This window comes from Lissotriton vulgaris, chromosome 10 (genome assembly GCF_964263255.1).
Source record: "Lissotriton vulgaris chromosome 10, aLisVul1.2, whole genome shotgun sequence".
In the NCBI taxonomy this organism is placed as follows: Eukaryota; Metazoa; Chordata; class Amphibia; order Caudata; family Salamandridae; genus Lissotriton; species Lissotriton vulgaris.
Window position 1 is genome coordinate 268,732,504 of NC_141698.1, and position 943,157 is coordinate 269,675,660.

General features: G+C 46.8%; 2 protein-coding genes, 1 long non-coding RNA gene and 2 other non-coding genes across 9 annotated transcripts; 1 reads left to right on the forward strand and 4 right to left on the reverse strand.

Annotated features, from left to right (window-relative positions):
- Nucleotides 1-255,484: 255,484 nt before the first annotated feature.
- LOC147685101 (small nucleolar RNA SNORA50) lies at nt 255,485-255,620 on the reverse strand. Its single transcript, XR_015300816.1, has one exon. It is a non-coding gene; the product is annotated as a small nucleolar RNA SNORA50 (small nucleolar RNA).
- Nucleotides 255,621-255,699: 79 nt separating this feature from the next.
- LOC147685102 (uncharacterized) lies at nt 255,700-274,308 on the reverse strand. 4 transcript variants are annotated; one of them, XR_015300681.1, is made up of 9 exons: nt 274,256-274,302; nt 272,489-272,548; nt 271,985-272,040; nt 271,631-271,690; nt 270,983-271,039; nt 263,341-263,449; nt 262,855-262,912; nt 260,415-260,474; nt 255,700-255,792 (listed from the first exon to the last, which is right to left on the reverse strand). It is a non-coding gene; the product is annotated as an uncharacterized LOC147685102 (long non-coding RNA). The 4 variants fall into 4 exon arrangements; XR_015300680.1 differs by having other exon boundaries at nt 271,970-272,040; XR_015300678.1 differs by lacking the exon at nt 271,985-272,040 and having other exon boundaries at nt 274,256-274,308.
- Nucleotides 263,158-263,291, reverse strand: LOC147685103 (small nucleolar RNA SNORA9). Its single transcript, XR_015300817.1, has one exon. It is a non-coding gene; the product is annotated as a small nucleolar RNA SNORA9 (small nucleolar RNA).
- A 124,302-nt stretch (nt 274,309-398,610) lies between the features above and the next one.
- ANAPC15 (anaphase promoting complex subunit 15) lies at nt 398,611-499,454 on the reverse strand. Its single transcript, XM_086942417.1, has 5 exons — nt 499,329-499,454; nt 452,978-453,100; nt 430,367-430,426; nt 416,910-417,047; nt 398,611-399,071 (listed from the first exon to the last, which is right to left on the reverse strand). Exons 2-5 carry the CDS (start codon nt 453,095-453,097, stop codon nt 399,024-399,026), a joined length of 366 nt encoding a protein of 121 aa, XP_086798543.1. The 5' UTR covers nt 453,098-453,100; nt 499,329-499,454; the 3' UTR covers nt 398,611-399,023.
- Nucleotides 499,455-500,165: 711 nt separating this feature from the next.
- CCM2 (CCM2 scaffold protein) lies at nt 500,166-899,901 on the forward strand. Of its 2 annotated transcripts, XM_086940990.1 has the most exons (11): nt 500,166-500,233; nt 561,092-561,249; nt 759,900-760,076; nt 783,073-783,156; nt 815,814-815,997; nt 858,167-858,303; nt 870,858-870,993; nt 872,395-872,452; nt 884,371-884,509; nt 885,483-885,621; nt 898,568-899,901. In XM_086940990.1, the coding sequence occupies exons 2-11, from the start codon at nt 561,220-561,222 to the stop codon at nt 898,846-898,848; spliced, it is 1,365 nt and encodes a 454-aa protein (XP_086797116.1). In that variant the 5' UTR covers nt 500,166-500,233; nt 561,092-561,219; the 3' UTR covers nt 898,849-899,901. The 2 variants fall into 2 exon arrangements, with proteins under 2 accessions (XP_086797116.1, XP_086797115.1); XM_086940989.1 differs by lacking the exons at nt 500,166-500,233; nt 561,092-561,249 and adding an exon at nt 721,512-721,634.
- The last annotated feature ends 43,256 nt before the right edge of the window (nt 899,902-943,157 follow it).

Here is a 943,157-nt window from a genome sequence, read left to right on the forward strand (position 1 = left end):
TGTTAAAAGGAAATAAAACTTATGTAATTTGATTTATCCAGATATAGCTTATTTACTAAAAGGAGGGTAAGAAAAGGAACATATGCTATATAGAAAAAATTTAGATTTGACTAAAGGTGGGTAGAAAAGTGGAACATGCTAATAGACAAATAACGCATGAAAATCTCCTTCATAAAGGGACAGGGGAGAAAAGGGAACACATGCATTTATGCTTTGCAATACTCGAGAACTAGAAATGCAAATATAGATAAGCAATCACCCACACCCACCCATTTCAAATGCTCTCAAAAAAAGCACAAACAAACATTGGCATACCATCAATGCAGGCGTTCTGAATCTTGAACGCCCCTTATTCGCCTTCAAAAAGTCCAAAAATATTAAAGAGCATCTAGTAAGAGCAGTATTACCAGCAGCAAATAACAGAAAAACTCTTGATGACTTATGGGGGCTCCCACGAGTAGTTGGGCACGTAAAATGTGGTTCGTGCAGTGTTTGTGCTAGCACAATTGAAGGAAAAGATTTCATGTTTGAACAGATCATTTTTCACAGGCAACATCTTACAAATTGCAACAGTTCTAATGTAATTTATGCAATTTTCTGTCCGTGTGAATTAATATACATAGGACAAACTACTCAAAAAGCCAGACTACGAATTGGACAACACAAGAGCAGAATTCGGTGCAGGACTCCTAACGCACCCCTTGTGGACCACTTTGTTGAAAAAAACCACAGTGAATCTGAACTAAAATGGACAATTATCGATGCGATTAAAAGTCCTCCAAGAGGGGGCGATTTGGGCAATCTGCTCAACAAAGAGGAACTTAAATGGATCCTGAGAACTAAGAGTATCCATACTGGTTTGAATCGTTTGGAGGACTGGACCTCTTTGATATAAAGACAATTGGTTGCCTCCACAAGATGGCTCAACTGGATTTACATTCTGGAATTAATTTGTTCTCGATGGAGTCTTGAATTTCCGAAATTATCATGAATTTTCAACTGTGGCTGTATGTAACGATTGCTCTGGCTGGTATTTGTGCATGTTTTTCCCCCCTTTTTTTGCCTGGACCGAGTTTTGAATTGCTAGAACTTGCATAAACCTGTGAATGGGCTAACACATACACTTTTGTGTCCATAATGACATATAAGTTTATCAAATGTATATTAATCGGTTTCAGCCTTGTATTTCCTATGACTCCAATTCTGGAATATTTGTGTATTTGCACTATGCACTTTCAGTATTTGTGCTCTAAAATTCTTGCTAATTGCCAACCTCCTAATCTGTATTTATGCAATACTTATTCGATACTGCTTATTCTTACATGCTCTTCACCTCCTCCCCTTGATTCTGGTAATCACCACTAACCACTCCAAAATGGCCGCCGTTTTTTATAAAAATTAGTTGGGACAGTTGTTATTTTTTAAGCAACTTTGCTCGGAGCACCTCATTGTTTGTTTTCTGTTTTCAAAGGGTCACGAGAATCTGGTAACCACTTGACCCCCTTTTTAATCTATAAACCCCCTTTTTTGCTATTAGAATTGTTTCTTACAAGATGGCTGCTTTCTTTTCCAACAGTGATCACGTGCCTACCGGTCACATGACCGCGGCACTCTCTATCTGGATGTTTTTTTTAAAAAAGCTAGCTTCACCGCCAGCGTTCACGGAACGAGTATTGAATCGTCCGACTTTACAGACCCCCATTGAGGTGGATTCCTGTTAACTTGCCGGTAAGCTCCATGCATGCTTAGTTGGTTGTCGACCTCCCAGTCTGACAATATTTTGGTTTTTAAACCGGACGACTTAGTACTTTTTTCCATCATTTCTCCAGTTACCATCAGTTACCCCGACCGGCTACAGACCGGATTTTGGGTAAGCGGTTGACTTCATAGATCCTTTTTTAGTATACCCCGTCTTTTGAAACCAGATTGCTTATTGATAGTTCCTTTTTGAATTTTAGGACCTGTTCCTCATCCCCGGAACGTTTAAGTGGTAAGCCTCACTATGCGTAATTGCTACGCTTTAACCACTTATAAGATCTGAATTAATTAACACCCCCTTTTCCACATTAGGTCCTCTTACAAAACAGTCTCCGGGCCATGTTATTCTAGACAACCCTGTCCCTTTGCATTACATCGAGGTTTGTTCCTCGCGTTTTTGACCCAGTATACTTGTTTTTCTAGGGCGATTAGGGCCGCTGCACTATAGAACTTCTTTCACGGGTGTTCTGTGTTTATACTCTTGGTGAATCGTCGGTTATTTCTTCTTAGCACTATGAACACTTTATTTTAGCACCACTTGGATGTATACGGTGTAATTGCTGCACTATTTGCGAGCCTTCAGCCTCTATACTATAAGGTTTCACGGTATTTTCGCTGTCACTTCCTTGAATCACTTGGGTTTTGTAGCTGCTCTAAATTTCTTTTTGGAGCTAAGTCAGACATCTTCAATGTACAACGTTATTATTATTTCTAATATGTATGTTATTATTTCCCATTTTTCCTCCCCCTTTTTTATCCTTGAATGTCATGTTTATGTAATGTATTTTGTATTTTGGTTCTGTTTATATATGTTGGGCAACTACCATTTTAGGCATGCATTTATAAGTCCTGATGATGATCCCATACTAAATAGGGATCGAAACGTCGTCGACAATATACACTTGATGATTCATATATTGTATTGAAAAGATCACGAAAAGTATATTTTTTATCATCGTCTGTTATAATTTTGAAGTATTTACAGACTGCCCTTTCTTTTGCCCTATATGTATGTCATATGTTTTCACATATGTGATAGCTGGACACAGGTTGTGTCCCGCTTGGTAATTGTTTTACAACTAGGATATATATAACTATTTATGCTACTAAAAATCTGTCCGGCTGGACAGCAAAATATAGATTTCAATTTTGGTCTATATTCATTTGGATCGTCCTATCTTTGCTAATGTTTGACACGTGACTAGGTCACAAGCCAGACTGACATCCACTGAACAGGCCCTGGATCCTTGAACAATGGACCAGGTGCCTTCCAAGAGTAGGAGCGAGAGGGGTAAGGTTGTGGTGTGTCTTCCGCCAAGATTCTGAGTGAGGATCCGTCTCTTGAGGGAAATGATCTTAGTCCCTGTGATGGAACTGCCCCAGATGAACTTGAGGTTGAGTTCTTGGGGGCAGGGGGCCCTTCCAGGCCAAACCTGAGTTTGGAGCAGCAAACCGCTCTTCAAGGAAAAGACTCAACTCTCCTTAATGACTTAACAACTGCATTTTTAAAAAGGTTTTTCAACTCCCTAAAACCTCCTCGCCAGGGCAAATGCGCCTGGAATTTGGCCTAATTAATTAAACACTGGACCGACTCTACTCATCAATAAAAGTTTGGTATTGCATAGAACAAAGCAAGGATAACTCTAGCCTTAACGAGGAATTGTGATTAGAACTCGAGAAAGGGAAGAAATCACCATACACTGACTTTTTGCACAACGCACTTAAATCCACTTGCAATTTGGACCTTTGAAACAAAAAACCTGCCCTTTTTAACATTTAAGTTAGCACTAAAAATGCCGCAAAACTCCAGTCTCTATTATTGGACAAAAGTATTTTTAGCCAAAGATCTCATTCCTGGAAAGTACTCAACAACTATAAAGTCCTCAAACTGGCAGCCTACCTAGATCTAACTTTTTCAGTAAACTTAAAAAAACAGTTGATGCCACTGTGCTTTGGAAAATATCCCTCACTTTCAGACTCTCCAAGGTGGAAAAACGCTGGCTCAAAAACGTGTCGCCTGTGTGAAGATTTTATCCACCTGATATGTATCTGTCAGAAACTCAATCCAGCCAGTGTAACTTTATTAAAGGAAGCCTTCCGGAATAGAGGTATACAATCCTGCAGGACTGCCACTATTAAAGGGCTTGATCCATCTGACCCACAGATGAACTGCAAACTGGTTAAGTTCCTTCACATAAACGATCAGGCTGTGAAGTCTAAGCCGCTACGCGAGGGTCTACTTACTGAAGGAAACACGCCTGCCGTAACGGATCTGCTTGATTGCCAACTTGAGCACAGAACTATGCACAGCGTATTGCTTCACACACCAGACAGGAAATAAACACAACCCGCACAAGGTCTATGACTGAGTAAATCCAGTAATATAAGAGACTTAGGATGCCAATATTTAAATCACAATCTATTCCTACTGGAAACGAAGCTAATAAGTTTGCCACCAGTTATCTGATGGTTTTACACATGTCTGTCCCAAACAAAGCAATGGTCTTACATATTTTAGACATCATATTACAGGATTTTAGAGAGTATTGACAATTGAAGACTTTTTATAACTGTGTGATATTACACTGTGATATATTGGGTTGATGAATACATTTTAAATGTCTGTTTTAAATCAAAGTTGACATATGCAGCAAAGTTGTAATGATTTTAATTATCTAAACAATAAAAGATTACTGTTCAATACCTTTCCATAATTGTAAGGCTTTCAGGAACATTCCTTTTCCCTTGTCTTTCGTGGCGGATGTTGGACTCGGCCGGGGTCCTGTCCATATCCAGATCATCAGAAGGGGAGGTTGGGGAAGTTGTTGGAGTACCCTTTCTTTTTTTGGTGGGAGATTGGGCATTCAATGGTTTGTCAAGAGCTACATACTTCTCAGCAGGAAGCTCAACCTCCTGTTCTGCTCCTACTTCAGTAAGAATTGTTGCTGGCGGCGGCTCCAGTTGTCCACTTTGCTCAGTTTCCTGGGATGATAGGGTACTTTGCGGCTGAGACAAATCCAATTCAGACTCACTGCTTGTTGCCATGATTGCAGTGAGAGACATGGCCTTGTGCTTAGGTTGGGGTGGTGGCGTTGATGCAGGAGTGCTGCTCCCAGCTTGCTACCCAGAGGATGGAGCCGCAAACACACCAAAGTTCCTGAAAAATGTGGAGGTTGGAATGCCAGTGCTTCCTCTTCTCCTCCTTACTGGCCACTTTCGTGGCAGGAACACCTATCTTTGGGGCCATCTTCAAGCTCTCTTAGTTGGCACTTAGCGTACAAGTGGAAGCATGCAGGGAAGGACTGAGGTGGTGTGGTGTGGTGTCACTGCTGGCCTTCTGTTTGGCAGTACTGTGGGTGATGCCTCTTGTGCACCTAAAGGCAAACAAACAAGTAAAACAACCAGTCCTAAAAAGATCCTCACCTCAGTGTGGGTAGTAGGCTCTTCCCATTCCGTCACAGAGTGAATCTTGGCGTCCAACTGGTGACTCTTCCCATTTTCCACCTCATGCCCAAAGTAGACTGTAGAGGACTGCTCTCAGGTGGTCTTGCTGTGAATTGCTGAACAACTCAATGTCATCCACGTAAGCCACACAGAACTGTTCCAGCCCTGCAAGAACATGGTTCACCAGGTGCTGAAAAGTGGCAGGAGCATTCTTCAACCCCAAAGGCAACTCCTTAAGCTGGTACAGCCACTCTGCCATTAAAATGCAGTCTGATCTATGTAATTTGGTGCGAAAGCAATCTGCCAATATCCACTGGTCAGAACAGGGTGCTCAAGTACCTTGCACTACCTAATCGATCAACAGGTTTATCCACTTTGGGAATTGGATGGCATTCGTTTTGGTTCTCTCATTGAGGACTTGGTAGTCCACACAGAACTGCAAGTCAGTAGACCTTTGCTTTGGTACTGGAACCACAGAACTAGAACAAGTTCTATGAGATCTCACAGTGAGCCCCAGGTCCAACATTTTTGCAACTTCCACCTTAATGCAGCCCTGAAACCCGGTAATATGCTCTGTACATTCTTCCCTTCACTGGCAGACTGTCACCTGTGTCTATGTCATACACACAGGCAAATGTCAACTCTGGATTTAGCAAGAATAGGTTAACCATCCCAACACCTATCTACATTTACTCCAAGCATCAAGCCAGTGGTAATCAAATCATTGTCTGTGAGTCATTCAGAACCTTGCCTTTCCCTTACCCTGACATCAGTCATGGCTGCCTTGTCATAGCTCAATCTGAACCCTGGCAAGGGATACTCGGAGACCCCTCCACTGGCTTACAACCTGAATCCTTGGTTCTAGGGAGTATCTCCCCAGGCTTAAGGTATGTCCTCTCAACTATAGTGTAGAAGGCTCCAGTATCCCTCACAGGGCACTTCCTCCCATTGAGGTCATGAGACTAGGAGCAAGTAATGAAGTCTGGTCCCCGTAATGGTGGGCAGCTAATCTCAGCAAATGCCTACCCCCAGTTAACAAAGTGAAAATTCTGGGCATGACATTGGACAATAGATTAGCGTTTGACGCCCAGACTAACAAACTTATATCCACCATGTGGTATATCCTGAAAATGATTAGAAAGCTCCTGCCATACATCCCCATTGACTCCCGCAAAACTGTGGTTACGACACTGGCTCTGTCGAGGTTAGACTATGGGAATGCCCTGTACGCCAGGATGCAAGCCCAGCACTTAGCTAAACTACAACGCCTGCAAAACTCAGCAGCAAGGCTGGTACTGGACATTCCCAGGTCTGACCCCATTGCTCATCACCTAGACGCCCTACATTGGCTCCCCATGGTAAAAAGAATCAAATTCAAATCTGTCTGTCTAGCATACAAAGCCCTTCATGGCTCTGGCTCTCTGTTCTTGAGAACGCACCTCAAATCTTATGAGCCACCTAGGAAATTGCTCTCCAGCCAGGCAACTTTGATCCAGATCCCCCGTTTTCAAACAGGTTAGATGGGGAGGAAAATGCTCCCTGCTACACACAGCTAAGGACTGGAACCAGCTCCCTCTTGCAATCAAAAACAGCACCTCCCTGCTTTCTTTCAGGAAATTGGTAAAAACATGGTTGTTCACAGCCGGTTAGCCGGTTTCTCACTGCTGCACCAGTCTTTCTGTACCTCAACGCTAAGACGCCCACGGGCCTATGTGCGCTTTACAAAACCATAAATCAAATCAAATCATTGATACTAACTTCTTGCACTAACCCTATCATGTTAGTATGAATGTGCTTCAGAGCACCTGGGTCCCTCTCCCAAATGTCTATAGGTACTAGGTTGAATGCGACCGGGTTCCCTCGGGTCCCTTTACCCATGTGTAACATATTTGCTACCATCGGTGCCGCTGGGTCAGGATCTTTTGTCAGACAATCTCACTTAAAGTATCCCAGCTGGTGGCACTTTAAGCAAGTCAACACCTTGGACTTTGAAGAACTAACCTATCCTCTCTCTCATGATCCTCCTTCCTGGATACACCATTGCTACTCTTGTGATTCCTGGGCCCTCCTTGAGTCCCATGAGAATTACCCTGGCCTTTACCCTCCGGTTTAGAATCAATTTGTGAAGAGTTCTTCTCCCCCCTTGTCATAGAACCATACTACTCTAGCACTCTGGGAACCCTGTAAGCTAAACACTTGTCAGCCAACTATGCAAGTTTCTCTGAATCCCTCTCTGTCATGTCAGACAGGTATTGCCCGAGAAGTAAGTGGGATAGAGCACTCCTCCTTGAGTCGCTCTGTCAACATCAACTGGTTAAGCGACTGAGAATCTTTGACCTCCATCCCTATTACCCACTCATTTCGATCACACAATATACCACGATTACAAGTTACAAACATAATACCATCCGCTCTCTTGCCAACCCAAAATCTCTTAGGTTAGTGAGCACTTCTGTGGTGATGCGTAGCCGGAAGTCGGGAAGTCAGAGTTGGAGCTGCTCACCGAGCTATAGAGGGGCGAGGTTCACTTACTGAAGATGCCCAGGGACACCCGGTAGCCTTCCCCAAGGTTTTCAAACCTGCCCTCACCCTACCTGCCTAAGCGTTTTGGGGGTGCAAAGGTGAGTCAAAGACTAGAGTGGACGAGAGTCGAGGATGGAGGCAGGGGTGAGTGAAGCGTGGAGTGAGTGTAACTGAGCATGGCAGTAGTAGTAGTCTGCCACAGAGAGTGAGCCCAGGACACTGCAGAAGCAGCCCAGCTAGGTCCGGTTGTGGCTCCCACTCGGCCTACTGCTCCTCACCGCCTCCCCACCTCCACCCTCACTGCCTCTGCCCTCTGGAAATCAGCTGTAACTAACAACCCTATTGTCCAATTTTAAACTTAATTGCTCCTGTTAGTTTTAAACTTGTTGAAGTCTCTGGGAAAGTGTTGCTATTTTATTCTTTTTTATCAAACAACCGCTTACCTGCACTTCGACGCACGCATACACCGGAGGTGGGGAGGGACACTTCCTGCTTGGCCACCATTCTGGGAAGGGCGCGCTCCAGCAGCTGGGGGAAGGCTCTACAAAACATGCGCATTGAGCGGATGCGCCGCTGGCGCGCCAAAGGCAAGCCCGTCTGCGCCCGTCCGCGCCCCGAGAGTGACCAGCACCAGTCATGCTTTTCGTCTTCCTTCTGATGTCCACTCTGTTCGTAGGTCTTGGAGCAGTGAGAAATTGGGATTAATCAGTGAGTCCCTAAGCAGGTGCACTCATGTTTGGAATGTGCTTGAAAATATAGAGAGCATCTGTCCAAGTTGTAATTTTAAATTTCTTCATTTGGGGGGGATCCGCCCCCAACCATTTGCCCACTATCCCTTTGGCTGGGCAAAGCATCAAAGCCACCCTGATTAATGAGCGATATACGCAAAAACATGTGTTGGATATTTTTGAGCTATTGGTCGATAATCAGTTTGACCTTTTGTTTATAACAGAGACTTGGCTGAATGATTGCTCTGCCCCTGTCATTGCCTTGGCTATTCCAACAGGTTTTTAAATTGCCAGGGTTGACCGTAAAACTGGGAGAGGGGGAGGGGTTGCAGTAGTTTTTACGGAACATTGTACCTTTACACAGGGGCTTTCCAATGACTTTATGGAGGGCGAAGCGATGGATTTATCCCTTACTATTTCCCTCATTTTCTTCTGGGAGCCACGCTTTTATATCGCCCCCCCTGGACCCTCTAATTCTTTCCTTAAAGTGTTGGATGAAATAATTGTGCCCAGGGCTTTAGATTATACCAATTATCTATTGCTCGGCGACTTTAACATCCACTTGGACTGTGGGGAAATTTCTGACACACGCACCCTTAACGAGTCATTGGAGCTTGCCCAATTGACACAGTGGATTAGCATGCCCACCCATAGGGGAGGATTTTACCACAAGGAACCCCTTTTCTGATTCCACCAGGCTGCACTGCCACTTATAGTTTGAGTCCAATGTATCAATTTCTTGAAAATTACTCTTATTTTAATCCATCTTTCGTCATGCTTTTTAATCCATTTACTCTTCATTCATTATCATTTTACTCAATCTTGTGAGGGAAGTTATTTCAATAAAGCACATGTAGGGTTCCACTTGCCATGATTTTAATAAAACAACCCAATACATTTCGGGAAATCACTTCCCTTCATCAGGGGCATCTATAAATATAAAAATACGTCATTACAACACCAGATTCAGAACAGTGAACTTAATTGACAGTGTAACAACAGTGTTTTGCGAAACCAACTAACACAATGCTGCACATTTCAAGACCGTTTACATACTCTATTCGTTACATAAATAGTGTTTAAACTCGAAGGTTTCTCAATCCTTGATTGTATTGGTTGATATGGCAACTTTTTAAAAAAGAACATGAATTCAGACGTACACAGTTGTGCGCTTACCATAATATGCAAGTCCCGCGTTTGTTAAAATAACACCTTCCTTCCTTCATTCTCTGTGTGCCAGAGCACCGATGACGCGTAACAAAACCCTTTTTGAACTGAACAAACTTTCACTTTTATGTTCCCCCCGTGCTCCAGCCTCTCATTCACAACATGTGTGCACCTAAGAAATTCTACCACTAACATTAACGAAGGACTATTTAAAAAATTCAGTAGTTCCCGCACATATGTTCCTATTATTCCCACAATGCTTTGTAATCGTGCCCGTTATCAGTCTTTGACTCCGTAACCACCATATCTATTACACTGAATTTTCATTATTATTATTAATGAGTCCACTTCTGCCTGTATTAAAAGAACCGTCCCTTGATTAGGTACATCTCACTCCCTCGTACTCCAACATGGAAGTGATCCCAAGGTCTGTGCTTGTCACCTTGTTACATTTTAAACCTTCCCTGGTAATCCTTGTGTCTTCATTTTTAGGTCTCGCCTGTCGATGCGCATGCGCATCGAGCAAGCGAGACTATGGGGGCTTATCCACTCTTTATCCACTGCAAGGAATCGTGGCGATTCCTTGCAGTGCCCGTGACTTTTAAGCTCAATGCGCATGCGCATTGAGCTTAAAAGCGCGTGCACGTCCGTCTTGTTTTACCCGCTCCGCCCCCTCCCCTTCCCGCCGTGTCGCATTTCTCCTCCCCCTCCCCTCTCTTCCCTCCGTCTTCTTTGTTTATTTTACCCGCTCCGCCCCCTCCCCTTCCTGCCGTGTCGCATTTCTCCTCCCCCCTCCCCTCTCTTCCCTCCGTCTTGTTTGATAGCGCTGCAATTTTTGGACAGTTGCTGGTAGTAGGTGATGGTTATTCTTACGCAACCCTGCCCATTAGCTTCACCACATATCACCCCCATTGACCTAGCGTCCCGTGGGCAATTCTGGACCTGAATAAACATTACACTCGACACACCTACTCCAGGGATTCTACCCGCTCCGCCCCCTCCCCTTCCCGCCGTGTCGCATTTCTCCTCCCCCCTCCCCTCTCTTCCCTCCGTCTTCTTTGTTTATTTTACCCGCTCCGCCCCCTCCCCTTCCCGCCGTGTCGCATTTCTCCTCCCCCCTCCCCTCTCTTCCCTCCGTCTTGTTTGATAGCGCTGCAATTTTTGGACAGTTGCTGGTAGTAGGTGATGGTTATTCTTACGCAACCCTGCCCATTAGCTTCACCACATATCACCCCCATTGACCTAGCGTCCCGTGGGCAATTCTGGACCTGAATAAACATTACACTCGACACACCTACTCCAGGGATTCTGATCACCAGATTGCCAAAGAATGTAGTGGGGGCGGGAACGCCGACATGCCATCCATCAGTAGCAGTGAATTCATACTTACCCTTCAGGCTGTACTGGGCCACAGTAAAACGGGGGATAAAATAGGACAGTGCTCTTAACGATACGCACACTAACATTATCAATATTGTGGTGTTTACCACATGTAAATAAACACGGCGCACTCAGTAAGATCTTCAGGTGCAGTTTATTCACCTCATCCGTCCAATGGCAACTGACCCACATGGAATGTCCATGACATCCTTCTAGTCCTAACAACCCTCTCCTATGAAGGTTCCTTATCAGAATAGAACTGCGTCAAATCACAGATATCCTGTGCGTACTCCTGCCCATTGGAAGTTCGCCATGGACGCCCTCGCGCTGTCTCCTTCCTCGGCGTTCATCTAAACGTCCCGCTCGAGCCGATGAGCGCGAGCTGCGAGCACGTAAACAGCTGCTGCGAAGAGAAATCTTCATGTAACAGAATCTGCTGCCAATTTCATCGCTGCCATGTGTGCTGTGTAATACTTGTCATCTCAAGTGAGTCATTAAAAGGTTTCCCCCCAGTGTGGCTTTGAAGTGCCGTGGCAGCTTGAGAGCATCTATAAATTGCCACAAACGGCCCTCGTACGGGGTTAGCTAATTGCTCGCGCTCTGACTTATTAGGAGCGCTGGAGTTAAACAGTTTGTCACGTGCGGCTTGTCATAAATAATATGACTAGCTGGCTTCCATCTTTTCCTCTGATAATATCGCGGCCCCTTTTGGACGAAGCGTCCACGCAGTTGATGGATAATTCAGTGGATTTCTTTTTGGGCCTAAATATTTTTTCCTGAGAATCGTAGGTAGAAACTGCTGTCCGATTTCAGAATACTCTGTCCGATGATCGACTGTGTCAAGTGAGCGCGGGAAAACTCGATGTGCCTTTTGTTAATTTACCCAAGCAGTCTATAGTTACGTTTGTTGTTATGACATGAGCTACATTTTTTAACAGCTTTAAAGTAGGCTACATTTTAGAAAGAAAGAGCTTAACTTCCGTATTGTAATAAGCCTGATTACAGATGATTTTACACACACCACTCCATAATCTAAGCTTTTGCTTGACAATTGTTAGGGTGGAATTCTGTACGAATGTAATGTGGAATAATCGTTTCCATTGTTACAGCACTGCAAAAAAACACAAGCGCTTTTTACTTATATACTGGCTTGTTAGCCAACGCCGTGGTTCTTGTTTGTCTACTTCAAAAGGATGGAATGCTAGGCAGGCCCTGTATGGATTTATACCTTTCACCTACAAATATTTGGAGAGAGCGTTTAAACAATTAAACTATCTCGCATGCTATTACCATATGTTTTGGTAAACACACCACTGCAGCAAATTCTTTCAGTTCACTGCTGTGCTTGAAAAAAACCTTATCATCACCGGAATGCACATAATAAAAGAGGGGCACCTTTTATTATAAGTGTGCACATTGACTTTTTTGTGCTAAGTGCAAATTGCAACTTTTCAATAAATATTTTACTCTGAGTGATAGAAGGGGCTCTGTTAGTAAAAAGCTGTTACGTACTTTAGGATGCAATTTAATCACTTGTTGAGTAACATTTTAAACCCCTCACCCTCCCTCACCCTCACCCACACTCACCCTCACTCACCTTCAACACCTCACCCTCACTCACCCTCACCCACACTCACCCTCACTCACCCTCAACGCCTCACCCTCACTCACCCTCAACACCTCACACTCACTCACCCTCACCCTCTCTCACCCTCTACCCTCACTCACCCTCAATACCTCACCCTCACTCACCCTCACTCTCACTCACCCTCACCCTCACTCACCCTCACTCACCCTCACTCACCCTCACTCACCCTCACCCTCACTCACCCTCACCCTCACTCACCCTCAACCCCTCACCCTCACTCACCCTCAACCCCTCACTCACCCTCACCCACCCTCACCCTCACTCACCCTCAACCCCTCACCCTCACACAGTGCAATAGGTCTCGGAGCATTTGAGTTAGAGCTTTTAGAAATGTTTATGGCTTTTTTTTTAAATTCTTTAGCATTGGCTACAGGAAACAAAAATGCTAAAGATTTACAAAAAAACCCATAAACAATTCTAAAAGCACTAACTCTAACCCTCTCTCACCCTCTACCCTCACTCACCCTCAATACCTCACCCTCACTCACCCTCACTCTCACTCACCCTCACTCACCCTCACTCACCCTCACTCACCCTCACTCACCCTCACTCACCCTCACCCTCACTCACCCTCACCCTCACTCACCCTCACTCACCCTCACTCTCACTCACCCTCAACCCCTCACCCTCACTCACCCTCAACCCCTCACTCACCCTCACCCACCCTCACCCTCACTCACCCTCACTCACCCTCAACCCCTCACCCTCACACAGTGCAATAGGTCTCGGAGCATTTGAGTTAGAGCTTTTAGAAATGTTTATGGCTTTTTTTTTTAATTCTTTAGCATTGGCTACAGGAAACAAAAATGCTAAAGATTTACAAAAAAAACCATAAACAATTCTAAAAGCACTAACTCTAATGCTGCGAGACCTATTGCATTTCCAATGCTTGTTTACTCCTGGGTGCAATCTCATGGCGAGACGAAACAATCAAACTGATCAGTTCATGAGAAAAGAGATGCTCACCTTGTCACCCAACTTAATCAATATTCTTTGTGCGGGATCTACTTAATTTTTTTAATAGTCCTTAGTTAATGTTAGTGGTAGAATTTAGGTGCACACATGTTGTGATTTAGAGGCTGGAGCACGGGCTTTAATTTTCCGCTAACTGTTTGGGATCCCCTTCCGGTCACCTGGGCGGACCACTTTTTAATGCAATTATCTTGGTCCATTAATCTTTCTGGCTCTTTTATGTATAAGACAGTGGCCAGACCCTACCCACACATTGAGCCAGTGGCGTTTGGTAGGGTTTTGGCTAATACACGTCCTGATATTGCAGGAAATCTATTGGATGCAGTGGGTAGTCTCAAGAATTGGCTGACCAACACGGTGGAGAGCTTTTCTGTTCCACCAGGCCACAAAAGAGTGCGAATGTCCCCTTCCCAACCCTGTTTCTCTAAGGAGCTAAAGGAACAAAAATAATCATGTAAGAAGCTTGAGCGGCAATGAAGACAAGATTAGTGTCCTCTTGCCAAAACAGCTCTTAGGAAGGCTCAGAATATCTATTAATCCATGGTGAAGGTGGCCAAAGGACACTTTTTTGCATAACGTATTGCGAAAAATAATTCGAAAGAAAATTTTCCATTGTCCAAAGTTTCTTGGATCCCTGTGCTGTACAGAGGACTCTGCCGGGCTCTAAGGTGTGGTGCGAACAGCTATCAGATTTTTTATTGATAAAATCAAAGACATTCAGAATAGCTTTGGGTCTATCAATCAGCCTCAGGAGATTTATTTCCACCATACAGCTGGCGCACCGGATTTAGTGCACCCCTCTTTGGCGACATTCCTCCCCACCTCGCTTACTGATACCCTGACTATTCTCAAAACGTTAAAATCAGGTTCTCCTACTGACCCCTGCCGTGCAAGGCTACTGGTGGCAGTTGCGGATGTAGTCAGCTTGGAAGTTAATACAATTGTTAATATGTCCCTCTTGACTGCTACGATACCACTGGAGTGAAAACAGGTTAAACTTCTCCCCTTGTTGAAAAAGCCTTCACTCAATCCTACCACCCTCACTAGCTACCGCCCAATTTCACTCCTCCTGGCTGTGGCGAAGGTGTGTGAGAAGGTTGTCTTTAAGCAACTCTCTGAGTTTGTTGAGACATCTGGCATCCTCCACCCCGCCCAGTTGAACTTTAGTGCCTCCCACGGCACGAGACGGCATTGGTTGAGATGGCGGAGGCTATTAGAGAGTGTCTGGATGCCGGCGGCAGAGCAGTGCTAGTGCTTTTTGATCTCTCTGCTGCGTTTGACACTGTGCCTCATCAACAACTTATGACACAGTTGTCTCATATCGGCATCTCGGGGCAGGTATGGAAGTGGATTGAATCCTTTTAGCCAATAGATCTCAGCAAGTATGGCTGCCTCTTTACTCTTCTAGGCCTAGAAGTCTAAATACGGGAGTCCCTCAGGGCTCTACACTGATCCCTCTTTTGTTTAACATTTATATGACACCTCTAATCTACCTGGCAGAAGAGCTGGGTGCTAAAATCATAGCGTATGCAGATGATACCCAGCTCCTCTTCACGTTGAACAAAAGTGACTCCTCTCCGTCAATTGCTAAAAACTGCCTTGCTGAAGTTTTTAAGTGGCTAACAAAGGCCCAATTGAAATGCAATGAGGAGAAGTCGGAGGTGCTCATTTATGGCTCCTACCCCCCACATTTCAGGGAGGACATCTGGCCTGAGGGCTATCCTATGCCCAGCTCCTCAGGATGTACGGCGAACAACCTGGGGGTTAGGTTTGGTGAGGATTTGAAATTTTCCCCCCAGATCAACAAATTGGCAGGTGTGTGCTTTGGCACACTGAAACGTTTAAAGAAGTTCCTGCCTCTTCTGCCTCAAATGGCCAAGGAGATGGTGACTCGTGCTCTTATTTTGTCAAGGCTAGATTGTGCCAATGCCTTGTACATTGGTCTCCCGGCGTACCAGCTAAACAAGCTGCAGATTGTGCAGAACGTGACGGCGAGAGCGTTGCTGGGTTTGCCTGGCAGATCTAGCGCTAGCCAGAACCTTCGTGAGCTACATTGACTCCCGGTTGAGCAGCGGGTGCTGTTTAAGGCTCTTACACTTGTTCATGGTGCCCTTTATAAGACAGGGCCTCACTATCTTAGGAGACGTTTTTCATTCTACGTACCGCCCGACAGCTGCGATCTACAGGCCAATGCCTCGCTGTGGTTCCTAGGTACCGCCGGATCAGATTAGGTGGCAGCTCCCTATCGGTTAAAGCGGCCATGGCTTGGAATGCCTTGTCTTTTGGACTTTGTAACACTGAGAGCCATAGGCTGTTTAAAAATTAGTTAAAAACTCTGCTATTTAAGTAATCATTCATTAGGTCATCCTTCCTCTCCTTCTTCACCATTTGGCATCCTCGCTGGGACACTTCTGAGTAGCTGTGCGCGTTATAAATGTAACCTAATGTAACCTAACATAACATAACATAACCCAGGGCAGCAGGAGAGGCTGTGGGGGCAGAGAGCGGCAGAGGGCGTGCACAATACACTCCTGACAGAACACTAGTAAATTGAGCGACTCATGACAAATTGTGCATTTCTTAACTAGAAGAGGTGGAAAAGCAAAAAGTGTGTGAGTTATTCGGCGTTTGACTGATTCAAGTCCCGGTTCACAGTACAGTGTGTTCCTGTTATTGTCGGCCATCGCACCCGGAATCAGATGGAGATAGAGAGTGCGGCTTGCGGCACGGAGCTTGGTGCCTGGAACCAGGAGAGGGACTTGTAGCAGCAGCGGTAGGTGGCAGGGTGGTAGTGAGGCAGCAAGTTGGCAGAGAGTAGGCAGAGCCACCCCCTCCCTTGTTTCATTTCACTACTACCCTGTACTGCCCCATGCTCCAGAAGCCTGAAAGGTTTCCGCAGCAGGGCGGCGCATCAGACCCTCTTACAAGTGGACCACCAAGCGCCAAGCCATCAAAGGGCCACAGGTTACCAGAGCAACAGCATTCCAGGTGCCCTTTGCAACCAGCTACCAGCCAAAGACCTGTTGAGGCCTAGCCATCATCTGGAAAGACCTGGACTGCAACCAGGCAGCATGTGAGGTGTGGTCCCGAGCGTTGCAGCAGTAGCTGCTGCATGCTGAGTCTGAGCCCCGTCCCCCACGGAGGCGGCCCACCTAGAACTGGGTATGGCTTGAGGGTGGCCTGATGTGCTCCCACTTGAGCCCAGCCATCACCTCTAGGCCCTAGGCCCTAGCCGTCAGTCATCTGTACAGTGGGTCTAGTGGTTGGCCCTAGCTGGATGTCTGTTGTGGCATTAGGTGCATTTGGGCAGCCACCCAAGTCGAGCTACTACATTATATTATATTATACGGCAGTTAACATATCTCCATAGCAGTTAAAGGGCCACATATATAGCTGCTTTGAAGTCTGCCCCTGCTTACCGTAGGATACCTATAGGATACTTTAGATCATAGGAGTACACCGTGCCACTCTCCAGCAACTACCCACTAATTACATGCTATCCCGGCTAACCGGGATGGGGGAGACATTTGCACCAAGTTGAGGACAAAGTGTTCAGAGGAAGTGCCCCAAATTGTTCCTGGAGTGAACTGTGAACAGTGTCAATTGTGAGGCAAAGTAATCTATGAGTGCAACAGGCAGGGGAAGGGAGTCGAAGGGAGGCGAATCTGCCAAAAAGGGGAAGCAGAGCAAAAGCATTTAGAGCATCTAGCCTGGACTGCTATCACAACAAGGCGGTTGCCAGTACATGCTACACAATCCAATTAGTATAGATGAGATCTGACAAAATACGAGGCAAGGCACTAGCTACCACCAAAAGGAAGCGGGAGGGAGAGACCACATCAGGAGACCTAACTGCAGAAAGGAGGCCAAAAAACTAAAGCAAGTGAGGCAGTTATGGGCCACCCTTCTGCTTTGGTGAATAGCAGTACCATATATGATTCTGACCAAGAGCTAGATGCCAGGCCCAAGGCATCAGCCAGTTTCAGGACATGCCATCCCACAGAGAAGGACAAAGAATCAGTGGACCATTCCAAAACTTTAAAAAAACAATTTTTTTCAGTTAATAGATAAACTTGATGGCACGCCACAATCAACTGTAAATGGTAAGTTCCCACCGAAGAGGGGCTGGACAGTTACAGCCCACAGTGGGGAAGCTACTCCCGTATCCCCCAATCTCCTAACATAATAATTGTACAAAATGTACTATCACATAGCCGGTCACTTGGTCTCGACGAGGTGGAGCCCATCGGTTTGGCATCAATGGCATCGGAGGGATCAGCAGTACGGGAAAGGGCGCTCAAGCTTTACTCATTCCCTGAATTTAAGCCAAACAACGATGAGCATCCCACACCATTGGCCCAGCAGGAGGGGGCAAACAGGGGTATCCAGGGAGCCGCTGTAGAGGGAAAGTTAAAACAGAGAGCACAAACGGATGAATGTAGGAGCCTACTGCAACTCTGTGACCATTCCTCTAATTTGTGGTCTGCCATACTAAACTCAATGCAAGCAACAGTTTTGGCCCTAACACATCATTCTAACAATGTGGGCATTCAGGTGGATTCACTCAACACCATGGCAATCTTAATGTCGGAAATTGATGAGAAACGAGGGCCCAATCAAGCCACCTTAATGATTATACAATTCGTTCTTGAAAGGAGGTAGTAGACAAACTGAGGCAACTTCCGACAATCATGGAAGGCATCGTGGGAGAAGTTAAAAACAGCCTCATGCCTGAGACCCGGCCCGGGACATCTTCTGCCACGATACCGAAAGAGGAAATAAAACGTATGGAGATGGCAACCCTAAGGTGGAAGCTCTCCCCAAAGGGTTGGCAGCACAAGAATGTATGGAAGCAGAGAAGCAAAATTCAGAAACCCCACTTAGGCCTCATAATGAGCCCTCTGAAGATGGAAACGTGAAGGATAAATCCCTTGTGTCATCCCAACTCACTAAATGGGAAAGGGAACAAGCAAGAAAGGGAAGGAATAACATTTGCTCTCGGCAACTTGGGATTCCAGTGACGATTTCTTCTTAAGGAAACTTGGGATTCCAGTGACGATTTCTTCTTAGATGGGTACCGCAGCTTCTTGATTAAAGCTATTCCTGGGGAGGGTGGCAGACATAAGGGCGGTCTGTATATACTTTTCTCCATAAAATTGAGGGGTACCACACGGAAAATTGCTCACACATCTGAAAACATACTAGGTATAGAGTGGGCAAGGCCAAATTCCCCTTTAATTTTGATAATCAACTTCTATAATGCACCCGATAGAGACAGAAACTGTTCACACTTGAGTTCCCTATCTTCCTTTTTAATAACATACAAGTCACAGCAACCTGCTTTATTCGAAACCGTGTTATTGGGAGATTTTAACGTTCACCCATGCAGTTGGGGATGTCAGAACAAAGAGCAATTGTGTCCTCCAGGAGCTGTCAGCACTCACTTTGAGCACACCCTACAGGGGGCGGAACTGGAAAATCTACTAGCAAACCAAAATTTGTACGAGGCACACAGGTCATGGGGTGATGTGAGAACACCGACCTTTGTTGGCAGGGATGCTAGCACGGTCATTGATTACATTTTTATTTCACCAGGGATAATCGATATAGTGGTATCCTTTGAAGTGATTTCCTCCCCACTTAGTGATCATAACCCGGTGGCCTTGCTCCTGAACATGGGCCACAATAGCGTCACCCAGGTTGAGCGTCTGGGGGGACGTGGCGATACCCTTGTCCCTAAGGATCAGGGCCGCAGACTGAATTGGGCAAAGGTTGTGCCGGATACTTTTATGGAGAATCTTGTATTGAAGTCCCAAGACGATATGACAATCTGTATGGATAGTACATCCGAAGGTATTGCCATTATCAGTTCTTTTACTACTATTTGTTCTAACATCAACAGGGACTTAACATGCACTAAGTAACAAGTAGATCCTTCCATCCCAAGATGGTTTGATAAAGAATGCTCAAAGATACACAATGACTTACTTCAAGCCCTGAAACAGCAGCCAAGAAACAGGGACCTGGTGGCGGGGCTTAGGAAAAAATATAGACAGGCCACCGAGAAGCGTAAAAAGTCAATAAAAAGTGAGGCTTGGGACAGCCTAATATCGGCCAATGTCTTGAAGGACAGCTCCAAATTTTGGATGGTTATTAACCATCCTTATTTTTCTACATCAACCAACACTGTCATGGACTGTGTAATTCCCGAAGACCAATGGGTTGATCATTTTAGTAAAATCTACAACAGTGATATGCTTCCAGCACCCAGTAGATCCCACCAGTCTATGACAGAAGCCCCTCTTGTTGTTTTTTACTGAATTGGAGGTCAACAAGGCTATAGATGAGATGACCAAACAGAAGGCGCCGGGACCCGACGGTGTCCCGGCAGACCTATACAGCTCAAGACCACTCCTGTGGGCTAAAATACTCACTAATGTTTTTAATGCAACGGTTACAGCGGGGTTCCCTAAATCTGGGACCACCTCAACTATTGTCCCAATATATAAGAAGGGGTCAAGAAACGATCCAGCCTGCTATAGGCCGATATCGCTAATTGACTCCGCTGTCAAGATTCTTGGTAGAGTTATTTTAACCAGATTGGGCAATATTACTAAAGAGAAGGGGGTGCTCTCTGAACTCCAGTACGGCTTTCGTGAGAAACGGGGCACAATTGATCAGTGTCTGAATCTACATATGCTGGTTAGCAAGTATACTATGGCGAAGGAGGGTCACATATACCTGGCATCTATGGACCTCTCTTCGGCCTTTGACTTGGTCAACAGGGCCAAGTTATGGGCCATACTGGCTGGTATCGGGTTTGATCCTCCTCTTATAGATTTCCTGGCCGCACTCCATGAAGACCTATCAGCATCCATCAGAATAACCCATGATGGCAACACCACCAGACCTTTTAAATCCAGAAGAGGTGTGAGGCAGGGCTGTATTTTAGCCCCACTCTTGTTCACTTTATACATTAACTCTCTGGATAAAGCCCTGGAGGGGTCTACACCTGACATCCCGTACGTGGGGGGTTCCGCAGTGCCTGTTCTGCTATATGCGGACGATGCAGTCCTCCTAGCCCGCACGGGAGTGGGGCTACAAAGACTTCTGGACGCGTTTGGTGATTTTATGGCAAAGCTTGACCTCCTGATCAATAATAAAAAATCACATGTCATGGTGGCTGGGAGGCGGCAAAGGCCGAAAAAGCTAAAAACTTTTACTTGTTGTGGAGAGGGGGTCTCAAGGGTACAAGTCTTTACCTATCTGGGTGTGATTTTTCTGGAGAAGGGCTCATGGAAACCACAGGTGTGCGCAAAGTCACTGGCTGTAACTCGTTCAACCTCAGCTTTGCTAAGTTTTGCAAAGCGACTAGGCTCACGACCAATGGAGGCATTATTGAAAGTCTATAAAACGAAATGCCTATCCATAGCCACCTACGGCGCATCGCTGTGGGGTTACTACTCAACTGGTGACTTGCAGATCGTGGAAAACCAGTTTCTCAGAACCCTATTAAGTGTTCCACAATCCACTCCAGTTTTTTCCTTACACTCAGAGTTAGGTTTAGGTTTTATCACTGACCAGCTCCTCTTGGCACCACTGGTGTGTTGGGCCAAAATCTGGCTGAATAACGATATTAGACTTAACCACACCATTCTTAGGGACTGCATGGCGCTGGATAATGTCTCAAAGATCCCGTGGTTGGCTTACGTAAAGGGCGCTCTGGGAAGTCTTGGCAGGCCCAACCTTTTCAGCCACCCAAACACAATCTGCAAGGGGGACGTGAAATGGATTAAGGATAACTTCCTGAGGCGGGCATCGCTAAAGCGGGAGAGCGAGGAGTTGACCAAACCTAGAGCTAGAGCCAATTTCCTCCTCCTGACTACGCCCTCGATTGAACCTTATCTAATAATTGTAAGCCACCCATACCATCGACATCTTCTTATTTGATTTAGGTTCAACATTATACAGTACTCTTTAGGAGTCTTCCCTGTATGGGGGGTCCCAGATGAGTCAATTCCATGTAGCTGCGATAACTTCTCAGAGCAGTCCCTTATACACTTTGTAATGTTTTGTGAACATTTTAAGAAGAGCAGAAAACTGTACTTGGTCCCTATTCTAAGGGAAGCAAGTTTTATGCAAGTACGCCCAGCACTACTTTATTTACAGTTACTAGGTAGCACCAGGATAATCTTCGGGGTTGCTAGCTTTCTGGTCGCAGCTATGCGTACGAAAACCAGGAAGCTATCCCCGAAGGACTTGGAAGGGTGACCTTACTATATTGCAGACTCTGTTAACATTTTTAAATCAATCATTCTTCTTATTATCACATTGCGAATGTATTGTTTTTGTACCAACTTCTAAATTATTGATTGGACTTATATATCTTTGGGACAGATTTTTTAATTGCTTTTAACCATATGAATTACATGATATGTAAAAAAAAAAAAATTTTAAATTGTATAAACTGTATTGTCTTGTTGCTTTTATGATTTTAAGTAATCGAATAAAGCTGGCTTTTGACTTTGACTTTTGGCTCTTGGCACATAGAAAATATTTACTCCACGCCAATAGTACACCAGGAAGATCGTGAATCATCTTGGGAAGGCCCTTATGGAACTGAATGCACCAAGTGCCGTCTTGGCTCCTGCCCACGGCAATGCACACAATAAATCAAAGTGAGGGCAACCCTTACTACATCTAGCACTTCCCCAGAGACAGGTAGTTTGCTGGACAGGGGATATTTAGAGCACAAGGAACTTCTAGACATAACCATATATTGTGGCCTGAGAAATTGCAAGTTAAAGAACTTAAGGAGGAGAAACTCAAACCCAGGCTATAAGGGACCAGGAACCCCGAGAATCTCATGTACTGACAGTAAACAGGTCTATTAACGTTCAAAACCAACTGATATCTGAGGGCTTTCGGGCCATGTACTCCACGGAGTCAACACTGCTTCTACAGAAACCATACGCAGGCACGTAGACGAAGGGCAGACGGTGGCATTGGTCCTGTTGCACCTCAGTGCCGCATTCTACACCGTCGTCTATCCAATACTCCAACAGCGCCTCAAGGAAGGAGGGCTGGATAATCTGGCCTTGAAGTGGCTAAGATCTTTTCTACAGGTCAGAAGTTTCCAAGTGTTCCAACAACCGCACTACTCTAAGAGCATTAGGCTGGCTCCACGGGTTCCCCAGGGCTCCATACTCAGCCCTATTCTATTTAATCTTTATGTGGCCCCTCTGGCAGACATCATCAGGAAATACGGTATTAGTGTTGTGTCATATGCGGATGGCACATAACTAGTAGTGTCTCTATCTCAACCCCACATAGAGGCAGCCACTACTTTCGCCTACTGTTTACAGGAGCTGAGAGCCTGGATGTCAAATAACTGTCTAAAATTGAACGGCAGTAAGACCGAAGTCCTGATTGTAGGGAAGGCTCCCTCAATATGGTCATCGAGGTGGAGGCCGCAGACTCTAGGCACTACTCCCACCCCCAGAAACAAGGTTAAGAACCTGGGGATGTGGCTGGATTCTAAGTTTTCATTTGATCACCACACTAGGACGGTGGGCAGAAAATGTTTCGGAATTATGAAAGGACTTCAGAAGATCCTGGATGTGCTCCATGTAGCCGCCAGGAAAACTCTAGTCCATGCGTTGGTAACTTCCCGCCTGGACTATGGGAACGCTCTATACCTAGGAGCCAGTGGCAAGAGTGTGCAGAGATTACAATGCATCCAGAACGCGGTGGCCAACCTGGTTCTGATGCTCCCCAGGAGAGCCTCTTCCAGGAATGACCTGGCTGCCCTGCACAAGGCTCCCGGTGAGGGAAAGAATCCTCTTTAAGGCCCTGTGTGTCAGTCAGCATATCCTGCAGGGAAAGGGACCTAGCTACTTACATAGTCTAATGTCACCTTACACTCCTACTAGGGCCCTGCGGTCCCTGAGGATGGGGCAAGTTAAAATCCCAGTAATCAAAAGAGCAAGAATGGGTGGTAGGTCCTTTCGCTATCTAGTCACTAAGCACTGGAACACCCTCCCCCAAGCTCTCGGACAGAACCATCAGAAAACTCCTTCCGGAAAAAACTGAAAACATGGCTCTTTCAGATATAGATCATGCACCACACTGAGATTTGCTGCTACAGAGTGGTCCGAGTAGCCTGCAGCACGGGGACACACTAGCTAGTGTAACTAGGCGCTTTACAAGCTCCTTTATTATTATTTATATCAAGAGACCATTTTAGCTCTGGCGATCAACCCAGATGTCAGATCAACCTCGGGCAGAGGCTGCTATTGATCCCAGAATTTAAATTGAGAGGGCCCCAAGACGTTTTAAACCATTTAAGTGTCCTAAAGCTGATCAAAGCCCTTCCGGCCTGGAGCATGCTAAATCAGAGGATATTTCATCAATCAATTTTCTGCCAGCAAGAGGGCGACAGCATACGGACCGCACGCTGGTTACCCTCCCCTCCAGGTGTTCTCAGCCCTGGTCCTGGACAAGTGGAAGCATCTAAAAGCATGGGGTATTGAAGTAATTGCCCACCAGGGGGATGGATACACCCATGTTCTCCTAGTAGGGCCACCAATAGATGAGCAAGTGATGTCCATCGCGTCAGTACTGAGAGGACCAAGTGGTGGGCCCTCCTTCTAAGGCCATCATAAAATTGCCCAGACCTCACAAAGTGATAGTTAAAGTAACCAAAGAAGAGGATTCAGGCCAGCAGCGAAAATTGGTAACAAACTACAAGCATCAAAATACCTGGGGTTGGTTACCCATAGCCCTGTCTCGAGCTGGAAGTAGTCAGGATTGAGTGGAGGGGCCGCCTCCCGCAATCGTTCAGGGTTGCCTGTCAATCTGCTCCTGGAATTTTAGCGGCCTGCAGACTAAATCCATGGCTACAGTGATCGCACGATATCTGGGAACATTTTATATATTAATGTTTCAGGAAACCTGGGCGCAAGATAGCATTCCCCTTATCGGCTATAAAGAATATATAAAGAATGCTGAGAAAAGTAGCACTTTTGGGAGGGCGAAAGGCGGCCTGGCAATTTACATCAACACTAGCCTAGTGGCTGAAACCGCAGAACTGTACATGGATGACCCAAATATGTTGGCATTGAAAATGGATGATTGGGCTAACAATTCTGAAGAATCAATTATTCTTGTAAACCTATACATCAACCCAAAGAAAAGAGCATCATCATCTGGAAGAATGGCAGCCTACCTAGCCCAACTAAAAGATAGTCATCACAAGTCACACAGGCTAGTTACAGGAGACTTTAACCTCAACCTATTCCATCAGCCAACAGAGGAACATATTGATGCAGTTGGACCCCTCTCTGAGTAAGCATTGCCATTTAAAAACCGGAGCGATACGTTTGGAAGAAAAACAATAAAGGTCTGCGAGCTATTGGGCCTATTGGTCTTGAATGGCCGGAAGCCAGGTGACATCCCACCTACCTGGACAACAGTCTGGGGCAACACATTTTAGATTACACACGTGTCTCAATGTCCCTATACAATCAGGTATGCGATTACAGCATAGTCCATCGTGTGGATAGTGACCACAATCCCCAGGTGACTATGGTAAATACATTCATGTGCAAACATGAAGCAGTTTGTATGCTACAGTGGGAAATTGTCACAGAAAACGTGAAACGTCTGAAGTGGTGGTCCTCAAGCACATTTAACAGCACAGCAGAGGAGGCAGTCGCAAGCCTGCAGGATATAGCTCCAACTGGCCCTAATCCAATAGTGGCATGGGAAACACTCTGCGACAACATGACCAAAACCCACAAAGATAACAGTATGCATAAGGGCACCTGCTTGGTTCATTGTAAATTTATAACTATGCCACTCCACATTCGAAAAATAATAAATAAAACAGGCATACTCTTTCGATAATTATGTTAAAATCCAGGAGATCCGGGCTTATTAAAACAATTCCGCAACAAGAGACACTGCTTAAAAAAAGAGATCTGGGTGCCTAAACAGTCCAAACAAGAAACATTATGGGCTAAGCTGCTACATCAAAAAAAAGAGAGTTTCCCAGATAAACCAGAAAGGACTGGGTAATGTAAATAAAGAACAAAAGATTCCTTTCTGTGTTATTCAATTGGATACTGATCAATCACCCCACAGTAAAATAATGACCATCTAACAATTATCATGACACAACTGAATATTATTTCAAAAACACGTAGTTTTATATTTCTCTCAAGATTTTATTTATTTATTTTTTATTTTGTTTGATAAAAATGTAGTGAAACATAATACATTGATATGCCAAAACATCAACGTAATTTGACAATATTGCTTACAGTAAACAGAATTATTGTGTCTAACATTTCATTGAAATACAGTACTGTAAGTACCTTCTAGGCATACAACAAACAATAATCACATAATAAATTGGTACAAAAATTACAATAAAAAGTTTTTACAATAAAATTGGGTCCTTTTGTCAACGCGTTTCGGTGTCTTTTTTTGATTGCATAAACTCCTTCTTCAGGACAGAACTATTAAAAACATGGCATCTTGACTCTAAAAATGAATGCATACAGTTAGTATCATGGATACCTACGTGAACTAAAAGATAAAGTGAATATTTGTTAATGCTACTTCTTATTGCATATGTCACATGTTCATAAGAATTCTTACATGAATTGCCTGTATGTGGCTTCCTCTCATGGAGTGGTGGACCTTTCCAGTTACTTTATGGGCCCTCTTCGTGGGAGTTTATTTTCAATTTACCCCTCGACGTCTATGATATTAAAAGCATGGGCTAGATATTAAAATAATGGTCAACCCATATTGGTAGTGTTGGTCGCTGTTGTCTAACGGATTGCGCACTTACTTCGTATGCAGGGGTTCTTGGTCTTCCCCTCAGACTTATTAGTTCCCTCTTCTTGTGGACCTTTCCAGTTACTTTATGGGTCCTCTTCGTGGGAGTTTGTTTTCAATGTACCCCTCGACTCCTATGATATTAACAGCATGGGCTAGATATTCTATAATGGTTAACTCATCTTGGTAGTATTGGTCACTGTTATCTGGTGGATTGCGCAATTACTTCGGTTGCAGGGGTTCTTGGTCTTCCCCTCAGATTTATTAGATCGCTCTTCTTGTGGTTACGCTCGGATTGTTGTTCGTGGGGTATTTAGAATGTTCACCCTCTATCAATCTGAAGCCAGCCCTTTATATCCGTATATGGCTCATTTGGCACCTATGGAAATTTAAAGAATGTGTTGTGATATACCTATCCATGTACCCACTGCAATTTGTGATTGATCAGTATCCAATTGAGTAACACAGAAAGGAATCTTTTGTTCTTTACTAAGCTACTACATGCCACTAAAACAAATGATACAAGAAGATTTTGGTCGCTCATCAACAGGACTGAGAAAGGTCCTGCAGCAGCAAATACTGTAAATATTAGTGGAAAGGAATGGGTTCAATATCTGAATTCACATTTTAAGGGAAGTTCGTTGGATACAAATAGTCTCCACTGGCCCAATAAAGATGGCCTGGCACTACAGGTAATTACATCAGCAGAGGTAGAGAAAGTCATTCACAAATCACATTCATATTGCACCGCCAACCCAAATCGGCTTCCCCAGGCTCTGTTTAAGCATTTTACATCACAGTGGACAGTCTTTTAGGTGTCGGTATTTAATTAAATTCTGGCAAATGACGCCATCCTTGATAGCTGTAGGGGCTCAATAATCCATCTGATTTTAAAAAGAGGTCTGACAAGTTCACCTAGCAATTACCAGCTAACCGATCTCATGGATGTAGAGCTCAAATACTTTTCCACGTTAATATTACATGATTTGGAATCTTGGTCGTATGATAATGGGAGACACCCTTTAAATCCAACCAGCTTTTTGAGGGGTCAAGGCACTATAAATAATCTAATGACTCTGAGCCTACTTGCAAACAGAGCAAAGGCAACCGGCACATTACTCTATATGTGTTTTGTTAACCTCAAGGCAGCCTTTGACTGAGTTCCTTGGAACATGCTATGGGTTAAGCACAAGCAATGGGGAATTCCATCCAACATCCTACCAGCAATTAGGTTAGTATATTCAGAGACATGGATTCAGATAAAAATTGGAGATGGTACACACGTATCAAAGAAAGTGCAAACAACAACCGGCCTAAAACAAGGCTGTGTGTTACCCCCTTTCTTTTTAATTTGTATTTGGCGGATCTTTCAACAGAGTAAGATGGGCAGATAGCTCATGCACCGAGAGTGGTTAGTCAACAATTGTTCCACATTCTTAATGCTGATGATTTACTGTTTTTTTAGTAACACTCGGATAGGCCTCCAAAGACTACTCAATTGCCTTGGTACATATACAGAAAAGAATGCCCTGGAAGTAAATCACAAAAAAACAAATGCGAAGGCTTGTAATCGGGGCTCCAACAAAAATCGAAGATGGCATCTTATTGGAAACAAAATTGATGGGGCTGCAACCTATGTATATTTAAGAGTCAAAATTGATGCAAATAATACATTTGCATCCCAGTAAAAGGCGATCAAGGGGAAAGCATAGCTCATCAATTTCATCATTGGCTAGATCTATCCGAGGTCGCAACCTGAAACCCATGGGAGCAGTAATGAAAGCTAAATTGATGCCAACCCTTGCATATGGATCAGCGATAATGTTAGGCACTGAGGCTCTCTACTTGATAAATTATTGAGAAGATCCTACAAACCTTCCTGCTAACCAGGTCGTCCTCGCCAGCGCAACTCGGTTGGAATTTTCACTCACAAAACAGTCCTTCGCTAGGCCGGCAGCATTTGTAAAGCTTTGTCACAAATCGCGTGCAGCGCCGATAACACCTTAGCTAACTGATTTTGGTCCAAAATCAATCTACAATGGGGTAACGGCGCCTACAAGAAATATCTTGAGAACAGTATGGAGATGCTAGAACTTGGGCGACTTAAAAAACTCCAAAATCCCTGGGCAAACCTTCAAGAAATTGGTAAATAAGTCGATCAAACTGCAAAGCTGGTCTGCAGACAAGGAAAGGTTAACCAAACATTATGATGGGTGGCTGGTGTTGACATCATATTGAAATTAAATTAAAGGAAAAAAACATTTGTTAAGCGCAGTAGCTACCCTGAGGCATCCTAGCGCTACAGACAAATGCGTGTGAACGCACAATTGGATACTAGTCTGATTTGTTAAAAAGCAGGGTTTTAGGTGTTTGTGAAAAGAGTAGATTAGGCTCTGATCACAGATGGAGGGGAAGGGAGTTCCAGAGTTTAGCCGAGTTATAGGAGAACGAACGGCCCCACATCTGACTCTTTTAATCCTGGGTACTGTGGCGAGGAAGGAAGAAGCTGATCTGAGCTGTCTGTTCGGGTGGTAGGGGGTGATCAGTGATTGATTAATGACAGCGCACGTTTTCCAGAAGGCTCCGTGAACGATGCACAGGCCCTTGAATTCAATTCTTTCCTTGAATGGGAGCCAAGGAAGATTCTTCAGTCTCGTTTTGACAGGGAGTCGACAAAGGATCTGAAGGAGAGTTTGTGCTGCACAGTTTTTAACAACCTGGAGCTTGCGTAAGGTGGCCTGAGGGGCCCCTGGGTAAAGGGCATTTCCAAAATCCAAACGCAACAGAATGAGATCCTGGATCATAATCTGCCTCACTTGGAAGGGTAGTAAGGGAAAGATTTTTCGTATAAGCCTAAGTAGACCGAAGCAGGAGGCTGAAAGTTTGGCTGCTCAGCAGTTAAAGTTGAGGGACTTATACAGCCAGATGCCCAGGCTCTTAATTGTGTCCTTGGGTTATGTGCAGTCGGATGCCCCATTTGCTGGAAGGCCACTAGTCTGCGAATGAGTGAGGTATTGAATATGAAGAGGGAAGGGTTGATGAGAAAGGGAGGACGGGGTGGGGTTCAGACTGGGGAGGGGGACTGGACAGGGTGGTAAGGATGTTTTGGTGTAAATATTAGACTTTGTTGGGGCCTGAGCAGGGGATGGACCTTAGCATGTAAGTTGAAGGGAACTTTTCATTTCTGTATTCATATACTGTGATCCTGCCAAAGCACTTCCGCTGCCGATTTGATGTGTATCTCGATGGAGCTGTTAGGTTTCAATAAAAAGATTTTTTTTTAAAACCATTGTGTCCTTGGGTATGGGGGCGGGTCCAAAGCAAGTAGGCCACAGTGAGTCGATAGTAAGATTAGGGTAGTTACCTAAGAGCATCAGCTCAGTCTTGTCTCCGTTCAACTTGAGACAAGACAATGTCATCCATGAGGTCACTGCTTCTAAGCAGTCCCTCAGGTTATTGGGCGCTGTGTGTAGTTGGTTAAGAGCCACCACTAGCTGAGTGTTGTCCGCATAGGTGATAATTTTTTATCCTGAAGGGGGCGGACAATCTCAGCTAGGGGCTCATATATATATATATATTGAAAAGCGTAGGGCTCTGAGAAGAGCCCTGCGGCACACCGCAGCCAAGAGGCTTGCTAGGGGAGGTGGTTTCGCCCTCAAAGACCTGGTAGGAGCGATCTGACAGGAAGGACTCAAACCAAGCAATTGCTTTCCTTGAGACTCCTAGGCTGGTAAGTCGTTGCATTAGGATGTTATGGTTTACAGCAGGGGTCTCCAAACCGGTCCTGGAGGGCCGGATCCATGCCAGATTTTTGGGATATCCCCATTGAGATACATGTAGTAATTTTAAAAATCTGGCATGGATCCGGCCCTCCAGGACCGGTTTGGAGACCCCTGGTTTACAGTGTCGAAGGCAGCACTTATGTCCAGGAGGATGATAGCTGCAGAGCCTCCTTGATCCATGATCTTCCTTGCCACCTCTGTCACTGCGATGAAGGCGGTTTCGGTCCCGTGCATGGGATGGAATCCCGTCTGGGAGGGGTTGAGCAGGTGGTTGATCTCTAGGAACTCCACCAACACGTTGTTGACGTGTTTTTCAAGGATCTTGCTTAGCCAGGGTAGTAGGAAGATTGGTCTGTAATTACCGGGGTTGTCTGGATCCAGGTTGGATTTTTTAAGGAGAGCTTTAACCATGGCCCGCTTTCAGGGGATCGGGACAGTGCCAGTGGATAGAGAGGCATTAAGCAGATCAAGGATGGTGGGTAGAATGTGACCAGTGACTGGCAGCAGGGTACGCGGGGTGCTGGATTTCACCTGATGCATGATGGATTGTAGTATGCTGGAATCAAGATGGGGAAGGTTTTCGAGTGTTGCTGGTGGATGGAGCCCCAGCTCATGTGGTTTGGTGGGTGGCATGGGAGTCTGAGTGTGGGGAAAGGAGGTATAAATGGTTTGTATTTTTGGGAAAAAGAACTCTGCTAGGTTATTACAACGGGTTTGTGCATTGAGGGAGTTTTGATGTTTTTCTGGGAGCTTAAGGAAGGTTTTCACGATTTGATATAGCTCCTTAGGCCTGGAGGCAGCTGTGTTAATCTTATTTTTGAAAAAGGCTGCTTGCGCGATTCTAATTTCGTTTTTATAGGGTTTTATCGCAGTTCTAAATGCAGTTTTTCTGGAAGGAGAGTAGTTCAATCACCATTTCCTCCCCAGTTTTTTTGCAGTGGCGTTTCCTTTCCCGTAAACCAGGGGAATACCAGGGAGCGGTCCTGGTACTACGCTTGGATTTGATGCATTTTATGGGGAGTACAGAGGCTAGTGAGTTCGAAATCCATCTATTGTAGTTTTCATTGGCTAGAGTGGGGTCAGAGTTATTGGGTGGTCTAGAGGTTTCAAGACTCGCTGCCCATTCAGCCTGGAGAAGTTTTGACTAGTTGCATTCCCTCCGAGTAGCTGTAGTGGTAGAGGAGTGGGTGTGTGGGGTAACTCAGGAAAGGGGGATCAGGAAGTGGTCCTTCCATGGAAGGGGGAGGGTTTACCCACTAGGAGATCTCCACAATTACTAAAAATGGGATCAAGAAGATGACCTTTAGAGTTTGTGGGTTTTAGCACTAGTTGTTTAAATTGTAGTGCAGAGAGGCTAGTGGACATTTCTAGGGCAGTGTGGTCTGTAATATCATCAAAATGGATGTTGAAATCCCCTAAAAGTGTGAAATTAGATGGGCTACATGCTACGTTGGCTATAATGGATGGCAGGGAGTTAAGAAATTGTCCCAGAGTCCCAGGTGGGCGATATATAAGCATCCCCGAGAATGTGCTAATGGGGGAAAAGTCTATGGAGAAGGAGAGACTTTCGCAGTCTGGTATTGGATTTGGAGAGCTACGGCACCTATAGCAGTCTTTGTAGATAACTGCTAAGCCACCTCCTCTTCCCGTTAGGCGGTCTTCACGTAAGATTTGTTATCCTTGAGGTAGAGCCTGGATAAGATCAGGTTCTGACTCGGAATGGAGCCAGGTCTCTGTCAGAAATAAGAAATCTGGGTTTAGCTCATCTAAAAGCAAGGAGATTTCTGTTGTATGTTTAAGGAGTGACCTACAGTTGAGGAGGTACATGCTTCGCTGTGTGTTTTTAATTAGAGGGCCAGGATGAAGCTGAAATCCACAGTGTAAGCAGGTTGTGCATTGAACTACTAGGTTCCAGCGTGTGGCATAAAGCTTTTATGCAGCCGATTAGCAAAGTGGTCATCCAATGACGCTGCGCCCTCCTCCCCTCTAGCCCGGAAGTGATGGTGAGCGGCGCCTCCCTCCACATCAATCAGGAAGAATTCCCGTGGTGGACCGGAGAGAGTGCGGTGCCGAGTGTCAAAGGGTGCAGAAGAGCATGTAAGTTTTAAGTTTTAGGATATAACTTCTTTAACTTCTTTAAGATTGTTTAAAAAATTGTGGCGATTTTAAAATGAACAACACATTAGGTTTTCAAAGTGAAAGGTACCTTGTGAAAGAGCAGAGTAAGTGTTCTGCCACAGCGCGCATCCGCGAGAATAACCACTGCTTACAGCACCTTATCATTAGAAGTTGAAACTGTCATTCCTGGCCCTCAGACTCGGTGAAATACCCACATTAGACTTCCTGCCAAAATGGAGGAATGGAGGCCCAAATGAAGATCAGAAGTGCTGACTACGCCATCAGGGGGTGGAGACTCTGCTCCACATTATATGTATCTGCCCAGTTTTGGTCAACCAACGAAGAAGCCTATTAAGATGAGAGTTTACTTCCCGCGGAATTAGGTTTTGCAGGACTGCAGTGGTGGAGCCAATGGACCAAAGCAATACAATTGTTGAACATTAGATTAGTCCAGTTTCTGGCTATTTTTTAAAACCTGATTAGTGTATAGGTGGGTTCAGGTGATCCTGGTGGGGCTGTGACAAGACGGATAAGTTCCTAGTAGGCCCCAGGGTCTGTTGGTAAGGGTTGCCACAGAACTTGATATTAGGGTCTGCCAATCACATCAAGTTATGTAAACTTTCATGAGCGGGTAAAATGGATACGCAAGGACGGGTTGCTAGGGATAACAACGTAGCAGCTCCCTATCCCATCATACTAAGGCAAAAATTGATTAAACCAGCAGTTATTTCCTGCACATCAGCACTTTAATAGCACATAGTTTCGCACACTGGCACTTTATTGGTAGCACTACCACTGACCACTTAGTAAAGCACATATATTTTACCCGCTCTGTGGCCTAGCCCAAGGGTACTTTAACCGCGCATAGTCTTGAATAATGATATTCATGAGCAGAATCACAGCTGGCTGCATCGTAAAGAACACACACGCTAACCAATCAGGGAATAGGTTGGTTTGCGGCCAATTCGTAGGAAGGTGTTGGGTTAACTGGTTCACCTAACTGCCTTTTATCATCTGTTTTGGCATTTTAACTCATATATTCATAAAGGGCAGCAATTAATGAGAAGGTTCACCAATCAGATGTGCAGTGGTTCAGCCGCTATATAATAAATTTTAGACTTCTTTTTAATTGTTTTGTACTGTATGATTTGAGCCGTGTTTATGGATTTAATTGACTAATAAACTATTTATTGATTCATTCTTAGGTTAGTGAGCTGGCTTCGGCTCAAACCACCTAATCAGAGCTTCCTCCATTCGTTCTTAGACAATCTGGTCTGCGACAGGCATTCTCCCAATGACAGCAGTCCATTCCAAAGGCAGGCGCCCTATTAAGGCAGCTGTCTTAGACACCTGCGACTTACAAGCAATTTGAAAGCCACAAACCATTCTAAAATGTCAGGACATTTTACACATTCACGTGCACAAAATCTTTTAGAGCCTTGGCCACAATCAGGCCTGACTGGATGTAGAGTCACTTATTCTGGATGGAGGTGTTATTGCTGCAATCCTAAGTTTTTCTCTTTCCAGGGCTATCCTTTTCATCTCTCTTTCATATTTCTTCAGTTTCTCCTCTCACTCTCTTTGTTTTCCTCTCTTTCACTCTGTTTATCCCCTCTCTCATGCAATTTCTCTTCACAGGCCCATTCTTCCTGTCTCTCCCGCCTCCTCTCCTCTTGTTCCTGATGTGCTAGTCTTAGCTTCTTTCTCTCAAACTCTATGGCTTTTTCATCTTCCTCAGCCCTGGCTTTCTGAAGTGTCAACTGCAAGCTCATGGTCTCTGCTAGGCTCAAACCACCTGAGGGATTTACTTCTGGAATTGGTGGCAGTGGCTCCTAGAAATGAGATGTAGTGTATACACCTGGGGTATTCTAGAAACCTTAAGATGGTGAGTGTCTTGGTGAAACTCTGAAAACTGCATTAGGGGATACAATTGTGTTGTGGTTTTGGAATAGATCTGTCCTAAGGTGATCTTAGAACCCGAATCCACAGCTCCCTATCCCAGGGTTCCAACCATGGTTCCCTTCCCAGAGTCAATTACAGCTTCATCCCTTTCACCCAGTATCTCAAACTGGTTCCTGATAAAATAAGCTAGGCAATCTTTGCCCCTACTCCTGGGTATCCTCTACCCTATGTCCCTAAATAAATCCTTCATCTACTCTATGGACCTGGTGCTGAGGTCAATTCACAATCCTCATGCTTTCCATTGTCTATGTGTGTCGCCTTTGTACGTAAAAATAAGTGGACTTACTGTACTGCTGGCGCAAATTGGAAATGGCCAATGCCACACCTGTACCCAGGCTCCTAAACGTTAGGCATCCCACAGTTTGCCGTCAATTGTCGGCACCCCTTTCGGAAGACCTTGAAGCAAACAGGGGCTACTGGGCTCAATTGTGGGTGTTGAGCCCTTTTTACTCCTGATGTTCTGGGGCTTGACCTACTATGGTTTCTTAGTAATTGGGCCAAGTACCCCTTCTGCACTTGACTCTAACTAGCAGCAAGTTGTCCTGGGGCTGACTAGCCCGAAATCAGTTTTACCCGCACCTCGCAGGATCGGAGCACTCCTTACAGGAACACTGGAGCAGCAGAAGCTGATTCAGGTGAGTTCTTTGCATGAGGCTCTAGTGGCTTGTACTCAGCAGTTGTAGAGTCTTCACTCACAATCGTGCCTCCATAGTAACAGGAGGTTCTTCTTGGCTCCTCTTTACATGGTAGGAGTCTGGCTCCTGCAGTGACGGGGTTGGTTGTGGTGTGAAGATCCTGGTGTGAATCCTTCATCCTGGGCAAGTGCACAGGGTCCCACAGCTGCCTTAATCCTCTTGGCGACGACTGCAACCAGTTTGCATGACTTGCTAGTCCCAGTAAGCCCCTCTGCCATGCAGGATCACAGTATTCTCACTGTACACAGGTCCCGGCCTAATCAGCATAGTTAAGTTCCTGACTGCGACCCCTCCTGGCATGTGGGGGCACGGCCCACTACCGTACACGGGCTACGACCCTTACTGCATGGCAATCTTCTCACAGCGGCCCCACCTGGAATACGGGGTCAGCGCTCCCCACTATGCACAGGCTCTGGCCCGATTGCCGCAGCAATGCACACGACTCAATTCACTGCGTCCCTCCTCTAGCATACTAGTGTCGCCAACTTTGTTCTGCACACAGACAATAGTCTGATTGGTTGAGCAGCCATTTCCTCACACCTCGCAATGGGTGTCACTCGACAGGCCCCCCATAAACCTTGCTTCGTACAGTGCTGTCCTCTTTCTCACAGGGCACACTGGTCTGGCAAGCAGGCAGTCCCCAGCCCTACACTTTATGATTCCATTATCACCTTCCTTGTGACCTCTCACTGAATCAAGGAGCACCCTTTGTAGTGTACACAAAGGGATTTTAGGTCATAAACATATGTAAGTGACTAAAAGTGACTGAATTTTCACCTGTTAGATATTCACAAAATGTTGCCTAGCAGTTGTAAATCTATTTCCCTTGACTTCATGCATACAGTTATATGGAATTAACTCCCATCAAAGGGGACGGGTAGTGGGCATTACAAGCGATGGTTAGCCATGAGATTTTCTGAATACCCACATGCCATGCATGGCAACCATGCCTGATTGTGAATATTCATAAACTACTGAACCTAGTTCCCAAATTTTAAATGGCCTGACATTTAAACCAATGAAAGGCTGGACAAAATCCTTCTCAGGCGGGAAGGGAAATCGAACATGACAAAAGTTTTGGAGCGTGCTGATGAGTTTCGCACATGTAAAAAAAATGTGAGAGGCAGGCTATCTTTGTCCGTTATTATTATTACTATTTAAATGCATTTGGTACAATAATAAAACAAATTACTTGGTCAAATCAAGTGTCAATATAACAAGCATTTTACAGGTCAAAAACGTTGTACAACCTAGACTATCTAGTAACAAAATGGCGATTACGTGAATCCGTCCTGAAAATGCTGCTCTTGCTCCCAGTGGCTACAAGGATCAATTTACAAGTCCTGTCATTGGCCCACAAGTTCTTCTGGGGCAAATGTCAGAGTTGCTTAAAATATCTGTGCTCTGAGATGAAATCCACACGCCAGTCTTGCATACGAGACCCACCAACAATGTCTCGTCGATTAACGCATGGAGGCAGAGTCCAGGATCCCTAATAACTTTGATGCTAGCTATACGTGGACCTAATTATGCACTTTCAAAGGGTTATGTGTGATTCTGTTGAAAGAAATCCTTATGGAAACTTGTTCTAGAGGCGGTGTTCCTTAGAACCTGTTTCATCAGATGTTAATAAATGACTGGTAGTCTCAGGACATCCCATCTAGTTTGATGAAAGACACTGAAATTCAGAAAAAAACACTGCTCTTTTTTTCAGAATCATATTGTTCCGGTGTCTCTTTCCTGCTCTCTGTCTACCCTTTGGCATCTGTGAAGGCTGTGGCGGGATATGAAACAACACCCCTTCTCCCACCCCAAAACTTCTCTGTTTTTCTTTACCACGGCTCTCTACCCCTGCCTATACCATATTCGAGTTCCTCTACCATCACCTCTATACTAGTACGTTTACCCCCACCACTATCCTAGGTATTTCTACCAGCGTCAGTACACTACCCTGTAACTGCCTAAGCACTGCCACCCCACCTCCACCCTACTGTTAGAACCCCTGCGGTTTCCCTAGTATACTGCAGGTTCCTCTGCTACCTTTACCTCTGCATATACCCAAGTACATTTACTCACACCCATGCCTTAGGGACCTCTAGTACCAGTACCTCTGCTAACACCCTAGTATCTATAAGTACACTCAGCTACCTCTACTGGTATATTTCATATAGGTACCATAACATAATATAGGCCCTCGTAACTTCATTACCCTTCACCTATATTCTTCCTTACATTACGCTGTAACGGTTTACAGGGACTGACCTTTTACCTAGATATGACATTGCATTCAGAACACAGGGTTTCCCTAGTTCGAGATCTCATACATTATGCATGAGGATTCTTGGAAGCACAGCAGGACGACCATCTCCTATATAATACCTATGTATAAAGTTCATGCCTGACCCCATCCTTATGCCGACACAGTAATTCAGCAAGGTAGGACCCCTGTGGAGACCTATAGGTATATATACATCACATCTTGCTAAGATAGAGCAGAGGATACCGAGACTTCCCAGCCAACACACTGACATGAGACGCTGAGGTTCCTGTATGCAGACACTCCAGCCAGCAGTGGTCTAAAACATCCCTTTCAGGGTGTCCAACTCGAGACCAGGACAGGGTCTCACAGTCTATCACTTCAGGTAATGGGGTTGACTTTATCCTGGAGGGATTCTTGACTTAACACCTATAGACATACTAGGTACATTTAGGTACATATAATTAGGGAGGCAACATAGGAGTATGCATCTTTTTATCATGTGTTTTATATACTCGTATGTATTCATGATTATTTTAAGATGGTAGAGCTATACCATCCATTTATCTTTACAGTACTGCTAAACATTTATATACTGTCTAACGGTTGTTGCAGCTCATCTATTCTACATCAGAATAACAACTGTTCAATTGATACTTATTGAAAACACCCAGCCTGTTTAATCTGTGTATCTCTCTGAGACAGACTTAGTAAGCACAAGTGACTGAGAAAAAAGTAGTATATTGTTTCCACTGTCCTGAGGGATCAGGGTTGTCATGTTCGATGAATGCCAAGAACTATTCTGTCCTTGGTAAGAGGAGATTCTAGTTGCACTGTGAGCTAGTTGGTACAAAAGGCCAACATACCTGGTGGGGGTGTTCAGAGTAAGTCTGACACCAATCCTGCAGTGTATGCTGTCCAAACTCACAGATCCTGTATAGTTTTATAGGAGCTACATGACATGGCGCCCAATGTTGGTTGGGTACTTATTTAACAGTAGAATCTGAGTAGTTAATTTGGCCGTCACTCCGGGCTCCACATTAACTGGTCTAAATCTATCATTCTTCCTTTAACAGACACCACACGCCCTCATCCAGCAGAATTCCCACTTGAATGGCAGACCGATCCCGTCAAATATCTCGGGATCTGGTATCATTGGGATCCAGACATAGTAATTCGCACAAACTACAGGAGAGCAATAAGTGCACTCAAGGACAAAATAGAGCGTTGTATTCACCTTCCATTAACATTGGCGGACTGATTGGTCATTGTCAATTTGGTCATCTTACCTAATTTTTTATACCTCGTCAATAACAGCCCCATCACACCTCTGACCACCGTATTTAAAAGGCTGAACACTATGGTAACTCGACTAATATGGGCATTTAAACTAGCCTGCATTGAGCTAGGTGCCCTTCTCCAGAGGAGGTTTTAAGGTCCCAGATTTTCTCCTCTACCATTTGTGTACTCAAGCGCAATATACGCATTATTGGTATCACTGTGTCCCCTACCTACCACATGTGGCGATTGAAGAAGGAGAGGCACACCCTATCCCACTAAATGCTACCTTACCCCATCATCGACCCTCGATTCATTCCCACGACATTAACCCTCTTACCGCGGCGTAGAATCCGCCACAGTGTGGACGCTTCCGTGCGTGGGCGGGCCCGCGTCAGCCAACTGACGTGCGCAGCACTACGAAGGTGGTGCTCGCTACGGCCATTGGCTGACGCACGCACGCAACGGGTTAATACTATTGACACTAGTAATGCAGCATGGCGGAAGATGGGCAAATTGGCACACAAATTGCCGCTCTATGCACATGCGATGCCTCTGCAACATCATCCAGAACTATCAGTAACCCAAGAAAAAGTCGGAACAGGTCTGTTGAGACAGGTGGGTATCGATACAATGGGAGATTTGTATAATAATGGTACTTTCATAGAACCTAAAGAACTATCATACATCAGCAATCAGACATTACTTTTCAGGTTCATATATTATAGATTACAAGGAGCCATCAATAAACTTTACCCCTCTTATCCTAATGAACCGCCACAACTATCCACCCTACAATTGCTTCTCACGGAGCCTTGCAATACACATATGGTATCGAAATTATACATTAAACTGCAGGGAGACATTGATGACACCACGCAAAAAGCGTTGGAGAGATGGAATAACACGCTTGAGAACCACCTCATGGAGGACGAATGGGCGGTTTGCGGCACCTTAACCAGCATGCTCACATTGAATGCCAACCTGCGCCTTTTGCACTATAAGTACCTGCATCAAACATAACATACCCCCGCCCGACTTTATAAATATGGTCTCCGTTTGGACACACGGTGTCAACGCTGTGGTGCAGATAATGCCAATTTTATACATCTCACCTGGGACTGTGAGTTAATTAGTGTATACTGGGTAGAGGTTGTAAGGATGCTGGGTGAAATGGTGGGTGTTAATATTGAATGCAGGATTCGTACATGTTTGCTAGGACTCATCCATTGTGTGAGACCTTGTGGTGTTGGGATAATCCAGTAATGCTGTTCTCTCTAAATAAGGTGGAAGCTTTGCTCAAATTGCTGAACAGTTTCAGACCATACATGTAATTGAATTAGGAAATGCACATTAATGCAGTTTTCTGCAGTTTTTTTTAGATTTCTTCTTTTGCCCTCCTGATGTGGTTTACAAATGTTTAATTACAATTTGGTTCTGAAGTAGGTGGTAACATAATACTAAATACCATGGAAATGTGCTTCTGTTGTCAGTGTGTCCAGTCTGGTGCCACTACACCAGTAGGAGAGAACTATAGAGACTCCGCTGGTGTATTTAGGACGTTTGCTGTTTTCCAGATTGGTGTATGATGATTGCATGGTTTGTAGTGTGGATGGAATGTTAGTAGTGAGTGTGAAATAGGAGGTCAGGTGAAGTTGTGATATTTTGAGGGATAAATATTTTACATTTGTAAAATTAATTTGTACAATGCTGTAGTTGAAAAATTTGCAATTCAGTGTATGATATGCAAAACAATTAATTAATATATGTTTGCTTTGTAATAAATAAATAATGGATTTTTGTAAAGGATGATAACAAGAACAAAAAATAAATAAAATATGGCAAAGTAATATGCTATATATAAACAAATAAACACAATGTGGTTTGGACCTGTTAGATTGCTTCCTTTGTGAAAGAGATTGAGGCAGGTAGGACCCCTTTTCTTAATTCTTTGTGTTTTTCCCCTCTGGTCCTATGCCTTTTCTACATAAAAGTGTGGGGGCCCTGGTGTATATTATGGTTGCAGAAGTCTAGTCAGCCTACGTCCCAGTCACTCCCCCTCCCCATAACAGCGGGCCCGGCATATTTCTTGAGGTAATGGCCTTTCCTTTCCACAGTCTCTCTAAATTCTGTCAGCAATATGGCATGTCTATGTGAGTGGGCCCTAGTGGGCTGTTGGGCATGTGTCTTGTCTAATTACACAGGTTCTACTTCAATACGGCAGTGTTCTGCACAGATCTAGCAATACTCTGGCATGTTTGGAGATACATATGCCCCTAGTGTGTGCTTTAAAGGCCACCCACAAGGTGGTTTGGGATGTAACAAGCCATTGTTAAGTTCAAAATATTCGATAATGGCTGAGCGGAGTTCAGTACGAAAAAGTTTGTCCTGAAGTGCCATGCTGGGGAATCGCCATTGGTGCTCGGCTCTCCCTGCACTAGGAATACGCAGTGTCATCGCCACAGGTGAATGATCTGAAAGCCTGCAAGGAATATGTGTAATGGAGCTGAGCCTTTGTGCAAGTGTGGTTGAAAAGAGACTGTAAGTACCGAGTGCGTACGTGTCGCATATGTCTCACAGCTTGCACAATGAGCTGGGTGTTCCGACCAGGGTCTGTGCTGTGGTGTCCAGCAGAGTCCAGCAGAGGGTCTAGAAGCATATCAAAATCTAAATCTCCTCCCATAATAATGTAATCTGCATCTATGCAGTCTTTTAGTGCCTGGATTGTTGAAAATAATTTTGAGCTGTCAGTGTTTGGGGCATATACATTAACCAACAGTACTCGATATCCCAATAGGTGACCTGCAATTAAGATATATCTGCTCCCTTTGATTGAATGGGTAGCGTAGGGGTGAAAAGGCAGTCGCTTATGAATCAATGGGGAGACTCTTTATGGAATGGGTACTGTCGCTGGAAAAAAACCGATGTGGCCCCATGAGGTTATAAAGGTGGGTGGATGACTGGGCGATAAGTGAGTCTCCTGTAAAATGGCAATATACACGTTGTGTCGCAGCAGATATTGCAGTACTTGCTTGCCATTACATGGGTTACTCAGACCACGAATGTTTCAAGACATAAATGCGGTGTCCGTAAATGGACGGATGTTAGCATGTAAGCATATAAGCATGTAAAGACATCTATCAGAAACAAAAAAAACTGTGGTGTATCTGGTATGGTACATAGGTACGGTAACAAACTAATAAATTCAAACAAACCTAAACATTCTAATAACAACAACCCTCCTTCCCCCACCCACGCCTGGTGAAAACCTGCCAAGTGAACCCCATTAAAACCAAAAGATTGTAAAACATTTCCCCCCATTGTGTTGTGGTATAAAACCATTGGGGAGTAGTAACGTCTAGATGGGCGGCTCAATGTATGGAAATGTTCAGCACCATATTGGATGGGTCCAAGCAGTCAGCTGAGTTGGAGTATCACCGGTGTGCCCCACAGTAGGAGCAATAATAAAGGGCCAGGGCAGTGCCAGTAGACCGCATATCATGCAGCCAGAAAGCAGCTCGATGGAGATTCTCAACCGGGCTGGAAGAGTTCCATGGTGGCAGGGATCTGTGAATCAGGTGAGGGCGTTCGGGCACGGGGACTCGCGGTCGCTGGTTCATTGTTTACAGAATGCCATCACGTCTGCTGGGGCGTCAAAGTAACAGGTTTTTCCATTGACATCAACCTGAAGTCGGGCAGAGTATAGCATTCGTGATATGAGTCCCAGTTTGCACAACACAGCTTTGGCTTTGCTGAATCTGCGGTGGACCTCCTGGACCACCACGATGAAGTCCGGAAAAAGCACAATAGTGTCTCCCTGGTACTGGAGTGGGTCCAGTTCTCTCACCCTTCGAAGCGTGACATCGCAGACTCTGTAATTGAGGAGTCGGGTAAGTATTAGTCGTGGCGGGGCACCCCGCACCAGATGAGGGTCCAGACCTGTGCGCACATTCCACAACAACTGTAGGCATCAAGTTCTGCCTCCCATGTAGGCCAGAGAGTAGTCACTCAACGAATAGGTCCAATCGCCCCGTGTTCATTGTTTCTGCGCCTCCCAAAATGCAGATGTTATTTCAGCGCCTCCTGGCCGCCAGGTCTTTATTTTTAGTGACCATTGCTGTCAGGCATGTCTCCAGCTTTTCCAGGCTCTTCACAACTGCATCAGATGTGTCCTCTAGTCCGATTATCTGTTCCTCTGCCCCGACAATTCGCGTATCTTGTCTGCCCAGGCGTTGGCCCATGCGGTCTAGGCAGCTTCAGATAGTATCAAAGCGTGGCTCGAAAACTTGTCTTGAGTTTGGCCATGATGGTATCTAATTTAATTGGTTGTTCAACTGTAGGGCCCATGGTGCACCATCCTCCATGCCTGAAGCCTTCTCTGCTCTGTCAGTAGCTTTTAATTTCTCAAAAGGCAGCTTACATTGTTTTGGGTCGCCCTGTACCATTGCATTAGTGGGCACTGTTGCGTCGCACACCACCCCGCTGCCGGTGGTAGCCGCTGGTAGGCTCTAGGGTTGATGTTTATGGGTGGGCCCCCAGAATATCACCAAGTGGGAAGCATCTGCACAGATAGCAGTCGGTGAGCAGGTCCCCGAGTCCCCATACCAGGAGAGTAAGAAGTGCAAAGTAGGGATGGTACCGTGGCAAAAACAGCACAGGCGGTGAAGGAGCATCACAGCAATCATTGTGTCTCCCTGAGGGCCTATGACGGAGCAGGGTGCATGCTGTTGGGAGGTGCCAGTGGGGGTTTTCAGGGCAGTTCAGTCAACAAGCAGCCATTATCAGGGGCACAGTCCCATCAGGTGTATGGTGCAGTCAGTAGGGGCCAGAATATGACCCTCCGCCTCGGTAGCATAGTCCCATAAGATTTTACCCCCATTGGCCGACCGCAGCATTTGTGCTGTCAGGGTCACCGATACTGGGTGGTCCTGGGCTCAGCACATCGCGGCCTCCGGCACGAATCCCAGTAGTCATGGCCACAGTTGCAACGCCAGCAAGTCAGGGTGGGATTACCATTTTATGTTATGTTATAATGAATTTATATCACGCTCAAATACTCATGAGTGTCCTGGCGCGTAGTGTGACTATGGCAGAGTGGAGCAGAGAATTTTAAATCGGCTGATTAAAGAGGTGGGTTTTAAGATGTTTTTTAAAAAGTCAGAAGTCGTGAATATGCTGTAGATCTGCGGGAACGGCATTCCAAGGCATTGCTGCTTTAAAGGAAAGGGACTGACCACACAACCGCGTCCTGCGGAATCGAGGGATCATCATCCGACGTTGGGTGGCTGATCGCAAAGATCTGCTAGGAACATAGAAAGCAAAGTGTTTCATCATATATGATGGTCCAAGGCGATGCAAGGCTCTATGAGTCAAAGTGAGGGCTTTGAATTGCACACGATGGGCCACCGGAAGCCAGTGCAGATCTCGTACACACTGCCGGACACTAGATCTTCCAGAGATGTTAAACAGAAGTCTGACCGCGGCATTCTGTATAGTTTGGAGTTTCTTCAGCAGATAGCCAGGGATGCCAATGTACAAAGCAATGTACCGATTGAAGCAAAGGGTAGCCACATCAAAGATCAACGAAGCCCTCAGGTGTGAACTAAATGAAGACCAAACTTCTCTTTTAAGCAATATCTCTGCAAATCACTATCTATTTGTCAGGCTCTGCTTTCTGGCCTCTTCGGGGCTGTGTTGCTATACCTATTACCTCCCCTATAAACGACCTCAGAGTCTGAATTAAATAACACAGACTACAGAAAAAGTTCAACCGGGGAGGGAAAGGAAGGGGACGGCAGGGAAGGAGACCTGTAACAACAAAGAACAATTCGTTTAGAAGACCCTCCCTATATGATGAATCTAACCCACCCACTTCTCTGGCTAACCCCGTACTAACTAAAGGACTGTACAATACCACTTTGCGTACCTGTAAAGAAAAATATAAATGGTTGCTTCTCAAGAGGACACGACTTGAGGTGGTACCAGGCACACTACCCAACTGTGAAATAACCAGACAAAGAAACACTTCGTGAAAACCTTAATCTCTGAGGTTATACTATGTAAATGGTGGACTAACACACCTACCTAACACAAGTAATAAACATTCCTCAATGGGTGTGTTGAATCCCTCTGAATATGTACCCCTCTTGTGTCTCCTGAGTAAGAATAAAGAAAAAAACACAAATGTTGTGATATAACATCAAATGATATAGAAGCAGGTATGGTAAGGGTCCTCTGTTCTGGTTCACATTAAAAGGGTATCAGCGAAATGGGTGTGTTCAATATCACACCCTGCACTGAGAAGCACTATAGTAACACTGCACAAAGTTTCAACGAGGATCAGCCTCGATGTCTTGAACTTGAAACAAGAAGATGTGGCACACAAAGATTCTCTTCTCTTCTTTCCCCCTCATCCGAGAGAAAAACTCAATAATTAACAAGATGCCACTGTCCCAGCGTGGCTCTGAAGCTCGACTCAGAGTTTCACCAGTTGCGCAGCCGCGCCTTAGCTTTTCCCCTCAGCCGAGAGAAAATCGGGAAACAAAACAAGTCTCCACGTCACAAGCTTGAAACGCACTGTTACCACACAGTGCGCCGCAGGAAAACAGGAGTTCGCGGACTAAATCCGCTATCTTACCGCTACTGTTTGGAAACAAACCGTCCTCCAAACAGGGTCAGGAATTATCGGCAAAGCCGTAGTTGCCGGGGCTCCTTTTGATTACGTGTTGCGCACGCTCCGTGCGTCCATCACGTCACTGCCTCATTGCTTGCCGGGAAACGTAGTTTCTTGTTTTCCTGATGCGTGATGTCAAGCTGTTCGTGTTTCTCGGACAGACGAAACATGACAGTACATCCCCCCTCACAAGGGGCGGGCACCGGGCTTAGGACGGTCCGGGCACAAACGATGAAAACCAGCAACCAACCGGGGAGCATGCACCGCCCCCGCCGGTTCCCAAGAGTTCTCCTCAGGACCGTAGCCTTTCCAAGAAATCAGGTAGTGCAAGCGACCCCTCACCCATTTGGAATCCAGGATTTTCTGCACTTCATACTCCCTCTCTTGTTGTACCCAGATAGGCAGGGGAACACTGCGTACAGGACAGAGAGAGGGTTTCAAGAGCGACACATGAAAGACAGGGTGTATCCTAAAGTGCGCTGGCAGACGTAACTTCACAGCAACAGGGTTAATGTGTTTAACTACCCTGTACGGTCCTATGAACCGAGGATTGAAAACACTATGCCTCTTGAATTTGATGTGTTTGGTGGACAACCACACCCAATCCCCTTTCCTGTACACTGGGTTTGGCCTGCGGTGTTTGTCTGCCTGCACCTTGTATCGAGCCTTGGCTTTCACCAGATTGTTACGTGTGGCCAGGAGCACCTTGCGAACACGCAACAATCTCTCCCTGACTTCCGGTAGTTTGGTGCATGGATTGGGCAACAACATGGGATCACACCGGGGATGGTGACCATAGGCACTAAAGAAAGGTGTATGTAACGTAGATGAGTGTTGGGAACTATTGTAGGCGATTTCTGCTACCCATAACCAATCCACCCACGCATCAGAGTTATCTTGTACGTAACAACGGAGATACTGTTTCAAGGTTTGATTCAGTCTCTCCGTTTGTCCGTCAGTTTGGGGGTGGAAACTGGTTCACACAGAGGATTTAATCTTCAGCTCCGCACACTACGTTTTCCAAAAACGTGCTGTAAATTGCGTTCCCCTATCGGACACGATATCCCTCGGGAGACCATGCTGCCTCACTACGTGTACAAGGAGTAAGTGTGCTAACTGACCTGCCGTGGGTACTTGCCTACAGGCTACAAAATGCCCCATCTTAGTCAGGTAATCCACCACTACCACTATGGCTGTTTTCCCCTGATCTTTTGGAAGAGCTCCATGGTGGCAGGGATCTGTGAATCAGGTGAGGGCGTTCGGGCACTGGGACTCGCGGTCGCTGGTTCGTTGTTTACAGAATGCCATCACGTCTGCTGGGGCGTCAAAGTAACAGGTTTTTCCATTGACATCAACCTGAAGTCGGGCAGAGTATAGCATTCGTGATATGAGTCCCAGTTTGCACAACACAGCTTTGGCTTTGCTGAATCTGCGGTGGACCTCCTGGACCACCACGATGAAGTCCGGAAAAAGCAAAATAGTGTCTCCCTGGTACTGGAGTGGGTCCAGTTCTCTCACCCTTCGAAGCGTGACATCGCAGACTCTGTAATTGAGGAGTCGGGTAAGTATTAGTCGTGGCGGGGCACCCGGCACCAGATGAGGGTCCAGACCTGTGCGCACATTCCACAACAACTGTAGGCATCAAGTTCTGCCTCCCCTGTAGGCCAGAGAGTAGTCACTCAACGAATAGGTCCAATCACCCCGTGTTCATTGTTTCTGCGCCTCCCAAAATGCAGATGTTATTTCAGTGCCTCCTGGCCGCCAGGTCTTTATTTTTAATGACCATTGCTGTCAGGCATGTCTCCAGCTTTTCCAGGCTCTTCACAACTGCATCAGATGTGTCCTCTAGTCCGATTATCTGTTCCTCTGCCCCGACAATTCGCGTATCTTGTCTGCCCAGGCGTTGGCCCATGCGGTCTAGGCAGCTTCAGATAGTATCAAAGCGTGGCTCGAAAACTTGTCTTGAGTTTGGCCATGATGGTATCTAATTTAATTGGTTGTTCAATTGTAGGGACCATGGTGCACAATCCTACATGCCTGAAGCCTTCTCTGCTCTGTCAGTAGCTTTTAATTTCTCAAAAGGCAGCTTACGTTGTTTTGGGTCGCCCTGTACCATTGCATTAGTGGGCACTGTTGTGTGGCACACCACCCCGCCGACGGTGGTAGCCGCTGGTAGGCTCTAGGGTTGATGTTTATGGGTGGGCCCCCAGAATATCACCAAGTGGGAAGCATCTGCATAGATAGCAGTCGGTGAGCAGGTCCCCGAGTCCCCATACCAGGAGTGTAAGAAGTGCAAAGTAGGGATGGTACCGTGGCAAAAACAGCACAGGCGGTGAAGGAGCAGCACAGCAATCATTGTGTCTCCCTGAGGGCCTATGACGGAGCAGGGTGCATGCTGTTGGGAGGTGCCAGTGGGCGTTTCAGGGCAGTTCAGTCAACAAGCAGCCAGTATCAGGGGCACAGTCCCATCAGGTGTATGGTGCAGTCAGTAGGGGCTAGAATATGACCCTCCGCCTCGGTAGACCGGAAGACCCACTATAAAATCTACTGAAAACCTTTCCCACGGGAGAGCAGGTGTGGGCATGGGCTGGAGCAGCCCCTGTGGTTGTTGACGATCAGACTTCATTTGATTGCATTTCGTGCATTCTGTTACCCATCGACGAAGATCTAACCGAATCGAAGGCCACCAGAACTGTCTTAAGGTCTTCTCAAGGGTTTTTCTGTACCCCATGTGACCTGCGCAGGGAACGGTATGACACCAGGAGAACACAGTCTTGCGCAGTAACACTGTAGGAACAAGAACTTGGGTTCCTCTCATAGGTACGCCCTGTTTCATCCTCCATTCAGGGTGATGTCTCAACCAGGTTCTCCACACGCAGGTTTGTATCCCATTTTTCACCCCTTTCAAGAAATCATGAGATTGGGTTACCCCAATGACATTGGAGGGATTGATAATGGCTCTGTTAGGGGTAGTGGTGTGTAGTGTTGGGTTCTCCTGTCGTGTCAGGGCGTCCGCCTTTTTGTTGAGGGGACCGGGTCTGTAAGTAATGATGAATCTGTACTCCTCAAAGAACAACATCCAGCGTAGTTGTCGGGGGGTTACATGTTTGGCCGCCCGCATAAACTGTAGATTTCGGTGGTCAGTATATACGGTGACTTGATGTTTTGCTCCCATCAGCCAATGTCTCCATTCCAAGAATGCGTCACGGATGGCCAGTAGCTCCTTCTCCGCGATGGTGTAATTGTACTCCGCAGGACTAAGTTTTCTTGACATATGCAATGGGATGCGACTGGCCTGTGGCTTCTTCCCTCTGTGACAACACCGCTCCCAGAGCTGCCTCGGATGCGTCTGCCTCTACTATAAAAGGCAGATCTGGATTGGCATGGGTGAGCACCGGAGCGGTAGAAAAGGAGAATTTTAACTGATCGAAGGCTTCTTGAGCTACAGCATCCCACACAAAAGGCACGTTCTTTCTCGTAAGTCGGGTTAGAGGGGCCACCATGCCCGAGAAACCTTGGATGAAGCGCCTATAGAAATTAGCAAACCCTAGTAGGCTCTGTATGTCTTTAATGCTTTTTGGACAAGGCCATTCTTTTATGGCCAGGATCTTTCGTTCTGCCATCACTTATCCGGAGGGGGTGAGCATCACTCCCAGGAATTCCACCGTTGTTACATAGAATTCACATTTCATGATCTTGCAATATAAGTGATGGTCCTGTAGTGCTCGTAAAACCGACCTGACGTGAGAAATGTGTTCCTCAGTGAGTTCGAATAAATGAGTATATCGTCTATATACACGATGACATGATGATCCAGGTAGTCTCTCAGCACTTCGTTTAGAAAGAATTGAAACACGGCTGGGGCGTTACACAGCCCGAAGGGCATCACCAGGTATTCATAAAGCCCGTACCGCGTCTTGAAAGCCGTCTTCCACTCATCACCTTGTCGCATACGTACAAGGTGATAGGCTCCTCGAAGATCCAGTTTTGTGTATATGGTTGCTGACCGTACTTGTTCCAGCAAAACAGGGATTAACGGCAGGGGATATTGATTCTTGACGGTGATGGTATTCAAAGCCCTGTAATCGATGCAGAATCTTTTCTCGCCATTCGCTTTTGGGATAAAAAAGAGCGGCGATGCTGCGGGAGATCTTGAAGGACGGATATATCCTAGGGCAAGATATTTGTCTAGATATGCCCTCAAGGTTTCATTTTCAGGCACTGTGAGAGCGTATATCCGACCATTAGGTATTTCTGCCCCAGGCACCAACTCTATCTGGCAATCATAGGTTCGATGTGGAGGGAGAACCTCCGCTTCTTTGTTGCTGAAAACAGCCTCATAGGCTTGGTAACACTCCGAAAGGAACACCTCCTTCTCAGCGGCCGTGGCTATCCTTTGAAGAGCTGCCAATGCTTGTGATAGTCGAGATAACTCGTTGCTGCAATGCACTTGGCAATACGGAGACAGAAACTGTACTTTCTTAGTAGTCCATTGTATCGTAGGTTCGTGCTTCTGTAACCAAGGAAGCCCCAAGATTATTCCATATTAGGGCGCCTGGATAATATTGAATGTAATTCTTTCAAAATGTGTATCATCGCATGAGAGCTCGTATTCCGGTGTGTGGTGTGTAATGGGTCCGGCCTCTAATTCTTTCCCATCAACAGCATATACGACTTCCGGGTGTGTTTTGGGGATTAGACACACTCCCAGCCTCCGGGCTTCTACGGCGTCCATGAAACAACCTGTAGCTCCTGAGTCTATCATAGCCCTCACATCTCTTTCTTCTGAACCCATCACCAACACCATATTTAAAAACAAATGATTCTTCTCCTGATCAGTGTCAGGTGTTATGGAAGGGATGACATTCTTGCTTGATGGTTCCCCTTCATACACCTTCAAGGTTTGGAGTTTCCCTGCTCCATTCCTGCAGCACCGGCTGCGGTTTGTCCTGTTCGAAATGTACCAGTTTTTGGTTTCACTGGACATTCCCTCAGAAAATGGCCCTTCTTGCCACAATAAAGGCACAATCCTTGTTTACGCCGGTAGTCTCTTTCAATCACGGTTAATGAGGCCCTCACGGCACCTATATCCATGGCTTCTGGTGAAGCGGCTGCTTTCTCTCCATGGCTTTGGCTTTCATAAGGTGTGATCGGTTTATCCCTTTTATTGAGATCTCCCTTTCTTTCCTTCATCCTATGATCCAAGCGTAGTGTTAATTCTATCAGAGCAGCGCAGGTACGTGGTTGGGGATCAATTTGGGCCAAAACGTCTTTTAGTTCCCCACATAGACCTTGATAGAAAATGGCTGTTTGCTTTATTTCGGGCCAGTCGGTTTCCGCCACCAACCGACGAAAGTTGTCCAAGTAAGTTACCAAATCTGTATCTCCTTGTTTGAGCTTCAATAATTCCCGATCAGCAGTAAATGTTTCTGCCCTTCTGTCGAATGTCTTTTCGAATTCTGCACGGAATTCGTCCCATTCATAAAGAAGAGGATCGTCTCTCCTAACCACAGGGACTGCCCATTGTGCGGCCTCACCCCCCAGATACGAGATAAGAAAGGCCACTCTTGCTTGGTTGGTAGCGAACATTTTTGGTTTACACATAAAGTGTAACATTATCTTCGTCATAAACACCTGTACCTTCTTGTTGTCTCCATAAAACTGCTCAGGCGGGGCCAAAGGGATCAGAGAGGGCATTTCGACCACCACCGAGGTGGATGCGGAGGATCCCCCACACACCCCTGCTGGAGTTCCTGGCAACCTATCCAAACTGGCTCTCAATTGTGCGTTCTCCGCCCTAGAGGCGGCCACCTCTCTATTGGACGCTGTGAGTTCTACCTGAACCTGTGCTAACGCGGCCAGTACGTCATCTAAGGTAGTCATGGTTTTTTCAGGGGTCAACACAGCCAAGAAGCGGACAAAATTCTTGGGCCGATAATTCTGTCAGGCTCTGCTTTCTGGCCTCTTCGGGGCTGTGTTGCTATGCCTATTACCTCCCCTATAAACGACCTCAGAGTCTGAATTAAATAACACAGACTACAGAAGAAGTTCAACCGGGGAGGGAAAGGAAGGAGACGGCAGGGAAGGAGACCTGTAACGACAAAGAACAATTCGTTTAGAAGACCCTCCCAATATGATGAATCTAACCCACCCACTTCTCTCGCTAACCCCGTACTAACAAAAGGACTGTACAATACCACTTTGCGTACCTGTAAAGAAATATAAATGGTTGCTTCTCAAGAGGACACGACTTGAGGTGGTACCAGGCACACTACCCAACTGTGAAATAACCAGACAAAGAAACACTTCGTGAAAACCTTAATCTCTGGGGTTATACTATGTAAACTGTGGACTAACACACCTACCTAACACAAGTAATAAACATTCCTCAATGGGTGTGTTGAATCCCTTTGAATATGTACCCCTCTTGTGTCTCCTGAGTAAGAATAAAGAAAAAACACAAATGTTGTGATATAACATCAAATGATATAGAAGCAGGTATGGTAAGGGTTCTCTGTTCTGGTTCACATTAAAAGGGTATCAGCGAAATGGGGGTGTTCAATATCACACCCTGCACTGAGAAGCACTATAGTAACACTGCACAAAGTTTCAACGAGGATCAGCCTCGATGTCTTGAACTTGAAACAAGAAGATGTGGCACACAAAGATTCTCTTCTCTTCTTTCCCCCTCATCCGAGAGAAAAACTCAATAATTAACAAGATGCCACTGTCCCAGCATGGCTCTGAAGCTCGACTCAGAGTTTCACCAGTTGCGCAGCCGCACCTTAGCTTTTCCCCTCAGCCGAGAGAAAATCGGGAAACAAAACAAGTCTCCACGTCACAAGCTTGAAACGCACTGTTACTTTACAGTGCGCCGCAGGAAAACAGGAGTTCGTGGACTAAATCCTCTATCTTACCGCTACTGTTTGGAAACAAACCGTCCTCTGAACAGGGTCAGGAATTATCGGCAAAGCCGTAGTTGCCGGGGCTCCTTTTGATTAAGTGTTGCGCATGCTCCGTGCGTCCATCATGTCACTGCCTCATTGCTTGCCAGGAAACGTAGTTTCTTGTTTTCCCGATGCGTGATGTCAAGCTGTTCGTGTTTCTCGGACAGACGAAACATGACACTATTACATGCACAACTGAACTATGGAATAAAAACTTGCGATATCAATCTTTCAAACAAGCGGTAAACAAAGTTTCTAAAACCCATTCATCGCTTCTGGATAAAAACCTTTTTAGACAAAGATCGCATGCCTGGATGGTGATGGCGATGGTGATGAACCACTATAAGTCCCTTGCACCGGCAGTATACTTGAGCGAAACATTTTCAATCAACGTAAAAAAGCAACTTATGACATTACAATTTGGATCCTTACCATCCTTGACCGACCAACCCTCTTGGCTGTACACAGGCCCTATATCATGTCGGCTGTGCAAAAATCAAAAAGAAGATTTCATCCATGTAATCAGCACAAACTGAAGGCGGAACGAGTCAAGTCAAAACCACTTTATTCGATTTAGTTAAAAATCATAAAAGCATTCTACAATCACATCACAGGAAGGGCAGTACAAATTCATAAGCAAATACAAAAAGCATCAATCAGTGATAATTTCATAAAAATACATGATATGAGGAAACAACAATAATAATTAATTAATATACATTATAAAAGTGCATCATAAAAGAGAAAATACTCAATAAAATAGACATTTAAAATGAGAACAACATCCATTTCATTTATCTTCACAAAACACTAATATTTACATCTTTAAGTCTTTTCCTCCTGATCCTAACCGCAGCAACAAGATAATTGGCCACGCTAAACATGGCCAACGTAGAATCCATTAATTGGAGGTACAGGAGAGCAGGTTTTGCCTGAAGAAAAGCTTTTTCCTTCAATAATGGTACAAGGTATTTCTGTCTGGGCTCAATAAAGAAATTACAAAATAGCATAAAGTGCATATTATTTTGAGCAGAAAAACTATCACAATTACAAACAGGGGCATCCTCCTCCTTAAACCAACCGTGACTATCACACAAAACTGTATAAATCTGGTTAAACCGAAGTTTAACCAGGAGCCACCTATGAAAGGGGATAGTGACGATAGTAAGGTACGGTTGGATGGTAAGACGCGTAATGGTCAGGTAATGGGCTCTGACCGTGGGCTTGAGTAGTTGGCATTCTTCCCTCTCCACATTTTTCCTTGTTATAAAATTGGCCTTCACCCAAACTAAATCTGATTTCTTAAGACCCTGGGGGGTAAGAAAAATATCAGGACGACCCAGATCCAAAGAGCACTTTTGTATATGTGAAAGCCAAATAATGTTTTTATAATTGTCTAGTTTTAAACAGTCCGCCAGTATTTTATGATTAAGACCCAAGTTTTTATTGGTCCAAAGCCTTATCCATAACAAGATAGGAGCCATAAGAAGGGTGTCCGATATATAACCAAGCCCAACTTCCTGGTGGACTGAAAACGTGGCTGTAGATTGGGGAAGCCCTAAGGCGGAACGCAGGAATTTATTTTCTTCCCTTTGAATTGATTCACTATTTACATAGCCCCACAGACCCGAGCCGGACCTGGCTATTGCCACTGATTTTGCCCTGTACAAGTTAAGTAAGGCACCTGTTGGCTTCCCGCCCAGTCTCCTAGCAAAACTTAGGATAGCAGTGGCTGAGCTTCTAACCGCTTTGGTTTTAGCTACAATTTGCGGAGCCCAACTCCCCTTGGTGTCAAAAATTACACCCAGGTATGTAAAAATTTTAACATTAGTGATCACGTCACCATTACAATAAAACTGTCTGGAGTTGTTTTTACCAGCCCCAAAAGCCATGACGTGTGATTTGGAGTTGTTTATCACTAGGTCTAATGATAGCATAAAATCATTAAAAGCATTTAAAAGTTTTTGTAGACCTATGGGAGTCCGAGCTATTAAAGCGGCATCATCCGCGTACAGGAGAACCGGAATACGAGTTTCCCCTGCACGCGGAGTATCCAAGGTCGCAGATAAAAGAGTTTCCTCAAGTGAGTTTATATACAAGGTGAAGAGCATGGGCGCAAGAATGCAGCCCTGCCGCACTCCCCTGCTGGATTTGAACCAGGCGGTACGATTACCTTCTTGGTCCATTCTGATTGAAGCTTTCAGATCTTTGTGTAATTCTGCCAAAAAATATACAAGGGGGGGGTCCAGACCCAGCTTTAGCAACATGGTCCACAGCCGAGCTCTATTCACCAAATCGAAAGCTGTGGACAGGTCCATAAAAGCAACAAAAATTGACCCTTTTTTAACAGTTGTGTATTTCGAAATTAAAAAATGAAGATTTAGGCATTGGTCCTCAGTCCCCCTCCCAGCACGGAACCCATATTGGGCATCTACTAGAATATTATTATCTGTGGACCAGGTGTTAATTCTAGCAAGCAGGACTTTGCCCAAAATCTTCATTGAAGAATCCAATAACGAAATTGGTCGAAAACACTTTGGGTCGCTTCTTAGGCCCTTTTTAAAAATAGGTACTATAATGGCACATGACCATGTTTTTGGCAACCCCCCCTCATACACACAATTAAAAACGTTAGCTAAAATCTCAGCCCACAACTCCGAGTTAAGTTTGTATAGGTCCGGGGGGACCCCATCCGGGCCCGGGGCTTTGTTTGCAGCTGAGCCTAAAATTGCCAGCTCTACTTCTGATTTGGTAAAATCTAAATTAATGGGAGAAGCAGGGGAGTAAGGTATTTTAAACACCTCAGCAATTTCATTGGAACCATATATATTGGAGAAATGATTAATCCAGTCAGCTTCAGATATGTTAATTTCAAGATCCAAATTATTTGTGTGAGAGAACAAAGGATTATTAATTATAGCCCAAAATTTGGAGCTATGTTTAAGGGTTATGGGGTCCATCAAAGAGTCCCAGGCTTCATCTTTGATGGCTTTTTTTCGAAGTTTGACTGCCAAAGCGTATTGTCTTCTTAGATCTGCCACCAAAGTCCTGTCTCTAGGCGATTGTTTAAGACCTTTCAGCAGAGCTGAGTGTGCCTGTGAGCAAGAGTGGTCAAACCATCTACACACTGGGACAGAACCCCTCCCTGGTTTGACTCTAAGCTCTTTATCCACTCTAGCACAGATAGCTTCAAAGGCACTCACAACTTCCCCTCCCCTCATCTCTCTATTCATACATTTCCCAAATTCAACTCCCATATCCTGCACAATACGACCATGAAAATCCTCTGGGCAGACTTTACACCATTTGAGGCGTCTGCCTTGGTCTTTACTCCTCACATCCCTTATAGAGGTAGCCCTTACTACTCCTTTATACAAACCAGAGAGAGCATCCAAAACCAATAACACAGGGTTGTGGTCACTAAATCCACTAACAATTGCATTATAAAACAATACATAACGAAGGAGCCCTGGGGACATAAAAAAGTAGTCAATAATCGATTCACTGCCCCTTGCGTTGTACGTGACCACACGGTTTGTTGTATCTGAGAACCCTGGTTCATATAGGTCATTTGATGAGAGCAAGTTTTCCATCGCCACACCCTTAGAACTATGTTCAAAGTGTGGCGGTGAAGTGTAATCAGGACCGTTTTCATCAATAATCTGGCAATGGGACTCACACAAATGAACATTAAAATCACCCATCATGGACAAAAGTGGTTTGTTTTGACATGTATTTAGTTAAAAAGTCTGATAGACCCTCTAAAACAAAATTTGGGGGTCCCCCCTGCATGGAGTTGTAACAGTTTATTAATACAATCTTATTCTTATCTGCCAAACAAATTTCCACCAGCTGAAAATAGTGAGAAGAACTAGGGATTTCTCTAACATTACCTGCAATTTTAACTGAAACAAGGAATAGCAAACCCCCTCTGTCCCTACCCGATGTGGAGCTCAGGGCATCAACAAAGAAAGAAATGTATCCTTCTACCCAGAAACCTTTATCTTTCGTCCAAGTTTCTTGTAATGCGACAATATCATGGTTCTTCACTGATTGTAACCAAATAGGGTCGTCTTGTTTTGCCCGTAGGCCCGCGATGTTCCATGATACTAACCGTATGTGCCCTTCCCCTAACTGTAATGGGTCATTAATAACAGGTTCGACTCTAACAACAGGTAGGGCCACATCAGTATTGACTGGGAGTTGGCAAGTCAGGTTATCCTGTTCGGGTACAGGTGCTAGTCATTCAATGTCTACTCTATCAGCTAATGCTGAAAACATGTTTGACAATGGTAGATTGTTAGAGGGTGTATTCCTTACAACATTTACTACACCATTAGGTTTAGTTGGCTTAGTCATCCATACATTGAAAGGCATGGGTGAGATAAGATTGTCCTCTGCCCAAGTGTTATCAATAGACTGTAACTTGATGTTCTCATTTACAACTAACCTATGAGGACGGGGATAAAAGAAACCCAGAGGCATCGCCCGAACCCCTTTACTTACAGGATCCAGAGGGGAGTCATCCCAAAAAAGTCGACTCGCGACATTCTTAGATTTAAAATTTACAATGACGCAGTCTCCAGATACCTCTTTCTTGCTTCTACCCACCCAGTTTACCCGTCTACTTGTTACAATATTGTCTGCGATGTTACTTTCTCCCGTGCAGTTGGCATTACACCATTTTTTAACATGCCTAAGCAGAGACTCATGTTGTTCTATCGCTCCGTCTTCAAGTTTAGGCACGTTAACCAGAATTGCGACAAAGGGTGTTGCATCCGGAGGTAAATTTATTGGAGGTACCCTTTTTTCCGGAGCCCCCCACTGGCCTCTAGGCCTTGTGGAGCAACTTGCACTGTGGCCAACCTCTGTCGTGGGGATGTATATTCCATTGTCTACTTTCCCTTTTGGTGGCACAGGTTTGACAATAGGTAACAGAGGGATATTGACTGGTCTAGTTACGGGTGGGTCACCAACTTTAGGGGTAGTGACCTGTACAACTGAGGGACATGGAGCCAAAGGCATAGAGAATGCAGGGGCCCGAGTATTAAGAACATCATTTATACGATCACATTTTGTCATAAGGTTCTTAACACAGTCCTTCAGAGTTTCATTAATATCCGAGGCAATCTGGATTAGAGCAGTCTCAAGTCTATCTGTGAACAGTTTTTCCAATAAGGCCATAATGACTTCCTCCGTCAGAAGGGCTGGCTGGGTAGGACCAGCCATAGTTAAAGCCGACCTTCCAGCATCCCCGGGGTTCAAAGGGGAGTTAGGTATCACGATTTCAGGTATGGCCGGGCATGGAAGAACTGTAGCAGGAAGTGACAAAGTGGGTCTACAAGCCTCAATAATGACCCGAGGCTCCAGTGGTATACAATTTATGGTGGAGGAGTTAGAAATATCAACAGTCCCAGGACTAGGAGCAAGGCCCAGTTCACGCTCGGACTCAGCAATCTGAGATGATAGTTCCCCCACCTTAGTAGTTAGATATGTGAGTATACTTGTAGTATATTTAGGCACCTTCGCTTTAGCTTCATCAGCCGCTGGTGTTGCCAATTTGCGCTTACCCATTGTGGAAGATGATAAGGACGTGGCCCGTCCCGTCCCTGGTCGTCCTTGGACGGCCTTAGACGGCCCGCCCTCTGCCCGGGCTCCGCCCGGCGTCGCCCGCGCGCGTCCGCGACGCGGAGGGGTTGGCCTGCCTTTGTAGCGCCTCCGGGCGCGCTGTCTGCGGGGACCGGAAGTACACGCAAAGCCCGCTGGGAGCTGTAGTCTCCAGCCGCCGAGTTGGTGATGGCGGCGAGACCTACAGCGTTCCTGGACCCAGGGGCGTGAGGCTGCGTGTGGCGAGGTGTTCCTCCAGGTAGGGTTCTGCTGCTTATGCGAAAGCCTCCCGCTCCACCGAGGGGCTGGCCCGCCTTTGTAGCGCCTCCGGGCGCGCTGTCTGCGGGGACCGGAAGTACACGCAAAGCCCGCTGGGAGCTGTAGTCTCCAGCCGCCGAGTTGGTGATGGCGGCGAGACCTACAGCGTTCCTGGACCCAGGGGCGTGAGGCTGCGTGTGGCGAGGTGTTCCTCCAGGTAGGGTTCTGCTGCTGATGCGAAAGCCTCCCGCTCCACCGAGGGGCTGGCCCGCCTTTGTAGCGCCTCCGGGCGCGCTGTCTGCGGGGACCGGAAGTACACGCAAAGCCCGCTGGGAGCTGTAGTCTCCAGCCGCCGAGTTGGTGATGGCGGCGAGACCTACAGCGTTCCTGGACCCAGGGGCGTGAGGCTGCGTGTGGCGAGGTGTTCCTCCAGGTAGGGTTCTGCTGCTGATGCGAAAGCCTCCTCAGCACAAACTGAAGGCGGAACGAGTAATCCTTCTAAAAACATGCTTCAATGAAAGAGGTATTCGATCCTGTAGAGCTGCAATAATGGCGTGCCTAAACCCCTCAGATCCTTCATTGAATGGCAGGCTGATTACATTTCTTAAAGCATTCAGAAAGTTGTGCTAAAAGGGTCGAAAGCACAAAAAAACTGTGGACTAATTCAATGCACTGAACCTTTTCTAACACTGATCCTGTTTGTTTTTAGAATCCTCGGAAGATATAAAATGATAGTATGTTTAAGTCTTTCCTTTTAACCTTTTGTTACAATATTGTTCTGATCTGCTTTTGCTACCTGTTTTAAATTGTTATGGTTTTAACTAACTAAACAATAATTATTACTTATTACAAAGCAATGGCATAGTCGAAGCGAGACAGAATAAGGGCATGGGCAACCATTTCCTTGGCTGGCCTTGGTAGCAGGGGGAAGAACCTTCTTAAAGACTTTAGAGTGCCAAAGCAGACTCCTGTGAGTTTCTTAATTTGGTCTGAAAACCGAAGGTCTTCACCAAACCAGACCCCTAAGTTCTTCGCTGGATCTCCCTCTAAGTTTGGACGAGAAAAGTCGGGGCCACAGGGTTACTCTGAAGGCAGGAGGGAACTGGCCGTACAGGAGGACCTCCGACTTATCCTCGTGGCACTTGAGTTGGGCATGTGCAAGCCATTTAAATAAGGCTGAGAGACATTTCTGGGCAGTGTCAGTAGCCAGGTTGGAGTCCTTCCAAGTAAATAGGAGCTGGGTGTCATCCACATAAGCTATTATTTTTTCTCCCAACTTCTCAGCGAAGAAGATCAGGGGAGTCAGGTAGATTTTAAAGGGCAAAGGGCTCAGCGTAGACCCCTGGGGAACTCCAGTAGACAGTTTCCTAACCGACAAGGAAAAAGTTGGCATCCAGACCTGCTGGGTGCTTTCTTCCAAGAAAGATTTTATCCAATCCCAGGCAGGGCCTGCGATGCCGATAAATGACAGTCCGGCGAGAAGTTGCTGGTGGGGCACCATATCGAAGGCGGCAGAGAGGTCAAGCAAAATCAAGGCCGCCCTGCCGCCCATATCCAGGCACTCCCTAAACGCCTCTGCCATTTCAACAAGAGCGGTCTTGGTGCTGTAAGAAGCCCTAAACCCGGATTGTGCTGGATGAAGAGCACCGGAAGCTTCCACAAATAAAAATAATTCTTTATTCGGCTTTACACATTGGAAAACCATAAAAGCAACATTTGATAATACAATTTCATGTTAAACGAGAGATCATGTTACAAGATAAAATTCAGACAAAGACAAATTAGCATGTTTAAAACAGAACATCAAGTTATTTCGTTGCGTCATCTGAAACTAGATCCGGCATAAATTTTACAGATTTTTCCTATGCTTCATAACGCATTTTAGAAAATTAAGGACAAGATAGCAAACAAGTTCTGATTCTAGCAGTTGGAGGCGTAGCATTGCTGGGCGACACTGTCTAAGTCCCCAACGCCTTAATAGTGGTAGTAGCCAAATTTTCCTGTGTGGATGATGGAATTTACAAAACAATATTGTGTGTAAATTAGTCTGTATAGATTCCTCATCACAGGGACAAACAGGGAGAATTAGATCCCATCTGTTTCTCTCTCGAAAGGCTACTAATCTATGAAAAAAATCTAATCTGAATCTTGTCAGTAACATTCTATCATGCGTACTAGTCTGTAATGTTAAATACGGCTGGATAGAGTATGTGACCTGAATCAAGTTGGCATGAAGGACCGAGGGTTTTGTCGACTCAGAAGTCAACCTCAAGGACTCTAAGGGCCATATGTAGGTAAATCGCGAATACCGAATCCTTAATACCGAATTATACCGAATCGGTTTTAAGAATTAGGTAAACGTGATGTAGGTAAAAATTCGTTAAACATTACCGATTCGTTGCAAATCGGTATTAAATACCGATTGTGAACCGATCGGTAATAGAAATAAATACCGATAGGCTATTACCGAATCGGTGTTACCGAATCCATTACCGAATTCGGAAATACCGATTCAGTAATTTAAAAAATAGCGTTTTGGTGAATCAGCCAATCCTGATACACCCAATTACTTCCCAAACAGGAAGTTGCCACACCCAGCCAGGTGCATAGTTATTACCGATTTTGGTCTAATTCAGTATTACCGAGGTTTGCTACATAGCATTTTTGGGGTTTTTACCGAATCGTTTATACCGATTCGGTATTCATTGTTTCGGTAATTTCAAGTCGGTAACTTTTGTTTTTTACCGATTCGTTATTAACGAATCAATTCGGTATTACGTACATCTCACATGGCTAAATATTTGTCGGTAACACCGAAAATAACCCTTTTTCGGTGTTACCGATCGGTATTTGGCCACCTACATATGGCCCTAAGTGTCTCAGGGCCAGGTGTTTCAACGCTCTCTTTGGTAGATCAATGATACCTTCAGGTTGAAGATAATACTTCTCAAAGCCAAGATCCTTAAAGAAGTTTCTGATGTACCGAAGCCATGTTATTTTTGAGGATTGGTCAAGAGCCATTGAGTCTACTAGGATTGCCTGTGTCAGCGCATTTTTATCAGAAGTCCAGATGCGCCGCCAAAGCAATAATGGCTGGATCTTTAACAAATCCTCCAAATAAGGGATTCTAAGTTCCAAGTGGGATGCGTAGATTGAGGTCCGTCTCGGTGTTGCTAGAAGGAATCTGAGGAAGGTGTTTTCTGCCACCTGGAGGGCGCTAACGTCTATGTGTCCGCAGACCCCCGCCCCATACATTGCAATAGCCTGGCACTTGGCACTATAAATTTTTAGTAGCTCCACTGGTGCTCTCCTCCCCAATCTCTGAGAGAAGCTCATCAGGGCCACTATGGCTCTTTTAAAAAGATGGCACCTTGCCTCTACTGCTGGCCTCCAATTCAGCCTTTCGTCAATCATGATTCCCAAATACGGGTACTGGGCAGTTACCTCAAGTTTTTGGTTTTTGAGATAGATGTCCTTTGCTCGTTTTTTTCCACTGCCTGCTACCATGACAAACGTTTTTTGACGTTCACATGTAGGTCCAATCCACCCATGAAATCCGTATACCTATTCAGGGATTTCTGTAATTCACGCGGAGTACGCGCCAGAATGACAGCATCATCTGCATAAAGCAGAGCGGGGAATCAGGCGCTGTTTTACCCGTGGGAGATCCTGGCCTCCCCTCAGCATCTCTTCCTCCAAGCCGTTCGTGTACAATGAGAAGAGAAAGGGGGCCAGAACACACCCCTGCCTGACTCCACGCTCCACTCCAAAAGATGCTGTCAACTCCCCCTTCGCGCCAAAGCGCACCCTCGCAGATGCTTTGGAATAAAGCTCTCTCAAAAAATCTAGAAGAGGGGGATCCACTCCCATTTGTCTCAGAACCATCCAGAGTTTTGCGTGTGAGATGCAATCAAACGCGGCGGACAGGTCTACATACACCATATAGACTGTGTCCTTCTTTGCTTGGGTATATTTGCCCAGTATCAAGCTAAGATTGAGGGCCTGCTCTACCGTTCCAAACCCCTCCCGAAATCCGAACTGAAGATCGGAAATAATGCCTCCCTCCCCAGCCCACTGCTGGAGTCGCTCAAGGACTACCCTGCCAACGACCTTGCCCAGAGAGTCCAGCAGTGAGATGGGGCGGTAGCATTTAACATCCTGACAATCCCCTTTTTTTAAAATCGAGACCATGATGGAATGGGTCCAAGATTTTATCAGTCCCACTTTTGCGGCTGCAGTGCAGACTCTGGTAAGAATGGGGGTCCAGAGATCCAGATTGTGTTTAAAAAGATCCACTGGGACCCCATCTGGGCCTGGAGCTTTCCCATTTTTACTTGTTTCCAGTGCCACTAATAACTCGGAGATGTCGAAATGCAGGGGTATTGGGTATTCAACTGTTGGATGTGTGTTTTCTGTCCCACCTGATGTTACTGTATTTTTAAAGATTATGGAGAAGTGGGACACCCAGGTATCTTCCTCTATGGCCACTTCTATCTTGGGACTGTTATCGTCTGTTAAATAGGGGGATCTGACGGTTCGCCAAAAAGCCTCGCTATTTTTGGAGACGGCACTAGTATGTAGGTTGTCCCATAATTTCTGTTTTAGTTCTTGTATTCTTAGTTTGCGTGCCCTTCCATATTGCTGTCTAAGGAGTTGGATTTGTTCTGAGTCTCTGGGTGTTTTGTTCAGGGCCAGCTTTAGATTAGTTAGGGCCACAGTACAACTATGGTTAAACCACCCTTTAGTGGTTGGGTTCGAGCTCCTTGGTTTTATTGTGAGAAGTCCCTTAGTTTTCTCTAATATTTGGGTAAAATTATTTATGACTTCTTCATCTGTTTCTGATAAGTCCAGACATTTAATTATGTTTGGGTATGGCGCTTTTACCAATTTTTGGGTGATTTTGGCTGGATTTATTTTCGCCCATTTTAATGTATAACCATTTTGTTTACCTAACTCCAATTTGTTCTGGGCAAGGGTTTTCGCTATAACTGTAGTTAGGGGCTTGGAATCAGTCAAATAAAGATCCATCCTCAAAGCAGAATGATCACTTAATGCATTAGTCAGAACCTGGAAGGATCTAACTATACGTAACAATCCAGACGACAGGAGGATGTAATCGACTGTCGTTTGGTGTCCCCTACCCACATATGTTGGTTGCAAGAACTTTGAGCCTGGACTTGACCTATTGGCTATTGCAAGATCTAAGTCAGATAACACATTATTCATGGCGATCCCCACCTTAGTGTGGGCAAAATGCATGAGTGGAGTGTCATGTTCATCCACTATCCCGCAGCGATTTTTCTCAGCTTGTGGGCATGGGTGGAGATTAAAATCCCCTCCCCATAGAAGATGAATCGCCCCTTTTCCTGCCTTAGATTGGTAAAACGGAGTTAGTCTCTCCTGGATGTTAGAGAGAAGGATCAGGAATTGGTCATCCTCTAGGTTGTTATAGAGGTTAATCAAGAGGATGGGCTCCTTGTTCTTAAAGGAAAGAGACAGTAATTGAAAATTTGGGTCAGAGTCGACTATGGACACTTTTAAGTGGTTCACGGTGTTTGCAATGTACGTGGTTAACCCTCCCTTAGGTCTACCTACACTACTGCCCAGGGCTGGGATAGAGTATGTTTTATAGGCCAGGATTTGGAGCTCCGTCATGGACCGTGTCTCCTGGAGGCAGATAATTTTACCTGGCTCCAGGAAGTGCATGGCAGTCCCATCCTCAATTTTAGGGCGTAAACCCGCAACATTCCAGAAGAGGATAGGTAGGGGCTGTGGTTCTGGATTAACCGCCACAGCTTTATTTGCTGAACAAATTAATTTTATTTTAGGCGTTAACTGGGGTAGGTTAGGATTAATAGATTTGGTCTCCGTTAATGGTCAGTCGACCATTTCGAGGACGCTAAATCTATTCCTCGTCGGGATGCTGAACCAGGCATCCCAGCGAGGTGGCTCTCTATGAGCCGTCCTCTGCGTTTGCAGACCCCAGTCGTCCCATCCTCCTCCCTGATAGCGTGGCCCCACTGTGTGCCAGGAACTATCATAGTCATAGTGGCGAGGGCCTCCTATTTGCCTTGTGTTACCATATTCGAAGTGACGGGGGGCTGCTACAGCCCAGGGGGTGTCATGATCGTTAAAAGGACCGTTGCGATGTCTTGAAGGGTAAAAAAAGAAAAGTGGTTTGGTGCCTATACCTCCATTTACACTCGAGTAGTCCCAAGAGCAAATATAATGTACTACTCGGGGGTCTTCGAACGTAATCACAATACAGTCTCCCGGAATTGTTTTTCTGCCATTTCCCATCCATGGAGTCCTACGTACCGTCAAAATCCTACATTGCCAATTTGGTGGAATGGGGCGATTGATATTTAGCCAGTGTTGGGCCTTGTTTTTCAATGACCACATCGGTTCTGCGTTGTGATCCACTAGCTCGGGCACACCTGTCATTGCCACTACAAAGGGGCATGCTTCCGGTGGCATATCGACAGGAAATCTAACTTCGGGCGGTCCCCTCGGGCCACCTCTGTTGGATGCTGGGGCCGAGGTTTCCGGGGCCGGAATCTTAAAGGCTGGAGTTTTAGAAGGCGGAGTTTTGGAAGCCGGAGTTTTAGAAGCCTGAGTTTTAGGTACCAATTTCTTTGGCGCTGATGTCTTAGGCGCAGGTGTTATTATTGACAGGGCATTTCCCTGTGGTAAAGTTATGGCAACATTAGTGGAAGGATTCACTGTTCTGTTATTATTTAATGTTTCAGGGAGTGTTAGTTTAGGTGTTACATCTGAGGGTGTAGATACATTCTTTTGTGTAACTGCGGGCTTAGGGAAGGTCTGTTTATTCTGTTTGTTTCCCCCCGTTTTTTGGGCCCCCGGCACTTGCTTGGATTGTGTGAGGTTTGTGATCTTGGATAGCTGATTCTTTATCTTCACTAATCTTGCTTCTACTGGTTCAAGAAAAAATGTCAGTAAGTCTGCGATCTTGTTTAGCAGCTGTGAGTTATTTCTATCGGTAATTTCCTTGCTGCAGGATAAAAGAATAGGGGATTCCAAACTAATGGGGACAAGAGTATTGTGTGCGGACTGGTGAATAATCGCAGAAACTACTAGCTGTTCTGCTCTGGGGGGGGGTGCGTTCTCTATCATACTGGGCATGTCGCCGATCTCATTGGGGATGGAATTTTTCGGATCATTCTTTTGTTTTCTTATGGCGTCCTCCCTCTTGCTTGCCTTCTTTCCTCTGGTGTAATTTGGGGTAACAGCTCTGGTGTTCTTTCTAGGTCTGAGCTTGTCTGGAAGTCGGAAAGCTGGGAAGCCGACAGGTCCACATTGTTTGGTAGGCTACGCCTACCCTCACAAAGTGTCCTTTGGCCGGAGTTATTATCTAATACGGGGGTTCTAGCGTCCGCTAAGTTACCCATAGAGGATCTCTTAGCGAACGCTAAGTCCAAGGACACCCTATCTTCCATCAGAGAGATAGATACTATGGTCAATAAATGAGTTTGCCTTAGGGATGAAGTCGTCCATAGGGCCTAATAGCTTGCCCACACCCCCAGCTGCCTTAGTTTTGTTTCCTCTAGTTATCACCATTATTCCTGTTAGGCCAATTCAGGAAAATAAGATCTTACATAAACAAAAGGTCAGTGAAACAAAGTATTTCAAAGCTCGCAGGTGCAGAGTCAGTGATTTAACAGTACATATGTTTCGATGTAGAATACAAGAGGTGGGAGTTAGAGAGATGGCCCGGTCCGGTCTCTCACGTCCTCGAACGGCCTCAAACGGCCCGGCCTTTGCCCGGGCTTCTCCCGGGCGCTCCAGCGCAGCGGGAGTGGTAGGTTGCAAATATAGGAACTTAAGTTAGTGGGACAGGCCAAGCAGGGAGAGCGGCCCAGGTGCTGGTGATTTGGGCTGGCGGGCGCTCCTGGGAGTTGAAGTCCCGGACCCGCTGCTCGCAGCCCTGCCTGCCGCTGTCACGCCCACAGTTGATGTCCACCACGTACACTGACCTCACGGCCGGCAAAGGACTCCCACGAAGCGGGACCCGCGAAGCGGGTACCGCGAGGAGTAGCGCAAAGAGACTGGAAGCACAGGGTCCCGGCAAATAAACAAAGTTGCAGCAAAGCGTCCCAAAGAAATCCAGGGGCTGGGGTTTTTTAACTCGTTGGTGGGACGGGCCAAGCAGGGAGAGGGGCCCAGGTGCTGGTGATTTGGGCTGGCGGGCGCTCCTGGGAGTTGAAGTCCCGGACCCGCTGCTCGCAGCCCTGCCTGCCGCTGTCATGCCCACAGTTGATGTCCACCACGTACACTGACCTCACGGCCGGCAAAGGACTCCCACGAAGTGGGACCCGCGTAGCGGGTACCTAGAGGAGTAGCGCAAAGAGACTGGAAGCAAAGGGTCTCGGCAAATAAACAAAGCTGCAGCAAAGCGTCCCAAAGAAATCCAGGGGCAGGGGTTTTTAAACACGATGGTGGGACTGGCCAAGCAGGGAGAGCGGCCTCGTGCTGGTGATTTGGGCTGGCGGGCGCTCCTGGGAGTTGAAGTCCCGGACCCGCTGCTCGCAGCCCTGCCTGCCGCTGTCACGCCCACAGTTGATGTCCACCACGTACACTGACCTCACGGCCGGCAAAGGACTCCCACGAAGCGGGACCTGTGAAGCGGGTACCGCGAGGAGTAGCGCAAAGAGACTGGAAGCACAGGGTCTCGGCAAATTAAACAAAGTTGCAGCAAAGCGTCCCCAAAGGCCTCATGTTGTAGGAAAGCCACCTTTTCACAGACTTTAGCCAATGCCGGCAGGAGAGAAATGGGGAGATAGTGAGTTTAGAAGGGTCCGTGGAGGGCTTTTTGAGGAGGGGTAAGAGTTTGGCCTGTTTCCACTGCCGGGGTACTGTGGCAGTCTACTGAGATAGATTAATAATTGTTGCCACCTCTGGATGAACCACCTCAGCCACCCCCGCCAAAACTCTAGCTAGACAGGGGTCTGAAGGAGAACTGGACTTGAGTGAATTGAGGATGGCTAACATATCAGACCCAGCTACGGGCAGAAACTGCGTAAATAAAGGGGTTGGTGCAATGGAGGGTAAAAGAGGCAGCGGCGGGGAACTCCTCTGCTCCAGGGAATCCACCCCTAGGCTGTCTTGAATCCTCTGTATATTTTCTATAAAAAAGGAAGACAGCTCCTCACACCATTGTGATGGAAACTGGAAGGGCCGTTTGCTCGGCACAGGGTGACAGAAAGCTTTTAACAATAAAGAAAATGTCCCCACTATTGTTATTAGCCTACGCAATCCGCTCCGCATTAAAGCCGCTCTTTGCTTTCCTAATGGCTGCATAATAATCCCTCTGAGCTGTGCGAAGAGCAACCTTAGCCGAAGGACAGTACTCCTGACGCCAGCAACGTTCCAGTTATTTACATCCCAGTTTAAGCTCTTTTAGAGTGGCCGAGAACCATGGTTTAGAAGGAGGGAGTCTCAATTGTCTGTTGGAAATGGGTTTGGAGGAAGAGTCGACCCTCAAGCTTATCCAAGAGGCAAAGCTATCTACCGCCCCTTCAAGATCATGGGCAGTCATCGGGCGGGCAAGTAGCAAGGCCTCAGACAAGGCCGGGATATCAATCTTCAGCAAGGGACTGAGTCAGCTGTGCCAGATTAAACCGATCCGTGAGCGCACTGGAATCTGTTGCCTCCGGGCCATCTAAATGGACGTTAAAATCTCCCAGAAGTGAAAAATTGGAGAAGCGGTGAGCACGAGGGACAATTACATAATCCAGAGCTTTAAAAAAAGCTCCAGGTGAGCCATGAGGACAGTAGACCAAGGTGCCCCCCAGCATATAATGGGGCGACAGGACAAAGGTGAAGTTCAAGGCTTCCCCGTCCACTAGCTCTCCGGATACTTCGATGGAAAACGACCAAGTATCCCTAAACACCACTGCAATACCGCCCCCTCTCCAGGTTTTTCGGTCTGCTCTTACAATTTTATAGCCCATAGGAATGGCTAACTGCACCACCAGGGCGCAAGACTCATTTAGCCAGGTTTCGGTTATAAATAGGGAGTCTAGCTGTTCGTCCGAGAGAAGCTCATGGATGTCAAGGGCAAGTTTAACCATTGAGCGAGAGTTAATGAGTAAGGCCCGGATCCTGATCTCCTTCTCTACTCGAGGAGCAGGGGCTGTCTGCCTTGTTTGAAAGCAAAATTGACCAGAGGGGCATGTCCTGGAGAGACTGTGAAGAACTGCCCTCTGATTGCCGCCATCACATTTAGAGTTGGCAAGTGCCAGAAGTTCCTCACAACTAAAGGATCTCCTACCACCTTTATCTGCTGACGAGGGACAACCAGCATGGCTGGAGCTGGATGCTCCCGGGATGCGGACGGGCGCAGACGGGCTTCCCTTTGGAGAGCCGGCGACGCGCCCGCTGCGAGCGTCCGCTGTGTGTCTCTATCAGCATGTGCGTTATATAGCGTAATCCCTCCCCTAGCTAGCCCGCTGACTACAGTCCCACCGGGATGGCGCCCTGCCCGCCACTCAATCGGCGCTAAATGCTGCAGTAGACCGGGGCAGGGAAAGCATACCTCCCAGGACACAAATCCAGGTAAGTGTGTGCGTGATTAAAATAAATGCCAGTAAATTCCAGGTACAGTGATGAAGTTTAAAAACAGAACGCGTTTGAACGCAGGCCACACAGAAGCATTTAACATAGCAACAGTGCAAATTTAAAAGAAGGCTCACACACTGCCACAGTACTCAAACGGGTCGAGCAGGTACTGCCCCTCCCTGTTCTAGCCGCCATGGCATCCTGCTGCCTTCGATGTAGCAGGGATAGTCTGGTTCACGCTCAAAACACTGGCTGTCCCATGCCTCAGGCTCATCCATGAACCCTATCACTGCATGGTCTCCGAGGCGCGTTGCTGTTGCTGAGCACGGATTCCTCCACCAAACCACTGAGGCCACAGGGAGTAGCCGGGTCACAGCATCCACCAAGCACTACAGGACAAGCCCTAACGCCTCTGGGCTAGTTTCAGGTGCACAAAGGTGCCATCCAACAAAAAATTGGAGCCATGTCTGGCAGAGCTTCAGCGCCGTAAGGCCATCTTGGTCACCGGCATGGCCATGCCCCCAAACAGCCTGATTCCTTAAATGATAAGACACTGATGTTGTTAGATTGTTGCTCAATCTGTCTGCCCGCCTGCACTCCGACCCCAGAATGTTGTTATTATTATTGTTACAACAAGGATTTATAAAGTGCAACTGAGACCTAAAAGATATCCTGGCACTAGCCTCCTACAAGGGGAGAAACCTGAAGGAAATTCTGAGTATTTATACAAGGAAAAAAACAAGTTTTAAGTGCTTTCTTAAACTGAAGCAGGTCTTGGCAAGTTCTTAGAGAAGAAGGAATACTCTTCCAGAGTTGTCTTACCCTGTCTGAGAACCCCTGGCCACCCTGTCTACTCTACTGAAATGTAGGAATGCATAGAAGGTTTGAGGTTGAGGAGCGAAGATCTATCGGAGGTATATAACTTTTACATTTCCTTTGCAGCAAAACAGGGCAATTTAATGAATTGACCGAAAATACATAGGGCCAGATGCATCATGCAAAGAAATTGCGATTCCTTATTAGCGATTATTAAGGAATCGCAAATAAGGACTCGCTGTTAGCTATGCATGATGAGGATAGCTAAAAAATAAAGATTCGCTCAAAATCGCTAAATACAATAGCTATTCCATGTTAAAGAATCGCTATCGTGAAAAACCACCATTCTCGCATTTTGCGATCCCGCTAATTGCGATATCGCAAATAGCAATATCGCAAATAGCGATTTTGCAAATAGCGGGACCGTTAAAACTACAGAGTCGCATTGGGAGCAGGCTGATGACATCACAACCAGGAAGTCAATCAGCCCATGCTGCCACCTGTGCAGAGAGGAACAGAGAGGCAGAAGCTGAGTGCTGGGAGAGAGAGCAGGAAAAACAAACTGTAGTTTGCTTACAGGTGGAGACAGCCAAAATGTCCCAAACAGCTACAGAGGAGGGTGCAGTGGCCAGGAAGAGAAAAATCAAGTTCAGTGAGAGTGAACTTGAGCACCTCATTGAGGAGGTGGCAAACAACCATGAGAAGCTATTTGGGAAGCTCTCCCTCCAAGTACCAGAGGCTGAAAAAAGAAGGATATGGAACCGGATTAAAAACAAGGTCAATGCTGTGGGGGTCACACATCGCAGCATAGATGATTTAAAGAAACGCTGGTACGACCTGCGTAGCCATGCCAAGGAGCGGATAGCGGAAAGGCTGAAGGAGGCGAAGGGGACCGGAGGAGGAAGCCCAATAGTCCCAGACAACACAGCCCAGGAGGACATGGTTGAGGGCACAATCGAGCATGAAGCAGTGGTGGGAGTAATGCAGCTGGACACATCCGGGGCGGCCAGCAGCACACAATTTAATATGCATGTAAATCAACATATCAATGTATATACTGAATGTGTCCAAAATTAAATCAACCTGCAAACTCACAGTAGAAATAGTCCATTCCACATTTTACATAGGGACACCAATGCATCATGGGACCTGTGGTCTGTAGAACCCAAATGCCTGTCAGAATCCAACATAGTAAGCCCAAATGCTACCAAAATGCAGTACAGTCATTGATGAGAGACAGTGAAAGCATAAATGTATAGATTTTTAATGTTGCTCAACTAATGCAACAACATAAAATAATATTGCACTGTTTCACATTACAGATGCAGCCGAACTAAACACTGATGACAGTGATAGTGGAGACAGCACACAGGTCATCCAGGAGGCTGCTGTGTCAAAACCTGTGACACCACCACCCAAATCCAAGGCACCAGCAAAACGCAGGGCCTCAGTTACACCACTGCAGCCAATGGAGTCAGAACAGGAACCAGTTACTTTTCCTGGGACAAGCCGTCCAAGTGCACCGCAGGCACATGTCCGTCCAGGAACAAAACGCAAGCCAAGGACCCATACCTGAGCACAGGAGGCAGCTACTCCCAATGAGTGGGGTGGCGTGGAGTCACAGATGGTGCGGGTGCAGCGCCTGCAAGCGAGGCATATGGGAGCCATCAACCTGCAGATGACGAAAATTAACAAAAACATATCAGTAATGGCCGAGAGTGTGAGGGAGCTCACTACTGCACTAGTGGAAGGAAATAGACAATAAAACAACACACTGCAGGAGGTGGCACATGTGATGCAGGAGGGACACACCACACAGAGGAGGAGGCATCACCAGTTTGTGACCTGCATGGGTGGCTATACCAGGTCCAACAACAAGATTTGCGCCAGCATGGCACAGCTGTCACGTCGGTCGGTGGAAATGCAGATTGATATGGGCCTTTGTTGTGGGGATGTGTCCAAGGCACTCGGCCAAATTACCACTGCCGTTGAACTGATGCAGTCTAGCACTGGTGGTCAGGGCAATGTTACAGGGGAAGAGGGTAGTGAGGCATCCAGCCTAAGCAGCATAACTGCACCAGTCACCACTGTCAGGAGGAGCAGTAGCCGTAGACAAACACCTCCCGCTGCATCTGGGAATGCAGATGCAGGAGAAAGACATTTGGGTGTGAGAGGGAGGAGACGCTAACCATTTTCAGAAGGGTGTAATTTATCATGGTGACGTAACCATGTCCTAGACATTCTTTGTGACTGCATTTCAAGTCCTTTGTGTGTCTATTGTGACCTTCAGTGCATGCAGTTAATGTGCTAATGGCCACCAGCTCTGTTCAATTTTACACCCCTACCGCCTGACGTGGTAATAAATACTTTATCTTCAAATGCAATTGAGTGTTGTGTGTCATCATTACATACCTTAGAAATAATGCTGGGTGATGTCTGTACGTTTTCTTTGCCCCTCCGCTGAACTCCCAAGATGTTCCCGGCGTGGGTGTGCTGGGGGCTGATTGCCCTCTGTGTCGGATTCCTCAATGGGGATACCTCTCCTTGTTGCTATGTTGTGCAACATGGCACATGCCGCAATTATCCCGCAGCATGTTTCCGGTTGGTACAGAATTGCTCCTCCAGTTTTATGCAGGATCCGGAAGCGACTCTTGAGCAATCCAAATGTCCGTTCTATTACATTACGTGTCCTGATGTGGGCTGCATTGTACCTCTGTTGTTGTGGGCTGGCTGGGTTCAGGTATGGAGTCAAGATGTAATGCCTCACTGCGTATGCACTGTCACCTACAGAGTTACAAACAATATGTTAGTGTCAGGTATGCATTGCCATTATATTATTCAGTGATGAGTATTGTATTAAATTTAACTAGCAGGTTTCCATCGCCAAAATCACCCCTGAGCAGACGTGTGTGCAAGCCACTATGGCGGAAGATGTAGGAATCATGAGTGCTCCCTGGGTATTGTGCTACGAGGTCGGTGATGATGTTTTTAGCATTGCACACTGCTTGGACATTTAATGAGTGATATGCTTTCCGGTTGCGGAAGATATACTCATTTACGGCAGGGGGACATATGGCTACGTGGGTGCAATCTATACATCCGATCACGTGTGGAAACTGGGCAACTTGGTAGAAGTCCTGTTTTGTTTGGCTCAGTTCCTGTTGGCTTATGGGGAAGGTGATGTGGTTGTTGATCAAAGACATCATGGCGGCCAGGAAGGATTTGAAGATCCGCGAGAGGGAGCTCTGTGATACCCCTCATGCTTCTGCCACTATATCCTGGAAGCTACCTGACGCAAGCAGGTGCAGGCAACATAGCACCTGGACATGAGTTGGGATTGCCTGGGTCCTACGTGTTTGGCGCTGCAATAGTGGGTCCAATTAATCTATTAAGTATAGAATCATTGCTGCATTCATCCTGCACTTGTCATATATTTGCTCACGAGCCTGTCCCAACAAAGTGATGCGCAGGCGGAAGATTCTCTCCTGGATTCTCCTTCTGGCCTGGCCTGCTGCAAGTATCCACCTCCTCCTCGCAAAAATGGAGAGTCCTGCCATTGTGGGAGGCCACTATGGCCTCATGGGTCTGTTTAAATCGACCTCAGATGTATGACAGGTGAGTTAAAAAAAAAATGTCCCACCTGATTGTGATTCCCTTTAAACTGCTATCGCAAAATTGCGATTTTTGTTAATATGGCTATTTGCGATTTTCCATGAATCGGGTTTGCGATTTTGCAAAATTGAATTTGCGAAATCGCAAAATATTTCACAGTATCCTTGGATTCTCGCTAATTACAATTCGCTAAGGGGGTTCTACCTGGTTTCTGCGATTTATTTTGCGAATTCGCATTTTTGATTTTGCGAATTCGCATTTTTTGATTTTTTTCGCTTCATGAATGGATTTTCATTTTTTAGCAATCGCAATATCTAATTCGCACCTATTGCAATCGCTATTTTGGTTGATGCATCTGGCTGATAATGATTTGAGCACAACCTTGTCTTTCACTGGAAGCCAATGGAGCTCTGCCAGAACTCCAGAAGACAAACAGTGCCTGGGTACATTCAGAGGGAACTTAGTGGCCTTCGTTTTTTACTCGATAGAGCCTTTTGACTAGGTATTCTGAGGCGCCTAACCAAAGAGCATTACAATAGTCAAGTCTGCTCATGATCATACACAGTACTACAAATTCCTTTGCAGATGGTGGTATAACAGGTAAGCTTTTACTAAGAGTGCGGAGCGGGGTAAAAAGAGTCACAGCAGCCTTGTTAACATGAGGCTCCACGGATACATTTTTGTCAAAGTAGAACCCTAAATTATGGACCATGGATAACACTACCAGGCTGACACTGTTTGACCAAGGATGGAAATTAGAAAGACGTCTGGCTTATCAGTCGAGCAGCAGAGAATCTCAGTTTTGTCTACATTAAACATTAAGGAGCTGCTGCTCAGCCGATTTGCAAAATCTCTTAGGCAGTTGTGAAACAAGTCCAGTAGCTCTGACTGAGAGTTACCCAAAGAGAGGATCAGCTGTTTGTAATCTGTGTAATGGGCAAAGTTGATACACTAAAATCTAATAAGAGCTGCAAGCGGACGCAGATATTTATTGAAAGGAACTCTGCTTAGTGCTGAGACCGGGGCACTTCATGCTCTACTGGTTTAAACATGGAGCGAAATGGGGTGAGCAATGTAGCTTGTGTTCTTTGCGTTAGATAAGATTGGATCCAGTCAAGTACTCGCCCACCTTCCTGATCTCCCATGATCTGGAAATGAGGATCTTGGGGTTAACTGTGTCAAAGGCGGCTGTGAGATCAAGTAGCACCAATGCTGCCATTTGACCCTGATCCACTACTCATCCAAAGCCAGAACTAAAACGGATTTGGTGCCATGAACAGGCTTGAAGGCAGATTGTACTTCCTCTAAGAGGGCGAGGACTTCCAGATATGCAGATAAGTTCTTGCTGACATATCGTTCAAGAATTTTAACTGGGAAAGGCAGCTGAGATATAGGTCTGTAGTTGCTAAGATCAGACAGGTCTGCTGAGGGTTTTTTTTTATAGGAGTTATTAGTGCTCTTTTCAAGGCGCATGGAACTTGGCCCATTTCCAAAGGTGATCGCAAATGTTTAGGAGTGGCGGAAACACACGATCTGCTAACAGTTTCCAGGCTTTTGGCGCTAATGGGTCTAGTAAAGAGCCCAAAGGGATGGACATCGCTACTGCCCTAAATTTCCTCGGTCAACATTTCGAAGGATTACATTTAATTAGTACAGGTTGCAATGATTTTGTCCAAAGTGGCATCCTCCACCTGTGAAAAGGACAAAGAAGATCTGGGAGGATTTATATGTAAAATAATTTTCTTGATCTTGTTGTTGAGAAAATCGATAAAGTGTCGCATAAAGTCTGAGAACTCCTATTGGCCTGCTTAGTGCATTCTGGGTCAGATCACTCACGAGCAATATCAAATATCTTTTTCGTGCTGTTTGAAGCTCCTAGAATGGCTTTGGCATACTATTCCTCTTTCACATGAACCCTGTTGGTCCTTCGAGTATTGCAGTGTCTCATCCGCCCAAATATTACAATCACCCAGAGTAACAAGCATTGAAAATGCAATAGGTCTCGCCTTTGTTTAAGTTAAAGCCATTTGCTATGCTAATGGTATTGTACAGCAAAGCAAAAGGCTTTAGCTTAATAAAAGGCGAGACCTATTGCATTTTTAATGCTTGTTTGTGATCCGATCCCTCAGTAAGCAGGACTTCTATATTCTGATAAGGCTAATCTCATATCAGTGGGTCGTAAGAGTCCTGGTATGTGTAGTTGTGTGTTCTGGAATTTTGCTCCTTCTTTAAAGGGCAGAGTACTACCTGCCAGTTGCCACTCTGTCGCTTATTTTATTTTTTTGTTTCTTTTTATTGAAAAATTATAAACAAACAAGGCAGTAAAATACAATGTACGAAAACCTAGGGACAATCTGAGAACAACAAGCACAGGTCAGGAAACTGAATCACGCCCATCATACAACAACGTACTGCAACCTCCCACAAACCACAATCATCAGAAATTAAGCGGATCACCGGACACACATCAGGGAGCATTGCTTGTACACCATGTCCCACACACATGTGCAAACAGAACATAACAGAACAGGCAGCATTCACATACCACATCCACTCATCACCAGCAGACATACATCACGCATTGAACTGCAGCACAAGAGGTAGTTACTCACAATCAAGGAAAGTACCGATCAATGAGCTGACGCCTCTGGTCCACACCTTCTTTCTCCCCACTATCCTCATCACTGGACATGTGTGCGATGTGAGGCGGAGCAACCTGTTGGTCAGCAGGGTCCATGATCAGTTCAATATCTTTGCGCAAGGCCAGGTTGTGGAGCATGCAGCAGGCAACCATGATTTTGCATACTTTGTCGGGTGAGTATGGCAGGGCCCCTCCGGTTTTATCCAGGCAGCGAAACCTAGACTTCAGAAGTCCAAAAGTACGTTCCACCACCTTACGTGTCTTCCCATGGGCATCATTATAGTGCATTTCACCTGGGGTAGTAGGATTTCGTAGGGGGCTTAGCAGCCACGGGCGGTTTGGGTACACAGAGTCACCTAGGTGGGTGGATGACAGACACATACTTCATTACCAGGAATGGTGTGAACAGCCTGGCACACATACAACACAGTAGTCATCACAGCACATTCACCTACAAGCCACGCATGTTCTTGACGCAGATTGGCCATCAGTTGGGGGACACTGCTGCTCCGCAGGATGTGTGAGTCATGTGCGGACCCGGGAAATCTGGCACACACATGGGAGATGATGTTGTCAGCCAGGCACACCATTGCACATTGATAGAATGGTAGTGCTTCCAATTGCGATAGATGGGTTCACATGCCTGGGGTGGAACCAGACCAATATGTGTGCCATCGATGGAACCCACTACGTGTGGAATCTGGCCCAGGGCATAGAAGTCCCCTTTCACTGCAGCCAGCTCTGCCGGACGTGGGAAATGGATGTAATCATCCTTGTAACACATCATGGCTTCCAGCACATCCCGCAGTACCATGCTGAACATGGATTGGGACATCCCCCCGGCATGACCAACTGTGTACTGGAATGTGCCTGTCGCAAAGAAGTGAAGTGCCGCCATCACCTTTGCTGTGGGTGTAATTGCTCCAGGATATGGCCTGCGTGGCTGCAGATGAGGTGCCAATTGTGCCACAAGGTCCTGCAATGTCGGTCGGTCAAGCCGGAATTTGCGGATCACCTCCTCTTCAACCATGTCCTCCAGCAGAGTGTATGGTCGATGCACATTTGGAGCCCTCCTGTGTGGGAGTAGATGGTAGAAGGTGTCAATTTTACAACACCGCACAGCTGTGCCACACTATCACATCTTGACCAACACAATAAAAATCATACATGTTGCAGACACTGATTGGATGTGTGACGTGACAGAAATATAAGGCACTACAGATAACTACACACACACTGTTCACCCACAAACAACATCCTGTGTGCAAAAATGTACAATGCTACGTGCACACATGTTGAAAGAACAGCCAACATCAAATGACTGAGGGCCCATGTGTGGACAAGCATCCCCACAGACACACATGGATGTGCACTCACAACACGAACATGGAACACACCCTCCTTGTCTTCATGCACCAATGACCCCACCAACAATGCTGTGCATCCTCACATGACAGGCATGGACATACAACAGACGACACACAGACGCATACACAGAAAGCATGTATAACCCCATCATTACTACTTGCACGCACAAAACACACACTCACGACTGCTTCAAAATGTCAGTACAAAGCCTTAACCCCTTCCCTGCTGGCCCGTTTCTGCCGCTGTGCGGTAAACAAAAGAACAGGGGCGGGCCATGACGAACCCCAGCCGTCATCAGCACACGAGCACCGTAGTGCATGACGGCTGGGGTTCGTCATCAGCATGGAAGGGGTTAATGGACTGTGTAGCTGTGTACAATTACAAAGGTGTGACCTCAAAACCAATATGTCCCCACATTGCCATGCACATCTGACGCAACTTGGGCTCACATAACTGTGCTTTGTAAAGCACTAGCAAGGTCATTGTCATGATCACACATGCAACAAATGGACATTATTGTGACACGTGGACAGGGGCCATTTACATGACATAACAAGTATTGTCAATCAATCAATCAACCACAGACATTTATATAGCGCACTACTTACCCGGAGGGTCTCAAGGCGCTATTGTCGTTTCCCTGACATGGCCTGCCACACATGTACACCTACAATCATTACATGTGTGCAGAGACATGCAGTGTGTATACACACGCCATACGGGTACGCCTTCCACCATCACAGAACATGATCCTTGACACTGCAATTCTGCGTACCATTGGCTGCATGGTCAAGGTCCATCACGGTCAGACACCGCCAACCGCATGTGCTTGCTACCGCGATGGTGCATCATTTGAAATTCATCACTCACTGGCGTCGCAATGGCGGAGCACGCATTCCGTGGGGCCGGGCAGGCTAACTCATACATTTGAATGTGCAAGTGGAAATGGCAGTTGGTACCCCCCCCCTTACAGTCACATTGCAGCACCCACCGCAGACCGCCTGGTGTGGGCGGTCACCCACCGCCGGGTGCGGGCGGTCACCCACTGCCTGGTGCGGGCGGTCACCCACAGCCGGGTGCCTTGATTTTACCCTGGCATGGATGGCCATGGCCGGTCTCCACTGCCTGGTGAGGGTGGTCACCCACTGCCTGGTGCAGGCGGTCATCCACTGCCTGGTGTGGGTGGTCACCCACCGCCGGGTGCGGGCGGTGGGTGACCGTCCTGTGTCTTGATGTTACCCTGGCATGGATGGCCATGGCCGGTCACCCACCGCCTGGTGCGGGTGGTCACCCACCGCCGGGTGCAGGCGGTCACCCACCACCTGGTGCGGGCAGTCAACAACCGCCGGGTGCAGGCAGTGGGTGACCGCCCTGTGTCTTGATGTTACCCTGGAATGGATGGCCTTGGCTGGTCACCCACTGCCTGGTGCCGGTGGTCACCCACCACTGGGTGCGGGCGGTCACCCACTGCCTGGTGCCGGTGGTCACCCACTGCCGGGTGCGGGCTGTGGGTGACCACCCTGTGTCTTGATGTCTCCCACCGCCTGGTGAGGGCAGTCACCCACCGCCTGGTGTGGGTGGTCACCCACTGCCTGGTGTGGGCGGTCACCCACAGCTTCGTGCGGGAGGTCACCCACCACCTGCACCAGGCGGTGTGTGACCGCCCACACCAGGCAGTGGGTGACCACCCACACCAGGTGGTGGGTGACCGGCCATGGCCATCCATGCCAGGGTGACATCAAGACACAGGGCGGTCACCCACCGCCCACACCCGGCAGTGGGTGACCGCCCGCACCCGGCGGTGGGTGACCGCCCACACCAGGCGGTCTGCGGTGGGTGCTGCAATGTGACTGAAAGGGGGGGTACCAACTGCCATTTCCACTTGCACATTCAAATGTATGGGTTAGCCTGCCCCGCCCACGCGGAATGCGTGCTCCGCCATTGCGACGCCGGTGAGTGATGAATTTCAAATGATGCACCATTGCGGTAGCAAGCACATGCGGTTGGCGGTGTGTGACCGTGATGGACCTTGACCATGTAGCCAATGGAAACAGGTAACGCAGGACGCGTAAGCGATTTCAAAAATAGCGGAAGACGTGCGCCGCCACAGCAGGGCCAGTCATTGGTTCATTTTGAATGAGGCAGCCCGAGAACACCAATTGCTGCAAACGTGTGCCACTGATATCAGCTCAGGGCCCTATAAATGTGTGAATTTCAGCAGCACACATCCACTGCTTCCAGCAACTGCTGCCTGCACACATCACCTCTACCTGCTGCTGCTGAGCACTCCAACAACTGCTGCTGTTGTGCCGCAGTCCTGGACCTTGCCATGCCGAGAGTTTGAGATATCCGGTCTCGTCCCTTCACCGCAGCGGAGCTGGAGGTCCTTGTGGACGGTGTGCTCCGCAACTATGAACAGCTCTATGGTGCCAGTGGGGGACATGTTGGTGTGCATGAGGTGGTCACTGACTCCTGGCTTCTGCAATCTTGGCGGTGTGCTGTGGGACCTTCACATATGTTGTACTGTGCATGGCTGCTGAAAGATACGTGTTGCTCCTATCTGTGTGAATGGCCAACTGTCCACTGACTTGTCCCCTCTTGTCTCCCATCATGGTAGGTCAAGCTGCACCTTCGTAGGCCGTGTGGAGGACCATAGCATGTGATGTACGGGCAGTGGGGTTGTGCAATAGGCGACACACACACTGCCACAGCGGTGGGACGACATATCCAGGCTCAGCAAGAATGTGGCAGAGATGACACTGGGGATGATTCAAAGATCAGGCCGGCTTGCACGACGTACCATCACCCCTCTAATGCTCCGTATCATAGCTGTGACACATCCTGACCTGTCCGCCCGGTTGAGAGGGGAGCAGCAGCAAACTAGCGGTAAGCACACTGAATGGGTTTGTGACTTGTGAGTGCATGCATGTATTGCTGCCCGGACACAGTAGTGACATCCGTGGTGTATCTGCAGTGCTGCAATTGCATGTTGGTGCCATCAGCGGAGTGGGCCTTGGCATCCATGTCAGCCAGGTGGACATACCAGTTGCATTGCAGTGCAGGGTCCACGGACATGCCATTGAGGTCTGGAGTCCCATGGCATCACATGTGTGGTGGTCTGCATGCACTTGCCCTGTTTGTTTGATGTACATGTTTCACAGGCACCCCCGGTTCTTTGACATGAGGATGTCTGGTAGGGGTGCTTCGTGTGCAGGATGGGTGGTACATGTTGGTCAGCAGTCAAGGAAATTTTGATTTTGTAATTTGCAGTACGTGAGTGTGGCACTTAGGTATACCTCTTTTCTCTCCTTTTCAGCTTTGGATGAGGGCACTGACCCACAAACAACGGAGCTTAGTGGTGGCAATGCATCCGGAACAGAGATCACACTCACGCAGACTGAGACTGAATAGAGCATCTCCGGAGAGGGGGACAGAACTGTCCCTGAGGACTCACATGTGGAGAGCCCATCGTTCTCATCTTCGGACAGTGGTGGTGAGTCTGCACTGTTGTTGGAGACAGGGAGTGGACAATCAACACCTTCAGTAGGTACACAGCACACTGGGCCCACACTGCCACCAACTGCAACAAGTACTGCTCGTGCTGGCCAGAGTAGGGGGAGCAGAGTGGCCTTCGGTGCAGGCACCGCTGCTCCTGCCCCTGTGACACCTCCCAAGGACAGGGACACTCCCAGGGACAGGGACACTCCCAAGGACAGGGATACTCGCAAGGACAGGGATACTCGCAAGGACAGGGCACCTCCCAAGGACAGGGACACTCCCAAGGACAGGGCACCTCCCAAGGACAGGGACACTCCCAGGGACAGGGCACCTCCCAAGGACAGGGACACTCCCAAGGACAGGGATACTCGCAAGGACAGGGCACCTCCCAAGGACAGGGACACTCCCAAGGACAGGGACACTCGCAAGGACAGGGACACTCCCAGGGACAGGGCACCTCCCAAGGGCAAGGACACTCCCAAAGACAGAGACACTCCCTGGGACAGGGCACCTCCCAGGGACAGGGCACCTCCCAAGGACAGGGCACCTCCCAAGGACAGGGCACCCCCCAAGGACAAGGACACTCCCAAGGACAGGGACACTACAAAGGATAAGCCAACTCCCAGGGACAGAGCACAGCCCACAGATAAGGCACATTCCAAAGACAGGACAGCTCCTAAGGCCAAGGCGTCTCCCACGGCCAAGGCACCTCCCAGGGAGCAGGCACCTCCCAGGGCCAAGGGTTCTCTCATGGACACAACATCCACCAAGGACAGCCATACATCACCCCTACGTCCACTGAAGCTGGTGTTGGTGAAGGAACGCAAACCACAAGTGTCACCGGTGGAGTCCCCCCATACCTCAACTGCCATCGACACCACGGTGAAGCAGAGGAAGGAGTACACTGTTGTTGCATCCCCCATTACACATGATGCAGAGGGCAGAAGGCAGGGCCACAGCAAACGTCAAGCAGGGTCCAGCTCGTCCCCAGAGAGCAGACCCCCACCAGCACATGATCCACCTTTGATGGGTGATGTTTCTGATGAGCCCGCACCACTTACCAGTCCAGTCATGTCCGGGTGCCCTTACATATCCCAAAGAAACGGAAACACACACCGGTGACACCTGACCACCCCTATGTCGCTCCAGTACAGCTGTCCCCAGCTCCCAGAGCCAACCTGCCTCCTTGACCATACAGCCCTGTGGCTCATCATTTCAGTGGTCCTAGTGTGTCAGCTGCAGTTCACTCTCATGGGTCAGATAATGGGACTGTGTCAGTTGTGCCCTATCCTGTTTCAGGTACTGCCACTGTGTGTGTCCGCCAGTCTCATCTCTCAGATGCTGGCATGGTATTTGTTGGTCACTGTACAGGGAAATGTCCTGGCAGTGTGTCTGGGTCTATGGCTCATGTGTCAGTTGTGAGAAGTTGGCCTGGTATATCATGTTCACTATTCTAGTGAGCACCTTGCACCCGTCCAAACAACCCCTATGGTGATTGGTTGTAAGTCAACCTTATAGACCAGCTATCCTATTGGTAGCATGGACAAAAGCAGTCTTAGGCTAAACTCAATAGGGCATGTGAAGCCAGATGTTTTACCATATGCAATCCCTTTAATACCAAATGAAAGGACGCCACACAAGCTATATATTATAAAATATATGTATTTATTACTAGAATAATCCTCTGCACTCTTTATGAGGGCAGAAGCACAAGCGCTAAACAAAGAACTTCATATAACATTAAAAAAAGTTGCACAGATATGGATAGGCCCTGGTGGCCACTCAAACCATAAACTAAAATAGTGGTATAAGAACCACGTCACGAACAATGGAAAGGCCTAGGGCCTTGAGAATCACTCAGGCTACACTGGACGAACTGAAGTTAGGTCGGGGAGGCCCACAGGATGCAGGTGCAGTGTCTATAGGCACACGTGTTCACAAATAGAAGTCAATGGTGCGTAAAAGTTAGAAAGTTACCGATTTGGAAGTCTTCTGACTGGACTAGAACTTAACCACTTAAACCTAGGACACTAGGGATGTAAATCTCTACAGGAGTACCGGAGTACCCTTGTTACCTCACGCACAGGAAGCGGGTGCATAGGTGTCAAAGTGCGTCGGGTTTCGTTGTGGAGTTCTATGGAGCCTTGGTGAAAAGATGCTGCAGGCGACCAGGAGAGAAGAGTCCGGTTGGATCCAAGGGTGGATCGAAGATGTAGAGTACCTGAAAGCAGAGGGGACAGAGTAAGGATCACTAGCCATGACCAGGAAGGAACCAGGCGATGTCGGGTTGCGATCAGGTGATGTTGTGAAGTTTGTCTCCGCTGCCACGTGAACCAGAAAGGATCGACGACAACCAGGAGGTGGACACGGACTGTCCCACAAAGGCTCTCGCTGTTGGCGGTGTCGGTTCTCGAATCGGAGTCAACAGGCCTTGCCAAATGCAACCCTGGCAGGAATCGGAGATGGCTTCTGGATCAGAGCAGCAAGGTCTGATGGGCTGCTCCTTTTCAGGGGAGCAAGGGCCAGTCTGGAGCAACCAGACCAGCAGTGAAAATTTGTAGGTTCGTCGTCACAGACGCCACTAGCCAACGGGCAAGTGACCGGACAACGCGTCAAGCAGGAAAATGCAAAAGGGCCCCACGCAGCACTCGGTGAGTGTGGAGAGGTGATCTTCGGTGCAAAGGCTGCTCGGCGCTCGGGCTTCTCAATCCCCAATGCACAGCTTTGAGGGTGCCTCGGGAGCTGCACAGGAAGCACTTCGCTGGCTTTCCAAGATGGCCGGTCACACGTCTCACGTCGCCTCCACGGGTCTCAGCTTTGCTGGGACTGTGGATCGGGCTGTTGGATGTCTTGGAGTCTGGTTCTTGTCGGTCTCTGTCGTTCGATCTCCGGCGGGAGCAACAACAAAGAAAACCTTTGAGCGCTGATGATGCCTGCTTGTGCAGGGTGGTCACTCCTTGACCACAAGGGAGATTCTTTAGTCTTCTACGTTGAGTAGGATGTCGAAGGGTCCATAGTTTTGTATCAAAGTTTCAGTCAATCAAGGGGCGGGATCACCTGCTAGGTCCTCCTATGGGTGGGACCCAGGAAGGGGGTGGTTTACACCCCTTTCCCTTTGTCCAGTTTCGCGCCAGAGCTGGGGCTGGAGTGCCCCAGCACCGGTTTGAACTGGGCTATGCATGGGACACCTTGTGTGGCCCAGGCAGTGTCTAGTTTAATTCAGCCCTCCCTGCCCCAATCCACTATCTCCTGTCTGGGTGGTGCTAGCACCTCCTTGTGACAGGAAACCTTTTGTCCAGGCCTCCCCTGCCGGAGTTTCGGTCAGCAGCAGGAGGCCAGACTTCTGTCTGTGGCAGCAGCATCCATTTTGTGATGCTGAGGCTCTGGTTGATTTTAACCGCGTTTAAGGAAAGTAACATGTCTTCTCCCTCTAGAAGGGTGGAATGCTACCCCCGTCACCAGGACTGGTGAGGGGGTAGTATTCCAAAGCGTATGACACCTTACACGACATGTTTTGATAAAGCCAAACCATAGTTAGCATTTAACCGGGAGGTTCATAATGCACTTAAGAGTATATGGTATGGAAATATCCTAGAACAGCTATAAGGACATGGTTCCGAAAGCTGCAGACAGGCTCAGCTCATGCTAGAGCACCATATCACATAAAACCAAGCACTCTGCCTCCAGGATTGTTAAGGCCTGCCATAGGAGTGACTTATAGGTGTATATGTGTCCAGATATAGGTTTAGACATAGGTATACTATATCTAAGCAAGGGGTGTTTACACGACCTTGCCCCAGCTGAGTGATCAGCCAGTTGTGTCAGTTTGGATGGCCAGCCAGGGGTGGCAAAAGATATGCTGCAGCCCCTGGTAGGCCTTGGATGCACCTATGCCCTGGGTACCTATAGTACTTTCTACAGGGGCTCATAAGGTGACCCAATCCCAATTGGTGATGTACCTAAAGTACATGGTTGTGAATTTAGAGAGAGAACAGCAGGGCTGTGGGTCTGATTAGCAGTCCCACAGCCACATTAAGTCGAAAACCAGTGAAGCAAAAAGCAAAAAGTGGGGTGACCATAGGAAAGCAGACCCTATTCTCCTACATAATCCCCCCCCAAACGCAGGGACATTAAACTTAACCTTGACCAGATAAGTCTTCATGTTCTAGGTGGAAATACCTGGAGAGACCATCTGCATTGCCTTGGTCAGTCCCTGGTTTGTGCTCCACTGTAAAGTCTATCCCCTTGTGGTAAATAAAAACTAATTATTTACGCCGTTCGGAATTTCTATAATTTACCCAAGAAAATGGTAATGCATAAAATGAGGAGCAGAGTCCGTGGTCTTCGAGTTGAAAGGGTTTTATTCCAGAACTCGAGTTAAGGGAGAGCTCCTTCACCAAGCGGGTTCAGGAGTAGTCTGCTTTACTTGGAATATAACAGCGCTTATATACAGTACTAGTACAATCAAAAAGAAGGAGTTCCCTTAGACTTGATTTAATCATTCATGATGTAATCATACGGAAGACATAGCATGCTTGTTCTCGTTTAAAGAATAACCTGAATAGCATTTACACATAGACAATCATATTGCATCGGGGTGATTGTGGTGACAAGTTACAGAGTTGCTAGTATCTGAGGACAGAGAATCGAGGCATTGTTACAGGGTCATTTCTGTCGGAAAGGTAAAGAGGACGAGGCATTGTGCGTTCTTTACTTCTTACACAAGGGCGGTGATGTCTCACAATGGTATATGTGTGCAGCTGGGAAGAAGGAGAATGGGCTGTAGTAAACTATTCTTCTTCGTGGCTGTCTCGTGTGCTTGGTTAGGTTTTCCCTTAGTCGTTAACCCAACCCATGGCTGTCCTCGCAAACTGGGAGATCATTGACAGGAGAGAGCTGCTCGTTTTTGGTGACAGAGTTTAGGGAGGGTGGTTTTCGAGTCAACCATCTGACTGACTCCGTTCTGGTCTAAAGGAAAATATCGAACGGGACGGAAACCCGTAGGATACATGGTAGCTGATCATTATTCTCGCATGTGCTAGTATTATAGGAAAGAGAGCAGGCAAGAGGGGGGGTATAACAGTATTTGTGCTTGAAGTAGGAGAATCGGGTCGATGTTAGGATGGATAGGGTGCATGATGGGACACCAGGCGGAAAAGGGAGTTTTTTAGTCAAATTCCACATTCCCTCCTTGTCCCATAGAAACCCTATTACAGAAATTCTTAATTAATTTCTATATTCATCAGGTCGTATACTTGTTCCTGTAACATGATCATTTCATTTTTCTTTCCTCTGTTTCGTGGACGAGGAGTACAGGAAGTGGCACACAGTCCACAAAGGGCGGGCCACACTGGACACAAAGGCAGCAGGTGAAGATAGTGGCAAAAACGAGGCCCAGGACTGTTAGTGCCTTCCACCCCCAGGTGGACAGGAGATCCCACAACCAGCCGGTCAGGGACCATGTGCCGGTGTCCGTATCTAATTTGTCGGATAGAACATGGAGGCGGGAGATAGCAGAATAAACTGATGGGGCGTTGTCTGGAATAAATACACAACAACTGGACCCTATTACCTCACACACACCACCACGGTCGGCTAACAGAACATCTAAAACTATACGGTGCTGCAGTGTCATGAGCCTGTCTGCAGCTACCTCAGCTGTAATGTTGTTTAAGGCGCCAGTTGTTTCGTCTATGGCGGCCTGAACTACACGGGTTAGTTGCCGGATGTGGCGACTATTTGCCATAGGTCCCCAGAAAGGGAGGAAACCTTTAAAGAAGTCTCCAGCTTCTTGTCCTGCAGTATCTTCTGCATCTATGACCCCCCTTCGCTGTCTTCTAGCTTGAGTCAGAGGGTCAATTAGGTGGTAATTGGCAGGGGCTGTGTAAGTCGGTGGTAAAAGGAATGCGATGTAGCATTTTCCAGACCAACCTTGAGGCAACCAAGTGCGCGCATGGGGTCCACAAATGAAATAGGTGTTTGGGGCAGTTACTATGGTCGTAAAATCGGGAGCGGGCAGTGTGTATGTCCTATCACACTCGCTGTTCCCCATTACTTCCCCTTTTCCTTTCCCCCTTATGCAAAGCCGGCCGTTTTGCGGTACTACCCAACCTCCTTGATCTGTCCGTCTTTGATCGACGGAAAACATTTCCCTGAAGGAAGCAATGTCATGGAACTGAGAGTAACTGATATTTTCGTGATCTTCGGCCCTCCCCCAGGTCACAGTGAGATCCACCATTTTGGAAACAGCCTTTACTATTTTAGTCTTTACTTCGTTCCAATTACTCTCGTTTTTCAATTTGGTCGGGGGAATGTTTCTGATTGAGGCAGAGAATATCATGGCTGAGGCATAGGCGGACCCTGAATAACCAAACTGGAGGGAGAAAAAGGGCATTCCCCTATGTACGGAATGTGGCATCAAGCCACAAACCCAACAGTTTGTCTTGTTGACTATGAGTTGGTGATTATGGAGGGTGGAAATGAATGTATTATTTATAAATTCCTTTCTTCTGTCCTCGAGGTGTGAGGGAAGATCAACATGGGAATGCATAGTGGTATTCTTTACAAGTGTGGAAGAATGCGGAGGGAAAACTGTACATAAGATCCATCCCAGACAGGCTGCTACACAGCAAACAAGTAACATTGTAAATAGAAAGATCGAGAACCTGCTATGCAGTAATTTTATATAATTAGTCTTTTTCCATTGGCACATCGCGTCATTTCTCCTCATAATGTCTATGGATTTAATATCAAAATGTCTCTGGACACGAGATCAAAACGTCTCCCAGCAGCCGCTTCACCAAGAGCTTGTTCCTGGGCTTAATTAGCCACCGGTGCGTTACGATCAGGTGTAATGTCTTTAGTCTGTTTTTGGTGAGATCGCAGCCGCGATCGGTATTCCTGTTGAGGAGTGAGTTCTGGAAGTGGTGAAATTATATCCGGGGCGTTTATAGCCGTTGAACAGGGCACAGTGTCTGTAGGTGTAGGTCCAAAAAATTTCCGACAGTGGCTAGCGTGGAGCCATCCTTTGCGTCCTTCTACTTTGACGGCCGTCCTTGTGGTCAAGAGGACTAGTTTGGGAGCTGTCCACCTCTTCTCCAGGGGGCTGGTACGATCGAAGTTCCGCACTAGGATCCAGTCGCCGGGCCTGATGGTATGTTCTCCAGGCGTGGTGTGGTCTGGAAATGCTCTGTAACCTGTGAACGACAAGATTGTAGTGCAGACATCAAGGAAGCCAGGTAATCTGTCAACATATTAGAATCAATGTCAGTCAGTTTTCTAGGAGAAGGGACACCCCAGATGTTAGGAGGTCTCCCGAATGTTATTTCGAAAGGGGACAGTCCCGTCCGGGAATGTGCCACCATCCGCATGTAAAAGAGAGCGACCGGGAGGGCAGTGACCCAGTCTATCCCTTTTTCTGCACATACTTTGGCTAGTTTTGTTTTCAAAGTCTGGTTGTGCCGCTCGACTAGGCCGGCTGCTTGAGGGTGTCGGACACAATGAAATCTCCAGGAATATCCCAATAGTAGAGAAACAGCCTCCATTAGTTTGGAGGAGAAGGGCTGTCCATTGTCTGAATAGACGACCCTCGATAACCCATACCTGGGGAAGAATTCTCTCACTAATTGCTTAGCGGTCGTCTGGGCACCATAGTCTGGGACGGGGTATGCTTCAGTCCATCGTGTCAGTGTACACACTACCACTAGTACATATTTGTACCCTCTGCATCTGTCCATCTGGATATAATCCATTTGGAGGACTTCGAAAGGATGATCAGGAGGCTGGAATCCACCCTGTTCTACTGGTACTCCTTTACCAGGATTAAATTGGCAACATATCATGCAAGTTTTTACTTTTTGTTTGGCTGCAACTCTTAGATGTTTGTTAAACCAGATATTCCGTACACTATCCAGCATACCTTTCTCGCCTAGGTGAGCGGGGCTATGGACCGTGTCAATTATGACTTGCACCATGGAATCAGGGAGAAACCATACTGTTCGGTCTTTGGTCATCCAACCCTGATCAGTCTGGACCCCTCCTTGTTCAGTCCATTTCTTTATTTCATCTGTGGTGGCATGTGTCTGTATGTCTAGCACATCTTTCAATGGGTCCCTCACTATCATAGTGGCAGTCTGTGTGGGTAACTGAGAGTCTGATGTATTCACGGGATTCTGGGCTGTCTGTTTAGCAGTCTGGTCTGCTAAGTCATTTCCTTTAGATATGGTGTCTGTAGCTTTGGTATGTGCTTTGCACTTCAGAATAGCTATGGGTGTAGGTAGGTGTATGGCATCTAGTAGGGCTTGAATCAGGGGGCCATGCTGTATTTTGGCCCCATGTGAGGTAAGGAAACCTCTTTCTCGCCATAACACTCCAAAATTGTGAACTACACCGAATGCGTATTGGGAATCGGTATAGATGTTCACTTTCAATTGTTTTTCCCATATGCAGGCCTGCGTCAGAGCGATGAGCTCTGCTGCTTGGGCTGACAGGATGTCAATTCTTTGGGTCTCTATAGCTTTACAGTCCGTTGTTACTGCATAGGCTGCCACTAACTCTCCAGCACTTGTCCTCATGCACGACCCATCCACATAAAGTGTTACATCAGGATCTGGGAGTGCAACATCTGTTAGGTCCTGTCTTGGTTTTGTCACTACCTTGATCATCTCCACACAGTCATGTTGTGTCGTGTCATCTGAGCTTGAGGGCAAAAGGGTAGCGGGATTCAATACATTGCATCGTCTGATCTCTATGTGTGGCTGAAAGAGCATTTAGTTCGTATCCTGTCAGTCTTGCTACAGTCAGGTGTTGTGTCTGTGTTCTGTTCAGAAGGACTTCCACAGCATGTGGTACTTGTACTATCAGGGGATGTCCTAACACTATTGAGTCACTTTGTGGAGGAAGACCATAATGTCGTGTCACACCTGCAATACGGGTTTAGGAAAGGCATAGGGACATCCGAACAGTGCTTAAACCTGTCCCTCTTAACTTCCAAATATACCCAGGCTAGAGGTGGAGCACTTTTTATAACTTTTGTTGATTTAAGTTCTGCTTTTGATTGCGTGGACCACATGTTATTATGGTCCACGTTGGGCGATATGGGCATTGATGCCCGTATAATCACCTTTATTAAAGAGCTGTACAACAACTGTGGGGCAAGAGTGAGATATGGCAAACAGGGGGAATGTACTGGAAAATTTGCACTTTCAAGAGGGGTTAGACAAGGCTGTATCTTGGCCCCAAGGCTATTTACATATTATATAAACTCAGTGGGTCAATACCTTTCCCTTTTTCCGAATGATTACCCCATTGTGAAAGGTTCACCAGTACCAATCCTCTTGTACGCCGACGATGCGGCCATAATGTCCCAGACTCAAGTTGGCCTACAGAGGGCGGTTACTAAATTTGCGGGTTACATGCAGGAAAGAGGCCTTAAAGTGAATATCTCCAAAACATACACTATGCCATGCACCAGAAAGCTTAAGAGGGCTCCCTGTAATATATTTCTGGACAAACAAAAAATAGCTACCATTGATAAGTTTTGCTACCTAGGAGTTCTGTTCGACAGGCGGTGCCGCTGGAAGCCGGCGATAGCAGCAAGAAAACTGGCTTACATTCGCACCATAGGCGCTCTGCGCGCTTTCTCTAACAGAATCGGTGGCAAACCAATCAAAGAGCTGACCCAGATTTATCGGGCCAAATGCGTTTCCACAGCTACCTATGGTGCGGGATTATGGGGCATCGAGAAGGACCAAGGCCTGCAGGGCTGTGAAAATCAATGTATCTGCTACCTTTTGGCAGTACCTAAAACCACATCCTAATTTATGACGCACATCGAGACAGGAGTTAAATATCTTAGTGACATAATTAAGATGTCTCCGATTCTTTTGTGGCACAAGGTGTGGACAACACTTGAAGCCAGTTTCAACAGGGACCTTCTAGAAGATTGCTTAGCCCTAGATGGGGTTGCTAATTTTAGATGGTTATCATATGTAAGATCATTTCTTACGGAAATAGGTCATCCAGAATATTATGATAACCCGAGATCCATGGAGGGTGTTTCAAGATCAGCTCTCAAAAAAATATTAACCATCCACCAGGAAACTGCGAGATGGAATTCCGAAAAACACAAACATACCATCTTAAACTTCCAGGAAATTACCCCCAATGAAGGCTTGCAAACTTACCTAAATGTCGATCCTAGTCCGTACCACCGAATGCTTCTGTCCCGCCTACGTCTTGGGATTTTCTATCGTATGGTAACTTTACCTGACATGAACAACTGGTCAACCACTAAGCTGATCTGTACATGCGATAACATCGCAGTGCAATCTAATATGCATATAATGTTCTTTTGCACATTTTATTCTAACCCCAGAAAACTATATTTGAAACCTTTACTAAAACGATGGGGCTTAAGAAATTGCAGGCCAGCTTTTTCAAAACTGTTAAGATTTGAAGATGAGCACGTGATTTTCGCTGTTTCATGTTTTTTAAAAACTGTTATAAAGTATTGAAAATCCATGTGGTAAAATATTCCTCTTTTTGGTTTCACGATGCCCACGGTTGTTGATTGAAGATATTGCACTTTAAATTTATAACAACTGAAATTATTTTATCCGGTTGTCTTTTACACCTGTTTTTAATTGAATGTGCATAAGTAAGCATCTTTTGTATTAACTATGACTATGAATTGATGTATTTGTTGTGCTTTTATGATTTTATATGAAAATCGAAAAAAGCTTTACTTACTTAAAAAAAAAAAGAGTCACTTTGTCTTATGGCCAGGGCTGTAGCCGCAACAGATTTCAAGCATGCAGACAAAGCTTGTGCTACGGGGTCCAATGTGCTAGAGAAATAAGCACAGGGTCTATTTCTTCCTGCTTGGTCTTGAGTGAGGACGGATAGTGCTGTTCCGTCACGTTCTGTTACGAACAGGGTAAAATGCTTGCTGTAGTTCGGGTGGCCAAAACTGGTGCTTGGCACAGAGCTAGTTTCAGAGCTTCAAATGCTTGGGAGTGTTCTGATGTCCAAGGGAGAGTTGTATGAGTGGCTGCTTCCACTGTGGTTAACTGTATGAGTGGCTTGACTATGTGGGCATACTGAGGGATCCATTGTCTGCAATATGAAGTGAGACCAATGAATGCACGGACTTCTTTCTGTGACTTTGGCTGCGAAATTGTCGAAATCAGTTGGATTTGTTCTTGTGTCAGTTGCCTACCCTCTTTGGACAGCAAATGTCCTAAGTAAGACACTTGCTGTGCGCAGAACTGTAATTTTGAGGGAGACACCTTGTGACCTTTGTCTGTCAGGAAATGTAGAACTGTGAGAGATGCTTTTTCACAGTCTGGTTCTGTCCTTGCTGTGATGAGAATGTCGTCTACATACTGTATCAATGCTGTGTTGGTAGGCATATTGATACTGTCAAGTTGTCTTTTTAGTGCTTGGCTGTAGATACTTGGACTTTCTGTATAGCCTTGGGGAGCTCTAGTGAACCTGAAACATCGTCCCTTTAAACTGAATCCAAAAAGATATTGACTGTCGGGGTATATAGGGATGCTGAAAAACGCATTCTTCAAGTCAATGACTGTGAAAAATGCAGCTTCAGGATCTATGGCAGTCAATAGTGAGGAAATATCTGGGACCACTGGATATTGTGGGATCACACATTTGTTCAGTTCTCGGAGATCAACCACCAGTCGGTAGACCGGGGGTGCCTGAGGGTCAGTCCTTTTGAGGACTGGAAGAACTGGAGAATTGCAAACATTTGAATCTGTCTCTATCACCACTCCATGTTCTATGAGTTCTTGGATTATTCTTAGTAAGGCTTGTTCAGCCTCGGGTGGAATCTTATATTGCCGTATACGAGGTAGGACTACACCCTCCTTGAGCGTGACTTGATGTGGGGTGATGTCCATGTATCTGACGTCAGTCGAGCTTTTTGCCCACAAGTGTTGTGGGATGTCATTTAGTCTGGCGTCAAATTCTTTGACTGTGAAATGTCCTTTGAAATTTCGTAGGAACAATTTACTCCTTCCGGTGAACAGCATATTACTGCTCCTAGTTCTTTGAGTGTCTTGATTCCTAGTAAATTCTCTGGGCACGTTTCTGTAAGGACCAAATCAGTAGTACGTGTCAGAGGGCCTACTCCTAAAGAGACTTGTTCAGATACTTTGTTTATGATCGGTTTTCCTGAAAAGCCCAGAGATATATTATGTGAGCCAGAGAGAGGAACCTCTGGGACTTCCTTATGACTTATGGTAGTCCTACTCGCCCCCGTGTCTATGAGGAATTTTCTGTCTTGTCCCAGTAAGTGAGCTTGTTCATATGGACCTTTCTGATCCACTGGAACTGGGATAAGGGGCAAGTCACTTTCTCTCTCAAGGCTGTCTCATGCACATGGTTCAAACTTGGGGTAATCTGACTGTGCGTACTGGTACATCTGTGTGGCAGCAGTAGCAGGCGTCTGAACCTGTGGAGGCGTAATGGTTTGAGGCTGCTGAGTGTTACCTGGTCTAGGAGTGTGAGGGCGTTCTTTCGTCTTTCCTGTCTCTATGTTATGTTTCAGAACTGGACATTCCCTCACAAAATGGCCCTGCTGTTTGCAGTAGTTGCAAGTACCTTTATTGGCCCCCACATTACCTTTGGGGCCCGTATTTACTGGTGCCGTCTGTGCAACCAGTACCTTCATTTTTGTGTCTTTTACCCTTTTCTTTTCCTGTTCTTCTCTTATTCTGTTGTGGTGGTACTGTAACATCTGCAACATTTGTGAAGGACTATTTGCTTGCCAGGTACTCTCAATTTTCAACACTCTATTTCTGATGGGGGGTAAGGCGTTGTCCACCAATTTGGACACAAAAAGATGAGGATATGCCTCGCTACTATGTGCGAGTCCACTATTTATAGAGAAACATTTCTCTAATCTGGTGTAGTAATCACCCGTGTCCTCGTCTGGCTTTTGTTTACAGGCAGAAATGGCATCCCAATCTTCCTTTTTCATTATCAATAACAGAGGCAAGACCTGTATGAGGAGACTGGGCAGCTCATTTACGCATTCCCCTAGACCTTCACCTGGTTTTCTGTCTGTCTCTTCTTGTTCTAGGGCAGCCCACGTAATCTTTTTACCACCCACCTCCCAGTCCTTTTCCTTTAATTTGTCAAATATGCCGGTAGGTAGAATTACCTTGAGGAGTATTATTATATCTGGATATGTAAAACTACCCATTTGGAGGATATCCTTCAACTCCCTATGAAATCCTCCGGGATCTTTTTCGTGGAAGGGCACCATCTTTTTCATTTCCAATATCTCTAACTTGGTTAGGGGAGTATACACATGTATTCGTTGCAGTGTACCATCTGGCTGGGGTATGGGGTGGACTTCTCGTAAAGGATATTGGCCTATACTGTAAGGTTCATGATCTGATGAGGCTAAGGTAAGTTGGAGGAAACGGAGGCGCAGGTCCAGAATGGTGTTGATCAGTTCCGGTCCCCGAGACCTCCATCTATCTGCCACTACTTCCTGTAACAATTTGTATAGCTTGTCTGGTCGGTGGGAGTTATTCTCGTATAAGGTAGCCAGGTGTTGGACCATATAAATACCTGCTAGCCGTTGTTCTGCTCGGGGAAGAGCCAGAAACATTTGCGCTACTATGTCTGGGCCATATACCCGGTGCTGTGATATCCAATGGGTGGCAGACCAAGCTAATTCTTTTTCTTGTTGGGTAAGGGGAGGCTCATTGTCCATCCATTCATCTAGGGCTCTTTCCGTGGACTGAAAAAGATCTTCCAAAGAAGGATCTAACCTTTTAATTTTCTGGGACACTCGCGGGGTTCGCCACTTGGGGCCAGGACAATGTCCCGCTACACCCAGGAAGTTCATTCTATCTAGTGTCGGACCCTCATCTTCCTCTGAGTCGTCCTCCTGTGTGACTTTCTCAGAGTGAATAGTGACAATTTTCTTAACCAGTCTTTTAGTTATTTTGTCGATCTGATGTCCCAGATCATGTGCTCCTCTGTGTATCTGATCACTAAGGTCTATTAACTCAGAGTCTACGCTTCCATTACCCGGGTCTAGTTCCCGGATCAGGCAATTTATGATAAACCGCAGGAGCAGTCCTCTGATGGGAACTTTTCTGTTTTTCATGACCTGGACCAGAGTATCCGGACCTTCACCTGTCCGTATGAATTCGTAAACTCTATCCAAATGCTTCGTTATATCGGAGACCTTTTGGAGTTGACCCAGGGCTTGTCTTAATCTTTCTGATATCGTGGTCATTGGGCCACTACCGGGTTCGGGGTCGTAAGGACACTCAAGAGGCGGGACATCGTCTTTATTCTCAGCCCCGTTCCCGGATACTCCTAAATCAGAGGTAGAACCACCGGCTACTAGTTCAGGAGCACGTGTAGACGGGCGTGTTCTAGGCATGTTTACAGAAGCGGGGGGTGGTTCGGACAGATAGGCAGGGAGGAAATTGTCGGGAGCAGTGGGAATTACTTTCACTGGGGACTTGGCGTGTTCTTCTACAATTCCTTCTGACAAAACGGGATAAATGCCAGTAACAAGGGCACTTCTCTCTCTCTCTACCTGTTCAGCTAGGACTTTCTCACCTTCTTCCTGTAATTGCTTTTCTTTAGCCTGCTCTGACATTCTCTTACTTTTCTCGACTTTCCCTAGTTCTTTCTGGGCCCTCCTATGCGCTTCCTTACGCCATAACTCAATGGCTTCTGTCTGTGAGGGCCTCGCCTTTCTTTTCCATAGTTCTTCCTCCACTCTCATAATGCATTCTATATCCCATGTACCTGTGGCAGGCCACCTATACGCCATTTCTAATTTCTCGGTATAGTCTACCCAAAGGTCTAAAAATAATATGGCACTCAATCCATGTTTGTTGTACATGAAATATCCAGGCGTATCTCTAGGCGGGACTTTAACTGGTTTCTCTAACAGATTCCTTTTGGTGCCTATTGTACGTAATTTGGAAAACAGAGGCATTCTTAAACTCAACAAATTACGGTTTTAAAAAGACTTGGAATATACAAAAACAAATAAACACTTTATACGCTAGAGTATAGAGCGACCTTACCGGGTCTCACGAATGAGACTCGTCTTTACCGTTTTCCAAAAATGGAACCCGTCTTTATACTATCCCAGTGGTACTCACCAAGAAGCAAAACTTGAAGACCTGGTCAACGGACTCTTGACGCTTGCGCAGGAATTCGGGGCTCCAAAGACCTCGGACTCGGCGTTCTCACTGGTCGGGCTCTGGGTTGGGACGCTCCGCTATCTTCTTTACCGCCTTGTGTGGATGATCAGTCGCAGTCTGCCTCCTCCTCGTCTCGAGGGAGTTAGCGGGAACACCCCGCTGTCGTGCACTTGAAGTCCGTCGAAAGTATGGAAGGGACAAGGACCCGACTTCCATCGCCGGCGCGTAGGGAAGAGGGAGCGTCCCTGTTCAGGCGCCAATTAATGTGGTAAATAAAAACTAACTATTTACGCCGTTCTGAATTTCTATAATTTACCCAAGAAAATGGTAATGCATAAAATGAGGAGCAGAGTCCGTGGTCTTCGAGTTGAAAGGGTTTTATTCCAGAACTCGAGTTAAGGGAGAGCTCCTTCACCAAGCGGGTTCAGGAGTAGTCTGCTTTACTTGGAATATAACAGCGCTTATATACAGTACTAGTACAATCAAAAAGAAGGAGTTTCCTTAGACTTGATTCAATCATTCATGATGTAATCATACGGAAGACATAGCATGCTTGTTCTCGTTTAAAGAATAACCTGAATAGCATTTACACATAGACAATCATATTGCATCGGGGTGATTGTGGTGACAAGTTACAGAGTTGCTAGTATCTGAGGACAGAGAATCGAGGCATTGTTACAGGGTCATTTCTGTCGGAAAGGTAAAGAGGACGAGGCATTGTGCGTTCTTTACTTCTTACACAAGGGCGGTGATGTCTCACAATGGTATGTGTGTGCAGCTGGGAAGAAGGAGAATGGGCTGTAGTAAACTATTCTTCTTCGTGGCTGTCTCGTGTGCTTGGTTAGGTTTTCTCTTAGTCGTTAACCCAACCCATGGCTGTCCTCGCAAACTGAGAGATCATTGACGGGCGAGAGCTGCTCGTTTTTGGTTACAGAGTTTAGGGAGGGGGGTTTTTGAGTCAACCATCTGACTGACTCCGTTCTGGTCTAAAGGAAAATATCGAACAGGACGGAAACCCGTAGGATACATGGTAGCTGATCATTATTCTTGCATGTGCTAGTATTATAGGAAAGAGAGCAGGCAAGAGGGGGGTATAACAGGATTTGCGCTTGAAGTAGGAGAATCGGGTCGATGTTAGGATGGATAGGGTGCATGATGGGACACCAGGCGGAAAAGGGAGTTTTTTAGTCAAATTCCACACCCTGTAGGGAAATGGACCACCTGAGTAGTTTGGGATTTTCACCCTTCATCTGATTTAGCCACAAGAGGGGCTTATGGTCTGTCTGAATCTTGAAGTGAGTGCCAAACAAGTATGGCCTCAGCTTCTTCAGGGCCCAAACCACAGCAAAGGCATCCCTCTCAATAGCTGACCAACGTTTCTCTCTAGGGGTCAGCCTTCTGCTAATAAAAGCAATGGGCTGGTCTTGACCATCTACATTAAGTTGTGAAAGCACAGCTTCCATCCCCAACTCAGAAGCATCTGTTTGGACAATAAACTCTTTGGAGTAGTCAAGACTCTTTAAGATAGGTGCAGAGCACATGGTCTTCTTCAGGTCATCAAATGCCTTTTGACAGCTAACTGTCCACTGAACCTGTTTTGGCATCTTCTTGGATGTCAGATCATTGAGTGGTGTCACAATGGACCCATAATTCTTGAAAGATTTTCTGTAGTACCCAGACAGGCCCAAGAAAGCTCTGACCTGTGTCTGGGTGGTTGGAGGAGCCCAGCCCTGTATGGTCTGGATCTTACTCTCCAGTGGTTGAACCTGACCCCCACCTACAAGGTGGCCCAGGTACACAACCTTACTCTGCCCTATCTGGCACTTTGTGGCCTTGATAGTTAGGCCTGCCTTTTGCAGGGCCTCCAAAACCTTCTTCAGGTTGATCAGGTGATTATCCCAGGTGGAGCTGAAGACAGCAATATCATCAAGAGAAGCTGCACAAAAGTCATCCAACCCAGAAAGGACTTGGTTCACCAACCTTTGGAAAGTGGCAGGTGCATTCTTCAAACCAAAGGGCATCACCACAAATTGATAATGACCTCCAGGGGTTGAGAAAGCTGTTTTGCCCTTGGACTCCTCAGCTAACCTGATTTGCCAATAGCCAGCTGTCAAATCAAATGTGCTCAGAAACTTGGAAGAAGCCAATCTATCAATGAGCTCATCTGCTCTTGGAATGGGGTGAGCATCTGTCCTAGTGACAGCATTGAGACCTCTATAGTCCACACAGAACCTCATCTCTCTCTTACCATCTTGGCTGTGAGGTTTTGGTACAAGTACTACTGGGCTGGCCCAGGGGCTCTCTGATGACTCAATTACTCCAAGCTCAAGCATTTTCTGCACCTCAGTCTTTATACAGTCCCTGACATGGTCAGGTTGCCTGTAGATCTTACTCTTCACAGGCAGACTGTCACCAGTGTCCACCTCATGGGTGCACCAGTTAGTCTGACTAGGTGTCAATGAAAACATATGTCTAAAAGACTGTAGAACTTGTCTGCAGTCCTGTGCTGCTGGTCAGTGAGGCTGCCAGCTAAGGCCACACCATCAACTGAACCATCATCAGGGTTGTGGGATAACAGGTCTGGGATAGGGTCACTCTCTTCCTCCTGTTCCCCATCTGTAGCTATGAGCAAGCCCATGTCTGCCCTGTCCACATATGCCTTCAATCTGTTGACATGTAGCACCCTGTGGGGGCTCCTAGGGTTGCCAAGATCCACCAAGTAGGTGACCTCTCCCTTTTTCTCAAGTATGGTGTGGGGTCCAGACCATTTGTCTTGGAGGGCTGCTGGGGCCACTGGCTCCAGCACCCACACCTTCTGTCCTGGCTGGTACTCAGTCAGCACAGCCTTTTGGTCATGCCAAGCTTTCTGGAGTTCTTGGCAGGCCTCAAGGTTTTTGGAAGCCTTCTCCATGTATTCAGCCATCCTGGAGCAGAGACCAAGTACATAGTCCACTATGTCAAGTTTGGGCTTTTTGAGAGGTAACTCCCATCCTTCCCTCACAAGACACAGGGGTCCCCTTACATGATGCCCAAACAAAAGCTCAAAAGGGCTGTATCTAATCCCCTTTTGTGGGACCTCTCTGTAAGCAAACAGAAGGCAGGGTAAAAAAATGTCACATCTTCGCCTAAGCTTTTCAGGTAACCCTTTTATCATCCCTTTGAGGGTCTTGTTGAATCTTTCAACAAGCCCATTGCACTGTGGATGGTAGGGTGTAGTGAATTTATAATTGACACCCCACTCCTTCCACATAGCAGTCAAATATCCTGAAATGAAGTTTGCACCTCTGTCAGAACACAACCTCCTTTGGAAAGTCCACTCTGGAGAAAACTCCAAGTAGGGCCCTTGCCACAACAGGTGCTGTTGTGGTCCTCAGGGGAATAGCTTCTGGATACCTGGTGGCATGATCCACTACCATCAGTATAAATCTGTGCCCAGATGCTGTTTGGGGGTCCATTGGTCCGTCAATGTCTATCCCCACTCTCTCAAAGGGTACCCCCACCACAGGTAGTGGTATGAGGGGGGGCTTTGTGGTGCCACCTGATTTGCAACTGGCTTGCCAGGTAACACAGGAGCGACAAAACTCCTTGGTATCTTCTGACATGTGGGGCCAGTGAAAGTGAGGGACAAGCCTGTCCCAAGTCTTGTTCTGGCCTAGATGTCCTGCTAGGGGAATATCATGGGCCAAGGTTTTAAGGAAGCTCCTAAATTGCAGAGGTATGACCAACCTCCTGGAAGCACCAGGATTGGGGTCTCTAGCCTCTGAATAAAGGAGCCCATCATCCCAATATACTTTATGGGTACCTTGAGCATTCCCAGCAGCCTCAGCAGCAGCCTGCTGTCTGAGGGGTTTAAGAGAAGGACAAGTTAACTGAGCCTGCCCCAGATCTGCTCTTGAGGGTCCCCCTGTCCCCAGAAACTCAACCTGATCAGGTTCAAGCTCTTCCAGGACAGTCTCCTCTTGGATCACAGAACCATCCTCCTGAGAGGGCTGATTCTCAACCTGGGGCAAGGAGGAAGGCACTGCCTTAACCCTCTTGCACTTTCTCTTGGGTTGTGTCTGGTCTATAATTTCAAGATCCAGCACAGGTTCAGGTAAGCACTTTTTGGCCTGTGGCCTGGTCACAGCAAGGACATGTGCTGAAATACCTAGCATCTCTGCATGAGTCCAATTCTCCACTTCTGACCATATTGAGTTCTCAAGATCATTGTCCAAAAGACATCAACTGGGAGGTCTGCACTTACCACAACTCTTTTGAGGCTAGTTACCCCTCCCCAGGAGAAATTAACAACTACCACACTATGGGAAGTAGTGACATTGCTAGCATTGGTCACTAGGTAATTATCACCCAGTACAATCTGTCCAGGGTCCACAAAGTTAGGTGTCACCATAGTGACACTGGCACATGTGTCCCTGTAGGCCTGAGACACTTTATCATTAATCAAAGGCGTCTGTCTGTACTTGCCCAAAGTATTGGGACTCACAGTAGTGGACATAGCCATGCCCACATCACAGATCAAGACTGCCTAAGTTGGAATCCTGACTAAGTCAGAACCCATCTCAGTACCCATGGTTAACCCCACTATAGCTTTAGTTTGGGGGCTGCCACTCCTGACTGTACTAGGGGGTGAAGTTGCCTTAGGGGCTGCAGTGGCAGGGGCTGTACCTTTCTTGGTGCACTCACTAAACCAGTGAGAGACTGACTTACAGTAATTACACCAAGGTTTCTTTGGGCCATCATTCTTCTTTTTCTTTCCAGTCTGGGACCCCCCCCCCTCCTCATTAGTAGTATTTTGGGGCCTGAAGAAGACTTCTGGTCTTTTTGTTTTTGATCTCCACCCTTCTGGTCTGCCTTTTTCTGATCACCTGCATGGTTCTGGGGTTTCTGCTTAACCCTGGTTCTGACCCATTTGTCTGCATTCTTTCCCAATTCTTGGGGAGAAGTCAGATCTGAGTCAATCAGGTGTTGGTGCAACAACTGGTTCTGACAGTTATTAAGGATTTGCTCTCTCATTATCAAATTATTCAATCGTGTATAGTCCTTAACTTTACTACCAAGCAACCAACCTTCCAGAGCCTTAGTGGCACAATCAACAAAATCAGTCCAGTCCTGAGTCGGAGCTTTTTGGGTATCTCTGAACAACAACCTGTATTGCTCAGTGGTTAGGCCAAACCCATCAATAAGAGCACTCTTCAGGACAGTGTAGTTTTTTGCATCCTCAGGGCTAACAGTGAGGAGTTTGTCTCTTCCTTTCTCTGAGAAGGAGAGCCACAAGATTGCTGCCCACTGATCTTGGGGAACCTGCTGTACCATGCAGGCTCTCTCCAGAGCAGTCATCCATTTGTGGATGTCATCCCCATCTTTGTACGGGGGGCACAATCTTACTCAGGTTTCTATGATCATAGGACCTGTCTTTATCCTTAGGGATATTGCTGCCACTAGTGGAATCTAAACCACCTAATCTTTGTTCCCTTGCTAAAGCAAGTTTAGCTTGGGCCAGGGCTGTTTCCTCTTTCTCTATCTGAAGTTGGACAGCTCTCATCCTAGCCTCATGCTCTCTTCTCTGAGGGGAAGTCATTCCCCTTTGAGAACCCCTTGAGGCATTAGAGAGGATAGATTCCTTGGAAGGAGATCTGTCCCTTCTATTGCCAGGGAGAAGCCTACTATTAGGTCTGGAGGGGCGAAACCCTTCTCCATTCCCATGTAAGCTTAGGTTAGCCTTGCTAAGTCTCCTGACCTGAACCTGGCCATCCCCCTGATCATCTGAATCATCACCTACATCTTCAGTCTCAACTTCTGTGGTGATGGTATCATCATCTATGGGGGCTCCTTCTCCTGTATTACTTGAGGGGCCTCCTCCAGAAGCCTTCTCAAGATCAGCTGTCTCTAGGACATGTATCAAGATTGGGACTGTAGGGTTGTGACCCTTTTTCAGCCTCCTTGAGGTGCACAAGGCACTCAATTCTCTGAAGCTGAGTTTTTCATAGCTGGAGGGTGCCTTGGGAGGGTCACTTTCCACAAGTAGAGAACCGAGTGGTTCACATGTGCCAGCCATGACTAGTGAGGTGTGGGTGTGTGCAACTACCTACACTAAGTGTTTACCTACTTGAACCTCTCTAGGAGTTGTAGTCACGGTGTGCTAAGCCCTTTGGTCTACAACCACTAAGTTCAGTATTTAAAGCTTTGTTTATATGTACCTATGGTACTTGATGTGATCTTTCAAATGATATTGTCAAAGATTACAATTGGTAAAACAACAGCAAGCTCAAATCCTAACCGCTGCACACCAATGTGAGAAGTTGGCCTGGTATATGATGTTCACTATTTTAGTGAGCACCTTGCACCAGTCCTAACAATCCCTATGGTGATTGGTTGTAAGTCAACCTTATAGACCAGCTATCCTATTGGTAGCATGGACAAAAGCAGTCCTAGGCTCAACTCAAGAGGGCATGTGAAGCCAGCTGTTTTACCATATGCAATCCCTTTAATACCAAATGAAAGGACACCACACAAGTTATATATTATAAAATATATGTATTTATTACTATAATAATCCTCTGCACTCTTTATGAGGGCAGAAGCACAAGCGTTAAACAAAGAACTTCATATAACATACAAAAGTTGCATAGATATGGATAGGCCCTGGTGGCCACTCAAACCATATATTAAAATAGTGGTATAAGAACCAAGTCACGAACAATGGAAAGGCCTAGGGCCTTGAGAATCACTGGGGCTACACTGGACTAACCGAAGTTAGGTCAGGGGAGGCCCCAGGATGCGGGTGCAGTGTCTATAGGCACACGCGTGCACCAATAGAAGTCAATGGTGCGTGAAAGTTACCAATTTGGAAGTCTTCCGACTGGACTAGAACTTAACCACTTAAAACTTGGACACTAGGGATGTAAATCTCTACAGGAGCACCGGAGTACCCTTGTTACCTCACCCACAGGAAGCGGGTGCATAGGTGTCAAAGTGCGTCGGGTTTCGTCGTGGAGTTCTATGGAGCCTTGGTGAAAAGATGCTGCAGGCGACCAGGAGAGAAGAGTCCGGTTTGATCCAAGGGTGGATCGAAGGTGTAGAGTACCTGAAAGCAGAGGGGACAGAGTCTGGGTCTCTAGCCAGTGACCAGGAAGGAACCAGGCGATGTTGGGTTGCGATCAGGTGATGTTATGAAGTTTGTCTCCGCTGCCACGTGGACCAGGAAGGATCGGCGACAACTTGGAGGTGGACACGGACTGTCCCATGAACGCTCTCGCTGTCGGCGGTGTCGGTTCTGGAATCGGAGTCAACAGGCCTTGCCAAATGCAACCCACGCAGGAATCGGAGAGGACTCCTGGATCAGACCAGCAAGGTCTGATGGGCTGCTCCTTTGCAGGGGAGCAAGGGCCATTCTGGAGCAACCAGACCAGCAGTGAAAAGTTGTAGGTTCGTCGTCACAGAGGCCACTAGCCAATGGGCAAGTCACCGGACAACGCGTCGAGCAGGAAAATGCAAAAGAGCCCCACGCAGCACTCGGTGAGTGTGGAGAGGTGATCTTCGGTGCAAAGGCTGCTAGGGCTTCTCAATCCCCAATGCACAGCTTTGAGGGTGCCTCGGGAGCTGCACAGGAAGCACTTCGCTCGGTGCAAAGGCTGCTAGGGCTTCTCAATCCCCAATGCACAGCTTTGAGGGTGCCTCGGGAGCTGCACAGGAAGCACTTCGCTGGCTTTCCAAGATGGCCGGTCCCACGTCTCACGTCGCCTCCACGGGTCTCCGCTGGTCAAGATAGACACGGGTGTGCAACTTGATGCTGACACACGACACGAGATGTGATTGTACAACAAACACAGGGTTCTACAGATCTAAAGTCTAAGGCCACAGCTCCTACCTTTATTCCAAATCAAGGGGCTGGATCACCTGCTAGGTCCCTCCAATTGCTGGGACCCAGGAAGGGGGTGGTTACACCCCTTTCCCTTTGTCCAGTTTCGCGCCAGAGCTGGGGCTGGAGTTTGAACTGGGCTATGCATGGGACACCTTGTGTGCCCCAGGCAGTGTCTAGTTTCATTCAGCCCTCCCTGCCCCAATCCACTATCTCCTGTTTGGGTGGTGCTAGCACTTCCCTGTGACAGGAAACCTTTTGTCCAGGTCTCCCCTGCCGGAGTTTCGGTCAGCAGCAGGAGGCCAGACTTGTCTGTGGCAGCAGCATCCATTTTGTGATGCTGAGGCTCTGGTTGATTTTAACCGCGTTTAAGGAAAGTAACATGTCTTCTCCCTCTAGAAGGGTGGAATGCTACCCCCGTCACCAGGACTGGTGAGGGGGTCGTATTCCAAAACGTATGACACCTTACACGACATGTTTTGATAAAGCCAAACCATAGTTAGCATTTAACCGGGAGGTTCATAATGCACTTAAGAGTATATGGTATAGAAATATCATAGAACAGCTATAAGGACATGGTTCTGAAAGCTGCAGACAGGCTCAGCTCATGCTAGAGCACCATCTCACATAAAACCAAGCACTCTGCCTCCAGGATTGTTAAGGCCTGCCATAGGAGTGACTTATAGGTGTATATGTGTCCAGATATAGGTTTAGACATAGGTATACTATATCTAAGCAAGGGGTGTTTACACGACCTTGCCCCAGCTGAGTGATCAGCCAGTTGTGTCAGTTTGGATGGCCAGCCAGGGGTGGCAAAAGATATGCTGCAGCCCCTGGTAGGCCTTGGATGCACCTATGCCCTGGGTACCTATAGTACTCTGTACAGGGGCTCATAAGGTGACCCAATCCCAATTGGTGATGTACCTAAAGTACATGGTTGTGAATTTAGAGAGAGAACAGCAGGGCTGTGGGTCTGATTAGCAGGCCCACAGTAACATTAAGTCGAAAACCAGTGAAGCAAAAAGCAAAACAAAATGTGGGGTGACCATAGGAAAGCAGGCTGAGGGCCACCATGACCTGCGGTCACCAGCGGTCCTCTCGGTAGACATAGAGAAGGCGTTTGACAGCCTGGAATGGGCTTTCCTACACAAGGCACTGGACCAGTTCGGACTGGGTGACCGGTTTGGAGACTGGACGAGAGTATTGTATTCTTCGGCGACTGCCAGGGTGCGTCTTGGAGAGGTAATCTCCGCCGAGTATCCAGTCCTGAGAGGGACGAGGCAGGGGTGCTCGCTATCGCCACTGCTATTTGCACTGGCGATGGAGCCCCTTGCGGTCCAGGCACTATCAGGACTAGTTTTCAAGGGATTGCAGCTGTACGGCATGCCGCAATATATATCTCTATACGCAGATGACTTGCTCCTCTTCTTGGACAATACTGAAGAGGCATTACAAGGTGCAACAGCTCTGCTGTCGCGTTATGGGGAGCTGTCGGGACTTAAGGTTAATTGGGGCAAGACATGTCTCTTCCCGATCCGAACCTGTTTGAACCCACCGAGGTCAATTGGTGAGCTCACCTGGGAGCCGACCTGCCTCACTTATTTGGGGGTTCGGATCTATCATGACAACGTAGATTTACTGTAGGGGAATGTGGGGCGCTGTATTAGGGCCCTGAAGGGGTGCATGGCGTTCTGGTCGACACTCCCTTTATCGGTCTTAGGAAGAATAGCTTTACTCAAGATGGTGGCACTAGCCAGATTGCTTTACTATTTCCGAACTTTGCCGATTTGGGTTCCACCGCGAATATTTAAAGATCTACGATCCCTGACCGTAGGCTTCCTATGGGGCAGCGGGAGAAGGCGAGTAGCGCTGAAGACTTTGATGAGGCCTAAACCGGAGGGCGGAATGGCGGCGCCTGATTTTGAACTCTATTATTTGGCGGCACAGCTGCAGGTTCTAACACAAGGTATAGCGCTGGAATTCAGGGGCCCTGACCATAGGCGAGGACAAGGGAAACAATGACATGTCCTATCTTACATAGTCCTGAAGCAGAAACTTGATCTGAGGGACCTGACAATGGAAGAGCGGATCCTAAGGCTCTGTTGGAATATATGCCAGCTTAGAACAGGGGTAACCCACCCGTACGCACCGGAGATTCCACTGGGAATGCTGACGGCGCTTCCACATGGGGGGGACTGGACTCCCTATCGGACTGGGAACAACTAGGTATTCAAATGGTGGGGGATTTATACATGGATGGGGAACTGATGCCCTTTCAGGCGCTGCGAGATATATATGGCCTCCCCGAGGGTGGCTTCCTGATTCATGCTGCGGTTACGGCGGCGATCCGAAAACACTGGAGAGGTGGGCACACGGAACCTGTGACCTCATCGGCCTGCCAATATGTTGTAATGGCCGCTGGGACCTTTAAGGCAGTCACATGTCTGCAATCCAGGATGCTGCATGATGGACTGCGGCCTTTAGTGGATCTGAAAGCAAAGTGGGAGGCGAGTATAGGCCGTCTAATCCCGGATACAACATGGGACCACATTCTCTAGAGGGCTTGGAAAGGGAGCAGGAATGCACGGTTTCAACAGGTACAATTTTTTATACTGCATCGTGCTTACCTGACTCCGGGTAGGATTAGGAAATACTTCCAGGTCCAGGACGCGGCATACCCCAGATGTTTTGAGGAGGATGTCGAACTGGAACATATGCTGTGGCATTGTCCGATTATGGGGAGTTACTGGGCAGAAATAGGGGACCTCTTGAAAGCAATCACAGATAGACAACTAGACTACGACATGGCTACTTGCTTGCTGCATTGGTTCCCGCACACAGCGAAAACTAAAATAACTAGCAAATTTATTGATCTAGGACTATTGTTAGCTAAACAAGGAATAACTTGGCATTGGAAGTCAAGGGAGGGACCGTCGAGCAAGCGCTGGCGCACGGAGTTTTGTAGATGGGCGAACTGCGAGAGTGCCGTTAGGCTCCGACAAGCTAAACGAGTTGACAATGACAAAGCTTTGAAGATGGCAAGAGCGTGGGAGGCCCTGGTTCAGGTTTTGCGGGACTCTCAACTGGTGGAAGGGGATGGCTGAGTGATAATCGTGCATGTGATCATCGAGAAATGAATATTGATGTGCAAAGCTTTCTGTACAGCTGATACTGTAACGAGTTATGAGAATTTGAACATGCCCACACCACCGAGTATAAAGGGGGGAGGGATGTGCGGGGTGAGTTGGGTGTTAACAGGGGGACATATTTGACAGATAAAGATGATGTGCTAAATTTTTCGCAACTGTATGATGGCAAATAAAAATCAATAAAATATGTTTTTTAAAAAAAACATAGGAAAGCAGACCCTACTCTCCTACATCAGTCACTAGATCTGTGGCTGTGTCTCACACTCCTGTATCTGGTGCTGCCAGTGTGTCTGGGTCTATGGCTCATGTGTTCGCAAAAAGAGGACAAAGTTCCTATACCAGGGTACATAAGTCCCCCACGTATCAGGGTGCAAGCAGTCACCCATACTTTAAAAACAGGGAAGAATGGGGAAAAGTAATCCTAGGTAAAAAGTACCCTAATAAGAGAGGGGAAGACATTCTGCATCCTCTGCTGCCCTCACACACCCCGGAGGATGTCATGCTTCATCATCGGGCATTTTGCTCCTCCTAGGGCCGGCGCTGCAATTCCCTACAGGTCCCCCGAAGGGTCACTTTGTCGGAGATCTTTTAGAGGATTTAGTCCAGATGTTCCATGCGGGTGTGTGGGGAAGGGTAAGGGAGGGTAAATCAATTACGTGCAAACATGATAGTGTGGTAAAATCAAGGGTATGGAAGCAGCGACAAGATTGTCTAGGTAACCCTTGGCAGTTGAAAGTAATAAAAATGACTGACCCCACAAGGCCCACTATGCCTGGGTGTCACTAGTCGAGGTCAACATGTTTTGCGCCTCTATCGCCCGTAGGTCATTGGCGCTTCTTCAGGACCCAAAAACAAAAACAGTGAAGTGCACGTGAACAAAATATATAAAAGTTAAAATGAGAACCCTCTTATCTCAGCCAGGGCGAGACAGGGGACATGTGTCCCCGCTATGTGGTTATAGCTGCTACATAGAAGCTGCTCCTGGATGATACCAAATACTAATTAAAAGCTCTCCTCCAGTGGTCAAGGGAATGGACGCCCGCGAAAAGTCAGGTAAATAATGCGGGTGTAGCCTCTAGTACACCTACCCCTGTCCAAACGCTCGTCTGGGTCTATGGCTCATGTGTCAGTCACTAGATCTGTAGCTGTGTCTCACACTCCTGTATCTGGTGCTGCCTGTGTGTCTGGGTCTATGGCTCATGTGTCAGTCAGTAGATCTGTGACTGTGTCTCACACTCCTGTATCTGGTGCTGCCAGTGTGTCTGGGTCTATGGCTCATGTGTCAGCCACTAGTACTGGGCCTGTATCTCCCATTCCTGTATCAGATCCTGCGACTGTGTCCCAAACTAGGAGCTCACACAGTCCACCCGATTCTGTGCTGTGAGGTGCAGTTCACATCACTGAAATGTGATTGTAATTGATGTCAGGAATGTCCATTGTAACCACCCTTGCATTATTATTGTCCATGGGACGGTGCGCATTACACACGTCCTTGTGCTGCCTCAGTTGTACCTGTTCTGTACCGTGGCCTGTTGATGCACTTAGCCCTTCTCATGTGCTGCCTCAGATGTACCTGTTCTGTACCATGGCCTGTTGATGCTCATTGCCCCTCTCATGTGCTGCCTCAGATGTACATGTTCTGTACCATGGACTGTTGATGCACTTACCCCCTCTCATGTGCTGCCTCAGATGTATCTGTTCTGTACCATGGACTGTTGATGCAGATCCGCCTACTATATTTGAACACCCGTTCTTTAGTCAGGCACCAAACTGATATTTTCCATCTACTTACGACTGAAAGACCTGACGTTCTTCTACTTTCTGAGACCTGGCTTACGGACGACTCCCTCCCGGACATACTGGCAGCATTACCTCCTGACTACTGCCTGCTTAACACCAACCGCCATGGGGGTCGCCCTGGAGGAGGGGTCGCGGCGGTAATACGTAAGGATATTCAGGTTATCACCCCCACTTCCATGATTTTTCCCGATGTAGATAACCTTGTCTTCAGTCTTGGAACTGAGGTGGGCGCTGTTACCTTTATGGTACTTTACCGTCCCCCACAATCCATGCCCTCTTTCCCCGCACTGTTTATTGAGCAGCTTGCTAGCATTGCTACCTCTTCGCCTCGCATAGTTATTGCTGGGGACTTTAATTATTGGTTTCAGCACAGGGACGCTGGCCCCCACGCCCTCGAATTGTTTGAAGGTCTCTCGAGCCTGAACTTCAGCCAGTTAGTCACCTCCCCCACCCATAGTGGTGGCCATATACTTGATCATATCTGGGTCTATGGGGTGAAGCCCTCCCACCCGCTTATTACACCTTGCGTGTGGTCGGACCACCGCCTTATCGATACCACCATCTCGATGGCTGGTCAGGTCAGGATCCCTTCGCGGGAGGGTGGCATGGCTCGTAAGTGGAAGGCCGTCGACTCTTCCAAACTGCTAACTCATCTGTCTCACACACGTCCGCCTCCCCCCAATGACTCTGACATTAATGAGCTAGATGGGCAAGTCTCTAACTGGCTCATATCAGCCAGCGATATCTTTGCCCCACTAATCAAGTTCCCTCGCTCTCGTCATAACCATTCTCATAAATGGTTTACTCCACTCCTCAAAACTGTACAGTTAGAACTTCGTCAATTCGAACGCAGATGGAGAAGAGACTACTGCCCGTCAAGTAGAGATATCTATGTGGCAGCTCGTAATAGGTACAAATCTGCTATCTCTGCAGCCAAGAAAACCTATGTCTCCGAGCGTATCCTGTCAGCTCCCTGTAAGTCGAAGGAGATTTTTAGAGTTCTGGACGAGTTCACGTCTGACGCCAGAACGCTTTTGTCCCAGGCCCCTACCCAGGAATCTTGCAATGCACTTAGCACCTTTTTTTTACAGAAGATTGTTTTGATTAAGGGCACTATCCCGGTCACCTCATTGGATGCTGTTCCCATCACACCCCCTCATAATGCTTTCTCTATCACCCAGCTTCCCCCACTAGACGCTATATCTTTAGCCAACCTGGCGGCCCGGATCAAGTCTGGCTCCCCTGACGACCACTGTCCACCTTCCATACTTTGCGACATCTGCCATTCTCTACCCGACTGTATCCTTCCTCTGCTCAATTCTTCTCTTCTTTCCGGGACGGTACCCAGCTCCTTCAAGGAGGCCGTTCTAGTGCCTCTGTTGAAGAAGCCTGGAGCCGACCCTGCCGTCCCGGCAAACTATCGTCCTATCTCTCTCTTACCTTTTTTTCTCAAAAATCTTGGAGGCCCATGTCACTGCCTGTCTCTCGGGGTTCATCGAGAGTTCCATCTTTCTCGAGGCCAACCAGGCCGGCTTCCGCCCTGGTCATTCTACGGAGGCTGTGATCCTGGCTGTCCTAGATACCTTGAGAGACGGAGCTGACAAGGGTACCTCCCAGGCCCTGGTTTTACTAGATCTGTCGGCCGCTTTCGACACGGTGGACCATAACATCCTCCTCCACCGTGTCGAACAGGCCGGCATCCAGGGCCTGGCGCTGGCCTGGGTGAAATCTTTCCTTATGGGGAGATCCCAGTCCCTCAGCCTAGGTACGTTTAGGGCCCCTAGGGAACATCTGTCTTGTGGGGTCCCTCAGGGCTCCTCTCTATCCCCTCTTCTTTTCAATCTCTATCTTCGCCCTCTTCTTTCTTCTCTGAGGCAGTGGGACGTCCGCGTCTTCAATTACGCGGACGACCTACAACTCATTTTCTCTCTAAACTCTCCTTCTTCTATTCCTACTTTTCAGGCAGTCATGTCCCATATCTTTCAGTGGATGTGTCAGAACCAGCTGAAATTGAACCCCGGTAAGACGGAGCTCCTCCTGCCGGGTAGGAGCGCCGTCCACTGGGGTCCATATTTCTGGCCGACAGAGCTTGGCTCTCCTCCCACCCCGGTAACCTCGGTGAAAAGCCTCGGGGTCACTATTGACGCTGGGCTCTCTCTGGGGCCGCAGGTGGGGACAGTGGTTTCCTCCTGCATGTTCCAACTGCGCAGGATCAGGAAGGTGGCCTACCTTCTTACTCCCGATGCCTTGCTTCAAGTCATCATGGCCCTTGTTCTCTCCCGCCTGGATTTTTCAAATTCCATCTATTACGGCTTGCCCAAATGCTCCATCAATAGGTTGCAAGTCATCCAAAACCAGGCGGCGAGACTGGCCCTCGGGATTCCGAAGTGGCAGTCCGCCAAACCCCTCCTTATCAAGCTACACTGGCTCCCGGTTAGCCTAAGGGCTGCCTTCAAGGTTGGCTGTCTTATTTTCAAATCTCTCTCTGGTTCCTGTCCCGCCTTTCTGAAATCCCTGATCTGCCCCTACTGTCCCTCACGTAACCTTAGATCACTTCACTTACATCTTCTGGTGGTCCCTCCCTTCAAACTCTGTAGATCTGGGGGTCGAAGATTTGCCTTTCTCGGCCCCAAACTTTGGAACTCTCTCCCCCTCTCAGTTAGGACTTCCGGTACTCTGATTCAATTTCGCAAATCATTAAAAACCTGGCTTTTCCCACAATCCCGCTAAAATCCCTCTGTTTCCTCAGCACCCTTTTAGCGCCATGATACCTCCGGTGACAGTGCGCTATACAAAATTCCCTTAACATAACATAACATAACATAACATGCACTTAGCCCTTCTCATGTGCTGCCTCAGATGTACCTGTTCTGTGCCATGGACTGTAGATGCACTTTGCCCCTCTCATGTGCTGCCTCAGGTGTACCTGTTCTGTACCATGGACTGTTGATGCACTTAGCCCTTCTCATGTGCTGCCTCAGATGTACCTGTTCTGTACCATGGCCTGTTGATGCTCGTTGCCCCTCTCATGTGCTGTCTAAGATGTACCTGTTCTGTACCATGGCCTGTTGATGCTTGTTGCCCCTCTCATGTGCTGCCTCAGATGTACCTGTTCTATACCATGGACTGTTGATGCACTTAGCCCCTCTCATGTGCTGCCTCAGATGTACCTGTTCTGTACCATGGCCTGTTGATGCTCGTTGCCCCTCTCATGTGCTGCCTCAGATGTACCTGTTCTGTACCATGGACTGTTGATGCACTTAGCCCTTCTCATGTGCTGCCTCAGATGTACCTGTTCTGTGCCATGGACTGTTGATGCACTTAACCCCTCTCATGTGCTGCCTCGGATGTACCTGTTCTGTACCATGGCCTGTTGATGCTCGTTGCCCCTCTCATGTGCTGCCTCAGATGTACCTGTTCTGTACCATGGCCTGTTGATGCTCATTGCCCCTCTCATGTGCTGCCTCAGATGTACCTGTTCTGTACCATGGACTGTTGATGCACTTAGCCCTTCTCATGTGCTGCCTCGGATGTACCTGTTCTGTACCATGGCCTGTTGATGCTCGTTGCCCCTCTCATGTGCTGCCTCAGATGTACCTGTTCTGTACCATGGCCTGTTGATGCTCGTTGCCCCTCTCATGTGCTGCCTCAGATGTACCTGTTTCGTACCATGGCCTGTTGATGCTCGTTGCCCCTCTCATGTGCTGCCTCAGATGTACCTGTTCAGTACCATGGACTGTTGATGCACTTAGCCCTTCTCATGTGCTGCCTCGGATGTACCTGTTCTGTGCCATGGCCTGTTGATGCTCGTTGCCCTTCTCATGTGCTGCCTCAGATGTACCTGTTCTGTACCATGGACTGTTGATGCACTTAGCCCCTCTCATGTGCTGCCTCAGATGTACCTGTTCTGTGCCATGGACTGTTGATGCACTTAACCCTTCTCATGTGCTGCCTCAGATGTACCTGTTCTGTACCATGGCCTGTTGATGCTCGTTGCCCCTATCATGTGCTGCCTCAGAAGTACCTGTTCTGTACCATGGACTTTTGATGCACTTAACCCTTCTCATGTGCTGCCTCAGATGTACCTGTTCTGTACCATGGCCTGTTGATGCTCGTTGCCCCTCTCATGTGCTGCCTCAGATGTACCTGTTCTGTACCATGGCCTGTTGATGCTTGTTGCCCCTCTCATGTGCTGCCTCAGATGTACCTGTTCTGTACCATGGACTTTTGATGCACTTTATTATTATTATTATTATTATTAATATATTCTTAATATATTCTTATATAGCGCCAGAATCGACCCCCCAAAGGGGTATCTCCGCGCTTGCCTTGGGAACCCGTCCTGGTTTTTCCGTGTGAGATAGCCCCTACAGGGCATCCCCAAGGTGAAAGCCAGGCATCCCGCCGCGGGGGGGGGGCGTTGTGGAGATTAAGCAAGCTATTGCCCAGAGTTGCAGAGTGTGAACCCATGATTAGGTCAGGCACCGAAGCGAGAATTATCGAGTCCATGGACATTTGAGCTCAAGACCCTGCCGCGTCGGGAATTGAACCCTGGTCCCGGGTCTGACCTCTGCTTCAGGGTCTGCCTGCTCTAACCAGTGAGCCACACTTCTCCACAGGGGGCTACTCTTCCTGCAGGCGTGTGCTTTGCACTCCCGTCTACCTGTGCTGCTCCTCCTCAGCCCTCAAACCCCCACCTCTGCCTCAGATTTACCTGTTCTGTACCATGGCCTGTTGATGCTCGTTGCCCCTCTCATGTGCTGCCTCAGATGTACCCGTTCTGTGCCATGGGCTGTTGATGCTCGTTGCCCCTCTCATGTACCTGTTCAATTCTATCCAGTGGCCATGCTCCTGGCTACTCTAGGACTCATACTCTATTATGTGCTATAAAGCTAGTTACTCCTGTGTAGTGGTTTCTCTGTGTCATTCCTGGTTGTCTCCTTGCATTGTTGATATATTGGTGCTATCGTATATGCTGTGTCTGCTACTTTCACATTACCATTGCCCTGGACTGTTTCCTTTCGTTTGGCTGGGGGGATAGTCATTAGAATGTAGCTGTGGACTGTGTAAGGGTGGAGGAGACACTCAGAGGCTTATTTTGGGACAACAGTGCCTTCCCATGCAATGCAGGTTATGTGGATGTTTTTATTTGGTGCATGTGTCACACTCATGATTTGTGGGTACACAGTAGGTTGTTCAGTGTCGACTTTGTCAGTGTACATGTCAGGGCTCATCGTGTGTGTGTTGGTTGTTTATGTGTGTGCAGCAGTGTTGCTTTTGTGGTGTGTGGTGTATGGGCTCCTGTCTGTTAGTGGGGTAGGTGTGGGGTTGGCCTGAGGGTGGGCCAGCATGTCTCCTTATGTGTGGTATGCCCTGTGTGTTGGTGTGCGTATGTCGGCCTGTGAGCTGTGTGGCCTAGCCATTCCTGCCTGCCTGCCTAGTCGATAGTGGGCATGGTTTCTGTCGTGTGCTCTGCTCCGTTGCGTTGTCCGTGGTGTGGCTGTTTGTTGGCGGTGCGTGTGTGTTCTGTGTGGGTGGGGTCAGACTCGTTCGATTTATTTATATGGTGACTTACCTGCATACATCAGTTTACCATACATTGTTTTTTTTTTTTTTTTTTTTTTGAAAACCTTTATTCGAGAAAATGGATGCATACAAATACGGGCCTACAACCCGGAGGCCGGCCACGGAGCAAAACTGGAAAGCACCATCGTCAATTAAAGGCACAGAGTGGTTAACCGATATTACCCGGCGCTGCAAGTCAATATTATCAACTAACTAGAACCACGCAACACAGGATTAGAGGAGGTTAATTTTTTATATTTAAAGAATAAAGGATCGGTCGTATAGATAGCAACTTGGAGTACATGGCGGGAATAATCCAACTGTTTCGTTACAGTACAACAGAAGAGCAGTAGTCAGAAAGGTCCATAGCGTGCAAAACATAGGTCCGTTTGTAGTTCTTCAATGGTCGTGTCCACGCCCAACCACATGTACCCAGAGATTAACTGAACAGCAATTCCGCAGTAATAAAACCCATCAGGGAAACAAATAGGCTGCAATCACTATACATCCCAACCCCAGAAATAAGAAAACGAGAAAACCCAAGAAGAAAGAAGTAGGGGGACTCCACGTTATTGTACCCGCCCCTCAATGATAATGGCGAGCAATAATACAAATAGCGAACGTGCTTGGGGGCGGAGCGACAAATCAGGAGAAACAGTGCCAAGAGTATCATGCGTTGTAAAATACATATTCCTCCCCTCACTGTAACTCACCCCACGGGGTTACAAACAGTCGTGGAGACCCAAGGAAGGGATACAAAAGAGCCATAGAAACAAAGAAATACCTAATAGACCCCACTCCGCCCATCCCACCCTGCACCCCTGCAGAAGGCTACGGCCCACCCCCCCCCCCCCCCCCCCCCCCCCCCCCAGCAGCGTGCCTGTCGCCCTAATGGTGAACCCGAAATATAGAAAAGAGAATATAGAGAAACGGAAAAGAAGGGAGAAAGAAGAAAGAACCTGGGGAGAGGAACCAGAAGCAAATGGTACGGCCCCCGCCCCCGCCCACTTACGCTATGAGCAATACCCAAAACGAAACTGGCAAGTGTTCGGCCACACCCAAATACGAAGGAATCAAAAAAGTATCACAATGTAAGGCAGTCCGTAACTCCATATACCAATCAGTAGTCCTCCGAAATTAACTGGGTTCATCCTAGTCCCTTCTTGGCCATCGTAGCTAAGTACGTCGACCCAGTGGGCAAAGGACATGACAATGAAGAAAGGCCATGGAAAAATTGCCGGAGTATCAACGGAAACAGCCAATGGGACCCCCTCTCACGCTGGCAATGCAGATACTGTTCACAACAGCCGTACATACCAATGTCAATGGACTCCAGCGGTTCCACCCGTTCATGGGTAGGACCATCGCCACCCCAGCCAGGAAGCGGGGAACAATCAACGACTGCACCGGACCCATCCGCGTCCTCAAGCGCTGGCCCGGGAGGAATGGCGGCCATTACTTCTCCCCGCACGCAGGAATCCCGGACCAAGGTCGACCTCCAGGACCTCAAAGCTTGCAGGACGTCGCCCAGCGTGGGTTCGAGCTCACCAGTATAGGCCCAGGAGGAGTGCAAGGGCAAGAACTCGGCGTCCCGGGACCATACACAGAAGATGGCAGCAGCCGCCATTTTGCAGCAATTACGCCGTCTCTCCGGATTCGTCTCCAAGGGTGAACTCAACTGCAGAACCCCGGCGGAACCCCCTTCAGGCGCACAAACTGGACCCACAGCACTGAAATAATGATAACAGGGGAGGGGGACCCGCCGGTGACACCGCTCCACCAAAGTCCTTCTTCGCCACCTAGTGAAGGAACCCGGTACGGCCGGACGGCAACAACGGGGGGAGCCACCAGACACGGCGTCCCCACCCCACGACTTGCCGCACACCACCTCTGGAGCACCGGACGAGTGTCCCAGGCGCGTTCATGTGCCTCCGGGCTCTTCGCACATCGGCAGATTCCGGCCAGCCCCAGACCTCCACCCGAGGCCGCCGCCGACACCGTCTCGCCGGCAACTCGCTAAGGGCGAGGCCCCGGTCTCAGCCCCGGGAAGGCCGCACTATCCCGGAGGGCCCCGCTGTGGATCCACCGAACACCGGACCCACCGCTGCAAAGCTCTGCATACAAGTTGTTGTCCGTTTTGGGCAGGATAATCGACAGGATAATAGATTTCAGGCAGGTAGGGCGGCGGAGCCGAGCTAACGTGCGGCCATCTCATTGTCGAGCTTGGCTCCTCCCCCTACCATACATTGTTGACCCCCAACTTGCCTCTCACCCTCCCTACGTCACAGTCCCGGCAGGTACTCCCCTTCCGACAGGAGTTGGTGTTTTTGCCTACCTGCGTCGGCGTCGGCGACGGTCCATGACTTGCTGGTGGTGGAGCACTAAGAGTAGCGGAAATGCGTGTAGAGCTGGGTCCATGACGGCGGTCTGCCTGTGGTGGGTATCTCTGCTATGTTTTCCTCTCCGCTGTGGTGAATCCGCCGTGTTCAGGCTGCTGGTTTCTCCGCAGCGATTTGCCATGTCATTTTCGCCATCGTGATTTAGAGGAAGGTCGGAGACGTCATTCCGTACGGCGGTGTCTCTGGATTGGTTACGTCTGCCGCGGGGTCGGGTGTATTTACGCGGCAGTGCATGTACTTCCGCGGCGTACGGAAAATTAACAGTGATTCCCATCCTAATATGGCTGACGGAATAGCCGCGGCTGGCGGACTGAAAAAGGCAATTTCCGCATACTCCAGGCCGGCGGTCGTCCTTCCTTCCACCATCCTAATCGACCCCTTAATACAGACACCCTAGAGAATAGCAAATATGCTACCCTGTAAAAAAGGGAAAAATTACTGCCGGAAGCTAGAATCCATCTGACCAGATCCGAAATTGGAACCTGCAGTGAATGCTGTGTTACTTGTTGTAAGCCTTTAACAATTGGAAATCTACAACGCAGGAACGGTAGTGCTACCGAAATTTTGAGATATACTGCCCACAAGCAGCTCCTGGAGTTTGAAACTTTGTTAATGCACGATTCTTGAACATAGGAGATAATGGATGAACACATTGTTCGCTACATATCTATCCATGTTGCTGATATTAAAACCGTTTTGGGTATGGGCAATGTTTTCACCAGTTGTAAATTGACCCTCTTGTGCAGCCCACTGCTTTTTTCTCCCCAATAAAGTTGACCAAATACTTTGAACAAAATACATAAAACATTAACTACTCTAGCCCCTTCCCTGCTCATGACGGAACCATGCCATCATGAGCCATGGGCGGCGTGTGCTCATGACGGCGTGGTTCCATCATGCTGCGGCCGCTCCTCCCATGCGGCACTCATTCCTCACCTGTGCAGGCGAATTGATGAGCGGGAGTGGTCATAACGGAACCATGGCGTCACGAGCACATGCCACCCGTGACTCATGATGGCGTGGTCCCGTCATGAGCACGGAAGCGCTGCACTTAGCCGCTAACCTCCCCGCGCCGCTGCGGAATTTGCGGCACAGGTAAGGGGTTAAAATTAGGTCTATCCGCATGTTATGTTATGTTATGTTAAGATAGCTTGTAGAGGCCGCAGCTGCCCCAGGAAAGGGGCGTCCCGGCGCGTACTTGTCATTTAGGTTTAACCTGCACAGCATTTCACCGGGCTTGCGAAATCTCTTGTTAAGAAGAAAAAAACATAAAAGAAGCTTTGATCAGTCTATCACTTATCTTTACTTACCATTGGTTGGCTCCCACGTCACTCATTTCCTGGCTTCTTATTGGTCAGCACCACCTCCTCCTCACCTCTGGCTTCCCCCTGAGATTCGAGTCTTCGTCCCAGCCATGGAAAATTGGCCAAGATCAGCTACATGTGGCAAATGTCCTTAACTGGCCAGGTGGTACCCCCCCTCCTGCCCCCACGTTTGTTTTTCTAACATATTTTCTGCCATGCACTGTTAGTGTACGCATCTGTCATCACTCTCCTTCACCCTCCTCCTGCTGTCCGTGGTTTCAATCCTCCCCTCGCCCTCCTTCTGATCTTTCTATCCTGCCATGCAATCTTTTTCAAACCTCCCCCTGCCGTCGTTCTCTTTAATCCACTCCACTGCCATCCTCATGCTCCACTTTTTGTTTCCCACTCTCCTCCCTCTTGTTGTTTGCCACTCCCACCTCCCTGCGCTGTTTTAAGACAAACTGCACAGCAGCGCTGGCTGCTGTTCAACATTAAAGTAATTAAACACAAAACACTGCGCTGCAGTCAGTGCTGGCTGCGCATTCCACTTTGCTTTTTAAAAAATGTACCTTACGCCATGTTGCACAGCATCCTACGCTGCTGTGCAACATCTTTTAAAACAAGCATTTACAATGCAATGGTCTCGGCATTATTAAAGGTAGAGTTATTGGCATTGCTCATGACATTTTTTTTCATTTTCTTTTTCTTTAAAACCTAAATAAATGGTATTGTCATTTACAATGGCAATAGGAGAGCATTAGACAGTAGTAGAGAGTATTCCCGGACACAGAGTCACGCACACACACACAAACGGCTCTGTGTGTGTGTGTGTGTGTGTGCGCGGCTCTGTCTGTGTGCGCGGCTCTGTCTGTGTGGGTGTGTGCGCGGCTCTGTCTGTGTGAGTGCGCGGCTCTGTCTGTGTGTGTGTGTGCGCGGCTCTGTCTGTGTGTGTGTGTGCGCGGCTCTGTCCGCGAATACGCTCTACTACTCTCTAATACTCACCTATTGCCATTGTAAATGACAATACCATTTATTTATGTTTAAAAAAAAATGAAAAAATTTGTCATGAGCAATGGCAATAGCTCTACCTTTAATAATGCAGAGACCATTGTCTCGTTCAAGTCTTGTTCATTAATATTAAAGAGATGCTTCAACGAAAGAGGCATTCACAGGAGCAAAGAAGCTATAATTGCAAGTATTAGCCCAGTGGAGTCTCAGTTAATCTGTAAATGTCTGAGATTTTTGATTAGGGCTCCAACTGAGCTGTCCCAGTCAAAGTTCTCACCAATGTCATTGGAGCCACTGGATGGAGGGCTGGCTACAATACCCTGAATTTGCACAGAGTGACCGATGCTTAATCTAAATTGAATATTTGCACAAGCACAGCTCTACACTGTTAAGTAATTATTATGCTACGTCTTAGAGGCTATGGTATTGAAGGGGTTATAGCCCCATACTTAAAGGCACGATTGCACTTCCATGACTGGTGCCTTATATGACTTGCATGCCTGCACAGACTTATCGAAGTTGAATTGTACAGGCTGACTGATGCGTAATCTGATTTTTACACTTGCACAAGCACAGATCTGCACTGATATGTTATTATTAACCTTGTTCTTATAGGCTATGGTACTGAAGAAGGTATTGACCTATGCTTGGAAGGCACAATTGCACTGTTCTGTAACTGGAGCCTTGTGTTTCTTATATATTTGCTCAAAGTTCCGACCAGTTTTAAGGGCCATTTTTATTGAAGATGAGATTGTTCTATGATCAGTGTGTATTTTCTCGCCATTTTATCTTCTTAATTATGAAATATTACACCTGTAATTGTTTTATATTTCAATAAAAATATTATGCTTTTAATTAACTGAAACAAAGAATTATTACAAATTGCAAGTAGACAATGTGCAACTTACAAATACAGCTCTGGGGAAGTTTATTCTTTATACCAGGTGTAATCACCATTGGAGGAAGTTGTTGGTAAAAAAAAATCGAGTCTGGCTGTATTAGCCTGTACAGGTTGCTATGATCAAAAAAGGTAGGCCAAAAGAGGGGATTTCTGGATCATAGTTTGAAGGCTATGTGTAGATCAGGAGAAGGATGTAGATTTTGTACCGGAAGCAAAGAGGATATTGTATAAGATGAGCACGGTAAGGGACCTACTTTGCAAGATTTAGCCTGTGCTCAGTCTTTTTATGCATGGTATAGTGGGCTGCTTGCATGTTTTTTTTAAGCGCTAAACTGCCACTGCATTGTACATGAAACCACACAATTGACACATCACTTGAACTCATTTATCAGAGGTAGGCGTTAGTTTTAGTGTGGTTTCCTTTTCGGGCCGTAAGAACAGAGGTTCATTGGCAAGAAGTAAATAAGCCGAGACTATTGCGGGAGGGTGGCTTGGAGCGAATCAAGCCACGAACAAACACCTCTATTCAGAGCACCATTTTTCTAATGAGCTTTAAAGATTTTTACATCAAGGTGAAGCGAGCTTGGGGATTGCAGTCGATGAAACCCATTTTCGGTCCATTCCCTTTTTAACTTGGAGATTAGGGGATCGAGGGCTTCAGAGATTCGCGGATCCAACAAATACACATTATGAGCTCGGTGTTGGGGCAGCTCGAGCCGAGATGTGTGCGCCTGCACCCCGGAGAAATTGTGGCTTCCTTTTTCCCCGAGCTGGGAAAGGAAGGAAGTTAGAAAGTACGAGAATCCGTTCGCCCCGACAATGCTGGCAGAAAGTTAAATTACTTTACAACATTACCAGCATCACCCCTGCAGCTAGAGGAATTGGTAGCTGTAAAAAGTAATAAGCGCATGCTCACCGTTGACATTTTCCAGTCAATGCTTTTTCTCTTTCTCTGCGTGACCCCGGAATTATATTCCTGAAATACAAAGAGAGATGACAGAGCATTGGAACACAATGAGCCGGAGCGGCGCGTGCAGAACGCGGGGCTCATGCTCATTGGCGCTGACCTCCATTAACACAATGCTTTCTGCGAGTCCACCCACTGACGTGATAATGAGGTGGAAATAATGAGGACTTAATGCAATTCTCCTTTTTTTTTGCCTTCGACTTTCTGCAAATTTGCTTAGCATTTTTAAAAACTCAGCGAATTGGACTACTATATCCTGACACATCAGATCTGAGGAGGGACAGGCAACGAGAGGACGGAGAGACCCCCGACCTCATCTTAACGACGAGCAAAATGGCGGCCACAAAGCTCTAAACATTTTCGGATTTGGGGCGTGTTTAGGTGTTCTGAGTGACGGGTGACGTCACAGGGCGAAAGAATGCCAAAAACTTGCCCCCGAATCCGAAAGAGAGGGGGCTAAATTGGAGTGACGGCCCTCTCCTCCAATGGCTGGCCTCCGTTTAGGAAGCCAGCCAATGGAGTAGAGAGGCGGGTTAAACCACACTACTAAGAGACATAAGATCTCCTACCGGAAGCTGGCAAGCCAGCATTTCCGGTCCTCGACCTAACCACTGAAAACGCTACTAGGTCTTGGAAACCTATTGGCTTTGCCAGTGCTCGTGTCTGCCGGTTTTGAATATTTCCTTTAACGTGAAAAAAAAGCATATTCTCGTTTGTGACTTTACCGCTACAAAAGCATACGGCAAATTAAAGCAATACCCATGGGCTTTACATTGAAAATACATTTTACATTTCTTGCCCACTTTTTTGAATACTCTAAAATAATTTAATATACTGCTCCTTATTCTGAGCCTTCTTATCGGATGTCCTGTTTAGCAGTGATTAACTTATAAATGAATGTATGTGTATCCCCTAGCTCTAACCTTTACTGTCTGGTGGCAATTAACGTTGGTGGCAAATGTGTGCCGCATGCAGTTTACCTCCGTTTGGTGTTCTGCAGCGCTGTAATTTACCACTGACAGAATTGTTACAATTGGGTACTGTTGTCACTCTGTGCCTCAACCAGAGACCTGTGGCATGTGGGCTCCCACGCGGGTGATGGGGGGGCGATCGAGTCAATTCTGTTCCAGAGACGTTGTAAGTTCAAGTTCAAGTTCAAGAATTTATATAGCGCACTACTCACCCAGAGGGTCTCAAGGCGCTTGGGGAGGGGGTTAATTATTTATCGAATAGCCAGGTTTTAAGTTCTTTTCTGAAGGAGATGTGGTTCTGTGTAAGGCGGAGGTGAGTGGGGAGTGAGTTCCAGGTCTTGGCCGCCAAGTAGGAGAAGGATCTACCTCCCATGGTGGATCTTTGGATACGCGGAACTGCGGCGAGGCCTTGATTGGAGGATCTTAGTTGGCGGGTGGGTGTGTAGAAGGATAGTCGAGTGTTGAGGCATTCGGGCCCTAGTTTGTAGAGGGCCTTGTGTGCGTGGGTGAGGAGACGGAATGTTATTCTCTTGTTGACGGGAAGCCAGTGGCGGTCTTTCAGGTGGCCGGTAATGTGATCTTGGCGAGGGATGTCCAAAATGAGTCTCGCTGATGCGTTTTGGATGCGTTGGAGTTTTTTCTGTAATTTGGCTGTAATTCCGTCGTAGAGGGTGTTTCCGTAGTCTAGTCGAGTCGTAACCAGTGCGTGGGTGACAGTCTTTCTTGTCTCGGCGGGTATCCAATGGAAGATTTTTTTGAGCATACGAAGTACGTTGAAGCAGGAGGATGAGACGGCATTGACTTGTTTGGTCATCGAGAGTGAGGAGTCTAGGATGAAGCCAAGGTTACGAGCGTGGTCTGTGGGTATGGGTGCTGAGCCCAGATCCGAAGGCCACCATGAGTTGTCCCAGGCAGAGGGGGATGATCCTAGGATGAGCACTTCCGTTTTGTCTGAGTTAAGTTTAAGGCGGCTGTTTTTCATCCATACGGCTACTTCTTTCATGCCTTCGTGAAGATTGGTTTTAGCGGTGTTTGGGTCTTTGGTGAGGGAAAGGATCAGCTGGGTGTCGTCAGCGTAGGAGATGATGTTAAGGTTGTGTTGACGCGCGATGGAAGCGAGTGGACTCATGTAAACGTTGAAGAGGGTGGGACTGAGTGATGATCCTTGTGGTACACCGCAAATGACTTCGGTGGCCTCTGATTTGAATGGGGGAAGTCGGACTCTCTGAGTTCTCCCAGCTAGGAACGAGATGATCCAGTCCAAGGCTTTTCCTTTTATGCCGATGTTGCTGAGGCGTTGTATGAGTGTGCTGTGACAGACAGTGCCGAAGGCGGCGGAGAGGTCGAGTAGAATGAGGGCCACTGTTTCTCCATTGTCCAGTAGTGTTCGGATGTCGTCTGTTGCTGCGATGAGGGCGGTTTCGGTGCTGTGTTTGGCTCGAAAGCCGGACTGTGAGGGATCGAGGGAGTTGTTGGATTCGAGGAAGGCGGCAAGTTGGCTATTGACGGCTTTCTTAATGACTTTGGCCGGGAATGGGAGGAGGGATATGGGGCGGTAGTTTTTAAGTTCAGAGGGGTCTGCTGTGGGTTTCTTCAGGAGGGCGCTGACTTCGGCATGTTTCCAGCTTTCTGGGAAGGAAGCAGAGATGAAGGAGCAGTTGATGACATCACGGAGATGGGGTGCGATGATGGAGTCTGCTTTGTTGAAGATGTGGTGGGGACATGGGTCGGTTGGCGAGCCAGAGTGGATGGAATTTATTAGGCGGATGGTGTCTTCAGTGGTGATTGGGTTCCAGGCGGTGAGGTTGTTAGAGGGCGGTTTAGGTTCTGAGGGGGGTGGAGAGGATTGTTCGTTGGAACTGTTTTCGAAGCTGTTATGTATGTCAGCAATTTTGTTGTAGAAGAAGGAGGATAACGAATCGCAGAGGTCTTGGGAGGGAGTGATGTCGTTTGAGGCTGCGGTGGGGTTGGTGAATTCTTTGACGATGTTGAATAGTTCCTTGCTGTTATGGGCGTTGTTGTCGAGTCGATTCTTGAATGCTAATTTCTTGGTGGATCGAATCAGCTGGTGGTGTTTGCGGGTGTCTGCCTTGAAGGTGGACATGTTGTCGGTGGTTGGGTTTTTTCTCCATGTTTTCTCGAGAGTACGGCATAGCTTTTTTGATTTCTTAAGGTCATCGTTGAACCAGGGGGCCTTTTTGCTGTCTTGTTTGGTGTGATGGTTTTTCAAGGGTGCTAATTCGTCAGCGCTGTGAGTGATCCATTGTTTGAATTTGATGGCAGCTTGGTTTGGGTTCGATGAGAGGGCGGGTGGGTTTTGGTTGAGCGATGTGAGGAGTTGGTCGGTGGTGATTTTGTTCCATTTTCTTTGGGGGATAGGTTGTGGGGGGTTGTGGGTCGAGGTGGTTTTGTAGCTGAAGTGAACACAACTGTGGTCCATTCAGGGGAGAGCTGTGGTGCGATCGATCGAAGGAGATGTGTTTGCTGGAGGTGAAGATTGGGTCGAGCGTATGTCCGGCTACATGGGTGGGGGTGTCAACAAGTTGTTTGAGGCCGAGATTGGCCAGGTTGTCAAGGAGGGTGGTGGTGTTGCTGTCGTTTTTCTTTTCCAGGTGGAAGTTGAGGTCTCCTAATAGAATGTAGTTCTCAGAGGCGAGGGCATGTAGACTGATGAAGTCAGTGATGTCTTCGCTGAATTGTTTACGGGGTCCTGGAGGCCTGTAGATGAGGGTGCCTCTGAGTGGGGTCCTGGGGTCGGTGTGGATCTGGAAGTGGAGGTGTTCGGCTGTTGTAAGGTTATCGTCGGAGCTGGTCGGGATTTTGATGGTGTTCTTGTGGACGATGGCGATGCCTCCTCCTGTTTGGACGGTGCGGTCTTTTCGGATGATCTTGTAATTGTCCGGGATGGCTATGGCGATGTCGGGTGTTGATGATGCGTTCATCCATGTTTCAGTAAGGAAGGCGACGTCCGGTGATGTAGTGTTGAGTAGATCCCAGAGTTCTGTGGCGTGTCTGTGGACCGAGCGGGTGTTCAGCAGGATGCACTTCAGGTGGTTAGAGTCGGAGCTGTGTTTGGGGTTAGTGGATGTGGTATGGGTCTTGATGCTGGTAAATTTGCAGGAGTGGCAAGCGAAGGGACCGTGGGTACGTCCCGGGGCAGCTTCGTAGCATTGAGGTGTGCGTCCGGGGTTAAGGGCTAGGAGGGTGGCGGCGTCATACGTTATGCGGGTGGAGGGGGGTTTGCGGGGGCCAGGGGGTATGGCGCTGGGCGCGGTCCAGGCGCGGACGGGCGTAGACGGGCTTACCTTTGGCGCACCTTTGGCGCGCATGGGGAGCGACCGCTTCGCCGAGGCTCAGGACGGTCACAGCGCTATTGCGGTATGGGTAGGGCTTTACTCTCTGTGGGAGGGAGGAGCAGCTGGGAGGCGGGTGCGGGGTGGATAGCCGGGCTGTGGGTCAGAACAACAAGCAAACAGACAAAATGGCAGCGATCCAAAAAAGCGCTACAGGACGAGATGGGGCACGGCCTAGAAAAAGCGCTAGAAGACTGGTCAGCACAGTCAGATAGCAGTAAACAGAGCAGGCAAAGCGGGTGACACAGACAAAATAAAGGAGCACAAAATAACTGTGCACGGTCTCCAAAGTACAGCGCTACAATGGTTAATCAATTAGCAGTGCGAAGCAAGTCAGGTAATAGGCGCTACAGTCAGGTCATAGATCACTACAATGCCTAGCAGCTTCTACTAGAGCGTGATCGTAACGATACCAGCTGATGTGCGGGGAGCTGCGAGGGGAGCGACCGCTTCGCCGAGGCTCAGGACGGCCCGGACTGGCCATAGCGGGCACCGGGCAATCCCCCGGTGCGCCGCACGGGTGGGGGCTGGTTTTGGACCCCTGGGGGCCGTTTTTGCTACAGGGCCATTTTTGCTGAAAATCGGCTCTGTACCAAAATCGGTCGAAAACCGGCCCCTGCAAAGAGCTCAGCAGCACCTCCAACCCCCCCAGTGGGGAGGGGGGGCCGGCCGAGCACTTTGCCAGGGCCGGTTGAGGTTTGCAGTCTGGCCCTGGTTGTAAGGCATGTGGGCTCCGGCCCAGGGCCCCCGCCTTTCGGGCGAGAGGGGGATGCACAGTACTGATCGAGCCAACTCTGTTTTGCAGCGAATCCAGCCCTGACGACCTACAATAATTTTTAAACAGATTTTTTAAAACACTGTTTTCCTTTTATTTTATTTTTATTTGTAATGTAGGTGGTGTGTGTTTGTTTCATGCAACCTGCATAAAAAAGTTTCCTTTAGATAAAAACAGGATCTCACGTGAGAAATGAGAGGTTATTTGCAGTAATATTAGTGAGCTGCTGCTGTGGGCCAAAGAGTACATAAACGCCTTGATACTACTGGATCATAAATTCAAAACTGTTCCGAACAGGGGCCCAAGAATACATTTGACCCCAGGCCCCTCAGAATCCCCAAGATGTCCCTGCTTCAAACGTTTCCCCCGCAGTGTCTTTCATGGTAGGCTTGGGGCCGAGGTTTAAGGGCGGAAGTATTATGAATGGGGCAGTTACACTACCGATTGGAACCCACAGAGGCTGCTCGGCTGAACAGTGCCATTTAAATAAATCACAATGCCAGGAGCACCCCTTAGAGGGCACCTGCTGTCTGCCTCTGGTGACCTTCAAAACAAAGGGCATTGCCTCGCCCGCAACGGGTCCTCCACGTGTCTCTCAGCATTGTAGGGTTTGTTGTATTAATATCTCAGTGCGCACTCCGGTTATTCTTCCCACTATACAGATCCTCTAGGTAGGGTGACCAACTGGCATTGGTGCAAATTCAGGACGGTGAGTGTAAAAATTCAGGACAAAGGGTCAAAATTCAGGACACAAATTCAGGACAGGAGGTCAAAATTCAGGACAAAACTTCAGGACAATAGGTACGTTTTACAGACTCATCAGAGGTCGCGCAATAGTATATAAGTAAGCCCAGCCATTTCCAAACATATTCAACCGTTTGCAAACCTATCCATCATGTATCCTTCCATCTATCATTTCACTCATCCATCCCTTCATCCATCCCCTCATCCATCCTTTCACTCATCTCCATTATCCATCCATCCAACCATCCATCCACCATTTCACCCTATCCATCTGTACACTCATCCAACCACTCTTTATCCCATCCATCCATTCACTCATCCATTCAGCCATTTACCCTTTCACCAATCCAGCCATCCTTTCACTTACTAATCCTTCCACCCATCCACTATTTTAGTCATCCATCCATCCTCCCTTTCTCTCTCCATCGACCCTTTCACTTAGCCATCCTTCCTTCCATCCATCCATCCACCCACCCATCCATCCATCCATCTACTCATCCACTCATGAATCCATCCATTGATCCTATCACTCATCCATCTATAATTTCACTCCTTCACACATCTATTCATCCTTTTGTCCATCTACCCTCCCTTTCACTCACTCATCCATCCTTACATCCACCCTTTCACTCATACGTCCATTCATTCACCCTTGCACTTATCGATCCATCAATCCATCCATCATTTCACTCATCCACCTACCCACCCATCATACACCCAAACATCCACCCACCCACCCACCCACCATCCACCCACCCACTCATCCATCCACCCACTCATCCATCCTTTCACCCACCCACCATCCAATCCACTGATCCATCCTTTCACCCACCCACTATCCACTCATCCATCCATCCATCCATCCTTTCACCCACCCACTCATCATTCATCCATCCTTTCACCCACCCACTCATCATCCATCCATCCTTTCACCCACCGACTCTCCATCCATCCATCCTTTCATCCATCCGTCCTTCCCTCATCATCCTTCCTTCCCCTCATCATCCATCCATCCTTTTCCCTCATCATCCATCCATCCTTTTCCCTCATCATCCATCCATCCATCCTTGTACCCACCCACTCATCATCCATCCATCCTTCCCCTCATCATCCATCCATCCTTCCCCTCATCATCCATCCATCCATCCTTTTACCCACCCCCTCATCATCCATCCATCCTTTTACCCACCCCCTCATCATCCATCCATTCCCTAATCATCCATCCATCCATCTTTTCACGCACCCTCTCATCATCCATCCATCCACCCTTCCCCTCATCATCCATCTGTGAAGAAGTACATCTCAATTGAAGATTGGATAAACAAGTTTCTTTATTCTCATCAGAGGAAGAAAGGATCTCATCCACAGCAGAGATAAGCAGGCAGCAACTGACACAGTCTTGATCAGATTAGAACCATAACATGACTACATCATCAGATTCTATGAATATCATTCTACTAAGAGTAAGATACAGATGCAGACATAGAGAAGGATACCACACACCTTCCCCTGAAACACAAAAAAAAACAATAAAGAGAGAGGAAACAAAAATAAATTATTTCAAAATGTAATCATTCAGAGCAGTAGGGGCACGACATAAACGCATGCTTTTCCTGGTGGGAACATCAGACACTACACCAGATTCAAGATGCACACATTTTTTTGCCAAATCTTTGGTCGTAGCTTGCTTCTCAGTTGAACCTAAAAAGGGAGCAATACGATTCAAATTCCAAATTCTTCCATCATTTAACTTAACAGCATTACGAAACAATTTTGAAACAACAAAAGGAGAAGAAAACTTTGGCCCTGAAGATCTAAGTGGAAGACGAACTCTCACCTGATCCCCAACACATACCTTGGTAGAAGCGACAGCATGTCTGTTATCAAAATTTTCCTTTCTCAGTTCAGATTTCACCTTTTGCTTTAGGACTGGATCCTTGTTAAGAGTACTTGTTTCCACACCCAAATCTCTCATCCAAGTCTGAAATAAGGAAGTGTTTGGGGTGCGACCACGAAAAAGTACAAAAGGTACCTCACCTGTGGAGCAATGTGGTGTAATTCTATAAATCATGACTCTCTCCATAAGATTGTCCTTCCAATCTGAACCTTGGTCTTTAGAAATCTGAATGGATTCCTTAAGGACACGGTTGAACCTTTCCACCATACCGTTACATTCTGGATGGTAAAGTGAACAACGCTTGTGTCTAACACCTTTACTAGCCAAAAAATCTTCCATCTCTTTTGATACTAACTGTACCCCATTATCAGTGAGGATGGTTTCAGGAAACCCTTCCCTACAGAAAACATCACATAAAAATTTTACAACATCTTTAGTCTCAATATTTTGGGTAATTTTTACTTCTGGCCAACGCGAGAACATATCCATCATGACTAAGACATACCGTTGAGAATTCCCAGAAGAAATAGGACCTAGGATGTCTAAAGCAACATCCTGCCAACAACGCACAGGGGTATCCCTAATAACCATTGGTTGTGTCCTTGTCTTACAAACCTTGTCAGAGGAGTTACATTCAATACAATCACGAATCATCCGTTCCACAAGAAGGTCAATACCAGGCCACCAGAAATGTAGTCGTATCCTCTCTTTGGTTTTGGATATGCCTTGATGTCCTTGATGAGCCAAGAGAAGAATTTTTTCCCTAATCAAAGAAGGTGGAATAAGCCTAGTACCTCTCCACAACAAACCATCCTTTAAGGATAGCTCATCCTTGACGTTCCAATACCTCTTGGCACTATCGCTCAGATTCTTAAGACATGGCCAGCCATTACTCACCAAACTACAAACTTCCTGTAACTCAGAGTCCGTACCTATGGCATCCCTCCAATCATTCTCCTGAACAACTCCTTCAACGATCTCACACACCTTAAACTCATCAATCTCCCATGAATCTTCAGCTAATTCAACATTCTGGTCACTTTGTTCCACAACCAATCTATAAAGAGAATCAGCAACCTTATTGTTCACCCCCGGTAAGTACTTTACTTCAAATTCGAATTCTTGAAGAGCAATAACCCATTTACAGATACGTGAGGAAATGGCATCTAAACCTTTTTTATAAAAAACCTCCTTCAGTGGTTTATGATCAGTGTGAACCACAAAAGAATTACCCCACAAGAATTTCTTCAGCTTCCTAATGGCCCAATAAATGCAAATCGCCTCCTTTTCAATCACCGAGTACGACAATTCTGGACCAACTAAAGATCTTGACAAGAACAAGATGGTAATTTCTTTCCCATCCCTCACTTGCTTGAGCACAGCTCCTAACCCCCGGGAACTGGCATCTGTGACCAAAATTGAACTATTATCAACATCAAAACTCTGTAATGAGGGAGCTAGACTTAGATCCTGTTTAACGAGTTCATACTCTTTTTGACAAACCTGAGACCAAGAAAATGTTATCCCTTTTTTCAACAAAGCTCTCATGTTAGAAGTCTTATTGGCAAAGTGTGGCACAAATTTATTATAATATTCCGCCATGCCTAAAAAGGTGACCAACTCTTCTCTAGACTTTGGCGTAGGCAAACTATGTATGGTCTTCACTAACTTGTGTTTAGGTTTCACACCACCAGGAGTCAAACAGTGACCCAAATAGTCGATTTCAGTCAAATTAAATCTACACTTGTTTTCCCTCAAAGTCAAGCCTCTATCTTCAAAATGTTCCAGGACAGATCTAACTCTTAAATCATGCTCACTCTGTGATGACCCAAAAACAAGTACATCGTCCTGATAAATTTTGACTCCAGTAATACCTTTCAATACATCCTCCATTACTCGCTGAAAAACGGAGGCTGCAGATATTAAGCCAAAAGGTAGGCGAGTAAACTTAAATGTTCCTAAAGGTGTGATGAAGGTAGTGAAACCCATGGAAGTCTCATCAATCCTCACCTGATGGTATGCTGCTCTCAAATCAAGAGTGGAGAACATGCAGGCACCTCCCAACTGAGTCAACATGGTATTAATATTAGGAAGAGGACAGCCACGACCTCCCTATTGAGAGCCCTGAGATCAACACAAAAACGAATCTCGCCTGAGGGTTTACGAGCTAAAACGACAGGCGAAACCCATTCACTCGCTTCGGTTTTTACAATAATACCATCATTCAAAAGCTTTTCCAACTCTAACCGCATTGGTTCCTGCATCGCCAAAGGGACATTGCGCACTTTACATGCTACCGGGACAGCATTTGTCTTCAAGACAATGTTATGAACATAACCGGAAAGGCAACCAAGTTTGTCACTAAAGACCCCCTCAAATAGTTTTCGCCAATTAGGAAAAGACCCTTCACTCTCATGCATATCAGAGGCTTTTTGAACAGATACTTCATTACAGCTAGATGTACAAGGAGTCACATCCTTTATGAAAATCTGGGCTCAAAGATTTGTGTTCGCAGCCCAGGAGGTAATACATCAAGACCAGACGGGGTTTATAGTCGGTCGTTATATGGCAGCTAACACAGAATATTTAATACAGGCGTTAGATTTTTCTAATATTAACTCAATCTCTGCATGCATCTTAATGATTGATGCAGAAAAAGCATTTGATTTAGTTAACTGGTCAGTTTTATTTACTTCCCTGGGTTATTTTGGGTTCCCTGCTCTAATTATTAATATGCTACAGAATATTTATGAAGGGGCATCAGCCCAGGTTATAATTAACGCTAGGCAAGCAGGGAAGATAAAAATAAATCGAGGCACTAGACAGGGGTGCCCCCTATCTCCCTTGCTTTTTACCTTTTTTATCGAACCTCTAGTAATAAAATTAAGGAATAATGTAGCAATATTTCCCCCAATCGTTGGAATGTCAAAACTAAAATTGTTCGCGGACGATATTATCTTATATATGGCTCCCGATAAAGAAAATATTTTACATCTTATGAAAGATCTTAAGGAATATGAAAAGATTGGGGGTTATAAGATCAATGAGAAAAAAACAGAAGTTCTTGTTTTATGCTCAAATTTAGATTTTCTTCTGTTAGAACTTCAGCCCCAAGCAGAAAAACGGGATCCAATAAGATACCTGGGGATCTACGTGACCAGGGAGTATCAAGAACATTTTTGTTTAAATTATTTAAAAACGAAGAACAAAATCAAGAGCTTACTCGAACAATGGGACCTGTTGCCTTTGTCTTTGATTGGCAGAGTGGCTCTGATAAAGATGAACGTACTGCCTTTGCTTTTATTCTTGTTTAGCAATATCCCAATTAAAGTTAACATGGTCTTTTTTAATGAACTCGAATCCATGATGAGAAGATTTATTTGGAATAAAAAGGCCTCAAGAGCTAAGCTCTCGGTGGTACAACTTTCAGTAAACCTAGGTGGACTCGCTCTGCCCCATTTTAAAACATATATTATGAAGCAGCTTTTTTTGACATAGTGGCGGGATTATTAAGGAATAGACAGACAAGAGACAATTTTTTTGGGAAAAAATGCTTGAGGAATCAGGCTCTCAAATTTTTTTCTTTTTAAAAACTGCAAAGCTTCTTAAGAAAACAAGATATAAGACACTGATAAGATATGCATCAAGATTACGGCTTTTATTTAAAAAATATGGTTCAGATGGATCTATTTATTTGAAATTGATAGAATGTACTAAGATGGGTCTTCAGATATCTTTGAATCACCTGCTAGAATGGGAATCTGCTGGATTTGGGGAAATAAGGCACCTACTCATCCAAAATTCTGTAATTGGCTGGCAAACGGTAATAGATAGAGCACATCCTAGACGTATTAGGTTTTTCGAATATGTACAACTGGTCAATTTTATAAAAAAAGTGATAGGAGGGTTAGACACAACACCCAATGTTTTGTTAACAGCTCTATATGGGGAGAAACATACGGGTATTGGATTCTGGTATAAAAAGCTCTTCCCTTCTGGATCATCTCCTATAACTGCTAGTCACTTAGAAAAAATAAGTCTAATGACTCAGTGTGTTTTTACAGATAAAGACTGGGAAGTTATATGTCATTTAGGAAACAAAGCACTCCGAGCAGCTAATTACAAACGTATGTCCTTTTTTTCTCGTTGGCTGATATACTATACCCCTGAGGCTTTGCAGAGAATATTCCCTGAATGCGAGAATAAATGTTTCAGATGTAAAACTATGGGTCAGGGTGGTTGGTATCATATTTTTTTCTCCTGTCCAAAGTTAGAATCCTTCTGGAAGGAGATTTTTGCAGACTTGGAGATGGCAATTGGGAAAATTCTACTACCAGAGGCAGAGGTAGCCCTTTTCGGTGTCTGTAAAGAAAGGAATAGGTTTAACAAATCAGAAGAAGTGTTTATTTTTATCTCTACGGCGGTAGCACGGTCTTTGATCCTACAAAATTGGAAATCTATGATAGCCCCATGTCAATTAAAATGGATTAATAAAATGAGAAGAACATGTAACTTTGAGAGAGCTTATGCAGGTAGAGTGGGAGCGATTGCAAGATTTGAAAGGAACTGGAAATATTTTGAGATGCTTGAATCGATAAAAGGAAGTTGATTGTTTTATTTAAGTCAAATTTTTGGATGGTATTGCTTCTACATTTTAAAGAACTGCAACTATATATTTAATCTGCTATATTATATCAGCTGTCTGTGCACCTTATCGTATATATATTTATTTGTCAATGTTGCGCGATTCTGCATTTGTACTTTAAAGAAATATGATAATACTCCTCCTGGTATATATTTTCGGTCCACGCACTTTAATGCACTAGTCACTTTATATATGCCAATTTTACACGTTACTGCACTAGCACTTAAAAAATTACAATAATACTCTTGCTGTTTTAAATTAGCAGCTCTCATACCTCATAGCACTAGCACTTTATAAACCATATTGCAATCTTGATGCTTGTTCCATACCAATAGTTTTTATATTTCCCATCTGACTACGTCTTTGTTCTAGCACTTTATGAAAGGAAAAACGCTTAGTCGTACGCTATTGCAGTTTGTGTAGTTTTGTCTCTTGCATATTGTCTGGAAATCTTTGTCTAATTATGAAGTATTTAATGTACCAATGTTTTTCCTACGGCTTGTTTAATAAAAAAAAAAAGAAAAAAAAAAGAAAGGATGCTTGTCACCAGAGTGAGAACCTATATCCCTTAAAATGATGCAAGGGTTTTCACCAGGAAGTAAGGCGAGATGTAAGTCTGCCTGATGAAACCAACTTAAGATGCTGTCACCCCTGCATGAGATGTAAATTTTACCTGCAGTGAGTCGTCCTTTGTAGTCAATTTGACCAATGAAGTAACCCACAATTTTCATAGGTTTCCTCCCATAGGCCAATGGTCTTATGTCAGGTTTAAAAACTTTTACCTTCCCAAACAGTTTCTCATCAAAGAAAGTTTCAGGAATTAAAGTAATTTTTGCCCCAGAGTCAAATAGCATCTTGACTTCACAATTGTCAATGCGTACAACATCAACAGCACCCTTACATTTTTTCCCATCGAACACAGATATCTCAGCACAGTGCAGTTCATTTGAGTTAGGATCAAAGTCTTCATCAAATACAGAAATTTCACCACAATGCAAGTCATCTGAATCAGAGTCAGAGTCATCGTCAACTAATACCTCTTTCACTTGTTTCTTCTTTTTGATCAACTGAGATCTGCAAGCCTTTGAGTAATGTCCTACTTTCCCACAGTTATTGCATTTAGAGGACAAAGCAGGGCATGACTTATCATTGGCTAAATGATCTAAGGCATTGCAACGGAAACATTTTAATTTTGAATTAGAAGGGACTCTTTGAAAATTATGAGAAGAAGAAGGAGCATTGGATACTTTCTTAGAAATTCTAGTGGTTGATCTTTGGTCTGGTCTCTCTAGAGATTTATTCTTCTTAATCACCAAGACTTTTTCTTCAGAGATCTGTTTTTCTTTCTTAAAGACTTTAACACACGCATCAGAGTGTTCAAGTCTTTTGGCAATGTTAATAACTTCATCTAAGTTAGGATCATCTTTTTGCCACAATTCATCCTTAATTTTCTCTAAACAACATCCTAGCATGAATTGATCACGCAACCTTTCTTCTAAAGTACCTTCAAATTTACAAGTGGCAGCTAACTTTCGCAAAGCCGTGACATAAGTCTCAACAGACTCTTCCTCTTTCTGCATGCGCCTGCCAAAGTGGTACCTTTCTAAGATGGTACTCACTTTTGGCAAATAGTGTTTATCTAGCTTTTTAATGTTGACCTCAAATTCATTTAAATTATTAGCCTCTTCAGTAGTTAATTCAGGCAAATGTTCAAATACTTCTTGCCCTTCTGAGCCTAAGCAGTGCATTAGAAGCGCAGACTTCCTTTCTGCAGAAAGAGAAGTACCACATACTCTTGCATAGTTTAAAAACACCTTTTTCCATTTAGACCAGCGAATAGGTGGATCCCCTGGTTTCGAAAGGAAAAAGGGTGCAGCCGTAACGTTTTGCATAACTTCAACAATTATATAAAATAAATCAAATTAAATGGAAATCAGTATATTCTGCAAAACAAGATGACGTATCAAGTATCAATATCTAAGATAAGACATCAATGAAATATGTAAATAATAAGCAAAAGAACAATCTGAGACTTAAATATCAAATCTAAGTATAACCTGTAAATAAAAAGTTATTAGCACAGACTGTAGAATAAAAATCATTATGATTATGAAGAAACGTATTTTTAAAGTAAAGTTCAACTGCACACATGAAAGAAGCTGAGTGTGTCAGCGCAGATAAGATCTCCCAGGACTAAGATTCAGCAACACTTGTCCAGTAGAAGTCTCTGAGTATCAAAAGGTAGAAGTCAAAGTTGATTATAAAACGTTATTTCGGAATTAAAGTTATTACCTCTTTACCTTTCATTTTTTAAAAATAATATGAGGAAGCGCTGATATAATAAAACGTTTAGGAAGTGAAGTGCCGCTGAAAACAGGTACTCGAAAATCCGGTTATAAGCGTTGTCAGGCAGAGCAGAGCAGAAGTAGCAGAGCAGAAGTTGGTGACGGAGCGTGAGGACGTGCAGCGTCACAGCGTGCCACAGAAAGTAGAGAAGATGCCGGTGATGGAGCGTGAAGGCCCGCAGATGCCGGTATTTACTTTCAAACAGTAAGCATGTAGACGCGAAGGGTGAATGATCAAAGGTGCCAACTGATAGAGCAGAGTGTCTTGACTCGGCGGGCAGGCACTACACGCCGTATACACATCAATCCAGCATGATAGTTATCACCTCAATCCAGCATTTTATAGCGCTATAAACAGCAGATACCACGCACCAGCGTTATAAAGAGTTTAGCGCGTTGATAAGAAAGTCAGCGAGTTAGCGCTTCAGGTTATAAGCAAACAAGCATTTTGGATGCATAAAGTCAATTTTATGAATGGATAAAAAGTAATTTAAATTTCCGCATGAATTAAAGAAGTCTGTTGCCTTTAAATCACGTGAAGAGCAGATAGACAGTATCAAGCCTCAGTAAGATGCGTTAAATTAAAGTAATTAAAGTATAATAAATTCAAGTCTTCTTATGCTGCCAAGGCTTAGAGTCAATAAATTAACCAAAAAGTACCTTGAGTTGAGGCTTGGTGTTGAAATCCTTTTCCTGATATTTTTTGTTAAGAGAAAAATGTCCTTTTAGAAGGTAAAGTTGCTTGTAGTAGGGAATTTTCTTTCCAATCCCATCCTCGTCGCCAGTGTGAAGAAGTACATCTCAATTGAAGATTGGATAAACAAGTTTCTTTATTCTCATCAGAGGAAGAAAGGATCTCATCCACAGCAGAGATAAGCAGGCAGCAACTGACACAGTCTTGATCAGATTAGAACCATAACATGACTACATCATCAGATTCTATGAATAACATTCTACTAAGAGTAAGATACAGATGCAAACATAGAGAAGGATACCACACAATCCATCCACCCTTCCCCTCATCATCCATCCGTCTATCCATCCCGCATCATCCATCCTTCCCCTCATCATCCATCCTTCCTTCATCATCCATCCATCCTTTCACCCACCCATCCATTCATCCTTCCTGTGAGAAGTTGGCCTGATATATAATGTTCACTATTCTAGTGAGCACTTTGTATCAGTCCAAACAACCCTTATGGTGATTGGTTGTAAGTCAACCTTATAGACCAGCTATCCTAGTAGCATGGATACGAGCAGTCTTCGGGCTAAACTCTAGAGGGCGTGTTAAGCCAGCTGTTATACCATCACATATACCCCTTGAACACCAAGTGAAAGGACACCACACAAGTTTTATGAAAATAAACAGTGTATTTATTTAGATCACAACAGCCCTGTACTCTTTATGAGGACAGGGTACTAAGCACACAACAAAACTCTTATGAAAATACTTCAAGTTGCACAATTTACACAAATGCCTGAGGGGCACGAAAAACCATATACTCTAAAAGTGGAATGCGAAATTACTAGCAGGTAAGTACTGTACTAATAGGCTTTGGAATCGCTAGGTCTTGACTACTGAACCTTCAGATTACTAATAGGAGGCCTAGGGGACTCGGGTGCAGAGTGTGCACTCTCACGCGGGATGCGGGACAAAGTCTATGGGAGCTAGTAAAAGCAAAGTTAGTGTTCTCGGGCGAACCCGACCTGGTAGGAGGAAAACGAAAGTGGATCCTGACCCTTGGATAGTGAGGCTATGCTGGGGCACCGAAATGCCGAAGTTACCTAGCCCAGGGGCTGCAGCTGCATATGTCCCAAAAGACGAAGGGAATCCTCGTAGACGGACCAGGAGCCTGAAAGAAGAAGTTGCTGGCAGGCGACCAGTGAAGATAGTTCGAGTGATCCAAGCCTGGATCGAAGATGGATGACACCTGAAAGCAGAGGGGACCAAGTTCGTGACTACTAGTCAGTAGTCAGGTGGCACCAGGAGGGCACCGGATGGTAGTCACCTCAACTAGGTGAGTGGGCGACGCTGTGCTCTGCAGATCTCACGGACCAGGAGGCGTTGTTGGCGACCAGGATGGAGGTGCGAGCTGTCCCACGATGGATGATGCTGTCGACGTCGCTGGACCCAGGATTGGGCAACAAAGCCTTGGCAAATTCAAGCCCACGCGTGGACTCAAAATGGCGTCTGGAGTGGACCAGGAGGGTCCGGGGTGCTCCTCTCTTGGAAGGGAGCAAGGGCCAGTCTGGAGCAACCAGACCAGCAGCAGTGATGTCGTCGGGCGTCGTTAAGAAGGCCACAAGCCAGCGGGCTAGTAGCCAAACAATGCGGTGAGCAGCAAAAAGCAGAAGGGCCCCACGCAGATCGTGGAGATGCTGGGAGGCTGGACTTCGGTGCTGGAGCTGCTCAGGGTCGGGGCTTCTCGGACCCCAAAGCACTCACCAGAGGATCCCTCGGCGGTCGTGCTGGATAACAGTCGTGCAGTTCAGATGATGGCCGGTCCCTCGAGGTCTCGTCGCACCTACGGTTCTCAGCTTAGCTGTAGAGGTAGGTAGAGGTCAGAGGTGCCAGGGAAGCCGGGTCTCGTCGTGCTGGTCGGTCGGATTCCTGAGGAAGGACGTGCAGCAAACCGCAGAGTTCTTAGATGGTGCCTGCGGATGCAGGGTGACTACTCCTTAGCCACAAGGGAGAAATCTTGAGAAGAGTCTTGAGTTTCCTTTCGTAGAAAGTAGTTCTTGATTCAAAGATGATCTAATTTGGAAGGGTCCCCGCTCCTGCCTTTATCCTAAAGAAAGGGGTCGGTACGCGACTAGGTCCTGCCCTAGGGGTGGGACCAGGAAGGGGGGTGGTTACACCCCTCTCCCATGCCGGACTTTCCCCAGGCCAGGGGCGGGTGTGCCCCTGGAACTGGTTCTAGCCGGCAGATGCGTAGTGAGCACCGGGGTGCCACTCAGCAGTCACCTTCCTGTAAAGCCCTGCCTACCCAGGATACACAAAACCCTGTCTGGGATGGTGCTAGCACCGCCCCTGACAGGAAACCCTTTGTCCAAGCTCTCCTCGCTGGAAGGACTCCCAGCAGCAGGAGGTCAGACTCGTGTCTGTGGTGGCAGCATCCATTTTGTGGAGCTGAGGCTTCAGTTAACTTTAACCGGGGTTCACAGTTACATACATGTTGTGTCCCTCTAGAAGGGTGGAATGCTAACCCCGTTGCCAGAATTGGCGAGGGGTTAGTATTCCAATTCGTATGACACCTTACTCGACATGGTTTGATAAAGCAATACCAAAGATAGCATTTAACCGCGAGGATTATAATGCACTTAAGAGTATATGGTATGCGTTATCATGGAACAGCTATTAGGACTTGGTTCCGCAGGCTGCAAACGGGCTCAGCTCATGCCAGAGCACCATTTCACACGATTCCAAGCACTCTGCCTTCAGGATTTTCAAGGCCTGCCATAGGAGTGACTGATAGGAATCGGTGTGTCCATTTTTAGGGTTAGATATAGGTATACTATATCTAAAGCAAAGGGTGATTACACCACCTTGCCCCAGCTGTCGTGCAGCCAGTTGTGTCAGATTTAGATGGCCATCCAGGGGTGGCATAATACATGCTTCAGCCCCTGGTAGGCCCTGGGCACACCTATGCCCTGAGTTACAGGGTCTGATAAGGTGGCCCAGTTCCAATTGGGTAATGCACCTAAGGCACATATGTCAATTTAGTGAGAGAACAGCTAGGCTGTGGGTCTGATTGGCAGGCCCACAGCCAGAGAAAGTCGTAAACCAGTGAAACAAAAGCAAAAAATCTGGGTGATCATAGGATTGCAGACCCTACTCTCCTACACTTCCCCTCTATCCATCCCCTCATCCATCCATCCATCCCCTCATCCATCCATCCCCTCACCCATCCCCTCATTCATCCATCCATCCCCTCGCCCATCCATCCTTCCCCTCATCCATCCATCCCCTCATCCATCCATCCTTCCCCTCATCCCTCCATCCTTCCCCTCATCCATCCTTCCTTTCATCCATCATCCATCCTTCCCCTCACCCATCCATCCATCCCATCCATTTATCCTTCCCCTCATCCATCCATCCATCCATTTCCTGATCCATCCATCCTTCCCCTCCATCCATCCACTCCATCCATCCATCCTTCCCCTCATCCATCCATCCTTCCCCTCCATCCATCCATCCTTCCCCTCCATCCATCCATCCATCCTTCTCCTCATCCATCATCCTTCCCCTCATCCATCTTTCCCCTCATCCATCATCCAGCTACCCTTCCATCCATACATCCAGCTATTTACATTTTCTCTCCATCCTTCCCCTCACTCATCAATCCATCCATCCTCTCTCATTAGCCATTTATTCAATCTGTAATTCATCCATTCACCCTTTTACTAATTCATCCAGCCATTTACCCATCCCTTCACTTACTTACTCGCCGACCTTTCCATATTAATTTTGAGCTGAGCCCTTTTAAGAAGAGGCCCATCAAGAACTTCACCCTCGCTGCAGGGGCCGTTCCAGGACTGGGACAGAAGCAACCCAGGGAGGAGACAGGATCCACCACAGTGATGTCTGAGCAACCTAATCCCAAATCGTATCTAATATCTTGTGTTTAAGGCACAGATACAGTGCCTTCCTGTGTCCACAACTTGGTCCAGCTCCCTCCATGGAAAGAAAAATGTATTACTTCGACAGACAGAATCCCTTACGAGAAGTACATCCAGTAAGAAAAGAAGATGACACACTAGAACGTGTGTATGTGTATGTACGCCTGGACACGTGGATTTGTATATGCGGGAGCTACATCGTCTAAGTAGGATGAAAGGAAAATGTCCTTTGCGGTCTTGTGGTGTAATTTAGTCGGAAGCAATGGAGGTGGCAGATCTTTTGGTACTTCCGGGGTGGCCTTAGGTAAACCCTCGGCCATAAGAGGATACATACCATTCATAAGAGTGTTTCGTTGTCTGTCTACTTGTTCTGCTTTTACTCGTATACCTTCCTCAACTAATACGTTTTCTCGGGCTTTGTCAGACTCCTCTCTACTCTTCTCTTCTTTTCTGAGCACTTTCTCTGTGCGTCTATGCGATTCCTTACGCCATAATTCAATGGCATCCTTCTGTGACTGTCTGGCTTTCTTTTTCCATAATGCTTCTTCTACTCTCATGATGCAATCAGCATCCCATGTCCCAGCAGCGGGCCATCTCTGATTCTCTGTTAAATCTTTGGTGTAATCTACCCACAAATCGAGATATAATACGGCATCTAGGCCATGTTTATGGTACATAAAGTACCCTGGAGTGTCCCTAGGTGGAATAGGAACAGCTTCCTCGAGTACCCCTTTTCTGGTTTTTATCTGTCTTAGTTTGGAGAACAGCGGCATGTTTCAGCCGTGCTGCTTGATACTTGATACTTACTCGAACTTGAACACAGTTAATACAATAAACACAGTAATGAAGATCGAACAATCACTCATACCACGACATTTAAAACCACATTAAAACATTTTAATACGAACAACAATAATTAGAATAAAACTAGCTAACTGCATGATACTAGATGTACTGCTAAACAGTACAGATACACCGCTAAAACAGTGCAGACCGGATATACTGCTAAACAGTACAGATACACCGCTAAAAACAGTGCATACCGGGTCTGTGTACCCAAACCCGTCTTGACCGGCACAAATTAATGCGCACGTCTAGATGCGTCCCTAGCAACGGTACTCACCGGGAAGCACGGAACAGAAGGCCTCAGAAACTCGACACTGGACTGGACTGGACTCGACTCGTGACGTAGATACTTCGGAACTTCGGAACCTGGTGGGCCTCCGTATACCTCGGATCTTGCTCTCTCAGCTAGGCTCTGGTCGGGATCCTCCGCACTCCTCACCGCCTCGTCTGGGTGTTGATCGCAGCCTCAGTCACCTCCGTTGGCCTGAGGGAGATACAGGAAATCCTGCGGGTACGCGTAGTTGTCCGTCCGGCTGTGGCAGGGGACCGGGCCTGCAACGCACCACCGGCGCATAAGGTGGGGGAGGGGTCCCTGTTCGATCCCAATGCACCACCAGTTTATCGATTAGTTATTGATTTGCGCGAATTGAATAAATGTATTGTACCACAGTACCCCGTGGTCCCAGATATCTTTTCATTGTTGACAGCTATTGATCCAGAAGCAGCGTTCTTTACCGTAATTGATCTGAAGAACGCTTTCTTTAGTGTTCCAATTGACCCGGAAAGCCAATACTTGTTCGGATTCTGTTTAAATGGACGAAGCTTCAAATTTGCACGCGCACCTCAAGGATTCACAGAAAGCCCCAGCATCTATAGCCAAGCACTGAAAAGACAACTTGACAGTATTCACATGCCTGATAACACTGCTCTGCTTCAGTATGTCGATGATCTGCTGATCACCGCCCGAAGCGAACCTGAATGTGAAAAAGCATCACTGACGGTTTTACATTTTTTGGCCGACAAGGGGCACAAGGTGTCCCCTTCGAAGCTGCAATTCTGTGTTCAGCAAGTTGTTTACCTTGGGCACTTGCTGTCCAAAGGGGGGAGACAGCTCACACCTGATCGCATCCAGTTAATTGTAAATATGTCACGACCCAAGACACAAAAGGAGGTACGGGCCTTCATAGGCCTCACTTCTTACTGCAGACAATGGATTCCCCAATACGCATTTCTAGCAAAGCCACTCATTCAGTTGACAACCCAGGAGGCAGCGTCTTCGACTGTCCTCCCTTGGACTCAGGAACATACACAAGCTTTTGAAGACTTAAAGAAAGCCTTATGTCAAGCACCTGTTTTAGCAACACCATGTTACAGTAAGCCTTTTACACTTTTTGTCACAGAACGCAAAGGTACTGCTTTGTCAGTACTCACTCAGGAACAAGCAGGTTCACACAAACCTTGTGCTTACTTTTCTAGCACATTAGATCCAGTAGCCCAGGCTCTGCCTGCGTGCTTGAAATCAGTTGCAGCGACAGCTCTAGCAATCAGACAAAGTGATTCTATAGTGTTAGGACATCAGTTGACAGTACAAGTTCCACACTCCGTGGAAGTTCTTTTGAACCGAACACAGACCCAGCACTTGACTATAGCACGACTGACAGGTTATGAATTGACATTGTTTCAGCCACACATAGAGATCAGACGCTGTAGTACATTAAATCCCGCCACACTTTTGCCGTTAAGTGGAACAGACCCATTGGCACATGATTGTATTGAAGTCATTACTATTACGACGAAGCCTAGACAAGACTTGACAGACACTCCATTACCAGATCCAGACTTGACACTTTATGTGGATGGTTCATGTATGAGAACAAGTACAGGAGAGTTAGTGGCCGCCTACGCAGTCACGACAGACACTGAAGTCATAGAAACAAATTGTATTGACACCCTGTCAGCTCAAGCAGCAGAGCTCATCGCTCTGACACAAGCCTGTATTCAAGCCAAGAACAAGAGAGTTAACATATACACAGATTCCCGTTATGCATTCGGAGTTGTGCACGACTTCGGTGTATTATGGCGAGAGAGAGGTTACTTAACTTCTCACGGTGCCAACATTCAACACGGTCCCCTCATTCAAGCTCTGTTAGATGCAATACATCTGCCTACTGCTATATCCATCATGAAGTGCATGGCATACCAGAAAGTTGACACTCAAAAACTGTTGTTACGTTTCTTCATAAACTGCTTGATAAGAAACAGAGATAGGCCTGGTGTAGACCAGGAAGAAATGAAAGCACTTAACAAATGGGGTCAGAATATAGCAGACGGAAAACATGATAAACAGAGTTGTATAGAAAATATGTACCGAAGGATCCGAAAAGCAGTAGAACAGATACATGAAAGAGAACAGCCTGAAAGAGAAAATGATGCAGATAAGACTGAATCCTCGGAGGAGGACGAACAACAAGGAACGACAACAGGACAATTACAATTACCACCTAGAGAAATGATAGCTTATGTAGGTAAGGGAAGACCCTTGAATAATTCCATGCGTCCGGTACGTCCAGAAAGTAAGAGACTTTTTCAAGCGGCCATGTCAAATCCAAAGACGCCTGAACACTTATTTCAGGCTACTGATAAAATACTTCGAGAACGAATGGGGTACCATGTACTCGATTCTATGGATGAACAAGAATTAGCCAGGTCAGCAGTACAATGGGCTGACAGTCCTGATAAATATAGCGATGAAGACACTAGTGACTATTATTCAAGATTCGAGAAATGTTTTATTATTAACAGTGGTCTGAAACCAAGTAGCGAGTCATACCCACACCTTTTTGTAACCAAATTAGTCGAGAATTCCCTGCCCCAGGTTAAGAACCGTGTATATAAAGTCGAGAGTACATGGCAAGCAAATTCCCCATCCCAAATGTTACAAATGTTACAGTACCACCAGAATAGAATTAGAGAAGAACAGGAACACGAACAAAGACGTATGAAAGACACGAAAATGAAAATGCTAGTTGCTCAGTCAGTTCCAGCTGACGGTCAGAAAAAGGGTACGACACAGTCCAATAATTCAGCAGGTCCTGTTAAAGGGACATGTAACTATTGTAAGCAGCCAGGTCACTATATAACGATTGTGCAGTTTTGAAACATAATATCTCTACGGGTAAAACCAAAGAGAGACCACGTCCACCCAGACAAGACCAGGTCCAACAACAAGTACCACAGAATATGCAGCCTATGCAAGCCTCAAAACAGACAGTACAGACCGTAGCAGTGCCACAGTCACAGCCCATCACCGCAACACAAAACACGACACAACAGATGTACCAGTATGCGCAAAATGATTATCCTGACTATCAGCGATACACATGAAACAGCCTAGAGAGGGAGGTTGGCTTGCCTCTTATTGAGGTTCCTGTAGATCAAGAGGGTCCTTATGTACATAGTCAAGTATTAGGGAAAGACAGAAAGTTTTTAATTGATACAGGGGCAAGCAGGATAACTATCAGTCACGACGAGGTTCCAGGGGCACCCCTCTCAGGCTCACAGAATGTTTCCCTTGGATTTTCAGGAAAGCCTATTATTAACGAAGTATCGCAACCACTTCCCCTTGCAGTTGGTCCATTGACACGTACTACAGACTTACTACTTACAAAATCATGCCCAGAAAACTTGCTACTTGAATGAGACTACTTCTGCCCGTTGTCAGCCTGGGGATGGAAGATCCTATCCTTCCTAGGTATTGCCCTTCTCATAGTATTCAGTTGTTGCTTATGTCTACAATGTGGGCCAGCGATTTGCGGCTTGTGCGCCACATCATGTATTCCTCATTCAAGTTCTCATTCAAAACGACATAAGAAGGAAGAAGAGCAAATGATACTACGTGAACAGATTGATAGATTTATGAGTATCGATATATCATGAAGGGTCCGTAGGGAACAAGGAGGGAATGAGGAAATATAAATTTTTATGGTCAGAAATGTTCCCTAACGTGTACCCCACCGTCTCCATGTACGAGCTTAAAGTGCATGTAACTTCCCTTCTGTGCCAGCTATGAAGACGCAAATACATTTGCGTCCAATGTTAACATGTCCTCTTTCAGATCCACCATGAATGGGTCGGATATTCCGTTCCTAAGTGTGCCTTGCCAACGTCTTTTCATGGTGCACTTTTCACGTTTTCCCTGGCTCAGGCGAGTTAGGCCCTGATTTCTGTCATCGAGTCCTTTCCTGCTTTCTGCCTCTGAATGCTCCAGCCTGGATGAGCATCTGTACCCATGACCTTTGTCTTACTCCCTGCGCGGCTAGCGGTACCAGGCTCAGCCTGTTTCGCCTGCCAAAACGGTATTTTGCCTTCAAGTTATCTGCTCCGCTCCTCGAAAATACATTCCTGTCTAGTAGTTTAGGAAAACATCCTTCCAGCTGCAGAGCAAAGGGCCCGGCCTCACTGTCTCCATGCAAATACTTCATAGCTCCTGTTACCATGGTAGGCCCATGCCCCCCTCGCATCTCATGTAGACACGTAGACGCATATGCACGCACTAGCAGTCAGTATAGAATAGCCTCTGCCCGAGAGACCTTTCCTTCCAGATAATACAGTTCCTTAAACTCAAGATATTAGATACGATTTGGGATTAGGTTGTTCTGACATCGCATGACTTCTGTCTCCTCATGTAAGGCTAAATGTCAAGTCCCCTTCACCCTCCAGTTACACGTCAATTACACGTCATGCTGCTGCGCGCGCATCTCTGCCATGTATTTCTGCTGACACTGCAGGATTCTCTTATGGATCCACCCACCTGTAACATCTCATAATGACGTTTCTAGTACATGCCCTCATGCACGCCTATTGTAACGCCTCTTTCATTACGTATGTGTATTCTTATCTCTCCTCTCAGCTGTTACGCCTCCTGCATCTGCCTTTACTGTAATACATTGACTATATATATGATAACTTGTCAATAAAGTATTGTCTATCCCTTCCTGAGCCTTCGTGGCGACGGAATGCGATTTGCCTGGTTCGAACTGTAGGTGGGTTTCCTGATGCAGACTCCTGTCATGATATACAACATCGGGCCCACTCATCGTTTAGTTTTGACAAAAGTGCATTCACTGCTCCTTCCTGTTTCCGTTTTAAAACATTGGACAAAGCGACAATGCAGTATTTCAAAAGCAGATATAACTACAAAGAGCACATTTTGATAATACATTTTTATTTGTATTAGACAATAGCAATCTTAAGAGGCATTGCATAGCTTCATACACACTTTGACCCCAATTCCATCACAGTCTCTTTCTCTCTCTGTCAGTCAGTATCTCTCTTTCAGTCAGTCAGTCTATCTCTCTCTGTCATTCAGTCTCTCTTAGTCAGTCACTCTCAGTCAGTCTCTCTCTCTCTCTCTCTGTCTCTCTCTGTCAGTCTGTCACTCTCTGTCAGTCAGTCTCTCTCTCTGTCAGTCAATCTATCACTCTCTGTCATTCAGTCTCTCTCGGTCAGTCTCTCTCAGTCAGTCAGTCAGTCTCTCGCTCTCTATCTGTCTGTCAGTCAGTCTCTCTCTGTCAGTCTCTCTCTGTCAGTCTCTCTCAGTCAGTCTCTCTTAGTCAGTCTCTCTCTCTGTCAGTCAGTCTCTCTCTCTCTGTCAGTATCAGTCTCTCTCTCTGTCAGTCAGTCTCTCTCTCTCAGTCAGTCTCTCTCAATCAGTCTCTCTCAGTCTGTCAGTTTCTCTCTCTTAGTCAGTCTCTCTCTCTGTCAGTCAGTCTCTCTCTCTGTCAGTCAGTCTCTCTCTCTCTGTTAGTCAGTCTCTCTTTCTCTGTCAGTCTCTCAGTCTCTTTCTCTCTCTCTGTCAGTCTCCCTCTCTGTCAGTCAATCTCTCTCTCAGTCAGCCTCTCTCTCTCCCAGTCAGTCTCTCTCTCTCTCCTAGTCAGTCAGTCTCTCTCAGTCAGTCATTCTCTCTTTACCCCAGTCAGTCAGTCTCTCTCTCGCTCTGTCAGTCAGTCTCTGTCAGTCAGACTCTCTCACTCAGTCAGCCTCTCTCTCAGTCAGTCTCTCTCTCAGTCAGTCTCTCTCCAAGTCAGTCTCTCTCTGTCAGTCTCTCTGACAGTCAATCAGTCTATCTCTCTGTCAGTCAGTCTCTGCCTCTCTCTCTCAGTCTCTCTTTCTCAGTCAGTTTCTCTCTACCTTAGTCAGTCTCTCTCAGTCAGTCAGTCTCACTCTCAATCAGTCTCTCTCTCTCTGTCAGTCAGTCACTCTCTCTCTCAGTCAGTTTCTCAGTCAGTCAGTCTCTACTCTCTCTCCATTCTCTCTCTCAACTCTGTCCACTCTATCTCTACTGTCTCTCTCTCCACGGTCTCTCCTCTGTCTCTCTCTCCACTTTCTCTCTCCACTCTCTCACTATCTCTCTCTCCACTGTCTCCCTCCACTGTCTCCCTCCACTGTCTCCTTCCACTGTCTCCCTCTACTCCCTCTCTCTCCACCCTCTCCCCCTTCTCTCTCTCCACTCTCTCTCCACTCTCTCTCCACTCTCTCTCTCCACTCTCTCTCTCCACTCACTCTCTCCACTCACTCTCTCTCCACGGTAGCCATCCCGCTGTGCCTCTCCAATGCTGCGGGGCATCTGAGGAGCTTTGGTGCAGCATCGGAATGAAGAAAAGAGGTGGGTGCAAGCTGTGCCGGCTTAGGGTGGAGCAACCGGTGCCCTGTTAAAATGACGGACAAATGGCGTCCGTTAAAGATTCCTTCACGGACAACGGACAGACGGGCGAAATTACGGACTGTCCGTGAAATTTACGGACGGTTGGTCACCCTACCTCTAGGCGTCTGGCCTCCACCTACCTCCCTGGAGCCACGTAAGCAGTTCTTGGGTTTGGTATTCACCTGTTAAGAACTTCCTATTTTTAACGTGGCCCCATCCCAATAATTTGGAGAAGTGGCCAGATTCGTATGTGGAATCTGGAGTACGTTTTTGAGCAGAACCCGGGCTGAAAAGCCTCCCCATGCCTCCATTTCACAGGGATCTGTCTGCAGACCTTGCTCTGGTGCTGCATCTGCAGCCGAGCCCACGGCAATTATGACAGGCCGGACACTCCAATGTGAGGTCCGCGCTAACACCAGCAGCAGAATCCTGTGAATGGAACCCCCGTGACGCGCAAGGCCGCCAATGTGATGTCACGAGGTCCGCGCTAACACCAGCAGCAGAATCCTATGAATGGAACCCCCGTGACGCGCAAGGCCGCCAATGTGATGTCACGAGGTCCGCGCTAGCACCAGCAGCAGAATCCTATGAATGGAACCCCCGTGACGCGCAAGGCCGCCAATGTGATGTCACGAGGTCCACGCTAAGTGCAGAGGGGAGGCCTCCGCCGCAGCAGAGAGAAGCAGAGGTCACTGATGGGAAAGAATGTCGCTTGAATGGGATCGTCTTTGAGGTTCATCGCAGATTCGTTTTTGTGACTGAATAGGTTTTTTTCTTTTCTGGAAACTGAATTTAAACCGTGTCTCGCCTGCTCCCTCCCCCTTACACAATCGCCCATAAACCAGTGATGTATGATGACACCTTGACAAGTCTCTATTGTGACGTGTCCTTGTTATAAAAGGCTGGTAACCAGGCTGCCGCAGCATTGCACTCATGAGCACCGGACAGAGAGGACCACTGCTGGCGGCTGGAGCTGAGGCCAGGGAGAGGCGGAAGCAGCAGGGGCCCATCAGGCTCCAAAAAACAAATGGGTGGGGGTGGGTCTAAAGGGACACGGTGAGTATATAAACTGAACGAAAACTGAACTGAAAGCCGATCTTGAAACCAAACTGAAACCAAACTTGAAACTAAACTTGAAACTGACTTGAAACTGGCTTGAAACTCAATTTCCCTTCCCTTCTCTTCCTTCCCTTCCAACAAACTTCTGTTCCGTTCTCTTCACTTCCATCCCTCTACCCTTCCCTTCCCTCCCCATCTTCTCCTCTGCCCTTCGCACCTTTCCCTCCTCATCTCCCATCCCTGCTCTCATATCTCCCTTCACCCCACCCCTTCCTCCCTTCTCTTCCCCTCTTCCTTCTCCTCACCCTCCCTTACCCCCACCCTTCCCCTCCCCTCTCTACCCCCACCATGTAACCTCACCCTCCTCGTTCCCCTCTCCCTCCAAGTTCCCATCTCCCTCCAGCTTCCACTCTCCCTTCCCCTCCCTCATCCTCACCCTTTCCCTCTTACTCTCCCTCCCCTTCACCCTCAACCTCAACCCCTTCCTGCCCCTTCTCCTCTCCCTCCCTTTCCTTCACCCTCCCCTCTCCCTTCCATTATGCCTCTGCCTCACTCTCACCCTTACCTTCACCCTCTCCTATTCCCTCACCCCCCCTCACCATCTAACCCTCCTTCTCCCTTTTCCTCACCCTCTCCCTCTCCCTTCTCCCCCTCCCCACACCTCGCCTTTCCCCCTTTCACCTTCCCCCTCCAGTTCACCTCCCCCTCTCCCTTTCCCCTTCCCCTCTCCATCTACTTTCCCCTCACCCTTCACTCTCTTCTCCTTGCCTCTCTACCCTCACCCTCCATCTTCCCATCTCCCTCCACCCTCTACCTCTTCCTTCCCTACTCCCTCCCCTTCACCCTCTCCCTTCCCCTCTCCCTTCCCTCCCCCTCCATCTCCCCCTCTATTCACCCACACCCGCACCCTTCCCCTCACCCACACCCTCTCCCTTCCCCTTCCCCTCACCCTCTCCCCTACCCTCACCCTCTCTCGTCACCCTTACCCTTTTCTTTCCTTTTCCCCTCTCACTTTCCGCTCTCCCCTTCTCCTCTCCCTTTCTCCTCACACTTCTCCTCTACCTCTCCCTTCCCCTCAACCTCTCCCTCTCCCTTTCCCTTTACCCCACCCTTACTCTTGCTGTCCCCCCATTCCCTCACCCTCTGCCTTCCCTTCCCCCTATCCCCTCTCTCCCCCCTTCCCCTCTCCATCACCCTCCCCTCCCTTTCCCTCACCCTTCCCCTCTCCCTCCACCTTTCTTCCCCACTCCACTCCCCTCTCCTCTTACCCTTTCCCTCACCCTCACCCTTTTTTCACTTTTCCTCTCCCTCTCCATTACCCTCTACCTTGCCCTTCCCCCTCTCTCACCCTCTTCCTTTTCCTCCCCCTTACCCTCACCCTCACTCTCTCCCTCACCCTTCCCCTCACCATCCCTTCCCCTCACCCTCTCACCTCCCCCTCTCCACACACCCTTTTCTTTCCCTCTCCCATACCTCTCTCCCTTTCCCCTCACCCTTTCTCCTCACCCTTCCTCTCTACCCTTGCTTCCCCTCTCCATCTCCCTTCGCCTCACCCTTCCCCCTCCCTCCCTTTCCTTTGCCTCTCTACCCCCACCCTCTACCCTCACCCTCCATCTTCCCCTCTCCCCCACCTGGGAAACGGCCACTACAACGAGGCCGTTTCCACGAATACATTAACCACGCATGCCTTACAACGCATGCGTGGTTACCACGAACGCCTTTACCACGCATACCTCTTTACTACGAGGTATGTAGTAAAGGCATATGTGGTAAAGGTTAAAATTAAAAAAGGGGGGCTTGGGGGGGGTCTCCCCCCCCCCCAAACAAATACCTCACCTGAAATAATGTCAGAATGTGCGGGCAATCGGCGTCAGTTAAGAGGAAACGGAAAGAAACTTCCGCTTCCTCTTAACGACGTACGACGTCACCACGGCAGAATAGAGGAAAAGGTTAAGCGTTGAAATAACATTCCGTTGTAACGCATGCGTGGTAAAGGCATTCGTTGCAACGGAATGCGTGGTAAGAACATACAACCCTTTCCCTTTCCGATCCCCCTCTCCCCATACCCTCCCCATCTCCTTCCCCTCTCTCTTTGGCACCCTCACCCTCTTCCTCTCCTTCGCCCTCTCTCCCTTCCCCTCTCCCCCTCTATTTCCATCACCTTCTTTCCCTAACCCTTCCCCTCTCCGTCCCCACTTTCCCCTTCCCCTCTCCTGTCACCTCTTCCTCCCCACTCCCCCTCCCCTCCAATTCCCTTCACCCTCTCCCTTTCATCCTCTCTCTCCCTCCCTTTCCCCTCTCGCTCCAGCTCTCCCCTTACCTTTTTCCTTTCCCTCACCCTCTCACTTTTCCTCACCCTAACCCATGCCCCTCTCCCTCGACCTGCCCCTCTTTCTTTCCACTTTCCTTCCACTGCTACCTCGCCCTCCAACTCTCTCTCCCCCTCCCCTTTCCTTTCACCCACTCCCTTCCCCCTATTCCCCCTCTCCCCTCTCACTTTCCTCTCTCCCTTACCAGTTCCTCTCCCTTTCCCTCAACCTTCCCGTATCACTCCACCTCTCCCTCACCCTCTCTGTTTCCCTTCCCCCTCTCCCTTTCCCTTTCCCTCTCCCTTCCCATCTCCCTTCCCCTCTTCAATCTCCTCTCCCTCTCCCTTTGCTCCCTCTCTCCCCTCTCACCCTCACATTCTCCCTTTCCTTCACCCTTTCTCTCCCATCCCCCTTTCCCTCTCTCTCATCCCAACCCTCTTCCTCTCCCTTCCACTTTCCATTTCCCTCACCCTTTCTCTCCCTCACCCTTTCTCCTCTCCTTCCCCCTCTCCCTTCTGCTCTTCCTTCCCCTCTCACTTTCCCTTTCCCCCTCCCTCATTCTTTCACTTTCTCTCACCCTCACCCTTTCCCCACTCCCTCCACCTCTCCCTTTCCCTCCGCCACCTCTTTCCCTTTCCAATCCCCCTCTCCCCATACCCTCACTGCCTCCTTCTTCCCCTCTCCCTTTCGCACCCTCACCCTCTTCCTCTCCTTCGCCCTCTCTCCCTTCCCCTCTCTCCCTCCCTTTCCATCGCCCTCTTTCCCTCACCCTTCCCCTCTCCGTCTCCACTTTCCCCTTCCCCTCTCCTGTCACCTCCCCCTCCCCACTCCCTCCCCCTCCCCTCCAATTCCCCTCCCCCTCTCCCTTGCCCCCTCTCTCTCCCTCCCTTTCTCCTCTCGCTCCACCTCTCCCCTTACCTTTTCCCTTTCCCTCACCCTCTCACTTTTCCTCACGCTAACCCATGCCCCTCTCCCTCGACCTGCCCCTCTCCCTTTCCAGTCTCCTTCCACTGCTACCTCGCCCTCCAACTCTCTCTCCCCCACCCCTTTCCTTTCACTCACTCCCTTCCCCCTTTTCTCTCCATTCCCACTTCCTCACCCTTTCCCTCAACCTTCCTGTCTCACTCCACCTCTCCCTCACCCTCTCCGTTTCCCTTACCCCTCTCCCTTTCCCTCTCCCTTCCCATCTCCCTTCTCCTCTTCAATCCCCTCTCCCTCTCCCCTCTGCTCCCTTCCCCTCTTCCTCTACCTTCCCCTACCTTCCCCTCTCTCGCTTCCCCTTTCCCCCTCCCACTCCCTTTCCCCTTACTCTCTCCCTTCCCATTTCCCTCCCTATTTCATGTTCGCTTTCCCTCCCTTCCTGTTTCCCTTCCCTTTCCCTCTCCATTCCCTTCTCTTCACACTCATCCTTCCCCTCTCCCCCTTTCTTCACCTCAACCTCAACCTCACTGTTGGACCTGGGCCTCTTGGCAGGGTCATCCCTAAACTTTTTGCCTTCCTCCAATACTCTCTCTGACCTATTTTGTTTGGTTTAATGGCTCTGGGCACTTTACCACTGCTGACCAGTGCTAAAGTGCATATGCTCTCCCTACTGAAAAGTGTACATGTGATTGATGTCCATGATTTGTTCATTGGATTTACTGTTAGTCCCTAGTAAAGTGCACCAGGAGTGCCAGGGCTTGTAAATGCCAATACTGCTAGTGGGCCTGCAGCGCTGGTTGCGCCACCCACAGAAGCAGCCTTAAAATGTGTCTAGGGTCTGCCATTGCAGAACCTGCGTGCAGTCTGGTACTGTCATGCTGGCTGGGCAAGTGCACACACTTGCCCACCCCTAAACCTTCCCTTAACTTCATATTAGTCACCCCTATGGTAGGCCTGAGGGCAGGGTGCATTGTAAGTGTAAGGTAGGACATGCCCTGATGTGTGTGGCATGTTCTAATAGTGAATTACTGCCAAATTCGTTTTTCACTATTGTAAGGCTACCAGTTCCCTTCTAGGCCAGATGGGCTGCTGGAATTATTACACTCTATAATCCCAGCAGGCTCAGGGAACATGGTAGAAATTAATGTTTAGTATGCCTGAACTCAGAATAATAAAATACTTCTTTTAGTAAAGTTTATTTTAATATCCTGGGTTTGCAAATGCTACTTTTAGAAAGTTAGCATTTGCTTGTCTAACCATTTCAGCCCGCCTCTGCTCTTGTGTATATCTGACTGTCTGAGTGTGTGAGTGACAGGGCTGGGAGTTGACAGGTTGTGAATAGCAGGATGACACCTTATTGGGTGGTGGGAGTTTCCCCTGAATGATGCATCTGGCTGTGCTCTGCCTCCACAATGCTGGCTCCGCCCTCCTGGGGAGCGACTGATGACTCAGCCTGCACCTGGCCCAGGAAGGACCGAAGCTTGTCAACAAAGTGCTCAGGCTGCCCCTGTCTTCACAATGCCGGCTCCGCCCCCCTGGGGAGCGGCTGATGTGCCTGCCCTAACACTGAATGCAGAAGCAGAAGTACCCACCACAAGTGCTCAGGGACTGAGAGCAGTTATGCAAATGCCCCCCTGGCCTGTAAGAACAAAAGAAACTGGGTATAAAAGTAGGAGCCCTGCTCCTTGTAAATTAGATCCAGTTTGCGCAAAGAAGAAGCTCTGCCTGAAGAGAAGGACCCTGGAAGCTGCAAGGAGAAGTACTGACTCTGACCCCAAGAGACTGGCCTGTGGTGGGTGCCTCGCTGCTGAAGGAGAGCAGGAGAAGAAAGACTGAAAGACTTTGCTTTTATTCAACTTGTGCCAAACTTTTACCAAGATCTCCAAGGGCTTGCTGTGGAACTTGCCCCCTGAACTGCGCCCCAGGAACAGTGGGCGCTACCCCCCCCTGGAAAGAGAAGCTGCCGTGAGATCTGCATCTGCCTGGTAAACCCTCCTGAGGAAAAGCGGAGTGCGCTGTGAAGGAATCACTGCGCCCCCTGAGAGGCCCTTGGCACCCCCGTCCCGCCGAGCAACGCATCTGCTTCCTGGCAGGCCTCAGATAACATCGCCAGGACCAGCCTCGCTGGCCCCAGCACCGTGCCTGTCGCCTGCCTAACTGCGGACTGCACCGCAAGACCGGACTCTGCCTTTTGCCCACCTGCTCCTAAGGAGAAAGTGCCTTGAAGCCCCAGCCACCGCCGTTCGTGTGCAGCAGCGGCGTGGGGAGAGAAGGAGCACTCCCTGTGCTTTGCCAAGGCTTGTTTTGTGCCTCACTTTGCTGCCCGGGGCGCCGCCCCCTCTTTCCAGGACTCGAGGCGCTTTGTCTCTCTGGCCCGGCCCGCGCCGCAACGCCAACCTTCAAGCCCGAGCCGAGCCGCCGCTCTGACTGGCCCAGGAAGGAAGACACCGCGACGCGGGACACCGAGCTGACCCCTGACATTGCCGCCTCAACCTTCGCCTAATCTTTAAAGGTACTGTGTGTCCCCTCGCGGTGCGAGCATCCTGCCCTTTGCAGCTCGCACCGCCCTCTGTGACCTTCCGTGCCCTGGGAGCCCCGCAGCTGCAGTCTGCACCTCGGCACGAGCCTCCCCTCTCCAGAGAGGCTCGCACCGCTCCTGGCCCCCCGAGGCCCCCCCTCACACTCCCTGTGGCCGGCGCCCCCTCCGCAGCGAGTCCCACACAGCTGTGACTCATTCTGAGAGCCAGACCCGGGCGTGCCTTTCGCCGCTCACGCGAGAAGCGTGAGCTTTGGCAGGCCAGGCCCGATTTTCAAGCAGGAGCTGCACAGAGGCGCTGGGAAGCACACAGAAGCGCCAGAAAGCACTATACTTGGCAGGAACTGGGCAAAAGGCCCTAAAGAATACCTTTGAAAGACTAGAAGAAGCAGAATAAGAACTGTGGCATATTTACAAGTTGCTGGAACCATTTTTTTAAACTACGCAAAGACTGTATTTACAAGCCTGATCTAAAGATATATATAAAGAAGATATTTTTACAGAAATACAGTTTGGTGTCATTGTGTGGTGGGTTGGTGGTGATGGTGTAATATTGCAAATGTTTAACCCTATGTGCCCCAGAGATTAGCCTAGACTGCTTGTGCCACACTACCTAGAGGGTAAGCAGAGGTTGTTCTTGAAGGTAACCCTCAGCCCGGACGAGGAAGAGAGAGTCCCTGCTTGTCGCCAGTGCTGCACTGCGCCAACTAGAGACTCCCCCTTCCTACATTGGACGCAGCGGTGAGGATCGCGGATTTACATTTGCAGTGTCTTTGCCTTAACCTCTGACCATTGCACGGTGATGACAGTCCAGTAACCTAAGCCACAGACTTTTTTGGATTTATGTTTTGCTAGAAGAGATCTCCATGTGTTTTTGAAGTCATGCCTGTGTCAGTGAAAATGGAAAAGGCACCATCCATTTCTTCTATTGACTGTGATTGGGAGAAACTAGAAAACTATACCGGGAAACAGCTCAAGAGCTTCTGCAAAAATTTGAAAATTTCCATGACCGGACTCTCCAGAAGGGAGCAGTTCCAAAAGGCGCTGAGGGCCTGGGTCAAGGCAAGGAATGCCCCTGGAAAAGATATTGAATTTGAGGATGCAGAACAGCAGCTGGAGGGACCCCTGACTCCAGAGTGGAGGGGTGCAACCTCCCCATTGAGTAGCAGTGTTTCTGGCCGAGGTCTGTCGCCAGAGGAGCTGGCGGACAGACAGGCAACCCGAGATCATGAAATGAAGTTGGCGGAGCTGAAATTGAATTGCCAACTGGAGCTAGAATCTAGGAAGTTAGCCCTGGAAGAAATAAAAATGGAGCTTGCGCATGACTTAAGAATGAGGAAACTTGACTTGGAGCTCGAGGGGCTTGAGGCCAGGCAGGCTTCAGCCCAGCAACAAGAAATATGTGTAGCTCAGAGATTGAGCTTTGCTGAGTTGGAGGTTGAGTCCAGCTCAGATGGTGGCAGCAACATTAAGGTATCTAGTGCTGACAGCATAGTGCGCGCACCTAGAGATAAGGCACCTGACTTGGAGGGGGTTAACTTACATCAGGAGGTTCAAGGGCATGAGGTAGCTCCAGTAGTGCGCAGCGTCCCTGAAGGGAATAGGGTAGCTGGCGTAGGAGTTCATGGTCCTAGTGGTGGGAGGGATTCCCCCATGGTTGAGGTCCTGGTGGGTGAGTGTAAGGACCGCCCAGAAGAGTGTGGGTTGTGTGACAGAGACAGTCCGCTACTATCCAGCCAGTCTCAGAAGGATGGTGTGGAGTATGTGGGTGAGGCGCTGGATGGTGAGGTGAAGGATAGTTTGGTTAACCCTGCTAGGGGGCTGTGTATTCCAATTATGGGAGAGCATACTTTAAGTCCCAGTTTTCCAGAGCTATGCCAACACCTGTTTGAGAGTGAGTTCTCTGACCCCAGGGAGCTCACATTGGAGGCAGACCTTGTGGTGGATTCCAGAGGGTCTAGAGAGGCATTGGGGTGTGATCCTGTGGGGAGTGGCTCAGGTATCTTCCAGCCCAGAGTGGTGGGAGTGGCGCAGAGTAGCCCAGCTAGGTCCTGTAGTAGTGAGAGGGGTGTAGGGCCTCACGTCCTGTCCTTGAGGGGAAGGAGTGAGAATGGGTTTTGTCCCGGTAGTGCCCAACCTCAGTCTCAGAGCCTGGATGGTTCTTTAAGGGAACACCAGGTGGGGAGCCTAGACTGTCCGGATGAGTCACCCGCTGAGGGGGATCCCCCAGTGCCTAGAGAACGTGGAGGCTCTGTAAACAGAGCTCCAGTAGTTCTGGTGTCTGGCAGTACCACTCCAGTTGGGAGGGTGCAGAAGTCCAGAAGGAGGGGCGAGAGGGGGAAACAGTCCCCAGTGGAAGTACCAGTGGGTCAGGGGCCAGCCAGCAGGGCTGCGTCCCCAGTGAATGACCATGGGGACACCACTTCTGTCCTGGGGGATCTTCCCGCACTGTCAGATGGACAGGGGTTGGGAGATCTGCGCCAGGCAGACTGTCGCACGGCACATGAGCTATGTGCCACCCTCAGGGGGGGCTTGCATGCTCCCCGGGAAGTCCTGGTGCACCAGGCAAGTGTTCAACTGCAGGGTTGGGTCCCTGAGTTGGAGAGCCAGGTTCAGGTGTTGTCTGACCTGGCGGGCGGGGCCACTGTAATCAGTGTCCGGGCCCATTTCACTTCTAGGGGTACCACTCCAGTTGGGAGTGGGCAGTACTCTGGAAGGGGGTGCCGAGGGAGGAAGTCCTCGCCTCTGACCCCGGTTCAACTAGAGGGTCTAGACCCTAGGTTTAAGGGCCAGGTGCAGGGTGTCCCCCCTGACCTGGTGCCCCAGTTGCAGGATAGCACCCCTGAACTGGTGGGCGAATTGTGCAGATCACCTGCCACAGGTGCGCTGACAATTCTGGAAGGGGGTACCACTCCAGGTGGGAGGGTACAGAGCCCCAAGGAGGAGGACCGGGTGTGGGGGAGGCTACCCCAGTTTTTGGTCCAGCTGCCAGGTACAGGCCTGGAGCTGGTGGGTCAGTGCCAGGATGACATACCTGACCTGACAGGAGGGAGAGTGGACAAAGGGTGCCAAGCACCTGGGGCTACTGCCCCCCACGCTCTGAGGCCACAGAGGTTTGGGAGCCCTGAGAGGCATGAGGCCTGGGTCTCAGCCCTGACTACTGTCAGTGGCCACTGTGATTTGATGACTGTCTGTTGGGACACACCTGTGAGCAAGTTAAGGTTAGAGGCTGCACAGGTGGTGTCCACAGAGGAAGAGAAGGGTGCCCCATGGAGTAGCTGGGTGGACCCTGAGAGTATGTACAGAGGATTTAAAATAGGTTCTGATTGGCGTAGAACTGGAATGTGCCCCTGCTGTTGCGGGCCAGGTCCATGTTCTATCGCCCTAAGCAGGGAAGCCCATCACAGTGGTGATTGGTCTACCCTGCGTTTTGGCTGGAAGGGGGTTGTGTTGGACCTGGGCCTCTTGGCAGGGTCATCCCTAAACTTTTTGCCTTCCTCCAATACTCTCTCTGACCTATTTTGTTTGGTTTAATGGCTCTGGGCACTTTACCACTGCTGACCAGTGCTAAAGTGCATATGCTCTCCCTACTGAAAAGTGTACATGGGATTGATGTCCATGATTGGTTCATTGGATTTACTGTTAGTCCCTAGTAAAGTGCACCAGGAGTGCCAGGGCTTGTAAATGCCAATACTGCTAGTGGGCCTGCAGCGCTGGTTGCGCCACCCACAGAAGCAGCCTTAAAATATGTCTAAGGTCTGCCATTGCAGAACCTGCGTGCAGTCTGGTACTGTCATGCTGGCTGGGCAAGTGCACACACTTGCCCACCCCTAAACCTTCCCTTAACTTCATATTAGTCACCCCTATGGTAGGCCTGAGGGCAGGGTGCATTGTAAGTGTAAGGTAGGACATGCCCTGATGTGTGTGGCATGTTCTAATAGTGAATTACTGCCAAATTCGTTTTTCACTATTGTAAGGCTACCAGTTCCCTTCTAGGCCAGATGGGCTGCTGGAATTATTACACTCTATAATCCCAGCAGGCTCAGGGAACATGGTAGAAATTAATGTTTAGTATGCCTGAACTCAGAATAATAAAATACTTCTTTTAGTAAAGTTTATTTTAATATCCTGGGTTTGCAAATGCTACTTTTAGAAAGTTAGCATTTGCTTGTCTAACCATTTCAGCCCGCCTCTGCTCTTGTGTATATCTGACTGTCTGAGTGTGTGAGTGACAGGGCTGGGAGTTGACAGGTTGTGAATAGCAGGATGACACCTTAGTGGGTGGTGGGAGTTTCCCCTGAATGATGCATCTGGCTGTGCTCTGCCTCCACAATGCTGGCTCCGCCCTCCTGGGGAGCGACTGATGACTCAGCCTGCACCTGGCCCAGGAAGGACCGAAGCTTGTCAACAAAGTGCTCAGGCTGCCCCTGTCTTCACAATGCCGGCTCCGTCCCCCTGGGGAGCGGCTGATGTGCCTGCCCTAACACTGAATGCAGAAGCAGAAGTACCCACCACAAGTGCTCAGGGACTGAGAGCAGTTATGCAAATGCCCCCCTGGCCTGTAAGAACAAAAGAAACTGGGTATAAAAGTAGGAGCCCTGCTCCTTGTAAATTAGATCCTGTTTGCGCTACAGAAGAAACTCTGCCCGAAGAGAAGGACCTGGAAGGACTACAAGGAAGAGTGCTGTCTCTGGCCTGTGTCTGGTGCCTTGCTGCAGAAGGAGAGGAAAAGAAGAGACTACAAGAGACTTTTGCTTTTATTGAACTTTGTGCCAAACTCTGCTGAAAGATCTCCAAGGGCTTGCCTGTGAACTTGCCCCCTGACCAGCGCCCCAGGAACAGTGGGCGCTACCCCCTGACAGAGGAACCACTGTAAGACGCTGTTTTCATTCTGCAAGCCTCTCCAAGAAAAGCGGAGCGCGCTGTGACCATCGCGCTCTTCAGCAACGCTCTGGGAGCTGCCCTCCCTCTGAACAAAGTGACTGCCGCCTGCCTGGCCCAGAAGCATCGTGAAGACCAGCCCAGCTGATCCGAGCACCGTGACTGGCCCCGAGCCGCAGCTCGCAACGTGAAGAAAGTTGGTGTCCGGTGCCTGCTTGCACCCCTTCGTGTCTTGTGCCCCTGAACGCGCCGTCGCTGTCCGAGAAACAGCTGCTGCGTGGGGTGCCTGAACGTCGCCTGGATTGATAGAGGCCTGCGCCGAGGATCGCTGCCCTCTGCGTGCGCCCTCCTGTGTCAGGAAATCTCGAGGCGCTTTCCCAGCGCAACCCGGCCCGCGCCGCAACGCCAACCCCCGAGCCAGAGTTGAGCCGCTGCTCGCTCCAACATCGGAAGGAAGACAACGCGACGCGGACTACCGCGCTGACCCGCGCCCAGCTACTTCACCAGAAAGGTACTGTTTCCTACCCTCTGCCTCGCCCAGCCCTCGGAGCTGCATGTGGAGCGCTCCCAGGGCACCCGCTCTCTCCCCCTGTCAGCCGCGCACAGCCGTGCAGCTCGCACGGAGAGGCAGGCGCTGACTCCCCGGCCACCGCTCCCGCCAGAAGCGTGAGAGTGGGCAGACCGGGCCCGTTTTCCATCGCGGAGGAGCCGAGGGGCGCAGAGATAGGCCCGCGGACAGCCGGGGGAACCCTGGTTGATTAGCAGGACAAGGAAAAGTACAGTGAAGAGCCTGGAACCCCTTTTTGGGGAAAGCTGAATAAGAACTAGAACTGCTATTTGAAACGCTAAACAAAGATTGCTTATTGCTAAAAAGACCTGTGGCAACTTAAACCAAAGTAAACTGGAACCGCTATTTAAAGTTGAAAGACTGTATTTACAAGCCTGCTTTGAAAGTATATAAAGAATATATATTTTTACAAATACAGTTTGGTGTCATTGTGTGGAGGGTTGGTTGTGGTGGTACGGTATTGCAAATGTTTAACCCCATGTGCCCCAGAGATTAGCCTAGACTGCTTACGCCACACTACCTAGAGGGGAAGCAGAGGATGTCTTGAAGGTAACCCTTAGCCCTGACGTGGAAGAGAGGGTCCCTGCTTGTCGCCAGTGCTGCACTGCGCCAACCAGAGACTCCCCTTTCCAACAATCACACATTTCTTTCCATTTCCCTCTCCCTTCCCCTCTCCATGCACCTCTCCCTCACTTCACCCTTCCCCTCTCCCTTCCCCTCTTCCTCATCCTCTTCCTTCCCCTCTCCATTCCTCGCTCCCTACCCCCTTCTCTTCCCTTCCCCTCACCCTTTCCCTTCTCTCTTCCCCTTCCCCTCTTCCTTTCCCTCTCCCCCTCTCTTCACCCTTCCCCTCTCCCTCACCCCACCCTCTCACTTCCCCTCTCTACCTCACCCACCATGCCCCTCTTCCTTTCCCTCCCCAGTCCCACTCTCTCTTTCCTCTCGCCCCTTCTCTTCCTTTCTCCCTTCCCCCTCCCTCCTCCTTCCACTCTCCCTCTCCCCCTCCCCTCCCTCTCCCCCTCCCTCTGCCTCTCTCTCCCCCTCTCTCCCATCTCCTGTTCCCCACCCCCTCTCCTTTTTCCTCTCCCCCTCTCCCTTTCCCTCTCCCCCTCTCCCTTTCCCTCTCCCCCTTCCCCCCTTTTCCTCTCCCCTCACATCTCCCTTCTGTTCTCCCTTCCCCTCTCACTTTCCCTTTCCCCTACCCTCATTCTTTCACTTTCTCTCTCCCTCATCCTTTACCCACTACCTCCACCTCTCCCTTTCCCTCTGCCACCCCTTTCCCTTTCTGATCCCCCGCTCCCCATACCCTCACTGTCTCCTTCCTCTCTCCCTTCCACACTCTCACTCTCTTCCTCTCCTTTGCACTCTCTCCCTTCCCCTCCCTTTCCATCACCCTCTTTCCCTCACCATTCACCTCTCGGTCCCCACTTTCCCCTTCCCCTCTCTTGTCACCTCTTCCTCCCAACTCCACTCCCCCTCCCCTCCAATTCCCCTCACCCTCTCCTTTTCCCCCTCTCTTTCCTTCCCTTTCCCCTCTCGCTCCACATCTCCCCTTACCTTTTCCCTTTCCCTCACCCTCTCACTTTTCCTCACCCTAACCCATGCCCCTCACCCTGCCCCTTTCCCTTTCTACTCTCCTTTCACTGCTACCTCGCCCTCCAACTCTCTTTCCCCTTCCCTTTTCTTTCGTCCACTCTCTTCCCCCTCTCCCTCTCCCTCTCCCTCTCCTCCCTTTCCCCTTCCTCTCTCCCTTTCCACTTCCTCTCCCTTTCCCTCACTTCTTCCCGTCTCACTCCACCTCTCCCTCGCCCTCAGTTTCCCTTCCCCATCTTCCTTTCCCTCTCCCTTCCCATCTTCTTTACGCTCTTCAATCCCCTCTACCTCTCCATTCCTCTTCCCCTCACCCTCTCCCTTCCTCTCTTGCTTCCCCCTTCCCCCTTACCCTCTCCCTTCTTCCCCCTTCCTCTCTTCCTCTACCATCCCCCTCCCTTACCCTCTTCCCCTCCCACTCCCTTTCCCTTAGTGAGAGGTGGAGGCAGAGGTGTAGGCAGAGGGGAAAGGGTGAGGGAAAGGAAGAGGGTGAGGGAGAAGCAAAGGTTTGGAGAGCGGGGAAGGGGAGAGAGAGTGGAAGGGAGAGGAAAATATAGAGGGGAAGATGGAGAGGGTGAGAGAAAGGCAGAGGGTGAGGGAAAAGAGAGAGGAAAAGGGAGAGGGGAAGATGGAGAGGGGAAGAGGGAGAGGGTGAGGGAGAGGGGAAGAGGGAGAGGGTGAGGGAAAGGCAGAGGGTGCGGGAAAGGGAGAGGTAAAGGGAGAGAGTAAGGGTGAGGGGAAGGGAAAGAGTGAGGGTGAGGGGAAGGGGGAGGTAGAGGGAAAGGGTGAGGAGACAGGAAGAGGGAAAAGGGAGAAGAGCAAGGGAGAAGGGAAAGGGAGAGGGAAAGCGAAAGGGAAGGAAAAGGGGTGAGGGGAAAGGGAGAGTAGAAAGGAAGAGGGGAAAGGAGGAGGGAAATCCAGGGATTCTCTGATTGCCCTGAAGAAAGTCCTGGACCTTTATGGCCCTTGTGGACTGAAACATGTCGGCACTGGCATTAGGGTCTTAGGACCATTAAAATCCACAAAGACCCGTTTTTTAGAATTCTTTTAATAACCTGATCTGACCCAAGAATAAAGGGAAACCCAGGGTCAGATTTAGGTTTTTTATCTTTAAGTCCCCCTTCCTTCATCTATCCAAAGAGCTACCCAACACTGTGGTTGAGCCCACCTCGACTTTATAACGTGTTGAAAGATTTGAAAGTGTTTACATGTCATATTTAATACAAATGTAAAACAACTCATTTTATAAATTATACTTATTAAAATAATTTTAAGTATTAATATTAAGATTCATTTCAAGAAATGACCTACCTTTGACCCCAGCCAGGGTGCATACGAAACAATGGTAATGTTAACTTTTTTTTCATAACCTATCGCGGGAGACATTTTGTGATTGGGCAGAGATGAGTGACGTATCACTCCAACAAAGCCCAATCGCATTGAGCGTAAGGGGATGGTAGGCAGAAGACAGCGGAGAGAAGTGACGCGGCCGTCAAGTCGTGGTTCCAGCCGTCATGGTTCCGGCATTCGTTGTTAAGCAGTCTTCGTTGTTCTCTCCTCGTTGTTCAGGTGAGTCGTTGCTCAAGCATCGTGGTTAAGGATGTTTCCCCTGGAAACACTAGCCACTCTCCACTACAACTGCTCTCTCTCTGCTGTCTACATTCCAGTGCAGCATCAGAGAATACAGCTTGCTAGGGAGCAGCAAGTATTCCAATGCACCTTATGAAATATATATATATATTACATATTAATTAGTGAGAAGAATATAACACATTTCCCCTCCTAAGAAATTTTCCAACAAAACAAGTTTAACATTATGAACATATGAAATCCTTATATTCTTTTGGCATTACACGGATGCGTCCAGAACCAATTGTGACTCTAGAAGCAGACACATCACTTGAACAAGAAACAGGCATATGTGCATCAGCAGCTTGCTGGACATTTGATGACACAGCAACCTCAGGGTCAGAGCATGACCACACTTTTCTGGTGTTCCACCATTTACCATCTGATAGCTTCACACTGTTCCCCTTTACAAGAACTACCTCCTTGGGAAAGGACCATTTTGAACAACCTTTTCTAGCCTTATCACCCAAAAACACTCTCACAAACATGCCCTGCATGAACAAACGTTTGGGTTTCACAATTTTCTTATTATTCCTATGACAGTAAGCTTTTTGGTATTTGTCTACTCTGTATTGTACACTTTTTAAATCAACATCATATTTCCCAGCTCTGTTCATCCAAGCTGGTACAGCTACCGAACATGGTACTCTTCCCTTGAGTAGAGAAAGGTGTCTCCTTGGTCACCGAATGAGGAGTAGTGCGATACGACCATAACATATCCTTGACCTGTCGCTTTCAGCACTCACCACTCATACACACTAGTTGGACACACTCAACCAAAACTCTATTAAAGCATTCCACAAGGCTGTTGCCCCTGGGATGGTAAACAGGTGTTCTCGTATGTTTGATACCCCACCTGACTAGAAATCTTTCAAATTCCTCTGAAATAAATTGAGGACCATTATCTGTGACAATCTCAGCAGGGCAACCCTCCCTTCTGAATATGTCCTCGCAAAATGAAATAACACTACTTGACTTGACTTTTCTAACGAAGGCTACCTCCGGCCACTTAGAGAAGTAATCAACCATAACTATGACAAATCTCTCACTCCCATTCAAAGCATTAAAAGGTCCACCAATATCGATGGGCAGTTTATCCCAAGGCCCCTTAGGTATAGGCAATGAAACAATGGTGGTTTACTGGGAAGAATGGGTCTTGTCGCTACATGCACATGCTATGCAGTCATGAACATATCGCTCAATTTGTATGTCCATCCCGGGCCACCAAAAATCCTCCCTAATCCTCCTTTTCATGGAGGACATTCCACCATGTCCCTTGTGCATGATATTTAACAATCATTCTCTCAACATCTCAGGTACAACCAACCTACACCCTCTCCTAAGTAAATCATCTACAACATTTAACTCAGACCAAATTAATTTAAATTACTCCAATTCTTTGTGCAATCTCCATCCATGTTCGCAGCTTAAAACATTCTTGATCTTGGTCAACCATCATCCTTATCAACAGCTTTCCTCCAATCCTCTTCACTGATGGCGCTACATACGTCTTTTACTTCTGCCACCCTCCATTCATCATCCTCTTCATCTTGTACATTATCTAATGGTAATCTAGATACACAATCAGCATTTACATTTTTTGTACCTGGAATATATTTTATCTCAAAGATATACTCCTGAAGACGATATATCCACTTGGCGATCCTCGGTGTGGCTTTTCCCGCTGCTCCAGTGGAGAAAAGATCTACCAAGGGTTTGTTGTCAGTGTGTAACTGGATTTAATTCCCCACACAAATGTCCGTAAGTATTGTACACCCCTCCAGCATGCCAAAGCTTCCTTTTCAATGGTGGAATATGTATGTTCTGCACCCTTTAAGGTGCCGGGAAGCGAAGGCTACTACCCTTTTGTTTCCTTTGTGCATCTGAATAAGTACCGCACCTAGACTATGATTGCGGCATCAGTGGAAATAATGGTTTGATCCTCGGGATCAAATGGTTTTAAAGTGACAGCGTTGGCAATGTCTTTTTTAATTGCTTCAAAGTTTAGTTGACATATTTCAGACCATTCAAATTTGGCACCTTTTTTCATCAATTTTCTCAACTCATGGACTTTTTAGGAAAAATTATGTACACATTTAGAGTAATATTCTGTAAGCCAAGAAATGACCTGAGTTGGTCTTTATAACTTGGAGCAAGTGCTTTTTCTATGGCTTCAACTAAGCACCATTTGGGCTTTACTCCATCACATGTTAAAGTGTGGCCTAAATACTCAACTTCACTCACACCAAATTAACATTTTTCCAAGGCTATTGTGAGCCTAGCATCCAAAAGTTTCTTCAGTACCTCTTCCAACATTTTATCGTGTTTGATCTTATCACACCCCCACACAAAAACATCATCTTGAAACCCCAAAACATTCTTCAAACCTGCTAAAATAGATTGCATCACTCTTTGAAATACGGCCGAAGCTGACGCCAAACCAAAAGGCATGCGAACAAATTGAAAAGCACCCTCCGGAGTGATGAAAGATGTAACATGTCTCGAATCTTCATGGAAAAACACTTGGTGAAGTGTGTACCTCCCTTTACACTTGCTAACATTTTGCTGATACGGTGAAGAGGATGTCGGTCTATCCAGATGTTGTCATTCAAGTCTTTCAAGTCAATGCGCATTCTAATATTTCCATTAGGTTTTCAGGCCAAAACTAACGGACTTAACCATTCAGAAGCCTCAATGGGTTCAATCACTCCCTCATTACAAAGTCTTTGCAATTCGTCTTTGAGTTTGTCTCTTAATATAAACGGAACATTTCTTACTTTATGTACCTTGGAAACAGCATCTCATTTTAAAATAATCTGACGTTTAAACTTTTTTAAACATCCTAGTTTCTTACTAAACAATCCAGAAAACTTGGTAACCCAATCAGTAGTGTTTCCAGGTGATGTTAAAAGCACCTGTTGTGGATGATTTGGGTTTAGTACAATGCCAAGGGCCCTTTGTTCTTTCCAACCCAAAAGAGATCTACTTTTGTGCGCAATGTATAACTTGGCTGTAGTTTTTCTATTCAAGAAGCACATTTCTGTTTCTACGTACCCCAAAACAGGTAGTGTTTCACCACAATACCCTTCAGGAATCACGTCAGTGGGTTGTAAATCATCCTGCCTCCTAAATCTGCCCAAATGGATTTATCAATGATGGTGAATGGGGAACAAGAATCTGCCCAGACCTGTATGTCCTTGCCCTTGACTTTAATTACACATTTGGGAGGGCGATAACTATCATGCTTCCCCAATTCACATTTAAGTACCTGATTGGATTCTATGACCATCACTTCTACATTGTCATCATCACTGTCAAATGAAATATCTTCCTTGTTGGACTTGGCCCTTCTGGCAGGTTCACCCCTTAACTTTTTGCTTTTAGTATGTGATCTGTGTTAGTGATTTTTAGTCTCTGCGCACTTTTTCCCTGTGTCCCAGAGTAAAGTGCGTGCGTGTAGTGAGGCTGGCCTGCCCTCCCATAGGAATGCATGGGGAATGTGTGTGTCCATGTTAATTCCTGATGTGTGGGGAGTGCAGGCTCGAGTTTGGTATGTGCGAACTCGTGAGATTGAATGCTGGGCAATGATGTATGCGGCGTGTATGTGTCTAGTGTGGAAGTGCCACCTCTAGACATTGGTGTGTGTGTGTGCAGTAAGGGTGCTGGCGTGTGATTGGCTGGAGCTGGCTAGTGAGCCTGGCTCCAGGAGCCTGGATGGGTCTGCCCGGTGATGAGTGGAGAGATTAGCATGAGTGATGTGAGGGAGGGGTGCACCTGGGTCCTGAATAGGGCTGGGCTTTCCCCACACAATGCTGGCTCCGCCCCCTGTGGTGCGTCTAGTGACCCTAGCCCTGCCAGTGAATAGAGTGAGGGGCTGAGCACATCAAGAGTGCTCACAAACCATCTGCGACTGTTTTTTCCCCACCCTGCACCTACAGACAAAGGATTTACTTGTATAAAAAGGGGCTGTGTCCCCATGACGTTGTTCTCTTCCAGGATCCTATCTAAGGGGGGCTGCTGCTGGGCACCAGGAGGACTGCCACTTGGACTGCCTCCCTGCCTGGAGGCCCAGTGAGCTGGCTCTGGGGCCCAGCCTTGCCCTCCTGCCTACCTAAGAACTTTGAGAAGCTCTACTTTGCTAATAGCGCCTGGGTGCGCTGTATTTTGCTTATAGCGCCTGGGAGCGCTTTATTTTGTCCTTAGCGCTTGAGAGCGCTTCACTTGTTCTTCGCCGGTGTCCACCCGGCATTTGACCCATTTTTACCGATTTGGTACCCCTAGCAGGTGCCCACCCCGCCAGGGACCTGGTGCCATTTTGTGGGCCCGATCGAGTGCCCACCTCGATTTATTTATTTAAAAGGAGCCGGTGCCTACCCGGCATTTGCCCCGGATGGTGCCACCAGCTGCTGTCCTCCCCGCCAGGCCGCCGCGCTGTCTGAGACGACCCGGAAGCCGAGGTGCCACCCGGAAGTCTTGCCCCCGCAGCACGAGAAGAAGAGCAGGGCGGCGGAAGGCAGGCGGGGCTCCGGTGTTGCAGGAGAGCCCCGCACCCAAGAGAGTGACCGCAGCCGCCTGGAGAAGCCCAGCTGAGGAGAGCCGACGCCGCCTACCCAGGTAGCCGGTGAGTGCGGGCGTGCCCCGGGTCGCTCCTCTGCTGGGGGCACTGTATAGCCTATGCTTTGATGAGCTCTGCGGAGCAAGAGCAGTTCCCGTCTCCTAAATCCCCCGAGTCGAGAGGAGGCAGTCTTGTGTTGAGCGGAGATGCCCAGGTTGGCAGAGAGCCGCTCCCACGATAAAGATGGGGCCATTTGTTCTCCGAGCCCACGAGAGGCTCACGGCACCACAGTTGTTTGGGGAGCCCCGAGAGGCTCTAGGGGCATTTCTTCTTTGAGCCAGGGCCCGAGGCTCCAACGACGAGGGCATTATCTATCGCAGAGCCTGCGAGGCTCCACGGACACCGGGGGCATTATTCTTGTTTGGCCCACGAGGGCCCCCGGGGCATATCTTTGCTTTCTAGTCCCTCGAGATGGACTTCCCCCATCAAGGAGGCTATTCTTTATTTAGAGCCTGCAAGGCTCCGGGGGCATCATTGTTTACAGCCCTGAGAAGCTCTTGAGTGCCATCCTGTGCAGTTAGAGCCCAGCGAGGCTCCCAAGGGGACAGTTAGTTGGTCAGAGCCTGCGAGGCTCCCACATTGTGTTTGTCCCCATCGTTGTTCTTGAGCCCACGAGGCTCCAACGCGTGTGTTCACATTGCCTTTCAGCTGCCCAGCACTTAGTGGGCAGTTGCCACGTTTAGGCTTGTGCTTTTGGCTGCCTGCGCAGCCTGCCCTGACATTTTGGACTAAGGGCATTTCAGCCCTTGAGAGGCCAGTTGGCCTGAGGGACAGTTCTAGTGTTGTGCCTATGTGCACCTTGCGCAATTGGTGATTTACTTGCCAATGTGATTTCTGCGCTATTGTGTTGTTCTTACACCGCTGAATGTTTTTATGCATCATGTGTTTTGCTTCTTTCCCTTTGCTATGTGTTATATGCTTAGGTGATTGTTTTTCCTTCTATAGGTCCTGCTAGTAAGGCCCTGTTTCCCTGCATGATTTTCTTAAGGTGGTTAGGGTTACCCTTCACCAGTAATTACTGGTTGTGTGCTACATGTACTATTTTGGTGCTACAGTCATTATATGTTCTATGTGCTAGTGTTATACCTACAAGTATTATTATTCCTACAAAGTGCTAATGACAACAAGGCTATTTTTTATATAACCTTGTGTGGAGTTTCCTTTGTGGTGGGCCTTGGGAGTTGTTGCTGGGTGCACGTGCAAACGCTTTACACATCGCCTCCGAGATTAGCCTTGCTGCTCGCGTCACGTTACCAAGAGGGTGAGCAGGGGTTATCTTGGTGTGTAACTCACTTGCCCTGACTTGGGAATGGTGGTCTCTGACTGACTTTGGTGCAAGCCCTGGCCAAGGAAAACTAACGTGAAGGAGGGTCTAAGGGGAAAAGTTTAAAGACCTGCTTGCATCCTATCCCCCAATCTAACTAGTAAAAACACACTGGGGATGCTAAGGGTCTGGATAAAGCTCAAGAGATCTATACACTCCCAGGTAACGTATGGAGAGCTAAAGAATGTGTTCAGAAGGAAAACACAGAAAAGGAACAAAAATACCCATCAGCCCACCCATTGGCGGAATCTCGTCATCTGGGTTTTTATTGAAACTGGTATCCACTAGATCCTTCACTGAGTCGTATTGTGAGGAGTACTAGTATAGGATCCACCGTGAGAGAAACTCAACAGGATCAAATGGTGGTGCTGGTGGTGAAGAGGGAAAGTTGCAGTGCACAGAAAAGTAGTGAGAGATTCAAGATCAAAAAGTGATTACAATTGCCTGTTATGATGCCAAGAATAAGACTTTATTAGGAGGATCATCATAACGGCAAGATTAAAAGCAGAGTGATGATATGTTTCAGCCTAAAAAGGCTTTCTTCGGGACCTGTAGGACAGAGGGAGAGGTCCCCCTGAGCCGAGGGGGACCTCTCCCTCGGCTCAGTTAGTAGCCTGAGGCAACGACGGACAGAGCGGGGCCTCATAAACCTGAGCGAGTGCCAGGCGGGGTGAGACTTGTTCCACACAACTTTGTGGAAGAGAACTCTTTTAACCATGATCTTAGACTACCATATAGTACTCCAGTTACGGTAGGTCTTTATCTACATGGTTCACCTATATGATTTTTCACTGTTGCAGTAGTGTATTATTTACAGGTCCTGAAGAAAGCCTTTTTAGGCTGAAACATGTTGACCATATAATTTCCATCTAATGATAGTAGTATTTGCTGACATACTATGGTGGGTGGAGTTGGAGTGCGACCCATGACTTCCAGTTAAATGGCTCCCTTGAGCTAAGAGCTGACGAGCTCGGATCCCGCAGCCACGCGCCTTGAGAGGTATCAACCTGAGAACACTTGGCAGCCTGCACAGCAAACCCCTGACCGACCTACACTCTGCTGACGAGGAACAACAATTCCGAAACACCAGTGTCCAGAGTTGGTGCTGCAAACTTGCTTAAACACACGAACTTTCGAAATAGCGCACTCGCTATAAAACTGCATCTACCGTGATGCTCCTGGGGTTCACCCTCTGGTGGGTGGAGTTGGAGTGCGACCCATGACTTCCAGACAGTGATTGGGCACCAGCAGATAGTGAGGACCACATAGATAGGGAGTCCCTTACTGGGTCCAGTATCAGGTGCAGCACCCCATCCCTTGTCCTGTCCCCAGAGGAGTGGTTAGATAGGAGGGAAGAGAGGGAGCACCAGCTAGCGTTGGAACAGCTCAGGTTAGAGCATGCCAAGCTAGAGGCTGAAAGGGCCTTGCTCAGGGAGAAGATAACCCTAGAGGGTAGGTTATTCCCTGAACACAGTTATAATTTTCTGGATTCCCCAGGGAGGGTTGAGTCCAGTGGTGGCAGCTATTTAGATTTCAGTGTAGGAAGTCCCACTCCCAGTTCCCCAAGTATGGTACCTGTTTCCCGAGAAGAGGAGTTAAGGTTGAAATTCAGGGACAGTAGGAAACAGTCTCACCAGTCTTGGGAAGATTTTGAGGATGAATGTTGTGGGACACTGCTCAAGCGGGAATGGAGTATTTTAAGGAGAAAACACCAATTACCTGGCCACGACTAACGCTTAGAAGATACTTCATCCAGGGAACTTCGTGGAGTTCTCTGCCGAACTGAAGGACATTACAGACATCAGAGCCTTTAGATAAGACATGCATTCTAAATACAGGAGAGAGAACAAGAACTTATTACATTTCCAATTAAAAAGACACTTTAAGAAAAGCTCACCATGCTAATGGGTGGTGCTTTCTACAAGGTGATATCAAGAGGATATTATAACTGTCCAGTTTCAGTTTCGTATTTGTTACAGTATCACCTTCCTCTCCGTAATAGTAATTTTGTGACATGGCAACAACTACAGCTCAGGTGATCAACATATGAATTCTATCTTGCAATCTATTTAAAGTCAGAACTCAGATTCCCTCTACTTGCCAAAAGCAATATATTTGATGATGCAGGGTAAAAAGCCAGAACAATGTTTCAGGTGCTTTAAAGTATATTTGCTAAAATGTTCCCTTTAGTGATAGATTCATTCTATTAACTATATTGGGGACAATAGTGGGATTAGTCATTACTGCAGATCAACTTCATGATCAATGCATATCTGATAGATCTATTTGAATAAATTACCTTTAAATTCTATTAGCAATCAGGTTCATGGGAAATACCAATTTATTCACATAAATACACCACAGTAGGCATGAAACAGCAATTAATTCACATCATTGCACATACTTGCATTCAACTTAAATGGGAGTTACCCGCACTATTCAATGTCAATAGTACACCCTGATACAGTTCAATCAGTGTAACCATAAAAATTCTATCCCTTTGCAGTCCCATATTTCTTTAAAGCTAATTCCTTTAGCTCACAGTTTTCTTGAACGGAATCTCTTTGATAAATTGTGGATATGTTATGGCCTACATCCTTAAGCCGCCTCAGAATGTTATACAAGAATGTGAAGCATAAAAAACACGTAATCCCTTTACAAGGTCCTTGCATTGGGTGTGTCTCTCCCTCAAAGAACTTTGTGAAGAATATTAGGGTCAAGCGCATTTACAAACCATCAAAGGAAGTGCCAAACACCCACCCATAGCCAGACAATGCCTCAGTGCGGCTTCACAGTCTATATCAGAGCTACAATGTAGGGTTTGCAAAGTTAAGGATGTGCTAATTGCTTGAGTGACACCACCCAGCTACATCTTGGGAGCCTGGCTTTCTTCCTCTACCTCTGTGTGTACTACCCCTTTTGTGTCACACAGGGGACACAAAAGGGGAAGGGGTAGTGGTCAAACTATAAGAAGCAGTGTGTGACAAAAGGAAGTATCTAGGACCTGCCCAATGTAACAAGAGCCCAACAACGAAGGCCACTACTGTTAAAATTATAGGAATGTTCCACCAAAGGAAACAATGGCAAAACAGTGCTACACAACCTGTTTTGGTTCGCTTCACAAGGAACATTACAAGTTTAAGCCCTTAATATATTGTTGGGGACATGTCAATATGTCATAATATATTTAAAAACTAGATTTTCTTGAATTTGCTACCTTCTTAACGTCCATGTTGCCCTCCAAATGTAAAAGTACATGTCTTATATATGGTCATAAGAAGATATCCCATCATTCCCTAGAGCCGGATTACACTTTGTTCTACATGGCTGTTGTGTATTCAGGCAGAAATGCCTGGATTTTGTTCTGTTTCTCATATAAACTGCAAATAAAATTGGATTATAAAAAATAAAATTAAACTAGATTTTCATCTCATCCTTACAAACGCAATGGAGAACTCCACAGCGTCTGATTGAGAAAGATGTTATGTTATGTTATGTTAAGCGAAATTTATATAGCGCACTGACACCATAAGTTTCCTGGCGCTGAAGTGTACAGAGGTTGCGGCGAAGGAGGCTAACCGATTTTAGAAAAGAGCCAGGTTTTCAAGAACCTTCTGAAGTTCAGCAGAGAGCTGCTGGTCTTGACTGACAAAGGGAGGGGGTTCCACAGCTTAGGGGCTAGGTGGGCAAATCTACGGCCACCTAGTTTCTTGAGTTTTATGGTGGGGGCGACCAGCAGGTGGAGATGAGCCGACCAAAGGTTGCGGCCGGACAGTGCTGCACAATAAGGGCTTTCAGAAAGTCTGGGCTGTTGCAATAAAGGGCTTTGAAAATTAGACAGCCGGTTTTGAAGGCTGCCCTTTGTTCGATTGGTAGCCAATGCAATTTGCGCAGCAAAGGCCTTGCAGATTGCCATTTCGGGGTTTTGTGGATTCATCTTGCAGCCTGGTTTTGCACGATTTGGAGGCGGCGAAGCAGTGCCTGTGGTAGGCCAAGGTAGAGGGAGTTTGAGAAGTCGAGGCGGGATAGTACCAGGGAGATCACAACTTGTACCAGCACCGCGTGCGAGAGAAGGTGGGTGATCTTGCGGATTTTACGCAGCTGGAACATGCTGGATGAGATCACAGCACCCACCTGAGCTTTGGGGGAGAGGTCAGAGTCGATGACCACCCTGAGGCTCTTCACCGTGCTCGAAGGTGCGGAAGAAGGGCCCATCTCGTATGGCCAGAACTGAGGGCCCCAATGCGCCGCGCTGTTACCTAGTAGAATGAGCTCCCTTTTCCCTGGGTTCAGCTTTAATTGGTTGTGGTTCATCCACTGCTGTATGTGGAGCATCACTGCTTGAAAGCTGGTTGCCGCGTCGGGAGAATCAAGAGGGAAAATGATCTGCAGATCATCAGCGTAGTTAAAGACAGTGATATTCCACCTTTTTAGCGAGTGGATCAGTGGCCGGAGATACAGATTAAATAAGAGGGGTGAGAGGGAGGATCCCTGAGGGACTCCGCATGTCGTAGATGCCTTGGTTGCCATGAAGGGGCCCAGGCGGACCGTTTGCGCTCTGCCTACGAGGAAGGACTTGATCCACTCGAGGGCAGGGCCCTGGATGCCGGCTTGTCCGACACGGTGAAGGAGAATGTTATGGTCCACCGTGTCGAAGGCGGCCGACAGATCCAGGAGCACCAGCGCCTGCGATGCCCCCTTGTCTGCGTTCCCTTTCAGGGCGTCTAGTACTGCCAGGATAACGGCCTCGGTAGAATGAGCTGGCCTGAAGCCAGCTTGATTGGGTTCGAGGTAGCCCGAGCTCTCGATTAATTTTGAGAGACAGCCGGTTACGTGGGCCTCGAGGAGTTTGGACAAGTAAGGTAGGAGGGAGATAAGGCGATAATTAGAGAGATTGGCAGGGTCTGCTCCAGGTTTCTTCAGTAGGGGCACTAGAATGGCCTCCTTGAAGGAGCTGGGGACCATGCCAGTGCTGAGGGAGGCATTCAGCAAGGAGAGGATACTGTCTGGTAAAGCGAGGCAGACATCCCTGAGAACAGAGGGGGGACAGCAATCGTTGGGGGACCTTGATTTCATACAGGTGGAGAGCTCTGAAAGAGTAAAAGGGGTGAGAACAGGGAGATGAGTCAGGGACAGAGGGTTAGGGGACGAGGAGTCCTGTGACCTGACAGGAGTAAGGGAGGGAATGGAATTCTTGATATCCACAATTTTCTCAATAAAGAAGGTATTCAGCGCGTTACATGTCTCTTGTGTAGGTGTCTGAATGGGGAGGGTTCTGTCGTCAGTTGTGAGATCGTTCATGATTTTGAACATTTCTTTTGATTTGTTATGGGCTGAAAGGATTCTGTCTGAGACATGTGTGGATTTTGCCATGGAGATTGCGCTTTTGTATTCTTTACTGGCCGCGACGAAGAGCAATCTATGGTAGTCGCATCTCCAGTTCCATTCTAACTGACGTAACTTCAATTTCTGTGCTTTAAGGTCGCTTGAAAACAATCTGTGCGAGTTGCCATGCCTAGTGCGCGCAAATTTGGTGAAGGGGGCGAACCGGTCACTGGCTATCTGCAGCCAGTTGACAATATCTCCCTCCATCGATTCGACAGTAGAGTGGGAATGGATGGTGGGGCAAGTGTTGGCTTTGAAGTCTAGAAAGCCCTGTGAGTCATAAGAGCTCCATTTACGAGATAGTCCACCTGCCAGGATAGGGGCCTTGACCCTGCCTCTGACTGTGATGGTAACATCGATCAGGTGGTGATCCGACCAGATGCAGGGGGAGATGATTGGGCTGGATAGTGCAACATCGTGTGTCCAGATGTGATCGAGGGTATGAGCCTTGATGTGAGTGGGTGTAGTAATTTGTTGAGCCAGGTTGAGGCTGGTTAAAGCTTCGAATAATTCCGCATTGAACCAGTAATTGAAGTCACCAAACATAGCAATTCTGGTGTGATACATCATCAGGTTTGCCATCTGTTCGCTAAGGGAGATAGGGAACGAGGGCATAGACTGGGGGGGGGGGGCGATGTATGAGTGTGAGGGCACCTGTCTCTGTTTCTAGGTTGATGACTAGATTGTCCACCTCAGGTAAGGCCAGAGAGGCAGTAGCAATAAATTCGAATTGCTTCTGTATGATGGCTGCCACCCAGCCCTCAGAAGGGCCGGATGAGCGATTGGCATTAAGTATATAGTAGTCTGGGGGGAGGGCCGCCAAGATGTAAGGGTGGGAGTCTGAGGTGAGCCAGGTTTCAGTTATTAGTAAAACATCAGGTTTTTCGGAAGTCAAGAGGATAAATTGGTCTAACTGATGCTTTACCAGGGAGCGCGTATTGAGGTACATCACCCGGAGAGAAGTGTAGTTCCTTGTGGGAGTAGCCTCGCGCTCGCTGCTATCAGGGGGGCTTGGCGCCCTACGAAAAATGCCAGCGGATTTAATTCGCTTGGCTGCACCTGGGGGGAGCGGCAGGTGCGCGATTTGCAGCTCTCTGAGGGTCTTTACGAGGTAGGAGAGGGATCGCCCAGCGCTTCTGGCCCCTGGGCCCGGACTAGCGCGGACGGGCGCAGACGGGCTTGCCTTTGGCGTGCATTCGGCTCGCCTCCGTCGCACCCGCTGCGTCCGTCCGCTGCGCTCCCATGTGGAGGGCTGCATTTGGCCCTGGTGTCCCGCCTCCAAGCTCCGCCCCTTGAAGGCCGATTGGCTGAGGCCTGAGGGGAGAGAGCAAGGGGAGTAAGGAGTAGTTTCTTTTCTGTAACTCCAGTTCTGTAGTAGGGGATCTCTGTGTATAGTCATAATCTAGTGAATAGAATGGCAAGCCCATCCCCACACCAAAGCGGCGGTGGAGAAAAGAAAACCAACACCACTATTGTGCGAACAAATTCCGCAGCGAAGCCTGTCCAACCTGAGCATCTGCTCTGGCATCAGCGTCCAGACAGTAATGCCTAGCAAAGGTATGAACTGACTTCCAAGTGGCGGCCTTGCAAATTTCTGCAATCGGCACATTACGGAGCAAGGCTGTCGTGGCAGCTTTGCCCCTGGTGGAATGAGCCTTAGGCTTACCCCCTAAGGTCTTATTAGCTTTCTGGTAACATAGTTGTATGCAGGACACAATCCACCTAGAAATGGACTGCTTAGAGGTCGCAAGACCTGTCCTGACTGATCCGTAATTGATAAACAATTGATCTGACCTACGAATATCTTTAGTTTTATCCAGATAAAATTTCAACACCCTCCGCACATCCAGGGAATGTAAGGACCTTTCCGCTGGAGATGAAGGATTCTGAAAAAACGTAGGCAAAGTTATAGTTTGGTTGACATGAAAGTCAGAAATAACCTTGGGAAGAAATTTAGGGTGAGTACGCATAACAACCTTAGCAGCATGAAATACAGTATAAGGTTCATTACAACACAACGCCTGAATTTCACTCATCCTGCGGGCCGATGTAATGGCCACGAGGAACGCCCCCTTCCAGGACAAGTGCTGCAACGAAGCCTTATGAATGGGTTCAAAAGGCTCCTTCATCAAACTGGACAGCACCACATTCAATTCCCATGAAGGCGAAGGAGGCCTGACAGGAGGGAACACTTTCTTCAAGCCTTCCAAAAAGTCTTTGATCACAATGATCTGAAAGAAGGAAGTCTGTGAAGGGCTTTTCCTGTAGGCAGTCAATGCAGCGAGATGAACCCTAATAGAGTGAACATTAAGGCCAGATCGCGCCAAATGTAGAAGGTAGGGAAGGATGACATCTTCCTTGCACGTCGTAGGATCAAAGTTCCTGGACACACACCAGACACAAAACCTCTTCCACTTGTAAGCGTAGGACGTCCGAGTGGAGGGCCTCTTAGACTCCTTCAGAATGTCCATGTACTCTTCTGGCAGTTTCAAATGGCCATATTGCACTACCTCAGGAGCCATGCCGCCAAACTCTAAGATTAGAGGTTGGGGTGCATCATCTGCCCCCCGAACTTCGTGAGAAGGTCCGGCCTGCACGGCAACCGTAAGTGTGGAAGGAGGGACCGGTGTAGGAGAACCGTGAACCACCACTGTCTGGGCCATTCCGGGGCAATCAGGATCATTTGCGCCCTGGACAGCTTGATGAGCACCGCCGGAATCAGGGGGATGGGCGGGAAAGCGTAAACAAAGCTGTTCGACCAGTTGATCCAGAGTGCATTCCCCAGCGTCCCTTGCTGGTAGTACCTGGAGGCGAAGTCTCGGCATTTGCTGTTTTCGGCGGTGGCGAACAGATCTACGTCTGGAGTCCCCCACCTTGCGAAGACTTCTCCTAGTACGTCGTCGTTTATGACCCACTCGTGGTTTTCCTGAATCAGTCTGCTCAGTGCGTCCGCCTGAACATTCTGCACATTTGGCAGATGTGTAGCCGTTATCGTCAATCCTCTGGCCAGAAGCCAGTGCCAGATCGTCTGCGCCTCCCGAGACAGGGTGCGCGATCTCGACCCCCCCTGCTTGTTGAGGTAATACATCGTGGTCGTATTGTCCGTCTGTACAAGCAGAGAGTTGGTCCGGAAGGACGGATGAAAGGCCTTCAGCGCCAAGTGAACAGCTCTGAGTTCCAGGAAATTGATGTGATACGTGGACTCCGTCTGAGACCACGTGCCTTGGATCTGTAAGTCTCCCGAATGCGCTCCCCAGCCCTGGAGAGAAGCATCCGTCATGATCGTCTGAGTAGGAATGTCCTTGTGGAAGGGAACCCCTCTGAGGAGATTCTCCGCTGAACACCACCACTTCAGAGACTGAAGAGCATGCAGAGGCAATCGTATCTTGTCGTCCCAGGATCCTCTCCTCTGGTCCCATTGATCCTCCAAGCACTCCTGCAGAGGCCTCATGTGTAGTCGCGCATGAGGAGTGAGGAAGATACAAGAGGCCATCGACCCCAGTAGAGAAGACACCGTCCTCACTGTCGTAGATGGAGCGGTCATAAGAGCCTGAGCCTTCCGAAAGATCGATTTCCGTCGCTCCTCCGAAGGAGACACGCTTGCTGACAGCGTATTGATGGTGGCTCCCAAGTATTGAATACATTGGACCGGGATCGGGACAGACTTGGACATGTTGATGTGCAACCCCAGCTTGTTCAAGAGAACGCACGTCTTCCGGAAGTCTGCTTGAGCTTCTGAGAAGGAGGAGGCCTTGATCAACCAATCGTCCAGGTACGGGTAGACAAACACCCTGTCTTTCCTTAGGTGTGCCGCCACCACTGCCATGCACTTCGAGAATGTCCTGGGTGCAGATTTCAGTCCGAAAGGTAGCACCGTGTATTGGTAATGATTGGTGCCGACTTGAAAACGCAGAAACTTCCTGTGCTTGTGTGCTATGGGCACGTGGAAGTACGCATCCTGTAGGTCTATGGCACAAAGCCAATCCCCCTGTGCAACTGAGGATAAATCTGATGCAACGACAGCATGCAAAACTTTTCTCTGCGAATCCACTTGTTTGCCTGTCGCAAGTCCAGAATGGGCCTGAACTCGTTCTTGTCCTTCTTGCGAACCAGAAAGAACCGGGAGTACAGACCTTTCCTCTTTGAGACAGAGGTACGTCTTCTATCACCCTTTTCCTTAACAGGATATCGGCCTCCGCCTGGCGCTCGCGCAGTTGATACTGCGAGCTGACCGGAGGGATCGCTGGAGGAGGGCTGATGAACCGAAGACTGTATCCATCGCAAACAATATTCAGCACCCACTTGTCCTGAGTAATTTTTCTCCACTCTGCCAGAAAAATTGAACGCTTCCCCCCACCGGAGCTGGTAACGGATGACGGGGAAGTAACCGCTCAGGGTCGAGACCCGGCCGGGCCCTTGTTCGCGGTAGAGGGTTGCTGCCCACCTCTACCCCTCTGACGTTTTTGGAAAGGTCTCCGGAACTGCTGCTGTTGTTGCTGCTGCTGTTGTCCCGAAGACTGTCCTCTTCCTTTCCCTTGCGAGCCGAACCGCCGTTGGAACTGGCGGTAGGGTTTCTTGTCCTTGGACTTCTCCAAGCCCACCGCCGTCAGGGTTTCTGCCTCGGCCTTCATCCTGGCCATCTCGTCCTCTGCATGTTTACCGAAGAGCGTGTCCCCGGAAAACGGCAGGTTGGCCACTCGCTGTTGCGCCTCAGGCTTGAGAGACGTAAGCCTGAGCCATGCATGGCGGCGCTGGTTGATACCGTGGCAGTAGCCATGTGCAGCCAACAAGGAGATATACGCCGCGGCACTGATGGCCTGGTTCGAGACCAGCATCCCCTCCTTGACAATTTCCATGAAGTCCTCCCTCCTGTCACGCGGCACAAGGTCCGCGAACTGCTCCATGGAATCCCAAAGCGCACGGTCATATCGTCCCAGCAATGCCGAGTCGCTGGAAGCCTTCATTGTGGTGGAAGAAGTCCCACATGCCTTCCTTCCCGCCGAATCAATCCAGCGGCTCTCCTTGTCTGGAGGCACGGTGGAGGACGGGGGGGTAGAATGCTGTTTTCTGGCCGCTGTAACTATCACTGAGTCGGGGACTGGGTCCATCCTCAGGAAGGCAGGGTCTGAGTCCGGTGCCCTGTACTTTTTCAACAGTCTAGACGGGGCGGCCTTCACCACCGCAGGTGTAAGAAATAATTCCTGTGCCGGTTCAACCAGTCCCGGAACCAAGGGCAACAGAGGGCGAGACAGGTGCTTCTTGTGCAAAGTCTCGAATATCACGGACGTCGTAGGTGTAGGAGCCGTCACCGTGATACCCAACTTCGCGGCCCCCCTCAGGAGAACCTCCTGGAACGTACCGATGTCATCGATAGGAGACACCCTAGTCTCCGGGGAATCGGACAAAGTAGGGGAATAGGAGCGGGTCCTAGAAGACGTATCGTCCTGGATCTATGTCTCCTATGGTGCCGTCTGGAACGGGTGGAGGACCTGTGCCTGCTCCTCGAACGTTCCCCCCGTCTGGAGCGAGACTTCGATCTCCTGAGCCTCGGCCGGTCCACCGGCTTCTCCGGGGTGGCCGACTTGGGCTTACGTGGTTCCTTAGATTTAGGAGTCTTCTTGGGAGGGGTCGGGAGATCGGGCAACGGGACCGACCTCGGCGGAACCGGTGGAGGCTTGTCAGGCAGAGGAGGCAAAGGAGGAGGGGTAGGAGTCCTCGGATGCGGGCCTCTAGGTAACGGAGGAGGAGGTGGAACAGACTTCTTTGGAGTATACACCTCCGAGTACACCGATCCCGGTGACCCACCATCCTTCCTGGGCTGCGGGGAGCCCCCCACAGCCCTAGGCCGCGTAATACGATCCTTCGACGCCGCTGACCGGTGTTCAGGCGTCGACCGTCGGCCCCTCGACGTCGAGCGACCCCTCGGCGTCGACCGTCTCCTCCTCTTCGGCGTCGAACGGCTGCCATGTCTCGACGTCGACCCGGACCATCTTGACGACGACCCTCTGCGTCTTGACGGCGATCTCATGCACCTCGCCGGCGACCGCCTCGACGTTGCCTTGGAGTGTCTCGACGTCGACTTCGACCTCCTACGCCTCGACGGCGAATGCCTCCGTCTCGCCGGCGAGTGCTTTTGCGTCGACGGCGGGCTCGACGACGAGGATCCCCTCGACGACGATGAAGCCTTGTCTCTTGACGGCGATCGACGGTATCGCCTCGGCAGCGAGCGTCGACCCTGTCGACGCCGCGAGCTCGACGTCGACGCCGAAGACAGCGACGATGACAGTGTCTCTGTGTTCCACGGCGGCCTATGCAGGTCCCTTGACGTCGACGGGCGACGTTTTCTCGACCCAGAGCCCTGGGGAGATGGGGAGCCGGCCTTGGACTTCCCCCTCGACGTCTTGGTGGGAGCCACCGGCCCAAACGGAGAATGGGGACGTGTGCTGGGCTTCCTGCCCCCGGGGAGCCCCCCAGGGGCCTCAGCATGGGCAGATGAAGCCCCTCCAGACCCACCTTGCGTCTTCTGTCTTCTTTCTTCTAGTCCCTGAAGCCTGATCTTCAGTCTGTCCTTCAGGGTCCTGCCAGTGAAACCTTGGCAGATCTCACACTCCTCAGGGATGTGGGAAGAGGGAAGGCAGAGGATACAGACCTCATGGGGGTCTGTCTTGGCCTTCTTCCTGGAGCACTCCGGGCATTTGTTGAATAATGCAGGCATTATGGACGACCAAGGGGTGCAAGAAACCAAGAAGAAAGCTTTAAAGTACTGAAAAAGTACACAAAATCGAATTTAGTGCAAAAAACACCAACAAAACCCTTGAAAAGGGAGAGCTCAATGCTCCAGGGTCCTGCTTGAAGGAGCCGGAAAAAAGAACTGAAAGTAAGAGAGACCTGCAAGGCATTCTGGGATACTGTGAAGTTCTGGAAAGTTCTCTTAAAGGCACAGTACCCTATTCTGAGACACATAATGGCAGCCTATGGGGCTTGTCTGTCCAGGTCTTCCTCTCTATCTTCCAGAGGGGTTTGTACTGAAGACAATGGAAATCTGGACAGGCTTTGCTGTTTTGTGGATTTTTGGTGGAATTTCTAGCTGAAGTACTGGACTGTGTAGCCTTTTATGGGCTGCATTATATGTCTTTAAATTCTCTCTTAAGTGTCTGTGCAGTTCTGCATTTTTTCGACACTTTAGAGATTATTTTTGATTGCTCCGGGGTCCACGCACATGGGCGGGACTATTCACTAGATTATGACTATACACAGAGATCCCCTACTACAGAATAGCTGGATCAAAGGGGTCGCGATTCGCAATGGAAGTGAGTGAGGTGGCAGAAGTTTTTAAAAAACACACAATTAAGCAGTAAAAACAACAGATTTCTATTCAATTTGTCTGAAGCGCGCGTCATTTTAAATCAAGCGGCGCGATGTCAGCGAGCAGCGCGTGCAACATATACAATTGCCGGTTTGTTGCTGAGGGCTGGGTTTTATCTGGTGTCCCGCCTCCAAGCTCCATCCCTTGAAGGCCGATTGGCTGAGGCCTGAGTGGAGAGAGCAAGGGGAGTAATACCTGGATCCAAGGGGTCGCGATTCACAATGGAAGTGAGTGAGGTGGCGGAAGTTTTTAAAAAAACACACAATTAAGCAGTAAAAACAACAGATTTCTATTCAATTTGTCTGAAGCGTGCGTCTTTTTAAATCAAGCAGCGCGATGTCAGCGAGCAGCGCGTGCAACATATACAATTGCCGGTTTGTTGCTGAGGGCTGGGTTTTATCTGGTGTCCCGCCTCCAAGCTCCGCCCCTTGAAGGCCGATTGGCTGAGGCCTGAGGGGAGAGAGCAGGGGGAGTAATAGCTGGATCCATGGGGTCGCGATTCGCAATGGAAGTGAGTGCGGTGGCGGAAGTTCTTAAAAAACACACAATTAAGCAGTAAAAACAACAGATTTCTATTCAATTTGTCTGAAGCGCGCGCCTTTTTAAATCAAGCGGCGCGATGTCAGCGAGCAGCGCGTGCAACATATACAATAGATCAGACCTCAAACATCTTTATTTAGATTACAAGCACTACAATGTAGTAGGCTATGAAGGAGCCCCGCCAAGCTGCACTGACAACACACACGGTCCACAGAGGCTCATGGTTATATGGAAATGTGCATCACACATCATCAGTTTATATGTTTTGTGGCCACTTGTTGCTTTAAAAACCTTATCAGCCTGGTACTTCTTAATTTGAAAAGAGGTCTGCTGAAAAGAGCTTTCAGGGAAAATAATGCTATGGTTTCATAGATGTTAAGGAGAAATCTGAGTCTTGAATAGGTTAGTGTCTAAATTTACTATCCAAGCATACCAGGGTCAATAGACTGTCCTGCAAATTACTGGAATTAAAGACACCACAGATTTCGGGCAATTCGAACCGTGCAATTTACATGGTTGACCAGGCAATTAGACTGAGTGTTACACCCAGTATGCCTTACACCCCTGCTGAGTGCAACAAAAAGGTGCAAGATTCCTACTAATCTGCCTAGTGGTAGCGACCGCTTGAGCAGCATGAAAATCATCATCTGGGCAATTCTGCATTTAAGATGTAAGCGGGTTCTCACAAAACAACCTTTATCTCACACAAGCACGTCAGAGAAATCTATACAACCACGATGGACAGGAGTAGGCTTAAAACAACCTCCCTGGTAATCTTGCAAGCTCTACAGGAATGTACCAGAGGATAGAGAAATGTCGGATGATGACAGTTATCCAATCATTGCTTGGCTCGCTTCAGAAGCAAGTGGTCATAGAAGACATCAAAATGTAACTAGTGAGCCATTTAAACAACAAATGTGTGTGCCTAATGTTAGGGAAATGGAAAGAGGGCTTCATTAAGACATTAGAAATTACAATTTAATACTTTTAAAAGGTAGGCATCATGAATACTGCTATGCATTCTAAAAATGTTATAGGGTTTGATCCTCTGGAAGTGGGAAATAATTTGGGACATGCAACATGTGCGTCACTTTAGGACAGCAATACTACCTATTAAGAGTAAGCTGCTGAAACAGAGCTCTAGAGTATCTACCTTACAACTTCAACTGAAGGAGGCCTTAACACATTACAATGGGAATCTCACAACAGCAATGTGAAGAGTCCAGTTTGCAGTGAATGTACACAGGAATGTACAACTCTTAAATACAAATGGGTTTTACTCTTTTACTACCAATAAGGTGCACACTACATTATTCCTTTTAAGTGTCCTCAGCTGGGGGCGTGGCTAGCAGGCCATGATGGCGGTCGAAGTCTGTTAGAGCTCCGTTGCCGCTGGGAAGTCAATATCCTGAAACGGCCTCCACGGGCCGAATAACATCTCGGAGGGGGCGGCCCTGTGTGCGCTGGGCTCCCCGGCGACTTTGACCAAGTTTGGACGCTCTGGTGACCGAGGGAGCGGAGCCTGGTGCCGATGCGGCCTGGTCCCCCGGGAAAAGCCGGGACCTTGAGTTTGGGACAGGCCAGGCCTGCCCGCATTCCGTAACAGCCTCTAAGGGGCTGATTGGCATATCACAAGGGCCGGACCTGATTGCGCTTGCCCCCCGAACATTTTAAGAGCCCCTGGCGCTGCTGTAGGCTGAGGGGAACACTCGATGGAGCCTGACGTTGATGCGGCCTACTCCCCTGGAGGCGACCGGGACCTAGAGATTGGGGCACGCCCGACCCACGGAGCACCTGCAGCCAGAAACTCCGGCGTTGCCCAGGGACGGACCACTGAAGACCTGAGCACCTTGGCGGCGGCGCAGGGAGTGAGCGGTGACGGCGGGGCAGCCCCCCAGGGGACTTACTACTTTGAGCACCGCACTGCGCCCGACTGCTGCCCTGGACAGAACCGGACTGCAGGGTCCTGGGGAGAGTGCAAGAGCGGAGAACCCTACGACCCTGACCGACTGGCCGGTAGGAGGTAAGGGAGCGAGGGGGGCCACCACCTGAGGGCGACCCCTGGTATTGTGCCCGGACCTCTCCTCCCGCCACCCTTTCCTCCTTCCCCGCATCTCTTGGCCTTACTGGAGACGATCGTGGCCTGAGGTGGAGCTGCCATCGATCATAGACCGGCACTGAGAACCCACGTGGCCGGGCCTTGGGAGGGTGAACACTATCCGCAGAAACTTTGAACTCCTGTGCGCCCCCGAGGGAGAGAGTAAGAAGGCGCCACTGCACCTGATTTTTTCCCCTGGCTGGCCCCCTGAGGCGGAAGGCCGAACGACCAGGACACGAGACCCATAGTGGGGGGACCCGAAGGGGAGGCCCACCCCCCCTGTACCAAGCGGTGGGTCACGTTCATAGTGCCCAGAGATCCGGCAAGAGAGCAGCACCTGGTGAGGCTGAGGGACTGCCCGGAGTACCGACCACAGAGACACCCACGCCTGGTCGCTGAATACGCCTGGCCGGGGCAACCATGGTCCGGAAGGGGGCTCGGGCCTTGGATGGGAAAGACGGACCAGTGGCTGCGGGACAAGCCTCAGGGGCCATGCTGGACGGGTCCACACTAACACCACCTGACCAGGGTCCTGTTGGGGATCAGCAAGCTGATAAGTTGGACTTGATTCTGCAAGAGATCAGAGACTCCAGACTTGCTATGGAAACACAACTAGGCGCCCTCACTACTAATCTCTCTTTACTAAAGGCCGACCACTGCAAATTGACTGACAAAGTGAAAGACCAGGGTGTGACGTTGGTGGAGATAACCCCGACAGTGGCAGATCACACTAACTCTATCAAGCAACTGCAAGACCAGGTAACGACCCTAATGGAGCGCGTGGAGGATGCCGAAGGGCGTAATCGATGCAATAACATCCGCGTCATTGGGCTTCCGGAACGCAGTGAGGGAACCCGCGCAACAGAGTTCAAGGAGCAGTGGTTCCGTGATCATGTTGCTACAGAGGGCCTGTCACTGCTCTTCTGTGTGGAAAGGGCACACCGGATTCCTACGGGGAGGCCTAGGCCAGGACAGCCACCGCGACCGCTGATCGTCAAGATCCTTAACTATCGGGACAGAGACGTACTACTTCAGAAAGCCCGGGATAAATCGGTCATTGAATATGAAAACCAGCGAATCTCACTATACCCGGACTACACTAATCAGGTGCAAAGACAAAGGTCCTCCTACTTTGCAGTCAAGAAGAGGCTCCAGACAGCAAACCTCCGGTACGCCCTGTTATTCCCGGCTCACCTCAAGATAATCTATGACAACAAGACCCACTTCTTCGAGAGCCCTACTGACGTAGAGGAGTGGTTGGAGGTGATGGACATCGAGACAACTCGAGGGGCATCATCCAGCAGCTCCAAGAACGGTCTGGATCGTACGTGAAGAACCTCCCCCACACCGTCTGCGCAGTCGAGACGACGCAAGCACTCTACCGCACAGCAGAAGGAAGACCAGATGATAGCGGTCAAAATGGTGGGCTCCTTTCGAGATGAACACGAAATAATTAACACGGATACGGAAGACAGTACACTACACTCAGACTCAGAACACAGCGTGGTCCTGTTTCCGACTGTGACACCGAGAGCGGCGGACGAACTACTGGATAACGGACAGGAGTAACTGCCCAACACGGAGTAACCTGTGACTCTGTCTCCTACTGATATCCTTTGATAGTGACTTGCATGGGGCTGGGATGTGCGGGGTAGAGGGTGCGGGTCCTCTGTATGATTGAGAGGTGTTCATTCTGTGATACTTGGAGGTCGAACCCACGCTACGGCATTGAGTGTCCCTCCCATGATAGATGCACTTTGTGATCCTGCCATAATAGACCCTTAAATGCTGAGATTACCGATCGATAGTAGGATGGCCAGCACCCCCTCCCACCCCGGAGGTCGTCAAGAAATATAGCTCATGCAAAGACTTCACTGGCGGCGCCGTTGAGCCGGCAACGCAGAACTGTAAGACTATGTGGACTGGGTACATGCTAAGCTAACCCCCTGAAGGCGTATGCACCAATGTTTGGTTTGTTATGGTTTACATTTCATGGTTCGGCACAGCAATGTTTTCTAGCTGAGCCAAAAGAGTTCAAGTTTGGGGTGGGCAGAAGTACGTCTCCTGGTAATTGCAGATATTACTTGTGCTACAGATGAGGGCACTGTTTTTCAAGGCACTTATCACCGAGTATGGCTGACACTATAGGGAAATACAGGCTGGCTACCTGGAACGTGCGGGGACTTGGCGCCATACAAAACAGACACAGAGTACATGCATTCTTACTCCGACAGCAGGCTCATATTGTCTTCCTACAAGAATCCCACTCAACACAATCCGAGACACACACAATGCGGAAGAAGTGGAGGGGAACTGTATTTTCTACAACAGACTCTGCTTTCTCCAGAGGAGCTACCATCTGGGTGAGACACGGTACTCCCTTTGTAGAACTAGAGAGAAAGGTTGATGACCAGGGTAGGTATATCCTAGTGAAAGGTACACTGGACGGCAAACTAGTGGATCTGGGCAGCATATATGCCCCCAACTTTAAACAAGATACATTCCTTGCGAGGGTGGGCCGAGCGCTGGCTGACTGGGTGGACATCCCCTGGATTTTAGGGGGGGGGACTGGAATTTGGTTTTAGACGTAGATCTGGATAGGTCGCATCCCCCCCTACAGACGACGGGTATACACAGACTGGCGGACTCTTATAGGACCTGGCTCCAGGGCTGGGGACTGACAGATATATGGCAAACACTACACCCGACACACAGGGAATATTCCAACTATTCCCCGGTGCATGCCTTACATACTCGATTAGATAGGTTTTTGTGTACTAACTCATTGGTGTCTAAATGTACGTCCTCAGACTACCTGGCTAAAACCTTCTCCGACCACAGACCTCTGACACTTGACCTGCAATGGGGACGGGTGCCATCTCCAGTGCCACCCTGGCGACTTAATCCGCTACTGTTGGAGGACGGCCCCTTCCGCGCATCCTTGTCGGACACCTTGGACAATTACTTCCGTGAGAACTGGGACTCAGCGACTTCTAACTTGACGATTTGGGACGCTATGAAGGCCATGATAAGGGGAGCAGCCATAGGACAGACGGTGGGTGCTAGGCAGGAAATCCACAGAAAGCTGTGTGACGTAGAGGATTGCCTAAAGGCCCTAGAATCGGCAGTGGGTGAGGACCACAAACACAGGGAGGAATTACAATTGAGTAATATAGAGCATGCCGAACTTCTAGAAACACTAAGAGTTATTGATCACAAAGACTACTTACGGCGACAACAGGCCGAATCGGACAGATCGGGTGCTCTACTGGCTCGGTTGGTACGAGACAGTCCCGAGGCCCCAGTGATTACACAGATTAGGAACAGCACGGGGAGAATGGTATCTACACAGTCGGCCATAAATTACGCTTTTAAGGACCACCTAAGTATGTTATACGCCTCCCCCCCCCCATGGAGGACCGAGAGGAGATGATAGACTTTATGAGAGATCTACCTTTCCCAGTCCTGTTCCCAGCTGAGCAGGTGGAGATGGACGGACCCATCACGCAGCAGGAAATCAGAGTGGCCATCCGATCTCTTAATCGGGGTAAGACTCCTGGCCAAGACGGACTACTGGTAGAATTTTACCAGACTTATTCTACAACCCTGGTACCCGTCTTGGACAAAATCTATAAGGTATCCTATGAGTCTGGCCACCTGCCTGTCTCGACGATGCAAGCCTCAGTTATTTCAATCCCAAAACCCGGTAGGGACACCCTCGACCTCACTAATTATAGACCCCTCTCAATGCTCTCTACGGAGTATAAAATACTCAGTAAAGCCATAGCTCTGCGAATACAGGCCCATCTCCCGGCCCTAATACATCCGAATCAATGCGGATTTTTACCGGGGAGCAGCACGTTCCAAAACACGAGGAGACTCCACGCCCTTATGGCTGCTACGCCGCCGGCTCTCCCTCAGGCCGGTTGTCTCGCACTAGATCTCCGACAGGCTTTGATTCATTGTCCTGGACATTTATGTTTGAGGTCTTGAAATGTTTTGGCCTCCCAGACTCCCTGATACGATGGATCCGGCTATTGTACACCCGCCCAGCGGCTAGAGCACGCACGGGCCGGCACGTCTCCTCTAGTTATGGCATTCACCGAGGCACCCGACAGGGCTGCCCGCTGTCACCCCTGTTGTTTGTCCTAACCCTTGAGCCCCTGGCGATCGCCTTTCGGACTAAGACGGCTGAGATGGGCATCTCCATCAGAGGAACAGACAATCTGATATCAATCTACGCCGATGACATCCTATTATATTTCCGGGACCTAGAGGAGAACCACTCAGCCCTAGCGACCATTTTTGACCGGTTCGCAACTGTGTCGGGCCTGGCGATCAACCCAGCAAAATCGGTAGGGTTTTACTTCCAAGACGGACAACGGCCTGCCCACATATAATTTGGCACCTCCCAAATTCCGATAGCGCAGACCACATTCAAGTATTTGGGCATAAACGTTTACAGACGACCGGAAGACCAGATTGAAGGTAATATTCGGCGGGCCATTAACAGCCTTCGTAGTAGTGTGCAGTTCTGGACGTCTCTTCCGCTGTCAGTCATGGGTAGGATAGCCGTCTCTAAAATGGTCATGCTTCCCCGCATGCTTTATTATTTTGTAAATCTACCGGTTCTCCTCCTGCAACACATATTTAATACACTAAATACACTCTTGATCACCATCATCTGGGGCTCTGGACGGCGGAGAATAAGTCTCATAAAACTTCAATTGGGTACCAGACGGGGAGGCCTTGGTGTACCAGACCTCCGCGGTTATTATTACGCGAGTCAATTACAATGGCTGTCACGATGGGTGGTGGGTAGGAATTTGCATGAAATTGATTTCACCAGGGATCGGATGGCACGCAGAGAGCTGCACTCCCTCCTATTACCCAAGGCCAAGATACCCCGGGATTGTCACCCTCCTTTGCATACCGCCCTGACATGCTGGCGGAAAGCTCTGGCGTACACGTCGACGGCCCCGCCTTATGCCGATAATATTCCCCTGTTGGGAATCCCAACGCCACAGGGACGACTGACGCACCATAGATTACACCCCTGGACGGATGCGGGAGTGGATAGAGTAGGTGACCTGTTCGGAGATGCCGCACTGTTAGACCACGCTTCCTTTGTACAAGCCACAGGGGCCCCACCACAACTATACATTCTACATGCCACTGTGACACACTACGTACGCAATACATGGGCCCCACAGTGTAGTAAACCCGAGCAACGCGAACTAGTGCACCTCCTTCACTACATGGGGACAGGGGGACACCTAGTACGGTGGTTATACACTGGCATTAGGGAACACGCTGCTACGCTTCTTACTACACTCAAACACCTGGACGCTGGACACGGGGAAGGCTATGACGGATGGGGCCTTGAAGGCCGTTCTGGAACACCCTAGAAGGGTGTCCAGGAATGTGAAGTTTAAATTTATACAAGCCATGGTGCTACATAGGGCATACCTTACCCCCCAAAAGACTGCACAGGATGTACCCTGCCTCTTCCCATTGTTGTCCCCGGTATCAGACAGATGAGGCCGGCCTTCTCCACATGATGTGGTCTTGCCCACGCCTAAGCGGTTACTGGGGACAGGTCCGACACATACTCCACACTGTCACGGGCATGCAAATACCGGAGGGAGCATTGCCTTGCCTGCTCGGACACAGGAAAAGACCCAAAGGGCATAAGGCCCCACTGAAACTCCTGGACTTAGCATTGTTGTTGGCGATCAGGGCACTGACCATGAGGTGGAAATCTGCAAGACCCCCAGCTATAGGGACCTGGCGATCCGAATTATTGAAGTGGGGTAGGGCTGAGGGCGTAGTTCTCCGTAGGGAAGAGGAGAGGGGGCTACGGAAACACCTGATTGCACAAGATTGGGAACGGATGCTGCTAGAGCTAAAGGACATGGATTTGACGCCCTCCCAGGCGGGGTCCTCATAACAGAGACTGTCGGACGGGAGAGGGTGCGACCACGAGCAGGGCCTTGTCCATGAAGCGTACAGGTCTGCCAGAGGATGATGAACACAATTATCTGGATGTGTCTGTTTTTCGAGATTTCTAGGTCCATGGTTTCAGTACAGGATGTGCAGGGACGCCAGGAGACGTACGAAACGGGGAGGGATGGTGACTGGCTAAGACTTAACCTTTTGGGTCCAATGTTGCATAAACGCTGATGAGAAGTTTGATGTTCCCAGTAAGAACTCATTTGTAAGGAACTACTACTATTACATAGAGTTGTCTATGCTGTCATAGGCGAATTATATGAACACAGCTATGAGAGACAATGAGTCAGATGCCTAAAGTTTAATGGGAGAAAAAGAGAAAAGACTGTACGAAGAAGATGATAATTGTAGATACAATGTAATATCTGATTGCAGTCATGAATAAAGAGTTTTAAAAAAAATAAGTGTCCTCAGCTAAACAGAGCATTACTGTGGACTCTGGATCTGGTGACAATCCAGAGCCTTCACCCAGATAGCAATTTGGGAACATCCTCAGTGAAAACAACTTAAGAACAGTGAGCTAATAAAGCAAATGGAACCAAATACTTTTCACAAATACAGATTCTACAACTTCCTTGCAGCATGCACACGCTGCAGAAAGTGCTTACCACATTCAATTTTGTTGCACATTTGAAAATCGCAACTGCTTTGAGTGGTCATGGGGCTAAGAGGCGCTTTCTTAGAACTTAATTCAAGACCCTTCTCACACAAAACATCCACCTACTCTTAACTCACGACATCCTAACCTTTTGTCCTATATGACTTATTACATCTCTTACTGTCAACTTGCAATATCTCCCTCTTACCCCTCCTTCCATGTGTACACCAAGAAATCACTGCACCGTACCCAAGGAGATTCCTTCTCTTGAATGCAAGGTTTTTATCGTGAAACAGGTACAACTACACCGGATACTCCTTGCTCATGGTTTGACTGTAATGACATGCATGCATCAGATAGAGGTCGGCAAATTACATTTTTTGAACTTATGAAAAGGTCCTTAGCCCCTTATGAACCCTGCACAAAGTACTTTATGTTCCTCCTAACTTTGTATGCAAGGTATTTTAATATTTGTTAAAACATACACCTGAATAAGGTCATCTCTGCTGAGCAATTAATTATATCTGCGAAATGCCACCGTTATTTTCCGAGGGTGAAGATAGCAGAATACATCTGCCAGAACCGGGATGCGCCCGGGATGCCCCCGGGTAACTGAGCGCGGTATAAATTTTATATAATAATAATAATAATAATAATAAGAACCAAATGGGGATTCACTACAAACAGAGGGCCACACTTCACCATGTGATTCTTCACAGCACTCTAGTAGGCTCAAGTTAAGAAACCGGCAACAACTTAAGAATGCGAGCTGACAAAAAGGACAATAAATGCAGCAAAGCCACAGTGACTAAATGTCTACCTATTTGTAAAACCTTTAAATAGAAAGGGCTACATGATCACGCCTGACCCACCGTGCCATTTGTCTGTGCAATTCGGTCATTCTTTCTATGGCACAGTAAGCCTTTAAAATAGTAATTGACTTGTGGGAAAGCATTATACTGATCTATGAAGCAAGACAAAAGAGTCGGACAATTCGTATAGAGTTTTAATGCATGGTTTCCGGTTTTAACATGGTCTTTGAACTGGGTAAAGAAAACTACAGGAATCTACAACCTCGGGTGTCGATTTTAGAACATTTAGGAAGAGAAATCTAAAGCAGACCAAGTGGCCGATTGAAAAATTATGGTCACTCTTCGATCCATTTTTTTGGGGCTTTGTGCACCACGAACAAGCATGAGCAAAGCCAACATGTCTCGCCTTTAAGACGTATTGTCTCTGCCAATGCCATAAGTTTATGCTATACTGCATCAGGAAAAAACTTCGATATCTAAAGCATGAACAAAGGAGGAGAACAAAAAAACAAGCATTGGCACAGCCAATAGGTCTCGCTTTTGGGACCTTATACGTATTTAGTTAGGCAGCACAATATCCTTGGTGCAACAACATTAACTGTTGCATGGTTAAACACTTATAAGGCCCCAAAGGCGAGACCTATTGGCTGTGCCAATGCTTGTTTTTTTTTTTACAGGACAAGCAGTGCTATCAGGCTCCGTCTGCAACTTAGAGGTAGAGAGAGAGGTGTGTAGAGAGAGGTAGAGTGGTATAGTGTAGAGAGAAAGAGGTAGAGAGAGGGTGGAGGAAGCGGTAGAGAGAGTACAGAAGTGGGAGGGGTGGGGGAGTGAACACGCACACACACAGGATACAACTCTTGCAGCTGGGCGGGCTTGAGCCTTGAAGAAGTAAACAAGTGGGAGGCGTGGGGTGGGGGAGTGCACGCGCTAAGCAGCAGCTGTGTGCTCTTTTTCAAAGCACACACTTGTGCTTGCGGCGCACCGCTGCGCACTCCCGCAAGCTGTATACCGCCACAAGCACGAGTATGGGCTTGGAAAAAAATATGTACGACAGCTAAAGGTCTCCTATGCAGCGCATGCACTGCGTAGGCAGGACCTAAAAAGGGCTCCCCGTTGCTACCCACAAAGTATAGGCCCATAAGCCTCATAGACATAAGCCAAAAAGAGAGAGTGTGAGTGAGTGTGTGTGAGGGTGTGTGTGTGTGTGTCCAAATCTTGAGGCAGCTGCATGAAGGTAATTACACACAAATTATGTATGGCAAGGAAGAAAAACTCAGGGCCCCCATTCCTGTAAGAAGAGGTGTCCGCCAGGGTTGTGTCCTCGCCCGACCCTTTTTATAAACAGGTTACTTGATTATATTTTTTTTACTCCTAGAGAAACATTTGGACGCCACTAAGCTGGTAACACGCTAAATCCCAGCTATGTTTGCCGATGATACTTTATTGCCATCACAATCCTGCAGTGAAGAAGTGTGGCTCACCGATTAGAGCGGCAGACCCTGAGACAGAGATCTGGCCCGGGACCAGGGTTCAATTCCCGGCGCGGCAGGGTCTTGGGCTCAATGTCCACGGACTCGATAATTCTCGCCTAGGTGCCTACTCTAATCATGGGTCCCACTCTGAAACTCTGGGCAATAGCTTGCTTAATCTCCACAACGGCCCTGAAGGCGCTAGGAAGCCTGGCCTCACCTTGAAGGTGCCCAGTAAGGGGCATCTCACAGGGAAAGCCAGGAAGGGTTCCACAGCGGTATACAGCGCCAAGATACCTTTCAGGTGATAGTGCGCTTTACAAGTATACACACATTTACATTTACATGGGGATACAGAGGGTACTCAATGGATTTGATGCCTTTTCTAAAGAAAGAGGGCTTAAGATCAACCTCCAGAAAACAAAATTTATGGTGTTTAATGCAGCCAAAAGTTCCCTATCAAATCCATCTCTTAATGGTAAACCCCTAGAGAGTATCTGCTTTTGACTATCTCGGCATAACCATCACAGTAACAATGGATTGGGGGACCCAAATCAAAAAAATCAACCCTAAAATTAGCACAAACAGCAGGGGGCCTAGCAAAGGTTTTTTGTAAATACAGTCACAAACCTGTGAGTCCAGCAATTGAAATATACAAAGTCCTAGCGAGGGGAGCGGCATTGTACGGTGCAGAGATGTGGGGTCATTGTTGTCCTGACAGTCTTATGAAGATAGAAAACACCTCTCAGGCAACTGTTCCGTCTCCCTCGGAGCTCCCCACTTGTGCCGCTCTGCTTGGACCTAGGGGTAAGTGCCATTGCTGAAGAAGTTAACCATAGACTTATTTTATTTTGGCGCGTCTATGGGCTACCCCAGAACTTGTAGATTACAGGGACAAACTTAGAGAGGTGAATGAGCTTACCAGGGACAAGGAGATTACCCTGGCTCTTCCACGTTCAACATACTTTAATGAATATGGGACGGGGTAAGAACTAAAGGACTGTTACTGGGAGCACAAACTTGTTCAACTCCAGTCTAATCCCCTAGCAGGCAAGTTAACTGCAGTCTTTTTAGAAATTAAGGATCTGTACAGTTAGAGCCGGCATTGGATGACATCAAGCCGACAAGAGCAAGGAAGCTTTACCTCCAGTTTAGATATGGGGTGCTGCCACTCCGCTCCTTCAAAAGCAACTGGGCGGGCTCACAAACACTGGGGTGCCCGGCTTGTGATTGTACCATAGAAAAAGACTTATCATGTGTTTTTTTGTTGCCCCGGATATCTCAAAGCAAGAAAACGGTGGCTGGTCCAGATTTGCAGAAACTAAACTAGGCGTTGTTCTGTGGCCTACAGGATATTGAAAAATGACACTAGCCTCGCCATAGCCGATTCGGTAGCAGGCTTTATATTCTCTAGGTGGTGCACTCGTAGAGTATTCCTAAAAACAATTTAAAAACAATAGTAAAAAAGAAAAAAAATGAAATGACAATTAATCACTGCTCATCCCTTGTTTAACAATGATAATCCAAACAAATTAACTCTTCAATCTTGAATTATTGTTACGGTCCAATTTATTTATTTTCAATAGATATTTACTGTTATACCGGATTGATGATTTTTGAGACTCGAACTTTTATACCGGAGTAGTCAAAATTTTGTTTCGTTAAATCTCACCTGGAGAATTGTTTATATATTTGGCACCCTCACTTTACAATCATCATTACTCCCTTTTTTGATTGTTACAGTGACTCATATGCAGTGAACCTCCTACCATTTAGCTGCTACTATAGATTGTACTGTATTTTATGTTGTAATTGGCTATGCTTTTACCCAATTTCTATAATTGTATGTATTTGGCCTTTTTATATTTATGTTAAAGTAAATGTGTACTATTTTATTTGTGCTTTTATGGTCAAACTGGCAATATACACAGTACCACTCTATGCCACTATGTTCTACAAAACTTTACACCAATGCGCTCACCATAGTTCCACTTCACACCGTGCCACACACTTACACTACACAAATCTACTCCACACCACACAACTAACAATCCCAACACAACCTACATAATTCTACTCAAACAACATACGTCAACGCTACACTGCTAAGTGTCGTGCCAGAGCAGGGGGAAAACACAAAGCTACACCATATCCTTGCAAATATGGTGCAGCAATGACTTTCTGAAGTGGCAGAGTGAGGCGTTAAGCCATGACGGCTAACGCCTCATTCTGCCACTTCTTTGTAAATATCCCCTTGTTGTAAATGTTTCAGAATGAACACAACCTTTTCGGATGTTAGAGTAATAATTCATGAGAGTCTCAGCAACAACATAAAAAAAAAATCTGTCAGTTAAAATGGTCATGTCTCCCACTCATGCTTTACTGCTTTGATAAAAAAAAGTTAATTCATGAGTGTAGATGTCGGTGCACAGGGTTGGTGCTCTTTTACTAGCAACTCAAATGCAGCATGAAACGTGTTTGTGCCTATAGTGCAACAGTGTTTAAGGCGTGTCCCTTAAAGATGTCACCTCATATTTCCAACCATTGTGAAGGAGAGGTTAACTAGGTCCCTTACGGTGGCTTAAGTGTTTCTTAATTCCAAATTTGAGTGTTAGCAGTGTGGAACTTGGGAGGGTTGGAAAAAGAAACAGCAATGCGTGTGTGAGGCGGAAAAAAATAAAATCACTGAGTGATGACCTCGTATGCAGAATGGCTGATAAACAATCATGGGGCATTCTCCTTTGTTGCTGCATCTGTGTGCTGCAGCATGCAAAGATTTCTCCTTGCTATACTTCTCCCGGTAAGGCGTATCTTTGCAGCGCATTCCCATATCAACCAGTAATGGTAAATCAGGGAATACATAGAAATCCATATGTGAATGCATGAGCACAACCACACTCCACCCAAGGAATAGCTTCCTGGGGAAGAATAACAACTTTTTGAGCTGAACTAGCTCAGTTTTATAAAGCCAGGCAAGGTAGCCTTGTGTGGCTTGATAAATCCAACTTGCGGTGCGTTGCTCTTGCGCCCTGTTGCATGGCACCCCTGTGAGAAAGTGGCTCTGTATATACTGTTCCTAAATGGGTACAGTATGCACAGAGTCCCCAGACCCCAGAGGTTTGGCAGAGGCTAAAGTTAGATATAACCTTACTCTCTAAAGTGGTAGCTTGGTCGAGCAGTAAGGCAGTATCAGAGGACAGTGTAAAGCATTTGTTGTACACAGTCAGCAAATGGTCTCACACACTCAAGAACTGAACTCTAGGCCAATTGTTTTATATCAAACGATATAGTTGTTTTATTTTAGAAACAACAAGGTATCCAAATATACTTCCTCAGAATGAGTTACTTTAATTCGACACTTTGCAAATTGGCAATAGCCTTTTGGAATGTAATAGTTAGTTTGCTGCAGTAGGCAACATAATTTCAAACCCAATAACACACTGAGCTCAATGGAAACTTCTAAAAGAAGGCAATAGTCAGTCAGTCAAAATACACTTTATTCGGTTTATAAAAACCATAAAAGGCCATAAAATTACATACAAGATTAAAAACCGACAATTCATTAATATACAAAATCAGTGCAGAGCCCAAATAAACCATTATACAACATATTTACACAAGTTTAAAATCAGTAAAAACGATACCATGATTAATGTAAAGCATTCGATGAGACATGTTTGTTCTTAATTCTAAATGCTGCCGATAAGAAACTTGCAACACTAAAAATGATACGAGTATTGCCCAACATCTGGAGGTAAATAAGTGCGGGCCTGACTTGGATAAAGCTGGCCTCCCTCAAAACAGGTAATAAATATTTCTTCCTTGCGGTAGCATAAAACCCACAGAACATCGTAAAATGCATGGTATCTTGATTAAAAAAATTATCACATCCACAGGGAGGGGCCTCATCTGGTTTTGCCCATGTTTGATAACAACCTAATGAGTAATGAATCAGGTTGAACCTGAATTTAGTCAATAAAAATCTATGTAGGGGTTTAGTGACAATTTTTAGGTATGGTTCCAGAGAGGAGGTGGTGGTTAACGCGGCGTGTGTTCTTACTGAAGGTTTCACTAATTCCTTCTCCTCTCTGTCTAAACATACCCTCTCCAACAAATGACGCTTAATCCATTTAACATCCTCTCTCCTGATACTGGGCGGTAACAAGAAAAGTTCAGGTCTGCCCAAATATGCAAAGGTATTTTTTAGGTAGTTCAACCAAGGTATTTTCATTGCATGATCCATGGACACAACATCCAACAAGATTGCATGGTTCAGGGTTAATTCTGAATTGAGCCATGTTTTCGCCCAAAATACTAGGGGTGCCAGTTTCAGTCTGTCCGAGATGTATGACAAACCCATCTCCGCATGAATGGAAAAAGTAGGGGTGGATGTAGGGACAGAAAGAAAATGCCTTAAGAGCCCATTTTCTACCCTTTGAATATTATCTTGGGCAACATAACCCCATAAAGCAGACCCACAGGTCGCGATGGGGATACATTTGCTGTTATAAACTTTCAAAAGGGCCTCCATCGGCCTGGCCCCTAACCTTTTTGAAAAGCCCATCAGGGCGGACGTAGAATGGGCCAGGGATAAGCTCTTAGCCTTAGTCTGGGGAACCCACGACCCCCTCTCGTCGAACAAGACCCCCAGATAAGGAAAAACTTTAACCCTTGAGACCACCTCCCCTTTACAAGTGAAAGTTTTGGATTTGGGCTTGATTCTCTGTTGGCCAACTACCATAGAGTGGGATTTTTTTGCATTAACTCTTAGGTCAAGGTTGTCCATGAAAACCCCAAAGCGGTCCAGCAGGGTCTGAAGGCCATTACCAGTGCGCGCTATTAAGACTGCGTCACCCGCGTATAGGAGGGCCGGTACATTGGCTCCGCCTACACGCGGGACGTCTGCTCCCCCTACCTCTAGATGTTTTCCCAACCCGTTGATATAAATGGTAAAGAGGAGGGGTGGCCAAGATGCATCCCTGGCGCACCCCTTTCTCTGATCTAAATCTAGACGTGCACCTGCCTTCCTTAGTAACACGAACTGTGGCGAATAACTCCTGGTGCAAAGAGGCCATAAAATTGACTAGCGAAGCATCGATCCCCATCTCCAGTAAGATGGACCACAACTTTGACCTATTTACCAAATCGAAAGCCGAGGAGAGGTCCATAAAAGCCAGGGAAAGTGACCACTCCCCGGCGACCGTATATTTTGAAATTAAAAGGTGCAAGTTGGAAAATTGGTCCAAAGTGCCCGTTTCTCTCTGAACCCATATTGTATGTTCGAGAGACCCCACAGACCTCTAAATTTTCCCTTAATTTATACAATAAGACTCTGCCTAGGATCTTAATGGCAGAGTCAAGAAGGGAAATGGGTCTGTAGCATGCTGGGTCATCACGTTGCCCCTTCTTGAATATTGGCACTATAATTGAGGTAGCCCAAGTGGCGGGAAATGCATTATCATTGGCCGCACAAAAAACATTTGTTAACACCTGGGACCAAAGGGTCGGGGAATGTCTATATAGGTCTCCCGGTAGGCCGTCTGGCCCAGGTGCCTTGTTTTTCGAGGTTTCCAAAATTGCCTTCTTCACTTCATCATTGTTGAACTCTACCGGGGTGGAAACCAGGGCTGCCGTTGTGCCACAGGAGGCAGCACAATCCTTATCGCCATATACTTCCTTGAAATGGAGAAGCCACTTCTCGTCAGGGATGATGCAGTCTGTGGCTGCGTTGTCTACGCCTGCAAAGAACGGTTGATTTATGGTGTCCCAAAATTGTTTGCTATCTCGCAGATCGTCTATAGAGAGAAGCTTATTCCATGCATCACTTTTAATGGTGTTTTTCCTCCTGTTTGAGATTTTTTTATGTTCTCTCCTCAAGTTGGTGATGAGGGCCTTATCTCTCGGGACGGATGTGAGTGTATGCTTCAAGCGCCTATGGATTCTTGAGCAGTTGGCATCGAACCACTTAAAAGGCCTGGCCGTTCTCTGGGTTTGGTTTGATGTCAAGTCCCTCTATATTTGTTTGCATACGGATTCAAATGCTTCTATGATTTGTCGGTTGGGGGCCTTAGAGTCCAAACAGGTCGCTAAGTGACCCTCAATTTTGGGAAGTAAATTCGCAGTAAAACTTTCTGGGACCACCTTACCCCATTTGAGCCGTCTGCCCTGATCTGTAGGCACCACTACGGCCCATGTCTGGGAGGAGCCTGCCAGTTTCCCCTTCGAATCTACCCAAGACATCTCCAGCAACAAAGGGTTGTGGTCACTATAGGAGGATACGGTAACATTATACTTCCTAACCTAAGCGATCAACCCTGGGGATACATAAATGTAGTCTATGACAGACCCAAGTTCCGTGCCCTTGTATGTGCATACTCTCTCTCTCCCCCCGTATAAGATGGTTCGTATAAGTTAAAATTTGCTAATAGGGCTTCAAGGGCTTCACCTGACTTTGTGTGTTCGAAATGAGGGGTCGTTGCACCTGAGAAGCCCTCATACTCTCCTGTATAACAGGGAGATTTACATAAGTGAATGTTAAAATCGCCCATTAGAATGAGCTCAAAAGTAGTGTATTTGTTTAGACTGAAATTACCTAAAAATGTGTCCAGGGAGGCAATGTGGTCGTTATCCACCGCCCTGTCCCAGGAATTATAAACATTTATTAAAAGGAGAGTGCAGGACGGTGAAACAATCCATTCCACAATTAAAAGATTGGGAGAACCGGACTCTAATTGCTTAAAGGACCCAGTGAGCTGTAAGGAAAAGAAAAACAAAAGACCCCCCTTAGCTCTGCCTGCAGCACTGGGTGTTGGTGGGATAGAGAAGCAGGAAAAGCCGTCCAGCCAAGAGCTTGCTGAGGTGTCCCATGATTCTTGTATGGCTATCACATCATAACTGGAAACAAAGTTAACCCACACAGAATCTGCCCTTTTGGCTCTAAAGCCAGCAACGTTCCAACTAATGAATTTGCACAATGCTGTGCCCTCTTCCAGGGGGGGCCCATTTACGGGGGGCGACAATGGTGCTGGTAGTCAATCAATTTCCTCTATGTCAGCAAGTAGGGCGAATCTATTGGACAAGACTGGGTCGGGAGCTACGCCTGTGATAAGGGGTCTACCTTGTGTGGCCCTGTTTGTTACTACTCTCCAGCCATTCCAGACTGAGGCCGGCCGGCGTAGCCTAGGATGTGAATCTATGGGTGGTTGGTGTCTGCCAGGCGGCGGGTAAAAAAAAAAGCCCAAAGGAACCAATCTCATGTTCCCAGTGTCCTGACTTGCTGAACCGTCCCAAAACAGACTATCCGCCAGGTTTGGACTATCAAAATTAACTATAACGCAGTCACCCTTCACGGTTTTGGGGCAATGTCCAATCCATCCTACCCTTCTAGCCATTATAATCCTGTTAGAAATGACTGTTCCCCCACTGCTAATGTCTGCGCACCATTGGCTGGCCTTTTGTATTAGTGCCACTGTGGATTCTGACTCCCCGATTGCTAACGGGGGGACCCCTATAAACGCTGCAACAAGGGGTGCGGCCGCCGGGGGCAGATCTAAGTGTAATTGGCACCCCTTAGACCTTGTACTAGGTGCTTGGGAGTTATACTCAGGGGAAATAACAGTGGCGCCAGAGGTTGGCTGGATACTAGGATGACTACTTAAAGGATTACCAGGCGCCCTTTCCCTAGTGATATCTTCTATCCTTCCCTCACATGGCACTGGTGGGATCAAGGAAATTTCTAGGTTATGTGTGATAGTGTCTATATCACTCTTGTCCGGCCTGGTAGTAGCCTGAGCGAGATCTCGTTTTTTGGCTAAATTGTCAATAAGGGCGCATTTCTTTAACAAACCGGGAAGGCAAGTGTTCATAGTATCCACAATGTCCTTTGCTATGCCCACTAACAAGGGTTCAATTCGAGCAACAAATAATGCTTCTAGGTGCTCACCAAAAGTGTCCATATCTAATTGATCCGCATTGGTACCACACTCAGTCTTTTTCCTCTTTTTGGTGATCACTTTGTTCTGCGGTCCAGGCCCCTGGGGCCGGGTGGGGGACGAAGGTACAGGAGCACAGACTTGGACTGTACAGGACGTATTAGCAGCACAAGTATTGGGTTTAAGAACAACCACTTCAGGCTCTAAAGGTACACCAGGGGCTAAAATAGAGACCGAAGTACTGGGCTGAGTAATAGGAGGAGGGGATATCAAGTCCAGCTCTTGTTGCGCTGTTGCTATTTCTTTGGACAAAGCCCCAACCGCAGATGTAAGGTAGGATAAAATTGTCTCGGAATGTCTAGCGACTTTGGCCTTTTTCCCCGCATTCCTCTGTATTTGTAATGATCTTACGCTTACCCATGGTGAAATGTCAGTGGGGTGGCCCAGCCCTGCCTCCTCCTGCCCTGGACGGCCACAGACGGCCCGCCCTTGTCCCGGGCTTAGCCCGGCGCCGCCCGCGCGCCGCCCGCGGTGCGGGAGGCTGGGTCCGATTTTAATCACCTGTGGGGCGTGTCCTGGCGATGTCCTGGCGGTAGCACGCCTCTGAACCGGCCAGGAGGATTATGGGCGCTGTAGTTTGCCTCACCCTGTGGCTCCTTTGGCCCCCAGCTGCGAGCATTTCCCGCGAAGCGGGAAACGCGAGGTGTGGCGTAGGGGTCCGCACGGACTGCAGGGGAACGTGGATTCCTTCCGAAGTCTGCCCCCTCAAGCTGTCAGCAGGTTACGCAGTGCAGTTCTCTCAAGAGCCAATAGATTACTTCTAGGATTATTTTTCTAACTGCAGGACTGGATCCTAGATTCAGTCCTGAGACAGGTACTGTAAACACTTGAGCAAAATCGGTTAAGTCACAGTAGTGATTTTGAAGTAATATTTTGGTATTTTAAAAGTTGACAGAAGAAATTTCACAGAAAAACAGTCAATGATTTCCTATGGAAGAAATCCACTTAGCTGGTAAGTGGGGTTATGGTTACTCTTTCTAACTCAGGGATGGATCCTAGATCCAGCACTAGTACATCACCTGTAAACAGCTGAAAGATTGTGTTTTTGTTATACAGGCGATTTTTAACGAATATTTATAAGTTTGAAAAATCGACACTTCGAAACTTTTTCAACAAAAATCAGGCAATGTTATCCTATGGAAGGAAATTCAGATTGCAGGTAAAGTATGTTTGCGTTACTTTTGTTATCCAGTGCTGGGCTCCTAGGTCCAGCACTGGGACATCTATCTTAAACAGGTAAGGAATTACTTTTTTTGTAGTTGGTACGATTTTTAAGGAATATTTGTAATTTGCAAAAATCGACAAAAAGAAATTTCACAGAAAGTCAATGGTTTCCTATGGAAGGAAATTGAGTTAGCAGCAAGTACGGTTGTAATTACTTTTCAGGGTCAGTGCTGGGCACCAAGATCCAGCACTGGGGTCTCTCCTGATAGCAGGTGAGTAAATCGGATTTCGTTGTTCGGCTGATTTTAGACAAATATTTTAAAGTTTCAAAGCTCCACACTTGAAGTGAAACCAGTCCATGTTACCCTATGGAAGAAAAGTGAGTTATCTGCTTATGGGTAAGTACTCGACTGGCAGAGTTAAGATTCTGGGCAAAGACTCGGGGGTCTCCCAGGGTCAGATAAGTACAGTTGTTACACCCTCAGAGGCACAGGGTCAGCCGGATGCAGAGGGAGTTAGGTCCAAAGTTATCCTATGGAAGGCAGGAGGCCCTTGGTTGGTGGCTGCTGGCTAGCAGGCCACATGGCTGTGGGAGCTGAGCTCCTGGTCACTTACTCAGGGCCAGTGGGGAAGTGAGATAGGGTAGAGGTTGCACTCCCAGGGGCACTCGGGCGGCTGGGTGCAGGGGGCTTTTGAGCAGTCAGGCGCTCCACGTTATTCAATGAAGATCTTGGAAAGTGGACAAAGACTGCAGGCTCAGGGACGGAGATTCTTCAGGTGCGAACACCACTTCGAGAGGTAAGTTGGGAAGCTGGAGGAGGGGTGGACACCAAGGAGTTGGGCACAGGAGGCCGTGGAGCGCCGGGTGCAGGGGTGTCTTTATCAGGAAATCTTACCCTCAAGCTGGTCGCAGTAGGGGGAGGGGGGTACCTGGTTCTGAGGCGACAGGCGTCGTCTGGTTCATCGAGGGAGGTCTTTGGGCACTGGACTTCAGGTCCCAGTCGTTGGGGGGACGACCTCGTGGTCTTGACTCACTCTAGCACAGGCCAGGCTTGGCGGGTGCAGGGTTCGCGCTTCCAGGCTGAAGCCAGGGCTTCTTACTTGCTTTGAGCAGTACCACTGCTCGTGGGAGACCCAGGTAGTCAGAGTCAGAAGGCAGTCAGGTCCTCCGGGGTTTCTGAGGTTGCTGACCACTGAAGACGCCTGGGTTTAGCAGGAGCAGGTTAGAGGGTCGACAGGCCGGTAGGGCTGGGGCCAAATCAGTTGGTGTCTTCCTCTTTTTAGCAGCTGCATGGCAGGCCTTCTTGTTCTTTTTGGTTTCGGAATCTGGATCTAAGGAAGGAAGGTTCAGGGTGCCCCTAAATACTAAATTTTGGGGCGTTACAGGTAAGGCAAGGGCAGGGACCAATGGGTCCTTGTCTTGGGGTGGGTAAACCCCCTAGCCTGCTCCTCTCCTGTGGGAGGGGGGCAGGAACCTAGCTGTGATTGGGCAGGGCTCCCATCTTCAAGATGGCCGGAGCCCGGGGTCGTGCTTTATCTCGCCTCGCCCACCTGAGGGGTGGAGTTGGCGCAGGCTGGCACACCCCCCTTCCTGACGTAGGGTTTCCCGCCAGAGTGGGGGTCAGAACTGGTGGGGGCCAGTTACTGAGTACAGCAAGTGGTCTGGAGAAGCTCACAAAGGCAGAATGCCTTGGAAGCTTCCCCTGCCCATTCTGGGGGACAAGGCTTGGCACCTCTTCCCAGAATGTGCATTGTTGCAGGCCCAGGAGAGGGGGAAGGTCTCCACCCAGGGGTCCAGCAACATGTCTGCTGTGTGGCAGCCTCTCAGACAAGACGTGGATTGTAGGTTAGGTTTCAGGGGGCATCTCTAAGATGCCCTCTGCAGTGCATTTTACATTAAATCCCACATTGGCATCAGTGTGGGTTTAATGTGCTGAGAAGTTACATATCAAACTTGTCAGCCTTCAGTGTAGCCATTATGGTGCTGTGGAGTTCATAATGACAACATCCAAGCACCATATACTCTTAATGGCATCACTGCACTTACAGTGCCCAGGAATGGCCCTGGGTACTCTAGGGGCACAGGGCTCATGCACCTGTGCCCACACCCCTGGCATAGGGCACCCAGCTAGAGGGGTGGCTGATGTATGCCAGGGCAGTGGGTTTGTGGGCATGGCACACAGGGATGTGCCATGTCGACTTTGTTTAGTTCTGCACCAGGACACTTAGCCTGCAAAGGCTGTGTGTGTCAGGGTAAAGGGTCCCTAAGGGTGGCACAATAAGTGCTGCAGCCCTTAGGGGTCTTCTCTGGTCACAATGCCCTGGGTACCATTTACTAGGGACGACATGTGGCCAGAGATACAAATTAGGTTTAGGCTCTGATACAGTTTTTAGGGAAGGAACACAGGCCCTGGGTACCTGATTGGCAGGGACCCAGGGCACACCAAGGGAAAGTGTATCAGGTATCAGGCAATCAGTTGGGGGGGGGGAGGGGTACTGCAACTGAAACTCACTTTCTTACACAAGCCCCCCCCCCCCCTAGCCCAAAGGCCAGGAGAATCAGCCAATGCTGGGAGAGTCTCTCTAGTCTTTCAGGCAAGGAAGAGTCGGGGGAAGTAGTTTGAAAGTTGCAGGGCCTACTCTACCTTATATCTTTCTGTCCAGGTCAGTCCCTTTGGGGAGCTGGCCTACCTTATCATTTTCAGGACCTATTTCCCAAAGCTCCTCTCCTTGCTCTTTGGTGTCTTCATCCCATCTTTTTATTTTGGTTCCAGAGGTGCCTACCTCTGTAAAGTCTAACTTAGTCAGGGCAAGGCCCAGCTTACCCGCAGAGGTTACCCACAGTTTGAGCAACCCCACCATGACCAATAGGGTCAGGGGGCCTAGCTTACTATTTGGCAGGGGGTTAGGCCACCATGCCAAGAATAGGGCTGCCATGAAGGCTAACACCCAGTAGAGGCTGCTGACAGCTGTCAGTGCCCAGAACCACACCTTTAGCTTCTTACTGCCAAGTGAAGGGGCTATTTTACAGGTCTCTTTGGGTCCTGGCTGTCTGCATGTTGTGTTAGGGTGGGGAGATCACCACATTGTGAAGTGAACACCCTACCTCCACCCTTTGTTCTGCCAGCTGAGGAGCCACCAACTCAGGCTGGACAGTTGCCTGACTCGTCAGGGCTTTGTGTTGGCTAGGGGGGCTTTACCAAGGCCATTTTCGGAGTTTTCCCTCACTGGGATGGAATCTCCCAGGTCCTCTGGAACTGTGGCTAACAGTTGCTCACCTTCCCTATCCTGTTCCTTTTTTCTCTTTTGGGGCTCAGCTGCACTGACTGCAGGTTGAGCCCCCCTAGGTTTCTTGGGTGAGGCCTGGCATTGGGCCAGTACCTCCATTTGGCTCAGATCCACCTCTAAGTGGTCATTCCCCAGGAGACAATCAAGGGGGGAGGTCTTTACTGACTACCACCTTTCTCCATCGAAGGGACCCAGCTATGACTAGGGGCATTACAGCCACAAGCCTAACAGTGATTCCCCCTGGGACGGCCCTTACTCTTCTCCTGGGACATACTGGTGTGGGATAACCATCCTGTCATGTACCACAGTGTGACTGGCACAAGTATCTCTCAGGGCAGTGGCTGGGGTTACTTTCACCAGTAGGTGGTGGAAGTGTCTACTCCCCTCAGATCTCCAGCTTGCCCTCTTGACCTATTCTCCAGTTGAAGGCTAGGAGTACTTCTTCCTCGGAGGACCTATCCTCCCATGCTACACTGGCAACCCCTGGGACTACACTAGTCACCCCTGGTGCTGTACTAGGGATCTTGTTCTTAGGACAGCTAGGATCCATGGTGTGGTGTCCTGTCTTACGACAGTTGTGACACCATATTCTGTTGGGATACTAATTCTTACCTTGGTACCCTGGTTTAGCTAGTGAGGTGTCTTTGGGCCCACCCTCCTGGATAGGTTTTTGGGGGGCTACCTGGGACTCCTTACTTTTCTCCTCAAGGGGTTCACTATCTTTCTTCTGGGGAGGCTTTGTGACCCCTTTCTTTTGGTCACCCCCAATGGGCGTCCTAGTTACCCTTGTTTTGACCAAGTGGGCTGCCTTCTTTCCCAATTCTTGGGGAGAAAGTGGACTCAGGTCTACTAAATACTAATGCAACTTTTCATCAATGCAGTTACTTAAGATGTGTTCCTTCATAAACAGTTTGTAAATTCCATTTAAGTCATGCACATTGCTTCCAGTTAACCAGCCAGCCAGTGTCTTCACTGAGTAGTCTACAAAATCAATCCAGGATTGGTTCTGGGTTTTGTGAGCCCCCCTGAATCTAATTCTGTACTCCTCAGTGGTGAGTCCAAATCCCTCAATCAGAGTGCTCTTCATGAGATCATGGGACCCCACATCTGGCCAAGAGAAGGTCAGAAACCAGTCTCTGCAGTTACCAGAGAACAGTTCCCACGGAGTGCCCCCAGAGAGGTTTCTTAAATCTTCTTATTTCACAAGCCCTCTCAAAGGCTGTGAACCACTTGGTGATGTCATCACCTTCCTCAAATTTAGGGACAATACCTTTGGGGATTTTAGGATCAGAAATGTCTTTCCTATCCTGATTTTTAGGTCTAAGCCTAGAGCTGCGCACATGCGCAGTCGCGCTGGCAAGATTTAGAGAGAGAATCACTAGCGGGCTTTAGGCCCAGCCCCTCTTTCCTATTGGCCGGCGTCACCGTTTATGCTAAACGGTGGCCAGCCATTGGGAAAGAGCATCTTCCGACGTACAGATTTCTCTCTTTGAGCCGTCCCACTTGGATGGGCTCACTTGACTTACTCCCGTCACAAAAGGATACTTATCTTTATGGGGCCGTGTGTTTCGAAACACATCGCCCCATGAAGACAAGCTCCGGCGAGCCCATCCAAGTGGGCCGTCTCAAAAAGAGAAAAGTGTAGTCATGGAGAGCACTTTTTTTCCCCCTTTACTTTGGGTATAATCGCGGCACCCACGCTTTACTTTTAACATTAAAAGTAAAGCGTGGGTGCCGCAATTATACCAAAAGTAAAGACTGGAATGGTATAAACGGATTCTCCGACTCCTCTGTGATCTTGGCCGAATAGCCAGAACGGGCAGAAGTTGATGACCCTCTGGAGACGGGGTCAAGCAGTAAATAAAGGCATAAAGCTCATCTTTCATACAGTTCTCGTGGAGTTTCTTGTATCACTTTCAGTAGGATGTAGATAGGAATGCATCAGGTGCAGTGGCACCCGGACGCACATGTGTGAGGGGGGTACTTCCCTTTAATTGAGACTGCCGTTACATCTTAACCTTGCGTACATTAGAGCTAACTGCATCATTGCAATGTGGGCAGCCGATCACTGCGAACACCAGTGCAATGCATAAAGTCTTGCATTTGTAATATGACAAACTTCAAATTTTAGAATGCAAAGCGCTGCGAGGCGAGCTAAGGAGCAATGACACAACATCTCACGATAGTCTTGGAAAAGAGAAGTGGGTGGCTTTGACTAATGGGTCAGGACAGCGACCCTCTTCGGTGGAGAGGGAGCAAGAGTTGAAGCTATTTTGTTCATTTGTGGAACAGCTTACGTGAATTCAGAAACACTGCCCCAGGGATGCGACTGAGGCAACAAAAAAAATCCAGAATTTATTTGAACACTGGAGCAATAGCGCTCAGAAAGCAGGGTGATGCCAGATACTGTGAACTGCATTCTCACAGTGAATAGTCTTTTCGACATCTGTCCCAGCACCGAAGAAGCGGTTGGTAATTGGAAAATATTTATATTAAAAAAAATTCCAGGAGTAAACAGGACTCCCGTAAATTCAGGAGCAAATAACCACTATGTTGGAAATAATGCATATTGTAATCGTAGCGCTTACTGCCGTTTACGACGCATCAAATCGCTTTTTTCCCAGCAAGTAGCACGCTACTTCTGAGCCCAGATCGGTCAGTTAAATAGCAGTAGTTTTGTAACCGGGCCCGTGTGGAGGAAGGCATGGCAAAAGCGCCTCTGGGCACGGGTGTCACAGAGGCCAGGCAGAATGCCCAGGATCTACTGGCCTGGGGATATTTTTATTTTTTAAAGAGATAAGGGAAACCCAAAGGTAATACACTAGGGACCTTGGGCGCTTAATTGTTACTAAAGACAGGGGTCCCTTGAACATGAATATTGAGAGCTGAATCAACATAAGCTAAATAGCCAGTATGTTCTATGTGCAGCCGGACATAGTTTTATCTGGACAATAAAAGTGGTAACAAAAATGTAAAAATAATGTCAAGGGGGCACAGCCTGTGACCCACACATAGCAAGACAAAACAGCAATTTCACGCAAAAAAGGAGGAAGCGGTTTGTTTTCTAGTAATCAGTAGACAGACTTATTTCTGTGAAGGTACCATTGTGCAATACAATCTAAATATTTAGAGCCATTTGGTACATTGGTGTCGACGTTTCGATCCCTTGTCTTAGATATGTGGGATCCTGTTCAGGACAGTTATTTATGAAGCATGCCTGTCTTGAATACATAAACTTTCCTTTCATACACATGTTAACATGGAACATGGAACATGGAAAAATAACAGAAAGAAATAATATGGAGGAAAGTGGGGAAAAAAGGAGAAATAATAATGTTAAACAATTTGCTAGGCACGGACCCATCCAGCCAAATAAACAGTGACTTTCAGTGACTTTATCATGAGCAAGATCTAGCACTCGGGAGAATTCAACAACAAGAGCGATTAATGTGTGACTTCCAGTGACATTTGAGCATAATGGAATCAGACTTCTACCCATACATTTCCAGCATGATTTACGAAGAGCGTAGCAACAGTAACAGATACATAGGCAACAGAAGCTACAGTCTGAGGTGGACAGACTGAAGTGTGAAAAGTGAGTAAAGTGAAGGCGCCAAAGTTTAAGGAAGGAGCATAAAACTACATGGATCTGCATGTTCGATTATTCTGCAAGTGGGGTTGCGGGGAAGATATAGACCGATGTGGTGCATATACTCTAAGTGTGATTCAATAGTGTGATCTGAAGCGGTGTACGTCGCAGAGTAGTGATAAAAAAACTAAAGGGGACAGTAAGTTACCAGTGGGCTGCACAATCAGTTGCCGTGTGCAGAGTGGTTACGGATCAGACGAAATCAGTCGGTCCAAGGGGAGGTTATAATTAACCTAGACGGAAAGTCCAAAATTAAGGAGCTTGGCGGTATTTGTGACCCGAGTGATTGGGTAAGAGTACAAGGGTCATGCTTACCCATAGTAACAGGTTTGAGGCATTCAGGCAATGGAGGAATTTGATGCCGTCGCGGATGGTGAAATACAGCAAGGTCTGTAAAAGTAAAGTTACACTAAGTTCCTGGTTCCCATGGAGAGAGGGTCCGATATCGGGAAAGGGAGGCACGGACTTACCGAGTAAATACTCGAGGTATTCGCTGGTCGGTGTAATCCAGCGGTGATCGCTAAGTGAGCGATGTGAAGGGGAGGATATAAGGGGGAGTGGGCATGGTCACATGGGCGGTGTGCACTTGGACGATAGTAAAAATAGAAGATGTGCAGTGAATTAGGAAGGTGGCAGCCATCTTAAAAGGGAGAGTTATGAAGTATAGAGATGGATTTATATGCAGTGAAAAGCAATACAGAGTAAAATTGAGACATAATGCGACAAATCTTTAGGAAAAAAAAGCAGAGTAATAACTCGAAAGGCATTTTAAGGACAGAGTGACGGTTATGACAGAGGTACACCTGATGGGTCTCGAAAAGTTTCGGCAGAATAATTTTGGGGCGGCCATCTTGGAAAGGTTAGTAGAGACATAAGAAAGGGTATATATACACAATTAAAAAGGGGGGAAACATTTCATAACAAGCATTTACAATGCAATAGGTCTCGCAGCATTAAAGTTTGAGCTATTGGCATTGTGTATGACAATGCGTTGCATAAAATGTTTAGCAAACTTTAAATTGGTGAGCAGTGAGAGTGTGCAAGAGTATGCTGTTGCTCACAGCTGTTATTATTCACACAGCTCTGATGATGCACCTCAGGCTGGTGCTCACAGCTGTTATTATTCACACAACTCTGATAATGCACCTCAGGCACGGGGCTGACGCAGTTATTATTCACACAGCTCTGATGATGCACCTCAGGCACGGGGCTGACGCTGTTAATATTCACACAGCTCTGATGATGCACCTCAGGTACGGGCTCACAGCTGTTATTCACACAGCTCTGATGATGCACCTCAGCACGAGGCTGACGCATTTATTATTCACACAGCTCTGATGATGCACCTCAGCACGGGGCTGCCGGCAGTTATTATTAACACAGCTCTGATGATGCACCTCAGGCACAGGGCTCACAGCTGTTATTATTCACACAGCTCCTATGATGCACCTCATGCACAGGGCTAACGCAGTTATTATTCACAAAGCTCTGATGATGGACCTCAGCACGGGCTCACAGCTGTTATTATTCACACAGCTCTGATGATGCACCTCAGGCACGGGCTCACAGCTGTTATTATTCACACAGCTCTTTACGTTCTCCGAGTGTTACTAGAGACTCGGGTCCATTAAGCAAATTGAGAAGGAGAGGAAAAATAAACACCGCTTAATGCGGAGAGGCGGTTTATGACCCGGAGGAAGCGGGAACGGCCACTTCTGGCAGAGCTCCGGCTGTCACGGGGGTGACCGGGTCTCCCAGGCGAAGAGATAACTTTGCGCATCGGAGCTGGCGGCCAGACAAGGTGTTTAAGAGAATTCCTTCTCCCCACAACCGCACGGCTGTGCTTCAGCAAGAGAGTGGAATAATAATGACAGCATCAATGCGTTTCAGGGCCGTGCGTGACAAGAGACGATTTGTGCTTTCCTGGCAGACGCTGCTTGAGCAAGAGTCGGCCTTAATGCACGCGCTGGACTTGCCCCATATTATATCTCCTGCCACGCTGATACCATAAATACCTGCATGCCAGAGCCATCTCTGAACACTGTATTTATCTGATAATTATATACAGGGATTGCGAGTTATGTCTCTGTAATTAAACAAAGTCATCGTTTTTTTCTCTATCAGTGACATTAAATTGCACGTGTTTAGGCGGCAGATGAGGCGGTAGGTAGTAAGGTCACCGCTTTCAGAGGCCTGTTGATAATTGCTATCCTGCTTAGGAAGCCGGGTCTCACCTCTTAATTAGTGAAATCATCAGCTTTCCTACAATCAGCAGAGGAATGACCAAGGAATCTCCAGGCTGTGCTTTCTAAAAAAAACAAGACAAAAAAAACGAAGACGTGCGCGTGACGAACTTCCGTGGGGCGGGACTCCAGTTTCGTGCTGGAAGCTCGCGCCCACGGAGTGGCTAGCCAGGAGAGAAGCAGCGGTGACGCGGAGCTCCCATGCCCGAGGGAGAGCCCCGCGGTGGCGGCTGAAGTCCGGAGTGGCAGTAAGTGGGCCTTAGTTGGGGGGGCGGGGGTGGTCTTGGTGCACTTGTGTGTGTGTGCGCGCGACGGCGGGGGGGGCTCGGTGCACAAGCGTATGTGTGGGGGGGTGTCTCTGTATGTATGTGTGCGTGCATGGGCGCTCGTGTGTGTGTGTCTGTGTATGCGCATGCGTGTTGGAGCTTTCCAGGAGAGGAGACAGGAGCTGGCCACAGCGAGCGCGTTCGCGTGGCCCGCTCAATTCCAAGCGTGCGGCCAGCTCCTGTCCCCTCTCCTGGAAAGAAGACTCGCTGACAATAGGTCTCTGGCGAGGCCGCGCTTTCGCGCAGCTAACGCCTACGAGACCTAAAAACTACAGCAATAGGTAGTAAAGCCTGAGAGGGAGTAAATATATATTGTAACAGTTTTCATGTGGGTAAACGTGTGCTACACATGAATAGAGTACTAAAGAAGTGATGTCCAGTCCTCAAGGCGATTGAGGCCATTGCGGATACAGTTGGTGCGCAGTATACAGTTCAGTTCCTCTTTGTTCAATAATTGGGAAATGTCTGCTCCTCTCGGTGGGGGTTTGATGGCGGTAATAATGGTTACATGTGAAGTCCTTTTCATTGTGTCCCATAGCCTGGAAGTGTTCAACTAGGGGCGCATTTGGGGTACTGCATCAAATCCTGCTGCGATGTTGGCCGATGCGTAGCTTGAATTTTTGTGTTTGTCCCACATACATTTTCATACACGGACAAAAGATGGCATACATGACATTTTAGGAATTACAATTAGTAAAGTATCTTCTTTTATACTTAAGTGTCTCATACATGAATGTTTTTCCTTCAATTGTGGATTCACAAGCCACGCATTCGCCACATTTTACGTGACCTGTAAGGGTGGGAAGGCCCCATGCATGATTTATAGTAAGCCCGGCTGCAGGTTGCAGAAGTGCTGCCCTTACAAGGTGAAGATCACTTACAGGTCACGCAAAATGTGGCAAATGCGTGGCTTGTGAATCCACAATTGAAGGAAAAACATTCATGTATGAGACACTGTAATGGCAGAGTTTTTGGCTTTATTTAGCAGTGATATAGATCATTAATCTTGCTCGCATCTAGTATAGGTATTCTTAGCCTGTGTTGGCCCTTTTAAGCCCTTTTTCCAGACCTAGAAGAGGATAGCTGCTTAATATGCCTTTATTCTTGACTTTAACCTGTCTATTGCCTATTGGCTTTGACATATTAGACACATTGGTATGGTTTATGTAGGTATTCTGACAGAGCTAAGGAGCATTTCACCCCTTTCAGGCCTACAGGCCTAGAGCCAGAGGGACTCCATCTTGATGAAGCTGAGAGGCTTTTCAGGGCAAAGGCAAAGTTTATAGTTAAGGCTGTTGTTCGCCCTAAGCGGACCGGAGAGAACCGGCCAGAGCTGAATCTAATCAGGAATTGTTCCCGGGCTCAGGTCTCTAGACGAAACAAGCAGACTGGTCACTGTGGGAGCGTCTAGCGCAAGGAGCCTGGTGCATGGGATTGGTGGGAGGAAGCTGCTGGCTGGAACTTTCCATGAGGAAACAGCATTCTATATCAGTGAAGTGCAGAGGCGGAGTCAGTCAGTCAAGCAGAGGGAGTCAAGCAGAGAGTCAAGGAGAGAGAGGGAGTCGTGTTAAGGTGGAGGAGTGGAAAGCAGTGGAGTGGAGTTGGCAGAGAGAGAGAGAGGGTTCAAGCTGGAGAAGAGCTGAGTTGAATAGTGAGCTGGAACTGAAGGAAGCAGTCAGAAGCAGTTGTTTATCAGGAGGAGGTGTGAATAGCTGGAGTCTGAAGTAATGCCTTTTAGAAGAGACAGAGGAGAGATCGTGGACTAACCTATGGGAGCAGATGGAGTTAATTGGACATTGGCGCAGAGACAGAGTGAATAAGCTAGTGGAATGAACGGTGATCAGAGCGGCAGGAACCATTAAGACTGAATCTGGAAGGTGGAGACAGTTCGCGTGGGGGAGAGGAGTCCAGAGACAGAGCGATCAGCGCAGAGGTGTACCCAAGAGTGCAGGAGAGAGAGAGAGTCTGAGATGAGCCAAGGCACAGACGAGAGAGGAACCCAGATGACAGCTAGAACAAGACTACACACTAATAAGGTGAAGGCGTTCCTGTTATATTAATTTACTTTACACTTGCATCTTAATCTTATCTTTATTCCCTAGGCTTTTGCATTGCTAATCTTTTCCCTTTCAGCGGAGTGTTCTACCTATAGTCTTTGTCAGATCTGTGTAAATGTTTATATTGTTTTAATAAAATAACCCCCCAGTTTATAACAAACTGGTGTGTATCTCCTATTCTTGTTCACTGAAGGTAAATGTAGCTCCTAGGTAGTTACTAGGCACGTGAATGGATGAGTAATCCCAATCAGGTAAGTGGTGATCACATAAATAGGGAGTGAGTGGACCTTTGATGCCAAGAGCAGGGAGTACACTATATAATTTGGAACTATATTCAAAGTTATTATTGTAGTAGTAGATCCTTAGTGAAGAGACTTCCCAATATATATATATGTATAGGTGTTCATAGGAATGTGGTCGTCGTTGATATGCGGCGTTAATGAGAGCACTGAGTAGGAGATCAGTGTGGATACCCACAAGATTGTGGCTTGAATAAGTGAGGGCGCTAGGGGGTCGAACTAGCGTGTAGATCGACAGGATTGTTGGTCGTTTGGAAACGGGAGCATTGGGTTCTGCAGGCCCATGTGTAGTCGCACCGGATTGTGCGCAATATCTGCCCTAGGGTAGACCGGTCTGGGTCGGGGTGGCCGCGAGACCAACTGATGTGAATAAGTGTGGTGTAGGGTATGGATATCCCTAGTAATCAGTGAGTATTCTTAGTATCCCTATAGATTTAGTGGTGTTTTTAATAATATGAGCGTGTATATTGCGAGTTCCCCATCCTCAGGTAGGTACCAGGTGCCTGGATAGGTGGTCCTGAGGAGGGATGTGATTACGTTCTGGCTGGGTTGGAGGGGCCCCTAGGGGCTGATCCCACCTACTCAGAAAATCCAGCCATTACATTTTGGCGTAGTCGTCATCTTACGAATCCTGTGTGACCTTGCCATGTGCTTAGAGAGTTTCCCATGTGTTCTGAGGGAGTGCCCTGAACGCTGGTTCCATCTGGCGTAATGTTGCAGTTTATGTAGCATGTGTGGCCTATGGGCTTGAACAGTTGCAGCGTGAGGAGAGTGCATTACATCATGGCATTTGGTTTATTCAGGGTGGAAGGAATGGTTTTCATCTTGGTGTTTAAACTGTCAGAGTTGAAGGATGGCATTACATGAGGAAGCCAGTTACATCTTTGTGATGGTCCAATTGTATAAATGTGTGTAAAAAATGCTTTTAAATTGCCCATTAAATTGCTTGCTGCATCTGCTTATGCTGTGCAATGTAAAATGTGTTCATTTTAATATGATCTGTGGAGTTTTTTGAATATAGCTCCTTGTAAATATGGCTTGTGAATAGCGCCATTTTAATGTGGCTTGTGAGGTGCATGTTCTTATGTTAATCTGCTGTGTTCCTTGTGCATTGCGCCTTGGAAATGTTGTTTGTGAAAGGCTTGTCTTGTAAATATGGCTTGTGAATAGCGCCATGTGGTCATGGCTTGGACAGGGCATGTTCTCATTACGTTTGGCAGGAGAGCTGGATCTCTCTCGGGTGCTTGGGGATAACGTTTTTGAAAATATGTGTACGTGTTAGCTGTGAACGTGAAGAAATGATTGTGCTTGAGCTGCCAAAGGGTTAATATCTTGAGTTGAGATGGCAGTCTTTATTTTTTTTTTACATGCTGTCAACATGCATGGTTATCTGACCTGACTATAAAAGTCAGTAGATTATTTTAAGGATTATTTGATGGTTTGATTTTGACTTTTGTTCTGGTTCCTTGGTCTGCCTATGTGCTTTGTCAACCTCTTGACGGGAAGGTAACATCTTGTGCTTTGCAAAGGGTTTTGTTCATTTCACATTCTTTTTGAAATGCGTCTACGAATTTGTGTGGGTTTGCCTTGGAACTGATGTGGTTATAAATCAACCAGTCGGATTACGGAGAAAGCTGTGTTCTTTTAAAATGAGTGAAATGTTAAAAAGATGGCCCGTTAGAATGCATGCTACGGAGCTGTTTTCATTAATTATTTCTTTGGGGGTTTCCATCTAGACAGGAATGTGCTGGTTGCAATAATGATAGGTTGAGAATGATCAATCTTGCCCGACAGTGCGTGGTAACATGTGCTTTTAATTAGTGGAATGCAACCATGTGCCTTTGAAAAAAAAATGTTAAAATGTACCATTATTATTTTCCCAAATATAAATTAAAATGTATTCTTTTATAAATGTGTCAGCAAAACCTTTTTTATTATGTGATCCAACTCAGTTAGAAAATAATTAGTTGTTTCTTAGTGTATGAATGTGGCCCTTTTATTACGCTGGCTTGAATGGCCTGCATGTTAAATTACACTGTAATGTAAAATGATATAATGCCCCTGTCTAAATTACATACAATGTTGAAATGTATCTGCATTTTATGTTGTTTTACAAATTATTTCTCTTTCAAGCAGCTGACAATGGACCATGTTAATTCGTTTTTTTCCCAAATGCAGAATGTATAATTTTGTGTGCAAAAGGTAGTTGCCCCTTTCTAAATAAGTGCCCATATTTTGAAAGTCTTGCCTTTAGCTGAATTAGTTGGACAAAAGTCTTTTTTAAAAACTGAAGATTTTTTAATTGGCAGTACACTGTAACAGAATTGTTTTTTTTTTAAATGCTAGCTTTCGTTGGTTAGCACAAATAAGGCATGAGAACAGGCAAAAGGTATTTGTTTGTCGACCTTGGCAGACCAGCTGGTTTGTGCAGACGAGTTTTCTTTTCCCTTTGCTCTGCAAGTTTCGATCACGTCCCTGTTCGTTATGATTGGCTACAATCCAATTTTCTTCCGCGGATGGCTTGTTTATTTAAGGGAGGGGCTGGCTTAGAGAGGCTCATCATTTGGCGGTATTCCAAAGTAGCGTCATACTGTAGCCTGGCTCCTGCTCTGATGGGAGGGGGCTGGCTTGGTGAGGATTAGGGTATGTTAGGCCCTGCTAATCATTATTACAAGTTAAATTTTGAATGTTTTTAATTAATTAGGATATTTTCTTTTCAATAATGAAAGGCGCCCGGGGTGCTTTTTCAATGGAAAATTTTATTTTTGCAAGAATAATGATACTTGTTCTCTTGTTCCTAGGATTGCTGTGGTTGTGGTTCTGCGTGGGTCCGTCCCCCTTCCACTTCCTTTTCTTGTTTTAGCTTTTTACTTTCATGTTTTTATTTTAGTTTATTGTTTTTGGATGATGGAACCAGACCAGACCAGACCAGACCGGAAGGGTGATGGATGGCCGCATTGGAGGAAGTGTCCGGATACCGAGGATGCAGGGTGGTGGCCTACACTGAAAAATTTGGACTGAGTTACATAATTCCTTGGCCTGCATTTTTTTGTTGACATCACTACGAGCAGGCCCCACTTTAAAAAAAAAAGAATAACACAAATATGTTTTATTTGGGACAGAATTATACATGTATTTTGATGCATAATCCCTTGGACAAGCAGGCCCCACTTTTAAAGCAAAAAACATGTCACCTATTATAGTTTTTCTGTTTTCTTCAAAACAGTTTTTGCCAATGAAGGACTTTTTTTTTTTTTTTTTGAATGGTGCTGCACACATGTGTTCCACCGTGTGATTTAAAATGATTGTTTTGTTGTTCTAAGCTTGATGTTACACCAGCTATCTTGTAGAAATGGGGTTGTTTTTTACTGTTCTTACATTTTCACCTTGATTGATCAAAGGGTGGTTACCTTACATTTTGGATTGTTCTGGGAGGTGTGTCTTTTAGTATGATTATGTGTTAATGTTTATCCAGACCTTGCAACAGTTTGTCATGTCTACTTCTCAGATTTCACTTTAAATTGACGAATGTCAGTAGGTAGGCCTCATTTAGGAACATTGTTATTTTCATCCCACAAACAAGCCCCTACACCAATAGTTTCATGAGTCATCATTAGCTTAAGTTGCCTATAGTAGGTAGGGCTCATTTAGGCCCTTTCTTGTTTTCTCATTAGGAGTTGAAACACATTTAGTTCTTAAGTTGACAATAGTAGGTAGGCCTCATTTAGCCTTAAGTTGTCCGAAGTAGGCCCCATTTAGGCCCCTTGCTGTTTTCATTCAACACATAAGTCCCTACATCACTAGATTTCACCAGTTATCATTAGAAGTTGAGGCACATTTAGTTTGAGGATGCTTTGGTTAGTTTCTGTTGTTATCAGATCCAATCTCAGATATGTTTCAGCATTCAAGTCAAGGGTGCTTTGATTTGTTTTCAGTTGGTTGTTAGGTTTCTATTCCCTACAATTGAGTTTCAGGTGGAATTTCCTTAAGTTGTCATTGTTTTTAGGGAGTTTTTTAGGTTTTTGATTTGTTGATAGATTGTGTTGATGTTTGTTTATCTGGATGTTATTGTTTATAAGATGTTCGCAAGATAAGGATCTAAGGGTGGATGGCAGAGTTATTTAGCAGTGATATAGATCTTAATCTTGCTCACATCTAGGATAGGTATTTTTAGCCTATGTTGGATAGATTATGTTGATGTTTGTTTAGATGGTTGTTGTTGTTTATAAGATGCTCGCAAGATAAGGATCTAGGGGTGCAATGTAATGGCAGAGTTTTTGGCTTTATTTAGCAGTGATATAGATCATTAATCTTGCTCGCATCTAGTATAGGTATTCTTAGCCTGTGTTGGCCCTTTTAAGCCCTTTTTCCAGACCTAGAAGAGGATAGCTGCTTAATATGCCTTTATTCTTGACTTTAACCTGTCTATTGCCTATTGGCTTTGACATATTAGACACATTGGTATGGTTTATGTAGGTATTCTGACAGAGCTAAGGAGCATTTCACCCCTTTCAGGCCTACAGGCCTAGAGCTAGAGGGACTCCATCTTGATGAAGCTGAGAGGCTTTTCAGGGCAAAGGCAAAGTTTATAGTTAAGGCTGTTGTTCGCCCTAAGCGGACCGGAGAGAACCGGCCAGAGCTGAATCTAATCAGGAATTGTTCCCGGGCTCAGGTCTCTAGACGAAACAAGCAGACTGGTCACTGTGGGAGCGTCTAGCGCAAGGAGCCTGGTGCATGGGATTGGTGGGAGGAAGCTGCTGGCTGGAACTTTCCATGAGGAAACAGCATTCTATATCAGTGAAGTGCAGAGGCGGAGTCAGTCAGTCAAGCAGAGGGAGTCAAGCAGAGAGTCAAGGAGAGAGAGGGAGTCGTGTTAAGGTGGAGGAGTGGAAAGCAGTGGAGTGGAGTTGGCAGAGAGAGAGAGAGGGTTCAAGCTGGAGAAGAGCTGAGTTGAATAGTGAGCTGGAACTGAAGGAAGCAGTCAGAAGCAGTTGTTTATCAGGAGGAGGTGTGAATAGCTGGAGTCTGAAGTAATGCCTTTTAGAAGAGACAGAGGAGAGATCGTGGACTAACCTATGGGAGCAGATGGAGTTAATTGGACATTGGCGCAGAGACAGAGTGAATAAGCTAGTGGAATGAACGGTGATCAGAGCGGCAGGAACCATTAAGACTGAATCTGGAAGGTGGAGACAGTTCGCGTGGGGGAGAGGAGTCCAGAGACAGAGCGATCAGCGCAGAGGTGTACCCAAGAGTGCAGGAGAGAGAGAGAGTCTGAGATGAGCCAAGGCACAGACGAGAGAGGAACCCAGATGACAGCTAGAACAAGACTACACACTAATAAGGTGAAGGCGTTCCTGTTATATTAATTTACTTTACACTTGCATCTTAATCTTATCTTTATTCCCTAGGCTTTTGCATTGCTAATCTTTTCCCTTTCAGCGGAGTGTTCTACCTATAGTCTTTGTCAGATCTGTGTAAATGTTTATATTGTTTTAATAAAATAACCCCCCAGTTTATAACAAACTGGTGTGTATCTCCTATTCTTGTTCACTGAAGGTAAATGTAGCTCCTAGGTAGTTACTAGGCACGTGAATGGATGAGTAATCCCAATCAGGTAAGTGGTGATCACATAAATAGGGAGTGAGTGGACCTTTGATGCCAAGAGCAGGGAGTACACTATATAATTTGGAACTATATTCAAAGTTATTATTGTAGTAGTAGATCCTTAGTGAAGAGACTTCCCAATATATATATATGTATAGGTGTTCATAGGAATGTGGTCGTCGTTGATATGCGGCGTTAATGAGAGCACTGAGTAGGAGATCAGTGTGGATACCCACAAGATTGTGGCTTGAATAAGTGAGGGCGCTAGGGGGTCGAACTAGCGTGTAGATCGACAGGATTGTTGGTCGTTTGGAAACGGGAGCATTGGGTTCTGCAGGCCCATGTGTAGTCGCACCGGATTGTGCACAATATCTGCCCTAGGGTAGACCGGTCTGGGTCGGGGTGGCCGCGAGACCAACTGATGTGAATAAGTGTGGTGTAGGGTATGGATATCCCTAGTAATCAGTGAGTATTCTTAGTATCCCTATAGATTTAGTGGTGTTTTTAATAATATGAGCTTGTATATTGCGAGTTCCCCATCCTCAGGTAGGTACCAGGTGCCTGGATAGGTGGTCCTGAGGAGGGATGTGATTACGTTCTGGCTGGGTTGGAGGGGCCCCTAGGGGCTGATCCCACCTACTCAGAAAATCCAGCCATTACAGACACTTAAGTATGAAAGAAGATACTTTACTAATTGTAATTTCGTGTATGCCATCTTTTGTCCATGTATGAAAATCTATGTGGGACAAGCACACAAAAATAAAATCAAGCTACGCATCGGCCAACATCGCAGCAGGATTCGATGCTGTACCCCGAATGCACCAAGAGGAGCAGACATTTCCCAATTATTGAACAAAGAGGAACTGAACTGGATACTGTGCACCAACAGTATCAGCAATGGCCTCAATCGCCTTGAGGACTGGACATCACTTCTTTAATACTCCATTCATGTGTAGCACACGTTTACCCACATGAAAACTGTTACAATATATATTCCTTCCTCTCAGGCTTTACTACCTATTGCTGTAGTTTTTATGAAATTATTTCCCCCCCTTATTAGGGCTCGTCCTTTCCTATTCCGTAGGAATAGGAAACGAGCCCTAATGCAGTCAACCCATTTCTTAAGGCCAAGGGCTCTCCCCAGAGGATTTTGGGAAGTGCACGCCTCGTGCACAAGCTTGTATTTCCCCACAGGCTTCCCCCTGCCAGCAGCATTTGCCACATCATAGGCTTCAGCTGCCCCGCCCCCGCCGTCACTTATTCGGCAGGGAGCCTCCCTCCCACAGCCTCCCTCCCACAGGCTTCCCCAGCGTGCGCAGTGCCCGCTGGCCTCAATTCTCTTCCCCCTAATTGCTTTCACGGCCACATCAAAGGGATCCTTTCCCGGCCGCTTTGCCTCATGCATTTCTGCCAAGAGCTTGTGCTTCGTTTGGCTGCTCCCTCCCTCCCCGTCGGAAGGATGGTTAGCTGCTGCAGATAGCAGACACATCCCGCAGACTTCAAACCACTATGGTCTTAACAGAATTAAAGCTTACCAAGCGCCCAAGAATCCCTGTCTGTCATTGGGCCTTCAGACGGCTTCAGTTACACCTCCCTCGACAAGAGGCATCTACTTCAGTGGGCAAGCGCATCCTCATGCGTATCCCTCAGCCACAGGCCTCTCTCTCTCCCTCATGGATCGCCCTCTCCGTGCCTTACCAAAACACCACCCTCTGTACACTACCAACCCACCGAGCGCCCAACCCTTCACTCGGAAAATGTACTCACTAGCTACCACAAAAGTGACCCTGGTCTTCCCTACCTCGTTCAGAGAACAAACACCCCTCGCTTCTCCGGTTTGGGGCACCCTCGGGGATTACCGCCGGATTCCTTTACCAAAGCATTCCGTGCACTCACTCCCCAAATCCCATCCCTTCCATTCCCTGTGCACTATCAGGGTGTTGAGCCCACGCCGAGACTTGAACCTGGTTCCCAAACTCCATAAATGACAGCTCTGACCATTAAGCCATATCCTCTCTATCTCCCGTGCCTAAAAACACAAAAAAGTCAATGCGTCCTTGTGTAATGTGATCAGTGCTGCCAGGAAAGCCCGCCGATGTCTTCGGATCAAGTGTGCGCTAAATAAAACCACAAGAACAGCGGATACTGGGGGGCTGCCCCCATTAGTTTCACCACTCGCCAGCTCTGAATAACACCCCGCTCCTTCAGACCTGAAGGCTGCTTAATCCTGGTTGTTTTTGATTCTACATTATAATTACTCCCGATATCTACTTAATAAATTTAGGAATTCTGCCGTCTGACGTCCTGGGTCTTGCCTAACTCGGAGTCTCCGCCTTTGTCCACAGTTCGCTTCTCACAGTCAACCGGACACGTTTTACTCTCTGACAAATGGCGCCTCGCGAGCACCCCATGCGGTTTTGTACAGGAATAGCAGGTTTACATTTTGTATCACCTCGTCAGTCCCCCTGAGTGGCGCAGGCATTCCAGGGCATGAGAGCACGTCTTTGTTTAAAACACACACACACGAGTGTGTGAAAGAGAGTAGGTCTGGCTTCCAGCCATGTCCTGAAATCTTCGTGGACGAGGCATAATGAACCCCCCTTCCATGCACCAGACAAGCCAACTTTAGATGGAAGAAAACTAGTTTTGCATTGAGTAAATCCTGCACGATCCTATGGGGCTGGCCAGCTTCTTCCCCGCTTCAGGCAATTCACCTCCCAAATTTGCACAGCGCTTCATACTAACGTCAACGCACTAAGCGCTCTAGGTGCAAATAAGTAATCAAATGAAGTTTTCGCATTTAAAACAGTGCATTTTCTAGTGTACTAGTACATGAATGCAAAGAAAAACCCTAGACATCGACATACAAGGAGGGACAATTAGAAAATGTTTCAGCAGCGCAGCTGTATGAAATCACATGGCAGTGTCAGAAATGCCAGGGGCAGGAATCCTTCTTGGGGGCAGAAGAGAACGGCCTTTGTTCTTTCAGTCCCAGTGAACGCAAACGCGAGGGGTGCCTGTTGGGTCACACTATACTTCTCACCAGAGACCTCAAGTGCCCACGTCAGGCACAATACACTCACCCAGTAGCATTTTTTTCGTGGCATTGTTTTTGTCACTTTTCCCATGCCAACTGGTGAACTGGAACCATTTTTTGAAGGGCAGTTTCAGTTGTACGCAGATGTGCAGGATATTCTTCGTAAAACCATACTAGAATTAAGTGATTGGCTGGGTTCTGAAATTATGTACTTTGCAAAAAAGTCTAGTTTTCCTAGGAAAAAGTTCTCATATCCTAGTGCAATGCTCCCCCTAAATAAGGAAATAAATAAATTAGTGCAGGAGCAATTTCTATGTAGATCTAGTGAATTAGCAAATAAAATATCTCTGCTAAAAAGAAGGAGAAGTAGACTGAGAATGAAACTTAAAAAAGAAAAAGAAGACTCACTGTGGATAAGTCTAAGGGAGGCCGTTGTGCATGGTAAGGCTAGAGAATTTTGGTCTATAATTGGCAAGGGATGTGGAGTAAGAGCTAGCCCTCTTCCTATCCCCATTTCTGAAGAGGTATGGACCTCTTATCTCAAAGCTATATGCTGGGAATGGCACAATGGTAGAGGATAGTGGGTTTGTTCAAGAAGTTGAGCTTCCTATTGACTCCCCTTCGGAGAAAACTATCGCAATGGCTATTAAGAACATGCGCTCCTCGGGAGCAATGGACCTGAGTTACCCATATCGGTTTTGAAGCAAGATCCGATTCTATGGAGTAAGATACTTTTCCCATTGTTTAGATCTTGCTTCATCTCTAAAATGGTGCCTGCTTCTTGGAGGGGAAGCATACTGGTCCCATTATTTAAGAAGGGAGATAGGGACAAGCCTATGAATTACCGTTTGATAGCCCTCCTTGATTCAATCGGAAAAGTTTTTGCAAAGTGTCTTTTAATATTAATTAATGATTGGGTTGAAGTAAATAACATTTTACCATTGGAACAGACTGGTTTCCGCAAAGGGCACGGTACACTAGATAATCTCACCGCCCTTCAGGTGATTTCGGACAAATACATACATGTTCGAGGGGGGGGGGGGGGTTTGCGGCTTTTATTGATTTCTCCACAGCGTTCCACAAAGTAGATCGTCTTACGTTGTGGAGCAAATTAGCAGCACTGGGTATGCCATCTCATTTATTGGATCTTGTACGGTCTCTTCATAAGGATACCTGGTGTTGTGTGCTTCAAGGTGGAGAAAGGGGTCTTTCACAACTAATTCCATCCTTGAATGGACTTAAACAGGGTTGCCTTTTGGCCCCACTATTGTTCTCCCTGTACATTGCTGATCTCCCAGCTTCCCTGTCTGCTTGTGCGGGCATTGCCCCGGTTGTGGGGGGTTCTCCTATCTGCTGTATGCAGACGATATCCTCATCCTAGACCGAACACCTAAGGGCTTGGCTAATCGTCTGCAGGCTCTACATTTATTCGCTGAGTCCCATTTTATGAGGATAAATGCTTCCAAAAGCAAAATTATGTGCATTTCAGGAAAGAAGAAATCCAGGTCAGAAAATGTTGGATGGTCTATTGGTGGCCAGAAATTAGAGGTAGTTAGATCTTATAGTTTTTTAGGTAAAATAATTTCGGCCAATTTGAGTGAGAAGCCCCAGATTGATCATAACTCGCGTAAAGCCCTTGCACATGGCAAAGGTTTGTGTTCCCTTTACTTTGCTACAGGGAAAAGACATTTTGCTTGTTTACTGGAGGTGTTTAGGGCAAAAATTCCTGCAACGCTTCTATATGGAATAGAACTTGTAGAGCTGAAGCATTGGGGTTTCTGTCACACAGTTGAAGGAAAATTATTAAGATCTTTATCTACTCTTAACACAGTTTGTTCGCTGGCCGCATGTAGGCTTGAATTCGGCCTTAGGAGTAGCTGGGTTCAGGGATTGTGTGCTTTGGTTAGATGGGTGGCCAGTTTGGCCAGAGGAGAACCGGGATCATTGAGAGCTCTTCTTAAAGGAGAATTGTTGGGCAGCTTTAAAGAGTTTTCTCAAATAGTTAGGAATTTTAGAAAAGCTGTGACACTTTTAGAGTTGGATGAAAGTACTCTTTTTACAAATTCTCCGACTCAGCTAAAATCCCTGCTGAAACAGGCTTCGTGGGAACTCTGTTTCAAATTGGATAAGAATGCTCTACAAGAAAAGAGGGGATGTGATCTCCTTTTTAATACTTATTCAATAAAGCTTGCCCAACCGTATGTCACCTGGAATATTCCACATGGAGTTCGAAGACTATGGTTTCTCCTAAGACATGATTTATTACCTTTAAATCTCCTTTTATCAAAATGGTATGGATCTTCTTCGGTATGTAACCTATGCAATATGGCTGTACAGGATCGAACTCATGTGTTGTTTTTATGTCCTGCATTGTGCTCTTTGCGGTTGAAATGGTTAAAGCCGATTTGTCTTCAACTAGGCATTTTTAATGCGAACATCTTTTTACAGGCTTTGTATTTCCCCCCAAATAAAATGTTCTGCTTCTATATTTTTAATTTTTTTAAAGGTTTTTTAGCTATTTATTAATGAAATATGGAGGTGTTTGCTGCTGATTATCTTGTCTGATGTTAATTGTTGTAAACTGTCTTTTGGTTTTCTATGTATTCTATCCTATTTCCATTTGTATTATGTATTTTATGTGGCCCTCTTTTGAGAGCCAAAACATAATAAATAAAATTGAATTGAAATTTGTACGCAGATGGAAAACTAACAGCACGAATGCTGGAAACAGTACGTCAATGCCTAGAGTATGAAAATGCAAACTACAAATCCCAACATTCTTAGTGTGCTGCTGGCAAAAACAAGGATTGTGCCACCGACATAGGGTGGCCATCCCACTCCATGTAATCGTGCACACCGTGTTTTCAGTTCTGGGGTTTAACGTTACAAATTATTACCATCAGGAGTGTTAGCCAAATTAGTTAAAGTGATCTAAACAATGACAACATCCACAATACATTAGGTTGTTGCATGGAACATAATTAGACTGCACTCAATGCAACATACAGTCCAAACAATACCACTCAGTGCCACATAATTACACGCCACACAATTGCAATCCACGGAATACAACATACACTCCACACAGCACCACTCAGTGCCACATAATTATATGCTACATAATTACACTGCGCTCAGCGCAACATACACTCCAAATACCACTCAGTGCCACATAATTACACTGCACTCAATACAACATACACTCCAAATACCACTCAATGCCACATAATTACATGCCACATAATTACACTCTACTGAATGCAACACACTCCACACAATACCACTCAGTGCCACATAATTATATGCTACATAATTTCACTGCACTCAATGCAACATACACTCCAAATACCACTCAGTGCCACATAATTACACGCCACACAATTACACTCTACTGAATGCAACACACACTATCACTCAGTGCCACATAATTATATGCTACATAATTACACTGCACTCAATGCAACATACACTCCAAACAATACCACTCAGTGCCACATAATTACACGCCACACAATTACACTCTACTGAATACTACACTCCACACAATACCACTCAGTGCCACATAATTGTATGCTACATATTTACACTGCGCTCAACGCAACATACACTCCAAATACCACTCAGTGCCACATAATTACACTCCACATATTTACACTGCACTCAATGCAACATACACTCCAAATAGCACTCAGTGCCACATAATTACACTGCACTCAATGCAACATACACTCCAAATACCACTCAGCGCCACATAATTACACTGCAATCAATGCAACATACATTCCAAATACCACTGTGTCACACACTCCAAATACCACTCAGTGTCAGATAGTTATATGCAACATAATTACACTGCACTCAATGTAACATACACTCCAAATACCACTCAGTGCCACATAATTACACACCACATAATTACACTCTACTGAATGCAACACACACTCCACACAATACCACTCAGTTCCACATAATTATATGCTACATAATTACCCTGCACTCAATGCAACATACACTCCAAACAATACCACTCAGTGCCACATAATTACAGGCCACACAATTACACTCTACTGAATACAACATAACCATCCCATAATACCACTCAGTGCCACATAATTATATGCAACATAATTACACTGCACTCAATGCAATACACTCCAAATACCACTCAGTGCCACATAATTACACACTACATAATTACACTCTACTGAATGCAACACACATTCCACACAATACCACTCAGTGCAACATAATTATATGCTACATAATTACACTGCACTCAATGTAACATACATTCCAAACAATACTACTCAGTGCCATATAATTATATGCTTCATAATGACACTGTACTCAATGCAACAAACACTTCAAATTCCACTCAGTGCCACATATTTACACGCCACATACTTACACTCTACTCAATGCAACATAAATACACTTTATCTATCTGTCTATCTATCGCCCTCACTCTGCATATATCACACTCACTTTATCGCCATCACTCAATCTATCGATCGCCCTCACTCTATCGCCCTCACTCTTATCTATAGCCCTCTATCTATCTATCGCCCTCTATCTATCTATCGCCCTCACTCTATCTATCGCCCTCACTCTATCTATCGCCCTCTATCTATCTATCACCCACTATCTATCTATCGCCCTCACTCTATCTATCGCACTCATTCTATCTATCTATCGCATCACCACAGCATCACTCAGCACCACCACAGCATCACTCGGGGGCACCACAGCATCACTTAGCGCCACCACAACATCATTCTGTGCAACCATTCAACAACTACTGGTTCAAATTTGTTCTCTCAATGTTTCAAGCTTTATTACAAATGTCACAAAAAGATGTTAATATTTCACTTCTGTTCTTGGATGTTCATCACAATAAAATACAATGAACATAATCTTCACAAAAGGTATTTACAAAAGATATTGCCATTATAAATTACAATAACTTTTATTTAAGTATTAATTTAAAAAAAAAAAAAAGCCATTTTTATTTTTAATATTAATACATCTAAGTCACATAAATACAACACATATTGCATTACAAATGCTATAGGTGTCACATTTGCAAAAGTTAACACTATTGGCATTGTAAATGACAACGTTATTAATTTAGCTATTTTCAAAACAAAAACATAAATAAAAAATTTGTCATTTACAATACTAATACCTCTAACTTTACTAAGCCCTATTGCATTGCAAATGCTTGTTAATTGTGTGTGTATATTACCTACTGGCGGTCGCCAGTAGGTATATATAGTTAGGATTTTTTTGAATAGGGATTTCTGAAAATTCTATGTTGAATAACTTTGGCGTTGGACAGAATTGGTTGAAATTTTCAGGAAAATGGCACATTTTGTTTTGGAGCGTCCCCTGAAAGTTTGGGGGGGTTTCTTGAAGTGGGGGCTGAGAAAAAAGGGGGGGTCCCAAACCGTGTTTTTAATATTGAGTTTTCCATAGGGCGGTTGGACTCACTTTTAACTCGAACGGCAGAATGGATTTTGTAAGGACTGGTAGTCCAATGTGCCTTTGCTAGGTCTCAAGATATGTGCTCTAGTGGATTTTGAGTAATTTAGGTTCAAAAAAATATATATATCTGTAAGCGCGCCCCGGAGAGCGCTCCGGGCGCGCTAAGTGACTTGCGTGCGGAAAGCTGATTGGCTCTCGGGTGTCCGTAAACATTCTAAACAGTCCGGAGCGGCCGCCATCTTGTGTCTCGGTAGGATCGAGACACAAGAGGTAGATCCTTCCTGACCCCCTAGGTTTGATGTGGGGGCTTTAAAAGGGCCCCGCGGGGCAAAAAAAAAAAAAATCGTTTTTTTTCGGGGGGAGCGCCCGGTACGCGCACCTGGAAGCGGTCCGGGGAGCGTACTATGGGGAAAAAAGAATGATAGACTTTTCAAATATTGTATGTTTATTGATTGTTCTTTTTGTTGTTGTTTTTTTTTTTTTTTTATTTAAGTAGCAACATGTAGGTACCAATGCAGAGTCTAAAAATTAATATACACTGTTTCCTTTGTAGATATCTTGCATGTTGTTTCAGAAGTTATTGTGGTATATGGAATTCATACCATAGTCTGTCAGGAAAGCAGAAACAATATGGAGGCAGGAGATGATAAAGAGATGTTAAATACACATTGGCGATAATATAGTTGGAGAAAGGAAGTAACTATGAGCAAACTTACTATGTAACACAAAAAAGTTGCACAGTATATTTTAAGTCTCACTTTATATTATATCTTTTTGGGTACTATTTCATAATTTTCAAATAAAAAAATAATGTTTTAAACAATTTTAACTATTAAAATTTACATTTATTGTTCTGATTTTTCAAAATCTAAAAGAATTTGTAACATTAAATCATCTGGTATGTCCTCCTTTTCATTCCATGATTCACATTCTTCAACACATTTAATTAATTCTTGGTCTACAGTGTCATCCAAAAAGTCTATTTCTTCTTTTTCTTCCTTAGGATTGTTTTCAATCTTAATTTGAAATGAAATAATATTTTCTTTTTGTTGTGCTTCAATTTTCTTGTTTTAAATTGCATAAAAAATAAATATATCAGTAGAGATAGGGCACTGTTGGGTTTAAGTTCAGACAGGTACTTGTGAGTTTTTAACAGTGAAGTTATCTTTGGGCACTGTATGGTTTCAGGCAGGAAGTAGAACTATTAAAAAGTGCCTGTTATGAAGCCTAAGTAAATTCATAATTATACAACAGAAGCCTAACTCAATCAATAATTTAAATAATTAAGCCTTTCTCAATGACTAACTCTTATAGAGGGACAGTATATAACTATCTGAAAACGTTTTCCTAAATTAAGTTAAAGTGCATAACATAGTTCTCCTTTCAAATTTTTAAAATAACATCTTACCTTTCAAAAAGAAGTTTAAGTTGTCAGTGAAAATGCTCTTGAAATGTACTTCAGGAAGTAGTAGTCAAAATGGCTGTGTTTCTCTCTCTTTCTTTATATATATTCAGGTACATAACCAATCAAATGTCATGAAATAATAGTAGAAAATGAAAGTAACATTTTAATTGGTTGTCAATTCTAACACTTCATATGTGTTTTTGTCATGTAATTTACCTCAGGATATTTAGTCAGGCCTACAGCATAAATGTCTCAATGGAATTCCATAAAATTTGGGTAAATGGTAGGGACTGCTATGTAGTAGGGCTTATTCTATATTTGATGAAAGTGTCTCCAGTGGTTTTTCTGTAAATTACTTTCCCACCATTTTTTAGCGAGCGCTTACCGGTGCTCGCCCCGGTACACGTACCGGCAGCGTTACGAAAGTCCTCCATTTTGTGTTTCGGTAGAATTGAGACACAAGATGGAGGGCAAACAATGTTCGGAATGGGTAGAAGGGGGCACGGTAGACACTTCCTGACCCTCTAGGTTTTCTGAGGGGGGCTTAGGACGCTCATATAGGCAAAAAAAAATAAAAAAATGTGCGTGGGGAGCGCCCGGTACGCACACCGGTAAGCGTACCGGGGAGCGTACTTTGGTGAACAATAGTGAAAAAAGTTAGAAAAAGATAAACGTTTTGAATGATCAGAGGTAGGGTAGCTCTGAAAAGAGCTATTGGGTTCTGTGGCTGATTTAGGTACCTACAAGTAGGTTCCAATGCACAGTCTTAAATTCAGGAGGGATATTCTATTCCCTCATCTGAGAAGTGCACACCATCTCCTCTGTAGATGTCTTGCATGTTGTAACGCAAGTTATTGTTGTATATTGAACCCATTCTAATGTCTCTCATGTAAGCAGAAACAGATTTATTCACATGTTTCCGTGCTTTCTCAAATTGTGGACAAAATTGGTTGGAACAGTTCCATTTCTGTCTTTGGCATATATTGGAATATACACAACAAACAATGGGAGGAGGGTCTAAGGGCGAGTTTACCGACCAACCAGGTACATGCCCCAAAACACAATATTTTCACAACAAATAATACCTGGGGGTCAAAAATAGTTAGTCAAACAGAGTGGATCACAACACCAATACTACACAAAAGACACCAGTGAGGACATCATCCATGTTAGTGAATGCAGGCCAAGTAGAGGCTCAAGAGCATATGGAGAAATAGTTCCCATCAGAAGCCACACTGTACCGCCCTCTTTCTCATCATTTGGGTTCTCCTTACCCAGGAGACAGAACGGCCGGTCAGATGTTACCGTGACCGATAGATGTGGTAAGGGGTGGTGTATTATGTACAAAGATTGAAGTGGCTACTGAAAAAGCAGTGTTAAGGTGGTAGGGGTGAAAGAGTGAAGGAAATAGAATAAAATTAGGTGTATTGGGTGGACAAACAAAATTTATTAGTGTCTCCCAATCCCTAAAGTTTAAAAAGCAAGTGTAAGTGCGGGTTTTAGATAATCACCGTACTTAATAGTGGTCAACATGTTTCTGCATTATATCGAACATAGTTTCAAATGCATTCTTCAGGACCTTATATAAAAACACTGCTGCTTATAGTAATGAAAATTTAAGAACAATATCACCTGAGCTTCAGGTACGTACTCAACCGTATACTGTTGCATCGCACGGTATTAGATCCACACAGAGAGACAAACAAACAAATAAAGAACATGAAGATGTCATATTCCCATGGATTATATACTGTAATGAGTACACATTCACATGTATAAGGACAAACATTCCGATTTGCAGACTCACCCATATATGATGGTTGAGAGGCTTCACCCCACCTGGCTGCAGCGCAGGTATGAGGAGCACCGCTCTAAAAACAATTCACAAGTAACTTTTAGAGCTGAAAATTAGAATTAAAAGTGAATTCACAGGGAGGCAGTTTACTCAATTATTCCTTCAGAATCTACGTTGGTATGGTGCGGGTCACCCCGCCTGCACTATACTCCATAGGTCCGACAAGGACGCGGACAATAGTCCGTTGATCGTGTTGTAGATATAAGGCCAGACTAAGTTGAAAGAAATGGCGTCATAATGAAAAGCGGAATCGCTTTAAGAGCTGCGCTTTTCAGCGTGCTTGTCCGCTGATCGAGTCGCCAAACTGGGGTGGAAGTATTGTCATCGACAATGGAAGCGCGATCGCTTTCAAGGCAGCGCGTTTGTATTGTCAATTATCAGCGCGATGTATATCAGGCTACCAGCGTGCGCATAGAAAGCGAGCGCTCGCTTACCTGTCCGTCGGTGTCTCCTGGCAGTCATCCGTACTGTCTGGGGGGGCACCGGCGCTCCTCAAAGGGAACTGTTTTGTACCTTCGCGTTCAGCACGGCAGGTTAGAAGTCACGTGATGTGATTAAATCACGTGATGTCGGGCATGCTGGGACATGTAGTCCCGAACAAAAGTTGACGAACAGAATGCTGACAACAAGGCACATTAGTCTATGGGCAGGTTGCGCATACAAGCAAAGGCAATGCATTAGATCAAGGAGCCATGGTTCCAAGAATATTATCAGTAAAATAATGCCTACAATGGCAAAAAATCGTACTGATGTTATAGGGGTATTGAGAGGTAGATCAGAGAAACTAGCGAAAACCCGTGCAATTAGTTATATTAGGGCTCATAGTGTCGGTAAAATTACATTAATTAGAGGGACATCCAAGGTATTGGCTCATTGAGTCCCTCTTTGTCACTGTTCAGGCGGTAAACCCACTTTTGTTCAATTTTGAACAAGAAACGGCTGATGTCAGTACAGGAATCAGGTATTTGTGGTTGTTCCAGGACTGTCCAACAAAAATCATCAGGGCCATGTCCCTTTTCCAAAAAATGTGCGGTGAGACGAGTAGCCTGTTTTCGGCATCGCACTGTGCTTTTATGTTCTTGTATCCTTGTCCTGATCTTCCGGGTCGTCATGCCAACATATCGCAGAGGGCATGGGCACGTAATCAGATATATGAGATTACTGCTGTTGCAGTTTGTAAATCTGTTTTGTGTCCAAGGGCGGTTAGTCCCGATGTCGACCACGGTGGATTTACAGGTTTGGGGACAGACGGTGCATGCCCCACAGGGGTGATGTCCAACGACAGGAGGTAAGTCCCACAGCGTCCCCACTTGCCTTGGTTCTTTGTTGCGTGGGCGTGTGTGGACCAGCTGGTCTTTTAAATTTTGTCCTCTTTTAAAGGCAAAAATGGGTAGAGCGATGTCGTCATTGCCAGTCTTCAAGATCGACCAATGTTTCTTTATGATTTTCTGCACTTGATTCGAGCGACTGTTAAATGTGTTAACAAAAGCAATGCGGTTGGTCTTATCTTTTGGTGGGTGTATCTCTAATAGGGACTCCCTGTTATTGTTAGACGCCCTCTTTTTTGACTGGCGAATGATCCTTTTCGGATAGTTTTTTTCGCTCAGTTGGGTTTCCAGGTTCTTCGAGTGGATTTTGAAGGCTTCTTTGCTGGAGCAGTTTCTTTGTACCCTAAGAAATTGCCCGAAAGGCAAATTATCCCTCAGGGCTCGCGGATGGCAACTGTCGTACCTCAATAGTGCGTTTCTAGCCATCGGCTTCCGATAGAGCTCCGATTCAATACCATTATTGGTTGCATGTAACCTCAGATCAAGGAAAGCTAAAGATGTTCTGCTGTATTCGATGGTAAATTTGAGGTAAGCATTCTTACTATTCAACCAGCCATGAAATAGCACTAGGTCTTCTTCCGTGCCTCGCCACACCACCAGAATATCATCAATATAACGTTTCCATATATATAATGATGGTAGGTATGGGTTGGCGGACGTTAGGACTTCCTGCTGTTCAAAGTTATGGACGTAAAGATTCGCCAGGCTCGGCGCGAAAACACTGCCCATACTGGTCCCGGATGTTTGCAGGTAAATGGTGTCCTCAAAGCGAAAGTAGTTTTCTTTCATGGCAATTTCAGCTAAGTGCATAATGAAGCTCGTTGGCGTGATGGATTGGGGATTACTCTGTTCCAATAGAGCACCTACTACCTCCAGCGTTTCGGTTTGTGGGATTGACGTATATAAGGACTCTACGTCAAATGATACAAGGATATCAGTATCGATGTCGTATTGTATTGTAGGCAGTAGTCTTAGGACATCTTTCGTGTCCTGCAGGAACGTGGGCATAGCCTTGACCATTGGGTTTAAAAAATGATCAACAAAGGTTGATAGAGGTTCAAGGACCGAGCCAATACCCGAAATAATCGGCCTGCCAGGTGGCGGCCTCTGGGGTTTGTGCACTTTAGGTAGACAGTAAAAGTACAGAATTGTAGGATGTTTGGTGATTAGATACTGTCCTTCTTGTGGCGTTATCCAACCCTCAGTGGTTGCTTCCTCTACCAAATTGCTAATTTTGGTTTGCAATCTCTCTGTTGGATCTTCTCTTAGTGGGAGGTATGATTTCCGGTCACTCAATTGCCGAAGGCACTCATTTCGATATGTCTCAGTGTCTAAGATGACTGTAGCACCACCTTTATCAGCAGGCTTGATAATGATCCTGTCATTAGATGATAGTGAACGTAGGGCAAGCTGTTCGTCCCTCGAGAGATTCATGAACGGTCTTGTCTCTGTTTCATAGAGATGTTTAATGTCATTCTCCACTGCCGCTTCGAAAGTCAAGACCTTTGGAGGTAAAACAGCGGCGGGTGGATTGAAAGTGGAAGGCTTTTTCAATCCCGTGTTTTTATCTTCAGGGACAGTGCTAATGTGTTCTGGTTTAGAAAAGTAGTAGTGCAGTCTTATTTTTCTAAATAGCTTAGCTAATTCGATTTGGGCTATAAAAGGATCCCCTTTCTGGGTTGCCACAAAACCCAAGCCTTTGTTCAAAAGTCGCTCTTCAGTAGGAGAGAGTGTGTGTGAACTGAGGTTCATCAAGAGGCTGGCTGGTTGCTGGTCCCTGCAGTGTCCTGTGGGACTTTCTTCCCGCTGCGGAGATCCATTCTCGATTGTTGAGGAGTATTCGTGTTCCAGTGGACCTGCGGTGTTGTGGTTCCTTGTCTCCTCCTGCCCCTGCCTCGTCTCGGGCCAAATCCTAAAAAAGGAAACGATCCTGGACCCTGTTGCATTGGAGGGGGACCAAAAGAACCCATTTGAGGGGGACATTGAGGTCCAAACATCCAGGGGTTAGCCGGCCACCAAGGTTGAAAGTTGTTAAAGTTCTGTGGTTGGTTTCCGTTTCTCCAGTTTCTTCTATTACCTCGGCCTCTGGAAGTTTGATCAGCAGACCCATGTTGTGAGGTATCTGAATCACTGGATGCTCCATCCGAACTTGATGTGCCATACGTAGAGCCACCCTTCTTGCCACTTCGGTTGAATGTTGGTGCTGTGTATGTATCGCTCGTGTATGGATATACTCTTTCCATAGAGAATTTAGCTAAGTCTTTTTTAAACTTTTCTAACTTAGTGAAAAGAATGGATTCTTTAAAGTCTTTGTTGTTCTTGTCACTGTCTTCCTGTCCCTTTTTAAACAATCCACTTTTTAGTGTAGTTTTAATCTGGCCCTCTAAGACCTGAATCTCAATTAATATCTTGTCCGCTACTCTTTTTGCGGTTTTGATGATAAGAACTAGCCAGTCCCTTGTACACCTCCAGGCTATCATCGACCAGTCTTTGAGAAAATCTTTATCATCAAGGAATAGACGTGGTACATTGTTGACAATAAGACCTGAGGGTGCACAGTTGTCTCGTAGGTATTGTGCCATGATTATTCCATGGACAGATGTCCTGGAATGGGATTTTTTTAGGACTAGAATCTTTGCCCATCCATCATCATTGTTTACTGTTTGAACCGAGACTGGAATAGTGTCTAAAAGACTAGGGTTTTCGTCTAGAATACTCTGAACCTCTGCACTCTCAAAAGCTAAGCCCCAGTTAGTAGCCATGTCGGGGACGAAGGGGGGAAGTACAGAATAAGGGACCCAATATGATGGAGGAAAATTGATGACAAGAAGCCTCACAGTAAACTCAGTCGTGCTGGAGACCTAGTGGTCAACCAGTATTTAAAAAGACCCACAGCCTAAGCTGTACTGTTCACACACACAACAAACAATGGGAGGAGGGTCTAAGGGCGAGTTTACCGACCAACCAGGTACATGCCCCAAAACACAATATTTTCACAACAAATAATACCTGGGGGTCAAAAATAGTTAGTCAAACAGAGTGGATCACAACACCAATACTACACAAAAGACACCAGTGAGGACATCATCCATGTTAGTGAATGCAGGCCAAGTAGAGGCTCAAGAGCATATGGAGAAATAGTTCCCATCAGAAGCCACACTGTACCGCCCTCTTTCTCATCATTTGGGTTCTCCTTACCCAGGAGACAGAACGGCCGGTCAGATGTTACCGTGACCGATAGATGTGGTAAGGGGTGGGGTATTATGTACAAAGATTGAAGTGGCTACTGAAAAAGCAGTGTTAAGGTGGTAGGGGTGAAAGAGTGAAGGAAATAGAATAAAATTAGGTGTATTGGGTGGACAAACAAAATTTATTAGTGTCTCCCAATCCCTAAAGTTTAAAAAGCAAGTGTAAGTGCGGGTTTTAAATAATCACCGTACTTAATAGTGGTCAACATGTTTCTGCATTATATCGAACATAGTTTCAAATGCATTCTTCAGGACCTTATATAAAAACACTGCTGCTTATAGTAATGAAAATTTAAGAACAATATCACCTGAGCTTCAGGTACGTACTCAACCGTATACTGTTGCATCGCACGGTATTAGATCCACACAGAGAGACAAACAAACAAATAAAGAACATGAAGATGTCATATTCCCATGGATTATATACTGTAATGAGTACACATTCACATGTATAAGGACAAACATTCCGATTTGCAGACTCACCCATATATGATGGTTGAGAGGCTTCACCCCACCTGGCTGCAGCGCAGGTATGAGGAGCACCGCTCTAAAAACAATTCACAAGTAACTTTTAGAGCTGAAAATTAGAATTAACCCCAGAGGCCGCCACCTGGCAGGCCGATTATTTCGGGTATTGGCTCGGTCCTTGAACCTCTATCAACCTTTGTTGATCATTTTTTAAACCCAATGGTCAAGGCTATGCCCACGTTCCTGCAGGACACGAAAGATGTCCTAAGACTACTGCCTACAATACAATACGACATCGATACTGATATCCTTGTATCATTTGACGTAGAGTCCTTATATACGTCAATCCCACAAACCGAAACGCTGGAGGTAGTAGGTGCTCTATTGGAACAGAGTAATCCCCAATCCATCACGCCAACGAGCTTCATTATGCACTTAGCTGAAATTGCCATGAAAGAAAACTACTTTCGCTTTGAGGACACCATTTACCTGCAAACATCCGGGACCAGTATGGGCAGTGTTTTCGCGCCGAGCCTGGCGAATCTTTACGTCCATAACTTTGAACAGCAGGAAGTCCTAACGTCCGCCAACCCATACCTACCATCATTATATATATGGAAACGTTATATTGATGACATTCTGGTGGTGTGGCGAGGCACGGAAGAAGACCTAGTGCTATTTCATGGCTGGTTGAATAGTAAGAATGCTTACCTCAAATTTACCATCGAATACAGCAGAACATCTTTAGCTTTCCTTGATCTGAGGTTACATGCAACCAATAATGGTATTGAATCGGAGCTCTATCGGAAGCCGATGGCTAGAAACGCACTATTGAGGTACGACAGTTGCCATCCGCGAGCCCTGAGGGATAATTTGCCTTTCGGGCAATTTCTTAGGGTACAAAGAAACTGCTCCAGCAAAGAAGCCTTCAAAATCCACTCGAAGAACCTGGAAACCCAACTGAGCGAAAAAAACTATCCGAAAAGGATCATTCGCCAGTCAAAAAAGAGGGCGTCTAACAATAACAGGGAGTCCCTATTAGAGATACACCCACCAAAAGATAAGACCAACCGCATTGCTTTTGTTAACACATTTAACAGTCGCTCGAATCAAGTGCAGAAAATCATAAAGAAACATTGGTCGATCTTGAAGACTGGCAATGACGACATCGCTCTACCCATTTTTGCCTTTAAAAGAGGACAAAATTTAAAAGACCAGCTGGTCCACACACGCCCACGCAACAAAGAACCAAGGCAAGTGGGGACGCTGTGGGACTTACCTCCTGTCGTTGGACATCACCCCTGTGGTGCATGCACCGTCTGTCCCCAAACCTGTAAATCCACCGTGGTCGACATCGGGACTAACCGCCCTTGGACACAAAACAGATTTACAAACTGCAACAGCAGTAATCTCATATATCTGATTACGTGCCCATGCCCTCTGCGATATGTTGGCATGACGACCCGGAAGATCAGGACAAGGATACAAGAACATAAAAGCACAGTGCGATGCCGAAAACAGGCTACTCGTCTCACCGCACATTTTTTGGAAAAGGGACATGGCCCTGATGATTTTTGTTGGACAGTCCTGGAACAACCACAAATACCTGATTCCTGTACTGACATCAGCCGTTTCTTGTTCAAAATTGAACAAAAGTGGGTTTACCGCCTGAACAGTGACAAAGAGGGACTCAATGAGCCAATACCTTGGATGTCCCTCTAATTAATGTAATTTTACCGACACTATGAGCCCTAATATAACTAATTGCACGGGTTTTCGCTAGTTTCTCTGATCTACCTCTCAATACCCCTATAACATCAGTACGATTTTTTGCCATTGTAGGCATTATTTTACTGATAATATTCTTGGAACCATGGCTCCTTAAATCTAATGCATTGCCTTTGCTTGTATGCGCAACCTGCCCATAGACTAATGTGCCTTGTTGTCAGCATTCTGTTCGTCAACTTTCGTTCGGGACTACATGTCCCAGCATGCCCGACATCACGTGATTTAATCACATCACGTGACTTCTAACCTGCCGTGCTGAACGCGAAGGTACAAAACAGTTCCCTTTGAGGAGCGCCGGTGCCCCCCCAGACAGTACGGATGACTGCCAGGAGACACCGACGGACAGGTAAGCGAGCGCTCGCTTTCTATGCGCACGCTGGTAGCCTGATATACATCGCGCTGATAATTGACAATACAAACGCGCTGCCTTGAAAGCGATCGCGCTTCCATTGTCGATGACAATACTTCCACCCCAGTTTGGCGACTCGATCAGCGGACAAGCACGCTGAAAAGCGCAGCTCTTAAAGCGATTCCGCTTTTCATTATGACGCCATTTCTTTCAACTTAGTCTGGCCTCATATCTACAACACGATCAACGGACTATTGTCCGCGTCCTTGTCGGACCTATGGAGTATAGTGCAGGCGGGGTGACCCGCACCATACCAACGTAGATTCTGAAGGAATAATTGAGTAAACTGCCTCCCTGTGAATTCACTTTTAATTCTAATTTTCAGCTCTAAAAGTTACTTGTGAATTGTTTTTAGAGCGGTGCTCCTCATACCTGCGCTGCAGCCAGGTGGGGTGAAGCCTCTCAACCATCATATATGGGCGAGTCTGCAAATCGGAATATTTGTCCTTATACATGTGAATGTGTACTCATTACAGTATATAATCCATGGGAATATGACATCTTCATGTTCTTTATTTGTTTGTTTGTCTCTCTGTGTGGATCTAATACCGTGCGATGCAACAGTATACGGTTGAGTACGTACCTGAAGCTCAGGTGATATTGTTCTTAAATTTTCATTACTATAAGCAGCAGTGTTTTTATATAAGGTCCTGAAGAATGCATTTGAAACTATGTTCGATATAATGCAGAAACATGTTGACCACTATTAAGTACGGTGATTATTTAAAACCCGCACTTACACTTGCTTTTTAAACTTTAGGGATTGGGAGACACTAATAAATTTTGTTTGTCCACCCAATACACCTAATTTTATTCTATTTCCTTCACTCTTTCACCCCTACCACCTTAACACTGCTTTTTCAGTAGCCACTTCAATCTTTGTACATAATACACCACCCCGTACCACATCTATCGGTCACGGTAACATCTGACCGGCCGTTCTGTCTCCTGGGTAAGGAGAACCCAAATGATGAGAAAGAGGGCGGTACAGTGTGGCTTCTGATGGGAACTATTTCTCCATATGCTCTTGAGCCTCTACTTGGCCTGCATTCACTAACATGGATGATGTCCTCACTGGTGTCTTTTGTGTAGTATTGGTGTTGTGATCCACTCTGTTTGACTAACTATTTTTGACCCCCAGGTATTATTTGTTGTGAAAATATTGTGTTTTGGGGCATGTACCTGGTTGGTCGGTAAACTCGCCCTTAGACCCTCCTCCCATTGTTTGTTGTGTGTGTGAACAGTACAGCTTAGGCTGTGGGTCTTTTTAAATACTGGTTGACCACTAGGTCTCCAGCACGACTGAGTTTACTGTGAGGCTTCTTGTCATCAATTTTCCTCCATCATATTGGGTCCCTTATTCTGTACTTCTCCCCTTCGTCCCCGACATGGCTACTAACTGGGGCTTAGCTTTTGAGAGTGCAGAGGTTCAGAGTATTCTAGACGAAAACCCTAGTCTTTTAGACACTATTCCAGTCTCGGTTCAAACAGTAAACAATGATGATGGATGGGCAAAGATTCTAGTCCTAAAAAAATCCCATTCCAGGACATCTGTCCATGGAATAATCATGGCACAATACCCACGAGACAACTGTGCACCCTCAGGTCTTATTGTCAACAATGTACCACGTCTATTCCTTGATGATAAAGATTTTCTCAAAGACTGGTCGATGATAGCCTGGAGGTGTACAAGGGACTGGCTAGTTCTTATCATCAAAACCGCAAAAAGAGTAGCGGACAAGATATTAATTGAGATTCAGGTCTTAGAGGGCCAGATTAAAACTACACTAAAAAGTGGATTGTTTAAAAAGGGACAGGAAGACAGTGACAAGAACAACAAAGACTTTAAAGAATCCATTCTTTTCACTAAGTTAGAAAAGTTTAAAAAAGACTTAGCTAAATTCTCTATGGAAAGAGTATATCCATACACGAGCGATACATACACAGCACCAACATTCAACCGAAGTGGCAAGAAGGGTGGCTCTACGTATGGCACATCAAGTTCGGATGGAGCATCCAGTGATTCAGATACCTCACAACATGGGTCTGCTGATCAAACTTCCAGAGGCCGAGGTAATAGAAGAAACTGGAGAAACGGAAAGCAACCACAGAACTTTAACAACTTTCAACCTTGGTGGCCGGCTAACCCCTGGATGTTTGGACCTCAATGTCCCCCTCAAATGGGTCCTTTTGGTCCCCCTCCAATGCAACAGGGTCCAGGATCGTTTCCTTTTTTAGGATTTGGCCCGAGACGAGGCAGGAGGAGACAAGGAACCACGACACCGCAGGTCCACTGGAACACGAATACTCCTCAACAATCGAGAATGGATCTCCGCAGCGGGAAGAAAGTCCCACAGGACACTGCAGGGACCAGCAACCAGCCAGCCTCTTGATGAACCTCAGTTCACACACACTCTCTCCTACTGAAGAGCGACTTTTGAACAAAGGCTTGGGTTTTGTGGCAACCCAGAAAGGGGATCCTTTTATAGCCCAAATCGAATTAGCTAAGCTATTTAGAAAAATAAGCCTGCACTACTACTTTTCTAAACCAGAACACATTAGCACTGTCCCTGAAGATAAAAGCACGGGATTGAAAAAGCCTTCCACTTTCAATCCACCCGCCGCTGTTTTACCTCCAAAGGTCTTGACTTTCGAAGCGGCAGTGGAGAATGACATTAAACATCTCTATGAAACAGAGACAAGACCGTTCATGAATCTCTCGAGGGACGAACAGCTTGCCCTACGTTCACTATCATCTAATGACAGGATCATTATCAAGCCTGCTGATAAAGGTGGTGCTACAGTCATCTTAGACACTGAGACATATCGAAATGAGTGCCTTCGGCAATTGAGTGACCGGAAATCATACCTCCCACTAAGAGAAGATCCAACAGAGAGATTGCAAACCAAAATTAGCAATTTGGTAGAGGAAGCAACCACTGAGGGTTGGATAATGCCACAAGAAGGACAGTATCTAATCACCAAACATCCTACAATTCCGTACTTTTACTGTCTACCTAAAGTGCACAAACCCCAGAGGCCTCCACCTGGCAGGCCGATTATTTCGGGTATTGGCTCGGTCCTTGAACCTCTATCAACCTTTGTTGATCATTTTTTAAACCCAATGGTCAAGGCTATGCCCACGTTCCTGCAGGACACGAAAGATGTCCTAAGACTACTGCCTACAATACAATACGACATCGATACTGATATCCTTGTATCATTTGACGTAGAGTCCTTATATACGTCAATCCCACAAACCGAAACGCTGGAGATAGTAGGTGCTCTATTGGAACAGAGTAATCCCCAATCCATCACGCCAACGAGCTTCATTATGCACTTAGCTGAAATTCCCATGAAAGAAAACTACTTTCGCTTTGAGGACACCATTTACCTGCAAACATCCGGGACCAGTATGGGCAGTGTTTTCGCGCCGAGCCTGGCGAATCTTTACGTCCATAACTTTGAACAGCAGGAAGTCCTAACGTCCGCCAACCCATACCTACCATCATTATATATATGGAAACGTTATATTGATGACATTCTGGTGGTGTGGCGAGGCACGGAAGAAGACCTAGTGCTATTTCATGGCTGGTTGAATAGTAAGAATGCTTACCTCAAATTTACCATCGAATACAGCAGAACATCTTTTGCTTTCCTTGATCTGAGGTTACATGCAACCAATAATGGTATTGAATCGGAGCTCTATCGGAAGCCGATGGCTAGAAACGCACTATTGAGGTACGACAGTTGCCATCCGCGAGCCCTGAGGGATAATTTGCCTTTCGGCCAATTTCTTAGGGTACAAAGAAACTGCTCCAGCAAAGAAGCCTTCAAAATCCACTCGAAGAACCTGGAAACCCAACTGAGCGAAAAAAACTATCCGAAAAGGATCATTCGCCAGTCAAAAAAGAGGGCGTCTAACAATAACAGGGAGTCCCTATTAGAGATACACCCACCAAAAGATAAGACCAACCGCATTGCTTTTGTTAACACATTTAACAGTCGCTCGAATCAAGTGCAGAAAGTCATAAAGAAACATTGGTCGATCTTGAAGACTGGCAATGACGACATCGCTCTACCCATTTTTGCCTTTAAAAGAGGACAAAATTTAAAAGACCAGCTGGTCCACACACGCCCACGCAACAAAGAACCAAGGCAAGTGGGGACGCTGTGGGACTTACCTCCTGTCGTTGGACATCACCCCTGTGGGGCATGCACCGTCTGTCCCCAAACCTGTAAATCCACCGTGGTCGACATCGGGACTAACCGCCCTTGGACACAAAACAGATTTACAAACTGCAACAGCAGTAATCTCATATATCTGATTACGTGCCCATGCCCTCTGCGATATGTTGGCATGACGACCCGGAAGATCAGGACAAGGATACAAGAACATAAAAGCACAGTGCGATGCCGAAAACAGGCTACTCGTCTCACCGCACATTTTTTGGAAAAGGGACATTGCCCTGATGATTTTTGTTGGACAGTCCTGGAACAACCACAAATACCTGATTCCTGTACTGACATCAGCCGTTTCGTGGGTTTACCGCCTGAACAGTGACAAAGAAGGACTCAATGAGCCAATACCTTGGATGTCCCTCTAATTAATGTAATTTTACCGACACTATGAGCCCTAATATAACTAATTGCACGGGTTTTCGCTAGTTTCTCTGATCTACCTCTCAATACCCCTATAACATCAGTACGATTTTTTGCCATTGTAGGCATTATTTTACTGATAATATTCTTGGAACCATGGCTCCTTGATCTAATGCATTGCCTTTGCTTGTATGCGCAACCTGCCCATAGACTAATGTGCCTTGTTGTCAGCATTCTGTTCGTCAACTTTCGTTCGGGACTACATGTCCCAGCATGCCCGACATCACGTGATTTAATCACATCACGTGACTTCTAACCTGCCGTGCTGAACGCGAAGGTACAAAACAGTTCCCTTTGAGGAGCGCCGGTGCCCCCCCAGACATTACGGATGACTGCCAGGAGACACCGACGGACAGGTAAGCGAGCGCTCGCTTTCTATGCGCACGCTGGTAGCCTGATATACATCGCGCTGATAATTGACAATACAAACGCGCTGCCTTGAAAGCGATCGCGCTTCCATTGTCGATGACAATACTTCCACCCCAGTTTGGCGACTCGATCAGCGGACAAGCACGCTGAAAAGCGCAGCTCTTAAAGCGATTCCGCTTTTCATTATGACGCCATTTCTTTCAACTTAGTCTGGCCTCATATCTACAACACGATCAACGGACTATTGTCCGCGTCCTTGTCGGACCTATGGAGTATAGTGCAGGCGGGGTGACCCGCACCATACCAACGTAGATTCTGAAGGAATAATTGAGTAAACTGCCTCCCTGTGAATAACTGTATAGTTGAGGAAATGGAGGTGTGATTGATTCTTTGCATGACTGACTAGGTGTATGTGTAACACCATGGATGAGTGACAATCTGTGAGTGTCTGTTTACACTGAGTGTATCTAAGGTTATATTAGAGTCTGAAGAGGGTCATCGTATTATCACATGAATGATGTCATCAGTGATGTCATTTGAGTTGTCAACAGTGATGTCATCAGTGATGTCACTGACCATGTCATGAATGATGTAATATGTGACATCAGCAGCAGTGGATTGCGGGTGCGCGATATATAGTTAGTGCAACTAACTATATATGCGAATTTCAATGGTTTTGTGTGAGTAAAATAAGGTTTTGTAAATGCTAATCCCTAACTTTATATAGTCTATAACCTATGGTTTTTTCAGTGAATTTTCAAGGTTTTGTAAATGCTAATTCCTAACTATATATGGTCTATAACCTATGGTTTTTTCAGTGAAAAAATATATATATATATATATATATATATATATATATATATATATATTCACACCCTTTATATCTCTACTAACCCTTCCAAAATGGCCACCCCAAAATTATCCTGCCGAAACTGAGACCCATCAGGTGTACCTCTCTGCCATAACTGTCACTCTGTCCTTAAAATGCCTTTCGAGTTATTACTCTATGCTTTTTTCTAAAGATTTGTCACATTATGTCTCAATTTTACTCTGTATGGCCTTTCACTGCATATAAATCCATCTCTATACTTCATAACACTTCCTTTTAAGATGGCCGCCACCTTCCTAATTCACTGCACATCTTCTATTTTTACTATCGTCCAAGTGCACACCGCCCATGTGACCATGCACACTCCCCCTTATATCCTCCCCACCCCTTCACATCGCTCACTTAGTGATCACCGCTGGATTACACCGACCGGCGAATGCCACGAGTATTTACTCTGTAAATCAGTGCCTCCCTTTCCAGATATCAGACCCTATCTCCATGGGAACCGGGAACTTAGTGTAACTTTACTTTTACAGACCTTGCTGTATTTCGCCATCCGCGACGGCATCAAATTCCTCAATTGCCTGAATACCTCAAACCCGTTACTACTGGGTAAGCAGGACCTTTGTACTCTTACCCAATCACTCGGGTCACAAATACCGCCAAGCTCCTTAATTTTGGACCTTCCGTTCTAGGTTAATTATAACCTCCCCTTGGACAGACTGATTTCGTCTGATCTGTAATTACTCTGCACCCGCCAACTGATTGTGCAGCCCACTGGTAACTTACTGTCCCCTTTAGTTTTTTTTATCACTACACTGCGCCGTACACCGCTTCAGATCACACTATTAAATCACACTTAGAGTATATGCACCACGTCGGTCTATATCTTCCCCGCAACCCCACTTGCCGAATAATCGAACGTGCAGATCCATGTTTAATGCTCCTTCCTTAAACTTCAGCACCTTCACTTTACTCACGCTTCAGTCTGTCCACCTCAGACTGTAGCTTCTGTCGCCTATGTATCTATTACTGTTGCTACGCTCTTCGTGAATCATGCTGGAAATTTAGTGGCCTGTCCTGAAGATGATTCCACATATCTAAGACAAGGGATAGAAATGTCGACACCAATGTACCATATGGCTTTAAATATTCAGAATGTATTGCACAATGGTACCTTCATATAATTTAGTCTGTCTACTGATTACTAGAAAACAAACCGCTTCCCCCCTTTTTGCTGAAAATTGCCGTTTTGTCTTGTGTGGGTCACAGGCTGTGCCCCCTTGACATTATTTTTCATTTTTGTTACCACTTATATTGTCCAAATAAAACTCTGTCCGGCTGGACATAGAACATACTGGCTATTCAGCGTATGTTGATTCAGCTCTCAATATTCATGTTCTAGGGACCCCTGGAGATATTTTTATGTCGGATTCAGACTGCAATGGGGCAGTGTCGGTCACAAGTCCGGTAATAGGGCACATTTGCCTCTTTTGCTGCTCTCCCGATATTTTATTTAGAACGTGTCTCCCCCGCGGTGTCCGCTTGTTAGAGCGGACCCGCTTGAGTGGGGTTAGCGCTCTAGTTTTTCCCCCGACATCACGGCATAAATTGCACGCTGGCACGGACGCGCAGCGTGTGTAAACACTAATTTGAATGAGAAACTGACATTGAATTGACTGTGTTACTGAGGGTGGAGAAATCAGGCTGCAAGCATTTTAAATTGAATTTTTAACTTGTTTTATAGCAAAAAGTAGCAGCGGGCCTCAAAGATGCTGCACCTTAATCCCAATTCCAAATATATATTGATAGCTGTGCTGCCAACCCGGACGTCAGCTGCTGAACGGCGTCACTGTGTTTCCAGATCATAGAACGTTTTAAAGGTAATGGGGGCGCACAATCACTAAGTCCAAACAGGCAAGATTTATGTAAGTAATGTTCCTTCTTTATTTGTTAAAAAGTGTAGAAAAGTTAATCATTTCAATTAAAAAAGAATCAGCCAACGAGTTTCTCTCCCTCACAGGGATCTTCCTCAGGGCAGAAAGGTGGATGGTCGTCAATCGACATTAAGTCAATCAACGTGCAGATAGGTGGAGAATAGGGTAATAATCCACAGTCGTTTAAATATAATCCCTCTTATGAATGTCCAACACTAGTATGCGCCTACGGAGAAGGACTCAGAACGCGAAGAAGGATTCCAAAGGAGTAATCGTTAGAGGTCAGTATGCGCAATTAGAGCACCAAAAGGACCTCTTATGAATATCCAACAATGGTGTGTATCAGCTGCTGCTACAGGTAAACCAGAATTGATGCCCCTGTACTCAGCATTTGATTGGCTCGTCCACTCCTCCCCGATGGACAAGGGCAAGCGAGAAATGACAGAAATTGATATAGCCCCTTGGGGTGTTCCCCCAGACGGTGGTATATTGAGTGTATATCATCCGCCATAGTTCTCCCCTAATGGCCCCCCCCCCCCCCTTTAATATTGTGCTGCATTGATAGTATGTTTCCTGAGGCTATGCCACACTGGTTGGACTATATCTCCATTTTGTACTACATTGGTTACAGTCGCCCTTCTCATATGCTGCTTTTATGTGCCCTTCTCTCCTCTTGAAATGAAATTTTCCCATCAGCTGCTCTATATGCATCACGTTTCAGTGCACGAAAGTTGTCAAAAAATTGGTTTAAAAAAAGTTCTCTCCATCTTCACAAAAGGTCAGAGTAAACAACTGTTGTAGCAGACTGCAGTAGTAGAAAAGATCCTGGGCCCTGCTCTGGACCTCAAGTCTTCCTGTATTGCCTCTTGTTGCACTGCCTTAACAATGGTGTATGCCCTACTTGTAGCTGCTCCTGTGCATGCGCTGTAGCATTGGAGACACGGCAGAGAAGATACCACCAAAGAGTCGGGACAAACTGGGATGGCATGGCGTGCAATAAACTATAGATGTAACCCAGATCTGTGACTGGGGGTGAATGTTTGATTGGTTCAGCATTCTGTCCATCATCTGTTATCTATAGCATGAAGACGTAGCAGGGCAGATGCCGTCAAAGACTTAGGACAAACTGGTATGGCACGGCTTGCAAAAAACCAATGGATTTAACCCAGATCTGTGACTGGGATTGAATGTTTGATTGGTTCAGCATTCCGTTTATGGTCTGTTCTCTATAGCATGAAGACGCAGCAGAGCAGATCTCGCCAAAGAGTGGGGACAAGGGATACTTAAGAGTACCACCAGCAGAACCTGCACATGCTCAAGAACTTAAAGGCCACCAACCCCGGCATCAAGCAGGGGCTGAAGGACGGCTTACCGGGGGTGCTCGCCCACCTGGAACACTATGGATGGAAGATACTGGTGCTTTTTGCTACTAACTGGGACCAGGCCAGGTAAAACCGCAGTCACCAGTCTCTGGCTTACATTCTCAATTTGCTGCTCACACCGGCTCGCTATTTTTGTGGGAGGTATTACTTTGCACATATATTTTTCCACTTCCTGCTTGAGAAAATAGCATTTCCACGGGTCATGTTTAAGGACTGGTTAAAATACCTCCCTTCTTTTAGCAGCAGATTGCAGTGAAAGGAAAATTATGGGGCATAATGTGGCACATTTTGTAATAGTATTACTTCATCATTTTTAAACTTGGTAATGATCTCTGGGCATTACTTGTATTATATCACTACTACACACTCACTACTTTTCGCTACTACACACTCCTTACCTCTATTCTCTACTACTCTCTACGTGTACATATATGCGTATAAATACACATATGTCTGCATATCTATATAAATACATGCATCCATATGCATGTTATGTACATGAGTTTCAAAAACACTAATAAAAGCAAAGCTAAAAAAACACCTAATTACCAACAGAATTGCTTTAACTTAAAGGAGGTCGAGACCTATTGCATTTTCACTGCTTGTTAGTATTGTGGCACCATTGATGGGAGCTAAACCCATCTCTTTCCTTTCTTTCTCTAGAGCCAGGAGGCTGGACTCTAGATCCAATCTTTTGGCTAGCTTCGCTAGAAAGCTGTCCTCTTCATTGGGGGTTCCCCTAAGTCTGTGGTTCCCAAACTGTGCGCCGCGGCACCCCGGTGCGCCGCTATGAGGTGCCAGGGGCGCCGCGCTCACGAGTTGGGAAAATGCACTTTTGTGTCCTCTTTCCTTCCATGCACATTTACTTCCTTGGCAGGTAAAATACCAATTGGCGTGCATAATATTAATATAAGCTTCTGAACTCCCTTTGGCCCTGGCAATAGTTACTCCAAATCGGGGACACCATGATGCCGCAAATATGCGTTCGCCCTTTTGTTTCGCTCCGCGCCTCAGCATTCAAAGTGACGACACCGAGAGCATAGAATGCCTCTTAATTTGTAAAATATGTGGTGCCGGGGCCCATGGGCTTTGAAGTCCACAGCAAACTCCCAGTGCTCTAAATTAGGTGCCAGGCGGGTTGGGATTCCTGTGTAGTCAGTTTTGTTTTTTACCTTCTTTGCTCCGTGGAACCCGCCTTTTTACTGTAAAATTATAAATCAAACTCCATGCCGATCTTCGGCCTAGCATCTGTTTTACACTCGTATCACCAAACGCGCAAATTGTACTTTTGCAGAAGAGGGACAATTAGTAAGTAATAATAACCAATTCCGTAAATGCCAGCATAGATTAATGAAACCCGATTACTTCCCCAGCAACTTGTGGTTGTGCGAATAATCCAGTTCTCCATGCGCACATGGGTTAAGCATCTATGATTTCTCAACTGGGGAGAGGATGTGGCCTCTGACACAGCTAGAGCAGTCGACCTCAACCAGATTGGAGTCTCAGCTGGAATGCTCAACATCCTGCGATTGCAATCTAGGGGCAAATCGATATCGCCCCAGTTCTGAACAAAAATCAATGTGTCCATCGCAACTATTGCTATATGTAAAGCGCTCTGATACCTTCGAGTCCAGTTCGCTCTGAATAAAACTCTGGGGGGGGAAAATGCCAAATGCAGGAGTTTAGGTGGGTCATGTCCTGCCAGTGCACACTGGGAATTCATTCTCAGCACCTGTTTTTCAGACTCTTTCTGGCTCTCCATTTTTGCCCTCACCATCAGGGTGAAAAAGAATCTTAATTCTACAGCAGTACCACCCATCCTTGAAATTGATGTAATATCGAAAATACTAGTTATGTTTCTTTGACAGTCTCATCATGTCACAACTGAAGCATTTTCAATATTATAACAAAGCCATAGTTATTGATTATTTATTTTATCTTATGCAACTAACAAGCATTGATAAAGTAAAGCCAATAGTCCTGGCTTGTTGTAAGTGTGATTATAATCCCTTCAGTATTACATCCCAATTACTTTAGGAAGCTACCAGTAAGTACTCCCGAGGTCGTTCTTACCCCCTCCCCCTCACTGGTAAAAAAAAAAACACGGTGGGGAGCCACTGCCAATTAGGTCAAGGGAGCCACGGGTCAAAAGAGTTTGGGAACCACTGCCCTAAGTGAACTCTCTGGTACCTGGTCCACATGTGTGGTCCCTAGGTTCCCAGATGCTGATTCTGGAATTCAAGGGTACGGGGCCCTTTCAGCCCTAAATATGAGGGAGGGGGGGGGGATTATCCTCCTCCTGACCTCTCCCCCTTCTGACAGAACAGCCCCATGTTCAGAGGTGTGGCCTTTAGCATACTCTGCCAGGAGCTCCTGGAGCCCTAGTTTGGTTAGATGCAGGCCATTGGTATATTTTTACGTTTGCAGAAGGACTTCAATTGCTTGAAATTCAAGTGTAGGTAAGGTGTGAGGTCGAGCTCCTCAACCAGGTCCATGGTGTTACCTTCCGTAATAGCTGGGTTCTGTTGAGACATTCTAACCCGACAGTTCTAACTCTCTACCCTCGACTATAGTGACTTATTTTTTTCTAAAATTCGAATGGGACTCAAGCAAGGCCCTGACATGACTTAGTATTTTGGAAAAAACAATTTCAGAACTCTAAATGCAATTTTAAGAGTTCTGTCATGTGATCAGATGGTAACCAAGTAGTCCAACAAATGTAAGTTTCTATCCCACCGATGATCCACCAATGTGAGTAAGTGGCTCTGTATATACTGTTCCCAAATAGTTACAGTGTGCACAGAGTCCCCAGAGGTTTGGCAGAGGCTAAACTTAGATATAACCTTACTCTCTAAAGTGGTAGCTTGGTCGAGCAGTAAGGCATTATCAGAGGACAGTGTAAAGCATTTGTTGTACACCCTCAGTCTGCAAATGGTCACACACTCAAGAACTGAACTCTAGGCCAATTGTTTCATATCATAAAATATAGTTTTATTTGAGAACCAACAAGGTATCAAAATATACTTCCTCAGAATGAGAAACTTTAATTCAATACTTTGCAAATTGGCAATAGACTTTTGGAATGCAATAGTTACAGTTTGTTGCAATAGGCAACACAATTTCAAACACAATTTCAAACCCAATAACAGTGAGCTCAATGGGAATTTCTAAAAGAAGGCAATACTCTAGGATTACTTTTCTAACTGCAGGACTGGACCCTAGATTCAGTCCTGAGACCGGTACTGTAAACAGTTGAGCAAATTCAGTTAAGTTACAGTAATGATTTTTAAGTAATATTTTGGCATTTTAAAAGTTGACACTTAGGAAATCATTGACTGTTTTTCTGTGAAATTTATTCTATGGAAGAAATTCACTTAGCAGGTAAGTGGGGTTATGGTTACTCTTTTCAACTCATGGATGGATCCTAGACCCAGCACTGGTACATCACCTGAAAACAGTTGACGGGTTGGGTTTTTGTTATACAGGCGATTTTTAACTAATATTTGTAAGTTTGAAAAATTGACACTTCGAAACTTTTTCAACAAAAACCAGGCAATGTTATCGTATGGAAGGAAATTCAGATTGCAGGTAAAGTATGTTTGCTTTACTTTTGTAGTCCAGTGCTGGGCTCCTAGTTCCAGCACTGGGACATCTATCTTAAAACAGGTAAGTAATTAAGTTTTTGTAGTTTGTACGATTTTTAAAGGAATATTTGTACTTCGCAAAAAATCTACACTTAGAAGAAATTTCACAGAAAAACAATCAATGGTTTCCTATGGAAGAAAATTGAGTTAGCTGTAAGTACGACTAATTACTTTTCAGGGTCAGTACTGGGCACCAAGATCCAGCACTGGAGTCTCTCCTGATAGCAGGTGAGTAAATCTGATTTTGTTGTTGAGCTGATTTTAGACTTAAATTTTAAAGTTTCAAAACTCCACACTTAAAAAGGTTACCCTATGGAAGAAAAGTGAGTAAAAAGCTTTTGGGCAATTACTCGACTGGCAGAGTTAAGGTTCTGGGCATAGACTCAGGGTCAGGTAAGTACAGTTGTTACACCCTCAGCGGCACATGGGGAGCCGGGTGCAGAGGTAGTTAGGTCCAATGTTATCCTATGGAAGGCAGGGGGGGCCCTTGGTTGGTGGCTGCTGGCTAGCAGGCCACGTGGCTGTGGGAGCTGAGCTCCTGGTCACTTACTCAGGGCAAGTGGGGAAGTGAGACAGGATAGAGGTTGCACTCCCAGGGGGACTCGGGGGAATGGGTGCAGGGTGCTTTTGAGCCGTCAGGCACTCAATGTTATTCAATTAAGATCTTGGCAAGTGGACAAAGGCTGCAGGCTCGGAGATTCTTCAGGGGTGACCACCACTTCGAGAGGTAAATTGCAAAGCTGGAGGAGGGGTGGACACCCAGGAGTTGGCCACAGGAGGCAGTGGGGCACCGGGTGCAGGGGTACCTTTTGGAGTTGGGAAATCTTACCCTCAGCTGATCGCTGTAGGGTGGGTCCCTGGTTCTGAGGCTGCAGGCGTCGTCTGGTTTGTAGAGTGAGGTCTTTGGGCACTGGACTTCGGGTCCCAGTCACTGGGGGGACAACCTCGTGGTCTTGACTCACTCCAGCACAGGCCAGGCTTGGCAGGTGCAGGGTTTGCGGTTCCGGACTGATGCCAGGGCTTGTTACTTGCTTTGAGCAGTACCACTGCTCGTGGGAGACCCAGGTAGTCAAGAGTCACAAGGCAGTCAGGTCCTCAGAATTTCTGAGGTTGCTGACCACTGGAGATGCTGGGGTTTAGCAGGACCAGGTTCGAGGGTCGACAGGCAGGGGGTCAAATCAGTTGGGGTCTTCCTCTCTTTAGCAGCTGCACAGCAGGTCTTTCTTGTTTCGGAATCTGGATCTAAGGAAGGAAGGTTCAGGGTGCCCCTAAATACAAAATTTGGGGGTATTAAAGGTAGGGCAAGGGCAGGGACAATGGGTCCCTGTCCTGGGGTGGGTACACCCCCTAGTCTGCTCCTCTCCTGTGGGAGAGGGCAGGAGCCTAGCTGTGATTGGGCAGGGCTCTCAATCTTCAAGATGGCCGGACCCCGGGCTCATGCTTCACCATGCCTCTCTCACCTGAGGGGTGGAGTTGGCGCAGGCTGGCACACCCCCTTCCTGACATAGGGTTTCCCGCCAGAGTGGGGGGGGGGGGGTCAGTTGCTGAGTACAGCAAGTGGTCTGGAGAAGCTCACAAAGGCGGAATGCCTTTGAAGCTTCCCCTGCCCATCCTGGGAGAGGTTTGGCACCTCGTCCCAGGATGTGCATTGTTGCAGGTCCAGGAGAGCGGGTGCTCTCCACCAAGGGGTCCAGCAACATGTCTGCTACGTGGCAGCCTCTAAGACAAGACATGGATTGTAGGTTAGGTCTCAGTGGGCATCTCTAAGATGCCCTCTGCAGTGCATTTCACAATAAATCCCACACTGGCATCAGTGTGGGTTTAATGTGCTGAGAAGTTTGATATCAAACTGGTCAGCGTCCAGTGTAGCCATTATGGTGTTGTGGAGTTCGAAATGACAACCTCCCAGCACCATATACTCTTAATGGCATCACTGCAATTAGTGCAGAGGAATGGACCTGAGTACTGTAGGGGTACAGGACTCATGCACCTGTAGCCACACCACTGGCATAGGGTACCCAGCTAGAGAGGGGGCTGTTGTATGCCAAGGCAGCGGGTTTGTGGGCATGGCACACAGGGATGTGTGCCAGGCCGACTCTTTGTTTAGTTCTGGACTCAGCCTGCAAAGGCAGTGTGTGTATGTCAGGGTACAGGGCCCCTAAGGGAGGCACAATACATGCTGCAGCCCTTAGGTGATCTTCTCTGGTCACAATGCCCTAGGTACCTAGTGTACCATTTACTAGGGGCCAACATGTGGCCAGAGATACCAACTGGGTTTATGCTTTAGTAGTTTTTAGGGAACAAACACAGGCCCTGGTGACCTGATGCCAGATGGCGCTACCTAGTTTAGCTATAGGGGAGATGGGCCATGGATTTCCTCCTTGGTCGTCACCTACCCAGTCGGTCTTTACCAGACTTCCTTTCCTCTCCTCCCTTATCCTCCTTCTCACCTCCCCTCCACCAATTTTCTTTCTCCTTTCTCTCCTGATGTATTGCTGATTGCTTGATGTAATGTGTAACTGTTGATCTTTTTCTATTATATTGTTAAATCACATTGTTCCACTTCCTTTCGTCTCTCCTGTCCTCCCTCTATTTTATGTCTTTACTTCTATCCTCTCTCAATGTTTTGAGACTGCACTATTCTGTCTAATGCCCGATGGATCTACCTGGTTTAGCTATAGGGGAGATGGGCTGTGGATTCCTCCTTGGTCGTCACCTACCCAGTAAGTCTCTAAACAGACTACTTTTCGGCTCTCCTTATTGTCTCGTCCCTTATCACGTTCTCACCTCCCCTACCCCCCCACTACTTCTCTCCTCTCCCAATGTATTGCCGATTGTTTGATGTAATGTGTAATTGTTTATCTTTTTTCTGTTATATTGTTGAATCACATTGTTCCACTTCCTTTAGTCTTTCCTGTCCCCGCATCCTCCCTCTATTTTATGTCTCTCCTCTCATTTTATTGAGACTGAACTATTTTGTCTGAGGCATGATGGCGCTACCTGGTTTAGCTATAGAGGAGATGGGCCGTGGATTCCCTCCTTGGTCATCACCTACCCAGTTGGTCTTCAGACCGACTTCTTTTCGTTCCTTATTGTCTCTTCCCTTATCCTCCCCTTCTCACCTCTCCTACCCCCTCCACTACTACTGTCCTTTCTCTCCCCCCCCTAATTGTATTGCTCATTTTTTGATGTATTGTGCAATTTGTTGAACTTGTTCGGTTACATTGTTGATTCCCATGTAAAGCGCTCTCATACCTTTGGGTCTAGCCAGCGCTATATAAAACTCTTGAAAATAAATCATTAAAAAAAGAAATGGCAGGGACCCAGGGCACACCAAGGAAAAGTGCATCAGGTATCAGGCAAAAAGTGGGGGTACTGTAACAGAACCTCACTGTCTTACAACCCCCACCCCTGCATTTTAGCAAAGATTAATGAGCTTCGTAAAGCTCAAAGTGGGCAACCAAGCTAGAATTCTTTTTGGCACTCGCCCAAAACAAGAATTAGCATCAAATGCTAGTGGAACACAATTGTGCACAGAACAGATGATATGAACTTAAATGGGGAACCCCTTAGGTACCAATGATTTAGAGCACAGCTCCGGTTCCCTTAACTATAATCTTCATCTACAGTCAGGTTGCAACACAACTTGAATTAAAGAAGTCCCCTAAAGCATTTCACTATCCCCTTACTTAGCCGCAATGCATGTAACTTGTTCTTAAAAGAACAACTTGGGTATGGTCCAAGAAACTCCAGTTATAAACAAGGTATTACTCTTGCACTGTTGCTCGGCCAGTGAAGCCATTGTTGGGGTTACCACCGGTTCAAAGACAGTGCCTGTCAAAAGCAATTCAAATAATGATCACACATTGAACGTACCCCCCCCCCCCCCCCCCAAAAAACACAACAGACATTCACTTCAAGAACAATTACTTTTATTGATGATCATCATTTGTGCTACTTTCTATTGAAGTTTTTGTCCATATAGCAAGTCCAGCAATTAAGTTCCAACTGAAAGAAAAACAAAAAAATATGGTGAGCAGTCAATGGTGCAACAGTTGACTTTTTTTAAATGCCCGTCTTTACTGCACATACTGGCACGTCAGAACTTAAAGCAGCTTCATATATATCAGAAGTCTAACACGTAATAAAGTCATCATTTTGTGCCAACAGTTAGCCTCCCACCACACAACCTTAACAGAAATGCAAATAGTCGGCATAGTAAGTTTCTACACAGCCCTCACCCACTGAAGCCAACACTGACAGAAGTTATGCAACAACGCTGGGGCTGCCTGCAAATACAAGCACCATTATTTTACCGAAATAGGAAGTACCTCTAGACGCAGTGAAATGGACTTGTTCAAATGAGCAGCACATGTGCCATGGTGGCCAAGCGCAGACAAATTAGTGAAGGCACTTGGTGAGTAAACAAGCTAGGAAAGTAGAGCAACAATAAAGTCAGGCAATGGTAAGCCCCCTAGAAGTAGACAAAATGACTCGCAAGCTGAGCGTGCAGTCTGAGGTGAGACCCCAAAAAAGTGAGAGTGTAAAGATACAGGTCAAAATACCCAATGAGCGAGAGAATGTGATAAACCGGGCCCTAGAAGAAAAAAAAAATGCTAGCAATCAAGCTGGGGTGCCCAGAAGGCAAAGGAGTGGTGGTGAAGATGGTTTGCACTGAGGGGGATGGTCCCCAACGATTGAGACTACTCATCAGGCATTTCGAGAATCAGGCAGTCTCAGCAAGACCTTGGAACATCGCTCTGCAGCATGCTCAAAGGAGGTACGCTATCAATGCCTTTATGCAATATCCCTCAGACCATTACTACAAAGGATCTAAACCAGGTCCCAGATGTGGGGCCCCCAAAACAAAAACCTTTACCCACCTGAGGCTCCGAGATCCTAACCACGTAAACTCAAGGAGAAAGTCCTGCTTGCCTTTTACATACCCTCATCCTCCTCCCACAGAGGTTACCGAAAGGGAAGGTCACACTAAGCTTGATGCTCCTAGTTGGGTATACAGGGACAACCGTACTAGTGTAGTGGGAAGCTGTGCTATTTTTTGGGAGCAGACCTAGACTCCTCCCACCAAACTGGTTAGCCGATTTTTGCAGTAAAAAGACAAGAGTTGAAATGGCAAACAGCGTCCCGGCAGCAGTTCAATGAGCTTTGTTGCAGCAATACTGCTGGCAGTTAAACAAGCATTGGCCGCTTAAACATACGCACAGCAGCATTACATCGAGACGCTGTGAAAGTAATTGCAGCGCCGCAAAAGTGAAAGCAATCGCAGCTGGTGACGGCAGTTGGTCGCGCGCGACCGAAAAAAGCGATGTGCACTTAGTACGCGCTTGTGCGCGTTCTAGCAAGCTAGTGGCCGGCAAGGTAGTACTTTAAGCAGCTACTAAATGTCTTGCCAGAGCAGCGCATGCGCTGGCTCAGGCAAGACCTAAAAAGGGCAGCCAACATGAATGTTAGCAGTTGCGTCATTTTGTATGCGTGTGTATTTCATGATGCATGGATACTCCCCCCCCCCCCCTTATTTACTAATCCAAGACTGATCAGTACGAAAAGAAAATAACACGAAAGGAAGGAATGGCAAAAAAAGGCAACTTTTATATATAGAGTATTGTGGGTGGGAACTCGGGAGCAACGGAAGTGTGGATTGGGGTAGCAACTCAGAGGGAGCCTAGGCATAGAGTACTGCAGCGGTCATCACTAGATGTAGAGGTATCTATGAGGAAGAGAAGCCACAAAAAGGATTTCTGGAACTAGGCTTTGTGGGAGGGGTTTGGGGGCAGCCACTGCCAGCAAGGAACATGCTACTTACCCTGTAAGCATGTATTCGTAGCGCATAGTGCCGTAGATTCATATGCTTCGTGTACTCCGGACAGTGTTTTACTCCGATGTTTGCAACTTTGTTCTTCAAAGAAGTCTTTCAAATGACAAGGTAAAGTGACTCCTACATTTGAGCATGGTCATCGACTCCTAATCAGGTGAACTTAGGATAGGAGCAGTAAAGAACATGTAGGTTATAGTTCGATAAAGATTAGTGTGCACATCAACCATTAGCTTCCAGGGAGGCGGGTGGGTGCATATGAATCTACAGCACTACATGCTGCGACTAGATGCTCACAGGGCAAGTGACATTTCCCATTCTTCATATATGTTGGTCAAAAACACATTTGCTTAGCATTGACCGTAAAGCAGTGTGCCCCAAATGCGGTGGCTAGCTACTGGCTGACAGATGTTTGGAAGAGTGTTCGTAATACAGCTTGGCCCACTCTAGCTTGGTGGTTAGCTATGACCAACACAAGAGTGTTTTGTGAAGGTACATGGGTTATTCCATGTAACTGCCTTATAGATAATTAGTGGAATGTTTCCCAGGAAATCCAGAGGCTCCTTTTTATGGGCAGAATGCGCTCTTGGGGCTGAAGGTAGTAACCGCTTAGCTTTGTCGTAGCAAGTTTGCATGCTATCCATCTTGTGCTTCCTAGTTTAGATACTGGTGAGCCCTTTCAATGGTTTGAAAGACCTGCAAAAATGTGTTGAGTTTCACGAAAATGTTTTGTCCTGTCGATGTAGTATATTCCTGCTCTCTAGTGAGTGAAGAGCTTTCTGCCACAGTCTCTGGTTTCGGAAATAACACTCGAGGCTCAATGAAACTACCATAGGGAGGAATTTAGGGTTTGTGCTTAGTACCAATTGATCTGGGCAGATGTGGAAGAAAGATTCTTCTAGGGCGAGCGCTTGAAATTCACTTATCCGTCTGAGAGACGTTACAGCAACTAATAATGCTACCTTCCATGTGAGGAACTGTTTATCACATGAATGTAGTGTTTCAAAAGGGAGGACCCATAAGCCCAGTGAGAACTATATTAAGATTACAGGCTTTAATAACCAGAATCTAAAATACATGCTTTATCTGTTTTGCAAGTAAGCAGCAAGTGCTGCTATGTGTAACCTAATAGAGGTGAATGAAAGGCCTACCAGTTTTAAATGGGGCAGGTAGCTAATAGGGTCTTGTAACATAGGCGAGAGAGATTTGTTCTGCTAAACAATGCACAAATCTCTTCCATTTAACAGAGTAACAAATCTGTATGGAAGGCCTGAGAGCCAGTTTTAGAATGGTCATACATTCTTGTGGAAGACTGAGATACCCGTAGTCTAAGACTTCAGGAAACAGATCCCTAGATTGTTGTTTGGGGTGTGTGTGACCCTCCTCTGGTATAGTCAAATGTGGCCAGATAGCCAGCTTCTGATGTCGCAGAAGTGATAATTGTAGTAGAATTGTGAACCATGCTTGTCAAACCCATGTTGGGGCTAATAGAATTAGCGTGAGGAATATTTGAGTGAGCTTCCAATCACGTAAGGAATGAGTGGAAGAGGCGGAAAAGCATAAGCAAATATCCCTGACCAGTTAACCCATATGGCATTGCCTTTGGATTGTGGGTGAGGAAACCTGCAGGTAAAGCTTTGGCATATGCTGTTCCGTTGTGGCAAAGGTGTCTCTTGGGTTCCAGACCGCTGGAAGTACGAGTGGAGCAGTATTGTATCAATGTCCAACTTTTATACCTGGTACTTCATTCTGGGACAAAAGAGTTAAACAAAACTCAATCTTAATAGCTTAGCATCCTAACATTTTGTAGCTTGAGAGTTTACTTGTGCTCCTTTTACCCTTAGAAATGAATGCAGCGTTCAAAGCAAAACACTACTAAAAGCATTCCTTATTAAACCTTTCAGGCCAGGTTCGGAATCAACTGTTGCAATTTACCACCTGATCATCATGGGACTACTGCAAACTATGCAGAGATGCAAGGGCCATACAAGGATAACTGATTTGCGTCCCAGTTGGCAAGGGTATAAAACCCTCACCCAACAAGTACAAGATATACCACCAGATGGGAAATAACAGCCCACAATACAGGGAGACTCCTTAAAACAGGACAACAGGTAGCCCAACTGGAAAGACCCTAAAACACTATCCCAATTGTCAAAGTAGTCAGACAAAGTTCTTTAACACCTTGGCTGCTAGGGAGATTTTTCTCCAGTGCTGATATTTCATAACTCCCATTATTCATGACGAGCTAAGCTCGTCATCAGCACAGCTCCACTGTGCCTCATGACGAGCTGAGCTCGTCATGAGCATCGAAGGGGTTAAACACCAGATTCAGCTTCCCAGCTTGATGTTACATTCATCCTCTTCCCCTTCTACCCCCTTTTCTTGCACTATAGGAGTTGGATTATTGTGTTGCTTATATTATGAGGAAACCACTATCAAAGCAAGAAATAAAACCACAGCACTGGAAAAAGAGAGTAGTACATAATGAGGCATTGTAAGGAGGGACCTAAAGCTCAAAAAGGATCCTTGCTCAATAGCGATTAATTGCAGACATATCCTTTGAACTGCCAATTTGGGCAGTAAAAGGTGGGCAAATAAGTAGATTGCTGAAATAGCTGTTTGAGAAACCCGTGATCTCCACCTGGAGGAGAAGCCTTAAACTGTTTCAAACACCCCCTTGCAAGCTCTGCAGGAATAAACAGATTATGGAGTAGCAGAAGCAAAATCGAAGGCCTTGGCAAATAGTACAGATTAAGGGGGTGATGTTATCAGAGACTTTTCATTTGTATGTTACCTGGTTCACTATGTTGCATTGTAGGGGTGCCTCTTCTCTAGCCAGGTGACAGGAGAGTTGCTGCGTAGGAAAGAAAAAAAAATAAAGATTGTTCTATTAACACCATTATCAAATATTATATTCTACTTCCTCTCATCAGAGTAGTAGACAAATGTCCAAGAAATCTATAACCTCCTCCTGATAGTACTGGAGGAGGCCTCAAACCATCTTGGAGTTAATCTTGCAAGGTCTCTAGGAATGTACCAAGCTATGGAAGAGCCAGGCCAAGCTGGAAGGCCTGCATTTTTGGTGAGGCTAAGAAGGGGCTGGCTTGGATGAGAGAAGAATTTGGAGAACAAAATCATAACCATATTACCTTGATTAGTCGTAGGCATTGCTTTGACATCTTCAAAATCCAGGAAAGTTTATGCTCTATAAACAAACGACACAATTGATGGGCAGAATGTAGAACAATGTCATACATTCACCCCAGTACAAGGATCTGGGCCTAAATCCATCTTTTTATGCACTCCACAATACCCTGGGTTAGACACTGGCTATATGCAAATCAGCTCTGACCCTGTGCCTCATGGGAACAGTCCAGTCCGAACTAACAAGCCATGTCTTTCCCAGACCGGAATCAAGCATCCAAGGACCGGTTTCTGGCTATCAGCCTTCATCAGCCTGGATAGCTGGACTCCAGTGGTGTGGAGAGCCTGGGACTCACATCTGAGTATACCCAGCACACACTGGGTGAAAATTGCTGGATGAAGGCTGATAGCCAGAAATCGGTCCTTGGATGCTTGATTCCGGTCTGGGAAAGACATGGCTTGGTAGTTCGGACTGGACTGTTCCCATGAGGCACAGGGTCAGAGCTGATTTGCATATAGCCAGTGTCTAACCCTGGGTGGTGTGGAGTGCAAAAAAACGATGGATTTAGGCCCAGATCCTTGTACTGGGGTGAATGTATGACATTGTTCTACATTCTGTCCATCAACTGTGTTTTTTGCTATAAACAAACAAGCATACAAAATGAGGAAACTTTACTCCTGAGAAACATCGCATCCTTGAAAGGAACCGTATTTGATAGACCATTCAACCATCTCAATCTTGCAAGTTCTGTAGGAATGGAGGAATATATAGGGGAGCCAAGTTGTAGCTGGATTCCCTGAGCATAAGAATTTAAAATCCAATCTGACGGTAATGTCATAATTTAAATTACTGTTTTGAAAATGCCACTTTTAATTCATTTTCTAAAGTATACAAAAAAGCGACGGATGGAATGCCAATGTCCAAGCAGCCAGAGTTGCACCAATCCCGGTGCAGGGGGAATTCATCCATTTTCTTACATACACACACCACAGGGGTTTGCCCAGAGCTCTGACCAAGGGAAGAACTATTCTACCATGCTGGATTTTGGCAGACCAGGGCGCTGTGGGATTGGTTAGACCTAAACACCCAGAAAATTATGTAAAAGTGGGCCGGGTTGACGCAAAGGTTTTTTATTTTTATTGATATGGGGTCACCCCCAACCCAGGCCCAGGCATAAACGTACCCCCCCCCCCCCGACTACTTTCCTCAGAACACTGTTGGACCTCTGGGAGCAGAAGGCTGCACCTCTTAAACCAAAAGAAATGGAACGTAGAAGGACTAAGCCTGCTGTTTTACCATAGAAGAGTAACCACAAGGGTTAGACCTGCTCCCACTTGAACCCTGGCCAGAAGAGTTTGACTCGAAGGGCTAGCTGGCTAGCCTCCTCTTAAGCTCCGGGACACAAATGTTGCAAGAATCCTGTAACAAAGAACAGGCCAGCTACAACTTGATTCGCCATGGGCCCTGCTGCTTGCTTCAGGGAGATGGAGTCTTAACTCACCAAGTGGTGTCCAAAAGTCCTAGGCCTTTGGCTGGTATTAGAAAGGACTCTCCCTCCTAAAGACTGCTAACGGTGAATATGTAGAAATCTTTCCTGAACTGTTACCTAAAAGAACCAGAGGCTACCACAGGACGGACCACCATATTGTTGCATTGCCAGTCGGATTCAGCACACTCGTTTGCCCCACTGAACAACTTCCAGAAAAAAGCCTTAGCGCCCCCCCCCCCCCCCCCCCCCCCCCCCCGGCCACAGCTACCCAAGACTGAGATAGGGTTTGCATTAAAGTAACTTAATTGGATCGCATATAAAAGAATGACTTAGAGGTCTCAACCACCCTATCTAATAATATACTCTCACATACACATTCTAGTGTTAAATGAAAAGGAAATTTAGTTAAGCAAAAAATGTTATCTGCAAACAGGTCTTAGAAATCTATAGTATCCCTCTGAAAGGGTAGCAGGAGGCTTCAGGCCATCTCAATGTTCATCTTGCAAGCTCAGTAGGAATGCACAAGCTACAGGGGAGGTCAATCATGCTTGAATGCCTGCACAAGAAGAAATTGGATATCATACAGACAAAAACAACTACCTGGCTCAGACAAAAGCTTAGTAGAGACAGCTTCATCCAGGTAACTTCATGCAGGCGTCTGTTGAAGGGAAAAATACAAGAGGCACTTCACAAAAAGCAGACGTGAGCCACAAGGCAAGTATTCAACACAGTATAGAGAGCAAGAACTCATTAAATGGGGGATGTTTGGTATGCCTTACGGGTGAAGCATTCCTAGGGAGATAAGCCAGTTCAATCCAATCTTCTCTTTGTACGCACAAGTAATAAACATTCTATTCTTAAAGTAGCAAACAATTTGATCTACAAAAGATACATCCTTAACAAACATGCCTGAGAATTCTATAGTCTCCCACTGAAAGGGCAGAAGGAGGCCTCAAACCATCTCAATGGTAATCTTGCAAGCTCTGCAGGAATGTACCGGGCTATGGATGAGCCCAGCCAAGCTGGTAGGCCTGCAACTACTGCTCAAGCGGGAATGGAGTATTTTAAGGAGAAAACACCAATTACCTGGCCACGACAAACGCTTAGAAGATACTTCATCCAGGGAACTTCGTGGAGGTCTCTGCCGAAGTGAAGGACAGTACAGACATCAGTGTCTTTAGATAAGACATGCATTCTAAATACAGGAGAGAGAGAACAAGAACTTATTACATTTCCAATTAAAAAGACACTAGATGAAAAGCTCACCACTATCATGGGTAATCTTTGCTACAAGGTGATAGCAAGAGGATATTAAAATTGCCCAGTTTGAGTTTCTTATTTGCTACAGTATCACCTTCATCTCCGTAAAAGTCACTTTGTGACATGGCAACAACTACAGCTCAGGTGATCAAAATCTAAATTCTATCTTGCACACTATTTAATGCCAGAACTCAGATTCCGTCTACTTGCCAAAAGCAATTAATGTGATGATGCAGGGTAAGAACCCAGAACAATGTTTCAGGTGCTTTAAAGCATATTTGCAAAAAAGGTTCCCTTTAGTGATAGATTCATTCTATTAACTATATTGGGGACAATAGTGGGATTAGTCATTACTGCAGATCAACTTCATGATCAATGCATATCTAATAGATCTATTGATATGAATTAGCTTTAAATTCTCATTAGCAAATCGGGTCCATGGTAAAAACCAAAACTGCTCATTAGACTAATTTAGTCACAAATCAACCACAGTAGGCATGAAACCGCAATTAATTCACATTGCACAGTACCTGCATTCAATTTAAATGGGACATGCCCACACTAATTCAATGTCAATGGTACACCCTGAGACTGTTCAATCAGCGTAACTGTATAAATTGTATCCCTTTAGAGTCCCATATTTCTTTATGGCCAATTTTTCTAGCGACATTTTTCTGAACAGAATTTCTAATAAATTGTGGATGTGTTACGGCCTACATTATTCGGGCCATCTCAGAATGTTATACAAGGATGTAAAGCATCATTTTTTTTACACAAAAAAGTGGTCTCCTCCTTACTAGGTCTTTGCATTGGGCCGATTTCTCCTTCAAAGAACTTTGTGAAGAGTACGGCGGGTCAAGTGTCTCTTCAAACCATCAAAGCAAGTCCCAAACACCCACCCATATCCGTTCAATGCCCATGAGCCGCTTCAGAGTCTATATCGGAGCTACAATGTAGTACTAATCTGCTAAGTGGTAGAGACCACTTGAGCAGCATGAAAAGCATATCATCTGTTCAGATCTGCATTTAAGATATATGTGGTTGCTTACAAAACAACCTTACCTCACACACTGAGTTGAGTTGGGATTTATAAAGCGTGTAGCTACCCTAGGGCATCCCAGCGCTGACATGACCTTAGATCCAGAGAAGGAGTAGGGAAAGGAAGATTGAAGGTTAAGGGAAGAGCCAGGTTTTTAATTGTCTCCGGAAAGTGAGGAGGTTATGTTCTCTCCTCATAGCAAGTGGGAGGGTGTTCCACAACTTTGTGGCGTTGTAAGAGAACAAGCAGCCGCCGGATTTGGCCTCTCTTATTCTTGGAACGCTGGCGAGGGCGAGAGAGTCGGATCTTAATGGTTTGTTGGACTGATGGGGTTTTATCAGGGGTCTAAGAATTGGGGGGCCTTTGTCTTGCATTATTTTGTGGGAGATGCATAGGGTCTTGAAGGTGGGTCTTGAAGGTAATTAGTTCTTTCACTGGGAGCCAGTGAAGGCTTCTGAGAGCTGGTTTGGCCGAGCATCTCGCTTTAGTTCCAGTTAGGATTCTGGCAGCCACGTTCTGGGCGAACTGCAGTCTGAACAACTGATGCCGGAGCCCCCAGATACAAGACGTTGCCGCAGTCCAGTCTGGAGTTCACCAGCCCCTGCATCAGTAGTTTCCTTGATTGGAAGGGGATCAGGTGGAGGATCTTTCGGGACATACAGATGAGGACAAAACAGGTGCCTAAGGTTTTTCTGGCCTGGGTTTTAAAGTTGAGGTCCTGGTCCAGCCAAATGCCAAGACTTTTGACCTCGGGTTTGGGGGTTGGAGGCGTTCCCATGCATGGTGGCCAAGAGGGTTGTAGGGAGCTTGTGTGGGTTACCCAGGAGAAGTATCTCCGATTTATCTCCATTCAGTTTTAATCGAGATTCACACATCCATTGAAAAACCCTATCTAGGCATATAGCCAGGTTGTCTAGGCTATTGCTCGACTGGTTGATAGAGACCACCAGCTGGGTGTCATCGGCGTACATTACTGTTTTGATGCCAAAAGGAGCTTACACAGCACCTCAGAAATCTATACAACCTGCCCCACGATAGATAGGAATAGGCTTAAAACAACCTTCCTGTTAAACTTGCAAGCTTTACAGGAATGTAAAAGAGCATAGAGAAACGTCAGATAGTTATCAAATCATTGATTGGTCCGCTTCAGAATCGACAGGCACTCTGCGTGTGTGGGTGGCGGGCGGTTCTAGACCCGTTGAGAAGGAAGGGGAGGTATGTTCACAGGTGGGGTAGGTTCTCATGGGTTGGAAGGGGGGGTATGTTCACAGGTGGGGGTAGGTTCTCATGGGTTGGGGTAAGTTTGGGTTTTCTTTGTTAGTGGTGTTCACTGTGCAGCCTCATTTTCTTGATTGTGAATAGTGGCAATGGTATGATGGCCAGTGGTACTATATCTCGAGTTGGGAACAGAGTGGAGGAGAGCCTTGGGTTGCCCCTTGAGGATGGCTGCGGTGCAGTCTTTCGGCTTATCTTGTTAATGGGGCAATTTGCGTGTCTTAATGGCTCCAAGACAGGGACTTAGAACGTCTACCTGGATTGTGAATGGCCTGGGGGCTAATTTAAACAAGGCATAGTCCTGCAGTATATTCACCGCAAGGCCCTTGACATCGTGCTGCTGCAGGAGACCCACTTGTTTGCAAATACGTGCATGGCGCTAAACAGGAAGGGATATTGCATGATCGTTCATTCTGGGTTCACTACGGGCTCCAGGGGGGTGGGGATACTCCTTCATAAGGGTTGTCCATACGTCATACAACACACCTGGACGGATATGCAGGGCAGGTACGCAGCAGCCACGGGTCTCTGGGAAGGTAGATTAGTCCATGTTGTTTCAGTATATGCACCTCCCGGCTTGCAGCACCCAACCTTGCAGGAGATAGGGACGTTGGTGCTGGCCCTGCCGGTGGGCTCCTTGATACTGGGGGGAGGGGGAAGATTTCAACCTAACTATGGATGGCCTCCAAGATAGACTTCCGCCTAGACCAGACCCACCACGGGGCTCTCAACTCTATAGGTTCGCTGACACTCTGGGGGTAGTGGGTGTATGGAGATGGTCGAGCCCTTAGCACACCCACTATACACTCCAGTCATGAGTTCATGGCAGTCCATCCGGCTCGACTATTTGTTCACACATGCACAAGACATACGAGATTTCGTGGAGCCTACAACTTTGGCACGTGGTATATCTGACCACTCTCCCGTTGTGGTGGTCTTTGTGGCAGTACAATTAGAATACAGCCGTGGCTATTGAATGTTCCCCACTTCAGGGAAGGCCTCCGTCAAGACAGACTTTTACTTTGCAGAAAATGTGGGGTCGGTCGGGACGGCGGTCACACTCTGGGGGGGGGCATACAGTGCGGTAATTAAAGGGAGGGCACTGTCGCTGATGGTGGGCCACAAAAGGGTGGTCGAATTAGAAACGGACATTCTACACTTGGAGGGCCCTCGTCCTAGACCCGAATCACGAAACACATCGTATCGACATGACATGAATATAAACAACTTCTGCTGGAGGACGCTACTCTGCGTTCCCTGGCCACGCTGCACCATATTTATGAGCAAGGCGACTGCACAGGTAAGCTCCTCGCGTGGTGGGAACGCAGAGGGGTTAGAGCAATAGCAGGCCCAAATAGGACGTTGATCATGGACCCCCAGGGGATTGCAGACATGTTTGCTGCTCATTTCGAAGAAGTCTATCGGGTCCCACAGCACTCACAGTCCCAGTGGGCTGCAGACCTTCTGGCCACTATCGACTTGGCGCATATCTCGCCGCAAGATAGGGCCGTGAAGTTGGCGCCCCACTTGTTGAACTTGTATAACGAATGCTATGAATTGCGCAGTGTACCAAATGATATCCGTGATGCAGATATGGTGGTGATTCATAAACCTGGCAACCCGGCAGAAGAATTCAAAATCGTACCGCCCTATCTTGCGGTTGCCGGTGGAAGCGAAGATCTTTGCCAAGCTTGTGGCCAATCGCTTACTCACCTACCTGATTTGATTCATCCGGATCTGTCGGGCTTCATGCCAGGTAGGAATACTACTAGGAATCTCAGTCACGTCCACGGGGTGCTGGGAAGGATCAGCACGCTTGCAGAAGAAGCAACCTTACTGTCGCTAGACGCCACTATGGCATTTGATACGGTTGAATGGGAATACATCTTCCCTATATTTGCCCGTATGGGGTTGGGCCCCAAATTGATTAGCTGCATAAGGTTGCTATACGGGCAACCCACGGCACATGTCTTTGTCAATAACCACTGCTCTGCCTCTTTCCCCTTCCAGCGGGGGAACAGACAGGGTTGCCCGCTATCGCCACTCTTTGCCATGGTGTTGGAGCCCCTGGCAGTCTGGGCGAGGGGGGGACCGCTAAATCAGGGGCCTCAAATGGACTCACGACCATGAGGACTGTATATCCCTCTACGCGGACGATCTATTATTGTATTTGGCCTCACCAGCAGATTCTCTACATCAGGCTCTTCATATTTTTTACATATTCGGGGCACACTCTGGCTATCGGATCAACTGGTCCAAATCACAAATGTATGCCTTCTGGAGCGAACCCCCAACTAGCCCTAGAGGTTACGACATCTCTGGTAGATCAGGGCTTTATATACTTGGGCATATTTCTCACGCCAGACGTGAATCTTTTCTATGAATAGAACCTTTAGAAGCTCCTGGAACGTCTTTGATCGGACGTCACATATTGGGAGGTCACTACCCCTGACTGTTGGGACGCGCCTCCCTGTTTATGATTCTCGCTCTCCCACGCTCTTTATGCCCTGGAAAACGCTCCTCATCCGATCCCAGACTCCTACTTTTCGCAAATCGAAGGAGTGGTGCAGGGGTTGCTCTAGGACGGTTGGCCCTCAAGAATAGCTGTGACCTGGGAGTGATGGAAGACTATGACTGGAGGGAGGCGCTCACCTCCACTAGGGAGGTGGCCATTCCACTGAGACTGACTGATTCCAATTAAGGTGCTCCACAGGGTCTACTTTGATGCTACGCTGTTTCGGTTGGGTAGGAGGCCGGATGCACTCTGTCTACGACACTGCAACCAGACTATGGGACTACCCCCACATTCAAACCTATTGGACAGATGTCACTCGGCAACTAACCAGGGCCTGTGGTAAACCCATTTATCCTAACACCAAGACTTGCCTCCTTAATATTTGGGGACGCAACAGACCTCACCCAGATGGAACAATCATGGGCGACTATGGGGTAGATCGTGCTGCCACGGGTGAGCGATACGGACTATGCTATGGTGGCTGAAAAGACTGATCAAGGGGCGAGGGTGCCCAAAAAGTGGGACAGTAAATGGGGGAAGTGGAATAAATATAGGGGTGACATATGCAGCTCTCCCATGGTGGAACTGAGAAGGGAGCAGCGGACACTGCTGGATCTGCGGGTTGGGGTGGAACGAACCTTATCACCTGGCGGGGACAGTTAGAGCTTCGCAGTGTGGATAGTGCACACAGATTCTCCATGGTTTCTTCCTGCTGAAAAGCTGTAACCACTGGTATGACTGCTTTGGTACCACACGAAACAATGTGTTAAGTATCCTCTTACTCTGTAAGACTGGTAGACTGTCCTATCAATTTTTTTTTGCCTTGCCACATAGAGAGCCTAGGCACAGAGTACTGAAACCGTCATTACTAGATTTAGAGGCATCTATGAAGGGGAGAAGCTTCAAAAAGCATTTCTGGCACTAGGCTTTGTGGAGAGGGGGCTAAGGTTCAGCCCATTATCCAAGGGGTTCCTTGGCACACCATGTTGTAAGTGAAGCAGCTAGCATTTAAGGTATTTTCCGTAGATGAGAATAATTGCTTAAACAATAATGCACAAATTTCTTCCATTTAGCAGGTCTGTGCAGGTTTTAGACTGGTCATACATGTAGAAGATCAAATTATAAGAATTCAGGAGTCAAGATTTAGTTGGGGGTGGGGGGACCCTTCCCTGGTCCCAAGTTAGAAGAGGAGGCCAGATGGGCAGCTTCTGTCAGAAGACAGATATTTGCAGTAGGGTTGGGAACCATTCTTGTCAATCCCATGTTGGGGCTATTAGAACTAGTGTGAGGGATGTTTATGCGAGCTTCTGAAACGCGTAAGGAATAAGCAGAAGAGAATGGAAAGCATAAACAAATCTCCATGACCAGTTGATTCATAGGACATTGCATTTAGATGGTGGACGAGGAAACCTGCAAGCGAAGCATTGGCATTCTGTTGTGGGAAGAGGGATATCCCTGTGGATCCTCCCCGCTAGAAGTATGAGAGGAGCAGTATTATTTTGATTGCCTACTCACGTACCTGCTGCTGCATTCTGAGCCGAAAGAAGTAAAAGTCTGAAACTTCTTAAGAACTCACATCCATAAACATTTGGCAGCTAGAGAGTGTACTGGTGATCCTTTTATCCTAAGAAATGTATGCAGAGCTCAACACACTACTAAGAGCATTCCTTACTAGACCCTTCAGGCCGGATCCTCACAGGGCTACTGCAAACTCATCAGCGACGCAAGGGCCATACATGGGTAACTGATCAATGTGCCATTTTGCAAGGGTATACAAAACCCTCACCCAACAAGTACCAGATATACCACCAGCTGAGAACTAACAGCCCACAATACAGAGAGACTCCATAAAACTGGGCAGCAAGAAGGACCCTAACAAATATTCCCAATTGTCAAAGGTACTCAGACAGTTATTTAAACAGCAGATTCAGCTTCTCAGCTTTATAAATAGTTACAAATCACCAGTTATCCACTTTTCAATAAAATGAAGACATTAAAAATTATGCATGTCTAGTAACTGACTACAGACCACTGTTAAAAGCTACATAAAACTTAACATTTACTCGAGTCCATCAGATTGGGTGTAGGTGAGCATGCATAGGTAAAACAAATAGATCTCAAATTGCACAGCTCCAGGTCAGCGATGCTTATCCAGTCTCACTCACCTCTTCAGCCTCCACCCCCTATTCCTGCACTATAGCAGTTGGATTCCCGTGTTGCTTATATTAGGAGGAAAACTATCAAAGCAAGAAACAAAACCACAGCACTGGAAAAGGTAAATAATGGGGTATTGTAAGGAGGGACCTAAAGCTCAAAAAGGATCCTTGCTCAAAGGCAATTAATTGCAGACGTAGCCTATGAATTTGGGCAGTAAAAATCACAAAGATAAGTAGATTGCTGCAATAGCTGGTTGAGACACCCATGTTCTTCACCTGGAAGAGCGGATGGAGGCCTTAAACCAGGGGTCTCCAAACCGGTCCTGGAGGGCCAGATCCATGCCAGATTTTTAAAATTACTACATGTATCTCAATTGGGATATCCAAAAAATCTGAATTGGATCCGGCCCTCCAGGACCGGTTTGGAGACCCCTGCCTTAAACTCATTCAACGTTAATCAGAGAACTTTCATTTGCATGTTACCTGGTTCACCATGATGCCCGGTAGCGGCCCGCTTCTCTAGCCAGGTGACAGGAGTTGCTGTGTAGTAAAGGACAACAAGAAATAAAGATTCTATTAACACCAATATCAAACATTATATCCCACCTGCTCCTATCTTTTGGGTCTAGCAGAAAAATGTCCAAGAAATCTATAACCTCTTTCTGATGGAACAGTAGGAGGCCTCAAACCATCTCGGAGTTAATCTTGCAAGGTCTCTAGGAATGCACCAAGCTATGGAAGAGCAAGGCCAAGCTGGAAGGCCTGCATATTTTAGAGAAGAAAAAAAAAATTGAAAAAATAAAGTGTAGTAGTAGTAAATAATGCTGTATTCTAAAGAGGGAACTAATGCTCAAATAGGATCCTTGCTCAAAAGCAATTTATTTTACACTTATCCTTTGAACTGCCCATTTGGGTGGTAAAAGACTGGCAGATAAGTATATTGGTGAAACAATACGTTGAGAAAACCGATCACCACCTTGAGGAGCAGGTGGAGTCCTTAAACTCATTCAAACATCCCCTTGCAAGCTCGGCGTGAACAGGTTATTAAGTTTTGAAACGAAATGGAAAGCCTGTGCATACTGTAAAGATTAGGGGGGTGACGTTATCAGAGATCTTTCACTTGCATGTTACCTGATTCACTATGATGCAGTGTACGGGCACCTCATCTCTAGCCAGATGACAGGAGAGTTGCTGTGTAGAAAAAGAGAACAAAGAGTACGGATTGTTCTATTAACGCCAATGTCAAAAATGATATCCCACCTCCCACCGGTCTAGTAGAAAAATGTCCAAGAAATCTATAACCTCTTTCCGATAGAACAGGAGGAGGCCTCAAACCATCTCGGAGTTAATCTTGCACGGTCTCTAGGAATGCACCAAGCTATGGAAGAGCCAGGCCAAGCTGGAAGGCCTGCATATTTTGAGGAGGGTAAGAAGGGGATTGGCTTAGGGGAAAGAAGTTGAAGAACTCACCCAAAACCGTGTTACCTTGAATATTCGTAGGCATGGATTTGACCATTTCAATATCTAGGAAACCATATTCTCTATACATAAAAAAGCATACAAAACGAGGAATAGTAAATTGTGCTCCTGAGAAATGCAAAGCATCCTTAAAAGAAACACTGTCAGGCTATTAAACCATCTCAATATTAATCTTGCAAGCTCTGTAGGAATGGAGAAAGCTATGAGGGAGCTATGTGTAGCTGGAATCCTTGAGCATAGGGAAAGGTATCAGAGACCATTAGCATGTTATGTGGTTTGTCAAACTGCAGGGCTGTGTTTCTGCAACAAGGGACCCAGAGTCCCGGAATAGAATATGAAAAGAAAAAATATGCATTAGCTCCATGAACACAGCATCTCTCAAGAAACTGACAAAGCACCATCTCCAATATCCTGTTGCAAGCTCTGCAGGAATGTACCAGACTAGAGAGGGGGCCTGTGTATGTTGCACACATGTCGAGAAAGTTTTCAGACCATTAATTTGCACATTACCTGGTTCAGCATGATGCATTGTAGGGACCCAGTTTCTATAGCCGGGGGACAAGTTAGTTGCTGTGTAGAAAAATAAAATAATTTAGAATGCACCATAAATACCAATGTCAAACATTCTGCCAAGCCCTCCTCACATTATTACAGAAAAATGTCCAAGACGTCTTTAAAACACCCCATGTAGGGTAGGACAAGGCCTCAAACTACCGCAGCCGATGTTGCAAGCTCTGCAGGAATGCACCAAGAAATGGAAGAGCTCAACCATGCTGACAGGCCTGCCTACTGGGTGTGCAGGCAAGGAGGAGTAGGTTTGAGAACTCAACCACAACTATTACCTTGATTAGTCGTGGTAATGTAGGGATAGCTTCGAAATACAGGAAACTGTCTACCATGATTAAAAACACACGAGAATACAGAATGAGGTAACGTAATTCACTCCGGAGAAATTGAAAGAATTTTAAGAAGGAACACAAATCCTCAGATCACAAAGTTAAACAACTGTAATCACACCGTAATTGGAGATGTCTAGACAAATGATGGCATTCTCATTATGGAGTATGAACCACACTCACAATGAGCCACAAAACACAACAGAACCTGAAACTCGAGGGAGAACAGGTGGGACTCATTTTGATAAGATAAAGTGAAAGAGGCACACAAATATACTTTAACAAAACAAGCTAATTTTTTTTGCCACTCTGCACAGCATCCCTGATACTCTACATCTAATCCCAGTTTAATAATTTCAGTTAAATAAGCTGGAAATACACAGTATTCTACATGTGGGCCAGTGGCTTCCCCCTGAGAAAGGCTGACCTTGGTGAATGGAATCAGAATTACTACCACCCTAGTTGTGGTCTAGTGAACTAACTGGAAACGTTGAGTCAGCAAATAGTTAATTCTATTTTCCTATGTCAAATTGTGTACTGTTGGATAATCACTTTTTGTACTTATTCCTCTACCACCTTTCTGGCAAGATTGTGGGCAATTAGCATCAATATAAAAGCTGCTAATAAGCTAGTGCTTAAAAAGACTGGATATATAACCTGCGTAAGGAGAGAAGTGACCAGCCACGTGGCACTGTAACCAAAACGCGATATGGTGGTAAATGCATAGTCTTCGCACCAAGAAGCAGTTGTGCCACGTTCCCAGGTCTACTACTTCAACAAACCACTTAAAACTAGGCAAATCACACTCTGCCTGTTGATTTAACATAGGCACCGAGAAGGGCATGATTTGAAGAAAGGGGCAATGATACTTACAAGACCGGGCAAAGTTCTCATTCACACATTCCGGGCTATTTTTCAAGGCGATTGAATTTGCAGCTCAATACCTAAGCATGCTCCCGAGAGTGCATTAATACATTTCTGCACAACCATAACCGGTGCTGCAGCTCCTCGCGCCTAGTCATAAAAAGACATAACTATCCAGTAAAATACGGGACGGTTGGCCACCCCAAAACTACAGAGCACAGGGTTTTATTTGTATCTTCAAAACCAATTGTCTGAATAACGCACCACGCGCACAATGACGGCGGCATCCCTAGCTCAATCAAAACGCGAATTTCTCGACCATAATTATTTTCAAACCTACTATCCACATAACACCAACCCGTCCTAGAACCAACGGAAGAAAGCATCGAGATGCTCGGTCAAACTAAAAAAACTGTGCTACCAGAGGGCGGTTCTTGTCCACAAAATCAAGACCAGCGATCACACAATTTCCCTTTGATCGGCTTTACAAGACCAAAGAGAGCCATCAAACTCTCACCATTGCGAAACCCGGACGAAATGGCAGAGCACGTTTCGGATCCCGCCTCCCCATGCTGGCGAAAAGACAAAGAAGAAAGACTAGCACTACATAGACAACGAAGAAAGACTAGGACTACATTAAAGAAGCAGCAAACCCCATTAAGATGAAAAACAGACTTCTACTGACGCGTACGTAGAGAAGAGTTGTGTTATTTGTATAGGACCACACTACAACATGATGTAATATTTTCCTGTCTAGGTTAATCTTTATTACTCCAAGTCATAGTCTTTCTCGTCACAGTCATGTTCCTGGGTGACTGTGATGAGTAAGACGGAGGAAGAAGGTAATGTGTGCATTTTTTGATGTTTTTTGGCAAATTCATTTCATTTTTGTATTTAGACTGATTGAAGGAATATACAATAATTATTTAGAGCTAATGTTAATTTTGTGTTTGAAATTGATATAATTTAATATTTTAATGTTTATATATTTTTGCAAATGTATTTTTGCAAATGTGATTGTGATTTTTATAAACAAAAATGTCCTCCGATAATTAAACATTTTTTAAGTTAAGTCTTCGAATTGTTTATAATTGTATGTTAAAATATTTTGTAAGGTTTGTAATGAGTTAAAATATTTTAAGGAGTAGTAAATTGTAAAGTCTGATGATGGGCCCTAGGCCCTCATGCTGGCAGGCAGTCACACGCAGACACAGGACACACTGGAGGTATGGTGCAACTGGCCCAGAGCACGTGCGCTCGGCCTCATTTATTAATGCTGTGTCACCTGACCAGTGACATCAGTGGTGGGTGGGTGTTAAGTGTAGATACAGGCTCAGCACTAGAATGCCGACTTATGCTGGGCATTACATCCCTCCCCAAATTGGTTAAAAAAATCAAACCAAACAGAAAAAGTCCAAGAACCTGTGGGTGCAAGAATACACAGGAAATAACATTGGACTTGCACTTTCAAAATGAGTCTCTTTGGTTGCTTGAAAACCGCAGGCCGTATAGTTCTTGTATTCTGGGTTAACAGTTCTCAATGACACGGTTCGCAGTTGTTCGGCGGGTTCTTTCTTTGTCTGTGCTGTCTGTCTTCTGTTCTCAGCCCTGCCTTTGCTTCACTCCGTTGGTGATGATAGATAACTGCATGACATAGGTGTCAACAGTCTTCTGGTTTTGTTCTCTTTTCTGGCTTTGTGATGTTTTCCGGGCAGGCTTTAGTGTTGACTCTTGGCAGGTGAAAAAGAGTAGGTGCACACATCCCTCTCACTAGGAAGCCCCTCTAGTCGGTATTCTTCTCTCACCAGATGTCCGAGAGGACCTCTTTCCCAGGCTTCCACTGGACTGGTGTTTTCGGTCGTGTTGCTCCACCATAGCCTTCGGGCCGTGAGTAGGGCGCTCCACAAACCTCACCGCTGTGTCCTAGTTCCACCTGAAGGTTGAGTTGTCGACTCTTCTCATTGCTCGCAAGGCTTTCATCCCCTTGGGTCCTGCAGACGTGCATCTGTAGACCTGTCTCCTGTGCGGGACTTGCTGCCACCAGAGTCCCTCGAGGCCTCTGATTCTGGTTTGCCACGGGCTGGTGCGAGGTAGGTCAGGTCCTCAACTTCCGGAGGCCTGAGTAGTCTCGCCATCCAATCTTCCGCTCAAACCCCAGAAGTAGATGTCGCCAACAGTCTAGCTTGCTCTCTTCTGCGATCGCCATGTGGATGGATGGCTCTAGGTGGTAGTCCCTGTTCTGCGCTGCCGGTGCACTTGCCAGGCTTGTCTTCATTGCACTCAGGTGTTCCAGTGCCTGTCACCTTGCTTCTTTCCGCAGGGGCGGCTTCTTCTTGCAGTGGCAACGTGCCATTCCGATTTCTCCCTTCTTTTCTTCTTAGTGGCGGTGGCCACTCTGTTCTTTCTTCCTTCTTCTTGAAGTGGCTGCGTGCCACTATGACTTCTCCTTTCTTCCTTTCCTCGGTGGCGGCGTGCCACTCCGATCTTTCTTCTTCTCCTCTTCTCGCGACGTACCCTGGTCCCCTTTTCTTCATCTTCTCTGGCGAGTCTTCCCCATGCAGCGCGCGCACTCTGCACGTGTCTTCCTGGTCTTATCCTAGTCCTAGGACACTGTCTTCTTGTCACTCACTTCCCAGGGTTAGCGTCGCGACCTTCACTTCATCTTTCTGTCGCTTGCATTAATTATGGGGTTGAAGTTCGTGGGTCCAAGCCCTTTTCTTTATGGCGTCGCGCCCTTCTTCTTCCTGTTCCTTCTTGCGACGTGATTCGGTCACTGTCCTGCCTTGGTCTTTCCAGCCAGTCTTCTCCAAGTAGCGTGCACTCCACCTGTTTCTTTCTGGTCTGGACATGGCTCTCAGACACTGGTCATTATCTTTTAGTGACTGGACCGGTTGTCGCCATCTTCTCAGTTGCTTCTTTTCTTTCCTTGGCGACCAGACTGGATGGTCGGCTTTCACCTTCGGCATGAGTCGTCATGCTGTGCTATCTTCTTCGTGGTCGCTATTCACCGTCACGGCGTTTTAGCGTTGGCGCGTTGCTGTGTAGCGTCACTCTGGCGCTCCTGATTCCTGGCTCTCCTGGCACGTTCCGGCGCAGTGCTGCGCGGTCCTTTCGTGCGGGTGTGGAGTTCTTGCACTCCTGTCGCGTTTCTGCGCTGTCTCCTGGCGTCTTCCTTGCGCTTTCTGGAGAGTACCTGCGCTTCTGGCATCGCAGTGCTGACCTTCGTTCCTCGCTCTCTTCTTTGAGCACTTTGGGCACTCCTGGTGCTTTCTTGCGATGCTCCTGGTTGCATCGCACTCTAGATCCTCCCCTTACTTCTTTGGTGCCGTGGGGCGTCGCTGCGCCAGTTTTGTATTGCTGCGTGGCTATGTGGGCGCTATGCCGTCTGTTCCCCGTTGACGCAATTGAGGTGCTGCCCTGATGTCCTTGTAAACTTTTCCCAGTCCTGCAGCTAAGTTCAATTCTGGTGGCAGGTGCATCTTTCCCTTTTGGCCACTAGATGGCAGTGAAGCTTACTGTTCCAGTGCTGTGCTCGGCTCGTTCCTCCCCGAGTTTTCCAGTGCCTTTCACTTCCTTTGGAGGAGTGCCGGTGCAGGCTCCTCATGGACTGGGTTCGTCCTTGCAATCTTTCCCCCCCCCCCCAGGGCAAGGCACTCATAGCCTGGTAGGCGCTTCCTCTTATGTTTCCACTGTTTGATGACGACAGGCTGCGTCATATGCCTGTTTGTGCAACCCAGGCTCGGGTGCTCTGCTGCACATCATTCACAAACACTGCCGCGCTTCTAACGGCCAGAACAGTCTCACCAATGCTGCCGGCCCCATCCCCTGTGTTTTTGCGCTCGCGGCCCTGTGACCAGTATTTTCTCTGGGCTGCCTTCCTCACCCTCGGTGCTCCGCTTTCTGCAATTATACATGGGCGCTTTGCTGCCAATACTAGCGCTTCTTTTCCTGGGAGAACCTCCCGTCATGCTGCTATTTCAGTCCCGGGCTTTGGCAGTGATGGGGACTCCTTGCGCTTCCCGTGTAACGGTAGGGCTCTTTGGCAGCACGTTAACATCGGGCAGTTTGTTATTCTTGAAACCTTCGCGCCCCTCGCAGCTGGCCTCAGTCTTCACAGGCTGCAAAGGGGGGGAGGGTCGATCTGCCGCAGATGGCATGCCGTCTTCCTTTTGCTTCCCTTCCAACCCCGGCAGCTTCAGTCAGTCCTACACTGCGCGGGGTGGGGGTCAAGGTTCTCTGCTTCCTCGCGGGTGGGCTCCGCTTTCCTTAATTGGCGCCTAGCAGCTCTCCTGTAACGTTTATTCACCCCGCCGCCGCACTTCACACGCGCGGCGGGGACGCTGCAGGCAGGCCGCGGGTGGGCTCCGCGTGCCTTGCTTTAATTACTAGGGTAGTTGCGGCCGACGCCGCGTCTCTGCAGGCAGGCCGCGGGTGGGCTCCGCGAGCCTTGCTTTATCAAGGGCAATAGCTGGCGCCGCTCGCACTGGGGCACAGTTGATATTTATCATTCATAGCGGGTGGGCTCCGCTTGCAGGGACAGTGCCTGGCAGCTCTTCTCACGCTGCGGGCACATTCACCCCGCCGCCGCAGCCTCGGGATCACACGCTGCGCGGCGGGGGAGTCAGTGTAGGCTTCGGCGTGGTGCAGCGAGTTGGGCTCTCGCTAGCCTCATTGCGCTTGGGCTCACCTTCGGCCAACGGGCCTGTTCGACCATGCGGGTGGGCTCCGCGTTGGTTTCAGCATACGTGGGCACATTTGTGGCCGACGCGGGTGGGCTCCGGTCGGTCCGCACTTTTCTTCCAGCTCACTTGCGGCCGGTGCAGGTGGGCTCTGGCTGGTCCGCTTATCCTCTTGGGGGCACCGCCACGGCAGGGCGGCACGGCAGGTTGGAGAGGTGCGGGGTGAGCTCCCGGTCACCTCCTCCTTCTCCAGGCCCGGGGCTCGACACACGCCTCGGCGGCCACCTTCTTTTCTTCCTAGGGGGTGTGCCTTTGCAGCAGGCAGCTCTCTTCCCCTCTTCATCAAGTTTGCTTTTAGCTGCGGCACGCGTTGCTAGCGTTACCGCCTCGTCGCCATTGTAAAGTCTGATGATGGGCCCTAGGCCCTCATGCTGGCAGGCAGTCACACGCAGACACAGGACACACTGGAGGTAAGGTGCAACTGGCCAAGAGCACGTGCGCTCGGCCTCCTTTATTAATGCTGTGTCACCTGACCAGTGACATCAGTGGTGGGTGGGTGTTAAGTGTAGATACAGGCTCAGCACTAGAATGCCGACTTATGCTGGGCATTACATAAATCTTACCTTCCCAAAGTTCAACACTTTCCCCAATATGATAAAGAGACATAACAAAACCAGGGCTCGAAAAATCTAAAAATTGTTACAAGACCTGTGACTTAAATAATCTACTCAGCCTAATTATAATGCACTTGACCCATAAACTGGTTTCAAATTATGTGATCCTGGGCAAGTATTTTAATTCAGCGAGATAACATTCTCTTACTTATCACATATGAGAGCACCTTCAAAAATGCACGTTCAGCACATCTGCTGTAAAGTACAGACGCTTTTGTTCGATTTGATTGATTAAACATTAGCTCCATATAGAATGCAAATTTAGCCACATATAAGAGACACTTGACTGCGGGCTTGCCTTTTAATTCGTTAAATGCATTGTCATCAGGGCTTGGCCAGGAATGTCTCTCACATTGTGTTTAAAAACGAATACTTTTAATAAATACATAACAAAAGCATAAAGTAGCAGCCCACTGTTATTCGCAATCAGCAGATTTTACATTGAAATAGCCACAGAATTTGTCACTGACATGGTTTTAAAATTATATAGTGTAGAATGCTTGGAAATAAAGTTTCTGCAAATATTTGTCATTGTCATTTTACCAAGTAAAATGTCCTGATTTGATTTACTCCAATTTAAATCTTTGTGTGCATCACACTTATGAATTTCAAACAAGTTTTTTCATCTGCTTGTACTATTCATTTACAAGCTGTTCAAATGTTGTTTTAGAGAAAAATCTGGCATTTTAATGCATTTTGTTTCACAATTATTGTCAAATAGCTCACTTGAAAAAAAGCATTAACTGTAAAAAGAGAAAGAAAAGTTAGTAAAAAGGTAAACTAACATTTGACCTCTGTCCTTGAGCAGTTGGCAAATGTGTCAAGATAAAACAAGATTTAAAGGCATTTTAAATACTCATTCACTTTCTGAACAAAAAAACACCTGTTTCTTCCAGCTTAAGCTTATTCGCCAGAAGGGTTGAGTAAGTACTACAAATAGCTCAACCTGCTAAAATTTCACTCACAATGGCAAGGGGGCAAGTGGATTTTTCGAGGCCTGAAAACACACAAAACAAAAGACATTTGTTTTGTTTATGTCTTGTGTTATTAGTATAGAAAATGTATAAGGGTTTTGTGTTCTGTGGAAAGTGTTAAAAGTTAAGTTAGTATTTGTTAGGAAATGTAGTTTTCTATGGTATTTATTTGCAAAATGTGCATTTGATATGTTAGGTGAGTGTGGTAGACCTAAATTTACTATGAATTAACAATTTTTGTTAAGTTTATGTGTTTTTAATCAATGTGTTAATATTTTTTTATGATCATCAATTTTCATTGATTTTAATGACACTGTGGAGGGAGTGGGCTGTTTTCATTTCATGGCTATGTCTCTTTTCGCTACTATGAGGACTGCGCCCAGAAATGCTTTCAACCATCCTACACCCTCCAGAACCCCAGGAGAAAGGCCACAGGCATATGCAACCTCCCAGCCCAACACTTCAGTAAGTTCTCCAGCTATACTGGTCCAGTATCTGTCTATTGCCGGCCGTGCCCACACCATGTGGTAAAAGTCTGCAGGCGTCATTGCGCAGCGCGCGCAGTCTGGGCTCGGTAAAGCCCGGTATAGCTTGGTCGAGTGAGATAAGTGCAGCATAGGTAATATGTTTGGACTAATCTCAGTCCAAAATAACTGGTAGTGACCCGGGGGGACCATGAGGGCGTGCCGCCAGTCATTGTTAGTATTTTAAATGATTTGCGATTGTAACAGTTTTTTATGTGGGTTGTAAATATTTTTTTAATGTGTATACAAGTTTTTATTTAACAGGTATTTATTTTGTATATTGGAGAATAAGTAAGTAATAAGTAAGTAATACTTTATTGTGCATGGTTATTTAAAACCTTTACAATATAAATCAAAAAGGATTCAGTAAAACATAAATCAAATGTTAGCGTGTGAAAACAGAGATTCTGTCCTTAAGACAAGACACAAGATTCCATAGTGAGGTAGCAGCAGCAGAATTAAAAGAAACTTAACATCATCTTAGACAGCCTATTTATCCTAAAAACAGAAAAATAAAAAAAATAAAAAGTTAAGGAATAGATTATTCCTCCTTGCCTGCCAAGGGAAGATAAAAAAATAAAAATAAAAGAGATGCCAAGGAGGAGGAGAGGATAGTTAAATTATGATAACAGTTCGGGGGAGAATATTTTTATTGCTATGGATGTGTTCAATTAATTTTTTTAAGGAAAAATATTTCGTTATTTTGCAATCAAAGTTCATTTTTATTTTTCTGTGTTGTTCGGTTTTCCTGGAGTGTTTATTTTATTTTTTACTTAGTTTGGTTTGGGGTGGATTACCTGGAATTTTTCGTCGTTTTAGATGTAATTTGTCTCACTTATTTTTGCCTTTTTTAGGAGATACTTTTTAGATTTTTTTTGGATCTTTATCATTTTTACACGGACTTCAGCTATGAAATTGTAAGCATAGTTTCAATTTCCATTTTGGGTGGGAAATGTTAATTTATTCTTGTTTTTTATTTAACGTTAAGTATTTTTATGTTGGACTATTATGTTAGAATATGTGTACAGGTCATAGAAAATTGTTTGGTAATTTTTTTTTAAAGATTTATTTTGCATTTCAAATTTATGTTTAAATAATTATTTTTAAATCTTTGGGTATCATTCTGACACATTTTGTATTGTAGATTTAGCTGCATTTTCAGATTGATATTTGAAAATAATTTATTATTTATAAATAAATGCATATTAAAATGTTTTTATATTAGCTGTAGTGACCTTGGAGCCCCGCCGGCTTCCTCTATTGGCCCGAGTCTATATCAGCTAATTCCCTTAAAGCAGGCACAGTCTCCAGGGCTATTTCTGAAGATTCCCTTCAGTGTATCTTGCTTAATACCTGCCATTAATTAAACAATAATATGAGTTTGAATGTATGATGCAGCTCTCTAACCCAGACATCATATTCCTGACCAAGACCTGGGCAAACCAGACATCCGTCCCTGACTGCAATACAGCGCTCCTGGCAGGATATTCAGTGACTGGCCTAGATAGGATAGGGAAAATAGGAGGAGGCATTGCCATACTATAACGCTCCCACATACATGTTCGAGTAGAGCCCACCCTACAACTTGCGGCGGAGTCTTTGCATTTTACCGTTAAAATAAATAACATCCTGGCCTTTCCTGGCCTACTCCTATATCGACCACCGAGGCCTAGAGCGGCTTTAACATTAGCTCTCCAGACCCTTCTAGAATCCTGTTTAGAATCTCCCACGTTTTACTATTCTGGGTGTTTTCAACTTTCACCTTGAATCTAATAATAATCCAGACACTGCAAGGCTACAAGACAACCTGGCAGCGCATGGTCTAACCCAATTTTTTTCGGAATCCACTCATTCAGCCGGTCACACTCTGGACGGCATATTTACCTACAATTCCGACATCACTCTGGTCAAACTTTTACCACTACCCTGGACCAATCACAAAGCTGTACATTTTAAAATCGAAATAATCCAGCCCAACTGCCACAATTCAAATAGACCACTTCTTGTAAACACCTGATCCTGCATAAAATACAGAAGAACGACCTAGAAGAGTCTCTTGACAAATGCCCCCCCTCACAGGCTGCAGATAATAATGAGGGAGTGCACCAATTTGAAGAAAAGATTAGATCAGCTGTCAATCAGGTAGCCCCGGAAAAAACGATTAAAACATGAAGATGCCAGGTGGCATCACCCTGGTATGGCCCAGACCTTAAAAACATTGAGTCCAAATGTAGAAGAGTCCAACGACTATGGGGGGCCGACTATAGCAAGGAACATAAATTGCCATATAACCTAGCCTTAGAAGAATATAAGGAGGCTATCAAAAAAGCTAAGATGGATTATTACACAACCATAATTGGGTCTGCTAAGAACTCCTCTAAGGAACTTTTTTAAACAGTGAAAGCCCTATCCAAGCCTCAGCAGGCTAATCAGTTTAGACCTTATCAAACCTTCTGTAACAAGAAGGCCATCTTCTTTCAAACGAAGGTGGAATCTGTAGGATGGTGGATATCTGACTATGGTTACCCCCAAACTTTTTGCCTGGTGTTTAGCTGGTTTTTGACTTAGTTGGCCTGGGATCCTGCTATTCAGGGCCCCAGGCTAATTGCTCTCTCCTTAAAATGGACGCCATGTACCTTAGGTACATACACAATTGGATCTGGTTCACCTTATAGGCCCCTGTAACAGTGTACCCCAGGTACCCAGGGCATAGGTGTATCCAAGGCCTACCAGGGGCTGCAGGATGTATTATGCCACCCCTGGCCTGGCCTCCATATTTGACACAACTGGCTGATCAATCAGCTGGGGTAAGTTGGTATAATCACCTCTTACTTAGGTATAGTATATCTATATCTAACATATCTGGACACATGTTAACCTATAAGTCACTCCTATGGGAGGCCTCGACAATCCTGGAGGCAGAGTGCTTGGTTTCATGTGAGATGGTGCTCTGGCACGAGCTGAGCCCGTCTGCAGCTGTCGGGAACAACTCCCTTAGCTATTCCGGGATATTGCCATACCATTTACTCTTAAGTGCATTATAATCCTCGCGGTTACTTGCTAACTTTGGTTTGGCTTTATCAAAAAATATCGAGCAAGGTGTCATACAAATTGGAATACTACCCCCTCGCCAATTCTGGCGGCGGGGGTAGCATTCAACCCTTCTAGAGGGACACAACATGTACATAACCTGAACCCCGGTTAAAGTTAACTCGAGCCTCAGCATCACAAAATGGATGCTGCCACCACAGACACAAGTCTGACCTCCTGCTGCTGGGAGTCCTTTCAGGGAGGGAGGCTTGGACAAAGGGTTTCCTGCTTTGGGAGGTGCTAGCACCACCCCAGACAGGATTTTGTGTATTGGGTAGGACAGGGCTGAATGGAATGAGACATGCCTGGGGCACACAAGGTGTCCCTGTGCATATGCCAGTTCAAACCGCTGCTGGGGCTTTCCAGCCCCAGTCCTGGCGCGGAACTGAACAAAGGAAAGGGGGTGTAACCACCCCCCTTCCTGGTCCCACCCAGAGGATCGACCTAGCAGGTGATCCGGCCCCTAGATTTGGAATAAGAGTAGGAGCTGTGTCCCAAGACTTCAGATCATCCTGAACTCGACTTGAAACTAAGAAGAAAACTGGACGTCGACATTCTGATGCACAGAAGACTGAAGAGCATCTCCCTTGTGGCCAAGGAGTGACCACCCTGTGAATACAGGCACCATCCAGCAACTCGACGTCTGCTTTGCTGCCGCCTTCCGCCGGAGCCCGAGCCCAGAGCCCGACAAGACCTGGATTCCCAGACATCTCAGAGCCCGATCCACAGTTCCTGAAAAGAAGAGACCCGTGGAGGCACCGAGAGACGTGGGACTGGCCATCTTGGAAGATCCACGAGGAGCTGACTGCGCAGCACCCGAGGCACCCTCGACGCTGTGCTTTGGGGTTTGAGAAGCCCCACCACCGAGCAGCATCTGCACCGAAGATCAGCCCCCAGGATCCCCACGATCTGCGTGGGGCCCGTTTGCATTTTGCCACTCAACGCGTCATCCCGGTTACTGGCCCGTTGGCTAGTGGCCATTTTGGCGACGAAATCCGAAATCAACACCGCTGGTCTGGTTGCTCCAGACTAGCCCTCGTCCTGTAAAAAAGAGCAGCCCCTCTGACCTTGCTGGTCCGAGTGAGAAGCTTGCATCGTTTCCTGCATGGCTTGCATTAGCCAAGGCCTGTTTGCTCCGATCAAGAAGCCGACACCGCCATCAGCTAGAGCCTTCATGGGACAGCTCGTGATTGACTCCTGGACGTCCTCGACCTCTTCGTGTCCACGTGGCTGCAGAGACAATCTTCACTTCTTCACCTGTTTGCACCCGACATCGCCTGGTTCCCTCCTGGTTCCACGGTAGTCACTGGCTAGTGGCTTTGAACATTGTCCCCTCTGTTTTTAGGTCTTCACCTCTTCAGATCCCCCCTTGGATCCACCGGAACTCTCCTCGACGACCCGCCTGCAGCATCTTCATCTACAGGCTCCATAGACCAGCGCGACGAAACCCGACACACTTTGAGACATATGCACCCGCTTCCTGTGGGTGAGGTAACCCTGGTACTCCGGTGCTCCTGTGTAGCATTACACCTCTAGTGTCTGTGTTCCAAGTTGCTAGGTTCTAGGTCATCCGGAAGGTTCCCTTTTCAGTAACTTTGTACTTTTTACGCACCATTGACTTTACATTGGTTTATGCTTGTGCTTTAAGTGCTGCACCCGAGTCCCGCGGGCCTTTCCCGACTTCATCACTGCTAGTCCCGAATAGCTCCAGCGATTCCCAAGGCCCTAGGCCTACTTCCTTTTCGATTGGTGGTACATATACCATTATTTTAGTATATGGCTTGAGTGGCCCCTAGGGCCTATCCATATTGTGCAACTTTTGTATATTTAAACAGTGTTTTGTTTTAACACATTTGCTTCTGTGCTCACAAAGAGTATAGGGGATACTTGTAGTAAATAAATATATATATATTTTCAATATATATCTGTGTGGTGTCCTTTCATTTGGTATTCAAGGGGATTGTATATGGTAAAACAGCTTGCTTCACATGCCTATACAGAAATGAAATGAAATGAAAAAGGAATTTCTAAAGCGCACTGCGGCCAAGCGGCTTCCTGGCGCTAAGGGGCACATCAGTATCTGCAGAGGATCCCAAGGAGATTAGCCGGGGAAAGCCTGAAGAAAAAGAAAAGTTTTGAGGGCTTTACGAAAGTGAGAAAAAATAGGGATAGAGCGAATAGAGAGAGGGAGATTGTTCCAAATCTGGGGAGCCCGCACAGAGAATCGGGTGCCCCCGGTGCGGGATTTGCGAAAGCGGGGGACGTGAAGAAGGGAAAGAGAGGAAGAGCGGAGAGAGCGACTGGGGACATGGGAAGAAATTAAAGAATTAATGAAAAGCGGGGCAGAGCGAGAGTGCGCCCGAAAGGCCAAACAGGCTAGTTTAAACTGAGACCTGAAATGAACAGGGAGCCAATGAAGGTTTTTTTTTTTTTTTTTTTTAATTTTTTGAAAACCTTTATTGTGCCTGAATAGAAGAACAAATACGGGCCTACAACCATCGGGCCGGCCACGAAACATCATCAGCACAAGTGCAAGCAATACGGTCCCCCCAGCAGCTGCAATAAGACTAGCAAGCATTGAACTTTACATTAGAAAGAGCCGTACCGCCGGGGGAGAGGAGGAGTGAAGGTTAATTTTTAAATTTTTTTAAGCGTTTTCATCAAAAGAAGGCAGTGAAGGAAAAATAATAAGAGGATTCGAGTCCGCACAGTGTCTTGACGCTACGGGCAGGCGACGTTATATTCTGAAAACATCAACGAAGGTTAACATCAGGTACATCGTGGCGGTGCAAAACAGTGGCAGCAATCTACTAACATTCATGCACCCCAAACATCGTCGCTCCAACCCTACCAACCCCAACCCAGTCCCGGAAACGAACCAGAGTCTAAAGCACAGAGAATAGAAAAGGAAGGCCCATAGAACCAAGAGTATATCAAATTACCCCACCCACCCTGCAACATTGTGGAGGCTACGGCCTGCCCCCCCCCCCCCCCCCCCCCCACAGAGTGCCTGTCGCCCCAGAAAACCCGAAATATAGACGAGGAAGAATAAGGAAGAAATGAAAAAGAAAAAGAACATTAATACCTTTGATATAGGGAGCGAGAGAGAGAAAATCAATCTACATTCCCAGAAAGAAAAGGGCGGGGAGGAGCCCACTCGTTCCTAAAACACCCGAAGATCCCGGCCCTCCCGAGACCCACAGTTGAAACATCGGCCATTATTAAAGCATCAGTACAGCATCAAATAATCCTGCAATGCGAATGTGGAAAAACATCGTACGATATGCGCCCATTAAAAACGTTAGTCAGATCCAACCCCATCCCCTACAGCCAGCAAAACCAGTCAGCGGCGAGAGAGCAGCTTAGCCCTGGCCCGATCGTGGATGGAACTTCACGTCAACTACATCAGGAGAGCCCCTCCCCCCGTGCACATCAGGATAACATGGCTGCCTGTGAGAAGAAGCAGGATCCCAAAATGGCCACCGGCCATCAATACAAGGTCCTTTGTCCTCCATGATTAGGTCCGTTAGGGCATCAGAAAAGTACAGATTCCACGGGGAGAGGAGTGAAGGCCCCCAGTCAAAAGTCAACACGTAGGATAAGAGTTGCTCAGCAGAGTCACCCATTAAACTCGGCGGTGCAGGCAACAAGAAGGCAAGCCCAGAGGGAAGGGGAAACAATGTAGCAGTCGCGGAACTAAAGGGCTGCCAGTCGTCGGCTCCGATTGAGACATCCGCAAGGCTAGCTGCAGAGCAGGCACAGGGAAACAATGTAGCATCGTGGGGAGGCAAAGGCAAACACTCACTCGGCTGGGGGCAAGCGCTGCGTTCGCGAGTCACTGTAGACATCATGGCGTCCAGCTGATCACCCAGTGCTTGGAAGCCATCAATCATCTCCGAACGGAGATCACGAAGAGCAGCCAGGATAGTGCCGTAGGATAGTGCAGGTTGATGTTCTCTTAAGGCGGGTGCCAGCGCCGGTGGTCGCAGGTCAGTGTACCGCTCCGGCAGGGCTCGGCTGTCCACGGGCAGGGGTATGGAAGCTCTCCCGAGCCGCGGGAGAACACAGGGAGTCATGGCGCCGGTAACAAAATAGCGGATCTGGGGAGGGTGCAGTAGAAGCGAGTATCGCTGAGGAGCTTCGAGACTACCAGCGGCAAAGGCAAATCAGGCACACCTCCCACAAGACGTCTCGCACCAGGCTAAGCAGCGGGAAGAGGGTCGATCGTCTGCGCTGAGTTAGGTCGCCAAGTACCGTGCACCGCTCACCTTCCCTGCGGAGCATAGAAAACACCATCGACGGGCTCCTCAAAAGCGGCCGTTCCGGTACAGGCGTAGTCCGCGATGGACGTCAGCAGCAGTGCGGTGGTGATTGCCACAGATGGGAAGGCGCCGCCACCGAGTCATCTGCACTGTCCAGCCGAGCAGACCACATCCGAGCATCCAGGCGCCGCCGACGAGCGGCCATGTAGGCGAGGGTCCGGGGCGGGAGTCGTACATCAAGTTTCTCCAGCACCCGAGAGCGCTAGAAGGTCGAAAGAGGAACGATGCACTCAGCTCGTCCCCACACGCATTCCGCCGCCGGATTCAACCAGGAAGATTGTCAGGATATCGTTGCGGAGCTCAAGGGCCGGCGGAGCCGGATGACTACACGTCCGCTCCGGTCGCCATCTTGGCTCCTCCCCCGCCAATGAAGGGTTTTAAGGGCCGGAGAGATGTGGGAGGATTTGGGAAGACGAAGGATAAGGCGGGCCGCCTGGTTTTGGATAGCTTGGAGACGGCGAGTTTCGTAGGCAGGAATGCCTACGTACAAGCCGTTTCCATAGTCCAGGCGGGATGTAATCAGGGCCGTGATAATGGTTTTAAGGGCGTCAACAGAAAAGAACCGGGAGATCTTACGAATAAGACGGAGGGAAGAAAAACAAGAAGACACAACGGAACTAATTTGGGCATGCATGGATAGGTCATTGCTGATCTTGATGCCCAAAGTCCGAACAGAGGGGACTGGGGAGGGAGGAGGGCCAAAAGAAAGGGGCCAGTGAGCAGAGGACCAGGGATTAGACGAGCCACCAGTGAGGACGAGCTCTGTCTTGTCGGGATTGAGCTTCAAATGATTGAAGCTCATCCACTGGGAGATGAAAACAAGAGTGGAACAAAACTTAGGGAGAGAGTCAGCTGGGGATGAGAGATCAAAGACGAGCTGGAGGTCATCTGCGTAATTGTACACAGAGACCCCCAGCTCAAGAAGGGAGGAAACAAGAGGGCGGATATAAAGGTTGAAAAGAAGGGGGGAAAGAGAAGAGCCTTGAGGGACCCCACAGGTGACCGGAAGGGGGGGAGCAGAAAAGTCAGAGAGGTGAACTGCCTGTGATCTGCCCTGGAGAAAGGACGCGATCCAGGAGAGGGCCGTGCCCTGAATGCCCGCTGCGCTGACACGGCCGAGAAGGATGGCATGATCGACCGTGTCAAACGCAGCGGACAGATCCAAGAGGACCAAGGCCTGGGGGAGGTTGCTGTCAGCCTTCCCCTTGAGTTCATCCAGGACCGCGAGGACCACACCCTCAGTGGAGTGGCCGGGACGAAAGCCCGCCTGGTGGGAGGCCAGGAGATGGTTCTCCTCAATGTAGGCGGAAAGGCAGGATGTCACGTAGCTTTCGAGAATCTTCCCTAGGTAGGGAAGAAGGGAGATCGGCCTACAATTCGATGGAAGAGAGGGGTCCAGGCCGGCTTTCTTCAAGATAGGAAAAACAATAGCAGATTTAAAGGAAGAGGGAACACAACCCGAAGCCAAGGAAGAATTGAGAAAGGTAAGGGGGGGGACGGGACAGCTGGTGTAAAGAGTTCTGAGGATCCGTGCAGGAGCACAGTCCGCTGGGGAGCCAGACTTGACCTTGACAAGCAGGTCGAGGAAGAGCTCAGATGAAATTGGTTCAAGATGATCCAAAACAGAGGGAGGCAGATGAGAATGATCAGGCGGATCAGGCCGAGGCACAATAGGAATATTGGCCTTAATGGTGATGATTTTATTGATAAAGTAATCGTTCAAAGAGTGGCAGAGAGATTGAGAAGGGGCAGGGGAAAGACAGGCGCGGTCAGAGGTGGCAAGACTGTGAACTAGTGAGAAAATCTCACGAGATTTGTTGGCCGAGAGGGCCACTCGCTCAGTAAAGTATTTAGATTTGGCCGCTAAGATGGCTTTTTTATAGTTATTGAGGAGGGCTTTGTATTTGAGGCGGAGGGTAGGGCAGTAATTACGTCGCCAATGACGCTCCGAGCGCCTGAGCTCTAATTTCAGGGATTTAAGGTCGCTGGAAAACCACATATGAGCGTCATGGCGGCGAGCAGATTTAATCTTTTTAAGTGGAGCGACCTGGTCACAAGCAGAAGAGAGCCAAGTGTTAATAGCATCCGCCTGACTTTCCAAAGACAGGTAAGTCAGGATAGGAGCAGATGAAGACAATAAGGAAGAAAGATCATTAAGATCAGTCTTGTTCCAGCTCCGAGCCAGGATGTTTTTAGGCAAGGAGGCTTTCTCGGCTTGGGCCAAGTGAATAGAAAAGGAGATCATGGAGTGATCCGACCAGACACAGGGGAGGATAGAGGTGGCCGAAAGGTTACAGCGTAAGGACCAGATTTGGGTGAGTAGGGACCAAAACGTGAGGTGAGAAATTAAGAGACCGAAGTGTGGCAGAGAAATCTTTGGAGGAGGAGTCCTCCCTCGGATCACAGAGTTTAGCCTAAGACTGCTTTGTCCACGCTACCTCTAGGATAGCTGGTCTATAAGGTTGACTTACAACCAATCATCATAAGGGTTGCTTGGCATGGTACAAGGTGATCGCTAGAACTAGTGAGCATCATATACCAGGCCAACTTCTCACAGAATCAATTTACGATGACCTCCTTAAAACAGCCCAGACGCTGTTAGTATAGTTAGTATGACCGTTGAGGAGAATTCCACTCAATGCAAACTAACCTGCTTTTTGGCCCTTACCCAGAGAGAGTGAATAACCTCCTTCTACTAACTATGTCAGGATCGTCTAACGATCCTTGTCCCCAGGCACTCTACATCTGGTCTTCAAAAAAACAGCGCTCATTTAGCTCTAATCCTAAACGAAGTAGTTAAGTCCGGGATTTTTCCTCTGTCCTGGAAGAAGGTTTGTTAGGCCATTTCTGAAAAAGCCCGCCCTGAATCTGACTGAGGTTAAAAACTACTGACCGATATCGTGTCTGCCAGTAGCAGCTAAAATTCTTGAAAAATCACTAAACAATGAGTTAATCCAACATCTTGATTCCAACAATCACTTAGATGGCTTTAGACTGCGTCCTTCTACTTAGTCTGCCCTGATAATGGCCACAGAGGAGATTCGCAGGTAGACGGGAGGGGCAGAGCCGTGTTTATCCTACTGAACCTATCAGCAGCATTTGAATCATCCAGCGTTAGTGCGGCAGCTGGAGGCTGGAGACCCTCCTCTCCTCGTTTCTATGATCTAGAGAGCAGAGGATACATTGGGATAATCTAAAATCGGACATTTTCCATCTTCCTTGCGGGGTGCCACAGGGATCGACTTTATCACCAACCTGTTAAACATCTATGTCACCCCACTGGCCTTATCAGAGAGCATGGTTTCACTCTGGTCTTGTATGCTGATGACTCTCAGATTGTCATATCCGTATCACAAAAATACCGGAGGTCACAGCTATTAGCTTCCATAACTGCTTGACTGACATCATGAGCTGCATAAATCAAAACTTTCTTAAAATCAACACCGTCAAAGCAGAGGTAATGGAGTTTGGTAATGGCCTAACCCTGTGGAACCGAGCATGGTGGCCAACAGAGGCTGGCGAGTGTCCATCTCTGACAACTAAGGCAAGGAACCTGGGATTCAGCAATCAGCTAAACTTTGCAGGCCAGATCAAGTGCCTGATGTACTCCTGTTTCTTTTTACTGAAGACCTTACGTAAGATCCTGCTTTTCATTCCACAGGAAAACAGTCGTAGTAGCTCTCATCCTCTCCAAGATGGACTATTGCAATGTACTATTCCTGGCCATTGACAAGGCGCAGATGGCCAAACTACAATCTTTACAAAACGCTGCTGCCCAACTACTACTTAACATTCCTAAAGGTCAACCCACTGCTGCTAGTATTAGGCTACTACATTGGCTGCCAACTCAACAACGGGTGGAATACAAGGCACTCTGTCTGGTTCACAAGGCAATGTACTGAGGGGGCGCCCTGGATATGCAGAAACTGTTTCTCTGGTACTTGCCCATTAGGAATCTTAGATCACTAACACAGGTTTAGTTCAGACTCCTAAAATTCGCAGAGCAAGAGTGGGAGGCAGGAGTCTATCCCATTGTGCGGCTAAACTGTGGAATAGGCTGCCGGCTACAATTAGGCTGCAGCCAAATAGGCTGCGTTTCAGGAAAATGCTCAAAACCTGGTTGACTGAACTGAGCAGCTCCCCTCACACTTCCTCAGCGCCAAGACCCCTCGGCATTCTAGCGCTTTATAAATATTTTACTGTAACAGGGAGACTAGGCGGGTGATGGGTGTTTCCCCTTCAATTGACTGGTGGGTTGTTGATTCTACCACCCCTCCCTCTCTCCAAACACACCAGAACGAGTGGGCTACGGACAGGCATCCACTTTGGTCATCGCAAGAAAAAGAAATGGGGGTAGGCTCCTTTAACTGGGCGTATGTTGAAGACGAAGACACGCCCCGACTGACGCACGGACTGTAGGACTGGCTAAAATCCCGGAAGACCCAAGAACGGTGTGTGACATCACCGAGGAGGAGTTCGGAGTTCGAGTAGCGGTGAAAGAAGAAGACAGCGTTTACCGGGAGAGGCGAGGAGAGCCAATCGAAGGAGTCGCGGAGCCAGGAGCCCAACGTCCCCACGGGGCACCGTGCCACACTCCTGCGGGAAGAGTGTGGCTTAAGCAGGTACTGCAGCGGGTGTCGGGCTAGGTTGGGAGGCGGGGAGACTCTTCTCAGTAATACCTCGACCGACCTGCTTGTGCCGACCTCCCCATCTGTAAATATCCATTCCTCTCCTCTCTTTCCCGTATTTCCTTATCACCCTCTCCTCACTACCGCCTTCCTCACGCCACTTGTACATAGCCTGTGTTGTGAGCACACGTCTGCAGCAGTGACCCCTTCACTCCCTGGTTCCCCACGGGTATACAGATACAAAGACTTGTGTCCTGACAGGTTCTCCTATATCTTCTTTTCATGCATGACCTGTGGTGAGGAAACCGAGGAGCAGGACGAATATATTGAAAAAAGAAGAACCAGGCCAAAGAGACTTCCATCTCCCCCCCGTCCCGCCCCAGAGGGTGCCCGTTACCACGGATCCGGCAGGGCATTCGAGAGAAAGACTCACTTCACGCTATAAAAAGACCTTCACAAAAATAAAACCATACCTATCTCGATCCAGTCTCTGGTCCCTTTCTGAAACCCCGCCACACTTACTTACTGGAAATGTTTCAAGTATGTTGCGGAGTGGCGTCACTGGGAGAACGTCAGGCAGTGCTTGGTAGACTTTGGATATCAGTCGTCGCCCTCTGCCATGGCTAGGAGCAGAGTCAGCATTTGGGAGTGCGGCGGCGCCTCTGGGAGCACTGGCAGAGATCACGTGCCGTAGCAGAGATTTTCATGTACTGAAGGTACTGACTGGGCCCTGGTGCAAAGTAATCAATGACCTCCTCTCTCATAAAAAAACCTGTTGCCAGGGTACAGGTCACCCAGAGGGTCATAACCCCCACAGCAGCAAATCAGGGGCATAAGGGGCTTGGTATATCAGTCTCAGAACTGCGATCTCCCGGATCCTACAACCTGACAAATTACATAATTTGCCTGTAGACACCCTCGCGCCCCCCCCATCAACAAAACCATGGGATCATTGCAGCAACCCTTTCTCCCAAATATTGTTGGGGTCTATAGCATTCTGGAGATTCACCGCCAGTAGTGTGGCTCACTGGTTAGAGGCGGCAGACCCGAGAGCAGAGGACGGCCCGGGACCAGGGTTCGATTCCCGGCGCGGCAGGTTTCTGGACCAGGGTCAGCGGACTCGATAATTCTCTCGCCTCGGTGCCCACTCTGGTCAGCGATCACACTCGGCAACTCTGGGCATTAGCTTGCCTCATCTTCACTAACGGCCCCACCAGACCGCCGGGGATGCCTGGTCTCACCCTGGAGATACCCATTAAGGGACCATCTCTCAGGGAAGCCAGGAAGGGTTTCGCAGCGGTCGAAGCGCCTTGGGACCCTCCGGGTAAGTAGTGCGCTATATAAATGCCTATACATTACATTACATTACATATGTAGTAAAGCTCCATGTTTGGGACTTCTAGCCCCCATGTTCCCCAGGTTCTCTTAAGTGTGGCCTATCCAACTCGCTTCCGCCTATTGGCACCTAGCAGATCTATGATAAGAATGTCTATTTTGGTGAAATAATGCCAGGGAATCTCATAAAAGGTGCCCTGTAAGGTGCATAGGCACAGGTAGAGCATGAACATCTTTACTAGAGCAATTCCATCCATGAAGGGCGGGGGTCCCTCCAGAACCGGACCGAGGCCTGCAACCTTATTCTGCAGGTTTCATGGAGTGTTTATTTATTTATTTATTTTTAATTATTTTTATTATAATAAACATCAACCATTCTTAATTCTTCCAGATGGCATACAAACTCATTAAAATCCAGCAAATTACATTCCCAGTACATTGTCACATTGATAATTGAAACATCATATTCATAAACAGAACCCCGCATGTCATATATGCCACCCACTCTAGAGATCATCTGCCAAGCCTTCATCAGCCTGTTCCTGCGGTGGTTCACAGATATTTACCCTGAATGCATTCCAGGCCCCCCAGATCTTGCTCCATTTTCGAGGACAACCTCGATTGATAAATACCGTTCTCTCTGCTACCATTGTCGTGTCCATGTTTTTACACCATGCGGTGAGTGTCGGCACTTTCATTGCCCCTCATTTGTGCGCAATGTTCCGTTTAGAAATCATTATCCCCAGCGTGGCCCAATCTTGTGCAGGGTGTGTAAGGTCATTGGGTTCCCACATATTTAACAAGCATCTCCTGGGCTTTGTTGTCAATTACATCTCCGCCCATTTGTGATATCGTCCTTATCACTTTTGCCCAGTACTCCATAATCTTCGGGCAGTGCCATATGGTATTGTAAAAGGTACCCTCCTCCCCACAGTGCCTCAGATAGTATGGGTGTGATGTTTTACCTATTTTATACAGGGTTACTCTGGTGTAATAGGCCCAAAGCCGAATTTTAAGCTGTACCAACCTAAGGCGTGAGGGTATGCCCACCTCCCTCGGCGAAGCCAGTGCCTCCTGCCATGCTGTGTCGTCAATGTTACCTAGCTCGCGTGACCATTTTTCCCTAAGAGATGCTGTGGGATCCAGAAATGTATTTAATTAATTTCCGATAAGTGAATGACGTGGCCCTCTTATGCATGCAGTCCGTCAGCAATCTATCTTCGAGAGGCGAAGCTTCCTGGACGGACCTCGGTACCTGGCGGCAGGGCTGCTGTCAGATAATGCTTTTTTTTGCATGTACCTAAAGATTTCTGCGGTTTCTAACTCGTATTGTTGCTGGAGGCGTTCAAATGTTACTACTTCCCCCTTGTGCCACATGTCCCCTACTGTGGAAATGCCAATAGCGTCCCACTAAGTAAAGCCCTTACTATTCCTAAGCCGTCCCAGTTGTTTCGTGTCCCAAAGGGGGGTGAGTTGGGTTATTATTCCTTGCCAGCCCAGTCTAACCTGTGCAGCCTGCCGTATAGTAACCATATGTTTCGCGGGCCCTATTAGTGACTTGGCTTGCTTCTTATCATAGAGGGCAGATAACAAAGTTCCTGTTCCCAATACCAATCTGTCTGCCTTATATGCAGGGTCTGCCTGAGGAGCATGTATCCACTTGTTGACCACTTTTAGTTGCGCCGCCCAGTAATAAAACGGTATATTCGGGAGCGCTATCCCCCCATCGTGCCAGCCGCAAACCAACTTGGCTTGCGCTATGCGTGCCGGTCTTTGTCCCTGTTAGAAAGGAGATCTTAAGGTCGGCCGAGCAAGGGTGAGAGGCCTCCTGGCGAGGTTCCTCTCCTAGGATCGTACAGATGAGCAATCACCCCCCTACAGATGGACACCACACAAAGATAGGTTCTTAACGTTTTTATCAGTACTTTTAGGCAGGTTATCGTAACGATGCAGGAATATCTGGTTCCAGGGATCCTCTCAAACTTAGTCTCTGTGGGGAAGGGGTAGCGGGACAGTCTTGGTACCAGCCTGGTACAGAGATACCCTGCGCTCAGCTCTCAATCCTCGAGCTGGGGGGTTCTTCGGTAGGGGCCGCGGCAGCACCAGCAGGACGCCAGAGATGGTTTCACGAATATGGGCTGCGGCAGCGCCAGCAGGGTTCCAGAGATGGTTTAACGAAGATGGGCCGCGGCAGCGCCAGCAGGACTCCAGAGATGGTTTCACGAAGATGGGCCGCGGCAGCGCCAGCAGAACTCCAAGGATGGTTTCACGAAGATGGGCCGCGGCAGCGGCAGCAGGACTCCAAGGATGGTTTCACGAAGATGGGCAGCGGCAGCGCCAGCAGGACTCCAGAGATGGTTTCACAAAGATGGGCCGCGGCAGCGCCAGCAGGACTCCAAGGATGGTTTCACGAAGATGGGCCGCGGCAGCGCCAGTAGGACTCCAAGGATGGTTTTCACGAAGATGGGCCGCAGCAGCGCCAGCAGGGCTCCAAGGTGGTACGGGTTCCACGCGGATGAGTTCGTCTCGGTGTCTCTGGACTCCAGGATACAACTGCCGACCTGCTCCGGAGCTGCCCCAGTTATAGGTCTGGCGTCCTTTGATGTCCGGACCCTCGCACTTGGAGGCCGGAGGGTCCGGGATGTGCGGGTCCAGACACCCAGCAGGGGGGTGGAGCCAGCGTCCAGAGAGGCTGGGGGCGATCGAAACCAGCCGTCGGGGGACGGATGGGAGGACCCTCGAAACTCCTTCCTCCATTGATCCGTCAAGTGGTCTCTTTACCCCCTGGTTGGATCGTGGTGCCTCGATGTCGGGGCTTCGCTGGGTCTGCGGCTGGGGTCGGGCCGAGGCCACGAGGCCTGGTCGTGGAGGGTCCAAGATGGAGTCAGGGCCTGAGATGGGGGCCCTGGGTAGGATTCGGGCCAGTCGAGTGTGTTGAGGAGAGGTCGTCAAGTTCCAACGGGGGTGAGCTGGGGGCTGCCCGGAGGAGCGGCACTCGTGGAGGGTGGATGGTGCTGCTCTCGGCCGGGGAACAGAGGTCGAGGTAGTCCGGGACCCGCCATGCGGGAGGAGTGGGGCCACGCCACGAGGCCAGGTCCAACACACGTCCCCCCCAGCTGAAGGCAGGGAGAGTCACCCATCTTCTTGGGTATTCTCCTCGCCGAGGCGGAAGAAGCGGGACAGGCCGTCTGCGTTGGCGTGGTCGTTGCCTGGGCGATGCTCCACAGTGAAGTCCATCCCTTGCAGGGAGATGGACCAACGCAACAGCTTCGGATTCTCCCCTCGCATCTGCATCAGCCACCGCAGTGGTCGGTGGTCAGTTTGAACCCGGAAGTGGGTGCCGAAGAGATAGGGCCGGAGCTTCTTGAGGGCCCACACCACGGCGAAGGCCTCCCGCTCAATGGTGCTCCAGCGCTGTTCTCGGGCCAGCAGGCGTCGGCTAATGAAGGCCACTGGCTGGTCAATTCCCTCGGTGTTAGTTTGGGAGAGAACTGCTCCGACGCTGTGATCGGAGGCATCTGTTTGTACTATGAATTCCCGGCTGTAATCGGGGGCTTGGAGCACGGGGGCGGTGCACATTGCTGTCTTGAGGATCTCAAAGGCGGTCTGACACTCGGGTGTCCAGTGTACCTTCGGTGGTTGTTTTTTGGAAGTGAGTTCCGTGAGGGGGCCCACAATACTGCCATAGTCTTTTATGAAGCGCCGGTAATATCCAGTGAGCCCCAGGAAGGCTCAGACCTCTGTTTGGGTGGCCGGGGGCTCCCAGGCCATGATGGCGTCGATCTTGGGTTGGAGGGGGGGCCACCTGGCCACTTCCCACTTGGTGCCCCAGGTAGGTCACGGAACTTTGGCCGATCTGGCACTTGCTGGCTTTTATTGTCAGTCCTGCCCGTTGGAGGGCGGCCAAGACCTCCCGTAGGTGTTGGAGGTGTTCAGCCCAGTGGAGGTTGTACACCGCGATATCGTCCAGGTAGGCGGCGCTGAACTCCTCGAGCCCCGCCAGCACCTTATTCACCAGTCTCTGGAACGTGGCGGGGGCGTTTTTCATCCCGAAGGGCATTACCCTGAAGTGGTAGGGGCCGTTGAGGGTGGAGAAAGCGGATCGCTCCTGGGCGCCCGGAGTGAGTCCGATCTGCCAGTAGCCCGCGGTTCGGTCGAAGGTGCTCAGGTAACGGCTGCCCCCAGGCGGTCGATCAGTTCATCAGCCCGGGGGATGGGGTGAGCGTCTGTTCGGGTGACGGCGTTCAGACCCCGGTAGTCCACACAAAACCTGAGTTCGGGGGCGACGCCAGGGGCGGCGGCCTTGGGGACCAGGACAACAGGGCTGGCCCATGGGCTGTCGGAGGGCTCGACCACCCCCAGAGCCAGCATTTTAGACACTTCCGACTGGATGCAGGCTCGGACTCTATCAGGGACTCGGTAGGCCCGGTGCCGTATAGGCGGGCTATCCCCGTTGTCGACATCGTGGAGGCACCATGGGGTGACCCCGGGGGTGAGAGAGAATAGATCGGCAAATTGTCTCAATAGTTCTTGGCAATCTTGGCGCTGTGCTGGGGTCAGGGTGGAAGAGAGGTTGACTCCTTCCACGGAGCCGTCTTTTTCGAGGGCATTCAGGAGGTCTGGCAGGGGCTCGGAGTCCTCTTCAGCCCCACTGTTGGTAGCCATCAGGAGGCTAAGTTCTGAGCGGACAAAGTGAGGCTTGAGTCTGTTGGCATGGAGGACCCGGAGGGGGTTCCTGGGGGACTCCATGTCCACCAGGTAGGTGACAGGGCTCTTGCGCTCCACCACCTTGAAGGGCCCGGTCCATTTGTCCTGGAGGGCGAATGGTTCGACCGGGGACATGACCCAGACCTGTTGTCCCGGCTCGAACTCAATGGACGAGGCGTTTTGATCATACCAACGTTTCATGTCTTCTTGACTGGCTTCGAGGTTGGCTTTGGCAAGTTCCCGGAACCGCCGAGTCTGGTTCCGGAGGGTCAGGAGGTACCGGTACACATCAGGAGGAGCATTTTGGGTGGTCACCTCCCATCCTTCTTTGACCAAGCTTAGGTGACCACGGACAGGGTGCCCGTACAAGAGTTCGAAGGGGCTGAATCCCAGGGACTTCTGGGGGACCTCCCGATAGGCGAAAAGGAGGCAGGGCAGCAACACGTCTCATTGGCGTCGTAAGGGCTCCGCCAGGCCCATGATCATACCCTTGAGGGTGCGATTGAAGCGTTCCACCAGTCCGTTCCCTTGAGGGTGGTAGGGGGTTGTAAATTTGTACGTGACCCCGCACTGTTGCCATAGGGACTTCATATATCGTGAGATGAAGTTCGTGCCCCGATCACTGACGACTTCTCGGGGGAAGCCCACCCGGGAGAAGATCCCCATCAGGGCCCGGCCCACCACGGGAGCCGTCACGGTCCGGAGAGGGACAGCTTCGGGATAGCGGGTGGCATGGTCCACCAGGACGAGTATGAACCGGTGACCTTGTGATGTCCGGGGTTCCAGGGGCCCCACGATGTCGATCCCTACCCGCTCGAAGGGAGTGTTGACGACTGGGAAAGGTTGCAGGGGGACTTTTAGTTTTCTGCCGCTCTTCCCACTGGCTTGGCAGGTGGGGCAAGCTCGGCAGTGGTTGATCACATCGTTCCTCATCTTGGGCCAGTAGAAGTGGGTCACCAGGCGGCTGTAAGTTTTGTCCTGCCCCAGGTGTCCGGCGAGAGGCACGTCATAGGCCAGGTTCAGGAGGAAGTCTCTGAATCGTAGGGGGACTACCAGCACCCGGCTGGCTCCTAGCTCGGCAATCTTCTGCTCACTGTAGAGGAGCTCATTGTCCCAATAGATCCAGTGGGCCCCCGAGGCATCCCCTGCGCTCTGGGCTGCGGCTTGCTGTCGGATCCCCTCGAGGGAAGGACACGTTTTTTGCTCTTGGCGGAACAGTTCTTGAGTCGGGCCCCCTTCTTGGCGCCACTGGGCCAGTTCCGGGAGGTCGCGGAGTGGGGCAACTTCGTCATCGCTGGGCCCCGTTCAGGGTTGGTGTCTTTGGTGAGGACTGACGGTGGAGGCTCGGGCAACTCGGGTTCTTCAGTGGAGGGGATGGCGCGGGCGGCCATGGATCGGGTCGTCGCACAGACCCATTCAGGGAGGCCAAGCATCCCCAGGTGCTCCCTCCGCTTGACGTCAGCCCAGGGGGAGCTCTCGAGGTCGTTTCCGAGGAGGCAGTCTACGGGGGCATCGTCTCGGACGGTCACTTTCAGCATGCCTGACACTCCCCCCCATTCAAAGGGGACGCGGACCATCTGGCACAGGCTCTCGGAGTTATCCGCGGACCGCACTGGGCACAGTACATTGGGCAAGATTTGATCCGGGGTCACCAGGTGGCAACGGACGGCCGTCACACTGGCTCCCGTGTCGCGGAGGGCTTTGGCCCGGTGTCCATTAATAGTGACCCACTGGCTGTACTTCTGAGTGTTGGCCGGGATTGGGGCCCTGGGGGCCATGTCTCTTTCGCCCAGACATACCAGGGACATGGCTGCGGGCTACCACTCGGTCTGGTACTGTTCATAGTCTTCGGCTTCTTCTTCGCCCTGCTCTTCCCCCAGGGAGGCGGCGGCGATCTGGCGGTTTTGCGGACCCGTGGGGTTGGAGAGCTGGTTTTTGGGACAGTTGGGGTCATTGGCGTAATGACCTAGATGCTGGCATTTGTGGCAGATAACATTCGGGTGGGATCCCGGCCGTGCAGGGGGGGCTCCTCTCCCGGCCAGGGAAGGGGGAGTGTTGGTGGGGGGCACCGTGGCGGTGTCCCGGCCCCGGCCCTGGCCTCCTCCTCCTCCGCCTCGCGGACGGTGGGACCCCTGGGGGGCTCGGCCTTGGTCTCCCCCCCAGTTCCGGGGGACCCGGGTGCTCTCCCATCGATCCGCTTCGATGGCGAGTTTCCGTGGCTCGGTCAGTTTGCTGTCGAGGAGATGCTGCCTGAGTTCGACAAAACAGTTGTTGGAGATGTGTTCCCAAACGATAAGATCGAACAACTGTTCGTAGGTGGTGACCTGGCTGCCCTTGATCCACCCCTCTAAGGCTCTGCTGTAGAAGTTCACATATTCTACCCAGGTGGTACCAGGGATCCTCTTGCAATCTCAGAATCGCTGCCGGTACATCTCGGGGGTGAGCCCATAGCGAGTGAGGAGGGCGGCTTTCATATGTTCGTATGAGGTCATCGCAGCGTCGGGGAGCTGTAGCTGGGCGTTTCTCCCCTCGTTGACGAATCTCCCCCACAACCCGGCACCCCAGTCTTTTTCCGGTACACGGTGGGAGGTCATGGCTACCTCGTAGGCCTTAAATCATTGCTGGATGTCGTCGTTTTTATGGTACTCTCGGACGACATCTTTGGGGATGTGGACCTTGGTGTCCGTAGAGGGAGGGGTGCTCCGGCTCCCGGAGACGCCGGTGTCCCCGTTTTTCACCTTAATCTCTAGTTCTTTCAACCCGCGCTCGTGTTCGTACGTGAGCTTCTTCTCCTCCAGCTCCCTCTGGCTTCTTTTTTCTTCCAGGTCTCCCTGTAATCGTAGTTGTTCAAGGGCTATCTTCTTTTCAGCCAGTTGCAGTTCCCCCTCTAAGCGGAGTCTAGCCATTTCTAATTCATGGAGCCGGCTCCTTTCTTGTTCTCGGGCATCCTCGTGGGAGAGGCCCGTGTTTCTCTCCTCCTCTGGGGTTGCGGTGTTCTCGGTGATTGCGATGTCTTCGTTTTGGGGTGGCGACGCTCCTGTCTCCACCCAGGTCTGTAGGGCCTGCTTGAGATTGTCTTTGGTGCTTAGTCCCGTGGTAGCGATACCCAAGTCTTTGCAGAATTGCTTCAATTCTTTGTGACTGTAATCTTCCAGTCGTTCCATCTGGAACTCTACGGTTGGTCCGGTTTCTTTAGTTGTCATGGTTGCCGTGTGCTTCTGTTCGTAGTGGGGCGAGTTACTCTCTGTACGATCTGCGTCGGCTCGGATCGCGCCGCTGGCCACCAATGTTAGAAAGGAGATCTTAAGGTCGGCCGAGCAAGGGTGAGAGGCCTCCTTGCGAGGTTCCTCTCCTAGGATCGTACAGACGAGCAATCACCCCCCTACAGATGGACACCACACAAAGATAGGTTCTTAACGTTTTTATCAGTACTTTTAGGCAGGTTATCGTAACGATGCAGGAATATCTGGATCCAGGGATCCTATCAAACTTAGTCTCTGTGGGGAAGGGGTAGCGGGACAGTCTTGGTACCAGCCTGGTACAGAGATACCCTGCGCTCAGCTCTCAATCCTCGATCTGGGGGGTTCTTCGGAGGGGGCCGCGGCAGCGCCAGCAGGACTCCAGAGATGGTTTCACGAAGATGGGCCGCGGCAGCGCCAGCAGTGCTCCAGAGATGGTTTCACGAAGATGGCCCGCGGCAGCGCCAGCAGGACTCCAGAGATGGTTTCACGAAGATGGGCCGCGGCAGCGCCAGCAGGACTCCAAGAATGGTTTCACGAAGATGGGCCGCGGCAGCGCCAGCAGGACTCCAGAGATGGTTTCACGAAGATGGGCCGCGGCAGCGGCAGCAGGACTCCAAGGATGGTTTCACGAAAATGCGGCAGCGCCAGCAGGACTCCAAGGATGGTTTTCACGAAGATGGGCCGCGGCAGCGCCAGCAGGGCTCCAAGGTGGTACGGGTTCCACGCGGATGAGTTCATCTCGGTGTCTCTCGACTCCAGGATACAACTGCCAACCTGCTCCGGAGCTGCCCCAGTTATAGGTCTGGCGTCCTTTGATGTCCGGACCCTCGCACTTGGAGGCCGGAGGGTCCGGGATGTGCGGGTCCAGACTCCCAGCAGGGGGGTGGAGCCAGTGCCCAGGGAGGCTGGGGGCGATCGAAACCAGCCGTCGGGGGACGGATGGGAGGACCCTCGAAACTCCTTCCTCCATTGATCCGTCAAGTGGTCTCTTTACCCCCTGGTTGGATCGTGGTGCCTCGATGTCGGGGCTTCGCTGGATCTGCGGCTGGAGTCGGGCCGAGGCCACGAGGCCTGGTCGCGGAGGGTCCAAGATGCGAGGTAGTCCGGGACCCGCCATGCGGGAGGAGTGGGGCCACGCCACGAGGCCAGGTCCAACAGTCCCCATAACAGGCTGGAAACCAGGGCTGCTATCGCTTCAAAATAGCTTTTAGGCACCAGGAACGGCGTATTTTCCAGCCCATACAAAAAACGAGGAAGCGCCATAATTTAAAAAAGCGCTGCTTTACCCAACAGCGTTAGCGGCAACGTTCCCCAATGTGTTGTGTACCGTTTAAGAAGCTCCAGCGGTGGCAACAGGTTTTTTTTTAAGAAGTTGTCTGGGTTAGCTGTGATGTATATCCCCAAATATTTGAACGCGCCGTTCGTGATCAAGAGTGAGCATTCTTCGGGAAGCAGCAGTGGTGGGCCATGTAAGACATATAGGATAGATTTGGACCAGTTTATAGTTTAGCCCGACGCCCGTCCAAAGAGTTCACATATATTCAGGAGGACCAGTATGGAATGCTTGGGAGATGCCATATCAATAAGACGTGGTCCACATACAACGAGGTAGCATGTGCTATGCCTAAATAAGGGCTTGATTTCTATGCCTATATAAGGGCAACGCGAATCGTACAAATATAAGGGCATGAATCGGGAAAGTCATTCGGACTCTAAAACGCCATACAACACCTGCTCCGCTTTCTTGTGTATGACTTTCACTAAACTACTAAGTCCTAAACATGGTGAAACATATCTAAAATATATCTACACAAGTGTTTAAAACGCACCCAAAATACATAAAAATGTATTGGTACTGGCTGTACACAAAAGAGTATTGGTGCTGTACACATTTAAAGCAATGTTTCATTCTAAGCATATAGTTGACATTTGAAAATGCTATCTGAATGAATCACGAAAATATACATTTATAAAATGGCTCGTAAATACAGAAGAACAAGTGCCGAAACCATTTCATGTCAAACTACATAAAATTGTTTGTATGTGGACAAGGTCAAATATTGTCTTGGAAGTTTTTTTTTCTTTCTAAGAATTCTTGTTCTCTATGAATAGTTCTACTTTAAGCAGATTACTTGTGCCCCAAAAATGAAAAATACAAATTTGGAGAGAAAAAATTTATCATAGGAAAAAGAGTTCTTAAAGATAGTACCTTGTTCTCAAAAAATGAAGGTCAAATTCAAAGTCTCTCAGAACAGTGTGTGCCAAATCAAGTCAGTGTTTGTGTTTGAAGAAACATCACATCTTCTAAGTCTGTAAAATATGTATCTACTATGGTAGGTGAAAGTTGGATTACCTCGTTTAGAAGATTAATGGCACGTAGATGTGAAGCATCGCCATCAGCATTGGTCGCATTAGCAATGTTCGTAATGGATGGTACCTGTGCGCCTGTTTCCTCTCGTACCTCACCGTCAGCATTTTGCATCTGTGAGATCTCAATGAATGCCGCCATCAGAATTGGTAGCCGCTGGGGACAACACAGTGCATGGGCCGTTACTGGTTCAAGCAAAAGTATCAACATCCATTGGCATGACTGATGGGAGTGTGAGACATGAGTCTAACACGCATTCTCCGCATAGTGGGGAGCGTAGAGCAGGTAAGATGCAGTCTTGCCAAATTGGTCCGAATTACAGAAACCATGTGGTATTTAATTCTCGTAGACGAGGTATTTCCAAAATTTGGACAATGCGCGCACAACACTTCATCGCCAGTAGAGTTGTCTCCATGGAGAACTGGGTGTCGCTGGTGAATTGGCTTGTCATATCGCAGCAGTAGGAGCAAACATAGTATCCCTGCAGCGAGTCCCAAAATGAGGGGCAGTCTGCCAAACACAGAGTGCACGAAGTTTGGAAATATTCCTAGGACCGCTTCAAAAGGTGCTAACAGTCCAGAAAATACGGTCTTAAATACATGTACAATACCGCTTGTATCATACATGTTTAAGATACGAGTTAACATTTCTGAGAAATGTATAGGGCAGTTTGTAGTTAAGAGGGCATGTATCTCAGCTGAAGTCCTTGCGACTTGTAGATCATAAGTTTCTTTGGCCGAGGTCAGTGGCACAGTTTTTTGCAAAAGAATGGCTTTTATTCTGCTTAAAGTATTAATTCGTATAGAAGAGATGTTCAGTGAAGGCCATAAAGGCGACTCCCTGTCTGTCTATGTTTTAGGAAACAATACTTGACCCTTGCTGACACAGTTACTAGATATGGTACTCCTGGCAACATGCCACAGCGGCTGTGATCATTCAACATAAGGCAACTCCCATTCGAGAGTTGTCCAAAAATTGGTTCAATCACGGCGGCTGATGAACCTTGCAGGTGGCAGGATAAATTGTTCGAGGAACCATCACAGGCCCCGTGTAAGTTTATACCCTGACAAAAGAGAGAACCGCTTAGTGCGTTTTCACAGTTTTTCTCGCTAATAAACACTTCACGCCCCCCACTCCAACTTCTATGTGTGTACGGTAATTCCCAGGATGTCTTCATGTATTCTTTACCCAACCTTTCATATGTGCCTGCAGGTCATGTTTTAGGGAATACTGAAAATGGAAAATGGTAACAAGCAAAGTGATTGTTCCATGTATAATCCATTCAGTAGCTGGCTTTTCAGCGACTGTAAATGGCAATCTTTCCAGTTTTTCAATGCTCAGCACCGTATAGTCCGCTCCCCTTTGTGCCAAATTGATCTGTTTATCAGTGAGATTGAATTCTGAAAACAGTGACGTAGTATTGATTAAACGCCAAGGCACATAGCCTGGACAAAGGTTTTGCCACGTCCAGCCTAATAGCATGACAGAACGTAGTTGCGACTGACCATATTGCAGCATGACCAAGTCCTGTTCCATGATGTCTATGGCATAAGACATTATGCTGTCCAATAAATATATACTGGACGACAGAGTTGTTAACCCATTGTCAACCACAGACAGAGTTTTCTCTAAATACGATCAATTTCTTGTATTCTTTCTGCAGTCTCTGCTTGCGTAATCTTCCATGCTTCATTATAAGCAGCATAGATACCGGCATATATAAAACGCTTATGACGCGGTTTTCTTGGTCCTAGCAAGAATTCCCTAAGATCAGCGCCATCTTTAAGTAAAGATAAGTGTTGCTTTACATCCTTAAGTGTCTTTGTAGCTAGTCAAGGCAAAGCTTCCCTACTCTGTATGTTGTTACTATTCCAGGATGCTGTCTTTGAACATATCTTGGGTCTGGCCTCGTGAATGTGAAACCCTGTGTTTTATTCAGGAATCTATCTTGACAGTTGTTTGTGTCTGTGGGCCAGATTAACCATGTTTTCCTATCTGGATCTGTTCTGTTGTGATGCAAAATAATAGTATGTATGTCGACCTCCCCCTCTGAAGTATTACTGCTATCAGGTGTAGGTGTAGGTATAGACGGATTGTTCAGGTCTTTTATCTTGGCTAACCCAAGACAAGACGTCTGTTGGACAGTGTCATTCAAAAACATAATTTGCTCAGAGGTGATACAGGCTCTAAACATAGCTTCGATGCCCTGCACCTGGCAATCTTTTATGCTCCAGTATGTTTTTGTCTCAATGTTGTCTTTCCAAAATTTGAAACCTAGTTTAGACATTTGAGCATAAAAGGCTGCAGATGCTATCTCGTTGTAGACAGGAGTTTCTTGACAAACTGTTATTTAGGTCTCGATAGGTACAAGTTCCATAGCTTTGTTGCTTGGTCCTTCATTTCGCACTGCAGATTCTTTAAAGGTGATAAGTCTCTCAGTTTGAACCTCTTGGATAATAGCCAGAGCTGGGCGTCTTCTACATTGGCGGAGTCCACTTGGCCTACTGCTTATTATTGGCCACATGATGTGGTTTGACCAGGTTGATTGACACAAACCTGTACTCCTTTTTACCAGCAAGGGGCGGCAGTAATACTGTTCTTTATCCGTGGATAGCTAGGACAGGTACTGGTTGTCTGTAAGAAGGCCCAAATTCCTTCTTGTCCCCGATCTTTTCTCTGATTAGATCACCAAGTTTTGGGATCCAGACAGGCCTTGCTGGGGCGGTCGGTTTCTCTTCAGTGGTGGTTGGCTTCAGGAACACATTACTTTGTTTTGTTTTTATTTAATTTAAGTCCTGTAAAACAGCCAAACAAATTTTGATATCAAAAAGTTTTTGGTCTACCACTGAAGTCTGACAATCGAGGTCCGCTACTAAAAGTCTGGTCCCAACAAGGACTTCATATGGAGGGATACCCCCTAGAGAACTTCTTGGCAGATTATTAAGACTACGTTGGACACTTATTAGATGTTTGGCCCACCCGTCACCCGAGACGAATACCCTAGCTGTTATAGATTGCTTTATGTCCTGGTTTTTTCTCTCCACAACCGAATTTCCCTTAGGATGGAATGGACTAGAGTACCGCAATGCAACGCCCATTTTGGCCATGGCCTCATTGTAAGCTCGAGAGCTAAAAGCAGGACCCTGTTCAGAATGTAGCGTGCCGACTGAGTATGTGCCGATAAAGATTTGCAAATCTTTTATAACAGTTCGAGCGTCAGCCGAGCACTGAGGCCACATCCAAATGAACCTTGTCTTAATAGATGTGGGACCGCATTTGTCCACAAGGACGTCTGCGTGTAGAAAGTCTAATTCTGTCCAATAATGGTGTCTGTACTGGGCTGGCTGTGCTATAGTCAGGTATCTGGCAGAGTTCTGTGCTGCGATCTCTATTGCAGTCTATGCAGTCAATGACAAACATATGAATGTGAGCATTCATCCCTGGCCACCAGTATATTTCTTTAACAGTTAATATCATTTTAGAGATCCCTTGATGTATCAGACCCTCTCCCAAATGTACTTCGTATATCAAAGCTACTCTACGTTTCCTGTTTGGAATCACTCTACCCCCCACCCCAGGGATTCGAGCAAAAGGAACGCTGTTTGCATCAATTATATATGAGTATTCGAGTGGAAACTTATTAGGTAACGCTACACCGCTGCCTTTGCTTGTGGCATTGACAGCTAGCATTATTTCACCATCTATTTTAGTTTTTGAACGAGTGATTGCAGCTACGGAAGCCGTTTGCACAGTTGCCTTCGCGGCTTTATCAGCCAATGAATTCCCTTCAAAGTGAACGCCATCACGTTGATGACTCAGCGTATGTATCACGTGAGTGTTTTGTAGTCCTTGTCGTAACTGAACTACTTGTTCCCAAAGCATTTTATGCTTGATTGTGCCACCTTTTGCATCTTTGAAACCGTTTTGAAGCCAATTTTGCAAATTTTAATTGTAAGATTTGAACACAATAATACGAATCGCACACTATGAGTGTGGGGAATTCGTGATCTGTATTCTCAAGTGCCATCTTGAATGCTTGTAGTTCAGCTTGCTGAGCTGTACACTCTTCTAGAGATTGAGTTTTAGTGACCATTGGTCGAATTTGCCATCGCGTCAACGACCTTTAACAATCGCACACGCTGCACTATAGGCTTGTTTACCCCACCCTAGCGGGTTGAGCTGATTCGTCAGTATAGATTATACATTCATACTGCTTTAGAGGCAGAATTTCAGTAGGCATCGGACATTCTTGTTCGTATGGTAGAAATGCTTGTGTTTTCAAATAAGGATCAAAAACGTATTCAATGTCTGTTGCAGCAAGAGAATGAACCCATTGTATCCATCTCAGGATATAAAGCTTTAACATTTGGAATGCTCGCTTTTGTCACTGCCTCTAAGGCAGGTACAGGTGTAATGACCATAATGTTCTTACCCTGTGCGAGGGCTCTCTCTTGTGCTACGGCAGTCTGAACCGCTGTCAGAATTTTTTCTGTAGATGTGAATTTCATTTCAGCTTGTGTGTACAAGTGTGGTTTGTAAGCTATTGGCACTTTTCACCTTCGTTAAAAGTTAAGTACGTGAATCTGCATTGTCCTGGAATGATTCGGATCACTAAGTTACGTAAGTTTACACGTGTTTGCAAATGTTTTGTTGACAAAATATCTGTTCGCAATGAATGCAAAATTTCTGTGTGTTGTTGTGTCCAATTAACTTTTTTAAAATCAGGTTTGATTAATTGGTAGAGAGGTTTAACCCTTTCTGCGTAATTTAGAATGTATGTTCTTCTGAAGTTCAGGAAACCTAGAATCAACTGTAAGTTCTTCAGCGTTTTTGGAGGTTGGAGCAGCGCACACTTTTCTAAAAAGTTGGCTGCCAGGCTTTTGCCTTCACTTGATAACTCATATCCTAAGAATAGGACGTTGAGGTGGGCAATTCTTGATTTTTTTAAATTGAATTTGTACCCTTCAGAGGCGAAGCCCAGTATAATGGTGTTCACCTTGTTCAAGTGCCTATCCAAGTCATCGTCTATTAGATAGATGTCATCTACAGATGATAATGCCTCATCATCAAACGTTTGTAGTAACTCTGTTACCCTAGCTGAGAATGACCCAGGACTATTCTTGAATCCCTGAGGGAGACGACAGAAGTGACGCTGTATCCCATTAATTGAGAAAGCGGTCAAATACCTACTTTCTGGTGCAATGTTTTGACAGAAGAACCCGTTAGACATATCTAATGTGGTTTTATATTTTTTACGCACAATGTTATTCATTAATGCTGTACTGTGTGCGTTTTGCATTGCAAATGTTTTGCAACAAGAGTTTAAATATCTGTAGTCCAAAACTAGACGATCTGTATTGTCTGGTTTGGAGACAGGATACAAAGGATTGTTCATTGACGAGGTGCATGTTTCAATCACCCCCTGGTATTCAAGTTGATCTAAGATCTCCCTGACCTGTTTTTTAGCTTCTTGCTTAACTGGGTACTGCCTTTGTGCAGTTGGTTGATTTTTTAACTGGATTTTATGGTGAGAGGAATCCTCATCCCATCCTAAATGATTCTTGTATAATGCAGGAGCCTGGGCAATTGCCCATTTCCTGGCATAGGTATATTTGAAATGAATTGGAATATGATTAGAGAAGGCAGGCATAATGATATCTTGGCCATGTGGGCACACCCTGACAAATTCTGGTGGCCAGTCTTGTTCAGCGAGAAGAATGTCATAACCCTCAGAGAGTCGGTCCCAAAAGAGTGGTCTCACTTTTCTTGGTATGTCTCCCTCCATCCGTAGTGTTACTTCATATAACTTATGTGGAGAACTAACCCTGGTATCTGTAGTTTCAACTTGTATGGATTCATTCAAGTCCACTGTCTCCAGGTAATCCTCAAGTTCTTGAGAGCTATGGTAACTTCTGCTGCGCTGTCCAACATTGTCTGAGCCCATTCTCTGTTCTTGAATTGTGTCCTCAAGATCCTTGGCATGTCTAATCTTTAGACCTCGATCAACAAAGGGAGAGACAGGGTTCAAGGGCACTCTTAGTCCCCAATCAATAGATACAAAAACAAAGGAAGAGTGTCCGTCAGTAAGGCGTGAGTGTGATCGAGATAGCACGTATAGATATGAGGCCAGCTGTAGTTGGTCAGAAGGCTGGGCTAACTTTCAAGAAAAAACTCATTATTTCTTCAAGAAACCCTCACTCACCCTAGTGGTGACATGCTTCATCATCGGGTCCACTCGGGAGATCGAGTACCTCCCGAGTGTGCTACGACGCCAGGAGACTGCGGAGCAGGTTGTTGTGAGAGTGAGATGTGAAAAAAAGTGTAGTTAAAAATGTCAGCGGTTGTCCCAAAAAATCATTTATTCGCTGGTCAACTTGACATATGCTGGGGGTCGCGTAACTAGTTAGCATGGAGGAGTCTCGTTCGTTATCGGAATTAACCAGACAAATCGCTCCACCATGCATGGCCGTTCTTAGTTGGTGGAGCGATTTGTCTGGTTAATTCCGATAACTCCTCCATGCTAACTAGTTACGCGACCCCCAGCATATGTCAAGTTGACCAGCGAATAAATGATTTTTTGGGACAACCGCTGACATTTTTAACTACACTTTTTTTCACATCTCACAACAACCTGCTCCGCAGTCTCCTGGCGTCGTAGCACACTCGGGAGGTACTCGATCTCCCGAGTGGACCCGATGATGAAGCATGTCACCACTAGGGTGAGTGAGGGTTTCTTGAAGAAATAATGAGTTTTTTCTTGAAAGTTAGCCCAGCCTTCTGACCAACTACAGCTGGCCTCATATCTAATCTTTAGACCTGCTACCTTTTTTTTGTGAATTGATGTTTCTTGATTTTCTAAACGTGTTGATCGTCTTTGGACTTCACGCATTCTTCCTTGTTTTCTGACCATCCTCTTCCTTCGGATTTCTGTGACAAAGTCTGAAAGGTACGAGAGGAACGTATATAAGTATCTTGATATCTATCAGGTTTTCTCAAATTATCCCTCTTCCTGAGGTTGTACCTCCTTTCAGAGGGCTCCTTTTGAGGAGACCTACCTCTGGAATGAGAACGCTTCTCTTTCAATCAATCAATCAGAGTACTTGTAAAGCGCGCTACTTACCCGTGAGGGTCTCAAGGCGCTGAGGGGAGGGAGTGCCCCTACTGCTCGAAGAGCCAGGTCTTGAGGAGTCTTCTGAAGGTGAGTAGGTCTTGGGTCTGCCATAGATGTGTAGGGAGGGTGTTCCAGGTCTTGGCGGCGAGGTAGGAGAAGGATCTGCCGCCGGAGGTTGTTCGTTGGATGTGGGGGACATCGGCGAGGGCGAGGCTGGCGGAGCGGAGCTGGCGGGTCGGGGTGTAGAAGTTAAGTCTGCTGTTCAGGTAGGCTGGTCCGGCGGTGTGGAGTGCTTTGTGTGCGTGGGTGAGGAGCTTGTAGGTGATCCTCTTGTCGATGGGGAGCCTGTGTAGTTCTCTCAGATGGGGGGTGATGTGGCTGCGGCGGGGGACGTTGACGATCAGTCAAGCGGAGGCGTTTTGGATGCGTTGTAGCCGTCGTAGGTGTTTGGCTGGGATTCCTACGTAGAGTGCATTGCTGTAGTCCAGTCTGCTGCTGACGAGGGCCTGTGTCACCGTTCTTCTTGTTTTGGTCGGGATCCACTTGTAGATCCTGCGGAGCATGCGGAGGGTGTTGTAGGAGGAGGAGGAGACGGCGTTGACCTGTTTAGACATGGAGAGCGAGGAGTCGAGGATGAATTCTAGGTTGCATACATGGTCGGTGGGTGTCAGTGCTGTTCCCAGTGTGGTCGGCCACCAAGAGTTGTTCCAGGCTGAGGGGGTGGGTCCGAGGATGAGTACCTCCGTCTTGTCAGAGTTCAGCTTCAGACGGCTGTTCTGCATCCAGTCGGCGATGGCTTTCATTCCCTCGTGGAGGTTGGTTTTGGTGGTGTGCGGGTACTTGGTGAGGGAGAGGATGAGCTGGGTGTCGTCGGCGTAGGAGATGATGTTAAGGTCGTGTTGGCGGGGCAATTTGTGCGAGGGGGGCCATGTAGATGTGGAACAGCGTTGGGCTGAGGGATGAGCCCTGGGGGACGCCGCAGATGATGTCGGTGGCCTCGGAACGGAAGGGAGGGAGGTGGACGCTCTGGGTTCTGCCGGCGAGGAAGGACGTGGTCCAGTCAAGGGCCTTCTCTTGGATTCCGGCTTCTAGAATGTGTGTCTTTAGAGTGCGATGGCAGACCGTGTCGAAGGCGGCTGACAGAAGTTTGTTTGCTATTTTCCCACTACTTTTTAGAAGGAGTAGGAGTGTTATTAGTAAAGTCCTTTTAACTGTATAATTCTATTAAGTTTTGTATGTTACTAAGTAATTGTTCGTCCGACATTGCTTCAATGTCAGGGTCAGGTATGTAGCTAGCTAAAGCTGACCATGTTGCTCCTGGCTCCTGTACCGAGCCTGGTAATGTGATTTAAATGATTTAGGGTGTCTTTAAACCAGAGCTCATGCTCCTGGTAAGTTAGTGGAATTTCAATATCCTCGAACGGAATATATTCCTCCGGTGGATCATCTTCTTTGTAGAAGTGAAACACATGTGTTACTGGATTTGCTTCGGGGAAGACTATCCACGAATAGAATACCTCTGTCTGGTGATATTCATGTGCCTCTATCACAAAAACTATCCTACCACCTCTCGATGTTAGGCCATTTTTTATAAGTTATATAGTGATGGCTTTCCGTAAAATTTATAGAAATGCATATAGCATCCTCATCGGTTTCTTGGAAACCTATTATGTTAAAAGCTGCTGGATCAGCCACAGCTCCACCGTTCTCGGTACTTTTGTTGCTATCCGGCATTTTGTTGACTGAAAGTTTGCAGAGCAAGTTTCAAGGGAACAAAGATAAGGTGCACAATATTTTGGAACACTGTATCCTTCAATGTTGAACAAACCAAAAAGCTAATACATAGGATTTTCGTCCTACTCAGCTATGGCGGATATTATCCCTTACCCTCTCCAGATGTCTATTGGAGTTTTACGGAAAAAGGGGGTCTCTGAGAAAAGCACGACTGAGTTACTTTAGTATCTAGCGTTAAATTAGTGCCTTACCAAATGTTGGGCGCCATGTAGTGTAGTTCCTATATTCCCAATAGGCTCTGTCCATTGGAATAATATACCCTATAGATATGACATAGGACTTAGGTCAGTATGTTTCTATTGAATATACTAAACTTAATTGTGAGTGCTAGCTAGCTCAGAGGTCACTAGAAACTTTCTCGAATACTCAAGAAGGGATTAGTTTCTGATAACCGCATAAACATGACAACTTGTTTCCCTAGGACTGGAACAAATATCTTCAGTCGTGGAAACAATAGATGTCTATTTTACTCAGTCAATCGTGTATACTTCGTTTCTACAGAGTTCCAGAGAAAAATAGAGAGACTGGCTGTGAGGACGAGCATTCTGGGGACCCCTCAGTGGAACGTTTTTCCCCGTCGACTGTGTCCGAAGAATACTAGCCCTTTAAGCCGGTGGACCTCCTGGATCAGGTGACTAGGTCACAAGATCCCGGCACCTTCAAAACGGAGGATGCTGAAGGGAGTTGGTGTTTAAGTGGACCAACCGTTGAAAGACGCTGGGAGAAGACGCTGGTGAAAACCTTCATCGTGACTCCAAAGGACGAGGAAGGAAGCTACAGAGAAAAGCAGGAAGACTCTTCGCCCTCGGAGATGCGCCGAAGTGAAGGAGCACCGGACGAGGACACAGACGGGCAGCCTGAGAGCAGGCTCAGCAGTCGCCTCAGACAGCCCATGTTACTTATCCTTCTTTTCAAGTAAAAAACGACCTGTTGTATAGGGTAGGAAGGCAGGGAGATAACCCTCAGTTGGTAGTTCAGAGAACAGGTCCTTTTCTTTGCTCATTCGTATCTCTTGGCTGGACACAGGGGGGCTCAAAAGACCATTCAGATGGTACTACAACATTTCTACTGGCCGGGAATCTTTTCCCATGCCACCCGGTTCTGTCAAGAATGCGAGGTGTGCCAAAGGAAAAATCCGTACAAACCACCGGCCGTTCATTAACAGCCTCTCCCAGTTGTGGGTGATCCGTTCGAAAGGGTTAGTATTGACCTTATTGGGCCCCTTCCCCGCACCAAAAAGGGACAAGTGAACGCTTTGGTCGTGGTTGATTATGCCACAAGATATCCGGAAGTCTTCCCTTTGCGAGCCCCTACAACCCAGAACATCTCAAAAAAGCTGTTAGAACTATTTTCCCGGGTTGGATTCCCCAGGGAGATACTTACAGATCAGGGGACTCCCTTTGTTTCAAAGTTAATGGGTCAGATATGTAAAAGCCTGGACATCTCCCAAATTAAAACTTCTGTCTACCATCCCCAGATGGATGGACTTTGTGAGAGATACATCGCCACTCTTAAGTTGACATTAAAAAAACTCCTAACAGTGGAAGGTAGAGAATGGGATGTGTTGCTTTCCTTCGCTATGTATGTGGTGAGAAGTCAGGTCCAGTCCAGTTTAGGTTGTTCCCCGTTCCAACTATTATATGGAAGGGAGCCAAGGAGTCTCTTAGAGATCACTAAGGAAGTGTGGGAGCAAGAGGAGGAAGAAACCAAATCCTTTCTTGATTATACAAGAAGCCTACACTCCAAACTATATAAACTAAGGGAATTTGCTGATGCTAATATAGAAAAATCACAAGTCAAGTAGCAATTGTTGTACAATAAAGGAAAAAAATGGCGACAACTCTCTGTAGGGGACTGGGTTTTAGTCCTCCTGCCTTCCGCTATAGGAAAGACCAAAACATGTTGGCAGGGGCCTTTTTAAAATCACAGAAAAGGTTGGACTAACTTCCTATAGGGTACAAGTCACCCCAAGAAAGAATCAGCTCTATCATATAAATCTCCTTAAAAAGTGGCTAGGTCCCCTTCCCCAAGATGTACACAATATAGAAGGTCTACCACCAACCATGACTACGGTAAGGCAGCTAGTTGTCAACCCAGAATTGACCTAGGAGCAGGGGAAGACCCTTCAGGAAACACTAGCACCTTTTATACATCTCTTCTCTGATTTGCCGGGCAGAACCTCTCTCGGAGAACATGCTATCAACACCCAACCCGGAAAGATAGTAAAACAAAAACCTTACAGGATACCAGCTGCGAGAAGACAGGCTATAGAACAGGAAGTAGAAAGTATGCTAGGACTCAGTGCTATAAAACCATCAAAAAGCAATTGGTCCTCCCCTATTGTATTAGTACCAAAACTGGATGAGTCGGTACGCTTTTGTATTGACTTCCGGGCTGTGAACTCGATCTCTAAATGTGACTCATATCCCATCCCTAGGGTCGACAAACTCATAGACAAATTAGGGGAGGCACAGTATATAACTACCCTCGACCTCACCAAGGGTTATTGGCAGATACCCCTTAAGGCAGAAGACCAAGAGAAGACCGCCTTCACCACACCCAATGGCTTATACGAATTTACGGTCTTACCTTTTGGGTTGCACGGGGGGCCTGCCACGTTCCAGCGACTGATGAACCAGGTTTTGCAACAACATCAGAATTATTACTCAGCATACCTAGACGATATAGTCATCTTCAGCCCCGATTGGGATACCCATCTTGAGCATTGTACCCAGGTCTTAACATCCCTTCAGAATGCTGGGTTACATAATAATGCGAACAAGTCAAGAGCAGGCTTCAGAAAAGTAAAATACCTGGGATGTATCCTAGGGAACGGAGTCATAGAACCCCAGTCAGAAAAAGTAAAAGCTATAGTTGAAGCCCCTTTTCCTTCTACAAAGGCTTCATGGTTACTATAGGCGGTTCATTCCCTAATATTCCGAACTGGCCTCACCACTAACCGACTTGCTTCAGAAAAATATCCGAAACAAAGACCTCCAACAACCCAGTCCCAGTGCAGATAAGGCTTTTATGGATTTTAAGTTGGCCATAACAACTGCCCCTGTTCTTCGCTCTCCTGATTTTTCAAAGCCCTTCCTATTACACACAGACGCGTCTGAACACGGTTTGGGGGCTGTGTTGTCCCAAATCTCACCTGAAGGTATTGAACACCCTATCCTTTTTATAAGTCGGAAACTGTTTCCTAGGGAGCAGAAGTACCCAATAATTGAGAAAGAGTGCCTGGCCATTAAATGGGCGGTGGACAAACTCAGGTATTATTTGGGGGGTACTCACTTCCTTCTTTTTACTGATCGCGTGCCATTGCTTTGGATGAGTCGACATAAGGGAAACAATCCGCGCATACTTAGATGGTTCATTTCCCTTCAACCGTACTCTTTTGAGGTAATCCACCGAAAAGGTACGGACAATGAAAATGCTGACTTTCTTTCCTGTATTCCCTTGTTCCCCGAACGTGAACAAACTGGGATAGGGGTGTGTGAGGACGAGCATTCTGGGGACCCCTCAGTGGAACGTTTCCCCCCTTATCTCTCCCCGTCTCCTCTTCTGTTTTCACAGGCTGTGTCAGAAGAATACTGTCCCTTTAAGCCGGTGTACTTCCTGGATCAGGTGACTAGGTCACATGATCCCGGCAACTTCAAAACGGAGGACGCTGAAGGGATTTGGTGTTCAAGTGGACCGACCGTTGAAAAACTCCGGGAGAAGACGCTGGTGAAAAACCTTCATTGTGACGCCAAAGGACGAGGAAGGAAGCTATAGAGAAAAGCAGGAAGACTCTTCGCCCTCGGAGACGCGCCGAAGTGAAGGAGCACCGGACGAGGTCACAGACAGGCAGCCAGACCCTACCTGGCAACGCGCAGCAGCGAGCCACGGCCCCGGAGGGACGTGGCTCAACAAGGTACGGGGGCAGTTTGGATTGGTCTGGGGCCGCGCACCAAAGGGATCCAGCGGGGAGGTTGTTACGGGAGGTGGGGAACCCGGAGTCTCTTCATCATAGAATTAGACTGATAGAGGCAGTCAAATCCAAATCGCAAAGAAAGACCAGGGAGGCGAGAAAGGCCTACTCTAGGACCCTCCAAACTGCCAAGAAGGAATGGGAGGAAAAGTTCTGGGCGGACTTACTGGCTGCTAGTAAAAGTAAGGACGCAAGAGGGTTTTGGAATCTGGTGGGCTCCCGTAACAGACCGGATGAGACCCTGAGGACTTGTAACATCCCTCCCCAGAATTGGTCAAAACACTTTGGGGCCCTATACGCTCCGGTTGAAGGTTCCCTAAATGACCCAGCCCCTTTCACCGGCTCGCTAGGGGATGTTACTCTTGATCTTTTTACGGCACAGGAGGTAGAGGAGGTGATTAAATGGGTGGCACCACGGAAAGCAGCAGGCCCGGATGGGCTTCCAGGAGACCTTTTGTGTGCATACCCAATTGACTGGGGCATTGTAATAGCTGCGCTTCTAAATGACATCTTGAAGGGTGGCCCAGTACCAGACTCATGGAGGGGGGCGGTGGTTGTTCCCATTCATAAAAAGGGTTGCAGAGATACCCCAGGGAATTACAGGCCAATTAGCCTGATTGACTCAACGCAAAAGGTGGCAGGAAAGGCAATCTTGGGAAGGATTCTACACTGGGTGGACGAGAATAGAGTGCTATCTGACTTCCAGGCCGGTTTCCGTTCGGGAACGGTTACCATTGAGCAGGTCTTCAGGTTAGCACTCTTAAACTGGAAGGTCTTAGAACTAGGCAAGGGCAGTCTTTACTTGGCCTTCATCTACCTGAAGACTGCCTTTGACCTGGTCCCTAGAGAGGAACTTTGGAGGGTACTTCAGGGCCTGGGGCTGCCCCCCTACATTTTGTCCCTACTCATCAAACTCCACACCAGTAACTATGCCCAGGTCCGTTGGGGGAAAAATGGGGAAACAACGGACAGGATCCCGGTCTGCAGGGGTATCAGACAGGGTTGCATGCTAGAACCCACCCTATTTTCACTGTACGTTAATGGTGTGGTTGAGCACCTCCAGCAAGAACCAGCGGACGCACCCTGTCTGGGGGGCGTACAAATCCCTACCCTGCTGTTTGCAGACGATACTCTGCTTATTTAAAAAACTCCCCAGGGGCTACAGAAACTATTGACCCGCTTCCAGGACTTTTGTCTATCCAGAGGATTGGTAATCAATGTGGATAAAACTAAGTATCTGATTTTACACCCTCCAAGGAAACTAGGTCGCCCGCCTGTTTTGAACACTGTTCCCTTGGAGAAAGTTTCCGAATATGATTACCTAGGGCTGCGTATAACTGACAACATGAATTGGTCCTCCCATATTGACAAGATGGTCCTGAATCACAAAAAAATAGGGGGTGCTCTGCTTAGGGAATTTCGAGCATCACCCAAATATTCTGTGAGACCTGCAATCGAGATCTACAAGGCCAGAGGCGTAACATCAGCATTGTATGGGGCAGAGCTGTGGGGACATGGCAACCTAGAGTCCCTATCCAAGGCTGAAAATAAGTTTTTGAAGGACCTCCTAGCCCTCCCCATGAGTACCCCGACAGTCCCGGTGCTCCTGGACGTTGGTTGCAAGAGCATTAAAGACCAGGCTCGCCTTCGACCACTGCTCCTTTGGTCCCGCATATGGAGGGTCCCGGAGTTAAAATCTTATGCCGACGGCTTGGCAGAGGTAATGAGTATGGGAGGCTGGGCCAAGATTAAGTGGTTGAGGGACACCAAAAATCTTCTGGGGGAGTTGGGCTTGGGGGACTGCTGGACTACAAAATCTGCTCCACCAAAGGCTGACCTCAAAAAACTTTATTGGGACTGGGTCTCTGGCAAACTTATCGGGAACCCAAACCATTGTAACTCGGCTGCAGCATTTCTGGAAATAAAGGACGCGCCAGCCTATGAACCCTACCTGGACTTAATCACCTTACCAGTTGACAGGGCTCTATACATTAAGCTCAGGGTGGGCACCCTCCCGATCGGGGCCCTTGTGTCCAAATGGAAATCCGGCATTCAACTATCGCCTTTCTGTGCCCTTTGTCCATCTAGGCCTGAAACGGTAGCACACATCTTTTTTGAGTGCCCGGACTATATTAATCCTAGGAGATACTGGCTTAAACCACTTTTTAGACGCCTGGGAACACATAGGCATTTAGCTGCACTACGTATTTTATTGACTGATACCTCCCCTCCAATTGTGTGTGGTGTTTCCAAATTTTTAAAACGTTCCTGGTTGATTCGCTGCAAGAGACTGTCAATTTCAATTTAATACACTTTTTAGCTAATTTATGTAGGGTCACTTCCTATTTTTATTCTCTTAGCATTTAAATGTTGACATGCCTATTTTCTGTTTTGAAATGCTGTTTTATATGTATGTTTGCTTTCAAGATATCTTGCATATCGAATAAAAGCTTTCAACCATAGAATTAGCATGCGAAAAGGAACACATTGGTGGCGGTAGTGGTGAACCCCCCCCCCTACACCTCCCCGGCTTCCTGCAAGTTTTTTCCCTCTTTCATACCCTTCCCTTCTGTTGGCGGTCTTTTTTTCCACCTGGGACCGGCTCAACAAGCCTGCCAGCACTGGAACACCTAAACATCGTCCAGTCACCGGGTAGAAATCGGGCCAATACTACAACTCCAAGAATTCCTTACAGCAAGGACTGTCGTTTTCTGTTTTCTGACCCATTATATTTTTCCTTTATCCATCAAAGACTGACTTGCCTAAACCTTAATTGTCAGCCATTAAGAAGACAACCATTTAAAAGAACATTAGTTGTCCTGGTCTGCTTCTCCACCGCGCCAAACTGGCGTTTCAATAAAAGGGGTTTATTGAACAGTCTTCTTTCTCATGCAAGAGAGGTGAACTGCTACAATCGTTAAAATAATGCTGTAATAGCAATGTCTTGTGCTATGACATATAAAAATACATATATAAATAACACAGGCTAAAATACTCAACTGGTGCTTCTAAAATACGCCTACCCCAATGTACCTAACCTAGGTCTAGAACGAGGGAAGAAGTAAGTGTGGTCTTTAGCATAGGTTTAGTTTTTGCAAGGAATTTGCCAAAAGTTTCTCTAGGTTCTAATCAGCTCCATACCTTAGAATGAAGGAGGTTTGGTATCTCATCTCGGACTCGATTTCCCAAAACCCCGCAAGGGGAGTCAGAAACACTGGAGCTGGATTATCGGCAGAGGAGGACAGCTTCTGATCAGTGCGTCAGCTGGAGAGTCGGCTTCCTTCGGCACTTGCTGTAGCAAGCTGCGTCGGGCAAGTAGGTAGTCGAACTGCACCGAACCACACCATGCTTTGCCATAGCAAGTGAAGGTATATTTATACCTTGAAGGTGTTTAGGACGTAAAGTCGGTCATATGAAGGTCATGGGTGAACCCCTAAGGAATAGTTGTTCATGCTTAATAATGAGTTTCTTGGAGAAATAAATATTCAGGCTAGGGGAAGTCCCTTCTGCTTAAGAGTCTGGTTTTTCAAGAAATTGTTGTGACGTTTGGTGAAGGGATGGAAGTAGCCATCCCTGTATTTGGGTAGCATGGGCTATACCTAAATAAGGGCTTGATTTCTATGTCTATATAAGAGCAACGTGAATTGTACCTATATAAGGGCATGAATCGGGAAATACAATAGGAATCTAAAACGCCATACAACACTAAGTTAGCTGAGTATTGCAAGTCCTTTTTCAGCAACTTGAGGAGTATGCTGAAGAAACTTCAGAAAGAGGTTTGAGACAAACTTAAAATACTTGATGACAAAGTCTCTGCATTAATTACTGCTCAAATCAAGCAAGCTCAGATGCAAACTGCACCAAAACGTTTAAGCCCTACCTCAACAATTGGTAACCCGCTGGAAGTCAGAGACGCCAGACAGTTCTCACAGAATGGGACCAATATAATTGTCACAGCAAAGAGGAGTACCGAGATGCAAGGTGTGGGAACTCGAGACAATTCAATTCCAAGGCAGCAAATTAACCCTCACAGAAGAGGTATACATTTGTAATTACCACCTGAGTGTACTCCACATTCAGAATTTCTGTGTAGATGGTTGTTTTTTGTACCTTTTGTAACCCAGACATTCCTTCTTCATCAGGCAGGCCAAAAGAGGGTGTAACGGTTCTTGTTTCACTTAAAATTGTAACCCTTAGGACCCAATTGCGATGTTGGGCGGAAATCCATCCGACTGCCTTATTACAATACTGGCGGTCAGACGAAAATCTGCTGGGGGCATCGGGTGGAATGGTAATCCCATAATGATGGTAGAGCCAGCCTTGGGTCCGCCTCAGGATTACAATGTCACTTTCTACCTGCCTTTTCATGGTGGTCCGCCCGCCATGAAAAGGCAGGCGGAAAGTGACTTTTGGGGATTGGTTGTGAGACAGATCTTGGCCTAGGTTATGGTCAACCATGTCCCAAAAGGCATTGTGGTCTGCCCGCCATGAAAAGTCAGGCGGAAAGTGATTTTCGGGGATTGGCTGTGAGACAGATCTTGGCCTAGGTCATGGTCAACCATGTCCCAAAAGGCATTGGGGCCCTTAGCAGGTCCTCTTTTCACCTGGCCCTCCGTTATGGGGCCTGGGGGGGCACCCTTGCACCATATGGCAGGCTCTCATTGTGACTGCCACACAGTGTAGGGAGGTTTGTAAACATCAATTTTTCAATTGTAGCGTGTGCGGTGATCCTTTTCCGTTCGCCCCACAAGCTGCAATTGAAAAATTGATGTTTCCGACCGCCCATAGTTGCATCCAAATACAGCTGGTGGAACCGCCGACCTAAGGTTACATTCCACAACAGTGTCGGTCCTACACTCGCCTGACCAACATCGTAATTAGGCCATTAATGTTTGAGTGCTGAACAATACAGCTTGTTTTCAGATATTGTTTTTTAAATACATTTGTATTGAGGTTTACGAGTGTATATATCTCACAGACATTTAAATAGCATACCATTTGCACACAGTCATGGATTGACCTACCATTCCCCCCACCCCCCTCCCTCTGCTCAACAATGATCACAATTAACAATCAAACATTGCATTCCCTAGAGTGTCGCACCGTTCCCTCCCAGGTCTCGCTCCTTCACCAATATGTTGCCCTGTTAATGTCTCCTGAACAGACCGGTCCCCCTCTTGAGTCCCCACACTATCCCTCTCTCCTAGCAGACAATGTGTTTTGCTAGGTGCCTGCAGCCTCTCAATGAGTCCAGACAATCAGTGCTCCTGGTACATTGTAAACAGAGTCAACATTGTACATCCTGTGATAAACATGGAGCTGACACGAAAACATAGGTGTGTAAGGAGTGTTTATTTACAATGGGTATATGTGAGAGGGAAGGGAATATTTACAAAATGGTGAAAAAGGGAATCAATGAGTTGTCAGTGATGGTAGATGAGATAATCGAGTAGTAACCACATTGATGAGGTGACCCAGTCCAACAGACACATGCCATTAACCTGGCAGTGTGGGTAAGGACAGTCCACAAAGTCAATGGCAAGATAAATAGGGTTGTCATCATGGCCGGCTCCTTGACTGGCGTTTAGCTGGTGCTTTGCCACGGGATCCTCCCTGGGATATCTTTGTACGCCCCTTGAGTGTTTGGTTGGGGGAGCTCTGCTGCGGGCTCAGTGGGGTCTAGGGACTCACCCCTCTCTGTGGCCGTAGGGGAGGTGGGGAACGTTCGGTCATCCTGTGGGCCACTGGAGGGAGGTGGAGCTGTTGATTGGGCCGCAGGCCTGTCTCTCAGAACCCCCACAAGCTGGCCCAAGAGGTCCACTGTTTTGGCCCATGTGGGTGTCTATGGACCTCAGCAGCAGGCAGAGCTCACGGGAATCTTCAAGAGCCTGGCCCGTGTCTCCTTGAGCTCGTTCATAGGCCCTAAGGACTCTGGCGATGTTGGCGAGGGCTTCGGTCCCAGTGTCTGTTTTGGTTTGATACCCAGTTACTCTCCCATCTGCCCTGCTGTCCCGGACCTGTGGCGTCACCACTCTAAGCACCCGCGTACTCTCCCTGCCCACCTCAGATTGTGGGGTGGTCATCCTCTGAGGCAGGGAGAGTGTTACAGGCAGCACTGGTGGTGGTGGAAGCCGCACAGGTAGTTATAGCAGGGGTCAGCGTAGTTGTTGTTGCTGAGTTGGTGGCGGAGGGGACAGTGGGGTCTTGGGACCTGTTGCGCCCTGGCATGCCTGATGGGCCAGCTTCTGGCTCCGTACCCAAGAAATCTAGGGAGTCAGCATCAGAGAGTCCATGTTCCGGGGGTGGAGACTGGCTCTGCAGGTTGGTGTGATCATCTTCTGCTGTCAGTTCTTGGTCACCTGTGGAACAGAGGCGAAATGGTCATTGAAGTACAGCCCTCAAGCTTGGTGTTAGATGTTTTTTATTTACAAGTTATACACCACACAGTTTACATTGATATTACATTGTATGTCTGCACAGTACTGTGCATCATGACATGATGTGGAGGTACATACATTACTTGTCCATGGTGTGACATGTCAATAGATACCATGCGCCACATGCAGATTTTGTGATTACAAGGAAATTTTGTCATCTAACGGCTAGCAGCACAACGACTTTATGTGAAGCATCTTTGTTGATTACTCTGCATGGAACTTTACATCTGAGCATGAACTAGACATTGTAATCTCATGCATACCTGTGTCATGTCATGTGCTTTCCTATCTTTTTACTACAGACCATGCTTGTTTTGTTTTCATATAGGCCTTGATGCTCTGCTCCCATGGCACTTACAGATAGCATTCAGTGCTGTGCATTATTGTGCCCTGAAGTTCGTATACGTGTGATTTGGTTAATCACACTTTGGTTTCTGTGACAGTGACATACAGTTATCTGTCTGCACACTGGAAGTAGCTATTGGATCTATGCCAATTTTGGTGGGATGTGAGGGCAGGTGTGGTCATATGGCTCCATGCTTTTTGAGAGAAATGGCGGGGTGCATGCACTGTCTACTTACATGTCCTGTGGCACATTGTGGGGGAATTTCTGACCCATCTTTCCGGGTGTGTGGTAGAGTGCTCCATCTTGCTCTGCTTTGGTACAAGGGTCCCTGGTGGGAGTTGTAGTGCTGACTTCATAACCAAAATAAACCCACCCTATTAAGATTGTTCCCTCCCTGTGAAGTTGAGTGGAGGAAGGGAATAGGTTACATATGGCTCTTGAGTGGGGGAGTGTTTAGTCCTGCTCAGGGGTGAGACAAGAGAGCATAAGATGGCTACCTACCTGTGATTTTTGAAGGGAGCAATGCAGCATCTGCCACATGCCTCTGGCTGGAGGGGAATGCTCCATCCTGCTCAGCTTTGGGACAAGGGTGCCTGGTGGAAGTTGTAGTGCAGGCTTCCCAAACACAACCACCCCCTGCCTGTTAAGATGGCTACCTACCTGTGATTTTGAAGGAAGCACTGCAATGTCTGCCACATGTCTCTGGCTGAGGGGGGAGGGGGGAATAATGCTCCATCCTGTTCAGCTTTGGGACAAGGGTGCCTGGTCGGAGTTGTAGGACAGGCTTCCCAAATTCAAGCACCCCCTCCCTGTTAAGATGGCTACCTACCTATTCGGTGAAGGTGGCCAATGCAATGGCTGACACATCTTTGTGGGTGTGAGGGGTGCTCCATCCTGATCCGGGGTGGGATAAGAGAGCATAAAATAGCTACATACCTGTAAGTTTGGATGGAGCAATGCTATGGCTGTCACATGCTTATGGGTAGGGTGGAGTGCACCCAGATGAGCTGTCGGACAAGGGGGCCTGTTGGGAGTTGAAGTGCTGGCCTCCCACCCACACACACCCCTCCCTGTGAAGATGGATACCTAACTGTAAGTTTGGTTGGTTAGTTAGGTATGCAACTGTTACCACGCAACTTTTACCACGCATACTGTTACAACGCACACCATTACAACGCAGGATCCTTTACAACGCATACCTTTACAACGCATGACGTTACATCGCAGATACTATTACAACGCATGCCATTACAACGTAAATATAGGTAAGCATATCATTTTCTTTAACCTTTTTTTAAATTACCAAAATATTAAAAATAAATTAAATAAATTAATTAAAGTAATTTTATATATAGTTTGGGTTTTGGGGTACAAGGGTATTTTTAGGGTTCAGGGCTGGGTTTGGGTTTTGGGGTACAGGGGTATTTTTAGGGTTCAGGGCTGGGTTTGGGTTTTGGGGTACAAGGGTATTTTTAGGGTTCAGGGCTGGGTTTGGGTTTTGGGGTACAGGGGTATTTTTAGGGTTCGGGCTGGGTTTGGGTTTTGGGGTACAGGGGTATTTTTAAGGTACAGGGCTGGGTTTGGGTTTTGGGGTACAGGGGTATTTTTAGGGTTCAGGGCTGGGTTTGGGTTTTGGGGTACAGGGGTATTTTTAGGGTTCAGGGTTGGGTTTGGGTTTTGGGGTACAGGGGTATTTTTAGGGTTCAGGGCTGGGTTTTGGGGTACAGGGGTATTTTTAGGGTTCAGGGCTGGGTTTGGGTTTTGGGGTACAGGGGTCTTTTTAGGGTTCAGGGCTGGGTTTGGGTTTTGGGGTACAGGGGTATTTCTAGGGTTCAGGGATGGGTTTGGGTTTTGGGGTACAAGGGTATTTTAAGGGTTCAGTTTAATAAAAATACTTAAATTAAATTAAATAAATTTATTTTAGTAATTTTAATATTTATTAAAAAAGTATATATATATATATATATAATATTAAAAATATAATGACATTAATTTAAAATGTATTTAATAAATAAAATAAATTAAATATTTATTAATTACATTTTTAATAAAAATAATATAATAATATAATAAAATAATATACTTACCTATACTTACGTTGTAATGGCATGCGTTGTAATAGTATCTGCGATGTAATGTCACCAAGCCCTACCCCCGCGGATGACGCTGAGGACACAGGACGTTCAAATCCAGGAAGCGGATGGAGTCCCGGGTGTTCCACTACCACCGGAGGAGAGGAGTTCGAGAGCGTAGAGATAGCGGTGAAGCATAGCGAGAGGAAAAGAACAGACGGAGAGCCGACCGGAGTATCAACCTGCAGTCTACTGGAGCCAGGAGGGCAACGACACTGTGACTCGCCCAGCCACGCTTCCGGAGAAGCGTGGCTCACACAGGTACGATCGCTTATCTCGGGTGGGCAGGCAGGAAGGGATTCACAAAGCCTTAATTGCCTTGATCCGGAACTCCCGATTTCCCTGCCCTGAGCACCACCACCATCACCTTTTTGTTAGGAGCGTGCACCGTGTGTCTCCTCACTACCCTTCCCACACTTGTTTCATATTTTGAGCACCAGACTGAATCCAGTCTCTCCCTTTTCTCCTCTACGAGCCCCTGCCAACGACGACGTCATCCTGTAGTGGAAAAGACGTGGAAAGAATTCCCCCAGAGGCCGTGATTCACCAGAGAAAAACACAGAGCCACGACTACCTTATTACAGACTTGCTATACGCAGGAAACGTAGTCTAAGACCAATAAAACCCAGTTTGACCCCATCTAGTGTACGGGCATTTTCATCCAGCCCACCACAAGTGGTGGAGAATGCGGGCACTGAAGTAGCCATCTGTACACCTAAGATGGAGGCCTTAATCCAACACTTGGTGAAGGGACAAGAGCAGCTCAGATGGGCTGTGGAGCAACAACTAACTTCAGCCCAAGCGGACAGAGACACTTTTAAAAACACAATTTCAGCACAAATAGAGGGGTTGCATAAAATGATGGTGGACCCACCTACCCCCACATATCGTGAACCAAGAAATCCTCCTCTAGGGCCCTCTGGGATATCCCTTCAGAAAAACGTGTCAGGGGAGGACCCTGACGCCTTTTTGCTCAATTTTGAGAGAGCCACCCTAGCTTGCGGGTGGCCGGTAGAGAAATGGCCGTTTTTTCTGGCCCCTCTATTAACCGGAGAAGCTCAAGCCACCTACCAGTTGGCCAATGCCACAGGGAACGCCCCCTATGCCACCATAAAAACCATAATCTTGTACTCGACGCAGAAGCGTACCGGGTGCGCTTCAGAAAAGAGAGGGGAGTTCAAGGAGAGAGCCCAAAAACCCAGTTTTTCCGTTTAAAAATGGCAGCAGACAAATAGCTCAGCCCAGCTTCCAGCTCCAAGGAGGAGATAATGGACAAGATTTATCTTGACCAATATTTAGAGGCCTTACCTTACAATACCCAAAAATAGTTACGCCAGCATTGCCAACCTTGAGACGACCACCCAGCGCCCCTATAAGTCGGAGAATCCCAGCTTCAAAGGTCCTCAAAACTTTGAGTGTGGGGCATGGGGACACATTGCCCGACTCTGTCCTCAAAGAAAGGCGACAGAAGAGCCTATGGAGGTGGGATACATCCCCAAGTCTGTTCTTTACTCCGCTGAACTGGGAAGCGCTTACCATGTAAGTGTAAGGGTGAATGGGAGAAAGATCAAGGCCCTCCTAGACTCAGGTTGCAAGCAGTCGGTTATACAAGGGGTATTTATAAAGCCCAGTCAAGTGATCCCCAATACCATGGTCTACATTAGATGCGTTCATGGAGATGTAAGGCCTTATCCGGTGGCTAACATACCCTTAGACCTATCTGGGGACAGTACACATGTCAAAAGGGTGGGCGTCTTAGAGACACTACTCAAAGAAATAATCATTGGGACAGATAACCCTAAGTTCCTGGAACGTTTTGCACATACCCTGAAGTTCCATGCTCCCAAAGAACCCTTAGAAGCGAGAGAAAACCTCCCAATCCCTGCTTTCATAACTCCGGAACCCTGGACATCCGATAGGAGTTTTAAGTTCGCCCAAGCCAACGACGCCACTCTCTATAATGCATAGGAACAGGCACACAGGACATCTCTAACCCAGGGTTTCCCCACTTTCTCATTAAGGATGGGTTGCTATATCGGCAGGGGAATAAGGATGACCCACTCCAACTCCTGGTCCCTATCACTTTTAGAGAACAGATTATGTTCTATTCCCATTCTCACATATTAGCGGGCCACATCGGAAGTGAAAAAAACTCACAGAATGTGTTAAGGCATTTTTATTGGCCAGGTATCAATAAGGATATAAAAAAATCAATGTCAATCCTGTGATATCTGTCAAAGGAAAAATACCCACCGTCCCCCAGCCGTACCCTTACAACCGCTCCCGATTATAGGGACTCCCTTCGAAAGAGTAGGAATGGATTTAATAGGACCCCTGCCCAAAACCAGGAGAGGGAACCAGTATGCTGTCCTTATAGTGAACTACGCCACTAGATTCCCAGAAGCCTTTCCGCTGAAAGCCCCTACCTCACGTTTTAGAGCTGAGAGGTTTATTGAGCTGTTCTCCCGTGTGGGATTCCCAAAAGAAATATTAACTGTTCAAGGCACGCCTTTTGTATCTCGACTGATGTGGGAAGTGTGTAGACTGTTGGATCTCCGACACATCAGAACCTCAGTATACCACCCCCAAACGGACGGTCTTGTCGAGCGCTACAATGGGACCCTCAAGTCAACATTAAAAAGATGCATTCCGTAAATGGGAGAGAATGGGATCTGATGTTACCTTTGGCACTATACGTAATAAGGGGGCAGACTCAGAGTAGCATTGATTGTTCGTCTTTTGAGATGCTTTATGGACGCCAACCCAGAACGCTACTTGAGATGACTGAAGAAGCGTGGGAGAAAGAAGAGCAGGGGAAGAACGCTGCATCCTGGAATACACCCAGACCCTAAAAACCAAACTGGGAAAAATAAGGGAGCTGGCATATTCCAATTTGGAGAAGAGTCAGAAAAAACAAAGGACCTGCTATGATAAAGGGAAGAGATGGAGAAGACTCGAAGTTGACAATTGGGCCCTGGTGTTATTACCCTCATCCACCAAGAAGTTCCAGGTGGAATGGTTGGGTCCCTACAAAGTTACCAGGACCTTCGGAAAGACCAGCTACAAGATCCAGATATCTTCCTGAAAGACCCAAATCTATCACATAAACATTCTGAAAAAATGGATTGGGCCTCCCCCAAAGAATGGCCATCTCACCTTACCTACATATTATCCCTTTCCATCTACCCTGGGACAATTGGTGATAAATGACGACCTCAGACAACAAGAGAAAGAAAGCCTACATGAAACACTGTTACCTTTCTCATCCCTTTTTTTCTGACACCCCTGGGAAGACATCCATAATAGAACACAGGATTGAGACACCTCCTGGGGCAATGGTCAAGCAACGACCATAAAGGATACCCGAGGCCAAAAGGCTGGCGGTTCAAAATGAAGTTCAAGAAATGTTGCGCCTAGGGGTAATAAGACCGTCCAGGAGCGATTGGTCTTCACCAATAGTAATGGTGCCAAAACCAGATGGAAGCACAAGGTTCTGCGTGACCTTCAGCGCTCTAAACAATCTTTCTTCATTCAACGCCTATCCTATCCCCCGAATCGACAAGCTTATCGAGAAGCTCGGAGAAGCCAAATACATTAGCACGTTGGACTTGACCAAAGGATATTGGCAAGTACCATTACGGGAGGAAGACTGCAAGAAAACGCATTCGTAACTCCAGGTGGCCTGTTCGAATTTAATGTCCTACCCTTTGGCCTACATGGGGCCCAGCAACATTTCAATGCCTAATGAATGAAGTCCTAAGGGAGTACCAATCCTTCACGTCGGCTTACCTGGATGATATCATAATATTCAGCCCCAGCTGGGAGAGTCACCTCAAGCACCTAAAACTCATACTTGGAGTGCTACAGAAGGCAGGCCTGCACGTAAACTCAAAGAAAATCCTGAGTGGGCTATCAAAAAGTGAAGTACTTAGGATATGTACTAGGACATGGCGTCATCGAGCCCCAAATAGAGAAGATCAGGGCGATTGCAGAGACCCCTTTTCCCAGGAATAAAAAAGAGATGAAAGCTTTCCTAGGACTAATAGGGTACTATCGCAGATTTATTCCCTTGTTTTCGGAGATAGCAGCACCCGTAACAGACACCCTAAAAAAGGAGTCCAAACCTCAAGTCTATCTCCATCCCACCCTTTCCATGTGGAAAGCCTTTAACTCTTTAAAGAGGGTAATAACCACCAGTCCTGTGTTGTCCTCGCCTGACTTTGCCCGGCCTTTTATTCTCCACACTGACGCCTCAGATTATGGGGTAGGGGCGGTTTTATCCCGACTCTCTCCAGGGGGTGTAGAGCATCCCATACTCTATATTAGTAAGAAGCTTTTTCCACAAGAGTTAAAATATCCCACAATCGAGAAGGAGTGCCTTGCAATAAAATGGGCTGTAGATAAACTGAGGTATTACCTCGAGGGCCACCCATTCACCCTCTACACGGACCATGCCCCTCTCCAGTGGATAAGACGAAACATCTCTCATAATCCCAGGGTCCTTCGGTAGTTTTTGTCCGTCCAACCGTTCTCCTTTACAGTGTGCCATCGAAAAGGAGTGGAGAACGGCAGTGCGGACTACCTCTCAAAGTTTCCTCTCCCCGATCGGGCGAATCCAGGGGGGGGGTGGTGTGTGATGAGGAGGGTCGGACTGAAGACTGTACGAACGTACCTGTTGCAAGGGAATGTCTGAACAAGCCCATCTCCCCTCTCTTTCTTCAGCAGCCTGAAGCCTGGAAGGATACAGAGCCGCAACCATATTCACGAGAAGACGACAATGGTCCGTGTTTCTGTAAGTGGGCCGAGTTTTCACCAAGCCCCATCCCCTCGGATGACGCGGGGGACGCAGGACATTGAAATCCAGGAAGCAGATGGAGTCCCGGGTGTTCCACCACCGGAGGAGAGGAGTTCGAGAGCGTAGAGAGAGCGGTGAAGCATAGCGAGAAGAAAAGAACAGACGAAGAGCCAACCGGAGTATCAACTCGCAGTCTACTGGAGCCAGGAGGCCAACGACACTGCTACTCGCCCAGCCACGCTTGTAGAGAAGCGTGGCTCACACAGGTACGATCGCGTATCGGGTTGGGCGGGCAGGAAAGGATTCACGAAGCCTTAATTGCCTTGATACGGAACTCCCGATTTCCCTGCCCTGAGCACCACGTAACCTATTTGTTAGGAGCGTGCAACGTGCCTCTCCTCACTACCCTTCCCTCACTAGTTTCACATTTTGAGCACCGGACTGAATCTAGTCTCTCCCTTTTCTCTTTCACGCCGGACCTCTGCAAGCCCCTGCCAAAGACAAGGACATCCTGGAGTGGAAAAGACGCAGAAAGAGTTCCCCCAGAGGCCGTGATTCACCAGAGAAAAACACCGAGCCACCACTACCTTATTATAGACTTGCTATATGCAGGAAATGTATCCTAAGACCAATAAAACCCAGTTTGACCCCATCTAGTGTCCCGGCATTTTTATCCAGCCCACCACAGAGGTCTACCTACCTGTGAGTTTGATGTGATTGATTGAATGGCTGCCACATGGTTCTGTGTGGTGGGTTTGCTCCATCCTGCTAAGCTGCGGGTCAAGTGGCCTGTTGGGAGTTGAAGTGCTGGCTTCTCACCCACACACCCCTCCATATGAAGATGGCTGTAAGTTTGTTTGGGGATGTACAATGGCTGCGACATGATTCTGGCTGGGGGGAGTGTTCCATCTTGCTCAGCTTTGGGACAAGGGTCCCACACACACTCCTCCCTATTAAGATGGCTACCTACCTGTAACTTTGATGAGAGAGATTCAATGTCTGCCACATGGTTGGGGGGCGGGAGGGGAGTACTCCATCTTGCTCAGCTTTGGGACAAGGGGGCCTGGTGGGAGTTGTAGTGCTGGCTGCCTATCCACAGACACCCCCCTGTTGAGATGGCGTCTTCACAGTGGAGCAGAAGGAGGGAATGGTTACACATGGCTCTAGGGTGGCGGGGTGTTCCATCTTGCTCAGCTATGGGACAGGGGGCCTGGTGGGAGTGGTAGTGCTGGCTGCCTGTACACATGCAACCCAGGCAATGTTGCTAGCTACCTTTGTGGTGAATCAGTGAGTGAATGTTGGATCTGTGAGACATATGTTGGGGAGTGTGTGGTGCACATGAATGCATTTGGGCCTAGGAGGTGTAGCTTTGTAGTTAGGCAAGATAGTACATAGCAGTGTGGTGGTAGATATTTATTTAGACTTACCAGCCTCCACTCCCCCGGCTATTACTGCGAGACTCTCTGGATGCAGCATGGCAAACACCTTCTCCTACAACAAACATAAAGAGTCGGAAGGTCTGTTAAACGACGTAGCTGAGTCTATGAGGTCCTAATGAAGTGACCCTTTTGGATTGCACTGAACCAGGCCAAGTGGTCATATGACACGAATATGTGTTAGATATCCTATCAGCCCACCCATCTGGCGGAGCCTCGTCATGTAGGACGTCTAACCAGGGTGGTGAGTCCAAGCCCAGATGAATTGGCCAGACAACACACACTACTGGTTCATCTTGTAAAAGTGTCCGTGCCACAGAGTGGTGCTGAAAAAGTGCAGTGCAAAACAGGGAATAAAGAATAAGTGATCTAAAATGGCGGTCGAGGCAAAGAAAATTGTTTTTATTAAAGATATTCACCAGGACGCCAGATTAAAAAGAAGTGTAGAACAGTGTGAAAAAATCACTGTGATGCTTTGCTGTGTTATAAATTAGGCCAACATGTTTCTGCCGAAGGTGAAACTACACCGGCATTCTTCAGGGCCAACTACAAAAAGATGTTGCTACTGCAAAGGTACACTCAGACAATTTATACAAAGTGAAACAAAAAAAGGACAGACCAAATTGTTTGTTAAAGACCTGTCCAAACTACTGGTGTGGTCATCTAGACCATCCTACCATATCCTCCAGATCAGAAGTTGATAGAGGAAGTAATCCTAAAAATGGAAACACAAAAGAGACAACAAGTGTTGTACATTATACAATCATAATAGACTATTCACGATATCAGGACCAACATATGAACTCAGCTAGGCAAGTCCCTATTAGGACAGCCATATGTTATAAAGGTTTCATATTAAAGTAAACCTTCAGTCATTGCTGAACATTAATTTCAAACAGGATATAGAAGGACTTACCCAGCAATATGTGGGAGTCGAGCCTCACCTCACCCGGCAACGGCTCGGAGATTGAGGCCCCGCTCTGTGCACAGAACATAAAAATAGAACATGTCAACCTGAGTTGACTCAGTGATCTGTAGTCAGTGTTAGGTTGTACAGTCTGTGCATATAAAAACTGGTTGTGTGACTGTCCTCACCGAACGCTGTCCCATGGAAGACAAGGAAAGGACTGGCTGATGGACAAAACTAGTGTCTAGTCACTGGCTAGCACAGTCACCCTGGAATAAGCACCCATATATATCTAGTGCCTATTCTGTGGTTATACAGTCAGTTGTATACTCCCACCCTGAGCCAAGGAATAGATGTAAATAGTATGGCTCAGGGTTGACTATTTCAGAATAATGGGTCTAAGTTACACAGACCCCTGTCCTGTGCTCCTCTGGAAGAGTACATAAAGTGAAGTGAGCCTGGACCTAACCCCCTAATCTGTTGGTGTAGAAGGAGTTAAAAGAGCTCAATGATAAGGTTATAGCTAAAAATAGCGTCTGCCTGAAAGGAAAATAACCTACAGATGAGCTAAGCATGAAAAGGGGGCCACAGCAGGATCACAGGACTAAGCAGTGCGCATCATGATCCAGCTACTCACCTCTCCGTCGGTACCCCTAGGCAGACACCTAAGCCGAAGGGGAGGCAACGAGGAGAGGTGAGGCTCATATATTTATACCCCATATGATTGGGTAATCGGCAGCAGCTGTGTTCCTATCGCCGCTGCCGGTGTTGCGATGACATTCCCTATGCGCATGCGCGGCAAGGTGACACTGCAGAACGCTGTGAGCACAATACCGGGCATGCGCGATGATGTATCACCAGCTGCTGCATGCGAGCGCCGGTTAAGGAACAGCGCATGCGCAAAAGAAAAACGGAGTGATCTCGAGAACGACTCGGAATCCCCGTTAATACGCGCATGCTCAGTTATGCATAACCAGTACCAGTTGTCAAGAGTAACCAATAAACAAGCGGAGGGCATAGCGATACTTTACTAAAATAACCCTACCACTCGCACCTATATAAACGAGGGGTTACCAGACGGCGGCCACATGGATGACACGGTGAATTCCAGCTCTCAATACGAGCGTGGCCGTATATGTTCTAGTCCCTGAAACGAAACAATGCATCCTGGGGGGACAGTGAACATCAACATACTACGCCTGTACTGGCAATGATATAGATTGCTACAGACCATAGTTGATTAGTAAACTATGTAGATATGGAGACACTGGGTGTTAAGTGTATGAAATGCCAGGATCAACATCCAAATATAGCGGAAGGGATCCAAGGCGCGGTAGATGTGATCACAGTGAGGCAAGAGGGTTCTGACATATAACAATGATCGTTGGCTATGTACTAGGGTAAATTTACCAGGGACATAAAAGATGGCGCGAACAGCGTCTGACCTAATGCTGTTGTCATGTTGGAAGTGGGGTTGTCAATTTACCGACTTGTGCTACACTATATCTAGTTAATGCAGTGGGTCTGCATAATGTAAAGTATAAGTGAAGCCAACTAATGGTGTTTGACATACTGGAAGTGGGATTGGCCAATTTCCGACGTAAGCTACACTATATCTAATTGATGCAATGGGTCTGCATCATGTGAAGTATGGGTGAAGCCAACTGATAGTGTATTGAGTTATCAATAGGAGATGGCGTCCCGAAGGCTCACAGCTGGTCAGATGGACACCCAGGGTATATTATCATTCAAACCTGAGATGTCAGTTTTCAATTTGAAAATCCAACGTTGTTCCTTGATGAAAAGAAACCTTGAGATGTCTGTGATATGCGGTGGGATGAATGGTTGATCCAAAACAACCCACCTAAGGTCTTCAGCTTTATGCTTTTTAATCAAGAAGTGGTTTGTTAGACAGGTGGATTGTTTGTTGCACCGTATTGTGCTCTTATGCTCGCTGATACGGGACTTCACTTTCCTGGTGGTATGTCCAATATAAGCCAGACCACACGGGCATGTGATCTTGTAGATCACTCTCTCCGAGTTGCAGTTGGTATGGTTCAACAACTTCCATGGTCTAGCAGTTCCAATGTCGACGGAGAGTGTCTTGCTGGTCTGGGGGCACGACGCACAGTTACCACAGGGGTGGTGCCCTTGAACCGGAGTGGTATTCCAAATGGTGTCAAGGGTGGTGGTAGTGTCCTTCCTTTGTGTCCGTGGTCTTGTATGGACCAGTGTATCCCTGATGCTAGATCCTCGTTTGAAGGCAAACAGGGGCCTGGGTATTGCACCAGAAACCGTGTTCAAGATTTTCCAATGTTTCAAGACTATCCTCTTGACCCTATTGGATCTGGTGCTGAAGGTATGTACCATCGTGATCCTTTCGGAAGGTGTTTTCTTGTGTCGATGTTCGATCAAAGCCTCACGATTGTTGTTGAAGGCTCTCTTGTTAGCCCGACGTATCAATTGATTAGGGTAATGCCGCTCCTTCAGGTTGCATGCTAATTCCCTCGCATGTTGTTCATATAGCTGGTTAGAAGAACAGTTTCTCCGAACCCTGAGAAATTGACCCACTGGCAAATTGTCACGTAGTGACTGTGGGTGGAAACTCTGGTATGACAAAAGGGAATTGCGTGCCATGGGTTTCTTGTACAATCGGCTCTGAAGCCCTCCCTCTTCAGGAAAGATTAGGAGATCCAGAAATGGTAGCTGCTCTTTACTGTACTCCACAGTGAAACGGAGATATTGATTCCTTGAATTAAGCCACATATGGAAGTCAGTTATCTCCTCACAATTGCCCCTCCATATGACGATGATATCATCTATGTACCGGCGCCAAAGCAACACCTTACAAAAGTAAGGGTTGCTGGTGTTCAGGACATGATCTTGCTCGAACTGATGCATATAGAGGTTCGCCAGACTGGGGGCGAAGACACTCCCCATTGATGTCCCCGAGACTTGGAGATAAAGGTCATCCTGGTACTGGAAGTAATTCTCCATCATAGCCAGTCTGGCACACTCCATGATGAAAGGTATCGGAGTGATGGTCTCTGGTGGTTTAGATTCCAGTAGATGTCTTATGCAATCAAGGGTCTCTTGCTGCGGGATGCATGTATACAGAGACTCAACGTCGAAACTCACCAAAAGGTCGGTCTCGACGTTGAACTCAGTCTCTGCAAGAAGACGAAGGACATCACCAGTGTCTTGCAGATACGTAGGAGTCTCTTTAACCAGAGGTTTCAAAAAGACATCCACAAATGTTGAGAGCGGCTCAAGTAGAGAACCAATTCCCGAAATTATGGGGCGACCCGGGGGTGGTCTCTTCTCCTTGTGTATCTTAGGGAGGCAATAGAAGCAAGGGACCACCGGATGGGCCGTGGTCAAATACCTTGCTTCTTGAGATGTAATCCATCCCTCACAGGATGCTTCTTCAACGAGACTCTTAATATCGTTGGAAAGCCTCGTGGTCGGGTCTTCAGTGAGTCGACGATAGGCCTTCACATTGCTCAGTTGTTGTAGGCACTCTCTGTGGTAGGTGTCTGTGTCCTGTATGACAACGGCACCGCCTTTGTCAGCGGGCTTAATGGTAATACTGGTGTCCTTGGACAGGGTAGTGAGTGCCAATTTCTCTGCTCTAGTCATGTTAGAAAACGACTTATTGTTTTCGCGGTCTGCATTCATGATGTCATGAGTAACAGCCTGCTCGAAGGCAATGACCCTTGCTGGCACCTGGTGACTGAGAGGTGTGAATGTAGATTTAGGTTTTAGGCCAGTATTGTGATCTATCGGGTCCATCGAATCGTTGTTTTCATTGGTTAGTTTGAAGAAAAAATGTAAGCGGACCTTCCTATAGAAGGATTCCAACTCACACCTCAAATTGAAAGGGTCTCCTTCATTTGTAGGGACAAATCCAAGTCCTTTATTCAAAACTGAGGTCTCAATAGGCGTAAGTGTGCGACTACTGAGATTCACTACCAAGTCGCTATCTACTTCTAAGATTGGTCCCCTCTGTTGTTTGCGGGGTCTGGTGCCCAGTTCACTGACTGTTGACCTCTCTTTCTCCCCCGACTCCTGCCTCGGCCCTGCCATAAAAAAGACTGGTCGTAGTAGAAGTTAGGGTTTGGTGGGTAATTAGGCATTTGATGACCCATGGGGGGTCCCATCGGGGGTTGATGATAGCCCCAGGGTGCAGGGGGCCACCAGGGCCCTGGACTCGGATAGTATTGAGCCGTGCGGCCCCTGTTAGATCTTCTCTGTGGACCCCTCCCTCGCCCTCTGTTAGATGAGCCTCTATTTGACTCACCTTGGTCACTAGACCCTGATTCGGAGCCTGAGGAAGAATAGTTGGATCCATATCTCTTACCTCTAGAGTTGTACACAGGGGCTACATAGGAATCACTCATGTAAGGGTATGTAGTTTCCATTGAGAAGCGTGCAAGGTCTTTCTTAAACTTCTCAACTTTAGTAGCGAGGATGTTATCATAATACTCCTTATTTGTTTTATTGGTTTCATCCAAGGTCTTTTTGAATGGTACAGACCTAATAGCTGCATTAATTTGGCCTTCAAGGACCTGGATTTCAACCAAAAGAGCATCGGCTGTCTTCTTAGCAGTCTTAATAATCAGGATGAGCCAGTCACGTGTGCAGCGCCACGCTATGAGTGCCCAATCCCTTAGGAAACCCTTGTCTGTTAAAAAGAGACGTGGTGTATTGGTCACTATTAAGCCAGAAGGTGCACACTTACCATGCAAATATTCATTCATGATTATGCCATGTATTGTAGTGCGGGAATGGTTTTTCTTCATGTTTAATAAAGTTACCCAATCATCCTCTGTTGTAGTGATGGTAGTAGTGGATGTTGAGGCCAAACTGTCTAGAATACTAGGGTTGTCAGTCAGGAGTGTGTTAAGATCTTCGTCGTCAAAAGCCAACCCTCCAAAGTCAGCCATGGTATGCGATCGAGGTGGGACAGAACAATCAAACAGTGAGCGAAAGTAGACCACACAGTTTCGTGTCGTCAAAGAAGTAACTTTGGGAGGGGACCAATCTTAGAAGTAGATAGCGACTTGGTAGTGAGTCTCAGTAGTCGCACACTTACGCCTATTGAGACCTCAGTTTTGAATAAAGGACTTGGATTTGTCCCTACAAATGAAGGAGACCCTTTCAATTTGAGGTGTGAGTTGGAATCCTTCTATAGGAAGGTCCGCTTACATTTTTTCTTCAAACTAACCAATGAAAACAACGATTCGATGGACCCGATAGATCACAATACTGGCCTAAAACCTAAATCTACATTCACACCTCTCAGTCACCAGGTGCCAGCAAGGGTCATTGCCTTCGAGCAGGCTGTTACTCATGACATCATGAATGCAGACCGCGAAAACAATAAGTCGTTTTCTAACATGACTAGAGCAGAGAAATTGGCACTCACTACCCTGTCCAAGGACACCAGTATTACCATTAAGCCCGCTGACAAAGGCGGTGCCGTTGTCATACAGGACACAGACACCTACCACAGAGAGTGCCTACAACAACTGAGCAATGTGAAGGCCTATCGTCGACTCACTGAAGACCCGACCACGAGGCTTTCCAACGATATTCAGAGTCTCGTTGAAGAAGCATCCTGTGAGGGATGGATTACATCTCAAGAAGCAAGGTATTTGACCACGGCCCATCCGGTGGTCCCTTGCTTCTATTGCCTCCCTAAGATACACAAGGAGAAGAGACCACCCCCGGGTCGCCCCATAATTTCGGGAATTGGTTCTCTACTTGAGCCGCTCTCAACATTTGTGGATGTCTTTTTGAAACCTCTGGTTAAAGAGACTCCTACGTATCTGCAGGACACTGGTGATGTCCTTCGTCTTCTTGCAGAGACTGAGTTCAACGTCGAGACCGACCTTTTGGTGAGTTTCGACGTTGAGTCTCTGTATACATGCATCCCGCAGCAAGAGACCCTTGATTGCATAAGACATCTACTGGAATCTAAACCACCAGAGACCATCACTCCGATACCTTTCATCATGGAGTGTGCCAGACTGGCTATGATGGAGAATTACTTCCAGTACCAGGATGACCTTTATCTCCAAGTCTCGGGGACATCAATGGGGAGTGTCTTCGCCCCCAGTCTGGCGAACCTCTATATGCATCAGTTCGAGCAAGATCATGTCCTGAACACCAGCAACCCTTACTTTTGTAAGGTGTTGCTTTGGCGCCGGTACATAGATGATATCATCGTCATATGGAGGGGCAATTGTGAGGAGATAACTGACTTCCATACGTGGCTTAATTCAAGGAATCAATATCTCCGTTTCACTGTGGAGTACAGTAAAGAGCAGCTACCATTTCTGGATCTCCTAATCTTTCCTGAAGAGGGAGGGCTTCAGAGCCGATTGTACAAGAAACCCATGGCACGCAATTCCCTTTTGTCATACCAGAGTTTCCACCCACAGTCACTACGTGACAATTTGCCAGTGGGTCAATTTCTCAGGGTTCGGAGAAACTGTTCTTCTAACCAGCTATATGAACAACATGCGAGGGAATTAGCATGCAACCTGAAGGAGCGGCATTACCCTAATCAATTGATACGTCGGGCTAACAAGAGAGCCTTCAACAACAATCGTGAGGCTTTGATCGAACATCGACACAAGAAAACACCTTCCGAAAGGATCACGATGGTACATACCTTCAGCACCAGATCCAATAGGGTCAAGAGGATAGTCTTGAAACATTGGAAAATCTTGAACACGGTTTCTGGTGCAATACCCAGGCCCCTGTTTGCCTTCAAACGAGGATCTAGCATCAGGGATACACTGGTCCATACAAGACCACGGACACAAAGGAAGGACACTACCACCACCCTTGACACCATTTGGAATACCACTCCGGTTCAAGGGCACCACCCCTGTGGTAACTGTGCGTTGTGCCCCCAGACCAGCAAGACACTCTCCGTCGACATTGGAACTGCTAGACCATGGAAGTTGTTGAACCATACCAACTGCAACTCGGAGAGAGTGATCTACAAGATCACATGCCCGTGTGGTCTGGCTTATATTGGACATACCACCAGGAAAGTGAAGTCCCGTATCAGCGAGCATAAGAGCACAATACGGTGCAACAAACAATCCACCTGTCTAACAAACCACTTCTTGATTAAAAAGCATAAAGCTGAAGACCTTAGGTGGGTTGTTTTGGATCAACCATTCATCCCACCGCATATCACAGACATCTCAAGGTTTCTTTTCATCAAGGAACAACGTTGGATTTTCAAATTGAAAACTGACATCTCAGGTTTGAATGATAATATACCCTGGGTGTCCATCTGACCAGCTGTGAGCCTTCGGGACGCCATCTCCTATTGATAACTCAATACACTATCAGTTGGCTTCACCCATACTTCACATGATGCAGACCCATTGCATCAATTAGATATAGTGTAGCTTACGTCGGAAATTGGCCAATCCCACTTCCAGTATGTCAAACACCATTAGTTGGCTTCACTTATACTTTACATTATGCAGACCCACTGCATTAACTAGATATGTGTAGCACAAGTCGGTAAATTGACAACCCCACTTCCAACATGACAACAGCATTAGGTCAGACGCTGTTCGCGCCATCTTTTATGTCCCTGGTAAATTTACCCTAGTACATAGCCAACGATCATTGTTATATGTCAGAACCCTCTTGCCTCACTGTGATCACATCTACCGCGCCTTGGATCCCTTCCGCTATATTTGGATGTTGATCCTGGCATTTCATACACTTAACACCCAGTGTCTCCATATCTACATAGTTTACTAATCAACTATGGTCTGTAGCAATCTATATCATTGCCAGTACAGGCGTAGTATGTTGATGTTCACTGTCCCCCCAGGATGCATTGTTTCGTTTCAGGGACTAGAACATATACGGCCACGCTCGTATTGAGAGCTGGAATTCACCGTGTCATCCATGTGGCCGCCGTCTGGTAACCCCTCGTTTGATAGGTGCGAGTGGTAGGGTTATTTTAGTAAAGTATCGCTATGCCCTCCGCTTGTTTATTGGTTACTCTTGACAACTGGTACTGGTTATGCATAACTGAGCATGCGCGTATTAACGGGGATTCCGAGTCGTTCTCGAGATCACTCCGTTTTTCTTTTGCGCATGCGCTGTTCCTTAACCGGCGCTCGCATGCAGCAGCTGGTGATACATCATCGCGCATGCCCGGTATTGTGCTCACAGCGTTCTGCAGTGTCACCTTGCCGCGCATGCGCATAGGGAATGTCATCGCAACACCGGCAGCGGCGATAGGAACACAGCTGCTGCCGATTACCCAATCATACGGGGTATAAATATATGAGCCTCACCTCTCCTCGTTGCCTCTCCTTCGGCTTAGGTGTCTGCCTAGGGGTACCGACGGAGAGGTGAGTAGCTGGATCATGATGCGCACCGCTTAGTCCTGTGATCCTGCTGTGGCCCCCTTTTCATGCTTAGCTCATCTGTAGGTTATTTTCCTTTCAGGCAGACGCTATTTTTAGCTATAACCTTATCATTGAGCTCTTTTAACTCCTTCTACACCAACAGATTAGGGGGTTAGGTCCAGGCTCACTTCACTTTATGTACTCTTCCAGATGAGCACAGGACAGGGGTCTGTGTAACTTAGACCCATTATTCTGAAATAGTCAACCCTGAGCCATACTATTTACATCTATTCCTTGGCTCAGGGTGGGAGTATACAACTGACTGTATAACCACAGAATAGGCACTAGATATATATGGGTGCTTATTCCAGGGTGACTGTGCTAGCCAGTGACTAGACACTAGTTTTGTCCATCAGCCAGTCCTTTCCTTGTCTTCCATGGGACAGCGTTCGGTGAGGACAGTCACACAACCAGTTTTTATATGCACAGACTGTACAACCTAACACTGACTACAGATCACTGAGTCAACTCAGGTTGACATGTTCTATTTTTATGTTCTGTGCACAGAGCGGGGCCTCAATCTCCGAGCCGTTGCCGGGTGAGGTGAGGCTCGACTCCCACATATTGCTGGGTAAGTCCTTCTATATCCTGTTTGAAATTAATGTTCAGCAATGACTGAAGGTTTACTTTAATATGAAACCTTTATAACATATGGCTGTCCTAATAGGGACTTGCCTAGCTGAGTTCATATGTTGGTCCTGATATCGTGAATAGTCTATTATGATTGTATAATGTACAACACTTGTTGTCTCTTTTGTGTTTCCATTTTTAGGATTACTTCCTCTATCAACTTCTGATCTGGAGGATATGGTAGGATGGTCTAGATGACCACACCAGTAGTTTGGACAGGTCTTTAACAAACAATTTGGTCTGTCCTTTTTTTGTTTCACTTTGTATAAATTGTCTGAGTGTACCTTTGCAGTAGCAACATCTTTTTGTAGTTGGCCCTGAAGAATGCCGGTGTAGTTTCACCTTCGGCAGAAACATGTTGGCCTAATTTATAACACAGCAAAGCATCACAGTGATTTTTTCACACTGTTCTACACTTCTTTTTAATCTGGCGTCCTGGTGAATATCTTTAATAAAAACAATTTTCTTTGCCTCGACCGCCATTTTAGATCACTTATTCTTTATTCCCTGTTTTGCACTGCACTTTTTCAGCACCACTCTGTGGCACGGACACTTTTACAAGATGAACCAGTAGTGTGTGTTGTCTGGCCAATTCATCTGGGCTTGGACTCACCACCCTGGTTAGACGTCCTACATGACGAGGCTCCGCCAGATGGGTGGGCTGATAGGATATCTAACACATATTCGTGTCATGTGACCACTTGGCCTGGTTCAGTGCAATCCAAAAGGGTCACTTCATTAGGACCTCATAGACTCAGCTACGTCGTTTAACAGACCTTCCGACTCTTTATGTTTGTTGTAGTTTGACTTAGGGGTATAGAGTTTGGTAGGTCTATATACATAGTCCCCTTGACCCTCCTTAACCTTTGTTTTCCAAACACCTTCTCCTCCCATCCAGTGAATGTTCTTGGTGAAATGTGAAGGCCACCGCCAGTCATCTGAGACAGCTGATGGTTCTTGTAGTTCTTCTGTTTTACCTGCCTCTGAGGTCATGCCACAGCTTCATGATCTCCTTCTTGGTGTGCGGGGTGGTCCCTACTGCATTGACCTTGTTGACTATCCTTCCCCACATTTGTGCTCTGGTGGCTAATGCGGTCTGTTGGACCAGGGTACCAAACAATTGTGGTTCTACTTGGATTATCTCATCTGCCATGACTCACAACTCATTGTCAGTGAATTTGGGCATTTTCTTTTGTACCGTGGTATGTGATGTGCAAATGGTTTGAGGTGCAAGTGAGGATGGTTGGGGGTGATGTAGGTAGTGTGTGTGTGTGTTGTTGTGCTGGTAAGATTTGTGGTGTAGGGTTTAGTTCCTTCAGGGCTGGAGTATTGCAAGGGATTCCGGTCGGGGAAGGGGCTGGTTTTATACTCGGCTATGTAGGTGTGTCAAAGTGGAGTATTGCCTTCAGGTGGGTTGTCCTGGGATTTATATTTTTTTAGTTGCCATGGGGGTGTGTCCTTGGGGTGTGTTAGGCGTTTTTGGGGGCTGAGCTAGTTTGATGTGTTGACTTGGTGGCCTTGTTGTGTTATTTTTTTTCCAACCGCCATAATAGTTGCTGAGAAGAGCGGGGGTGGGTATGCAACAGCCCTTACACCTGCTCTCCCATTCATCACTGTTGGCGATCGCGCCGGTTGGAAACAGCGGAGCGGTCCACTGTCACCTCAATGGTATCCAAACTGTGAGTGCTGTCACTCTGCTGGCCTTGGGGCGGGTTTGGGTTTTTCCACTTCGAATCCAACCGCCGCAGATGGATTTTCACCTGCTCCGCCCGCTACCGGTGGTCTTGGTGACATCGTTCCGCTGTCGGATGTTTCTGGCAGTTGATCCTAATATGACCGCCGGTATTCCCGCGGTACCTGCTCACGGTTAATTTTCGCAACCATGGCAGTCGGAATGGTTTTCCGACCGCCATCCTAATCGACCCCTAAGTGTGTTTGCAGGAAACACATCTACCATGGGGAAAGCGGAAGATCCTGTCAGAATTGGGTTATGTGGGCCTGGTAGCCTCAAAACAATAAACTATGACTAGGGGAGTAGCTCTGCTAGCTAAGTCAGCAATACAAACAACAGGACGTGTATTAGCTGATAATCAAGGACGTTGGGCTATCCTGGAATGTATTTTGGAGGGAGTGAAGTTCACGGTGTGTACCGTATATGGTCCTAATCCTAATGTGGCCCTTATTCTTGTGTATCTAAATGTGGAACTTGCGCTATGGTCTACTCCACTAGTATTGTGTGGGGATTTTAATATTAGCTTGACTGGGGAAGAGTTCCAAACAGGTGTCCAGAACTATATAGGTAGGAAACCTAGGGTGTTTAAGGCATTGTACCATTTGTTGTCAGATCATGGCCTGATGGATGTTTGGAGGAGATCAAACGAGGCAGAAGCTAGGAGCCACGGAAAAAGAGAACATATCCAGTTCCGGCGAGGCCCCCAACAATATGCCCGTTTGAAGCGAGTTTTAAAAATATCACAGATATTGTACCTTAAGAAAAAGAAATTGGAAGACAAAAGAACACCATTAGAGGAGTCTTTAAAAGACATAGAGGCCCAATACAGCCATTGTCCACATAGAATTGACCTGGAAGAATCCAAGTGGTGCACACTACCCAATCCAGGGAGAGTGAAGCCCCCTGTAGCTCGGAAAACCCCTGCTAAGAGGTCCTGAAGAAGGTGCCACATTATCGAGTGTAACGCACCGAAACGCGTCGACGCATTCCCATATGAGAATCCACCTTAAGCTCAAATACACTGGATGTACATATTTTTTTGCCACATATGTGTATTTGTATATATGCCATCTATAGCCAGTGGATCAAGTAATCTACAGTGGTAATAATATCTGAGTGCCACCGTTTTAATAGGGGTCCTTTTTCCTTACTTTATTTTATGCTATGTACTGTATTTTGGAAATATAATCTTGCAGTCTGTGATATATGATGTACTTATATGTGTTATGATTTTATATTGTCTATTGTTTTTGCAAAGATTAACTTTTATTGTTCAGGGAAAGTTCCTTTGAAATTTTAAACTTGTGTATTTTTTAATGTGTATGATCTTTTCATTTTAATAAAAATTTAGACTGTTAACAAATTTTCTTTCTTTGTGGGAATCATTATATATATTGCGTCCTGTTAAACAGTTTTCTAGGGTAACCTGTAACTTGGGTACCACAGTATAACTGTATGGGTATAGATACTACAATCTAACATATACATCCCAGGGATCCCTCTTTGACTTTTTGTACTTTGTGCCCTGTTCCCTGGTGAAAGTGGGTAACCTCTCTTTTGAAATCTGATGGATGTTTGGGGCAGTCTCCATATGCAAGACCCGGGGTTTACATTCTATTCTCACCCGCATAGTAAGCTAGTACAGCTTGATTATTTTTGTGTGTCCCCTTTATTATTAGCAGGAATTAAGATACAAGTGTTTCTGAGAATCACTTCCGATCATGCGCCAGTAGTTTTGAATATCCCTGCACTTGGGACATGTATAATTTCAAGGGGTTTTACTTTTGATAGGAAGCACCTTCTGGACAATGTTTTTATTGACCACATGAAGGTCTAGATAATAGACTTTCTTCAAATTAATCAGCATACCACGTCATGTGTGGTTGTTTGGGATACATTTAAAGCTTGTTTCAGATTGGAAGTCCTGGGCTATGGACTACATAAACAAACGCAAGCCAAACTGTTAGTTCAGGAATTATACAATAAACCTAAAATTGCGGAAGAGAATCTGGCAGGGGGGATTTCGGCTCGTAATAATATTGTTGATCTGCAAACTGGAGTGGCTAAATGCAAAGATAATATTAATTTGTTATGGAGTAAAGAAATCGCGCTACAATATCAAACTTACAAAAAAGATTGCTATGAATACGGGGAGGCTACAGGGCGTTATTTAGCTCAGAAACTACGTTTGCATAGGCTGTTCAGAGAATTAATGGTATGAAAAATGCACTGGGTAATACAGTGCATGATCCTCAGGAGGTTAAGGTTTTCTATGATTTCTATACAGAACTCAATATAGAGCAAGATATGGGGTGACATCTTAAGGATCTGGGGCTCCAACATATATTACTGGAGCAGTTGGATCGGGAGGAAGCCGAGCTGTTGGACAGCCCAATCACTATTGATGAATTAGAGCAAGCTATCAATAGTATGGTGATCGGTAAAGCGGCAGGCCTGGATAAGCTTCCCTTGGAGGTCTATTAGACCTTTTTTCAAGATTTCAAAACTGATGTGCTTGTGGATTTTCAAGCTGCAGGAATGGGGGCTGTACCGCGTTCTTGGGATGAGGCTAATATCGTCATATTTAAAAAGAAGGATAAGCCATCTGATCTGCCTGGGTCCTATCGCCCAATTTCTCTTGTCAACTGTGACAGGAAAATGTACTCCAAAATTCGTGCGAATCGATTGGCTAAAGTTATTTCCCCCCTAGTCACTATAAGACAACACAGTTTTATAACCGGAAGGGAGACAGTGAACCATATTAGTAGAGTAGTGGCTATATTCGATATCGCGCAGGTAGAGTCCAGGGAGTTAGGATTGATCTTGCTCGACACCGAAAAGGAATTTGATCGCGTTGCCTGGGACTTCCTTTGGGGGTTTAACAACAAATGGGGTTTGGCCAGGGGGATCTTCAAGCTCTACAGGTTTTATATTGATCTCCCGTGGCCAAGATATGCTCAAAGGGTCTTGCTTCCGAAGCAATTCAGATCTCCAGAGGCACACGGCAGGGATGCCCTTGTTCCCCGCTCCTGTTGCTCTGTACATTAACCCTTTTTTAAACATGTTGGAGCGGAGCGACCAGGTAGTGGAAGCTATCAGGAGTGGAAGCTATCAGGCGTAAGGAAAAAATAGGGTCTCTTTATAAGGTATTGTTAGCTGCTAGGTTGGATGACCTAGATAAGTATAAAGTTAATGGGAAAATGGGTTGGAAGAACAGTCGGTCTTTCTAGAGAAGTTGATTTATATTGCAGGGAAAATTCTCCTAGCAGTCAACCTAAGAGCCCAGCATTATAAAATATTGTTCAATATGTACCACACCCCTGCGAAGATGATGAAATGGGGGTGGGTGTGTGGGGGGGGGTGTGTGAAAATGATGGGAAATGTTTTCGGTGTGGTGCAGACAATGCTAATATCCTTCTGTAAGAAAGTGGCTCTATATATACTGGACCAAAGTAAGGTACAGTGTGTATAGAGTCCCCAGTAGGGGCCATTCAAGGATTATCTAAAAACAAAGCGCCAGGGCTAGATGGCATACCACCTGATCTCTACCTAAGCAAGGTGGAGCTGTGGGCCCCTATCCTGACGATGGTTTGAAATGCGGCGGCCGAAACTGGCCTCCCGCGTTCTTGGTCTACAGCAACAATAGTCCCAATTTAAAAAAAAGGGAATAGGGACAATTCCCAATGTTACCGCCCGATATCCCTGATCGACGTTACGGCGAAAATGTTGGGTCAAGTGGTCCTCAACCGCCTCATGGAATGGGCTGATACACACCAGATTATTACTGACATACAATACGGGTTCAGGGAGGGAAGGTCAACAACGGATCAATATTTGAACCTCTATCTCCTGGTTGCCAAATACACCCTAGCCAGCAACGAGGCAGTTTACTTAGGGTTCATGGATCTCTCTGCTGCTTTCGATCATGTTAACAGAGAGAAGCTATGGGCCCTGATGATGAGCCTAGGGGTTGAACCTGACCTAGTTAACATACTTAAAGCATTGCACTGGAATACCTCTGCTACAGTGCGTTTCAACTCAGAAGGAGGTACTACATCACCTTTTCCATGTAATAGTGGGGTCAGGCAGGGCTGTATTTTAACTCCTTTTCTCTTCTCCCTATACATTAACAACTTAGATATGGAACTAGGTAAACTCGGAGTAGATTCCCCCCAAGTAGGTTTCCGTTCTGTCCCTGTCTTGCTTTACGCGGATGATGCGGTGCTGTTAGCCCGCACCCCTAAGGGTCTTCAGAGGCTGATTGATGGGTTTGTCAGCTTTATAAATACACTAGACTTATCTGCAAATCTGGATAAGTCTTACGTCATGCTGACAGGGGTCAAACCTTGTAAGAAGTTCTCCTACAAGATAGGTACCCATTAACTAGGGCAGGTTCAGTCCTTCTCCTATCTAGGCTTGTTATTTGACGGGTTGTTAAGCTTCAAACTCCCAGTGGATAAACAACTTTCAAAACTGGTGGCTTCAACCGGGGCAATAATGAATTATGGCCGCAGGCTGGAAAGGTGGTCGCCTGAACAAGTTATGAACTTGTACAGATCGATCTGCTGCTCTAACGTGGTTTATGGGTCAGAAGTATGGGGCTTCTCAAATATCCAACAGTTACAGGTAGAGGAAAATAAATACTTCAGAAAGGTGCTTAAAACCCCACAAAGTATCCCTGCCCATATCACACACAATGAATTAGGAGGGGCATATATTGAAGACCTAATAAAGGTCAGACCTCTCATAGCCTGGCTGAAGATTTGGACCAACTCTGAGGCAGTTCTAAGCAGACAAATCATCACTGATTGCCTGAAAAGGGATAAAGGAATGAGTATTCCCTGGTTAAAATATGTAAAGGTCACATTTGAGGGCATTGGTTGTAAGAATCTTTTTACCAATCCTGAAGAAATCACCGCCCATGATAAATTGAGAGTCAAAACATTTTTGGGGGAACGGGCAGCCGCACGTGGGCTGCCTCCGAAGGACGAAAACCCACAGTTGGTGCTTATAGATTACTGAAAACAGATGAAGGAATGGAACCCTATCTTGCCCTTACACACAATGTACAGGACAGATTTTACATGACTCGTGTTAGGCTCAACCTTTTACATCATATACTGGCTGTTTCTCCAGGTTTTACTTTAACGGTTGAGCAGAAGGGTACCTGCGGCTGCGACAATAGGTCTCCGCAGGAAACCCTTAATTTTGTATTGTTATGCTCATTTTATACTCTACCTAGGCGCAAGTTTTTAGTGGGAATTTTAAAACAAGCGAAGTTTAAACACGCCAAGGTAGCGTTACTGTTTTTGCAAAGGGCTAATGATCCCTACACCCTGTTCTGTATAATGAATTTTATTAAGATCTCTGTAAGGATAAGGAACTCAAGAGGGCGGTGCTGAATGTATTGTTTGCCAATTATTTAATCATGGGCTAATGAATTGTATTTTAAGGATTTTTAACAGTTTTTATGTACTTTTATGGTATTTTTCAAATGCCGAATAAAGAAACATTGAATTGAATTACTGATTTAAGATACATGTATTTTTTGAGAGTGAGGAGGTGCGCTGAGCATAACTTTGAGGTTTGTCTTTCCGATTGAATTTGGAGTGTTTAGTGTATTTCTTTGCTTACACAAAACAATTACAGCTTTTCTTTCATTTCCACTCTGTGATGTGGCCTCTGCTTAACTTCTTTAAGTCAAATCGTTCCAGGCCCAACTTTTCTATTTCCTAGGCAAAAAGGTTGTTTCTGATTGCCTCTCACCATCCATGTTTTTCATCTTTGGGGACATTAGTGAAAATGCTTAATGCAGTAATAATTTTATAGACAAATCAATGCGAAGGTATGTGTGATAGAAAGCAAACAGTGGTATCAGCGTCACCAAAGAAGACATCAAGCCATTGACAATAAGAAACTGCAGTGAACAGAAGATATGGTCTAAAGAGAGGAGAGGGGTAGCAAGAAGAAATTAGCAAAGTTGGTTATAGCAGCACTTCACAAGAAAACATGTGGAACGATGGCTGCAGGAACATTAAAGAGAAGCAGGAAGCAGCACACTGCTCAGAACTGCAGTGTGTCAGCCGAGCATCATCTGAGAAATAGCCACACAGCATTCTGTGTTGTAGCACCACACAGTATTGGGGTTGCCAGCTTGCATAAAAACAAAAAAATCAAAACAAATTATGCATTTATTTAATTGCAGTAAGGTGAAATTGGGAACACTAATTTCATAGCTTGTAAGTTGGCATATGCTGTATTGTTTCTCTGATATGCTACGCATGTCTCATTAACTTCTTACTGCAAAACTCAGTCTGTTTATCAAAAAAATTAAATTGGGAACACTGCATGTTAGATAGACCAAAGATCAGGTCATGTTTCTAGGTCTCGCCTGAGCTAGCACATGCGCTGCTCTGGCGAGACATTTAGTGAGTGGGGTTTTCAAAGTGCTACCACACACTGGCCTCAAGCATGCGGTTACGTGTTCGGGCACACGCGCACAGCCACCATCAGCCCACGATCACGATGACTTTCACTTTCGTGGCCACGTCACTTTCGCGCGTATAGCCGCCATCAGCCGCGATCGCTTTCACTTTCGCGGCTGCATCACTTTCGCAGCCACGCAGGCCAATGCTTGTTGTTTTAAATGGAAGGAGCCTTCCCTGGCTCAGCACAGCTCTCGAGAGGTCGTGTTAATCCAGGTATGCACTGCGCATTTTGGTGGCAACACAGTCAACTTTAAAATAGGTGGGCGGGTCAAATGTATCTGAGAAGGGCGTGCCGTGCAACCATGGCGACTGTTATCTTGTTTTTGGAATGCACTTTGACCGCTGACATACACACACAAAAAAACTTTTATTAAGACTCTTGATCGGACGGCACTTCCTTAAGAGATCCTATGTCCGTTCTACAGCACTGCACCGGAGCGGCTTCTCTAGGGCGGTGCAGGAGCAGGAAGTCGCTACTCTTTTGGTACATCTGGTATGAGTCTCAAAATGAAATGCAGTCCCACGAGTTTCACTGCCAAGCAGCCCTTTAGACCTGCACTAAAAAAGGCAACAGTTAGTGTAACAGGAAGGTGTAAGAGCATGTTCTCCTCTGGCTTGCCAAGGAAACCTTAAGCACTCTGCTGCCTCTTACTCCCTCTTCCCTGCTGTGCAAGACCAGTGCTGGCATTTGAGAGCATTTCCTTTGGTGGCAGCATGCAGTTAGTGAGAGGGGCGGCATCCTAGTAAACGTTCTGCTGAGCTCTTGGAGAAACTTGAGCAGGGTCTGTTTGCTGTGCCAGGGCCTCCCCCCTTCAGACTCCTCCATACACTCGGGGCAGCAGTGCGCACCAGGGCACCCCTCCAGCTGCGCACATCATTCATGGATGCTCCTCTCTTTGGTCACTCCCGAGCTGCTGTGTGCACGAGTCCCATGGTCACCCCACAGCTGCACTCATCCATGGTTACACCGAAGATCATTTGGGGACTAAGACTGCATTGTGCACCTCTCCAGTCGCACACATAGCTTCACCGTAGCTCCTCCATTATGTCTTGGGCTGCAGTGTGCACAGCTGCACTCACTAGCTCCTCTGATTGCTACCTGTGCTGCAGTGTGTACAGCCACTCTCTGCTGCACACATGGTCCCTCCGAACTTTCTTTGGATACTCCGAGGCTGCAGTATCTCAGGACGCCAGAGGGAAGTCCAACTTTGGGATGTTTGGTTGTTTTGAGAGGATTGTCACCTTTGTGTGATCCACAAAGAAAGTAAATATGTTTTACTCTTTTGCACACTTAAGCCACGGACCTTACATGCGCTTCCCTTTTTGCATGATCAACCCAAATGTTTGAACTGATGTTGCTGGTTATTAGTGCACTGAGACCTGCCAACCAAGCCTCATTGCCAGTGCATGGACCCTTGAAAGGGTATATGTCCACTTAGTTTACCCAAAATTGGCACAAATTAACTTACTTCTAAGTTCACAGTATATAGTACCAAGGATACCTAGGGTCTGTAGGTTAAGTGTCCCTTGTGGAGGGTGGGCTGGATTGGTCCCAAGGAGAAGGATACAGAAGTGACTGCATAATTGTTAACTCAGGAATCAGCTTGTATTGGTTTTTTATCAGTTTTGAACCGTCTCATACCTCCTGACGAGGCATCGAAGTGTTTATTACTCTGTACGCGCCTAGTAATCCTAAAGTTGGCAACACGGTCACCGTAGGCTTCTCTTTGAGCTGGTTTTAGTTATGCCACTGCAAAATTCCTTGTGTATATACAGCAGTTTTCTCAGACAATAAAATTGTCAAAATATCTCTGGTGATTAATCTTCCTGCTGGAATGAGCTGGAGTTTTGTCTAGTGGCAGTTTTGACTAATCTATGGTAGCGCAAAAGGGTTAATATGACTGCTGCAAATAATGTGTACCACGCAGATCACAGAAGTGTATTGTATGTGCATAGCTTTGTGGGTTACTGCTTTTGTCACAGAGATCCTTTTGTTACTGTGCAGTTCATAATTCACAATAGTAATCTAGCACAGTCCATCAAAGAGCTGCATGCAAACACACTTGTGCATGCAGTCATATATTCAAACGCAGGATTAACAGAGATGCAACTGGGTCATACTCTACCAGCCTGATTCATCAAGCTGATTTGCGCTTGCAAAGGGCCAGATTCTGAGAATCTGGCCCTTTGCGAGTGCGATTTTTGCATTTGGGATTCATCATCCCAAATGCAAAAATCGCTAATAGCGATTTGGCAAATTTGCGAGGAATTACATTTAAGGAATCTCTATTTGAGATTCCTTAAATGCAATTCATCATTCATTTTAGAATTGCGAATTCGCAATTTCGGGCCGCTATTTACCGCGAGGTCAAACCTCGTGGTAAATAGCGAAAACTCAGAAAAATGCTTTTAAAAGCATTTTTCTAAGTTGCATGTTGCACACACACATGTCCTTTGGACATGTGTGTGCGCAACACCTGTTCAAATTTTCTTTTAAGGGGTGCTACAGGGTGTCCTTTGGACACCCCTGGCACCCTTTAAATCGCTATCTTATTTGCGATTAGCTAATTGCTAATCGCAAACAAGGAATACTCCCCATTCATTCCTATGGGCCTTTTGGCCCATAGGAATGAATGGGGAGTTATTCCTTATTTGCGAATAGCAATTTGCTAATCGCAAATAAGGAATATGTAGGAATCGCATTTTTTTTGCGATTCCTACATGAATCCCGTTTTGCGAGCCTGTAATAGCGATTCCTTATGAATCGCTATTAAAGACTCGCAAAACGGGTCTTCCATGAATCAGGCTGTTATAGTATTACTGACTTACTCCCGAATTTCAAGAGTAAGCCAGGACTTAGCACAGCATGGCTAATTCGATCAGTGCCCCTGTGTGGGGAAGTTAAGTTCATTGGCTAGCAGGTCTGCTTTCCGATTTGGTTGAAAGTGGGTTATGAAATTTATCAACTGGGACTTTGGAAAATTCATTTGATTCTGCTGTCTTGTTATGTACCCCAATGTAGGCCTAAGTAGTAAAACCACCTTTTACCTACATTTGTCCTACATTGCTCTGCAGACCGGTTAAGGCACGGACCTTTTTCCCAGTTATGTGCTGAATAAATGGTTTCCTTGAAAGTAGCCTAATTTATTATTCACGAGGATTCTTAGAAAAGTCCCCTGCACATGACAGGATAAACATACTCTGTATAAAAGTCATGGTCATCTTCAGCCTAGGGGGAAAGATCTACTTTGCATAGTTGCAAGTATTTATTTAAGCTCATTTACATAATCATACTCACAACATATCAATTGAGGTAGGGACCCTGAGACTATCTTTATGGTATAAAAGAACTATAGCTTCACTAGATAAGCAGAGGAGACGCTTAAATACGGACACTGGGGTCCTGCATGCTGAAGCTTCAACACGCAGCGGTCTGAAATCCCTTGCATGGAATCCAACACATGACCAAGACGGGTTTTTTCGTTCTCTCCAATCAAGTAATGGGGTGGCTCTTTCCTTGGGGATTCGTGGCGTTACACCCACATACATGCTAGGTACACTTAGGCAGGGTCCGCATGGTAGGAGTACACTTAATTACTGCCATGTTTATATGCCTGCATATATTCAGTTTTAGCACCATGGTAGAATTCTACCTTCTATTTCCTCTGTTAGTGCTTGTAATATTTAAACATTTGCTTCTGTCTAAAGATTGTCGCAGCAAACATATTTTATACTAGAATTACGCTGGTTCAATAAATGCTTATTGAAAAACGTCCCCATCGTTTATCCTGTTTATCTTTCTGAGACTGAGTACCACTGACTGAGCGACAAGTTCTGCACTGTTTCCACGATCCCTGAAGGGTCAGGATTGTCATGTTTGATGGTTGCCGTAAAATATTCGCTCCTTGGTAAGGTAAGGGGGTCATGGTTGCACTGTGAGCTAGATGGTTTATAGGCGGACATTTCCTTTAGGGGTGCCCGGAACCAGTCTTGGCACTAAGCCTTTAGTTTGTTACCTACAAAGGTGCAGATCCTATGTATTATTAGGAACTACATGACAGTCTTGCCTGTATATTAGCTGCCTTAAACAGTTTTCTGGGTTTTTCAGTGGAGGCAATGCCTCAGTAGTTTTTACTAACAGACAATCTTAAACCAATACAGATCACCTAAGTAACACAGTTCATTATCAGAGTTTTTTGTTTGGGGAATTCATCCTTGCGTGCTGCTCATCCCAGTGTTGCCTCGGTCTTTTGGGCCTTCACAAAAGCTTGCAGCTCCTTATAGGACAGATGCACTGAAACAACTACCACAAAGTATCTTCCGGACATGAATTTCCAGTGGAAAAGAGTTAAAATCAGATATTAACCACCACTTAACCTTCATTGCAGACTGTCCCCAACACCGCCTATTGCAAGGGGCATTGATAAATGTTCAGCTGTCTGGCGATGTATATTCAGGTAGAAGACTGGTTGAGTATGGCTTTATCCAGCTGCTACTTTTTAGGTCTGGATTGAAAGCACAGCTGTCACCTGACCTTATGTGGTTGTCAGAAAATGTGCTTCAATAAACCTCTAGTGAGCAGCTTAGGCTTCGGTCTGATATCTGCTTTAGATAATCTAGACGTTTTGGAAGCCCACACACAAAGTAGTTTCACTCCCTCTGTTACCCCATTGGGTGATATATCACATGATAATGGGGCCTAATCAAGGGAGGACCCATGTCCATTGGTTATTGCAGAAGAGGGTAAAACTAATAGCTGCCGCTATTAGTTACTGAGTATATTTGTTTCTCATTCAAGAAGGACACGACACTGGAGTGTGAAGATGTAGCTGCATTGGCTTGTTTTTCGGTAGACATATTGTGCAGCAACTATGGCTATCTGACATCACAAGGCAGAGTTATGGATCTGCTGCCCTTGCATGGGCAACACAGGACACCTTTGCCCAAACCCTGTTTGCACAGAACCACCACTGTATTGAGCAGCAGGTAGCACTGCCGAGCTGAGCAGAAGCACTGCCCGGCTGAGTAACATAGAAGTGGCACAGTCTGAAGCCTCCATCAAGCCCCTTCCATTGCCCATGCAACACCTGCAAGAACACGCTCATTGACAGTAACTTAATTGTTTTGGGTTCCTGGAGCAGGTGCTTATGTTTTTAGTTTGTCGGCGAGAGCTGTAGTCTCAAGGGTATGCACGGGTTGCTCTGTATGTGCATGCACTGCGGTCAAGAGACCAGTGCCATGTACGTTCAGCCGAGCATGTAATCGAATACTGATGGCTGGGATGTTGCAGCAGTCTCAGGAAGTGCTGAAAGGGCAAGGTACATGGTACATGGGGCAGCGTGGTTGGGCAGAGGCCCTTGTAAGATACACCAGCACAGCCTGAGGGAAGTAGACTCAGGCCCTTCCCTGAAAGCATGGACCCCCCCCCCCCTTAACAGGTAAAGACAATGCACACTACAGACTTGTCCAACACGCTTTCGTTTTAACATGATTCATCTGAACCTTGGTTACTTTCCTAATTGGAGTACCCCTGAAAATGCTATGCCGTGTTCATGTGACAATTTTTCCATTCAGAACACCATGCACTTTTTGATGTTCTGTGGTCACAACACGGAATTAAGGTTGAAATACTTGGTTCCAATTTTAAAGGAGGCTGGGTTCTTGCAGGTAAAGCCTGCCCTCCTGTATTTGCAATTACTAGAGACGCCGAGGATTATCTTTCATGTTGCTAGCTTTTTGGTGGGTGCTGTTAGGATTAGAAATAGGAAAATGATTGATTGATTGATTACAGATGAATTTGGATGTAACTCTGTATAACGTTTGCACAGTGAAAATCGGCCGCCAGGGTAAATTGATTGATGTTTTTATCCTTTTAATCATGATCTTACTAGATGAATTATAATGGAACATTTTTAAAGGGTCTAAACTCTGTTCTTGTTGTATATAACAAATGTATTTTATTCTGTTTTTACTGTGTATAATGAATGTATTTTATGCAAGTTTTGTATAGTACTATTGTCTTTTTATGATATTGATTTATCGAAATAAAGTATTCTGACTGACTGACTGATTGTCCAGAAGTGTCAAAGAGAGCGTTCTCAGAATTTTCATCCTAGAGTGCACATGTAAAGCACGGTTCCAAAATATGATTTTCCCCAACACACTCTTAACCTTTAAGTCATGAGGTAGATGGAGACAGCAGCCCAGGCAAAAACATTCACCATGTGACTGTACAGCAATTAAAGCTTTGTCATGTCCAGAGCAGTCCAGCACTTTTTGCTCTGCAGTAAGCTCGCAGTACCTACATATGAAGGAAAGGCAGGGAATGCCCTCTCGACTCATGGTCTCTGCCCATTTTCTTGCGAATTAGCACATCTAGATTTACACCAACACCACCATCTACTCTCACTGGTCTTTGTGAATCACTGAATTTTGAGAATAGCAGCTTGCTTTGTACAATACAAATCCATCTAACGGCAGGCCCTGGAATGCAACTTGATAATGTCCTCAGGGGAAGAAGATGAACCTGCAGCCTAGAGGTAAAACATCTTGCAACCGACCACTGATCTGTAGATATCTTTCATATGCACTTCATGTCCCAACAATTTAAAATGATCTCACCAATGACTTCATGCGCTTGTCCTAACTGACATGCTTCCAGACGTTCTGAGCCTTTCTCTACTGCCTTAGTTTACGTAAGTTTTGAGCCGTTTGTACACAAAATAACTGGAAGCTAAAACCTCACCATTTTTGTTTCCTCTATCTTTGAAAAAAACGAGAAATTTTAACCACAAGGTAAAGAATCGTTTAGCACCATAGCCTCTTCTTAATCCCTTTCTGTGACCTATCTTACTACATTTTGTTTTGCAAATTCCTCTTACTATTGATAAATATTCATCTGTATTATAAGATAAAAATTGTACACTACCGTTGTGTGACTATTCCCAATCATATGTGCCATAAAAAAAATCTGTACTGTCAAGTATTTTTGAACCATCAATTTCTCACATGAAGATATGATAAAAAGTGAAATCTTACTGTGTTTCAGATTGCATGTTTTTAAACAAATTACATCAATCTTGTCATTTGAGCAAATCTCTCATATGCAGAATATATTATATATATAAATATGGTCTGTAGAGGAAATATGGATTTCCACATATAGAAAATAAAGCAAGCTGTGAATAATAGAAATGCCACCGAGTTTTGTGGCAAACTTTTGCAGTGCCCTGCTGGCTTAGATGTATTGCTTGATAATATTTGATGTTATTCAACTTTGTAAGATATCAACTGGGACTCTGAAGGGTGATCAGATCCCATAGATAGGAATAATGTGTAGACAAGTTTAGGAAGGTGGATACCTGATTATGGTTACCCCAGATTTTAAGGTCTCGCCTATTCTATCACGAAAGTGATAAATAGGACGAGAGTATAGAGGCTCAACCAAGCTCTGAAACCATTGCGGATTTCGTCGAGTGCATGTGCTCGTACACGCGCTCCCCGAGCCGCCTGCCTCCGAGAGCTTGGCCTCGCACACCACATCACCACATCAAAGGCTTCTGCTCCCCCTCACTCACACCTCATCCCCATATGCTCGCTCCTTCCCTCCTCCCACTCTTTGAAACTGCTTTGCTGCCCCATGCCGTGCATTTCACGCGCACAACATGCCATGCCCGCTTTCACTTTCAAAACGTCCCTCGTTCCTGTTAAGACGATGCTGTAGAAAGTAAAAGCTCGACTTTCGTAACTGCTTGTTTTTTACTTTTAGGCCGTGGTTGTTGTCTTTGCCTATGTTGGTGCTGTACCATGAGCATGTTTCTCACGAGCGCCTGACTCACTGTTCAGCTATGTGCAGCAGCAGCTGTCAGAGTCGATTGCCTGACCCGCCCATGGCACCCCCCACTGATTATCACAACTCACAGCGGCAGCTGCGTGAGTGACACGAGAAAGGGCACTCAAGGTGGAAACTCGTGCTTCGGTTTACAGGTAAAACTCTCAGAACTACAGTAAGATCAAATTGAGAACTGCAGGCTGCTCAGGCACCCGGAACTGCAACTACGTTCTAATATTGGAAGTGCCATCATTTTGTAATCGGAGCATTGGAAACGCTTGAAGGTCTGTTTCTTCCCAGCCTTTCTGTCTTTACCCGGCTCCTGTTTCTCCGCTACCCTTCTTTCTCTCCATTTGCCTTTCTGCTTTTCCCGTTGCCCTTCTGTTTCTCCCCCTGCCTTCCTGTCTTTCCGGTGCTTCTGTCTCTACCTTGCCCTTCTGTTTCTCCCCTTGTTTCTACGGTTGCGGCAGCAGCTGTAGTGAGACATCACTGCCTTGAAATGATTGCCACCAGTGGGAAGGGACTGCAGGGGAACTAGTCTCCTGCTTGTTGTTTTTAACCCAACACTTTTCACTTCCATATGAGGCTAGACAACAGTGACTGTGCACACGCCTGGTGCTCCAGCAAATTGTGACCCCCATAACAATGTAATCAGGCTGATATGTCTTTCAGCCGCACTCACGTCGGTCTCATGTATAGCCCATATTCCATGCCTCAAAATCATGTCCATTAACTCTTTGGAATGGAGCTTACTACAAACAAATACTCAAACCCTCACAGTGCCTCACACCACACGTAGCAGATCCTACTTTCATACTTTGCACTACCTCTTTTCAAAATGTAACACTACTTACTCAGCTATTAATATTACGATAAAAAACGTTTTAAACTGTATGGAGTGCTCCAAAACAAAATTACATTTTGCTTATACAACTCTAATTCTATACAACACTCTCTTTTTCTACAATGCATTAGAATCAATGTCCTTATAATATTACATGTTCCCTATACATGTTTCCCTCTAAGTCACAGACGTTACAATATAATACCATTTTATGCAAAACGTCTGTGCGTGGGAAGAACTTTTATTCTTATCCAGGTCACCATCAGTTTCAACTTGCAGACAGGACATATACATGCCCTGAAGCAATTTGTTTCACTAGCTCCAACGCAGGCCTTTCATGCTTATCTATCTCGCCATCTCTTAGACAACAGGAATTAGCAGCTAAAAGCTAACCATTCCGGACTGACTTTCAGCCACATGCTGTGACTATTTACACTTTCCTATCAACTTGTAAGTCGACCTTTCCTCTCTGGGAATTGTACCCCGAGGTTGCTTCCATTAGCACTATTGGGCATACAGGCACAGAAGAGGACCGTTCCTACATCCATACGCCACTAGCTCATTGAGTATATTTAATTTATTTACATTTTATGCTTTATAACTGGTTTTGAAGTACTAAAGCTGCACTTTAAAAAAAGTTTTAAAAAAAAGCGTACCACAAATACGGAAACACTCACAGGGCCTCACACCACACCTAATTTCTTTTGTGTGCTGCGAGAGTCCTGAGCATCTCACTAGGAGCCAGTGGAGAAATCACTAGGAGGAGGAGGATTAGCCTGCATTAAAACATCTGGTGGGGCTCATAGAACTTACTGAAGATTGTACCGTAAATTGTACATGGCTAAACACAAGAATTGAGCTGGGCCTGCTAGTATGACAGCGAATACTGCACAGTTATCAACATTTTCTGCACCGCATTGAAATTTCTTCATTTCCATGTCTTCAGAAGTTAAATAGCCATGTCTGTAACATATTGGAGGGCACCTTGAACAGCACACAATAGACCACATCCAACACTCTATACAATGTACTTTCACCAGTGCAAAGATAATACGTCTCCTCTTTCACAATGTGTGTGCTGGTGTTAGGATATGCCACACTGCCAAACTACAACGAATCCAAAACGCCTCAGCCAGGCTCATATTAGACATCCCACGCAACGAACACATCTCTGGTCACCTTAAAGACCTCCACTGGCTACCCGTCAATAAGAGGATCACTTTCCGACTGCTTACCCACGCACACAAATCACTCTACGACATCGGACCAGATTGCCTCAACTCTCGACTGTCCTTCTACACCCCCTCCCGCCAACTTCGCTCCTCCAGCCAAGCCTTCGCCACTGTACCTCGCATCAACAAGACCACCATGGGAGGCAGATCCTTCTCATACCTGGCTGCCAAAACATGGAACTCACTCCCCGCTTACCTTCGCCTCACCCAGAATCACCTAGCGTTCAGAAAGCAGCTTAAAACGTGGATATTTGACAAATAATCCAACTCCCCTTCCTAAGCGCCTTGAAACCCTCTGGGTATGTAGTGCGCTATATAAATGTTTTGACTTGACTTGACTTGACTTGACTTGACACTGCCATTCCAGGCCTATTTTACCCAGTGTGCATGTTGGAGTGCAGGTGCATGTCTCATGCGCTTAGTATAAAGAAAGGGGGAAAGGCTTTTCATCAGTATAGACATAGGTGCACAGCCCGTTTATACGCACTTCGGTATAAAGATGATTGACTATTTAGGTGCAGGACGGTGAGTGGAGAAACCTTAAACCACTCCAATGAGTAGAAAAGCACTACCCCTATATTCACAAGAACAGATTACCGTTGCACTCAAGACAGTGTGTATAGTGTTAAGTAACACAAAATCAACATGTAAATCACAAAATGGCAGAATTATCCAAACAAAGCACTCTCAATAGGTAGATCTTGGAGTCTTTAATGTGTTGAACAGCCAGCCGACACGTGTTTCATCGCATTTATGCGAATCCTCAGGGCTGAAATGAACAAAAAATTGGCAATGGAGCATGTATTTCACATAGATATTTGAAACAATAAGACCTGGTTACATGGTCTTGCATGCACAGTAGTTGCCACTACCAGTGTACAGCAATATATCTCCTGTTGCTGAGTGCTATCCCAACACATTCGTGTCGTCGGTGTGATGTTATCACTATTATCTCTAACCGTGCAGTATAATAGTGAATTTGTGCAAATATATGTGATTGTGACAAAAATATGTTGATGTGGACACACACTATATGATCCATAGGTGAGCTATTTGTGGACGATACAGTCATACTGCATGCCATAGTGAATCTGTGTGAAATATCTACCCTATGAACCTCAGAAAGTGTCCGTATCATACCTGAAAGGCTAAGATCCAATCAAAAGGTCTAAAAAGCAATACGGAAGAAAACACGGTAATAGAAAAAATCTCATTATCACTTGTCATAGTACTACATACAGGCAAGATGAAAACAGTCGTGAGAATGTAGAAAAGTAAGTATGCGAACGCTCACCGCTCAGCTGGTGATACTTCCAACCCAGCTGGGCCCTTGACCGTAGAAATTTCAATTATGTATATCGAAATGGTTCTGTAATTAAATGAGCGATCCGAATTATAGTAACAGGCATCTACATGTCATAAGTTGACCAAATATAGTTCAATGACGATAATTGCTATATACATCTATGATTTTGGATACAAAATCATTATCTCCTATCACTACAGACAGCGCGCCCAGGCCTACCACAAGTTAATATGGTGGTTTCACGAAACATATGTAAACACCCGGTCTCCCCTAATCAAGGCTAATCATAAATTCTGAAATGTACGATGGTTCTGTAATACATCCTGCCCACCTTTTAATATCCCCTTACTATGAAAAGGTGTTCAGTACCACTTACTATTTATTTTTCGAAGTGTATCCAAAAATTGTATATAGATCCGCTTGACAAATCCAAATTCAAAGGTATTAGTGACACGTCTGCCCACAGTGCGTAGAATAAAACCCTGAAAGGTATAATGGGCATGATTCAGTAAAGCGGATCTATATACAATTTTTGGACAATTTTTGAACTATATTTGGTCAACTTATGACATGTAGATGCCTGTTACTATAATTCGGATCGCTCATTTAATTACAGAACCATTTCGATATACATAATTGAAATTTCTACGGTCAAGGGCCCAGCTGGGTTGGAAGTATCACCAGCTGAGCGGTGAGCGTTCGCATACTTACTTTTCTACATTCTCACGACTGTTTTCATCTTGCCTGTATGTAGTACTATGACAAGTGATAATGAGATTTTTTCTATTACCGTGTTTTCTTCCGTATTGCTTTTTAGACCTTTTGATTGGATCTTAGCCTTTCAGGTATGATACGGACACTTTCTGAGGTTCATAGGGTAGATATTTCACACAGATTCACTATGGCATGCAGTATGACTGTATCGTCCACAAATAGCTCACCTATGGATCATATAGTGTGTGTCCACATCAACATATTTTTGTCACAATCACATATATTTGCACAAATTCACTATTATACTGCACGGTTAGAGATAATAGTGATAACATCACACCGACGACACGAATGTGTTGGGATAGCACTCAGCAACAGGAGATATATTGCTGTACACTGGTAGTGGCAACTACTGTGCATGCAAGACCATGTAACCAGGTCTTATTGTTTCAAATATCTATGTGAAATACATGCTCCATTGCCAATTTTTTGTTCATTTCAGCCCTGAGGATTCGCATAAATGCGATGAAACACGTGTCGGCTGGCTGTTCAACACATTAAAGACTCCAAGATCTACCTATTGAGAGTGCTTTGTTTGGATAATTCTGCCATTTTGTGATTTACATGTTGATTTTGTGTTACTTAACACTATACACACTGTCTTGAGTGCAACGGTAATCTGTTCTTGTCATGCGCTTAGTATGGTAAGCTCGTTGCCTACCGATATTTGCCCACTTGTGCTGCTGCATAGCAAAGATGTTTATGCTCATACATACATTGTAATCTGACCCCATCCTAGCCGTGCATTTTATTTAACTGAACCCCCAGTCATAAGCTTTATCGACATAAGAGTTGTAATTTTCTCCAGATATATGTTGTACCCCACCTGCCAGATTCAACAGCTGTGTAAAAGCTTCTTTCTGTAATGCTCCTTCCCATTGATGCTCATGAATGAATTATTTGTTGTCTTACCTTGTTTGTCTAACTTTCCGTTTCTCATTTCTTGTCAATAATAGAACACAATTATTACCTTTCACGGTGAAACACCTGAGGCTTCCTTCTTTCTTTTTCTTTTCCACCATATGCCTGCTCCCCCTCCCCCGCCCCCACGCCTCGCACCAGACTCCCCTTCCCTCCCACTGGCAGCCTGCGGCCACTAATCACAGTAAACGCTTTGACTATCTCACACCCCTCTCCCACTCCTTCCTCCCACTTGCTCCTACTGACCATGTAAAGGGGACGACACTGGAACAATGGCTGCCTCGCCAGGAATGGCCTTCTGTCGACCCCTTCTTACATCCTCCAGACATGGCTGAGGCAGCTTCTTCCTGCAGTTTGTTCTTACGTCCATGCACACCACAACTTCGCCTTGCTTTGTTGTATTTTTGCATTGTTAATGTTCACATTTCTTCGCAATTCGCCATGTGCCTTTCGTTTCTGTCTCCCTCTCTCCTGCCCCTTCACTGTCTTGGCCTCTCCACTCTGTCTCACTCTCTCCTGCCCCTTCACTGTCTTGGCCTCTCCACTCTTCCTCTATTTCTGTCTCACTCTCTCCTGCCCCTTCACTGTCTTGGCCTCTCCACTCTTCCTCTATTTCTGTCTCACTCTCCTGCCCCTTCACTGTCTTGGCCTATCCGCTGTTCCTCTCTTTTTGTCTCACTCTCTCCTGCCCCTTCACTGTCTCGGCCTATCCACTCTGTCTCACTCTCTCCTGCCCCTTCACTGTCTTGGCCTCACCACTCTTCCTCTATTTCTGTCTCACTCTCTCCTGCCCCTTCACTGTCTTGGCCTCTCCACTCTTCCTCTATTTCTGTCTCACTCTCTCCTGCCCCTTCACTGTCTTTGCCTTTCAACTCTTTGTCTCACTCTCTCCTACCCCTTCACTGACATTGCCTCTCTACTCTGTCTCACTCTCTCATGCCCCTTCACTGTCTTGGCCTTCACTCTTCCTCTATTTCTGTCTCACTCTCTCCTGCCCCTTCACTGTCTTGACCTCTCCACTCTTCCTCTATTTCTGTCTCACTCTCTCCTGCCCCTTCCCTGTCTTGGCCTCTCCACTCTTCCTCTGTTTCCGTCTCACTCTCTCCTGCCCCTTCACTGTCTTGGCCTCTCCACTCTTCCTCTATTTATGTTTCACTCTCTCTTGCCCCTTCACTGTCTTGGCCTCTCCACTCTGTCTCACTCTCTCTTACCCCTTCACTGTCTTGGCCTCTCCACTCTTCCTCTATTTCTGTCTCACTCTCTCCTGCCCCTTCACTGTCTTGGCCTCTCCACTCTTCCTCTATTTCTGTCTCACTCTCTCCTGCCCCTTCCCTGTCTTGGCCTCTCCACTCTTCCTCTGTTTCCGTCTCACTCTCTCCTGTCCCTTCACTGTCTTGGCCTCTCCACTCTTCCTCTATTTATGTTTCACTCTCTCCTGCCCTTTCACTGTCTTGGCCTCTCCACTCTGTCCTCTCCACTCTGTCTCACTCTCTCCTACCCCTTCACTGTTTTGGCCTCTCCACTCTTCCTCTATTTCTTTCTCACTCTCTCCTGCCCCTTCACTGTTTTGGCCTCCCAACTCTACCTTTGTTTCCGTCTCACTCTCTCCTGCCCCTTCACTGTCTTTGCCTCTCCACTCTGTCTCACTCTCTCCTGCCCCTTCACTGTCTTGGCCTCTCCACTCTTCCTCTATTTCTGTCTCACTCTCCCCTGCCCCTTCACTGTCTTGGCCTCTCCACTCTTCCTCTATTTCTGTCTCACTCTCTCCTGCCCATTCACTGTCTTGGCCTCTCCACTCTCCACTCTTCCTCTATTTCTGTCTCACTCTCTCCCACCCCTTCACTGTCCTGGCCTCTCCACTCTGTCTTACTCTCTCCTACCCCTTCACTGTCTTGGCCTCTCCACTCTTCCTCTATTTCTGTCTCACTCTCTCCTGCCCTGTCCCTGTCTTGGCCTCTCAACTCTTCCTTTGTTTCCGTCTCACTCTCTCCTGCCCCTTCACTGTCTTGGCCTCTCCACTCTGTCTCACTCTCCTGCCCCTTCACTGTCTTGGCTTCTCCACTCTTCCTCTATTTTTGTCTCACTCTCTCCTGCCCCTTCACTGTCTTGGCCTCTTCACTCTGTCTCACTCTCTCCTAACCCTTCACTGTCTTGGCGTCTCCACTCTTCCTCTATTTCTGTCTCACTCTCTCCTGCCCCTTCACTGTCTTGGCCTCTCCACTCTTCCTCTATTTCTGTCTCACTCTCTCCTGCTCCTTCACTGTCTTGGCCTCTCCACTCTTCCTCTATTTCTGTCTCACTCTCTCCTGCCCCTTCCCTGTCTTGGCCTCTCCACTCTTCCGTCTCACTCTCTCCTGCCCCTTTACTGTCTTGGCCTCTCCACTCTTCCTCTATTTCTGTCTCACTCTCTCCTGCCCCTTCACTGTCTTGGCCTCTCCACTCTTCCTCTATTTCTGTCTCACTCTCTCCTGCCCCTTCCCTGTCTTGGCCTCTCCACTCTTCCGTCTCACTCTCTCCTGCCCCTTCACTGTCTTGGCCTCTCCACTCTTCCTCTATTTCTGTCTCACTCTCTCCTGCCCCTTCACTGTCTTGGCCTTTCAACTCTTTGTCTCACTCTCTCCTGCCCCTTCACTGACATGGCCTCTCTACTCTGTCTCACTCTCTCCTGCCCCTTCACTGTCTTGGCCTTCACTCTTCCTCTATTTCTGTCTCACTCTCTCCTGCCCCTTCACTGTCTTGACCTCTCCACTCTTCCTCTATTTATGTCTCACTCTCTCCTGCCCCTTCACTGTCTTGACCTCTCCACTCTTCCTCTATTTATGTCTCACTCTCTCCTGTGAGACGGAAGAGTGGAGAGGCCAAGACAGGGAAGGGGCAGGAGAGAGTGAGACAGAAATAGAGGAAGAGTGGAGAGGCCAAGACAGTGAAGGGGCAGGAGAGAGTGAGACAGAAATAGAGGAAGAGTGGAGAGGCCAAGACAGTAAAGGGGCAGGAGAGAGTGAGACGGAAGAGTGGAGAGGCCAAGACAGGGAAGGGGCAGGAGAGAGTGAGACAGAAATAGAGGAAGAGTGGAGAGGCCAAGACAGTGAAGGGGCAGGAGAGAGTGAGACAGAAATAGAGGAAGAGTGGAGAGGCCAAGACAGTAAAGGGGCAGGAGAGAGTGAGACGGAAGAGTGGAGAGGCCAAGACAGGGAAGGGGCAGGAGAGAGTGAGACAGAAATAGAGGAAGAGTGGAGAGGCCAAGACAGTGAAGGAGCAGGAGAGAGTGAGACAGAAATAGAGGAAGAGTGGAGAGGCCAAGACAGTGAAGGGGCAGGAGAGAGTGAGACAGAAATAGAGGAAGAGTGGAGAGGCCAAGACAGTGAAGGAGCAGGAGAGAGTGAGACAGAAATAGAGGAAGAGTGGAGAGGCCAAGACAGTGAAGGGGCAGGAGAGAGTGAGACAGAAATAGAGGAAGAGTGGAGACGCCAAGACAGTGAAGGGTTAGGAGAGAGTGAGACAGAGTGAAGAGGCCAAGACAGTGAAGGGGCAGGAGAGAGTGAGACAAAAATAGAGGAAGAGTGGAGAAGCCAAGACAGTGAAGGGGCAGGAGAGTGAGACAGAGTGGAGAGGCCAAGACAGTGAAGGGGCAGGAGAGAGTGAGACGGAAACAAAGGAAGAGTTGAGAGGCCAAGACAGGGACAGGGCAGGAGAGAGTGAGACAGAAATAGAGGAAGAGTGGAGAGGCCAAGACAGTGAAGGGGTAGGAGAGAGTAAGACAGAGTGGAGAGGCCAAGACAGGGAAGGGGCAGGAGAGAGTGAGACAGAAATAGAGGAAGAGTGGAGAGGCCAAGACAGTGAATGGGCAGGAGAGAGTGAGACAGAAATAGAGGAAGAGTGGAGAGGCCAAGACAGTGAAGGGGCAGGGGAGAGTGAGACAGAAATAGAGGAAGAGTGGAGAGGCCAAGACAGTGAAGGGGCAGGAGAGAGTGAAACGGAAACAGAGGAAGAGTGGAGAGGCCAAGGCCTCTCCACTCTTCCTCTATTTCTGTCTCACTCTCTCCTGCCCTGTCCCTGTCTTGGCCTCTCAACTCTTCCTTTGTTTCCGTCTCACTCTCTCCTGCCCCTTCACTGTCTTGGCCTCTCCACTCTGTCTCACTCTCCTGCCCCTTCACTGTCTTGGCTTCTCCACTCTTCCTCTATTTTTGTCTCACTCTCTCCTGCCCCTTCACTGTCTTGGCCTCTTCACTCTGTCTCACTCTCTCCTAACCCTTCACTGTCTTGGCGTCTCCACTCTTCCTCTATTTCTGTCTCACTCTCTCCTGCCCCTTCACTGTCTTGGCCTCTCCACTCTTCCTCTATTTCTGTCTCACTCGCTCCTGCTCCTTCACTGTCTTGGCCTCTCCACTCTTCCTCTATTTCTGTCTCACTCTCTCCTGCCCCTTCCCTGTCTTGGCCTCTCCACTCTTCCGTCTCACTCTCTCCTGCCCCTTTACTGTCTTGGCCTCTCCACTCTTCCTCTATTTCTGTCTCACTCTCTCCTGCCCCTTCACTGTCTTGGCCTCTCCACTCTTCCTCTATTTCTGTCTTACTCTCTCCTGCCCCTTCACAGTTTTGGCCTCTCCACTCTTCCTCTATTTCTGTCTCACTCTCTCCTGCCCCTTCACTGTCTTGGCCTCTCAACTCTTCCTTTGTTTCCGTCTCACTCTCTCCTGCCCCTTCCCTGTCTTGGCCTCTCAACTCTTCCTTTGTTTCCGTCTCACTCTCTCCTGCCTCTCCACTCTTCCTCTATTTCTGTTTCACTCTCTCCTGCCCCTTCACTGTCTTGGCCTCTCCACTCTTTGTCTCACTCTCTCCTACCCCTTCACTGTCTTGGCCTCTCCACTCTTCCTCTATTTCTGTCTCACTCTCTCCTGCCCCTTCACTGTCTTGCTTCTGTTTATTGTATTTGCACAAATCTAATATCTTGGTCTATTCCTTTTCAATAATCAGGCATTTTTGTTTATTAGGTGTTTATGTTTTTGATGGGTTTATTTATAGGCACTATCTATCTATCTATCGCCCTCACTCTATCTATCTATCGCCCTCACTCTATCTATCTATGGCCCTCACTCAGCACCACCACTCAGGGGCACCTCAGCATCAATCTGTGCAACCATTCAACAACAACTGGTTCAAATATGTTCTCTCAATGTCTCAAACTTTATTACAAATGTCACAAAAAGATGTTAATATTTCACTTCTGTTCTTGTATTTTCGTCACAATAAAATACACTTAACACAATCTTCACAAACGTTATTTACAAAAGTTTAAGCTATTGCCATTATAAATTACAATAACTTTTATTTAAGTATTTATTATTTAAAAAGAGTAAAAGCCATTGTTATTTGTAGTAGCAATACATCTAAGTCACGTAAATACAACACATATTGCATTACAAATGCTAAAGGTGTCACATTTGCGAAAGTTAGAACTATTGGCATTGTAAATGACAAAGCTATTAATTTAGCTATTTTCAAAACAAACACAGAATTTAAAACATTGTAATTTACAATACCAATAGCTCAAAATTTCCTAATGTGAGACCTATTGCATTGCAAATGCTTGTTTGCCTAGTGTTTAGTTGGTTTTCGACTTAGTTGGCCTGGGATCCTGCTAATCAGGGCCCCAGGCTATCTGCTCTCTCTGTAAAATGGACTCCATGTACCTTAGATACATCTCCAATTGGATATTGGGTCACCTTATGAGCCCCTGTACAATGTACTATAGGTACCCAGGGCATAGGTGCATCCAAGGCCTACCAGGGGCTGCAGCATATCTTTTGCCACCCCTGGCTGGCCATCCAAACTGACACAACTGGCTGATCTCTCAGCTGGGGCAAGGTCGTGTAATCACCCCTTGTTTAGATATAGTATTCCTATATCTAACCTTATATCTAGACACATATACACCTATGTCACTCCTATGGCAGGCCTTAACAATCCTCAATCAATCAATCAATCAAAGCATTTATATAGCGCACTACTCACCCGGAGGGTCTCAAGGCGCTTGGGGAGGGGGGTCCGCTACTGCTCGAACAGCCAGGTCTTGAGCTGTTTCCTGAAGGCGAGGTGGTCTTGGGTCAGGCGGAGGTGGGTCGGGAGGGAGTTCCAAGTCTTGGCGGCCAGGTAGGAGAAGGACCTTCCTCCTGTGGTGGCTCTTCGGATGTGGGTAGCGGCGGCGAGGGCGTGGCCGGTCGATCGAAGCTGGCGTGTGGGATTGTAGAAGTTGAGGCGGCTGTTGAGGTATCTTGGGCCTTGGTTGTGTAAGGCTTTGTGTGCGTGGGTGAGGAGACGGAAGGTGATTCTCTTGTTGACCGGGAGCCAGTGCAGGTCTCTCAGGTGTCCGGAGATGTGGCTGTGTCGGGGGATGTCGAGGATGAGTCTTGCTGAGGCGTTCTGGATCAGCTGGAGTCTTTTCTGGAGTTTGGCAGTGGTTCCGGCATAGAGGGAGTTGCCGTAGTCCAGTCGGCTGGTGACGAGGGCCTGGGTGACCGTTTTCCTGGTCTCGGTGGGGATCCACCGGAAGATCTTACGTAGCATGCGCAGGATGTTGAAGCACGATGAGGAGACGGCGTTGACTTGTCTGGTCATGGAGAGGGAGGAGTCCAAGATGAAGCCCAGGTTGCGTGCGTGGTCTGTTGGTTTGGGTGCGCTGCCCAGGGCGGGGGGCCACCAGGAGTCGTCCCAGGCGGAGGGCGAGGAGCCCAGGATGAGAACTTCCGTCTTGTCGGAGTTCAGTTTCAGGTGGCTGTTCATCATCCACATGGCTACGTCTGTCATCCCTTCGTGCAGGTTGGCTCTGGCGGTGGCGAGGTCGTTGGTGAGGGAAGGGGTCGTTGGTGAGGTCCTGGAGGCAGAGTGCTTGGTTTTATGTGAGATGAGGCTCTAGCATGAGCTGAGCCTGTCTGCAGCTTTCGGAACCATGACCTTATAGCTGTTATAGGATATAGCCATACCATATACTCTTAAGTGCATTATGAACTTCGCGGTTAAGTGCTAACTCTGGTTTGGCATTATCAAAACATGTTGTGTAAGGTGTCATACGCTTTGGAATACTACCCCCTAGCCAGTTCTGGCGACGGGGGTAATATTCCAATCTTCTAGAGGGAGAAGACATGTTGTTCCTACTAATCCCGGTTAAAGTTAACCAGAGCCTCAGCATCACAAAATGGATGCTGCTGCCACAGACACAAGTCTGACCTCCTGCTGCGAGGGAGTCTTGGACAATAGGTTTCCTGTCTTGGGAGGTGCTAGCACCACCCCAGACAGGCTCTAGTGTATTGGGGCTGGGAGGGCTGAAAGAAACGAGACACTGCCTGGGGCACACAAGGTGTCCCATGCATAATCCAGTTGAAACCGTTGCTGGGGCACTCCAGCCCCAGCTCTGGTGTGAAACTGGACAAAGGGAAAGGGGTGTAACCACCCCCTTCCCTGGTTCCACCCATAGGAGGGACCTAGCAGGTAATCCAGCCCCTAGATCTGGTATATAGGTAGGAGCTGAGTCCCAAGACTTTAGATTAATCCTGACAAAGTTGTAACGAAACTTTGGACCTTCGACGTTCTACTTGAAGATAGAAGACTGAAGAATCTCCCTTGTGGTCAAGGAGTGACCACCCTGCACAAGCAGGCACCATCAAGCGATCAACGGTTTGCTTTGTCGTCGCTCCCACCGGAGCCCGAACACAGAGTCTGACAAGACCCGGACTTCCAGACTTCCTTCAGCCCGATCCACAGCAAAGCTGAGACCCGTGGAGGCGACGTGAGACGTGGGACCAGCCATCTTGGAAAGCCAGCAAATTGCTTTCTGTGCAACTTCTGAGGCACCCTCGAAGTTGTGCATTGGGGATTGAGAAGCCCCAGCCCCAAGCATCATCTGCACCAAAAATCATCCCTCCACACTCCATGAGTGCTGCGTGGGGCCCGTTTGCATTTTCCTGCTCAACGCGTCTGTCCAGTCACTTGCCCGTTGGCTAGTGGCCTCTGTGATGATGAAAACTTGAATCTACACCGCTGGTCTGGTTGCTCCAGACTGGCCCTTGCTCCCCTGAAAAGGAGCAGCCCATCAGACCTTGCTGGTCTGATTAAGAAGCCATCTTCGAATCCTGCGTGGGTTGCCTTAGCCAAGGCTTGTTGACTCCAATCCGGAAGCCGACACCGCCGACAGCGAGCGCCTTCGTGGGACAGTCTGCGCCTGACTCCTGGTTGTCATCGACGCCTCCTGGTCCACATGGCTGCAGAGACAAGCTTCACGAAATCACCTGATTGCTTCGCGACATCGCCTGGTTCCTTCCTGGTCACTGGCTAGTGACCCAGACTCTGTCCGCTCTGCTTTCAGGTACTCTTCATCCTCGATCCGCCCTTGGATCCAACCGGACACTTCTCTCCTGGTCGTCTGCAGCATCTTTCTCCAAGGCTCCATAGGATTCAGCGACAAAACCTGACACACTTTGACACCTATGCACCCGCTTCTTGTGGGTGAGGTAACACGAGTACTTCGGTGCTCCTGTGGGTATTGACTATCCTAGTGTCTAACTTTCAAGTAGCTTTCTCCTAGTCTATCCGGAAGTGACCTAAAAGAACTAGTTTCCAATTCTTTCGTTCCCATTCTAACTCTATGGTAACTTGCGTGTGCGTAAAGACACTGCACACGCCTCCCGTGGGCCTCCTACTTCCTATCCTTTGGTAGTACAGTGTAGCCCCAGCGATTCCCCAGGCCCTAGGCCTTTCCTTTGTTCGTGACGTGGTTCTAATACCACTATTTTAATATATGGTTTGAAGTGCCCCTAGGGTTCTACTTTATTTTGTACAACTTATTGTATGATAATTAAGTAACTTGTTATGTGCTTGTGCCTCTGATCTCATAAAGAGCTCAGAGGGGTTGTTTAGAAATAAATACATATATATATCCTGTGTGGTGTCCTTTCATTTGGTATTCAAGGGGTTACATATGGTAAAACAGCTGGCTTTACATGCCCTCTGAAGTTTTAGCCTAAGACTGCTTTGTCCATGCTACCTCTAGGATAGCTGGTCTATAAGGTTGACTTTACAACCATCACCATAAGGGTTGTTTGGATTGATACAGGGTGCCCACTAGAATAGTGGACATCACATATCAGTCCAATGTCTCACATTGGTGTGCAGCGGTTGGGATAAGAGCTTGCTGTTGTTTTACCAATTGTAATCTTAAAATATCATTTGAAAGATCACATAGGTACCTATAGGTACATATAACAAGACTTAGAATACTTAATTTTTTTTTTTTAAACAAATGTTATTACCTTTCCTTCAGTGATCTCACAGTCGTACAATTCAATCAGGGCCATCGCTTCGATGGGCCTATCCTCAGAATGCACATCAGCAGTACTAAATATCCAGAATCTCTCGCCTAACTCCCCCTCCCACCTCCCCCTCTACCTCCACATGTCAGTGTGCCCTCCTCTAACCCCCCAATGAGATGGCATAAACCCCTTGTGCTCAGGTACCTAACTCCCTTCTGAGGTTATGTGCTACTACGTCCCAAAAGCTTGTTGAATTTTAACCGGCGTTAGGTAAGCTCTGTGTTGCGTGTAATATTGAACTAATTGAAACCGGGCATTTCGCGTGCCTTTCCAGGCCCTCCGCACTAGCTGTGGCCAAGCCATTTCAGGTATCGACTGGCCGAGGTCCTCCTCCCAGTTACCCTTTAACCTATCCAGGGGCGGTAGTCCCTCAAGCGGCAGTCTCTGTATAAACAGGTGATAGCCTTGAAGGTGCCAGCAGCCATCGTGCCATATTGCCAGTCCAACGACGTGGGGACTCCACCAGGCCCATCTTCCAATGTTTCTGGATTCCCGACACTAGGGCGGCATGTAGCAAAAAATTTCCCCTTGGCAGATCAAAGGCACTATGCAGCTCTCGGAATGGCAACAAGGCGCCGTCCCTATATAAGTCCCCTATCATGTGGACTCCACATTCCTCCCAGCCCGCCAGCGCCGACCAATCCCCGCCATGCGGAATGGCGGTGCACATGCCCAGAGGAATCTCCGGCGCGTACGGAACGGGGATTGCCGCTCGTTTCTGGCTGCGCAGCGAACATTGTCGGATAGTGCGCTCTTCGAGAAGGAGTTGATCCAGCCTGAGTTTTTGCTGGAGCACTATAAAGAACAGTACGTGGCGGGGAATAACTCTGCCCTGTGGTCCGTTTGGGCCTCTAAACTCGCGCGCCACCGCCTGTGTGAGCCACTGCAACTGCGCTGCCAGGTAGTACCACAACAAGACTTAGAATACTTAAGTTCTACTGAACTTAGTTGTTGTAGACCAAAGGTCTTAGCACCCCCTGACTACAACTCCTAGGGAGGTTCAGTAGGAAAACACAGTGTAGATAGGTGCACACAACTCCACCTCACTAGATCATGTCTGGCACAGGTGAACCAAGTGGATCTCTCTACCTGTGGTGAGTGACCCTCCCAGGGCACCCTCCAAATTTGATATACTCAGCTTCAGGGAACTGAGGCACTTGTGTACCACAAGAAAGCTGAAACAAGGGTCTAACCCTACCCTTCAGCAACGGATAGAACTCCTAGAGGAATCTGAAGTTCTAAAGGCCTCTGGTTCAGGCCCTACAGGGAAGACAGATGAGGTCCTACCCTCAACAGATGATGATACTGACCCCCAAGTCATAGAAGGTGATGAGGTTGATGAAGATTCTGGAGAAGAGGTAGACAGCCAGGTACCAGTCAGAAGACTTAGCCAGGCTAACCTAAGCCAATTTGGGGCTGAGAATGGGACAGCCCCATTCAGGCCTTCAAGTGGGCTTAATCAGAGGTATAGGAGGAATAGATCTCACTCAGGTGACTCTTCACTCCAATGCTTCAAGGGGTTCTCAGAGGGAAGAAGAGGAGAGAACACCAGGCTAGGATGAGGGAGGTCAATCTCAGAATAGAGAGAGAGGAACTTGCCCCAGCTAAAGAAAAACTTGCTTTTGCTATAGAAAAGAAGTTGAGTGGGTCAGAACCCACTGGTGGCAGCAATATCCCGAAGGATAAAGACAGGTCCTATGACAATAGACACCTGAGTAAGATTGTGCCCCCCTACAAAGATGGGGACGACATCCACAAATGGATAACTGCTTTGGAGAGGGCCTGCAAAGTACAGCAGGTACCCCAAAGTCAGTGGGCAGCAATCCTGTGGCTCTCCTTTTCAGAAAAAGGTAGAGATAAGCTCCTCACAGTTAGTGATGAGGATGCTAATAACTACACAGTCCTGAAGAGTGCTCTGATTGATGGGTTTGGCTTAACCACTGAACAGTACAGGCTCATGTTCAGGGATACCTAGAAGACACAGACTCAGGACTGGACTGATTTTGTAGATTGTGCTACTAAGGCTCTGGATGGCTGGTTATTGGGCAGCAAAGTGCATGACTATACAGGATTGTATAGTTTGATTATGAGGGAGCAGATCCTTAGTAATTGTCCAAACCAGCTTCTACACCAGCACCTGGTGGACTCAGATCTGACCTCTCCCCAAGAATTGGGTAAGAGGGCAGACAAATGGGTCAGAACCAGGATTAGGCCTCAAAATCAGGGTAGTGACCAGAAGAAAGATTCTACCAAGCCTCAAGAGAAAGGTGGGGATAAATCTAAAGACAAGTCCTCCACAGGGCCCCAAAACTCCAATGGTGGGGGTGGGTCCCAGAAAACTTCCCCTAACCCTAAGAAACCTTATTGCCATGACTGTAAACAGCCTGGCCACTGGAAGACTGACAGCAGTTGCCCCAGGGCCAACAATAAGGAAAACATTCCCCCAAGTAATACTCTCAGACCTCCTGTTACTATTAGTAGTAATCAGCCGCGGTGTGTCCATTGGGGCGTAGGGGCGTAGCCCCACTAAGCCTGGACGCACCGTGGCAACTTGCAAGCTATTGAATAAACATTCACAAATTAGCGCCACAGGGCAGCGCGGGACAACTGGGTACAGGCGATGCCGATGGTAATGTGTTGCGGTGCGGTCCGGAGTGCGCAGGGGGTGGGGGCGGGGCTGCTGGTCTGCTGCAGCAGGTCAGCAGCACTTTGCGCATGAGGATATCTGGCCTGTGACTTACCCGAGCATGCGCTAATGCACGACAAACAGAGTTCAGCATGAGAGGGTCTGAAGGTGCTGCTTCAGCCGGCCCCGGGTTTTACAAAGGCCGCCAGGGCGAGTACTCAGTGTGCCCCCCTAGCCAATCCTGGTGCTGCATGCAGCGCCAGGATTGGCTGGTCCACCACGCAACATCCATTATTGGATGCCGCGTGTGGGTGGGGGCAGACACTGCTCACTGTGCTCAGCACTGCATATATCATGGCCAATCACTGTGTGACTTCAGCATGAAGCCATGCAGTGATTGGCCATTTAGGACGCGGGCGCCGCCGTGACGTTCTGTAAGTAAGTTACTTGTTTCTGTTTCTATTCTAACAGAACTTAGTGTCTGTCATCGTCGCCACGTGCAGAGCCAGCAGCCTGAGCCCAGCAGACATCCGACGGTCCACACCACAACACAGTCACGACTGAAACACAGTCAGTAAGTGGGTGCGTGCTGCAAATGTTTTAATTCATGACAATTCTGCTGCGGATTTTTGTATTGCCTGTCGCAGCCGGAGCTGCCTCTAATATTAAATTATAATACGGGCGGGGTACAAGACATTTTCAGTCACAGCGGCCTTATCTTGCTTTTTCAATTTCGACACTCTGAGCACTCTACAAAGATCTCATGCTTTCTTTCCGGTCTCCCATCCTGTGGGCTTCAATGAGTTTCATTTTTAACCCCTCCTTGCTACCTGCGAGTGCGCACTACACGCTTATATGACGCCTTCCATTATGACATTTATAGAGAAAACAGTATTGTGGTGCGTTACATTTGAAAATTAAAAGTCACATAAACATCGAAACATTCCCAAACTTTTCCAGGATATATCGTTTCGCCATCGGTTGTGCCAGATTCGAGTCTCTGCACTCGCTCAAACTCCTGTGATTCTGGGCAAAGCATTTTATTTCCCCGTGCCTAAAACAAATTAAATTAATGTAATGTGTCCTTGTGTAATAACTAAGCGCTTCAAAACCTTCAGGTCGAGTTCACGCTATATAAAACAGTTTCAAAGTTTTTAGTGCATTGTCTGCCACTGCCAGCGATTCGTATTGACTCACATAGTTGGGCCAACTGTGTTCTGTGGTTATATTTTTAATCGTATTCGAACGCTTAGTTTTTTGGCAGATCTTGCATGCAGTGATGACCTCTGGTGGTTGATTGCCGGTTTTTGTGGTGATCCGGTAATTCAATGCTTTCACAAATCAATGAGGTGACCTGGCCCAGTCCTGAGTGCTCCAGGGATGGATCTATCTATGTCCATGCGGCGACGCCGACAAGTGGTAAAGCCATTGCGACACCAGTCCTAAGAGCCATTCATAGGTGCATGCCTGTCGTACTTTCCCGAAATCTTCCCATATGTGAGATGTGCCTGCCTACCATTCTGGGAAGTTGTTGAGTCTGTCGTGAAATATCACAATTTCCCTATATTCACTGCCAATAGAATTGAGAGAGTCTGTGGGGGCATTTCACAAAATTGTGAACTTACAGCCTTTGGCAAAAAATCTACTGCCTACTACATTTTTTATTTTATAGAATTCATAAAAACATAATGCACGAAACATTAAGAACTCCCCATACATATTTCAGTGGCGCTTTTAATATGTTACAAAAGCCAAATGGACACCTTTCACCTAGTGAAAGTTGAGACACCAAAGAGGTGAGGATTTTACCCGCCTTATGCAAAGATTTCGGACGCACTTTTCTATGCAGTGGGTGAACAAAAAGCTCAGATATTTAAACATATTTCAAGCCAGCAGTTTTTTTTTAAAGATTTAGTTCCAAGTGTTTTCCATCTATTTTTAAGGTGATGTCTTAAAAGTTAAAATGCCTTCAAGAGAGAAACTTGCTTAATAATTTTGCAAGGCATAATTTATCTAAACAAGGCTAGTTAATTCTCCCCAGACTGAATTTCATGAGGTATTTGTAAACTTGGGTTTACAAAGGCAGGACTTGTGTTACACTAAGTATGTGCGCACCTTTAGCTTTGTATAATACCAAACCCAACGTTTATGTGCTATATACTAACTATTTCAATTTGAGGGAGGAGAGAACAATATTGATAAAATGGTGTTCATGTACTTCTATGCAGGCATAATAATTTATTGTGCGGTACATAACAACCTCTATATTTTCTTAATATGGATGCATTATGTATCAGTATCTATGTATATAAAGCTCACAACAATAACCAGTCCCCCGAAGTCGCTGAATCTCAAGATTATTGGCTGCAGTCTTGGCTTTGCAGTCTCTCTATATATATATGGGTACGAAGTAAATTGAAGTTTAAAAAAATGCTAAATCAATAATTAAGATGATTTGGGGCACCAGTGTGCTGTCCTGACAAGTGACAACTCTAACATATCCGAAATCGATCCGGAGAATGAGTCCAGATTCCAGCTTGCACTCAAAAACGCATCGCTCTGCTGTGAATATTTCTTAGGAGGGTGTTTGATTGCCATCTGTTCTTTGTTCACACTTGGTCACATTTCTAAGGATCATCATGAAAAGCCCCCTTTCTGTTTGATTGCCATTTGCCAATTCCAAACCTGTCTGATGATCAATGTGTTTTCTCTAATGTGCTTCTACAAGCACATTAATTCAAGCAAAAGCCACAGAAAATAAGCATACCGACCACTGCTTTAAAGAGCTAATATGATCATTTTGTGTACATTATAAATCATGTTTATACGTTATTGTTGCCACACTTCTCCTTTTAGTTTATTCTTATGATGTGATTTGTTCAATCGATTTCACACAAAAATGAGATGTTATATATATATATATATATATATGTCTATATAAAAAACATTTGTTCCTCAATTAGGCACAGGCAATAATTACATTACGATTGAATCACTATGGAAACAATAACACTAGGGTTGGTATTGTCAAGGTAGTAAACAGCACACTTGTAACTCTGTAGATTTTCACAAATATTTGCAATACCTTTTTTGCACCCAACGCAGTGCTAACCGTACCCATACTTCATCTGTCAAAAAGGACACCAAAAATCCCATTTTGTTTATTTTGAGTGTACTAGACAGAATACATTGTAGTGCATTTTTCATAAAATATATCGCTCATCAAGAAGAAGCTGGTTAATCTATCACATATTTTATTTTATAAATGCATGTATCTAGCTTTCATATATTTTATATATTGTGGTTATAATCCCATACAAGCAGGGGCGTTGTCTGAGGAGGATGTTTGGGGTGGGGAACACTCCAAATAAATGCATTTTGGGCGTGTTACTTGGGTCTGCCCTGCTTGAATTGGGTCTACTATGTCTGTATTGGTTTTGGTCATCCTGCACCAAGAAAAAAAGACAAACAGTGACTTTTGGAGGAAGAGGGCAAGAGAGAGGGAGACAGGGGGAGAGAGAGAGAGAGAGACACACATCTGGTGGCCAAATCTCAAAACATAAAATCAGATAACGTGCAATACCGGCTTCCCTGCTTATCCAAACTGTGTGATCCTAGGCAAACATTTTATTCCACAGAGCCTCATTTTTAGGTTGAAGCCTACCAGACGGTGCAGCTATTTGGTTTGCTTACAACATCGTGGGGAAATTCTGAAAGCTTCTCTGCGAATACATTTCACCTATTGCTTACCATTGTCTTTGTAGTTTGTAACTTACAGTTGCCTGCTTTCTATTATCTGGTTTTAGTTGCTTTGGGCTGTCCAGCTTGAGTACATCTCTCTCGTGGGCATTCCTTGTTTACTGGATCCTTCAGAGTCCTGCCTCTCTGTAAACAGGCCTTTAAATCTTATCTTGTACCTGATGCAAATCACAACATGTGCATATGATGTAAATAGGACAGTGAGTTACTGCTTTTGTCAGAGAGATCCTTTTGTTTCTTGCAGTTTGTAAGATAAAATCCTAACATATAACTGCGAGCTAATAACGGTCATCTAAGAGCTGCATGCAAACTGCAAGGAAAAAATTGGAGCGTTATCTTTCTTTCCCCACAGTCTTTGTTTGATTACCCTAGTGTTTCAAAAATAAATTGTTATCTTTTCATTTTCAGCACCTGGTAAAGCCTGACAACTTGAAACATTACATTTTGGGGCAATTTTTCAGCAAACAACAAGAGGACCCCAACCTCCTTTGGTGCTCTTTCACCCTGGCTACCACCCAGCAAACACCAGTGTTAAAGGTAAGCAAACTGATGCTATATAAAAGTTATTGACAAGTTCGCTACACTGAAAGAGAGACGTGCTGATTTACTTTACAAAAAGTGAATGCTGCTACTTGTTTGTTAAATAAAAAAAATACTGCGAATAAGGTACTCAGAAATGCATTGTTATCTGTCTTTAAAAGTTTTCTAGTGTTTGTTCTACTTGAGGACTAAACAGATTTTACTGATCAAATGGCATATTATTAAGTACATTCTGTAGCACCTAAACACTATAAACTGTGTGGAAAGACATGCTTGATAAAGTCACATGCGTTGTAATGGAAACGTGGTAAAGGTAATGCGTGGTTCCCAATGCTTTGTAAAGGCTGTTTCCCAACTGCTGGGCAACTTCTGCTACTCTTAGAGTTGAGATTTTCATGAAAGTATTATAGTCTGAATTCAGCAGCGTAATAGGACGGAATGTATGAAGCTCTGTGGTTATACTGAATAAGCAGCTACCTATGTTATGACATCTATTAATGTAATAACTGCGCTTTCACAATTGCTTTATTAACCTTCCTGCTTTCTCAAATTTGCTTGAAAAAGCACCATTTGTCCACGATTTTTCAAAATTTTCCCCCTTAGGGGGTTCGGGCTCGCTCGCTACGGTCAAGTATGATTATAATTTTACGCCCTACCACTTTCAAATGTCACCACCCGCCCCTGGTAGTAATCCCCCAGGTGGTGGGAGTACCCCCAAGAATTTAGCTGGGTTTACTTTGGGAACTCATGTGGACTCTGGCCTAACCAGGCCCCGTAATGTAGCTACTCTTGTATGTGAAAATGGCATGGGGTTTGCCAACTTCACTGCTTGTCCCAACACTTTGGGCAAGTACAGGCAGGAGCCCCACATTAATGGCCAGAAAGCTGAAGCCTACAGAGACCCAGGGGCTAGCATAACTATAGTGACTGATAGTCTAGTCCCCTCAGGACAACTTTTACCTGGGTTCACCTATCAGGTGATCAACATTGATGGAGTGCAGAAAGATCATCCCAATGCAGTAGTTGATCTCGGCTGGGGAGGTGCCACTGGCCCAAAGAGAGTGGCAGTGTCTACCAACTTGCCTGTAGATTGTCTACTGGGGAATGATCTAGAGATCTCAGCCTGGGCTGAGGTAGAACAAGAAACCCATTCCAAAATGGTAGGCCTTCCAGAAAAGGTTAGTGGGGCTGTGATAGCCACAGCCCCAGCTCAGGCAGACTTCCCTGAAAAGGTTGGCAGGGCTGTGATGGTCACAGCCCACGCCCAAACAGAGTTCCTTCCTGAAAAGGTTGGTGGGGCTGTGATAGTCACAGCCCAAACTCAAACAGATTTTAGTGTTGTGAAGCCTGAAACTATGGATCACTCCACTCAGACAGAGAGCACTGGGGAGGAAGAAAAGTCTCCCTCCCACCAGACATTAGGTGAGAGTCAGCCTCCTCAGGAAAATGACCCTACCCCTTGTGAAAGAACTGCCCCAGATGTAGTCAGGCCTAGCCCGGCAGAGCCCCTGATGTCAGTTTACCCTTCCAAGGTGGGACCCAGTCTGGAGCAGGTAACCTGCCCCTCTCTAACCTGCATCAGTCAGGCCAGGGCTGCAGAGGTCAGGGAGGCCAGTGGTGGACCCCAAAGGGCCCCCTGTCCACAAGAACCACCCCATCAGCAGATTAGGGGCACCAAAGCTAGCAGCCCTAGCAAGGTGAACATTTCAAAAACTCCTGAGGGATCTCCCTTACACTTAGTTAGGAACCTCCCCCAGATGGATTCTGTTGAGCACAGCCAAACCTGGGACCTAAGGGCCCCAAACCTGACCTGTCCCTCCAGTAAGCCAACAAAAGGGACCCAGCCTCCAGCTGTAGGCAGCCAGAGGTTGACCCTGAGAGCACAGTGCAACTCAGTCCTGGAAAGAAAGGCACAAATGGTGGAAGATGATTGGAGGAAGCTGAGCCCTAAATTAGAGGAGTCTCACTTCAGTACTCCATCTCAACACCAGCCTTTTACTTTGCCAAAACACTGCACAGGTAGAGATTCCCTATGGTGGAGACCCCTATGATACCCTTAGGGTAAGGGACTGCTTAGTGGACCATGAGACAGGGGGTAACCATGCTAGTGCAGGTACTTCCTTATATGGCCACTTAGGCAATATAGGCGTACCTGGTCAAGGATAGCCTTATCTCCTTTCGTGGGGGGGGGGGGGGGGGTTGTGTAGGAAGGTGGATACCCGACTATGGGTACCCCAGATATTTTGCCTAGTGTTTAGCTGGTTTTCGACTTAGTTGGCCTGGGATCCTGCTAATCAGGGCCCCAGGCTATCTGCTCTCTCTGTAAAATGGACTCCATGTACCTTAGGTACATCTCCAATTGGATATTGGGTCACCTTATGAGTCCCTTTACAGTGTACTATAGGTACCCAGGGCATAGGTGCATCCAAGGCCTACCAGGGGCTGCAGCAGATCTTTTGCCACCCCTGGCTGGCCATACAAACTGACACAACTGGCTGATCTCTCAGCTGGGGCAAGGTCGTGTAATCACCCCTTGCTTAGATATAGTATTCCTATATCTAAACTTATATCTAGACACATATACACCTATAAGTCACTCCTATGGCAGGCCTTAACAATCCTGGAGGCAGAGTGCTTGGTTTTATGCGAGATGAGGCTCTAGCATGAGCTGAGCCTGTCTGCAGCTTTCAGAACCATGACCTTATAGCTGTTATAGGATATAGCCATACCATATACTCTTAAGTGCATTATGAACCTCACGGTTAAGTGTTAACTCTGGTTTGGCTTTATCAAAATATGTTGTGTAAGGTGTCATACGCTTTGGAATATGTTATGTTATGTTATAGCGCTCTTGTACAGCGCACGGCTACTCGAAAAGAGTGTCCCGGCGCTTTCCACCTGCAACTCAGAATAAAAATAACACAACACAGCAAAAAGAATAGGAAAAGAACTGAAACAGATGCAATAAGAACAGCCTAAAGATTAAAAAGCCAGGTCTTCAGGCTCTTCCTGAACTGGAACAAATTGGCAGTGCTGCGCAGCGAAAGAGGAAGCGAATTCCACAGCTGTGGAGCTTTGCAGCTGAAAGAACGCCCTCCCGTGCGGGCCTTCCTCACCCGAGGGACCACTGCTCTGTAAAGGGATTCCGAGCGCAAGGAGCGGACTGGTCGATAAAAGGCCAGTCTCCGCCGCAGGTATCCAGCCCCTGATCCAAACAGGGCTTTGTGCATCAGAGTCAGGGATTTAAACTGGATCCGCTTCCGGATAGGCAGCCAGTGTAGCGCCTGTAGCAGCCCGGAGGCTCGGGCTCGTCTACGCAGGCCAAAGATAGCCCGGGCGGCAGAGTTCTGTACCACCTGTAGGCGCTGAACTAGGTAATCAGGGAGGCCAAGAAAGAGGGCATTAGCATAGTCTAGCCTAGAGCCGACGAGAGCCTGCACAGTAATACGCCTGTGCTCCTCAGACAGCAGAGGCAGGAATTTACGGAGCATTTTCAAAATTCCATAACAGGTGCCAGCCAGACCCAGAATATGTGTTCGCAGCAACAGCTGGTTGTCCAGCTTGACACCCAGATATTTAGCCACCAAGGAAGACTGTGCAGGGGGGCTCATGTCGGACGGCCACCAGTGCTGCCACTCCGGATCGGCAACGCAACCAAAGAATAGAACCTCGGACTTACTTGAGTTGGCCCTTAGACTGTTCTGTTGGAACCAGTCAAAGACCAATGTAAGACAGTCCCGAATTCTCCCTCCATCAAACTCCTGGTCTTTCCCGCATGTGAAGAGGAGTTGCGTGTCGTCGGCGTAGGAGACGATCTGGGCCCCATATGCTTCCACCAATAGAAGGGTGGAATACAGCATTCCACCCTTCTAGAGGGAGAAGACATGTTGTTCCTACAAATCCCGGTTAAAGTTAACCAGAGCCTCAGCATCACAAAATGGATGCTGCTGCCACAGACACAAGTCTGACCTCCTGCTGCTGGTAGTCCTTCCAGCGAGGGAGGCTTGGACAATAGGTTTCCTGTCTTGGGAGGTGCTAGCACCACCTCAGACAGGCTCTAGTGTATTGGGGCAGGGAGGGCTGAAAGAAAAGACACTGCCTGGGGCACACAAGGTGTCCCATGCATAGTCCAGTTCAAACCGGTGCTGGGGCACTCCAGCCCCAGCTCTGGCACGAAACCGGACAAAGGGAAAGGGGTGTAACCACCCCCTCCCCTGGTCCCACCCATAGGAGGGACCTAGCAGGTAATCCAGCCCCTAGATCTGGTATGTAGGTAGGAGCTGAGTCCCAAGACTTTAGATTAATCCTGACAAACTTGTAACGAAACTCTGGACCTTCGACGTTCTACTTGAAGATAGAAGACTGAAGAATCTCCCTTGTGGTCAAGGAGTGACCACCCTGCACAAGCAGGCACCATCAAGCGATCAACGGTTTGCTTTGTCGTCACTCCCGCCAGAGCCCGAACACAGAGCCTGACAAGACCCAGACTTCCAGACTTCCTTCAGCCCGATCCATAGCCACAGCAAAGCTGAGACCCGTGGAGGCGACATGAGACGTGGGACCGGCCATGTTGGAAAGCCAGCGAATTGCTTTCTGTGCAACTTCTGAGGTTGTGCATTGGGGATTGAGAAGGCCCAAGCATCATCTGCACCAAAGATCATCCCTCCACACTCCACAAGTGCTGCATGGGGCCCTTTTGCATTTTCCTGCTCGATGCGTCTGTCCGGTCACTTGCCCGTTGGCTAGTGGCCTCTGTGACGACGAAAACTTGAATCTACACCGCTGGTCTGGTTGCTTCAGACTGGCCCTTGCTCCCCTGAAAAGGAGCAGCCCATCAGACCTTGCTGGTCTGATTAAGAAGCCATCTTCGATTCCTGCGTGGGTTGCCTTAGCCAAGGCTTGTTGACTCCAATCCGGAAGCTGCCACCGCCGACAGCGAGAGCCTTCGTGGGACAGTCCGTGCCGGACTCCTGGTCGTCATCGACGCCTCCTGGTCCACGTGGCTGCAGAGACAAGCTTCACAACATCACCCGATTGCTTCGCGACATCGCCTGGTTCCTTCCTGGTCACTGGCTAGTGAGCCAGACTTTGTCCCCTCTGCTTTCAGGTACTCTTCATCCTCGATCCACCCTTGGATCCAACCGGACACTTCTCTCCTGGTCGCCTGCAGCATCTTTCTCCAAGGCTCCATGGGATTCAGCGACTAATCCCGACAAACTTTGACACCTATGCACCCGCTTCCTGTGGGTGAGGTAACGCGAGTACTTCAGTGCTCCTGTGGGTATTGACTATCTGTGATACGGCGACCTCCCCTACCTCTCCGGCACAGCGTCATCCGGGAGGATCCCCTTTCTCGGAACCCGACCCTGAAGCGTCCCTGACAACCTGGACTCCACCCCTCTGTCCTTCGTTCCAGGAGCCAATCAAAACCGGAGCAGGGTCGGAAGTACATTCTCGTGACCGCAGGAAGGTCCACCCTAATCCCGGAGCCCGAAACCGGAAAAGACGCCGCCAAAGGAAGAGAGGTGTGCAACGCGGCGAACTCGTGGCAGGAGGCTCGGACAAACACGGCAGTAGAGACGGCGATCCAGGACGAGGAGGACGTGTGGAGTGAGGACTGGTGGAGTCCGCAGGAGGTTGCTGGGGAGCGGCCGCAACTCACGGAAGAGTTGCGGCGGGGCATGTGAGTACCAGAATCTGGATAATAATTTCTCTAGCACCTTACGTGCAGTGTATATAGATAATATCACCTTGGGATCGTAAGTGCACTGTCTATAGAGCCTGTATAGCATTGCTGGAGTTTTCACTTGATCACTAGTGTAAATAACCGTGCACAGACCCTCACGTAAACACTGTCTTTAAGCTCTCAACCTCCCTTATCTTACCCAAACCCCTCCCTTTCTCACGGTCTCTTTAATTTCCACACACCCCTCTGGTGTCGGTTTCGGTACTCGCTTATTTAGGTCCAGCCGGACTAAAATCCCTTTTTGTTTCTCTCCTCCCTATAACCTCCGAGGACGCCATCCGGAGCAGCCCTCCCCAAGACCAGACATCCTGGTGTACCATCAGGAGAAGAACCAAACACATATTCCTTCCACTTTCCCCGGAGAAGACCTTAACACCCATTCCTTCCACCTTGCCCGGATGCACTGTTGTACCATATAATAAAAGACATCGCCCACTATATACGGCCTCTACGCCTGTTATTCCGGTCCGCCACACCCACACGATCACACTATCCTAGTGTCTAACTTTCAAGTAGCTTTCTCCTAGTCCATCCGGAAGTGACCTAAAAGAACTAGTTTCCAATTCTTTCATTCCCATTCTAACTCTGTGGTAACTTGCGTGTATGTAAAGACACTGCACACGCCTCCCGTGGGCCTCCTACTTCCTATTCTTTGGTAGTACAGTGTAGCCACAGCGGTTCCCCAGGCCCTAGGCCTTTCCGTTGTTCGTGACGTGGTTCTTATACCACTATTTTAATATATGGTTTGAAGTGCCCCATGGGCTCTACTGTATTTTGAGCAACTTATTGTATGATAATTAAGTAACTTGTTATGTGCTTGTGCCTCTGATCTCAAAGAGCTCAGAGGGGTTGTTTAGAAATAAATACATATATATCTTATATATATATCCTGTGTGGCGTCCTTTCATTTGGTATTCAAGGGGTTACATATGGTAAAACAGCTGGCTTTACATGCCCTCTGAAGTTTTAGCCTAAGACTGCTTCGTCCATGCTACCTCTAGGATAGCTGGTCTATAAGGTTGACTTTACAACCATCACCATAAGGGTTGTTTGGACTGATGCAGGATGCCCACTAGAATAGTGGACATCACATATCAGGCCAACTTCTCACAACAAGTATATGTTTGGGGTCAGTAAGGAGTGCATCCAAGCTGCCTAATAATGATGTTCTATGTCAAGTGGGATCTCGTCTGCTTCCTCAACTCTGCAAATCAACTTTCTCTTTGCAATTCATGATATTTTCTTTTGCCACTGATAAATACCTATTCTTGAGTGACACTACCAAAGTCGAAGCTTGGACTATGCACATGGTGAAACAGACAGCTAGAAGTGAATCACCATCTTTACATAATTCACCCTGCCAATCAAGAGATAAACAGATTTTGATCTAATAATGTCTTACCTTCTGTAGGAGAGTAGGGTCTGCAATCCTATGATCACCCGGACTTTTTGCTTTTGTTTCACTGGTTTACGACTTTCTCGGGCTGTGGGCCTGCTAATCAGACCCACAGCCTAGCTGTTCTCTCACTAAATTGATGCGTGTACCTTAGGTGCATTACCCAATTGGAACTGGGCCACCTTGTCAGACCCTGTAACTCAGGGCATCGGTGTACCCAGGGCCTACCAGGGGCTGAAGCATGCATTATGCCACCCCCGGATGGCCAGCTAAATCTGACACAACTGGCTGCACGACAGCTGGGGCAACGTAGCGTACTCGCTCGTTGCTTTAGGTATAGTATCCCTATATCTAACCTCACAATGGACACCCGGGTTCCTATCAGTCACTCCTATGGCAGGCCTTGACAATCCTGAAGGCAGAGTGCATGGAACCGTGTGAATTGGGCTCTGGCACGAGCCGAGCCCGGTTGCAGCTTGCGGAACCAAGACCCAATGGCTGTTCCATGATAACGCGTATCATATCGGTAACTTCGGTATAGCGTTATCAAGACATGTCGAGTAAGGTGTCATACGAATCGGGATGCTGCCCCCTCACCAATTCTGGCGACGAGGTTAGCATTCCGCCCTTCTAGAGGGACACGACATGTATATAACTGTGAACCCCGGTTAAAGTTAACTGAAGCCTCAGCTCCACAAAATGGACGCTGCCACCACAGACACGAGTCTGACCTCCTGCTGCTGGGAGTCATTCCAGCGAGGAGAGCTTGGACAAAGGGTTTCCTGTCAGGGGCGATGTTCGCACCATCCCAGACAGGGTTTTGTGTATTCTGGGTAGGTAGGGCTTTGCGAGAAGGTGACTGCGGAGTGGCACCCCGGTGCTCACTACGCATCTGCCGGTTAGAACCAGTTCCAGGGGCGCGCAGCCCCTGACCTGGGGAAAGTCCGGCAGGGGAGAGGGGTGTAACTACCCCCCTTCCTGGTCCCACCCCTAGGGCAGGACCTAGTCATGTACCCACCCCTTTCTTTAGGATAAAGACCGGAGCGGGGACCCTTCCAAATTAGATCACCTTTGAATCAAGAACTACTTTCTACGAAAGGACATTCAAGACTCTTCTCAAGATTTCTCCCTTGTGGCTAAGGAGTAGTCACCCTGCATCCGCAGGCACCATCTAAGAACTCTGCGGTTTGCTGCAAGTCCTTCCTCAGGAATCGGACGACCCAGCTCGACGAGAACCGGCTTCCCTGGCACCTCTGACCTCTACCCCCATCGTCAGCTCAGCTGAGATCTGTGGGTGCGACGAGACCTCGAGGGACCGGCCATTATCAAAACCTGCACGCTTTCTTAAACCAGCACGATCACCGAATGAATCCTCTGGTGAGTGCTCTGGGGTCCGAGAAGCCCCGACCCTGAGCAGCTCCAGCATCAAAGTGCAGCCTCCCAGCATCTCCACGATCTGCGTGGGGCCCTTCTGCTCGCTGCTCAGCACGTTGTCTGGTCACTAGCCGCTGGCTCGTGCCCTTCTTGACGACACCCGACAACCAAGGCTGCTGGTCTAGTTGCTCCAGACTGGCCTTTGCTCCCTTCTGCGAGAGGAGCACCCCGGACCCTCCTGGTCCACTCAAGACGCCATTTTAGGCCCACCACGTGGCCCTGAAATCTGCCAAGGCTTGTTGCCCCAATCCTGGGCCCAGCGACGCCGAAAGCATCAACCTTCGTGGGACAGCTCGCACCTCCACCCTGGTCGCCGACAACGCCTCCTGGTCCGTGAGACTGCAGAGCCTAGCGTCGCCCACTCACCTAGTCGAGGTGACGGCCATCCGGTGCCTTCTTGGTACCCTCTGACTACTGGCTAGTAGTACGAACTTGGTCCCCTCTGCTTTCAGGTATCATCGATCACTGATCCAGGCTTGGATCACTACGAACTATTCATCACTGGTCGCCGGCCAGCAACTCCTTTTCTTCCGGCTCCTGGCTCGTCAGCGAAGACCCCCGACGCCTGTAAGACTTGTGCAGCCGCAGCCCTCGTGGCTAGGTAACTTCGGCATTTCGGTGCCTGCATAGCCTCCTTACTTAAGGGTCCTGAGTCCTTCGCTTCCGACTTGCCTTATCGGGTCCGCCCGAGACCACTAGAAATTTCCGTGCCCTCGGGCATTTGTTTTAATTGTGCACTTGAAGTATTTTCCTAAGAGTTTTGTTCTGTGCTTAGTACCCTGTCCTCATAAAGAGTACAGGGCTGTTGTGATTCTAATAAATATACTGTTTATTTTCATAACACTTGTGTGGTGTCCTTTCACTTGGTGTTCAAGGGGTATGTGATGGTATAACAGCTGGCTTAACACGCCCTCTAGAGTTTAGCCCGAAGACTGCTCGTATCCACGCTACTAGGATAGCTGGTCTAAGGTTGACTTACAACCAATCACCATAAGGGTCGTTTGGACCGATGCATAGTGGTCGCTAGAATAGCGAACGCTGCATATCGGGGCAACTTCTCACATTGGTGAGCAGCGGTTGGGATTTGAGCTTGCTGTTGTTTTACCACGCGTATCCTAAGAATATCTTGTGAAAGATCGCATAAGTACTCCAGGTACATATAACTTAGCTTAGAATACTCTGAGTTCTACGGAACCAGCTGTTGTAGCTCCTCAAGGCTTAGCACACCTTGGCTACAACTCTTAGCAAGGGATCAGTAGGTAAACCCATAGTGTAGGTAGGTGCATCACTTACACCACACTAGAAGCAGCATGTCAGACAAAGGAGGAAATTCTGAGTCTCCCCTTGTGTCAGTCGACCTTCCACAGGTCACCTCCAGATATGCTGCACTTAGCTTCCACGAGATGCGACAGATCTGTACATCTCGAAAGCTAAAACAGGGTGCAAACCCTACCATTCAGTTTCTGATTGGTCTCTTGGAGACTTATGATGCCAGGAGGGCGGGTAACACCGACCCTTCTCATCCAGAAGTGGATATGCCCCCCTCGAGGGAACCCGAGGTGACCCTGACCTTATCCATCTCTCCGCAGAGGGCGAAGAGGAGGAGGAGGAGCCAGAGACATCTGGGGACGAGGCAGACAAAGGTCCATTCATAGTTAGCCAGCTAACTCAGGACAACTTAAGCCTGCACGAGATTGGTACTAGGAGACCCCTGGGGCCTCTCTCGGGCCAGATTAACATGGGGAACGAACGAGTTAGGTCTCTGTCGAGAGGCTCTAACAGATCCGTTCGAACCAATGGCTCTCGAGGCTCTGCTCGAAGAGGGATGACATCCCCTCAGAGGAGAGTGTACGAAGCGAAGGAGCTGGAAGTCAAACTGCGGATCGAAAGGGAAGAACTTGCCCTAGCCAAAGAGAGACTCGCCTTTGCTAGAGAGCAAGAATTGAGTGGGACCATTCCCACTGGTGGCAGCATTCCCCCACGGGAACCCAGGAGTTTAGACACTAAGCACCTGAATAAGATAGTGCCCCCCTTTAAGCAAGGGGACGACATCCACAAATGGATTACTGCTTTGGAGCGGGCCTGCACTGTACAGTGCGTCCCCCAAAGTCAGTGGGCAGCTATCTTGTGGCTCTCCTTTGAAGGTAAAGGTAGAGATAAGCTCCTCACTACTAGAGTCGAGGATGCTAACAATTACCAGGTCCTGAAGAACACACTGATTGATGGGTTCGGCCTAACCACTGAGCAGTACAGGTTGCTGTTCAGGGATACCCAGAAAACTCAGTCTCAGGACTGGTCTGATTTCGTTGATTGTGCCACTAAGGCTTTGGAGGGCTGGTTGCTGGGCAGTAAGGTTACTGATTACACAGGATTGTATAATTTGATCATGCGAGAACAGATTTTAAACAATTGTCAGAACCAGTTGTTGCATCAGCACCTTGTCGACTCGGATCTGACCTCTCCCCAAGAATTGGGAAAAAAGGCAGACAGATGGGTTAGAACAAGGGTTAAGCAAAACCAGGGCCAGAACCAGGGTGGTCAAAAGAAAGCAGACCAGAAGGGTAAAGATTCGAAAGGGGAACAAACTGACCAGAAGTCTTCGACAGGTCCCCAACAACCCAAAGAGGGGGGGGGTCAGGCTTCCCAGAAAAAGAAGAATCAAGAAGGCCAATCGAAAAGGTGGTGCCAATACTGTAAAAGTAAAACTCACTGGTTTAGGGAGTGCACCAAGAAAGGAGGGCAGACTCCTGCTACTGCAGCCCCTAAGGCACCTGTGCCCCCTAGTACAGCCAGCAGTAGTAGTGCGCCTCCCAAGGGACTAGTTGGGTTAACCTTGGGTTCTGAGGGGTGTGACAACTTAGTTGGTACGCTCACTCAGGCTGTCCTTGTCTGTACGGGGGATGTGGATATATTCCCTGATGTCAGTCCCAATACTTTGGGCAAATACCGACAGACGCCTTTAATTAATGGAAGAATGGCTCAGGCCTATAGGGACACGGGTGCCAGCGTCACCATGGTGACGCCTAACTTTGTGGACCCTGGACAAATCATGCCAGGTACAGATTTCCTGGTGACCAATGCCAGCAACGTCACTACCAGTCATAGTTTGGCGATTGTTGCTTTCTCCTGGGGAGGGGTAAATGGCCAGAAAAAGGTTGTTGTTAGTTCAGACCTCCCAGTGGATTGTTTGTTGGGCAATGATTTGGAGTCATCACAATGGTCGGAAGTGGAGCAACGGACTCACATGGAGATGTTAGGCTTGCCAGCACATGTGTTTGCTGTGACCAGGTCACAGGTCAGACGTTGCCCCACTGAACAGGTGCTGGATCCTGGAACAACGGACCAGACACCTCCCAAGAAGAAGAGCAGTCGGGTTAAGGCCTCGCCTTCCCCCTTGCCCCAGGTCGAGGATCAAGTCTCAGAGGAGGCTGACCTCCAGGAATTGCGGGAAACTGAACCTAAAGAACTCGAACTTGATCAAGTTGAGTTTCTGGGCTCAGGGGGACCCACACGAGAGGACCTGGGGAAGGACCAGTTAGACTGCCCTTCCCTTGAACCCCTCAGACAGCAGGCTGCTGCTGAGGCTGCTGGGAACGCCACAGGTACCCACAAGGTATACTGTGAAGATGGACTCCTGTACACTGAGGCAAGAGACCCCAAGCCTGGCATGACCAGGAGGCTGGTTATCCCCTTGTCTCAGCGTGGTTTCCTCCTTACCTTGGCCCACGAGATTCCCTTAGCAGGACACTTAGGCCAGACGAAGACGTGGGACAGGCTTGTCTCACACTTTCACTGGCCTCACATGAACGAAGATACCAAGGAGTTTTGTCGCTCCTGTGTCACTTGCCAAGCCAGTGGTAAGTCAGGTGGCACTACAAAGGCCCCCCTTATACCAATGCCTGTGGTGGGGGTGCCCTTTGAACGGGTGGGGATCGACATCGTCGGTCCCATGGAACCACCAACAGCATCAGGGCACAAGTTTATACTGGTGGTAGTGGATCATGCCACCAGGTATCCTGAAGCTATTCCCCTTAGGACCACTACAGCCCCTGTGGTGGCAAGAGCCCTAGTTGGAGTATTCTCCAGAGTGGGCTTCCCTAAGGAGGTCGTCTCTGACAGAGGTGCAAACTTCATGTCGAGCTACTTAACTGCTATGTGGAAGGAATGTGGTGTCAACTACAAGTTCACTACACCCTATCATCCACAATGCAATGGGCTTGTTGAGAGATTCAACAGGACCCTAAAAGGGATGATTCATGGACTACCTGAAAAGCTTCGGCGTAGATGGGACGTCCTGATTCCCTGCCTTTTATTCGCTTACAGAGAAGTCCCACAGAAGGGGGTTGGCTACAGCCCTTTTGAACTTTTGTACGGGCATCCTGTAAGAGGACCCCTGTGTTTGGTGAAGGAAGGATGGGAGAGACCTCTCAAAAAGCCTGCAACCAGCATAGTGGACTATGTGCTCGGTCTCCGCTCGCGGATGGCTGAGTACATGGAGAAGGCATCCGAAAACCTTAAGGCCAGCCAAGAACTCCAGAAAGCTTGGCATGACCAAAAGGCTGTCTTGACTGTTTATCAGCCCGGACAGAAGGTGTGGGTGTTGGAGCCAGTGGCCCCAGCAGCACTCAAGGACAAATGGTCTGGGCCCTACACCATCCTGGAGAAAAAGGGAGAGGTCACCTACCTGGTAGACCTTGGAACTCCCCGGAGCCCCCACAGGGTGCTCCATGTCAACAGGCTCAAAGCATATGTCGACAGGAAGGACATGAGTTTGCTCATGGCCATAGATGAGGGACAGGAGGAGGAGAGTGACCCTCTCCCCGACCTGCTCACTCAGAATCCTGACGATGGATCGGTAGACGGTGTTGTCTTTTGTGGCAGCCTCTCCGAACATCAACAGGAGGATTGTAAACAGGTTCTTCAATCCTTCCGGCATATGTTCTCTCTAACACCCAGCCAGACCAATTGGTGTACCCATGAGGTTGACACTGGTCACAGCTTGCCCGTCAAGAGTAAAATCTACAGGCAGCCCGATCACGTTAGAGACTGCATCAGAAGTGAAGTGCAGAAAATGTTGGAGCTGGGAGTCATTGAACCCTCGGACAGCCCCTGGGCTAGTCCCGTAGTTCTAGTGCCGAAACCTCACACCCCGGGCGGTAAGAAAGAGATGAGGTTCTGCGTAGACTACAGGGGTCGCAATGCAGTCACTAAGACTGATGCCCACCCAATACCAAGGGCAGACGAGCTTATCGATAGATTGGCTTCGGCCAACTACTTAAGTACGTTTGACCTGACAGCTGGGTATTGGCAAATCAGGTTAGCTGAGGACGCCAAGCCTAAGACCGCATTTTCTACCCCTGGTGCGCATTATCAGTTCGTGGTGATGCCTTTTGGTTTGAAAAATGCACCTGCCACCTTCCAACGGTTGGTGAATCACGTTCTCACTGGGCTGGATGACTTCTGTGCGGCGTATCTTGACGATATTGCTGTCTTTAGCTCCACCTGGGAGGATCACCTGGCCCACCTGCGGAAAGTGTTAGAGGCGCTGCAAGCAGCAGGCCTCACTATCAAGGCTACCAAGTGCCAGATAGGGCATACACAGGTTGTGTATTTGGGCCACCTTGTCGGTGGAGGCCAAGTTCAACCACTGGAGAGCAAGATACAGTCAATCAGGGACTGGGCTCCTCCAACCACCCAGACTCAGGTTCGAGCTTTCTTGGGCCTGACTGGTTACTACCGAAAGTTCGTCAGAAATTACGGGTCGATTGTGACTCCGCTTAATGAACTGACCAGTAAGAAAATGCCAAAAAAGGTTCAGTGGACAGCGAGCTGTCAAAAAGCATTCGATGACCTAAAACAGGCCATGTGCACGGCACCTATCCTCAAGAGTCCAGACTACTCCAAACCATTCATTGTCCAAACAGATGCGTCTGAGTTGGGTGTGGGAGCTGTTCTATCTCAACTGAATTTTGATGGTAATGACCAGCCCATTGCTTTTATAAGCAGACGGCTGACCCCCAGAGAGAAAAATTGGTCAGCTATAGAGAGGGAGGCCTTCGCTGTGGTGTGGGCCCTGAAGAAACTGAGGCCATATTTGTTTGGCACTCATTTCAAGATTCAGACCGACCATAAGCCCCTCCTATGGCTAAATCAGATGAAGGGTGAAAACCCCAAACTGCTTAGGTGGTCCATTTCCCTACAGGGGATGGACTTCACAGTGGAGCATAGACCTGGCACTGATCATGGCAATGCAGATGGGCTCTCCAGGTATTTCCACTTAGAACAAGAAGACTCACCTGGTCAAGGTTAGTTTATTGTCCCAACGTTTGGGGGGGGGGGGGTCATGTAGGAGAGTAGGGTCTGCAATCCTATGATCACCCGGACTTTTTGCTTTTGTTTCACTGGTTTACGACTTTCTCGGGCTGTGGGCCTGCTAATCAGACTCACAGCCTAGCTGTTCTCTCACTAAATTGATGCATGTACCTTAGGTGCATTACCCAATTGGAACTGGGCCACCTTGTCAGACCCTGTAACTCAGGGCATCGGTGTACCCAGGGCCTACCAGGGGCTGAAGCATGTATTATGCCACCCCCGGATGGCCAGCTAAATCTGACACAACTGGCTGCACGACAGCTGGGGCAACGTAGCGTACTCGCTCGTTGCTTTAGGTATAGTATCCCTATATCTAACCTCACAATGGACAACCGGGTTCCTATCAGTCACTCCTATGGCAGGCCTTGACAATCCTGAAGGCAGAGTGCATGGAACCGTGTGAATTGGGCTCTGGCACGAGCCGAGCCCGGTTGCAGCTTGCGGAACCAAGACCCAATGGCTGTTCCATGATAACGCGTATCATATCGGTAACTTCGGTATAGCGTTATCAAGACATGTCGAGTAAGGTGTCATACGAATCGGGATGCTGCCCCCTCACCAATTCTGGCGACGAGGTTAGCATTCCGCCCTTCTAGAGGGACACGACATGTATGTAACTGTGAACCCCGGATAAAGTTAACTGAAGCCTCAGCTCCACAAAATGGACGCTGCCACCACAGACACAAGTCTGACCTCCTGCTGCTGGGAGTCCTTCCAGCGAGGAGAGCTTGGACAAAGGGTTTCCTGTCAGGGGCGATGTTCGCACCATCCCAGACAGGGTTTTGTGTATTCTGGGTAGGTAGGGCTTTGCGAGAAGGTGACTGCGGAGTGGCACCCCGGTGCTCACTACGCATCTGCCGGTTAGAACCAGTTCCAGGGGCGCGCAGCCCCTGACCTGGGGAAAGTCCGGCAGGGGAGAGGGGTGTAACTACCCCCCTTTCTGGTCCCACCCCTAGGGCAGGACCTAGTCATGTACCCACCCCTTTCTTTAGGATAAAGACCAGAGCGGGGACCCTTCCAAATTAGATCATCTTTGAATCAAGAACTACTTTCTACGAAAGGACATTCAAGACTCTTCTCAAGATTTCTCCCTTGTGGCTAAGGAGTAGTCACCCTGCATCCGCAGGCACCATCTAAGAACTCTGCGGTTTGCTGCAAGTCCTTCCTCAGGAATCCGACGACCCAGCTCGACGAGAACCGGCTTCCCTGGCACCTCTGACCTCTACCCCCATCGTCAGCTCAGCTGAGATCTGTGGGTGCGACGAGACCTCGAGGGACCAGCCATCATCAAAACCTGCACGCTTTCTTAAACCAGCACGATCACCGAAGGAATCCTCTGGTGAGTGCTCTGGGGTCCGAGAAGCCCCGACCCTGAGCAGCTCCAGCATCAAAGTGCAGCCTCCCAGCATCTCCACGATCTGCGTGGGGCCCTTCTGCTCGCTGCTCAGCACGTTGTCTGGTCACTAGCCGCTGGCTTGTGCCCTTCTTGACGACACCCGACAACCAACGCTGCTGGTCTGGTTGCTCCAGACTGGCCTTTGCTCCCTTCTGCGAGAGGAGCACCCCGGACCCTCCTGGTCCACTCAAGACGCCATTTTAGGCCCACCACGTGGCCCTGAAATCTGCCAAGGCTTGTTGCCCCAATCCTGGGCCCAGCGACGCCGGCAGCATCAACCTTCGTGGGACAGCTTGCACCTCCATCCTGGTCGCCGACAACGCCTCCTGGTCCGTGAGACTGCAGAGCCTAGCGTCGCCCACTCACCTAGTCGAGGTGACGGCCATCCGGTGCCTTCTTGGTACCCTCTGACTACTGGCTAGTAGTACGAACTTGGTCCCCTCTGCTTTCAGGTATCATCGATCACTGATCCAGGCTTGGATCACTACGAACTATTCATCACTGGTCGCCGGCCAGCAACTCCTTTTCTTCCGGCTCCTGGCTCATCAGCGAAGACCCCCGACGCCTGTAAGACTTGTGCAGCCGCAGCCCTCATGGCTAGGTAACTTCGGCATTTCGGTGCCTGCATAGCCTCCTTATTTAAGGGTCCTGAGTCCCTCGCTTCCGACTTGCCTTATCGAAATTTCCGTGCCCTCGGGCATTTGTTTTAATTGTGCACTTGAAGTATTTTCCTAAGAGTTTTGTTCTGTGCTTAGTACCCTGTCCTCATAAAGAGTACAGGGCTGTTGTGATTCTAATAAATATACTGTTTATTTTCATAACACTTGTGTGGTGTCCTTTCACTTGGTGTTCAAGGGGTATGGGATGGTATAACAGCTGGCTTAACACGCCCTCTAGAGTTTAGCCCGAAGACTGCTCGTATCCACGCTACTAGGATAGCTGGTCTAAGGTTGACTTACAACCAATCACCATAAGGGTCGTTTGGACCGATGCATAGTGGTCGCTAGAATAGCGAACGCTGCATATCGGGCCAACTTCTCACACCTTCTACATACTTAGCCCTGTATTTTTGTATTTCACTCGTTCTAATATTTTAAGTTATTGGGGTACTAGGAGATTCCAAATCGTTGTATCAGTTTTTCACCATTAAATCTGTATCCTCTTTGAGAGCATACTTATCAATTGCGCATAAGCATGATCACAAGACTCAAGCAATCATCTACCTATTTTTACTTTCTCATAAATGGATCCGAGTTGAAAAACACTTTTAACCCTATTTTTTCAAACGGGGCACAGCTCAAGGTTCAATAAATAAACAATTAAAAAGAAATTAAAGAGCAAGTGGGCATCTCTGCCTGGATCCTGTTATCATCGACTTTTGGTTGGTTTGTTAATTATTCAAATTGTTGAATTTCAGTTATGATCAAAGGCCTTTCCTCTTCAAACAGGACTATGTGTAGATGGGAGCAGTTAACGCAAAATCAATGCATGAGGTGAAATCCCAAATTTCTTCTCCAGCAGTCTCACTGCTAAGAAACTATTGAACCATGTGTGTCAAGGTCAGCAACAACTTCTGTAAACCTGCTGTAAGATTTGAGAATAAGGTTACATTCAGATCCGAAGAGCTATGTCTCTAGTTGAGAATCAGCGAACAAAGACACTTCCAGAAAGCCCTTCACCGTGCAAGTTCAGCCCCCTCATCTTCCCACACTGCACAGTTGATTAGAAGAAAATGCAACGCAAAACACAACGCTTTCTTTAGTCGGTTATTTCTCCTGCCTTTTATCATCCAATAGGGACTTTTTCATTTGTTCACAGATATCAGGACTGATCTGGCAAGCTTGCTGAGGCAGTTACACTTTCTGCCCCACACTAAAGAATCTGGAGCCATTTTAGTCATCGGCCAATCTAAAACCCCATTGTTAATAACTGCGGTAAGAGAAGTTAGAACTGTAATGACAACAGTGGGCTTGCATTTATAGTGCAAGAGCTGAGAAGGACACGGGGACTCAAGAGTTCACAGAAATGCATTTGTGAAGGAGTGGGTCTGGTGGGCTTTATCCAGTTAGTGGGTATTTAAATATAAGTTAATGTACACACGATTGCTTACTTGAAAACTTTCTAACAAATGTTCTACGTGGGACAGTTTCACAAATGCCCTGTTTTTAGCTATTACTTTCACCTTCCACCTGTCAGAAAAGACGGTTTAATTGAATAGGCAAACACATCGAACACATACTACTAAGTGGGACATCGGAGGAATGAATTAATAAAAAAGGCACACGATTTGCAGCAGGAAATTGCAGCTATTTGGCCTACTATAGTACAATTTATATTTACCAAAGGGTATTTTGCAACAGATAGCCCAGGTTCTCCTCACCCTGGCCTAAAATGACCAATGAAAGGTGGGATCACACACAGTCAGTCAATAAGTAGTTTGTGTCAGTGCTTAAGCTGGGACTTTGTGAGTTTGACAGCCTTCTCAGCCGACTGGTCTAACATTCTAAAAAAGGAGGTGTCATTGTTTGCGAAAACCCTGACTAGTAACAAGGAGACTGAAACCAAAAGTAATTTTTATTGCAATGAGTTTGCGTGAACAGTAAAATAATAAAAAAAAAATTCAAGATAACAGCACTCTTGCGTCAGCACACTTGCTGTCCATGAAATGTCATACCTACAAAGGGCACATTTTTTAGTCCAACTTCTGTTAGAAATGCTCGGTTTCAGGCTGTAAACTCCACACTATAGCTGCAAAATGTCAACAGCTTACGTAACAACTAAAAATGATGACTGCGACTAGGAATCAAGGGCTCGACCCATTCTTCTGTATGTCACCGGATAACTCCTGCTCCCCCATGGTTTATTCACTGCTAAATCTCTGGGCATGTCAGCAAAATATCCCAGTGTTCATGATACCACAGCAAAGCATTTGTAACAATTCTTTACACCGAGGTACTCGGACATGCCCTCTAGATCATCCACTGGTCTTGGTCTTGTTCCGCTCCCTCCATGTCAACCTGCAAAGAACAACATAGAGGCTTTAAATCGTTGCATTAACAAGACTATACACCTTGCTTCCAAGACGTTTCTCCAGCAGTGGTTAATTTTTATAAATTAAAAACAAATAAGTGCAGGGGCCTGAAAACCTACATTAGACTTTGAGAGCATTCCTGAATGCCAGGGTCGCTGCACACCAAGTCTGTGTAGTCTCGATTCCACCTCGTGCCTTTTCCTTCCACTGCCCTAAACTTCTCTCTTTGTCTACCTACAGTACGTTTACTTACATCATGCTTTCATTGTTAGTTTTTCTAACATTTTCTTCCTCTTCCATTCTCTTTTTTACGTCGAGGACCGTAGGCTGCGCTTGCGCAGTTTCGGTCAGAGATTTAACGTTTACCAGTATGGGGGCTTGAACCCGCCCCTCTTCTCCATTGGCTGGCCTCGTAAATGCTGGCCAGCCATTGGAGGAGAGGGGCTTCACTCCCTTTAAGCCCCGTCTTTTCCCGATTCGGGGGCGTTTTTTGTAGCTTCTTTCTTGTTTTCTTTCTCTCCTCTTATCATTGGTAGGAATTTTACCTTCCAGCCAATGGGAAGAGGAGAGAACGAAAACACACCCCCGATCCCGAAAATGGCGGTGGTTTCTCCGAGGCATTTCTGCTTTGCCTTGGAGAAACGTGGTCGCAGTCACAGCTCATGTCGCTTGTGGCCCTTTCGAAGCCACCTAAAGCAGTAGACTGTGCTCGGCTTTCCTAGGTGCGGACACCAACGTCTTTGCTTTCCCGTCCGACTTATCCATGCGGAGCTCACAGTGAGTGGAGGGTGGATGTTTTACTCCCTTCCAAGGGAAAGAGAATGGAGTGAGTAGCAGACGCACCGAAGCAGGGCCTCAAGCTCACAGCCACGGAAAGCGAAAGCACTCCTGGCAGGCGCCATGCGAGAAACCCCCGACTCGCGCCCTAACAGTCTGTGGCACGGCGGGGTTGCTGTCAGCTCTCCTGTCTCTGGGTGGAGCCTGCCCGGCCTAAGCTGCTGACGCGCCAGGAAACACTCGGAGCACACAGACACACACCGCCTCGGAGAGCGGCCCGGGATCCAGGAAGGTGGCAGGCGGAACTCCAAACACTGGAGCGCTAGCGGGTTGCAACCGGACGCACGGCCGGGTCCGCGTCTTGCTGGTAAGTAATGTAGACTTATATCTTACTTTGATGGTATGCTGCGCTTCTAGAGGACAGGTTTGCATTTGAATGCAGCGTTACAGTGTTTTGTTTCCATGCGCAAGGTAGTGGTGCTCTGCTCTCACAACTTCAAAGCTGCACCACTCACAGCCCTGCTCACTTCCTTCACGACACATAGGTGTCTTGTTTCGCCATGAAGCAAGCCTTTTTTTTTGCCTTTTAAAGCTCAGTGCTACAGTTAGTTTTATTGACTTTGAGACGTTTCTTGCAGTTCGCATTTTTTTACGTTTAAAGAAGGTAGGAAGATTTTGTTCTGTAAACACAGCTTGTCCGACAAGTGGATGCTTGAGGAAATTCGACTACTTTAAAGATCAAGACGGGCGGCGGTTTGTCTCTCCGTCTCACCTAGCTGTTGCCGAGCTCAAGCCAGTCCTGCCCCCTCGTTGTGCTTGGTTGAAGGCCCGCCCGTCCCCCCTCGTTGTGCTTGGTTGCTCACCAACACCCCCCTCGTTGTGCTTGGTTTCCCGCCCGCACCCTCGTTGTTCTTGGTTTTCCGCCAGCCCCCCAGCCCCCCTGTTTGTGCTTGCTGTCCTGCTCCCCCTCCTCGTTGGTTGTGCTTGCTGTCCTGCCACCCCCCCTTGTTGGATGTGCTTGCTGTCCTGCCCCCCCCCTCCCTCGTTGGTTGTGCTTGCTGTCCTGCGCCCCCCTCGTTGGTTGTGCTTGCTTGTGATCCGGTTTTTGTGCCTCAGTGCCCTGCTTGTGCCTCTGCGCCCTGCTTGTGCCTCTGCTCCCTGCTTGTGCCTCTGCGCCCTGCTTGCTTGTGACTCTGCTCCTTGCTCGTGATCCGGTTTTTGTGCCTCTGTGCCCTGCTTGTGATCCGGTTTTATGTGCCCTGCTTGTGATCCGGTTTTTGTGTTGCTCTCCTGCCCCCCCCCCCCCCTCGTTGGTTGTGCTTGCTGTCCTGCCCCCCCTCGTTGCTTGTGCTTGCTCCCCTGCCCCCCAGTTGCTTGTGCTCGCTATCCTGCCCCCCTTGCTGTCCTGCCCCCTCGTTGCTCGTGCTTGCTGTCCTGCCCCCCTCGTTGCTTGTGCTTGCTCCCCTGCCCCCGTTGCTCGTGCTTGCTATCCTGCTCCCCCTCGTTGTTCGTGCTTGCTGTTTTCCCCCCCTCGTTGCTTGTGCTTGCTCCCCTGCCCCCGTTGCTTGTGCTCGCTGTCCTGTGCTTGCTGTCCTGCCCCCCCTCGTTGCTTTTGATTTCTGTCCTGCCCCCACCTCGTTGCTTGTGCTTGCTGTCCTGCCCCCTCGTTGCTTGTGCTTGCTCCCCTTCCCCCACTCGTTGCTCGTGCTTGCTCCCCTGCTCCCCCTTGTTGCTTGTGCTTGCTCCCCTGCCCCCCCTAGTTGCTCGTGCTTGCTGTCCTGCCCCCCGTTGCTTGTTCTTGCTCCCCTGCGCCCCCGTTGCTCGTGCTTGCTCTCCTGCCCTGCTATTGGCATTATAAATGACAATGCCATTTATTTATGTTTAAAAAAAAACAACAAATAAAAATAATGTCATGAGCAATGCCAATAGCTCTAACTTTAAATTGCATTGTAAATGCTTGTTCTGTCTTCTTCTCTCTTACTTAGGGCAAAGTCCTGGAGTCCAAAAGTGAGTGCGAGTGGCTACCACTTGCAACCACCTAGACAAGTTAAGCACAGGGACCTTGGCAGTTGTGAACTTCCTCCATCTATATCAATGGTTTTATTAATTAGGCGTGCTTTACATCTTGTTGATTACATTTTTTAACGTTTGTCTAGCACCTAGGGGATTGGTGACTGGCATTGCTGTGCTTCACAAGTAAACTACCCAAACTCTTGTCACCTCCATGCTTGCAAAAGACAGAATCTTTACTTCATGGGGAAATTAACTGCACAACAACAGGTATGATCTCTAGGCGCTGTAACATATCCAGTAACAAAGAAACTGTAAATGTTGCTGCTGCTTCAGCCAAACTACAATATACATCTTGAAAAATCTAAGGCACATCAAGATATAGTGCTACATAAGTGAGTATGTGTGTGAAGCCGATGACTAGTGGACTGAACCATATACAAGTGCTCATCCAAAGCCAGAGGGACAAAACAGAAGGGCATGTAGGACAGGGCGGGGGGGCATCAGTATAAAGGATGGCTGTTCAAAAAAACAAACAAGCATTTGCAATGCAATAGGTCTCGCATTTATGAGAGTTAGAGCTATTGGTGTTGTAAATGACAATGTCTTTTACCCATGTATTTTGTTTTGGAGTGGAGTGGATGTATGTAGTGTGGAGTGGAATTATGTGGGTTGAATTGGTATTGTTAGTTGTGGAATTGTGTGGAGTGGATTTGTGTAGTGGAATTATGTGGCATGGTGTGCAGTGGAATTATGTGCAGTGGACTGTGTGGTATTGAGTGTAATTACATGGAATGGTATTTTGTGTTGTGGAGTGGTATGCAGTAGAGTTTAATTATGTGGTGTGTTGAATTTTGTGGCATGATGTGAAATTCTGTGGTAATGACTGGATGTATGTGGTGTGTTGAGTTTAATGATGATTGGTGTTAAATAATGTGGTGTGGAATGGAAATGTGTGGACTTGAATTGTGTGGCATGAAAGTGTGTGGCGTTGAGTGGAATTATGCTCATTAGAATTATGTGGCATGTCTGGAGTATCTATGTGGATTGTTTCTATACGACAGTGGTTTTGTGTGTGGTGTATTTATGTGCTATTGAGTAGAGTGTAAATATGTGGAGTTGAATCATGTTGGCTGTAGTGGTATGGTGTTGTGTTATTTTTTTCATGCTAAAACCTCATGTTAGGTTAGGTGATGTCACGCTATGTTATGATAGCCAGTTTTTTGGGGGGTCAGAAAAACGAAATATTTGTATTTACCTCTGCGTTTGTTAAATTCCTCACCTACCGCCAGATAATAAGCACCTTCAGCCCCTGACTTTGGCAGGAATTTAAAGGATAAACTTGGTGGGTGGGGTTAAACTGTCATGCACACTTAGAAAGTGGCCACCACTTCTACCACGGCCCTGAACATTCCAGCCCCACCTCGGCCCCAACCAACTGAGCCAGAACAAAAAAATAAAACTTATAATTTTGCATTATCATTTTATGTTTCCCTTTTCAACAGCTCAGTGAGCAGTGGGGCAATGTTCCTCTGTCTTAGCCAAACGGCAGCATCTAAGAAGTGTAGAGTATGGCATCCGCCTTACCACTGACTGAATTCTAACTGTCAGGAATCTGAGACTCACTTCCGTGGATTTTAGCTGTTGAAAGCAGTTTAAATCTCCAAGAGAAATATTGGGGAAATCGTGGAAACCGGGACGGCAATACCAATTCCCATATGTTTATTCACAAAATCCTCTAATAACTTATGTTTCCGCGACTGAAATGACCAAGATCAATGTTACTGGTAATTCAGAGGGCGGGGAGTAAAGGGGATTATCTGAGGTCACTCGAATAGCATCCGTAGTCATGCAAATTCAGCCTTATGGAAAGTAATAGAATTTAACTAAGATTTACTGAAAGGGAGGGGCAGAGAGAGACCGGGTAGAGAGAAAAAAGGAGGAAGAGAGGGAGAAAAGGTAGAGAAGCACTTCTTGTGTGTCCCTTATGAGCTAATTATGTACCCCCTTTCCTCTGCACAGTGCATCTTTGCTTTGTTACTAGGTTTACTCTCCATAAATGCTGCCCTCCACACACACACATACAAAAAGAAGAAGCAGCGCTATTAATCCTAACACCTATTACTTTAGCATGCCCAAGACAAAACAAACCAATGGCCTGGGGAGCCATACACATCTGCTCATAACATATATTGTGGGTGACAGCTCACATTCCTCCATTTCCTTACGCTGAGCATAAATACATAATGAATCCACCGAATGAAAGGGCTTCGGCTAGCGAGCCACCTCCACTTGGTTAGCTTTCCCGCTGTCAGGAACAGAACATCTTATTTGAAAGGTTTTATTTCATTGAAAAATATAATAAAGGTGTTTAAAGAAATCGAGATGCCTCGACGCTGCAAATGTTTGAAGGTGTGTTGTGTTATAAAAAATCTGCACATTAGAATGCATTCCCCCGGGGGGGGGGGGGCTTCTCAGGACCAAGCCTGCAATCTGGAGAATAGGGGATTTAGAGAATATATCTGGAAACGAGGACAGGAGTCTTTGGCACTTCCCTTTAGGCAGTAAAAAAAAGAAATTTCCAATTCTCACTGTCTAGCAAAAAGGTACTCATAAAAAAAATCTGTAAAGCCTTAGAATAAAGGCGCAAACAAATTACTCTTCTGAGACGCCAGCACCTCTGTTGAAGCAGGGTCGGATTGGGATCACAATTTGGCCCGGGCATTGACGAAAAAAATGGCCCACATTCATGGGGCGTGGCACACATTCGCGGGGCGTGGCCCACATTCAAGACACGTGGCCCACATTCAAGGGGTATGCCCTACATTCAAGGGGCGTGCCCTTCCATGAAATATCCTTTGGTTACTCTTTGAGGTCTAATTTGTAGAGAAATATTTAGTAAATTAAGCATTTTAAAGCTTAAAGAGACAGTAACATTGGTAAAGACTAGGAGCACTGCAGTTCTGAAAACCGATTACTTACTTGCAGTCTGAACACCCTGCACAATGTTGTTAGATACTCTTTCCCAACCAGCTATGTCCTTGACTCTAATCACATAAATCAGAAATCCACAACATTAGAAAACCAGACCTGAGTTCTATTCATGAGCACCAATTACAGTGCTCAAGATCCGATTTTTTATTTTAGGGCCTGGGTGATGAAGTGATCTGCCCAGAATCACAGGGTGTTGAGCAGACGCTGGGACTCAAACATGATTCCCCATCTCTGCAACTCTGCCATCAGGCCATATATGCCTATGCACACACAAGGAACGTAAGTGGGAGGATACTGTCCTTGTGAAGGACACAGGGCCATGGTGACAATGGCCTAAAAGCTGAGCAACTAATACAACAGGCAGGCCCCTTTCTATTGCAAAATTATTCTAGCCCTCCAGCGCAGGAGCACCTGAACAGCAGCGAGGACCCTGCTTTTAGTAAATTACTCAGCCCTCTCCAGCCCTCCAAGGCCTCAGGGCAATGTCCTAGCAGGGTAACACAAAAATGCTGCTATCACCAGGGTCATGCTACGACAAGACAGTCCACAGATGGTGGTCACAAATGCTTAACTTCTCAGCCTGTGCTGCACAATCTCATTTAAGGCCTGTAGGAGAGTAGTTAATCATGCAGTAAGGCTAGTAAAGCAGTAAAGCTGCTGGGTCATCCATGGTAGCCAGGGGGAGGCTGAGGTGAAGATGTGCTCGTTCCAAACATCACCTGGCCCCCACTGTGAGACCCATTCTTCCTCTCTTCTTCGCCCACTATGCCCTGCATGTGAAGGGCTGTGGGCGAGGTGTTAAAACAAACACTGTTTCTGGGCTGCGTGGGCCCCAGGGGGGCCGATGTGAAAATGGGTCAAAGGACTGAGCAACACCCGGCCCCCAGGGAGGCCGATTCTGGCCACACATTCACCCCTCCCCAGCCCACTCTCTTCGTGATTACTGTGCATGGCAGGGGGTGAAGGAGGCCACAGCTGATAATCGCTGTACGGCCAACCAGCGTTGCTGCTTTCCTTTTTGTCTTTGTCTCAGTGCCCTCTGTGGGCTGTTTTTTTTCTCCCCTTTCCCAGAGAGCACTGGGAAAGGGGAGAAAAAAAAGGCCCACAGAGGGCACTGAGACACCGGCCCTTCGGCCCATGCCCGAGTGCCCACAGTGCCAATCCGCCCCTGTGTTGAAGTACTCTGTTATTTATCTGCTGGTGGCAAAGGTTGCAAAGTACAATCCCCGACAGCCTCAGTTTCCCAAAGAATGAAGTGAAGGGCACGGATTGCATTGGACGGCCTGCTCCTATTCAAAGACATCCTAACACAGATTTAGAGCCAGGACGGATCTCGTGCAAGGTGTCACTTTTGATTCGGATGCATTTCTCAGAAAAGGCCTTTGGTAGACTTAGCAAACGATGCCTTAAAGGCCCTAAATAACCTATATTGAGTGTGTTCAAGGCAGCGCTTTAGAGCAACAATAAAGTCAGGATGGTTCAGTGACTTGAACACTCCTTACTGAAAAAAAGATGATATTCTGATTACTTACTGATATTCGTCATTACCACTCACAGTGTCTCTTCTGTGAGCGTCCTCCAGGGAACCTCGCCAGAACTCATCATGGCAGAGTTTTTGCTGTGGTGCTTGGTATTTTTAGACGGCGCCTATTTTTGTGGTGGAGGGCCTCAGATTTAAGAGAGAAGAAAGACTTTTCGGTATTGTGCAGAGAGGGGAAAAGGCATTCTACGCAGTCCTAGTGTAAAGGGTGAGGTCACACATTGCATAAGTAAGGTCTGGGACATGAAAGGCAGATGAGTTTGATGCCCAGCAATCACAGCGCTAGTTATCCATCTGAAGTCTGTAATTTGGGTACCGTAAATAGGAAATACTGCCATCATGTATGGCAAATGCGCAATGTGACGCACCATATGTAGAAAATAAAGTAATTGGTAAACGTGCGCATTCCTCCTGCATGTATATCACTCCTCCTACCATTGTACTTCTCTGTGCAGACAGCCAACTACAGCCTAATTTTGAGAAGGAGATGGCATTCATTTAATATTGATTAAAAAACGCTGTTCACAAAAAAAAAAAGCTCGTAATTGGTAAACGCACGCAAGTACAGCCGAATTTCGAGGGGGAGACGGCATTCCTTTACTGTTCCTTAAAGCACCCCGTTCACCAAAAAAAGCCCGTAATAGCTAAAGACACACGCGTGCGCGCTACAGCAAGGCGTGTAATTTCTATTACTGTTCCTTAAAGCACGCCCTTCACACGTGTTATGTTCTCCTCATGTATCAGTTCTGTTCCTATTGTGAAGCGCTCTGACGCCTTCGGGTAAAGTCTGCGCTATATAAAAATGCATAAATAAATAAAAGTAATTGGTAAACGCGCGCATTCCTCCTGCATGTATATCACTCCTCCTACCTTTGTACTTCTCTGTGCAGACAGCCAACTACAGCCTAATTTTGGCATTCATTTAATATTGATTAAAAAAACGCCGTTTACAAAAAAAAGCTCGTAATTGGTAAACGCACGCTAAATGCACGCAAGTACAGCCGAATTTCGAGGGGGGATGGTATTCCTTTACTGTTCGTTAAAGCACGCCGTTCAACGAAAAAAAGCCTGCAATTGCTAAAGACACACGCGCGTGCACTACAGCAAGGGGTGTCATTTCTATGACTGTTCCTTAAAGCACGCCGTTCACCAAAAAAGCCCGTAATTGCTAAACACACACACGTACGCGCGCGCACTACAGCAAGGCGTGTCATTTCTATTAGCATGCCCGTAGCTCTGTTGCTCCTCCCATGGCCTACTGGTGTCGGTTACGAGCTTCATGCGCCTAATAGACACCAATAGGCCATGGGAGGAGCAATGCTCGGCGCAAAAAGTCAATAGTGTGAAGTCTTTCATTATCGAAAGAACGCCAAGGCCAATGAGGTAACAGTAAACAAAAAAGCACACGCACGAGCATTTTACAATCAAAAGTGGCTCTGAAAACCCCTTTTTCGATTACAAAATGCCTCGCGCTGTGCGAAGCACTGCTACGCAGTGCAACGCTAGGCGCGAGACCTAAAAAAGGATCTCATAAACCTTCATTGAAATATTAACGTACGCTTTATAATGCACTTCATACTAAAATTCTACTGTTTCTAAGAGCAGTAAACACCACCTGGTACCATTATCCAATTCACTGGTACTTTATTTTTAATGGCCAGGTGAAGGCTGAGTTGACCATGATCAGATGCAAACTTCATATCAGTGCAGTTGCCTGCTGCAAGCTTATAACTGACTGATATATTCTGTAGGCTTTAAGGGGCCCATCTCCAATCTAAAGGGGACGGGAAGGTTATGCCATAGGGATGCACAAGCCCTTTAAGGACCCTTCTCCCAACAGTAGCAAAGATGAATGAGAGCCTTTGTAAATATTTTGTTTTGGTAGATCTGAGCAATAGTTGCAGCAGAGAACAATGTAGTCTTTTTCCAATACTTTGATGGTGACTAGCCATACAAAATCGTCATAGTGCTTCAACCATGCTGCACATCATAAATTCTTGCTAAAGTCAGTGATTTCCTCTATATTTACACTGTATGAATGAATGATTGCGCATGTTTCTGCTCAGACACTGTTGGATTTAAAACAATTCAATGGTATTTATAGCTATAAAACAGGAACAGTCAATGTAGGTACAGGGCTGCCAGATTTTTAGGATAATCACGTACAATAAGTGTACATTCAATGAAACTAAATGGAATTTATTTTACAGAGACAACTGTTATTGTGAACATCTGGCAGAGAACCTGGTCTTCCGTACTTACATCAAACACTCCTACAGTATGAAAATCGACCAACACCATGTGTACGCCGAATTAAAATAACCATAATCCCAAGTCTGTATTTATAATTACAGTCACTAGAAGAGCAAAAATAACTACAACCGCCTGAACTAGACGAGTGGGTCTGGATAATCTGTAGCCATTTAGAAAGATCACTGCTGTGATGCAAATACTAAGAAGACTGTAAGAAAGTTGTGACACAAATGTGTGATTTAGAAAAGAGCATCAGTGAGGAGAAGTGTGGCTCAATGATTAGAGCGGCAGACCCTGATGCAGAGGTCTAGCCGGACCAGGGTTCAATTCCCCGCCTCGGCGGGTCTTGGGCTCAAAATTCCACGGACCTGATAATTCTCGCCTCAGTGCCTATTCCAATTATGGAGTCCCACTCTGCAACTCTGGGCAATAGCTTGCTTAATCTCCACCACGGCCCCCACAACGCTAAGGATGGCTGGCCTCCACCTTGGGGGTGCCCAGGAGTGGACTCCTCACAGGGAAAGCCAGGATGGGTTCCACAGCGGTGTTCGTACAAGCGCCTTGAGACCCTTGCGGGTGAGTAGTGCGCTATACATGTATCAATTTACATTTACATTTAGTGCAGCTTGGCTTGAGTGCATAATCGAAACGAGAAAGGTCCCTCTGAGGACATTCCCCATAAGTTGGAAATGTTTTGAGTGAATTGCTGGTAGAAATCTGCATGCAAACCGTCCCAAGGGTGAAGAGAGCTAACTCAGTTTTTCACCCTTTTGGTAGAAAAGGCAGTAGCACTGAGCTGGGTAATAATGTGCGCTGTTTATAGCATTACAAAGCTGAACGATGGTGAAATAAAGATCACACTTCTATTGTACTCTTGTCATGATTACAATACCTCCCTCAAAAAGTCAAAACTCTATTGATGAAGCGTCTTGAAGACCAAATTATAACTATTGACACTGTTGAATAAACTGGGAAGCAACAAAAGTAATTTTTCAAGATATTTTCTGTTGTAATATCCATCAACGCCCCCCCTCCCCCAACACACTTTGTGCCAGATTACTGATGCACTTTGACCAGTGTTTCTACAATTGGCACACCTCTGGCGCACATATAAGTCCCTTGCAAAAGGTACCAGTAGTACAAAGGGCCTTGTGACCAGAGGGGGCTGCAGCATGTATCGTGCCACCCTAAAGGACCCCCGCACCACACACACACACACACTGCCATTGCAGGCTATGTGTTTTGGTGTAGTTAATCTAAAAGAGTCGACACAGCACTCCTTCCTGTATGCCACGCTTACACACCCCTGCCTGTGGCATAGGTAAGTCACCCCTCTAGCAGGCCTTACAGCCCGAAGACAGGGTGCACTATGCCACAGGTGCGGGCACAGCTGCATGAGCAATATGCCCCTACAGTGTCCGAGTCTATTCTTGGATACTGTAAGTGCAGTGAAGCCATCTTTAGTACATCGGCTGGAGTTGCTCAACACAAACTCCACAGCTTCATGATGGCTTTACAGAAGATTGAGAAGTTTGTTATCAAACTTCTCAGCATAATAAACCCACACTGTTGACTGTGTTAGATTATAAAATGCACTCTGGGGCATCTTCGAGATACCCACTGAAAAACGAGTAGCTTCTAGTGTATTGGCTGACTGGTCCCTGCCAGACAGCCACCACCAGCCAGGTTTCTGGCCTCACGGGCGAGAGCTTTTGCACTCTTGGAGGTCAGAAACAAAGACTTCTTTAGGAGGAGGTGCTTCTCACCTCCCCCTTGAAGGATCAGCGGCACTTGGAGGTGCGCCTGAAAAGCACTCACCTTGTGTTACGCTGATTTGGGCAGCTCAAACTACTTCAGATTCTATACAAATCTTTTTGCCAGTAATAACTTAAAGGTATTGCATATTTGGTAAATCTACTTACCTGTAACTGAGTTCAGCTTGGTTCCTAAGATAAAAGTAACTTAAGTAATATTTTTTCTGATAGATACATCTGCCAGTGGATTCCTCACCTTGTGAATATCCCCTGCGCAGCAGCCAATCGCAAACTTTTGCAGCTCTCCACGCCGGCGAGGTCATGGACGACGTCACAGAGGGTACGACTCCGCTCGCGACCCCGCTGACGTCACTGGATCCATAATAGGGCCTCGTCGGCGTGATGACCCTTTTTTCCGCGCTATTGACGCCAGCAGTTTTTTTGGGACTCTCCGTAGTTACATTGTAATTTCTAGTGTTCTCGTCTGTTCTTCTTATTTCCTTTCTAAAATGTCGGGAAGAAAGTCCGGTTTCAAGCCCTGTAGAGAGTGCGGGAAGCAAATGTCCATCACTGACCCGCATCAGGACTGTGTTTGGTTCTTGTCTTCCGATCACGACGTCAAAGAATGTGCATGCTGTAGGAAGATGAACCCGAAGGCATTGAAGGAAAGGGAGGCGAAATTGTTTATGGCTAAGATGAAGAAAAAGGAAAAGGCGGCGAGTTAAAGAAAATCAAGATCGAGTTCGAGGTCTCGTTCCGAATCCAGGTCGGGTTCGAAGTCGGCTTCGGGGCATTTGAAGTCGAAAAGACATAAGAAAAAGAAGCACTCTTCGAGGCGCCACTCTGATAAAGAACCGGCGCCGAAGTCATCTTCTCCTTGGCGTCGCAGAGATGACGTTGATCCTTTGCATTCGAATACGGCTTCACCAGTGAAGGTTGTGACTTCTGAAGTCGAGGTCTCTCAATCTCCGACGCCGGCTCCCTCGGATTCGGTTCACTCTCCGGATCTTGGTGAGGTTGAGCCAGAGCATGAAGATCAGGAGCAGCCTTCAGAGACGGCGCCGGGTAATTATCCTCCATTCCCGGCTCCAGGTCAGGACCCATCACATTACCTTAACGCAATGTATGGCTTCTTTGCGAGGGCTATGTACCCCTCTGGTGCACCTGCGGGTCCCATGGGTCCTTTTGCCTTTAATTTGGGTGTTCCCCAAGCTTATGCCCAGGCTCCGTTTATGCCCTTTATGCCAGCGACGCCATCCTGGAAGTTTCCGGTGCCGAGGGCCCCGACGCCGTATCGAGATTCTCCGGTGCAGTCTGGTCGTCCTCGTTTGGAGTCTGTGGAGCCGTCGGATCCGCGTTCGACGCCGGTCCCGAGGCCGACGGAGTCGGTCGTGGAGCCATCAAACTCCAGTCCCTAGGATCCGCTCCAGGAGGGAAGCCCAGAGGGCTATAGAGGAGATACACTATCAGCAAGAGATGGAGGAAGGTGAACTTCCTGAATCTGAGGACTATTTTGCAGAGTTAAAGGACGCTAGTGGCCTTGATGTATCGCCTGAGTGGGATTTTTCTCTTGGTCCGGATGCTTCCTCTAAGGATGCAGCTCCCTATCATATGGTGGTGAGAAAAGCTGCGGAGTTATTGGACATTAATCTACCTTCCACGGAGTTTAAGTCTAATCTTCTGACTGAAGTGTTGCATTCTCCCTCATCTGTGTCTGAACCTCTATTACCATTTAATGAGGCAATTTTGGAGCCAGTGTTGGAGGTTTGGAAGAAGCCTTTGTCTGCACCTGCGGTCTCCAGGACTGTGGCACAGAGATATAGGGTGGCACCTGAAGATCCAGAGTTTTTGACGGCTCATCCTTCGCCTGAGAGCCTTGTAGTTCAGGCGGCTTGCTCAAAGAAGTCTTAAAGGGCTTTTCCTCAGGTTCCGGCTGACAGGGATTCTAAGCGCATTGACCAGTCTGCCGAAAAGGTATTCTCATCTGCAAGCATGGCGCTAAAATCTACAAATGCTACTTGTTTGATGGGAAGGTATATCCATGCCTTGATGGATTCTTCTAAGCAGTTGCTGTCAAAACTGTCTGATGAAGATAGGAAAAATTTTCAGGAGGTTTTGGACGATACCCAGGCTGCTGCTCGTCAAGTCATCCAGAGCGGCCTAGATACGGCTGACTCAGTGGCAAGTATTATGGGCTCTGCAGTAGCTACGAGAAGGGGGGCTTGGTTGAAGTCTTCAGACTTTTCTTCTGATGTGCAGGCTAATCTGTTGGACTTGCCATTCGATGGAACAGGACTTTTTGGTAAGAAGGCGGATGCCGCTCTTGAGAGATTCAAAGATTGCAAGGCCACAGCAAGATCACTTGGCTTGCAGACTCAATCTAGAGGATCTTTTAGAAGGCATAGAGGATTTGGGAAGTCGTCCTTTTGTCCGCAAGGACAGCCTCGGCAGCAGCAACAAAATACGCTGTATAAGTACTATAGAGGAAAAGGCAGAGGTCGTCCAAGAGGTCGTCAACCCTCCTCCTCCTCTTCTTCTACTTCACCCCCTATCACTGCAGCAAAGCAGCCCTAGATTCCCCATTCTCAATCATTTTGGTCCTGTGGGGGGGTCCGCTTACCCATTTTCTGCGGGATTGGGAATCGGTCACTACAGACCAATGGGTTCTCAATCTTGTGGCAAATGGGTATGCTCTTCCCTTTCGGGAATTTCCTCCAAATTACCCTCCTTGCCAAGGGGCTTGCTCAGAAGAACATCTTCGTCTCCTATAGGAGGAAGTTCTGACATAGTTAAAGAAAGGCGCGATAGAGGTGGTTCCGGAGCAGGAAAGAGGTCAGGGATGCTACTCCCGGTATTTCCGGATTCCCAAGAAGGATGGCAGGTTTCGTCCAATCCTGGATCTCAGGATCTTGAACCTTTATCTGAAACCAGAGAAGTTCAAGATGCTCACCCTTGCGCAGGTTCTTCAAGCGCTGTTGGAAGAAGACTGGGTGGTGTCGCTCGACTTGCAGGACGCGTATTTTCATATTCCGATCCTGGAGTCGCACAGGAAGTATCTTCGCTTCACGGTGGGTTCGCAGCACTACCAGTTCGCGGTCCTTCCATTTGGAATTACTACTGCGCCTCGAGTCTTTACCAAGGAGATGGCAGTGGTGGCAGCACGTCTCAAAAGGTCGGGGATTCCGATTTTCCCCTAGCTGGACGACTGGCTGATCAAAGCAGAGTCTCCAGAGAAGGTGCTACATCATCTGCAAGAGACAACTCAGTTGTTGTACAGATTGGGTTATTCGATAAATGTACCCAAGTCTCACCTGGTGCCCTCCCAGCGCAACTTGTTCATAGGTGCGGTACTGGACACAACTGTTTGTCGTGCATTCCCTCCTCCTCAAAGGATTCACGACATACAGGAAATGATTCCTTTATTTTACAATGGAGCGGTTGTTCCAGTCCTGAAGGTCCTTCGCTTGCTCGGTCTGTTTGCTTCCTGTATTCTCCTGGTCAACCATGCACGCTGGCACATGAGGGCACTCCAGTGGTGACTCCGCAGGCAGTGGTATCAGCACAACGGGGATCTCAGGGAGTCTGTGAGGATCTCCAGAGAAACTGCAGCGGATCTGTCTTGGTGGAGCGTGGAGGGCAATCTGTCTCAAGGAAAGCCCTTTCATCTGTCTCCATCGGTTGCCACAGTGATAACGGATGCATCCACTCTAGGGTGGGGTGCTCATCTGGTGGATCTCGAGATCAAGGGTCTTTGGTCTCCGGAGGAAAGGTTGCTTCACATCAACCTTCTGGAGTTAAGGGCGATTCGTTTGGCACTCAAGGCCTTCCTTCCTTCCCTTCGCGGTCTGTCGGTTCAGGTCCTGACAGACAACACGACCACGATGTGGTATATCAACAAGCAGGGAGGAGTGGGATTGCATCTTCTCTGCAGAGAAGCTCTGCGTCTCTGGTCCTGGGTTCAGGACCACCAGATTTGTCTGATGGCGAATCATCTGGCCGGAGTTCTGAACGTTTGTGCAGACAGTCTCAGTCGGCAGATCTCAGCCGACCACGAGTGGAGGCTTCATCCAGAGGTGGTTCATCACGTCTTCCGGATGTGGGGAATTCCTCGGGTGGACCTGTTCGCCACTCACGAGAATGCCTACTGCCTGTCGTTCTGCAGCCTCCAGTATCCGATGCAGGGAGCCTAGGGGGACACGTTTCAGTTGAGTTGGGACTCACAACTCCTTTACGCGATTCCTCCCATAACCTTGATTCCTCGGGTTCTGAGGAAGATTCGCCAAGACCGGGCCCAAGTTATTTTGGTCGCCCCGGATTGGCCAAGAAGGGTGTGGTACACAGATCTTCTCCACCTCTCCTCGTGCCCCCCGCTCTGTCTCCCTCTCAGGGCAGATCTCCTCTCTCAGATGGAGGGGCAGGTTCTACACCCCCACTTCCAGAGCTTACACCTTCATGCCTGGAGATTGACGGGGCAAACTGAATTATTTTTCTCTTCCACACGATTTGGTGGAAGTCATATTATCGGCCAGGCGCGACTCCACCAAGTCTATCTATTCCTATGGGTGGTCCAAATTTGTTTACAGGTGTGGAGAGAAGTCTATTGACCCCTTGAGGGCTCGTTTGTCCAACATACTTCAATTTGCTCTTTCTTTGGCCCAGCAGGGTTTTGCTGTGGCGACTGTAAAAGGATATTTATCGGCTTTGTCGGCATTCCTTTGTTTGCCGGACCAGCCGTCTTTATTTAAGTCACCTATTGTTTTACGTTTTATCAAAGGTCTTACCAACAAATTCCCTCCAACTCCATTTATTGTGCCTCAATGGGACTTGAATCTTGTCTTGACTTACTTGATGGGTTCACCCTTTGAACCCTTACACAAGTGTCCCATGAGACTTCTGTCTTTCAAGACTGTTTTTCTTGTAGCGATTACCTCGGCAAGGAGGGTAAGTGAGCTTCAAGCTCTATGTTCGAAACCCCCTTTCCTGACCATTCATGCTGAGAGAATGGTACCTAGGACCAGGGCTGCTTTTCTGCCTAAGGTGGTAACTCCCTTCCATCTTGGGCAGTCCATTACCCTCCCTACCTTTTATCCTCCCCCTCACCCTTCCAAGGAGGAGGAGCGGCTTCACCGCCTAGACCCTAAGAGGGCGGTGAGTTTCTACCTCGATAGGACTAAAGACTATCGTGTGGACGACCAGCTTTTCGTTGGATTTGCTGGCTGTAAGAGAGGAAAAGCGCACTCTGTCGAGATGAATAATCCTGTGTATAAAGATCTGCTACGCCCTTGCTGGTAAGGAACCTCCAGAGGGTATAAGGGCTCACTCTACTAGAGCAAAGTCATCAACGTCTGCTTTATCTAGGGGTGTACCTGTAGAGGATATTTGTAGAGCGGCCACTTGGGCCTCCCTCCACACTTTCGCGAAGCATTACTGCTTGGATTCCGAGGTGAGGAGGGATGGCCTCTTTGCGCGCTCTATCCTCCAAGATTTCTTGGTATAGAAGAGTGGACACCCTCCTCCGGGAGTGGGGACTGCTGTGGGAACCTATTCACAAGGTGAGGAATCCACTGGCAGATGTATCTATCAGTAGAACAAGTTACTTACCTTCGGTAACGCTTTTTCTGGTAGATACAGTATCTGCCTGTGGATTCCTCACTGACCCACCCGCCTCCCCGTTGTCCACTCTTCTATACCTGCTAAGTGTATATTTGTTAAAAATTTTAAATGGATGTATTTATATGTTTATGCATATTGCATTGGTTTCACACTGTGTGTGCTGTTTTGAATACTGTGTACTATGTATACTATTACTTTTATGTCGGTCCGTCCGTGTGCCTCGGAAAAAAGGGCGGAACTGACGTCATCACGCCGACGAGGCCCTATTATGGATCCAGTGAGGTCAGCGGGGTCGCGAGCGGAGTCGTACCCTCTGTGACGTTGTCCATGACCTCGCCGGCGTGGAGAGCTACAAACGTTTCCGATTGGCTGCTGCGCATGGGATATTCACAAGGTGAGGAATCCACAGGCAGATACTATATCTACCAGAAAAAGCGTTACCGAAGGTAAGTAACTTGTTCTGTACAAAACATTGGCTTGGAGTTAATCATGGAGTGTATGTTCCTGCCTTGAATGAGTATGTACACCAAATGCATTCAAACTACCCTCTGATAAGCCTAACTGCTCAGCCCAGCAACCACTAAATTAAGAGTAAGGTGTTAGCTACTTAAACCTCGGTTATATCTTTGGGGACTGTTTGGATTGTGTATAAAGTATATGTTCTTTTGGAATAGTACATACACAGAGCCAGCTTCCTATGGCGTGTCATTTTAAACTCCTTTGGAAAAGTTCTGGCTTGCACTGTACAGAATGGGATTCTACTCAAATTGCACAAATCAAGCTTTACATGCACCATGTGTTCTCTGCTTGGATGAGTACGGCAAACACCATCAAAGCTGAAATTATCAGGCACAGAACAAAACTTAAGGTTTCTTGAAAATACCTCGTTGATTTCCCCATCATCTGGAGATTCGTTATAGTCATTCATCTCATCTATGTCCTGCATGTCCTCATCATCCTCCGAATCTTCCTCACTGTCTTCATCATCCTCATCGTCTTCCTCCTCGTCTTCATCATAATGCTACACAAGGGAAGAAACAAAAAGGAGAAGACAAGGATGTCACCAGGCAAGATCATATCACGGAGGCATATAATTTTTCCTCACTGAGCTTACTACAGCCCAAAGGTGAGAAACCACTGCTAAACAAAAACTTAATTGATAAATAAGGAAACCAAAGCCAAGAGATAGAATTTTTTTTTTAACCTGAAAGGAGGACCACAAAAAACACAATCCAAGATGCAAAAGTTGTTTGATGCAGTCATATGATGAAGCCGTTGGTTCTTATTTACTGTTAAGTTTGGTTTACATAATGGAATTTACGCATAAAGTTTTGAAGAAGCTGGAATTCTGCCTATGCAAGCCGCACAAAAAGGCGGGAGTCACCCTTGGTGAATGTTGGAAAATTCCCATCCTAATAAAACAAACGTCATCAGCATGCATGGCAGTAATGGTGGAATGTATCACTGGAGCACAATGCACATTCTCTTCCTGCCTACTTCCTCGTATGGCTTAGAATACTCTCAGCCTTAGCACTCTATGTCAAATTCTTATAACAAAACAAATAGGATGTGACTAAAACACTTGTCTCCACTTCTTGTAAAGGGAAGGGGGGGGGGGTTAGGTCACATTGGTTGCAGGCGCCCCTCTGCAACCTTATAGGGACAAATGCACTATGAAATCAAGTGCTGACAACAATAAGAATGAATCACAGGCGGCACAGTGAACGTCCGACCTGACAGCAGAAGAAAAGCCTGCGCTCTATTGAAAAGCAGGGAATAAAATAGTTTGAATCCCCTCAAAATTCCACCATTTAGAGAACTTGGTAGTGGGAGAAAACGTGTATGGGTCCATCTGGCACTGCTCTGGAAGAAGCAGCTCTTGAAAAATTCGGTGATCCAAGAGGACTTTGCAGTTGAGGAGAGACTACAACAAGGGCAAGCTAGGGGAAACAATGTCTCAATCACACAGCCTTAAAGCACGTTGGAAAGCCTCCATGGCTGGTGGACAGACTGACAATGGAAAATTAAGCAAACTATAGACTCTCTAAACATGAAGCTGGCGAAAGTCGGTGACAAAGAGAGAGTCATATATGCGGAAGGTTAAAAGCTCTGTGTCAAAAAATGAAGGGCACCTCCAAAGCATAACGGAGGCAAGATATTCGCTGCAAACCAGTGACTTGAGTGGTTGAAATTAGGTGTACAGTTTCAAAAGGTATATGTCGTGAAGATTCCTGAAGGAATTGAAAAAGACTAACTTACTGTTGTTATGAACATTACACCTGGATTTCACCCGAGGGAGCCATAAAGTGAAAATGTTTTTTTTATTAGATTTCCAGGTTTCCTGGATGAAAACTCATAAGGCCATCAAAAATCAGGAGGAAATAAATGAAGAAAGACAAATGACAATCCCCACCTGCCCGCCCCAATATCCAGGCATTCTCTTTATGGGTCACAATACTTCCATTTCTTTATTTCCCATGCCTTCACTGGTAATAAATCCGTTGCCATCATATTCCTGCCCACGTTCTCTTATCACCACCAGATGAAACGCCAACCTAGGTTTATTTGTTTTTATTCTATCTCAGCCCTCCCTACGTTATTTCTTAGCATAAACAAGGTATGTGCTACCCGCTAAGGTGCCCACTGGGCATCCATCTATTTTCTGCATACTTTGCAGTACACTGCAACACTGTTGCAGTGGCACATAATGCAAACTACTGAGCAGAGAACTTGTTTAAGCAAGAACTAGGTCAGTATTCCTGCTTTTAAAGTAGTGTTTTCTTTAAAAAATCAAATAAAAAATAATGTATACCTATATGAAACCTATCAGAAAGCAAACCTGTGACCTTGAACCCACTCAAAGATATCACCTTTAAGTGGTCTTTGACAGGTTGTCCCTCTTGTGGAATGAGAAGGGTAAAGGATATTGTATTGCAAATTCTTAAGTTATTGCGATGCTGGTGTTATCTACGAGCACTGGAAGATGTTCACCAAGTATTTTTAAAGAGATATTTGAACATGTATAACATGAAAGGGAAGAGAAAAGTACTACTTTGTTTACTGAAGGTGTATACGTGAGCAATTCTATGTATATATTTTGTCTGCCACAAGGCCCATGTAAGCAATGAGTCATCTTAAAAATGTTCAATTACGCTACCTTGGCTATGGTGCTGTTATAAAAGCTGCATTTTTTCGGAAGAGAGAAATAGTCTAGTGGCAGTGGGACCAAGTGCTGTGAAATCAAGAGACTAGACCTCTAATCCTGACTTTACTAAGAAACTGTGGTACTGAAAATTCTGGACCCTGCTATTGTGTGGTACCGAAGCTCTGCACTCGTGCCATAAAGATCATCGTACCATGACGATTTTGGTACTAGCAGACCGGAAATGGCTTAAATACTATACATAAGCATTCGCGTCACGTTCAAGTGACGAAATCACCCTGAAATCGTAGTGTTCGTCTTGAACCCTCGGGTTCCATTTTGTGAGTGGCATCCATTTTGTGATTGCGCATACATAGTCAAATGACTAAGGCCGAATTCGATCTGAAAGGACACGTACACCTCTGCTGACTCCTCTGTGACCTGGGCGAGCTGACTCCACTGCCTCAAGCCAAACCTGTTCGGGCAGTTCCTTTCCCATTGGCCGAACGAGATTAGTATCAAAGCACATGTCATAAACCGTTCATCGCATACAAGCTATGTTTTATCTCACACACACCTGTCCCTGTTTCTTCTTTATGACCCGTTTTACAAGGAGGAGGTGCCCGATTTTATTAGGGGTCCGTCGATATCTGATGAAAGTTCTGGGCCTTGCCAGGTAATCTATCATGAACTGGACAAACTGAAATGTGGGCTTGTCATCATGACTCTGCTTTTTCTTCGTAGTAGAAATATTTGTATGACCAACTGTAAAACAAGGAATTTTTGCCTGAAGCGTATTATTTAGTATAAAAAGAGAAGGCTGGTTCTGTAAAAACGAGCAGTCTCCTGAGAACATACATGCTGTTGTACTTCTAGGATACCTGTTACTGGTTGCAGCCAATAAATACGATATTTGACATCACCTAGAAGACTCTGTGTTTCTGTGGTCTGAAACAGGAAGGGCTCGAGGTCTTTGGGTGTTCTCCCTGGCACCACCGGGTCCATAAAAACCCGGTACCTCAGCCCAACTCGGGGCGGTATCAAGCGGCACCGGTCCAAGCCAGAGGTTCGTGAGGAGCTTCGTGTGAAAATTCCAGAGGACGGCCAACCACTTCAGCGACCCCTGTATGTCGACGTGGTCTGAAGGTCTTTGCTGCGAGGTTCCCCGCGTCCCGACGGCTACGAAGGACTGCTGCCCTGACTATCGCCCTGTTTTGGACCCTTGATGATTGGTAGAGCGAAACGATAGACGAGTCTTCTGGTGACGTCATCGATCATCGATACTTCAGTTAAGTATAAGTGGAGCGTCTCCCAGTCCTTAGTTTGGTTCTTAGTTTGGTATCCTTCGGGAATGCTTTGATTTGGAACTTGCAAGTGCCAAAGCCGAAGGACTCGTGTATTCACGAGACTATCGTATTCGATAATCCTTTGAAGTTTGAAGCTAGACTAGAGAGTGAAGATGCCTGGTTTTAGCAGACTTGGAAATTTGTTTTGTCTTGGTTGTAGTAGGGACTCCTGATTGGAGGACTCGTGTCCGGTTCCTCCGATTGAAACTCCAACATATGAGCTCTATGTGAAGCATGGTGTAGGCCCTATCACATATAACGAAGTATGGGTCCAATACACCAGAAAGGATGGTGTTTTAAAATGGCCCCAATATGGTAGCTTTGACACAGAAATCCTAGATAATCTGGAGGTTAAAACTTTTTTAAGAAGAAAGCCCGGCCGGCGATGTTTGACTCTTTTCACCTATGGCACAAAGAAGCCAAACAGAAACAAATGAAATTAGCGAAGAAGAATAAACGAGGTATGTCAATGGTACAAGCTGCTGTTGCATTTAGGGATAATGAAGAAGAGCAAGAGAGTGAACAGATGAACGAGTAAGAGTTAGCGGTAGATAGATGCTACCCAGCCTTGCCAACTAAAGAACAGGAAGCGAGGAACGATCGTGAGAAAGATTCGTTAATGTCACATCTCCTGAGTTCACCACCTCCTTATGCGCAAAGTGCTACAGCACCACAGCAACCTTTGGTTGTACAACCTCTCATTGTTGGACCACAGGTTCTACCACAATCACCAGCTCCCCTTCAGCTGGTTCCTACTCCTCCGGCGCAGCCCTCTCAAGGGCCGCCGCCTTTGCTACCTACTCCATCTGTTTTCTCTACGACTTCGCCTACTGCTCCAACTGCTTATCCTAATACTACCTCTGTTACTGCCTCCACCTCTGCTTTACATCAGCCTGTCTTTTCCGGCGTATCTGCCTTTCCGTCAGTTTCTCCTTCTGTTCGACAGAGAGTGGCAAACACGGTCACTGGTCTTTTCTCACCTTTCTTTGGGTCGCCTAATACGACCCCTAACACAGAACGAAGACAGTTGCGGAGTCGACTGCCTGACTATCAAGAGAGAGAAGTACTGAATGATTTAGCGCGTAAATGGGTTACCAATACTGTAAGATATGACGTTCAGTCCGTCATGGAAGTCTTCCGTCAGTGGGAAGCATCTAAGCAGAGATATGTTTTTGAACAAATGTGTGTATTTCTCTGCGAAGATCTGGAGGGAAATGATCCGGAACACGACATTCCTGAATGATACCGTGTGCGGTTCAAGTTCTTGGAGGGCATGATTGTGGGCGCCGATGTTGAACAAGCGGTTGCGACATTATTGTCTTATAGGAGTAAGGGGAGCAATTCTCGATCACTACCTGAGCATGACACACCAGGTAGGAAAAAGGCGCGACAGTATCCCATGAGAGAGGTTCCCCCAGTTTGGAGGGAAGGTGACGCAAATGCTAATCCAGCCATTCCGCCGCATTTTCAGCGTGTGTGGGTACATGTTCCTTGGAAGAGATCTGAGGTTTTGGCTCTCAAACAGACATTGCCTGACCCCCGTAAAAATCCTGCAGGGTATTATAAGGAGTTATCACAGACTGCAAGCTCCTGTATCATGAATTTAGCGGATATAGACATGTTGTTTGGAAATGTTGTTCCACAGCCTTTATGGGGAAAGATTCGTCATACAGATCATGATCAAGAGTTAGGCGACACATGGGTTAATATTGCCGCTGCTGATGCTAGACAAGTTGGTGGTGCTAAACCTGAGCCTTTAGTAGCAGAACTCCCTGGTAGGATTATTGCGTATATGAAGACTTTAATGCCCGAATTGCGTGTGAAATGGGACAAGTTGTCAGCATGCAAACAGAAGAAAGATGAGACTGTGTCTGACTTCTTCACGAGGCTCGAGGAGACTTTTGTAGATCATAGTGGTCAGGATATGACTACGGAGGGTGGCCAAAGATTGTTTGTTGACAAATTTGTACATAATTTGCTTCCTGAATTATGTAATAAGTGGAAGGACTCTGAGAGTGCTTGGGCCGTTTCCACGTCAGCACAGATTTTTTTAGCCACAGCCCAGTACTATGAGAATAGGCGTAAGGATGAGTTAGAGAAAGCGGATAAAAAGACTAAGGAATTAAAAACCAAAGTCCTTCTACAGCAAGCTTATCCACCTCGTAATAGTAGTCAGCGCGACTATCAGCAACCTCAGCAGTATTCGAGAAACTCGCAAAGAAACGAGTCTTCTCAACAACGTTTACCGTATGGACCCAATCAGTGTGCGTATTGCAAGGAAGAAGGTCATTTCAAGAGTAGTTGTTCGGTTTTGTTACGGCGTACGAATGGTGCTTCTGGGGCAAGAGGTCGAGGTGTGCAACAAGCCCCTAGAGGTAGGGGTCTTGGAAATTTCCCCCAGAACGCTTGTTCCTTCCCGCCTCAGAATTCTATGAATAGTTTTGACCAGCAGAATAACGCGTTTGTTAGGACGGCTCAGTACTATGCTGATGACTACTATGCAGAAGACGAGAATATGGAAGGTAATGATTGCTAGGACAGCCATGGACAAAGAGGGAGTCGTTTCAGTTCCAGTAGATCAGAGTGGGCCTTATGTTGAGGTGATTACATCAGGTGTGTCAGAGCCTTTTCTGTTGGATACTGGTGCTACAAAGAGTTCTATTATGCACTCAAAACTCTCTGGTGCACCTTTGTCTGGCGAAATGAATGTTTCAGTAGGTTTTTCTGGCGCCCCGGTTAGGAACCCAATCTCTAGTACTATGTCCCTTTCTGTTGGACCATGTGAATTAGAAGCCCCCCTCATTCTTACAACAGGTTGTGGTGAAAACTTGTTGGGACTAGATTTGTTGAAAAGATTACATGCGACTTTGTACTGTTCTCCTTCAGGAGTACAACTTACACTAGGTAAGAAAGTAGTTTCTCCAATGTATCTGTCGAAGGATACACTTCCGACAGAATTGTCTTCTCTTCCGGATATTCTTTGGGCTACTGGATCCAATAATGTGGGTCTCTTGGAAATAGCGCCATACGTTGTGACACTGAAAGCTAATGTTAGAATGCCGCGCATTCCCCAATACAAGATCTCTAGTGAAGGTGAAAAGGCGTTGTTAGCGATTATTTATGATCTGATTGAGAAAGATGTCATTGAAGAGACAACAGGCAACATTTGTAATAGTCCTGTTCTGCCGGTTTTAAAGCGTACTGATCCTTCCCAACCACCTGTTTATAAGTTCGTGATTGATCTTAGAGAAGTGAATAAGATCGTTGTGCCACAATTTCCAGTTGTTCCTGATATCACTGCCTTATTGACTATGATTCCAGCTTCAGCCACTTGGTTCTCAGTGATTGACTTGAAGAATGCTTTCTTCAGCATCCCGATTGCTGAGGAGAGCAGGGATATTTTTGGCTTCAATTTAGGAGGCCGAAGTTTCCGCTGCAAACGCGCTCCTCAGGGCTACTGTGAGAGTCCATCAATATACAGTCAGGCTCTAAAAACACAGCTTGATACGATTGTTTTCCCTGACGGCGCTACCCTTATTCAGTACGTTGACGATTTGCTGGTCGCTGCAGACACTGAAGAGATTTGCAAACAAGCCACTTTGTCGTTGTTGCGTCATTTGTGTGATCTGCACCACAAAGTCTCTCTTTCAAAGTTGCAGTATTGTCGACAAGAAGTAACCTACTTAGGTCACCTCTTATCGAAGGAGGGAAGGAAACTGACCCCAGAAAGGATTCAGGCAATTGCAAAATTGAGTGTCCCAAGGACACAGAGAGAAGTGCGTGCTTTCTTGGGCATTACATCATATTGCAGACAATGGATACCGAATTTTTCTTTATTGGCTAAACCTTTGGTGGCACTAACTTGTAAAGGTACACCGAAACCCATTCCGTGGTCTGAAGAGTGTCAGAAAAGTTTTTCCGAAATGCGTGATGCATTGTGTTCGGCTCCTGTGTTGGGTACCCCCGACTACAGTAAGCCTTTTACATTATATGTCCATGAGAAAGAAGGTTGTGCATTATCAGTTCTGACACGGTCTTTTGGGGACAAACAGCGTCCATGCGCGTATTTTTCGGCGATTTTAGATCCGGTAGCTAAGGCGTTGCCAAGTTGCTTGAGAGCCACTGCGGCAGCAGCTGTTTCTATTCGACAGTCTGCTGGGTTAGTAATGAATAATATGTTAATTGTCATGGTCCCACATGCAGTAGACATTTTGTTAAACAGAACAAGGACACAGCACTTAACTAGTGCTCGATTGTCAAGTTATGAGCTGACATTGTTAGCGAGTCATGTACACATAAAGAGGTGCGATACGCTAAACCCAGCCACGTTATTGCCCATTTCAGTAGAGACAGATGAGGTCGAAGAACATGACTGCTGTCTTAGGACAGAAGAAGAGACAAAAAGGAAAATAGATCTTAGGGACACTCCTCTTCCTGAATGTGATGGTACTTTATGGGTTGATGCTTCGTGTTTCAAGTTGCCGACTGGTGATACGACTGCAGCGTATGCTGTGACGACTTTGCATACTATTGTCGAAGCTGCACGTATTCCCCATAATTCAGCGCAAGCAGCAGAGTTGATTGCACTCACAAGAGCATCTGTGTTGGCGAAAGGAAAACGAGTGAATGTGTACACGGACAGCCAATACGCATTTGGTGTGGCTCACAGTTTTGGACGACTGTGGAAAGAACGTGGGTTCCTGACTTCGCATGGTGCTAAGATCCAGCATGGTCAGTTAGTGAATGAGCTCCTCGAGTCACTGACCTTGCCATTACAAGTTGCGATTGTGAAATGCAGTGCACACAAAAAGGTGACGGATGATGTTGGTCTTGGGAATGCGTTTGCGGATGAAGTTGCAAAAGAAACTGCAAGGAATGTAATGAGTCGAATGTATGTTGCAGGCCCTGCGAGATGGATTGGTGATGTTGGTATGTGTGAAGATACGATTGAGAGTGTGAAGTCTATTCAAGCTGAAGCCACAGAGAAAGAGTTGAATGAATGGAGAGAAAGTAAGGGTAAATTGGATGCGAATGGTTGTTGGATTGAATTGTCAGAGCATCAGAGATGGTTGTTACCCGATGCGTATGTGCTTGCAGTGGTGACAATGGCTCATGGAATGGCTCATATCAGCGTGAAAGGGATTTGTAAGTTGCTAGCTCCAGTATGGCAAAATGGTGGAATCCCTAAGTGTGCAGAGAACGTGGTCAAGAATTGTATGGTGTGCCTGAAATACAATCCTGGTAGGGGAACCCCAACTCCAGCTGGTCATTTTGCGCCTCCAACGTATCCGTTTGAGGTTTTGCAGCTAGATTTCATCCACATGGAAAGATGCAACAATTTGAAATACGTACTCGTTGTTGTTTGTGCCTTTTCAAGATGGGTTGAAGCATACCCCCTGAAGGACAATACTGCTTTGTCCACAGCTAAAGCCCTTGTCAAAGAATTTTTCCCTAGATTCGGAATGCCTAGAATGGTTTGGAGTGATAATGGGAGTGAATTTGTGGGTCGAGTGATGGAGAAAGTGTGTGAGGGGCTAGGCATACAACAGAAGTTCCACACTGCAAATCACCCCCAATCAGCTGGATTAGTAGAGTGCTATAATGGCACGCTAAAACTGAAACTGGCCAAGATTCAAGCGACGCCCTGCCCTTGGCACTCCTATCAACAAGAATGACTGTCCACTCTAGAGTGGGACTTAGTCCACATGAAATTGTGTTCGGCCGCCCGGCCAACATATGGGGAGTGCCAAGGCCCACCAGGTTTAGCGAAATAGAACACCCTGTACTGCTTGACTATCTGTATGAATTGACGGCTAAATTGCGTGTTTTACACCAACAGGTCCACGACATTCTACCTCAGGCCTCTGAAGCTCCAGGGCATCCTATCGATCCTGGATCCTACGTGCTGGTCAAGAATTTCCAACGAACAAAGAATGACCAGCCCGGTGGACCGGCCCTCATCTAGTTCTTCTCTCGACGAGATCTGCCGTTCGAGTAGAAGGAAAGAAACATTGGGTCCACGGCAATCATTGTAAGAGGGTACCACTGCCTCTTCCGTACGACTGGTGGGTCCAGAAGGAAAATCGCTGACTCTGAATCTGAGACCGTGCCTCGTTTCCTACCCTTTAGCGATGCACGTATAAAAGGAACATTTTCTGAAAAGGAAAGCGACAACATTTTGCAAGAATCTGTGCCTCCGTCAATTCGATTGAACACTATAGAGCCTGAACTCTTATTTCAAGACCAGACCGCACCTGGCAGAAATCGTTATAATTTGAGGCCGAGACCTATGACTATGGACAAATAAATTTCTTTTTACTTTTTATTGTGCAGCTCTCTCATCCAAGACACTTGCTCATTTTTGTTTTTCGAACCGCCATCCGGTTCTGCTGCTAGGGTCGCGGTTGCCACAGTCTTTGGAGTGCAGCTAGAGACGGTTAGGTCGACAGTTCTGGTTGGTTCAAGGGAGTTACCCTGGACTGACAGAAGCACTCTTCAGCAGGAACAACCTCCCACCGCGGGCAGCAAATTAGAGAGGATGGAGTTTTCTGAGATTGAGAGACCTGCCAAACGAATGAACTTTAAAGATAAAATGTGTACCTTAATGTTAAAGAAGAGATCGTTGATATGTTGTATTTTCATGCTGCTTGGTGTCATGATATTTTTAACAGGATAGGTTTTATACACCTTTCAAGTTTCATTTGCACCCACTACACAGCCCATACCTCCTCCTACTGTTTCTTCGCACTCTTTTCACCCCCTGCCCGAACATGAGTCCCATAGGAGATTAGAATTTATAAATAACTCGTTCGTTCAGCTCCTACACCAACACCAGTTTGTAATGAACACGACAAATTGTTGGATGTGTGGACTTATGCCACACACGACAGATAAAGTTATCCCATATTTTGTCTTGCCATTCAGCTACCATGGCTCTTTGTGGGCATTTCAAACAGTGTTCATGTTTGCCATCCAACCATATCCCCCACGTACCATGGGAAGGAATTCCAGAAACAAAGCGTTAGTAGTAGGAATTGCGAATATGAGCAGAACAATTGACTCATACAGATCGATTCCTAGGGATGATTTGCAAGCTTACGTTAGATGGAATATAACAAAATATGGAGTTTCCTTGAGTGAGAACCAGCGAGCAAAGAAATCCTCCCCAGAGCTCAGTTAGGAAAGAGTGTCTGTACCGAAACATATGTCTTCTCGTCCCAGACCTCCCCTTCATTCTTAGCAGCTAAGGGCACATACTTCATCTGCCATGATAGAGCATATACATGGCTGCCCCCTGACTTTTCGGGCACATGTTTTATCTCGTTCCTGTTGCCACCCACCTATACGGCCGCGGCAGATTACCATAGGACAAGGACAGTTAGGGGTGTTGTGAGTGAAGACGACACTGCGGAACAGGAGTTTGGGGATTTCGCAAAAGGTTTTCTGCCGTTTTGGGGGCCTATGGTGAACAGCAGGAACATTCGCCAATTGACGAGGGTAGTTGAATCCACCGTGACTGAAACGACCGGTGCCCTTAGTAACTTGACTGCGGAGCTCCAGTCGGACCACCTTATGACTCTTCAGAACAGGGTTGCCCTAGACGTCATACTTGCAGACCGAGGTGGGGTATGTAAAGTGATCCAATCAAGTTGCTGCATTTTCATCCCAGAAAACGCTCCAACAGTATACCAGGCCATCTCCAAACTGCATAAGATCTCTGAGTCCATTCACGTGGATGAAGGAGACTGGTCCTTAATGGGGTGGTTCTGGGAACTGATATCTGCCTGGGGATAGAAGATTCTGATAGTCATTGGGATGATCTTAGCCATCCTTTTCCTGTTCTGTCTGTGTGTGCAGTGTGCTCCTGCAATATGTGGCCTCTGTGCTACATCATGTGTAAGGAAACCTGTATCAAGAGATGAACTAAGTAATAGGATGATGTTACAGCAACATCTCAATGACTTCATAAATATAGACCTAGACTCAGACTAGCATGAGTATGGGTTATTGCCTATATAAGGGCAAAAGGAGGGTCTGTGGTACTGAAAATTCTGGACCCTGCTATTGTGTGGTACCGAAGCTCTGTACTCATGTCATAAATATCATCGTACCATGACGATTTTGGTACTAGCAGACCGGAAATGGCTTAAATACTTTACATAAGCATTCGCGTCACGTTCTAGTGACGAAATCACCCTGAAATCGTAGTGTTCGTCTTGAACCCTCGGGTTCCATTTTGTGAGCGGCATCCATTTTGTGATTGCCCTTACATAGTCAAATGACTAAGGCCGAATTCGATCTGAAAGGACACGTACACCTCTGCTGACTCCTCTGTGACCTGGGCGAGCTGACTCCACTGCCTCAAGCCAAACCTGTTCGGGCAGTTCCTTTCCCAGTGGCCGAACGAGATTAGTATCAAAGCACAACATGTCATAAACCGTTCATTGCATACAAGCTATGTTTTATCTCACACACACCTGTCCCTGTTTCTTCTTTATGACCTGTTTTACAAGGAGGAGGTGCCCGATTTTATTAGGGGTCCGTTGATATCTGATGAAAGTTCTGGGCCTTGCCAGGTAATCTATCATGAACTGGACAAACTGAAATGTGGGCTTGTCATCATGACTCTGCTTTTTCTTTGTAGTAGAAATATTTGTATGACCAACTGTAAAACAAGAAATTCTTGCCTGAAGCTTATTATTTAGTATAAAAAGAGAAGGCTGGTTCTGTAAAAACGAGCAGTCTCCTGAGAAAATACATGCGGTTGTACTTCTAGGATACCTGTTACTGGTTGCAGCCAATAAATACGATCTTTGACATCACCTAGAAGACTCTGTGTTTCTGTGGTCTGAAACAGGAAGGACTCGAGGTCTTTGGGTGTTCTCCCTGGCTCCGCCGGGTCCATAAAAACCCGTACCTCAAAACTAAATCGAGGAAACCTGGGTACATGGCTTTATGTCAATGTACATCAAACTATAGCAATCACACAAAGTCCTGTCCGACAAGCCTGCAGTGTGATTACATATTTGGCATGTTGTCCAGATATGTAATATCATTAAATGTGAAAAAGTAATACAAAGTACAATTTTCGTTATCTAAATAAGACCAAGATTTTTTGCAAAAAACGAGCAGTCACAGAAAGAAATTGAAAAAAATATGAAACGAAAGCACATTGGCTTAATAGCTCAGGAAATGAAGTGACATTTTAGGAAGTTATACACATGTACATAAGCAAAATGCCTTTAGTCACAGTGAAGTGTGCTAACGCCTTAAGGGGGCTGACCCATTGCTACATTCTGTAGTGGAAGAAGCAAAATGCGAATGACGCTACAACAGATACATGCATGACGAGGGATGAGCGAAGCCCTTGTATGTATGTGAACACGTATTTTTAAACGCCAAAGAAGTTATTATAATGTTTGGCTGATATTGTTAGATATGGAGTATTAATCATGTCACAAGGAGGCGCTGTTTTACAACTGCTGCCTGGTTAAAGAGGTTATTCAACAGAGAATACATTCTGAATGAATAGCTAAAAAGCAAAAATAACGAACGCTTAACAAAAATGAACGATTTCTAAAATGTGAAGGTTTTTTGCCTAAAATACCAAATTCAGAAACAAGATCAACCTTCTTCAATCTTTTTTGTAAGTTTAAAAAAAAATACGTTTATTGTAAATATAACAAGATATAACATCGTATAGTCTTCTTCAATCTTTAACAAGGGGATCAGCTTCAAATATTTAATAGTAGGAGTACACTACTTTCATTTCAGATTCTAGTTCCCAGAGCACGAGTCAAATCATGTAAAATGCACATTCATGTAAACAAACTAATTATTGATTAAACTTACCTCTGAGGCAGGTTTACCTATTGGTACCAAAATATTGTCTTTTTCAGCTATACTCTGGAGCTAACAAAGCAAAAAAGAAAAACTGTAGGTTAAGAGACACAACCATAGGACAACTGAAAATAAAGAGTGATGAACACTTATCTTTTTGATCTATTGGTATTACACAATTCAAAGCGCACAGGTGTAAACTTTTTTTTCAACATTTTTTAATGTGGCGATTTCTTTTTCTGTACCAAGGTATTCCTTCCACCATTTCTTTCATGTGTTGCTCATCTGACAAAATGCAGCCCCTCTTATCTTTTCATGTTTTTAGGTCACAAATATTCTTGTTTTTCAACGAAAACAAACACATTAGCATTATTTCGACTAATGTAATTTTGAATGTTTCTGGGCAAGTTGAGGGCTGGTCACTGGTGCGAGCAAAGCAAATGCAGAAAGATGGTGGAAATGCAAGTCAGACCGGTTGGCCTGGATAGCCTTTATGAAAGGCAGCAAATAAGGGAGGGAGGTCTTCTCCATAGTTAGATAGCTGCTAGCTTCAGCGCTTTAACTTTGAAAAATGAGCCGAAGCACCCTATATATTTAGGGGAGGAATGCCAAGATGATATAGGATCTTCATGACCCACCAGGAGTATACGGTTGATTCTTTAAGACACCAGGGAGCTAGGACTAAAAGATGTCTGTAGGAAAGAAATTAACATGAATTTGGCCGAGAATGGCTGCCAGTAAAGTTTTTTTTTTTTATATATAGAGGAAACAATGTTTTTTTCTTTCTTTCAGAGCTGGAATTGGTTGCTGGGATAGCATTTTGAACTTTCTGGAGCAAGATGTATTGGTAAATTGGAGAATAGTTTATTCACAAAGTTGGGTTTATGGAAAACGTTTTTGCTACCGTCTCAGATTAAAAATTAAGACGTTTACGCAGCCTGTGCCATTGGTGCGCACATAACAACTAACTTGCAAAACAGTAAAACATGCCGAATTAATGCTATAAAGGATTTCCCCGATTGGGGAGGGGCACCTGGAGTGGGGAACAGTTTTGTAGATCCTTATAGCCCAGAAGTCAAAATGCTAGTTAGCTAGATTCCAAAAGTAAAAACATTTCAGAAATAACACTGCTGAAAGATTTTTGACAAGAAATTGAAATGATCAAATAAGGAAACACATGACTTCCCTGTAATAACATTTACCTTGGAGCTCCATTTAAAAAAACGAGGCAAATTCCTAGATTCTTAACAGTTTTTAAATATGGATACGTGACTAAAGGTGGTCAGTGAAATAAGTAGGGCACGTTTACACAGGTCTTCTGAGGGCAGACTGTTTTCTAACGTCACATTCATGCAGTACGAATGTAGTGGTGAAGACCGATCTCTTGTTGCATGTGTTCTGGTGCTCCAAATAACGAATGGCACCACATTCCATAAAGAGGTGTGATCTGTGCTCCTTTTCCTTGGGAGCGAGAAGGCAGTTCTAAAACAGCACTAGAGTTACCAACTTCCTCAAAATTCGCATATGATTCAGTGAGCACTGAAGATAAACTATGGCCTGCAATTGGCAATACACAGACAAATCAGACCATTATTGTTTCCTTTTCCTGTTTTCATTCTGATCTTAGGGCTTTAGCAAGTTTTTCTGATCTAACACAGCAACCGGTATACAACATCTGCACAGTTAACGTTCATTCAATCATTTCCCTGCCAGGGTGTGCCATCTGACTGCCTTCACAATGGCTAAAAAAAGGTGGCACACAAATGTGTTCACCAATAGCACCCTGTGATAGACTAAATCTCCCCACAGTGGTTTGCTGTCAAGGTAACACAGGGTAACAAGCATTTACAATGCAATGGTCTCTGCATTATTAAAGGTAGAGCTTTTGGCATTGCTTTTTTAAAATTTTCTTTAATCATAAGTAAATGGCATTGTTGTTTGCATTGCTAATAGCTTAATCGGTAAATAAATGGCATTGTGATTTACATTTGCAATAGCATTGCCTTTTATTTTAGTTTTTTTATGATAAATAAATGGCATTGTTCTTTGCATTGCTAATCGCTTAATCGTTAAATAAATGGCATTGTTATTTACATTTGCAATAACTTAATCGTTAAATAAATGGCATTGTTATTTACATTTGCAATAGCATTGCCTTTTTTTGTTTTGTTTATTTTTAATCATAAATAAATGGCATTGTTCTTTGCATTGCTAATCGCTTAATCGTTAAATAAATGGCATTGTTATTTACATTTGCAATAGCTTAATCGTTAAATAAATGGCATTGTTATTTACATTTGCAATAGCATTGCCTTTTTTTTGTTTTGTTTATTTTTAATCATAAATAAATGGCATTGTTCTTTGCATTGCTAATGGCTTAATCGTTAAATAAATGGCATTATTTACATTGCCAATTGCTTAATCGTTAAATAAATGTCATTGTCATTTACAATGTCAATATATTAATAGCTTGCAAATGCATGACTCATTGCATTTACACCCACAGAGCCACACACACAAAGCTACCCACACATAGATTTTGAGCCACCCACACAGAGCCACACACACACACACACAGAGAGCCCCACACACACACCCAGAGCCATACACTCAGACTCTGAGCCTCACACACACATCTAGAGCTACACACAGAGCCACACACACACACACTGTGAGGCACACACACATACCCAGAGTTCCACACACACATTCAGAGCTACACACTTACACACAGAGCCACACACACGCCCAGAGCCACACACAGACAGAGCCACGCGCATGCAGCGACAGAACCACGCGCACGCACAGACAGAGCCACGCGCACACACAGACAGAGCCATGCGCACACACAGACAGAGCCATGCGCACGCACACACAGAGCCACGCGCACACTTAGACAGAGCCACGCGCACACTTAGACAGAGCCACGCGCATGCACAGACAGAGCCACGCGCATGCACAGACAGAGCCACGCGCATGCACAGACAGAGCCACGCGCATGCACAGACAGAGCCACGCGCATGCACAGACAGAGCCACGCGCATGCACAGACAGAGCCACGCGCATGCACAGACAGAGCCACGCGCACGCACAGACAGAGCCACGCGCACGCACAGACAGAGCCACGCGCACGCACAGACAGAGCCACGCGCACGCACAGAGCCACGCGCACGCACAGACAGAGCCACGCGCACGCACAGACAGAGCCACGCGCACGCACAGACAGAGCCACGCGCACGCACAGACAGAGCCACGCGCACGCACAGACAGAGCCACGCGCACGCACAGACAGAGCCACGCGCACGCACAGACAGAGCCACGCGCGCGCACAGACAGAGCCACGCGCGCACACACAGCCACGCGCACACACACAGCCACGCGCACACACACAGCCACGCGCACACACACAGCCACGCGCACACACACAGCCACGCGCACACACACAGCCACGCGCACACACACAGCCACGCGCACACACAGAGCCACGCGCACACACAGAGCCACGCGCACACACAGAGCCACGCGCACACACAGAGCCACGCGCACACACAGAGCCTCGCGCACACACAGAGCCACGCGCACACACAGAGCCACGCGCACACACAGAGCCACGCGCACACACAGAGCCACGCGCACACTTAGACAGAGCCACGCGCACACTTAGACAGAGCCATGCGCACACACAGAGCCACGCGCACACACAGACATACAGAGATGGTGCCCAGTAACCTCTAAATACTTTAGATTCCAGAGAACAGGCCTTACACCTGCCCACCACCATCTCGCCTCCAACCTCTAGGATGGGATCTTTCCTCACAGCTAAAGCAGACCACAGCTCAGACCAGTAAACAAAAAAAATCTCTCCACCCTGAAAGCCCACTTGTCTGAGAGAAATGACCACCTCACAGCGTGAGTTCACAAACTACAAATCAGGGTCAGTCAAATCAAGACAAGGTCTTCTCTGCGGTGCTTCGGGGAAACCACAGAACCCTCCTTCCTTCTCCTGAGTCTTAGCCTAGAGCAGAGGTCTTCAAAATGGCCTGGGGTTGGAGCTAGCAATGGGCCTTAAATGACCACATGGGGAGCTGTAGAGTCTGGTTAAAAGCAGCATCATGCCAATAGCAGTGCTTTGTTTTAAACTGAAAACAAATGAGCAGGCAGTAGCCACTGTGTAATGGGCCATCACAAACAGTGTGTTATTTATATCTGGCTGGGAGCATGTGTCAACTCCAAATATGCTTCAATCCTCCCGGCCCCATTTCTAATAATCAGACTGTACATCCTCGTAAGGCCTAGCTGACCAGAATAGTTTGTTTGGCAATCATGTATTGGATTGCGTTTTTTAATTTAAAGGTTTAACATAACTGTACTGTTTAAATAAGACTAGACATATTTAAAAATTGTAAATGTGATAGATTAACTGTGAAAAATGTTGGGGGCCCTGCAATCATTTGTGGGTTTTTTTTTTTTAATGCGGGGAGGGGGGAGGGGGGAGGGGGCGCGTAAGGGGGCACGACAATGAAAAGTGTGACCACCACTGGCCTACAGTAATGCCTTCAAAAACTTGCTCCTTGGGCTGCCCTTCCTCTCTAGGCACCCCGTCAACTCCAAGGGTCCCTGTCTCCCCAGGTACATCACAGCAAGACTGCATACACCCTCTTTTACTCTGCAGTGCCACCTGACCCGCCACCACGTCCACACGTGCCCTCTACACCCGAGCGCGTGATCGGAGACTTTTTCAGTGTGCATAGATAAATAACTCGCCGCATTGTGCAAGTATGTAGTGCAGAGGCACGCCCACCACAAACAAGCATACATGGAATCCAACATTGTTCAGAATTTGTTTTAAGGCGAGGGTAATGGAAATTATGCTGGAAAACCATTTCACAGCAATAAGGCTCAAAATTTGAAAAATAAATCTCCAACTTTAAGGACGCAAATCTCGGATCCTGGCAGGGCAGCCCTAGCGGTGCGGCGGCGCCATAAATTACAGCTTCTCTGTACTCAAAATGGTGAGGCTCTGTGGATAAAAATAAAATGTAATATATAGATGTAGCGAAGAGAGTTTTGCTTAGGCTACGTTGAAAGTTGTTTCCTTCACAAGCTCCTGTATACTTCTCTGTTGCTTTTTAAATCCGGATTTACATTGCCAGACATACCGAGACGCCCCACATCAGGTGTGAATAGCTCACGCCAGTTGCATTGTGGGACTTGCAGTTGAAAGCATTAAAGTTCCAGTTCACCAGTAGCAAAGGATGTCTAATGTGTGGCGCTGTGGCGGCAGCAGCACATGCTAAATCAAGGCAGCAGTGGAGTAAGCTGTAGAACAGTGGAGTTAACAATTGAAAGGAAAAGAAAAAAAAATGGGGACTATACTTGGCCCATAGTCTTGGCGACAGAACCGTAAACGATTTCATTCAATGATTTATTAACATTAATTTCACTATTAAGAAAGTTCCACTGACCTGCTGCCACTTGGGGATGCGAAGAGACACAAAAAGATTATAAATTTAGCACCAGCATGTAAACAGGGGGCTCCAACCCGCCCTGCTGCTGCCGCTCCATCTGCAGAAATACTTAATATCCGGGGGTAGAATTTCGGCTTCGCCACACCGTCCTTCACGCCCACCGACAGGGCAGTTCCACAGTATCCTGATCTGGTCACATCTGCAAGCAACACGTGCCCTTTGACCCCAGGCTGCAGAAGGCACCGGGTCCCCCTCACCTGCTGCATTCACGGGCATAAAAGGGGGGGTGTAAAAAGGGCTGTTGGCCGGGGGCAGCAGCCTCCCAAGTGCCGTGTGTGAGAAGTTGGCCCGATATGCAACGTTCGCTATTCTAGCGACCGCTATGTATCGTTCCAACGTCCCTTATGGTGTTTGGTTGTAAGTCAACCTATAGACCAGCTATCCTAGTAGCGTGGATACGAGCAGTCTAAGGCTAAAGACTCGAGAGGGCGCGTTAAGCCAGCTGTTTACCACACATGTACCCCTTGAACACCCAGTGAAAGGACACCACACAAGTGTTATGAAAATAAACAGTATATTTATTAAGAATCACAACAGCCCTGTACTCTTTATGAGGACAGGGTACTAAGCACAAACCAAATCTCTTTAGCAAATACTTCAAGTGCACAATAAAAACAAGTGTCCGAGGACACGGAAAGGTTAAGGTCTCGGGCGGACCCGATAAGGCAAGTCGGAAGCGAGGGACTCGGGACCCTAGAGTAAGGAGGCTATGCAGGCACCGAAATGCCGAGTTACCTAGCCACGAGGGCTGCGGCTGCACAAGTCTTACAGGCGTCGGGGTCTTCGCTGACGAGCCAGGAGCCGGAAGAAAGGAGTTGCTGGCCGGCGACCAGTGCTGAATAGTTCGTAGAGATCCAAGCCTGGATCGGAGATTGATGAAACCTGAAAGCAGAGGGGACCAAGTTCGTACTACTAGCCAGTAGTCAGAGGGTACCAGGAAGGCACCGGTTGGCCGTCACCTCGACCAGGTGAGTGGGCGACGCTAGGCTCTGCAGTCTCACGGACCAGGAGGCGTTGTCGGCGACCACGGTGGAGGTGCGAGCTGTCCCACGAAGGATGATGCTGTCGGCGTCGCTGGGCCCAGGATGGGGCAACAAGCCTTGGCAGATCTCAGGGCCACGTGGTGGGCCTAAGATGGCGTCTTGAGTGGACCAGGAGGGTCCGGGGTGCTTCTCGCAAAGAGGGAAGCAAGGGCCAGTCTGGAGCAACCAGACCAGCAGTGATGATTCTCGGATGTCGTCACAGAAGGGCACAAGCCAGCGGCTAGTGACCAGACAACAGGCTGAGCAGCGAGCAGAAGGGCCCCACGCAGATCGTGGAGATGCTGGGAGACTGCACTTCGGTGCTGGAGCGGCTCAGGGTCGGGGCTTCTCGGACCCCAGAGCACTCACCAGAGAGTTACCTCGATGGTCGTGCTGGTTTTTAAGAGCGTGCAGGTTCTGATGATGGCCGGTCCCTCGAGGTCTCGTCGCACCCACAGATCACAGCTGAGCTGATGACGTGGGTAGAGATCAGAGGTGCCAGGGAAGCCGGTTCTCGTCGAGCTGGGCCGTCGGATTCCTTGAGGAAGGACTTACAGCAAACCGCAGAGTTCTTAGTTGGTGCCCGCTGATGCAGGGTGACTACTCCTTAGTCACAAGGGAGAAATCTTGAGAAGAGTCTTGAATGTCCTTTCGTAGAAAGTAGTTCTTGAATCAAAGATGATCTAATTTGGAAGGGTCCCCGCTCCGGTCTTTATTCTAAAGAAAGGGGTGGGTACATGACTAGGTCCTGCCCTAAGGGTGGGACCAGGAAGGGGGGTAGTTACACCCCTCTCCCCTGCCGGGCTTCCCCAGGCCAGGGCTGTCGCCCCTGGAACTGGTTCTAACCGGCAGATGCGCAGTGAGCACCGGGGTGCCACTCCGCAGTCACCTTCTCGCCAAAGCCCTACCTACCCAGAATACACAAACCCTGTCTGGGACGGTGCGAACACCGCCCTCGACAGGAAACCCTTTGTCCAAGTGCTCCTCGCTGGAAGGACTCCCAGCAGCAGGAGGTCAGACTCGTGTCTGTGGTGGCAGCATCCATTTTGTGGAGCTGAGGCTTCAGTTAACTTTAACCGGGGTTCACAGTTACGTACATGTCGTGTCCCTCTAGAAGGGTGGGATGCTAACCTCATCGCCAGAATTGGTGAGAGGGGAGCACCCCGATTCGTATGACACCTTACTCGACATGCCTTGATAGCGCGACACCGGAGTTACCGATATGGTACGCGTTATCATGGAACAGCTATTGGGTCTTGATTCCGCAAGCTGCAACCGGGCTCGGCTCGGGCCTGAACCTAGCTCACACGAGCCCACGCACTCTGCCTTCAGGATTGTTAAGGCCTGCCATAGGAGTGACTGATAGGAACTCGGGTGTCCATTGTATGGTTAGATATAGAGCTACTATACCTAAAGCAAAGTGTGATTACACGACTTCGCCCCAGCTGTCATACAGCCAGTTGTGTCAAATTTAGGAGGCCAGCCAGGGGTGGCATAATACATGCTGCAGCCCCTGGCGGCCCTGGGTACACCTATGCCCTGTGTGACGGGGTCTGATAAGGTGGCCCAGTACCAATTGGTAAATGCACCTAGGGTACATATCGTAATTTAGAAAGAGAACAGCCAGGCTGTGGGTCTGATTAGCAGGCCCACAGCCAGAGAAAGTCGTAAACCAGTGAAACAAAAGCAAAAAATCTGGGTGATCATAGGATTGCAGACCCTACTCTCCTACATGACCCCCCCCCAAACGTCGGAACAATAAGCTAACCTTGACCAGGTGAGTCTTCTTGTTCTAAGTGGAAATATCTGGAGAGCCCATCGGCATTGCCATGATCAGTACCAGGTCTATGTTCCACTGTAAAGTCCATCCCCTGTAGGGAAATGGACCACCTAAGCAGTTTGGGGTTTTCACCCTTCATCTGATTTAGCCACAAGAGGGGCTTATGGTCGGTCTGAATTTTGAAGTGAGTGCCAAACAAGTATGGCCTCAGCTTCTTCAGGGCCCAAACCACAGCAAAGGCCTCCCTCTCAATAGCTGACCAATTCTTCTCTCTAGGGGTCAGCCTTCTGCTTATAAAAGCAATGGGCTGGTCTTGACCATCAAAATTCAGTTGAGAAAGAACAGCTCCCACACCCAACTCAGAAGCATCTGTTTGGACAATGAATGGTTTGGAGTAGTCCGGACTCTTGAGGATAGGCGCCGTGCACATGGCCTGCTTTAGGTCATCGAATGCTTTTTGACAGCTCGCTGTCCACTGAACTTTTTTTGGCATTTTCTTACTTGTCAGCTCGTTTAATGGTGTCACAATTGAACCATAGTTCCTGACAAACTTCCTATAGTAACCAGTCAGGCCCAAGAAAGCTCGAACCTGAGTCTGGGTGGTTGGAGGAGCCCAGTCCCTGATGGACTGTATCTTGCTCTCCAGTGGCTGAACCTGACCTCCGCCTACAAGGTGGCCCAGGTATACAACCTGTGTCTGCCCTATCTGGCACTTGGTGGCCTTGATAGTGAGACCTGCTGCTTGCAGTGCCTCTAACGTCTTCCGCAGGTGGACCAGGTGATCCTCCCAGGTGGAGCTAAAGACAGCAATATCGTCAAGATACGCCGCACAGAAGTCATCCAGCCCAGTAAGGACTTGATTCACCAACCGTTGGAAGGTGGCAGGTGCATTTTTCAGACCAAAGGGCATCACCACGAACTGATAATGCCCACCAGGGGTTGAAAATGCGGTTTTAGGCTTGGCGTCCTCAGCTAACCTGATTTGCCAATACCCAGCTGTCAGGTCAAACGTACTTAAGTAGTTGGCCGAAGCCAATCTATCGATAAGCTCGTCTGCCCTTGGTATTGGGTGGGCGTCAGTCTTAGTGACTGCATTGAGACCCCTGTAGTCTACGCAAAACCTCATCTCTCTCTTACCACCCTGGGTGTGAGGTTTCGGCACTAGAACTACGGGACTAGCCCAAGGGCTATCCGAGGGTTCAATGACTCCCAGCTCCAACATTTTCTGCACTTCACTCTTGATGCAGTCTCTAACGTGATCAGGCTGCCTGTAGATTTTACTCTTGACGGGCAAGCTGTCACCAGTGTCAACCTCGTGGGTGCACCAATCGATCTGACTGGGTGTTAGAGAAAACATATGTCTGAACGACTGAAGAACCTGTTTACAGTCGCTCTGTTGATGTTCGGAGAGGCTGCCACAAAAGACAACACCATCTACCGAGCCATCGTCAGGATTCTGAGTGAGCAGGTCGGGGAGAGGGTCACTCTCCTCTTCCTGTCCCTCATCTAGGGCCATGAGCAAACTCATGTCCTTCCTGTCGACATACGCTTTTAGCCTGTTGACATGAAGCACCCTGTGGGGGCTCCGGGGAGTTCCCAGGTCGACCAGGTAGGTGACCTCTCCCTTTTTCTCCAGGATGGTGTAGGGCCCGGACCATTTGTCCTTGAGTGCTGCTGGGGCCACTGGCTCCAACACCCACACCTTCTGTCCGGGCTGGTAACCAGTCAAGACAGCCTTTTGGTCATGCCAAGCTTTTTGGAGTTCTTGGCTGGCCTTAAGGTTTTCAGATGCCCTTTCCATGTATTCAGCCATCCGCGAGCGGAGGCCGAGCACATAGTCCACTATGTTGGCTGCAGGCTTTTTGAGAGGTCTCTCCCATCCTTCCTTCACCAAACACAGGGGTCCCCTTACAGGATGCCCGTACAAAAGTTCAAAAGGGCTGTAGCCAACCCCCTTCTGCGGGACTTCTCTGTAGGCGAACAAGAGGCAGGGGATCAGGACGTCCCATCTACGCCGAAGCTTTTCCGGTAGTCCATGAATCATCCCTTTTAGGGTCCTGTTGAATCTCTCAACAAGCCCATTGCATTGTGGATGATAGGGTGTAGTGAACTTGTAGTTGACACCACATTCCTTCCACATAGCAGTTAAGTAGCTCGACATAAAGTTTGCACCTCTGTCGGAGACGACCTCCTTAGGGAAGCCCACTCTGGAGAACACTCCAACGAGGGCTCTTGCCACAACAGGTGCTGTAGTGGTCCTAAGGGGAATAGCTTCAGGATACCTGGTGGCATGATCCACTACCACCAGTATAAACTTGTGCCCTGATGCTGTAGGTGGTTCCATGGGACCGACGATGTCGATCCCCACCCGTTCAAAGGGCACCCCCACCACAGGCATTGGTATAAGGGGGGCCTTTGTCGTGCCACCTGACTTACCACTGGCTTGGCAAGTGACACAGGAGCGGCAAAACTCCTTGGTATCTTCGTTCATGTGAGGCCAGTGAAAGTGTGAGACAAGCCTGTCCCACGTTTTCGTCTGGCCTAAGTGACCTGCTAAGGGAATCTCGTGGGCCAAGGTAAGTAGGAAACCACGCTGAGACAAGGGTACGACCAGCCTCCTGGTCATGCCAGGCTTGGGGTCTCTTGATTCAGTGTACAGGAGTCCATCTTCCCAGTATACCTTGTGGGTACCTGTGGCGTTCTCAGCAGCCTCAGCAGCAGCCTGCTGTCTGAGGGGTTCAAGAGAAGGGCAGTCTAACTGGTCCTTCCCCAGGTCTTCCCTTGAGGGTCCCCCCGAACCCAAGAATTCAACTTGATCAAGTTCGAATTCCCTAGGCTCAGTTTCCCTCAATTCCTGTAGGTCAGCCTCCTCTGAGACTTGATCCTCGACCTGGGGCAAGGGGGAAGGCGCAGCCTTAACCCTACTGCTCTTTTTCTTGGGAGGTGTCTGGTCCGTTGTTCCAGGATCCAGCACCTGTTCAGTGGGGCATTTCCTGACCTGTGACCTAGTCACAGCGAACACATGTGCTGGCAAACCTAACATTTCCATGTGAGTCCGGTGCTCCACTTCTGACCATTGTGACGACTCCAAATCATTGCCCAACAAACAATCCACTGGGAGGTCTGGACTAACTACAACCTTCTTTTGGCCAGTTACCCCTCCCCAGGAGAAAGCTACAATTGCCATACTGTGATTGGTAGTGACATTGCTTGCATTGGTCACCAGGAATTCTGTACCTGGCATGATCTGTCCAGGGTCCACAAAGTTAGGCGTCACCATGGTGACGCTGGCACAAGTGTCCCTATAGGCCTGAGCCATCTTTCCATTTATGAAAGGCGTCTGTCGGTATTTGCCCAAAGTATTGGGGCTTACGTCAGGGGATACGTCCGCGTCCCCTGTACTGACAAGGACAGCCTGAGTGAGTGTGCCAACTAAGTTGTCACGCCCCTCAGAACCCAGGGTTAACCCTACTAAACCCTTGGGAGGCGCACTACCACTGCTGACTGTACTAGGGGGCACAGGTGCCTTAGGGGCTGCAGTGGCAGGAGTCTGCCCTCCTCCTTTCTTGGTGCACTCACTAAACCAGTGAGATTTACTTTTGCAGTACTGGCACCATCTTTTGGATTGGCCTTCTTTCTTCTTTTGGGGAGCCTGACCCCCACCCTCTTTGGGTTGTTGGGGACCTGTCGAAGACTTCTGGTCATTTTGTTCCCCCTTAGAATCTTTACCCTTCTGGTCTGCTTTCTTCTGACCACCTTGATTCTGGCCCTGGTTCTGTTTAACTCTCGTACGAACCCATCTGTCTGCCTTCTTTCCCAATTCTTGGGGAGAGGTCAGATCCGAGTCGACGAGATGCTGATGCAACAACTGGTTCTGACAATTGTTTAAAATTTGTTCTCTCATCATCAAATTATACAATCCTTCGTAATCAGTAACCTTACTGCCCAGCAACCAGCCCTCAAAAGCCTTAGTGGCACAATCGACAAAATCAGACCAATCTTGAGACTGCGTTTTCTGGGTATCCCTGAACAGCATCCTGTACTGCTCAGTGGTTAGGCCGAACCCTTCAACGAGTGTACTTTTCAAGATTTGGTAATTGTTCGCATCCTCCACCCTTGTGGTGAGGAGCTTGTCTCTTCCTTTTCCTTCAAAGGAGAGCCACAAGATAGCTGCCCACTGACTCTGGGGTACACCTTGCACAGTGCAGGCCCTCTCCAAAGCAGTAATCCATTTGTGGATGTCGTCCCCTTGTTTAAAGGGGGGCACTATCTTACCAAGGTGTTTCGTATCGAAACTCTTTTCCCTATTACTAGGTACATTGCTGCCACCAGTGGGGACTACCCCACTTAACTGTTGCTCTCTAGCAAAGGCAAGCCTCTCTTTGGCCAGGGCAAGTTCTTCCCTTTCGATCCTCAGATTAGCTGCCCTTTCCTTAGCTTCGTACACTCTCCTCTGAGGGGACGTCATCCCTCTTCGAGAAGAGTTGTGAGAGCCATTGGTTTGAAGGGATCTGCCAGAGTCTCTCGACAGAGATCGGGCTCGTCCATTCCCAATGTTAAGCTGACCTGATAGTGGCCCCAGGGGTCCCCCAGTACCGCTATCATGTTTGCTTAAGTTGGACCTGCTTAGTCTGACGACTTCTACCTGTCCCTTATCTGCCTCATCCCCAGAGAGATCCTCATCCTCATCCTCCTTCACATCTTCGTTCTCAGTTGCGAGGTGGATGAGGTCAGGATCGTCTCGGGTTCCCTCGAGGGGAGGCATGTCTCCTTCTGGATTAGAAGAGCTACGAAGTTTCTCAGCTCTTCTGGCATCATAAGTCTCCAAGAGACCAATCAGAAAGGACGTTGTGGGGTTAGACCCCTGCTGAATCTTCCTGGAGTGACACAGTCGTCTTAACTCCTTGAAGCTCAGCACAGTATATCCTGAAGGGATGACCTGTGGAGGGTCAACTGACACAAGGGGAGACCCAGAGTTTCCTCCTTTGTCCGACATACTGCTTCTAGTGTGGTGTAAGTGATGCACCTACCTACACTACGTGTTTACCTACTGTACCCTCGCTAAGAGTTGTAGCCAAGGTGTGCTAAGCCTTGAGGAGCTACAACAGCTGGTTCAGTAGAACTCAGAGTATTCTAAGCTTTTAGTTATATGTACTAACAGTACTTGTGCGATCTTTCAACAAGATATTCTTAGGATACGTGTGGTAAAACAACAGCAAGCTCAAATCCCACCGCTGCCACCAATGTGAGAAGTTGGCCCGATATGCAACGTTCGCTATTCTAGCGACCGCTATGTATCGTTCCAACGTCCCTTATGGTGTTTGGTTGTAAGTCAACCTATAGACCAGCTATCCTAGTAGCGTGGATACGAGCAGTCTAAGGCTAAAGACTCGAGAGGGCGCGTTAAGCCAGCTGTTTACCACACATGTACCCCTTGAACACCCAGTGAAAGGACACCACACAAGTGTTATGAAAATAAACAGTATATTTATTAAGAATCACAACAGCCCTGTACTCTTTATGAGGACAGGGTACTAAGCACAAACCAAATCTCTTTAGCAAATACTTCAAGTGCACAATAAAAACAAGTGTCCGAGGACACGGAAAGGTTAAGGTCTCGGGCGGACCCGATAAGGCAAGTCGGAAGCGAGGGACTCGGGACCCTAGAGTAAGGAGGCTATGCAGGCACCGAAATGCCGAGTTACCTAGCCACGAGGGCTGCGGCTGCACAAGTCTTACAGGCGTCGGGGTCTTCGCTGACGAGCCAGGAGCCGGAAGAAAGGAGTTGCTGGCCGGCGACCAGTGCTGAATAGTTCGTAGAGATCCAAGCCTGGATCGGAGATTGATGAAACCTGAAAGCAGAGGGGACCAAGTTCGTACTACTAGCCAGTAGTCAGAGGGTACCAGGAAGGCACCGGTTGGCCGTCACCTCGACCAGGTGAGTGGGCGACGCTAGGCTCTGCAGTCTCACGGACCAGGAGGCGTTGTCGGCGACCACGGTGGAGGTGCGAGCTGTCCCACGAAGGATGATGCTGTCGGCGTCGCTGGGCCCAGGATGGGGCAACAAGCCTTGGCAGATCTCAGGGCCACGTGGTGGGCCTAAGATGGCGTCTTGAGTGGACCAGGAGGGTCCGGGGTGCTTCTCGCAAAGAGGGAAGCAAGGGCCAGTCTGGAGCAACCAGACCAGCAGTGATGATTCTCGGATGTCGTCACAGAAGGGCACAAGCCAGCGGCTAGTGACCAGACAACAGGCTGAGCAGCGAGCAGAAGGGCCCCACGCAGATCGTGGAGATGCTGGGAGACTGCACTTCGGTGCTGGAGCGGCTCAGGGTCGGGGCTTCTCGAACCCCAGAGCACTCACCAGAGAGTTACCTCGATGGTCGTGCTGGTTTTTAAGAGCGTGCAGGTTCTGATGATGGCCGGTCCCTCGAGGTCTCGTCGCACCCACAGATCACAGCTGAGCTGATGACGTGGGTAGAGGTCAGAGGTGCCAGGGAAGCCGGTTCTCGTCGAGCTGGGCCGTCGGATTCCTTGAGGAAGGACTTACAGCAAACCGCAGAGTTCTTAGTTGGTGCCCGCTGATGCAGGGTGACTACTCCTTAGTCACAAGGGAGAAATCTTGAGAAGAGTCTTGAATGTCCTTTCGTAGAAAGTAGTTCTTGAATCAAAGATGATCTAATTTGGAAGGGTCCCCGCTCCGGTCTTTATTCTAAAGAAAGGGGTGGGTACATGACTAGGTCCTGCCCTAAGGGTGGGACCAGGAAGGGGGGTAGTTACACCCCTCTCCCCTGCCGGGCTTCCCCAGGCCAGGGCTGTCGCCCCTGGAACTGGTTCTAACCGGCAGATGCGCAGTGAGCACCGGGGTGCCACTCCGCAGTCACCTTCTCGCCAAAGCCCTACCTACCCAGAATACACAAACCCTGTCTGGGACGGTGCGAACACCGCCCTCGACAGGAAACCCTTTGTCCAAGTGCTCCTCGCTGGAAGGACTCCCAGCAGCAGGAGGTCAGACTCGTGTCTGTGGTGGCAGCATCCATTTTGTGGAGCTGAGGCTTCAGTTAACTTTAACCGGGGTTCACAATTACGTACATGTCGTGTCCCTCTAGAAGGGTGGGATGCTAACCTCATCGCCAGAATTGGTGAGAGGGGAGCACCCCGATTCGTATGACACCTTACTCGACATGCCTTGATAGCGCGACACCGGAGTTACCGATATGGTACGCGTTATCATGGAACAGCTATTGGGTCTTGATTCCGCAAGCTGCAACCGGGCTCGGCTCGGGCCTGAACCTAGCTCACACGAGCCCACGCACTCTGCCTTCAGGATTGTTAAGGCCTGCCATAGAAGTGACTGATAGGAACTCGGGTGTCCATTGTATGGTTAGATATAGAGCTACTATACCTAAAGCAAAGTGTGATTACACGACTTCGCCCCAGCTGTCATGCAGCCAGTTGTGTCAAATTTAGGAGGCCAGCCAGGGGTGGCATAATACATGCTGCAGCCCCTGGCGGCCCTGGGTACACCTATGCCCTGTGTGACGGGGTCTGATAAGGTGGCCCAGTACCAATTGGTAAATGCACCTAGGGTACATATCGTAATTTAGAAAGAGAACAGCCAGGCTGTGGGTCTGATTAGCAGGCCCACAGCCAGAGAAAGTCGTAAACCAGTGAAACAAAAGCAAAAAATCTGGGTGATCATAGGATTGCAGACCCTACTCTCCTACACCGTGCTCTCGGATCCAGGCCAGAGGAAGTCCGGGTAAATAAAATAGTAAAGGCCCCCTCTGCCTGCCCCTCTCCCCGCTGCGCCCTGCAGCTGAGGCAGCAAACGGGATAAACAGGGACCTGAAGCTCCCGTAACCTACATTTCAATCCTCCGCTCCGTGAGACACAGGCAGACACTATTAGCGTCCTCCGGCGGTGATGAGACTCAGGTGCGATCAGAGGCTCCTCCCGGCACAGGGTCGGGCGGCACCCCAACATCGCGGGCTGGGTGCACTTTAAGTGGCACCAAGTGACGTGGGAGTTTTCGAAGCGCTGCACCCGCAGCACTGACAGCCAGACACAGGAGGCTATTGATGGGAGGGACCGCGGGTGCAGAGAGACTCAAGATGTCAGCGGGGATGGGGCAGTCACTGGGGTCACCGCACGTGAAGTGGAGCGGGCACCGCGGCGAGGGCTGGTGGGGCCCGCACTCACAGGGATGGGGCTCTGAACCTGGGGGGGCATGTGAGAGACAGAGTGTGCGAGGGAGGGGCACAGCTCGTGTCCGAGGGAGTCATGTGTGAGATAATTTGTGTCAAAGTGGGTCACAGTTTGGGGAAATCTTTGTGACTGGGTGTGAGAGTTTGTGTACACGTGTGCAAGAGCGGAAACCCATTGGAGGGGATATCTGAAATGTACAGCTGGAAGGAAGCCTTGCCGCGGGATCCAAGCTCGAGCTATTTAGGGAGGTGGGACACGTCCTGCAACTTAAAGATGCCTGCTAGAAGGGGGGGAGGAGCGGTCATGGGGGCCATCAAACATTCCGATAGCCTGTCCAACAGTGTGTGTACGTAGGAGGTGGACAGAGATGATGAGAAGTTCCCCCATAACTTCTTTAAACCAGCTACGTTTTATTGCAGCTCCTTTGGAAAAATCGCAAGTTCTCAGCTGCAATGGGATGAACTGAGCGCCACAAAGCCCAACGCAGAGCTCCGTGAAACACCCCCAAGAAATCAAAATACTAGAGTCTAAGTGAACGCGGGAACTGCTGCCCTGCAGAGAAAGAAGAGAGCGAAGTTTGGTTGGCAGAGTCCGCCCGCCCCTTTTTAATTGCGCTTTTTTCCAGCAACAAAAGAGCCAGTTCTCTTCATAAATACATAGTGTACACCTAAACCACGAGGACGACCGAGTGACAACATTCAGTCCCGTTTAGTTTGGCTGTGGGATGCAAGACCGGGCGGATGCTGCACCGTGAGGCAGTCACTCCACACTGGGGCATTCTGGGATGGCTGGGAGAAGCAGGTCACCCACCACACAGGGTGGATTCCTCCCACTGATGAAACCCGCAGTCAGGAGAAAACCCTTCCAGATGCTCGGCCTTGAGCAGCGCACACAGAGACGCAAGCTGTGCCAGAAACATCACGAGTCGCAGGCTCCGTTCAGACCCTTGTGTAAAAGTGTCCCTTCAGGCAGCCGGCCCACCGCGTCCACCACTTCCGCTCTGCAGCCGAGATTCGGAAATGCGCAAAAAAGTCTCCCACGGTTTATAAAACAGGCTCTTCACATCTCAGCTTCGCAACTGGCAACAAGGACCGGGAGAGGCGGGGGAGGTGAAAGGAATGGACACGCGTGACACCGAGATTTAGAAAAAGAGTAGCTATGAGTAGAGATCGCACTAGAATGAAAGACCACGCGTAAGGTATGATAGATACAACTCACACGAGGAGGAATGGACACGGAGACGAAGAGGAAACAAGAAACAAATGAAAACTTACCTGGAGTGGCAGCTGCGCTGATCCTCACCACAACAACACACAAAAAAAATGGCGGCCGCTCAGCTCAGAATTTTTCGGAATTGGGGGCGTGGTTTGCTGTCCTGAGTGACGGACGATGTCACAGGGCTAAAGAATGTAAAAAATCACGCCCCTAAATCCGAAAAGGACGGGGCTTGTTTGGAGTGACGCATCTCTCCTCTAATGGCTGGCCTCTGTTTAGGAAGCCAGCCAATGGAGGAGAGACGGGGCAGGCAGGCGGGACCTACAGCGCTACTAAGACTCATTAAATCTCACGCCTAAGACTGCGCAAGCGCAGCCTTTTAGGCCTTCGACCTAAAAACTGGTTATCGGATTAACATGTAAAAACTGTTCCTCAGGGCGAATATCACATGGTCTTAAACTTCTCTCACCCATGCCAAATGCCTAGAGTCATAATTTTAGCAAAAAAATGAACGAGGGGAACATGACCTTAATATATGAATTAAGGCAGGGTAAACCACAGACTTGTAACATTAAGCTGTGAAGGTTAAGACTTCAGGGCTTTTCTCATAAATGTATAATTAGGCTCTTGATTCGCACTTCTGGGATCAATATGGCCATTGTAATTGCAAAACCAGACTATGTAATGTCTGTGCACAAAGGTTCCAGATTATCTGATCCAGACAGAGTAAGCAGAACAAAACGTGACTTCAGAAATGTTTGATATATTTAAAACAGGTCAGTCTCGAACATTAAAAATTATCTCAAAGTAAAATATTCAAAAACTCAGTCTCAAATGAGGGACACAAAACCTTAAACTTCACCTCCCTTGTTTTCTAAACTTGCTCTCGGTTTTGGGTCCTCTTGTGCACTCATCAGGACAGTAAGAAACATTGGGGCAATTCTAACAGGACATTTTGATTTTAGACCGAGGAATCCAGCCATAAATCCCGATTCCACTGTGGCACACATGTATCTCAAGTAGAGGAGATGTGGCCTAATGACCATAGCTGCCAACTTTGGAACTGGGGAAGCAGCTTCACGTCTGCATCGGCTTAACATCCCGTGATTCTGGGCAAATTATTTAATCTTGTGTCTAAACAAAAATAAGACATCTGCTGTTGTTGTGTAATGTAATCTTGTGTTCATGTAAAGCGCTCCGATATCTTTGGGCCAAGTTTGTGCTACATAAAACTTTGTCTGAAAAATACAGTGGTTGGGCACCCAAAGGATAAAAACCCCATTGTTGCACCTTCTAGATTCCCCTGTAGGAACAGCATACATTACAGGAGTGTTATGGGGTCCCTATTTTCATTAGAAAACACTCATTAAATAAATGTATGTTGTTTTCCTTCTTTCTACAGACTACTGTGATGTCTTGGCTGCAATCCAGAAGACTGAAACTTCTTTTGCACAGAAATCTAAATCATTTCGCAGATCATTACAAATTTAAGAGAAAGGCTTAAGAAGTCACAAGTTAGATGGTACTGACACACTGCTGCGTGGGGAAACCCAGAGCTTCATCATTTGAATATGAAACGTAGCTCTAAAATGCTATCAAGGCCTCATTTACCTGGGGCCTGCATTAAGGTGGATCCTAAACTTAGCTCTTGCATGGTACTGCCCGGAAACACTTCAAAAGTGCTGGCATGACCTCCCTTTTTAGGTCTTGCCTGAGCCAGCGCATGCGCTGGTCTGGCGAGACATTTAGTGAGTGGGGCTTTAGAAATCCGACCACAAGCTTTTGCTTATGGCCTAAAGATTGCGTGCGCGCGCAAAGCCGCCATCTGATGTGCCATCTGGCTTTCCTCGTCATGGCTCATTAACTCTCTTGTCATGGCTTATGCAGCTCTGCCTGGCATCTCTCACAACTCTGATGTTTCTGCCCCCCCCCCCCCCAATTAGCCGCCTGCTGCAAATCCCTGATCAGCTCCTAGCAGACTGCAGGCCGGGCACCCTTTCAGTAGCAGAAATCTCTGACACGCACGAGGAGCTCCTATTGCCACACAGGACTGTTGCCTCCAGTACCCTAAATAACTTAACTGGCCCTAAAGCATACAATTAGGGAAGAGCCAGCTCACTGTCCGGGCTCTGCCAGTAATACAGTGTCTTATAGTATGTGTACAATTTATGCTGAGCCACACAGTAACACCATAAAATGCAGAAATAAAATAATTTGCCCTCGTCAGGTTAGTAACCTGCTTCTATTTACAGTCCATGATTATGATAGTACTTTTAATACAGCTTCAAAGCATCCTAAAGGTGCCTTCAGCACAGCTTCTTTACAGAGTAGAACATTCTGCATGTGAACGTGCACCAGTTGTGTCCTTATGTGATGCTGTAGGACACTAGAGATCATAGAGGTGCTGGCATGCTAAAAAATAATAGCATTATGTCCTGCCGTACTGATGTATCTGAATCTCGCCTGGTCTGTACAGCATCACTCAACGCCACCACAGCATCACTCAGAGCAACCACAGCGTGACTCAGGTCCACCACAGCGTGACTCAGGTCCACCACAGCGTGACTCAGGTCCACCACAGCGTGACTCAGGTCCACCACAGCGTGACTCAGGTCCACCACAGCGTCACTCAGGTCCACCACAGCGTCACTCAGGTCCACCACAGCGTCACTCAGGTCCACCACAGCATCACTCAGGTCCACCACAGTGTCACTCGGCGCAACTACAGCAACACTCGGCGCAACTACAGCAACACTCGGCGCAACTACAGCAACACTCGGCGCAACTACAGCAACACTTGGCGCAACTACAGCAACACTCGGCGCAACTACAGCAACACTCGGCGCAACTACAGCAACACTCGGCGCACCTAGGAACATCACAGCATCACTCAGGAACATCACAGCATCACTCAGGAACATCACAGCATCACTCAGGAACATCACAGCATCACTCAGGAACATCACAGCATCACTCATGAACATCACAGCATCACTCAGGAACATCACAGCATCACTCAGGAACATCACAGCATCACACTAAAGCGCAATGGCATCAATAAGCATCAACACAGGATCACTCAAAGCCACCACAGCATTAGTCAGCACCACCAAAGCTTCACTCAGGGCCGCCACAGCATGACTCAGGGCCGCCACAACATGACTCAGGGCAGCCACAGCATGACTCAGGGCCGCCACAGCAGGACTCAGGGCCACCACAGCATGACTCAGGCCGCCACAGCATGACTCAGGGCCCCCACAGCATGACTCAGGGCCCCCACAGCATGACTCAGGGCCCCCACAGCATCACTCAGGGCCGCCACAGCATCACTCAGGGCCGCCACAGCATCACTCAGGGCCAGCACAGCATCACTCAGGGCCAGCACAGCATCACTCAGGGCCAGCACAGCATCACTCAGGGCCAGCACAGACCCACGCAGCACCACCACAGCATCACTATATGCTGCCACAGCATCACTCTGCAGCGCCACAGCATCAATCAGCACCACCACAGCATCACACAGGACCACCACAGCTTCACTCAACGACACCACAGCATCACTCAGTGCTTCTTAAACTTTTTTATTACAACTTCTCAGCATGCTGCACAGCAGCCACTCTTCTCTACTGCACAGCTTAGAAACATTGGCAAAGCCAATAGCTCTACCTAAACACTTAGAAGGCCCCCCAATGTATTGCCGCTAGGTCTCGCCTTTAGGACATTATAAGTGTTTAGTTATCCAGCACAATATCCTTGATTAAACAATATCAAGTGTTGCATGGCTAAACACTTATAAGGTCCCAAAAGCGAGACCTATTGGCTATGCCAATGCTTGTTCACTTAGACCTTTGATTCTCACCATTCACATCTAGCTGTGAGGTGCCTTTGAGTCCAGGTATAGCAATGTACCCTAATCAAACAAAGCAGATCAAGATATGTAGTCTGATGTATGGCCCTGGTGGTGCCAGCAATATTAAGTGTAAAATGGCGAATGACACATTCTACACAGATACTAGGAGACGGATATAAGATGACCATTTAAACTCCCAAAGCAGAACAATCTCAGGAAGTTTTCATTCATACAACTGGTTTGAGCAGTCCCAACAGCTAGATGGCCATGGTCAAGGTGCTAAAATCCTTCATCCAATCTCAAGTGGACCTGGCCTGTGGCAACTGTCCCCTCATACAACAGTAACAATATGACTCCTCAAGGGAATTGGGATAGGGTTTCCGATATTTCTGGATCCTTCTAGAGGTCCCCTCTGCAATGACAGCGGATTTAGGTTTCAATAATTATTGTGAAAAATAACTCAATGCAGCATCATCAATCATGTAGGAAGAGCTCAGCAACAACTCAATGTAGACATAATGTGCTTTTAGCCCAAATCAAAGGAACAAGCTCCCTACTACAAATCTACAGGTAATTAAATGTCAACCAAGTTGAAGTCAGATCTGGGCCTAAAGAAATGCACAACCATCAAGAGATGTTGAAGATTCTCTTTTGGGGAACATGCATCTGTAATAACTACTATGGGTGGGAGATGTTCTCCCATCCCCACTATTTAAAGGCATTGGTTGTCATCAATTAGGACAGTTTCCTTGCTTTTCTTCTTTTATGCACAAGCGCAAGAGCTTGACGGGTCTGAGGCGTACTTAGGAGCAATCGGAATCTCAATGTACAACTCACAACCCCATTGTCTTGATACAAAGACCATACTGTTTCAAGATTTTGATGTTTTCATTCATTGCACTTTAAACTAAGTTAACACTGTGATATTCAGAAAACACTAGCTAATATGTAATATTATGATTGTGACTTAATTGAACATACATGGTCAGATTAAAAAATAGCCTTTCCATAAGTCATAGTTACCCAAGCCTGGTGCTGCTGTTCCTGCTGCTGAAGCTCATTCTCATCGACGCATGGTCGGTCAAGGTTAAACCAAAGGGACTCAGTTACTTGTGGAAAAAGTGATGGGAACAGCGTAGACATCCTCTTTGTAGACAAAAAATGGAAAATAGAGGAAAAGCAACATAATTAATCCTTAAAATAAATCATATGTATATTTTTGTTACATTAGCAACTGACATTTCTAGGTTTGATGGACTATGCATCCTGAAACCAGCAGCAAGGCAGTAGCACCAATGACAAAAGTACTAGGAAGAGACATATAGCCTGGCTGCCTAAAACGCCCTACTGAAGAGCTCACTTAAGACAGACTTTCTGAACCAGTTGTTGTCCTTTATTTTCTGCAGAGGCGCCAGGAGTGTGTTCCAGAATTGTGCCCCAAAAAGAACAGAATCACACCCTTGAGTGTTCATTTTTTATCTGTGGCACCATTAAGTAACATGCATCATCAAAGTGTGGCCTCTAGGCTGCCCATACTTCATAAGTGCCAGTTTCAGATGCCGAGGACCTATATCCCGAACCTATTTATCCGGTATACTTTATTTAAATATTATAACAATGTGTACTTGGAAGTGATTTACTGTCAACAGTCACACTATATGAAGCATCACAGACTTGGGCAACATCTTAGTATACAAAAGCACAGTTACTGACATTTGTGTGGAACCGAAGGGTGATAACTGCACATTCCTGGATGCTGTAAACTAAGTCCTATGAAGGAGGTGGCAGATGTGAGGGGCTGGAAGGGAGCGTTCTTCAGGCCAGGAGAAGACCACTTCAAAACGGTCAAACTTTAAGACCCAAATCTGTGTAAGTAGGCATTCATTTTCCTGTAAAACGTAATCACTAATAGAGAACATATGATTCTCACATACTGCAGACATTCTTAAAGACACATCCAATTACCTTATTAAGATCTACTTCACCAAACTGCACTTTTCTGATCTATTATGTATGTTCCTCGAATTTAAGCTAAAATAGTAGAGATCTCAAGTAACCTTGGAGCAGTGTGACATAACGATGATTTAACACACAGTAAAGCATATAACATATTTCATCCTTGGACCGTACAAAATGGCCTACCGCTCTCACAGATTAACGTCGACATGCCATTCCCTGTAGGAAAACTCCTTAAAAAAGAACTGAGGGACAGCTTCCAGGTCCACCCACATCAATTGATTCCCCAACCAGGCAATCTAGGAAACAGCTCACCAACAGTCACCATAGGGGACCCTCTGCACCATCTAAGGTTCATCAGAACCACTCCACCTAAAACCAGAGCTAGCAACACTCCCTCAACACCCACATATTAACCCATTACCATTGACCAGATAGAAAAGAGAGAAAAGCCATATCCTCAGACTAACTGCAATCTGGTTCTTGACAATCTGACTTGCAGTGTGCAACGAACTTCGAAAGATCCACATGGTCACCCACATGGGGAATAGAAGAGGGGTAAAGCAGGAGTTATCTTCTCTGGGGGCATGACATGAGTAGGTATCATGGATTCCTATTACAGCAGCTGCTTCGAACACCTGCCAACCAAAGGTCACCTAGCACAAACACCTTCTTATTGACAATATACACCACATGTTGGGACTTCAACCCCTGGTTTCTGGACAACATAGTCACCTTTGCACAGCCCTTCAATCACTGCCATAGAGGGTTCTCCCGTAGGGATAGTACAACCTCTGGGTGGACAAACAAGATACTAAGTACAATGCATGATCTAGACTACCAGAAAACATTGAGCTTAACTTACCATAGTATCAATTCTATGCATAGGGCAGGGAATATCACAGACCTAATCTTTGCTAACAATGTGGCAGGACTGCAACTAGAGTTTAAACACTGGATTTGGCAAGTCATTCACTCGTGTCTGCCAGTATGTGCAGAGTACCTGTCTTTAGTCAAACAAAACAACTCAAAGTTGCTTTAGGTCCATTCATGAAGCATATTCGGCCATGCAGGTCTCACTTCTGATGGCCATCAACACCCAATCACTACTCTTCAACCTGTACTTTATTATATCGAAAGCTTTAAATACTCTCCCCTGCAGCTGAGACATCAAAGGCCTGATGAAAATGTACTCAATTAATTGATCAACCTAAAACTATTCAATGTAAAGATGATCAGTTAAAACGTAGAGCACTGCTAAAAAGACTAAGCCTTTGGGATCTTCTGCATGATTGCAATGTAGGGCAACCACAAAGCAGTACACATGAAAAATTAACACTACTTCACATTCCGAATCAGTGTGGCTTGCATTCAAAAGGGGAACTTTCAATGTATTATTTTTAATAATTTTGTAAATAAGCATTGACAAACATCAAGAGCGCAATTACAGTGCCCACACTACATAGCTCCCAGTACAAATCAACAAACAGGTGATGACCCCATCGTGCCTGCTCAGTCATCAGCAGTGCCCTGTCACAAAGTACAGCCCAGCATCACAAATAGTTAGTTCAGGCAGATGAGCGACCCAAGGGGGGGCACTTAACTTCAAGACATTGCCAGAGACGTGTCAAGTTCCTTCTCTAACAATCTATCCACCATCCTATGTCAATTCGGTATGTCCTCAGAAGACTTATCATCAGCTTGTACCACTTTAAACCGCATTTCTTTAGCGAACAGCCATCCCTGAGCATCCCTATACTACATCTTTATCGAGGGCACTCAAGACGGGTCCAATGGATCATTATTAAGGCTCCTGGTTTTACGATTTTAAGGATTATTACAGCTAAATACAGACAGAAAACACTATTTTCTGTCTGCATTTATTTTTAAAATGGATAAATACAGAAAATGTGGCTTTTTTTGAGTCACTCTGTGCTGCCTTTCATGAACCAAATGCCCACAGCTGAGCAGATGGAAAGCACGGGAAATAAAAAAAAGATGCAATTTCATAAATAATGTCATGTATCAATATACATTTGTAGTATAATGCTAATATTTGCCAGTGGGTGTTTGTTATATAAAATGCGGCAGCTGAAATATCTAAGCCAGACAGACATCAAAGTATGTGTGTGCATCTATCAGTTAAATAAATATGGATATGTACAGTTTTACCACTGCATTTAGCCGCAAAACCTAAAATAAATATGGATAAATACACATGGAAATGCTAAAAAAATAAATACCATAAAGCCCTAATAATTGTTCTATGCTTTCGCTAACCGCAATACCAGTGACACAAACTGATATTAAGAATTATCCTTTTTTTACCCTGGGTGTAAGTCCATTATACAGTGCCTCGGTGAGCAATTATCCTTCAGTGATGATATTGCAGACAAGGTCTCTGTCACAAGTTGTAGGAAAGTAGGATGTGCTTTCATGGTCACCCCCACTTTGTGCTGGTGTCATTATGTTTTTCTGACTAGTCTGACTGGAAATCAGCTAATCTGGACCCCAGTCTCTGTGCTTCTTTACCAAATCGGACATGGTGAGTACTTCAGTACACTCCAGATTGGCTACAGGGGGTACCCTTGAAAGTCCCTAGTATATGGTACCAAGGTAGCCACGGCATAGGTACACCAAAGGTCTCCCATGGGCTGAAACATATATTATGCCATCCATGAGAGACCACATAAATTGTGACTCCAGGCCTGCCATTGCAGCCTGTGTAAGCTGGTGCTAGCACCACTTACGAAAGATATAGGTTCCCCTATATCTGAGGTCACTACACTTAAAACCTATAAGTCACCCCTAAGGCAGGCCTTTCAATCCTGAAGGCAGGGTGCTGGGTCTCAAGTGTGAGGGTGCCCCTAAATGAGCGGGACACCCCTACAACCTTCAGAGTCCATTCTCCCGGGTTGTAAGTGCATCAGCCATTATGACATATAGAGTGGCCAAGCGTCATTACGCGATGACCATCTCTAAACTAGCTGCAACGAATCCGGTCATGTTTGGTATCAGACATGTTGGAATCCTACCCCCAACACTGTAAATCTTCAGTGCTCCTGGTACCAGTCTTCCAGAACTGGACAGTAAGCTAGGCTGCTACAGACCAGAGACATGTTTCTACCCTCCTGAGGCTGAGCTAAGCTCGAACAGGGGCAGGCAGTACAAAAGATATCCTGTCACATGGAGGTGTGACCACCTTCCAGACAGGCTTAGTGTTTTGGGGCAGGGTGCGGGAGCTGGCCAGCTTCACAGAGACACATACTGCTTGAAGGGCACATTTGGTGCCCTCCTTGCATACTCCAGTCCAAACCAGTTCAAGGAGCCGCTGGTGTGAAACTAGACAAAGGACATGGGAGTATCCTCCCCACTGTCCAGGCTCTCCTCTGGGAGGGACCCCTGAATTGTCCGAACCTTTTCCTAAGGGTACTTAAGAGTTTAGCTGTGGGTGGGTGCCTAGATTAGTCACGGGACGATATTCAGCTCATACACCACTTCAACTTCGACCATCTGGACACTCTTGGACCTCGCTTTGGGAACCAAGACTACAACGAGGAAGATTCCTGTGCTCCTGGTCTCGTCCGCCAGCTGGTCTCCTGCAACATCTGTGCCCGTGCTCCATACAGGTTCTTCACCAGGCCTGTGGACAACCAAGACACCAGAAGGAATCTCCCTTGGAGTGAAGGAGTCACTCCCCTGCATCTGTAGGCACTGCAACACAGCTGATCGGTCTATGATGAACTCGGGTGGTGGTTCTGCAACTCCCTCAAGGCCTGCATGGTCTTCATACCGAGTTTTAGGTCAGTATCCTCAGTCGGAACTGCTGGAAGAGAACACCTGTGCGCCGCGTTGACTTGCCATTGACAAGGATCTTCAGGCTCCAAGAAGCTCCAACCTCAAGCAACTCCTGCAGCCAAGATCTTCGCCCTCACTGCTTTATCTGCGCCGTGGGCTTTTCTTCATTGGTGAGCTGCTCAAGGTCCTCTTGCGATTCCTGAACCTCTGGTCCATAGGTCCTTTTGAGGGTCGTCTTTGGCTCCAGTGGGCTCCCCTGCTTGTTTGTGGTCTGCGTTGACTTACCTGCTTGTGGTAAGTCACCTGGACCTTGCTGGTCGAGACACTGCAACTTTCTCGTCGACTATGTTGCTTCTGCTACCAAGGCTTGTTGATGCCCGTGCCGGCCACTGACCACCTGGCTCTTGACATCCGATGTGGGACAGCTCGTGAATGGCTCTTGGTCTTCTCCAGCATCGCCTTGATTGCACAGCTACAACTTCAAGGGCACCGTCACCCTCTCCTGCATCTCCAACATCGGTGGGCATTCAACTTCTGTGCCTTCTGGTTACTCCTGAGTGGCATAGACTCTGTCCCCTCTGCTTGCAGGGTCTTTTCACCATGAATCCACTATTTGGTTCCACTGGGCTCCTTTGTCTTCTTCTATAGCAGCATCTTTCTGAAGTCCTCGATTGTGGTCTACGGCGGCTTCCGACATCATTTGACACCTATGCACCCGGGTTCCCTGGTATAGGTATCCTGGTTCCTGGGGTACCCATGGGTGGGGTGACTCTCCAACATTACACCTTCCACTGAGTTGTTTTCAGGGTCCGCTGGGATGGGTCTTTTTTCTTTAAAACTGAAACTGTGACTTACTCATTGAGTAACATTGAGCCCGCGGTCATGTTCCCACTCTGCAAACGACCTCCGTGGGGTTCCTAGATACTCACCTTGGATGGTTCCTTGGGTCACCAGCTCTTCTATGTGTTGTGGGTCCACTCTTGTCGTGTGGTAGTGGACATTCCACTATTTTAGTGTATGGCTTGGTCTCTCCCTGGAGATCATTGTGTATTTGTTCTACTTACGCGCTCTATTTCCGAAGTATTGTGTTTATTGTGTTTGTATCTCCAAGTAGTAGATAATACAATGTGTTTGTAATAAAATACCTATTTTTATACCTACGCTGTGTGGTTCTTTTTCATTTAACCTATACCACGTGATTAAGTACTGGTAAAACAAGCTGCTTTACACTCCTTCTGGACTAAGCCTGAAGGCTGCTCTCCACAGCTACCACTTAGAGAGCTTTCTAGGGTTGTCTACGACCACTAAAATCACCATAAAGGTTGTCTGGATTAGTGTAGGGTGCTATAATTACATAAATGAGCATCATATATTAAGCCAGATTCTCACACTAGTTTCCAATAGTCATTAACAACTGGAATAGGACCATGACATGTGAAGGAGGTCAGCCACAGGCTGCCAACATCTAAGACATGCCGCAGTCTGGGTCCGGTATATTTAAAATGATACAAAAAAAAAAATCACAGAATCAGAATCACTTAAGAACTCTTTTCAAGATTCTCATAATTACTATGAAACTGTTCAACTTCTTCGAATCATAGATTATAGAAATTGGTGACCGAGATTTTACCATCATAGGTCATGCTACCTGGTTTCCTACCGGTGAGGAAATAGAGTGTAGTATATGTTGTGGTTGTGAGACCTCACTGTGTCATATACTTCCAATCCTTCTTAGACTCAGTAAGGCTTTGTTTGTCAAACTTTAGCTCAACCCTGGGTAGCTGTGACTTTGAGCAGTCAGGCATCAACAAAGGAACAAGTGAAAAGCATTTAAACAGCACCAAAACAACTGAAGAAAGAAACACAACTCTTAAACTCTTCCATGCGTCGGACGGCCCCCGTCCGTCTGATGTCACGGTGGGCGTGTGCGGAGATGGCCAGGGGCTGTCGGAACCGCCCACGCGTCAAATTCCTCAGCACCGCGGGGGAGTTCCAGCCACAGCGATGCGGTTAAGAACTCGACACCAATTTGGAAACAAACTTTATTTTTAGGAATTTATGGAAACCAAAACTGAAAAGATCCACTGGAGGGTTCCGGAGATATAGATTTTTAAAGACATAATAAATCAAGACTGTTCACTCACCAACAAACAAGCACTGGTAAATTCAATCAAATTGACACTTAGGGTGGGAGAGCCCTCTCGGCAGACCCTCATGGTGAAAAGAGCCAGGGAAGAGAGGGGGAGAAAAGCCCAAACAGGTGTCCAGACTGTGAGCATCTCAGAGGTCTCTGCCTGCCACCACCACCAATCTCAGTGTGTTTCTTTTCCTGGTTACCGTACTGCGCCGTCCTCGCCAAGGGTCCTGTTTGGTCTGTGCAGTCACGTTGAGGGCCCCCCTCCTTGGGGATCTCAGTGTGGGGGTCGTGCAGCATCCGCCACCTTAGGTGTGTTCAGCATGTTGCCGTGCTGGAACTCCCCCCGCACTGTCAGGAACTACCGCTGTGAGAGTCAATTGCGCCCTGCGTTATGGCCTAGATACATCTACCAGCTCTGTGCATAGTTTAGAGGTCCGACGAACCCTTCCACATGCAGATACGGGCAGCGGAGCTCCGCGGGTGTGCTGGTACATGGGCACCACCTTGGAAATGCCTTCAGAGTTAGCAGTTTTAAAATGCTCTACCAGTCTACAGTGGTGAGTTGGGTGACATGTTTTCCTTTTGTCGTACTCAGGGTGGCACAGAAAGTGCTGCAGGCCATGAGTGACACGGACTTACAGGTACTGGATACTTTTAGTACCGTATATTATGGACTTCTAAGTAAATTAAGTTATGCCAAGGCCCTATAACCAATTTAACATTAAACTTTTAAAGTTCAGAGCACTGGCATGGAGGACTGGTTAGAAGGCCTCAGTGCACTCTTAAGAGAAGAAAAACAAGCACCATCCGTTCACAACTTTGGGGGTGATCATGCAAAAAGAGGCACTTCCTAACACAACCAATAAGCCTTCTTTGTGTCTTAGTGACTGCGTGTTCAATCAGAACCACCAATGCCCATGTCATTCAATCTCCTGCTTCATTCCTTAAAAATTCCAGCCACACCCTTTGCCCAGAGACCATACATGTTTAATGCCTTTAATGATTTTACATACTGCTTTTAGGATATATGAGAAGGCTTACTGGTGGGTATGGGTACTGGTAGGCAGCAGGCAGTGTGGTAGTATAATCGTGGGAGGAGTCGTCTTTGGCAGTCAGCAACTAATGCTCTCCATCAAGTCACTGGTTTATTTCACTCATGTCCTAATTTTTACATTTTGGCTTCCTATTGATGAAAATGGGTCAACACTCTGCTACATACACAAACAAAGCATATTAATCAAAACATGCTGCCACCTCTTCTGAAGAACAACAACAAGAAAAACATCAGAGTGCTGGTTCAGGTTCTGGAATGATAGCTCCTTTTCCAAGAGGTCTATCCTCATACATTATGTAAAATAGCCATCATATAACCCAATAACATGTGAAACAAAGTGTGCCAGGGCAGAGTTTTTACCCAAACAGTACACAGTATAGTGATGTGTAGTTTTCCATTAAACATTAAGATATGGGCTAAAAAACTCTAGCATACCAAGTGCTAGTGGCTAAAAACTCAGGACTGTAAGAAGGGGTCCCATGATACGAGGCGCTCTACACCTAGATATTATAAACCATTTCTCCCTTCAAGAGGCACCTGTCCCTGTATTCTAAAGCGTTACTATTCACCCTAAAAGTTATAACCAGAGTTACAGGAATAAGGAAAATCTGCAGTCAAAACATTTTCAGCATAATATGGATTTTCCACATTTGCAACATAATCCACCTTCTGCACCATATTTGTCCGATTCAAACCCAAAAAATTAAATGTTTTTGGGTCAAACGGACCACAAATTTCTTTAAAAAGCATACTTGGAGAAATGCAGTGGCAGACACTTCATAAAGGTTTTCAGGGATCTTTCATTTAATGACTTGTGTAAACTGGTAATAACGTGGGGAGTGTTCTGCCCAGACAGCATTAAATAGAGCTTGCAGGCTTCCCAGGTACATATTAAGTAGTCCAGTATAGGGTTTTTCTTTGCATCCTTTGAATTGTTACCATGATTTATAATGGAATAAACATTTAAAGTACAAGAATGTAAAGGGAACCTGGGCTGTTTTCATTATTCACACATGGACATGGGACATTTGATATATGGGTCCCTACACATGCTGTATCCTACATCGCACCAACCCACTGCCACATTATAAGCAGGGCTCCCGGGTTTATGGTATTTCTTTTTTTTTACATTGACGTCTATATTTCACCATATTTATTTTTTATTTTATCTGTATCTATCCATATTTATTTTGGGTTTGTGAAAAAGGAAGCTGAAACTTGTATATTTCCACATTTATTTAATTGGTGAATAGGCCCTCATGCTTGAATGCCTGCCAAGTTTCAGAGATATGAACATCAGCAGAAGATAAATCAATGCACTTATATGAAAATATGCAAATTTCAATATCAACCTTGTACATATCTACTGCAGTTTAAGCCTCTTTACTAAAATTCCTTTCTTTTTTAAACTCTTAACTATCAATCCACACAGCCTGGACGAGAGTATTTCGATCACTCAAAAAGCAACCCAATTTCCGTTTTTAACCACATTAAAAAATAAATACAGACGGGAAAATAACAGATTTTCTGTCTGTATTTAACTGTAAAAAATCAGTAAAAATAGAAAGCAGGGAGCCTTAAATATAGTTGGACTTGGAGCTCTCTATATGCAACCCATTGAATATACTTGGTGAGCCCATAGGTTTGGAAACAACCTTACTGGTCAGATGATTAAAGTGGGGCAAGACGCAGGTGGACATATTTAACAGCTGGAAGAAGAAAGTGTCAGTGTTTGCGAATTCACGAAACCTACAATGCAACTGTGATGTAATTGCTGCTGCTAGAAGATACAGGAAGGATAAAACTAGCATGGGTGCCTTAAAGCAGTTCAGTAACAGAAGGAAAGCTCATCACACTCTGCTGTGGAAATTAAATGCAAACTACTCCGGAGTCGAAATAGACACACCTATATTCCCTTCTGTCTTGTAAAAACCAAGATAAGATCTGGCACTATACCAGTACATTCAACAATTAATCTATAACCAGTGAGGATGTGGCTTCGAGCATCAAGATGGCGGTCGAACTCCAACATTGCTCCGGACCCCACCGCTATCCGCTCTCATCCGTAGACTCCTCCAACACCAGAAATCACCTGGCGCCTAGGACTGACCACAGTAGCAGTGAGCCGGAGTCCTAGGAGTGCATAGAGTCAAGGAGAATACGACTGTAGTGCTGACCCGCGGCACTGACCGACCAGGGGCAAGATGGCGGTGGCATAGCCTGGGTCCGCAGGACTACTGGCTGTGGGTTGAGGGGTGGGGTGGTACCTGGCCTTGGGCTGGTGGGGAACAACCTCCAGATGGGCGCTCTTCATCAGGCCCTGCCAACGCTGTAGCCTACCTCCATGAAGCAGCACCCTATGGCCCGTCCCTCGGCTCGACAAGATGGCAGCTGGTGAGATAGAGACTGGGGGACCAGTCGGGGGTGCTGAATAAAACCAACAAGGTGTCAGGTCAGAGCCGCTGGATAGCCGCCCCTCCAGATGCTGCGTTAGAGGTCGCCTTGCGTCCTCTACCCACTCCGTAGATGAGGTGGTAACTGTGGCCGGAAGGAAATTGGTGAGGTAGCGTATCAGCGAAGGCCATCCCAGGCAGCGGTGCAGACCCTGTAGGGTGGGCGGGCTGCCTGAACACCTTGGTTGTGGTTAGCTTCAGACTCACAGAGCGGTGCAAGATTCTGGCAGTGCTTGGAGACCCGAAGTTGACAGATCTACCCCTGGGTCCTCTTGTGCACGGAATGGGCCACCTCTTCTGGTCCAATCTGGGGCCTTCTGAGGGTGAGCTGCGGCAAGTCAACAATGCTAAACTGAAGACCGGCGGACCTTCTGCACACCCACCCCATACAAGGTACGATCCGAGGACCTGCTGCCTAGACTACTCCTGCGAGGCGGGAATACTTGGGGACTGCGGTATGACGTTTAGACCTCCAATCTCCCCTGCTGCGCTTGGGCCTGACCTGGGATGTAGAAGGCGCAGTCCGGGATACATGCCTGGTGCCCTCTGACTCAGGACCATCTTCCACGTATCCCTCCTTCCTCTGCACTAGAGGCGACACACCCAGCCTACAGGTCGACAGGGTGGCCGGAAGGACAAGGGTGACTGGGGGCCCCCTACGGCTGTGCCAGCCCGAGGTGGAAGGGCCATATCTGGAAACCAAACGGAGGGGCAACACTACATACAGTTGGGTCAGGAGAACCATACACCAAGACCCTGTGATCCCCGCGAGGGGCATGCCTTGCTCTCTGGGGCCTACACTCCAGAGTCAGTGGTCAGACGCAGCAACAGGCCCTAAGTGAGATACCGAGGACACCGGTCCCTACAATAGAGACATTGGACCGACGTGGGGCAGTGGCACTGTTGCAACTCTGGGGCCTGAAGATGCAACAAAGAATTATCCTTATGGGTTTAAAAAGAGGGATGACCTGCTGGGCAGTGAAGTAACCAAATCGGTGGGGCTGACCCCTACGCTGCTGGTTTGGTGAGGACGAGACCAATTTATCGCTCGCCCTGTGGATCGGTGGAGTGGCTGAGGGAGCCCCCCGTGAAACTCGACTGGTCTGCTCATCTCCATTGCTCTGGCCGGACTGGTGGAAGCTGATGTGCACCAATTGAAAGAACAGGTCACGCGACACCAGTCCCACACAATAGAATTGCACAGATGAGCAGAAGATGCTGAGAACCGCTCACGATGCAACAACCTCCGTCTAGTGGGCATCCCCGAAGGGGCAGAATCCGGACAAGTAGCGTATTTTGTTGAGACCTAGATCAGATCCTGGATGGCCTATCACCATGGTTTATCATGGAGGGGGCCCACCAGGCTCTTACACCCAAGCCACTACTGGGTGCCCCACACCAGCCGATTATCGCCAGGATTCTCAACTTTAAAGGCAGGGATGCTATACTGAAGGCACCCAAGCAACCTTGTCCTACCAGGGACACAAAGTCATGGTCTTCCCAGACTACACCAGAGACGTCCAGGTGCAGCGAAGGTCCTACATAGAGGTCAAGCAGAAGTTGAGAGCCCTCAACCTTCAAAACAGACCGTTGTGTCCAGCTTGTTAAAACCCCTGAAGCGGCATGGAGCTGGTTGATTGAAGAGTGTCCTCCCTGTCCCCACGAGGAGGCCTCTCCTCCTGCGCCCCGATACGGAGCCGTGGCGCCCAAAGGCTCTAGACCCCACAGGCAGCACACTTGCACTCGTAGAGGTCATAACACCCGCAGAGAGACATCCGTCTCACCCACTGTTTCCACTCAAGACTCCAACGAACTGTCAGAGCTCCCTAAAACCACAAGTCAACCGTGGGATCAGTGCACAGAGGAGGCACTGTCTGGCGAACAGCTCCGCACGCCCCCGGTTATAGGGTCGGATGACACTGATCTTTCACAGAGCCACACGATCTACCTTTTACCTGGATTGGGAAACTTGTTCCTTCAAACAGATATAGACTGTATCCGGTGAATGCTGCCCTTAAATTTTAGGCAGTTTTGGTGCTGTCAACAAGACTCCACCATGGAGACGAATGCATTCTGTCATATGGAGGGGTCCATCAAGCAGCTCACACACTAAGCTTTGCAGTTTAGTCTTGTTGTAACTTGCTGTTATTAGGGCAACAGATGTTTCCTTTACAGAAGTTTAGGGTGTGGGTTGGTTGGGGAAGGGAGTTGGGACCACTGTCTCTAGTTTTGTCTTAGGTTTGTTACCCAGCTGCAGCACCCAGCTAGCTACTTTGGACATACGCACTTACCGCCATCAGTGTAAAAGACTAGGCCTCCACAAAGCTCCAGTCCTTGGAACACCCTGGCACGCCACTGGAACCCCGTGACTCCACACACATGCCATGGCTACATCCCAATATTGGGGGGAGCCCCTGTGAATTCTCTCCTAGAATGTAAACGGGCTCCTAGATAAAGTGAAGCATACAGCAGTACTGAAGTATTCCCAAAGGTTTGCCCCCGGCATCCTCCTGCTCCAAGAGACGCATCTTATGGGAAATCAATGCCCCTTCCTTGCACACCATGGGTTCGACAGTCTGGCGCAGCAGGTTTGGGCGGGGATCTCGAGGGGTGGCGATCCTCCTTCGCCACACCCTCCCTTTACTCCTGCCAGTGTATTTAAGGACCCGCATGCCCGCTTTGTGGCTCTGGCCGGTACTCTGGGATGGGCGGCCATAAACTTAATGTCGCCTTATGTTTAGGGCCAGATCTTTGTACTGGGGTGAATGTAAGACATTGTTCTGCATTCTGTCCATCAACTGTGTTTTTTGCAATTTTCACCCTGAGTGGGCTGGGTATGCTCAGACGTGAGTCCCAGGCTCTCCACATCACTGGAGTCAAGCTATCCAGGCTGAAGAAGGCTGATAGCCAGAAACCAGTTCTTGGATGCTTGATTCCGGTCTAGGAAAGACATGGCTTGGTAGCTCGGGCTGGACTGTTCCCATGAGGCACAGGGTCAAGGCTGATTTGCATATAGCCATTGTCTGACCTAGGGTGGTGTGGAGTGCAGAAAAACGATGGATTTAGGCCCAGATCTTTGTACTGGGGTGAATGTAAGACATTGTTCTGCATTCTGTCCATCAACTGTGTTTTTGCAGCCTTATGTGCCTCCAGCAACCCTTACACCCACCCTGAGTGCTACCGTAGACATGGTCTCCTCCCTTTTCCAATGTCCGACTGTAGTCTGGGGTGACTTTAAGGCAGTCATGCAGCCATCTAAAGATGCCACAGGCACACCCTTCCCACACATGACACAGCATGCTAGGCGGGTGACAGTGGGCAGCAAAGCTAGGCGTATGCGACGTCTGGAGGACATGGAACCCCAGAATGCTTCAACACACACACCTATGCAGCGCACCATACCCATGCGTGCATTGATTTGCTATTCATGACAGCCTGGATTGGCAGGCGGTAACTGATATCCGTATTCTCCCCCGCGTCATATCAGACCACTCTCATCTCTTCCAGGTGGGGGGCCCCACGGGAGCTCTGCGCCCCATCTGGAGGCTTAATACCTGGTTCCTCCAAGACGACCGGTTCCGGCAAACAATTGGGGATATACTCAAACAATACTTTCTAACTAACTAAAACACAGTTCCCTCTCCAGGAAAGCCATGGGAGGCCCGCAAGGATACACTCCCGGGCTTTCGCCAAGGGACAACTTAAAGCCAAGCGTTTGGTGCAGGAGAGCCAGTTCTCCCTTTTGGAAGCCCAGGCGACTCGCCTAGAACAGATCTTAACGGAGATGGAAGGCGGGGGTGGACACCGACAGCTCGCGCTGTTGAAAGAATAAATAAAACACTTATCGCTCGAATCAGCAAAATTAATTTGGAGGTCCTCCGCGGCCCACGTTTATGGCCGGGGAGGATAAAAATGGTAAGCTACTCCACTGGTTGCCCTCGCAGTCCCAGGCGAGTCGAATAGTTCCAGAGATTCTTGACCATCAAGGTTGTGCCCACCGCAGGCCTACCTCAATTGCCCAAGCCTTTGCCGAATACTACTCCTGGCTCTACTCCGCTCACCGGTCCAGGGTGTTGGCCCCCACGTCGATGTAACTAGACTCTGCCCTACTTCTTCAACTGGCAGAGTCAGAAACTGCCCAATTAGACCTGCCCATTACAAAGGAAGAAATAGGGGAGGCTATTTCCTTGGTCGCAACAGGGAAGAAACACAGGCCAGATGGGTTCCCATTGGAATATTATGCAGCATACCGAAACACCTTGATACCCCACCTCCACGCTCTGTATAAAGAAGTGGTGGAAAAGGGAGCCTTCCCGCCAGAAACAGATATGGCAACAGTTGTTGCCATACCCAAAACAAAGCCCCCATCAGCCTCCTGTTCAAACTACTGCCCGATCTCCCTAATAAAATGAAGCCAAAATCCACACGACGATCCTTGCTGAGCAGCCTCATCCACCCAGATAAATGCGCCTTGCTACGCAGTACGAGGCACTGCTTAAGGAGTCGCCACTTGGCACTCACTGGCCCAGCGCCAACTTCTTACCCCCTATCTAGCCCTTCTTTTGATTGACTTTGAACACAAGGGCGTACTTTGTCTTCTAAAGTCAAGCGAGATACTGGCAGAAGATTGGTTTGGATCAGAAAATGTCTTACAAGAGACATTTCTTTCCTCTAACAAGTCTGGTCATTCAATTAACTTACTACTCATAGCCTTAGGTACTTGGTACACCTATAAAACAGTACCTACTTTTGTTGTGAAAAGGTGTTTAAAAACACAAGAAATCTGTACGTCTATACTGCATTTTTGCTCTTCCTCCAGATATCTCCTTGTCTTTCTATTGAGCCATCTCTCTGTAGATGTTCCTCTCTTTATTCTACATCCTTATCAATTCTCTGTCCCTTTCTTGCTTACTTCTCTTCCCTTTGCTGTGTTCATATCGTCATGTTACAGTACTCTTTCTATTGCTGGTCTTTCTCTTATTTCCCTTTGTAATAAATGAGCCACTCTTGTGATTTTGACACCCTATGATGACCCTCGCCACCACCATTTTAATTGACTTTAGTGTGTTGCTTAATGTAGGATGGTCCTGCATTTGCCTGCTTCTCTTCTGTTCTGTAATCTTGCTGTCTTTCAGTGGGACCTGTTACGGAGTGGAACAGTCCTGCCCAGAGCAGAGCGTGTGGGATGTGCATTTGAAGGTGTGCAGGAGGGTGTATTGTATTGTGCATCGGTGAGAATTAGGAGTTCTTACTATTGGCTTTGACCATTCTGTTTTCTGACTTTACCTTGCTTTATGGCAGTGCTAACTATTGCCTTCGACATGCTCTCATGTCACCTTGCTTTTCAATTCCATCTTGCTTTGGGCCTTTCTCTGTGTATGGCTTAACTAACTCCATATTCATGACTGAAGCCATTTTCTGTGCCTGCACGAAGCTGCAGAGCTGAAGAGGGCATGTTTTGCTTTCCTCCTGTTTTTCTGACTATAGAAAACCAGTTCTTATCAGAGGAATGTACATGGTCCGTCTCGAAGCCATTCCAAAGGCCTGATCAACCGATGCCGTGGCCTTGGAGCAGACTGGTACAGGCTTTCATGGGAACGAGGGGGCGAGGCTTGCTAGAAGCTTTGTTATGTTTGGATTTGAATTAAAAGGGGGAGCCTCCACTGGTCTGGTGGATGTTTGGTGGATTCCGAGTGAGGGCAGACATGTACATCTTGGACTGAACCCATATTGCTGAGCTCTGATCCAAGGGTGTGTGAAGACTTCCCCCGGCCAGAAGTGGGCAGTGTATGCATCAGGTGATGTATTGAGTTTTAGGTTATTGCCATTGTGATATGAGCCAGTGGCTGTGATCAATAGAGGCATTTTCTTTGTGGTGTGGGAGGTGCACATCCAGAGTGATCCTCTACTGTGTATATGTATATCTTTCTTATCTCTTGCAGGACGTCCAGTGTATCTTATCTTATCTCAGTTATTGCTTGTTTATTAATCAGTATAATTATTGATTCATGCCATTTAGATTATAAGTTCGCTCAGTTATTGATTCATGCCTTTACATTATAAGTTTGCTACATATATTTGAATCTAATTCATTTGGTATCTGAGACAGCCTTTGTTTAGAGAGTATTATGTAATAAACCCCAAGCCTTATTCTAAAAGTGATAGTCTTTGCATTTTGTTAAATACAAATCTAATTTTCAAAAGGTGCAGTTTGTTTTGTGTTGAAGTCTTGCTGTGCCTGGGGTGGTAAGACATTCTTAAAAGTGTATATTATTCAAAGGTGTAATGATATATTTGCCTCCCAGGTGGGAGTGCAGTGATTGGGTGTGGCTTATTGGTGAGAAGCCACATTCAAAACATTTTTGGCGTAGTCGGCAGGATATGAACATTGACTTAAAAGGAGAAGAAATATGTTTTCTAGAAATTAAAAGCAGACTCCTAGATACCAATTGATATATGTATATAGTTGGATTGGATGTAGCCCATATGGTGTGCTAGCCCGTGAGTGGGCTAATTGTGCTGTTTTGAGTGAGAATTGGAGTGTGTGTTTAAATGTGATTTGTAAAAAGTGCTTATAAATAATTTGCTACGTTAGGCAGAAAGGGCTGGATCCCTTTCAAGTGTTTAGCAAGAAATGTATACAAAACATGTTCAGCTGCAGTGTGAATTTGAGACATGAGAGACACGGTTTGTGGAGCCAAAAATACCTCTGCAATGTTAACCTGTCAGAATAAATTATTGCAAAGATAAGTGGGAAAGTTGCCAGACTGTGGAAGAGAAAGTATATGGTTTGTATCATGCAAAATAAGTGTATGAAAAGCAGAGGAAGGGTTAATAGGAGAACAGTATGTTTAAAGGTTGGAATTGACTGGAACCCTGAAATGTGGGATGTTCTTTGTTTGACATCTTTGGAAAAAGCGCTTGAAATTGTTTGGTTTCTTTGAGGACATGATAAAATGAAAGGAGCATTTGCAATTGCTTTCCCAGGCAAACTAATGAGTTTGGTCATTTTCTGAAAATACGTGGAATGAGTTTCTTGTTCTCCTGGTTGTTCTGAATTTGTAAAATGTAACAAATGTAAATATATTGGTCTGATTAGAAGTACTAGGATGTACATTATTTGAACATAGGAAGTGATTCAACATGAGGTCTGAATTTGTGCTGCACAGACACACATTTTAAATGTGCACTAAGACAAGTGAAATACAGACTCATGATCTGACAGGGGGCAGTTTATAGCTTTGCGATAAGAACAGAAGAAAGATAGACAGTGGTGTATTAGCGTTGAATAAAATGTTTAGCTTGTGAATTCTGTTTCATTCTGACAAGAGGTGAAAGGGTTAAGAAAAAATGTGAGGCTGTTTTCCATCTCAGACATGAAATGTGTCCTGGGAGTGGATGGCACGTAAAAATCTGGTGCAGGAGGCGAAATGAAATACACAGTTAGTGATGGTGAAGTGCTTGAGTCTTTGAGTTAGATGTTTGGGAGGCTTGCAGTGAGATCATCCAGTAGCTCTGAGAAGAGGTCAGGCTTTCTGTGAAGACTGAGGAGGAATTCCTACGGGAGGGGCCATCCCAGCTTCTGCCCCAGCAGACAGAGACAGCTTCTTTCAGATGGATGTTTGGGAGGCTTGCAAATGTGCCCCCCCCCATGAGGAGAGTCGCAGAGCAGATAGGAGCGGACAAAAGTTGGCAGGCATGCATGGCACTTCGGCCTTGGAAGAGATAAGGTGGGGGCCGGCAGCAGAAGGAGGAAGAAGCCTCTGGTTGTTATTTTGGGCAAAAGGCCCAGCAGGATCCGCAGAAATCTTAAGGAGGTGCAGCGCTTACGGGGGATTGAGAGACAGCACAGAGAGCAGCTTCTGATAGTTTGAAAAAATAAAGTAGGAAAAAGGTACAGAGAATAGGAGTTAAAAGGTTTCCTTTTGCCATCCTTGAAACAGATTTGAACATTAGTTGAAGAGATGTATTTTTAAAGCAATTTGAAAACAAGTTCGTTTTTTTTTTAAAGAGAGAATTACACATGTACTCATGCCATTTGTTTTGACCAGCTAGGACGAGTCAGATGTGAAAAAATGTGAGTTTAGAGAACGTGAGGAAAATGCGCAGACCAGTTTTTTTTTATTTGAGTTAACGATCACTGTTCGTAGGTATAAATTAAACATGTTGGCAAATGAATTTTGTTTTACAGGGAGGAATGTTATCCTAGGAAATTAACGCAACAATGTTTTTAACTCTGCACAAGCAGTTTGTGTAGAATGGTTTTCAAATGTAGTCACTTTAGAAATGTCACAGTTTATTTTGTGTGCCAGTTCAAGAGAAATGTGTTCTTTATAGTTTTTGTAATCAACAGGGAAAAGAAATATATGTTTTTAAGAGTTTCAGATACGTTTGTGTTATTGCGTATTGACAGATACTGGACAGAGGGTATTACAATGTAATACAATGTGATTTCTCAGGTCCTAATGAAAAGTCCAGGGGTAGAGATTGAGAATATAAGATTCCCCAGAGTGTGCTGACTGAGCATGACTGAACCTTTAATTTCCTTACAGATGACAAGGCTAAACCCTTGGAGACACGATTCAGATTTGGTGTGCATACCTAAATACGAGCACCTAGGAGATAAAGATCATACAAGCAGGTGGGCAGAAAAGGAAGGGATTTCTCCTAGATTTAATCAGAATTGTGATTCTTATGTGCCAGAATGCACAAGCCAGACAAGTCCCATAGAAAGTGAAATGCCGGTTGAGGAAAGGAAAATTACCGTAGCAGATGAAGTGTCCTGGGTTTCTGCCAATAGATAAAGGGAGCTCATATCCAGCAGTGAGTGGAGAAATAGTCAGGAAGGATACTGCCCCAGCCCTTCTTGCTGTGCAGAGAAAAAGAGAGTTTTATTCTCATACCAAGGATTCAGAGATTAAAGCGTGGGTAGAATTCTTAGACAATTCCCCAGAGTTAGAGGAGAGCTATGCAGACAGTGGTGGAAATATTTTACTTTCAAGCAAGACAGAAAAAGTGTGCTTTTGAATTTTCTTTGTTTTGCAAGAAAAGTGATACTTGTTTCTCGGTTCAGATTGTCATATTGCGGTGCCTTGGTTTGCGCAGCGCCCCATTCCCATATGAGTGTGCCCTATCCCCTATCCCCTCCCCCAAGCCTGTTGGAGCTGCCAAGCCAGACGGTGGAAAGTGATGTCCTGTAGCTGAGGGAAGCTGAAGTCCTGTGGCTGACCGGATGGGGTCCACCTTTGCTGAACGGACCGGATGTGGCCCTTCTATGCCAAGCGAACTGAACTGATGTGTTGGAGATGGAGATGACGCGACTAGCGGGAAGGCTGTGTGCCTTTCACACAGACAGACTGTTGGTTTTTAAGTGAATAGTGAGCAGCAGAATGTGCTGCAATTGGAGCTGTTTTATTGACCTGTGAGGGAAACAAAATTCAAGAGCTGTGTGTCTTTCACACAGATGAACAGTTAGTTTGAACACTAAAGAAGGTGAACAACTGAGATGTTGTGCTGCAATTTGAGCAGATGTTTTCTGAGCTAGGGACTGAACAGAGACCTATTTTTCAGCGGGCAATTCATATTAATTTGGCTGCGTAAGTAGTAGAAGTTCCAGTATTACCATTGGAGACATTAGGAGCATTCAAAAGCTTGATTCATTTTTTTTGTGTATCCATACATGTATTTTTGTTCTTTTCAATTTAGCACCGGAGTTATTGCTTTTACATGTATTTGGGAAATGCAGTCTTCTTTTAATTATGACATGCTTAGATGATTTGCTTTCAATTGAGAAATGACAATTATGTATTTCAGTTGAGACTTGCTTTGGCATATGCTGTTGTGGTTTTACTGAGTTTTTCAATCATAGTTGTGTTTTTAGTTGAGAAATACAGTTTTTCATTACTAGTTATGTTTTTAGTTATGTGATTCAGTTTTTGATATATGTGAATGGTGATGGTCGAGGGTCATTGGGTGGAATGTAATAAATGAGCCACTCTTGTGATTTTGACACCCTATGATGACCCTCACCACCACCATTTTAATTGACTTTAGTGTGCTCCTTAATGTAGGATGGTCCTGCATTGGCCTGCTTCTCTTCTGTTCTGTAATCTTGCTGTCTTTCAGTGGGAGCTGTTACGGAGTGGAACAGTCTTGCCAAGAGCAGAGCGCGTGGGATGTGCATTTGAAGGTGAGCAGTTGTGCAGGATTGTGTACTGTATTGTGCATTTGCAGTTGTGCAGGAATGTGTACTGTATTGTGCATTGGTGAGAATTAGGAGTTCTTACTATTGGCTTTGACCATTCTGTTTTCTGACTTTACCTTGCTTCATGGCAGTGCTGACTATTGACTTTGACATGCTCTCATGTCATCTTGCTTTTCAATTCCATCTTGCTTTGGGCCTTTCTGTGTGCATGGGTTAACTAATTCCATATTCATGACTGAAGCCATTTTCTGTGCATGTGCGAAGCTGTAGAGCTAAAGAGGGCATGTTTTGCTTTCCTCCTGTTTTTCTGACTGGAGAAAACCGGTTCTTATCAGAGGAATGTACATGGTCCGTCTCGAAGCCATACCAAAGGCCTGATCAACCGATGCCGTGGCCTTGGAGCAGACTGGTATGGGCTCTCACGAGAACGAAGGGGCGAGGCTTGCTAGAAGCTTCATTATGTTTGGATTTGTATTAAAAGGGGGAGGCTCCACTGGTCTGGTGGAAGTTTGGTGGATTCCGAGAGAGGGCAGACGTGTCCATCTCGGATTGAACCCGGATTGCTGAACTCTGATCTCCGGCTGTGTGAATACTTCTTCCGGCCAGAAGTGGGCAGTGTATGCATCAGGTGATGTATTGAGTTTTGTGGTTATTGCCATTGTGATGTGAGCCAGTGGCTGTGATCAATTGAGGTGTTTTCTATGTGGTGTGGGAGGTGCACATCCAGAGTGATCCTCTACTGTGTATATGTATGTCTTTCTGATCTCTTGCAGGACGTCCAGTGTATCTTCTCAGTTTTTGCTTGTTTATTAATCAGTATAATTGATTAATGCCATTTAGATAAGTTCGCTCAGTTATTGATTCATGCCTTTAGATTACAAGTTTGCTACATATATTTGAATCTAATTCATTTGGTATCTGAGACAGCCTTTGTTTAGAGAGTATTATGTAATAAACCCCAAGCCTTACTCTAAAAGTGATAGTCTTTGCATTTTGTTAAATAAAACTTCTTTTCAAAAAGGTGCTGTTTGTTTTGTGTTGAAGTCTTGCTTGGCAGGGGTGGTAAGACATGCTTAAAAGTGTATATTATTCTAAGGTGTAATTATATATTTGCCTCCCAGGTGGGAGTGCAGTGATTGGGTGTGGCTTATTGGTGAGAAGCCACATTCACAACACCCTTTTGTTCCTCTTTCCACCCTCACCTGCCTCTCCTTAAACTGTTCTCAAAACCTACGCTTACACACTCATGTTCCTTAGTCTCTCTCACACTCGCTCTCTCTCACTTCCCCCTACTTATATCCCCGCTCCACCACCTAGAGCCAGTACAAGGATTTTTGCTACGCAGGTGAAGGCACATTTGTTCTGTACCACACACTCTAGCACGGATGCCACATTTCCTGTTTGTACTGGTAATAACATCCCCTACTTATGGCGGACTTGGCATCAGCCTAGTTTGCCTTCCTCTCCCCCCTTTTGTCTCAACATCATCATCACTTTGTCATGCTCCTCTCAACCTCATGTTTCCTTCCCCTTTTCTTAAATGGACACTCCTTGAAACTTCCCATTTCCCTTTTTCTACCTCACAAACCCTCTTTTCTCAGCCTAGCTCCTGGTTTTCATGAGCACCCTTCGCCTTTCCTCTGACACCCAGCTCTCTTTCACTTTCCTCTAGTTCATTTCACACACCCCACTCTCTTCCTATGTTCTCACCATCATCTAATACAGCTTCTTTCCGGATCTTCTGCAAGCTTGCCTCTTATCATAACTTTCTAAAGTTATTACTCTATCCCATTCTTGCCAACCTCATACACACTCTCACAAAAACACTTAACACTCACTCAAGCACACACGCCCAGCCCCATCTCAAATCTTACTTTATCTCAATAACTATTGTAACTTGCCCTTCAGAAACTCCTCTCACACACACACGAAACAACTTTACACTCTGGACCTGATTTCAAGTGCCCCAAACAATTCCGACCCCCATGCACACCCCTTTTTGCAGAGTGGGCGGAATTAGGAGTTGTTCAATGTTATTAAAATACAGGAATTACCGTGTGAAATACGGGCCACATCCCAGTTACATTTTAGGCAGCTCAAACCTGCTAGAATTTTATGGGTGAAATGGGGATGGTAATTACCAGGACAGGGGGACTTTGGTGCACTACGCAAAATTGCATTGTTATTCCCCAACAATGGGAAACAAAACTCAGAATAAGTGCGGTTTATTGCACCGATAGACTACAATACTCAGTGTGTCAGAGTTTATCATGTGCAATAAATTCCAACAGTCTCTAGTTAATCAGGCCACCTGCCTTCTTTCTTTCGTGCTTCTCTCTTTCTCACATTTCTACTCACACACAAGACACACATGCCAAGGTTGGCTGCATTTGTCATGCGCCCCATCATCAATGCAACTGTTCAATAATAATTTTTCAAAAATATACTAGTGAAAACAAAAGTTGCATTCCAGAGATAGGCAATAATGACTAGGAGGCCCTGCTGAATAGGTTTCAAAAGAAAACCCTCTGTGGCATCATAGCCCTAACTCAAAGCAGTGATGATTTCAATATGAAGTATGGATGTTTAGTTGTAGAAAAAGTATGAATATAAAGATTTGGGACATTTTTAAAAACTCCTGGACTCCATGATAAATGTTTAGAGTTTCACTGCATAAAAACAGTATGTATAATCAGGGCCCCTAGAATTATGCAGTTGGGGAGAACTAAATTATGAGCCAGCATGGAAAAAATATGCAGCAGCATTTACTTAATTATGCGACAAGAAAAGCAAATTATGCGGCACATTTTATGATAGTATTACTTCCAAATGTTGTCATTTTTATACAGATTAACACTACCTTGACAAAGACTTCACCTCATTAATACCAGATTAGGGCCCAAATACACAATAAGAAGACCAGACAACTTTTTCAAAGGGTCCTACACTGCGTGGTAACACGTTACTACGTTTTAGTAAATTTTGATCCGTTCGAGTAAGAAAAGTTTTTGTTAAAATATACAGATTATGCAGTAAATTGTGGATTATGTGGCACATGCAGCAAATTCACAATTATGCGGAAAACGCTGCAACTGCGCAAAATCATGCAATTCCAGTGGCCCCGTCTATTATCAATGAGGGCAGTGTTATATGTAGTAGTACAGCCTCCTCATATGAAAAAACACTAAGCTCAAGTAAAGTACACGTGCCTTCCATTTTGAAAACGTGTTGAATGTACATGCAGCAGGTGCCTTCCTGTCCCAATTTTGGTGTTGCAATAGCTGATAGCAGCCAAAATAGTGCATGATTTGGTTCTCCTTTGTCGCAAAACTGAAGCGCCCATGCTTAAATCATCTGCAGGTGGAACTGTTTCACAATCAGACGTTCTGACCCAGGAGAAGATATGGCAGGCTAAAACCGAATATAGCATGCTACAACGCATGTAATTACATTGTGTTCTGTAACAACGCGGTTGTTACAACGCAAGTCATTACATTGACTTGCAGTAGATGGAGCTGTAACATTAGGAATGTATAATTTACTATTCCAACTCCAGCCGACGCAGCAGTAGGGAAGGTTTTGGAATAGTAAATTATACTATTCCTTATGTTAGAGCGCCATCTACTGCAAGTTGATGTAATGACTTGCATAGTAATGGCATCGCGTTGTAAAGGCATCGCAGTCCAATGACCGCGATGGAAAGTTTGTTTCCCGCTAAAGCCATCAACTGACTCAGAGCTGAGAAGCAGCCATAATCAAACAAAGATGATAAAGAATGAAACAAACAATACTCTTTGTGTAGTGTATTTATATTTGGAATGTAGTGCTTTTTTTTAAACTAATTTTATTAATCTTTTACAGTAATACTGTGATATTTCAGCAGCTCAAATTAATTAATCTATTATGAACTCTGTAATAGTGTCTGCTGTTAGTACAGTCAGAGCTGTTCAAAGAATCAACTAGCAACAAAGCTACAACAGCAAACCTCCTACCCCTCCCGCAAGTAATTAGCAGCAAATGGAAGGTTCATCCGTATGATATGGAACACTATAAGCAACAGTCAGCTAGAGTGTATTATGTATTATGGAGGGCAGTGTGGTGTTGGGTTAGTATGCAAGTCAGTGGGGTCCCGATCATATAGAAGTGGCCCACTTGGGCATGCTCTATAAGTCTCCTTCTGGAGTCTCCAGTTCCGGATGTGTTAGTTTGTGTATTATGGTCTCCCAGGATCTGGCTACTTCTATGTTTCGTAACCCTCTCTTAGCCTTTCTCATCAGGATTCTACTTTCGCATCCTGCCCAGGTGGTCATCCTCGGGCCCCCTGTTGATTTCCAGTTCCTGGTGATTTCACATTTCACTAGTATTAAAGCCAGATCCGGGAATTTCCTAGTGACTTTATATTTTGCTTTTGGGGGGGGGGGGGGGGGGGGGGGGGGGGGGGACAACCCTAGTAGGCAATGAGCTGGTGAGTAAGGGACCTCTTTGCTGATGGCCTCCCATATTGTGTGTACGATCCCGTGCCAGTATTCGCGCAGGTAGGGGCAGGCCCAACCAATGTGCAGAATATGCGCCTGTACTTCACCACAGAGCTTCTGTCTGAAAATATCTGCTTATTCACTCGGGTTCAGGTAGGTTCTATGGAGGACATCATTTATCAACTTAAAGTGTGCGTTTCTAGATACTTTTGGTATCGCCGTTAGCATGTTATCCCAGTCAGGGCCGGCGCTAGGCATGGGCAGAGTGGGCGGCTGCCCAGGGCCTCGCGGCTGTCTAACTGTGATGGGGCCCCCCACGAGCCCATCAACCTTTTGAAATTGTGCCATTGTAAGAGTGACAGGGGGGGAGCCGCTAGTGTGCGAGGCCCACGGCGGGGGGGCCCCCCTCACCTCGCCCGGCTGCCATGGAATGAAAAAGCAATATGACACCTCATCCTTTCAGATGCTGCAGAGTGGGCAAGGCGGGTTTGTGTTTGTGGCAGTGATCAGCCTAATCGCTGCATCTCCATAACAGCAGTTAGGCAGCTACTTGAACTGTGAGGTGTGAAGTGAGCCCTGCCCCTGCATGAATGAAACACAGAGCATCCTGCAGGGCTCACAACACAAAAACACAGAGTGATCTCACATCACAAAAGGCGCTGCTCCTTCCATGGAAGGGAGAAGACAGAAAATGGATAAAGGGCTTATTATTTTCTCTTTTTTGCAACTGGGTTTTTTTCTCAAACAAGCATGTTCACACAAAACAAACATAAAAGGAGTTAAACATAAATAATAAACTCCAGTTATAAGCGCTTGGTGTTTTTTATTTCCATGTAATTGACATGAATTGAAGGAAGAATGAGCAATTTGGTCTTTAAAAGTGTAGTGGAGATGCTAACATTCAGTGAGGGGGAGGGATGGGGGGTGATCGCACACTCATCCTTATCACCCCAAGGGGAGTGCAATGAACCCTTCAAGATACACCCAAGTAATATAACCCCTCAAGCCACTCACCATTCATTGCTTTACGCATCTGAAAAGTAACACAAGAGCAGTTGTGTAACACAAAATGATGGGGTCCCTGTTCTGAAGAATGTGATAATGGGCCCCAGAGTCTCCCACATCTCACAGATATTCATTGGCCCTAGGCTGAATGGGAGCCCCCTGGTGAGATGGGGCCCTCAGAATTGTTGTGGGCCCATCTGTGCTGCAGAGGCCTCTATTGCGTCCTGGCACAAGAGGTGAAGCAAGGTAAGAGGCCGGAGAGAAGAGTGGTGAATAGCAAGGCATGTAGGGGAGAGGTGGAAGCTTGAGAGGCAGAAACAGCGAATGGAGGGTAGAGGTGAGAGAGAGATAAAACTTGAAGGGGAGATTTCCAAACCTTTTGCGCTGGATTTGCATCACAAGAGTGACGCTAACCAGCGCAATTTTTTTTGTTGCTATTTACTTTCCAGCGAAAACTTGTTTTGCGCTGGAAAGCACCCTCTAAGTAGTGCAAAGCAGCGCAAAGCACTGCTTTGCGCTACTTTGCGCCGAGGGAGTGGTACATGGGCGTTCCCATGTAACCACCCATACCCTTTGACGCAAAACCATATTTACAAAGATTTGTGTACATGGTTTTGCGACAAAAGTTAACGCCCCTTCAAAGGAGGCACTAACAAGAGAAATGCTTTCATTTCTCCATGCTTTTACGACTTTGCATGCGCGCTACACTGCGCAGCACGTATGCAAAGTGGGAAAAGCTTTGTATCGTACCCAGCATAGTACTTTGTACAGGAAGGGTACCCTTCTGTACAAAACCTATGCTACACTCATGCACACACCCTAGCGCTTCATCGCTAAGGTGTGTGCATGGCGCACAGAGCTAAAACGAGTGACAGTGCAAATTAAATGCATCTGAGAGAGAGTGTAGTTATGGAGACTTGAGTGGCACTGTTAATGGGTGGTAGGGAGGGAATCCGTGGCAGAGCAAGTCATTGGGGGCACCAACATTGTCGCACAGGGCTCCACCAGCGCTAAAGCTGGCCACTTCTACTTCCTACAGTTCTACCACCAAATCAAAAACGTTGATTTGACAACCCCTTGAATCTGTAGCATAGCTTCAAGTCAATGTATGATTTAGCAGTGGTCTAGGTTGTTCTAAGTCTTTTTTGTTTATGTACAATCTTTATTTGTTTGCAATGGTATCTTGTAATTTTGTACTATATGTGTTGTGTTTTTGCACTTAACATAATTCTGGCGAGTAAAGAGCACACACACAAAAAAGATTGTCCTACGTCTCTTAGCATGGGAGTGTGGGATTCTGGTGAGAGGACTTACGTTAAAACAAATTATGAAGTATTAATGTCATCCTAAGGTAGCACAATCATGGCACAGAAAGATAAGTGAGCCTTTTGAAATGTGCAATTATATCCATGGTGTAAGAGGTTTTCTCTTGTGTCATTTTATATTTTGAATGATCCCGCCCCTCATTACCTCTACAGGATCTCCCCCCTTTATGAGGCAGATCTAGAAAGTGTATCCTGCACTCATCTGGAAACAATCAGTTAACGAGGAGTAAATAATATACATCTTTGTGAGACCTGTACCTATCTTTTCCATCTAATGAGACAAATGTAATCCATTTAACAGTTTTAAAATATATGGACCTAGTTCATTTGTATATTTATCTTTTTGTCCATGTTACTGATATCCACGTTAGGTCTCTTCAGGGATGCCAAATAAGATCAATAGTCCTGCGATGTCACTTTCTGTGTTGTCACTTCTTGTGATGTTACCAATGGCGGGACCTCCACTAGGGCGGAGGAGCGTCGCCCCACTACTTTCTCGCAAAAGCAGAAACACAAAATGCTAAAATGACCGTTTTATGTTTCTACTTCTAGCACTGCGAGAAAGCAGAAGTGCTTGGTTGGGGGCGAACGGGTCTGCTTTAGGGCAGGGGAGGAGTGCCTTGCCAACTGTTAAGGGCGCTGACTGTTCGACCAAACCAGTCATGCACACTCTGGCCTTTCTCTATGTAGGCTGCAATGCCATTGCAGCATTGGGATTGGCTTAGGGGAGGGGAGGAAGGCTGCCTGCTTCCTGTTCCCCACCTCCCAAACTCCCGCGAGACCCTCCACACGCGAGTCATGCCGGTTGCGACTGCAAGTTACATGCAAATCAGAGGGGCCTCACATCTTCCCTTTCGCCCGGGGCCCCAGGAGTTCTAGGACCGGCCCTGATCCCAGTACTTTGTCGGAATCGAGGTGTCCAAGTCCTCTTTCCACTGGAGGCGTAGCGCCTACAGTGAGCGCAATCATCCACAAGCAGGGCCCTAAATAGGCAGGAAACTAATTTAATGGTGCCCACTGATAGGGCTATGTAGTAGCAGCTCTGCTGGGATGGGGGGGGTCTGTAAAACCCATCATTCAGTGTTTACGGATTGCTGTTGTGAGTGCTCTATGCAATAAGAAATGTCCCCGAGGTAACTACACTCAGTTCGGAGTTCCTCAAATGGTAGTAGCTCATTGTCTCTATAAAGGTCACCCATCTTTGTCACCCCAGCTTCTATCCAAGCCTCCAGGGCCTGCCAGTTGCCCCCGTGCGAAAGTGGCTGTAGCATGTCTAATGGAATATCTGGTGAGTACAGGACTCTCACTCTCATTCTTTGCAATATCCAACGCCAGCACCTGTCTGTACTTTAAGTCCATGAGGGTCTTTCCCAGTGATCTGTTCACCCCGAGGAAAACCTGTAATAAATCACATAGCAGTGGTTCCGTCATTCCCGGGTTTTCGGACTGTCGTCTCCCCAGAGCTAGGTTTCGTACTAGCTGCTGTAGTTGTGCTGCTATGTAACAGCTCTCAAAATCCAAGGCCGCCATACCGCCCGCAACTTTGCATTGTTGTGAGGGCAACTCTACGGCACCCTAAACCCCAGATAAAAGTTCGGATCCGGGAGCTCAGGCCCTTGAAAAAGGCAGCTCGGATCCACAGTGGGATTTCATTTAAAAAGTAAAGAAGGCGGGGAAGCACCACCATTTTGAGTAGCGCTATCCTGCCAGCCACTGAGAGCGGCAGGGTCCTCCAGAAATCCATAGATGCTCTCAATCCTCGTAAGGCCCTCCCTATGTTGCCCTCATATAGATACGTCCAGGTATGGTAAATGTGGACTCCTAGATTCCCACCACAGGTGCCTGAGGTCCCTTGAGAGGTATCTCGTCTGCAGCACTGGGAAGAGTTGAGACTTTTCCCAGCTCACATTAAGACCTGGGATGGAACAGAATCTCTCTAGTAGGGTCCGGGCACCCATCAATTCCTCGTCTCCCTTTTCTAAAAACAAAAGCAGATCGTACGCATAGAGTGCTATGTGATGGCAAGCTTGGCCGACTCTCAATCCTCTATAGAAGCGCCTGGTTCTATCTGCAAATGCAAGGGCACCAGGGTGAATAACAGGGGGCATCCTGGTCTGGTGCCATTCTCTACCGGCTATCTTCTCGATATGGTCCGTCCCGTGAGAACAATGGCAGTAGGCTCGGTGTATAGGAGTCTAGTCCACTTAATAAACCTTTCCCTCAGCCCCATGTTCGCCATTACTTCGTACAAGTAGGAGCAGTCTAGGATGTCAAATGCTTTTTTTATGTCGACATCGAAAATCAATGCTGTTTCCCAGCCCTATCTGTTTGCCTCTAGGACAGTTAGCAGGAGTCTGATATTTCAGCTGTGCTGAGAGTTTGAATGAACCCTGGCTGGTCCTCATGCACCAACGTGGTCATAAACAGCAGGAGGCGGTGGCGAGGATCTGGCTTAGAATTTTGTAATCAATGTCTAACATCGATAGTGGGCGGTAGGCCGCCTAATCATGGGCATCTTTATTAGGCTTCAGAATGGGGACTGTAACAGCCTCTCTTGTGGTGTCTGGGAGGGAGCCTGTGTCGCCAGCTGCCACATACAGCCTCGCAAGATGAGGAATTCATTCAGCAGAATATGTGGAATAAAACTCTACCGGGCACCTGTTGTTGCCCGGAGTTTTATTACGCGCCATTTGCTTAATAGCGGCAGCTATCTCATGGGTGGTTATGTCTCTTCCCAGTATGTCTGCATCTTCCTCCATGATCCGCAGTATCTTAAGGCCTGCTAGGTATGCTCGTGTTTCTTGTGGTTCGCTAGGGGATGCATTAGTGTATAAGGCGGAGTAGTAACCAGCGAATATTTAATTAATCCTTTCCTGTGTATAGACTCTGGTACCTTCTTCATTCTCCAAATCTAGAATGGGTGAGCCTCTTTTTGGATCGATTAGCCAGCCATACTAACAAAGATCCCGACCTATCCCTTTCGGCATGCATTCTGTCTACATAGTTCTTTTAATCAAAACAGCGTAATCTCTTCACTTGCGTTGCCACCTCTTCCTTGGCTGCCAAAAGTTCCAGCTGCATCTCTGGGTGGCCCGTCATCTGAGTTCTATGCCCCCAGGTGATCCTTGGCTTTTTCAACGACAGTCAGTAAAGTTTGTCTAACCCACCTTTGACTCAGCAATACAAATATCCTCATGACACTGTGTTGAAGGTGTCCCATTCTGTTTGGGGGTGGACGCTGTCCCACCATTGTCAGCAAAATATTGGATGATTTTGGTGCTAATTGTTTCACAAAAGATCTGGTCCTCCAATGATTCTGGTTTAAGTCTCCAAGCAGGGACGGAAGTTCTAAGATGCGCCAACCACAGTTGTAGCAGCACCAGGTTGTGGCCCGAGATAGTGCGGGACAAATATTCAATTGTGCCAATCAGGGCGTGCACGTCCTGGGAGGAGAGGAACAGGTCTAACCTGACACGAATTTCTGGGGGTTCGGAAAAAAGGAGTAGCCTAGGCCCTGTGGATTCAGACGTCTCCAGGAGTCTACCAAACCCCATTGTTGTTGCCAGTCCACAAACATTTTTGCCATGCAGGTCGTCTGGGAGTCTTGTAGGGGAGGGTGTGAGCGGTCTAGCAGGGTGTTGGCGATGAAATTAAAGTCTTCCCGATTCATGTAGTTTCTGTCAGTAGTAGGGCTAGATGACAATGTCGCAAAGAATATGATTTGTTCAGTATTTGGGGCGTAAATGTTTATCAAAGTTAACTGCTTACCTTCCAGTCGATTCTCACTGCTACATATCTGCCCTCTGTATCAATTAAGAGGTCTATAAATAGGAAGGGGACCCCCACTTGAATCCACACAAGCAGTCCCCTAGCAGATGCCGAGTATGTTGTAAAGTATGCCTGACCCCTCCATCGTCTCCTTAGTGCCTGACCTTCTCTATCAGTGAGGTTTTGTTTGTGAAATAGTGCAATATGCGTCCATCTCCTTTGTAAGTAAGAAAAAACCTTCTTTTCTTTTGCCATGGTATGCATCACCCTAACATTCCATGTCAGGCATTTATAAGCCGGATTACAAGACATGTGTATGCCAGGTGTAGGGCTAGGGTTCCCATTGTCCTTGGTACAGAGGCACGCTCGCCCTTTTTAATGTGTTCCAGAGAGGATTATGTATGCTGCTGTGTGCTATTTCCATCCACAAAATCAAGAACCAACATCCCCAACTCCTCCTCCCCAGGACAAGCAGCAACATGCTACTCGCCCAAACCATATTAATGTTCAATAATGTTTATGGAAGTGTTTCAACAATGCTCTGCAGCGTAGAGGGGTTCCCCGCGCAGTCCCTGAGCAACCAGGCTGTCATCCGTCTCGGTCGCTCATTAGTGTGGGACACTGTTAAGGGTGGGTACTCAGGGCACTTCTCGGGTCTCATGGGCCAGCAGCGTGCCAGTATGTAGAACCAAAGCTCTTCATTGCTCTCTGATGGGAGATCCAGTGCCTTATAGGATGTTGTCCGGTGTGACCTTGGGAATCCCAAGGCTTGAGCACTCCGAAGCATTGGATTCCGGATCTGATACAGAGTCGGGTGGGGGGGAGGGATCCAAGCTCCAGTGTCTCCTGGTCCGTCGGACCCCCACTTATTTGTGCTACAACCTCCACCACTCTGCGGCATCCCAGATTGGCCTCAGCTTGTGAAAGCTAATTTTTTGAAAGTTAATTATAGAGGAGAGTAGAGCAATTTAATTGTTAAGTTATTTTTGAAAGGGAGGATGTAAATTCATTAGTGGACAGTATATAATGTACATTTTTATTGTTATTTTCAGTTGCCCATGACGAAGGGCCCTAAGAGGCCCGAAATGCATTGGGTTTTAATAAACTGCTTTCAAAGAACTCAGCGCTTGTACGTGTTCTCAATAAGAGGTTCGGGTGGCCCATTTTGAACATGAGAATCCTGGGAAAATTGCTTTCCTCGCATGCAGATGTGAGCAGTGTTAAGAAAAGAAAGAGTGGATAACCTACGCAGTACAAAGGGAGTATCATGGAAAATAACGAAAAGAAAATAATTGCAAGGATAGAATTGGCTGTGCCACTGGATTTGGGGTGAGATGTCGCCCCAATTTGATGATGGTTTAGTATTAAACGTGCAGTTTGGGCTAGGCACGTCACCAGTATTAAGCACGCAAAGATGAACTTCAAGGTCAAAATTAAGTGAAACATAGTGAAAATTAAGGAGTGCAGCCTGCTTATGTATGATGTTTATATTGGTTCAATGCCCTCCGGGTTAGCACCCACGTGGATTAAAACATTAAAAGCGGACATTTTGGAAAACACGTTATTTTGCTCATGCGAGGCGGATTATCCAAGTTCAAGAAGCAAGTTTATTTTCGAAGCGTCAGAAGCATACAGAAATTTGGATAAGTGACCGTGGACAAACTATAGATTCGCGAATTTTGTGCGTGGTTTCAGATTTAAAAATACATTGAAACATTGTTAAATTGGTTTTACTCACTCGGAATACAGCAGTGTTATATGATGTCATCTGACTGCATTATGGGAGGTGCAGTTTCTTAGGTAGGCTCGGGAGATTAAGTAAGGCTCAGGTGAAAACCATGTAGTTAATGAGGGTGGTTATCAGATGTGTGGGCTGGTTTTACATTCGGATGGCAGAAAGGGAAACTTTTTTGTGAAAGAAAGAGGAGGACTGTTGTCAGAAAGCAGGTATGTGAGTGAGAGATTTGTGGGTAGCAACGGGTGAACAGAGGCGCGTCTGACAAGGGTTGAAGTTGCAGAAATACTCTGGTGATTGGGAAAGAAGAGGGGTAGTTTGTGGGTGGTGGGAAGATGGAGAACATATGAGTAGAGAGCAGGGGTGCAGGAAAGGGTAGTCAGGCGCATAAACGAGGGTTGCTATAAATTGGTGTGATTTGAAGTCTGGGGTCTAGAACAGAATGGGGCTGGGACAGGTGATTTATATACGATGGTTGGGGAAGGAAGAAGGGTTAAGAATGCGGTTATCACATTGTAACGAGGTGACCGGGACAGTACCTAACACTGAGGGCGGAGGCAGAGAAGTATCCTGGTGGTCAGTAAATGATGAAGATGTCGTTAATCCTTCTTCACAGGACGATTCCTTTTCCTGGCACAGCACGTCGCAAGAAATACAACGCGGCCCCTTTAACTGGCCCACGGAACAGGAAGCCGGGACTGCCCATCGTGACGTGGCCTTCGCTGCATTGGTTAAAGCCCCGGAACCCTGGAGATCGGGGTGTGACGTCACCGACTGGGGAGTAGGTGCTGGAGAAGCCGAGGAAAACGCCACGCCAGGACGAGAAGCAGACGAGGAATACGCCACGCCAGGACGAGAAGCAGACGAGGTACACCCCACGCCAGGACGAGAAGCAGACGAGGATTCCGCCGCGCCAGGACGAGAAGCCGACGAGGACGGAAGCGGAGAGGCCCTGACTGAAGCAGACGTGCCAGGAGGCCAACGAGACCGCGCAGCGCCGTGCCACACGCCCGCGGGAGGTGTGTGGCTACGACAGGTACGGGAGAGAGTCTCGAACTGGGTGGGAAGGCGGGGGACTCTGCCTGCGGTAAAAAGCCTTACAAAACCCTAGAACCCAGCACTTCCCTTTTCCCTGATAATACCCTCCCTCACTTTTTATTCACGTAAACTCGGAATTACGTAAAACGCACTTGAAGGTGTCCCTCACTCCCTTGGTACCCTTGGCAGTAAACGTAGAGGACGTGACAGTAAATTGGTCCTTTTCTCTCTTTTGTTTCCGGGACAACCACTGAGAGAGGCCTCTCTGAAGGAAGCGCTATCCTGACACCAGAAGTAGGAGAGGAAAGGAATACCCCTCGACAGTCAGCACCACGGATCCTGCCGATTTTGCAAGAGAAAGACTAACCTTACGCAAAAAGAAACTTTATGTTAAAATAAAACCCTCCTTACCAAGACATAGTGTTCAGTCCATTCCTGACCCGCCGTTACAAGTGGTGTCAGAAGTGGGATTGCCTGACCCCCACCAGCAGACCCTGATGGATCAAGTCATTAAACATTTAATCGAAGGACAAGACAAATTGGAATGGGCCATAAAAAATCAGATCTCTGTAGCCGACGCAGACAGAGAACTATTCAAGACCGCTCTTACCGCCCAGATAGAAGGTCTACAGAAGGTAGCACAGACCCCAGTAGTGGGAGGCGAGCGTAGGGCCGGAAGTCCCCATCCTTCAGGAGTATCGCTACAAAAATATGTTCCTGGGGAGGACCCTGATGCCTTCCTCTCAAACTTTGAGAGAGCTGCTCAAGCGTGTGGATGGCCCCCAGAGAAATGGCCATTCTTTTTAGCTCCTTTGTTGACTGGGGAAGCTCAGGCCGCCTACCAGGTGGCAAATCATGCTGGAAATACACCTTATGTAACAATTAAGGAAGTTATCCTGGATCACCTGGGATTAGATCCCGAGGCCTATCGGGTCCGCTTTAGAAAGGAAAGAGGAGTGGCTGGGGAAAATCCCAAAACCTTGTATCTAAGACTAAAAATGGCGGCAGAAAAATGGTTAAAGCCCGGCCAAAGAAGCAAAGAGGACGTTATGGACAGCATAGTCTTAGAACAATTCATGGAGGCGTTGCCTTACGGTACTCAAAGGTGGCTACGCCAACACTCTGGGTTAACGGTGGCCCAAGCGATTGAAATGGCTACCAATTATGCACGAGCTCAACCCAGAACTTTTGCTTGGGACTCTGAGAAAAACAGCAAACTGGCGGTAAACCTGAGAAGTGACAAAAAGAAACAGGAGATACCCCCTCCTGCCAGACCAAAACCGTTGAGGCTGGATAACGTCCCATTTAAAGGACCCCAGTGTTTTGACTGTGGGGAGTGGGGACACATCGCTCGGATGTGTCCAAAGAAAAAACCGACAGAGGAGCCCATGGAGGTCGGCTACATTCCCCGAGCTGTCATGTACTCAGCAGAAATGGGTCCCTCCTTCTATGTACGTATTAGGATCAACAACACCAATATAAGGGGGTTGTTAGACTCAGGGTGCCGGCAATCAGTAGTACAAGAGAAATTGGTTCAACCTACCCAGATTATACCTAATGAGAAAGTGCACATAAGATGCGTGCACGGTGATGTACGTCCTTATCCTGTAGCGCAGTTGGTCATAGAACCCCAGAATAGACCCCCTGTGAAAGTCAAAGTAGGGGTCATATCCACACTGCCTGAAGATATCATCTTGGGCGTTGATAACCCCGACTTTATGACTCTCTTCCAAGATAAATTGTCAGCCCAGCGCCAGACAGCTACCGCGTACCTGGTAAAGGAACCATGGGTAATGGATAGAAATTTCCGTTTTGCCCAGGCCAATGACTCCACACTACTGAATGCTTGGGAAGCAGCACACTCTGCTCAAACTCTCCCTTCCCCAACGTATCCCAGATTCATAATCCAAAAGGATTTATTGTACAGAGAAGGAAAGGCAGGGGATGACCTTCAGTTGGTAGTGCCATCTGCCTTTCGTGAACAGATACTTTATTATGCTCACTCACATCTTACAGCAGGGCATTCGGGGGCAGAGAAAACCACCCAGAACATCGTACGACATTTTTTTTGGCCAGGACTTTACAAGGAGGCGGAAATGTTTTGCAAGAAATGTGCAATCTGCCAAAAAAAGAACTTGACACGACCTCAAGCTGTCCCAATGCAACCTATGCCCCTCATGGGAAAACCGTTTGAAAGAGTGGGGATGGACCTTATCGGTCCATTACCTCGAACTACCAGCGGGCATACATATGCTCTGGTCATAGTTGATTATCATACTAGGTTTCCTGAAGCGTTTGCATTAAAAGCTCCTACCACCAAGAATATAGCGGACAAAATGGTAGAGTTGTTCGCGAGAGTAGGATTCCCAAAAGAAATCCTTACCGATCAAGGGACCCCATTTGTTTCAAAACTAATGAGGGAAGTGTGTAAACTGTTGGATGTCCACCAAATTAAAACCTCAGCTTATCATCCTCAGACGGATGGCCTCGTGGAGAGGTATAACCGTTCATTGAAAACCACTTTGAAGAAAATGCTTTCCGTAGAAAACAAGGATTGGGACAAACTTCTACCACTAGCCCTGTATGTATTGAGGACACAAGTGCAGAGTAGTTTAGGATGTTCCTCCTTTGAGTTGTTATACGGAAGGCAACCCAGGTCTCTCTTAGAGATAACCAAAGAGGCTTGGGAACAGGAAGGCTTTGAGGAACAAAGATCTCTCCTAGAATATACGCAGCAACTGCAGTCTAAACTGGGGAAACTCAGGGATTTGGCCTATTCCCATGCAGAACAGAAACAACAAAAACAAAAATTCTACTACGACAAGGGGAAAAAGTGGCGCACGCTTGACAAGGGAGATTGGGTGTTGGTGTTGCTGCCCTCTTCCACCCAGAAGTTTAAAAGCGAGTGGTTAGGCCCCTACCCCGTAATAGATACGATAGGTCGAACCACCTACAGGGTCCGACTATCTCCCTCTAGAACCCAAACCTTTCACATAAACCTGCTTAAAAAATGGATCGGTCCTCCTCCTAAAGCAGCCCATTTTGGTCTACCAGTTTGCGAGTCCCCAAGTACTTTAGACCAGTTGCCTATCAATCCAGAGCTAACGAAACTAGAGACGGAGGGGTTGTTACAGACTCTCAGACCCTTTTCCTCCATATTTTCGGACACCCCTGGCCTGACTCACCTGACAGAACACCATATTCAGACAGTGGAGGGAAAGGTAGTCAAGCAGCGACCTTATAGAATTCCGGCCGCTAGGAGAGAGGATGTAAGAAAAGAAGTCAAAGAAATGCTTAAGTTGGGAGTCATCAGGCCCTCTCATAGTGATTGGTCATCCCCCATAGTAATGATACCAAAACCAGATGGGTCCACTCGTTTTTGTATGGATTTTAGGGCTTTGAATGCCATATCGGCCTTTGATGCATATCCTATACCACGAGTGGACGAGCTAGTAGAAAGGATTGGAGAAGCAAAATTTATAACTACCCTGGACCTTACAAAAGGTTACTGGCAGGTGCCACTGAGAGAGGAGGACAGGAAAAAAACAGCCTTTTCTACTGCGGAAGGGCTCTACGAATTCAATGTACTACCCTTTGGATTACACGGAGCACCTGCCACCTTTCAAAGGCTAATGAACCGAGTCCTCTCTGATCTGAACCAGTATTGTTCCGTCTATCTAGACGACATTGTAATATTCAGTAAGACATGGGAGGAACATTTGGGACATGTTCATAACGTCCTACAAGCTCTTGATAAGGCAGGGTTGCATGTTAACGCAAAAAAATCACGAGCAGCCTTCCCCAAGGTGAGGTACCTAGGATTTCTACTCGGTGAGGGTGTCATAGCTCCCCAAGAAGAGAAAATCAAGGCGATTATGCAGACCCCCTTTCCATCCTCCAAAAGGGATTTGAGAGGATTCTTAGGCCTTATAGGCTACTACAGACGCTTCATTGAGAACTTTGCTGCTAAAGCCAGTCCCTTGACAGACCTCCTTAGTAAAGCGTCCAAGCCTTCACAGTTGTTACGACCATCAGAGGAGGCTAGGGAGGCGTTTGAGACCCTCAAAGAGGCGATCACTTCAAATCCCGTGTTGATACCACCTGACTTCACCAAAGAGTTCTCCCTAGCTACTGATGCCTCTGAGGTGGGGATTGGTGCTGTGCTGTCCCAGGAAGGGGAAGACGGTATTGAACACCCGGTGTTATTCCTAAGTCGCAAGCTGCACCCCAGGGAGCGGAAATACCCTACAATCGAACGGGAATGTTTGGCTATTAGGTGGGCCGTAGATAAACTAAGGTATTATCTGGAAGGTCGTCCCTTTGTACTCTATACAGACCATGCGCCATTACAATGGATGCAGCGGAATATGTCCCTCAATCCTAGGGTTCTCAGGTGGTCCTTGTTTTTGCAGCCCTTCTCTTTTGTAATCAGACATCGCAAGGGGAGGGACAACGCTAACGCTGACTTTTTGTCTAGATCGCCCCTTCTCCCCGATCGGGAGAATCCAGGGGGGGAGGTGTGTAACGAGGTGACCGGGACAGTACCTAACACTGAGGGCGGAGGCAGAGAAGTATCCTGGTGGTCAGTAAATGATGAAGATGTCGTTAATCCTTCTTCACAGGACGATTCCTTTTCCTGGCACAGCACGTCGCAAGAAATACAACGCGGCCCCTTTAACTGGCCCACGGAACAGGAAGCCGGGACTGCCCATCGTGACGTGGCCTTCGCTGCATTGGTTAAAGCCCCGGAACCCTGGAGATCGGGGTGTGACGTCACCGACTGGGGAGTAGGTGCTGGAGAAGCCGAGGAAAACGCCACGCCAGGACGAGAAGCAGACGAGGAATACGCCACGCCAGGACGAGAAGCAGACGAGGTACACCCCACACGCCAGGACGAGAAGCAGACGAGGATTCCGCCGCGCCAGGACGAGAAGCCGACGAGGACGGAAGCGGAGAGGCCCTGACTGAAGCAGACGTGCCAGGAGGCCAACGAGACCGCGCAGCGCCGTGCCACACGCCCGCGGGAGGTGTGTGGCTACGACAGGTACGGGAGAGAGTCTCGAACTGGGTGGGAAGGCGGGGGACTGTGCCTGCGGTAAAAAGCCTTACAAAACCCTAGAACCCAGCACTTCCCTTTTCCCTGATAATACCCTCCCTCACTTTTTATTCACGTAAACTCGGAATTACGTAAAACGCACTTGAAGGTGTCCCTCACTCCCTTGGTACCCTTGGCAGTAAACGTAGAGGACGTGACAGTAAATTGGTCCTTTTCTCTCTTTTGTTTCCGGGACAACCACTGAGAGAGGCCTCTCTGAAGGAAGCGCTATCCTGACACCAGAAGTAGGAGAGGAAAGGAATACCCCTCGACAGTCAGCACCACGGATCCTGCCGATTTTGCAAGAGAAAGACTAACCTTACGCAAAAAGAAACTTTATGTTAAAATAAAACCCTCCTTACCAAGACATAGTGTTCAGTCCATTCCTGACCCGCCGTTACACACATGTAAGTTACTGACTGGGAGAAATAGAGTCTTATGGAAATGTGATAATATCGAGCGCAGCCAGAAACTGTGGTTTCATTTTAACATATTCCTGAATGTTTTTGTGAAAGCTAATTTTTTTAAAGTTAATTATAGAGGAGAGTAGAGCAATTTAATTGTTTTTTTTTTATATATATCTTTATTCGGTTTTTTCATACCACTTAGAGCAATTCAATTGTTAAGTTATTTTTGTAAGGGAGGATGTAAATGCATTAGTGGACAGTATATAATGTAAATTTGTATTGTTATTTTCAGTTTCCCCTGACGAAGTGCCCCAAGAGGCCCAAAATGCATTGGGTTTTAAAAAACTGCTTTCAAAGAATTCAGCGCTTGTACGTGTTCTCAATAAGAGGTCCGGATGGCCCATTTTGAACATGAGAAACCTTGGAAAATTGCTTTCCTCACATGCAGATGTGAGCAGTGTTAAGAAAAGAAAGAGTGGATACCTTACGCAGTACATAGGAGTATAATGGAAAATAAAATAATTGCAAGGACAGAATTGGCTGTGCCACTGCATTTGGGGTGAGATGTCGCCCCAATTTCACGATGGTAGCTGCAGACTCCCCCAGCACGAAGATGTGAAGTCCCCACCCTCAGTCTCAGGGGGACTCAAAGGAGATTACCCCTCAAGGGTTCATCTGTGTTTTTAAACCTACTTCATGCTGGAACGATTGTTCTACAGCCAGGAGCTGAAGCTTAGGGTTGCACTGAAGTGTGCAGGGTCAAACCGATTGTCACTGAGGTGATATTCCCTAGAGGTGGGAAGGTGTAATTGCACAGGTGGTGCATTTATGAATGGTGTTCCTTTCGGAGACTGGAAATCACATGTGTAATGTGAAATGATGAGGAAATTGGGGTTATGTTCCTGGACATTCCTGCTAGGGTGTCTGGCTGCATGTGCTTATTCATGTGATTATAATTGTGATGCATTTTAGGGGCTTTAATTGAAATGCATTATAACTTATCAGATATGATAAGTACCTGTCATTCTAAAGGGATGCTAGACATGTATTAGTTCTACTGCATTAAGTGATGAACAACACAGATTGTTAGCCACTGTGATTCAGGTGTACACTGTATGGTCAGTATGAGATGCTCAGTCAGGGTTATCTGTCCCTATGGCAGGTGTTCCTGTTATAAATGCTTGTTGAGATACTAGGATGGGTCGCCACTGGGATGGTGTCAGTGGGCAGGGCCCTCACTCCAAGTTATGGTCAACCCACAGCATTAGGGGGTAAGATGATATGCGTACATGGGAGTGGTGGTACTAGACCCCACCCCCTCTGCGGGAGGGGTGGGAGGGTTATGCAATGTCACAAATTCATTCCAACAGCTCATGTATATTTGTAAATTGTTGATTGGTATTGAGTAGTGTGCTTGTTTAATAAATGTACTCTTCCATTTATAAAGCAAAATACAGACTGGACAATCAATTATTGAGTGTTATCCCTGCGTACTTGTAAATGGAGATTACTAGCCCACACAACCTCCCTTGAGTAAGCCATAGACTGCTCTGCAACGCTACCCTATGAGAGTCAAGCACTACAATGGGGTGTTTGCTTCCCCGTGAAGGACAAATGTATACATGTTATTTGTTGAGGTCTCACGGATACTGCCTAGTTTTTCAACAGCTGTTGATCATAAATTCCGCGCCGACAGTGTGTTTGCATGTGAGGCAGGGGCGCTGGTTGTTCAGGGTCAGGGTCCCGCTCCTTATGGGCAGGTCTACACGCCCCTACAGTTGGTCAGGCCACGGGCACTTCAGTTCCATCCATATCATGCCAGATTATGTGGCCATCCATGGGCAGGTGCAATATCCTCTGAGTTCTGTAGGTGCTCTCCGCCGGCAGGTGGCGGCGGTGGTCGATGGGTTCTCTGTTGAATTGCTGCTCTGTTCTAGTGTTGCCGTTCAGGCGGGAAATCAGGAAGCAGGATCCCCATTACCCTTCTCCCAAGTGGTTTTACGGCGAGGAAGGGGCTCCAGAGGAGATGTGCTGTAGACTGGTATGGTCGTTCAGTATTGCTCCCAGGTTTGGGGAGCGTTCGCTTCCTCCTTCCCAGCGGGGTTCTCCTCCTCCCGACCTCACAGCCGGCGCACCCAAGGCCCCAGGCCCCTCGCCTGCTGGGTATCGTGTCAATTCAGGGATTGTCAGTGCCCTTGGTATTGAGTAGTGTGCTTGTTTAATAAATGTACTCTTCCTTTTATAATGCAAAATACAGACTGGACATTCAATTATTGAGTGTTATCACTGCGTACTTGTAAATGGCGATTACTAGCCCACACAACCTCCCTTGAGTAAGCCATGGACTGCTCTGCAACGCTACCCTATAAGTCAAGTACTACAATGGGGTGTTTGGTTCCCCGTGAAGGACAAATGTATACATGTTATTTGTTGAGGCCTCACGGATACTGCCTCGTTTTCCAACAGCTGGTGATCACAAGTTCAGCGCCGACAGTGTGTTTGCGTGTGAGGCAGGGGCGCTGGTTGTTCAGGGTCAGGGTCCCGCTCCTTATGTGCAGGTCTACACGCCCCTACAGTTGGTCAGGCCACAGGCACTTCAGTTCCATCCATATCATGTCAGATTATGTGGCCATCCATGGGCAGGTGCAATATCCTCTGGGTTCTGTAGGTACTCTCCGCCGGAAGGTGGCGGCGGTGGTCGATGGGTTCTCTGTTGAATTGCTGCTCTGTTCTAGTGTTGTAGTTCAGGCGGGAAAAGCAGTTTCACGGTCAACTCCGCCGCGCCCTCCCACCTACGGCCGCCCGTCCACACTCCAGGGCCGGCCCTGCACAAACCCGAGGTCGATGCCTCCACAAGCCTCCCCCGCCGCATAGGCCCAGAACCGCCAACCCCCGGTACTCGACTTCCCGGGGTCGGAACGGGCTCGGAGTTCACCCAGCAGCGTCGGAGGTCGCGGCGCCCGAACCCTGCAGGGTACACCGCTCGTTTGTAGGATTCTTTCCGGATATCAGGGGTCTTTCGTCGGGGCTCCGGAGCGCCGCAAAGTTATGCGGCCATCTTGGTCGCTTCCAAGCTACGCCCCCCCCCCCCCCCCCCCCCCCCCATTACAGTAGTTTTAATAGGGGGTTCTCTGCAATACGCGATCTCTAACTTCTTTTTCTTCCAGGTAATTTTGCAGATGTGTTTCAGAAAGTTCTTCAGTTATGGTTCCAAATAATGTTGATATAATAAGAATTAGTTTGAAATTCTTGCAAGGTGTAGAAGCTAATAACTTATCATTTGACGGCATACTCTGTTTGTGACTGATCTCCGGTAATTCTTGTGAAATAAAGCCTTTGACTACACAGTTTCTGGGGATTAACACCTTGAATGTGGCGATAAGGGGTTAGTATGAGCCACTGCTCGGCCAAGGATTTTTAGACGCATGTGTTGTACTATTACTTAACTTAGAGAATCTGCTGGATATGACTGTCTTAGTTGGGGCAGATTACGAGGTGAGACCAAGACATGCTGTGAAGTTATGAGGCAATGGAACTTCTAAGGCGGCTTTACAGTTCACAACCCTTAGTCTACAGCATCCTGAACAGTCTTGTCAATAACGCCTAGGTGACCATTTTGCAAAGGAACATGTCTGCGTTACAGACCTTACATTGATTTGTAGCTCCATGTCAGAGGCATGATGAATCATGCACATCTGTTCAACAGTAACTGGCGTGTGAATTACACCATCCTGTTGTTCTAACAACTGTCTCCACTTATGGTACTCCGCACACAGTGTTCCTTGTTCTTGTACCGGGTGTCTCCTACAGTAGACAATCTCATCCTCTGTAATACACTCAGAACTTCGTTCAGGATAAAATCTTCATAGCGTGTTCCGGTGATGTGTGCACAAAGGTTTATTAATAAAGTACATATCTCATTCTCTTTGACACACATCACTGTTTGTTAGCATATGGTAATTTCAACTACCTTTCCTCTCAAATGTGTCCTAAAGAACCACATCATCTCCTACAATCTGGACCCCATTGGCCAATACTAGAAAGTCAGGGATGTCTTCTCTAGAAAAAATCCACTATACTCTTACCACTGGGCTCAGCCTGGGGAAAAAGAGGAGGTGTTTGTAATTATGAATGAGAACTTAGTGGAAGAAATTATATTTAAATATCCGAGTGTTTTTGTTGATGAGCTAGGTAAGAATAAGTGATTTAAACACAAGATAAAAGCGAAGGCAAATTATGTTCCTGTCAAATATAAGCTGCATGGCGCTGCTTTCTTTCAGTGTTAAGGAGGCTCTCGAGAGACAGTTGAGTTTGTGACAACGTGGTATAATTGAAATCAGTTTAGTATACGTTGTTGCTTTCTTCCATTGTGGTGGCGAGCCAGCGCAGTGGGAGCTGAGAGTTTTTGACAACTTTAGAAGTCTTAAAAAGGAAATGTGTGCAGATTCCCGCCCTCATCCCAAAATGTAGTTTAATGTTGGCTACGGTGGGGATGCTAGACGGCCCACCAAGCTCGATTGGTCATCTGCACAGTACCTGGTGGAATTAGAATAAAAATAAAGGCTTGGTACTGCTTTTGTGTCTCCAGTGGACCATTCCAATATTGCCAGATGCAGGCTCGGCGGCCTCCGTATTTCAACGCATAACGCACCACTTTAAAGATGTTAAGAGTAGTAGTCTTTCATGGCGATGTTTTATTTATTTATTTATTTATGTCATTTCTAAAGCGCGCTGCAACCCTACGGGCATCCTGGCGCTGAAAAAAGTGCAACTAGAAAAAACTGAACATCAAAGGGACAAGTGAGTGGAACAGCTCTAGGGAAGTGTGATTTTGGGGAAAAGCCAAGTCTTTATCCTTTTGCGAAAAAGCAACAGTTCGTTGATTTTCCTAATTGCCAAGGGAAGGCTATTCCAGAGATGAGCTGCAGCTATGCTAAAAGCTCTGCCACCATGAGTAGCTTTCCTAATCCTAGGTACACTGAGGAGGTTCGTGGATGAGGAGCGGAGGGTCCGTGTGGGTTCATACCACTTGAATTTGGCCTGAAGGGGCTTAGGACCCAAACCATGCGCTGCCTTGAAGACGGTGCACAGGGATTTGAACCGGATCCTCTGATGAACGGGCAGCCAGTGCAACTCAGCTAGAGCAAGGGAGGTGGCGGACCGACGTCCTCGAGAAAGCACCATCTTTGCAGCTGCCGCCTGGATGCTCTGGAGTCTGGAAATCAGATAGGCAGGAGATTCCAGTAACAGAGCGTTGCAGTAATCCAGGCGGCTGAGGATGGTACTTCTCACCACGGTTGCTCTGGTGTGTGCTGGAAGTAAAGGCAGCAGCTTTCGAAGGCCCCGCATTAAGGCGAAGCAGCTGCTCACCTGTCTGTTGACGTTGGTCTCCAGACTCAGGTTGTCATTGAGACTGACCCCCAGATTCCGCACTGTTTTTACTGGTGCCAGTGGCTCACATGAGTCTAGAGGCCAAAAGCCAACAGGCAGGTTTCTGGCTATTCTTCCCACTTTGCATTGCATTATCTCAGTTTTGCTGCTGTTAAACTGTAGTGAATTTCTTTTTAGCCAGGTTGCCATTTTCATTATGCAGGTGTCGAAGGTCTCAAGAGATTCTGCATGGGCACCATCCAGGGAAATCATCAGCTGCGTGTCATCCGCATAGTTGATCACGCTAATGCCGTGAGCCTTGATGATGGCCATCAGGGGCTGCATATAAACATTAAAAAGGATCGGGCTAATCGCAGACCCCTGAGGGACCCCATGTGGGACCATAGCGAACTCAGACTGATACGGGGGCAATGCCACTGCCTGCCATCTATCTGACAGATAAGAGCGGAGCCAGTCAAGTGCCATACCCTGTACTCCAAAGGTTTTCAACCTAGTCAGCAGGATGTCGTGGCTCACTGTATCGAATGCGGCGGACAGGTCAAGCAGAATCAGAATTGCTGATTCTCCCCTGTCCGCCCTCATTCTCAGGTCATCCAGTACCATCAGTAAAGCTGACTCGGTTCCATGGGCTGGTCTGAAACCGAATTGCTCCTCTTCAAGGATGTTATTTGTTTCCAGGAAGAGGGACAAAGACCTACTGACCAGCCGTTCCATGATCTTAACTGGGTACGGCAGGAGTGAGATAGGCCGGTAGTTCTTATGGCAATTGGGGTCCAGATTAGATTTCTTTAGCAGCGGTGTGACAACTGCCTGTTTCCACTCCCTCGGCACAGTGCCTGTGCCGAGGGATTGGACACATAGCTGGCGGAGTACAGGAAAGAATTCTTGAATTTTTGATTTAGGTCTCTGAACGTGTTAAAAATAATATGTCCTTGGAGTGACTTTTGTGCATACTTTACGAGCATGCGATTTTGTTATAGAAGGAAAAGAGTGAGTTTCTGAAGCAGAAAGTGGAATACCCTGCACGTCATTTCAAAAGACTGCACTTATTCCCCTGATTTGGTTACCGCTATTGTTTCTGCAGCACAACCAAAACACTAAGAGAGTGCTGACATCTTTAGTGGGGTCATGAGAATTGTACTGTTATACGTCTCGTGCAGCGCGCATGATTTGTTTGAAAAATATAATAAAAAAGTTAATTTTGACTGGAATCAGAAATGGCAAGACACATTTCAATGGGTCAGAGGCCAAAAGGCTGATGCCGAAACTGTCAAGCAACTCTGATGGAAGCTTATCTTTCTAACGCGTGAGAAATAAACATGTGCATGCACACAGTTTGTTTGGATTACGACAGCATACTGTGAGCAGCACGACTCACCCTGCAAATATCATTCCTCATACTCTCACTCCTATGAACCCCCTGTAACACAGTGCTACCATATGTACAATACTTTAGCCCACCCCTGTCCGCTTGACTTTGTACCCTAACCGCTTGGAATCTCTAAACAGTATCACCCCTCTCTTCTCACTCACATTGATCCTGTCCTTTGATAAAGACGGCCAGAGGCCGTTACCTCTGCCCACAACGAGCGTGGCAACACCGTTCTCCAACTAGCCCGCCGGTTACTGGTTACAAATCATCACTGACAAAGAAACAGGACTAATCGGTCAGACTCGCCTCAACTGCGGCGGCCATCTTGAAGGAACACTTGAGGGGTACTGCATCTGGTTAACCGTGGATGAGGCTTTATTATTACACCCAAGCAGATCCCCGTACAGACACGGTTCTACATTTGGGAACGCTGTCTGACGACTTCCGGGATCAGTGTACTACAAGCTGCAGCCGCTTTGCCAGGAGCGGCTTGGGTGGCCTGTTGAGATTATTATTAAGCGGCGATAACTTCTTCAGTGAAAGAATGTCTTAGGCAAAGGCGTTAATATCTTACCTAGCGTTCAATTGCCCCACACGAACCGGACATATAGCACTTGCTGTCAATTTAGGCTTTATACCAGGAGGCCATCTTGAAAAGGTGTTATGTTGACTTACTAAGGTATGACAGAAACAATCAATGAACGTCCGATTGAGAATTCCTTTACGAAATCTTCAAATATTGTTATTTTTTCATAAGGTACCGAATTTATAATTTTAGTAAAATGTTATTATTTTTTTATGAATAAAGGTGATTCACATATCGTTGTACTGTTTTCATTTTTTTCCACTCTTCCACTAATATTTTTTGCTCTAAATGCGATTTCCTTCGTTTGAAATATACCAGTCAATATCTGAACGCATTTCTGACTACTTTCTTGGGCTCTTTCTAGCTGTCTGACCACTGCATGACGTAAGTCCTCCGGCTGCCTCGAACGGCACCCCTCCCCGCGCAGAGCATGCTGGGGGCGTTTACACCCAAGATGGAAGGTGGCCGCCCTAGTCACTGGTAACGGGCGCTGTTGGGCGGGGATCTTGGTTTTCGGGTAGCATGGGGCAAACGCTGGCGCAGATGGGGACTGTAGGGGAGCGTACTTGATGATCAGTGGCTGATGTGGATGTTGTTAGAGAAGTTGTTGACTCTATTAGTCAAGTTTTGTAGTGATGTCATAGGCTTAAAAGTGTAAAGTGACGCCATAATAACTTGGGTGGTGTCATTTATAAAGTGACGCTATTGGCTGAGTACTTTGGGGAGTATGCTTAGAATTCCTGCTAGTTCCCATACAATTAATGCGTACTGAGCGGGAAGGTCTGCTTTTAATTCCAATAGGAGCAAGCACCAAGTTACTTAATTGACTAAGTCTTGTTTTGCTGATTGGATTGGTGCTTTGGTTTAGGCATGCCGTTAGCTTGAGTGGCTGGACTGGCAGCATTGGGCTAAATGTTTACTTATGATTTTTTTTAGTGGGGGGCGTGGTGATACTATTTAATAATATGGAGACAGTAACGTCAGTTGAAACAGTATTTTGTTTGGTTACAAGTCTTTACTGAGAAAGTGCGAGAGAGCATAGCAGTAACTTCTTTCAGTTTGGAGCAAGGGTTAATGTTGGGGTTCTCTTTCTTCAAAGTTCCTCGTGCCTCCTCAGCCTGAGTGATACATTTGGGTTTTGTGTGTGTAAGTTGGTGAGTGGGGTACTGGCAGTTAAAAGTTGCGTTATTGCTCATGTTGGTGGACCCTACACGTATCCTGAATGAACATGCCGCTTGTGCTGATGCATGCTTATCATCTTGACCCTAAATGTTATGGTGGCTTGTGATTCATCCAGCAGAGGTTCTACACGGGTATGTGATCCCCGAATTGCATTTGGTGTGAATGTTCAGTTTGGAAGGCGTGGGATATTCTCGCACATTTGTTAGATTAGGCGAGTTATGTCTTGCAGCCTTTCGACCTAAGCAGTGAATGTGGAGGGTGAGAATACACTGTGCTGTTTTGTGTGCTGAATTGCAGTGGGCGTTCAGATGTTGAGGCCATTGATGTAATCTGTGTCGGTAATTGTTTGCCTGACTTAAATTGGGCTCAAATGGATTAGAGTTTGTTTTCATTCAAAGACTATGTAGCTAGACCGAGACAGAATATTATTGCGTTGGTCCAACAAGATCTTCTAGGCTAAGATGTACAATTCCTGCTGCAGCGATTAGTTAATAGTTGCATAGTTACTTAAAACCATTGCAATAAAATACAACATATTAAAGCACAAGATACCTTTTCTGTGGTAACTGCCGCTATCTCTCTAAAGATGGATTACTCCTTGATGAGACCGCACACCTTGAAACAAGCATTTAAACTTATTTAAAAATGATATTCCACTGACGATAAAATCGGTTAAGTTCAACTATTGCAAATATGTTCCAAAGTATTGAGTTAAAAAAGTGAGTAGTCGGCCATTGAACAGCCCATCAAAAGGTGCAAGAAAGCCAGCCAGATTAGCAAAGTGCGATGCCAGAAAAATGAGTTACTCTTAAATGAGATCACATACTTTAAAACATATGTAAATGTTATGCCGCATATTATGATCAGAAAATGTCAACTGCTACAAATATTTTCTGCAGCAGTAAATTAAAAAAGTGAAGTCAGCCATAAAATAGCCCATCATAAAGTGGTAGACAGATTAAGGCTATAGCCAAGTGTTTTATTTTTTTGGCAACCATTTATAAAATGAGTAGGCGGACAACGGATCATCATCATTCAGAATAATAAAATACAAAGTGCAGGAATGATACCTAGATGCAAAATGGGCAATAAAGGGGAAGGCAGGCCTGGAAAAGCTCGCCCTCGCACAGTAGCCAGGGTCATGCAGATCAGTACTTCCACCACGGTCTCCACAAGTACAGTACACACAGTTAATTTTGCTGTTACCCCCACTAGGGCAGTCCTTGAGAGTAGCCATTTTATAATAGGTTAGGCCTTTACTGGCACCCGTGAAGTGATGTGATTTGGTTGTGGTGTGAGGCATTTTCTTTTCCACCAAAAAACTCACAAAAGGGAGTGCCTCAAGAATCCAACAATTGTATTGTAGAGTTTTTTCTCTTTGTTTCTTCTCCTTTCATGAAGTACGCATAGTTCAATATCAATGTACAATACTGCAATATAAATAACATGGGAGCCGTGGTTTGAAGTCTCAAATAATTCCCTTTATTATTCTTCAATACATCAAAGAAACAGCCCGGCCAACGTGTTTCGTCCTCGGAGAGGACTTCATCAGGGTTAACACCTTCGACACTCATGACGAGCTCAGCTCGTCATGCAGTGTACTGCTGGTACACTGATGACGAGCTGAGCTCGTCATGAAACCATTATTTTGGAGCTTCCCCAGCACAGCAGGGGAAAATGCCTAGCATCGATGTGGTTAAAGTATTTCTTTAGAGCAATGTCCCATAGAAGTCTAAGTGTAACAAGCATTGGAAATGCAATAGGTCTCGCATTAGAAAAGTTGGAGCTATTGGTCTTGTAAATGACAAATATTTTATTTATTTGTTGCTTTTTAAAATAGCTAAATTGGTAGCTTTGTCATTTACAATGCCAATAGTTATACCTTTCGCGAATGTGACACCTATAGCATTTGGAATGCAACATGTTTTGTATTTACGTGACTCAGATGGCAGCTCTGGTCGTTAGGCCACATCTCTAGAGAGCAGGAGAGTGCATCAGGGGAGAGAAGCACAGTAATGCAATAGGTCTCGCATTAGGAAAGTTTGAGCTCTGGGTCCAGAGTGAGGCCACGAGGGCTACGAATGTGGGTTCACTTACGGACAAATTTTTATCAATTAAGAGTGTAAGGAAATTGGAACCCTTTTTAGACCTAATAACTAAACCGTGGGATCGATCGCTGTACCTGAAACTGCGCTATGGGACGCTTCCAGTACTTGATTTCACGGCAAGTTGGTCGGCCTCTGATGCCCTCTCACGTACATGCCCCGGCTGTGCGGCCCCCAAGGAATCGGTGGCCCACCTGTTGTTTGCATGCCCAGCCTATAAAGGGGCGAGGAAGCTTTGGCTGAAACCGGTCTGTAGGGAATTAGGGCTGAGGTGCCATAAACAGGCACTCCGTGTCCTCTCTACAGACTCTTCGTCTGCCCTCATGATCTGTGGGGTGGCCAAATTTTTGGGAAATGCATGGCGGATACGCTCCCGTTTATTAAAACCCCGGGGGGCCCTACTGGTCGATACTAATCTGGTTGTGTTGTAAATCTATCAAAATGAGATCTCCCTGTTCTTATGTATTTTACAAATTTTTATTGGTAAATGTGAATTGTATATGTATATGTGCTCTTTTATGGTGATAAAATTGCCGAATAAAGATATTTCACTGCTATTGGTATTGTAAAGGACACTTTTTTTATTTATGTGCTTGTTTTGAAAATAGCGAAATTAATAGCTTTGTTATTTACAATGCCAATAGTTTTATCTTTTGCAAATGTGACACCTATTGTAACACAATATGTGTTGTAGCACTGAGTGGTGTGAGGGTGAGGGTGAGTGGGTGTGTGACGGTGTGAGGGTGAGTGAGGGGGTGTGAGGGTATGAGGGTAAGGGTGTGTGAGGGTGAGGGGGGTTATGGTGAGAGGGGTGATGGTGAGAGGGTACGAGGGTGAGGGTGGGTGGGTGAGGGTGTGTGAGGGAGAGGGTGTGAGGGTTGTGAGGGGGGTGAGGGTGAGTGAGGGTGTTAGGGTGAGGGTGTGAGGGTTTGTGAGGGTGAGAGGATGTGAGGGTGTGTGATGGTGAGGAAGTGTGAGGGTGACTGGGGGTGGGTGAGGGTAAGGGTGTGTGAGGGTGAGTGGGCGTGTGAGGGGGTATGAAGGTGTGTGAGGGTGAGTGAGGGGGTGTGAGGGTGAGTGAGGGGTGTGAGGGTGAGGGTGTGAGGGAGACAGGGTGTGTCAGGGTGAGGGGGTGAGGGTAAGGGTGTGGGTGTGTGAGGTCTGAGGGTGAGGGGTGTGAGGGTGAGTGAGGATGAGAGGGTTGTGAGGGTGTGAGGGTGAGTGAGGGTGTGTGAGGATGAGTGGGTGAGGGGGTGAAATGGCCTTGGTACTGTGTGAAGCAACATCTAGGTCCCTTTGGCTGTATGCCTGTATGAAAAACAAGTGTAGATGAACGAAGAATAGTGCATATGTTGACTACATGCTGTGCTCCAGCTCACAGAAAATTATGCAGACATAAAACTAGCTTTGTGCTTCAAAGCACTGTTTCTGTCTCACATCTACGCAGTCTCACACAAACGGGTCAAAGCAATCTCACACAAATGGGACAAAGCCCTGTCAGCTGCATTATGCAAAATTAACAGAAATGGATCAGGCGGTATTATCAAATAGGAAAGGTTTTGAATCCTGGTTATGGTGCAATAGGGTGCTCGGAAGAGGAGCTAAAATATGGGGCTCAGAAATACAAAGTAACACAGAAAATAATAGTTATTCTGTCAAGGGTTCAAACAAGAGAGAGCATCACCCTGTCCCAGGAAGATTTAATAAATCAGTGCCCATCAGGAAATTCCCAGAGAGGAATAAATGCAATTTCAACACTGTGGCTCTGCAACAGAGCACATGAGCAAAACCTCGGTTTGGGCTCGCTCACCATGGTGTCCGCCCATCCCTGTACGTAAAATGGAATAACGGCGACATTAAGCAAAATCGTAAGCCGTATTACTCCAGCAACACTTCTGGTTTGTAGAGAGTCAGGCGGCACAGCAGAGCTGTCGGCAGAGAGGGTTCAGTTCACACCAATGCCTCTCACTCCATTTTCCACAAAATAATTATTCTCACCAAGCGGAGAGCAGGGGATCAAGAGATTAAAGCCTGCTGCAGCATTCTTTCAGCACCTCGATTAAAACTGCCTAGATGTTCAGGAAGCTTATGGTTAGTCTGATGAAATCTAGCAAGCTGTCAAGGATGTGGTATGAGGGGCGAGCGACTCGCACCTTAAGCAGATTCTTTCAAATGATGACGCACCTAAGGTCCTTTGGAAGCCACAACCTCAGACAGAGAAGGGACAGGCATAATGAAATCATCTCCTGCGCAGAAATAAAGTACGAGGTTTGAATTACAGCAGTGAGATTTGGTATGCAATGATTGTGGATTCTGCCTTTGAATATATGTAACAAGCAGATCAGAGAAGCAAACTGGTCCACGGCGGGCAGGGGAGGGGGCGGAGCGGGTAAAAAAAAAAACAAGACGGAGGGAAGGCAGAGAAGGGGAGGGGGGAAGAGAAATGCGACACGGCGGGCAGGGGAGGGGGCGGAGCGGGGAGAGGGTGTGAAAGCAGCAGGGGCCTGGAGTGCGGCTGAGGGAACTGAAGAAATGCGACACGGCAGGCAGGGTAGGGGGCGGAGCGGGGGTGTGGGAGGAGTGCGCCTGAGGGAAAATACATGCAAGGCAGGCGGCTGGGGGCATGTGCACGCGCTTTTAAGCTCAATGCGCATGCGCATTGAGCTTGAATGTCACGGGCACTGCAAGGAATCGCCACGATTCCATGCAAGTTGGTTAAAGACTGTTTAAGCCCCCTTAGTCTCGCAAGCTCGATGCGCATGCGCATCGACAGGCGAGACCTAAAAATCGATAAGTTCGCCACAAAATTCTTGGAACACTAGTACTGCTCCTTTATTGTTGTAGGGAAATACCAGGTGACCATATATAAATATCACAACTTCATATCCACACCCCATTGGGTTCTGTAAGCACAGACTGGATAATAATACACAGCACCACTGTCACAGACCTTCTAGAAGAATACAATAATAAAGAGCAGTACTAGTGTTCTAAGAATTTCATGGACAACTGATCCATTTTACACTTAGACTTCGATGTGACTTTGCTCTAAAGAAATACATTAACTGATGAAGTCCTCTATTAGGAAGAAACGTGTTGTCTGTGCTGTTTCTTTGACGTGTTAAAGAATAATAATGAGAATGTTTTGAGACTTCATATCACGGCTCCCATGTTATTTTGATATTGTAGAAGAGTACATTGATATTGACACTATTGAACTATGTGTACTTCATGAAAGGAGGAGAGAAGAAACAATGAAAACAAACTCTACAATACACTTGTTGGATTCTTGAGGCACTCCCTTTTGTGTGTTTTTTTCTGTTTAATTTAGTTATGGTTTTGGAGTAGTTTCACCATTATAGGGTGAGTGTGGACCACTATTACCCTGTGGAGCTAGCACCTGTGCAGCTGTCTTTAGCCTGAACTACTTACTCTTGCTTTGGGATTATTTCTTCATTTTCACCTTCAACAGGAATTTCACAAAACAACAGTTCAGTCGTGGGTCACTGGATTCAAAGCAGGCCAGCATCACCTGCCTCCAAATGCGTATGCGCTTTTGATTAAAGGGGACTCTTAACAGCTGACTGCTTTCGCACTGCAGCACATCACAGGAGCATACTAGATGAAGCATATCTTCCTTCCTGGAACCGCATAGCTGGCAAGTTGACCCTCCCGCTGCCAGGGTGGAAGATGGAATTTTGCGGGCAGCCTCCCCAGGCGGTACCTCAGGAACGACTCCATAATAAAAGCTGCATACCTAGTATTAATACATTTTTGTGATACAAGAATCTTAAAATCATTTAATATCATCCAGCCATAAGCTCTACATGTCAGAGAGGCCTTTTCTCCATCAAGCGGGCAGATTTTTATTCTCCAGACTAGCAGCTTAAAAATATGGTGGCTAGTTGGGGTGTCCCAATACTGTGTGAGCCCTGTGATTGTGAATGATTCCTGAAGATAGGCCCTCACTGGCGATGTATCTCGATTCTGCAGCTCCTTCCAAAGGAGATGGTTTAGTGTGTTAGGCTCTGCTTTCCTTATTTTATTCCAGCATATTAAATAGGCTCCTCAACTGGCCTGGGTTTGTTTTAACAAGCCAAACTCCACCTGGATCTGTGCTGGGGCGATGAAACGTGGAAGGGAAAAGATGATACTATATGATCGCATTGTAATACTGTCCAGAGCTTTGACATCTCTGCCTCTCAGCAGTTCGCTCCCATATAAAATAATCAGTGGATGCTTAGCTTGTACTACGTGTAGAAATGGTGCAAGTGATGGGTCTGCCAATTTCCTTCTAATGTTTTTAAGAGAGACAGCCAGCGCCAAGCCCTTACTCTTGATAGTTCCTTCCGGCGCAGAGAAAGAGACGTTTTTATCAATAACTAGCAGCCCGTCCCGACCTTGTCTGGGAGCAACAGGCTTCCCCGACCCCCGCCCGCCCCGACATTGTTCAGCAGACCGGGCCCCGGCCCGTCCCCCGCCTGCCCCGACATGGGTCCCCTTACCTCAGCCGCCGCTCCACCCGCCTGTCCGCTGCTGATATACTGCTTTAAATATGTCTGCTCTTGTTTGCAGAGATGTACAGCTGACCAATCCGTTTTACAGAGTGTACATTGGCTGGGAAAGCTTACATCATAGCTAATCTTTTTGGCCTAGAGGTGGGTTAATGATTGCTGTTTCACCATAAAAACACGGGATCATTGTCTATTCTCCTGCAGCCTGGGCCCCCGCCCAGCCCGTCCCCCACCTGCCCCGACATGGGTCCCCTTACCTCAGCCGCCGCTTCTCCCGCCTGTCCGCTGCTCGCACCGCCGCTGGCCTGTCCGCTGCTCCTCACGTCACCGCTCCTCCCCCGCGCCATGTTCGCCGCTCCCTTACCTCAGCCGCCGCTCCTCCAGCCTATCCGCTGCTCGCACCTCCGCTGGCCTGTCCGCTGCTCCTCACGTCACCGCTCCTCCCCCGTGCCATGTCCGCCGCTCCGAGTCGCGCTCCTGGACGCCACTGCTCCCCGCGCTCCTGCCGTGAGCACACACGTCGCGGCCGGCGCTACTTCGGAGGGACTACTTTTTTTTTTCTGTACATTTTTTAAAGAACTTTTTTTTTAAAGATTTATATAGCCAATAACCATCTACACACCCTGACGATTCCAACGGTGTATCGGGTGTGTGGATTGGCGCTGTGGTTCATGAGTTTACCCGCCTCAAAGGCTGAAAGATCTTCCTTTATTATAGTAGTATAGATAAACCCTAAATATTTGTACTCATTTTTGTTTTCAATTAGAGTGCTTCCACCCCAGACCCACGTTGGGGCTCCTTTTGCTGTTGTTGTTGTACGTCATGGTTTGTTCAGGGTTGATCGCCAGGCCATTGTCTTTAGAGTAGTCCATCGTGGCACTGGCTGCCAATTCATAAACGTTTCCTTTTTAAGGTCCTAATCATTACCTTTAGGACCTTTCACTCACGAGATCCTAAATATCTCCAAACGGGTTTCAAACGTTATTTCCCATCCCGTAATTTAAGATCATCCACTGCAAATTGGCTTGCAATTCCAACCTTTAGACTGATCTCAAAGGGAGGGGAATCTCTGGCAGTCATAGGATCTAAGGCTTGGAATCAACTCCCACCCTTTGTCCGCCAAATTGCATCCAAATCAGTCTTTAGGGAGGCACTTAAGACCTGGACTTACAGTGCACCTCACACACTTTGTAAAGCTTTGATATGAATGCCTTGTCCCTCTTATAGGAGCAGCTAACCAGTGTCCTTTCACCATCCCTGGTGTTCCGTTTCTAGCGCCAAGATGCTCCTTGGAGTGATAGCTGTGCGATATAAGTTCATATTTACATTACATTGAGCAGCCATTGCAGCCGCTCCTGAGTATGACTGACCAGGACCACACCATAAGCGTATAGAAAGCAGGACATTTCCATGCCCTCTACTTTTGGAGCGTGAGCGTTGCACGTTTGTAGCTGTTGTATCAGGTCGCCCGTGAAAATATTGAAGAGAGTCGCTGTAAGGATGCACCCCCTGCTTCAGGCCATTAGTTGTTTAAATTGTCCTAGAGAGGTGCGTTCCTGCGTCCAGCTTGATCTAAACCTATGTGTCCATATGGAGCAGGATAAGCAAGTCCAGTAGGGCCCAAGGAATGTTCCAATATGTTACCTTGTTCCAAAGCTTCTGGTGGTTGACACGGTGAAAGCCTGCCTTGGAATCGATAAAACATAGGTGCATAGGAAATTTAGCAATTATAACTGTATCCATCAGAAGCGAGAGTGCCAAGATTTTGTTTGTTGTGCCTGATGTTTTTGAGAAACCTGTTTTATTAAAAGGAATGGAAGAGTTGCTCAAGGGCCTAGGTTGTCAATTCTTCAAGCAGTGTATCTACAAAGTATTTTGCCTCATTGTCAATAAGGGCCACTAATGATAGTTTGTTCCCACAGATTATCACCTCTCTTAAATATTGGCACCATTATCGATCCCCCGCCATGATGCAGGCTGTGTGCCCAGACTCCTGGTTTGCCATAAAAAATAGTGCTAAAGTTTCAGCCCAAAAGGCAGAGTCCTGCTTGAATACTCCTGGGGATGACATTTGAACACAGGGCAACTTCCCTTCACCCTTTAATTATATCTGCGTTGACCAGATATGAGTAAAGTTGCTTATTATTTAAAAGCTTGTATTAAAATTCGGTCTAACTTTGCGGCGTCCGCACAGTAAATATATATATTTTTTTTTATACCGTTGTTACTTTTAATACTAACAAAAAGAAAATTGATTTTATGCTAAAACTGACATTTTATTGTACATAGCAGTCAACTACTATATGAAAATCAAAACGTTGTAAATAACTGTCTATGTATTGTATGATTTACTTTTATTATTGTAAATTCAATCGAATAAAGTTACTTTTTGACTTTGAGTAAAGTTTACAGCTCCCTGGGTGACCTGTTGGTGGCCTCCTGTCTGTGGTGCATTTAAATGTGCTGTTATGCATTTTGTCTCAGGGATGAGGGAAGTAATTCATCCATAGTCAGGACTGAGTAGTTTATTGACGGAACCACAGAAGCTGACAATATCATTGTGTTTTATGTCTGAGGACAGTTTGGCACAGATATCGTCCTGGGCTCTTTTGATGGCTCACTTCTGTATTTAGGTTTCGCCTGCGAAGAGATGCGCTCTGCGCATCTTTTCGGCGCAGGCGAAATCCTGTTGAGATCTGTAGTGTGGCTTGGTTCGGCCCTCGTCCTTGATTGGCTGGCTCCGTAAACGGAGCCTTGCCATTGGACGAGGGGCCTGTCCGTCAATGCCGGACCAGACACGGGGGCGTTCCCGACATTCTTTGGCTTTTGCCGACGTCACGGGACGCCGGGAACGCCCCCGTGTCTGGTCCGGCATTGCCGGCACTACTGCGTCTCTTCTTCCCGTTTCCCGCCCCGTGACTGGCCGGCCGGCCAATCCTAGCGCGGCCGGCCGGAAGTGCCCGCCCCCCCGCCGCCCAGGGGAAGAAGGAAGACGGCGGCCCACAGGAAGTATGGCGGCCCACGCGGGGCTCCCGTGGCCTGCCTGGAGGGAGCCCCGGAAGAAGCGGAGGACGTTGCCGGGCAAGTGTTGCGATCTGTTCTAACATTTTAGTATCCCTGCCTGACCCCACCCCCACCCACCCGTTCTTTTCATATTATATGCATTTTTTTTAATGGAACTTTCTTTTGCAAGTCATGGATTGTTCTGCTCAGGCGGAAGCATTTCTCTCTTTCTTTATTCGGGACGTGCTACCAATACATTTTCCATTAAAAAAAGGAAACCGCGCCCCAGTTTGCCAATGTTTGTTTGAAATGGTGTCTGCTGTTTCGAAGCTGGTGGTGATGTAGTTTTTTTTTAAGTGTACATGTACTTAATTCATCAAGGTTAGGAAGGCCGGTTCGGCGCTCAGTTACGTGCACGTGGGAGGCGGGTCCTCTACAACCGTCAGCAAGCGCCCAACCGCTGAACTCTGACCCGAATTGAGTTCATGATGTGTTGAATGAGAACGGGGGGGAACCCGACGAGAGGTGACGTCATCAATAGAAAGGCCGCACTTTGCCAAGCCCTCCGTCACCTTAGCGCTTAGAGCACTGATTGCCCGTCAATCATTCTATTGAGGAGCAGGGGATTAAGGCTGTTGTGCGCTCAGGCCTCCTGATGGACCCTTAACTCTCCCTTGCCCTCTGCTGAGGGCATCCCGCCCCTATCTGGCCAAAACAATTGGGAAGATATCGAGGCGCCTAGAAGCCCGGTGATTGTCCTCAAAGCGGCTGGGAAGCACTCAATGGTTTCGCTGCAAGCATGATGGATGGATGGCTAGGCGTGCGGCCCAGCAGCTCAGCAGAATGACAAGGCGGCTAGAAACTGCTATGACGTGGCGCATAGCAGCTTTAATGTGTTAGGGAACAGCAGAAAGTCAGTTGGAAGGGGTGGGTCCTAGCAGCTTTGAAGATACTCGAGGCGGCTAGAAGCGAGCATCTTGCCGCGATATCTCACCTGAATCGCTTTAATAGGACGATGGTGCGTCTGCGACAAACCATTTTAAAATCGGGTAGGTTTTTTTGTGTTCAAGCACTCAATGGTTTCGCTGCAAGCATGATGGATGGATGGCTAGGCGTGCGGCCCAGCAGCTCAGCAGAATGACAAGGCGGCTAGAAACTGCTATGACGTGGCGCATAGCAGCTTTAATGTGTTAGGGAACAGCAGAAAGTCAGTTGGAAGGGGTGGGTCCTAGCAGCTTTGAAGATACTCGAGGCGGCTAGAAGCGAGCATCTTGCCGCGATATCTCACCTGAATCGCTTTAATAGGACGATGGTGCGTCTGCGACAAACCATTTTAAAATCGGGTAGGTTTTTTTGTGTTCAGTGCACAAAGAGTCAGCAAAAACCCGTATATAGCGGTAAGCTATTGCAAATGGTTTGCACTAGTGCTAATCGTGGGGTATTTCATCAAAAATGTGCTTGGTTTAGTTGGTTTTAGATATATGGTCCCTTTCTGGTAATTGAGTGTGTTGGAATGCTCCTTGTTCTCACCTCTGTGCGTCACGCAGGCTCTTGCGCATGCGCGCACACCTTGAACCCTCTAGTTTCGATCAGGCCAGAGACTCGAGTGTTTACATTCCTCGCGAGTGTCTTGTCGCACAGTGCAAAGGGACACGGTGTGAAGGAGGCCATTTCTTGGGCAGGAGGGACACTGAGGGATGCTCCCATTGGCTGCATCCTGCCCCCGCCCACATACCAACTATTGAACTGCCGCCCTCTGCACCCAGGCAGCCCCGAGATCTGCCTAGGGCCTGCAGGCAGGAATCCAGTACCAAGACCAGGACCCGTTGTCTTGAGGCAGTGTCGAGACTGACGTTTGTGCCTGTGTCTCCTTTTTCCCTGACGCTCTTGTGACCCCAGGAAGGCCTCCGTGTATTTTGCACAGCGTACACTCCTAACTGCAATCAATCAACTGTCAGTAGCTTGATCTTTCATGGAGGTCTTGTGTCTCAGCCTGCATTGCTTGTAGCTGCAGGCCCAGGGTTTATTTTCCCCTTCAGGAAAAAAGCCCCTTTCTGAGTAAGTGTTTGGTGTGTGCGCATGTGTTGAGTGCTAGCAATAGGTCTTGAACGCTGAAGCTTTCTGTGCTCGCACCTAGAAAACATTCTATCGACACCCACAACAACACGAAGAAAACCAAAAGTCCCGGGCAGTCTAGTGTGCCTGAATTAATCTCCGCCACTAGTAATTGCAGCGAGCCCCCATCCCAGTCCCTCGGTTTTTCGTCCACTGTGTCACTCCAGACAAAGACCAGCCATATGCAAAGCACACTTAATCCAGCTCCAGGTGGAACAGTTGGTCCAAACTGCCCGATCAGGCCTTTTTTAGAAGGGAGAACAGGCGGCCCCAAACCAGTTTCAGCCTCGTGCGCTTTGTCAGTGCAGCCTCCTAGTTGCAGCATCAGCCCCCTCGTGGCGGTGAACGGTGCTCTCCAGAGGCAGGAGCAGCGGGCTAGTGACGGGGACCTCACCGAAGCCCCTATCCCGCCACTGCCTGCCCCCTGGAGGAGCAGCAGGCCTCTAGCTTGAGAGAACGCTGCCAACCCCTCTCCAACTACAGCTGTGCCGAAGCAGCTGTCCCCTAGCGACAGGGACCTCTGCCACCCTACCCTCGCCACCATCAGCATGCCCACTAGTGACAGGGACCTCTGCCACCCTACCCTCGCCACCATCACCACCTCGTGCAGGAGCAGCATGCCCCCTAGTGACAGGAACCTCTGCCACCCTACCCTCGCCACCATCACCACCCCGTGCAGGATCAGCATGCCCCCTAGTGACAGGGACCTCTGCCAACCAACCCTCGCCACCATCAGCATGCCCCCTAGTGACAGGGACCTCTGCCAACCAACCCTCGCCACCATCAGCATGCCCACTAGTGACAGGGACCTCTGCCACCCTACCCTCGCCACCCCGTGCAGGAGCAGCATGCCCCCTAGTGACAGGAACCTCTGCCACCTTACCCTCGCCACCATCACCACCCCGTGCAGGAGCAGCATGCCCCCTAGTGACAGGGACCTCTGCCAACCAACCCTCGCCACCATCAGCATGCCCCCTAGTGACAGGGACCTCTGCCAACCAACCCTCGCAACCATCAGCATGCCCACTAGTGACAGGGACCTCTGCCACCCTACCCTCGCCACCATCACCACCCCGTGCAGGAGCAGCATGCCCCCTAGTGACAGGAACCTCTGCCAACCTACCCTCGCCACCACCCCCCCCCCCCCTTGCAGGAGCAGCTGCCCCCTAGCGACAGGGACCTCTGCCACCCTACCCTCGCCACCATCACCACCCCGTTCAGGAGCAACATGCCCCCTAGTGACAGGAACCTGTGCCAACCTACCCTCGCCACCACCACCCTAATTTTCTACGACATGTCAGTGCAGAGTACGACAGGAGCTGTGGGTTCTTAGAAATTGGTTTGAATTGAGAAAAATAGGCACATAGGTGATGGTAAGTTCTATCACGAAGTAAGTTTGAATTGTGATGTACAGGTATGAGTAATGTCAATTTTTCACTTTTTTGCACTTTCTGCTACAGGGTGACGTTTCCCTAGTGCTGAAAGTAGTTCTTACTGTTAGCCAGTTGTGGTAATTTGTGACTTGGGAATGATGAAAATCACCTGTTGTCTACTGAGATTCAAACTTGTGTACGACAGATTGATGCATCAGAGGCTTAAATCCACTGAACTGTACTATTTGTCTAAAAGAGGAACAATTAGCTGGGTTATTTATCTGTATGTAGCGCGTTATCCTTTTTCTGTACTCTTCCTGGAATAGTTAAACCTGTTTTACAAAAAATGAAAGATTTAATACATTTTTTTCTTCCAGACACTATAGGGAATAGTCTTTTTCTTTATGTTGCTGTTTAAAGGCATAATTTTGTAGTCGCGTAGATGGATTTTTATATGACAGTTCAGTCGAATAATTAAATTCCTCTGTTTCAATACACAAAATACGTGTCTCTAGAAATCCAAATTTGTAATCATTTTGAGTGGCACTTTGCCGGAGATTTATCCCCTGTAGCCTCGAATTCTGAATCTGAATAGTTGTCAATTTACCTCCTTCTCCTGTTTCTCCTACCTTCGCATTGGGTTCCCTCAACTTGCAACTTTTACTATCCCCTCACCCCTTCCTGTAAAATCTTCGGTAGTGGTGGTTAGTTGGTCTCCTTCATTTCATGCCGTCAGCCTGAATTTTCTGTGTATTGTGGTAATATGGATACCTTTTCTGCTGCTCAGAGCTTTGTGCTAGTTCCTTCAACAATTTCTTCCCAACTCCTGTCAACTTCCAGCGGGGGGTTGTATCACCCAACCAGTATTTTGGTTTTTGCTGTGCTTTCTGTTCTTGCATCCAGCTATATAAACCAACAGCTGACATGTGGGCCCCTGTTGCCTGCTTGTGCCTCCGTGTGCCCCTGTTGCCTGCTTGTGCCTCCGTGTGCCCCTGTCGCCTGCTTGTGCCTCAGTTTTCGTGCCCCTGTTGCCTGCTTGTGCGCCCCTGTTGCCTGCTTGTGCCTCCGTGTGCCCCTGTTGCCTGCTTGTGCCTCCGTGTGCCCTTGTTGCCTGCTTGTGCCCCTGTTGCCTGCTTGTGCCTCCGTGTGCCCCTGTTGCCTGCTTGTGCCTCCGTGTGCCCCTGTTGCCTGCTTGTGCCTCAGTGTGCCCCTGTTGCCTGCTTGTGCGTCCGTGTGCCCCTGTTGCCTGCTTGTGCCTCAGTGTGCCCCTGTTGCCTGCTTGTGCCATGTGGGTGTGTGTGGAGGGCTCTGTGTGGCTGTGTGTGTGGGGAGCTTTGTGTGGCTGTGTGTGTGGGGAGCTTTGTGTGGCTGTGTGTGTGGGGAGCTTTGTGCGGCTGTGTGTGTGGGGAGCTTTGTGCGGCTGTGTGTGTGGGGAGCTTTGTGTGGCTGTGTGTGTGGGGGGGGCTCTGTGTGTGTCATTTGCGAGAGATAAAGCTAGTGGCATTGTAAATGACAATGCCATTTATTTATGTTAAAAAATACATAAATAAAAATAATGTCAAGAGCAATGCCAATAGCTCTAACTTTAACAAAGGCGAAACCATTGCATTGTAAATGCTTGTTTTAGTTGAGTTTTCTGTTGCCTCAATACTGCATGGGCATTGGCATCCCCATGTCTGTTCTACAGAGCTCTGAGGGATTTGTTTACTGTCTTTTTAAGCAGTTTGAGTTGTACTATTTGTTCCTTGATTTTATTACTGACAAAGCCTGTTTGAGAAGTCCTTACCTTGACTGGTGTTGCAAATGCAGCACGAAATATTTCAGTAAAGCACTCCCACATGGACATAGGTTTGTGCACTTCATCTTTTTAATGTCATTTGCAACCAGAGGCAGGTCCTCAATGATTAACAGTGAGAATTTCATTAGTTTGTAGTTGACACTGTGGTAACCGGTGCTTCCAAACTTTGACTTAAAACAGACAGACCAGCTGAGAAAAACATCTCATGTGGTAAGTTGTTGCTGTCCCCTCTATCACCAAGTTACTTTGATCGTACATGTTGAAGTAGCGGAAGGGTCACAAAGATGAATTCCAGTGTTCAGCTGGTTTTAGTAGAATGAAATGGGCAGCCAATAGGTTGTCTCCTATAAACTTGCAGGTCAAAACCCTGAAGCTGAGGTGCTCAAGATCATCTAGTAATTGACTACCATTTCTATTTAAGGCACCAAATTGTTCCATTCACAATATGTCGTTTGAGGAGGAGTCCAGTAAATGCCAATTAAAATCCCCGGAAACCACAAGATATGAGGTGTCCACCTCCTCAATGATCCTCAGGAGTTCCTGCACCAATTCCCTGGAGGCTCTTGACTTTCTTTTTGTAGGAACATAAGCATTAATGAGAACCACGTCGAAATCTGCTATGTTGTTCGAGATGGAGATCTTGATTGCATTGGGTATGGGAGATTTGACATCCAGAGCTGTAACTGAGGCTGTGCTTGCTATAGAAACGTATATTACCAAACTACCTGAGAGATGGCTGTATTTGGCCTCTTTATCAGCTCGGACGGAGAAATTCATGAACTTTTGAATGTGTGCGGATTCAGCAAGCTAGGTCTCCTGCAGGAAGATGATGTTGAATGCTTGCACATTCTCATAGAACTCCGGATCCTTTACTTTTGTGGCGAGACATTTAATGTCCCAGGACTACAGGCGAAATTGCCTGCGGTTTACTTGAACAGGCAACCCCTGACCCAAGCTCTGTCATCTGTCATGAGACAAGCAGTTCATTGTTCTCAAAACCCACCTCACATCCCCATTCCATGCTTCAGTTTTCTGTCTGGCCAGTCCCTGTTGGTGATTGAAAGCTGCCGGTTCCCTTGGAAAGGGCCTGCTTGCCCCTCTGAGTGCGAAGAAGGTTGGATTGTAATCTTGGGCTCTCCCGCTCGATTGACCAGAAGACAGCAGAGGCAGGGGGTATCCTGGATCATAGCGTGGGCCGATCTTTATGCCCCACTCTCTGGTGCTCTCAGAATGTTCACCAACCAATGGAGATGATCAAGGAGTTGATGTCTGAAGGCCCATCTTTGATGCATTCAGTAGGCAGACCATTGGCCTCTATTTTGTCTGGTGCGCAGGGAACCTGTTCTTGTCCTCTGTAGGCTTTGTGGACCTTCGCATGCTGTCCTACTGCTATGCTGAAAAAAGGGATACACACTGCTTTGGCTGCAAACAACCTGTTTTTTGTTTCTTAACCTTCCTTTGTGTCTGCCTGTATTTGCTGTTGTTTCTTATATTCGAGGCAGTGGGCTTGCGGGTGAGCAGGGACGTCTATACATGCCAGCTGCCCAAATGCAGCACAAACCGATGCTGTTGTTTCGGTGCAATTGCTGTTCGAAGTTAGGGTTGAGCTGCTCTTGTCTCCAGAGCTTGTAGCACTCCCCTTGCCAGTGACCCTGGAGGTTGGAATTCCACTGCTCCCCTCCCATCTTTGGAGGAGGGCAGGAGTGGCTTTGTGGAGTTGCTGACTTGGGACCAAGCAATGCCAACCTGGCTGACAGGGAACCCTTGTGAATTTAAGTTTTGTTTTAATTCAGGCATTCGATCACTGAGCATCGTGGTAAGAAACAATAGGTTTTCTAAGATACTGATGCAACAGCAGTTTGTTTGTGCAAATGTAGTACCTGACTGTACTCGTTTGGTCAGTTAGTTTAGTTCCCCTAGATTGATTGTCAGCTATGCTGGCGACAGACGGACAGGGTATTGGGTGAAATATGGATGTCCATCTTATTTGATTGGTACTGCAAAGCCTCTACAGATAGCTGCACAATGTTCAGGAGGGACACCCAGCCATTGTCAACAGGCAGTGATTTTTCTCTGCTTGACTCCAAGTCTGAACCTTGAGGGATGGACAGCCGGGGAGCCCTGGGCGAATGTTGCAGATCCTGTGGATAGGTTGCCAGCATTTTCTCCCATTCTGGCGTTCGTAAATATGAAAGTGCCCCATAATCCCTGCCATCCCCATCTTCAGCAACCGCCATAGACTTGAACTCTGTACCTCCAAAGGGGCAGAGGAAATTCTGGTTATTCTCGAGTTTGTCATGTTTGCAGGATTGGCTGAGCGTGCTGGCCTCTTGAACACTTCCCAGGCGAGTTTTGAAACTCTGTAGATCGAGGGGTTCCGTACTTCCCGCTTAGTCGTTCTAATCGGGTAGTGCTACCCCAGCACTTGCTGCAAAGATCATGGGTGCTGTTGAATGAGGTCCCAGACCCTGCTGGGTGTAAGTAAGTAAAATGTATTTGTTCCAATTAATGAAAATTGTTACAGAAGAGACATTGCATAGTAGCATGTAAAACAGCATCTTACAATTCTTAAAGTAGATTATTTTGGTTACTAAATTAAAATCCATTAACTTTACTTTCACTTAAAAGCCGTTGAAGGAGTCTAGCAAATTTGACAAACCTTTCCAGTTCAATGATGTTTCCAGGTTAAAAAGAAGTTCCATCCCCTCAATACAAGTATGTTTGCCATATTAAAAAAAATAAATTCCGGTAGATGCAGCTGAAAATAGACCAGGGATTCCTCATGTAGGTGACAGTCTGCATGCACTGATGTTTGCCAGAAATTTCCAGTGAGCATTTATATCCTTCATTGGTAAAACCATGAGTCTGGCGAGCAAAATTTGGTTTATTCAGTGCACAGTTTGTCAGACTGGCATTGTTTGTCCCTATAAGAGCTAATAATAGCCTTGATGTTACTGGCCGAGATTTCAATAGATCTGAGATCTTCCTACCTGAAAAGAAGCCTTACATGTTTTTCAGGTACAGTTTATAATGCCCGATGTTTAGTGTATACACTTTTCCCATTTTGGTTTGTCTAAGTTCAGTTTGGAGCAGGCAGCCGCCATGTAGTCTGACCAAGAATTTTTGTCCAGTTATTCAAATGTCCTTCAAAGTTTCTTTCATGGTGTTGGAAGGAGCTGCCCAGATTCCGCAATAGTACCGAATTATAGGTGCCCAATTTTCAAAGGTTTGTTTATTTAGGCCAAACTCATGGCATACTGGGCCGTTGCGGTCATGTGCTGGAATTTGAAAATGCGTTTATAGGCGGGACATCATAGTATTTGTCAGGACTCCAGGGAAGGCGAATTGTCCATAGGATATTGAAGGCAGTAGTTTGGCTCTGACTACCTTCTAGATTGCCTCAGTAATTGGACTGTACAGACTGGCGGGGAGTTTCCACATTGCAGAAGTCACTGCCTTGGCCTTTAGTGCTATAGAAGAGGTGTGTGCATTAGACTTGCCACTACTTATGAACCATACCCCCAAGTCATTGTATTTGGAGGCAGTAGTTGCCATCAGTGATGTTTAAGTTTATTAGCATAACGGCCACAAATGAGAACCTTGTTTTTTGTTTTTGTTTTTTTTTTTACAAATGTAGGTATTTTTTAAAATAAATTGTTTTATTACATTTTTCAGAAATAGCAGAGTACAACAAAAAACAAGCATTTGCAATGCAATAGGTCTCGCATTAGGAACGTTTGCGCTATTGGTATTGTAAATGACAATTTTTTAATTTATGTGTTGGTTTTGAAAATAGCTAAATTAATAGGTTTGTCATTTACAATGCCAATAGTTATAACTTTCGTAAATGTGACACCTATAGCATTTGTAATGGAATAGGTGTTGTATTTACGTGATTTAGATGTATTGATATTGCAAATAACAATGGCTTTTAATTTTTTTAAATAATTAATACTTAAGTAAAAGTTATTGTAATTTATAATGCCAATAGCTTAAACTTTTGTAAATAACTTTTGTGAAGATTATGTTCAGTGTATTTTATTGTGATGAAAATTCACTATGCATGTGCACGAGTCAAAGGGACCACTGTAGAATCATGATGGTTTTCTTCAGGCTTTTTTTCTGCTGAAGTTCGGCATTAGGAGACAAGTATTTTTTGTTTTTTTGCCAATGTGGAACAGAATTATTAAAAAGCATGGCCAAAGCAAATAGGTGTGCATCGGCAAGGAGAAATGTTAAGACCAAGTGACTGTCCATGCAGGTTATACCTTCCTTCCATTTCAAATTGTTTTTTCCACTCTGTAAGAGCAGTTCCTACCTCAAGTTCTGTAGCAGATGTCTCAGCTGCTGGCATTTGGTACAGGTGTGCACTACATCCTTCAACTCCCCTCCCTTACATTACATTACTTCCTGTTCATTACTTCTTGCCTTTTCCTGCGAGACGTGAGGATGTCTACAGAGCTCCCTCCCCAAATCAAAAACTAGCTCTGGCTAACCAACCATATGTCCTCCCACTGGCTCTACTGCAAACTTTACGCCACTGACGATATCGTGCCAAATCCACCAAAGGGTGACTATGATGTAAAAAAAAAAAAACTACAAATACGTGAACCAGTTTCCTACCATTTGCCAAGTGCAAAATCCAACCAGCCTACTATTATTAAACACTATGACCTTTTCAAAGAATTACTTCCCTCGAAGCCTGGCTCTTATCAAACGACCTTGTGGAAAGTCTAAGTGCCCATCCACTTTAGTTTTAATTCCTCGACTGGATGCCAACAGAAGTTTGCCAGCCAGCTGCAACCCCTTTCCTTGCCTGAAGGCGCATGCAACATCAAGCTAAGCTAACTCCAGCCTGCATACGTGCCACCAGGCTCACGCATGTAGCCCAAGACCTTTCTGCTGACTCTAGCTCTCTCTAAACTTTGCACTCCTTACTGCTCCACTGAGGTGCAGCAACAAAGACTGCCTATCATGAAGACTAGAGTCATAGAATGGGGATGGTACTTGCTCATCCAGTCTTGTAGCCTGGCCTGCTTGGCCATTCTGCTGGCAGGGGAATCTGACACTGATCTTTAGCTGCTGGCTGTGAAGAATGCCCTCGCCAGTCCTTCAGTGCCTGGGCTGAAATAAGGACACACTCCTTGCATCAACATGGTTCTCATTACAAGTATTGTGAATAGGAGAAATACGAACACCACCTGAAAAACTACGTTGCCTCAAAGTGACATACTTGCTGAATGTGGTAAATACCTCCTATTCTGAGTTTACCCTTGAACTGAGTTAACGTGCAGAATCTGTATTTAACCACCCCGAATTCCGCACGTATTGCCTTCGTTTTCTTAGCCCGGGCGGAATGTTAATTACGCTGATGTAATCTGTGCCATTTTTAGAATTTCATGTTAGGCTAGTTACGTAAAATTCCTGAAATTACACCACATTGTGTAATTACGCCACGTAGTTAGGGCACAGTTCACTGCAAAATTGTAGTGTTGAAACACGGGAACAACCAGACCATGAGCAGCTGCTGTCTGCTAATGTTTTTTTTTGGTGCAAGAGGCGTCTTCGAATCAAAAACAAGCCAGCAACAAAACAAAAAAACATCGACGGTGCCCGCCCCCCCAGTGATGGAAGCCCTGCGTGTGCCCGGTGAGCGGGGTTGGGAGTGTGCGTGCGCGTTTGTGTGTGTGTGTATGTAAGCCGGGGGGGGTGCGCTTGTATGTGCCTGCGTGTGTTGTACCTGTGTGTGTGATATTTGCAGACAGGCGTATGTTGGGGGTAGGCTTATGTTGGGGGTAAGTTTGTTTATAGCAGAACCTGTGTCTCCATTAACGCTATTGTCATGCGGCGTGTCACGGTTCCGAACGCTATTGTCATGCGGCGAACGCTATTCTCATGGGGCGTGATGCAGGCGGTGTGACGTTCTCATGCAGCGAAAGCTATTCTCAGGGTGCGTTGAAAGCTATTCTCGGGGGCGTGTCACGGATAGAACGGTATTCTCAGGGACGTGATGCAAGCGGCGTCTGACGTTAACGCTATTCTCATGCGGCGTGTCACGAATAGACCGCTATTGTCATGCACGTGATGCAGGCGGCATCTGACGTTCTCATGTGGCGAACGCTATTCTCAGGGGGGCGTGAGTGCTGCCTGTACAGAGCGCACACGCCCACCAAAATGCACACGCCCACCTCCGAGCCGGTGCTACTTCCAACGGACTACTTTGTCCAAAACATTCTTTTTCCCTTCTACAGTATATGTTGGGCTGGTGTATAGCCTATGTCCGTCTGCTTATACTCACCTTTCCAATGCTGTATGCGGTGTTCCGGTTGGTGCTGTGGTTCCGGAGATTACCCGCATTCACTCTCTCTCTTTATAATAGTAGTATAGATTACCATTTTTTTAGTGCATCACCAAAATGTACCAATTGCAAATATATGACCTCTGCAGCACAGAGTGTATTTTTAGGTCTCGGCCTATTCCATTCCGCAGGAATGAATAGGACGAGTCTATAGCAGTGAAACCAAGAGTTAAACTAAGCTCTCCCAAAGCAAATTTTCACGAGTGCATGTGCTCTCGTGCACGAGCTTGCTCGAGCCTTCCGCCTGCCAGCAGCATTTCTCCTTCCCTTACCATTTGTTCCTGTGCTTCCCCGCCCACTGCTTCACACTTCACGGCCGCCAGGCCGTGACTCGCATTCTCCGAGAGCTTCAAAGCTCCCCTGGGCTTCTTCCTAGATCAGGATTATGCATGCCGCTCCCCCTTGTTAATTCCTTCTCGTTTTGCCTCTCTTTCGCAGACTCCCTTGGCTTACCTCCTCTGTCTCTCTCTGCCTGTGCTCTCCTTTTCTCTCCATCTCTCCCATTTTCTATCTCTGCCTGTCTCTCTCTGTTTCCTCCCACTCTCTGTCCCCATCCCTGCCACCCCTCTCTCTGAGTGTCCTCCCCTCGCTCATTGCTTCTTTTGCAGCCATTCTGTAAATCCCTCATTGATTTCCCGCTACCTCCACTTGTCCTCTTGAAACCCTTCTCATGTGCGCCTTTTAAAACCTCTCATGTCCCCCCACGCCCTCCACCTCTCCTTCCCTTGCACCCCCCTCTCTTCGTTATTTTTGATTGAAATGTAAATGCATTTCATTATTAGCATCTCCATCGCTAATTACCATCGAGGTCTATTCATTAGGCTGTCACTTTGTTTGCTGGAGGATAGCGGAGAAGCATTTATTCCTCAATGAGACATAGCTCCACTGATCTCATGCATATAGAAAGGGGAGTGCCAGGCAGCACTTCCCGGCACCCACGCATTACGTTAAAAACATAAATAAAATTGCTCGTCCCTTCGCCCTTAGACTCCGACCCTCCCTCCTTTCTTGCACAAACCTCGTGCTTCCAACCCCTGACCCCCCCATCCCTTTGCCTCCATTGAGCCTCCCGCGGTCCTGGAAAATTCCCCTTTAAAGGTCTCTCCTTGAGCCCATCCCTCTGCGCCTCCTCCCCTGCCATGCGACCATTGCCTACGCAACGTTTGTTCTTGTGTTTGAGTGTCTGCCTTTTATTGCAGAATTATTCCTCTGCTTGTACTTTTTCCGCTGTCTGTAACTTGCACACGTCACTTTTCCTCCTGTAATGTACCGTTTGCTACCTCTTGTATTTTTGTTTGCTCACAATTGTCACTTTTGCCTCATGTAACTTAACCTTCGCTTTTGTAATTTGTTCACTTGTAATTTTTTTCCCCATGAATCATTACTGTTCCCATTGTGAAGCGCTGTGACACCTTCGGGTTAAAGCCTTTGCTATATAAAGGTGCGAGGGAGGGACCACTGCACACTCCTGCAGATAGTCCCATACAGGGAGCAAGTACTGCAGGAACTGGGCAGACCACCGTGAAGGCACAAAAAAACCGAGCGGGCGCTCCACGGTGCCCGCACCCCTGGATCTCCCCCCTGACTGCCCCCCCGCCTGCCCCCCCCGCCCCTACACAGTGCGCCCGACCCAAGTTTTCGACCGCCATCCCGGCTCCAAATGCCTCCTGTTGTCCCCCCCCCCTCCCAACAGCATTCAAGTCATCGCCTCGTCCCGTCACTTTTTACGAAACCTTTGTTACACTTAATTGTGAGCCCCCCACATCCGGGAGTGGAGCTCCATTGCGCAGCTCCGCGAAGTCCTTGCCCGAGTGCGGCACGAGACCTCTTGCCCCTCAGACAGCACCGCCATTCAAGCCGCAAAGAGCCTTGCATTTGCTCGCATGCCTCCCTGCCCCTAGGCCGCCCAGGAAACAACCCCCCACTAGCCCATGCCTGACCCCCACCATCCCGCGCCAGCAATTCAAAAGACAGACAGCAGCCGGGATCCTTCTCAGCTTTATTTGGCATACATATTGACACTAATGGCGGATTTGTCAAATACTGCTAATAGGATTCTCTCCAAGCCCCCTCTCTCTTCAGTCTATCTCTCGCCCATCCAGACCCAATTGTTGTTTTATATCCCAATCTCTGCTCAAACACTACCTCTTTAATCCCCATCTGCATACACCACTCTCCCCCTCCCTCAAAAGTATTTCCTTGCTGTCCTCATATCCCTCCTTCACATCGCACACCATTTGGCTTCGAGGCTGCCCGCATGCCTAATTTACCACCCTGCGTTTTTATTGCCTTTCTTTGTAATGCGATCCAAACACATTATGCTTCGTTTCATTTGCAACATGCACTGGTGAGCCATGGGCATGCTGCAGTTCCCGATTTTATGTAACTGCTGCTTTCAAGCTTGTGAACAGAAGCAGCTCGTTTGCAAGTTAAATGATAATTCAATCCCTCATACCCCCCCACAAAAGCAACCACACACACACACAACCCCACTCACACGACTCCACACACACAACCCCCCACACAGGCACACAACCCCCCACACAGGCACACAACCCCCCACACAGGCACACGCCCCCCCCCACACATCCACACACATCCACACACACCCCCCACACACACCCCCCACACACACAACCCCACACCCCCCACACACACCCCCACACACACACCCCCACACACACCCCCCACACACACACCCCCACACACACCCCCCACACACACCCCCCACACCCACACCCCCCACACACAACCCCACACACAACCCCACACCCCCTCACACACATACACCCGCACACACCCCCCCCACACACACACACAATCCCAAACACACACAACACCACACACACACAACACCACATGCAACCCCACACACACCACACACACACACCACCACATGCAACCCCACACACACCACTCACACACAACCCCACACACACAACCACCCACACACACCCCCATACACACCCCACACACCCACACACACACAACCCTACACACAACTCCACACACAACTCCACACACAAACACCCCCCCCCACACACACAACCGCCCCACGCACAACACCCCACACACAACCCCCCCACACACACAGACCCCAACCCTCCCCACACACAGACCCCAGACCCCAAACCACACACACCCCACACATCCCCCACATCCCCCATACACACACAACCCCCCCTCACTCTATCTATCGCACTCACTATCTATCGTCATCCATCTATCTATCGCCCTCACTTTATCTGTCTATCTATCTATCTATCTATCTATCTATCTATCGCCTTCTGTCTATCGCCCTCTATCTATCTGTCTATCGCCCTCTATCTATCGCCCTCTATCTATCTATCTATCGCACTCACTCTATCGATCTAGCGCACTCACTCTATCTATCGCACCACCACAGCATCACTCAGGGGCACCACAACATCACTATGCGTTACTACAGCATCACTGACACCACAACATCACTTGTCGCCACCACAACATCACTCAGTGCCACCACAGCATCAATCTGTGCAACCATTCAACAACTGGTTCAAATATGTTCTCTCAATGTTTCAAGCTTTATTACAAATGTTACAAAAAGATGTTAATATTTCACTTCTGTTCTTGGATTTTCGTCACAATAAAATACACTGAACATACTCTTCACAAAAGTTTTTTACAAAAGTTTAAGCTGTTGCCATTATAAATTACAAGCACTTTTATTTAAGTATTAATTATTAAAAACAATTTAAAGCCATTGTTATTGGTAATATCAATACATCTAAGTCACGTAAATACAACACATATTGCATTATAAATGCTATAGATGTCACATTTGCGAAAGTTATAACTATTGGCATTGTAAATGACAAAGCTACTAATTTCACTATTTTCAAAACCAACACATGAATAAAAAAATGTGTCCTTTACAATACCAATAGCTCAAACTTTCCTAATGCGAGACCTATTGCATTGCAAATGCTTGTTATATCAAGATGTCTAGTGCGCAAGGCAGGAGTGTGCATCATTGAGCAATGCTTCTCTCTCGTGGTGTAAATTGTATGCGGATGGAGGGGGAATAGATTTGGCACCGTATTCGCTTGGCAGACTCCAGTTTCACGTGCTAACCTTGGTGCATTCTGGGGATTAGTCTGAGGCAAGGCCTCCGTCTCCCAACGGGAACATTTGCAAATATGATCTCAGTGGCTGCCAAATGTTTTTAGGCCTGGATACTTGCGGCTGAAGAGAGGCATAAATGTCACTTTTGCTATTGCAATTGACTAAATCTTGCATCCAGTGCTTGACTGTGGGGGAAGTTGTGGCTCCCCAGTGCATAGATACCTGAAGCTTAGCCAATGGCAGTGTAGCGCCGGATGCCCTTCGGTAGAGGACGGACATAGCCCAGAAGAGCCAACAGGGAAGTGGGATCCATCTCAGTCTCAACCCTCCGCAACAAGACCTGGAACACCTCCTCCCAGTATGCCAGCACCGGTGTGGACAGTTCCAGGCTAAATGTATGAAATCAACCTGATCTGATTGGGACAGGTTTGGGGCTTTCAATTAATGAACCATAAATGCAAGTTTGAACGGCATTAACAGATGGACAAAAATATTTCCTTAACTGCAGACAGTGCCCTTCCCTGATCCATAATGTGGTACTGCAAACTAGCAGCCAAATGGTTTGTGCTGCAGGGGGTTGGGCCAACTTGTCCCAAGTATAAAATACACATGAAAACTTGTTGCTCTTGACCCCAAACAATATGTCCTGGGCGTCGGGCCATAGGAATTCCACATCCCTGTAAATTGTACTCACAGTAGATTGTCTATTGTAAATTGTGTTAGCTCTGGGATGTGTTGTAGGATTTGCAGAATGTTTGCCCTGTTGAGCATGTCCTTACTTCCTCTGGAGATATACTGTGGAGTGAATTCTGTGATGTTATTCCTTTGAGAGGCGGCGGTGTCTTGCTTCACCTATCAGATAATACAAAATCTGCCACACGGTGGTTAACACAATACATACAACACCTTCAGACAAGAGAAAAGGGTTTTATTTAAAAAAAATTAAAGACTCTCTTTTTAGAATAAGGCTTGGGGTTTTATATTACACAATGCTCTCTAACAGAAAGACAAATGCACATCAATCAAATACACAAATATTCTCTCTCTCTCTCTCTCTCTCTCTCTCTCTCTCTCTCTCTCTCTCTCTCATTTTTATATATATATATATATATATATATATATATATATTCATATGCACGTTCTGGTCTTGGCAAGGCTGTTCTACTCCGTGCCAGCTCCCACTGAAAGACTGCAAGATTAAAAGAAATAAACCTTTAACAGAAACTTTTAAGAGAAGCAAGGCATATGCAGGACGTCATACATTCAGACTAGGGTAAAATAACACACCAAAGTCAATTAAAATAATGGCAGTCAAAGGTCATCACAGGGTGTCAGACCACAAGAGTTCCTCTAGCGCTACAGGCGTTTTTTGTTGTTCTTTGCTTGTTTTTTCGGGTGTTTTTTTGCTCTTTTAGAAAGGGGTTTTCTGGTAGCTTTAGTATTTACTGTGGGCTCTATGGGGTTGTTTCCCCAAAGTGAGTCGTTGCTGGAAATAGTAAGATTCTTTTGGCTTTGTTTACATTTCCAGAGTGAGACCAGCTGCGAAAATGTTTAGCTTGAGTTTTAGTGGAGCTCTTTTTTTTATCCCTATCCTCCTTTTTTAGGTCTCGCGACCTATCGATGTGCGCAAGCGCATCGAGCGGAGCGAGAATTCAAGTGGCGAAAATCATCGTCAAACCAAGGGCTTTCAGCCCGCGGTTTTCATGCAGTTCACGTGAACCACGTGATTAAACATGCACGCGCATCGTTAGCATTTCTCCTGCAGGCTCGCAAAAGGCTCTCCTCCCTCCCCACATCAAAGTCATCAATCACCCTCCCACAGGCTTCCCCAGCGCTGCCCCGCCCCCTGCTTCACGGCCAGGCCATCTGTTCCCTGCCAGACCTCGTTTCACTTGTTCCCTGCTTGCCTCTCCTCCGCCCCCCTCCTCCCCCACCATAGGAATGCCGAGGGCTGGTTTCACTTTCAGCACGGAAGACTTGCCTGCTTTGCCAACGCTTGTTTTTATTATTTTTTTTTTTTATTCAATGCTTGTTGTTTTCGTCTTCTTTTGCATGCCCCATGTGTGTACATGTACTGGCGGTCTGCTTGAGTATGGTTGCAGGTGGAAGATATTTCATCGGTTTACAGAAGGACGCATTCATCTCGTGTAAGCACACATTTGAGTCACAGGATATTGAGCCAGCTCGCACGAGGGCGGTCCGCGTGGGCCACCTTGTTTATTTATTTACTTAGTTGCACAAGCGTGGTCCGCTTCGACAGTGCTTGTTTATTTATTTAATGACTTAGTTGCACAAGCGCAGTCTGCTTCGCTCTCATGTCTCTTTCCTGCTCTCTCTCTCTCGTGGTTCTGTTTAATATCCGTCTCCTTAAGTCTTGCTCCCTCCTCTCTTTCTCGCTTCTTTCAGTCTCTCTTCCAGTCTTGCCGTTTTGTCTCTCTCTCGCTTGCTGTTCTCTCTCTCTCTTGCTGTTCTCTCTCTCTTGCTGTTCTCTCTCTCTTGCTGTTCTCTCTCTTGCTCTCCTCTGTTTCATTCTCACTCTTCTCACTTTTATTCTCGCTCTTTTTTATTCTTGCTCTTCTCTTTCATTCTCGCTCTTCTCTTTCATTCTCGCTCTTCTCTTTCATTCTCGCTTTTCTCGCTTTCATTCTCGCTCTTCTTTCATTTTAGCTCTTCCCTCTCTCTCTCCTGCTCTTTTCTCTCCCTCTCTCTCTCTTTCAGCCTCCCTCTCTCTCTCTTTCAGCCTCCCTCTACCGGCACTCACTTGATCTCTTAAACACACAGAGCTCCGTCTTCAGCCCATGCCTTTAACAGGCGAGTGAGGCGGGGGTGAGATGCCCCAGCGGGCTGTTACCACCAGTGCCTCCACTGAGCGGCACTGCCTCTTTAGTAGCGTATATCGTCCATGGCCGATGTGATGACTGGTTCATGCTGGCTTTTATTTTACAAAAGCTGAAATTAAGCACAATCAGTGAAACATTGAATTGCATTTGTTTTCAAGTTTAGCCCCTTTTACACTGAGGCAGATTCTCAGAGGCTGCTCATTCAGTCACAATTCCTCCTGTGTTCCAGAGCGAGCCCAGCACGCAGGCTGCTGTTCTGCTTATAACCGAAGGGTGTACGTCTGGCACAGGGGCAACTAAAACAGTTGCCAATCGCTTGGGCTTTCAATTTCATTCAGGATCATCTTGGGTTGAGGTCCCTTAATTGTTACATTTTCCAGAGTTAAGTAGATGAGCAGGGTGCTTCTGATAAATTGAAAGTGTAATTTTTGTACAGGTTTGTGCACCAAATTATTACTAGCTCACTTAAGGGCTTTGTTGTAATGCTGTAATAATGTGGAAGTGCAGTGAGTTACACAAAATGAGGGGCCTCACTGCAAAATGTGGTCATTCGTAAACACTGTGGGTTGTATGTTTTCTAAAGCCCTATGCCCCACTTGATTTCGACCCTCTCACCCTCTTGGTTGATCTTGTTTGGTATTTTGTAGCCACAGAGACCAAGTTATTTTAAAACCTACATAAGAACTAAGCCCTACCATCATCGGCTCTTCAGTGTTATTAAGATTGTTGAACCGGTTTAAGGGAGATCGTTGACTGCCACTTTATAAGTAACTGCCTTTATGTTGAGCCTCTGAATTTATAGTAATCTAAATTGTAGTGACTCCAGAGCCAAGTGTAGGTTGCAACAAGCAGCACTCTCGATTGTACATCTATAATGCATGGCTGTATGCAACAGTTCAACTTTTAAAGATAGGATGTTTCTGCATCCTGTGTTTAGGTAATCTTACAATGGCTAAAAGGGCAGTAAAATAAAAACACCTGTGGCTGCAGGATTTCACTTTTCAATGCCCATTAAACAAGCATCCAGCCTTGACTATTTTTTTCCCCGATATGTCTATCACTGTCTACGCCCTTTCGCAGTCTGTTGTTAATTTTGTGGTCTGGAAGTAGTGGGGCTTTATGCTAAGCTGCCCTTTGGATGTGTTCCTCTATTGCAGCATCTTTCTTTTGCCATGTTTCTTATTTATGCAGTGTCCTCAAAAGCAAATGTGGCTAAACGCATTGGAGTGTTTTGCATAAGCACCTATTACATTACACAAGGTCAGATCCTGCGTATCTTTTGTATATATTTATTTAGTTACTTATGCTGGAAAGTGCATTGCTAAACACGTATAAGGTCCCAAAGGCCACTGCAAATCTAAACACATAGGTAACACATACAATTCTGACCACATAAAATAACAACATATCACATACATAAACTCAGTAATACTTAGCTATAATACAATACCATTAGCAAAGCAAATGGCTTTAACTTAAAGGCAAGTCCTGTTCGCAGTAGGAAAGTTGGAGCTATTGGTTTTGTAAATGACAAAGCCCTTTATGTTTTTAAAATGATAACAAAAATAAAAGGCATTGTTATTTGCAATTGTAATAGCTCCAACTTTCCTACTACGAGACCTATTGGCAACGCCAGTGCTTGTTTCATTATTGACCCCTGCAGCAAATTAAACCGGCTGTGTATCTTGGAGAAAATCCTATATTGTAGCTTGAAAGGTAGTTTGTAGGGGAGTTTCCAGCCACGTTGGAGGTGGCTACATTTCCTATGGTGGGTGAAAAACCCTTTGCAGCTCTTTTTGTGTGATTCATCCCACTGCGTAACGGCAGATATTGTTTGTTAGAGCCCGGGCCTGGAGTGTTTCCCGTACTTCAGTTCCTCTGCTCCCCCTTTACGGGGTTTGGCTAGCTCTACCGTGCATATACAAGTGTACTTGTTGGAAATGAGGTATCACAGCTTCCTCCCCATTGTCAATCGCCACTTCTCAAGACAGATTACCATAGTTTTCCGCGGTTTAGTTTAGTTGAGTTTGTTTGTGTCCCCCTATATAGTCGCAATGTAGAGGTGATCACAGTCAGGGTCGTTTTGCTGGGTCCTTGTTGGAGTCGCTTGTTGGAGTGCTGAAGGCGTTATGAACAGCAGAGGCTAGGAGCTCACACGGGCCACAAGCCACACCCAGACCTAGCTAGGCCTCCTTCGAGGGTCTCTACCTGGGGCTCAGCACCGTGCTGCTGGATCTACACCCGCTGTTACCTCACCCCAACCCCCCTTTGGGCACTCTTTCCCAAAGACTTGGACTGGGGTCTTGGCCCAACTGCTGCTTCCTGAACCATGTAGCCAACTGCCAATGACCCAGGTGGTGCAGCGGTGAGCCCGGTGCAAGCTTGTTGTAAAGGTAGCTTGTGGGTCTTGTGGAGGTAGCAAGGTGGCAGAAGGTGTTAGGGGTGGAGCAGGACTGGACGGAGACAAGCGAATTGCAAGTGTAGGGCTGCCGCCTCTTACACTTGCTCCGGTGGCAATTAGGCGGGCGTTGAGAAATTAAGGCACCAGGGAGCGTAAAGGACCATAAGGGCCTGCCGCTCTCCTCCCCCAGCCCCTACCAGCAGAACCCACCCACTTTGCAGGCCGCAATTCACCGCTGGCTCACCAGGTTATAGCTCGCCAAGCTCCTGCCAGGTGCAGGCTGTGATTTCCTGCAGCGTTGTTGGAGCTGGCCGTGTCCTGTACTTGTGTCGCTCTTGCGACAGACTGCACAAACTCTGCCCAGCAACAACAACAGCAGCAGCAACTGAAGAGCGACTACCTGCTGGGTGGGGCAGGTGATTCCTCGAATGGTTATCCTCTGGCTCATCTTCCTGACCTGTTGTCCCTTCTTGCCTTTCCTTAGAAGAGTTGTGATCTTGAGCATGTCCTAGAACCGTCTACCCATCATGCGATCCTGGCCCAATGGGACCAGTTCAATCAGATTGGGGCAAGCGCACAAAAATGGCTGGCTCCCTTTGTGAGAGTTAAAGGATGACTTTGAGGGTGGAGGTGAAGTTGAAGGCAGCAGTGAATGTCCTGAGGTCACTTCGGTAGCACGGGTAGTCGGTGTGGGTACTAGTGAAGTCTGCAGCTCTGAAACCCCTTCATTACTCCGAAAAAGGGTTGAACTTGCGTCATTCAGAAAACTGAACTTGATGTAGATTTTGGGCTGACGATTACCAGCAACAATCCTATTAGGGATGTAGCGCATAATGTGATTGTTCGGGCAGATCAAACGTCTCTCTTGCTGTTCTGGACTCTCTGGGCAATGCATGTGAAGGCTATTAAGGGCTCATTTGTGTGAATTGTAGATTGGATTTTTTTTCCGCTTGTTTCTTCTCCTGGCTGGCTGAACTATTGTGTCTATCTTGTTTGTTCCTTGAAGGCATTGTGGGGATTATCCTCCGACTTCCCCAACCTCATAAGAGGTTGTCCAGTGTGAGCTCAATGAGAGTTGCCGCCTCATGCCTATCCGCCTGGTTGCGCCTGGTTGCTCTGTTGTGGCAGTAAGGGGGACACAAGTGAGCTTGAATTGCAGTGTTTTGAGAGTGCTGCTGCCACCTGTAACCTGACGGGGTGCCGAGTAGTGCGTAGAGCTCACGGCTTTCGGCTGTGAAACCGTACCTAGTATCAAGACAAGATTGGGGCACCGTACACCTGGGGTTTTTGGACCGGTGGACAGATGGACAGACCCCTCGCAGCAAGAGCCAGGATCCAAGTACTTCAACCCTGCTTTTCGGCACCGCCTCACCCCCTCGGTAGAGCTCCTTAATACTTGTGTATCAATCGAGGGGCGGGCACGAGCATGCTGAAGGTTGTACTATAGTACTATTGACCTGACTGGCTGGCAGGTGTGTCCTCTTGACTTAGGTACCCGCTCTGGCTGAGGGCTTTAAGATCTAATACCTGGAGGGGTTGGGAGCGACCCGGTCGCAAGCCGATCCCAGACCTGGCTGGGCCGATTCTGCGACTCAGGGCTCAATCAACCAGCATGGGAACTATCAAAACCCCTCCCCCTTTCTGCAAGCTCAGCCACTCAAGTGGGGTGAATTAAATGAGTTGGGCTTCCAGAGTTGAAGGTGGCAGCAGAGGCAACTTGATTGTGAAATCAGGGCGTGGTGGTAGGGGTATGAGTAGAAGAGAGTGGAGATCTGGAAGCCTCTGCAGGAGGTTGCTGGAGGAAGCAGGAGAGTGAGTTTGGATCGACAATTCTGTTTGTCGACCCGGTGCGCTGCCTGACCACAGCCGCACCCTGTCCCCCGCTCCAGCGCGCCCTCTGCCTTGCTTCACTTAGCCTCACCTCTGCCAGTGGCTGATATCTCTGATGCCCCTGGTGGCCCCTGGCCTCTCTCAGGCAACGTTGTAGGTTTCCCTCAGTCTTGGGAACCGCAGAGCTTCCCCGCTCCTATCGCCCTGCTGCTCCTTGTCCACGATCCCCGCCTGCAATCCTGCAGAGTATCATACACAGTTGAATCCATAAAAGCACTCACCTGTTTAGGTTCTAAGCGCATCAAAGGTTCTAGGAGTAAGGGTAGGTAGTGTGATGACCATGTTTTCTTGCCCTTTCTTAGGGGAGGAGGTGGTGGTAAGGTTCCAATCCAGCTCTGCCTGTTCATAGTGACAATCGGAGTTATGTAGTTTGGTATTTTGCCTACCTGTTGTGATGGAGTATGGATTCTTGACTGGAGTCGAGAAATTTAGCTGTGAAGGTTTGGCCTGAATTTTTGTTGGGAGTCCAATTTGGTCTCCGTAATGTGGCCACATCTTTTTACTGGCAGCACTATTCAGTAAAATCCTAAATGTTATACTGAAGCTTAAATGGACTGAAGGAACTGAGAATAAATGAAGAGGAAGATAGAAATTGCAGTCTCCCCACTGTGTCTTCCTCCACCAGGCGGCATTAAGTAAAGTCCATGGCCTGTCTTATAACAGAGTGAGTGAACTCTGCTTAGGGGTATCTTTTACTGCTTCCTGAAATAATTTTGGTACACGCAGTCCACAGTTAATGGAAAAATTGATGACAGACTGGATCTTTGCATATTTAATGATGATGTTTATTGTACAGCAGAACTACTGCCAACATTTATGGTCTGACAGAGTATGTCTTGTGAATATTATTATCTCCCTTGCTGGGTGTGTGATGATAGCCTTATCTGGCAGTCCAAGTTGGCAGCATCAAGTGCAGAATGCACTAAATGTGTTAAGTTCAGTCCTCCAGCAGTGGGAATTGGTTACTGACTAGTAACTTTGTAGGTACAAGCTGTCAACAAGTTACTTTTTAGCTCTCGCCTGCCGATGCGCTTGCGCATTCGAGCTGGCGAGAGATATAGGGGCTTATCCAGTGTTTAACCAAAGTGGCGATTTGATACAGTGCACGTGCGCTTTTAGGTCAATGCGCAAGCGCAATGAGTTAAAATGCGCGTGCACAGCATCAAATCGCCAGCCATCTGTTCCCCAGCTTGGTGCCGCCAGCAGCTCTTCCCGCTCCGCTCCGCCCCCTGCTGCATCAAAGCGTGCGCTCTGACTCAGCCATTTCTCCTCCCCTTTCAGTTTCACGGCCGTCTCCTGTTTTTTAAAACTTTTTTCCCCTACTTGTTTACTCTCTTGTCCTCTTCCTCTTGTTTCTCTTGTTAACACAGCAGTCCGTGCGGCAACTGAGGGCTTCAGGCATGCTACAATTCTTAGCTCATTATCGCCCAATCCCTTACCCTGTCCTTGCATGAATATGGCAGCTGCACACTTTTGTTTGGTTCTGCATATCAGCGCGGCACACCGCATTTTATGTTTACATGTATCGGAATCGGATTCTTGCACTGCTGGCCCGGTCGGAAAGTAGGGCTTCAGACATGCTACAATCCCTTACCCTGTCCTTGCATGAATATGGCAGCTGCACACTTTTGTTTGGTTCTGCATATCAGCGCGGCACACCGCATTTTATGTTTACATGTATCGGCATCGGATTCTTGCACTGCTGGCCCGGTCGGAAATGAGGACTTCAGACATGCTACAATCCCTTACCCTGTCCTTGCATGAATATGGCAGCTGCACACTTTTGTTTGGTTCTGCATATCAGCGCGGCACACCGCATTTTATGTTTACATGTATCGGCATCGGATTCTTGCACTGCTGGCCCGGTCTGAAAGTGTTATGGTAAACATGTTGTTCTCGCTTACATTTCACATGCTTTACCTTAAGCAGTCCACGCGGACCCAGAGGGCTACAGACACACTACAATGCTGGCCTCATTATTGCCCCACCTCCACCCCGTCCTTGCAATAATATGGCAGTGGCCCACTTTTGTTTGGTTCGGCATATACCCTGTCCTTCCATGAATATGGCAGCTGCACACTTTTGTTTGGTTCTGCATATCAGATCTTGTGCAAATGCAGCCTATAATCCACACACTGGTTCAAGAGCAGTTGGAAGTCTTTCAAGGCATTACAGGTACATGATTTGGTTCACGCTGTTCTAAATCTTCTCCACGTTTCTTTTGGTCATTGGTGGTAAACCTGTGCAGAAAGAAATCATTTTTGTGTTTTAAAATGAAAATTTTTAATGAGCAACCAAACATGTCGTCTTACAAGTGCACCTGCAACCAGCGGCACAAGTGTCCTTCCTGTGTCGACTTGTAGTTAGTTCGCGCATGAGGAGCGGCCACCTAGTCCTCACTCTTAACACAATAACTGCCTCTTTTAACATATACACTGGAGGATGTGTCTACTGTTTTTTTACTTGAGGAAACAGCGGTTCTACTGCGTTTACCTCTAATACGCTGTATTTTCACCGACATGTCGTGGGAGTATTCATTTTGGGCGTTAATGTTCAACGCTGCATTAACCACTTTTCAGGACTACAGGTGGGAGCACACCTATGGTAAATAGATAATGACATTACAACAGTGACATTTTCACGGACACTTATTTGGATCTGTCAAATAAACAAAACGAGGATTTTCTTTTTTACTTTTCTTCAGTCAGAGCTAGGAGTGTGCACATTTCTGCGAATTAGAAAAGACAAATGCTTCCATGGGTTGTTTGAACAATCTGCTCGCGTATGAGATTTTAAACATTGTAGCATTCTGTCATTTGTATGGGGGCTTGCAGCGAGTTTCCAATACACAATGCTTCCCTGGCATTCCCTTTCTGAAAATAGCCAGCTCACGTATGAGCTTTGATCTAAAATTGCAGCATTGTAGCCGGCATGATTTAAGATTCTGAACTGGGAACTGCCACTCTCACTTAGTAAATTAGACTCCAAACATTTGTTCTCTTGTGCCTTCAACATGATAAGCCGGCTCGGCCATGAACTTGAAAAGTAGACAAAGTCATTTGGCTCAATTCTATGCGAGGGACATTGACTTTAGGAACAGAATGGAACAGATTAGGCAACGCTTACTTACAGGGTAAAACTAAACATGTACCTTTACTAATGCTATAGATGTAATATTTGCTAATTTTATAACTATTGCCATTTCTAATAACAAAATTAATACTTTTATATTTTGAAAAACAAATAAAAATTAAAAAATATTTACATTTTCCACACCAAAAACTCAAACATTTCTATTTTAGCAAAAAATAAACAAACCTTTTCAACACCAAAAACTTAAACTTTTCTATTGCGAGACCTATTGCATTTCCAATTCTTCTTATCTTCTTTCGCCATCAAGTGTTGATAGCATTATCAGTCTCCGAAGTTCAGTATTCAGATATTGTTTGTACAAAAACAAGCTTCAGCATATGAACTGCTAGCTTGAATTTCCTTTGCTTGTGTTTGGGTTCTATTGAAGCACTGTAAACTGTCTAATAATAACTTGTAATGTGAAACTTCGAGTGTATATGTCCTTCACCGTTGCATAGGTTAGCACCAGTGTGTTGTATCATTGTTTACATTTTTTGTTTGTTTGTGCAAGTTTTGTGGTGTGCATGTATTATTGATGGTGAAAAGTGTTAGTGCTTTGGGTTTGTTCTGGACATGTGCCTTATGCTTTCTAGCTCTCTAACATTGTGATCTTGTCTTCCATAGTCGGGGAACGCAACTGTGCGACAACTAAGTTTGATACTTTGTAATGAAATTGATTTAACACCTTCCATGCTCAGGACGTCTCCCGGCCTTCATGAGTCACAAAAGGCGTGTGCTCGTGACGGCAGGGAGCCGTCTGAATGTTGCTGCTTCGCCCACGCGCGATTAATTCCCTGCCTGTGCTGAAGAATTAATCAGTGGTCGAAGTTCGGACGGCTCACAGCCATCATGAGCACACGCCTACTGTGACTCATGACGGCCGGGAGCCGTCCTCAGTACCCGAGCGCCAAGCTTTATCTCCACAATCCTCGTTCAGCTGTAACCGAGCCTCTTTCACAGCGGGCAATACGGCAGGGTAGCCACCCCTAAAATATCCACACTATTCCAGTGAAAAGGTTCTTTTGGCAAGAAAAAGCTGTGGCCTCAATTAACCAAAACGTGTTCATTGCAACACTAAGTCCCGACGCGTTTTGGAGTTATGTCACTCCTTTCTCACTGGCAAGGTTCAGTGCATTTTCGCTTTCTTTTAAAGAAACAAGTGCAAATTACGTGTGCATGATACTAAAAATGAAAAACATACTATGGCTGGTCGACCTTGTGTGTGTCAAAGTTATGATACTTACACACATTGCAGGAAATCCTGAAATATAATGTAAATAGTACAATTATATTAAGTGCAAAAATCGCAAACATCATATGCAATTAAGCTAACGAGAGACACTCATGGTGCACTATTGCCACATTCTGTAAATTGGCAACACAACAAGTTCTTACAAAGAGTCATGACATAGAAGAATGTACCTGTGGCAAATCTACCTACGTGATTACTACTCCATTATCATACAGGACATGGTCATTTCAAAACAATTTAGCCCCTGTGGGCAAACATGTGGATATGATTAAATACATTTGATAAATCAGAAGATACCCCTGTCTACCATCGGGTGGTTAGATTCAGGGGAATTACTTGAGTACAATAAGTCCTGCTCTAGTTAGCTGAAAATCACCCAGCACCAAAAAATAACATTTAATCAGCTGATGTGTCGATAGATATTAAAGCTCTTCTGCATTCCCTAATGGTATATGCAATAGACCAGACAGAGATAGTTCTATTAAAACCATTGCTCAAAAGTGCACTAAATTACTAAAATATAAACAACAAAAAACCTTGAAAAACATCAAGTTAGAACATGAGAACAGCTGCAACCTCCAAAACCGATTCTAAATGAACGGACATTTCTTCGTCAAGGTTCAAACCCATAGGGACCAAGTATTGTGTTTGACAATCATTCTCGTCTCAAGTCTCCTTAATTCTACAGTCCTATTACCTACTCTTTTCCTTAGGGGTATGCTGTCTAGGAGCCAGAATTTGAGCAAATTCGCATTCTGATTGTGGCATGTACTGAAATGACGAGCCACCGGGTATTGATTATCCTTTTTCTTTATGGCCCGAAGATGTTCAAGTACCCTCTTTTTGGCATTGTGGATCGTACTTCCTATATACCATCTATCACAGGGACACTTTAATGCATACACAACAAACTCGGTGTTGCAAGTCAGATGTTTCTTGATTTTGTATGGTGGTTTGCCTTTGCATAGTTTAAAAGGTTTTGCAACTAGCACTGAATTTGCATGCTTTACACTGGTTACACGTGAAAAAGCCCTGGATGTCAGTACGTTTTTTGTTTTGATTAACCATACTCCTACTCAGTGACTCACGTAGGGATTTAGCTTTTCTGAATGTAAGGGAAGGATACTCTCCTACATATTCTCTTAAATCATCATCACTCCTCAAAACCTCCCGGAATTTTTTCAGACTTGTCCTACCTTCTACTGTTGCTTAACAGAAGCAACAGTAGAAGGTAGGACGAAACAATCAGATTGGTGGAAATAGTCGGACCAGATTGAAAACAGCGATTGAAGCTTGCAAATAGTGCAGTACAGGAAACAAATTGTGATTAGTGCTGGCAAAAATATGGGAATTGGATTGGTGCAGGGAGTATTGAAAAGAACAAGGGAGCGGGAACTTTAATGGCAGCAGGATTTATTGGACAGGCTGTTCGGGGTGACGGGCTTGTCGTGGTCTGTGGCAGTAAGCACTACAAGCATTAGGGATATTTTGCATGGGCCTCTTCCCCATTGGGAGGGAGAATGGGTTATTACTTAAACCTTTATCATGGGTGTAGTGTCTATATGTTTTTTGTGAGGCATATGATAACTAATATGGCGTTATGGGTAATTGGCTAGTGCAATGCTGGTCATAGACGAGTTTGGAATGGAGAGCTACTGTAATACATTTTCTTTTCTTTTTTCTTGATGCAGAAACTATTGCTTTACAAATGTTTGACCCTCTTGCCCTCCTGCAGTAAGAGAAACTCGTTAAAGAAAATAGTGCTTACAGAGTAAAGAAGACGTACCGTGTAACAACCTAGGTAAAAGGGCCAGTCCTCATGGGATGTTACAAATGAAGACAAGGCGGTACTAAGGAGGGACTAACAAGCCTAATAACGACTCAAAAGCCAGCATTTACGAAGTACAATGACAGAAGCCAATGACAAATATGGGCGGAGAGTAGACGGGGCTTCAAGTACATACTCCAATACAGCATGGTTCGCAGAACAGTGCCTGTGCTTCCCAGGCTGGACCTAAAAACAAGGTACCAGACAAGACGCTAACAACGAAATTGATAGCCATTCCCAACCGCAGAGTCCGGGTCGTATATGGCAAAAAAAAAGTAAGAGTGTTTAGTTAACTGATATTTTTATAGTGCCTGTGATTAGTTAACAGATGCTTAATACAAAGTTCAAATGAAAAGTCTCCCAGAAAAAATGTGCACAAAAAAATTACAGTGGTGCTTTCTTTTACACATAAAACAAAAAATTTTGCATAGATTAATACCAATATTTTCAAAACTGTGACCGTTGGGCCTGTTTTTCTCCAAATAGATGGTCAATGTGTGGATGGATTCTTGCTACTGCCATCCTGAGGTTGTGCTCCACTTAGTTTTGAGTGGCACTCACATAATCTTGTAATATATTTTTTGCGATTTTATGTAGCACAATCATGACCTAAAGGTATTGACACGCTTTATAGCAGCATCTTTCATATTACACAAGAACACTTTTTAATTTTTTTGTACGCATGTGGAGACTAGGTAATATGCCGAGAATCACAGGTGATTCAAGAGGATATATACCTTTCTTCTCTAGCAGCATCAAGAGCCATTCCATTGTTAACATAGTTGGCTTATAAAAAAAATAGCCTTCCAAAGATTTAGAAACTACTGCTCAAGAACACATTTATATTTGCCCTACGAAAGAAGTGAGGACAGAAGGCATATTTCAAAATATTTGCTATATTAGGCTTGTGTACTCAGCTCTAAAGTATTGGAACACTTTAAACGAGTACCATCGACTTAAATGAAGGTCAAATTTATTTTCCTTAAGTCACGGGTAAATCAATTGATCTTCCCCAGAATCACGTGATGCAAGGACTCAAACCCGGGTCCCCAAAACCAAAGTCAGCAGCTCTGGCATTAATGCCACATTCTCTTCGAAACACCCAATGTTCCCACTAGTGTTGGGAAGAAAGGGAAAGGAGGGAGACTTACAAAAAATGAACTTTTCACACTTACCTGCTAGTGAATGGAATCCTCAGGAAGAATGCACCCGTTGTCAAATCCTTGTAGAGAAAGGCAGTAGTCACGAGGTTACAAACCATGATCACCTCAAGGGGGAAGGCTTCAACAACGAGGCGAAGGTCTGCAACCAGATTTGACATTCAGCAACCAGGAGGCAAAGGCAGCAGTGAAGAAGCGCTGTTTTATCAGCAAAGTAGAAGTATTTTGCAGCTTCATATATGCAAAATTTGCTGCATTTCCTGGCATCTGTACTGCTGTTTCTTTCATTGGAGGAAAGTCAGCGCTGCAGGAACAACATGCTGATTGGCTGTTCTGAATGAATACTTCACTCGCAGAGAGCCCTAACTCGAGATGTTGGTCTGCAACACAGGCAGCAAATGTATTTCTGATGTGGGAAGCAACAATGGGAGGTTAAGTGGTGGAGTGGAGTGTACCCCCTCAACTCACGAGGTGATGCCACGCACTTTGAAGACCTATGTCTTATGGTATTCTGCTAGAGACGTAGAATTTCAATTTTACTTTGTCTTAAATCAAAAGTAATCCCTTACAAGCACATAACAAAGCAATGACATCGCTTTCTACTCTGTGTGTTCCTGGAACTAATTTTGCAGACTATAGAGCAATCATGTTTGCCAAAAATAAATACCTGCATGACATTTTCTTGCTGTAGTGAAAAACATATATTCAAACCACCATCTTAAAAAGATGCTAAATTAAAAGGGAAAACTAAAATGGAGATTAAATGTGATCCTGGCAACACTAGCCCTTTGGTCGAAGGACATGACTATATAAAAACATAGCAACAGCCTTCAGTGTGTATAAAAGCCTTTTATTTCATATAAACACCTAAAAATACAAGTAGACTCAAAGTGAATATAAAATGGCGATTAAAAACCATATATACTACAAATTTCTTTTTTTAGATGTCAATTAATTAAACTTAGAGGCATCCAAAATGAAGGTCAGCGTCTCCGAATTGTCCATAACATTTATGTCAGAATTGTACTTAGGACCCAGTAGGGAATCCGCATCCGCAGACATCATGACGAAAGAGGCAAGATCCAAAGAACGAAGATCGTCCTCACCAGCCCATTCAGCAGATGCTGAAGGCGACAGTGCCAGGAGTGCATCAGAAGACAGCTCAGATGCCAGGAAACCTGAAGTTGAAGGAGCATCTGGTACTGGCAGCTCATAATAGGCATCTTGCCCCAAAGGAAGCAGCATCATTTGACAACACAGTGATGCAACTGCAAAGGACGCACAAGCAGATTTATATCTGGAGATGGGAATCCGCATCCACAGACATCATGTCGAAAGAGGCAAGGTTCAGGTTCAGAAAGCTTTATTCGGTTTGCATAGTACAAACATAAAAGCGACAATAAACAAAAAAAGTATACATGCAATTACATAAAATCATAGCATACAAAATTATTATTATTTACTGGTGGCATATTTATCCAAGCATTCATTTCGAAGCAATCGATAGCACTTGAAGGGAAACATTATTATTAAATATTACAAAAAGTATGGATGGCAACTATTTCATTAAAACATTGTCCTAAAACAGTATCCTAGCTAAAAATGTTTACCAAGAATTTTTACTAAAGTGACGTGTGCATAAAGGGAGCTAAAATTTATAACAGTACAACGCATGATATGCATATTCATTTTCTCATGCAAAATGACAAAGGAAAGTGAAAAGCCGATATTCGCTGTAATGTTGGAGTCAAAAACTCGACTTAATACCCCAACTTTATACACATGGATGTAAACTAGCGTATACTTCTCCTAAAATACCAATTGCAAGTTGTTACAAAACTATTGATTTCCTGGCTGCTCTGCATTTTAATATAAATAGTGCGACCCGGAAACAAACATCTGTATTCTCAAGAGCACACAATAAATTCATTGCATCCACTGTTTTACGTACATTATATTTAAAAAAAATAGACCAGATAAAATTTCCTAAAGGAGGAATAAAATTTACAAAGTATTAAAAAATGACAACAACTCTAGTTGGAAGTATTGTCACAGGGACATTTCATGGAAGACCTATCTCCTATTTCTGGGAAGGATACTAAATGATGGGCGGTCCCCAACCTCAGGCGTGTCAATACAAAACGGTGTGAAGATCTTGACACCGCCGTTAAGTATGCCTGGAACCCATTTTTGAGTCCGAGTTGTGTATAAAATATAAAAGTTTTTTGGTGCCTAATTAATTTTAGTCGCTCTTCCCTTTTATATAATAAGAACGAGTCTTTAATTTCTTTCTTTGTAAAGGGGATTGCGTATTCTGACTCCTTTAGAATGTTAAAATCAAACAAAATACTACACCAATAAATAATATAGCTCAACCAAGGGATGTGAGAACAGAAATCTAATTTAAGACAGTCTCTAATTATTCTCTGTGTAAACTCAGTCTCCCTCTTAACCCAAATCGAACGCCATAATAGCAATGGGCGTAGAGCTGCTAAGTCTGCTATATAATTAAGGTCAGTTTCTTGGTGTATGAAATAGGTTGAGGCCGACGCTGGGGTACTCGAAAGCCGTTTTAAGAAGCTTTTTTCGCTTTTTTGAAGTTAGACTGTGGAGGAATGACCCCATATTCCAGCTCCATACAGAGCTGAGGAAAGACATCTGGCATTATAGATGGTCAGCATATCTTTTATCCTCTGGTCCCCTAGTTTATTCGCAAAACGAAAAATACCATTTGTGTTCCTTATCATTTTTAGTTTAATATTTTCTTGCTCGCCTGCCCATTTACCATTTTGGTCAAAAGTAATACCTAAATAACAGAAAGTTTTAACGGCTTGTATTTGCGAACCATCAAGAAAAAAAGGCCTTAATGTCTTCTTTGTCCTCCCGCAGGCCATGGTATAAGTCTTTGACTTGTTAATTAAAAGTTTCCTTTCTTTTATAAAATGTGCAAAATCATCAATAAGCCGCTGGAGGCCTAAAGGGGTGCGGGAAATTAAAACGGCATCATCTGCATAAAGCAGAACAAACACCACTGTACCATCAATTATTGGGGCATCTGCTGGGGTGTTATTTAAAACTAGCTATTTGGTTGATAAAAAGGGAGAATAAAAGGGGGGCCAGTACGCAGCCCTGCCTTATACCTCTTTTAACTGGAAAAAAAGGAGTTCGTTCTCCTGTAGGCCCATATCTTACACTACATGACAACCTCTCGTAAACTCTCGCCAGAAAAAATACAATCTCCTCCGGGGCCCCAGATACGAGCAACACTTTCCACAGGAGGGAATGGTCTACTAAATCGAACGCGCTACTCAGATCAGAAAAACACATAAACAAGTTGCCCTCTTTGGCTACGGTGTATTTGTTGATGAGAAGATCTAAATTAACGCATTGTTCGAGTGTTCCCATACCCTTGCGGAATCCATATTGCACCGGTGTTAAAGCCCCGTTTTCTTCGGCCCAGGTTTCCAGTCTTTTCAAAAGAACCCTGCTCATCACTTTTATGGAGGAATCCAGCAAGGAGATTGGCCGGTAATTACAGGCCTCCGAACGTGAACCCTTTTTAAAAAGTGGAACAATGAGTGATTGTGCCCATGTGACAGGGAAATTTCCCAGCGCTGCAGTGTTAAAAATTGTTGTCCGAATAGGGGCCCATAAATCCATCAGGTCCTTGTACAGATCTATCGGGACACCGTCCGGGCCCGGTGCTTTCCCCCTTTACTATTTATTAACCCTTCCCTCACCTCTTCAGCAGCAATTGATAACGGTAGCCTTGGCCATGTAAAATCATTTTCTAAAGGTAAAATTAAAACCAACCTATTGGGATAAAAAATCTTGGAAAAATGTTGGACCCATTCAGTGCAATTTACATGAGATGTCAGTTCGGGAGTACAGTTTTCCTTTAAAAACGGACTGTTAACAGTATCCCAAAATAGTTTGCTATTTTTGGTGTCGGCAGCCATGCTTAGCTTATCCCAGGCATCTTGCCGCAGTTCTTTTTTATGCATCAGCAGGGTTTGCTTATAAACCTTTCTGAGCTCCTGGATAATCAGTTGGTTACGGGGCTTAGACCCTAGCGCTATTTTAAGCTGATGTAATGCCTGAGTGCACTTTGGGTTAAACCACCTCATACCTCCCTGTTTATTCGCTCTTGGGATTTTAGTTAACAGTTTTGTGATTTCATTATTTGTTTCAGAGAAAGTTGTTAATAAAGTTTCAGGTACAGCATCCTCTTTAAGGCAGTAGTCGATAGCATCCCTGCATCTGGTGACCACCTCTTTTTGAGTCGTCGGGGATACACACCATCCCACTTTATTCTCACCCCGCTAGGCCGGACAGGAATAATATCTACAAGGCGGACTCCAGTATTAGGTATTTTTCTGCCCCAATCTAGTAATACTATAGAGATGCTATTGTGGTCGCTAACCGCCTGCTCCTCTATCCAAAGATCTTTAAAGGAACTGTTTCCTTAAATTACAATGTGGTCTATGTTACTGTTCCCGGTCCTCCCCATAAATGTTGGGCGTTTGATATGTCCTTTCTGCATTGAGCAATCCAACAGCTCAAGATCAAATTTTGCCATGAATGTATTTAGTACCATACCATAATTGCAGTGTGGAAATGTATGTTATGCTCATCTTTTACCATAGTGGTACTATGGGTCTTCATCAAACGACATGAATTAGTCAAAGTCGCTGGGCATACCCGAATATTGAAATCGCCCGCCCACAGGAAAACCACAAGTTTCTTAGAAAGATTCAATACTCTGTCTAACTCCTTCTCAAGTGGTACTAATGGTGATTCTCTTTCCTTATTAAAAATATTATTATAATAGTTTATTAAAACCAGGTCCCTACCCTTCGCAAACGTTAGTTTTCGGATTTGACTGTAGTTACCAATTGGTGTATAACTTATCACTTTACAACCAAGTAGCTTAGTTGATATAAGTAACAGCAGCCCCCCTTTAGCCCTTCCTGTTCGGGAGGGTACAGAATTAAGACAGTAAGATGTGTATCCTTCTACAATAACCTTGTCGGTGCACCATGTCTCTTGTAGGCAGACAAAGTCACTGCCGTAGGTAGTGAACTCCTGCCAGAATGGGGTGTCTAGCTTTTTATTTAATCCTGCAATGTTCCAGGTGGTTAACGTGTACCCCTCATGTTCTACGCGACTTACCCTGGATCACTTCTAGATTAAGATCGGAATTTGGGTTTATGTTTGCATTTTATGGGGGCACCCTCCTTTACCAAAGGCTTAGCAGGGATAACCAAAGCTGACTTACAGGTCAGACTATTCTCACCAATTCCAGCATCTGTGTACTCCCCGTTAATTCCCATTTGTGAATTTTGTCTAATTGTTTTGCCGCAACCCTTATCAAATGTGTGCATCTCAGCTGCCTTTTCCATGATTGTATGTCAGTCATTTTCCTCCATTCTGGATAGGCATTCATATCTGTTAAACAGCAGGATGCAGGGTTGCGATGGGTATACTACTCGTGGGAGGGGCACACATTTTATAGTATTTGAGGCAAAAATCTGTGTCCGGATACTGGATGATTAGTCCCTAATAGTCTGTAGAAATACCCCAGAGGCAGTAATGTCATGTTAAATTCTCTGCGCGGCGATGGGGGGGCATCTAGTAAAGTCGCATGCGCCCAGTTCAGTGACCTAAAATTTATAATCCCGCAATCCCCATCAAAGGTTTTCGGTGCTGGTCCTATCCATCCCACTCTTTGGGTAAGTTGTATCTGTTCCATACCCTTGATGGGGTAACTACAATTATAAGTCAACCAGTGGAGGATTTTATTCTTGAGGGTTTCTGTTGATTCCGTTTGTCCCTCCCGCAATTTGGGTACATTATAAAGAACCGTGACATAAGGGCTACTTTCAGGTGGTAGATTCATTACCAATGGTATGTCACAGCGCTTTGATTTTTCCGGAGGACATGTAGCCTTCGGCTGATCGGGCCCAGTCCTTCCTAATACCCCCTCCCCTCCCTGGGTGTTTGCCCTTTTCTCTTTGGGTGGAACAGACTATTTCCCTTGTGTGGTGCCCTTTCTGTTGATCTGGGCACTTACCTTTGTGTTAGAATTGTCATTTGCGGGTACTATAGTTTTATTTTTAATTGCAACATTAGAAGGCCCCTGATGTGTTGTTACTACTCTTTCTTTTAGCTTTATATCGTCTTTCTTTTGGGTGGGCGTGGATAAAGCCCCTTTGAGAGTTGATGTTTGTAGTGGTAAACATGGTGAGACGCCAGAAGTGTTTCGGCATCCTACAAGTTTCACTACTTGCTCATCTAAGGAGCACATCTTTGTTTCCATATTTACTATCTTTAGACAGATGGGACTCAATAGTGTGGAGACAAGAGTCTCCATTCTCACCCAAAAGCCTGCACTACCCCCCACTATGTTAGCCTCAGGTGGTGGTGCGTCAATGTCGTTTAAGTGACTGGTACCCGTACCATTTCTCAGCCCTGCTTGGTTTTTCACCCCCTTCTGGCATGTAAAACTACCTATACCCTTTTGTTTGCTTGTATATTGCTCGCTGGTAGTATGTTTTAATTTTCATTGCTTTCTGCCCCCTTGTTCGAGCTGGTGGACTGTCGATAATTACCCTGTCCAGGTTAGGTGATTCAGTGTTTGGATCGGCATCTAAGCCTTCTGGACCTTCTGTTGTTATGGAATCATCAATAGCCAGGGAAGCAAGGTCTTGACTCATATTCTGTAACTTCATGTTGGGGGTGGATGAAAGCCTACTACCCATGCGGGAATGATCTAGTGATGCCGAATCCTCAATTAGGCTGTTCCCGTGGTTCTCTGCTCCGGGTAGCCCTGCATATGAGGCTGTGAGCAGTGAATCAAGGGAGTTGGCCAAAACTGGTGATGAATTGGTTGGTTGCATTAGTGTGGGTAAACTAGTGGGGAGCGAGAAACGTCTCTCGGTGTTTTCAATGGCCGTAGCCGCAGCCCCTATTTTCTTTTGCAGCATCCTGTCAATGGCGGTTAAACTAAGAAGGGGGGTAGTGCTAGATGTAGTTGGATTCTGCCTGGTCCTTGGTCCTGACACAGCAGGTGTTGTCTTCCCCATATTTTTAGCAGATAGAATATAAGGGCGCTTGTGACGGAGTTTCACAGTCTGCCAAGGGGGGTGGCCCAGCCCAGCTTTTGCCAGCCCCTGCCGGCCCGCCCTCTGCCCGGGCTCCGCTCTGCTTCGCCCGCGCGGCGGGAGGAGCAGCTGGTTCTTATGCACCTCCGGGCGCAGCAGTATGATGCGGCAAGTCGGCGCCCCCGTAGGCAGGCAGGGGACGCTTGGTAGTGTAGTCACTCTCCCCTCTCGGCGGCCGCGATGTCAACAGCGGCGGCGGGGGAGAGCGTTTGAAGGCAAAAGGTGTTTCGGGACCCCCGCAGGTAGGAATCTGCTGTAAATGCCCCCAATAACAAGGAACCCCCGCTCGGCCGCAGGAGCAACTGGTTCTTATGTGCCTCCGGGCGCAGCAGTATGATGCGGCAAGATGGCGCCCCCGTAGGCAGGCAGGGGACGCTGGGTAGTGTAGTCACTCTCCCCTCTCGGCGGCCGCGATGTCAACAGCGGCGGCGGGGGAGAGCGTTAGAATGCAAAAGGTGTTTTCGGGACCCCGCAGGTAGGAATCCACTGTAAATGCCCCCAATAACAAGGAGCCCCCGCTCGGCCGCAGGAGCAGCTGGTTCTTATGCGCCTCCGGGCGCAGCAGTATGATGCTGCAAGTCAGCGCCCCCGTAGGCAGGCAGGGGACGCTGGGTAGTGTAGTCACTCTCCCCTCTCGGCGGCCGCGACGTCAACAGCGGCGGCGGGGGAGAGCGTTTGAAGGCAAAAGGTGTTTTCGGGACCCCCGCAGGTAGGAATCCGCTGTAAATGCCCCCAATAACAAGGAACCCCGCTCTGCCGCAGGAGCAGCTGGTTCTTATGCGCCTCCGGGCGCAGCAGTATGATGCGGCAAGTCGGCGCCCCCGTATGCAGGCAGGGGAGCTGGGTAGTGTAGTCACTCTCCCCTCTCGGCGGCCGCGATTTCAACAGCGGCGGCGGGGGAGAGCGTTTGAAGGCAAAAGGTGTTTTTGGGACCCCCGCCGGTAGGAATCCGCTATAAATCCAAAGAACAAAGATAGTCCTCCCCAGCCCATTCTGCAGATGCTGAAGGCGACAGTGCCAGGAGTGTAGCATCAGAAGAGAGCTCAGATGCCAGGAAACCTGAAGTCGAAGGAGCATCTGGTATTAGCAACTCATAATAGGCATCTTGAATCAAAGGATGCTGCATCATTTGACAACACAGATATGCGACTGCAAAGGACGCACAGGCAGATTTATATCTGAAGATGCAACAATTGTTTAGCAAAGCGTAACTTGAATGAGCACCATTGACCGAGAAACACAGGTTGCACACTCTGAAACCATACTGGCAGGAAGGACAGGAACCAGTGTCATTTCAGTTCCAGCAATCTTCAAAATACTATATCGCATGTTTCAGACACAGACGTACGTGTGGCAGTTCCATTTCCATTTGTCCTCGTTGTGGGACATCCATTTCAGAGCAACAAAAATAGAACCAATACAGCAACAAGGTGCAATTGCACTACAAGAATGCCTCCAAAATGCTTGAAAATAGGGAATTCAAAAAGGACGGAATAACTCCAAGTACATGCTGCAGAAACAAGTCTACACCCAATTACTTTAAAAAAGTGTTACTCCAGCCGTGTTAGAAGCATTAAAAATACAGTGCGCTAGCTCACCAGAATGCACCTCTGACAAGGAACATTTTATTTGAAGATCAAAAGTTTCGCTGGATTATTTTAGAGCCACATCTCTTTGATTGATTGAGCAAACTAAATCCTTATTGTTTGAAAGGTTATTTTATCTACCGGGACCTTGAACCACAAAGTTATTTCGCTAGCAGTACGTGTGGTAGGATATAACATATACATACAGTAAGTTACAATCTTGGAAACAGGTAACACATAAGGGATACCTAGCTTCATACTGCAACAACCTTGATCATTCAAAATGAAATAGCTTCCATTAGAAAGCAGCAAAAATTTATTTTTGATCAATTGTACAGGAATCCCTTTCAAATAACATGCTAAGTTGGCCATTGATGCATTACAAACTCCATGGAGTGTAATCTCTTAACAAACCATGGAGTGACCCAAACTAATTCTACATTCGCCTAGACTAACAAAGGCCTCTTTGTTCTCGTTTATGCATCTCTTGTGAAAAAAGAAAAAACAAGCTTTGCATAAATAATTAAAATGGAAGCAACTATGGTAAGCAGTTCCTTTTAGAGAGAGTAGAAGAAGGAGAGGCCTAGTCGGTCTAACACACTAACCCTACGGTGGAGACATGGTGTCTCCCACTTTGGGATTTGAGGGCCTCACAAACCCGGCTGGGTGTCATTCTTCATCATAGACCAGGCATGCTCCTTGTCAGGCCGGCGCTGCGATGCCTGACGGGCACCCTATGAGGAGCTCTTTATCGGAGATCTTTTCGTCCCAAGCCTTTAGGTGCAGTGTGGGTATAGGGCCTCATAGTGTCGCTGTGGTTGCAGAATGTGAATGAAATGTGCAGAGAAGGCACAGTAGTACTCCAAATCAAATTTAATCAGCGAGTCCACTGGTCCAAATTAAAATCAGAAAGATGTGTCTCCACTGAGGTAGTGGACAGTGGTGGCTACGGAATAGAGTTTGACAAGTTTCTTGCCCAGTGTGTCAGGAGGGACACGTGATAAATTCTTAAGGACCAAACGTCTACTATCTACAAAGTGGTTGGTTCCAGAGTTAGTGTCAAGTGTAAACCAAACACTAAAGTAACCTAGCAAAGAAGTGCCTTATTAACAGACCGACCTAAAACATAAAATGGAAATTAAAACAACATAAATCATAAGGAACAACATTAAAAAAAAGCCTCTGGGGAGACATCATGCATAGGTTACATGCTCAGGTGGTTAGTAGAACTCATAAGTGGCCAGCGCTGTGGAAAGGAAGAAACAGTGTGGCAAACAGGTGGTACATCTAAGGGCTGAAATAAATGTAGTGGATAAACAACCACCGTGGTTAATTTGCAGCAATAACACACCCAATTTGGGCTGCTCACTAGCTCCTTTGAAAGACTGGCAGAGGGTACGTAAATATTATTAATGTCCTAAATTGGCATTAATTTACATCATACAGTTGTTTAAAGCATCAGGGTTTCCAAGTGGTATAATACCGGTGTAGGAAAAGAGCACGGGAGTGCCAAGAGGCGTCCCCGTAGTGTGTCAGTTACTAGGGTACTCCCGGTTCAGTAGCGGCTAGGTTGCTGGTGACCTACCCCTGTCTCCGCCAGCTTGGAGGAGTGCAGTGAGGGAGGCGCGGCCGAAATAAGTACCTTGCGCCGGCACAGCCAGCAGACGGGCACAGGTGTGCCGGAAGCTTCCTGCCTGCATAAAACGGCAAACCCTCGTCAGAAACACACCGGGTTTTTCCATCATCAGTCAATGTTTGATTTGTTCTGCATTCCGGCCATCATTTGTGTATCTTGCTTCCTCTCCCTAAGGGCGCCAGGTATGACCAGACGTGGGTCCCGCCCGGGCTCACTGTGTCGCTCGATTCAAGCTAGCCTCGCTGATGAAGGGTGATGCCCCAAAACCGGTCCCAGGATGCTTGTTTCAGGTCCAGGGAGGACCTGGATTGGCAGTTCGGGCTGGACTGGTCCCATGAGGCACAGAGTCAAGACTGATTTGCATATGGCACGGTCCAAACTCGGGAGGCATGGTGGGCAAAAGAACCGATTTAACCCAGATCCATTGACTGAGGGGTGAATGTTTGATTTGTTCTGCATTCCGTCCATCATCTGTGTATCTTTTGCTTACTTGCCGTAAATGCGCCGGGTATGCCCAGACGCAGGTCCCCTGCATTCACCCATCAAGTGAAGGAGAGCATGTAGAAGTCCCCAAAGTGAGTCAGTAATACATAACAAGGAGCACCAGTAAAAAACGGCAGACGCTCGTCAGAAACACACCGGGGGTTTCCGTCATCAGTCTAGATGACAGAAAGTTCATCATTTGATGTCCTCAGCCGTGGAGTAGCAAGATTATGACTATTGATTGCTTGTATACAGATCTCTTGCAGGAGGTGACCGGTAACTACCCAGAAACCCTTGTGGCCTATCAGTGGAGGATCAGCCACATGGTGTAGCGCGATTTTAATCAATTGAGACTTTTCAAGCGCTGGCAAAATCACAGTTCGAGTACCTTGATTTGCAAGGACAGGCACAGGTGTACAATAGGATGGGTCAAACTCTTTTTTTTTTACCAGCAGTATTTTCTCTGACTCGATCCCCAGCTTTAAGAATCCAGCCGGAAGCTTCTGGTTGCACCTTCACTTCGTCTGTGGCAGACTGTTTTAAGACTTATTTATGTGTTTATCTCGGAAGTCCTTTATTTATTGAAAGACAGCTTCAACTTCATAAATTTGGTCTGGAGGGTTAAACTGCTGATCTGGAGTTTCAACTTGCACATATTCATCAGTTGGTCTCGCCACCAGAAACTCTGTTGAGAAGAGTACTTGCCCATGTTTTCTTCTGAAGAAGAGTTTTGAGTATTGGTGGCATTTGTAATAAAAAATTCCTACTAATTTCTTCTCTTTAAATAGCGCTTTTTGTTGTGAAAGTTTCTTACTTTTTTATACTGATGTCAGAAGAGCACTGTTAGTTCGTCTTTGGTTTCACATACTACTCCTGTTCGCAATTGCCTCAACCACCTCTCTCTGACCGTTTGTCAGGAGAGTCCTGCAAGGAACGAGACTGATGTGTATCAGAATACTGATACCTATCAGGTTGCTTAATTTTATCACATCATGTATATTAAACCGTTTTTTGGAAGACTCCTGTTGCGTAGATCCAGTCCATGTTTTAGCTCTAGTCTTTTCTTTATTTTGATCCCAGTGTTTTTTTTTAATCAACTCGGGTGTCTGCTTGGCATTTTTAGCTACTGACTTGCCTTTGAGTTGAGGCTTATTAGGCCTGGTTCCCAAACTATTTCGACCTATAAATTTATAGGTTTCAGAAATTATTTTAGGTAGCTTGCATTCCTGATCCACAGCGGGAATTACAGTGTGCCATTAGCGTATCAGAAAAGAAGCTGCCTCCCCCTTATATTCCTTAAAATAATCGAGGATACTGTGGTAAAGTTGCCAATTAGTTTAATATCCAAATCCAGGGCAGGGGCTGCTCCATCTTCAGTTGAATCTGTTTAAGCCCTTCCCGCAAAACAGCAATTGAAGGAATTTCGTGTGTAATGGTGCAGAGGCAAGCAAATACAGTAACCTATGTATTACACTCCTTAACTAAGGAAACCATACCAAGTGGAAGACACATAGTGAGAATTCCAAATGTGTCTTGGGGTCCTGTATGAGAAAAAACTGCCTTAAGCTGATTTGTTTTTTGTGCTATCCAAAATTCAGTTTCATCACCTTTGACTCGGATTTTACCCATAATGGCATTAATAGTAACTAGACTAATTGGAGGCATAGCTAACTGCGCCTGTGCAACAAGAGTAGCCCTTGCTGAGGCATAGTTAATGTATGCATAATGGACTGCATCATTTGTCAATACAATCTGATCAAGTGGTTCAAGAGAGCAAGTGTCTCTCGCAAGTTTAATGCATTTGTATATTTGAAAGGCGAATAGCCTGCTAAGACTGGCCATGTAGCCCCTTCGTTACTGAGAGGGCTGAATCTTGTGTTTTGAACTGCTTGTGGAAGGATGCCTTGGAACCAATTGTGATGTTCCTGGTTAATAGTATTTCTAAATACTCATAAGGTCTATAGTCCACTGGAACAACAGCTTTATCACATGTGTGAAATATTAGTGAATTTGCATTGACTTCTGGAAAGGTGACTCAGAAATAAAAATGTTCTAATTTTTATGCTTAGTGAGCCTCAATCACTAAGGTAACCTCTCTACTGCCATTGGCGTGCCCGTATCTCGTCCATGATTAGTTACTATTTGTCTGCAATTAATAGGGACAACAACCGCTTGCACCATATTTAATGAATGGAATTCAAAGAAAGGAAAGACTATACGGGACAGTCCTGCTAGAAGACCAAGCTTGATTAACCTACAGAAATAAATAGTTGCCTCCTATTAAACCGAGGAGGATAAATCCTTATCACCCCCCCTTATTATGGCAATAAAGGAGCTTTGGGCGCACAAAAGAACACTACTTCGAAGAACCATTAAATAGGTGCAAAACCTAGAGAGTTGGTGGTGCCATGTTACACGGTTCGTACAAACTTAGTAGTATTGTATATTAGGTCAACAAAACTTCACAATATAGAGACTTGAGTCTACTCCTATCATCAGTAAATGTTAGTTAGGCTAGCTCACAGTATCACATCTAAACTCCTAAACCGCCAGAGTTACATATGCTCTTGGTAACCTTAAACATGACTACTCTGATTCCCAGGGATGTCATGGAAACCGATCCAACCCTTTCATTTGTCACTTTTGCATGCTCACAGTTTTACAAAGAAGAAAAAAAATAATACATTTTCAACTATGTATTGAAAAGATCTAATCCTTGTAAATAAATCATGAACTGGGATTATTAAACAGATGAAGCACATAGTTGATATAAGCTTTATTAGAATGGTGAAAACACATACACAATTTAACCATGTTAATTGTTCCAATGCTACTCTTTTCTGTCAACCATGCTCCTACTCTAACAAGAGCATAATGGAAGTATCCTTCTGCGAGACCCAGTTGCAATTATCTAATGATCTAAGCCGGACTCAGTGGATTAATGAATGACCACCACCTGAGAGGTGCTGCACACATCTCTGCTTTCTTAGCTATCTTCCTTCTTAGGATGAATGTCCAGCCTGTGGAGCTGAATCTCATTCATAGCTCTCTGCAGCATTCATGATGACTCCGGTGTAAACTGCTTCTCACCGACTTCCACGTGAGCACGGTTTAAATAATAAAACACCAGTCTTATTGCATTCTGCTAGAGTCGCAGAGTAACAATTTTACTTAGTCTGGAAAAAAGAGTCATCTCCTATGAGGACATATAAATGCACGGACATCGCATTCTAATATGTGTGTTCCTGGAATTAACATTGTGAACTATAGAACATCAGTTTCTAACAAAAATAAATGCATGCATGCATGACATTCTGGTGGAAGTGAAAAACATATTCAAACCATCATCTTAATAAGATGCTAAGTTAAAAGGGAAAACTAAAATGGAGGCTAAATGTAACTACAGCAACCCTGAGTCCATTTCCAGGAACAACTGCTATTCTTGAAACTGGATAGTGGGTGTATTTAAATTAACATTGGTGATTCGATTTGAAATTGATTTCTTAGACAGAGAGGGTTTTTTGACTTAAACATTTAATAATGTTCTAAATGTTGTTAGATCAAATAGAACCAACTAAAGTGCGAACGTTATGAAATTTTGAATTGAAATACTGCCTCCCAATAGTTTCCATAGCAGATGCCGAGGAAATACGGACTGCTTTGAAATTTGTCCTTCCTGTAGGATGTATTCTAGACTTATTGCGCACTATACTATCACATCAGAAGGAAATTGATGATTCCCAACTGCAGGAATATGGATGTAAGAGTTTGAACAAGCTTTAAGGATATTAAGAACTGACAATAATGAGTTAATAGTTGTTGCTGTGTCTAAATATTTACACTCCGTTTGGTGCTTGAGATGCAGGTTAAGAACTTGTATATCAGACTTTTGGATGGATTTTTTTTATTAATGTATTTTCTGATTTTAACTTTTTATTACATTTTACTAACTTATTAGAAGTAGGTTTTATGTACTACAATAATTTTGTTTCCGGGAATTGTTTCTATATTCTTGATTGGTATTTTCCTCCGAAATAAGCATTACTATTATTAAAAGGTCGTAAGTAGAGAGTTCTGAAAAGCTTTAAGGTCCAGTCCCACGTTTGTTCACATGCGGTGAGTCTGGTCCTAAGAGCTTTAGTGTGATTGGCTCTCGCTCATTGTTGAGTACTTCAGAAACAGCCTATCGACAAGCGTTGCATTGAGCCCTGGTATGGTTGTAAGGCACCGCGGTCTCCCGAGGTCTTGCCACCAGACCGTGGTGTCACAGCAATAAGAGACATCAAGCCAGTGTGAACAATCAGCAGAAGCACAGCGGTCAGCTGCAGTACTAATGAGGCCCCAGAACGTTATCTTTCCATCATCTTTGACCCTAATACCTACTCCCTCACACATGCAGATGCCACTAGCAGTTGTGTGTAAGGCTTGGAAGGAAAGTGGCTCTGTCTGCCTTGGTTAAAATTATGGGGACAAGATGTTTCACCCTGCAAGTAGTGGCACAGTCTTCCTTGCAATCGTGGGGTGTTGTGGTGGGCTGTTCCTGCAGTCCTCTGGGTTGTCATGCTGGCAATAGACTCCCCCTGCACCCCCCCACCCCCAACATCCTGATTCAGCTGTTGATATTCCAGGTACCATTTTGATGCACGTTCTCATCCCAGGGAGACCTGGGTGCTTGGAGCCTTTACAAACTTACATCAGACTTTTTTTCCTTACTGGAAGCCTGAAGTCCTGATTTTGGAACAGTTTGAGCCATCTCCCTAGTTTGCTGTTTTTGTGATATAATCATTTTAGTTAGCATCTGGTCCCTAACCTTAATTCACAAGTTCCATGTGAAATTTGGGAAAGTTTTTGGGTTCCATGGGAGGCTCTATCACTGGGATTGTGACTGCAACCTGTAGTGTTTGAAATATCGTCTCCTAAAGATGGGGATCCCGGTGGGTGTAGGCTTGCTTATCCCAATACTTCACCTGACCCCATTTCAGTGGTCTCTGAAAACCATGAACTGTTATGTGGCTGGATAACAGTTATCATACCCTGGCATAATCGACAAGGATACAAGACTCTTAACAACCTGAAAGCGTTGTCCTAGATTTTTGGCAGTAAGGTTTTTGCTATTTTTAAATTGCCAGCTCAGCAACTGGGGCTTTAGTCCACTGAATAGACTGATGTTCAACCTAAAGCCAGAGACGATTTTAAATTGAAGGCCTGACGTACTGAGATTGCTGCACTGTCTTATTTTGTCTAGTAGTTTGACCTAGTTAGTCAACATTTTGTGTAAAACCGTGGAATCCTGAAGTAGCCCGACCTGAGGACTGCTTCATAGGATAAAACTGGTCATAGGGTCCGTGTTTGTAAAAAAAAAAAAATGCATAAACTACGATTGGGGGTCAGATCATGCTATGTATGCTAAGGATTTGTAAATTGCATGGCTACCCGATGGGCCTCCCAGCGCTGTGGATCAAGTCTGTCACATAGTCACCGAGACAAAAGCTGGTAATTCAAAAAGGTATGTTTTGAGGGATTTCCTGAATTTGCAGTTTTCTCTAATCGATCACAGTGCTGGGGGCAGGGAGTTCCAGAGCTATGGTGCAAGGTAAGCCACCACTTCTTGATCTTTGGTACAGTAAGAAGTCTTTGATCAGAAGTGCCCAGTAAACTTTTAAGTATATAGGAGTTTAGCAACCGCTGGATTAGAGGGTGACTAAACCCTTCAGCGATTCCAGGGCAAAACTTGGTCCCCTTTTGTCTCCTGCTGGATTGCACAGTTTTAGCAGAAGACATGTTTGCATGGTATCGTACTCCTATACATTTTGTCGGGCAGGCAACACTGATCACAGAAATGCACATGTGTCATCTTTTTCTCAAAATCAGATTTATTTTATAAACCCAAAAAGGTGTCCAGGAAATCTTCTATGATTCATAAACATGCCACCCAACTGGCAATCGCCCCTTTCCTCTTCACCTTAGTCAAACCCTTCTTAGTCACCAGATCGTGTCTTTACAGTCACTCCGGGCATACTCCTTGGAGAATGGACCAGAAGTTTGCTTTTGTTATTATTGTTCGCACTTGTGGTGGTTCTGACTATTGTGTGTTTGGAAATGAGCTTTATTGGAATTTACCGACGAACATCAAAACCACCAAGAGATCCTGAACTGTTTGTGACTTGTAAATCATTGTCATCGTGGTCCATGATTCGAAGCACTGCCAATGGTATTAGCTCCATCTAGTTTTCAATATCTATCGTATTTTAACTGCTTGTATTATTTGGAATTTAAAGTCCAGTTTATTTTGTAAGATCAATCAGGGGCTGGATATTGAGTTTGAGTGTTTTTTTCCTCTGTCATGCGTTATCTGAGCTTCTGTCACCAACGCTTCATAGTGTAAGTCTTGATTGCTTGTCTTCGCTATCTCTGGAGAGTTAAGCGCCCGAAGTCAGTAACTTGGTTAGTCACAAAGTGCAATAGTATTGCTAGCCCTGGTACCAGAGTGGTTGATAGCTGTACTCAAAAGGAATACTACTTGATAACTTCTGGTCCAGTATATGAAGAAAAGACCTCCTGCCACATGTGGCATTTCTTTTTCTATGAACAAGTTGTTTAGGTCAGCATTTGATTGCGATAAGGCTCTGGGCATGTGAGACTTCTCTTTAGTCCGAAGTTCTGCTTGTAGACGAGTTCTGGATATGCTTCTGTTCTTATTATGCCTTGGCTCGCTTTCTTACCTACGTTTCGGAGGAAGGGTCTTGTGACTTGCTCTGGCAGAGGAAAAATATTTTACATTGTTCATTTTTCAAAACGTTTCTATGAGTAAACATAGACAGCTTGTAATCCAGGGACTAAATGTGTAATCAGGGCTTAAAGAAACAGACCACAGTTTGAGGTTCTCTGCTTTACCAAATGATGTCATCTTGGCTGAATCCTTTTTTAAAAAAAATTTTTTTTTTTTAGTTGAGCTTCAATTCCCTTGTTTTGCTAAACTATGAGCTTTTAAGTGTTTTATAGGTAATTAAATATTTGTTTTTCAAGTAGATGAACCCCGCAAGATCTTCTTCTACATTTTGTCATTACGAAATGGTATTTAAAATTGTTTAAAAATTACATGCTAGGTTAGTAAAACATGTCAGGTTTGATCTTTTTCAAGTTGCCAATATTTTCTTGTTACATCTAGGCACGCTCTTTTAAAGATACTTTATGTAGGCAATGCTGCGTGTTCTTGCCAAATTAAGTTTGACATGAGATTTTCAGAGCCTATGGTGGGCTGCTAGGACCTCCATTATAAGCTGGCTCACCAGAATAAATACGAGTCATGGCCTGCCATTGTCAAACACTTAATTGTAGAGTAATGAGGAGAAATAGGTTCATTGATTTAAGCTGTGTCTTTTGAACAGTGACAGCAAGCCAAGTCTAAGATAACTTTGTTAATTACACATGCAACAGAAAGCAGGGCTCCGATTTTATCGATCTTTTGACAAGACTTCAAACCACTTCCTTTAAACTCAATAACCTGCCTATTATTAAAGAACCCCTATTGCAAATAAAATAAAAGCAGAACCCCAAATATACTATTTATCAAGAACCCACCCGGGCCTGGAATATGTCGGCATCTTCAAAAAGATTTTGTGAAGTTATTGGGCCCTGATGGCGCTGCAAGGCCATACTAATGGCTGAATGTGTCCTGTAAAAATACCTTACAAATAACAGATCACAAGAAATGGCCCGCCTATGGGCTCTGTCAGTAATAGAGGCAAAGTCAATTGGATGTTTAGGGTCTGAATTGAGAGGCGGAAGATTACGTCTGTATCACCAGAAGCAGGCCGTTAATTGTTTAATTATGTGTAATGAAGGTGTGTTTAGGGATTATTTGCTCTAGACATATGATGTCCGTAATGGGAGTATCCTGTGTTTAGATAAAATCTACTAATCCAGCTGGAAAGAGACCGGGAAAATTGTTCACCCTGACCACAAAACTATGTACCCTTGCCTTCAGGTGAAAAGAATTTCACACCCTGCAGTGGTACATGCATATAGGAATATTGAAGTATATTAAGACAGAGGGAGTAAAGTGACTTCAGGGGATACAGTGACATTATTGCCCATGATGGACAGTCATTGGCCAAAAGAAACACGGCAACATTCCTGGCTAAAGGAGATGCTATAATATTGTGTGAATTTTGTCACATTAATCCCCAAGGTGTCGTTGGCTAAGGGGAAACGGTGGTGGTATGACACTGGCTACGTAAATGGCAATGAAACCATTCGATTCCAAGTTGGCAGAACTCTGTCCTTGAGGCATTTGCTTTACGACACTATTTTGCTGCTAATGGGTAGCAGCAAAATCAACAGCAGTGCAATGGTCTGAGGTTACAGCGATCTCCAGAAGACAGGAGTTCTGGGGATACAAAGGCAGTAGGTCAGGGTGGGGCTTCTCTGCTTCTAGTCATCACTGGCAGGGGATTTGCGATTAGAATTGTATGGTAAAGGTCCTGACATTAGAGTAGCAAGGGCAAGCAAGGTCTCTGAGCTTACGTAAAATGGTGAACCCATAGCATCGGTCACATTGACATGGTTTACTTATGGCTGTATAGTGGTGTCACTGTAATATCTAATGTTACTGAAATCATGTGAAAGGTGTGTTCTTGTTCTAGGGCTACTAGATTCGTGGATATGATGATTATTCATGTGTTGCAATGATATGGCAATGATGAGGGTGGTGGGGTGACTTCTTACCACTGCTACAAAAAAATGATTATTAAAATCGAGGACAGGATGAGCATTTTGAGTTTTAAGTACCTTCATGGTCATGGCGAATGTTCTGGGATGAAACTGACATCAAAGGCAGGGATTATGTGCTAAAATAATGTACAGCATGGAGCTTTCTGTGTTAGAGTGCCTCGTTCGACAGGGCAAGGATTTATGGGTTATTGTGAAGCTACAATACAGTGGAAGTTACAAGAGTATATTCTTGTTATAGGCAAGCAAAAGCAAAGGCTTCTGAACTTGTCATCATGGGCAGGGAAAGCACACTGGTGCTGCTGCAGCACAGTAGTCCAGATTAACACTCTGAGGTTACAGTAATTCTGAATATACTTTTTTATTCTTTACATATGGAGGACGCTGAGGTTGCAGCTAAATGTTTGTCTGTTGTTCCAGAATTGTAGCAACCTTGATGGAACTGGGGCATTAGTTGATAGCAATATAACAATCCGGGTGATGTTTCAGTGACATCATTGGTAAGGCAGAGCTTCTAGATGGCATCATGTAATGGAGGATTGACTTTACTGGAAGGTTGAATTGGTTAGTCATTTCAACATCAAGAATAGATGCAGAGTAAACAATGAATTGCACTTGAGTGGTGTGCGGATGCGTTGCTATGGTGTGTCCCTTGACCATCTGCTATGGTGATCTTGTTTAGGTCTTGGGGAGTTGCAGTGATGTCATCAGAAGTGACACAGTGACAGCCCAGTTGCAGGGATGTCCTCTGGAGCAGCAGGGGCGGCAGCTCTTCCAGAGATCCTGGGGAGGAGACTGCAGAGGTGAGACATGGAAGATGATGCAAAGAAAGCAAAAAAGGTAAGTTTGAGCGTTCTTCTGTAAAAAAAGATTGGTAAAAGTCCACTGGTCAATCAGGGGCTTCTGAAAGAAAATAATTAGAACATACAGGCAAACTTTAAAAATGCTGGTTGCCGACATGTCTAGAATTTGACATAATCCGAACTCTGCAAGTTTTGTGCATTCTTGATGGGATGTCTTTATGTGGTGTCTTGCTAATGCTTAGAAGATGGTTTGTTAACTATCACATAAATGTATTATGTTTAAGCTGCAGTGGTCTGTCTGTTATCCGAACGCAGCAAGTAACACTGCGCCGTTTGTAGGTTGAAATGCTTTCTTTTTAGAATGGTATTGCATTTTTTTTCAGAAACTGTTTTTTTGCTACCCAATTTACTTCGTCAAAAAATTCAATTGAATTTGCCTTACACAAATTATGATTAGATTGACAACCTCGTGTTACTACAAGTCCAATATGAAGATAAGTCATGAGACGAGACTTCTACATACCCATGTGGACCCCAATCGTATGACCATTTGGAAAGAACTCAACACTTTACTTTTTTGTTTTCATGTATTAGTCTAAATTTTGTCTAGAAGGAACCAGGCTGTGTTGGGCAATGTATCTAGGAAGGTTGCTCTTTCCCCCTGTTTTCAAAGGGTCCAAGGAGACTCTGTGCTGCCCTTCCTCCTGCTACACCCATCCTGTTCTTGGTTGGCCTGGTGTTCAGCGACAACTACAGGATTTGTTGCATTCTCTTTTTGCAACTCTGTTCTTGTCACATTTAGTTTAAATATTATTAGTATTAGTCTAAATTTTGTCTAGAAGGAACCAGGCTGTGTTGGGCAATGTATCTAGGAAGGTTGCTCTTTCCCCCTGTTTTCAAAGGGTCCAAGGAGACTCTGTGCTGCCCTTCCTCCTGCTACACCCATCCTGTTCTTGGTTGGCCTGGTGTTCAGCGACAACTACAGGATTTGTTGCATTCTCTTTTTGCAACTCTGTTCTTGTCACATTTAGTTTAAATATTATTATTATTATTATTATTATCTTTGATTAGTTAAAATTGTTATGTGGAGTACAAAAATAAAATAAAAACAGTTGTCCCCTCCCCACCCCTTTCCCAACGACTGATCTCTTGGGATCGATTCTGTGTGCAATAATACCGCCATGTCTCATCTGATATAATGTGCCCATGTCGTGCTCCCATGCCAGCCTGTCCCTTCCCTCGCCTACTGATTTTAAGACAGTGGAACCTTGGTAGAGAGAGCCTGTAAAGCAGTCGTGTGTCATAGAAAAGTTGATTCTCCCTTGGGGTAAGATATCATTTGCACAAATGTATTGCACTATATAAATGTGTGGCATTCATCATTCGAAGTGAAGCTTACCTTTTTTACTTTGTCTCACAGCACTGAGTGATTTTAGCTTGTAGGTATTGATTTAATCCTAAAACTCCTCACAGCCAAACTGAATTTGTGTGGTGTATTCTTCATTTATAGCAATCTGCCCGGGATTCTAGCTGGAAGGGACATTTTGTCTCTTCTTTTAATTGGCATTTTTTAAAGCCAACAGATCATTTGAGACACGATGGTAGAACTACAGTACTCTCCTTAGAACAGAGGTCTTCAAACTTTTGAAGGTTGAGCCCCCCCAGCTGAATTTTTTTAAATGTCAGCTCCCCCCCCCCCCACCACCACATGACAGAAATTTCTGGAATCTGGTACACTACATAATCAACCGCCACCTGCATATCCCGGGCCATATCCGGCAAATAATGTTCAAAACAATGAGTGTATCCTCCTTCTCCATGAATCGAAATTTGCCTAGCTTACGTAACAGTAAGTTTCAATTCTATTAAGGTCACGGAGGCGAGGATTATGCTAATCTTTCTCCGCTCTTTATTAACATTGTTAGCACAGCAGCCTTAGAAAAACTTCAACAAAAATGCTTATGCACCAACACGCAGTAAAGCATTTTCAATAAACACAAACAAAGTCTTTGAACTACGACTCCCATCACACCATCTAGGACAGTCCCAATGATAGTCCTTCCATTATGTCCATAGGCCTCAGATAGTCAGTCCCATCTCTCTGTTCCTCCTCTTTCTTCGCGCGAAATCACGCATCCATCCTACTGTTCTTGCTTGCCACCGTCATTTCCTGGCAGAAAAAACAAGACAGCGTAAGCGATGAAACGAAACCACAGGATACGCTCATCACCATGAACCTTAACAACATTGATCAATGCAATACATTTCTGTCTTAAAGAAAACTCGTAAACCTGGTTACTTACTGACATACGGGCGGGTGTCGCTCGCCGACGGCCTGGGTGGGATAATCCTCGCCTCCGTGTCCTTAATAGAATTGAAACTTACCGTTATGTAAGCTAGGCAAATTTCGATTCTATGGCAGGACCGGAGGCTCAGATTATGCTAGTTCAAAGCTTACTTACCACCAAATGAGCAATATCCGCCACTGGTTTGAAGTAAAACCTCTTAAAGGTGGAGTCCGAGGACCAGTCCGCGGCCCGCATAAAATCCTCCAAACGAGCCCCCACACAGAACGCCTTCGAGGCCATTGCCCCCTTGGCTGAGTGGGCTCCAAAACGCTTGGTATCAATACCTGCCTCCTGCATGACCCAGCGCACCCACCTGGCTATGGTGGGGGAAGACAAATCAGGCAAAAAGATACTAGAACCTCTGTGGGGACCTATATTACTTTTGACATTGAATGAATCTCAAACATTTATAAGAAAGATGCCAGAAAGGAAACTACAAAATATTATCAAAACATATATATTTTTATTGATCTTTTTTGTTTTCTAAGATGAATGTTTTTAGGAACATTTTTAAGACTGTGCATATCATTTTGTTATCATAAGAACATTCATCACTTTTACATACATTTTTTCTTTTTGTAACATACATAAACAAAAAAGCGTGCCCTCTCATAAAAGTTAATCCTAACATTCATACAAATCTTCCTGAAGAACCCCCGGTCGCGACTACAGCTAACTGCACAAAAGGTTATATTGAAACTCCTCATAATACGTCGCAAATATGCTTCATACCAGGCTGAGTCGTTGGAATCCCTGATTGCGGCGCCAGACTTTGAATATTAGAAAAAAGAAAAAAGAGGCTGGCTGATTTTTAACACTGAAGATTTAGATACCATTGATCAGAGAAATACAGAGGTTCCCAACTATAAGGATCTCCATCTAAGAAAACTAAAGAGATCTCATTTTTGGAATTAAGCCTATGCCTCAAAAAGAATGCCCAGCATCCGCTCCACAATACAAACTATGCTGAGACCATCCACATCATAGAAAATTGTATTGTGCCCTCGATCTCTCTAGTATCACCTATGTCTTATTCCTGTATATGTTGTCTATGGCCCTGAGGAAGGTGACACTCACCGAAACGTACGTCGGCCCAACACCTATTGTCTCGGATACGAACTAGTGAATTCCATCCTAACTAGCAGAACTGTACCATCTAGATCCCCACACCATCCTATATAGCACACCTTAGAGTTGCCATTAATGTTAGTCTTGTGTCTTGTATGATTTAGACCCTGTGTTTATGTTGATAGGTATGTTTTTTAAACAAATAGAAACAGTATGATTGGATTGTGAGTATGTGTGTATGAATGTTAGGATTAACTTTTATGAGAGGGCACGCTTTTTTGTTTATGTATGTTACAAAAAGAAAAAATGTATGTAAAAGTGATGAATTTTCTTATGATAACAAAATGATATGCACAGTCTTAAAAATGTTCCTAAAAACATTCATCTTAGAAAACAAAAAAGATCAATAAAAATATATATGTTTTGATAATATTTTGTAGTTTCCTTTCTGGCATCTTTCTTATAAATGTTTGAGATTCATTCAATGTCAAAAGTAATATAGGTCCCCACAGAGGTTCTAGTATCTTTTTGCCTGATTTGTCTTCCCCCACCATAGCCAGGTGGGTGCGCTGGGTCATGCAGGAGGCAGGTATAGATACCAAGCGTTTTGGAGCCCACTCAGCCAAGGGGGCAATGGCCTCGAAGGCGTTCTGTGTGGGGGCTTGTTTGGAGGATTTTATGCGGGCCGCGGACTGGTCCTCGGACTCCACCTTTAAGAGGTTTTACTTCAAACCAGTGGCGGATATTGCTCATTTGGTGGTAAGTAAGCTTTGAACTAGCATAATCTGAGCCTCCGGTCCTGCCATAGAATCGAAATTTGCCTAGCTTACGTAACGGTAAGTTTCAATTCTATTAAGGACACGGAGGCGAGGATTATCCCACCCAGGCCGTCGGCGAGTGACACCCGCCCGTATGTCAGTAAGTAACCAGGTTTACGAGTTTTCTTTAAGACAGAAATGTATTGCATTGATCAATGTTGTTAAGGTTCATGGTGATGAGCGTATCCTGTGGTCATTTGTCTCTCCCCCCTCTGGACCTCAAATTAACTGGGAGAACTCTTTCTTTCTAATATGGTGGGGGAAGAGACTGCATGGTGTGGTTTTCTTAAGGCAATCAACAATTGCTGTTCACCCGGCGGGCGAATATCCAAGGTCATGTCCTCATAAGCCTTCAGGCATTGGACCACGCACAATTTCGGAGTGTCCACAAAGGCCGGGTATGAAATCGTTCGAGAAGCCGATTTTGTGCGTCTTCCAATCGTAAAAGAAACCCCGTCAGGGGAAAAAACCCTCGCTGAGATGTCGAACGCACGCACATCGGACACTCTGCGACAAGAGATTAGACATAAAAGCATAGCCAGCTTGGCCGAAATTTCCTTCAAGGACAGGTACCTATTATGCTGCCAAGACAAAAAAAGGTTCAGAACCACATTCACGTCCCAAAGAACCGAATATCTAGGCTCCGGAGGTAAAGACAACCGGATCCCACGTAAATGTCTGCACACAAAAGGGTGCTCTCCAACCGGAGTGCCATCGATCGGGTGATGTGCTGCCGAGATCGCTGAACGCATAGCGTTAATTGTTCGGTAGGCAAACCCGTCTATGGCCAACTCCGCCAAGAAATTCAAGATGGGAACAATTCCTGTGACCACGGGATCCAAGTCCCGCCGAAGACACCAGCGCACCCACTTAGACCAAGCAGATTTGTAGCGCTTCGCTGTACTGATCGCCCAGGCCTTGGACAAGAGTCCTTCAGCCGATCGCGAAAGGCCTGGGAGCGACCAGCGTCGCCTGAAAGTCTCCATGCCATGAGGCAGAGAGAGCCCTGAAGGACGAGATGATGCGGCTCCTGATCCGGATTGAGCAACAGATGAGAAAACTGGGGGAGTAGGATTGGAGAATCCCAAGAAAGTTCCAGAAGAACTGGAAACCAAACTTGATATCTTCACACCGGCGTCACCAGCACTAGCTCCACATTCTGCCGGCGCACCTGGGCCGCCGTCCTTATCACCATCGAGAAGGGTGGGAAACGCAATAGGACTCTCCTTGCTCCAATCTTGGAGAAATGCGTCCGTGGCCTCCGCCAGAGGGTCCAGCCTCCAACTGAAGAATCTCAGGAGCTGATGGTCCAAATGAGACGCAAACAGGTCCACCGAGAATGGGCCCCAGCGTTTGTTCAGCCACTGAAAAACTCGAACATCTAACTTTCACTGACTGGAATCTCGCAAGTGTCTGGAGTGCCAGTCCGCCACTTGAATGGCTTGACACGGTAAGTACTCTGCCGTCACCGATACGTGATGGGACAGGCAGTAATCCCAGAACTCTTTCGCCAAATTTGCCAGAGCCCGGGACCGGGTCCCTCCCAGGTGATTCACGTATCTCACCGCTGAGACATTGTCCATCTTCAATAGCGCACACGACTTCGCTGAGTCTTTGGTCCAGCAGCGGATTGCGAAGGACCCCGCCAGAAGCTCCAAACAGTTGATGTGCAGCTTCTGTTCTTCTGACGACCAGGCGCCGCCTGTGGAAAAAGTCCCGCAGCGTGCCCCCCAACCGGATCTGCTGGCATCGGACTCGATAACTAGGTCCGGGGCCGACCCGAAGATCGCCCGACCATTCCAAGCCTCCATGTGAGTGAGCCACCATGACATTTCTTCCTTCGCTTCCTCTGAAAGGAGAACCAACTGATCGTAGGACATGCCCCTCCGAAGGTGCTGCGCTTTGAGACGCTGAAGCGCCCTGTAATGGAGGGGCCCCGGAAAAATCGCCTGGATAGAGGACGACAGAAGCCCCACCACCCTGGCAATCTGCCGTAAGGATGTTTGGGACCGAGATATCGTCTGTCGCAGAACGTGCTTGATTTTGGACATCTTCCGCGAAGGAAGGCTGAGAGAAGCCCCGACTGAGTCTGACAAATCCCAAGAAAACTATCTTCTGGGAAGGAACAAGGACGGACTTGTCGCTGTTGATGACAAAACCCAGTCCTTGAAGCAGAGTAACCGTCTGATGAAGCTGGGAAACCAACGTCCTGGGACATTGCGCCATCAACAGTACGTCGTCCAGGTAGACGATCATCCGAATACCTCGTCCGCGCAGACACTCCACCACAGGGTGTAACACCTTTGTGAAACACCATGGGGCCGATGAAAGCCCGAACGGCAGGGCGGTGAACTCGAAAACTTGGTCCCGCCAGATGAACTGCAGGAAACGGCGAGGAGGAGGATGAATGGGGACCACAAGGTAGGCGTCCTTAAGGTCCAACCGTACCATCCAGTCCCCCGGAAGGAGGACATCCCGGAGGAGATTAATCCCCTCCATTTTGAAATGTCGATAAACCAACCACCCGTTGAATTCCTTGAGGTTGATTACCAGACGCCTTCCTCCATCGGTTTTGTCCACCGAAAACAAATTGCTGAGAAACCCAGAGGGATGCCGCGTTGATTGACGAATGGTTCCTTTGCGAAGAAGCTCTGAAACCTTGTCGTCTATCAATCGCGCATCTGACACTGAGAAGACCATGGGTCTTGGGGAACCCACTTGGTGGGGCTGATCGTAAAACTCTATGTGAAATCCCCGGACGGTTTGTAACACCCACGCGTCCGCCGTAAGTTCCCCCCATTGTGCCTGAAAGGCCGCCAGCCGACCACCAATCTGCACCTGACTCGCAGGGATGACACTCACCGTTGGGATTTGCAGATCCAGAGTTCTTTCTGTATCCTTTGCCTCCGAAGCGTTGCCCTCTCGTAGGGTAAAAGTTGTTGAAATTATCCGAGGTGCTATACTGCCCTCGTCCGGAGCCTTGCCCTCTATTGCTGGCATTCTGCCCGCCACGGCCGGTCGCGCGGCCCCTACCACGACCGGCCCCTTGGGAGAAACGTTGTTGGAACACCCGTTTGATACTTGATTGGGCCTTGTCTAAGGAAGTGAATGTGCAGACAAATTTCCCCAGCTCCTTAATAAATGGCTCTCCGAAAAGGCCCCCTTGGGCTACTGCCCCAGCCTCCGAAGAGGCTTGGTCCCCCAACTTCGGGTCAAGTTTAATTAGATGGGACCTCCGGCGTTCGGTCGACAGGGCGCAATTGGCATTTCCTAAAAATATAATCACCCTTTGCGCCCAATTCGAAATAACGTCAGGGGAGATGGCGGACCCTGTCACCTTTGCCTCCTCCGCCATGTCCAATATCTTCGTAATAGGTCCGACCGCGTCCAACAACTTATCCTGGCATGACCGCCAGGAACGGTCAATGCCCTTGCGCGGATCCTTCATGAATTTTGCCAGGAAGGTCGCCATCTTGGCGTCCAACTCCGGCGTCATGGCCACCTTACCTTCTAACGTGGGTCTAGGACACTCCCCACGCAGGCACCCCTAGCCTCCTTCTCCAAGGGTTTACGCAATCGGCTCGCCACCTTGTCGCCACCTTGTCGCCACGGGCCCAGGCCCCGCTGATCGCGGATGAACGATCTCATCCGGAACCAGCATACCTGAGTCGTCCCTTGGCAACTCGGCGGCCGAGCTCGAGGGTCGCCAAGAGCGCACCGATTCCCCATCCTCATCTGAGTTCGGGCAATCGCCGTCCGGGAAAGGAGGCGTCAACTCCGAAACCTCTTGAGGAGCAGGGGCCGAGGGCCGCTCAGGGGGGGTCTGTCGCCTTTGCCAAGAAGGCGTCACGTAGATGCTCAAAGGCTCCCCTGTCCACCCCTGGGGCCCCTTCCGACAACCCCTCCCTGCATGGCTTCTTCGGGGCTGGGGGACCCTCCCCCGAGGGACCTGGGGTGGGCTCCTGGGTAGCTCCATGTGCCTGGGCCAATCTATTACATTCCTGCACTATGCGCATTGACAGGCGTTCCTTCATAGGCCCTACCACCTCGGTGACACAGCGATAAATAGAGCTGTTCACCGCCTGGTAGAATTCCTCATCATTCAGGTAGGAATAGGACTGGGAATCGTCCTCAAAATATTGTTCCTGATCCATAATGCTAGCCCTGAAGAGACACAGGATACTACCCACAAAACGCGGGAGTCACAATATAAATATAGATATATTTATATCTATACGTATGGGCAGACCCGAGGACTGCAAGAGTGTTGGAACCAGGGACTGGTTAATATCGGGTGCACTCGAACCCACAGCGCGCCAACCCTCCTCAAGGGACCGGGCCTGCACACCTCAGAGCGCGCCACCACACCAATACCAAACCAAGAGTGCCAAACTTGCCCGCAGGCGTCCACCGCGGTCTAGCCGCAATACAGACCCCCACCGGGGCGTTCAATATAAAATTTGGGGGCTACAGACCCAGTTGGAACCCGGCATTCAGTGAGGTGGCACAGGACAAGGCTCCGTCAAGAACGGTCTCCTCAGCGCGACTCCTCTGACAGAAACCGCGCTGAGGGCCAGCGAGACGCAGCAGCGCCCTCTAGTGGGTGACTGAGCACCGCAACAGAGCAGGGACAACCGAGCCGCGAGAGAAGCGAAAAAACGCTTCCGCGGCTCCAACGGGGCTCTGTAGGGAAGTAAAACACATCTGAGCCCCCCCCTCAGCCCCCAAACAATGAAATAAGCAATGCCCCCTAAGCAGAGAAACCCCAACTCCGAGAGAAAGAAAAACACACTTAACTGGCTGCGAGAGCAGCGAAGAAAGAGGAGGAACAGAGAGATGGGACTGACTATCTGAGGCCTATGGACATAATGGAAGGACTTTCATTGGGACTTTCATAGATGGTGTGATGGGAGTCGTAGTTCAAAGACTTTGTTTGTGTTTATTGAAAATGCTTTACTGCGTGTTGGTGCATAAGCATTTTTGTTGAAGTTTTTCTAAGGCTGCTGTGCTAATAATGTTAATAAAGAGCAGAGAAAGATTAGCATAATCTGAGCCTCCGGTCCTGCCATAGAATTCCCTCACTACCACTCACCAACAATGCACCTCATCTTTCTATGGCACCTTTCTGGCAAACATAGAATTTTTCTTATAGTGCTACTCATAGTTTCATCATACTCAGGGGCATATGTACAACCCCCTATAGAAACCACACTGTCACTTTTTATGACGTTGTGGTGGCGATAGGGGCATTGCCCTATTTACAAGGCAGAGTTAAGCCACTTAACTTGGCGCAACGCTGCCTTGTAAATAAGGCCCCCTTTCATGCTATGCTTAGTGTGAAAGGGTGGGCAGTGGGTGTTGGGGTGGGCGTTCCACTGCAACAGGCACTGATTTTGATGCTGCGCCCTATTTACAAGGGCAGCATAAAAGGGAGGCAGCGTTAAAATTAGGAACAGGGAAACCCTGGTCTTAAGCTGGCGAAACTAGAATAAATGCATTATTTCTCCTCATTTTTGCTTCATCCATGTGTGCTGCCTTGTGCAGCACACATGGAAAAAGCAAAATGCCTTGTATTTGTAATCTTTAAAAAAAAAAAAAAAGAAATTGTGATTTCCGTGTGTGCTGCATTAAGCAGCACACATGGAAGTGTGACAAATGGCATTTAAAGATTGTTTATGTGCGGGAAGGTCCCCCTCCTGTACATAAACAATCTTTCCCCTGCATGCCGACACCCTTGCACTATGGTGCAATGGTGTCTGCGTTGGCGCTACACTGCTAAGTGCACAGTGAGGTATGCAACAGTGTGAGAGAAGGGTAAGTGGAGTAACTGTAGGGTGAGTGAGGTGACCATATGAATTTGGGTGTGCATGTTAGTGCAAAGTGGGACTAATGAATGCATGGTTAGTGATGGGCTTGTTTAAGTGAGATTGCAGATTGAACAGTGAGGGGGGCAGGTGAGTGAAGTGTCACATGAGTGCAGGGTGGGTAGTGTGCTTCTCCAGTATTAGGGGTGTCTTTCATAGATTCACATGCTTGAATATTCCCCGTCGTCGAAGTGGGAGTCCCACGGTAAATAAAATAGCAATAATGCTAAATATATATATATTTGTTTTGATTTAACAAACACTTCACTTTCTCGGTAGCACTTTATTGCCATTATACATGTTTTGCACTAATAGCGTATTTGCACAATTGCAGTCTCTACCGGAGGTTCCATGTATTGGCCCACATGGGCATCATTGTATATTGTTTGACTCCATGACAACGGGGATTTACAATTAGAGCATTTTGCACATTTCAAATTGCACTTGTTAACAGTGGTTTTATGGTATTTTAATGGTTATATAATAATTTTATATAATTATTTATCCGGCTTTTAACTTTTATACAATTTTAGAAGTTTTCAGAGCCGTTGCCATGCACTTTCATGAATGCATTTGTTCTCTGAGGTTTCTTTCTTTGCTAATATTTAATGTATTTTACTGCAATTTAACAATATCTTTGATCAATTTATTGACAATGTGTGCAATACCGGCATTTAAGCCGCAATGTAAAAATTTGCAACATCATGGAAACATTAATAGTATTTTTTCAGTTTCCATGACATGTGATGCACTTTAAATGGGTTTTCAGCCCTCATGACGATGTCATGTGATCAAGGCTATCTCTAGCCGAAACGCGTCATGGCGGACTGGTGCTGGGTTAAAAACCAATAAAGAAAAAATTGCACCTTCTTTGGGTCTCGCTGGTTCCTGTTTGCTCGAGTGGCTAAGTTCGCTGCACTTGTTAACTTTGGGAGCTCTACGTACCTCATATATATATATATATATATATATATATATATATATATATATATATATATATATATATATATATATATATATATATAATTGTACATGATAAAGAAGAGGAAAACAAACTGAAATCCTCTAAAAACAATTCCTAAATAGGAAAGCATGATCAAGAGAAAAAACTACTTGTAACACATTAGTGTCATTATGTTAGTTCAAATTACAGCCAATCAGGCGCCAGCACCCTCTAGAACCTTCTCCTCAGAAGCTCAAGCCCTCAGATTTTCTACTGCACGTCGTGTGAAGGGAGTCTCCCTGAGCTCTGCTCAGTTTTCACCTCTACTCTTCTAGTTCCAGTGTTTATCTCAACATGTCAAGTAAGAAGTCTTTATTTAGACCTTGCTCTTCTTGTGGGAAGCTGCGCCTTTTTGAAAAGGACCCCCACCAGAAGTGTATATACTGTTTATACCCTGTTCATGAGGCTGGCAGCTGCAAGTTCTCTAGAACTTTTTCTACTAAAACTCTGAAGGACAGAGAAGGCCGCCTTCTCCTTTAGCTTCAACGTCTAAAGGACAAGGATTCAGTCCTGTCAGACGCAGAAAGTTTTCATTCTGGACTTTCTTCAGCAGCATCCAAGCGTGGTAGTTTACAGGATGTTTCATCTCCTTTCCTCAAAAAGATGAAGTTGGCCATGCCTCTGGCTCCTGGGGCGTCTTCGGCCACCCCTACCACCTTTACGCCCACGAGGCCTGGCTCTCAGGCGTCTTCTGCTGCCTCTCGAGGTGTTTCCACGCCTCTTAAAGTTTCACCGTCGACGGGAGCGTCGACGATCGTTCCGACGACGAGAACAGCATTTGCTGCATCCTCGACAACGACGCTGACTACAACATCAGCTTTTTCCTCGTCGACTACGGTCTCGTCGACAGCATCCACGTCGACGAGGGTTTCATTGCCTTCTAAGCCAGTTCCGTCGACGATTCCCATCTCATCGACGAAGAAGAAAGAATCCTCGTCGACGAAAGTCTCGAAGAAATCGTCGTCGTCGACCAAAGCCTCGTCGACGAAGACTCCGTTTACATAGGTTCTACCGGCGTCGACGACCGATCCGTCTACAGTTGCTTCGTCGATGACCTCGTCTCCAGCTGATCGCCTGTTGACAGTGACCCTGTCGACGACTCCGTCGACGGCCGTACCGTCGACGATGACTTCTCCAAAACTATCTTCATCGACGACCAAGTCAGTATCGTCGACGTTAACGACGACGGCACCGTCGACATTGGCACTACTTTCCTTTGCCTCGCTGCCGTTAGTGCCTTTGAAGACTTCAAAATCTTCTCATCGTCGCAATAAGGCTCCATGCCACCAGATCTCTGATCCAGAGCTGCAACCACCTTCTCCAATGTTTGCCAATACCTCTGAGCATGATACTGACTCAGAACAAGAAGGGGATACGTTTGGAGCGGCACAAAGTCCCTCTGACTTAATAATTAAATGTCAGGACTCGGATTCTGACGAAGGTGACGGTGATCAACAGTCTCAATCTGAGGAACAGCTGGTCTAAGTCCCTATGGCTACCATTCCTTTAACTCTTATCTCAAATCTCCAGCATATGCTGGGTGATTACAACCGCCGTTTCCCAGCAACGCCACAGAGTACACCGGCACTATCTCTAGCTCCCGTAGCAATGCCTCCACCTTCTCTGCCGCCTGTGTTACCACCTACAACTTCGTCTCAGGTTCAGACGTCTATTAGAATCCATACAACGGTTTATTCGCAGGATGCGGTTGATGAGGCGGTCTCAGAGCGTGAGGACGGAGAGGTCCCAGACAATTTGGATAATGACACAGGCGACCAGGATATGGCGGAATGGGACGATTATCGGGCACAGAAGCCCTCGCCTCAGCCAGGGAACTCTGGAGATTAACCTCCTGTAGATATCGCTGGTTTCCATCTTTTAATGGATAAAGCAGCTCTGCGTTTCAAATTAGCAAGATCACAACGTGAGGAGGACTGTTTCCTTTATGATTTTAAAGATAAACCTTATAAGCAAACCCACACAATTCCTATCATCGATTTTGTTTGGAAGGAAGGAATTAAACTCATGACTGCTCCAAACTCCTTACTTGCTCAGATACCGCGCCTTGAGAAAAAATACAAGGCCCCAACTGGCTCTCCGGCTTGCCTGCTTTCTCACCCCAAGCCGGACTCGGTAGTGACTCAGGCCGCACAGCGTCGAGCCCGTAACCCAGCGGCTCCAATCACAGCCCCTCCAGATAGAGAGGGTCGACGCCTGGATGCTATTGGCCGCAAGTTTTCAACGATGGCTTCCACATCTGTCCCGGCAACCAATGCCTTAGCCATCTTGGGACGTTATGACAGACAGATGTGGTCAGACATTTCAGATTTGATGGAACTCATACCTGATGCTTCCAAGGCTGCCGCTCAACAGATTCTTCGCAATGGTCAGAGAACGTCAGAAGAAATGATCGACTGCGCAGTCGATATTGCTAACACAGGTTTCCGTCTGCTTGCAAGTGTGGCTGCACTCCGACGACAGGGTTGGTTAAAATCCACATCCTTCCGGCAGGAAGTCCAATCCAAAATACTGGATATGCCCTATGATGGGGAATCGCTATTCGGATCCCATATCGAGGACGCCCTGGAATCCATTAAGAAAGACACCGATACGGCAAAGTCTTTGGGCACGTTACAATTTCGGAAGCAGTCCTTTCGAGGTGCACGCGGACGCGGCACTTCTTCCAACGTTCAAGGTGGGCAGCAATACCGCTCATACAATCAGAGCGGCCAACGTTACACGCCCAATCAGCAATCTCGTCAGCAGCCCTCCAGGCCCTACAGAGGAAAGTCCTCTTACTGTGGATCCAACTCTAAGCGCCAATGACTTTTCTCACCCTCAAAGTGTTGGAGGTCGAATCTCTCTGTTTTATTCTCAGTGGTCCTCGATCACCTCGAACCGCTGGGTTTTGGACATTGTACGACGGGGTCATGCCCTAGAGTTTGTAGAGATTCCTCCTTGTACTCCACCTCGTGGCCCTCCTCCTCCACATCTCGAGGAGCTTTACCATCAGGTCCGTCTTCTTGTGTTAAAACGTGCAATCGAAGTGGTCCCGAAACATCAAAGAGAAGAGGGGTTTTACTCTCGATTCTTCCTCATACTCAAGAAGACCGGAGATTGGCGACCCATTCTGGATTTGAGGGCTCTCAACCAGTTCCTAAAGTCCCAATCGTTCCACATGCTGACGTTACTGGAAATCCTGCGTCTTCTATCCAGCGAGGATTTCATGACCACCATAGACCTTCAAGATGCATACTTTCATGTCTCAATTATTCACCAACATCGCCAGTACCTGCGTTTCAAGGTGGGGCCCATGCATTTTCAGTTCAAAGTCCTGCCCTTCGGGCTGCGATCAGCTCCTCGTGTGTTCACGAAGGTACTGGCCCCTGTGGTTGCTCACCTGTGTCTACAAGGCGTTCAAATCTTTCCATATTTGGACGATTGCCTTCTCAAGTCTCAATCCCACCATCAGCTAGGTCAGGACACTCGCCTTTGCCAGCAGGTGTTTCAGTCCCTGGGGTTGACCATCAATGTAAAAAAATCACAGTTTGCGCCTCTGCAAACCAGATCCTTCTTGGGAGCAATCCTAGACACGAAGCTCTCAAAAGCTATCGTCTCGAACGAGCGACATCAGAAAATCCTTCGTCTGGTCTCCCTCATTCGAAGAAAACAGTCCGTTTCTGTTCGAACGTTAAAATCATTCTTGGGAATGGCTTCATCTTGTATCGTACTGATCCCAAATTGCAGGTTGCGTGCCCGTCCCATTCAGGAAGAACTGGACTTACAGTGGTGTCAGGTCTCCGGGTCCTTCAACGACCTTGTTGCAGTCACAACCCGCATGAGAAAGAGCTTGCTTTGGTGGGCACAACCTACAAACCTGGAAATGGGAATGCCTTTCTCGTTCATGCACCAGATCTTACGCTGACAACGGACGCCTCCCTGGAGGGGTGGGGCGCTCATCTCCAGGGCCTATCCATCAAGGGCAAGTGGACTCCGCCCCAACGCAAGTGGCATATCAACAGGCTGGAGTTGATGGCGATCTTCCTAGCGCTCAAGTCATTCCTACCTGTAGTTCTCGGGGAGTCAGTGCTGATCCAAACGGACAATACCACCAGTATGCACTACGTGAACAAACAGGGAGGAACCAAGTCTCCTTATCTGTCTCACTTGGCCCAGTCGATCTGGGATTGGGCTCTCCGCCACCAAATCACCTTGACAGCCGTCCACCTTTCGGGTGTGTCCAACATCTTGGCGGACTCTCTGAGCAGGTCCACTTCCTCAACACACGAATGGGAGCTGCACCAGCCAACTCTAGATCTTGTTTTTCGCCAGTGGGGTCACCCAGATCTAGACCTCTTTGCAACACCGGAGAATCGGAAATGCCCGTCTTATGCAAGTTGGCATCCCCACCCCGTGTCGTGCGGGAATGCCCATTTGATAGACTGGTGCGATCTATTCGCTTACGCTTTTCCGCCGATTCCATTAGTACCGCGGGTGCTGTGAAAGATGCGGGGACAGCCCTGCCACATCCTGTTGATCGCACCTCGCTGGCCCAGACAGGCATGGTTTTCGGAACTGCTTCTGTTGTCCCAGTGCGAGCCCATTCCTCTGCGTCCTCGTCCAAACCTCCTATCAATGGACAGGGGCCTAGTGTGCCATCCGGACCCCTCCACGCTGCAATTGTGGGCATGGAACCGGAGCACCTTGAATTCGCAGATTTGAACTTATCTCAGGAATGCAGAGACATCCTGGCTCAGGCTAGGGCTCCGTCTACCATCAAAACTTATAAACTCAAGTGGAAGATATTCTGCCATTGGTGTGTTGCAGCCAATGTCCATCCCATCCATTCCACTCCAGAGCAACTTCTTCCATTCTTCTTAAGCCTCGCTCAGTCAGGACTCTCTCATTCTACCCTGAGAGTTTTCTTAGCTGCAATATATGGTTTCCGACACAATGGCTCTTCTTACCTCTGTTCGTCAAGAATCATACGTCAATTCTTCAAAGGGCTCTTCCGCAAGTTCCCACCTGTTCGGCACCCTCCTCCATCTTGGCACCTCAATGTTGTACTATCCCAACTTATGAAGTCACCATTTGAACCTATCCATAAAACGGATATCAAATTCCTCACCTGGAAGGTTGCGCTACTTTTGGCTTTGACCTCATCTCGTCGCGTGAGCGACCTTCACGCTTTCACTATCAAGCCGCCTTATCTTCAGTTCAGGCCTAACGGAGTGGCGCTCCGCACCAACCCCTCTTTCCTACCTAAAGTACCTACGGACTTTCATTTGAATGAGCCTGTGTTCCTGAGAACTTTCTTTCCGGACCCAAAGTCTCCGGCGGAGCAGCACTTGCATTCTTTGGACATCAAACAATGCCTTAAAGTTTACATTGCCAGAACTGCCTCCTTCCGCAAGTCCGACCAGCTGTTCATTGCTTACGGACGACTGCGTAAGGGACATCCAGTTTCCAAGCCAACAATTGCTCGGTGGCTTTCCTCAGCCATTGCCTTCTGCCACCAACAAGCTGGTAAACCATTGCAGTCTTCAGTGAGGGCTCATTCTACGAGGGCGAAGTCTTCATCCACCGCCTTGTTTGTTGGGGTGCCTCTTCATCAGATTTGCCGTGCAGCGACATGGTCCAGCAGGCACACTTTCACCAAGCATTACTGTTTGTATGCCATCAATGAAGCGGATACCGCAGTGGGACAGGCAGTGCTTCGCCATCTTTTTCAATAAGGTGAGCCTCTGTTCCCCCCTCCTTGATGTTTTACTGTGATTGCTATGATGTGTTACATGACTGTATTATTTCTAGTACTGTCTTGGTTTTTTCCATATATGTGCCTAGCAATCTCAGTTCTCGGAGGTTACTGCTTTCTATTCTATTCAAGCATGTGAATCTATGAAAGACACCCCTAATACTGGAGAAGAACAATTGTTACTTAAATGTAAACAGGTGGTTCTCCAGTATTGGTGTCTTTCATAGATTCACATGCGAACCACCCTCCTCCCCTCAGAGGCTCTCTTCTCCTCATACACTCTTGGTTACTTGTGCTACGAAAATCTGAGGGTTTGAGCTTCTGAGGAGAAGGTTCTAGAGGGTGCTGGCACCTGCTTGGCTGTAATTTGGACTAACATAATGACACTAATGTGTTACAAGTAATTTTTTCTCTTTATCATGCTTTCCTAAGTAGGAATCCTTTTTGGGGATTTCAGTTTGTTTTCCTCTTCTTTATCATGTACTATGTTTTTATATATATATATTTAGCATTATTGCTATTTTATTTACCGTGGGATTCCCACTTCGACGACTGGGAATATTCAAGCATGTGAATCTATGAAATACACCAATACTGGAGAACCACCTGTTTACAGGTAAGTAACAATTGTTCTTGTGTGGCTGCAGGTTGAGGTACAGGGAAAACCGCGCAAGTGCATTGTGAGAGCAGAGTGATCACTGAGTGCAGGGTGAATTGTGTGAGTGCATGGGGGTCAGTGAGAGGGAATTGTGATCGCTGTGAGGGCAGGGTTAGCATGAAAGTGAAGGGCGAGAATGAGGAGTGAGTTTTCTGAATACAGGGTGCGTTCCCAGACGCTTGCAGTAACTCAGCATGTTATTGACTGCAGCGCAGGGTTTCAGATATGTTAAACTATTGCTATTGTTATTATGGCATTAACTAGGGATAAAGGGAGGAGGAAATAAATACTGGGCTGATCTTGCAACAAACTTCCAGTTTTATGATTAGGGTTGCCAGCTCATTATTTTAATGTCCCAGATGGTACAAAAATAAGCAGTCACCTAAAGCTCTATTTTCAGCACTTATCTGTGCATACTCTGAACAGCAAATATAAATAGAAAGCACTTTAAATTGTTTGCCTGAATGATATGACTGATAATAAAAGAGAACAAATACAGAAAAGTCGTATCATAAATGAATACATAGTTCTTTATTTATAACTCATATTTAGTGTCAAGAGAAGCAATTTGCAGGCTGTTAAAACACCTGACTGGGATTTGTCTTTTGGTAACTTAAAACTCTTTTAGCCCTGTGTTCATTGTGCTCCTGCCGGTGTAATTTAAAAAGCAACATTGTCTCCTTTCTGGGAAGAGCTAACCCCCCCCTGGACGGGGTTAAATTCTGAGAGATGAAATGCTTCAGCTGCAGTGGGAGGCAGGAAGCCTTCTCTGCTAAAACTGAAAGCAAGTAACAGATATTCATTTCATCTGCAGTGTGAGACAAGGAGTCTCCTCAACTGTGAAATTATTGCTTTCAGTTTTAGCAAAGGGGGCTCCTTGCCTTCCACTGCAGCTAAAGCATTTCAACGGTATGAATTAACCTGGATAGCTCGGGTGAAATTGCAACAGAATGGGAACTTCGTGCCCCATCGATTTCCTTCCCTCCCTTTCCAACCCTTCGTCAAGCCACCCCCCCCCCACCCCCGCCCCGGAAAGTGGGAAGTACCAAATGGAGCAGCAATGTTACAAAAGCTCTCTTACCTGCTGGCAGGTGCGCTACGCCCATTGGACTCATAGCGGCCAATGTTTCAGATTGCTATGTGTGACATTTTCATAATTTCAGTGTAATTATGAGTGACATTTCAACAACTATGAGTGACACCTTCTCGCGCGCAAAATCAAGCAAAGAGGAGAAGGGAAATATATAAATATCAGAAATTACACCCATTTAAGCAACGAGGAACTGTAAGAACACCTTAAAATGGTGCAAAGCACCAGAAATGGAAGGGCAACAGTCCGCTGATTTTGGGACTCAACAGTCAGCCAACCGCAGACCCCAGGGCACTGGGCAAGCCTTAGAAGAGTGAAGACTAGATGCCAAGTTTTCAGACTGCTTATATGAGACATTTTCATGGTTTCAGTGTACTTGTCACATTCTACTACTAAATTCTTGATACGTAGTGACACTTTCTCGCAAGTAAAACTAAGGAATTAAGTCCAAGTAAAGAGCTAAAGTGTCGTATGTGTGTGAACATCTAATCAATACCCTTCACATGCATTTCTACCTTGGAAACACTCATATGAATGGGGATAAAAAATGTGCAAGCACGTTGAACTTATGAACTTGGAAGTGACATCTACAGAATGTAAACATTCTCCTCTTTTTAATTTGGGTTGAAATTTTGTGTGTTCAGTGCCCAGTTTCTATGTACATAAATCACACGTGCTAAGGGTTTTTGGACATTATTGCAACCTGCCATCCTTTTTTTCTGTTTATTTTGGCCCACTTCAGAAATCAGTCTGAACCCTCTGCGCTAATTTATTAGCGAGAAAACTGCCACTAAACTAAATGCTGATCAATGCCACAAAAAAACATTATTCACTAGGATTATCTTGGCATTTTTATTGTCTAAAAACGTCTGGAAAACAAGGAATTCACCCCCACTGTCCGGTGGTTTTAAACCATGTTATTTATACAAAAGTACAAGTTCCACAAGTAAAAAAAAAACGATTCTGTGAAAAAAGTAACTCACAGGTATCATCAAACCTCATAAAATACAGTTTTCGAATATACAGCATGACTCGTACACATACACATTCTGACTTTACAGCAGGGATGAACCCTTTGCGATAGTAAATCATATCGAGCCAACTGCCAGTACACGAAAACTTCGACATTAACATAAACATTTATGACTCAAAGGGCTTCAGCTTTTACCCCTCCCGTTGTGTGTGTCTTCCCAGGCTGAGACAGCTTCCCGTGCACACACACAGCCGCACCAGAGCACTTCACGGGTCTTTTAAAGACCATTCACTTGTTCACGAGCCTTTGATGGTTTTCACCCCTTCTTAGGGCCCCTGCCGCTCCACTCTGCCATTTGCTTGAAGAATCAGCCCCCTGAAATTTGATTCTAGGACGGTGCGCCTCTGCCTGCTGGTGAAGTAGAATTGAGGACAAATGTGAGATTTTAGGGGGGAGTGCGTGCCCCCACTGAGACGGTGTCGCGCCCCCGCAAGGGGGCGCTCCCCACAGATTGAAGAACTCTGCTTTAGAAGGACAGATTCTGTGAAACCTTCATGGGGATCTAGAAAGATAAGTTTCATACGGGATCCCACAGATCAGGCACTGCTCTTTTGCCACAACTAGTGTTTTTAGGATGTTCTGGTTTGGTTTCTCGGGTAAGAAATTCTATTTGCCAGACCCTGAGCTGCATTTATTAGCAGTGGCTACTTTTATGGGATGTAAGATTTCATTGGTGTTGGTCTGATAAATTAAATAAGCAGGTGATCTATAATAAGCTTTAAAAAAAAGTGACAGCTTTGCCAAACCGGTGTGTGCACAAAGGAACATTGTATCTCGTTCTTAAAATACTGATGATACATTGCAGGCTTAATGCATGTTGTGCGTTACCCACATGTTCATGTTTTTCTTTGAAAGTAAATGTTTCTGGTCCTTCGAAAGCTCTTGACACTGGTATCGAAACTTACATTTGTTAATGCCTCGTGCATAAAAGGTTTAAAGGCAGACTAGTTGTCTCATGGTGCTTTCTTTCAGCAGTAGAATTGGACTGCGGCCAGACGATGCATTCTTTTTCTTTAGTCTAAGTGGACACACCAGCCCAGATTCTGAAGTGTATGTTTTGAGTGTTTACATTTCAACTGAGATCTGTCTTTAAATGCTGTGGAAGCTTTCGCTGAGATTGAACATGCTGGAACAGGTGCAAGCTGCAGGGTGTTTGTAATGTTACCACAAAATGTTGAAGCTGGAACTAACTGAAAACTGTGTGGAAGCAGCTTGTGAGATTTGGGATCTAGCTGAACGCTGGAAGGAGCTGCACATTAGATCTCAAGCGAACCTTCATCTGAGATTATGGTCTAGAGATCTACCCAAGAACTCTGATCTTAGATCCTGAAAAGGTTCCCATGTTCCCTAACAGTAACCCAAATTTGGTTAGACCAAGCCATTGCATTCATTTGTGGCATTGTGAGTGAGGTGAAAAACAATGATCAGCAGCATAACTTGTGAACCTCAAGGATTTGAACTTAAGCAACATTAATTGGTATAATGCCGAGCATTCTGTAAGATGAGGCAGCAGATAGGACTATGAATGTGTGGGTCAGTGAGTGTAACCTGGGTCGTCTTTCTTGAATATGAAGTCTGTTAGATCTGACAGCCTTAGGGTGGTCTTCCCCCCCATCCCAACGTTTTGTCATCTTTCTCCCCTTTTCTGACCTCGGTTTTGGTAATATTGGTTCATCCCCAATTAGCATATCTAATTTACTTATAAGTCCCCAGTAAAGTGGTAATACAAATACCCAGGGCCTGTAAATTAAATGCTACCTGTTGGCCTGCAGCAGTGATTGTGCAGCCCACTTAAGAAACCCTTTAACCATGCCTCATGCCTGCAATTGCATAGCCTGTGTGCGCAAGTGGCACTGCCAGGTCGACCAGGCAACTAAACCTTTTTCAATTCCCACACCTTCCCTTTCTATACATATACGTCACCCCTCAGGTCGGCCCTGGACAACCCAGAGGGCAGGGTGCACTGAATTTAAAAAGCAGGACATGTCCTTTTAATTTTTACATGTTTTGGTAGTGAAAAGCTCTCAAATTTGTTTTTCACTACAGCAAGGCATGTCTCTCTCGTAGGTAAGATTGGGATTACCTTGTTACATTTTATAAGTGTGATTTTCAATTGGGAAGTGATAAACCCTTCATGGCCGGTATCCCTGGAATCGCAATTTAATATCCAAGCTTATTGTTAAGTCGGATTTTAAATTGCAACTCTGATATTGTCACTTTTTAGAAAATTATCATTTTCTTGCTTTAGCCATTTGGTGCTTGTAGTCTGTCTCTGATCACATGACTGGGTGTAATTGGCAGTTGGGCTTTATGTATTCCTCCTAGACAGCCACACACAATGGGAGCTTAGGTGTCTCTGAATGCGTCATCTCTGGCAGGATAGGGGGGGATCTTGACACAGCCTCACTTACACCTGAATAGGCTATGTCCTGTCCACACACAAAGGACTACATAACACTCTGTAGCGAGTCTGGAACGATGGCAGGAAGGGAAGACAATTGTGCACTTCAAAGGCATGTCTTTGAAGTCTCCCCCACTTCAAAGGCATCACTGGGTATTAGCAAAAACGAAATAAAAAAATGGAAAGTGTTCCCTGGATTTTGTTCGTTAGTTGGGGAAACGAGTGATCACCATGCACCCCTCTCAAGCCTCACATTACAGCATTCAGTCAACTTTTTGTGTATTTTTTTTAACCCCTTACAATAGTATTGGATTCTTTTATCCACAGATCCATGTTTTATAAATTGTCCTGAGGAAGGTGGGGCCTAGCTGCCTTATTCACCGAAACGCGTCGACAACCCTAAGGGGATCTTTAACTGGCTATTAATTTGTTTACATATGTTGTTTTAAATTTGTGAATTGTATCAAAACTGTGTACATTTGTGATCATTTATTTACGAGCATTTGGCACTGTATTAAATAGAAAGAACGCCTATGATCATATCATTCTTGTATGAATTTGTGTTTTTAACTTATGCAATAATTTTAATTCAATAAATAGCTCTTTGTTGATTATGTAGCTTTTGTGGTTCTACTATTGTAAGGGGTTAAAAATATACACAAAAAGTTGAGAATGAATGCTGTAATATGAGGCTTGAGAGGGGTGCATGGTGATCACTCGTTTCCCCAACTAACGAACAAAATCCAGGGAACACTTTCCATTTTTTGATTTTACTCTACCCAGTTCCCGTGGGTCCAGAGGGTACTCTTTCCTTTTTGTAATCACTGGGTATTAGTACTGGACGTTAGACACTATCACTTCAGTACATTTCTGGACCTGTAGATACTTTGCCAGGAAGAAGGACTGCTGTGCTGCTGAAGGACTGCCACTCTGCCGGACTGAACTCTGCTGGACTCCTGCTTTGCTGTGGTGATCTGCTGCCCTCTTGCATGGGTGAGACGGACTGGACCTGCATCTCTTAACCTCAGAACCCAAAGTAAATCCAAGGGCTAATTAGCTGCCCTCCTGATCTGAAGACTCATGGACTTAACAGGCTTCCAACCCCTGCACCTTCACTCTGCCATCTGTGAGTATACCCTGCCAAGTGGTGCCAACTCAGTCCTGGATCCTTGGAAGTGGGGCTAAGGTGCTTGCCAGCGGATCCAATGCATCTACTCTGCTGTCCGGCGCATCCCCGAGCAGAACTGACATCACTGCTGCTGCCTAGATTGTATCGTTGCAAAAGACTGGGATAGGCGCTGCCTCCTGCATCTTGGGACTAACACATCGCCTTCTAAATCATCGCTGGCGACATTTTTCCCAGCACTAGCTCATCGCATCCACTGTTGACGGCAGCCTCAACAACGAAACTCTGCATTGCAGCTTCACTGCTAATAGGATTTGAGGCTCATCTCCTCTGCTGTGCCTTGCATTTTCTACACCGAACTTCACATCACAAGCCCTGTCAACAGGATCCTAGCCTTATCAGGACCTCACACCACAGCCTTGGAACTGACTCATCGCCCTGGCTGAGGAACGCATCTTCAACGCGGATCCACACAGTGTTCTGGAACCAGGATTTAAGGTGCTTTGTTCAGCATGCCGAACTGGGTCCCTGTAGTCTGCCGGCATTCCATAGCTGTTAGCCTGCACTTGTGATTTCATCCCGGGCCAGCGCGAACAGATATCCCTAATAGCACTTTGTACTTTTTGTTGCTATTTTTCACGTTAGAAATCAATATCTCTGGTTCTACCACTTGGATTTTTGTTGTTGTGGTCTTGTTGTATTTATTAAAATTAGAGCTCTTTTTCTAATTGGGTGTAGAATCATTTTTATGGCGTTGTCACTTTTTTACTGTTTGAAGTGTTCCAAAAATACTTTACACATTGCCTCTAAAGTTAAGCCTCACTGCTCTGTGCCAAGCTACCAGAGGGGGAACACAGGTTAATTTACTGTTTGCTTGCCCTTACCCCGACTAGGATGTGGTTGCTGCTTGACCAGGGCTACGATTCAGAAAAGGGGGTGGTGATGAACAGAGTGTCTGAATTAAGCAGACCACTCTTACCCAGTGCAAAGATCAGGGCTTGATCCATCACCGTTTTTTAGCTCACTGCACCATCCCAGCTCAGAACCTGGCTATATGCAAATTAGTCTGACCCTGGCCCAGTGCATCATGGGAACAGGGCAGACCAAACTACCAAGCCAATTCTTATACTGGGAAGGAAACGAGCTACCGGGGCTTACACCCCAGTCAACCAACAACCAAATTTCTAACACAGTCCTTACTAGTTCAGGTTTAAGAATGATGGGAGGCCACCATTTCTTTAGTTAACCCTACATGCAGAATTTTTTTTACTACATACAGAAGCCACGGGCCATATGCATTCTCCCTTAGACACAGAATGGGCAAAACCCTTTGATGCATCTGGCCCTACATGACTTGCATCGGACTCCTTTTTGGGCTTGACATGAGTTGGGTGCATAAGGATGTCTGTATTGTAAAGGGTTTCATTTATTTAAAATCCCTTATTCAGCCATTAAGAGATCCATTGAAAAACATTAAAAGGCAGATCAGCAGAAGTTAGTCTTTCTGTCTGAATTCTGACCATAGCAAAAATTGTTTCTTATCTTTTTCAGTGACTTATTTTAATGGTCTCATCAGTAAGCATGATACCTATCTATTTAAGAACATAATTATAAAGCACACATTATCACTTAAAAAAGATCCAGTGGCCCTGTATACATTAAACTGTGTTTCTAATAATGACCACTTACCTGGAATTGCTTGTTAATCAACAATGTTAATTAATATTTTTCTGCAAGCTTCTATTGAGCCTCCACTTTGAGTTGGTGCGGTAGGGAATGCTGAAGCTTGCAACCTTGTATGCTACATGGCTACCACCTGCTGTCTTGATTTCTATGTCCTACTGTTCATGTATATGTTATAACAACAGTAACCCCTGTTTGCGCACGATTTAGTATATATTTAAACACCTTTCCAGTTTGCTCCTTTGTGACATTGTCAAAAATAAACGGTGTGGATTTTTCACTGACAGAAGTTCTAATATGGTAGATAATTACTGGTTCAAATTCCTGAGCACCTTACGTATGTCATTTTATAGTGCATGTGTGATGGTTTCCTTTAATGTTGATTACTTCAAATTGTGTAGGGTTTTAACAGATTGGCTTTTAGTGCACAAATGGTTACATATCGCGTTCACTGAAAAATTCTTTTAAAATGCACTTTTTTTGTGAGAATGTTTACCATATCATTTAGTGTACATACAAAACTCTCCTCTGACTCTTCCCCCTTGCAAGAACCCTAGATCATCAGCTTATGCTATTTGGCTGGTGCTATTTTGGGCTGTGAGTCTTGGCAGTGGACAGATTTCAAGCTTTAGGGCCGTTATGGCCATCCAGATCTAGGATAGTTCCCCCTTTAACTAAGAGTGCAGATCACACAAGATGTCCTCTGCGTCACAAACAATGGCCTCATCTCCCCCTTCTCTTCTCAGTCATAGAAAAATACTGGTTTGCCACAAAGGCTCTCCTGCTGTTTTCATGAGGAAGGGCTGAGAGAGGACAAAATAGCTGCTGGCTGAGTTGAATATCAGCTAACGAGAAAGCTCTCCTCTAATGGACCTAGAAGAAAAGGTACCAGGGAGGCTGCTTTTTTTATGTATTTATCCTTCCGGGTGATGCTTCCTCTTTAAGCACCCTTAAGTAGTGTGGAAAAGTTTTAACTGCCTTTCATTCTTATGAAGAAACCTTTCTCTGTCATCGGACTTGGAGGAGAGCAGGAGGCGATTTTGAAAGTCAGGAGCAGGCTTGGGACCTTCACCCCACGTCTTGCCGGACCCGCTGCGCGGGTCCCGCTGCGGAAAAGGTCACTCTGCGGGGGAGCCTCAACCCACCAGGCATCTCGGTCACCGGCAGGGCTGCGAGCAGGCGAGCAGGGACTCCATTGCCCAGGAGTCCCTGCGTGCAACACCTGTGGCCACTCTCCCTGCCGGCAACGCCCCCTGACAGCGGCTCAAATCTGCAGCGTTTCCCGTGCTGTAGTGGGAAACCTTTCTCTGTCATCGGACTTGGAGGAGAGCAGGAGGCGATTTTGAAAGTCAGGAGCAGGCTTGGGACCTTCACCCCACGACTTGCCGGACCCGCTGCGCGGGTCCCGCTGCGGAAAAGGTCACTCTGCGGGGGAGCCTCAACCCACCAGGCATCTCGGTCACCGGCAGGGCTGCGAGCAGGCGAGCAGGGACTCCATTGCCCAGGAGTCCCTGCGTGCAACACCTGTGGCCACTCTCCCTGCCGGCAACGCCCCCTGACAGCGGCTCAAATCTGCAGCGTTTCCCGTGCTGTAGTGGGAAACCTTTCTCTGTCATCGGACTTGGAGGAGAGCAGGAGGCGATTTTGAAAGTCAGGAGCAGGCTTGGGACCTTCACCCCACGACTTGCCGGACCCGCTGCGCGGGTCCCGCTGCGGAAAAGGTCACTCTGCGGGGGAGCCTCAACCCACCAGGCATCTCGGTCACCGGCAGGGCTGCGAGCAGGCGAGCAGGGACTCCATTGCCCAGGAGTCCCTGCGTGCAACACCTGTGGCCACTCTCCCTGCCGGCAACGCCCCCTGACAGCGGCTCAAATCTGCAGCGTTTCCCGTGCTGTAGTGGGAAACCTTTCTCTGTCATCGGACTTGGAGGAGAGCAGGAGGCGATTTTGAAAGTCAGGAGCAGGCTTGGGACCTTCACCCCACGACTTGCCGGACCCGCTGCGCGGGTCCCGCTGCGGAAAAGGTCACTCTGCGGGGGAGCCTCAACCCACCAGGCATCTCGGTCACCGGCAGGGCTGCGAGCAGGCGAGCAGGGACTCCATTGCCCAGGAGTCCCTGCGTGCAACACCTGTGGCCACTCTCCCTGCCGGCAACGCCCCCTGACAGCGGCTCAAATCTGCAGCGTTTCCCGTGCTGTAGTGGGAAACCTTTCTCTGTCATCGGACTTGGAGGAGAGCAGGAGGCGATTTTGAAAGTCAGGAGCAGGCTTGGGACCTTCACCCCACGACTTGCCGGACCCGCTGCGCGGGTCCCGCTGCGGAAAAGGTCACTCTGCGGGGGAGCCTCAACCCACCAGGCATCTCGGTCACCGGCAGGGCTGCGAGCAGGCGAGCAGGGACTCCATTGCCCAGGAGTCCCTGCGTGCAACACCTGTGGCCACTCTCCCTGCCGGCAACGCCCACTGCCCTACCCTATATTTTAAGGCAGAGAACCCGCTGCGCGGGAGCGACCGGGGCGAAGACCGGGCAAAGAGCGGGCCGTTTGAGGCCGTTCGAGGTCGGAGAGGACTGGACTGGCCCACCCTCCATCGCTTTTTCCTTACAGGCAATCATCCCCTTGTTCCATAAGAAATGAGTACCAGGGCAACTCGGAGCAAGACCTCCAAGGCAGCCTCGCAAATTAGCGGCCCTATGGACGATTTTATCACCCGTACTAACATAGCCATTGATAATGAAATATCCAAACTACAAACCCGGGTGTCTTTAGAACTGGGTGCTGCCAGAAGACTGTCACAAGTGATAGCGCTCTCAAAAAAATCCTCCCTAGGCCACATAGCCACCTCGGTTACTCCGGAACGCCCTGCCATCCCTCAATGTGTAGTTACACAGGCTGATGTCCATCGGATCTCTACCAACTCCACCCCCTCTCCATCGCTAGAGCGATATTCCAACGTAGATGAAGCCAACCTCCCAGTTGCATTTTGCGCTCAGAACCCGACCCCTAACCCTCAGTTATCCTCAAACCCCACTACTGGTAAACCACCTAAAAGGAAGCGTCGAACAGGCACTGCTTACGCACGCAAAAAAGCGAAAATTGTGCTTCCTCAAAACCTAACCTCCACAAGAGCACTATCACCTAACGTGTCATCTAACGTGATTCAAGAAAAAAGCACGGGGTCTCAACTCCCTAGGGAGGGAGGTACAGTGGATTCCGATGTCACCCCACCTAGTATCGACCAAAAGACTGAGGGCTTGCAGACTGAAGGGTTGGGCAACAACGAAAGGGAATTTATAGATCTGGTCTGGTCAACCCTAAAGAAACTTCTTTCCCCTCTTGACCTTAGACTCTCGAGAATAGAGAATAACCTGCTCGAGATGGAAAAAAGTATTATTGCTCTGGCCACTCTTGGTTTGAGAACTCTTGAAAACCAGGGGCACCCTGTGCCAGATATAACGCCACCAATTCCCACCATTCAAGTGCAGGATGTCCCACCCTCAAACCCTGCCACACTACGGCAGGATGTCCCACCCCCAGCCCCACTCCCCTCACGGCCGATACCCAAGCCAAGGTCTGTGGCGGTGAACCAAATTCCCCTTGCCGCTAAACCTAAGGCTCCCCAACGAGCCCCAAATTCCCAACTAGGAAAGCCTAAACCTGGCGCCCAGCCCAAACCTACCCTTAGTACCGTACAGGACCCTCCTTCAAAGGACAACTTCAGAGGTGGGTATATTGACCTTCCCCCTGAGGCCAACGACTATGTGGTGGTACTAACGGGTGTTCCCCAGATTGGTGTAGACCAGCATGAGAACCACTGGTCGTTGAAAAATAAAATAATGTATTGGTTAAATATTAATAGACCTATCCCCAATGGCCGGAGAAGCAGAGTCCTGATGGTTCGAAGAACTCGCTGGGTGGGCCCAACAAAGAAATCCAGTCCAGGGGACTGTATAGTGGTGACCTTTGAGGACCCGCATACGGCACAATTCATCTGCTCCTGGCCTGGTTCTGAAGGGTCCCCTGTCATACCCAGACCTCTGTCTTTCTTTTATCCACCCCGTGTCCAGCATACCCCGGCGGATGATTGGTCCCTAGTTCAGCACCAACCCTGGAAAAGCCACCCTAAAGCCTATAACCAACTCCAACCACTTTGGAACGGCTTTCCTACCTCAAACAGATATGGTGGCCTGGAGGAGGTGGATTGACTTTCTAGCCAACACACTCAACATAACCCTGAAAAATCTTTCACCCTGCACACCCGAAGCCCACCTGAGCGCGTACCCCCAGATTTCCCAGCGGTCCTAGTGGGATATACAAATGGCTTAGACACTAAGGAAGGGTTGATGTCTCCTGTTATTTCTGACCCACTTGTCTCGGAAGGCTGCTCAGTTTCACCTTTTACGACTTCCCAACCATTAATCCTAGGGGGTGCAGCAGAGGCGAACGGGATTGATACAACCAAGGCTCCTTCACCGCAGCATTCTGAATCCTGTGTAAATGTTTCCAGAGAGGCTGCACCCGAAATTTCTCCGCCTATTTATCCCTCTTCACAGCACACCTCTGGTACATCGTTAATAAAGATCCTGAGCTGGAATGTGGCTGGGCTTGTCCGCAATCTTGAGAATCCAGACTGGATTGCCCTTCTAGAACCATATAGCATCTGCCTTTTTCAGGAAACCTGGTGCCAAGAACCAAGGCACAGAGTGGGGTTCACGACCTACTTTGTTCCAGCCGTACAACAACCTGGCTCTAAAGGTCGCCCTTCAGGCGGTCTATTGATTTGGATTAGTATTGCCTTAAGGCTAGGTGTTACCCAAAGGTCTACTAAATCTCCTGACCTACAATGGCTATCACTGCATCACAAAGGAGGGAGGACCCTAGAAGTCTTTAATATTTATCTGAGGGGCTCCAATGGTGGGCCTTCACGTTTATCATCAACAGGCCTAAGCAATGATCTAGCCTCTTGCAACATTGATTCTTATGTCCTTCTTGCGGGTGATTTCAACTGTTGCTTTGAGCCATTGTCTAGGGAAGACATTCTGGATACCTTCGAAGAGGACTCAAGGAGAGGTATCCCTATCCTAGCCATCGATCCGATTCCCAAATGGACACAAAGCGCAATAGATATCAATGCCCTTTGTCTGGAACATAATCTGAGATCAGCCAACGGCCGTTCCAAATCGGACCCTAGGGGAGCCCATACATATAACAGGACTGGGCGAACTTCCAGAATTGATTTTGTCATGCTCAATTTTAATCTGTGGACTTTCCACCAAGATATGGAGGTCATTGTATCCAGTGACAGTGATCACAACCCACTTTCTCTTTCGATCACCAGTCCATGGCAGGATGGGACCTTTGCTAGCTCAGACCACAAGTGGAAAACCTCACGTGAAATCGCTCCCTCTAATTGTAGTAGGCGCTTGAAGTGGGCAAGAGTCTCGGCGGACGAAGAGAGGCTATCACAAGCTGGGTCTATTCTGCTAGAGGCTGATTCCAAGCTCGATACATTAAGCCCCACGGGTAAAAAGACCTTACCTTTGTTTACAAAGACCATAGAGGCTCTGAGTGATCTGTTTATTATCTCCCAACCGAGCACCAAGGTGGCCCAAAAGGGTGCTTCCACGTCCAGAACAAAGTGGTACTCCTCGAAATGCCGGGCAGCGAAGGGGGCTCTTATCTCGGCAGTAAAAAATAATGAGCCAGAAAAAGTAAGGGCTGCAAGGAAGACTTATAAAAGAGTTGTGACCGAAGCAAAAGAAGCATATGATCTAAACTTCTGGCGGGACTTGGCCGAAGCAAGCAAAAAGAAAAACGCCAAGGAGTTTTGGGATCTGCTAAGAGCCAGGGAAAAGCCCACTGATCAGCAAATAACCTGTAACATCTCCGGTGCTGTATGGTTGGAACATTTCTCCAAGCTGTATTCCATCCCACTGGGGGTTTGTCATCATATCTTGGCTCCTTTGCCCTGCCCTACAACAGTCCCCATGAGTAGTGATGGTCCATTTTCTAGACAGGAGGTAGAAAAAGCAATTAAGGGCATTGTTTCCAACAAAGCTGCTGGCCCTGATGGGATCCCGGGCGATTTGCTAAAAACCTACCCGGCGTGGTGGAGCAGACTGATCACTTCCCTCCTAAATGAGGCCCTGCTAGGAGGCTCCTTCCCTGATTCCTGGAGGGGAGCGGAAGTGGTCCCTATTTTTAAGAAGGGCTCCAGAGACGATCCGGCAAATTATCGCCCCATCAGCCTGCTGGACTCAACTCAAAAGGTGGCGGGCAAAGTTGTTCTAACCAGGATATTGCTGTGGGCAGAAGAAAATCAGATCCTGTCCAACCTCCAAGCAGGCTTCAGAACGGGGACTGGCACTATTGAGCAGACATTTCGCCTCCTTATGCTTTATTGGAAAGTTGTGGTGTTGGGGGGGGGCAGTTTGTACTTGGTCTTTATTGACCTACGCACAGCGTTCGATCTGGTCCCACGAGCATTATTGTGGAATGTTCTTAATGAGCTAGGCTTACCACCCTACCTGTTAGCCCTATTGATAAAATTCCACGATAGCAATTTCGCCCAAATTAGATGGGGTTCACAGGGCGAAAAAACACCTCGCATTCCGGTGAACAGGGGCGTCCGCCAGGGTTGTGTGCTTGCCCCCACTCTGTTTTCTCTCTATGTTAACGGAGTGGTGGAGCATCTCTCACAAGATCCATCTGATGCGCCGACCCTGGCGGGGAAGAAAATTCCGACGCTCCTGTTCGCGGATGACACCCTTCTAATTTCTAAGACTCCAGTGGGTATCCAAAAATTGCTATCTAGCTTCAAGTCCTTTTGTGATGACAAAGGCCTGGCCATAAATATAGGAAAGACCAAGTTCCTTGTCCTTAACCCCCCTAAAAAAACAGTGGTTTCCCCCGTTCTAGACTCTGTTCATTTAGAGAGAGTCAAGGAATTTGACTACCTGGGTATACGGTTATCCGACTCTATGAGCTGGAGGGCACACCATCAGAAGGTGTTTCTTGCTCACAAGAGGGTAGCTGGAGCCCTGCTCAAACAACAGCGAGCTTCGCCATTGAAACCCATCGGGGCAGTTCTAGATATCTACAGGGCAAGGGTTGTAAGCGCGGCATTATACGGCGCGGAACTGTGGGGCTCACAGAAAATTGATACCTTGGTCTCCCTTGATAATAATTTTCATAAAGATCTCTTGAGGCTGCCCCACAGCACTCCTACAATCCCCATTTCGCTAGATGCGGGTTCCCGCCCAATATGTGACCAAGCAAAACTACGCCCTCTTTTACTATGGTCTAGAATCTGGAATGTCCCTGAACTCCACAGCTACGCAGATGCTCTGGAAGATCTTCTGTCCCTTCCAGGATGCCACAAGATTACCTGGCTTAGGGATGTTAAGTCCCTTCTCTATAAACTGGGGCTAGGAGATGCTTGGGATAGTAAAACAGCTCCCTCAAAACAAGTAATAAAAAAAGCCTTCTGGTCGTGGGTGGACAACGAAAGAATGTGCAATTCTAATCACTGTAAATCTGTTGCCCAGTTCTTGTTAATTAAAGAACTCCCTTTTAGGGAACCCTATTTGGACTCTATCCACAACTCTGGTGACAGAGCATTGTACATTAAATTCAGGTTAGGTGTACTCCCTCTTGGTCAATTTACCTCAACCTGGAAACCGCCTCTACAAACTGTGTCATTCTGTCCCTTTTGCGAAATGAGGGTTGAATCTGTTGCACACTTGCTGTTCGAATGCAACACCTATGTAGCACCTAGGAAGTTGTGGTTGAGACCATTATGTAGGAGTCTGGGAACAAGATCTCATTTAGAAGCCCTGCGCATATTGTGCACTGACGCAAGACCCTTTTTCGCCTGTTGTCTGGCAAAATTCTTAGGCTGGGCCTGGCGCTTAAGAACTGCAAAAAAACTGTTGATACAGTAGTTTGCTTTCCCCCTCCTCTTTCTTCCATTTTAAAAATCCAATTGACTATTTGGATTGTTTTTATACTGTATATTGCGAATATGTTGTTACTGTATTGCATGTGCTAATTATGTTTTTTATTATTGTGAAATGCAGCTTTTATGATATGTTTTTATATCGAAATAAAGCTTATCTAAATCTAAATCTTATGAAGAAGATGGAACATAAAAGAGACTTGAGCCGCGTCTGGAGGATAGGTAAAGGGAGGGGGATTAGATACAATTTTATTTTATTTTTTATTTATAAGTTTTATATAGTGCTAGCTAGACCCGGGGGTATCAGAGCGCTTTACATACAAATGGGAAAACAAGTTGCATTACATAGCGGGACATACGGATGCATAAAGATGTAAGCCAAACATCATAATAAGGCATACATTACATAGCAGGACATAAGGATGCAGAAAGAATTAAGTAAAACATTATAATTAGGCATACAGTGAAGGGGAGGGAGGAAGCTCAGGAGGTTGAAAGTCAAATAACCACCTATCCTTGATGGACAAGTGAGCAGGGAGTCAGCTTGGTTATTGAAGTCTAGGCTTGTTGACTTGGACGGTAAAGTATTTCTTGAGGAGGAGTTTCAGGTCCCTTTTGAAGCAGGGGAAGGAGGGGTTTCATCTGAGGTCTTTAGGGAGTGAGTTCCACATCCTGGGTACGTTGTCAGAAAAGGGTCGGGACTGAGTGGTTCTCTTTTTCATTTTTGGAGGGATGAGAAGAAATCAGTTGGAGCTTCTCAGAGTTCTGGATCTTCCAGCTTTTACCAGTTTGCTGTTTAGGTAGTTAGGGGAATGTGAGTGAAGGGTTTTGTGTGTGATGCAGGCCAATTTGTAGATAAATCTACCTTCAATGGGAAGCCGGTTGATGGAGTGGGGGATGGTGTGATGTGTTCAAACCTTTTTACCCCAGTTATAAGTCGAGCTGCCATGTTAAGGACTGACCTTAGTGGGGCTAGGTGGCCTTTTGGCGTACCAGTTAGGATGGCGTTCCCGTAGTCCAGTTTAGAGAGGACTAGGGATTGTACAATAGTCTTGAAATCATTCTGGGGAATGAAAGGTTTAATTTTATTCAGGTGTTTTAGTAAGTAAATTGTGCCTTTTGCAGAGTTTTTGATGTGGTCCTTCATCTATAAGTTCTTGTCCAGGGTAATGCCTAGTGATTTAACCGAGAAAGATAGGACGAGAGAGCAGTTTAGGGCATTAAAGTTCTTGAGCCAGTCTTGGATAGGAAGGTTGTTACTTTTTTTTGTTACAAGAGAAGTAGGTGCTGTAGGAGCCAATGTCATGTATTGTCCTCTATAAATGGATTCACAGAAAAAAACACACTAGTTGTGAAGCTGAAAGCAACAATATTGCACCTGACAAATCTTGCAAAATCTTGCACCTCTTTGTAATTGTTTAAAGCTACCACTTTCACAAGGGGATGCTGGAAGCGGGTTGTGCAGCTGCTGCTCCTGCCTGAAGGTATCAGCAAAGTTTTTCAGCGAGGGAACCAGCCCATGTCAAGCTGCTAGAATCTAAAAACAGTTGCCTTAATCGAGCCATTGATAAGACATTAAAAGATGCGTTCTTCTGATCTTTTTCGAGTCCTAAAATTCACAGCTTCTAGGTTCTGCAAGGCTTACTTGACCATTCATGTTTACCATGTCAGTAAAAAGAATCCTGTTGAGTTTGAATCAGTTGGTGCCTATCAGTGCTAATTAAAAATAAATAAATAGTTTGTGGCCCCTCGTTTTTCTCAGGAGCCTACTGCCGGGTTTGCCAAATATCAAGGCTGCCTAGTCTTGGTTCCACCTCATTTCTCGGTCTTCCACCACACTACACTTCCTGTCTCGATCTCACTTTCAAAGGTTCTCTTTCAACTCTCCTTTCTCCCTCTTGTTTTGATAAGTGACGATGAAAAATAATACCTCGTCCTAAAATTGAGTTTGTGTCCACGACCTGCACACCTTCCTAGAGACAGTTGTGCATATAGTCTCCTTTACAAGCAATCGAGATAAAACACACTTTCAATGCTTTGAAGCTGCACAAAGCAGCATGTGCGCTAGTCATGCAACGAAAAAAATGTGTGCATATATATATATATATATATTATTTATTTTTTTCACTATAAAACAAAAGTTAGTTAACAAACTATTCACTTTGCTATTATTTCCATTATATATATATATATATATATATATATATATATATATATATATATATATATATATATATATATATATATATATATATATATATTTATTTATTTATCTTAGAAATTCACCTAAAATCACCACAGTTAAATGTCAAGTATGGTTATGAACTAAAATCGAAAAACACTGAAGTTCGAAAGTTATGGTTAGGGCCCCAATCCATAACTCGCACAACAGCTGTTCAAATCATAACTTGCAGACCAAATACAATTCTTATATATAACATCTATGAGTTCCCTGCACCCAGTTCTCCATAAGCCGCCAACCTCCTTTGCTCAGGTTAAGTGCAGCAGCAGGGGTTGTCCTGGCCTCTGGCCAGGCCCTCTGTACATTCAGTAAAGTCTGTGCACATCAGAGTTGACCGCAGGGCATGGCCTGCCCAACAACCTGCAGAAGGTGAACACACACTGTACACAGCCGTTGGCCTCACAAGGCAGGGGTTGGCTGCAGGGCCTGACCTCGTGCCTAGTCGTGTGCTGCACATCCCACTGATGCAGCAGAGGTTGACTACAGGCGTCTGGTAATGCTCTCTGCTCAACCGTCCTGAGGCAGCTTTCACCCTAGGTCCTGCGCCCAACCTGTTACAGGGGCCAGCTCCCACTGTGCATGCCCTGAGAAATGGGGAGGCTGACAGCAGGATGTGTTCTACGGGCCGAATGGCGTACACCCCAGGAGAAAATAACACCCATGCTGTGATTGTGATAAGGAATAAACCTTCTGATGAAGGGCAGTGGTATGCCGAAATGCATTGGGGACATCCATAATCTCCGTTTAGTGGTTTACCCATTGCCTAAATGGTTTGTTTTTTACACAAACATGATGGATGACTACAACAAATAGCCATTGTTTTGGAAGTAAATAAAGAATCTCAACTTAATACAGAGGTTGACTTTGAGATTGAATTTGACAAAATGTCTACTTAAAATTCTCCATTTGTGATACCCGGGAGTCACCAAAGGGACTCTTCCCAAGGTTTTGTTGTGGACCCATGCAAGCATCACATGCCAGTTCTGGATCCACAGCCAAATAAAGCTTGCCTGGATTTGCAATACTAGCCAGTAAAGCTGCCCTTGGTAAACCAGTCTTTCTTTTTGGGAACCTTGGACGTGGGAGGGGAGGGGGGCGGTGATGGGGGGGCACTCGTCAGGTACCCCAGATACAGCCGCTGTAGTCACGACTGACAACATCAAAAGAAGTCCATTTGCCCTCCCCTCCCAAAGAAAAGGTCAGGACAAGTAAAATTGTCATGACGCGTAGGAATAATTCCAGTACAAGGTGAGCAAAGTTGTAGTATTTATATTCTCTGACTCGCTTCAAAAGTTCAGAGTCATATCGCAAAAGAGCAGTGACAGCCAACACGTGTTTCACCCCCTTTATATAGCCATCCGGCCTGGGGCTTCCTCAGGGCGTAAAAATTATTTAGAACGGGACAATCGTGGTCCTGTTGCGTCTGCTCTGGGTAATTAGTATTTGAAATGTCTCGGGCGAAATGCCCTGGGTTCCACATACATGGCAATCGGCGTATGCCCTCCCCCTCCCTCATCCTTTCACTCCACATGACCCTGAGGTTTAAGGTATGTTTACTCTGCCCTGTTATGTACCCTTAATTTTTTTTCAGGAAATGGAGGCCGAGTCTCTGCAAGTTCTGTAATGGCGGATGCAGCATCAATCTTGTAGCCCGATGTTGCAGTCAGATCCTTTGAGATCCCCAGAACTAAGATGGCTAATGAGAGAAAAAGCTTCCTCCACCAATCAGATTGGAGTGTTTTTTTAATTTTGGGGTTTGCCGAGATCCACAGATGCTGCCCTTCCTCATTTATGAAATAATTGTCCTGGTGTCTCTAAAATGTAATCCTTTTAATGCCCAACTTGAGCTTCTTTTTAAATGCTAATTACTTAAACGGAATGGGGTTGTTCCAAATGAGGGAAAACACAGACCTAAATTAGAACTGTACCTTCATGAAAAATTTGGTTCGCTGTGTGCCTATATCCAAGAGCAAAGAATGCTATGCAAATTAAAATGGGAGATGGCACTTTTGGGACCCACGCCACTTTTTCCTGGCCCCTGCTTCACAAATCTGCATGTACTTGACGAACCAAACATTGATGCACTTTTTTTGTGCAGGTTCGTCAAACATCACCAATTTTATTCAGGAAAAGAAATACATTTTCTATGTAAACTCCGAGATTCAGCACTAACCACACTATTCCTCTCATCACCAGTGTTTGTTTATGAATTTTCTGGATAACAGACGGTTAAATATGTAAAGCTGTGTTTAGGCCAGACTTTAAAAAAATCCATCAGTTTCAGGGCACAAGTAAATGAGATTAAAATCGTTGTACTAAGAAGTGATGGGAGCCAAAAGGCGACCGAATGCTGCTTGATCTGCGCGGTTTCCTGGTTGTTGATTATGCCTGCAACGTATCAGAATATCTCTTCATGGCAGTGTTACTTGATTGTGTATTCTGGTTTTCTATTATGGATGAGTGCAGTTTGGCTAGTTCCTGGGCTCTTTTTTGAAAGGGAACGCCCCAACTGCCGGGCTGAATGAAAACAGAACAACTAGGCCTATTAATAAATTATCTGTAATCGTAGTTGTGTACCCGGGCCGCTTCCTGTTGTTGTGGAACTTTAGCCGGGCTGGCTGACTGCTTCACTGTTATTTCTCTAACCTCAAGGAAAGTGCAGGTCACACGTGGATTGACGTGACCACGCTGAGAGAGCCATCAGAGCACCCAGTATGGTTTGTTTCGGAGTTTTAAGGTGTTGGTGGTTGCTTGTGTTGCTCTTTGTTGATGTCAGTCTCTCCTTCACAAACTTGTGTATGACCTGTCGCTCACACTTATTTTGAAGTTTCCGCTTGTATTCAGCAGGTGTAATGTTTTATCTTTAGGCTTTGGTGCAGCTCGAAAAGTGTATATTTATGTATGTTCCAGGAGAAGGCATACCAATTAAAGATGCTTAGTACAAAACCGTGTTTTGGAAGGTAACTAAATGGTATATGTTCCTGAAGAATACGGCTGCCTATTTGTTGGCATGCACATGCCCACCCTCACCTGTGCTTTTTATTTTGATATTTTGGAGATTTTTTATGGCAGCAAAGCCTCAGAGATCCAGTATATAGTAATAGCAAGAGGGACAGAAACAAATTTCTTGACAGACGCATATTTAAACAACCACGTTTTCAGATGTTTCTTGAATGGCAGAAGGTCCTGCCGGTTGCTGCGGTATTAGAGGGCGGCATTTCGATAGAACTGTGTCATAGATTCTGAATCTGTGTCACATAAAGCTTAATTGGGGAGGATCAATTATCTGTAATCTGTTTCTGATTTTGTGATATTTCGTTTTCCCGATTTTTGCCTTATTTTGCTTTGGAATAACTCAATCTCTCACTCGCAACTTGTAATTGGTAACCTGGCCTTATGTTAAGGTGTCTGTCACGCACTGGGTCTCGTCTGTGTTATAGAAAATGCTTATACATATATAAACCTTAAAAATGATTAACAGGAACAAGAAGCAAATTATTTGTTGCCCTTCTTTGCACCGTAGAAGCTTACAAAGCTTGTTGTCTATCTGATCATCTATCGTCTGCTTGATGCAAAAGCTCAGTACTGTCTTCGAATCAAGTCAATGGAGCCTCTCCTTCGAGGGATGTGATAGAGCGACAAATGTGGGCATGATGACTGATTGACTAATTTGGAAAGATGTCACAACCTCAAAGATGAAAGCCATCTGGTTCCTCGACACCAACTTGTCCGGGAAGAAGATAGTGTAAGACGACTGTACCAACTGCACCTGCAGCTATCTTGCGCAGCTTGCCAATGTGATGGTAATAAGGAAAACTGCCTTCAAGGTCAAGAGCCTTAAAGAAGCACTAGTCTCGAAGGGTGTTCATATAATGATTGCCAAAACCAGGTTATGCTCCTACAAGTTCATCACAAATTGTTTAGGAGGAACTAGAGATTTAAACAAGAATGGCTGATCCAGGAAACACAGGAAAACTTAACAGATTGCTAGGCAACCTTTCACTATAACAAAAGGGGGGGGACACTGTTCCAAGGTAAGTAGTGCAAAGATTCAATATCTTACTCCAGGGAGAGAGGAATAGTTTCAGTTTCATCAACTTTTATTCGATTATCAGTTTGAATAATCATAAAAAGTACATATTTAAAAGTTTTAAGCACATAAGTAAGAAAAAGGTGAAGTCACAAAGAAATTGTCACAGTAGAAAAAGACATTTTAAAAAAATAGAAAAAATAGTTTACAATTTTAAACAGTTCTGGTTTGGCTAGAAATATTGCGACGTATTGTTAAGACTGCTTTGAGAAAAGTCACTGTAAGTTTAGCTTCATATGGCGATTTTAGAGATTGCAGGTAAAAAAATGCTGGATAGGATTGTCTGAGTCCACTGGATCGGAGAATAGGGATAATCCATGTTTTCCTTGGTAGTTTATAATATTTGCAGGAAAGGACGACGTGGATCGTGGATTGTGGAGAGATTCCGTCGCAGGGGCACTTCATCAAGTTACGGGACCAGTTTTGCATTTCCGGAAATGAAACTAAGCGGAAGAAGATATTAAAGCGTAGTCTTGTTAGTAAGAACTTTTCGTGATTGGATAAAAAGTACGTCAGGTAGGGCTGTATACATTTTCCAGACTGTTGAGCACAGATTTTTTCGTTTTGCGGTTTAATAATCTCTGCCTGATTCCGAAGATCCCTCAGATGGCCCAAACACATTAGCTTTAACTGTTTCCTGGAAATATCTTCCACTGAGGGAGGTTCATCAAAATAGGGCTCGCGGCCCAGGTCTTTAAAGAAGTTGCATATGTAGTTTTTTTTTTTTAAAAACTTTATTTTTGGCGGCGAAGCAAATAAAGAGGCACAAATTATACAAGTGAAAAAGCAGTTAACACTTTCGGACCAATAAGGTCAGATCCAAACAGGAGGAACACAGCCAGGTGCGGCCCACATCCCGGGGGCAGGGCGGCACCTCGTTAAACCTGCAAAACAATGAAGGGAATTGCTCTTGTGCTCCCAGAATCCCCTGGTCAATATCAATACCTTCGCCAATTTTCTTACATGGTGCTATACCAAACCAAACAAAAACATAACCGAAACAAGAACCCCATGAATGGCATTTGTGGCATTGATGCAATCACATAAGGAGAGGTAGGCGAGGGCCTACTACAGAGCGGTCCTCACAGTAGAACGTGGTCAATGGTAATCCCAATGATCAACAAGCGTATGCAACAAGGAACATCGGCATGGCCCAGGGAACTGCTACACCACCTCAGGACACTGCACCCCGGATCCCTCCCCACCATCATCAGACTCCGAGGAAGCGGAGGAAAACAGCTCCGCGCTAGTAGCGTCTGAGTCATCCTCCTCCATCCCCTCGATACACATGGCCCTCCAAGCGAGTAAGTCCTCCTGGAGTTTCCCATCTCTGCGTGTGCTCAGCATATGTGTCTCCTCCGCTAGGGCCCATTCCCTAGCGTCCCGCAACCAACTAGAAATTTCAGGCGCCCTCTGTCCCATCCAAGTAATGGCCACCCGCCTGCGCGCCAGAACCAACAGGAGTTGCAGTAATTTGTAGGACAGACCCTTCTTCCTGGGTTTGGGCACCAGCGCTAGCAAACAGTGAAGCGGTTCCAGTCGGATCGCAAGGTGTGTAATCCGGGTAATATGTGCCACCACCTCCACCCAAAAGTCATGTACTAGGGGGCATTCCCAGGCCAGGTGAAGGAATCCCGCCCGTTCAGCCCTACACCTCGGACAATTATGGCTCCTGTCTGAGGAGATACGGTGGAGGGAGGCAGGTGTGACATATGTGCGATGGAGGAAATTAAAATGTATTAATTTGAAACGCGCATTACAGGAGACTTTTCGAGTTAACATTCCTAATCGCTTCCTCTGAGCTGGATCCAGTTCAGTCCCCAGGTCCGTCTCCCAAGCCCTCCAAGCCGGCATCAATGGGGGAGTCGAGTCCCTGCGCATTGCCGAGTAGAGAAGGGAAATCAGTCTCCTACCTCTGCCACAGGATAAGATGATGTCCAGAGTATTAGTGACCTCGGGCGCCTCTGGGAATTGGGGCCATGTCGTCCTGGCTACATCCCGGAGACATCCATAATGCAGGTACTGGCCCTCACGCAGTCCAAACGAGTCCGCTGCTCTCTCAAATGACACAAACGAGTCATCCGGATAGAGATCCGCAAGTGTCTCGCAACCGCCCACGCGCCACTCTCGGAAGGACATATTCGCCTCCATCTTGAGAATTGGGGCCAGGATCCAAGGGGAGAGCTCCCTATGGAATGGCGCACGTCGCAAAACTCGTTCAACGAATTGTTGCCAAATGCGGGCCGTATGCCTGACGACATAGGGCAAAGTGTCGTCGGCGCCCCTACCCTGCATTAGTGCTTCCTGTAGCACCCTGTCCGAAGTCACTCCCGCCAACATTGCCAACTCCCAGTTCTCAGTGTCAGCAAACCATCTGGCCGCCGGGAGAAGTTGTGCAGCATAGTAATATAAATCAAATCTAGGGGCCTCAAGGCCTCCCGCATCCCAACATTGTGTCACCGTACGCAGCGCAACTCTGCTGCGACCACCCGCCCAGAGGAGAGATGTAAGGAGCGAATTCAGTGTGCGGAACACCCGGGGGGGCAACGGGCATAGGGTATTCTGCAGCACATATAGAACTCTAGGGAGCATCACCATTTTGGCAACTGCTAGACGGCCCATAAGGGAGAGAGGGAGCGTATTCCAGAATGCAACGGACTTGCGGAGTGCCACAAGTATCCTGTCTATGTTATGGGTTAAAAGAGCCTCATCCGAGGCGGCCACCTGAATGCCCAGGTACCGGAACGCCAGACGTTCACATCGGAGGCCCGCACAGTGAGAATCCGGCGGCGGGACAAGATCATCAGGCGTCAGCGGGAACACCAGGGACTTGTTAACATTTATGCGCAGTCCCGAGGCCGCACCAAAGCGGTCCAAGAGGTGCAACAGAGCGGGGAGGGCCTCCAGCGGAGAGGTCAGGTAGAAAAGCGCATCATCGGCGTAGAGGGAGATGATATTTGTAGTGTCCCCCACCACGATACCCCATTCCTGCAACTCCTTGCGGGCCGATATGGCCAGGGGCTCAATTGCGAGGGCAAATAGGAGGGGGGACAATGGGCAGCCCTGTCTGGTGCCCCTCCCCAGCGTCCACTCATCAGAGCGGGCCGAACCCAGACGCACCCTGGCCCGGGGCGTCCTATATAATATCCGTATCCACTCTCGAAAGCCAGGACCAAATCCCATCTTAAGAAGTACATGCATCAGGTATCCCCAATGCACTGTATCAAAGGCTTTGGCCAGGTCAACGGAGACCAGTACATGGGGAGTGTCTCGCCCCCGGACCTCGTGCAATACGTGGTTCAGGCGGCGTAGGTTCATCGCCGTATTGCGACCAGGAACAAAGCCACATTGGTCCGGATGGACGAGCTGAGCGACGTGCGGGGCAAGGCGATTGGCCAGCAGTTTGGTCAGGATTTTCGCGTCTGAATTAATCAAGGTGATAGGACGATACGAGGCGGGGTCTGTACTGTCACCGCCCGGTTTCAGGATCATACAAACCTCACCCTGATTCAAGGTGGGTGGGAGGTTACCTGTGCGTAAGGCTTCATGGTAAACCTGCAAAAGGAGGGGGGCCAGGGTGTGCCCGAACGTATGATAAAACTCTGCAGGGAATCCATCCCCGCCAGGGGTTTTGGCTCGTGGGAGGGCGGCAATCGCCGCGGATATTTCACCGAGCGTCAATTTGAGATCAAGGTCTTTTGCCGCTGCCTCTGGGAGGGTCGGCAAGCCAATGTTTTCGAGGTATGAGTGGTAGACCTCCTCAGAGATAGACTGGTCAGACTCATACACAGCCCGCAGGTGGTCCCGCAGAACCGTGAGTACAGCAGCTTCCGAGTGGACCATATCGCCATTGGCCGCCCGCAGGGCTACTATACGCTCAGCCGTGAACTCCCGACGAAGTATCCAGGCCAACAAGCGGCCAGATTTATCCCCCTCTCGATGCAGCCTCTGTCTATATTGCCCCAGCGTAAAGCGATCGAGCCTCGTGAGAATATCATGGATCGATCCAAGGGCCAGGCCCTCCGCGCGCTGATCCGAGATGTCCGGGTCAGGGCGGGCCTGGACACGCAAGAGCTCCGCCTCCGCAGTCTGTAAGTCTGATAGTAGTTGTTTCCTGACTCCGTACGTCAGGCCCATACATGCACCGCGGACGACCGCCTTTAGTGCCTCCCACTTAGTGGAATAGGACAAGTCACTCCCCGCCCAGTTGAGTTCCAGATAATCGGAGAGGGACGTCGCCACATGGTCCCGGGCCACCTGATCCTGAAGCAGATCAGTCGGCAGTCTCCACGAGCGGGGACGTACCGTCCGGTCAGGCCATTGCGCCAGGCACGTGACCGGAGCATGATCCGACAGGTATCGAGCCTGGTGCGTGACCGTCAGCGTGAGAGAGGAGGGGAGATTGGCCGCCAATACTCTATCTAGCCTGCTGTGAGTGCCATGGGTCGGGGAGTAACAAGTGTAAAGCTTCAGTGTGGGGTGACACGCGCGCCAGACATCGATCGCCCCTATATTATGCATCACATCTCGCAAACACGCCGTCATACGGGGCTTAGTACCCGCCCGGGGTGGATTACGGTCCAGTTCATGATGTAGGACACAGTTAAAGTCCCCGCACCAAAGGAGGGGCGCGTCCAGGCTAGGAGCCACCAGGTCCTGCATGCGGGAGAAAAAAGCCGGATCATCAATGTTCGGCGCGTACGTGTTAAAGACCAGAAGGACCTTATCGTCCAATCTGAGTTTCGCCAATATGTACCTGCCTTCCACATCCGCATCAACATACTGGACAGCGCATGGAACCCCAGGGGCCACCCAGATTAGGACCCCCCTAGCGTATGTAGAGTATGAGGAGTGAAATAGCTGGCCTCTCCATTTCTTGGCTAGGCGCTGCGCACCAGCATCATCCAGGTGGGTCTCCTGTAAACAAGCAACTGAAATCCCATGGCGTTTTAGGAAGGTGAGGACCCTGTGTCTCTTAGTGCACGTACCCAGGCCACGCACATTCCACGTCAAGAATTTAAACCCCATGACCACGATACATGCCCAGCCGGGCAACAGTTTACACACAGCCTAGGCTGTCGCCAGTAGGCCCTCGCCACAAAGAAGTTCAAGAATGCATCGCACAAAGCAAGCTTCCCGCTAAGCAGTAGCAACATGCGCCAAATGCCAGTGTCATCAGTGTCACACCCCAAATCCCGCCCCCCAACAACCCCAACATACGAAATATTAACTAGAACCCCAGAAACCCCACCACCCACGAGCAATAGGATAGCAACAACGAGAAACGCCACCCCGCCCTTCCCCCGCCCGTGCCAGGACGTGCACAGCCACCCCATTCAACACTCTCCACTCGCACACACACACAACAAACCAACCCAACCCACCCCCCCTCCCAGCTCCCCGAAAGACCCAAAGAATCCGGTATACGACCCCGGACACCTCTCCCCCCCTAAGTCAGCAACGTGGAAGGAGCAGCTCACACTCACAACCCCCCCACTCGGTGCACATGCAACCCAGTCGTCAAATGCAGGCATCGATCAGTGGACAACCACCCACTACATCCACTTTGAACGAGCAGAGATTTTAAAACCACTACTGTGCAATAAGGAACCTCATAACAACAGCAATCGCACAACAGAGTCAGTGCAGGCAGGGCCAGGATCATTCCAAGTCTAGAGTCTGTAAGGCAGTTTCCGGGACCACTAGGCCCGCAGACTCCGCGTTCACCGGCGTCACCAGCAGGGTATCCGGGACCAAAATGTCATCAGGTGCAGCCGCACCATGCAACCGTGACTCAGTCTTGTCAGGCGAGTCTTCCATCAATATGGCTCCATCCGGACCCACCGTGGGCCGAGTCTCAGGAGGATCACGAGATCCAGAACGGCGATTCCTCCTGCCACGTCGTCGTTTCTGCGGCCTGGTCCCCCACACTTCACGCGATCCTCCTCTCTCACCCGGGGGCAGATCATCCCCTCTGATCTCGAGCCACTCCCATACCTCTGCCGGCGTCTCAAAGAAGTGTGCCCGGCCCTGGGAGAGCACCTTGAGCTTAGCAGGGTATAAGAGCATATACTGCAGCTGCATGGCGCGTAGCTTCTGCTTGACCCCCAAGTAAGATTTTCTTTGCTCCTGCACCTGCTGGGTATAGTCGGGGTAAATGGAGATGCGACTGTTCTCGATCGTGTGGGGCCCCGACTCCCTCGCCGCCTTGAGGATGCAGTCCCGGTCCTTATAGTTTAGGATTTTTGCAATGAGGGCTCTAGGGGCCTCGCCAGGACGCGGAGGGGGCACCAGGGCTCTGTGGGCCCGCTCCACAATAAAGACACTGGACAAACCGTCCGGACAGAGATGCTCACGGATCCAGGTCTCCAGGAATCGTTCAGGGTTCCCTGCCTCCAGTCGCTCCGGGACCCCCAGGACCCGTATGTTACTTCGGCGCGCCCTACCTTCTGCATCCTCGGCGCGTCTCTCCAAAGCTCGGGTAGTAGAGGCAAGCTGAGAGAGTGACTTCTGTAGGGACGCTACCTCCCCCTGCAGCTGAGTAATGTTGCCCTCTGCGTCCGAGACTTTATCCGCCACCTTGCGAAGGTCAGTCCTCAAAAGGTTCACGTCCACGGACACTGTCTCAATCTGGCGCTCTAGGGCAGTGTGCGAACCCTGTATAGCCTTAAGAAGTTCCGCCCTGGACGGCTCCGGTGACTCCCCATCCCCATCTCCAACGCCCGTTTGGCGCGTGATCCTCTGCGGTGGCAGGCGAGGGGTAGTATACTGTGTGATCGTGTTGGGTTGGGTAGCCTTAGGGCCGCGGCCAGTCCGGCCTGTCATGTCTGCAGCCCCAGGGATCAATGTTCTCAGCGGGGCCCTCCGGGAAGGCACCCAATCAGGGCAGAGTGCACACCACCACAGCGCCGGAAAGAAAATGGGCAAGCAGCGCCCGGGTCCACAAGACCAAGACCGCAGTAGGCAGCGCAGGTCACAGTTCAGATGCCACCAGAGCGCAGTATCCCGGGTTCACCTCCACCAGCTTGCAGGGCAGAGCGGGGCACAGACAGACTCTTCTACCGGTCGCCACCGATCCCAAGGAGGCCGCCCAAAACCAAGTCCAAATGGCAGACAGCCGGGGGAGGGGCGCCGTACGTCCACGGGTCCAACAGCCTCCCCGTGAGCCCCCCCGGCGTCCCACGAGTGTCAGGGATCCCGATCTGCCCCAGGGCACAGGATACTAGGCAGCGGGAGGGGACACAGGAGTGGCAGATCCAGAGTGGTCGGGCGCTGAGAGGATCACAGCAGACCAAGGCCCCCACACGCACCTCCGCGCCACAGGGGGGGCCAGGGCAGAATGGTACCACAGCCCCCGCTCCCAGATGAAGGCGCCCCGTCCTCCGGTCGTGCAGCTCCAGCAATCAGGGAGGGGCGGGCCCTCCGCACTTCACCTCGGCAGGGCCTCGTAAGATGGCCGGCACCTCCGTCCCTCTCCCCTCCTTACCGCAACACAGTAGGGCCGCAGTTCTCCGGCACCGCCGCCGCCCGGTCCGGGCCAGGATCTCACAGCGGGCAGCCGGCGGGCATCAATTTACGGGCCCAAGCTGCCCACATCACCCGCTGTCCGGCCCAGCAAGTAGGCCAAAGCCTCGGTGTCGCGTGAAGGAGCACGCCGGCGCCGCCCTCAGGATCAGCCAGGCTGCAGACCGCGGCGGTTTGTCGACCACGGGTCCGGTCCCTCAGGCACAGGAGTTCGGCGGGACTTCCACTGCCTCTCCGACGTGCATTCCCGGAGACGAGAGGGTCCGGGCAGGAGAAATAGCAGGATTTAGACGGTCTTCGGGACGGAGCTGGTGGAGCTCACGTCCTGTCGGCCATGCTGCTTGGCCACGCCCCGCATATGTAGTTTAGCCACAGGATTTTTCGCCAGTTTGTCAGGGCTAAACAGTCAGTGATGAGAGAGCGAGTTAGATGACATTCAGGATTGCACCATATTCGATGCCATAATAAGATAGGCTGGCATCGAATGGTGTCGATGATGTATTCCATGCCAAGCTCCCGGTGTGAGGCTAATATCGGGGAACTTTGAGGAAGGGCTAGGATGTACTTTATAAAAGCATTTTCAGTGACCTGTAGCTGGTCGATACGTCCATGCCCCCAGATTCCAGCTCCGTAGGTGGCCACACTATGACATTTTGCATAGTATATGGTCAGGAGTTCAGGTGGAGCTGGTTTCCCCAATTTCCTCGAGAAAGAGGTTAATGCTGAGGTTGCACGGCGGAAATGAAGATTTCTAGCTTCGATTGCCTTTTGCCAATTCATTGCTTCATCCACTAGGATTCCCAGGTATGGGTAAACCGGGGTTTTTTCCAGTTTGTTGTTGTCAACCATTATGGGTTTGGAATTTTTAATCCTGGGGCCGATATGCATTGTAAAGGTTTTCTTGATGTTAATTTTGAGACCGAGTGAATCCATGAATGCTGTATATTTGTTGAGTTGTAGCTGGAGTTGATTTAAAGTCCGTGCTAGATTACTGAATCGTCAGCATACAGGAGAGTGGGTATCGGGCGATGATTTATCTGGGGCAAGTCCTGGCTCCCTTCCAGCATAGCCTGTTCAAGCCCATTTGTATAAAGGTTGAACAGGAAGGGAGCCAGTACACATCCCTGCCTTACTCCCTTCGTTATTTGAAATGGTCGTGACAGTTCGCCGCTGGTACCAAATCGTACTCGGCCTTCAGCATTTGTGTAGAGTTCTCGTAGGAAAGTTAATATCGGGGGATCCACACCAAGGTCGGTTAATATTTGCCAGAGTTTCGCATGCTGGACGCAGTCAAATGCCGCACTTAGGTCGACATAGACGAGGAAGATGTTACCTCCTTTGGCGTGAGCGTATTTACCAGCCAGAAGTACAAGGTTGAGTGCCTGCTCCACGGTCCCGAGGCCCTTCTGGAAACCGTATTGCAGGTCGGTTATGATGTTATTCTCCCGGGCCCAAGATTGTAGTCGGTCCAGGAGTAGTCAACCTGCAATCTTACCCATGGAATCCAGAAGTGAGATTGGTCTATAGCAGGCGGGATCGTTGCGGTCGCCTTTTTTGAAAATGGGTAGTAGGATTGAAGTTGACCATGAGTGGAAAAGGCCGGTTGAAGCTACTGCTGACATGACCCGGGTGATTATTTTTGACCAGAAGTCTACATCGTAGAGGAACAAGTCCATTGGAACCCCGTCGGGGCCGGGGGCCTTACCAGTTTTTGAAGCCCTGATTGCTTTTATAATTTCATTAAGAGAAAAATATATCTTAATCGGATAGATGTTGTTTTCCGTCGGCTGGACCTCATGTGTTGGATTGTTTGCTACGGAGTCTAGAGGTGTTCCAAAGATTTTTGCAAAGTGTGAGACCCAATCTTCCTCGGTTATTGCCACGTCAAGATGTTCAGGGTCTGTGCTATTGGCCAAGAAGGGAGATCTTATGGTTTGCCAGAATGCAGTGCTGTCTTTCCTTCGGGCACTATCGTGTAAACGTAGCCAAAGATCTTGTTTGATTTGTTTTTTGCGGTCTTGCCGAGCAGAGTTATAAGTTTTCCTCAGGTAGGAGATTTCCTGGGGGTCTCTCGTAGGCTTACGCAGAGCTTCTTTAAGGGATGTAAGTGCCTTCCGACAGGCGGTGTCAAACCATCTCGTGGTGGGGGACTTAGTCTTGTTTTTTAAGTTGACAAATAACTCATCCCTTATTGTTTCTTGGATACTTTGGAAACAACTGACAATTATTTGTGGTGGTGTCTCCAGAGACATGCATTTGGATAACCATTGTTCTGTTTTTTCGAGGACCCTCTGTGTCACCTCTTCCTGGTCGATCTTTGCCCATTTGACTGTGTACCCATTCAGTTTGTTCATGGACACTGAGTGTTGGTTAAGGGAACTTAACTTTGCAGGATGTACTCCTCCCCGTTTAATGTTGATTTTCATACTGAGCGGGTAGTGGTCACTTATCGGGTTTGACCCAATTTCATAGTTCGTTAATTGCCCTTTGAGTGAGTTTGAGGCTATTATATAATCTATGGTTGTGGAGTAGCCTCGCCCGTGGAAGGTGGGTAAGTAATCCTGGTGCGGGTCGACCAATTCATTAACATAGTCCATGTCTAGGGAGAATAGGATCTCGTTGAGTTTGTTACCACATGTCGAGTGGGCGAAGTGAGGAGTAGGGTTCCCAAGTTTGTTCTGGAGACCACAGTTTCCATTTTTGTGGTTTGAGCATAAAGGGTAGTTGAAATCGCCACCCCAGATAAAGTGAGTTGTAGATGTATTGTTGTCGTTTTGGAGTGAGGTTAGAAATGTAGCTATCTCTTCTAGGTTTGATCAACAGTCCGAGGTACCGGAGTTATTGTAGTAGTTTATGAGTATATAGTTATTGTCTTTGGATGCTGTTATCTGCGTGATTTGCATGATTTGGAAAGTAGGTGACTCCTTTAGTAATTAAACTCTGAGGGGGAGGGTATTGGCGACGTAGGTTGTAAGCCCCCCCTTTGGTCTGCCCATGTTTCCAGGTACTGCAGGGGTGAAGAAAGTTTTGTATCCCGCTAGATGTAATGGGATGGTGCACCAGGTTTCTTGTAGGCACAGTATCTGATGTTGCCTTGCCGTGTCAAGCCATAAGGCCAGTGTTATTTTTGAGGTCAAGCCTGCAATATTCCAATATGCGGTAGAGAAACTCAGGTTTGTGGTGTCTGCAGAGACATGTGGTGAAACTAACGGGGTATTTGCAGTCTGGGTTTCTGGCAGTTGATGTAGCTGAACCTGTGGGGGTTTGACGGAAGCTTTAGAAGATATGGTTGGCTGGTGGTACAATCCGGGGGTGGTTCCGTCTTCAACTGTGGAGGTTGTGTAGGTCACTTTGTTAGGAGTATTGGGGGGAGCAGTTAGCAATTCCTGGAGTAGGTTTTTATAATTGTCAGGAAAGGGCTCCAAAGATACTAGCTGCTGTGCAAAGTTAGTTGGTTGTGGTGAGGTAATGATGTTTATATGTCTAGGTTCAGCCGTGGGTGGTCAATCGACCATCTCTAGACAGTCGAAGCGGTTTTGCGTTGGAAAGCCCTGCCAGCCTTCATAAGATTGAGAGGGTCTATCTTGCCAGTATTGCCTTGGCCGTTCTCTCGGGGCATTTCTGCCTCCATGGTCGTATGTATACTCCATCTGGTTCCATGGATCTTGGTTCCATGGTTCTTTAGGGCTCTGGTGCCAGGACCAGGGTGGGGTATAGCGATGTTGTCTCGCTGAAGGGTAAAAGAAAGAAAGATGCCGGGCATCAATCCCCCCCTTTTTTTCCAGCGAGGGCCAGGCGCAAATGTAATCCACTGCGGAGGGGTCTCTGCAAGTTACTATAATGCAGTCTCCGCGGGTCGTTTTTGTTGTTTTGCCTACCCAAACTACCCTGCGGACTGTGGAGATCCCTCCAGAGAGATGGGGTTCTAAAGGCCGGTTAATACTTAGCCATTGCATGACCTTGTTTTTAAGTGACCATGCAGTTTCAGGTGTATCATCGGTTAGCTCTGGTACGCCTGTGAGTACTATTGTATAGGGAGTGGCTTCCGGAGGCAGTCTGGTTACTGGTGTTTTTTTAGTGATCTTTTTTGGAGAAGGCTGGGGGACCGCTGGTTTTGGTGGAAGAGATACTGGCTTTTTTGCGGGGTGAACGTTGCTAAAATTGTTTGTTACTGGTCCTGGAGTATCTAGGGTGGCAGGACCTGTACTTTGAGTTTGTTGGTTTGACACAGCAGTGGTTTTGCTCCGCTGTGGTTGAGGTGTTGTAATTTGCGGATTTTGGTTCGTAGTGTTTTGTTTGTGATTTGTTGGGGGTAGGGTAGTCGGATTTGGTCGTTTTGATGCTTTGGGTGGTTGTGTTTTAGGAGGCTGCGGAGGATTTCGCTGGCCCTTTATTTCTATGCGCGTGTTAGTGTCAAGGAGTGTTGCAGAAATTATGGTCAGCTGGGCTTCTATGTTTCTGATGCTGAGTTGAATGGGTTTCAGGTACTGAAACAAGAGATCTTTTGTTGTGGTCAAAACTTGTGAGGTAACTTTGCATGTTCTGCAGAGGTTATCGGTAGCCTCATTTGAAATTGTAAAATGAGTGGGGTTAGCTACAGGAGGGAGTAATGTATTTTGTTGCGTTGTGAGGTTTGGGTGGGTTATAACATGATCTGAGCGGGAAGCTATGGCTGCTGCGTTATCAACGGTTTTTGTGGTACTTTGTTTTGGGATGGCTCCTTCCCTTTCTCCTTGAAGGTGGAGATTTACATTAGTCTGGTCTTCCTCCTGAGTTTGACAAGCCGCCAGATCGGGGGTTGCCTCTAAATTATCCGAAGTTAGTGATAGGTCAGACTCAGACTGTGTTACGGAGAGATCTACTATAGATGGAACTGTGTTAATGTCGGGAGCAGACAAAGTCACTGGAAGGGAACAGTTTTGGGAGTTGAGATGAATGGGAGAGGTGGCGTTTGCTATGGTGCCTAGGGAAGATCGTTTCGCATTCGCGTTCATAAGGTCTAGTGACACTCTCTTTTCCATGAGGGAGATACTCTGATTGATTACCTCATGAGTCCGTGAGATGAATAAGTCAATGGGCCCGGTTATTTGTGCTACCTCCTGAGCGTGTTTGGATTTGGTTTTTGAGGCACTCCTGGTTTTCGGCGGCATGATGTAGTCTGCTGGCTGGGGTTTCAGTGATGAAAGGGAGGTGGCCCGGTCCGGTCGCTACCGGGCACTAACGGGCAACAACGGGCCCGCCCTTGGCCCGGGCTGCGACCCGCGCGCGTCCCGCGTTGCGTGAGGTGGTCTTTCTTTAATAGCTATGAGGTAGAAAGGGGGCGTGGCACTGGGAGGGGGCGCGGCTCCCTCGGGAAGAGGACCAGCTGTTGGTGTTGCTTGCTGGTCCTCGCAGTCCCGGGGCCGCACCTCTCACCTCCTCTGCGGCCTCGCTCTCGCGCTGCTCCTCACGCCGATGGTTTAGTCCTGGAGAGTGGCAGTTAGGCAAGTAAGCTGCTCCTGCAGCGAATGGCAGAGTTCAGGGCAACAAGCAACCTCTGTAAGAGCGGCTCCCGCGAAGCGGGGGCCGCGAGAGGTTATGGGCGCTAGCAGGGGGCGTGGCACTGGGAGGGGGCGCGGCTCCCTCGGGAAGAGGACCAGCTGTTGGTGTTGCTTGCTGGTCCTCGCAGTCCCGGGGCCGCACCTCTCACCTCCTCTGCGGCCTCGCTCTCGCGCTGCTCCTCACGCCGATGGTTTAGTCCTGGAGAGTGGCAGTTAGGCAAGTAAGCTGCTCCTGCAGCGAATGGCAGAGTTCAGGGCAACAAGCAACCTCTGTACGAGCGGCTCCCGCGAAGCGGGGGCCGCGAGAGGTTATGGGCGCTAGCAGGGGGCGTGGCACTGGGAGGGGGCGCGGCTCCCTCGGGAAGAGGACCAGCTGTTGGTGTTGCTTGCTGGTCCTCGCAGTCCCGGGGCCGCACCTCTCACCTCCTCTGCGGCCTCGCTCTCGCGCTGCTCCTCACGCCGATGGTTTAGTCCTGGAGAGTGGCAGGTAGGCAAGTAAGCTGCTCCTGCAGCGAATGGCAGAGTTCAGGGCAACAAGCAACCTCTGTACGAGCGGCCCTCTGTAAGAGAGGAATAACAAAAGGAGACAGGAAAAAGGGACTAGGTCTGGGACTCAGTGGGGAAGAACAAGTCTCGTCTCTTGTAGCCCTCACACACCCGAAGGATGTCCTACTTCATCATCGGGCAGTTGCTCCTCGTCGGGCCGGCGCTGTAATGCCCTACGGGTCCCCCGAAGGGTCACTTTGTCGGAGGTCTTTGGAGAACTGCCGTTTGGTGCGTCTGGGTGTGTGGAGTGAGTCCTAAGTGGAGGGTGACAAGGTGCGTGCAAAGCGATAAAACTGTCCAAGGGTTGCAAGAAAAGATACTTTAATGTGGTGGTACCCTTGGCAGAGTAAAAAAAAAACCTGTAGGTTGAGAATTACCCCTATAGGCGTAATGTGCCTAGGTAACTATGAGGTCGACGTGTTTTACGCCTCTATGGTCGTAAAGATCCCTGGTGTTTTATCAGGACCAGAATAAGCTGTGGAGGTGGTGTGGTGCACGTGAAAAATAATAGTAAAAGAGGGGTGGAATTAGCCCTCTGGACGATCAGTAGGGGCCATAAACTAAGAGCCCTTTAGTTAAGGCTGCAACTAAATAGTTGTGTCCAATCTTGATTGTGACCTAATGGGGAGGGAGAAGTACTCCATAGGCTATTGGAAATGTCATTTCCAGGGAGGCGTCAGGACAAGGCAGGTCTACAGGAGCCGACACCCGAGCTCATATCCCGGTAAGGTGCAGGCACCCTACACCAATAGCCTATGGAGTTCTTCTCCCTCCCCCATTAGGTCAGGATTGGACACAACTATTTAGTTCAAGTGCCCAAAAAGCGAGCTAGGAGATGCAAATCTCGCATGGCAGCTTAACGTTGGCGAGCCGCATGCGAGAAAACACTCGGCCACGTGGCGATTGGCAGAATTCTACAAGCGGAATGCAGAGTGTGCAAAACCCTGCCGGCGAAACAGACTTTTCGCCCACCCCTAGACAAGAGTGCAGCTGTAATCTGGAAGTGGTCCATGACTGAATGTGGTAAGTCCGCCTTCAGCAGCCAGTAATCAAGATACAGAAATACATGTGCTCCGGACCTCTGAAAATGAGCTGCGACCGCTGCCATCACTTTTGTGAATTTCTGAGGGGCTGAGTTAAGGCCGAAGGGGAGCACAGTGAATTGAAAGTGTTCCGGGCCCACCTTTAATCATAGATATCATCTGTAGGACCGCAGGATTGGTATATGGAAATGCATGTCCTTCGAGTTAAGGGACCCTGGGTCTAGGGTGGAAAAATCTATCCAATCTAAGCCAGCACGAGCATTTGCCCTTCTTCGGAAAGGAATTCAGTGGGCAAAAGTCTGTGATAGACGAGAGGCCCCTGTCCTTTTTTGGAGATGAGAAAGTAGTGTGATTAGCATTCTTTTTTTTAGAACTCTTTTTATTGAAAAAGCATCACTCAAATCACATTACAGAGGGTCAAATAAAGCATTCGGGCATACATCAGGGGGCAGCAGAGCAAACAATGTCCATGATTGTACGGGAACTTCACGGGGAAGGGGGGTCGTCAAAAGGGGCAGATAGGGGTGGCTTGCAAATGTCCCCTCTGTAATTATTCCAAGGCCGCCAAATCGATGACCATTTTCGAGGGCATCCCCTCGCAAGATATGCAGTTTTCTCCCTTAACAGGCACCAGTCCAAATTATTTTCCCACACTTCCAGGGTAGGAGGTTGGCCAGCTCCTCACAATTGAGCAATATTTCGTTTAGCGATCATGAATCCCAGAGTAGCCCATTTCATCTGTGAAGTAAGCACCTCCTTGCCTCTAGTGAGAGAGTGACCCCAAGTACTCTATGTATGGTATCGTGTATATTACGCCAATATGTATTAATGAGTTCACATTCCCAGATGATATGCATAAAGGTACCCACTTGACCACACCGTCGGTGATTAGCATTCTTGACCTTTTTTCAGAGGTACTTGTTTCAGTTGCAACTTTGGAGAGCAAACGATTTTCCTCCTGCATCAGGATGGCCAAGTGCTTCCCCGAAATGTGTACTGGTGTGGGAGTGAGGCTGAATAGGGGTAAATGAAGAGTACTGCCTAGTCCCTTTAAATGATATGTAGTAGATTTTTGGCTTAAGAAATCTCCACCCGGGGAATAATTGTTGAATCGGATCTCTCACTGGCCTGACGTGAACTGTTTAGGACAAACTAAAATACTTGGTGGTTGTTGTAGCGGGAGAGAAAGAATTTGAAACTGCTTACTCTGCTGCCATGTGCAGTGTCTGCTGGTGTCACGTTCGCAGCCCTGAAAGGTCTGGACTGTCTGCTGGGCAAACAGTTGAAGAGGTTGGTGTTGCCTATAGGCTAGCCCATGAATTAGCTTCTAAATTTCATAAGTTGATGGGGAATTCGATTCTTTGACATCAGAATGCTTAGAGAGCGTGCAATGGCTCAATAGTCTTTAAATACAAGTAGCGACAAGTCTGCTTTCTCCCATATAATCTGGACACATTGATGGGCATATCCATGAAAGACACTTGTACTTTGCCAGAAAATCCAGTCGCACTCATCCGTGTGTGCTTTCTAAAAAAAAGATTTATGCCAATCGCCCAGCCAAAGCAATCTGTAGTATGCAGGTCTGCCCGGATTATGTACTTAACTGCTTCCTGTTCATCATGTACAGTCTGAGCCAGAGCAGCTCTGAGGTCCACCAAGACTGCTGCCAATTTACACAAAACATATGTGTACCTGCCTAGTAAACAAGCTGCATTTATGTCCTTTAGGGTCTGGTTTGCAGAAGAAAATAATCTTGTACCAAGGGCATCAATCCTTTTCGATTTCCTATTTGTAGGCGTTGTTAGGAAGGGATCAGAAATGACCTTGCAAGTCTAGGCCTGCACTAGGCTTTTGGGCGGCGAGTGCTTAGTTAGGAAGCCAGGATCACCGGATAGAGGCGTGTCACCAGGCTTTTGGCTAGCTGATTTGCTGGCAAGAACAACGCTTAGACAATAAAGCCACCAAAGCAGCAGTGACAGCATCATTGAATGATAGCAAGAGCTCCTATGACGACGGCCCGGGTTACAGCATTATTGTTAGAAATGCTGTCTCAATGGAGGACAAATATTGATCTAGTACCTGAGCTACCCGAAGGACCTCTGTTGCAAACAAATCGCTCTCTACCATTGATGGACTTTTGGAAAGTCCAGATCCATTACAGAGAAGGTGTCTAGCCACTGGCATTTTGTCAATCCTAGAAGAATGCATCATTGGTATAGTGAAGGTAGAGAAAGCCATCAACCTCCTATTCATCATTTGTGCTCTGAGGGACCTTTTTGTATAGGGTCTGAGTGAGAGCCAAAAATAAAATGGAGCTTCTTCTGATAGCTTTGTTGCGTTAGCGGCACCGGTTTAGAGTCAGCCTCCATAATAACTGGTTGCCCTTTTGTGATCTTGTAGTACGACATTGATCAAGCTTGGGCAGCCACCGGTTTGGGGTCTAACAGACACGCTGGTGGAGTTTGGATCATTGGTGGTGCGAAAAGGGCCAGCATGGATCTTGGCGCTGATATTGAAGTTTATACTGAGTGGGTATGGGCCCTGTAACGTGTCCCATGGGACAGACTATGTCAGGGAGGACCCACTGGCGGTAATCCCACAGGTGGCCACTGTGGTTCTGTGGGGGCTGAAGGGGCACAGAGGGAGTAGGAATCCTTAAAAGCTGCTATCTGGGGGGAACTCGAGCCACCTCAGGACCAGTTGAGGAATGTCTTGTAAAATCGGGGTCTTTGAATGAGTGTGATGTATCTTGATACCCTCCCACCTACTCTTTCGAACTTGTGTGGGGGAATGGGGTCGAGTTACAATTTTATTTTTGTATTTGCATTTGGAATTTGACCTACCTGAAACCTTTGAGGCGGAACGGACATGTGACTGGCACCAAGACTTGTTCCGCTACCTGGACCAGGAGCAAGATCTGGGACCCAGGAGGCCTCCTCTTGTGTCAATTTTTGCATTCAGGTCAATCGCATTTGGGTGCATGAGAGCATGCATGTCGCAATAACTGGTCTGCTTCCTACAATCTCTGAAGTTTTTGGAGGAGACATACTTCCCTTGCAAGCTGTCTAATCATTTTGAAACTTTTTGGAGGAACATCAAAACCTGGGAGTGGAGCTCCATATTGTTCGTCTGAAGCCACAGAATGAAAGGAACTGATGTCAACGAGCAACTGGGGCACTTACATGCGACTCCACTAAGTCACTACTGGGACAGTATGGAGCCAAAGTTGAGCCACAAAAACACCTCCTGTTGGCAATTTGGAGCACTCCTGTTAAAGTTTTCTGGATCCAGTCTGGCACCTGGGCATACTGTAAAAGCGAGGAATCTGCACTTAAAGATATTGACCAGAATGTAATACCAGATTTGTTCTACTGGAACTCTGAGAAAGGCAGCTGCTACCCTAGTTCCAGCCCTGTCCTTCTTAGGTTGCCTGAACTTCCATGAATCCAAACAGATTATTCTGTTTCTGCTGAGGAAGTGTCTTGTGGCAGATTTCATACAGTAAGTGCTGACTGCTGAGAGGTAATGGTGGAGCAACGCTGGGCTCCAACATGCATGTTGATTAACCAGGGAGAATGGCAGCAACGTTACACTCCCTTTGACCTTAGTGACATCACTGGAAATTACATGAGCTTTGGCTTTGAATCTTCGTAAGAAGTGATAGTACATGACTTTAACCCAGATGAGACAGATAATTGACTTGGCCAAAGTTCACTAATTACTATATGATTAAATATAACACAACACAGATCAATGTCTATTTTCTGTACTACTTATATTTTTTTAGAGTTTTGACATGATATGCCAATGGGGAATTACAGATTTCTCGTTCTTAAATATTATTTGTTGGTTTGAAGAGTCAAATACAGTGCCACAAAATGCACAACATTGCCACTGTCATGGTTTTATGCTAGTGTGTGCCTCAAAGTGAAATGTATTGATAAAAGTTAAGAAGAGCCAAAACAAGATTAAAATAATAGTAATGTTCACCTGTATTAATTGATTTAGACAATTGGGCCTATACACAAAAGTAAATTCATTAATAAATTCACAAAGGGATTGTAAATGTAAATGTACATGTATTTATATAGCGCAAATCACCGACCCAGTATCTAAGCGCTTGCTTAGGGAACCCGTCCTGGTATTCCCCTGTGAGATACCCCGGCAGGGTATCCACAAGGTGAAATCCAGGCATCCCACCGTGAGGGGCCGTTGTGGAGATTAAGCAAGCTATTGCCCTGAGTCGCAGAGTGTGAACCCATGAATCGAGTAGGCACCGGAGCGAGAATTGTCGAGTCCGTGGAAATTTTTTTAGGACTCAAGACCCGCCGAGCCGGGAATTGAACCCTGGTCCCGGGCAGACCTCTGCTTCCAGGTCTGCCTCCTCTAACCAGTGAGCCACACTTCTCCACCGACATAAGTAAACCTTCCACCACAAGCTTGGAGTTCTCTTCACCTATCAATTCCACTCAAGGCTGGGATTTCCAAGGTGCGATATGTTGACATTCATGAACTCCTATCAGTCCCCTTTCCAGGATCCCTGCCCGTTTTAATGGTGATGCTAGGGGAAAAGGATTCTCCACAGGGAAATCTATTTGCCCCATGGAGTAAAAAGAAACAAAAAAATGCACATTTGCAAAAGTGAATCCATTTGCCCTATGCAGAGTTCTCATCCACAGAGTACTCTGTACAGTGGGAATTGATTTCAAACTTAGAAATTGTCATTTACCAAGGAAACTACACAGAGCACCGTGCCAGGCACGCCTTTCCAATTCCAGAATTTGTGAATTCAAAAAAGTAATAAAACTACAATTGGACCTGTTTTAAAAAATATGTGTAATTGTAATACTTTTTTGTTAAGTGGCCTCCATAAATTGAATATGAACTATACTTTTGACTTAAATTATTCTTTATTATTAATACATTTTGATTTAGGATCTTTTATAACACATTAGTGAGAAGCACAAAGGGGAAGATTGTGTTCAATCATATCAGTTTGCATGAATTGGGGACATGTCGAAAAAAGTTTATTTTTTTTATTAGCCTCATCTACCAGGCAGTGCAAGCTGTCTGGTTACGAAAAATCTGTTGTGAAATTATAGTGGGCTTACAGGTCTGCCCATTGCTTAATGTTAGTTGGCTTTATTGTTCTCTCATTTGGTTGCCTCTTATTCAGTGACATGCCTTCCTCTTCTTGTGTTGGACCCTCCCTTGGAATTTAGCTTATTTACCATTCTTCTGATTGGCTAACTGGTATCCTTCCGCTGCTCACTTTTAGGGAACTACTTTTTCCTTTTGGTTAAGTACTCCATTAGAATGCATGTTTCCAGCTCTCTCCCTCATCTGCTTTTCCCTTGCCAAATACTCAAACCCATATGTTCTGTGTTGCTCCTTCCCTCATGAACGTCCCCATACCCTGTGTTTCTGTTTACCTCGGATGCTGCTTGCTCACTCTATTGCGTGGTTCCTACATCAAACTTCCCCGCGGTCCTGCACTTCATGTTCTCTCCTTTGTGTGCTTCATCTGCTGCCTCCTGTATTGAACTTTCCCTCCTGTGCTGCCTACCCCTCACCTGTCCTTTTTTTTTTTTTAACTCCCCACCACTCCCACAGTCCTATTTTAATTTTTTTTTGTTTTCATGCTAAAAGAAAAAATAAATTGTTTACTTATCCTAATGACGTTCACCATCTTGGATCATCATTTTTATTTTTAAATAAAGAGAAAACAGTGCCCATGTTATTCTTTAAAAAAAAAAGGGTATGCCCAGACGTGGGTCCCTTGCTCACTACGCCACTGGAGTCAAGCTATCCTGGCTGAAGACGGCTGATAGCCAGAAACCGGTCCTAGGATGCTTGATTCCGGTCCAGGAAAGACATGGCTTGGCAGTTCGGGCTGGACTGTTGCCATGAGGCACAGGGCCAAGACTGATTTGCATATGGCCATGCCTGAACTGGGGTGACTTGGTGAGCAAAATAACGATGGATTAAACCCAGATCTATGACCGGGGGTGAATGTTTTGCCATTGTGCAACATTCCATCCATCTTCTTGTTTTTTTTGTATGTTATTCTGTAGGCACGCTAATTTGTGATGATGTAGGTTGTGTCGTTCTTTAGGTGCACAAATGCAACAGTAGACGTTCCATCATGCCTTTTTTCCCGCAGATGCTGCACAGCCCTTTTGGCTTTAACAATGCTTGTTTAATCATAAGCATTGCATTGCCCTACTACAATGATATATTTTACAGAACAGAAAGTGTATTGTCCGAGTTCCCAGCATTTTTTGCTGAAAGTAAATAGTGCTCATCAGAATACTGTATACTGACCTCGGCACTCCTATTGCCACCCCTGAGGCCAGCGTTCTTAACGGCAGTGACAAGGGTTCCAAGGTGCAAGCCAGGAATGGCAGTTGCAATTCCTAGTAACTCTGTTCCATTAACTCCGACCACTTTCTCCTTCGAAGGGTATGACTTTCAAATGGTCAAGGACCTCTAGGAAGGAGTCTGCCTGTTCACACCCTTCAAGATCTACTGGAGAACTGATGGCTGTCATTGGCAAGGGCCCACACCCCTGCACAGGAACCCACAACCTTCCTTCGCCTTTGTGGCTGGGGTGCTTTGTCTAACTCCTGCAATGCAAGTTCTGTGGTCGGATTGATCTTGTTTGCTGGTGTTACTTTTCTTACTTTGAAGGTGAAGTCCCTCTCTTCAAAGGAATATGTTATGTTCACATTATATGGTATTAGATTATCGCCTTTTCCTTATTTTGTTGTTTCCTTACCCCACTTTTTACTTACTTCTCTATGATTGTGCAAGTCTCGCTCTTAGAATTCTAGACTGCTTAAGAATCTAAAGATGACGGTTAAAGATCTTTCAGTGGAGTTAAGTTGGAATGTGATTCCATAAATAAAGCGTTACTGTCTGTGAATGATACATGTTTGGAGTCAACTGTTCCCCACTTCAACATTGTGTTTGGCGAAGAAGAGGAGATCACTTCATACACCTGTCATACCTGCGGCGGTGGTGGATGAAGTTCGAGGGGATGGAGTAATTGGCAGCTTCATCTTCTTACTGCGCAGTTCCATTCGTGTGTGTGTGGGTATGTGTGTTCAAAGCTCATCCTCACCATACATGGGTAGATCCTATTGTCCGGAGCCACAACCTACAATGTACGCCTCCAGGGGTAGACTCCCAGTAGGGAAGTATTAGAGAGACACTGAATGGATTTGCTGGTAGTGCAAGCCTCCTTTTCAGGTTTCCGCCATTTTGCGTTGCCCATTGGCTTCTATTAAATTTTATGCATACCCGCTGATAAGCTGACATTCTGTTGGGGTGATTATAATTTTTTTTTAGGGGGGGGGGGTGAATTAATTGAGAGCATATGTTCTATGACTGTGGAACCAAGAGTTTTAACTCTGATTTACTCCTAATAATGTAGTGTGATTACTCATATTGCTCCACAATTGGTAATCTTAAGATGCTACATTTGCTTCTAATTATCCGAGGAGTTTGTGATATTAGTCACACATCAACATGCAACTAGATCCACCATTAAAATGTTCACCCATGAAGGCAGAGCCAGCCTTTCCTTGTAAGAAATGGACAGAGGAGTTTGGACTTATTTGAAGGCAATCGATGGTGATCTAATGCCAGCAGAATGAAGGAAGTGTAATTTATTACATTTCCTGGGTCCTGAAGGAACATCTTTTTTAGGTCCTTGACTAAGATTGAAGCCACTCATATTGACAGTCAAGTATGCACCAAGACCTAGGATTCCTTTAAAAACTTTATAAATAAATAGACGAAGGGAGATGCTATGTTCACATTATATGGAATTGCATTACCTCTTTTCCTTATTTTGTTACCCCACCTCCCACACCCCTTTTTGCTTCCTTCCCTATGGTTGTGCCCATCTTGCGCTTAGAAAGCAATACGGATTAAGATTCTAAAGATGACGGTCAAGGATGTTTCTGTGGAGTTGAGTTGAAATATGGTCACATAAATAGTGTTCCTTGCTGTGCATAATACCTGTTTGGAGTCATCTGTTCACTGCTACAACAGAAAGCTTCTCTGCTCATACACTATCCTCATCCTTTCCCTTATGGTAACTGACTTCAATTAGAATTGTAACATTTCCATAGCACTTCCCTACATTTTGTTGAATTTACAAATCTCTTTCTAGACCATCTGGTCACTCGTGATAACTTCTGAAGTGCATGGATGAGAAAAGTTTGTGGTTGTGATGTTGTTTATAGGTGATGAGTATTGGTGTTTTTCCTGAGGCTGAGAGAGTTTGCTCCAAGCTGAATGCATTGGTGTTTGAGTGCTTCTCATGCATGTAGTGCAACACAAATGAAGTGTGAGTGAATCTTCAACATCTGCATGTACAATCCAGCCAGAGTAGTGGACCCGGGAAAAGCCAAGATTTTTTTTTCTGAATTCTAATTGGTTTTTGCCCTTATTTTATTTGTGTGGTATTGCATAATTTCAGTGATTTTACTGCGAAGGCGCTACCATCCATGAAGGCTTTTTGTCCATTCTAGACCCGAGGCTTATCCTGTTCATTGTGTTGAATGAGTATGGCCTTTACCAATGTAAACTCGAGCATAATTTTGCAGCATGGCGACTCACTGAGGTAAGAAAGTACAAAGCAATTCTCCTAACCTTGCACCAAACACTTGCACTCTAGCTCTACAGGAAGTCACATTCAACCTTCAAATATCTCCGCCATATACACAGAGGCTCCAAAAATAGCCTTAAAACAGGACAGATCAATCCACCATACTGGAGCAAGAATAGTTGTCTAAAGCAGCCACCAGAATAACATCCATTGCCAAATTATGGATTTACAGCCCTTGCCAAGAACTCCATCATCTTCTACATAATTTGTAGATTTCAACACAAAAGGGCTTCTACCTCCAATGGATCAAGAGTAACTTAAAAGTACCATGCATAGCTCCTCAGTGTTGTATGCCTTTCGCAAAGGTTAACTGTTCGCCTTTAATTTGCTGATTGCTGTAATGAGGTGAAAATGTTGCCTAAACAGTGTCAATGTATCCTAAAATGACAAAGTAGTGAAATGATACTACCACAGAGCATGTAGCATTATGCAGCGTAATTTTCCTTTCCTTTTCTTGTCTTGTAATATGATCAATCCGCCCTCATCATTTAGGCCTCCCGTGTCCCATAATTCCAATGGCTATGAATATGACACCACACACTACTTACACATCTTGTTGAACAGACCGACGCCATTACTCCTGAGAATAGTAAATATTTTAACATGGAAAACAGTTTATCACTTGTAAGGACTGTGCCAGTCGACTTCTGACCCACTTGGGCAGGGCGGCCCCACTGCATTCAGCACTGGTGCTGCATGATTTCTGGCAGCTGGAATATACCTGGTTTGGATTTTAATCCAGTTTCACACAATAGAGTTCAATGTGCCTGTCGGCTTTGCTTCCAAAAATGGCTGTGATTCACCCGCAGAGGGAGAGAGGACTTCCTCTCCACGTCAAGTCTCTTCGAGCGCCAGGCGATGCCAGAAGCTGCCCCAGCTCTGCAGATACGTGCGTGCCGGCGATCTCTGCATTGTTTGACGTGAATTAAGTGAGGTCAGCGCGCTCCCCCAGTTAAGATTACGCAACTGCGTATTCCATCCTAGAGAACTGGAGGCTTAGAGTGTATTGAAAGTTCGAGACTTCCTCGAGTTTGTGGCAATGGAGTCCTAGGCACACAGGTGTCAAGCCATAGCAAAGAGTAAATAAGCACTGCAATGCTATTTATCACCTGGACCAGCAACCTCACGTTGACGTGGAGAAATGTAATTTCGATCTGATATTTGTCAAAGAGCAGCCATTTTAAATACCGGTCTTTAAGATAATAACTGCAATAAATTAGAGCTGTGGTTCTTAATCTGTGGTCCAGGGACGCCCTGGGATTCCTCGACTGCTTCCTGCTTTGAAAATTTAACAATATTAACAGATTAGTAAATTGTTTATAAATAAAGAAGCAAAAGGTAGAAATAAAAATCGTAAACGGTTCTGTAAATGAAAAGGAATTTGAATTTGGAGGCTAAAAAGTAAGTTCTTTTTCTCTGATTTCTGGGAGCAGTGCAAGTGCATCAAACAGAATATAGTATGGACAATGAGTCACCTCGAGAAAAGCTCCAACCTTCCTAATATTTTTTATTATATATTTGTGCATGTTTCATCATTTGGGTATTTTTGGATGAATGCTTGTTTCTGTGTTTTTAGATATTTTGAGGTTCAAATAATCGAAAATGCTTAGTTTGGGGTTCCCGGCTTCCAGCAATGACTCATTGGGGGTCCCCAGATTCCAGCAATCGTGGTCCCTGTGCTCCCGTAATTAAGTGGGGGTTCACAAAAGCCAGAAGGTTTAGAAGTGGATGCATTTGACACGTCAGGGGTTTGTAAGTTAAAGCAAGTTTTTTTTATATTGGGAGAGTAAAATAACTAGCAATGCTGATGGGAGTATTATTCTGTAAACCATTTTAATTTGAAAACAAACATGGGACTTTTGTGTTAAGAGGCTATTGTTGTAAACTAAGATGCGTTTGTCTTGGAATTCTGTAAAATAGTGCTGGCCTCTTTGTGACGCCATGTTACGAATGGCAGTGATTGAAATGGGTCTGCAGAGCAATGCAGGGGGCTGACTCCTGCATATGCATCATTCCCCATTTGTTTTTCTGGGATATTGTTACTGCTCTGTTTTTATTTGGAGCACGCTGATACCCCGCTATTGTGGAGAACTATTGCCAACTGTAGATTTTAATTTTAAAATCTTTTTATTAAGGTTTTCAAAATAAGAGAAAACAAAAAAGACAATTACATATTAAAACAAAGCAGAACGACCGCACAATAGTAGGTGGTGCAGCCTCCTATAGGGTTGCATTGAGGCGGTCGGTAAAGAACCTGACACTCCATGTAATATCGTAGCTGTAAGTCTGGAACCCCAGACCCAAGCCGACATTGTAACACCACTCAGCAGCACGTTGAATTCAAGACACTTTGTTCAGTTAGTGCAACAACCTCCGGAGTGGGCGCGTTATAGATGCGGGGCAGGCAACTGTCTTTTTTTGGCAATGTAATCTACCAACCGTAGATAAAAATATGAACACGACCACTACATGTAGCAATGGTGGACTGGATTATGCAGCAGGGGTGACAAAATTATGCAGTGAGCTAAGAGAAATTATGTAGAATAATCCATAATTGTGTGGAAAATAACAGGGCTGCAGAATCGCAAAATTCGAGTGGCCCTTATGAGTCACTGACGAAAGCCGAAGATGTGGAACTTTAAAAAAGGCCAGAAAAAACAAGGGTGGTGTATTTAAAATGTACCTGGTGGAGTACCTAATTTTATATAACCACACAATAATAATGTTATTCTGCGTTTTTAAGGAGGAGGGAGAAAGTGCCTCCAAGTTAAGATGAACATTCTGGGGCTTATGGAGTGGGTTTTCTGTTTGGAAAGTCTAGTTAGGTGCACATTGATACACGCCCCAGTTAGTTTTATTCTGTCTCGGATTGTTCATTTATATTCCAATGGGAGGACAGAGCAGCACCGCAGATGCTCGCAGTCAGTTCAAATTAATGAAGAGGTTCTGGTGAGAAAGTGTAAATTCGAATTCGATTCGAAAGACACCTGAGCGCCTTTTCTTTTTCATCCTACTTCCGAGAGTGATGTTTTGAAGCGGGGCACCTACTGTGAGACATACACGTAACACGTGTGATATCGCAACTCTTTAATTGTTGGGTGGTTGTGAGATCAGATGAAAAGTATGGGTGCGTTTTGTGGTCCGTGGTTTGTGTGTATAATGCAACAGCTGATTTTAAAGTGATGAAATTGTGTGTTGCACCTTTATTTAGGTACAACAATAACACATTCTCTCTATCTTTCTCTTTCCCCTCTCTCGAGTTTTGAATTATCAATATTGTTATTAATACCCTTTTGTACCAGACTAGAAAGAATGTAGAGCTGAGTTGGCTTCCTTGGAATTGAACTCTCTGACCAGCAGGCGCTTAGTGTGTTATTTTATTTTGTCTTTCCCTAAGGCTTATTCTTGAATGTCTGACGACTGCTTATTCTGTGTCTTATACCCTGGAGGGCAGGTCTACAAAGCTCTGATGTAATGAACATTACAGTTTATCTGGGCCATTTTGGAAGGGATGCTCCGCAGTTTGCTGGTGCTAGCTGATCTAAGACCAACAGACTGAACCGACCTAAAGGCTTGGAACTTCTTAGCGAAAACAAAAACGTTTTGTTTCTATAAAAAAAGCAAGTGACTTGTGTTCCAGCCATGGTATTTTCCAGAGGTTCGGACTGATTAGAAGCGGATCTTTCCTACTCCCTAAACACATTTTCTTTCCCTTTCCTCTCAGAAAATATCCTAAATCTGTAAGATTAGATCCGTTACATGCAATAATTCAGACATGAGTAATACCATGAAATTGATTGTTTTTCTATTTGTTTTTTTGACCGTTTATAAAAGCATGCGTTTATGATAGTTGCTTTCAAGGCCAGACGCCCCTAATTGTACAGATAAATATTGTTGTAATATTACAGAACCAAAGTTTAGTTCTGTATGATTTTATACGTTAAGTTTTAATCAGCTTTTCTTTTGTTCGGGTGTATGGTTCATATATGGTTCTTATTTGAAGACATAAAGGCCTTCGGATTTGTGTGTAATTTCTAACCACGATTAAATGTTGGCACATCTGAAATCCGTGTCTGCCTCGTAATATGAATTACATTATGAATTTAATATGACCTGAATTATGGTAAAACAAAAAAGGTAAAATGTATTAAATGTAAATTGATACTTGTATAGCGCACTACTCACCCGCAAGGGTCTCAAGGCGCTTGTACGAATACCGCTGTGGAACCCATCCTGGCTTTCCCTGTGAGGCGTCCACTCCTAGGCACCCCCAGGGTGAAGGCCAGGCATCCTTAGCGTTGTGGGGGCCATTGTGGAGATTAACCCCTTCGCTGCTGATGACGAGCTCAGCTCGTCATCAGCCACGGGTTACGTGTGCTGATGACGAGCTTAGCTCGTCATGTAACGCGGTAAAATGAAAAAAGCCGCACAGCGCAAAAATCGCCGCAGCAGCAATGCGGTTAAGCAAGCTATTGCCCAGAGTTGCAGAGGGGGACTCTATGATTAGAATAGGCACCGAGGCGAGAATTATCAGGTCTGTGGAATTTTTGAGCCCAAGACCCACCGAGGCGGGGAATTGAACCCTGGTCCCGGGCTAGACCTCTGCATCGGGGTCTGCCGCTCTAACCATTGAGCCACACTTCTCCAGAAGATTTCAAAGGCAACCAGATGACACAGTCTAGAATTTCTTTATAGGAAAAAGATAGATGTTCGGGGTGTTTATAATTTTGCAGTCGCCTAAAAAGGTTGCTTGCCATGTATTGGGCACAGCAGCAGGAGCTTAGACCAATCCAGCCAACTCCCATTGCCTTTTATCTCACATTGTGTAAAATGGTACATTTGTTCGTGGCTGGTGTCAGCAGTATGTCAGAAACATTTAGAAAATTTGCAGCATTCTAAAATGTAGACCATGGGCCCTTATTTGAATTAACGTAAAGGAGAATTCCATGTCAATTCTTTTTATATTGATGCCGCAGTACAAGTGTCTTTAGGGCGGAGTCAAGAATTTTATAGAGTAGGAAACCTTTAAGAATTTGTTTTCAGTCCTTAGAGGACTGAAAACAACACTGCCCTCTCTAAGTTTAGCTAGCTATGCTTATTTTAAGTATGCTTTGTGGCTGGAAAATGTGAATTTCGTGTGGCTGTATTTTCAGTTTTTCTGCTGCAAATTCTTTTAATGCATGCATTGACAAACATATCTCGCCAGTTACACCAGTGTTCTGCTGCTGTTCTTCGCTTCACCTGCCATAGACAGCGTGTCTTCTACGTCTAATATTGCCTGCAATTGTAGCTTCAGTGTATATGGTGGCCGCAATGTGTTTTTTTTCGAGGGTTTGAAGCACAATTCTATCTCTTTTTTTATATCAAGCTCTCCTCTTATTATAATCATGACGATCACCTGAATTTGTGGTTATGTTTGCAAATAATATAGTTGTTTGAATAATAAACTTAGCAAATTAATCAAACACAGGAAATTCAACTTTTGATCATTCTGAACAGAATGTGTGACTATTGTACCATCCTCTTGCAAATCTGCGTATGCCGCAGTCTGCAACCCAAGCGTATGGGTGAAAGGAACATAGGCCCATATATACGAAGCTATTTAGCATTTCCTAACGGGCCAAATCACTATTTTGTGCTGTTAAGACATGTTAAATAGCCATACCTTATGTAGAAAAGCGATTGCAAAATGCGATTTCTACCCAGTAGAAATTGCGTTTTGCGATTCCCAAAATAGGAAATCGCAAATAGGGATTTTCTGTTTACAATTTCCTAACAGCAAGCACATAGCATTTCCTATATGCAAAATGTGAATTTAGGAAATGCTTTTACCATAAAATCCAATCAGATGGTAACCAGGTGCAATTTTAGAAAAGGCATCCAAAATCATGTTTTGCAGTGCCATAGAGTGCGCACTTGCCCAGCGGGCATTGGATTGCTTTACACGAGCACCATTTTTTCCCCTTAGATTTAAGCAGGGCCTCAGGCCAGAGGTATGAATGGTTTTACAGTTCTTAATGTGTGATTTCCTATTCGCATTTGCGACTTCATAAGAATCACTATTTGGAAATTGCGAATTTTGTACATTCAAGTTTGCATTTCCTAAATAGAGGTTTCTTAGGATTCTATATTTAGAAAATACAAAATGGAAAGCTCGTACATATGGGCCATAGTACTATCTTGCTGTTACAGAGGCGCCGGTATCTTACTTAAAAACTTGCATTTGCTCTCGCTTTCTCTCTCAGTTGACCTTCCCTTTCCTCTGTCCATAGTCCAGTAGAGTATATCTTCTTCGTTTGTTGGTGTGGAACCATTTATTTCCACCCTTGTGGGCATATCTTCCCTTCCTCTGCTCAGAGTATCTCTTGTTTTGCGCATCTTTTCCTCCCTCCTGCTCAGGATACCTCTTCCCATCTGTTATTGCAGACATCCGTGTTCTTCTTTGCTCAGTCACCTCTCCCCATCTTTCTTCTTCAACGTAAGGGGTAAAGTATGTGTTAATCTGAACATATTAGCATTGCACTGTGTTTCCCAGAGGTTGCTTTTAGACCAAGGCAATGATACCACATAATCCACTCTCCATGCTGGAATTTAACAGAAACGTTTCTTAAATAAGAGGGGGCGTGAGCCTTTAAAAAAAAAGTATTAATGCCTAAAGATCACTGGGCAGTGCATGATCAAAAACACTCTTATTTGATCCAGTGCCTTTACCCAAGATGGGGTTCTTTAACTCTGTGTCAGCAATCTGAAACTGTTTTCCATTTGTACCACCTAAGTGAAGTAGTGTGGCTCACTGGTTAGAGGCGGCAGACCCGAGAGCAGAGGACGGCCCGGGACCAGGGTTCGATTCCCGGCGCGGCAGGTTTCTGGACCAGGGTCAGCGGACTCGATAATTCTCTCGCCTCGGTGCCCACTCTGATCAGCGATCACACTCGGCAACTCTGGGCATTAGCTTGCCTCATCTTCACTAACGGCCCCACCAGACCGCCGGGGGTGCCTGGTCTCACCCTGGAGATACCCATTAAGGGACCATCTCTCAGGGAAGCCAGGAAGGGTTTCGCAGCGGTCGAAGCGCCTTGGGACCCTACGGGTAAGTAGTGCGCTATATAAATGCCTATACATTTACATTTACAAGTGAGGTCTGTATCTCTTGAGTACAGACAACACACTGCCCTCTGAGTCACATACAGTATTTTAAACTCCACCTGCTATTGGTCAAGAAACAAGGCCGTTTTGTAGAAGTGTGTGGAAATGTGAGGACTTCTCTTGAGTTCTAGATGGTTTTACTGGTTCCGTTCTAAACCTTTGTAACCTAGGGAACCTAAATACTAAAGGAGAAGATAAGCTACATTGAAAAAGTCTAACCTAGGGAGTATCATTGTCCTGATGGTTGCTAGCCTCTCATAAAATCTAAAAAGTAAGATGTTTTCGAGAAGTATTCACTTGACATTGCTGCTGTTAAAAGCCTCTGAGGCTTGGATCTCCATATGAAGCTGATGATTCAAAGGGATGGTGTAGAGTCTTGTGAATTAGCGATGACCGGACCCTTTTGTTTCCTGACAGACTCCGTAGAACTATGATGTAAGTGTTTGGGTGTGGTGAATAGAGTTCATGTTTAGAGTGTGAGTTCACAGTTACACACCCAGGAATAAAGAAATGCAATACTAAGCTCTGTGTGTGGCATATTCAATTACTAGGACCCAGGCAAGTGAGGATGCTACAACTAGCGACAAGAATGGGTTGCGCAACGCGAAGATCAACAATGCTCTCCCAGAGAGTTTGCCGTGGTCCAGCAAACTGCTTGTGCGTGCCCCGTGTTCCTTAGTCAAAGTTCACTCCAGCCACTGTGAAGCATTTGATGACAACAAAAGCCTCACTGAAAAGTTAACTACTTGTTGGCCAGAAATCTGCTACTAAGGCTGTGAAAGAACTACTGTGCCACTACGCAACACTGAGCTATAAATCATATGGAAAGATAATGCTAAAGGTGGAAACAACCAGGTATATCCAAGCGCTGGAAGCAGAGAGAAGGGCAAGAAAGCACTAGCAGCAGAAATAGCCAAATGCCAAAGCGGTAAACATAGTGAAAACCACATACCATGTTGAAGGGTGAAAAACAGGTACAAGAAACAAAACCAGTATTTACCGAAAAAGAGGAAGAAGGTGCAGTGTGTCTGGTGACTGGGTCAGACAACCCCAGTTCAAGTGCTGAGCTGGTACTTGTGGAAGGTGAAGAGTCATGTGCACATCAAGCGCTGTCTGAACAGCAAATACTTTCCACAGTAGTAGCGAGAGGCTCGGGGTACACAGCTGCCACCTTCATGAAACCACCACCTACCTTCAACACTGCTAAAAAGCTGAATATTGGCGATAGACTGCCTGGATAGAAATGTTTTTTTTTTTTTTTGGTTTTTTTGGGGAAAACCTTTATTTGACATTTCAGCCAAGTACAAACACGGGCCTACAACCCCCAGGGCCGGCCGCTAAGCAGTTGCAACACAATAAAACAATCAAAACCCAGACTCAGCATCCCGCGGAGCAGATCCGCCACTTCCACAATACGTACTGGTTGTAAAACATATCACGTTGGTAAGAGGATAAAAAGGTTCCATTTTATAATATAAGATAGGAGGATCAGGTGCCATACAATATCTCAAGTTGCGAAAAGGGGGGGGGGAATAGCAAAATGTCCACAGTTAAATCATCTTCGTGTAAGTCAGCGGCGTTAAAACATACTATACAGGATAAGCGAGCGTACAAATACAGTTCGTGCCAGCTGAATGTCCGCCCAGTAGCACTGAAACATCGCGAGAATTGAGGCACATATGAAACAGCAGAGATGGCCATAAAAATGAACCCATTACACTGACCCGGAAAAGAAGAAAAGAAAAGGGCAAAGAAAGATCAGAAGAAAAAAGGCCGTAGAATTAAAACGAAAAACAAAACACCCATCCCCCAACCCCCCACCCTGCACCCCTGCAGATGACTACGGCCTACCCCCCTAGCAGCGTGCCTGCCGCCCAAGAACTGAAACCCGAAATATAGAAAGACCCAGAGAAAGACAGAAAGAAATTAAACCCCACCCAAAGAGGGGAAATGGAGGAGGGCTATCTTCTACTTGCTCAATTCATTGCGGGGCTTACAAGAAACTGTACCATCTACCGAAATGTACAAGAAACACTCTAATTCGCCTGGAATTCTCCCTTAACCAACAAACGCTGGAAGAGATGGCAGCTCTAAGTAAATACTACTACCTCACAACTGCGGCACGCGATAACACACTGAAGGCCGTCCTGAAACACATCTTTACTGAACCAGGGAACCCCTGGTCAGCTGCCATTGAATCAGCCACGATGCAATTGAAGCTGGCGATCGAGTCGTGGAACCCAGACTTTGTCAACTACACGTCCATCAAACATGCGATAAAAAAGCAAGTGCGTGCATGCTCCCGGGACCTGGATTTGGAATCCCTCACGAAAAGAGCATTTCATGAGTCCCTATGCTTGCCGCACACTGTGCATAATCCACAAAATCACCTCACGCAGGCCGTGGGCCTCCCAGCACTCCACAAGATCCTTGCCTACAGATTGCACCCCCTGCCGCTCAAAGAACTATACCACCCGGGAAATGTAGACACAGGAGCTCGGGAATGCAGACTCTGTAACTATAAACGCGAGTCATTGGCCCGCTTACTATTCTGCTGCCCTGCCTTACGTGCACCCCGCACCCTCTACCTCAGGCCCATTCTCAGGGACGCCGGGTCACGCACAGCTAAGGAAGCAATTTACCATCTATACACCTTGAGCATAGTAAAACAGATGGCCTCATTCGGAAAATTCATACAACAGACTCGGTCCGAGCTGATGGCTGCCAAGGTCACGCAGGAATAGAGACTTCGTCGCAGGATACCGGGCAGCCCTCCCAGGTTCCTGACCGCGTGTGTCCGGTGAACTCTGGTAACCTGTCTGCAGAAACATTTTCGGTTTTAACTTTTGTAATTTTATACTTTGGTTTTAATGCAATGGTTTTAAGTAACCACACAATAAAGTTCTTCATTCATTCATTCATTCATTCATTCTTCTACTTGCTCCCGATCTCTCCCCCCCGCCCTAACAAAGTGGTCCCCCCGAAACTGTCGCATCTGAATAATCCAAACTGAGAAAACATCCCGGGGGAACAGCCAACCCTGCCCCAGACTCCGTTAAGCTAATGAAGCAGTCCCGTTACCGATAAAACCACAATGGACAACCCAAACAGTCTCAGCCTTGGCCCCGTCGATCGAATTCGCCGAGTCCCTCAGACAAATAAAGCCCCATCATCAAAACGTCAAAAGATACACAGAAGTGGTCGGAACATAGTTCAGTAGATGGAAAAAGAACAGTAGATCCCAAAGTAAGCAGCTGGTACCAACAATGTCCCTCCCAGTCTCCGAAGCCAGGCATTATCACATCCGCCATCTTGATAGACCGACTGGGGAGAGGGTTCGACACAATCCAAAACAGTTCACAGTACCAATTAAAAGGTTCCAGGATAGGGACAGCAGTTGAATGTTCCGACAGCTGCAAAACCGGGGATTCCAAAAAATTAGTTAAGTCACCGATCACAGCCCATTCGAGTAGATCCACTTCTGTAGGGGCAGGCACAGCTTCCAGCACCGGGTCTAAGTGCGCCACTGGGGCGTCGATCAAAAGGCAAGCTGGCTGCTGGGTCTCGGGCATCGAGTCAGGATCCAATCTCAGTCCTTTAAGTCCATCTGCCGCTGACAACAGGCTGCGAGTCTGAGCTGCCACAATCGCCTGAAGTGCCTCTAGGGCCGCCAGCACCGCCCGCAATGACGGGCCACTTTGGGCCTGCTCCGCCCGGTTCCATATTTCCTCAGGCATAATGATCCCCACGGAGAGGCGCCTTCTCCGGGGTAAGATCAGCCGGAGCAGGACTGAGCCGTGAGGGACCAACCGTCAGCATGCATTAGTGCGCGACGAGACTCCAACCCAAGGTGCGCCGGCGATACAAGTGCCGGGCCTCCGGGTCAGGGACCCCCGCAACACAGCACCGTGCGTCACTCGTCTCCTCACCTCCAACCCAACACCAGGCTGCAGATGGTAGCAAGCAGTCCACAAATTTCGAAAGTTCCAGAGACCGGACCCTGCCGCCCTCAACAGTCCGCTGTTGTTCAACTCAGACCCGGCTAAGCCAGCACTCAAGACCCCGGCTTCCAGACTGGGTGAGGCCACAAATCGGTCCTCGACGTTACTCCGCTCCACAATGTCAGAAAAACCCCGGTACCACACCATCTGAGTCCGGATTAGTTCACACACACGGATCCGGGGCAGGAAATCAGGATAAGTGATAGGATCTTGGAGCTTAAGACGGAGGTCAGCGGAGCCGGGAGACTATGCGGCCTTCTTGCTTGCTGTCGTAGCTCCTCCTCCTGGATAGAAATGTTTGATGATTTATTGATGCACTGGAAGAACCCGATAATAAAAAGATAGTCTGATATCTCAAAAATCTTGTTGGTGAAGGAGTAAAAAGGTAATCAAGAAATTACAGCAAACTGATCGTCAAACCAAAGACGCTTTAAATCTCAGGTTTAATCCAATCCCAACTGTCGAATATGAAAGATATATTTTCAGTCAGGAACGACAGAAAGCTGGTGAAACAAATGACATTTATTGAGACTCTCGATACTTCCATCAAACACTGCAGGTTCACTGAATTCAATGATGAATGCTTTCAATTATAGGGATATTCGTTTTTGTAGCTACAGAAAAGGAACATAATAAAGCTCTTACACAAGTGTTTCGTTTACTATGCTGATGCATTTTTAACTTTCAATACTGAGAAATGTGAGTTCCATAAAACAAAACTCAAATTCCTTGGCCACATCTTTTCTGATAGGGGTATGATGTCATATCCAGCTAAAGTATAAGCTTTGTTAGCCACCAATCCCCCCTAGAAATTACCATATTACGTTCATTCTTTGGCATGGCCAGTTACTGTTCCTCATGCATAGGTGACTTTGCTCCAGTAAGTGCTCCTTTCAGAGATTTAACCAAAAGAAATGCTTTCTTTTATTGGCCACACTTATGTGAACAAAGGATTGAGAAAATCAAACATTCACTTAAGAATGCCACTGATATGGCCTACTTTGATCCGAAACTTCATACAGAGGTTGTTGTTGATGCCAGCCCGGATGAGTTGGGCGCGATCCTTGCTCAAAATAGTGGACACCTAAATGCTCGAAGGCATGTTGTGGTATATGTAAGCAGAAGTTTGTCACAAACTGAGCACGCCCATTCACAACCAGAGAAAGAAAGCTTAGCAGTGGTGTGCGCTTGTGAACATTTCCCCATATTCCTATATGGAAAACCTTTCACTTGTAACTGATTATCAAGCATTGCTTACCATCATTGGCAACCCAAGAGCCAAGATGCCTCCTAAAATTGAACATTTCGGTTTGCGACTACAGGAATAGTACTAAACTATTGTGCACCGACCTGGGAAAGATCAAAACGCTGATGACTACTTTTCATGCATGCCAGTACAGTGCCCTGGTAACCGTTCCAAAGCGGCCGAAGCCTACATTAACATTACTGTAAGGCCCAATACAACCGTCGCTATTATTGCTGCAATGAGTGAGGATAGTGATATGTTGATACTAACAGACAATATTGCATATCAAACGTGGAAACAGCAAGTTTGACCTCTCATGCATGACCACAAATACCAAAAGTTCATAAATGTGAAAGATTAACTGTCTATTGCTCAATAAGGTATTGTCTTATGAAGTTCAAGAATAGTCATACTGGCGAGTCTGTGACAGCAAATAATTGAAGTGGACCATGAAGGACATTGTGATATTGTTGCCACAAAACAAGCTCTCTGAGATAGAGTTTGGGTTCCTTATCGTGACGAGCGAGTTGAAGGCCTTTCTTTTGTGCAATTGCTAATCTCCAAAAACCAATCAACATGCCTTGAATATGTCTGATTTGCGAAAACTCGTATGGGAGAGAAGTTTTGTTGCGTTCTTTGGTCCTCAAGATATTCTAAAGTCTGACAGTGACTCACCATTCAACTGTTGAGAATTCTGAGACTTTCTGAATCATCTCAATGTGAAGCATCAGAAAAGCACACCTCTTTGGGCACAAGCAAGTGGCTTTGTCGAACACTATAAGTACACTTAAAAAGACCGCCATGCGTGCTACATTGGAGAAGCTTGATCTGAGTCCGCTTTCCATGCTGCTCTTTGAGTTTATCGATCGGCTCCTCATTCAACGACAGGGAAAGTCCTGCCACCTTGATGTTTATGAGCATCCTGCTGACCGAGTTGTCTCAATGGACCAACAGAAGATCAACAACAGATGGTGAACTTCGTCAAACAAGACTTGTGCAGTAAGCAAAAGATTAAAGTATATGCAGATAAAGGTCAATGTGCTAAAAACTTAACTTTCAATAAAGGTGATTGTTGATGCAACAAAAGAGAAAACACAAATCTGATGCTCCCTTTGATGCTGAACGTTCCAAAGTTGTTAATAGTAAAGGACACATGGTGGCTGCTTCCCCTCCTGGAGAGTCATTTGCTCGAGATTCTGTGCACTTCAAGCATCTGCCGGATCATTCACCGGTACCAGATGTCTGAGATGACTGGTTCAATTGAGACTGTAGAGAGCCCCTTGACTGCATTTGTCCCTACATCACGAGTGCCTGTCATGGATGCTTCTCTTCTCTCTTCCCCGCCTCAGAGGACATGAACTGAGAATTTGATCCGAGCTCCACAACGACTTATTGAGGAAGTGTGTGTGTGTATGTGTGTGTGTATGTATATATATATATATATATATATATATATATATATATATGTGTGTATATATATATGTATATATATATGTATGTATGTTGTTGTATATGTATGTATGTTGTATATGTATGTATGTTGTATATGTATGTATATATATATATGTGTATATGTATGTATATATATATATATGTGTGTATGTATATATATATATGTGTGTATATGTATGTATATATATATATATGTGTGTATATGTATGTATATATATATATGTGTGTATATGTATGTATATATATACGTGTGTATATGTATGTATATATATACGTGTGTATATGTATGTATATATATACGTGTGTATATGTATGTATATATATATACGTGTGTATATGTATGTATATATATATACATGTGTATATGTATGTATATATATATACATGTGTATATGTATGTATATATATACATGTGTATATGTATGTATATATATACATGTGTATATGTATGTATATATATATACATGTGTATATGTATGTATATATATATACATGTGTATATGTATGTATATATATATACATGTGTATATGTATGTATATATATATACATGTGTATATGTATGTATATATATATACATGTGTATATATGTGTGTATATATATATATGTATATATATGTATGTATATATATATATGTATATATATGTATTTATGATATGTAAGTATGTGTGGTCATGTTATCTTTTATTTAACTAGGGGGAGATGTAATGTTATTGGTAAAGTATACTTGTGGTGTTATCACTAACTGCATCTAGGTTGCTGAAACGTTGTGCACTGAAAGAAATCAATTAAAGGTGCACGACGTTTTGTTCAGCTCATTGATATTTGTAATTTTAAAGGGCTGACACCTTGCTACCAGACACAGTGTACTAAATTTACATTTTACAATAAGTCAATGGGAAACCACACTGCTGCCCAAGGAATCCATAAAACAAACACGAAGCAAAAAAGGCAGATGTTTAATCCGTTTTTTAACTGTTTAAGATTCTTGTGTGACAACTTGCTCAAAAGTTGCATTTTAATAAACAGTTCTAAACACGAAAAATAATTATTTAATGTTCTAACAACCGCTTGTTATCGGTGTAAATAAAACTTTAATCACTTGCCAGGAAATATGTTTAAATTGAACGTACAAAGTGGACAGCTGCGTTGATCATAGTTGTGTTCATTTTTTCTAAAATGTAACATAAAAAAGACGAGCTCGTAGCTGCATAGAGAGAGAGAAAGAGAGAGAGAGAGCTGACCCACAGCCACTTTGTATATTGTTTTGCTATATTGCAGTTGAGTTCTGACACGAGTTCTGATCGGCACCAACTAAAGCTATTGGTAGCTAGACCTCAGACATCCCACGAATATCAGGAACCGCACGCCATTACTCGCCAATCAGTCAAATGAACACGTCAGATGTTGACCCCCCTCAACCTGCTTACTGCACTGTCTGCATAGTTACCTATCTTTCCTCCACATTATGGCACCCAATGTTCGTTCCACATTGTTTGATATTCTCTGCTCTGTCAACACACCCCATCCATAAAACACCTGTGCTTGTTTCTGTAGGCATTTAATGATCCCTTAAGTAATTTGAATGTGCTCTCCGACAGACACGGGCCATTCATTCTCCATTTTACGAAACCTGACTTGTGCCAGACTGACTACATGTCTACCTGGACATAGCAAACAAATAGAATTACCCCAGCTGGTGTGGCTAGAAAAACATGCTTAGATATACTGAAAACATGTACCCATTACCGTCTTTGGCGCTAGGAAAGCAGGTTTTGAGTCTTGGCATCGCTCAACATTGTGTGATTTTGGGCAGATTACTGTATTGCCCTGTTCCTAAAAAAAAAAAAGTTTAATATATCCTTGTGTGATGAAACTGGTGCTCATGTGTTCCAGTACCTTCTGTCGAGTTCCTACTATATAAAAAAGAAAAGTTATATCAAAAACAGTATTTTCTCTCCAGTGTTTAGCAGCTTCCTAATGCAACCCTGATGATTGTCGTACTTGATTTTACATGCACACAATGCTGCCTTTGGTGGAACATGGGCCTACTAGGTTCAGGACATTTTATTATGGGTATTAAATCTTTTTTGGGAAATTTTTTGCCCCCCTGAAATTGGCTCCAGTAGAAAATGTCTTGCCGAAACCATAAAACTGTTTGCGAGGTTTGAGAGACATTTTCTTCTTCAATCTGATATATCCTGTGGCGTCACTAAAAGTGATATCTAGGAGGTGGGTACAGATAAGTGGAGGGGGCCAACTTACAAAGAACTATTCTAAACAGTTTGTGCACATATACGTGTAAACGTTTGCTTAAAATGATTAAATCTAACTTTGAATGCATCTCTGTGTGTACACATCTATATATAGACATAGACATACACGGGCACACTCAGAGTCCGATTAAACATTTTTACCAAATATGGGTACATGGACTGCATCAAACTATCAGTCGCTGCTTAACAGTGAAAGGTAGTTGGACTAATTGTGTGTGGCAAGGAGCAGTATTTTTAAGTCTGGCGCATGCGTTCTCAGCGAGACTTAAGTAAGGGCCCTAAAAAATGCACCCAAAGGCGGATTGCCTACAGTGCATTTGTGCGGGCGCGTGCTCATCATTTGGCAGCCTGTGAGCCTCGGCATCAGACTTCAAAGGAATCCGCTGCCCTGCCCCACCACGCAATGCCGAGAGCTTGTTAAAGGAGCCGCTCCTCCTGCAAGCTCTTAAACACAGGGAATCCGCTCCCCTGCCCCCCAATGCCGAGAGCTTGTTATCTTCTACTGGTGTCTGGCTCACCCTCTCGCGCACTTTGTTCCTCTGTCTCTTCTTTTTCTGTCCTCTCTCGTCTTTTCACACTGTCTCCCTCCCGCCTTTTTTCTCCCTCCCCTTTCTTCCCCTCCTCCTATCTCTCTCTTTCATGCTCTGTCCCCATTTTTATTTTTGTCTTTTCATTCCCTTTTACGATTTTCCTCCAGCTCCCTCGTGCTCCATTTTTATTCCTCTTTCCTTCTTTCTGCCTTGCTGCGCCCTCCCTTCTTCTCCCACTAACACCTCATATTTCTTGATTTTCTCTCCTCCTCTCAACATTCTGCCTTCCACTCACTTCTGTTGTTCTCTGTCTCTCTTATTAACGTCCCTTTAGACCCGATTACATGCTCCCCTCTCTCACGTCCCTTCTCTCCCACACTTTCGGTTCAGTTTATTAATGCTTTATTGTCGCTGCTGATGGGGTTTCAAGTGTAACCAAAACTTTATTGCTCATGGTCTAATTTACACTCTGCAAGGCCCACTTTTGCTGTGCTTTCTCTGCTACCCCACACACACAACCCCCCCACACACACAACCCCCACACACACACAACCCCCACACATACAACCCCACACACACACACAACCCCCCACACACAACACCCCCCAAACCCCCCCACACACCCCACCCCCCCCCCCACCCCCCCCACACACACAACCACACAAACAACCACACAAACACACACACAACCACACACACACACACACAACCCCCCACACACACACAATATTCAATCTTTATTATACTTTGGAACTCGTTAGAGGTCCACATAAAGAAAAAGTACAATACAAAATACCATTCACAGCGAAAGTAGGCAAATCATAGCAATGACAATTACTGGAACACAAAGTGACACATTATTAAGCATGCCGGTCTTCAAAAAATTTCTAAAAAACATTTAAAAAAGTTAAAAATATGAAAACAAAATCTCTCATTGGGGGGATTATATAAAGCATACATAAAAGAATTCACATTTAGAATACCCATTTGCAAACATACTTGTCTTAACCACTTGCTGCGATGAGAACGCAACGCTGGGCATATCAAAAGTACATGTATTCGGTCTTGGGTAGAGTGATGACAAAAGTTGCAAATTGCAGATACTCCGTGCCATTTAGACAAAAGATTATTTAGGGGTAACAAATCTTGTCTCAATAAAAACCAAAATCTCCTAATACCATGAGGTAAGTTCCAAGTGGCGTAAGGTTGGGCGGATTTTCTTGCAAATGAATCAGTAAGAAGATTGACACCCTTCTTATCAAAAATAGCAGTAAAGTCTAGTCTATAACTAAGGTCCCAAGTGGCTTCCTTCAGGACAGACTTTAACTGGGATGCAGATAAAGAAAAGAGAGTACTCTCTTCCAATTGCAAGAGGGATACAGCCTTTCTAAAGTTGCTAACAATCAAGGAGTGTTCCCCTAAACCTCCCAATAATTCAGTCCTTAGGAGGAACCTCATAGTCCCCTCTTCTCCTCTGGCTATGCTTGCGACCCAGCGCACCACAGCTGCCAAGCCTTGCACCCAGCTGCTGCGCAGACCGAACTCAAGTCTGCAGGCTGCCACGGAGCAGGCGGAACTGACTGAAGAAATACTTCTTAGCAATTTCCCCTCCACCTTATTTAAGAAATCCCAGTGCTTTATATCAATTAATTCTAAACCATATAGAAGGGTGGATGGGACCTTTGCCCTGAAGACCTCCAGTAAATGAGAAAAATGCCTTTTTCCCAGTGCCGAGTACAGTGAATTTAGACTTCTTCCTTGAGCTAATGCCTTTCGGACACTGTTGTCGGTGTGGGATTTGGCACTTAAATTATCACAAATTACTTTTCCAAGAAAAACATAATTCTTTACAACCTCCAGTTTGTCATCTCCCACAGACCAGGAAAAATTCCTGAATTTATGTTTTTTCCGGCCTGTGATGCACATAATTTTACTCTTACTTGCATTAATTTTTAGGAAATGAACAACTGCATACTGATGTAGAGCAAGGAGGCGTTTGGCAAGACCTTTGGGCATAAGATCCATTATTATGATATCATCCGCATATAACATACATGAGATGTGTTTTCCGCCCAGAATTGGAGCTATACCACACAACCCCACACCCACAACCCCACACCCACAACCCCACACACAACCCTACACACACAATCCCCCCCCACACACAATCCCCCCCCACACAATCAACCCCCCATACACCCCACACACAACCCCACACATAACCCCACACACACAACCTCACACACACAACTCCACACACAACCCCCACACACACAACTCCACACACAACCCCCCACATACAATCCCCCACAAACACAACCCCCACATACAATCCCCCCACACACACAACCCCCCACACACACAACCCCACACACACACAACCCCACACACACACAACACCCCCCACACACACAACACCCCCCACACACACAACACCCCCCACACACAACACCCCCCACACACAACACCCCCCACACACAACACCCCCCACACACAACACCCCACACACACACAACACCCCCCACACACAACACCCCCCACACACAACACCCCCCACACACACCACCCCCCACACACAACACCCCCCACACACAACACCCCCCACACACAACACCCCCCACACACAACACCCCCCACACACAACCCCACACACACTCAACCCCACACACAACCACACACAACCCCACACACAACCACACACAACCCCCCACACACACACACACACACACACACACACAACCCTAACCCCCACACCCAACCCCCCCACACACACCTACCCCCCACACACACACCCAGACCCCCCCACACACACCCCCAGACCCCCCCACACACACACCCAGACCCCCCCCACACACACACCCAGACCCCCCCCCACACACACACCCAGACCCCCCACACACCCCCAGACCCTCCCACACCCACCCCCCAGACCCCCACCCCCCCAGACCCTCCCACACCCACCCCCCCGACCCCCACACACAACCCCCCACACAACCCCCCCACACACAACCCCCCCACACACAACCCCCCCACACACAAGCCACCCCCACACACACAACCCCACACACACACACAACCCCACACACACACAACCCCACACACAACCCCACACACAGCCCCACACACACAGCCCCACACACACAGCCCCCCACACACACCCCCCACACACAGCCCCCCACACACAGCCCCACACACACAGCCCCACACACACAGCCCCACAGACACAGCCCCACAAACAACTCAACACACACAACCTCACACACACAACCCCACACACGCACAATTCTACACGCACAACCCCCCACGCACAACCCCCCACACACAACCCCACACACACAACCCCCAACACACACAACCCCCCCACAACCCCCCCACTCCCACCCACACAACCCCGTCCACACACAACCCCCCACACACACAACCCCCCACACACAACCCCCCACACACACAACCCCCCACACACACAACCCCACACACACAACCCCACACACAACCCCCTATCTATCGCCCCTCACTGTATCTATCACCCTCACTCTATCTATCTTTCACCCCTCGCACTATAAATCTATCTCTCTATCGCCCTAACTCTATCGATTGCCCTCACTCTATCTATCGCCTCACTCTATCTCCCTCACTCTATCGGTCTATTGCCCTCACTCTGTCTATCGCCCTCACTCTATCTATCGCTCTCTATCGCCTCACTCTATCTCCCTCACTCTATCCGTCTATTGCCCTCACTCTGTCTATTGCCCTCACTCTATCTATCGCTCTCTATCTATCTATAGGTCTTTCTATCGCCCTCACTCTATCTGTCTATCTATCGCGCTCACTCTATCACCCTCCCTCTATCTATCGCCCTCCCTCTATCTATCGCCCTCCCTCTATCTATTGCATCACCACAGCATCACTCAGGGGCACCACAACATCACTATGCTCTACCACAGCATCACTGAACGCCACAGCATCACTCGTCGCCGCCACAGCATCACTCGTCGCCGCCACAGCATCACTCGTCGCCGCCACAGCATCACTCGTCGCCGCCACAGCATCACTCGTCGCCGCCACAGCATCACTCAGCGCCACCACAGCATCACTCAGTGCCACCACAGCATCAAACTGTGCAACCATTCAACAACAACTGGTTCAAATATGTTCTCTCAATGTTTCAAGCTTTATTACAAATGTCACAAAAAGATGTTAATATTTCACTTCTGTCCTTGAATTTTCATCACAATAAAGTACACTGAACATAATCTTCACAAAAGTTATTTACAAAAGTTTAAGCTATTGCCATTATAAATTACAATAACTTTTATTTAAGTATTATTTAAAAAAATTAAAAGCCATTGTTATTTGTTATATCAATACATCTAAGTCACGTAAATACAACACATATTGCATTACAAATGCTATAGGTGTCACATTTGCAAAAGTTATAACTATTGGCATTGTAATTGACAAAGCTATTAATTTAACTATTTTCAAAATGAACACATAAATAAAATTTGTCATTTACAATACCAATAGCTCAAACTTTCCTAATGCGAGAACTATTGTATTGCAAATGCTTGTTTTGTATGTTTCCTCCCAGCAAATCCGACAGTTGTGGTGGTGAGGCATATGGGGAAGGGTAGGGCTGGGCAAATGAAGCTGGAACGCATCACTCCCACCAACCCGGTCATCTTTCCCTCCCACTGCCACCTCTCATCTCTCCTTCGCACACCCACAGACCCTGTCATCTCTCACTCGCAGCCCCACTGTCCCCTCTAATCTCTCCCACGCTTTTCTACCAGGCCTGTCATTTCTCCCACCACACCCCATGCCCCTCTCATTTCTACCCCACACTTCCACTGCCCCTCTCATCTCGCTCTACCACTGTCCCCTCTCATCCCTCCCCCTGTCTCCTCTCTCTGTCTCCTCTCTGTACTGCCTGCTCACACATGCTGCCTTCCTGTACCTCTTAACACTATGCACTCGTCCACATCTTGTCCCCGGTACCCCTTCCACTCTTCTTGGTGATGCTCTCACTTATCCTCGGAAAACTGGAAGATTTGCACAGCCTGTCTCTTTCCTTGCTCTCTGTCGGCTCACACACCTCTCTTGGTCCTGTGCCCATCCTCGGTGCCTATTCTCAGCTGGTGGGTGGCCATTGCCTCTCTGAAAACCTGCATTATTTTGAAGTTAATAAGGTTTCTTTCTGAAGAGCAACCAGTTCGTCTCTCTCGTTGACTCTCTCACCCCTCTCTCTCTCTCACACTTTTCCCGCCTCTCTCATGTGGTTGACTTCAGGTCTTCAAGCACAGTTTAATTCCTGTGACTTTCCAAGGTTTCTGTTGTATCTTATATCTTCCTGATGGGGTTGTCATTATAACTTACTACTTAACATCTTAACTTAAATATAGTAACTTACTTATCTACAGTTCCAGCTTCTTTCTGACTACTTCAGTTTCCATCCCTCAATCCCTCGCTCTCCTCTTCTTGGGGTGTCTTCTGCATACACGTCTATCGCCTGCTGTCCCCTTCTTTCTCTGTTCCTTACACACACTTTCTGCTACTCTGGAGTTCATTCAGCCCTTTGCGCACAAACTACCTAACCCTCACTATCTATTCTGTGCAGCTGTCAGCCCTATCTATTCACCATGCCACATAATTCCACTACACAAATCCAATCCACACCACACAATTCCACCTCACACAATTCTACAATTTACCATTCCAATCCAGCCCACCCAATTCCACTCCACCTCACACAATTTTGCAACTAACAATTCCACTCCGGCCCACATAATTCCACTCCACACAATTCCAACCCACACAATTCTAAACCTAACCAATCCAGTACAACCCACATCATTCCACTCCACCACATACATCCACTCCAAACCAAAACACATGGGTAAAAGACGTTGTCATTTACCACGCCAGTACCCCTGACTCGCAAATGTGAAACCTATTGGCATTGCCAATAGTTGTTTGCCAGACTGTTTGAAAGTGAGGCCTCGAGAAGGTCACGTGCGGCGTGTCCTGGATGAGTGTGTAAACCTGTGATAAACCCTCAGGATGTGGGTAGGCGAGAGACGTGCTTAGCTTTCCAGAGTGGTTGTGCCTCCGACTGCGCAGTAGTTTCTGCTTTCTTCTGCCGCTCTGGTGATCTTATCTTTCAGGCTGGGCTTGCATCTTTCTTTCCTTTCTCAGGGTGGAGTTGGGAAAGAACGTTTTTTTCCCTTTTCCTCCCTGAATACTCTGAGATTTGAGTGGTAATTTGAACTTCTAAAATAGAACAAACAGTTATCGGGAGCGGCTTGCACGTTTGAATGCATATATGTTTCCTCCTCGCACAAGGAATGGAGGCAGAACATGTTCTCAGCTGCCAGGATTTCGGTACTGAGCTTCTGCGCGTTGGCCCCAGCAGGTTTGCCGCCCTGAGTTATGACAGGCCGCCCACAGAATTGGTGTATCCTGGGACGTCGAGCCTGTCTGCCTGCACTTTGTCGACAAAAGCTGTTAAGCATTTCAGGCACTTGGGGGGGTCTGTTTCTGAGGGATGGTTCGGGATCTCTTCTTGGCGCTTTGTGCAACAAAAGCAGGCCCTCCCACAGAACTAGGTAAAACAAAAGCACCTTCAGAAACCAGCGCGCGCTCCCTGTGACGTCGGTCCGATATGTCCAAGTGTTGGGATACTAGCCGAAAGGTAAGGCAAGTCTTTACATTAAACAACAAATACACATCTTTTTTCTGTGTTTCTTTAGGTAGCAATTGCACCGAATGCTGTCACCGTTTTGTAAAGCCATACATTTTAGAATCTGAGCAAATACTTCGTTTCCTTTCTTTAAACATGTTAGCAGTAAACCGTTGCTGATAATCCATACAAAGGGGTTCGGCTAAATGGCGTTTGGCGCCATTACACCACCATATGTTGCCACTATGAAGATTCAAACTAAGATATTGAATTTCTGTGTTATATTTTCTTAATATTTGTTCCAAAATTCTTTGAATGTTTTAATATTGCTTATTTGGTAGCACACGTTTTGCAGCTTCTCTGTTGCTTCTTCAGGGCACGTATACACCAAACAGAATCATTACAAAGTATAAATCTTCTTATTCGATAATCTGTCAGTCTAAACTGCATAGATGCTGTGGATAGTGCACAGAAGTTTTCACATGTTTGACTCCACATCTCTGCAGTAATCTTCAAAGGGTTTGATTGTCTCAACTCTCAATATGAAACATTACCCATGCATGTTGTTGTACCTCTTCTTTGCGCTCCAGTACAGTGGAGGTATTTGCTGTTGTTGGCCTTTAATGTTTTGTGTCCACCTAGGTACGTTTTTTATCATGTGCCTGTCGGCATGACCTTACACCAGATCCGTTAACTTTACCTAGTGGGCACTCACATCTACATATTGTCTGAATACTTTGTTCAAACCCTGTTATGGGCAATCACTACCGACATTTGTACTCTAACATGCACATGCCAGTTCCTAGCATAAATCCTACAATATGGGAATTAAATACATGCATTATCCATTGATGTGCTTTAGAGCATGTTCTCAAGTTCTTCCTTTATTTAACTATATTTAGGTTCTCATATGTCTTACTTATTATATTCTTTATACCTGTTTTCGCTTTTGCTAATAGATTTTATTATAATAGTTACATAAATACTTATTTGTACAGAAATGCTTCCTTTTATTTTGGTAGGTGTTTATAGCACTGCAGATCTTTTTAAATTGCGTTTCCAATGCTGTGCTGTGCCCAATACACGTAAATAAGGTGTTTTTACAGAAATTATTCCGTAAAGTGCATGTACTGGAACATTAGCTTCCTCAAGGAATTCATGGGTAGATGTTCCCCGCCCTGTGGAGGGATTCACGGTGCTGCTGAGGTAGTAACTAACCATAGGATACATGGGGCTGGCATGTCCGGACATTTGCGTTTTGGAATCGTGCGACAATCGGGATACAAATTATGCAGCAGAGTTGATTAAATTATGCAGCAAGAATAGACAAATTATGTGGCACATTTTGTGGCAGTATTACTTCGCTATATTGTCATTTAAACTCACGTTAATGCTGTCTGGGAATAAGCTTCACATCCTTTGTAACAGTTTCACCCTTGTATGCTGCAGTCCGCAACATTAGGTGACCAATTAACCTTGTATGAGTCTCATCTGGCCCCACTTGTGGCACTCGTCTATGTTTATAGTAATTCTTGATCCGTTTGAGCAAGAAACTGTTTTTTTGAGTCTGTAAATCATGATTCAAATGCTGGATCATATGACAAATAGGATATCCACATTTTATATATTTTTGCTGAAATGCTGAGGCGGCAGATTTGCATAATTCCGGGTGGGGCAGTATACCGTAATGCTTTTTAATGCCAGAAGCTAGCCTAAATGAGACCCCACTGTCTTTCCTTGCAAAAGTAAAACACCTAAGGCTGATGCGATCCTCATAAGAGTGACCAAAAACATGTTAAAAAGAGATGCCATAGATTTATAGAACGTCCACATCTGGAAATATGAGGAGTAGTAGTATTCTGGTTTGTTTGATCTCTGTAGCCTCATTTGGATGCTTGGAAATAGCAGTTGTGTAACTAGTGCAGATTTGTGTGTAAGTTCTGAGTATTGTTCAAAAGGTTCCTGGCTCCCACATTTTTTTCCCCGCATTCCTTGTATATGAAGTAGTCTTTCTTGGAGCAAGTCCAACACTTGCTCTTCTACCTTGAACATAGTGAGGCTACTTGTGACGAGAGAGCGCGCTGCTCTTAGTGCTGCTACCTATTGCGTATGTATTGGAAAAGGTCAAACGGCACATAAAACTGTTTCGGAGGTCACCAAACCTACTGTGTTTTTATAACTAAAGAACCAACACCAACCCTTGCTGGGCAATCCTGCCATTGTATTAGGAACTTAGCTTAAAAGACAGGTTTAAGAAGGGCAGAGTCCCTGTTTTGTGTGGTGCATACTGTAAATCATCTTTTCATTACACCTGCATCGTATGATTCGGACCCTCGGACCTGCGCTTAGGTGACTGGGACATGGACATGTAGTGTGGATAGGCTGGTATATGCAAACTGAGCACATGGACCAGTAATGTTGGGAGATGGGTAGTGTCAAATGAACAGCCAGTGTGCGGACCCGGGAACTTATGGCACTACTATGAGGAGAGCGGGACCCTTGGACAGAGTGTGAGGAGCTTGGGACTAGTCTTCAGACAGAAGGAGGCGATTGAGGCCCGCAGAGAGCTAGTGTGGGCATCTTCAGATGTAGTTAGTGCAAATAGTTGAGCATTCAGCACTCTTAATTGGCACCCTTTTAACAGCAGTCAAGAGCCAATTCCAATCCGTGTATGCTCTTCTTGCAACCACCTCCATGCCCTCTACACTGTATCATCTCCATTCCAACATTGCCTTATGAAAATGCTGCACTCTTGTACCCTTCTGAACCCCAGTTTGTGTTGAGTCAGGGCCAAAATGGTTTCCTGTTTTGCATTTGCTATATAGTTCTCCATCAACCCAACCCTCTAGTTTGTACTGTGCCATACACTCATATAGAAATAGATAGAAATGCAGGTGTTTACTGTACACCAGAAATACTTTCAGTACTCTTCCGATACCCAACCTTGAAAGCCCTATTCGTTCCCAGCTTTTGCACTGCATTTTTTCTCATAGAAGTTCATTTAAAGGGTATCAGACCTTTTCTTGACCATCATATGTTTTTACCTCTTCCTCTATCCATCTGATAACAAACGTTTTCAGGTAGTGTATTCTCTCTCCAATCGTCAGACCTAGTTTTTGCTTCTATTAATTGTTTTTGATACTTTTTTTCCTCCTTTTTCCTCTTCTTTTTTCGAGCTGCTTTGCTAGAGATCACATCGAGTTTGAAACAGTTTTACTCAAGATGTTAGTGAATGAGATCCCTCACTAAATGAATCTGTTACCACCAGGGTCCTTATTAAAGATCTTGTCAATACAATGTAACTGCTGATGGAACGCTCCTGTCCTCTCCTCTCCTATGCAGTGACCAGTCCAGCTGTGCTCTTATGTCCAACCTTCTTCCATTTTCTTGCCTCTGTCCAGTGATGACCAGTGCTGCATGGTGTATTCAACCAGCCATCATTTCCTAACCACCTACATAGTCACTTACTTGGTTCCCTTTAAAATAATACATAAGTAGTCCAGTTAATGCAGTTACTTGTCTTCCCCTGGTACTGTCCTGCCTGAACCCTGTGGCTTTCTGAGACGTTCCTTACACTGGCGCAAGACTATGGTCCTGATTCCAAGCAAACAGTTACATTCTGATGCCTGCCCAAATGCGTATCTTAGAGAGATCGAAATTCAAATTTCTATGATAATTATCGCACCCCTCTGTTATCATGTGACAAATTTTAGTAGGGAAGCCTACTGAAGTCTATTGGGTGAGGTGGGAGGGCAAACGCAGTAAAAAACTAAAACATGCAGAATTTGAAATGTTAAATAATAAGTTTGAAGATTATGCCGCCCTTTCTTGTTACAAATTTGGAATGGGGTAATTCTGGGTTAAAGGTATTGACCGGGTGTAAATACCTCCTCACCCATTTACAGTGTAGGACTCCTATGGAAGCTAGCCTAATTAGAATATCTGATTGGATGCTGGTGATTACGCGGCCTCCATAAGAGCCAGCCCTTATCCCTTCACTATTTATTTTTCCTTAACCTTTTTAATTAAATAGAGGCTGATTCCCAGGATATATTGCATGTTGTAATGTCTCCTGATGATGACACCTGATCATGTTTACTTTTATGTCTGGCATAGAGACAACTTTGGCTGTGTCCCTAGCCTCCTCTTTTCCACAAAATTATTATTGATGGCATTTGTCTGATAGAGTATACGGCAGCCTGAACTAGAGGACACTCCAGGGCCAGGGCTGGTGTGCAGGACTATTCCTTTATTTTTACATTTTTAAAGAAGATTTTTGCAATTTATTTGCAAATTGCCTATGTTTGCAAAAAATACAGAAATAAGGCGTGGTTGCCAAAGTTAACAGTCTTGCCTTTCCAGTGTCTCTCCGTTTTGGATTTTATCTTCTGGATTTTGATGACGTTTTGTTTAATAAGCTTTCTTGTTAAAGCAGGTGGAGAGTGATGTTCCATGCGCGTACCGTTTTTTTTTCTTTGGGTCTGGCCTCCTTCCTTACAAAACTCTGAAAATAAATATTTGACGATGGTACACAGAGGAAAGGGGAAGCAGTGAATCTCAATTAAGTTAAATAGGATAGGCTCTGCGAGATAGACAAAAAGGCCAGATCTTTGAATCCTAGATTTTCCATGGTCCATTTCTAGTTTGTCTGCTGACATAATGCATTAACGGACATATATTAGCTCCTATCTTTGGTGATATCAGCCCAATTGTAATACAGGAGTTGAGCACAAAACGACTGTTTATGGTGTTTTCCTTAAGAAAAAAAAATAACCCACAATTGGATTAGTTACAAAGTAAGAGAATGCATTGCACTTTCATTTATGTAGCATATTGCCATTTCCCTCAACTATATGTAAAAAGTCTGCTTTGGTGTATCATAGAAAGAGTGTCAAATTGAGAATAGTTGGGGAGGAAAAGACTGCCTTTTTCTTTGAAAGGAAAGGGCAGATCTCCATTTGTAATTCAGTAATGATTGCATGCAAGTGAATGTGTAAAGTGATTTCACTTTTGAAAAAGTGAACCGTCCTTTTACCATTCTCAACAGTTATTAGTGCAAACCAGAGGAAAGTAGCCAAGCCAAGGCATTGTGATGTCCAACACGCTTCCAGGCACTTCAGATGCTGTTCTTACTAACCTCATACATTTTAAGGGGACTCTTGACTTTCTCTGCAGGGCCCTTCTGAGTCTCTTCTACGGTTCATCATAACCTTTATTTCAAGGTAGTTCGACTTCATATAGGCAACACAAATACCAATGTGTCACAAGATTTTAGTATGAGCCATACAGCATAAAGTAACTCATGAAGAGAAAGTACAATTCCAAGTCCTGATACATACCACAGGGGCACTCTTAGTGCAAGCAGGAAACATATCCGTGCAAATGATACATGCTTTTCTGTATTGCCTGATTTTCGTTAGGAAAATTGCCACTTTCTTCCTTAACTGATGTCCTTCTAGGTCATTTTGGGATCCTTTGCTGTCGCTCAATGCAGGGTTTTATATATGTTCCAGAAGAATGCAGCATTTATTCATTTTACGAAATTGTGCTCATTATCCATTCATAATTATAGAAAAGGTATCACTTGTTGATGTTTTCAAACAACGTTTGCAACATTTTCATCAATTACAAAATTTGATAGTCAAAATATTTTGATGTTACTAAAATTAAGAACTTGAGTGCAGTAGCTTCCAGCCAGCCCTGTTCCTTTTCCTCCATTAGTCTGTTGTTTCGTTACTGACTTATTTCTTCCTCCCACTACTCCATACACTGTGGGTCAATGGGTCAGCCCACTTTAGCCACTGGCTGACTTCGCTGTGAGAAGGAGCACATCCTCGCACAGATTAGTTCCCTTCAGCGCCTTTTACTACTGTGACAGTGTCTGCTTTTTCAAACCAAAACAATGTTTTTGCTCCTAGCCAGTGTTTTTATTTGTATATTGGCAATGGCATGGCAACTTTCTGTACAATAATGTTTTACAAAAACCTTGGGAAAAAAATAAGCACTGACGAAGGCAGCTGATGCCAGACCTATCAGCTTTGCGAAAGCTTGTTTTGGACTTGTCCTCACAGGTTGTCCTTTATTTTTACTTGTTAAGTGGCAGCAATTTGCTGTGTCTTGCACTTGTGTGCTGGAGATCCACTGTGTCTTGTACTTGTTTAGCGCTGACTATTGGCTGTGTGTTGTATTTGAATGGTGAGTACTAATTTAATTTATCTTGTATAAGAGTGCTGGAGGTAAGCCATATGTATTATTTTTAAATAGCTTTTTGTTAAGATTTTATGCCAGTTTACATAGCAAAGAAGACAATAAACTTGTAGGCACAGTGAGCATTCGAATAACATCAGAACAAAGCCTATCACTTAAGGACAATCATCTTATTCACTACCAGTTTGTCCTTACCCTTCTTTCATATCTTTTTACCATCTCTTTTCTGTAGTCCAAGAAATAATTAGCTTCGTATTGCCAACCTAAGCCCATTATTCCTAAATATTGTTAAACAAGAGCAATCATCCTAATTGTGGTTCGTCATAGTTACACACAGAACAGGCTCATTTCAGTACAGATATCACATTGTACATCAAAGGAAGCAACATATTTGAGATCACTCATGGTTATCATTCTGTATCCCTGCAACCAAGTTGTGTATATATAAGTATCATACAGTAATTGAGCTTTTTCCCACCTACATCACATTTTAATAAATATGTATTAGTACCGCACCATCCTTTTGGGGTCCTATCAATTTGTCTTGGTCTCTGTTGTCACCAGTGTTATGCATCAGTTCATATGAGTAACATACTTGCCCCAGTGCTCTTTGTTGTGTTGCAATGGCTGTTATTTCATCTCGCATCCATTTCTTGACATCCACCAATTTGGTTTGAACACTTGCGTCAATTCGAGCCTGCAAATTATGGCTATATTCCTTTAGGTGAGTACCAAAGCCAGATCCAAAAGCTTATATATATGCCTTACAGTTTTAGGTGTATGCGTTTGTCCCAGTATGTAGGTTAACAAATCTCATTCCAACCCTTTAACCATCAAACCTATTAACAGGGACACAACACAACGAATTTACAAAATAGCTCTATAATCTCACAGTCCAAAACCATTTGATAAGTCTGCCTGCAGCACAAGACATCATAGTGTGATTACCTGAACGTGGATGCATTTTCGCTATCCTATTGGTAGTTAAATAAGCTAGATTCAGATAATTAAATTGGGTGAATTTAAATCGGGAACTTCTAGTGACTTTCATTGTGTACTCCAGAATGTCTCGTTATTCCTTTTCTGTAAATAGGCATCCCAGCTTTTCGTCCCATGTAGACTTCATTTTTCTGCGTCAGGATAAAAAGTGCCAGACAAAGTCTTGTAAAGAACGGTCATAGCATGTTTACCAGTTCCATATGTCATTAACATTGGCAGTGTATTGGTCTTAATGTGTTCATTGTTTTCTTCACCATAGGTTGTTCTGACCGCTCTCAGCAACGCACCGTGTGTAATAAATAGGCCTGCACCAAGTTTCAAATGTAATGTCTCATTGGAGCATAAGTCACCAACCATCAACATTCCTGCCTCACTCCATGGTTTTCTATTGTGGGGGTGCATTAACTCCTTACATTTAGAAGATACCACATAGGAATCTCATGTGCATAAAGTTTCAGTACACCTAAATGTCTTATGTAATGTTTCTAGCAATTCTTTGCAATTTGAGGGACCTCTCAAGATGTTTAGCGATTACACTTAAGTAGCCGAGTAGCTCAAAATGTGGAGCCCCCTTCTCATTGGACCATTAAAGATAATGGGGTAAAACACTGTGCCCCTCAGAAGCTGGGTAATATAATCTGCAGTAAGTTCTGTTGGGTGAGACAATTGCCTAGTAAACACAGCAAAAAAATGTGCAGTATTTATCCTAAATTACACTAAATGTCAAAGAATGGTCTAGTAATTATTTTTGACGGAACTGAAAGGCAAAACACACCGCAAATGGAAAATATTTTATTTTTGAAAAAAATGATGTATTATCAATAGTTAAATTTGTATATGGCTGTCACGTACACAAATGGCAACACAAACAACATAAGAGAGCGTGACTTTGGTGTACCATGTGACATTTAGTGCATATGTACTATGGAAAATAACCAAATATGCACAAATTAAATACACATATATATATACAATGTAGGTCTGTCCCTTTTTAAATACATTTAAGTTCTATGAACACCCTTTGAACGGCCGCCGCCTTAGAAAATGGGTGAAGAGACTTGGGACATAGGCAGATCAATGAAGTGTTGACGTTTCGACCCAGAAGGTATGGGTAATTACATGAACACCACTGCAGGTCTTCCTCAGGACTGGTGTGTGAAATGTAGGCAGCATGTAAAAGAAGGAAATATTGGAGTGAGTGGGTTGTGTTAAAACTGATCTGCCATTCAAAAAGAGAAGTTTAAAAAAAAACTCCCCAATTTGGAGTGGCTCCTCCAATCCTGGATGTAGTCTGAGCATATGTAAAAGGGGAGAGTCCTGAATCATCTCTCATGGGAGGGATTAGGCATCATGTAACAATAGGGGCCAAACTTCCCTGATCAGTTCGCTCTGGCTAGAAAGTCCGGAATTGCTGACGTCCAATTCGTTGCTTGAAAAATCTATAATGATGAGGGGAAATTTATATCTAATAATCTAAGCACCCAAAATGAATGAAGTTAACCGTTCTTAGTCAAAAGGTAATGGTGGTAAACTTACCACAAGTTAATTTCTTTGTGTAGTGTTATCGGGTAATAAGTCCCTAATTCTTAACAGAGGAGAATACGCAACTACTAATTCCTCCGTACAGTTGGAATCTGAAGAGAAAAAATTAGCGTAACAGAAGTTTTAGAATCAATGGAGGACTCGCTCAAGTACGTGTGTGCCGGGGGAGGACAAAAGGCATGGCTTACCTCTGAGAGAGATTGTCAGTGAATGCCAACGTCCTTCGGCAGGGCGGAGAGGCCCGCGACTGACAGGATGAGTTGTTAAATCGAAGCTGCAGATGCTGCATAAGCGTGCACACCGGCCGGCAGGTGCAGTCTGTCAGAAACAGATAGCAGCTGGGCGAGGAATAGTAGTAGACGTGTCAGTGCGGTGACATGATTCTTAAATGGAATGCTCAGAGTCAGCCTTTCTGAACAAGCAAACAATGTGCAATGAGCTACTAACTGTAGGACATGATAATGGTTACACACATGACTGCTTAGCGGATAGACAATTTCGTTGACATTAATTCCTGGACCTGTATACCTAGTTCTAGCTTTACTTACAGATGAATTAAGTCGTAAACACATGACCAAAGCGAACATTTGAGTCGTGTTATAGTGGCCCAACGGATAACCTGTAATAAGGTTAGTGAGACAAAGAGGTACTCATAGACTATTACATTATATAAATAGTGTGGCTAACGATATTACTCTGGTGAAAAACTGCAATTGTAACTTTTAATTAAATCATTTGAACCATATGAAGTAACCACTGGTGTGACCGAATGTCGCCGAATGGATGAAACAAAGCCGTCTGAAACTGAACTCAGACAAAACAGAAGTCCTCATCTTAGGTACATCCCCCTCTGCATGGGACGACTCCTGGTGGCCGGAAGCCCTCGGAAAAGCACCCATCCCGACAGACCATGCACGGAACCTTGGCGTCATCCTGGATTCTTCACTCTCAATGAACAGACAAGTCAGCGCCGTATCCTCTTCCTGCTTTAACATTCTTCGCATGCTCAGAAAAACATTTCGCTGGATCCCCTCCGAAACAAGGAAAACAGTCACCCACGCTCTAGTCACGAGCCGACTGGACTACGGAAACACCCTCTACGCAGGTACCACCGCTAAACTCCAGAAGAAACTACAACGAATCCAAAACGCCTCAGCCAGGCTCATATTAGACATCCCACGCAACGAACACATCTCTGGTCACCTTAAAGACCTCCACTGGCTACCCGTCAATAAGAGGATCACTTTCCGACTGCTTACCCACGCACACAAATCACTCTACGACATCGGACCAGATTGCCTCAACTCTCGACTGTCCTTCTACACCCCCTCCCGCCAACTTCGCTCTTCCAGCCAAGCCTTCGCCACTGTACCTCGCATCAACAAGACCACCATGGGAGGCAGATCCTTTTCATACCTGGCTGCCAAAACATGGAACTCACTCCCCGCTTACCTTCGCCTCACCCAGAATCACCTAGCGTTCAGAAAGCAGCTTAAAACGTGGATATTTGACAAATAATCCCCCTCCCCTTCCTAAGCGCCTTGAAACCCTCTGGGTATGTAGTGCGCTATACAAATTTTATGACTTGACTTGACTCTTATGAATGGAAAGAACAGATAGGCAGGGAGACTACATATTCTGGGTGTCAAATCAGACCCATTTGTTCAAGTTTCTTGCGAGTCTTAAAAACAAACAATTGCATAGTAATATGAAACAGATACGACATTATAAAGAAACATCACACAATATATAATGCACAAACCCTATAGGTCTGAGAAACGTGCATTTATAACAGTATAGCTAAGGATGATATTTGGTTTAAAGTGGCGACATTAGCCTTTCAATGAACAATTAGAACCAGATAGGACAACAGTTAGTAGGGCTCATGGGGGTGTAAAGAAAGGAAGAACATACAGGATCTTATGGTTGGTTAATCCGACCCAATGGTCTGTTGGATTCCTCAAATCCATTAAGGCCCTGTTCCACTGTGTCAAGAATGTGCATCCACGTGCACTCTCTACGGTTTACTATGGAAGAAATGTCCTCTCCCCTGGGATGGTGGGATATCTTCTCCAGTATCTACCATTTCAAACTCTCAGCAAGGTGGCCTACCCATCCGGGGTCACAATGCCAATCGTTTGGGCGCGTTGTGTTGCAGCTTATTATCTTGCTGGTCTGCACTGAAGATGCAGTTTTTTAATGTACTTTTTTTCCCTGCTCCTGTGCAGTCTCCTGTTGCTGGCTGATAATGTGCCTGTCATTTGTTGGGAACACATTTGATACCAGCCAGTTCTACACCTCCTCTGGTGTGTTGAAGAACTAAGTGATATTGTACATTACTATACATACGTTTGCCGGAAATAATGGAGCATATGTTAATTCTAATTGTGGTAGCTTCCATTTGATTGATATTAATGAATTTGTTTTTTTCTGAAATTCCATTGTGTAGTATGGAAAAATGTGTATTTCATTCCCTTTAACCTTCCGGGGGCGATGTTTCCGGGTAACCTGTAAAATATGATCTGTGTCTCTCATTGAGCATGCGCGCGACTATAGTTCTTGGGGTGCACAGGCTTTGGTTACAGGCCTGTGGGCTTGTTCCACTGAAAAACCCGGGACCTTGTGGGCCTGTTACACTGAGAAAAGATTAGTGGGATATCCATTGTGTATGTTAGTTCTCAGAAAAGCTCCAGACATGGTCCCTCCACCTCCTCCTGCAGGCCCATAACACGAAAACTGTTGCCTAGCGAGCGACCTCAGCATCTACTGCTCATGCCTGGAGCAGCAAGAGCTTCTTCTGCTGTTCCACCACTGTTTTTGTAGATCCACCAGTGTGGGGCTATTTATGTTAATGCAGTTTAATTTTCCACCACGGTGTCCTCAGTTTCTGGTTGTCCCTTCTCAGCAGATTTGCATCAACATCTACCTCATCAGTTTATATTTCGAATGTGCCTTTCATTTCCAGGATTGCCTGTAGAATGTTGTCAAATTTTGCAGAATACTCTCCTGTGACTCCACCTGCCTCAGTGGACCTAAGGCATGAGCTGTTTTGTTTATTTATTTGAGAGTTTTATATAGCGCTAGGTAGACTCGAAGGTATCGGAGTGCTTTACAACTGTAAATGTTCACATCAAAGCTAACAAGTCTGTTACCTTGCTGCTAATTGTTGGTCAAATGATACCACAGTACATTTGCCACACGAGTTCATTTTGGTGTCTTCAGCAATATAGGATTTCCAGACCTTAGTTTGCCATTGCACTGGATCTGAGCTGCAGTGTGTGCAGGTGGTGCAATATGCTATAGCACTGCTAAAAATTGGACTCTAAGGTAGAATAAAAGTAGTGTGTATTCAAGTCTCTGACAAATGTGTGCATATTGTTAACAATTGTTCAATAATAGCATTTCAGTGGACAAACCCCATTGGTGAAGTCAAGATTTCCACTGTGTCCATATCAATGGAAGTCTGTCATGGCCACAGGTAGTTGCAAGTTTACCCAGCAACACAAAAGGGGAAAGTCCTGCTTCCATGTGCTGATCCCTCCTCCCATAAGCAAGCTGGCTGTATTAGGCATAAACCATTGCCTGTGGCAACCCACCTTTCATCAGCATCATTTGGAAGTGTTATTATAGGTGCAACCATCAGTATGTAAACACAGTTCTTCACAGGTCTCAAATGTCAAATGTCGCTATTTTGCCTTCTTGTCTAAAGTGAGTGGCAGTATGCCAGGCACTGCTCGTAAGGCAGTCTCCCCACCAGAAACTATTTACTCGCAGTAATGAGATCATTAACAGGGTGGGCATAGAGACCATGTAAACGGAATCCTAGCTCCCACTCCACACCTTCACACAAGCTGCTGGTCTCAATTGGTCTAGGGAAAATGGGAGTTCTTTGGGGAGGCCATGGAACCCATCTGATTCCTACCCCTAATACCACACTCAAAGAAGGGCAATCAGAGCTCCTCCCAGGCCTATTGTCTTACGACTATGTCGGGGTCAGTTTATGAGGCACTTGGTATTTCTTTCAGTGCAGTTCAAAGCCTCTCACCCTTCCTGAATCGCCAGTACAGACATCTGGCCTGCTGTATTTCCTCAAAGGCAGCTCTGTATCTGGACGTAGCCGGCGACCACTATCTTGGGTCATCCTCATAGGTCTCGAGGGACGAATAAATTGGCTGCAATTCGGCCTTTACTTTCGTTCAGTTTGGCTCCACTGGGTCTTTTCCTCTGGATGTGGTCTGAGCGATTTACTTTGTAAATCACGATTGTTGAGCACGATTGGTTTCCTTTTTAGGTCTCGCCTGTCGATGCGCATGCGCATCGAGCAAGGCGAGAGTATTGGCACTTATCCGCTCTTTATCCACACTGCAAGGAATCGTGGCGATTCCTTGCAGTGCACGAGAAATTTAAGCTCAATGCGCATGCGCATTGAGCTTAAATGCGCGTGCACATGCCCCCAGCCGCCTGCCTTGCCTACTCTCTCTCACAGCCTCCCCCAGCTCCGCCCCCTCACTACTTGATTGCACGGCCGCTAGGCCGTGCCTCCCCTACTCTCCTCCCCCCTCCTCCTCTCCTCCCCTGCCTGCCTGCCGCTAGGCCGTGCCTCCCCTACTCTCCTCCCCCCTCCTCCTCCTACTCTCCTCCCCTGCCTGCCTGCCGTGTCGCACCTCTCCCCTCTCCGCCCCCTCCCCTGCCCGCCGTGTTACGGTGAAAGGCTTGTTCCCCAAGCAGCCCTGGGGTCTCTTAAAATCTGGTGCTGTCTCCGATACAGGGCTGTTTCCTTCAGTGCTGTGAATCTCTCTCAAGTAGTGTTGGGGTCTCTCGTGAAATTCGGAGGTCAGCCCCCTTTCTACTGCAGTGTAGCATGTCTCTCCTGCAGTGCTGCAGTCTCTCAGCCGAGGCGCAATCTGTCTTCTTGCTTAAGCGTGGTCTCTCGCCTGTACTGCAGTGTCTCTCCTGCAGTGTGGAGAAACACTCCCAAGCAGTGCAAGGTGTCTCATGCAGCGCTGGCAGCTGCTCGCGCGCAGCCTAGATGTCTCTCTCGTGCAGTGCTGCCACTCTCCTGCGCCGTCATCTCTTTTGTTGATGCTTAGCTCTCACTTGCTCATGCAGTAATAGAATCACTCTTAGGCAGCGCCGGGTGTCTCTCTCCTGCAGTGACTGTTTTTCATGCAGTGCTTTCTTTTCCCGACCCCTGGTCTTGGAACCGAGTTAAAATGAAGTCGGGCTGAAACTTGTGAGCTTCGCTGTGTACAGCACGGGCCCTCCCCCAGGAAGCGCTGGGCATGTCACTTCCCCTCCTCCTCTCTCTGTACTCTCGCCCTCTCTCCTCTTGCATCTCTCCACCCTCTTTCCTCACCCAGCCTGTCTCTCGCCTTTGCTTCCATAGATTTATCTCAATCTTATTTTTATTTTATATATACGTTCTGTTCCTTGCCACTCTTCTTTCTCCTTTCTGCTCTCCCCCACACCACCCTCTAGTTTTCTTCACGGCTCGCCACATTTCATCTTTCTCCCCTGTCACTTCCTCTTTTCTGTCTGGACTCTCCACCTTTCTCCCCTGTTTGCTGTCCAATTGCTTCTCCTCTTTGCTACTCAGTTTCTTCACAAAAGTACCACAGAACAAGGGGTTGACAAAGCCAATAGGCCTGGTAAGGTGGTGCAATAGTTAGATTGTTTATATTTCAAGCATATGACACACAAGAAGGAAGACACATGTCACCCCTTAATCATGATAGAATCACTCTTAGGCAGCGCCGGGTGTCTCTCTCCTGCAGTGACTGTTTTTCATGCAGTGCTTTCTTTTCCCGCCCCCTGGTCTTGGAACCGAGTTAAAATGAAGTCGGGCTGAAACTTGTGAGCTTCGCTGTGTACAGCACGGGCCCTCCCCCAGGAAGCGCTGGGCATGTCACTTCCCCTCCTCCTCTCTCTGTACTCTCGCCCTCTCTCCTCTTGCATCTCTCCACCCTCTTTCCTCACCCAGCCTGTCTCTCGCCTTTGCTTCCATAGATTTATCTCAATCTTATTTTTATTTTATATATACGTTCTGTTCCTTGCCACTCTTCTTTCTCCTTTCTGCTCTCCCCCACACCACCCTCTAGTTTTCTTCACGGCTTGCCACATTTCATCTTTCTCCCCTGTCACTTCCTCTTTTCTGTCTGGACTCTCCACCTTTCTCCCCTGTTTGCTGTCCAATTGCTTCTCCTCTTTGCTACTCAGTTTCTTCACAAAAGTACCACAGAACAAGGGGTTGACAAAGCCAATAGGCCTGGTAAGGTGGTGCAATAGTTAGATTGTTTATATTTCAAGCATATGACACACAAGAAGGAAGACACATGTCACCCCTTAATCATGCCAGCCACATGCTTGCAATAAACATTTTAAATGAAATAAGTAAATGTATCTCTGCATTTCCTTTTAGTAGAATTTATAAAGGCTCGCGTTAAACTTGCTGGTCACACATGTGTACGTACCATCAGTAGGGCCTGCTCCGCCTTTCATCCATCCTTCTGAGATGGATGCGAGGCGTGCAGGCAGATAATATTAACGTGGTTTTTACATTTCAATAAAGCAAAAACTCCCTCACCCTCAATTCCTCACCCACACCCTCAACACTTCACCCTAAACACCTCACTCATCCTCAACGCCTCCCCCTCCCCCTCACTCACCCTCACCCTCACTCACCCTCACCCTCACTCACCCTCAACACCTCACCATCACTAACACTCAACACCTCACCCTCACTAACTCTCAATCCCTCAATCACCCTTCCCCTCACTCACCCTCAATACCTCACCCTCACTAACACTGAAACCCTCAATCACCCTCACTCTTACTCTCACTCACACTCTACACCTCAGCCTCACCCTCACTCACTCACCCTCAACACCTCACCCTCACCCCCTCAACCCCTCACCCTCACTCGCCCTCACCCTCAACCCCTCACCCTCAACACCTCACCCCCTCACCCTCAACTCCTCACCCTCAACACCTCACCCTCACTCACTCTCAACACCTCACCCTCACTCACTCACCCTCAACACCTCACCCTCACTCACTCACACTCAATCACCCTCAACCCCTCACCCTCAACACCTCACGCTCAACACCTCACGCTCAACACCTCACGCTCAACACCTCACGCTCAACACCTCACGCTCAACACCTCACGCTCAACACCTCACGCTCAACACCTCACCCTCAACACCTCACCCTCAACACCTCACCCTCAACCCCTCACCCTCAACACCTCACCCTCACTCACTCTCACTCACCCTCACTCACCCTCACTCACCCTCACCCTCACTCACCCTCACTCACCCTCACTCACCCTCACTCACCCTCACTCACCCTCACTCACCCTCACTCACCCTCAACCCCTCACTCACCCTCACTCACCCTCAACCCCTCACCCTCACCCTCACCCACCCTCAACCCCTCACCCTAAACCCCTCACCCTAACTCACAATCACCCTCACTCACCCTCACTCACTCTCACTCTCACTCACCCTCAACCCCTCACTCACCCTCAACACCTCACTCACCCTCAACTCCTCACTCACACTCACCCTCACCCTCACTCACCCTCAACACCTCACCCTCACACAGTGCAATAGGTCTCAGAGGATTTTTAGTTAAAGCTTTTACAATTGTTTATGGCTTTTTTGATTTGTAATTCTTTAGCATTGGCTACAAAAAATAAACATGCAAAAGATTTACAACAAAAAACCCATAAACAATTCTAAAAGCACTAACTCTAATGCTGCGAGACCTATTGCATTTCCAATGCTTGTTTTGTTTGGTATTCTTATTTAACTTTGTTTTTAATTTGTATAAATGAACTTTTAAAAAAAAGATTCCTATTATTTTTCTGATCTTTGTTCTGATAAATTTCAAGTTAATTTATTGAAGGTTTATTTCAAAAGTGGGAAATAGGTAGTAAATGAACCCTGATCAGGAAGTGGGAGCTGGGAGTCTAAGTGGCATATGAAATAAGTTACTTTTCTATATTGTGACATAGTTTCTTTTTTTACTCAATATTTTTAGTGCTGGAATAGTTTCTATGTTTTACTTTCTGTTTACTCTATCCTAGCAGATGGATTTATTTTCTTCTCATCAGTTATATCTCCTTTCTAGGCTCACCAGTTCAGTTTTCGTCTGACATTGACATTACCTGCATGCTCACTTTGTGATCTAATCTCAGCTCTAGGCTTCGAGCCAAATCTGAAAGGGCTACATGAACTTGCTAGTAAGTTAACACATCTGCAAGGCACTGTTTACATCAAGAGGATGAAGATGTTGCTTTATCCTAAAAGTGCATGTTCAGTTCAGCTCAGTTCTTTAAACTTTATTTGATTTTATGGTAAAATCATAAAAGTGTACAGCACCGACAACAGCAGTAGATCTAAAAATAGACCGCTCAGTGTAAAGCAGCAACAATGCTTAATAAAACCTCAGATAAGTTATAACAAATGTAAAATGATATAAATAGTTTAAAAACAGTTAAAATAAATAGAGCTAAAAAGGACTCTAGTCCTTAGTAACCAACGGTAACTAAATCCCTGCATTGCAGACTTCTGAAACAAAGAAAACACGATACAAAGAAAATCGAAATATTATCGCACCTTCAAACACGCAGATCGGGCAATTTATACCAGGCCTCATTTGGGAACAAAGGCTGGTGAAAGATATCTAGCCATAACAATTTTAAAAGATGTTGGTGCCTGTTAGACATATTCAAAAGAAGATAGTCGTACAGATTTAACCAGGGTGTACTTCCGAACGGTCTGTTTTGTCAAGGCAGAATTTTCCCTTTCAGTTGCCACTCTTAGGGAAAAAGTCTGTTTAGCTCATGCAAGGTCCTTTTTAGGTCGAGGACCGTAGGCTGCGCTTGCGCAGTCTCGGTCAGAGATTTAATGATTCTTAGTATGGGGGATTGAACCCGCCCCTCTTCTCCATTGGCTGGCCTCGTAAATGCTGGCCAGCCATTGGAGGAGAGGGCGTCACTCCCTTTAAGCCCCGTCTTTTCCAGATTCGGGGGGGTGTTTTTTTCTCTTCTTTCCCTCTCTGATGTCATCGGGAGAGAGCACGCCCCTCATCACGCTGCCTGCATGCTCAAGTCAGCTCTCTGATTGGTGTTCCTTATTAACCAATCAGAGGGCCGACTTGGGCATGCAGGCAGCATGAGCAGACACATCGAGAAAATGTCTGCCCGACTTACTTCCACAGTGGATTCTGTAGTACCTCATTACTGTAAGCTCTGTGGAGAGTTGCTTTTCAACCCCCTTTTCCACCATGTTCTGCCAGCTTCAGAGTTTTATTTAAAAACGTTCTTTCTGACATTTGGAATCTCCCTTTTGCCGCCAGAGGTGTGGTAGTGAACATCAGAGCCTGCGCGGCGCCGCTGGCTAAAGAGTCAGTACTCAGTGAATGTGTGACGCTCCAGGCTGAGCCCTTGTCATGCAGAGCAGCTCCTTCCGGGCCCTGGACGTGTTTAATTTGTGGCAAACCCTTCACGGCCGCACGTCTTCTGTCTCCTGGCGCCCGCCGGATGCGGTCGGTGCACCAGGAGCCGCGCACTCCCGTTTCTGTGCCGATCCGTGGCGTCCCCTGAGCGGGCAGCTGTGCAGGACCTTGGCTGCCCCTCCCGGCCTCCTCCTGCTCCGCTCCCCTCACGCGCCCTCCGCCCAGGAGATCAATGACAGCTTAAAAGACCCTTCGCAGCCGAGCGTGTGAGCACCAGATGTGCCCAGAGCGCCCACCAGCCGCTGCCTCGCAAGCAGGCAGCCCACCCGCCACAGCTTCCTGCCCTTGGGCATAGGTGGCCCATCGATTGGGTGGATGCTCGGTCCGTCAGCCCGTTGATGCCGGCTCTGCTCCCAAGCCCAAAGCGGATTAAGCATGCACCAAAATAGTAACCCTAAGGGCGGTGGTGGCTGAAACCTCTGTAACATGAAGAGCAGCTCTGGTGTCTGAAGCCCGACACTGGAAGGTCCGAGGGACTTAGCTATGAGACCTTAGTCTAAAGGGTCGGTACCCTGGGTGGCATTTCCTTTTAGCATCTGTTAAGTTGTCCGATACATCTGCTGTGTAAGACCTGAGGCCCTTAGGTCTTAGAAACAGCTACGATCAGAGGCCTTAAGTCTTAAGATATAGGGTCTATAAACTATGTGATATCTCTGCTGTCAGACTTCTGCACATTGAAGATCTGTAACGTGGCCAACACATCTACTGTGCAAGGCCCGAGCCCGCCTGTTCCTAGGGATAGCTGTGTTCTGAGGTCTTAAGATGTACGGCCATTAAAATGAGCAATATCTCTTCAGACAGGCATCTCACCTGTAAGTTCAGTTACGTGTCCGATACACCTGCTGCACAAGGCCTGTGGCTGCAAGATTCTAAGGACACCTCTGCTCTAGGCATGTATGGCCAATAAACTGAGTGATACTTATTCTGTATGACACATCTTTAGTATCTGCAAAGTGACAGGTACATCTGCTGCGTATGGCCTGATCCTGTGTCATCCTAGGTGACAACTCTGCTCTAAAGCCTTATCTAGTTGGGTCGGTAATATAGGAGATATCTCATCAGTATGGCACCTCCATCTTTAAGATATGTTAAGTGGGTTGTACTTCTGCTGTGTAAAGTCTGAGCGCTGTAAGATCCCAGTGGGGCCAATAAACTGGGTAATATGTCTTCGGTATGACATCTGCACCTTTAAAATCTATAAGTTGGGGACTACATCTGCATTCTGAAGCCAGATCCTGTCTGATTACGGTAACTTGTGGGGCAGCCCTGCTGTCACATATGAGCTATAGCAATAGGGATACCACTGCTCTGAGCCTGGGGGAACAACCTAATCCAATGGGTAGCTCGGAGGCTGTTTGAGCTCCATAACCTGAGGGATAGCTGAGTTGTTTGAGATTTGAGCCCGTAACTTACTATAACTACGCCACATTGCTTCAGCCACTGCTGCTTCCTCACGTTAGCCCAAACTTCCACTCCGGTATCTGTGCTCCTCTCACCTTTACTCCATGTTATACTGTGGGCAGCGTGGGGGGCTCTGTGCATGTGGGGTGCTCTGTGTGTGTGTGTGTGTGGGGCTCTGTGTGTGTGGGGGGCTCTGTGTGTGTGTGTGTGTGGGGAGGCTCTGTGTGTGGTGGGCGCTCTGTGTGTGTGTGTAGGGCTCTGTGTGTGTGGGGGGGCTCTCTGTGTGTTGAGGCTCTGTGTGTGTGTGTGAGGGGGGCTCTCTGTGTGTGCGTGTGGGGCTCTGTGTGTGTGTGTGTGTGTGTGTGTGTGGGGGGCTCTGTGTGTGTGTTTCTGTGTGTGTGTGTCTCTCTCTGTGTGAGGGGCTCTCTCTGTGTGTGGGGGGCTCTCTCTGTGTGTGGGGGGCTCTCTCTGTGTGTGGGGGGCTCTCTCTGTGTGTGGGGGGCTCTCTCTGTGTGTGGGGGTCTCTCTCTGTGTGGGGGGCTCTCTCTGTGTGGGGGGGCTCTCTCTGTGTGGGGGGCTCTCGGTGTGTGTGGGGGGGCTCTCGGTGTGTGTGTGGCTCTGTGTGTGTGTGGGGAGCTCTGTGTGGGGCTCTGGGTTGCTTTTTTTGTAGGTGGCTCTATGTGTGGGTGGCTCTGTTTGTGTGTGTGGGTGGCTCTATGTGAATGACTGTGTGGGTGGCTCTGTATGTGTGTGTGGGTGGCTTTGTGTGTGTGGCTCTGTCTGTGGGTGCAAATGCAATAGGTCTCGCATTTGCGAGAGATTAAGCTATTGGCATTGTAAATGACAATGCCATTTATTTATGTTATAAAAACAAAAACATAAATAAAAATAATATCATGAGCAATGCCAATAGCTCTAATTTTAACAATGCCGAGACCATTGCATTGTAAATGCTTGTTGTTATTCCTCCAGGATTAGAATATAGGTCTGGCCTTCCTAATTCCTTGAACATTTTTTTAGTTACTGTAACCATGGAAAATGAGCCACATTGTCTAAAATCAAACAATCCTGGAGTATAATCCTATTAAAATGCAAATCCCCTTTAGCACTTTGATATCGTTCGGGATCATGTTTGCGCTATATAAAACTTTATAAATAAAAATACCAAACTGAACTCCACATTAAACAAGCATTGGCATAGCCAATAGGTCTCGCCTTTGGGACCTTGTAAGTGTTTAGCCATGCAACAGTTGATATTGTTGCACCAAGGATATTGTGCTGGATAACTAAGCACTTATAAGGTCCCAAAGGCGAGAACTATTGGCTATGCCAATGCTTTTTTTCCCTCTCTTCCTGTTGAAAGTAACTTAGTAGGCTCTGCAGTGTTGTACTTTGTTTTAGCCAAAACTGAGCGTTGTATCACATTAGTCTATTGGCGTCACATCCCTCGTCTGTCTGGGGTCGTGGGATTTGTAAATTACGTTGACCCTGTTGTAAAAGTAACCAGCTGGACTGTTATAGTTCTTGAAGGAGTCATTGATTACATTCTAGATTTTGTTAATTAACTTAACATTGTCATTTCTCAACTGACAGCTAAACATTGTTACAATGGAGACCCATATGGTCTTAACAACATTTGACATTTTTGATGTCCCCTTACCACAGAAAAGTAACCGTGCAGGCTCGTTTAGGCAAATCTCCACTGCTAGCAGTGCATGGTAACTGGGTTCCCAATGAGGGAAGAATATGTTGATTATATGGCGTTAGTGAAAGTGTAATCAAATACCTGTCCATGTGATAGACAAATGTTGAAGATGATCTTCCTGGTTGTCTCGCAAAAAACACATTCTAATTATCGCTCAGTAGAGAAGGTGGTCAACTAAGTTTGCATATGATTTGCATTCTCAAGTGTGTTAAACGCAAATATTATGAATCTGAGTATTTCTTACACGTTTAATTTTTTCAAACCGAATAATCGTCGATATTTAAAAAAAGGTTTGCAAGCAACATCACTACGCCACTTAATGCCAGATACCCACAATTCAAACCATATTCTCATGGCCTTTCTCTTGAGAGGTATCCGTGCTGAAATGTGCTGTGGTTTGGAGGGGTCGGTCTTTTTGTCTGCTATCTTGGTCAAACAAAAAAGCATTTCATGCAGCAGTGCGGAAGCTGCGATTGCAGTATATCTCTTGTTATTGTAATGGCAGGGCCCATTTTAACATGCCTCAAATGAGGCGAGGCAATGTTGTATCCCGATAATGTACTTGCTAAACGTTACATAATGCGTAAACGAGTCTTTGCCACGAACCAATGATTGGACGGGTGGGTGGATGGATTGGGGTATGTATATATGGGTGGGTGGATGGATGGATGGATGGATGAATGGGTTGGTTGGAGGAAATGAATGGTTGGGTGGGTGGTATGGATGTATTGGATGGATGAATGGTTAGGTCTAGAAAGAGTCATTTGTTGGTGATTCTAGGCACGCAAAGAGGCTGCCAGTTGCGCACCTGGTGAAAACACAGGGAAAGCACTACAGCTGCTCTACTGTCCAAGCTCCTCGCCCGACTCCACGTGTGACTAGGGGCTAAATAAATACTGAAAGTACATAAGTGCACACTCGAAGGCTGCCTGTGTTCGCACAAAGCCACAGTGACAGCCTAAGCTGTAACTAGAAGAGCAGACACAATCACTGTGGTAGTAGTAGTAGTAGAAGCTTTATTTCGATATTTTAGTCATATCATAAAAGCATTACAGTACAAGAAATATAATAACACAGTACTGGCATTACAGTACAAAAGAATAAAAACAGTACATTTTGGCCTTATATTCTACAATGAAAAAGTTAAAAGGAGAAAACCAACAAAATGCGGTTTGAGGAAACACTCGTTTGTGGAGAGATTTTGATAGCAGCAAAAGCAGTACAAAGTGGCAATAGGTACATATTATTGGAGACTCAATTGTCTGGCGGATCTAATCCGCCAGGCCCAACCCAAGAATTTCGCCAAACAGCAAGCAAACAAGGGGCGGGCATCGGATCTTAATATGCGTAAAGCGTCCAAGTGAGATCTAGTGCCAAGATTCCTACATAACGGTTTCAGCCACATGCGGCGCGGGGCTGCATAGGCTGGGCACTCAAACATTAGGTGGGGAACTGTCTCTTGCCTATTATCACAAAAGGGGCAATATGGAGTAGATTGCAGCGGTGATTTCCAACTTGCTGTTAACTGTCCTAGTGGCAAGACACCCACCCTAAATTTGAAGTATAATGCCCTGTCCCAAGTTTTGTGAATCATGTGTAGATAAGGTTCTAAGTGGGAACTCCTTAACCATCAAAAATTCTACAGTAGATCTGCATAGTTTAGAGTTACTGTTTCGCTCATTTACCACCCAGGACCAATATAGCTTCTTAAGTATCTCTTTTGGAGGGGCAGATCTATTAGCCCAGGCATCTTCAAGTCCTAGGTCTCTAAGCCAGCGGACCTTGTGCCAGCCAGATGTTGTGAGGAGTTCCCTCAAGCCTTCAGCATAACTGGATAATTCTGGTACCCTCCATATTCGTGTCCACAAGAGAAGGGGACGTAGCCTCGCCTGTTCATTTATTGGGCGTGTGCCCGCATCTAATAAAAGTGGGAGGGAAGGGGTGCTATGCGGTAGCCTCATGAGGTCTTTGTGAAATTTGTTTTCTAGGCTCCTCAGGAAATCTACATTCTGCACGCCCCACAATTCAGACCCATACAGAGAAGCGCTCACCACCCTTGCCCTATAGATGTCAAGTACAGCACCAATTGGTTTGAGGGATGAAGCACGTTGTTCCTTCAATAGGGCCCCTGTTAACCTCTTATGTGACAGGGAGATCTTTTGATGGTGGGCCTGCCAGTTCATAGAGTCAGAGAGGCGGATACCTAAATAATCGATCTCTTTTACCCTTTCGAGTGGGGCTGAGTCCAAGGTAGGTGGAATGACAGTTTTCCTTGGGGGGTTTAAAACCAGAAATTTAGTTTTGCCTACATTGATGGCAAGACCCCTCGAATCACAGAATATCTTGAAGCTGGAGAGTAAGGATTGGAGGCCTGTTGGAGTCTTTCAGATCAGGAGGGTGTCATCTGCAAATAGGAGGGTAGGGATTTTTCTGCCAGCCAGGGAAGGTGCATCGGCTGGATGTTTAAGCAGATGCTCCACCACCCCATTAATGTAGAGAGAAAACAGGGTGGGGGCTAGCATGCAACCCTGGCGGACTCCCCTATTTACAGGAATATGTGGTGTTTTTTGGCCCTGATCTGTGCAAAGTTATTCTCGTGGAACTTAATAAGCATGCTAAGAAGGTAGGAGGGAATACCCAAGCCCTCTAAGACACTCCACAGCTGAACGCGTGGGACCAGGTCAAAGGCAGTCCGTAGGTCTATAAATGCAAGATACAGACTGCCCTTGCCCAATACGACCACTTTCCAGTATAACATTAGTAAGCGGAATGTCTGTTTGATGGTCCCCGTTCCGGATCTAAAACCAGCCTGGAAGTCTGACAGTACTTGATTGTCATCAACCCACTGTAGGATCCTGCCTAAAACTACCTTGCCAGCTATCTTCTGGGTGGAGTCTAACAAACTAATTGGGCGATAATTGGCGGGGTCGTCCCGGCAACCTTTTTTAAAGATCGGGCTGACCTCTGCTCCCCTCCAGGAATCGGGCAAACATCCCCCCATCAGTGCTGCATTTAGAAGTAAGGCAATGAGTTTGCTCCACACCTCCGGATTGGCCCGCATTAAGTCACCAGGAATGCCGTCAGGTCCTGCAGCTTTATTGGCAACCAGGCACTTAATTGCCCTTTCAACTTCTTTAGTGCGAAAAAGGTGGTCCTCATTGGAATGGTCGACCAGCACTCGATGTGAAAGATCCGACGTAGCATCTCCAGAACCCACAGGAAGAGAGTAAAGCTTAGAAAAGTGTGCATACCATGCCTCCCCCTGTGATGTTACATGTCAGAAGAGAGTCAGCTGGTTTATCCCTGGCTCTCAACAATTCCCAAAAGGCCTTCGAATCTTTCTGGGAACTAGCCATCATTAAATCGTTCCAGAAATTAGTTTCGTAGGCACCCCTAGCGATAGACAGGACTTTTTTGTACTTTTTCCTAATGAGGCTGATATGACCAGGAACTTTAGATTTCACAGCCAGTATAAGTTCACGTTTGGCTGTGGCACAGGTAGAAGTATACCATTTGGCTCTACCCTTAGACATAGCTCTATTCTTGTCCCTAGCTCTTCCCTGCGGGACAACAAACAGCTTACTTAGTGCTAGGGTTGTTTCTGTAAAGACATTGGAGACTTCAGAATTACTAAGTTCCGAGGAATCAATCCTCAACTCCACAGTTGACATTATGGAGTTTGCTTGGGCTATCCTTCCCTCATCCACGGCAACTTTGTTCCATTTTAACCGCCTACCGCAGTTCGAAGGGACTAGATTGTGAGATGATTTCCATGTGTGCGGTGGCTGCGTAGAGGGCAAGGCTTGCCACGGGGGAGTGAGGGTCAGGGCTAGTGGGTTGTGGTCACTATCCGAGGTCGGTAGGACCTCCATGTCTTGAAGGTAAGCCCAAAGCTTATGATTCAACAAAATGTAGTCAATTCGTGAAGTGTGCCCCACCCTATTATAAGTATGTGCTCCCTTGGTGTCGGACTTGGATCTACCATTAGTTGTTCTGAGGTCATATTCCATACAAAGGCCATTGATATCAATGGCACTCTGGGTCCATTTTTTAATTGGATTTAGAGAGAGCAAGGGAAAACCTCTCCTAACATCATCCTCCCAGATATCTAATATGTCCTCACAGGCTAGAGGCTCGAAACAACAATTAAGGTCCCCAGCCAGTATGATGAGGGAGTCTGTGTTACAGGATCCAAGCTCCTCCTCAATTCCTGTTGAGGAAAGCCTAGAGCCACCACCTCTAGCCCCCCTTAAGTAGAGGTTAAACACTTCTAGCTTTTGCCCCCCTGACATTGGATGGATAATCTCTGCAGATCAGGGGATTTGGTGGGGATGTGCCTTATGGTTAATCCTAGTGTAATGCTAACCCAGATCAAAAGGCCGCCGGAGGGGCGAACTTTGGTTCCAGATACCTGGGATGCAGGCACAAAGAAAGTTGTGTAACCCACCCTGTGGCGAGGTTCCAGGGACCAGGTTTCTTGCAATAGACAAATCCCGAACGGTTCCACAAACGAGATCCAATCCGGAGTGTCGATGTTACGTGCAAGACCTGCGACATTCCAACTAAGGACCTTTAACGGTGGAATTCCAGTAGCACTCAGCCCCAAGGCGGGGTCAATTGCAGGGGGGGCAGAGACGAGGCAAGGCCCTCTTGGACTCTGTGGTAACCCTGTATCTTCAATAGTAACCCCATATGAGGTTACGTTGACCTCCTCTTTATCAAGGATAGATACCGAGGCGTCGTGGGTACAAGCAACATTGCTCCTTTTACTTATTAGTGGGGCCAGTAGGTGCGATGTTAAGGGGGACATTGAAAGAAGGGCTGTCTCCTGAGCTGTATCTAGGGCTGTTGTGTTGATAAGAATTTCCAACAACCCCCATTCTTTCGTAACATACTCCGGTTGGTGGCTAGGAAGATAGGTGCTGATTCCAACAGGTTTGATAGCCAAAGGTGGAGGGTCAAGAACCACACGAGAAGGTGGGACATGGGCAGTAGATGAAGAACCAACAGGCATGGGAAGTCAATCTACCTCTTCAGGGCACCCAAACCTATTGGCTGTCGGTGCCCCATGCCACCTACTATGTGGGGCTTGCCATTTGTCTCTTGCCCCTCCACGGGCCTGGTGGCGTGCCAAGGACCATTCCCCCCCCCAAGGTTTTGGTAAGGACGTGGGGGGCAAAAGAATGTTAAAGGCCTAGGTACAATGGCTGAATCTTCCCCATAGGTAGTCCATGAGCATATATGGTGGGCCGTATGTGGGTCCTCAAAGGACACAACTATACAATCACCTGGGCTAGATTTCCGGGAAGGGCCTACCCAAGGAACCCTACGTACCATTAAGATTCTACTTCTCATTCCATTTGGGATTGGTCTATTCACATTTAGCCAGTGGGTAACCTTGTTCTTTAGGGACCAGTGGTTTTCTTGGCGGTCATTCTCAATTTCCGGGACACCTGTCAGGACCACCACATATGGCTTTGCATCAGGGGGAAGATCTATGTAGCCCCCACGAAAATTACTTTTATTTTTTGGGACCTGGGGGGTTGGACAATCAGCCTTGTTGACATTCGACCTATGTTCAATTCCTGCTGCATCATGAGTAGCAGGTTGTGTAGTAGGATGCCTCTGTAACTTTGGAGGGGGTTTGGGGGCTTTGTGATCATAACCCTTAGTTCGAGGTTTGGGTATTGGCCTACTTAAGGGTGGTACAAGGGGGGTAGTGTTAGGTATCGGTGGAGCTAAGTTGCCATCTGGAGTACTAATGTTTTCCTGACCTCGCAAAGCAAGAGTTGCTAGGGCTAGGATACTCTTTTCCACCTCTAAGAGATGGTTCTCAATGCGTGATAGTCTTAAGTCGAGGGGAGATAGCAGCTTTTTTAGGGTTTCCCAGACTGTTTTGATAAAGTCCACATCCTTTCCCTCCTGCTCAGTTAGTTGTGCCCCAATGTCCTCTACTGTAACATTACCCTTGGAATGATCCAAGGTGGCGCCATCCTCAACAACTCCTGGAGGCGTCTGTACAGTAAAAGTAGTTCCACCTTCAGCACTAAGCATAGGGAGATTGCCAACAGTAATTTGATGGGCCCTAGCAACTTTAGCCTTCTTGCGTGTGTAAGCAGAACTTGTGTTGCGTTTTCTCTTGTGTGTAGTACCCTTAATGTTAGTGCATGGAGGATCATCATCTAACATAATGATCTGCGGTGTACCAACATTCAATTGACCGGGGTCTGGATCCTGGGTAACCGCGGTAAGAGTTTGGCTAACCAGCTGATGTGAGGGACTCGGGTTTGGTAATATCGCAAGGGGCGGAGGTGGTGTGTGATGGACGTCAGCATGCGTTTTAATACATTGCGGATTAGCCAAACGCTCAGGGGTTAGTGCTGACGCTATGTGGCCCAAGGAAGATTTTTTGGACTTTGCAATATCCTGGGACAATCTTCTAGCAGCCTCCAAATCTAAGGAAACACGTTGTTGCATTTTGGAGATTTCCTTATCTATAGCAAAATTTGTCCTCTTAATAAAGTCATCTAGGGTCCCATTTGGTTCACATTCCCCTTAGCAGCCCTGCTGCGGCTTACCCGTGTACTCCTCTCCAACTAAACTAGCGAGACAAATATAATAAGGTGAAAACAGCAGGGAAAAGATACAAGGAAGGACGAAGGGGGTGGGGCCCAGCCCAGACTCTTCAGACCAGACTCTTCAGACCTCGAACGGCCTCAAACGGCCCGCTCTTTGCCCGGTCTTCGCCCCGGTCGCTCCCGCTCGCTACCGCGCATCGGTAACTTCAAACTGTGAAATAGGGCTAGGGCAGGGCAGGGGGCGTGGCCGGCAGGGAGAGCGGCCACAGGTGTGACACGCAGGGACTCCTGGGCAATTGAGTCCCTGCTAGGCTGCTCGCAGCCCTGCCGGTGTGCAAAGAGGTCCAGGAAGTGTTCAGCTCTCCTCACGAAGCCCCTCAGTGTCTGCAGGCGCAGCGGGTCCTGCAAGGCGTAGAGTTTTCCCTCACGATGATCCAACGGCGACAGGCAGGAAAGGTAAGAGCCTCCACACAGTGCTCCGATAATCCACAGGACAAAGTTTCCCGCTTGCTAATAGATGTTGTGCACTTTTAAACAGACGGGGGGCGTGGCCGGCAGGGAGGCGGCCACAGGTGTGACACGCAGGTACTCCTGGGCAATTGAGTCCCTGCTAGGCTGCTCGCAGCCCTGCCAGTGTGCAAAGAGGTCCAGGAAGTGTTCAGCTCTCCTCATGAAGCCCCTCAGTGTCTGCAGGCGCATGCGCGGGTCCTGCAAGGCGTAGAGTTTTCCCTCACGATGATCCAACGGCGACAGGCAGGAAAGGTAAGAGCCTCCACACAGTGCTCCGATAATCCACAGGACAAAGTTTCCCGCTTGCTAATAGATGTTGTGCACTTTTAAACAGACGGGGTGCGTGGCCGGCAGGAGAGCGGCCACAGGTGTGACACGCAGGGACTCCTGGGCAATTGAGTCCCTGCTAGGCTGCTCGCAGCCCTGCCGGTGTGCAAAGAGTTCCAGGAAGTGTTCAGCTCTCCTCACGAAGCCCCTCAGTGTATGCAGGCGCAGCGGGACCCGCGCAGCGGGTCCTGCAAGGCGTAGAGTTTTCCCTCACGATGATCCAACGGCGACAGGCAGGAAAGGTAAGAGCCTCCACACAGTGCTCCGATAATCCACAGGACAAAGTTCACAAACACTGTGACGCAAGCAGCCACGTCACTCACCAGCAACATTGCACTGGCACGCTCCTTTCATCCTCCTATTGTAGTACACTAGCCCACTGGCATCACGTATTGAGCACACACACTAAACGGGCGGCAGATTGGCTCTTGAACACTAGGCGGCCATCGACCTTATGCAGATGAAAAGATGAACGAGCCCCGACGGGATTTATACCGGTGGTTGCTCTACTGTCCTGGCTCCTCGCCCGACTCAACGTGTGTCTAGGGGCTAAATAAATACTGAAAGGACATAAGTGCACACTCGAAGGCTACCTGTGTTTGGCACAAAGCCACAGTGCTGAAATGTTTCATTGTTACAATCCTGGCTTTGGATAAAGGTAAAGCCCCAGGGAGGGTTCTTTACAGGGGCACTGCAGTTGTGAAGTGTCCAGCTGATGGCGAAGGAGGGAACCATTCTTCTCTGGCCCTCTGGCCTCACGTATTTAGCACACGCACTAAAGGGGCGGCAGATTGGCTCTTGAATACTAGGCGGCGATCGACCTTAGGCAGATAAAAAGATGAGCGAGCCCTGCCGGGATTTATACCAGTGGCTGCTCTACTGTCCTAGCTCCACGCCCGACTCCACGTGTTTCTTGGGGCTAAATAAATACTGAAAGGACATAAGTATACACTCGAAGGCTGCCTGTTTTCGGCACAAAGCCACAGTGACAGCCTAAGCTGTAACTAGAAGAGCAGACACAATCACCGTGACGCAAGCAGCCACGTCAGTCACCAGCAACATTGCACTGGCACCCGGCTTTCATCATCCTATTGTATTACAATGGCTATGCACTGCTTCAGACCGATTTTGGCTGCCTCGCGAACTCAGCCTGTGGCCCTATCCGAGTGAGGGTGCTCCAAAACCACGATGGTAGGTACATGGTGCTAGGAGCGGCTGGCTCTCGGTGGACAGGATTACATTAAAGCAGCACTGGTGGGGCGCACAGAACACTGCTGCAAACAGAATGGTGATACCTTATCAGATGCAAAAGGAGGTGGCCAGATACTACAAGGCGGACAGCAGGAAGGTCCATCAGAGCAGCTCTACTCTCAAGTCTGCAAGGCAGCGTAACTAAGGGCCCAAGCAAGCTCCGCAGCCACATAAGTGGTGCTCTAAGGCCTATGAGCGAACAGACAACGAGTCACGGCGGTGCCCGGGGGCAATATGCTCATGATCCTGCAGGCTGAGGGGTGATATTTTCTTCCGAAGGGTGATGCTGCAAGTTCAGACCGCGTAGCACTGTGATTGCTGTGAAATGTGCATTCCTTGTCAGATGAGTGTGTTCAGACCCTGCCGGGATGGGAGCCTGCTGGGAGCTGCCCGGGAAGCAGCTGCAAAGAAGACTGGGAGCAGACAGGAAATGGATAATGGAAGTATAACAGAAGTTCAGGAGCAGTGAGTGAAAGAGAGGAGGAGGTGTAAAGAAAAGGAAGATGAGAAGACCAGGATTACGTATGAAGAAAGAGAATGGAGACAAGACAAAGACACGCATTGGCCGCGCGTCCGTAAAAGTAAAGCTGCGCGGCCACGAAAAAGAAAAAAAACCCACAAGTGGTGCGCACGCGCGTCACTGCAAGTGCTACCTTGCCGGCCACCAGCTTGCTATTTCGCACATGCGCGCGCGCGCGCTCTTGTGCGCGTGATAGTAAGCTGTTCGTCTGAAAAGTAACTGTAACGAGGTGGGGGCGCCTACCTCGCATGACTGGTGGAACCCTCACCCTGCTGACCATCCACCGACTCCTTCTTTTCAGTCAGGACGGTGGGGCGACGCGATCCGGAAGACGACGACAGCAACAGCGGCTCCTTTAACTGGGCGTTCTCCGCAGAGGAGGAAGACACTCCCCCGAAGGACGTCAGAGCAACCAGTTGGTCAAAAGCAGGGAAGTGACGTTCGTTGGGTGTGCAAGCACCCCGGAGGAAGAGAGACAGGCGGAAGCAAGAGGAATGGAGAACGGAGGACGGAGGCGAACCTGAAGAGAACGTGGAGAAAGCCAGCCCGGATGAACAACGCGGAAGAGACGGAGAGGCGGAAGTTGGAGGGAAGCCAGGAGGCCAACGACCCTGCGGACCGCCGTGCCACGCTCCCGAGGGAGGAGTGTGGCTGTCACAGGTACGGCGGCTTTGGGCAGCTTGGTTGGGGAGGCGAAGCGAAAGCGTGTGAATAGTGCAAATAGTCCCTATTCGTTCCTACCCTGTGTTGTTCTCCTGTCCCCTCCATTCCCCCCTTCCCTGTTCCTACCTTTTCTACCCCACATCACTGGCACCACAAGCACTGTAAATATTCGAAAGCACGATACACTGGGTTTCCCTCACTTACCCCGGACCCCCTGGTGCAACCCCATAGAGGGCTGGACACTAACGGCTCCCTTTCTGTTGGTTTCTTACATGCACCCGAGCCTGAGGCAGCGGAGAGAGCACCCCTTACAGGAGACACCTGGGAGAACAAGCATTCGTCACCCGCTTAAAGGAAAGAGAAAACCACCGCCACGGACCCCAGCGTGTTCGCACGAGAGAGACTGACACTTAGAAACAGAAAGACGTTGATGTCTAAACCTGCTCGAGCCATAAAAATAAAACCATCTTTAACCCCAGTACTTGGTGTCACGGTCGTCCCTACTCCCACGCCCACAGTAACACTTTTCAAAGCAGCTACTAAATGTCTCGGCCAGACCAGCGCATGATCAGGCCGAGACCTAAAATGGATGAACCGGAATAAAATCTACAATATATGGCATACCTAACTCTTCGTGTGAAATTTCTGTAGGGATTCCTTGAGCAATTGCTAGTACATTTCTCAGGAATTTATCTATCACCCTAATACAGTCAGTATTTTGTTTTTTAACTTTATTTTTCAGTTTATGTAACATATACAAAAACGCCCAATTGGCATTGCTAAATACAGTCAGTATTGGCATACCCCAAAATGTCACTGCCGAAGGTGGCCATCGGCACACATTTGGCCTCATAAACATCAAATAATAATTTGGGGGATTTATGCCCAGTGCGCCTTGTAAAATCTTGAAGCCCACAAAATGCACATTGGAGGGATCCTCTATTTTTTAGATAAGAGGTTTCTTGCTGAGACCGAATTTAAGAGGGAGGCAAGAATACAGCCCTGATGAACACCTTTAGTTGTTTTAAAGGGTCGAGTACATACCTCACATTGGCCACATCTAAACACCCTTGTGAGATCCCTGTGTAAGTCCCTCATGAAATTAATGAGTAAGCTCCACCCCCAGAGACCCCAGCTCAGCCCATAGCCTGTCTCTGTTGACACAGTCAAAGACCGAGCTAAGATGGCTAGATGGACAGAGGACCTCTTAGCCCTAGTGTACTTGTAGATCGAAAAGTACAGATTTTTATTTTTTTCAACTATGCCACAGCCCGGTCTAAAACCATATTGCAAGTTGAGAGGATCCCTTTCTCAATGGCCCAATTAGCGAGCCTCTCCAATATAACTTTCTCTATTACCTTCCCCTCGGTATCGATCGACGATATTGATCTTTCACATGCGGAGTCCTTCTTGTCCCCTTTTTAAAAAAATCTAGATTATAACAGAATGCTTCCACGTCTGTGGGTGCGGACCTCTAATGGCCGCATTTTTGTGGAGTGTTAACCCCTTCGCTGCAGGGGTAATTCCCCCACAGCGCGGGGGAGGGTGGGGGGGGGGGGCGCGGTGCTCGTGACGAGCCCAGCTCGTCATGAGTCACGGTAGAGCTGTGCTCATGACGAGCTGGGCTTGTCACGGCTCCGCCCACTGAATAATTCTCCCACACAGGCAGGGAATCGCGCGTGAGCGGAGCGCGGCAGTTATGACGAGCCCAGCCCGTCAGGAGCACCGCTCTACTGTGACTCATGATGACTGGGCTCGTCATGAGCATGGAAGAGGTTAAAACGGGGGCCCATGGATCCACCAATGATTTTAGCAAGTCACCTGGCACACCGTTTGGGCCAGGGGCATTGCCTTGAGGTAGTGCCAGTATGGCCCCTATGGCTTCTGACCACTGAAAAATAAGTGTATTAGAATCAGAGGACGGGTTGGGGCCAGCTGCTAAAGAGCTGAGAAGGGATTTATTCAAGTGTGCCGGCACTGAAACCGCCTGGTCTGAGAGGAGAGCTGAGGTTCCTTAAAAAAGGAATGGTCTATGATCACAATGAACTTGGTGCTATATTTGGAGGCACTAGCCTCTACTATGTCTGACCATAGTTCCTCCTTAAGTTGCAGTTTCCTAGTTGCAACTACTGATTTATACGCTGATCTGCACCTTTTGATTGTATTCCTATCTCTGGGGGTACATTAAAGAGAGAACAACAGCTTTCTCTTTGCCCTTGTACAGTTTTTTTCCCAACCACCTACAAGGCTTAGGTGGACCTACGGGTCCTGGGCTAGTGAGGGCCGGCTTGACAAACTCACAAATGAAGTTGTAAGTGCTTAATATATCCGGGTCTAGGGTCGAGTCATCAAGACAAAACCTAAACTGTTCCGGACAGAACCTTAACATATTTGCATAAAATTTGCCTGAGATATGATCTCCCTCTTCAAATCTGTGCCCTTTACCCTGATGTTCACTAGAAAACGGCACAGAGCACTTATTCCCCAAAGCTTTTTCCCACACACAAAGGAAGCAGTCAAGGGATTGTGATGACTATGCAAATACCCTTTAGGGGCAAAGTCTATCAGGGAGGAAAAGAGCCCCCTAGATACAAAAATATAATCAATGAAGGATCTAGCTCCCTGACCTTTTAAAGGTATGGACACCATCCAGCTGCAATAGTGCTCATAAGGAGAGTAAGTTACATAAGTTCACTTTTGCAACAGATCATTTTAGGTTTTTATTTTGGGGAAAGTGTTTAACATTGACCTGGTCAACAAGGAGACCCTCAGAATCCTTAGGATCATATAAAAACAGCCTTACATGGGTGTAAATTAATATATCCGAACTAAAATCAACTTGGTGTTTTTATTGGGAGGAAGAAGAGAGAAAAGCATCAAGAAACCTCCCGACCTCCACTATAATGCCTACGTCCTCATTGCCATGCAGGGGTTATATATATTGATAAGTAGGATATTATGCAAGTTTTCAAATGTTAATAGAACAGCCAAAAAATGTGGAGAGCCAGTAGCGCTCATAACATTCCGGGTTAGACCCACCCTCAAAAGTGCATGCGTTTGTTATGCCTGTCCTCTGTAAAAATCTCTAATATGGATCCTCAGAAGAATTGTGTTCGAGGCATGTGGGCTGCTGAATTCATATCTTAGCATAGATCGCCGCCTAGTGTTGGGTCCGGATGTTTGCACCTTGTTGTCTTGGAAGAGTCTTCGAAGTATCACAAGATTGTTGACTCCACCCCTGGACTACAGTGTGCATTGGCATCTTCTCCATCTTCAGATTGTTTTTCTCTGCCCCTGGGTGCGGATGCACTTCGACAACTCCAACTTCGAGACCGAAGTTTTCCAACTTTCCAAGGCCAAGAACTTCACACTTTCGACGGTATTGTTTCCGCTCGGTACCCCTCGACTCGACAACTCTTTCCATCTATATCAGGTAGTCGACGCGGGCCGTTGGGCCTTTTTCAACGCCACGTGGGCCTCCTGCTGATGGAAAGGACCCCGTTCAAAAGATGCCCACAATGTTGATCCAAGTTTCCACATAGCGATAAGCATACGGTATGCAACAGGTGCCTATCTCCGGAGCACAACAAGGAAAACTGTCCAGCTTGTGCTCAGTTCCGATAGAAGAAAACCATTCGTTGGTCTTGAGAGCTGCACGACAAGAGATGCAGCGACAGGCACCTGAACCGGAAAACATTTTCGACGACGAACATGAACTCCCAGAGGCAGCGGACTCCGACCTAGAGCTCGTCACAGTGGAAGACCAGTCGAACTCCGATGACGACATCCCACCGGGGCAAATCGTGAGTACCAAAGCCCCTACCCTGCCTCCACCTCCAGACAAGGCTCCGGTCAAAGCATCGCCCAAAGCTTAGCCGCGACCGAAACACCGCTTCAGAAGCCCCGCCTTCCGGCCCTGCTCCGAAGACCATACACAAGCATTCCGGTACCCCGGGATCGAGCAAAACACTTCCCAAGAAGGCCGTCTACTCAAAAAAGGCCTCAGAGCCGAGACAGGGCGCCAACACTAAAAAAGTCGTCGACCCGAAAAAGGCCGCCGAGCCAAAGAAGGTCGTCGAGCCAAAGAAGGTCGTCGATCCAAAGAAGATTGTCGACCCGAAAAAGGTCATCGACCCAAAAAAGGGATTCGACCCAAAGAAAGTAGTCGATCCGAAGACTGCCGTCGAGCCGAAGGCCGTCGAACCGAAAAAGGCAGTCGAACCGAAAAAAGGTTGTCGAGCCAAAAAAACACATCGAGTCGAAAAAGGCAGTCAACCCGAAAAAGACAGTCGAATCGAAGAAGGTTGTCGAGTCAAACAAGGCCGTCGAGCCGAAAAGAGCCATCGAGCCGAAAAAAGCTCAACAGATAAATAAAAACAAACAAGCGACCAATCCAAAACCATTGGCGCCAAAGCCACGGACAGAAGATCTTTTTCATCCTGATCCAGTGAGCCTAGAACAAAATAGACTGTATATAGACACTGATACAGGACACATATCAGTTTATAATAAGAAACAAGAGAAGACTGGACAGTGAAACTCCTTCTCCTGTTCCTCCTAAGAAAAAGGACTTTGGGACATCCCCTTCAAGACCTTTCACACCTCCTCCTTTCACTCCTGATATGCCTTATGTTCCATATTCTCCTACACCACCACATTATGATGAGGGAGAAGACATAGGTGTAGATCCTCAACAGGATTTTATTATACCCTGATAATCAAGGAAACCAAGATTACACATGGGACAATCAGAATGACCCTGGTGACCCATATGATACACAACCCATACCCGATCCCTCAACATACCCCACAAAGCCATCTCCTACTGCCAACACTGTTTTAACCAGCTACTTCACAGAGCAGCAAAGTATCATAGTGTAGAAATGCACTCTGATCCTATAGAGGAGGATTTCCTATTAACACCTTCCCAACATCAGAGAAGAGTGTACGTATACTCCCTATGCTGAAAGGAGTACTAAAGCACGCACCAGACCTCTTTAAAGACCCAGCCAGAGCGCGTGTCCTCAATCCTAGAATTGAAAAGAAATACAAACCAGCCCCTACAGACCCCTCTTATATTAAGTCTCAGCTACCACTAGACTCCCTAGTTGTATCTAATGCCAGGAAAAGGGCAAATTCTGAAATAGGTGATGCTCCCCCTCCCGACAAGGAATCAAGAATTTTGGAAGCCTCAGGGAAAAGAGTGGCTTCTCAGGCAGCAAATACCTGGAGAATTGCAAATACACAAGCTCTCCTGGCATGCTATGATGGAGCACACTATGATAAACTGGAGGGATTATTACAACATCTACCAGAACCCTTTAAGACAAAAGCAAATTAACTAATACAGGAAGGGAAATTCATCACTAACGCATCTATAAAATGCATCCTTGATGCAGCTGATACAGCCGCTAGGTCTGTCAACACGTGTGTTGCTACGCCGGCATGCTTGACTCCGCATCTCGGGTTTTAAAAATGAGGTCCAATCTACTATACTCAATTAACCCATTAACCAGGATTTCTTGTTGGGCCCTGCTGTTGATACCATCTTAGAAAAGATTAAAAAAGATACAGACACTGCTAAGTCCATGGGCGCACTTCAATTCCAACAGCCCAGGAGCTCCTTTCGTCGCTCCTCTTTTCGTTGCTCAGGCAGAGGCAACACATCCCAAACCTCTTCGTCATTTAAAAGTACCACACAAGGCACCTTTAATAGAGGTTCCAAAAGAGGGGGTTATAGAGGAAACAATAACAAGGCAGAGGACGCGGTGGTAATAACACCAGAGCCTCCGCCGCCAACAAACAGTGACTTGTTCACACTCCCTCCAGACCACTTAACACCAGTCGGAGGCAGAATAACCCAATTCCTACCAGTCTGGAACGCCATTACCACGGACAGGTGGGTGAGACAAATTATCTAGTATGGTTATTGCCTGGAACTCACTTTTACTCCACCCAACATACCGCCCAAACACCGTACAATGTCCAAAGAACACATCACGTTGTTACAGCAAGAAGTGTTATCTATGCTGGAAAAGGGTGCCATAGAGCCAGTCCCATTCCAACATCAAGGGACAGAAGTATATTCTCTATACTTCCTCATTCCCAAAAAAGAAGGATCCCTCAGCCCAATATTGGACCTCAGAACTCTGAACCAATACATACTCTCAGAGCATTTCCATATGATCACTCTACAACAGGTACTCCCATACTCCAGCAATGCGACTTCCTTGCTACACTAGACCTCAAGGATGCTTATTTTCACATCCCTATACAGCCAGCTCACAGGAAATATCTCAGGTTCACAATAGAAGGTCGCCACTATCAATTCAAAGTTCTCCCCTTTGGGATAACTACAGCTCCAAGGGTTTTTACAAAATGCCTAGCAGTAGTAACAGCACACCACAGAAGGCAAAACATCCATGTGTTCCCCTACTTAGACGATTAGCTCATAAAAGCCAACTCATACGCACAGTGTGCAAGCCATACGTCTCAAACAATCCCGCTACTGCACAATCTAGGATTTTCCATAAACAACCCAAAATCACATCTGCAACCCTCCCACATACAACAATATCTGGGAGCAACAATAGATACCTCAGTTACGAAGCCATATCCAAACCCAGCCAGGATAGCCAACATACAGTCTCTCATTCAAAGATTTCAAATCCAACACTCCCTGCCAGCTCGAGTGTTCATGCAGCTTATAGGCATGATGGCCTCCTGCATATTCATTGTCCCTCATAATCGGCTTCACATGCGTCCCTTACAGGAATGCCTAGCACGGCAGTGGAACCAAGCTCAAGGGCAACTAAAAGATCTAGTGTTGGTAGACAGTCGCACTTACATCTCTCTGCAGGGGTGGAACCCACAAAACCTTTCCAAGGGGCGACTGTTCCAAGAGCCAGTTCCACAAGTAGTATTAACAGCGGACGTATCACTGACAGGTTGGGGAGCCCATCTCCTTCAATATACAGTCCAAGGCCTCTGGACAGTCAAGCAAAAGACACTACATATAAACCACTTAGAGTTACTAGCAGTATTTCTAGCAATGAAAGTGTTTCAGAAATAATTGTGCAACAAGGCTGTCTTAATCCGGACGGACAACATGACAGCCATGTACTACATCCAAAAACAGGAAGTGACACACTCGCTGCAGCTATCTCACCTAGCACAGAGCATATGGAAATGGGCGATCCCAAAAAACATTTTTCTCCTGGCAGAACACCTCCCAGGAATAGACAATCAGATGGCAGATCTACTAAGCCGACACAGCCAACAGATACACGAATGGGAGATTCACCCTAAAGTTCTCCAACCATTCTTTAAAAAGTGGGGATATCCAGAAATAGATCTGTTTGCTACAAACGAAAACTCAAAATGCCCGTCCTTTGCCGCCAGGTTCCCACACCCGTTGTCACAAGGCAATGCGATATGGATGAACTGGTCAGGCAGATTTGTGTACGCTTTTCCACCAACCCCACTAATTCCGTTAGTGGCATGCAAACTAAGGCAACAGTCACTCACAATGATCCTGATGGCTCCCGCATGGGCAAGACAGCCATGGTACACGACGCTCCTAGAACTCTCAGTAGTTCCTCACCAAAGGCTGCTCCTTTCGCCACAATTGCTAACACAGAACCATGGAGAAATCAGACACCCAGATCCCAATCAGATGAACCTAGCGATCTGGCTCCTGAGGTCTTAGAGTTTGGATATCTTAACTTGCCTCCAGACTGCATGAACATTATCAAAGAAGCAAGGCGCCCCACTACCAGAGCATGCTACGCAGCTAAACGGAAAATAATTGTAATTTATTGTAATAACCAAATCAATCCATAAGATGCCTCCATACAAAAAATTATCTGTTACCTGCTACATCTTCAAAGATGTAATCTAGCATACTCATCCATAAGACTACACTTGGCTGCTATAGCAGCATATCTTCAAAACAGACAACATGTGTCCCTGTTCAGAATACCACCTATCAAAGCTTTTATGGAAGGACTTAAAAGAGTTATCCCTCCAAAACATCCACCTTCGCCAGTCTGGAACTTAAACGTAGTACTTACCAGATTCATGGGACCACCCTTCGAACCACTTCATTCATGTGAACTACAAATCTTAACTTGGAAGGTGGCATTTTTAATTGCCATGACCTCCCTCAGGCGAGTGAGTGAGCTACAGGCACTAACCATTTAGGAACCCTTCATGCAAATACACCACAATAAGGTAGTGCTTCGTACAAACCCTAAGTTTATGCCAAAAGTTATCTCCACTTTCCACATCAATCAGTCCATAGAGTTGCCCGTTTCCTTTCAAAACCCGCAATCAGTAGCTGAAAGAGCTCTACACACACTAGACGTCAAAAGAGCTCTGCTATATTACATTGACAGAAAAAAATCATTCAGAAAGACAAAGCAACTATTTGTTGCCTTCTCACCACAGCATAAGGGTAATCCCATTTCTAAAACAGGAATAGCCAAATGGATAGTTAAGTGCATTCAAATATGCTATCAAAAGGCAAAGCACACTTTAACAGGTCCCCCAAAAGCCCACTCAACGTGCAAAATGGGGGCATCCATGGCTTTCCTAGGAAATATTCCCCTAGAAGACATATGTAAAGCAGCTACATGGTCTACCATACACACTTTTACTAAACACTACTGTGTTGACGTGAAAGCTAAGCAACAAGCTGCTGTAGGCCAGGCTGTCCTTAAGACTCTTTTTCAGACCACTGCAGCTGGTACAGGCGACCACCGCTAGAGGAGGAACTGCTATACAGTCTATGCTAAGATATGAATTCAGCAGCCCACATGCCTCGAACGGAAAATACTACTTACCAGTATGCATCTGTTCTTGGCATGTAGGGCTGCTGACATTCATATCGCCCACCCTCCTCCCCGGTGCCTGTCACAGTTGCAGGGTTATTTCTTCTACATACATTTACATGGTCATCTCTTACTTTCCTATGCTCCATCTTTGCCACAATGGCGAAAAACAATCTGAAGATGGAGAAGATGCCCATGCGCACTGTAGTCCAGGGGAGGAGTCACCTATCTCGTGATACTTCGAAGACTCTTCCAAGACAACAAGGTGCAAACATCCGGACCCAACACTAGGCAGCGATCTATGCTAAGATATGAATGTCGCAGCCCTACATGCCAAGAACAGATGCATACTGGTAAGTAGCATTTTCATTCCAGCTTCTCCAGCCAAGGCGTCTTGTTCTACCACATCACTCTGTGTCTTCCCCTGGGTGCCCCCACTAGCATTTTGGCCCCCAGCCCCGCAATTGGAAGTCTTTGTATGCCACAAGCATCCATCCTGATCAGGGCTCTCTCCTCTACTCTTCCCCAGACCGTATACATCTCTTACCCGGGCCGCGACCTCTGGGGTCACTGCAGATTTCCACGTCATTGCTATAGGTCTCTGGTCAGAGCCAATTCTAGGTCTATGAATTTAGGACCCACCTTCCGTTTCTGAGGTCTGGAAAACAGCCCCAGAAGGCAGGTTTCCAAGTTGCAGTCAAGGTGGCGGCTCAGGGCAGTGTGGACAATCTGTATCACTGTCTTCCAAAATGGCAGCAAGTGGGGGCAGCTCCAGGTCATTAGACCAAAATCTGCATCCAGGAAAGCACACCTGGGACAGGTCCGAGGCTCCATAGTTACTCAATTTGATAATATTTATTTCATGCTACTGTTCTCTATTCAAAGCTCGTATTCATAAAGCTGAATATCCATTTCAGGTGTAGAATAAGAATGAAGGATAACAGTTAACATTCTTTTGATCCCGGTTAATGCAGAATGTGGCTGAAAATTGATTGTTGCAAAAACCAAAGTTGATGGACAGAATGCAGAACAATGTCATACATTCACCCCAGTACAGAGATCTGGGCATAAATCCATCGTTTTTTTGCACTCCACACCACCCCAGTTCAGACATGGCCATATGCAAATCAGACTGACCCTGTGCCTCATGGGAACAGTCCAGCCCAGCCCGAACTGCCAAGCCATGCCTTCCCTGGACCGGAAACCAGCTTCCGAGGACCGGTTTCTGGCATTCCAGCCGTCTTCAGCCCGGCTTGCTTGAATCCAGTGGTGTGGAGTGCGTGGGACTCACGTCTGAGCATACCCATCCCACTCAGGGTGACAAATGCAACAAGCACTGGCGTTGCCAATAGGTTTTGCATTTGGAAAGTTGGAGCTATTGGTTTTGTAAATGACATTTTATATTTATATATCGTTATTGTCAATAACAATATATAAATATAAAATGTCATTTACAAAACCAATAGCTCCAACTTTCCAAATGCGAAACCTATTGGCAACGCCTGTGCTTGTTTAAAACTGACTTTCCATAATATTTATTTGTTTTGTCCAATGGTCCTCCGTAGTTCCGAGCGCGCTCCTGCTACTCTATGCCATTGAGTCCGTCAATGTGAAGTGCTTTAATCAGACCCCCCAGGATATAGCGGCTTTCATGAAAATGCCGCGATTTCTACAAAAGTGCCAATTTTGCGGGCACTTTTGTAAAAATCGCGGCATTTTTACAAAAGTGCCGATTTCGCTGCAAACTGCGAAATCCTGGAGGGTCTGATTAACGAAGGTCTTGTAAAGATAGTGGACGAACGTTTCATCTCTCTCTCATGGGAACCCATGCACGTATATCTAATAAGTGTACGTGAGCCAGGAAGCATGTCCGAGTTAATATTAACATTGTGACAAGGCATGAGTCCATTTCAGCTGCAGGATGGACATGTCTTTTATTCATTTTGTTCCAAATGAACATCTTCTTTTAAATATTTATACCACGAGGGGCAGTTTAATCTCTGTAGAAGGGATGTGTATTTATAAAGTGATCTGCACCTGGGACTTCTCATTTACAACATGCGGCTAGGCGGTGGAGTAGTGAAAATGAGTGGTAATCGGTGCCGTTCACCGAAGAAAAAAGTAAAGTTTTCAGGTTTTATTTTCCACGAAAAATGCTCTAGTCAGACAGCCCCAAACCAATTTTTTCACCACTGGACACAACCTTGAATGCCGCACGGAGATTCATCTCGAACACATACGTTTCCTTGTGTAGATTTCACAAACACCGTGATTGATTCCCCTTCAGAAAACTATGCCTCAGTCTCTGGTAACCGGAAAGAGTGAGGCATAGTGAACATACACTGAAAATAAACGCACATCACGCTTCATGAGGCAAAGAAAGCAGCAACTACACTTACCGATCACCAAATCGGAATGAGTAGGTGTTTGCTGGGAAACGGCCAGTCCACGGTAGACTGGTGATTCAACAAGGGAAGCCGGATGGGGGCGGGAGAGCCCGGTGGGGGGGGACGGGACGGAGAGTCTTACCACATCAGTGGCACGCAGAAGATACAATAGGGCTGCAAATGGTTGCCCGCGGCCTCTGATTTAACACACTGCGAGAGCGGGTAAGAATGACAAACGACCCTACGGCTGCTGGGGAATTTGGTCTTAATTAAGGTGCTGTAGCACGGGGACTTGGTGAGCCTCCTTAAAACTTATGAGACTTTAACGCCTTAGCAGGCCTAGGTTGGATTTTGCCACACGTGAATGGGAAATAATCTTCAGACATAAAAAGAGGGAGTGGGACTGCAAAGCTGACACGAGTAATACAATTGGGCTTGCGTCAAGGCCGTGTGTATTGTTTGAATAAAGTGATCTGCACCTGGGACTTCTCATTTACAACATGTGGCTAGGCGGTGGAGTAGTGAAAATGAGTGGTAATCGGTGCCGTTCACCGAAGAAAAAAGTACATTTTTCAGGTTTTATTTTCCATGGCGGGAGAGCCTGGGGCGGGAATGCGAGCGAGGGGAGGCAGGTAGATTAGGAGGGAAGCCGGATGGGGGCGGGAGAGCCTGGTGGGGGGGCGTGAATGCGCGAGGGGAGGCAGGCGGATTAGGAGGGAAGCCTGATGGGGCGGGAGAGCCTGGTGGGGGGGCTAGAATGCGAGCGAGGGGAGGCAGGCGGATTTGGAGGGAAGCCTGATGGGGGCGGGAGAGCCTGGTGGGGGGCATGAATGCGAGCGAGGGGAGGCAGGCGGATTAGGGAGATGCTCGTGCTTGTGTGGTCACGTGACCTCACATGCACTGTGAAGAAACCGCAGTGGTTTCACTAGTCCATCAAGCCCTTGAATTTTCGCCTATTCCATTCGCAAGCGAATGGTAATAGGCGAAACCTAAAAACCACAGTTGGTGGACAGAATGCAGAACAAGGTCATACATTCACCCCAGTACAGAGATCTGGGCCTAAATCCATCTTTTTTTTGCACTCCACACCACCCCAGTTCAGACATGGCCATATGCAAATCAGTCTGTGCCTCATGGGAACAGTCCAGCCCAAACTGCCAAGCCATGCCTTCCCTGGACCTGAAACAAGCTTCCGAGGACCGGTTTCTGGCATTCCAGCCATCTTCAGCCCGGCTTGCTTGAATCCAGTGGTGTAGAGTGCATGGGACTCACGTCTGAGCATACCCATCCCACTCGGGGTGACAAATGCAAAAACCACAGTTGATGGACAGTTGATTGGCAGTTCGGGCTGGACTGTTCCCATGAGGCACAGGGTCAGACTGATTTGCATAAGGCCATGTCTGAACTGGGGTGGTGTGGAGTGCAAAAAACGATGGATTTAGGCCCAGATCTCTGTACTGGGGTGAATGTATGACATTGTTCTGCATTCTGTCCATCAACTGTGGTTTTTGCATTTGAAAATTCATTGTGGCAGGTAGTACTCACACACAGATCATTCCTGGGTAGACATAAGTCATTTCTGGATAGGTATTTTTGTTTTCCCCAGGACACTCCCCACCCCCATATATTTATAAATCCCTCTGAACTCTACTGTGCAATAGGGCTATATTTACATTTCTGAAGTACATTATCAAAGAGTGTAATTCTGTTACGTCTGTGCCCGGTTGTAGCCAAAATTATTGAAAAGATGTGTGAAGGGGCGGAAACGGCTGATTAATGTTCAAATCAGTTCCCGACTAATTCAAAGCCAGCATTTGGAATGTGTACATCTTGGACCTCTCCTACTCATGGTGGTGATTCCAGTTCCATATTAACAAGGAGGACTTTGTAGCTGAAAGCGTCAGTTTGATCTAGGATGCACTTGGATTCTTCTAGCGATTTTATTGCTATGTATTCTGCCATCCTTCAAATTTTAAAGACCTTTTCGAACTTCATCTCTTCAGCAAAAGTTCAATAAAATGCTTCAAAAATGAGCAGGGTGTGATTTTCTCATGATTAACCTTAATGAGGAAAAGCAATGACAAATTAAAACACTTCTGATTTACTCCTGGAGTCATTCTTGGTGTCTCGATAAGGCTACAGTGAAACACTGCTGTAATGTAATCCAGAGATACGGGTTGTGTAACAAACCTTGTCGTTTGTTAATTGATGCCCAACTCGACCAGTCGGTGTTCAAGAAGCAGGTACTGAAAGTGACCGCAAGCTTTTAAGAAAATAATTTTCATTCAAAAGCATTTTGCACTTTAAATAGTGCAATATTTTAGCCTCGCTCAGTGTTGCAGGGAGAGCATGCACCTTAAAGGTCTTAGTGGTGGCAGGAATAGCTCGCCCATTGCAAAGCTTTTGTTGAACCTGGAAACTGTTACTCTGTTGGACAGAACAAAATCCAATTCACTTTTGTCCTAGTGATCATGGTAACCATTGTTAGCTAAAATAAATAAATAATGCATTTACTTAGTAGTGTGCCTGGAACGAAGTTCCAGACATGTTCAAGGTGACATTGTGGAAGTCACGGCGTCCTGGGGAGCCGCAGCTTTGTGCTGGATGGCTCCACCATCTGAAACAAGCTTCTCCTTCATATCAAATCGGCGACTAACCTGCTGGTCTTCAGAAAATCTCTTAAAACCGGGCTATTCAATTCTGCATATGTTTTTCAATATTCTTTAGGTTTCTTAACGCTAAACTGTAGCCAGCGCCAAGACACCCATGGGTATTTGAGCGCTCAATAGATTAATTTAATATAACACTACTACTCCCAAAGGCTCCTATTATCAATGTGTGGAGTTTTCCATAGTGGATAACTCTGCACAGGGGGAATAGAGATGGAGCCTCCTATGCAAATTCACATTTTTTTTTTTTTATGGGGAAAGCATTTTTTTCCAGTGGATAAAGCCATGCCCCCTTACACCTCCAGCAAGATCTGTTCCCATTTCCATCGTGGAAATGCAAGTACCCTAGCCCTTGACTGGAGTAAGTCATTGGTCATTTCCAGGGTGAAACGGTGTAGAAGATTAGTTTGAGAATGCCCCAAAAACATATGTTTGTGGGCATTTCCTAAGTTTGAATACAAACAATACCTTGGTACACCGTCTTCCAACGTCTTGAGTTGGGTTACTTCTACAGGTTTTTCCACCTTCATGGTAGAGATATATTTACAATATTAAACACATTTACACCCAGTGAGAATCCCTTTGTCACTTCCTGGCATGTGTAAAAAAAACAAAAGGTAAAATTGGTTGTAAACCTTTGATCAAATTGACCTTTGAGAATATATATTCCCTGAGTTTGGTACCCGATGTGTTCCTGAAACTCTAAATGTAGGTAATTTTTCATACCACCTATCCTTAGACCTGAAGCCAACTGGATTGACTATTGACCAGAAGTTGTGTGCTAACTATTGGGTGTATATCTACTGACTAATATTGCAAAGAAAGGGAAAGGATGAATAAATACCTTAATTTTAAAACAATTATAAAAACTAGGATATACTTAAACAGTGTTTAACAGCCTGCGCCAGGAGTAAAATCTTGTTGGGGAAATACCTTTTCATCTAGACTTTTTCCTCCTAATTTAATAGTTTGTAATACCAAGAATTGGCAGAGCCATTAGATCAGGCCTACGTGAGGTATTGTCTTTTGTTAACTTTTTTTTCTAGCCGTGCTGTATAGCAGCAAGGCTACTGTTTAGCATGGCTTAAAGTTAAAAAGCAGTATGATGGGGGCAGCGCTGCAGCGCATTTAAAAAATGATTGTATTGCTGGCCGGGTGCACATGGAGGGTAGAGACTATATGGAGGGTGGGTGTGAGGGGGGAAAAAAGCTCTATGATACGGTCAACATGGCCAGCGGGAAGATGGAGGGTGAGAGCAATCCAAAATGGATAACGAGGAGGTTGGAGGCAAGACAACACGGACAACGGGAAGGAGGGTGGGGCAAACTGCAAGCCAGCAGGGTAGCAGGATGGGGGCTTAGTAGTATATGAGGGAACTAGCTGAAAAAGATGTGCTGTGGTAGAGTACGTAAACACAAAACAAAAAGTAGCACCTAATATAAATTAGCAGTGGAAGGTCCGTGCTCTAGGGGAAGGAAAAACACACAGAGGAAGCAGCAGCTGACCAATGCGAAGCAAGCAAATTAGTGACCGTGTAGCCAACTAATGAGAAGCAATGATTGGTCTCCGAGCCCACTGATAGAAATGGGTGCTTTTGCACAATTGTATAGCATTAACAAGCTGCATTTTGATAGTGGTTTTGGAAGTAACACAATGGCACAGACTTTAATTGTGATAATGCAGTTTTACTTTGATGCGGTAAAACAACATAAGGGGGTTTCCATCTGAAGTTTTCATGCAAGAGTCATATGGTAATATGAACAGAAATGTAGGTTTCTACATATTTTCACTTGCGTGGCACTCTTAAAAATAAAAAAAGCTATAACGTAGGGTGCAAAATGAATCAAACTGTCATTAATGAATTGGGATTGCTCAATACTTATTTCTGGTTTTAAATTTCAATCATATTAAGTTTGTATGCATCACACCGAATAAAATAGCGTGTCATTGTTTGGCTAATCACATCAGGATTCAGAGACACTGGGCCAGATTTCTAGTTCTAGCGCTGCTGAGATGTGCTGCCAAAAGAAGGGCCTTTTTGACTGGCTTTACAGCTAAAGTTCTCGCAGGCTATCTTGAGGTGTGGCAGAACCGACCCCCCCCCCCCCCCCCCGACCCGCCCCCCCCCCCCCACACACACACACCTAGTTTCAACGCCCCAGCTGACCCAAGAATGAGTGCCTGTGCCCTCCACCTGCATTGGCGTTCCACGGTGTTCTGAAGCAGACGCCATTACACTGATACAGAGCCCGTGGGATAGAATGGGATGGCCAGTTCTGCAGGAGGCGTTGGGCAGGCAAGACCGCTGTGAGCAACCCGTTCTGCCCTCCTGTAAGGAGTGTTAATTGTGCGCAGACTCTAAAACGAACCTTTTGACTGACACTGCCACTAGCTCCGATAGATGTGGTTAGTGGCACAATTGGGAAGCCTAACGTGTAAGCTAAAAGCAGCCTGGGCGTTTTCCTGCACAACGCCGCGTCTCTGTTGCCCTTGGCAAAGGCCGTGCACAGCTGGGTGATCCCAGGCAACCTCTCAAGGCCTTGGGGAGGAATGCAAACAAACCCCAACAGCCATTCTTGGCAGAGCATCCTTCTCAAAGCTGTGTTCTTTTTTTTATAAAAAGGATTTGCTGACCGTCCAGTTCCTATTTATTCAATATAGTTGTATTATCTGCCGCCTCCCTTGCTCCACATAGTTCAGATCACTGAGTTATAGAATATTGACATTTTCCGTTTGTATCTAGCGCTTAAAATAAGTGCATCCAAGGACAGAGTGATGGCGGCAGGGATATGTCAGGCGAGACGGACAGAAAGAACATGGGATGAATGTGAGCGAGGGATCAGACCTGTCAAATTGAGAGAGAAATCATGGTTTTAATTTATGTCTGGGAATTGAACTTAAACACTGGGTATCTAGATTATCAGAGATGCTTGCAGAGGCACTGAGTTTTTTTAATATGGTTAATCCTTATTTATAAAGAATATATGTTTATGTTGGTAACTTCTTTAACTTTATTATTTAGCACTGCAGGAACTCCTGGAAACGAATCTGTTAAGACTCACTTTGTAAAAGGACCGTCCAGGTAATGGCAGAGATTCCAAAACAGCTATTGGTACCTAACCCTGCCTGATGGGACACGGTGTCCACCTACATCGCTTTCTTCAGATTTAGCACTGCTCCTGACGTCTTTAGGTTCAGAAGCATCCCTAGGGTTACACATAGCATATTTAAAAACTCCTAACTAAATTAATAACTACACCCATTGATGCTCTTCCTTTGGTATGAGCATGTTATGCCCACCTTCCTGCTCTGTTGTTGGGCCGCAAGGGATCCCTCTGTAAGGCACAGAACCCACCATGTGCTGAGGTTCCGATTACTATATCTTTTCACTTTGTGGATATTAGATGAGGCTTTCTTTTTAGTGGAAATTCCAAGAATGCACACATTTTTATATTAATCCCAGGATCTGAAGTGGGAAACGTCCTTTAGGACGAAGTCAGAATCACGCTGTGCCTTCACAGCGCAGGAAACATAACAAATGCATCTTTAGCACGCAATCGTTCTGCAAGCAAGTCGTTACAACAACTTGCTTTAGGGTGGGGCACAATGTTGGAGTGGTGTTGAAATTAAAGCCCAACACCTTCCCGACTGTTGCGCAGACTGGAGTTGGAATAGTAAATTAAACTTTTCCAAGATCCAGCCCCCCCCCCCCAATTCCCCGCCAAGTCTTGAAAATGGCTTGCGTGCAGAACGAATGCGTGCTACAGACTCATTTGTTCAAATCGCAGAGTTCCTAAGGCATGCGAGAAAAATGCATGCAGAATTCCATCATGCATTCGTCTGAAGTTGCCAGCAGTTGACCCACCTAGTAAGCCAGACCTTAACTGCTTGCTCACAGGTGTTGCAAATAGTTCCATGCAATCATTGAGGTATGCAATTGTTTTGTCTTGCTTCCCACTACTTGCCTGGATATTAGGGAGTCTGATGTTTGCTGTTGATGTTTCATTTACATTTTTTTGTTTTTCTCTCCCTACTGCCTTCTTGCTAGGTTGTTATTGACATCTGCCTAAATCGATTGCAGGTTGCACTGTGGTCTCTCACGGGAATCCAATCTGAGCGTGGGGTTCCGTGCTCTTCATGTGTGCCCTGCAGTTAGGCCTCTGTGGTCCGTCCTTTTTATATGTCTGATATTTCTGTTCAAGGCCGCTCTTGCATAGACCATGCTCTCACATGACCAACATCCTGATAGACTTATAAACTTGCTTCCTCCAAGTTTCGTAGTTTGTGTGTTCCTGAACCCATACCCATCCATATAAACTCCAAGCCAGACGTTGCTGACTCATACTGAGTGGGCTGGTAGGCCTTTTGCTTCCTATAAAGCTTTTGAGCTCACATTATTTACTACAATTGCAGCACAAACCTTCTCATTGCGAGTAATATTTTTTTGCCCCACTAATCATGAGCTGGACTGTTTGCCAACCCGAGTTGTGGCATTTCAGTGGTCCGGTGTCGGTTTCTGTCATTTCCTGACAAAAAAAGCCCTTTGAAGGAATATCTTAGTTGGGTTTGCTGCTGGCTTCGGTTACTCCTTGCTTTTGGGTAATGAGGGTACATGCTCAAATTCCCATCTCTTTGTTTAATTCCTTGCACGGATTATCTTTCTGCCTGACCCAGTATGTTGTTTCTGTGCAGAAGGCTTTTATATATGTCTCCTGCCTGCTGTCTATGATTTAGTTTGTGACACACAAACGTATGATTGGACTCTGATGGGTGATCGTGATAAACCTCAAAGTATTACTGCTTCCTTCAGGGCTGGCTATCGCCCGCATGACCAGGCGAGAATATCACTGCCAAGTGGTAGCATCTGATTTTGAGTAGTGCAGCACTGGTCTTTTCACCAGCACTCTTTGAGGGAGGCTGCGACTATGTCACATGTCAGACTGTGTACTTGGAAGGTGGGGTAACTCCTGGTTAGCTTCTCTCCGAGATGCATTCAGCTCCTAGAGTTGTAGGGGGCACCATAAGGTTTAGTGGTAGTCTGTTCTATAGTCCCCTATTCTGCCTTCACTCACAACTGACCCCCAAGCGTGGCTCCCCTAGTCCCAGTACATTGTCTGCTGTGAGTCATGTGGGTTTCAATTCACATCCATGGAATGGAGGAGGAAGGATCCTTTGTGCAACCAGGTTCAAGCAGGTCTGCTTGTGAGCTGATGAGGGCAACGCATGAACAAAACTGTGGCCAAAGATATGGACAGTGCTGCCATCTTGTACACAAATATGGGCTGCCTACTTCACCCTATGATGTGTTCGGCTCAGAAGTCAGGACCCCCCTCAACAGCACTTCATTAGCAAGAGGTAACCTGGATTTCAGCACGTTTCCTAAGAGTGCCTTCTGGCCTGTGGCTAGTTGCAATGAAGCTGTGGCACACCTGAAAAGAAGTATATACTGGGACATGGTTGATTGTATTTGCATTTCTTCGAAGAGCTCGCCACTGCTGGGCATTAATTTTGCATTGTTGTTGTCGCTTTTCATTGTGTGTATTCATCTGCTTCCTGCCGCCGAGCGCGTAGCGCTTTCACACTGCTGCCTTTTGAATCCTGGTAACTTAGCGCTTTATTAGCAAAATAGCTCCTTGACCCTCGCAGCATCTGTTTGTTTTTGCCAGTGCCATTTTGTTTAGCTTCTTGTCCCAGACCCTCCCTCCACCTCGCTCCCGCCTCCGAGCTGACCCTCCGCCCCCTCCATTATCCTTTTAAGACAGATGTCCCAACGCGCAGCGGCCGCGCCGAAGGTGCGCCAAAGGTAAGCCCGTCTACGCCCGTCCGCGCCTGGACCGCGCCCGGACCGCGCCCAGCGCCAGACCCCCTGGCCCCCGCCGTACCCAGCCCACCAGATTCACATACGATGCCGCAACTCTCTTCGCCCTCAACCCCGGACACACACCACAATGCTACAAAGCCACCCCAGGACGTACCCACGGCCCATTCGCCTGCCACATCTGCAAGTTCTCCTGCTTCAGGACCCTCACCAAATCCACTTCCTCCAAACATAGCTCCGACTCTAACCACCTGAAGTGCATCCTGCTGAACACCCGCTCGGTCCACAGACACGCCACTGAACTCTGGGACCTACTCGACACTGCGTCACCGGACATCGCCTTCCTTACAGAATCATGGATGAACACATCATCCGCACCCGACATCGTTATAGCCATACCGGACGCCTACAAGATCATCCGAAAAGACCGCACCAACCAAACAGGAGGTGGCATCGCCATCATCCACAGGAACTCCATCAAAATCACGACCAGCCTCGACGATTATTTTGCAACCGCCGAACATCTCCACTTCCAGATCCACACCGACCCTAGGACCACACTTAGAGGCACACTCATCTACAGGCCTCCAGGAACCCGCACTCAATTCAGCGATGACATCACTGACTTTGTCAGCCCACATGCCCTCGCCTCCGAGAACTACATTCTATTAGGAGACCTCAACTTCCACCTTGAAAACAAACACAACAGTAACACCAACTCCCTTCTGGACAACCTGGCCAATCTCGGACTCAAACAACTTGTTGACACCCCCACCCATGTAGCCGGACACACGCTCGACCCTATCTTCACCTCCAGCAAGCACATTTCCTTCGACCGTACCACAGCTCTCCATTGGACGGACCACAGCTGTGTTCACTTCAGCTACAAAACCACCTTGACCCACAACTGCCCACAACCTATTCCTCGGAGAAACTGGAACAAAATCACCTCCGACCAACTCCTCACATCACTCAACCAAAACCCTCCCACCCCCTCATTGGACCCAAACCAAGCGGCCACCAAACTCAAGCAATGGATCACCCACAGCGCTGATGAATTAGCACCCCTGAAAAAGCACCAGATCAATTCAGGCAGCAAAAAAGCTCCCTGGTTCAATGATGACCTTAAAAAATCCAAGAAGCTTTGCCGCACCCTAGAGAAAACTTGGAGAAAAAACCCAACCACCGTAAACATGGCCACCCTCAAGGCAGCCACCCGCAAACATCACCAACTGATTCGATCCACTAAGAAATCAGCATTCAAGGATCGGCTCGACAACAACGCCCACAACAGCAAGGAACTTTTCAACATCGTCAAAGAATTCACCAACCCCGCCGCAGCATCTAACGACATCACTCCCTCCCAAGACCTCTGCGAAGCGTTATCCTCCTTCTACAACAAATTGCTGACATTCACAACAGCTTCAAGAACACTCCCTCCGAACAACCCTCCCCACCCCCCTCAGACCATACAGCACCAACTAACAACCTCAGCGCCTGGAACCCAATCACCACTGAAGACACCATCCGCCTAATGAATTCAATCCACTCTGGCTCGCCAACCGACCCCTGTCCCCACCACATCTTCAACAAAGCAGACTCCATCATCGCACCCCATCTCCGTGATGTCATCAACTGCTCGTTCAACTCTGCCACCTTCCCAGAAAGCTGGAACCACGCCGAGCTCAGCGCCCTCTTGAAGGAACCCACAGCAGACCCCTCTGAACTTAAAAACTACCGACCCATATCCCTCCTCCCCTTCCCCGCCAAAGTCATTGAGAAAGCCGTCAACAGACAGCTCGCCGCCTTCCTTGAATCCAACAAGTCCCTCGATCCCTCTCAGTCCGGATTTCGAGCCAAACACAGCACCGAAACCGCCCTCATTGCAGCGACAGACGACATCCGAACACTACTGGACAACGGAGAAACAGTGGCCCTCATTCTACTCGACCTCTCCGCCGCTTTCGACACAGTCTGCCACAGCACCCTTATACAACGCCTCAGCAACATCGGCATACAAGGAAAAGCCTTGGACTGGATCATCTCGTTCCTCGCTGGGAGAACTCAAAGAGTCCGACTTCCCCCATTCAACTCAGAGGCCACGGAAGTCATCTGTGGAGTACCACAAGGATCATCACTCAGTCCCACCCTCTTCAACGTTTACATAAGTCCACTCGCCTCCATCGCGCGTCAACACAACCTTAACATCATCTCTTACGCCGACGACACCCAGTTAATCCTTTCCCTCACCAAAGACCCTAACACCGCCAAAACCAATCTTCACGAAGGCATGAAAGAAGTAGCCGAATGGATGAAACATAGCCTAAAACTCAACTCAGACAAAACGGAGGTGCTCATCCTAGGATCTTCTCCCTCTGCCTGGGACGACTCTTGGTGGCCTTCCGCCCTGGGCACAGCACCCACACCCACAGAACCACGCTCGCAACCTGGGCTTCATCCTAGACTCCTCTCTCTCGATGTCCAGACAAGTCAACGCAGTCTCATCCTCCTGCTTCAACGTACTTCGTATTCTCAAAAAGATCTTCCGCTGGATCCCCCTCGAAAAATAAAAGACTGTCACCCTCGCACTGGTCACGAGTCGACTGGATTATGGTAACACACTATACGCCGGAATCACAGCAAAATTACAGAAAAAACTCCAACGCATCCAAAACGCATCAGCGAGACTCATACTGGACATCCCTCGCCATGATCACATCACCGGACACCTAAAAAACCTCCACTGGCTTCCCGTCAACAAGAGAATTACATTCCGTCTTCTCACCCACGCACACAAGGCCCTCTACAAACTAGGACCCGAATGCCTCAACACTCGACTGTCCTTCTACACACCCTCCCGCCAACTCAGATCGTCCAAACAAGCCCTCGCCGCAGTCCCGCGCATCCGAAAATCCACCATGGGTGGCAGATCCTTCTCCTTCCTGGTGGCCAAGACCTGGAACTCACTCCCCACCCACCTCCGCCTCACTCAGAATCACATCTCCTTCAGAAAAGAACTTAAAACCTGGCTATTCGACAAAAATTGAACCCCTCCTTCCCCAAGCGCCTTGAGACCCTCTGGGTGAGTAGTGCGCTATATAAATCCATGAACTTGAACTCCCAAAATGGCAGTAGTCTTCCTTAGCTGTACAGACCAGGTATCCCAGCCTAGAGGTGTGGCTATCCTTCTGGAGTTGTGTACTTCCTGAATACCTAGATTTCCAGCTTGCCTAGGTGCCAATGTGCCTGTGGAAGGGCAAACTTCAGAAGAAATGGCGTGGCACATTCTGTGCCACAACCTACTCCACCTTTGCGCGAGGAACGCTGGTTTGGATTCGGCCCGGAGTTACCTTTTTTCGAAACCGATAGAAAGGTGGACCCTGAGGGACGCTACGCCCTGCTGGAGGGGTTACTAGATGGGCAGCCCATCCTTATAGGTAGCATCTACGTGCCCAACGTAGACCAAGCACCTTTCTGGTGTACCCTGACAAGCACCCTGGCGTGATTCACATCCTCCCCATGGACACTAGAAGGGGATTACAACTGCTCCCTAGATCTTGCATTAGATAGATCCTACCTCCCCACCAAACACTCCCCAGCTCACACACACGGCTGGACTCCGCGCTTGGGCTGCCCACTGGTCTTTAACGGACACATGGCGACATACACACCTGACCACCAAAATCTATTCATTTCATTCTATCCTCCACAACTTATAAGTGTGTTTAGACCGCTTCATGTGCACAGTCTATCCTCCCACGCATTCTACACTCTGACTACTTGGGTAGAGTCATATCCGATTATGATGTGCATGTCGTGACTCTTGCATGGCGCCCACCCACGCCCCCGATTCCTACATGGCGCCTCCCCAAGGACTGCCTTCTAGACCCGGTGTTCCAACACGAGCAATCCGAAACCATCCAACACTACTTTGCTGAAAACACAGGCACTACACCAGCTAGATCACTAGAATGGGACGCTTTCAAAGTAGTCCTACGGGAAGCCTGCATCCGGCAACTTAGAGGGGTGAGGCAAACACTAGAGAGGGTGGTACAAACCACAGAACAACAAGTGGCGCAGTTATCTAAGGCAGCAGATCAACAGGAGCTCCCTCCCACGCCACTGGCGGAAGCCAAAACCAAATACGAGGAGGCGGTCCTCTTCCTGCAACTTCTTGACCTCCTGCATGGGTTGCTTTTGCCAAAGCATTTTGGTTCTCCTGCCGGACACCCACCCCTCAGCACTCAAGATCTGTCATGGGACAGCTCATATCTGGTTCCTGGTCATTCTCAGCGTCGGGCATTCGTCTACTGAGCCCCTGGTCACTCTCAAGAATTTTAATTTTAATTTTAATTTGAAAGCGGATTTCTAAAGCGCGTAGCTACCCTAGGGCGTCCCAGCGCTGACATACAATCTATTAATCCCGAAGGGGGGTGGGGGGGGGGGGGGGGGGGAGAGAGGGGTTAAGTGACCCATACTCTCTCCTCTTCCAGCAGCGGCATTTTCCTTAAGTCCTCCATTGGGTTTGACTGCAGTTTCCGATGCCACTTCACACCTATGCACCCGGCTTCCCTGGAATAGGTAATTTGGGTGCCACGGTATACACAGGTGGAGTTACACAGAGGCCTGCGATCGTGTTCTCGCACTGCAGGCACCCCCACTGGGGTCCCAGGCTTCTTACCTTGGGTGGTTCCTTGGGTTCCCAGTGATTCTACAACCTCTTGACATTTTCCTGACCAGAGTTGTGGTTCCTATACCACTTTCTTAGTATATGGTGTGGCTGCTTTTGATTCTTTCACTGTTAGGTAAAATGGCTTGTTTCATAAGAAGCTTTCCTGATATGTGTAATCACATTTACCCACTGAGAATGGGTAAAAACCCTTAATACATCAGCCCACAGTTTCTAGTTGGGTCAGTATGGACAGTAGGTGAATTGCCAACACTTTAGGATTTAAACATTTGATGCAAGATACAGTGACAAGTATATGTATAAAGAGTGCAATCACCAAGCATCAGGATATTGATGAAAACGTGACAACAGACTTTTGGAAAACATGGAACGCAGTGTCACTTGGAATGCTCTGCAAAATATGTTCTTTCCAAGTTCAACAAAGATTGGAGTGATATTGTTTGTATTTGCAGTGATTCAGCTACATATATGAAAAAGTTGTGTGATGACCTGTCAAAATTGATACCTGAGCTTAAGTGATTCCCTGTAGGAGATCCTTGCCCCTTTTTAGATGGTATGCTGAAAGTATCTTTGCAATCTGCAGAGTTAATGAGGGATGCTATTGACTTTTTAGTCCATTCTGGTGCACTGTTTCTTTATGCACAGTAACTAAAACGCAAATATTTATAATGTTGTGCTTTGTGTGGCATCAAAGAAAGAGCCATCTCAACTGTGTCCCTCAGCTGATGGTTCTCACTCCAAGGGGCTATGAATGCTATATTATCCATGTGATGGTGTCAAAGGCAAGAAATGTGAGGATCTTTGGTCGCATAAACATAGTGATGTGAAAAAGTGCGCTCTACTGCATTATTAGATTTTTACAGGAAAACATAACTTCTGTAGTGGACATAAAAACAAGCATTTACAATGCAACGGTCTTGCCTTTGAAAAAGTTAGAGCTATTGGAATTGTAAATGACAACATTTTTATTTATGTGTTGGTTTTGAAAACAGATAAATAAATGGCACTGTCATTTACAATGCCAATAGCTTAATCTCTCGCAAATGCCACACACAAACACACAGACCCACACAGAGTCCCACACACATACATACCTACAGAGCCACACGCAGAGCCACACACACACACACACACACACACACACACACACACACACATACATAGAGCCACATACACAGACACACACACAGCCCCCTCCCCCCGTCGGGACGCACCCTCCAGGGCCAGCATGGACGGGAAGTGCTTGCAGTTGGAGATGCCGGTGGAGTCGGTGATGCAGGTCTTCCAAAAGTTGGACCAGAAGGTGGCCGTGGTGATGACCGTGCCGTCGATGCTCAACACCTTCCAGTAGTCGGTGGGCAGCGTGGAGCAGACCAGCACCCAGCCTGACAGGGCCAGCAGGAAGGCCACGATCTCCCCCGCCGTGCTGGCCATGGTCACCGGCGAGGGTCACAGGGCACAGGTGTCAGAGCTGAGGGCACAGGTGAGGGCAGAGGGCTCAGGGGTAAGAGCTGAGGGCAGAGGGGTGAGAGCTGAGGACACAGGGGTAAGAGCTGAGGGCACAGGTAAGAGCTGACGGCACGGGTAAGAGCTGAGGGCACGGGTAAGAGCTGAGGGCACGGGTAAGAGCTGAGGGCACGGGTAAGAGCTGAGGGCACGGGTAAGAGCTGAGGGCACAGGTAAGAGCTGAGGGCACAGGTAAGAGCTGAGGGCACAGGTAAGAGCTGAGGGCACAGGTAAGAGCTGAGGGCACAGGTAAGAGCTGCGGGCACAAGGGTAAGAGCTGAGGGCACAGGGGTAAGAGCTGAGGGCACAGGAGTCAGTGAGGGCACAGGTAAGGGCAGAGGGCAGCGTGGTGAGGGCTGGAGGCCTGGGTTGAGGTCAGAGGGCACAGGTGCCAGAAGTGAGGGCCTAGGAAGAGCTGAGGGCAGAGGGGTAAGAGCTGAGGGCAGAGGGGTAAGAGCTGAGGGCAGAGGGGTAAGAGCTGAGAGTACAGGGGAAGGAGTGAGGGCCCGGGTAAGATCAGATGGCAGAGGATTCAGAGCTGAGGGCACCTGCGAGGGCAGAGAGCAACGCGGCTCGCAACTTTAAGGAAAGCCTGGAACGTTGCCCGCTCGGGGGACTCTGAATCAAAAACTGCCCAAGAGCCTCTCACGGGCTCTAAAACAATAATGCCCCAGGATGCTGTGGCGGAACGATGGAGCGGCCCTCTGCCCTCTGGGGCCGCTCTAGAACCACTGTTGGGCCCCCAGACGCCCACACTCACCGGGCTGCTTTGGCGGGGGCTCCTCGTCGTTCCCGCGCTGCTCCTCGAGGCGGCTGCTCCTTTCACTGGCTGCGGGTCTCTCCCTTTACTCTGGGAGTCTCGCGGCTGGACTTCTCTCTCTCCTCTCACTCCCCGGGGCTCTCCCACACTCTTGGGAGCCTGGGGGGGGGTTTGCGGCGGCAGTATCTCTCCGGACGCGGCAGCTTCCAGAGGAGGCGGGGTGGGCTCCCGGCCTCTTCCTGTGGTCCCGCCCTCGTCCTGCCTGACTTCCGGTCCGGGCGGCGGGGGCAAACGAGGGGTAGGCACCCTCTCTAATTTAAATATAAACAGATGCCTTACCTTAATCACATACCGGAGCATACATACCGGGCAAAGACGGAAGATGGAGACAACAGCCACGAGTCAAGCACGACGGTACACAGAGACGACAGGGGACGAAGACGACAGCCACGCACAACATAACACTGAGACGACAGGTACAAAGACAACCACGCACGACGATAAAGGAAACGACAGGACACTGGGTTACCTGCTCGCAAAAGAATCAGCAACAGAAATGGCGCAGCCCATCCGTGCAACAGACACGTTCCAAATGACAAAAACATGGCTTGAAGAAAAAAAAACGCCCACAGCCCCATGACGGTAAAAAGGGGCGGGGCTAAAAAAACACAGAAGCGCCCACGAATCTGCTCCGACAATGATTAGCATTATTCTCTTCCAATGGCTAGCCTCCATTTATGGAGCTAGCCAATGGAAGAGAGAGGCAGGTTCAACCCCACTACTGTTAAAACAAAATTTCTCGAACTGCGCGACACTGCTGCGCAGTGTACGCCAGTCGAGACCTAAAAACTAGAGCTTGAAAAAAGCCTTGTCTGCCAAGTGTTCAGCATAATTACTGTAGATGTGAAATCGCTCCTTGAGAGTAGGCTGGGCGACACCTTTAGTGACTTTGGCACAGCAACCAGTATTGGCAAGGAAAGCTATGTCAGTGGCCAGAGTTAACAAATTGTGTACTGGCTGTTTTGGAGTTAGTTGCCTGTCTCAAGTGCCAATGTTGAGAGGGTCTTTTCACAGAAGTTTACATGGGAAGGAAAGGGCGAGCACACATGACCAAAGACTCACTGAAGAAGTATTGCATGGTGTATTACAATAAGTTTAATTTGCAAAACTCTATTTGGATCTCATATACACTATTCGCACATTGTCTATATGTCATGTTCTATAAGTGCAGAAAGCAAGCAATAATAAAAGCAAAACGTTCCACAAAACACTGGAAAAACACTTTTTCTGTTGTTTTTAGTGGCGCGAAAATGTGTAACCACTGATAACAACTGTTTTTAAGGTATTGAAAACACTGAAAAAAAACACCAGAATTTACCAAAAATAGAAACTGAAAACAGGAAAGCCTAAATATATACTATAAGATTGTATTCTGGTAAAACAAGCTGCTTTGCACTCCTTCAAGTCTAAGCCTGAAGGCTGCTCTCCACAGCTACTACTTGGATAACTTTCTAAGGTTGTCTGAGACCACTTAAATCACCATAAGGGTTGTCTGGACTGGTGCAAGGTGCCCACTTACATTAGTGGACATCATATACCAGGCCAGCTTCTCGTAGGGAATGAATATGCAGTACAAAGAGCAAGAAATCCAAAGAAATGCCAGTCCTCACAATACAGTGCATTACTCTGGGCTGATGAACTCCTGCACTACCCTGCAGATAGATACTGCTCAATATTGCGTACTTGACCCAAATTCAAACCCCCTCCCTCCCCCATGCACAGCGGTCACTGCACCAAAATAACACTTATGGGACAGGCACCTGTAATTACAAACCAGTTTTGGTGCGGGCGTCCAGCCTGTTTAGGGCACCCTGCTCTTTGGCCAAGGCTCCTTGGTGCGTGTGCAGCTTCCCTGCAATGGCGAGGAAACGTGCTACGTCCGCAGAGCCGGAGGCGCGCTCGCAGGACCGCAAGCTCTCTAGTGGCCGGTGGGTTCTGCCGCAAACACAAGGGGACAGAAAGTATGTCCTCAGCATGAGGCGCACAGACCTACTCCCGCGGCTCACTGTAAGAAGAAAAACAAAGCTATATATCTGCACAGTAACTAACGAACAACATAAATTATTGAAAAACCACACTTAAAATCATCAACCCTCTCAATACTTATCCCCAAGTATTAACGAGGCGAGGCTCTAAATTGGCGGCTGGTAGAGCAGCGAGTACTGTTCACTGATTTGTGGATGTATTTTGTTGTTTCTGCTTTCCCTTTGATTATTGGGAAAGGTTGTTAGTTTAAGGCTGGTGTTGAAAATAAAGTGAAGAGAGCAGAGCATAATCTGAGCCTCCGGTCCTGCCATAGGATTGAAAAGACACGAAAAATACTCTTCCTGAGTCATAATTCATCTTTCCAGACAAAATGGCCAAATTCCACGACTGTCTGCTCGACCCTTTGACCTTGCACCTCCCAATTTGATTATATAACGGACAGTGGACACATTGTCCATCACATGAAGAGTGCAGCAATTTACCTTGTTTGAAGATAAACTCTTGACTGGGAAGGAGCCTGCTCAGAATAAGTTATTACATTTTCTCTCTTTGGGAGACAATTTTATTTTCCTGAAACTGCTTTTTTCAACTGGGCTTCCCGGTTGGTTTTACTGATGCCTGCCTCTAATATGGTATCTTTGGCCTTGCCAAAAATGGATCTTCTATTCGAGTCTTCCAATTGAGAGCCACCATTCTATCTCCTCCCTTGACTCCAGAGAAAGGAAAATTAATGCTGGATAAAGACGGGTCTTGTGAAGAAGTAACTTTTTTACACATTGAATGCTCGATAATGTAAGGAGTCTGGAAAAGTTGTCTGAATGGATGCAGATAAAGACCCTCAGTCCTGACTTATTTCCTGAAAGAAAGCTTGTCTAGTTTGAGGATTGATTGTATCTCTTTCTTTATTAAAATGATCTTCCTCTGTAGGAAGAAGAGATTTTTCGACAGAATATATTATGAAGCCTGGAAACTGATAATTTGAGATGGAATTAAAATAGACTTCTTTTGGTTTATTACAAACCCCAGCTGTCGTAGAAGAGATGCTACCCAAATTAAGTGAATGTCTGGAGTCTGTTTGAAACTAGCATGTCCTCTGGATAAAGGAAGTTTCTGACTCCGTGAGAATGAAGCGGTCCTGTCACTGGTTTTAATAATTGTTTTGATCACCATGGGCTGGGGGGGACAACCTAAAATGAAGAAGTCTGAATTCGTATATTTTGTTGTTCTACCAAACCTGTAGAAACTGTTTGAATTGGAACCGACAGATCAGCATCCTTCAGGTTTACCCTTGCTAAGCAAATCCCCCTTTTGTAAGGTATCCCTTAGTCCGTTCTCACCTTTCATCTTGAAGTTTCTGTACATCACAACATTTGTCAGCAATTTGGATTTATTTCTGCGCCAAAACCCTTTTCTAATTTCCGGCCCAGAAACAGATTTCTGAGAAGACCCTCCAGATAAACTGTTACTCTCTTGATTGCTCTTTTCTTACAACAGCCCATGCACTTCTCTGTAGGCGAGTATACTGCATGGCACAAGGAGGGGACAGTTGAACTGGAGGTGAATAAAACTCTATATTGTACCCCTGAATTGTTTGTAACACTTATTGATCTGTTGTATCGAAACCCCAATTGTAAAGAAGATGGGCAAGTCTGCCACCCGATTTTAGATTTGAAGATGAGACCCACCAGCATTACGACAGGTGCGTTCTTTTATATAAATCTGCCTGTGTAGTGACCTGCTTTTTCTGGAAAGGAAGGGGTAAAACCTCCTCTGAAACTTAACCCAGAATTGTGTGCCCCTCTATTTGTGTAGAAGGTTGATCTGTAGGAACCATGTTGCCCAAAGAGTGCCTCGATCGGCTATCCTAAAAACATGAGGGAGGAAAAACCTTCCGTAGATTTTCCCGTTCTTTTTCCAGGGGATATGAAGGTTTGTACGTATGCCGAGTGGTCACCGAACTGCCGTTGGCGTCATGACTTAGCTCCTTATCTGCTATTTTTGCAAGCTTAGGGCCTATTCTCATTCAGAAGTGTTTTCTTCTCTTTGCTGCTGTGGCTGAGTCTGCATTTCCTAACATGGAAACTGTTTGATGGCTCCATCCCCTAAGGAATGCCAAATCAGTTTAAGCTCTGGTAAGAGTAGCATCTTCAGTAACAGTAACAAGTCACTAGTCCTGCATGTCTAGTGACTTGAATAAACTACTCGACCGAACTGTAATGCGCTTGACCCGTATACTGCTCCAAATAGTGTGATCCTAGGGAAACATTTTATTTCATTGAGTCGTCTTTTTCGTATTAAATATAAGCGCGCCTTCAAATATGAGCTCAAACATATTTGCTGTGCAAAAACTCTTATGTTTGATTTAATAGACTAGACTTTTGCACCATGTACAATAAAAATGTAGCACAAATAATATGCACACATGACCCTTTCACCTGCCTCTTGGTTCTGAAATATCATTGTCATCAGGATGGAGGCAGGAATGTTTCAAAGTTCTTGTTTAAAAAAACTCTCACTTTTAATAGATATATTACTAAAGTATGATGTGGTAGAGCTATGTCATTTACAGACAGCACATTACCATTGAAATAGCTACAAAGGTCCCATTGACATGCACTTTTACTGATAAAACTAGATCGCATACAAACGATAATAGGCTAATTGGGTTTCAGCACATATCATTTGTACCTCACCAAGTAAGGTGTTATGATTTGTTTTTATCTTATTAAAATATTTGTTTCCATCACATATCGGAACTAATAAAAAAAATGTTTTCTGACTACTGAAACTTATTTCTAAATATTTGTACAGTTCATTTACATGGCATAATTTTTTTTAGAAACAAAACTGACATCCTATAGTCTTTCATTGTACACAGCATGATTGTCAAACCGTTTGCTTTACTTTTATTTCTCTTGACTGCAAAGTTCAAGTATTTTGTTAACACGATCTCCAGGATAAAATAAGGAACAATCTGTAAGAAGACCTAAGCTGACATCTGACCTCTGTCTTTGAACACACAGCAAATATAACAAGATGTCAAATGCATTTTTATTGTTCTTTCAGTTTCTTAATTATAAGAACACCTGTTCTTTCTCAGCTGGAGTCTCTTGCCAGACCGGGCTTGTAGTCCTTAAAAATAGCTTGCCCTGATAATATCTAACCCGTCATAGCGAGTGGGCCAGTAGATTTCTCGAGGCCTGATTAATTTCTATAGTTCAAGTCCGTGGGCCTAAAATGTCTATTTGTCCTAACAGTTGCAAAAGGCTTTATCTGTACCCTTATTTGCCCTTTTCAGTCAAAAAGGCCACCATAGCCAGATCAACCTTAGGTGCAACTTATGGGGTGTAATGGATCTATTTCATTTGTCGATTGTTTTCCTTACAAACTGAGCTCCATACAGAATCTGATGTGAAGGGGAAGGAACCCATTCTCCAGATCTGGAATGAGTAAGTTCCTCGGGATCAAAATATGGGAAACCCAATGCATGAAGAGTAACACTACTTGACCCCTCTACTGGACCTTGAATATTAACTGGGATGATAGTATCCCCAAGTTCCTTCTCATCAGTCAGCAAACCAGAGGGGAAGAAAATTGATTCCAACAGAATAAAAGACAAAGGCAAAACAGTTTTATTTGCTAGGGGGTCTTAAAAATAGTTTCCTTACAAAAGTGACTTCCCTAGACTTTTTAGCTGTAATATAATGGATTTCCTGATACCTAGTGCAAATAGGGATGGCAGTCTCCTCCCTTGGCTGAAGCGCCTCTGCTTTTCTTTTCATTGAATAAACATGTATATTGTTTGTAAGAGGAGAATCATGACCTCTTAAGTTGATTTTCTCTTCTTGAGGACATGGAGGCAAATGATCAGCTTACTAAAGAATGGTGCAATAAATAGAGTTACTGATAGCATCGTGCATCATCTGAAGTGGTGCACTCACCTCTGGCTGAATGACTTCACGGACCATAATTTCCCCCTCATCTATAGACTCCTGTCCAAATTGCCCTTCCTGATAATCCTCATCCACCGTGGTCCCAGATTGAACATGGTCTAAACTCACAGGAGGTTTGTTAATGGTGAGTTTCCTTATCCTGCTTTTATCAGTATACTCTATACCGTGTGAGCAAGTAACTCCAAATAAAATTCGAGCAGCCTTAATAAGCGAAAATTGAAATGAAATAAAAACACAAACTGTTATTTTTTTATATATAAATGTCTCCTTTTTTTATTATTCCATTTTGTGCCGATGAGCCTTACATAATATTATTATAGATCAGAAACCTATCGGGGGAAGAATAAACTTAAAGCCCCAACAATGATAACAGGAGCTTTCTTTTACCTATAACAGTATGGATAAACAACAAAGTATGAAACAAAGTCTCAAACCGCTGTATTCTTGAGAATGTTAAGGCTTTAGTCTGGCTTTGTAGGAAAGTGCCCCTTTTTGAAATGGTTACACCCACTTTTTGCCTGATATTCGATGCAATTTTGACTGAAAATGCACTGGGTTACTGCTATCCCGGTGCAAGATCTCTTTCCCTAAACTGCACAATTGTTCCCCTAAATCGCAATACTCTTGGCATCCCTGTATGTCCCTAGTAAATGGTACCCCAGGTACTTAGGACATAGGTACCAAAGAGGGTTCCTTTGGGCTGCAACGTGTATTGTGCCACCCTAAGGGACCCCTCACCGAACTCATGCAGACTTCCATTGCAGGCTGCATGTCTTGGTGCAGACAAAAGTGAAAACATGTCTTGGCACACAGCCCTGTGTGCGATCCCCGTTGACTTCCAACGGGACACCCAACACGGTATTGCACCTCTGCACCCAGCCACCCTAGCGCTCCCGGAGGTGACCTGTTGGTGCTGACTTGAGACCCTTCCTCATATTCACCTTAAGTCTGGAAAATTAGTCATGTAAGTCGATGTAAAGTACCTGTAGGCAGTATAGGTCTTTTCTCCATAGGATAACATAACTGCTCCAGAAATGGCCCTGCTGCCTTTTAAAAACTCTAAATAAATAATTCTATCTCAAAATGTACAAACCGGATCGCATTGATTTTCGTGCCTAAATATATATAAATATATGTTATTTTTATAAATTGGCGTGGATCTTCTTATTGAGTTGTATGAATAATTTGACTGTGTATACAGCAGATGTCGAACACTCCTCTCTGGTAAGCCTAACGCTGCTCGACCACACTACCCCCTAAGAGAGCACCTTGGGATTGCTAGAGCAAGCCCCTGTCCACTTATAAGGGATACCTGGGCTCTCTGCACAGTAAACCTTCTTTTTTTTGTTATATTGTCTAAAGAGCCATCCTCCTACAGGTCTTGGCAATGAAACGTGTGAGGAAAAATGTGTACACTCGCTACAAAGTTGTGCAGTTCGGTTCCTGAGGAACAGTGAAGAAAGCTCCTGTTCAAAGGAACAACTAGCCTCTTTTCGAGCAAAAGAAAGCTCATGTGTGCCACTCAGAACTGAGCAAGAGGTGTGCGGCCAGATTCACATGAAAGATAGAAAGATAGAAAGACAAAATAAAACACTATTGTGTTCCGGAAGGAGACAAAGCACAGTTATTAAACACTCAAGTTAAGATAAAACATTAAATGCCATAAATAGTTATCTTTATTTAATTAATTTGCATTGAGTGACATGAATTGTGTACTCATCTTTGCCATAGCAGCAAAGAAGAGGCGATGTGCTGCTCCACACAGGGGTTATACACAATTCTGTATTGACTGTAGTTGGTAATGGTATTGATACTTTGCTGCTGGAGTAAAGCAAAGAAGACTTGAGTCACAATTGAGGCTCCAGTCTTGTAATAGAATTTGTTTCGGACTTCTCGCCTCCACCACCCCAACCCCTCAAAACAGAGCATCATTGTCTTAGATCTAATATAAACCTGCCCTCTTTACATTCACCACAGTAATTTTACCCATGTAATCAAATCGAAACCATCACTCATATATATTTTCAGCCCATGCGCACAGCCCTTCGATTCACCTAGCTAACTCATTGCCACACTGCCACACGCATAATCCCCAGTCTCTAGGTAAGCCTCATTCACACCAGTAGGAAAGACATTCATACAAAAGTTTGTAAAATAAGTCCCACGCCAAAGAGAATCGATTCTAATTGTTCTAAACCAAGAAAGCAATTACTGGAATGTAGATCTGTTACTTGCAGTTCTGTACTGCAAAGATAAAGCTGGTACCATGCTGATATAGCAGAACGTGCCAAGCATCTGCCAGTCTCACCATGCCTCAGAAGCCTAGGAGAGGGGATATGGGCTAATTAGTGCTTGATTGATGCTAATTTTGGGATGTTGTCGCAAGCAACCTAAAACTTAAACTGTTGATGGGCATAGCAAGGCAGGCTGATTGTAATTCACCATTGCCAAGTCTGTTTGAGAGCAATAACTAATTGAAACAAAAGCTTGCCACTGAGCCTTGCTAAAAGGCTGCTTGGGAGTTGAGTAATGATGGGAATGTTATGATAAACCTTCCCATGAAGGTACTTCTCCTCTGGCAGATGTATAGTAAATGTTTAGAAAGCTAGGCCTTGCTTTGCATGTAGAAGTTATGCCTATTGCCTGTTTGCATCAGGATTCACACTTTCACAGTTGTGTTGAAAGAGGCCACCAGGATTATTATTCTGAGTCACAGTTCACACTGGTAGTAAAGACACTTCAAAAGTAGAATGTTCCCTTCGTCGACGTGTTGCAGCCTGTTCTCATTAGCTGTTAATCCCTGCATACCTGATGGCTCACCTGCATCTGGCAGCTGTCATCCTCATTTTACTTCTATTCACCTGCCTGACAAATACAATGCTTTTCCAGTCTTTAAAGGGTCACCCATGTTTCAAAGCATATCACTTTCCAAAAAAGTGTTCATTCTCCTTTCTCCTTAAAGAGATCACCCTCTTAAACGCCTGACTTCACCCACATTTCTGAGTCAAGACTTTGACAGACATGTCCTTGTTGATCATCAAAAAAATTGGAGCAACAGAGGGAATATAGCCAGGTCGCCCTCCACTCACAAAGTACATACACCAATGACCTGGTTACTTAGAACACTGCAACTTTTTTATGTTACATCAACAAAGAGGGGATATTTGTGTACTCGTAGGTTAGGCTACACTTGTTTATTAGTTATGCCCACCCCCAAGGGTTCTTTTCTAAAAGTTTTGAGTTTGTCAACCAACCACACACAAAGTCACATCAGTTAAAGAAAAAAAGATGAGGGAAGTCAGAAAGTACCTCACGTAAGCACCATCCTTAGAGCTGCTGGTTGATACTCAACAGTTTGCTCACGTTGTCATCATCTGTAACTTTCATGACAAGAAAAGAGAATTTTTGCTTAAGTTTTGAAATTGTGTGAGAGAAGGTGAAGAAAAATAAAGTGTAGATGATCATATCATCCATCAGCCATCTGGACTGTTTTCCAGGCTAGTTGTGGCCCACTTTTTTCATACATACTTTAATTTCCACGGTGTCAACACTCAGATTAAAAAAAACGGCATGTTTAAAACATCTTAATTGGAATAACCAGCATGTTTCATTGTCTCGCACATTTTATGGCAATTTCACCAGGGCTCGCAGACGCATCTCCACCTCACTGATGCTTAAAAGATCTGTAGTGGTTGACAAACAAGATACTAGAAAGATAGTGCCAAAGACATACACACACAAGATGTTATTCTGTGTCAACATTACCACACTTTTTTTTGAAGTGTGTATATTTTGTGCCATAATTACCAAGTGGTTGCCAGGTGGACTCCTACCAGCAACTCACTCGGGGGGTTTGAACAACTTTTCCCCATGAGGTAAAACGCAATCACCAGCAGTGTACCTGTGAATACATACACACATTATTTAGCCATCATGAAATATTGACACTGATAATATTGTCATTCTTCTCATGTTTGCCAAATAGTATCCTAATACCTTCTTAAAATCTTTAGAACTGTTTAAAAACAAGTGGAAGCATTAGACAAGGAACCGCAAAAAGATCTGTGCACAGCGCGTCACCGAACTTTCTTAGTAAAGACACAGCAGCCTGCTCACCCAGTTTTAAATACCAGGACCCTGTGCTTTATTTGTGCATCGTAGCGAAAGTCAGACTGCTCCCCTTTGACTCACATCTCCCCACTCCTCACTGCTATAAAGGAGATCTGAGCTTGACAACTCCCTGGATGCCAAGGAAACTAGTGCACCGAGTAAATTACCGGGCCGCGACCCGGAAGCAGGAGAGAAGACTCTCTCTCTCATCTGGATCAGAAACAGTTGTTAACCAATCCGGTGCCACAAATAGATGCAGGGGCGTTTTTTAGCTACCACACTCCACTTAAAATGCAGTAAAACCGCGAGCGCCATCTTTCAATTGTCAACGGCTGACTGCACAGCAATTGGTGTTTACTATACTGTGCAGCAGCTGGATTTTCAACTCTGTAGGTGTTCTAGTATTTCACCTACATTTCAAAGTGTTCCCTACATCGCATATTACAGCGGTCAATTTCATTACATTGTAGGTGTGGGAGAGTAGGGTCTGCTTCCTATGGTTACCCCCACTTTTTGCTGTGATTCTCTGGTTTTTCGACTTTAGTGTGGCTGTGGACCTGCTAATCAGGCCCACAGCCCAGCTGTTCTCTCTCTAAATTGATACCATGTACTTTAGGTACATACCAGATTGGTTACTGGATCAACCTTGTGAGCCCCTGTATAGTGTACCATAGGTACCCAGGGCATAGGTGCACCCTAGGCCTACCAGGGGCTGCAGCATGTATTGTGCCACCCCTGGTTTGCCTTCCAAACTGACACCACAGGTCTGTTCACACAGTATACCTATATCTATATATACATATAGACACATAAACACCTATAAGTCACTTCTATGGCAGGCCTTAACAATCCGGGAGGCAGAGTGCTTGTTTTTATGTGAGAGGGTGCCCTAACATGAGCTGAGCCCCTCTGCAGCTTTAGAAACCATCTCCTTATAGCTGTTCTATGATATACCCATACCATATACTCTTAAGTGCATTATAATCCTCGCGGTTAGTGCTAACTTTGGTTTGGCTTTATCAAAACATGTTGTATAAGGTTTCAAATTCAAAAGTTTCTTTTTTCGTTTTTTTTCATGTACAAAAACCATAAAAGCACATTCAGTATAAAGGTTTTATGACATTTCGACGCAATAATAAATACAATTTATAATAAAAATGTATAAAACCAATTTTAAAAATTGAGCTGTGAACAGACTGTTATGTGGCGATGAATTTGTTTCCTGAGCATGATTCAGATTTTTTTTTTATTTTTTACTTTTTGACTTTTTCGTTCATTTTCTCATTCTAATTTGTTTCTATGGAGGACAATACACTTCAGGAATTTTGTAATGATCTTTACCAGCCATTGTTCGTCAAGTAACTGTAAGAAAAGGAAAGCAGGGCGACATCTTCTGAAACCCAATAGTCTTAACGGAGGTATAAGCCATTTCTTTCTGAACTCAGCATAAAACTTACAAAAAAGAATAGTATGCATGGTTGTCTGAATGGAGATGTCATCACAAGGGCAAGGAAGTAAATTGCTTGCCCAGTTATTTCTAGTGGGAAATACAACCCGTCAATGGAAAAAGTTTAGCTTAAACCATGTCAAGAGAAAGCGCTTGTAAGTGGTGATGTCATGCGTTAAGTAGGGCTAGATGGCAAATGTTGTTTTAACAGCCAGACAGTGGTTAACTGTGGGTTTCAGAGCCTCGATCGGTAGTCGTAGTTTATTAAGGTGGTTAAGACAATGAGCCTGGAAAGCCTTCCTCGGTATCTCCCGAATTGAAATGGGGTCATGGTAATATTTTTCTAGCCCTAGATCAAGTAAAAACCTTTTCACATACGATAACCAACCAGATTTATGTGCGTTCTCCAGGGCAATACAGTCAAAAATTATCGATTGGGAAAATGCTGTTTTTTCTGACGTCCAGATTCGGTGCCACAGTAAAAGTGACTGTATTTTCACAATGTCTGACAAATGGGAGAGTCCCAATTCCATGTGACTGGAAAAAGTGGCCGTTCTCCTGGGTACAGCAAGAAGATATCTTAAAAAGGTGTTTTCTACCCCCTGTAATACATCAGTACCCACATGGCCCCACACACCCGCCCCGTAGAGTGCCACTGTAAGACATTTTGCTCTGTAGATTTTAACAAGTTCCACAGGGGCTCTTTTCCCTAACTTCCTTGAGAAATTTACGAGGGCTGTAGTGGTTCTTATAAAGTGGAGTTTCCTTGTTTCAATTGGCGGTTTCCAAGAGAGTTTTTGGTCAAACATGATTCCTAGATAGGGGTATTTATGTGTTACCGATAGTTTTTCGTTGTTTAAATAAATGTCCTTCGATTTTTGATTTCTGCAGAGCCCGGCTTTCATAACAAAAGTTTTCCCTATGTTGATATTTAGGTCCAGCTCGGCCATGAAGGAGGAGTATCTATTCAATGCCTTCTGCAATTCAAGTGGGGTACGGGCTTAAATCACTGCGTCGTCCGCATAGAGTAACGCAGGAATCGGGCCTTAGTTTATTATCGGGAGGTCCTGGCACCCCTTGAGCATTTCCCTTTCCAATCCGTTGGTATAGAGTGTGAAGAGGAAGGGGGCCAAGACACAGCCCTGCCTGACTCCCTTCTCCACTCCGAACGACGCGGTTCGCTCTCCCTTAGCCCCGTACCTCACCCTTGCAGTCGCATTTGAATATAGTTCCCTCAGGAAGTTTACCAGGTTCGAATCTACCCCCATCTCCACAAGTATAGACCAGAGTTTGGCGTGGGAAACACAATCGAAAGCGGCTGATAAATCGACATACACCATATACAGGGCTCTTGCTTTTATATTTACGTACTTGTCTATCAACAGTGACATGTTTAAAGCTTGTTCAATGGTCCCCACTCCCTCGCGAAACCCATATTGGAGGTCTGATAAGATCCTGCCATCATCTGCCCATCCCTGCAGGTACTCAAGAATCACTCGACCAGTCACTTTTCCTAAGGAGTCTAACAGAGAGATCGGGCGGTAACAGGATGCAGACTGCCGGTCTCCCTTTTTAAAAATAGGGACCAGTATTGACTTGGACCAAGACTCCAACAGGCCTGTCGCACAAGATGCATTTAGAACCATAGTCAAAAGAGGGGCCCAGAGCTCCATGTTGGCTTTAAAAAAGTCTATTGGCACCCAGTCCGGGCCAGGGGCCTTCCCATTTTTACTTGCTCTCAGGGCCTGGGCAACCTGCTCGATAGTAATTACTAGGTCAATAGGATAAGGGTTGGATGTTTGTCCGCTAGCATTTGTTTCACATTGAGTTGCGACTACTGGATTTTTAAAAAAAGTCTTTGAGAAATGCTCGACCCAGTCCCTTTCATCAATGGCCACCTCAATTGTAGGAGAACTTCCATTTTCAGTCAGGAAAGGAGATTTAACCACTGACTAGAATGCGGATACTACCCCGCCCCCCCAACCCCATTCCCCCCCGACCCCCCCCCCCCCCCCCCCCCCCCCCCCTCCCGGCCAGTCCTGGCGGCGGGGGTAGCATTCCACCCTTCTAGAGGTAAGAAGACATGTAGTTACTGGTTTACCCAGTTAAAGTTAAACAGAATTTCAGCATCACAAAATGGATGCTGCTGCCACAGACACGAGTCTGACCTCCTATTGCTGGACGAAACTCTGACAGGGGAGGCCTGGACAATAGGTTTCCTGTCCAGGGAGGTGCCAGCACCTCCCCAGACAGGCGTTAGTGTATTGGGGCAGGAAGGGCTGCATTCAGTGAATGCTTTCCAGACCCTGCCTGGGGCACACTAGGTGCTCCCTGCATTTCCCAGTTCAAACCAGTTGCTGGGGCAATCTGCCCCAGGTCTGGCACGAAACTGGACTAAGGGAAAGGGGTTTAACCGCCCCCTTCCCAGGTCCACCCATAGGAGGGACCTTAAGGGTAGTCCAGCCCCTAAGCTTAGTATAAGTATAGGAGCCCAGTCACTAGGACTTTAGATTATCCTGGACAAAACTCTGAAATATAAATCCTGGACCCTTGACATTCCATTTCAACTGGAAGACGGAAGACATCTCCCTTGTGGTCAAGGAGTGACCACCCTGTTCAAACAGGCACCAACAGCAACTTTGCCGGTCGCATTTTCAAGGCTCCCGCCGGATCCCGAAGAACCTGCGACACAGGGCACGGACTTCCAGACATCTCTTCTGACCCCGACCTTCGCTCACAGCAAAGCTGAGACCCGTGGCGGACACGAGAGACGTGGGACCGGAACTACTGGACATCCTGCATTTTGCAAGCTGCACTCACTTCACGAGGTAACTCGGAGTTGTGCATTGGGGTGCTTGAAGCCCCAGACCCGAGCACCATTTGCACCGAAGCTCAGAGGCCCCCACTCCACGAGTGACCCATGGGACCCGCTTTTGCATTTCAGCTTGACGTGTCCTCCTGGTACTAGTCTGTTGGCTAGTGAGCCCCTGGAAGACTCCATTTTGAATCTAACTTGCTTTCCTGGCTGCTCCAGGCTTGCTCCAACTTCCCTGCAAAGGAGAAGGTCCTCAGACCTTGCTGGTCTGCTCCGAAGCCAATATCGACATCCTGCGTGGGTTGCGTTTGCCAAGGCTTTTTGGGTCCAGTCCAGATACCGACAACGCAGTCAACTAGATCCTTCATGGGACAGCTCGAATCCAGCTCCTGGTCGTCATCGATGCCTCCTTGTCCTCGTGGCTGAAGAGACAAACTTCACATCTTCACCTGAAATCACCCGACATCTGGTAGCATCTTTCTATTGCTGCCCTGGTCACTGGCAAGTGACCCAGACTCTGTCCCTTCTGCTTTCAGTTTCTACAGATCTTCGATCCACCCTTGGATCCACCCGGACACTTTTCCTCTGGTCCCCTGCAGCACTTCTTTGCAGTTCTCCATTGAAAAGGACGACAAAACCCGACACAAAAAGACACCTATGCACCCGGCTTATCTGGGTGAGGTAACACGAGTACTCCAGTGCTCCCGTGGGTCTTGACTCTCAAAGTGTCCTAGTTTAAAAAGGGTTCCACCGTAGTCCATCCGGAAGTGTCCTTAAATTGTATATTTGTAACTTCTACGTTTCCCATAGAAAGTCAATGGTAACCCGCGGCTGTGTTTTAGACACTGCACGCGTCTCCCGTGGGCCTCCTACTTCCTAACCTTTAGTTGTTTAGAGTAGCCCCAGCGATTCCACTGGCCCCAGGCCTGCTTTCAAATTCTCTTGTGGTTCTTTTACCACTATTTTAGTATATGGTTTGTGAGGCCCCTAGGGCACAACGTATACTGTGCAACTTATCTTATAGTAATTGAGTAACTTGTATTGTACTTTTACCTCTGACCTCATAAAGAGTGCAAAGTGGGTGTGTTTAGAATAAATACATACATATTTGATATATACCTTGTGTGGTGTTCTTTCATTTGGTACTCAAGGGATTATAATTGGTAAAACAACTTGCGCGCTCTGAGTCTTAGCCTGATGACTGCTGGTCCATGCTACCACTAGGATAGCTTTCTATAAGGTTGATTTTACAACCACCATCAATAAGGGTCGATTAGACTGGTGCAAGGTGCCCACTAAAAGTAGTGGACATCATATGCCTGGCTAACTTCTCACAGTAGGTATTATAGTACTTTATCAAGTCTCAACTCCATAAGTTTAGTAAAAAGTAAAACATGTTAAGACGCTTGGCCATTTATGCCTGATGTAGGTGCAAGAATATAAAACCACCTCATATTATTCTAGCCCATCATAGGGCCCAATCTCGTCTGAATTCTCCACGCCAGCGCCATGGACAGGCTACTGTTGCCTTCACACTTTCAAGGCAGTTGTGCAGAGGGTGTGCGTAAGTACATGCATGGCCAGTAATTCCAATCATGGCACCATTGCCCAAATGTGTGATATACGGATGATATGATCATCTACACTTTATTTTTCTTCACCTTTTCACACACAATTTCAAGATAGGGTAAAAACTCTCATTTCTTTTCTTATCATGAAAGTTACAGATGTGAGCAACTTGTGAGTATCAACCAGTAGCTCTATGGATGGTGCTTACATGAGGTACTTTCTGACTTCTCTCACCTTTTTTCTTTAACTGATGTGACTCTGTGTGTGGATAGTTGACAAACTTAAAACTTAAAAATGAACACTTGGAGGTGGGCACGACTAATAAACAAGCGTAGCCTAACCCAGGAGTACACAAATATCCCCTCGTTGTTGATGTAACATTAAAAAGTTGCAGTGTTCTACGATACCAGGTCATTGGCGTATGGATCTCCTTGTTGATGCCATATTTTGCTACACGACCACCTTGACCGAAGCGTTTAGTGTAATAGAACCGAACTGGTCCCTGTCTTTCTGACTCTAATAAAAATGTGCTTTCTTTAGTTGTATTTTAGTCACGGACTGTAAACGCCACACCTTTTCAGAGAAGGAAACTGTGGTTTCTACTTCCTGCTCAGTTGCTTGAGAGCTTTCACTGACATGTATCCATGTTTCTTGAAAGTAGCACTGGGGCAGAGGGTGCTACAGAGAATAAGGGTGTCTCTCCTCAAGTGAACAGTCAATATTAGCGGAGACTGCTGCACGCGTGAAAGAACTGCACCTATGACACCTTCTCCAGCCATCTTGGGAGTTGAGATGGATGGTGAGGTAAGTAGTACCAAGTGTCTGTAAGAGGTCCCAGTATATCTACCATCGGATATTGGTTTTGGGACATACAAGGTGGGGAAGGGAGACACGGAAGGGTGGCTAGGTTTCGCCATGAAGCGCGGGAGAAGACAACACTTCAGAAGCAGGGTTCAAATTCTATTCTCAAAACCGTGTTTTGTACACTTTTTTAATGTATCAAATGCCATTCAGATGTACTTAGACTTCTCGTACTATGCTGCCATAGTTCGGTTGCAGACACTTATTATGGCGAGCCGCTCTGTCTCTGTGGCATGTTTGCAACAACAAAAAAACAGTCGCCATTTAGTGCGATTGTGTTTATCTTGCTGTTCCCTTCATAGTCACAAAACAGGAAGGAAACAAAACAGAACCTCTTCCCTGACAGAACTCTGCTCCGGCGCTAGGCATCGGGAGCAGGCTCCGTCCCCGCGGTCCGCCCAGATGTTTGGGGCCAGAAAAGACGGCCCAGCATCTGCTTCCAATAGCGCCGGGGCGCGGTCCATTCATTTCCACAAATAGAGCAGCTTCGCGGGATAGCTCCCCGCAGGGTCACTGAAAGAGCGGTTTGTAAAAGGAGGGAGTGATGTCATCCTCGCCGAGTTCATTTACTGTTTTTCATTGGGGTGTTTTAGATCGAATATCTTTCCTGCTGGAGAACAAGGCTTTACTTTGCCGCGCTCACACAGCGAGCGGCTCTCTAGTCCTTTGTGCAGCCGGCCACCTCGGCCATTGTGCTGTGACAGACCTGTGTGCTGCTGGTGGTGGTGGGACTGGAGCCGGCTTGTAACCAGAAGCGACGGGCGGGTGAGCAGGGCACGTCATGTAAACAAAGGCGACATCAGCTGTGGGACCAAAAAGAATAACGCTTTTGTTGGTGGTCCTTTCAGCTTTATCCCACATGCTGCTTACTACACACTGGAACTCCACTAGTGCCAATGAGGGGAAAGTCGTCCGACCGCACCGAGGCAGGCATTGCTTTCTGCTGGTTTCTGTTACAATGTATTTCTCCCCGAGTGTTGAATAAGTGTTGGGAAGGAAATGTGTTAACCCAAGAAAAGAGCAAGTCGCCTAGCCAGCAATGGTTTGTTAGCAGGACTAGCCTTGAAACCTGTCCACAAGCATACATACCATTAGACACGATTTTTGAAGCAAACAATTGCTTTATTTTGGCTGTCTCCCGCCTGAAATTGCCCCTTCTTCAATAGAAGTCATTCGGATAAACACATTCTTCCGATCATTTAAAAAAGATAATCCAACTTTCCACTCCTAAAATGTTGGCATGCATGCCACACCCAGAATTGTTATGGGTAGAAGGCCGTAGGCATTTCCCTACCACCCACCCTTTTACTTAGGGCTGTGGTTTTAGAGGGCTATATACCATGGAGTCCACCCCTCGGCCCCAATTTGCAGGCCGCGGCTATGGTCTGTGTGAGATGAATGCCATTTCGCTAAAGCACAACCCCTTGATGAATCTACATCATTTCGATTGCACAAAAATATGAGATGCCTGAGGCACATCCCCCTGTCCCTTCCAGGTAGTAGAAAGTAACTACCTCCAAAGGTACTACTACCAAAAAGCTACTTAGCTGCAGAAATTAAAAATATTCAGAAATAGTTGGTATTTTTGTTGGATTACAAAGGGCGGGCACGTTTTAACACTGGTTATACAGGTACAGTGTGTTTTTTGCTACTAGAATATTAAGGCACAAACAAGCATGCGTCACCTTGTAACATTTAGGTTGTTCACAGGGTAAATCAAGCTTTACAATTGTTTCAGTATTTCCTTATGTGGAGATGGACTTGCCTACTTCAACGCTGTAAAGTTTGTAATGCCATTTGAATACATCGTAGGTGTCATTGTTTTCTTTGCTCAATGTCTATTAATTTCTTGCAAATGTGTTTTCAGTATTAGATTTTTTTTAAAGTATTTGTTAACTATCGCCTTTGAGTTTTAGTTCGGACATAGATGTATGTGTGAATGAAACAAAAAAGTGATGCGTCATAAGCTCGAAATAATCTGAGCCCTGCCCGGTTCCAGGAATTTTTATCTGGATGGACCAAGAGTACGTTCGGGTGGGCCAATGTGGGCCCATTTTCTGGAGATAGCCCAAAAGCCCTAGATTTACATCAGATCTTATTCCAGACAGGCATATGGAGAGTTATTTAAGAGTACGTACTGATGTCTATACCTGTCAGCCCCATCCTTCATCATTTCCAGCAGGCCAGGCTTCAACACAAGCACCTGGACACCAAGCAGATTGTAAGAGTTGAAGGTCCCCAGAACCACTCTAACACCTTGACATCTTCACACTAGAAGATTGGCGATTTAATTGTTACAATTTACCCAGCACATATTTCTTTGCACGTGGGGAACGGTGTAACTGTTTATTTTGGTGTCATCATTTTGAGGTGTACATTCATTTATTAAAAAAAAGTTTAAAAAGCGGCAACACATTTGTTAAAAAGAGAGAGTATTGTTGACAACTGAGAGCAGTTTTCATGCCTGTCAATTGTAAACTTAGTAATTCCAGTCAAAGAGGTAATATTATAGAACTGTAAATCACAGAGTGCCACAGATACAGAAGGGCCTCAGATGCTTGTCCTGCCCTTCGGTAATACTGATAGGGCTGGCGCACATGTAGAACCAGTGCTAACCTCAGAGGATATTCATTCCTTCCTTTACATGTGGTCATGCCCCCCTGAAAATAAGGGGATAATTCTCTCTTCACCAGTTCCGTATTATGGATGCGGGCACAGAGACTAACAGGCACAGGGTATGGGAAACAAAAGCAAGCATCCAGACTAACAATACTCCAGCCATGGTTGGGTTTTGTACCAGGCTGAACTGAATGCTCTTGCACCGCCGCCATACTTACTTTGTAGATAAGATTTTTAAGAAATGTAGAGGCATAAATTGTATGTACTATGTTATGTTGATTTGTAAAGCTCACTTTTCCCCAGGGATGGTGTGGGGGTAGGTGGTATCCTGGTGCTGAGTAGGTGTCAGACTAGCCAAGCGTAGGGCCTAATGTGTTTATTTGAAAAGCCAGGTCTTGAGCTTCATGCAGAATTCAAGAAGTGAGGAAGAGGTTTGGATGTGTAATGGCAGGACATTCCATGTTTTAGGAGCGATGTACAAGACTCGACTACCAGATCAGGTTTTTTTGTATGTGTGGGATGAGTTCAAATCGGAGTCCTGCCGAGCTGAGGTGTCTGAAAGAAAATACTATTGTTAAGGTATGCTGGGCCAGATAGCCTTTGCAGTGTACTTGTGGAGTTTCAAATATGCTCATTTGGGTACGGATAGCCAGTGTAACTCCTTAAAGTGAGGTGAGATTTGAGAGTGCCGTCAGAGGTTGAGAGTGATTCTGGCCGCTGAGTTCTGGATGTTCCACATACAGCCTCCTAATGAGATGCATGTGGATACAAGGTGAGATTTGAGAGTGCCGTCGGAGGTTGAGAGTGATTCTGGCCGCTGAGTTCTGGATGTTCCACATACAGCCTCCTAATGAGATGCATGTGGATACAAGGTGAGATTTGAGAGTGCCGTCGGAGGTTGAGAGTGATTCTGGCCTCTGAGTTCTGGATGTTCCACATACAGCCTCCTAATGAGATGCGTGTGGATACAAGGTGAGATTTGAGAGTGCCGTCGGAGGTTGAGAGTGATTCTGGCCTCTGAGTTCTGGATGTTCCACATACAGCCTCCTAATGAGATGCGTGTGGATACAAGGTGAGATTTGAGAGTGCCGTCGGAGGTTGAGAGTGATTCTGGCCTCTGAGTTCTGGATGTTCCACATACAGCCTCCTAATGAGATGCGTGTGGATACAAGGTGAGATTTGAGAGTGCCGTCGGAGGTTGAGAGTGATTCTGGCCTCTGAGTTCTGGATGTTCCACATACAGCCTCCTAATGAGATGCGTGTGGATACAAGGTGAGATTTGAGAGTGCCGTCAAGGGTTGAGAGTGATTCTGGCCGCTGAGTTCTGGATGTTCCACATACAGCCTCCTAATGAGATGCGTGTTGATCCTATCATAGAGGGTGTTCTTTTAGTCTAGTTTGCTGTTGACAAGAGTGTTGGTGTGTGTTTGCACCTGTGGTGTTTTTGTGCATTTGTCTATGGCATAGTCATTCTGGTGTGGGAGTTTCCGTGCACAGCATTAGTTTGAGCCAGGTGCGAGTGTGCTTATGTGTATTGTGCATAGGAATAAACATGTTTTCGTGCTCATGATGGATGTCTGTATGTGGTGTCTTTTGTGTTAATTAAATCCTGGATGGGTGTACAAAATGATATTGATAAAATAGCACAGTAACTTACTTGAGATCAGCAGATGGTATGTATTTTCACCATGTGTATGTGATGCAGCTTTGTGTCCTGAAAATCTCATGACCTCACGCTCTGCAGCTTCTTTGCATGGATCATCGGCCATGTGACCTCATCAAACCTAGTCCTATGCAGTGAAATGTAAAAAACGAGAACACACTATTCATGAAAAGTGACCAAAATTTTGTCTTAACATTTGTTCATAATTCTTTTTAATATAACTGTGTGTATTGTATGTATTGGCATTTATATAGCGCACTACTTACCCGTAGGGTCCCAAGGCGCTTCGACCGCTGCGAAACCCTTCCTGGCTTCCCTGAGAGATGGTCCCTTAATGGGTATCTCCAGGGTGAGACCAGGCATCCCCGGCGGTCTGGTGGGGCCGTTAGTGAAGATGAGGCAAGCTAATGCCCAGAGTTGCCGAGTGTGATCGCTGATCAGAGTGGGCACCGAGGCGAGAGAATTATCGAGTCCGCTGACCCTGGTCCAGAAACCTGCCGCGCCGGGAATCGAACCCTGGTCCCGGGCCGTCCTCTGCTCTCGGGTCTGCCGCCTCTAACCAGTGAGCCACACTACTTCACATGCGCTTTAATGTATGCAAAGACTATCCTTTTAGAAATGTCCATTATAAACCCTACCTGTGAATTGGATTATTTAATTCTGAAGTAAGTTTGGATAATTATCATTAAAGCCACTGTGTATATATCATGCCGCATTGCAGAACCAGTGTTAGCTCTTTATTAAACTGAATTTTGATCAGTCACATTGCGAGCAGATGTGATTAGATAAAGAGTAAGATCAGTACAACCAGGTCTACTATAATTATAAATTAGGGGACGACCACATTATGCTACAGGGTAGACTAAATTAGGCAGCAAGAAAAGGCAAAGTATTTGGTGTAATGCAGCACATTTGGGATAGTATTACATTTTTTTTCTTTTTTTTACACTTCTTAACACTGTCTGGCCATTGGTTGCACCTCATTAATACTCAATTATAGTCATAGGCCAAAGAAAGGCTTAGTAATTACAAGGCATCTTAGTGACGGTAGTAGCAGCTACTATGGGTGCGGTGCCAGAAGAATTGTATGTATAAAAGGGGTAAGTCAGACTGAAGTCGGAGAGTGTGGGAGCGTGCAAGAGACTATCCACAGACAAGCTGTAGCACCAGTACTTCGCTGCCCACAGCAATATGGATGAGTGAACAAGTAAGGACCAGTTCCAACTCTCTCTTTGCTGGAGTAGAAGTTGCACTTTGTTGCAAGAGGTGTCATGCGCCCAAAAGTTTGTTACACACAGTTGGCTGGCCCATTTCTCCTACTGCCAGTGTGAGAAAGGGGTAGAATGTTGTGTACATGCAGAGGAGTCCAGACAATCCTTCCCTAACCCTAGGTGGCAGAGCTTGGGGCTTCTCTGTCCCTGGAGGATACATGTTTGTTTGGGGTCTCCAGAGCCCAAAAAGGATTGGGTGTGAATTCCTCCGTACCTCACAGAGCGATTCCGTACCTGTCCAAGGAGAAAATTATGCCACAGCAGCCGCTAGACCCACATTATGGCCCCTATTTAGTAAAAGTGAGCGCCCGCCTTGCCGGGGCGGAAAAGTACCTGCTTTAGGTACAGAGTGCATGATAAACTACCGATGCTGGGGAAACAAAAACCTTATTGGGTACCCTCAAGTCTTCAGAAGACATGGAGAGCTTAGGGGAGCACTCAGAATAAGCCCTAGTGTCAGTGGTGTCTGTTTCATGGGCCTCTATGCGCCCCTTGTTCTTGTGCATGTTTGGGTGCGGTTATCTCTACTCTGGCACTTTCGTATGAACCTTCAGAAGTTGTCAAAGAGGGGGAGAGAGTTCTCTCACAGCACACTATAATATCACAGTTGATGTACTGTATTTATTTTACTCTGATACTGTTGTTCCTGAGGCAGCACATGTTGTAATGTTCATCTTGCCTGTCACCCCACCGTCTTCCAATGACCTCTCCTCTTGTACTCTGCAGCCAAGCTACACCCAACTGACGAGCCCAAATCAGGGCGATACAGGTTTTGGGTTGCTTGTGTTCCGGTTCTGGGTAGACCTGGCCTGGCAATTCGGACTGTTCTCAATGGAGCAGTCTCAAGACTGATTTGCATATGGCTGGAGCCAAACGGAAGTGGCATGGTGTGCCAAATCATAATGGTCTGGAAGGGGGCCCCAAGTAATTACCAATGGCCTAGATGAATTCAAACATTCCATCCATCACTTTTTTAAAACATTTTATTTATACCTTAATGTGTCAGCTTTGCCCAGACATGGGCCTTGTGCTTACTGCCCCACTGTGGCCAAGCTACACCTAACGGAAGAGCCCCAATCAGGGAGAAATCGGCCTTGGCTTGCTTGTATTCTGGTTTAGTGAGTACCTGGCCTGGCATTTCGGGCTGGACTGTTTCCATTGGCAGAGGGTAAAGACTGATTTGATCTGACTTGCAAATTGCTGGGTCCAAACTGAGGTGCCGTGGTGGTTAAAAGGACGATAGGTTAGAATACTACCCTGAGCAATTGCCAGTGGTTAGACTTAGTGCAAGCATTCCTCCCATTACCTTTTGTGTGTTTGATGTTACTCCCTAAGTGGTCGAGGTTATGCCTAGATGTGGAATCAGTGCTAACTGTGCCACTGGAATCAAGCTACACGTGACAAGAGCCCCAATCAGGGCAAAACCAGTCTTGGGTTGCTTGTGTTCCGGTTCAGAGGGACCTGGCCGGAAGTTCAGACTGGACTGTTCCTAATGGAGCAGGGTCAAGACTAATTTGCATATGCCTTGGTCCAAACTGAGGTGGCATGTTGGGAAAAAGAACAATAGGTTGGAAGGCTACCCAGAGCTATTGCCAGTGGTGTAACTTCTTGCAAGCATCTTCCCATCATCACCCATGTGTGTTTCTCCTCTCATGCTGTCACATCGCCTTGTTGTGAAATAGTTTCATCCAATGTCCACTCTGAGGCGGGTCCTACAGCAACACAGATATGATTTCTATTTTAATAATACTTTTATGAAATCTTTCTTACTTTACCATCATTTTGTGGTACTGAATATTCTTCTGGAACCCATCTTTATAAAGGGCTGGAGGTAGCTCTCTCGCCCATGGTTAGTGGCTATCCAAGTCTCAATAGTTACACATATTTGTAGAAAAAAAGGAAAGATAAACTAGACTGCTAGTTATGGCAAGTCGTTACAGTAATTCTTCTAGTACTGAGCTAGATGTGCTTAGAAAGAAGGCTGAGGTTGCTGTGTGAGAAGGACTGCCACCAGTTTTACTACTCTGTTATTTCTCTTAGGGGAAGAGTTCTGGTTGCAGACCGTAGGTGCGGGCTGAAGTAATGAATATATCTTAATAATAAAGTTTATTTAAGATTAGCATAATATTTTTGAAACTTTGAAAGATCTCCATTCCACAGAAGAACGTCATTGAGAAGATCATATCCCAGTTTTCAAAAACGAAGATATAATTACCCATAGTAGTACTGCACAACACTCTTCCATGTCTCTTTATTTTTGCTTGAAATCCTTAATGAAATGTTTTCCATAAGTCAAAACAAGACATGGCCTCAGATTCAAGTCCACACCACTTACATATTGAACAGAACATTTCTAATCAATAAAACAGAGATGCAACAATATGGTGATAGTAGTAGCAGGTGTAGGACACCCAACAGGCGTGATCCAAAGGCAGGCATACATGTCACATACCAACTTACAAGGAAACAAAAAGTGCAATAGGGGTGAGTCCGAATGAGTCCCAGCGAGCCCCAGGTCCATCCTACCGCTTTGGAGCAGCGCAAGTAGGGGCCCTTCTGGTGGGAGGGGCGGAGGGAAAGTGTCTAGTGTAAAGGGCACCCTTGTGGCGACAGGCAAGCTCTCTAGTCAGTTGCAGTGCTTTGAGCTTGGGTAGGGCGAAGTAGGTATGTTCAAGTCGAGAGAGATAGTTCATTAGTGGCTGCCAGATCTGTGTGAATTTGTTTTTATCAGTGTGGTCCAGCTTATGCAATAACTGTTTCATTGCCATAACGTGCCAGAGGCAAGTAAACCAAAGGGCAATAGGCGGGCCCTGGGTTTTCTTTTAGATGTGAGCTATGAGCTGTTTCGCAGCACTAAACATATGGTTAATGAGCCGCAGTGTGTATGTGTCATAGCCTTGAGTGCAAGGGGTTGTGCACCTAATATGATGGAGGTGTTGGTGGCAGGGGTTGGGAATACTACAGTGCCCTCTATATGTCCAAGGATCTCCTTCTAGTATGTGGTTATAAGTGATCAAGAACACCAGGTGTGGCATAAGTCACCTGACTCTACTTCACACCACCAGCAGAGGACAGAGGCTGTAGGGTAGATGGTGTGTGGCGTGTCGGGTGTGGTATGATTGTGCCATGATTTTATAGGCTGTCTCTTGGTGTATACTTCTGTATGTCTGTATGTCTTAGGTATGTCCTGCCAGTGTTTCCCATGTTTTTTGCGAGATTCCCTCAGAAGTGCTAGTATGCCATTGCTTTTGGTATTCGTGGGTGCATGGAGGTGCAGAATGTTGGAGTACTTGTTAAGTTCTGGATAGTAGCCCTCTGGACCCATTGCAAGCCCTGACTAATTTCTCAAAGGGCGTGCAGGTCCATCTGGCTCTGTGAGCATTGAGGGGGTGAAGCGCCCAGTGATGCAGTTGACAGTATTGCAGCTTTTCAGGAACCTTAAAGTCCAGTTTCCATTAGTAATGGGACTTTATGTTGTCACCTACGGAGAGGTCGCGCAGAGTCTATATTCACCGGTTTTCCAGCTGGGGAATGCATGGGGGTTAAGGGCAGGGATGAACTCCAGAGTACAGGCAGTATGCTTGTTGGGGGGCAGGAAGGTGGTAATACTCCTCTTGAGTGCCAGTTTGTCCCAAATCTCTGGGACTGGTCTGGTGGGAGTAGCAATATATGCACTTCCAGGACTGGTGTGCTTGGGGATAAGTCACCATTCTGTCCATATGGAACCATTGTTTGTTTCTTGCGCAAACAACCATTCAGAGATAACTCCGAGATGAGCTGCCTAATAATATTCAAGTAGGTCTCTAGGTAGCATTAACAGGGTTGGATACCCTGAGTTGTTTGAGTGTAAGTGCTTGATATCATCAGAGGGGATAGCTGTGGGTAGAGCTTACAAGAAGTAGAGGATTCTGGGGAGGACATTAATTCTTACAACATTAATTCAACCCAGCCCTGAGATATGTAATTGCTTACAGCAATGGAGGTCTTTAAAGATGGACCTTCGGTATTCTGGCCAGTTGGCTTATGTCAAAGAATGCAGTGTGGGGATGAAGAGAAGGTCTAGGTATCGTATCAAGCATGATGCCCATTGGAAGTGGGCTAGTGATTGAAGGGCGGGGTGGTCCTGTTGGGGTATGGTGAGCTTCAATGCATAAGATTTGGTCATGTTGACTTTAAAGCCTGATACTGCCTTGAAGGCAGAGAGGCGGTAAACAACCGCGAGTAGGGAGGTAGCCGGTTGTGTGAGAGTAAGTAGCAGATTTTGTGGGACTGACCACCGAAAGGAATACCCGCTATTGCCGCTGTATGTCGGATGGTGATGTCTAAGCGTTCGACTACCAAAGTAAAGAGCAGGTGTGATATGGACACCCCTGGCAGGTGCCCCTAGTAAGAAGTACAGGGCTAGTTGGTTGTCCTTTAAGATGGATAGAGGCAGTTGGGCATATATAGGACCCCATGATTTGGGCAGTCATTCCCAGGCCAAGTCCAATTTTGTCTTGAACAGCCCAGAGGAAGGTCCAGCTCACCCTGCCATAGGCATTTTCCATATTGAGAGAAGGCAGGCTGTGATAGTGCAACACTGTGATTGTTAGACGGACCGGGAGGGTCGGCCGAGAATAAGGGGAGAGGTCTCCGGGGAGAGCCGTCTCCAGCGATCGTACAGACGAGTAACTTCCCCCCCACAGATGTACACCACACCAGGATAAGGTTTAACGTTCTTTATAAGCAATTCTTTAAGTACGGTGAAATGGTACAAGGAGGTCTGGACTCAGGGGTCCCCTCGGTTCTAGTCTCTCGATTGGGGAAAGGGTAGCGGGACAGTCTTGTTACCAATCTGGTAGATGGAATAGCTCACAATCCTCGAGCTCGGCGGTCTGGATGATCGGGCCGCGGCGGAGCCAGCAGGTCCCGGGATGGTTGAAGATAGCGACGGTCCGCGGCGGAGCCAGCAGGTCCCGGTGAAGGTGGTGGTTACAAACGGTCCGCGGCCACGCCAGCAGGTCCCGACGACGATGAAGGTTTCAGAAGGTTGCGGCAGCGCCAGCAGGCAGGACAATAGTTCGCAAGGTAGGACTATGGCAGCGCCAGTAGTCCGTCAAGGATGAGTTCTTCACTGCGTCTCTCGACTCCAGGATACAACTGCCTTCCTGCTCTGGAGCTGCCCCAGTTATAGGTCTGGTGCCCTTTGATGTCCGGACCCTCGCACTTGGAGGTCGGGAGGTCCGGGATGAGGGAGTCCAGACACCCAGCAGGGGGGTGGAGCCAGCGCCCGGGGGAGCTGGGTGCGATCGGCACCTGGCGGGGGAGAGCCATCGATACTTCTTTCTCCCATCAACCTGCCAAGTGGGCCGTTCACCTCCTGGGTGGATGGTGGTGCCGGGATGTCGGGGCCTGGCCAGGCCCAGGGTTAGGGTCGATCTGAGGCCACGCGGCCTCGTGGTGCAGTGTCCAAGATGGCGGCCGGGCCGGCCGAGGGAGCGGGAAGGAATTCGGCCCCATGATACAGAGATGTCCGCGGCAGGAGTCCCGCATGGGACGGGGTGCGGGTTGCCTTTGTGGGTAACGTCTGGAGGACCGGGGCCCGGGCCCTGTCATGTGGGGAGGAGGCAAGCCCCTCACGTGGCCTGTCCAACAGGGATTTTTCGACCGGGTGTGCAATCTGGGATATATTGTCCGCAACCGTCTGGTTGTGAATGAATCCAGCCTGGTCTGGGTCTATGAGTCTGGGGAGATGCTATTCCAGTCAGTTAGCTAAGATCTTGACATCAAAGTTTGGGAGCGCTATAGGGCGGTATGATGAACACAATGTGTGATCCTTGCCAGGTTTGGGAATAAGTGTGATCTCACTAGTGGCCATAGTAGGTGTGATGCCTGTGTCCTGGCTGAGTGAATTAAACAATGTCAGCAGGCGGGCTTGAAGGCTAGAGAGGAATGTTCTGTAGAAGATGATGGGGAGACCATCAGTGCTGGGAGTTTTCCCGATGTGCAGCTCCCTGAATGTCCGGTGTAGTTCTGGTGACGTGAATGGGGGCATCTAGGAATTCAACATGGCAAGAGTCAATCGGGGCCCATTTGCAGTTGCTTAAGTAAGACTCACTCAGGGACCTCATTCTGTGTATAAAATTGCTGTTTGACTCCTTCCGTGGTTGCACAGGTCGTACCCCCTGTCTGAACTTTAAAGAAGTGGGTCTTAAAACAATGGCGTAATTTATGAGCAACTAGTGAGCTAACCTTGCCCCCCCCCTCACCACTCCCTTGTAGTATTTCTGTTTTAAGGCCAGGAAGGAACGTTCTGCTTTGTTGGTTTTGTGGGCTCCTAGTTATCCTCGCAGCACTGCAAGCTGCCGTTTGTTTTTTTTTTTTTATTTTTTTTTTTTAAACCTTTATTTACGAATGCACAATACACAGCGTCTGCCTACAACCCCGCAGGGCCGGCCGCTATGACATAAGCAGGCTGAGTGAAAAGTAGATTATGAGACAGTACGTTGCTGAAGCAATCCATCAAGTCCACATTGTCGGTGAGAGCATAATATCATACAAGTAGGATAAGAAAGGTTTAATTTTATGTTTTTGTCGAAAGAACACCAACACACAAACACATGGTATCATAGTGGCAAGGGTTGCTGGAGGTGGGGGGAGGAAAAGTGATGTAGGAGAAGGGATGCTGGCACGGGGGGGGTGACACGTGCGGGAAAACAGAGCATGCAGTGGAATTAGAGAAGGAACGTAAATCATGGAGAGGAGGGGAGAGGGACCTCATAGTCAAGCGGAGGGGCACAGATATCTCCGCGGTAAGTATTCCACTGAGCCCAGACTCTGGACCACTTCCCTGGACGCCCCCGAGCCTCATACACAGTCTTCTCTCGGAACATGGACCAGTCCATGTTCTCTTTCCAGGCGCTTAGCAATGGTAATCTAGGGGAGCCCCAGAGCTGCGCGATATCTCTCTTTGCTACCATATTGCCCAGGGTAACCCAAAGTGTCTGGGCAGCATTACAATCAGACGGTTCCCACACATTCAACAAACAACGACGTGCTTCGGGAAGTAGCGGGATCCCTGTGACACGACTCATAACATCATGCACTCTGGACCAGTACGCTGCAATCAACGGGCATTCCCACAGAACATGAAGAAAGGTACCATCCATCCCACAACCACGCCTACATCGTCCATCCGAAACCAAACCCATCCGCACCAGACGCACCCCAGTCAGATACACACGGTGGAGGATCTTCAACTGGACGAAGCGAAGCCGTGCCGGAATAGCCACCTCCTATGGGGAGGACACAGCCGACTGCCAGTCCTCGTCGTCTAATTCGAGTCCATCAGCCGTCCAGGCAATCCGGAGCTTCTCAAGCTGGTCAGCCCTGTTGTTAATAAGCTTTTTGTAGATTAAGGAGATGGTACTATCCGGGACGTGGCCGTCTAGAACTCGATCTTCCAGGGGGGAGGACTGCGGTATATCGGAACCAGGTGGAAAGACGGAAGACAAGGCGTGTCTCACCTGCATGTACCGGAAGTACTCTCTATCATCGAGTCGGTATTCCAGTTTCAAGGACTCAAAGGACTTAACCGCGCCCCGTGCCCACAGGTCCTCCACCGTGCTGATCCCAATCATGTCCCATTTCTCAAACCCTTTCGTCTTCCACAAGTTGCCCAACCGTTCCGAATCATACAGTGGCGTCTTACGTGTCAGCCTACCACCCCAGCCCGTGGCCACGGTAGCGTCCCTCCATGCCCGCACTGCACATTTAGTCGGGCCCGTAAGGAGTCGAAAGGGTGCCTTTGAATACAGAGCCCTATTAAAAGTGCCACCAGGCAACAGTAGTTTATCCAAGGCAAAGGCGGGAGCGGGCTCCGGAGCATAGGTCGCATGGTTGATGGCGCTCAGGTGTGAGGCCCAGTAGTACCGTCTAATATCCGGCAACGCGATACCCCCATCATACCAGGAGAGCGTGAGCTTGGATAAGGAAATGCGAGCGCGGTCATCCCAGATAAGTTGTCGCTGTAAACTCTCGACTTCACGGAAATAGCGAGCCGGAACAGGGTCGGAGAAGTTTTGCAGGGCATAAAGAAATCGGGGGAGCGACATCATTTTAAAGAGTGCCGCCCGGCCCAATGGAGATAGAGGCAAATCGCGCCAACGTCGAACGTCTTGCTTCAGTCTACGGAGCGGAGCATATAAATTTCGCTCGTAGCGGACCGAGGAGGTCATGGATACATAGATCCCCAAATACTTAAAGCCGTCGGCCGCTACCAGAATGGGAAACCTGCGGGGGAGAGGCGGCAACGTACCAGCTATGACGTAGACACAGGACTTGGTCCAGTTAATGACAAGTCCCGAGTTCTTACAGAAGGACGTGAGAACGTCGAAGAGAACGTTGAGCGACTTCTGAGGGGAAGTGAGATAAAGGAGGATATCATCCGCGTACAAGGAGACACGATCCTCGAGGTCTGGGGACCATCGGATCCCTTTGATAGAGGGTTCCCACCTGAGCCATGCGGCAAGGGGTTCGAGCGCCAATGCGAATAGGAGCGGGGAGAGCGGACAGCCCTGACGCGTGCCACGGCCTAAGGGGAAGGGGTCCGAACACCTACCATTCACCGCGACCTGAGCAAGTGGCTGTTCGTAAAGAAGCTTGACCCATGCGATGAAATTAGGGCCAAAGCCGAATTTAGCGAGGGCCGCCCATAGGTAGGGCCATTCGATAGTGTCAAATGCCATTGTGGCGTCCAGGGAAGCGACCACTGCCGGCTCGGCGAGGATTGGAGCTCTCGCGAGAACGCTGTGGAGTCTACGCAGATTGAGGGCAGTGTTCCTATGGGGGATGAAACCGGATTGATCCGGATGAATCAGGTCGCAAATCACCTTAATCAACCGATTGGCTAGTACCTTAGCAAGGATTTTGGGTTCCGCGTTGAGGAGGGAGATGGGGCGGTACGAGGCGCAGCGGTCACGAGGTTTGCCGTCCTTATAAATGACGACTATGGTAGCGAGGCGCTGCTCAAGGGGGGAGGCATCCAGCCTCAACCGCCTCGAGAAGCATGTGACGCAGATGGGCAGCCATCTTGTCGGGACAAAGTTTGTAAAGTTCAATGGGGAGTCCATTAGGGCCCATCGCCTTCCCCGAGCGAAGGGATCGGATGGCGAGGGCAATCTCATCAACAGTAAAAGGGGCCTCCAAGGCAAGGCAGTCCTCATCCGACACAGTTGGTAGGGCGATGTCACGCAGCAGTAGCCTGGAATCGGCCTCGTCTCGATCGCTAACTGGCGCGTAAACCGTCCGGAAGTGGTCCACAAAGCAATCAACAATTTCACCCGGATCAGTAACACTCACACCAGATTCACGAACAATGGCAGGAACAACACGACTCGCACGTTCAGTCTTATCCAGCCACGCAAGAAGCTTGCTAGCCTCGTCACCCACGTCATACAGTCGGCCTAATTGATTAGCCCGCATCAATTTAGCAGCATCCGTGACACAGGCTTTATAGTCTGCCTGCTTCAATTCCAAAGTGTGTAACAGTGCAGGCGTGTCATTCCCACCCAGCTCACTTTCAAGCGCTGTAATTTCGGTTTCAAGAGCCACAACAGCCTCCCTCTTGACCCTACGCTCTGCGGCAATGAATGATAGGGCGGAACCCCTAATAACTGTCTTGAAGGCCTCCCAAAGAACAGTGGGAGAAGTGACCGAGCCCACATTCTCAGAAAAGTAGCAATCTATTGCCTTAACCAAATCTGAGCGGAGCCGGGGATTTCGGAAATGCCAGGGAGGAATCGGGGGGACCCTGTTGCCAAGTAAACCGCCCACAGAAATCGTAATCAGCAAGGGGGAGTGGTCCGAGATACCCCGGGGAAGATGTCGTATCTCTCGAACAGTGGACAGAGTGGAGGCTAACATAAGAAAATAGTCGATACGGGAAAGGCTACCATGTGCACCAGAGTGGAAAGTGTATTGCTGGAGTGTGGGGTGTAGTGAGCGCCAGACATCTACCAAGCCAAACGTATCAGCCATCTCACTGAGCCACATCTGGGACTGCAACAATACCCTAGGGGGAAACCGATCACATTCACCGGATATCACAGAATTAAAGTCCCCACCCAGGATCAACAAGCCGTCGGGGAGCCCAAGGAGAGTTCTGCCAAGATCAGCATAAGTGGTAGCCTGCAATCCCGGGGGGATATAGACAACAACAAACACGATCTGTTTACCCTCCCACCTACCAGAAACAGCAGCATACCGCCCACGGTCATCAAGGATAACCTCGTCAATGGCAAGAGCAAGGGAAGACTTTACCATGATACCCACACCCCGAGAACCTGAAGTGAAACCAGCGTGTGCAACCAGGCGATAACCCCGACGGTCTAAGGCCTTGCAAGCATTTCCAATCAAGTGGGTCTCCTGAAGGAATACAACATCTGGGGTGTGGCGCCTCAAGAATTGCAGTACAATGCCCCGTTTAATCCTATCACCCAACCCGTTTACGTTCCAAGAAAGAACCCGCATTTCACCCCCCCCCATCGTGGCCAAGACATTCCACCCCCACCCACCAGCAGAGCCCACAGTTGAAAGTTATTGCAAAATGTGAAATACCATGAAAACCAAGACATAACAAACTAAACAAAACACAACCAAGTCCCCAGAAACCAACCCCAAAACCGAAACCCGTTACAACACCCCCCTCCCTGCACCCCTGCTGACTAAAAAGCCACCCCCAACTGCAGTGTGCCTGTCGCCCCATATTATCTACACAAAGAACCCCCCCGAGGAGGAAAGGAGAAATCACCCGTTCCCGCACCGTCACGGGCAGTAACATAAAGCACAAAGTTAATTTACACAGTACGTTGCATAGTCTCAATCAGAACCTCTGGGGCCCAAATTACTCCTGGGCCGTTGCACCACCTTCCGTACCACCAGGGCCTCCGCTTCCAGAGTCATCTGCCGGCAACGAGTCCAACCAGTCGGCAGCACGTTCAGGCTGATCAAAAAAGTAGGCACGTTCCCGAAATTCGATCCGTAGCCGGGCCGGAAACAGCATGGCGTATTTCAGTCCCCGATCTCTCAAGCGACGCTTCACTCCAAGGAAACCTGATCTTTGTCGCTGCACTTGGGGCGTGAAATCGGGATATATGGAGACAGAGTTATTGTCATATTTCAAAGGGCCGTGCTTACGGGCGGCCTGGAGGATAGCGTCTCTGTCCCGGTAGTGAAAAAGCCTCGCAATAATAGGCCTCGGTGGGTTCCCTGGCTTCACTTGCCCTCCTGGAAAACGATAGGCGCGCTCCACGGCAAAGAACTTACTGAGTCCTGCCGGAGCCAGTTGCGCGACAATAAGTTCCTCGACCAACAGATCGGTCGATACAGCACCATCACACTCCGGCACTCCGACCAGGCGTATGTTGTTCCGCCTGGCCCTGTTGTCATAGTCCTCCATCCGCTTGAGCAGTAGATCGTGCGAGGCACGCAGATTACCAATCTCAGATTGCGCCTCAGCCATGTCCGTCACCAGACTCGATGCTTTAAGATCCAGAGCCTTCACCCGCTCATTCGTTTTGGCTAAGTCGGCCCGAATAAGAGTTACATCCACCGCCACCGTGTCTATTTTGGACACTACGGCTTCGAATTGGTGACTCATATCGGCCTTAAGTCCAGTAATGGCAGCCAAAAGATCTTGGAGCGATACCTCCGACGAAGATGGCATGTCCGTTTGAAGTCCTTCAGCACCAACGCTTGTGGCCCCGGGGGAGCCTCGCGGCTGGGTGTAGCGTTCGATCATGTTGGACTGGATCGAACCCCCCCGGGTCGCAGCCTTCCGGCGTTTTTTGGCCTCCGCTTTGGTTGCCATCTCACGTTCGATGTTGGCCGGAGAGCCAGGAGAAGCAGTGAGAAGGAGGAAAAGTCTCGAAACTCCGACGTGCCAGTGAAATGGGAGTATCGCGACCTCCGTGCCAGTCCTACGGAGGGAAGTGCAGGCTGTGAGGGCAACAGGCGAAGGCAGAGTAGGAGGGGACAAGAACAAAGAGATGGAAACCGAAAGTGAAAGCAGTACACCTCCGGTGGGCCAGATGCCAGTCAGCCGTTGTTGTTCAACTACAGGTCGGCCACAGTGGGTAGCCGAGTCCCCGGTCGCGCCCGCGGGCAGGCCAAAAAGTTGCAGATGTCAGAAAAATGGTCCCCAGGGTCCGTTTTCGACCAAAAAAGGATCGTTAGCATCAGCGAAGATAGCGCTGCAATGGCCCGTCAAAATGACCAGGATAGGTGAAGGATAGATAAAGAAGGACGGCGCGGGTCTCGGGAGCTCTCTGCTCACGCGACCATCTTGGATGCCCGCGTAGCTCCTCCTCAAGCTGCCGTTTGTTGAGCCTAGTGGGAGCAATCTGGTCGAGATTCCCTCGTTCTTGCGATGCCAATGGTCGAGATTGCACCACCGATAGTAGCCTTCAACCCATCCAAGAGAATGTGAGGTGGTGTCTCTGGAAGGGCGTTAAGCTCAAAATAGTCTACAATTACCTTTTGTATCTCCGCCGTGTCCACAGGGTCTCTAAGTAGCTGCGGGCCTTGCTGAGAGGCTGAACTACCTGACCATACCAGGGCCACGTGTGCATGGTCAGAGATTGAAATTTCAGCTGTGGCCTTTGTTTCAAGGTCAAGTAGTAGAGAGTGTGTTAGGAAGATCTAATCAATGCAAGAGTTGGAGGCATTAACGTGGTAGTAGAAAGAGTAGTAATGTGTCAGGGTAACTGTAATGCCAAGCTTCTACCAACACCAGCTCTGTGAGTTTGCGTTTAAGTTGTGTGGACATCGTGCCAGTGCCCTGATAGAATTCTGTGCTGCTATCTAACTCTAGGTCCCAGACAAGGTTGAAATCGCCACCCTCTATAATGTCTCCCGCCACATCTGCAAGCTGTACTTTCCGAAGTATGCCTCTTATGTAGGGGTCCTGTGCTCGGTTGGAGTGGGAAATGTTAAGCAGAGTTAGAACGGCGAGAATCAAGAGGGAGAGAGAGGACCAGAAAGCTAGTCCAGATCCCCGGTTTATATGTATGGATATCAAAAGGAGACTAGCTCTAGAATGGGTTAATCTGACATTAATATGATAGATTACTATTAATTACATAGCGACTCAGTATTGTCTTGCCAAGTGGCAGTGGCACCTGTTGGGTGTCTTTAGAAAGCCCTCACCCACCAACCTAGTTGGTGGCATGCTTCATCATCGGGCCCACCCAGTGACACCTAGCGTGTCCCGGGTGTGCTTCGACGCCTGATTACAGCGGAGCAGGTATGTCACTGTGTGTGCGGTGTAGGGTGTTAAGGTATGTGAAATTAAAACGGCTTGGCGGATGGTCCCTGGGGTGAGGATACTTTATTAAAAGGGCCTCCGTCAGCGGTTAAAAATAAGGCTGTGGGACGTTAGAGGCGGGTTACGACCTCCTACGTCCTTAAGTTGTCAACATGTTTCAGCCAGTGCCTTATACTAATCTGGCTTTCTTCAGGACAATAAATTATGTGTGGGTTAAAATAGGGATAGTGTAGTGTAGTCTATGTGTCTACACGCCCTAAAGTGTATCTAACTGTGAGAGGGGGGATTCCCTTCTCAAGATCACCTGTACATTTAACATTGAGGACAGGTACAAGACAAACATAGGAGAAACAGAGTCACTAGAAGGTATGGGTCATATATTGTGACAGCCGACTTAAATAGCGAATAGTGCAGGCTATGAGCGGCTCAAGTGTAATGATACTGGTGGTATCATTAATGTGGAATCGCACTAGAACTTCGAGGGTGAAGTGATTAAAACAGCGGTAAAAATTACTGCAGTGAAAGGTGAAGAATTGTGGCGCAAGGAACATTTCTTACGCTTTCAATGCTTGTTTTTAGCTCCAAGGTTATTGAAGTGGCAGGGTGAGGCCCTAGTAGGGAGAAAGAGGTTGGACCATTGGGATTAGGGAACCTGTAGGAGAAAAGTGGGGAGCGCTTACCCATTGTAGTGATACTCAGCATACTCACAGGATTTCTGGCCAGCACCAGCGTGGGACCTGTTGTGCCTCCTTCGCAGAACCGGTAGTGAATGGATGCTGTTGCCGGTTTTTATACTGTCATAGATAGGATAATTGAGGGCACCTGTTGGGAGAGCAATGGTAGAAAGACTCGCTAGGCGGGTCTGGAAAGCGCTCAGGTGTGTTGCTAATTAGCGCGCTGAAATGCCCGATCTGAAGCGCCTGTGTGGGCGTGTATGGCTGCCGGGTGCCGGGGCGGCTGTGTATTGCGCATGCGCGGCCGGGAAGTGGTCCGCGCATGCGTGGACGGCAGTGAGCAGCTCATGCGCGGCCGAGAAGTGGTCCGCGCATGCGCCGTAGGTAGTGTTCCGGTGCGCGAATGGGAGAGTATCCCTGTTCGCGCTACCGATCGAATGCCTGTTGCACTGGCTCTAGTTGCGTGGTGGGGGCAGCATGTAGTGGCCATACGTGAAGCGATTAAGCTCCAGAGTGCTACAGTATATAGAGATAAATAAAAATATAAGGAGTAAAATACCTCTCCATTACCTACTGCCCTGGCTCATGTGGGAGGGGGCAGTTTAGTGGGACATAATGGACAGCGCTTATGGCCCTGGGCGTTTTCAGGTGCTGGTATATACAAGTGGGAAAGGGAAATACCGGTATGGACACCAGATTGATCTCAAATGCCAGGTTAGCACAATGGCATGCGGTGGGGCCTTCCGGGGGGTGATAGAGGCCAGAGGACGTTATATCCTGGGTGGTAGGTGTTTGGACAGGTCCATATGGATATATGGCCGGGTGATGTGATTGCCATCATAGGGTCAAGGAGTTCCAGGGGATAGCATCATTAAGCCCATCAGTGGCTGTGGATAGACGGTATATCCATCTTTGTTCTTTGTTCAGTAGTTTTTTTATCATTGTTGATGGGGCTGACTGGTATTTGCTCAATGACTGTCCAGGTGAAGTCATTGGGGGTGTGCCCGTGGGTAATGAAATGGTTTGTCAACTTGCTAATGTTTTTCTTGCATCGCATTGTGCTGCGGTGCTCTGTGATCCTGGTTCTCACTTTGCGAGTGGTCATGCCCACATATCTGAGTCCACATCTGCAGGTTATTAAGTAGATCACATTCTGCGAGTTGCAATTAGTGTGGCTCCTTTGGGACCACACTTTATTCGGTTCCAAGTTCAGGGTTTTCGTGTGGGATGTCAAATGACAGACACTACAGTCATTGCATGGGTAGTGTCCGGTGACTTTGGGCATTCCCCACGCATTGAGGATGGTATTGTCGGGTTTAGGTGGTGGTTTGGGTCTGGTACTGACCAGTTGGTCTCTGAGGTTATGACACCTTTTATAGGCGAACCTGGGGGGTTCCCATTTCCTTTGCCCTGAATTAATGATTCTCCAGTGCTTTTTTATTATTTTAGCCACGTCATTGGAGGCAGTATTGAAGGTAGTCACACATGTAGTTGGTTGTGTGTCGCTTTCTTTGGTGACGTCTTCAAGTAGTGCATCACGGTTCTGGTTTCTTGCCCTCTTCTGGGTTTTCTTGATGATCGCCTTAGGGTAACCCCGGTTCTCTAGTTTTTGGGCTAGGTCCGCTGATTGTGTTTTGTAGTCGTTTACATCCGAGCAGTTCCTTCTGATGCGGAGAAACTGGCCAAAGGGTAAGTTCTCTTTTAAGGGTCGGGGATGGAAACTGTTGAAATGCAGCAATGAGTTTCTTGCCGTGGGTTTGTAATATGTTGTTGTTGTCAAGGTTCCGCCTTTGGCTGTTATTTGTAGGTCCAGGAAGGCGAGTTGCTGGTTACTGGCCGTGCAGGTGAACTTGAGGTATGGATCCCTGTTGTTGAGCCATTGCAGGAAGTTGTCTAATTCGGGTTGTTGCCCGTTCCAGATGACCAATATATCATCGATATATCGGTGCCATTTTTGTATGTGGTTCTTGAACGGGTTGGCTTCCGTACTTATGTGTGTGCTCTCAAAGTGGTGGACGTAGAGTCCAGCTACACTCGGCGCGAAAACACTGCCCATTGAGGTTCCGTTGGTTTGTAGGTAAAAGGTGCCCTCATATTCAAAGTAGTTTTCTTTAAGGGCAAGGGCTGCACAATTCATGACAAAACTCCTGGGTGTCTGGTATGGCCAGGGCGATTGTTCCAAGATGTCATGTAGGACCTGTAGGGTGGCATCTTGTGGGAGGCTGGTGTATAAGCTTTCCACATCCAGTCCTACCAGTAGCTGAGTCTCGGGGTCAAAGGGGATGTTGTCAATGACCTGTAAAAGGTGTTTGGTGTCCCTAATGTAAGTGGGGGTTTTTTGTACCAGGGGGTTTAGGTAGAAGTCACAATATCTTGAGAGTGGCTCTAGAACGGAGTTGATGCCCGATACTATTGGCCTGCCCGGTGGTGGAATTACCCCTTTATGTACCTTAGGTACTGTGTAGAAGTATGGGGTTCTGGTGTTATCCGGGCAGAGATATTCGGCCTCCTGTTTTGAGATGTGTTCGTCATCTGCTGCCCTTTTGACAAGGTTGTGCACTGTATTGCGTAGTTGTTCTGTGGGATCCTGCTCCAGTCTGCGGTAGTTCCGGCCGTCGCTGAGTAATCTCCGACATTCCGCATCGTAGTCTGTCTTGTCCAATAGTACGATGCCACCCCCTTTATCTGCTGGTTTGATTACCAAAGTGGGGTTATTTTGCAGGCGTTGTATCGTTTGCCTATCTTCCCATGACATGTTGTTGTAGTGGTTGGTCGGGTTGAGTTTTTCGATGTCATTGTAAACCGCTTGCTCGAAGGTCGTTATTTCTGCTGGCACGGTGGATGGTGGAGGGACAAAGGTGGATTTCACTCTGAGTCCTGTGGTGTTGGGGTTCTCATCTGGTTGGGGGGCATCTTGGTTTGCCTTCTCAAAGAAGGACTTTAGTTTCAATTTCCTGAAGAATTGGGCTAATTCCGCTTGTAATTTAAACTTGTCCAGTCGTGTGGTGGGTACAAACGACAGGCCTTTCTCCAGTACAGCAACTTCTTTGCAGGATAATGGGGTGCTGGACAGGTTGAAAACCAGTGAAGGCTGGTTAGTAGAATTGTCTACCTGCTTGTTCCCGGAGTTGCTTCCTTCGCCTTCTGGCGTGTGTTGGAACTCACCGGGTTTTCGTCTTCCCAGTGTACCTGTGCGTTGTTGTGTTGGGATGTTCTCCTGCGGCCCCGGGGTCTCTGGCCCCGTCCTAAAAAAGGAAAGGTGTTACCCTGGATGCCCCCAAAGAACGGCATTGGCCCCTGGGGGTACATGTTTGGGAAACCAAAGTAGGGGTTTTGCATATGGCCTAAGTTAGGTGGGAAACCAAAGTATTGGTTAGGTTGTCCTCCTTGCCAGTGGTTGGGCCATCGTTGTCCTCTTCGTCCTCTGCCACCTCGTTTTTGTGATCCGCCGCTGGAGTCACTGGAGATGGAGCTGTCGTCCCCTGAAGAGTTGGATGTATTGGTTTCCTTAGTTGGAGGGGTGTAGTTCTCCTCTGAGTATGGATATACTTTGGCGTAGGAGAATTTTTTGAGGTCTTTCTCAAATTTCTTGAGTTTCGCCTGGGTCAGGTAGTCTTTGTACTCGTTTATCTCCCGGTTCTGATCATCAAGTTTCTTTTTGAAGGATGTTATAGTGGCTTTAAAATGTCTTTCTGTCTCTTCTATTTCGATGGCTAGGATGTCTGACAAACGTTTGGCGGTTTTTAAGATAAGAATCATCCAGTCTCTGGTGCAGTGCCATGCGATCTGTGCCCAGTCCTTCCTGAACGTGGGGTCGTCAAGGAAGATCCTAGGTGCATTAGATACCAGTAATCCCCTTGGTGCAGAGTTGGTTCGTAGGTATTGGGCTAGTATGGTGCCGTGGAGGATGGTGCGTATCCTGTTGCGCTTCTTTTCTGTTAAGGTTTCCCAATCCGTGGTCTGTGCGATTGTGTTGGAGATGTTAAAATCAGTTTGGAATGACGGGTCAGACAGTATGTCTGTCAAGTCACTCTCAGAGAAAGTCAGTCCATGGTTTTCGGCCATGGTCGTGTATTCTCTCACAGCTGCGCGCTGCCAATAATTGCGAGAATCAAGAGGGAGAGAGAGGACCAGAAAGCTAGTCCAGATCCCCGGTTTATATGTATGGATATCAAAAGGAGACTAGCTCTAGAATGGGTTAATCTGACATTAATATGATAGATTACTATTAATTACATAGCGACTCAGTATTGTCTTGCCAAGTGGCAGTGGCACCTGTTGGGTGTCTTTAGAAAGCCCTCACCCACCAACCTAGTTGGTGGCATGCTTCATCATCGGGCCCACCCAGTGACACCTAGCGTGTCCCGGGTGTGCTTCAACAGGTGCCACTGCCACTTGGCAAGACAATACTGAGTCGCTATGTAATTAATAGTAATCTATCATATTAATGTCAGATTAACCCATTCTAGAGCTAGTCTCCTTTTGATATCCATACATATAAACCGGGGATCTGGACTAGCTTTCTGGTCCTCTCTCTCCCTCTTGATTCTCGCAATTATTGGCAGCGCGCAGCTGTGAGAGAATACACGACCATGGCCGAAAACCATGGACTGACTTTCTCTGAGAGTGACTTGACAGACATACTGTCTGACCCGTCATTCCAAACTGATTTTAACATCTCCAACACAATCGCACAGACCACGGATTGGGAAACCTTAACAGAAAAGAAGCGCAACAGGATACGCACCATCCTCCACGGCACCATACTAGCCCAATACCTACGAACCAACTCTGCACCAAGGGGATTACTGGTATCTAATGCACCTAGGATCTTCCTTGACGACCCCACGTTCAGGAAGGACTGGGCACAGATCGCATGGCTGCACCAGAGACTGGATGATTCTTATCTTAAAAACCGCCAAACGTTTGTCAGACATCCTAGCCATCGAAATAGAAGAGACAGAAAGACATTTTAAAGCCACTATAACATCCTTCAAAAAGAAACTTGATGATCAGAACCGGGAGATAAACGAGTACAAAGACTACCTGACCCAGGCGAAACTCAAGAAATTTGAGAAAGACCTCAAAAAATTCTCCTACGCCAAAGTATATCCATACTCAGAGGAGAACTACACCCCTCCAACTAAGGAAACCAATACATCCAACTCTTCAGGGGACGACAGCTCCATCTCCAGTGACTCCAGCGGCGGATCACAAAAACGAGGTGGCAGAGGACGAAGAGGACAACGATGGCCCAACCACTGGCAAGGAGGACAACCTAACCAATACTTTGGTTTCCCACCTAACTTAGGCCATATGCAAAACCCCTACTTTGGTTTCCCAAACATGTACCCCCAGGGGCCAATGCCGTTCTTTGGGGGCATCCAGGGTAACACCTTTCCTTTTTTAGGACGGGGCCAGAGACCCCGGGGCCGCAGGAGAACATCCCAACACAACAACGCACAGGTACACTGGGAAGACGAAAACCCGGTGAGTTCCAACACACGCCAGAAGGCGAAGGAAGCAACTCCGGGAACAAGCAGGTAGACAATTCTACTAACCAGCCTTCACTGGTTTTCAACCTGTCCAGCACCCCATTATCCTGCAAAGAAGTTGCTGTACTGGAGAAAGGCCTGTCGTTTGTACCCACCACACGACTGGACAAGTTTAAATTACAAGCGGAATTAGCCCAATTCTTCAGGAAATTGAAACTAAAGTCCTTCTTTGAGAAGGCAAACCAAGATGCCCCCCAACCAGATGAGAACCCCAACACCACAGGACTCAGAGTGAAATCCACCTTTGTCCCTCCACCATCCACCGTGCCAGCAGAAATAACGACCTTCGAGCAAGCGGTTTACAATGACATCGAAAAACTCAACCCGACCAACCACTACAACAACATGTCATGGGAAGATAGGCAAACGATACAACGCCTGCAAAATAACCCCACTTTGGTAATCAAACCAGCAGATAAAGGGGGTGGCATCGTACTATTGGACAAGACAGACTACGATGCGGAATGTCGGAGATTACTCAGCGACGGCCGGAACTACCGCAGACTGGAGCAGGATCCCACAGAACAACTACGCAATACAGTGCACAACCTTGTCAAAAGGGCAGCAGATGACGAACACATCTCAAAACAGGAGGCCGAATATCTCTGCCCGGATAACACCAGAACCCCATACTTCTACACAGTACCTAAGGTACATAAAGGGGTAATTCCACCACCGGGCAGGCCAATAGTATCGGGCATCAACTCCGTTCTAGAGCCACTCTCAAGATATTGTGACTTCTACCTAAACCCCCTGGTACAAAAAACCCCCACTTACATTAGGGACACCAAACACCTTTTACAGGTCATTGACAACATCCCCTTTGACCCCGAGACTCAGCTACTGGTAGGACTGGATGTGGAAAGCTTATACACCAGCCTCCCACAAGATGCCACCCTACAGGTCCTACATGACATCTTGGAACAATCGCCCTGGCCATACCAGACACCCAGGAGTTTTGTCATGAATTGTGCAGCCCTTGCCCTTAAAGAAAACTACTTTGAATATGAGGGCACCTTTTACCTACAAACCAACGGAACCTCAATGGGCAGTGTTTTCGCGCCGAGTGTAGCTGGACTCTACGTCCACCACTTTGAGAGCACACACATAAGTACGGAAGCCAACCCGTTCAAGAACCACATACAAAAATGGCACCGATATATCGATGATATATTGGTCATCTGGAACGGGCAACAACCCGAATTAGACAACTTCCTGCAATGGCTCAACAACAGGGATCCATACCTCAAGTTCACCTGCACGGCCAGTAACCAGCAACTCGCCTTCCTGGACCTACAAATAACAGCCAAAGGCGGAACCTTGACAACAACAACATATTACAAACCCACGGCAAGAAACTCACTGCTGCATTTCAACAGTTTCCATCCCCGACCCTTAAAAGAGAACTTACCCTTTGGCCAGTTTCTCCGCATCAGAAGGAACTGCTCGGATGTAAACGACTACAAAACACAATCAGCGGACCTAGCCCAAAAACTAGAGAACCGGGGTTACCCTAAGGCGATCATCAAGAAAACCCAGAAGAGGGCAAGAAACCAGAACCGTGATGCACTACTTGAAGACGTCACCAAAGAAAGCGACACACAACCAACTACATGTGTGACTACCTTCAATACTGCCTCCAATGACGTGGCTAAAATAATAAAAAAGCACTGGAGAATCATTAATTCAGGGCAAAGGAAATGGGAACCCCCCAGGTTCGCCTATAAAAGGTGTCATAACCTCAGAGACCAACTGGTCAGTACCAGACCCAAACCACCACCTAAACCCGACAATACCATCCTCAATGCGTGGGGAATGCCCAAAGTCACCGGACACTACCCATGCAATGACTGTAGTGTCTGTCATTTGACATCCCACACGAAAACCCTGAACTTGGAACCGAATAAAGTGTGGTCCCAAAGGAGCCACACTAATTGCAACTCGCAGAATGTGATCTACTTAATAACCTGCAGATGTGGACTCAGATATGTGGGCATGACCACTCGCAAAGTGAGAACCAGGATCACAGAGCACCGCAGCACAATGCGATGCAAGAAAAACATTAGCAAGTTGACAAACCATTTCATTACCCACGGGCACACCCCCAATGACTTCACCTGGACAGTCATTGAGCAAATACCAGTCAGCCCCATCAACAATGATAAAAAACTACTGAACAAAGAACAAAGATGGATATACCGTCTATCCACAGCCACTGATGGGCTTAATGATGCTATCCCCTGGAACTCCTTGACCCTATGATGGCAATCACATCACCCGGCCATATATCCATATGGACCTAACCAAACACCTACCACCCAGGATATAACGTCCTCTGGCCTCTATCACCCCCCGGAAGGCCCCACCGCATGCCATTGTGCTAACCTGGCATTTGAGATCAATCTGGTGTCCATACCGGTATTTCCCTTTCCCACTTGTATATACCAGCACCTGAAAACGCCCAGGGCCATAAGCGCTGTCCATTATGTCCCACTAAACTGCCCCCTCCCACATGAGCCAGGGCAGTAGGTAATGGAGAGGTATTTTACTCCTTATATTTTTATTTATCTCTATATACTGTAGCACTCTGGAGCTTAATCGCTTCACGTATGGCCACTACATGCTGCCCCCACCACGCAACTAGAGCCAGTGCAACAGGCATTCGATCGGTAGCGCGAACAGGGATACTCTCCCATTCGCGCACCGGAACACTACCTACGGCGCATGCGCGGACCACTTCTCGGCCGCGCATGAGCTGCTCACTGCCGTCCACGCATGCGCGGACCACTTCCCGGCCGCGCATGCGCAATACACAGCCGCCCCGGCACCCGGCAGCCATACACGCCCACACAGGCGCTTCAGATCGGGCATTTCAGCGCGCTAATTAGCAACACACCTGAGCGCTTTCCAGACCCGCCTAGCGAGTCTTTCTACCATTGCTCTCCCAACAGGTGCCCTCAATTATCCTATCTATGACAGTATAAAAACCGGCAACAGCAGCCATTCACTACCGGTTCTGCGAAGGAGGCACAACAGGTCCCACGCTGGTGCTGGCCAGAAATCCTGTGAGTATGCTGAGTATCACTACAATGGGTAAGCGCTCCCCACTTTTCTCCTACAGGTTCCCTAATCCCAATGGTCCAACCTCTTTCTCCCTACTAGGGCCTCACCCTGCCACTTCAATAACCTTGGAGCTAAAAACAAGCATTGAAAGCGTAAGAAATGTTCCTTGCGCCACAATTCTTCACCTTTCACTGCAGTAATTTTTACCGCTGTTTTAATCACTTCACCCTCGAAGTTCTAGTGCGATTCCACATTAATGATACCACCAGTATCATTACACTTGAGCCGCTCATAGCCTGCACTATTCGCTATTTAAGTCGGCTGTCACAATATATGACCCATACCTTCTAGTGACTCTGTTTCTCCTATGTTTGTCTTGTACCTGTCCTCAATGTTAAATGTACAGGTGATCTTGAGAAGGGAATCCCCCCTCTCACAGTTAGATACACTTTAGGGCGTGTAGACACATAGACTACACTACACTATCCCTATTTTAACCCACACATAATTTATTGTCCTGAAGAAAGCCAGATTAGTATAAGGCACTGGCTGAAACATGTTGACAACTTAAGGACGTAGGAGGTCGTAACCCGCCTCTAACGTCCCACAGCCTTATTTTTAACCGCTGACGGAGGCCCTTTTAATAAAGTATCCTCACCCCAGGGACCATCCGCCAAGCCGTTTTAATTTCACATACCTTAACACCCTACACCGCACACACAGTGACATACCTGCTCCGCTGTAATCAGGCGTCGAAGCACACCCGGGACACGCTAGGTGTCACTGGGTGGGCCCGATGATGAAGCATGCCACCAACTAGGTTGGTGGGTGAGGGCTTTCTAAAGACACCCAACAGGTGCCACTGCCACTTGGCAAGACAATACTGAGTCGCTATGTAATTAATAGTAATCTATCATATTAATGTCAGATTAACCCATTCTAGAGCTAGTCTCCTTTTGATATCCAAGCAGAGTTAGAAGACATGTGCCCCTTAGGATGCTTAATTTAAAAAAGTGCCCTTCCTTGTCCTTGAAGACCTTTTCAAACCAGGGAGCAAAAGCCCATTATAGCTGCTCCCAGCGTTTTGGTAGGAGCATGGGCCCAAAAGCGACAGGGATACTTTGGGGGCACATACTGTGGCAGTCCTCACCCAGGAGCTGCTTCTGGAGGAAAATAACATCCGGGTTCTGTCGAAGGAGGTATCGTTAGACTTGCTTACGCTGGTTAGACGAGTTCAGGCCCCAAATGTTAAGTGAAAGAAGTTTAGTGTACTGTGCAGTTCCCATACCTCATATGGGTGGATGTAGCTGCTAAGCAAAGGACATATCCGAGCCAGTACACAGTAGGACTTAAGCAGGACGGTGTAGGAGGATCCTAATGCCCCAAGAGGTGATTGAGTGGGGGACAACTGGCTCTGTGAAAGTCTCATCTCTGAGACTGAGTGATCGGATAGTTAGATGCATTGTGCTGTACGGCTTCATATGCGTTAATGCGTAGCCCATACCGTGTAGCAAGTGGGTACAACCCCCCAAGGGACACATGACTGAAATAAAACAAACAACACACAGCCAACAGGGCTCAATAATGCCATCCGGGCCCAATGGATATGGATGGGCGCTGACATGCTCTAATCCCGCTAGGGTTGCAACCTCACATGGGCTATGAATTGAGGTGAGCGGGCAGCAGTGAATGACTGCCTTCTAGACAGTATAAAGTGAGTTAAGTGGAGTGGCATGGGGCGGACACGGTCTGATGTCCAGTGTAGTCCTCCAGATCCCAGTGGTCGGCTTCAACCTGGGCCTGATGCCCAGAGATTGTCAATTATGAGTCACAACGGAATGAAGAGGCAATGAATATCCAGTGCAAGTGTCAGCCTTACATAGACATGTTCGGGAAAGATTCCTTCTTGCTCTGCAGTGAGTGATAATGTCTTGCTTAGCCTCCCGAAGACCGCGTTCCTTTTTCAGCTTTTCGTGCTGATGTGATCGTAATGTGCGCCAAGCCGGCGTGCCATCTTTCCTCAGCTGTCATTCGGGGCGGGGATGATTCTCTGCTGATTGTGTAGTTGTTGATGTCCAACATTTCCTTCGCTTCAGCCAGAGAGCGTATGAACCACTGCTTCCCCTTCTAGTGAAATATAAGGGCAAAGGGGTGTCCTCACTGGTCACAGACTTCCTACTTCCTCAATTTGTCAGTGACCGTCTTGAAGTCACGCCACTTGTGCAGCGTGACTGGGGAGAGATCTTTGAAGAGCTGAATGGTGTGCCCAGGGAAGACAAAGTCTGCCTACCCCCTGGATTATAGAAGGATCGCTTTGTTTTCGGTGAAGAAGTAGACCATCGTTAAGATATCTGGCACAGCATCTGGGCATCCCGGCACTGAGGATACCCAGTGCACCCTGGCCGGGGTATTGAAAGGCTCAGATGCTAAGTCCTCGGATTCTAACTCCTTGACGGCTGTCTCGGAATCGAAGCACCTGACAACTGAAGGCCAGCACAAACATAAGGAGCAGCACTGGTGGAGGCAAACCATCAAGTAAACCATTGACACAAGTGAGTCCTCAAGAGATACTGAAGGAAAAAGGCAAAAAGCCGAAGGTGAGGGAACCTCTGTACTGGACAGCATATTACAGAAAATGCAAAATGCCAAGACTTTGCATCCAGTTTCTCACACCTCCAGTTCAAGGGAAAAGGCCCTGTCAATAGACCGTTCAGGGAGATTTGCATGCACCTTTCTTCCAATTCCCCTAAACCTGAGGGTACTGAACAAGGGTAGACAAGCGAAAACATCACTCATACTTGTTGTCTCACAGTGGCCCAGACAAATATGGTATTCTGACCTACTAGAGATGCCCAGAGAACAGATGATCCCAATCAAAGCAACACAGATATTGTTAACTATGGAAAATCAGTCCATCAACATTTGTATACCGCAGCACAGTCACCCGTAGGAGTATCTAGGTACTTAAGTTGCTGAGTCTATGTTAACACGCTAGGACTTGGGTTTCTTTCAAGTCCACCAAGGTGGGTGCTGTGCGGAGGTGAGAAGGCAGGTTGTTCCAGGTCTTGGCAGCAAAGTAGGAAAAGGAGTGGCCCCTGCTGCGGCTGCGAGGACGAGCGAGGCAGAGCGCAGGTGGAAGTTTAGTCAATGTTTAATGTAGGATGGTCCTTGGTTGTATAGAGTTTGTATGCGTGCTTGAGGATCGTGAACCGGCATCTATTCTGAATAGGTAGTCAGTGGAGGTTTCTGAGTGAGGAGTGATACAGGTGCATTTGGGGGGGTCGAGGATGAGTCTGGCTGCAATGCCCTGTATGGTCTGGAGTTTGTTGAGGAGCTGGGTGGAAATTCCAATGTAGAGGACATTGCTGTAGTCGAGGCAGCTAGTGACGAGGGCTTGCGTGGTATTCTTTCTGGTGTTAATTGGGATCCATTTGAAGATTCTGCGGAGCATGCAAAGGGTGTGGAACCAGGAGGAGGCAACCGCGTTTACTTGTCTTTTCATAGTCAGTTGGTTGTCGAAGATGATGCAGAGATTGCATACATGGTCTGTCGGTGTGGGTGGTGGTTCTGCCGGCCACTAGCTGTGGTCTCATGCGAAGGTGTTCTTCCTGAAGAGCAATACTTCTGTTTTGTCGGAGTTGAGTTTGAGGCAGCTGTCTCTCGTTCAGTTGTCTTTGTCGGTCATGGCGTTGCAGAAGTTGGTTTTGGCATTGCTGGGTCCTTGGTGAGCGAGATGATCAGTGTGGGATATTATGTTGAATCCTTGGGATCTGTCGACGTCTGCAAGGGGGATCATGTAGATGTTGAACAGGGTGGGGCTGAGGGCTGATCTTTGGGGTATGCCATATAACATGTCCTTGGGTGCCGAGGTAAAGGGAGACAGATGAATGCTCTGTGTACGTCTGTGTATGTTCTGAAAGTAAAGAAACTGTCCACTTGAAAGCATTTTGCTGTATGCCAGTATTGTAGAGTCTGTCGATGAGTGTGAGGTGGGAGGCGATGTCGAACTCAGCAGAGAGGTCGCGGAGGATCAGGGCCACCGTTTCTATGCGGTTGAGGATGGTTCTGACGGTGTCTGTGGCGGCAGTCAGTTAGGTTTCAGTAACATTGTTGGCACAGAGCTTCATTGTGAGGCATCGAGTAGGTGGTTTAGTTCCAGGTATTCAGTGAGCTTTTGGTTGATTGCTTTCTTGAGTACTTTGGCTGGGTAGGGGAGCAGGGAGATTGGTTCGTTATTTTTTAGGTCGGCAGATGGCATCTTCAGGAGGGGTCTGACCAAGCGTGTTGCCATCCGTCTGAGAAAGTTGCTGTGGAGATGGATTGAAGATGCTGGCGTGTTCGGTGCTGATTTGGTTGGCTCTGAGGTTGAAGAGATGGTGGGGTCAGGGGTCAGTACGTGCCCCTGAGTGGATGGACAACATGATGGGTGTGGTAGTTTGAGGGGCGATCAGAGATGATGTGGTTATCGTTCGACTGGTGTTTGCTGGTTGATTAAGGTTGTCGAGGCCGAGAGTGGTGGGTTGGCGTTGAAGTTCTAAATGGTGGCAATCTTGCTCTCAAAGTAGTTGGAGAGGGTGTCGCAGAGTTCTTGGGAGGGGTGGATAGTGCTCTCTGTGGCTGTCGGGTTTGAAAACTCCTTGACAAATTTATAGAGCTCTTTCATGTGTTTGGGCGCAGTGTCAATGTGGTCAGTGATTCTGTTCTCTTTGCTTCCTTGATATGAAGGTGGTAGTTGTTGAGGGCTGCTTTGTGAGTGGCTTCGTCGAAGAGGTCCTCAGTGACGCACCATTGCTTCTTGAGTATTTATTTATTTATTTATTTATTTTTTGTAAGAGTTTATTTACGTTTGCCTTTGGTACATTACATTGTTGAATGAAATAGAGTTCTGTCGCTTCATATTCAGCATCATATCTACAATTTTACACAGCTATTTAGCCGACAACCTTCCGGTCCGGCAGCAAAGTTGGCATAGCACAGAAGGCATTCAAGAAGTATTTGTAAAATATGTATTGTCTTACTTTTATATAAATACAAACAAAACTTTAGACTCATGCAGATTAAATAGTCATTACTAATCACAATACATTATCCTCAATGTCACTTGCTGGTTCAGGGTTCCCGAGCTGTCATCCCACCCCCTCCGAGTTCCAGGCCACTCAATACCTCTAACACAGTGGTCCCTAACTTTCTCCTACCTCCTTCCCACCTCTCAATGTCTCACTCTTCCATTTCATCTTCATCACCGGAACTATCGTCCTCCTCCTCAGGGAGAGGTTCGCATAGATCCCTTCTATACCTATTCCATGCCTCCCAGACCTTGTTCCACTTGCGAGGGTTGGCCCTCATTTTATATACTGCACGCTCAGTCAACATAAGTCTGTCCATCGTCCTACACCACAGTGCTAGCGTGGGGGTTTCCGCCACTCCCCACCTCTGTGCAATGTCTCGCTTAGCCACCATGTTCCCAACAGTGACCCATTGCTGCTTCCGATGCGTCAGGTCAGTTCTATCCCACACATTCAGCAGGCACACACGTGGGTCCGGCGTCAATGAGGTCTCAAGAGCTTGGGAGATGGTACGCATGACTTGCCGCCAGTAGTTCAAAATGGCCGGACATTCCCAAAGAGTGTGCATCAGTGTCCCCTCCTCTCCACACCCTCTAAGACAATACAAGTTTTCTGCCCTGTGCATTTTATGTAGGGTGGTTCTGGTGTAGTATACCCTATGTATTATCTTGAGTTGTATCAGTCTGAACCGAGCCGAGATGCCCGCCTCCAGTGGGGACGCCTGTGCGGTGTTCCAGTCTGTCTCATCCATGGTTCCTAACTCAGTTTCCCACTTCTCTTTTAGCTGGAGCAACGGGTCCGGGAGATTATTCAGTAGTTTGCGATAGGTGAGTGAGGTGGCGCCTGTTTGCATAAGCTTCTAGAGTATTTAGCAGTTACGCTTGCGCTTGGTGGTTCTGAGCTCTGGGGTGCACCATCTGGCTTTTTAGGAAGTTTAGTTGTCTTTCGCCGATTTCAGCCGGGCAAGTCTGTCGGTGCATTTGGTGATCCAGGAGGTGAAGGCTGGATGGCTTGGTCATGGTTTGCTGCTGTTTCGGGTTGTGTGGTGCCAAAGGCCTGTGTCCATTGGGTCTCGGTTACCTTGCTCTATCTTTGGTGGGTGGCACTGTGATACTTGTAAAAGGTATGCTAGGCATCGGAGATGGTAAAGTGGACGATGGCGTGGTATGTCCAGGTGAGTTCTCTCACGTGGGGGAATTAGCTTGATGTGAAGATGGTGCTGAGTGTGTCCCCGGCTTTGTGCGTGGGTTCAGTGACCAGTTGGGTGAGGCCAATGTTGTTGAGGTTCTCCAGGAGGGCGGTGGATTTGGCGTTTGTGGGGTTGTCAATGCGGAAATCGAGATCGCTGAGTAGGACGTAATGGAGGGCATCGATGGCAAGGAGAGCGGTGAGGTTGGAAATGACGTCGCAGAAGGCCGGTTGGGCTCTCAGTGGTCTGTAGGCAAGGGTGCCTCTTATCTTGGTCTTGGCGTCAGTCTTTAGTTGGAAGTTGAGGTGTTCTATGAGAGGTGCTGGGTCGTCGCTGGTGAAGGTGCATCAGATTGTTTCCTTAAAGATGATGGTAATGCACCCGCTGTGTTTGTTGGTTCGGTCTTGGTGTATCATCGTGTAACAGTCGGGGAGGCTGGGCATTGTCTGGGTTCGTGGAAGGGTTGAGCCATGTTTCGGTTATGAGGGCTACGTTTTGGGAGAGCGGGGTGATGGTTGTCCTAGATTTCCATTCTGTGTTTGTAGAGGGAACGGGCGTTGAGCCGAATGCATTGGAGCAGTTCTGGGTTGTTCGTAGTCCTCTGTGCGGGGGTAGCGCAGGTACGAATGTGGGCAGGTGGTCCCGTGTAGCAGGAGGATTGGCAGTGGCTGCAGATGAAGGTTTCTTTGGTAGTTCATGGAGAGGACGTGAAGCAAGAGCTGTTGTTGCGATGTCCAGTGTCCCAGGAACTCCTCGGTGGTATATCGCCAAATGATGGGAGGACTAGTGGTCCTGACGCTGGGTGCTGTCCAGGTGCAGACCAGCTTGCCTTAGTTGCGCCAGCTGCGCTGCCGTCTCCATTAATTGTCCCGAGATAGGCCAGCAGGAAGGGCACTAGCGTGAAAATAAGCGGCATCTGCAAGACGCGATCAACGTTGTATGCGGTTGCTTGGCAACAGGAAACAAGCGTCAAGTGAGGCAGGAGAAAAATGTGGGAGGGGAGCTGAGACTGACCCAAGAGTGTGTCACCCAAAGCCAGTCATATTCAACCTACCAGCATGGCTCCTGAATACCTAGAGTTTGGACACCTATAGCTGCCACCCAGGACAAAGGAAATTCGGAAGGAGGCAAGAAGGCCAAACACTAGGAAGTGCTACACAGGTAAGTGGAGCAGATACATTCACTGGCACTGGAAAAATAAAACAAAATTGAGACAAGGACAGAGCATGAGTTGGTGCTAGCAAAACTCATCCAGCTACAGAACAGCGGCCTGACTTACTGATCACTGGAGGTCCACTTGACCGCCATAGTCACATACACCGGAGGAGCAACCGGCAACAGCCTTGCCCCACTACTGGCAGTGAAAAGATTCCTGGAGGGATCAAAGAGTGGCACCACTAAGAACAGCACTGATGCCATTGTGGAACCTAAACACTCTACTCACACAACGAATGACAGCCATTTGAGCCCATGCACAAAACAGAGCAGAAGTTTTTTACCCTAAAGACAGCAGGCCAGATGTACAACGGTATTTAGCATGCGCAAACAGGTTTGCGACCCATGTGCGCATGCTAAATCCTTGTGGGCCATGTACAAACACTATTTTGCGAGTAGCAAATAAATTGCAACTCGCAAAATAGTGTTTTGCGAGTCGCTATTAGCTACCCCAAAGCTATGTATGAATCTTTTGCAACTGCAATTGCAGTCGCAAAACACTTGCAAATTACCACCCTCTTTAAGAGGGTGGTAATGCACTTGCAAAAGGAAAGGGGTCCCCAGGGGACCCCTTCCCCTTTGCAAATGCAGGGGGAAATATTTTTTAGGGGCAGGCAGTGGTACCAGGGACCACTGCCTGCCCTTAAAAAATGAAACGAAAGAGTTTCATTTTTCTTTTATTAATGCATTCCTATAAGGAAAATGGGCTGAATTAAAAAAAAAACTGCTTTCTTGAAAAACAGTGGCAGACATCGAGGTCTGCTGAGCCCAGCCAGCCACCATCCCTGGGAGGGCCAGCCATTTCAAATGGGGTTGCAAATTGCGAGTGGCTCATTAATATTCATGAGCCTCTCATTTTGCGGCCCCATTGTTGTACAATCTAAATTGCGACTCCCAATTTGCGACTCACAATCGAGCGCAAATTGCTAGTCACAATTTAGAATGGTCGTACATCTGGCCCAGCATTCCTAGTAGCGATCACATCACTTCTCAGAGTCAGTGAGTTACAAGAACCATACTTTCAAATCCACAAGTTTGTCCTGCGATCAAACCCATAGTTTCTACCAAATGTGATATTGCAATTCCACATCAATCAAAACATCCAATTACCTGTTTTCCAGAATCCAAGGTTGCAGGCCGAAAGGGCACTGCGCACATTGGACGTGCAAAGAGCTCTCATGTACTACCCACAAGAGACCAAGGCAATTTAGAAAAGGAGATCAAGTCTTCAACTCCTTTGCAAGCAAGGGCACACCCATAACGAAGGGGACAGTTGCAAGATGGATAGCGGAAGCTTTCCAAACCTGCTACACAAGGGCAGGAAAAACCTTACCCACACACCCCAGGACAAACAGAACCTGGAAAAAGGTTGCATCTTTAGCAATCATACGAATCGGAGATATCTGTTTGGCTGCTACTTGGTCATCCCCACACGCCTTGACAAAACACTACTGTGTGGACATCCAGATAAACAAGGTCGTACAAAGAGTAGTACAACACCTCTGCCAACTCATCCACATTTCATTCTGCCTACCCAAGGAACCTAACACTGCTACGTAATCAGATGCACATCATTTGAATCCAGAAAGGGATTCATGCTGCAAAATGAAATGGTTACTTACCAGTAGGAGTAGTTTTGCAGTCTTAAGATCTGGATACACATGGGACTCGCCCACCACCCCGTAAATGGGGGAACAAGCAAACGGGCAAGGTGAGCAATACTTCAGAAAAAGGAATGTTTCAAATAGGTCAGGCGACAGGAGTAAAAAAAGAAAGGATCTGAAGATGGTGACCATGGAAAGGAACTTCTGGGGCGCCGTGTGGTGTCACACAGGTGATGGACTTAACATCAAATGATTGTCGACCACGCCAAAATACAAAAAAAGTATAGAAGAGTAGGACAAAACACAAAACCGGACCCAACCACTAGATGGCCAAAAAGATGCACAACATGTGAATCCAGAAAACACTTTAGGCTGCAATCTAATCCTACTGGTATTAATCATTTTGTTATTGTGTATCAGCACATTTCCAATAGTCGCAGAATGAGTAGAATCCCTTCACACATCAGACCTTTAATGTTACGCTGGCTATCTATGAGTGTGAATTTAGCTTGCACAAGGAGTGGCACAGCTGCACAGTAACAAGTGTACACCTCTGTACTTGATTACCTCGTGAAAATATCAGTTAATGGTCCCACCACAAGTGGTCTGCAATTCCAGTGGTTGATGAGAGGATAACTTATGTGTTGATGATCTAGCATGTATATATCTGGAATTAAAAGTGTATACCTTTTAATATTGCTTGCATGCTTCTGTGTAAAAGTTATGGTATTCCAGGCCCTCCTTTGTGTTTTTACCTGTATGTGCCAGTGTATTAGAAGAACATTTTCGTAACTGGAGGTCAGACAGGTTCTGTGATGGTGGAAGGAGTCTCTTTAAAATGTGAACAGCACTACATTGTACTGCACAATGCTGACTGGGAAGGCTTCACACCAGTTCCTTGATTTGGTTAACATGTTGGTGAGAATATTGTAAGATGCATTCTTCTAGAAAACCTTTCACTCAGCTCTTCATCTCCTTCCCTGCAGCCTGGGATAGTGTCTCCATTCAAACGAGTCTTCCTGAAAGGAGAGAAGGGTCGTGACAAGAAAGCGCAGGAGAAGGTGACAGAACGACGGGCCCTCCATACAGTGTCCCTCTCGCCGACAGAGCATCGTGTGGAACCAGATATCCTGCTAAATGACTACATTGAGAAAGAAGTTAAGGTGAGAGCTTCCTATTATCCTTGTTCCTTTTGTGTGTGTGTGTGTGTGTGTGTGATAATTTTTATTTTTTTTAGCTACTGGTGGTTACCAGTAGGTACTTGTAGTTAGGAACTAGCTTCCGTAGGAATATAATTTTTCGTTTTTCTGATAACATTGGCACCATTTGATGAAGCTTCACAAAATGTTCTAAACTAGTTTGCCACTCACTTCAGCTGCTGTTTGCAAAGTTTCAGAAGGTTTAGTCAAGAGGGGGCTGAGAACAAGGGGGGAGGGTCCTGGAACACCTGTCCCCACGCAATTTCCCATAGGTATTGTAGACACGACTACAGCCCAAACTGCTGGACGGAATTACACCAAATTTGGCAGAAAGTTAGGTTTTGGTACAGAAAAAGGGATTTTTGCATTTTGGTGTAAATCTGTTCAGTAGCTTTGGAGTATATCTAGAGACACAGAGGGTCTGCGGATCAAACAGATCTCATGCGGAGATCTGATTGGCTGCCAACTCTTCGGCCAGAGCTAGCTAGTCTTAGCAGGTGGCAGTAATACAAACTGAGAAGAAGTCTGCACCGCTATTGTTTCTTTTCTTAATTAAGGACTGGTCATTCATGTTGAATTGTTTGTTTTGTATTTGTTAAATGTCATTTTGTTTGGTATTTATGATTCAATGAAATGTCTAATTATAATGTATGTCCTTCTCTTATGATATGAGTTAATATTTTGTATGTATGTTCTCTAACTAATGTTGAAAGTAATAAGTGAAATAAATACACTAAACCCTCTTTATGATTTAAAAGGGTGATCTTAAGATATTTTGAAAAATAATACGTCCACACGATTTTTTGTTTTCTTGCTTATCAGTGGCCCAGTTTGGACGTAAAGACAGGCCCAACCCCCTAGTGTTTAACAGGTTAAATAAACCCCTGAACAATATTGAAAATTTCTTTCGTCAACTTATTTGAGGAGTTAATCTGATTGGCAAAGAAAGTCCTAATGGACTTACTCTTTAAGGCATGACATTTTCTTAGCGCTGTTTTGTATATACACTTGGCTGCCGGACCGTAGTGTTTGCGCCACGCACGCTCCAACCTCTTGCAAAGACTCTTCTCCAACCGGAGCTCCTCCTTGAACCAAGGAGCTGAGGGTTTGCTCCTAGCAAGCTTCCTATTTTTAATTGGGGCAGTTTTATCCAGGGCTGAGGTGACCCACTGTTTAAAAGTTAGTGCATCCTGACCGGGGTCTCCCGTGAGAAGGGGGAAATTGGACTGTAACAGAAAGCCCATTGATTCAGTGGAAACCTTGCTCCGATTCCTCTTGACTTCCAAGGTGGTTCTTACCAGATCTTTGCGGTGAGACCCACAGATACAAAAAGTAATCAAGCAATGATCTGACCAGGTCAGAGAAAGCGGGTCCTCTACCTCTAATGCTTGATCATTGGTAAAAAGTAAATCTAGCATGTGGCCTGCCATATGTGTAGGTGCAGTTACCCTTTGCGTCAGATTCAACCCTTTTAGGGTATCTTCCAACTGCACTTCTAAGGGGCAGTTGGATTTGTCCATATGGACGTTGAAATCTCCAAGAACTGTCAAATTAGTGTATTTCAGTGAAAAAGCAGCAATAGTGTCAAGGAGTTTCAATAACTGGGCTACTGGGGCATTCAGGGGTCTATAGACCAATAGTCCTGTTATAGGGGAGGCTTTGCCAGGCTTAACACTCCACACAAAACTCAGGTCTTTGAAGAATTTCTGAGTAAAACCAGTCAATGTTAGCCTATGGAAGAAAAGTGCGTTATCAGCTTTTAGGTAAGTACTCGACTGTCAGAGTTAAGGTTCTGGACATAGACTCAGGGGTCTTCCAGGGTCAGGTAGGTACAGTTGGTACACCCTCAGCAGCACAGGGGCAGCCGGGTGCGGAGTTAGTTAGGCCCAATGTTATCCAATGAGAGGCAGGGGGCCTTCGGTTGGTGGCTGCTGGCAAGCAGGCCACGCGGCTGTGGGAGCTGGGCTCCTGGTCACTTGCTCAGGGCAAATGGGGAAGTAGGATAGGACACAGGTTGCACTGCCAGGGGCACTCAGGTGGCTGGGTGCAGGGTGCTTTTGAGCCGTCGGGCGCTCCGTGTTATTCAATGGAGATCTTGAAAAGGGAACAAAGGCTGCAGTCCCGGGGACGGTGGATCTTCTGGAGCGACCAACACCTCAAGGGGTAAGTTGGGATCTTGGAGGGTAGGTAGGCACCCCAGAGTTGGGCACAGGAGGCCGGGTGCAGGGATATCTTTGGACGTCGGGAAATCTTACCCTCTGCTGGTCGCGGTAGGAGGGGACCCTGGTTCTGAGTCTGCAGGCGTCTTCTAGGTCGTCGAGGAGGGTCCTTGGGCACTGGATTTCAGGTCCGAATCGCCGGGGGATGTCCTCAGGGTTTTTGTCCATTCGGGCACAGGCCGGGCTCGGTGGGTGCAGAGTGGGCTGAATTTGCGGTACCTGGCTGGCACCAGGGGTATTGCTGTTTGAGCAGAGCCACTGCTCGTGGGAGTCCTGGTCTCTAAGAGGGTCAAGGCAGGCAGGTCCTCCGGTGTTCTTGAGGTTGCTGTCCGCAGGAGACGCCGGGATTTAGCAGGAGCAGGTTCAAGGATCAACAGGTCTGTAGGACTGGGGCCAAGTCAGTTGGTGTTGTCCTCTTGTAAGCAGTTGCACAGCAGGTCTTCTTCTTCTTGGTCTTTTTTCTTGTTTTGAAATCTGGATCTGAGGAAGGAAGGTTCAAGCTGCCCCTAAATACTACATTTAGGGGTGTTACAGGTAGGGGAAGGGCAGGGACCAATAAGTCCCTGTCCTGGGGTGATTACACCACCTATCCTGTTCCTCTCCTGTGGGAGGGGGGCAGGAGCCTAACTCTATTGGGCAGGGCTCCCCATCCTCAAGATGGTTGGAGCCCAGAGTTGTGCTTCAGCTCGCCTCTCCCACCTGAGGGCTGGAGTTGGCACAGGCTAGCACACCCCAATTCCTCACGTAGGGTTTCCTGCCAGTCTTCCCGCCTGAGTGGGGGGCAGAACTGGTGGGGCAAGTGGTCTGGACAAGCTCACAGAGGCGGTATGCCTTTGAAGTTTCCCCCTGCCCATCCTGGGGGAGGTGCCCACACCACTGGCATAGGGCACCCAGCTAGAAGGGTGACTGATGTATGCCAGTGCAGTGGGTTTGTGGGCATGGCACACAGGGATGTGTGCCATGTCGACTCTTTGTTAAGGTCTGCACCAGGACGCTCAGTCTGCCAAGGCAGGTTGTGGGTGTCAGGGTGCATAGCCCCTAAGGGTAGCACAATAAGTGCTGCAGCTCTTAGGGGTCTTCTCTGGTCACAATGCCCTGGGTACCTAGGGTACCATTTACCAGGGGCTGACATGTGGCCAGAGATGCCAATTGGATTTCAGCTTCAATACAGCTTTAGGGAAGGAACACAGGCCCTGGGCACCTGATTGGCAGGAGCCCAGGGCACACTCAGTCAAAGCACATTAGCAATTCAGCAAAAAATGGGGGCATACCATGCAAGAAAGATGGCACTTTCTCACAGACCGCGAAAGTGACGCGGCTGCGAAAGTGATTGCGGGCGAGATGGGGGCCTGTGCTCGGAAGCGCGCGCGAGCGTGCGTAACTACAAGCTCCAGGCCGCCACAAGCAAAAGCGTGTGGTAGCATTTTCTGGAGCCACACACTAAAAGCCTCGCAGGGCAGCTAATGCGCTGGCTCAGAGATACCTAAAAATGGTAAGGGGAGGGAGCAGCAATAACCATAAGGGACAGTGTGAGGAGTGGTATGGTGAGAACAAAACCAGGGAGGTGCAGAGGAGAAGAGACGGGGCACCAAACCGGGGTAGAGGGACTACAGTCAGGCATTGAACCGACTAAGCATGTGGGATGAGTGATGGAGTGTCTATACGAGAGACATTGGCTTTGTCAATTTGTCTTAGCTATGCTGCATAGTTGGTATGTTTTCAGATTGCTTATGTGTGACATTTGAATGGTTTCAGTGCACTTATGAGTGAGATTGAAGTGCAGATGTGTGACATTTAAGAGGGATACTTTCTTGCGAGTAAATTCAGACACAGGCTGGGACTTCAATTTTGTGGCACTCTAATATAGAAGTCACTGTTCCCTATATTCCAGGACTCTTGTTTCTCTGTCCTTACACACACAACATCAATTATGAAGTGCTTAGGGGGCCTTTGGAGGCATATGCTTAGTCTGAACAGACATCACTCGTGAATCTATCCTATGCCATAATCACTGAGTACGCTTTCGATAACATTGAACATTTGTTGTAGACTTGTACAATAGTTTTTTTGCATGGTTCCTTGTTTTACTCCGTGCGTTTCCAGACCTGGCAATCCGTCTTTTGTTGTGAGTGTGCTCCACACAGTTTGCATTTTATTAAACACATTTATCCTCTTTCTGTGGGGAAGAACCCCTTGTATTTTTATCCCACAGAAAATAGTTAAAATAAAAGGTTGTCAGTACAATATAAACTGGAAGGGCAGCCTAATGGATTAATGCACATGACATGGTGAAGAGATGAGTGAACTCTGCTGATTAGGCCCAGATGCCTAATGGGTGCAATAAGCTTATTGATTTGCTTATGTAGTTTTGTAACCCGTTAGCAGTGTTACCTTGAGGTAACTTCCGAGCACTGGTAGCACAGTTTTAAAGGATCTCTATAAAACAGTTGACTACTGCTGTCTGTGCAGTGTCCGCACCTAAAGTTCTTCATTTGATTTAGCAGAGAGCCCTTATGTTGACTCTAGATTTCTTGATTTTTTTTTAAAGCGCCGGCAAGGGTACTCGGAGTGTTGCAGAGTTTGGATGTGTTCCCAGGCATCTTTCACTATGTTCAATACTCTGTTGCAACTGATTGAAAGCGAATGAGCATAGGTTTCTAGTATGATAACATAATACTGTTTACAAGATGCACAAATGAAGTTGACAATAATTATGGGCACCTATTAGTGGTTGGTGCTTTGTACCCTCAAATAATAATTGTGACCGTAGGTCCTAGCGTTCAAGAAGACATTAGCGGGAACAAATAGTCAACAGCTGCAAGTGTTTGCTGTCATTTTTTAGGTCTCGTCTGGCGACAGTCTCTTTCCGACAAAGCAACACTGGTTCTCTGCTCTAAGAGAATAACGAGCTTGTTCTGTCCCTGGTCGTACATGTGGTCCTCAAGTTCCCACTTCAAGTGGTCACCCGTGTGTTTGTTCTCTCGGAACCCTGCATACATATCCGCGCTGAGAATGACCAGCTCGGTTCCCTTCAGGTACGCCCCAAAATGAGGCACTAATCCTGTTTCTCTTTTAACCAGCCTAGTTTCTGCTGCATGTATATGACAGCGAGAATGAGACGGCTAGTGTGGTTTCTGGTAGTTTTGTTTCCTGCTCTCACAATCATGCAACCAGAAAGACGCTGGCACTCACAAAATACAAAAAGCTTTGAAAATGCAATAGGTCTCGCTTTTGATTAAGTTAAAGCCATTCGGTCTTTGCACATTTCCATTTGTGTCCCACAATCAGTTCAACAATATTGAGCCTAATAAACCAGTCAATGTCTTGGGCCTTGATAAGTCCTAGGCATACCGTAGAGTGTTCGTGTCCAGTGATATTTACATGTTTAGGTCTCCTTTTCCATCAGCCACAACTTTTCTCATCATTTGTAAAGGTGTCCTGGCAGAAAGAGGCCTGAGGCCATTGCTCTGTTTTTTCCGCACAACTTTCATTCCTGATAGGAATGGGTTAAAAGTGTCACTTTGTGGCTGAGATTGGAGAACAATTTGCCACTTTAAAAAATAAAAGCTCTATATTGGTGACCATTTCATTAAACTTGACAATTTGATTTGAGCCCAGAGTATACCCTTATATAATAGATCCAGTACCTTCCATATTGCTAGTGTCAACAACGGTATAAATGAACTAAATATAAGCCCCTTACTGCCAGCTCCTACTCAGATGCAGGGAGGCATTGCCTCTGGTGCTCTCTGTACACTTTTATTCAAGAAAAACAATAAAATGTCAGTGTTTTTTGTAGGTTCTGTAATTAATGTATCCTTTTTAGGTTGAGCCTGGGCAGTGCATGCGCTGCTCTACGAAGCATACTGTATTGAGATAGGGACTTGAAGGTCCGCCCACTCTCCACCCATATTTTTAATTGGCTTGTGTCATTGTCCAGTGTAAACTGTGGCTGTTTATTGGTCAAAAGGCTTAGTAGTCCCTCCTTGGTACCTCCTTGTCTCATTTTATAACCTCCCATTGCTACACCCTGTTACGCGTGTTGTTGCTTGGTAGGCTTTAATTACAGCCTCGAGCATTATTTTTTCAAATAGCTTTGTCCTACCTGCTGTTGGACATGCTCTCTCCTAACGTTTACATTTTTTATAGCACACATTTGCAATGCAATAATTCTTGCACTTGCAAGAGTTTAAACTATTGGCATTGTAAATGACAATGCCTTTTATTTGTTTTAAAAACAACACACACATAAAAGGCATTGTCATTTACTTTTTTTTTAAAGCTCTTTATTGATTTTAATAACCAAGAGTATACAGCGTATAAAGACATAAGAAGGCATCATATTACCACCCGCTCCCACCCACACCACCCTGGCTGGTCCTTTGTGAAGCAAAAAAGAAAGAAAAAAAGAGTAAAGGTATACATTCGTACACTGGCAGGAAGAAGGGATGGCAAAAAAAAAGAAAAAAAATGGGAAATTAAAAGAAAAAATTAAGAGAAAAAGCGCTATCCAGAAATGAGGAGAAAGAGTAACTTTGCCTGTGCTAAAGCTGTAGTTGGGCCATACACAATATACATATACTTTATCACCCAATCCTATCAGCTTTGCTGTCTTCAGACCATCTGATCAGAGGTGCCCAAATGGCTCTGGCTCTCTGCCCCTTCTTGCATATACTGCAGTCTCTAACCTGAAGACCGCCAAAAATCTCCCCAGCCATTGTTGTCCCGTAGGAGGAAGATGGTAAAGCTAATAGGTGGCTAAGCAGAGTCAAAATACTATCATAGCAATAAAAAGAAAGGTCTGAACCCGAACTGGTAGTCGAAAACTGCTCACTCCCAATACTATCAACTGTGATGTCATCTCTATTTGCTCTCCCAGTTGGGATTCCAGAATGGTTCCAACCTCCATTTTAATTAAATCTAGATTGGGGCAGGATGCCAACATATGTACAATGTCTGCTGCTGGAAAGCTGCAACATGGACATGTTGTTCCCGCACCTCCTCCCCATTTCTGACTTCGTCAGAAACGGTCGCTCCCCACTGCCCCTGGTCTCTCGTGGTTGTCGCTGTGCTGCTCTGCTGCCTGGCTATCGCTGTGCTGCTCTGCTGCCTGGGTATCGTTGCGCTGCTCTGCTGCCCTGAATTTGTTGTACTGTACTGTGCCTGATCGCATTGCTTGACTATTTTCCAACCGGTTCCGGTTTCGCTTCTGCCGCCATTTTTGTTGTTGTTGTGCCTCGGAGCCCGCCCTCTCCACCCCGCTCCCGCCTCCCAGCTGTTCCTCCCTCGCCCCTCCCCCCTCCACTATCTACATATGACAGACACCTTTACGTGCAGCGTTCACGCGCAGCGGACGCGCCCCATGCGCACCGAAGGTGCGCCAAAGGTAAGCCCGTCTACGCCCGTCCGCGCCTAGCCCGCGCCCAGCGCCAGACCCCCTGGCCCTCGCAAAACCCACTCCACTCACTTAACTTATGACGCTGCTACTCTCCTTGCCCTTAACCCAGGACACACCCCACAATGCTGCGTAGCTACCCCAAGACACACCCACGGACCATTTGCCTGCCACTCCAGCAAGTTCGCCTGCATCAGGACCCATGCCAAATCCTCCCCCTCCAAACACAACTCCGACTCTAATCACCTGAAGTGTATCCTGCTGAACACCCGATCGATCCACAAACATGCCACTGAACTCTGGGACCTACTCGACACTACATCACCGGACGTCGCCTTCCTTACAGAAACCTGGATGAACGCCTCATCAGCACCCGACATCGCCATAGCCATCCCGGACACCTACAAGATCATCCGAAAAGACCGCACCAACCAAACAGGAGGAGGCATCGCCATCGCCCATAAGAACACCATCCGAATCATGACCAGCTCCGACGACAACCTCGCGACCGCCGAACACCTTCACTTCCAGATCCACACCGACCCCAGGTCCACACTTAGAGGCACCCTCATCTACAGACCACCAGGAACCCGCACACAATTCAATGAAGACATCACTGACTTCATCAGTTCACATGCCCTCATCTCCGAGAACTACATTCTACTGGGAGACCTCAACTTCCACTTGGAAAAGAATAACGACAGCAACACCACCACCCTTCTGGACAACATGGCCAATCTCGGACTCAAACAACTTGTTGACACCCCCACCCACTTAGCCGGACACACGCTCGACCCTATCTTCACCTCCAGCAAACACATCTCCTTCGATCACACCACAGCTCTCCACTGGACGGACCACAGCTGCGTTCACTTCAGCTACAAAAAGACCACGACCCACATCCCACCACAACCTATTCCTCGAAGAAACTGGAACAAAATCACCACCGGCCAACTCTTCACATCGCTTAACCAAAACCCCCCCGCCATATCATCGGACCCAAACCAAGCTGCCACCAAACTCACACGATGGATCACCCACAGCGCTGACGAATTAGCACCCTTGAAAAACCACCAGATCAAACAAGGTAGCAAAAAGGCCCCCTGGTTCAACGACGAACTTAAGAAATCCAAGAAGTTATGTCGTACCCTCGAGAAAACCTGGAGAAAAAACCCAACAACTAACAACCTGACCACCTTCAAGGACGCCACCCGCAAACACCACCAATTGATCCGATCCACCAAGAAATCAGCATTCAAGGATCGACTCGACAACAACGCCCAAAACAGCAAGGAACTATTCAACATCGTCAAAGAATTTACCAACCCCACCACCGGCACCAACGACATCACTCCCTCCCAAGACCTCTGCGACTCTCTATCCTCTTTCTTCCGCAACAAAATCGCCGACATTCATAACAGCTTTGAAAACCTGTCCGAAGAACAACCCACTCCACCCAGCTCCGAACCAAAACAGCACTCTCATAACCTTTGCGCCTGGAACCCAATCACTACTGAAGACACCATCCGTCTGATGAACTCCATCCACTCAGGCTCACCAACGGACCCATGCCCCCACCACATCTTCAACAAAGCAGACTCCATCATCGCACCCCATCTCCGCGATGTCATCAACTGCTCCTTCAACTCCGCTACCTTCCCAGAAAGCTGGAAACATGCCGAACTCAGTGCCCTTCTGAAGAAACCCACAGCGGACCCCTCTGAACTTAAGAACTACCGCCCCATCTCACTCCTCCCCTTCCCGGCCAAAGTCATCGAGAAAGCCGTCAATAGCCAGCTCGCTGCCTTCCTTGAATCCAACAATTCACTCGACCCCTCACAGTCCGGCTTTCGAGCCAAACACAGCACCGAAACCGCCCTCATCGCTGCTACGGATGACATCCGAACTCTACTGGACAACGGAGAATCAGTTGCCCTCATCCTACTTGACCTCTCCACCGCCTTCGACACAGTCTGTCATAACACCCTCATACAACGCCTCAGCAACGTCGGAATACAAGGAAAAGCGTTGGACTGGATCATCTCGTTCCTCGCCGGAAGAACACAGAGAGTCCGCCTCCCCGCATTCAAATCAGAGGCCACCGAAGTCATCTGCGGCGTACCACAAGGATCATCACTCAGTCCCACCCTCTTCAACGTGTACATGAGTCCCCATCGCGCGACAACACGACCTCAACATCATCTCCTACGCTGACGACACCAGCTAATCCTCTCCCTCACCAAAGACCCCAACACCGCCAAAACCAATCTACACGAAGGAATGAAAGAAGTAGCCGAATGGATGAAGAACAGTCGTTTAAAACTAAACTCGGACAAAACGGAAGTCCTCATCTTAAGATCGTCCTCCTCTGCATGGGACGACTCGTGGTGGCCACCGGCTCTGGGCACAGCACCCATACCTACATATCGCGCACGGAACCTTGGCTTCATCCTAGACTCCTCCCTCTCGATGACCAGACAAGTCAACGCCGTTTCATCATCATGCTTCAACATCCTACGCATGCTCAAAAAAATCTTCCGCTGGATCCCCACCGAAACAAGAAAAACAGTCACCCACACACTAGTCACTAGCCGACTAGATTACGGAAACACCCTTTACGCCGGAACCACAGCCAAACTACAGAAAAAACTCCAACGCATCCAAAATGCCTCAGCCAGACTCATACTGGACATCCCCCCTCAAGTCCACATTTCCGGTCACCTGAAAGATCTCCACTGGCTTCCCGTCAACAAGAGAGTAACGTTCCGTCTCCTCACCCACGCACACAAGGCCCTCTACGACCTAGGACCCGAATACCTCAACAAACGTCTGTCCTTCTACACACCCACCCGCCAACTTCGTTCATCCAATCAAGCCCTCGCTGCAATTCCGCGCATCAATAGATCCACCATGGGAGGAAGATCTTTCTCCTACTTAGCGGCCAAAACCTGGAATTCTCTCCCCACTCGCCTCCGCCTTACACAGAACCACCTCTCCTTTAGAAAGCAGCTAAAAACCTGGCTATTCGATAAGTAATGCACCCACCCTCCCCAAGCGCCTTGAGACCCTCTGGGTGAGTAGTGCGCTATACAAATTACTGAACTTGAACTATTTAGAGATATTCTCCAGTGTTATATAAAGATTAAACCAGGTCTTGAAACATTGCAATTGGAGGTTGGTAGCAATACAAGAAGTTTGGGCCATATTGAATGCATCTTCTACCTCCCCTGCTTCAACCTGTAGCCGCTCTTGCCAACGTTCACAGTGTTTGTGTAAATCATCAATCATCAACTCATTTAGTTTTTTATAGACCCCACCTAGTGTAACTGATTCTTTAAGCTGCATCTCAACCAGCATCAACCGGGCAAAACCACTGCTGCCCCCAGATTTTCTCCCTAAGAAATCTCTTATTTGGAGATATTTAAAGAATTGACTCTTATTGACCCCAAAATTTTCCTTAATCCTGTCAAAGGAAATCACCCCAGTATCATCCATAATGTTCCCAGCCATCTTAACACCTTTATCATGCGATATTTTCATAAAGCCGTCATTAAAAATACTAGGGAACGATTTATTACCAACCCCTAGCCCCTGACCCCAACAGTAAATCAAAGATTGATGCGGGAGCCGCCTCCTGCCCTTGATCGAGTTCCCCCCTAACTAGGCTTCCTATTTTTAATAATATGGCCGCCCAGTGGTATAACTGAAGATTAGGGACCGCCCATCCTCCCCTGTCCCTAGGTAACGTCAATAATCTTTGCGCTCTCCGGGGTAGGTGATTGGACCAGAGAAATTTAGTAAACAACTGGTTCATAGTTTTTTTTTTCAAAACACTTTTTATTAGTCTGCACAAATATAAATTCTACGCCCTGGTCACCGGGTTCTGTTGCAAACATCAATGAAGCAGGCACAGCAATGTCAGACATTTTTATATAATACATACACCCCCCCACCCCCAGTACCCCCCACTCCCCCCCGGTTGCGCTGCTACCATGTACCAGTTTACTGAGACCAATAAGAGAAATAATGATCACATACCAAAACCGTCGGAGCACTACCAACGTGCTCCAGCACTCCCTAGTGATTAAAATGTCAGAGTGGAGTCGTTTTCCGGGTGGGGGGGGTCAAGGTCCAACCCCCTGTAGTCCGCCCACCTTTCCCAAATCCGAAAGTGCTTACGGGGGCACCCCCTGGCTAGCCCCATACAGAAGTCTATGCAGTTCCTCCCGGCGGCCAGAGGCGCCTTCCAAGCTCTTGCTATGGTGACGTTTATATCGATTGCCTCCAACCCCCTCCATAACATGCAACAAAGCCAATTTCGGTTCCCTGGACAGTTCCCATGCCAGTACTTCTGATAAACATCGAAAGACCCCGGTCCAGACCCTATGCAGTACCGGACAATCCCATGTTGTGTGCAAGAGCGTGCCTACCTCAGAGCCACATCGCGGGCCTCCAGTGGGCTAGTCTGGAAGGGTGTCTATGTCAATCAGGTATGGTGTCAGTGCATGTCGGAGTTGGAGAAAGCGAAAGAATTGAGAGCGAGGCATCCCAAAGTCGTTCTGCAGATCTTGGAATGACTTCAAGGTATCGCCTGACATCACATCCCCCAAGGTGGAGATTCCTGTGGCATCCCACCCGCCAAAACCCCTGAGGGTCAGCAATTGGGGCAAGCGACCATTGTGCCACAGGGTGGTCTCCCCAGTAAGGATGTTCCACCATCCCATCCTGCGCAGCGCCTGCCGCCAGACGGAGAAGACCACTTGCGTGGCGGATGAAAGATTCCGCCGAAGTGGTGCCGAGTACAGAAGGACATGAATGGATGACGAATCCATCAGGTGGCGCTCAACAGCATATGCTGGATCCCCCCTGTCCCCGTACCACCAATCATTGAGGATCAGAAGATGCGGAGCTTGATAGTATGAGAGTATATCAGATGTGGCGAGGCCCCGCACGTACGTGGATCTAAAGCATGTCCGTAGCGCAACCCTGACTGTCCCACCCTCCTACAGGAATCCGCCTAGTGCCGAATTAACCTGTTGAAACCAGCGAGGCAGAATGGGGTAGGGATGATTCTGTAGTTGATGCACAAGTCGTGGGAGCGCCACCATTTTGAAGATGGCCGACCTCCCAAATATGGACAGTGGCATGCGGCCCCATGTCTTCATATCCTCCCGCGTGCGATCCCACAGCGGGGCAAGGTTACGAGCGCGGGAGATACCTGCATCCTCTGACAGAAAGACTCCCAAGTACTTCATTCCTCCTGGGGCCAACTGTAAGCCCGCTGGCCGCCCGCCGCCCAGGACCTACAAGGTTGATTTTCCCGGGTTCACATAGAGGCCTGAAGACTCCCCGAAGATCTGAATAATGCGCAGCAGCCCTGGCCCTGATCGATCAAGGTCTGTTAAGAAGAACAATACGTCGTCAGCATATAATGCTATCTTGTCCGTAAGGCCCGGGGACCAGCGAAAACCCTTGAGTTGGGCGTCGATATGCACCCACGCGGCTAAAGGGTCCATGGCCAGCGCAAACAGGTATGGGGAGAGGGGACTCCCCTGTCGCGTACCCCTCTGAACCGGAAATGGCCGGGACACAGCCCCCCCAACTTGCACAGAGGCCCTGAGACCGGGGTACAACAGCTGCACGTAGGCCAGAAAACGAGGACCTAAGTTAAGGCAGCGCAGCAGGGCAAACAGGTAGATCCAATTTAGGGAATCAAAAGCACGGTCCATATCTGCCAGGAACAAGGCAGCCCGCTCGTCCAGATGTCTCCAGGCCGAGACCGCCACCTGGGCGCTCCTAATATTATGTCGGGTGGCCCTCCGGGGCATAAAGCCCGCCTGATCAGGGTGGACCAGGTCCGTAATATGGGGCTTAATCCTATTGGCTAGGGCCTTGGCCATGACCTTGGCCTCCGTATTAATCAGCGATATCGGGCGGTAGGATGCGTGGTTCTCTGGAGGCCGTCCCGGCTTCCGGAAGACCACCACCTCGGCGTGTCTCCAGTCCGGCGGAGCACCCCACTCTCTCGCGCTTCCTCAATCACTGGGCGCAGGCATGGGCCCAGCTGCACATGGAACAGTTTAAAGAATTTGCATGGAAACCCGTTGGGGCCCGGCGCCTTGCCCGGGTTGTGCTCGCCTAAGGCAGAGCCCAGTTCCTCGTCCGTGAAAGGCCTGTCCAACAGGTCTCGCACCTCATCCGAAACCGGGCACGGGGGGAAGGTCGTCAATGAATCGCTGAACAGTCTCAGCCCGTAGGCATTCCAGGGGCGCGTACAGTCCCTCAAAGAATGTCGCGAAGCTCCCTGAGATATCAGACGGCTCTGAGATCGGTGAACCCGCCGGGTCCAACAGCTGGGGCATCGGCTGGGCATGGAGAGTGCCCTGACACAGGCGGTGTAGCATCTTACAGGACTTGTCCCCCCATTCGTACACCCGACTACGAGTGGCAAGCCAGGCCTGCCTCGCCTCCTCGAGTAAGACCGCCGTGTATTGCTGCTGAGCTAGGACTAGCCTCCGCCCTACCAATCTACCACTCTCCTCCCTACATCTGCACTCCAGTGTTTCCAGCTCCGCCTCACGCCTCACCAGATCCCACCGCCTCTCCGCCCGTGCCGCCACACCCCAGGATATATCTACCCCGCGTAGGGTAGGTTTGAGGGCCTCCCAGAGTGTCGTCTGTGAATCCACTGAGTTATGATTGGTGGTCAGATAGTTGTCAATTTCCAGAGACATATGGTCTCTATAGGGAGCCTGTAATAGCTGCCATCCAGACATGCGCCAACGAAATGGAAGCCCAGACGGGCCTACTCTAAAGGTAAGAGCCACCGGTGAGTGATCCGACAGGGCTCTCGGCAGGATATCAGAGGCAACGATCTTTTGCACCAGACCCCTAGTGACGAACAAATAATCCAATCTGGTGAACGAACCATGTACTGAGGAGAAATATGTGTATTCTCGGCTCGCGCCGTGCCTAAACCTCCAGACATCAGTCCAGTCCAAACCCGTGGCGAGGGCCCGGAGTTTGGTGGGGGGTCCTTCCACATCTACATCCGCGTCAGTCGTCCCCCTCCGCCATCGAACCAGGCGCATGTCTTTACATCGTTCCAGTCGCCCCCAACCACGGCCAGTGTGTCGGGCATACCACTCCAAAGGGACATAACCTTCTCCACCAGAGGCCACTGTAGTGGCGGCGGGGCGTAGACGCTGCCAAAGGTCACCCTATCTCCCCCGCCCCTCCCCTGGACGAAAATGTACCTACCCTGCGGGTCAGACCAACTCTGCTCATGTGTAAAGGAGATCCTCTGATGTATGAGGACTGCAACCCCCCCGGGAGCCCCTTGTAAAGCCTGCATTGAAAACGTGTGAGAACCCAAAGCGTTGGAGGCAAAGCGCTTTCGTCCCCAGTAGGTGGGTCTCCTGAAGCATTAAGACATCAGCCCCGGCTCTCTTGACATAGCGGAGCACCGCACCCGCTTCATCTTGTCTAAAACCCCCTGCACATTCCAACTCACAATGCACACGGTGCCTGGAGCTACCCGCCCCTCACTCTGAACAGGTGACATTCGACAATAGCACTATATGAGCCACTAAGGCCCCAACGGTCTAGCATGCATACAACCCAAGATACAGACAGCAGCAGATTAAGCGCAACCCCCACCCCCCATCCCAACTCAACCACCAACTCCCACCCCCCCACCCGCACCCCCCAACTTGGAAGCACCCGTCGCGGTCGGATCGCGGCCTGGTCCCCAACGGGGAACCGAGAACCACCCACTCGCATGGATCACCAGAACACACCCCATAACTAGGACGTAACCCGTCTGCCCTCCATACAACTCCCCCCCCCGCCCAACCCCCCTACTGCCTTACCCAGCAATCAAGTTCACCATAAGTCAGCAGTATCAAAACTTCAGTTCAGCTTGTCCCAGGACTTCGGCCCAAAGTGTCTCCATCCTATCCCACATCTCAGCCTATCAAGTGTACCTTACATCAGTCATGCAACATGTCCAGAATCAAGGGTCCGTCTGAGGTAGGTCAGGAGCGTCCTTCTTGTTGTTCGCTGCCGCACCCCCAGATTTGGAGCGCTTCCGCGACCTGGACCTCCAATTGCTCCGGCTGCGGGATTGACGGTGGGTCCGCCCCTGTGGCCCACTCGACGAAGAGTCCGAGGCCCGGCGGTGTATGCACCCTAATTTTCACTGTTTCATCAGTCCAGTGGAACACTTACTCCGGGGTATCAAAGAACAGAGTACGGGACTGGTAAACTACTCGCAGGCGGGCCGGGTACAGTAACCATATGGAAGTTTAAGATCCCACAGTCGTGCCTTCGCCGCTGTGAATGACTGCCTCTGCTACTGGACAAGCCTAGTATAGTCCGGAAAGATAAGGATTTTGTGGTTGTCATACATGAGTGGTCCCTTCTCCTGTGCCTGACGTAGGATAGTGTCCCTATCATGGTAGTTCAACAATTTGGCGATCACCGCCCGAGGACGGGACCCCACCGGCGGCTTCTGTGTAAGGGCCCTGTGCGCCCGCTCCACCACGAAACATCTGGAAAGGGAGTCGGGCGGGAGCCAGCTCTCTAGTCACTGAGTCAGAAACTTCTGCATTCCGCCCTTCTCGCAGCCCTCCAGGAACCCCACGAACCTCAGGTTGTTCCGCCGGGCCCGTCCTTCCGCGTCCTCCACCCTGAGCGCCAAGCCCCTCTGCAGTCCCTCCATGCTGGCCACCTTTTTCTTTAGGATCGCCATGTCATCTTCCACTCCAGTTATCCTCGTTTCGGCCTCCGTGATGCGGGCCACAGCGTTCCGTAGATCTTGGAGCAGCAGCGTGACATCTGCCCCCACAGCCCCGATTTTCCAATCCAGCATATCTCGCGACTGGGTGATCGCCGCTATAAGCTCTGCATTGTCCGGCCCTGATGCTTGCTGACTTCCGGCGGCCCCGGCGCCGCCAGGCGGTCCCGTGAATTTATCTATCGGACCCTGCTTCGAGGCTCCACCACCACGTCCGCCTCTGGTCATGGCGGACCACGTCGGGAATATCTACCCAAGGTCTGCTAGGGTCAGGTACGTAAGTCGTCGGGAATCTTCGTCGACGTCCACTCCCTTCCAGTACTCCGCAATTCCCGGAGTGGCCCTGCTCACTCCCGCTTACCGGATCTCACCCCAGCCTTGACCACCGTGGACTTAATGGCGGTTGCATTGTTTTCACTTGGGCAGAAGCACCAGAAGGTCCAATCTTGGAGGCCGTTTGCCCCTCGATGTCACCACTCCTGAGTCCACACCAATGGCTCCTCACTCGCCCTCCACGAGCGCGCGAGCCTGCAGCCAGCCAAGCGAGCCTCTGTCCAGACCACAGGTCACCCCGGTCTCGCCGCAGTGTAGCAGATGTAGATATGTCCTGGGGTCACCGTCAGGCACCTCCAATCCTGCCCGGCAACTTTGGGCTACAGGCCACTCCTCCACCACGGCACGCCCGTGGGATCAGCAGCCCAATGCCACCGCAAGGACCCTTAGGTGAAGCCCAAACAGAAACGGTGCACAGGTCAGGCACGCCCAGACTGCAGTGCCGGCGCCGCCAGGCTCTATCTCCCTGCCGAGGGCCAGCGACTAGGCCCCACGCCTCCGGGGCCTCCCGGCGGGCTTATCCCACGGTGAAGTGTCCCTGGCGTCCGCTTAGGATTGCGAGCAGGGCCGGACCTCCCCGCACCTCCGGGTCCCGCCTCCGAGGGCGAAGCCAACGATATGGTCCCAAACCCGGGGAGCACCAAAATCGCGGCGCCAAACCAGGCCACAAAACACTCGCTTCGCCTCCGGCATCCAGGGCCCCCGGGCTGCTGAAAATGCCCTCCGAGGGTGCCCGGCAGGTTCCCCAAACTCGACCGCACTTTTGGCAGCAGTAGGAGGCGGGGTACTGGATATTTCTGCGGATGATGATCGGGCCAAGACGGAGCTCCTCTAGGCAGCGTCCGACATGCAAGCCCGCAAAGCCACGCCCAACTGGTTCATAGTTTTAAACCAAGTATTTTTAATGGCAAGCGGAATTGCCCTAAAAAAATTTATATATGAATGTTGGCAGAAACACCATCTTGATAACATTACACCTCCCCACAAAACTTAGCTTAAGATTGTCTATGCGATTTAAATCTGTTTTGAATTTTGAAAGCAATGGATCTAAATTAGTTTCTACAATCTTAGACACATCTGCCATTATCTCGATCCCAAGATAGGTTGCCTTTCGTACAACCCGCAGGTCATTAATCTGGAGTCCCTTGCCGACTACCACAAGAGTTTTATGCCCGAAGGTCTCTGCCTCCTTTTCAATTTCGACTAGTGCACCAAAAGGGTTGGGGGTCAAGATAGAGAAGTCGTCAGCGTACGCCAAGATCTTAGTGCTCCCTCTGTTACTATGTATAGCTAAAAACTGATTATTATCTATCATTTTTCGGACCAAAGGGTCAATATACAAAGCAAATAGCAGGGGGGGGGGGGAAGGGCAGGCACCCCTGACGCGTCCCCCTTCTAATCGACACCGGATCTGATAGTTCCCCCATTACAGCGATTCTGGCCACCGGATTGTTATACTTTGAGATAGCCTTAATGAAGCCAGTACCAAACCCTCTGCTCTCAAGAGTTGCCCATAAAAACGGCCAGGACACCCTGTCAAAGGCTTTCTACGCATCATGTAGGATTAGCCCGATGGCGTCTCCCGTAATCTCTGCCGAATCAAAGAGAGCAATCACTCTCTGAATATGATCAATTGTGCTCCTACCCGGACCAAACCCATGTTGGGTGGGTGAAACCAATTTTTTAATCACTGAGGCTAGCTGATTTGTCAGAATCTTGGCATAGACCTTTACACCTCTATTAATTAGCGTTATGGGCCGATAAGACCCGAGCTCCCTGACCAACTTCCCTTTTTTGGGAAAGACCACAATGTTGGCCGATCCCCATGACTCAGGCGCCCTCTGGCCAGACTGGGCTTTTCGAAAAATTCCAACCATTATTTCCAGTAAGCAGGGGCCAATTTTTTATAGAATTCCCCTGGGATAAAATCAGTGCCCGCTGTCCTCCCGTTAGCCAAGGAGCTGATGACATCTGCTACCTCTTCAGCCGTAATGGGTACCTATAGTGCTTCTCTTTACTCCCTAGTTAGCCGTTCTCCTGGAAGCTCTGCTAGATAATCCCAAATTTCCTCATCACTTCCCATAGTTTCCTCGGTATAGAGTATTTGGTAAAAATGCTTGAAAGCAACCCTGATGTCTGAGGCCTCAGAAACTAACCCAGCTTGAGGATCATTGATTGCGAGGATTGCTCCCTTGTCTAGTGCGTACCGCAAGCAAATGTCCCACTTTCTTGCGGCATTCATACATTTTGGATCTCCATGCTGCGTATTTCCCTACCACTTTCTTTGTTGAGACTTCTAAAATGTTGGATTTGTCTAATGTGACCAGAGTTTGTACTTGGCCTACATCACCCCCATTCATAATAGCTTCAACCAATTGCGTCTCTGCGTCGTCTAATTTATCATAGAGTTTCTCTAGGTAGATTTTACCCGCTTTCTGAGACCGCCAGCCATACCCTGAAGTTTCCCCCCTTATCCCAGCTTTCAAAGCGTCCCATACAATATACACTGAGTGCTACCCCTGTTCTCGGTTATAAATCTAGAAATCCATGCTCTCATATGTGCTAAGTACTCTTGGTCATAGATGAGTGCTCTATCAAAGGTCCGCAGCGGTACCTTCCTCTTTAAGGCCTGAAGTGGAATCTCTTGGACTAGTGGATTGCGATCAGACATGACCCTAGGAAGTTTGAAGATCCGGCAGTTAATATAGAGACCCTGAGACACAAAAAAATAATCCAGCCTGGTATGTGTCTGATGTGGTGCTGAAAAGAAGCCATAGTCATAGGGTTCTTGCGAGGCCCAGGCATCAATAAGTCCATGAGTCAGATATAGATTCAGCAGAGCTTTAAAAACTTTGGGTTTACGTCCTCTATATAAGCTAGTCCCGAGCTTCATCGTATTAGCTCTCAGATTTAAATTAAAGTCGCCACAGATAATTAAAGGCAATGGCCATCCAACAAGTTCCATATTCAACCAGTTAAAAACAGCTGGATCATCGAGCACTGACCCATAAATTGAGTAAAGCGTAAAGGAGTAATTATCCACATTACATAGAGTGAGGACCCATCTGCCCAGGTGATCTGCCTTAGAGCGTAAGAAATTAAACCTTTTTCTGCGAGCCATAATGGCTACCCCTTTTGTGCGTGTGCCTTGAGTTGTGAAGGAAACTAACTGATAGCCTGCTAATTCTGCCACCTTTTGTCTCCCCGCTTCAATATGGGTCTCTTGCAGACATACTATATCCGCATTCAGATGCTGGAAATCTTCATTGACCCTACGCTTTTTGCGTGGACAATTCAACCCACATATATTAACCGATGAAATTCTTAGCTTACCTCTTGTCATTTACTACATTCTCAATTGTCTAAATGAAAATCAGATAGCAGATCTGTCGAGTCGGCTGACACAACAAATTCACGACTGGGAACTACATCCGCAGGTTCTTCAACCATTCTTTCACAAGTGGGGTCATCCAGACATAGATCTGTGCGCCACACACAAAAACGCAAATGCCCAACCTTCGCCGCCAGGTTTCCACAACCACTGTCCAAGGGCAATGCGATATGGATGAACTGGTCAGGCAGATTTGCGTACACTTTTCCGCCAGTACCACTAATACCATTAGTAGTACGCAAACTCCGACAACAGTCTCTCAAACTAATCCTAGTAGCTCCCACATGGGCACGGCAACCGTGGTACACAACACTGCTAGAACTCTCTAGTTCCACACCAAAAGATACGATTTACTCCATCCCTGCTAACGCAGAACCATGGAGACATCCGACATCCAGACCCAAATCAAATGAATTTAGCGATCTGCCTCCTGAAGTCTTAGAGTTTGGTTAGCTTAACCTACCACCAGACTGTATGAACATCATTAAAGAAGCTAGGAGACCTACTACCAGAACGTGCTATGCGGCTAAATGGAAGAGATTTGCCATTTACTGCAATAATAACCAAATTGATCCTCTGGATGCTTCCACCCAGAATATCATTTGCTACCTTTTACATTTACAAAGGTGTAACTTGACATATTCATCTATACGCCTGCACCTTGCAGCAATTGCAGCATATTTACAAAACCGAAAACATCTGTCTCTTTTCAGGGTACCTGCAATTAAAGCATTTATGGAAGAATTAAAAAGAATCATCCCACCCAGGTTGCCACCTTCTCCGTTGTGGAACCTAAACGTTGTTCTTACAAGACTCATGGGACCCCCTTTCGAGCCTTTACATAAATGTGAACTGCAATTTCTCACGTGGAAAACAGCTTTCCTTATTGCTATTGCCTCTCTTAGAAGAGTAAGTGAGATACAAGCTTTCACAATACAAGAACCATTTTTACAAGTACATCTTAATAAAGTGGTTCTAAGAACTAATCCAAAATTCCTTCCAAAAGTCATTACTCCTTTTCATTTAAACCAATCTGTAGAGTTACCTGTGTTTTTCCAAAACCCAGACTCTGTAGCATAAGGGCTTTACACACACTTGATGTTAAAAGAGCTCGTCTCTACTATATAGATAGAACTAAGACTTTTCGAAAAACAAAACAACTGTTTGTGTCTTTCTCTCCACCTCATAAAGGCAACCCCATCTCTAAAGGTGGAATTGCAAGGTGGATTGTAAAATGTATACAAATATGCTATCAAAAAGCAAAACGTACATTAACAGTTCCTCCTAGAGCGCACTCCACACACAAACTAGGAGCCTCTATGGCTTTCTTAGGAAACATACCCCTAGAGGACATATGCAAGGCGGCGACATGGTCTACAACACACACCTTCACTAAACACTACTGTGTTGATGTGCAAGCCAAGCAGCAAGCTGCAGTAGGCCAAGCTGTCCTTAAAACTCTCTTTCAAACTACTGCAACGGATACAGGTGACCACCGCTAGGGCAGACGCTGCTGCACAATCGATGCTAAGTGTACAATCTACAGCTCATATGCCTCGAACGGAAAATGCTAGTTACCTGTAGGCATCTGTTCTTGGCACGTAGAGCTGCAGAGTTGTACACGCCCTCCCGCCTCCCCGGGACCTGTATCCATTCCAGCTTTATCTTACTTAGATGCACACGCATGGACATCTTTTTCTTTACTTCTACTAACCCCATCATTTCCCATCATGGCGAAAAACAATCTAAGGATGGAGCCGATGCCCATGCGCACTATCGTCCAAGGGAGGAGTCACCTATCTTGTGACTACAAAGACTTCTTCTAAGACGACAACATCATGCAATCATCCGAGCCCAACACCAGGTGGCGATCTAATGCTAAATGTACAACTCTGCAGCTCTACAAGCCAAGAACAGATGCATACTGGTAAGTAGCATTTTCCTTTTGCTGAATGTGGAGCTCGTCAGTCTTCAGTAGCTTGGTTCCAGTGGAACAGTGTCAAGGGACTCTTGTCTGGACGTACCCTTTCTACTTAAGGTGTTTCATCAGGCACATACGTTGATGGGAGTCATTCTTGAGGCAAGCTTAGCCCCTGACAATCGTTTAGTGCAAATTTCTAACCTATTACCCTTTTCCACCATGCTACCTCAGTTTGGACCCACTAGACGTGGGTCTTGTGCTCACTGCAAGTGGAACCAAGGTGCACTCGATTGATGAGCAACAGTCAGGATGAAAACCGGTTATGGATTGAAGTGCTCCGGTCAGGGAGTACCTGGCTTGGCAATTCAGGATCGACTCTTGGTATTGGAGCAGGATAAAGACTGATTTGCAAATCCCTGTACCCAAACTGAGGTGACATGGTGAGCAGAAGAACAATGGGCTTGAATGCTACTCCGAGCGATTGTCAGTGGTTAGACTTATTGCAAGTATATCTCATCGTTTGTGTTTTGGATATGCTGGATAGTGGGCAACCCGGGTCACACTCAAGGGTTGAAGAAGGGTTAACCTTAAGCAAGCCGCAGTGCATATTTAATTCATTACACAGTGCGACTAGTTGGCAGCATTGTAGTTGTCTTTAGGTAGGCTTTTTGGCATTTCAGTATTTGTGCTGGATGAAAGCACTGCAAAAGTTATTTGGATGCTGATCTTTCTCAAGAGACTAACATTTTTCTGGCATGCTTAACGGATTTTGGGTGAGTATAACAATGTACATAAATGCACACTGCTCAGCGATTGTTATAGCATGAGTACCAAATTTATACCTCTCCCAGTTGAGCTGCCTTTATTAATTGTTTTCTTGTCTGTGACATTTGTTTTCTTCTAGTATTTAGGCCAACTGACATCGATTCCTGGATACTTGAATCCTTCCAGTCGCACTGAGATTTTACATCTGATCGATAACGCAAAGGTGAGTCCTATTGTGGCTCCTCTCATATAACTGGTATTTGTTTAGTTGTTAATGCTTGTTTTTTTTTAATACCTGCAACAGCATGCTTTTCACCCACTTTAAAAGTCTTGGGGCTCTGTAAAATACAGAAAAACAAAAAATACAATAAAGAAGTCCTCCATAGTGTTCATCTTAACTCATAATTATTAGGACTAGGACCATGAGATATGCATCACGATGCACTCAGTAGTACTCTATGTAACTAAAGATAAAAGCCATCAACTAGAGTAAACCCTACCTGAGATGAAGCAAAAATACTAACATTACTGTAGGAGGATTATGTTATAAAAACTGCCACTATTATTTGATTTTCTGGTGTTTTGTGTGTTTTTCATTTGTTATTGACGGCTTTCTTAGAGAATGCAGAGCTTTTGCCCATCCATTGGTGGCATGCTTCATAACTTGGCCTGCTGTTTGCTATTGCAAGGTGTAATGAGCATGAGCTGGCTCGCCTGTAGGAACATTAGAGAGGTCATTTAGCAAGGGTTGGGATGTCAAATTATTGGTATGTTGTATGAGGGGTCCCTATCAATGTGTCTTAAGTATGTAAAACAAGGTCCTATAAGTTAACAATGAATGCACACAAAGCTTTTTAGCAACCGTTACGTAAAGAAGAACCTTTCCATTTCAGGGTAAGTGTGTGGTTGGCTGTAATAGAACACAAATAATATTGTGAAAAAGTAATAACTAATAAGCCATCCCCTGCACATTTGAACAATTCTATTTAGAAAGTTTAGCGGATATCTATTGTGAGTTTAGAAGATAGAGAAGACAAACTTACTGAATCTAATGTTGTTCAAGGGTGTCTGGGTATATTAACTTTTAGCGACAGCACTGGCGTGTAGTTGAAGGTAAAGCTATGGATAGAATCAAAAGATAATGAGAAGGCAAACAGGTGCGCTAATTGGGAATAGTTAGTATGACTGATCTAGGAGAGGCACTAAACTGCTACTGGTAAATTTTGCAGGTCACCCACTGACTAGCTGATGTTATGTGGGGGGTTGAAGCTGATAGGGTTCAAGTGTAACTAGACAGGACTCAAATCGTAGTATGAGAGCAGTATAATCTGTCCGATGGTCACACCCCTGGGTCTGTTAAAAATTGGAAGGTAAATGTCAATGAAAAGACAGCTCCTGCCGATTATATACAGGTTCTTGGAATACATTCTCCAGATTCCTAAGTGGATGTGTAAAGATTCATAATTTTATTAGATTTTGGGACAAGGTGATGGATATAACGCAAGAAATGAACAGCCGACATGTGTTTCTCCCATATGGCCATTCCACTGTAGAGACGCCTGCAGACTACTGCTTTTCTTCTTCCCCAACAGGATCTAGATGGTTTTTAAATTAAAATACATGCATCGAGAAAGCCCTTGGCGAGCTAGCGATGTGGGCGAAATACGTGTCAGCTGTTAATTTTTTTAACAACCTTCATACATGGTGATACAAATTACATCACTGGCATGTGCAGTAATTTGTACATGCGTAAAACACTAGTCTGCGTCACTTTTTTCTTTTTAAAAAAAAATTTGCCCAGGATATCTGCCTGAACAGAGTTTTCATTGCCTGAGAATTGTCTGCTTAACAGTTCTATTCCTCAGCAGTAGTAAAGAATTTGTCTGAGACATTGGATATTAAGCTGCTTTCTGGACAGCAGAAATCTTATCTCCATGCAATGATACTGCCAGAGAAATAGTCAAAAGTGCCAATTTTACCTTTTAACAAATCATTTGTTGACTGTACGAACACAGTGTTGGAAAAGCCACTAACCATTTTGCCTATAGCCAGACATGAACCTAGAAAACCCACACGTTTTTTTTGTCACCTGAAAATGTATTTGCTCAAGTCTTTTTTTAAACAGCAAAAAAATAACTTTTCTACTCTTCCTCGAGATCTGGAAACCAAGATTCTGAACCCTCTGAATAAGAAAATGTTTGCTAATTTTAAGATTTGGAATTGGACAGGCATCATGACTCCGTAAGCTCATGCCCTTTGACAGTTGGCTTATTTGGCCATTTCAAACCTGATGATTGTTATAAGGGTATTACGCGCTCTCCTGAAAACAAAACCCCTAACTCAGATGGCTTCTCTGCCTCCTTTTACAAAGCATATAGTAGTATTCTTGTTTGAACTTGCACTCTGTTTTTAGGTCTCGCCTAGACGAAGCAAAAGCGAAGCTTTTGCGTCTAGGGCGAGACAGCTTATGTTGTTACTTTTGGGGGAATGTGGACAGAGGAGATTTCACCTCGGGAGCGCGCACGTCGCTGTGCCTCTCATTCCCATTCGCAAACAAAGCCATACTCACGCATGCGCACATACACAGGCACACACACACACACTGCATACACACACGCACCCCCCCTTAAACAGACACACACACACACACACATACAGACACGCACGCATACACACGCCGCTGCCCCCTACCCCCCACAGACACACACCCCCACCCCATGCCTCGGGAGATCTGCCATACCTTCAGGGGACGAGATCCATGGTGCGCGCCACGCCTCCCTCACTGCCTGGAACGTGTGCGCGTGCTCCCCAGCCTGTCGGGAGCACGCCTCCTTCTGGTTCTTTCAGTGGCTATATGCTTGTTAAGGTTGGGGGAAAAAAGATGCTATGACTGTCAAACTGTCCGCGAAACTCCAGCGAGTAATGTTCTAAAAGCACAATGTATTTGCCTGTTAAGCAATAACTGCAACGGCTCTCGCAGCGCTTCATATCTCGCTCGCTGTTTGGGTAAAGACACAGAAAAGGGACGACAGTTGGTAACACCCCTTATGAGACCAGAACGTTTCAGGTCTACGAAGGCGCAGCCATGTCTAAAAGTCGTTTCTGTTGTGTTCAGTGAGAAGTTTTGTTGACACAAATGTAGGAATAGCAAATTTAGTGATCAATGTCCTTCTTTGGATAACCTAGTAAAAATAATACCATGTTTTTTTGTCCATTTATTATTTTGAAAACGAAACCGTATACTATAAAATAAATTCAGATCTAGTACGTATACGTCAGAACGATGAGAGAAATTCTCATTTGAAGACGACTACTTAAGCAGTGCCGCTTATTTCATCTCAGCCAGGAGGGTCTACGCCACTGACGCTGCTTTGCTCAGCCAGCCCTCTCTCCGCCTCGACCGCCTGCCTCCGCGCCGCTGAAGTGGGCTGGCCTAGGAGCTAACACGGCGCCGAGCTGCGGGTAGTAAACAGTCTCTGCAGCTGCACAGAAGGGAGCGTGGCAGCCAGGAGTGTCAGTAGGAGCTTCACTGCATAGGCGAGGATGGCGATGTCACCACGGGAGCTCACTCAGAACCCGCAGAAGAAAATATGGATGCCTTATTCCATGTTAGCGAGGGGTCTGCAAAGGCGACCATTCAGTCTGAGCTCACTTGGGAGAGACCGGGGTGGCTTCAGGAGAGCCCCCCCCCCCTCCATTTGCAAATAAGAGCACTCCAAATGTGTAGCACTGACGGAAGTGGATTTGAGTTAAATTGGAAAGTAGATATAGCGTTTGGGAAGACTTTCACAGCAACCAGGCGCTCTAAGCGATGTGGCAGAGGTAACAGGGACTGGGGGTTGAAAATCACTCTGTGAAGCAGCATACTAGCACCACAGGGCACGTGAGAGTGGGTAACTCTCTGTAGCGCCCTCTGGTGTAAACTTCTGGCGAGGGCGCCCTGGCTCAGAAGACGAGCGCCGGCGCCGAAAGTGTCTGGGTGCGTAGGGTTCGCTGTGTTGCCGCTGACACGCACTTTACAGCGCCAAACCTGCTCGTGTGGCGCAGTGCGTGAATGCACAGCTCCAACTGGTCTTCGAGGAGCACGACGACCTGCAGCTCACTCGGACCGGTGGTGGCGGTGAGAAATGGAAGTGCTATAATCATTGCACCCCCACCTCGCAGCTATGCACCATGTGAGATGTAAAGATGATTAAAGTGCATGAACCAAGGGCAAGGGGCGTGCAGTGGGTTGGGTCACTCTGCGTCGACAGCTCAGCAAGGATCTGTTTGCAGTGTCCTCAGGCTGTGATAGCGGCGCTATAAAAGGGCAGCGTACCTCCTAGACTTAAAGTGTGGGCGATGTAAAGATGCTAGAAGTGCGTCTACCTGCATTAATCGGCCTTAATGAGAGGGCGCTGGACATTATTCTACCGTAATGTCGGTGACCGTTGATTTATCCTGCCTTTATGAAGCTCTGGTCGTTAGCTTGCCTCCGTAAGCGTGCGGGGCATTCATCCGTCCTCGGGGGAGGGGGAGTCGCTATGATCTGCTCCTGTGAAAGGAAAGGGTTGTGTGTGTGTGTGTGGGGGGGGGTGACAGCAGGTGGGGACTGACAGAAACAAACGGCAATCCTTCTTATAGCATCCGGGTCTTTCTCTCATAATGCATTTATTTCAGATTGTTCGGCCTTCATAGTCCATACACCTCTTACATAACAAGCATTAAAAATGCAATCGGTCTTGCCTTTGTATTAAGTTAAAGCCATTTGCTTTGCTATACAATACCATTAGCAAAGCAAATGGCTTTAACTTAAAGGCGAGACCTATTGCATTTTCAATGCTTGTTTTAAATTGTATTCTTACATCTCAATCAGGCACTTTATCGATTATGGACTCAAAATTGAAATTGTAAAATGTTCCTTATGAATGCACCTCATACAGACAGTAGCCCTCCTTAATTGCCATGTCTAAATTTGTACAAAAATGTTAATAACCAAGTTATATACAATATGTCCAGCTATCAACTCACCTTACTAAATAGTAGTAATCAAAGATTGAATCAATTCCAACAAGTTTAGTCTAGAAATAACTAATCAAGGTAGCTGAACCCACCACATTCCCATGATAATTCTCTGTCTCTCTCTCTCTCTCTGTTTCTCTCTCTCTCTGTCTCTCTCTCTCTGTTTCTCTCTCTCTGTCTCTCTCTCTCTCTCCTGAGAAGGTAATTAATAGAGTGTAATGGAGTTACTTGTTCAAAGTGCTTAGTAAAACATGCCTAGGTCCAAACTTAGAAACCTATATTAAAGTGAACTTTGTGCATTCATGAAAAAGAATACAAATAGTGGAACCTTAACTTCATTGCTAAATCGTAAGTCATACGTTCTTATATAGCGCTTTTCACCGTAAGCTCTGAAGGCGCTTGCTTTTGGGAACCCGTCCTGGCCTTTGCCTGCGAGATTACCCCTACTGGGCATCCCCAAGGTGAAGACCAGGCATCCCATCGCGGTGGGGCCGTAGTGGAGATTAAGCAAGCTATTGAGTTGCAGAGTGTGAACCCACGATTCGAGTAGGCACTGAGGCGAGAATTATCGAGTCCGTAGACATTTTTAGCTCAAGGCCCTGCCTCGTTTGGGATTGAACCCTGGTCCCGGGTCTGACCTCTGCATCAGGGACTGCCTCCTCTAACCGGTGAGCCACACTTCTCTAACTTATTAGACCAGCTCTCCTGCTTCTGTCTCACTCTTCATCCTATCACTAGGACCTTTACTTAAAAAAATTAGTGCAGTGAATAACATTAGTGGTTTAAGAATTATCTCATAATGCAGTACTATGTTATGATGTTATCCTATGTTTCTTGACCAATCTAGAGGTATCTTTGCTGACTCTGCAAGCCATACTTTAAAAAAAAATTTGTTTCTGAACTTAAAATCAACTGTACAAAATTTGAGGGAATGGATATCTGTGTAAATGAAAGGGATTGCTTACAACCTTTTCAACGTCTTTTGTTTTAAGACTAGCTCACCCTTGAGGCCCCATAGCCTGTAGTTCCCTACCTTGGATAACCTCCAGGTGTGTGTGTTTGGTTGTCCTTTTCAGTGTCACCATTGTATGTGGATAACTATCCCAATAAAATATCTTGGAATTAACCGTTCCAAGTGACCTGAAGATATATTATATAATTGTGATGTCATGGGCATGTTGGAACACCCCGCTTCTTTGCCTTTAGAGATAGGGACCGCTCAAGATTTTATATTTTGGCAGAATTGCTTTCCTGAAGATAAACTTCCTCCCAAGACTCCTTTATGTAAGTTAGTCACTTCTCCTCTCTGTCCCAGGGTCAACAAAAAAAGCCCATATTTCAGAATTTGAAAGGTTTTTTTTTTTGTAACGAAAAAAGATCATGTACTACACAGTGGGGGTTGGCAGACTGGTCTTCTCTCATAGAGAATATTACCTACAAGCCATAGAGAACCATCACGCTTTATAACATTCAAACCCAACCATTACTAAGCTATGTGCTAAAATAGACAAAGGTTATTCTAATATCCCCATCAGATATTCCCTCTGGTTCTTCTGCAAACATAACAAACAAATAGCAACCCCACTGAATACAACCTCTGCTGTTTTAAATCACTGATGCTTGTTTTACTGAAACGACAATGCGACTATCTTCTCCGCTCCTTTGACCTTGGGGGAACAAAAGCTGGGGGGATGCAGGACAAATGATTCCACTCTTGGAGAGGAGAAACTGCTCTGGTGCTGAAACATTTTTACCCACATGGAGAGTTAAAATTGTGCCTCTTCTATTGAACATTTTCCTCTGATGGATACTTCTAAACATAGATTGTGTGCCTATTGAATATCCCCCAGCTTCCATCTGTATCTTGAATTTTTCATAGTAATTGTTACTGCATGCTGGTAGGTGACACTGTCAGACTCCATGACGACCTGCCACTGTCTCCGGATAACACAGTGCAGAGCTGCAGATAGCTACGGCCCCTGCATGCTGATATCAGTTCCCTTCTTTCCTCGCCCTTTGACATGGGTCCAGAACTCTTTTTCAACAGCTTGTGTCAAGGAAACTGTCGTATCTGAAAACAACAGTCCTCAAACCTTGTTGCGACTTCAAATGTCGGTCACTGATCCACCTGATGTCTGCCTGTAGTTTGAGTATCTAGGCACGACTTATATTGTGCAACAACTGCACCTTGATGCACACGAAGTCCACCAAGGAGCAGAAGGCAAACTATATGTTGTGGAGCACAGAAAGTGAGGTAGGTCACACTCTTAGCGTCGGGCTGGTTCCCTCTCCAGGTGCTGGTCCTGCTCCAAGTTTCCAAAAGTCCATTGACATCCTGGGGACCCAGAGTGCTGTCGCCACACCAAAGGTCTGACTCTCAGCCCATTCGGAGGCTGGTCCCAGGGCTGCCAGTTTCCTAGGCCATTGTCAATCCAGCAGAGATAGAGGCATTCAGGGAGGGCGTGCAGTAACAATTCGTTCCTGAAGTGCCTGTGGGGCACAGGAAGCCGCTGGGGCTCCTTAGTTGAACTTCTGCCAGCAGGTTCAGCCCTGGCTTCTTCCTGGCACCCGCCCACTTTACCTGGCACCGGAGGCCTTGTAAAAGCCAACTAGCCCGGCTTTGATTCAGATTCCAATGGATCCCAACACCCATCTCCGATTCAGGACCAGCTTGTGCCCACACCAGGCCTATATCTCGATATGTGATCCCTCAAGGTGCATCCTCAAACGTTAGAGGATCCGCAGAGTCTCCCTCAATGCCAGTACTGCAGAAGGGTGTAACCTTGTTCGAATTGGACTCTGCCATTCAATGGCTTCAAATGAGGACGACAATGAGGCAGCGGATAACTTACTCCCCCCTCACTATACATACAGATGATGGTTTTACCCACAACAGTAACCAAGCAAACTTTCTGACAAATTTCAGCCGGGGTCTGCAGCCTCAGATCCCTTGTTATCCTTTAGTGAGGACCTTACAGAAGCTTTGATGGCTACCTGGTCTAAGCCATGATCGGCCAGGCCTGTAAGTTTCCCTATAACTAAGTAGGTATCATCGGCCAGCCCCTGGCAATCAAGCTTTCCTGACACATTAGCCAACTTCAGAGAGATTTGATAGTTTAGGCATCTACTATTAGGGTGAATGTAAATCCATTTCCCACTGTGCCCACAAACAGGGAATCAAAATGCGTCCAAGCTTTGGAGAGAAATTCTTTTGTTTGGATAGCATGGTGTTATGGTCCCTGAATGTCAATTTCCTGCTGGGAAGATTTACACATGTCCTCTGAGACATGGCCAGAAAGATATTGCAATTCATACCTCATGCTTTTGGTACACCTTTGCTCAGATGATCCAAGTTGGACAAGATGCAGCCAACTACGTTTTGGGTAATGTGCAAGACACAAAGGGTTGTGTTGGTTGCGCATTGGACACCAGTGTGAAGATATAAAAATATATATAGATGTGCACCACATGATTTGCTGGGGACGAGCAGGCATCCTTGATGGAAATGCCTTTCAATGGCTCCAGACTTTTCTGTGAAAGCTTAATTCTACATTGGAACAATTTAAATGTAGCCGAGCTACGACTTACTCTTTATGTCTGGCTTCTCCTGTTCCACCTTCAGTACCTGAAGGTTCAGATGATACTTATAGGGTATTTCTTACCACAAGAGACAGAACTGGAACCTTTCCAGCAGCCTATTCATCCTTTTTGCTGCTCAAGAGGAGGCAGTGGTGGCAGAGGACAGCAATTGTAATCCTCCGTCTCACCTGCTGCAACAGCAGCGAAGTCCTATTGATTCCTTTTCCCATGGTCGTGAACAGCCAGTAGGTGGAAGAATTAATTTTTTTTTTACTCGACGGTCTCTCCACTGCAGTGGATCAGTGGAATTGCAGATTATTCAGAGTGGTTAATCCCTGTGAACACCTTCCTGCAGAAGGGCTCATTCAAGTTCATGACTTTGGCCCAGGTCCTTTTCTCCCTCTATTTGGGTAATTGGTTGGTGTCCTTGGACTTGAGGAAGCGTTCTTTCATGTGCCCGTCCTGCACACAGATGCTTTTGTTTGTGGTAGGGCCAGAACATTTCCAGTTTGCCATTCTATCCTTTGGCCTCACCTCTGCCCCTCAGTTGTAAGGAATATGTAGTTAAAGTATCCTCCAGAAAAATCGTTACAGAATGTAGGTAACTTGTTCATTTAGCACCCAGAGATGACTGTTACTTATCCCAATTGCCAAGTTTGACAGCTACCCCAACAATTTGTTAGGAAGCCTCTGGAGATTTAACTTACATAGGAGAACAGTTTGCCAATCAGTCAACTAGGTCCCACAATAAAGGGAAAAGTATGAGGAGGAATTGGATATGATTATCTCCGAAAACACTGGCTGTTATTTGGACGAGGGTGGCTAGCACATCGATAGGCGTTCAATATAAAGAGAATGCCTATAATATTTGATGCTAGGTGTGTTAGCACCTGAACAATTGATAGCAGTGCAAGGAGATATTGACTGATGCTGGAAAGGATGTGGCTAAAAGGCACACTTGCACATCTCTGGTGCCTATGCCAGCATGTCAAAACCTATTGCGAAAAAAACATAATGATTTTTTTTTTAAAACTCTGTACCTTACATTGGATTAATTTCATGCGATTTGTTGGCTACAGATGCGATGAAGGCAAATACCTGCTTCTTTCATTCATGTATCAATTAGTGACATTTGTTATTGGCTGTGAGACTCAGAGGCACCCTCCTCTACCGGCGTCCAGGACCCCGTGCACAATTCAGTGACGACATCACTGACTTTATCACCCCACACGCCCTCCCCTCCGAGGATTACATTCTATTGGGAGACCTCAATTTTCACCTGGAAAAGAGCAACGACGGCAGCACCACCACCCTTCTGGACAATCTTGCCAACCTCGGACTCAAACAACTGGTCACTACCCCCACCCACATTGCTGGCCACACACTAGACCCTATCTTCACTTCCAGCAAACATGTCTCCTTCAGTCATACCACAGCTCTCCACTGGACGGACCACAGCTGCGTTCACTTCACATACAACAAGTCCACAATCTACAACCATCCTCAACCCACCATGCGAAGAAACTGGAACAAAATCACCATCAACCAGATCTCCTCTTCGCTTCTTCAAAACCCTCCTGTCCACTCCTCAAACCCCGACCAAGCAGCCACTAACCTCACCCAATGGATATCCAACAGCGCCGACTTTGTAGCCCCGTTGAAAAAACGTCAAAGCAAACCTGGCAGCAAAAACGCCTCCTGGTTCAACGATGACCTTAAGAAATCGAAGAAACTCTGTCGCTCCCTCGAGAAGGCCTGGAAAAAAGACCCAAACACCAGCACCAGGGACGCCTTCAAAAACGCCACCCGCATACACCACCAACTAATCCGGTCTGCCAAGAAAGCCGCATTCAAAGACCGACTAGACAACAACGCCCACAACAGTAAGGAACTATTCAACATCGTCAAAGAATTCACCAACCCATCAGCCAACTCCAACGACATCACCCCTTCACAAGCCCTATGCGACTCCCTAGCTTCCTTCTTCTACAACAAAATCGCAGACATCCACAACAGCTTCGACAACCGACCCGGAGACCAACCCACCCAACCTTCTGCAGGACCTTCACCCCCCCCTGAACACCCTCAACGACTGGAACCCAATCTCCACTGAGGACACCATCCGCCTGATGAACTCCATCCACTCAGGATCCCCAACTGACCCATGCCCTCATCACATCTTCAACAAAGCAGACTCCATCATAGCACCACACCTCCGAGATGTCATCAACTGCTCCTTCAACTCCGCCACCTTCCCGGAAAGCTGGAAACACGCAGAACTCAGCGCCCTTCTGAAAAAACCCACAGCGGACCCCACCGAACTCAAAAACTACCGCCCCATCTCGCTTCTTCCATTCCCTGCCAAAGTCATCGAGAAAGCTGTCAACAATCAACTCGCCGCCTTCCTCGAAACCAACAAATCCCTCGACTCCTCACAGTCCGGCTTCCGAGCCAAACTCAGCACTGAGACCGCACTCATCGCTGCAACTGACGACATTCGATCTCTACTGGACAACGGAGACACAGTCGCCCTCATCCTCCTCGACCTCTCCGCTGCCTTCGACACAGTATGTCATAGCACCCTTCTACAGCGCCTCAGAAACGTCGGAATCCAAGGAAAAGCACTGGAATGGATCACTTCGTTCCTCACCGGAAGAACCCAGAGAGTCCGCCTCCCACCATTCAAGTCAGAGGCCACTGAAGTCATTTGTGGCGTGCCACAAGGATCATCTCTCAGCCCCACCCTCTTCAACGTATACATGAGCCCCCTTGCGACCATCGCTCGCCAACACAACCTCAACATCATCTCCTCCTACGCTAACGACACTCAACTGATCCTCTCACTCACCAAAGACCCTAACAGCGCCAAAACCAACTTACACGAAGGAATGAAAGAAGTAGCCGAGTGGATGAAGCACAGCCGTCTGAAACTGAACTCCGACAAAACAGAAGTCCTCATCTTAGGCACCTCCCCCTCCGCCTGGGATGACTCTTGGTGGCCAGAGGCCCTTGGAAAGGCACCCATCCCGACAGACCACGCACGGAACCTGGGCGTCATCCTGGACTCCTCACTCTCGATGACCAGACAAGTCAACGCCGTTTCATCATCCTGTTTCAACATTCTTCGCATGCTCAAAAAAACATTTCGCTGGATCCCCACCGAAACTCGTAAACCGGTCACCCACGCACTGGTCACTAGCCACCTGGACTACGGAAACACCCTCTACGCCGGTACCACCGCAAAACTCCAGAAAAAACTCCAACGCATCCAGAACGCCTCTGCCAGGCTCATACTAGACATCCCGCGTAAAGAACACATCTCTGGTCATCTGAAAACCCTCCACTGGCTCCCCGTAAATAAGAGGATTACTTTCCGCCTCCTAACCCACGCACACAAAGCACTTTACGAACTTGGACCTGAATGCCTCAACACACGACTGTCCTTCTACACCCCCTCCCGTCAGCTACGATCCTCCAACCAAGCTCTTGCCACTGTACCTCGCATCAACAAAACCACCATGGGAGGCAGATCCTTCTCCTACCTGGCAGCTAAAACTTGGAACTCTCTTCCTACTCACCTTCGCCTTACTCAGAACCACCTAGCATTCAGAAAGCAACTTAAAACTTGGATATTCGACAAGTAATTCCCCACCCCTCCTCAAGCGCCTTGAGACCCTATGGGTATGTAGCGCGCTATATAAATCTTTTTGACTTGACTTGACTTGCTTTGGCATACAAATGGAAGTTGTCAGATTGAATTAAGATATGGCACCTGAATACAGTGGAAAAATTATCAACATTAGTGTATGATATATTTGCGAAATATGAACAAATATGGAACCCTTTAAGAATTTCGTCAATAGCAAATTACGGAAAGATGCCCAGTCCAAGTGTGTAGGAAGGGTGAAAAAGAATAATTCTGATTCTACTGATTAACATTCATTTTATTTTAGAAGTTATTGATATCGCTGATCCACCATTCTCTCTTAATTCCCTATCATTTAAATGAAATTGTTATTTTTTGTTGTTGGTGCTTACAGCTGTAAGTGGATTTCTGTAAATAATTTTTAACATAAAGTGCCCTTGCCCGACATGATGTAACAAGTTGAAGGATGTAATGCTTTCCTTGCGTGGGTTTACTTTTTATCGCACCTTCTTGATCGGATGCTTTATTCTTGTTATTTTTTTCCTTTCTGTTTTTTCCATTTCTATGGAAATGAGTGAAAAGTGTCAGATTTGTTAAACAAAATAGGTGTTTTTGACCTTCCTTCCACTGGAAAGAGTAGAAATGTGGTACCTTGGTTTTTGGAGTATTCAGTCTTCAAGTTTGATGCTGGCTCTGGAGGCATCTTGCATATTGCTGGTGCTTCAGGCCTGTAGAGATTGCTACTGCTGAAGTGGCTGCTTCGTATACAATGGAATCACTCTTATCGCTATGAGTGCAGTAAAGAGCCTTGCCTCCATATACACCTTCTATAGATTAAAACTGCAAAGTTAGTCTTGTCCAGATTGAAGAGGAGTAGACAAAGATGATGCGTTACATTCGGAAAGCAGGAGATATACAGCCAAGACCTCTGTATGAAGAGTCTTTGAAAATGTTATGTGTCCTCAACAGAATAATTGGTCCATCAGCAATTCTTTCAGCAGGTTCCTGCAGCACACGAACAGATCTTGGTAGATCAATAATAAAGGGCCAGGAGTCGGAACGTCCCACAGAAGTGCTGCAGATGATCTTTTGTACTTGTGGTCTCCCTCAGTTGGGCCTTTTTACTTCAGGACTGAAAAGGAAATGTCATGCGTATTGCTCGATAGTTTCCCCAAAGGATTGGATTCACTGAGTTTGTTAAGAATAGTGTGGCCATACTATTTACAATATAATTTCTCAAAAAATCAATTGATTCAAAAGGTAGGACAAAAGATTCATCAGCAGAGTGACCATATCATCTAGACCGCTTTAGATTGGCTCAGACATTCTTCCTATTTAGAAATCCTGGAATACATTCATGTTCTTCCATGGACTCTTATTGTGCAGGATGATTGGCTCTCAACAGACGCATCCAGTCCTACACCGGAGAGTTCAGATCTTAACTCTATATGCTTGGATTAGGAAATATTAATACTTTTCTTTCCGAAGAAATGGATGTTCTGTTCAAGGCTAACAAGGCCCTCACCAAAGTGGGATCTCTCTAGTAGAAAATATCGATTTGAGTGGTGCCAATGACCAGTTTGGATTCTTTACTAGTAAGAGCAGTGGCCTGGCAGAACAGGTACTCTGTTTTGGCACTATGAATGGGTATTTGCAGCCAAGGCATATTATTCTCTTTGTCTGTGATGTTAAGGTTTTTACAACTAGTTACAAAATTAGTTTCCTTCATTCTGTTTCTGATTTCGACTTTGAAATTTTATTTGGTTCTTATTTTTTTATGAAGCACCCATTCAATAATCTTTATTCTTACCATTTAAAGTATTTGTCATGTTTCTTCGCTATGCATTTTCCAGGAATGTTGGTAAACTTTCATTTCCATCAGCTGCTGCTCTTTTGACAGCCTTCTCTAAGGATCTAGTTATGTTAAGAGCATGGTTTATTTTACCCATAGTGTTGAAGGTTGTCTCTTTGCCTTAGTTGTACCATCCTCCTTATCTGTTGAAAAGGGAGGCAATATTGTATATTCTCAACCCTAGAAGTGCCAATAATTTATTTTATACATGTTTATTTAAAGTGGTATAGCTGAAGCCTAGCCACAGGGCATTAATCATTATCTTGTAACAACTAAGCAGTTCAGAGTTGGTGTAGAAAAGTGTGCAAGAATGTCGGAAAACAAACCATTTGATATAGATTTCGTAAGTTGTTAAACATTTTATAAACTTGCAGGTATTGAATTTTAAAGACCACTCGGCTAGATGAAAGCTCGTTACTTTGACTCTTTATTGAAGGGTGTTCAGATTGAGGCAATTTGTCAAGCTGCCATCTCACTTTCTTAGCACTCTTTTTCAAAACATTACTGTTTTGATATGTTTTTGAGACATGAATCTCAGGTATTACAGATGTCGTTCAGAGCGTTTTTGTGTAAGGTAATACCTTTACAGAGATCTTTTCTTAACACTGCTTTCAGAGTGGGTCACATAATGAGTCTGAAGAAGCGAGTAGCCGTAAGAACAAGTTACGTACCCTTTGCAATGTTCTATATAATTAATATGCATGTTCAGAAAGATTCCATATCATCCTCTTCCCTTCTCTTTGCGTGATTCTGAATTTTAGCTGTACTGATGTCATCAGTGCTTATAGTGTTCTATGTTGAATCCTTGAGGTCTTGTGGATCAACTGTGAATGTTCAGCAGTGCCCCCAGGTACAAGTGATACTGCTTCAAAATTTATTCATGACAGTCTGTCGCCTAGGGATGTTTCTCATAACTATTTTGCTTGAAAATATGCATCTATCACCCTGGTGAAGTAATTTGCTCTTATGAAGGTAATTAATCCTGGTGTTGATGAACATTCTCATACAGTTTAGAGATCATATCTAATATATTCATTCTGGGACCAAGCTGAGGATCCAACAGGAGCGATTATATTTTCCACACTTCCCCCATATCCCCAGCCCACCAAATGCAGTAGGAGTATGTTCGCAACAGACCTAGGGGAAGTGCAATGGAATATAAAAAAATAAACTGAATCACTGACTATCAGCACTCTGACTCGTCACTCTGCTGAGCACGCACTAATGTCTACTGGGTCATTGTGGATTTCTAAAGATAAGATTAATTTTGCAAGTAACTTATCTCTGTAGTTCAACATATGCTGTTATAAGTGAAATGCATGCTGAAGGTGGAATGGCATTGCTCTTTCTTTCTTCTCTAGATAATGTCCCCCCATGCCCACCAAATGATAGCCATTGGAACTAGAGCTCTGTAACACAGAGAACTGTTATTGTTGCAAAAAAATGTATCCTGGTTGTAACATATGCCGATAAACTAAGTCTTCAAGGTTTTTCTCAAGTCTGCCAAAAAGATTCTGGCTGCAGCAACAGTATTTTGATTGCGTAGTAAGGACAATCTGGACTATGGGTGGCTATAACTCGCATAGTTTATTATTTTCGTAGCACAAAACTCTTGCATCCAAATGGAACTAGAGGACGTATTTTGCACTAAGAAACTATAGCTTAATACAACAGAACACATATAGTAGTAGCCACTTGCTCTTGCTGAGTTCTTTGTTCCTGTGCTTGTGCTGTAGATATTTAAACAATCTAATCCACGGAAGCTCTAAAAGAGGGAACCTGATACCAGCAAGGATCTGGGAAGCACATGTGAAGTCTGTATATACCAGTGAACAGAAACTTACACATGTAAAGGGCCACTACACACAGAGCAATCCAGAAATCGCCAGGACAGATCGCCCCAGGTTTTCTGCGGAACTCACAACTCCAAGCGTGGCAGCTGTTCGCACTGTTCTGAAAAGGATCCGGAAGCCCGTTGAATCTATCTCAGGCCCATACTTCTTTCCCGGTGCACACGTACTACAAAGGATGCCATCTGCCAGCTTTACATCTTGGATATGGTGAAGAACATGGCCAGTTTCGGCAAATTCATCTACCAAGCACTTTCACTCCTGAAAGAAAAAATGCCACACCGAGGGAACGCATAACAGTTTAACGTGCCCCACCACAACAAAACTCTACGCCGCAAAGATGACTTTTACCAGGGACTCTAAGAATGAACTATGGTAATATTTTATCTTTATTTGTCAATAATATAGTCAGCAGAGCTGGCTACACACGTTCTTGCTGCTATGATTTTAAAGTTTAACCACATTTTAATTTATAATATATGCTTTTAATTCTTTATAGTAATGATTTTAAGTAATCGCACAATATCTCCTCTACAGATTCCCTTACCGCCCGCCGGCTGGAGCTTTGAGTTTCGCGTGGCGCGGCGCTACGGCGAGGTTGAACGCCCGGGCCGTTTATTAGCCAATACATTGCGTCCTCCCTGAGACCCCACGTACATAATTTTTATGACATGTCCCGACGACTCCCTTGTCCAGTCCACCCCTGCGGTTTGCGACCTGTTTCTTACTTATTATAAGAATCTTTATGCCTCTCGCCTAACTGGGGATCACAGATGGCAGGAAGATTTATCGGAAGTCGCCCTTGTCTATTTAGAACGCTACATGCAGGAGTTCCTTTCAACCCCCATCACGTCGGACAGTATTATGGAGGCGATCGAAGCCTTACGCGCCTCCTCCACCCCGGGGCTTGACGGCTTTTCGGCGGACTTTTATAAAGCCTATAAGGAATTGTTGGTTCCGCACTTGGTCGAGGTCTATGCCGAGGCCCTGGACGCAGGTGTCCTTCCTCCGACTTTCCATGAGGTGGTGATCATTCTGTTGCCCAAACCCGGGAAAGATCCTATGCAGTGTGGTTCGTACCGCCCACTTTCCTTGTTGAATTTGGATTACAAGATCCTGGCCAAAGTCATCGCCATCAGACTCTCACTGTTAATGGAATACATCATCTCCCCAATGCAGTCCGGCTTTGTCCTACACAGTACCACCTCGCTTAATCTTCGCACACTATTCACTGTATTGCACCAAATTGACCCCGGTATGCCTGCGGCCGCCATTTTGTTAGACGCCGAAAAGGCCTTTGATTCCCTCGAGTGGCCATTTTTTCTTTCGGTAATGCGCCGGATGGGCATGCCGAGTGTTTTGTGTCCACTGTTGCTCTTTTATATAATAAGCCCATTGCCCGGTTAAGTCTTAACGGCACTCTGTCTGACCCTTTTCCTCTATCACGAGGCACAAGGCAGGGGTATTATAGGAAAAGAACAATCAGACGCCACCGGTAGGTGGTTGACTGTTTGTTTGACATTTGAAAACTGTGAGATGGTCTGTGCCTCCTTCTATGGCCCAAACACGGACGATCCGTCACATATTAACAAACTACAGTCCGTGTTGATGCTGGAACCACCACCATATGTGATAGGAGGAGATTTTAATGTGTTGATGGATCCTCTCAAGGACAGATCCAATTTAAGCCATTATAAAGGAGCTGTGAAGGTGCGTCGGGCATTAGTCAATATGATGCACAATATGTATTTAGTTGATGTGTGGAGAGAGATAAAGGGAGACCAGAAGGGCTTTACGTTTTATAGCAAGAAGTACTCTCATTCCTCCAGGATCGGCTATATTTTTATGGATAGAGGATCTATAGGCAACCTAGGGGCGATCCTAGTCCTCCCGAGTCACTTATCTGATCATGCGCCTTTACAAGTGGTGTATCAGATAAAAGAGGCACATCGGCAAGCATCTAGGTGGACACTTAATAGGGCCAAGCTATCAGACCCCGATGTGATCGCCGCGGTGCAGGCCCCTTCTTTGGAGTTCTTTGCTTTGAACTCAGGTTCCACAACACCAGATGTAATATGGGATGCCTATAAAGCCTGGCTTAGGGGGAAACTCCACGGAATTATTTGTTATAAGAACAAGTCTGATGCGGAGGTATTAAAGAACATCGAGGGGAAGATAAGTGGCTTGGAGAGAGAAAGGGATGAAGTTAGTATTGGAGACCAAGAGCAACTCATTCGGATCTCAGGCAAGCTTGAAGAGGCAAGAGCAGAATATAGAGGGAAATTAGAGGCCAAGTGCAGGGCACAGTGGACCGCGAGAGGGATGCAGAACTTTGAATATGGGGAGAAGGCGGGTTCTCTGCTGGCATGGAAAGCTAGGTCTGACCGAGTCAGAAATGATATTAAGGAACTTAATGTCAATGATAGCGGGATAGTCTCTAACAAGATTGAGGACATACAGACCTGCCTTCTATCCATGTTCTCAGAGCTGTATAAAGAGGACTTGCTCCCTCAGTTAAGTGCGATATAGACATTCCTTGGAAGTAAACAACTGCCGGTACACTCAGAAAAAAGTAAAAACACCTTAGATGCCCCTTTTACGTTGGAGGAGGTGTGCAGCTCAGATCATGAAATCAAAGAACAAAAAAGCTGCGGGTTCAGATGCACTCCCGAGCGAAATTTATAAACATCTTAAGAATGAGCTGTTAGAGGCAGTGGGGGACACTTTTAATTCAACTTATAGTATAACTGGGAAGGTCCCTAATACATGGAAGGAGGCTATAATAGTCCTGATTTTAAAACCTGGCAAGGATCCAAAAAAGGCTGATTCCTACCGTCCAATCTCCCTGCTAAATGCAGATTATAAGATCTTTATGGGTATTTTAGCAGGGAGATTGGCTAAATTAACACCAAATTTGATACACCCGGATCAGAAAGGGTTCGTTGTAGGGAGATACATCCAGGAACAAACGCAGCTCCTGATTGGCAACATAAACCTGGCCTTTCAGAGGACAGAGCCCTTGGCCGTGGTCGCTGTCGACGCGGCCAAGGCTTTCGATAGAGTCTGCTGGACATATTTATGGGAGGTTCTGAGAGTCATGGGGTTTGGCCCAGTTTTTATACAAACTCTCCAAAATTGCTACCAAGGTGCCACTGCTCGAATACTTCTAAATGGGGCCCTGACGGAGAGTTTTAATATCCAGAGGGGAACTAGGCAGGGGTGCCCGATATCACCCCTCCTGTTTAACCTATATGTGGAACTATTAGCCCAGATGCTCAGATTGGATGACTCAATAATCCCATTTAGATCAGAACAATACAGCTCAAAAATCGCCCTATACGCCGATGATCTGATACTGAATACGGAGGACCCTGAGATAGCTATCCCGAGGGCGGAAGAGTGTATGAGTGAGTTCGGATTGCTCTCTGGGTTTCTTGTCAACAAAACAAAAACAGAGGTGATGTGCTGGAATACGGAGTGGTCAGGAAGAGTGAGTGCGGAGATGAGATACTTGGGGATCCATATCGTAAAAGATCTCGATAAAATACCTGAGCTAAATCTTAAGAGGGTGGTGAGAGAATGGATAGTCTTTATAACAGATGGAGCAATCTTCCCCTGACTATTTATGGAAAAACAAATCTGGTAAAGATGACAATATTACCCAAGTTGTCTTATCTTTTTTCTTCAATTCCTTTAACATTTGCGAGCAATAGCTTAATGAAAATACAGAGCAAAATCGGGAGTTTTATTTGGGGGAACAAAGGGGTCCGTTTGGCATGGAAAAAACTAAGGCGCAGACTAAAAAAGGGCGGGTTAGCCCTTCGGGATGTAAGGCTGTACCCGGCAGCTTTCGACTTTAAAAGCATTCGGATGCTGCTGGTGAAACCGGGGGGGATCAGCCTGGGGGAGGCTATTGGGGGTAATGGTGCGGGTGGAAGGAGGTGGAGATGGTGTGGCGTTTTTGTACAAGTTTGGGTCACCGAGGTTCTTCAAGAGGGTGCGGCTGAAGGTTCTGAGGGCAGCCCTGGAGTTGTGGTATAGGCTCAGGCGCACCTGGGGCATTGGGTACCATTCTGAGAATGCCCCTGTATGGGATGCACCAGGTACACCGGACTGTTTGAAGGACAGTCTGGCGCTTCCAATAAGAAGGGCAGGTATCACAAACTGGTCTGAATTGCTGGATGCCGGGGGGTCCATTCATGGGAGTACCTAAGGGTAAAGATCGGGCCAGGACTCTCAAGATTTAAATATATGCAGTTAACATCATGGTATGAGGCAGAAAAGGGGGAGACCGGAGGAAACCGAGATATTGAAGACCTGTTGAGCGCTAACCGACCACTAAATAAAGAAGTATCCATATGGTATAACAGCTTGCTGGAGGTTGAAGACCAAGCGGTACCCCCCTTCTGTTCAGTTTGGACAGATACCCCACTTGGGCCGCAAATAGACTCCTTATATGAACCGTCTTTAAAGATTATGTACAGATACGTCAAGCCCGCTTGCTTGAAAAAAAAACATTTTTTTGTTATAAATAGACTTTACTACACCCCGCAAAAATTGCAAAGTTCGCCCCACACCCCGCCCCAAAATGCCCTAGGTGTGCGACACTTCTTGCGGACGATATGCATATTTTCCATGAATGTCCAGCACTTGTAAAATTTTGGGCCGAGGTGGGAGACAACATACGAGACATTTTCAAAACCAGTAAGGAAATCAACATGTCTTTGGTGTTTTTTGGAGATGATGGATGCCTCAGCCAGACCCTTTCTCAGAAGGATAGGGGTTTATTACTGTATCTGATATTGCTGGCTAGAAGGGAGGTGTGGAAGGACCCCCTCCCTCCCCAAAGGGAAGACTGGCTCAAAGCTGCATTCATCATGTCACGGTTAGAGTACGAGAGTGTGAAGGACAAGGCAACAAACATATGGCATCCCCTCGTGTGCTGGGGTAAGACGCTAAGATTACTGTAAACACCTTTGGTCTTATGATTACACCATGGCCTCTTACAAAAAGAAGAGGCAGGTCGGATGACCTAAGCGAGTGCGGTAAGCCGTGGGGGCGACAGATTGAGAAGGCGGCTTCATAAGACCCGCAGAGGCTTGAAAGGTGAGATGAGGACCAAAAAAAAAGAACAAGGCAGGGGTGTCCCTTATCCCCCCTCCTTTTCATTTTAGCCATGGATCCTTTAGCACGATAATTTCAGGAGAACCATCTGCAGCAAGGCCTACAGTTCCGCACAGGGCCCCTATTGCTCTCCATGTACGCTGACGATATGGTGCTTTATGTTTGTTTACCTCGGGACAATCTATCACCATTGATTCGCAAAATCATACGATTCTGCAACTTCTCTGGGTTGCATATTAATTGGCATAAGTCTGTCCTATTTCCTCTTACGTCCGGCACTGTGCCTTGGTCCTTTGAGTTTCCTTTGGAATGGTGCGCAGATTCTATCAAGTATTTGGGTATCCACATTCATCTTGACACCGTCTCGATCATTCGCCTTAATTATGGCACCGCTGTTGATAATTTGGAAACGTAGGTTTCTCTGTGGTTACGCTTGCCCCTGTCCATGGCTGGCAGAATTGCAATCATTAAACTGATTGTTTTGCCCCGGTTTTTGTATTTTTTTAATAATATCCCTATTCCTCTAACTTAAGTCTTTTTTTCGCAACTTTGTTCGGCTTGATTCGCTTGGTTTGGGGAAACAAGACTCCTCGAGTCAGTTGGAAGGTGTTAACTTTACCCCCCCGAAAGGGGTGGACTGGGTGTACCGGATCTGTATTTCTATTTTTTTACTTTCCCAGTGCTGTTACGCATACGCCTGGTTCCATCCAGACACGCGCATCCCGTATTTAAGACCAGAGGCAGACCTGGTTCTTCCGAGACAGCTTATCACGATTCTCCCCATCGGTTTCCAGCGGGATCCCCGGAACATTCAAACGGTTTCCACTACTTGCTGGGCTTGGATTAGACTGCGTAGATTGCTGGGATTAGATCTTTTATATTCACCGGCTCTTCCTCTGCCTAATTCTTCTCTTTTTCCTATTACGGGTGAGACTGTGGTACAGCGCACTCTGGCGAAATTCAGCTTAAACACACTAGGCGACTTGTTCCCAGATGGGTACATATTCTCATTGACTGAGGAAGCTCGGTTTAGTGATCGTTCCTTCATGGACACTTTTATTTTTGCTCGGTTACGCTCAGCCTTGCGCGCAGAGTTTTCCTCCTTTCCATTGGCGCCAACTGAACTCCCTCCTCTCTCCTTGTTGATTCAAAGTCCCAACAACGCACACCTGATCTCCAGATTATATAAACAATGTGTTGCACTCAAACCTATGGATGACTCCAGGCTCCGTGCTGCGTGGGAGGGGGACCTGGGTGGCCCTATTTCTGATGACCAGTGGGTTTTTTGTTGCAGGGCTACGACCGACATTTCCCTAAATAGTCGTTACAAGCTGCTTCATTTCAAATTCCTTCGCCGGCTATATTTCACCCCGGCTCATTCCCATCGAATTGACAACACTAGGCCTCACCACTGCCGTAAGTGCCCCATATTCTGATTTTGCACATTTAACCTGGAAGTGCCCTAAAATACACCAATATTGGCTTGATATCCACTCTACCTTGGGAGACATATTAACCATGCCCCTTTCTCCTTTACCCGAGATTGCCCTTTTGGGTTTCGTCCTCAACTTTCCTAAGAAAGTTCGCCGGCTGGCGGCATTGGGTTTCCTTTTGGCTAAACGGGAAATAGCTTTATTGTGGGGTAGCAAGCGTGCCCCCACTCTTTGCTCCTGGTTAAACAGTATGGCGTTTTGCAATGTTAACTGTGATGAATTTAGCACTTTACTTCCTTCTCCCTCCAGGCCTGTCGACATTTGGGGCCGGTACAGAGATTATATATCCCGATGCCAATCCGCGCATGATTCCCAGATACAATCCGGCATTACCCCCTCCGGAGTGGGATAGCTTCCTATTGTCCCATGCTGTGAATGACAGTGTTGTTCCTTACACATTCCATTGGCTGTTTAGTTTTTGTTCTGTATCTAGAAGAAAATGTTGATTTTGTCTCATGATTGTTTCATGCATAGTATGTATTAATTTCCTTTTGTTTTTGTGGGAGCTTATATGTCAAATCAATTGGTTCATTTTTCTGTTCGATATTATGATTCATGTTCGATGTCATTGATTTGGTTGCTTTACTTATATTCAAATTCATTCGTTTTTGTCAAATTGTGTTCACAATTTGCAGTTTTATGATCATTATGTGTATATGGTGTTTCTTTCTTTTGTTGTCTCTTTATGCAAAATGGAAAATAAAAGTAAAAAAAAAAACTTAACTTATGACTGTAGTGTTTTTAGGGTTTTTGTGTCAGATTACTCATAATTATGTGAACTGGTGTAATCGCATACTTTTTTGGTAATTTTGCGTCAGAGTAATGAGGAATTAACAAAATTACTCGGATGTAATTAAAATTTTGCCCAGGCTCTTTCTGAATCATGAGGAAACTTGTACTCGATAACAAAGCGGACCCTGCATTTTCTAAACATCTTGAGTTATTTGGCTTCGTTTGAAAAGTCGTTTCCTGAATTGCACGTAGGTGGCTATGCATAGTATTGAATCCAAAGAAATTAGGCCTTGCACCAACCTTCAAATATAGCGCTAGCTGTTTCTACCCCGGACACGCTTAACACTTGTGAGTTTGGGGAATTTTACTTGCAACTGATGTTGGTTGTTGAGAAATCTATCCTTGTGATCATTATTTATTTTAAAAGGTAAATATCTGAAATTGATGATTTGAAATATAATCCATTTTGTGTGTGGACACCACTGCACTGGTTCACTTAAAAAAGTATCTGAAAGAGACATGTTAGTGATAGATTCCTTACCTTAGAATATCCCCAGGTGTCAGACTGGATCCAGTAAAGTTTTGCTTAGCAGTCCCCCTGCGCGTCAGTAGGTGGCGTCCTGCGGCTCCACGTCCGTCACTGGCGTCGTCAGTGTGAGATGACGTCACGGAAAGTACTTGAGCGCCACCCATGCGTGCTGACGTCAGTTCTTTCTTTTTCCGTGCCAGCAAGCGCAGATCCGGATTGAGCACGTTCCTTGGTCACTTTTTGACTACTCTTTTGAGACTTTTTTCTCCCCTTTTTCTCCTGGTACACATAGGGATGCCTGGCTTTAAGTCTTGTAGGGCCTATGGCCGTAATATGTCGGTGGTGGATCCCCACAATGTGTGCCTCTACTGCCTGGAGACAGACGACTCCCAGGACTGTCAGGCCATGGCCCAAAGGTCTTGCGGCAGTGGCGTCGGAAATTGCTGGAGGTTCGGTATTCGTCACACCGCCGCTCTGGGCCCAGGGGCAGTTCCCCCGACCGCTCGCGGGACCGGAGCCGTCGCTCTTTAGGCTCCAAGGCTTCGCCTTCGGATCCCGGTAAGCGATGCCATAAAAAGAAGTCGAAGAAGCGTGTTCCGTCTCCGACGTACCCCCTTTGCTCCTCGGAGGCGGACGAGGGAGACGGGGGCTCTGCCCCTGCGGCTCCTCTGGAACCTGGGAGTCCCACGGCCTACCTGGCATTACCGGGTCCACCGGCGACTCCCGAACAGATGCAAGAGTTTCTTGCTGCCTTGGACCTCCTCTATAGGCCTCGTGCTCCTACCGGCGTGCCTTCGGGCCCGCGGTCCCGTGTCCAGATCCTGCTGTCCCCAGCGCCACAAGATCCTGCGCCGCTGACTCCGGCCCCGGCGCCATGAGGTGCAGCGCCGCCGGCCCTGGCGCTGTCCTCGCCCTTGGCGCCGTGCTCGCCCTTACCGAAGTCCACTTGGGCACTTGGTTGCGGCAGGCCGCGGGGGCGCTGGTGGATAAAAACGTCGCCAGGCGTCACCGCCCTGCGCCTGGTGATTCCGCCTTCCTGACCACTCACCTTACGCCTGAGAGCCTGGTCATTCAGGCCTCGACATCGCAGAGTGCCTTTCCTACGGCTCTGCCGGATAAGGACTCTAAAAGGCTGGAACAATTTGGTAAGAGGTTGTTCTCCTCGGCCAGCTTAGGGCTGCGGTCGGTTAACACTGCCTGCTTGTTGGGCTGTTACTCCCACGCAGTGTGGGATTCCGTTGCTCAGGTCTTGCATCAGTGTTCTGAGGAGGTCAGGCTGTCCTTTTCCAGGCGATTGCTGAGGGTTAGAATGCGGCTAACTTTGCCATCAGGTGTGGTTTGGAGACCGCTGAATTGTTGAGCAGGGCAATTTCCACGACTGGCGTTGCGGCGCCACGCCTGGTTGCGTTCCACCGGGTTCTCGCCCGATGTCCAGCGCTCACTCATGGACATGCCCTTTGATGGCTCCCGCCTCTTTGGCAATAAAGCCGAAAGTGCGCTGGAGCGCTTTAAGGACTCACAGGCCACGGCCAAGTCTTTTGTTCTTTCTACGAAGAACCCTGCCACTCCTGGGTTTCGTTCCTTTCATGGCCAGGGCAGAGGCAACCAGGCACGCTCCTCCAACAAGCCTGTGCAGAACCGGCCTAAGTGCGGCCGTGGCTTCCGCAGGGGCAGGTCTGGGAACCAGCGTTCAGGTCAGTCCACCTCTACCACCGCTGTTCCCACCTCCAAGCCTTCCTAATCCGAGCTTCAGGGAGCACCCCACGCTGGTGGGTGGCATGCAAAATTACATTGGACAAGTGGATGCTGCAGATAATCTGCCAAGGTTATTCCCTTCCCTTTCAGTCCTCCCCTCCAGCCATGCCACCTCTGTACCACTGCATGTCGGGGGATCATTTGATTCTTCTCTGACAGGAATTCACGGCCCTCCTGGCCAAGGAAGTCATAGAGTGCGTTCCTGGTCAGGAAGTAGGTAGTGGTTGTTATTTCCACTACTTTCTTGTCCCAAAGAAGGACAAAGGGGGCCTGCGCCCCATCTTGGACCTCCGGGACGTCAATCGCTTCCTCCGAAAGGAGAAATTCAAAATGCTGACTAAGGTCCTGGCTGCCCTCGACCCTGGAGACTGGATGGGAGCACTGGTCTTGCAGGATGCTTATTTTCAAATTACCGTCCTGCCAGCCCACCGGCATTACCTGCGGTTCACGGTGGGCTAAGAGCATTTTCAGTCTGCCCTACTCCCCCCTTTTGGCCTTACCAGTGCCCCTCGGGTGTTTACGAAGGTGATGGCGGTGGTCGTGGCTCATCTGCGCCGGTCGGGATGTCAGTCTTCCCCTACTTCGACGACTCGCTGTTGAGGGCGGGCTCGCCCCAGGCAGTCGTCCACCACCTCCAGACTACGGCCGTCCTCCTGCTTTGCTGGGGTTTTCCATCAACGTGCCGAAGTCGCACCTGAGTCCCTCGCAGAAGCTCCCCTTCATCGGAGCGGTTCTGAATTTGACGCTGTTTCGAGTTCATCCTCCCGAGCAGCGATCTTTCAGCCTCTATCCCGGGTTTCGGTCAGGATGACCCTCCGGCTTCTGGGCCTGATGGCCTTCTGCATCCTGCTGGTAACACATGCCAGATGGCATATGCGGGCTCTGCAGTGGGACCTGAAGTTCCACTGCACGCAGCACCAGGGCAACCTCTCTCCGATCATGTTCATATCTCAGAGGGCACTGCATGACAGTTGCAGTGGTGGCTCACAAATCGCCATTGGGTCGATGGTAGGTCCCTCTCCCTTCCCCAACCGGAACATACAGTTGTGACGAACGCGTCCCTTCTGGGATGGGACGGCCACGTGGAAGAGGCGGAGATCAGAGGCCTCTGGTCTCCGGCGGAGTCCCGGCTCCATATCAACCTCCTGGAGCTGCGGGCGATCCGGCTTGCACTGAAGGCATTCCTTCTTTCTGTCCGGGGAAGTGTAGTGCAGGTGTTCAGACACCACCACCACCATGTGGTATGGCAACAAGCAGGGTGGGGTGGGGTCCTGGACCCTGTGTCAGGAGATGCCTCTGGACATGGCTGGAACGTCAAGACATTACCTTGGTGGTTCAACACCTGGCTTGGTCGCTGAACGCCAGGGCAGACAAACTCAGCCGCCGGTGCTTGATGGATCACGAATGGTGTCTAAACTCGGACGTGGCGCAAGGTCTCTTTTAGCAGTGGGGAGAGCCTTGGTTAGATCTATTCGCCACCGAAGAGAACGCGCAATGTAATCAGTTCTGCACATTGGTATTTCCAAAGCGGCACTCGCTCGGCTACACTTTTTGTCGCGAGTAGAGTTGCAGTCTGTTGTACGCCTTCTGCCCAGAGTGCTGAAGAAGATCAGGCTCGACCGTGCCCAAGTCATTCTTGTGGCTCTAGACTGGGCTCAGAGGGTTTGGTATCCTGAGCTAATCAGTATGAGCGTCGATCCCCCGATCGGTCTTCCTCTTCGGGGGGATCTTCTGTCGCAGCAGATGGGGACGGTCCTCCACCCAAACCTGTCCAGCCTCCACCTCCATGCGTGGAGATTGAGCGGCGACAGTTGACACCTTTCGATCTTCCTCCCGAAGTGTGTGATGTCATTCTGGCAGCCAGGCGTCCCTCCATCAAAACGGTGTAGGCCTGCTGGTTGAACAGGTTTGTGGCATGGTGCACAGCAAAGGTTGTGGACCCCCTTTCTGGCCCTCTTTTTGAGGTCCTTCTGTTCCTTCTATCCTTGGCCCTGCAGGGCTCTGCTCTGGACACTATCAAAGGTTATCTTCCAGATCAGCCTTTTCTTTTTTAAGTCCCCGGCTGTTAACCGTTTCCTCGAAAGGCATTAGACACACGTTTCCTCCCATGCCTTTCATAATGCCTCAGTGGAACTGGAATCTTGTTTTTACTTATTTGATGTGCGCTCCCTTTGAGCCCCTTCATAACTGTCCCTTACGTCTTCTCACTTTAAAGACGGCTTTCCTGGTAGCTATCACCTCTGCCAGAAGAGTGAGTGAGCTCCAGGCGCTTTCTGCCAAACCTCCTTTCCTTTCCATTCATCCGGACAAGGTGGTTCTAAGGACCCGTCCTTCTTTCTTGCCAAAGGTTGTCACGCCCTTCCACATCGGGCAGACCATCACTTTGCCCACCTTCTTTCCGCCTCTGCATCCTTCCAGGGAGGAGGAGAGGCTCCACCGTCTGGATCCAAAATGTGCGCTCACATTCCATCTGCAGTATACACAGCAGTTCTGGGTGGATGATTAGCTCTTTGTTGGCTATGTGGGCGCCAAAAAAGGTCGGGCCGTGCACAAACGGACCATCTTTTGGTGGGTCGTTTTGTGCATCAAAGCATGTTATTCCTTGGCCAAGAAGGAGCCTCCTGTGAGGTTGCGGGCCCATTCCACCAGGGCAACGGCAGCCACTACTGCATTGAGACGCGACAATCCCTTGCAAGACATTTGTCAGGCAGCTACGTGGGGCTCGCTGCACATGTTTACTAAGCACTACTGCTTTGACAGTCCGGTCCGGAGAGACTGCTTCTTTGGCCGTCCTGTGCTCCGTGACTTTTTGGTGTAATTTGTTCGCAGACCCACCACCGGGGTTGGTATTGCTGGGGTATCTATTCTAAGGTAAGGAATCTATCACTAACGTGTCTCTTTCAAATGTACAAGTTACTACTTGTGTAACAATATATCTGTAAGAGACATTAGTTAGTGATAGGTTCCTTACCGCCCCACCCATCCTCCCCGTTCTGCGAACTGATTACTAGGGTTAAGCTCATCCCTTTCAGGGCCCTAGTTTTTCGCACCAATGGTCAGTATCTTGCATGGCTCTGCGTTTCTGGCGCGGAAAGTCGTGTACAGAACTGACGTCAGCGCGCATGGGTGGCGCCTAAGTACTCTCCGTGACGTCATCTCGGCGTTGACGACGCCAGTGACGGACGCGGAGCCACAGGACGCCACCTACTGACGCGCAGGGGTACTGCTAAGCAACATTTTTCGGATCCATTCTGACTCCTGGGGATATGCTAAGGTAAGGAATCTATTAATAACTAATGTCTCCTACACATATATTGTTACACAAGTAGTAACTTGCGCATTACGAAATATAGACAAAGAGCTCACCTAGACAAAAAGTAGATGTAATGTGGTGCTGCTTTCAAAAATAATTGTATGTAGTGGTTGCTAGAGTGAATTGGATGATACCTACTTGTGAGAAAGTACCATCTTTCTTGCACTGGTATGCCCCCACTTTTTTTCTGAACTGCTGATGTACTTTGACTGAGTGTGCCCTGGGTTCCTGCCAACCAGGTACCCAGGGCCTTTGTTCCCTCCCTAAAAACTGTGTTGAAACTAAAACCCAATTGGCATCTCTGGCCACCTATCAGCCCCTAGTAAATGGTACCCTAGGTACCCAGGGCATGGTGACCAGAGAAGACCCCTGAGGACTGCAACACTTATTGTGCCACCCTCAGGGGCCCTTTACCCTGACACCCACACACTGCCTTTGCAGGCTGAGTGTCTAAGTACAAAACTAAACAAAGAGTCGACATGGCACACATCCCTGTGTGCCATGCCCACAGAACCCACTGCCCTGGCATACTTCAGTCACCCCTTTAGCTGGGTGCCCTATGCCAGAGGTGTGGGCACAGGTGCATGAGCCCTGAGCCATGTGCCCCTACAGTACCCAGGGCCATTCCTGGGCACTGTAAGTGCAGTGATGCCATTAAGAGTATATGGTGCTGGGAGGTTGTCATTATGAACTCCACAGCACCATAATGGCTACACTGAAGACTGACAAGTTTGGTACCAAACTTCTCAGCACATTAAACCCGCACTGATGCCAGTGTGGGATTTAATGTAAAATGCACCAGAGGGCATCTTAGAGATGCCCCCTGAAAACCTAACCTACAATCCACGTCTGGGCTGAGCGGCTGCAGAGGCTGCCACACAGCAGACATGTTGCTGGACCCCTGGGTGGAGAGCCCCCGCTCTCCTGGGCCTGCAACAATGCACATCCTGTGCGAGGTGCTGGGCTCCTCCCCCAGGATGGGCAAGGGCGAAGCCTCAGTGAGCTTCTCCAGACCATTTGCTGTACCCAGCAACTGGCCCCCACCAGTTCTGACCCCCAGTCTGGCGGGAAGACTGGTAGGAAAAACTACGTCAGGAAGAACTACGTCAGGAAGAGGGGTGTGCCAGCCTGTGCCAACCCCACCCCTCAGGTGGGGGAGACGAGGTGAAACACGACCCCGGGCTCCGGCCATCTTGAAGATGGGAAGCCCTGCCCAATCACAGCTAGGCTCCTGCCCCCCTCCCAAAGGAGAGGAGCAGGCTAGGGGGTATACCCACCCCAGGACAGGAACCTATTGGTCCCTGCCCTTGTCTTACCTGTAACGCCCCTAAATTCAGTATTTAGGGGCTCCCTGAACCTTCCTTCGGGAGATACCGAAAAGAAGAAAGAAGACTAAGAGGAAGAGGACCCACCGTGCAGCTGCTAACAACAGGACGACAACAACTGATTTGGCCCCAGTTTTACCGGCCTGTCGATCCTGGAACCTGCTCCTGCCTAAAGCCCGGCGACTCCTGTAGACAGCAATCTTGGGACACCCAGAGGACCTGCCTGCCTTGACCCTCTTAAAGCCTGGGACTCCCATCAGCAGAGGCTCTGCTGCAACAACCCCCCTGGTGCCAGCCAGGAATCTCCGGACCAGCCCACTCTGCACCCGCCGAGCCTGGCCCGTGCCCGAGTGATTCAAGACCACAAGGACGTCCCCCCCCAGCGACTGGGACCCGAAGTCCAGTGCCCAAAGACCCTCCTCGATGAACCAGGCGGTGCCTGCAGACTCAGAACCAGGGGTCCCAACCGAGCTGAGGGTAAGCTTTTCTGACACCGAAAGACACCCCTGCACTCGGTGCCCTACAGCCCCCTGTGCCTCCCTTTGGGGTACCTACCTGTGCTCCAAGATCCCAACTTACCTCTCGACGTGCTGGTCGCCCCTGGAGAGTCTCCGCCCCCGAGCCTGCAGCCTTTGTTCCCTTTTTACCTTTTCCATTGGATAACATTGAGCGCCCGACGGCTCAAAAGCACCCTGCACCCAGCTGCCCGAGTACCGCTGGCTGTGCCACCTTTGTCCTATCCTGCTTCCCCCTTTGTCCTAAGCAAGTGACCAGGAGCCCAGCTCCCACAGCCGCGTGGCCTGCTAGCCAGCAGCCACCAACCGGAGGCCCCCTGTCCCCCATTGGATAACATTGGGCCTAAGTACCTCTGCACCCGGCCGCCCCAGCGCCACTGACGGTGAACCAACTGTACCTACCTGACACTGGGGGACCCCTGAGTCTATGCCCAGAACCACAACTTCACCAGTCGAGTACTCCCCAGGAAACCGGTAACTCACTTACCTGCCATTGAATAACATTGACTGGTTTAACTTGAAAAATCTTCTAAGTGTCTATTTTATTTTTATTTTTTATTTTTATTTATAAAGTTTTATATAGCGCAAACTTGACCTACTTTTGAAAACGTAAAATATGCATATAAAATCCTCCGAATTCCGAAATACCTGTGATCAGGAGAGGAGCCAGTACTGTACCCTGTAGCCCAGTACTGAACCGCAAAAGTAATCCCTAGCGGGTTTACTAGTAACTTGTATTTTCTCCACAGGAATCCATTGTCTGCTTTTCTATGAAATTTCTTCTAAGTGTCTACTTTTGAAAACTAGAAATATTCTTTAAAAATCATACGAAATACTGAAACGTAATTACGTACCTGTTTTAAGTTGAGACCCCAGTGCTGGCCCCAGGAGCGCCCAGTACTGGATTACAAAAGTAACAAGATCGTACTTTACCTGCAACCTGAATTTTCTCCCATTAGATAACATTGCCAGATTTCTGTTGAAAAGTTTCTAAGTGTGAACTTTTAAAATAGCTTTTTATTCCTGAAAAATCACTACAATACCAAAAACGTTTTTGCTAAACTGTTTTCAGCTTAGACCCCAGGACTGAACCTAGGAGCCAGTCCTGGAATTACCAAAGTAATCCACAAAGTAATCAACAGTGTTTATATAAGGAAATCCATTGAGCTCAATGCTAAATTGTGTGTAGAATTGTGTTGCCTACTGCAACCCCTGTACCTATTGTATTTACAAAGTTTATTGCCTTTCTGCAAAGTTCTCATCTGAGACCTCTCATATTGAGAACAGAATATTTTGGTACCTGTTGGTTCTAGAAATAAAACAACGATATCTTTTGATATAAAAACAATTGGCCTTGAGTTCAGTCCTTGAGTGTGTGAAACCTTTTGCTGACTGAGTGTGTACAACAAATGCTTTACACTGTCCTCTGGTACTGCCTTACTGCTCGACCAAGCTACCACTTTAGAGAGTAAGGTCACACCTGACTTTAACCTCTGTTAAACCTCTGGGGTTTGTGGACTCTATACACACTGTACCTTATTCTGGTCCAGTATATATAGAGCCACTTTCTCACACTACTGTTTAGTAAAACTACACCTAATCCTTTGTGGGAGGGAGGCCTGTGCAAAGGTATTTAAATACAATGAAGAATTGTGAGGTCTGAAATTATACCATGCATGTAAGATTATGGCATTAGATCTTGTATACCATCTTTCATTGAAAAAAAGTATCTGATTTCTTAAGATAAAGCAGCATTATAGTCAGTTGTCTAGTCCTAGTAGACAAATGTTTGAGTTATTTCTCTTAATCAATCTGAGGCTCAGAATTTGTATGAAAAGTTTTAGCTGCATTGCCTTATAGAATGTAATGGGATTTAGCAAACACCTATTTTGCCTCCAGTACATTGCATTTCAACTGCTACTCCACTTCCTCACAAATTGTTTGTATATATGCTTAATGCACCATATCAGAAATACTGAATCTTAAAAAATACAGTAAAGTGTCAAAGTATCAGTAAAGAAGTGTTTTTCAACTGTTTCCTTTTTATACAATTGGTACAAAGGAGCCTTCTTTAAAACGATCATAATTCAGGTAATTTTGGCGTGCCACGGAAATGCTATTTGAGTATTGCAATATTACAATAAGAAATAATGTGTTTTTTCCCAGCGGGCACACCAGCTACCTGGACAGTTGACCCAAGAGCACGATGCAGTGATCAGTCTTTCTGCATACAACGTCAAACTTGTGTGGCGAGAAGGGGAAGATATCATTCTCAGGGTTCCCATCCATGACATTGCAGCTGTGTCCTACATCCGAGATGACGCCTCACACTTGGTTGTGCTGAAAACTGGTAAACAAAGGCAGGGATCCATGTAATTTCATACAGGATAATGTTTGCTATCTGCATGGCCTTTGAATGTTGAGCGGACTCAGTAGGGGCAGCACTATTGCTATTCTGTTGTCTGCAAATGATTCCAACCCCCCGCCCCCTCCAGCCCCCCCCCATTTTTGTATTCCTGCCTGGAAATATTATTTGGTTATGCTGTTATATGTTAAATGTCCACACTTGCTTTATGCAATCTCCTAATACAACTATTTTTCTTCGGCTTCTCCTCCTATTTCCTCCACTACTCTTCTTGGGTTTTTTTTATCTTCCTCCATCTGATTTTTGTTCCATCTCACTTTCCTTGACCTTCCTTCTTCTTTTTAATCCTAAATATTTTTAAGGCAGACAGAGTTCTATTTCTGATGAAACACATGCCCAACTTAAATGACCTTTGTGTGGATGACTCACCTTTCTAAAGTGTAGGCATCCCATTTTTTGCTATAAAATGAATTTCATCAGAACTTACAGTTACAAGGGTAGTCTTCCTCCATTTGAATGTGCTAGTTCATCCATACTTGCAATTTTCCTTCTTCCCATCTGATCGAACATTGTCTGTGCTTGCAGGCTGGATCCAAAAAGCTTCTCAAAGAGAAATATAAAACACTTTTGGAGTTTCGTATGTGTGAGTGTCCCTTCCTGCATTTGTGTTTCACCCCCTGCTTTATATATATTTATATCAGGCAGAACACATGAAGTGGGGTTCACCAGTTGTTCCCCTTTTTGCATCATTGTGACACTGTTGAAAGTGATCTTCAGTTCCACAGCTATATTAGTGTTTCTGACATTAAAGAAAGGCTCTATCGAAAGCAGTAAAAAGTTTCAAGAAATGTGTTTCAATTTTTTTTTTACTCTTGTCTTGTCTCTTTCCCATTCTCCACTTGTGCGGTATGCTGTTACTGAAAAGTGGGTTTTAGGACTACTTCTACATCTGTTAATTGCAAAGCATTTCAGTAACGCCACCGTTCAGGGTATTCTAACCAGATACATTGGTTCTTTGTACCTGCCTGTAAAAATTTGATTTGTACCTACCTGTAAAAATTGGATAATTAATTGGGGTGGGTGATTACCCACCTTAAGAAATAATCACAGCCCTTGTTAGCATGAACCCCCCTCCAAATTGCTAAATTAACTTGAGCTCACCTTCCCGGTTGCTAAGGCAGAGAGCAGGCACGATTAACGAAGGGCAATGTTTAAAGTATTTATGCTGTACGAAAACAGTTATATGGTTAAAATCCAAAAGAATAAAAATCCCAAAGCAAATTTGAAACATAGTGTGAAGTGTAATAAACAAAACAACAGTCAAATTACAGAAATCCAGTAAGGGGATCTCAATATATGGATTTTTAAAGTTTTAAGTTGTAATAGAACCAAGAAGCACCAAGTGCCAATGATAGTCAGTGGTCATGGTAGACTGGGATCTTGGGAGAATTTGACACTAACCGAGATGGAGTGCAGATTGGATGCACAAACCAGGTTCGTCCTGGTCCGATTTTACATTCTGACTTAGTCCTTAAAGTCCCAATCCACCAAAGGAGTACATTTCTAAAGTCCCCCAAGACATCACGGCAGGCAATTAAAGGCTCACAGGCTGTCAGGTAGAGGACAACAGCAGTGTTCAGGCCAAGTCTAGTTGCGACCCATCAGGTGGGATTGCTGCAGTAAGTCCCCTGTAACTTGTTGCATCACTATAGTTTGAACAGGATGTCAGCCTTAGGACCCTTGGAGTCCACTTACTTGTCCTGGATACTAAAGGGAGCAAGTTTAGTCCTCTCAGGTCACAGATAGCAGGTCGAGTCCTCTTCTGTTCTTCCTCAGGTCTAGGAGTGTATTGAAGTGGGTGCCTGGAGATGCCACATTTATGTCTGGCACAAGGTTGTGGGTGTGGTGTCTCTCCTGGGCATGCCCTAGCAAATGGGGTAAAAGATCAAGTGGCCAACCCTATCCACTTTGGTCATTTTCAAGATGGCAAAAGTCTTCAACCACAATAAGCTAGTCCTCAAAAGGCGGTGGTTGGGGGTGTGTACGCGCGCGTGTGTATGTGCGCATGCTTACGTACGTACTTTGATAATTCTAGTGTGTTCCCACATCTAGCACTAGAATCCAGTTTGAAGCAGCCGCTGTACTCATGAAATGCAGAGAGCCATGTCTGGTAAGACAAAAGTAAGATTCTCCAGTATTACATCTTTCATAGATTCACATGCTTGTATCTTCCCCGTCGTCATGGTGGGAGTCTCACGGTAACAGAATGACCAAGCAGTATCATAGAGAAGAAAAACTGCATAGAAAAACCCCATAGGGGCTGTACTATTTGGTAACCAGACCATTTCTTTGTTTTGGTCCAAAAGCCAGCCAATCAGAATTGCTGCCCTGCCCTCACACTCCCCAGCAGCAGCTTCCTGCCTCAGATTTCCAACCGCCTTCGTGTGAGAAAGGAGTCTCCCTGAGCTCTGCTCAGTTTTCTTCTGTTCCTGTGTGAACTTTTGACCCTTTGGAATCTTGTTTCCTGCCTTCTAAATTGAGGTATTGTGTGTACTTATCTTGCTTATGATGGCTGAAAGCTCTAAAAAGAGGCTGTTCAGGCCATGCAGATCCTGTGGGAAGGCCAGACTTTTCTCTGAGGACCCACATGAGGACTGCCTTTACTGCCTCTACCCTAAACACCTGGTGAAGGACTGTAAGCTTTGTAGAAAATTTTCTGACAAAACCAAACGTGACAGAGAGGCTAGATTACTGTTATGGCTTCAGAAGAAGAAGGCCACATCAGGCTCAGATTCTGAGGAAGAATCTTCTCACTCCACTCCTAAGAAAAGAAAGGCCTCTGTTTCTGTGGAGAAAGTGGAGTCTAAAAGGAGTAAGTCTAAGGAAAAATCGACATCATCTCTTACTAGTACTCCTCTGGAGAAGCAGTCAAGTCTAAAAGGATCTGGATCTGCACCTACTACCAGTGCGATGGCTTCTGCTCCTAAGTCTGTGGTGAAAACTTCAGTTCCGTCGTCTACAGCCTCGTCGACGACAGGATCTAAGGCTGCGTCGACGACCACGACTTCTACGGCAACGACATCGATGAGTAAGATGTCTCTGTCAGCGAAAGGACCGTCGACGACGACGACGACTCCGTCGACGACAGGTTCGATGTCAAGGATGTCAACGGGGGCCCCGTCGACGATGGTCCCGTCGACGATGGTCCCGTCGACGATGGTCCCGTCGACGAAGGTCCCGTCGATGAAGGTCCCGTCGACGAAGGTCCCATCGACGATGGTTCCGTCGACGAAGGTTCCGTCGACGGCGGTTCCGTCGACGATGGTTCCGTCGACGAAAATCTTGCTTTCATCGGCTAAAGCGTACAGTTCTCCTCAGTCGAAGACCATGATCTCCATCCGCTCTTTTCAGTCGACGAGAGGTTCGGCTACCATTAGTAAATCCGCAGAGTTCACCTCATGGACAAAGATTTCTCCTTTACCGCCATCATCGCTGTTGGAGCAGGATTCAGATGGAGAGGAGTCCTCAGGTGCCGCCTACAGTCCTTCTCAGCTTCAAATAAAAAGCCAAGATACGGATGAGGAGGAAAGTTATTCCTTCAGGGACAGGCCAAAATCTTCCAGATATGAATCATTCCAGGAATCTGGTGATTATGATGATGAAGAAGAGCAGCACGTGGACTCACGGGAGGAGGAACGTCAAGAGACGGTTTCTATACCCCTCACTCTTGTGTCTGATCTTAGATTGATGCTAAACGACTACTATCGTCGTTTCCCAGAGGCGAATTCCTCGCAACCAGTTACGCAGACGCCTCCTCCGCAGACGCCTAAAAAAGCACCTGCCCCTCAAGATCAAGGAGTTAAATCTCCGCAGGTGGTTACTATAAGGGACGACCTAACGGACTCCGATGAAGATGCAGAGCCCGAAGACGGAGAGCTGGTTCATGATGCCTCGGGGAAGGAATGGGACGAATACGTCTTACCATCGGCTGCATCACCTGACCCACTCAAATCTACCTCCCCTCCTCAGGACATCGGAGGCTTCCATGATATCATGGAAAGGGCGGCCAAGAGATTCAGTCTAGATGTGGAAGTGCAAGAGACTGATTGTTTCTTGTACGATTTCAAGGACGATAACAAAAGGTCACTTCGCTCAATTCCTATTATCCCTCATATCTGGGAGGAGGGCCTCAAGATTCTAAAAACACCAGCTTCTATAGCGGTTTCAGTTCCGCGAATTGAAAAGAAATACAGAGCTCCAGAATCTACGGCAGCCTGCCTCATTGGACATCCCAGGCCGGAATCAGTTGTGACACAGGCGGCGCAAAGAAATTCTAAAAACCCGGTGGCTACTTCGCTAGTGCCACCAGACAAAGGGAGGAGAATGGATGGAGCAGGTAAGAGGTTTGCGGTCATGGCAGCCTCTACCATTAAAGCGGCAAATGCTATGGCACTGCTTGGCCGTTACAACAGGCAGATATGGTCAGATCTGGCACCCATACTGTCAGCGCTTCCGGAGGACCGAAAGGAAGAAGCGGCAGCCCTTCTCAAAGAAGGAGCAAAATCGGCTGCCGAGTCTATCGACATCGCCATGGATGTCTCGTCTTTGGCCTTCAGACAAATGGCCGGGGCGGTTTCGCTTCGCAGACAGGGCTGGCTCAAGGCGACTTCTTTTCGACCAGAGGTGCAGGCGAAGATTGTCGATATGCCCTTTGACGGGGAAAATCTGTTTGGGAAACATATTGATGAAGCATTGCAAGGCATAAAGTCGGACACGGATACGGCTAGAGCGCTAGGATCTCTTCAGCAGGGAAAGTTTCAGTCCTTTCGGAAGAGGGGTGCAAGAGGCCAATTTAATCAAAGACCCTCTTTTCAGTCCAACCGATATCAACCGTACAATCAGCAGGGATATCGTCAGTTTAACACCAACAACCAGTTCAGATCCTCTAACTCCTCTTACCAGCAACAGTCCAGAGGTAAACCCAACGCCAGGGGGAAAAATCAGCAGTCTAATAGACGTCAATGATTTCAGGCAGGCGCTCCCCACACGGAAGATCCCGGACAACGACCACTATCTGTCTCAATACTTCGCCAACTGGATGTCCATAACATCGGACAGATGGGTCCTGGATGTCATAAGCAGGGGCCACACGCTGGAATTTGTGGAGATACCACCGGACCACCCCCCAGTACTCAGGCCCAACCGTCATCGCAAAGAAATGCAGAAGGAAGTTCTCTCGCTTCTGCAAAAGGGTGCCATAGAGGAGGTACCACAGCATCTCAGAGGGAGAGGCTTCTATTCGCATTTCTTCCTCATCAAAAAGAAACAGACCCAGAAATGGAGACAGGTATTGGACCTGAGGGATCTCAATCTATACATAAAAAAGATACCCTTCAGAATGTTGTCGTTGCAAGAGATCTTACTCATGTTAAAGGACAAAGACTACTTGGCGTCCTTGGATCTCATGGATGCGTACTTCCATATTCCCATTCATCGGAAGCACAGGAAGTATTTAAGGTTTGTTGTGGAGAGTCGCCACTTCCAGTTCAAAGTCCTGCCATTCGGACTCAAATCAGCCCCGAGGGTATTCACCAAATGCATGGCCCCGGTGGCGGCCCACTTAAGACTGCAAGGGCATTACATTTACCCATACCTGGACGACTGGTTGGTGACAGGTCCATCTTTCAGGGAAGCAGCAAAAGCTCTACAAAGTTGCATCCGTTTGTTTCGGCGATTAGGTCTGAGGACAAACTTAGAGAAATCCTCGCTGACTCCGGCCCAAGGCATACAGTTCCTGGGGGCATGGATATGCACCAGAGCAGGGAAAGCCTATCCTTCCGAAGATCGGATGAAAAAGATCAGGGGGTTAACGGCTTCCCTTCAAGCAAAAAAGTCCACTTCCGTGAGGATTTACAAGTCCATGTTGGGGATGATGTCATCCTGCATCCCATTGGTACCAAACTGTCGTCTGCAAATGAGACCTTTGCAGGAACAGCTCGACGAACAGTGGGTACAGGCCAAGGGAACCTTCGAGGATCGCATTACCATCACGAACCGTATGAAGGTGGCCATGTCATGGTGGAAGATCCTAAAGAACCTGGACCAGGGACTGAGCTTCATTCCTCGAGATCACGACTTCGTGATGACGACGGACGCTTCGCTGAAAGGATGGGGCGCGCATCTTCAAGAGCTGGAAATTCAGGGCCTTTGGTCAGATTGGGAAGCTCAGCTTCACATAAACATGTTGGAGCTCAAGGCGGTGTTCCTAGGGCTTCAAGCATTCCTTCCCAGAATACGACAATCGTCAGTACTTATCCAAACGGACAGCACCACGACCATGTTTTACCTGCTGAAACAGGGCGGGACGAGATCCAGACAGCTGTCGACACTGGCGCAAAGGATCTGGAAATGGCTCATAACCAACGAAATTTCGATCCAAGTTCAGCATATACAGGGAGTCCTCAACACTCGGGCGGACGCCCTGAGCCGCACTCCCAATGCGACACACGAGTGGGAACTTCACGACACTCAGATTCGCATTTTGTTTCAAAGGTGGGGCACTCCCACATTAGATTTGTTCGCGACTCAAAACAATTCAAAGTGCGCTCACTTTGCGTCCAGGTACCGTCAGCAGAACTCCATGGGAAATGCATTCCTCATGGACTGGACAGGAAGGTTTGCATACGCGTTCCCTCCGTTCCCATTGATACCGCGCATCCTGCGCAAGATGAGATTGGAACCGTGCCGGATTATAATGATTGCACCAGCCTGGCCAAGACAGGCGTGGTTTTCAGACCTCCTTCAATTGTCGAGGGGCGACAGGATCCAGCTCCCGACATTTCAAGACCTCATCTCCATGAAGGAAGGGCAGATTCTGCATCCGGACCTGCACTCTCTAAAGTTGTCCGCATGGAACCTCATGAGCGGGAATTTCAAAATCTAGATATTTCGCAAGAATGCAGGCATATTCTCTCACAAGCGAGAGCTGTATCGACAAACAAAACATATACAGCAAAATGGACCCGTTTCTGCCACTGGTGCAACAGACAAAACTTGCATCCGTTTGAGGTTCAGCCTGAAGGTATCCTGCCTTACCTGCTTTCACTATCTAAGTCAGGTCTGTCGCATGCTTCGGTTAAAGTGCACTTAGCAGCAATATCACGTTTCTGGCGGAAGCCAAATGAACCATCTCTCTGGTCATCCAGAGTGATAAAGGAATTTATCAAGGGGCTTTTTAGAGTCTTCCCACCCATCCAACGCCCACCTGTGCCGTGGCACCTCAATACAGTTCTATCGCAGCTTATGAGGCCACCCTTTGAGCCCATACATAAGACAGACTTGCAGTTCCTGTCATGGAAAACAGCCCTCCTTCTCGCCTTAACATCTGCAAGGAGGGTTAGCGAAATCCAGGCCTTTTCGGTGGAGGAACCCTTCTTACAATTTCGTCAGGACAGGGTTATATTGAGAACAAATCCTACCTTTATTCCCAAGGTGGCGACGTCTTTTCACCTCAACGAACCCATTATTTTACCTACTTTCTTCAGCAAACCTTCCTCGGAAGCAGAAAGAGCCTTACACTCTCTAGACATTTCAAGATGCCTAAAGTTCTACATTGAACGGACAAAAACGTTCCGCAAGTCCAAGCAATTATTCATTGCTTTTGAAGGGCAGAGAAAAGGTCTTCCATTGTCGAGACTGAGTATTGCTAGATGGATATCCTCAGCTATCCTGAAATGTCACGAAAAAGCGGGGAAGCCGCTATGTTCTAAAGTGCATGCACATTCAACGAGGAAGATGGCAACCTCGATGGCCTTGTTCGCAGGAGTGGCACTGCCAGACATCTGCAGAGCAGCAACGTGGAAGAGTGTGCATTCATTTACAAGAAACTACTGTCTAGACACTGCGTGGAAGGAGGACACGGCAGTGGGACAGGCTGTTCTGAAGCGTCTATTCCAGTAAGGTATGGTCTAATGGCATATTGTTTTTACTATACAGTGCTTTGACTTGTACTTATACACGCATTTATCGTATTGCTGATGCTTTACTAGCTACTGTTATATCATTGCTTTGCGGCAGAGCTTCCTCCTGTGTTCTGTCCTGGAAACGCTACAAGTATGGTGAGCACTGCTTACTACTCTGATACAAGCATGTGAATCTATGAAAGATGTAATACTGGAGAAGGAATTAGTTACTTACCTGTACACTATAGTTCTCCAGTATTATCTTTCATAGATTCACATGCGCCCGCCCGCCTCCCCGTTTCTCAGGCAGATCTTGTTCTCAGTATTTATCCATGTCTCTCACTCGGGGACCGAAATCTGAGGCAGGAAGCTGCTGCTGGGGAGTGTGAGGGCAGGGCAGCAATTCTGATTGGCTGGCTTTTGGACCAAAACAAAGAAATGGTCTGGTTACCAAATAGTACAGCCGCTATGGGGTTTTTCTATGCAGTTTTTCTTCTCTATGATACTGCTTGGTCATTCTGTTACCGTGAGACTCCCACCATGACGACGGGGAAGATACAAGCATGTGAATCTATGAAAGATAATACTGGAGAACTATAGTGTACAGGTAAGTAACTAACTAATTCCTTCTTCAGTAACCAGACATTGGAGCCACAAGAATTGTCTTGTCATCCTGTACCCTCCCTTTCAAGTGTACTCCAAGTGTTATTTGTGCTCCCAGGATTTGACACTGAAGCAGGATTTGCCACTTTAATGTCAGAAAGGGTGCTTGCAGCCACTACCCTTCTGCTAAGCTTAAAGGAGTCATCCCTGCGCATTCAAGTCTTATCTGTGGATCACAGCGACCTTTTGTATAGCTTCTGGGAAGAATTTTAAGCTTCTTTCACATCTATTCAAATGCTAATCACTGTCTTGGAGAAGTTGGAGAACAAATGTAAATTAGCCTCCAGAAACTTCAGACCGAGAAAAGGTAACTTTCTAAAATGTACTTTTATTTCATATATATTGAATTTGTTTTAGTTCACCTCCGAAGTGGATTTTTAATTACTGTTAAAAACAGTTTAATATATTTTCTAGCTTGTTCCATTCCCGATATACAGTATTAGGATTTTAATCTGTGCTCTAGTTTTATACATAGGGCAGCTAGGCCTGCCTCAGTGAAAAATAGCATCTGATAGAGACTACTCGCCGCAGATTCTTTCAGGTAGAATTACTCCCAGGCGTGAGACTGGATCCGTAAACTTTTTTTACACAGCATCCCTGCGTGCCGGGGGCGGGACGACATCACGCGACTCCGCCCAGGCGCCGTCCGCGCATGTGATGTCAGAGAGGTCACATAAGACCTGCCCCAGCGCTCCTACGTCAGTTTTTTCTGTGTGCAACTTGGATCCAGTCCTTGCTACGGGCCTGTTTTGGGCCCTTTTTTCTCCATTTCTTTTGTTGGAACAGTGTGCGAATGCCTTCGGGCTTAAAAATGTGTACGTTTTGTGGGCGTCTTATGTCGGCGACGGACCCGCACCTCATTTGTATGTGGTGTTTGGGGAGGATCACGGCACCACTGACTGTGAGGCCTGTCAACAGTTGAAGCCGAAGTCGCGCCGGGAGCGCCGCATGAAACTTCTCTCGGTGCGTCCTTCCAGGTCGACGTCTTCCCCTCGGTCTGCTTCGGCAGACTGCTTCAGGTACTGCCGTGGTCATCCTCCACGCCCTTCTCCGATGTCCCGTGAGCGTCGCTACCCATTGGGTAAGTGTCGCAGTTTGTCCCATGGGGCTGGTTTCCGGCCTGCTGGGGATGTAGACTCTCCGCGCGTGATGGGGCCTGCGTGTCGTCCTATCCACCGTTTCCCGGTGTTGGGGCGTCGAGAGTCCAAATGGAGACATACTCTGTGGCTTTGCAGGCCACACTGGCGTCTCCCTCTCCTTCCCCTCCTGGGGTGTCGGCGGACCCATCGCCTTGCACAGGGCCCTCTGCAGCGCCGCCGGTGGCTCCGGCGCCGACTGGTTCGGATCCATGCCTGGAGGATGTGGTGCTGTTGGGGTGCGGCTCCTCTGGTGCGCCTCCTTCAGGCCACGTCATCACTGCCTCGCCGCAAACTCCTGCGGTGTCGCGGAAGGTCGCCGGGGCTCGGGTGGCATCCCCGAGCTCCTCTCAGTCCTTTGACAAGGGGGTCCTGTGTAAGGCCGAGGTGACGCTGCTACGGTACCAGCAGCAGCTGGCCGTCCGGAGCCACAGGGGTCGGTGAACCCTCCTCGTCCCGTTCCGTGTCGAGGCTGGGTGAGGACCCCTCGTCCCTCTCCTGGCCGCTCTCGTCCCTCCCCACAGACGGCTGCCTCGAAGGAGAGCGAGTCGGAGGCTGGATCTTCCCTGGCACCCCCACATGGGTTGCCAAGCGATCTCCGCCTAATTTCAGGCCGCGGCTGGCAGAGGGCTTCGTGTCACTTCCTAGGCCTGTCTCGTTCCCCCACGCAGGTGGCTACCTCGGCGGGGGTCGGGTCGGCACCGTTTCGGCGCCGCCCCGGGGCCGGTACGACACCAGCTCCACTCCGGTTTTTGGTGCGGGTGACTTGAAGGAACCTTGTCTGGCGACGCTGGATGGTGCCGACAACCTGCCTCAGTCAGCGGACTCTACAGCTCCGCGGAGGGGTTGTACCGCTGATTCGTCTATGGACACTCCTTCTTCTCCGGAGGCAGGCTGTATATTGGTTTCATCCTCCCCGGAGACTGGTCGCTGTGTGGTGTCTTTTTTTTCACTGGCACCGTAGGGCGGCTCTCTGCCCTTCCTAAGGCAGAGGTGTTCGTCGTAAGAGCGGCAAGTCCCTCATTCTTCAGCTCCTTCTGACTTCCAGGTCTGGCCCTTGCCCGTCCCGCTTTGCCTCTGGGACGGCTGCCTTAGTTTGCAGCTGTCGCCCACGGAGGAGCTGCTTTCCCCGCCGCGGGGCCCTATGGATGCGGGTGCGGCCTTCGCTCACGCGGTGTCCACAGCTGTGTGCATCCTGCTTATGGGTGACACGGTGGCTCACTTTCCGGCGGACCATCTATTGGAGGTCCTCCACCAGGGTTCTGGTGGGAGGGAAAACGTACTTCCCTTTGAAGGTTCCCTCCTTTCTTCTTTGACTGGGGCTTGGAGGCGTCCTGCCTTAGAGGACCCGGTCCCTCAACATCTTCTGCACCATCACCTCCTGGCGCCGCGTGACCCGGTGTGCCTTTCGCTCCATCCCTCTGCCTCCAGGCCCCTTTTGCAGACTGTTTTTCCCTCCCTGCCGCCACTGTTGACTCCGCCATCCCGAGAGGCCCGCTGGCTGGACTCTTGGGGGTGCAACATGTTCGCCTCGAACAGCGCTGCCCTGCGGGCCCTGAACACCTTGTGTGTGCTGGCTGGGGCCTCCTCCTGTTTGTGGAACTCGGCTGAGTCTCTGGGATCCGCAGCGTCCCAGGAGGGTGGTCAAGTGGATTTGAGGCATTATGCGTTGGATGACTCGAAGCTTGCTCTCAGAGGTGCTGAGCCGGGCCATGGCTTCCTCGGTCGCTCTCTGTCGCCATGCTGGGTTTCAGGATGGAGTATTCCCTGAGAATATTTGGGAGCGACTCATTGACCTTCCGTTTGATGGCAGCCTGTTGTTCCATGCCCCAGCCGACTCCGCCATCCAGATGCTCTTGGCAGGGCTCCCTCCTCCTCCTCCGCCTTCTCCTCCTCCACCTCCGTCCCCTCCTCATTGACTCAGGAGTCAGGTTGATTCTAGGCCTTCTTAGGCCGGTTGTTCTGGCTGTGCAGTGTGTTTTCTGGCCATCTGCGTCCTTCCTAGGAACTTTGGCATTATTGACTTCTTGACGGCCCTTTTGTTGATTATGTGTGTGTGTTGGAATTGTTGTGCAGACTTGGCCCTGAGATTAGGCCTTCTGCTTGCTTGGGCTGCTTGTCAAACCTTTGGCTCCTTTGTTTTTTCCTCTGCTGCGGAAGTTCTTCCAAAGAGGGTTCCCATATTTTGAGACTTCTCGTACCCTTGGTGGGGTAGTGGTAGCTGTCATATGGCTTGCGCTCTGCTGGAGGGTTCTGGTCGCCTTCGGGTGCCTGTTCTCCATGCCGTTTGTGTAGGTTGCTTTTGCTCCTTGAGGTTGTGTGCGTGGCCAATCTTAATGGTGTCCTCCTCTCCCTGCTCCTGCCCTGAGGTCTGGGATGATCCTATGTTCTCCCTTGCCAGGCCCGCCTACTCTGCCTTCCTGGGGTCTCAGGCTGTTCTTCTTGCTTTTGGGGGCTTTTGACTGCCAGCATTGTTCTGGCTTGCAGGTTGTTCTCCACCTGGAGTGGGTTTGCCTTCTTTTCCCTCACTTCCTTGGGTCTTCTAGGTTTCTTCCTCCACCCTTCCTGTCGTGGCATTGGGCGGAAGCTGTGTTGCCTTAGGAGGCAGTGGGGTGCTTCGGCCTCTCCGACCTTGCCCTTGGTTCCTCTTAAGCCTTCTTCTCCCTTCTACATACTTTGTGGTCGGTGGGGTTCTGCTTGGGGGGGTTCCCCTTGCCTGGCAGGGACAAGGTTCTACCTGGTCCACAGATATGGTTCCCTGTGGGGCCATCGGTTCTGTATTGGCTGGTGGGGTCCTTTCGCAGACCCTCCTTTCCAGGGGGTATTGCTAGGGTATCTATTCTACTTGAAAGAATCTGCGGCTAGTAGTCTCTATCAGATGTATGAGTTACTTACCTTTGGTAACGATGTATCTGATAGACTATTCTAGCCGAAGATTTCTTCACAGCCCGCCCTTCTACCCCTATTCTGCGAGGACCCTTAGGTTGGTCTTCCGTACTTGCCTCCGGGTGTGGGGCTGTATCTCATGTGAGTGCCTTCTTTGTTCTTGACGGGTGGCTCCATCTGGGGGCAGTTCATTCCTCCTTTGGTTCTTTGGAGGATGGGGTCCCGGTGTTTCGGTGCCCTGCTGCTCTGGCTACTCCAGGTTTGGGGGGATTGCTTTCTATCGCTGTCCTCCCTCCCCTCCCTTCCTTCCATTGCTATCCGCTGATTAGGGGTCACCTGGCCATGTCTTGCCCTTGTCACTTGTGGGTGGTTGCCCTTTATGTTGGGGTGGCTTGGAGGTTTGTTGTCCCGGTCTGTATTGGGACTGGTCCCCTTCCTTGCTCAGGTTGGGGGTGGTGGGTTTCCTACGTGTACCATGCCCTTAGGCATGTTCCTTGCCTCCGGGGCACAGAGGTGGGAGGCTGTCTATGTGCTGGCAGGGTGGTTGCGCAGGGCTCTGCTTGCTGCTTCTTCTTTCCCTGCCGTGGTTTCTGTGCAGTGCTTTAAATGGGAAAAAGTAAGTGCAGGTACTCATTGAAATAAGTTAGAGGTGTGGCAAATGGGCAGGGCTAGGGGCGGATATGGGAAAGATATGATGATACATAATGACTTCTGTACCAGTTTCCGCACATATCAAAATGCATGAGAAATGCGTCTATGTAAACAAATCAGGTTAACACGTTACACAAAATGAAAGCCAAACAGGATGATATGTTAACATTTCCTTGTTTTGTCATATTTGCTGCTTCTTAATGCCATATGTTATTTGTTGTTGTTTGGCACCATACTATATATTCTCAAGCGGGCACACACACTTAGAGCGAAACAAGCTGAGAGGAACAAAAAAGCATTCAACCCATTCCCTTTAAAATATCTCCTGGGAGTTTCCTGATTCTCTCCATCTTTCTCTCATACAAAAATAGGCACACACAGGTCAGTAAGCACACAGACCTATATATATGTATGTATGAACGATTATTAAAGTTAACAAGAAATGCACAGGATTTTTGACTGTACACAAATTTGTGTTAAAATACAATTTCAAAGCACATTCATGATTTCCGAACTCAGCAAATATCTGGTATTTTTATGTGGAAAAAGTGGCAATCCTAACTTTACCTGTCACCTCACTTCTATACAGTCATCCCTCCCCCTTCCTTCTATGTTTATATTAACTTACCCTCAACAAAATCCATTTGCCAGTTGTCCTGGAGCTCATTCCTGGAGTGCTGAAGCTTTCCCTGCTGTTCATTTCTCTATGGGAATGGCTAAGTTTAGACCCATGGAGCCAGTATTCAGATCAATCATGTTATCATACAAAGGCAGCGATTAGTGTTGGAAAAAAAACAGCTGTGGGGAAGGTAGAGGATTGTGTGAGGATGCTGCACACTTTAGTACGGCCAGTGCATTTCCCTAAATGGGACAGGATTATTGACGGGCAGCCCCAGCCCATTTCACACACCTCAATTCCTGATTCTCAGGTTGTAGACCTGGTGGTGTTCGCCCCTCATGGTGGTTAAGAGATAGCTGTACACAGAGTATCCTTTTCAGACGCCAACACTGGGGTGGGACCCTTCTGCTCCTGCTGGGGCTGCCATCTGATCCAGTACCAAAATAACATTTCTCACCACTGCAGTGTGTCATCATTAAATCAGTCAACATGGTCCAATGGTCCAAACCTGTTATTTACTGGCACGTTTAACTGGAGACCACCCAATGAAGGCCGAAGGTGCAAAGTGCAGCGGGAGTGAATAATTGTCATTCAGGATTGAACGTTTGCTCCCTCTAAGGCCGACAGGGTCATATAAAAATACCCCAGCTAATGGAGTACTAAGTCAGTGCCCCCTTGCCTGATGAAAATGAAAACTGAATAACAATTGGGGGGCCACAGCAGGGTTCCTGAAGTAGATGATTACGCAGCCACCTAGGCTGTCTTTCGTTCCCCTACCAATCCTCCTTACTTGACGGGTAAGAAGAATGTTGTTGGCTTTTGATACTGGATAGTACCTGAACTTTCCCATCCATATTTAGACACTCATTCTACAGATCCCCATGAGGCCTGATCTGTCCATCTCTCAATGGTGGAACTCCTTCCATCGCCACCACATTTGGCCAGGCTGCTGGTGGGGAATGAATTCATTATTGGAAGGTTTTTAGTTTCTTTTTTGTGGTGCCTTCTTCCCCGTTTTCTTTGACTGCTATGGGCTGGGGTTCCCTGTGATGAGATTAGATTTGTACTTGGCAGAACTTTAGTCTCCCGACCATTAATTTTAATTGGCAAAATGTAATATGGCCCGATGTTTTTATTGGTGGTACTGTTTCCTTGCTCCTAGTGATGAAAGAACAACGGCGTTTGGGAAGGTAGAGGATTGTGTGACGCTGCCACACACTTTAGTACGGCCAGTGCATTTCCCTAAATGGGACAGGATTACTGACTGGCAGTCCCAGCCCATTTCACACGCCTAATGGAGGAAGGGGGTGGGGGGGCCTTAACACTTTAAGGCTAATAGCCGGTGCGCAGCTGCTCAACAGTGCAGGGTCTGTCTAGACAATGTCCTGTTGATCACAGCATGACCCAAGGCAAGCCCTCTCAGACCTCTGCGTCAGGGGCCATTCAAGTGAGCGCTGCTGGAATCTGCAGCAGTGATTGTGCAAAAGGCCACTGAAGGGCTCAGTGTCTCCCAAGCGCCTCGGAAGCAGCGCAGCAACTGCCCTGAGCTGGAGGAGATAAGTAGCCTGAGCCTGCTGTGCTCTCAATCACGGTACTGGTACTCTCCCTGACCTAAGAAAAGTGCCGGTACTGAGGGCCAGAAAATTCGGAAGTGCCGGTACTCAGTACCGGTGAGTACCGGCCCAATTAAAGCACTGGTTCTGCGGTGTGACATTACTGTGGGTGATGTTAGTCACCGTTTCTTTCCAAATTTTCTGCTTTTCGCACACTGTTCCCATGCTTCCACAGTTTTTTATCTGGTTGTTCCGCGTTGTGGTGCAGAAAAGTTCTCAGAAGAAACTGACGTAGGCACGCTGGTGCGGGTCTTATGTGACCTCGCTGACATAACATGCGTGGACGACGCCTAGGCGGAGTCGCGTGATGTCGTTCTGCCCCCGGCGCGCAGGAATGCTGTGGCTAAAAAGTTTCGCGATCCAGTCTCACGCCTGGGAGTAATTTTATGTGAAGGAATCTGCGGCTAGAATCGTCTCTACCAGATACATCGTTACCTAAGGTAAGTAACTCATACTTTTGGGTGCTATTCACTATAAGGACATGTTAACATAAAATTTCTGAATGCCCTACTTTTAAATACCATGCACCCTGCCCTGTGGGCTGTAAAACCTATCTGGAATGGGTAGGATGTATTAATGTTTAAATGGGAGGTTTTTGGCCTGTCAAAAGGCTTTTTTTAATTTTTGTAATTTTTATTAAACAGTTGCTCAGTGTATAACAAACAAACTTTGATCATATGCACAATAGGCATCACAAAGATACAAGTCACTGTAAGGCACAAAATCTACCAGGATCAAGTAAAAAGTTCCCAACGTACATTTGCATAAACATCACAGTAGAACAAAGGTGAATCCTCTACCCGGGTCCAACCCTCAGAATGTCACTCATCTTTGTGTGGCAACCAGTCACTATCCTCTAGTTACGCCAATTGTCCCAAACCTTCTCCCATTTCCTTGGGTAGCCACGACTCTGGAATACCACATGTTCTGCACTTTGACCCCAGCTGGATTAAGCAGAAACGTGCCCGTATAGCAATCTCTTTAAAGCTCTGCACTGCCTCCATCCAGTCATCCTCAATAAGTTCAATGTCCTCCTCCCATGCTTCCCTCACGCCTTCTGCGGGTCAGGGAAGTTGTTCATTAATTTCTTGTATGTCAGAGAGATGGCTTTGTCTTAGATGGGATCTAATAGTAGGGGCTCCTCTAATAGCCCTGACTCTGGCAATTGTTCTCCCACCAGTATATGTCGCCTCAGTGCGTGCCCCAATTGTAGATGTCTAAAACGCTCTAACTCTGCCATCTCATATTCTTTCAGCAGCTCCTGAAATGTTAGCAGACCCTGTCCTCGCCACACATCTCCCATGTGTTTAATGCCCTGCACCTCCTATCTGGAAAACCCCTTTAGGCCTCCAACCTTCCATGGGAGGTCACTGTCCCATAGTGGAGTCCTGTCCGTAAGTTTGACCTCCCATCCCAAGAATCTACTGGCTTCTCTCCATGCCCTCGCCACTGGTTAAGTGTGTGTCGGCAATGCTTCCTCCCATCCTTTCCTGTATAGTAGTGTCGGTTAGCCCGGCTGCCTATGGCCTCCTGATCCATGCGGTATGCCGTTCAGCGCTATCTGCGAGCACCCAGTTATTAATTGCTAATAAATGGGCTGGCTAGTAGTACTTGCTTATGTCCGGAACTGCAAGCCCCCCCTCTCTTATACCCCACTTCGGAGCTTACAAAGTGAGATTCTTGAACTACCCCAATCCCACAGTATTTACCGCAATTCCCTATCAACTTTCTTAAAGAAATCGGGAGATATTTTGTATGGAGTGTTCTGTAGAACATAGAGCAGGTGCTTAAAGGTCATCCTCTTGAAGAGAACGCCTCTGATCTTCAAGGACAATGGAAGCGTCCGCCTGTGGGCAACATCACTCCAAAGGCGATCTAATTGTGGGAGTAAATTTATTTTTAGTAACTCCCCAGCATCACGCATAATGTAGATGTCTTGGTATTGAAAACAGACTTGTACTATTGGGGCTACACACCATGACGATAGGGTAGGGATGTCCCCTGCAAGGGGAAATATCAGGGACTTGTCCCAATTGATCTGGGAACCGGATTAGTCTTTGAAAAGAAAAGCTGAAAGAGATGCATTGTTCTATCAATTGTGAGGTGGGGCTGCGTTGTGTAAAGCCAATAAATCATCTGCATAAAGCGAGATCCGTTCTTCCTAGTCTCCCTCTCTGCTGAGAGGTGAATCCAGGCCACGAGGGTTTCGAGCGCAAGCGTGAATATCATTGGGGATAGGAGGCAGCCCTGCCTCGTGCCCTTTTGCAAGCGTTGTTGACTCGCACTCTTGCCAGCGGGCCCTGATAGAGGAGTTTGACCCAGCTGCAGAATCGAGGACTGAATCCCAGATTGGTGAGGGAGGCAAATAGATATCTCCATTCAATGCTATTGAATGCCATCCCAGTACTGAATGAGAGCAGCACAGCTCTTTCAGCCTGAGGAGTTGTGGTCATACTTCATAGGTGTAATTGTGTACCCCTATTCGACATGAAGCCGGATTGGTCCGGGAGAACACTGTGGCTATCATTGCCCTCAGCCTGTTAGCCAGGGCCTTCACCAGTATCTTGGCCTTTAGGTTTAACAGTGATATAGGTCCATAGGACGTTTACCTTTCTTAGGGATAACCACAATGGTGGCTATTCTCCGGTACTCCAACAAGCAACTGTCTTCTCTCGCCGCAGGAACATGTCTAGCATGTGTCCTGCGACTTTGTCTGCTAGGCATTTGTTGAGTTCCACTAGGAGGCCGTGGGCCCCTGCCTCCTTCCCCGACTGCAGCTCTCGAATTGCCCTTTCTATCTCCTCAATCATCAAGTCTTGTTCTAGTGTGTCTGTCATCGTCCGAGAGAGCAGGAAGGGAAATGTCCTTCAGGACATCTACAGTCATCTCCTGACCTGATGGTTGTTGACGCTTATGTGTCTTTATAGTTGTCCACAAATGCCTTTGCAGTGGCTGCCCCAGTTGTATGAAATTCCTTCCCCTCATCTTGAACTTCTAAAACCCAGTTCCTTCCCCTATGTCTTTTGTCTAGACACTCTATCAGTTTGATGACTTAATTTCCAATATCATATAGTCTGCGCTGTGTCACCGGTGCACAAGTGTGAAACTTATTCTCTGCTAATTCTCTCAACTCCTGTTGCTTAGATCAGAGCTTATGGTGGAGCTGGGGGCTGGCTGTTCCTCCTTCCAGCATAGAAGTTTCTAGCTCAGTAATCTCTTGTTCCAGTACCTTACACTTTATCCTTTGTTTCTTCTTTTTCACCGCAGTCCATGCCTATGCATGGCTGCAGATTACCCATATTTTCTTGAAAGTATTGTTCTGTCCGTTCCCTTATCTTGTCCTGAAGGGTTCTATCCTTTAAATGCCAAGTGTCTATCCTATGGCGCAGCGTTGTCCCCCTGGCAGGGCTGCTTAGTAGCACCTCCACTGGAGAGTGGTTTGAGATGCCATGCATTTCATGGGATGCATTATAAAACTGATCAGATGAGTGAATGTGTGGTCTAATAAGGAGTGACTACTGTGTACCGCAGAGAGGCAGGTGAATTGTGTGTTGGGGTTGTGTTCACGACATAGGTCTGCCAATCCCATGGCTCTATAAAGGCCCTAAGTGGACTTAGCTCGCTACCACAGGGGGTTCTGGATTCCCTGTCCATCTCCAGTGGATCGGCCAGGGTTTTTTTGAGAATGGGTCTTCTTCCATTCCTGAGGGAAGATGGCTGTGGTTAGTGATAAGTTACAGACTTCAGTGATAGATGCTGCAAGTGCCGGGGCAAGTGCCGCAAGTGCCGGGGCAAGAGCTGAGATGATGAAAGGGGGGGGCATGGTCAAGAGGGGAGCCCGATTTTTATCTGTGCTAGTAAGGACTGGGCTCACTCCAGAGTGATAGCATTAAAAACTTCCAATGGGGGGGAGATAGGATCTGGAGCTTCGTGGCTATGTGCGACTGTGCTAAGATCCTCCTCCATGCGAAAAGAGCTATAGATTTGATCGATCTTTAACTTAAAGTGAGTTGCAAGATCATCACAGAACTTTTGAGTCAACGGTATAGAGGGATTATTAACCATCGGGTTGGTGAAATCTTTAAGAATCTTGAACAGCTCTTTGGAGTTTTTAGCCTCACTGATTCTAGCCCCTAAGTGGGATATTCTAGCGAAGTTGCACTTTATTAAGTATGCTCTAAGAGCCGTTATAGGCAAATTTATCATCCCCCCTGTTTTGATTTCCTCCATTTCCTTTCCCATTTTCAACGGGCAGCTTTTTCTTTCTTAAGACTGTCGGTATACCATGGTGCAGGGGCTAACTTTTCCCAGGTCTTGCCTACTTTATGTGGGGCAATTGTGTCCTGTGCGATGCGATGTGTTCGAACAAACCTTAGCCAGAGAGTCTTCCAGCGTTTCCAGTGCTGCATCACTGTCTGCACAGTTCTGAAAGACTGGGGGTTTAAAAGCAGAGGTGAATGAGGTACGGGTCACCTTCCACCATGGCCTCCGAGATCCCAGGATGTACTGATGTTTATTGATAGCGTTACAGATTTTTTTTTTTTTAAACTCTTTTTATTATAATCAACTTTGGCAAGGCATATTTCCTCCAGACAGTATTTGTACATATTAAAAACATCATTATACATTTCCAGTTCATCATTACAGCAACACATAATGCATCTAGGTCGTATCCACCTCTCCGCCCACCACACACATCCCCCCATCTAGGCTTCTTCATCCAACCCCTCATCTACTTGGTCCTCCGGTGGCTCACAGATATTGCCCCTGAACGCATTCCATGCCCCCCAGATCTTACTCAATTTCTTGGGACACACACGATCAATAAACACTGTTCTTTCCTTTATCATTGCCATATCCATGTAATTCGCGTTGGGGATTTTTAACGAGAATTTTAGTGCAAGATGGTCTGTCCAAGTCAAGGCTATGGGAGGTTCCACTACTATGTTGTATATATTAGAAAAGATGGTGTCCAACGTGTGTCCCTCTATATGAGTGGGGCTGAGTGCTTTAGGAGAAAGACCCAGAGATTCCATAGCTGCCATCAAACAGGCGGAATCAGGGTCTGAAGAAATGTCTAAATGATGATTAAAGTCTCCTACTAGTAGAAAATTATCTGAATTCAAGGTGAGGGGAGCAAGGGATTCCAATAGTGAAGCGCAAATACTTTTTTATTGTCGCCTGGGGGATGATAGACCACAGCTCCCCTCCAAATTTGGGCCATGTGTAACCTCAAATTTGAAAGCCATCATCTCTAGGCTAGGATAGGAGATTGTGTCCAAAAGCTTGATGCATAAAGGCAAGCGGATTGCAATGGCTAAACCACCACCCTTCTTCCCCAGTCTGTCAAGTCTAGAGACTTTGTTTTCTTCTGGAAAAGCAATGGCCAAAGATGGGGTGGCAAGCTTATGCAGCCATGTTTCAGTTAAGAAACCGATGTCTGGTTTAAAGGTGTCTAACAAATCCCAGACTTCAGTCTCATGTTTGGGGATGGACCATGAGTTAAGATACAGACCCTGTAGGTCTTATTGTTTACCTCCCTTCTCATATGTCTTCTTACTGGGAGCATTATTGTTTAAACTTTGAAAGTTTTTAGGGTGAAAGTGAGGATGAGCAACCATGAGGGAGGTTGCTAGACACTAATTGCATCTTGAGCACTGACCAAAAAGCGGTCAACTAATCAGGGATATTTTCCCTTTACACCTTGGTATTTCGATGTTGTTACCAATCTCCATGAGCACAGATTTTGAGTAGGTAAGTAGGGGCATTTGGTCTACCTCTTTGAAGCGAGAGACAGCCTCTCTGGTGGCGTTCAGCTGCAGCCGGGCTTGCCTTAGGCGCGTCCGTGTTCGTCTCTGTTTTATGTACGTGGGCCCTGTTTTATGTACGTGGGCCAAGGCCCAGTACTCGGAGCAATGTGGAACAACTAGCGCGTCAACCATTCAAATATGGCAGCCGTCAACTGACTTGTCGGCTACCAAAAGGGCTGCCTCTCTCCACACAATCGGCTCCTGGCAAGACCGGGTGGACCGGAGAGTAACCTCGGAAAAATCAGGTGCCCTAAGGTGAGCTATCTAGGAAGAAAGGAAATATCAACAACGTAGCAATAATAAGTAGACCGTTAAAAAAGATGTTTAAAAGCTTAAAATTCATGCAAATATACACAAAGTGCACAGTGTGTGGTTTCTAGTGCCAAATATCTAAAAGTAAAAACAGTCTCTGAGTTCAGATGTCCGTAATTCTGACATCACCTGCTATCATGCCCACTTCTTCTCTTGCGTTAAGAGATTTGTAACGTATATATATATATATATATATATAGATAGATAGATATTATATATATATATATAGATAGATAGATATTATATATATAGATATTATATATATATATATATTATATATATATATATATATATATAATTGCCTGGTGGCAGCTGCTAGTAGGTAGTTATAGTTAAGACCATGTTTCCATAGAAAAAGTGTTTTTTGATTTGCCTATCTTTACCGCTGTTTGACGAATCTTCTTGAATGTTTCCAAGCAAAGTTCCCCAATGAATCATGCTATGCATGGAAAGTTTCAGCATGATGCGTCAAGCGTGGGCAAAGAAAAAGGGGGCAGGGGTCAATATAAGTATGTTCCCATGTTAATTTCCATAGAGATTTTAGCCACAAGTACAGCCTGAACCGCTGGACGGAATTACACTAAAGTTGGCAGAAAGGTAGCTTTTGCTTCAGAAAGAACCCCTTTTGTTATTCGGTGTAAATCTGTTCAGTAGTTTTTGACTTAGTAAAAGAACAAATTTGTATATGTATGTACGAAGATCCTCCGGTGATCCGACAGTTCCTGTGCTCAAATCTGATTGGCTGCCAACACTTCAATTAAAAGTGTTGGTAGCTATCTTGAGACGTGGCTTCAGCCGAGTCCCACAAAAAACGTTAAAAAAAGAAATTGGGACAGGGAAGGAATACCTTGACCCCTTAGCTTTGGTCATAGGACAAAACAGCATTTTAAAAAAAAATGAAAATTGCCCTGGAAATGCAACGGAGCTGCAAATCAACAACAACAAAAAAAAGTACATGCTCTCGCGCTTATTTTGAATAGAGCCCATGGGTAGGCCAGGTCTTGGGAACATTTCCTTTTTAAAAGGAGGGTGTTCATGGGGCACCCCACCTGAGGCTTTATAAGCCCCACAGACACCTCCCCCCAGGGATCCCCCCTCTGCCACGAGGATCACCACTTCCCCGGGGCCCAAAAAAATAGTACATTTTATATCATGACTAATGTAATATGTGAGGTAATAAGCATTGCATTGCGAGGGCGTAAGTTATAGTTAGCTCAGGTAACTATAGCTGCTGATTTTATACTGGTTTTGTACGTGTGAAATCTGAGCCTAACTAGAAGGTTCCCTGTATTTGTAATTCTATTTCCTAACTATAACATCCCTGTAACCCAGTAGTTACAACCTGTGTGCCGCGGCACCCAGGCGCACCACCAAACCAAGCCAGGTACACCGCAGTCACTACAAAATTATCAGTGCTGCACACATTCTTCTGCAGTTCCTATAACTGCCACTAGATGCCAGTATGAGCACATACCTCCAGACTTGGGTACAGCAACTCTAGTTGTATCATTGTGATTGCTGAAGGACAAGTTCTACTTATCAGTGTTTCCCTATTTGTAAGCCACCTCATCCAGACAAAAAGCACAGCTTTTCAGAAGAATGGTGCCCCTGCTCTACACACTTTAGGTGACTCCGTTTTGTTTTCACTGTTGCACTCTCTCAGCTTTGCTGGACTACTTCTATTTTACATCTGGACCCTGTTTTGGAGTAGTGAGTCAGGCTGGTGTTAACATGTTTTTCTACAATCAGTCCTTTGTTCATAATAATTAGGCTAGCCTCTAAATTACTGTAGTTTGTCAGGTTTACCCCTTTAACAAATTGTGTGATATAATTTTGATTCCAGAATGTATACAGTAGAGATTTACATGTATCCTCTTTCAGTATCTGGTTCTGTACAGAAACAACAGGCTGCCTGGATTGCATTTGCCATTTTAATGCATTCTCTTTCCCTTCGCTGTGAACTGATGCTGCATTAAACATCGCTATAAAAGGTCTCTGCTACAAGTCTGATGAATGAGCATTACGGTGTACTTTGTGCAAGAGCAACGTGCCATAGCTCTTAGTTGGGTAAATCAATGGTTAAAGTGGGCCTACTTTGTGCCCAATTCCCTGTGTTGTGGTGGGTTGAAGCAAAATTTGAATGACACCACTGTAGACGAATAATGAATCAGCCCCTAAAAGTATGTATAATATAACCACGTCATCCTTCAAAAAAGAAGTAAAATCTCTCCTCTTAGCTAAATTCACATGAATTTAGACTACTGTACTCTCGTTCTCAGTATGTCTCCTCCAAAAACTATGTTCAGTTGACCACCTATACGACGCTGCTACCTCACCTTGTTTACATTTGGTTAACTGGTTTGCTCATCTTTGCATGATATACTTGTTTAATTTTTATTCCTTTATTTGTGTATAGTTGACCACCTATACACCGTTGCTACCTCACCTTGTTTACATTTGTTCAATCTGTTTGCTCATCTTTGCATTATATTTTTTTTAATTCTTTATCTGTTTATGCCATCTGTGTGTAAAGCGCTCTGATATCCGCAAGGATCTTGTTCGCGCTCTATAAAACTTTCTAAATAAATATATATATATATATATATATATATATATATATATATATATATATATATATATATATATATATATCCAGCAATAACAGGGTCCCATTTGGTAATGACGCCTCACGAAGGTCAGTTTCAAAGCCCACTTTATTGTTAAAACAGCCTGACAGCAGGCGCAGCTCATGAATCTTCAGTGTCCGTGTAACGCGTTTCAGGTGAAGTACCTTTCTTCAGTGGCGTAGATAAGCAAATGCCAGCTGAGGGCGCTCACTGGGAAGCACTCCGTGTTCATCCCCCGCTCAGGTGGGCGTGGCCTCTTGCGGGGCCTACTGGGTGATGTAGTCCTTCCCTAGTCATCCACAGTGGGCGCGACCCCCACGCCAGCATGGTGAGCCTCAATAAACGTAAGTCTTCATGCCCACACCTGCCTTGCTTTGGGGCTGTAAACCGGAGCATCGGAGCTGGCATCCCCTGCTAATTCCGGCCCCGCCTTCGCTCCCAAACGACAGCACCACTTGGATACCATCAGGGATCCGCTGTTGCGACAGGCGCATTACCGCGACCGGGAGGCCGCTACAAATCCAGCAATAACAGGGTCCCATTTGGTAATGACGCCTCACGAAGGTCAGTTTCAAAGCCCACTTTATTGGTAAAACAGCCTGCCAGCAGGCGCAGCTCATGAATCTTCAGTGTCCGTGAACGCTCGGCAGACGCGTTTCAGGTGAAGTACCTTTCTTCAGTGGCGTAGATAAGCAAATGCCGGCTGAGGGCGCTCACTGGGAAGCACTCCGTGTTCATCCCCCGCTCAGGTGGGCGTGGCCTCTTGCGGGGCCTACTGGGTGATGTAGTCCTTCCCTAGTCATCCACAGTGGGCGCGACCCCCACGCCAGCATGGTGAGCCTCAATAAACGTAAGTCTTCATGCCCACACCTGCCTTGCTCTGGGGCTGTAAACCGGAGCATCGGAGCTGGCATCCCCTGCTAATTCCAGCCCCGCTCACCCATACAAAAACTCACACACCCACTCAAGTTAAGACAAGCTAAACCTTGTTCGGCCATAAAAGCACACAAAACCAGACCACAGATTTTTTAAAGTATATAAAACGCATATCACTGATACAAATAAGATCAAAATAGTTAATTAATTTCATAACATTTCATGAGAGCAAAAAGCATTGCTGATAACCAATACCGACAGAAAAACCACTTTTAAGGTTCATAACCCCTCCTGATGTGAAATCCTGATTTTATTAAATTGAGTACGGCAAAGCAGACTTCAAGTGAGCCTAGTGTCTGCATAAACAATGGCCCTTTCTTGTACTGTGTCACATTTGCCTTGTGTTGAAGAGGCGCCAGGAAGTGGTGTCTTGGCTCCTGGTACAAATGGCAAACCAAAAATAATTGGCTAACGCTTTGAATTGAGCTATTGTTACTCCTGCAGAAGAGTAGGATTTGACTCCAGGCGCCTGTTGCGAGAGAGGCAAATTTAAAGTGCTAAGTGCTTAGTCTATGTGTAAGGGATATGAGCCATTCCAAGTAAGTCTCTCAGCCAGGGGTTGTTGATACTTTAGCATAATTTACAATGCTTTGCATCTTTTGGGCCGTATCTAAACAGTTATTTATGCAATGCTCCAGATACTCTTTTTTAAACACGTAGCTTACAATTTGGGCCAATTAAAAGGGGGAATTGTAAAAATCAGACAGACCCAAACACTCAAAAGAAAGGTTCACGTACTTAAGCCATGGTATTTGTTCTACCCCATCTAGTAGCAGGCAGTCCGAAATACAAGATCTTGTTAATCCGGCCTGTTGTGATGACCACATTTTCGTCCACAGTAATAAGGGTGCTAGCCCAATCACATCTTTCAAGAATGACATGCCAAGCTCTTCATGGCAAATTAAAGAGTAAGTGCTTCCATGGACTGAAAAAAGTCTATGCATAAATCAGTTCTCTGCACTTTGTAAAGTTTCCACATTATGTCCCCAAAGTCCGGCACCATAAACTCATGCTGACTTACACTTACTCTTGTAAATATTCAGCTTTGCTTCAATTGGTTTGTTTTGAAGCTTACTAGTGAATCTGAAGATGGCTTCAATATTTCTCCTAAAAATAGGGGTCTCTCAGTCTTATAAGCGGAGTCCAGCTAAGAGACTGGTTAAACAAAATCCCCAGATATTTATAATTTTTAACCTTTAATAAGGCAGACTCACCCATCTTAACCCCTTCGAAGCTGATGACGAGCTCAGCTCGTCATGAAGTACACCTCTCGTACGCTCATGACGAGCTGAGCTCGCCATGAACCGTGGGATTTTCAAATCTTCAGGGCACAGCGGGAAAATGCGCTGCAGCGATGCGGTTAAAAGACTTTGACTTGGTACCCAGGCTACCACAAGTCATAAAGTAGGACTTTGAAAAATGTACTTTAACATCCATGTCCTCCAAATACATTAAACATAAATCTAAAAGACACTGGAGCATATTTGCATTTCGGGCTATTAAAACTGTGTCATCCGATTATAATAAAATGGGGATAGGGGTATGGCCCATACAGGGGACATCTTTATGTCCTAGTCAAAATCTCCCTAATTCCATTTATATACAACTGGAAAAGGAATGGAGCAAAAATGCGCGCTTGCCTGACACCCCTGATTGATCTAATACTCGTAGAACATTCCCCTGAGGGGTCCAAGTGAATCTTAACTGTGAGGTCCTGATGAAGGCATATTATAAGAGACAGTAAATCCTGTTCAACTCCCAATTTACTCATAATCTCCCACAATTTAGAGCGATAAACAAGATCGAAGGTGCTCGATAAACCAGGTGCAGAGAACCTTTGTTAGCTTTCACATACTTCCTCCAAATTAGGTACACATTCAGGTATTGCTCAATTGTCCAAATGCCCTATCTGAACTCGAATTGCACATCTGACAAAAATGTTCGTGTTGGCCCAATTTTCGAGGCGGAAAGGTCAAATATGGCCTAAGATCTTGGCGCTTGATTCTATCAGGGAAATTGTCTGATAACAAAACATCTGAGACCGATCCCCTTTTTTAAATATCGGGACCACTATAGCAGACTTCCATGATGGGGGATTGGCCCATCCGCCAGAGAACTAAACAGATTTGTAAGTAGAGGGGGCCACAGAGAAAGATTTGATTTTTAAAAGTTTGCTGGGACCCCATCTGGTCCTGGTGCTTTGCCTGTAACACACTTATTTAGGGCAGTAACCTCCTGGAATTCAAGAGTTTAGGGGATTGTGTGCTCGAACAGTGGGAAGGTTACGATCATAGACAAAGGTAATATCCGCAGGGGAAAAGACTTTTGTTTAGTGCGTGACCCTGGCCTCCATTGAAATGACTGCATCAATACTAAATTTATCATGCTCTTTAAAGAAGGGTCTGTTGACCGCCTCCCAGAACGTAGCACTGTTTCTCATTTTACCAGCTTCCTGGAGGTCCTCCCAAGCTTCGCTTCTAATGTCAACCTTCCTAGATTCTAAGGTTTGTTTATTCAAACCCCCAGCTAATAAACTTCAGAGGCTTCCCGGGGACAGTTTTTCAGTTTGGCCTTCAGAGTTATGTGTGCAGTGGAGCATGCAGATTTAAACCAGTGAGGTGATGATCTAGCCCGGGAAGGAATAGGCGATATAAGTTTATCAGAAATGGTGTTACAAACATTAGAACACGCTGACTGGATCAAAACCTCACCTGCCTCTGCAGGTAAGCAGGTCATAATAGAATCCCTTGCCTTATCTACAATAAGATTGTTGAAGGCTACTGGATTAATCTTCTCCCATTTTATTTTAAGGCCGTTATTCTTAGACAACTTTAAATTATTGGGGCAACTTATTTTAGTAGGATTAGCTTGGGAGGCCAGCTTGATGGACAGTGGGTTGTGATCACTCGCACAGCTACTGGCTATATATGTTTAACACTAAAACTTTTGAAAAACACTCGAAATAACTGGAGAGATAAAAACACGATTCACTTGACACAAGAAAAAATCTATAGCTCTCCCTGATAAATTTCCTGTGTACGTGGGTACACTTGCATTCTCTGAACCATACACGTTGCTCGGATAAACAAAGTGATTTTTAAGGACCAGGTCATTTAATGCATCACCATAAGCGGAGTGGGAGAAATGCGTCATGTGCATGGCCATCACTAAAACCACAAACCCTGGAATCTGAAAACTGGCAAAGTGTAATAGAATCACCAGCCCAAATAAGATAAACAGTACGTTTAGTGTTTTGAAAAAAATTGGTTAAAAAAACATTAAACTTCTCGATAATTTCCACAGATGACTGTTTAAAAACTTAATAAAAATGTATTAGCAGAATATCATTGTCTGGGAGTAGTAAGAAAGGGATACTAAGAAATGTGGTGAGGCCTAACGTTTTGTGATACTAATGTCTTTGATCTTAACTGATAAGAAACGGGGCAAACCACCGCGTGTTCTGCCTGCCCACTCACTCATGTACACAGGCTCTCACATACCCACTCGCTCTTCTATACCCCACTGACAAACCCACCCACTCACCAATACAGGCACTCCGCCGGCCACTTATCTTAGTGTATATGTTTAACACTGAGTAACTTTTAGAAAACACTCACTATTACTGAATGATGTCATCAGTGATGTAATGTGAGATGTCACTGACCATGTCATGAGTGATGTAATATGTGAGTGCGTTGCAGGGTGTAACTATAACTGCCGAATGTCTCTGGTTTTGCACCAGTGGAATGTTAGCCTAACTAGAACGTCCCTGTAAACTTTGTCTTTTACATATAGTAAATCTTTGGCACCGTTTGATGAATGTTCATGAAATTTCCTCCCAAAAAGTGCCTCAGTGATTCTTGTTGCGCATGGAAAGTTTTGGGGTGATCCGTCAAGCGAGGACTGAGAAAAATGGGGGGTGGGGGTCAAGAAAAGTATGTTTCCAATGTTAATTCCCAAAGCGTCTTTATACACGCATGCAGGCCGAACCGCTAGACTCAATTACAACAAATTTGACAGAATGGTAGATTTTGTTCCAGAGATCACACTTTTTGTTATTTGGCGTAAATCCGGTCAGTAGTTCTGGAGGTATTCAAGGAAAACCACATTTGTATATCTGGGTGGAGCCTAAGCACAGTGGGATCTGATTGGCTGCCAACACTTCAACCCAGTAGTGTTGACAGCAATCTTGGGACCAATATACTTGACAGCACCCTAATGAAATACATTGGAGTGAATGGAGGTTTTTGGGTCACAAAAAGCAGTACGTATAAAAGGTGATAACAGATTTTAGTTACAATATAAATCAATTGTTGATGGTACCATACTAATTTTGGGAATTTTGGTGTGTTCTAGTGTGATTTTACCCTGTGAAAAAGCCTTCTGCTGGGATTACATGAATCATGTTTGAGAGAAAACAGTTTTCTCATGATTTTCCTATAGAGGTTATGGAAGGTGCTGCAGAAGTGAAAATGAGAGCCTGTGTTCTGAAATTTCCTCAGCCATATAAAAATGAAGTCTGGCATTCTCAGTAAATTATGTACTTCCGACAGTAGCAGGCTGTCAGTTGATTACCTTGTGTTCTACTGCAGCCTCCCAGTGTTCTAAAGAACAATTAGAGCGCTAACAGTGTTATTTATGACAAAAGTATGGCACACCTGAATCCATGTTGATTGAATCAAACTGATAAAACTTAAAACATTCAATTTACAAAGGAACAAAATGAGGTGGTTTAGTTTATCATAGAAATTAGTACTGAAGAAAGAAAAATTAGGACACATAATTGAGTTCTCAAATATCTTCCTCTTCTATTTCATTTAATCTTTCTGACATGCAGACTGAAACATGCACTTTTAACTCCAGCAGCATATTACCGGTTAACTTCCTGGTAATCAGCAGCGTTACTGCAGTGTTCTAATGAGCAACTAGAGCGCTAACATTCTGAATTCATGCTAAAAGTGTAGCACATCTGAATGCCATCTTGATGGAATCGTGGAAAACTGAATGGATTTTCTACTGCGGATACTGCAGTAAATGAGGAAATCAGGGAGCTTCATAACAAATACGTATCCCAAGATGGCCATCCTCGAAAAAGTGCACAAATATAGCACAATTATCCCTCGCATGTTGCCCAAGTATAGTCCAGTGACAGAAGTATGCAATACACTTTTTTGTTTGCAGTTTTATATACTGCAGACTTTACCCGAAGGTGTTGGATTGCTTTATAGGAGCATCAGTTACATTACACAAGGACACAATCATTGTGGTTTTAGGCATGGGGAGATTAAGTGATTTGCCCATAATCACAGGAGGTCGAGCTGATGCCAAAACTCAAACCTGGTTCCCAGTTGCAAAGTCTGCAGCTCTGGCCATGATGCCACACCCTCTCCCTTAAGTGCAAAATATAATCAAGTGGTCAACTGGACTAAAGATAGCAAATTATTTTAAAGTGTTTTTTCGCTATTTGAGAACTCAGAAAATATGTCCTCATTTTAGTTGTTTAGAGCACTAACTATAATGTCTATGCTAATAAGACTCTCATGGAGGAGGGTGCAAAGGCAACAAGTTGACCACGCTGAGCAGGCAGGAGGGGCAGTTGCAGCACAACGTGCAATGGAGGGCAGGGGCAACAAACCACCCATGCAATACAGGCAATATAAAAAATCATTGAGGGCAGGAGGAAAAGACAGTGGCAATACAATCGTACATGCCTACACCCCTGATTCAGGTAGGAGACTTCCAATGTTTTTAAGGCCCAAGGGCTTTATTGTATCTGTCTCCTGCCTAAAATCTCCTCTTTTTCAATATAAGTCAGTGGAGAAAGTCAATTCCAAATGTTTTTTTCTCTCCAAAATCCCCCTCTTACCAAGGTGAAAGTGTTGGCAAGTAAGGTTCATTGGATCACGGAGGACTGGAGCAACGACATGACTTGGATAAGAGAGGGCAGGAGGGACATGGGCCAGGGCACAAAACTGACCTACCTTATAATGTAGGCATCAGCGGTTGCAGCAGCACAATACACTACACAGGGCTAGCGGAGTGGCAGTGCAGCACAACCAACCATGGAAAGCAGGGAGGGGTCAAGGCCATGCACATGGGCAAGAGAGCAGAGGGGAAAGAGGCAAGGGCAGCAAGCTAACCATACCGCACAGACCAGTAGGACAGTTGCAGCATAACGGACCATGAAGGGCAGGAGGGAGGGGGCAGGAACACAACAATAGACCAGACAAGGCAGGAGGGAGGGTATAGGGGTCTGCACATGGAAGACGAAGGGCAGGCAAGGGGTAAGGGGACAGAGTAGGAGAAGCAAGCTGACCATGGAGGGCAGGCGGGATGGGCAGTGGAAGGACAACACACCAGTGAGAGCAACAGTGAAACTATGTCATACACAGATAACGGAGGGAAGGTTGGAGGGGGTCAGAGGCAGCAAGCTGACTACGCAGGGCAGGTGGGAGGGGCTGTGGCAATACAGAAGACCATGCATGGCAAGCAGGAGGGTTAGTTGCTGCACAACGGCCATGATGAGCAAGAGGGAGGGGGTAGGGGCATGCACAAAGGACCATGGAAGACACAGGGGAGGGGCTGTACACAGACAAAAAGGGCAGGGGAAGGGGCTTCAAAACAGACCGCGTAGAGCAGGCAGGAGGAGTAGTTACAGTACAACAAAGCATGAAGGACAGAAGGGAGTGGGAGTAAAATGGACCATGGAGGACAAGATAGAGGGGATAGGGGCTTGGAACCTGGGGATGGCAGGTAACTGCCATCTGACCATTCTAAGTAGGTGGGGGGACATTGGCAGCTCAACAGACCACTGAGTAGATAGGAGGGTGGCAGGTCCATGTAATATGGTGGGCAGAAAGGAGGGAGCAGGGACATGCACAGACATCAGAGGGCAAGGGCAAAGAGAGTAGGGACAGCAAGCTTAGCACAAAGGCTAAGTAGGAGGGCATGATGGGGCATAGAATTGGGAAACGGAGGACCGGATGAGCGGGCAGTGACATCAAGCTAAATGGAGGGCAGTGACAGCACATCGAACCATGCAGGTCAGGAGGGAGGGGGCTGTTGCATGGCCTCGGACAACAGAGGGTAGGGAGGAGTTAAATGTGGCAGCAAGCTAACTGTTTAGGACAGGCAGTGGCAGAAAAACAGCCACACACAGCTGTAATGAGGGAGCAGGGCCATGGAAAATGGATGGCAAGGAGGAGGGGGGCCAGGAGCATCAATCTTGGACGGGGGCAGCACAATGCCTGGGGCAGTCCCTGCATTCAATCCCCACCCTGTGCATTGCGATGAACATTTTACTTAATGTAAAAGAAATAGCAATTCACTGAAAAAAAACAAAGGGTATAGTTAGGCTCAGATTGCACTTTAACAAAACCAGTGAAAATCAGCAGTTACCTGAGCTAACTGTAACTTATGCCTTTGCAATGCACTGCTTATGACCTCATATAATGCATCACTGATGGTATCTCAAATTAAATCAATGATGACATCATCCAGTTATTTCGAGTGTTTTTCAAAAGTTTTAGTGTTAAACATATATACTACGGTACTACAAAAGTACTACATAAGCCCAGATATGCAAATTTGGTTTTACTATAATATCTCCAAAAGTACTGAACAGATATACACCAAATAACAAAAAGTGTGAACTCTGTAACAAAATCTACCTCTGCTAAGTTTGGTTTAATTCCATTCAGCGGTTCCAGCTGCTGACATGTCTAAAGACTCTGAGAATTAAAATTGGAAACACACTTTTTTATTTACACCCTCCCCCCATTTTTTCCAGCCTCTGCATGACGTATACCTGAAACTTTCCATGCACTACTCAAATCACTGGCACACTTTTTTTCGTCAATCGGCGCAAAAGATAAAGGCAAGTTAAAGCATGCTTAAAATGTACTTGCGCCTCAAAAACCCATACCCACCCTAAACTCTAAAAATTCCCTTGCCAACCAAAAACTCATACCCACCATTAAAATTCTCTTGCCACCCTAAACCCCATACCCACTCTAAGCCCCAAAAAATCCCTTTCCACCCATAAACCCACACCTACCGTAAACCCTGAAAATCCCCTTGCCACCGAAAACCCTTACTTACCCTAAAAAAGACCTTACCACTCATAAACTGATCCTCACCCTAAACCCTAAAAATTCCTTTGCCACCCAAAAATCCATACCAACTCTAAACCCTAAAAAATACCTTACCACCCGAAAACCTAAACCCAACAAAATTCCTTTGCCCCCCAAAAATCCATACCCACCACAAACCCTAAAAAATCCTTTACGACACAAAAATCCATACCCACCCTAAAGCCTAAAATTTTCTTTGCCACCCAACAACCCATACCCACCCTAAATCCTAAAAAATCTCTTGCCACCAAAAAACTCACACCCACACTAACCCTAAAAATTCCCAGACCACTCAAAAACCCACACCCACCCTAAGCCGTAAAAATTCTCTTGCCACGCTAAAATCCATACCCACCCTAAACCCTAAAAAAATCGCTTACCACTCAAAAACCCATACCCGCTCAAAACGCAAAATATTTACTTGCCACCCAAAAACTCATACTCCGCTTAAACCATAACAAATCCCTTACCACTCAAAAACCCACACACACCCTAAAAAATATCTTACCACCCAAAAACCCACAACCTCCCTAAACCGTAAAAATTCCCTTGCCACCTAAAAACTCATGCTCACCCAACGCCCTAAAAAAATTCCCATCTCAACAGAAAGCACCTCCCCTCAAAACGCCCCTACTCCAACAGTTCAACCAGGAAGTGTTGACAGCCATCTTGGGGCTCGGCTTTAAGTGCATCCCAAAAATAAAACGCAAAAAGAAAATGGGGCATGGTACAAATACCTTAACCATTTAGCCTGGGCCATGGGGACCTTGATAGAACACAAAAGCTATTCTTTTTCAGTTAAGGTGAAATTCGTGAATAATGCTGTGAATTAATGGGAGTGCCCCTCTCACCCTTTAGGTTGTGGCCAGGCCTCAGGGGATGGGGACCCTGAGGCCAAAATCAGCCCAGGGAACGAGGCGGCACATGACCTAGTCCCCCATTTAATTGTGGCCGGAGGATTGGATCCCCAGGGCCAAAATAGGCCCAGGTAGGGGGGCTGCGCAGGCCCACCTTCTCATTAGGTCATGACGACGCCCCAGGGAATGGGGTCTTCGGGGCCATTCTGACCCTGACGTCCTTACTCAGAAATTAAACCTCAACAGGAAGCACTTACAAATATAAACATAACAGGTTCCTGAGCTAAAGCTCCACTTTTGTAAAGGACAAACAATTCTAACTCAGATAGTTAAGAAGAAAGACCCTTGTTTGTTGGAGATTTACCTGTTTACAGTCTTGTTGTCTTCACTATGGGAGGATTTATGTTATGACATTTCTGGATAAAGACGCACCAGGAACAATCACATTGCCAAAACACACACAAGGTCACTTGTGACATTTCCTCATGCTCCATTATGCAGCTGTTGTGTAGAATGCATACTGAACATTTACACAAGGAGGTAGCACTTAGTAATAAACCAGTAGAAAGTACTCCACTTGGGTAGATGTTTTGTGCAAAACTGTATAGTCTTGTTGGCTTAAGTCACAGGTGCAGTTCCTTTGTGGCCAAGTCACTCACACAGAAACTTAGACACTTACTCAGCCACTCACACACTTACTGACAGACCCACGGACAGACCCACTCAGACACTGATACACCGACTCACACACCCACTCACAGACCCACTCACAGACCTACTCACTCACACGCACTCATGGACTCACTCAGACACTCATGCGCTCACACACAGACACACTCATGCACTCACAGACTCTCTCACACACTTCTGTAGGCACTCACCCACCCATGACCCACTCATACACCCAGTGAGACACTTATGCATCCACTCCCAGACCCACTCACACTCCACTGACAAACCTACTTAGATGCGGTCTCACCCACTCACAGACCCACTGAAACACTCATGCACTCACTCTCAAAGGTTACAGGTTACAGTTAGGAAATATTTGTTTTTTAAAACCTTACAAATTCATTAACCCCTTCGATGCTGATGACGAGCTGAGCTCGTCATGTAACGCGGTATTTTAAAAAAACGCCGCACACAGCGGGAAAAGCCGCCGCAGCTATGCGGTTAAAAAACAAAGGTTACAGGACGATATACTGGTTAGGAAATAGCATTAACAAAACAGAAATTCACTAAAAAAACAAATGTTACAGAGATTTTATAGTTAGGAAATGGTATTATAAAAACCTTAGATATTCAATGAAAAATCAAAGGTTACAGAGACGTTATAGTTAGGAAATTGAATTTCATATTTTTTAGAAATTCACTGAAAAACTAAAGGTTACAGGGACCTTACAGTTATGGTCAGATCTCTCTCATACAAAACTATTGAAATTCTGCAGTTATAGTTACCCAAGCTAAATATAACTTACAACCCGCAATGCACTGCTTATGACCTCACTGATTACACCACTCATGACATGGTCAGTGACATCACGTTTATCTGAAATGACACCTCTGATTACATAATCCACAGAACTACTCATACACTGTACAACCTCTAATACACCCACTGAAACACGCACACAACCACTCACATACCCATTTACAGACCCATACAAGCACTCACACAACCACTCGCTCCTCCAAAGAGCCATTCTTACACCCACTCACTCATTAACCAGTCACACAACCTTTCACTCACCCGTACAGTCACTCACACAGCCGCACACTCACCCATACAGCGACTCACACACACTTATTCATGTATACAGCCACTCACACAGCCACTTACTCACTCTCAACACGGCCGCTCAATCATATAAGCACTCACATACTCACGCACCCGCTTACATACCCATTCACACAGCCATATTTGTTCACTCTCCCAGCCATTCACACACTCCAGTACAGACACTCACACACCAACTTACTTAACCAAACACCCTCTTGCTTACCCATACACCCACTTACACTCCCAGTCACTCACTTTTACAGTCACTCACTCACCCACCTATACAGTCACTCACCCACCCATAGTCAGTCACCCTCCCATACAGTCACTTATTCACCCATACAGCCACTACTACACCCGCAAAATCACCCACACAACTACCCAAACAACCTTACAACCAGTTACACACCCACAGTGCTAGTCAGAAACCCACCCATACAGCCACTCATGCACCCACTCACACTGATACAGAAATTCACACAGCCGCTCAACATATGTTAAAAATAAATAGTATCACTCATTAGTGGTAGAACACCTAGTATACTAATCTAACTTTTGTAGTAGGTTCATAAATATGTTTACCACTCATAAACTTGTAGAAAACATTTACACTAACTTAATGATGTTATCAGTGAGGCCATCGTTGATGTTGTTGGAGATGTCATGAGTGATGTCACTGACCATGTCGTAAGTGATGTAATATGTGAGGTCATAAGCAGTGCATTGCTGGGGCGTAAGTTATAGTTAGCTCAGGTAACTATACCTGCTGAATTTTAGTGGATTTTACGAGTGAAATCTGAGCCTAACTGTAATGTACCTGTAACCTTTTCATCTATATGTATGCATGGGCTACAGGTACGTTATAGTTAGGCTCAGAGTTCACTTGTAAAATAACACTGAATTCAGCAGGTATACCTGAGCTAACTATAACTTACACCCTAGCAATGCACTGCTTATGATCTCTCTCTATATATATATATATATATATATATATATATATATATATATATATATATATATATATATATATATATATTGATATAGTTAGATAGATATAGATATATAGATATAGGTAGGTATAGATTTGTGTGTGTATAAATAATATGTAGTCAGAATTCATATACAATCTGTAAAGTGTGTATGCATTTGCTTGTTGAATGCCTTCCATCCTTGTTGCGGTTTCCCAGTTATCACCCCTTCCAGCCCACCAATTTAGATACTTGATGTAAAAGTATAGCTTGAGTAAATTCAAGCCATACTATTTAATGTGGCAACTTTCATGGTGTACAGTGTATGCTCCACCACGGAATTCTCCTTTATAATATTTCTGCCTTCTTACATTACAAAGCATTCTCAAGTTGTTTCCCATAGGAGTATCTTATCTCCTTTGTAGTGTACAATTTATGAGATTTAATAATTTAAGTTGCTACTTTTGCTACCCCCGTGATAATGCATACTTGTTAAATGAATGTATTGATTTCACTTGTTTGGTGGAAATAATGATGAGCTTGTCCTGCCTTATTTCTAAGTTCGACCATACTCTAGACCACGGGTACTCTTAGTACGGCCCGCGGGCCGCCAGTGGCTCGGCAAGCCTTCCCTGGCAGCCCGCGGACCTTGCAGACAATTACCAGTGTGACTCGGTGACTCTGCTGCTCTGTGGGGGCCAGCCATAGTCAGAGTGGAGCTGCGGGGCTAAAAGGTGAAATACAACACAGCCTCATTAAAATGCGAATGATCTTTTAAAGACCTGTGAAGTGCTCTGGTGCGGCTCTGTGTGTGTGTGTGCCCGGAAGCTGTCTCAGCCCGGACACACACAGGCAGGGTGAGATGACGGTGAGGGAAAGGGAGGGAGGGAACCGGAAACAGAGGGAGGGAGGGAGGAAAAGGGAGACGGAGGGAGGAAAAGGAGACAGAGGGAGGGAGGGAAAGGGAGACAGAGGGAGAGTGAGGGGGGAAAGGGCGACAGATACAGAGTGAGGGAGAGTGAGAAAGGGAAAGGGAGGCAGAGTGAGGGAGGGAAAGGGAGACAGAGGGAGGGAGGGAAAGGGAGGGGGAGGGAGGGAGGTAAGGGGAGACAGAGAGAGGGAGGTAAGGGGAGACAGAGAGAGGGAGGGAAGGGAAGGCAAGGCAGAGTGAGTGAGGTCAAGGGAGACAGAGACACAGTGAGGAAGGAAAAGGGGGACAGGGAGGGAGGGAAAGGGAGACAGAGGGAGAGTGAGGGAAAGGGAGACAGAGGGAGAGTGAGGGAAAGGGAGACAGAGGGAGAGTGAGGGAGGGAATGGGAGACTGAGGGAGAGAAAGGGAGACTGAGGGAGGGAAAGGGAGACAGAAGGAGAGTGAGGGAGGGAAAGGGAGGGAGAGGGATGGAAAGGGAGGGAGACCGGGAGGGAGGGACATAGAGGGAGGGAGGGAAAGTTAGGGAGGGAAAGGTAGGGAGAAGGAGTGAGGGAGGAAAAGGGAGACGGAGGGAGGGAAAGGGAGACAGAGGGAGAGTGAGGGAGGAAGGCAGAGTTAGGGAGGGACAGGTAGACAGAGGGAGAGTGAGGGAGGGAAAAGGAGACAGAGGGAGGGAGAGGAGGAGGGAGACAGAGGGAGAGGGAGGGAAAGGGAGACAGAGGGAGAGGGAGGGAAAGGGAGGGGGAGGGAGGGAGGTAAGGGGAGACTGAGGGAGAGGGAGACAGAGAGAGTAAGGGTGAGTGAGGAAGGGAAAGGGAGACGGAGGGAGAGTGAGGGAAAGGGAGACAGGGAGAGTGAGGGAGGGAAAGGGAGACCGAGGGAGAGTGAGGGAGGGAAAGGGAGGGAGAGGGGGAGGGACAGGGAAAGGGAGGGAGGGGGAGTGAGGGAGTGAAAGGGAGACAGGGAGGGAGGCAAAGGGAGACAGAGGGAGGGAAAGGGAGGGAGGGAGGGAGGGAAAGGGAGGCAGAGACAGCATGAGGGGGAGGGAGGGAAAGGGAGACCGAGGGTGAGGGAGGGAGGGAGGGAGAGGGAGGTAGGGAAAGGGAGGGAGAGGGGGAGGGAGACAGAGGGAGGGAGGGAAAGGGAGAGGGAGGGATAGAGGGAGGGAGGGAAAGGGAGGGAGGGAGGGAAAGGAAGGCATTGAGAGTGGTAAAGGGAGACAGGGAGGGGGAGGGAGGGAGGGAAAGGGAGACAGAGGGAGGGAAAGGGAAAGAGAGGGAGAGGGAGAGGGAGGGAAAGGGAGGCAGAGTGAGGGAGGAACAAGGAGACAGATGGAGAGTGAGGGAGGGAAAGGTAGACTGAGACAGAGTGAGGGAGGGAGGGAAAGGGAGACAGATGGAGAGTGAGGGAGGGAGAGGGAGACAGAGGGAGAGTGAGGGAGGGAAAGGGAGACCGAGTGAGGGGAGGAAAGAGAGACAGAGGGAGAATGAGGGAAAGGGAGGGAGGGAGGGAAAGGGAGGCAGAGTGAGGGAGGGACAGGGAGACAGAGACCGCGTGAGGGAGGGAGGGAAAGGGATACGGATGGAGAGTGAGGGAGGGAAAGGGAGACAGGGAGGGAGAGGGAGGGAGGGAGAGGGGGAGGGAGACAGATGGAGAGGGAGGGAGGTAAAGGGAGACGGAGGGAGACAGGGAGAATGAGGGAGGGAAAGGGAGACAGAGGGAGAGGGAGGTAGGTAGACGGGGAGGGATGGAAAGGGTGGGAGACAGAGGGTAAGGGAGGGAGGGTGAGTGAGGGAAAGGGCGACAGAGTGAGAGTGAGGGAGGGAGGGAAAGGGAGGCAGAGTGAGGGAGGGACAGGGAGACAGAGACAGCGTGAGGGAGAGTGAGGGATGGAGGGAAAGGGAGACGGATGGAGAGTGAGGGAGGGAAAGGGAGAGTGAGGGGGAAAGGGAGCAGGAGGGCGGGAAAGGGAGGGAGAGGGGGGGGGAGACAGGGAAAGGGGGAGTGAGGGAAAGGGAGAAAGGAAGGGAAAGGGAGGGAGGGAAAGGGAGGGAGAAAGAGGAAGGGAGAGGGAGGGGAAGGGAGGGAGAGAAAGGGGTTGAAACAGAGGGGGAGGGAGAGGGAGGGAGGGAGAGGAAGGGAGACAGAGGGGGGGAGGGAGGGAGGGGGAGGGAGGGAGGGAAAGGGAGACAGGGAGGAAGGGAAAGCGAGACACAGGGAGGGAGGGAAAGGGAGGCAGAGTGAGGGAGGGACAGGGAGAGTGAGGGAGGGAAAGGGAGACGGATGGAGAGCGAGGGAGGGAGAGGGAGGAAGGTAAAGGGAGACAGAGGGAGGGAAAGGGTGGGAGAGGGAGGGAAGGAATGGGAGGCAAAGTGAGGGAGGGAAAGGGAGACAGTGTGAGAGCAAGACAGAGACAGAGTGAGGGAGAGTGAGGAAGGGAGAGGGAGGGAGAGGGAGAGGGATGGAAAGGGAGGGAAAGAGAGGGAGGGAGAGTGAGGAAAGGAAAGGGAGACAGAGGAAGAGGGGGACAGTGGGGGAGGGAGGGGGAGGGAGAGTGAGGGAGGGATAGGGAGGGAGGGGAAGGGAGGGAGACAGGGAGAGGGAGGGAGGTAAAGGGCGGGAGAGGGAGGGAAGGGGACGCAGAGTGAGGGAGGGAAAGGGAGACAGAAGGAGAGTGAGAGAGGGAAAGGGAGACAGAGTGAAGGAGGGAAAGGGAGACAGAGGGAGAGTGAGGGAGGGAAAGGGAGACAGAGGGAGAGGGAGAGAAAGGGAGGGAGAGTGGGAGGGATGGAAAGGGAGGGAGACAGAGGGAAAGGGAGGGAGGGAGGCAGAGTGAGGGAGGGAAAGGGAGAGTGAGGGAGGGAAAGGGAGACATAGGGAGAGGGAGGGAGAGTGAGGGAGGGAAACGGAGACAGAGGGAGGGGGAGAGAGACAGGGGGAGGGAGACAGAGGGAGAGTGATGGAGGGAAAGGGAGACGGAGGGAGAGCGAGGGAGGGAGAGGGAGGAAGGTAAAGGGAGACAGAGGGAGGGAAAGGGTGGGAGAGGGAGGGAAGGAATGGGAGGCAAAGTGAGGGAGGGAAAGGGAGACAGTGTGAGAGCAAGACAGAGACAGAGTGAGGGAGAGTGAGGAAGGGAGAGGGAGGGAGAGGGAGAGGGATGGAAAGGGAGGGAAAGAGAGGGAGGGAGAGTGAGGAAAGGAAAGGGAGACAGAGGAAGAGGGGGACAGTGGGGGAGGGAGGGGGAGGGAGAGTGAGGGAGGGATAGGGAGGGAGGGGAAGGGAGGGAGACAGGGAGAGGGAGGGAGGTAAAGGGCGGGAGAGGGAGGGAAGGGGACGCAGAGTGAGGGAGGGAAAGGGAGACAGAAGGAGAGTGAGAGAGGGAAAGGGAGACAGAGTGAAGGAGGGAAAGGGAGACAGAGGGAGAGTGAGGGAGGGAAAGGGAGACAGAGGGAGAGGGAGAGAAAGGGAGGGAGAGTGGGAGGGATGGAAAGGGAGGGAGACAGAGGGAAAGGGAGGGAGGGAGGCAGAGTGAGGGAGGGAAAGGGAGAGTGAGGGAGGGAAAGGGAGACATAGGGAGAGGGAGGGAGAGTGAGGGAGGGAAACGGAGACAGAGGGAGGGGGAGAGAGACAGGGGGAGGGAGACAGAGGGAGAGTGATGGAGGGAAAGGGAGACGGAGGGAAGGGGAGGGATGGAAAGGGAGGGAGACAGGGAGAGGGAGTGAGGGAGGGAGGGAAAGGGAGGCACAGTGAGGGAAAGGGAGACAGAGGGAGAGTGAGGGAAGGAAAGGGAGACAGAGGGAGGGGGGTGAGGGAGGGAAAGGGAGGGGGAGGGAGACAGGGGGAGGGAGACAGAGGGGGAGGGAGGGAGAGGGAGGAAAAGAAAGGGACGGAGAGGGAGAGTGAGGGAGGGAAAGGGAGACAGAGGGAGGGACAGGGAGACAGAGGGAGGGAAAGGGAGACAGACAGAGTGAGAGAGAGAAAGAGAGTGAGAGAGAGAAAGAGAGCGAGAGAGAGAAAGAGAGCGAGAGAGAGATGTGTGTATGCCGGGTCTGGTGGCTCAGTGGATGAAGGTGTCCGCTGCAGGGACCAGTGATCAACCTCATGGTCAGTTTTTTTTGTTGCTCTAGCCCCGCCCCTCCCCCACTGACCCCGCCCTCACTGGTGCGGCCTTCGGACTCAAACCACACTGTAAATTTGGCCCCCGATAGAAAGTTTGTGAGTTCCCATGCTCTAGACGCTTGCTTCAGTTATGCTCCTTTGTATCTTTTTCAGCCCAGGATCCTGGAATCTCTCCAAATCAGTCTCTTTCTGCTGAAAGCGCCAAAGCCTTGACATCTGGTTCCCTGTTGGAGTGTGGGAGCGCACCTGTGGAAGCTTGTTGTCTTGTGATCCTGGCGACTGAGAACAAAGTAAGATTGCTTATTATTTTGCAATTCATTTCCTTCCAAGAATGCCCTTTAACTTGCTCTTATATAGACTTTTAAAAGCATTTATTATTTTCCCATAGGCTAGCGAGGTCCAGATTAGATTATCTAAACTTTAAACTTTGTCCTTTAATGAATTTTCCTACAGAAAATTGTATTTGAATGCCTTTTTAATAAGTCTGACCCTTTCCTCCTGCTGGCCTATTGCCATTTCTGCCACAAACCCTCCCTTCACCGTGGCTCAGTGATAACCCTTCCTCCCCCGTGCTCCATCGAGTTTCACCAGGTAGTGTAAATAGAAGTAATCGAAGTGGCATTTGATTCAGAACAAAAACTTCTCCATCGAAATGTCAGTAATTTGAGGCTAAGCTTCACTACCATGGCTATAATTCAAAACTGTCCACAAAATCATCTACCGGATTTGCCTATTGCAACTGTTCTTTGTTACAATTGTTTCCTCTTTCAATAAAGGTATTTTAAACTTATTTTCATGCAGCTGAAACATCTCGGCATCACCAGTGGAATGCTATGTTGAATGGGGCGTTGTTGAAGGAGAGACTGTTTTAGGTTTATCCTTTTCCAGAATGAAAATGTGGTTGTGTGTGTGGGGCTGTATGGCTACTGCCTGTACCTTGAACTGCAAGAAAACCTAAGCACGCAGCTTTAAACAAGCATTGTTTCGTTCAAGTAGCAAGAAGGCTTGAACTAGGAATGTTATTGTTTTGGGTGGGGAGCTGAGTTGCCGGTTGGGAAGTGTAGGTTCACTGAAGTGTTCCTGCTCTGTCTGACCAATGAACATAGGAATGATTGGCTCTAATTTAGTATTTCACAATATTCAGTACTTCATGCTGCAAAAAATGCAACTAATGCTGTTCATCTGTTTGTTTTGGCTTTACATTTCAAGCTTTGTTTTTTAAATTAAACTTGCATATTATGTTGATTATGGTCTAGAGTGACACCAGATCTTCATCTTTTTTTCTCGGATTTTCCAGCTCATTTGTGTCTCTTCTTGTTTTGCATACATCTCTGATGTCTAGGTTCACTTTTTTCCAGAGACCGCCTACGAATGACAGCATATTTTCAGTGTTTTATCCAAACATTGCAGATGTTGAGTATATATGTCTTTTTTAAGTGTTTGTGATACTTGGTGAGCGAGAGTAATTTTCCTATAGTTGCTTGCTCTGTGATCGCGGCAGGCTAGTTCTCATTGTGTGCGTTTAGCTGCAATTGCCACTCCGTTCCAGGGTTGCAACGGCAGTGCTTCAGAAAGGGCAACCAGCAGCCCCTTACTAATAAAGTCTTAATTGAATTTGTTAAAGGAGCCCTGTCATCCTCTTACTGGTGTCTGCAGCTCCACCCTGCAGCCACTGGAATGCAGGCCATGCACAGTGCCGGTCCTAGGCCTTCTGGGGCCCCGGGCGAAAGAGAAGATGTGAGGCCCCTCCAAGTGACATCACAGAAAGTGAATTTATTGGACGGAACTTGGAAGAATCAATGCACTGTGCTGTGCTCTTCTCACTGTGCTGCGCTGCGCAGCGCTTTTCCCCAGGCCCTCATAATTTATTATTCCCGCAACTGCGGGGCCGGCGGCGGGGCCCTCCTGAGCGTGAGTATTGGACGTAAGAATGCACTGTGCTGTTCTCACTGCGCAGTGCTTTTCCCCAGGCCATCATCATTTATTATTCCTGCAACTGCGGGGCCGGCGGCGGGCCCCCCCTGAGCGCGAGGCCCTGGGCAGCTGCCCATACCGCCCAAGGCTAGGACCGGCCCTGGCCATGCACTTCCACTGTCTGGGAAGCTGTCCTCTGCCTTACGCCAGTACAAAACAGAGGCATCCAGATTGGTCCTGCTCTGCTTTATAATTAATACCATGAGCGAAACCTGAGGATGAACCTCACAAGACATCCACTCCAGCATTTACAGAATCTAATTTTCGATTATATACATTTGCTTATGAATTTTCTCACATTGCTATGATCATGAAGTTTTTGCTTTCTATGAGTGCAGCCCAAAGCACTTGATATTTCTTGACGTATTCATCCAGCCATTACGTTTTGCTTTCAACCTTTGAGCTTATCAACTGACCTGAGTAGAGTTCTGGTCTATAAGTAGGCTATTGCCTTATGGAGGAAGAACTGTTTGCCTGATTTTAGTGGCTGTAAAAAAAAAAATCCTATACCATTGCATAATCATCACAAGTTAATTTCTTCACTCTTGCATCCACTAACTGCATACTATCTATAAAAAAAAATATCCTCCATATCCCTAAAATCCGGCATAACAAACTGACCTTTAATTAAATCTTCTGGTTGTCGCTTCCTTTTTTCTTTCAAACTGCTCGTCCTTCCCTTCCATCTCTTGCATTCCTTCTGCCTCTGAGCACAGCATACTCTGCCACAAGCGTTTACCTTAATGTCAATTAATGTAATTCTGCAAATTGCCCACTCACTACTCCTACAGGATCACAACCTCTCCTTCTTCCTCTGAAAGTAATGCCCATGCAACCTAACACTACCTAATCTTCTCTAGCTAATCTACCATTTCTATCAACCATGTGCTTGAGCTCATGTACTCCCCACTAATGATCACAATGAACTCATATGTATTTAATCCACCACAAAGGAAATGTAGTGAGTGCATGGAATGGTTTGTTTGGGCACACAAGATAAATCCTGTTAGCCAACATTACCCAGAAATGCTGAACTTACCACTAACCTTGGGTTCCGAAGCAGCGTGCTGCCTAGCGGAATGCACATCAGCTCTTCGTCAGGGGTAGTAAAATGCAGTTAGAATCTCAATTATGTAGGATCTGGCTGAAGCATGAATCTTTTGTTTCTGTATTCCTTCCCACAGAGGTTTGCAACACAAAAGGTACCAAATGACTCCTGAGTCACATGTAACACCTGTATCTGTTGTTTACTTGTTGGATTTGTTTGAACAGGTATTTACATAGTTAAAAAAGGAAATTAAAATGTAAAATCTCAGAACGGAACATGCTTTTAGCTAAAAAGTGGATACTGTCCTATTAGTGGTACATGTATCAAGTGCCTGTTGCCATTTATTGTGCACATAAAAGTTCAAGAGATTTACTAAGCAAAAATTACCAATGTCGTGGTGGTGAAAACCAGCATCTTGAGTTCATAAATATTAGTTTTTTTTACCTTTGATAGAAAAGACTGCGAAGTCAGCCCTATGCCATGTGTAATGCATTCATCTAGTCCTGGATTTCTAGCCAACAGCACACTGCATTCTCACACTTGGAATTACACTTTTTCCCGTTATAAGTAATGGCCAAGTGTCTCAGCATACTAAGTTTTGTTAGGTAAAAATTAAAGACTGGCTGAACAAACCAGATGGAGCCACTTGCTAGCTGTGTTCTGCATGTAATGTTAATATGCATTTGCATAGCGCACTATCATCGTGCCGCTAGGTGCTTTCATTGAAGGCAGAATCAAGACAAATGACAAGAACATTTCACTTGAGGATCATGTATGCTGTTTGATAAGCCAAGATTTCAGGTGGCGTCTAAGTGGAGATACAAATTTTCCCAGGTGAAAACTATGTAAAAGAGAACTTGTTCGAGCAAGCCGAAAAGCTACATCCACTTGTTCTGCTCTTTCCAAATCTTGGAATAATCAGAGGATTTGTTGACGAGGAGCAAAGAGTCCTCTTAGGAAATCAATGTTCTTAGGCAACATTTTGGCAAAAGCTGAGGCATCATTTGATAGCGACTTGTCATTTTGAAATGAATTCCTTGTCACAATAGAAGCTAATGTCGTTTTTGTAAATTAAGGCTCATACAAGCAAAACGGAGTGCGCCTACTACCTATCTGGTTGTGTATTCTGGGACGATTTTTATTTATGGAGTATAGTTCTAGGTAGTTCCAAAGAAAGAGAATTGACAGAGTCCAGGCGAGAACCAATTCAAGCGGTTATGAAGATGTGCGTACCATTAGAAGATATGTAAGGGATAATTTTTCCAAGGATTTTGATATGAAGGTAGATGAGGGGCAACCTCAGACATATTGGCTGACATAGCTGATTATGTATCTTTACCCTGAACCTCTCCACGCATGTAACGGGTAAAGGTAGGTTGCCCAATCCACAATGCCGATAAGTTTTGAGCCCCAAGCTGCTCCAGCCCTTTATAATAAGGACTTTCACAGTTTCTTCATTCAACTTAAGTTTGTTGCTGCCCATCCATTGCAATATAACAAGCATTGGCATAGCCAATAGATCTCGCTTTTGAGACCTTATAAGTATTTAGTTATGCAGCACAATATACATGGTGCAACAACATCAACTGTTGCATGGCTAAACACTTATAAGGTCCCAAAGGCGAGACCGATTGGCTATGCCAATGCTTGTTATTTCATTGTGAAGGGCATAATACAGTGATTACCTAAAAGTAATCACAAACTCTCAGATTACACCTAATTCATGAATGACTGAGACGAGGAAGAGTTGGGGGTGTAATGCCCGGACATTTTAGGTACGGAGAGGTAGGTGTAAGTGGGAATAGGTAAAGTAGATCAAGTTTGAAAATGATGAGACAAATTTGGAAAGCAATGCATGTGAGGGAGAAAAAGTATTTGATTTATGTCAATTGAATAACGCAAGGGTGAGCATGTTGTGTCGTGTTTACGCACGGTTAGATGGTGTTATGAATCCCAGGGTATGAGCCTTTCAAACCTTGCTCTGTAAGTGTAAGACCTGCACTCCTTCTTTAATCCTAAGTGTTGAATGTGTAATCTAGTTTTAAGTCAATAAGGGAGTGCCCTGCTGAGGGTTGTCCCCACAACCCTGTCTGGTAAACTGCTCTGTCAAGGCCTGGACATCCTTTTTTGATAGATTTGTATGTTTGGGTTTGTGATAGTTCACTTTCTCAAGGTCCTTCTTGACGAGTATTTCAAAATTATCCAGTGTGTTATGTAAAATAGGAGACATGAACTTGCTCTTGGGTCTGAAAACTTCGGGGTGCTATTTCCACAGGTATTCTCAATTGTAGAAAAGAACCACTTCAACCTAATTTTCTCAGAAATTTAAATAGAGCTATTTCTGTTTCCAATCCATTTGAAACATATGTTGGAACAAATGATGTGCCCTTGTTTAGTACATTTGTCTCTTCACGTTAGTGTCCTCTTCGAGATGTTCACTACTAAGTTACCCGTTTCACTATCCGTTGTGGTCTTCCGCTTTCGCTTGGTTTTTTCGTGTTTTTTTCCCCGCCTTGTTCGTCTCTTTTTTGTTCCGTGGATCTGTCGGGTGGAAGGTTCGATGATGGGCCATCCCCTAAAAAAGACGGTTTGTTAATTGTTGATGACCCTTGATCAGAGGTTCTACCAATTGCTTGTGAGCCATTCGATGGTGCCAGAGCTCTTAGTAAAGTCAAGTCTTCGTCAGGTACTATACTCTCTTCGGAAGATGTTTGTTTAGTATTTTTGGTGAAGAATCTTTTCTGGGCATATGCTTCCGCCCATGTGTACACTTCGTCCAGCTTGTAATCTATTGTATCGCTACGAAATTTCCTGATTTTGCGATCGTGTACTTCTTTTGCATGATTATCCAACTTCTCATTCAGGTCCTCCAGGATCTTACCCCAATCTTCTACTGGTATGTTTTGAGAGAGCTCCTCTTTTAGTTTAAAGATATCCTCCTTTAGATCATTTAGAATGAGGGCTATTGTAATATTTGTTTTTGTATATAGCAGTTATTGGTATCTTATCATAATGATTTTCTTTGGATATAATTCAGATGTGAATTAAGCTGATAATTTCATTCAGAATATATATCAATACAAAGCACTATGATTGTGTTTTTGCTTACTTGATTACCACACTATTGATTTTTTGAATTAACAATTGTTTACAAGAGAATAGAAGAATAGAAACCCTAGGGACTTTGGTAGAGTACCTTGCAGACCTGGATGTGTCCAGGCCTTGACAGAGCAGCCTTTCAAACCTTGCCCATGCTGAGTTCGTATATTGTATTTTTGTAGTTAAAAACCTCTTAGCAGTGATATTCCGGTATGTGTCAGTGAAATGATAAGACATTTACTGGCTTAAATGTGAATTCTGTCTTAAATGCTAGTTTCCTGCTGCACAGTTTATTATGGGAAATTAACATAGGCTGCCTCATCTGTGCAACATCCACCAAAAAGGAAAATGTGCAACGGGGGCAGCTTTTGAACAATAATACAGTTTGATTGAATCAGCCATGCTGGTACCTTTAGTGAGAAATGCCTCACTAGAAGATCGGATTCAAGGGAAAACAATTATCTGTGCGCTGTTTTATCGCAAAGCAAATTCTGAGCCTCAATAATAACACGGAATGAGCATGGGATAAGGCTTCTTGTTTTATCAGAACCAGGGGCGTGCATTTTCAGAGCAGGAGGACTTTACTTATCAGAGTCTCAGAATTTCCCACAAAGTCCCGAAACTAAAACGGAGTTTCCCACCACCCCATCTGCATTGTGAATGTGGTCCACTCACCCAGTGAGTGAATGTCCCATGTTTATCTACTGTGGCTGTTGCAACATGGCGACTGCTACCTGCTAATTGTGCAATTGTCCAGCAGTGAAAGGAAAGAGAACAAGCGTGCATGCATCATGCTGAAAGTAAAAAAAAAAGTTTAACGAGGAGATGAGGGGACAGCAGGGGTTGGGGAGAGAGGAGGGGGCCTGCGACTGTTTCCCTCGCGTGAGGGGAAAGGAACCATCTGTTAATTACAAACAGATGGTTACGCAAGGGAATCGCCAAACGTGCACGCGTTGCCATTCAAAGCAATACAATACGTGCATGTTTTTGCCTGAAAAACTGAATCGATTTCTAAAGATCTCCTCCTATGCAGCACATGTGCGCTGCGTAGGTGAGACCTAAAAACACATGCTTTGTTGAAATTCAGTGTGGGAGGATGGACTGTTATTAAGGCAGAGTAGAAGCTTGGTATTGTCTGCATACATATATGATCTGGCACCTTCCTCCAAAATCGCCTTTTCTAATGGCACAACATATATGTTGAACAAATTTGATTATGTTGAAGAACCTTGGGGAACCACACATGTTTGTGGTGCCTTTTGAGAATAAGTATCCGTGTTTACTTCTGAAAAACGGCCAGACCAAAAGGATTTGATCCATTGACTTGCTCTCATAATAATACCTAGTGCTCTGAAACGGTCTAAGGGGATGGACTGGTCGACTGTGTCGAAAGCAGCAGATTGATACAGCAAGATCAAGGCTTTCATGTGACGTGAGTCAAGCTTGCATCTTGGATCATCAAGAATGGACAAAAGTACTGTTTCAGTACCATGGTCCGGGTTAAAGCCTCCTCGATTGTCGACTAATCACTTATTAGTTTGGATATATTTGTACAGTCGTTTTACATACCAGTAGCTGTAGTATATTTTTCTGGAGGTGTTTTTTTATTGATTTAGAACTATTAAAAGTGTTTGACGAAAAGATTCAAAATCATCCATGACTTGTGATGTGATACCTTGTAAATGGTGGGTTTAACAAAATATTTAAGTGTGTGTCATTCAAAAATCATACTTCTATTTACCAGGAGCTTCCAGTAAGAACGCCTTTACATAGTACCATTTCACATTAAGACTACCTTTGTTTTATACAGTGGTACTTAACATACTACTTACAGTGTACATTCTTTTCGTTAGCATGTTTAGGACACCCTCACACTTCAAATATTTTATTTCCTATTGTTTTTAGCTCCAGGGATTGTTCTAGCACCAGCCCTAACACCAAACTGCCCATAAGTTTAATAACCTTCTAGAAGTGCCTGTATCAATAATTTCTTCATATCTGCTAAACATTGTATGAACTTGTTGTTCTATCTATATTTTGGCCTCACACATGACATCACTGAAATCATCTTAAATAACATCAACTGTACTGATATCTCAAATTACACCATTGAAGGCTTAACTGGTATTACACATCATCCAACATGACATTGATACCATCACCTTTCCAAGCTTTTAAGACTTGAAAAAAATCCATTGGAACTAACATAAATAAAAACTCTCCAAAAGACTTTAAAGGCATACCCGTACAGTTATTGTCTTACTCCACCCCTTGCCACAGCATATAAGCCGATGTAAGTCATTAGCAAACATTCAATGACATCTACATTGATGACTTGCATTCTGTCGGAATTCTTCTACCCTTCCAAGTAGATATTTGCCTGAACTCTAAGCTATGGAAATTATTCTGATTCAGTGGCTTTGATGACGAGGTAGACAAAACGTAATCCACAGTTGCTTTTGGATGGCTTCTGGAGTACCCCTGGACCACACAAGCTATACATTTCCTTACCTCCCAGTAGGTAGTACACCAGGTGTGCATTTTTTGTAAAAAATATTTTAATTATTTACCTCAACATTTACTTGGTATTTATGGTGTAAATCTTGAGCTTATGCACTTTTATTTAGTTATGTTTTGTGCTTCCTAGATCTTACAACCAAATCTCTGCCTTCCATTTGGTAATAAGTAATAATGCAAGGAATAATTGAAGCACACAGGATATTTCTGCCATAGCACACTTCCTTAAATGCTATCATCTAGAGGACCATGCTGCAAGCGTCTTGTGGATAAAACATGTTGTTTTCTAAAAACATTTTTAGGTTCACTATTTGATTGTCTGCTTTGCACATTAAGCAGATTTGTGGCCTAATGCATATTATAAAAGCAGCATCTATTCCATCACAGTCTGAAAAACCGAAGCATTAGCAAAGCCAATGGGACTGACGTTGGCAAGCTGGTATGTTGGTTAATATTTAATTTTATTTTTATTGCAAGGATAGGCTGCAAAACGAGAGGTTATATCCCCACCTAAACGATGCAGTCACATTCCTACTTGACACATTTTTATTAAATAAACACCATTTGCTGATATGGCTGTTTTACTGGTGATGCTTTTTAAAATAACAAGCCTTTAACTGTACCATGCGTTGTATTACTATTTGTGAAGCAGAGAGGAATTATTTATCACCTAACCAAGTACTCAAATCAGAGGCAGTTACAATATCACATTTTTACGATAACTTTGGAAAAGAGGTCGTAAATAAATCATCATTTAACTGAGCACCTGAAGTGAAGGTAAAAAAATAACCAGTATTTATAGTTATTATAAAAAAATTAATTAAGTCAAAAGCACCATTTGAACCATCTTTGTCACAGAAGAGACAGGAACTATGTTTAGGTGAAAGTAAACAATGTGCACACACTTTTTGCAGTCACTCAAAGTGAAGGAAACCAACAGGTGAAGTCGGCCAACCCATTGCCCAATGCTGTATGCTGTGATGAGAAGCAATTTGTGATTGACAAACAGACCATGTCAAGAAACCTTCTGATTAAAACCCCTCTATATATGTATTTATGTATGTATTTTTTTTAAAACAATAGTCTGGCAAACCAACTAAAACTTCTTCAAAGGCCAAACTTAATAGGGCCTTTATCACAGAATTAACAATCCCAATAGTTGATTTATGTTGATCCACATAGTCTGTCCTCTGAGTGATGCCTTCATTCAGGGTAATAAAATGTGTTCCTCTTCAACCAAGGCGGCCTGAGAGAAATCTCTATCCCATCCAATCTCCATGACACCCAATTCAAAAATATAATCCTAATAGAGTATGGCACCTCAGCTCCACTGTAACATTACCTTGTAGGTCTTAATCAGCTCTAAGCCTGCACCAGCAGTTGTTCTGAACATTTGTAAACTTGGTTCCGGCAGTAGATCATGTTTACAAACAATGCTGTGAATGCTGTCTAGGACCATGTGAGGGTCAACAAGAGTTCTTCCTAAATTGGTTCCAAATAGCTCAGGTACAGATATTAATTTGGCCCAGACAGCAGACCACGTTTTTGAAAATACAGATCAGACAAGAAAAAGTGGTGGACCTGACCGAATTCTTGTGGGGGAGCTGCAGCCAAACTAGAAAGAAAATAGCCGTACTCACCATGCACTGGACAGTATAACTCTATCCCAATAAGAAATAAGAACAAAGAGGAGCCCCTTAAAACCAAAAGAATTAGGGCACTATACAGTAGGAAAAGAGAAATATCCTTTGGATTTTATAACAACCTTTCATTTACCATTCATCAATGCCTTCCTATACAGCAGGTGTATACGCACCCTTCATGTACCGCCACATATACACTCAAGAGAATTGTCAGATATTTCTCTTTTCCATCAGTATAATTCTATAGCAGAAAACAAAGGGGAGTAAAGGAATGGAAAGATGGAGCCTTCCAAGTCAGCAGAGACCGGATTAGATTTAAACAGACCACCACCTTCTTAAGTTGCTATACGCAGTCAGGGAACCTAAAATAGCTTACCTTCCACACTTTATCAGATGTTCACACATGTGCCACGCTTATCCATCTCTATATACCCGTTGCACATCATATTTTCCCTGCTGAATCATACAGATGGAGGTGAAAGACCCTTTTAAGTGGGACTGACTCAGAACCTTTAGAAAGGTGAGACCAGTTGGCATCTCCCAAGCAGGTAATGGATAAAACGTCCTGGCCTTTCATTATCAATGATGCTGTTGCCACCTCCAGTATAACAAAAAAAATCTGTTAAAGAAGGCAGTAATTATTCTCACTAAGAGGGGACACGTTGATCATGGTGATGCATGTATGCTGACCCACAACTGACCTCTGAACAGATTAATTACAGATCACCACAACCAGCAAAAGAGCACCCAGAAGGCGTCCATAAAGCTTCGGCTGGACAAAGGAAAGGTATGAGGTGGGGGAAGAAAACAGACTCTCAGGCCCAGAAGGGGCCTCAGAGGAAACTCAATGTCCAGTGGACGGGGGAAATGCCATTGTGAAGTCGCCATTCTGAATTTCCCTAGAGCTTTTCTTATCCAGTCATTTGGACTACAATTTCATTAGGACTCAATTCTATTATTATATTTAGCATGTATATTTAACGACGAAGGCCCCTTTGTTGGATGCAACTGCCCACATTCATCAATACACTGATTAAACAAAACTTTACATTAAGTTGTCATATGTGTATGATATTAGAACATCCTTGATGATCTCTACAGGTTAATGATCCACCCTTAAGTTGAACTCATTGAAGACTGAATTCTTAATTATTCCTCCTCCTTATTATCATGTGCACAACGACCTCAAAATTCTGCCTGAAAATGAACCCCATCCTGCAGTTTCTCCATCCGCCCAATTCGCTGGCCTCGCTCTTTCCTTGTGTCCTAAGTTTCAAAGCACACACTGACAAAGCCAGTAAATCTAGTATTTTTCAGTGACTATTCCTTTGTAAAAAAAACAGGCATCTCATCGCAGCTTCTGACTTATGATTAATTTCAAACTAAGGAGGGTAATATATTATGACTGATGTTTCCTAGTGTTCCCTTGTGTCACCTTCAAAGCTGTAAGTGTTTAAATACCATGTCAGTAGACAACTAAATTCTATATTCTGAAGTACAGAACAAAAAAATATTCTTGACTATCCATACTTCTCTCAGCACAGACTTTCTATTTAGTCCAGAAATTGGAAACATTAACTTTAAACTTGTCTTGGGTATCTTCTCCATCAGATACCTCTCCCCGAATGGCTTTTCCTATATCGTCTCTTCTCATTTGATAAATGTATCTAGCTACAAAATTTGTTTTCTATGTCTATCCTATTCCTCAGTACCACGTGGGGTTCCTTTTCCTCCTGTAGTTTGTTTGTTCATTGGTAAGTGCTTCAGTAGCCAAGGGTCTGGCAGCGCTTTATATAAATAATTCACAGGTTGTACCATTTATTTTTGTTCCATTCAGATCTTTTTAATGTTATAATAAAACTAATACATGTGTGAGCTACTTTGATATTGAATATGTGTAAGATTGTTACACTTGCTAACAGTAAGGATAAAAGGAATGATTTACAGAAGCAGCAATTACCTTTACAGTATTTGAAATTACAATGTGAAGTTAGCATTTTCTGACAAATGTAATTGTTCATACCTAATACAATTATTAAGTGTAGGAAGTAGGATTGCACCGTTCTTCTGGATAGACAGATGCACAAAAGGGAAACTAAAGAAAAGCAAGAAAAAGGGAACGAAAATAAATGAGAGGAAAAACAAATCAATGTAGTTGAGAGAAAATAAGGAAAGATGAGGAAACAGTAGAATATAAAATCAGAGTAGAGCTATGGTTGGAGTAGAATACCAAAACTAACACTTCAATGCTGGGATGCATTTCACTAAAGAGATTTTGCCGACATAGCAGAATTGCAGAATAACTATCAGAAAGGCTGAGCAGAGATGATAAATTCATTCAACGCAATGGATAGGGGTATGGCACTATTAATAAGATCTGTGTTCCCTAAAGCAACATTGCCAGATGTTCTTATTTAAATAACCCAGGCCCACAGTTTATTAATTGGAAGTTTGTTTACTTGCTTCCAATTTTCTCTGATCACTTTTAAATCTACTGCAAGCATCAAATCAATAAGCTATTGTGACTGCATTTGGTAATGTCTGCTTCTTTCTTCCCTTCCAGGCAGCTGCGGAGGAACTCTGCCTTCTTCTTGGCGAGGTCTTCCAGATTGTTTACACAGAGTCCACCATCGACTTTTTAAATCGTGCGATATTCGATGGGGCCTCAACGCCAACCCGCCACACCTCTGTGCACAGTGGTACGTGAAAAGCAGATCTCTGAGGGTCCAGACCGTTCAGATCTTTCGTTTCAGTACTAAGTAAATTGGAGAATAAATCTTTGGTCACCTTCAAAATAATGATTTGGTATATAAATGCGGCCTCTCTCCCTCTGAGATAACCTGAAATATAGTGTTTTAGACAACTGTTGATCTGGGAAGAATATTTCAGGTGGGGACAGAGGAGGGAGAGATGGTGATGTGTATGTATGTGTCTATGTATGAACACTGGTTCATAATGGTTAATTTCAGAATCATGTTCATGTCCTGTTAGCTGCTCCAAATGATTACTGCATGTATGATTATGGTGCAAGACCCTAACTTCATTTTGATTGGACAAGATTAGTTTCACAGCTATGAGATGCATCTTTGCTTCTAGTTCCCCTATTTGTGTTTGAAATCAGTGGTTGGTCAGATTTGGTCTGGCGAGCGAAGTAAAGAAGGGAGCTTATCTTCTATGTTTGGTAATAGTAGGATTTTTGTGTTTTGAACAGTTGAAAGACTGGGCAGGGGTTATGGATGTGCAATGGAAATACCATGGCCAAAGTGACATTGATTTTTATTTCCATTTTCCTGGTCTGCTTGTTTCCTTACTTCCTCAACAATCTTTTGTATACTTCAGAGGCGCCTAATATCTTTCACCCAGGAGTGCTGCATAAGACTGTCAAATAAAATATTAAGCAGTTTTAAACCAACATGCCAATCATTTCAGTGTTTGTAGAGTGAAAATGTTTTTAACAAAATTAGGTACTTTAGAAAATAGTGCAAAGGCAGCAGCACTGTGAGTTTCTCTAAAACAAACATCAAGTGTAAGGGAGATGGTAACAGCAGTAATGCATTGTTCTCTCAGACACACCAAAGCAGGTATGGTGTATCCATCAGCCACTAAGGAGGCACAGTCGGTCCTGCAGCAGACATGGACATTAACTTACAGATACGGTGGAATAAGCTTTGTAATTACATTTGGTGGACCAAGGACACTAATAGTGACTAGAACTGGCTCTATACACAGTACGTTTGTCCATTGTGTAACCTTTCAAAAAGCAGGACCATGTTAGTATTATGTGTAGACTGAGTTTGTAACATTGTTCAGAACAGTTCACCATTAGAATGTACATGCTCCTGTTTGGGAAGAAAAGTGTGTTTGATGTGTGGACAAGGAAATCCCTCTTTTGAACTTGATTAAAGTGGCTGCTGTCTTGGTCCACGTTGGGTAAAACTTGCATGGTACAAATCCCAGAGTGTTGTTCTAGCTGACACCTAAGTGGCTCATTCAAATAGGATAGATACATGAAGTTACACCATGTGTCCGTATCAGTTTTAGTGAACAGTTTTTAGTGTGTGAAATGGCAGATTTACCAAATTTTTCCCTCTCTTTTGCAGATGATTCTTCCTCGAAAGTGGATGTTAAAGAAGCTTATGAATTGGAAGCAAACCCATTGTACGTTTACTTTCCTCGTATAAAAAGTGTCTCCTTTCTATTTTTTCCAGTTTATCACTTGGATATTCCACATTACGAATGGATTTGTATGGCATGAGTGTGTGTGCTTGTATGGGGAGAGAATAGCATTCATATAGCTTGTGTGCTCCAGTGTGTCTATGCACTTCCACAGACTGCCTTTGAGACTGGGCTTTGACATTCTGTGTTGGCATGTGCTAAGGGTTCACATTTGGCATGTTCACATTTTGGTATGCTCAAAATACGGGTTCAGATCCTAGTAGCCAAAGTCAATATTCAGCTGGAATTAAATACTTGTGCGAAAAAATAGGAGTGAAAGGGAAAGGCAATGTAAAACTCTTATTAGTGACTTTGTAGCATGTGTGCTGGATTGTTTTAGATGTGCTAATGTATGCACTTTTTGATTTTATATGGGCTCTTGAGCCATGGCACACCCCACACAGCTTCCCCCACCACTCACTGATTCATGTTTTTCCTGATTTTCTCCTTTCCTATTTGCACAAAAGCGTGTAGCCTGGTATTAGATAAATAAGTTAAACTAATTTCCCTATTCAGTTTTTCATTTAGCTCCTTATAAGATTTTCATAGAGTTTTCCGTTCCTCTCCTTCTGTGCTAATTTTTACAAACATTGTGTTGTAGAAGATATCCAAAAAGGGACAAGTAGGGTCTCAAATATGAGCTATGTGTGAGCTTGCATTAATTCTCACTGACCCTCAGTGTTAAAGCAGAAAATGCATAAATGAACCTTTGTTTTGTTGTGGGTTAATTTTCTTGAGCTGAATGGACCTAGTGGACCCATTGCAAACTGGCTTGACTGACTTCTGGGTTCGGGATAGTTGCATGGTAAAAGGACATTGAATGGGTGATGCAGACTTTTTTTTAAATATTCAGCTTTCTTGAATAAGAGATGTGGCTAAAGAGAGACTATTTAGAGGATCTTGGTTAGCTCATCCAGCGGCAGATGTTCTACCATATTTTTTAAGGGGAACAGCGTTTACAACGCAACTTTTACCACACAGTACCTTTACCACGCAACTTTTACAACCCAAGTCGTTACGACGACTTGCGCTGGGGGGGGGCGCTGTAGGATAGCGAATAGTTTAATTTACTATCGAAAACCTTCCCTACTATCCACGGGGACTGGAGTTGGAATAGTAAATTAAACTATTCACTATCCAGCGCCCCCCAACGCTAGTCGTTGTAACGACTTGCATTGTAAAACCTGCGTGGTAAAGGCATGCGTTGTAAAAGCATGCGTAGTAACGACATACATCCCTTATTTAATGTTAAAACTGCACAACCATAATGGGAAAGCAGTCCAAATTTGGGAATTTCCTGGACATAAGTGTCGGAGAACCATTCCATTCTAAGGAACTCTGCAAGATGGTTTCTCACACATAAAAACTAGCAGTGGCCTTTGCGTGTCTGAAGATACCACAGATAACATCTTATGGGCTACATATGTGTAAAGTGATCAATTCAGTAACAGCAGAGTGACCATTTTCCTGATTAGTTTTGATTCCGAATTCCTACTTATCACATTGCCTGAAAGTTTACAGCATAACTCAGTTTCTTTAGATAGATCGAAATTATAAATATCTGGTGAGAGTGCAAGCATCTCTAAAGTCTGAGATCAAGTTTCATCATACTGTGCATAAATGAAGATGTAAAAATTATGGGGTCCTAGAAACCTTACTTTCTGCACCATGAACCTATTCACATGTTGTGCATTCTTTGACCATCTAGTGGGTGACTTCGGAAAAGACTTGTTTTTCATAAATAAAGTGTGTTGGTTGTTTACCCTGGGTAGATGTCGTCCTGAACTCCACAATGCTGCACAACATATTTAAAGTTTTAGAACTACATGTCCATCCACGATCGAAACCTGTCAGAAAAGTTTTAATGATGACAATGAATTGGCCATTACCACAACTTCAGTGAATCAGGGAACATGAAAACGAAGATATCAAAGTGTGCAACTCTTGGTGGTGAAAGATTTTGGCTCTATGGAGGTCTCTAAATAATAAAGCAGCAGGAATCCCAGATTCTAGATCAATAAAAAAAAGTAATAAAAAACCCAAGTCTGCAGTATTCCACAAAGTTAGTCCGCTAAGATACACAACACAAAGCCTAGGAAAAAAAGCCTTGGGTGGCTTATTGATGTTGTCATCTAGGCAAACTGAGGTTTCTTGAGATTTTGATGTCTCAAAAATCATAAAAATGTTGTGTCAGCACAAAGAAGGGAGGTATCCGTTTAAGTGGAGATGAAATAGTCTAAAGTGGAATGTAAGTAGAAATTCTTCATTTAAGGAAAGGGTTTTCCTCTATGGAAGATAGAGCCCTCACACACCAGCTGGGTGTCATGCTTCATCATAGGGCTTAGCTCCTCGTGGGGCCCGCGCTTCAATGCCCCATGGGCCCTGCTGGAGGGCTCTTTGGTGACGATCTTCTCTTTAAGTTGAACGGGTGCACAGGGGTCTGTGAATCTAGGTTAGGGTGCGTGTCATAAGAACTGTGGTTAAAACAACCTAAGGAGTCTCAAAACAGGGTTTATTATATGAGCCCCTTGTTAGAGTTAATAACAGGGAAGTATGAGAAAGCTCTCAATAGTATGTGATGGACAGTGACCGTTTCCACACTGGAAATGTTTTTTCAAAGGTCAACATTGTTCACGCCTACTGGTGCAGGAAGGAGCCGGGGCATTTCTTCAAGACCAAAAGTACTGTGTATAGGAGTAACTTCTATCCTGCACCAGGGCTAGTTTGGGTGTGGTGATAGAAGGGTGGGAACAGCCCCTGAAAAGAATGTTTTATGTGTATCTCATGGGACATTCAATGGTAAATTGTACCAGGTAATGAGGTCCCTAATTGACTATACGAAATCCAACCAAATGGTTATTTGTTTCCAAACCCCATGGATCGTGGCCGAGTACTGCACGACAACTGCAGTCAGACAATGACTGCGTCCAGATGGGCAGAGAGGGGTAGGTCTTACACGCGACTCTTCGGCTGATCATTGTCTGACCTCAGTTGTCACACTTGACTCTGCCACAAGGGGCATTGCAGCGCAGGCCCGACAAGGAGCTAAGCCCCATGATGAAGCATGTACTATGCGACACCGGTCCTAGGATGCTTGTTTCCAGTCCAGGGAGGACCTGGTCTGGCAATTCGGGCAGGACTGTTCCCATTGGGCACAGGGTCAAGACTGATTTGCATATGGCTGGGATTAACCTGGAATGGCATGGCGAGCAAAAAAATCGATGGATTTAGGCCCAGATCTCTGTACTGGGGTGAATGTATGACATTGTTTTGCATATGATGAAGCATGACACCCATCTGGGTGTGTGAGAGGAATTCTCTCTGTATTGGTCTGTCAAAGGAGGAGGAGTATTTGAGTTTCTTCAACATTAAGATTTTCTAAGAGCAAGAGTCACAGATTACTATTGCTTAAAGATTGTTACACTAAAAGGGCACTTCATAAACGATATATATATATTTTTTAAAGTGAAAGGTCTTCTTGGCGGTTTCATATTCCAGTCATCCATATTGTTCTAGTGTGACTAAAATATGTATACCCAGCACTGCACACCCCACCCACCAACATGTAACTTAAATATGCTATTGACCCACCTAATGCAACCTGTTTCAACCACCATGTACACTTCATTCAAACAGCTTGAGTGAAGGTTGTTTTACTTGCTAGTTCATCTCTGCCAGAGTTATCGAAATCTAGGCACTGAAAGTATACAAACCATATCTACAAATACATATTCGGAGTAGTCTTGAATACTCGTTTGCTCATAGTTTATTCCTAAGGTACTGTTTGTTTCAATATTAATCAAACCTGTGGGTTACTATCCTTTCTCGTGTAGTCACAGTCAGCAGCAGAAAGGGCTTAACCGGCTTTGGAAGAAAGACAAGTCGTATGGACAAGACAAAACCTATAAGAATGTCCCAGTGTTAGTATCCCATGCTCCACAAATTCTAGGGAAAGCAGTGATGAAAAAAACAATATCTGATTGAGACATCTAACTGCAAATTCCTTATCTGTGAACTTCCAGGCGCCAGGCTGGATCCTGAAGATTTTTGATAGCCGTACCCCTGCGCGCCAATAGGTGGCGTCAATCGACTCCGCGTGACGCCTACGCGTCGTGTTCGTTTTTGTGACAGCTGCGTCGTCTTCATAGGCGCCACACTGGCGGGCAGATGTCAGGTCTTTTCTTTCCACATCAAGCAGTGAAGATCCGTCAGAGAGCTACTCCTGTCAATTCTGACAGACTTTTTTCAACTTTTTGCCATACTTTTTGGTGTATAGGATGTCCAGCAAGAAGACCACTGCGTTCAAGCATGCGGCACCTGTCACTGCACCATGTCAGCACAGACCCCCCGACTGGTTTATCTTCGGTGCCTGGAGCACGACCACAACTCGAAGTCATGCTCTAACTGCTAGACCATGGCGCTGAAAGCTTATGCCAGAAACCGGTCCCCGGTAGCTTGTTTCCTTCCCAGTATAAGAATTGGCTTGGTAGTTTGGTTTGCCCTGTTCCCATCATGCACTGGGACAGGAACAGACTAATTTGCATGCAGCCAAGTTCTGAGCTGGGATGGTGCAGTGAGCTAAAAAACGGTGATGGATCAAGCCCTGATCTTTGGACTGGGTAAGAGTGGTCTGCTTAATTCAGACACTCTGTTCATCACCACCCCCTTTTTGAATCATTTTTGTCCACCATAAGCGTGGAAGGGTATACTCAGATGTGAGTCCCTAGCTCATTGCACCATCAGGATTCAAGCAAGCCGGGCCGAAGACGGCTGAAATGCTAGAAACCGGTCCCCGGTAGCTTGTTTCCTTCCCAGTATAAGAATTGGCTTGGTAGTTTGGTTTGCCCTGTTCCCATCATGCACTGGGACAGGAACAGACTAATTTGCATGTAGCCAAGTTCTGAGCTGGGATGGTGCAGTGAGCTAAAAAACGGTGATGGATCAAGCCCTGATCTTTGGACTGGGTAAGAGTGGTCTGCTTAATTCAGACACTCTGTTCATCACCACCCCCTTTTTTGAATCATTTTTGTCCACCATAAGCGTGGAGGGGTATACTCAGATGTGAGTCCCTTGCTCATTGCACCATCAGGATTCAAGCAAGCCGGGCCGAAGACGGCTGAAATGCCAGAAACCGGTCCCCGGTAGCTTGTTTCCTTCCCAGTATAAGAATTGGCTTGGTAGTTTGGTTTGCCCTGTTCCCATCATGCAATGGGACAGGAACAGACTAATTTGCATGTAGCCAAGTTCTGAGCTGGGATGGTGCAGTGAGCTAAAAAACGGTGATGGATCAAGCCCTGATCTTTGGACTGGGTAAGAGTGGTCTGCTTAATTCAGACACTCTGTTCATCACCACCCCCTTTTTTGAACGAAAGCTTTGAGGGAGCAGGCCTAAAAGCTGCTTGCGTCCTGGCGTCCAATGGTCTCGGTCGAGAGGAAGGTCCGAGCACCGCTCCGGGGGTTTGAAATTTTCTTCCTCCCACTCGAAGTTGTCAAGGTCAGGTAAGAAGCAACATAAAAAGCACAAGTTGTAGTGTGCTTTCACTTCACCCGTCTGTCACCTGACAAGATGGAGGAGTCTCAGCGTTCAAGGCCCCGCAGTGCTGAGCGGGTGCCTGGGTCGGCTCCATGTTTCCCTTCCTTTCTGGGGCCGTTAGCGACCCCCGCCCAGGTAAAGGAATTCTTTATTGCCATGTATGCCATATTTGGGTGGCCTGACCCTGCTGTGCACCTTCGGGCCCGCAGGCTCAGTAGAAGGAGACCCCATCGGTTCCACGCCTCTGGAGACACGGTTTCCTCTTGGATCTGATTCTGGATCCCGACCCGCACCAGTCGTACCTCTACGTCCTCGTACCTCTACGACTTTCCCCGGCGCCTCGTCTGACGCCTAGGCCATCAACGTTGCCGGCGCCAATCTGCGGCGTTTCCCCATCATCATTCCAGAGGATGTGGAGCCGGCTGGGCATCCACTGATGCCAAGACCGGTGCCGACTGAGCCCTTGGGCTCCATTGCGTGTCCTGTGCCTTATTCTGAAGGGCTAGGGCTGGATGAAGATTGGGAGGGGCAGCAGGATCCCTTAGAAACCCCGCTCTACAAAGATGAAATGGACAAGTACGAAGATCTGGGTGATGCCAGCGGCTTGGACACCTCCCTAGAGCCTGGCATGCTGTCTCCACCTGGCTACCTGGCTATGGAGGAGGGGGCTTCATTTACAATGGTGGTGCGTAGGGCTGTGGAAGAAATTGGTGGTCCAAGCCTCTACTTTCTGTGGGATGTTCTCTTCCACACCTCTGGACAGGGAATCCAAAATGCTGGACAGCTTTGGTAAGAAAATCTTCTTGCCACCTGCCTCGCATTGCGGTCGGCAAACACTGCATGCCTCTTTGGCCGTTATTCCCATTTGCTATTGGAAACGGTTGCGCAGGTGCTGTCACAAGTTTCAGAGGAGGCCCTGGCTGTCCTCTCCCAAGCTGTTGCGGATTGGAGAGATGCAGCAAAGTGTGACATACGCTGTGGCCTAGACACAACAGACTCACTGGGCAGAGATATTTCCTTGACGGTGTCCTTTAGGCATTGTGCCTGGTTGAGAAGGTCTGGCTTCTCAGGGATTGTCCAAGACAATCTTAAGGACATGCTCTTTGATGGCTCTCGTTTCTTTGGAGACAAGGTGGGCGTGACTCTAGATCGCTTTAAGGAGTCACGGGCTACGGCCAAGTCCTTGGGCCTCTCATTGTCATCCTGGCCTGCATCCGCCTTTAGCTCCTTTTGTGGCTATGTAAGGGGCTTCCAACCATGCCAGCCCTACCACAGCCAGAAGACCACGAAAGTTATACAATCTCTGCATGGACGTCGACTCGGTTCACCCCAACCCTGTGGGTCGGGAGGCAAGGAGTCGGGTCAGGCTACAACACCTCCCCCTCTGCCTCCAAACCTTCGTAGCCCGATCCTCCTAGATCATGGGCGTCCAGTTGGTGGCTGGATATGTCATCACCCCCCACCACTGGCAGGGTATTGCAAATAGTCTAAAAGGGCAACTCCCTCTCCTTCGAGTCTACTCCTCCTTCCATGCCTCGAACTTACGATCGGCTGACGGAATATTACCTTGTCTTACTTCGCAAGGAAGTCAGAACTCTCTTGGCCAAGGGAGCTGTAGAGAGGGTTCCCGGCCAGATATGAGCTGTAGTTGCTATTCCCGCTATTTTCTGGTTTCAAAGAAGAACATAGGCATTCGCACAATCCTCGACCTCCGAGCCCTCAACTACTTACTCAAAAAAGGAAAAGTTCAAGATGCTCACTCGTGCTCAGCCCTGGGTCTGGATGGTAGCATGGGACTTGCAGGACGCCTAGTTCCACATTCCTGTCCTGCCTGCTCATTGACCCTACTTACCGTTAACGGTGGACTGCAAGCACTTTCAATTTACCGTAGTCTCCTTTGGCCTCACCAGTGCCTCTCGGGTGTTCAAGGTGATGGTGTGGTCGCAGTCCATCTGCGGAGATCTGAAGTTCCAGTCTTTCCCTATCTCGACGACTGGTTGTTGAGGGCGGGCTCGTCCCAAGCGGTCGTCTCCCACCTCCAGACTACGGCGAATCTCCTGCATTCGCTGGGGTTTGCTATCGACGTGCGGAAGTCACACCCGACTCCCTCTCAGATGCTTCCTTTCATCAAAGCAGTTCTGGACACAGTGCAGTTTCAGCCTTATCCTCCCGAGCCACCAGTCTAGGATATTCAGGCTATGATATCGATGTTTCAGACTCTATCCTGGATTTCGGTGAGAATGACTCTGAGGCTGTTGGTCTCCTCCATCCTGCTTGTGGATCATGCCAGATGGCACATGCGAGCTCTTCAGTGGGACATGAAGTTCCATTGGGTGCAGCATCAGGGGAATCTCACCAACCTCGTTCAGATATCGGAGGACACTGCAAACGATCTCCAGTGGTGGCTGACAAACTTCTATTGTGTCAGAGGCAGTTCCCGCTCTCTTTCCCACCCAGATCTCACAGTGGTGACGAACACGTCGCTTCTGGGATGGGGCGACCATCTGGTATAGGTGGAGATCCGGGGACTCTGGTCTCCGGCGGAAGCCAGGCTTCACATCAAGCTGTTGGAGCTTTGTGTGATCCGATTGGCACTGAAAGCCTTCTTACCATCCCTCAAGAGAATGCTAGTTCAAGTGTTCACAGACAACACTACCGTCATTTGGTACTGCAATAAACGGGGCAGGGTGGTTCGGGGAACCTCTGTCAAGAGGTCCTGCATCTTTGGAATTGGCTGGAATAACAGGGCATGTCCCTGACATCTGGCCGGTTCCCTGAACGCCAGAGCAGACTATCTCAGCCAGATCACGAGTGGTGTCTCCATCCGGGGGTAGCACAAGGTATCTTTCAGCAGTGGGGAGTGCATTGGTTAGATCTGTTCGCCTCCGAAAAGAACGTGCAATGTCAGCAGTTTTGCGCGTTCTAGTTTCCATGGCGGCTCTTGCTCGGTGATGCTCTTCGTCTCGAGTGGAGCACAGGCCTCATGTACGCCTTTTCGCCCATACCACTCCTGTTCAGAGTGCTCAAGAAAATCAAGAGCGACCAGACCCAAGTTATTATTGTGGATCCGTACTGGGCACGGAGAGTTTGGTATCCCGAGCTTTTGCAGATTAGGATCGATCCTCCAATCAGGCTGTCCCTTCGGGAGGGTCTTCTGTAGTATTTTTCTTTTAAGCTTGAACCTATTTTAAATTCACAACCGGTGCATCGGTTGCAAAACAGTGTGTCCACCAAGTGGTATAGGCATAAAAAAGTGGTAAATAAAAAATCTTTAGTATTGTTTTCCCCACAGTACCATCCTTGCATGACAGAGCTTTTCAGTTGTAATGCCCAGTGAATGGATAACCAAGAAATATCCGGCAAAGAACAAATGCCAACAGAAGCCAAGGAAACCACTTTCTTGTGGAATGGTCTTCTCGTCCATGAAGTAACTAACTAAATGCACTGCACGATCTAAAGTGAAGGACAAGTTACTCACCTTCGGTAATGCCTTATCTGGTAGAGACATGATCTAGCCTCAGAGTCCCTACCTGTGAACTTCCAGGCGTCAGGCTGGACCGGGAAGATTTTCTATAGCAGTACCCCTGTGCGCCGATAGGTGGTGTCGGTTGACTCTGTGTGACCTCATAAACATAGAGTTTGTCGTTGTGACGTCCGCGTCTATATACGCACCACCCCAGCCCGCTGATGTCAGTACTTTTCACGGCTTTCCACCCAAGAAGTGTGGATCCATGAAGTGACTGACTACAGTGTTTTAAAAACAGCTAGGGCCTTGAAGGGAAACAGCCCTGAAACTAAAACCAATCTGCAGTGCTGGCGGATGTGTGGGTTGGTAAGGAATCTGCGGCTAGATCATGTCTTTAATAGATAAGGCATTACCGAAGGTAAGTAACTTATTCATCTGATAGAGGCAGATTCCTTACCTGTGAACAGATACCCAAGCAATACCACCCCAGGAGGAGGGACTGTGGATAAGCTTTAAACCAAAAAGTCCTGCTGTAGGAGGCTCCTCCCCTCCACCTCCTTGCGGGGAGATTTAGCAGCTACGGTTGACAGCTTCTGACCTTCCTCCCGAAGTCTGTGAGGTTATTCTGTCAGCCATTTTTCGTTTTATTCTCTCAGAGCCCAGCAGGGCTCTACTCTGGGAACTTTAAAAAGTTACCTTTCAGCCCTGACTGCTTTTCTTTAGTTGCCAGATCAATCATCACTTTTTTAATCGCCTCTTATACAGAGTTTCCTGAAGGGGCTTACTCATTTGTTTCCCCTTCACCCTTTATTATGCCCCTATGGGACCTTAACCTGGTTCTCACCGTCTTAATGTATGCAACTTTTGAACCACTGCCCAATTGCCTCTTCTCACTATTAAAACAGCCTTTTTTGTGGCAATAAGTTCTGCCAGGAGGGTGAGCAAATTGCAGGCTCTGTCATCTCGACCCCTTACCTGACCCTCTTCCTGGACAACGTCTTGATCCACACTAGGGCTTCTTTTTTGGCTAAGCTAGTGACACCTTTCTATCTAGGGTGATCTGTCACATTGGTCACATGCTATGCTCCTCCTTACCCTTCTAAGGCAAAAGAAGCCTCCACCGTTTGAGCCCTAAAAAAGAGTTGTTGTTCTGCCTTAATTGCACAAAAGAGTTCCGGGTTGATGACCAACTCTTTGTAGGACACATTGGAGCAAAGAAGGGATGTGCTGTGCAGAAGAGGACCATTTCACGTTGGGTCATCCTCTGCATCAAAATATGTTACTCTTTTGCAAAGAAACAGCCTCACAAAGGCCTTAGAGCACATTCAACAAGGGTTAAGACAGCCTCCACGGCTCTTCAGTGTGGTGTTCCAGTTCTTGACATCTACCAGGCGGCCACGTGGGCATCCCTCCGCACGTTTGCCAAGCATTACTGCCTGGACAACCTGGTCTGCATGGAGGGCCTTTTAGCCGTTCTGTCCTGCAGGAATTTTTGGTTTAAAGCTTTTCCACCGTCCCTCCTCCGGGGGTGGTATTCCTTGGGTATCTGTTCACAGGTAAGGAATCTGCGGCTGGATGTCTCTATGAGAGGGACAAGTTACTCACTTACTGTAACGCCCTATCTGGTAGAGACATGATCTAGCCGCAAATTCCTTACCAACTCACCCATCCTCCCCGCACTGCAGATTCGTTTTTAGGGTCAGAGCTGTTTCCCTTCAGGGCCCTAGCTGTTTTTTACACACCATAGTCAGTCACTTCATGGCTCCACACTTCTGGTGTGGAAAGTCGAGAAAAGTACTGACATCAGTGCGCCGGGGTGATGCCTATATAGACGCAGACGTCACGACGACGAACCAGACGTTTATGAGGTCACATGTAGGTAATCAACACCACCTATCGGCGCGCAGGGATACTGCTATAAAAAATCTTTCCGATCCACCCTGACGACTGGAAGTTTACAGGTAAGGACTCGGCGGCTAGATCACGTCTCTACCAGATAAGGCGTTACCGAAGGGGAGTAATTTGTCCTTCACTTTAGATCATGCAATGCATTCAGTTAGTTACTTCATGGACGAGAAAACCATTTCACAAGAAAGAAAGCTGCTTTCTTGGCTTCTGTTGGCATTGTTCTTTGCCGGATATTTCTTGGTTGGCCATTCACGGGGCATTTAACTGTAAAAGCTCTGTCATGCAAAGAGGCTACTGTGGGGAAAACAATACTAAAGATTTTTTATTTGCCAAATTTTTATATGCCTGTGCCATATGGTGGACACACTGCTTTGCAACCGATGCACCACTTGTGAATGTAAAATAGATTCATGCTTAAAAGAAAAATACTACTTATGTGTAGCAAAGGTTTTGCAGCTCAAGACTATTCGAGATTCTCATGACGCCACCCCACCTTCGAATAGTCTGTCAGCTAAAATATATTTTCTACATGGGTATGTTGTTTAGCACTGTAAGTTCATATAGCCGTACTAACTCTGCTTTTGGTTGATGACCAAAAGTACTTAAGCAGAAAACAAGAACCTTTTCAAGCCCACCCATTGGATGGTGGAGGGATGCAGAGCATGTGAATCTTCAATAGTCTTGAAACACTGTTGAAACTGGTAAGTAACTTTCTCCATCTTCCCCTGAAGATGTCACACACTGAGCATATCCAAGACAGTTCCACATTTGCGGTCTTTTGTGGATAAGTACATCTGAAACTAAAATATTTAATTTTTCAGTGTTTGCTGTGAACATCTTCTTTAATTTCGCAAATGTTTCACTGCCATGTCTTCCCAAGTGAGAAAATATATTGTGAACATTTTTTATTGTTCTAGTCAGTTCAGGTTCTTAGCAAATTGTTTTCTACTTTAGTTCCTTTCAGGGTTCGTTGGGCACTGGCGGAAACTCCCCTTCGTCCTTCTCTAATCAACAGTCTCCTCATATCAAGACAGTCAGCGAGAGCGAGCTTAGCACTACAGCTGCTGAACTTCTCCAGGACTACATGACAACAGTAGGCTTTGTAAAATTCTGCAAATCTGTATTTGCCTGCGCAGTTCAGTCTGTGATTAGTGTATTCCAGAGTGTGCATGTGCAGTGGCTAGCATGAGGCAGATTATTTGCCTATAATTGAATCAATTTGGTTTCTGGATTGTTTTGAAAACTGGTGAGGTGGTATGAATGAAGTTCTTTTGCTTCTTGTTCAAACAGCCTGAGTTCTTGTTGTGTGCCCTCTGATAGAGCAACAAACCAACTTTGTTGCCATTTTAGTGTCTTCATACTAATTCCAAATTGTTAAGGAAATTAAAGATTTTAGAATGATTAGAGATGGGCTCCATTCATTCAGTCCCCTCTATTCCACCAGATCTTGATGAGATCTGGAACTTTTTTTGCATGTTACTACTAATTATTTGTGAGTTGTGAAAGAATCCCTCAAATTATTTTCTAGCAGCTTATGAAAATCTTTGAAAACAAATGCAACATGAATTTAGACTCAAACGTGGGATGTGCAGATATTGTCAGTCGAAGCACATATTCTGATTTGACTAGCTATTTGGGAATAATTGAGGTCAACCTCTCAGTCCAGTATAGCATAAAGCCCGTCAGCTTAAGTGGGCTGGATCCCAAGTAATTAAAGGCAAAGGTCCATCATCCCTATCCTGCGGTTTCTGTGTTGTTGATGTTTTCATGAGTGATGTTTAACTTTGGTCCCGCAATGCAAAGTCGACGTTGGTTGATTTGCATCCACTGTCTACTTTGATCCCTGCTTTATTCTATAGTAACACAATTTGAATGGTTTGTAAATTGATCTTTGTGGTGTGGGCATTTTTTTATCAACTTGTTTTTCACATGCACTAAACAAAAATAAGATTTAAATCTCTGTAGTGGGTCTATCACCCCATTGCTCATCATTTACTGATATCATCTAAATGTTGGGGTAATTGTGTTACAGCCTACAATTTAATGTTTGCTGTTTGTGTCCATAGTTACGAACTAAGCTTTCATCTCAAGAGATCCAGCAGTTTGCAACACTTCTTCATGAGTATCGAAATGGCTCTTCAATTCACGAGTTCTGTATAAATCTAAAGCAGCTCTACGGTGACAGCAGAAAGTTCCTATTGTTAGGTGAGTCTGAAGCAGCCATTTTATTTATAAATGAAGTGATATAGCAGACCAAATGTCGGGCATTTGTACCACGAGATCTTAAAGACTTCTCTGCTGCTGAAGTACAATATGGCTGTGCGTAATAGGCGCTACTGACATTTATTGCTGGAAACCATGCCTGTGAGTTAGTCCTTTTTGTTTTCTATCACCACACATGTTAACTTTCTAAATATGTCAAAGTCTTAAAGTTGCAGTAAAATATTGTCTGCATTTTGGGATAATCTTTAAAGTTCATGAACATGAAACTGTCTTGCATGATCCTGAACGCAGAGTTCATTGTTGGAAGAAACGGAAAGTAGGAGATAACGTATTCTGTCTTGTTAATTTTTTAAAATATATTTTGATATTGAGCAACATTTTAATTCTATCAAATATTTTTTGTTTTATAAGCCAACGTTAATTCTTCCCCAAAAAGATAAATGAAGTGATAAATGTTGCAATCATGAATCGACCTCTGCATAGGATAATATTGACAGTTCTATCCCAGAGTAATCCAGGCGCTCAACTGTCTCAGAAAGCATCGCATTAGCAGTTGGACAATTCAGAATGGGCTCTGTGAACACAACTATGCCATTGTAAAACTTACTTGTCTCCTAGAACAACATTTGGAAAAAAAGGTGTTGTTTGCTATAACATCCCAGATTGTTAGCTACCAGATTATCTGATTACTCTGCATGTAGGGTGTATTGTTTGATCGTTGACTTAGAGTGTCTCCTCAGTAGCAATGTTGGCCTGTCTGCCTTCTCTTTAGGATAATGTGTGCCTCCTGTGTATGTGTGAATGAAAATACTGAGGGGGTGGGGGGGGGGGTGTTTGAGGGCAGTTGGATTGGAGAAGAGAAAGGGTTTTAAGACTTTGAGTACCTAACAGTGGTTCATACACTCTACTGGCAGCAATTGTAACAGCAGCAGCAACCTTATAACCCTGCTTACCACTGACAATGTTACATACAAATTATCTTAGATACAGAACATTACTAGCGCTCAGCAGTGCTAATAAAGCCCTGAGCAGCCACACAGCAACTACTTGTCGCTCTTTCTTCACTGTTCATCTCTCCATTTGGAGGAAACTTTGCAACCCATTTTCTAGAATGATACATTGTAACAAAAGACAGTGTCATATATATTTTCCAACATCAGACCTGATAATACAATGCCTTTCCTTGTGCAATGGCTGGTGCAGGCTATATTTTAAACTGAATAAACACATTGGATACTGTTCAGAGACTCAAAAGAAACAAAAGGCCTGATTGCGATATGTACTCCTGAAGAACAAAGTTTAAAAGAGGAGTTTCATCCTTTACGGTGTCACTTCAATTGCAACTGTAAGTTTACATGACATGTTTTCACATATGATCATCAGGAGTGATCAAAATCAACAAACTGCAGTGCAGTGAGAATACTGAATTCTGTTTTCAGAGTGAATTCTTCTCTAAATTCCTAGCATAAGTGGTCCCCTTTCAGATCTTTCAACATATATTTGGGTACCATTACTTAGACAACTGGTTTCTAAAGGTGGTTACCCTTTTAAAAATAATAGTGCAGAATCAGCAATCATCGAGTAATCCACGATTTGGACACATTTTTGACAAACTTCTTTTTGTTGGGAAATTGACCGTCTTACACAGTAAAACATTTTCTATTTCAGATAATCCTTCATACAACAGCTAAGCATATTTTCTCCCTTTCTGGCAATATAGCATCATTTATATTCTTTGTCCTGAATGCAAGATTCCAAATGAGACCTCTTAAAGAGTTGCTAGAGGAATAATGGTAGAGGGTAGAAGATTGAAAGCAGAAACTTAAACCTACCGCTCACATATCTTCAGTCATCTTTTGGGAGATGCCATAGGAGGAACCTATAGATAGGAGTTCCCTTCCGTGGATGGATCGCTTCCCCTATAATCAGTTGTGGCAGATGCATCAGTGTTAGGTTGGGGGTGCCTGAAGGACATGGCTCACTATTCACAAGAAGTGGCCGAACAAGCTATAGTTGTATCATATAAATGTGTTGGAGCCAAGAGCAAACTGTCCGGCTCTAAATCCATCCCACACTCAATAGCAGTAGGCTCAGTTATAAGTGTAGCATAACTGTACTACAGGATGTATTATTTGAACAAGGAGGGTGCAATGAAATCCCACACTCTCTCAACAGAAGCTGAAAGATTTACACTGCTTCGGGTTTTAGACCTGCAGATCACCGTTGTATAGCTTCTGTGCCCTCAGACCACAATGGCCATGAAATTACCTGCCACATTTTAAAAGAACATGCATTCTTCTAAATTTTTGAACTTTCTAATATGGACTTCAGGACTGCCTCTGCATGAATCGCAAAATGCGGACACTTCATATCCTTCGGATAAAGTGTTGGAAATATATTGGAATTCCATTCCACTAGTTACTGTCTACCAAAAGTGTTCATTCATCAAAAGCAACACAAAATGATGATGATTTTCATTGCTCAGGCTTGACAATACGAATGACTATTTGCAGATCTCCCTCTCTGGTCGCAAAAACACAAATAAAGTTTAGGAAGCTGGCTCTGTTTACGGAATACCACTAGATAGTTCTACTGTGCAGAGTCCAGAAATTTCCCCAGAAGTGTACGGGGATCAATGTAAACCCAAAGTGCTCTATTAGTGGTTGTGAGGGCGAGCAGGCTTGTACCTAACACAGAGGAGTGTAAGACATTTATGGCACACACACATTGAGATTTCATGTTTGGACCACAGTTGGATACAGAGCCATGCTAAGTCCTTTCAATGGCTGGCAAACAAGTTTAAGCTGCATAAATCACAGTTTTCTTTAGAAGCCTGCAACTCTGTCATCTATGGGCTATGTACAAGGAGGAATTATGAGAGGTCCTTGACTTTATTCTGACTTTATTCTGCTGGACGCCAAGCTGGCAGTAGACCCTTTGGGTCATAGGGGAATATCTAATCTGTACAGATTTTTGATCCTTAACTCCTTGAGCTTGCAAACAGCAACACATGCAGCTTGGAAGCAAGATGTGGAAGAACTAGAGGACAGTGAGTGACAGGAAGCTGAAATGACCACACAAGAACAAGCAATCTCTTTCAATAGCAGCAGGGTTCAGTAACTTTCATAAAACTTTTATAACCCAGAAAGGATTTGGAAGGTGGGCCAGATGAGTATCCCTACCTGTATGTGATGTGGGGGAGAATTAGCCACCTTTTATCATGTGATATGAGAGTTTTCACCAATTCAGAGATACTGGAATAGAATACACGATTCACAAGCGGAGGTTTTGTGCACACTCCCATTAGCCCGGACTCCAAGGTAACAATACTGGGGATGATGGAGGATAGGGTGGACTTGAGAAGACAACGAACATTGGCATGGATGGGTTTTCTGGTAGCAAAGAGAAATATTGTGTGCTGTTGGCACTATGAGACCTCCTATCGTACGAGACTGGTAAAGAGATGTTATGTTATGTTATACTGGTTTTGTATAGCGCACGGCTACTCAGAGAGTGTCCCGGCGCTTTGGTTTGCACACCTATCTCATAACATAACAAAAGAAAGAGAGATAAAAACAGAGGATCCTGAAAGAAAGAAAAACCCAAGTAAGCAGCTAAGAGGTAAAAAGCCAAGTTTTGAGCCCTTTCCTAAAGGCCAGTAGGTTTGAGGTACTGCGTAAGGCCACTGGCAACGTATTCCATAGCTGGGGGGCCAACAATCTGAAAGAACGGCCTCCAATACGTGCCCTTTTGACACGAGGAACAGTGGCGAGGAACAAGGATCCTGACCTCAAGGGCCTGGCTGGGTGATAAAAAGCCAGCCTTTTTTGAAGGTATTTCGCTCCGGAGGCATGCAGAGCCTTATGCGCCAAAGTCAAGGCCTTGAAAATTATCCGCTTCCGGACGGGAAGCCAGTGCAGTGCCTGCAGGAGGCCCGAGGCTCTGGCACGGCGGGAAAGTCCAAAGATTGTCCGTGCTGCCGAGTTCTGGACCACCTGCAGCCGTTGAAGCAGATATTCTGGCAGGCCGAGATAAAGAATGTTTGAATAATCAATTCGCGAGCCAATTATCGCCTGCACTGTAATCTTCCTGTGCTCCTCCGATAGTAAAGGGAGAAACTTGCGCAACATCCGGAGCAGGCCAAAACAAGTGCCAGTAAGGCCGATTATCTGAGAGCGCAGTGTTAGGCCATTGTCGATCTTAATCCCTAGGTTTTTAGCCACCTGGGACGAACTTGCTGGTCCGGATCTGAACTGCACCCAAAGAAGAGGACCTCGGATTTATCCGAGTTGCACTTGAGGCTGTTACGTTGGAACCACTGGAACACCGCCTCAAGGCAACCCCGGATCCTCTCTCCGTCGAAGTCCGCACCTCTCTCACAAGTGAAGAGGAGCTGGGTGTCATCAGCGTAGGAAACGATCTGAGCCCCGAAAGACTCCGCCAGAGCCGCCAGAGGGGTCATGAAGATGTTAAATAGAGTCGGGCTCAATACTGAGCCCTGAGGGACCCCGACACCCAGTGGCAACATCTCGGCGGAGCAAGCAGAGGCCCAGACCGTTTGTCGACGGCCCGTCAAGAATGAACGAAACCAGTTGAGCACCGTCCCCCTAAGACCGATCTCAGAAAGTCTTGCGAGGAGACCCTCGTGGGGGACGGTGTCAAAGGCCGCCGACAGATCTAACATCACCAGCATCGCCCTGCCACCTAAATCCAGCACCTCCTTAATCGCCTCCGAAACTTCCGGGAGTGCTGTTTCGGTGCTAAGATTGGTGCGGAATCCAGATTGAGTGGGGTGCAGTAGATCATGGGACTCCAGATAATCGGCGAGCACCTTATGCACGTGTTTTTCAATGATCTTTGCGAAAGCAGGAAGAAGCGAAATAGGCCTGTAGTTCGCCAGCACCTCCGCGTCCAAACCGGGCTTTTTAAGCAGGGGGATGATCATCGCCTGCTTCCATGACTGAGGAACCACACCCTGAACCAGAGAACAATTCAGCAGGGGGTTCACATAAGGATTGATGGCTGCTGCCATTTTCGCCGTAAACTTGGCGGGGCAGGCATCCCGAGGAGAGCCTGATTTTAGACAGGCCATCAGATCCAATGAAGAGGCCGTAGAAAGAGGAGGAAAGACTGCTAGAGCCGGACCTGCACTGGGCAGGATGGTGGAGGCATCCTCTGCCAGGCAGGGCACCTCAGGCTCCTGCACAGGGAAGGAGTCCTGGATCAGTCGGATCTTAGAAGTAAAATAGTCAGCGATCGCGCTGACCCAAGGCTCAGGGGGGGGGGAGTCTGATTCGACGCGGCGCGTGAAGTCGTAAACTCCCGCACAATGGCGAAAAGCTCCTTACAAGAATTAGAGGCAGCTTCGATTTTCCTCGCGAAATAACCTTTCTTCTCGGAGAGGATGTCTCGATGATAAGTTTTCACTAAAGCCCTGTAAGCAAGTTTAGCCGCCGGGTCATATTTTGCGCGCCATGCTCTTTCCGCTACCTTGCATTGTCGACGTGACGCCACCAGCGCTTCCGTGAACCAAGGGGCAGATGCACGTTGATCCAACTTGCGAGGAAGCCTCACAGGAGCAAGATCATCGAGCCTCTCTAGGAGCCATGCCTGCAACCGCTCTACATCCCCATCTAGATCCCCTGTCAGGATGCAGGGATGGGCCGCACATGCCTGTGCCAGTAATTCCGGGGTGACCCGATGGAGTGCCCTAAATCCCTGGGAAGCCTGCCGAGGGGAACAGGAAGATTTCCTGACCTCCCGAATATAGAATTTAACCAACCTATGATCCGACCATAGCACCTGGATAGGTGTATGCATCTCTATGGGGATTGTAGAGAAAGTCAGATCTAGGGTATGACCCTTCTCATGGGTCGGTCCCTCATGATAGGGCACCAGGCCAAGAGGGGCTGTAACATCCAGCATTTTTATCGTGTCGGCGTCCAAATCGTCGTCCATATGGACATTAAAGTCACCAGCGACTATACAATGCTCTGATGTAAGTAGCAAAGACGAGGTAACCGACTGGAGCTCTTCAAAAAAAGTGCCAGTAGGCCCTGGAGGGCGATACACGAGAAGACCTTTCATAGATTGGTGCGGTGATAAAACAATAGAAAAGGCGAGGGATTCACAACCCTTAATCGCGTCCGAGGGAATGGTAGTGCAAGTGGCAATTTTATTTACTATCAGTGCCACCCCGCCTCGGCGCCCCTCCAGTCTATCCTGCCTGAAGATGTTATAATCAGGAGGGATAGCTGCAGCAATATCTGGGTTGGAGGACTCCCTGAGCCAAGTCTCTTTGAGCATCAGAATCAACGGTTTTTCTGTGTCCAGCAGATCATAGATGTCCAGTGCATGGCGACCGAGAGATCTAGTATCAAGCAGTAAGCACAGGTGTTTGATACTAACTGCCTCCTTCCGCGGCACGCAGGCCAGATGTTTCTGCGGGCGCCAACCACACTCAGGGCAGCGACTCTTACCTTTGTGACGCGCAGGGAATACCGTACGACAGGAGCCACTAGTCTGTTGCCAAGTGCGGAGCTCCTGGCCCGAGTAGTGCAGCATGTTCATCAACACATTCGGCAGAGCGTGCTGACACGTCCCAGTCCGGCCCGTCGCCTCGGAAGCCTCCGGGACGCTGACGGGCGCAGGCGGGCAGGACTCTGGCACAGGGAAGGCACGACCGCTGCGCGAAACCGCTGCGCTCCCCAGGGAGCTTTAAGTAGGCGTCCCTCTGGCTGTACAGAGCGCTAGAGCGCTCGCAGCTGGCGTCCCCTACGCCTCAGCACCACTCCAATATGGCGCCCAAAGTTCCCCGCCACCACCCGTGAACCAGATCCGCCAAACCAGCGGTGCGGGAGCCAATTAGTATGCAGGTAAGGGGCCAGAAGTCTGTCCGTTAAAAACAAGGGCTAACAAAATTAAAATAAAGAAAATACCAAACAGGTAGAGATAAAATATAGCAGCGCAATGGTCAAGCGCCCAGCGCGATATGGTGTGCAAAATAAATCAGCCGACCCACCGGATTGGTCGCCTTAAGTAGGCGTCCCTCTGGCTGTACAGAGCGCTAGAGCGCTCGCAGCTGGCGTCCCCTACGCCTCAGCACCACTCCAATATGGCGCCCAAAGTTCCCCGCCACCACCCGTGAACCAGATCCGCCAAACCAGCGGTGCGGGAGCCAATTAGTATGCAGGTAAGGGGCCAGAAGTCTGTCCGTTAAAAGCAAGGGCTAACGAAATTAAAATAAAGAAAATACCAAACAGGTAGAGATAATATATAGCAGCGCGATGGTCAAGCGCCCAGCGCGATATGGTGTGCAAAATAAATGTGAACTGAAATATTCTCAATGGATAGGCTACTTCTTAGAGCCGCTGAGGCAGTATGGTATGGATTTGATGCGAGTTCCCCAGTTAGCTGCCATTTCTGTATTGCATTATGGTGATATAAACTCCCCAAAAATATGTAAAACAAATGATAATTAAGACAGTCGAGCTATTGCAGGCTCTTTTTTTCAAGGTTACATTTTAATAGCGAATGCACATACATGCACGGTCAGATAAAAGTAAGCAAAATAGAAATGAGAATTGTGAGTATTAACATTGTGTCCATGTCACAATTTAGCTATTTAGTTTAACACGCCAAGCAATGTGGGAGAATCTCTTGTGATCAGGAACACTTGCACAATTCTTATGAGTAAAGTTACATTGCCAGGAAATCTTATGGGTGACACTGCTTGTCGAAGCTACAGTTTGGAGTCGGCAGTAAAACGACTTAACAGCATCTTATCTAGAGGGGTAAAAGGCAAGTATAGTATACATGGCTATGCATTTGATGTGTAGGGGGCAGGAATCATGGCTCTGGAGAGTATTGTACTATGTGAATCTGTCTTAGCACTAGGTGGTTATGAGCGGTTTTGAGGCAGTATGTACTTTGAGTAGGAGATTTAGCCAGGAGAAAGAAATGTGCAATACTAAATAAGGATTTCTAGAAGTGTGTGTGCACTGCATTATACTGGAAGGTTAAGCGGCCTATTTATCCTACGCCTTAGGGCAGAAGTAAAACCAACTACCCATAATGAGTGAGGGTTAGCCCACTGGCAATTTGACTTTGTGGAAAGGGTGTCCTCCTTGGTGGGGGCGCGAAAGGTTTAATTGAGTTCATCCATCTCAGTGATTAAGTGTATTTCTGGAGCCCCCTGGCCTCTTCTTGATGAGGCCGGGTGCTGTTGGCTTCTGCCTAAGAAATAACCACACTGCGCCATGTGATCACAGAAGGGTGGTGTGCTGGGCTTCCAAAAGCGTGTGATGATTATCGGTGAGAGTATGACTTCCAAGTCTAGAAAGCAAGACATGTCTTTGTATCTTTTGGAGTGTTTAACTCGGTCTGGAGCACGTATATACCAACCACGCACCTTTTCTTGCCCAGGCAATAAATGTAACTTATCTGTAACCTCAGCTCAAAAGCGTGCTAGTGCAGGACATGTCCAGAACCTTTGTTCCATTTCAATGCCTATTAACGGACAATGAGGGAAGTAGTAGTCTGCTCCCAGAAAGTATTCCCCAATCTCCTCCCAGGGGGGGTCAACTAGGCCCTATGCAGGATGTAAAATGGTATAACCTTCAGCCAGGCATTCCTAGAAACTATACACGGGTGAGTGAGGATACATTCCCAGATACATTCTCGTTTAGTATCATTAAACAGTGTTAAGGCCCTGTTCCCATTTTACATGCAGCACACTTCGACGGGGGCCTGTGTGTGTCTGTCATCAGCACTTTGGTCAGCCATCAGCTGAGTTGCCGCCTAGTGTACATGGTGTGGAGGGACTGCAGTACCTCATGCATTAGCGGCTCTGCAGCCATTGTGTGTCAGTTTTGGTGCAAGGTGTGTATCAATGTATTGTAAGTCAGAAAGTGACCCTAAGGCATGCCGTGACAACTCTGCAAGTTAATCAGAGGGAAGAAGGAAGCCTTCATTGAAAAGATCACCTAGATTCTCCATCCCTTGAGCTTGCCATTGTTTAAGATTGGTGAGTGCAATTTCATTACAAGTATACAGGAGGCTAAGAAGTGGAGTAACTGAAATGGGAGGGAGGAACTCCTCTGTAAGGCGCACAGTTCTACAATAACATATGTAGGCAACCCAAAGAAGAGGAGGTGAGGGTAAAGCTCAGAAGCACCTCTACTATCCACGGTGCTTGCATAGTTGTAGTGTCTTCCAGGCAGATGCCAAACAATCCATTGACTAAACCATTGGAGTTGGGAAGCAGTGTAGTAATGCTTAAATTTAGTGATACTGTGGTCACACCTGTTGGGTGGGAATCTGCGTTTGAGCAGCACAACCCTTCCCCTGCCTATGCTCCATGTCAGCTCACCGAGTAGAGTGTCCAGGGAGCGGAATCGTTTTGCAGTTAAGTTGAGTGGTAAGTTAACAAAGTAATAAAGTGAAGGGGGGAAGCATAGCCATGTTTGAGAAGGCGATCCTGCCCATTACTTACATTCCTGTCAAGCAGGTCTTTGTCAGTGTGCTATATTTGCATGCCTAAATAGCTGACGGTATGTTACTGCCCAGTGGGCGTGGCGCCCATCATCTCTCCCCAATCCCCACCGCCTGCCCCCATATCTAGCTGAACTGCGGACGGAAAAGGGTTGAGGGCCAGTAGGCAAGATTTTTTTAGTTGACATGCAGGACAGACACTCTGGGATGTTTGCAGAGGGCCAGCTCAATGTCGGGACAGCCCTTGGCAAAATCCCTAAGGTACAGCAGCACGTCATCCGCATACATTGCGATGATTGTTAAAAGGTGGATGGCGAGTGGATGCTTGGAGCACCAGTATTTCTGGCTTGTGCTGCGGAGCACTGCACTCATGCATCCACCATCATGGCTTTCTGAGCCACTGCACGGTCTTTGGGGTTATCAATGCCAGGGAGGCAATTTCCCTAGCAATTCAGAAAATTCAGGGGCCTTCCAAGGGGCTGGCCTATAGGCAAGCTCAGCCTTTTCAACCAGTGGTACAGTAGATAGTCCATTTTTTTGGACCCTCGGTCATGACACTTGCATTGAACAGGACAGCAGGGTCAACAGTCCTCTAACTCCCCCTAACCAGATGTAAAGTCTGCCAAGATCCTTTAATTTGTACCGATGGTCCCTGTCAGGATGGTGGGATGCGGGATTCACCATTTCCTTACCGGCTGCAGATCCATGACAAATGGTCTTCCAGGTCATTTAAAAGGGCTACACCCTGTCCCGCCACTTCCATCTTGCCCCACTACTTCCATCTTGCCCCACTTTCCTCCCATACAGAACAAATTTTAAAGGAGCACTTGACAGTCCTGATTCAGGAGGTAAATCTTTAATTCTTCCACGGTGCCATTGAACAGGTACTGACTTGGAGAAAGGCGCAAGAGATGCTACCTATAATACCTCATCACGAAAAAAGATGGGGGCCTCACGCCAGTCCTGAACCTCTGTCTTTTGATGTATTTCTGCGGAAGGATACATTCAAAATGTTCATCATGGCTCAGATCTATACGCTGTAGACTGGATGGTGTCCCTGGACTTGAAGTACATGTGTTTCCATATACCCATCCTCCAGCCCCACAATTATAACCTGCGGTTCAAAGTGGGCCTAGAATAATTTCAGTTTGCTGGGCTTCCCTTTGGGCTTACCTCGGCCCGTCATGTAAAGTGATGACAGTAGTTGTGGCCCATCTATGGAGTTTAGTTGCCTATGTATTACTGTACCTCAACTTCTGGCTGCTTAAAGCTCGCTCACCACAGTCCATTGTCAAATATCTCTTGACATCATTGAATTTCACCATCAACAAGAAGATTTCCACCTGAGCCACACATGTAGACTTCCATTCATTGGAGCAAATCTTTACACAATGTATTCAAGTCCTTTCCTCCACAGTAGCGAGTCCAGGTCATTCAAAATGATTCCAGTGTTGTGATCTTGATGAGAATGACTGATGCTTCTTTGCATTGTTTACAATGCCAGGTGCGCATACAAGCCCTGCAATGGAGCCTCAGATCCCAGTGGGCATTGCATCAAGGCTACTTCTTTGACTCCATTCAAGTTTCAAATGGGATGGCTTAGGATCAGCAATGCTGGTAGTCAGTCAGTCAAATTCACTTTATTCGGTTAATTAAAAGCATACTACATTAAAACACAAAAATATATATATATATATATATATATTTAATATTACAAAAGCACAACCATCGTAAAATAGAGATAAAGCGAAATCTAAATCATCAATATAAACAGGAATAATTCATTGAATTCAAAATGTACTAATTAATAGAAGTCCTTCTCTTTTTCCTTATTCTGACCGCTGCTGTAAAAAAACTAGCTATATTAAAAATTTGCCAAACATTGGTCAACATTTGCAAATATATAAAAGCGGGTCTAGCCTGTATAAAACCTTTGCCTCTTAAAATAGGTAAAATTAACCGATTTCAGATGTGCAAAAAATGCTCACAAAATGCATTGAGTCCTGAATAGAAAAATTATCACATGTACAAGCATTCAGGTCCTCCGGATTTTTCCATCCCATTGCGAGGAGTAAGTGTAATTGATTCAGTCTGAATCTCACTAGAAGGAAACGATAATGCTGGTTGTCAAATGCTCATCTGGTCAGAGATTTGACACACTCCCTTCCCGGATCTCTCAGTTGTGACAGTGACATCAATGATGGGGGGCTCACCTAAGACCCACTGGCGCCTTGGCTGGTCTATCTGCTTGGTCCTCAAAGTCTTCCTGCCTTCCATCCAAAGATTCTCATAGACAACACTACCGCCATGTAGTACTACAGCAAGCATGGTTTGGGGGGGTCCTGGGCCCTGTGTATGGGAGCTCTGCACCTCAGGAGGTGGCAACAGAACATCTTCCTAGTTTCTAACCACCTGGCAGAGTCTCTGAATGTCAGCACAGAGGAAATACGAAGAGATCATTTGGCAGATCACAAGTGGTGTCTCCATCCTGAGGTGGTGCAGGGTGTCTTCAAACTCTTGTGGAGCCCTTCTTAAATCTGGTCTCCTTTGTTGGGACGGCACTGGCAGCAATTTTACTCATCGGAATTTCCTCCAGGACACTCGTTAGGGAGACTAATTTCAGCTGGAATAGAGTGAGGGACTCCTGAAAGTCTTCTACTTTGGGTCCTGGAGGTCTGGAAATGCCAGATCCAAGTCATTTTCATTGCGTGGTCTGGGTCAGATCAGTGTGGGAGCGTGAGCACTCTCCCTCTGATCAGCCATCCGCTTCGGGAAGACATGCTGTCTCAGTGCAGGGCAGAATCTTGCATCCTAATTTCCGATAATCTCCACCATTGACTTCTCCACACATGGGGACTTAAAGGTGGCATTGTAATGCATTCCTTGTTTCCCAATACCCTTCCATAAAGTCCATGTACACTATGTGCTGGGAAAAATATTTTGCCTAGTAAGGTGTCCATTAGACTGACTTCTTAGAAGCCAAACTTTCTGATGTTTTACTGTTTGTTCTCTTCTTAGCCCAGCAAAGTCCCTTTCTGTTTCACTTCTAAAAAGATCCTAAGTTGGAGTTTGGCACATTGTCACCCACTGTTGTTTTACGCTCCGTGTCTGTGGGTGCAGAAAGGGAAAGAGCCAAAAACCTGTCAGCTTGCAGGGGTGGCACGTATATGCTGAGCTGTAAGATGCCAGCTGCTGGCCCGCACGAGTACTGCCTTTGAAGTTCTCCAGATCCTGCCTGGCACCTGGGGATATTCTAAAGGTGAAGTGTTAGCGGATAGTTTTCACCAAAAAAAGGGTGTTCGTGAAGGTAAGTATTGCTACTGTGTCGCTTTCTGTAATCTGCTTACATTGGCAAGGATTTAAATTGTTTGCTTTTACATGTAATGTGCTTTGAAGTGACCTTTCCTCCCTCTTCTCATTTTACTTTACCACTCAGGCCTCCGACCGTTCATTCCAGAAAAGGACAGCCAACACTTTGAAAACTTCTTAGAAACCATTGGTGTGAAGGATGGCCGAGGCATCATCACTGACAGTTTTGGGCGATACCGACGGACAATGAGCACAGCTTCCAACTCCACGACTAATGGGAATGGGGCAGCTGGTGGCTCGGATGACCAGTCTGTGCCTTCGGAGGGTGACGAGTGGGACCGAATGATCACCGACATCAGCAATGACATTGAAGCCCTTGGGTGCAGCATGGATCAGGATTCATCTTGAGGGCCAATGGGGGAGGGGTCTACCTGTCATTTGCATCAACCCTCCCCCTCAACAGCTCTCTGATCGCTCTCACTGGATGGCAGCTGCTGCTATTGTCTAGTCCGTCTGCGTGTTCAAGGGAAGAAGCCAGTCAGCGATGGCCGCTCATCTTTGGACACATGCTCCTCCGCGACTTCAGCTCTTGGCCAACTGTGTTCGGTACCTTTTACTGTGAAGGAGAGCGAGCATGTGTGTTCTGGGGCAGGGGTTTCCTCGCACAGTGGCATCAGATGGCATGTGAAAAGCCAACTGACATTCGATCTTTTAATAGTACTTCTTTCAAAGGACCTTGTTTTTTTTCTTTTTTATGGGTGGTGATGAAGAAACTCTCCTCCATAGCAGTGTTCTTAAGGTAGGGCAAATCATGCAGTAGAAGGAGATATAACGCAGAGCGCAGGACGCACCCGACAAGAGATCATTTGACTCCAACCACAAGTTCACAGTTTTGCACATCAGGTTTTACTCTGAGACTTTTTTTTTAAGAAAATGAAAAGGCGAAAAAAATGAAGTTTTATCACAATGTGAATTATTTAAACTGATTGCTGCCATTGTTACACATTTGCGAACTCGAAGGATGGCAGTGCTGTCACAAGGCTTCACCATGGCATGTATTTTTGTTTCTTTTTTTACTTTTTGTCTGATTGCGTGAGAAAGTGAGAATTATATATTTACGTTATCGCTGTTTTGTCACGTTGTGCCTTCAAACCTACAGTGGGCTTCATGCTGTCACACTTCCTAATGAAAGGTATTGCACATCGGGATGACCTGGAAATTAGTGTATACAATTTTACTGACACTTTGCTGATACTTTTATAGTTTTATCCTCGTCGCCTAGCCAATTCTCATGCTCTACACTCTTTTGACTCCTTGTCACTCTTCCTCGTCTCAGTTCTGGTCATGGGTTGATAGGACTGTGAGGAGAAAGAATAGGGCTTGGATTCATAAAGGTAACCTGTAGGTAAACTAAAGAAAAACTGTCAAGCAAATGGAGAATAAAGAGGACTGAGTTTTAAACGTTTAAATTGTCAGTGACTTGCAGCACGATGTCAAAATTTAACCAAGGTTGCTAGAAAGTGTGGTGGAAACTAATATTACATTTGCTTTTACAATGCTTTAACCCCTTCGATGCTGAAGACGAGTTCAGCTCGTCATCACCCACTGGTGGCGTGTGCTGATGACGAGCTGAGCTCATCATGTATCCTGATAATTTAAAAATTGCTGCACAGCGCAAAAATCGCCGCAGCAGCGATGCGGTTAATAATGCAGGTTGAAGGGGAGTATCAGACCTCTAGAAAGGTTCAGATGCTTGCCTTGTAATTCAAGCTAGATGTTGGAAGAAGGGTTGCGAGCAAAGAAGTGGTTTCAAAACTTTTGCCTTTTTGCAGGATGTTAATGCCTTTCATGTAACATTAACGTCTCCATTGTTTTCCCATCTCTTGTGGAGTGGAAGACCTCACCCAAGAAGCTGACAATTTCGCATGTACCGTTTTCCTCCAATAGTCCTAGGTTTGTTTGGATTATGATACTGACTGGTGTGGATCAAGCCCTTGTGCTGCATGTGGGTGGGCTTCGGTCTTCTGCATAAGTCCATAGGTGTGGTGTGCATTTCCAGTGGTTCCTGATGTATTCTGTGAGTCAGCGGTTGACCTGGGGCCAGGATTGAAAAGGCCTGTTAGCACTGTACCCCGAGCAGATGCAGAAGGAGGTGAGCAAGGTAATATTTAAAGTATTACCTACTTGTTATGCTCGTTCTTGGAACTCTCTTTTTCCTCCCATTTTCATTTTCTTGCATAGTGGATAAAGTTGCATTTAGGCTCTTCTGCAAGCTCTAACCCAAGAGCCCTCTTGAAATCCTGCGATGAGAAAATCTTAAAAAGCGGTTCAACTCAAAATTCAAAGTTGGTAAAGTCACGATAAAGAAACGTGTGTGCATGTGTACAGATGTTTCTATTTGTGTATGTGGGTAGATATTCAATCCACACACACACACACACACACACACACACATATATATATATATATATATATATATATATATATATATATATATATATATATATATATATATATATTTACACATGAATGGCTAGTTAATGAGATTAAATACCCCCTCTAAATTTGTATTTGATGCTAAACAGCCTGATAACTGTTTTATTTACTGTGCAAAGCAATGTGGCATAAACAAAGGAAGTTTCAGTTTACAGTGTAATATCACACATTTCACAGAGGAAGCTACATGACTGTACACATTTGCTTTTCTAGTTAATGTGCCCTTAACCATTCCTTTACTGTGCCGCAAAATAAATGTCCCATCACATTGTCTGTGAATCTATATACTTTTATGTACATCTATTTTTTTATATGCAGGCGTGTAAACATTTTAGACCCGTGTAATGTGTAGTTATGATTAGGTCAGTTTTTTGTCAATTGAAAATGCATTTTTTGGGTTGCTTATAACTTTGGTGCGATTTGACCAATCATCCCAAAACGTTGCCAATAATTAGCAAAAGTGGCTACATTTTAGTATGCAGTGCATGACTTGGCCACCTAAGGCGTGTTGGACACCTGCGAAGAGTTAAAAGCAGGGTCTGCTAAAAAAACATGTTCTACAAGCAGCAATGTGATAGCACCATACATTGCACCCCAGCCATGCAAAAGATAACTCACCAGATAGTGCTTATGACCTCAGAAAATGTATATCCGTAAAAAAGAGCACCTGACAGTGCATCATTTTTAAATAACCTCACGTACCCAAAGAAAGAAAGCATACTGTATCTAAGGTTGTTTCAATGGTAATGTTAATGGTAAGGTCATATATGATGTTAATTGTGAAATACTTTGTGATGTGAGGTGATGAGCATTGTATTTGTGTGAGTTTAGGTTGTGTGCAAGTTCTGGTTTATGGAGCTATTACTGGGAAATTAATTTCATAGTGTTGGTTTTACATTAAAGTGATTTTCAGATGAATTTCAAACATATCTTTAAAATGTTATGGCCAAAGTTCACCATAACTTATACTTCACCTTAACTGTTTTTCAAGCGAATTTGTTTGTGCTTGTGTTTTTGTGTATGTATGTATATATATATGTGTGTGTGTGTGTGTGTGTGTGTGTGTGTACGTGTGTATGTTTGTGTGCACACATACATATATATACACACACACCACCCCCAAATAATATTGTTGCATGTGTATATATATACCTACTGGCGATAGCCAGTAGGTATATATAGTTAGGACCTAGTTACCATAGGAAATTCCGAACATTCTATTGGGAATAACTTTGGCGCCGATTGAGGGATCTGCCTGTAATTTTCCTTAAATTTGCCTCGCTGCGCTCCGCTCCTTCCCTGAAAGTTTCAGGGGGATTCATCAAGCGGAGGCCGAGAAAAAAGGGGGGTCCCAAAATGTGTTTTCCCCATGTTAATTTCCATAGGGACATTCTGACAAGGCTACAGCTCGAACGGCTGAACGGAATTACACCAGATATGGCAAAATGGTAGGGACTGGTATGCAGCAGTGCCTTTTGTCTGTTTGGTGAAAATCCCTCCAGTAGTTCTTGAGAAAATTGAATTTGAAATTTTTCAAAAGGAATTTTTTATGGGACCTTTAGACACGGCTACAGCCCGAACGGCTGAACGGATTTACACCAAACTTGGCGAAATGGTAGGGACAGGTATGCAGTAGTGCCTTTTCTATATTTGGTGAAAATCCCTACAGTAGTTGTTGAGAAAATTGAATTTGAGCAAATTATATATCTATATGCGCTCAACATTCTATTGGGAATAACTTTGGCGCCGATTGAGGAATCTGTGTGTGATTTTCCAGAATTTTGTCCAGCTCCGCTCCGCTCCTTCCCTGAAAGTTTCGGGGGGATTCGTCAAGCAGGGGCCGAAAAGGGGGTCCCAAAACGTGTTTTCCCCATGTTAATTTCCATAAGGACCTTTAGACACGGCTACAGCCCGAACGGCTGAATGGAATTACACCAAACTTGGCAAAATGCTAGGGCCTGGTATGCAGATGTGCCTTTGCTACCTTTGGTGAAAATCCCTCCAGTAGTTCTTGAGAAAATTGAATTTGAAATTTTTCAAATGGCATTTTCTATGGGACCTTCAGACACGACTACAGCCCGAACGGCTGAACGGAATTACACCAAACTTGGCGAAATGGTAGGGACAGGTATGCAGTAGTGCCTTTTCTATATTTGGTGAAAATCCCTACAGTAGTTGTTGAGAAAATTGAATTTGAGCAAATTATATATCTATATGCGGTACCTATACGCGTACCGTACGTGTGCGTACCCTTACGTGCGCGAGCGAGTTTCTGATTGGCTGGCAGTCGACTGTCAACATTCCAAACTGTCCAAACCAGGAAGTGTTGGCCACCACCTTGTTTTTCAGGAGAACTGAGGCACAAGAGAGCCCAAAACAAAAGTGGAAAACACGAAAAGGGGGCAGGGTTGAGACCCCCCAACCCTCTAGCCCTTCTCAGGGGGTCTCAAAATGACCCCGAGGGCAAAAAAAAAAATCGAAAAAATCGCGGGGTACCGTGCGCGTACCCCCTGATTTTTAAAAAATCTTGGTGGTCCTTCTGGGACCCCCAGAGAAGGACTATAGAGGGTCAGGGGGTCTCAACCCTGCCCCCTTTTCGCGTTTTCCACTCTTGTTTTGTGCTCTCTTGTGCCTTACTTCTCCTGAGAAACAAGATGGCTGCTCCGGTGGTCCCAGAAGGATAATATATATAAACGTTATCCACTAATAGCATTAGCATTTACAAAACATTTGAAATTTATTGAAAAAAAAATATAGGTTTCACACTTGATATAGTTAGGAATTAGCATTTAAAAAACTTTGCAAATTCACTGAAAAATCCATAGGTTTCAAGCCTTATATAGTTAGGAATAAGCATTTAAAAAATCTTGCAAATTCACTTAAAAAACCATAGGTTTCAAGCCTTATATAGTTAGGAATTAGCATTTAAAAAATCTTGCAAATTCACTTAAAAAACCATAGGTTTCAGGCCTTATATAGTTAGGAAGTAGCATTTAAAAAACCATTGAAATTGCTCCTATATAGTTAGTTGTACTAACTATATTTCGCACACCCGCAATCCACTGCTGATAATGTCACATATTACATCATTCATGACATGGTCAGTGACATCACTGATGACATCTCAAATGACATCTCATTTGACATCACTGATCACATCACTGATGATATCAGTCATGTGATAATACTATGCACCTCCTCACACTCTAATATAACCTTTGATACACCCACTGTTAAATACAGACTACCATTCTTGAAACCATTGACACACCAATACCAGTTACTACATACGCACTCACTGATTCCTAGGTCTACACACACATTCACTCATTTACCCATAGAATCACTCATACATACAGTCACTCATCAATACAACACTATCATATGCACTCATACACCTATACAGACACTCACACACTGCCACTCATCCATGGAGTTACTCACACACCTAGTCAGTCATGCAAAGAATCAATCACACTTCCATTTCCTCAACTATACAGTTATACACACAACACCTTACTTATTCAAACATATACTAACACATACTTACTCAATTATACAATCACTGATACAGGTACACAATGATCCATACAGCCACTCGCACATTCACTGGCTCTCATGTATAGTCATTTATATATGCCAACTCTCACCTGCACTGTGTTTTACATATGTACTTACTTGGACATGTAGCACTGAGATATCCATTCACTCACCAACACAACCATGCACACAGTCAACCGCCCATATAGCTGTTTCCACATGCACTCTTGAACTCGTACACCTAGTGAATCAACTGCTCACACATCTATGCACAGAGTCACACACCTCCCAGCCACCCACACACACACACTCAGTCTCCCATTCAAATACTTGGGCAACCAATCAATAACCCATATAGCCACTCATATAGCTACTGATCAACCCATGCAGCAACAACACAACACAACAACAGACATACTGATGCACACATTCAGAAAGTTTAGTCACTAACCCATGCATTTAGTAAGACCCATTTAATCACTCACTCATACAGTCAGTCACGCACCTACTAAATCCTTCATCCAGACACTTATACATCCACTCATTCTTCAATATGTAAAACATATTTAAACTTTACAAAAACACAGTCACTGAATGATGTCATCAGTGATGTCATCAGTGATGTCACTGACCATGTCATGAATGATGCAATATGTGACATCATCAGCAGTGGATTGCGGGTGCGCGAAATATCGTTAGTACAACTAACTATATAGGAGCAATTTCAATGGTTTTTTTAAATGCTAATTCCTAACTATATAAGGCCTGAAACCTATGGTTTTTTAAGTGAATATATATATATATATATATATATATATATATATATATATATATATATATATATATATATATATATAGTAGCATGTGTGGCTGTAGATATGTATGCTCTTTATACTCCTACCATCTAGTGTTGGTCCCGGTTGTTTGCAGCCTGTTTTCTTCAAAGACATTAGCGTCATAAGACCTGTTGTGACTCCACACTTTGTCCACAAAGCCACTGCACACTGGCTACACAATTCAGACAGTTAAGAATGTGAGAAGTTGGCTATTCTAGTGAGCACCTTGCACCAGTCCAAATGACCCTTATGGTGATTGGCTGTAAGTCAACCTTATAGACCAGCTATCCTATTGGTTGCATGGATAAAAGCAGTCTTAGGCTAAACTCAAGAGGGCATGTGAAGCCAGCTGTTTTATCATATGCAATCCCTTCAACATCAAATGAAAGGACACCACACAAGTTATGTATTATAAAATATATTTATTTATTACTAGAATAATCCCCTGTACTCTTTATGAGCACAGAAGCACAAGCGTTAAACAAAGAACTTCATATGACATACAAAAGTTGCACAAATATGGATAGGCCGGGTGGCCACTCAAACCATATACTAAAATAGTGGTATAAGAACCACGTCACGAACAATGGTAAGGCCTAGGGCATTGAAAATCGCTGGGGCTACACTGGACTAACAAAGGTTAGGTCGGGGAGGCCCACAGGATACGGGTGCAGTGTCTATAGGCAACCGTGTGCACCAATAGAAGTCAATGATGCGTAAAAGTTAGAAAGTTACAGTTTTGGGAGTCTTCCGACTGGACTAGAACTTAACCACTTAAAATTCGGACACTAGAGATGTAAACCACTACAGGAGCACCGGAGTACTCTCGTTACCTCACCCACAGGAAGCGGGTGCATAGGTGTCAATGTGCGTCGGGTTTCGTCGTGGAGTTCTATGGAGTCTGGAGGAAAAGATGCTGCAGGCGACCAGGAGAGAAGAGTCCGGTTGGATCCAAGGGTGGATCGAAGATGTAGAGTACCTGAAAGCAGAGGGGACAGAGTCTGGGTCACTAGCCAGTGACCAGTATGGAACCAGGAAGGAATCAGGCGATGTCGGGTTGCGATCAGGTGATGTCGGGTGGTTTGTCTCCACTGCCACGTGGACCAGGATGGATCGACGACGACCAGGAGGTGGACACGGACTGTCCCACGAAGGCTCTCGCTGTCAGCGGTGTCGGTTCTCGAATCTGAGTCAACAGGCCTTGGCAAATGCAACCCACGCAGGATTCGGAGATGGCTTCTGGATCGGACCAGCAAGGTCAGATTGTCTGCTCCTTTTCAGGGGAGCGAGGGCCAGTCTGGAGCAACCAGACCAGCAGTGTAAATTCGAAGGATCGTCGTCACAGAGGCCACTAACCAACGGGCAAGTGACCGGACAACGCGTCGAACAGGAAAAATGCAAAAGGGCCCCACGCAGCAGTCAATGAGTGTGGAGAGGTGATCTTTGGTGCAAAAGCTGCTCGGGGCTGGGGCTTCTCAATCCCCAATGCACAGCTTTGAGGGTGCCTCGGGAGCTGCACAGGAAGCACTTCGCTGGCTTTCCAAGATGGCCGGTCCCACGTCTCACGTCGCCTCCACGGGTCTTTTACGTCGAGTAGGATGTCGAAGGGTCCAGAGTTTCGTATCAAAGTTTCAGTCAGGATGATCTAATGTTTCTTGGCACAGCTCCTACCTTTATTCCAAAACAAGTGGCTGGATCTCCTGCTAGGTCCCTCCTATGGGTGGGACCCAGGAAAGGGGTGGTTACACCCCTTTCCTGTTGTCCAGTTTCGCGCCAGAGCTGGGGCTGGAGTGCCCCAGCACCGGTTTGAACTAGACTTTGCATGGGACACCTTGTGTGTCCCAGGCAGTGTCTAGTTTCATTCAGCCCTCCCTGCCCCAATCCACTATCTCCTGTCTGGGGTGGTGTAACATCTCCTTGTGACAGGAAACCTTTTGTCCAGTCCTCCGCTGCCGGAGTTTCGGTCAGCAGCAGGAGGCCAGACTTGTGTCTGTGGCAGCAGCATCCATTTTGTGATGCTGAGGCTCTGGTTAGATTTAACCGCGTTTAAGGAAAGTAACATGTCTTCTCCCTCTGGAAGGGTGGAATGCTACCCCCGTCGCCAGGACTGGCGAGGGGGTAGTATTCCAAAGCGTATGACACGTTACACAACATGTTTTGATAAAGCCAAACCAAAGTTAGCATTAAACTGCGAGGTTCATAATGCACTTAAGAGTATATCGTATGGCAATATCCCAGAACAGCTATATGGACATAGTTCCGAAAGCTGCAGACAGGCTCAGCTCATGCTAGAGCACCATCTCACATAAAACCAAGCACTCTGCCTCCAGGATTGTTAAGGCCTGCCATAGGAGTGACTTATAGGTGCATATGTGTCCAGATGTAGGTTTAGACATAGGTATACTATATCTAAGCAAGGGGTGATTACACCACCTTGCCCCAGCTGAGTGATCAGCCAGTTGTGTCAGTTTGGATGGCTAGCCAGGGGTGGCAAAAGATATGCTGCAGCCCCTGATAGGCCTTGGATGCACCTATGCCCTGGGTACCTATAGTGCACTGTACAGGGGCTGATAAGGTGCCCCAATAACCAATTGGTAATGTACCTAAAGTACATGGTTGTGAATTTAGAGAGAGAACAGCAGGGCTGTGGGTCTGATTAGCAGGCCCACAGCCACATTAAGTCGAAAACCAGTGAAGCAAAAAGCAAAAAGTGGGGTGACCATAGGAAAGCAGACCCTACTCTCCTACAAGAATGCTGCTCTGAAATCAACATATTTAAATGCTCTGGGTTTTGACTTCTTTGATTGTCTTCAGGTTCAGCAGCTCCCTTCTCAGCCCTGTGCTTGAAAACAACCAAAAGGGAGGCGTCTGTTCACATAGACTGGTTTCAGGAATGGACACCAACTCCCCAGGGATCTCCACGCATTGTGGCCTCAAACCACCATTTCCTGCCGACTCTAATAAAATGGATTCTGAAGAATGCACCTAGAACCAACAGTATGAAACTCACTTCCTTCCACTTCTGTTCTAATTGTATCGCAAAATTCCCCTTGGCTGATGGATAGGAGGTCTGCAACCTCTGCTTCTCCTCAGAGGACATTGAGACATCTTGCGATGCCTGTTTTGCCTTCCTCTGTAACAAAACTGGCATTGAAGGGGGAGAAGGTGGGCATGCTACAAAATGCAGAGGCAAATGCTCTTGGGGATGCCTGACATTTTTGGTGCCCAAGACATGTTGGGCACCCAAGAGGAAGAGGGTGCCTCCTCCAGCATCCTTCCACACCAAGCACCAGAAGATTACAGAAGTTTCTCTCCGATGGCTCCACCATCAAGGAGAAGATAAGAGTTCCTCAAACCAGAGGTGCAGCACGTGCCTGCCTGTGGACACAAAACAAGGTCACACCACATGCTTAGGTTGCGCCTACAGGTCAGTCGTACACCTTCAAATGCACAGCGACCAAGGCAGAGCACAGCTACTGTGAGAGTAAGCCTGGAGCTGAGCCAAAAACAGCAGACACCTTTGGGTCAAGCGCCTCCAACCAGGACTACTCAGGCTCAAAAGATGATATTGGTACCTACCAAAGCTCCACCCAAGGCCACTGGAGTTCACCAAACAGCCCTGCCCCCTCGGCACAGAAAGCTGCACTATGTGTATAAACAAGCGGTCAGTAAACCACCTTCGGGCCCGAAGCTGAGGTCAAGGTTCCGCCGTCTACTCCCGGAAGCCTCAAACAGGTTTCAGAGCTGCTACTACCCTTTACCTTACCTACCCCGCTTCGAACCACCCCTCTCACCACAATAATTCCCACCACACTCCCTTTCACCTGAACCGCACGATTCGGACTCCTAGCTATTCAATGCTTATTAACATCAGGACTTATATGACGAACAATTCAGGTCATGGCGAGGAAGACCCATGGGAGAATATTACGGTGGACCTGTAGGATGACTGACTTGGAACTGTACCCATCAAGCCCCCCACCTCCTCAGACAACTTGAGGTGATTCAGAAGGCAGTGCAGCTTCACCAAGTGAAGATCCATTTGTGGAGGATGGGGCTTACTTATCCAAAATTGAGCACACAGTACACTACATTCCCTTGCTTAAGGGCATGCTCAAATGGGGCAGTACAATTTCAAGCTACCAGCAGAGGCTAGAGTGGTAACCCCACACATAAGAAAATAAAAATCAAATGTACTCCAGATGACCTGAATTGTATTTGGGGGTAGATAGGACACAAACTGCGGGTAAACGATCCTCTGCTCATGCCACAGGTGGCACTCTGTCTTCTGATAAGGAGTCTAAGAAGACTTGCTGGATAAGTAGCAAAAGAAGATCTTCATCCACCCAAACATGGGCACAGTTCTTGCCAAGCCAACAACACCAGGACCTGGCTGAATCCCCAAGAAAATATGCTTTGCCTTCAAGGAGAAGCCATATGTTCCCGCTTCTACGCCCTGAAGCCCCAATAGAGTTTGGCACAGTACGTGTACAAAACATTGCTGGGTGAAATGCTTGAATTAATCTCAGCCACTGGTAATTAGTCGATCCCGATCCTTCTATATTTTGCACACCATGCCTCTAAATTTGGATCCAGCTATATGCTAATGAGTCTTGACCCTGCCCCAATAGGACACGTCTAGCACGATCTGCCAAGTTAGATCCTCCCTGAATCGTAACACAAGCAGCCCAATGCCGGTCAGCCTTGGTTCTAGGTTCATTAGCTGGGTACAGCTTGGTTCCAGTGACAAAGGGTTTGAGACACTGCTACAACCCTACACCTTACCCTAGCTCATACCCACTCACCCACGGCCATTTGCACCACACTTACCTTCACTGCAACTGCATAATTCATACTCCAATCAAGGCAGTTCTCATTACCCTCAGGACTCATATGAGGAACTATTCAGGCCACAGCAGGAGAAGCCCCTTGGGAGAGTTATGCAGTGGGGCCTTCAGGATGACCCTTAATTGGAACCGTAGCCGTTCGCACCAGACAACACTTCTGCACATTGTGCAGTAATACAGAGAGCAGCAAAGCTTCACCATATGCAAATGTGAACGCATAGGAAAAAAAACCTCAAACCCACTCCAGATGGCTCAACTTGTATTTTGGGGCAGATAGTCATATGTGGTGGAATATCGTAAATCAGATACAAGCAACACATCCAAGTTACAGGGGCCCATTAGACACTAATGCAAACATAAGGTTGAGTAATGATAGCCAACTAGGATATAGTGGGCACCTCTGACCTGCCCCCTAGGTTCAATGCACCACTGAGACATAAGCCCCTGGGTCTCTTCTTCACAGCCTCTGTGCACTCTCAAAATACACTTTTTTTTTTATTTTTATTTATTTTTTTCGATTTATATAGCGCGTTATAACCCAGGGGTCTCTAAGCGCTTTATCAGGGTCCAAACATTGAGTACTGTGGAGGACAACTGTTCATAAAAAAGTTACGGATCACCCCATGCTTGCTGGAAAAGCACGGTTTTTAGTTTTTTTCGGAAGGCCAGCAAATTAGTCTCCTTCCGTAATTCAATTGGCGGCTTATTCCAGGCTATTGGGAGCAAATATCAGAAGGCACGTCCACCTACTGTGGCCAATCTACAACGTGGTTGAGTAAGAAGAGAGGCGTCAGCAGATCGAAGTGTCCGTGTTGGGCTATAAGGGATAAGGCGAGATTTCATGTACATTGGAGCCTTACCGTACAGGGCTTTATGAACAATGCACAATCCTTTGAACATCACCCTTTGCTTAACCGGCAGCCAGTGCAGTTCTTGCATAAGGGGAGATGCATGAGTATTCCTTGGTTTTTTAAAAATAAGCTTAGCAGCGTTGTTCATGACAACTGCAGCTTATACAAGAGTTTTTGTGGCAGTCCTATATATAGCGAATTGCCATAATCTAGCCTAGCCAGGATCGTGGCGGAGACCGCTCGCCTCAGAGTGGAAAAGGACAACAAAGGTGAAACTTTTCTAAGTTGTCGAAGGAGGCCAACGCAGGTCCCTACCACCGTCCTCACTTGTTTTTGCATAGACAGCCTGCCATCCACCTGGATGCCTAAACTCTTAACCACAGCAGCTGGTTCCGGAGGTGACCCTAATTCTCTTGGCCAGAAATCCTCAATCTATGGGTTCCCTGCGATGGTGATTGGCAGTACCTCGGTCGTATCCGGATTGTTTTTTAAAGAATTTCTGGACATCCAGTTGGCTGTGTGCTTCAAGATGTTCTGCAGTCTTACAAGGCCACCCGGACCCTGGTCAAGTTGGATCACTATTTGGGTGTCATCCGCATAGTTATATACATGGCAGTCCATCTGGTTGAGCAACGCCTTATACTGAGGTGGTGAGGATGGTCGTATTGTATCGATAATTTTGTTGATAATTCTACAATAAAAAAAAAGTAAAAATAAAAATGCATGAACCATTGAGCGGCCTATCCTTAGGCCCTCAGCCAGAGTCTGTTGCAGAACGCATACTCCATACACTAGGTGTTAAGAGAATGCTTATCTACAACACGTCCTAGGACTAGGCCCTTCGAAAAGTCTATTCAACTTTTTGTGGCCTCTGTCAAACCGTGTAGGGTTCAGCTAGCTCTAAAGATGCATTGCGAGGTGGATAGTTAAGTGTATTCAAACGTACTATACCAAGGCTAAGCGAACGCTCCTTGTCACCCCTACAACCCACCCAATATGTAAAACGGATGCAATAGTAGCCTTTCTGGGTAATGTTCCTCAAACAGATATTTGTAAAGATGCTGCATTGTCATCTCCACATACCTTAATTAAGTATTAGCGTGTTGACATCCTTCAAAGTCAGCAAGCTCTCATTTGGCTAAACTGTCTTTAGAACACTTTCAAATATCTGCATCTTCTGTTCACTAGCCACCGCTTTGGAGAGGGACTGCTTTTTTTTGTCTATGCAGAGAGCATGTGTATGTACAGTGACACATCCTATGAATGGAAAATGTTACTTTCACTTTGACAATCTGTTTGTAGAGTGTAGTACTGTAGATTCACATGCACCCACCCTTCTACCCTGAAGTGAGCAATGTTTATAGATATTCTCCAAGTACTTTAACTTTCTGTTCGAGGCATACGAGCTGCAGAATATATACTTGTGCATAGATCGCCATCTGGTGTTGGGCTCCGATGTTTGCACTTTGTTGTTGTATTGGATGAAGTTTGTTGTAGTCACGAGATAGGTGACTCCTCTTTAGGACGATAGTGCGCATGGGCATTGACTCCATCCTGGTAGATTGTTTTTTTTCCGCCATCGGGTTCGGAAGTAAATTGCTGCGCTCTGGGTCGTGTCATACTTGATCCCCCTTCGATGCGCAGTCCCTCACCACTCAACGGTATTGTTTTGATCGCGTTCCTCTTCGACATGCATCCAAAAAATTAATCAAGACTTTCGATTCCTGTCATCGACGCGGGCTGTTGGGCTATCTGCGCCATCAGGCCCTGCCGTCAATGGAAAGAACTTCATTTAAAAAATGCCCCTTGTGTGGTGCTAAATTCCCACACACCGATCTCCATGAGGTCTGTAACCTTTGCCTCTCCCCAGAACACGAGGACAAAGACTGTGCTTCCTTCAGATCAAAGAAAACCATATGTGATCGCCGGGCTCAACGTCCCGTAATGTCTCGATCAACTACCTTGGCGCCGGACAACATCTTCGATGCAGGCCCCTATGTTCCTGAAGAACAAGTACGGAGGATGAAGACATCAGCGTCTCCGAGGCCGACGAGTCAGACGGTTACTTCAGGTAAATGGATTGTGAGTACCGAGATCGAGACCCCAGCCCCATCTAAAACAAAAGATAAGGCTCCGGTAACACCTTCGCCTTCAGGCTCAGGTCGACACCGAGAGAATACTTCGGATGCCCCGCCCTCGGGCCCGGCTCCGAAGTCCAAAGAAAAGCCTTCATGCGTCTCGGGACCGAGCCAGCCGCGTATCGGTACCGAAACGAAAGCCGAAAACCAACACCGTGCCACCTCCTGTTCTATCAGCACTGAGCCCTTCGGAACCAAAACACACCGAAGACCAGCCCTCAGAACAAAAAAAACTCCATAAATCTTCAGAGCCAAAAAAGATTTCGGACTCAAAAACTCCACCAAAGCATAAGGAGACAAGACCCCTCCTAAAGCTACAGAGACTAAACCAAAGCACCACTCGGAACCAATATCGTCGTTGCCGAAAAAAGACAATGGCTCAAAAGAACTGTTTCAATCAGATCCATCAGACCCAAAACAAAAAACCCTACACATTGACTCTGTTACAGGTCATGTTACAACAATACCACCTAAAAAGAGGAAATTGGACACCTCAGAAGCACCTGAGGTACCCTTAAAGAGGAGAGACCTAGGAAATTCACCTCTCAGACCTTTTCCGTCTCCAAATCTTCCAACGATACCACTTTCTCCAGCACACTCTCCACTGCTTCCTTCTTCACCTGCACCACAAGATGATGAGGAGGATTTTGGGGGTGGGGATGGGGATGAAGACCTACAAGGGGATGATGATGATGACATACACATTATCCCACCACCTGACCTGTGGGACGATTATAATAATGTACCAGACGTACCTGAACCAGACTTCTACCTATCTAAACCATCCCCTCCAGACTCCAACATAGGTTTTGATCAACTCATATATAGAGCTGCCAAATTTCATGGGATAGAGTTACACTCAGACCCTTTAGAGGAAGATTTTTTAGTAGAGACTTTTACCCAATCACAAAAGTCAACAAGTACTTTACGTATTTTAAAATGTATGATTAAACATGCACCTGATGTGTTTAAAGACCCTGTCATAGAGTTCTCAATCCCAGGGTTGATCAAAGGTATTAACCACCTCCAAATGATCCTGTTTATATCAAAGGGCACTTCCCTTTAGATTCCCTAGTAGTGTCAAAATGTCCGTAAACTGGCAAATACCCAAACAGGTGAAGCCCCTACTCTGGATAAAGAATCTAAATTATTGGACGCATCTGGTAAACGGGTTGCGTCACAGGCCGCAAATTACTGGCGCATTTGCCAACGCCCAAGCTTTACTGGCCAGGTATGATAGAGCTCATTATGATGAGATTGAGACGCTCATGCAACATCTTCCAGAACAGTATAAGTCTAAAGCTAACAATCTCATACAAGAGAGAAAGCAAATTACAAACACCTCTATCAAATGTGCTCTTGATGCAGCGGACACAGCATCTCGTGCCGTTAATGCAAGCGTTTTACTACGCAGGCACGCATGGCTAGGCATATCTGGTTTTAAGCAGGAAGTACAGTCTACACTTCTAGATCAGTCTTTTGACAGAGAACACTTGTTTGGACCTACTGTAGACACATCTTTAGAAAAGATGAAAAAAGACACAGAAGCAGCTAAGTCCATGGGGCCTTACAGTCACCAACTACTAGAGGTTCCTTTCGTCGCTCTTTTTATAGGGGCGCCTCTAAAACCATTGGGACAGATAACACCTCATCTTCCTATAAAAACCCCACTCAAACTTCCTCTAACAAAGGATATTTTAGAGGGGGTTACAGAGGGAATAACAAAAAAGGAAGAGGCCGAGGGAATAACACCTGCACCTCCCCTACCACAAACCAGTGACTTCCTTTAATTCCCTCCCCCCCACACCAGACCATTCCACTCCAGTGGGGGGGGGGGAGACTATCACAGTTCCTACCTGTCTGGAATCCCATCACCTCAGACAGGTGGGTGAGACAAATTATCCAGTATGGTTATTGCTTGGAACTCAATAGAACCGAATCCCCTACAGCATCAAGGTACAGGGGTTTACTCCCTCTACTTTCTCATACCAAAAAAGGACAGTACTCTCTGGCCAATATTAGACCTCAGACCGTTAAACCTGTACGTACAATTCGACCACTTTCACATGGTCACTCTCCAACAGGTCCTCCTGCTGCTCCAACAAGGCGATTTGCTTTCCACTCTAGATCTCAAGGACGCCTACTTTCACATTCCTTTTCACCCTGCTCACAAGAAATATCTATGGTTTGTACTGGACGGTCAGCACTACCAATTCAAAACCCTCCCATTCGGAGTGACTACAGCACCCAGAGCCTTCACAAAATGTCTCGCAGTAGTAGCAGCTCACTTGCGAAGACAACACATTCATGTGTTTCCTTACCTCGACGACTAGCTCATAAAAGCCAAGTCATTCAGCAAGGCACCACACACACAAAACAATCCAGCTGCTGCATGACATAGGATTCACAATAAACCTCACCAAGTCACATCTTCAACCGTCCCACACACAACAGTATCTAGGCGCCACAATAGATACTTTAATAGCCCTTACATACCTCAATCCAGTCAGGATAGCCAGCATGCACAGTCTCATAACAAAATTTCAACCTCAACACGCACTACCCGCTCGAGTGTTTATGCAGCTAATGGGGATGATGACCTCTTGCATTTTCATCATACCTTATGCAAGACTCCAAATGCGTCCATTACAGGACTGTTTAGCACATCATTGGAACCAGGCTCAAGGTCAGATCTGGTGTAGGTGGATAGCCGCACACATTGCTCTCTGCAGTGGTGGAACACACAAAACCTTTCCAAAGGGCTGCCATTCCAAGACCTGGTTCCACAGATAGTGCTAACAGCAAATGCATCGCTTACCGGCTGGGGAGCTCTTCTCTTAAACCATACCATTCAGGGCATGTGGACCCCTCAACAGAAACTGCTCCACATCAATCACCTGGAATTATTGGTGATTTTTCTCGCATTAAAATCATTCCAAATACATCTCATAGGCAAAGCTGTCCTCGTTCGTACAGACAATATGACAGCAATGTACTATGTACAAAACAAAGGGGGGCACACTCTGCAGCTTTCACACCTAGCGCAAAGCATATGGAGATGGGCCATTCCTCAAAAAATATACCTCTTAGCAGAACATCTCCCAGGGGTACACACTCAGATTGCGGATCTGCTCAGTCGTCAGAGACAGCAGATCCACGAATGAGAACTTCATCTGCAAGTTCTTCATCCGTTTTTTCAGATGTGGGGCCACCCGGACATAGATCTGTTCCCCACATATTTAAACGCAAAATGCCCAAGCTTTGCCTCCAGGCATCCACACCCATTATCCAAAGGCAATGCGATTCGGATGAACAGGTCAGGCAGATTTGCGTACTCTTTTCCGCCTCTCCCGCTCATTCCATTACTGGTGCGCAAGCTCAAACAACAGTCTCTCATAATGATCCTGGTTGCTCCAACATGGGCCCACCAACCATGGTTCATTAACCTGCTACAACTCTCAGTAGTTCCACATCAAAAGTTGCACCTTTCTCTCCAAAGCTTCTCACACAGAACCATGAAGAAATAAGGCATCCAGATCCAGCTCAACTGAACTCAGCGATCTGGCTCCTGAAGTCTTAGAGTTTGGATACCTCAATCTCCCGCCAGACTCTATGAATATCATTAAGGAGGCTAGATGTCCTACCACTAGAGCGTGCTATGCAGCTAAATGGATAAGATTCATTATCTACTGTAATTACAACACAATCTATCCACTAGATGCTTCAATTCAGAACATTATTTGTTATTGCTTGCATCTACAAAGATGTAATCTGGCATACACATTTATACGATTACAATTTGCTGCCATAGCCACTTACCTACAAAACAGACAACACTTGTCATTGTTTAAGGTATCTGCCATCAAAGCATTCATGGAAGGCCTTAAAATGATTATTCCTCTCAGAGTTCCACCCTCTAAAGTGTGGAATCTAAACATTGTCCTTACCAGGCTCATGGGTCCCCCATTTGAACCTTTGCATAAATGGGAGTTACAATTTCTCACATGGAAAGTAGCTTTCCTTGTGGCGATCACATCTCTCAGAAGAGTTGGTGAACTCCAGGCATTAACCATACAAGAACCATTTTTGCAAATACATCACAACAAAGTGGTTCCTAGGACAAAACCTAAATTCTTAACAAAAGTCGTTTCTGTTTTCCACCATAACCAGTCTGTTGAGCTGCCAGTCTTTTGTTCCTCAACCAGACTCAGTAGCAGAACGGGCTCTTCATACGCTTGACGTCAAAAGAGCTATCCTTTACTACATTGAAAGGACAAAAACTTCCAGGAAAACTAAACAACTTTTTGTAGCTTTCTCACCACCACATAAGGGCAATCCTACATCAAAAGCTGGAATTGCAAGGTGGATCGTTAAATGCATCCATATATGGTACCAAAGAGCAAGGCGTACATTATCCATACCCCCTAGAGCGCATTCCACATGCAAGCTAAGGGCTTTTATGGCATTCTTAGGGAACATTCCTATAGATGACATTTGTAAAACAGGAACATGGTCTACACCGCACACTTTCAAAAACACTATTGTGTAGATGATCTGAAAGAGACACGTTAGTGATAGATTCCTTACCTTAGAATATCCCCAGGCGTCAGACTGGATCCGGAAATGTTTGCGTAGCAGTACCCTTGTGCGTCGGTAGGCGTCGTCTGCGGCTCCGCGTCTGTCGTGGGCGCCATGATGACGTCGTCGGAGTACTTAGACGCCGCCTCCGTGTGCTGACGTCAGTTCTTCTTTTTTCCACGCCAGCAGCGCAGTGCAGATCTGGAAAGAGCAGTACCTTTAGTCACTTTTTGACTAAACTTTTTTGATCCCTTTTGATAATTTTTCTGGAGTCTTGCGACTCCGACGGTGCCGATAGGGATGCCTGGTTTCAAGCCTTGCGAGGATTGCGACCGACTGATGTCGGTCACCGACCCTCACCGTCGGTGTCTCCACTGTCTCGGCGTCTACCACGACGACAAGGCCTGCCCCGACTGCCGGGCCCTGACTTCGAAAGCTAGGCGGGAACGGTCCCGCAAGCGACTCGAACTCCAGCAGTCGGCCCCGCGCCGCGAGAGGTCCCGGTCCCACAGGAGGTCGAGGGACAGGTCGTGGGGTCGGAGCCATCACAGATCCGAGAGTCGGCATCACTCCTCCGGGTCGAAGTCGTCGTCAGGTAAGCACAAGAAGTCGAAGAGACGTCATCGCTCTTCTGACTCCCGCCGACTCTTGCGCGACATGGCCAGAGGTTCGGGTGATACCGCCCACGCGGCTCCGTCGGAGTCGCGGGCGTCGCGGCCTGCTCCACACCCTCCGGTCCCTGGGCAGGACGCGACGCCAGGGGAGATCGAGCACTTTATCATGGCCATGAGGAACCTCTCTTTCCTGACGGGTTCCGCGGCGCCTTCGGGCCCAGCGGACCCGTCTGGGGCCCCTAGCGGGTCGGGGGCTTCGGCCCAGATGCCGTCGGGTGCTTCGGCTCCGACGCCGCCGGCGCCTTCGGGCCCGGCGCCGCAGGGCCCCACTGGATCCGCTTCAGGATCCGGGTCCTCGCCGGTTGGCCTAACGATCTCACCGGCGCCGGTCCCTCAGGTGTCACCTCCGGCGCCATCCTCGGGTGGCGCCGTCCCCGATGCCTCCCTCGCTCCGGTTCCGGCGTCGGAACTTTGCCGTTGGGCGCCGCTTTTGACGCCGCTTGGGGCGTTTACCTTCTATGAACCGGCCTCCTCTTTTGACAACCCTGATTATCAGGGGATGGGTGAAGAGAGTGTCAGTCTCAAGAGGACTTGACAGGTGGACTTGGGGATGCCAGTGGTCTGGACACATCACCAGACACTGGTTTTGTCTCACCTCCTACCGTGGCTACGGAGAAGGGGGCAACCTACAGGGTGGTGTTGATGAGGGCAGCCAAGGCCTTGGGTCTTGAGCTCCCCGTTGCGGCCGTTAGGACTAACCTCCTCACTGAGGTCCTTAAACCGCAGTAAAGCTCGGCCGAGCCTCTGCTGCCGTTTAATGAGGCCTTGACCGACGTTCTTTTGGGCACTTGGTCCAGGCCCACTACGGGTTCGCCCGTAGATAGGAACGTGGCCAGACGCCACCGCCCGGCCCCGGGCGACCCATGTTTCCTGTCCACCCACCCCACCCCCGAGAGCCTGGTCATCCAGGCATCCAATTCCCAGACCGCATTCCCGTCGGCTCCGCCGGACAGGGAATCCAAGAGGTATGAGCAGTACGGCAAAAAGGTATTCTCCTCCCTTAGTCTGGGATTGCGGTCTTCCAACACCGCATGCCTCTTGGGCCGCTACACCCACTCTCTGTGGGATACGGTCGCGGAATTGCTGCCAGAGTGTCCGTTGGAGGTACGGGCCAAACTCGGCCAAGCCCTTGTGGAAGGCCGGGATGCAGCAAAATATTCTATCCGGTGTGGGCTGGATACCACCGACTCACTACGTAGAGCGATGGCAACGAAAGTGGCGATTCGTCGCCACGCCTGGTTGAGGACCGCCAACTTTTCGGCCGATGTCCAGAATACACTGATGGACATGCCGTTTGATGGCCGTCGCCTTTTTGGCGACAAGGCAGACCATGCGCTTGAGTGCTTTAAGGACTCCAGGGCTACGGCAAAGTCCTTGGGCCTCTCAGCCCTGCACCAGCAAACGGGTGCCTTTCGCTCCTTTCGTGGCCAAGGAAGGGGCGCCCCCACACGTACTGCCAGCCACGCACTGCAGACTAACATCCAGCGCAGTGACGGCCGTGGAAATGACCGTGGAGGCGGTCGGGGACAACGGCGAGGCCAGTCCACACCCTCCCCCGCAGCATCCGCCTCAAAACCCTCCTAGTCCGTGCTTTTCGGCCCATGTGACGCCAGTGGGGGGCAGGGTTCGCCATCACCACTCTCACTGGCTCACTGTCACGTCGGACAGGTGGGTGCTGCAAATCGTCTGAAGGGGCTACTCCCTCCCCTTCGAGACGACCCCTCAAGCCATGCCACCGCAACACCACCGCGTATCGCGGGATCATTTGCGGCTTCTGCAGGAGGAAGTTACGGCCCTCTTGGCCAAGGGGCCATCGAGCGCGTTCCTGGGCCAGAAGTAGGGTGTGGTTGCTACTCCCACTACTTTCTGGTACCCAAGAAGGGCCAAGGGGGCCTACGCCCTATCTTGGACCTACGGAACGTCAATGGCTTCCTCCGGAAGGAGAAGTTCAAAATGCTGACTCTGGCTCAGGTCTTAGCTGCCCTGGACCCAGGAGACTGGATGGTAGCGTTGGAGTTGCAGGACGCTTATTTCCACATCCCCGTCCTGCCGGCCCACCGGCGTTACCTGCGGTTCACGGTAGGCCACGAGCACTTTCAGTTTACCGTGCTCCCCTTCAGCCTTACCAGCGCCCCACGGGTGTTCACGAAGGTGATGGCGGTGGCCGCAGCTCATCTGCGCAGGTTGGGGGTTTCACTCTTCCCCTACCTCGAAGGGCTCGCCCCAGACAGTCGTCAGCCACCTCCAGACAAAGGCAGACCTCCTGCACCAGCTGGGGTTTTCCATCAATGTGCCGAAGTCACACCTGTGTCCCTCTCCACAAGCTCTTCTTCATCGGAGCGGTTCGCGACTCGGCGCAGTTTCGGGTTTATCCTCCCGAGCAGCGGGTTTGGGATATACAGACTCTGATTCCAATCTTTCAGCCTTTATCCCGAGTCTCAGTCAGGTTGACGCTACGGCTTCTGGGGCTGATGGCTTCCTGCATCCTTCTGGTGCATCACACCCGTTGGCGGATGCGGGCTCTGCAGTGGGACCTGAAGTTTCAGTGGGCCCAGCATCAGGGCAACCTGTCCGACCATGTCCTGATCTCGGAGGGCACTGCGAGACAGCTGCAGTGGTGGCTCACAGACCGCGATTGGGTCAGCGGCAGATCTCTCTCCCTTCCCCAACCGGAGCACGTAGTTGTGACGGACACGTCCCTCCAGGGCTTGGAAGGCCACATGGGAGAGGCGGAGATCAGAGGCCTCTGGTCTCCGGCGGAGTCCCGGCTCCATATCAACCTTTTGGAGCTGCGGGCGATTCGTCTAGCACTGAAGGCATTCCTCCCCTCTGTCCGGGGGAGTGTAGTGCAGGTCTTCACGGACAACACAACCGCCATGTGGTACTGCAGAAAACAGGGCGGGGTGGGGTCGTGGACCCTCTGCCAGGAGGCTCTGCGCCTTTGGCAGTGGCTGGAACATCAGGGTGTGACCCTGGTGGTTTAACACCTGGCAGGTTCTCTGAACACCAGGGTGGACAAACTCAGCGCCGGTGCATGATGGATCACGAATGGCGTCTGAACTCGGACGTGGCGCAAGGCCTCTTTCAGCAGTGGAGAGAGCCTTGGTTAGATCTATTGGCCACCGAAGAGAACGCGCAATGTCATCAGTTCTGCGCGTTGGAATTTCCAAGGCGGCACTCGCTCGGAGACGCTTTTCGTCGCGAGTGGAGTTGCGGTCTGTTGTACGCCTTTCCGCCTATACCACTTCTGCCCAGAGTGCTGAAGAAGATCAGGCGCGACCGGGCACAAGTCATCCTTGTGGCTCCGGACTGGGCACGAAGGTACTGGTATCCCGAGCTACTCAGTATGTCAGTCAATCCCCCGGTTTGTCTGCCTCTTCAGGAGGACCTTCTGTCGCAGCAGCAGGGGACGGTCCTCCACCCGAACCTGTCCAGTCTCCACCTCCATGCTTGGAGATTGAGCGGCGACAGTTGAGGCCATTTGACTTGCCTCCTGAAGTTTGTAACATCATTCTGGCAGCCAGGCGTCCCTCCACAAAGTCGGTATACGCCTGCAGGTGGAACAGATTTGTGGCATGGTGCACAGCAAATGCTGTGGATCCTCTCTCTGCCCCTCTTTCTGAGGTTCTTCTCTTCCTTCTTTCTCTTGCCCAGCAGGGCTCTGCTCTGGGCACTATCAAGGGCTACCTTTTTGCCCTTTCAGCCTTTCTAAGGCTGCCTGATCAACCTTCTTTGTTCAAGTCCCCTGTTGTTAATCGATTCCTGAAAGGCATCACACATACGTTTCCACCTGTTCCCTTCGTGATGCCTCAGTGGGACTTGAACCTGGTTCTTACTTTTCTGATGTGCGCTCCCTTTGAGCCACTTCACAACTGTCCTATCCGCCTTCTTACTTTGAAGACTGCATTCCTGGTTGCCATCACCTCTGCCTGGATAGTGAGTGAGCTCCAGGCTCTATCCTCTAAACCTCCTTTCCTTTCGGTCCATCTGGACAAGGTTGTATTGCGGACAAGGCCCTCTTTCCTGCCCAAGGTAGCCACAGCCTTCCACATCGGGCAGTCCATCACCTTGCCCACCTTCTTTCCGCCTCCGCATCCCTCGAAAGAGGAAGAGAGGCTCCACCGTCTGGACCCAAAACGTGCGCTCTCTTACTATCTGGATCGCATGCTCCAGTTCCGGGTGGATGACCAACTCTTTGTTGGTTACGTGGGCGCTAAGAAGGGAAAGGCGGTGCACAAGCTGACCATCTCGCGGTGGATCATCTTGTGTATCCAGGCGTGTTACTCCTTGGCCAAGAAGGAACCCCCTGTGGGCCTAATGGCTCATTCCACTTGGGCCACGGCGAATACAACTGCCCTGGGCCGAGGAGTGCCCTTGCAGGACATTTGACAGGCAGCTACGTGGGCCTCGCTGCACACGTTTGCAAGACACTATTGCCTGGACAGCCAAGTCCGGAGGGATGGCTTCTTTGGCTGTTCTGTCCTCCAGGACTTTCTGGTGTGATTATTGGTTCGCAGACCCACCACCGGGGTTGGTATTGCTGGGGTATCTATTCTAAGGTAAGGAATCTATCACTAACGTGTCTCTTTCAGATGCACAAGTTACTACTTATGTAACAATATATCTGTAAGAGACATTAGTTAGTGATAGATTCCTTACCGACCCACCCATCCTCCCCGTTCTGCGAACCGATATCTAGGGTTAAGGTCATCCCCTTTCAGGGTCCTAGTTTCAATGGCACCAGTGTTGGTTTTTAGCATAGCTCTGCGTGTCTAAGAACTGACGTCAGCACACGGAGGCGGCGTCTAAGTACTCCGACGACTTCATCACGGTGCCGACGACAGACGCGGAGCCGCAAACGACGTCTACCGACGCGCAAGGGTACTGCTACGCAAAAATTTCCGGATCCAGTCTGACGCCTGGGGATATTCTAAGGTAAGAAATCTATCACTAACTAATGTGTCTTACAGATATATCGTTACACAAGTAGTAACTTGTGCTGCAGGCAAAAGAACAGGCTAGTGTGGGCCAGGCTATACTAAGGACACTTTTTCAAACCACTGGAACAGATACGGGTGGCCACTGCTAGGGAGAGTACTACTGTAAAGTCTATGCATAAATATATATTCTGCAGCTCATATGCCTCGAAAGGAAAATGCTACTTACCAGTATGCATCTGTTCCTGGCATGTAGAGCTGCAGAATCATATATGCCCACCCACCTCCCCAGGTACCTTTATCTGTTGCAGGGCTATCTTACTTAGATACATCACACATAGACATCTCTTTCTCACAAACTCCATCATCACCCTTTATGGCGAAAAACAATCTGAGGATGGAGTCGATGCCCATGCGCACTATCGTCCTAAGGAGGAGACACCTATCTCATGACTACAAAGAACTTCTTCCAATACAACAACACAGTGCAAACATCCAAACCCAACACCAGATGGCGATCTATGCACAAGTATATGATTCTGCAGCTCTACATGCCAAGAACAGATGCATACTTGTAAGTAGCATTTTCCTTTCTATGCCCACTAAACTGTCTTCGACATTGCACTCCAGGCATACAACTTGCCCTTTCAGAAGGAAAACAATCTGAGGTGCAGCAAGTGTGCTATTACATTTTGGACAAATGGTGGAGTCCCAATAGGTCCTGTGACTCAAACTTCTTGGAAGAAAAATAAGTTGGTGACATTCTGGCCCAACACTGGTTGGTAGGACTATGCAGAGTATGTGAATGTATTGCACTACAAGCAGATACATACAGGGTAAGTACCATATATTTTGTTTGTTTACTGGAAAAAACAAAAGTGATGATATAATTAGGTGTTGAAGTTACATAAAGTTACTTTGAAAGACCACTGCACTTTTTCAGTTTAATAAATTAACTATAACTTGCTCCCCCATTATGCACTGCTCATTACTTCACATATTACATCACTCATGACATGGTAAATGACATCCCTGATGACATCTCAAATGTCCCTGGGGTCACTGTGAACCTTTGCCTGCCCCTTTATGTGGCATTTGATTTTTTCCTAGGATTCTGGGCCAGAGTCACCATGTAGTGTAATGGCTGCCACAACATATTCTCCATGTTTTGACCAGCCAATCAGGATTTTCTCATCCATTTTGAATGAGTCAAGCAAAGTATAGCTGGACACCAACAGTCCAGATATCTCTAACTTTTTACCAACAATAACCTCTTCATGTCCACCGAAGCACTTTCTTAAATGTTAATTTCTCAAATGTAGCTGAATGGATATACACCAAGTAACACATAGCAGACCTTATAAGCAAAGTTCCTGCATGTTACTTACCTTAGAATTATCCACAGGGGTCAGACTGGATCTAGAAATTCTTCAACAGTGCCCCTGTGCTCATGGAGGTGGCGTTGTTAGGCTCCACGCTGGAAGGGATGTATTCTGAGCTTATATATGCGCCACCCCAGTACGCTGACATCTTTTCTTTCCAGTCCAGAGAGAGATACCTGCTGTCAATTTTTGACTGACTTTTGTCTATATTTTGTCAAAGCTATTTCTATTTTTTGAGACTGTTCTCCTGATGTGCTAGGGCTGTTCCCTAAATAAACAGCGGGTCTCAAACCCTTTGGTGCCTGTCACATGAAAATGTGTATGAAAGACTCGCAATAGGTTTGTGTGGTGTTAAAAGCAGGACCACAACATCAAGACCCGAGAATACTGCCACGCCATGAATCCGAAGGTGCTGCGCGAACACTCTTTGAGGCTTTCTTATGTCAGACGATTCCGCAACCTTTATGATCCCGGTTGTGCAGAGCCTCTACTGACAATTGTCGGGTAAGTCCACAAGTGAAAGTAGTCGGAGAATGGCTTTGACTTAACTGCGCCGGTCCAAGCCCTCTGACTAGGTGCAGGAACGATGCCAACATTCAAAACCTTGCTTCTACAGTCGAGCATGTGCCTGGGACCGCCCGCACCTTCCAGTGTCTACAGGAGCTTGAGTGACCCGCCCAATTCAGAGTTCTATTAGGCTATGCACCTCACATTTGGGCCGTCAGACCTCTCTCGGTGTGCCTTTGAGCCCAATGGGTTTAGAAGAGGCCCCTACTGCATTCCCACCAACGGATTCACCCTAAGTGCCAGTCGGGCCCCTTGGATCTGGTACTGGATCCAGAGCAGCTCCACCTGTGAGGCTGCGATCGTCTGTGAAGCCTGTTACAGTGCCATTGTTCCTAGCGCCTCCTGTACCCCATCATCCGCTCTAAGTCCAGTACAGAGCTGTATTGGTGTCATCCGATGCAGACTTCAGCACTGCCTGGTTCCTTGCCTTTCGAGACGAAGTCTGTACCCGTTTCTTTTGCTAGACCTGGAGAGAACGACGATTGGGAGGGGTCTGAGGACCCCTAAGGATACCACAATCCCCTTAACGAACCAGAGGACAACTATTACAAGGACCTGGCGGAGGCCAGTGATTTGGACAGCTCACCAGACATAGGCTAGGTCTCTCCTCCCACTGTGGCTAGGGAGGAGGGACTCTTTTTTTTTTTTTTGCAGTGGTGGCGTGGAGGGCGGCTGATGGCCTGATCCTTCACCTGCCCTCGGTGGCAGTCAACAATGAAGTCCTTGCAGGCGTTCTTGCTTGGGGCTTTGTCCAAGCTCTGCACAATTGCTCCTCTACACATGATAATTGTCTGCCTCCATTGAACTGCTTCTGAGGACCCCAGTTTCCTCACCCAGTACGCCTCACCAGAGAGCTTGGTGGTCCAAGCCTCCTCCTTCTGAGTTAACCCTGGTGTGTTCCCTACTACTCCGCTGGATAGAGTATCTAAAAGGCTGGACACCTTTGGCAAGAGACTGTTGTCTTCCTTCAGCTCAGCACTGCGGTCATGAACATCATGTGACTTTTAGGCCCATACACCCACACTGTGTGATATTCGGTTGCACAGGTGCTGTCTCTGGTCTTGGAAGAGACCCGAGCCATACTGACCTGCGAGATGCAGCAAAGTTTACCATTCGATGTGGATTGGACACGACTGATTCGCTAGGCAGAGCGATTGCTTGTCAGTGGCACTTACACATCACACCTGGTTTAGGACCATTGATTTTTTCAGGGGATGGCCAGGCTTCCCTCATGGGCATGCCCATTGATGGCTCTTGCCTTTTTGGCAAAAAGGCAAACTCTGCGCTGGAGGGCTTTAAAGACAGATGGGCTACGTCCCGGTATTTGAGCCTATCCCTGGCCCCTGCCAAACCCAGTCTGCCTTTTGCCCCTTCTGTGGCTACAGTACCAGCTAGCAGCTGCATCCTTTCTCTCCTAGGTGCCAATGCCAACAGCCTTCTTAGCCTTTTCATGGCAACACAGTTCCCACAGATCACGGTCGACCACCAGACTGAGGTTGTGCCAGTCTGCAATATACCCCCCCACCTCCCTTTTGTTTGCCCTCCTACCAGCACGGGCACCCGGTGGGAGGCAGGATTTGCCATAACCTGCAGTCCATAACATCGAACAATCAGTATTCCAAATCGTCCAGCAGGGTTACTCTATACCCTTTCTCGAAAACCCTCCACCCATTCAACCTTGTCACGACCAGCTGACAGAGGACCATCTCTTGTTACTCTGTCAGAAAGTTCTGATCCTGTTGGCCAAAGAAGCCATTGAGAGGGTCCTGGCATCGTAAGTATTTGGTCTTGGTTGCTTTTCCCACTATTTTTCTGGTGCCCAAAAAGGACGGCCTTCCTGCCCTACCCTTAACCTGCGCCCTCGCAACTTCTTCCTGAAGAAGTAGTTGAAGATGCTTACATTGGCTCAGGTTCTGTCTGCTCTCAACCCTGGAGAGTGGATGGTAGTGTTGGACTTCCAGGACGCCTACTTCCACATCCTCGTCCTGCCTGTTCACAGGCCTTACCTGCAGTTTACGGTTGGCCACAAGCATTCAGTTTGTTGTTCTCGCCTTTGGCCTTACCAGCGCCCCTCGGGTGTTCACCAAGGTGATGGAGGTGCTTGCAGCACACTTGCGAAGGTCAAGGGTTCCAGTCTTTCCCTACCTTGATGACTGACTGTTGAAGGCACACTCTTGCAGGCGGTTGTCTCCCATCTTCAGACTATAGCGAAACTCCGGCACTTGCTGGGGTTGACTATGAATGTGCTGAAGTCACATCTGACTCCCTCCCAAACACACTCTTTCATTGCAGTTGCTCTGGACACAGTGCATGTTTCGGGCCTATCCTCCCAAACGGTGAGTCCAAGATATTCGGGCTATGAAACTGATGAATCAGCCTATATCACAGATTTCAGTGGAACGGACTCTGAGTCTGCTGGACCTCATGGCCTTCTGCATCCTCCTAGTGACCCATGCCCTTTGGCATATGGTACCTGAACCTTCAGTAGGCGCATCAGGGAAATCCCTTCCAACCTGGTCCAAATCTTAGAAGGGTCTGCAAGACTCGCTGTGTTGGCTAACAAACCGCAATCCGGTCAACGACAGGCCCCTCTCCCTTCCACAACCTGAGCTGACTGGAGTGACAGACGCTTCATTCTTGGACTGGGGTGGCCATCTGGAATAGGTGAATTTAAGAGAAATTTGGTCTCTGGTACAGTACATGCTTCACATCAACTTGCTGGCGATACGGGTAATGTGGCTGACATTGAAAACCTTTCTTCCTTTGATCAAGGGAAGGCTGGTGGAAGTGTTCATTGACAATGGCACTGTCATGTGGTACTGCAACCAACAGCGTGAGATGGAATTGTGGACTCAGTGTCAAGAGGACATGCATCTCTGGACATGGCTGGAACATAATTTCCCTGGTGATTCAACACCTGGCGGGCTGTATAAACTACAGAGCAGATAAACTCAGCCAACAAACCCTAGTGGATCCCAAATGGCTTCCCCACCTGGAGGTAGCATAAAGTGTCTTTCAAGCTTGAGGGAACCTTGGTTAGATCTGTTCGCCACCACATAGAAACTGCAATGTCAGCTGTTCTTCCTGCTGGAGTTTCCAAGTCCGCTCTAGCTCTGAGACCTTTTTCGTCTTTAGTCGTGCTTACGCCATTGTGCCGATACCACTCCTGCACAAAATTCTCAAGATGACAAGGAACTAATAGACCCAGGTCATTCCTGTAGCTCTGGATTGGGCAGAGAGAGATTGGTATCCTGAACTCCTGAGCTTGAGCATTGGTCCTCTAATCAGGCTGTCACTTTGGGAGGACCTTCTGTCGCAGCAGCAGGGCAGGGTGCTGCAACCGAGCCTGTGCAAGCTCCGCCTTGTTGCTTGGAGACTTTGGTGACCGTCGACAGCTTTTGACCCCCCCCAAAACAAAACCATCTGTAATGTTATTCCGGCATCCAAGCGTCCCACCACCAAAACGGTATACGTCTGCCATTGGGACAAATTTGTTATATAGTGTGCCTCCAGGAATGTTGGCCCTCTTTGTGTCCCCTTAATTCAAGTTTCTGTTTTTTATTCTTTCTCTGGCTCCAGCAGGGCTCTGCTCTAGGCACAGTAAAAGGTTTCTGTAATGTTATTCTGGCGGCCAAGCGGCCCTCCACCAAGACTGTATACGCCTGCTATTAGGACAAATTGGTTATATAATATGTCTTCAGGAATGTTGGCCCTCTTTCTGTACCCTTATTCCTGGAATGTACTCGTCCTGAAATGTCATTTGTAACTTAAACAAACCAGGACTTATAGTTGTCGGTAATCCCCTACAGGAGACTACCTTCCAGGGCGGACCTACTGATGAAGATGGGCGGGAAGATTCTCCATTCTAGCCTACCCTCGTTGAACTTGGTAGCATGGCTCCTGAGGTTCTACAATTCGGATATTTAAATCTGCCGCAGGAATGCATGCACATTCTGAAAGAGACTAAGAGGCCTTCCACAAGAGTGTCATACACGTTTAAGTGGAAGAGATTCTACCTATGTTGTGTTGCAAATCGCTATAGCTAAGTGAACAGTCCCACGCCATCTTGTTTTTAATTATTGTATCAGGGTTTTCGGTTTCATTTTCACCGCCGCTAGTCATCCTGTCGGCGCGTTCCGTTTCACTTTCACCGACGCTAGATCAATGCAGAGAGCTTGTTTTAGTTCTGTGTGAAAGAGCGCCCACTCGGCACCCATTCATTTGTGAAGTGACACAGTGGTTAGTGGACTGTGAAGGTGCACATAGACACTAGTGCGCAATAACTTTTTTTCATTTTCAGTGCCCACCCTTGAATGTGCAGGCACATCCGTTCACAAGCTTGCACCTTTTCATGCAAATTCATGATTGTGCAATGGTTTCCGGAAGATCTGCTTGGAAAATCACGGATGTCGAAATCTGAGCTGCTGTGAGAGATTGTGCCATGTGCAGTCACCACTGACGTGATTCTCCACTGAGTCACTGAGACTGATTAAAAGCAAGATTATGCCCTGAGTGAGAGATTCCTTCCAGTGAGTGTGCCCGAAGTGCTTGGAATGGCATTGAAACCAGGAGGACAAAAACGCTATATTCTTACATTTAATTTCTGCTTCGAGCAAGTGTCCTGCTGCGGCCCCTGCAGGCCGCCCGTTCACATCAGCTGCCCCAATAAAGGGCCCTTTTCTCCTTGCCCCTCACACTGCACTCCTAACACGCACATACCTCCCCTCCCACCGAAGCTCTCAGTTCTACCCCACCATGAAAGCAGCCACAGTGGCAGCTACCATGCCCTTAACTACTCCTGCCATGCTCGCCTTAGTGACTGGCAGCGACCCCTTTTCAACCATCACAGAGCCTAGGTCTTGTTCGTCGGCCCCGTCCTTCTACAAGGCACTCACTTTCCTCAGACGCAACACACCTTTTGCACATGAAAAGGGTGCAATGATGCTAGCTGGCCCCTTCTTAATACTACCACCTCCTACCGAAGGAAGGTCACGGTTATCACAGCTCTGTGATGCCATTTGAGGGTAAGCTCTCCGGGCAATGCGCTGGTGACGGTCTGAGTGAAAGTCGCATCCCTTGCCCCCTCATCCGCAGCTCATCGAGGTTTGACCCTTTGAAGGACACATTTCGCTAAAGTTGGCCGCCTGAAGCACCTTTCCCCGACCCTCCCCACCCCCTCCCGTGCCGTGCGCCCCAGGCGCTATCCGGGCCTGGTTGCCTACTCACACTTCAAACCTCCCTTCGCCGCCCGAGGTGGCTCTCAGAAAGGGCTTTTCTTTCAGTCTTACAATCTCAATGAAAGCTTGCGACACAAAACACCAAACAAGCATTGAAAATGCAACAGGTCTTGCCTTTGGTTAACTTGAAACCATTTGCTTTGCGAATGGTATTGTATAGCAAAGCAAATGGCTGTAACTTAATAAAAGGCAAGACCTATTGCATCTTTAATGCTTATTTATCCCGTTTGTGACAAGCTCCCTGGGACACGCCCGCTGCTCTTCACCTTCCCAGCAGTTTTCCATGCTTTTGACTTACATTTGAAATCCATTCCACCCAAAGTAATCTGCTCTGGTCGCTGCTGCCATGGAATAGAATGTACCTCCTCTCTCTCAGCCTTCTTGTAACATAAAGTAAGGGACCTGTTTTAGGCAAATGAAAGAAGTACGGGCACGCTGTGCTCTTCAGATTCCTCCCACTTCGACTTCTGGAAAGAGTGATGAATGGTCCAGGGATGAATGTCAAGCCCCATTCAAAGGTCGGTGACTCCACTTAATATATTACTGTATGCCAATATGTAGTGTTATGTGTGTGATGTATATAATTCCATGACTCGATAAACTGTGAGGTTGATTGCTTTGTAAAAGTCACCACACCCCTGCCATGACATTAGAACATCTACTTCTGATATACTTTTATATTGTATGACAAGATTTGTGTCTTTCATTTTATTTTTCAACCGCTTTTCAAAGCCTATAGTTTACGGACAAAACACACTTAGATGAAGCAAACAATCTTGAATAACACGTTTAATGAGAATTAGGGTTTCCATATGCATCAATTATGCACTAGACGTCTGCCGCTAAGATTGCTTAGTGGACTAAGGCACCTCCTGAAGAATAAAGCATCAAAAGGTTTCTCCTGCTTTTAACACGGTGCTCTTTTCAGAATGCATCACAGTCAAAGCAGTTGATTACGAACTACTGTATAAACTCCAATTTATCATGAAATCCAATGAGATGCAAAACGCACACAAGTAATGCATAATATGGATGCATAATGGGGATCCATGCATTTTGGTCATCAGTTACCATCAGCGGGTTCTGGTGACAGTGGTTTGGAAATGTCATCAGACCCCTTAAACCTTGAGGACTATAATAAAAGGTTATCAGGTCTATTTTTTATAGGATAGCGTTTTTGTTCATTTTTAACTTGTATCCTGAAGTTTAAAAACCCATAACTGACTGGAATTTTGGTATCGACTTCAACAGTGGCCTTTTAAGCCACTTAGCGGAAGTGAATACCTGGTGTCTGGGCACCTTAGCCTCCACTTTAAAACAAATTGATTATAGTTCTATATTGTGGTGGATTTTTCAACCAAAAAAACTGGTTTAAAACCCTACTTGAAGTCGCTGCCTCTTCTCGTAACCACTCCTCCCCTATTACGGCAGCTTGGCAACCATTGCAGTGCATTTATTTAAAGGTAACTCACTGCTGCGGTGTGAGATTCCCCTTAAAGATTTAAACAGTATGGAAACTGCGGGAATATTTCTTAAAATATGTTGCCTCTTTTTAAAAAGTGTACTTTAGATGTATGTATGCATGAGTGCATTAAAATTAGGTCTCGGCTAAAGACGCGCGGAAGCGCGTCTCCGCCGAGATCTTTTGTCAGGGACTGTGCTTTCCAGGAGACAGCCTCGGCCACGCGCATTCCCTCTTCAAGGAGGTGATTTCCGCTGGCCACGCGCTCGCGAACGCGCTCAGCTGCTGTCTCCTGGGAAGCAGCAACACCACACACGCATGCGCATACACACACACAAGCACCCATGCACGCACGCACATACATACATACAGAGACACCCCCCCTGACACATACACACACGCGTGCACACACACAAGTGCACCAAGGCCCCCCCTCCCCCGCCGTCACCGTCGCACACATACATACACACACACACACACGAGCATACACACACACACGTGCACCAATCCCGCCCCAGCCTTTTGGAACTTACCTTACCTCAGCACGCGGCGCCCAACCTCCTGTTGGCGCGGCCCCGGGGCTCTACACCGCTCACAGGAGCCCCGGGCCGCGAGACGCAACGACTCCGCCTGCCTCCTCTTCCGCTCTGAACGTGGCCCCGCCCCCGTCACAGGCGACCGTGCCTGACTTCCGGGGCGGCCGCGATACTAAGAGACTGCATATTTCCCACTTAGAAGTTCTACTTTTGATGCGTATTTCCATGTGGACAGGGATGAGGAGTTTAAGGTAGGTCATACCAGGCCAGACCAGTCACATTTTCAGAGTAGCAATGAAAGGAAAATGTACACCGCATTAGAAAACAACACAACACGATGGAATGAATATCAACGACTATACCCGGTAACTACCATAAAGTCTGGCCTGGCATCAGCGGCGGCCACAACAGCTACTCGGGTTTCACCGTATTTGTTACTTATATAAACTCACCTCCGTATTGCCACGCTAAGACCAAGGGGATATTACCGCCTGCAGAATGTAACTATTCACTGTAGCTTATCCTAAAGCATTGCAACTCAGATAGTATGAGTTCATACACAGTCCCCCACAGCGGATGGCAGTAGTGCACTAAGCCCCCCTACACAGAGTAATCTGCACGCGCCGCCGAACAAAGTATTAGTGGCTCCATAATGCTTCTAAGATCATTTAGTACACTCACCATTCCAGGGCCGAGCACGCGGGACTGCAGCATTCGGCGATGGTCCAACTCTGATACCCCCGGCCGGACCGTATGAAGACAGCAGGATTCTAGGCTCGCACAACCTCGGCCAATAAACTGTTGCTGCCCGGAGCATTGCGCCCCCAACGTGAACCGCCTATGTTGCTCTGCAGCTCATCGCTGATCCAGTCCCCTGGTCCCACAGCAGAGTGGTGAGTGGTGAGTGCAGAGTGGTGAGTGCAGAGTGGTGAGTGCAGAGTGGTGAGTGCAGAGTGGTGAGTGCAGAGTGGTGAGTGCAGAGTGGTGAGTGCAGAGTGCAGAGTGGTGAGTGCAGAGTGGTGAGTGCAGAGTGGTGAGTGCAGAGTGGTGAGGGCAGAGTGGTGAGGGCAGAGTGGTGAGGGCAGAGTGGTGAGGGCAGAGTGGTGAGGGCAGAGTGGTGAGGGCAGAGTGGTGAGGGCAGAGTGGTGAGTGCAGAGTGCAGAGTGGTGAGGGCAGAGTGGTGAGGGCAGAGTGGTGAGGGCAGAGTGGTGAGGGCAGAGTGGTGAGGGCAGAGTGGTGAGGGCAGAGTGGTGAGGGCAGAGTGGTGAGGGCAGAGTGGTGAGGGCAGAGTGGTGAGTGCAGAGTGGTGAGGGCAGAGTGGTGAGGGCAGAGTGCAGAGTGGTGAGGGCAGAGTGCAGAGTGGTGAGGGCAGAGTGCAGAGTGGTGAGTGCAGAGTGGTGAGTGCAGAGTGCAGAGTGGTGAGTGCAGAGTGGTGAGGGCAGAGTGGTGAGGGCAGAGTGGTGAGGGCAGAGTGCAGAGGGCAGAGTGGGGAGGGCAGAGTGGGGAGGGCAGAGTGGGGAGGGCAGAGTGGTGAGTGCAGAGTGGTGAGGGCAGAGTGGTGAGGGCAGAGTGGTGAGGGCAGAGTGGTGAGGGCAGAGTGGTGAGGGCAGAGTAGTGAGGGCAGAGTAGTGAGTGTGCAGAGTAGTGAGTGTGCAGAGTAGTGAGTGCAGAGCAAGTGTGCAGAGCATTGTGTGCTGTTGAGTGCAGAGTGCTGTGTATTGGCAATGTTAATGACAATGCCCATTTATTTTTGATTTAAAGAAAAAAAATGTCATGAGCAATGCCAATAGCTCTACCTTTAATGATGCCGAGACCATTGCATTGCAAATGCTTGTTTCTTATAGACATCATGATAAGAGACAAAAACGAACATGATCAGGTACAGGATTCAAACTGCATTTTCAGTAAAATGTGTTTTTCTCCATGAGAGAATAGCCCACAAATGAGGTTAGTGGTATTAAACTTTTCTAAAGAGTACCTTCAGATAAGGTGTCATCCTCGTTTAGTAGACAGTTTTTAAAGGCTAGCCTTGGATTAGGTTGTCTTCACACTTTAGCTGCTAAAATAGTCACATACTGATATCTTTGATAAATATGTGGATGTGTGTGCATGTGCAACAGACTGATTAATTGAACAATGTGTTGGCCTCGTTAAGATAACTTATTTTTGGACACACTTGTTGTAACTTGGCCCCGGGTTTGATATTGTGACCGGCAACAGCTTATGTTGCTTTGTTGCTATGCCAAGACCAGGGTGCTACCAATTCTGACAAGTGTCAAATGGAGTTACAACATTTCTGTATTTGTGAACATTTAGATTCCAACAGTGTACGCTGGGTGTGTGTGTGTGTAATGATTTTGATATAGCCGCATGCGTAGACAAGAGTGTTAACTTTAAGGGTAAGTTATAGTTACCTTTGCCTTTAGGACAAACATTTATTTTTTAGAACATGTGAACTTCACGGAAAAAAAACACTTGAAATGAACTTACAGTCACGATTTTCAGTTGGAGAAAAAAGACTACAATTCACCAGTTATAGTTACCTTTGCAAACAATAGCTTGCACCCCTCCCATGCAGTGCTTGTGACCTCACACTCAACTAATGGCATCATGGATGAGATCACTGCAAGAGCAAACGCAGTGAGTGATAAAAAAGGCGTGCATGACAAGAACATTGATTTGAAATTAAATTATTCATCCAAGGGTGCAAATATGATCCAGTGCTCTCTATAGTTAATGCTGGAGTTAGCTGAAGCATGCTGGCCTACATGTTCTTTCCACCGGACATGTCCCTGGTTAGCTGGAGCCTATTCAAGGCCAGTTTTTACTGCAAGGGGCTGCTGCTGTCACCTCTTTCACCTTCTCCAGTTGATTACAGCAGGCACGGTGGGGGCGGGGGATAGTGGTGGGTTCACAATAGAGAGAATGAGGAAAGCGAGAGAGAGAGTGAGAGATAAGAGAGGAGGAAGGGAGCAAGACTGATTTGAACATTTTTGCCAGGTATAATTTTGGCTCCCAGTCTGTCTTGATATGGAGTGAGACTTTGATGTGTGGTCTAAGGATATACTGCTTGTGCTAAATGTATTAAACACAGAGAGTCTGCTGGCCCAAAAGTAAACAAAGCTCAACTGGGAGGAATGAGTGAGACTGAGTGTGCTTGAAGGGTGTGTTAATTGAATAGTGTATTATGCTGAAATGTTCTCCGAATGAGCAAGGTGCAGGGAAACAGACAACATGCTTAAGATGTTTTTTAAAGGATATATATTTATGGGTATATTTTATATCACAAACCCAGCCAAAAGCCTGCAAAGTGCTCAACGGGTTCCTAAGAAAGGATACAGTCAATGAGTGAATGGAAGGGTGGCTGCGACTCTTAAGAGCGGAACTGCACTATTACTGGGCCATGATGTAGTGTCCTACCTATAAATAGTTGTGTCTTTCCGATTAGGTGATTTTTCCACGTACCTCAGATTATTAAAGGCTGTGTACACAGTGTGCTCTTGTGGTTGTCTTTTATTTTTTAGCGCTTACGTGTATTTATTTTGTTTATAACTAAATCAGACCGTAGGGTGAGAGATTTAAGGTCACTGGGTAATACTACAGGCATGAAGAAGTATAATAATTAACAGTGAATTATTTATTAAGCGTGCTTTGTAGAAGAAGCTGGTAACGAGTATATTGAGTGTGACATGAGGACTAAATAGAGAGGACACGACATGGTGTGGCTTAAGTAGTGTGGCTTTAGTATTGGACGACTTGGTATTGAGATTTTTAGAATGAATGCAAGTTCTTGGCAAATACTGTAAGCATACTCCAGCCAAATGTTGTGTACGTCAACCCATTTCATACGTTTACCATTGTTTGGGGAGGGAGTGGCAATATTAAAGCTCTCATGGTATGCGTTTGAAAAGTTCTTGTTAAAGTTCTTATATCTACATTTATTGATAAGAGTTCAGGCACATAACTACTAAACAATGTGATTGTTACATGTGATCGAATTTGAGATGCCATCAGTTATCATTCGAGATGTCATTAGCGATGTCATGTGAGATCATGAGCACTGCAGGGTGAGTTATTGTTTTGGTCCCATATAGACACTGGAGTAGTTGCATGGCTGCAGAATGCTGGTGCTCATGCTCCTTCTCCCCAACCTGGTTTACCTGGGTTTTGTTCTGCCCCCTTGCCTTTCTCTCTGTCTTTTGGGGCCCATCATTCAAGAACCTGGCTGTCTTGTAGGATATAGCTGGTAGATTCATCATAAAATTCCCCACATTCCATCACATATCCTTACACGTTAAAAAGTGTTTCCATTTCATTGCATCAGTTCAGTGCGGTGGTGGGTATTGATCCACTCCTTACAAAGGGCTTTTGCTAGACTAGCACTGAACTGTGCAAATCTGAGTAGCGCTCTGGCCAAAAGTGACACTAAGAGTTTTGCTTGATTGAATATAGACAGCACCACACTATAGGTATGACTGAAGATTGCAGACCCATTCCCATGCCTCTCCACTTACTATGTCCATGCTGCCTGTCTCCCCTACCCTGCTGCCTGAGCCTTAATCGGTGCATCATCCTCCCTCCCTGTCCCGTACACAGTCTAGTCTTTACTTGTAGTATTATGAAGAGCGGAAGCTACCACTGGCAACTACACCTAGGAATGGGAGCTGCATCTCTGCATTGTGTCCCTGTGGGAGTTGCTGATCCTTGTGTACTAATTGTGAAACACCCCCTCCCACACCATCTCCTGCTTGGAAACAGAGTGGAGTGCCTCAAGTAGTACGGGTGGGGTTATCACTTGTGCAGCCCTGAAAAATGTGAACATAAGCGGTGTAAAACTGTCTGAGAGTGAGGAAGTGTACATGCGAGAGCAGGAGGAGCTTCAGCCCCAAAGCTTACTGCACAATTCATCTTTAGTGATGCTAATAAAAAGGACGTGTCCTAAATGTTTGATACAGTAACTGGATAATAGTTTGCTCGGTTGATAGCTAGTCTGCCTCAGTCTTTGCTGGGCCTCACTTGCCCCGCAAGATTTGTTTGAAGGGGATAGTTGCTGGTGGGGGGAAATATTGCGATATTGCTGAACCTGTTTAGACAAATAAGGAACATCTGTTCTTCTTTTCTGAGTGGGAGGTAAGCTTAAACAGCTACTGGTTGAGATGTAACTTTTTTAAGAAGAAGAACTTTTTGTGCTGCTGCCCAGCTTTAGTATCTGTTCTTCACAGAAGGGAACATTTTACTCAACTTCCCATCCCCACGCTGCTCCCAGAGCCCTAATCCTGTGCTACTCCCCCCCTGAACCTCCTGCTGCCCATTTGACCCACGTCTTGTGCTGCTTGTACTTTAAGGCCTTGCATGACTTTCGTCCCAGGAGCCTATACTGCTCCTCTATTTTCTGGACTTGTGCTGCTCCTCTCCCTTCTGGACTTCGCCCTGCTGAGCCTTTTGAATTCTGTTCTTCCCTCTGCTACCTTAATTTGCACACCTCCCTACCATTTGCAACCCTTGGTGCCTGCAACTTGCCAGTGCTACACCTATTGAACTCTTGCTCTCCCTACACGTTTGAACACTGGCCTGCTGACATACTTCTTGGTCTGTGCACCGCTAATCCCCCACGGGCTTTGTATTCCTTCTCCCCACCCATGCACATCACCCTACTCTATGCCTTGGCCCTGCAATGCTTTCCTCTTGGAGTCACTTCTGCTCTGTACTGCTCAGACATTCTATTGCTCCCCCAAGACTCTGCCCTGGTCTCGACTACTTGCAACACCTACAGCCCCCTCCACCACTCTCCCCGCCTAATATGTACCTTATCTGTTTGAGCTCCGCGCTGACCTATACCACTGTGGATCCTGTGCTTGTACTTCTAGGGACCTGCACTGTTTCCCTAGACCAGAGGTCTTCAAACTGGGAGGCAGACAACCCGTAGGTGGGCTGTGGGGAGGGGGAGGAGGGGGCTGGAGAGGGGAGGAAGGAAAAACACCTGGCTCTGGCCAAGAGAACCGTCATGCTGATAACAGTGCTTTGTTTTAAGTGACAAAAGAGGATCAGCAAGTCACTCTGTAATGGGCCACCAATATCGTCTTTTGTCATTTATATCCTGGCTGAGAGCAGGTGTCAGAGGGACTCCAAGTATTCCTCAAACCCCCCTCCCCAGCCCACCTATTTCTAATATTTACACTGTGGATACATTTACACTTTAGTAATGCCTGGCTGACCAGAGTATTATTTTTGGCAATCATATATTTGATTGCAAGTGGTAACCAAACTTAATTGCAGTGTTTAAATATGTTTAGATATATTTAAACATTGCAAATTTAATAAAATAATTGTGAAAACTTTTTGTCACAAACAGTTGTTCCAGGCTCCTGGAAGCTAATCTGAACGTTCTGCAGATCAGTTCTTTCCTCATTAAAGAAGTTGCCCACGTGTTGGGTACTTTCCTTTATTTCTGGACAGGGTCCCTTCCTCCTGCTTCCTCATGAGGTTCCTTCCGTCTTTCTCATAAACCTCCAAGTATTCCGACTGACTTAACATTGACCACAACTCCATTAAAACTGTTGAACCAGTTTTCTTGTTACATTCTGTATGTCTGCAACCTCCACATAAGGGTGGTGTTGCTGCATCTCCAGGTCTTCCGCAGTTGAAATGTGCCTGCCTCATTTTGCTGTTTCAGCATAAAAACACCGTTTTTGGCTGTGAATCTGACGATTGTGTGAAGGAGGAGATTTCCTAATGTATTCTGCTTTCTAATCATTCTCCTAGTGAGGTGTACCAACAGAGATTTCCCAAATGTATGCAGTGGAGGCAAAGAACAAGACACCAAAGAATGTGCCTTTTGTGGTAGTGGGTAATCTTCCGGAATAATCTACTGTTTTTTAGTTTTTTACTGCAAACCCTATTAAATAATAGGAATCTCGCTCCTTTGTTATCTATTTTATTGAAGTAGGTTAAAGTGTACGGGAGTCAGGAATGAAGTCTTACCAGAAATCCTGTTTTATGCTGCTAAAGATTAATGTAGCTTTTTATCTGATAGAGACATCTCACCTTAGATTCCTTTCCTTTGAATATTCCCCAGGAGTCAGACTGGATCTGGAAACCTTTTGTTAGCAGTACCTCTGTACGGTGGTAGGTGGTGGTGGTCGGCTTTCCCTGAATGCCAGAGCGGACTAACTTAACCGTCAATGCCTAACGGACCACGAATGGTATCTTCATCCGGAGGTAGCGCAAAGTCTCTTCCAGGAGTCTTTAGAGCCTTAGTTAGATCTGTTTGCCTCTGTCGAGAATTTGCTATGTCAGCTGTTTTGTGCTGTGGAGTTTCAACGGCTGCTCCTGCCCGGTGATGCTTTTCATCTCGAATGGAGCTTCGGCCTCCTGTACGCCTTTTCGCCAATACCACTCTTGTCCAGAGTTCTCAAGAAGATCAGGAACAACAGGGCCCAAGTGATTCTTGTGGTTCCGGATTGGGCATGGAGAGTCTAGTATCCCGAGCTGTTGAGCATGAGCACAAGTCCTCTGATCAGGCTTACTCTTTGAGATGATCTTCTGTTGCAGAAGCAGGGCAGGGTTCTGCACCAGAACCTGAAACGCTTCACCCTCATGCGCAGAGATTGGGCGGCGATAGTTGACTGCTTTCAACCTTCCACCAAAGTCTGCAATGTTATCTTGGCAGGAAAGTGTCCCTCCACCAAGATGGTATATGCCTGCTGTTGAAGTATGTTTGTGGCATGGTCTACAGATAAACACGTTGACCCTCTCTCTTCACCCCTTTCCCAGGTTATTTTGTTTATTCTTAACTTTGCTCTTTTCAAATATCCTATTGTACATAGGTTTTTGAAAGGTTTCCAACATATGTTCCTACCAACACTTTTCATTATGCCACAGTGGGCCCACAACCTAGTTCTCACTGTTTTGATGTGTGATCCCTTTGAACCAATACATAACTGCCCAATCAGGCTTCATACTATAAAAAAAGCCTTCCTAGTGGCAATACCATCTGCCCAGAGGGTCAGTGAGTTGTAAGCACAGTCACCACATCCTCTGTACCTCAATATATACCAGACAAACAGGTCCTTTAGGATAGAGCAACCTTTCTTCCAAAAGTGGTAACTCCCTTTGACGTAGGCCAATACATCGCTTTGCCTATCTATTACGCTCCGCCTCACCCCTCTAAAGAAGAGGAGAGACTCCATCAGCTGAACCCAAAGAGAGTGTTTTCTTTCTACCTTGAAGGCACAAAAAGTTCCGGGTGAACTATCAACTCTTCATGAAGTACGTCAAAGCAGAGAAAGGAAAGGTTGTGCAGAGAAGGCCATCTAACAATAGATACTGCAAAGCATCAAAATCTGCTACGCACTGCCAAAAAGACGCCACCTGAAGGCTTGCAAGCTCATTCCGCCAGAGCCAAGGCTGCAACCACTGCATACATTGGCGGAGTTTCTTGTCTTGGGTACCTGTCAGGTGGCGACATGGGCATCCCTGCACACAATTACAAAGCATGACTGCCTGGGCCATCAGATTTATCATAACCCTCACTTTGCCCATTACATCATACAGGACATTTTAGTCTAACATGGATCGCTGCCCCAGCCCTGTTGAGATATTGCTTGGGTATCTATTCCAAAGTAAGGAATCTGTAGCTAAAGTCTCTATCAGATGGACAAGCTACATGCTTCTTCATCTGCAGCATATTAAGACTCCTCCAAGAAGTCATGATGACTTGCTTTCAGATTCAAGAAGCTCTTTAAACAACCCTGGGACATGCATCCCTTTTGAGGAGGGCTATTGTCCATATCTTATTAGTGGGCAATCATATCCTAGGACAAATGGGAATTTAACATCGTTTAGGAAGGGTGTCCCTTGATCCCTAAATCAATTTATGCTTTTATTCTCCAAAACTGCAAATGTTCCTGAAGAAATTAAAAAATAATTTTTTTAGAGGCAATCAAGTTCCCTCTGTAGGCCAAAACAGTCCTTTTTGTCCTTCCCAAATATAGTTTACTCACTTCCTAGCCCTCTTGCAAAATTATATTATTTTGCTGTCTCTGGTTCCAGGTCATCTAATTCATCAGGAAGGGTTGGTTTATCTTTTCCCACAACTGTTTCATTTGATGGCCCTCTGCTGAAAAAGTAGGTTATGCGCATTTGACTATAGTGCAGGAAACAATAGCTACCATGTCTGCAGCTAGAGACGATTTAGCCAGGAAGTGATAACCTTTATAAAGTTGATTTCTGAAAGCTTTGCGGCCAATACTGCATAGTTAACTACATTTCATGAAGTTTCTGCATAAAGAATTAGATGGCGATATGACAACTGAATACTCTTAATGACTTCATCCTTACAGTGAGGATTGTGCCCCTGAGTGGCACTTGAATATGGTTTCGACGTTGACTGCTGGAATCTATGTTCTCTTGTGATGAAGCTATACTGACGTAGAAGAGAGACTTCTTGATACCAAGTGGATACACGGTCCCCAAGTTCTTTCATTCAGAGACTTCCACAAAGAATAGATTATTCTTTGGTTGGTGTCTTTCTTCAGACCAAAGGTGCTAGCAGAGTTTAATTTCAATCAAGCAAATGTCTCTTAAGTTTGTAGCATAAAACCCATGCTTTGCATTAAGAAGAAACTCCTAACAGTACATATTTTACAGCATGAACCTCTTCTAGCTTCACATGACCTGAGTTTGGTCCGTAATTACATCTTGTTTTTCAAAGTTTTTAATTTGGGCATCACCCATAGGCGGAGTCATGATGACTCACTTTGATATCAACCGTAAACTGACATCAATATGTGACCACTGTTTTAGATACTTTTTTCTGCTGGTGAATTTGGAAGGGCAAAGAAAAGCGCTGAGGTTTTTGCTGAAAAGATGAAAAAATTATCGTGTAAATACACGGCATCAAAGATTAACATCGAGATTAGAAGGCAACACCGACGATTCATGCTTTTTTCTGAAATCTCGAGACGAATCGGGCAAGGACTATTCGAGAGGGTGGTATATTTGGGTCTTGGCTGCTCATTTTTAGGTTTCGCCTGGCGTCCGCTGCGCAGCAGCGTTCGTGCAAGCGAAATCTTATGTTAGAACAGTATGTGGCTTTGTCCCGCCTCTCTCTTCCATTGGCTAGCTCCATAAATGGAGGCTAGCCATTGGAAGAGAGATCTGTCCGTCATTGTCCGAGGCGATTCATGGGCGTTCCCGTGAATTTTTTTCCCTCTCCGCCCCTTTTTAAACGTCATGCGGCGGTGGGCGGATGTTTTTTTTTTTTTTTTTCCCCCATGATGTTTTGGTCTTTTTCGAAGTGTCTTTTGCCGGAGCGGTGGCAGGCTGTGGTAGGCTAGTTCTCAAGACGTGCAAGGTCCAGGGCGCATGCTACTGGGACATCCTTCCTGTACACAGTGTGACCGGGTACTGCTTCCACTGTGGGCCCGGTCACTAGAGCTTAGTCTGCCCCGGCTTTGTTGGCTCCATCACGCGTGGTCGCCTAAGCCCCGGCAGGTCGGCTCCCCTGCCGATGCCCAGGCGCAGGTAGACAAAGACACCCGGAGTCTAAAGGGCTCTTGGGCCTTGAGGTGGGTTTACAAGAGCCGGTAAAGTTGTCGATGCCCTCGGGGGGGCGGGGTGGGGGGGTGGGGCGTGC

Excerpts from the sequence above, each read along its gene's own strand:
- ANAPC15 (XM_086942417.1), bottom strand. The coding sequence starts at position 453,097 with ATGTCTACGCTGTTCCCATCACTTTTTCCACAAGTAACTGAGTCCCTT. Across the intron at positions 417,048-430,366 it reads TAGGTAAACCTGCCTCAGAG|CATTATGATGAAGACGAGGA; the intron begins GTAAGTTTAATC and ends TCCCTTGTGTAG. Across the intron at positions 399,072-416,909 it reads ATGATGGGGAAATCAACGAG|GTTGACATGGAGGGAGCGGA; the intron begins GTATTTTCAAGA and ends TGTTCTTTGCAG.
- CCM2 (XM_086940989.1), top strand. The coding sequence starts at position 721,590 with ATGACACCTTCTCCAGCCATCTTGGGAGTTGAGATGGATGGTGAG. Across the intron at positions 721,635-759,899 it reads GAGTTGAGATGGATGGTGAG|CCTGGGATAGTGTCTCCATT; the intron begins GTAAGTAGTACC and ends CCTTCCCTGCAG. Across the intron at positions 872,453-884,370 it reads GAATTGGAAGCAAACCCATT|TTCCTTTCAGGGTTCGTTGG; the intron begins GTACGTTTACTT and ends TTTCTACTTTAG.